Source organism: Bactrocera dorsalis, chromosome 6 (assembly GCF_023373825.1).
Source record: "Bactrocera dorsalis isolate Fly_Bdor chromosome 6, ASM2337382v1, whole genome shotgun sequence".
NCBI classification, from domain to species: Eukaryota; Metazoa; Arthropoda; class Insecta; order Diptera; family Tephritidae; genus Bactrocera; species Bactrocera dorsalis.
In genome coordinates, this window is record NC_064308.1 from 8859371 (window position 1) to 9935983 (window position 1076613).

At 38.9% G+C, this 1076613-nt stretch overlaps 8 protein-coding genes, 3 long non-coding RNA genes and 3 pseudogenes across 42 annotated transcripts; 7 read left to right on the plus strand and 7 right to left on the minus strand.

Annotated features, from left to right (window-relative positions):
- Positions 1-46081: 46081 nt before the first annotated feature.
- Positions 46082-46280, minus strand: LOC125779917 (small nucleolar RNA U3; annotated as a pseudogene).
- A 74802-nt stretch (positions 46281-121082) lies between these two features.
- Positions 121083-123950, plus strand: LOC125779119 (uncharacterized). 2 transcript variants are annotated; one of them, XM_049459692.1, is made up of 3 exons: positions 121083-122935; positions 123002-123186; positions 123248-123950. In XM_049459692.1, the coding sequence occupies exons 1-3, from the start codon at positions 122300-122302 to the stop codon at positions 123711-123713; spliced, it is 1287 nt and encodes a 428-aa protein (XP_049315649.1). In that variant the 5' UTR covers positions 121083-122299; the 3' UTR covers positions 123714-123950. The 2 variants fall into 2 exon arrangements, with proteins under 2 accessions (XP_049315649.1, XP_049315648.1); XM_049459691.1 differs by having other exon boundaries at positions 121083-123186.
- A 57153-nt stretch (positions 123951-181103) lies between these two features.
- On the minus strand, positions 181104-747770 carry LOC105227111 (ADP-ribosylation factor-like protein 4A). 27 transcript variants are annotated; one of them, XM_049459663.1, is made up of 8 exons: positions 747211-747501; positions 623327-623492; positions 623158-623277; positions 511247-511344; positions 354726-354828; positions 354046-354674; positions 340157-340259; positions 181104-181126 (listed from the first exon to the last, which is right to left on the minus strand). In XM_049459663.1, the coding sequence occupies exons 2-7, from the start codon at positions 623387-623389 to the stop codon at positions 340157-340159; spliced, it is 1116 nt and encodes a 371-aa protein (XP_049315620.1). In that variant the 5' UTR covers positions 623390-623492; positions 747211-747501; the 3' UTR covers positions 181104-181126. The 27 variants fall into 27 exon arrangements, 6 of the variants coding, with proteins under 6 accessions (XP_049315620.1, XP_049315619.1, XP_049315621.1 ...); XM_049459662.1 differs by lacking the exon at positions 181104-181126 and adding an exon at positions 227327-227343; XR_007423153.1 differs by lacking the exons at positions 181104-181126; positions 340157-340259; positions 354046-354674 and adding exons at positions 333697-339220; positions 459907-477752; positions 717201-717212 and having other exon boundaries at positions 623333-623492; positions 747280-747756.
- LOC125779654 (uncharacterized) lies at positions 293480-296609 on the minus strand. The gene is made up of 2 exons (XM_049460933.1): positions 296566-296609; positions 293480-294248 (listed from the first exon to the last, which is right to left on the minus strand). The coding sequence occupies exons 1-2, from the start codon at positions 296607-296609 to the stop codon at positions 293480-293482; spliced, it is 813 nt and encodes a 270-aa protein (XP_049316890.1).
- On the plus strand, positions 321966-326198 carry LOC125779201 (probable deoxyhypusine synthase; annotated as a pseudogene).
- Positions 418373-418572, plus strand: LOC125779888 (small nucleolar RNA U3; annotated as a pseudogene).
- LOC125779226 (uncharacterized) lies at positions 569467-591116 on the plus strand. Its single transcript, XR_007423196.1, has 4 exons — positions 569467-569599; positions 569664-569866; positions 580971-581126; positions 591016-591116. It is a non-coding gene; the product is annotated as an uncharacterized LOC125779226 (long non-coding RNA).
- An 18701-nt stretch (positions 747771-766471) lies between the features above and the next one.
- Positions 766472-782742, plus strand: LOC125779225 (uncharacterized). Of its 2 annotated transcripts, XR_007423194.1 has the most exons (3): positions 766472-766718; positions 778050-778194; positions 778258-782742. It is a non-coding gene; the product is annotated as an uncharacterized LOC125779225 (long non-coding RNA). The 2 variants fall into 2 exon arrangements; XR_007423195.1 differs by lacking the exon at positions 766472-766718 and having other exon boundaries at positions 774708-778194.
- A 2485-nt stretch (positions 782743-785227) lies between these two features.
- Positions 785228-792030, plus strand: LOC125779223 (uncharacterized). Its single transcript, XR_007423192.1, has 2 exons — positions 785228-787482; positions 787546-792030. It is a non-coding gene; the product is annotated as an uncharacterized LOC125779223 (long non-coding RNA).
- A 6845-nt stretch (positions 792031-798875) lies between these two features.
- On the minus strand, positions 798876-813004 carry LOC125779144 (uncharacterized). The gene is made up of 2 exons (XM_049459783.1): positions 805663-813004; positions 798876-800860 (listed from the first exon to the last, which is right to left on the minus strand). Exon 2 carries the CDS (start codon positions 799887-799889, stop codon positions 798876-798878), a length of 1014 nt encoding a protein of 337 aa, XP_049315740.1. The 5' UTR covers positions 799890-800860; positions 805663-813004.
- A 19163-nt stretch (positions 813005-832167) lies between these two features.
- On the minus strand, positions 832168-842781 carry LOC125779197 (uncharacterized). Of its 4 annotated transcripts, XR_007423165.1 has the most exons (6): positions 840549-842781; positions 840248-840469; positions 833152-833928; positions 832971-833099; positions 832735-832912; positions 832168-832674 (listed from the first exon to the last, which is right to left on the minus strand). XR_007423165.1 is itself a non-coding variant. In XM_049459842.1 (3 exons), exons 1-3 carry the CDS (start codon positions 832989-832991, stop codon positions 832529-832531), a joined length of 345 nt encoding a protein of 114 aa, XP_049315799.1. In that variant the 5' UTR covers positions 832992-833145; the 3' UTR covers positions 832177-832528. The 4 variants fall into 4 exon arrangements, 1 of the variants encoding a protein (XP_049315799.1); XR_007423166.1 differs by lacking the exon at positions 833152-833928 and having other exon boundaries at positions 832177-832674; XR_007423164.1 differs by lacking the exon at positions 833152-833928 and having other exon boundaries at positions 832177-832674; positions 832971-833110; positions 840549-842780.
- Positions 842782-938255: 95474 nt separating this feature from the next.
- Positions 938256-939257, plus strand: LOC125779655 (uncharacterized). The gene has a single exon (XM_049460934.1). The coding sequence runs from the start codon at positions 938256-938258 to the stop codon at positions 939255-939257; it is 1002 nt and encodes a 333-aa protein (XP_049316891.1).
- A 90365-nt stretch (positions 939258-1029622) lies between these two features.
- Positions 1029623-1031083, minus strand: LOC105227057 (putative nuclease HARBI1). Its single transcript, XM_011206225.3, has 3 exons — positions 1030681-1031083; positions 1030229-1030624; positions 1029623-1030162 (listed from the first exon to the last, which is right to left on the minus strand). The coding sequence occupies exons 1-3, from the start codon at positions 1030924-1030926 to the stop codon at positions 1029638-1029640; spliced, it is 1167 nt and encodes a 388-aa protein (XP_011204527.2). The 5' UTR covers positions 1030927-1031083; the 3' UTR covers positions 1029623-1029637.
- Positions 1031084-1054246: 23163 nt separating this feature from the next.
- On the minus strand, positions 1054247-1055627 carry LOC125779656 (uncharacterized). Its single transcript, XM_049460935.1, has one exon. The coding sequence runs from the start codon at positions 1055625-1055627 to the stop codon at positions 1054269-1054271; it is 1359 nt and encodes a 452-aa protein (XP_049316892.1). The 3' UTR covers positions 1054247-1054268.
- Positions 1055628-1076613: the final 20986 nt, after the last annotated feature.

Below are 1076613 nucleotides of genomic sequence, written 5' to 3' on the forward strand. Positions count from 1 at the left end.
CTTGCTATAATTGGTTTCCGGAATATCCGAAAGCGACTGGCCATAATACCAAATGCGTTTTCAACAACTCTTCGCGCTCTATACAGATGCTTGTTGAAAATAACTTCTTCTTGTGGTAAATTCATGATATTCCGACCTGGATATGGACGCATAATGTTTCTCCGCAAAGGAAAAGCCTCATCCGCTAGAAAAACAAATGTAGCAACTTCATTTGAGTTGGGAAGCAGTTTTCCTTCCCCAATTTTCAAATCTGCTGGATGATGCAAAATTTTGTACCCAAACCTACAACTTTTAAATTAGGACATAGGACATCGTACAAAGCTAGCATTCAACTATCTTACATCCCAAGAAGTTGAAAAAGAATTAAGGTTGTGTTCTTTCCAAAACCAGGCAGAAGAACACACGATAATGCCACGGATTTTAGACCATTAGTATCACCTCCTTTATGCTGAGTATACTAAAAAGGCTAATAACAAAAACACCATATTAAAGTTTTGTTCTTTTGCTTAATATTATATAAAAGGAAATTATTTATTAATGATACATATTTACTAATATATGATTTAAACGTCATAGTGTGCAATATTTCGCCCATAAAAATATCATTTACTGATATTCAGATATTATTTTTGTAGTGAGTTCTTAATAATAAAATGCAGCCCTGTTTTTAGGTTTCTCCGTGGTGAGTTTTCTTCTGAATGTATTTGTTTACATTTCTCATTTCGACCGAAAACATAAAAGGTGCTGATTTCCTAAGCCAATCTTGTTTTTTTTATCTTAAAATTCGCTTATTTTTTTTAATTATGTTATTTGTAAAATTGTATTCATGTATCCAAATGTAAATTCCACCTAATTTTCTTTTGTAACGGCTAATCAATTTGAATATGTCAAACGAAAGTTTAGCACTCAGGATTATATCTTTTTGCATGCAAAATTTAAGAAGTTCTTGAAGCGTGTTTAACACTTGTTAAAAAAAAGAACTTACATAACCAGTAACATCTCAATAAAATTTTAGAAACATTCAAAGTAATTCAAAATAATCACTTAAATAACGCAAACACTTAAGTTACATAATATCTTTTACAGTGCTGCTCATCAAACTTTAAAACTTATATGTAGCTTAAATGCTAACACAATACCCTAATTACCATGAAAGTAGCAAAAAAAAGTGTTACACAACGCCCTAAGATTTTCTAGAGTTGAGTATATGTATGTAAACCAAGCAAAGGTTTATTACTGTATATACTGAGCTCACGTCACCGTTGACAGTCATAGCGTTGAAGTCGTAGATAATTTCGTCTATCTTGTAATTAGTGTAAACACCACCAACAATATCAGCCTGGAAATCCAACGCAGGATAATTCTTGCCAACAGGTGCTACTTCGGAATAAGTAGGCAATTGAGAAGTAAAGCCCTCTCTCGACGAACAAAAACAAAACTCAATAAGTCACTCATAATTCCCAACTTGCTATATGGTGCAGAGGCTTGGACAATGACAACAACTGATGATGAAGTTCACGCAAGTGAGGAAAGTTCTCTGGTCGCCATTCACTTGGGAGTGGCCAGAAACGATTCTTTTACATGTGACTCAAGCAGTTCACGACTTCCGGTCTTTGACCAAGTATCCTCTGGGTAGCCTAAGAACATCCGTTTGAAGGCGAGCTAAAGCGAGAAGGCGAAACATCCCCTACATAGGGTTGTGCGCTGGGTTTGGGACTCGCCACGGATGAGAGACCCCCCTTTTGATGACGACCATGGCAAACGAAATAAGGACTACGAATTAAGGGCATGCACCTGGAATGTCCGGTCCCTTAATTGGGAAGGTGCCACTTCCCAGCTGGTTGATGTCCTCGTGAAAACAAAGGCTGACATCACCGCCATCCAAGAAATGCGATGGACGGGACAAGGACAGAGACGAGTAGGTCCTTGTGACATTTACTACAGTGGCCATATAAAGGAGCGCAAGTTTGGTGTGGGATTCTTGGTGGAAGAGAGACTCCGTCGCCGAGTACTATCATTCACTGCGGTGAATGAACGTCTAGCCACAATCCGCATCAAAGCGAGGTTCTTCAACATATCGTTGATTTGCGCCCACGCCGCGACGGAAGAAAAGGACGATGTGACCTAAGATGCCTTTTATGAGTGCTTGGAGCGCACTTATGTGAGATGCCCCCGCCACGATGTAAAAATCGTGCTTGGCGACTTCAACGCCAGGATGGGCAAAGAAGGTATCTTTGGCACTACGGTCGGTAAATTCAGCCTCCACGAGGAAACATCCCCAAATGGGTTGAGGCTGATCGACTTCGCCGGGGCCCGAAATATGGTTATCTGTAGTACTAGATTCCAGCATAAGAAAATTCATCAAGCTACCTGGCTGTATCCGGATCGAAAAACCACCAACCAGATCGATCATGTTGTGATAGACGGAAGACACGTCTCCAGTGTTTTAGATGTGCGTGCGCTCCGAGGTCCTAACATCGACTCGGACCACTATCTTGTTGCAGCTAAGATTCGCACCTGCCTCTGTGCAGCAAAAACGCACGCCAACAAACACAAGGAAGGTTCGACGTTGAGAAGCTGCAATCACAACAAACAGTTGAACGATTCTCTACTCGGCTTGCACTCCTGCTCTCTGATAGCACTCGTCAACAACTCGGTATAAGGGAACTGTGGGAAGGCATTTCAAACTCCTTACGTACAGCTGCAACCGAAACCATTGGTTTTCGGAAAGTGCAAAAGAACAGCTGGTACGACGAGGAGTGTCGTGTCGCAGCGGAGAGAAAACAGGCTGCCTACCTCGCAACGTTACGATCGACCACAACACGTGCGGGATGGGATAGATACCGAGAGTTGAAGAGGGAAGCGAGACGCATTTGAAGACAGAAGAAGAAAGAGGCCGAAATGCGTGAGTACGAAGAGCTTGATAAGCTGGCCGACAGGGGTAACGCTCGAAAATTCTACGAAAAAATGCGGCGGCTTACAGAAGGTTTCAAGACCGGGGCATACTCCTGTAGAACCCGCAAAGGTATACTTGAATTATGGAGGGAACACTTCTCCAGCCTGCTGAATGGCAGTGAACGCATAACACCAGGAGAAGGCGAGCCCGATTCCCCAATCGATGACGATGGAGCAGACGTTCCATTACGCGACCACAAAGAAGTGCGAATAGCAATTGCCCGCTTGAAGAAAAACAAAGCGGCAGGGGCCGACGGATTGCCGGCCGAGCTATGCAAACACGGCGTCGAAGAACTGATAAGGAGCATGCATCAGCTTCTTTGTAAAATATAGGCGGACGAAAGCATGCCCAACGATTGGAATTTAAGTGTGCTCTGCCCAATCCATAAAAAAGTAGACCCCACAATCTGCGCCAACTACTGTGGGATTAGCCTTCTCAACATCGCATATAAAGTTCTATCAAGCGTATTTTGTGAAAGATTAAAGCTCACCGTCAACAAACTGATTGGACCTTATCAGTGTGGCTTTAGACCTGGCAAATCAACAACCGACCAGATATTCACTATGCGCCAAATCTTGGAAAAGAACCGTGAAAGGAGAATCGTAACACACCACCTCTTCGTCGATTTCAAAGCTGCTTTTGACAGCACGAAAAAGAGCTGCCTTTATGCCGCTATGTTTGAATTTGGTATCCCCGCAAAACTAATACGGCTGTGTAAGCTGACGTTGAGCAACACGAAAAGCTCCGTCAGAATCGGGGAGGACCTCTCCGAGCCGTTCGATACCAAACGAGGTTTCAGACAAGGCGATTCCCTATCGTGCGACTTTTTCAACCTGCTTCTGGAGAAAATAGTTCGAGCTGCAGAACTCAACAGAGCGGGTACCATCTTCTATAAGAGTGTACAACTGCTGGCGAATGCCGATGATATTGATATCATCGGCCTCAACACCCGCGCCGTTAGTTTTGCTTTCTCCAAAGTCCTCTCTCGACAAACAAAAACCAAACTCTATAAGTCACTCATAATTCCCGTCCTGCTATATGGTGAGAGGCTTACACGATGTCAAGAACGGATGAGTCGACGTTGCGAGTTTTCGAGTGAAAAGTTCTTCGAAAGATTTATGGTCCTTTGCGCGTTAGTCACGGCGAATATCGCATTCGATGGAACGATGAGCTGTACGAGATATACGACGACATTGACATAGTTCAACGAATTAAAAGACAGCGGCTGCGCTTGCTTGGTCATGTTGTCCGGATGGACGAAAACATTCCAGCTCTGAAAGTATTCGACGCAGTACCCGCCGGGGGAAGTAGAGGAAGACCTCCACTCCGTTGGAAGGACCAAGTGGAGAAGGACCTGGCTTCGCTTGGAATATCCAATTGGCGCCACGTAGCGAAAAGAAGAAACGACTGGCGCGCGGTTGTTAACTCGGCTATAATCGCGTAAGCGGTGTCTACGCCAATTAAGAGGAAGAAGTGCTATAATTAATTCTCTGGCACATGGTGGCACAGACGACACTGTGTCTAAATGGATACTATCGATGCTTGAAAATAGAAAGATTATAGCATCAAACGGCGCTACAACACAAACAAATTATATGAGTAGAGGGACGTCTCAAGAAGGGGTCCTTTCCCGCTTCTATTGGTTGTAGAGCTAAACGAAAAACTACTCCAAATAAACGGTGGAGGAGTGAAAGAAGTATCATATGCAGACGATGTAGTGTTTTTGGTATCAGGCATGTTTCCTTCAACAGTCAGCAAGGTTATGGGAAGAGCACTTCGAAGGTTAAACCTATGGGCAAAGAACAATGGACTAGGTGTTAACTCTAACAAAACAGAACTGATGCTATCGTCAGCACCAATTGGGGTCTCAAACCTAGTATAATCATGTGGATGTATACGGCCGTCATATTATATATGGAGCTCTGGTATGGTGGTCAGCGCTAAACAAACAACATAACATTAGAAAATTAAGTGGAATACAAAGAGCAGCATGTGCAGGTGTTACTGGTGCAATCAAGTCATGTCCGACTGACGCGCTTAATGTGGTCCTGCATCAACTACCCATAGACATTTTTATTCACAAAACAGCAGCATTTTCGGCTATTAATAAAAAAAAGAATTGGGTGGTTGGAATAAGCAGGACTATGGACATAGTAGAATCCTAAACAACATCAGCAAATCTGACTATATTCTCCCAAAGCTGGATTTCAATAGACATTTCCAGGTGAGGACACCCACTATACGAGCTTGGAGAAGAAGCTCAATAGGGGAGGAAGATACCACCTCAGTCTATTTCGACGGGTCCAAAATGGACTGCGGAGTAGGCACGGAGGTAATCTCCGCTGATTTAAACATTTCTCTCTCTATCTGTTTACTGTAATTGGCTAGCATCTTCCAAGCGGAAGTACTATGCATCGAAAAAGCCTGTGAAGTTCTACTGGAAAACTACGAGACTATACGTAAAGCAGCAATATTTACGGATAGCCAGGCGGCACTCCTGGCCTTGTCTTCGCTCATGACAAATTCCAGTATAGTTTACAATTGCAAGAAAGCACTAAGGCCAATAAAAGACAAGCTCCAACTTGCCTCAGGAATATTTTCGGCAACAAAAAAGCAGACGAGTCGGCAAAGGCAGGAGCTTTCCTTAACGAATCCGAGGCGGAGCTAATACCAAACCTGCTCGATCGATCAAAATAGAGATCAATAGACAATTTCAACTCGTTGCAAATAACAGATGGAAAAACATAAGAAAATGCATCATAACTAAACAATTGTTGCCAACATATGACAAGAAAAGAACTAACGACTTATTAAATAGGTTTAGGAAAAGTATCTACAGAGTAACAGCTACCTTAACAGGGCACTGTCCATTTGGAGAACATGCGCCCAAAATGGGTATGCCCTACAACAACATCTGCTGAGGCTCCGGAATAGCAAGGAACAAGGAAACAATTTTCCACTTTCTCTGTGAATGTCCAGCCCTATCACAGATCCGTCACAGAACACTTGGAATTCATCAAGCAACAAACCTTGAATGGATTTCTACTAAAAGCATATCAGACATAAGTAGCTTCATAGAAACCTCAAAATGGTTTGAAAGAGAAGGTGAAACGTGATAGCAGATATAGAAGGTCTACGAATAGTGTAACAAAATGACACAGCAAGTGCTGAGACTCAAAGGCAACCGGGCTGCACTCCTACCTACTTACCTACCTACCAACTGCGGTTAATAGCAAAAATGCGATACTAAACGATCCAACCATAATACCGAAACACCCATGAAAACCAATTTAAATAAATACATAAAACCCGTAACAAATCGTTGAAAAAACAATAAAAATTACAGAAATGCTCACTGATTACGACGACTCAGTCATGCCACATAACGTGAGACAATCGCCCATTCTGTTTATATGCTACTATGTATATTAAAATACCATTTTTTAGAGATATAAAGGTGGACGTGTACATGCCTACCAACCAACACCAACTGTTCGGTCGGCTACTAACGTGTTACGTGCTGGGCCTACTCCCACGCACCGCCCAACCAATGCTACTATGTATATTAAAATACCATTTTTTAGAGATATAAAAATGGACGTGTACATGTCTACCAACCAACACCAACTGTTCGGTCAGCTACTAACGTGTTACGTGCTGGGCCTACTCCCACGCACCGCCCAACCAATGCTACTGCGTCGACCACCGCTTCTGGTAGTGGCTCACGAGCAGCCCCATCTTCGCCTTCCGCTCAAGCCGAACCACGTCGCAACCGATGCCCCAGTGGGCTCTTAAATGATTGTTTCCGACACAACGCCACCGGGTTGCCCAGGCACATGAGCACTGCCTCAACTGTCTGTCGCACACACATGTGACGCAGGAGTGGGCTTCCGCTGATTTCTGCCACCCGTGGCAGACCACATCGCACGCTGCTGCACAGGAACCCACGACGCGATGTAGGTCGGCCAGCTGAATCAAGCACAGGTAGACCAAGGCAAACAAACCAGGCGGTACGACGTCGAACCACTGCAGCCTATCCTGAGCCCTATAAATGGCGTTCGCACCGTGTGGCACCGACTAGGCATAGCACTACTGGACTTAGCAACGCTGTAACCACTTCAGCGACTGCTAAGCTGAACATTTGCCTACGGGGGCCGGGATGGCTAAATGAGTTAAGGCTCCCCTTAAAGCCACTCCATCAACACAGCCAAACACGAAGTAACACCACTGCCATCACTCCAATACACCACACATACCGAACCCACATACCAACAGGACCCACACATTAACACCACCCACACGCGAAAGTACCTTACATCCACACATGAAAACACACACTACACTGGGTACCACTCCACAAAAATCAGCATCTCAACATTTCAGTTTCGTCGAGTATCTGTATTGTCAAATAAAAACTATCCGAAATACATTGCGAACAATAATTGCAAAGCAAATTTATATTGCAAAATAAATCCGATGTCAAGTTGGCAAAGTGGTAAGTAGACAGAATGGAAGGGGTAAGGATTTAAACACACTAGAATCTGATGACACACACAAATGAGATCGATCGAGGAAATAGTTTTCATACTGTGGATACGATGAATTAAGTCTTCAGCGACAGGTAGTTGGCCAGAGACCATTTGCGTGTTGAGTCGCCTGATGCTTACAGTAATTCGGGAACCTCCCTGCTTTGTGGATACCATGTAGATAGGACAGAACCTGCTGTAGGTTCGCATAATCCCAAGCTCTAGGACCGAGTTCATATCAGCGGACTAGTTCTAGCACCAGACGCCTGTTGTGCTGTGAGAGGTAGAGGTGACCCCTTGATTGGTGGTATCAATGAAATGATGAAAAAGCTCTAAGTACATGTTATAAATGTGGATGTTGAAGGGGGCGCGTGACATTATATCCAGCAGGTCAGGGAACATTTCCGCGTTGAATCGCCTGAAACTTACAGAAATTCGCGTACTTCCGAACTTCTTGCATACCATGTAGATATGGGTCTGGAACTGCTGTTGGGTGTGGTCTCCCTAAGTTCTGGAGCGAGTTGATGTAAGCAAACTAGTTCAAGCATCGTACGGCTGTTGTGCTATGATAGGCAGAGGTGACGCCTTGATTGGTGTTATCAATGAAATGATGAAGAAGTTCTACGTATATCTTTTAAGTACGGATGTTTGAGAATGCTTGCTGATCTAATATCCAACAGGCACTTCTACCAACATGAAAGAGCTGAAGGGTGTTGTGACCTCTGAATTCCAGATGTCTTCTGGAAACATTGGAATTTGGTGATACATGGGAGTGAGATAGATCGGGGAAATAGTTTTCTTACTGTGAAGACAATGAAATAATTTTTCAGCAACAGGTAGTTGAATCGCCAGATGCTTACAGAACATTCAAGTTTTATGGGTACCATGCAGATGGGACTGGACGTGTTGTAGGGTCCGATTAAAGCTCTAGGAGCTAGCTGATGTAAGCGGACTTTTTCTAGCACCAGACGCCTGTTGTGCTGTGAGAGGTAGAGGTGACCCTTGATTGGTGGTATCAATGAAATGATGAATAAGCTCTACATACATGTTATAAGTATGGATGTTAGAGAAGGCCTGCTGATCCGATGTGCAAACGGCATTCCTACAAACTCATGGGAGATGAAGGGTTTGGCGACCGGTGTATTCCCGGTGTCTTCTGGAAACACCGGAATCTGCTCATTCACGCGAGTAAGATCGTACGGGAAACAGTTTTCTTACTGGGGAGACGATGAAATAAATCATAAGCGAACATTTTTACATGGGACTGGACCTGTTGCAGGGTTCGATTACCCAAAGTTCTTGGAGCGAGTTGATGTAAGCGGACTTTTTCTAGCACCACACACCTGTTGTGCTATAAGAGATAGAAGTCACCCCTTGATTGGTGGTATCAATGAAATGATGAAAAAGCTTTACGTATATGTTATAAGTATGAATGTTGAAGAATGACGGCTGACATAATGTACAGCAGGCATTCCTACCAACTCATGGGAGCTGAAAGATTTTGCGACCGCTGCGTTCCCAATGTCTTCTGAAAATACTGGGATCTGGTGATGCACGCGAGCGAGATCGATCGTTGAAGTAGATCTTTGTTTTTGTGGAGACGATTAAATAAATCTTTAGCGACCATCTGCGCTTTGTATCGCTTGAAACGTTATGTAATTCCCGAATTTCCAAGCTTTGTGGGTACCACGTAAATGGGACTGGACCTGCTGTAGGGTCCGATTACCCCAAACTTTAGGAGCGAGTTGATGTCAGTGGAACAGTTCAAGCACCGGTCGCATGCTGTGAAACCGCCTTTTTACCACCTTTGTGGTAGTAGCAATGAAACCTTTAAGAAGCTCTACTCTCATGTTATAAGTATCGATTTTAAAGACGGCCTGTTGATCCAATGTGCAACAGGTATTATTACCAACTTGAGAGAGCTGAAGGGTGTTGTGACTGCTGCATTTCCGATGTCTCCTGGATTCTGATAAAACGCGCTAGTGAGCTTGATCGGGGAAATGGTTTTCCTACTGTGGAGAAAATGAAAAAAATCTTCAGCGACAAGTAGTGGGCAAGGGACCATTTGCGCGTCTAATCCCTTGAGGCGTTCTGTAATTTCTGAAACTACACGCTTTGTGGGTTTCATGTATATTGGACTGGACCAGCTGTAGGGTCGGATTACCCCAAGTTTTAGGTGCGAGCGCAGCGGTCTTGTTCAGGCAACGGACACCTGCTCTGCTATGGAAAGCAGAGTTGACGCCTTGCTTGGTGGTTTCAATGAAACGATGGAGAAGCTCTGCGTACTTGTTGTAAGTGTTGATGTTGAAGAGGGCTTGTTGATCTCATGTCCAACAGGCATTCGTAGCAACTCGAAGTAGCTGAAGGGTGTTGTGACCGCTCTACTCCCGATGTCTCCTGGAAACACTGGAATCTAATGTTGTTCGCGAGTGCGATCAATCGAGGAAATAGTTTTCCTACTATGAATACGATGAAATAAGCTTTCGGCGACAAGTATTGGGTTAGGGACCATTTGCCCGTTGAATCGCCTAAAACTAATAGTGATTCGCAAACTTACAAACTTTGTGGATACCAAGTAGATGGGACTTGACCTGCTGTAGGGTCAGATTTCCCTAAGCTCCAGAAGCGAATTGATGTCAGCGGACTAGTTCAGATACTGGACGCCTGCCGTGAATGAGAAACAAAGTTGACGACTGGCTTGGTGGTATCAATGAAATGATGAAGAAGCTCTACGTACATGTTATAAGTATGGATGTTGGAGAGGGCTTGATGATCCAATGTCCAACAGTTATTGCTACCAACTCGAAGGAGCTGAAGGGTATTGTGACCGCTGCATTCCCGATGTGTCCTGGAAATACTGGAATCTGACACACGCACGACTGAGATCGGTAGGCGTAATAGTTGTCTTACTGTGGAGACGATGAAATAAGTCTTCAGCGAAAGGTAGTGGGTCAGAAACCGTTTGCGCGTTTAATCGCCTGAAGTTTGCAGTAATTCGCGCATCCCCGAACTTTTTAGTTATCACGTAGATAGGACTGAACCTGCTGTATGGTCGGATTACCCCAAGCTCTAGGGGCGCGTTGTTGCCAGCGGACTAGTTCAAGCACCGGATGCCTGCTGTGCTATGAGAGGCAGAGGTGACCCTTGATTTGTGGTATCAATGAAATGATAACGGACATGTTTTGAGTATGGATGTTGGAGAGGGCCTCTTGATCGAATGTCCAACAGGCATTCGTACCAACTCGAAGGAGCTGAAGGGTGTTGCGACCGCTTTTTTCCTGATGTCTTCTGGAAACACTGGAATCTGAAGATACACGAGTTACATCTCAGGTTACATTAGCTGACGGCATACAGTTGTGCATCACATAGCATGAACCCCCAGTACGTAACCGAAACTGCATACTCGTCATATTTTGAATTTGTTGGACTGTGCGGTACACTCACACATCGGAGCAGATTTTAGTTGCTGATCTGATGGGAGAGTCTGATTCTGGATTAAGTACAAACCGTAACTGGCGGTCGAACATACGAGCAAGCAAAAATACTTCATTTTATCACTAAGAACAAAACAACTGTACAGCAGCAGAAATAGGCAGCTATAGCAACAGGTACTGCTCACATTTGTTCACATCTCGGTTAAATACCCATTTGGAGCTTTTATCAATTACATTCAATAATTTAATACTTTTACATAAAAGAAACTTACATTAATTCAATTTATAATGCTCAAACATTTATATAAAAAACGTATTGAAATTTAATTCCATTTTTTTAACTGGTCAAGTATCTACGACTCTACTCTACTGTTCGAATAGAAATAAGTATGTGGTTTTTGTTCAAAAATGCAAATTACACTAAGTCAAATTAAATTAAAGTGCACCAAATTTTTGTTTACGAAAATCATGAGAAAATAATTATGAAATGAGGTGTTGTAAAAAATATTTATTAATACGTGATTTGGAAAAAAGACGATAATATATATGTGATATATTTTAAATAAATAATGATTACAATAAAGAACTCTTTTTACATAATGATTAAAATCTAATATTTGTATAACTTAAAAAGCATAAACATTTTTTTATATAGATAAGATATTATTTCTATAAAAAATTTTTTAATTTTTCAAAACCAATATATAAATATAACAAAAACAAATTAATTATATAAAATATAATTTCGCATAAAAAGAAAAATATATAAAAAATGATGGCTCAAAAGCAAATGTTAAACGTTGAACGTTGTTTATCAACACTAACACAATTGCTTCAACAAAATGCAGGACAGCAGGAGACTAGTATTAGACAGTAAAGTTCGAAAATACTTACAATCATTTGAAGGTAATGCAAAAAAATTACCGGCGTTTATTGAGGGAATTGATGGGGTACCACCACAAACCCGCAAATGAATTCAAAAATGTATTGATTACCTCCGAAACATGAGGAAGAAGCCATAAGGTAAATTAGGGAGCTATAAGAACAAGGTATAATTCGGAAGAGTAGGAGTCAATATAGTTCACCTATTATCATAGTACCGAAGAAATTTGTACGAGGGAAATAAAAATTTTCGGTTAGTAATCCATTACCGTGGACTAAATCAAATAACTGTCGATGATAAATAACCTTTGCCAAACATTGATTGAATCTTAGACAAGTTGGGCAAGGCACAGTATCTTAGCACTCTTGATCTAGCCAAAGGTTACCATTAAATTTTAATGAAAAAAAGGATCTTGAAGGGACAGCTTTTGTATCTCTGGTGGGATTATACGAATGTGCAAGAATGCCGTTCGAACTAAAAATGTCCCGGGTACTTTTTAACGACTAATAAATGACTTATTTAGAGAATACATAAATAGGATATGTGCCGTTTATTTGGACGACGTATTAATCTTTTCAACGCCATTAGAGGATCATTAGAGAAAATATTTTCAAGGTTAAAGGAACATAATTTAAAAATCCAAGCCGACAAATGTAGTTTTTTTTAAAAGGAAGCCAAAATTTTTGGGCATATCTTAACAAAAGAAGGGATTAAGCCAAATCAGGACAAGATAGCAGCAATACAAAATTTGAAAATACCTGGAACTGAAAAGCAATTAAAAAGCTTCTTGGGAGCCACTGGTTATTACAGAAAATTCATTAGAGACTGTTTAATGGCTTACTCGATGTATTGGGAAGGCCCCACCACTGCGTTAAATTAAATGAAGATGTATACACTTTGGTTTCTTTTGTAACAATATTATTTAAAACAATAATTTATATTTTACAAAGTTATTAAATAGTTTACAATTATATTAAACATTAATTTTCTTCGAGGTTCCAATGACGAAAAGGATTTGCCGGTGTTGGCGATCGAGTTGCTGCGAATCAGTATATTAGAGAATGTATAAGAATTATAGAATGTATAGAAATTATATCAGTTGTTAAATTGAAGGTTGATTACAGCGCACGGTGGGTGTCGGTAAGCGAATTTTATGTAAGAGTATATCTAATTTATTTTTGTAAGGTACGATGTCGTCGTGTGGTGACCGCTGGCTGAGTGTGGTGGTGTGCACAGGTGTGGTGTGTTGTCCTACGGTGCGCCAGTTTTTCCTAGTTAGAGTGGTGTATACATTCGGGGGGATGCTTAAGTCATTTAAACATACTGGCCCCCTTGGCAAATTTTTACCTAGTGTTACATACACGATGTTCAATGTATTTCGGCGGGAATTGGTGTTTAAAATAAGTAACTTCATTATGTATGAACGGGTCATATTGAAATATTATATTTTATGACTTGACGACTTGTATCACTTTTAAACTCGTTTATATGTGTGTATTTTTATTTTCTGTTATTGAAAATTTCTTTAATGTCGGCTTATTATGTAAGTGTTGGGATTTGTTTTTTTTTTTTTTTTTTTTTATAGGGACTGTAAGAGGTAGCTTTGCTTTCGTTTTTTATACCTATTTGGAGAGTATTGGAAAATTGTAGCTCTAGTGGTATTCGTATGACGTACCGGCCATTATTTGAGAAGTCGTTACAATTCTTATCTTCTACAGTTTTTTTTGTTATAGGAGGAAGTTTCCTTAACTTTTGAAATTTCCTTAATTGTGAATTAAGGTATCTGTTTGTATTATACTCAACTTGAGTTGGTATGGTGGTGACTAGTTTTTAAACTAGTCCACTTTGTGTTTCGCTGTACAGCGTTAGAGCTTTTTGTGCCTTTGGGCAACATGGTGTCTCTTGGCAATTTTTAGAATTTTCGGTTTCGGGATTTGCTTTTGCAATTATTGCAATTGAGATGGGATATTTGCTGTAATGAAGTATTGAATTGCGTCTTTTGAGACAATACATATATGCAATTGAATTTGGTTTTGCAATTATTATATGAATGCGCATGTGACAGGCAATTTTTGGAAAGTCTTTTTGACCTGACAAAAATATTGCGTTCGTGACTTTTAAGTTTTCAAACTTCTCGCAAGATTTCAGCTTGTGTCCTCTTTTACACAGTTCCCACGACGTATGTTTGTTTTGTTCAGATGTGAATGATTGTGTTTTGTTAATGCTTCTGCTTAAATTATTTTTGCTTCCAGCTTGGGGTCTATTTAAGTGTCTTTTTTGGTCGCGTTTAATGTTTTTATTTCTGACTATTTTCTCTTCTATTCTTTCCGCAATTTCATATTGGGTTTTCAGAAAATCTTTCATTTGTTGCCACGTTGGGCACTTTTTTCGTAGTGGAAGCGATTGCTCCCACAAAAGTAACAATTTTTCTGGTAATGCAACTGTGCATATATTTACCAGAATGGGGTCACAATTGTCTGTGGGAATATTCTGTGTCGATAGAACCGACAAGCAATTGAAACAGTGGATTGAAGTTTTATAAATTCTTCACCTCTTTCTGTCTGAATTTTTGGTAAATTCATTAATATCGTCATTTCTTTGTCGAGGGAGTGCTATAACAATATTGAACACTGTGAGGAAGATCCGATTAAGACGGAAGAAATTCAAGATATAACAATTTCAGTTAAATTGCACAATCACCCATTGTATCTTATTGCTCTGTATAGTCCACCTAGACATAATATAAAAATAAACAAGTAAGGAAGGGCTAAGTTCGGGTGTCACCGAACATTTTATACTCTCGCATGATAAGGTGATAATCGAGATTTCATTATCCGTCATTTACATATTTTTTTTATTTTGGTTCCTAATGTATATACATACTCGTATTATACAGAGAAGGCATCAGATGGATTTCAAAATAACGTTATATTGGAAGAAGGCGTGGTTGTGAACCGATTTTGCCCATATTTCGTACATGTCATCAGGGTGTTAAAAAAATATTATAAACCGAGCTTCACTGAAATCGGTCAAGTAGTTCCTGAGTTATGGTTTTTGGTCCATAAGTGGGCGACGCCACGCCCATTTTCAATTTTTAAAAAAAGCCTGGGCTTTTTCTTCAGGCTTCATTCTGCCATTCCTTCCGTAAAATTTAGTGTTTCTGACGTTTTTTGTTAGTCGGTTAACGCACTTTTAGTGATTTTCAACATAACCTTTGTATGGGAGGTGGGCGTGGTTATTATCCGATTTCTTCCATTTTTGAACTGTATATGCATATGCCGGAAGGAAACGGCTCTGTAGAGTTTGGTTGACATAGCTATAGTAGTTTCCGAGATATGTACAAAAAACTTAATAGGGGGCGGGGCCACGCCCACTTTTCCAAAAAAATTACTTCCAAATATGCTCCTCCCTAATGTGATCCTTTGTGCCAAATTTCACTTTAATATCTTTATTTATGGCTTAGTTATGACACTTTATAGGTTTTCGGTTTCCGCCATTTTGTGGGCGTGGTAGTGGGCCGATTTTGCCCATCTTCGAACTTAACCTTCTTATGGAGCCAAGAAATACGTGTACCAAGTTTCATCATGATATCTCAATTTTTACTCAAGTTACAGCTTGCACGGACGGACGGACAGACGGACGGACGGACAGACAGACATCCGGATTTCAACTCTACTCGTCACCCTGATCACTTTGGTATTTATAACCCTATATCTGACTCTTTTAGTTTTAGGACTTACAAACAACCGTTATGTGAACAAAACTATAATACTCTCTTTAGCAACTTTGTTGCGAGAGTATAAAAAGGTGCGTGTGGAGTCCCTACGCACGAGTTGCGTCGTCAAACGACTCCACCACTTTCAAACTTGTCGATATACCAAAAAGCACAAGTATTTTCTAAGTATTTTTTATTCCTATAAAATGTAAGTTGAATCTTCTTCAGATTCAACTACATACATACATATTAACATGCATAAATGCATAAGCAAGCAATCATATTTTAAATTCCTTAAAAATGAAATCAAATAGCACTGTTATTATTTGATATGTTTATTTAAGATATGCCAGGTCGTTGATGCGGAGGAATGTCAAATCAGCACAACGGCTTCAAGTAAATTTAGCAAATAAGATTTTTATAAAGAATAAACTAATTAATAATAAACTGAACGGCAAGCCGCACAGTACGGAGGTACCGGAGTTTTTATTCAAACCAAAGATATATAATATCGTAATTGGCGCAGTCGGTAATTCGGTGTTCCCCATTTTTCTACTATAAAATACATCGTAACAATTTTAGTGCGTTGAAAGCAAAAGCTATTCTCAAACTTATACTAAATAAATGAAATGTTATGAATTAAATTAAATTATATAAAATACGCTAAATAAATAAATTGTTATTAAATTATTAATAAACTTTGCTAAATAAATGAAAGTTGCAAAAAAAAATAAAAATAAAAGAAAAACTAATTTTTTAAGGAGTCATATTTATGTAAAGCACTAGAGGACCCGTCCACGCTTCACTGTGGCTGATACATAGATAATACTACTACCATCTATATGATTTCTATTAGTTGGATTATAACTATTAGTTAATGAGATATAATATTTTGTGAAGCAACTTGTGTTAGTTTACAAAAAAATGGATTATAAATCATTTCGTGTGTTAATAAAGCATTTGGCTTTTTGGGGAAAATACTGTTGAATTTGGGCTCAGGGAAATCCACCGTTGAAAAGATATTTGCTAACCTGGAAACAGGCGAAATGAGCAAAGTAGGTGCCTCGCAAGTTCATAATCCAACAAAAACGACGAATAACTGATTCTGAGAAGTGTTTAAGTGCTCTCTAAAGAATAAAGCCGAAATTTTTCGTCAGTGATAGAAACATAGCTCCATCATTTCCCACTGGAGTCCAATCGACAGTCATTGTAGTGGACTGCACATGATGAACCGGTTCTCAAGCGAGCAAAAACGAAAAAGACGGCGGGAAAGGTTATGACATCAGCCTTTTGGGAAGCACGTGCTATAATACATACTCAACGACTGATTACTGAACCAGTTGTAATCTATTATACTGCGTATTTGGTTGCAGTTCTTTTCTTCTATTCCAAATATTTAGCAATTGTATTATTTTTGAGAAGACTGTTTAAAATTGTACGATAAATTTAAATGATTCCTACAAACATAAATTTTGAACAAATGCTTATGATTTAAAATATAATTTTTGTATTTATGAGTTGTATTAAATTTTGACATAAAGAGATAAAAGGTATCCTATGTCCTTACCCTGATTCTAAGCTACCTCTCCACCAATTTTGAGCCAAATCGGTTCAGCCGTTCTTGAGTTATAAATGGTGTATCTAACATCAACTTTCTTTTATATATATAGATATACAATTTCGCATAATTTGGTGAAGTAAAAAAAGTGAACTATAAAATAATGTTATAAAAAAGATATATATATAGCACCAACAGCAAGGTAAAATAATATTCAACTAATAATTTAAGTAGTAGTTTTATTTGAAGTCATTACTTTCTTTGTAAAAAAAAAAAGTCAACGCAGAAATTATACTCACTAAATGTTTCAATCAATTCAAAAACAATAAAGTTAGAAATAGAAACGAACGCAATTGTTTTATAATTTTTGTTGCAAAAATAAAATAAAAATAAAAATATGGCAGAGCAAATAGAAATTCTTACTCGATGCTTGGCATCTTTAACACAGATAGCTGCACAAAATGCAGCAATAAATCAACTTACAATTAGGCAAAGAGTCGAAAAAGACTTAAGATATGTATCTCCCTTTGAAGGAATTGTAAAAAAATTGCCATCTTTCATTGAAGCAGTTGACAGGGTACGAAGGGACTATGTAGGACAGGAAGAAATAGTATTCAGGGTTATTTATGATTTGAAAATTGGTGGATCAGCAAAAAATTTTTTGCAAATAAACCCACCTGAAAATTGGGAAAGTTGTAAAACTAAATTAAGGCAACATTATAGACCCACAAAAAATCAAATGATGATCACGAAAGAAATTTCGATTCTGAAAGTAAATAGTATAGCTGAATTAAGTAAAAGATTAAACGAAATCGTGGATGACATAACAGAATATAGTGCACTAAGCGAAAATGTTGACACTATGAGAGACATTTTTTCAGGAATGCTAATTCAGCGAATAAAACAATTAGCATCAGGGACATTTGCATATACAGTGCAATCGGTCACATCATTAACCGTAGATCGAGCTTTAAAAAAACTTCATAATTCCAGCTATGTATCAATTTTGATACATACTACAGTTCATAGGAAAAAAGTAGTTATTACTTTAAAGTTTTAATTCATTTACTTTTATTGATAAATTTCAGGCAAATATAATTAAAATAATTACATGTTTATGTGTTATGAATGCAATCTATGCAAATATTTTGGGCATGTCTGTCGTTGCAGCACGGCTTTTTACATAAGAAGCAGAATGACGATGTCCACTTATTTTTATGTTCTCCAGAATGATAGCATTTTTGTCACCTTGCGCGGTTTTTTTTCGGAGACTTTTCATTCTTGTGTTTTTTTGATGGGCCAGCATCATTATCACTAGTGTCAGAAATATTCTGGGATGACAATTTGGAAAGCAGTGCCAAAGATAATTCGTTCCTTGGGCCTTTTTTTCGTTTTTCCATATAGGGTTTTGCCAATGAAATTGCTAACTCATGCAGGAAACATTTACGTTTTGTGTGCTTTTGAGTTTGCTTCCAATTCGGATCAATATCGTTATACAAAATATACGAATTCAAAGCAGAAATATCGATTATGTTGGAAAATACCGCCATAGTCCAACGATTATTTTAACGTTTGCAAGAGTAACAACTCAACATTTTGCCAACCGTGTCCACGCCTCCCTTCGTTGAGTTATAAAAAGAGATGATTTCGGGCAACTTTTTCGACTCATTCTCAATATTAGGTGCGTGATGCAATGTGCTCATAACAACTGTACATTTGTTCTTATGACTGATATACGAAACAAGAGTGGTATCAGGAGTGAAAGCAAAAGTTGATTCATATCGTGGAACTTTCTTGCAATTCAGTAGCTTTGGAGGAATAGACCTTTTATTTTTGCGCATTGTTCCAACCATTGACATTTGCTTTTGTAATAATTTTTGGCCAAGGCTGTGAGATGAAAAAAAGTTGTCCATGGTGACATTATGTCCTTTCAACCCATCAACTAAATCCAAAACGACTCGTTCTCCTTGATTCCTCTCAGTGTTTCCGGTTACGCCTTTCCCCAAGTATGGTTGTATTTTCCATACATAGCACGTGCGTGAATCAACAAGTAGCCAAAATTTCAAACCGTATCTCTCGGGTTTCGATGGAATATACTGGCGAAATTTACAACGGCCATGAAATCCCAATAATTGTTCATCCACAGTAACGCAATCATTAGGATTGTAGAATATAGGGAGCTGTTCAGACCACTTTTCCCAAAGGTTTCTGATTGGTGCGAATTTGTCATCATTTCTTTGGCCACGTCGGGTGAGCACATCATCAAAACGAATGATTTTGTGGATATATAAAAATGTTCTCTCAGACATTATTGACCGAAATATAGGGCGTCCACAGTATTCCTCGAACAAATCATGCAAAGTTTCATTTTTGGATCTGATAAATATATAGTAAGAAGCATTTAAATTTTTTTTAAAGCTCTTCTATTGCAATACTTACTTATACACACCGGCCAGTAATAATATGCCTAAGTAGGCATGAAATAATTCCTCGTCAATTTCTAGGTGGTTGGATCCATGTAAATACTTTCCGTAGTTGTTCGAATTTTCAATTATAATTTTTGATAGTGAAGATGGAAAAAGTAGCAGAAATGAATCCCGAATGTTATTTACCCGGCTTGATGCAAATCTTGTTACACCTAAAAACCAAGTATCATAATTCTACAACAATTTGGTAAACAATTGTTACCAACCTGGGCGCAAATTGATAACATTTTCTCTCCTCAACCGACCAGTGGCGTAAGGCTCGCTACGCCAAGTAGTACCATCTTTTGCAATATACAATGGATCATCAACTGAACTACTGACAATAATGTCATCCGGTTCAGATAAACAGCTTTCAGACGAACTACTTTCAATTTCAGTATCAGGATCGGAAGCATCTTCATCTTCTTCACTCTCATCCAGTACCTCATTCACCATTTCTTCAAACGTCAAAAACCGTGGACGAGCCATTTTTTCGAACGCGTACAAGTATTTAACAAAATAACTTAATATTCAAAAAAGAAGCACTTCACCTAATAAAACACAACACAAATATCAAAAATAGCGTCGCAAATGACGTGCACCGCAGCAAAAAACGTTTGAAATGCTATATGTATCAAAATTGATACATAGCTCGAATTATGAAGTTTTTGAATTTCTCTTGGCCTACTTGCAAAATTTTTTCAAATTATGGCTTAAAATAACGACAATGCGAAAATAAACAAAGTCACAAAGAAGGCGGTATCTAACTTTTTTCTTTCCACAAGTTACGGTACTACAAACATCGAAATGTATCATTTTTGATACAAAGGTCGATTAACGGTTAACGGAAATGGCGAATGAAATTTATAAATTTATTGGGTTGGATGAAGGCAATCTAAATCCTTATCTAAAAAAAGGGGGAAACAACTTTCAAGCTAATACCAAAAATAATGGTGTTAACAACAAAAATTTTTATTCAGGGCAATATCGTTCACAAAATTAAAATTTTTCTGAACAACAGTATCGTCCACAATGCGGACAACGTCAAATAAACCTTCATCGAAAACAATCCAATCAAACAAGACAGCCTCGATGGCAAAATCGTACAAACTATTCAGAACAAGTTCGAACAAATCAAAATCATTATAATTATTCACAACAGCAAAGAAATTCAGTAAATAGTAGACAACAAGTACAAAATAGGGGACCAGAACCCATGGACGTGGACACAATGAGTAGGAGAGGTGATCCACAAGAATCAAACACGAACGAGGAGTTTTTTACAAATTAGCCTCGGAATCATCAAACAAAATTATAATAATATTAACATTTTTTGAGAAAAAATTTTATGCTTTGGTCGACCCAGGTTCAACCATAAGTATAATGAAAAAATCGAGTTTCGAAAAATTTAAATTACCAGTGCTTGAAAGTGAAAGCACTTTGGTGAATACTTTAAACGGGATAATTAAAACGCCAAATGTTAAGGTAAAAAGCCCTTGTCCCAAAGAATTTAAATACCCGGAAAACGCAAAAATTAGATGGTTATTAATGGATTTTAATAAACCATATGATTTGTTAATAGGAAATGATTTCCTTTTTAAAAACGTTAAAACCATTGATATCGAAAAAATGACAATAATTTTAAAAAATGGTGTGAATCTTCCATTCTATATGAAAACTATGCAAGAGCAAGTTTATTCATTAGATATAAGTGATGTAAAGAACATCAACCTCGATCATTTAAAATCAAATGAGAAAAAGGAAATCGAAAAATTATTAAAGCATTTCAATAAACTTATCTATAAAGAAGGGGACAAGCTCACAAATGCAAAAGCAGTAGTGCATGAAATTAAAACAGTTACGGATCAACAAATAAACTCAAGAATTTATAGATTACCTCCAAAACATGAAGAAGAAGTAAGAAGACAAATTTCTGAATTAGAAGAGCAAGGGATAATAAGAAAAAGGCATAGTAGATATAGCTCACCTATTCTAATAATACCGAAAAAGATAGATAATTCAGGAATACAAAAATTCAGGCTAGTGGTTGATTATAGGAGGTTAAACCAATTGACTGTAGACGATAAGTATCCTCTACCGAATATCGAAGGAATCTTAGATAAATTGGGCAAAGCACAGTACTTTAGCACTATAGATCTAGTAAAAGGTTACCATCAGATTTTAATGGCAGAAAGGGACATCCAGAAAACAGCTTTTGTCACTCCGGCAGGACTATATGAATACGTCCGAATGCCTTTCGGGTTGAAAAATGCCCCAGCTACTTTTCAGAGATTTATGAATGACATATTGAGAGAATATATAAATAAAATATGTGTCGTATATATAGATGACATATTAATTTTTATTAATTTTTTCAACTTCATTAGAAGAGCACATAAACTCATTAAAAAAAATTTTTTTGAAACTACAAGAGAATAAATTAAAAATACAGGCAGATAAATGCAGTTTTCTTCAAAGAGAAACTACATTCCTAGGACACATTTTAACAAAAGAAGGCATCAAGCCTAATCCAGATAAGATTATAGCAATTCAAAAGCTACCAATACCAAAAACTGAAAAACAGTTAAAAGGATTTTTAGGAGCAACGGGCTATTATCGAAAATTCATAGAAGATTATTCTAAATTAGCTTACCCCATGATAAAATATTTGAAAAAGGGCAATAAAATTAACGCTAAAGATTCACAATATATTGAAAGCTTTGAAAATTTAAAAGCACTCATTTCATCTCACCCAACTCTCAAATTCCCAGAGTACGACAAAGAATTCAGTATCACAACTGATGCTAGTGACTATGCTATTGGAGCAGTGCTTTCACAGCAAGGCCAACCAGTATGCTATGTTTCAAGAACTCTAAATAATCATGAGCAAAAATATTCAACTACAGACAAAGAATTTTTAGCGGTAATTTTCTCTATTACATATTTTCGACCATATATATATGGCAATAAATTTAAAATAATAACTGATCACTGTCCGATCAAATATCTTGTTAATAAATATAAAGGAAAAGAATTTTCTCAACGCCATCAGAGATGGTTATTGAAATTGCAAGAATACAACTTTGAAATACAATATTTAAATGGAAAAAATAATGTTGTAGCTGATTTCTTGAGTCGAATTGAAAACTCACCAAAAATAAAAGAAGGTAACGACAATGAATCAAACTTAGAATTGTCGGAAACAATTCATTCAGCAGATGAAGAACTGCTTGAACACTTTCCAATTAAAGAAGAAATTGTAAATAAATATAAAATTCAAATTATATTAACATATAGACAAAAAGAGCAAATGCAAAGACTCCATGGAAGAAAAATAATTGAAATAAACCCAATGGATGAAAAAGAAGAGAACAAGGAAACATTAAAAAACTATATAAAAGGAAACGGAATAGTAGGAATATTTTCAGAAGTATCTGAAGCAGATAACCATAAAATACAAAAACTACTTATTGAAATGTTGGCTCAAGATAGAAGTTTAAAATTTATAAAATGCACAAAAAGAGCCTCAGAAATAGAAGAGGAAGAAGAATTACATAAGCAAATATCACTACACCATACAAAAGAATCTATGCATAGTGGCATAAATGAAACCTATAATACATTAAAAGATAAAATATATTTTCCAAAATTCAAAGAAGAAATACACTTGATAATAAATAATTGCCAAAAATGCCAACAAATCAAATACGATAGGAAACCCATTAAACCTAAATTTCACCTAACTGAAACTCCAACCAATAAAAATGAGATACTTCATGTAGATATATTTCATTTCAATAAGCAATCATTTTTAACAGTAATTGATAAATTAACAAAATTCGCAGCGGCTAACAGAATAACAGACAGAAACTGGAGAGCTAAAAAACAATAATTATGTAACATTTTGCGAAATTCGGTAAACCTAAAAAAATTATTATGGATAATGAGTTTAGAGCAGAACAATTAATAAAATATTTAAATGACAAAAATGTAGAAGTCCACCACACAAAACCAAATAGCCATACAAGAAATGCAGACATTGAGAGACTGCACTCAACCTTGTTGGAAAAACTAACAGGAATTGAGGATTCTAGTCTTTCAACAGAAATGAGGATACAAATTGTTATATGCAACTATAACGATAGGTACCAGTCAACTATCAAATGTTCTCCAAGGGACGCCAAAGAAAACATTTGTCCATCCATATTACAAGATAGAATAAATACAGGAAAACAGAAAACAATAGCCAAATTAAATCAAAACAGAGAAGAATATATATATAGAAAACAGACAAACAGGACCAATTAGAAACTACAAAAGAGTACGGCATAAAGATCAACCATATTTCCGAATATTTCCCTTACAAAATGTCCATCCGGCAAATATAAAAAGACCAATGAAATTGGCAAACATAGAAAATCCAAATGAGAATGATGACGATTCATTCAGTCTAAGGGCATTTAATGGAGATAATAACATTTAATTTTTTTTTTCTCTACATCTATATACATGATTTTTTTTTACCCCAGTGGGTAAGGGGTCTTTCTAGAATATGCCCATGGTAAGAGATGGCTGTCGTAAGAGGCGACTAAAATTCAATTTAATTTTTTTTTAAATCAAAACTTAAAACGGTTATACATTTTTACTTTTACAGATGACGATAATAATTATTTTTTTAACAATAATCATATCATTGATGACAGCACTTTTGCAAATTACACCAATAATAGAAGATGCGGGGTATACAATTATACAAACAGAGGACATAGAAATAGTTAACGAAATAAGTACAGTTATACATACTATAAATCCGAACAAGATAGCAGTCGTAGTTGATCAGGTTAAAGAAAATATTGAAAAACTAAATATTGAAAATAAAGAAATTTTATTTGATGAAATAAAAAATATAAAAGCAAAAATCACATCTATAACACCAAATATCAAAAAGAGAAATAAAAGAGGCTTGATAAATATAGGAGGAATAGCATATAAATGGATGTTTGGAGTCATGGATGATGATGACAGACAAGACATTTTGAACCATTTAAAAATTAAGAAAATGGCCATAATGCCATTGTAAATTTAAATAAACAAATAGTACCTAATTAATGAACATTTAAATAGATCACTAAACTTATTAAAAGGAACTATAGACTCAGATAGGAAACAAATAATAGAAACTTTAAATATAATAAACAAAGAGGAAAATAGAATTGAAAGACAAATTTTGTATAATGATGAAATGAATAAACTAAAATTCATAGAAAGTAAAGTTCAAGAAATACAAAATAATATAGCGGCTGCTAAATACAATATGGTACATCCAAGTATGTTAACTAGGGAAGAAATTGAAAAATATGAGATTGATTTTTACAAACTAAAATTATCAAAAGTAGGAGTAGTAGTATACAGAAACGATACAATAATATTCGCAATTCAGATACCAAGAACATTTTTTCAAACTAAGATTCAATTAATAACCCCAATGCCAAATAGAAATAAATTACAGATTATTGAAAAAGAAAAATGTGTTATAAAAATTGGCGAAAACTATTTTGATTATGTAGAAAATAAAGCATTTAAAAATCTAAAATTGAGTAAAAGCTGCATATTTTCAAATACTTGCGAATTTAAATATAATAACAAAACATTAATACAAGAAATAAGCGATGACACAATATTAATAAGAAATGCAAAAAATGATGTAATAAAACAAAACTGCGATGACAGAAAAATTGCATTAAAAAATAACTATATAATCAAATTTGTAAATTGTAAAATGGAAATTTTAAAACAAGAATTTAAAAATAATAAAACAGAATATATTCATACAAATATATACCCTGCCGAAAAATTAAACCAAAGCTACACACCAAAATTAACATTCAATGATATTGCAATAAAAAATATAGAAAATATAAAAGAAATTGCAGAATTAAAATACCATAAAAATGTATCATATGGTATTAATATAACATTGATAATCATTGTAATGGTAGTAGTAGCAATCCTAGTAATAATATTAAAGAAAAAACAACAAAAATAAAAATTGTAAATACAAGAACTCAGGAGAGTTCAAACAGTAACGCTGGGGGAGTTGCGTCGTCAAAGGACTCCACCACTTTCAAACTTGTCGATATACCAAAAAAGACAAGTATTTTCTAAGTATTTTTTATTCATATAAAATGTAAGTTGAATCTTCAGATTCAACTACATACATACATATTAACATGCATAAATATATAATATGCATAAGCAAGCAATCATATTTTAAATTCCTTAAAAATGAAATCAAATACCACTGTTATTATTTGATATGTTTATTTAAGATATGCCGGGTCGTTGATGCTGAGGAATGTCAAGTCAGCACAACGGCTTCAAGTAAATTTAGCAAGTAAGATTTTTATAAAGAATAAAATAATTAATAATAAACTGAACGGCAAGCCGCACAGTACGGAAGTACCGGAGTTTTTATTCAAACCAAAGATATATAATACCTATCGTAATTCGCGTAAGAAGTTATACTTCTTAGTGATATTCAGAAGCAAAATGCGAAACAATCATACATACATATATTATGTCGTTTGCACATTTGTCTGTATGTTTGCGAAAGCAAAAGTTCTACAAAAGCATATTTCTATACTTAAACAAAATTATTAGAACCATCGTATGTTTCTTACATGCATAACCAAACCATACTTAAGTCAGTGCAACCTAAGTATCAATGGTGGTGTTGGTGGTAAGCGCATGGAAAGTCAAGATGCTACGAGTACCACAGGTTCGAATCTCGACAGAATAAATTTTTAATTTTTTGCTTTTAACATCGTATACTATAAATTAAATATGTTTATTTGTTACACAAATTAAATTTATTTATTACATCAGTAAGACCAATTAATTGAATGTGTGTCGTTAAATGTATGTTAAATTAAAAGTATGTACTATGACGATTTGACTCGTCACCTTCGCCGTTCAGTTCTATGATGATTTTACTTTTGCCTTTTTGTCTTTTTGCCGCTGTCCAATTCTTCTTCTTTGATCATGTCCCGTTACGCAGCTTTGAGTTGGCATTTTTCTGCTGCTAAGTGGTATGCAGTTTTACGCTCTGCGAGAGCTGTTGCGAAGCGCATTGAGTTACGCAACCCAGCATACAAGTAGCGACGCCGCTATTCTTGTCGTAACCCAGCATACAAAATTGGCCAGCGAACGTCCTCGGGTCGAAGTAAAACTTTTCCGTACCAGGAAATTCTTCATTTTAGCATACTGCTATTGATTGTCGATTGGACGAATTGCGACATATTACTTATATGATACAAAACATTAATTCGAAATTATTCTTTTTCTTATAATGATAAGTTTTCAAAAGATAAATAGTAATATTAGGAAAAAAAAGAAAATGTGATTATTCAAAGCATGAAAAAGTGGATTCCTTTTTTTGTGTTTTTTTTCCAGTAATATTAAAAAAAGATATGGTTACTCAAAGCATAAAAAGGTGGATTCTCTTTTTTTTGTGTTTTTTTTTTTTTTTTACAGTACTACTTTATCGAAGATTACTCTTGTGTATCGGTTTGCCGTCAATCAAAACTGTGGTGCCAAGATCTTCCTCGATAATCTTTTCCATAGAAACTTTATGCAGTTTGTTACCAAGTCTTTTGTTTCGTCTTAAGTAAACTTTTTCCCCCGGATAATATGTTCTCAAAGATTTATTTACATTACACCTTTTTAAAGTTTTTTCCTGAGCTGCAACTAATATTTCCCTTAGACTTTTAAAACTTTCTTCTGAGTTACTGTAAAGTGCATCAATTGACTTAGAATTAATTACGGAATGTATACTACAATTGTATTTGTGCGTTGCTAGTAATACCAATTCTATAATATCATCAATTTGCAGCTTTGCCGGTCTCCAATACATCCAATAATTTCGAGCAACGTGGAAAGGAGCCTTTCAACTTGATCATTACTTTCACTGTGGAGAGTTGGTATAAAGAACTGATTTATGGAGAAATTATCTCTAAGCGATGTCATAATAGCATTCGATTTGAATAATTTTTCGTTGTCGGAAACTATAGTTTTAGCGTTTTTAAATATTAGTAAAATTTCCAAAAGAGCGTTTTTTATATCGATCATAGATCTGGACGCTATAGGCTTCACAATAGCAAATTTAGACAGTTTGTCTATACAGGTGAGGAATAACTGTTTAGGAGTCATAAATATATCAATGTGGAGGATTTCTCCCGGCATTCTAGGTGAAAATTCTCAAGCGTTTTTGAGATAAAAAATAATAGTCGGGACACGTGAAATCAGTAGAATTAAAATTTAACCAATAGCCTGCACTTAAATTCACGATATTGTGACGAAAATTAGTGAACGAAAGAAAACGCGTGCGATCTTGATTCCGGTCTAATTACAATTCCTTTCTTTATTTTAGCAACTAGATGACTTAGCTTAAATCTTAAAGCTAACGGGGAAAAACAGTTGGAATGGAAGTATACAGGTATGTACAAAAAGAGGTGAGTAGTTCATTTTGTTAACTTATAGTAATAGATTAAGGTAAGTATATATAACATTATTCGGGTAAGTATACAATACTAATATAATTCAATATTTATAATTTTTTATAATTCATTTTTATTAATTTTAGTTTTAGGTTTAAATATATATTTTGTCGCTTCACGCAACACCGGCCACCTTGACAGGATCAGACTCCTTCAATATCCAGTGGAAGGACAGCCAGTTTGTGGATGGGGTGCTTAATCGTGCCCGTCTTGGTTGCTACTTCTGCGACTCGCACCTTGCCGTCTTGCCCTTCGACGGTGGCGACGACGCGTCCGAGTACCCACTGCTGTGGCGGCACGTTGTCCTCGTGGACGAGGACGAGATCGCCTGGCTGCAGATTGCGTTTGGGGTGCAGCCATTTGTTGCGTTCCTGAAGGCCCGTCATGTAGGTTTTGGACCACTGTCGCCAAAACTGTTGCTTGAGACAGCAAACAAGTTGCCATCTCTCGCAGCAACGAATTGGGTCCGTTGGCACTTGTGCTGGTGGCAGTGCTCGCAGAGGGCAACCGATTAAAAGGTGCGCTGGAGTTAGTGCTTCTCCGTCGTTGGGGTCCTGTCCCCACGGTGCTAGGGGACGAGAGTTCAAAATGGCCTCCACTTCGGCCAGTAGTGCTGATAGCTCCTCCGTCGTGAGTAGAGCGTTGCCGAGTGCGCGAACGAGCAGATGCTTGGCGGACTTCACGGCCGCCTCCCATAATCCGCCAAAGTGCGGCGCCCTGGGTGATATAAAGGCGAAGCTGAATCCTTCTTCGGCTGCGAACCCCATTAGTTCTGGCGCTTGCTCTAGGAACGCCTCCTTCAGCTCGCGCAGCTTGCGGTCGGCGCCGACAAAGTTTGTTGCGTTGTCGCTGAATACTTTCTGTGGCATCCCTCGGCGACCAATGAACCTTTTAAGGGCGAAAATAAAAGAATTAGTAGACAGGTCCGAGACTAGTTCTAAATGTACTGCTTTTGAAGTGAAGCAAACGAAAACTGCTAAGTCTTTACGGGTGGTCGACCACGTATTTTTAACGTTGTATACATGGGACCACAAAAATCTACGCCACATATCAGATAGGGTCGTAACGCTCGAAGTCTTTCAACTTGCAAATTTCCCATAATTTGGGTTTGCAACTTCGGCTTGTAATGAAAGCAGTGTGTACAATTTCTTACGGTTCTACTGCAAGCTTCTCTGGCATTAATTAGCCACATGCGTTCTCGAAGAAGCGCAACCAACGCTTTTGCCCCAGCGTGGTGATTTCGAATGTGCAGGAACCGTAAGTACGTTATAACGAAGTGCGAACTTTTATTTAATAAAAGCGGAAATTTGGCATCGTATGGGAGAGGTGCATTTAATAGGCGACCTCCTACTCGGATTAATTTGAATGACAGCGACATATCCGAGTACTCATGCAAAAACGGGTTGAGTTTTTGCAAGTTTGCGGGTAGCGTCGTGCCTTTCGTCAGTTTTTGGATTTCGCTCGCAAACTCGGAATGTTGAGTCACCTGGACAATTTTCAAGAAACTCAAGTTTAGCTCTTCTGAAGTCAGATCTTGTCCCCTGGGGGATTTTGGTGGTCGTCTGATCCATCGTAATATATATGCGACCACACGAAGCAATTTTTTATGAGAAGAGAATTTCTCAATGAGGTCCAATATTGAATTTTTCTCAGCAGTCGAAATTAATGTAAAAGTATTTTTCTTCTTCTCTAATGCTTCGTCTTCTGGTGAGAGCTGGAAGTGGTTATTAATTGGCTATAATGCAGGGTCTTCTAGGAGGAACTGTGGACCGCCAAACCATATTGAATTATTCAATTCGTCCACGTTACAACTCCGAGACACTTGATCCGCAGGATTTTGTTTCGTTGGCACATGCCGCCATTGTCAGTCAATTCTTGGATTTCGGACAGTCTATTTGCGACAAAGGTTTGTAATGAAGATGGATGCGTTTTTACCCAGTGCAATACAATTTCAGAGTCTGTCCAAAATGTAATTTTCTCGAATCGTCGACTCAACATTGGTGCAACTCGTGACCATAATTGGCAAGAAGATGTGCTGCCGAGAGCTCGAGACGCGGAAGAGACTTGGTCTTCAGCGGAGCCACTCTAGACTTTGCGTATGCATATGCAGCATCCATACGCTCTTATTGAAGCGTCGGAGAAGCCATGGATTTGGCATGTAGCAGTCGACTCTAAGTTTACATACCGAGGAATGCTAATTGACGAGAGCTGCAGTAGGTTGGCTTTGAAATTCTGCCAGCTAGTGGTGAGGCGCAATGGAATCGACTCATCCCAATCTAGTTTTTGAATCCAAAGCTCTTGCAATAAGATTTTTGCTTTAGTAACTAGTGGGGCTAATAATTCAAGAGGATCGAAAAGGCGAGCGGAGACTGACAATATGTTCCGTTTAGTGGCTCGCAGATCATTAAAGTTGGCATCCAAAACAAATTCCCTTTCGGCAACCAATGGATTCCTAGTGTTTTAGTAGAATTTTTGTCATTGAAACTTAATGACTTTTCAGTGCAATCACTGTCGAAAAATTTAGGGTGGTTCGAAAACCACTTTGTTAAAGTGAATCCTGCCGAATTTAATATTTTAATTACTTCACTTCTTATAAGATCTAGAGACTCAAAATTTTCAGATCCTGTTAATAAGTTATCAACATAAAAGTCTCTTTAGATGGCCAATGAACCGAGTGGGTATTTCATTGTATTGGCATCACTGAGCATTTGCAAACACCGTGTTGCGAGAAATAGAGCAGGCGCAGTGCCGTATGTTACGGTGTTAAGACGAAAGATTTGAATTTGCTCAGAAAGATGGTCTCTCCACACAATAAGCTGACAATTTCTGTCTTCTTCGTGCATAATTATTTGGCGGTATATCTTAGTAATGTCCGCTGTTAGTGCATACTTATGTAATCGAAAACGAAGAAGAGTTGAGTATAACTCATCTTGGATGGTTGGACCTACCATCAAAAGTTCATTCAATGAAATTTGAGATGAAGTACGACTCGATGCGTCAAAAACAACACGTAATTTGGTTGTTGTGCTTTCGGGTCTTAAAACGCATTGATGCGGAGTGAAATAGTGTGGCTCACTCGGGATCTTATTGTTTGTTGGGCTCATGTGACCCAGCGCTCTGTATTCATTCATAAAGTCCAGATACATTTTACGAAGTTCTGGATCTTTCAACGTTCTTCTCTCCAGGGCCTGAAACCGCCGAACTGCGGTTTCATAAGAGTGACCGAGTAACTTACGGTCAGCTTTAAATGGCATTCTGACTTGAAGCCGTCCTGAAGGCAATACTTGAGTTGTTTTCACGAAAAATTTTTCACACTCTTTTTGCTCTGGTGTGAATTTGATGCCATTTGATTCTGAAGGTAGTTCTTCTAACGCCCAAAATTTTTGGACTACCGAATTTATTGACGTTAAGTCATCTTCAGATTGGCATAATGTGCTAGTTGCAGAAGGAGGAGGACTTAGATTGCTGGCATATTAGCCAGACACAACCCACCCTAAAAGGGTTTTCTGTAGCGTTGGTTGATTAGGGCCACTTTTATTTTGGCCAACCGCCAACAAATCGAAAAAGGTTTCTGCACACAATAAGATATCAATCTTTTTTGATTTATGGAATTCTGGATCCGCCAATTTAATATTGTGCGGAATTTTCCAGCCATTAACATTTATGTTATGGTCTGGATGGTTAGCCGAAATGCAACGCATTATCCAGAATTCCACCGAAAATTCGTAATTATTTACCCGCGACTTAACAAACGCGCTTAGTTTTGTCCCCACTTTCGTCTTGGAATTTCCAATTCCAATTCCTATTATGTTCATTATTATGTTTTTGTGTTGGCGACGAATTCGCAACTTTTGTGCCAAGTCCTCCGTCATAAAGTTGACTTGGGAGCCTGAGTCCAGTAACGCTCTCGCAGGCAGGTATTCACCGTAACTGGTCCTCACTTGAATAACAACCAACATTACCCGATCCGGAATACTCGCTGTATGCATGGCATGTGTAGTTGATGGTTGCGGATGAGATGCAGCGGGGAAGGAAATCGGGTACTGGCGTAACAATGTGTGATGCGATCGATTGCATACACGACATCGATCCGCTCTACACTTGGACACAGTATGCCCCTTACGCAAACAATTTATGCATAAGGGCACCGATTTCACAAACTCGAACTTCTGTTGTACCGGAAGCGCCTTGAAAGTGGGGCAGGCAGTTAAAGGATGTTCTTTTGACTTGCATTTTTGACAAGTTGGCTGCTTTGCCTCTGCAGCAACTAAAGCTGATTTAGTCCTGTCCATGTGTGGCTGCTTCATGTGGCTCATGCTGGTTGTGGCTCCGGATTTCGTCCTCGAACAACATGCTCCTTCCGCCGCTAACTGCTGAAACCTTCTATTTAAAGTTGCTTCGCAATCCTTCCATAATGGTAAGTGATCGTAGTCAAGTTGGTCTTCCCACTTGGATCGGGTGGCAGAGTCAACCTTTGTCATAACTATATGTATTATAATGGCGTTTGTTATTTGCTTCTCATCGCCCAGAGATAGCAAAGAGTCATAAACGGCAGACACTTCATCAATCATTGATCGCAATGAAGGCGCGGATGGCTTTGGGATGGTTGGCAGCTCAAAAAGTTTAGATATTGTATTGAAAAATATCAAACATTTATTACCATAAACTTTTTTGAGACTTGCCAACGCTTTCGGGTAATTTTCATCCGACATCTGAAACGCTTTAACTGTTCCCAGAGCCTCTCCAGATAGACAATTTACCAAATGGTTAAATTTTTTATATCTGGGATATTTGGATCATTATGAACCAAGCTCTCAAACAAACTCATGAAATTTTTAAATTCTGAATATTCTCCCTTGAATTTCGGCAAATTCATTTTAGGGAGCCTTGAGCTGTGAGAAGCTACGAAAGATGTTTCGGCAATTGACGTTCGATTTTTGGCTAAAATATTTTTAATTATTGATTTCGTTTCAACAATTATGTCCTCTAACTCCCCTCGGGCCATGTCGTCTTCATCAATCTCTTCAATTTTAGATTGGCATTTCATTAATTTTTCGCTATGCGAATTTAGTATGTCGAGCCGACATTCCAATTCAATTGGATCTAACGACATAGTTTTTTCTAAAAGGCCCGTCTTTATTCGCAAAATACTATTTTTTGCCACCGTCCTTTGACGCTTTAATGACTTTAAGTCGATTAGCTCCTTACTTGGAGAAAGGTTGGCGATAGTTGGCTTTGGCTTGGTCATTTTGCGTGTTGAAATTAAATTTCCGAAAAAAAAGACTGCAAGGGTTGGCAACAGATATACTAAGAATCGATAACGAAAACGAAAAAATATATATATCGATTCCCAAATATACGAAAGCCAAACCAATAGCAATAAAGGTTGGCAACAAATATATTTGGAATCGGTTACGAAAACGAGAAAAAAATAATATCGATTTCCAAGTATACGAAAGCCAAACCGATGAGTTATGCAAAATGAGCAGTAGCACAGTCGAAAATTTAACGCGAAAAAATATTGTCCAAGAATCAAATTTGCGAAAACACGAGATAATATGCGAAAAAAACTGACCGAATTAAAATTTTAAAATTATGCGTTTTACAAAAAGGTCGCACCTTAATGTAGGCAAATCCGCAATCCCAAAATCCCTTTACATTCACTTCAATATATGTATATAATACGTATATGTATAATATATAATATATGTAGAAAACGATAAATAAGCGTGTAATGTGAAAAGGGACAGCCAATAACTGAAAGTGTGCGTTTGCATTTTTATTATTATTGTTTTTTGTTTGCACCACTTTCAATAATTCGCATTCGTTACCTGGTGCGTCGGCTGTTTGCCGGCGCTTACGTCCCTCTGGCACAGGATACAGCGGCAGCTCATTCCCACGATGACTTAAGCAGCAGCGGAGCGACGACAGCAGTAACAGATTGACGGCAGCAGCAGACTGAAGGCAGCGACGTGATGGCAGCAGCGGAGTTGTAACAGCAGCGGAGCGACGACAGCAGCAGATTGAAGGCAGCGACGTGACGATAGCGAGAAAACACCAATAGCAAGCACCAAAAAGTTGCGGATAGCGGTGGAAACGGTTTGTCTTTTTACCGGCACTTTACCGGCTTTACCGGTTTTTTAATTATGCGGCACTTTAAACAGTTTATAAAACTGTTTCCTTTTTTTTCAACAGTAACGTAATTATAATATTATTTTTTGGTATTTCACAAACTTTGGAGCTTTTATTTGCGCCCACCACTGTTCCGCATAAATAATTCACCTTGCACCTTAGTACCACCTTTATTTAATTCGTTATTCTTCGCTTTGGTGAATTTTTCACTTTACACTATGCACACACTCCACAATTTTTCTCCTTTTTCCTCCTTTATGATTTTTTAGGCTGAGGTAAGTATACGGGTAAGTATTTCAGCACTCGATTTAACACTGTATGTAACGGGTGATTTTTTTGAGGTTAGGATTTTCATGCATTAGTATTTGACAGATCACGTGGGATTTCAGACATAGTGTCAAAGAGAAAGATGCTCAGTATGCTTTGACATTTCATCATGAATAGACTTACTAACGAGCAACGCTTGCAAATCATTGAATTTTATTACCAAAATCAGTGTTCGGTTCGAAATGTGTTTTATCGACAAATTTTGTTCAGCGATGAGGCTCATTTCTGGTTGAATGGCTACGTAAATAAGCAAAATTGCCGCATTTGGGGTGAAGAGCAACTAGAAGCCGTTCAAGAACTGCCCATGCATCCCGAAAAATGCACTGTTTGGTGTGGTTTGTACGCTGGTGGAATCATTGGACCGTATTTTTTCAAAGATGCTGTTGGACGCAACGTTACGGTGAATGGCGATCGCTATCGTTCGATGCTAACAAACTTTTTGTTGCCAAAAATGGAAGAACTGAACTTGGTTGACATGTGGTTTCAACAAGATGGCGCTACATGCCACACAGCTCGCGATTCTATGGCCATTTTGAGGGAAAACTTCGGACAACAATTCATCTCAAGAAATGGACCCGTAAGTTGGCCACCAAGATCATGCGATTTAACGCCTTTAGACTATTTTTTGTGGGGCTACGTCAAGTCTAAAGTCTACAGAAATAAGCCAGCAACTATTCCAGCTTTGGAAGACAACATTTCCGAAGAAATTCGGGCTATTCCGGCCGAAATGCTCGAAAAAGTTGCCCAAAATTGGACTTTCCGAATGGACCACCTAAGACGCAGCCGCGGTCAACATTTAAATGAAATTATCTTCAAAAAGTAAATGTCATGAACCAATCTAACGTTTCAAATAAAGAACCGATGAGATTTTGCAAATTTTATGCGTTTTTTTTTTTTAAAAAGTTATCAAGCTCTTAAAAAATCACCCTTTATATATATATTTTTTTTTTCAGATTTCCACTGCACTTATATTATATATGTAAATGTATATTTTGTGATTTTTATTGTAGGTTCCACTGCACGCACTATATGTATGTGTATGTCGGAATATATTTTTGTGTTGAGTTTTCACTGCACGCACTTCAAATATATGTATATGTACAATACATGTTTGTATACTTGGATTTTTTTAATCCTTTTTATAATATCTTTTTTTCGCTTGGATTCTTAGCTTGTCACTTCACTTAACCGTAAAACTCGAAAATCCGAACACCGAAAACGATAATTTGGCAATTGGTTACGAAAAAGAAATTTTTGTATTGTAATTTATTTTAATTTTTTGGTTCACGCTCATGTCCCTGCTCGGACGCCATGAAAATTCTCAAGTGTTTTTGAGATAAAAAAATAATAGTCGGGAATTAAAATTTAACCAATTGCCTGCAATTAAATTCACGATATTGTGACGAAAATTAGCGAACGAAAGAAAACGCGTGCGATCTTGATTCCGGTCTAATTACAATTCCTTTCTTTATTTTAGCAACTAGATGACTTAGCTTAAATCTTAAAGCTAACGGGAAAAAACAGTTGGAATGGAAGTATACAGGTATGTACAAAAAGAGGTGAGTAGTTCATTTTGTTAACTTATAGTAATAGATTAAGGTAAGTATATATAACATTATTCGGGTAAGTATACAATACTAATATAATTCAATATTTATAATTTTTTATAATTCATTTTTATTAATTTTAGTTTTAGGTTTAAATATATATTTTGTCGCTTGACGCAACACTAGGAATAGGAGTTTGGCCTATCACTGGGTCAGGTGGTTTACGTTGATACTTATTTACCAAACATATCTTGCAGTTCATAATAACTGTTTTCAGTAATTTTTTTTTATGTTTGGAAAATAGCACTCACTAGAAATTTGTTGGAAGTTTTCGTGTAACCCTCGATGAGCCCGATTGTGTTGTGTTGCTATCGTTTCGAGCTGATCTTCCTTATTGATTAAATCTGTGACAAGCAGTTCAATATGAGCAAACTTGACACCGGGAAAAGCTACACATATCGAGTTCTGTATTTCGCCTAAAGTGGGGAGATCGCAGTGTAATCCATTGGTAACATTAGGATTAATAGCGCACTTTAAACACTGAATGAGACCTTCGACTGAATCATATGTAATGGTATGTCTAATCATTTTTTGGAAGAGAATTTTCGTACTTTTACTGCATGAACTTGATTTAGATAGTAATAGCTGGTGCTTAAGCAGATTTACCGCACACTTGACTGTCTTTATTATATTAGTTGATGATACCTCACTATGCAGTGTTTCGACAGACGCGGTGTCAGTTAGGTTATGAGGAAACTGTCTTGAAAGCGCATCAGCCACGTTATTTTCACTTCCAGGCTTATAATAAAATTTAGGTGAAAATTCCTCAATAAATGCCCGCCATCTCTTCAGTTTGCTGTTCGGATTTTTCTCTGACATCGCAAATATAAGCGGCTGGTGGTCAGTAAAAATTTTGATATGCTGTACTCCGTACAAATAATGTCGAAGTTTTTTCAACGCCCACACAATAGCAAGTAATTCGCGCTCGTTGACAGCATAATTTTCTTCCCTTGCCGAAAGTGTTCGCGAAATCATAGTTAACGGGCGACCGGATTGTGATAAAACCGCGCCCAGTGCTTTAGAAGAGGCATCGGTCATAAGCTCAAACGGTTCCTTATAGTCAGGATATTGGAGTAAAACATCCTCAGATGCTAATATGTGCTTGATCTTTTCAAATGCACGTAGTGATTCGGAGTCAAGATTGATTTCTGTTTGAGTCGAGTTTTTCCTACCTATCTGTCCGTTTGCACCGCGAAGGTGAAGAATTAAGGGCTTAACAATGGAGGCATAATCTTTCACAAAACGTCGATAATAGCCGGACAAACCGAGGAATGAACGTAAGGCACGCAGTGTTCTTGGGGTTTCATAGTTCAGGATGTCGTGCACTTTATCTGGGGAGGTTCTTATGCGTTTTTCAGTAACAAGGAACCCTAGAAACTCTACTTCCGTTTGGAAAATTTAGACTTTTCCGGTGACACGTTTGCAGAATACGGTCGATGTGCTCTAAATGCAATTCTTTATTTGGGGAATATATGATGATGTCGTCGACATAAACGTGGCAGAATTTCCCTATGACTTCGGACGTCGTCGATAGTCCTTTGAAATATGCTGGGCGCATTTCTTAGGCCAAACGGTAACCGACAGAATTCATATTTCCCATTTTTAATATTAAAGGCTGTTTTTTGTCTGTCCCGTTCACACATTATGATTTGGTGGAAGCCTGATTTTAAATCTAAAGTTGTGAAAAACTTCGAATTTCCAAGATTAGCTAATATTACAGACGTATCTGGTATAGGGTATCGGTCAGGAATCGTTTTTTCATTGATTTTTCTAAAATCAATTACCATATGCAAGTTGGGCTTTCCATTCTCTTTTTTAGATACAACGTGCACGGGTGAATTGTAAGGCGAACAAGATTCCCGAATGATACCGTCTCTAAGTAGTAATTTAATCTCATTGTTAATAAATGGAGCTACTGATATGGGGTAGGGATAGCTTTTACTGTAAATTGGATCATTTGTAGTTGTACGGATACGGGCCTGGATTCTTGTATTGTATGGCAATTTCCTGTCTGGATCAGCAAAAGCATTAACATTTTTTCTTATAATCTTACGGAATTGTGATTGAACTTTTACTGGTACTGAATCTTCCTCTATGGTAATTAGATTTACGTGATCACATGAAAGAAAGCGTAATTTTGCCTTACCGTTACGATAAAATAAATAGCCTCCAACAGTGTCAATTTTTGCATTGATTTGTTTTAGAAAATCGTACCCTATTAAACCGTCAAACGTGCTTAGGTTCGACAACAAATGAAACGTTGAGGTATTTTCTAAAATTTTTTTTTGACATTTTTTATTAATGATATTTTCGCCGTTTATCGATTTTAGCCTAAAACTCTTTTCCAAGGGTTTAATTCCCTCAAGAAATGATAATGGCTTAATGTAGTTTTTTGACGTACCAGTGTCAATCAGAATCAATGCGAAGCTCCTGACCGTTTTTGCCTTTTTTTGTTATGAACGGCAGGAGCGATTCTAGTTTAAATAATTGATTTGATCACCATAATCCATCATCCTCATTATAATTATAGTGATCTCTGACATTTTCATTATAGTCGTCCTCATAGTTTTGATATTCGTGATCAATCAGAGATGGCCCTACTTCTGGCATAAAGTTAACCTTCTGTACCTTACGAAACGGTGAACGGTCAGAAGATAATCGGTCATTGGCACGTTTAAACGCCACGAGCGGGGTAGGGTTTGGATTTTGTGTGTTCGTAGTATATTTAGGAGAATAAGAATATTGAAAAGGGGAATTTTGGAAATTATTACGCTGCCTATAGAAGCTTGAACCGTTATCAACTTCCATTGGGTTTGGGTTATTTAAGTTCTGGTTTCTGGTCTATATTGGTTGATAATGGTGCAATAATGGTCTTGGCCGATCAAACTTATTTGCGTTACCCACTGCAAAAGCCTCTGCGAATTCATAACGCCTATGACTGGTTTGCAGCTCCTGTGCAACCGCCAAGGCTGATGGGAGGTCCTTGGGTCTTGCAAAGAATAAGATATCGCATAACGGTCTTCGGAGACCAGATGTGAAAACGCGTAATGCATTCTCCCTAGCGCGTTCATTTAAAGCTGCTATGAGCTCATTGTTACCGCTGTGGGTCATAACTTGTTTATTTATTTTCAAGGATAACTTTTTGTCTACCCTATTATAGTAATCAGTGATAGGTAAATTGTCCTGCCTTAAAATACTCAGCTCATTCTCTAGTACATATAGTGGTCTTTTATCTGAATAAGTCTGGTCAAGTCTTGCAGTTATTGCGTTGAAATTCAAAATAGTGTTAAAGGACGCAAGAGTGGAGTAAGCAGATTCGATAATCTTATTCCTAAAAAAGCCCATGGCAATATAATACTTCTTCGAACCCTCCTTATAATAAGTCATGGCAAAATGCGCGGCACTACGCCAACCCGGGTACGAAGCGAAATCACCCTTGAATTCCGGCAAATACTTAATCAAATCTAAACTTGCATTGTCTTGAATTAATGGGTTTGTCGCAACCGGCAGGTCTGGTTCGACGCTAGGTAACTGCAAGCCATTAACTGCCAAAGTTAACTGACAAATCTGTTCTACCAGTTCCAACTTAGTGCGCTCGTTGGTCTCGTTAACGATTTGCAGCACCTGCTCTCTACTGACACTCATTTTACAAATTTTGTTTTAAAATCTTTGATAAGGGAAATTTGCTCCAAAAGAAAAAAATCAGCACACAAAAAGATAAGAACAATTAATATAACTAGAAATACTTCTGATTATCTAAAAAGGCTTAACTAGAAGGAACACGAAATCACCAACACAAGACAATTTCCACAAAAGAAGTTTAGAAGATTCAATTTAAATATCAAAAAGACAAAGGTACAATAACCTTTTTGTTTAATATTCTCTATTTCAGGGAGATTTCCAATATTCCTTTAAAGCCGAAAAATACTAAGACTTTATGGCAAATTCACTTAATTTTATAATATATCGAAATAACTAAAATTTTATTTCAAACTCTTTAAGCTTAACAAATTCAAGATGTTATTAGTAAATGTAATTTAACACAAAACGTGTACTTTATAACCACGTGCTTCGATTCAAAAATTTTCTTTTACACGTTTTTGGTTTTCTGTTTTCCACAGCCTAACCTTACTTTTGTTATGAAAATTTAATCCACTTTCAACATAATTTGAAAAATCACTTACAAGTTTTATTTATTTTATGTTATTCGGATTTTGATGATCCTTTTCCCAGGACCTATGGTCCTCTGTTCATCGAGTTAGGCAGCTTTTCAGGGTCCTATGATCCTTTTATTTGCTACAAGTTAGGCAGCTCCTCGGGATTTGATGATCCTTTTACCACGAGTTGGGCAGCTTATCAGGATTTTATGGTCCTTTTTCCCCACGTTGGGCGCCAATTAAATATGTTTATTTGTTACACAAATTAAATTTATTTATTACATCAGTAAGACCAATTAATTGAATGTGTGTCGTTAAATGTATGTTAAATTAAAAGTATGTACTATGACGATTTAACTCGTCACCTTCGCGTTCAGTTCTATAATGATTTTACTTTTGCCTTTTTGTCTTTTTGCCGCTATCCAATTCTTCTTCTCTGATCATGTCCCGTTACGCAGATTTGAGTTGGCGTCTTTCTGCTGCTAAGTGGTATGCAGTTTTACGCTCTGCGAGAGCTGTTGCGAAGCGCATTGAGTTACGCAACCCAGCATACAAGTAGCGACGCCGCTATTCTTGGCGTAACCCAGCATACAAAATTGGCCAGCCACAAGTGGTACATTAATTTATACAAAAAAATATTTTTCGTACTAATAGAAATTAAATTTTTCACAGCAATATTATTTATATGTATATAATGTATATTGCTGTGATAAATGTAATTTCTATTAGTAAGAAAAATATTTATTTGTATAGTGTACGATGTTAAAAGGCATACATCTTCTATCCTATCTTGTGTATCTGCACATGCTCATATGAGTGTATTTTTTTTTTTTTTTTTTTTTTTTTTTTTTTTTTTTTTTTAAAGTAGGAGGAAGCATCAAAAGCCGGAGTGCGGAACTTTAATCCGCTAAACCTAACCTACTCCCAACTCCAGACTCTCCCACGGAACCACCTGATAAAGTATTACTTCGTGGGAGTGATAAGACATTTAAGTCTCTTCTATGGCACGGACTGACGGACGCCTACTCTGGTCTATATGTCTCAGTTTTGTCATGATTGAGGCTGCCGCTTCGCTGACAGCTCTCCAGTTCTCAGTGGACTGACACATGAGTGTCGTCAAATTTTCCACCGTAAAACTACCACCGAGTGTAGTTTTAAGTTTTTCCCTTGCACTTATAAAGCGCGGGCAATAAAAGAAAACATGCTCAGAGTCTTCACAGCACTCTGAACATGACGGACAATTCGGACTAAAGTCGTGCTGGAATCTGTATAGATAGCTTCTAAAGCATCCATGCCCACTTAATATTTGGGTTAGGTGGAAATCCAGGTCCCCATGTCGTCTGTCGATCCAGGAATGAATATCCGGTATGAGTCTGTAGGTCCACCGTCCTTTGAGTGAGGTTTGCCACCGCTGCTGCCATATAGTTAAGCTTTTCACTCTCTCTCTTCTTTTGGCTCCTGTAGTTGGCTCTGATAATTTGTACACTCGTTCGTATTCGTCACCCTGGATGTCAATGGGCATCATACTGGCTATTACTTCAGCAGCATCGCTTGAAATTGTTCGGAAAGCACTGATAACTCTTAGTGCCGACAGCCTGTGCACTGTGTTTATTTGTCTGGCATATGCTTTGATGCCTAGCGCCTGGATCCATATGGGAGCCGCATATAATACAACCGATCTCATTACCTTTGCGAGTAAAAAACGCCGGCTGGAACGCACGCAGCCTTTATTTGCCATCATTCTTGATAAGGCATTCAGGATTTTGTTCGCTTTACCAGCAGTGTACTCTAGGTGGTCCTTAAATTTGAGCCTTGAGTCTACTATTACTCCTAAATATTTTAGGTGTGGCTGTGAATGAATCTGGCACTCCCCTATGGTGAGGGATATACTTTCCTCCACTTTTCTTGTGCTTATGAGCAAGACTTCGGTCTTTTGCTCCGCCAGTTCTAAACTCATTGAGGAGAACCATTGGCGCAGACCGTTTATGCACTCGTTGCATTTGCTCCGGAGGTCATCGAGGTGTTTAGCAACTGCTACCACAATAAGGTCGTCTGCGTATGCAACTAATTTAATATCATTCGGTTGGTGTCTCCTTAGCACCCCATCATACATTATGTTCCATAAAAGGGGGCCTAGTACCGAGCCTTGCGGTACTCCACTCGAAATAGAGTAGCTCTTGGTGCCTTCATCTGTATCAAATAAAAGTTGCCTGTTTTCAAAATAACTTATGACAATTTCCATAAGATATTGAGGAGCGCGCATGTCATACAGAGCTTTGATTATGTTTGCCCACTTTGCTGAGTTGAAGGCATTCTTCACATCCAGGGTGACCAGCGCACAATATTTTTTTGTTCCGCCTTTCCATCGCTTGCCACTTACTGCGCATTTCGCGGTGTCAACGACATCGTATAGTGCGTCAATGGTGGACCTCTTTTTCATAAAGCCGTATTGTCTTTCTGATAATCCGCCGGCTTTCTGGATTACTAACTCCAAGCGGTTTCTTACAATGCTTTCATATACTTTGCCAATAGTATCAAGCATGCACAGAGGTCGATATGATGAAGGTTCCTCCGGAGGCTTTTTTGGTTTAGGGAGTAGAACCAAACGCTGGACTTTCCATGGGTCGGGAAATATTCTTTCTTTTAAGCACGCATTATACATGTCTGCGAACAATTTTGGTTTCAAAGTCATAGCTTCCTTTAATGCTCTATTTGGTATGCCATCTAATCCAGGCGCCTTGCTGCTTTTAATTTTTCTGGTTATGGCCAATATTTCTTCTTCACTAACTAGCAGTGGTGGCTCTACGACTTCGGTTCGGGGCTTAGCATAGGAAGTAGTGTGGTGTTTTGGGAACAAAGTTTCTACGATATTTCTCATAAAGGATGCGCTATTGGGTTGTGGTGCCTTATTTTTGAATTTAGACATACAGATTTTGTATGCTGTTCCCCAGGGGTCTTCGTTTGCTTCCTCACAGAGTTTTTCAAAACATTTCTTCTTACTGCGGCCTATGGCTGATTTTAGAAGTTTCTTCTGACTTTTAAATATTTGTCTGAGACTGCTTTCATTTTCTTCCCGTTGATTACGTTGTAGGCGGCGTCTAGCTGCATGGCAGAGCTTTCTAAGTCCAGCTATTTCTTCATTCCACCAATACGCTGGCTTCCGGTTGTTGTGGTGTACTGTCCTACGCATAGATGCGTCGCATGCTGTGAACAATTCTTTTCGCACTGAGGATACTAAGTTCATGGCGCCTTCGCTATGTATATTTGCTGAACTCCAGACCATCTCAAAAAGTTCGGCATCAAAATCGTTTTGTTTCCATGTTCGTTTTTGGCATGTGCTCCTGCTGCGGCGTTCCGTTCCTCCGGCATAAGAAACTTCAGCAATAATAGCCATGTGGTCACTATATGTAAATATGTCCGTTACCGCCCACTTAATGCGCCTGCTAAATGCTTCGTTGGCAAACATGAGGTCGATTATAGAGCCTTTATTTCCCTTTTGAAAAGTATTTTGCGTTCCGCTATTCAAGATCGTAAGATTTGTTTGGCCGAGGAATTCGAGTATCAGACGCCCACGATGGTTTGTGCGCCTACTACCCCAAGCGGTCGACCACGCATTGAAGTCGCCTGCGATTATAATTGGGGATTTTCCTCTGGTTTCATATGAGTGTATGTATACGCATGTGCGCGTTCAGAAATTGAAATCATATTTTCATCACTTATCAATATACTTATTACATGTGCGCGCATTGACTTGCATGTTCATACATTCATATGTATATACTTATATCTACAGTGGCGGACAAAAGTCTACATACACCCCCTGTTTTCTTCGATGTGAGAGTACAAAAAGTTTTTAGAAAAATGTATTTATACAGTTTTATTCTAATATTTATTATAATAGCAATTAACTAAAAAAATCCAATTTATGGAAGAAAAACTCAAAAATTGCTTTGACAAAAGTCTACATACAGTTCAAATCTCATACTTTGTACATTGTTATATTAACAGTAAGGTAACGTTAGCCTTTTTCTTTTATTTCAATATGTTTATTGTTTGATATTTATTGAATTTAGTTGTGGTTTAAACACTTCAATAGCTATAATGGCTCCGTGAAATGAAATATCAATTGATGTAAGAAATTTGGTGATAAAAGAAAGAAAAGAAAAAAAATCATTTGGTGAAATTTCTAAAATTTTAAACTTGAGTCGAGCAACAGTACAGACAATTCTAAAAAACTTTAAAAATAATGGTTCCAACGAAAATAAACCGCGCAGTGGACCCCCAAAAAAACAATCTCGTAGATACGTCAGCCTGATTCTCAACGAAGTAGATCAAAATCCAAAAGTAAATGCTGCAAATATAGCCGAACGCATAGCGAGTACGTCACAAATGAGTATCCAACCAAGAGCAATAAAAAAAAACTCTAAACGATAACGGATTCCACAGTAGAACACCACGGAAGAAACCTTTTATTTCTGAAAAAATCGGAAAATTCGTTTAAAGTTCGCCAAAAAACACAAAGAACAGGAAATGGATTTTTGGAAAAAAGTTTCATTTACAGATGATTCTAAATTCACTCTTTTTGGTAGTGATGAAAGTGCTAAAATTTGATGGAAAACTAACGCCACGCTTGAACCGAAGAACGTAGTATCAATTGTGAAGCTCGGTGGCGGCAGCGTAATGGTTTGGGCAGTTGTTGCGGCCTCTGAAGTTAGAAATTCGGACTTTATTGAAGGTGAAATGGACGGTTATAAGTATAAGTCTCTGTTGGAACATAATTTGAAGCCTTTGGTGGATAATTTAGGGCTCGGTTCCGGTTGGATATTTCAACAAGATAACGACCCGATGCATGCGGCGCAAATTGTCAAGGATTGGTTGCTTTATTATACTCCAAGTCAATTAAATACACCACCTCAAAGTCCAAATATGAATATTATTGAACATGTCTGGGAGGATTTTGGAGCGTAGAATTAGAAAGAACCAAATTTCTAGCTCTGCTCTACTCTAAGAGCGCATATTGGGACCTTGGAACAGTATTACATCTGCAGTGTTGACAAATTTTGCAGAATCAATGCCACGGCGTCTTCAAGCAGTTACAGATGCCAATGGGGACCCAACTAAATACTAAAACGTCTTAATAACTAGCATTTTGTAAAGTTTTTCGCACTGAACTAAGATATTTTTGTACTGTATGTAGACTTTTGTCAACACAATATTTGAGTTTTTATTCCATAAATTTGTAGTTTTATATTAATTAACGGATTTTTTAAGTTTGTTGTTATTAGAAAGAAGATTAGAATAAAACTGTATCAACACATTTTTCTAAAAAGTTTTTGTACTCTCACATCGAAGAAAACAGGGGGTGTATGTAGACTTTTGTCCGCCACTGTACATATATTCGCATACATTGCCGAACAAATAATGCACAAGCATACAAACATACATATGCGTACACTTATGAAAATGTCACCAACAAAAAATTGATCTTCACAAGTCAATATGGCAGCCAAATTGGCGAAGAACAAGTGTAGAACATTTTACAACAAAAACGATTTCATTCATGAACGCAGGCCCCGCGGAGGCCATTACTTTACTTATGTCATAGAAATTCTATTGCTACGAATATGGAAATACGAGTATGACAACGAAATAATTAATTTTTTTGAAGAAATGAAAGGAATGAATATGATCCTGAGAAGTATAGTCTTAACTTTTCAACAGCCAACGCAGTGTATTTCAGCCAAAAGGAATTTATTCATTAAAATCATCACTCAGAAGTCGTTTTATCCATTGTAAGCGAACGATTTTCGAAGAAACATCATTTCTTATATGCCACAAGACAAAATTAGAAATGAACTTCTTAACCCTCACGATGTCAGATAAAACGATATACCTCGTCATTGCGGGTCGATTTCCAAAAATGGAAATGAAGACACACAGAAATGATTCTGTGAAGTATAGTCTTAGTTTTTCAAAGGCAGAGTATTTCAAACAAAAGTCACATAAAATAGTTGAGTATTCGCAGAAAGACAAACGAAAGAAAAAGAACTATAACTTCAATAATACACAAGCATACAAACATACATACATACATATGCGCACACACATGTGAATATGTCACCAACCAAAAATTGAAACATTGTTCTACAAAAAGAGCAACAGCATAGGCATGGCAACATTGTGTTGTTGGTAGAAAAGCCGAGCTGTGCCGAAAGAAACGAACAAACGATCGCCGATTGTCACCGCTTCGCTTGCTGCTCGAACATCTTCGCAGACAAGGTTGCGTTAGATTCATATTGAGCAAGGTTGCGCAACCTGAATCTATCGCAACCTTTTCCGAACTCGTATAAGAAGTATAACTTCAAAAACGTATATGAAGTAAACACACTAATTGGTATAAATTTAAAAATATATGGAATAAAGTCGACACAAAGCTTAAGCACATATCGACTGGTATTGAGTTGGACTGTGAGGTTGAAGATTTCACAAAAATAATTCAAAACGCTGCATGGAAGAGTACACCAAAAACCCGCGTGAATCTAAGTGGTACCAAATACCCAAAACACATCTTAAAAAGTATCCATAAAAAGCGCAAGCTTCGACAGAGATGGCAGCAAACTAGGTCCTCTGCTCTCAAAACCGAGCTTAATAAATGTATAGCGAAACTAAGAGCACAAATTAAAGAGTTTAAAAATTGTTCTTCAAAACTTATCTGGCTAAACTAACAGCTGATAAATCCACCGACTATTCTCTCTGGAAAGGTGCAAGAAATATTAATAACAAAGAAGAATAGAGCAAAAAGAAACGCAAAAAATCTCAGAATCAGCTGAGGGAAAACCGGTACCAGAGGGCAGTCTTTCTACTAGGGAAGATAGCCAAAGACCAGGCAGCCGGTACCCCAGTTGATGAGGCTGAAACAAAGCGCCTCAAACCTATTGTAGAGGAATATGAAAGCTACCTGAAAAGAAAGCAATCACAACCTCAAGAAGAGAGCAGACGAGAGAGCACTTCTCAGAAGAGAAATCGCTCCACCACAGAAGTATCCGGAACTCAGCCCAAAAAACCGAGGAGGAGCGAAGGAGAATACAACAGCACAACAACGGCAAGGCATTTCTGCGATGTAGCCAGGGATAGCCTGGAGATGGCCATTATAGATGGGAAATCCTCCTCTCCGATCACTATTCAGGAGAGATGGGTTGAGATCGACGTCAGATTGTCGAGTATGGTGCTAAGCTATCTACTCGACAATCCTGCGGGTACTCACCCGGAGTTTGACTCCACTGAGACCCTCAGGGGCTACAGGGTCATCAAGTGCGCGGACCAGGCCTCGCTGGATTTCCTGACGGGTAGTGTTGCTAAAATTAGCAACGCCTTTGTAGGCCTCCAATTGAGGTTTATACCCGCCAGGGATATTCCAAAGAAGCCTCGGGCTCGCATTTGGTTACCACCACTAGAGGAACCAGGCGAAAAACTCCTGAGGTGCATTAAGCTGCAGAACAAATCTATACCTGGTATAGATGAGTGGCAGCTTATAAAGGAGGAAAAACCGAACAAAGCAAGCAAGCCAATACTAGTGGCCATTTGCGATGAGTCCATTGAGGCTCTGAAGAAGACTGACAACAAAATCAGCTTCGAAATACGCAAGGCAAGACTAAAAATCTTCCAAGGCGACAAAGCGGCTGACGAAGACGACACGGAAGAGGGCGACGATGCCAGCCAGTTGCTAAGGAATGTGGGCATTGAAAAACCCCGAGATGCCCAATAACAACAACATAAGATGCGTACAGATTAACCTGCAGCACTCGAAGAGTGCTACAGCGAATCTGACAACCCTCGTGAACGGGGGGGGGCATCGACATCAGCCTAATACAGGAGCCCTGGGTCCATGAAGATACCATAAAAGGGCTAAACAGCAGCAACTATAACCTGTTTTACACACCGAACAGAGGTAAACCTAGGGCATGCATTCTTATCAATAAAAGTATAAATGCATTTCTTTGTCCTAATTACAGCACAGCAGATATCACAGTGGTAAAGGTGGAACAGAAGGAAAAGCCCTTCTTCTTGGTCTCGGCCTACTTGGCCCATGACGAAGACATACCACCGGCGCCGCTCACCAGGCTAGTAGAGGAGAACAAGAAGGATGATGTCCTAATAGGGTGTGATGCAAATGCAAGGCACACCGTATGGGGTAGCTCCAGTATAAGCACCAGAGGTGAGTCACTCTTGCAGTATATTTTGAATAGCAATCTAAGTATATGCAACAAGGGCGATAAGCCGACTTTTATCTTCCCAAGCCCGGATAGGTTTCCGGGGTGGGTGGAAGTTCTTGACCTCACGCTATCAACAGACACAGACAGTCTCGTTGTGGATAACTGGAGGGTATCCGATGAGCCTTCCATATCGGATCACTCCTGGATACTCTTCAGCATCCGCGAGAGGTACAGTGCGCCTCTCACATACCGGAACCCTAGAAGAATGGCATGGGGAAAATTTACCAGTATAGCAACAAAATGCCTCAAAAAGGGAGGCAATAAGAGTATCAGAAATCCCGAGGAACTAGAATCAGGAGTAGAGAAGTTGGAAAAAATCTTAATCACAACTTTTAACAAAACTACTCCGCTAACAGTTTTGAAAAAGAGAAAGTCCCTTCCTTGGTGGAATAGTGAACTCAAGAATTTGAGAACACAACTAAGGAAAGCTTTCAATGAGAGTTTTAGAACCAAAATTTGGCAGCCATATAAAGACATTATGAAGGAATACAAAAAAGCAGTCAGGAAAGCTAAAAATGACTCATGGCGCTGCACATCTGCACATCGATAGAAAGCTGCAGAGAAGCCCCTAGGCTGAGTAAAATGCTATCCAAAGACCATATTAATACTGCCTACATTAGGGCGGAGGGAAGTGATTGGACCTCCTCGGCAAAAGAGTCTCTGGAGGTACTAATCACAACACACTTCCCCGGGAGTCAGCAAACACCTTCAACGAGGGTTCAACTGGAACCACCGGTGAACGCAGCTGACTATCGAAGCCAAATAGTAGACGAAATGAAAATCAAATATGCCATAAATAGATTTGCACCATTTAGAGCGTCAGGTCCTGACGGGATTATGCCCATAATGCTGCAAAAACTGGTAGAACCAATGGTTCTAAGGCTTGAAAATATATACAAAGCGAGCATTCAACTATCTTTCATCCCAAGAAGTTGGAAAAGGAGCAAAGTTGTGTTCCCTCCGAAACCAGGCAGAAGAACACACGAGAATGCCAAGGATTTTAGACCTATAAGCCTTTCCTCATTTATGCTGAAGGTACTAGAAAGGCTAATAGATCTACACGTAAGAACAATAATGGCGGGGAAGTTATCGAAGTCCAAACATGCGTACATAAAGGGCCGATCAACCGAAACCGCCCTTCACGAGGTGATAAGTGTGATTGAAAAATTACTACACCACAAACAATACACCATGGCTGCTTTTCTAGACATAGAGGGCGCCTTCAATAACATAGAAGTAAATACGATAATTAATTCTCTGGCGCATGGGGGCATAGATAACACTGTGTGCAGATGGATACTATCGATGCTCGAGAATAGGAAGATTATAGCTTCAAACTGCGCTGCAACACAAACAAGTTATGTGAGTAGAGGGACGCCTCAAGGGGAGGGATCCTCTCTCCGCTTCTATGGGTTGTAGCGCTGAACGAAATACTCCTCCAACTAAACGGTGGAGGAGTGAAAGCGGTAGCGTATGCAGACGACATAGTGTTGTTGGTATCAGGTTTGTTTCCTTCAACAGTCAGCGAGATTATGGAAAGAGTACTTCGTAGGTTAAACCTATGGGCTAAAAGCAATGGTCTAGGAGTTAACCCGAACAAAGCAGAACTAATGCTATTCACAGGCAGAACCAAAATACCTCAGTTTCAACTTCCGGTACTAAACGGCACAACACTCACCCTATCCCCAACAGCTAAATACTTGGGGGTGGTGATTGACACCAAACTGTCCTGGAAAATAAACATAGGAAAAAGAATAAACAAAGCATACATGGCCTACTATACTTGTAAGAAAATCGTCAACAAGAATTGGGGCCTCAAACCAAGTATAATCATGTGGATGTACACGGCGGTCATACTCACATATGGAGCTCTGGTATGGTGGCAAGCGCTAAACAAACAATACAACATTAGAAAATTAAATGGAATACAAAGAGCAGCATGTGCGGGTGTTACGGGCGCAATCAGGTCATGTCCGACTGATGCGCTCAATGTGATCCTGCATCAACTACCAATGGACATTTTTATTCAAAAAACAGCTGCTATTGCGGCGATAAGAATAAAAGAATTGGGAGGTTGGAATCAGCAGAACTACGGACATAGTGTAATTCTAAACAAGCTCACTATTAATAAATCAGACTACATTCTCCCAAAGCTGGATTTCAATAGACACTTCCAGGTGAGGATACCATCTAGACGAGAATGGAGAAGAGGTCCAATAGCAGAGGAGGATACCACCTCAGTCTATACCGACGGGTCCAAAATGGACTGCGGAGTGGGCATGGGTTATTCTCCGCTGATCTGGGCATATCTCTCTCTATACGTCTACCGAACTCGGCTAGTATTTTCCAAGCAGAAGTACTAGGCATAGAAAAAGCCTGCGAAGTTCTATTAGACAACCACGGGAATATACATGAAACAACTATATTTACGGATAGCCAGGCGGCCTCCTGGCACTGTCTTCACCCATGACAAATTCCAGTATAGTTCACAACTGCAAGAGAGCACTAAGCTCAATAAAAGACAAGCTCCAACTAAACTTGATCTGGGTTCCCGGCTACAGGAACATTTTCGGTAACGAAAAAGCAGATGAGTTGGCAAAGGCAGGAGCTTTCCTCACCGAATCCGAGGCGGTGCTAATACCAAGCCCGCTAGGATCGATCAAAGGAGAGATCAATAGACAATTTCAACAAGTTGCAAATAACAAATGGAAAAACATTACAAAATGCGCCATGACTAAACAATTATGGCCAACATATGACAGGAAAAGAACCAACGACTTATTAAATAGGTCTAGAAAAAGTATTTACAGAATAACAGCTACCACAACGGGGCACTGGCCATTTGGGGAACATGCGTCCAAAATGGGTATGCACCACAACGACATCTGCCGTGGCTGCGGAGTAGCAGGAAGCAAGGAAACAATCTTCCACTTTCTCTGCGAATGCCCAGCTCTAGCACAGATCCGACACACTCGGAATCCACCAAGCACCAAATCTTGAATGGATTTCCACCAAAAGCATATCGGACATAAGTAGTTTCATTGAAACCACAAAATGGTTTGAGAGAGTAGGTGAAGCGTAATAGCAGATACAGGAGGTTTCTACGAATAGTGTATCAAAATGGCACATCAGTGCTAATTGAGCCTAATAGGGCTGCACTCCTACCTACCTACCTACCTACCTACTTATTAATAAACAAATAAAACATGTAGCACCATTAAAACTACACGAAACTGCATGGGCCAAAACGAATGAACAGAAAGCTGCCGTATTGGCAAATCATTTGAGAAACACATTTACGCCTAACGATGGGTATGAGATAAACTGTGAAAATAATAGGATGGATCCACACAGCAGCATTTCTCCTGTTACTATTAAAGAAACTAAAAACCTTATCGGGAACACAAGACTCAAAAAAGCACCTGGGTACGATTTAATAATTGGAGAAATATTACGCAATTTACCAAAAATTGAATAAAAAAACTTGTAAACATTATAAACAGTGCTTTATACCTAAGATACGTGCCATCGCTTTGGAAAGTATCTTAAGTCATATTGATAACCAAGTCGGGTATCACGCTGTTACGTCATATAGACGTACTGCCAGCCTTATCTAAAATCTTTGAATGTACTCATAAATAGGCTCAAACCAATAATCGCTCATAAACACCTAATACCAACACATCAATTTGGCTTCCGTGACCACCTTTGAACAATTGACCAGGTACACCGAATCGTTAACTTCATTGAAAATACCATCGATGAAAAGAACGTTTGTACGGCGGCCTTTTTGGACGTGTCTCAAGCTTTCAACAAAGTTTCGCATACGGGTCTACTGCTCAAATTGAAATACATGCTACCCAAACAATTTTGTAAAATAATTGCTTCGTACTTAATAGATAGATACTTCCGCATTAAACAAGAGGATGCATATTTAAACTTCCAACTGATAGAAGCCGGTGTTCCCCATGGAAGCATGTTGGGGCCAATGCTTTATTTGGTTTTTACCAGTGATCTTCCATCTGATTCTAGTTATATGACAGCGACATTTGCGGATGACACAGCTTTGACGACTAGTGCAGGCAGCAGTCAACGCAATTACTAAGTGGGCATTTAAGTGGCGCATCAAATTAAACGACTCCAAATCAATTCATATCGACTTTACCTTGAAAAAGCTGGCATATTGTCCAATTTATATAAATAACATTCCTATACCACACCATAACAGTGCTAAGTACCTAGGTATCACCTTAGACGCTAAGCTACGCTGGAAAAAGCATGTCAAAAAAAAAGGAGCGGGCTTGATATGAAATTTGGCAAACTTTACGACCTAGTTGGCAGGAAATCCAAGCTATCAATACAAAACAAACTGTTATTATATAATCAAGTCCTAAAGATAGTTTGGCCCCACGGAGCCCAACTATGGGGTTGCTCAAGTCAAAGCTGTATTGCCAGCATTCAGCGCTTTCAAACGCTTTAGTTAATGCTCCTTAGTACACTAGATCTGCTGGGGTGTATGAATTAGCCCCCACTGAATTAACCCCCACCGGGCAAAATGACTTAAGCCCCACAAATTTCTTAGTGAATCTTTCCCCACCAAAAATGACGGAATCCCCACGAAAAAAAATGAATTAAACCCCACGAAAATGATTTTATCCCCACCAATCGAAATTAATTAAGCCCCACCAAACGTGGGTGTTCTTACATGACAGAATCCCCACGAAAAAAAAAATGAATTAAACCCCACGAAAATGATTTTATCCCCACCAATCGAAATGAATTAAGCCCCACCAAACGTGGGTGTTCTTACATGACAGAATCCCCACGAAAAAAAGGAATTAATCCCCACGAAAATTACTTTAGCCCCACTTTACTTCATTTTTAATTTATTTTGCTTGCTTTAAACGTCAAGTTTTTAAATCAAAATTTTAACAAAAATTCAATTATACATACGTATGTAATATTTAAAAAAAAGGTAAAGAATTAAATGAAAATATGAAAATGTGAGAAAAAGAAAATAATTAAATAAAAATATGTAAATATTCGTCAACATCTTGACGACAAAAAGGGCATTTAAATTTATTAAAATTGTTTGCCACACTCTCTTATGGTTTCTCCTTTTACGAAATGTACACTGTGATTTTAACCTTTCGTAAAAGGAAAAATTCCCTTCTATTATTTTATAATTTACAAAATTATGGTTTCTCCTTTTACGAAATGTGCACTATTAGTGATTTTAATACTTTTCACAGAAGAATTATGAACACCGGGGTTTTGGACCGACCAGGGATATTTTTTTTCGAGCGCTCGAAGGGTGGGGCTTAATTCATTTTGATTGGTGGGGATAAAAGCATTTTCGTGGGGCTTAATTCATTTTAATTCCGTGATCTTTTATAAAAATAAATCAAACAGTTAGCAGCGTAATACTTTTCACAGAAGAATTATGAACACCGGGGTTTTGGACCGACCAGGGATATTTTTTTTCGAGCGCTCGATTGATGTTGTTTAGTTAATCAATAACAGAAATTGGTTTTTATGTTATTTTTATAAAAATATGAAAAACTTCACAATCACTTCACTTTAACAAAAATGGCAAGGTTATGTTCGAAATTATGGCACAGCTGTTGTAAATTCGAATGGCCACTATTGATTCATGCACTGATCGTTTTCGAATTATCGATATTCTCAATATGCGAGTCTGAACGAGAATTGGTAAAAATGAGAAATACATAATAGGAAAATTTATAATTAATTATTATAGCAGAAAGAAGAAGATCTGCTGACCTGCACGGTGATCTAGGCGTGAATTCAGTGGTAAATGAAATCCCCAAATTAGCAAAGTCTCACGAACTGAGGCTTAGACAGCACGTTAATAAGCATGCCTCCAGACCCATCGAAGCTGCTGCGCGAGAAATCCGAATGAAACGCAAGAAGCCTTCCGACTTAGTAAGACAACAGTAGCAGCAAATGTATTTCTTAACATTTAGCGTTTAAGTACCTCTCCTAATTATTTAGACCAGAATTGTTGTTACTTTTTTATTTTTATATAATTGGTACAATGTAAACTAATAATAAAAAAAAACTTCTTTGTCGACCAATATTCTTTCGGTTTCGTAACGTGCTTTAAGAGCTTCCCAAGCAAAAAAGAAATTTTCGTCATTAAGAGCGAACTGTTTGACTATTACTCCTCCTTGACCTTTGGTTTTGTATCTGAGCTGATACAATTTCTGCGCTTGTGATAATTTGGGATGGCTTATGTACGCGGCTGTAAACATGTCCCGGAAGGGCGGCCTCTGTTCATAACCTCCATAAAATATATTTGTGTCGCATGCGGTCACTTTGAGGTGAATGACTGAACTTGCCTCTTGTGCTTGCCTTTGCGGCAGCTCTACTCTCGATTGTGGAGAGGTGCAATTGATTTGATTAGTTTTAGTTGATCAGAAATCATAGCTGTTGTCTCTTCATATTGGTCTAAGCAATTTTCGTATTTTGCGTAGGCCGAGGGTATAAACTTTTCTGGTAGATCTGAGTCGTCAGATTCTACGATTGCGTCATGTGCCGCTTGGAGACGTGTCTAGAAATTGTCAAGGTTTTCTTTTTTGAGTTGTAATACCGATTCAGAATTGTCCTGAATCGGTGACGATGAAAATCGAGTGCAGTAACGTATCAGACTGTCACTGTCAGAAATAAATATGGTGTATGAAAAATCGTTCACCCTCTCTTGTTTTATAGTACCTTGCTTTGGGCGTGTACCTTCTGCAGCTGTACATGGACTTTTTTCGTCTGAAATCATTTTCGGAACTTTTAATGACTGTATTGCTTTAGATTCTTTTGAAATAATTAAAGATATCTAAATGTAAACTAGACTTTAAGAAATTCAGATAAAATTTCGTATTAATGTATAGTTAAACGAAAACTCTTTTAGTTGAATAAGAGTTCTAAATAAAATTGATAAAACAATAACGCGATCAATTTCAGTGTATAATCGTAAGTGAAGCCGAAAACCGAAAACCCTTATTCACCCCACTTATGTATTGAAATTGCCAATTCCTATTACGCTTAATGTTTTGTGCCAAGTCCTCCGTCTTAAAGTTGACTTGGGACCCTGAGTCCAGCAACGCTCTCGCAGGCAGGTAATTTCCACAACTGGTCCTCCATAAAATTACTGCTGTTGCCAACTTACCCGATCCGGCATACTTGCTGTATACATGGGGGAAGGAAACCAGATACTGGTGCGATCGATGGCACACACGACATCGGTCCACTCTGCACTTAGAAACAGTGTGCCCCTTAAGCAATTTATGCATAAAGGTACCGATTTCACGTACTCGAACCTCTGCTACACAGGAAGCGCCTTGAGTCGTGAGTAGCTACAAAAGATGCTTTGGCAAGTGAAGTTATATTTTTTGCTAAATTCGACTTGATTATGAACTTCGTTTCAACGATTATGTCCTCTAACACCCCTCGGGCCATGTAGTCTTCATAAATTTCATCAATCTTTAATTGGCATTTCATTAATTTTTCAATATGTGAATTTAATATGTCAAGACGACATTCTCGTCGATTGGATCTAAGGACAAAGTCTTTTCCAGAAGGCCCGTTTTTATGCGAAAAATACTACTTTTCGCAACCGTTCTTTGACGTCTTAAATATTTTAAGTACCCCAGCTCCTTACTTGGAGACAGGTTTACGAAAATTGGCTCTGGCTTGCTCATTTTGCTTTAGTGGAATTAAAATTCACGAAAAAAACATATTTGACACAGAATTATTTAATATTGAGAATCAACTGGCGAACACGAAAAATGTTGATTAATGAAATTGTAAATGAAGAATGCAGTGGCAGCTCATTCCCACGACGGCAGCGGTTTGATGGCAGCAGCGGTTTGATGGTAGCAGCGACGTTGTGGCAGCGAAGTCATTACAGCAGCAACGGGTTGGCCAGTAGGGTGGGTCGATTCCGGACTTTTTTCGATTCGGGATTTTTAATAGTGCGGAAAAGTTGCCTTAGTACTTCCTGATTCCAATGCAACTTTTTGCCACTCCGGCCTTGAAATTTCGGGAATTCGCCTAAAATCGTGAAATTGTCTACCTAGCGCCTGAAATACGCATCTCATGGCAAAATACTGCCTACATTAGGGCGGAGGGAAGTAATTGGACCTCCTCGGCAAAAGAGTCTCTGGAGGTACTAATCACAACTCACTTCCCCGGGAGTCAGCAAAGACCTTCAATGAGGGTTCAACTAGAACCACCGGTGAACGCAGCTGACTATCGAAGCCAAATAGTAGACAAAATGAAAATCAAATATGCCATAAATAGTTTTGGTGGGGGGAAAGCTTTCAATGCGAGTTTTAGAACCAAAATTTGGCAGCCATATAAAGACATTATGAAGGAATACAAAATACACAAATGACTCAGGCGATGCACATCTGCATATCGATAGAAAGCTGCAGAGAAGCCGCTAGGCAATGGCATGGCAAAATGTATAAAACAAAAGTTATTTGTCACGTCATTTGCTACCGAAATGATATACGTGATCATGACCGTAGGACGAACCGTTCCCGAGATACGAGTGAAAATGCGACGCGCCACAGCGCAAGGTGAAAATCGGCTTGCGGCCATACTTCTTGACGTTGATTTCGCCGAATGCTATCACTCACATTCATTCACCTACGCCAAAGGATATCTTCGGATAGGTTTCCACATAAATATTTTTTCATCGAGTTCCTTCACTCTTGTCGATGATTTCGCCGAGTTCTATCACTTACATTCATTTCCCTGTGCCTTACGACACGTTCGGACCGGTCTACACATAAATATTTTTTCATCGAGTTCCTTCACTCTTGTCGTTGATTTCGCCGAGTGCTATCACTTATATTCTCTCAACAGAACACAGAACTCAAAATGTCTGTATCTAAATTTAAATTTAGACAGAAATGTCCTGTGTTTGGCATATATCCGTACAATCTCTCTGAGTCCCAGTTACCTACTTACCAGGATGTTCTTTTGTGTTATCAGTTTGAAAGATTTCGTATAGGGCGACTCCGAGGCGACAACTATGAACCTAAGAGTAAAGAGGTTACAGAAATAGTTGCAAAAAAGGTTGAAAACACTTTCAAAAAGTCATGTATTCCGTTAGTTTCAGAGTTGTAAAAATGCTCACCACATACCATAAGAAATTTCTGACTCTTAAACAAATGTTTTTAAGGAACCCAATAGGTTTGAGCTCTAAAAGAGACGACTTTGTCTCTTCTGCCGGAAAATTATTTGACATTGCTGCTTGTAAATGCATTTATTTTTCTTCTTGCACTTGTCCAAAGAAAAAGAAAGTTCCTATCAATGAACAACCATTTCTCTTGGACCAGAGAACCAGAAGAATTGGTGGCATTGGAAGTGTTGATCTACCTGAAACAAAAAAGATTACAAAGAAAAATTAACGTAAAGAAAAGCTTTCAAAACGTCATTCAACATCAACACTTACCAGAAAAGTATCAGCTAGAACATGTGACCATTCAGATCAGCCAGACTCTCATACAGACGACAACAATGTAGGTGCGTCGCACATGGATGAATTTTCACACTAGTATTAGAACACACTGCTTTAGCTGCCCAAAGATTTGGAGTAAGTGATAGAGCAACGGCCTTGATTGTTTCATCTGCTTTTCTGGATGCCAAAAAAGCAGGTTTGATAACAGAGGATCAGGCTAGCTTTGTCACTGAGAAATGCAAGATTAGTCGGGCAAAAAAAAGTGTTGGAGTTAAGCTCCAAAACACCGAAAGTATTTACTCTGTATATGGGCTGGATTTTGACGGCCGCAAAGACAATACACTTACACAAGTCAGCGAAGGTGAAAAGTACTACCGCTACACTGTCAAAGAGAAACATATTTCTCTTATAGCGGAACCTGGTTGTCATTACTTTGGCCACGTCACCTCTCCTTCCGGGTCAGCTGAGGATGAGACGCAAGCTAGATGGCAACATTTACAAGACAACACTTTTACACCTTTACAAGGAACACAGGTTGGAAAGGTGGAATCATTCGGAAACTAGAAGAAAGAATTGGTAGGCCATTACAGTGGGTTGTTTGTCTTCTACATTTCAACGAACTTCCATTTCGTGGTCTATTCGAACACATAGATGGTGTCTCAAAGAGTCCAAATACATTCTCTGGCGACATAGGTAAACTGCTCCCTGATTGTAAGAAGTTGCCTGTTGCCAAATTTGAAAGTTTTCGATCCTGCCATTTACCATCTTTATTAATCCGACCCAACTTGGCACAGACCAAGCTTATCTCTATAAAATATCAAAAGCTGTTATTTCCGGTCAATGTTCCTCAGATTTAGCGTCGATGCATCCAAGTAACATGTGCAAATCTCGCTGGCTCACCTGTGCAAATAGAAATCTGAGATTATACATTTCTACTGACAAAACAACAAAGGAAATAAAGATTTTGGTCACGTACATACTTACAGTTTACTCACCTTTGTGGTTCTCAATAAGATTCAACAGTTCAATCAAAGATGGCCCGCGCCATCTCTAGGCTGCAACGTGTGGCCGCAAGCCGATTTTTATCTTGCGCTGTGGCGCGCCACATTTTCGCTTGTATCTCGGGAACGGTTCGTCCTATGGCCATGATCATGTATACCATTTCGGTAGCAAATGACGTGACAAATAACTTTTGTTTTATGCATTTTGCCATAAGATGCGTATTTCAGGCGCTAGGTAGACAATTTCACGATTTTAAGCGAATTTCCGAAATTTTAAGGCCGGAGTTGGGGTTGAAGATGCAATCCGATCTCAAAACAAAAAGTTGCATTGGAATCACGAAGTACTAAGGTAACTTTTCCGCACTATTAGAAATCCCGAATCGAAAAAAGTCCGTAATCGACCCACCCTATTGGCCAGTGTGATGACAGCAGCAACGTTGTGGCAGCAGCGAAGTGATGGCAGCGAAATAATTATAGCAGCACCGGGTTGGTTATACCGGCACTTTTGCTTTTACCGGTTCTTTTGAATTTTCAACAGTTTTGAACAGTTCTCCAACGGCTTTTTCCAACTGTTTTTTAATTTATTCGTACAGCAGTTTAAACCGGTTTTTAAACGATTTTCCACCGGATTTTTCAAATTGTTTTTTAATTTTTTGAATCATTGCCCAATTGTGTTTTTGAATAACAAGTATAAAGGAAGGAAGTTTTCACAACGTCACCAAGGTGGATATTGAAACTGCAAGAATTCTATTATGAAATTGAATATCGAAAAGGGAAAAATAATGTAGTGACAGATTTTTTAAGGCGAATTGAAAACTCTCCAGAAATCTACGAAAGTAATGATAAAGAATCAAATTTAGAAATGTCAGATACAATACTTTCCGCAGAAGAAGAATTATTAGAACACTTCTTCATAAAAGAAGAAATTGTCAACAAGTATAAGACCCAAATCATAATAATATATAGTCCCCAAACTGAAGACAAATAATAATAATACATGGAAAGAAAGTAATCGAGATCAACCCTATTGGCACGCAGAACATATTGAAAAGTGTTTTCCAAAGACATATTGACAATGGCAATGTGTATATTTTTTCCGAAGTAGAGGGGACCGATTATCACAAAATTCAACAATTACTTATAAGCACGTTTTCTTGCAATAGCAAGTTGCTTTTCATAAAATGTACAAAAAGAGCAACAGAAATTATACAAGAAGAAGACCTGCATAAACAAATTTCACTTTACAATAGTAATGAGTCAATGCATAGCAGAATAAATGCACTTAAAGATACAATATACTATCCAAAATTAAGGGAACATATACAGCTAATTATAGGTAATTGCGAAAAATGCAAGCAAATTAAATATGAAATGAATCCGATAAAGCCGAAGTTTAAACTAACAGAGACCCCTTCAGATAAAAATTAAATAATACATGTGGACATTTTTAATTTTAAAAAGGGGTTATTTGTGACACTAATTGATAAACTAACAAAATTTGCAGCAGCATAAAATATAACTGACAGAAATTGGAGAGCAAAGAAGGCCATCAAAATTTGAATATTTCACTAAATTTGGGAAACCAGAGAAGATCATCATGGACAACGAATTCAGGGCCGAAAAGTTGATTCAGTTCTTAAATACAGACGGAGTCGAAGTACATTTAACACAATCAAACTCTCAAACTACTGAGAGGCTGCACTCAACCTTGTTGGAAAAACTAACAGGAATTAAGGATCCAAGCATCTCAACAGATATGAGGATACAGATCGTTCTAGGTAACTATAATGTTCGCTATCACTCAACCATAAAATGTACACCCAATAACATAAGAAATTGTATAGATCCAACCATTTTAAAAAACAAAATAGACCAGAAGAAACAACTCATAATACGCGATAGAAATAGGTACAGAGAGGATTACGACGAACTGAGTTCGATAGGGCCGATAAAAAATTATAAAAGTGTAAGACACAAGGACGAACCATATTTTGGAATCACCCCTTTGCAAAACATTTATGTAGGAAACATAAAAAGGCCACTTAAATTAGATAGAGTAGGTATGGAGGAGGAAGATGATAGGTAAAGCAAAATAGTACTTAATTGCGATGTATTTGAAAGTGTTAATGCATGAGTAAATATATTTTCAGGCTATGTGGGTAATAATGTTTCTGATGGCCGTCATGAAATTGGCTACAGCATTCCTACAAGTGTTACCGATAGTTGAAGAAGCAGGATACACCACGCTCCAACTCCACGAAGTAGAGATCGTTGGCGAAGTAAATACAATGCATCCAAAAGAGCTAGCAAGTTTGGTGAATGAAATGGAAGAAAACATAAGAAATTAAAGTCATTATAGCAAAAATTTGATCGCTTACCTTCAATGAAGAGGGAAGAAAGAAGAAAGGTTTAATTAACTTAGGAGGGATAATGTACAAATGGTTGTTCGGAGTAACGGACGAGGAGGACCGACAGGCTATACTTAATCATTTAGAAGTAATAGAGGGAAATTCGCACAATGCAATAACAAATATCAATATACAGATTATCATAAATGAGCATTTTAATGATTCAGTTAATTAAATGAAAACAATAGTAAAAAATTACAGGAGTAAAATTTTAGAAGAATTAAATCTGATACAAAAGTAGGATTGTAAGCTAGCGATATTGGTTTTTTACAATGATAAAATGAACAAATTACGAAAAAATGCGGCGGCTTACAGAAGGCTTCAAGAAGCATTATCTTGTAGAACCCCCAAAGGTGATCTAGTCACCGATGCCGAGAGCATACTTAAATTATGGAGGGAAAACACTTCTCCAGCCTGCTGAATGGCAGTGAACGCACAACGCCAGGCAAAGGCGAACCCGATTCCCGATTCGATGACGATGGAGCAGACGTTCCATTACGCGACCACAAAGAAGTGCGAATAGCAATTGCCCGCCTGAAGAAAAACAAAGCGGCAGGGGCCGACGGATTGCCGGCCGAGCTATGCAAACACGGCGTCGAAGAACTGATAAGGAGCATGCATCAGCTTCTTTGTAAAATATGGTCGGACGAAAGTATGCCCAACGATTGGAATTTAAGTGTGCTATGCCCAATCCATAAAAAAGGAGACCCCACAATGTGCCCCAACTACCGCGGGATTAGCCTCCTTAACATTGCATATAAAGTTCTATCGAGCGTATTGTGTGAAAGATTAAAGCCCACCGTCAACAAACTGATTGGACCTTATCAGTGTGGCTATAGACCGAAAGAGGAGAATCGACACACAAATCTTCGTCGATTTCAAAGCTGCTTTCGATAGCACGAAAAGGAGCTGCCTCTATGCCGCGATGTCTGAATTTGGTATCCCCGCAAAACTGATACGGCTGTGTAAACTGACGTTGAGCAACACGAAAAGCTCCATCAGAATCGGGAAGGACCTCTCCGAGCTGTTCGATACAAAACGAGGTTTGAGACAAGGCGATTCCCTATCGTGCGACTTTTTCAATCTGCTTCTGGAAAAAATAGTTCGAGCTGCAGAACTCAACAGAGAAGGTACCATCTTCTATAAGAGTGTACAACTGCGGGCGTATGCCGATGATATTGATATCGTCGGTCTCAACACCCGCGCCGTTAGTTCTGCTTTCTTTAGACTGGACAAGGAAGCAAAATAAATAGGCCTGGCAGTGAACGGGGGCAAGACGAAATATCTCCTGTCATCAAACAAACAGTCGTCGCACTCGAAGAAGAAGCATGGAATAAATTGAAGCAGATTCGTCAACCTAGTGGCCCTGCAAGAAAATGACACTATTTCGACAGTTACTATCATTAAAATTTGCAGTGGTGATATAATTTTTAATAATGGTGTCAACCTTCCAGATGAGGTCATAGCCATAATTTTGTTGACAAGTTTGCCAAAATCATCACTTTGTAGTGGCCATAGAATCACGTGATACATTGCCTACATTGAATGCAATTAAGTTAAAATCGCTCGAAGAGGGTGCAAGACGTAACGGAGAAAAATCCATTAATTCTGAATCGCACCACGCGTTATTTGCGACAGCAAAGTTCCAAAAAAATCCTAACAGGAGCATTAAAGACGGCAGCGACGGCAGCAGTAGCGCAGATCTTCAATCGTCAAAAAACAACGAATAAAAAAAGCCACGAGGAAGATGTTAAAACTGCGGAGATTTTAGCATTTTGCTGCACACTGTAGGGAACCGCGAAAAGAGCCACGAGTAGAACAGCAAGGAAAGAACAAATCATGGGCTATTCTCGCTTCTGGTTCTCCCTTAAAAATTCGCCGTGACGTTTGATGTACTGACAGTAGAGCAACATCATATCTCTGTTTTGATCGATCGCTATTTGTATCATAAAGAGAGAGAACTGAGAAAATAAACCTCGCTAGTACGTAGGCTGCTATATATTTTTCTGGCGTAATAATGAAAATAGGAATATTTATCAACGAAAATGGTTTTATTGTTTTTCAAAATATTCTCCATCAAGATTTATACACCTTTGCATGCGCTCAAACCAATTTTCGAAACACTTTTTCCACTCCGATTGAGACACCTCCAAAACATGGTTTTTGAATGCTTCAACAGCATCTTCTGGCGACGAAAATCGTTGACCACGCATTATTTTCTTGATGTGTGGGAATAAAAAGAAGTCATTGGGTGCCAAGTCAGGGCTGTATGGCGGATGACCCATCAATTCGACCGTCCTACGTTGCTCAAGCGGAACAGTCGCCACATGACCAGTTTTGCCGAAGAAACAGGCGACCATTTGCTTCGAAGTGCTTCTTCCAGGAACAACTTTCGTTGGATTTGGCTCGTCTTGGAAGACACACACGGTCGATTGCTGTTTTGTTTCGGGCTCATATGCATAGATCCATGATTCGTCACCTGTGACAATTTTATAAACGTCTTTTGAAGCACCGCGATCGTATTTTTTCAGCATTTCTTTACACCAATCCACACGAGCCTTTGTGAGCGATTGCCAAATTGTGCAGGATCCAACGAGAACAAACCTTTTTTACGGCCAGGTGTTCATGCAATATCGAATGTATGCTGGTGGGAGAAATGTATAGGCATGCCTCTATCTGAACGAATGCTAGATGACGGCTTTATCAGTTCACGTACGGCATCGATGTTTTCTGGCACAACGGCTGTTTTTGGACGACCTTCACGGAATTCGTCTTTGAGCGAGCGTCGGCCACGATTGAATTCATTGTAACAGTTTTTCACATTGCTATAGGATGGTGCTTCATAGCCATACAAAGATTTTAGTTCATCGATGCACTCTTGTCGTGTTAATCCACGTCGAAAGTTGTGAAAAATGATCGCACGAAAATGTTCACGAGTTAATTCCATTTTGTGGCCGAGATGAATTTTTTAATTCCCTGTAAATAAAACAATTCACGATTAAATGACAAAACGTTCTGAGTGATGTTATGCTAAAAAATGTCAAACTTTCCAATGGAAATGTCAGATTGCACCTGGCAACATTTAGTGTTGCCTAGTCCAGAAATATATATAGCAGCCTACGTATTCAAAGAAAACAAACTTTCGTGAAAGATAGAAAGGAAGAAATAATAATCAAAAAGAAGGAGGTTTGTTCATAGTAAATTTACAAACGAACAAGTGCATGCTTACAAATAGCAGAGACAGTGAAGCAAATGTGACCCAGAATCGTTACGGACATCTAAATTCTTCTTATTTACTGGCGTAGACAGCGCTTACGCAATTATAGCCGAGTCAACAACAGCGCACCAGTCGTTTCTTTTCTTCGCTACGTGGCGCCAATTGGATATTCCAAGCGAAGCCAGGTCCTTCTCCACTAGGTCCTTCCAACGGAGTGGAGGTCTTCCTCTTCCTCTGCTTTCCGCGGCGGGTACTGCGTCGAAGACTTTCAGAGCTGGAGTGTTTTCGTCCATCCGGATGACATGACCTAGCCAGCGTAGCCGCTTTATTTTAATTCGCTGAACTATGTCAATGTCGTCGTATATCTCGTACAGCTCATCGTTCCATCGAATGCGATCTTCGCCGTGGCCAACGGGCAAAGGACCATAAATCTTTCGCAGAACTTTTCTCTCGAAAACTCGCAACATCGACTCATCGGTTGTTGTCATCGTCCAAGCCTCTGCACCATATAGCAGGACGGGAATTATGAGCGACTTATAGAGTTTGGCTTTTGTTCGTCGAGAGAAGACTTTACTTTTCAATTGCCTACTCAGTCCGAAGTAGCACCTGTTGGCAAGAGTAATCCTGCGTTGGATTTCCAGGCTGACATTGTTGGTGGTGTTAATGCTGCTTACTAAATAGACGAAATTATCTACAACTTCAAAGTTATGACTGTCAACAGTGACGTGAGAGCCAAGTCGCGAGTGCGACGACTGTTTGTTTGATGACAGGAGATATTTCGTCTTGCCCTCATTCACTACCAGACCCATTTTCGTTGCTTCCTTGTTCAGTCTGGAGAAAGCAGAACTAACGGCGCGGGTGTTGAGGCCGATGATATCAATATCAGAGAACCTGCTGATCCAATGTCCAACAGGCATTCCAAAAAACACGAAGAAGCTGGAGGGAGTTGTGACCGCTGCATTTCCGGTGTCTTCCGGAAACACTGGATTCTGATGACATACGCGAATGATACTGATCGGGGAAATAAGTTTCTTACTGTGGAGGCAAATAATTAAATCTTGAGCGACACCCGACGCCTGCTGAGCTAACAGAAGCAGAACTGACGCCTTGCTTTTTAGTATCAATGAAGAAGCTCTACGTACTTGTTATAAGTATGGATATTGGAGAGCCTGCTGATTTAATGATCACCGACAGGTAGTTGAGGACCATTCGAGCGAGGAATAAGCTCGCCAACCTACACCATTTTTGGGTACCATATAGATGGGAATTGACCTGCTTTAGGGTTGAATTACCCCAAGCTCTAGGTGCGAGTTGATGTCAGCGGACTAGTTCAAGCACCGGACACCTGATGTGCTATGAGAGGCAGAGGTGACACCTTGCTTGGTGGTATCAATGGAACTATAAAGAAACTCTACGTACATGTTTTAAGTATGGAAGTTGGATAGGGCTGGGTTATACAATGTCATCAGGCATTCCTACCAATCTGGAATCTGATGATACGCGCGAGTGATATCGATTAGAGAAATAACTTGCATACGGTGGAGACTATGAAATAAGTCGTCAGCGACAGGTAGTGTTTTTTTTTTTTTTTTTTTTTTTTTGTTTCGAAGGGGGAATCTTTCATAGATACCATCAGTAGACGGCATGCACGATTTATACTGTACGCTAAGGGTACACCTCTTTCGGGACCACGCACAGTATGGCTGAACTTGCGTAACAGTACACCTACGTACTAAACCCTAACTCCGACTGCAGTTCACTAGTCCTACGGTACTACCGTTAAGCATTTCTTCGCAGGACCAGGGTCAGCCAAAATTTGGCTCTTCAGGGGCTCCTTTCCGGACTACTCTTCCCTATTTCTTCTGCTCTCGCTACTTCGTTGCCTTTCTTTGTTTCTCAGTTCCTGTAGGGCAATTGCGGAAAAATTCTTCACTCTATTCCACTCGGTTTTGCTTTTTATCATGTGGTGCACGATATTCTCTGGAGTGATACGTTCGTTGATAATAGCTTCCAAGTCGTTTCTTTCTGCTTCAAATTTCGGACAGTAAAAGAAAATATGCTGCGCGTTTTCGCTGTCATTTCCGCAGAATGAACATTCCGTCCCGCTATCGTGCCCGTATTTATAGAGGTACTCTCGGAAGCATCCGTGTCCGGTCAGGAATTGCGTCAGGTAGTAATCAGAATCGCCGTTCTTCCTCTCAACCCATGTTTTCACCTTTCTGATTAGCGTATATGTCCACCTTCCATTTTCTGCCATGTCCCAGCGCCTCTGCCACTCACATAAACTTTCCTCCCTTTCTTTATTTCGTTCTGCTGTTGTAAGACGCCTCCCAACGCTTCTTGATTTCTCGTAGATCCTTTTGATCTCTAGTGCCATTATGTCCGGTGGTATGGTGCCCGCTATAACTGCAGCCGCCTCGTGCGACACCGTGCGGAATCCACAAATAACTCTTATTGCATTGAGTCGAGTCAGAGATCTTGCTTTCTTCACGTATGTCTTATTATGCATTGCTTGTCCCCATATGGGCGCCGCGTACATTAGCACCGACTGACTCACCTTAGCCAAGAGTTCTCGTCTGCCCTGGCTTGGTCCTCCAATATTGGCCATCATCCTCGACAGGGCCACCGTTATGCGCGTCGCTTTTGCACATGCTTTGTCAATATGCGTGTAATAGTTAAGTCGCGTGTCTATTACAACGCCTAGGTATTTTAATGACTGCTGAGTCGTTATACTATAGCCATCAATATTAAAAGTAGCGTTTTCCACTTTTTTTCTACTGGTAATTAGCTCTGCTTCCGTTTTTTGGGCTGCTAGTTGGAGCTTTTTCGCCGTGAGCCAGCTCTTCATTTTTAAAGCGGTGTCCTCGCATAAGCTTTCTACCTGGTTAATTTCTTTTCCTACCACCGTTACCGCAATGTCATCGGCGTACCCGATAATCTGGACCCCTCTTTTTAATGGAAGTCGAAGCACTCCGTCGTATAAAATGTTCCACAGTAGTGGACCCAGAACTGAGCCTTGTGGTACCCCTCCCGTCACCCTGTACTTTTTTGGTCCATCATCGGTATCATAGAGTAACAACCTATTCGAAAGGTATTTGGAGATAATTTTCAACAAATACTTTGGTGTTCTTTTGGATTCGAGGGCGCTCATTATATATGGCCAATACGCAGAGTTGAACGCATTTTTTACATCAAACGTTACGACTGCACAGTATTCTTTTGTACCATACATCCACCTCGTTCCTTCGATGGCCTTGCTTGCCACATTTGTCACTTTTGTGATCGCATCGATGGTTGACCTGTGCTTACGGAAACCAAATTGGTTTTCGGCGAGTCCTGGATATTCTTGCTCCAGATGCTTCTCAAGTCGTACGCATATAATTCTCTCTAAGATTTTTCCAAGCGTGTCCAGCATGCAGAGCGGACGGTACGAGCTTGGTTCTCCAGCCGCTTTATTAGGTTTCTGCAAAAGTACTAATCGCTGCTTCTTCCATATTTTTGGGAAGACACCTTCTCGCAAACAGCGCGTAAAGAGCTCTGAAAAGGGGCTCGCTTTGTGAGTTATAGCTGTTTTCAGGGCCTTGTTGGGGATTCCATCCAGACCCGGTGTTTTGGTGTTTCCAAACCTTTTGGCTGCATCTATAACTTCATCGTCGGTGACCAATGGTGCGTCTAGTACCGTAGATATAATTGATGGCATAGCTCCTTCGTTCCTCTGCGTAGGGAAAAGTGTTTCCACGATGCTTTTCAGTAAGGTGGGACAGGTTGGTGTTCTCCCTTTGCTACCTTTGATTTTTGTCATCACTACTTTGTACGCATCGCCCCATGGATTCTCATCGGCATTTTCGCAGAGCTCTTTGAAGCAGGAGAGTTTGCTTCTTTTAATAGCTTTCTTGAGCTCACGGCGTTTCTTTTTAAATACTTCGTGCAGGTTTACGTATTCTGGTGAATTCCGTCTTCTCTGGCAGGAACGCCTGGCTTTGTTGCAGTCAGTTCTCAGGCTGTCGATTGCACTATTCCACCAGTATGCAGGCTGTCTGTAAGCGTTAGCGCCTTGTTTCTTTCTGCACATTGCAGCGTCGCATGCTTTGCTGACATGCCTCACCAGTATCTCCGCCTGCCGTTCCGTATCTTTCACATTTGCAATGTTGTCATCCAGCATAAGTCGAAAAATATCTTCGTCAAACGTTTCGGCTTTCCATCCTTTTGTCTGTACCGTCTTGGCGTGCGTGTATATTCCACTCCTGGATTTTCCGATCTTTATTATGATGGCTAGGTGGTCACTATGCGTATAAAGGTCAGACACTTCCCAGCATGTTGATCGTACCAACGAACTACTAACAAACGTGATGTCAATCACGGATCCGCGACCATTTTTTTCGAAATTGTTCCTATTTCCAGTATTTAATAGCACCACTTCGAGCGATGAAAATGCTTTGAGAAGAGCGTCTCCTCGTTTGTTAGTACTAACACTTCCCCAGTCCACAGCCCATGCGTTAAAATCGCCTGCTACTACGTTATTCGTGGTCGTTAGAATTTCCTGTACCAGATCATCCAATATTCTCTCAAACGCGCCTTGTGGGACACTCGGTGGTATATAGCAACTGTAAAAGTTGATTCCACAGATCCTGGCTCGCGTGAAGTAGGGCTTTCCTAATAGTGGCTTTTCCTGGAAAGCTTTGCCTCCACATGACCATATGGCAGCTTTGCTGGTGGTGTCTGAGGCCCATGTGACGTTGTCTATGTTTTTGTACTGCTCGCACAGTATTGCTACGTCCACCTTCTCTTCAAAGACGGTTTGTTTAAGCAGATCTTGCGCAGCTTCGCAATGATTCAGATTTAACTGGATAACTTTCATTTGTTGAATTTTTTGTACGCTTCCTGATAAAGAGGGCATCTTTTACTACCTATTTGGTGATTTGTGTTTTCCCTTCCCCTGCTCTTGCAAGCACCACAAGAGGGAGCCTTGTCGCACGTCTGCGCGAAGTGCCCTTTTTCGCCACATCTCAGACAACACTTGCTTCTGTCGTCCGAATTTTTACATGCAGCTGCCAGATGCCCATATTCCAGGCACCTGAAACACCTTTTTAAATTAGGTTTTTCTCTTAACCTGCAGACTACCCAGCCTATCCTAATTTTTTGCTCATCTAGCAGTATCCTTGCTTCCAGCGCAGGGAGGCTTACTACCGCTATCTGTGTACCCGCATACGCCGCCCTGAGGTTTTTTATCACACTCACATCAAAATTGTTTAGTTTTTTCACCTGCTTCCGTATAGCTTCCGAAATATCCTCTTTGGTTGTGATTTCGTCCAGGTCCCGAATTTCTACTATGACTTCGTGGGTAAGCGCTTTGATTTGTGCCTGGTCTCCTAATAGTTTGCTTATTTCGCCCTTTAGTTCGCTCGTACTTTCCATTTGTGTTTCCTTGAGTTCCAGCAATATTTCTCCCTTCGCTGTCTTCCGAATACGCGATACATTTTCCCCGAGTTTCTGCAGATTTTCTTCTTTTCTCACCTTCATGACGATGTCTCTGTAGGACATATCTCCAGAGCGCGCTATGACTATAGCATCGGGCCGTGCGGGTGGCTTACGGTTAATCTTCTTGTGGCTTTGTGGCTTGCGCTTAACGCTTACCCAGCCGTCATCTCTTTGTGCTTCCTCTCTGCACTTATAGGGGCTATTTCCCGATGTCTTTTTGTTTCGTTCCGCTTGCTGGTTTGTCGGTGCCTCTTCATGCATCGTTTTATTTTTTTTAGGCGGTGTTTTCCGTTTCGGCGGATTTTCCTCCCGCGGCCTCTTTGGTGTTGTTTCCGTGGGTGCGGTCCTGAGCTGCACATTCCGTCTTGCTTCCATCATTCCTGTGTGCTCCTCCAGGGCTTTTGAGTATAGCTTTGCTATAGAACTAAGGATGTCCCTCATGTTGTTATTTATTGACCGCTGCCGCGGATGCATTGCTTCAGTCAGTCTTTTTATGGCATGTCCTAGTTCATGGATGTAGTCCACGGGATGTCGTGCCACTTTGGCTTGGGGTGTGCTATCTTCTAACACCGGTGGTGATGACCTCGCGCGCACCGTTTTTTTTACTGTGGGCGTCTGATTAGGCGATCGGGCTATCCTCGATACACGCTTGAAGGGATCTACTTCCGTATTTGGGGTCCTCACAGTTAGATCTACCTCTGATCTAGAGTTTTCAGCACGATTGTTCAATAAATGTCCAAAAATGCCGCTTCCATTAATTGTGTTGTTTGTATTGTTATTGTTTCTCGTATTGTTTTCCATTTGCTTCTTTTTTTAACAGCGCATCGTGTGTAGGGGGGTGGGCCGAAATAAACTGGAACGGGTATACCCTCGGGGACAATGCCCCTACCCCAGTTCCCTGAGGCCAGTCCTTCGCTTTGCCGGTCCCGGAAAACACGTACGGACCGGCGCTCACCCGGGGCAACATAGGCTACTACTCCTATGCCCAATGCACACTTCCTGACCAAGGACCGAAGTGGCTGTTTACTGACACACGCCACAGCTAATACCTCGGCAGAGTCAAGCTCACATCACCCTCTCCCTTTCGTCAGCGGAGAAGTCGCTGGCGAAGAGTTCAAGGGACTCCCAGTATGCTGCGTCGTGTACCGGTCAGGTAGATTTAATCAGCCGCACCTAACATGGTGAACAGACGCTGACCAGGAAGCCGCCCATTGAGGATCCGTCGCGCCTGGATTTTTTTTTTTTTCTTACACAACATGCCCTTGCATGTTGCGGGAGACACATATTACAAAGGGGCGGTGTCGATTCGCCCACTGTCGCAGGAGTTTCAACGGTCTTGCTGGCTTTTATACCGCAACCTCCACTCCCGCCGCTTCTCGTCGGGGATTGCTTATTCGTTTAAACTTATTTCGCAACTAACCTGCTACTACAGGCCGTCCGGCTATCCGCGACCTGCCGACCCCCCCGGTCGCTTAAAGCTCAGCGACGGTGACTATTCCCTTGGAAATTTAGAGTCCCACCGGGAGCGACAGGTAGTGTGTCAGTGATCATCTGCGCGTTGAATCGTGTAAAGATGGCAGTAATTCGCGAGCCTTCAAATTTTATGGGTACCATGCAAATGGAACAGTACCTGCTGTAGTTTCGGATTACCCCAAGGTCTAGGAGATAGTTGATGTCAGCGGACCAGTTCAAGCACCGGACGCCTGCTCTGCTTTGAGAGAAAGAGGTGACGCTATTCTTGGTGGTATCAATAAAACGATCAAGAAGCTCATGCTTCTTCCACGCTCTTTTTCCTCCTGCACTTTGAATGTATGTTTTTTTTTTGTTTTCCGCGCCCTCAAAATGAACGGCAACGAACTTCTTTAAATATATCTATAAGCATGTATATTTAATGCGGTTTCGTGTATTATGTATAGTTATTATTATTTAATTTGTAATATAAAAATATGATGTATTTCAAATAATGGATTGAGTATTTAGCAAAAAGAAAAAAAAAAACTCTGCTGCTGTTCCAGGACGATATTCGCACGCGCGTACACGTCGCTGCTGAGATCGAAAGCGAAGTGAAGTGTGATCTCCTTGTCGGTTCCTTTTTTCCCTTTGGTGTGTGGGATCAGATGGTGTGATGTGGTTGGTTAGTGTACGTTAGGGTGGGCCGATTCCGGACTTTTTTCGATTCGGGATTTCTAATAGTGCGGAAAAGTTGCCTTAGTACTTTCTGATTCCAATGCAACTTTTTGTTTTGAGATCGTATTGCATCTTCAACCCCAACTCCGGCCTTGAAATTTCGGAAATTTGCCTAAAATCGTGAAATTGTCTACCTAGCACCTGAAATACGCATCTCATGGCAAAATGTGTAAAACAAAAGTTATTTGTCACGTCATTTGCTACCGAAATGGTATACGTGATCATGGCCATAGGACGAACCGTTCCCGATATACAAGCGAAAATGCGGCGCTCCACAGCGCAAGGTGAAAATCGGCTTGCGGCCATACTTCTTGTCGGAGTTTTCGCCGAATTCTATCACTTATATTCATTTCCCTGCGCCATAGGACACGTTCGGACTGGTCTCCACATAAATATTTTCATCGAGTTCCTTCATTCTTGTCGTTGATTTCGCCGAGTGCTATCACTTATATTCTCTCAACAGAACACAGAACTCAAAATGTCTGTATCTAAATTTAAATTTACACAGAAATGTCCTGTGTTTGGCATATATCCGTACAATCTCTCTGAGTCCCAGTTACCTACTTACCAGGATGTTCTTTTGTGTTATCAGTTTGAAAGATTTCGTATAGGGCGACACCGAGGCGACAACTATGAACCTAGGAGTAAAGAGGTTACAGAAATAGTTGCAAAAAAGGTTGAAAATACTTTCAAAAAGTCATCTATTCCGATAGTTTCACACACCAGAGTTGTACAAATGCTCACCACATACCATAAGAAATTTCTGACTCTTAAACAAATGTTTTTAAGGAACCCAATAGGTTTGAGCTCTAAAAGAGATGACTTTGTCTCTTCTGCCGGAAAATTATTTGACATCGCTAAAGAAAAGCTTTCAAAACGTCATTCAACATCAACACTTACCAGAAAAGTATCAGCTAGAACACGTGACCATTCAGATCAGCCAGACTCTCATACAGACGACAACAATGTAGGTGCGTCGCACATGGATTCTTCCAAAAACGATACTGACGATGAATTTTCACACTAGTATTAGAACACCCAAAGATTTGGAGTAAGTGATAGAGCAGCGGCCTTGATTGTTTCATCTGCTTTTCTGGATGCCAAAAAAGCAGGTTTGATAACAGAGAATCAGGCTAGCTTTGTCACTGAGAAATGCAAGATTAGTCGGGCAAAAAAAAGTGTTGGAGTTAAGCTCCAAAACACCGAAAGTATTTACTCTGTATATGGGCTGCATTTTGACGGCCGCAAAGACAATACACTTACACAAGTCAGCGAAGGTGAAAAGTACTACCGCGACACTGTCAAAGAGAAAAATATTTCTCTTATAGCGGAACCTGGTTGTCATTACTTTGGCCACCTCACCTCTCCTTCCGGGTCAGCTGGATGAGACGCAAGCTATATGGCAACATTTACAAGACAACTCTTTTACACCTTTACAAGGAACACAGGTTGGAAAGGTGGAATCATTCGGAAACTAGAAGAAAGAATTGGTAGGCCATTACAGTGGGTTGTTTGTCTTCTACATTTCAACGAACTTCCATTTCGTGGTCTATTCGAACACATAGATGGTGTCTCAAAGAGTCCAAATACATTCTCTGGCGACATAGGTAAACTGCTCCCTGATTGTGAGAAGTTGCCTGTTGTCAAATTTGAAAGTTTTTGATCCTGCCAATTACCATCTTTTTTAATCCGACCCAACTTGGCACAGACCAAGCTTATCTCTATAAAATATCAAAAGCTGTTATTTCCGGTCAATGTTCCTCAGATTTAGCGTCGATGCATCCAGGTAACATGTGCAAATCTCGCTGGCTCACCTGTGCAAATAGAATTCTGAGATTATACATTTCTACTGACAAACCAACAAAGGAAATAAAGATTTGGGTCAAGTACATACTTACAGTTTACTCACCTTTGTGGTTCTCAATAAGATTCAACAGTTCAATCAAAGATGGCTCGCGCCATCTCTAGGCTGCAATGTGTGGCCGCAAGCCGATTTTCACCTTGCGCTGTGGCGCGCCGCATTTTCGCTTGTATATCGGGAACGGTTCGTCCTATGGCCATGATCATGTATACCATTTCGGTAGCAAATGACGTGACAAATAACTTTTGTTTTACACATTTTGCCATGAGATGCGTATTTCAGACGCTAGGTAGACAATTTCACGATTTTAAGCGAATTTCCGAAATTTCAAGGCCGGAGTTGGGGTTGAAGATGCAATCCGATCTCAAAACAAAAAGTTACATTGGAATCAGGAAGTCCTAAGGCAACTTTTCCGCACTACTAGAAATCCCGAATCGAAAAAGTTCGGAATCGACCCACCCTAGTGTACGTGTATGTAGGTGTCGATGTGTGGTGCTCTCATGAGTTGTGATAGTTGTTAGCGGCGCTGGGCGTTGGTGTCACGTAATGTGGCACGAGTGAGTTGTCATGCAGATCGACCCCTTTTTTTGGTTTTGGTTTTTGGTGGGTATTTATTTCTAGTGGATGAGTTTATCATAAATATTTTTCATTTTTACGTTTCGATTTTATCGGCGGTAATTAAAGCATAATTTAACGAGCGATCTGGTTAGCGTTCCCGATTGTTTACGGAGATCGACTATGCGAATATGACCGCCGGAGCTGTAGAAGAATATGCTGCCAAGCCGCCATTCGGTAGGGGGAGACAATCGTCATTGATTAAGACACAATCTTCAAGCTTAGGTCCATTTTCTGTGGTTTACCATCGCTAGCTTCTGTGGAGGCCCTTTAAATAATCACCTTTCTATCGGCGACTGAAGTCATGATGGAGAATTTCGAGAGTGCAGCAAGAGGCCGTGAGTTAAGAACGGCTTTTGCGATATACGTATAAGATAGCTGCCTAATAGTAGGTGCATTTGAGTAGGGGTGTTGCAGTTGGGATCTGCTAACTTTAGTTTGCTATATATATGATAGCTTGGAAGCATGTTGGTAAGTTGCGGTAAGACTATGGCTCCTGCTTGAACGCGCTTATCCGCTTGAGGGGAAATTTGGGTAATGGGGCAGATTTTATTTGAGTTTTGTACTACTCGTCCGCCCATTCCCGTAATTTCATAGTTGGCTTATTTTGTTGGAAACTGTAGCCTATTTTGTGCCCTAGACGCTATGAATGATCGTTGTGATCCTTGGTCTATTAAGGATCTTAGTTTAAACAGTTCTCCTCGATGTTCGATGGAGACAACTGCTGTGGGTAATAATACTCTACTATGATTTTCGCCGTGTAGCCTTTGAACAGCATGGTCTCTCAGTAAATTGCCGGAATTTTTGTTTCGGGAGTTGCTGTTGCAACTAAACCCGTGGCTTTTTTTGAGAAAGCGCTACTTTGAGATGTATTGGGAAAGTTATTGAGGTATAACATAGAATGATGCCTTTTGTGGCAATATACGCAATTGAATTTGCTTTCGCAAGTATTAAGATTGTGTGAGTGGGACAAGCAGTTTTTACAGAGTATTTTTGATCTGACAAAGTTGTTCCTTTCCTTGACATTCAATTTTTCAAACTTTTCGCAGGTTTTTAGCTTATGCCCTCCTGTACATAGTTTGCATGACGTGTATTTATTTAGTTCATATGAAGGCTTGTGTTTTGAAAAAACTTCTGTTTGAATGATTGTTGCTTCCGGCTTGGGGTCTATTGAAGCTTCGATTTAGGTCGTGTTGAACGTTTTTAATTCTGACTATTTTTTGTCTACCCTTTCCGCAATTTCGAATTGGGTAGTTAAGAAATCCTTCATCTGCTGCCACGTTGGGCATTTTCTTCTTGATGAGATCCATTGCTCCCGCAAAAATAACGATTAATCTGGTAATGCGGCGGTACATATGTTTACTAGAATATGATCCCAATTGTCTGTGGGAATATTTTGTGTCGATAAAACCGACAAACAATATGAAACAGTGGATTCTAGTTTGATGAATTCTTCACTAGTTTCTCTTTGAATTTTAGGCAAGTTTATAAATATCATTACTTGCTTGTCAACTAATATTCTCTCATTTTCATATCTTGATCTTAAAGCTTCCCAAGCTAAATTGAAATTATCGTCATTTAATGCGAACTGCTTGACCTTTAGTTTTGTATCGGAGGTGATACAATTTTTGCGCTTGTGATAATTTTGAATGGTTTGTGTACACGGCTTTAAACATGTCCCGGAAGGACGGCCATTGTTCATAACCTCCATGAAATATTTCCGTATCACACGTTAGCACTTTGAGATGAGTGTCTAAACTTGCATCTTGGGCTTGCAATTTACTTTACAAATTTGAATTGATCTGATATCATTGCTTTTGTGTCTTCATGCTGTTGTAAGCAGTTTTCATATTTGGCGTAAGCCAAGGATTTGAAGTTTTCAGGTAGATTTGACGCATTTGATTTTGTCGCATGCAGCTTGGAGGCATGTTCAAAAAATTGTCAGTAGATTTATTTTTTATTTTTAGTACTGATGCAGAGTTGTCCTGAATCGGTGAAGATGCAAAACGAGTGCAGTATCAGTCTCAGAAATTTATTTAATTTGCGAAATGTCTTTCCCCCTTTTTTGCTTTGTAGCACCTTGCTTCGAGCGTGTAGCTTCTGCAGGTGTACATAGACTTTTGTCATCAGTAGTCATTTTTGGAATTCTTAAGAATTCTGCTTTAGATTTTTTTAAATCAGTGCTCATTCAGAAGATTTTAATTAATAAAATATATGTATATGTATATTCAATTATAATAGCTAAATGTGATACCGAAAACTCTTTCCAATAAATAATAGTTGTTATTTCCGAAAAATTGGATTAGTAAAATATATATGTAACCGAAAGCTCTTTTCAATAAATAAGAGCTGTTATTTCCGAAAAAGAATTTAAGAACGCCTTTATCGCTTGTATTGCTCTCGTTTGTATTCACTTGTTTCTTCTTTTTGAAAAAATATTTTTTACGGGTTTACTCGTATGCCCTTGTATCAGCGCGCACTGAAACTAGGTCAATATCCTTTATACATACGTGTGGATATTATGTGCATATATTATGAGTTAAATAAAAGATGTGCAATTATGTTTGATCTTGTTTAACAAGTAACAAGATAAATGCTAACAAATCGCCAAATTGGACTTTCAATATATGTATGTATGTACAAAAGTAATTAGCATGTAAAATATTTACTTTGTTTAACCAAAGTTGTTTCGATTCACCGCACCGTTTATGTATTTTCTTAATTTGTGTTATTTAATTGTATCCTATGTTTATAGATATACAAGCATTTGAAAATATACGGCAATATATAAAATAATTCGCGTTTAGAAATATGCGCTAATGCAAATATTTATATTTATTTATTTTTTATTATTACTCTCGCCAATCGGCAATATACAAAGAAGTATAACCTCGGTCCACCCCGCACGTAGTTCTTCGAAGAGTTGACTGTTTTTAACAGTCTGTGCGACCTCAACCCAGGCATACGACCTACAAGGCCGAATTGTTCCAAAATTTCCGGAGAGTCGATTAATCCATTTAGTGATTTAAAAGCAAACAAGAGATCTGATACTTGTCTCCGACTCATCAGGTCACAAATCCCAAATTGACCACGAACCTCCTCCGAGCCTCCGACCCATCCTTTACGTCCCAGGAAGTACGCGACATATTTACAGAGTTTCTCCTGCACTGTCTCCAATTTGTCAATGAGACGGTGGGTATGAGGAGACCAAACCAATGAACAATACTCCAACATCGGACGCTGTGACTTCTTCTAGCTGATAATCAGCAATACGGTAAAGAGCTGGACGACGACTCAAGAACCGTGACAAGAACATCACCACGCACTTTTTTAAATTTAAACTCAATTTATTTTCGTCGCACCTTTCCTGAAGTCTGTCAAGGTCTTGCTGTAATGCGCTACTATCATCCACAGTGCTTATCTTCCTAATCATCAGGTCATCAGCATATAGTAAAAATTCCGACAATATTTTGTCCCCAATGTCGTTAACAAATGTGCTAAACAACACTGGCCCCAGATGCGAACTCGGACGATACATAGCCATTGACTCGCAGCTGCACGAATCTCCCAGTCAAGTACGAGTTAAACCAACTCAATACATTTCCCGCCACTCCGTAGCGATCCATCTTTCTCTACTAAGAGCTCATGACCTAACAGGATGGAGTCACGTGTAGAAGTTCACGCAAGTGAGGGAAGTTCTCTGATCGCCATTCACTTGGGAGTGGCCAGAAACGATTCTTTTACATATGACTCAAGCAGCTCACGACTTCCGGTCTTTGACCAAGTATCCTCTGGGTAGCCTAAGAACTTCCGTTTGAAGGCGAGCTAAAGTGAGAAGGCGAAATATCCCCTACTTAGGGTTGTGCGCTGGGTTTGGGACCCGCCACGTAAAAAAAACACCCCCAATGAAAAGGAAAAAACAGCCTCGGATGAGAGACCCCCTTTTTGATGACGACCATGGCAAACGAAATAAGGACTACGAATTGAGGGCATGCACCTGGAATGTCCGGTCCCTTAATTGGGAAGGTGCCGCTGCCCAGCTGGTTGATGTCCTCGTGAAAGGCTGACATCACCGCCGTCCAAGAAATGCGATGGACGGGACAAGGACAGAGACGAGTAGGTCCTTGTGACATCTACTACAGTGGCCATATAAAGGAGCGCAAGTTTGGTGTTGGATTCGTGGTGGGAGAGAGACTCCGTCGCCGAGTACTATCATTCACTCCGGAGAAGGAACGTCTAGCCACAATCCGCATCATAGCGAGGTTCTTCAACATATCGCTGATTTGCGCCCACGCCCCGACGGAAGAGAAGGACGATGTGACCAAAGATGCCTTTTATGAGTGCTTGCAGCGCACTTATGAGAGATGCCCCGCCATGATGTCAAAATCGTGCTTGGCGACTTCAACGCTAGGGTGGGCAAAGAAGGTATCTTTGGCAATACGGTCGGTAAATTCAGCCTCCACGAGGAAACATCCCCAAATGGGTTTAGGCTGATCGACTTCGCCGGGGCCCGAAATATGGTTTTCTGTAGTACTAGATTCCAGCATAAGAAGATACATCAATCTACCTGGCTGTCTCCGGATCGAAAAACCACCAAACAGATCGATCATGTTGTGATAGACGGAAGACACGTCTCCAGTGTTTCAGATGTGCGTGTGCTACGAGGTCCTAACATCGACTCGGATCACTATATTGTTGCAGCCAAAATTCGCACCCGCCTCTTTGCAGCAAAAAACACACGCCAACAAACACAAGGAAAGTTCGACGTCGAGAAGCTGCAATCACAACAGACAGCCGAACGATTTTCTGCTCGGCTTGCACTCCTGCTCTCTGAGAGCACTCGTCAACAACTCGGTATAAGGGAACTGTGGGACGGCATTTCAAACTCCTTACGTACAGCTGCAACCGACACCATTGGTTTTCGGAAAGTGCAAAATAACAGCCGGTACGACGAGGAGTGCCGTGTCGCAGCGGAGAGAAAACAGGCTGCCTACCTCGCAACGTCATGGTCGACCACAAGACTTGCGGGATGGGATAGATACCGAGAGTTGAAGAGGGAAGCGAGACGAATTTGTAGACAAAAAAAGAAAGAGACCGAAATGCGCGAGTACGAAGAGCTTGATAAGCTGGCCGAGAGGGGTAATGCTCGAAAATTCTACGAAAAGATGCGGCGACTTAGAGAAGGTTTCAAGACCAGAGCATACTCTTGTAGAACCTCCCAAAGTGATCTAGCCACCGATGCCCAGAGCATACTTAAATTATGGAGGGAAAACACTTCTCCAGCCTGCTGAATGGCAGTGAACGCACAACACCAGGAGAAGGCGAACCCGATACCCCAATCGATAACGATGGAGCAGACGTTCCATTGCCCGGCCATGAAGAAGTTCGAATAGCAATTGCCCGCCTGAAAAACAACAAAGCGGCAGGGGCCGATGGATTGCCGGCCGAGCTATTCAAACACGGCGGCGAAGAACTGATAAGGTGCATGCATCAGCTTCTTTGCAAAATATGGTCGGATGAAAGCATGCCCAACGATTGGAATTTAAGTGTGCTATGCCCAATCCATAAAAAAGGAGACCCCACAATCTGCGCCAACTACCGTGGGATAAGCCTCCTCAACATCGCGTACAAGGTTCTGTCGAGCGTATTGTGTGAAAGATTAAAGCCCACCGTCAACAAACTGATTGGACCTTATCAGTGTGGCTTCAGACCTGGTAAATCAACAACCGACCAGATATTCACCATGCGCCAAATCTTGGAAAAGACCCGTGAAAGGAGAATCGACACTCACCACCTATTCGTCGATTTCAAAGCTGCTTTTGACAGCACGAAAAGGAGCTGCCTCTATGCCGCGATGTCTGAATTTGGTATCCCGCAAAACTAATACGGCTGTGTAAATTGACGTTGAGCAACACGAAAAGCTCCGTCAGGATCGGGAAGGACCTCTCCGAGCCGTTCGATACCAAACGAGGTTTCAGACAAGGCGACTCCCTATCGGGCGACTTTTTCAATCTGCTGCTGGAGAAAGTTATTCAAGCCGCAGAACTGAATCGAGCAAGTACAATTTTTTATAAGAGTGTACAACTGCTGGCGTATGCCGATGATATTGATATCATCGGTCTCAACACCCGCGCCGTTAGTTCTGCTTTCTCCAGACTGAACAAGGAAGCAACGCAAATGGGGCTGGCAGTGAACGAGGGCAAGACGAAATATCTCCTGTCATCAAATAAACAGTCGTCGCACTCGCGACTTGGCACTCACGTCACTGTTGACAGTCAGAACCTTGAAGTTGTAGATAATTTCGTCTATCTTGGAACCAGCGTAAACACCACCAACAATGTCAGCCTGGAAATCCAACGCAGGATCACTCTTGCCAACAGGTGCTACTTCGGACTGAGTAGGCAATTGAAAAGTAAAGTCCTCTCTCGACGAACAAAAGGCAAACTCTATAAGTCGCTTATAATTTCCATCCTGCTATATGGTGCAGAGGCTTGGACGATGACAACAACCGATGAGTCGACGTTGCGAGTTTTCGAGAGAAAAGTTCTGCCAAAAATTTATGGTCCTTTGCGCGTTGGCCACGGCGAATATCGCATTCGATGGAACGATGAGCTGTACGAAATATACGACGACATTGACATAGTTCAACGAATTAAAAGACAGCGGCTACGCTGGCTAGGTCATGTTGTCCGGATGGATGAAAATACTCCAGCTCTGAAAGTATTCGACGCAGTACCCGCCGCGGGAAGCAGAGGAAGAGGAAGACCTCCACTCCGTTGGAAGGACCAAGTGGAGAAGGACCTGGCTTCGCTGGGAATATCCAATTGGCACCACGTAGCGAAGAGAAGAAACGACAGGCGCGCTGTTGTTGACTCGGCTATAATCGCGTAAGCGGTGTCTACGCCAGTAAAGAAGAAGAAGAAGATCTACCATGTCGAAAGCTTTGCTGAGGTCCGTGTAGATAGTGTGAACTGTTTCACCCTTGCCCAACGCTCTCAGTATGTAATCGATATACAAGTAAAGATTTGTAGCCGTAAACTTGCCGCCAAAGAACCCATGTTGCTTGGTCCAAATCGTATTCTTGAAGGCGAAATTCACCTGCTGCAAAACAAGTTTCTGGCTTGCCGGCTGTATGCATATTGGCCTGTAGTTGGACACCTCAGATTTTGACCCTGCCTTGTAAATTGGACAAATATACGAGCGTTTTCATGCCGACGGAAAAATACCCATCTCCAATGATTTACTAAAGATGTGGGTTATTGGTTCGGCAAGTCCGACTGCACAGTTCTCCTGTATAATGTTCGGTATTTCATCTGGTTCGGGTCCCTTCTTTCCATCTAGTTTGCACATTTGCTCGTACACTTCATCGAAACGGATTGTGAGTTCCGATAATTTCACATCTTAACTATTCGATGTTTCCACAACTTGAGCTGTGGGCCTTGGGTCCCCATTGTCATTAACTTTCTCCGCATAGATGCTACCAAAGAACGACGCAAACAGATTGCTCACTTCCTCTCCCGTCGTAGCTACACTATCTTTCCACTACACGGAGAATGGAATATCCATATTGTTTCGTCTCCTGCTTTTGACGAATTTCCAAAACTGACTCGAATCCACCCGTACAAGCTCCTCCATCCTGGACGTGTATGCGCTGTAATACCCTTTGCCGATTCTTTTGCATTCCAATCGCAACCGACGAAAAACATTGTAGGCGTAACTGGTTTTTAATCTATTGTATGTTGCATGGGCCTCCTTTTTCTGCTGTATTTTCTCTATCAGCTCCCTACAAAACCAGCATGGATAATAGCTTATCCTGTTAGTATGGACAGAAACAAATTGCACAATTCCATCGTTAATTCTCTCGTATATGTAGTCAGTTTAACTTGTCATCCAGTGATAATAACTTATACAGTTCAATCCAGTTACTCCTCAAAAAGAAGTAATTCAATCCCATGTAGCCTTCTTGAATGCATAAGTCGGTGCCACGTTCATTTTTAGGTTGGCCTTAATTTCAGCACGTATACTTATAGCCGGGTGGTGCTTATCTTCATCAATAATAGCCTCGGTACTATCCACACATACTTCAACGCTGCTAAAGCATAAGTCAAACGTACGATCATTTACATTACGAATTTGATTATACTGTTGACAGTTAGCCACACTCATCTCACTGTATACCATATTTGCACATTCATCTTGATGACAGCTACTGGGGAGATTATAGTCGCCAACGATAATCAATGCACAGTTGAGATATTTTTCCTTTAAACATGAAATTGTTAACATATGACTCGCAAACTTATCCAACGACGACAGTGGCGGAAGATACACACATCCAATTAATAGATCGCCCTCAGTACATTTTACTTTAATAAAAACTTGCTCGACACTTCTACAGTTAGTTGGAAGTAGCTCAGCATTAATACTACGCTTCACCGCAATGAAAACACCTCCACCTCTCGTGCAATTGCTTGTTTGGTTGTCTCTAATTTTCCTAAATATTAAATATCGTCTACCACTTCACTATCTGATATTGATTCATGAAGCCATGACTCGATAACACAAATCAAATCACATTGATGCCCTGCTGATGAGATTAAGAACTCTTTTAATTTTTTCTTAACCCTCAAGTATTTTGATAGTATATATGTATCTAACTTACGAATCTTTAGGCTTTTCTTTTGGCGCACGAAAAGTCTGCTTATCGACTATCCTCGGCACCCCATTAATGTATCTAATTGTCTTGCTGTTATCTTCGCCCTTAGTTAGATTATCAAATTCCGTACGTAGATTCCTGAGATGTTCTTGCTGAGCTCGAGTTAGGTTCGCCTTAAATGAGATGCCAGACCCACCAGCTGTCTTGATACGCAATAGACTCCTAGCATCTGCTACAGACTCTGCAGTTGGTAATAGCTGACGAATCTTACCTCCCACAGGACGACCGAGTATATGGAGACCGAGTTTCGGACCAACCTCTGACATCTCCTGTGGTAATAATGCGACAACCTTCTCCAAATCATCCAGACGTCGATCATAGCCTACCGGCTTCTCAGACTCCGGCACGTTCAAAGCAATAACCTCTCTTTCTCGCTTATTGCGATCATTTATCTCTGATATTATAATGTTGGGATCCACATAAAGTGCATCGAAGGATGTTAATTTATTCTCAACCGCGCCGACCCTATTTTCTAATTGCTTATAATGCTGCGAGATTGCTCTGTTGTTCTTTGCCAACTTGTTCAAGTCCAGCCGAATCCCTGCAACGCTGGTCTGAATATTTTCAATTGTTTTCTTGAACGGTGCTAAATATTTCTCAAACATTTTCTCCAACTACGATTTGCTTGTTGATAACGGCAAATTATTGTCGTCCTCATCACTGTCATTGATTGCCTCAATAATACTAACCACTGAGTGACAGTCAGAGCATCCCCAGTCAATATGACTAGTTTTCCGAAACGCAGCAGCAATATTCTTGAAACCATCGCCACTCAAGTCGCTGCACTTCTTGTGGATCCAATTCTTACTACTATTGCAGCTAATAATTCCTGAGTTTCCGCTTATAACCTTGGAGCAAGTTATACATACACATGTGTTTACTCGACGCCATTGTTGGCATTATATTCTTGTATGTAGGTATGTACTTATACGGATATGTATATATATGTATGTATATTAGGGTGTGCCATTCTGAGGCAACCTTTTTTTTCAACTGAAAAACAGGCTCAAAACTTTCGAAAATGTGTAAAAAAAATTCACTCAAAAGATGAGCTCCTAATATTAATATTAAGAGGTGCCTATTTCAAATTTTCTGTTTTCCATATAAATTACATAGAAAAAAAATCATTTTTTTTGTGGTGGTTATTGTGCGAAGGTTTTATATGTGCCCCGATGGCTGCCAGTAGGGATTGTAAACTCGATCCCGATTCTACTCGAGAATCTAGTTTCCTCGTAAAATAATCGATCAAAGGGATCAAAATAAGATACTTTGCCGAAGGAACCATACCTCTAAAACGAATTTTGATGTCCCCCAATTTGATTCGAACTTTTGGGTAGGGGCAAATTTTGAAAAATCCCACTAGAGTGCTCCAATCGAGTCCAAATGTATGACCGACCCCAACTAACATTGGACGGCCGATCCACCCATGCCAGTGGCACACCCCCTAGAACTCCCCTAGGGGGGTTCCCCATACAATCATTTCAAAAAATCACCATTTTTGGTGATTTACATGAAAAAATCAGCTAAATGGCTATGTTTTTTCTTTATTTTTATTTATTTATTTATAATAATATCTATTTTTTCTCTTAAGAAATTTATTTAGTCAGAATAGACCAGAAACAATTATGTTTGCCCTGAAGATCGCAAATGATCTTAAACTAACAATAGACAATTGTGTTTGCCCTTGAGATCGCAAATGATCCTAAACTAACAATAGACAAGAAACAATTATGTTTGCCCTGAAGATCGCAAATGATCCTAAACTAACAATAGACAATTGTGTTTGCCCTTGAAAACACTTATGCTTAAGATATGTGTACATACTGTCGGTATGTACAGTAGATTAGTGTTAAGACGTGTGTATGCACTCAGCATGTGGTGCATACATAAATTAGGATAAGGAATGCTATAAATAAAGGAGCTCTGGGCAACCAGAGCCGAGTTCTATTTAAGAACCGAAACCCTACGCGTCTTACTTTGCAATTACCATTTCATTCTTATTACCTCAAAAAGTTTACAATGAATCCACCATCCTCTACACCGCAAGATGAAGCAACTACATCAACAACTATCGAAAACCCAATTAGTCATATACCCAAGCATGATGTTACTGTTTTTGGTGTGTCTACTGATTTGACTGATCTTAATTTATCAACCCATCTGGATATCTTGAGATATTTTTTTTTACTTAAGCGAACGTGCTAAAACAGAACAAAAAAAGTTTTCACTATTCAAGTACAAGATAAGTTGATTGGAATTTGGGAAAAACTTGGTATGGAAATAATGCTGAAAAAAAGTGTATGTAATGAATTGAATAAAATGCTTGACAAATATCAAGAGCAAATCAAGAGAAGAAACAACACCCAACAATTTACAGAGAATGTAAAATCTCTGGAAACAATTTTTTACATGGAACATGTAAATGCGATTTGAAGGCAGCTCCATGTGCATGCGGCTGGGTTCCCGAACGCCTGAAAGAGTTCATACACGATCAACATAATCAAGATCCCGATGATTCAACATACGCACCGCCACCGGTTCAAGAAGATATGGATAGAAGCACAAAGATACACAGGGAGATACGATTGTTTTAACTTTGCCTTGGTATGTGACAGATTTGGTGTGCCTGACAGAGTAGCATCAGCATTGGGAACCGCTCTTTTGCAAGATTTTAAAATTAAAGATAAGCATGGGAAACCTCTCATCATCGATAAATCGAAAGTTCGCAGAGAAAAAGAGAAATGCAGACAAGAAGTGCTTCGCAAACGGTTAGATGATACCAATTTGTTAGCGTTTTCATTCGATGGCAGAAAAGATGATACTTTAACAATAGATAAAATTGATGAGAAGTATCATACTAGGATGGTAAAAGAACCTCATCTTGTTATTTTGAGAGAACCCAATTCTGAAGTGATTGGTTACGTAAGGCTGGAACATGAAACCGCTGAATACAAAACAACCAAATTAAATGGTTTTTTCAACGATAAAAATATATCACTGGATACATTAATTGGAATATGCACTGACGGTGAGCCAACAAACACTGGCCCTCACGGTGGAATTATACGACGATTCGAATTGCTGTTAAAAAGACCATTGTATTGATTTGTTTGCCTTCTACACTTCAACGAACTTCCGTTTCGTCATTTTTTTGAAGCTTTAAATAAATCAACCAGGAAAACTGAGCCGTCAAATCGAAACTTGTGAAACTCTTCCGGTAAGTTATTGCTATTATTATTATTATTATTATTATTATTATTATTATTATTATTTTATTATTATATATTTTTAGGTGGTGGACGGCTTCCAGAAAATTGAGTTGCAAAATATGCCCCTTGCTCCAGAAAAAAAAGAATTTTCCACCGATTCGAAGTACTTATACGACATGGCCCATACAATTTCTAGCAGCGTGGTTCCGGTGGATCTGGCTAACATCAAACCAGGGAAAATTGTACATTCTCGGTGGCTCACCAAGGCCGCTAGATTATTGCGATTATATGTGACAACGGAAAATTCAGATGCAATTTTAAGAATTCTGGTTGAATTTATAATTAAATGTTATGTGCCAATGTATGTACTTCATGTACGGCAGTGAATTATTTTTCAAGTTCATTGGTTGGTCACGATTTCTAGAACCTCGTTTACGCAAAATTGTCAATCAAGTAATTAAAGATAATTCATATTATGCGCATTCGTAAAATATCTTGTCATCAATGTTGTTTGATGATAGGAAAGAAAAGCGCGGCTGTGCCATCAAGAAAATTCTACGCTATCGAACCGATGTTGACGAGCCAATGGAACTTAGAGTTTATAAAAAACCAGATATAAACTTTAATTGCACAAGTTATACGGAAGTGATCAATTTGAATGATATAAATATCGTATTTGAACCACCATTCACACGAAGCATTCCGTACGATACATTGAAAGAATATTTAAATCAAGATGATCCACCGTTTAATGATCCAAAAATTCCATCACACATACAAGGAACGGAACGACATGTTCAATTGTTAGCTAGCGTTTCCAAACGGGTTATACCGGAAAATGTAGAGGCTGTTATGGCGACGACATTAGAGAGCCGTGCAAAATTGCCCAGACTTGAAAGTAAAAGACTTCAAACAATATTTTTTTAAAATTTCTTTTCTATAACTCACTTAAATTAATTTTTTCATTTACATATGTTCTGACTAAATAAATTTCTTAAGAGAAAAAATAGATATTATTATAAATCTATATCTATATATATAAAAATGAATGCCATTTTTCGTTGTGACTTTATAACTCAAGAACGGGCTCACCTATCCAAACCAAATTTTTAGGCTTTGTTTGGACTATTCAGTAGATGGTTTGTGTTTTGAAATTTTAAGAATCGGATACCAGGGTCTCGAGAAATAGGCCAACAGGTGGACCCGGGTAACCCTAAGATGTGTTTGTACAATATGGGTAGCAAATGGAAGCTGATGATGATTTCTATAGTATAGAGTATTTTTGATGCCGCTCCGTGACTAGGGCCTCGAGATATCGGCCAAAATGTTTCAAAAATTTCACCACACATATGTTACATTTTTTTTTTTATTTAACTCGTACCTAATTGGAAAGCTGAAAAGCGCTCAATGTATGATGAAATTATTTTTAAAAACACACCAAAAGCCCATTTGTTTGGTCAGATTCATCCCACTCAGCCAGCGGATTATACGTTTTCATATTAACATACATACATACATCAATAATAGTTTAATCATTTATTAAACGATTTGTTACCTACTAAGCTACCCTCTTTCGCTCTCAAAATTTATGAACTTTCGTCTTAACTAGCATAGTTATTATTCCCACCTAAAGGGTGTTTTTTTAAGAGCTTGATAACTTTTTTTAAAAAAAAAAAACGCATAAAATTTGCAAAATCTCATCGGTTCTTTATTTGAAACGTTAGATTGGTTCATGACATTTACTTTTTGAAGATAATTTCATTTAAATGTTGACCGCGGCTGCGTCTTAGGTGGTCCATTCGGAAAGTCCAATTTTGGGCAACTTTTTCGAGCATTTCGGCCGGAATAGCCCGAATTTCTTCGGAAATGTTGTCTTCCAAAGCTGGAATAGTTGCTGGCTTATTTCTGTAGACTTTAGACTTGACGTAGCCCCACAAAAAATAGTCTAAAGGCGTTAAATCGCATGATCTTGGTGGCCAACTTACGGGTCCATTTCTTGAGATGAATTGTTGTCCGAAGTTTTCCCTCAAAATGGCCATAGAATCGCGAGCTGTGTGGCATGTAGCGCCATCTTGTTGAAACCACATGTCAACCAAGTTCAGTTCTTCCATTTTTGGCAACAAAAAGTTTGTTAGCATCGAACGATAGCGATCGCCATTCACCGTAACGTTGCGTCCAACAGCATCTTTGAAAAAATACGGTCCAATGATTCCACCAGCGTACAAACCACACCAAACAGTGCATTTTTCGGGATGCATGGGCAGTTCTTGAACGGCTTCTGGTTGCTCTTCACCCCAAATGCGGCAATTTTGCTTATTTACGTAGCCATTCAACCAGAAATGAGCCTCATCGCTGAACAAAACACGCGCGCGAAACACATTTCGAACCGAACACTGATTTTGGTAATAAAATTCAATGATTTGCAAGCGTTGCTCGTTAGTAAGTCTATTCATGATGAAATGTCAAAGCATACTGAGCATCTTTCTCTTTGACACCATGTCTGAAATCCCACGTGATCTGTCAAATACTAATGCATGAAAATCCTAACCTCAAAAAAATCACCCGTTACAAACTTACTTGCATTATATTCATATCACCATGTAGGTATGTATGTAGCAGGCAGATCGACAAACAAAAAGACATCGAGCTATATTACGGTGCATTTATTTTGCATAGAGAAATACTTGAATATTTTGTTTTTTGTAGGTATATAGAGCTTTGAATCTTAGCATTAAGAAAATTCAAATTAGGAGAATATATGACATTGGAGTGTAAACATCGCTGGAGCGTTTTCTTTGGCCCCATACGTTCAGTAGTGTCCGAAATTACCGCGGTGCAATATTATTAGTTATTATATTTTTTTTTTATAATTATTGAAATTTGTGTGAATTTATGAAAAAAATAAATATAGCGCAAAGCGAATTTCCGAGCTATTTACTGTTCAGTTTCACAAATTATTGAATATTTACTAAGCACCGCACTTTACTTTTAGGTACAATACATCAATTCATTTTACGGGCACTTTATACTTATTTGCTCGATTATTTAATTTTTTATTGAATTAGCGAAAAAAGCACAAACTAATATTATTCATGTATGCATAGGTGTATATATAATTTTTTTTTTTTATGTTTCATGTACATTCAAAAATAATTTTTACTTATTTATTTAGCAAAAATACACTTTATATTATTGTATATAGGTAAAGTGGAATATTGAGATACAGAATTTTTTAGAAATACATTTCAATCAACGCACTAGATCGGCTCACTTAGAAATATCTCATAACTTCGGTGTTGTTTAACAATTTTTCAAATCTCTTTTATGAACGTACAACAGTGACTTCACATAAGCACTTATAAATGTAATCAAATTATGATTTTGGTGTAAAACGCAAGTTATAGGTAAAAATGAAATGTTATAAACGCCATTGGATAAAACGGGTATTTCTTCGATTAATAATATATACATCCATGTATTAATTTTTCTCAAACGGATAGAAGCCAAACACCAAACGACTCGATTATTTAATCAATATGTTAATTTTTCTCAAACGGATAGAAGCCAAACACCAAACGACTCGATTATTTATATAAAAAAGACCGGAGGGTGCCAAAAATGCAAAGTTCAAAAAATGGTTTTAAAAAGACGGTGCGGGCGCGTGTGTAGCGGCGAACGTGACTTCTAGAACTGTGTAGAACAAAAAACGGCACAGCGTCACCTTCTCGTTGGTATAAGATGAAAAATGGAACAAAAACAGTTTGGTGTGGAGATGATCAATGATGCCCTGTTTTTCTAATTAACGCGTTGATGTGAAGAGTGTTGTATTCACTGGTCAGTGATGCCCTGTTCTTTTCCAAATAAACATGTCGATGTGGAGAGTGTTGTATTCACTGATCGGTGATGCCCTTTAGTTGAATTAGTTCGGGTGACTGGAGCTCATCTCAACATCCTGCCCCCCCTAGGCGAGTACTAGCCTAGTAGACTGTAGTGCCTGTAACGTAGCTACAACGCCGCTCAGGCCGGTGGGGCGGTGAGGTTGTGGCCTTATTTGGCTGCGCGTGGAGGTCTTATTGAGGGGGCGCCAGGACCATCCCGCTTCTGGTTGCCGTGCCACACGGTTAGGCTGCGATCGTCGGGGGGCCGTACGGCGGCGGAATACAGTTGGTGAGCCAGGATGTCCGGCGTTCCGGTGGAGTAACGTATGATGCGGTCTTGCACACAACCGGCACAAAGTATCGGATTCGCATTCAAGCGTGGCGTGTGACTGGGCCAAGCAGTTTAAACAATGGCCATGTGCCTGTGCCACCTTCTGGCGTTGTACGGGTAACATTCCCTTGAAAATAGGGCAATGCTGCAGCCTATGAGAGCGGCAACAGAGCGGACATCTGGTGCGTTGCGGTTTCGGAGGTGCCGGCGTCGGTGATGCGCGTGTTGAGCTTCGTGCCACGGTTGGCGCCCTTGCTGCCGTGATGGTTCGGGGCGCTGCTACTGGAGCAGTTCCGGAGCGAGGCACAGTAACAGCCGACCGGAGAGTTGGCTTGGGGGTTACCGGTGTATCCATATCGATCTGTGGAAAGAGAAAATCGTAATGATTATAAGTTGATTGCCTGTAAGCGTGCATGAACAGGATGCCACGTGAGGGCGCATGACTAAATGATCGTCCGTCTATGGGGTTGCGATATATATGTAGGTCTACGTTTGTCTTACGGCTTGAAGCTTATTGTAATAAATTTTTTTTTTACTTTTGGTTTTTTTAATGATATTAGTAATTTATTTTCTTTTTCCCGAACTTTCGGATCAGTTTAGGCAGGGTTATTACTTGCGTTTTCGTAAGTGGCGGCAGTTGGTAAGAAACATAATTTTACAAGCGGCCGGGTTAGCGTTCCGTTTTGCGTACGGAGATCAACCACCCGGATGTGACCGTCAGAACCGTAGTGAAGTTTCTCTATGCGGCCAAGCCGCCATTCTGTGGGGGGGAGACAATCGTCGTGAATTAGGACACAATCTCCAAGCATTGGAGCCTGTTCTGGGATTTTCCATTTATACCTCTTGTGAAGGTCTTTTAACCCTTTGCGTAACTTTGTACGATATATCGTACAAATTTTTTCGCTAGTTTATAAATTTTTTTTTGGGGAAGTTGAGTACTTTTTTTGTGAAGAAAAGTCAACTTATGTTTTTTTGAACTATTCGCTACCTAAGGAAATACAAAATTTTATTTCCTTCATATAAAATGTTTAAGGAAAATGTATTCGTCGAAAGCTCCCTTTGGTAAATTTTCATTTTCTTTAAAGTACAATCAAAAATCTATTTTTTTTAATTTTTGCTCAAAAAGTATGATGAAATTTAAGGCAGGTTTGTTAAAGTAATATATATTGTATCATTAAGAAAATATAGTAATTAAAAATTATCCACATAAATAAAATAGATGCTTGCTCAAAAGACGTAGACGATATATCGTACAAAGTGAGGCAACTCAAATGTACAACATATCGCACATAATTTATTTGGTCGATAAATCGCCCAAAAGTCATGAGCGGTTGTGACTTAGCAGCAATTGCATCGTTATGTTCAACTCAATTTTAAACGCGAATTTTTCTGAGGAATATGACAAGCAATCGCTCTTGTTAATGTGAAATTTTACTTATGACACAAATTTTTAATCATTCAGAGATTGGAGGCGCAAGTATATGTATAGCACATTTTGTAAAATGAAGCCTTTTACAGAGGAAGAGATTTTGGAAATTTTGGATGAAATCGATCCAAATATTTCTGATTTGGAGGATGACCATGAAGCATGCGAAGCAAATAATGAAGAGTTGATGGGGGAACTTCATCCAGATGATGAAATAATTATTGATGAGATAATACATAATAGTTCCTCAGTTTTATTAGACAACGTGAGCTTACTGAACGTACAAAATTTTGATGACATTGTTATTGATGAGGATTTAGAGCTGGAAGGAGACATATTATCTGAGCATATTTTGGTATTAACCTCAAAAGCGGAAATTAAATGGAAACGAAGGAAATTTAAAGGGGTCTGGCTTTCATTTTGAACCAGATTTTCAACAAGTATTAAATATTTTGGAGCCCTACCAATACTTTGAACAATTTTTCCCTGACGAACTTTTTGAGAAAACGACATTCTATACAAATTTATACGCTGTCCAAAATAAAGTATCGCATTTCAAACCAGCTCAAAATTGGGAAATGAAAATGTTAATTGGATTACAAATAGCCATGGGTTGCATGCGGCTTGGTAGGATGACAACATTTTGGGATCCTACACTTTCGATAGAGCTTTTTAAGAACACAATGTCGTAGACAGTTACGTCTAAACCTACATTTCATTGACAATCTGTTGATTCCTCCTAATACACAATCTCTGGGGTATTAAAAATTACGTCCTGTGTGGAAAGTCAGGTTTTCCATATGAATTCGAGTTATATCAAGGCAAAAATACTAACCTCGACGAGAATTTAGTCCGCACGGTAGGCTTTTTTTCCGCAATAGTTCTTCATTTATGTAAAAGGTTGACTAAATCTGGGCATAATCTGTATTTCGACAATTTTTTCAATTCCTATAACTTACTGGAAATATTATCGCAAAGGAATATAAATGCGGCAGGAACAGCTCGGGTTAACAGATTTGGTCGGACTACAATTGTATCTGATGAAGATCTTCTGAAGCAAGGAAGAGGATCGTCTGACTGTTTGGTAAGCACGGATGGAAAAATTTGCATTGTAAAATGGCTGGCTAATAAGCCTATTTACTTAGCCTCTAACTTTGTAGAGATTGGGGAACAAGATGTTGCTAAACGATTTTGTAAAAAGACCAAAGAAACAATAGAAGTAAAAAGACCGAAAATTGTGAAGGAATATAACGAATCGATGGATTGGGTCGATTTGCTGGACCAGTTAATAAGTTACTAAAGAATTTTTTTGAAATCTTCTAAATGGACACTTCGCATCACTTCGCACTTCATTGATTTCACATTGGTATCATCTTGGATTTTATACAAAAAGGATTGCAATAGACATAATATTCCCACAAAGAACATAATGAAGCTGCATGATTTTAGGATGAAAGTTGCAAACAGGCTTGTTTTATTTGAGAAAGCGGCAACTATTCGCAAAAGAGGGCGTCCAATGTCTATAATAAACTCCGACGTTAGACCAAGCAGTAAAGTAAGAAGGTATTGATCACTTTTCATATTTATGCTACATTTATGCAATTTAAAAAAATATATTTATTTCTCTCTTTATTTTCAGATATGAAACACGACGGCAAAAAGAAGTGTCTGAAGATCGGCTTGGCCATTTTCCTGCTCATGACGGCAAAGCAAGTCAAACGAGGTGCAAGAACATAGGATGTCGTAGACGTACATATTTTATATGCACTAAGTGTAAGACTCATTTGTGCATTTCAAAAGAAAACAACTGTTTCTTAAATTATCATAAAAGTTTAAACTAATATTCTTACGATACATATATATATATTTTTTTCCACAAACTTACATACATCGCTAATTGTATTGTACCTCCCTTAATTTAGTATTCATTATATAAGTAATTTAATAAATTTTTTAAAAAAGTTTATAATAATTTATAAGCCTTTTTAAGTAAAATATTAAAAATATTTTAAGGTTTGCGTTGTTAAATGTGTTTTTATTTCAAAAATATGAATAAATGACATAAGCAGATATAAAAAGATGTTTACTCCTTTTGTGAACTTTGTACGATATATCGTACAATTTTTGGGGGGCTGTAAAACCTATAATGATTATTTTATTTTTAATTTTCTTACAATTTATGACTATTTAGCACTGAAGGGAAACATAACAAGTCAGTTGATTTTTTTCCACCACTAATATGGAAAATAAAAACAAAGGGTTAAATACTCTTCTTTCCATCGTCGGCTAAAATTATGATGGAGAATTTTAATTCGTTCCCATCGGTTTAGTAAGGACGGCGACTCCATGCCTGGCTCAGGTGTGGCCAGAATGGGCGCTCCTTTAAGAAAATGCCCTGGGGTAAGGGCAGCAAAGTCGGAGGGGTCTTGCGAGAGTACAGCGAGACGCCGTGAGTTGAGAACGGCTTCGATTCTGGTTAACAATGTCGTGAATTCTTCATAATTGAATTTGAGGTTGCCAGCGAGCTTCTTGAAATGAGCTTTAAAGCTCTTTACCGCTGATTCCCATAAACCACCCATATGAGGAGCGCTTGGGGGGATGAATTGCCAGTTTATACCTTGAGGGGCGTATTTTTGAACAATGTCAGGTGAGACTTGTTTCATGAACTCCACAAACTGTTTCTCGGTAGCTCTTTGGGCTCCAATAAATGTTTTGCCATTATCGCTCATGATTTTTGAAGGAAAACCACGTCTTGCGACGAAGCGAGCAAATGCGGCAAGAAAAGCCTCCCTGGTCAGATTAGTACATAGCTCCAGGTGTACTGCTTTTGTTGTGAAACAGACAAAAACAGCCACATAGCCTTTCATGAGGGTAGGAGATCTTAGCATGGAAGCCTTTATCTGAAAAGGACCAGCAAAATCTACACCTGTAGTGGTAAAAGGCGGAGCAAAGTTGCAGCGTTCCGGTGGAAGTGCTGCCATAATCTGTGTTCGCATTTTCTGTTTATGCATAGTGCAGATCTTGCACCTGAAAATGCATTTCTTGATTTGGGGCTTCAAACGTGGAATGTAATATTCCTGTCGTACCACATGCTGCATGAGACGGTTTTCGGCGTGTAGCATTAATATGTGGATGTAATGTAGGAGTAATGTGGCAAATGGAGATTTCTCAGGTATTATTATGGGGTGGCGCTCGTTGTATGTTAGGCTTGAATTGGCAAGCCGACCATTGGCCCGAAGCAGCCCTTTCGTGTCTAGGAACGGGGTTAGCACTAAGAGGGAGCTTTTTTTATCAATCGGCTTCGATTCTCTTAGTGATGCTATGTCGCGGCTGAAGTAGCGCGTTTGAGTTGATGCGATAAGAGCGACCTTTGCCTTTTGTAAGGGTTGGTGCGTCAATGTATCGCATTGGGGGTAAGTTGCTCCTTTCAGTTTATGTTTAAGTCGCTCTATGAACTGGAACATATAGGCGACGACTCTGAGGGCTCGGGGGAACGATGAAAATCGTTCAAGGATGTCATTATCCTCCAATATTGTGTAGTAGGTGTTGATTTTTCGACTCTCGGGCGCAATTATGTTGCGCAGCGGCGATTGTGGCCAAGAATCGGAAGATTCTGCTAGCCATCGAGGGCCATTCCACCAGAGCGTGGTGGTGGCCAGGTGCAGGGGTTTGCACCCTCTTGTACCTAGATCGGCAGGATTGTCAGCACTGGCTACGTGTCGCCAAGTGGCTGCTCCTACTAGGTCAAGTATTTGAGACGTTCTGTTGGAAATATATGTTTTCCACGCATGTGGGGGTTTTGCCAACCAGGCTAGGACTATTTCGGAATCAGACCAGAGATATAGCTTGTATTTTGCCATGTCTAAGTGGGTCTGCACCATGGAAACTAGTTTTGCTAGTAGCAGGGCGCCGCATAGTTCAAGTCGTGGTAGACTTACCGTTTTTAGAGGCGCAACTTTTGCTTTTGCCACTAATAAGTGGCATGTGGTTGCGGTATCGCTTTGTATGCGCACATATATGGTAGCACAATATGCTTTTTCAGAGGCGTCACAGAAGCCGTGTAGTTCCACTTTGCATTCGGGAGAATAGTTTACCCACCGTGGAATTTGTATCTGCGAGATGTCGTTCAGATGACTCGCGAACTGGGACCACTTTTCTAGACGAAGTGGTTTTACTTGCTCGTCCCAGTCGGTACCATCTAGCCATAGTTTTTGTATCAGGATTTTGGCTTGTATCATAATTGGCGAAAGCCATCCTGCGGGGTCAAAAAGTTTTGCCACAGAAGAGAGAATTTGGCGTTTTGTAACGGCGGATAATGCGGATATGGACTCGGTCGTATAGGAAAACTGGTCCGATACCGCATTCCATTGGATGCCTAGAGTTTTTGTGGTACTTTCCTCTTCGAATATGAGGAAATTAGTATCCAACAAATTTTCTTTTGGTATGTCTTTTAATATATTTGGGTGATTTGCCGTAATCTTTTTTAGGGGGAACCCTGCTGTGTTGAGGGCCTTTGTCACTTGTGATAAGGACTCGTATGCTTGTGAGAGGCTGTGGCTCCCAGACAGAATATCGTCTACATACGTTTGTGTTTTTAAGATTTTTGTTGCCAGAGGAAATTCTGACTTTGTGTCTTCTGCCAGTTCGTGGAGTGTACGGATGGCTAGATATGGGGCACAGTTCACGCCAAAGGTAACTGTTTTTAACTTGAAGTCGCGAAGTGGACCATTGGGGGATTTTCGGAAAATAATGCGCTGAAAATCTTGATCGTCTTTTTGTACGACTATTTGTCTATACATTTTTTCGACGTCCCCGTTGAATACGTATTTGAAACTACGCCAGTTTAGAATAAGCAGCATTAAATCAGGTTGGAGCGTGGGTCCCGTAAACAGGATATCGTTTAGGGAGTTCCCCGAGCTAGTGGTTCTTGAGGCATTGAAGACAACTCGAATTTTGGTTGTTTTTTTCTCGGGCTTTACTACTGCATGATGTGGCAAGTAGAAAGAGTAATATTTGCCTCTTATGATTTTTTCACATGGGCTTACTTCCTCCATGTGATTTAAATGAAGATATTCTTCCAAGACACCATCATAATCTTGTTTTAGCTCACCTTTTCTAAGTAGTTTTTTTCCATACTTAGAAACTGCTGCATTGCAGAGGTGCGAGAGTGACCTAAGGCGAGTGTGTCTGGAAATTGTTGGCTTAGTGGTAGTCGGACGACATACCGACCATTAGCTGATCGAGTAGTTGTGGCTTTGTAAAAGTCTTCACAATACTGATCTTCTGGTGTTGTAATTGAAATGGAAGGGAGTTCTTCTAACTCCCAAAACTTTCTCAATTGTGAATTGAGGTACTCGTTTGAGATTTCCTCAACTTGAGTTGTCATTGCTGTGACTGGTTCCGCAACTAGTCCACTTAGGACCCATCCGAAAATGGTATTTTGCGCCAGTAGTGTTTTAGAAATTTTCTCAACACCCTCTAGTATAATTTGCGATATGAGATCGCTGCCTAATAGAAGGTCTATTTGAGCGGGGGTGTTGCAGTTGGGATCTGCTAGCTTTAGGTGTGTAACCTTGTGCCATTGCTTGCTATTTATGTGATAGCTTGGTAACATATTGGTTAGTTGCGGTAAGACTATTGCATCTGCTTGAATGCGCTTATCCGCTTGGGGGGAAATTAGGGTAATGGCACAGATTTTACTTGAGTTTTGTACTACTCGTCCGCCCATTCCCGTAATTTCAAAGTTGGCTTGTTTTGTTGGCAGTTTTAGCCTATTTTGTGCCCTAGACGCTATGAAAGATCGTTGTGATCCTTGGTCTATTAGGGCTCTGAGCTTAAACAGTTCTCCTCGATGTTCGATGGAGACGACTGCTGTGGGTAGTAGTACCCTACTTTGATTTTCGCTGTGTAGCGTTTGAGTTTTTACAGCCTTTGAGCAGCAAGGGGCTTCTTGGCATATTTCGGAATTTTGAGATTCGGGAGTTGCGGTTGCAACTAAACCCGTGGCTCTTTTTGGGAAAGCGCTAGTTTGGGGTGTTTTGGAGAAATTATTGAAGTGCAACATTGAGTGATGCCTTTTGTGGCAATATACGCAATTGAATTTGCTTTCGCAATTATTTAGATTGTGAGAATGGGACAAACAATTTGTGCAGAGTCTTTTTGATCTGACAAAGTTGTTCCTTTCATTAATATTCAATTTTTTAAACTTATCGCAAGATTTGAGTTTATGCCCTCCTGTGCATAGTTCGCATGACGTATGATTGTTTTGTTCGGAAGTGAACGATTGCGTTTTGAAAAAACTACGATTTAAATTGTTGTTGTTATTAGCTTGGGGTCGCATGAAGCTGCGATTTAGGTCATGTTGAACGTTTTTAGTTCTGACCATTATCTACCCGTTCCGCGATTTCATATTGGGTAGTTAGGAAATCTTTCATCTGTAGCCACGTTGGGCACTTTCTTCGCGAAGAGAGCGATTGCTCCCACAAAAGCAACGATTTTTCTGGTAATGCCGCGGAGCATATGTTTACCAGTGAATAAAAGTTGACCCAATTTATTGGGGAATACCAATCACTGTGTCTTGAAGGTTAATTGGCACTCACACTCGCGCGAGTCTTTAAAAAGAAAAGATGTATTTGAAAATTTAAATGTACAATTTATTTTAAAATGATCTTTTGTTTAAAGTACAATAGTTTAATTAGTTTATCGCGTCGAACTGTGTTGGATCGCTGTAAGTCGGCGCGGGTGGAACGGTGTTGATCGAAGCAAGTGCGGCACAGTGTCGAAAAGGAAAGTCCAAAAAAGATGCTGATGTGCGAAAATGTAAAAACCGAATGTGTCCGCTTTCCCTTTTACCCATCCTTTTAGTTGAGTGGGTTGATTGATGTAGAGGAGTGGTGAGTTGTGTTGAGTGGTAATGCATTAATATGGTGTCATCAGATGGTGAATTGAGCTGTCTTTTATTAGAGTGCGCCAGTTGTCCCGGATAGAGTGGGGGCAGGCTGAACTCATTTAAACATCCTGGGCCCCCTAGGCGAATATTTTGCCTAGTATTCTGTATTTTGGCGTACTGCTGTTTGAGTAGCCGAGGCGCAGAATACATTCTGACAGCAGAGGTATTTGATGATGGAATTTTAATATACTCTCGTTTATCCGGGTGTGCAGACAACGGATTTTGATTTAAACATAACACATGTATTTTGGATGCATTTTAATTTGCGTGCAGGTATTTGAGAAAAGCAACTTTATTTTGAGTTTGCGGTTTTGACTCATTATTATAGCAAACAAAAGTATGCGTTGTTTGCTTTTGTTTATTTCATTAGCGGTTATTTGACAATTGTTTATTATTTGTCTGTTCTTTATTATCGGCTTATGAAGGATAGTAACCCCACGCCTGGCTCAGATATGGCCAGAATGGGTACTCCCTAGCCTGGAGTTAGGGCTGTGCCAATAGAGGGATCTTGCGAGAGAGTGGCCGGTAATTGCGAACGGCTTCATTAGAATTAGAATTTTTTAAGTGGGATGTTCATGCTTTACAACAGATTCTTACCAATTACCCTTATGAGGAGCGCTTATGTAGGTGCGATAAGAGCGATATCTGCTTTTGTTAGTTTTTTTTCCTATTTTACAATTTAGGCCTCTGTGGGGCATTATTGTATGAAAAGTGTCAATTTTTTTTTGTTTTTACTTTTTGAGGCACCTTTTTTTTTATATGTTTATATGCACTAATTTGGCGTTTAGTACCGCGCCACATGGTTAGAGATTTTTTAAGCAGGTTTTTTGTATCATTATTGGCAAAAGCCATCCTGCGGGGTCGAAAAGTTACGAACATATCTTTTTGTTTTTATATGAAGTTGTCAGGGGGAATCTGACTTTGTTTTTTCTACCATTATGTGGGGTATTCGAAAATTGTGGCTCTAGTGGTTGTCGTACGACGTACCGACCATTATATGATCGAGTAGTTGTGGCTTTAGAAAAGTCCTCACAATACTGATCTTCTATAGATTGAAATTTCCTTAATTGTGAATTAAGGTGTTTATTTGTATTGTACTCAACTTGAGTTGGTATGGTTGTGACTAGTTCGGTAACTAGTCCACTTTGTGTTTCGCTGTGCAGCGTTTGAACTTTTTGTGCCTTTGAGAAATATGGTGTCTCTTGGCAATTTTTAGTATTTCGTGTTTCGGGAGTTGCGGTTGAAACTAAACCCGTGGCTTTTTTGGAGAAAGCGCTACTTTGGGGAGAGATCGGATATCTGCTATAATGAAGCATTGTATGATGTCTTTTATGACAATATAAGCAGTTAAATTTGCTTTTGCAATTTTTAAGATTATGTGTATTGGACAAGCAGTTTGTACAGAGTCTTTTTGATCTGACAAAGTTGTTCCTTTCGTTAATATTTAAGTTTTTAAACCTCTGGCAAGATATAAGTTTATGCGCTCTTTTACATAGTTCGCATGACGTATGTTTTTTCTGTTCGGATGTGAACGATTGCGTTTTGTAAAAGTTTTTGTTTGAATTGATTTTGTTACTAACTTGGGGTCTATTTAAGCTTCTATTTTGGTCGTGTTTAATGTTCTTAGTTTTGATTATTTTTTCTTCTAACCTTTCCGCAATTTCATATTGGGTGGTGAGAAAATCTTTCATTTGTTGCCACGTTGGGCACTTTTTTCGTGATGAGAGCGATTGCTCCCATAGAAGTAACGACTTTTCTGGTAATGCGTCGGTGCAAATGTTTACCAGAATTGGGTCCCAGCTGTCTGTGGGAATATTTAATGTCGATAGAATCGACAAACAATTTGAAACAGTGGATTGTAGTGTTACAAATTCTTCACTTGTTTCTTTCTTGATTTTAGGCAAGTTTAATAATGTCGTTACTTGCTTATCGACCAGTATTCTTTGGTTTTCATATCTCGCTTTTAGAGCTTCCCAAGCAAAATTGAAATTATCGTCATTAAGAGCGAACTGTTTTACTATAACGCCTGCTTGACCTTTAGTTTTGTATCTGAGGTGATACAATTTTTGTGCTTGTGATAGTTCTGGATGGTTGATGTAAACGGCTGTAAACATGTCCCGGAAGGACGGCCATTCTTCATAACCTCCATAGAATGTTTCTGTGTCACATGGCGGCAACTCGAGGTGGATGCCGGAACTTGCCTTTTGACTTTCTATTTGTGGCAGCTCTACTCCACTGTGGGGAGTAGGTGCAATTGCTTTAATGAGTTTTAATTGATCGAAGATCATCGCTTTTGTTTCTTCGTACTGGTCTAAGCAGTTTTCGTATATTGCGTAAGCCGAGGATTTGAAATTGTGTGTATCTGAATCGTCAGAATCTAGAATGGCGTCATGAGCCACTTGGAGCCGAGTCCAAAAGTTTTCAAGATTTTGAATTTTGATTTCTAATAACGATTCAGAGTTTTCATTAATCGGCAAAGAGGCAAATCTAGTGCAGTATCTTAATAAACTGTCACTTTGTGAAATTAATTTAACAACCTGTTTTGAGCGTGTAGCTCCTACAGGTGTATTTTGATTTGTGTCGTTATGAACCATTTTTGCAAAAAAATATTATTTAGTTATATTTTAGTTCGAAAATATATTTGAATTGTTAATTGGTATTCAAAACCGCGCTTTTTATTAATTAAAATGTTTGATGACCGTATTATTTATTTTTAGGTACACCCTAATAATTGGCTTGTATGTACTTGTTTTTGTGCAATTGAGAGCTCGTCGCAGAGATCAATATGCTTTGTACATAAGTATCCACGAATTGTTTGTGCTTATGATTATGCTTCTGTTCTTAAGCAATTGAGAGCTCGTTAGAGAGATCAATTAGCTTTTTGTCCACAATCCTGCTTGTTTTTGTTTGCCAAAGAACAAGAGGTATTGCTGGATATTTGCAAATGTGGACTTTGAACTTTTGGTTTTTTTTTGGAGATTTTGTTTTGCGTCACAGGCAGATTTTGCCGTATGATTATATGTATGTACAAATATATTTATATATGTATGTTCGAATGTATATTGCTTAAATTTATAATTTTTTTTTTGTATACCCAAGCTTTTGGTATGGTTGTGTTCACAAACTTATATTTATTTTGTGAAACTGTTTTTTGTTGTTTTGTTCGTTTCAATAAACGTATTCGGTGAGCTTTACTTTACCGGATTGTTTAATTATTTAAGAAATATAACGATCACCTTTTTATGAAAATTATTTAAAATTTTACATAAAGGACCCAGTGTAGGGTATAAATTCAAAGGTGGTCTCTTTGAAGAAAATGAGCGCGAAAACGGATTCGGTAAACCAGATGTTTTCCGTATGCACTATTATATGTATATACTTATGTTTATATGTTAATAAGCAATTTAATATGAGTTCAAATATGTATGCTAGTAAAAAAAATATTTGCACCAGGTAGAGATGCTTATACATATGTATGTTTGTATGTAAGTATGTTTTTTTTGTGTTGCTTTTTATGTTATTTTTTTAATTTTTGCCTTCGCTTACAAATTTAAAGCAATCCTGCTTATTACTTGATTAAGTTTAAGAGGTGTTGGCGGATACTAGTGCAACTAAAATCCTAAATATGTATTTATTTTGGTAGAAGGTTTATTGTGTTTGGAATACACGAACGTAAGCATACTTATTTAGGCATTCAATTTAACACTTATTATGTGCAATTATGTGTATACTGTAATATTAGTCATGCATATTTGCATAGTTGTATATTAAATTAGGATGACCATAATACTCTCACTTGGTACTTCATATATGCATGTGCATATGTTGCCTTAATGACTTCTTCTTTGTTGTTCCCCTCCTTGTGTTGTTGTTTTATTGTATATATATTTGTTTTAATGTTCGCGACCGTTTTTTCCGTTTTTGTGTATTTTTGTTGAATTTTATTGTTTTATTGTATTTTTGTTGTGTTTTATTGTTTTAGGCATTTTTAGATTTCGCGCCCGATTTTTGTTTTGTTTTTAAGTTTCGGGCATTTATTTATGTTTTTTTTGTGTTTGTACAGTTTTGTATATTTTGTTTTTGTCACTACAGTTTTGGTTTTTGCACATTTGCACTTTTGCACTTTTGACTTTTTGTTTTTGTTATATTTACGAATTGTTTTGTTTTGTTTTTTTTTCTCAATATTTTTTCTGCTTCTAATAGCACTTAACATAAATTAAATAATAAATCTATATTTTATTTGAATTTAAATCAAATTCACATTTTTGTTTTTAGCATTCTAGCATACTGTTCGTAACAATTTATATATATGCATATATTTTTGGCGTCACCACATTTTTTTTCTTTTGTTCCACTGCACTTTTTTGTTTTCTGTCTATTTGTTGTATATGTTACAATGTATGTAAAGTTATTAGTTATTAATTTTATCACTTCACCGCACTGCACCGGTTTTTGTTTTGTTTTAGTTTGTGGTTTGTTTTACCCTTTTTTTTTAAATTTTGTCAGCACGATTTTAATGTATATTTTGTTTTCTTGGACGAAACCAATAGTGCCATTCGGAATGGCTCGAAGGACCATGAATAAAAGTTGACCCAATTTATTGGGGAATACCAATCACTGTGTCTTGAAGGTTAATTGGCACTCACACTCGCGCGAGTCTTTAAAAAGAAAAGATGTATTTGAAAATTTAAATGTACAATTTATTTTAAAATGATCTTTTGTTTAAAGTACAATAGTTTAATTAGTTTATCGCGTCGAACTGTGTTGGATCGCTGTAAGTCGGCGCGGGTGGAACGGTGTTGATCGAAGCAAGTGCGGCACAGTGTCGAAAAGGAAAGTCCAAAAAAGATGCTGATGTGCGAAAATGTAAAAACCGAATGTGTCCGCTTTCCCTTTTACCCATCCTTTTAGTTGAGTGGGTTGATTGATGTAGAGGAGTGGTGAGTTGTGTTGAGTGGTAATGCATTAATATGGTGTCATCAGATGGTGAATTGAGCTGTCTTTTATTAGAGTGCGCCAGTTGTCCCGGATAGAGTGGGGGCAGGCTGAACTCATTTAAACAACCAGTATGGGGTCCCAATTGTCAGTGGGAATATTTTGTGTCGTTAGAACCGACAAACAATTCGAAACAGTGGATTGAAGTTTTATGAATTCTTCACTTGTTTCTCTCTGAATTTTTGGTAAATTCATTAATATGGTCACTTGTTTGTCGACCAGTATTCTTTCATTCTCGTATCGTTCTTTTAAAGCTTCCCAAGCTAAATTGAAATTGTTGTCATTAAGAGCGAACTGTTTTACTATGACGCCTGCCTGACCTTTTGTTTTGTATCGGAGGTGATACAATTTTTGTGCATTAGATAACTTTGGGTGGTTTATGTAAACGGCGGTGAACATGTCCCGGAAGGACGGCCATTGTTCATAACCCCCATGAAAAATTTCTGTGTCACATGCTGGCACTTTGAGGTGAATACCTGAACTTGCCTCTTGGGCCTGTGTTTGTGGTAACTCTACTCTCAGTTGTGGATTTGGTGCGATTGACCTTGTTAATTTTAATTGATCAGAGATCATGGCTTTTGTCTCTTCATATTGGTCAAGACAATTTTCATATTTGGAGTAAGCCGAGGTTTTGAAATTTTACGGAAGATCCGAATCATCCGTTTCTACAATGGCGTCATAGGCCGCTTGGAAACGTGTCCAAAAATTGTCAAGGTTTTGATTCTTGATTTCTAGTACCGATTCAGAATTATCTAGAATCGGCGAAGATGAGAATCGAGTGCAGTATCGTATTAAGGTGTCACTCTCTGATAAAAATTTAGCGTACGAAACGTCTTTACCCCGTTTTTGTTTTGTAGCACCTTGCTTCGAGCGTGTAGCTTCTGCCGGTGTACATGGACTTTTTTCATCCGAAATCATGTTTGGTATTTTTAGAAATTGATGAGACTTAAATTCCTTTGAATCTGTGTTCATTTAGATGAAAAATGGTAATGTATGTATATATATACAATTTTCTGATTTAAAGCAAACGAATAAATTTAGAGAACCGTAAAGCGCTTTCGCGTCGATAAGAGCTTTAATTTCTGTTGAAAGTAATAAAATACGCGTTTTTCAGATTTAGCGTTTAAGCGTTTGTATGTAGTTTGGTTTTAAACTTTATATATTATATATATGCGGACTTTTCTGACTGTCCCTGTTTGTGTACTCGTTAAAGCGGTCCCTTTGAATAAAAGTACGTATTATGTGAGCATGTACAGATTAGTACGTATGAAAATATTTATTTATTTATCTATGTATATATATATATATATAATTGTATGTACGTATAGATTTCTAAAATTTTTAGTATCGATAATTAGGGTTTTCACATGTCTCCTAAAGTTATAGGTTATAATGATTCGAAAACATATCATCGAGAATTGTAAATGTGTGAACTCATTTTGGTATGAAACCCAACAAATTTTTTTTTTTTTTTTTTTAAACCAGTGTAAAACTGTATAATTTTACGATTTTTCGATGCTTTACGACGGGTTGTGAGTACCCCAAATATATGTTAATATAAATATATATATATATATTTTTTTTTTTTTTAAACCAGTGTAAAACTGTATAAATTCACGATTTTTCGATGCTTTACGTCGGGTTGTGAGTACCCCAAATATATGTTATTATAAATTTTTATTTATATTTTGAGCTGTTAAATATATGTACTTGTAATATATGGTAAGGTATGTATATAGAATAACTATGTATGTTTGATTTTATTTTGTATTTAGTCGGTATGTATACATCTGTGTATCTCCTTTTGTTTTTTTTGTGTTTTACACAACCGCTTTGAAATACTTTGAACTAGTATTGCCAATATGGGCTTCAAACATACATATACATACATACATATATAAAGTGCTAAGATACTAGTAGGAGTCGATACGACTCACTTTGGGGGGTGTAAATGTTTCCATATAGGGGTTGATGTCCTCCTCTTGTCTTCGCAGGTTGGGTCCGGTGTATTTGTTGTTTGATGTATTTAATTACTTTTATTATTTATTTTTATTTTTATTTTATTTTACTGTTTTTTTTTTCTTTTCGCGCCCGTTTAGATTGAGTTTCTTTCCATTATATGTTAGTTGCACGCCCGTTTGTTTTTTGATCGTATAGTATCAATATTTATTTCACATTAATATCGATAATTATTTTCCAACACCAATAATAGGTAAGGGGGCAGAAAACATTGGAGAAACTAGTCACATACAAAATCTTCACTGCTTTTGCTTTGTTGCTTTTTGTTATATTCTTTCACTTCACATTTACACCATTTCCATTTGCTTGGGAATTTATTAAAAAATGTTGTTGTAATCTGTATGCACTGTATATGTGACTCTTTATGTTTCCACTTCGTAAAATAAAAATTTGTTGCAATACGTTTTCGTTTTCTACGTATTTGTAAAAACTAATTGATTTTACAAGTGAACTGCTTTTGTTTGCCTTTGCAGAAAAATAAGTACACAAATTTATGTGGAAATCTGCTACACGCCGCGGTATCAGCCGAATCACTTGTCGGTTTTTTTTTTTTTTTTTTTTTTTTCGATTGCATAATATATGTGTATATGTGTTCACTTTGCCATTGCATCTTTCCGAAAATCTTTATCTTCTGTGTAAAAGTTGTAACTGTTGTTTTTTTTTTTTTGTTTTAAGCGCATGTATATATATACATGGATGCTTCTGTGTTATTGGCCGTAACTGTATATATCTATGTATATGTATGTATTTCCACTATTCACTTTTTAACCGTTTTGGTTTTAATTTGTTTTACCGCACGCCAAGAATTTCCCCTATTCACTTTTTAAACGTTTTTATTTTAATTTGTTTTACCGCACGCCAAGAATTTCCACTATTCACTTTTGAACCGCTTTGATTTTAATTTGTTTTACCGCACGCCAAGAATTTCCACTATTCACTTTTTAAACGTTTTTATTTTAATTTTCCACCATAGTGCCGTTCTTTTTTCCTCGAAAGACCATATTTACTTTTCAGTTTCACAAATTATTGAATATTTACTAAGCACCGCACTTTACTTTTAGGTACAATACATCAATTCATTTTACGGGCACTTTATACTTATTTGCTCGATTATTTAATTTTTTATTGAATTAGCGAAAAAAGCACAAACTAATATTATTCATGTATGCATAGGTGTATATATAATTTTTTTTTTTTATGTTTCATGTACATTCAAAAATAATTTTTACTTATTTATTTAGCAAAAATACACTTTATATTATTGTATATAGGTAAAGTGGAATATTGAGATACAGAATTTTTTAGAAATACATTTCAATCAACGCACTAGATCGGCTCACTTAGAAATATCTCATAACTTCGGTGTTGTTTAACAATTTTTCAAATCTCTTTTATGAACGTACAACAGTGACTTCACATAAGCACTTATAAATGTAATCAAATTATGATTTTGGTGTAAAACGCAAGTTATAGGTAAAAATGAAATGTTATAAACGCCATTGGATAAAACGGGTATTTCTTCGATTAATAATATATACATCCATGTATTAATTTTTCTCAAACGGATAGAAGCCAAACACCAAACGACTCGATTATTTAATCAATATGTTAATTTTTCTCAAACGGATAGAAGCCAAACACCAAACGACTCGATTATTTATATAAAAAAGACCGGAGGGTGCCAAAAATGCAAAGTTCAAAAAATGGTTTTAAAAAGACGGTGCGGGCGCGTGTGTAGCGGCGAACGTGACTTCTAGAACTGTGTAGAACAAAAAACGGCACAGCGTCACCTTCTCGTTGGTATAAGATGAAAAATGGAACAAAAACAGTTTGGTGTGGAGATGATCAATGATGCCCTGTTTTTCTAATTAACGCGTTGATGTGGAGAGTGTTGTATTCACTGGTCAGTGATGCCCTGTTCTTTTCCGAATAAACATGTCGATGTGGAGAGTGTTGTATTCACTGATCGGTGATGCCCTTTAGTTGAATTAGTTCGGGTGACTGGAGCTCATCTCAACACGAGCAAAAAATGGTAAGTTTTGAACTGTTGAAGTGAATTACACGAATGTATGTGTTTCCTTATTTGAAAAAACATATGGTGTACCACTCTTAATGTAGGCATTTTTTTAATTTAATTTATTCTTTTTTAATTGAAAGAAAAATGCCACGACCCACATGAGGAAATATAGGTCGGCGAACGCGTCATGCAAATGCTACGGCATTACAAAGGCGATCACAGACTCCAGATGAACGAGCACAAGCTAATGCATCGCAGCGTGAACGAAATGCACGAAATAGATCTGTTGTACCTGAAATTATGCGTGCTGCTTTTAATTACAACCGTCAGATTAATTACAGTATGTACGGATATATCGGAATAATGGACGCAATATGTCCACATTGTGATGCGGCTAAATTTCCAGGTGAAACGCCCGGCATGTGTTGTGCTAATGGCAAAGTGAGATTGCCCCCATTAGAAACTCCACCCGAAGCATTGTCTTCATTAATTTTTGGGACTTCTGAAATTCGAAGCACTTTTTGAGTCATATTCAACAATACAATTCGGCATTTCAAATGACTTCTTTTTGTGCTCCTAACATTATTAGAGATAATTTTATGCCGACGTTTAAGGTAAATACTTAAACAGGATTGTCCCAATCAATCCATACCTAAAATTGCATACATGTTGCAGATTCAGGGCCAAATTTATCATCAAGCTGGTTCGTTATTGCCATACCCCGACGCTGATTATCAATTTTTGCAAATTTATTTTATTGGTGATGAAAATCGTGAATTGGATCAACGTTGTGCAATTGCTTTGAATACAAGACGAGAAATTATTTGTGAGCTACAAAGGTTTTTCCATCAGCATAACGCATTAGTTCAATTGTTCAAAATTGCTCTCGATCGTATGCCCTCTGATCATCACAAAATCGTAATAAGGGTTGATAGAACACCTTTTGGAGAGCACGAAAGGCGATTCAATGCACCGACAATTGATGAGGTTGCAATTGTAATTCGTGGTGATCAGTTTCAATCGCGTGATATTATACTTCATCGTAGAAATGACCAATTGCAACGTGTTTCGGAACTTCATCATGGTTACGACGCATTACAATACCCAATAATGCATTGGAAAGGTGACGATGGCTATAATATAAATATACCAATGATTGATCCACGAACAGGTAAATAATATTTTCAGTGTGTTGACATTTCATCAATTGTAGAAATTTCTTAAGTTACATTTTCCACTTATTTTAAGGTCTACATGTACCGAAAAAAGTTAGTGCCATGAATTTTTATTCTTATCGATTGATGGTTCGTCCACAAGAACAAAATTATATCTTGAGATGTCGTAAACTATATCATCAGTACATCGTTGATATGTACGTCAAAATAGAAACTGAACGTCTTAATTTTATTCGTTTCAACCAATCAAAATTAAGATCTGAACAATATATTCATTTGCAAGATGCGATAGCGAATGATGCTAATATTAATGACATCGGTCGTTTAACTATATTGCCATCTTCGTATATAGGTAGCCCACGGAATATGAACGAATATGCACAAGACGCAATGGTTATGTAAGAAAATACGGTCGACCGGATCTGTTCATTACATTTACATGTAATCCGCAGTGGGATGACATCAAAAACAATTTATTTGCATGACAGTCGACAACCAATCGTCATGACATTACAGCGCGTGTTTTTCGGCAAAAATGTAAAGCAATTATGGAAATTATATGTATTTGGGGAGGTGCGTTGCCATATGTACTCCATTGAATGGTAGAAAAGGGGATTGCCGCACGCACATATACTAATTTTGCTGGTACATAAAGTAACTCCGGATCAAATCGATAACCTTATATCAGCTGAAATTCCTAATCACACTGTTGATCCTGAGTTATTTCAAGTTGTCGTTAAAAACATGATACATGGGCCGTGCGGTGAACTAAATATGAATTCATCATGTATGATTGATGAAAAGTGTTTGAAACGATACCCAAGGCAATTTACTTCAAACACAATAACGGGCAATGACGGATATCCGTTGTATCGACGTAGATCACCTAATGATAATGGCAAAACGGCAACCATTAGAATGCATAACCAGGAAGTCGAAGTTGATAATCGTTGGGTGGTTCCGTATTGTCCATTATTATCGAAAATATTCAACGCTCATATAAATGTGGAATATTGTAATTCTGTCAAATCCATTAAATATATTTGCAAGTATGTAAATAAAGGGAGCGATATGGCTATTTTCGGTGTTGCTGGTGAGAATAGAAATGATAAAATTACTCAGTATCAAATGGGTCGCTATATCAGTAGCAATGAAGCTGTCTGTAGGATTATGTCGTTTCCAATACACGAAAGACATCCTGCGGTTGTTCACTTGGCTGTACATTTTGAGAATGGCCAACGTGTTTATTTTAATGTAGCAAATTTATTGGAAAGAGCAGCGCAACCACCAGAAACTACGTTAACAGCTTTTTTTCAAATTATACGAAACTCATACATTTGCGATAACTTTGTTATATTCTGAAGTGCCTCAGTATTACACATGGAATGTGTCTTCGAAAAAATTTCAAAGACGTAAACAATGAACAGCAGTTCATGGGCATCCTGGCATTTTCCAAACAGATGCAATTGGCAGAATATATGAAGCGATTACTTAATTGCAACACTTAAATAAATCTTCTTATGTCGAGTGGTTAATTTAAAACTTTTATTTATTTCGTTTCTCAACTTGGTTATATAGGAATTGGTTAAGTTGCGCGAGTCGTTAAAACACGTGTGTGCTTAGCAAGCGCAAAAGATAGAAGAAGGATATCTTCTGTATGCATTACAGACAAAGCGGGCGCTGACACGAAGGACAGTGGAAACGTCAGTAATGAAGGAAATTCGTCAGGGCTGCATTTTGGTAATGTGGTTGCCACCACATGTCTCCCCTTCTTTGTGAAATAAATTAGGTTGCGAAATGAACGTGTTTTTTTGTTTTTCCCTCGTTCTAGCGTTTTGGCCTGCTGCGTCCGAGTGGTCGAGTGTTCCTTGATCGCTACGATGCACGCCGGTTTCAAACGATCGATAGAAACTGGGATGTCTTTTCCATTGATATGAACGGTGAAATACTTGGCGTATCGGGCCGCGACTCGGTATGGGCCGTCGTATGGATGGCAAAATGAAGGACCAAATTTGTCCGCGGCGGAAAAAAACGTGGCTAGTGTGATCCAAGTCCCTGAATTTAAAAAAGCGATACTTAGTGTGGCGTAACATTTCTGCAGGTGTAAGTCCACGGAAGTGGTTTTGCAGAACTTTTATGAGTTCAGGTGCGCTGAGGTCTCGTGAGGGGCGAGAAATTCTCCAGGTAGGCGAATAGTTTCGCCGTAAACTAATTCTTCCGGGGTAGCCCCGATGTCCTCCTTCCAGGCCGATCGAAGCCCCAGCAGGACGGCTGGTAGAGCGTCGTACCACGACTCGTTGTGACAGAGTAATGCTTCTTTAAGCTGACGATGAAGTCTCTCAACGAGGCCGTTTGCTTGTGGGTGGTAAGCCGTGGTTACGATGTTTCTTGCACCTAGGAGGTTATTGAGTTTATTAAAAAGATCTGATTGGAACTGCATACCTTGATCTGAAGTGATTCTGGCTGGCACGCCATAGCGGGCGATCCAGTTCAGCATGAATGCACGTGCCACAGTGTCGGCTCGTGCGTCTTCTAGCGGTATGCCTTCTGGAAATCGGGTAAAGCGATCAACGGCAGTAAGGCAGTATCGATGCCTCTTTGATGGAAGCAAAGTTATTAAATCGACGTGAACATGCTGGAAACGTTGGGTTGGTTGTTCAAAGTTTGATATGGGTGAGATGTTATGTCTCGTTATTTTATTTTGCTGGCACGCAATGCAAGTTTTTGCCCAGTTTCGGCAGTCTTTGTTGATAGATGGCCATACGTAGCGCTCTGCGATAAGTTTTCTGGAGGCTCTTTGTCCTGGGTGTGCCAGAGAATGCAACGACTAAAAACTTGTTTTCTTAATGGTGCTGGCACGTAAGGGCGTAATCTCCCGGTAGAAACGTCGCAATATAGCTCTATATCTGGTTCTTTATATAAAATTCGTTGGAGTTTCAATGATGAGTTGGTATTTTCCATTATGTCTTGAAGCTGATTGTCGTTTTTTTGTTGTGTAGCGAGCTCAGTAAGTGTCACGGCGGTTGAAATTGCGTCTACCCGAGATAGAGTGTCGGCCACGATGTTTTCGTTGCCTGCAACGTGTTTGATTTCAGTGGAAAATTGCGAGATGAGGTCAAGTCTGCGGAACTGCCAAGGGGATGCCTTATCTAAACGCTGTTTAAAAGCGTGAACCAGTGGTTTATGGTCCGTAAAAATTGTTACGTGCCGCCCCTCGAAGATGTGTCTGAAATGTTTTACAGACTCGTATATGGCTTGTAATTCGCGATCGTATGTCGACCCCTCGGACGATTTTTCGTCCAGCTAAAAAACGCCAGTGGTTGTCATGAGTTATCAATTTTCTGCTGCAAAACAGCGCCGACAGCGTGTTGTGACGCATCTGTGGAAATAGCCCACTCTGCGTCGCTGCTAGGGTGAGCGAGCTGTGTGGCCCTGGCCAGAGCGTTTTTGCAGCATCCGAAGGCGGTCTCCAGTTCTTGGGTCCATGCGACAGGTTGAGAGCTTTTGGTGGTGGATCCTTCCAAAAGTTTGTTAAAAGGCGCTAATAATTGTGCAGCATGTTTAATAAATTTTCTGTAGAAATTGATTGTACATAAAAAGGAGCATAAGCTCTTAATTGTTGAAGGTCTGGGGAAGTCCAAAATTGCCGATATTCGTTCAGGCAGTGGTTTGATGCCTGTTTCTGAAATTGTGTGGCCCAAGAATGCGACCTCTCTTTGTGCGAGTTTGGTCTTTGCGGCGTTTATCGTAAGCCCAACGACTTGTAGGCGTTGAAATAAGGTTCGCAAGTGTTCCATGTGTTGATTTTCGTTGTCTGAAGCGATGAGGATGTCGTCAATGTAGGCGTAGATAAATGGCATATCTCGGGTGATCTCGTCCATGAAACGTTGGAACGTCTGTGCCGCATTCCGAAGCCCGAAGGTCATGAATGGAAATTCAAATAATCCGAACGGGGTTATAATCGCTGTTTTGGGAATGTCCTTCGGAGCGACCGGGATTTGGTTGAAGGCGCGGACGAGGTCAATAGTAGAGAATATTTTTTTGTGTATAGAGTGGCGGCGAAATCTTCTAAATAACGGACGGGGTATCTGTCGGGTATAGTCCAATCATTGAGGCGTCTGTAATCCCCACAAGGGCGCCAATCTCCTGATTTCTTTGGCACCGGGTGTAGCGGTGATGCCCATGGGCTGTTGGATCGCCGGGCGAGGCCAATCTTAATCATTTTTTCAAATTCTGCCTTAGCGATGATAAGACGATCAGGTGCAAGTCTTCGTGCTTTGCTTGTGACAGGAGGTGCCTCCGTAGTTTTGATATAATGTCGAGTTTGGTGTTTGGTGAATTTTGGTAGGCCGTCTGGTTTGGTTACGTCAGGGAATTTTGAAAGTAATTTCCAAAATGGTGTTGAATGATCAATTTGTAAAGTTTTGATTGAATACGACTTAACAAAAGGGGTGTTGCCCCGTGAAGATAACTGAGTTTTCTGGTCTATTATGCGTTTATGTTTCAGATCAACGATGAGACCGAAATGGCTGAGAAAATCTGCTCCGATGATAGGTCGTGGAACATCAGCTAAGACAAAACGCCAGGTTAATTCTTTTTGAAGACCAAAATCGGGGGTTTTAAAGGCGCATCCGTATGTGTTGATAATTGTGCCGTTGGCGGCATAGAGTTGGTAATTGAGTGGTTTCTGAAAACGAGTTGATTGATTGTACGGGAAAACTGAGAGGTCGGAGCCTGTGTCGATTAAAAATTAAACGTTTGTGGACAGGTCTTTTACGAAAAGGCGGCATGAGGCTGCAGGGGAGTCGACTGCCGCTACTAACGACTCCTGTTGAAGTTTTCCTCGTATTTGCATCCGGTTGTACATTTTTGCGCGTTGGAGCCAAACTTGGCGTGGTGCCAGCAAAGCCCTCCGGATGAAGTTGCTGGTAGCACGCGAGATCTGCTATGTGATCTAGGCCGTTGCTGAACGGTCCGTTCACGTAAGCGCGCTACGATGGCTGAAATTTCTGCTAGGTGTTCTGCCAAGGCTGCTACATGCGTCTCCAGGTCTGAAACAGCTGCTATGCCGGCCGGTTTAATCACCTCGTGAAGCTTGTCGGCTGCAGCCCCGAGTTTATTGAGATCAGCCTGTTCCTGTATGACGAGGCATGCGCGCATTTGGGGAGGAAGGTGTGATATCCATCGCGCCTTGAGAACTTCCACATCAATGTCCGGGACGAGACTACGGAGATGACGCAGGTGTTGAGATGGAGTTTTGTCACCTAGGCACTCTCCGTCCACTAATTGTATAAGGTTAGCTTCTTTAGATTTTGAGAAGCGTGCAATAAGTGCCTCTTTAAGTTCTCTGTATGGATTGGTAATAGGTGGTGCCAAAATTATATCTTCGACTGTGGAGGCTGATCTAGTGTCAATTAAAGGCACGGCCACGTGGAATTTGTCGACTTCTGTTAGAATGCTCCGCATTCTGAATTGCGACTCGAGTTGCGCAAACCACAACGCAGGTTTTTCGCTGTAAAATGATGGAGCTTTGAAGAAGATTTCCCTAGAAATCTGAATGTTTGATTGCGACGGAGCGCTGATTGAGTCGTCCAGAGACATTTTGCGTTGAAATGTGGCGTTGAAAGTGCGATTGCAGCGTTAATTTAGGTTATGGCTGCTTGAAATGTTCCTAACGTGCGGGGTCACCAATTGAAGCGATTACTTAATTGCAACACTTAAATAGATCTACTTATGTCGAGTGGTTAATTAAAAACTTTTATTTATTTCGTTTCTCAACTTGGTTATATAGGAATTGGTTAAGTTGCGCGAGTCGTTAAAATACGTGTGTGCTTAGCAAGCGCAAAAGATAGAAGACGGATATCTTCTGTATGCATTACAGACAAAGCGGGCGCTGACACGAAGGACAGTGGAAACGTCAGTAATGAAGGAAATTCGTCAGGGCTGCATTTTGGTAATGTGGTTGCCACCACATATATACAGTACATCCAAACAATGTTGAGTGTTTTGTTTGAGATTGTTATTAGTTAACGCGAATGGCCCAAAATCATTTCAAGAATTGAGAACAGTCAACGGTCATTTGTGTGAAACATACCGTGAAGCCTACCAACTTTTGCATTTGTTGGAGGATGATGCTCATTGGGATTCAACACTTCATGATGCATCTATTTCGGCTCATCCTCAACAAATACGAATGCTGTTTGCCGTTATATTATCAACATGTATGCCATCAAATCCACTTGAATTATGGAACAAATATAAACATAGTATTGCAGAAGATATTTTAATTCGTATGCGTCATCATGCAAGAAATCCTGATTTGTTGATAACTTTGGAAATGTACAACGAAGCTTTGATAATAACTGCAGATATGTGTCTACGGATTGCAAATAAAACATTAGTACAATTGGGTATGACCGCACCAAATCGTGACATTCATGATCTGTTTAATCGTGAATTGCAACGTGAGTAGGAATTCAATTCTAATGATTTGCGTTTATTTGTACAATCGAATATAACCAATATGAATATTCAGCAAAAACATGTCTATGACACAATCATGCAAGCCATTTCCAATAATGCAGGTGGGTTATATTTGTTGGATGCACCTGGTGGTACAGGCAAAACGTTCGTTATATCACTGATTTTAGCCACTATTCGATCGGAACAGAAAATTGCATTGGCACTTGCATCTTCGGGAATTGCTGCTACATTATTAGAAGGTGGTCGGACAGCACACTCTGCATTAAAATTGCCATTGAATGTACAGGTGAATGAAACTCCAACTTGCAATATTTCAAGAAATTCTGCTATGGCAAAAGTTCTGCGATTAACGTCAATTCTTTTATGGGATGAGTATACAATGACGAATAAAAAATTACTATAAGCATTAAATCGAACAATGCAAGATTTACGTGGTAACCAACAGCTTGTTGGTGGTGCTTTGATATTACTGTCAGGGGATTTTCGACAAACATTGCCTGTCATTCCTCGGTCAACTCCTGCTGATGAAATAAATGCCTGTTTGAAGTCATCAGTTCTTTGAAGATATGTACAAAAATTGACACTGAACATTAATATGCGTATTCACCTACAAAATGATCCAGCTACCCATGAGTTTTCAAAACAATTGTTACAAATTGGTAATGGCAAAATACAAATCGACAGAACCAACGGATTGATCATTGTACCGAACAATTTTGGTACAATTACGAAATCGATAGATGAATTGATTGAATGTGTTTTTCCAAATATTCTTCAGAATTACAGAAACCATGATTGGTTGAGAGAACGCGCCATTTTAGCACCGAAGAACATTCATATCAATGCCATTAATTTTCAAATTCAAGCAAAACGCCCAGGCGTAGTCACGACACATAAATCAATTGACAGTGCTATGAATCAAGATGAGGCAATGAATCATCCAACTGAATTTTTAAATTCATTAGAACCGGCTGGTATGCCACCACATTGCTTGAATCTGAAAGTAGGTTCTTTGATTACATTATTGCGAAATATTAATCCACCAAAACTGTGTAATGGCAATCTGGCAGTGAAAAATGTATTGCCAAATTTGATTGAAGCTACGATCTTAACTGGTAAATCAAAAGGAGAAGTTTGTTTAATACCGCGTATCCCTATGATTCCAACTGATATGCCATTTGAATTCAAACGATTACAATATCCTGTGCGTTTATCATTTGCGATGTCCATCAACAAAGCTCAAGGGCAAACACTTAACGTTTGTGGTGTGAACTTGGAGGAATCATGTTTTTCACATGGCCAACTTTATGTTGCCTGTTCCAGAGTCGGTACCCTCAGCCGTTTGTTTATTCATGCTCAAAATGGAAAAACAAAACATATTGTTTATCCAAATGTTTTGGATAGCTAGCAAATAATGAAATATATTTTTTTTATAAATGAGTTTGATTTAATATTTCACTTTATACGGAGCGAAGCACGTACCGGGCCGCTATAAATATTTATTATATGTATTCATTGTATTGCTTTCAAAAAATCATAAAGTTCTGCTTATCTGTAACACCACATTCATTGACTGTTAGGCGGTACAAAGTTCGCCGGGTCAGCTAGTATAATTTATAAACATTTGTTTTTTGTAGAACTAATATTGCTAAATAAAGCAAGAGGAATTATAGCGTAAAGAGAAATTTCAGCAAACTTCTCATATTTGCTTATCAAATGTAAAAAAAATTTTTAAATATACTTTTCTAACTTATAAAACTTGCAAAAAGTGTAAATTGGGAGTTTGCTTAAACGTTTACAGTTTAATTAAATGAATTTAAAGTGAAAAATGTGCATAAAGTGTGTTAAATGTAGTGATACAGCTTGTTCAAATGTTCGAATTTTTGAGCTTTAAAGTCGAACAACTCGTTAACTTAGTGTCTGCATTACCTTTTGACATTGCATTGGCTGACGACAGTCTTCCAAATTATTGTGCACTCCTTTGCACTTAGAAAATAATGATTGTTTATTTTTTAATTGCTATAGTTAGTAGTAGCAGTAATTATATAATTAAGTATTTTCGATGAGCTGCCAAAAGTAATATATTAATTTATGACTGCATGTCTATTAGTCCGTGCAAGCTGTAACCTAAGTAAAAATAAAAATCCTATTGAAACTTGGTACACATATTTCTTGGCACCATAGTTCTTTTTTTTCAATATGATTTTATTTATTGGATCTGCATTTTTTTAAGCCTAACAATAAGTTATAAAATCTTGAATCTATTCAAAAACTAGACAGACTCAATCAAGTGATTGAGCTGTTTTGGTGATACGTTGCCCTTTAATACGCAGGCATATCTCTTCTTTTAAGGCGTGTTTGCTCGCAGGAATGTACCAAAGCATTATTCAGAGGGTTTAGATGATTTAGATATATATTTAATTCTGCTGACTTCTATTTCTTTCCAACATTTGGTTTTGTGATTTGATTATCTCTTGAATTATGATTTGCATTAAAGCCATAAATTGTGTCATACATTGGATAAGGTTGAAAATCATAGTTTCAACGCTGCCATTTGGTTGGTTTTTGGTCAATTGCATCTGTGCAGTATTGCTTTCATCACGTTTGCGTAGCTCCCTTGTGGTGTAGCGTTGTCTATGATTTACTGGTTTTGAAATATGGACGGGGATTTCAATATTTTCATTAGGAGGAATATTCAACATTTGGTTACGATGTGCTTGAATGCCCTGTGACAACTTCGATTTCAAATCTTAATAGTTAGCAGTGTGAACAAAAACAAAATTGAATTTTACGAACAAAACAATTGAATTTTACAAAAAAAAATTTCAATTTGCCGTAAAAGTTCGAAAATTCCAGAAATTACCCAGAAGTTTAACCTTGAATAACTTTTAAAGGGGTAAGTATATCGAAAAATTGTCCGGACGTTTTTTGTAGAGCATTCAATTCTGTATAAGAATATGACTTTTTTATTCCTACAAACGAGAAAGTTCCAGAGAAAAAAAAATTGTAAAAAGTGGCAAAACCCCATGTAAATTCAAGGGGAAATGTATCGTGTTTGGGGCAAGGTTTATTATGAAAATTAAGGGCTTTTTATGGTCTGATATTTTTTTTTAGATGGAAAACTAAAAGTTTAAGGGGCGTCTCGTCAAAAATAATCAATTTGGTAAATAACGGACACCCTAATATGTATGTTTGTATTTGCGCGAGCAGAGCAGTGATACTCTGTTGCGAAATTAAGTGGAATTGTAGGTACTAAACATTTTCATATAGTGCCTTTGAAAAAAGACTACATAGATCATTCAAAAATTCAGTGCTACACTGAGAAAACTTTTATGGAAATAGTTAAATTTTTGTCAAATAAAAACAAGAATTATTATTCGTATCAGCTGAAAAGCTCTAAGTGTAATTAAGGGTATAGAGTCCGTCGTAGACTCTAGTGAAGTCAAAGAAGCATTAGAAGAATGCGATTTTGGTATTAAAACTGTTGGAAATATATGTAAATATTTAATAAAAACAAAGTACCACAGGCAATGTTCAAAATATAATTGATGCCAAATTCTTACCAACTAAAGAAACATGAAATACATAACACAATTTAAAATATCTACTCCATCACAGAATCACCGTTGAGGAAGCCCATAAAAGAAATGTACAATGTACAAACTGTCAATAGTATGGACATACGAAAGCATATTACACTCTACGCAGTGTCTGTGTTGTGTGTGGTGATCTACATCCAACTTCAAAATGTACTCTTAAAAAAGAGGATTTAAATAACTGCTAACTATTAAAATTTGAAATCGAAGTTGTCACAGGGCATTCAAGCACATCGTAACCAAATGTTGAATATTCCTCCTAATGAAAATATTGAAATCCCCGTCCATATTTCAAAACCAGTAAATCATAGACAACGCTACACCACAAGGGAGCTACGCAAACGTGATGAAAGCAATACTGCACAGATGCAATTGACCAAAAACCAACCAAATGGCAGCGTTGAAACTATGATTTTCAACCTTATCCAATGTATGACACAATTTATGGCTTTAATGCAAATCATAATTCAAGAGATAATCAAATCACAAAACCAAATGTTGGAAAGAAATAGAAGTCAGCAGAATTAAATATATATCTATATCATCTAAACCCTCTGAATAATGCTTTGGTACATTCCTGCGAGCAAACACGCCTTAAAAGAAGAGATATGCCTGCGTATTAAAGGGCAACGTATCACCAAAACAGCTCAATCACTTGATTGAGTCTGTCTAGTTTTTGAATAGATTCAAGATTTTATAACTTATTGTTAGGCTTAAAAAAATGCAGATCCAATAAATAAAATCATATTGAAAAAAAAGAACTATGGTGCCAAGAAATATGTGTACCAAGTTTCAATAGGATTTTTATTTTTACTTAGGTTACAGCTTGCACGGACTAATAGACATGCAGTCATAAATTAATATATTACTTTTGGCAGCTCATCGAAAATACTTAATTATATAATTACTGCTACTACTAACTATAGCAATTAAAAAATAAACAATCATTATTTTCTAAGTGCAAAGGAGTGCACAATATATTTGGAAGACTGTCGTCAGCCAATGCAATGTCAAAAGGTAATGCAGACACTAAGTTAACGAGTTGTTCGACTTTAAAGCTCAAAAATTCGAACACTTGAACAAGCTGTATCACTACATTTAACACACTTTATGCACATTTTTCACTTTAAATTCATTTAATTAAACTGTAAACGTTTAAGCAAACTCACAATTTACACTTTTTGCAAGTTTTATAAGTTAGAAAAGTATATTTAAAATTTTTTTTTACACTTGTATGATACTCACAATTATGTGCTAACAATTATGAGGAAATGAAACCCTGCCATTTGATAAGCAAATATGAGAAGTTTGCTGAAATTTCTCTTTACGCTATAATTCCTCTTGCTTTATTTAGCAATCTTAGTTCTACTAAAAACAAATGTTTATAAATTATACTAGTTGACCCGGCGAACTTTGTACCGCCTAACAGTCAATGAATGTGGTGTTACAGATAAGCAGAACTTTATGATTTTTTGAAAGCAATACAATGAATACATATAATATTTATAGCGGCCCGGTACGTTCTTCGCTACGTATAAAGTGAAATATTAAATCAAACTCATTTATAAAAAAAATATATTTCATTATTTGCTAGCTATCCAAAACATTTGGATAAACAATATGTTTTGTTTTTCCATTTTGAGCATGAATAAACAAACGGCTGGGGGTACCGACTCTGGAACAGGCAACATAAAGTTGGCCATGTGAAAAACATGATTCCTCCAAGTTCACACCACAAACGTTAAGTGTTTGCCCTTGAGCTTTGTTGATGGACATCGCAAATGATAAACGCACAGGATATTGCAATCGTTTGAATTCAAATGGCATATCAGTTGGAATCATAGGGATACGCGGTATTAAACAAACTTCTCCTTTTGATTTACCAGTTAAGATCGTAGCTTCAATCAAATTTGGCAATACATTTTTCACTGCCAATCTGGTGCCATTACACAGTTTTGGTGGATTAATATTTCGCAATAATGTAATCAAAGAACCCACTTTCAGATTCAAGCAATGCGGTGGCATACCAGCCGGTTCTAGTGAATTTAAAAATTCAGTTGGATGATTCATTGCCTCATCTTGATTCATAGCACTGTCAATTGATTTATGTGTCGTGACTACGCCTGGGCGTTTTGCTTGAATGTGAAAATTAATGGCATTGATATGAATGTTCTTCGGTGCTAAAATGGCGCGTTCTCTCAACCAATCATGGTTTCTGTAATTCTGAAGAATATTTGGAAAAACACATTCAATCAATTCGGGTTGGGTACGAAATGCTGTACTATACAATATTCTGTTTACAAAATCCTGTATGCGAAATTCTGTATTTAAAAATTCTGTATTATAAAATTCTGTATCTAAAATTATGTATTTCAAAATTCGGTAAAAAATATTCTGTACTGACGAAATTCTGTATTGACAACATTCTGTATTTACGTAATTCTGTAAATAAATGATAAGAAATACAAAAAATTTTATAAAAAAGCACAAAAGTGCTTTTATTTACAAAATTACGTAAATACAGAATAACCTACCTGGTTTTGTTTGAATTTCTAATTAACTCTGCTTTGCTTTTACTTCTTTTTAATTGATTTCATTGTCGTAAGAATTGTGAAAGCAACGTGTCGTATTTGCTCAATATTTTTTCATTAAAATATGTATTCGTTATGTCACAAATACAAATTATAACTTCCAATAAAGGAGGAAAGAAATTGTTCTTAAACGGCTATTTTTATTATTTTGAAAGAAAGACTCAAATGGAAACTTGTAATTGGGCGTGTTCTAAAAGATTAAAATATAAGTGCAAGTCCAGAATTGTAACAAAGGTGTTGGCGAACAATCACGTTATTGTTAAACAACCCGCGGACCATTGCCACGAACCAGCTCCCAATGAGTTACCAATTGCAACAATTAATAATAAAGTAAAGCGCATGGCTCGGAGAAGTCACTTAGCGCCAAGTCAGATAATACAAAGAGCTACAGTGGAAGCAGAGCAGAGCTGTCGGGACTATTTACCATCCCGGAATGCCCAAAAAGCTAGAATTCGAAGATCAAGGCAGGAAGCACCTCGTTTTCGAGAACCACAAACTTTGGAGGACATAGATATTCCTTTAAATTTATATACTCTGGAAGGAGAATTATTTGTATTGGTGGAAAAGTTCACAGAGAGGAATGAATGTGTAATTATTTGTGGTACGAAGTCGTGTTTAAAGTTTCTGAGTCAGAGTTCTTGCTGGATTGTGGACGGAACATTTTACGTTGCCCCGAAAATAATGAGACAGCTCTTTACAATTCATGGCATAGTGGAAGGTGAAACATTCCCCCTCGTGTTTTGCCTTATGAGCCACAAGTCCAAAGAACTATACGAGGTTTTATTTGAAGAATTGTTCCGAATCGCATCCGAGTACGGCGAAAATCTTCAACCAGAAAGAATTATCAGCGATTTTGAAGTTGGACTGATATCGGCGCTAAGAAATTCTTTCCCGGGCACAGATTTGCGTGGCTGCTTTTTCCACTTCAGTCAAATAATCTGGAGAAAAGTTCAAAAAGAAAGGTGATTGTCTGCATTTAATAAATGTATCTGCGTAATCTTCATTTACTTTCATTGCTTTTAGACTGGTTAAAAAATATGGAAATTATGAGAACTTTTCGTTGCAAGTTCGAATGCTGAAAAGCCTAGCTTTTGTTCCTCCCGATGAAATCTCGGAATACTACAACAGTCTTTGTAGTATTTTAGATGATTATGACATGCTGAGACTCGCAAATTGGTTTGAAAGGAACTACATTGGTAAATTTGATGCACCACCAAAACATCAGCCGACATTTTGGTCAGTGCATAGGAATGTAGAAACGAGTCAGTTTCCTAGAACTCAAAATAGTGTAGAGGCTTGGCACCGACGACTTAATGTCATTGTAGGGAAAAAAAATTGCGGTATTTATCAACTTATAGCTAACTTGAAAGCAGAGATGATTTATGTGAAATCGCAAATATCAAGAGTAGAAAATGGAGAAGTTTTTCCAAAAAAGTTAAGATCAATTAGATCTAACAAACAAATTAAAAGAATAATAAAAAAAGAGTAATTATTGGAAAAGTATCTTTTTTGAAAAGAATAGCAAAAAATATTTGTTTTTAATCTAATTATATATGTACTACTTTTCCGTACTTGAAATACTCATTTCTAATTTTTTGCATACATATGTACTTAACGTTTGAATTAATATTGAAGTCTTTTGTTTGTTGAATTGTTATTTTGGACTTAAAATTCTAATTTATCTTTCTTTGTATAAATATCACTTGGCACATGAAATTATCAAATAAAAAACAGACTTTAGTCAATACACCATTTTTTCAATACTGAATTTTGTCAATACCGAATTTTTTTAATACAGAATTTTGTCAGTGCGGAATTTCGCTTTTACAGAACTTTGTAAATACTTAATTTTGTAAATGCAGAATTTTGTCACTACAGAATTTCGCGACGTTAGTTTACAGAATTTTGTACGAAAAGAATTTCGATATACAGCTTTTTGTAGGGATCCCAATCAATTCATCTATCGATTTCGTAATTGTACCAAAATTGTTCGGTACAATGATCAATCCGTTGGTTCTGTCGATTTGTATTTTGCCATCACCAATTTGTAACAATTGTTTTGAAAACTCATGGGCAGCTGGATCATTTTGTAGGTGAATACGCATATTAATGTTCAGTGTCAATTTTTGTACATATCTTCAAAGAACTGATGACTTCAAACAGGCGTTTATTTCATCAGCAGGAGTTGACCGAGGAATGACAGGCAATGTTTGTCGAAAATCCCCTGACAGTAATATTAAAGCACCACCAAAAAGCTGTTGGTTACCACGTAAATCTTGCATTGTTCGATTAAATGCTTATAGTAATTTTTTATTCGCCATTGTATACTCATCCCATAAAATAATTGACGTTAATCGCAGAGCTTTTGCCATAGCAGGATTTCTTGAAATATTGCAAGTTGGAGTTTCATTCACCTGTACATTCAATGGCAATTTTAATGCAGAGTGTGCTGTCCGACCACCTTCTAATAATGTAGCAGCAATTCCCGAAGATGCAAGTGCCAATGCAATTTTCTGTTCCGATCGAATAGTGGCTAAAATCAGTGATATAACGAACGTTTTGCCTGTACCACCAGGTGCATCCAAGAAATATAACCCACCTGCATTATTGGAAATGGCTTGCATGATTGTGTCATAGACATGTTTTTGCTGAATATTCATATTGGTTATATTCGATTGTACAAATAAATGCAAATCATTAGAATTGAATTCCTACTCACGTTGCAATTCACGATCAAACAGATCATGAATGTCACGATTTGGTGCGGTCATACCCAATTGTACTAATATTTTATTTGCAATCCGTAGACACATATCTGCAATTATTATCAAAGCTTCGTTGTACATTTCCAAAGTTATCAACAAATCAGGATTTCTTGCATGATGACGCATACGAATTAAAATATCTTCTGCAATACTATGTTTATATTTGTTCCATAATTCAAGTGGATTTGATGGCATACATGTTGATAATATAACGGCAAACAGCATTCGTATTTGTTGAGGATGAGCCGAAATAGATGCATCATGAAGTGTTGAATCCCAATGAGCATCATCCTCCAACAAATGCAAAAGTTGGCATGCTTCACGGTATGTTTCACACAAATGACCGTTGACTGTTCTCAATTCTTGAAGATACAGCCAAGTGAACAACCGCAGGATGTCTTTCGTGCATTGGAAACGACATAATCCTACAGACAGCTTCATTGCTACTAATTTAGCGACCCATTTGATACTGAGTAATTTTATCATTTCTATTCTCACCAGCAACACCGAAAATAGCCATATCGCTCCCTTTATTTACATACTTGCAAATATATTTAATGGATTTGACAGAATTATAATATTCCACATTTATATGAGCGTTGAATATTTTGGATAATAATGGACAATACTTAACCACCCAACGATTATCAACTTCAACCTCCTGGTTATGCATTCTAATGGTTGCCGTTTTGCCATTATCATTAGGTGATCTACGTCGATACAACGGATATCCGTCATTGCCCGTTATTGTGTTTGAAGTAAATTGCCTTGGGTATCGTTTCAAACACTTTTCATCAATCATACATGGTGAATTCATATTTAGTTCACCGCACGGTCCATGTATCATGTTTTTAACGACAACTTGAAATAACTCAGGATCAGCAGTGTGATTAGGAATTTTAGCTGATATAAGGTTGTCGATTTGATCCGGAGTTACTTTATGTACCAGCAAAATTAGTATATGTGCGTGCGGCAATCCCCTTTTCTGCCACTCAATGGAGTGCATATGGCAACGCACCTCCCCAAATACATATAATTTCCATAATTGCTTTACATTTTTGCCGAAAAACACGCGCAGTAATGTCATGACGATTGGTTGTCGACTGTCCTGCAAATAAATTGTTTTTGAGAATATTATTGCCAATGATGGCAGCGTACACCATATCTCGTTCCCGAACAACGTGGAAAATAACATCGACTTTCAACTCGTCAACTTTAACAGGAATACTAAAACTACCCAATGTATGAAGTATACTACCGGTAATACCTTTTAAACACCGCTTATCATCGTTTAATTCTATATTTCCTTTCAAAAGTAATACAGTGTCATACCGTATTAAGCAAACATCACATCCAGTATCGATTAATGCCGAAAAGGTTACATTATTATAAGTCAAGTTTTTAAAAATGCATCTTCCAATTTCCCTCATCTTTTGAACTGGCTGATTGGTTATTGTATTTACGCTACCCGTTTCTGTTTTGACTCTAATTTTGGTACCTTGACAATTAGTTGCAATATGTCCAGGTTGTCCACATTTGAAACATTTAAATTGTGTTTGTTTACAATCTCTTGCTATATGAGAACTATTTCCGCATTTAAAACAATATTTTTTTACGTTTTGTCCGCTTTGATTTTGCGAACCAACATCTTTACCTTTCAACTGATCTAAACTTGAACTAGTTGCTTGTTGGCGACCAGCTCGGACTTTTTCGTAAACCCGTATTTGCTCTTTTAGTTCGAATAAAGTTTTCGCTTGATAAAGATTACTTTTACTTTGTCTCGTATCAGGAATGCCCTCTATAAAATACTCAATTATACTTAAATCATCTATTCTAATTTGTTTCCCGATTTCCATAAGACTATATAGATATTCTTTAAAGTCTTCATTATAACGCTTCCTACGGCTACGTAACATACGAAGTACCTCAATGGCTGATACCATAGTGCCAAATTCTGACCGTAAAGCTTGTACTAAACCTTCCCAATTAGTAATGCCTCGCTGACTACGTCTGAATAATTTTGCCTCACCTTTTAATAGCTGTTTCGCATATATGAACTTTTGCAGCGCGTTCCACTTGACCGCTTCTGCATTTTCATTAAAATCTTCTAACCATTCCATTGAAGGAGAACCCGATCCGCTAAAGGATGTTAATGAATCCTGCATATCACGTAAAGTGAATAGCGTACGACTGTGTACCTCGTGTTGAACATGCTTGGTGGTGATGAACCAACATCGCCGTATTCGGAACCTTCATTATCGTCATCATCAATATCTACACTTTGACCGAAATATTCAAGCAGTCGATCTTGTAATGTCGTCTTTCGTCCTGTAACCTTAAGTCCTAGCTCAGTCAATTTGTCTTTCAGTCCATTAACTGTCAACTTTAAAATTTCGTCTCTGTTCATTTTGTCCTACTGGTTATTGGTTACAATATAAGAGATACTTAGATTTAAAATATTTTGAAATTTACAAAGAAATCACATTAATATTTTAATATTATTATTCAAAGTAACAAAATTGAATTTGGATTAACATATAAATTTTTAAGTAAATTTTACGGCTTGTGAAAAATTAATTACGAAGTGTAAAATAACAGACAAAATTGAGTCACATAAAATTTAAAAATTCATGACCAGATAACTAGACTGCATACAATACGTCATGTACAAAAATTCTTAAAAACACTCTAAAAGTTTTTTCTTTGGTTTACAAAAATACACCATATATAAAAATGTAACATAAAAGCGAAAGTTAAAGCTTACGTTTTCATTTGTTACAGTTAAAATATTTGTTTGTTTTTTATTTAACTTGATCTACTGTACTTATCTGCTTTTCGCTCGAATCACACCACTTTGTCCAACGACGCTTCGGAAAATTACTACTATAGTTCCGTTATTTGACGCTACCCTGCTACAGCCACATCCAACACGGCTCAACTGTACGCAACTCCAACAACAGCAACACTTTGCTAGCGGCTACAACAAATTCAACTTTTTGCTTCGCAACTCCAACAACAGCAACACTTAGCGAGCAGCTACAACAACTTCAACTTTTGGCTTCGCAACTCCGACAACAACAACACTTAGCTAGCAGCTACAACAACTTCGACTTTTGGCTTGGCAACCACAGCAACAGCTACGTGCAACAGCATCAACTCAACGTAGGAACGACTTCTTAGCGTTTCTGTACATTTCTTTTGAAATTGACTACATACATACGCTTATAACGTTCAATGTTCGGCCAACGCTACGCGAACGCACAACAAGAACTAAAATTATTTCGCCGAATTTAATGATTGGCACACAATAATGCACATATGTATGGTTGAATACACTTGTCACTGAAATCGCGATTAATGTTCGCGTCACACTTCTGACACCAATTTTGTAGAAAATAGTCTTTTATTGTTTTTTATTATATTCAACATTACAGTTTTGGTTTGAAATTTCAGTTTAACTTAACTTTTAACATTTAAAACAATCTTATTATTTGAACAATTTCAGTTTTCGTGCTTAACTTTTAAACATTTAAAACAATCTTATTACTTAAACGTCAAGTGTTACTCGCCGCGCTGTTCGACTTCGACTGTGCTGTTGTCATATGTTCTTGTCCGTGTTAGGGTCCGTTTAATTAGTTTCGCCAAGTTCGGTCAAACCGTCAGGGATGTAATTATTGGTATTTCTGTCCGCTTCTATGTTCCCTTTCTACATATATGTTGCATAATAATTTTTAAAACTATAGAATACATTTATGATTCAGATTGATTGGGACAATCCTGTTTAAGTATTTACCTTAAACGTCGGCATAAAATTATCTCTAATAATGTTAGGAGCACAAAAAGAAGTCATTTGAAATGCCGAATTGTATTGTTGAATATGACTCAAAAAGTGCTTCGAATTTTCAGAATTCCCAAAAATTAATGAAGACAATGCTTCAGGTGGAGTTTCTAATGGGGGCAATCTCACTTTGCCATTAGCACAACACATGCCGGGCGTTTCACCTGGAAATTTAGCCGCATCACAATGTGGACATATTGCGTCCATTATTCCGATATATCCGTACATACTGTAATTAATCTGACGGTTGTAATTAAAAGCAGCACGCATAATTTCAGGTACAACAGATCTATTTCGTACATTTCGTTCACGCTGCGATGCATTAGCTTGTGCTCGTTCATCTGGAGTCTGTGATCGCCTTTGTAATGCCGTAGCATTTGCATGACGCGTTCGCCGACCTATATTTCCTCATGTGGGTCGTGGCATTTTTCTTTCAATTAAAAAAGAATAAATTAAATTAAAAAAAATGCCTACATTAAGAGTGGTACACCATATGTTTTTTCAAATAAGGGAACACATACATTCGTGTAATTCACTTCAACAGTACAAAACTTACCGTTTTTTGCTCGGAAATTCGCTTTGCGCTATATTTATTTTTTTCATAAATTCACACAAACTTCAATAATTAATTAAAAAAATATATAATAACTAATAATATTGCACCGCGGTAATTTCGGACACTACTGAACGTATGGGGCCAAAGAAAACGCTCCAGCGATGTTTACACTCCAATGTCATATATTCTCCTAATTTGAATTTTCTTAATGATAAGATTCAAAGCTCTATATACCTACAAAAAACAAAATATTCAAGTATTTCTCTATGCAAAATAAATGCACTGTAATATAGTTCGATGTCTTTTTGTTTGTCGATCTGCCTGCTACATACATACCTACATGGTGATATAAATATAATGCAAGTAAGTTTGTAGGTGGGAATAATAACTATGCTAGTTAAGACGAAAGTTCATAAATTTTGAGAGCGAAAGAGCGTAGCTAAGTAGGTAACAAATCGTTTAGTAAATGATTAAACTATTATTGATGTATGTATGTATGTTAATATGAAAACGTATAATCCGCTGGCTGAGTGGGATGAATCTGACCAAACAAATGGGCTTTTGGTGTGTTTTTAAAAATAATTTCACCATACATTGAGCGCTTTTTAGCTTTCCAATTAGGTACGAGTTAAATAAAAAAAATGTAACATATGTGTGGTGAAATTTTTGAAACATTTTGGCCGATATCTCGAGACCCTAGTTACGGAGCGGCATCAAAAATACTCTATACTATAGAAATCATCAACAGCTTCCATTTGCTACCCATATTGTACAAACACATCTTAGGGTTACCCGGGTCCACGTTTTGGCCTATTTCTCGAGACCCAGGTATCCGATTCTTAAAATTTCGAAACACAAACCATCTACTGAATAGTCCAAACAAAGCCTAAAAATTTGGTTTGGATAGGTGAGCCCGTTCTTGAGTTATAAAGTCACAACGAAAAATGGCATTCATTTTTATATATATAGATATAGATTTATAATAATATCTATTTTTTCTCTTAAGAAATTTATTTAGTCAGAACATATGTAAATGAAAAAATTAATTTAAGTGAGTTATAGAAAAGAAATTTTAAAAAAATATTGTTTGAAGTCTTTTACTTTCAAGTCTGGGCAATTTCGCACGGCTCTCTAATGTCGTCGCCATAACAGCCTCTACATTTTCCGGTATAACCCGTTTGGAAACGCTAGCTAGCAATTGAACATGTCGTTCCGTTCCTTGTATGTGTGATGGAATTTTTAGATCATTAAACGGTGGATCATCTTGATTTAAATATTCTTTCAATGTATCGTACGGAATGCTTCGCGTGAATGGTGGTTCAAATACGATATTTATATCATTCAAATTGATCATTTCCGTATAACTTGTGCAATTAAAGTTTATATCTGGTTTTTTATAAACTCTAAGTTCCATTGGCTCGTCAACATCGGTTCGATAGCGTAGAATTTTCTTGATGGCACAGCCGCGCTTTTCTTTCCTATCATCAAACAACATTGATGACAAGATATTTTACGAATGCGCATAATATGAATTATCTTTAATTACTTGATTGACAATTTTGCGTAAGCGAGGTTCTAGAAATCGTGACCAACCAATGAACTTGAAAAATAATTCACTGCCGTACATGACGGAACTGTAATACTTGATAAGTATTGATAATGTATGTAACATTGGCACATAACATTTAATTATAAATTCAAACAGAATTCTTAAAATTGCATCTGAATTTTCCGTTGTCACATATAATCGCAATAATCTAGCGGCCTTGGTGAGCCACCGAGAATGTACAATTTTCCCTGGTTTGATGTTAGCCAGATCCACCGGAACCACGCTGCTAGAAATTGTATGGGCCATGTCGTATAAGTACTTCGAATCGGTGGAAAATTCTTTTTTTTCTGGAGCAAGGGGCATATTTTGCAACTCAATTTTCTGGAAGCCGTCCACCACCTAAAAATATATAATAATAAAATAATTAAAAATGGTTGACAATTATAATAAATTAGTGATAGCAATAACTTTCCGGAAGAGTTTCACAAGTTTCGATTTGACGGCTCAGTTTTCCTGGTTGATTTATTTAAAGCTTCAAACAAATGACGAAACGGAAGTTCGTTGAAGTGTAGAAGGCAAACAAACCAATGCAATTGTCTTTTTAACAGCAATTCGAATCGTCGTATAATTCCACCGTGTGGGCCAGTGTTTGTTGGCTCACCATCAGTGCATATTCCAATTAATGTATCCAGTGATATATTTTTATCGTTGAAAAAACCATTTAATTTGGTTGTTTTGTATTCAGCGCTTTCATGTTCCAGCCTTACGTAACCAATCACTTCAGAATTGGGTTCTCTCAAAATAACAAGATGAGGTTCTTTTACCATCCTAGTATGATACTTCTCATCAATTTTATCTATTGTTAAAGTATCATCTTTTCTGCCATCGAATGAAAACGCTAACAAATTGGTATCATCTAACCGTTTGCGAAGCACTTCTTGTCTGCATTTCTCTTTTTCTCTGCGAACTTTCGATTTATCGATGATGAGAGGTTTCCCATGCTTATCTTTAATTTTAAAATCTTGCAAAAGAGCGGTTCCCAATGCTGATGCTACTCTGTCAGGCACACCAAATCTGTCACATACCAAGGCAAAGTTAAAACAATCGTATCTCCCTGTGTATCTTTGTGCTTCTATCCATATCTTCTTGAACCGGTGGCGGTGCGTATGTTGAATCATCGGGATCTTGGTATGTTGGCATTGATGACATAGACGTTGCTCCTTGCTCTTCAGTTTCTATCATAAATGCATTCATTGTTAGTCTTCTCTGATTATGTTGATCGTGTATGAACTCTTTGAGGCGTTCGGGAACCCAGCCGCATGCACATGGAGCTGCCTTCAAATCGCATTTACATGTTCCAATGTAAAAAATTGTTTCCAGAGATTTTACATACTCTGTAAATTCTTGGGTGTTGTTTCTTCTCTTGATTTGCTCTTGATATTTGTCAAGCATTTTATTCAATTTATTACATACACTTTTTTTCAGCATTATTCCATACCAAGTTTTTCCCAAATTCCAATCAACTTATCTTGTACTTGAATAGTGAAAACTTTTTTTGTTCTGTTTTAGCACGTTCGCTTAAGTAAAAAAAAATATCTCAAGATATCCAGATGGGTTGATAAATTAAGATCAGTCAAATCAGTAGACACACCAAAAACAGTAACATCATGCTTGGGTATATGACTAATTGGGTTTTCGATAGTTGTTGATGTAGTTGCTTCATCTTGCGGTGTAGAGGATGGTGGATTCATTGTAAACTTTTTGAGGTAATAAGAATGAAATGGTAATTGCAAAGTAAGACGCGTAGGGTTTCGGTTCTTAAATAGAACTCGGCTCTGGTTGCCCAGAGCTCCTTTATTTATAGCATTCCTTATCCTAATTTATGTATGCACCACATGCTGAGTGCATACACACGTCTTAACACTAATCTACTGTACATACCGACAGTATGTACACATATCTTAAGCATAAGTGTTTTCAAGGGCAAACACAATTGTCTATTGTTAGTTTAGGATCATTTGCGATCTTCAGGGCAAACATAATTGTTTCTGGTCTATTCTGACTAAATAAATTTCTTAAGAGAAAAAATAGATATTATTATAAATAAATAAATAAAAATAAAGAAAAAACATAGCCATTTAGCTGATTTTTTTATGTAAATCACCAAAAATGGTGATTTTTTGAAATGGTTGTATGGGGAACCGCCCAGGGGAGTTCTAGGGGGTGTGCCACTGGCATGGGTGGATCGGCCGTCCAAAGTTAGCTGGGGTCGGCCATACATTTGGACTCGATTGGAGCACTCTAAATGGGTCAAAGTGGGATTTTTCAAAATTTGCCCCTACCCAAAAGTTCGATTCAAATTGGGGGACATCAAAATTCGTTTTGGGGGTATGGTTCCTTCGGCAAAGTATCTTATTTTGATCCCTAGAATATGATTTTCATAGAGCAATGGGCGACTTTTTTGCGTCCCCACAAATCGACCCGGCCTAAAATACACACCTTTTTATACGGATATGTATATATATCTTATATATAACAAGTAAGGAAGGGCTAAGTTCGGGTATCACCGAACATTTTATACTCTCGCATGATAAAGTGATAATCGAGATTTCATTATCTGGGAGATTTACCGATATTTTCGGTCAAAAATTAGGTTAGGCACTGAGTTCTTCGAGTTCGATATCAGGGACCTTGAAAAGTTATACTCCGATCACGACAATTTTTCCACAAGGGATACCTCTGCTCAAATGCAGTATTTGTATAAAGTTTCATTCCGCTATCATCATTGGTTCCTAATGTATATATCATACAGAGAAGGCATCATATGGAATTCAAAATAGCGTTATATTGGAAAAAGGCATCGTTGGGAACCGATTTAACCCATATTTCGTACATGGCATCAGGGTGTTAAGAAAATATTATATGCCGAATTTTATTGAAATCGGTCGAGTAGTTCCTGAGATATGGTTTTTGGTCCATAAGTGGGCGACGCCACGCCCATTTTCAATTTTTAAAAAAAGTCTGGGTGCAGCTTCCTTCTGCCATTTCTTCCGTAAAATTTAGTGTTTCTGACGTTTTTTATTAGTCGGTTAACGCACTTTTAGTGATTTTCAACATAACCTTTGTATGGGAGGTGGGCGTGGTTATTATCCGATTTCTTCCATTTTTGATCTGTATATGGAAATGCCTGAAGGAAACGACTCTATAGAGTTTGGTTGACATAGCTATAGTAGTTTCTGAGATATATACAAAAAACTTAGTAGGGGGCGGGACCACGCCCACTTTTCCAAAAAAATTACGTCCGAATATGCCACTCCCTAATGCGATCCTTTGTGCCAAATTTCACTTTAATATCTTTATTTATGGCTTAGTTATGGCACTTTATAGGATTTCGGTTTCCGCCATTTTGTGGGCGTGGCAGTGGGCCGATTTTGCCCATCTTCGAACTTAACCTTCTTATAAAGCCAAGAAATACGTATACCAAGTTTCATCATGATATCTCAATTTTTACTCAAGTTACAGCTTGCACGGACGGACGGACAGACGGACGGACGGACGGACAGACAGACATCCGGATTTCAACTCTACTCGTCACCCTGATCACTTTGGTATATGTAACCCTATATCTGACTCTTTTAGTTTTAGGACTTACAAACAACCGTTATGTGAACAAAACTATAATACTCTCTTTAGCAACTTTGTTGCGAGAGTATAAAAATGAATCGCAAAATGTGTTGGTAAGCGCATAACTCAACAACGCCTGGACCAATTTGGCCAACTCTTTTTTCTAAATGTTCGTTGAGGTTTAAAGATGGTTTTTACGGCAAGAAAAATTCGAATACTTGCCGGAAACCCCCTAAAAACAGCACTTTTCTTTTTTCCATACAAACGAATGAATGTTTGTTTATTCGTAACGCTAAGAGAACGACTGAACCAGTCTTGATGAAATTTTCAGAGAATGTTCTGTGGGGATCGGGGAAGGTTTAGAAATAAAAGAATCTTTATGCTTTTCTTGAGAAAAAGTCGGAAAATTGGAATATTTCAAAAAGTTAATTTTTTCCATACAATTTTTTTTCAATTTTGTTTGTTTTGTTTCTCAATTATTTGTATCGTTCAAATTTGTCGTTTGATACAAAAATTTTTGAAAATTATTCAGTGAAAAACATAACATGTGTTGCACACAAAATGATCAATTCATCGGCGTTCTTTTTGGCATCAACTTACATTAGCAGCCCAAGGCATATGACCGCGTACTCCCAGGATGCGATGCCATAAGTGCGGTATTAGGAATCGCGGTCAATTAGCAAGCGATCGTCACGACGTCACAGCAAGACATTTCAAGCAACAGCTTCGATGGACTTTATCTTGAAGCAACGTATATATGGTGCTGTTAGATGCTAGATGTACTCTGTTGAGTGACAAAAGAGAGGTTTGCCGCACGCACACATTCTTCTTCTTTGGATGGTGGATGGTGGTTACACCAAATCAAATTGATGAAATCATTTAATCATGCGGAAATTCCTGAAGCTAAGAAAGATGCATGTGATAAAAACCAACAAGGTTCATGGACCTTGCGGACACCACAATCCAACTTCGATTTGTATGTCTGACTATAAATGCACGAAACAGTATCCACGTGCTTTACTTTCGGAAACACAAACTAGAAATGATGGATATCCACTCTATCGGCAGCGCTCACCAGACGACAATGGCAGAACATTCAGCATTCAATTTAGAAGAGTGAATATCGAAGTTGACAACATATGGATCGTACTATATTCTCCACTGTTGTCTAATTCACATTCAAAACTCATATCAATGTTGAGTATTGCAGTTTGGTGTAATCGATAAAATACGTTTGTAAGTACGCCACCAAATGAAGCAACATGGCGGTACTGGTCTTGAACGATACGGTCGATACGTGAACTGCAATAAAGCGCTTTATAGGATATTTACTTTTGCAATTCCTGAACGTTTTCCGACTGTTATGCGTCTCGCAGTTAATTTGGAGAATGGCCAAAGAGCGTATTTCATCCCAGGTAATGCAGTGTAGCCAGTGGAAACATCGCCAGCAACACAATTAACACTGACGAGTTTTTTCTCAACTTTCGTCAGTTATGCGTTTGTGAGAACATTGCTCTATTCGAAAATACCTTGATATTATACATGGAATACATTGTCGAATAGTTACGTAGAAAGCAAGGCCAACCAGTAGATGGACATCCAGGTGTGTTCTCAACTAATGCATTAGAACAAATTTACACAATCCACCCGAAAAACGCCGATTGTTTCTACCTTCGATTAATGTTCGCGGTTCAACTTCATTTGAGTTATTGCGAATGGTACGGTGGGTGCAAGTTTTGGAGAAGTAAGCCACCGAACAAAAATGATATTGCCGAAGACATTTTACATCGTCTTCGCAAAAAATTGGAAACGGGTAAATTCCGGTTGATACTTCCGGTGGTTTGATATCAATTCCATTCGCCGTTTATCAATTCACAAAAGATAAACTCATCACGAATGTTTATCCGAACATTGTCCAAATTATCGTAACTACGATTCCTTAAGTGCCCGCGCAATGTTAGCTGTCAAAAATACCGATGGAGACTTGCGCTCATATAAATCGATCGATTGCCAAGGACAAAGAAGACGACGCCTTGAATTATCCAGTGGAATTTCTAAATTCTTTGGAGAGGCTTAGTATGCCACCGCATCATTTGCGTCTCAAAGTTTGATCTGTTGTTATTATGTTTCGCAATCTGCATGCGCCGAACCTGTGTAATGGATTCTGACTGATTGTGACGCACCTATCGAATACAAGGGGCAGAATGCTTGATTCTACGAATTCCTTTGAGTTCCAATGATTTTCCATTTCAATTCAAACGTATTCCGCTTCCAGTGCAAATTGCATTTGAGGTGACAATCAACAGGACACAACTTGGTTTGCCAAGTGTGGAAGTGCTGTATTTTTCACAGATATAACGGGTGATTTTTTTGAGGTTAGGATTTTCATGCATTAGTATTTGACAGATCACGTGGGATTTCAGACATGGTGTCAAAGAGAAAGATGCTCAGTATGCTTTGACATTTCATCATGAATAGACTTACTAACGAGCAACGCTTGCAAATCATTGAATTTTATTACCAAAATCAGTGTTCGGTTCGAAATGTGTTTATCGACAAATTTTGTTCAGCGATGAGGCTCATTTCTGGTTGAATGGCTACGTAAATAAGCAAAATTGCCGCATTTGGGGTGAAGAGCAACCAGAAGCCGTTCAAGAACTGCCCATGCATCCCGAAAAATGCACTGTTTGGTGTGGTTTGTACGCTGGTGGAATCATTGGACCGTATTTTTTCAAAGATGCTGTTGGACGCAACGTTACGGTGAATGGCGATCGCTATCGTTCGATGCTAACAAACTTGTTGTTGCCAAAAATGGAAGAACTGAACTTGGTTGACATGTGGTTTCAACAAGATGGCGCTACATGCCACACAGCTCGCGATTCTATGGCCATTTTGAGGGAAAACTTCGGACAACAATTCATCTCAAGAAATGGACCCGTAAGTTGGCCACCAAGATCATGCGATTTAACGCCTTTAGACTATTTTTTGTGGGGCTACGTCAAGTCTAAAGTCTACAGAAATAAGCCAGCAACTATTCCAGCTTTGGAAGACAACATTTCCGAAGAAATTCGGGCTATTCCGGCCGAAATGCTCGAAAAAGTTGCCCAAAATTGGACTTTCCGAATGGACCACCTAAGACGCAGCCGCGGTCAACATTTAAATGAAATTATCTTCAAAAAGTAAATGTCATGAACCAATCTAACGTTTCAAATAAAGAACCGATGAGATTTTGCAAATTTTATGTGTTTTTTTTTTAAAAAAGTTATCAAGCTCTTAAAAAATCACCCTATACGTGGCGTGCTCACGAGTATTAAAACCATCTTTTCTGTACAGCGGAACAGAAACCAAGAAATGTGGTTTATCAAGCTACGTTACATTGAAAAAAAAAAATGAAATGATAAATTCAACTTTCTTTACATTTCAAAACACATAATTTCACGCAGGACAACGGCTGCTTATATAAAAATAAATTTGCTTTTCGTTCGTTATGTTTAATCCGTTTAAAGATATGGATATACATATGTATGTATGTAGTATGTATTATTATACCCTAAACAGAGTATATTAAGTTTGTCACGATGTTTGCAAACGTCATTTTCTTTTTAGGAAGCTGCTCATTTGTCGGAACGGCCGATATCGCACCACTATAACATATAGCTGCCATATAAACTGAATGATCGGAATCAAGTTCTTGTATGGAAAACTTTCAAATTTGACAATGTATCTTCACCAGATTTGGTATAGTTTAGGGCAACACTGTAATCTCCGAAGAAATTATTCAGATCGGTCAACTATAGCATATAGCTGCCATACAAACTGAACGATCGGAATCAAGTTCTTGTATGGAAAACTTTCACATTTGACGTGCTATCTTCACGAAATTTGGTATGAGTTATTGTTCATAGAAATAATGTAATATCGGAAGAAATTGTTCAAACCAGTTAACTATAGCATATAGCTGCCATACAAACCGAACGATCGGAATCAAGTTCTTGTATGGTAAACTTTCGAATTTGACGTGGTATCTTCATGAAATTCAACCTGAATTATTGCTGTTAGAAATAATGTAATTTTGGAAGAAATTGTTCAGATCGGTTAACTATAGCATATAGCTGCCATACAAACCGAACGATCGGAATCAAGTTCTTGTATGGTAAACTTTCGCATTTGATGTGGTATCTTCATGAAATTCGACCTGAATTATTGTTATTAGAAATAATGTAATATCGGAAGAAATTGTTCAGATCGGTTAACTATAGCATATAGCTATCATATAAACTGAGCGATCGGAGTCAAGGGCTTGTATGGAAAGCTTCCGCATTTGACGTGCTATCTTCACGAAATTTGGCATGGAATAGTGCTTAAGGTAACAATATAAGCTTCGAAGAAATTGTTCAGATCGGTTAACTATAGCATATAGCTGTCATACAAACTGAACGATCGGAATCAAGTTCTTGTATGGAAAACTTTCACATTTGAAGTGCTATCTTCACGAAATTTTGTATGAGTTATTGTTCATAAAAATAATGTAATATCGGAAGAAATTGTTCAGACCAGTTAACTATAGCATATAGCTGCCATACAAACCGAACGATCGGAATCAAGTTCTTGTATGGTAAACTTTCGCATTTGTCGTGGTATCTTCATGAAATTCGACCTGAATTATTGCTGTTAGAAATAATGTAATATCAGAAGAAGTTGTTCAGATCGGTTAACTATAGCATATAGCTGCCATACAAACTGAACGATTGGAATCAAGTTCTTGTATGGAAAACTTTCATATTTGACAATATATCTTCACGATATTTGACATGGATTACTGCTTATGGCAATTATATAATCTCCGAAAAAACAATTATGATACAATACAATAGTTCAAGAAATTTTGAAGGTCGGATAACAAAACCTGCCATACAAACTGAAAAATCAAAGTCAAGTTCATATATGGGCAACTTTGGCTAAATATCATCACAAATTTTACATGAATTACCTTTTTCATTAAATAACAAATCAATTTTATCCGCAATGTAATATAGTTTGTAGGTGTAACGAACCTAATTAATATTCTACATTATTTTTTCTATATTGTAGTCAGAATTATCCATTATACAAATAATATATTCTAAACAAATGGTTATTATTATAAAATATGAATAAGGAAAAAATATTTTTTTTAATTTGCCATAAATAACAATAGAGCACTAGTTTTTTAAACATAATTATCATGTTTTAAAACCCTAATTAACTGTAACATACAAGTAGTTCGATGGGTAGGTAGAAAGTATAACTGAGGTTTAAAAAAAACCGCTGCAAGGCCTCTTTTGTAATTAACGAATTAATATTTTCACTAAAATTGCTTGATACAGTATTCGGTGAAATTTTACAGATCAGACAATTATATCATACATTTTTGTATAGAACATTTTTTTTGACAAGAATATATATGGCATATAAGATAAGTAGCAAAAATATAAATAAATTAGTCATATAATAAATAAATCTCAAATTTTTCCAGATATGAATAATTAACATTTTAAGCTAATTTAGTCATTTAAGTTAAATTAGTTAATTAACTGGTGGGTAGGTAAAACAAAGTCTAGGTAGAAGATAATTTTGTAAACAGTATTGTCCTGTTTTAAAACCCTAATTAACTGTAGGAAGGACTTTACATATTGTATAAGGTTCTAAAAAATTTTATTAATAGGGTGTAAACTCAACGGATCACTTCAGTTTACGCCTACAGCTTAAACTTAGAACAACACAAGCGACTATCAAATTTATCAAAAAATCCTTTATAAAAAACATTATTTTTTTGGAATATATTTTTATTTATTTATTTATTATTAATTTTATCTGTTAATTTTTTTGTATATTTTTTTATTGGTATAAATATTTTATATTAATTTATAAAATGCCTAGAGTATCTAGGCAGTCGCAGGAACAAAGACGTCGCAATGCTTTGAATCGAAGCCGACAACAATATAGCCAAAATTTGGAAATAAATCGACTGAAGAACGCCGACTATATTGCACAATTACGCAGTTAAAATTTGGAGTTCCGTAATGAAGAGAGAATTCGGGACAGTTCTGCACGTTCCAATAGACGACAAACCTGCTTCATAGAGCAGAGGAGCAGGAACGCAACACCGCGGAACATTTAAATAGGCGTTTTAATCCGGAGTATGGAGCAGCGGAGCAGGAGCGCGACGCAATGGAACGTTTTATACGACGCCAGAATCCAATAATCAGAGAAGAAGAAAGGCAACAGGATGCAGCATTGAGGAGAAGTCGTCAAGAAGATCCAATAACAAGACGTCGTGAACAAATTTTAAATTCTTCTTATATATATATAGGTTGGATCCCGCAAATCGTCAGTTGGAGAGCGAAAGGCAAGCCAGGAGGAATATTAGAAGACGCCGTGAACTTTCTCCTGACGCACTGCTAGAAGAACAAGCACGTCAACGTCGAGCTGCCAATATCTTTGCTATGTACGCATTTTTAATAAAAAAAAGGGCCCACTGAAATATGCGTGTGTTGTGTGGGCACTTGGTTCCCTCACCAAGTAAAAAAAGATAGAAAAACATCAGACCTCAGCATAGTTCACGCACTCGGAAGATGCTAGAAAAGTTTTTTATTCGTCATCGAAATTTCCATCTTCAGACCAAAAAGATAATGTTTGTAGCACCTGCTATCGTACACCAATTATCTTCCTCTCAGAAGGATTGGAGTTTCCTGATATTCCGGAATGTCTTCAAGATTTAACGTGCCTGGAGGAAAGGCTAATATCACCGAGAATTCGATTTATGTGCATCATATCCCTAAGATATGAACGATAATGTGCTATTCGTGAAGCAGTAGTAAACATCCCGATTTCTGTTGTAGAGACAGTCACCATATTCACGAAGATTTGACAACAGCAAAATGAGAAAAATTTTATGACGGAGACGGTGCGACCAGCAAAAATATTGCAGGCACTGATTATCTGTTGGGCACAGAGCTCTACGTCAAGCGCAACATTCAACTGTCAAGTCATTGGCTCGCAAATGTAGGAAACTGTGCTATTTATTGCGGATCCTGCAGATGAGGCAGCAGTAAGAGACCTTTTTAATGCCCAACAGGAAATGGAAGAGGAATTAAATTCAGGTGGCCAGGAAACTTTAATGGGCAATGAAACCGTTGAAAACAGATCGACTGAACGAGTTGCAATGGTATCAGGGCAAGGTAGATGCCCAAGGGATGTTACAACCGACGATGATGCTCAGGAGTTGTCATATCCACTGCGGAAAGAAGAGGACATCCACGACAACTTATAGCAAAATTGCGCGATCTGAAATACGACGCTATCGACGTTGCGCGCGTGTGGACGTCCTTCTGTATATTTATAAATTCTACGAGTTGGAGCGCATCAAGAATGCTATTTCTATTTGCCTGCGGAAAAAGAAATAATACTGCTGCAAATATGAGGGATGAAAACTTTGTCAGCAACCTTATCCAGCATGATGACGGCTATCATATCCTTAAAGGACTTCGATCCTCACCTGCACATTCTTCATAACAATGTCAGCTGCAGAGACAAAATGGCCGAAGCTGTTGGTCATATTAAAGATAGTAGTAGATAAAGTGAGGAAAGTTCTCTGATCGCCATTCACTTGTGAGTGGCCAGAAACGATTCTTTTACATATGACTCAAGCACCTCACGACTTCCGGTCTTTGACCAAGTATCCTCTGGGTAGCCTAAGAACATCAGTTTGAAGGCGAGCTAAAGTGAGAAGGCGAAATAATAATAATACTTAGAGTTGTGCGCTGGGTTTGGGACCCGCCACGTAAAAAAACAGCCCGAATGAAAGAAAACAACAAACCTTGCTGTTGTTGACTCGGCTATGATCGCGTAAGCGGTGTCTATGCCAGTAAAGAAGAAGAAGAAGATAAAGTAGACATTTCGGAAAAAGAGGCCACTGCTCTATCAAGTTCTGAAAAGGCGATATTCATAAGAACAGATCCAGTTTCAACAATCGATTCCGCAAAATGTTGAAATTGTTAAAAAATTGACTGTTTGGAGTACATTTAGTAGCATAGGGGATCACCACATTTTTATGGCATGTACTGGTTAAGCGATGCACCGCAATTGGAAAGTGATGGAACCATCAACACAACTGAAGTTGAAACTTTCATTGACCGACACATTACAACTGATGGGGATGATTTGGACTTACAGGAATTTATTCAGTACCTAAAACACTGACATGGTCGAGCTTGTTTAAGATACGTTCATGGAAAACAACTGTGCCGATTCAACATGCCATATCCGCCAATGCCGCGGACAGAAATTCTTTTCCCTTTGGAGAATGAGGAGGCTATTGAGCAACACAAACTTCAATTTATAAAATACAGGAACTATTAAATCTGACGGTTCTCGCAGAAGAAGAAATAATACGGTTGAACTGCTTTGAAAATTTTTTAGCGGATGAGCGGATTAACACTGATTATGAAGGATCCCAGATCGCTCTTCGCTCATCTGTAAAAAAGCCACACATTTCCTTAAAGAGAAAATTTTCGGACAGGATTCTAAATCCTACTATAAAAATATCCTTAACTTGCATAGAGCAAATATGGATATTCAATTCATTTTGGACGCCTACGCTTGCTGCAGCTATATAACTAATTAATTATTATTAGTGGCTAGATGAGTTAGCTTTTCCCTCTGTACGCCCGACACTGAACAACCACACGACAACACACCACACTAACGCGATCCACATGTGAAGACACCACACATCCAGACATCCCACATGAAGACACCACACACTACTACACATGAATATATATCACACATACGAACATCACACCACAACTCTACACTACCCAACAATCAAAACCGACTGTTCGAGAGGACGACCTTCCCTTTTTTACGTCGACCAGAGCCGAGCGAACGTCCAACGCAGCGTCATTTCTTTTACATCCGCATACATTCCGCAAGTATTATTGCATATCTATTCTGAAGTGGCAGTGAAGTAAATAAAAAGAAAACAAAACCCCCAATTGTGTATTTTTTTTCTCTAATCGAATATTGCCGGTGAAATAACCAGTGTCGAGTTTCAAGGTGAGTGGTGGCTAAATCGAAGTAAGTAAACATTGGTCCTTCGAGCCATAGTGAAAGGCACTATGAAAAAAAAAAAAAAAATAATAAAAATAAAAATAACCTTTTAACGACAAGAAAAAGTTGTGCAGTGACACATACTTACATAAGTGCATAGTGAAGTGCGAGTGATCAAGCTTGGAAAAACAAAAACAAAATCTAAGCAAAATTAAAAAACAAAGACAAGAAAGTGCAGTTAAAACAAGAAATAAAGTACAAGAGAGTGCAGTTAAAACAAAAGTATAAGACGCTGAAACGCATATGGTAAAATTATACCCCGGGTACAACTTGAACAAAATACAATTTGTTTTTCATTTAAATCATCAACAATTAATATTGATCGCAACATCAGTACGTTTTTAAGCGGCGGAAAATTTATCATAATAATATAATCCAAAATTTGTACGATCGTGTATCGTCACATATGTAAACACGCATATTATTTCAAAGACCACATTGGCATATATCCCGCAATACCCCTTGGTTTTTGATTAACAAAAACAAGCAGGATTGCGTATACAATATATTCAAAGCCCACATTGGCACATATCACACAATACCCCTTGGTTTTTAATCAACAAAAGCAAGCAGGATTGTGCAAAACATAATAAAGCGTAATACATATGTACATACATGCATATGTACAAAGTGCAGTGATCTCTAAAACGAGCTCTCATTTGCACATAATAAAAAAAAAAATAACCATAAATATATATACGTACATATACAAATATATACAAAAAAAAAAATATTTGTTTTTGCGGTTAACATCAAATAATTAAATAAAATTAAATCGAAATTAAATAAAGTGCATAATTCGAAACAAAAAAAAAACTCTTATTTACCTCAAAAGAGTTTTATACAAAATCACGATTATACGCGGTTATTAAAAGCGTTCCGGTTTACTAATTTAATTAAAAACTCTCATTCACGTAGAAGAGTTCTCGTCTGAACATTACATCTACACACTTATACATATACGCAATCTGTGGTGAAATCCAATTCAATAATTTCAACATATAATTTATTTATCGGTTTATCGATTTTCGTTGAAACTCTTAGTTACAAAAGAGTCTTCATTTCGAAATAGTACATCTACAACTTTGTAATACCAACCAATTTTTTATTGGAAATTGTTATTTTCTATTCGTCACATTTTTTTTTAAATGAGCTCAGACTCAAAAGAATCTAAACCAAGTCAGTTACTGAAAGTCCCAAAGATGATTTCTGACGAAAAAAGTCCATGTACACCTGCAGAAGCTACACGCTCGAAGCAAGGTGCTACGAAACCGAAAAGGGGGAAAGACATATCATTCTCTAAATTCATTTCTGAGAGTGACTGTCTAATAAAATATTGCAATCGATTTGCTTCTTCGCCGATTCAAGAAAATTCTGAATCGGCGCTAGAAATAAAAAGCCAAACAATTGAAAATTTTTGGACACGTCTCCAGGCTGCATATGACGCAATTGTAGATACTGACGATTCAGATCTACCAGAAAACTTTAAATCTTCTGCTTACGCCAAATTTGAAAACTGCTTAGACCAGTATGAAGACATAAAAATTATGATCGCAGATCAGCTAAAATTAATTAAAGCAGTTGCACCTACTCCACCTCCGAGAGTAGAGCTGCCACACATTCAAAATCAAGAGGCAAGTTCGGGTATCCACCTCAAGGTGCCCGCATGTGATACTGAAATTTTCCATGGTGGTTATGAACAATGGCCGTCCTTCCGGGACATGTTCACAGCTGTTTACATAAACCATCCGAAATTATCAAATGCTCAAAAGTTGTATCACCTCAGATACAAAACAAAAGGCCAAGCAGGCGTCATCGTAAAACAGTTCGCATTAAATGACGACAATTTCCATTTGGCTTGGGAAGCTCTGAGATCAAGGTACGAAAATGAACGAATACTGGTAGATAATCAAATAACGATATTAATGAACTTACCCAAAATTCAAAAGGAAACAAGTGAAGAATATATGAAACTTCAATCCACTGTTTCCAACTGTTTGTCGGTTTTAGCGACACAAAATATTCCTACAGACAATTGGGACCCAATTCTGATAAATATATGCACCGCCGCATTATCAGAAAAATCGTTATTGCTATGGGAACAATCTCTCTCATCAAGGAAAAAATGCCCCACGTGGCAGCAAATGCAAGATTTCCTAACTACCCAGTATGAAATCGCAGAAAGAATTGATAAAAAGATAATTAAACCAAAAGGTATTTCCCATGACCTTAATATAAGCTTCCAAAGATCCCAAGCCAGTAGCAACAACAATTCAAATAGAAGCTTCTTCAAAAATCAAACGTTCACATCTGAACAATACAAACAAACGTCATGCGAATTGTGCACAGGGGGACATAAACTTAAATCTTGCGAGAAATTTAAGAAACTAAATATAGTTGATCGAAACAATTTTGTAAAGTCAAAGAGACTTTGCACAAACTGCTTATCACATGCACACATGCTTAAAGATTGTGAAAGCAAATTTAATTGCGTTTATTGCCATAAACGACATCATTCGATGTTACACATTACCAATTTTTCCAGCTCACCCCCAAACAGCGCAAACATAAAAAGAGCAACAGGTTTAGTTGCAACAACGAATTCCGAAAACAGCCAAGAAGCACCATGCTGCTCAAAGGCGTTGAAAACCCAAACGCTACATAGCGAAAACAACAGTAGAGTACTACTACCTACAGCAGTCGTCTCCATCGAACACCGAGGAGAGCTGTTTAAACTCAGGGCCTTAATAGACCAAGGATCACAACGATCATTTATTGCGTCTAGGGCACAAAATAGGCTACAACTGCCCACGAAATTATCCAATTTTGAAATTACGGGAATGGGCGGAAGAGTAGTTCAAAACTCCAATAAAATTTGCCCCATTACCCTAGTTTCCCCCCAAGCGGATAAGCGCATTCAAGCAGAAGCTATTGTCTTACCGCAATTAACAAACATGCTTCCAAGCTATCATATAAATAGCAAGCATTGTCAAAAGGTTTCACACCTTAAGTTAGCAGACCCCAACTGCAACACTCCGCGGTCAATTAGCAAGCGATCGTCACGACGTCACAGCAAGACTTTTCAAGCAACAGCTTCGCTGTTAGATGCTAGATGTACTCTGTTGAGTGACAAAAGAGAGGTTTGCCGCACGCACACATTCTTCTTCTTTGGATGGTGGATGGTGGTTACACCAAATCAAATTGATGAAATCATTTAATCATGCGGAAATTCCTGAAGCTAAGAAAGATGCATGTGATAAAAACCAACAAGGTTCATGGACCTTGCGGACACCACAATCCAACTTCGATTTGTATGTCTGACTATAAATGCACGAAACAGTATCCACGTGCTTTACTTTCGGAAACACAAACTAGAAATGATGGATATCCACTCTATCGGCAGCGCTCACCAGACGACAATGGCAGAACATTCAGCATTCAATTTAGAAGAGTGAATATCGAAGTTGACAACATATGGATCGTACTATATTCTCCACTGTTGTCTAATTCACATTCAAAACTCATATCAATGTTGAGTATTGCAGTTTGGTGTAATCGATAAAATACGTTTGTAAGTACGCCACCAAATGAAGCAACATGGCGGTACTGGTCTTGAACGATACGGTCGATACGTGAACTGCAATAAAGCGCTTTATAGGATATTTACTTTTGCAATTCCTGAACGTTTTCCGACTGTTATGCGTCTCGCAGTTAATTTGGAGAATGGCCAAAGAGCGTATTTCATCCCAGGTAATGCAGTGTAGCCAGTGGAAACATCGCCAGCAACACAATTAACACTGACGAGTTTTTTCTCAACTTTCGTCAGTTATGCGTTTGTGAGAACATTGCTCTATTCGAAAATACCTTGATATTATACATGGAATACATTGTCGAATAGTTACGTAGAAAGCAAGGCCAACCAGTAGATGGACATCCAGGTGTGTTCTCAACTAATGCATTAGAACAAATTTACACAATCCACCCGAAAAACGCCGATTGTTTCTACCTTCGATTAATGTTCGCGGTTCAACTTCATTTGAGTTATTGCGAATGGTACGGTGGGTGCAAGTTTTGGAGAAGTAAGCCACCGAACAAAAATGATATTGCCGAAGACATTTTACATCGTCTTCGCAAAAAATTGGAAACGGGTAAATTCCGGTTGATACTTCCGGTGGTTTGATATCAATTCCATTCGCCGTTTATCAATTCACAAAAGATAAACTCATCACGAATGTTTATCCGAACATTGTCCAAATTATCGTAACTACGATTCCTTAAGTGCCCGCGCAATGTTAGCTGTCAAAAATACCGATGGAGACTTGCGCTCATATAAATCGATCGATTGCCAAGGACAAAGAAGACGACGCCTTGAATTATCCAGTGGAATTTCTAAATTCTTTGGAGAGGCTTAGTATGCCACCGCATCATTTGCGTCTCAAAGTTTGATCTGTTGTTATTATGTTTCGCAATCTGCATGCGCCGAACCTGTGTAATGGATTCTGACTGATTGTGACGCACCTATCGAATACAAGGGGCAGAATGCTTGATTCTACGAATTCCTTTGAGTTCCAATGATTTTCCATTTCAATTCAAACGTATTCCGCTTCCAGTGCAAATTGCATTTGAGGTGACAATCAACAGGACACAACTTGGTTTGCCAAGTGTGGAAGTGCTGTATTTTTCACAGATATACGTGGCGTGCTCACGAGTATTAAAACCATCTTTTCTGTACAGCGGAACAGAAACCAAGAAATGTGGTTTATCAAGCTACGTTACATTGAAAAAAAAAAATGAAATGATAAATTCAACTTTCTTTACATTTCAAAACACATAATTTCACGCAGGACAACGGCTGCTTATATAAAAATAAATTTGCTTTTCGTTCGTTATGTTTAATCCGTTTAAAGATATGGATATACATATGTACGTATGTAGTATGTATTATTATACCCTAAACAGAGTATATTAAGTTTGTCACGATGTTTGCAAACGTCATTTTCTTTTTAGGAAGCTGCTCATTTGTCGGAACGGCCGATATCGCACCACTATAACATATAGCTGCCATATAAACTGAACGATCGGAATCAAGTTCTTGTATGGAAAACTTTCAAATTTGACAATGTATCTTCACCAGATTTGGTATAGTTTAGGGCAACACTGTAATCTCCGAAGAAATTATTCAGATCGGTTAACTATAGCATATAGCTGCCATACAAACTGAACGATCGGAATCAAGTTCTTGTATGGAAAACTTTCACATTTGACGTGCTATCTTCACGAAATTTGGTATGAGTTATTGTTCATAGAAATAATGTAATATCGGAAGAAATTGTTCAAACCAGTTAACTATAGCATATAGCTGCCATACAAACCGAACGATCGGAATCAAGTTCTTGTATGGTAAACTTTCGAATTTGACGTGGTATCTTCATGAAATTCAACCTGAATTATTGCTGTTAGAAATAATGTAATTTTGGAAGAAATTGTTCAGATCGGTTAACTATAGCATATAGCTGCCATACAAACCGAACGATCGGAATCAAGTTCTTGTATGGTAAACTTTCGCATTTGATGTGGTATCTTCATGAAATTCGACCTGAATTATTGTTATTAGAAATAATGTAATATCGGAAGAAATTGTTCAGATCGGTTAACTATAGCATATAGCTATCATATAAACTGAGCGATCGGAGTCAAGGGCTTGTATGGAAAGCTTCCGCATTTGACGTGCTATCTTCACGAAATTTGGCATGGAATAGTGCTTAAGGTAACAATATAAGCTTCGAAGAAATTGTTCAGATCGGTTAACTATAGCATATAGCTGTCATACAAACTGAACGATCGGAATCAAGTTCTTGTATGGAAAACTTTCACATTTGAAGTGCTATCTTCACGAAATTTTGTATGAGTTATTGTTCATAAAAATAATGTAATATCGGAAGAAATTGTTCAGACCAGTTAACTATAGCATATAGCTGCCATACAAACCGACCGATCGGAATCAAGTTCTTGTATGGTAAACTTTCGCATTTGTCGTGGTATCTTCATGAAATTCGACCTGAATTATTGCTGTTAGAAATAATGTAATATCAGAAGAAGTTGTTCAGATCGGTTAACTATAGCATATAGCTGCCATACAAACTGAACGATTGGAATCAAGTTCTTGTATGGAAAACTTTCATATTTGACAATATATCTTCACGATATTTGACATGGATTACTGCTTATGGCAATTATATAATCTCCGAAAAAACAATTATGATACAATACAATAGTTCAAGAAATTTTGAAGGTCGGATAACAAAACCTGCCATACAAACTGAAAAATCAAAGTCAAGTTCATATATGGGCAACTTTGGCTAAATATCATCACAAATTTTACATGAATTACCTTTTTCATTAAATAACAAATCAATTTTATCCGCAATGTAATATAGTTTGTAGGTGTAACGAACCTAATTAATATTCTACATTATTTTTTCTATATTGTAGTCAGAATTATCCATTATACAAATAATATATTCTAAACAAATGGTTATTATTATAAAATATGAATAAGGAAAAAATATTTTTTTTAATTTGCCATAAATAACAATAGAGCACTAGTTTTTTAAACATAATTATCATGTTTTAAAACCCTAATTAACTGTAACATACAAGTAGTTCGATGGGTAGGTAGAAAGTATAACTGAGGTTTAAAAAAAACCGCTGCAAGGCCTCTTTTGTAATTAACGAATTAATATTTTCACTAAAATTGCTTGATACAGTATTCGGTGAAATTTTACAGATCAGACAATTATATCATACATTTTTGTATAGAACATTTTTTTTGACAAGAATATATATGGCATATAAGATAAGTAGCAAAAATATAAATAAATTAGTCATATAATAAATAAATCTCAAATTTTTCCAGATATGAATAATTAACATTTTAAGCTAATTTAGTCATTTAAGTTAAATTAGTTAATTAACTGGTGGGTAGGTAAAACAAAGTCTAGGTAGAAGATAATTTTGTAAACAGTATTGTCCTGTTTTAAAACCCTAATTAACTGTAGGAAGGACTTTACATATTGTATAAGGTTCTAAAAAATTTTATTAATAGGGTGTAAACTCAACGGATCACTTCAGTTTACGCCTACAGCTTAAACTTAGAACAACACAAGCGACTATCAAATTTATCAAAAAATCCTTTATAAAAAACATTATTTTTTTGGAATATATTTTTATTTATTTATTTATTATTAATTTTATCTGTTAATTTTTTTGTATATTTTTTTATTGGTATAAATATTTTATATTAATTTATAAAATGCCTAGAGTATCTAGGCAGTCGCAGGAACAAAGACGTCGCAATGCTTTGAATCGAAGCCGACAACAATATAGCCAAAATTTGGAAATAAATCGACTGAAGAACGCCGACTATATTGCACAATTACGCAGTTAAAATTTGGAGTTCCGTAATGAAGAGAGAATTCGGGACAGTTCTGCACGTTCCAATAGATGACAAACCTGCTTCATAGAGCAGAGGAGCAGGAACGCAACACCGCGGAACATTTAAATAGGCGTTTTAATCCGGAGTATGGAGCAGCGGAGCAGGAGCGCGACGCAATGGAACGTTTTATACGACGCCAGAATCCAATAATCAGAGAAGAAGAAAGGCAACAGGATGCAGCATTGAGGAGAAGTCGTCAAGAAGATCCAATAACAAGACGTCGTGAACAAATTTTAAATTCTTCTTATATATATATAGGTTTGATCCCGCAAATCGTCAGTTGGAGAGCGAAAGGCAAGCCAGGAGGAATATTAGAAGACGCCGTGAACTTTCTCCTGACGCACTGCTAGAAGAACAAGCACGTCAACGTCGAGCTGCCAATATCTTTGCTATGTACGCATTTTTAATAAAAAAAAGGGCCCACTGAAATATGCGTGTGTTGTGTGGGCACTTGGTTCCCTCACCAAGTAAAAAAAGATAGAAAAACATCAGACCTCAGCATAGTTCACGCACTCGGAAGATGCTAGAAAAGTTTGTTATTCGTCATCGAAATTTCCATCTTCAGACCAAAAAGATAATGTTTGTAGCACCTGCTATCGTACACCAATTATCTTCCTCTCAGAAGGATTGGAGTTTCCTGATATTCCGGAATGTCTTCAAGATTTAACGTGCCTGGAGGAAAGGCTAATATCACCGAGAATTCGATTTATGTGCATCATATCCCTAAGATATGAACGATAATGTGCTATTCGTGAAGCAGTAGTAAACATCCCGATTTCTGTTGTAGAGACAGTCACCATATTCACGAAGATTTGACAACAGCAAAATGAGAAAAATTTTATGACGGAGACGGTGCGACCAGCAAAAATATTGCAGGCACTGATTATCTGTTGGGCACAGAGCTCTACGTCAAGCGCAACATTCAACTGTCAAGTCATTGGCTCGCAAATGTAGGAAACTGTGCTATTTATTGCGGATCCTGCAGATGAGGCAGCAGTAAGAGACCTTTTTAATGCCCAACAGGAAATGGAAGAGGAATTAAATTCAGGTGGCCAGGAAACTTTAATGGGCAATGAAACCGTTGAAAACAGATCGACTGAACGAGTTGCAATGGTATCAGGGCAAGGTAGATACCCAAGGGATGTTACAACCGACGATGATGCTCAGGAGTTGTCATATCCACTGCGGAAAGAAGAGGACATCCACGACAACTTATAGCAAAATTGCGCGATCTGAAATACGACGCTATCGACGTTGCGCGCGTGTGGACGTCCTTCTGTATATTTATAAATTCTACGAGTTGGAGCGCATCAAGAATGCTATTTCTATTTGCCTGCGGAAAAAGAAATAATACTGCTGCAAATATGAGGGATGAAAACTTTGTCAGCAACCTTATCCAGCATGATGACGGCTATCATATCCTCAAAGGACTTCGATCCTCACCTGCACATTCTTCATAACAATGTCAGCTGCAGAGACAAAATGGCCGAAGCTGTTGGTCATATTAAAGATAGTAGTAGATAAAGTGAGGAAAGTTCTCTGATCGCCATTCACTTGTGAGTGGCCAGAAACGATTCTTTTACATATGACTCAAGCACCTCACGACTTCCGGTCTTTGACCAAGTATCCTCTGGGTAGCCTAAGAACATCAGTTTGAAGGCGAGCTAAAGTGAGAAGGCGAAATAATAATAATACTTAGAGTTGTGCGCTGGGTTTGGGACCCGCCACGTAAAAAAACAGCCCGAATGAAAGAAAACAACAAACCTTGCTGTTGTTGACTCGGCTATGATCGCGTAAGCGGTGTCTATGCCAGTAAAGAAGAAGAAGAAGATAAAGTAGACATTTCGGAAAAAGAGGCCACTGCTCTATCAAGTTCTGAAAAGGCGATATTCATAAGAACAGATCCAGTTTCAACAATCGATTCCGCAAAATGTTGAAATTGTTAAAAAATTGACTGTTTGGAGTACATTTAGTAGCATAGGGGATCACCACATTTTTATGGCATGTACTGGTTAAGCGATGCACCGCAATTGGAAAGTGATGGAACCATCAACACAACTGAAGTTGAAACTTTCATTGACCGACACATTACAACTGATGGGGATGATTTGGACTTACAGGAATTTATTCAGTACCTAAAACACTGACATGGTCGAGCTTGTTTAAGATACGTTCATGGAAAACAACTGTGCCGATTCAACATGCCATATCCGCCAATGCCGCGGACAGAAATTCTTTTCCCTTTGGAGAATGAGGAGGCTATTGAGCAACACAAACTTCAATTTATAAAATACAGGAACTATTAAATCTGACGGTTCTCGCAGAAGAAGAAATAATACGGTTGAACTGCTTTGAAAATTTTTTAGCGGATGAGCGGATTAACACTGATTATGAAGGATCCCAGATCGCTCTTCGCTCATCTGTAAAAAAGTCACACATTTCCTTAAAGAGAAAATTTTCGGACAGGATTCTAAATCCTACTATAAAAATATCCTTAACTTGCATAGAGCAAATATGGATATTCAATTCATTTTGGACGCCTACGCTTGCTGCAGCTATATAACTAATTAATTATTATTAGTGGCTAGATGAGTTAGCTTTTCCCTCTGTACGCCCGACACTGAACAACCACACGACAACACACCACACTAACGCGATCCACATGTGAAGACACCACACATCCAGACATCCCACATGAAGACACCACACACTACTACACATGAATATATATCACACATACGAACATCACACCACAACTCTACACTACCCAACAATCAAAACCGACTGTTCGAGAGGACGACCTTCCCTTTTTTACGTCGACCAGAGCCGAGCGAACGTCCAACGCAGCGTCATTTCTTTTACATCCGCATACATTCCGCAAGTATTATTGCATATCTATTCTGAAGTGGCAGTGAAGTAAATAAAAAGAAAACAAAACCCCCAATTGTGTATTTTTTTTCTCTAATCGAATATTGCCGGTGAAATAACCAGTGTCGAGTTTCAAGGTGAGTGGTGGCTAAATCGAAGTAAGTAAACATTGGTCCTTCGAGCCATAGTGAAAGGCACTATGAAAAAAAATAACCTTTTAACGACAAGAAAAAGTTGTGCAGTGACACATACTTACATAAGTGCATAGTGAAGTGCGAGTGATCAAGCTTGGAAAAACAAAAACAAAATCTAAGCAAAATTAAAAAACAAAGACAAGAAAGTGCAGTTAAAACAAGAAATAAAGTACAAGAGAGTGCAGTTAAAACAAAAGTATAAGACGCTGAAACGCATATGGTAAAATTATACCCCGGGTACAACTTGAACAAAATACAATTTGTTTTTCATTTAAATCATCAACAATTAATATTGATCGCAACATCAGTACGTTTTTAAGCGGCGGAAAATTTATCATAATAATATAATCCAAAATTTGTACGATCGTGTATCGTCACATATGTAAACACGCATATTATTTCAAAGACCACATTGGCATATATCCCGCAATACCCCTTGGTTTTTGATTAACAAAAACAAGCAGGATTGCGTATACAATATATTCAAAGCCCACATTGGCACATATCACACAATACCCCTTGGTTTTTAATCAACAAAAGCAAGCAGGATTGTGCAAAACATAATAAAGCGTAATACATATGTACATACATGCATATGTACAAAGTGCAGTGATCTCTAAAACGAGCTCTCATTTGCACATAATAAAAAAAAATAACCATAAATATATATACGTACATATACAAATATATACAAAAAAAAAATATTTGTTTTTGCGGTTAACATCAAATAATTAAATAAAATTAAATCGAAATTAAATAAAGTGCATAATTCGAAACAAAAAAAAAACTCTTATTTACCTCAAAAGAGTTTTATACAAAATCACGATTATACGCGGTTATTAAAAGCGTTCCGGTTTACTAATTTAATTAAAAACTCTCATTCACGTAGAAGAGTTCTCGTCTGAACATTACATCTACACACTTATACATATACGCAATCTGTGGTGAAATCCAATTCAATAATTTCAACATATAATTTATTTATCGGTTTATCGATTTTCGTTGAAACTCTTAGTTACAAAAGAGTCTTCATTTCGAAATAGTACATCTACAACTTTGTAATACCAACCAATTTTTTATTGGAAATTGTTATTTTCTATTCGTCACATTTTTTTTTAAATGAGCTCAGACTCAAAAGAATCTAAACCAAGTCAGTTACTGAAAGTCCCAAAGATGATTTCTGACGAAAAAAGTCCATGTACACCTGCAGAAGCTACACGCTCGAAGCAAGGTGCTACGAAACCGAAAAGGGGGAAAGACATATCATTCTCTAAATTCATTTCTGAGAGTGACTGTCTAATAAAATATTGCAATCGATTTGCTTCTTCGCCGATTCAAGAAAATTCTGAATCGGCGCTAGAAATAAAAAGCCAAACAATTGAAAATTTTTGGACACGTCTCCAGGCTGCATATGACGCAATTGTAGATACTGACGATTCAGATCTACCAGAAAACTTTAAATCTTCTGCTTACGCCAAATTTGAAAACTGCTTAGACCAGTATGAAGACATAAAAATTATGATCGCAGATCAGCTAAAATTAATTAAAGCAGTTGCACCTACTCCACCTCCGAGAGTAGAGCTGCCACACATTCAAAATCAAGAGGCAAGTTCGGGTATCCACCTCAAGGTGCCCGCATGTGATACTGAAATTTTCCATGGTGGTTATGAACAATGGCCGTCCTTCCGGGACATGTTCACAGCTGTTTACATAAACCATCCGAAATTATCAAATGCTCAAAAGTTGTATCACCTCAGATACAAAACAAAAGGCCAAGCAGGCGTCATCGTAAAACAGTTCGCATTAAATGACGACAATTTCCATTTGGCTTGGGAAGCTCTGAGATCAAGGTACGAAAATGAACGAATACTGGTAGATAATCAAATAACGATATTAATGAACTTACCCAAAATTCAAAAGGAAACAAGTGAAGAATATATGAAACTTCAATCCACTGTTTCCAACTGTTTGTCGGTTTTAGCGACACAAAATATTCCTACAGACAATTGGGACCCAATTCTGATAAATATATGCACCGCCGCATTATCAGAAAAATCGTTATTGCTATGGGAACAATCTCTCTCATCAAGGAAAAAATGCCCCACGTGGCAGCAAATGCAAGATTTCCTAACTACCCAGTATGAAATCGCAGAAAGAATTGATAAAAAGATAATTAAACCAAAAGGTATTTCCCATGACCTTAATATAAGCTTCCAAAGATCCCAAGCCAGTAGCAACAACAATTCAAATAGAAGCTTCTTCAAAAATCAAACGTTCACATCTGAACAATACAAACAAACGTCATGCGAATTGTGCACAGGGGGACATAAACTTAAATCTTGCGAGAAATTTAAGAAACTAAATATAGTTGACCGAAACAATTTTGTAAAGTCAAAGAGACTTTGCACAAACTGCTTATCACATGCACACATGCTTAAAGATTGTGAAAGCAAATTTAATTGCGTTTATTGCCATAAACGACATCATTCGATGTTACACATTACCAATTTTTCCAGCTCACCCCCAAACAGCGCAAACATAAAAAGAGCAACAGGTTTAGTTGCAACAACGAATTCCGAAAACAGCCAAGAAGCACCATGCTGCTCAAAGGCGTTGAAAACCCAAACGCTACATAGCGAAAACAACAGTAGAGTACTACTACCTACAGCAGTCGTCTCCATCGAACACCGAGGAGAGCTGTTTAAACTCAGGGCCTTAATAGACCAAGGATCACAACGATCATTTATTGCGTCTAGGGCACAAAATAGGCTACAACTGCCCACGAAATTATCCAATTTGAAATTACGGGAATGGGCGGAAGAGTAGTTCAAAACTCCAATAAAATTTGCCCCATTACCCTAGTTTCCCCCCAAGCGGATAAGCGCATTCAAGCAGAAGCTATTGTCTTACCGCAATTAACAAACATGCTTCCAAGCTATCATATAAATAGCAAGCATTGTCAAAAGGTTTCACACCTTAAGTTAGCAGACCCCAACTGCAACACTCCGCGGTCAATTAGCAAGCGATCGTCACGACGTCACAGCAAGACTTTTCAAGCAACAGCTTCGATGGACTTTATCTTGAAGCAACGTATATATGGTGCTGTTAGATGCTAGATGTACTCTGTTGAGTGACAAAAGAGAGGTTTGCCGCACGCACACATTCTTCTTCTTTGGATGGTGGATGGTGGTTACACCAAATCAAATTGATGAAATCATTTAATCATGCGGAAATTCCTGAAGCAAAGAAAGATGCATGTGATAAAAACCAACAAGGTTCATGGACCTTGCGGACACCACAATCCAACTTCGATTTGTATGTCTGACTATAAATGCACGAAACAGTATCCACGTGCTTTACTTTCGGAAACACAAACTAGAAATGATGGATATCCACTCTATCGGCAGCGCTCACCAGACGACAATGGCAGAACATTCAGCATTCAATTTAGAAGAGTGAATATCGAAGTTGACAACATATGGATCGTACTATATTCTCCACTGTTGTCTAATTCACATTCAAAACTCATATCAATGTTGAGTATTGCAGTTTGGTGTAATCGATAAAATACGTTTGTAAGTACGCCACCAAATGAAGCAACATGGCGGTACTGGTCTTGAACGATACGGTCGATACGTGAACTGCAATAAAGCGCTTTATAGGATATTTACTTTTGCAATTCCTGAACGTTTTCCGACTGTTATGCGTCTCGCAGTTAATTTGGAGAATGGCCAAAGAGCGTATTTCATCCCAGGTAATGCAGTGTAGCCAGTGGAAACATCGCCAGCAACACAATTAACACTGACGAGTTTTTTCTCAACTTTCGTCAGTTATGCGTTTGTGAGAACATTGCTCTATTCGAAAATACCTTGATATTATACATGGAATACATTGTCGAATAGTTACGTAGAAAGCAAGGCCAACCAGTAGATGGACATCCAGGTGTGTTCTCAACTAATGCATTAGAACAAATTTACACAATCCACCCGAAAAACGCCGATTGTTTCTACCTTCGATTAATGTTCGCGGTTCAACTTCATTTGAGTTATTGCGAATGGTACGGTGGGTGCAAGTTTTGGAGAAGTAAGCCACCGAACAAAAATGATATTGCCGAAGACATTTTACATCGTCTTCGCAAAAAATTGGAAACGGGTAAATTCCGGTTGATACTTCCGGTGGTTTGATATCAATTCCATTCGCCGTTTATCAATTCACAAAAGATAAACTCATCACGAATGTTTATCCGAACATTGTCCAAATTATCGTAACTACGATTCCTTAAGTGCCCGCGCAATGTTAGCTGTCAAAAATACCGATGGAGACTTGCGCTCATATAAATCGATCGATTGCCAAGGACAAAGAAGACGACGCCTTGAATTATCCAGTGGAATTTCTAAATTCTTTGGAGAGGCTTAGTATGCCACCGCATCATTTGCGTCTCAAAGTTTGATCTGTTGTTATTATGTTTCGCAATCTGCATGCGCCGAACCTGTGTAATGGATTCTGACTGATTGTGACGCACCTATCGAATACAAGGGGCAGAATGCTTGATTCTACGAATTCCTTTGAGTTCCAATGATTTTCCATTTCAATTCAAACGTATTCCGCTTCCAGTGCAAATTGCATTTGAGGTGACAATCAACAGGACACAACTTGGTTTGCCAAGTGTGGAAGTGCTATATTTTTCACAGATATACGTGGCGTGCTCACGAGTATTAAAACCATCTTTTCTGTACAGCGGAACAGAAACCAAGAAATGTGGTTTATCAAGCTACGTTACATTGAAAAAAAAATTGAAATGATAAATTCAACTTTCTTTACATTTCAAAACACATAATTTCACGCAGGACAACGGCTGCTTATATAAAAATAAATTTGCTTTTCGTTCGTTATGTTTAATCCGTTTAAAGATATGGATATACATATGTATGTATGTAGTATGTATTATTATACCCTAAACAGAGTATATTAAGTTTGTCACGATGTTTGCAAACGTCATTTTCTTTTTAGGAAGCTGCTCATTTGTCGGAACGGCCGATATCGCACCACTATAACATATAGCTGCCATATAAACTGAACGATCGGAATCAAGTTCTTGTATGGAAAACTTTCAAATTTGACAATGTATCTTCACCAGATTTGGTATAGTTTAGGGTAACACTGTAATCTCCGAAGAAATTATTCAGATCGGTTAACTATAGCATATAGCTGCCATACAAACTGAACGATCGGAATCAAGTTCTTGTATGGAAAACTTTCACATTTGACGTGCTATCTTCACGAAATTTGGTATGAGTTATTGTTCATAGAAATAATGTAATATCGGAAGAAATTGTTCAAACCAGTTAACTATAGCATATAGCTGCCATACAAACCGAACGATCGGAATCAAGTTCTTGTATGGTAAACTTTCGAATTTGACGTGGTATCTTCATGAAATTCAACCTGAATTATTGCTGTTAGAAATAATGTAATTTTGGAAGAAATTGTTCAGATCGGTTAACTATAGCATATAGCTGCCATACAAACCGAACGATCGGAATCAAGTTCTTGTATGGTAAACTTTCGCATTTGATGTGGTATCTTCATGAAATTCGACCTGAATTATTGTTATTAGAAATAATGTAATATCGGAAGAAATTGTTCAGATCGGTTAACTATAGCATATAGCTATCATATAAACTGAGCGATCGGAGTCAAGGGCTTGTATGGAAAGCTTCCGCATTTGACGTGCTATCTTCACGAAATTTGGCATGGAATAGTGCTTAAGGTAACAATATAAGCTTCGAAGAAATTGTTCAGATCGGTTAACTATAGCATATAGCTGTCATACAAACTGAACGATCGGAATCAAGTTCTTGTATGGAAAACTTTCACATTTGAAGTGCTATCTTCACGAAATTTTGTATGAGTTATTGTTCATAAAAATAATGTAATATCGGAAGAAATTGTTCAGACCAGTTAACTATAGCATATAGCTGCCATACAAACCGAACGATCGGAATCAAGTTCTTGTATGGTAAACTTTCGCATTTGTCGTGGTATCTTCATGAAATTCGACCTGAATTATTGCTGTTAGAAATAATGTAATATCAGAAGAAGTTGTTCAGATCGGTTAACTATAGCATATAGCTGCCATACAAACTGAACGATTGGAATCAAGTTCTTGTATGGAAAACTTTCATATTTGACAATATATCTTCACGATATTTGACATGGATTACTGCTTATGGCAATTATATAATCTCCGAAAAAACAATTATGATACAATACAATAGTTCAAGAAATTTTGAAGGTCGGATAACAAAACCTGCCATACAAACTGAAAAATCAAAGTCAAGTTCATATATGGGCAACTTTGGCTAAATATCATCACAAATTTTACATGAATTACCTTTTTCATTAAATAACAAATCAATTTTATCCGCAATGTAATATAGTTTGTAGGTGTAACGAACCTAATTAATATTCTACATTATTTTTTCTATATTGTAGTCAGAATTATCCATTATACAAATAATATATTCTAAACAAATGGTTATTATTATAAAATATGAATAAGGAAAAAATATTTTTTTTAATTTGCCATAAATAACAATAGAGCACTAGTTTTTTAAACATAATTATCATGTTTTAAAACCCTAATTAACTGTAACATACAAGTAGTTCGATGGGTAGGTAGAAAGTATAACTGAGGTTTAAAAAAACCGCTGCAAGGCCTCTTTTGTAATTAACGAATTAATATTTTCACTAAAATTGCTTGATACAGTATTCGGTGAAATTTTACAGATCAGACAATTATATCATACATTTTTGTATAGAACATTTTTTTTGACAAGAATATATATGGCATATAAGATAAGTAGCAAAAATATAAATAAATTAGTCATATAATAAATAAATCTCAAATTTTTCCAGATATGAATAATTAACATTTTAAGCTAATTTAGTCATTTAAGTTAAATTAGTTAATTAACTGGTGGGTAGGTAAAACAAAGTCTAGGTAGAAGATAATTTTGTAAACAGTATTGTCCTGTTTTAAAACCCTAATTAACTGTAGGAAGGACCTTACATATTGTATAAGGTTCTAAAAAATTTTATTAATAGGGTGTAAACTCAACGGATCACTTCAGTTTACGCCTACAGCTTAAACTTAGAACAACACAAGCGACTATCAAATTTATCAAAAAATCCTTTATAAAAAACATTATTTTTTTGGAATATATTTTTATTTATTTATTTATTATTAATTTTATCTGTTAATTTTTTTGTATATTTTTTTATTGGTATAAATATTTTATATTAATTTATAAAATGCCTAGAGTATCTAGGCAGTCGCAGGAACAAAGACGTCGCAATGCTTTGAATCGAAGCCGACAACAATATAGCCAAAATTTGGAAATAAATCGACTGAAGAACGCCGACTATATTGCACAATTACGCAGTTAAAATTTGGAGTTCCGTAATGAAGAGAGAATTCGGGACAGTTCTGCACGTTCCAATAGACGACAAACCTGCTTCATAGAGCAGAGGAGCAGGAACGCAACACCGCGGAACATTTAAATAGGCGTTTTAATCCGGAGTATGGAGCAGCGGAGCAGGAGCGCGACGCAATGGAACGTTTTATACGACGCCAGAATCCAATAATCAGAGAAGAAGAAAGGCAACAGGATGCAGCATTGAGGAGAAGTCGTCAAGAAGATCCAATAACAAGACGTCGTGAACAAATTTTAAATTCTTCTTATATATATATAGGTTTGATCCCGCAAATCGTCAGTTGGAGAGCGAAAGGCAAGCCAGGAGGAATATTAGAAGACGCCGTGAACTTTCTCCTGACGCACTGCTAGAAGAACAAGCACGTCAACGTCGAGCTGCCAATATCTTTGCTATGTACGCATTTTTAATAAAAAAAAGGGCCCACTGAAATATGCGTGTGTTGTGTGGGCACTTGGTTCCCTCACCAAGTAAAAAAAGATAGAAAAACATCAGACCTCAGCATAGTTCACGCACTCGGAAGATGCTAGAAAAGTTTTTTATTCGTCATCGAAATTTCCATCTTCAGACCAAAAAGATAATGTTTGTAGCACCTGCTATCGTACACCAATTATCTTCCTCTCAGAAGGATTGGAGTTTCCTGATATTCCGGAATGTCTTCAAGATTTAACGTGCCTGGAGGAAAGGCTAATATCACCGAGAATTCGATTTATGTGCATCATATCCCTAAGATATGAACGATAATGTGCTATTCGTGAAGCAGTAGTAAACATCCCGATTTCTGTTGTAGAGACAGTCACCATATTCACGAAGATTTGACAACAGCAAAATGAGAAAAATTTTATGACGGAGACGGTGCGACCAGCAAAAATATTGCAGGCACTGATTATCTGTTGGGCACAGAGCTCTACGTCAAGCGCAACATTCAACTGTCAAGTCATTGGCTCGCAAATGTAGGAAACTGTGCTATTTATTGCGGATCCTGCAGATGAGGCAGCAGTAAGAGACCTTTTTAATGCCCAACAGGAAATGGAAGAGGAATTAAATTCAGGTGGCCAGGAAACTTTAATGGGCAATGAAACCGTTGAAAACAGATCGACTGAACGAGTTGCAATGGTATCAGGGCAAGGTAGATACCCAAGGGATGTTACAACCGACGATGATGCTCAGGAGTTGTCATATCCACTGCGGAAAGAAGAGGACATCCACGACAACTTATAGCAAAATTGCGCGATCTGAAATACGACGCTATCGACGTTGCGCGCGTGTGGACGTCCTTCTGTATATTTATAAATTCTACGAGTTGGAGCGCATCAAGAATGCTATTTCTATTTGCCTGCGGAAAAAGAAATAATACTGCTGCAAATATGAGGGATGAAAACTTTGTCAGCAACCTTATCCAGCATGATGACGGCTATCATATCCTCAAAGGACTTCGATCCTCACCTGCACATTCTTCATAACAATGTCAGCTGCAGAGACAAAATGGCCGAAGCTGTTGGTCATATTAAAGATAGTAGTAGATAAAGTGAGGAAAGTTCTCTGATCGCCATTCACTTGTGAGTGGCCAGAAACGATTCTTTTACATATGACTCAAGCACCTCACGACTTCCGGTCTTTGACCAAGTATCCTCTGGGTAGCCTAAGAACATCAGTTTGAAGGCGAGCTAAAGTGAGAAGGCGAAATAATAATAATACTTAGAGTTGTGCGCTGGGTTTGGGACCCGCCACGTAAAAAAACAGCCCGAATGAAAGAAAACAACAAACCTTGCTGTTGTTGACTCGGCTATGATCGCGTAAGCGGTGTCTATGCCAGTAAAGAAGAAGAAGAAGATAAAGTAGACATTTCGGAAAAAGAGGCCACTGCTCTATCAAGTTCTGAAAAGGCGATATTCATAAGAACAGATCCAGTTTCAACAATCGATTCCGCAAAATGTTGAAATTGTTAAAAAATTGACTGTTTGGAGTACATTTAGTAGCATAGGGGATCACCACATTTTTATGGCATGTACTGGTTAAGCGATGCACCGCAATTGGAAAGTGATGGAACCATCAACACAACTGAAGTTGAAACTTTCATTGACCGACACATTACAACTGATGGGGATGATTTGGACTTACAGGAATTTATTCAGTACCTAAAACACTGACATGGTCGAGCTTGTTTAAGATACGTTCATGGAAAACAACTGTGCCGATTCAACATGCCATATCCGCCAATGCCGCGGACAGAAATTCTTTTCCCTTTGGAGAATGAGGAGGCTATTGAGCAACACAAACTTCAATTTATAAAATACAGGAACTATTAAATCTGACGGTTCTCGCAGAAGAAGAAATAATACGGTTGAACTGCTTTGAAAATTTTTTAGCGGATGAGCGGATTAACACTGATTATGAAGGATCCCAGATCGCTCTTCGCTCATCTGTAAAAAAGTCACACATTTCCTTAAAGAGAAAATTTTCGGACAGGATTCTAAATCCTACTATAAAAATATCCTTAACTTGCATAGAGCAAATATGGATATTCAATTCATTTTGGACGCCTACGCTTGCTGCAGCTATATAACTAATTAATTATTATTAGTGGCTAGATGAGTTAGCTTTTCCCTCTGTACGCCCGACACTGAACAACCACACGACAACACACCACACTAACGCGATCCACATGTGAAGACACCACACATCCAGACATCCCACATGAAGACACCACACACTACTACACATGAATATATATCACACATACGAACATCACACCACAACTCTACACTACCCAACAATCAAAACCGACTGTTCGAGAGGACGACCTTCCCTTTTTTACGTCGACCAGAGCCGAGCGAACGTCCAACGCAGCGTCATTTCTTTTACATCCGCATACATTCCGCAAGTATTATTGCATATCTATTCTGAAGTGGCAGTGAAGTAAATAAAAAGAAAACAAAACCCCCAATTGTGTATTTTTTTTCTCTAATCGAATATTGCCGGTGAAATAACCAGTGTCGAGTTTCAAGGTGAGTGGTGGCTAAATCGAAGTAAGTAAACATTGGTCCTTCGAGCCATAGTGAAAGGCACTATGAAAAAAAAAAAAAAAAATAAAAATAAAAATAACCTTTTAACGACAAGAAAAAGTTGTGCAGTGACACATACTTACATAAGTGCATAGTGAAGTGCGAGTGATCAAGCTTGGAAAAACAAAAACAAAATCTAAGCAAAATTAAAAAACAAAGACAAGAAAGTGCAGTTAAAACAAGAAATAAAGTACAAGAGAGTGCAGTTAAAACAAAAGTATAAGACGCTGAAACGCATATGGTAAAATTATACCCCGGGTACAACTTGAACAAAATACAATTTGTTTTTCATTTAAATCATCAACAATTAATATTGATCGCAACATCAGTACGTTTTTAAGCGGCGGAAAATTTATCATAATAATATAATCCAAAATTTGTACGATCGTGTATCGTCACATATGTAAACACGCATATTATTTCAAAGACCACATTGGCATATATCCCGCAATACCCCTTGGTTTTTGATTAACAAAAACAAGCAGGATTGCGTATACAATATATTCAAAGCCCACATTGGCACATATCACACAATACCCCTTGGTTTTTAATCAACAAAAACAAGCAGGATTGTGCAAAACATAATAAAGCGTAATACATATGTACATACATGCATATGTACAAAGTGCAGTGATCTCTAAAACGAGCTCTCATTTGCACATAATAAAAAAAAATAACCATAAATATATATACGTACATATACAAATATATACAAAAAAAAAATATTTGTTTTTGCGGTTAACATCAAATAATTAAATAAAATTAAATCGAAATTAAATAAAGTGCATAATTCGAAACAAAAAAAAAAAAAACTCTTATTTACCTCAAAAGAGTTTTATACAAAATCACGATTATACGCGGTTATTAAAAGCGTTCCGGTTTACTAATTTAATTAAAAACTCTCATTCACGTAGAAGAGTTCTCGTCTGAACATTACATCTACACACTTATACATATACGCAATCTGTGGTGAAATCCAATTCAATAATTTCAACATATAATTTATTTATCGGTTTATCGATTTTCGTTGAAACTCTTAATTACAAAAGAGTCTTCATTTCGAAATAGTACATCTACAACTTTGTAATACCAACCAATTTTTTATTGGAAATTGTTATTTTCTATTCGTCACATTTTTTTTTAAATGAGCTCAGACTCAAAAGAATCTAAACCAAGTCAGTTACTGAAAGTCCCAAAGATGATTTCTGACGAAAAAAGTCCATGTACACCTGCAGAAGCTAAACGCTCGAAGCAAGGTGCTACGAAACCGAAAAGGGGGAAAGACATATCATTCTCTAAATTCATTTCTGAGAGTGACTGTCTAATAAAATATTGCAATCGATTTGCTTCTTCGCCGATTCAAGAAAATTCTGAATCGGCGCTAGAAATAAAAAGCCAAACAATTGAAAATTTTTGGACACGTCTCCAGGCTGCATATGACGCAATTGTAGATACTGACGATTCAGATCTACCAGAAAACTTTAAATCTTCTGCTTACGCCAAATTTGAAAACTGCTTAGACCAGTATGAAGACATAAAAATTATGATCGCAGATCAGCTAAAATTAATTAAAGCAGTTGCACCTACTCCACCTCCGAGAGTAGAGCTGCCACACATTCAAAATCAAGAGGCAAGTTCGGGTATCCACCTCAAGGTGCCCGCATGTGATACTGAAATTTTCCATGGTGGTTATGAACAATGGCCGTCCTTCCGGGACATGTTCACAGCTGTTTACATAAACCATCCGAAATTATCAAATGCTCAAAAGTTGTATCACCTCAGATACAAAACAAAAGGCCAAGCAGGCGTCATCGTAAAACAGTTCGCATTAAATGACGACAATTTCCATTTGGCTTGGGAAGCTCTGAGATCAAGGTACGAAAATGAACGAATACTGGTAGATAATCAAATAACGATATTAATGAACTTACCCAAAATTCAAAAGGAAACAAGTGAAGAATATATGAAACTTCAATCCACTGTTTCCAACTGTTTGTCGGTTTTAGCGACACAAAATATTCCTACAGACAATTGGGACCCAATTCTGATAAATATATGCACCGCCGCATTATCAGAAAAATCGTTATTGCTATGGGAACAATCTCTCTCATCAAGGAAAAAATGCCCCACGTGGCAGCAAATGCAAGATTTCCTAACTACCCAGTATGAAATCGCAGAAAGAATTGATAAAAAAATAATTAAACCAAAAGGTATTTCCCATGACCTTAATATAAGCTTCCAAAGATCCCAAGCCAGTAGCAACAACAATTCAAATAGAAGCTTCTTCAAAAATCAAACGTTCACATCTGAACAATACAAACAAACGTCATGCGAATTGTGCACAGGGGGACATAAACTTAAATCTTGCGAGAAATTTAAGAAACTAAATATAGTTGACCGAAACAATTTTGTAAAGTCAAAGAGACTTTGCACAAACTGCTTATCACATGCACACATGCTTAAAGATTGTGAAAGCAAATTTAATTGCGTTTATTGCCATAAACGACATCATTCGATGTTACACATTACCAATTTTTCCAGCTCACCCCCAAACAGCGCAAACATAAAAAGAGCAACAGGTTTAGTTGCAACAACGAATTCCGAAAACAGCCAAGAAGCACCATGCTGCTCAAAGGCGTTGAAAACCCAAACGCTACATAGCGAAAACAACAGTAGAGTACTACTACCTACAGCAGTCGTCTCCATCGAACACCGAGGAGAGCTGTTTAAACTCAGGGCCTTAATAGACCAAGGATCACAACGATCATTTATTGCGTCTAGGGCACAAAATAGGCTACAACTGCCCACGAAATTATCCAATTTTGAAATTACGGGAATGGGCGGAAGAGTAGTTCAAAACTCCAATAAAATTTGCCCCATTACCCTAGTTTCCCCCCAAGCGGATAACCGCATTCAAGCAGAAGCTATTGTCTTACCGCAATTAACAAACATGCTTCCAAGCTATGATATAAATAGCAAGCATTGTCAAAAGGTTTCACACCTTAAGTTAGCAGACCCCAACTGCAACACTCCCGCTCAAATAGATCTTCTATTAGGCAGCGATCTCATACCACAGATAATACTCGAAGGTATTGAGAAAATTACAAAAACACTTCTGGCGCAAAATACCATTTTCGGATGGGTCCTAAGTGGACTAGTTGCGGAACCAGTTGCCACGATGACAACTCAAGTTGAGGAAATCTCCAACGAATACCTCAATTCGCAATTAAGAAAATTTTGGGAGTTAGAAGAACTCCCCCCCCCCCGTAACAATCACAACCCCTGAAGATCGCTATTGTGAGGATTTTTACAAATCCACAGCTACTCGATCAGAAGATGGCCGGTACGTCGTACGACTACCACTAAAGCTAGAATTTCCCCGCACGCTCGCCTTAGGTCATTCCCGCACCGCTGCTATTCAACAGTTTTTAAGTATGGAAAAAAACCTACTTAAAAAAGGCGAGCTGAAACCAGAATATGATAGGGTCGTAGAAGAATACCTCCTTTTAGATCATATGGAGGAAGTCAGCGCTGGCGAAAAAATCATACAAAGTAAATACTACTCGTTTTATTTGCCACACCATGCAGTAGTAAAGCCAGACAAAAAAACCACAAAGGTAAGAGTTGTCTTCAATGCGTCAAAATCCACTAGCTCGGGTAATTCCCTAAACGATATCCTGTTTACGGGACCCACGCTTCAGCCAGACCTAATGCTCTTCTTCTTCTTTACTGGCGTAGACACCGCTTACGCGATTATAGCCGAGTCAACAACAGTTCGCCAATCGTTTCTTCTCTTCGCTACGTGGCGCCAATTGGATATTCCAAGCGAGGCCAGGTCCTTCTCCACTTGGTCCTTCCACCGGAGTGGAGGTCTTCCTCTTCCTCTGCTTCCCGCGGCGGGTACTGCGTCGAATACTTTCAGAGCTGGAGTGTTTTCATCCATCCGGACAACATGACCTAGCCAGCGTAGCCGCTGTCTTTTAATTCGCTGAACTATGTCGATGTCGTCGTATATCTCGTACAGCTCATCGTTCCATCGGATGCGGTATTCGCCGTGGCCAACGCGCAAAGGACCATAAATCTTCCGCAGAACTTTTCTCTCGAAAACTCGCAACGTCGACTCATCGGTTGTTGTCATCGTCCAAGCCTCTGCACCATATAGCAGGACGGGAATTATGAGCGACTTATAGAGTTTGGTTTTTGTTCGTCGAGAGAGGACTTTACTTTTCAATTGCCTACTCAGTCCGAAGTAGCACCTGTTGGCAAGAGTAATCCTGCGTTGGATTTCTAGGCTGACATTGTTGGTGGTGTTAATGCTGGTTCCTAAATAGACGAAATTATCTACAACTTCAAAGTTATGACTGTCAACAGTGACGTGAGTGCCAAGTCGCGAGTGCGACGACTGTTTGTTTGATGACAGGAGATATTTCGTCTTGCCCTCGTTCACTGCCAGACCCATTTGCGTTGCTTCCTTGTTCAGTCTGGAGAAAGCAGAACTAACGGCGCGGGTGTTGAGACCGATGATATCAATATCATCGGCATACGCCAGCAGCTGTACACTCTTATAAAAGATTGTACCTGCTCGGTTCAGTTCTGCAGCTCTAATAATTTTCTCCAGCAGCAGATTGAAAAAGTCGCACGATAGGGAGTCGCCTTGTCTGAAACCTCGTTTGGTATCGAACGGCTCGGAGAGGTCCTTCCCGATCCTGACGGAGCTTTTGGTCCCGCTCAACGTCAGTTTACACAGCCGTATTACTTTTGCGGGGATACCAAATTCAGACAATGCGGCATAAAGGCAGCTCCTTTTCGTGCTATCGAAAGCAGCTTTGAAATCGACGAATAGGTGGTGAGTGTCGATTCTCCTTTCACGGGTCTTTTCCAAGATTTGGCGCATGGTGAATATCTGGTCGGTTGTTGATTTTCCAGGTCTGAAGCCACACTGATAAGGTCCAATCAGTTTGTTGACGGTGGGCTTTAATCTTTCACACAATACGCTCGATAGAACCTTGTACGCGATGTTGAGGAGGCTAATCCCACGGTAGTTGGCGCAGATTGTGGGGTCTCCTTTTTTATGGATTGGGCATAGCACACTTAAATTCCAATCGTTGGGCATGCTCTCATCCGACCATATTTTGCAAAGAAGCTGATGCATGCTCCTTATCAGTTCTTCGCCGCCGTGTTTGAATAGCTCGGCCGGCAATCCGTCTGCCCCTGCCGCTTTGTTGTTCTTCAGGCGGGCAACTGCTATTCGAACTTCGTCATGGTCGGGCAATGGAACGTCTGCTCCATCGTCATCGATTGGGGTATCGGGTTCGCCTTCTCCTGGTGCTATGTGTTCACTGCCATTCAGCAGGCTGGAGAAGTGTTCCCTCCATAATCTAAGTATGCTCTGGGCATCGGTGGCTAGATCACCTTTGGGGGTTCTACAGGAGTATGCTCCGGTCTTGAAACCTTCTGTAAGTCGCCGCATTTTTTCGTAGAATTTTCGAGCATTACCCCTGTCGGCCAGCTTATCAAGCTGTTCGTACTCACGCATTTCGGCCTCTTTCTTCTTCTGTCTGCAAATGCGTCTCGCTTCCCTCTTCAACTCTCGGTATCTATCCCATCCCGCACGTGTTGTGGTCGATCGTAACGTTGCGAGGTAGGCAGCCTGTTTTCTCTCCGCTGCGACACGGCACTCCTCATCGTACCAGCTGTTCTTTTGCACTTTCCGAAAACCAATGGTTTCGGTTGCAGCTGTACGTAAGGAGTTTGAAATGCCGTCCCACAGTTCCCTTATACCGAGTTGTTGACGAGTGCTCTCAGAGAGCAGGAGTGCAAGCCGAGTAGAAAATCGTTCGGCTGTCTGTTGTGATTGCAGCTTCTCGACGTCGAACCTTCCTTGTGTTTGTTGGCGCGCGTTTTTTGCTGCACAGAGGCGGGTGCGAATCTTGGCTGCAACAAGATAGTGGTCCGAGTCGATGTTAGGACCTCGGAGCGCACGCACATCTAAAACACTGGAGACGTGTCTTCCGTCTATCACAACATGATCGATCTGGTTGGTGGTTTTTCGATCCGGAGACAGCCAGGTAGCTTGATGTATCTTCTTATGCTGGAATCTAGTACTACAGATAACCATATTTCGGGCCCCGGCGAAGTCGATCAGCCTCAACCCATTTGGGGATGTTTCCTCGTGGAGGCTGAATTTACCGACCGTAGTGCCAAAGATACCTTCTTTGCCCATCCTGGCGTTGAAGTCGCCAAGCACGATTTTGACATCGTGGCGGGGGCATCTCTCATAAGTGCGCTCCAAGCACTCATAAAAAGCATCTTTGGTCACATCGTCCTTCTCTTCCGTCGGGGCGTGGGCGCAAATCAGCGATATGTTGAAGAACCTCGCTTTGATGCGGATTGTGGCTAGACGTTCATTCTCCGGAGTGAATGATAGTACTCGGCGACGGAGTCTCTCTCCCACCACGAATCCAACACCAAACTTGCGCTCCTTTATATGGCCACTGTAGTAAATGTCACAAGGACCTACTCGTCTCTGTCCTTGTCCCGTCCATCGCATTTCTTGGACGGCGGTGATGTCAGCCTTTATCTTTACGAGGACATCTACCAGCTGGGCAGCGGCACCTTCCCAATTAAGGGACCGGACATTCCAGGTGCATGCCCTCAAATCATAGTCCTTATTTCGTTTGCCATGGTCGTCATCAAAAGGGGGGTCTCTCATCCGAGGCTGTGTTTGCTTTTTCATTGGGGGTGTTTTTTTACGTGGCGGGTCCCAAACCCAGCGCACAACCCTATGCAGGGGATGTTTCGCCTTCTCACGTTAGACCTAATGCTGCTTATCTTAAATTGGCGTATCTTCAAATACGTCTTCAACGGGGACGTCGAGAAAATGTATAGACAAATAGTCGTACATAAAGACGATCAAGATTTTCAAAGAATTATTTTCAGAAAATCCCCCGCTAGTCCACTACGCGACTTTAAGTTAAAAACAGTAACCTTTGGCGTTAACTGTGCCCCATACTCAGCCATTCGAACACTGCACGAATTGGCAGAAAACACCAAGTCAGAATTTCCTCTGGCAACCGAGGTGTTAAAAACGCAAACGTATGTTGACGACATTTTGTCTGGAAGTCACAGTCTTCCACAAGCATACGAATCCTTATCACAGGTTATAAGAGCCCTCAAAACCGCAGGGTTTCCACTAAGATTACTGCTAATCATCCCGATATAGTAAAACAAATACCGAAAGAAAACTTGTTGGATACTAATTTCCTTAAATTCGAAAAGGAAAGTACAACAAAGACTCTGGGGATTCAATGAAATGCGATATCTGACCAGTTTTCATACACTACCGAGTCAATATCTGCAGTATCCGCCATTACAAAACGCCAAATTCTATCCTCTGTGGCAAAACTTTTCGACCCCGCAGGATGGCTTTCGCCAATTATGATACAAGCTAAAATCCTGATACAAGAATTATGGCTAGATGGGACCGATTGGGACGAACAAGTAAAACCACTTCGTTTAGAAAAGTGGTCACAGTTCGCGAGCAATCTAAACGATATCTCACAGATACAAATCCCACGGTGGGTAAACTACTCCTCCGAACACAAAGTCGAATTACACGGCTTCTGTGACGCCTCTGAGAAGGCATACTGTGCCACTTTATATGTGCGCACACAAAGCGATAACGCGACCACAAGCCACTTATTAGTAGCTAAAGCTAAGGTGGCTCCTCTAAAAACGCTAAGTCTACCTCGACTTGAGCTCTGTGGCGCCCTACTACTCGCAAAATTGGTTTCCATGGTGCAGACCCACTTAAACATGAAGAAATACAGATTGCATCTCTGGTCCGATTCTGAAATCGTTCTAGCCTGGTTGGAAAAACCACCACACGCATGGAAAACGTACATTTCTAATCGTACGTCACAAATACTTGACCTAGTGGGATCAGCCACTTGGCGACACGTAGCCAGTGCTGACAATCCTGCCGATTTAGGTACAAGAGGGTGCAAGCCGCTGCACCTCGCCACCACCACCCTCTGGTGGAATGGCCCCCGATGCTTAATAGAATCTCCCGATTCTTGGCCAAGATCACCCATGCGCAATATAATTGCCCCAGAAAGTCGAAAAATCGACTGCTTTCACGCAACATTGGATGATAGTGACATCCTGGAGCGATTTTCATCGTTCCCTCGCGCCCTCCGAGTTATCGCCTATATGCTAAAGTTCATAGAGCGACTCAAAAATAAAATTAAGGGAATTCACCCAGACTCTAACCAATGCGATACATTGACGCACCTGGAACTACAAAAGGCAAAGGTCGCACTAATCGCATCCACTCAAATGCGCTACTTCAGCCGCGATATCTCATTATTAAGAGAATCAAAACCCATTGATAAAAGGAGTTCAATCTTGGTTCTTAACCCATTCTTGGACACGAAAGGTCTGCTTCGTGCGAATGGTAGGCTTGCTAACTCAAGCCTGACGTACAACGAACGCCACCCTCTAATTATGGCAGAGAAATCCCCACTTGCCACATTACTCCTCAATTATATCCACTTACTCATGCTTCACGCTGAACATCGCCTAATGCAGCATATAGTCCGTCAAGAGTTCTATATTCCCCGACTTAAGCCCCAAATAAAGAAATGCATTTTCATGTGCAAGATCTGCACGATGCACAAGCAGAAGTTACGAACTCAGATTATGGCAGCACTTCCACCGGAACGCTGCAACTTCGCTCTGCCTTTCACAGTTACAGGTGTCGACTTTGCTGGGCCTTTTCAGATAAAGGCGTCCATGCTAAGGTCCCCCACTCTAATGAAAGGCTATGTGGCTGTCTTTGTCTGTTTTACGACAAAAGCAGTGCACCTAGAGCTGTGTACGAATCTGACAAAGGAGGCTTTTCTCGCGGCATTCGCTCGCTTCGTCGGACGACGCGGCTTCCCATCTAAACTGATGAGCGATAATGGTAAAACCTTCATTGGAGCCCAAAGAGCCACTGAAAAGGAGTTTGTGGATTTTATCAAACAAGTCTCACCAGAGATTGTACAAAGGTATGCTCCCCAAGGTATTAACTGGCAATTTATCCCCCCAAGCGCTCCTCATATGGATGGTTTATGGGAATCAGCAGTAAAAAGCTTTAAATCCCACTTCAAAAAAGTAGCTGGAAACTACAAATTTAATTGTGAACAGTTCACCACACTGTTAGTGCGAATTGAAACCGTTCTCAATTCACGGCCACTCACAACCCTCTCGCAAGATCCCTCTGACTTCACAGCCCTAACACCAGGGCATTTTCTCAAAGGAGCACCCATTCTGGCCACACCTGAGCCAGGCGTGGGGTCGCTATCCTTATTAAATCAATGGGAGAGAATCAAAATTCTCCATCACGATTTCAGCCGCCGATGGAAGGAAGAATATATAAAGGACCTTCATAAAAGGTACAGATGGAAGAGTCCAGAAAAGGCGCCAAAGCTTGGAGATTGTGTCATCATCCATGATGACTGTCTACCCCCTACAGAATGGCGGCTTGGCCGCATTGAAACCCTACACTACGGTTCCGACGGTCATGTACGAGTCGTTGATCTCCGCACTCAAAGCGGTATATTAACAAGACCGCTCGTGAAACTATGTTTTCTACCACACATTGACGAAACCGCAAATAAAGAAAAAACCGCCGATACTATCGTAACGCAAATCAAATAACCAAAAACCCGACCTAATAAACCCGCAAATAAAAAAAACTCGCTTAAACTATTTCGAAACCTAATGCAATGGTCGATCTACGTGACGACCCTTTAATGCCACATAACGTGGCACGATCGCCATACACATTTTAATGACACACATTTTAACCACATTCCTCCTCCCACACAGATTACAATGGATGTGGATATGCCAGCAGTGCCAACGCCAACGGTGAGGTCAGCCATAACCGTGCCACGTCCTGGGGCAACTCCAGCGCCTCGAACTCCAGCGGCAACCGCCACTGCTACCGCTCATCGTAGTAGCACGCGACCACTACCACCATCCTCAGCGCCCGTAGCAGAACCTCAGCGCAGCCGATGTCCCCTATGTCGGCGCCCACACCGGCTACAACATTGTAGCATCTTCCGCAGCATGCAGCCCATGCAACGGCAGAAGGTTGCTCAAGCTCACGGGCACTGCCTGAATTGCTTAGCAACGGTACACACCACCCAGGAGTGTACATCCATCACCCTATGCCAACTGTGCAATAGGCCGCACCATACCATGCTGCATCGCACCCCAAAACGGCCTGTCGCGCGGCAGCTTGCCACGAACCGATCGCAGCAGCCAAGTCGGCATCGAAGGATAGTTGCCCCTCCATCGTCCAGAACAAGGCGAAATGAAGCATCCCCGCGGCGCCAGCAGCATCGTTCATCATACCGCCGCTCCACTGGCCTTAGCAGCGTTGTTGCCACGCTGCAGCAATTACAGCGTCTGCTAGGCTAATATTCGCCTAGGGGGGCCGGGATGGCTAGATGAGTTAGCTTTTCCCTCTGTACGCCCGACACTGAACAACCACACGACAATACACCACACTAACGCGATCCACATGTGAAGACACCACACATCCAGACATCCCACATGAAGACACCACACACTACTACACATGAATATATATCACACATACGAACATCACAACACAACTCTACACTACCCAACAATCAAAACCGACTGTTCGAGAGGACGACCTTCCCTTTTTTACGTCGACCAGAGCCGAGCGAACGTCCAACGCAGCGTCATTTCTTTTACATCCGCATACATTCCGCAAGTATTATTGCATATCTATTCTGAAGTGGCAGTGAAGTAAATAAAAAGAAAACAAAACCCCCAATTGTGTATTTTTTTCTCTAATCGAATATTGCCGGTGAAATAACCAGTGTCGAGTTTCAAGGTGAGTGGTGGCTAAATCGAAGTAAGTAAACAATTAGTAATGGGGAGATACTTATCTCAAGAAGAATTTCCAATAGAGGGCTATAATATTATTGCACGCCTTGATGGAGAAGCAAGGTCATCCCGACGACGCCCGGCCAACGGCCTTATAATATACTCAAAACAAGATCGATGTCCCGATCTATCAGAAGAATCATTATCAAGGAACGTCAAAGGTTCAGCAAACGTTTACCAACTATTAAACGTAAACAATTCGACAGTTTCTTTATCACTTGTGTACAGGAACCCCACGTTTAGACTGCCACAATTTAGAGAGTATGTGGTGAATAATATCCGACAGATAAATGAGTAGTTTAATCGACCATCAGTAGTCCTTCGATTACAACAGTTGGGATTTCAATCTACATTGGACAACGCCGCCACAACAAAACAGCAAACAGCAATAGATTGGGTATGGACAAACATGGATCCATCAATGACCTCATATATCACATATCAAACACCATATAGTGATCATAACGGAATATTTTTAAGTTTTAGAAAATAGATATGTTATATATGTAGATATATGTACATATGTTAGATTCAATATTAATATAACTTAGTATATAATATTAGGTGTAAGTCATAGATATGAGTAATGTAATTTATATTGCATAACTATGTTTTATCTATATGTATAAAAATGAAATGGTGTATAGTTGTAACGCTAAAACTCGAAAACGGCTGAACCAAATGAAATACTTCCTTTGGGGGATTTGTTTGTTATTACCACGCGCAGGTCATGTCTTAAAATCAGAATAAAATATTAAGGGGGCGTGGCACCTCCCATACAAATTGAATTTTTCAAGTCGAATATCTTCAAAAGTGTTTAAGGTAGGAACATGAAAATTGGTACAGAGCTACAGGATAACAACACCACTCTCACCTATAAAATCGGTGGCTATCGAATAAGGGGGCGTGGTATGGTACCTCCCATACAAACTAAATTTTTTAAGCAGAATATCTGTGAAGGGCTAGAAGGGTTCAAGGTAGGGACCTGAAAATTGGTATAGACCTATATGGTATCAAAAGCCTTCTTACACATAAAAGAAGGGATAATCGGAAAAGGGGGCGTGGCACCTCCCATACAAACTGAACTTTTTAAGGTGAATATCTTCAAAAGTGTTTAAGGTAGGAACATGAAAATTGGTATAGAGCTATAGGAAACAACACCATTCTCACCCATAAAGCTTGGCGTTATCGAAAAAGGGGACGTGGTACCTCCCTTACAATCTTTAATTATTTTGGTTGTTAATCCACCATATATTTATCTCATTTTTTTCCACCTAGCACGACATTTTGGTTGTTCTTGCTGCAGCGGTTATATGGTAATTTTGGTTGTGTTACGTGCTATTTTTGGTTTATGGAAATGGCAGTTTTATGAAACAAACACAAATTAAATTAAACGTCAATTTTGCTTTGCAATCGAACACGCAAAATTTAGAGAGCAATAAAAATGCGCCTTGCTTTACTGATATATTGATATATTTTGTTTTAAAAAGTGAGTTATTTAGTGAAAGTGATTTAGCGTGTTGGCGAATACCGATTTATGTACATTGGAATTTATCATTCAATTGATCTGCTTCCTTAGTTTAATTCATTCTTTTTTGGAGTTTTCAAAGGTAAGTTATTGGTCCGTAAAACCTTATATGAACTTTATGCAAATGAATCATCATTTCCAATTAGATATTTGTTACGTTGTCAAGAATCAGTACGTATGGTAACACTTCTCGGATTTCCCAGGCTGCAAGGAGAGCGCGAAATAGCAGAGCACGTCAAAGGGAAAGTGTTATTGAGAGGGTATCACCACGAAATAGACTGCTGGAGAGTAGCACGCACCAGTTAGAAGATGTCAACCAAACAAACAATCAGCAAGAACGATTGAGAAGAAGGGAAGTTCACAATCAGCAACAACGATCGAGAAGAAAGGAAGTTCGTGCTCGCCAAAGTGATGAAGTAAGATCACAACATGCGATTATTCGACGACAACAGCGGCAACATCTTTCCATTGTGAACTTTGAACGGGCAGGTTTTCGATATGATTCAAACATTCAATATAGCGCATCTGTTCAAATCGGTCAGATGTCAGTAGTTTGTCAATATTGCAATGCAGTCAAATTTAAAAATGAACCGTTGCCAGAATTGCTTCCACCACCACAGCCATTGTTCCAGCTGCTTTACGGTGAATCTCCTCACTCGAGCCATTTCTTAAAGCAAATTGTAAATGAACAAAACTACAATCCAACGTTTAAGGTATTTTTGCAAAAAATATTCGACAGAAACTACAGAGCTTTCCTCCAATTATACACGTTCATGGGCAAATGTTTCATCTCGCTGGATCGCTGTTGCCGCATCCAGATCAAGAACACAAATATCTCCAAATTTACTTTCTGGGAGATTCACATGATGAAGTAAGTCGGCGTTGTGCTATCTTCAATACAATGAAAAGAGAAATAATCGAACAATTGCAGCAAATGTTACACGAACGCAATGGCCTCATTAAACTGTTTACGATTTCGTTGGAACGTATGCCAACAGATGATCATAGTATAATCATACAAGCGGACAAAAGACCAACAGGGTCACATGAAAGACAATATAATGCACCTACAGTTAGCGAAATATCAGTTGTTGTTGTTTGAGAAAATTTGCAGTCGCGTGATATTGTTATCAAACGTAGAAATCAAAACGCACTAAAACAGATAAGTGAGACACATCGGTCTTACGACGCAATGCAATATCCGCTCATGTTCTGCCGTAGAGAAGACGGATATCATTTAGGATATAAGATGATAAATCCGGTGAATGGTTAGTAAAAAAAAATTTTTGTTTGCTACTTCATATAGGTAATTTAAGCTTTTAGGTGTCGAGACAAATAAAAAAGTCAGTTCAAAGAAGTTTTGCGCATATCGAATGATGATTCGCCAAAACTATGACAACCATTTACTGAGATATGGACGGTTATTTCAACAGTATGCAGTTGACATGTATGTTAAAGTTGAGACAGAACGACTTAATTACATGCAATACAATCAGTCGAAGTTGCGATCTGAAGAGTATATTCACTTAAGAGATGCAATGAATGGTGATGCGGATATTACAGATATTGGTCGACTCTATATTTTGCCATCGACATACATTGGCAGTCCTAGACACATGCATGAGTAAAATGGCCAGACATTACGAATCTATTGCATCCCGGTCAATCACCAAGCGATCGCCACGATGTTACAGCACGCGTGTTTAAACAAAAACTCAGATGTTTGATGGACTTTATTACGAAACAACGTGTATATGGCACTGTTCGATGCTGAATGTACTCATTGGAGTGGCAGAAGAGAGGTTTGCCCCACGCACACATTCTTCTTTGGATGGTGGAGAAAATTACACCTGACCAAATTGATGACATCATTTCCGCCGAAATTCCTGATGTCGAAATAGATCCAGAGTTGCACGAAGTGGTGATGGCCAATATGGTTCATGGGCCATGCGGAGAACACGATCCATCTTCGGTTTGTATGTCGGACAGTAAATGCAAAAAACTCTGTCCCCGTGCTTTTATTTCGGAAACTCAAACTGGAAACGACGGATACCTTCTCTATCGGCGTCGCTCACCCGCTGACAATGGCAGAACATTCATCACTCAATTGAAAGGAAAGAATTTCGTGGTTGATAACACATGGATCGTTCCATATTCGCCAATTTTGTCTAAGGCATTCAAAACACATATAAATGTTGAGTATTGCAGTTCAATAAAATCAATTAAGTATGTTTGCAAATATGTCACCAAAGGAAGCGATATGGCGGTTATTGGCGTTAAAGGAGATGAAATTAGCAAATTTCAAATGGGCAGATATGTGAACTGCAATGAAGCAATCTGGAGAATATTTTCATTTGCAATTCATGAACGCCATCCTACTGTTGTGCATCTGTCAGCTCATTTGGAGAATGGCCAGCGAGTTTATTTCAACGCAGAGAACATAGTACAGCGAACGGAAACACCACCAGCAACCACTTTAACAAGTTTCTTTGCAACTTGCGCCAGTGATCCCTTCGCGAGAACATTGCTTTACTCGGAGATGCCTCGGTATTATAAAGGGTGATTTTTTAAGAGCTTGATAACTTTTTTTTTTTAAAAAAACGCATAAAAATCTCATCGGTTCTTTATTTGAAACGTTAGATTGGTTCATGACATTTACTTTTTGAAGATAATTTCATTTAAATGTTGACCGCGGCTGCGTCTTAGGTGGTCCATTCGGAAAGTCCAATTTTGGGCAACTTTTTCGAGCATTTCGGCCGGAATAGCCCGAATTTCTTCGGAAATGTTGTCTTCCAAAGCTGGAATAGTTGCTGGCTTATTTCTGTAGACTTTAGACTTGACGTAGCCCCACAAAAAATAGTCTAAAGGCGTTAAATCGCATGATCTTGGTGGCCAACTTACGGGTCCATTTCTTGAGATGAATTGTTGTCCGAAGTTTTCCCTCAAAATGGCCATAGAATCGCGAGCTGTGTGGCATGTAGCGCCATCTTGTTGAAACCACATGTCAACCAAGTTCAGTTCTTCCATTTTTGGCAACAAAAAGTTTGTTAGCATCGAACGATAGCGATCGCCATTCACCGTAACGTTGCGTCCAACAGCATCTTTGAAAAAATACGGTCCAAAGATTCCACCAGCGTACAAACCACACCAAACAGTGCATTTTTCGGGATGCATGGGCAGTTCTTGAACGGCTTCTGGTTGCTCTTCACCCCAAATGCGGCAACTTTGCTTATTTACGTAGCCATTCAACCAGAAATGAGCCTCATCGCTGAACAAAATTTGTCGATAAAAAAGCGGATTTTCTGCCAACTTTTCTAGGGCCCATTCACTGAAAATTCGACGTTGTGGCAGATCGTTCGGCTTCAGTTCTTGCACGAGCTGTATTTTATACGGTTTTACACCAAGATCTTTGCGTAAAATCTTCCATGTGGTCGAATAACACAAACCCAATTGCTGCGAACGGCGACGAATCGACATTTCACGGTCTTCAGCCACACTCTCAGAAACAGACGCAATATTCTCTTCTGTACGCACTGTACGCATTCGTGTGGTTGGTTTAATGTCCAATAAAGTAAACTGAGTGCGAAACTTGGTCACAATCGCATTAATTGTTTGCTCACTTGGTCGATTATGTAGACCATAAATCGGACGTAAAGCGCGAAACACATTTCGAACCGAACACTGATTTTGGTAATAAAATTCAATGATTTGCAAGCGTTGCTCGTTAGTAAGTCTATTCATGATGAAATGTCAAAGCATACTGAGCATCTTTCTCTTTGACACCATGTCTGAAATCCCACGTGATCTGTCAAATACTAATGCATGAAAATCCTAACCTCAAAAAAATCACCCGTTACATGGGATGCATCATCTTTCCCCCGGCGCAACAAAACCCTGGCGGTTCATTTTTAAATTTGACTGCATTGCAATATTGACAAACTACTGACATCTGACCGATTTGAACAGATGCGATATATTGAATGTTTGGATCATATCGAAAACCTGCCCGTTCAATGTTTACAAAAGAAAGGTTTGTAAAAATTTTGTTAAAGTATACACAATGAAATTAGGAAAAATCGTTCATATTCTATTAAAACCAATACCGGTGTAATTTTTGAAATGAAAAAAAAAATCTATTTTGGGCAGAACGAAGTTTGCCGGGTCAGCTAGTAGAAATATAAATATGTATTGCATATGATAAATATGTACTAATATCTAAATATTATAATTTTTTCCCATTAAGTTTATATTAATAATAAATCTTCTTAAAATTTTAAATAACTATAAACGATCTATTTTCTTTATTAAATAACCTTAATGTTTCTAGTACACAACCCGGCTAAAAAGAGTTAGTAAAATGTTTTCCTTTGAATGAAAACCACTGGCCAGCTACGTCTTTAGATTTACTTAAACACATAGTTACTAAAAGAAATGCACCTGTGAAGGGTATATTAGCTTCAGTGCAGCCATTTCTGGTTTTTTACTTTATTTAATGTTTCGTACTCGTTATTAAATACTTGCGTATACAAGCGATAATGCAAAAAGGAGAAAAAGGTTGATGACCTTTGTATATGAGCCTGCACAATATGTGCGTGTTTATGTGCATACGTAAGATGCTAAAAATTTTTTTGTATGCAATCCTGCTTGCTTATACTTTTACAAGAACAAGGGGTATTGCTGGACAGGTGCCGATTTGGTCTTTGAATATATGTGTGTGTGAACACTTGAAAATGCCATTACGTATGTATGTGCTTTTTTTTCTACCAACTCTTAAAATTTTTTGTTTTATTTTGATCGTATTTTTTTTTAATTAGCAAATTTTAAAATTTTTAATTAATTAAAATTTCGCATTATTTTTTCGAAATTTTGTAAAATTTGTGAAATTTTAATTTAATTTTGTACCCTATGTACGTTGTATACCGGCATAGGCAAATTGTATGCCATATGTAAAGGGTGATTTTTTAAGAGCTTGATAACTTTTTTTTAAAAAAAAACGCATAAAATTTGCAAAATCTCATCGGTTCTTTATTTGAAACGTTAGATTGGTTCATGACATTTACTTTTTGAAGATAATTTCATTTAAATGTTGACCGCGGCTGCGTCTTAGGTGGTCCATTCGGAAAGTCCAATTTTGGGCAACTTTTTCGAGCATTTCGGCCGGAATAGCCCGAATTTCTTCGGAAATGTTGTCTTCCAAAGCTGGAATAGTTGCTGGCTTATTTCTGTAGACTTTAGACTTGACGTAGCCCCACAAAAAATAGTCTAAAGGCGTTAAATCGCATGATCTTGGTGGCCAACTTACGGGTCCATTTCTTGAGATGAATTGTTGTCCGAAGTTTTCCCTCAAAATAGCCATAGAATCGCGAGCTGTGTGGCATGTAGCGCCATCTTGTTGAAACCACATGTCAACCAAGTTCAGTTCTTCCATTTTTGGCAACAAAAAGTTTGTTAGCATCGAACGATAGCGATCGCCATTCACCGTAACGTTGCGTCCAACAGCATCTTAGAAAAAATACGGTCCAATGATTCCACCAGCGTACAAACCACACCAAACAGTGCATTTTTCGGGATGCATGGGCAGTTCTTGAACGGCTTCTGGTTGCTCTTCACCCCAAATGCGGCAATTTTGCTTATTTACGTAGCCATTCAACCAGAAATGAGCCTCATCGCTGAACAAAATTTGTCGATAAAAAAAAAAATTGTCGAACACTGATTTTGGTAATAAAATTCAATGATTTGCAAGCGTTGCTCGTTAGTAAGTCTATTCATGATGAAATGTCAAAGCATACTGAGCATCTTTCTCTTTGACACCATGTCTGAAATCCCACGTGATCTGTCAAATACTAATGCATGAAAATCCTAACCTCAAAAAAATCACCCGTTATGAGTGCAAGAATGATAGAAAAGAGATTACGCATTGCGCAGGTCCGTTATACTTGAACAATGTAAAGAAACAATTGTTTACGTCACACGGCGCAGTAAAATTTGACAGCTATAAATTCGTGGTACCAATCAATGTGAATATAGAAATAATTTATTTTACCCGTGTAATTTTGTATTTAAATAACAAAATGAAGTGTGTAGTGAAAAACTGTGTCAATGATAGAAGAAATAAAATTGTGAAGAAAACGAGTTGTACGAAATGGGTAAATGGTGATAAATCACCTTTGTTTTAAAATATTTTAATTTTAAACTTTTCATAGGCCCTGCCGCCAAAAGGACTTTGAAACCAGGAGCTATTCCCTGTCGCTATATCGTTGCAGCTAGTGAAAATGAGCAGCGAGCCACCAGAGGTGAGCCCAGGGAAAATAAGAAAATAGTGACTTCATTGTTGATAAATGTTGACCAACCTCAAGAAGTGCGAGTACAGTGTATACCTGCTGAAGATTTTAACGTGACTGAGGATTGTGCAGACCTTTCAATGGAAAATAGTTTGAATTAATTGTGCACTGAAGACGCTGCTATTAAAGAAAGTTCAGGCCAAGGAGACAAAATAAAAATCCTAGAGAAAAAAGAGTAAGTGAAGATTTTTTTCAAGATGTAGCATTATATATGTATTTATTAGCGTGTGCCATTCTGAGGAAACCTTTTTTTTCAACTGAAAAACAGGCTCAAAACTTTCGAAAATGTGTAAAAAAAAGTCACTCAAAAGCTGAGGTCCTAATATTAATATTAAGAGGTGCCAATTTCAAATTTTCTGTTTTCCATATAAATTACATGGAAAAAATTCTTGTTTTTTTGGTGGTTATTGTACGGAGGTTTTATATGTGCCCCGATGGCTGCCATAGGGATGGTAAACTCGATCCCGATTCTACTCGAGAATCGAGTTTTCTCGTAAAATAATCGATTTTTCAAATGTCAAGAACCGATTCTTAATCGACTTCGACTACTGGATATCGATTCCGAAAAATCGATTATTTTACGAGAAAACTCGATTTCATACGCACATACAGACATACATATAAGTCCAAGTATTAAGGTGTACCTAAATACAAAATATTCGGACACAAATAATGATAAAAAGTACGGTTTTTAATAGCAATTAACAATTCAAAGATATTTTCGAACTAAAATATAAATTTTCTTCTTCTTAATTGGCGTAGGCACGCTTACGCGATTACAGTCGAGTTAACAACCGCACGCCAGTCGTTTCTACTTTTCGCTACGTGGCGCCAATTGGATATTCCAAGCGAAGCCAGGTCCTTCTCCACTTGGTCCTTCCAACGGAGTGGAGGTCTTCCTCTTCCTCTGCTTGCCGCGGCGGGTACTGCGTCGAATACTTTCAGAGCTGGAGTGTTTTCGTCCATCCGCACAGCAGGACCTAGCCAGCGTAGCCGCTGTCTTTTACTTCGCTGAACTATGTCAATGTCGTCGTATATCTCGTACAGCTCATCGTTTCATCGAATGCGATATTCGCCGTGGCCAACGCGCAAAGGACCATAAATCTTTCGCAGAACTTTTCTCTCGAAAACTCGCAACGTCGATTCATCCGTTGTTGACATCGTCCAACCCTCTGCACCATATATCAGGACGGGAATTATGAGTGACTTATAGAGTTTAGTTTTTGTTCGTCGAGAGAGGACTTTGCTTCTCAATTGCCTCCTTAGTCCGAAGATACACCTGTTGGCAAGAGTTATCCTGCGTTGGATTTCTAGGCTGACATTGTTGGTGGTGTTTACGCTGGTTCCAAGATAGACGAAATTATCTACAACTTTAAAGTTGTGACTGTCAACAGTGACGTGAGTGCTAAGTCGCGAGTGCGACAACTGTTTGTTTGATGACAGGAGATATTTCGTCTTGCCCTCGTTCACTGCCAGACCCATTTCTTTGCTTCCTTGTCCAGTCTGGAGAAAGCAGAACTAACGGCGCGGGTGTTGAGGTGTTGTACACTCTTATAGAAGATGGTACCTTCTCTGTTGAGTTCTGCAGCTCGAACTATTTTCTCCAGAGGCAGGTTGAAAAAGTCGCAGGATGGGAAATCGCCTTGCCTGAAAGCTCGTTTGGTATCGAACGGCTCGAAGAGGTCCTTCCCGATTCTGACGGAGCTTTTCGCGTTGATCAACGTCAGCATACACAGCCGTATTAGTTTTGCGGGGATACCAAATTCAGACATAGCGGCATAAAGGCAGCTCGTGCTATCGAAAGCAGTTTGAAACCGACGAATAGGTGGTGTGTGTCGATTCTCCTTTCACGGCTCTTTTCTAAGATTTGGCGCATGTTGAATATCTGGTCGGTTGTTGATTTGCCAGGTCTAAAGCCACAATGATAAGGTACAATCAGTTTGTTGACGGTGGGCTTTAATCTTTGACAAAATACGCTCGATAGAACCTTATATGTGATGTTGAGGAGGCTAATCCCACGGTAGTTGGCGCAGATTGTGGGGTATACTTTTTTATGGATTGGGCAGAGCACACTTAGATTCCAATCGTTGGGCATGCTTTCGTCCGACCTTTTTTTACAATGAAGCTGGTGCATGCTCCTTATCAGTTCTTCGACGCCGTGTTTGAATAGCTCGGCCGGTAATCCATCGGCCCCTGCCGCTTTGTTATTCTTCAGGCGGGCAATTGCTATTCGAACTTCTTCATGGTCGGGTAATGGAACGTCTGCTCCATCGTCATCGATTGGGGAATCGGGTTCGCCTTCTCCTGGCGTTGTACGTTCACTGCCATTCAGCAGGCTGGAGAAGTGTTCCTTCCATAATTTAAGTATATTCTGGACATCGGTGGCTAGATCACCTTTGGAGGTTCTACAAGAGTATGCTCCGGTCTTGAAACCTTCTGTAAGCCGCCACATCTTTTCGTTGAATTTTCGAGCATTACCCCTGTCGGCCAGCTTATCTAGCTGTTTGTAATCACGCATTTCGGCCTCTTTCTTTTTCTGTCTACAACTGCGTCTCGCTGCCCTCTTCAACTCTCGGTATGTATCCCATCCCGAACGTGTTGTGGTCGGTCGTAACGTTGCGAGGTAGGCAGCCTGTTTTCTCTCCGCTGCGACACGGCACTCCTCGTCGTACCAGCTGTCCTTTTGCACTTTCCGAAAACCAATGGTTTCGGTTGCAGCTGTACGTAAGGAGCTTGAAATGCCGTCCCACAGTTCCCGAGTTGTTGACGAGTGCTTTCAGTGAGCAGGAGTGCAAGCCGAGTAGAAAATCGTTCGGCTGTCTGTTGTGATTGCAGCTTCTCGACGTTGAACCTTCCTTGTGTTTGTTGGCGTGCGTTTTTTGCTGCACAGAGGCGGGTGCGAATTTTGGCTGCAACAATATAGTGATCAGAGTCGATGTTAGGACCTCGTAGCACACGCACATCTAAAACACTGGAGACGTGTCTTCCGTCTATCACAACATGATCGATCTGGTTGGTGGTTTTTCGATCCGGAGACAGCCAGGTAATTTGATGTATCTTCTTATGCTGGAATCTAGTACTACGGATAACCATATTTCGGGCCCCGGCGAAGTCGATCAGCCTCAACCCATTTGGGGATGTTTCCTCGTGGAGGCTGAATTTACCGACCGTAGTGCCAAAGATACCTTCTTTGCCCACCCTAGCGTTGAAGTCGCCAAGCACGATTTTGACATCGTGACGGGGCATCTCTCATAAGTGCGCTCCAAGCACTCATAAAAGGCATATTTGGTCACATCGTCCTTCTCTTCCATCGGGGCGTGGGCGCAAATCAGCGATATGTTGAAGAACCTCGCTTTGATGCGGATTGTGGCTAGACGTTCATTCTACGGAGTGAATGATAGTACTCGGCGACGGAGTCTCTCTCCCACCACGAATCCAACACCAAACTTGCGCTCCTTTATATGGCACTGTAGTAAATGTCACAAGGACCTACTCGTCTCTGTCCTTGTCCCGTCTATCGCATTTCTTGGACGGCGGTGATGTCAGCCTTTATTTTCACGAGGACATCAACCAGCTGGGCAGCGGCTCCTTCCCAATTAAGGGACCGGACATTCCAGGTGCATGCCCTCAATTCGTAGTGCTCGTTCGTTTGCCATGGTCGCCATCAAAAGAGGGGTCTCTCATCCGAGGCTGATTGTTGATTTTCATTGGAGGTGTTTTTTTACGTGGTGGGTCCCAAACCCTGCGCACAACCCTAAGTAGGGGATATTTCGCCTTCTCACTTTAGCTCGCCTTCAAACGGATACTCTTCGGCTACCCAGAGGATACTTGGTCAAAGACCGGAAGTCTTGAGCTGCTTGAGTCATATGTAAAAGAATCATTTCTGGCCACTCTCAAGTGAGTGGCGATCAGAGATCTTTCCTCACTTGCGTGAACTTCTACACATGACTCCATCCTGCATTTGTAACTATATATAAATATCCTATTATTAATCATTCTTCTTTTTTTTCTGGCATTGGCACCGCTTACGCGATTATAGCCGAGTTAACAGCAGCGCGCTAGACGTTTCTTCTTTCCGCTACGTGACGCCAATTGGATATTCCAAGCGAAGCCAGGTCCCTCTCCACCTGGCCCCTAGAACGGAGTGGAGGTCTTCCTGCCTTTTAATTCGCTCATCGTTCCATTGGATGCGATATTCCCCGTAGACAACGCGCAAAGGACCATAAATCTTTCACAGAACCTTTCTCTCGAAAACTCTTAAAGTCGACTTATCAGATGTTGTCATTGTCTATGCCTCTGCACCGACGACGGGAATAACGTCTAACTTATAGAGTTTGGTTTTTGTTCGTCGAGAGAGGACTTTACCTTTCAATTGCCTACTAAGTCTAAAGTAGCATCTGTTGGCAAAAGTTATTACATGTTGGCTTTCGAAGCTGACATTGTTGGTGGTGTTGATACTGGTTCCACGATAGACGAAGTGACAGCAGATATTTCATTTTGCCCTCATTCACTACCAGATGTTGAGGTCAATGATATCAATATCATCGGCGTACGCCACTCATATAGGAGAATGTACCTGCTCGATTAAGCTCTGCATTTCGTATTATTTTACCCAACAATAACGACTCGGAATGCTCTTTCCCGATCCTGATGGAGTTTTTGGTAGTGCTCAAAGTCAGTTCACACAGCCGTGTCGATTCTCCTTTCACGGGTATTTTCCTAAATTTGGCGCATGGTGAATATCTGATCAGTTGTTGATTTTCCATGTCTAAATCCACACTTATAAGGTCCAATCAGTTTGTTGACGGTGGGCTTTAATCTTCCGCACAATACGCTCGATTGAACCTTATATGCAATGTTGAGGAGGTTTATCCCACGTGTCAACAATCTGGCAACCTGTCTACAAAGCCGCAATAGTCAAGAGGTGGCATCGACACAGAGTGAGTCGTCGAGTGGCGTCGGTGGGATACACACATTAATTTTAAGACGGAAAAGTGGTCTCCTGACACAAGCAAGAGACATGTAATTTACATTGATATAATTCGAATATTCCTTTTGTACTTAATAAAAAACATATTTGTATTTGAACTTTGAAAAAGAATAAAAACAGAACTAAAACTAAAAAAGAGGTCTCCTGACAGCCTCAGAAGTGAGATTAAAATCTACGCGTACAAACGTAAAGTCGTTTTTGTGAGAAATAAATCGTAAAAAAAAAAACGTCTGAAAGTGTAAATTCGCTGTTTAAAATATATAAAACGTTGTATTTCTTAAATGCGTGGAAAATTCCAAAGTTGAGACACCGCTGGCAGAGTTCTTGGAAATCGGGGCTCCGCTGAACATTCGTTGTGAAATTATTTGACGTTAATTTTAAATTGTCTCGTTGCTTCTCACAAATTCAGAGAGAGTTCGTTATATCTCATTTTCTTTCGTTTCGTCGCTCTTCATTCAGCAGAATAAGCTGAACAACACTCGCTAAAAATTGAAGTGTGGTTATTCTACTCACGCATGCACACATATCGTTGGCGAAAAAGAATACAACGATCGTTCATCACATTGTCGCCACATATTCGTAAATCGTCGCTTATACAACAATACGGAGAACAATGCAAAAGTTTCTCACTTACGTTTCACACAGCCATACGCTCGCATAATATTTTTAACGTTCTACGAGTTCCATTGATTCGCTTATATCATTGGAATGTGTTGTGCCGTAGTCACAACATAAACGAATACAACGAAAATTAATCGTGTGTTTGTTTTGCTACGCTCGTTTATTATTCAGCGCGCAAGCGTACTTTGCTCGCTGATAGCGTAAAACTTCAACTCGTTGAACATCGGTAGCAAAACAAAACGTGATAATGGAAAATTTGCGAAATAAAAACGTCGTTGATCTAAGACAAATGTGTAGAGATGCAGGACTCGCCTGTAGTGGTAACAAAAATACGCTCATAAATCGTCTAGAGAGGTATAAACATAACGAGGAGCATTACGAAAGTGCTAGTTCGGTATTGTTAGAACGAGTTGCTGAGTTAGAAAAGACAATTCGCGAAATAGAACTGCGGCAAAATGTTGCTGCAACATCTTCAGACTTTGTACCACCACGTATTTCGTCACCATTGGATACAAATACATATGTGAGATCCTCGAACGTACACACCGTGCAATCAGTAGTACCACCATTGCAGGTACCAACCACGCAAATGCAATTCTCTCTACCTCTGTTGCAGGTACCGACCTCACAAACGCAAATACCGGTATCCTCGCTGCAGATACCGGCCACGCAAACGTATGAGCAAGTAGCTTATTCAATGCCTGAGTATACCCCTAGGTACACGCATGTTCCGGTTTATCCAACTTGTCCCGTAATATCTGATTCGCCGTATGCGCCAATCCACCACCAGCAAAATTGGCAACCGCGTCCAACGTTTAATGTGCGCGAAATAATTGATCTATTGCCATCGTTTAATCCAATTTCAAAGATGTCATTAAATGCTACACAGTTTATTCAACGCGTCGAAATGCTACGTAATGCTACAGTATCGATGACAATTTTCTACTTTTTACTGTGCAACAGAAAATGCAAGGACCAGCCAAGCAGTGGGTTGATTCCTTGCCTGTTGTATACACGACCTGGTCCGCGTTTTCAAGCCGATTTATTGAAGATTTTCCAACGTTACACAGTGTCGCCGATGCCTATATTAAAATGTCGCAAATGAGAAGAGGGGAAAACGAATCTCCTCAAGAATTTTATTATCGCATGGTAGCTTACGGCAATAAATGTGGTATTTTTGAAAACGATATTGCTGTTCACATCATCAACGGTATTAATGATAGTGATTTGAAAAGAAAAATTTCGAACAGTTATACACGGTGTATTGATTTGTTGCGTGATATAAATGACTATTCAATTTATAATGACGGTAAAATAAACACACATTCTAAACCAACGCCAATACAATCCATAAATCCTACGTTCGGTACGCGTAACACAATTCCTAAATCAAATGAAAATATAAAGTGTTACAACTGTTCAAAAACGGGGCATTATTCCATTAAGTGCCCGGAGCCACAGAAAAAAATTCGTTGTGGAAAATGTCAACGCACTAACCATACAACCGAAATGTGTCCCGAAAAATCAAACCCTGTAAGGGCAATCGAGCCAGTGAAAAACGAAATCTCTGACGGTATTTTAAAGCAAATTAAAGTTAATGGTGTAAGTACAAATGCTTTCGTAGATCCGGGAAGCAGTCGTACTCTCGTCAAAGAAAGTTTTGCGATAAAACTCGGTAGTATCAGTACATGCTCTATCACACTGAACGGATTCGGTGGAGGTAAATACGTATGCGATGCAAAAATAAACGCAATCGTCGAAATCGACAATGAGAAGTTTGAAAGTGACATTTTAATCGTGAAAGACAATTTATTAAACGAAAATATCTTGCTTGGAACTGACTGTTTATGGAGAAACGGTAGTCGACTAGTGATTGAGAACGGTGGTTGTCGTGTCGAAAATGCTTTAAGCAAACGTGCCGACACAACAATCGATACAAATTATTTAATTAAACTCGAGCAAATATTTTCTTCGTACCGTGATGTGTTCTCAGAGAAAGTTTCTGATCTTGGTCGTTGTAAACTAAAGAAAATGGAAATTGAACTGAACTCGCAAACACCCGTAAATATGAAGCCGTATCGTATCCCTTTTTCAAAAAGACCAATCGTCGCCGATATCATCAAAGAATTACTCGAAAACGAAATTATACGACCATCCGAATCTCCGTACGCGTCACCAATCGTCCTGGTTGAAAAACAAAACGGTGAGCATCGTCTTTGCGTAGACTATAGGTGCCTAAATAAAATTACAACCAAAATGTTATACCCAATGCCAGTTATGGAGGAACACTTCGCACAGCTCGCAGGTAATAAATATTTTACAACGCTAGATTTAAGAATGGGGTACTATCAAATTGAGCTCGAGGAGAAATCGAAACAATTCACGGCAATTGTCACCAATGAAGGGCACTACGAGTTTAACTGAATGCCTTTTGGGTTGGTCAATGCTCCGGCCGTGTTTCAAACTGTTATGAACACGAGTTAATATCGTTTACACGATATGAGTTCAAGAATTTAAACAATTTTATTTATACGCCGAAATGCGTGCCTTTATTGATATTCTTAAGAACTAAATTTTAATATAAGATCTTACAGCTATTTATGCTAATGAAATGCGGCTGCTGTTATCTGCATGCGACTTCTTTGTTGTAATTCGATATCTGCTATCTTGCTATTACTTGAGATGCGGAGTTGGTTATCGCAGTGGATTATTCCATTGCCAGATGTTTGTTGTTTACATGTTGAGAATGCCTTTCTAGATAATGCATGTTCATTTCTATTGTTCGACTGATAGTGCATGTCAAAGCGAGTTCTATCGGTTTACATACATAGTTCGCCTTTGTTCGGAATGTATATTAGGAGATAAGATGTATGTGAGTGTGTGTGACCCGGAGCGAGGCTATGTCGTTAACTCCCCTCCTTCTTAAAACGGAGCGTCCTCGCTATGCTGCTACAGATTGTTGTTGTTGAAGACGATTCAATTCGACTTCGTATATTTCGTCAATTTGCCTTTGTCTGTGAAGCATTCTTCTAGTTATTTACGCGATATCGGCAGAGGTGTACCATACCGTAAGTGGTGACTACTAAAGTAAGGAATCCTATTATGATGAAGAACGTAAAATGTACTGGATTTTCTACAATAGGTATCAAAAATGTTGAGAGTGTTTGGATATTGCTGAATTTGTATATTGAGTTTGAAGAAAGGATACGGAGTACTTCAAGTTTTTCGTTGTGTTGATTGTGTATTATTTCTCTGAGTTGTCTTTGATGATTGTAATATGTCATGTTATCGATGTTCGTGGATTCATTGAAGTGTATCAATTTAGGGCCTGATATATGCATGTTGTTCCAAGTATGCTGGTAATCTGTCAAAATGTATCCATTCTCTAGGATGCGAAGTGGAGCATTATTTTCGTGGGTTGTTTCGCATTGTGCTGTTTTGTCTTCTAATATTTTTATAGTACAATTGTCAGCGGGTTCTGATTTACAAATAAAGTTACCCATATAATTTCTACATTTAGATATTCTTTGATAATCGTTACACTTTGCGATCTTAGGGTCTAAATTAATTTTACCATGCTTATATGCTAAAGGATATACATTAAATAAGCTACATTTAGTTTCAAGGATAGGATATTTGTATATTGTTATAATTGTTTGTTGTAGGTAACATATATGAATGTCGGCATATTCTAATATATTAATTATTGGAAGATCTAACTTTTCATGGTTTATTAAATCGTACACGTCTTTCAAATTTAATGTGCCAGAATAGAAATTATTAGTTTTTGCAAAATTTATAGTGTTAGTTATTGATTTGAGTTCATTATAAACTTCTGATATAACAATGTTTTCGGTTATTGCTTTGGGATCAAGGCTTTCGAGTATTCTTTCGAACTGTGAATTAATAAATTTTTGCTTATTATTATTCTCTATTAGCAAATTAAGTGAAGTGAAATGTAAACAGGATCAGTTTCTACTAGTACATATTTCCTATGGCTTAAATCTATAATATTGTCGCAAAGTGCGATAGAGAAAAGTAAGGTAAATACTATTCCGTACATGCTTTTGCTCTGATATTGTCTTTATGGATAATTACTTTTTTATTGGTCGTTATTGTTTCTCCGTTGTCTTTTTTTACTATATGTTTCACGTATTTTTTTCCGTTTTGTTTCGTCTATGCGTTTTTGAATATATTACCTCTCCTTCTTTGTATTTGAGCTGTTTCCGATTACGGTTATGGTATCGCAAAACTCTCTGTTGGTTTTGTTGAAGACGCTCTTCGATGCCAGGATATTCCCTTTGATTGAAAAACACGTCCTCGGGTTTGTGGTTGGTTACCGAATGGATTGTTTTGTTGTACTGTCGGACTGCTTCAAATATCTGATCGTCAGGAGCCGAACTGTGTTGATGCGCTAATACTTTTGCGAGTTCGATAATTGTGCTATGCGTTCTTTCAACTTGACCGTTTGTTGTCGAATGATAGGCTGGAGTTTTGGTATGCGTTATTTGTAATCGCTTGTATATTTGTTGTGCACATATGCCAGTAAATGTTGACTCGTTATCAGTCATTACAAACTTTGCGTTTGGGTATATTTGTGACAGTATCTCGTCAACATATTTGTATGTGTCTTTCTTTGATGGTATTTGTCTCAAATGGCAGAATTTGGAATATTTGTCGGTTGAACTAATGTACATATTGTTGCTCATAAAAAATAAGTCTAAGTGTATGTATTCGCCTACTTTGTTCGGTATCGGTGCTGATTCTATTGGTTGTTTATTTGGTCGGCGTTCATACTTGTTTGTGAGGCAGATTTCGCAGTTTTGTACTTCTTTTTTACAAGCGTCACGTATGTTTGGCCAGTAGTATCTGAGCGAGATTTCCTGTGCGTTGTTTTTGTAGTTTCTGTGAGCACGTCTGTGTGTGTCTTGTATGATCTGTTCTTGTTGTTCGGTTTCGGTAATATCGTCCACCAATTTTTGCGCTAGTACAATCGATACAGTTGGAAATGTGTTGATAATGTCATTTTCGACGTAAAATAACATTTGCTCATCTATTTGTATAGCATTAGTTATCTTTGGTCTAATTACATTTTTTAGTCTATCTAGTAATACAGTTTTCGTATTAAAAAAGATCGTGTGTCGGCTGTTAGAAAATATGTTTTGTGAGAATATTTCGATGGGGTTCTGATCTGACCGTTTTACAATACGAGGGCTGTCCGATAAATAACCGACCTCAACGTGAAGCTAGCGGCACATCTGAAAAAAAAGTTTCTACTTCAAATTGTGCATATTATAATAGCTACTCGCCAAAATTTCAGAAATTTATCTTGCGCAATTATCTGTTAACAGTCGTTTTTGTGAGTCTATTTCGGTGATTTCCCCAAAATGGAAAAAAATTGAATATCGAACTGTAATTAAATTTTTATTTTTGAAAGGTAATACGCCTTCACAAATCAAAGATGAGTTGGACTCTGGGTATGGTGACTCTGCACCATCGTTTACCACTTTAAAATTTTGGGCAGCTGAATTTAAACGTGGTTGCAGGAGCTTGGAAGATGATGAACGTCCTGGGCGTCCAAAAACTGTAACCACTAACGATAACATCGCTAAAGTTCATCAATTGGTACTAGACGAGCGCCGGATTAAAGTTAGGGAAATAGCTGAGATTATGAAGATGTCAAAAGAAACTGTTTGTCACATATTAAACCAAGATTTGGGCATGAGAAAGCTGTCCCCGCGTTGGGTGCCGCGTTTGCTTACGCTAGACCACAAACGTGCGCGCATGAACATTTCCAGCTCTGTTGGCTCAGTTTAGAGGCAATAAAACCCGTTTTTGGCGCCGATTGATAACTGTAGACGAAACTTGGATTCATCATTATACGCCCGAAACAAAAAACCAATCTAAACAGTGGATTGAAAAGGGGGAACCAGCCCCAAAAAAACCTAAAGCTGTGTAGTCGGCTGGGAAAGTGATGGCGAGTGTTTTTTGGGACAGCCATGGAATTATTTTTATCGACTATCTTGAAAAAGGAAAAACTATAACACGAGCATACTACGCATCATTATTGGACAAGATAAAGGAAGAAATTTCGAAAAATCGGCCACATTTGCAAAAAAAGAAAGTCTTGTTCCACCAAGACAACGCACCATCTCACACCGCAACAGTCGCCATGGCGAAAATCCACGAATTGCGGTTCGAACTGCTTGACCATCCACCTTATTCACCGGATCTAGCACCAAGCGACTTTTTTTTGTTTCCTCAACTTAAAACTGCGCTCGGCGGCCAGAGATTTTCGTCAAATGAGGAGGCAATCTCTTTCGTGAACTCGTATTTTGCAGACAAAGACGCCAAGTACTATTTGGAAGGGTTGCAGAGATGGGAGCATCGCTGGGAGAAGTGTGTGGAGTTACAAGGAGACTATGTAGAAAAATAAAAAAAAAAATTTTGAAAAAGTCGCGTGCATCATGGTTAGGTCGGTTATTTATCGGACAGCCCTCGTAATTTGGTTTCTAAAGGAGTTTACTGGTTTTTTTACTCGTTTGAGTCTTTGTGTTGGTAAGCTTTGTGCTGAATGTTGGGAGTCATCAGAATTTAAAGTGTTGTTTATTTGCTGACGAGAAAGGGCATCAGCGACCACGTTCTGATGTCCGGGTTTGTAAACGATTTTTGCACCATATTCTTCAATGAAATTTTTCCATCTTTTTAATTTTGTATTGGGGTTTTTTTCTGATATGGAGAATATTAGAGATTGATGGTCGGTGTATATTGTTAAATCTGCTATACCATACAAGTAGTTGCGTAGTTTCTGTAGTGACCATACAATTGCGAGTAACTCTTTCTCATTTGTGGAGTAATTCTGTTCTGTTTCACTGAGCGTTCGTGAAATAAATGATATGGGTTTTTGGTTTTGGGATAATACGGCTCCTATAGCGTAATTGCTAGCATCTGTGGTTAATTCGAAAGGTTTGTTAAAATTTGGTTGGAAGAGTTCGACCTGGGCTTGTAGTTCTTCTTTTATTATGTTCAGTGCTTTTAGTGCAGGTTCGTCTAAAGTGATTTTTATTTTTGCACTTTGATTCTTTGATATGCCACCGTTCTCTCCTCTGAGGAACGTAGTTAGTGGTTTGACGATGGCTGCAAAATTCTTTATAAATTTTCTATAGTAACTTGCGAGACCTAGGAAGGATCTGAGTTCCTTCAGTGTTGTAGGAATAGGGAAATTTTTAATAGTCTGTATTTTTGTTGGGTCAACTGTAATCTTATTGTATTTAATTATATGCCCTAAGTATTCAACAGAGTCTTTGAAAAAGTGAGATTTTTCGTTAGAGATTTTCATATTGGCCTGGTGAAGGGCATTTATGATTATGCGGATGTGTTCGATATGTTCTTCAGGAGAGGAAGAATAAATGAGAACATCGTCTATATAGACGTACGCGAACTTCCCGATATATGGTCTAAGGATATCATCCACGCATCTTTGAAAAATAGATGGGGCGTTTTTCAGGCCGAATGGCATACGAAGAAATTCGTATTTAGCTCCATTTACACTAAAAGCCGTTTTTTCCCTGTCTGATTTATTAATAAGGATCTGATGGAAACCAGACTCTAAGTCTAGAGTTGAAAATACTTTTGCGTTTCCTAAATTTTGTATGGTCATAGCCACATCAGGTATGGGGTATCTATCTGTAACAGTTTGATTGTTAAGTTTCTGAAAGTCTACGACCATTCTGCGCTTAGGTTTCCCTTGTTCATCGGTACCTTTTTTTGCGACTGTCCAAATGGGAGAGTTATACGGACTTTTGCTGGGTTGAATTATTTCATTTTCTAAAAGTTTGTTAATTTCTTTGTTAATGAAATCGCTATCCGACATAGGGTACGGATATTGCTTGGTCCAAATAGGATCTTCGGATTTCGTTCTAATGGTAGCTTGTACCGTGGTAGTATATGGTAGCACTTCATTTGTGTCTTCATTTCTTTGCATAATTTCTTCGATTTCTGCTCTATATTTTTCACTATTAACCGTATAATTTATTTTTTGCACAGATTCACTTTCTTTCTTGGCCCAATATTTATAACTGAGCGTGTACTCGAAAAGGTTGATTTCTGCTTTAATTTTCCTAAGACCCTGTTCACCCAGAAGCATATCGAATTCTTTTAATGCATCAGTTTCAAAAAATGTGAGATTATGTTCTAACAATGTAATTATTTTTTTTGATTTGGTTATTGAGTAACCATGAAGAGTTTTCACTTTTACAGGTTTAATTTGAATAGACTTACCTAAGTTACATTTTGTACTTATATAGTTGTTTGTTGCTCCAGTATCAATCAGGATGTTAATAAGTTTGCCTGTATCCCTGCAGTGGCGTTGCAGACACGGCAAATCGTTCATGCGCCTAAAAAAGCGCTGCCTGTTTCGTAATCATCGTTCTCGTATTCTGGTGTAAGCGATTGTAGTTCTTCGTCGCGAGTCTGCTTTACACGTTGACATTTCTGTTGTACGTGGGAATTATGAGATGAAGGATTTCGTTCTCTTTTTTGAGGGTTACCGCGAAATTGATTATTTGGAGGTAGCCCTTGTAATTGACGGTTATAGCTGTTTTGTGGTGGTACGTTGGTATATCGTACTCGCGATAGCGTAAGCGGTTTCTAAGTCCTTCGGATTGTGACTGTAGAGGGTGCCGCTGGTATATTTGCTGTTCAGACCGAGAATGAATGTCCTCACAGCTTCCTGGTTTGCATATTCAATCATAGCTGATGGATTTCCTGGTCCATGATTATCCATCTCAACTTTAGTGAGTGCAAGATTAAGTGACTTGCTGACTTCGGAATGGAACTCTGCCAGAGTCCTTTTTCCTTGCTTTATTCTTTTCATTCCTTCGAGCAAAACATACAGAGGTCTCTGGTCCGCATAAGTATAATCGAGACGGTTTATTATGGAATAAAAGTTGAATTTGGTGTTGTGGTTTATTAAAATATCGGCCGCCTCTCCTTGAATTTTGGAATGTACAATCGAGAGTGCCGTGTAGTACATGGGTGTAGTAGCGTAATTCTTGATGTTTTCCATGTGCGTCCAGGCGCGTTTTCTCCATGACCTATAATAGCTCATATCGCCTGTGAAGACTGGTAAGGTTTTGAATATTTCTAAGTTTATTTGTGATTCATCTGTGATGGTTGGTGTACAGTCCTGGTATTGGTTTGTGACTGTGACGTTAGGTGTTGCGTGGGTTTCCAACGAATTCAATCTTTGTTGAGTTTCAGTGAACGTTGTGGTCAGAGCAGCGATTTGTGCTCTCAAGCTTGCGATTTCTTGTGTTGTCATCTTGACGTCGGTGTTCAATAGGGGACGACGCAAATTGAACGGCTTTTGTCTCCTTTTTTGAGATTCTAGCGTGTTGGGATATCCGTTGATATAACGTTGCTTGACTGTTTTATCTATATATCAAGACTTATCCGTTATTCTTTTCCAGATTTTGCAGGAATATTAATTTTATCTTTGTTCAATTTTAAGCACCTTTTTCAAAGATCTAGTGCTGGAAGTCCTACTTCCCGTGGAATTTTTTCTATCGTTTTATTCAATGGATAGAGATGGCTTACAGACTGGTTGAGCCCCCAGTTAATATCGTTTACACGATATGAGTTCAAGAATTTAAACAATTTTATTTATACGCCGAAATGCGTGCCTTTATTGATATTCTTAAGAACTAAATTTTAATATAAGATCTTACAGCTATTTATACTAATGAAATGCGGCTGCTGTTATCTGCATGCGACTTCTTTGTTGTAATTCGATATCTGCTATCTTGCTATTACTTGAGATGCGGAGTTGGTTATCGCAGTGGATTATTCCATTGCCAGATGTTTGTTGTTTACATGTTGAGAATGCCTTTCTAGATAATGCATGTTCATTTCTATTGTTCGACTGATAGTGCATGTCAAAGCGAGTTCTATCGGTTTACATACATAGTTCGCCTTTGTTCGGAATGTATATTAGGAGATAAGATGTATGTGAGTGTGTGTGACCCGGAGCGAGGCTATGTCGTTAACTCACGTTGGTGGCTAAAATGAAAACGGGTGAGGTTTTGGCTTATCTAGATGACGTCATTATACCCAGTCGTACGATTGAAGAAGGTTTACAGCGTATTGAAAAGTTCTTGACTCTCCTTAGAGAGAGCGGTTTGACTTTGCGAATCGACAAATGCAAATTTTTAGAAAGTAAAATCGAATACCTAGGTCACGTGACAACCGAGAATGGTATAATGCCTAATTTCCCAGCGCCGACGAATATCACAGAGTTAAGACGTTTCCTAGGACTCACGGGATACTTTAGGAAATTTGTCCCCGAATTTTCATTAATCACTAAACCGTTAACAACAATGTTACGAAAATCCGAACGCAACTCATTTCACTGGAATGAGCCACAGCAACAAGCATTTCAACGTATTATCGATCTTTTGACATCCGCTCCGGTGTTGGCCCTTTACGACCAAAATGCGCAGCATGAGGTACATACAGACGCTAGCAGTATCGGCCTCGCAGGAGTCTTAATGCAGTCGTATGATGGTAAAGTGTGGCAGCCAACTATGTACTACAGCCGTCATTGCACAGAGCCCGAAAGCCGATATCATTCATATGAGTTAGAAGCTCTCGCCGTTGTCGAAGTGCTAGACCGTTTCCGCATATACCTTCTTGGTAAGAAATTTCGACTTGTGATTGTGCAGCCGTAGCCAAAGTTCGAGATAACAAAGAGCTCAAAGCAAAAATCGCTCGATGGTGGCTGAAATTATCCGAATTCGACTTTGAAGCAGTACATCGTTCCGGTAGCAGGCTACCTCACGTAGATGCCATGAGTAGAGCACCTGACCAGCCTGCTGAAAACGTGGAACCGGTAGGTTCTATCCTCAAGATACAAGCCGACGTCAACGATTGGCTTTACACTATGCAAATTCAAGACGAAAAGTTACGGGAAGTAGTCGCCATTCTACGAGGTCATGTTAAATCTGATCGAGAAACAGAAATCAAGAAATATTTTCGAATCCAAAATCACCGCCTTTATCGTCTAGAAGACGATGGCCTTAAGTTCGTCGTTCCAAAAACTGTACGATGGCGTATTGCTCAACTATGCCACGACAAGATGGGTCATCATGCGTTAGAGAAGACTATCACCCGCATTCGTAGTAGGTTTTGGTTTCCCCAAATGCGTAAATACCTGAAGAATTACATCGCCGCGTGAATTGATTGTTGCTATCGAAAAGCTCAATCCGGTAAAGTTGAAGGTGTAATGCACTACGATCCGATAGAACCGATACCGTTTCGCGTAATTCACGTTGACCACCTAGGTCCATTCATTCGCAGTAAGAAAGGAAATTGTTACATTTTGGCTATATCCGTTGCCTTTTCTAAGTACCTTATCGTTAAAGCAGTGCGCGACACGCGGACGATTCACGTAATAAATACCTTAAACGAGATAACTAGCTATTTTGGGTTACCGGTTAAACTAATTTCTGATCGTGGTACCGCTTACACATCCAAAACATTTACGGCCTATTGCGAAGAGAACGGGATAAAACACGTTAAAACAGCTGTACGTACCCCGCGGTCGAACGGTCAAGTCGAACGCGCGAATCAGACAATCCTTAATTATTTGCGGACGTCTGTAGATAATCAAAAAGAATGGGACTTAATGTTACGAAATTTACAATTTTCTATTAACTCGCAGAAAAATAAAACGTCGGGTTATAGCCCAAACGAACTCATTTTTGACTTTAGCTTACGCGATCTTGCATACAATCAGTTAGTTGCCGCCGTACATGAAGACGTAGACGAATCTACTAATAATATTCCGATAGACGAAAAACGTACCTTTGCATCCAAAAATATCGAGCGTGAAAGAGAAAAAAGGAAAAAACGATTCGATGAAAAGCATTCCCTTCCTCGTATATATCACGAAAACGATTTAGTAGTCATAGAAAACGAAGTTTCCGCAACCGGTGAGTCGAGAAAATTAGAACCGAAATAACGTGGACCCTATTGTATCGCAAAGGTATTGAATAATGATCGGTATTTAATAGAAGACGTGCCAGGTATGCCAATAAAATCGCGAACTTTCTCATCCGTTTACGAGTCAAGCAAACTTAAGCCGTGGTGCCACAACTGTCCCGAACTTGATGATGAACTAGTTCCCGAAGACTACGATGGCGCCGAAATCGAGGTCGATTTCCTGTCAGGAAAGGCCGACTGTCAACAATCTGGCAATCGACACAGAGTGAGTCGTCGAGTGGCGTCGGTGGGATACACACATTAATTTTAAGACGGAAAAGTGGTCTCCTGACACAAGCAAGAGACATGTATTTTACATTGATATAATTCGAATATTCCTTTTGTACTTAATAAAAAACATATTTGTATTTGAACTTTGAAAAAGAATAAAAACAGAACTAAAACTAAAAAAGAGGTCTCCTGACACACGGTAGTTGGCGCATATTGTGGGGTGTCCCTTTTTGTGTATTGGGCAGGGCACATTTTAATCCCACGATCTGTTCTTTTGCTTTTTCCGAACATGTACTTACAATATGATACGGCAACGTCTGCATATTTAGTAAATTTATATATTTTCATGCTTGATTGGATTTTGTTTCTTGAAACTAAAATTATTTTTTTTTAAGTGGATTTTAAGTTGTTATTCACTGATCTGTAGATTTTGAATTCTAATTCTGAATAATGTCACCAAAACGTAATAATATTGTGAGACGTTCGTGGGCAGCTTCACAGGTTGCAGTAAGGAGAGCACAGGAAAATGATATGCAGCATTTGCAAAGAAATTTATTTGATCGGCAACGTACTACACGTAGAAGAATTTTGCCTATTTTGCACGCATCAGTTAATATTGGATTAATGTCTGTAGTTTGTGAACGTTTCAAAGCATTCAAATTGAAAAATGAAACGCCGGGATTATTTTGTGCCAATGTGAAAAGTGAAATTACCGGCATTGAACCCACCTCTAGAGGCTTTGAGCACTTTGGTTTTGGGGGTTACACCTGAGTCGAAGCATTTTTTGGCGAAAATACAAACGAATAATTCATGTTTCAAAATGACTTCGTGATAACTTCATGCCAACTTTTAAGGTAATTTCGACCTGTTAAAGTAACTGACATTCTGATGAAAATAATTTTAAAGTACTTTGTTCTCTTTTGTAAAAATGCTACGCTACAGATTCAAGGCCAGATTTACCATAGGTTAGGCTTATTATTGCCATTCGCTGATGCAAACTATCAATTTTTGCAAATTTATTTTGTTGGGAATCCAAATATTGAAGTCGCTGTTCTATCGCTTCCAGTGTGACAAGAGAAATTGTTGTACGCGTATAAAATTTTTTCTACGATCAAAATGAATTGGTTCGATTGTTTCAAACAGCCCTTGATCATATGCCGTCGGATGATTATAAAATTGTCATTCGAGCTGATAAAACTCCTGTTGCAGAGCACGCAAAAAGATTTAATGCTTGTACGATTGATGAAGTTGCCGTTGTCATTGTCGGAGATGAGTTTCAGTCGCGTGATATTGCTTTGCAAATATTTGGAATTTCTAAAACGCATCGTTCCTATGATGCTTTCCAATATCAGATTATATTTAGGCAAGGAGAGGATGGGTATCATTATATTGTCAAAATGATAAAGCAATCGAATGGGGAGTGAAAACAACATCAAATATATTGAGAAATATTTTATTTTGTATTTGGTTTGATTATTTCTTTGTAGGATCTGAAACAAATAAAAGGAAAAGCGCAATGAATTATTATTCATATCGTTTGATGATCCGCCAAAATGAGATTAATGATATTTTGCACTGTCGACGACTTTTCCATCATGTAGTCAAGATTGAAACTGATTTATTCGTACGTACCGAGGAATACACACATTTGCATGATGCCATTAACAACGATGGAAATGTAAACGATATAGGAAGAATGATTATTTTGCCATCTTCATACACTGGTAGTCCACGTTATATGTATTACTCGTATATGACCGAATATGCAGACGCAAAGACTTATGTACGTTCACGGCCAAACTGATTTGTTTATTACGTTTACGGGCAATCCGCAATGGGCTGAAATTAAAGATACGTATATTTAAACAAAAATTGAAAGCAATCATGGAATTCATTATAAAAATTCATGTTTTTGGTGAGATGCGTTGTTGGATGTACTCTGCGGAGTGGCAGAAAGGCGGTTTGCCTCATGCTCGTATTTTGATTTGATTTGTGAATAAAATAACATCGGATGAAGTTGATGATGTCATTTCGGCAGAAATTCCTGATACAACGACAGATCCAAAATTGTTTGATGCCGTTGTCAAAAACATGATCCATGGACCATGTGGAGAGTTTAATGTTCATTGGCGGTGCAAGGTTGATGGAAAGTGCACGAAACGGGCACTGTTACTGAGAATGACAGTTATCCGTTATATCAGGGATGGGCACATTTTTAGCCCGCAAAGTTACCAAAGTGCGCACGAGGGCTAGATGAAGGGTATATCAGTTTACGGAGGGAAGGGCATAAAAAGTAGCGATAAAAATCATTTACATCCCTCTGCAACTTAATGTTCATCGCAGATTGGTTGCGGCCAGGAATAAAGGGATGTCCAACTTATTCCAGTGTGAGATCGCTTCAAAATTAGCGTTTTTATAACATTTTCCATTATGGCTAGATTGAACAAAATAAGAGCTTTTGGGCATTTAAATTAACATACCCAACATTTATTACGATTGCAAATTATTATATATTGGACTTTTAATACATGGCGAAACTACTTAAACTTTTTTATGATTTTGTGGTATATTAAAACAACTGACTTTTTATCTTTCAATACTTAATAAAGTGAATTAAAGCTGTTAGTTCTCAATAAATAAATGTTTTTAATCATTTGTAATTGAAACTTAATTATACTATGCATCAAATTTGCGAAGGTTTCATGAAATATATTTAAATTTCGCATTTTCTTTGATTTGATTGTTTTACATATTTTAATAGCGATCTTGACCGACGTCAACAAATCCCTCCGTTTACATATTTTTTAGCTATGATTTTAATCTGGCCATCGCTCGTTTCCAATTGCTAAACGTCAAAACCTCCTGAACTCGATTAGCTGTCAAAGTTCAGGAGGTTTTGACGTTTAGCAATTGTTCTCTGACGTCCAGTGAAAATTGCCATTCGAGCTGAGTTGGACATCTCCTTATCTCTGATTCTGCGATGAACATTAAGTTGCGGAGGGATGTAATTGATTTTTCTCGCAACTTCTTATGCCCTTCCCTCCGTAAACTGATATTCCCCTCATCTAGCCCTCGTGGGCACTTTGCTGACTTTGCGGGCTAAAAATGTGCCCATCTCTGAAGTAGACAATCGTTGGATCGTGCCATCCGTTGATCCGTTGTTGTCGAAAGTGTTTAAAGCTCACAAAAATGTTGAGTGTGGCAATTCGGTGAAATAAATAAAGTATATGTATATGTAAATATGTCAACAAAGGTAGCAATATGGCCGTATTTGGAGTTGCAGATCCAAAAATAAACTATGAAATTAACCAATATCAAATGGGGCGGTATGTGAGCAGTAATGAAACAATTAGGCGCATATTTTCATTTCAAATACAGGAAAGGCATCAAAATGTTATTCACTTGGCTGTTCGTCTCGAGAATGGTCAACGATTGTATTTTACAAAAGGAAATGCAGGGAAACGAGCGATATCTCATACTATTTTGACTGCTTTCTTTGAATTGTGTGAAGGTGATTATTTTACAAAAATGATTTTTTGTTTGCACAAGTACCAGGATATTTTACATGGATTGCAGCAAAGAAAGAAAGACATTGACGTTAGCCAGGAAACCGAGCCGAGGGTTTTACAAATTAGTATTCATCAGATCCATTGGGACGAGTTTACACTGTTCATCCGAGCAATGCAGAATGTTTCTTTTTGCGTTTGTTGCTGATCAACGTTTGAATTTGTTGAAGGATGATATGCACTGGAATGCTAACTTTGCAGATGTATCAGTTTCTGCTCATCCACAACAAATACGAACACTATTTTCCATTATATTGGCAACGTTTTTTCTCTCGATTGAAAATTTATGTTTATCTATATCTATATTAGCGCTATTGGGCTTAACATCGCCTAATTGACCTATGCAGGATCTTTTAAATCAGGAATTATAACGTGAACAACGGTGTGGTCACAATGAATTGAATTCTTATGTTCAGTTAAATGTTCCGAAATTAAATGTTCAGCAAAAAGTAGTGTATGAGTCCATTTTGCAAGCTATTTGCAGTGGAAATGGTGGATTTTATTTCTTGAATGCGCCAGGAGGCACCAGAAAAACTGTTTTGACATAATTACTATTAGCAGCGGTGCGTTCTCTAAATAAAATTCCATTGGCACTGGCTTCTTCTGGTATCGCAGCCACTTTGTTGGAAGGATATTGTTAGCAGGTGATTTTAGACAAACATTAATCCACGGTCTACGCCTACTGATGAGTTCATATTTGTGGAGATACGTTAAAAAATTTAAACGTACAACTAATGTTCGAGTTCAACTCCAAAACGATGCATCATCTGATGACTTCTCCAGACAATTGTTGCAAATTGGAAATGGTGCAATGTCAGTTGACGACACCGGATTGATAACGTTACCAATGAGTTTTAGCCGTTTCACTTAATCAAAAAAAGAATTGATTGAAAGTGTTTTTCCGAACATTGCATTGCAATTTAAAAATCATGCTTGGTTGAGTGAAAGAAGTATTTTGGCAGCAAAAAATAAAGATGTTAACGAATTAAATACAGCCATACAACAATATACCAGATGATGTGGTTTCGTATAACTCTTTGGATACTGTGACGAATGAAGAAGATGTGGTGAGTTATCCTAATTTATCCGAATTTCTGAATTCGCTTGATTTGCCGGGATTACCACAGCGTGATCTTCAATTGAAAGTCGGAGTAACGATCGCCCCGGGCGCAACGTCTTGGGGGCGGCAAAACAATCTTCGCTGTTTTTTAATATTCAGAAAAATACTTCAACAAATTTTTTTACAAAATTTATTTTGCAAATTGTTTCAAAAGTGTACAATATATAGGGAGAAAATGGGTTTTTTCTATGGCTTTTAATAAGACATCTTGTAAATTTACAATCAATTTCCTCAAAAACCGTATTGTGAGAATTTTGAAATTTCAGAATTTTCGTGGCTTCTAGTTACTAAATTTTATATATGTACTTAATATCGAAGATATTTCGTAAAAATTCACTTTTGTTCGAACCATCTCATGAAACTTGTAGGTAGATAAAAGGGCGGCAGAACATTCTTGGCCCCGGGCGCCCGAAGTTGTAGCTACGCCACTGCCCAAACTTGTCCTTTAACAGGGGGATTCTGTTACTCTTGCAAAACCCTTGCACGGTGCACGAATTGCAGAATTTTCCTCTTGGTGCGACGGCACAACAACAAACTTATAAAAAAAATTATTTGCAATGGCTGTAAAATATGTCAGACCAAAACCCATGTTTATTTTCGTGCTATGACATGTAAAAATATAATTGCAACCCTACATCAAGACATATTTCGCCGTAAAGTTGTTAAGAAGAAGTTTTAAATAGATTTTATAATTTCTACTTAAATTATAAAGAATTGTTACAGGTTTTTGTTAAGAATGAATGCATAACGTGCGCTAATTCACAATAATCATGCACAATAGCCATTACCGAAGCCTTAAAGAAGTGAAAATTTGTGCACATACATAAATCCTACAGATGTAGATTTAAACGTTTTAAAAACTATAAACACATTTAATGGCGATCCTCGGGAGTACAGAGCCTGTAGGAAAGGGTAACAATACACATTACTCATTGTGGAAGGAAAAATAAACGGCAAAGCTGCTCATATATTAGTGAATAATAACACCAAAACAAACTTCGACGGCTTAAGAGACAGATTAGACATGTTCTACGCCGATCAAAGACCATTGTAAGAAATGATAGGAATCCAACCGAGACAGCTTTTTCTTCTTCTTCATTGGCGTAGGCACCGATTACGCGATTATAGCCGAGTTAACAACAGCGCGCCAGTTATTTTTTCTTTTCGCTACTTGGCGCCAATTGAATATTCCAAGCGAAGCCAGGTCCTTCTCCACTTGGTCCTTCCAACGGAATGGAGGTCTTCCTCTTCCTCTGATTCCCTCGGCGGGTACAGCGTCGAATACTTTCAGAGCAGAAGTGTTTTCGTCCATTTGAACAACATGACCTAGCCAGCGTAGCCGCTGTCTTTTAATTCCCTGGACTATGTCAATGTCGTCATTTATCTCATACAGCTAATCGTTCCATCGAATGCGATATTCGCCGTGGCCAACGCGAAAAGGACCATAAATCTTTCGCAGAACTTTGCTCTCGAAACCTCGTAACGTCGACTCATCGGTTGTTATCATCGTCCAAGCCTCTGCACCATATACCAAGACGGGAATTATGAGTGACTTATAGAGTTCGGCTTTTGTTGGTGGAGAAAAAACTTTACATTTCAATTGCCTACTCAGTCCGAAGTAGCACCAGTTGGCAAGAGTTATCCTGCGTTGGATTTCCAGGCAGACATTGTTCGTGGTGTTTATACTGGTTCCCAAATATACGAAATTATCTACAACTTCAAAGTTATGACTGTCAACAGTGATGTGAGAGCCAAGTCGCGAGTGCGACGACTGTTTGTTTGATGACAGGAGATATTTCGTCTTGCCCTCGTTCACTGCCAGACCCATTTGCGTTGCCTCCTTGTTCTGTCTGGAGAAAGCAGAACTAACGGCGCGGGTGTTGAGACCGATGATATCAATATCATCGGCATATGCCAGCAGCTGTACACTCTTATAAAAGATTGCACCTGCTCGATTAAGTTCTGCAATCCGAATAATTTTCTCCAGCTGCAGATTGAAGAAATCGCACGATAGGAAGTCGCCTTGTCTGAAACCTCGGTTGGTATCGAACGGCTCGGAGCCGTAAGTCCCGATCCTGATGGAGCTTTGGGTGTTGCTCAACATCAGTTTACACAGCCGCATTAGTTTTGCGGGGATACTATATTCAGACATCGCGGCATAGAGGCAGCTCCTTTTCGTGCTGTCAAAAGCAGCTTTGAAATCGATGAAGAGGTGGTGTGTGTCGATTCTCCTTTCACTGGTCTTTTCCAAAAATTGGCGCATGTTGAATATCTGGTCGGTTGTTGATTTCCCAGGTCTAAAGCCACACTGATAAGGTCCAATCAGTTTGTTGACGGTGGGCTTTAATCTTTCACACAATACTCTCGATAGAACCTTAAACGCGATGTTAAGGCGGCTTATCCCACGGTGGTTGGCGCAGTTATTGTCATCAATTGGGGAATCGGGCTCGCTTCTCCTGGCGTTGTGCGTTCACTGCCATTCAGCAGGTTGGGGAAGTGTTCCCTCCATAATTTAAGTATACTCATTAGATCACTGGGGGTTCTACAAGAATATGCTCCGGTCTTGATACCTTCAGTAAGCCGCCAAATCTTTTCGTAGAATTTTCGAGCATTACTCCTGTCAGCCAGCTTATCAAGCTCTTCATACTCACGCTTTTCGGCCTCTTTCTTTTTCTGTCTGAAAATGTGTCTCGCTTCCATCTTCAACTTTCGGTATTTATCCCATACCACACGTGTTGTGGTCTATCGTAACGTTGCGAGGTAGGCAGCCTGTTTTCTATCCGCTGCAACACGGCACTCCTTGTCGTAACAGCTGTTATTTTGCATTTTCCGAAAACCAGTGGTTTCGGTTGCATACGTACGTAAGGAGTTTGAAATTCCATCCCACAATTCCCTTATACCGAGTTGTTGACGAGTGCTCTCAGAGAGCAGAAGTGGAAGTCAAGTAGAAAATCGTTCGGTAATCTGATGTGATTGCACCTTCTCGACGTCGAACCTTCCTTGTGTTTGTTGGCGTGCGTTTTTTTGCTGCACAGAGGCGGGTGCGAATCTTGGCTGCAAAAAAATAGTGGTCCGAGTTGATGTTAGAACCTCGGAGTGTACGCACATCTAAAACACTGGAGACGTGTCTTCCGTCTATCACAACATGATCGATCCGGAAACAGCCAGGTGGCTTGATGAATCTTCTTATGCTGGAATCTAGTACTACAGATAACCATATTTCGGGCCCCGGCGAAGTCGATCAGCCTCAACCCATTTGAGGATGTTTAATCGTGGAGGTTGAATTTACCGACCGTCGTGCTACCTTCTTTGCCCACCCTGTCGTTAAAGTCGCCAAGCACGATTTTCACATCTTGGCGGGGACAGCTCTCATAGGTGTGCTCCAAACGCTCATAGAAGGCATCTTTGGTCACATCGTCGTTTTCTTCCGTTTTCTTCCGGGGTGAATGGTAGTACTCGGCGACGGTGTCTCTCTCCCACCACGAATCCCACACCAAACGTGCGCCCCTTTATATGGCCACTGTAGTAAATGACACAAGGACCTACTCGTCTCAGTCCTTGTCCCGTCCATTGCATTTCTTGGACGGCGGTGATGTCAGCCCTTATCTTTACGAGGACATCTACCAGCTGGGCAGCGGCACCTTCCCAATTAAGGGACCGGACATTCCAGGTGCATGACCTCAAATCATAGTCCTTAGTTCGTTTGCCATGTTCGTCATCAAAAGGGGGGTCACTCATCCGAGTCTTTTTATTTGGGGGTGTTTTTTTAACGTGGCGGGTCCCAAACCCAGCGCACAACCCTATGTAGGGGATGTTTCGCCTTCTCACTTTAGTTCGCCTTCAAACGGATGTTCTTAGGCTTGGTCAAAGACCAGAAGTCGTGAGCTGCTTGAGTCATATGCAAAAGAATCGTTTCTTGCCACTCTCAAGTGAATGGCTTCCCTCACTTGCGTGAACTTCTACACATGAGTCCATCCTCCAACAGAGACACCTACTGTACAGAAAAACTGACTTCAAATTTGTTCTTCGCTGTGAGAGTTCACGTTTAACTCTGCTCTTCTTTATTAAAATTTCTTTCCTCGATACATTTTTTAATTCTAATCTCTTAACTATGTACATATGCATGTATATTAGAGTGTGCCATTCTGAGGCAACCTTTTTTTTCAACTGAAAAACAGGCTCAAAACTTTCGAAAATGTGTAAAAAAAAGTCACTCAAAAGATGAGCTCTTAATATTAATATTAAGAGGTGCCTATTTCAAATTTTCTGTTTTCCATATAAATTACATGGAAAAAAATTCATTTTTTTTTGTGGTGGTTATTGTGCGGAGGTTTTATATGTGCCCGGATGGCTGCCAGTAGGGATGGTAAACTCGATCCCGATTCTACTCGAGAATCGAGTTTTCTCGTAAAATAACCGATTTTTCAAATGTCAAGAACCGATTCTTAATTCACTACGACTACTGAAAATCGATTTTTTAAAATCGATTATTTTACGTATAAGCATTTGTTGATTGTTATCACATTCTAGATATATCATTGCTTTGCTAAATAATTTGTAAAGCCAACGATTTTGAGAAGACAATTTTATCCAAACATTTTCATTTGTAGAAGGTTTGAATTCACATGCTTCATTTTCTAACTGTTTAAAGGCTGCTACTTCACATGATTTATCAGTCGCAGATTTCCAAGCCCAATTTCCAGGACATTGGTAATGATTCTCCGAGTTAGTAGAACATTTATCTAGATCTACCTGATTTATAAGTAAATATTGATTTAAATCAAACTTGCATATTAAATACATAAATAATAATATTACCTTTGTATTTTATTGGAAGTGGAATTAATTTGTATACGTTTGATGGTTCATACGATATTAAGGAGATTTCTATGTTTATGACTAACCTTGAACCAACAATTAAACCTTCAGCATTCATCGATTTACAAATTTCTTTTAATTCATTACCCAATTGCTAATTTTGGATTTATGGGACCATGATTTACATATGTCAATTAAGAGATTGATTATCGACGTTTGGATTTCTTCACATTCGTCCATAACTATTCCAATTGAAATGGTTAATATTTGAAACATCAGGGTCATTCGCTCAGCACTTTGATCTTTTATTAGTTCGCTTTAAAATTTATTGTGTTGTTCATTCATTTTTTAAAAATTAGTATTAACTTCATCTGTTGTCTTTTCTAATATATTTATGGTAGAATCAACTATTATGTCTACTTTTTAAATAATTTTGCTATATCTTTTTGGTTGTCGAAAATATTTCTAATATTTGATTCCATATTTTTTCGTTCATCAGCATCCATAGTTCCAAAGAATATATGGTAAATTGAACCAACGAATTCGAATGGTGCTCGACTTTTTCTATTTTGTTCTTTCAAGAACAATTCTTTATTTACCTTAAGATTATTAAATCTGTCCTTTAAAGTTGCAGTAACCATTATAAAGGCATCTTCGTAGTAGGTTAATATTTTGCATTGATTTTCTAGACTATTAACAAATTCTTGTACTTTATGCATCCGATCATAATAAGTACCTAATTCGCAATATGCTATTAACCTCCATTTTGAATTTATTATGTCCATTTTACTAATCGGTTCCAAATACAAGTATTACTGTGTTATTTTTTAGCGTAGTTACTGAAGCTCCTGGCTTAGCTGTATCATTAATGTATTATATAATGATTTAGCTTGTGTTGCCAGCATGCGCAACGTTAAAAACCACAACACTAATCTGCTTGTTCCACTCGACGGTTCTGAGTTGGCAATTATTCTTGAAGTAAATAAACTTGTAACATGATTTGGCTCCTTTGTTTTACTGCTGTTTGTTGCCTCCAGTGGGCACAATTTGTGAACGAGCCGTTTAAGTACACCATTTTGTAATTTTAGACTCATATATTTCCATCACTTCCCGGATGAGTTTTAATAATTTTACCTAATGGCCACTTGGCTGGATCAGTTTCTTCATCTTTAATAATTACTATTTGTCCTTCTGTTAGATTGGCCTGCTTGGTTTTCCATTTTATTCGTTGTTGCAACATTATAACATATTCACATTCCCATCGTTTCCAAAAATCTCTTTTAATTTTTAATTAATTTCCACTTATCTAATTAACCTATTTGTGCATCATTAATTCCGGACAATCTATTATTGGACATCCTATTAAAAAATGAACAGGTGTTAAAACGTCTATATCGCCTTCACTATCTATTGCACATAGACGTCGTGAATTTAGCACTGCTTCAATGTGTGATAGCAAAGTAATCATTTCTTCAAATGTCAATTTACTTTCGCCTATCACTCTTTTTAAATGATATATAACCGACTTGACTCCTGCCTCCCAAATTCCTCCGAAGTGAGGAGCTGCCGACGGCCCAAAATGCCATTGAATTTTATCTGGTTCTAATATTGGAGCTACGGTTGAATTTTTCGTGATTGCCATTTTAAAATCTAAGTATCCTTTAAATGGTTTTTGTCGTCTTCCTTTTGAACATTTCATACGAATCGGTCCGGCATAGTCTATACCAACGTGTGTAAATGGAATTGACATAGATACTTGAAATTCTGGAAGATTTCCCATAATTTGTTTTGCTTCTTCTTTTTTAAGATGTGCATTACCCAACCTACCTCCTACACGCAGGATTCCAATACTATCCAAAATTTGGTTTAAGCATGCAATGCTACTTTTATTACTAATTTATTTTTTGAATTCTAAACTCATAATTTCCTCTCTAAATTGTAATTTTTGCTGATATCTTATTGACATCTCTTCAGCTTCTTTCATTTCTGACTTAACTAAGTATTCGGGACATTTTTGTCCTTTTATTCTTTTTATAAATCGCAAGATATAAGCTACTACTCTTATTAATTTGCTTAAACTAGAATATTTTAGTATTACCTTTTTCCAATGTAATTCCTTTGATGTTGTCACATAAGCTGCATGGATTTGAATAATTTTTTGGTTTGGCCATTGATATTCCTCTTCTCGTAACCATTTGGGACCCTTCCATAATAGATCGTGATCTATCAGCTTATTTACAAGTACTCCTGTGGATGCTACATCAGCTGGATTGTCTTTTGGTCCAACGTGTTCCCATATCGCAGTGGGAGTAAGTAATTTGATTTCTTCTACTTTTGTTCTGATAAATCTGTCTTTACTTCGGCAATTATTTATCCATGCTAACGTTATAGATGGATCGCTCCAAGCAAATATTTTTACTTCTTTGTTGATAACTGTTTTTATCCTTTGTAGCAATATAGCAAGCAGGTGAGCCGCGCATAGTTCTAGTTTTGGCAATGTTTTCTTATTTTTAATTGGATTTACTTTAGTTTTACCAGCAAACGTATAACTGATCCAACTTTAGCATATACAACTGCTGCATAAACTTTCTCTGAAGCGACTGCGAATCCATGTAGTTCAAATTTAAAGTTGTTTTTTGTTTCAAACCATCTAGGAATTTTTATTATTTTTATCTCTGGTATATGCTGCATAAACTCTTGCCATTCTTTTGTTAAATTCTCGTTAAGTAACTCGTCCCAGTTGAGATTCATCAAGTTGCTATTACTGTTATTGGCGAAAGCCGTCGCATTGCGTTGAAAGATTCGTATTAAATCCAAACATGTCTTTGGTGGGATCCCATTGAATACCCAATGTTTTTATTGTTTCGTCTTCTGCTATTTTCATTACTTCATTTGCGCCATTTATTGGAATGATCTCACTGTTGTTTCACATCCACATCCTTAAGGGGCTATACCAGTGTGACGCATGAAAAGTTAGGCGATTTTCGTGATTTTTTTTAAAGAAAGTACGCAATTGAACATTTCGAACTTCTTTGAACGTAACAAAGCATATTTTCAGCTATATTGTAGGATTTTTTTTTTACAAAAATGTTGAAAAATAACGGAATTATGGGCTGTCTTCGAAGGGCCAAACAAAAAAAAGTGCCTCAACTACTGGCATGATTCCGGTCGAATGAGTAGATGAAACAAAAAATATCAAAAATTAAGATTACGCCATTAATTTCGAAAAAAAAACGTTTTTTTACGAAAAAAATGGTCGTTTTTTTAATGCCAAATTGACAATTTTCGACCAATCAAAAAGATCGTAGTTCATTGTATGACAAATGTATTCAAAAATACTCAGTTTTAATTTGAAGTCGTCAATTTCTCGTTTAGTTATGATGTCAGCAATTTTGATAAATGTCTTTTCGAGAAAAGCGCGTTTATACTCGTATATGTTTGCACCTCCAAGTGGTCGCTCTTTAGAACGCTGCCATCCAAAAACTAATCAAGATACGACCTTCCCGATTTCACAGGATATTTTTGGAGATATAAGCTATCGAAAGAGCAAATAATTTGTTTTTTTGAAAGTATCACACTGGTATAGCCCCTTAAGTGCAATCCATATTTTTGTAGTTGTTTCGATATTTCATACTGAATGGCCTTAAATATCTTTATTGAATCTGCTCCTGTCATTACATCGTACATGTAGAAGTGGTTTTTGATGATGTTTGAAAACAAATAGTTGTGAAGCTAGTGGAAATTGGCAATTTCTTACAAAGTTCTCGTTGCAAGGAAAGGAGCTGATGCTATCCCATACGTAACTTTTTGTAGTTTGTATTCTTCTATCGCCTCTCCTTTTGTTTCTCTCCACAATATACGTTGATAATCTTGATCACTCTCTATTATTTTAATTTCTCGAAACATCTTTTCAATATCACTTGTTAATACATGTTGCCAAAGTCTCCATTTGATTATAATGTCAAATATATCTTTTTGAAGTCTCGGTCCTATGAAGAGGATTTCATTTAAGGGGGTGTTCTAGTCTAGAAATTTAAAAAAAATCTAAACTTTTTTTGTATATTTTCAAAGTTTGACTATTCAAGAATATGTGCACAAGAGCATTTTTCAAAATTCAAATTACTTTAGGAGATATACGCATTTTTCTGAACCGGCATCCAAACTGGTTCGGCCGGAACGCGAAACTTTAAACGCGTTTTTCTCAAAACTGACTTTTTCGGAATGATGCCCACGATTTCTCAGGTTGTACTGGACCGATTTACTTGAAATTTTTATAGAGTCTTCTTTGTAGGCTTGTCTATGGTTGGAACTAGCCCCATCCCCAAATTTTTATGTTTATTATTTAAAAAAAATTCGAAGGAGTCAGAAAAAGTGATCCAAAAACACTTTTTTTTTTTTAGGCAGTCGCCATTTTGTGAAAAATTGGGTTTCCCACTTTTCCGTAGTTCCGACCATTGCGACATTATTCTAGATTAATAATCTTTTTATCTTTTTGGTTTCAGATAACTATGAAGGTTGAAATCATGGGCATGGTCACGTGGAAATTTTTAGAGACCCCCCACTTCGTCAGTACATAATTTTTGAAATTTTTTACTTTTTTAGTTTTTAATTTTTTTCTCTACTCTTCTAAAATTAACAAATAACTAGTAAAAAAAATGGATAGTAAAAATTTTAATTGCCTTTTTTACGACACTGGCTTTTTTCATGTGACCCATTTCTAAATATTCTCTCATAAATTGCACGTATTGTTTTTCTTAACTCGTCATTTGTAGCGAACCGTTTTTCAAGATTCAGAAACCTCGCCATAGCTTGTTTTCAAGAGTCACCTAATTCTTTTTATTTTTTAAAAGGTAGATTGAGGACAAATCGATTATTTTCATCTTTTACTGTAACTTTTTCAAAAATTTTTAGGCATTCATCATCATCTGTTTCATCTGTTGGAATTGTGGTGTCTTCTATTTCCCAAAACTTCTCCAACGTTGTAGTAACCGCTGCTAAAATTTTGTTTTTTTTTCGGTTGTTGTAAAACTCCCGACAATATCCAGCCCAATTTCGTAGCTTGACCTAGTATTCGATCCTTTTTAAATATGCCTTCTTCTAGTATGTCAGCATATACTCGTACTACTGAGCCCAAAAAATAAGGTGACATTGTATTTATTTTGAAAATTCTTTGTTTATTCTTCCAAATCAATTTCATCTTCTTCAAAGTAATCCCCTCCCGATACAATGCACTTATGCCAACGATTTTCCAATCTTCGAAACACTGGTTGTAGTCACTTTCGGGGATGGCCTCCGGTCCCGCTTTGCTGCAGCTTGAATCTCCTTTATCGTATAAACACGGTGTATCCGGAGCGGTCTTTTGAGCTTGGTGAACAGCCAGAAGTCGCATAGCACCAGATCCGGTGAATACGATGGTTGCGGAATGATATGAGTTGAGTTTTTGGCGAAATTATCACGAACTACGAGGGCAGTACGAGATGGCGCATTATCGCGGTGTAAAACCCAAGAATTGTCTTTCCACAATTCCGGCCTTTTTAGGCGGTGAGCGTTACGCAACCGACGCATAACATTCAAATAATATTCCTTGTTGACTGTTTGACCGGTTGGAAGGAATTCATAATGCACAACAATACGATAATCGAAGAAAACAGTCAACATGACCTTGATTTTTGAGCGACTTTGGCGCGATTTTTTTGGTCTCGGCTCTCTTTTCGCACGACATTCGCTCGACTGATCGGTTGTTTTGGGGTCCAAGATCCAAGTCTCATCGCCACTTATAATGCGTTTCATACCCTGGTAGTCGGAAAGCATCGTTTCGCACACTTCAACGCGACGCCTTTTTTCCAAAACATTCAATGTTTTCGGTACCAGTCGAGATTTGACGCGCTAGTTAACGACATAGCCTCGCTCCGGGTAACACACACACACGCACATACATCTTATCTTTTAATATAAGTACATCCCGAAAGAACTATGTAAACCGATGATTGACATACACTATCAGTCGAACAATAGAAATGGACTATTATTACAATACCAACCAAACATGCATTATCTAGAAATGCATTCTCAACATATAAACGACAAACATCTGGCAATAGAATAATCCACTGCGATAACCACCTTCGCATCTCTTCTACTTGTATAACAAACAAGTGATAGCAAAATAACGGATATCGAATTACAACAAAGATGTTTCAAGCAGATAACAGCAGCCGCATTTCACTAGTACATATAAATAGCTGTAAGATCTTAAGAAGTTCTTAAGAATATCAATAAAGACATTTCGACGTAGAAATAAAATTGTTTTCTTAAACTCATATCGTGGAAACGATATTAACTGGGGGCTCAACCGTTCTTTTCCTTTGAACCTGACATAAAGGGATAAAACTAAAATCCACGTTCCTGAAGAATGGAAAAAATAAGTTCCTGAAATCTCAGAAAAAGAGACAAAAACTGTTCAATTTGCGTTGTCCCTTATTGAACACCAACTTCGAGATGTCTGCACAGGAGATTGGAAATCTTAGGGCCCGAATTGCTGCCTTAACTACATCTCTAACCGAGAACCAACAAAGAGGCGCTACCCTGGAGAACAGTCTGCCATCAAATGTGACAATTACGGATCAGCACGAGGACTGCAAACCAAGTATAACCAACGAATGCAGCAAAATTCGGCACAAAAGTAAAGGAATGGAAGCATTCCGATATTGCAAACACAAAAGGAGGACTAAATTTAAGAAAGTTAAGTTTAAGTATGATATACATACATACATACGTACAGATGTACATAAACAACCACATGCATTTAATTGCAATGTACATCTAATAATAATAAAAATGCATGGCACACAAGTCATAAATTTACAGAAGAGATAACATTAAACACACACACATACACATGCAATAAATTGTACACTTGAAATCAACCCCATATCAAGCAATAAACAATATGCTGCAATACATAAAAACATACACACATACACATATATTTAGTTATTTAATATAGTTTTAAAATTTGTATATAAGCAAAAAAATACAAAATAAAATCAGAATGAATAAATTCTCACTCGATGAAGGTCTTTTCATTTCCCCCCACCAGAGGTAAAGAATGATAAATCTTTGTTGAGTTATAAACATTTTTGGTCCTTCGAGCCGGATTTAGTGATCGGCCAAAATTAAAAAGTCCTGTATTTACAAAACAGGAAAAAACAAAAAAGCCGTGTTATTATATTTAAATACAGGCATTATTAAATTGTAAGACGGGTGTATATTCCCGAAGATAGACTAAAAAAATGTAATAATTGTAAGACGGATGTATATTCCCGCATTAAAACCGATCGCATAAGCCGTTTTAGCAAAGACTAAACGCAGTGATCTAACTGCTATCCAAGAGATATTCAGCGAGGCACAGCAAGGTCAACTAGGCGACCAAATCAATATACCTCCAACGATTTCTTTGGAGAACAACATGCAGTTAATTAATAAATAGGAAAAGTGTTGTGGAAAACTCTCAGAACGGGAATAAACAAGAAGAAAATTCCTGAAGCCCAAGCAGATTTTTCCGAAAAGGTGTTGACAGTTTTCTTCGATTGCAGGGGCGTGGTGCATCATGAGTTCTTGCCACAGGGAAGAACGGTCAATAAGGAATATTACCTGCAAGTTATGCGCAATTTGCGCGAAGGAATTCCCCAGAAACGCCCGGATTTGTGGAAGAACAAAAATTGGCTTTTGCACAACGATAACGCCCCTGCTCACACATCGTTACTTGGGCGCGACTTTTTGGCCAAAAACATCACACTAATGATGCCGCAGCCACCGAATTCCCCAGATTTGGCCCCCTGTGACTTTTTCTTGTTCCCTAAACTGGAGAGGCCCATGAAAGGACGACGTTACGCTTCTCTTGACGAGATAAAGACGGCATCGAAGGAAAAGCTGAAGAAGATAAAAAAAAATGATTTTTTGAAGTGCTTCGAAGATTGGAAAAACCGTTGGCACAAGTGTATAATATCTCATGGGGATTACTTTGAAGGGGACAAAATAGATATTCATGAATAAATAAATAATTTTTGAAAAAACAAAAAATTCGCGATACTTTTTGAACACACCTCGTACGCGTCACACACTTTTCCAACAAAGCCATCATGTAAAACAGAAATTGAAGAAGTTGAAGCTAAACACCAAGATTTAGATCGAAAAACTTCCATACTCATTAGGAAAATTGAAAACCTCAGAAGAAAAATGGAAGATCTAAGCATGGAATTAATGATCGACAACGATCAAATAAAAGACTTACCTTTTTATTCACAGACATCCAAAATCTAAAAAGCAAATTAGATTTTAATGTGGAAATTGAAGACATATTCGAAAAAATATATGACGAATATTTCGAAAAGCTTCAGAATTTAAAAAAGAAATTAAAAAAAGGGACTAAAATTTTTTATCGCCCTAACTTTGAAGAAAGAAAAATAATAAAAATTCCAACATTTTATGGCGATATTAAGGAATGGGCCAAATTTTACAACGTGTTCAAAGTACATGACAACGAGCAGATGAAGAACACAGAGAAAATGCTGCGTCTTCGTCAATGCTTAAAAGGCGAAGCTGCAAGAGTAATACAGCATTTTCAAATTTCGTCGAAAAATTATGAAGCCGCATGGAGTCTACTTGAGAAAAAGTATGACAATCAGCGAATTCTATTCATTATACCCAAATCATCTACAACTGCGACGAAACTTACTAATGTAGTGCAAAAGATTGAAGACGAAAAACTTATAAAAGTTCCATTATTCCCTCTATCTTCTGTTGAGAAACCGCAGAAGTAATAGAGGAAAATAGAAAGGAAAATGAAGTTGAAGAAGAATCACTTGAAGAACTTCGATAACCTTCAAAAACTGAAGAAAAACTAACAACAATTCGATTACTCCCTCTATCTTCTGTTGAGGAAAAAACAACAGAAATAATAGAGAAAGATAAAAGGGAAAAATCAACTGAATTGGTACTGTAGCACTTTTCTCTTCCGGCAGGTTCACATTTTAAAGAAATGTGGGAAAGTGCAGTCCAGGATAAATCGATTGATGATGAGGACGAAGCTAAAGAAATAGATCACATTTTGGAAGATGATGCTGAGGCGTATGAGAAGGAAGAGGAAATACAAGTTTTGAAAAAACCTACACAATTGCCGAAAAAGCGCAAAGATGTTTTAGTTGAGCTAAATCCGAATCTTATCAAAAAAGGGAAAAGATTTCCTAAATTATAAAAAGCAGCCAACAATTACAGTTCGCAAAACTGCTAAAATGAACAACCATGCGGAAGATGATTGGAATGATTCTGCAACCACAAATAAAAGGAAAGCACCTCAACGTGGGACTAGAGGCAGACGAAGCAGATGCATACCTAAACTCCAGCATACCATTCGACAACAAACGGTCAAGTTGAAAGGACGCATAGCACAATTATCGAACTTGTAAAAGTTTTAGCGCATCAACACAGTTCGGCTCCTGACGAACAGAAATTTGAAGCAGTCCGACAGTACAACAAAACAATCCATTCGGTAACCAACCACAAACCCGAGGACGTGTTTTTCAATCAAAGGGAATATCCTGGCATCGAAGAGCGTCTTCAACAAAACCAACAGAGAGTTTTGCGATACCATAACCGTAATCGGAAACAGCTCAAATACAAAGAAGGAGAGGTAATATATTCAAAAACGCATAGACGAAACAAAAACGGAAAAATACGCGAAAGATACAGTAAAAAAAGACAACGGAGAAACAATAACGACCAATAAAAAAGTAATTATCCATAAAGACAATATCAGAGCAAAAGCATGTACAGAATAGTATTTACGCTGTTTTTTTCTATCGCACTTTGCGACAATATTATAGATTTAAGCCATAAGAAATATGTTCTAATAGAAACTGATGGTGTTTACATTTATCAGGACACAGCGTATCGTATCACACATCCACATCGTATCACACATCCAATCTCTCAAAAATATTGGCGCCATACGAAAGTATAATGAAATCATCATTCAATCTAAAAGACCAACCCCAAACTCAAATTTGAGTAAACATAATCGAAACTCTGAAAACTCAACTCATTCCCAATATTTATAGACCGAAAAGATCACTTTCTTGGTTCCATGTTAAAATTCATCACTGGCACACCAGACCACGAGGACCTTATGGAGATCCAAACTTCACTTAATTTTCTAATAGGAAACAATAATAAGCAAAAATTAATTAATTCACAGTTCAAAAGAATACTCGTTATATCAGAAGTTTGTAATGAACTCAAATCAATAACTACTACTATAAATTTTGCAAAAACTAATAATTTCTATTCCGTGTACGATTTAATAAACCATGAAAAGTTAGAACTTCCAATAATTAATATATTAGAATATGCCGACATTCATATACATATGTATGTTACCTACAACAAGCAATTATAACAATATACAAATATCCTCTCCTCAAAACTAAATGTAGCTTATTTAATGTATATCCCTTAGCATATAAGCATGGTAAAATTAATTAAGACCCTAAGATCGCAAAGTGTAACGATTAGCAAAGAATATCTAAATGTAGAAATTATATGGGTAACTTTATTTGTAAGTCAGAACCCGCTGACAATTGTACAATAAAAATATTAGAAGACAAAACTGCCCAATGCGAAACAACCCATGAGAATAATTCTCCACTTCGCATCCTAGAGAATGGATACATTTTGACAGATTACCAGCATACTTGGAACAATATGCATATATCAGGCCCTAAATTGATACACTTCAATGAATCCACGAACATCGATAACATGACATATTACAATCATCAAAGACAACTCAGAGAAATAATACACAATCAACACAACGAAAAACTTGAAGTACTCCGTATCCTTTCTTCAAACTCAATCTACAAATTCAGTAATATCCAAACACTCTTAACATTTTTGATACCTATTGAAGAAAATCCAGTACATTTTACGTTCTTCATCATAATGGAATGACTTACTTTAGTAGTTACCACTTACGGTATGGTACACCTCTGCCGATATCACGTAAATAGAAGAATGCTTCACAGACAAAGGCAAATTGACGAATTATACGAAGTCGAAATGAAACGTCTTCAACAACAACAATTTGTAGCAGCATAGCGAGGACGCTCCGTTTTGAAGAAGGAGGGGAGTTAACGACATAGCCTCGCTCCGGGTCACACACACACTCTCACACATCTTATCTTTTAATATACATCCCGAACGAACTATGTAAACCGATTATTGACATGCACTATCAGTCGAACAATAGAAATGGACTATTATTACAATACCAACCAAACATGCATTATCTAGAAATGCATTCTCAACATATAAACGTAAACATCTGGCAATTGAATAATTCACTGCGATAACCACCTCCGCATCTCTTCTACTTGTATAACAAACAAGTGATAGCAAGATAACGGATATCGAATTACAACAAAGAAGTTTCAAGCAGATAACAGCAGCCGCATTTCACTAGTACATATAAATAGCTGTAAGATCTTATATTAAAATTAGTTCTTAAGAATATCAATAAAGGCACGCATTTCGGCGTAGAAATAAAATTGTTTTCTTAAACTTATATCGTGGAAACGATAGTAACTCGCTTGAAGCCCAAAACATCCTTCAAAATGGTATTGGCTGAGCCTCTCGATATGCTAAATTCATCAGCAAGGTCTCTTATTGTTAATCGACGGTTTTTCAACACCAAATCTTTGATTTGTTGAACGTGAGCTTCGTCGGTTGAGGTTAATGGTCGCCCTGGACGCTCTTCGTCTTCGACACGTTCACGCCCGGCTTGGAACTCACTATACCACTTGTAAACATTTTTTTAGACATAGCTTCATCACCAAAGGCTCTCTGCACCATCCTCACCGTATCCGCAGCAGAAAATTGATTCCGTTAATAAAATTTAATGCAAATTCTTTGTTCAACAAATTTCGACATCGCAAAAAACGAAAAACTCACTTTTAGCAGCTCACAAAACGGCACGTATCTCAAACACTAATGAATATTTTGACATGAAATTTGACATAAATATGACTGACAGTACCAACCTAAAAAAAAAAATAATTCTCCAAATCCTTCGATGCGCGCAGTTTAAATTCAAATGTCACCTTATTTTTTGGGCACAGTAGTATATCACTTCCAATGACGACATCGATTCGATCTGATTTATTGAAATTGGGATCAGCTAAATTATAGTTTTTCCATTGTTCTACATCCCATTTTTCTGGTTGAGCACTAGCTAATTTCGGGAAAACTAGTGCTTCGACAATGTATGCTTCGTTGCTTAGGAATCTCGGCTTGATTTCAATGCTGATTTTAAATTTGGACACTCCCACTGTGGTATTTCCTAAACCTTGTTGTTCAGTTACTTCTTTTATTTTAGGTAAATGAAGTATTTTAGCTGTTTCTTCGGAAATAGTAGTCCTCTGAGATCCTTGGTTGATTAGAGCTCGCAGTGTGACATACCCTCCATGCTTTTACTCTTATTTGTGCTGTTGCTAGGAAACAGCGATATTGTTTCCGAGTGTTTCGTCATCATTGTGGAGGATTTTTTTGTTATATTTTCTTCGTTTCCTTCTTTTCCTTTTAGGAATTCATTGTAATTCAATAGGTTATGATAATTTCTTTCACACTTATTGCACTTTTTCTTATTACTACAATTGCCTTCATATACGTGATAGAGGCAAATGTAGCATAGCTTTTTGTTTGTTATGAATTTCCTTCCATTCATCGTAGTCAATACCTGGAACCTTCTGCATTAAAAAATTTGATACCCAGGAACCTTGCAGTATACTCAGTTTTTTTGTGCAGCTGTATAAAATGTAGGTGTTCGTTGTGGCTGCTTTTGATTGTTCCATTTACCTGTTTTTCTCTCTCGTATTACTTCTGGAGCTTGATATTGCTGCTCCAGAGAACAGAAAACATCATCTATGCTTTGAATTTCCCTACTTTTTTTACGTTCTGCTCATATAAACGTAGACTTTATTTGTATTATTTTCGAACCATTATGCGAGCTATGATGGCTTGTTCGTCGTCTAAATTTAAATTGAGTCCTTTTAAAGCGCAAACTTGTACATTCCTTGGTTGTATCCAACAGCTGCTCCATGCTTGCTGCAGTTTCTCTATTTGCTGACGGTTGATCCAGTAGCCTGTCTACTTGTGCTGTAAATTGTAGTCTTCTATTCTCGTATCTATCCTGAAGAATTTGCCAAGCAGCTTCCTACTTTGTATCTGTTACTGGTAGATGTTGAATTAATCTACCAGCTTCTCCACCTAATGATGAACATCTTTTCCACTTCAGTAAAGTGCTTCAAATTATGCACCAAACTTTTAAAAAGATCGAGGAATAACGACCATTCACCATTTCATTTCACCATAAAATATCGGAATTTTTATTTACTGCAGTTTTATATTAGAACACATTTTTTGTGTTGTATTGTTCCTCTTTAATTTTTCTGTAAGTTTTTCAAGGGTAATTGTATATTTTTCTCGAAATTCCTTTATTTGATCCTCAATAGAGTTTTCCGTTATTCCTTCTAGTTAGATGTTTTGAGTCTCCAAATATGCTTCTTCTACATATTCAAATTGTATTTGAAGCTAAGTCTTGAATTCTCTCATTTGCTCGAGAGAATCCAGTTCGTTTTGCACAATTTCGTCAAATGTAAATATTTTTGAGCTTTTTTGCATGCCGTTGATATCTTTTTTCAACGTTAGAAACAGCATCATTTGGTTCGAACTGCTTAGCTTGTTGCAAAGATCCAATCAGCCACTTGCTGCTTACTGCTGAAGGCCCTTCGGTAACATTTTGAACTTTTACATGCTCGTAGTAAAGGGTGATTTTTTAAGAGCTTGATAACTTTTTTAAAAAAAAAAACGCATAAAATTTGCAAAATCTCATCGGTTCTTTATTTGAAACGTTAGATTGGTTCATGACATTTACTTTTTGAAGATAATTTCATTGAAATGTTGACCGCGGCTGCGTCTTAGGTGGTCCATTCGGAAAGTCCAATTTTGGGCAACTTTTTCGAGCATTTCGGCCGGAATAGCCCGAATTTCTTCGGAAATGTTGTCTTCCAAAGCTGGAATAGTTGCTGGCTTATTTCTGTAGACTTTAGACTTGACGTAGCCCCACAAAAAATAGTCTAAAGGCGTTAAATCGCATGATCTTGGTGGCCAACTTACGGGTCCATTTCTTGAGATGAATTGTTGTCCGAAGTTTTCCCTCAAAATGGCCATAGAATCGCGAGCTGTGTGGCATGTAGCGCCATCTTGTTGAAACCACATGTCAACCAAGTTCAGTTCTTCCATTTTTGGCAACAAAAAGTTTGTTAGCATCGAACGATAGCGATCGCCATTCACCGTAACGTTGCGTCCAACAGCATCTTTGAAAAAATACGGTCCAATGATTCCACCAGCGTACAAACCACACCAAACAGTGCATTTTTCGGGATGCATGGGCAGTTCTTGAACGGCTTCTGGTTGCTCTTCACCCCAAATGCGGCAATTTTGCTTATTTACGTAGCCATTCAACCAGAAATGAGCCTCATCGCTGAACAAAATTTGTCGATAAACACATTTCGAACCGAACACTGATTTTGGTAATAAAATTCAATGATTTGCAAGCGTTGCTCGTTAGTAAGTCTATTCATGATGAAATGTCAAAGCATACTGAGCATCTTTCTCTTTGACACCATGTCTGAAATCCCACGTGATCTGTCAAATACTAATGCATGAAAATCCTAACCTCAAAAAAATCACCCGTTAGTTTTTCGCAATGTAATCTTCTGCTTCTTGAGTTTTCTTAGCAATAATCTTGTTATGATTTGCTGTAAACTCTTTCATAATAGTCTGAATATGCTCAATATATTCCAGACATGAAGTTTTTCTAATTTTTCCGCTCAGTATTTTTTGCTCCGCCAACGCAACCAGATCGCCCAAATTCTTTTGTCTTTTTAGCAGATATTCCATGGTTGCTTTTTTTGGTTGCGTTGATTTTTGGTGACGTTGATGATTCAATTTATTTTTATTTATATAATTATTTTTTTTTTTAACACTGTACTTGTTGTTATAGCCACAAGGATGCTTTTAACAATTTTTCTTTTATGTTAGAGGCTTATAATACTTGCACTTAAGCTCTTTTTTAAGGCTTGATTGACCAAACGTATCCAGTTCAATAATAGGGTCTTAGGACCAAATGCACAGAAAAACAGCCTTCAAATTTCTTCTGTACCGTGAGAGTTCACGTTTGACTCTGATCTTCTTTATTAAGATTTCTTTCCTAGATACATTTCTTAATTCTAATCTCTTAAGTATGTACATATGTATGTATACGAGTATGTGTTTATACTTAGTGTACATATAAAGGGTGATTTTTTAAGAGCTTGATAACTTTTTAAAAAAAAAAAACGCATAAAATTTGCAAAATCTCATCGGTTCTTTATTTGAAACGTTAGATTGGTTCATGACATTTACTTTTTGAAGATAATTTCATTTAAATGTTGACCGCGGCTGCGTCTTAGGTGGTCCATTCGGAAAGTCCAATTTTGGGCAACTTTTTCGAGCATTTCGGCCGGAATAGCCCGAATTTCTTCGGAAATGTTGTCTTCCAAAGCTGGAATAGTTGCTGGCTTATTTCTGTAGACTTTAGACTTGACGTAGCCCCACAAAAAATAGTCTAAAGGCGTTAAATCGCATGATCTTGGTGGCCAACTTACGGGTCCATTTCTTGAGATGAATTGTTGTCCGAAGTTTTCCCTCAAAATGGCCATAGAATCGCGAGCTGTGTGGCATGTAGCGCCATCTTGTTGAAACCACATGTCAACCAAGTTCAGTTCTTCCATTTTTGGCAACAAAAAGTTTGTTAGCATCGAACGATAGCGATCGCCATTCACCGTAACGTTGCGTCCAACAGCATCTTTGAAAAAATACGGTCCAATGATTCCACCAGCGTACAAACCACACCAAACAGTGCATTTTTCGGGATGCATGGGCAGTTCTTGAACGGCTTCTGGTTGCTCTTCACCCCAAATGCGGCAATTTTGCTTATTTACGTAGCCATTCAACCAGAAATGAGCCTCATCGCTGAACAAAACACGCGCGCGAAACACATTTCGAACCGAACACTGATTTTGGTAATAAAATTCAATGATTTGCAAGCGTTGCTCGTTAGTAAGTCTATTCATGATGAAATGTCAAAGCATACTGAGCATCTTTCTCTTTGACACCATGTCTGAAATCCCACGTGATCTGTCAAATACTAATGCATGAAAATCCTAACCTCAAAAAAATCACCCGTTATATGTGTAAATAAGTATCTTATTTTATATTTCAGATACCAACGCATTGATATTTTACAACTGTTTAGAATCACTGTGTGACTTAATGCATCTAACGCATTTATACGAGGGCTGCTATATATATTTCTGGCCTAATAATGAAAATAGGAATATTTATCAACGAGAATGGTTTTATTGTTTTTCAAAATATTCTCCATCAAGATTTATACACTTTTGCATGCGCTCAAACCAATTTTCGAAACACTTTTTCCACTCCGATTGAGACATCTCCAAAACATGGTTTTTGAATGCTTCAACAGCATCTTCTGGCGACGAAAATCGTTGACCACGCATTATTTTCTTGATGTGCCAAGTCAGGACTGTACGGCGGATGACCCATCAATTCGACGTTTTGGCCGGTCAAAAAGACGCTGGTTTGAGCCGATGTGTCAGAGCTCGCATTGTCATGGCAGCTCATACACATACGTACACACCATAGATATTCTGTTGTCAGTTGCGGCTTGTGTGCATTAGTATTTGGAGTATGTATGTTTGTATTAGTTTTATGTATATACTAATTGATGAAAATTATTCAGTAGGCAATGATTTCCAGATTTTTATGAGCAAGTTTCATATAACAATTTTTTTTGCTTACCATTGCACTTGACATTTAGTGGACTGTTTTTTATTTTTATTTCATTTATTGTTTACATGAGTATTTTTATGTATTAATGTACTGTGTCACAAATATATTTTTCAATATATAAGTCTATATTAAATAAAGTGTCATGTTCATATATTTATGAACACCTACCACTCGACGAATATTATGATCAGATTAACCAGACCTTAAACGTAATACTGTCAACCTTGAAATTACTCATAAAAATGGATTTGTTATAGAAACACTAAATCATGAAGCTTAATCAAAAGCTATCAGGACATATATCTCTGGACTTAGGAGTGCATCCATCAAGAACGCTCTATACTCAAGATCTTGTACATCATTGTCAGAAGCACATGACATAGCCCGGACTATGCAACACGACGTAAGACACCAGGACTTAGAGTATGTACCCAGAACGCTACCGCCTGTACAAAACACACAAAGAAATATGTACAGTCAGGAACAAAGACAAAATCAACTATCACGAGTCGAGCCCATGGATATTGATTTATCGACACGCTTCCGTTGACCAACGCGACAGAGCTACATGCCCCAAAATTTTAATCAACAACAACGAGAGCAACGAGATACAATCATTATAAAACGAGCTAAGCAGTAATTGTTCAGAAGAGGAACAAAGCTACTACAAAGAACAGCACCAATTGGTAAGCCCGTGTTTATATTAGCCATGTTTTATTTGACCAACACATGCTAATAGCTAAATCGTTGACAAATAAAACGCTCTTAGCTTAATTCATATATTCTCTTAAAAATGAATCGTGTTGGCATAGCGGACTAGAACAATCAGCTGATATTCAATTTAGTTTTAAATTTAAAATTTGTGAATGGAATATTAATATACATTACAATATATACATTGAGGTGTTTTTTTTAACTATTAATTTTTTTCAAATTTCAAATTTTCTTGGAAATTCCCTAAAAATAATTCCCTAAAAATTTTAGCCTTTAATATTAACATTAAGAACTGGTCAAATTTTCCATAGAAAATACACTATACTCGTGAGTTTTTATCTTTAAATTCCTATAGATCAGAGGTATTTTATGGCATCGCTTTGACTTTAGCCGCATATTTCTCAGAATTGTTCACTCTACAAAAGTGCCCAGTGCAACAAAGTCGAAACTCACACCGGCGAGGTAGTTCGGGGCCCTAAACCTGATTTTGCCTCAAAATTCGATAAACTTAAAGATTTCGACATATTACTTGGCGAAGATTCACTTGGGAATATGAAAGCCAAGATAGATATGTTGAAGTACTCCATAATATTTACTAAAGTAGCAAACTACTGTAAAAGTGCAGTAGTAAATTACACAGTAGGAGAAAAACAATTTGAGGATCAAGTAAAGAATTTAATGAAAAATAATTACCAAAATAAGAATTTACCTTACACTACCACAATAAAGGCAGAGGTTAGAACAGAAACCAGCGATTCTGTTTGGGTGAGGCAGTAGCCCTACCCATATGCAGATCTGGGTTTTGTAAAATAAGAAATAAATAAACTTTTATCTACCGGTGTAATTAAAGAAACCAAAAGCTTCTATAATGCTCCCATATGGACAGTTTCAAAGAAGGGAAAAGATAGCTGATAGGCACCCCATACCAGATATAAATATGACTCTACAGAACTTAGGAGAAGCAAGATACTTCACGACGTTAGATTTAGAGGCAGAATTTCACCAAATATTATTTAGGAAAAAAGACAGAGAAAAAACGGCCTTCTCAATAAATGGAGCCAAATATGAATTTCTCAGACTCCCCTTTGGGTTAAAGAACGCACTATCTACATTCCAAAGATGCGTGGACGATATACCCAACCCATATATCGGTAAAAGTGCATATGTCTATATAGATGACGTCCTGATATACTCGACCACACCCGAAGAGCATATGAGAGACATAACTAATATAGTACAATCACTGCACAAAGCCAATATGAAATTATCTGAAGAAAAGTCAAAGTTATTCCAAACCAAAAAAAAAAATTGATCTCGTTATAAAAATGATAGAATGACGGTAGATCCTGCAAAAATAGAAGTCATAGACAAATATAGTATACCGGAAAATTTTAAGGATTTGCGCTCTTTTATAGGTTTAGTTTCATACTATAGTTCCCTCTAACAATATACTCGTACAACTGTGAACACATAAATGACACAAAGTTTCATGTCATATAAAATTGTTTAAGTTAAAGTTTTTTAAAATGTAAAAATGTGCATTCAATTTGGCTGCTGGCCAAATATTCCGTTATGTTTTGTTTTTTGTTTACCGTTAAAAATTATGCGTAGTCAATGCTGATTTTGAGTGGACACATAAATGGCACAGATTACTTCGCAGAAGAGTACTAGCGCAGATTTTAATTTAAGAACATCATTTTTTGTGTTGTTGAAAAATCAATAATTGAAAGTATATCAGTGAAAGAAATAATATAACATGGGATCCGGAAAGCATGCTGCAATAGAAGAAAGGGGAATAATTTGGAAAATGTATAAAAAAGAGCAAAAAGTGGGCGAAATTGTTAAACTAATAGAAATTTCTCCAAAAAAAAGTGTACAACGCAATCAAATAATGTAAAGAGAATTCCCAAGTATTGCTCAAAGGCAGGTCTCGGAAACGAAGACCACGTAAAACGGATGCGCGTACAACCGCTTCTTCTTCTTAATTGGCGTAGACACCGCTTACGCGATTATAGCCGAAGTTTTCATTGGGTGTTTTTTTTACGTGACGGGTCCCAAACCTAGCGCACAACCCTATGTAGGGGATGTTTCGCCTTCTCACTTTAGCTCGCCTTAAAACGGATGTTCTTAGGCTACCCAGAGGATACTTGGCCAAAGACCGAGGAAGACCCCATCCTCGCGTACAACCGCTGCTATAGTAAAATGCTATAGTAAAAATCGCCAAAAATTATCTATTTGAATCATCACGGCAAGTAGCAGCTGATGCTAACCAATAGTTGGGTTTAAAAATGCCCTCTAGACTTTTCAGAAGACGTCTGAATCAGGCAAAATTGTTCGGACACATATCGGGGAAGAAACCACTCCTTTCAAAAAAAGAAAATATTTCAAAACGACTGCTCTTTGCTAAACCTCATCAAGAGAAAAACTTAAATTTTTGGAAAAATATATTGTGGAGTGACGAAGCAAAGGTTAGCAGGATAACAGAATATTTGTACATCGTCCTAAGTGCCATGAATATAATCCTAGGTACACTCACAAGACAATACAGCATGGTGGCGGAAATATTATGGTTTGGGGAGCATTTTCTTGGCATGATATATGTAGGTCCGCTTGTAAGAATCAATGGAAAAATGCACATTTAAAAAAACCATAGGGAACCATATGCTTTTGAGCCTATGCTAATTAAATGGAAATTTATACAAGACAACGATCCCAAACACGCCTCGAAGGTAGTTAAAAATTGGTTTTCTGCAGAGAGGGTAGATATTTTGGACTGGCCAGCGCAAAGCCCTGACTTAAATCCAACTGATAACATATGGAATGAAGTGAAGACTGAAATTGCAAAAGTTAATTATAAAAATATGGATCTGGTCTGCCGTTAAAAAAAACTTGGTACGCTATACCTAAAGCCAAGTATCAGAATCTCGTAGAAAGTATGGGTCGCAGGTGTGAAGCAGTCATTAAAAATAAAGGTTACAGCACAAAATATTAACAACAAAAACGAACAACAACAATATTTATGAAAGTGCAATATGAACTAAATTATCCACGTTTTTTTAGATTGTGTCATTTATGTTGGACACATTATACCAAAGTTTTCGAATCCCAAACGAAATCCCAACGATCCCAAACACGCCTCGAAGCTAGTTAAAATTGGTTTTCTGCAGAGAGGGTAGATATTTTGGACTGTCCAGCGCAAAGCCCTGACTTAAATCCAATTGAAAACATATGGAATGAAGTGTAGACTGAAATTGCAAAAGTTAATTATAACAAGTAAGGAAGGGCTAAGTTCGGGTGTCACCGAACATTTTATACTCTCGCATGATAAAGTGGTAATCGAGATTTCATTATCCGTCATTTACATATTTTTTTATTTTGCTGTAAAATTAATTAGAATTAAATTCTGAGAGATTTACCGATATTTTCGGTGAAAAATTAGGTTAGGTTAGGTTAGGTTAGGCACTGAGTTCTTCATGTTCGATATAAGGGACCTTGAAAAGTTATATATATATATATGTGTAAAGTTTTATTCCGCTATCATCATTTGTTCCTAATGTGTATATTATAAAGAGAAGGCATCAGGTGGAATTCAAAATAGCGTTATATTGGAAGAAGGCGTGGTTGTGAACCGATTTCACCCATATTTCGTACATGTTATCAGGGTGTCAAGGAAATATTATATACCGAATTTCATTGAAATCGGTCGAGTACTTCCTGAGATATGGTTTTTGGTCCATAAGTGGGCGACGCCACGCCCATTTTCAATTCTTAAAAAAAGCCTGGGTGCAGCTTCCTTCTGCCATTTCTTGCGTAAAACTTAGTTTTTCTGACGTTTTATGTTAGTCGGTTAACGCACTTTTAGTGATTTTCAACATAACCTTTGTATGGGAGGTGGGCGTGGTTATTATCCGATTTCTTCCATTTTTGAACTGTATATGGAGATGCCTGAAGGAAACGATTCTGTAAAGTTTGGTTGACATAGCAATAGTAGTTTCCGAGATATGTACAAAAAACTTATTAGGGGGCGGGGCCACGCCCACTTTTCCAAAAAAATTACGTCCAAATATGCCCCTCCCTAATGTGATCGTTTGTGCCAAATTTCATTTTAATATCTTTATTTATGGCTTAGTTATGACACTTTATAAGCTTTCGGTTTCCGCCATTTTGTGGGCGTGGCAGTGGGCCATCTTCGAACTTAACCTTCTTATGGAGCCAAGAAATACGTGTTCCAAGTTTCATCATGATATCTCAATTTTTACTCAAGTTACAGCTTGCACGGACGGACAGACAGACATCCGGATTTCAACTCTACTCGTCACCCTGATCACTTTGGTATGTATAACCCTATATCTGACTCTTTTAGTTTTAGGACTTGCAAACAATCGTTATGTGAACAAAACTATAATACTCTCTTTAGCAACTTTGTTGCGAGAGTATAAAAATATGGATCTGGTCTGCCGTTAAAAAAAACTTGGTACGCTATACCTAAAGCCAAGTATCAGAATCTCGTAGAAAGTATGGGTCGCAGGTGTGAAGCAGTCATTAAAAATAAAGGTTACTGCACAAAATATTAACAACAAAAACGTTTGTATGGAACAATATTTATGAAAATGCAATATGAACTAAATTATCCACCTTTTTTTAGATTGTGTCATTTATGTTGAACACATTGTACCAAAGTTTTCGCATTTTGATTATTATTTTTTTAGCAATGAATTGCAAATTCATTTTGTACTGTTGTTGAAGGCAAAGGATGAACATTAAAAAAAAAACCAAAACACTCGTTATTTATTAAAAACTTTTATGATACTGTAACACAAGAAAGAATATATAAAAAATGTGCCATTTATGTATGTGTCCATAGCTGTACCTTAGAGGAGAAAACGGAAATATTTCTAAAAACAAAAGCTCTAAAAATTAAATTAGGTAAAATGCTGTAGAGGCCATTCAAACTATTAAAGAAAAACAAAAGAAAAAGGCTGATCTATACCCACTCGAACATTAAAAAGTACAGAACAAAATTATTCAACCAACGTTTCAAAGTAGCGAAAATATTCTAGAAACAATCACACCTTTCACTAATAACAAACTAGATCACGATTAAATTTTCCACCCAAAAATATTTAGTGGAGACACTAAAAATGATAATGAAACCAAACAGAATATACCGCATTCCATACAGATATGAAAACTTGGTACAACGGACGTACACTAATAAAAAATACATTTGATACATACAAAAAAGTACACCGAGTATAAACTAAAAGTCATTACAGATAACACAGACAGAGAAAGCATTTTACAATTCACTCATAAAACAGCTCATCGCAAGGCAAAGAATAACTACTCGTACGAAGACATAACGGAAATCTGTTAATGGCCGACAGTAAAAAAATACATAGAAAAACTAGTAAAACTATGTACAAACTGTACAGAAAACAAATATAAAGGAAAACCACTCAAACATGTTATTGGTAAAACACCAACACCAAACTTAGTTGGTACATCTGTACAAATGAATATATTCCAAACACGTAGCGTTAAATTCCTCTCTTGCATCTGTCGCTACTCAAAGTACACAAATAGTCCAGTCAAAATAGACATTCCAGTTTGCATTAATTCCCAACAAGCTGGTTATTTGTGCAGGCCTTGGATCCGTCATTACAATTTTTTATTTTTTTTATTATTGGCTAAATGAGTAGCGACATCACATCACATTTACATCAATTCACCACACCGAATCAAAAGCACGCATTCACCTCATCACGTGAGAGAACATTACACATTAACACACGCACATGCACCCAAACACGACGGCACCATCCAGCATTCCAATTAGAACAAAAGGGAAAGAGAAAGGATCTCTCGCACCTTTTGTCTATACGACGTCGATTGATAAACATCTCCGTTTTCGCAACATCCCGGTTCTTTCCGCTAGTTACCCGCCTGTATATATCTTAATATATAAAAATAACGTGTCACGTTGTTTGTTTGCGATGGACTCCTAAACTACTGAACCGATTTTAATGAAATTTTTAACACCGTGTGCAGTTTGGTCCAACTTGAAAGATAGGATAGTTTATAACTCTCCTTATAGTCGCATTATTTATTTATTGCAAATTATTTGTTTATTATTAGCAAATAGCTATCCACCAGTTGGTGGCGCTAACAGCGGTATTGAGTAAGTGCGGTATGTTACAGTAGATGGCGCTACAAACATTAAAAACATTAAATGAAAATGCGTTGTTTGAAGTTTATATTATTTGTGGTAAAGTTATACGAGTCTATGACTTCCAAAAAAAATAAAAATTGGGCGACGCGAAGTTCGCCGGGTCAGCTAGTATATATATATATACTCGTATGTATATATATATTTAACGTTTTTAAACTATCTCATTTTGTAATAATTCAGTTCAGTTAAACACATTTTGTTACAACAATTTTGAAGTGAATTTCGCATAAAATACAAGTTTTAAAACGATCTTTTGGAATAGTGCATTTTTCTTTTACAAAAAGTGTGAGTGGCCTGCCTGGTGAGTTCTAGTACATTTTACATTGTACCTAGTATATAAAAATAAAAAACTAACAACAATTCTAGCCTAATTAATTAGGAGAGATACTTTAAAGCTAAATGTTAAGAAATATATACTTTTGCTGCTACTGTTGTCTTACTAGGTCGGAAGGCTTATTGCGTTTCAACCGAATTTTTCGCCCACCAGTTCCAATAAGTCTGGAGGCTTCCTCATTACAAATGACATGTCAAAAGTCCCCTATCGATCGCACCTGTGCGTTGTTTTTCATTCGAGGTCAAAGGTCACAAATTTGCGGTTTTTTTGAGTATATCTCTGAAACAATGAGACCTACCGAAAAATGGTTCAAACAAAATTTGTAGATCGTAAAATTGTCTACAAAACACTTTTTCTTCAACGGTGCACTGTTCCCGCATTATTGCTTTTTTAAACATAGAAAATACGAATATGCACTCATACGTGACCAGTATGCATCATCGGGTTAACCATTTGAACAAAAAACATTAGAACATAGTTTTATTTGATCCATGCACCATCATGGTTAATTAATCCTAGAACCATATGTTGCAAAATGTGAAAATAAATACATATATACCAACAACAAAATGTAAAAATAAGAAGAGCAAATATATAAGCCAATAAAAAGAAAACAATAATTATATAATATCAGTATTAGAAAATAGAAAAGCTTCATAAAAAGTAAAAGGAGAAAATAATGAACCTTTATATCAAATAAGCCAGAGTAACGTTTTAACTGAAGGTACAAATATTGCAAACTATGAAATATAATATATGGAGGTACAAACCCCATACAATTCAGAAAGATTGTATATTGCATTTATAAATATTGAATTGTACAAAATAACATACCTACCTAATACATTTATAGTACCTTCATTTATTGTTAATTAATTCATCTATTACAATATTTAACGAGAGATAATTACTTACCCCATGTGGCATTCCCAGTATAAATTTTCGGTTCTCAAAAACGCTTTAGATTTTTCAATCCGGTAAAAACTACATTTAAACCATCATTGTAATATGTATGTATACTAGGAATAAGTTTATATACCTGTACATCCTTTAAAATTTATTATGCTATACTTAAATATAAAACATTACGTGCACAGCAAAGAGCACAAGAAAGGTATGAAAGCATACTTAGAAAACAAGGCATGGAACACTTGATAAAACCTGACGCCATAAATGCAAGAATAAAGCAGGAGCTTTACATATGTATTAAGGAAGGGGGGAATTAACCACTATATCACTCACTACATTTGAAAATACAGTCACCACATAGAACAGCCAAACTATTATGAATTAAGCAGGACATCAGCCAAACCGAGCTACTAAACCAGATAAGTATCAGCTAATGCCTTAAACTTGTAGTTTTAAAAATTGTATAAATAGCTGTTCTACTAGCACATGGCTTGTGTTTTGTATTTTGTATATTACTAAATAAAGATCGCTCCTTTACGAAAATACGAGATAAAATTAATTTTTTATTAAAAAAAAAACCCAAGTGTTATTAATTCTCGTGGGTTGGAAAGTCGGTTTTATTTTTTTATACCGAGAACAAAATGTTGTTTACCAAAGAGCGTTGAACTAGGTAGTAATAAAATCTTTCAATAAACAAATTATATATTATACTAGCTGACCCCGCAGCCGTTGTCCTGGGTGAAATTATGTAGTTTGAAAGGAAAGGAAAGTTAAATTTATCATTTCATTTTTTTTTTCAATGTAACGCAGCTTTATAAACAACATTTTTCGGTTTCTGTTCCGGTGTACAGAAAAGATGATTTCCAACTCGTGAGCACGCTACGGCCATGTGAAAAACAAAGCATTTCCAACATTATGTCTCACACTATGCGACTATCTTTAGGTCCTGTTGACTGTCATCTTAAATTCATATTTTCACTGGAAACGGAATGCGTTTGAACTGAAATGGCAAATCGTTAGAACTCAAAGGAATTCGTAGGATTAAGCATTTTGTCCCCTTGTATTCGATAGGTGCACCACTCTTTCGGCGCATGAAGATTGGGAAACATAATAACGACGGATCCTACTTTGAGAGGCAAATGATGCGGTGACACACCAAGCCTGTCCAAAGAATTTAGGAATACCACTGGATAATTCACGCCATCGTCTTCATAGTCAAGACGATCGATCGATTTGTATGAGCGCAAGTCTCCCGGAATTTGACTTTGAATCTTCCAGTTAAAGTCAACAACATCGGTATTTTTGGCAGCTAACATTGCGCGTACACTTAAGGAGTCGTAGTTACGATAATTTGGCCAATGTCCGAACATTTGTGGTGAGTTCATCTTTCGTGAATTGATAAAGGGAAGATGGAATTGATATCGAACCACCGGAAGTATCAACCGAAATTGTACCATTTCCAGTTTTTAGCGAGGACGATGTAAAATGTCTTTGACAATGTCGATGTTTATATCGAAAAGTTGCATTTCCATTCCAGTGAAAAACGTGTTCCAGAATTTGCAATTGCTGGCTTACTTCTCCAAAACTTGCACACATCAAAGCATTCACAGTAAGCAATGACTCAAATAAAGTTGAACCGGTACATTAATCAATAGCAACCGAGGGTAGAAACAATCGGCGTTTTTCTGGTGGATTGTGTAAATTCGTTCTAATGCATTAGTTGAGAACACACCTGGATGTCAATCTACTGGTTGGCCTTGCTTTCTGCGTAACTATTCGACGATGCATTCCATGTATAATATCAAGGTATTTTCGAATAGAGCCATGTTCTCACAAACGCATCACTGACGAAAGTTGAGAAAAAACTCGTCAATGTTAATTTTGTTGCTGGCGATGTTTCCACTGTACTGTACTGTATTCTCTGGGTTGAAATACACTCTTTGGCCATTCTCCAAATTAACTGCGAGACGCACAACAGTCGAAAAACGTTCATGAATTGCAAAAGTAAATATCCTACAAAGCTCTATACTGCAGTTCACGTATCGACCGTATCGCTCAAGACCAATAATCGCCATGTTGCTTCCTTTGGCGACGTACGTACAAACGTATTTTATCGATTTCACCAAACTGCAATACTTTACATTGACATGACTTTTGAATGTGAATTAGACAACAGTGGCGAATATGATACGATCCCTGAGTTGTCAACTTCGATACTCACGCCTCTAAATTGAAAGCTAAATGTTCTGCCATTGTCGTCTGGTGAGCGACGCCGATAGAGTGGATATCCATCATTTCTGTGTTCGTGTTTCCGAAAGAAAAGTACGTGGATACTATTTCGTGCATTTATTGATAGACATACAACCCGAAGTGGGGTTGTGGTGTCCGCAAGGTTCATGAACCTTCTTGGTTTTCATCACTTCATTTACCATCCAAAGAAGAATGTGTGCGTGCGGCAAACCTCTCTTTTGCCACTCAACAGAGTACATCTAGCATCCAACAGCACCATAAATGCGTTGCTTCAAGATAATGTCCATCGAAGCTGTTGCTTGAAAAGTCTTGCTGTGACATCGTGACGATCGCTTTCTTATTGATCGCGACCCATTATACCGCACGTAGGTCATGGCATCCTGGGAATACTCGGTCATGTGCCTTGAGCTACTAATGTATGTTGATGCCAAAAAGAACGCCGACCGATATTAGCGGGACCTCTTCGTGGCATCGTAGCAAATTTCAATCTGTAATTGATCACTTTGTGTGAAAAACACATAACATTTTCACTGAACAATTTTTAAAAAATTTTGAAGCAAACGCCAAATTTGAAAGATTTAAATAATTCAAAAACAAAACAAAAAAATTTATTATAAAAAAATTTGTATGGAAAAAATTAATTTTTGGGCATTGTTCAATTTTCCGACTTTTCCTTATGAAAGCCATACAGGTTATTTATTTTTAAACCTTTCCCGATCCACAACCAACAACCTCTTACAATTTCATCAACATTAGTTAAGCCGTTCTCTTAGCGTTACTAACGAACAAACATTCATTCGTTTGTATGAGAAAAAGAAAAGGTCTGCTTTAGGGGTTCTCCGGCAATTTTTGACATTTTTTCTCCGCAGAAACGATCTCTGAACCTCAACGAACATTTTAAAAAAGATTTATCAAATTTGGTTCAGTCGTATGAAAGTTATGAGCGTACATACATTTTGGCGATTCATTTTTATTTACATATATAGATGTTGCCGTTGTTTGAAAAGCCGTGCTGTCACATCGTGACCATCTTGCTACTTGATTGCGATTAAATATTCCATAATCTATGGCCCTTTTGCATTTCTAGTGAATGTAACAAACAAATCTTCACGTACAGGAATGTCATCGCATCCCGCGAGTACTCGTGCACATGCTTTGGGCTGCCAATGTATGTTGATGACAAAAAGAACACCGAACGATACTAACTTTTTGAATAGCCGAAATAAAGAAAGCAAAGGACAGAAATTGAACGATTAAAATAATTTTCAAATAAATCAATTGTAAAACAAAACAAAATAAAACAAAACACAATTTTGTATGGAAAAGTCACTTTTTGGAAATTTACGCTCGTAAGTTGGTTTAAAATTACCATTTTCTGATTTTTTTTGACAAACCATCCTTATTGGATTAATTTCAAAGTGGTTAAGACAATTTTTCATTTCATGCAACGGTTTAGTCAGCTATAGCAAACAGACAAAAACCCAACAAATTTTTAAATATTATATAAGATAGATCATGAAATACCTCTTCTCGAGCAAATATCCGGGATGACAGCAGCACAATCCACAAAACGGGAGACCTCACAATCTGCGCCAACTACCGTGGGATAAACCTCCTCAACATCGCGTATAAGGTTCTTTCGAACGTATTGTGTGAAAGATTAAAGCCCACCGTCAACAAACTGATTGGACCTTATCAGTGTGGCTTAGACCTGGAAAGTTAACAACCGACCAGATATCCACCATTCGCCAAATCTTGGAAAAGACCAGTGAAAGGAGAATCGACACACACCACCTCTTCGTCGATTTCAAAGCTGCTTTCCGCAATGTCTGAATTTGGTATCCCCACAAGACTAATACGGCTGTGTAAACTGACGTTGAGCAACACCCAAAACTCCGCCAGGATCGAGAATTACCTCTCCGAGCCGTTCGATTCCAAACGAGGCTTCAGACAAGGCGACTCCCTATAATGCGACTTCTTCAACCTGCTGCTGGAGAAAATAATTCGAGCTGCAGAACTTAATCGTGCAGGTACAATCTTTTATAAGAGTGTACAGCTGCTGGCGTATGCCAATGATATTGATATCATCATTATTATTAGTCAAGAATATGAGAAATTATTCCGAATCCTGGTAGAATTAAAAAATAAACTTCTGGGTGCCCAAAGAATCAAAATAAATGTTGGTAAAGAATAGGGTCTCCCCCTACGGCAGGGTTAAAAAAGGAAGTGTTTAAATTTCGATCTGTTAATAATATAGTAATAGCTCCTGCTAAAACAGGTGCACAAAAATAACCTTACGATGTTTTTTGGAAAATGAAAACCTTTTTTAAAAAATGAAAAACTTTTTTAAGAAATGAAAAACTTTGATTCTGCTTGTGAATTATTTTTATTTGATCTTTCAAATTTTTTAAATCAAGTCGAGAATATGATATCATGTAGATGGCCACCGCCATAGTTGATTGTCATTTGAACCCTTTTCATGGCATTTTCCATCACTTTGGCCAGAACTTCCGCGATAAGTCCTCACATTCTTGACCGATATTTTCTTAAAGAGCTGCAGGAGTCTGAGGCTTGTTGACATAAGCCCAACTCTTCAAAAAGCCACCTTGTTTTGAGCCATTTAATAACAAAGAAATGTGAAACTTATGACGTAACTCCTATAAAATACCATGATGGTAAATTAATCCTAGAACCATATGTTGCAAAATGTGAAAATAAATACATATATACCAATAACAAAATGTAAAAATAAGAAGAGCAAATATATAAGCCAATAAAAAGAAAACAATAATTATATAATATCAGTATTAGAAAATAGAAAAGCTTCATTAAAAGTAAAAGGAGAAAATAATGAACCTTTATGTCAAATAAGCCAGAGTAACGTTTTAAGTGAAGGTAAACATATTGTAAACTATGAAATATAATATATGGAGGTACAAACCTCATACAATTCAGAAAGATTGTATATCTATATAAATAACAAGTAAGGAAGGGCTAAGTTCGGGTGTCACCGAACATTTTATACTCTCGCATGATAAAGTGATAATCGAGATTTCATTATCCGTCATTTACATATTTTTTTATTTTGCTGTAAAATTAATTAGAATTAAATTCTAAGAGATTTACCGATATTTTCGGTGAAAAATTAGGTTAGCTTAGGTTAGGTACTGAGTTCTTCGTGTTCGATATCAGGGACCTTGAAAAGTTATAGTCCGATCACAACAATTTTTCCACAAGGGATACCTCGGCTCAAATACCGTATTCGTGTAAAGTTTTATTCCGCTATCATCATTGATTCCTAATGTATATATTATACAGAAAAGGCATCAGATGGAATTCAAAATAGCGTTATATTGGAAGAAGGCGTGGTTGTGAACCGATTTCACCCATATTTCGTACATGTTATCAGGGTGTTAAGGAAATATTATATACCGAATTTCATTGAAATCGGTCGAGTACTTCCTGAGATATGGTTTTTGGTCCATAAGTGGGCGACGCCACGCCCATTTTCAATTTTTGAAAAAAGCTTGGGTTCAGCTTCCTTCTGCCATTTCTTCCGTAAAATTTAGTGTTTCTGACGTTTTTTGTTAGTCGTAACGCACTTTTAGCGATTTTCAACATAACCTTTGTATGGGAGGTGGGCGTGGTTATTATCCGATTTCTTCCATTTTTGAACTGTATATGGAAATGTCTGAAGGAAACGACACTATAGAGTTTGGTTGACATAGCTATAGTAGTTTCCGAGATATGTACAAAAAACTTAGTAGGGGGCGGGGCCACGCCCACTTTTCCAAAAAAATTAAGTCCAAATATGCCCCTCCCTAATGCGATCCTTTGTGCCAAATTTCACTTTAATATCTTTATTTATGGCTTAGTTATGACACTTTATAGGTTTTCGGTTTCCGCCATTTTGTGGGCGTGGCAGTGGACCGATTTTGCCCATCTTCGAACTTAACCTTCTTATGGAGCCAAGAAATACGTGTACCAAGTTTCATCATGATATCTCAATTTTTACTCATGTTACAGCTTGCACGGACGGACGGACGGACAGACGGACGGACGGACGGACAGACAGACATCCGGATTTCAACTCTACTCGTCACCCTGATCACTTTGGTATATATAACCCCATATCTGACTCTTTTAGTTTTAGGACTTACAAACAACCGTTATGTGAACAAAACTATAATACTCTCTTTAGCAACTTTGTTGCGAGAGTATAAAAATGAATCGCCAAAATGTATGTACGCTCATAGCTTTCATACGACTGAACCAAATTTGATAATTCTTTTTTTATGCGGAGAAAAAAATTCGAATAATTGCCGGAAAACCTCTAAAAACAGCCCTTTTCTTTTTCTCATACAAACGAATGAATGTTTGTTCGTTAGTAATGCTAAGAGAACGGCTGAATCAATATTGATGAAATTTTCAAGAGAATGTTCTGTGTGAATCGGGGAAGGTTTAGAAATAAAAAAACCTGTATGCTTTTCGTGAGGAAAAGTCGGAAAATTGGATTATTCCAAAAAGTTAATTTTTTCCATACAAAATTTTTTTTTTCAATTTTTTTGTCTTGTTTTTCAATTATTTAAATCTTTCAAATTTGGCGTTTGCTTCAAAAATTTTTGAAAATTATTCAGTGAAATTGTTATGTGTGTTGCGTACAAAGTGATCAATTACAGATTGAAATTTGCTACGATGCCACGAAGAGGTCCCGCTAATATCGGTCGGCGTTCTTTTTGGCATCAACATACATTAGTAGCCCAAGGCACATGACCGAGTATTCCCAGGATGCCATGACATACGTGCGGTATTATGGATCGCGGTCAATCAGCAAGCGATCGTCACGATGTCACAGCAAGACTATTCAAGCAACAGCTTCGATGGACATTATCTTGAAGCAACGCATATATGGTGCTGTTAGATGCTAGATGTACTCGTACTCTGTTGAGTTGCAAAAGAGAGGTTTGCCGCACGCACACATTCTTCATTGGATGGCGGAAGGTGGTTACACCAGATCAAATTGATGAAATCATTCAATAATGCGACAATTCCTGATGCTAAGAAAGAATATCCAGTTTATACAAGTGATGAAAACCAATAAGGTTCATGGAACTTGCGGACACTACAACCCCACTTCGGTTTGTATGTCTGCCAATAAATGCATGAAACACTATCCGCGTACTTTTCTTTCGGAAACACAAACTAGAAATGATGGATATCCACTCTATCGGCGTCGCTCACCAGACGACAATGGCTGAACATTTAGATTTCAATTTATAGGCCTGAGTATCGAAGTTGACAACACATGGATCGTACTATATTCTCCACTGTTGTCTAATTCACATTCAAAAGTCATGTCAATGTTGAGTATTGCAGTTTGGTGAAATTGATAAAATACGTTTGTAAGTACGTCGCCAAAGGAAGCAACATGGCGATTATTGGTCTTGAGCGATACGGTCGATACGTGAACTGCAATATAGAGCTTTGTAGGATATTTACTTTTGCAATTCATGAACGTTTTTCGACTGTTGTGCGTCTCGCAGTTAATTTGGAGAATGGCCAAAGAGTGTATTTCAACCCAGAGAATACAGTATAGCCAGTGGAAACATCGCCAGCAACAAAATTAACATTGACGAATTTTTTCTCAACTTTCGTCAGTGGTCTGTTTGTGGGAACATTGCTCTATTCGGAAATACCTTGATATTATGCATGGAATGCATCGTCGAATAGTTACGCAGAAAGCAAGGCCTACCAGTAGATTGACATCCAGGTGTGTTCTCAACTAATGCATTAGAACGAATTTACACAATCCACTCGAAAAACGACGATTGTTTCTACCTTCGATTGCTACTGATAAATGAACGCTGTTCAACTTCATTTGAGTCATTGCGCACTGTGAATGGTACGGTGTCTGCGAGTATTGAAGAAGTAAGCCAGCAATTACAATTGCTGGAAAATGTCAATCACTGGAATGCAAATGAAGTTCGCACACTTTTCGCGATAATCATTTCGACGTATCAGCCTTCAAATCCGCACCTATTATGGAATACGAACAAAAATAACATTGCCGAACACATTTTACATCGTCTTCGCTAAATCTTGGAAATGGGTCAATTCCAGTTGATACCTCCGGTGGTTTGATATCAATTTCATTCGCCGCTTATCAATTCACGAAAGAAGAAGTCATCACGAATATTCGGCGAATGCCAAAATATCGTAACTACAATTCCTTAAGTGCACTGGAAGATTCAAAGTCAAATTCCGGGAGAATTGCGCTCATACAAATCGATCGATCGTCTTGACTATGAAGACGACGCCGTGAATTATCCAGTCGTATTCCTAAATTCTTGGGACGGGCTTGATACCACCAGTGAATGAAAACCAATAAGGTTCATGGACCTTGCAGACACCACAACCCTACTTCGGTTTGAATGTCTCTCAATAAATGCACGAAATAGTATCCACGTACTTTTCTTTCGGAAACACAAACTAGAAATGATGGATATCCACTCTATCGGCGTTGCTCACCTGACGACAATGGCAGAACATTCAGCATCCAATTTAGAAGAGTGAATATCGAAGTTGACAACACATGGATCGTACTATATTCACCATTATTGTCTAATTTACATTCTAAACTCGTATCAATGGTGAGTATTGCAGTTTGGTGAAATCGATAAAATACGTTTGTAAGTACGTCACCAAAGGAAGCATCATGGCGATTATTGGTCTTGAACGATACGGTCGATACGTGAACTGCAATAAATCGCTTTGTAGGAGATTTAGTTTTGCAATTCATGAACGTTTTCCGACTGTTGTGCGTCTCGCAGTTAATTTAGAGAATGGCCAAAGAGTGTATTTCATCCCAGAGAATACAGTATAGCCACTGGAAACATCGCCTGCAACAAAATTAACATTGACGAGTTTTTTTCTCAACTTTCGTCAGTGATGTGTTTGTGAGAACATGGCTCTATTCGAAAATACCTTGATATTATACATGGAATGCATCGTCGAATAGTTACGCAGAAAACAAGACGAACCAGTAGATGGACATCCAGGTGTCTTATTAACTAATGCATTAGGACGAATTTACACAATCCACCCGAAAAACGACGATTGTTTCTACCTTCGGTTGCTGTTGATTAACGTATGCGGTTCAACTTTATTTGAGTCATTGCTTACTGTGAATGGTTCGATGTGTGCAAGTTTTGGAGAAGTAAGCCAGCAATTACATTTGCTGGAACACGTTAATCACTGGAATGAAAATGAAGTTCGCATACTTTTCGATATAAACATCGACATTGCCAAAGACATTTTGCATCGTCTTCGCTAAAAATTGGAAATGGTACAATCTCGGTTGATACTTCCGGTGGCTCGATATCAATTCGCGAAAGATGAACTCATCACAAACGTTCGGACATTGGCTAAATTATCGTAACTACGATTCCTTAAGTGCACGCGCTATGTTAGCTGCCAAAAATACCGAAGTTGTTGACTTAAACTGGAAGATTCAAATTCAAATTCCGGGAGACTTGCGCTCATACAAATCGATCGATCATCCTGACAATGAAGACGACGCCGTGAATTATTCAGTGGTATTTCTAAATTCTTTGGACAGGCTTGGTATGCCACCGCGTCTCAAAGTAGGATCCGTCGTTATTATGTTTTGCAATCTTCATGCGCCGAATACAAGGGGGAGAATGCTTGATTCTACGATTTCCTTTGAGTTCTAACGATTTTCCATTTCAGTTCAAACGTATTCCGGCATAAATAAGGAAATGCTATGTTTTTCACACGTGGCGTGCTCACGAGTTGGAAAACCATCATTGCTGTACACCGGAACAGAAACCAAAAAACATTGTAATGAAATACACATAATTTCGCGCAGGACAACGGCTGCGGGGTCAGCTAGTTGAATTTATAAAAATTGAATTGTACAAAATAACATACTTACCTAATACATTTATAGTACCTTCATTTATTATTACTTACCTTAATTCATCTATTACAATATTTAACCCAGTATAAATTTTCGGTACTCAAAAACGCTTTAGATTTTTCAATCCGGTAAAAACTACATTTAAACCATCATTGTAATATGTATGTATACTAGGAATAAGTTTATATACTTGTACATCCTTTAAAATTTATTATGCTATACTTAAATATAAAACATTACGTGCACAGCAAAGAGCACAAGAAAGGTATGAAAGCATACTTAGAAAACAAGGCATGAAACACTTGATAAAACCTGACGCCATAAATGCAAGAATAAAGCAGGAGCTTTACATATGTATTAAGGAAGGGGGGAATTAACCACTATATCACTCACTACATTTGAAAATACAGTCACCACATAGAACAGCCAAACTATTATGAATTAAGCAGGACATCAGCCAAACCGAGCTACTAAACCAGATAAGTATCAGCTAATGCCTTAAACTTGTAGTTTTAAAAATTGTATAAATAGCTGTTCTACTAGCACATGGCTTGTGTTTTGTATTTTGTATATTACTAAATAAAGATCGCTCCTTTACGAAAATACGAGATAAAATTAATTTTTTATTAAAAAAAAAACCCAAGTGTTATTAATTCTCGTGGGTTGGAAAGTCGGTTTTATTTTTTTAGAGAACAAAATGTTGTTTACCAAAGAGCGTTGAACTAGATAGTAATAAAATCTTTCAATAAACAGATTATATTGCAAAAGTAGTAATTTTATTTCATAACGCTCTACGAAGCGGGCGTTGTCCTGGGTGAAATTATGTGTTTTGAAATGAAAATAAAGTTGAATTTATATTGTTTATTTGCGATTTTTCTACATTTTTTTCAATGTAACGTAGCTTGATAAACAAACTTTTTTTGGTTTCTGTTGCGGTGCGTAAATGTACAGAGAAGATGGTTTTCCAACTCATGAACACGCCACTTATAACTGGCAGTGTGAAAAACATGGCATTTCTATATACATACATATATGATATACACTTCTAGCGACTATCCTTCTATCCTGTTGATTGTCATCTCAAATGCAATTTTCCTTGGAAACTGAATAGATTTCAATTGAAATGGCAAATTGTTGGAACTCAAAGGAATTCGTAGAATCAAGCATAATGCCTGCTTGTATTCGATAGCTGTGTCACAATCAGTCGGGTTCCATTACACAGTTTCGGCGCATGAAGATTGCGAAATACAATAATGACAGAACCAACTTTGAGAGGCAAATGATGCGGCGGCATACCAAGCCTCTCAAAAGATTTTAGAAATTCCACTGGATAATTCACGGCTTCGTATTTTTCGCACCTATAATTGCGCGTGCACTCAAGCAATCATAGTTACGATAATTTGAACAATGTTCGGATACACATTCGTGATGAATTCATCTCTCGTTGAACTGAATTGGCAAAAGGCATGTGGTATTGATATCAAACCATTGGAAGCATCAACCGGAATTTGTATATGATGTAAAATGTTTTCGGCAATGTAATTGTTGTTCGTATCCCATAATTGACGAGAATTTGAAGGTCGAAATGATCATCGCGAAAAGGGTATTTCAGTGGCATGCGAAGTAGCATCGTCCATCGTTGATTTAATGGTTATCATGTCACAGCAAATGCAATTGCTGTTATGCTTCTCAAAAAGTTGCACACACCGAACCATTGGCAATGACTCAAATGAAGTTGAACCGCGTACATCAATACGAGTAGCCACCGAAGATAGAAGCAATCATCGTTTTTGAGGTGGATTGTGTAAATAGATAGAAAAAACTAGTCAATTTTGTTGTTGACGGTATTTCCGCTGGCTGCACTGTATGCTTTGGGCTGACATACACTCTTTGGCCTTCTCCAAATAAGCTGAGAGATGCCCAAATTCGGAAAACGTTCATGAATTGCAAACGTAAATATCTTACAAAACGCTTCATTGCAGTTCCGTATCGAGGCCGATACAGTGTACATATATTCCTGATTTCCAGTTTGCGTTTCCGAAAGAAAAACTGCATTTATTGTCAGACATACAAACCGAAGTAGGACTGTTGTGTGCGCAGGGTTCATGAACCATTTTGGATTTCACCACTTCGTATAATTCTGGATCCATCTCTGGATCAGGAATTTCCGCAGAAATTATTTCATCAATTTGGTGTAACCATCATCCACCATCCACCACGTGTGTGCGGTATACCTCTTTTTTGCCCCCCGTTGTTTGAAAAGCCGTGCTGTCAAATCGTGAGGATCTTGCTCCTTGATTGCGATTAAATATTCCATAATCTATGGCCCTTTTGCATTGCTAGTGAATGTAACAAACAAATCCGCACTTACAGGAATGCGATGACATCTTGCGAGTACTCGTGCACATGCTTTGGGCTGCCATTGTATGTTGATGGCAAAAAGAGCACCGAACGATATTAACCCTCTTCGTGGCATCAAAACAAATTTCAATCTGTAATTGGTCACTTTATAATTTACTTTTTGAATAGCCGAAATAAAGAAAGCAAAGGACAGAAATTGAACGATTAAAAATTACCATTTTCTGATTTTTTTGACAAACCATCCTTATTGGATTAACTTCAAAGTGGTTAAGACAATTTTTCATTTCATGCAACGGTTTATTCAGCTATAGCAAACAGACAAAAATCCAACTAATTTTTATATATTTTATAAGATAGATCATGCCACTCTCAAAAAATAGCTATTCTCGAGCCAATACCCGGTGCTGCTGTCAACTTTCGCGTAGTACTTCTTTTGGCATTGGTGGCCTGCGACCGCGCTCTAATAAAACTCTCCTGGTAGTTAAGGAACGTATTCCTTATAATAGTAACAAACAACAAAACAATCTTCTGTTTCAGTAAATAGAATGCATCAAAACAACCTTGAGTTGGAACAATTGAAATACACTGTCACATAGAGTTTGAATATCACGACAATCTTATCTGAAAACAAAGAAAATGTATCTAAGCAAACAATATACATATATGTAAACAAACCTAAACAAATAATTAATCTGCATGTAGACAAATTATCAACTATTTAGTAATAAGTAAATATACTAGTTAGTATAAATAGAAGTAAGAACGATGTAATAAGTCAGTCTTAAGAGTATAAATAAAAAGTACACATTTCGGTGCAGCTCAAAATATATTCTTTTGACTCATTTTTACTCAATGTAAAAATTAACTTGGTCGAGCAAATACCCGGGGTGACTCAAGAACTTTCGCGTAGTACTCCTTTCTGCGTTGGCGGCCTTCGGCCCCCGCTCTTAAAGAATGGCCCTGTTGGAACCAATACCTTGGGTGACTGAAGTAGTTTTACGTAGTACTTTTGTAAAAATAAAAAAAAATCTTGTATTATAGTTAGAGGATGAAGTCATGTGTAGAAGCTCACGCAAGTGAGGAGAATTCTCTGATCGCCATTCACTTGGGAGTGGTCAGAAACGATTCTTTTACATATGATTCAAGCAGCTAATGACTCCCGGTCCATGACCAAGTCTCCTTTGGGTCGCCAAAGAACATCCGTTTGAAGGCGAGCTGAAGTGAAAGGCGAAATATCCTTTCCACAGGAAAGTGCGCTGTGTTTGGGACCCTCCACGCAAAAGTTTAAACAGCCTTGGATGGGAGACCCTCATTTTGATGACGACCATGGCAAACGAAGTACGTATTACGATTTAAAGGCATGCACTTAGAATGTCCGGGCTCTTATTTGGGAAGGTGCCGCTGCCCAGCTGGTTGATGTCCTCGTTAGAGTGAAGGCTAACATTACCGCCGTTCAAGAAATGTGATGGACGGGACAAAGACTGAGACGAGCGGGTCCTCGTGGCATCTAGTACAGTGGTTATATAATGGAGCGTTCGGTGTGGGATTTGTGCGGTGCGGTTTTTGCTGCACAGAGGCGGGTGCGTATCTTGGCTGCAACAAAATAGTGCCCGAGTCTATGTTAGAACCTTGGACCGTACGTCCATCTAAAACACTGGAAACGTGTCTTTCGTCTATCATAACGGTTAGTGGCTTTTCGATCCGAAGCCAAGCAGGTAGCGTGATGAATTTTCTTATGCTGGAATCTAATACTACAGATAACTATATTTCGAGCTCCGGCGAAGTCGATCAGCCTCAACCCATTTGGGGATGTTTTCTCATGGCTAAGTTTACCCACTGTTGTGCCGAAAGATCCCTTTCTCGCGGCGGAGCAGCTTTTGTAGGTTGGGTCATCTTTGGTCACGTCGTCCTTCTCTTCCGTCGGAGCGTGGGCGCAAATCAGAGACATGATGAAGAACTTCGCTTTAATGCGGACGCTGGAGCGATGAGAAGTGCCGTGTCGCAGTAGAGAGGAAGCAGATTGCCACCTCGTAACGTTACAATCGACCAAAACATGTGCGGGATGGGATAGATACCGAGAGTTTAACCCTCGTCGAGACCAACGGTCTGATACACTTAGTCGAGACCAATGGTGCTTGGCTAGGCCCCTATGTGTTTACATACATTTGTATGGAAATACGTGTTGTATTTATGCTCATATATGTACAATATAGATACATTTTTGAAATTTCTTACCTCTCGATTTGATTGAAATCAAATTGACTGCCTTTTTCACGCTTGGCGTGGCAATAACGTTCACAAAAAATGAAACATTTTGAGAAAAAATGCATTTTTTCTTAACCTTTTAAAACGCTCTAGCGGCTAAAGTATTTGACATAAGTAGGTCAAATAAATTGCACCGGTTAGGTAATTTAAAGAGCTTTCAGGAAATATATAATTCGCTTCCAAGGCCCCACCGGGGGGGTGGCAATAGGCGAAAATGGGTTTTCACCAAGTCCCCCCCCTTTGTTTCACTACAGTTGGGGGGGCGGGGTATGGAGCCTGGCGGGCGGTGTCCAAAATCATTTTGCGAGTTAGTTCACCCCTGGTGCTTTCAAGAAAGCCCTCAACCTCCCCTCTATCCCTACCAGGGGCGTGGCAATAGCGTTCACAAAAAATGTAACATTTTGAGAAAAATTACATTTTTCTTAACCTTTAAAACGCTCTAGCGGCTAAAGTATTTGACCTAGATAAACATAAAAACCAATTTGGACATGTAACGAACATGAAAACAGATAAATCAACCGTTCGAAGTGATAGAAACATACCAAAGTTCATATATTTTCATACAAAATATATGGGGTCTAGCCAAGCACCATTGGTCTCGACTAAGGTGTAATATTATAATATCCTTTTTTCGTCCTTTTCTATACGATATCCTTAAACTTTTTTTCTGAATTCTATAGACAATAAAATTCTAGGAAGCTACCTGGAAGCGCAAGTCGTTTGCTACACTCTAAATATATTTAAATAACATTTAAAAACAAAATATGCCTGGCCAGACCCGTTGGTCTCGACGAGGGTTAAGAATGTTGAATGGCAATAAATGCATAACATCAGGAGAAGGCGAACCCAATTCCCCAATCGATGAGGATGGAGCAGACGTTCCATTTCCCGACCATGAAGAAGTTCGAATAGCAATCACTTGTCTGAAGAACAACAAAGCAGCGGGGACCGATGGATTGCCGGCCGAGCTATTCAAACACGGCGGAGAAGAGCTAATAATGAGCATGTAACGAGTTCTTTGTAAAATATGCTCGGATGAAAGTATGCCCAACGATTGGAATTTAAGTGTGCTCTGCCCAATCCACAAAAGGGAGACCCCACAATCTGCGTCAACTACCGTGGAATAAGCCACCCCAACGTAGCGTATAAGGTTCTATCGAGCGTATTGTGTGAAAGATTAAAGCTCACCGTCAACAAACTGATTGGACCTTATCAGTGTGGCTTTAGACCTGAAAAATCAACAACTGACCAAATATTCACCATGTGCCAAATCTTGGAAAAAACCCGTGAAAAGAGAATCGACACACACCACCTATTCGTTGATTTCAAAGCTGCCTTCGACAGCACAAAAAGGATCTGCCTTTATGCCGCGATGTCTGAATTTGGTATCCCCGCAAAACTAAAACGCCAGTGTAAACTGCCGTTGAGCAACACCAACAGCTCCGTCAGGATCGGGAAGGACCTTTCCGAGCCGTTCGATGCCAAACGAGGTTTCAGAAAAGGCGACTCAAACATACTTACGTATATACATAGTATGTCTACAGATAGGCAGCTATCTCTTTAATGATGAATGTGTGAAATGTTCCGAAGGTGATTGATAAGTTAAAAATGCCATTGGTTCGGTGTTGAACAGCACATTTGTATTATGTAGACACGAGCGTTTGGTATCTTTCAATAGACATAAATATGTGTATGAGGCATGGACCATGAAAACAACTGATGAGTCGACGTTGCTAGTTTTCAAGAGAAAATTACGTTTGGCCACGGCAAATATCGCATTCGATGAAACTATGAGCTGTATGAGATATACGACATGTCGTCTAAATGGACGAAAACACTCCAGCTCGGAAAGTATTCGACGCAGTACCTGTCGAGAGAAGCAGAGGAAGAGGAAGGAAGGACCAGCTGGAGAAGGACCTGGCTTCGCTTAGAGTCTGCAATTGGCGCCACCTTGCGAAAAGAAGAAACGACTGGCGCGCTGTTGTTAACTAACCTATAACCGCGTAAGCGGTTTCTGCGCCAGTATAGAAGAATATTTTGTATATAATTTTACTTAATAGTTTATTAAATTTAAATAATCCATATGCATGGACAGAAACCTTATACTCTATACTTTAATACGTAATATTATTATATACTATTACTTAATTGTTTATTAAATCTAAAAAGAAAATATGCTTGGAAAGATTTTTTATAATCATTTTAATTTGAAATCTTATATATAAAAATGAAACCGTTTTCGTTGTCACGGCGTCACGCGTGAATGGCTGAACCGATTTGGCTGATTTTTTTTTCTTGAATTTGTTATTATTAGGAGAAAGTTCCTATGTAAGAAAAAAAGTTGCCGGAAAACACCTAAAAACAGCCCTTTTCTTTTTCCCATACAAACGTTTTATTTTGTATACACATACATACATACATATGTAAGTAAAAATGATTGTTTGTTTGTTAGTAACGCTAACGCTCGAGAACGGCGAAACCAATCTTCATGAAATCAGAAGTTGTTCGCTGTGGATCTGGAAAGGGTTAAATATAAAAAAAAAAACCATATACTTTTCATAAGGAAAAGTCGAAAAATTGGAAATTTCCAAAAAGCGACTTTTCATACAATTCTTTTTTGTTTTGTTTTTCAATATTTTGATTTGTAAATTATTTGAATCGTTCAATTTCGGTCGCTTGCTTTTTTATTCCGGCTATTTAAAAGAAAAATTATTGAAAATTATTCAGTGAAAACTTTATGTGTGTTTCAAACGAAGTGATCAATTACAAATTGAAATTTGTTACGAAGCAACGAAGATATCGCGCTAATATCGGTCGGCGTTCTTTTTGCCATCAACGTATGGCAGCCCATGACACATGAACTACATGAGACTCCCAGGATGCGATGACATATGTGTGGATTTATGGATCGCTGGCAATCAGCAAGCGATCGTTACGATAATACAGCAAGACTTTTCAAACAACAGCTACGATGTTTGATGTACTTTATTTTGAAGCAAAGTATGTATATACAAGTATGGTGCAGTCAGATGCTGGATGTACTCTGTTGAGTTGCAAAAAAGAGGTTTGCCGCACGCACACATTCTTCCTTGAATGGTGGATGGTGGTTACACCAGATCAAATTGATGAAATCATTTCAGCGGAAATTCCTCATGCAGAGAAAGATCCATTATTCTACGAAGTGATGAAAACCAATATGGTGCATGGACCTTGCGGACACCACAATCCCACTTGCAATAAATGCACGAAACACTATCCACGTGCTTTTCTTTCGGAATCGCAAACTGGAAATGATGGATATCCACTCTATCGTCGTAGCTTATCAGACGACCATACAACTTAGAGTAGTGAATATCGAATTAGACAACATATGGATCGTACTATATTCTCCACTGTTGTCTAATTCACATTCAAAACTCATATCAATGTTTAGTACTACAGTTTGGTGTAATCTAATACGTTTGTAAGTACGTCACCAAAGGAACCAATATGGCGGTTATTGGTCTTGAACGATACGGTCGATACGTGAACTGCAATAAAGCGTTTTGTAGGGTAATTACTTTTGCAATTCATGAACGTTTTTCGACTGTTGTGCGTCTCGCAGTTCATTTGGAGAATGACTAAAGAGTGTTTTTCAACACAGAGAATGCAGTACAGTCAGCGGAAACACTTCCAACAACATTGACATTGACGAGTTTTTTCTCAACTTGCGTCATTCATTCGTTTGCGAGAACATTGCTCTATTCGGAAATGCCTTGATATTATACATGGAATGCATCGTCGAAGAAATAGTTACGCAGAAAGCAAGGCCAACCAGTAGATCGACATCCAGGTGTGTTCTCAACTAATTCCTTAGGACGAATTTACATATTCCACCCGAAAAACGACGATTGCTAATACCTTCGGTTACTATTGATAAATGTACGTGGTTCAATTTTATTTGAGCCATTGCACACTGTGAATGGTAGAGTGTGTGTAACTTTTTGAGAAGCATGCAAGCAATTACAATTGCTGGAACATGATAATAAATGTAATCAAACGATGGACGATTCGATAGCTACTTCGCACGCCACTGAAGTTCGCACACTTTTCGCGATGGTCATTTCGACATATCAGTCTTCAAATCTGCGTCAATTTTGGAATACGAACAAAATTACGTTGCCGAAGACATTTTACATCGTATTCTACAAGAATTGGAAATAGGCAAATTTCGGTTCCAGTGGTTTGATATCAATTCCACCTGCCTTTTGTCAATTCACTTCAACGAAATATGAACTCATCAAGAATGTTTATGCCAAATTGGCCAAATTATCGTAACTACGATTGCATGGGTGCGCGCCAATTATACGTGGCGTTTTCCCAAGTTGGAAAACCATCTTCTCTGTACATTTAAGCACGCGAAAAGAAATAGAAACCAAAAAAAGTTGCTTATCAAACTGCGTTACATTGAAAAAAAATTTAGAAAAATTGAAAATGAATGATTTTTAACACAACGTAAATTCAACTTTTTTTTCATTTCAAAACACATAATTTCACGCAGGACAACGCATGCGTTGTCACGGCATCACGCTTGAATGGCTGAACCGATTTGGCTGTTTTTTTTTTTTGTTTTGTAGTTTTCTAATACTCTGTACAAGGTTCTTATGGAAAAAAATATTAAGAAAATCTCTCAGAAAGATTGAAAAATATACATTTCATTTTGCATATTTTAAAAAACGCGCGTAACGAATGTAAACGTAATTCAATTTGAATGGAAGTGGCTATTGACGTCGTGGGAGAAAATTTAGAAAACCGAGACATTGTTTTACTTCGACGGAACGATCAACTTCAGCGTATGTCTGAAACACATCGATCATTTGATGCCTTACAATATCCTATCCTATTTTGGCAAGGTGAAGACGGCTATCATTTTTCAAGTAAGATGATAAATCCAGTTACAGGTAAATTAATTAACAATATATGTTTACCACATTAAAATATATGTTTACTAACTTAGAATTTATATTATCAAATTAATAACAAAAAAAATTGTTTATAGGTGCTGAAACTTACAAAAAAGTTAGTTCAATGAATTATTATTCATACAGACTGATGGTTCGGGAAAATGAGGACAATCACATCTTAAAGTGTCGGCGTCTATTTAACCAATATGCTGTGGATATGTATGTGAAAATTGAAACTGAACGATTGACATTTATTAGGTTGAACCAGGTAAAACTTCGTTCCGAGGAATATATTCATCTTCGGTATGCCATTAATGCTGATGGAAATGCACAGAATGTTGGCAGAACAACTATTCTCCCAGCAACATACGTCGGAAACCCGCGACATATGCATGAATATGCTCAAGATGCTATGTCCTATGTACGACATTATGGCACACCAGATTTGTTTATCACATTCACATGCAATCCAAAGTGGACAGAAATTCAACAAGAATTATTTACTAGCCAATCACCTATTGATCGCCACGATATCACTGCAAGGGTGTTCAAAATGAAATTAAAATCACTCATGGATTTTATTGTTAAGCATCGCGTGTTCGGCGAGACGCGCTGTTGGATGTACTCAATTGAGTGGCAAAAACGCGGACTGCCACATGCACATATCCTCATTTGGTTGGTTGAGAGGATAAGACCGAATGAAATTGATAATGTGATATCAGCAGAAATTCCCGATAATAATTAAGACCCACTGTTACATGAGGTTATTATTTGGAAAATGGTCAACGGGTGTATTTTACAGAAGCAAACGTATTACAACGAGTTGACAGGCCACCATCGACAACACTAACCAGCTTCTTTGAAATGTGCCAGAATGATGATTGTGCCAGAACGCTACTTTACTCCGAAATGCCAAGATATTATACCTGGAATCAATCATCCAAAAAATTTCAACGACGAAAACGAGGACAGCCAGTTTCAGATTACCCACAAGTATTTTCCACCGATGCACTTTATGCAGTCCATCCCAGTCAAGACGAGTGTTTTTATTTGCGTTTATTGTTAGTCAATGTTCGTGGTCCAACATCATTCCAACATCTGCGAACTGTTAATGGTGTATTGTGTGACACATACAGAGAAGCCTGTCAACATTTGGGATTGTTAGAGAATGACACTCATTGGGACCAGACTCTCGAAGATGCTGTGATTTCGCCAAATGCTAAACAAATACGAACATTATTTTCTATAATTTTGTCTACATGCTTCCCATCAGCACCGACTGATTTATGGCATAAATACAAAGATCATATGGCGGAAGATATATTGCATCAGATGCGTCTTAGAACATCGAATGCAGATTTGCAAATGAACGAAGAAATTCACAATGAAGCATTAATTTTAATTGAGGACATGTGCTTGATACTTACCAACAAAGTATTAATACAAATAGGAATGATAGGACCCAATTTCCCAATGTTCGACTCATTTGATCAAGAATTGAGACGCGAAGCCCAATACGATTCCGAAACATTACGAGAAATGGTTTATAGAACAGTTACCCTTTTAAATCAACAACAAAAATATGCTTACGATACGCTCATGAAAGTAGTGAACGATGGAACTGGCGGATTTTATTTTTTAGATGCTCCCGGTGGAACTGGGAAAACTTTTTTTTTATCATTGATTTTGGCAAAAATTCGGTCGCAAAATGGAATTGCATTAGCCCTAGCTTCATCAGGTATTGCAGCTACGTTGTTGGAAGGCGGAACAGCTCATTCAGCTCTCAAGCTGCCGTTAAACCTTCAAATTAATGAAACTCCAACAATCAACTTTTCGAGGAATTCTGCGATGGCCAAAGTGCTGCAGCAAACAAGATTGATCATTTGGGGTGAATGCCAGCTGATGATCTGAATGCCTGTTTGAAGCCGTCCATTTTATGGAAATACATTAAAACACTTAAATTAAGTATAAACATGAGAGTCGAATTGCAGACAGACCAGTCTGGAGAAGTGTTTTCCAAACAACTGCTCGATATTGGTAATGGTATTATTGCTGTTGATACATCATCTGGATACATTACCAATTTTTGTAACTTTTGTGAATCAAAGACCGAACTCATGGAGATGGTTTTCCCAAACATTGCTCAAAATTACGTAAATCACATTTGGTTAAGCGAACGTGTTATATTGGCCGCAAAAAATGTTGATGTGAATGAAATGAATTTTCATATTCAAGAAAAAATAGCTGGCGAATTGAAGAATTACAAATCAGTTGATTCCATTACTAATGAAGATGAAGTTGTCAATTATCCAACAGAATTTTTAAATTCGCTGGAGTTGCCCGGCTTACCACCTCATGATCAGCAATTAAAATTCGGATCAGTAATTATTATGTTACGGAACATAAACCCGCCACGTCTGTGTAACGGTACCCGGCTTGCGGTGAAGAAATTATTGAACAACGTCATCGAAGCCACAATTTTGAAAGGAAAGTACAAAGGCGAAGATGTTTTAATCCCACGCATCCCTATGATTCCGAACGGCATACCATTCAGCTTTAAACGTTTACAGTTTCCAGTGCGGCTTGCATTTGCAATGTCAATAAAAAAATCGCAAGGGCAGTCGCTAAGTGTATGTGACATCAATCCATGTTTTGCACATGGCCAATTATATGTCGCCTGTTCCCGTGTCGGAAAACCATCAACATTATTTATTTATGCGCCAGAACATAAAACTAAAAATATAGTTTTATATTTATAGAAGCAGTGAAGGGTATAGAGGCTATTAGTTGCTTTCTAGAGCGCGCGTGGTGTTGAGCTCAGTGTTTACTTCAAAATGCCAAGTTGTTCAATAGCGATTTGTAAAAATATAAGTGAAATTATGGAACCCTATGGAATAAACGCTATAATGAAAATATATAGTTTGTTTTTCATTTAATAAAATTAGTAAAGTCCTCCTCAGGTATGGCGAAACCAGGGAAATAGGGATTCATTTATCTATATCTTCTTATATATAAAAATGAAACCGTTTTGGTTGTCACGGCATCACGCGTGAATGGCTGAACCGATTTGGCTGATTTTTTTTTGTTGTATTTGTTATTATTAGGAGAAAGTTCCTATGTAAGAAAAAAAGTTGCCGGAAAACACCTAAAAACAGCCCTTTTCTTTTTCCCATACAAACGTTTTATTTTGTATACACATACATACATACATATATACATATGTAAGTAAAAATGAAAATTTGTTTGTTAGTAACGCTAAGGCTCGAAAACGGCGAAACCAATCTTCATGAAATTTTCAGAAGTTGTTCGCTGTGGATCTGGAAAGGATCGCGCTAATATCGGTAGGCGTTCTTTTTGCCATCAACGTATGGCAGCCCATGACACATGAACTACATGAGACTCCCAGGATGCGATGACATATGTGTGGATTTATGGATCGCTGTCAATCAGCAAGCGATCGTTACGATAATACAGCAAGACTTTTCAAACAACAGCTACGATGTTTGATGTACTTTATTTTGAAGCAAAGTATGTATATACAAGTATGGTGCAGTCAGATGCTGGATGTACTCTGTTGAGTTGCAAAAAAGAGGTTTGCCGCACGCACACATTCTTCCTTGAATGGTGGATGGTGGTTACACCAGATCAAATTGATGAAATCATTTCAGCGGAAATTCCTCATGCAGAGAAAGATCCATTATTCTACGAAGTGATGAAAACCAATATGGTGCATGGACCTTGCGGACACCACAATCCCACTTGCAATAAATGCACGAAACACTATCCACGTGCTTTTCTTTCGGAATCGCAAACTGGAAATGATGGATATCCACTCTATCGTCGTAGCTTATCAGACGACCATACAACTTAGAGTAGTGAATATCGAATTAGACAACATATGGATCGTACTATATTCTCCACTGTTGTCTAATTCACATTCAAAACTCATATCAATGTTTAGTACTACAGTTTGGTGTAATCTAATACGTTTGTAAGTGCGTCACCAAAGGAACCAATATGGCGGTTATTGGTCTTGAACGATACGGTCGATACGTGAACTGCAATAAAGCGTTTTGTAGGGTAATTACTTTTGCAATTCATGAACGTTTTTCGACTGTTGTGCGTCTCGCAGTTCATTTGGAGATTGGCTAAAGAGTGTTTTTCAACACAGAGAATGCAGTACAGTCAGCGAAAACACTTCCAACAACATTGACATTGACGAGTTTTTTCTCAACTTGCGTCATTCATTCGTTTGCGAGAACATTGCTCTATTCGGAAATGCCTTGATATTATACATGGAATGCATCGTCGAAGAAATAGTTACGCAGAAAGCAAGGCCAACCAGTAGATCGACATCCAGGTGTGTTCTCAACTAATTCCTTAGGACGAATTTACATATTCCACCCGAAAAACGACGATTGCTAATACCTTCGGTTGCTATTGATAAATGTACGTGGTTCAATTTTATTTGAGTCATTGCACACTGTGAATGGTAGAGTGTGTGTAACTTTTTGAGAAGCATGCAAGCAATTACAATTGCTGGAACATGATAATAAATGTAATCAAACGATGGACGATTCGATAGCTACTTCGCACGCCACTGAAGTTCGCACACTTTTCGCGATGGTCATTTCGACATATCAGTCTTCAAATCTGCGTCAATTTTGGAATACGAACAAAATTACGTTGCCGAAGACATTTTACATCGTATTCTACAAGAATTGGAAATAGGCAAATTTCGGTTCCATTCACTTCAACGAAATATGAACTCATCACGAATTTGTATGCCAAATTTGCCAATCGTAACTACGATTGGATGAGTGCGTGCCAGTTATACGTGGCGTGTTCCCGAGTTGGAAAATCATCTTCTCTGTACATTTACGACCCGGAATAGGAACAAAAAAATGTTGTTTATTAAACTGCGTTACATTGAAAAGAATTTATAAAAATCGAATATAAAAGATTTTTAACACAACGTAAATTCAACTTTCTTTTCATTTCAAAACACATAATTTCACGCCAGACAACATATGCGGGGTCAGCTAGTCTATATATATAAAAATGAATGCCATTTTTCGTTTTGACTTTATAACTCAAGAACGGGCTCACCTATCCAAACCAAATTTTTAGGCTTTGTTTGGACTATTCAGTAGATGGTTTGTGTTTCGAAATTTTAAGAATCGGATACCTGGGTCTCGAGAAATAGGCCAAAACGTGGACCCGAGTAACCCTAAGATGTGTTTGTACAATATGGGTAGCAAATGGAAGCTGTTGATGATTTCTATAGTATAGAGTATTTTTGATGCCGCTCCGTAACTAGGGTCTCGAGATATCGGCCAAAATGTTTCAAAAATTTCACCACACATATGTTACATTTTTTTTATTTAACTCGTACCTAATTGGAAAGCTAAAAAGCGCTCAATGTATGGTGAAATTATTTTTAAAAACACACCAAAAGCCCATTTGTTTGGTCAGATTCATCCCACTCAGCCAGCGGATTATACGTTTTCATATTAACATACATACATACATCAATAATAGTTTAATCATTTACTAAACGATTTGTTACCTACTTAGCTACGCTCTTTCGCTCTCAAAATTTATGAACTTTCGTCTTAACTAGCATAGTTATTATTCCCACCTACAAACTTACTTGCATTATATTTATATCACCATGTAGGTATGTATGTAGCAGGCAGATCGACAAACAAAAAGACATCGAACTATATTACGGTGCATTTATTTTGCATAGAGAAATACTTGAATATTTTGTTTTTTGTAGGTATATACAGCTTTGAATCTTAGCATTAAGAAAATTCAAATTAGGAGAATATATGACATTGGAGTGTAAACATCGCTGGAGCGTTTTCTTTGGCCCCATACGTTCAGTAGTGTCCGAAATTACCGCGGTGCAATATTATTAGTTATTATATTTTTTTTTTAATAATTATTGAAGTTTGTGTGAATTTGTGAAAAAAATAAATATAGCGCAAAGCGAATTTCCGAGCAAAAAACGGTAAGTTTTGAACTGTTGAAGTGAATTACACGAATGTATGTGTTTCCTTATTTGAAAAAACATATGGTGTACCACTCTTAATGTAGGCATTTTTTAATTTAATTTATTCTTTTTTAATTGAAAGAAAAATGCCAGGACCCACATGAGGAAATATAGGTCGGCGAACGCGTCATGCAAATGCTACGGCATTACAAAGGCGATCACAGACTCCAGATGAACGAGCACAAGCTAATGCATCGCAGCGTGAACGAAATGCACGAAATAGATCTGTTGTACCTGAAATTATGCGTGCTGCTTTTAATTACAACAGTCAGATTAGTTACAGTATGTACGGATATATCGGAATAATGGACGCAATATGTCCACATTGTGATGCGGCTAAATTTCCAGGTGAAACGCCCGGCATGTGTTGTGCTAATGGCAAAGTGAGATTGCCCCCATTAGAAACTCCACCCGAAGCATTGTCTTCATTAATTTTTGGGACTTCTGAAAATTCGAAGCACTTTTTGAGTCATATTCAACAATACAATTCGGCATTTCAAATGACTTCTTTTTGTGCTCCTAACATTATTAGAGATAATTTTATGCCGACGTTTAAGGTAAATACTTAAACAGGATTGTCCCAATCAATCCATACCTAAATTTGCATACATGTTGCAGATTCAGGGCCAAATTTATCATCAAGCTGGTTCGTTATTGCCATACCCCGACGCTGATTATCAATTTTTGCAAATTTATTTTATTGGTGATGAAAATCGTGAATTGGATCAACGTTGTGCAATTGCTTTGAATACAAGACGAGAAATTATTTGTGAGCTACAAAGGTTTTTCCATCAGCATAACGCATTAGTTCAATTGTTCAAAATTGCTCTCGATCGTATGCCCTCTGATCATCACAAAATCGTAATAAGGGTTGATAGAACACCTTTTGGAGAGCACGAAAGGCGATTCAATGCACCGACAATTGATGAGGTTGCAATTGTAATTCGTGGTGATCAGTTTCAATCGCGTGATATTATACTTCATCGTAGAAATGACCAATTGCAACGTGTTTCGGAACTTCATCATGGTTACGACGCATTACAATACCCAATAATGCATTGGAAAGGTGACGATGGCTATAATATAAATATACCAATGATTGATCCACGAACAGGTAAATAATATTTTCAGTGTGTTGACATTTCATCAATTGTACTTAGAAATTTCTTAAGTTACATTTTCCACTTATTTTAAGGTCTACATGTACAGAAAAAAGTTAGTGCCATGAATTTTTATTCTTATCGATTGATGGTTCGTCCACAAGAACAAAATTATATCTTGAGATGTCGTAAACTATATCATCAGTACATCGTTGATATGTACGTCAAAATAGAAACAGAACGTCTTAATTTTATTCGTTTCAACCAAGCAAAATTAAGATCTGAACAATATATTCATTTGCAAGATGCGATAGCGAATGATGCTGACGTTTAACTATATTGCCATCTTCATATATAGGTAGCCCACGGAATATGAACGAATATGCACAAGACGCAATGGTTATGTAAGAAAATACGGTCGACCGGATCTGTTCATTACATTTACATGTAATCCGCAGTGGGATGACATCAAAAACAATTTATTTGCAGGACAGTCGACAACCAATCGTCATGACATTACTGCGCGTGTTTTTCGGCAAAAATGTAAAGCAATTATGGAAATTATATATATTTGGGGAGGTGCGTTGCCATATGTACTCCATTGAGTGGCAGAAAAGGGGATTGCCGCACACACATATACTAATTTTGCTGGTACATAAAGTAACTCCGGATCAAATCGATAACCTTCTATCAGCTGAAATTCCTAATCACACTGCTGATCCTGAGTTATTTCAAGTTGTCGTTAAAAACATGATACATGGACCGTGCGGTGAACTAAATATGAATTCATCATGTATGATTGATGAAAAGTGTTTGAAACGATACCCAAGGCAAATTACTTCAAACACAATAACGGGCAATGACGGATATCCGTTGTATCGACGTAGATCACCTAATGATAATGGCAAAACGGCAACCATTAGAATGCATAACCAGGAAGTTGAAGTTGATAATCGTTGGGTGGTTCCGTATTGTCCATTATTATCCAAAATATTCAACGCTCATATAAATGTGGAATATTGTAATTCTGTCAAATCCATTAAATATATTTGCAAGTATGTAAATAAAGGGAGCGATATGGCTATTTTCGGTGTTGCTGGTGAGAATAGAAATGATAAAATTACTCAGTATCAAATGGGTCGCTATATCAGTAGCAATGAAGCTGTCTGTAGGATTATGTCGTTTCCAATACACGAAAGACATCCTGTGGTTGTTCACTTGAGAATGGCCAACGTGTTTATTTTAATGTAGCAACTTTATTGGAAAGAGCAGCGCAACCACCAGCGACTACGTTAACAGCTTTTTTCAAATTATGCGAAACTCATACATTTGCGATAACTTTGTTATATTCTGAAGTGCCTCAGTATTACACATGGAATGTGTCTTCGAAAAAATTTCAAAGACGCAAACAAGGAACAGCAGTTCATGGGCATCCTGGCATTTTCCAAACAGATGCAATTAGCAGAATATATACAGTACATCCAAACAATGTTGAGTGTTTTTATTTGAGATTGTTATTAGTTAACGCGAATGGCCCAAAATCATTTCAAGAATTGAGAACAGTCAACGGTCATTTGTGTGAAACATACCGTGAAGCATGCCAACTTTTGCATTTGTTGGAGGATGATGCTCATTGGGATTCAACACTTCATGATGCATCTATTTCGGCTCATCCTCAACAAATACGAATGCTGTTTGCCGTTATATTATCAACATGTATGCCATCAAATCCACTTGAATTATGGAACAAATATAAACATAATATTGCAGAAGATATTTTAATTTGTATGCGTCATCATGCAAGAAATCCTGATTTGTTGATAACTTTGGAAATGCACAACGAAGCTTTGATAATAATTGCAGATAGGTGTCTACGGATTGCAAATAAAACATTAGTACAATTGGGTATGACCGCACCAAATCGTGACATGCATGATCTGTTTGATCGTGAATTGCAACGTGAGTAGGAATTCAATTCTAATGATTTGCGTTTATTTGTACAATCGAATATAACCAAAATGAATATTCAGCAAAAACATGTCTATGATACAATCATGCAAGTCATTTCCAATAATGCAGGTGGGTTATATTTGTTGGATGCACCTGGTGGTACAGGCAAAACGTTCGTTATATCACTGATTTTAGCCACTATTCGATCGGAACAGAAAATTGCATTGGCACTTGCATCTTCGGGAATTGCTGCTACATTATTAGAAGGTGGTCGGTCAGCACACTCTGCATTAAAATTGCCATTGAATGTACAGGTGAATGAAACTCCAACTTGCAATATTTCAAGAAATTCTGCTATGTCAAAAGTTCTGCGATTAACGTCAATTATTTTATGGGATGAGTATAAATTATTTTTAGGCACTTGTGTGCTTTATTCAGGCTCGATCAGAACTAACTTTAAAACATTCTTATTCTTAATTCTAAACCTAAGCCGTCCTCACTGCCGCTGCCGTCGTCGCTGTCGTTGCTATGTTTTGTCAAATGCAGTGTCAGCGAATCCCACGATTACGCCGACTTGCGTGTAGTGTGAGTCGTTGTTTGTTTGCGCTATATTTGTGCTGCGCCAGCGGATCCCACGGCTACGGTAGTTTGTGAGTATCGCTTGTTGTTGCTGGTCGTTGGATCATAGCTCGGGCCGTTGGTCATGGATTGGTGTAGTGTTAATGTTCAGCATTGCCTGAAACGGATGTTAGGCAGACAATGCTGACTTGATATTTTGGTGGTTTGCGTTTCGAGTTAACTCCTCCCTTCCTAAGTGAGAATCGTCCACGATTCTCTCGGTGACCTCTCTTACTAAGACATTCATTGCCTTTTTCGCGGTGTGTTTTTTATATTTGCTTAGAGCAAGTCGCAAGATTACCAGGATAAAGATTGATGCTATCGTTACTATAAAAAGCAATGTTGTTGAGTTGACTTCTCCTCGAAGAGCGCCAATATGGTTGATATTTTCCGCATTCATTTCATGAAGATAGTTCAAACTCAGTGTCTCTATATGTCCTAAAAGATTGACTTTTTGAGCCGTTGGGGTGCCAGGAGTACGAGTAGGAGTATGATTTCGATTGTGATACTCGGTCCCATTTACCTTTATCGACTGATCGAAAGTCAAAAGGTAAGTACCGCTGACGGTTCTGCTATCTCCTTTTTCAACCTCTATCGTTGCTGTAGCATTGTTGATAATGACAATGCCGTCATCGATTTCTTTGATGCCCTTATCATGATTGGTAGTAGTTGAACAATTTGCTACAGCACCTGTGAATAGCTGCTGACAACAAGTAGGGGTTGTTTGCTTCTTGCAAAAAGTTGCAAAAGTTGATTTTTCACATTTAACAGCATATGCTTCGTTTCCGCACTCAGCGACGGTATTAGTATCCCCAAAGTGTAGGACTCGTCCTTCGTGAGGCACGGCGAATAAACTATATTTTTTACAAACAATTTGAGGAATTGGATACTTAACTACAAAGTACAAATTATTCTTATTTTGTAAAGCCTTAATGCTAGACATTCCTATTATTTCTATTATGGTTATGTTAGTCGAGTGCTCATTGATAATATTATTGATATCACTATTATCTAATATTATTGGGTTCACTAGGTTCAACTTAGCTAGGGCTATTGAGATTGTGATTGATTGCAGTTCGAGGATTATTACTCTATTTCTTGCAAGTATTGTTTCGTAAAGATGACCTGTGTCTATTGCTTCCTTTCTTGTTGAGTTTATAATTGTGTTTATTGTTTGCGTAATTTCCAAGATTTTTTGCTGAATATGCGTATTAATTTCGTACTGTCTGTTATTAGAGTCAATGAGCATATCCTGTCTGAGTTGTAGTCTTTGGAAATCGTCAAAGTCAGGGGTGCCGGCGACGACTTTTAGTGCAGTACCTAAAAAGTTTAAGCTTCGTGCCTGTCGATGGTGAATGTCAACGGTTCGAAGTAAAGTCTCGATGTATTTTATGTCTGCTTCTACTATTTTCTTCATGTGTGTCAATGGGAAAAGGTCCATAAATCCTGCCGTCTCGTCGTTCAATGTTGCATATAGTGTCAAGTTGGTAAAGTGCGTCAAATAGCCGTAATGTTCCCATACTATTGCGTTTCCGTCCAAAATTGGGATGTAGTTGGAGTTGGTGTAGTCAGTTAGCTTTTGTGTTAAAGTGGTCGTCAATAGGAATGCCGATATTATCCTGTAATTTAAAATACAAGACTTAAAGTAATAAAGTGATTAATTAAGGTGGACGAAGGTTGTCTTTGTGAACCCTCCTCCCCTTTATAAGAACGGTGGTGCCTAGGTCCTGTTCGACTACTTCTTCTGTAAATAGTGTTGAGAGTTTATTGCCTAGCCTTCGATTAACTTTCACTAGGACCTTGTCGCCAACGTTATACGTCACATTCTGACGACCCTTATTATGGTATTCGCGATCACTGGCCTGTGCTTTTTCGATACGATTTCGAACTAGTTCCGTAATGTTAGCTGAGCTGGGATGAAGGATGTCTATTGGTTTTTCGTGGGTTGTTGAATGAATTGTCTTATTATATTCTATGATGGCAAGCAAAATCAAGTCAACAGTGTCATCGAGATTTCTTTCTAGTTTTAGACACCTAGCTATTTCAGTTAAGGTACTGTGGAAACGCTCCACTTGCCCGTTTGAGGTGCTATGCAGTGGAGGGGCGTTGGCGATTTCAACATTGTTGTAATTTAGCAAAGTTGATTTTATAGCGTTTGAGTTAAGTGACTTTTCGTTGTCACAGTATATAGTTTTAACGTTTGGAAAAATGTTTATTAGCTGTAGTATAGGTGGTTTTACGTCTATGATGGTTCTAGACGCGATTTTCTGCACTATAGCAAATTTAGAAAACTTATCGACGCAAGTTAGAAAATATTTCTGGTCCGTGGAGAAAATATCGACGTGTAATATTTCACCAGGATTACATGGAACCGGTGTTGCCGCAATAACATGCTTCTTTGGATGTCTAATGTATTTAGACTTTGAACATATTCGGCAATTTGCTACTACTTCCCTTGCCTTTTTATTCATCTTCGGGAAAAAATAGTCAGCCAAGATCTGCTTAACATTTTCTTGCGCTGCCCTATGAGCTCTGTTGTGTTCAGCAAATATAATTTCTTGTTGATCACTTTCGCTGAAGATGTCCGTAACCATCTTTTCGGTATGACGGAATGTTACGTTGGGGTGAAGTTCTACCAGTCGGTGTTGAATTTTTGCCAACACTGGTAGGCTGCAATGTATTGCGTTAACTACGCCATCATTAATGACTTCCTGCAGCGTTTTTAGTAATGACTCTACGTCGCAAAATGAAATTACATGTCTGCTTTTTGAACCAAATATTATAAAGGTCTGTTTTGACTGGCTTTCGCTTTCTTGAAGAATTATCTGGTTTCTATAGCAATTTACGGGTTTATCCACCGTCTCTATAGTGTAGGTCAGTGACTCCTCACTGTGCATGGTGGCGCAGTCGGAGCTTGCCTCCATTTCAATTCCTACCATATTCATGTGCTGTCTTGACAGCGCGTCAGCGACATGGTTTTCCTTTCCTGGTTTATAGAAAATTTTTGCGTTGAAGCTTTCTATTAGAGACTTCCATCGTTTGATTTTTGCGTTCGGGTTTTTATCAGAAACTGCGAACGTCAAAGGCTGGTGGTCAGTGTAGATATTCAACTGGTTAACACCGTACAGGTAGTTCCTCAAAGTGTTAAGAGCCCATACGATCGCCAAGAGTTCTCTTTCATTTGTTGCCAAATGCTCTTCTCTATCTCTAAGTGTTCTTGAGATCATGGTAATGGGTTTTTTCTCTTGTGAAAGGACGGCCCCCAAGCCCCTTGAGGATGCATCGGTTGTTAAGTCAAAAGGTTTAGTGAAGTCGGGATATGCTAACGTGACATCTTCTGATGCCAGAATTTCTCTAAGTTTATTAAATGCATCTATACCTTCTGGTGCTAGTTGAATTTTAATTTTTTTGGACTGTGTGGCACTTACTTTGCCATTTTCTCCCTTTAGCATATCAGTCAAAGGTTTTGCAAGGCTGGCAAAATCTTTAATGAAACATCGATAGTAGCTAGCCAATCCAAGAAAGGAACGTAGTCCTCGAAGAGTGGTTGGCTGCTCATAACATTTAATTCCATTGACTTTATCGGGGCTTGTTTTCACACCTCCCCTTGAGACAACAAATCCTAGGTATTCTACCTCGGTCTTGAAGAATTTCGATTTTTCGGCGGATATTCTCATATTTGCTTCATAGAGACTCCGCAGCACCCATTCGATATCTTTCAAATGGTCTTCTGCCGTTTTTGAATAGACAATTACGTCGTCAACGTAAACGTGGCAGGTTTTGCCAATTTGCTCCCTGAGGACATCGTCGATTGCTCTCTGGAAGATGCTTGGGGCGTTTCTTAGCCCAAAAGGTAAACGACAGAATTCGTATTTACCGTTGTTAACGGAGAAAGCGGTTTTCTCCCTGTCTCTTTCCGCTAACTCGATCTGGTGAAACCCAGATTTAAGATCGAGGGTGGTAAAATATTGTGCACCTCTTAAGTTTGACAAGATTACCATTGCGTTTGGCATAGGGTATTTATCTTCGACTGTGACCTCATTCAGTTTCCTGAAATCAATCACAAGACGTTTCTTTTTATTTCCCGTTTGATCTACTCCCTTCTTATCAACGACCCAAATTGGGTTATTGTAAGGGGACCTTGAGGGTCGAATGATACCATTGACGAGAAGTTCAGCCACTTCTTTGTTTACAAAGTCGGCTACACCCATAGGATATGGGTAAAGTCTCGAGTAAACCGGTTCATCGGTTTTTGTTCTGATTGTACCAATTATATTAGTGTTGAAGGGTAGTGACTCGTTAGGGTCAGCAAACGCCTTATTTCTACTTTTGATAATTTCACAAAATTGCTCACGAACTGAAGATGGAATTTCTTCACTTTTTATGTCGATAAAGTTTACATTTTTACATTCATGGAACAAGAGCTTCTCAGTTCCAGAATCGTGCTTTATTGTACTCGTACTGAGGTCTATTTGGGCGTTTACCTGATTGAGCAAATCGAGCCCAATTATGCCGTCGAATGTTGTTATATTTGGTAGTATAAAGAAATCTGCAGTTACGCCAAACATCTTAATTCTACACTTTTGTGTTACAGGACTATTGCCGTGCAAAGACTTTACTATAAATGGTGTGGACGCTGGAATTATATTTTTTATCTCAGGTATTGGCTTGATATAATTTTTCGAAGCTCCTGTGTCCACTAATAATTTAATTTTTTTTCCTCGATAACCTACTCCTCGCTCAATCCACGGGAGTAGGGACTTCCCCCTAAAAAATTCAATTGCTCCTCCTCGAGATCTTTAGTTTCATCTTCGGCTTCCTGATTATAAGTTACCTCACTAACCTTTTCTTGATTTAAGGTATTGATGCGTTGCATCTTTGGTCCAGTAACCCTATCTGAATCTGCCTGTCGTTTTCCCTGCTGTTGATTTGAACTATAACCCTGTCTACTGTTACTTTGATTCTGTTGTTGGTATTGGTTGGCTCTCTGTGATGGTTCCCTACGCCAATTTACATTTTGTCTTAGTCTTGAAACCGATGGGTCAACGTCCATGGGGGTCACTTGTTCTTGCTTGTTAGTCCTAGTATCATTTGTTCTGTGCTGTTTATTTGTAAAATGCGGATTTTTTTGTTGCTGTTGCATCTTTTTCTCCGAATTATTGTTTATTCCTAGTTTATATTGGTCTTCAATAGATGTTGCGAAGTTTGAAGCAAATAAGTACCTTTCCCTATTTGACTCCACCTCCTGGGCTAATGCCAGAGCGCTAGGTAGGTCTTTAGGGCGAGAGGCAAATAGTATGTCACATAGAGGTCTTTTAAGGCCTGATATAAAAACTCTTAAAGCGTCCGCTCTATATTTTTCGCAAATTGATTCTGATACTTGACCCTCATGGGTCATTATGGTTTTATTCGTGAGGAGAGTTAATATTTTCTCAACCTCGTCGAAATATCGAAGCACAGATAGGTTACCCTGACGTAAGGTGGATAATTGCTGTTCAATTAAATATATCGGTCGCTTGTCTGCGTACGTAAAGTCTAGTCTCGCGATTATTGCGTCGAAATTCAAAACGGTGTTGAAGGATGCCAAAATGGCATCAGCAGAAGCTTTTATTTTATTCCTAATTATACCAACTGCTTGGTAGTGTCTAGAGCTTCCCTGGTAACTTCTGAAAACTTCATAAGATGTATGGGCAGCTTGTCGCCAAGACACATATGTACTGATTTGTCCGTCAAATTCTGGTAATGATTTTACCAGATCAAGTGGTTCGTCACACCTTACGTTCGGTAATATTTTTACCGGTTGGTATACTTTTGGCGTTTGACCAGTGGTCAATGTAGTCAATTGCTCCGTTAATCGTTGGAGCTTAACCTCGAAAGTCTGTCTTTGTTGTTCAAGAGCGCTCGAGACGGCTGCTTGAACCACTGCGGTTACCTGATTTGAATCCATTTTACTGGTCACCTGTAGTTTTATAATTCTTTCTAAGAGGTTTTCTAATTCTGAGTCACTCATAAACTTCGAAATTAAAATTGAATAAAACTTGTAACCGTTCTTATAGTCGAATCAATCAATCACACTCCTTTGTTGATATGGCTAGATAATTTCAGTTATTTATTACAATTTTCTTCACAAATTCTGTTTCTAAACACAATGTTTTTTTGAGAAAAGATTACACTGTTTCTTCAATCAATCACACTCTTTTGTTGATATGGCTAGATAATTTCAGTTATTTATTACAATTTTCTTCACAAATTCTGTTTCCTTTTTATTAAACTCTGGAAAATTTGTTTCACAACATTTTATGATTAGCTTCTTATATTTCTAAAATAAATTCCTTTCCGTCTATTTTGAAAACTTAGTTTTAATTCAAAGGAAATTATAATGTTTTTATTTTAATGAGCACTCTACTTACAATATTCGAAACATGATTTTATTATAAACTGCTTTCTGATGAATCCTCGGATCCTTGGAGTCCTTGTAGGATTGTAGCGATTCTCTGTGAGTCCTTGTAGGATACGTTTTTAAAGATTGTAGCGATTCTTTGTGAGTCCTTGGGTCCTTTGAAGTCAGTAAAGGCACTCCACCGCAAAATACCTTGGTGATTTTTACTTTCTGGAGAATCCTTCGTATCTTCTTTACCCGGTTGGGCGCCAATTATTTTTAGGCACTTGTGTGCTTTATTCAGGCTCGATCAGAACTAACTTTAAAACATTCTTATTCTTAATTCTAAACCTAAGCCGTCCTCACTGCCGCTGCCGTCGTCGCTGCCGTCGTCGCTGTCGTTGCTATGTTTTGTCAAATGCAGTGTCAGCGAATCCCACGATTACGCCGACTTGCGTGTAGTGTGAGTCGTTGTTTGTTTGCGCTATATTTGTGCTGCGCCAGCGGATCCCACGGCTACGGTAGTTTGTGAGTATCGCTTGTTGTTGCTGGTCGTTGGATCATAGCTCGGGCCGTTGGTCATGGATTGGTGTAGTGTTAATGTTCAGCATTGCCTGAAACGGATGTTAGGCAGACAATGCTGACTTGATATTTTGGTGGTTTGCGTTTCGAGTTAACTTATACAATGGCGAATAAAAAATTACTATAAGCATTTAATCGAACAATGCAAGATTTACGTGGTAACCAACAGCTTTTTGGTGGTGCTTTGATATTACTGTCAGGGGATTTTCGACAAACATTGCCTGTCATTCCTCGGTCAACTCCTGCTGATGAAATAAATGCCTGTTTGAAGTCATCAGTTCTTTGAAGATATGTACAAAAATTGACACTGAACATTAATATGCGTATTCACCTACAAAATGATCCAGCTACCCATGAGTTTTCAAAACAATTGTTACAAATTGGTAATGGCAAAATACAAATCGACAGAACCAACGGATTGATCATTGTACCGAACAATTTTGGTACAATTACGAAATCGATAGATGAATTGATTGAATGTGTTTTTCCAAATATTCTTCAGAATTACAGAAACCATGATTGGTTGAGAGAACGCGCCATTTTAGCACCGAAGAACATTCATATCAATGCCATTAATTTTCAAATTCAAGCAAAACGCCCAGGCGTAGTCACGACACATAAATCAATTGACAGTGCTATGAATCAAGATGAGGCAATGAATCATCCAACTGAATTTTTAAATCCATTAGAACCGGCTGGTATGCCACCGCATTGCTTGAATCTGAAAGTAGGTTCTTTGATTACATTATTGCGAAATATTAATCCACCAAAACTGTGTAATGGCACCAGATTGGCAGTGAAAAATGTATTGCCAAATTTGATTGAAGCTACGATCTTAACTGGTAAATCAAAAGGAGAAGTTTGTTTAATACCGCGTATCCCTATGATTCCAACTGATATGCCATTTGAATTCAAACGATTACAATATCCTGTGCGTTTATCATTTGCGATGTCCATCAACAAAGCTCAAGGGCAAACACTTAACGTTTGTGGTGTGAACTTGGAGGAATCATGTTTTTCACATGGCCAACTTTATGTTGCCTGTTCCAGAGTCGGTACCCTCAGCCGTTTGTTTATTCATGCTCAAAATGGAAAAACAAAACATATTGTTTATCCAAATGTTTTGGATAGCTAGCAAATAATGAAATATATTTTTTTTATAAATGAGTTTGATTTAATATTTCACTTTATACGGAGCGAAGCACGTACCGGGCCGCTATAAATATTGTATGTATTCATTGTATTGCTTTCAAAAAATCATAAAGTTCTGCTTATCTGTAACACCACATTCATTGACTGTTAGGCGGTACAAAGTTCGCCGGGTCAGCTAGTATAATTTATAAACATTTGTTTTTTGTAGAACTAATATTGCTAAATAAAGCAAGAGGAATTATAGCGTAAAGAGAAATTTCAGCAAACTTCTCATATTTGCTTATCAAATGTAAAAAAAATTTTTAAATATACTTTTCTAACTTATAAAACTTGCAAAAAGTGTAAATTGGGAGTTTGCTTAAACGTTTACAGTTTAATTAAATGAATTTAAAGTGAAAAATGTGCATAAAGTGTGTTAAATGTAGTGATACAGCTTGTTCAAATGTTCGAATTTTTGAGCTTTAAAGTCGAACAACTCGTTAACTTAGTGTCTGCATTACCTTTTGACATTGCATTGGCTAACGACAGTCTTCCAAATATATTGTGCACTCCTTTGCACTTAGAGAATAATGATTGTTTATTTTTTAATTGCTATAGTTAGTAGTAGCAGTAGTTATATAATTAAGTATTTTCGATGAGCTGCCAAAAGTAATATATTAATTTATGACTGCATGTCTATTAGTCCGTGCAAGCTGTAACCTAAGTAAAAATAAAGATCCTATTGAAATTTGGTACACATATTTCTTGGCACCATAGTTCTTTTTTTCAATATGATTTTATTTATTGGATCTGCATTTTTTTTAAGCCTAACAATAAGTTATAAAATCTTGAATCTATTCAAAAACTAGACAGACGCAATCAAGTGATTGAGCTGTTTTGGTGATACGTTGCCCTTTAATACGCAGGCATATCTCTTCTTTTTAGGCGCGTTTGTTCGCAGGAATGTACCAAAGCATTATTCAGAGGGTTTAGATGATTTAGATATATATTTAATTCTGCTGACTTCTATTTCTTTCCAACATTTGGTTTTGTGATTTGATTATCTCTTGAATTATGATTTGCATTGAAGCCATAAATTGTGTCATACATTGGATAAGGTTGAAAATCATAGTTTCAACGCTGCCATTTGGTTGGTTTTTGGTCAATTGCATCTGTGCAGTATTGCTTTCATCACGTTTGCGTAGCTCCCTTGTGTAGCGTTGTCTATGATTTACTGGTTTTGAAATATGGACGGGGATTTCAATATTTTCATTAGGAGGAATATTCAACATTTGGTTACGATGTGCTTGAATGCCCTGTGACAACTTCGATTTCAAATTTTAATAGTTAGCAGTGTGATTTTCTCCACAATTGCTGAATTTTTTATTTAAATCCTCTTTTTTAAGAGTACATTTTGAAGTTGGATGTAGATCACCACACACAACACAGACACTGCGTAGAGTGTAATATGCTTTCGTATGTCCATACTATTGACAGTTTGTACATTGTACATTTCTTTTATGGGCTTCCTCAACGGTGATTCTGTGATGGAGTAGATAATTTAAATTGTGTTATGTATTTCATGTTTCTTTAGTTGGTAAGAATTTGGCATCAATTATATTTTGAACATTGCCTGTGGTACTTTGTTTTTATTAAATACTTATATTTCCAACAGTTTTAATATTAACAATTTGTGTGCACTGTTTGCTATGTCTTTATTTTCTATTTAATCAATTTTTTTTTTAATTTTAGCTTATTTACCTTTTCTAAACACAGAATTTACAGAAGATCGCAGCAGCAAAGAGAATCCATGAAATTTTTTTAAGTGGGCGTGACCCCGCCCTCTAAAAAGTTTAATCTACATATCTCCTAAGCCACTTAAGCTACAGTAACCAAACTGAGTACAAAACTTGTAAAAACTTCTACCGACAGTGGAATAATGGATGAAATCGGAGAATATCTTCGCTCACTCCCCATATATCGGTACTATTAAAAACTACTGAAATCGCGATAAATTAATAACTAAATACGCCAGAAGCATTAAATTTTACTACCGATATGATATGAGACAGCTTTATGAGAGCCGGTGTGGAAATTGGTCGCTGATCTATGTCACATTGTGAAAATCGGATAATAAAGACGCCTACTTCCCATATAGCAAAATTTTGAATTCCACTTGATTCTTTTACTTTACAGTACACCATTCAAAAGGCAATTAAAATAACGGGATTAAACTTTCACGAATAATATCTTTAGTGCGTGCAACCTTTTTCTCAAAAATTGTTTAAATCCAATAGACACTGTTCAAGCCCATAGGTTCCGAATATTTAGACATGGTATGTCTGTATGTCAAAAATGGGTTGAATCGGACCAATACTTCCCTTAGCCCCCATATATTTAATATAAAGATTTCCGAAGCTCCGGGTGACTTTGTACCGCTTATATCGACCAATATATGAGTTTTACCAATGAAAATAAGAGAGCGTGTTTTATTCATGTATGTTTGTGCCTTAAATTAGAAATTTTTTTTTTCTCAAATTCTTTATTTACAATCTGTCTGTATTCAAGACAATAAGCAAATGTTCTAAAATATACATAACTTTGTACTGTTGGACCCCAGTGGGCGCAAAAGTAATATTTTATTCTATACTTAGCTTAAGCTAGTGAAAAAAAAAGAAAAAATTAATGATTATTTATTTCCTGTACGGGAGGTCTAGAATATGAAATCGTTTCAGTCGAAACGTTTCATCTGTTTCATCCAATAACGCAATAGCTAAAGGGTTGGAATGATTGCTCAGCCTTTCAAGATATCTAGAACTAAATTTCCTAATTTCGTCTTTGACACTTGGTATATTTAAGTCGTTGTTAATTGTGATATTTGAAACAAACCAAGGAGCATCCAGAATCTTCCTGAGGGTTAAGTTCTGATAACGCTGCAATATTTCAATATTTGAGTTGCTGCAAGAGCCCCAAAGCTGGATTCCATACGTCCAGACCGGCTTTATAAAGTAAAATTTTGTTTTCAAAACTCAATTCCGATTTGGGTCCAATAAGCCAGTACATTTTATTAGTCTTTACTTTAAGCTCTTTTCGTTTTGCCTTAACGTGATTTTTCCATGTTAATCTTCTATCAAGATGGAAGCCTAAGTACTTCACTGTATTGCTGTTAGGAATCTCTTCATTGTTCATAATAATACTTGGACAGGAGTCTTTTTTCATTGTAAATGTGATATGTATAGATTTATCTGTATTAATGGCCATATTCCATTTTTTGAACCATGCCTCAGTAATTCGTACCTGATCCTGAATCATTTTCGACGCTTCGATCCTAGAACTGATTGCCGCAAGCATTGCAGTGTCATCCGCATAGGTGGCGACTAAGACATTTTCAAGGACAGGCATATCTGAGGTGTATATTGTATACAGGATCGGACCAAGAACGCTTCCCTTAGGAATTCCAGCACTAATAGGATATATTTTCGAATATTCGTCTACCACTCTTACGTAAAAGTGTCTATCAGAATGTAGTTTTTCAGAACAAGGAAAAACGGAGCAGGGAGCACTTTTTTAGTTTATAAATCAACTCAATATGCCAGACTCGATCAAAAGCTTGTTGAATATCTAAAAACACTGCGGAACAGTAATCTTTACTTTCCAGCGTATTACTAATAAAACGAACAATGCGATGGCATTGTTCAGGAGTACCCTGTTTGTGACGAAATCCGAATTGATGCTGCGGAATAATGGAATTTTCCTCTAAAACTGGTAACAGTCGTCGCAAAAGGATTTTCTCAAATAATTTGGAGAAAGTTACCAGTAAGCTTATCGGTCTGTACGACTTCAGCATGCTTTCAGGTTTGCCTGGTTTGCTGATCATAATGATTTCCGCGCACTTCCATTGAGACGGAAAGTGGTGAAGCCGTAGTATTGCATTGAATAAAAGTGTTAAAAGGTTATGTGCTTTTTTCGTTAGCAATTTAACCACTCTTGCGTTTATTTGATCATAACCAGGGGATTTGGCATTATTGAGCATTTCTATCTGGTTACCAACCTCACATTGTCTTATAGGTCTTACAGGAAGATCCATTTGACAAGGGCTTTCAATAAAATAGCTGTACATTCATTTTTGAAATCTGAGAGTCGTTGCTTTAGCTCTTTTGTTGCCCTGTTGAAATTTCTTTTGTCAGGGGGGTACCTACTAGTCTGCCTTATCTTCCTTAACTGTCGCTTGGTCTGAACCAGTTTCTTATGTCAGCTGAAAGGAAATCGCTATACGATCTTTGGTCAAGTTGTCGCGAAGGAGTGGAGATGGCGGCTGCTTCATGGATTGAATTGGTCAAACTTTCCACAGCCTCATCCAAATCTCTAGCAGATTTTAAGCAAATATTGAGGTTGATATTTTCGTCCAGGCAGTGTTGAAATTTATGTATATTGGTTGTTTTAGAAAAAGTGTTATAGTGAAGAATGAGTGGACAATGGTACGAGCTTAAATCATTGGAATCTTTTATATGGAGGCAATTTTTAGGAATTCCATTATATACGACATATACGACATATGACTCAAGCAGCTCACGACTTCCGGTCTTTGACCAAGTATCCTCTGGGTAGCCTAAGAACATCCGTTTGAAGGCGAGCTAACGTGAGAAGGCGAAACATCCCCTGCATAGGGTTGTGCGCTGGGTTTGGGACCCGCCACGTTAAAAAAACACCCCCAAATAAAAAGACTCGGATGAGTGACCCCCCTTTTGATGACGAACATGGCAAACGAACTAAGGACTATGATTTGAGGTCATGCACCTGGAATGTCCGGTCCCTTAATTGGGAAGGTGCCGCTGCCCAGCTGGTTGATGTCCTCGTGAAAATAAAGGCTGACATCACCGCCGTCCAAGAAATGCGATGGACGGGACAAGGACAGAGACGAGTAGGTGACATCTACTACAGTGGCCATATAAAGGAGCGCAAGTTTGGTGTTGGATTCGTGGTGGGAGAGAGACTCCGTCGCCGAGTACTATCATTCACTGCGGTGAATGAACGTCTAGCCACAATCCGCATCAAAGCGAGGTTCTTCAACATATCGCTGATTTGCGCCCACGCCCCGACGGAAGAGAAGGACGATGTGACCAAAGATGCCTTTTATGAGTGCTTGGAGCGCACTTATGAGAGATGCCCCCGCCACGATGTCAAAATCGTGCTTGGCGACTTTAAGCCCGGGTGGGCAAAGAAGGCATCTTTGGCACTACGGTCGGTAAATTCAGCCTCCACGAGGAAACATCCCCAAATGGGTTGAAGCTGATCGACTTCGCCGGGGCCCGAAATATGGTTATCTGTAGTACTAGATTCCAGCATAAGAAGATTCATCAAGCCACCTGGCTGTTTCCGGATCGATCATGTTGTGATAGACGGAAGACACGTCTCCAGTGTTTTAGATGTGCGTGCGCTCCGAGGTCCTAACATCGACTCGGACCATTATATTGTTGCAGCCAAAATTCGCACCCGCCTCTGTGCAGCAAAAAACGCACGCCAGCAAACACAAGGAAGGTTCGACGTCGAGAAGCTGCAATCACAACAGACAGCCGAACGTTTTTCTACTCGGCTTGCACTCCTGCTCTCTGAAAGCACTCATCAACAATTCGGTATAAGGGAACTGTGGGACGGCATTGGTTTTCGGAAAGTGCAAAAGAACAGCTGGTACGACGAGGAGTGCCGTGCCGCAGCGGAGAGAAAACAGGCTGCCTACCTCGCAACGTTACGATCGACCACAACACGTGCGTGATGGGATAGATACCGAGAGTTGAAGAGGGAAGCGAGACGCATTTGCAGACAGAAGAAGAAAGAGGCCGAAATGCGTGAGTACGAACAGCTCGATAAGCTGGCCGACAGGGGTAATGCTCGAAAATTCTACGAAAAGATGCGGCGGCTTACAGAAGGTTTCAAGACCGGAGCATACTCTTGTAGAACCCCCAAAGGTGATCTAGCCACCGATGCCCAGAGCATACTTAGATTATGGAGGGAACACTTCTCCAGCCTGCTGAATGGCAGTGAACACATAGCACCAGGAGAAGGCGAACCCGATTCCCCAATCGATGACGATGGAGCAGGCGTTCCATTGCCCGGCCATGACAAAGTTCGAATAGCAGTTGCCCGCCTGAATAACAACAAAGCGGCAGGGGCCGACGGATTGCCGGCCGAGCTATTCAAACACGGCGGCGAAGAACTGATAAGGAGCATGCATCAGCTTCTTTGCAAAATATGGTCGGATGAGAGCATGCCCAACGATTGGAATTTAAGTGTGCTATGCCCAATCCATAAAAAAGGAGACCCCACAATCTGCGCCAACTACCGTGGGATAAGCCTCCTCAACATCGCGTACAAGGTTCTGTCGAGCGTATTGTGTGAAAGATTAAAGCCCACCGTCAACAAACTGATTGGACCTTATCAGTGTGGCTTCAGACCTGGTAAATCAACAACCGACCAGATATTCACCATGCGCCAAATCTTGGAAAAGACCCGTGAAAGGAGAATCGACACTCACCACCTATTCGTCGATTTCAAAGCTGCTTTTGACAGCACGAAAAGGAGCTGCCTCTATGCCGCGATGTCTGAATTTGGTATCCCGCAAAACTAATACGGCTGTGTAAATTGACGTTGAGCAACACGAAAAGCTCCGTCAGGATCGGGAAGGACCTCTCCGAGCCGTTCGATACCAAACGAGGTTTCAGACAAGGCGACTCCCTATCGGGCGACTTTTTCAATCTGCTGCTGGAGAAAGTTATTCAAGCCGCAGAACTGAATCGAGCAAGTACAATTTTTTATAAGAGTGTACAACTGCTGGCGTATGCCGATGATATTGATATCATCGGTCTCAACACCCGCGCCGTTAGTTCTGCTTTCTCCAGACTGAACAAGGAAGCAACGCAAATGGGGCTGGCAGTGAACGAGGGCAAGACGAAATATCTCCTGTCATCAAATAAACAGTCGTCGCACTCGCGACTTGGCACTCACGTCACTGTTGACAGTCAGAACCTTGAAGTTGTAGATAATTTCGTCTATCTTGGAACCAGCGTAAACACCACCAACAATGTCAGCCTGGAAATCCAACGCAGGATCACTCTTGCCAACAGGTGCTACTTCGGACTGAGTAGGCAATTGAAAAGTAAAGTCCTCTCTCGACGAACAAAAGGCAAACTCTATAAGTCGCTTATAATTTCCATCCTGCTATATGGTGCAGAGGCTTGGACGATGACAACAACCGATGAGTCGACGTTGCGAGTTTTCGAGAGAAAAGTTCTGCCAAAAATTTATGGTCCTTTGCGCGTTGGCCACGGCGAATATCGCATTCGATGGAACGATGAGCTGTACGAAATATACGACGACATTGACATAGTTCAACGAATTAAAAGACAGCGGCTACGCTGGCTAGGTCATGTTGTCCGGATGGATGAAAATACTCCAGCTCTGAAAGTATTCGACGCAGTACCCGCCGCGGGAAGCAGAGGAAGAGGAAGACCTCCACTCCGTTGGAAGGACCAAGTGGAGAAGGACCTGGCCTCGCTTGGAATATCCAATTGGCGCCACGTTGCGAAAAGAAGAAACGACTGGCGCGCTGTTGTTAACTCGGCTATAATCGCGTAAGCGGTGTCTACGCCAATTAAGAAGAAGGAGAAGATTATATACGACAAAATCTAGCAAGTCAGGAGTTTTACAAGGATCAGAAGGCCAGTATGTCGGGTTTCCTGTGGACAGTGTTGAAAATTTTTTATTGCTAATACACTTATGTAACTCTTTGCCTTTTGGGTTGGTTAGCCTGGAACCCCACCATGGATGCTTAACGCTAAAGTCACCACCTAATAAAAATCTTGGTCCCAACGACCCAAAGAAAGCATCAAATTCATGAGCCCTGATGCTATGGCGAGGGGGTAGATATATTGAGGATACAAGCACCTCGGAAGAGTCACATTTTATTTTTATACATGCTGCCTGAATATAAGTCTTAAGAAATTGTTCTACTTCTAGTACATGATTTGAAAGGCCGTTGGCATTCCATATAGCTAGTTTTAAATTTAAGGACATAATTTTGTTATAATTAATCTCATCATTTGCGTCATAGAGTTCATTAATTCGCTTTGTTTGTTAATCATTCTATCTTGGTTATTAGAGAATTTTCTTTAGCTAGGTTAATGCTAATATTATCACTAACGCTATTTATATTATTGTCGTTATTAATGAACTGAGACCGGGTAACATCTGTATATGACAAATTTGTGTTGTTGTCTTTAACTTGAGTTTCCCGTTCCCTATTATTTTTAACATTATTTCTTTTAATTAATTTTTGGTATACCAGGCATCCTCTGTAATTCGCTGTGTGTATCTGTTCACAATGGACACATTTCGGTGGGGTCTGTTTCTGTTTTGAGCATTCTGCTGTCGGATGACCTAGGGCGCATTTAACACATCTATAGGCCTTTCTGCAGTAATTTTGGGTATGACCAAACTCTTGGCATCTGTAGCACTGAACTAAGTCATTTGTCTTTCTTACAGGCTCAATCGTAAAAACCGCGTTGCACAAATGTTCAATTCCATATATTTCCTTGTTATTAGTGTCGGGGTCCAAGTCTACCAAAAACATATTCAGTGGTCTCTTGTCAATGCTGCTTGTAGAATTCCTAACACTTTTGACGCTATGACCAAGAATTATAAGCTCAGCTTTTATTGATGAAATGTCAGTGGAGTGATGAAGCCCTTTAATGACAATCCTAAACGAACGTTCTTCCTTCAATTGGTATGTATCAGAGAGCTGCAACGATCACAATTTTTTCAATCATACCCGATCATTGACTCAGATTTTTTGTGACGGAAAACTTTTCTTCAACAAAAATGAATGATCGTAAGCCAGCGTGCTCGAAGCGAACAATCAGTTTCAATCACTGTTGCTTGTTTCGTAATGATTTTTCTCGATCGAACGCCTTGTGTGAGCAGCAAAGAATGTTCGAGAATGCTGCTTGCATTCCGATCGATCACACTCATACCGTTTGGTCATACCGGGTGGTTCCTGCCAGCAGCGCAGTCGCTGAGCGTTCTTTTTCTTTAGCTGGAAATATTATAACTGATAAAAGAAATAGGCTCGGACCATGTTCAGTTGATAATTTATTGTTTCTACATTCATTTTTTAAAAGTTTTTAGCGATTAAGAAACCAAGTTTATTACCTTCTTTTAATTTTAAGTTTTTGTTGATCTCAATGAAGAAGTGATAAAAATTTGAAATTTGTGTTCCCTAATATTTTAAGCCTTTGTTTATTAATTTTAAGCATTAATTGAATTTTAGTTTTAATATATGCAGTAATGTTTTGGTTAATTTTATGCATCCAACTTGTTTCCGTTAAAACACACAAATATGTACATACAAACTATGTATATACATATTCGTAGGGCAATTCTCGATCTGATTGGTTCAATCCCACTCTATTCAAACGCACAGTTGATCGATGTCTGAGTTTTCGTGCATCGTTGGACTTGATCGTCTTTTTTTGTACAATCATTTCCAATCATCATACCGGAACCAACCAATCAGTTTCAATCAGTAAGCAGAGCAATCCAATCAACTGATCGAACTCCTTCGTTTTGAGCACGAAACTCGATCGAAAAATTTTGTTGCGAACCGCTGCGCTGAGTTGTGACCGTTTTGAGCGAGGCTGATCAAACCGGATCGATCATACTCAATGCAGGTCTCTGGCATGTATGATAGTTAACTTTAGTTGCATTCAGTTGTTTAATTAATTTGCGGTAGCTTTCAACGTTCTTTACCATAAGCCGAACTTCATTATTTTTAACAGTTTTGTAATAGAAATCATTCATAGATATTACTTTTTGAATGTTAGCTATCATGTTGCTTACCTCAGTTACATCTGGAAAGAATATTGGCGGCGGTTTTGGTATTTTTTCCTTGGCTGTAGTATTTTCATTAATGCCACAGCTGTTATTGCAGTCCACAACATTATTGTCATTGTTGTTCATGCTAATGGCATTGTCAAGAAGACTAAATCTATTGTGGCTTGGCAAATCTTTACTTAGTTCTCTAACTCTTTTGCTGGATTCCGGAGTTGGTGAGGTTGTTTCTCTAGGTCGCTTGGTGGTCTCAGTTTGCCACGATGAGTCCATGCTGCAGCAGCATGTATTTTTATTTTAATTCGAATTGATAATAGTTATTTATAGTTTTTATTAATATTTTACTTAATTTATTGAATGTTTGATGTTGTTTGTAATATTGTATTAGTTGCACTTTGCACTTATTTATGTAAATCAGCGTTGTCCACGGCCTATGCGCACAATAGCGCACGGACAGTGCCAGACACCTCACACCAACATGTCGCGGCAAGTGTCTGTGAAAGCACGATTGTGCTACTGTATTCAACTTCGTAGGCAATCAAAGCAGAATTTTGCGATTAGTTGACGCTAGAATAACCAACACAAACATAACGTGCACACACTCACGTTGGACAACACTGATGTAAATCAATCATATGATGTACATACATATATGGTTGTTAGTGTCTTAGCATTGCACTCAGCTGCACTAGCACATAGTTATTAGTACGTTTGCACGAATGATACTGTGTTATCAGTATTTTGTCTAACACTCTCGTTTATTTTTTTAACGGTGATTTGCTTTGCATTGATCGCTAAAATATTTACTTGGTTGAATGTTAATCAGCTTCACTTCACACGTCTGTTCTACTCAAAAGTTGGATAGCTAAGTACTTAGAAAAATTTGAGCGAAAACTTGTCCTAGCCCCCATATAACTAACCCTTCGTTGCATGATTTAATTTCCGTGAGAATAAAAAACTTTTTGAATCATATTTTTAATGTGGGCTATTATAAGATGACAAATTTGAAATGTTATGATTGCCGTGTTTCTAGCAACAGAGTTACGTAACATTGCATATATGCAATATCATGCAGCAAATCTAATAAATTTACAAGGAGATTACTGAATGGATATGCTCTTTATTTTATTGAATAAAAGTAGACAGAAGTAAATTCTTTTATAATGAATTTCAGCTCTCTTTATTTTATTGAATAAAAGTAGACAGAAGTAAATTCTTTTATAATGAATTTCAGCTTATTCTATATAAAAATTTTTGAAACAATTTCTGGATTGTCTGAAACATAAATAAATATCACGTTTTTGCACTTAACAATTGTACATATATCCGTCACAACTTGGTAATTTGCAAGTGACTCGAGTGTCCATCCAGGTTGGCCAGTGATCCATGTAGTTCAACCGTACTTCATTTTCAGTGATAGGACCACTTCTCTGGGGCTTTCTATAGAAATAAAGTTTAAGGAGTATACTTTTATGTCGCAAATACCACTTCTTAGAGCGTGTTGGAGCAAGAAGCGTTATTCTTGCTTTATTTTATTATTAAAATGTACGGGGGTGCAAAACATATTAAAGTGCAGTGTGCTCTTGTTCACGGTTTATTAGCGAGTGATTTATTTGCAAAATTATTCATATGTATATACATAATTACTCTTTAGAAGATTTGAGCATTAACATAAGTCAAGAAAATTATGAGTACAATATGTGTATGTATACATGTGTGTATAAATGTAAGCAACGTAAATTGAGTTATTAACAAGCAATGAGATGGAAAGAGAGTTATATTAACTATTCATTACTTTTATCAGGAGCACGGGTCACTCTCATTAGGGTGACCCAACATCCCGGCCCCCGTTGAAAGGACTATCTTTCAACAAATCGGAAGAATGGGTAATTTATGTATTGGCCTACAAAGAGTTCCATTGGCACTTCGGAGATTCACCAACGTTACGGTGGCAGATTGTCATCATGTATGATCGCTAAAGCACCCTTAGTGAGATCAGGTGAAGGTGTTGTCCACTTTACACGGGCTCGTAGTTCATTTATATAGTCCACAGACCAGCGACGCCAAAAACTTTGCTTGATGCCAGTGTTTGTGTTGTAGTGATCAAGGTGTGAAATCGTCTTCAGCTCTAGTGAGCGCTCAGGCAAGCCACGCAAAGAATCACCTACCAAAAAATGACCAGGCGTCAGTGCACCAAAGTCGTAAGGATCTGATGACATTGATGACAGCGGACGTGAGTTAAGAATGGCTTCCACTTCTACAGCAACGGTGTTTAACTCTTCGAATGTCAATTTAGTGTTTACCAATGTGCGATTTAACAACCTCTTAGCGCTTTTTACCGCAGCTTCCCAGAGGCCGCCGAGGTGAGGTGCCCTGGCTGGAATGAAATGGAAATTAATAAAATCAGAGGAACAATATTTATAGATCTCATTTAACGTTTCAGTCTTGAAAAAGAACTGTTTGAGGTCCTTTAACTGGTTAGATGCGCTCACAAAATTGGTAGCATTGTCGCAAAAGATATCACATGGCATTTAACGACGACCACTCATTCGCTTTAATGCATTTAGAAATGCATTTGTTGATAGGTCGGATACCACTTCGATGTGCACAGCTTTAGTTACGAGGCACACGAATACAGCTAAATATGACTTGGTGGGTGGTTTTCTTCGAATTCGAAGATATGTGTTTATTGGTCCACAAAAGTCGATTCCGCAACGTTCAAATGGGCGAGCAGGTGTAAGACGTGTAACTGGTAGTGGTCCCATTACCTGTTGTAACAGCACTGGATTGGAACGAACACAGTGCACACAGGAACGAAGGATGCGACGAGCAACAGCGTTGACAATCCAAAATTCTAATCTGATAAAGGCGACCAATGCCTTGGGGCCTGCATAAAAATTTCGCAAATGTAGGTGTCGAACGAACTTTTGTACAAATTGGGAATCGCTGGGTAGTAGAATCGGATGTTTCTGCGAGTTGGGTAAATCTGCATAATCTAGACGTCCACCAACTTTTATGGGTTCAAAACCGGTTACGTTGTCCAAGAATGGAGTGAGAAACTTCAAGTTACTTTTTAGAGCTTGGTTTTTTCGAAGCAATTGAATATCGTTTGAAAAATGTTGTTGCTGAATATTGAAGATACGCAATATGATGCGCGTCGTAGTTCGTCAGGAGATGGAGAAATGGCGTTTGTCGTAGGCTTTCGTCTGCATTTATCACTGAACTGAAAGAGCCAGGCGATGAGACGCAGACAATGGAGATATGAGCTTATGCCACCAATGACATCGATCAAGTAATTTACCTCCTTAACTACAGCAAATGTCTTCTTGCGTTTCTCTCTGTTCATAATATCAATATCAAGCTCAATATTGCCTGTGTGTCTTGGCCATTTCATTTCGTTTTCTTGTAAAAAGTGAGGACCAGAAAACCATAGAAGTATCAAAAGCCGGAGTGCGGAACTTTAATCCGCTAAACCTAACCTACTCCCAAATCCAGACTCTCCCACGGAACCACCTGATTAAGTATTACTTCGTGGGGAGTGATAAGACATTTAAGTCTCTTCTATGGCACGGACAGACGGACGCCTACTCTGGTCTCAGTTTCGTCATGATTGAGGCTGCCGCTTCGCTGACAGCTCTCCAGTTCTCAGTGGACTGACACATGAGTGTCGTCAAATTTTCCACCGTAAAACTACCACCGAGTATAGTTTTAAGTTTTTCCCTTGCACTTTTAAAGCGCGGGCAATAAAAGAAAACATGCTCAGAGTCTTCACAGCACTCTGAACACGACGGACAATTCGGACTAATGTCGTGCTGGAATCTGTATAGATAGCTTTTAAAGCATCCATGTCCACTTAATATTTGGGTTAGGTGGAAATCCAGGTCCCCATGTCGTCTGTCGATCCAGGAATGGACTCTCTCTCTTCTTTTGGCTCCAGTAGTTGGCTCTGATAGTTTGTACACTCGCTCGTATTCGTCACCCTTGATGTCAATGGGCATCATACTGGCTATTACTTCAGCAGCATCGCTTGAAATTGTTCGGAAAGCACTGATAACTCTTAGTGCCGACAGCCTGTGCACTGTGTTTATTTGTCTGGCATAGGCTTTAATGCCTAGCGCCTGGATCCATATTGGAGCCGCATATAATACAACCGATCTCATTACCTTTGCGAGTAAAAAATACCAGCTGGAACGCACGCAGCCTTTATTTGCCGTCAGTCTTGATAAGGCATTCAGGATTTTGTTCGCTTTACCTGCAGTGTATTCTAGGTGGTCCTTAAATTTGAGCCTCGAGTCTATTATTACTCCCAAATATTTTAGGTGTGGCTGTGAATGAATCTGGCACTCCCCTATGGTGAGAGATATACTTTCCTCCACTTTTCTTGTGCTTATGAGCAAGACTTCAGTCTTTTGCTCCGGCAGTTCTAAACTCATTGAGGAGAACCATTGGCGCAGACCGTTTATGCACTCGTTGCATTTGCTCAGGAGGTCATCGAGGTGTTTAGCAACTGCTACCACAAAAAGGTCGTCTGCATATGCAACTAATTTAATATCTTTCGGTTGGTGTCTCCTTAGCACCCCATCATACATTATGTTTCATAAAAGGGGGCCTAGTACCGAGCCTTGCGGTACTCCACTCGAGATAGAGTAGCTCTTGGTGCCTTCATCTGTATCGAATAACAGTCGCCTGTTTCAAATATTGAGGAGTGCTTATGTCATAAAGAGCTTTGATTATGTTTGCCCACTTTGCTGAGTTAAAGGCATTCTTCACATCCAGGGTGACCAGCGCACAATATTTTTTTGTTCCGCCTTTCCATCGCTTGGTACTTACTGCGCATTTTGGAGTGTCAATGACGTCGTATAGTGCGTCAATGATGGACCTCTTTTTCATAAAGCCGTATTGTCTTTCTGATAATCCGCCGGCTTTCTGGATTGCTATCTCCAAGCGGTTTCTAACTATGCTTTCATATACTTTGCCAATAGTGTCAAGCATGCACAGAGGTCGATATGAAGATGGTTCCTCCGGAGGCTTTTTTGGTTTAGGGAGTAGAACCAATCGCTGGACTTTCCATGGGTCGGGAAATGTTCCTTCTTTTAAGCACGCATTGTACATTTTTACGAATAAGTTAGGTTTCAGAGTCATGGCTTCCTTTAGGGCTCTATTTGGAATGCCATCTAATCCAGGCGCTTTGCTGCTTTTAATTTTTCCGGCTATGGCCAATATTTCTTCTTCACTAACTAGCAGTGGTGGCTCTATGACTTCGATTCGAGGCTTAGCATAAGGAATACTGTCGTGTTTTGGAAACAAAGTTTCGACGACATTTCTCAAGAAGGATGCACTTCTGGATTGTTGTGCCTTGTTTTTGAATTTTGACATACATATTTTATATGCTGTTCCCCAGGGGTCTTCGTTTGCTTCCTTACAGAGTTTTTCAAAACACTTCTTTTTACTGCGACCAATGGCCGACTTCAGAAGCTTCTTTTGACTTTTAAATATATTCCTAAAACTGCTTTCATTTTCTTCACTCTGATTACGTTGTAGGCGGCGTCTAGCTGAGTTGCAGAGTTTTCTGAGCCCAGCTATTTCTTCTTTCCACCAATACACTAGCCTTCGGTTGTTGTGGTGTGCTTTCCTACGCATGGTTGCGTCGCAAGCTGTAGACAATTTTTGTCGCACTGCGGATACCAAGTGCATGGCGTCTTCGCCTTGTATATTTTCTGAACTCCAGACCATCTCAAAAAGTTCGGCATCAAAGTCTTTTTGTTTCCAAGTTCGTTTTTGGCATGTGCTCCGGGTGCGGCGTTCCGTCCCTCCGGCATATGAGACTTCGGCAATAATAGCCATGTGGTCACTATTTGTAAATATGTCCGACACCGCCCACTTAATGTGCCTACTAAGGGCGTCGTTGGCGAACATGAGATCGATTATGAGCCTTTATTTCCTTTTTGAAATGTATTTTGAGTTCCGCTATTCAGGATCGTAAGATTCGTTTGACCGAGGAATTCGAGTAGTAGATGCCCACGGTGGTTTGTGCGCCTACTACCCCAAGCGGTCGACTACGCATTGAAGTCGCCTGCGATTACAATTGGTGCTTTGCCTCTGGTTTCTAGAACAAGTTCCTGGAGGAATTCTTCAAAATCTTTAATTGAGGCGCTGGGAGGAGCATAGCAGCTAACAAAGTATATGCCACGTATGTAAATTTGCCCATGTGAAACAGTTGTGATATCTGGAGCGAGATATAAATGGTTGCCCATTACATGACCATATTGCATATGTCTGTGGTCCAAGTGCTTTCCGAACGCTGGGAGTATTGTTCGCTTAATAAAGCGACATCAATGTTTTTTTCAACTACTGTCTGTTCAAGTAGATCTTGTGCTGCAGCGCAGTGATTTAGGTGTAATTGCAATATCTTCATTTTCCTAAAGATTTCGCCATCTCTAAATACTTGGGGCAAGTAGTACTCAAGGCTGAGTGTGCTCCTTTACACAGCATGCAGCTTGGATCGTTAGTGCATGACTTCGCTACATGTCCCCCGGCTCTACAACGTGTACTCAGGGACGACCTGTCAACAGGGTTGGAGTATTTGTGCGCCATGTGCCCCAGATGGAAACACCAAAAGCAACGGGAAATTGGGGAGTATTCCCGGAGGCGACAGATGGACCATCCGATTTTTATCTTGCCTACCTTAAGCGCAGCCTTGGCATCCTGGGCGCGCAGGCATAGTGTAGCTATTTGGGTATCGCTTCGGGTTTTTCGCATGCTCTTAATATTTACTTTTCCTAGGTTTTCTATCCTGCATTCTTTTATCAGGGCCTCGCAAATCTCTTCCGGAGTTGTAATTTCATCTAAGTCCTTGCATATGATCGTGACATTGTGGGTTTTGGGTTGTATCACAGCCATTTCACCTACCACTTCTTCTAATGCACTTTGGAACGCTTCGGCTCTTTTATCCGCTTGGTTTTTCAGCTCTAATAGCAGGTCTCCTTTTAACGTTTTCCTTATATACGTGACACTTGAGCCTAGTTCTTCTAACCCGGTATCGCCTTTTATTTTCCGGAGAATATCCGCGTATGATGCACCATCCTTTTTCGTGAGTATGATTGCGTTTGGCCTCGATCTAATTTTCTTTTCGGCTGGTCTTCGTTTCTTGACAACGTCCACCCATGTTTCGGATGTAGTGGGTATAACCGTTGTATTGGTTTGAATCAACCTCAATGTCTCGCTGTAGGTGGGCTGCTCCGCTTTATTTACATTTTTCGGCTTTTTAGTGGGAGGTAAAACGCCTATTGTCTCCCGTAGCTTCTTCGGGGTATTTACATCCTTACTCATTGGGGAAACCTGCGACGCTTTCCCTACCATAATCCTTTTGGGTAGGTTTCCGCCTTTATCAGCCTTGGCATGTAGCGCTACTATGCTGCTAACTAAGTCGCGCATTGCCTGGTTTATATGCCTTTGGCCAGCCATCATATTCTCCAGTTCTTGTATTTTACTACCCAACTGGATACAAATTTGGGTAGTTTCGTTAACTGGCGTTTCCTCGGAGAGTTTGCCACCTCTAATTGTATTTATGGCAACTTCGCATTTTTTGGTTGATCCAGCAGCGGTGGATAACTAATTTTTTCTATTAGGACGCGTTCTCACGATTTTAGAGTTCCTTTTAAATGGATTCTCGGGTGTGCATCCGCTACTGTTCTCAGAGGCCATACCTCAATGAGAAAAATAGTTGGGAGCTCCTAACGAAAGGTGTGTTCAGTCACTGTCGCTATAACCTTGCTTATATTTTCGGTAGTTGGCAATGCCAAAACCAAAGGGAATACGAAAAGGTGAAAACAAAAAGGAGAATATGTTCTTTATCTTAGCACACAGGCAAGCGAGAAGGTGGGCACCGCAAAGTTCGAGTTTTGGAAGAGACTGCTTTTTTACTGCTGCGACCCTTGATTTCGACGTGAGTAAATGTACAGCAATCTGTCCGTCGGAGTCTTCTGTGCGTATGTAAATCGCCGATCCGTATGCCCGAATGGATGCGTCGCAAAATCCATGCAACTATAAGTTGCGAGCATTTGGTAGCAGACAATAACGAGCCTGGCTGAGTGATGAAAGCGAGCTAAGAGATGCTAAACAACACTTCCAGGCTTGGTGTATATGTTGGGGAACCGACTCGTCCCAATCTAATTTTAGCAGCCACAATTCCTGCATGATTATTTTGGAGGTTATCATGACTGGTAAGAGCAATCCAAGTGGATCGAAAAGCGATGAAGACGAAGACGATAGACAGTATTCTGCGCTTTGTGACAGACTTGTGAACTTGCTTTGGTGTGAATGAAAACAACAACGTGTCGTTGCGTTGATTCCAAGTCACCCCAAGTGCACTCGATGTAAAATCGTCGGTAATTCTTAGCTCTTTCATAGTTTGGCTTTCCATGAAATCTGGGTGATTGGAATGCCACATGGATAGAGGAAACTGTCCGCGTCGAAGTATCTCAATAACTTCTTTCTTTAATCTGTGTAAGGCATCAGTGTCATCCGCACCACATAGAAAATCATCAACATAGAACGAAGTCTTTACAGCCGCAGCGCCAATGTTTATGTGCTAAGTACCGAAGGCTTCGCACTGCTAAATATGGAGCTGAGGCGGTACCATATGTCACAGTGTTGAGCTGGTATGTGAAAAGATCTGCGTCTGCAGAAGCTCGCCAAAGAATGTAATGAAATTTACGATCATTTTTATTCAAGGATACTTGCCTGTACATTTTAGTGACATCTGCGGTGATAGCATAACGATACAAACGGAAGCGCAGTAGCAACATGTACAGCTCCAACTAAAAGTAAATCATTTAGCGATGTTTGTGTCGTAGTTTGGCAAGAGGCGTCGAACACTACTCGCAACTTTGTTGATGCGCTTGTAGGTTTCAGTTGGCAGTGATGTGGTATGTAATAGTGTGGTTCATCTAATTTCGGCGCTTTTACTGCAGACATGTGACCAAGACGTTCGTATTCTTCCATGAATGAGACGTACTGGGAATAAGTGTCTGGCGACTGCGAAAGACGGCGTTCGATTGCAAGGAATCGGCGACGAGCGATGTTGAATGAGGCTCCAAGTGCAGCAGGATTGTCCTTAAATGGCAGCCTCACAATTATGCGTCTAGTTGAATCTTGTTGTGTTGTGGCTATAAAATAACGTTCACAATTGCGATGATTAGGTGACATAGGGTTGGGTTTCCAGTCGACAGTTTCGAGCTCCCAAAGGCGTTGCATGTTTGCGTCAATAGAGTCTTCGCGAAATAGCAGACATGACTTTGAAGGCGTAAGTGCTTCGACTGGTATCTTCCAGAAACCACCCAGCCAAATAATGTTTTTTGCAATATAGTCCATGCTTTATTTGACTAACAGCGAGAGCTTAAAAAAATGCCTCAGTTCCAAGCAACAGATCGATCCGTCGAGGTTTGAAGAAGGTTTCATCAGCCAAAGTTGTGTTGGCTGGCAAATTCCAGTTTAATGTGCCAATTTTAGCGTCAGGTTGGTATGCAATATGGGGTGTGATACCAAACTGGAGCGAAAGTTGAAATGCTGATGTTCGTGACTTAATTGTTGTGGTGGTTCGAGTTTTAAGATTGGTAACTGAATCACCTATGCTGCGAATGCCAATGTGATACCATTCTCGACGAAGGTGAAGCCTTTGTGCGAACTCATCTGTCATGAAATTCACTTGAGAACATGAGTCGAGAAGAGCTCTTCCAAGCTTGTAGGTACCCATGGAATATTTAACTAAAACTAAAGCTGTGATCCGATGTCTCCATATGCGAATGCGTGGCAGCTAGTTGGTTGTATGTGTGAGGTTTGGTTGAATATGATGATGATGGTTAAAACGATTGCGATACAGGAAGAGATGTTGGACTTGCAAGTGTAGGCATAGTCGCGTTGTCATGATGCAGGAGCGTTCTGTTACAGGAGCGGCAGCGATGTTTCGGCGCACTCTGTGACCATTGCTCAGACTATTGATACAGAGGTCGTATTTCTTGGCGGCATCGTAGCATTGATTCGTGTTCATGTCCTTGAATTGAGAACACCCAATAATTTTGTGTTTATTGCTAGAGCAAAGAACACAGGAAGGCTTAGTGATGGCGAATGATGAATTTTGTCCACGGGTAGTAATCCGAATTGGTTTGGTGGACTCGAACTTATGGTGTGACGAGGAGTCGGATGAATGCAAAAACTGACAGAGGCGTTCTAAAACTTGGGTGCATTGTATCCAAGTTGGAAGCGATTTGTAGTCTAGCGATTCATTCCATTTGTTGCGAGTTTGCTGATCACATTTTCCAATAACAATGTAAATCTGCATTGCTTGTGCGATATTGGAGCTCATGCCCAATGATTCTAACGAACTAAATATGGCTGATGCCTTGTCAATCAAACTACGCAATTGTTGATAGTTTGATTTATCGGCTGTTTGCAGCGTGAATAAGGAGGCAATTCCTTCCAAAAAAATTAGAGTGGGATTATCGAAGCGTTCCCTGAGTCTGTCTAAAGCTTTCGGGTAGTTTTCGCTGGTAACCTGGAAGGCTCTTACAGTTTCCAGGGCTGAACTTTTAAGACACGACAACAAATAATTGAATCGTTCTATATTTGATAGTCTAGGTTCCCGAGCAACAAGTTGAGTAAACGATGCAATAAAGTTTTTGTATTCTGCATAGTTTCCGCTAAAAGTAGGCAGCGACAACCTTGGCAAGAATAATGGCGTGGAAACAGGAGTTGGAGCTGTTGTCTCGGGGTAATTAATTGTAATATTTCCTTCGTCCCCAAGTTGTGCTTGAATGCAAAGTTTGGCTGTGATATAACTATCCTCTAAATCTGCACAATCAATGTCAGCTTGAACTGAGAGTGCTTGCTTAAAGTATGACTCTAGAATTCCCAGTCGGCACTGTAACTCCGCATGTTAAGGGATTTTCATCAAAGACTTTTGATCTCTCAACTATATATTTAATGCGCGATATATTGCGTTTTATATTAGCGCGTTTGCGTTTGGAGTGTTCAAGAGACATTTTTACGATTTTTTTTGGACATGGGATTTGGTCATGGGTTTTTCCATACTCGGCGTTTTTTCAATTGTCAGTTTGGTTTAAGACGCATTGCAATATTGTTAGTTTAAAACTTTATAAGTTAAAAATGGGCAGGTTTTTAAAAATTGACAAAACAAAGTTCGTATCATACGACAGTGAAACAAATCAATCGATGTGCCTTTTATGCAAAAAACAATTTAAAGGTCAAGTTTTGCACAACATAAAAAGACATTACACTTTTTTCTTTAAATAAGAGACAATACTAATGACAAGTGAAAAAAGATGAGTTTTATTTTTCGCATCACTTGAACACTCAGAGCGATAAAAATAAAGATGATGCGTTAGGCAAATAGTTATCTTTTAAAAATGCTCGCTCATGCTAATATATGAGTGAGCCAAATACGTGAGGAGTTTTTTTGTGATGAGAATGTTAGTTAAGCTTGCGCTCCTGAGTATTTGAAATGATGTTCTCTTGCGGAATATTACTCATCAGAGCAAGAGCGTATTTTGATGGTTTTACGAACTCTGGTATGTATACATGTGTGTATAAATGTATGCAACGTAAATTGAGTTATTAACAAGCAATGAGATAAAAAGAGAGATATATTAACAATTTATTACTTTTATCCGGAACACAGGTCACTCTAATTAGGGTGACCCAACAGAGCGTATTTTGATTTTGTATCGGCCTATAAAGGAATCTAGCAAATCAACACCCTTAATGAATTTGATATAGAAAGTTTGGGTAAGCGACACTTATTTTTCGGCCAAATTTCGCATCAAACCATTAAACTGCTAGTTCTGGAGTTTTGCCACAGTAGCGTGAAATTAAAATTAATGATTTTATTATCTCTTCAGGAAACTACAGTTATATGAAAGTTATCCACGTTTACATATTCAAGGGTTTTACGTGTACTTTCTTCATCGTAATTTCTAGTCTAGTAGCTTTAAATTAGAAATGCGGATCCAACGAACCAGTGAGTAAATTCCACGTTTACATAGGTGGCAAAAGATGTGTAGTAATTATCAAAAACAAACTTTTAAGTTCTTTTATGGGGGAATATCCCTTAGTAATCTTATAACTATGTTGGGACTTGATCCCAAATCAATTTCCTTAGCAAGTCTTTTGATGCTGTTGTTTTCTTGGCCAGTATATAATGGGTTGTCAAAAAAGTCTTGCGGTATTTTTATTGATTTTTTTTTTTTAATTGAAATGAATTTTTGATGACTCATGCCCAGCTCTTGACCGATGCTACGGCTGCTACTATGCTTGTCTCTTTCGACCAATTTTAGCGCGTGAAATGAGCTTTCCAGAAAGGTGTAGCATGACCCGATGCGACGAATAAAACTAGAACTACGCGCTTTCAGCGCCAACTAGCGAAAATACCGCAAGACTTTTTTGGCAACCCAAAAACCCAGAAACTGTAATTCTTAATTTTTCTAAATTTGTTTCATCAAAATCGGACAAGTGTTTCGCGAGTTATGCTAAACTACGTTTTTGCCAAAATGTTACAACTAAGCGAAAAAATATCAAGATAAGGAAAAAATTTAAAAGTTCATAAAAAAAACTGACTCATACGAACGCCAAACCCTTTGAGGGTTTTACTATACTGACCTAGTACCATCACCCTGACTTGGAATTTCTCACCCCCCAGATTAGCTGTTGTAATGTGTTATCAGTAAGTACCCTCTATGTAAAAATTTGGCTTAAGTGCATGATATTGCACATAAATAATAATTCGTGTGAAGACCGAATTTGTTATTTGGGCAAGAAATTCTTCAAATTAATTGAAAATAGTTACATTTTATTATACACTCTGTAACGTGGCTTTCTCCACCTTACAATGCTCGCAATGGCTCTGCTATTCTGGGGGAATTCGCAGGCATTGCGTAGAAAAGGCATCATCGCGGAGTGACAGCACAGCTGCGCTGCCTCGAACAGCGTTAGTACCGCTGCTTGCACACCGTAGTGCACCGTTACAAACCTAACGCGATTATCAGGCGACTCGCATGTATGTACCAAGGGGATGCAATGAATAATGCAGAGTCAGTTGCCAACCAGAGGTCAGCGCGTCCAGTCAGTTTTTCTTTTGTGCTTCGAAATTAATAACTTCTCCTTCACTACTGTACAGATCACCGTTGTACAAATCACCGTCGTACAAATCACTACTGTACAAATCACCGCCGCACAAATCATCACCGTGCCCGTCGCAACAAGCGTCAACGCCTGGCTCATCAATTCCGTTCATTTTCATCACCGTGCCAGCCTCAACAAGTGTCAACTCCTGGCTCATCAATTCCGTTCATTTTCATCACCGTGCCAGCTTCAACAAGCGTCAACGCCTGACTCGCCAATATCGTTCGTTTTCATCACCACTGTATACATCACGCTGGTCTGGCTGTCCGCATAAGGGCTGGGGTGTAGATACAACTTTACGAGGATAAAACTCGTCTCTTTTTGCTAAGGGTTCGTGGGTCTCAAGGCTGACCCTGGAGCGGCTGAGCTTACCTCAGCTATGAACGAAACCCCATTGCAAATGGCGCCCGAGCAGGGACCTGACTTTGTGAGTGACAGTGAAAAACATGAAACGGTCACCAATGCTCATGAATCAGGTTCGCCACACCCTCTACACAATCATAAGCATCGCAGTACTCCAGCGAATAAGGCTCTAACGCTTGAGACGGACACGGACACTCGGACATTAGTCACCGAGTGTAGACGACACCACATCGCTGTCGAAGGGCGCACCGTAGCAGATCTCCGTAGCGAGCTGAGCGCCTGCATCCGTGCAAAGCGCCACAACAAATCCACGGAGGATCTGGTAAAAGCATTGGAAAGGGAAATGAAGGAGGAAGATAATGCCACCATACTCGATCCAACCACCACAGTGAGAATCACCAGCAAAGCGATAGCAACACGTGACATCACATCGGCTGCAAAATTGCCAGATTTGGAGGTTATGAACTGCGTGCGGCGATGGAACATACGCTATAGCGGTCGCGAAAATTTACACTACTTTTTAGAGCGATGCGAGGAACTCGCCGAATGCTACTCTATAGCAAACAACCGGCTTCTTGCTACTATGCCGGAAATTTTGCAGGACAAAGCGCTGCAATGTTTTCGTGTAAAACGCAACACCATCAACACGTGGGACGACTTTCGTTACGAGGCTGAGCGGTTCTTTTTACCGAAACGTCACCTCGCACATCTGGAGGAAACCATCCATCAGCGCAAGCAATTTCCCAGAGAGAAGGCAAAGGATTATGAGCTGGCTATCCAAACGCTTATTCGCCAGCACCCGAAACTTCACGATGAAGATCACACCGAGCGTATATATGACGGTCTAAGGGTGGAATATCGCTTATATGTCCGTCGGAGCGATTTCAACAGCGTAGACGAACTACTCGAATTAACGGAAGAATTCGAATTGTTGAAAGGCGAGGAGACCAGGCAAGCGAGAAACACCAATCACTGTTTGACGGCGGTAAGTAATAAGTATTGCAGCGAGAACGTTTGTTGGCGATGTAAGCAGCCGGGACACCGAAGATGTCAATGTCGCAACCAGCAGCGAATATTTTGCTCTCGCTGTGGACGCGACAGAATCATGTCGCGGGACGGCAATTGTCCTACACATGCGACAGTGCGAGCTATTCCGTTCAAACCCAGTACAACAGCACTCAAAGCAACGATTCCGTACCCAGAAGGGGAACACGATGGCCGTTATTATTTGCCCATTACTGTCGCAGGCATGCAGATAGAAGCTCTGGTGGACACCGGAGCCACACTCACATACACCTGCGGCCAAGCGTAACTTACCATTAAGAAAATTCTTAGCGAACACGTGTTCTATCACTCACTGTAACGGTACTTGTTGCGGTAATAGAATTTTTCCGTTAAGTTTTAACGAAGTGATCTTTGACTTACACAAATATAAAATATTAAAAAAAAATAAGTTGTGTCAAACATATTTATATCAATCGTTATGTCGGAAGGCATACAAAATGAGCCCCAAATACAAACGACTTGCTCGCGATGAAAAAGTGGTTATTTTCACTTTGGCAGAAGAAGGAGTTTCATGTAGAGAAATTTCTAGAAGAATCGGCTGTAGTCATCCCTCGGTGCTCAATTTATTAAAAAAAAAGAATCAGGAGGACCACTTGGAGACAAAGAAAAGAACAGGTCTGAGAAGGAAGACAACCAGTCGAACTGACAGCGTTATACATATATATATATATATATATATATATATTCCCCGTATTCTATTAAATCCATAAAAAAAGTTACCCAAAGAACGAAAAAATTTAAAATAGTGAAAAAAATCAAGTGGTAAGTTACGCTTGGCCGCGGGTGTATATCGGCAAAGAACTTCAACGTCATCTAGATAAACACCAAATTAAAGCCAGACGCCAGACCAGTCGCATTCAGCTAGCTAACCAGATGTACATATATACCTAGCACGAAAATATATCCTGTTACTATAGAGCTGCGTAACAAGTCTACGCACCTACTTGTATCAGCTCTACCGACGCTTTCGGAACATGTCATCTTATGCATGGATTTCTTAAGGAAGCGAGACCTGACTATCACCATCGATGGTCAACCCCTAACCGCAACACGCCTAAGCACACAGGCACCTACCGATCACCTTGCTACGCTAACCGAAAGGCAACATCTTACAGAAAAGGAGAATCACCAATTGAATACTCTCCTCACTTAAAACGCAGCAGTATTCTCGACGATCACCAGCCCAAGCACAGCCACCGAACACATAATTCGTCTTAAACACGACCGTCCACTAAAGCAGAGATATTCTCCACGCAACCCAGTGATGCAAGAAGTAATCAATCCAACCGAGCACACAAACAAAATCGTGAAAACTATGATTGCACGACGAGCAAAGGCCGATCATCGAACCTGGGACCACCAACTAGCCGAAATAGCTTCCGCAATAGATACATCACCACACGACTCGACAAAAACATCATCAGCTGGGATAAACTTCGGGTACACACCGGCTACACCGAAACAAATCCGGAAAAATGGGAATGTGCCTGACGAAGAAGCCACCACCGTGCCGACACTCACCGAGCTTTGGCAAGAAATTTCTCGCAACTTATCTACTGCAGCAAAACGCCAGAAGAAATACTACGATTTGCGCAGATGACCATGGAAGCCACTCGTCGGCGAGAAAGTACTCAAAAGAGATCATCCGCTCTCTTCCGCAGTAAACAGCTTTGCACAGAAGCTTGCTCCGAAATATTCTGGCCCATATATCGACCAATACAGTCGAACTCGTGAATCTTAACGCACCAGGCGGGCGTCCCATCCATGTGCATCTGCAAGATCTAAAACAGTTGCCAACCGAATACTAAACTTGAGTAGCTGCTAGCGCACTCTCTACCGATCTTACGGACTCTTGCTCCGAGCCACTTAGCACTAATGTAACGCAACAATAGACGTTGCCAACACTAATCGAAGCGTCCGTTTGCTCATCTCTTTACAGATAATCAAAATGACAAGAAAGATATTAAAATTAATTTTAGTTTAAAAATTTGTAATACTAGTTTATAAGACACCTTGTACCATAGGTTAAGGAATTACTAAATAAAGATTTAAAGACAGCCAGCCAGCCAGACTCCAGCCGAACCATCGTGGGAGATCTCCTTCCACCTACCGCCAGCGAAGTATCATTGTCCGAAGTGAGGGGGGACTGTAACGTGGCTTTCTCCATCTTACAATGCTCGCAATGCCTCTGCTATTCTGGGGGAATTCGCAGGCATTGCGTAGAAAAGGCATCACCGCGGGGTGATGCCAATGCTCGCAATGGCTCTGCTATTTTGGGGGAATTCGCAGGCATTGCGTAGAAAAGGCATCACCGCAAGGTGATGCCAGTGCTCGCAATGGCTCTACTATTTACAGTAGGAGTTAGTAGTTAGCTGGCATTGCGTAGAAAAGGCATCACCGCGGGGTGATGCCAGTGCACGCAATGGCTCAGCTATTTTGGGGGAATTCGCAGGCATTGCGTAGAAAAGGCATCACCGCGGGGTGATGCCAATGCTCGCAATGGCGCTGCCGTAGTCGCGCTATGATGCAGCGACAGCACAGCTGCGCTGCCTCGAACAGCGTTAGTACCGCTGCTTGCACACCGTAGTGCACCGTTACAAACCTAACGCGATTATTAGGCGACTCGCATGTATGTACCAAGGGGATGCAATGAATAATGCAGAGTCAGTTGCCAACCAGAGGTCAGCGCGTCCAGTCAGTTTTTCTTTTGTGCTTCGAAATTAATAACTTCTCCTTCGCAGGGGAGCCGTTGTACAAATCACTACTGTACAGATCACCGTTGTACAAATCACTACTGTACAAATCACCGTCGTACAAATCACTACTGTACAAATCACCGCCGTACAAATCATCACCGTGCCCGTCGCAACAAGCGTCACCGCCTGGCTCATCAATTCCGTTCATTTTCATCACCGTGCCAGCCTCAACAAGTGTCAATGCCTGGCTCATCAATTCCGTTCATTTTCATCACCGTGCCAGCCTCAACAAGCGTCAACGCCTGGCTCATCAATCCCGTTCGTTTTCATCACCGTGCCAGCCTCAACAAGCGTCAACGCCTGGCTCATCAATCCCGTTCATTTTCATCACCGTGCCAGCCTCAACAAGCGTCAACGCCTGGCTCATCAATCCCGTTCGTTTTCATCACCGTGCCAGCTTCAACAAGCGTCAACGCCTGGCTCGCCAATCTCGTTCGTTTTCATCACCACTGTGTACATCACTCTGGTCTGGCTGTCCGCATAAGGGGTGGGGTGTGGATACAACTTTACGAGGATAAAACTCGTATATTTTTGCTAAGGGTTCGTGGGTCCCAAGGCTGACCCTGGAGCTATGGACGAAACTCCATTACAACTCTCAATAACTCACAAAAATAATGAAAATTTATTACTGCATTTTTAATATATCAGAAAGAAGTTTACTCTTTACTACTTATATTCTCACAAACTCAGCAATATTTATGAAACTGTTCCAAAGGAGATAGTAATTAGGTATAATTTTCATTTGGCAAAAAAATAACTGTAAACTAAGAAACGATGTAGGTGCCAGATCAACGAGAAGTTAACATTGCATATATGCAATGCTATGCAACGAAGGGCTAATATCAGGATTTTCCAACATCCGGCTGACTTAACACTGTATGATTGATTTTACATCTTTTCCTGGCTTTGATTCTTGCAAGTTGGAAGAGTATAAAGAGTTCAGTTGCACCCGAAATTAGCCCTTCCTTTCTTATAAAAATAATAAATAATAAAAGCTTATTTCATTTTTTTAAATATTTAGCCGATTTTTTTACAGTGAATAAAAAAAAATTGAAAAATTTTGAATTTTTAACAATTGACGAATGAAGAGCGTTCAGCCTTATTTAGTTTGCATAAAGATGATCACACGCAGAGTTATATTCCTGAAAATTTTAATAAAGGCCAGGTCGCAGTATGGAAAGTTATTGCCGGCTTCAACAAAGAAAATCGAGTCACCAGGAAGAAGAGACAAGGGCGGCCAAAAATTACAACGGAGAGAGTTGATAAGCGAATTTTGAATATTTACAAATCTTATCCCTTCAAATCAGTTCCGAAAATTCACGCACAGCTTATAAAATAAGGCTATAAAGTCTCCCAGTGCACACTGTCCTTAACAGGTTGCGCTAAGCCAATATTTAATGCCGAATTCCTTTGAATTCGAAGGCGAGCATAGGGTTGCGCGTGCATAGGGTTGTGCGCTGGGTTTGGGACCCGCCACGTAAAAAACACCCCCAATGAAAAACCACCAACAGCCTCGGGTGAGAGACCCCCCTTTTGATGACGACCATGGCAAACGAATTAAGGACTATGATTTGAGGGCATGCACCTGGAATGTTCGGCCCCTTAATTGTGAAGGTGCCGCTGCCCACCGGGTTGATGTCCTTGTGAAAATAAAGGCTGACATCACCGCCGTCCAAGAAATGCGATGGACGGGACAAGGACGGTTACGAGTAGGTCCTTGTAGCATTAACTACAGTGGGCATATAAAGGAGCGCAAGTTTGGTGTGGGATTCGTGGTGGAAGAGAGACTCCGTCGCCGAGTACTATCATTCACTCCGGTGAATGAACGTCTAGCCACAATCCGCATCAAAGCGAGGTTCTTCAACATATCGCTGATTTGCGCCCACGCCCCGATGGAAGAGAAGGACGATGTGACCAAAGACGCCTTTTATGAGTGCTTAAAGCGCACTTATGAGAGATGCCCCCGCCACGATGTCAAAATCATACTTGGCGACTTCAACGCCAGGGTGGGCAAAGAAGGTATCTTTGGTACATAGAAACATACCCAAATGGGTTGAGGCTGATCGACTTCGACGGGGCCCGAAATATAGATATCTGTAGTACTAGATTCCAGCATAAGAAGATTAATCAAGCTACCTGGCAGTCTCCGGATCGAAAAACCACCAACGTGAGTACAAAGATCTTGATAAGCTGGCTGAAGGGGGTAATGCTCGAAAATTCTACGAAAAGATACGGCGGCTTACAGAAGGTTTCAAGACCGGAGCGTACACTTGTAGAACCCCCAAAGTTGATCTAGTCACCGATGCCCAGAGCATACTTAAATTATGGAGGGAACACTTCTCCAACCTGCTGAATGGCAGTGAACGCACAACGCCAGGAGAAGGCGAACCCGATTGCCCAATCGATGACGATGGAGCAGACGTTCCATTACCCGACCATGAAGAAATTGGAATAGCAATTGCCCGCCTGAAGAACAACAAAGCGGCAGGGACCGATGGGTTGCCGACCGAGCTATTCAAACACGACGGCGAAGAGCAATGATCACCTTCTTCGTAGAATACGGTAGGACGAAAGCATGCCTAACGATTGGAATTTAAGTGTGCTATGCCCAATCCATAAAAAAAGAGACCCCACAATCTGCGCCAACTACCGTGGGATAAGCCACCCCAATGTCGCGTATAAGGTTCCATCGAGCGTATTGTGTGAAAGATTAAAGCCCACCGTCAACAAACTAATTGGACCTTATCAGTGTGGCTTTAGACCCGACAAATCAACAACTGACCAAATATTCACCATGCGCCAAATCTTGGAAAAGACCCGTGAAATGAGAATCGACACACACCACCTCTTCGTCGATTTCAGAGCTGCTTTCGACAGTACGAAAAGGAGCTGCCTTTATGCCGCGATGTCTGAATTTGGTATCCCCGCAAAACTAATACGGCTGTATAAACTGACAGCACCAAAAGGCTCGTCAGGATCGGAAAGGACCTCTCCGAGCCGTTCGATACCAAACGAGGTTTCAGACAAGGTGACTCCCTATCGTGCGACTTCTTCAATCTGCTGCTGGAGAAAATTATTCGAGCTGCAGAACTTAATCGAGCAGGTGCAATCTTTCATAAGAGTGTACAGCTGCTGGCGTATGCCCATGATATTGATATCATCGGTCTCAACACCCGCGCCGTTAGTTCTGCTTTCCCCAGACTGAACAAGGAAGCAACGCAAATGGGTCTGGCAGTGAACGAGGGCAAGACGAAATATCTCCTATCATCAAACAAACAGTCGTCGCACTCCCGACTTTCGTTTTTCAACATATTTTGCCAAAGAAAAACTTTAATCTTACCCAACACACCTAAAGAGTTGCTTAAGGTTTCACCTTCTGAAATTATTGGAATTGTAATAGAACTTTATCTAAAAAGTCGCCGGGACATGATAATATTTCCCCAAAAACGCTAACTGACAATTTCCGTGCGCATATTAATAACATGTGGTATCTGATTTGCATCATTCATGTTTTCATACCAATTTATCCAGGTATGTAAGTACGTTTAACTATTCCGCGATGCTACTTTATTTTACACTCCTAAAATATTTTTACGCGGCTCGCTTGATAAACAACAATTTTTTGTCTCTGTTGCGATGCGTAAATAAACAAGAAGATGGTTTACCAACTCGTGAACACGCCACGTATATCTTCTTCTTCTTTACTGGCGTAGACACCGCTTACGCGATTATAGCCGAGTCAACAACAGCGCACCAGTCGTTTCCTCTCTTCGCTACGTGGCGCCAATTGGATATTCCAAGCGAAGCCAGGTCCTTCTCCACTTGGTCTTTCCAACGGAGTAGAGATCTTCCTCTTCCTCTACTTCCCGCAACGGGTACTGCGTCGAATACTTTCAGAGCTGGAGTGTTTTCATCCATCTGTACAACATGACCTTGCCAGCGTAGCCGCTGTCTTTTAATTTGCTGAACTATGTCAATGTCGTCGTATACCTCATACAGCTCATCGTTCCATCGAATGCGATATTCGCCGTGGCCAACGCGCAAAGGACCATAAATTTTCGCAGAACTTTTCTCTCAAAAACTCGTAACGTCGACTCATCGGTTGTTGTCATCGTCCAAGCCTCTGCACCATATAGCAGGACGGGAATTATGAGCGTCTTATAGAGTTTGGCTTTTGTTCGTCGAGAGAGGACTTTACTTTTCAATTGCCTACTCAGTCCGAAGTAGCACCTGATGGCAAGAGTAATCCTGCGTTGGATTTCCAGGCTGACATTGTTGGTGGTGTTTTGTGCTTTGATTATCTCTTGAATCATATTTTGCATTGTAGACATAAATTGTGTCAGACATTGGTTGAAAGTCATAGTTTTAACGCATCCATTTCGTTGGTTTTGGGGCAATTGCATTTGTGTAATGTTGCCTTTCACGTTTGCATTGCTTCGTTGTGTAGTAGTGTCTTTAAGATTTACTAGTTTTAAAATATGTACAAGGATTTCAATAATTCGTTAGGAGGAACATTTAACATTTGGTTAAGACGTGCTTGAATTCCGACAGACAATTTCGTTTTAAAGTCTTTACATACGGGGCAACTCCTATAGTTTACAGTGTGATATCCCCTACAATTACTAAAATTTTTATTTAAATGCTGCCTGTTAGGAGTACATTTTGAAGTAGAATGTAGGTCAACACACACCACTGAGACACTGCGTTTGCTTTCGTGTGTCCATACTGTTGACAGTTATTGTACTGGAAAATTTTTTTTATATGGTTCCTTAATGGTAATTGTTCGATGGAGCAGACATTTTAAGTTGTAAATTGGATGTGTTAAATTTTGGGTTAGAAGTTGTCATCAGTTCTATTTGAGCATTGGTTGTGGGACTTTTTATCTGTTAAAAATATTAATACTCAATAATAAAAGTTTGAACAGATGATCCTGTTTTGTTTGGTACATTCTCACCTTGCGTTTTGTCTACCTTCTCTGTTTGGGTGCTTGCTGGTACCTGCATAGTGGTTGCTTTTAGCGCATTTGTTGTTGTTTGAAGGTATGTTACATGACGGTCTTGCATTATCAGTTCACGGCTAGAAATGGGCAGTGGGAAGAAACCCAACGGGAATAAAAATAAAAAATGGGAAAAAACCCAATTGATGGGTATTTTCATTATAGAACGTAATTATCACGATATTAAAAAATTAACATTTTTTTATTATTTTTAGAACAAATGCAGCGAAAAATAGGTACTTTGCGATGCGCACATACAGTGGCTCACATCGTAAGTCGGGCAAGCAATCAACATATCTGTGTTGGTTTTTTTAAATATTTTAAACTCATTTTTTTCCTTAACTTTTTTCCCACTACAATTACTTACTTATAACGCAATAAATGCTTGCAACAATTAAAACCATACACATTAGTATAACGGTACTGCAAACAAAAAAAGAAAAAATTCCCTGTAAATGCGATCACATTGAAAGTCGGGCAGAACACCTGCGCGAAACGGAGTGAAATATTTACCATTAGGAACAGCAAAAATATGACTTTTAAAATGGAGCAAATTTTAGTTGAAATCAAGGTTTGAAGAAAGTAACATTTCACAACATTCGTTCTCCTGGTTTTTGAAATGTCACGTAAAATAAAGCAGTCAACGATCGAAGAGCGAAAATTGGTCATTTATCACCATTCAAAAGGTAAAACTGAACGAGAAATTGGGGTTTCAGTAAATAAGAATAAGTCGACTGTACATGATATCATAAGTAGATATAAAGACAGCGAAAGAGTAGAAAATATGCAAAGAAAAGCAGCTAAAAGAAAGTTAAGTTCGAGAGATGAAAAGTATATTTTAAAAGAAATTCAAAAGGATCCGTTTCTCTCCGCCCCAAAACTTGCTACATCTCTCAAAGAAAATTTTGGGATTAGTGTTTGTGCGGAAACTGTAAGAAGAGTGTTACGGAAAAACAACCTAAATGGACGAGTGGCGCGAAAAAAGCCCTAGATTAGTGCAAAAAATAAAAAAAGATCGGCTTGATTTTGCGCGCGAATACAAAACGAAAGACTTCTCATTTTGGAGTCAGGTAAATTGTAAATGCGATTATGTTTGAACATTTCCTAATAAGTAAATTATATTATTTTAAGGTTCTTTTCACAGATGAGAGCAAATTTAATTTGTTCGGATCTGACGGCAGGCGTTTTGTGTGGCGTAAACCAAACGAAGAATATAAAAATAAAAACACGAAAAAGACCGTTAAGCACGGTGGAGGTTCCGTAATGGTCTGGGGATGCATGGCGGCCTCTGGTGTGGGCAAACTCCATTTTATTGAAGGAATAATGGATAAAAATATTTATTTGAATATATTGAAGGCAAATGTGAAGGAAAGTGCGCGTATGTTGGGTATTGCTGATAATTTCAAGTTTTATCAGGACAATGACCCGAAGCACTCCTCGTTGTTGGTGAAGACTTGGTTGCTGTATAACTGCCCCAAGGTCATAAAAACTCCAGCGCAAAGCCCCGACTATAATGTGGGATGAGCTAGGTCGCAGGGTTCAAAATAGGAGGTGCACCAACAGGGATCAACTTAAAGCTGCGCTCCAAGAGGAATGGACGAAAATAACTCCAGATGTTTGTCGTAAACTGGTTGAAAGTATTCCTTATAGACTCCAAGAAGTGGAAAAGCAAAATGGATACGCAACAAGATACTAAACATCGCACTTATTACAAACACAAGCCAAAAGGAAGTGTGTTGCCCGACTTACAATGTGGCCATATTTTTAATGAATTTTTACATTTTTGTTTTTGAGCGTCGTTATGTTAATAAAATAGAACTAGTACTAGCTGTGAAATATTGCTGAATAAATAAGCTTTTAAAACCATTTCTTGCTTTTTGAAAACAGTTTACATTTCTTTAAAAAAAAATATCACTTCAACCTATTGCATACTTTTGCCCGACTTTGGATGTGAGCCACTGTACTTTGCGCCAGCGTATATAGGGCACTAGCAGTTGCCTGTTGTTCGAAAGTGTAGCCTGATTCAGGAACTAAACTAAAACGAGCAGTTTATTATAACAACAAAAAGACGTCTTCTTGTTTTATTATACGATTTTTTCTGCGCATTGTGGTGGTGAAAGAACCTTTGACCAAAAAAAAAATAAAACAACGAGAGATACTTACTAACAAATATTTATTACACTTTACAAAAGTTACAAAAGTGTTTTTTTACAATTGAAAATTTTTAGTCACTATCGCTACTGTCATGATCATTAAATATATTATTAATGTTGCTAAATTCTATTAGTTTCGAATTTTCACGAGATGTTGAAGGTCGTTCTTCATTTGTTGGGATACCAAACGGACTTGACAATTGCCTGGGTGTAGATAACGGCTCGTCATCATCGTCATTGTTATCAACTTTATGTTTGTGTAACAAGTTTCAATTATACGATATAAAAGATATTTTTGCTGTCCTGTCTGTAGTCAATCTATTTCGTTTGTGACTATGTACAATGCGCACGAGTGCTAAAAGATCGTTCAGTGGCTGCTGAAGTACAGGGAGCAGTTAGAATACGCACTGCAACCCTACTCAGCAATTTGGACCTGCGGAGTCCTCTCCACCAAATTACCGGGTTCATTTCGGCGACATGTTTCCATATAAATGATCAAATCCATAAACCCTGTTTAGCTCTATAATTGGCTAAATCAGCACCAACGTCAATATTGAGCGATTGGCTCACATCGTGTATAAACTCCATGGCATCCACTTCGTGTTCTTCTTCTAATTCAATGCCTTGCGATCTTGGATCTAATAAATATGCAGCATAGTGAATGGGTTTCAAACAATTATTTGTTCGCCTAATTACAGCATTTGCAATATCTTGTCTATGATGCTCATTTAGAATGGATATATGCGGAAATGCAAAATTAAATGTAGACTTAATATCTTTGGCTATATAAACTTCATTTATAAGTATTCCATTGCCTTTAAGTTTGAAAATTTTATCTGTTATAGGTTCCAGTATATACAATTTTCTACCATGGTTCAGAAATTTAAATCCAATAAATTTGATTTTATTTCGCTTGAAATATTGGCATCTTCGTGAACTGCTAATGTCTGTAATGCAACTTTGGATTTTTTTAAACTTTTTAACGCAGTGCAGTTACTGCCCCAGCGGGTTTTCCCTTTTTCTTTTACAATCTGAGCTAATAAAACGCTCATACTTTGGTTTCTTTTTATTGCTTTTATTGTATCTGTGGCGATCGATATAAACGCATTAATAGGTTCTAGTTTTAAACAATCTTCGCATAGCAAATTCAATGTATGTGCTACACATCTCAGCGGTATTATATGTGCATACGAATTTTTAACTATCTGAAATGCTCTTTGAATATTATTTGCGTTATCTCCGATAACAGTTACAAATTTGTGGCCTCCATACACGTTTATAACATTGATTATCTCTTGAGATAAATATTGGCTTGTATGTCGATTTGTAAGAGTATTAAGGCTTTTAACAAAAACAGGCTCAGGTTTTGCAATAATGAAGTTGATGATACCTTCATTGCGCTGATTGCTCCAGCCATCACACTGCAAATGTAAATCATTTATAGACTTCAGTTCGTCTGTAATTTCATTGACCATTTCATTATAAATAGTTTCCAAATGTGTTGTGGAGATAGCTTTTCTGGATGGTAACTTATAAAGTGGTTGCAAATCGTCAAAAAATCGTACCCACAGCGGATGTTCAACGATGGATAAAGGAGAACCGGTAACAAATATTGCCTTCGATAAGAGCTGATCTAGATAAAGTTTTTTTTCTGTTAAAACTTCTGATGAAGTCGTAATATTAGAAATTGTATCCGTCAAACTGTTATCCTGTGACATTTCATTATGTGATTCAGTTTGCAAGGGCAGATTTGTTGCAGTTGTGCTAGTAACAGGTATTTTCTGTAATTTGTTCTTGATAACAGTTGGACATCTATAACATTTTTACAGATGGCTGGTCATCTTGCTGACATTGCCAAATTGATAAACTTTTTCACAGTGTTTGCATTTTACTGTTTTACTGTTTGCCGAATGAAAATAGTTTTCCCATACATCAATATTTTTTCTTTCTGGGCATGATGTGATCCAAGAAAAAAAAAACATAAAAAAACAGTAGAAATGCATAGAGTTGTTCTAAAGTATTGTACATTAACAGAGTAGGTATACCTACGAAACTAATATGAAATAAGTATAAATTCCAAAAGAAGGAATTTATACTTTGCCCAATTTCAATGAATAAAAGTATAAGGTTTGCAAGTAATATAAAACTTCTATAGTCTCATATAACAAATATTAAAGCTCAAACTTACCGGTAAGTTACCGTTCATAAAAAGAAGTAAGTATCGAAGTCCGTAAGAATAGCAGTAGTTGTCAACCCAAAGTAAATCACGTATTTAAGCACTAGGCAATCAAAAGTCCACAAAACAGAATCCAAGTCGTCAATTATACCAACAAATTAACACAAGTGCGCACAGTACGAAGGCAAAACAACGTGTGAGATAGATATGTAGATCACCAACGCGTACGCCACTGCTCATTTTATTTAATTAGAGAGCATGGAGTATATGTATATAACGTATTTATTAAATAATGAAAATAAACAAAGTTAGATTAGCTCTAACTAGTAGTAATAGTACGTACTATTTGATATACACATGTATCTACACATTATCTAGATGTTACATATGCTAAGTATGAAAAAACCCGAATATTATCCCATTCGGTAATTTTCCCCGGTTTTTTCCCTATTTTTTGCCACATTGGGGTTTTTTCCGGGTAAAATCCCATCTCTACGTACGGCATCCATGTTTTCTGGCACAACGGCTGTTTTTGGATGACCTTCACGGAATTCGTCTTTGAGCGAGCGACGGCCACGATTGAATTCGTTGTTACAGTTTTTCACAGTGCTATAGGATGGTGCTTCATAGCCATACAAAGATTTTAGTTCATCGAAGCACTCTTGTCGTGATAATCCACGTCGAAAGTTGTGAAAAATGATCGCAGGAAAATGTTCACGAGTTAATTCCATTTTTTGGCCGAGATGAATTTTTTAATTCCCTGTAAATAAAACAATTCACGATTAAATGACAAAACGTTCTGAGTGATGTTATGCTAAAAAATGTCAAACTTTCCAACGGAAATGTCTGATTTCACCTGGCAACACTTAGTGTTGCCTAGTCCAGAAATATATATAGCAGCCTATGTACTTCGGACAGACTAGGCAATTGAGAAGTAAAGTCCTCTCTGAGGTTTCAGAGAATTAAGAGACAGCGGTTACACTGGCTAAGTAATGTCGTCCGCACAAAACTTTACATAAAAATCAATTGAGTAAGTTAAAATGTCATTGTAAGTAATTGATATTAAATGTAATTCCAATATTATTACTTTGTTTTTGAAGATTTTTTATTTAACAGAGATTACGTAAAATTTGGAATAATATGTTTGACTTCAAATTTATTCGCATAATACTTTTATTTTTTTACCCATTTATTTTCTTTTTATAACTTCCTAATAGCATCGACAATTTTTGCTATCTTGCTCGCTAGTGAGGGCATTAATAAGAAAAATTATTACTTCGCATATTTTATGTTTGGAAATGTTTATTTTCAAATGCGCAGATTTTAAAATTTTCATGCAAGGGCATCAGCCAGTATAAAATCAGCAGTGCAAATTGCGCAGTGTTTCCAGTGTTGCAAAATATGTTTTTATATAAGCATAAATTCGGCATATTGACATATTGTCCATTAGAGAAATAGGATGGAACTTGGTACAAAAGAAATAAATAGTCAGTAATTTTAATTCTTGTTTTATTTTAGAGTAAATACATACGTCATTTAGAGTGGGTTTAATATGGCGGTATTTAGAAACAAAGTTAAACTTAAGGAGAACGTTAAAATAAATGATGTTATGTATATGGACAAGGATAAATTAAATTTTTATTTAGAGATAAAACCTTAGAAACTGAATTTCCAGAAGAGATTTAAAAAGAGAGATTAATTACATAAGAAATGAACAAAAATTATCATAATACATACACATAACAAAACCACTAGGCTTAATTTAAAGTTCCAGCCGTTAAAATGATACTAAAACGTCCTCAACTCAGTCCATCTCATTTGCCCCTATTACAGCATGCCTATGCATTTCTCCCACCAGCATTACATTCGATATTGCATGAACACCCGGCCGTAAAAAAGTTTGTTCTCGTTGGATCCCGCATAATTTGACAATCGCTCAAAAAAGGCTCGTGTGGATTGGTGTAAAGAAATGCTGAAAAAATACGATCGCGGTGCTTCAAAAGATTATAAGATCGTCACAGGTGACGAATCATGGATCTATGCGTATGAGCCCGAAACAAAGCAGCAATCGACCGTGTGGATCTTCCAAGACGAGCCAAATCCAACGAGAAAAAAAAACCATTTTCGTTGATAAATATGCCTATTTTCATTATTGGGCCAGAATATGTATATAGCAGCCCTTGTAGCACCTGTTGGCTAGAGTTATTCTGCATTGGATTTGGTATTAATGCTGGTTCCAAGATAAACTAAACTATCTACTACAGTAGAATCCCGATTATCCGGATCAAATAAAACCAGGGGTATTCCGTATAATCGAAAATCCGGATAATCGATTTCAAAGCAAATCAAACAATATTTAAATTACATATAATAAAGTTTTATTATGTAATAAGTTTTACAAGTGTAGTTTAGATAATATATCCGATAAATAAAAACCGAGCTATAGCGATAAATAATGTATTACATAATGCCTATGTAGTTTAAAATTTTGGTTGGAAATAACTTGTTATTGGTCTTTGACGTAAAGAATCACATCGTTTCATTGCGGCCAAGTCCCTGATGCATTTCAGTTGTATCAACCGTATGGGATCCGATACATCCTGTCTTTCAAACCACTTAAAAGCAATATCAAGAGCTTCAAGAGCTTCTGCGTGAGATGGTACTTGACAACCATCGCCAGTTTCAGTCTCTTCTTCATCTTCTCTCTCGTTATTGTTCAAATCCTCAATGATTTCTTCATCGGTTAAAATTTGGAATCCAGAGTCTTCATTATCGCAGTTCAGTCATTCCTCAATATTTTCTTCATCGCACCCTTCACCAATGCTAAGAGTTTTCACTGCTTCTGTTATTTCTTTAAAATCGTCATGCGGTTTAATCGAGGAATTAAATAGAGTTAATTTTAATAATTTATTCCAAGCCATTTTTAATGTTTGCAATTCCACAGAGTTCCACGCTTCTACCAGCATATAACAACAATCTTTTAAATTTGTTTCCTTAAAAAACTTTAACGTCTTTTCTATTTCACTGTCCTCTGTTGTCAAAAGACGACGCAATAGTTGGTTTCTGTATAAACGTTTTAAAGTTTCAATGATACTTTGGTCCATTGGTTGCAATATCGATGTTACGTTAGGGGGTAAAAACTTAACTCTGAACTTCCCATTTTCTCGATTTAGTGTTTCAGCGGAAGGGTGCGTTGGCGCATTATCTAACAACAACAATACGTCGCCCTCTTTCCCCACGTCCTTTTGAAATTTCTTCACTTTAGGAATAAATGTATTTTCGTACCAAGTAAGAAAAATATCTTTGTTCATCCATGCTTTTTTTTGGTTAGCGTAAGTTAAGGGGAGTTTAACATTTTTGAAACAGCGCGGATTTTTTGATTTACCAATAAGTAGCAGTGCCAATCGATGTGTTCCATTAGCGTTTGCGCAAACCATAACTGGAACTCTGTCCTTACTCACTTTGTGCCCAGGTGCTGCATTTTCACGAGATTTTTTCATAACTTTACGTTGCGAACTTCCATCTTCTTTCTCAAGCGCGCAGGTGAATTTCATTATGAAATCAGAATTCTTTTTAATGTCTGATATCGTAGAAATTCCTACACCATGTATTTGTGCCAACTTACTGCCAGATTCACAATTTTTTATACTCTTAATTATCTTCACTTTGTCATTAAGAGACAACACTACTCTTTTTCGCTTGGACATTGTAAATTTCCAACACAAAAAGGCAGACTAAAATAAGAGACAACCTTTCAGTTGAACGCTATCTAAGAAAATGAAACCATAACAAACACTATCTCGCAAACAAATGAGAGCGGGAGTACACGTAACACGATCGAACGCGAAAATAAACTTGTCGTAACATGTATCATTGGGCTGTCAAAAACATTTTTGAATTGACAATTAGAGCCGAGACGAATGAGTCCGGATAATCGGATATTCGGATAATCGATGTTCGGAGAATCGGGATTCTACTGTACTTCGAAGTTATTGGTTTTTCGGCTGATGTTGTTACATGATGCTTATTCGATACTGTACATTGCCATATTTGCATTTCTGAATAAAAAATTAGCGAAATATTTTTAATCAGTACTATTGTTGATGAATTGGAAATTTCTCAAGAAGACACGAAAAGAGGATGAACCATTCAAAATGAGGAAGTTATTTTTGGCGAGAAACTTTAAAGTTAAACAATTAATTCCAAAAGTAGCGAACTACGAGGTGTGTTCAAAAAGTATCGCGAATCGTAACTGACAGTTTTCTTCGATTGCAGAGGCGTGGTGCATCATGAGTTCTTGCCACAAGGAAGAACGGTCAATAAGGAATATTACCTGCAAGTTATGCGCAATTTGCCCGAAGCAATCCGCCAGAAACGCCCGGATTTGTGGAAGAAAAAAAATTGGCTTTTGCACCACTATAACGTCCCTGCTCTCACATCGTTGCTTGTGCGCGACTTTTTGGCCAAAAGCAACACACTAATGATGCCGCAGCCACCGTATTCCCCAGATCTGGCCTCCTGTGACTTTTTCTTGTTCCCTAAACTGAAGAGACCCTTGAAAGGGTGACGTTACGCTTCTCTTGACGAGATAAAGACGGCATCGAAGGAGGAGCTGAAGAAGATAAAAAAAAATGATTTTTTGAAGTGCTTCGAAGATTGGAAAATCGTTGGCACAAGTGTATAATATCTCATGGGGATTACTTTGAAGGGGACAAAATAGATATTCATGAACAAATAAATAATTTTTGAAAAAACACAAAATTCGCGATACTTTTTGAACACACCTCGTACTTCGATATCATAGAAAGTTATACTAATGACGTTTTTTAGCCATATATAATAGCGCGATATATAAAGTAAATTCTTGGATTTTTAGGATCAGGTACTGCTTATATGTTACCTTGTGGAGGTTGGTAAATACCACTCAAACATTCAGGCAATTAAGCGACCGCTTTCACATATCTAAAGCAACAGCTCATAAAATATTTTTGGCATCGTGGATATTATTTGTTTAGCGTTAAAGAATGAAATAATGTGGCCTTCCGCTGTATGTCAATATAAGATAGTGAAAATAATTCAGAACAGTAGTAATAGTCCGTTTCCATTCTCAATTGGGTGTCTAGATGGTAGTCATTTCAAAATACCAACCCCAAAGGAGGATGTCATTAGTTGTAACAATCGAACAGGCACACATTTCGTAATAATGCAGGTGAGCTTAGTTTTGAAATTAGATATATTCTGACTATTTTTAATGAAATATTAACTTTAAGCCATATGTGACCGTAAATTTCGTTTTTTGGAAGTATTTTTTAGCTACAATGCTATTTGGATGTATGTTTTAGTTGCCATGATGTGAAAGTATGGAAAAGTAGCTCAAAATTCAAAGCTATCACTACTGGCCAAGTAGAGCTGGCTGAGAACGACTCTGCTTACCCTATTTCAAATTTCCTAATGACCCCATATAGAGACAACGGAAACTTCAACCGGGAACAGAGGACTTTAATTGTTATCTTAGCTAAACAAGAGTCCACATAGAACAAGCTTTCGGTATTTTTAAACAAAATTTTAAAATTTCAAACTACATTAGTGTCAATTAAAAAAAGTGTCCTCCGTAATATTATCATGTGTGTTATTACACATTTTTATTATAAATAAAGAAGGTAGGGCTGAGCTCAGGCTACTACCGGGGTCACAGCTGGCGGATAGTGGTAGGTTAGCTGCGAATAGTAATACGCAGCCCCCGACCAAGAGCTGCAGGATAGGAGGGCTTGGCTGAAAACGTCTAATACGCCCAATGAACCTGCGGCGAAGAGGCGAGAAGATGCCGCCTCTAAATAAGCGTCCCCACCGGGGTTGCACCGAGGGAGAACCTACCCACGGGAGGGAGGCAACAAAGCGACGAGGGAACCATACAGTGAGCAGCACCAACAGTGCACAGACGCCGGCGAAAACCCTGGGCAAGCGCCCATCAGAATCGAGGCCAGTAAGGTTCTGATTATGGAATACTGGAAACAAATAATGGAATAGTCTGACAAAGGGCTGGGGAGGGCAGTATTCTATCACCTCAGTAGGCAAGAGTGACATCTTACCGAAATGGCTGGCAGGCTAATACTGCTCTCACCTCCGTCTCGTTAAAATCCTGGCAGGTCTTCAAGTACGTTCAATGCACGTCGCCAAAAATTCTTTTTTGGCCGTACAGGTTCAGTTGAGACGAGCTCCTGATTCGTGCCTGAACTTGGCTCTGAACATAAGCTCCCATAAGGACTTGTGTCAACCCTTGCGTGGCCTCCCTGCTTGCATAGATAACCACGGGGTTCATAAAGGGCAACTGTTACAACATGCGGAGATAGCGGCTTGAAGCGGAGACCCATTAGATCTAAAATGAACACACCACAACAACAACAAAAACTCCAATAAAAGGAACAACATACAGAACAACAAAACAAAGAGGCTCAAGACGAGGAATACGGGACCGTGTTCCGCAGAAGCAGTAGGATACACAGATCCCCCATCTTGACCATCACTCCCAAACAGGTCGAAAAAACTGATGAAAATATAGCCCCAAAGGAAACTCCTTCCACACAAAAACCACCAGCAAAACAAACATAAGAGAAGAGCACCCCAGTGGCCACCATAGAAGGACCTCAAAACTCGCCGAAACAGGAGGACATCACTCAAATGTGACGAGCAGAAGAGGAATCTTTGGAAAAATGCAAGAGTATTGTGCAAATCATGAAGACGGCGATGGCAAAGCAAAAGAACGTCAGCTTGGATGTCAAGAACGGAGCGGCACAACTGAACGAACTCTTCGACGTAATGAAGAGTTACCGCAGAAAACGAGAAAAGACGCGGACTTCTAAGTAGACGGATCACGACCACAGAGCCAACAAACTCGAAGCGGCGAGCGACAAGTCCAGTGGAGCCTCGAGAAACAGTGCGACAAAGAAGAAAAGGACGGCAAGTGGCAGAAAGTCTTGCCCAAAAAAGCAAGGAAGATACACGCATTAGAAGGAACGGAAAACAAAAACCCAAAAGAGGGAGGACAACAAGGGAAGATTATCGCCTCAAACCAGAGAGCAAAAAGCAGGCCAAACGACAATCGGAGGCCGTAATCATTAAGCCAGCAGAAGGAAATAGCTACGCCGAGGTCCTCAAAAATATCCATAGCAAGGTTAACATAAGAGAAGCAGAGGTGAAAATCAGAGGAATCCGCAAAACAAGAGTCGGGGCTTTACTACTGGAGCTGGAGAAGGGACAATCCACAAAAGCCAGTTTCTGCGAGGCACTCAAGATGACCCTCCGAGAATCCGCAACCGTGGCCGACGTCAAATCAAAAGCCACAATAGAGATTAGAGGCCTCGACTCCCTTTCAACAAAATATGAAGTAGCAGAGGCTGTAAAAAAGTGCTACAGGACTCCATCAAAGACTTGCCGATAAACATAACAGCACCTAACACAGGAGAGCAGGTCAGGGCAAATATAACGCTCGACGAGGATAAAGCTGACACACTGATGCGACAGGCACGCATAAAAATCGGCGGGGTAAACTGCAGGCTGCGACTGAAAGAAACCCCAAAAAATGCTTTCGCTGCTTTGGACCAGGGCACTTAACCTGGGACTGCAAAGGGCCCGATAGAAGAGGACAAGGTGCTTGCATAAAATGCGGTAAACCAGGTCACAAAATGAAAGAGTGCACAAAGCCTCCCTCATGCTGCCTCTGCGTGGAGGCTAAACACGAAAAAGTTGACCATATCCCGGGTTCCGCAAAATGTGCGGCATATAGGAAATACCAAAACAAATGAATGTATTACAGGCCAATATGCATAGATACAAGGCTGCTGACGCACTACTGTCGCAAATGGTGATGGAGAACGCCTACGAGTTAATCATCATAAGCGAGCAATATAAAAAGAAAGGGAGAGGTACCTGGCTGGAAGATAGCAGCTCGACCGCCGCTATGTTTGCTGTGGGAAACATGGGCTATGGTGGGCTACCACCAGGGAGTAACGCCATCACTGTAGACAAAGGGAACGGCAATGGTTTTGTCTGGGCCAAATGCGACCTTTTTACAGTAATCAGCTGCTACTTGACGCCAAGCGATAGCATAAAAGAATTCCAAGAAAAGCTCGACAACATTGAGGACACAGCCAGGTCTATAGAAGGTCATCTAATTATCGCCGGAGACCTAAATTCCAAAGCTGTAGAGTAGGGTATGTCAAACACGGACTCGAGAGGAAAGCGGATTCTAGAAATGGCTGCGCGCTTAAGCCTTATAGTGCTCAACACGGGATGCGAGGAAACTACACCAGATATCACTCTATTATCAGAACGCTTGGCAGCCTCAATAAAGAAATGGAAAGTCCTGGAGGACTACACTGGCAGCGATCACCAGTACATTTCCTTCACTTTCGATACAGGAACAAACGCTAACCAGCACAGGAAAAAGACTGCAACACGGAAGTGGAACATTTCGAAGCTAAATATTTCGAAATTGATCTCCGCAATAGACGACCAAAACACATCTAGCAGCTCCCCAAAAAATGCAAGAAAAATTGTCGAGCACACAATGCTTAATATAACAAGAGCCAGTAAAAAATCAATGCCCAAGGCTTCCCACAGCAAACATAAGGCAGCAGTCTACTGGTGGACTGAAAATATCGCCCAACTCAGACGCACATGTCGCCGCCTTCGCAGATCCTACACGGGATCCAGGCACAGAGGAGCCGCACCCGAAAAAGCCGGGCAATATAAATCAGCAAAAAAGGAGCTGAAGCACGCCATCGACGACAGCAAAAAGAAAAAATGGGAGGAACTACGCGAGGATATAAACAGACTGGGGACCTGGATATAAAGTAGTTATGAAGAAACTCGGCGCTCGAGAAAAACCACGTGACTCAACCGCTGCGAAAATGGATAACATTGTGAACGCACTATTCCCCCTACACGAAACAAGGGCTAGTGACCCAGAATACATTCTAGGATCGACCCAAATCCCCCAGTTTACCCTCGAAGAGCTGCAACTAGCCACAGCCAAGCTCAAGGCCAACAAATAACCTGGCCCGGACGGGATCCCTGCAGAAATCCTCAAAATAATCACAGCAGAGCGCCCGGCAGTGCTGCTAAACCTGTATAATGCCTGCCTTAAAACCGAAATATTCCTTGAACCATGGAAAAAGCAACGGCTGGTGCTAATCAGTAAGGGAAAAGGAGACCCCAATTCGCCATCAGCATACCGTCCACTATGCATGCTTGATACATCGGGCCTGAAAGCCTAATAAAATCCAGACTCGAAGAGGCTATTAACGAAACTGGAGGACTGTCCCCTAGACAACATGGCTTCAGACCCGGTAGATCAACTATAGGAGCCATAAAATGCATCATTGAAAGCGTAGAAGTAGCACAACGTAGATGGCATAAATATAAAAGAATAGTGTTACTGGCGACTCTAGATGTCCGAAACGCTTTCAACATTGCTAGATGGGTGGACATGATCGACGCTCTCGAAAAAAGCTTCGATATACCCGACTACCTCAGGGCTGTGGTGCGGAGCTACCTTAGCAACAGAAAACTGCTGTACGAAACCAAAGAAGGGTCACGACAGATAGCAGTTACGTCAGGAGCAACACAAGGATCTATTCTAGGCCCAGACTTATGGAACATTAGCTTCGACGCTATATTAAAACTAGAAATACCACACGAATCATATTTAATTGGCTACGCGGACGACATCGCGACAGTAATCACAGCAAAAGATACAGAAGAAGCGCGAAGAAAGCTGAACCAGGTCATGATACGGACGCAAGTATGGCTCGACACACACAGCCTCCAGCTCGTACGGAGAAAACTGAGCTACTGCTGCTAACAAACAAGCACATACCTCTCGAGATAAACATGCAGAAGACTACGGATATCCTTAGGACAAACAAAGCCGTTAACTACCTAGGCGTAAGACTGGACCTCAGACTAACCTTCTGGGTACAAATCCAGCATGCCGCAGGTAAGGCAGCGAAGATCACGTCTCAACTGAGCCGATTAATGGCTAACATAGGAGGACCCTGCCAATGAAAGAGAAAGCTCCTAATGTCGACGACGATCAGAGTCTTATTATACGGAGCCGAAATCTGGGCAGACGCGCTTAAAAAAGAAAATCGACGTAAGGTAGTGACCAGAGTGTACCACACCGCAGCCCTCAGAGTTGCATCAGCCTACAGAACAGTATCAGGCGACGCAATATTAGTTATAAGCGGCAATGCTCCAATCGACCTACTAGCATATGAAAGGAAAATGCTGTGGGAGTTAAAAAAATCATCCGATCATAACAAGAGCGCAATTCAACAAATAAGGAAAGATATAATAACAGCATGGCAACAAAGATAGGAGAATGAAAGTCGCGGCAGATGGACAGCCAGGCTAATAAAAAATCTAGACTTATGGACAAGTCGTAAAGTCGGAGAAGTCGATTTTTACACAACCCAGCTTTTATCCGGTCACGGATACTTCAAAAAGTACCTCCACAGAATGGGAAAAGCCGAAGAGCCGTCATGCCTATATAACGACGGGACAGAAGACGACGCTGAACACACCTTCTTCGAATGTGTGCGCTGGCGACAAGAACGCACCGCCGTAGAAAACCTGGTTGGCCCAATAAACGCGGACAATTTAATCAGCATAATGTTGGAGAGTGAAGCAAACTGGGAAACTATCAAGAATTTCGCAGCAATCTTGCTTCGCAGCAAAAAGCGGGACCTGGACGCAGGTGCGCAGATGTAAATCTCTCAATGAGAAAAATGGAACGCCACCCTGAAGTAATGCAAAGGCGGTCCCAGGGTAGGCGACGGTTTCTTAGAGGGGGGTTTTTTGTGACCTGCAAGTGGCACATACCGCTGCTGTGACGATAGCACCGATGATGCGGAAGGCATTTTCCACCCCCTCACCCGCAAAAAAAAAAAAAATTATAACTAGAGAATTTTCAGATTGCCTTAAACTAATGGAACAACTAATGTTGATAATTGAATCCAATATCAAAATTCCTAACAATTTAATGCTGATACCTTGGCAACTTTTGTTGCATCTTTGAACAGTGTCGTAGCTAGGGGGACGAAGGGGGCCGTCGTCCCGGGCGCAACGTCTTGGGGGCGGAAAAACAATCTTCGCTGTTTTTTAATATTCAGAAAAATACTTCAAAAAATTTTTTTACAAAATTTATTTTGCAACTTGTGTCAAAAGTGTACAAGATATAAGGCGAAAATGGGTTTTTTCTATGGCTTTTAATAAAATGTCTTGTAAATTTACTATCAATTTCCTCAAAAACCGTATTGTGAGAATTTTGAAACTTCAGAATTTGCGTGGCTTCTAGTTTCTAAATTTTATAGACTTAATATCGAAGATATTTTGGAAACATTCACTTTTGTTAGATAAAGGGGGGCGGCAGAACATCCTTGGCCCCGGGCGCCCGAAGTTGTAGCTACGCCACTGTCTTTGATTTAATATATTTATTTTCACATGTAAATATATACATGTAGATTATTAAACATAAATAAAACACATTAAAATATATTAAAATATAAATATATTTAGTATTAATTTAACAAGTTTGGAGATCAATATATTAAAATTAAATGTAAGATCTAGGTAGTTTTATAAAAAAAAGTTTTCAAGTCGATCAGACCCTTAATTTATTCCACATTAAAATATAATTAGTATTAATGTCACAAGTATAGAGAATATTATTTTAACATTGAATGTAAAATTTAATTATCTTTCCGCTGTTTGATGCGTTTAAAGGTGGTCAATAAGTTCAGAAATTTTCGGGAAATCTCTTCCCTTATTTTATTACAGTCCGGCTGAACTTTCTGCATCTCTCGAAGAACTTGGCCCTTCAGAAATGACTTTTTTATTATCCTACTGAAAATTCTCCTTCCATGTCCAGCTGGACTCTCACTAGCAGCTTCAAAGTGCTTGTTGGAACTTCGTCGTTGTCTAATCTAATAAATTAAAAAAAACACAATTTGTATTAAATACATACAAATCACACAAATTTTTCAAATCAAATCACTACTTACAATGACATATTAGCCGTTATTACAATTTATTAATCAAATCCGAATTGAATTAAATATTATATGTAGTTAAAATGAACACAATATTTATCCTTATTAAAAGTTATAATAAATAAAAAAGAAATTAACTTTAAATAACCAACCAATGAAAATGAATTTTACGCCAAAATTAACTGCAACCAATATTTCTTTGATGTTGCGCGTTTTAGCTGTGACAGATCAGCTTTTTCGAACTTTTGATCACAGTATATACAGTAGTTAACCTTTTCGTGGTAGCTTTCTGGGGCGGGTGAATAGCGGTCATCTTGGATTTTCAGTGGTAGCAATGCAGTGCTGTATAAATTGAGGCTTAGCAAATTTATTTTATTAAATAACAAAACCTATAAATATTGTTGCTTAATATAAAAGAAAATTATTAATTAATGTTACGTATTTACTAATAGGTGATTTAAAATAAAAATATCATTTACTGATATTCAGATATTCTTTTTGTAGTGAGTTCTTAGTAATAAAATGCAGCCCTGTTTTTAGATTTCTCGGTGGTTAGTTTTCTTCAGAATGTATTTGTTTATATTTGACCGACAGAAAACATAAAAGGTGCAGCTTTCCATATTCGAACATTCAAATTAAATCAAAACAAAGTTAAGTTTGTATAAAGTTACTAAATATTTTATTTAAAGTTTAATAATTGGAGTGAACATATGTTTTATACAATAGAAAATGTCCGTTGAACCAGATATCGCCAAGGAAGCGGTACTTAAACAAAGTGAAAAAACACACGGAAAACACACCCATCGTGCGGGGCTATGATTGGAATCAAGGAATTGATTACTCAAAATTATTTGAGTCGTATGTTAATACGGGGTTTCAAGCTACTAATCTTGGGTTGACAATAAGAGAAATCAATCTAATGGTAATGTAACTATTTTTTTATGGAAAAGTTTATGTATTTTAAAATATTCTGGGCTTGATTGTAGGCAGCAGCCGTTGGAACCTGAAGAAGCCGATTTGCATGAAACGGATGAATTCATTAGACGAAAATATAACTGTACAATATTCCTTGGATTCACATCTAACCTAGTGTCGTCGGGATTACGGGAGACATTACGATTCCTCGTTGAACACCAAATGGTGGATTGTGTAGTAACGACAGCGGGTGGCGGGGTGCCTAGCACCCACGTACATGGGATCATTCGAATAATCTGGCCGAGATTTACGGGATCGTGGTATAAATCGTATAGATAATTTGCTTGTACCGAACGATAACTACTGCAAGTTCGATTGGCTCATGCCGCTACTTGATGAAATGGTTGAAGAGCAAAAAACGAAAGGTATGATTTGGTCTCCTTCTCGTATTATACAACGACTTGGGGAAAGGATAAACGACACCAGCTCAATATACAACCGGACTGCGAACCATAAAATACCTGTGTTTTGCTCTGCGCTTACAGATGGTAGCCTAGGTGACATGATGTATTTCCACTCTTTCCGACACCCCGGATTAGTGGTAGATATTTTGTCCGATTTGCGACGTCTAAACTTTATGGCTGTGAAAGCCACCAAATCGGGAATGATTATAATTGGTGGCGGTATTATAAAGCATCACATATGCAATGCGAATTTGATGAGAAATGGAGCCGATTATTCCGTTTTTATTAACACAGCTTCGGAATTCGATGGCAGTGACAGTGGTGCTTGACCAGATGAGGCTATTTCTTGGGGTAAAATAAAGAAAGAAGCTTCACCAGTTAAGGTGTATGCAGAAGCTAGTTTAGTAGTGCCATTGATTGTTGGTGAGACTTTTGTTAAAAGACATTTCAATGCAAAAAAAGAAAACGAACCATAATAATAAATAATTGGAAAAAATGCAAATTTGTGGACTTTAATTTGTAATGGTAAACGAACTAATTAATAAAGCTTAGTCAATAACGACTTACGATCTTCGTCACCAGAAGATCTATATTTATATTTGATCAAGGACTGTTAACTTAATTTATTGGCATATGTATTTCTCATATAACGAAATTAAACAAATTTTATTAACATTATAAACATTTTTAATAATTTATTTTTGAATCTTTAAGTTTTGCATATTCCACACCACCCCTGAGGTTTGCAATTAGGCGCTTTTTTTAGGTGTTCGGTTCCCCGGTAGGCCTATTTTCACCTTTATAACTTAAAATAAACATAATTAATAATTTACATAACAATTTAAATAAAAATATTGCACAAAATAATTTAATAAGCTCCCACAATAGATGCATCCAAAATCCTGTAATTCTATTAAATACATTAAAATACAGAAACTAACTTTTAGAAGGGGGAGGTAGTTACCTATGCAATGAAATGCACAAAAATTTGATGTGCCGAAAATGAGGGCTGGCTGCCAGCCTATTAAAAATTCTTAAAGAAAAATATGTTCTATTTTTTATAAAAAGGTATTTAAATGTCGGGTTGTGAATTTTCGCAGCAATAAAAAGGCTCTACATCTCCCATCATACTATGTAATTTTTTTGAAAATCCTACAAGATGACAACAAGAATCAACATTATCATTCAATATTGCATCAAGTTTTTTCAAAAAATCTATGAAGGGTTCAGGAGCTTTTACCAGATTTGACGAATCGTACACTTTTTCTTTTGTAAAAGTGAATGCGTCTTCAGGGATCTGATCTTTTTCAAAAAGTGGCAAAGGTCGTGAACTTTTATGCAATTTAAAATATTCATAATACATTTTATATAACCACAAAAAAATATGCAAATGAATTTCGCTGTAGGAAATCGCTTTCAATTACATCGATTTCGATACAATTCCTAAAATTATAGGGGCTATCTAAGAACGGTCTTGGCAAACCTTGAAATGTTTGCCAAGAACTTTCCTGAATCAAAGGGTCATTACATACCCTTTCAAAGGTATTGAAAGAAAATAGCTCTAAATCTCTACCCTGCAGATATTCACAATTGCCACGTGTCACAAATTTGACATACATATCTAAGGCCCCAAAATTGGCGGAAAAGGTCAGAAAACATAGAAGGAGTTGTTCTTGTGTTCAATCCTCCCCCTTTCCTAATCTGTCCGAAGTAGTGTTCTAGATCGTCTTGGCAAAGTCTTCTTGTCTTAGTATTATATATTCAAATCCCTCCCAGGCACAATATGCGCCACAATCGTCTTAAACTGCGAATGTTAAGAAGATAAACGAAAATATATTTGTGATATCTCGACCAAACATGTACGTATTTAAGTAACCCGTTGTATAGTGACCCGTTGCACGGTGGTTCCTCCCATACGACAAAAATACAAAAGTCTATGTTTATATATTGGGCTTGTAGCTAAATAAATAGTTGCATATGCCATCAAATTTATGTATTTTGAGTTTGTTTTGATTAATTCTAACGGAACTTCTTGAGTGAAAGCAACTAATGTATGGCCTTGCACAGAAGTAAATAGTTGACAAAAATAAAAGCGAACGCAACGTGTACATTCAACTGCAAAAGTTTAATTTAAAAAAGTGTCTAAATAAAAATACTGATAATGGAAATTAAAGTAGATGGTAATAGTATTATTTTTCAGTAATAACAAGTTTTTAAATTGTGCTGTTGTTTTTAGAATAACAAATTTTAATGAAGTGTCTTTTTGATTCAGTTTTGTTGTTCTTTGTTAAATGTATTTGGAGATTTAGTAACTTTGTCAACCGAATGCAGTGACCGGATTAGTGTGTAAATGTTGATAAAAGTATATAGTTTAAAATAATATTAAGTTCATGTGCAGGGATTTGCAGGTTTCTAAATAAAGTTCATTAAACTAACCTAACTTTTTAGTTTCAAAGTGTATTTTGTACATCAAATTGAAACTGCTAAAGGGCTTGTAGAGAAGTACCCTTGGTTCTATCTTCCACCTTCAGTTCACAAGATCCTAGTGCATGGTTCCGAAGTCATCGAAAGTGCAATAATATCCATTGGAGAACTATCAGAGGAAGCTGCGGAAGCCAAAAACAAGGATATTAAGAGGTATAGGCTAAAACATACGAGGAAAACTTCTCGAATTGCAACAAATACGGATTTACTTAATATGTTATTGTTGAGCTCAGATCCATTTATTACAGGTCAACGAAAATTGCCATGCAAAAAGAAAAGCGCATTATTAAAATCTACAATAGAATTGTTGGAAGACTAATTACGTAAAGGAATTTTTTATTGAGGTTTACAACGTCCTTATTTTTCTTCCAAATTAATAAAAATTTTATTCGAACTGTAAAAAATAAATTGTTTAATTTTATAAAATTAAATGCCACATCTGTTTTCCTTTCTATTTATTAATAATAAATCCAGGAATTGGAACAAAATTCAGAATATCGTACTTGCATGAACAGAAATATGCTGTGTATATTGCAGGTCAGTATCTCTATTCTAACTATTTTTGTCGCTATCCTCCATACAAATGGAACCACTGTGCGTTGTATACATGGCTAACATTGCACTAGCAACTGTATTGCTAAAGATTTGGGCAGCTAAACGTACATTCATTTTTTGAAAAGTACTGGGCTTTAAATATGCGGAAGTCAATTTTGGCGCACATCGAATATCATGTTGTAAATCCTGTTCATGGAAATGAACTATATCTTTCCAATCTACAGAACGCCCACGAAATTGTATATGGTTTTTGAAGTTTTCAATACAATTTCTCGTACACTTTAACAGGTGAGGAGAATCATAAAAGAATACGATTTCTTCACTATTAATTTCAAAATAGGGCCTATCATCTATAATCCCCACTACTCTAGCAAAATTAACAAAATTGGATCCTTGAACACAGACTAATTGAGAGGTTTGAAGACCTATTCCCTGGAGTTTCTCAATCACTTCAAAAACATACTTCCGAACCACATCCTCTTTACAAGAATTATGGACGAAAAAGTATGCAACTGGTTGAGACCAGGAGTTGCCTCCAATGCCTTGAATCATTACTGCAAAAACACTGTTGGCTATCCTGGACGTGCAATTTTCATCCCCATAATCCTCCAATTCTGCTATAAAATCCCTATACCTATCATATTTCAAATGAGTTTTCAATGAAATTTCATCACAACACAATGAAATGTATTTCTCCTCATTACTAAAGTCTCGGCTACGCAACTCCAGGGAATTAATGCTGCAAAATGAGCATCCAGGATTTCTGGCCAACCTTTTATAAATTTTGAAAGAGTGGTTGTAGAAGACCAATGAAAAAAGGGTCGCAAATATCTATAGGCCAAAGGAGATGTGAATTTTACTCTAAGGGCTATAGTCTTCATATTTTTACTATATCTGCGACCTGAAGGGTTGCGAGAGGTATTTTTTTTACACTATTTCTGACACATATTGCGAGATGTGGTGGTAATTTGCCACAAATATCATCAATTTGGGGATGAATATGGTTTTGGTTAATTAAATAATCTCTTTGGATTTTAGCTCTAATATCTCCTGTTCTTTTTCTCTAATTGATTTCATTAATAATGAAATTTGATTCATCGCATTGTCAAGTTGTTCTTGGCAAATTTTGATGACTGAAGGAACCATCGCAGAAATGTGATTCGGCTTGGGTCCCCTGACATCGAACCCCAAAATGAATCACTTCTGCTCTAGCTTTTTCTGTTTCCCTAAAATAATCAAAACCCTGCTCCTGAGCAGTAAAATCCTCAGGCCCTAGTCGAATTACCCCGTCATTTGCGTCCGTCTGTTCGACTAAGCTACCAATTCCAAACACTAAATTATTTTTTGTAATTACATCCACTGTGGGTGCATACAAATTACTATCGGGGACTGCCCCTTTACTTAACCTTAATTTGTTCCTCATCCGGAACGAGAAATGGCGCTGGCAGGCGAATAGCTCCTTGTTTGGGGCGTCTGTTACCCCCAAAAGATCCATCCATTTTCCTGGCCTAAAATTTTCATAAATTTAACGAAAGAATATGCAAGCAAAATGGTTAGTATAAAACAAACAAATCTTGGTTAGTTTTTTTTTTTAAATAAAAATTAAAATGGTGCAAAAAAAAAAATTAAAACGCATGAAAAGCATTAAATGAATGCATGAAGTGAACCAACCTTTAGAGGCATCATTTAAAACGTCGCCGAAATTTTTAATAAACTATTTATAAGTTTATTTTCATACAAAAAAACTTATCTTTTAAAAACTATCATATTGTATTATCTACGACTAATTTTTAAGGTTTAACAAAATGAATTACCTTAAGTAATTAATATATTTATGGCATTGATAATTTAAAAGTAAGACGTAGTCATATTTTGTATAACTACGCTCTTATAAATTATTATAATATTTACTTAATTAATTATATTTATAATTAAACACTTTCGTAACAAAAATATTGTAAGCCATTTGTTCTTTAACCTTATTAAAACTAATATAGTTTTCATTATACTTAAAAAAAGTTCTTAACTACAACTGTATTCCGTAGGCCGTCGCGAAAAAAACATAACCACTTGACTTGGGTAATTTGTATTGGTGGAAAGGCTGCCTGTAGATAATACACATGCGGCAAAAAAATGTTTTTGAATTAATAAAAAAGAGATTTTCAATTTTTATAATGCACACTTTTATGTATGCATAAGAAATAATATGCATTAAGGGGCTATACCAGTGAGACACTTTCAAAAAATCGTTTTTTTTTCATTTTTGTTTTGATAGTTTAAACGACATTTTCAAAATTGCTGACATCATAACTCAACGAGATATTGACCAATCGGCTTCAAATTGAAACTGAGTATTCTATAGTATATTATTTACTATACAATGACCTACGATCTTTTTGATTGGTTGAAAATTGTCAATTTTCCATTGAAAAAACTACAATTGTTTACCTAAAAAAAGACACTTTTTTCGGAACCTCCGAAGACAGCACATAACTTCGCTATTTTTCAATATTTTTGTAAAAAAAACTTAAAATATAGCCGAAAATAAACCTTATTATGTCCAAAGAACTTCGAAATATTCGATTGAGTACTTTCTTTAAAAAATCTCGAAATTCGTATAATTTTCCGTGGATAACACTGGTATAGCCCCTTAAATATTTGATGAATGTACATATATATGAATATATATAAAAATTCACCCAAATGTCACTAAAATACCTAACACATTAGGGCGGGTCGATTTAAAAATCGCCCATTGCTCTATGAAAATCATATTCTAGGGATCAAAATAAGATACTTTGCCGAAGTAACCATACTTCTAAAACGAATTTTGATGTCCGCCAATTTGGGTCGAACTTTTGGGTAGGGGCAAATTTTGAAAAATCCCACTTTGACCCATTTAGAGTGCTCCAATCGAGTCCAAATGTATGACCGACCCCCACTAACTTTGGACGGCCGATCCACCCATGCCAGTGGCACACCCCCTGGAACTCCCCTGGGGGGTTCCCCATACAATCATTTCAAAAAATCACCATTTTTGGTGATTTACATGAAAAAATCAGCTAAATGGCTATGTTTTTTCTTTATTTTTATTTATTTATTTATAATAGTATCTATTTTTTTTCTTAAGAAATTTATTTAGTCAGAACATATGTAAATGAAAAAAGAAATTTAAGTGAGTTATAGAAAAGAAACTAAAAAAAATTATTGTTTGAAGTCTTTTTTACTTTCAAAACTGGGCAATTTCGCATGTTTGGAAACGCTAGCTAGCAATTGAACATGTCGTTCCGTTCCTTGTATGTGTGATGGAATTTTTGGATTATTAAACGGTGGATCATCTTGATTTAAATATTCTTTCAATGTATCGTACGGAATGCCTAGCGTGAATGGTGGTTCAAATACGATATTTATGTCATTCAATTGATCAACTCTAAGTTCCATTGGCTCGTCAACATCGGTTCGATAGCGTTGAATTTTCTTGATGGCACAGTCGCGCTTTTCTTTCCTATCATCAAACAACTTTGATAACAAGATATTTTCCGAATGCGCATAATATGAATGATCATTAATTACTTGATTGACAATTTTGCGTAAGCGAGGTTCTAGAAATCGTGACCAACCAATGAACTTGAAAAATAATGCACTGCCGTACACGACAGAGCTGTAATACTTGATATTGAAGTACATTGGCACATAACATTTAATTATAAATTCAACCAGAATTCTTAAATTTGCATCTGGATTTTTCGTTGTCACATATAATCGCAATAATCTAGCGGCCTTGGTGAGCCACCGAGAATGTACAATTTTCCCTGGTTTGATGTTAGCCAGATCCACCGGAACCACGCTGCTAGAAATTGCATGGGCCATGTCGTATAAGTACTTCGAATCGGTGGAAAATTCTTTTTTTTCTGGAGCAGGGGGCATATTTTGCAACTCAATTCTCTGGAATCCGTCCACCACCTAAAAATATATAATAACTAGAGTACCCGTCCACGCTTCACTGTGGCTGATACATAGATAATTCTACTACTACTACCATCTATATGATTTCTATTAGTTGGATTATAATTATTAGTTAATGAGATATAGCATTAATGTGAAGCAACTTGTTTTAGTTTACAAAAAAATGGATTATAAAGCATTTCGTGTGTTAATAAAGCATTGCTTTTTTGGGAAAATACTGTTGAATTTGGGGTCTGCATCAGGGAAATCCACCGTTGAAAAGATATTTGCTATGTTGAAAGCAGGCGAAATGAGTAAAGTAGGTGCCTCCAACAAAAACAACCAAAACAACGAACATTTGATTCTGAGAAGTGTTTAAGTGCTCTCTAATCGGAATAAAGCCGAATTTTTGCGTCGGTGATAGAAACATAGCTCCATAATTTTCCACTGGAGTCCAATCGACAGTCAGTCTAGTATACTGCACATGATGAAGCGGTTCTCAGGCGTGGAAAGACGAAAAGGGCGGCTGGAAAATGCACGCTGGAGATGCACGTACTCAGCGCCTGATTATTGAGCCAGTTATAATCTATTACACTGCATATTTGGTTGCAGTCCTTTTCTTCTATTCCTAATACATAGCAATTGTATCAGTTTTGAGGACGAATCTGCTTAAAATTGTACGCATATATTCAATTGATTCTTACAAACATAAATTTTGAACAAATGCTAATGATTTAAAATATAATTTTTCTATTTATGAGTTGTATTGGATTCTAACATAAAGAGATAAAAGGTATCCTATGTCCTTACTCTGGCTCTAAGCTACCTCCCCACCAATTTTCAGCCAAATCGGTCCAGCCGTTCTTGAGTTATAAATGGTGTAACTAACACAACTTTCTTTTATATATATAGATAAAATAATAATAATAATAATAATAATAATAATAGCAATAACTTACCGGAAGAGTTTCACAAGTTTCGATTTGACGGCTCAGTTTTCCGGTTGCCGATCTTGGTCCAGTGCTGGTTGATTTATCCAAAGCTTCAAACAAATGCCGAAACGGAAGTTCGTCCAATGCAATGGTCTTTTTAACAGCAATTCGAATCGTCGTATAATTCCACCGTGTGGGCCAGTGTTTGTTGGCTCACCGTCAGTGCATATTCCAATTAATGTATCCAGTGATATATTTTTATCGTTGAAAAAACCATTTAATTTGGTTGTTTTGTATTCAGCGGTTTCATGTTCCAGCCTTACGTAACCAATCACTTCAGAATTGGGTTCTCTCAAAATAACAAGATGAGGTTCTTTTACCATCCTAGAGTGATACTTCTCATCAATTTTATCTATCGTTAAAGTATCATCTTTTCTGCCATCGAATGAAAACGCTAACAAATTGGTATCATCTAACCGTTTGCGAAGCACTTCTTGTCTGCATTTCTCTTTTTCTCTGCGAACTTTCGATTTATCCATGATGAGAGGTTTCCCATTTTAAACTCTTGCAAAAGAGCGGTTCCCAATGCTGATGCTACTCTATCAGGCACACCAAATCTGTCACATACCAAGGCAAAGTTAAAACAATCGTATCTCTCTGTGTATTGTGCACTTGTGCTTCTATCCATATCTTCTTGAATCAGTGGCGGTGCGTATGTTGAATCATCGGGATCTTGGTATGTTGGCATTGATGACATAGACGTTGCTCCTTGCTCTTCAGTTTCCATCATAAATGTATTCATTGTTAGTCTTCTCTGATTATGTTGATGGTGCATGAACTCTTTGAGGCGTTCGGGAACCCAGCCGCATGCACATGGAGCTGCCTTCAAATCGCATTTACATGTTCCAATGTAAAAAATTGTTTCCAGAGATTTTACATACTCATACACAATTGTCTATTGTCTATTGTTAGTTTAAGATCATCACTTAAATTAATTTTTTTCATTTACATATGTTCTGACTAAATAAATTTCTTAAGAGAAAAAATAGATATTATTATAAATAAATAAATAAAAATAAAGAAAAGACATAGCACTTTAGCTGATTTTTTCATGTAAATCACCAAAAATGGTGATTTTTTGAAATGATTGTATGGGGAACCCCCCCAGGGGAGTTCCAGGGGGTGTGCCACTGACATGGGTGGATCGGCCGTCCAAAGCTAATGGGGGTCGGTCATACTTTTGGACTCGATTGGAGCACTCTAAATGGGTTAAAGTGGGATTTTTCAAAATTTGCCCCTACCCAAAAGTTCGACCCAAATTGGGGGACATCAAAATTCGTTTTAGAAGTATGGTTCCTTCGGCAAAGTATCTTATTTTGATCCCTAGAATATGATTTTCATAGAGCAATGGGCGATTTTTTTGCCACCCCACACATCGACCCGGCCTATAACACATATTCCAAAATAAATACCTTGCTAATTCTCGTTCCGATGGGAATTTAGAGAACGATTCAGCTGCCGCACATCCGCAAACACAAGATTTCGGCATTCTTCTGTAAACACAAACTTATTAAAAAATTCGACATATTTCTAATATATTCATACACCTTACCTTAATCTTGCTTTATTTCAGCAACAACACTTATACACAATATAAACAATATAAACTTATTAATAACACTAATATGTATTATTAAAAACTTCAACACATCTTTCTGTTTAAACTCAATTTCCAATTGATGTTTTCCTATAACGGCTAACGAATTGTCAATTTGTATACATATGTCAAACGACAAATTACCACCCAGGATTGTATCCTACTGCATGCAAAAATTTAGAAATACTTGAAGCGTGTTTAAAAATTGTACAAATAAAAAAAAAACTGATTTGACATTAACCAACAAGTAATATTCCAATAAAATTGAACAGATATTCAAAGTAATTCAATATAATCACTTAAATAACGTAAACACTTGCATTATTTAATATTAGGTTGTCAAAAAAGTCTTGCGGTATTTTTATTGAATCAATTTGTGTGGCACCCATACATCGAGCTTCTTAGTGACTCCAAGCTTCTTCAAATGGTTTATAACGGTTTGATGACTACTATGCTGGTCTCTTTCGACCAATTCAGCGATTTTATCGCAATTTTCGACGACAGGCCTTCCGGAGCGTGGCGCATCTTCGACCACCTCTATACCAGAACGAAAACGTTGAAACCATCGTTGTGCGGTGGAAAGGGAAACTGTATCGGGTCCATAAACTGCACAAATTTTATTAGCGGCTTGAGATGTTGTTTATTGGTAGCTAATTTAGACTCTTTTTAAAAAGAAGGAATATCTGGATAATTTACTCGGAGAAGAAGATAAGAGCTCAGAAAATGAAGATGATAGTGAAGATAAAAATTGGCTTCCACTCTCTGGCACAGCGAACATTCCTGCAACGTATGGTGCAACTGCAAGTGAAACGTACAAAAGGGCAGGGGAGGAGTGAGTCAGAAGAGAGTGAAGTGGACGACACAGCCGCAGGTGTATCGACGAGAGGGGAAGAAGCTGGTAAAAAATGGTGATGAACACGTTGCGAAAGACAAAACTGTCTGATGTAAGAAGCTACCTGAAATTCGACAAATAATATTTGCGACAGTGGCCCTGCTAGATCTACAGAAACATTGTCTATAGAAGATGCATTTAAGACTATAATCTCGGTTGGAATGGTTGATTTTATTGTTCGCTATACTAACCATAAAGCTCTAAGGTCTATAAAGATCATAATGCGCAAAGTCCTAATGCAAATAGAGCGTGGCGTTCGGTAACTGTGCCAGAAATGTATGCGTTCATTGGAATTCTGATTTGCTCTGGCGCCAATAATTCGAATACGGATCATACCATCAATACATGGAAGAGTAACTCGTATCTTGTTTATCGTGCTGAGATAGATTTCAACAGATTTCGACCTCTTTTGCGTTATATTAATTTTAAAGATGCCAACACACGTCAACCACGTACAGAAAATTAAAAAGCTGCTCCTATTCGTGATTTATGGACAATGTTCAATGCAAATTTGGGTAAAGTTTATTTCACAATCGATGAGCAGCTTTATCCTTATCGTGGGCACACAAAATTCACACAATACATTCCTTCGAAACCCGCTAAATTCGGCATACAAATTTGGTGGATTTGCGATGCTGAAAACGCATATGTTCGAGAAAAAATCAAGGAGAGAGAAATATAACAATGGACAATTATTTTACGACTTTGCCTCTTGCTAAACACTTGCTTTCATGAAAATTGTAAAAAAAAACCTCATATGATTACTCATCATAATAAATATAAGACTGGCGTTGACACAATGGATCAAATGGTGAGCTGATACACCACTCATAGACGTACTCAGAGATTGCCTCTTGCAATGTTTTTCAATGTCTTCGATATTGGAGACCTTTCTGCTTAGCGTGCTCGGATTTTCGCTCACCCCTGTCACTGTTGCAGAACAATAAATTGAATCTCGCGACAGCTCTGGTAGGAATGAAGTCACTGGTTCTTGTCACGTTTACTACCAACTGACAACCAAAAAGCGAAGAATTCGAGTTTTTCTTCGCTTTTGATAGTCAGCTGTACCAATTGCTAAAAGACGAACACTCTATATAAAAAATAATATGTCCTGATTGTGCTGAATAATTAATGAAGATTCAATAAATTTATGTTGCCAATTCATGTAATTATTTATTTATTATCCCTAGTTTTCTAGTTGAAACATTTATCAGTATTGAATATCATTTACAGATAATTGCACTGTTTTTCATATAGTGGGTCCCCGCGAGTTACCTAATTTCAAACATATTTTGCATTTTCCTATAATTTTTTTTTTCAATTTTGAGTACTGAAATAGCTTTATTTCACCGAATTACTAGCATAAAGGTGTGGTGGTGGACACCCGTATACCCGGGTGCTCACATAAGGGTTAATCATACTGAGCAGTTTGCACTACCGAAAAGCCCTATGACTATCAACAGTGACGTGAGAGCCTAGTCGGAAGAACAGCGACTAATATTTCGTCTTGCCCTCGTTCACTACCAGATCCATTTTCTTTGCTTCCCTATCCATTCTGGAGAAAGCAGAACTAACGGTGCGGTTGTTAAGGCCAATGATATCAATATCATCAGCATACGCCAGCAGCTGTACACTCTTAAAAAAGTTTGTACGCTCTCTATTTAGCCATGCAACTGGAATTATTTTCACCAGGAGTTGATTGAAGAAGTCGCACGATAGGGATTTGCCTTATTTAAAACCTCGTTTAGTATCGAACTGCTCAGAAATGTCCTTCCCGATTCTGACGAAGCTTTTGGTATTGCTCAACATTTTTCTACAAATTAGCTGGTGCATGCTCCCTATCAGTTCTTCGCCGCTGTATTTGGATAGCTTGGCTGATCTATGGGTCAACTGCCGCTTGTTGTTCTTAAGGCGTGTAATTGTTACTCGAACTTTGCCATGGTCGGACAGTGGAACGTCCGCTCCATCGTCATTCATTGGGGAATCGCGTTCACCATCTCCTTCTGTTATGCTTTCACTGCCATTCAGCAAGAGGAAGAAGTCTTCCCTCCATAATTTCAGCATGCTCCAGTCTTGAAACCTTCTCTAAGTCCCCGCATCTTTTCGGAAAAATTTCGAGCTTTTCAATCTCTTCATACTCACGCATTTCGCTCTCTCTCATTTGTGACTGCAAATTTGACTCACTTTCCTCTTCAACTTTCGATATCCATACAAACCCGTAAATGGTCGGCGATGTTTTCTCTCCACTGCGGTACCTCGTCGTACCAGCTGTTCTTTGGTCTTTTGCGTTACGGTTGCAGCTGTACGTTTGAAGCTTGAAACGCTTGTGATTGCAGCTTCTGGATGTCGCACCTGTCTTGTGTTTGTTGACGTGGGTCTTTTGCTGCACAGAAGCGTGTGTGTATCTTCGGTACAACAAGATAGTGGTCCAAGTCAATTCTAGGACCTTGGAGCGTACGCACTTCTAAAACACTGGAGACGTGTCTTTCTCCTATCATAACTTGATTAATTTGGTTGGTGGCTTTTCGATCCGGAGACGGTCAGGTAGCTTGATGAATTTTCCTCTGCTAGAATCTAGTACTACGGATAACCATATTTCGGACCCGCCGAAGTCGATCAGCCTCAACTCATTTGGGGACGTTTCATCATGGAGGCTGAATTTACCGACCGTTGTGCTAAAGGCACCTTCTTTGTCCACCCTGGCGTTGAAGTCGTCAAGTACGATTTTGACATCGTGGGGAACGAAGCTCACATAGATGCACTCCAAGCGTTCAAAGAAGACATCTTTGTACACATCGTCCTTCTCTTCCGTGGGCGCAAATCAGAGATATTTGATGCAGATTGTGGCTAGACGTTCATCCACCAGGACTCGCCCAAGAAGTCTTTCTTCCACCACGAGTTTTACACAGATTTTGCGCTTCTTTATATGGCCACAGTAGTAAATGCCACAAGAACCTACTCGTCTTAGTCCTTATCCCGTCCATGGAATTTCTTCAGCGGCAGTGATGTCAACTTTTACTATTACGAGGACATCAACCAGCTGGGCAGCGTCACCTTTCTATTTAAAGGACCGGACATTTCAGGTGCAAACCTGAAAAAAGAGGGTCTCTCATCCGAGGCTGTTTTAATCCTTTCATTGGAGGTGTTCTACTTGGACTATATGTTAAAGAATCGTTTTTGCCACTCCGAAGTGAATGGCGCTCAGAGAACTTTCCTCATTTGCGTGAACATCTACACATGTCTCCACAATTGATAGTGGTGATTCTGCAATTTTACTGTTTTTTTTGTTCATTCGGTACATTTACTCATTGTATTGACTCACAAAAATGCAATAAATTCTATTACTTTAAAACTTTTAAATCTTTTAACGCCTCTGTCGACAGTTTTAAACTGGGTGAAATCGGATTATAATCACTGCCAATTTCAATAAAACAATATTTTTAAAACTACTAGAACTGTGATAATTCACTAAACAAATACGCCAGAAGTACCTCTCCGTCTATATGAATCAAGTAGCTTCCGCCATAAGTTCTAATTCGAAGTATTAACACTAACTAAAATAAAGGATTTTGGTGAAAGGAAGGTTGGAGTGCGCCCCCTTCGAAATCAATTATGCGCCATTTGATACACTATCGTGAGTCCTTCCTGATATCACGATTCATAGTACTGCTGAAACTATTTCATGCCCTCAATGAAACTACTTATCTCTTTTTGTAGATTAGACATTCAGACATTAGTACCTAATGGATTTCAAGATTTTGATGTGTGGTTTGTCATAGAGCAAGACACCCATAGAGGAAGTGTAGTACCGTTTCGTTACTCCCTTTATGATTTTGATTTGACCTAACTCGTATTTCCCAGTCTTTGTGCCAGATATTTCATATTCAACTTCCATCAACCAAAATTTGTTTGTGTACAGTTTCATTTCGATTCTAAGTAATATTATATGCACAGAAAATATTTCAAAATTGATTTAAAATGTTTTATTTAAGTCTGTATTTACAATTCCAAAACTGTTCATATTCTTATTATTAGTATTTAATTCAACAAATATATCATTTGTTATTTATACAAAAGTTATTTTACGTATAATTATATTTGCTACTTAATCAAAAATATTCTAGTGAACTATAATTACAACACTGTAGACAAGATTGAAGGCGCCATTGAAAGCATTCAATATACAATTTTACATATGTTTAGGTATAGAATATAGCACAAGATTTCTCAGTATGCACATATGTATACCCTGCGGCTTTTCAAAATTCCGAATATGTAATAGAATTTTAGAAAACCTAAGCTGCAACAAATATCGTAAGAAAATTTTTACAAAGTTATTACCGTTTTTTCTTAAACATTTTATTGAGTTTGCTCCGTTTCAAAATCATTTCATAAAGAACTTCAAAACCTTCTTCTAAACCTTCTCCAGTTATGGCACAGGCTAGTTGGATATACCAACTTTTAAATTGGTGTGATGGTTCTGAATAGCTGATTGATTAAGTCATTGTTTTTTGCTGGAATAGTGCATTAACAGCTGTCGCAGTCGGAGTTGTCACTACTGAAGGTTGTGAGGATCCACATGACAACAAATGTTCGTCGCGAGCGGTCGACAAAAATGATGTGTATGTATTACTAGTATTACTAATTCCTTGTTCAGTTCTTATTTCTCCAACTGATGACGATTCACAGAGTTGGTTACTGTTTCCACCACTGTTACTAAACATTTTAATGTTGTGCTGCGATATGGGTGTCATTGTTTTACCAAACGTATTCATACTAACTGTACTGCTGCTACACACAATACTACCAGTAGATGATGAGCTCGGTCTTATATTTTGCGTATAAATAGCTGGATATAATACGAGTAGTTCATGAAGTCCTAATAATTTTTCTAATTCCTTAGGACTACGAGCACCAGGTAAATCTTGTTTGTTAGCTAATATCAGAACAGGAACACCCTAAATATAATAATTAGGAGCTTTTCTATTCAAAGTTATAAAATTTGCAAAATCTCATCGGTTCTTTATTTGAAACGTTAGATTGGTTCATGACATTTACTTTTTGAAGATAATTTCATTTAAATGTTGACCGCGGCTGCGTCTTAGGTGGTCCATTCGGAAAGTCCAATTTTGGGCAACTTTTTCGAGCATTTCGGCCGGAATAGCCCGAATTTCTTCGGAAATGTTGTCTTCCAAAGCTGGAATAGTTGCTGGCTTATTTCTGTAGACTTTAGACTTGACGTAGCCCCACAAAAAATAGTCTAAAGGCGTTAAATCGCATGATCTTGGTGGCCAACTTACGGGTCCATTTCTTGAGATGAATTGTTGTCCGAAGTTTTCCCTCAAAATGGCCATAGAATCGCGAGCTGTGTGGCATGTAGCGCCATCTTGTTGAAACCACATGTCAACCAAGTTCAGTTCTTCCATTTTTGGCAACAAAAAGTTTGTTAGCATCGAACGATAGCGATCGCCATTCACCGTAACGTTGCGTCCAACAGCATCTTTGAAAAAATACGGTCCAATGATTCCACCAGCGTACAAACCACACCAAACAGTGCATTTTTCGGGATGCATGGGCAGTTCTTGAACGGCTTCTGGATGCTCTTCACCCCAAATGCGGCAATTTTGCTTATTTACGTAGCCATTCAACCAGAAATGAGCCTCATCGCTGAACAAAACACGCGCGCGAAACACATTTCGAACCGAACACTGATTTTGGTAATAAAATTCAATGATTTGCAAGCGTTGCTCGTTAGTAAGTCTATTCATGATGAAATGTCAAAGCATACTGAGCATCTTTCTCTTTGACACCATGTCTGAAATCCCACGTGATCTGTCAAATACTAATGCATGAAAATCCTAACTTCAAAAAAATCACCCGTTATTAAACTTTACTTAATTGTCAGGGCACTTTGCGGTTCTCATAAGTTCCATTTTAGCTTCCTCCATACGCTCAACATCAACTGAATCAACTACAAAGAGAATGCCATCAGTACATCTGAAATGAGCAATAATAAATCAGTTAAAAATACATAGCTATATATTAGTAATATTTGAGAAAAGGGATAGCTTTTATAAATTAACAACGAAATAGATACAGGTCTCTCAAAATTAATTTTCTTCATGCTTTTGTCAAAAATGTTTCTGTATTTGGTTATTCAGACTAACGTGTGAGGATTGGCAATTGCTTGCACTAAGGGCTATACTCAAGGTCAGCACTTTAGCACAAATAGCTCTAGTATACCGGATATGCGTGTGACTGTTTTGGATACGCGAAATATTAAAAAATCGCTAATAAAAATTTTAGTAAATCTCTAACCCGATTTCCATAGTGTTTTAGTTTAGATTTCTTTGTTTGTTTGTTATACCCTTGCAACATGGTGCTACGTATTGTTTGTATCTTCTAAAAATAATGGAGATAAATATAGGGTTATATATATAAATGATCAGGATGATAAGACGATTTTAAATCCGAATGACTGTCTATCTGTCCGTTCGTCTGCGCAAGCGATAACATAACTAAAAAGCTAAAGACTAAATCAAGGTTTAAAATTTGGCTCAAGCGTTCGCAGTAGTAAAAGACACCTGCGGGAAAAAAATTTAAATTGCCCTGTCTTGCCATCTAAGAGGTTTAATGTATACATATATAGTTAAGGGAGAATCTTTTAAGTATCACAACCGACATAGTCAAAATGGATGAAATTAGATACTAATCCCGCCCACTCCCCATACAACAATTCCGTTTAGAAATACCTAAAGCCGAAAAATCAATAAATAAATATGTCAAAGACAGTAAATTTTAGGCCTAGGATGACTTTAAAGGTGTCTGGATAGAAATTATTACCATTGTATACCTGCGTGAAAACCAAAAAAATCGGTCTACAACCACGCCTACTTCCCATATAACACAATTTTGAATTCCATCTGATTCTTCTACTTTCCAGGATGCAAATCAAGCACTGATATATCGGGATATAACTTTTCGGGATTAGTGCGCCACCTTATGGCCAAAAATTTTTCAAATCGAACCAAAACTATTACAGCCCTCAGATACCAAACATGTAGACCAAAGTTCCAATTGCGCATTTTTTTATCAAAAATATTAGTCAATCTGTGAGATATATGTATTATAGAAATTCGGAAACTATTACAGAAAATGCTTTTATAATATTATAGTAAGATGCAGAGATGTGAATTATTTGAAATACACATATTGTATTTGAAGTGCAAATACAAAATGCAAAATAACTATTTTTATTTTATATTTGAAATACTGTATATAAATATTTAGTGTTTATAAAGTACAAATTAGTTTTGTTACATTTTTAATTCTTTTTCCTATTTTCCATTCTTAAAACCAAGATTACCTTATTTATGCACGCACTAATCGTGATGGTAGTGTTGTCATTCTCAATTACAGTCCAGTCAAAATAGGCTAACTTATGACTCAAGTTCGCATTAATTCCCAAAAAGCTGGATTTTTGTGCAGGTCTTAGATCAGCCCCGAAGTTGCTTATAAGCAACTTCTATATATGTTTGACATCGTTTAAAAAGTCAAATACACAAAAACTTCTTTAAAATACACATCTTATCGATCAACTTCATGGTCATGATTAACCCTTTTAGCCCCAAAGTTGCTTATAAGCAACTTCTATATATGTTTGACATCGTTTAAAAAGTCCTTTGGGGCTGAAAGAGTTAATTTTAAAATCTTGCAAAAGAGCGGTTCCCAATGCTGATGCTACTCCATCAGGCACACCAAATCTGTCACATACCAAGGCAAAGTTAAAACAATCGTATCTCTCTGTGTATTGTGAACTTGTTTCTATCCATATCTTCTTGAACCGGTGCCGGTGCGTATGTTGAATCATCGGGATCTTGGTATGTTGGCATTGATGACATAGACGTTGCTCCTTGCTCTTCAGTTTCCATCATAAATGTATTCATTGTTAGTCTTCTCTGATTATGTTGATGGTGCATGAACTCTTTGAGGCGTTCGGGAACCCAGCCGCATGCACATGGAGCTGCCTTCAAATCGCATTTACATGTTCCAATGTAAAAAATTGTTTCCAGAGATTTTACATACTCTGTAAATTGTTGGGTGTTGTTTCTTCTCTTGATTTGCTCTTGATACTTGTCAAGCAATTTATTCAATTTATTACAAACACTTGTATATACTTTCGCAACAAAGTTACTAAGGAGAGTAATATAGTTTTGTTCACATAACGGTTGTTTGTAAGTCCTAAAACTAAAAGGGTCAGATATAGGGTTATAAAGGGTGATTTTTTAAGAGCTTGATAACTTTTTTAAAAAAAAAACGCATAAAATTTGCAAAATCTCATCGGTTCTTTATTTGAAACGTTAGATTGGTTCATGACATTTACTTTTTGAAGATAATTTCATTTAAATGTTGACCGCGGCTGCGTCTTAGGTGGTCCATTCGGAAAGTCCAATTTTGGGCAACTTTTTCGAGCATTTCGGCCGGAATAGCCCGAATTTCTTCGGAAATGTTGTCTTCCAAAGCTGGAATAGTTGCTGGCTTATTTCTGTAGACTTTAGACTTGACGTAGCCCCACAAAAAATAGTCTAAAGGCGTTAAATCGCATGATCTTGGTGGCCAACTTACGGGTCCATTTCTTGAGATGAATTGTTGTCCGAAGTTTTCCCTCAAAATGGCCATAGAATCGCGAGCTGTGTGGCATGTAGCGCCATCTTGTTGAAACCACATGTCAACCAAGTTCAGTTCTTCCATTTTTGGCAACAAAAAGTTTGTTAGCATCGAACGATAGCGATCGCCATTCACCGTAACGTTGCGTCCAACAGCATCTTTGAAAAAATACGGTCCAATGATTCCACCAGCGTACAAACCACACCAAACAGTGCATTTTTCGGGATGCATGGGCAGTTCTTGAACGGCTTCTGGTTGCTCTTCACCCCAAATACGGCAATTTTGCTTATTTACGTAGCCATTCAACCAGAAATGAGCCTCATCGCTGAACAAAATTTGTCGATAAACACATTTCGAACCGAACACTGATTTTGGTAATAAAATTCAATGATTTGCAAGCGTTGCTCGTTAGTAAGTCTATTCATGATGAAATGTCAAAGCATACTGAGCATCTTTCTCTTTGACACCATGTCTGAAATCCCACGTGATCTGTCAAATACTAATGCATGAAAATCCTAACCTCAAAAAAATCACCCGTTATATACCAAAGTGATCAGGGTGATGAGTAGAGTTGAAATCCGGATGTCTGTCTGTCCGTCCGTCCGTCCGTGCAAGCTGTAACTTGAGTAAAAATTGAGATATCATGATGAAACTTGGTGCACGTATTTCTTGGCTCCATAAGAAGGTTATGTTCGAAGATGGGCAAAATCGGCCCACTGCCACGCCCACAAAATGGCGGAAACCGAAAACCTATAAAGTGTCATAACTAAGCTATAAATAAAGATATTAAAGTGAAATTTGGCACAAAGGATCGCTTAGGGAGGGGTATATTTGGACGTAATTTTTTTGGAAAAGTGGGCGTGGCCCCGCCCCCTACTAAGTTTTTTGTTCATATCTCGGAAACTACTATAGCTATGTCAACCAAACTCTATAGAGTAGTTTTCTTCATGCATTTCCATATACATTTCAAAAATGGAACAAATCGGATAATAACCACGCCCACCTCCCATACAAATTTTATATTGAAAATCACTAAAGGTCGTTAACCGACTAACAAAAAACGACAGAAACACCAAATTTTACGGAAGGAATGGCAGAAGGAAGCTGCACCCAGGCTTTTCTTTTAAGTTGAAAATGGGCGTGGCGTCGCCAACTTATGGACCAAAAACCATATCTAGGGAACTACTCGACCGATTTGAAATTCGGTATATAATATTTTCTTAACACCTTGATGACATGTATGAAATATGGGTGAAATCGATTCACAACCACGCCTTCTTCCAATATAACGCTATTTTGAATCCCATCTGATGCCTTCTCTGTGTAATATATACATTAGGAACCAATGATGATATCGAAATAAAACTTCACACAAATACGGTATTTGAGCTGAGGTATCCCTTGTGGAAAAATTGTCGTGATCGGACTATAACTTTTCAAGGTCCCTGATATCGAACACGAAGAACTCAGTGCCTAACCTAATTTTTCACCGAAAATATCGGTAAATCTCTCAGAATTTAATTCTAATTAATTTTACAACAAAATAAAAAATATATAAATGACGGATAATGAAATTTCGATTATCACTTTATCATGCGAGAGTATAAAATGTTCGGTGACACCCGAACTTAGCCCTTCCTTACTTGTTTCAGCATTATTTCTATAACAAGTTTTTCCCAAATTCCAATCAACTTATCTTGTACTTGAATAGTGAATGATTTATGGGAAAATTTTTTTTGTGCTGATTTAGCACGTTCGCTTAAGTAAAAATAATATCTCAAGATATCCAGATGGGTTGGTAAATTAAGATCAGTCAACTCAGTAGACACACCAAAAACAGTAACATCATGCTTGGGTATATGACTCATTGTAGTTGCTTCATCTTGCGGTGTAGAGGATGGTGGATTCATTGTAAACTTTTTGAGGTAATAAGAATGAAATGGTAATTGTAAAGTAAGACGCGTAGGGTTTCGGTTGTTAAATAGAACTCAGCTCTGGTTGCCCAGAGCTCCTTTATTTATAGCATTCCTTATCCTAATTTATGTATGCACCACATACTGAGTGCATACACACATCTTAACACTAATCTACTGTACATACCGACAGTATGTACACATATCTTAAGCATAAGTGTTTTCAAGGGCAAACACAATTGTCTATTGTTAGTTTAAGATCATTTGCGATCTTCAGGGCAAACATAATTGTTTCTTGTCTATTGTTAGTTTAGGATCATTTGTCATCTCAAGGGCAAACACAATTGTCTATATTATTAGCCATACCTGGCTAATTCTCGTTCCGATGGGAATTTATAGAACGATTCAGCTGCCGCACATCCGCAAACACAAGATTTCGGCATTCTTCTGTAAACACAAACTTATTAAAAAATTCGACATATTTCTAATATATTTATACACCTTACCTTAATCTTGCTTTATTTCAGCAACAACACTTATACACAACATAAACAATATAAACTTATTAATAACACTAATATGTATTATTAAAAACTTCAACACATCTTTCTGTTTAAACTCAATTTCCAATTGATGTTTTCCTATAACGGCTAACGAATTGTCAATTTGTATACATACGTCAAACGACAAATTACCACCCAGGATTGTATCCTACTGCATGCAAAAATTTAGAAATACTTGAAGCGTGTTTAAAAATTGTACAAATAAAAAAAAAACTGATTTGACATTAACCAACAAGTAATATTCCAATAAAATTGAACAGATATTCAAAGTAATTCAATATAATCACTTAAATAACGTAAACACTTGCATTATTTAATATTGGGTTGTCAAAAAAGTCTTGCGGTATTTTTATTGAATCAATTTGTGTGGCACCCATACATCGAGCTTCTTAGTGACTCCAAGCTTCTTCAAATGGTTTATAACGGTTTGATGTCTACTATGCTGGTCTCTTTCGACCAATTCAGCGATTTTATCGCAATTTTCGACGACAGGCCTTCCGGAGCGTGGCGGATCTTCGACCACCTCTACACCAGAACGAAAACGTTGAAACCATCGTTGTGCGGTGGAAATGGAAACTGTATCGGGTCCATAAACTGCACAAATTTTATTGGCGGTTTGAGATGCATTTTTGCCTTTATCGTAGTAGTACTGTAAAATATGCCGTATTTTCTCTTTATTTTGCTCCATGTTTACGACGCTATAACTCACAAACGACTTAAAAGAAACGACAATCAATCAAACACGTGTTAGCGCGTGAAATGAGCTTTCCAGAAAGGTATAGCATGACCCGATACGACGAATAAAACTAGAACTACGCGCTTTCAGCGCCACCTACCCTAAGATTTTCTAGCGTTGAGTGTATGTATGTAAACAAAGCAAAGGTTTATTACTGTATATACTGAGCTTTTGATTTTGCTGAAGATGACAGATTATCTTTTTTCTACCAGGTTGCATTACCCCTTATGTGAGCACCCAGTTTTAGCCACGTTAATGAGCACCCAGGGTACCCGGGTACCCACCACTATAATAAAATACTTTCGCAGTTTGGAAGTGAACGAAATTCTGCAAAAACAATTTAATATGTGACATCTTCAGTTTTCACTTTTACACGTCGACACGTGTTCGAAATGTTTGTAGTTGTGGTAGTATCGAAGAATGGGCTCATTTCAGTGACTTCGGAGTACACAGTGACGCAGCTTGGCAATTGTGAATCAAAGAGAAGTGAACAGTTGATGAGGAATGTTGTGTAAAGCACGGAAAGTCGACTGCGTCGATGAGTGTAGAGCGGTTTCATGAGATCGTGTTTATTGGTAGCTAATTTAGACTCCTTTTAAAAAGAAGGAATATCTGGATAATTTACTCGGAGAAGAATATAAGAGCTCAGAAAATGAAGATGATAGTGAAGATAAAAATTGGCTTCCACTCTCTGGCAAAGCGAACATTCCTGCAACGTATGGTGCAACTGCAAGTGAGACGTCCAAAAGGGCAGGGGAGGAGTGAGTCAGAAGAGAGTGAAGTGAACGACACAGCCGCAGGTGTATCGACGAGAGGGGAAGAAGCAGATAAAAAATGGTGATGAACACGTTGCGAAAGACAAAACTGTCTGATGTAAGAAGCTACCTGAAATTCGACAAATAATATTTGCGACAGTGGCGCTGCTAGATCTACAGAAACATTGTCTATAGAAGATGCATTTAAGACTATAATCTCGGTTGGAATGGTTGATTTTATTGTTCGCTATACTAACCATAAAGCTCTAAGGTCCATAAAGATCATAATGCGCAAAATCCTAATGCAAATAGAGCGTGGCGTTCGGTAACTGTGCCAGAAATGTATGCGTTCATTGGAATTCTGATTTGCTCTGGCGCCAATAATTCGAATACGGATCACACCATCAATACATGGAAGAGTAACTCGTATCTTGTTTATCGTGCTGAGATAGATTTCAACAGATTTCGACCTCTTTTGCGTTATATTAATTTTAAAGATGCCAACACACGTCAACCACGTACAGAAAATTAAAAAGCTGCTCCTATTCGTGATTTATGGACAATGTTCAATGCAAATTTGGGTAAAGTTTATTTCACAATCGATGAGCAGCTTTATCCTTATTGTGGGCACACAAAATTCACACAATACATTCCTTCGAAACCCGCTAAATTCGGCATACAAATTTGGTGGATTTGCGATGCTGAAAACGCATATGTTCGAGAAAAAATCAAGGAGAGAGAAATATGACAATGGACAATTATTTTACGACTTTGCCTCTTGCTAAACACTTGCTTTCATGAAAATTGTAAAAAAAACCTCATATGATTACTCATTATAATAAATATAAGACTGGCGTTGACACAATGAATCAAATGGTGAGCTGATACACCACTCATAGACGTACTCAGAGATTGCCTCTTGCAATGTTTTTCAATGTCTTCGATATTGGAGACCTTTCTGCTTAGCGTGCTCGGATTTTCGCTCACCCCTGTCACTGTTGCAGAACAATAAATTGAATCTCGCGACAGCTCTGGTAGGAATGAAGTCACTGGTTCTTGTCACGTTTACTACCAACTGACAACCAAAAAGCGAAGAATTCGAGTTTTTCTTCGCTTTTGATTGTCAGCTGTACCAATTGCAAAAAGACGAACACTCTATATAAAAAATTATATGTCCTGATTGTGCTGAATAATTAATGAAGATTCAATAAATTTATGTTGCCAATTCATGTAATTATTTATTTATTATCCCTAGTTTTCTAGTTGAAACATTTATCAGTATTGAATATCATTTACAGATAATTGCACTGTTTTTCATATAGTGGGTACCCGGGTACCCGGGTGCTCCCCGCGAGTTACCTAATTTCAAACATATTTTGCAACTTCCTATAATTTTTTTTTCAATCTTGAGTACTGAAATAGCTTTAATTCACCGAATTACTAGCATAAAGGTGTGGTGGTGGACACCCGTATACCCGGGTGCTCACATAAGGGTTAATCATACTGAGCAGTTTGCACTACCGAAAAGCCCTATGACTATCAACAGTGACGTGAGAGCCTAGTCGGAAGAACAACGACTAATATTTCGTCTTGCCCTCGTTCACTACCAGATCCATTTTCTTTGCTTCCCTATCCATTCTGGAGAAAGCAGAACTAACGGTGCGGTTGTTAAGGCCAATGATATCAATAGATGAACGTCTAGCCACAATCCGCATCAAAGCAAGGTTCTTCAACATATCGCTGATTTGCGCCCACGCCCCGACGGAAGAGAAGGACGATGTGACCAAAGATGCTTTTTATGAGTGCTTGGAGCGCACTTATGAGAGATGCCCCCGCCACGATGTCAAAATCGTGCTTGGCGACTTCAACGCCAGGGTGGGCAAAGAAGGTATCTTTGGCACTACGGTCGGTAAATTCAGCCTCCACGAGGAAACATCCCCAAATGGGTTGAGGCTGATCGACTTCGCCGGGGCCCGAAATATGGTTATCTGTAGTACTAGATTCCAGCATAAGAAGTTACATCAAGCTACCTGGCTGTCTCCGGATCGAAAAACCACCAACCAGATCGATCATGATGTGATAGACGGAAGACACGTCTCCAGTGTTTTAGATGTGCGTGCGCTCCGAGGTCCTAACATCGACTCGGACCACTATCTTGTTGCAGCCAAGATTCGCACCCGCCTCTGTGCAGCAAAAAACGCACGCAAACAAACACAAGGAAGGTCCGACGTCGAGAAGCTGCAATCACAACAGACAGCCGAACGATTTTCTACTCGGCTTGCACTCCTGCTTTCTGAGAGCACTCGTCAACAACTCGGTATAAGGGAACTGTGGGACGGCATTTCAAACTCCTTACGTACAGCTGCAACCGAAACCATTGGTTTTCGGAAAGTGCAAAAGAACAGCTGGTACGACGAGGAGTGCCGTGTCGCAGCGGAGAGAAAACAGGCTGCCTACCTCGCAACGTTACGATCGACCACAACACGTGCGGGATGGGATAGATACCGAGAGTTGAAGAGGGAAGCGAGACGCATTTGCAGACAGAAGAAGAAAGAGGCCGAAATGCGTGAGTACGAACAGCTTGAAAAGCTGGCCGACAGGGGTAATGCTCGAAAATTCTACGAAAAAATGCGGCGACTTACAGAAGGTTTCAAGACCGGAGCATACTCCTGTAGAACCCCCAAAGGTGATCTAGCCACCGATGCCCAGAGCATACTTAGATTATGGAGGGAACACTTCTCCAGCCTGCTGAATGGCAGTGAACACATAGCACCAGGAGAAGGCGAACCCGATTCCCCAATCGATGACGATGGAGCAGGCGTTCCATTGCCCGGCCATGACAAAGTTCGAATAGCAGTTGCCCGCCTGAATAACAACAAAGCGGCAGAGGCCGACGGATTGCCGGCCGAGCTATTCAAACACGGCGGCGAAGAACTGATAAGGAGCATGCATCAGCTTCTTTGCAAAATATGGTCGGATGAGAGCATGCCCAACGATTGGAATTTAAGTGTGCTATGCCCAATCCATAAAAAAGGAGACCCCACAATCTGCGCCAACTACCGTGGGATTAGCCTCCTCAACATCGCGTACAAGGTTCTATCGAGCGTATTGTGTGAAAGATTAAAGCCCACCGTCAACAAACTGATTGGACCTTATCAGTGTGGCTTCAGACCTGGTAAATCAACAACCGACCAGATATTCACCATGCGCCAAATCTTGCAAAAGACCCGTGAAAGGAGAATCGACACTCACCACCTATTCGTCGATTTCAAAGCTGCTTTCGACAGCACGAAAAGGAGCTGCCTTTATGCCGCGATGTCTGAATTTGGTATCCCCGCAAAACTAATACGGCTGTGTAAGCTGACGTTGAGCAACACGAAAAGCTCCGTCAGGATCGGGAAGGACCTCTCCGAGCCGTTCGATACCAAACGAGGTTTCAGACAAGGCGACTCCCTATCGTGCGACTTTTTCAATCTGCTGCTGGAGAAAATTATAAGAGCTGCAGAACTGAATCGAGCAGGTACAATCTTTTATAAGAGTGTACAGCTGCTGGCGTATGCCGATGATATTGATATCATCGGTCTCAACACCCGCGCCGTTAGTTCTGCTTTCTCCAGACTGAACAAGGAAGCAACGCAAATGGGTCCGGCAGTGAACGAGGGCAAGACGAAATATCTCCTGTCATCAAACCAACAGTCGTCGCACTCGCGACTTGGCACTCACGTCACTGTTGACAGTCATAACTTTGAAGTTGTAGATAATTTCGTCTATTTAGGAATCAGCATTAACACCACCAACAATGTCAGCCTAGAAATCCAACGCAGGATTACTCTTGCCAACAGGTGCTACTTCGGACTGAGTAGGCAATTGAAAAGTAAAGTCCTCTCTCGACGAACAAAAACCAAACTCAATAAGTCGCTCATAATTCCCGTCCTGCTATATGGTGCAGAGGCTTGGACGATGACAACAACCGATGAGTCGACGTTGCGAGTTTTCGAGAGAAAAGTTCTGCAGAAGATTTATGGTCCTTTGCGCGTTGGCCACGGCGAATATCGCATCCGATGGAACGATGAGCTGTACGAGATATATGACGACATCGACATAGTTCAGCGAATTAAAAGACAGCGGCTACGCTGGCTAGGTCATGTTGTCCGGATGGATGAAAACACTCCAGCTCTGAAAGTATTCGACGCAGTACCCGCCGCGGGAAGCAGAGGAAGAGGAAGACCTCCACTCCGGTGGAAGGAGAAGGACCTGGCCTCGCTTGGAATATCCAATTGGCGCCACGTAGCGAAGAGAAGAAACGATTGGCGCGCTGTTGTTGATTCGGCTATAATCGCGTAAGCGGTGTCTACGCCAGTAAAGAAGAAGAAGATATCAATATCATCAGCATACGCCAGCAGCTGTACACTCTTATAAAAGTTTGTACGCTCTCTGTTTAGCTATGCAACTGGAATTATTTTCACCAGGAGTTGATTGAAGAAGTCGCACGATAGGGAGTTGCCTTCTTTAAAACCTCGTTTAGTATCGAACTGCTCAGAAATGCCCTTCCCGATTCTGACGAAGTTTTTGGTATTGCTCAACATTTTTCTACAAATTAGCTGGTGCATGCTCCCTATCAGTTCTTCGCCGCTGTATTTGGATAGCTTGGCTGATCTATGGGTCAACTGCCGCTTGTTGTTCTTAAGGCGTGTAATTGTTACTCGAACTTTGCCATGGTCGGACAGTGGAACGTCCGCTCCATCGTCATTCATTGGGGAATCGCGTTCACCATCTCCTTCTGTTATGCTTTCACTGCCATTCAGCAAGAGGAAGAAGTCTTCCCTCCATAATTTCATTATACTCTGGGCATAACTAGACCACCTCTGGGGCTCTATAAGAGCATGCTCCAGTCTTGAAACCTTCTCTAAGTCCCTGCATCTTTTCGGAAAATTTTCGAGCTTTTCAATCTTTTCATACTCACGCATTTCGCTCTCTCTCATTTGTGACTGCAAATTTGACTCACTTTCCTCTTCAACTTTCGATATCCATACAAACCCGTAAATGGTCGGCGGTGTTTTCTCTCCACTGCGGTACCTCGTCGTACCAGCTGTTCTTGGGTCTTTTACGTTTCGGTTGCAGCTGTACGTTTGAGGCTTGAAACGCTTGTGATTGCAACTTCTGGATGTCGCACCTGTCTTGTGTTTGTTGACGTGGGTCTTTTGCTGCACAGAAGCGGGTGTGTAGCTTCGGTACAACAAGATAGTGGTCCAAGTCAATTCTAGGACCTTGGAGCGTACGCACTTCTAAAACACTGGAGACGTGTCTTTCTCCTATCATAACTTGATTAATTTGGTTGGTGGCTTTTCGATCCGGAGACGGTTGATGAATTTTCCTCTGCTAGAATCCAGTACTACGGATAACCATATTTCGGACCCGCCGAAGTCGATCAGCCTCAACTCATTTGGGGACGTTTCATCATGGAGGCTGAATTTACCGACCGTTGTGCTAAAGGCACCTTCTTTGTCCACCCTGGCGTTGAAGTCGTCAAGTACGATTTTGACATCGTGGGGAACGAAGCTCACATAGATGCACTCCAAGCGTTCAAAGAAGACATCTTTGTACACATCGTCCTTCTCTTCCGTGGGCGCAAATCAGAGATATTTGATGCAGATTGTGGCTAGACGTTCATCCACCAGGACTCGCCCAAGAAGTCTTTCTTCCACCACGAGTTTTACACAGATTTTGCGCTTCTTCATATGGCCACAGTAGTAAATGCCACAAGAACCTACTCGTCTTAGTCCTTATCCCGTCCATGGAATTTCTTCAGCGGCAGTGATGTCAACTTTTACTATTACGAGGACATCAACCAGCTGGGCAGCGTCACCTTTCTATTTAAAGGACCAGACATTTCAGGTGCAAACCTGAAAAAAGAGGGTCTCTCATCCGAGGCTGTTTTAATCCTTTCATTGGAGGTGTTCTACTTGGACTATATGTTAAAGAATCGTTTTTGCCACTCCGAAGTGAATGGCGCTCAGAGAACTTCCCTCATTTGCGTGAACATCTACACATGTCTCCACAATTGATAGTGGTGATTCTGCAATTTTACTGTTTTTTTTTTGTTCATTCGGTACATTTACTCATTGTATTGACTCACAAAAATGCAATAAATTCTATTACTTTAAAATTCTTTTTAACGCCTCTGTCGACAGTTTTAAACTGGGTGAAATCGGATTATAATCACTGCCAATTTCAATAAAACAATATTTTTAAAACTACTAGAACTGTGATAACTCACTAAACAAATACGCCAGAAGTACCTCTCCGTCTATATGAATCAAGTAGCTTCCGCCATAAGTTCTAATTCGAACTATTAACACTAACTAAAATAAAGGATTTTGGTGAAAGGAAGGTTGGAGTGCGCCCCCTTCGAAATCAATTATGCGCCATTTGATACACTATCGTGAGTCCTTCCTGATATCACGATTCATAGTACTGCTGAAACTATTTCATGCCCTCAATGAAACTACTTATCTCTTTTTGTAGATTAGACATTCAGACATTAGTACCTAATGGATTTCAAGATTTTGATGTGTGGTTTGTCATAGAGCAAGACACCCATAGAGGAAGTGTAGTACCGTTTCGTTACTCCCTTTATGATTTTGATTTGACCTAACTCGTATTTCCCAGTCTTTGTGCCAGATATTTCATATTCAACTTCCATCAACCAAAATTTGTTTGTGTACAGTTTCATTTCGATTCTAAGTAATATTATATGCACAGAAAATATTTCAAAATTGATTTAAAATGTTTTATTTAAGTCTGTATTTACAATTCCAAAACTGTTCATATTCTTATTATAAGTATTTAATTCAACAAATATATCATTTGTTATTTATACAAAAGTTATTTTACGTATAATTATATTTGCTACTTAATCAAAAATATTCTAGTGAACTATAATTACAACACTGTAGACAAGATTGAAGGCGCCATTGAAAGCATTCAATATACAATTTTACATATGTTTAGGTATAGAATATAGCACAAGATTTCTCAGTATGCACATATGTATACCCTGCGGCTTTTCAAAATTCCGAATATGTAATAGAATTTTAGAAAACCTAAGCTGCAACAAATATCGTAAGAAAATTTTTACAAAGTTATTACCGTTTTTTCTTAAACATTTTATTGAGTTTCCTCCGTTTCAAAATCATTTCATAAAGAACTTCAAAACCTTCTTGTAAACCTTCTCCAGTTATGGCACAGGCTGGTTGGATATACCAACCTTTAAATTGGTGTGATGGTTCTGAATAGCTGATTGATTTAGTCATTGTTTTTTGCTGGAATAGTGCATTAACAGCTGTCGCAGTCGGAGTTGTCACTACTGAAGGTTGTGAGGATCCACATGACAACAAATGTTTGTCGCGAGCTGTCGACAAAAATGATGTGTATATATTACTAGTATTACTAATTCTATCGCTAATTTCGGATTCTTGTTCAGTTCTTATTTCTCCAACTGATGACGATTCACAGAGTTGGTTACTGTTTCCACCACTGTTACTAAACATTTTAATGTTGTGCTGCGATATGGGAGTCATTGTTTTACCAAACGTATTCATACTAATTGTACTGCTGCTACACACAATGCTACCAGTAGATGATGAGCTCGGTCTTATATTTTGCGTATAAATAGCTGGATATAATAGTTCATGAAGTCCTAATAATTTTTCTAATTCCTTAGGATTACGAGCACCAGGTAAATCTTGTTTGTTAGCTAATATCAGAACAGGAACACCCTAAATATAATAATTAGGAGCTTTTCTATTCAAAGTTATATTAAACTTTACTTGATTGTCAGGGCACTTTGCGGTTCTCATAAGTTCCATTTTAGCTTCCTCCATACGCTCAACATCAACTGAATCAACTACAAAGAGAATGCCATCAGTACATCTGAAATGAGCAATAATAAATCAGTTAAAAATACATAGCTATATATTAGTAATATTTGAGAAAAGGGATAGCTTTTATAAATTAACAACGAAATAGATACAGGTCTCTCAAAATTAATTTTCTTCATGCTTTTGTCAAAAATGTTTCTGTATTTGGTTATTCAGACTAACGTGTGAGGATTGGCAATTGCTTGCACTAAGGGCTATACTCCGCCTGGCGAGTAGTCGATAGCAAAGCGGAGGGCTCCGGACGGAGGTTGAACTTGTTCGTAGATGACGAGTCCTATCCGGAAGGAGGGCTTCCGTCTGAGCTACCGTTTCAGCACGGTAGTCTTGAGGTCCTACAAACCGAAGACAACCGAAGATGCAGGTGGACGAGGAGACTTCTCGTCCCAGCATCACGTCAGCCGAGCAGGATGTAACTGCGATAAACACAGCGGAAGTCCCAGCAGTAAAGCCGACCGCGGAGGAGGGAGTGCTACCCTCTACGCAGGAGCTCCTGGAGGGACTTGAGGATATTACTGGTACTGCGGGGGACGGTGCAGATGAGGACCAGCTCCTCACTGAACCGATCTTATAGTGATCGCAGGCATGGGAGTAGCCCAGGTGAACCTGCACCACGCGGCGACAGCATCCGCTGTAATCGCGAGCAGGTTCTCGGCGGATAACCTGGGCATCCTGTTAGTACAGGAGCCATGGGTCCACAGAGGAGAAGTCAGAGGCCTCAATGTGGACAACAACAAGGCAATCTGGGATCTTTCCAGTGAGAGACCCCGAGCCTGTATTGCAATTAGAAGAAATATTGACGTTTTATGTATTTCAGAATTCCTAACCCAGGACCTAGTTGCAGTGCAAGTCAGAGATGAGGAGGGAGCAGACTTCATTTTGGCAACGGCCTATCTGCCAGGAGACACTTCTACTGCGCCCCCTGAAGCGGTGCAGGGCCTGGTGGACTATTTCAGGAGGAACAAGTTACCCCTGGTCTTGGGGTGTGACGCGAATGCGCACCACACAGAATGGGGAAGTACCGACTGTAATGCACGAGGTGAGTCTCTCCTAGAATTTATCATTAGTAATAATTTAAGTATTGAAAATGTTGGGTGCGAACCCACATTTGTCACAAGCAATAGGAGGGAAGTATTGGACATTACCCTGAGTAACGAGCTCATGTCGGGGGTGGTCTCGCAGTGGAGGGTGTCGTCGGAACCCTCACTGTCGGACCACAAGATCTTGAGGTTCGTGCTAGGGGTGGAGGTCATGACAATTCCCCCCAAACGTATCCCCAAAAACACTAACTGGGCTGTCTATCGGGATACATTAGAGCGAAACCTGTTAAGGGACAGGAAGTCGGGCAGAGGAATATCGGCCCTGGGATTAGAGTGCAAGATATCTGCGCTGAACCAGGCTATCACAAACGCGTACCACTGCAGCTGCCCCCTAAAGACGATCACCAAGGGGCGCAACTGCACGTGGTGGTCCAAAAAACTCTCAGATTGCCACTGGGGACTGGGAGGAGTACAAACGCAGCCTAACTGCCTATAATAAGGAGATTAGGTCTGCAAAACAAGAGAATTTCAGAAGTTTCTGTGAGAACGTCTCCTCAGCGCCAGAAGCAGCTAGACTGCACAAAGCGTTGGCCAAGGGTAAGACGAACACTGAACTAGCGATTCAAAGAGGAGATGGCACTTATACAACAAGTGCGGAGGAGAGGGCTACGTTATTCCTACGCGCGCATTTTCCGGAGACTGTTGAGGTGGACCAGTGCCCACCTGTCGTAGAGCACAAGCCGTCTCGCCTGGACTGGGTGCTTGCAAGGAAACTGTTTACTGCGGACTCAGTCAGGTGGGCCACGGCCTCGTTCGCCAAATTCAAGTCTCCGGGCGCAGACGGCATCTTTCCGGCGCTCCTGCAACAAGGTGAGCAGATCCTGCTGCCACACCTTGTTCAACTGATGAGAGATAGCCTAGCGCTGGCGTACATCCCTGAACTCTGGAGGACAGCGAAGGTGATCTTTATACCGAAAGTGGGAAGGAAAGACTATTCGCTGGCTAAATCTTTTAGACCGATCAGTTTAACCTCATTCCTATTGAAAAGTATGGAAAAGATCTTAGACAAGGAAATAAGATCGAAGGCTCTCGTGACTACACCCCTGCATGCTAACCAGCATGCGTACAGGGCAGGCAGATCGACGAACACTGCCCTGTACCAGCTTACCTCGGAGATACAAAGCTCGCTGGATGCGGGGGAAGTGACGTTATGTGCCCTCTTAGACATCGAAGGTGCCTTTGACAACACATCCCACGGGAGCCTGGCAAGGGCACTGGAGAAAAGAAGTGTGGCACCTACAACGCGCAGGTGGATAGAGGCAGTACTCCGGAACACCTGCTTTTGGATTGCACAGCAATCTGCAGGCGCAGGACTAAGGCCCTTGGATCCATGTTTCTAAATAGGGATCACATCGCCTCACTAGCACCTAGCAGTATACTGGAATTCATCAATTTGCTGGGGCTGGCTGAGACGCTGTGAGTAGGTAGAGGGCACAATAGACCCTAGGTCGCGGTGCAATCCTCATTCATTTATTTATCTTATCTTTAAGGGCTATACTCAAGGTCAACACTTTAGCGCAAATAGCTCTAGTACACCGGATATGCGTGTGACTGTTTTGTATACGCGAAATATTAAAAAATCACTAACAAAAATTTTAGTAAATCTTTAACCCGATTTCCATAGTGGTTTAGTTTAGATTTCTTTGTTTGTTTGTTATACCCTTGCAACATGGTGTTACGTATTGTTTGTATTTTCTAAAAATAATGGAGATAAATATAGGGTTATATATATAAATGATCAGGATGATAAGACGATTTTAAATCCGAATGACTGTCTATCTGTCCGTTCGTCTGCGCAAGCGATAACATAACTAGAAAGCTAAAGACTAAATCAAGGTTTAAAATTTGGCTCAAGCGTTCGCAGTAGTAAAAGACACCTGCGGGAAAAAAATTTAAATTGCCCTGTCTTGCCATCTAAGAGGTTTAATGTATACATATATAGTTAAGGGAAAATCGTTTAAGTATCACAACCGACATAGTCAAAATGGATGAAATTAGATACTAATCCCGCCCACTCCCCATACAACAATTCCGTTTAGAAATACCTAAAGCCGAAAAATCAATAAATAAATATGTTAAAGACAGTAAATTTTAGGCCTAGGATGACTTTAAAGGTGTCTGGATAGAAATTATCCCCCTGCATAGGATTGTGCGCTGGGTTTGGGACCCGCCACGTAAAAAAACACCCCCAATGAAAAAGCAAACACAGCCTCGGATGAGAGACCCCCCTTTTGATGACGACCATGGCAAACGAAATAAGGACTATGATTTGAGGGCATGCACCTGGAATGTCCGGTCCCTTAATTGGGAAGGTGCCGCTGCCCAGCTGGTAGATGTCCTCGTAAAGATAAAGGCTGACATCACCGCCGTCCAAGAAATGCGATGGACGGGACAAGGACAGAGACGAGTAGGTCCTTGTGACATTTACTACAGTGGCCATATAAAGGAGCGCAAGTTTGGTGTTGGATTCGTGGTGGGAGAGAGACTCCGTCGCCGAGTACTATCATTCACTCCGGAGAATGAACGTCTAGCCACAATCCGCATCAAAGCGAGGTTCTTCAACATATCGCTGATTTGCGCCCACGCCCCGACGGAAGAGAAGGACGATGTGACCAAAGATGCTTTTTATGAGTGCTTGGAGCGCACTTATGAGAGATGCCCCCGCCACGATGTCAAAATCGTGCTTGGCGACTTCAACGCCAGGATGGGCAAAGAAGGTATCTTTGGCACTACGGTCGGTAAATTCAGCCTCCACGAGGAAACATCCCCAAATGGGTTGAGGCTGATCGACTTCGCCGGGGCCCGAAATATGGTTATCTGTAGTACTAGATTCCAGCATAAGAAGATACATCAAGCTACCTGGCTGTCTCCGGATCGAAAAACCACCAACCAGATCGATCATGTTGTGATAGACGGAAGACACGTCTCCAGTGTTTTAGATGTGCGTGCGCTCCGAGGTCCTAACATCGACTCGGACCACTATCTTGTTGCAGCCAAGATTCGCACCCGCCTCTGTGCAGCAAAAAACGCACGCCAACAAACACAAGGAAGGTTCGACGTCGAGAAGCTGCAATCACAACAGACAGCCGAACGATTTTCTACTCGGCTTGCACTCCTGCTCTCTGAGAGCACTCGTCAACAACTCGGTATAAGGGAACTGTGGGACGGCATTTCAAACTCCTTACGTACAGCTGCAACCGAAACCATTGGTTTTCGGAAAGTGCAAAAGAACAGTTGGTACGATGAGGAGTGCCGTGTCGCAGCGGAGAGAAAACAGGCTGCCTACCTCGCAACGTTACGATCGACCACAACACGTGCGGGATGGGATAGATACCGAGAGTTGAAGAGGGAAGCGAGACGCATTTGCAGACAGAAGAAGAAAGAGGCCGAAATGCGTGAGTACGAGCAGCTTGATAAGCTGGCCGACAGGGGTAATGCTCGAAAATTCTACGAAAAAATGCGGCGACTTACAGAAGGTTTCAAGACCGGAGCATACTCCTGTAGAACCCCCAAAGGTGATCTAGCCACCGATGCCCAGAGCATACTTAGATTATGGAGGGAACACTTCTCCAGCCTGCTGAATGGCAGTGAACACATAGCACCAGGAGAAGGCGAACCCGATTCCCCAATCGATGACGATAGAGCAGACGTTCCATTGCCCGACCATGACGAAGTTCGAATAGCAGTTGCCCGCCTGAAGAACAACAAAGCGGCAGGGGCAGACGGATTGCCGGCCGAGCTATTCAAACACGGCGGCGAAGAACTGATAAGGAGCATGCATCAGCTTCTTTGCAAAATATGGTCGGATGAGAGCATGCCCAACGATTGGAATTTAAGTGTGCTATGCCCAATCCATAAAAAAGGAGACCCCACAATCTGCGCCAACTACCGTGGGATTAGCCTCCTCAACATCGCGTACAAGGTTCTATCGAGCGTATTGTGTGAAAGATTAAAGCCCACCGTCAACAAACTGATTGGACCTTATCAGTGTGGCTTCAGACCTGGAAAATCAACAACCGACCAGATATTCACCATGCGCCAAATCTTGGAAAAGACCCGTGAAAGGAGAATCGACACTCACCACCTATTCGTCGATTTCAAAGCTGCTTTCGATAGCACGAAAAGGAGCTGCCTTTATGCCGCAATGTCTGAATTTGGTATCCCCGCAAAACTAATACGGCTGTGTAAACTGACGTTGAGCGGGACCAAAAGCTCCGTCAGGATCGGGAAGGACCTCTCCGAGCCGTTCGATACCAAACGAGGTTTCAGACAAGGCGACTCCCTATCGTGCGACTTTTTCAATCTGCTGCTGGAGAAAATTATTAGAGCTGCAGAACTGAACCGAGCAGGTACAATCTTTTATAAGAGTGTACAGCTGCTGGCGTATGCCGATGATATTGATATCATCGGTCTCAACACCCGCGCCGTTAGTTCTGCTTTCTCCAGACTGAACAAGGAAGCAACGCAAATGGGTCTGGCAGTGAACGAGGGCAAGACGAAATATCTCCTGTCATCAAACAAACAGTCGTCGCACTCGCGACTTGGCACTCACGTCACTGTTGACAGTCATAACTTTGAAGTTGTAGATAATTTCGTCTATTTAGGAACCAGCATTAACACCACCAACAATGTCAGCCTAGAAATCCAACGCAGGATTACTCTTGCCAACAGGTGCTACTTCGGACTGAGTAGGCAATTGAAAAGTAAAGTCCTCTCTCGACGAACAAAAACCAAACTCTATAAGTCGCTCATAATTCCCGTCCTGCTATATGGTGCAGAGGCTTGGACGATGACAACAACCGATGAGTCGACGTTGCGAGTTTTCGAGAGAAAAGTTCTGCGGAAGATTTATGGTCCTTTGCGCGTTGGCCACGGCGAATACCGCATCCGATGGAACGATGAGCTGTACGAGATATACGACGACATCGACATAGTTCAGCGAATTAAAAGACAGCGGCTACGCTGGCTAGGTCATGTTGTCCGGATGGATGAAAACACTCCAGCTCTGAAAATATTCGACGCAGTACCCGCCGCGGGAAGCAGAGGAAGAGGAAGACCTCCACTCCGGTGGAAGGACCAAGTGGAGAAGGACCTGGCCTCGCTTGGAATATCCAATTGGCGCCACGTAGCGAAGAGAAGAAACGATTGGCGCGCTGTTGTTGACTCGGCTATAATCGCGTAAGCGGTGTCTACGCCAGTAAAGAAGAAGAAGAAGGATAGAAATTATTACCATTGTATACCTGCGTGAAAACCAAAAAAATCGGTCTACAACCACGCCTACTTCCCATATAACACAATTTTGAATTCCATCTGATTCTTCTACTTTCCAGCATGCAAATCAAGCACTGATATATCGGGATATAACTTTTCGGGATTAGTGCGCCGCCTTATGGCCAAAAATTTTTCAAATCGAACCAAAACTATTACAGCCCTCAGATACCAAACATGTAGACCAAAGTTCCAATTGCGCATTTTTTTATCAAAAATATTAGTGAATCTGTGAGATATATGTATTATAGAAATTCGGAAACTATTACAGAAAATGCTTTTATAATATTTTAGTAAGATGCAGAGATGTGAATTATTTGAAATACACATATTGTATTTGAAGTGCAAATACAAAATGCAAAATAACTATTTTTATTTTATATTTGAAATACTGTATATAAATATTTAGTATTTATAAAGTACAAATTAGTTTTGTTACATTTTTAATTCTTTTTCCTATTTTCCATTCTTAAAACCAAGATTACCTTATTTATGCACGCACTGATCGTGATGGTAGTGTTGTCATTCTCAATTACAGTCCAGTCAAAATAGGCTAAATTATGACTCAAGTTCGCATTAATTCCCAAAAGGCTGGATTTTTGTGCAGGTCTTAGATCCGTCAATACAAATAACATGTCAAAAGTCCCCTTCGATCCCGCTTGTGCGTTGTTTTTATGAGTATTTCTCTGAAACGATGAGAGCTACCTAAAATGGTTCAAACAAAATTTGTAGATCGTAAAATTGTCTACAAAACACTTTTTCTTCTACGGTGCATTGTTCCCGAGTTATTGCTATTTTACACATAGAAAATATGAATATGCACTCATACGTGGCCAGTATGCATTATTGGTTAACTATTTGAACAAAAAATATTAGAACATAGTTTTATTTGCTCCATTCGCACAGGTACAATAATATACAATCCTGAGCGAGCCATCGTCCGTCCCTAATTCTATTGGGCGGTTGGCCTTGAGAAACATCTGCCTGTAACTCTCCATTTTTCGGGCCGTATACCTGCTTTTACCGAAGAACATAGCTTTAGTAAATGCAGTTAGTTTTTAATGGTTTTTCGTAGTGAATAGACTAGTTTGTGAATTATATTATCTTTTTTAACCTTGCCGTTACAAAATTTTGTAAAAATGTCAGAAGTTTGCTTTATTTGCAAGGAATCTACCACATCTGGGATTAGTCCTCCTCGTACTAGAGCTCGAGGTAAAGAATTGTCTTTTTGTTTGAATTGCGGCAATGAAGCATATAAAACGGTTGAAATAAAAAATCTCAGCATCTTCGACGAAGAGTGTCTCAAGTTTCAACCCTTGACTTCAAGAAAACCATCTTGAAGGAAGCTCAGACTCGTTCTGATGAGTTAGCAAGAAGTGTCATTGACCGCATGCAGTATGAATATGACTTAGTTGCTGCTGAGGCTAAGTATTACAGTGATTGTTACACAGCAATGGAAGAAATATTTGCATTTATTGAAAATCATGATGATTGTCAATTTTTAATACAAGAATTGAAAGATACATATTTGCAAAGAACCATCGATAGATAATAGAGCAATTAAGTCAAAACTCAAGTTAAAGTATGGTAATAGAATCATTATAAATAACTAAGGAATTAGGAAGTTCAACATTCATTTGCTTCATCGACAAAAAGCATGACGTCCTCAGCAAAGCTTGGTATGAGAATAAAAAGTAAAATGAAAAGGAAGAGCGGTTACGAATACTTGAAGCAGCTGCAGCAATCGTTCAAGATGATATTCAGTCGATAGTGTTTGACACTGATGATTATCCTCCATCTACTCAGATGTTCGAAGATATCAATAGGGATATTCCAGAATCTTTGACTTATTTGTTAGAGCAAATAATTTTGAAAAATAAACTATGTAAATTGGAACACTTGAAATTAATATGTACAAATGTCAGCCACAGTATTGTTGTTCGGCCCAGGTCTTTCAAATCACGGTTACAATTGGGTCTCGGCGGTTCATCGACGGTTAGGATCAAAACGCCTTATTCAAATCTTCTTTTGGTTTTTTGTACATCGTATAAAGAAACTATGATGTATGAGGCAGCAGAAGTTCTTCATCGTCCACCTTATATTCTACCACCAGAAACTGGAACAATTATTCAATATGCGCTAGTCAATGCTGATTTTAATGTACATTCTTTAGACGGTCATAATACGCTCCACATAATGGATGTAATTCAAATTATAACTCCAAAAGAAGCAGTTATAGCCGAAAAACCCATATTTCAAGTAAACAAAATCCTTTCAGCGAAAGATTTTGCAGCAAAAGTCTATCAAAATGATGGTGCAGTTGGGTATAGTAAAAAGGTTGCACAAAATTTCGATTATGAAAGTAGCAAGCAGTATCTTTACTGAAAAAAGTTGATATTTTGTGGTTGTATGGAAAACGAAAAGATTTACTATTACCTGGTTGGAACGGTTACATTGAACATTTAACGAGTAATATCATGGATTTTTCAAAGTCTCTTTTTACCATTCATTCATCAACCAGCAAGTAATACTATCTACACAACTTTATTTTAAGAGGAAGAAGACACTGAAGAGGATGAAACGAGTAACTATGAAGAATTTTATGATAAATGATGATGTAATTTTCTTGCTGTTAAAATTTTCATTAAACTTAAATAAAAAGTAAAATTTCATCAATAAAATAATGTCCGATAACATTCTTTAGATCAAAATATATTGTGGAGTATTCCTACTGGGGAAAACACGTTAAAAAAAGCGCCGTGTGCACTCCTCAGAGGTAGTGCGAAAATGTGTGCATATAGTCGAAAATACGACTTTCCTGCGGTCTTAAGCCATGATAACTCGAAAGCGATCTTTTTTGTAGACAATTTTACGATCGCCAAATTTTGTTTGAACCATTTTTCGGTAGCTCTCATTGTTTCAGGATATACGCAAAACGCAAATTTGTGACCTTTGACCTCGAATAAAAAACAACGCACAAGTGGGATTGTTGGGGATTTTTGACATATCATTTGTAATGAAGGATCCAAGGCCTGCACAAAAATCCAGCTTGTTGGGAATTAATGCAAACTGGAATGTCTATTTTGACTGGACTAAGGAACAATAATGTCAACATTGTGGCCTGTGCGAGCCAAAAAAAAAACATTTCGCGTCAGTCAACTGACAAACCATCGTCAAACAAATTTGAGGCCAAATATATGTTCGTGTGTTGATTATTAGTTTTCTTTCAGATTTTGCTCAGTTTTCTTTGCTTGCTGGATATAAATAAATTAAATGCAAGTAATACATTTATTACTTTTATAAATAATTTTAACTAAGCATGAAGTACCTAGTCATTGCTATTTTTACTAGCCTAACCTAAAATATATTTAGCCGATATCGACCAACGTTAGTTGATCACAATATCGCATTATTCGTGCCCATTCGATGTTATAGTATAATTCATGAATTTTACTTTTTTATTGAAACAATAAATTTATTTACGAACCCCTAATCTGCACGATAAGCTGTTATACACTAGCTGCTTACAACAGACGTTGTCCTGTAGTAAAAAAAGCCAATGTGGCCGTTGAGTTTGTACGCGTAATGACGCCGTGTCCAAGGGATTCATTTTTATATGTATACTAGTGTAAACCCGCGGCTGCGCTCGCTGCTTGTTGTCAAGGAAAAATTGGCAGCCCACATTTTTATTGACTTCGTAAATCACTTTAGGAATAATACATACATAAATACGTATAATGTAACAACATCTTTACAGTCTCTGCATCTGCATCTTATATCGTTACACATATGTATGTATATATGCTTCTTCTTATAGTAAATAACAGTGGCGGAGTAGAGCAGAAGAGGGCACGCCTCTCACCTTATATCTAATCAATTGGTAATGTTTTGTTCAACATTCATCGAATGTAATTGCAAAATCGACGGCTAAAACCCAGATAGTATGTACGAGGTGTGTTCAAAAGGTATCGCGAATTTTGTGTTTTTTCAAAATTTATTTATTTATTAATGAACATCTATTTTGTCCCCTTCAAAGTAATCCCCAAGAGATATTATACACTTGTGCCTTCGAAGCACTTCAAAAAATCATTTTTTTATCTTCTTCAGCTCCTTTTTCGATGCCGTCTTTATCTCGTCAAGAGAAGCGTAATGTCATCCTTTCATGGGCCTCTTCAGTTTAGGGAACAAGAAAAAGTCACAGGGGCCATATCTGGGGAATACGGTGGCTGCGGCATCATTAGTGTGTTGTTTTTGGCCAAAAAGTCGCGCACAAGCAACGATGTGTGAGCAGGGGCGTTATCGTGGAGCAAAAGCCAATTTTTGTTCTTCCACAAATCCGGGCGTTTCTGCAGGATTGCTTCGCGCAAATTGCGCATAACTTGCAGATAATATTCCTTATTGACCGTTCTTCCCTGTGGCAAGAACTCATGATGCACCACGCGCCTGCAATCGAAGAAAACTGTCAGTTACGATTCGCGATACTTTTTAAACAGACCTCTTATATGTACGTAAGAAAGCACAGGTATATTTGTCAGCTATTATGCAATCATCATAAATTATGCCTCAGAATTTTCATGTTCATTTAAAACTATCACTATTATTCATATATACCAGTATGTTTATGTAAACAAAAACCACTGTACCCTGCCTTGAGCTGTGTGATGTATTTTGTAATTTTGAAGTTAAAAATGTTCAAATCATTGTTACATGAATATTGAATATATTCTTATGTTTTGAAAAATAATTTATGAATTGTTGTGACTTTTAAAGATAGGAAGTAGCCTGTCTCGAGGTTCCTAGCTACCTCATCACAGTTTTCAAAACGGTTCAGCCGTTTTTGAGTTATTAATATATACACAAATTGCGAATCCAGGGTAATTTTGCAATAAAAGACCACCGTTAGGGCCTTTTTCCGGAATGAAGGCATATCCAAGCAGTTGCTACAGACTATTACAGTTTTCTTCACCTAATGGTTGTACGTATAACATAAAACTAATCGATATAGATACAGCGTTAAATATATACAAATCGAGCCAATACCTCCAAATTATCGTAAGCGACATTTTTTTCGAAAATGAGTTTTTTATAGAAACTTGTAATTTAAGACGTAACGGACCTATCCCTGTTGATGTTTATCTCCAAAAAGAAACCGTTATAAAGTTAAAGCAAGTGCTAAAATTATCGTAAATACATACATTTTGAAAACCTTAACGTAAGCGACACCTAGCATTTTTATCTTAAGTGCCTTGCGCACAATTTCATGTCGTGCAAGCGACAATACTTGTTATCGCAACCGACATGAGTGCTTGACCTAACGGTGTTTACTACTCGTATATGCAAACCATTCTTGTACCTGTCGTCACATGTTTATTTTCATGAAAGGTTTGATGAAACAAACATCGTTCTCATTGGATTATTGTTTAAAAATAGTTTGACCCCTAATAAAATTTTGTGTTAATTGAGTTATAATCGTACTGTCGATAGTAAATACGACAGTTATCAATCAACAATGTCGACTCCAGCAGCTAAGATATGTATTATATTTTAATTTTGGTTATTGAAATTTTATTGCATATAATATTCTCTCATTTACATTATTTATGTGATATTTTTTTTTGTATGTTATTGTTTTTTATACTCCTGAATAAAGGAAACTATGCAGTTAATATCACCACTCCTCTTAACAGAAGAGAATAATCCTGAAAGTGCTTTTCCCGAGAACATACAGCAAAATACGTTAGTAATAAATCAATTCTTACTAACAGACAGCATCAACGATATTGACATTGATCCAATATTAACTGATACGACATCAGCATCTTTGATCGATTTGTTTTGTAATACCAATTTAAATTTTGAACAAAACACCAACCAACATGTACCATTACCTCTAAACAAACTTGTTGATTACAGTGATTCTGATACTGATAATTCTTATACTTTAATGGATTCAGATAACCAAAACAAAGTGTCATATGTAGACATAACATCTTCCAGTGATTCAGATGAAATTCAGTCAGCTCAAATGGAAGAAGAAACGAGTGTTGGTAAAAGGGGATACAGGAAAATAAAACCTTTACCGAAACGCCTTTTATCAAAACAAAATCATAATGCTGTTGTGGGGAAATCTGTGCAACCTAATCCTTGTATGAATAAAAGATGTGGTAACTCATGTGCAAATAAATTTACTGAAGATGATCGGATTAATATTTTAGAAAATTATTGGGGATTAGGTTGTGATAAAAGGCAAAAAGATTTCCTGCTATCATATGTGAAAGAAAGACCGATTGGTAGAAAAAGAGCTAGTACTAATGTTCGCAAAAGATTATACGAATATTTTATAAGCTACAATAGACAGAATATTAAAGTATGCCAACAATTTTTGCTGAAGACCCTAAATATATCTTAAATGTCTTTAAGATATACCATCGAAAATGCCAATAATACTCTGAATACCACTCGCGCAGGCAGAAAAAATCTTCGTCCTCATAATAAATCTGATGAAGTAAAAGTGGCACAGTTAAAATTGTTCATTGAGATGTTGCCTGCTGTTCCATCCCACTATTGCCGCAATAAAAGCACTAAAGTATATTTACCTGAAGAATTTCAAAACATATCGTTTTTGTATACACTGTATGTATGTTGATCACTTGAAAGAAAAGAATCTTGAATCATCAGTATTATCAAAAAGAGTATTTCGTAATATTTTCAAAACAAATTTTAATATTGGATTCCACTTGCCTAAGAAAGATAAATGTGCTTTTTATGAGAAGTGCAAAAATTTATCACCTGAGGACAGAAATATTTTTGAAGAAACCACTGAATATAAAAATCACATTATGAATAAAGAAAAATGTAAGCAATTGTTTTTAGAAGACCAAAAAATTAGCAAATTAGATGACTCAAACTCCATATGCGTGAGCTTTGATTTAGAAAAAGTCCTCAATACTCCACATGGCAAAAGTGTGACTTTATATTACTCGAGAAAATATGCATTCTATAATGAAAGTATATATGAAAGTGGCACAAGGGATGGATATTGTTACGTTTGGGGCGAATCCCAAGGGAAAAGGGGATGTAATGAAATAGTTACAGTTCTTTTTAAGTATTTGAATATGTTAGAGCAAAACGGTACCCATAGCGTTGTTAATTTATATTCTGATACAATCATCGACTGCCACTCGACGCATACGGTTGTTCTCTCAGTGTTTTCGGTGTTTACTTTGTACAGCGCGCCTACGAGCTAATTCGTTTCACGTGTTTTGCAATTTACTTTTTCTTCTTTCTATAGTGATTTTTCTAACTTTTCTATACAGTCAGCTACAAAGGTAACATTTTTTCAAAATGTCCCCTGGTGGGACCCAACTGGGAAATAATAGGTTCGCCCTGTTAGATTCTAGTCCCGAACCAAAAAGAAAAAAAACCAAAGCGACAAAATTGGACCTCTTCCCACTCTACCAACAAAAGCAAAAGACCATCCCAAATATTTTGTGGTAAGTGCGATAGACACGAATAAACCTCTAAACAAATACTCCTGTTTCGCAATCCATAAAGCTTTATTAAACATAAGCTCTGAAATAATAAAAATCAGCGAGCTACGGGACGGAAACCTACTTCTTCTTGTGAAAAACAACATTTTTGCCAAAAAGTTCACGTCTACAAAACAACTATTAGGAGTTTGCAACGTCAAAATTGATTTACACAAAAATCTGAACACTAGCAAAGGAACCATTTACGCTCCTTGCTTAAATGACGTACCTGACGCAGAAATAGTCGAAAATCTGAAGGAACAGGGTGTGTCGTCTATCTACAAATTCCCCAAGTATGTAAATGGTCAATCTGCTCCGAGCGGAGTAGTTCTTCTTACATTCGACTTGTACTACTTACCGGAACAAATCGACATCTCGTGGTACAAAACAAAAGTAAGACCTTACTATGCTAATCCCATGAGGTGCAAAAACTGCCAAGTTCTTGGTCACACCAAAAAACGTTGTAATAAGCCCCCTGTATGTGACACCCTCCGCCATGCACCCGTTCCTTTTGCGTAAATTGCTCAGGCAATCACTCATCTTCCAGTAAAGAATGCCCGAAATTTGAACAAATAAAAAAAATAATCACTATCCAAACAGACAACAAATGCTCATATCGCGAAGCAGTAAACATACATAAATTGCAAACTCCACCAACTTTTACTTCTTCATCTCCCTCATTCTCTAACATATTAAACAACACAACCAACAAAGACAATGACAATAACAAGAAAACAACTACCCAACCTGAAATTCACACAGTTACTCCCTCTCTCAACTCAAATAACAACATAGAACCAAAGCCAAAAGAAACAAATTCACCAAACTCAACAAACAACATTTACTCATTAAACTCATTACCAACCTCAACGGCAGTCGATGACTCTTCCACGACGACTCTCGACTACACTTCAACGATCCCACTCATTTCCAACTTTATTACTCACCTTAACAACTCAACCTCCCACTCACCCTTCGCACAAATAGATACTCTCAGTTCAGAATAGACTATGCGTATTCTTCAATGGAATTTGAAAGGTCTATTTAACAACTACGCTGACCTTAATCTCCTTATCAATCAATTTTCACCACACATTATCGGACTACAAGAAACACACCTCCCCGCTAATAATCAGCTTACACTCCCAACAACTACGTAGGTTACTTTTATAATCTCCCTTGCAATAAAACAGCTAAACAAGGAATAGCCATTTTTATAAAAAAATCTCTTATACATAAACAAATTCCTATTTCCTCCAACATAGCCACCCTAGCAATGGAAATCGACATAGGCTTTAAATTTTCGGTAATTACGTGCTACATACCACCGCACCAAAACTTTAACTCCAGAGAAATCATAAAGATCGCCGATTCCTTTTCTACACCATCTATAATTTTGGGCGATTTCAACGCCTGGAGCCCTCTTTGGGGCTCTGGTTCTACAAATCGCAGAGGTCAGGAGTTAGAAGACGCCATACTTGCCAAAAGCCTTGTCGTTCTAAATGACGGGCAACCAACACACTTCTCCACACATAATTCGTTCACCCACGTAGACATTGTCCTTTCATCGGCCTCAATTGCTCCTAAACTTTCGTCCCTGACGTTAAAAGATTTACATAGTAGTGACCATTTCCCCATCGTAACCACCCTGTCCACTCCCAGTTTATATACCAATAAACCGAGAGCAAAATTCTTAACTGAGAAAGCTGATTGGGCTAAGTATTGTTCACTTATCTCCTCTTTTATTCTAGAAAAAGCTATATCTAGCAACATAAACGCGGAAGCATCCACAATAAAATCTGTTATACTCTCAGCTACACACTTAGCTATTCCCCAAACTAATACTAAACAGTTTTCCACAAAGCTTCCATATTGGTCTAAAATGTTATCTGTGTTAAGAAATAGAAAACAAACGTTATGGGCTACCTACAAACACAACCGAACAATCAACAACTTAATACAATACAAAAAAGCCAATGCCATTTTTCGGAAGGAATTAAAAAATGCAAAAAGACAATCGTTTGTAAAATTTACAGCTAACATAAAACCTACCTCTAGTCCTAAAAAGGTTTGGTCGGATATAAAAGCTCTGTCGGGCGCATCTAAACCCCATAAAATCGATTTTATCCACTCTACACAAGGCCCTATCTATGACCCCAAAGAGATTGCTGAACACTTTGCAAGTTCATGGTCTAATGCTTCTCATAATTCTAATTTCCACACTGATTTCAACTCTCTCAGTAATATAATTATTCCTAAAACTTACCACAACCCGTCACCTTGCCCTACAGCTTCCCTAATCGAATCAGCAATCTCACTTCACGAATTCGACTCGACTATTTCTACTATGTCGGGTAGCTCTCCAGGCCCGGATAAAATACCCTACTCCTCCTCAAAAACCTTCCTTATACCCTTAAATACCGACTCCTATCCTTGTATAACAGAATTTTTGATAAAGGCACCCTTCCACAACATTGGAAAAAAGCTGCTGTCATACCTATTCCCAAACCTAACAAAAACAGCCCTTCCGTCTCCAACTTTAGACCTATATCCCTAATACCCTGTATATCTAAGGTGCTTGAAAAAATTATATCCGTGAGAATTATGTGGTACGCCAAGAGAAAAGGGTTGATAAGCTCTAACCAGTTCGCATTTCAGAAAGGCCTCGGTGTCATCGACCCACTTTTGTATTTTGAACACTGTGCTTCGACAACGCTCTCCGCAAGAAACCACCTGTCCGTCCTTAGTCTAGATTTTGAAAAGGCTTTCGACAGAATTGGTGCACATATCGTTTTACGAGAATTAGAACGCTGGTGCGTAGGAGACAAAATCACAGTTTTGTTAGAGCCTTCCTCTCGAATCGTAAAATTTTTGTCAGCGTAAATAATCAAAACTCTAACATATACCTCTTGCACAACGGCGTGCCACAAGGCTCACCTCTTTCAGTCACCTTATTTATTATTGCTTTTAATGAACTCAGCTCCATATTATCCCAATACGATACGGTTGAGCATTTAATGTACGCTGATGACGTTCTAATATTTTCCGCTCTCAAAGACCTTACACTAATGAAAGAAACTTTCACGAGAATTCTAGATGACATATCCAACTGGTCAAAAACTTCTGGATGTAAAATCTCAGCTAACAAAAGCTCGACCTTCCACATCTGCAGAAAACATAAATGCACCTTTCCTATCCTATCCCTTTCTAATACTCAAATTCCTCACACTAATACACTCAGAATACTTGGTATAATTTTTGATAAAAAACTAACTTATAAGGAACATTGTAAATATGTTAGAATAAATTTAATATCTAGACTTAACATTATTAAGTATTTATCATCTAAGCACTGTCATATACATATGTCAAATCTTGTAAATATTGTAAAAGCACTGATGTTATCAAAAATTGATTTTGGACTCGCAATATATGGACACTGCGCAAAATCTCACCTCGCATGCATCCAAGCGCCTTACCACACAGCAGTAAGAAGAAGCATACGCGCGTTCCCCACCTCTCCGATCAGAGCCGTTTTAGCCGAAGCGGGCCTACCGAGCATCCAGCAAAGAACTAAATATAATACCATGATGCTTCTACCTAGGATTCTCCATAATAGGAGCAAAATCTTTTTCAACATCCTCGAGACGTCTACAACTAGGAGGAATGAATCGAACAAACAGTCCACCCTCACGCAATGCATAGCCCTGATCAACGACCTCAATTTAATATCCACACCCGAATTGCTCGTCGAGCTTGACCATCCACAATGGTTGACTCCCAAACATTCTTTTATAAATACTCTGTCAAAGCACCAGAAACTAAAAACCAGCTCCAACGAATTTTTTGTGCTCTTCAACGAGGCAATTGAGTCTTATAAACCAGAATGGGAACCCATATATACCGACGGGTCGAAAACGGATACTACTACCACGTTTGCAGTGTCAAACGGTCAGGGTGTCGCTATTACTGTCATATAATATGTAGCGATAGTAAACCAACCATTGATGCACTTCAAAACTCAGCAAATAATTCATGGCTAATACAGAATATACGCGACAAACTCTTCCATCATGAAAACAGCATAAAAATAATGTGGGTACCAGGGCATGCTGGTATAAAAGGCAATGAGACAGCAGATAAACATACAAAAGATGGTAGTAGAGAGCCGTTGGTGTTCTTTCCTCACTTTACTACTAAAGACATCAAAGAACATATAAAAAAATACTGCCATCATATGATTCTCCGAGACTGGACTAGCTACCAACACCACTACAGAGATCAAAACCCAACTGGTGTAAAACCTATCTACCCATCGGACTGCTCATGCCACAACATCAAGACGTTCACTCGTCTTAGAATAGGCCACACTACAAGAACTCACAGCCACATTCTTAACGGTACCGATCAACCAAGCTGTCACCATTGCAACGCTCCCACCCAATCAGTCATCCACCTCATCGATGAATGTCCTGCACTGCATTTATTAAGGAAATCAACCTTTGGGAATAAGAGACCTTCCGACCTTCTTAAAGCAACAAATAGCGATAACATCAGTGCCATTAATAAATTTCTTAAATTATGTAACATCAAAGACATATAACACCACATTCAACTAAATAACCTTATTATGATAGCTTTGCTGGGCAAAATCGAAACCATGCGATGATATCAATGTTAATTCATTTCTTGAAAACCGCAATAAAAATTACACAAGTAAAGATAACTTATCTTTTACCTGGGCACCCCATGATGCCTGTGGACTCTATTCACAGCACTGTTGAAAGTTTTGTTCGTAATAAAACAGTATGGGCTCCTTCTGAGTGGCCAACTATTATTACTAATGCTAGATATAATCCTAAAAGCTACATTGTAAATGTTTTGAAGTATGAAGACTTCATGGATTGGAAGTCCTTTTCACATGCTTTATTACCAGCTAAATTAAAAATTAATTTTAAATTATTAAGGGTTGTTCAATTTAATAAAAACAATCATATTGTTAGATTTAAATACGGGTTTTTTGAAGATAGTGCCAATAACGAAATTAATATGGATTCCATCATCAGATCGAGAGCAAACAGAGCTACTGTCCAAAAAGGACTCACATCTTTATACGTTGAAGAGCTCAAAATTTCAGCTGCTAAATACAAAGATTTACGATACAAGAGCTATGCAACAAAAATATAATACCAAGCAGATACCATCAAGAATATTTAAATATGAGGCATGATGGAACCATACGCGATGCTTTAGCTGAAACGGATGATGATGATTCTGATAAGGAGCATTAAAAACAAATTACTTCATTTTATATAAGTACCTAGTACATCTGATTACGAGTTTTTAATATAAATATGTTTCATTTACACATAATATGTATTTTGTTTAACAACTATGATGGAATAATACGTGGTGTTAAGTTAAAGAAAAACTTTATTTTGTATATACATAGCATAAGTTTAACAAATATTTCAAATATTTTATATAAATGAATATATTTTTCAGTTATAATTATGACTATTTAATAGATATTTTTATCGTAAACGCCAAAATAACCTTAGATTGGAACAGCAAAAAAAATGTAAGCGCCATAAATAGCATAAATACTTATTAATTTTATTTTTTTTTTCAATTATATATGTAAATGTCTGAAAAGCATTAATGTATGAAAAATTCTAAATTACTACCACATTAATGGTTAAAAGTATTTAAAAAAAAACCTTCTCCTGTAAAGTTTGGTTTTTGTCGCTTACGCTAAAATGGCGGTAAAGGCTCGAAATGATCATGATGACGAGAAAAATTTAAATCCGGTTGACTATCTGCCTGCCTGACCGTCCATCCGCCCGTTCAAGCTGTAACTTGAGTAAAAAATGAGATATCTCGATGAAACTTGGTATTTACAAAAAATATTTTGAGTTCGTAAATGGGCGTAATCGGACAACGGCCACGCCCACAAATCGCCATGAACCGAAAACATATTAATTGCCATAACTAAGCACTAAGTTAAGACATAAAGCTGCAATTTGGTATAGAGGATCGTAGTAGCAAGAGGCACCTGTTGGCAAAGATTTTCGAAAAAGTGGGCGTGGCTCCGCCCTCTAACAAGTTTAATGTATACAGTTTTTCTCCGGAAAGTTATTGGACTGATTTTCTTCCGTCGTGACTGTACTTCGGAGCGTTCGCCAGTTAATTTTTACATTAGTAAAAATAAATTTGAGCTGCATCGAAATGTGTTCTCTTTATTAATACTCTTAGGACTAACTTATTACATGGTTCTTACTTCTATTCATACTAGCTAGTATGTTTACTTATTCCTAGTTTGTTTACTTACAGATTTATATTACATTATTTGCTTAGGTTTGTTCACATATAAAGGGTGATTTTTTAAGAGCTTGATAACTTTTTTTTTTTAAAAAAACGCATAAAATTTGCAAAATCTCATCGGTTCTTTATTTGAAACGTTAGATTGGTTCATGACATTTACTTTTTGAAGATAATTTCATTTAAATGTTGACCGCGGCTGCGTCTTAGGTGGCCCATTCGGAAAGTCCAATTTTGGGCAACTTTTTCGAGCATTTCGGCCGGAATAGCCCGAATTTCTTCGGAAATGTTGTCTTCCAAAGCTGGAATAGTTGCTGGCTTATTTCTGTAGACTTTAGACTTGACGTAGCCCCACAAAAAATAGTCTAAAGGCGTTAAATCGCATGATCTTGGTGGCCAACTTACGGGTCCATTTCTTGAGATGAATTGTTGTCCGAAGTTTTCCCTCAAAATGGCCATAGAATCGCGAGCTGTGTGGCATGTAGCGCCATCTTGTTGAAACCACATGTCAACCAAGTTCAGTTCTTCCATTTTTGGCAACAAAAAGTTTGTTAGCATCGAACGATAGCGATCGCCATTCACCGTAACGTTGCGTCCAACAGCATCTTTGAAAAAATACGGTCCAATGATTCCACCAGCGTACAAACCACACCAAACAGTGCATTTTTCGGGATGCATGGGCAGTTCTTGAACGGCTTCTGGTTGCTCCTCACCCCAAATGCGGCAATTTTGCTTATTTACGTAGCCATTCAACCAGAAATGAGCCTCATCGCTGAACAAAATTTGTCGATAAAAAACATTTCGAACCGAACACTGATTTTGGTAATAAAATTCAATGATTTGCAAGCGTTGCTCGTTAGTAAGTCTATTCATGATGAAATGTCAAAGCATACTGAGCATCTTTCTCTTTGACACCATGTCTGAAATCCCACGTGATCTGTCAAATACTAATGCATGAAAATCCTAACCTCAAAAAAATCACCCGTTACCTTCATTGTTTGCTTAGGCATATTTCCTTTGTTCTAAGATTAGATTGTATGGTATTCAAACTCAAGGTTGTTTTGATGTTTGCTTTGTAGTGAGAGTGCATTCTATTGTTCCAACTCAAGGTTATTTTTATGCATTTTCTTCAATATTATTTTGATACATTCTGCTTATATCATAAAGAATACGTTCCTTAACTCGCGCACCGACTGGATTCGGTATAGAGCGTCCTAGCTAACGAACGAGCGAATCAGTTGTCTCGGAGCACCTGGAGAGTCAGGACATTTTCGCGTGACGCGCGTTAACTTAGCGTCTGCTTTTGGCATTGCATTGGCTAAAGACAGTGCAGTTAGAGAATAATGATCCTTTATTTTTTAATTGCTTTAGTTAGTAGTAGTAGTAGTTATGTATATAATTAAGTATTTTCGATGAGCTGTCAAAAGTAATATATTAATTTATGACTGCATGTCTGTCAGTCCGTGCAAGCTGTAAGCTAAGTAAAAATAAAGATCCTATTGAACCTTGGTGCACATATTTTTTGGCACCATAGTTCTTCTTTTTTTCAATATGATTTTATTTATTGGATCTGCATTTTTTTAAGCCTAACAATGAGTTATAAAATCTTAAAATCTATTTAAAAACTAGACAGACTCAAGCAAGTGATTGAGCTGTTTTGGTGATACGTTGCCCTTTAATACGCAGGCATATCTCTTCTTTTAAGGCGTGTTTGCTCGCAGGAATGTACCAAAGCATTAGTCAAAGGGTTTGAATGATTTAGATATATTATATACTAGCTGACCCCGCAGCCGTTGTCCTGCGTGAAATTATGTAGTTTGAAATGAAAAGAAAGTTAAATTTATCATTTCATTTTTTTTTCAATGTAATGCAGCTTTATAAACAACATTTTTCGGTTTCTGTTCCGGTGTACAGAAAAGATGGTTTTCCAACTCGTGAGCACGCTACGGCCATGTGAAAAACATAGCATTTTCAAAATTATGCCTCACACTATGCGACTATCTTTAGGTCCTGTTGACTGTCATCTCAAATTCAATTTTCACTGGAAACGGAATACGTTTGAACTGAAATAGCAAATCGTTAGAACTCAAAGGAATTCGTAGGATCAAGCATTCTGTCCCTTTGTACTCGATAGGTGCGTCACAATCAGTCGGGTTCCATTACACAGTTTCGGCGAATTTCTTTCCAACATTTGGTTTTGTGATTTGATTATCTCTTGAATCATGTTTTGCATTGAAGCCATAAATTGTATCATAATTTGGATAAGGTTGAAAATCATAGTTTCAACGCTGCCATTTCGTTGGTTTTGGGTCAATTTCATTTGTGCTGTATTGCCTTAATCACGTTTGCGTAGCTCCCTTGTGTAGCATTGTCTAGGATTTACTGGTTTTGAAATATGTATGGACGGGGATTTCAATATTTTCATTAGAAGGAATATTCAACATTTGGTTACGATGTGCTTGAATGCCCTGTGACAACTTCGATTTCAAATCTTTATATACAGGGCCAACCCCTGTAGTTAGCAGTGTGATTTTTTCCATAATTACTGCATTTTTTTATTTAAATCCTCTTTTTTAAGAGTACATTTTGAAGTAGGATGTAGATCACCACACACAACACAGACACTGCGTAGAGTGTAATATGCTTTCATGTGTCCATACTCTTGGCAGTTTGTACATTTTACATTTCTCTTATGGGCTTCCTCAACGGCGATTCTGTGTTGGAGTAAATATTTTAAATTGTGTTATGTATTTCATGTTTCTTTAGTTGGTAAGAATTTGGCACCAATTATATTTTGAAAATTAGCTGTGGTACTTTTCCAACAGTTTTAATTCCAAAACCGCATTCTTCTAATGCTTCTTTGACTTCACTAGAGTCTACGGCAGACTCTATACACTTAGAGCTCTTCAGCTGATACGAATAATAATTCTTGTTTTATTTAACTATTTCCATAGAAGTTTTTTCAGTGTAACACTGCATTTTTGAATGATCTATATTGTCTTTTTTCAAAGGCACTATATGAAAATTTTTAGTACCTACAATTCCACTTAATTTCGCAACAGAGTATCACTGCTCTGGTCGCGCAAATACATACAAGTTAACACATAGTGCCCAATTTCCAGTTGGGTACGAGTGTGGTGAGGCCAATACAACATCTTGCCTCATCAGCAGATTGTGTGGGCGACGACCGCCACTAAAGCAACGACTCAGATTACATAAACAATAACAACCACCAAGGCGGCGAGGCGGTCGGACAGCGAACCACAGTGTCAATAGCCGATTGCGTAAACAGTTGACCAGCGATCGTTGCTTGCACTATCAGCAATTGGGTAAACAATTGTATGGAGCAGAGTCAGCACGACGCAGACGTCAAAGCCGGCAGCGTCGATTACTGGATATGGATATGCGTTCTTAGGCTTAATTGTTAAGTTAGGTTTTGGGCTAGTTTAGATTTAAGTTGAACTTTAGCCAGAGTACACGTCTGTGGCCAATAAAAGACTACTGCAAATATATATATATTGTTATTGCCGCGTCCATCGACCGGCTGATACAGGGATTACAGCCTACATACTTTACTGGCGCCCAACGTGGGGCAAAGAGCAAAATTACGGAATTATCATATTCATTAGAAAATCATGTAAGTGAATGGCACAGCCAATCGTGATTGTTTGTTAAAAGCAGCATTATATAAAGAGTGAAGTGATCCGTTTTTATTTTTTATTGTTTTGGTGGCCGTTAACGATTGTGCCGCGTTTGAGTGAAAAAATACTTATGTGTGTTAGTTTGTTCAGGGTCTAATGAGCCACCCCCCTCACGATAAAGAGCTTTACGATAACTCAGTGCAGGAATTAATAAACCATACTAGAAGGTTACGTGTGGCAGACGTAGTGGAAACAGAAACGGATATGGACGCAAGACAGGTACAAGCGGTGTTAGAAGCCGCATTGGCGGCACAGGCCGCTCAATGGAAACAGGTTATTGATGAAAAAATTAGTGAAGTTAGGAACGAGATGAGTGCATTGAGGATCACGGCCCCTGAAGTAGAAAGCTACCAGAAAATTGCGATAGTGCAGGGAAAATCGTGTAGTCAGACGTTAGACCTCGTCAAGTCATTGCCAGAGTTTGATGGTAAACAAGAGGAATATATTTCGTGGAGGCAGGCAGCGATGGCCGCCTACGACATATTCGAACCTTATGAAGGCAGCGTAAAGCATTACGAGGCAGTAGGTATTATTCGGAATAAGATTAGGGGTTCAGCAAATAATATACTGGCCTCATTTAACACAGTTTTAAATTTTAAGGCCATTGTGGCACGGTTAGATTTCACCTACGCTGACAAAACTCCAGTGCGCATTCTCCAACAAGAATTAGATACCTTGCGTCAGGGCGATTTGAGCTTGTCACAGTACTATGATGAGATAGAAAGGAAACTGACCCTCATAATAAATAAAACGCTTATGACATATGATGCAGCTGCTGCAGCTGTCCTAAATGAAAAATTTAGATGTGATGCCCTAAACACGTTCGTATCGGGTTTAAAAAGACCCCTACACCAGGCTGTATTCCCAGCTAGACCAAAGGATCTACCAAGTGCCTTGGCACTAGCCCGCGAGGCCGAGTCGAGTCACGATAGGTACATGTTCGCGGCAACGTACGCTAAAAATGCCGAAGAGAGAGCCCAAAAGTCAGGGGGTCAAAAATCCCAAACTCGGCGGCAAAATAATTATTCACAGAATAGTGGCGGCGATGCCAATCACGCAAAAAATCCACATTACTTCAAGAGTCAGGTCAGAAATAATCCAGGAAAGGCTTCATCATTTAGGCAACGCGAAAATGATAGGGATTTTCATGGTAGAGGCCCCGAACCTAAGGACGTCGATCCTAGTTCGTTTAAATTTAGGCACCCAACGGAATACCAACAGGCACAAGCTGCCGGTATTCACAATGCTCCCGTTCAGAGAAATAAGAGACAGAATAATTCAGAGCGTATGACAGATTTTAGGCGTCAAAGGATCAACAATTTGAATCATTCAGATGTTGATCAGGATTACCAAGCGTATGAGGCTGCTGCCGCAGCTGCAGTAGCAGAGGTGGACAATGAAAATGGGGTTGACTACGAAAGTGACTCTATTAATTTTTTAGAGGCCACTCCCGGCTACCGTTCCTTGAGCGGACGTTGGCTGGGAAAACACTAAGGTTTTTAATTGACACGGGAGCGGCAAAAAATTATGTCAGGCCCGTAAAAGAACTTAAAGGCATAAAGTCGGTAGACTCCCCGTTTAATGTGAACTCTATCCATGGGTCCAATAAAATCAAACAGAAATGCCTGATAAATATTTTCGGGGTAACATCCCCATTCTTTGTGTTGGATAGTCTAACACTGTTCGACGGAATCATAGGCCTTGACCTGCTAACGCAGGTGGGCGCGACTATTGACCTAGACGGAGGCAAAATAAATTATGGTACCATGTCAGAAGATCTGCAATATCATAAGTGCAGCAACGTTAACTTTACAAATGTCAACGACATACAGGTACCAAGTTCAGTGAAGGCAGAATTTAAAAAAATGATCCTGAAAAGGATTAAGGCATTCGCAGACTCTAACGAGCTGTTGCCATTTAACACTTCGGTTGTGGCCACGATCCGAACCAAAGATAACGAGCCTATTTATTCGAAGTTGTACCCTCACCCAATGGGAGTGGCAGATTTCGTCGAAAAGGAAATAAGAGAACTGCTACGCAATAAAATCATTAGACCGTCAAGGTCCCCTTACAACAACCCAACCTGGGTCGTAGATAAAAAGGGTTACGACGAGTTAGGCAACAAAAACAAACGTCTGGTTATTGATTTTAGGAAGCTCAACGAGCGCACTATTGCCGATAAGTACCCAATGCCGAACATTTCAATGATTCTGGCAAATTTAGGGAAAGCCAAGTACTTTACGACTTTAGATTTAAAGTCAGGCTACCATCAGATTGTCCTCGCCGAGCAGGATCGCGAGAAAACGTCTTTTTCCGTTAACGGTGGAAAATATGAGTTTTGTCGATTGCCATTCGGTTTGAAGAATGCTGGAAGCATCTTCCAGAGGGCGATCGACGACGTCTTACGTGAACAAATTGGCAAATCATGCTATGTTTACGTCGATGACGTCATAATTTTTTCTGAAAATGAATCGGAACATGTCAAACATATAAATTGGGTCTTGGAAAAACTGTGTGAGGCCAACATGAAAGTTTCACGAGAAAAAACACATTTTTTTAAAACAAGTGTGGAATATCTCGGTTTCATAGTAACAAGAGGTGGGGCAAAAACTGACCCCGCAAAGGTCAAAGCCGTTCAGGAATATCCTGAACCTAAGGATTTGTTCAGCCTTAGATCCTTTCTAGGGCTAGCAAGTTATTATAGGTGTTTCATAAAAGATTTCGCCTCCATAGCAAGACCTCTAACTGAGATCCTAAAAGGTGAAAATGGCTTAGTAAGTAAACACAAGTCTAGAAGGGTACCCATTGGTTTTAGTGAAGCGCAACGCAATGCCTTCGAAAGATTAAGAAACATCCTAGCATCTGAAGATGTCATCTTAATGTACCCAGATTTTAAAAAACCATTTGACTTAACGACAGACGCCTCCGCTCACGGCATTGGCGCAGTCCTCTCGCAGAATGGTAAACCGATTACAATGATTTCAAGAACGCTGAAAGATAGGGAAATGCATTATGCAACAAATGAAAGAGAATTACTGGCCATAGTATGGGCTTTAGGGAAACTTCAAAATTATCTCTATGGAACTAGGGACATCAACATCTATACAGACCACCAGCCTCTAACGTTTGCGGTTTCTGATAAGAACCCGAATGCAAAGATAAAACGGTGGAAGGCATTCATAGACGAGCATAATGCTAAAATTTATTATAAACCTGGTAAGGAAAACTCTGTCGCAGATGCTCTTTCACGGCAGAACATAAATGCGTTGGAGAGCGAACTCAAATCTGACGCAGCGACAGTTCACAGTGAATTGTCACTGACCTACACGGTCGAATCAACAGAAAAACCCATAAACTGCTTCAGGAATCAAATAGTTTTGGAGAAGTCGCGTTTCCCTCTGAAACGGAATTTTATACTCTTTGGCGGAAAAACCCGCCACGTTATTCACTTCATAGATAAAAACAGCCTCATTGACGAAGTAAAGGAGGTTGTTAACCCCCTCGTGGTGAACGCGATTCACTGCGAGCTACCGGCGCTAGCCAGCATACAACACGAATTGGTAAGATGCTTCCCATCTACCAAATTCTGGTACTGCAAGAATATGGTGTCGGACATTACGAACAAGGATGAACAAAGGGAAATAGTCACTACTGAACACAATCGTGCCCATAGAGCTGCGCAGGAAAATGTGAAACAGATCCTCTGTGACTATTATTTTCCGAAAATGTCCAAATTGGCAAACGAAATTGTCACAAACTGCAAAATATGCACGAAAGCCAAATACGATCGACACCCTAGAAGGCAGGAACTCGGCGTTAGGCCGATTCCATCGTACGCAGGTGAAATGCTGCACATAGATATTTTCTCCACAGACAAGAAGCATTTTTTAACTTGTGTTGATAAATTCTCTAAATTTGCAGTAGTTCAACCGATACCGTCGCGGACAATAACGGATGTAAAAATACCCATTCTCCAATTGATTAATTTCTTCCCAGGAACAAAAACTATCTATTGTGATAATGAGGCGTCCTTCAACTCGGACACCATTGTGACTCTGTTGAAGAACCAATATGGGATTGATATAGTAAACGCTCCCCCTCTCCACAGTACTTCCAACGGACAAGTAGAGAAGTTTCACAGTACCTTGGTAGAAATTGCTAGGTGCCTTAAACTTGAAAGAAGAATAAGCGATACAATGGACCTGATCACTCAAGCTACCATCGAATACAACCGAACAATACACTCGGTCACAAATAAGGAGCCTATTGAGGTAATATACGCCTCAACCGAAGAATTCCGAAAGGAAGTGAAAGGTAAAATCGAACAAGCACAACAGGATCAGCTCGATAGAAATAACCCGTCAAGGCAGAACAGGGTATTTGAAGTAGGGGAAAAGGTAATGGTAAAAACTAATAGAAGGTTAGGGAACAAGTTAACCCCCCTGTGTGAGGAGAGGAGAGTAGATGCAGATCTGGGGACAACAGTCCTAATAAATGGAAGGATAGTCCATAAGGACAACATTAGATAAAGTACTTAGCCTTAGAAAATGACGACATTAATTTCTAATCACCTTATATTGCTTCTTTAGGTTTCCAATCACAATTCTTCTCACTTTCGGGATAGCGGCAGCCAAGTTAACGGATTACTCACACTCACATTACATACCGGTAGTGGACGGCGACGCACTAGTCGGTTCACTAGTGTTCGGAACGAACACAATTACCTGAGGCACTCAACTAATTTGACCGAGTTTATGCGCATGACAGACGAAACTGCCAACATGACGGACTTGTTCCCGCAGTCGCACATGCGAAAGTTGCTAGAGACTGACAATAAACATGTTAGAACATTACTAGCGACTATAAGCGTACATCATAGAATGGCAAGAAGCCTAGACTTTCTGGGTTCAGCCCTTAAATTTATCACAGGTACCCCAGACGCTGACGATTTCCACCAAATTAGAATGACAGAAGCCCAACTAATAGAATCCAACAATAGACAGGTAGTGATTAACACAAAGACATAGGAACAGATTAACGCACTAACTAGTACGGTAAATGAACTCCTCAAAGAAGCGAAGAAAGAAAGAATCGATACGGCGCACCTTTTTGAAATTTTACTCACTCGAAATAGGATTATGATCACGGAAATTCAGAATATAATGCTCGCAATAACCCTTGCGAAAATAAAGGTAGTAAATCCAACAATCATTGATGACGAGGGTTTGAAATCCATATTGGTTGGGCCAATCACAGATATAGCAATCACTGAACTAATGGAAGTGTCAACCGTTAAAGTTATTCAGCACAATGATGTAATTCATTTTATAATCAAATATCCTAGAATTAAGTTTTTGTGTAGGAAAGTTTTGATTTTTCCGGTGGTACACAACGGCGTCGTGCTGCAAATCAACGAAAACACAGTGGTCGAGTGCAAGAGCGGAATTTTGGCGGTCAACAACTGTGAAGCAACAACAACTTCAACGTTCTGCAGCTTAACTACAAATACAACATGCGCTCTGCAACTTCACACCGGTGGCACAGCACATTGTAACACGCAACCGAGTCACCTTAACGCTAGCACCATAGTTGACGACGGAGTCATAATCATTAACGACAGCCCAACCAGAATCGTCATTGATGAAACACCTGAGAAAAATGTAAGTGGCACGTATCTCGTCACTTTCGAGAACCATGTGTTTCTGAACGGCACTAAGTACGTTAACAGAATGAGTAGGCTGGAAAAGGCTCCAGGTATTGCTGCTTTACACCTGCTGAACATCACTGGCCATGAGACCATTTTGAGTTTGCCTTACCTTCACCGCCTCAACAATCAAAATCTACAAACCATTGACGAAATTAAAGAAGAACTAACGACCGTCACGAGCCGAACACTTGCTTTCATCCTGGGTCTGGGAGTAGCTGCGTTGATCAGTTGCCTCGCTTTCCTCTGGCAGTACAAGAAGAAAACACGAGCCTTACACGAGATCAACCTGGTAGTGAAAGATATGGCAACGAACGAGGACGATCGTGTTTCGAAGGGGGGAGTAGTTAACACATAGTGCCCAATTTCCAGTTGGGTACGAGTGTGGTGAGGCCAATACAACATCTTGCCTCATCAGCAGATTGTGTGGGCGACGACCGCCACTAAAGCAACGACTCAGATTACATAAACAATAACAACCACCAAGGCGGCGAGGCGGTCGGACAGCGAACCACAGTGTCAATAGCCGATTGCGTAAACAGTTGACCAGCGATCGTTGCTTGCACTATCAGCAATTGGGTAAACAATTGTATGGAGCAGAGTCAGCACGACGCAGACGTCAAAGCCGGCAGCGTCGATTACTGGATATGGATATGCGTTCTTAGGCTTAATTGTTAAGTTAGGTTTTGGGCTAGTTTAGATTTAAGTTGAACTTTAGCCAGAGTACACGTCTGTGGCCAATAAAAGAGTACTGCAAATATATAACCTGCATTGTTATTGCCGCGTCCATCGACCGGCTGATACAGGGATTACAGCCTACATACTTTACTTACATAACGGGTGATTTTTTTGAGGTTAGGATTTTCATGCATTAGTATTTGACAGATCACGTGGGATTTCAGACATGGTGTCAAAGAGAAAGATGCTCAGTATGCTTTGACATTTCATCATGAATAGACTTACTAACGAGCAACGCTTGCAAATCATTGAATTTTATTACCAAAATCAGTGTTCGGTTCGAAATGTGTTTCGCGCTTTACGTCCGATTTATGGTCTACATAATCGACCAAGTGAGCAAACAATTAATGCGATTGTGACCAAGTTTCGCACTCAGTTTACTTTATTGGACATTAAACCAACCACACGAATGCGTACAGTGCGTACAGAAGAGAATATTGCGTCTGTTTCTGAGAGTGTGGCTGAAGACCGTGAAATGTCGATTCGTCGCCGTTCGCAGCAATTGGGTTTGTGTTATTCGACCACATGGAAGATTTTACGCAAAGATCTTGGTGTAAAACCGTATAAAATACAGCTCGTGCAAGAACTGAAGCCGAACGATCTGCCACAACGTCGAATTTTCAGTGAATGGGCCCTAGAAAAGTTGGCAGAAAATCCGCTTTTTTATCGACAAATTTTGTTCAGCGATGAGGCTCATTTCTGGTTGAATGGCTACGTAAATAAGCAAAATTGCCGCATTTGGGGTGAAGAGCAACCAGAAGCCGTTCAAGAACTGCCCATGCATCCCGAAAAATGCACTGTTTGGTGTGGTTTGTACGCTGGTGGAATCATTGGACCGTATTTTTTCAAAGATGCTGTTGGACGCAACGTTACGGTGAATGGCGATCGCTATCGTTCGATGCTAACAAACTTTTTGTTGCCAAAAATGGAAGAACTGAACTTGGTTGACATGTGGTTTCAACAAGATGGCGCTACATGCCACACAGCTCGCGATTCTATGGCCATTTTGAGGGAAAACTTCGGACAACAATTCATCTCAAGAAATGGACCCGTAAGTTGGCCACCAAGATCATGCGATTTAACGCCTTTAGACTATTTTTTGTGGGGCTACGTCAAGTCTAAAGTCTACAGAAATAAGCCAGCAACTATTCCAGCTTTGGAAGACAACATTTCCGAAGAAATTCGGGCTATTCCGGCCGAAATGCTCGAAAAAGTTGCCCAAAATTGGACTTTCCGAATGGACCACCTAAGACGCAGCCGCGGTCAACATTTAATAGAAATTATCTTCAAAAAGTAAATGTCATGAACCAATCTAACGTTTCAAATAAAGAACCGATGAGATTTTGCAAATTTTATGCGTTTTTTTTTTTTAAAAAGTTATCAAGCTCTTAAAAAATCACCCTTTACATATATTGGAGGTGGTTTGGCATTAACGACTGTGGTGGTAGTATGGCACATCTGTTGCCATTTAGCATTTCTGGCTTTTTACCATTTGACTTGCCTGGTTGAAAATTTTTGGTATTGATCGCTGATTTAACTGGACTTAAGTTCCTTTTTACGTTAACATATTGCGATCGGGAAACGAGATTTTTCGTTTCTAAAAAAATTACGTAGACATCGAGAAACGAGATGTCTCGCTGTCTGGTGATATGAAACAACACACTCTTGAGACACTAAAACCGACAAAAAATAAAACATCCCACAAGAGTATGTATAGTATGTAAAACACATGGAGTAAGGAGCGAAACACGATTGTTTAAATGAGTTAAGCATCCACGTTCTCTACTCGGAAAAAACTAGCGCACTCTAATAAGACAAATTAATTTACCACAGCTGATGACATTACAACACAACACCAATGTAACATACCACACTCGTACGTAACCCAACTTACAAAAAGGATGGGCAAGGGGAAAGCAGACGCATTCGTTCGACACACTGCGCCCATCAAGATCAATATTTCGACAGCCGTCCCGCGCGCTCCAGCTTGAACATCAACAGCACCGATCTATCTACATCTTCAACATTCTTCACACGATTCGATCATCAACATTCGTCTACAAGAGATTCCATGCTATACTGCGCCGCGTCGACACCATCTTTCGTTTTATTTACTTGGTGTGACATCAATCCTACGGGCTACGTTCAACAAAATAAATACGTTCAAATGATCTCATCGAGTACTGTTACGTCGGCTAATCGTACGATTTACATTTTTGATTCATTTTACATTTTTATTTGTAAATTTAAGGTTATTGTTTTAAATTAAATAAAGTCAAATGGTGTCCAAAAACCAAAATCATCCTATTAAAATTTTGGTGACAATTATTTAAAAAAGACGGCACAAACCACAAACTAAAACTAAAACAAAACAAAAATCAGTGCAGTGTAGTGAAGTGCCGTGGCAAACAAAAATAAAAACAAAAAAACCCAAAGAGAAGTGAGGTGACAAAACTGTAAACAAAAACAAAGTGCATTTGAAAAATTAAGACACCAAACATTTTAAGCAAAAAAAGCAACAAATGCGCGTAATCTAAAAAGAAAATATAAATCGGCCGCGAAGTAGAAAATTAAAATAATATCTTGCGGGCGCGAGTCGCAACAAAAACAAACAAAAACGAAACATACGTATACGAGTACAAAAAAATATACAAAACAAGAAATGCGCTGTCGTGGGACACCAGGCAGGAACGAAGTTCCTTCGGATAATGTAGAATCGATACAATTTGCAAAAATACTAATACCTTTCACTTCAATGAAATTTTAATATTTTGTTCAAACTGAAATTTTTTTATGCAAAAAATAAGTAAAAATTGGTAAATTTGTTTTTGTTTTAAGTTATCAATTGTTATTACAAATGATATAATAGAGCTATAATAGAGCTATTTTATGCTTTTATTTGTAAAATAACGTCAAGTTTGTTAGACCTGTGAATAATTTTACATTTTAGATATTAGTGACATCACCACTCTACCTCCTCTTTCTATCTTCCATTCTACTGTCAACTCTACTGTCGTCCTACTGCCGTTGGCAAATATAGGAAATATTCCAGTTAGCGGGAACGACAACTGTCGGTCTGCAGTCGTGTAGTCGTGCTGCTGTCAAAATAACAGTGTCCATAAGAACGTCTGTATTTTAATATTTGGGAGATGTAGTTTGCAGTCTGTTGCGCTCTATGTGTTCCGCACTTCCCTCAAAACTAATTTGCATACACAATAATGTTACAGATTTTCATGCCTAATTATTTTGCAAAACCTAAAGGTAGGCCATAACTAGCGATCTTACAGTATTTTTCTTACGGGTTATTTCCTCAAACCCTGCGCCAAAAAATATGCAAGAACTCAACTCCTCATAAACGTATTTAGTGCAAGCACATGCAGCATGGCCGGCATGTACCAAGACAACACAGCTGTCCATTTTGCATGTACACAATATCGTTGTGGCCATCCATACTAATACCTTTCACTTCAATGAAATTTTAATATTTTGTTCTGTATTTTAATATTTGACAGATGTAGTTTGCAGTCGTTCCAAAAATAAAAAAAATAAAGTACATTTTCAAAATAACATTTTTCAAAAAAAAAATATTAATATTTAGTTAAATATTGTTAATTTACAGAATAATTATGCAAATTGGGTTAGTAATGAGCAAAGTCTTAAATTTAATAAACTTATACAAGCATAAATGAAAATATCATTTCTCATTTTTTTAAATTTATTATTTCAATTGGTATTTAAAATTTATGCCACAATTATTATATAGTAGTCCAAAAATATGAATTCTTATTTTCCCAGAAATACATTTGTAAAAAAGGATCTTTATCCTTTGTTATTATTATTATTATTGTATTTTTCCAAGAAATACATTTGTAACAAAAGGATCATAATCCTTTCTTATTTTCCTCATAAAAGATTTAAACAGTTCAAGAGCTCAAAGCATGCGCTACATCAGCTCGCACCTACCTACCCTGCGCCTTTGCGCAAATGATTATGTTATGATAACAAATGCCAATACAGATTTGGCAATGGCAATAGCAATAGATTTGACAGTTAGTAAGACATAGATTTTATCCTGTCGAGACGGCCCGTAATGCATGAATTCATGACTATGCATTGGCCGGATGGAGTGGTAATAGAGAGAGAAGGAATGAAAGAACGAAATAAAGAGGGAGAGAGAAAAAGGTATTATGCACTACTCGTTTTTTAAGGAAAACGAATTGAAAGAATATGACAACACAATGACACATTCAAAGCTCTGAAGCTCACGAAAGTGAACTAAAAATGGCTTTGTGCATCTTACTACATGAACATTCGTAAGAAGGCAGCAACATAACAATGGCCGGCATGTACACAAGACAATACAGCCGTCCATTTTGCATGTACACAATATCGTTGTTGCCATACTAATACCTTTCAGTTCAATGAAATTTTAATATTTTGTTCAAAGTGAAATTTTTTATGCAAAAAATAAGTAAATAGGTATATATTTTTTTTTGTTTTAATATATCTATTGTTATTACAAAGGATATAATAGAGCTATAATAGAGCTATTTTATGCTTTTATTTGTAAAATAACGTCAAGTTTGTTAGACCTGTGAATAATTTTACATATTAGTGGCATCACCACTCTCCTCATATCTCTTCTTCCATTCTACTGTCGTTCTACTGTCGTTGGCAAATAGGAATTAGCGAGAATGACAACTGTCGGCCTACAGTCGTGTATTCGTGCAGCTGTCAAAATAACAGTGTCCTAAGAACGTCTGTATTTTAATATTTGGCAGATGTAGTTTGCAGTCTGTTGCACTCTATGTGTTCCGCACTTCACTCAAAACTAATTTGCATACACAATAATGATTTTCATGCCTAATTATTTTGCAAGACCTAAAAGTAGGCTATAACTAGCGATCTTACGGGTTATTTCTTACGGGTTATTTCCTCAAAGCCTGCGCCAAAAAATATGCAACAATTCAACTCCCCATAAACGTATTTAGTGCAAGCACATGCAGCATGGCCGGCATGTACCAAGCCAACACAGCTGTCCATTTTGCATGTACACAATATCGTTGTGGCCATCCATACTAATACCTTTCACTTCAATGAAATTTTAATATTTTGTTCAAAGTGAAATTTTTTTTATGCAAAAAATAAGTAAAAATTGGTAAATTTGTTTTTGTTTTAAGTTATCAATTGTTATTACAAATTTGCATACACAATAATGTTACAGATTTTCATGCCTAATTATTTTGCAAAACCTAAAAGTAGGCTATAACTAGCGATCTTACAGGTTATTTCTTACGGGTTATTTCTTACGGATATTTCTTACGGGTTATTTCTTACGGTTTTTATTTATTTTTCAGTTAGCTCCCGCAGCAAAATCTCCCTTCTGCAAGCCTGCCGTAAGGAACTTCGTTCCAAAAAGTGCAGTCTAGCAAACAAAAAAAAAAAAAAAACGGATAAAGTCCAGTGAACCGCCAAAAACTTCAGTGCCAATACATACCTAGGAAACAATTTAAAAGGTTTAAACAAACAAAAACCCACACATCGGAAAAACAACAAAATACTTAAAATATAAATCGGGCGCGAAACGTAAAAACATATAAACAATAAAGCAAACACAAAACAAACATACACAGGCAATCGAACGCGCGAAATCTAAAAGCGCCAAAACAAATATACACAATAACAAAACAATCGGGCGCGAACTAAAAATTCCTGCAAAATATTAAAAACCAAAAATAGAAGGTGTACCTGGAAGCGGCTACAAAACAAGGCATACTAAACATTGGAATATACCCTACAAATCTAAGTGAGCGTATTAATTTCATTTCAAATTTAGTTCTAAGTTACGGTTTTCATATTTAAAACCTAACGAAAAATCAACCTAATCTATTTTAATTCACGGCAATATTATACGGCTTAGTAATCCAAGAAAACATCAATTCAAATACTTACTAACAAAAATTCTCTGGCAATACCGCTTTTGTTTAACAAGAACAATAAGCAGGGTTGCATAAATCAAAAACGAAAAGAGAAACAAAAACCAAACATACATACATATGTATATGCAAAATTCCGTACGTTTCTAAACATAATTGTACTATATAAATATATATATGTATATATATACACAAAAATATATATATAAGTGCAAAACATACCTGCGCATATGTACATACATATATTTGTACATATAGAATAGCATAGAATCTGCCTGTAATTTCATTTAAATTATTAATAATATTAATTATATACACATAAATATATTAATGGTGCATTTACAATTGTCCGTACATTCCTATACATAACCCGATACATCTGTATATTCAAAGCACACATTGGTTCGCAATACCTCTTGTTCTTTATTAAACAAAAACAAGCAGGATTGCACAAAAAAAAAACAGAAATTAAACAGACATATACTACATGTATTAGCACAAACATTTCGTGCATACTTACTCACTCTTTAACGAGTGCTCAATTGCTTAAGAACAAAACCTTAATCATGAAATCATTAGCACAAACAATTCGTGCATGTACGAAGCATATTGGTCTCTTCGACGAGCTCTAAATTGCACAAAAACAAGTACATGTAAGCCAATCATTAGGGTGTGCCTATATACCTATATAGAAAATACGTAAAATTAATATTGCGGTTTCAAAGCAAAGCATATAAAATTAAAAAAAAAAAGAAAATAACCCGTCTTTTACAAAAAAAACGTATATATTCTTAAAAAAGTATTCAGTTCACACTGAGAAACCATTAATTAAAAAACAAAAAAAAAATATTTCTACATACTCGTACAACCAGTGAACAATAACAAACATCAAAGTACACCTGGAGCTACATGCTCAAAACCGGTTGCTAGATTTATTTCAGAAAGTGACAATTTAACAAGATACTGCACTAGATTTGCCTCTTCGCCGATTCATGAAAACTCTGAATCGTTATTAGAAATCAAAGTTCAAAATCTTGAAAACTTTTGGACTCGCCTCCAAGCGGATCATGTCGCCATTCTAGGTTCTAACGATTCAGATACACACAATTTCAAATCATCGGCTTACGATATTTACGAATACTGCTTAGACCTATATGAAGAAACAAAAGCTATGATCTCCGATCAATTAAAGCTAATAAAAGCAATTGCACCTACACTTAAAGTCAAAAAAAACGCCGACGGCAACACTTTTCCTGTTACGGAGCTTTTCTCCTCATTTGAAATGCGTAACGGAACTTTTTCGTTTCTTTTATTAGTGTTGCTTTAATTAGATTTTTTTGTAATATTTTGTATCGGTGAATATATTAAGTGCCTAGCAATCGGTGTGGAAACAATGAAAGCCAACAAAAAATGGTATTATCCGAGAAAGAAAAAGTTGATATAATTGCGTATAAGCGGCAAAACTTATCAAATGTCGAAATGTCGGGTATGGTTCACTGCAATGAATATTCTGTAAGACGATTCTGGAAGAAATATTTGGAAACGGAGAGCTTATCACGCCGTCCTGGAAGTGGGCCTAACCCAACTTACAAAAAGGATGGGCAAGGGGAAAGCAGACGCATTCCTTCGACACACTGCGCACATCAAGATCCATATTTCGACAGCCGTCCCGCGCGTTCCAGCTTGAACATCAACAGCAGCGATCTATCTACATCTTCAACATTCGTCACACGATTCGACCATCAACATTCGTCTACAAGAGATTCCATGCTGTACTGCGCCGCGTCGACACCATCTTTCGTTTTATTTACTTGGTGCGACATCAATCCTACGGGCTACGTTCAACAAAATACATACGATCAAATGATCTCACCGAGTACTGTTTCGTCGGCTAATCGTACGATTTACGTTTTTGGTGTCCAAAAACCAAAAGCATTTCCCCCCCCCCCCCATATAAAAAACGATATACATGCAAATTCTGTGAAGTACCGTTACACAAAGGAAGTTGTTTCACCAAATATCATACCAAAAACAATATTAATAATACTTATGTACAACATCTAAAAATTTCAAAACAATATATTGCTTAGACAAATAATAGCCGCAATTTTAATTTAGTTTGATTTTATTAAAAATACCCCGATTTAAAATTTGCAATATTTTAATTACATATTTTCGATATATAAAATTAATTTTGCACTTATATTTTTCAATTTTATATACACTTACACATCACTTATTCATTTGCACACATTTATTTTATAGACTATAGTGCAAAAATTGCTTTTAATATACATTTCAATTATTGTTGAATTATTATTATTTTGGAATAACAAATAAATTACAAATTGTCAAACAGTCAGTATTACCTTATCGACATCATTTGTAAAAATAAATTTGTCAAATAATCAGTATTACCACACTAACCTAACCTAACTAACATACCCTCTATGACATTGCTACTTCTTCGCGTAGAACTCATTTTTGCGTGGGCGGCCTTCAGCCACGCTTCAAAAAAAATAAATCTGTGCCAATTTTTTTTCGCGTAGAACTCCTTACTGCGTGGGCGGCCTTCCGCCGCGCTTCAAAAAAAATAAATCTGGTCGGTCCAACACCGGGTGTATACATTTTCTTTTTCTCCCATAGAACTCATTTTTACATTGGCGGCCTTCAGGCCGCTTACATTTTTAATATGTTTTTTTATTGTTTATCAACGTTTATGTTTCCTGTATTTAGGGTATAATATTTCCTTATATTTTTTTGTTTTAGTTTGTAAAATATTTTAGTATGGTAACACTGATTATTTGACAGTTTGTTATTCATTTGTTATTCTATAATAATAATAATTCAATAATAATTGAAATGTATATTAAAGCCATTTTTTGCACTATTTATATAAATAAAAATAAATCGCGAAAATGTATGTATGTAGCTCCTAACTTTCATACGACTGAACCAAATTAGATGATTCTTTTTTTATAATGTTCGTTGAGGTTCAGGGATGGTTTCTGCGGAGAAAAAAATTCGAATAATTGCCGGAAAACCCTTGAAAACTGCCCTTTTCTTTTTCTCATACAAACGAATGAATGTTTGTTCGTTAGTAACGCTAAGAGAACGGCTGAACCAATATTAATGAAATTTTAAGAGGTTGTTCGTCGTGGATCGGGAAAGGTTTAGAAATAAAGAACCTGTATGTCTTTTGAGAGGAAAAGTCGGAAAATTAAACAATTCCAAAAAGTTAATTTTTTCCATACAACATTTTTTTTTTCAATTTTTTTGTCTTGTTTTTCAATTATTTAAATCTTTCAAATTTGGCGTTTGCTTCAAAAATTTTTGAAAATTATTCAGTGAAATTGTTATGTGTTTTTAAAACAAAGTGTTCAATTACAGCTTGAAATTTTTCACGATGCCATGAAAAGGTCGCGCTTATATCGGTCGGTGTTTTTTTTGGCATCAACATACATTAGCAGCCCAAGCCACATGAAACAGTACTCCCAGGATGCGATGATATACGTGCGGTATTATGGGTCGCGATCAATCAGAAAGCGATCGTCACGATGTCATAGCAAGACTTTTTAACAGCTACGATGGACATTATCTTGAAGCAACGCATATATGGTGCTGTTAGATGCTAGATGACCTCTGTTGAGTGGCAAAAGAGAGGTTTGCCGCACGCACACATTCTTTTTTGGATGGTGGAAGGTGGTTACACCAGATCAAATTGATGAAATCATTCAATAATGCGGCAATTCCTGATGCAAAGAAAGATCCAGTATTATACGAAGTGATGAAAACCAATAAGGTTCATGGACCTTGCGGACACCACAACCCCACTTCGGTTTGAATGTCTGTCAATAAATGCACGAAACAGTATCCGCGTACTTTTCTTTCGGAAACAGAAACTAGAAATGATGGATATCCACTCTATCGGCGTTGCTCACCAGACGACAATGGCAGAACATTTAGCATTCAATTTAGAGGCGTGAGTATCGAAGTTCACAACACATGGATCGTACCATATTCGCCACTGTTGTCTAATTCACATTCAAAATTCATGTCAATGTTGAGTATTGCAGTTTGGTGTAATCGATAAAATACGTTTGTAAGTACGTCACCAAAGGAAGCAACATGGCGGTTATTGGTCATGAACGATACGGTCGATATGTGAACTGCAATAAAGCGCTTTGTGGAATATTTAATTTTGCAATTCATGAACGTTTTCCGACTGTTGTGCGTATCGCAGTTAATTTGGAGAATGGCCAAAGAGTGTATTTCATCCCAGAGAATACAGTATAGCCAGTGGAAACATCGCCAGCAACAAAATTAACATTGGCGAGTTTTTTCTTAACATTCGTCAGTGATGTGTTTGTGAGAACATTGTTCTATTCGAAAATATCTTGATATTATACATGGAATGCATCGTCGAATAGTTACGCAGAAAGCAAGGCCAACCAGTAGATTGACATCCAGGTGTCTTATCAACTAACGCATTAGGACGAATTTACACAATCCACCCGAAAAACGACGACTGTTTCTACCTTCGGTTGCTATTGATTAATGTACGCGGTTCAACTTTATTTGAGTCATTGTTTACTGTGAATGGTATATGGGAATATGTGCAAGTTTTGGAGAAGTAAGCCAGCAATTACAAATGCTGGAACATTCTAATCACTGCACTGGAATGAAAATGAAGTTCGCATACTTTTCGATATAAACCTCGACATTGTCAAAGACATTTTACATCGTCTTCGCTAAAAATTGGAAATGGCTCAATTTCGGTTGATACTTCCGGTGGTTCGATATCAATTCCATCTTCCCTTTATCAATTCACGAAGGATGAACCCATCACAAATGTTCGGACATTGGCCAAATTATCATAACTACGATTCCTTAAGTGCACGCACAATGTTAGCTGCCAAAAATACCGATGTTGTTGACTTCAACTGGAATATTCAAAGTCAAGTTCCGGGAGACTTGTGCTCATACAAATCGATCGATCGCCATGACTATGAAGATGACGCCGTGAATTATACAGTGGTATTCCTAAATTCTTTGGACAGGCTTGGTATGCCACCGCATTTGCGTCTCAAAGTAGGATCTGTCGTTATTATGTTTCCCAATATTCATGCGCCGAAACTGTGTAATGGAACCCGACTGATTGTGACGCACCTATCGAGTACAAAGAAACAGAATGCTTGATCCTACGAATTACTTTGAGTTCTAACGATTTGCCATTTCAGTTCAAACGTATTCCGTTTCCAGTGAAAATTAAATTTGAGATTATGGGCCCAGGTCAGAACGCATAGGGCACCATTTGTTGTAACGGCAAATATTAACTGAAGTAAATTTTCAATTTCATGTGTGCGCGGTTTTTAAATAAGTTTTTAAAATCAGTTTGTCTCTGCAAATCGAAAAACTTGCAGAATATAATTACGGCGTCTGGTCGGATCTGTGCGCAGTGTGCTAATTACCACAGATTTGTGGTACGTTATAAGTGATAAAAAACCAGAGGAGGCAACGCCTCAAGATGTGCAAAAATGGAACACAGCAGACCAAAAAGCGTTGACATGCTTGTTCCTTAATGTAAAACCGACGCAATTATTGCATATAAAATCATGCAAAACGGCATCAGAAGCATGGCAAAAATTAAAGCAAATTCATATGCCAGTTGGTCCAATAAGAAAAGTGCAGTTATATCAAAAATTGTTGCGTTTGAATATGCAGCAAAATGATGGCGTGATTCAGTATGTACAGTTGTTTGTCGAAACGGTCGACAAACTAGCGGTATTAAACATACAAATAGCGGATGATTTGAAAGTCATAATGTTTTTGTCAAGTCTTCCTAGCTCGTGGGAAACTTTTGTTGCAGCAATTGAGACTCGCGACGAATTGCCAACTTTTGACACAGTCGAAGCTAAAATTCTTGAAGAAGAAACAATGAAAGAGAGGACATGCAAGCAGTGTATGCATGCGCAAACAAAAGCACATCTGTAGCGCAAAAGCAACTAAGCAGCGTTAGAACACACGATTGGCAAAGCGATGCAACGAAAGAAGTGAAGAAGCAAAAGAAATTCAAATTTAAGGGGAAATGCTTCAATTGTCAACGATCGGGTCATCGGGCAAGTGAATGCCGAAGTTCAAACAAAGTAAGCAACAATCAAAATGGATATGAAGAAACATCAAACTGCTTAATGTTTGGAAGCATTGACGAAAAGCAGAAGAAAAACATTTGGTGCATCGACAGTGGCGCTACTTCTCATATGTGCTGTAATAAAAGTTTGTTTATTTCATTTACTAGGAACGAAGCAAAAATTATGTTAGCAGATGATCAATACGTTGAATCATATGGTGTAGGTACTGTATTACTGCAAAGTGAAAAACACAAAATAGAATTACAAAACGTTTTATATGTACCAGCGCTACGCATGAATTTTTTGTCAGTGAGTAAAGCAGCGCAGTTCGGAAATTACACTATTAGGGTATTCACAAGGTGTCATAGTGTGTCATATCGTCATATTGTCATATTTTTTTATGACTGTCATAACAACACTGTTGTTGTTTCACATGCAAAATTAAAATATGACTGATACAACACTGCGTGGTATGTTTCTTGAGTTCGCTATTCTATCAGCTGTATTTGTTTACTTTCTTATTATTGGCGTTTAAGTGTTTGAAATTAATAAATTTAATAAATTTCGTTATTAATATGGAAGGAAACCACGATATTCAGGTAAATTAAGTTGAATGTAAGTGAAATATGGAAATATTTTGATGTTTATGTGGTTGCAAATGATTTTATTGCAGTGTAAACCAAAACGCCGCCGTTTCAACCCGGTGCATAAGTGGAATGCGGCAGAAGAAAAAGCGCTTGTGGAGTTCCTAATGGAAAATAGAAGTTTCGAGGTTTGTCATTTCAATTTAAAAAAACAAAACAAAGTCAAATAATTTTTTTTTAAAGAAACCAACGGCTCAAAGCTTTTATGGTCGTTTCATCGAAGACACGCAGCTGACGGTAGGATGGAAAGTAGTGCGCCCAAAAGTATGCAATATGCAATCAGCTGATTAAGTGTAGAAATATGACAAAATATGACATACAACAGTTAAGGGTGCTCACGAGTGTCGTATTTTTAAGAATATTAAAATATGACATAAGACATACAACAAAGCTTGTGAATTGCCTATATGTTCGAAAAAGAAACGGCTTTAGTGAGAAATAAAGAAAAACAATTAGTGTTAAAAGCAAAACCAATAAATAACTTATATTTATATATTGAAAAAAGAGTTGTTGGTGTTGTAAATATGTTAACTAACTTGCAAGTTACAATTAGGCAATTCACAAGCTTTGTTGTATGTCTTATGTCATATTTTAATATTCTTAAAAAATATGACACTTGTGAGCACCCTTAACTGTTGTATGTCATATTTTGTCATATTTCTACACTTAATCAGGTGATTGCATATTGCATACTTTTGGGCGCACTACTTTCCATCCTACCATCAGCTGCGTGTCTTCGATGAAACGACCATAAAAGCTTTGAGCCGTTGGTTTCTTAAAAAAAAAAAAATATTTGACTTTGTTTTGTTTTTTTTAATTTTTAAATAAAATCATTTGCAACTACATAAACTTCAAAATATTTTCATATTTCACTTATATTCAACTTAATTTACCTGAATATCGTGGTTTCCTTCCATATTAATAACGAAATTTATTAAATTAATTAATTTCAAACATTAAATGCCAATAATAAGAAAGTAAACAAATACAGCTGATAGAATAGCGAACTCAAGAAACATACCACGCAGTGTTGTATCAGTCATATTTTAATTTTGCATGTGAAACAACAACAGTGTTGTTATGACAGTCATAAAAAAATATGACAATATGACGATATGACACAATATGACACCTTGTGAATACCCTAAATGTGGCACAACAGATACGGTCACTTGAAATTTACGTGAACTCAGTGAAAAAGAATAAGTTCATGGTATGAAATTAAAGGGTACACCAAAACAAGTGAATTACAGTGAGTCACAGTCAAAAGTATCCACTTGGGTATTTATATTGAAAATGCGATTGTTGATAGTTAATTATTAAATTCAATTTTATTGTTTTTTATATTTGAACATTAACATCTTAACTTAAAATTAATAAATTAAAATTAACAATATTTGTGTAAATTCTATATAAAAAATAATAATTGTAAAACAAAATCAATTTCTACCTCACAGTGAAAAGTATCCACGATAAAAGTTTTATTGAAAATAGGATTTTCGTAGGTGGTTAAAGTAATTGAACTTGTGCATACAGATGTGTGTGGGCCTATGAATGTTAAATCGCTAGGTGGTAATCGAATTTTTGTTACATTTATATGAAAGCCAAAAGTGAGGTTTTTGAAAAATTTAGAAATTTTAAAAACTTTGTTGAATGCCAAATGGACTGTAAGATAAAAGCCATACGAAGTGATAATGGTAAAGAATACATTAACAGTGAATTTGATAATTTTTTGAAAAGTTGTGGTATAAAGAGGGAGTTGACTGACCCGTATACACCCCAGCAAAATGGTGTTGCGGAGCGAGCCATAGTCGAAATGGCCAAAAGTTTATTAATTCACGCAAATCTTGGTCAATTTTTGTTGGCTGAAGCGGTACAAACCGCAGCGTATTTACGAAATAGATGCCCAACGAAGGCATTGAATTCTCGTAATCCATTGAGGTGTGGAAGCAGCGTAAGCCATCAGTAAAGCATCTACGTATTTTCGGGTCACGTGCATTTGCACTAGACAAAACAAACAAAGGCAAATTCGATGCGAAAGGCATGGAGTACATTTTTGTTGGTTACTCCAATACAGCAAAAGCATATCGTTTATATGATCAACAGTGGCGTATTTTAGTAGAAAGGCGCGACGTTAAATTCATTGAAGGCGAGTTTAATACGAGCATCACTTCAGAAATTAGTTCACCACAATGCAATGGTGACTTCGCGACAAACATCATTCACCTTAAGTCTCCAGAAAATGAGCAGTCAGCAACTGAAAACGTAGGCGAGCGTGAAATGAAAAACGACTTCGATGATGAGGAGGACGAGTTTGCCACAGCAAGTGAATCTGAAACAAAGCAGAGTGCAACAAGTTCAGAACAAGATGAGTTACCAAAACGTGGGCGTGGTAGACCAAAACTTATTCGAACAGGTTAACCAGGCAGGCCAAAGAAGCAGTTTCAACTTTTAAATGTAAACCCTACAGAAGATGAATGGGTTTAAATCAAGATTAGTTGCAAAAGGTTGTGGGCAACAATTAGGTGTCAACTACTGGGAGACGTTTTCTCCAGTTATACGTTACGAGACGATACGCATGCTTTTTGCGATAGCTGCAGAAAAACAGCTGAATATGTATCATATTGACATATCGAACGGTATTTGAACAGCAAACTTGAAGAAAATATTTTCATGAAAAAACCAGAGGGCTTTATCAGCAAGAAGTATCCAGGAAAGGTGTTAAAGCTACAGAAAGCAATTTATGGATTGAAACAATCCGGCCATGTTTGGAATAGCACGTTAGGCGCAGTTTTAACCAGCATCGGGTTCAAAAGGTGTAGACATGAGCCATGTTTGTACGTGAACAACAACAATCAGCAGTATAGTTATATAGCAGTCTACGTTGATGATTTGATCATCATATATCCCAGCGAAAATGAAATAGCAGAAATTAAGAAGAAGATTGCAGCAAAGTTCCAGATGCACGATTACGGTACTGCAAGTTATTTCCTAGGGTTGGAAATACAACGAAAAGGTGAAAAAGGTGCGATTTCTTTGCACCAGAAGAAGTACATCAGAGCAGTTCTCGATTCATTTGGTATGCAAAATTGCAGGGCAGTAAGCAAACTTTCCAGGCACAATACAGATCCGCACATTGAGCACGAGACAGCAGCTAAGCATATACTACGTTATTTATTTATTATATTAGAAAGTCGTACACAGGATACGCTTTTTACTCAGGAGGTAGTTCTTTTTCGTGGTCCTCAACCAAGCAGAACATCACAGCTTTAAGCAGCACTGAAGCTGAATATGTAGCTTTAGCAATGGCAGCAAAAGAGGCAATATACCTTAGCAGACTATTAAGTGAGATTGGCTAGTCAAGCTCAACACCAATAACGCTATATGGTGACAACATAAGCGCACAACATATCGCTCGCAATCCAACTAACCACAAGCGTACAAAACATATAGATATTAAGTATCATTTCTTTCGTGAAAAAGTTGAAAATAATGAAATCAATTTGAAATATGTATCCACAGATAGGAATGTTGCCGATATCTTAACAAAGTCTTTGTCTAGGCAAAAACACTGTAATTTTGTAAAAATGCTTGGAATAAGTTAAAGTTTTTGTTAAAAAGTAGATATACATATAAGCTTAAGAAGAAGTGTTGAAGATGTTATCTTAATATTATTCATATGGCAACCTTCTAAATGATATTATCTGTATCATAGATTCTTAACTGTAACCGTAAATTACTTCTTACATTGTACATTCAATTCAGTTCAGTTCTTATTAAACCTTAGACTTAAACAATCTAGTTTCTTGGTGTGATAGAAATGGCATGCCATTGAACCTTAAAAAATGTAAAACAATGTGCTTTTCACGTAGAACTGTAGACCCAACTTCATACACAATACAAAACATTAGGTTGGAGCAAGTATGCAGTTTTGTTGATTTGGGAGTAACTATAGACCCCAAACTCAATTTTAATCTTCACGTATCTTCCACGGTTTTTAAAGCTAAAGGCGCTCTTAGTTTTGTTAAACGTTGGTCTAAAGAATTTAGAGATCCGCTTACCACAAAAATTCTTTTTACATCTCTGGTGAGGCCTATATTAGAGTATGCTTCTGTGGTATGGAACCCTAGTTACCAAGTCCATTCGGATAAGTTAGAGTCCGTTCAAAAACAATTCTTACTTTTTGCCTTAAATCATTTGAATTGGGATTCCAGTTTAAATCTTCCCCCTTACACTAAGCGTTTAAAACTTATAAATCTCCCGACACTCGCTAGTCGTAGGGAGATGCTTGGTATAATATTTATTTTGGATTAATATTTAAAACTCGTGAATGGGTCAGTCTGTAGCCCATCTCTCTTATCTGATATTAATTTTAACGTCCCCGCTCGCTCTACCAGGCAGTTTAGACCCTTACTTTTTAAATTTTCTAGAACAAATTTTGAGTTAAACGAACCATTCCTCCGTATATGTCATGATTTCAATTTTCATTCCAGCACATTTGATTTAACAGACTCACTTTTTACAATTAAAAAAATTATTTTAGCTACTCTTAACAAGTAAAATTATAAACTTTAATTTAATTCTTAATTTTGGCTGTTGAAATTTTTGTTTCTGTAGCTGAGCAGCTTAAGATCGCAACGCTTAAAACTCTCTTGCCTTTTATGACTCGGCTAATTCCGCTCGTTCGCGGATTGCGCCCCTCGCGTCGGTTGGGCGGGAGGAGGGTAACCGTTGGGTATTAAAAATAAAAAACTATAAATACTGCGTTTATTAAATAGAACACATTTTTCTTAAAAACTAAACAACATATAATTATTTCTTCCTTGTTATTATAATACAATAACATCGTCATCTTAATTCCCTGAATAGTTTTTATTTTTTTTTTTGTTTTTTTTTTTCCTTTTTGATACTCTTGTTACACAGTTAAATTTTTTGTTTTGTTGTTGTTGTTGATAACAGCATTTCGTTTACTAAACTGTGTTATAATGTCGTGTTCAGTCATTTGTTAAACCACGTGTGTTGTTCAATTAATTCTTCAAAATCGTGAAAATGGAAAATGATGATATTGTTACAAAAGTAGTATTAAGTTGTATTTGTATTGCTATATGCATCCCTTATTATGAACAATAGCTGTAGGTATATGGAATAGCATTTGTCTTGTTGTAGACATCTGGCGCCGCGGCTGTCTGCTTGTCGAAACAATAGACATCTGGCGCCGTCTGCTTGTCTAGTTAAACAATTGCTGAGTCTGGCGCCACGGCTGTCTGCATTTGGCGCCGTATAGCATTATGTTCTTGTAATTTCCAGACGCAATATTCTAGAAGGACACGTCGGCATCAGCGAGAAGTGCGTGGCTATATAAGCCGTGGCAGCGCCAACGTAATCAACCAGTGCTAAGAGTAAACTGATATAGTGTAGACGAGTTGTAAAATAAAGAGATTTTGTTGAAGTGAATTAAACGGCTTTTAGTTTTATTTGTCAATCCAGAGATACGAACCTACTAAAGTAAAACTAGCAAGGAGTAAATTCGTAACAATATACTTGTTTATAATATAATTCCGGGTTTGAAGAAAACCAGCAAATTATTACATATTCACACAGAGGGACAAATTTATAAATTTAAATATTCTCAAAATAATACAAAATATTATAATTGTTATCAAAATGGATGTCCTGTCAATATTGCCGTGGATTTGAACAATGCAATACATTGCCGTAAAGCAAATAAAAACTTAGTGCACAACCATGAGGCCCAAAATGAATTTATAAAAAAATTAAGTTTAATTAATTCTATTAAATTCGAATGCGCTAATAGAACGTCATTGAAAAGATCAAGTGTTCCTCAAGTATATGATGAGAATTGCAAAAAGGCTAAAGAGTCTGCTCATTTGGTTGAATTTGGGAAAATGCGAAGGCAATTAATAAACATAAAATCGGAAGCCTTGCCAAAAGCACCTCAAAATTTCCATGACATAATTTCAATTTTTGAAAACCCAGAAATTCGCAAGAATTATACAAATTCAAAATATGACAATGATTTGCCATTCTATCGTGGTACGGTGATTGAAGAGGATTTCGGTTACTCAATTTTTGTGTCCCCTACAATGTGTAACTCAATAATGGATATGCCTCCTGGCGAACCACGTCATTATTTAATAGATGGGACTTTTGGTGTAGTACCGATAAGTAGTTCCAATAGCTTTAAACAGCTGCTAATATTTCATATTGCTCATAATGAACATGTAAGTATCTTTTTTTAAATATTGTTGCGGTTAAATTAATATTTGTACATTTTTTTAGACATTTCCTTTTATCTACATTTTAATGTCAAACAAATCTTTGAATGCATATATCCATGTACTACAATACATCCAAAGTAATATTTTTGACATGAAGCCCTAAACATTCACCACGGATTTTGAGTATGGCTTAAGAAAAGCATTGTCACAGATTTATCCACAAACAAAATTAAAGATATGTTGGTTTCATTTTATACAAGCTGTTCGAAGGAATGCTTTAAAACTTCCTAAGTTCATGTCGAAATTAAATAAAGATAATGATGCGAAACAATTCTTTCGCAAATTTTTAATATTACCGCTGTTAAAACCAAACGATATATTAATTGCATATCTAAATCTGAAAAATCAGGCTTTGAGTTATAATTTAAAAAGCATTTTTGACCAATTCATAGTATATTTCGAGAGACAGTGGATTAAAAAGGTATATTCCATAAAATATTTAACACTCCCGTTTTAAGAAATAACATATGTATGTACATTAGGGCCGGTCGATTTAAAAATCGCAAAAAAATCGCCCATTGCTCTGTGAAAATCGTACTCTAGGGATCAAAATAAGAAACTTTTCCGAAGGAACCATACCTCTAAAACGAATTTTGATGTCCCCCAATTTGGGTCGAACTTTTGGGTAGGGGCAAATTTTGAAAAATCACACTTTGACCCATTTAGAGTGCTCCAATCGAGTCCAAATGTATGACCGACCCCCACTAACTTTGGACAGCCGATCCACCCATGCCAGTGGCACACCCCCTGGAACTCCCCTGGGGGGTTCCCATACAATCATTTCAAAAAATCACCATTTTTGGCCTTTACATTAAAAAGTCAGCTAAATGGCTATGTTTTTTCCTTATTTTTATTTATTTATTTATAATAGTATCTATTTTTTTTCTTAAGAAATTTATTTAGTCAGAACATATGTAAATGAAAAAATTAATTTAAGTGAGTTATAGAAAGGAAACTAAAAAAACTTATTGTTTGAAGTCTTTTTTACTTTCAAAACTGGGCAATTTCGCACGTTTGGAAACGCTAGCTAGCAATTGAACATGTCGTTCCGTTCCTTGTATGTGTGATGGAATTTTTGGATCATTAAACGGTGGATCATCTTGATTTAAATATTCTTTCAATGTATCGTACGGAATGCCTCGAGTGAATGGTGGTTCTAATACTATATTTATATCATTCAATTGATCAACTCTAAGTTCCATTGGCTCGTCAACATCGGTTCGATAGCGTAGAATTTTCTTGATGGCACAGTCGCGCTTTTCTTTCCTATCATCAAACAACATTGATGACAAGATATTTTCGGAATGCGCATAATATTGTTACAAAAGTAGAAATAAGTTGTATTGCATATATGCATCTCTTATTATGAACAATAGCTGTAGATATGTGGAATAGCATTCGTCTTGTTGTAGACATCTGGCGCCGCGGCTGTCTGCTTGTCGAAACAATAGCTGCATTTGGCGCCGTATAGCATTATGTTCTTGTAATTTCCAGACGCAATATTCTAGAAGTACACGTCGGCATCAGCGTGGAGTGCGTGGCTATGTAAGCCGTGGCAGCGCCAACGTAATCAATCAGTGCTAAGAGTAAACTGTTATAGTGTAGACGAGTTGTAAAATAAAGAGTTGTTGAATTGAATTAAACAGTTTTTGGTTTTATTCGTCAATCCAGAGATACGAACCTAGCAAAGTAAACTAGCAAGCAGTAAAATCGTAACAATTGGTGTCAGAAGTGGGATTGTCAAATAATCCAAATTCAAGTTGGTTAAATTCGGAGAATTGAGAATTCAGCAATTAAAAAAGGAACTGGAGGAGCGTAATTTGCCGATAAGCGGGCAAAAGGCGGATCTGCAGGCACGGTTACGTGAAGCAATGGAAGCGGATGGAATTAATGTGGACGAGTTTGAATTTGTTGGGCCAGAAACTTCTACAAAGGTAGAAGAAAAAGTAGAAGAACAACGAACATCATCAAGTGTAGACATGAACTTGCTGTTAGTGGCTATTAAGCAAATAGAAAATCGTCTGGCACAGCAAATAGCTGAAAATACAGAAAATGCAGTGCAAACAGAAAATCGTCTGGCACAGCTAATGACGCAAAGAGCTGAAAATACATCACAGTTAGAGTCTCGCCTTACACAACAAATGACTGGAAATAATACGCAAATAGAAAATCGTTTGGTACAACAGATTACGGAAAATACTACACAACTACAAAAACAAGTGCAAGAGAAATTTTCAAAATTTGAAGACGAATTAAGCACTTTAAAAAACGACGAAGAAAATTTAAAATCAGAAGTTCTTCAATTAAGTAATCGTGTGCGAGAACTGCAACTACATGGCACTGCACCATCAACAAATAATCAAAGATTGAAGGCACCCACATTCGATGGAAGTACTCCATTTCAAATTTTCAAACTTCAGTTTGAAAAGACAGCAATAACTGGAATGCAGCGGACAAAGTGGCGTCCTTGTTTGTATCATTGAAAGGACCTGCGGCAGAAATTCTTCAGACTATTCCAGACTGTGAACGGGACAACTATGAGGCATTGATGAGTGCGATAGAAAGACGATATGGTAGTGAGCACCGGAAACAAATATACCAGATCGAACTGCAAAATAGGGGTCAGAAGATGAACGAGTCATTGCAAGAGTTCGCAACTGAAATAGAACGACTGGCTCATTGGCAAATGCAGATGCACCTGTGGATTACATTGAGAGGGTAAAAATTCAATGTTTCATAAATGGAATTCGTGATGTGGACACCAAAGGCGCCACATATGCATTGCCAAAAAGAACGTTTGCTGAAACGGTTTCGCACGCCCTCACACAGGAAAGAGCTTTTCTACTAAGTAAACCAGCACACAAAGTACAAAGGGTTGAAATGGAACAACCGGCGCTGATGGAAGAAATATTGAAGACTCTGAAGACAATTGCTGCACCGCGAGTAAATACAACGGGAAGATGTTTCAACTGTGGAAAAGCGGGTCACTTTGCCCGAAATTGCAATATAAAAGTAAATCAAAACGGAAACAACCAACATCTCACAAGTCGTTAAACTAAAACGGAACAGTTCAAAGGGGCGTGAGCTGGTTCCCACAACTATTTGCCCCGCCATCTCGATAACACAAATAGGTCGCCATGACAACAATCTTACTATCAACGGCATCGTAAATGGACGACTGTCAACGCTTACTTTGGATACTGGTGCCACACATTCAATTATCCGACCGGATGTGGTAAGAGGAACGGTTGAACCATTAGTCGGTTGCAAGCTTCGAACGGCCACCGGGGAGGAAGCAGCTGTCGGGGGAAAAGTGTTTTGCGAAGTGATGATTGGTACCTTGGAAGTTAATCACACCTTCATCGTAGCAGAAATCACGGATGAAATTATAATGGGAGTAGATTTCATGAATGATCACGGGGTTACTTTGGATTTAAACAAGCAAATGCTGTTTTGCCAGAACATGGAGATGCCTATAAACACCGGATATGTGACCAACGTTGAAAGTAAGAGGGTGATTGTTGATGATAATCAGAGTATTCCACCAAAATCTGAGGCGATTGTATGAGCTAAAGTGAATGGAGGAAGAATTGTGGATTGTGGAACCAACAAAAATAGATACACCCATATTGGTAGAAACGCTTGTGAAAACTAGAGAAGACGCCACCATTCCGGTCAGAGTAGTGAATGAATTCAACACGCCTATAAGGCTGAAGAAAGGAGCAGTAATTGGACAGTGCCAGAATATATGTGCAATAGCACGATGCGAACGGTCACAACAGAAACCTACTATTGAGCCACAGCAGATAAGTCCTACACTCCTAAACAATTTGCTGAATGAGGTGCATGGAAATGAAAAATTAAAAGCAGAAAAACTATTAGAAAAATACGCATCCATATTTGCAAACGAAGGAAACAACACAGGAAGAACCGGCATTGTCAAACATCGCATAAATACCGGAGACGCTAAACCAATCCGACAAGCTCCGCGTAGGGTTCCACTAGCAAAACGTGAGGATGCTAACAAAATTATTGAAGACATGCACAAAAACGGTGTAATCGAACCTTCAATAAGTCCATGGAGCTCACCTATCGTCTTAGTTAAAAAGAAAGATGGTAGCACCCGTTTCTGCGTAGATTATAGGAAGTTGAATGATGTCACAAAGAAAGACAGTTATCCTCTATGGAGAATCGACGATACATTAGACACCTTGTCTGGAGCGAAATGGTTTTCTACATTAGATCTACAAAGTGGATATTGGCAAGTCGAGATTAATGAATGTGACCGTGAAAAGACCGCTTTCAGTATGGGCGACGGGTTATGGAAATTCTCTGTGATGCCATTTGGGTTAATGCGCCTGCAACGTTCGAGCGACTGATGGAACATGTGTTAAAAGGACTCAACTGGAAGACATGTTTGGTGTATCTTGATGACATTATCATCATGGGAAAAAGTTTTGATGATCATCTGAAAAATCTAGAGGAAGTCTTTCAGCGAATAGCATCAGCCGGATTACGCTTGAATCCCAAAGTGTTCATTATGGAAGAAGCAGGTCACATATCTCGGACATAAAGTGTCAACTGAGGGGATTCACACCGAGGAAGGAAAAATAAAAGCAGTTAAAGATTGGCCACCCACCAACATACATGAACTCCGCAGCTTCCTCGGCTTATGCACGTATTATCGCCGTTTTCTACCTGGATTTGCGAACGTGGCTAGAAGTTTACATGATTTAACAAAGAAGAATCGCCCGTTTGTATGGCAGTTGGAACAAGAAAAAGCGCTTGAGCAGCTTAAAGAACTACTTTGTATGGCGCCGATGTTAGCTTATCCAATACCTGGAAAGAAATTCATCCTGGATACAGATGTGAGCGCTTATGGAATTGGAGGTGTCCTGTCTCAGCTCATCGACGGGCAAGAAAGAGTAATTGGGTATTACAGCAGAGTGCTCGGGAAACCAGAGAAAAACTACTGTGTGACGCGAAAAGAACTACTAGCTGTGGTGGAATGTGTAAAACATTTCCACAAGTATTTGTATGGACAACGATTCTTGCTGAGGACCATTCAAATGGTTATTACAGTTTAAGAATCCGGAAGGCCAAATTGCACGATGGATCGAAAGATTACAGAATTACGACTTCGAAACAGAACACCGAAAGGGGATTCACCACAAAAATGCGGATGCATTATCACGTCGCCCTTGTCCACTGGAATGTAAACATTGCTCCAAATCAGAGGGAAAAGAAGGTATAATCGACGTGCGATTATTGAGTATAGAACCTGAAGATGATTGGACTCCTCACCGCATCAGAATCAATCAGCTGGAGGACCCTGATCTTGCAAAGCTGATAATAGCCAAAGAAAATAGGGTACGACCGCCAAAGGAACAAATAAGTAACGAGAGTCCAACTGCAAAAGCATATTGGGCCCAATGGAACAGCATAAACCTCGTTAATGGATACCTTCATCGTACCTGGGAAAGCGAAGATGGCAAACAGTCTCGTCTGCTGATCATAGTACCGAAGTCCATGATCCCGAAAGTATTGAAAGAATATCACAATGGACCTAGTTGAGGGCACCTTGGAATTACAAAAACTATAGAGAAGATTAAACAACGGTTCTACTGGATCGGTTGTCGAGATTCCATAGCAGAATGGATAAGTGATTGCGTAGAGTGCATGGCAGCTAAAGGTCCTAAAGCCAAAAGTCGCGGTAGGCTACAACAGTACAACGTGGGATCACCATTTGAACGAGTCGCAATGGATGTTGCAGGTCCGTTCCCAACCAGTACGGCCAGAAACAAATATCTACTGGTTGTCATGGACTATTTCAGTAAATGGCCAGAAGTATATGCCTTACCAAACCAGGAAGCGAAGACAGTAGCCGAAGCGTTTGTAGAAAATTGGATAACAAGGTTCGGAGTGCCCGTCGAATTACACTCAGATCAAGGCAGGAATTTCGAATCTTCCATTTTCCAAGAAGTCTGTACATTATTGCGCATCCACAAGACACGGACAACAGCGTTACATCCACAATCAGATGGAATGGTGGAGAGATTCAACCGAACGCTCGAAGAACATCTGCGGAAAATCGTTCATAAAGATCAACGGAATTGGGACAAGTGCATCCAGATGTTCCTGCTGGCGTATCGTTCAGCGAAGCACGAGACAACTGGTTGCACGCCAGCAAAGATTATTTTCGGATCTGATCTGCGAGTCCCTGCTGACCTTAAGTTTGGAACGAATCCGACAGCTGTAAGAAATGATGGAGATTATTGTTCTGCTTTAAAAGAAGAAATGAATGAATTGCATCTAATGGTAAGACAGCATACGCATCTGATGAGCAATAAGATGAAGGACCGGTTCGATCAACCGGCAAATTCAAAAGGTGATCTGGTCCTGTTGTACAAGCCACTTCGAAAGAAAGGCTTGTCCCCGAAACTGCAGACAGCCTGGGAAGGACCCTATATGGTGATGAAACGACTTATTGACATGGTATACCGCATACAAAGAAATGGAAAAGCACGATGTAAAATGAAAGTAGTACATTTGGAGAGGCTCGTCCCATTTGGTTCAAGAGGATTTGTGCCTAATCGGGACGATTAGGCTTAAGTGGAGGGCAGTGTTACAAAAGTAGAATTAAGTTGTATTTGTATTGCTATATGCATCTCTTATTATGAACAATAGCTGTAGGTATGTGGAATAGCATTTGTCTTGTTGTAGACATCTGGCGCCGCGGCTGTCTGCTTGTCGAAACAATAGACAGCTGCGGCGCCAGATCTACTTAAGAAATTGCTGAGTCTGGCGCCGCGGATGTCTGGTTGTCTACTTAAACAACTGCTGAGTATAGCGCCGCGGCTGTCTGCTTGTCTAAACAATTGCTGCATTTGGCGCCATATTGCATTATAATTTCCAGACGCAATATTCTAGAAGGACACGTCGGCATCAGCGTGGAGTCCGTGGCTATATAAGCCGTGGCAGCGCCAACGTAATCAATCAGTGCTAAGAGTAAACTGTTATAGTGTAGACGAGTTGTAAAATAAAGAGTTGTTGAATTGAATTAAACAGTTTTGGTTTTATTCGTCAATCCAGAGATACGAACCTAGCAAAGTAAACTAGCAAGCAGTAAAATCGTAACAATATGAATTATCTTTAATTACTTGATTGACAATTTTGCGTAAGCGAGGTTCTAGAAATCGTGACCAACCAATGAACTTGAAAATAATGCACTGCCGTACACGACAGAGCTGTAATACTTGATATTGAAGTACATTGGCACATAACATTTAATTATAAATTCAACTAGAATTCTTAAATTTGCATCTGGATTTTCCATTGTCACATATAATCGCAATAATCTAGCGGCCTTGGTGAGCGACCGAGAATGTACAATTTTCCCTGTTTTGATGTTAGCCAGATCCACCGGAACCACGCTGCTAGAAATTGCATGGGCCATGTCGTATAAGTACTTTGAATCGGTGGAAAATTCTTTTTTTTCTGGAGCAGGGGGCATATTTTGCAACTCAATTTTCTGGAAGCCGTCCACCACCTAAAAATATATAATAATAAAATAATTAAAAATGGTTGACAATTATAACAAATGAGTGATAGCAATAACTTACCGGAAGATTTGCACAAGTTTCGATTTGACGGCTCAGTTTTTCGGTTGCCGATCTTGGTCCAGTGCTGGCTGATTTATCCAAAGCTTCAAACAAATGCCGAAACGGAAGTTCATTGAAGTGTAGAAGGCAAACAAACCAATACAATGGTCTTTTTAACAGCAATTCGAATCGTCGTATAGTTCCGCCGTGTGGGCCAGTGTTTGTTGGCTCACCGTCAGTGCATATTCCAATTAATGTATCCAGTGATATATTTTTATCGTTGAAAAAACCATTTAATTTGGTTGTTTTGTATTCAGCGGTTTCATGTTCCAGTCTTACGTAACCAATCAATTCAGAATTGGGTTCTCTCAAAATAACAAGATGAGGTTCTTTTACTATCCTAGTATGATACTTCTCATCAATTTTATCTATCGTTAAAGTATCATCTTTTCTGCCATCGAATGAAAACGCTAACAAATTGGTATCATCTAACCGTTTGCGAAGCACTTCTTGTCTGCATTTCTCTCTTTCTCTGCGAACTTTCGAAATATCCACGATGAGAGGTTTCCCATGCTCATCTTTAATTTTAAAATCTTGCAAAAGAGCGGTTCCCAATGCTGATGCTACTCTGTCAGGCACACCAAATCTGTCACATACCAAGGCAAAGTTAAAACAATCGTATCTCTCTGTGTATTGTGAACTTGTGCTTCTATCCATATCTTCTTGAACCGGTGGCGGTGCGTATGTTGAATCTTCGGGATCTTGGTATGTTGGCATTGATGACATAGACGTTGCATGAACTCTTTGAGGCGTTCGGGAACCCAGCCGCATGCACATGGAGCTGCCTTCAAATCGCATTTACATGTTCCATGTAAAAAATTGTTTCCAGAGATTTTACATTCTCTGTAAATTGTTGGGTGTTGTTTCTTCTCTTGATTTGCTCTTGATACTTGTCAAGCAATTTATTCAATTTATGACATACACTTTTTTTCAGCATTATTTCCATACCAAGTTTTTCCCAAATTCCAATCAACTTATCTTGTACTTGAATAGTGAATGGTTTATGGGAAAACTTTTTTTGTTCTGTTTTAGCACGTTCGCTTAAGTAAAAATAATATCTCAAGATATCCAGATGGGTTGGGAAATTAAGATCAGTCAAATCAGTAGACACACCAAAAACAGTAACATCATGCTTGGGTATATGACTCATTGGGTTTTCGATAGGTGTTGATTTAGTTGCTTCATCTTGCGGTGTAGAGGATGGTGGATTCATTGTAACCTTTTTGATTTAGAATGGTCAATTCACTTATTATTTTTTTTGAAATACCATAGTGGTTATTGCTTTAGTTCTCCTCACTTTCAGAGGTAATAAGAATGAAATGGTAATTTCAATTCTACTTATTTCAAAATTTGCCCCTACTCAAAAGTTCGACCCAAATTGGGGGACATCAGAATTCGTTTCAGAGGTATGATTCCTTCGGCAAAGTTTCTTATTTTGATCCCTAAAATATGATTTTCATAGAGCAATGGGCGATTTTTTTGCCTCCCCACCAACCGACCCGGCCTAATGTACATATATGACTTCTTTCTTTTTAGAAAGGCGCATCAAAATTCTCCGTTTATAACGAATCCATTAAAACTACAAGCTTAATAGAATCATTCAATGGGCAATTCGGTAAATACCTTTCGAAAAACGGAAGTTTTTATAAATTCGTAGACCATTTACTAGATGTAGATGTGACAATATCAATTGATTTTAAAAAATCATTGGACGGCAGTATTTCAATATGTGTAGCAAAATTAAAAAGGTAAAAAACGCGAGAAAATTTGATTAAAACACTCTTAAGAAATTTGGAAAATGGTATAATCAGTGTGAACGACTGTCTTAGCCAGTTAAGTTATAACTTATATAGTGAGGTGTCTTTGAACGCGATTCTGGAACAAGATAGTATAACGACGACGACAGGTGTTGAGAATGATGAGGTTGATCCAATAATTGATCCCTTACCATCTGTCCTGCCTTGCACCATTGAAAATACTTTGACATGCATTATTTGTTATGAAAAACAAAGAAATATATTGTTATTGCCATGTAGTCATTTTAAGATTTGCAGTGATTGTTATGATAAATTGGACGCGGAAAAAAAGGAATTCTGTGTCAACTTTATGTCCAGTGTGTCGGACCATTGTTCAAGAAGCCAAAAACATTTGTCTAATTTTCTTTCGTTTATTTTAATTTGGGGTTCTTTTTTTGAATTATTAATATTCCATTATTTTTTCTTAATATGAAAATTTTTTGTTGAATTATTAATGTTCTATTAATTTTTGTTAATCAGCCCTATCACGCAATCCATCGTAGCAAAGCTGCGAATACGAATGTCCGCTACGAATACGAACAATTTGCTATCATTGAATTCATGTGAATTCGAAACTTTTGTTGCCAGATTTAATTTTGACATTTCGAAATCAGCTGTGTAGAAGAAAAAATAAAAATTAGGATTAATAAAAGTGGAAACGTTTATATTCAAATTGATTTTACGAACAAAAAATATGTATTCGCTAACGTTTTCATTTATGTTGCTTGAGGAAGAACGTGAGAGAAGTCGGCGTGATATAAAAATTCACCGAAAATCACTGAGGGACAGGAGTAACCCTTTCGATGTGGACGAAACAATGTACAGTTCATAAATCCATAAAAATTCATTGTTAAATTTTATTAAAATTATTTTTCTAAAACAGGTTTATAAAAAACTATCGCTTAAATAAGGCGGCCTTTACGTATGTCCTCGATGTTCTAGAGAGGAATGCAAGTTCTTCAAGATCGTCGTCTATACCTTTACTTCATCGATTGTCTTCAGTTTTACGGTTTTTAGCTGAAGGAGGCTATCAGCATGGAGTGGGTAAAGACTTCGATATTCCAATGGCTCAGTCAACATTTTGTTGCATCTTAAAAGAAGTATTGGGATTGCTTCAGTCTCATTTGTGCCCTCAGTGGATAAACCTCGATTTAAGTTATGTTGAAAAAAGTGAAGCGAAAAAGGATTTTTTTCAGAAATACGGATTTCCAGGCGCGATTTTATGTGTAGACGGGACACATATTAAAATCGTTGCCCCAACTAAAGATAAGTTTCTCTATTATAACCGCAAAGGATACTTTAGTATCAATGCCATGATTGTAAGTTTGGTGACAAATTCGCATTTCAAACATCTTAATCAATGTTTTGCAGATATGTGACAATAAAATGAAAATACGTTATGTCAATATTCAGTTTCCTGGCAGCAATCATGACTCTCACATATGGAAATTTATTTCTCCGTTAGCACAAACCTGTCGTACAAAAATTCCGCTAAACTTAAAAATTTTCCGTTCCGAGTGAATTCAGTGAACGCAACTCTACGAATTTCGAACTTACTTTCGGAACTGTTCGAATTGCATGATAGCAGTTTCGTAACTTTCCCGAAAAAACACTCTACGATGGATTGCGGGATAGGGCTGAATATGAAATTCTTTTTCTGAATTATTTATGTTCTATTAACTTTGGTTAATGTGAAATTTGTGTGTAACTATTCAATAAAATACAAAAAGAATTAGAATATTATTGTTTCATTAAAAAAAATGAGAGAGCAATAAGGCCTTTAAGGCTTTATTTCTCTTTCGAAGTGTAATAAAGCCTTTTTTGAAATAAAGGCCTTATTTCACAAGGCGCTATTGCACCCTGCCAACTAAATACGCCAGAAGCATTAAATTTTACTACCGACATGGTATGAGACAGCTTTATGAGAGCCTGTGAGGAAATTGGACGCTGATCTATGTCACATTGTGAAAATCGGATAATAAGGACGCCTACTTCCCATATAGCAAAATTTTAAATTCCACTTGATTCTTTTACTTTCCAGTACACCAATCAAAAGGCAATTAAAATAACGGGATTAAACTTTCACGAATAATATCTTTAGTACGAGTACGTGCCACTTTTTTCCCAAAAATTGTTTAAATCTAATAAACACTATTCAAGCACATAGGTACCGAATATTTAGACATGGAATGTCTGTATATCAAAAATGGGTTGAATCGGACCAATACTTCCCTTAGCCCCTATATACTTAATATACAGATTTTCGAACTTCCGGGTGACTTTGTACCGCGTATATCGACCAATATATGAGTTATCTCAGTGAAAATAAGAGAACGTGTTTTACTAATAACAGTGTATCTTTGTGCTTAAAATAGATAAATTTGAGCAAAAAAGGGCTCCTATATAACTAATATCAGGATTTTCGAGCATCCGGCTGACTTTGCTCTATATGGTTGTACACCTTAAAGCAGGGATGGGCACATTTTTAGCCCGCAAAGTTAGCAAAGTGCGCACGGGGGCTAGAAGAGGGGAATATCAGTTTACGGAGAGAAGGGCATAACAAGTTGCGAAAAGTTGCGAAAAAAATCAATTACATTCCTCCGTAATTTAATGTTTATCGCAGAGTGATTGCGGCAATACTGACATTGTGCACAAATTAAAGAGCGGAAGTTTACTTCATATCGGGGTTGTACAGTTGTGTGAACAAAAAGAGGTAAACATAATTTGCAGGATTTAGAGTTTCGCATTAAAATTTGTTTTTATTTACCTTTGCATGGTGGGAAATTCTAATCGCTGTTAGGAAAAAATATATAAGTTATACTTGTATCTAAAAACAATTTTATTTAATAAGAAAACAGCACATTTTAAAACTTCACAACACCTATAGTTGTTCCTATTTTGTTTACACCACTGTACATGTGATAGATCAGTTAATGGTGGCAATGCCAGTTGTAAAAATTCATTTTAGTTACAATTCGGCAAACTTTTATCAAGTTGTGGCCATTTATACGTACATATGCATATCTGCATATATAAAAAAGAAAAGATACTTGTGACCATTATATTTACATATTGTGTTTAAACATATTGCAGTTCCATTTAATGAAAATGCTTACATAAATATATGATTTGTGATATTTTCAGTTTGGTTGTTTTATCAAAATCAAAGAATTGAGGGTTTTTTCTATAATTGTTTTGTTAAATTTTAAAAATCTAAGTTGCCTCTGGAAATGTTTTAAAATAATAATATGCGCTATAGAAAGGGAACACATACATATTTTCAAAAATATAAGAAATCATCAAATAAAAATATATTTGCGCGGTATGGCATTATTGATTGAGAGTGGCTCGTAGAGTACAAACGCTAATGGCAGAAACATCTTCTCACTTCGCCACGAGCGGCAAGAGTTTTGTTCTCGATTTCATTCGAACAATGTTGCCATTACTCAATACGCATATGTAGTTTTGTACACATCTGTGTTTTCAATTATAATTTTTCATAATAAAAAATATCAAAACTGAAATCAAACTATTAAAACTAGTTTATATATTTGTAAATAATAGCATTCGATTCTGAATTTGAGTTATTTTAAGAAAATTTCAAATATATTGAAGACAATTTTTATAATTACTACCGCATATCGAGCCTGGCAACCCCGCGGTGTAAGAGAGCAATCAGCTGAGTCGTTGGAAATTCTGGGATTGGCGGATGGTAGAAGGGTTGTTGGGTAATTATGTATTTACATTGCGCTCTCATATGATTCATTTGGTCATATGTGTTTGAAGAAACAGTGGTTCATAAACTGAAGTTATTATTGAAATCACTTTTTATAAGGAAGTTTAAAGAAATAACCTGGTTTGAAACTTTTTGCTTCGAAAATTATATATAAGATAAGAAGTGGGTTATCTGATTTAAATTTTTGTACTTTATACAATAATGCGTGTATAAATTTATAGTAGTTACAAAGAATCTTAAAATTGTTAGGCAATTTTACTGTTATTACCCACAGTGCAACTTCCCATATATGCGTGCGCTCTCATTTGTAAACATGGTGTGGTAAAATACGTTGCTCTCACTTCCCTCTTCATGTTTGCCCGCGATGATCCCCTCACCTAGCCCTCAAAATGTGTACTCGTGCCCGCACGGGCAAAATGCCACTGAGGGCTAATATGCCCATCCCTGCCTTAAAGCATTTCACTGGTTTTGATTATTTCAAGTGGCAAGATTATAAAATGTTCGGTTGCACCTGAGCGCAGCCTTTCCTTACTTGTTATACATTTGACTGTAGGTACAGTACATAAGTGATGTAAGACCTCTTATTGTAGTTATACTTCTTACACGAGTTCAGAAAAGGTTGCGATAGATTCAGGTTGCGCAACCTTGCTCAATATGAATCTAACGCAACTGCGAAGATGTTCGAGTAGCAAGGGAAGCGGTGACAATCGGCGATCGTTTCTTTCGGCACAGCTCGGCTTTTCTACCAAAAACACAATGTTGCCATGCTTATGCTGTTGTTGTTTTTGTAGAACAATGTTTCAATTTTTGGTTGGTGACATATTCACATGTGTGTGCATATGTACATATGTTTGTATGCTTGTGCATTATTGAAGTTATACTTCTTTTTCTTCCGTTTGTCTTTCATTTCTGCGAATTCTCAACTATTTTGTGTGACTTTTGTTTGAAATACTCTGCGTTGGCCTTTGAAAAATTAAGACTATACTTCACAGAATCATTTCTGTAGTTAGTCTTCATTTAGATTTTCGGAAATCGACCCGCGATGACGAGGTATATCATTTTATCTGACAGCGTGAGGTTTAAGAAGTTCATTGTGTTTTGTCTTGGGGCATATTAGAAATGATGTTTCTCCGAAAATCGTTTGCTTACAACGGATAAAACGACTTCTGAGTGGTGATTTTAATGAATAAATTCCTTTTGGTTGAAATACTCTGCGTTGGCCGTTGAAAAGTTAAGAATATACTTCTCAGGATCACTCATCCCTTTCATTTCTTCAAAAAAAATTAATGACCTTTAGAAATATGCATATTTGTATTATTTCGGTGTCATTTCCATATTCGTAGCAATAGAATTTCTATGGCATAAGTAAAGTAATGGCCGCCGATTGTCACCCCTTGCCGGTGTAGCAGCTTCGCCTGCAAACATGCGAAAATATCCGTTTTAATCCGCTAAACCTAACCTACTCCCACCTCAAGACTCTCCCACGGAACCACCAGCAAAGTATTACTTCGTGGGAGGGACAAGACATTTAAGTCTCCTCTATCGTGCGGACTGACGGACGCCTAAATTGTTCAAAAAGTCTCAGTTTTGTCATTATGGATGCTGACGCTTCGCTGACAGCTTTCCATTTATCGGTCTACTGACACATGAGTGTCGTTAAATTATCGACTGTAAAACTACCACCTAGTGTGGTTTTTAGTTTTTCCCTTGTATTTGAAAATCTAGGGCAATAAAATAGTACAAGTTCTGAGTCTTCTGCTCTAGGGCAATAAAATAGTACAAGTTCTGAGTCTTCTGCTCTGTACACGTTGGAGAGTTCGGACTAATGTCATTGTGGAATCTGAAAAGGTAGCTTCTGAAGCACCCATGTCCACTAAGTATTTTGGTCAGATGAAAGTCTAAGTCACCGTGTCGTCTGTCTATCCATGAATGGATGTCCGGTATAAGTCGGTGGGTCCAACGCCCTTTGGATGAGGAATTCCACCGCTCCTGCCACATTTTAATGCTATTGTTCCTCTTCCCTGTCTTTGCCGATACTGTTTTAGGCGCTGGTAGATGATATAAACGCTCGAGGTCATCTCCCTGGATGTCAATGGGCGGCATGCTGGCTGATACTTCAGCAACGTCGGTTGATATAGTCCGGAAAGCACTTATTACTTAAATTGCAGAAAGCCTATGCACTGCAATTATTTGTTTAGCATACGCTTTTATATCCATTGCCTGTATCCAAACTGGTGCCGCATACATTATTACGGAACTCATTGCTTTCGCCATTAAGAATCGCCGGCTGGAACACACACAGCCTCTATTGGTCATCATTCTCGATAGGGCATTTTGTTTGCCTTCGCGGAAGAATACTCCAGGTGTTCTTTAAATTTTAATTTGGAATCTCCCAGATACTTCAGTTGCTCCCAGATATTATTCCCAGATACTTCAGTTGCGGCTGCGAGGTAATCTCGCACTCCCCTATGGAGAGCTCTATTCGTTCTTCTATCTTCCTAGTACTTATGAGTAAAACTACTGTTTTTTCCTCCGCCAGTTTCAGACTCTCAGGTCGGCTAATTGTTTGGCTACTGCTACCACCATTAGATCATCCGCATAAGCTACTAGTTTAATATCTGTTGGTTGCTGTCTTTTTAGCACCCCATCGTACATAAGATTCCATACTAGTGGGCCTACCACTGAGCCTTGGGGTAAACCACTCGAGATAGAGTAGCTCTTGGTGCCTTCGTCCGTCGCAAAAATCAGCCTCCTGTTTTTAAAATAACTCGTTATTATGTTTATGAGATATTCAGGGGCCCGTATTTCGTCCAGGGCTTTGATTATGTGGGCCCATTTTGCTGAGTTGAACGCATTCTTGACATCCAGGGTAATCAGCGCGCAGTACTTTTTTGTGCCACCTTTCCATCTTTTGCCACTTACTGCACATCTCACAGTATCGACGACTTCTCGTAGTGCGTCAATAGTGGATCTCTTCTTTATAAATCCGTATTGTCTCTCTGATAATCCGCCGGCTTTCTGGATTGCTAACTCCAAGCGGTTTCGTATTATACATTCGTACATTTTACCCATTGTGTCAAGCATACACAGAGGTCGGTACGATGAAGGTTCTTCAGATGGTTTCTTTGGTTTTGGGAGCAGAACCAAACGTTGTACTTTCCAAGAATCGGGGAATACCTCTTCCTTTAAACAAGCGTTGTACATTTTACCGAAAACTCGGGGTTTTCAGCTTATGGCTTCCTTCAGAGCTCTGTTTGGTATGCCATCCAATCCAGGCGCTTTGGTGTTTTTGATTTTCCTTGCGATTGCCAATAGTTTGTCTTCCGTGATTAACGGGGGTGACTCTACAGCTTCGTTTCGTCGCTTGGCATATCAAATCCGGTCGTGTTTCGGAAATAGTGTTTCGACGACCTTTCCCATAAAAGAGGCATCTTTAGGTTGCTGCTGCTTGTTTTTAAATCTGGACATACATATTTTGTATGCAGTACCCCAAGGGTCAAAGTTTGCTTCCTCACACAGCTTCTCAAAACACAATTTTTTGCTTCGTGTAATTGCCGACTTCAGGAGCCTCTTGTTGCTTTTAAATTCCTCTTTAAGGCGGTTTTCGTTCGTTTCGCCTCAGTTACGCTGTAGACGACGTCTAGCTGAGTGACAAAGCTTTCTCAGCATGGAAATTTCCTCATCCCATCAATATACAGGCCGCCGCTTGTTGTGATGTGACGTTCTACGCATTGTTGTATAGCATGCTACCACCAGTTCTTTTCGAACTGCTCATACCAAGTGGGCGGCGCAGTCACCAGATGCCTTTGATGCACTCCAGACTAGGTCAAACAGGTATGGGTCGAACTCTTGTTGTTTCCAACTTCGCTTTCGGGAGGGGTTTCTGCTAAGAAGCTCCTGCTCGAAATTTGTGCAATAATTGCCATGTGATCACTGTTTGTGTATATGTCGGACACTGCCCACTTAATGTGACTGCTCAGCGAATCGTTTGCAAACATAATGTCAATTATGGATCCTTTATTGCCTTTTTGGTAAGTGTTTCGTGTTCCGCTGTTCATTATTTTTAAGTGCGTTTGTCTCAAATATTCATGAATTAGCCGCCCGCGGTGGTTTGTACATCTGCTGTACCATGCACTTGACCAAGCATTAAAATCACCCGCTATTATAATAGGTGTTTTGCCTCTGGTTTCTAAAGACAGCCTTTAGAGAAAATCTTCGAATTCTGCAATTGCTGCGCTGGGACGAGCGTAGCAACTTACAAAATAAATCCTCTGAATATTTGTCCATGTGAAACAATTATGTTTTTCTCTGGAGCAGGTCTTAAAAGGTTGCCCTTTACAGGACCATATTGCTGCCTTGCCAGCTTTGTCTGCAATCCATGTGCTTTCCGGACGCTGGGAGTATTGTTCACTTAGTATGGCGAGCGTTTGTACGCGACTTTGCTAAATGTCCTGCGGTTCCACAACGTGTGCATAGGGAAGATCTGTCTGTCAAACTGCGGCATTTACGAGCCATGTGACCGTTTTTCGCAGACTTTTGACACTTGTTATCTCCAGATTTTGGATTCCACACTCCCTTTTCAATGCTGTGCAGATTTCTTCGGGAGTTGTTATTTCGTCCAGATCTTTGCATACAATCGTAACGTTGTGAGTTTTGGGCTGTATCATAGCCATTTCTCCAACCACTCCCTCCAGGGCGCTTTGGAAGGATTCTGCTTTTGTGTCTACTCCATTTTTCAATTCTAAAAGCAGGTCTCCTTTGAGGGTTTTTCGAACAGAGGTTACGTTCGAACCCAACTTCTCGAGGCCGCTGTCACTTTTTATTTTCGGCAGAATATCTGCATACGACGCCCCTTCCTTCTTCGTAATAATGATGGCATCCGGTTTTGTTTTAATTTTCTTTTCCACCTTTTTCCTCTTTTTAACCACGCCATCGCCTGGTTAATATGCCTTTGGCCGGCCATCATGTTTTCCAATTCTTTAATTTTTTCCCTAGTTTGCTAAAAATGCTAGCCGTTTCTCTTTTTCGCGATTCCTCGGGCTTATCGCTTTTGCTTACATGATCGGCAGCATCACATTCCTTATTTGGTCCAGCAGCGGCGGACTCCTCATTTTTTCATTTAGGCGGCGTTCTCACTATTTTTGAAATTCTTCGGAAAGGGTTATCCGTTGTTCGCCCAATACTATTTTCAGAGGCCATACCTATGAAAAAAAGATAGTCTGGGAACACCCGTCGCTGTGTATGTTCAGTCGCTAGCTTTTATGCTTAACTTAAAAACAAAACGGTTGGCAATGCCAGAACTGAAAGAAAACAGCTGATACTTGTGTTTTCGATGGTTGGCAATGCACAAACCAAAAGGAAAACGAAAACACAAGGAGGGAAACAGCTGATGCATCAAAATATCAACGGCAGAAAAAGGAAAACACAAATTAACTCCCCGTTTGTTATAAGAGGAAAAAACCAAACAATTTTGCAAATTGGAAAACACAAAAAGTATGTGCTATTGAATATATTTAAGTATAAGTGTACTTATCTAATCCCGTAGGTTTGGTGTCCACTTAGGTGGTTAATCCTCCTGGAACGTCCCACACAATAACCCACTTCATACAATATAAAAAAAAAACCAGAAATTTACCAAGAAATTTCGGGAACACAGTACAAACACGCCTACTTCACACGTATGCCTATACGCATATGTATATTTGTATGCTTGTGCATTATTTGTTCGGCAATGTATGAAAATACATATATGTACATATAAGTACATACATATGTATGAATGTATGAACATGCAAGTCAATGCGCGCACATGTAATAAGTATATTGATAAGTTATGAAAATATGATTTCAATTTCTGAACGCGCACATGCGTATACATACACTCATATTAGCATGTGCAGATACACAAGATAGGATAGAAGAAGATGTATGCCTTTTAACATCGTATACTATACAAATAAATATTTTTCTTACTAATAGAAATTAAATTTATCACAGCAATATACATAATATAGATATACATAATATTGCTGTGATAAATTTAATTTCTATTAGTACGAAAAATATTTATTTGTATTTGTAAAAGCAAAAAATTTAAAATTTATTCTGTCGAGATTTGATCACTGTGTTAGCATATTGACTTTCCAAGCGCTTGCCACCAACACCACCACCGACGCTTAGGTTGCACTGACTTAAGTATGATTTGGTTATGCATGTAAGAAACATACGATGGTTCTAATAATTTTGTTTAAGTATAGAAATATGCTTTTGTAGAACATTTGCTTTCGCAAACATACAGACAAATGTTCAAACGACATAATATGTATACATATATATGATCGTTTCGCATTTTGCTTCTGAATATCACTAAGAAGTGTAACTTCTTCCGCGCGTAGGGACTCCACGCACCTTTTTTATTTAAGTACAAGAACATTCCATTTATATTAAAACACTTCTTCAAAGACATTACAAATGATCCTGAAAGGGACGTAGGTATAACTTGCAAAAAGTTTTCGAAAACACTAAAATGAAGTTTAAATTCTACATCCAACTTTTTGAACCACTTAAAACTAAGTAAAAATAAAAACTTTAATTGTCTTTTATTTTATTAAACAAATTATTTCAATTTCAAAATCGCAGATATTCTATGCCTTAAACTATTACTAATACTTTTGTAAACAAAAGGTCATGCTGATATATTGTATTAGCATAGTATGATAAACTCAAAATTCAACGTAACAGGAAGATTAAAGATGATGGTGATGCTGATGAGGGATGCATTTCATCTAAAATATTGAAACAATCCACTCTTTCAAAAAAAAGTGTAACTTCGGCTTGCAGAATAGTTAAGGGAACACATAGTAATGATGAAGTAGCTGAGCTGATTGCGGAGATTCATTCTAAATTTGGTTTAAAACTTTAAAAAATAATAAAGACTATTACGGACAATGTATCAAGTTAATTCAAAGCTTTCAGAAAATATGGACAAGATACAGATACAAAAATAAGTGAAGGAACTCTTATCGAAAATGTTGATGTAATGCATGATAATATTGATGATGGAGATGATGATAATGTGTTAGCCCTAAGACAATTTCCGGAGTCATTCCAAGAGTTGGCAGGTGTGCCACACACACATTACTTTAATAGCCACAGAAGATGTGTGAGAGATCCCAAAGTAATTCATGCAAAAAAATGTATGATACACCTATAGGAAAATGTTAAGCAGTTTGGAATCTGTGTTCGAGGTCTCCTGAAGCCTGTGAAAAATATCTAGAATCAACTGGAAAATCCCCTACTTCTCCATGTCAAACATTAGTCCGGATTAATTCAGGAGTTATTGAGCCGTTATCTGTTGCTAACTCCGATTTAATCCTCAAAAGAGAATCAGCTGCATTTTTGTTGGCAAAATTGATAAAAATGGCCAACTTTAATCTATTGTGAATGAGAAACAAGCAACACTGACAGCTGTTTTTTAAATCTTCAATAATAAATTAAAAAGTTTTATGTTATGATGTTTTGTTATGATACAGTTTTGAAAATGTCGCGTTGATATGCTTGTAATACAAACTGGTTTTGTAAAAATTGGTCGGCTAACAATCGCAATTATTATCTTCTATCCATTTTCATTGAAAATATTATAAAAATGACAATCAGCTGTTTATGAGAGTTTCAAAGTCGCATAGGTGCCGTCTGTCACCTACAAATTTGGATCTGATTAATTGCGCAGTTATAGGTGTTGAAAATAAGTCTGTTTCCAATGCGACTCTGTAACAGCAAACATGCATACTAACAAAAAATGTACAAAACGAACAGGTTTATGATTTTTTCACTCTAACTGTTCATTCTTGTTAAATACTTTGAATAAAGCGAAATTTCAACAGGTTATTGGCGCAGGCACGTGGGTCCCGCGTTTTTTACATTTAAAATATTTTAAAGTATATAATTTATACTAATACGAGTATTCATTTAAGAATCCAATCGCAATGAGTTCCATGTACCAAATTGAAAAATTAGTTGAAGGTAACTACGATACCTGGAGCATCCAAATGCGCAGCGTGCTGGTGCATGCAGAGACGTGGAAAGTCACCAGTGGACAGAGACCAGCATTCATGACATTAAGTTCAGTGAAGAGCTGGCAAGAATAATATTACTTTCAAGCTTGCCCAAAAGCTTTAAAAATTTCGTGATCGCCATGGAAACACGCAATAGCCTGCCTCTCTTGAGATATTAAAAATAAAGTTATTAGAGGAAGGATCTCGCAGGGGCAGTTTATCTAAAACAGATCATTACAGTGAACAACAGGCGTTTCAAGCAACCACAAAGCCGATGGAGAAAAAGCGAGAGGAGAAGAGTCATATCAAATGTTAAAAATGTGGTCAACGGGGTCAATACAAAAATCAATGCAGAAATAAAGTAAAAGAAAAATCGACAGAATCGCAACAACAACATAAGTAGGTCGTTTACAGTTTTAGCAGCGACAGATGTGGGTGACTTAAAACACTCGAGATGGTACCTGGACAGCGGTGCGACGGCACATATGTGTGGCTCACACAAGCAGAGGATGTTATGTTGGCCGACAAAAACATTATACGCGCAGTAGGCAGAGGGGACGTTGTAGTTCAAACAGATTTTTGTGAGCTAGGGTTGGAGAACGTATTGCATGTCCCGCAAATGAAGGGGAATTTTGTATCGGTGAGTCGAGATGTCGACCGTAGCTGTACAGTAAGCTTTAACAACGAAAACGCTATCGTAAGCCAGAACGGCGAACAAATTTTAAAAGCAGAAAAGTGAAATAAATTCTTTGTACAGGGTGGCTGATGAAAGCCGCTACCAAAAAAAAATTAAATAGCTTTTTTTCTATTTAATAATTCTGATTAATTTTTTTTTATTTTGCAGATTGACTTTTACATTTAACAAAAATGGATAACTGGGACACTGAAACAAGAATTTGGATTGTCCACCGCTATCACGCACTGGAGTCCGTAGTTTCGGCTCAAAGAGAGTATAGGCGCACGTTTGGCGGCAATCCTCCGAGCAGATGGACCATAATGAGACTTGTAAACAATTTGCGAGTATGGGACAGTCAACAGAAGACCTTACCATCGAAACCTTTCAGTTCGAAGGCTGCTGTAGCTGCTGCCATACAAAACAATCCACGTGTTTCGACAAGAAGCTTATCTGCTCAAATGGGTGTAAGCAGACAGTCATTACAGTCAATTATGCACAAAGATTTGGACTTATTCCCATATAAAATTCAAATGGCCAACAAACTGAACGCTGCAGACTTGCCGATTCGCTTGGAATTTTGCCAGAAGATGCGTCATATGGTAGAAGAGGATGGAAACATATTGAACTGTCTTTTCATGTCTGACGAGGCCCAGTTCGATTTAAACGGCATAAACAAACAAAATTGTCGAATATGGAGCGCTTCCAACCCACAGATACTCCATGAGACGTCACAGTGTGGTGTGCAGTTTCATCACGCTGCATTGTCGGGCCCTACTTCTTCGAAGAAAACGGTCACACCGTTACGGTTCATTTAAATCCCATTATTTTTAAAACTAATTAAGTTATATTTAATAAAATTGAATGAGTTTTAACATGAATAAAAGAAAATTGAATTCCATACACTGAAAAAAAATTATTTGAGTTTCTTAATGTAGCAAAATTAATCAGCTCTGTATTTGAGTGTATTAACAATGTGTGTTTTGGTGAAGCACAGTGCAGTACAGAAGTTTGGCATAATCGATATGGCCTCTTAAATTATGGCAGTTTGATGAAGCTAACAAAAAATAAAATGGTGTTCGGCATAGAAAATGTGAAGTTTGCAGATAGTACGCAGTGTAAAACGTGTATGAAAAGTAAAGTCTACACTCAGTCGTTTCCAGCGGCGCCTGAAAATCGAGCAAAACAATTGTTGGAGCTAGTGTATACCGACGTATGCGGCCAATTTGAAAACTCTTGGGGCTCATCATATTTTTTAACATTCATCGTTGACATGGCTCGGCGTATTTTCACATTTTTTCTCAAGTCTAAAGATGAGGTTTTGAAAATTTCCTAACCATCAAGAAAATGGTCGAATTCCAGACTGGGCGGAAAATCAAGGTTTTACGAAGCGACAACGGCCGAGAATGCATCAACAAGCGTTTCGATGACTTCATAAAACAACAGGGCATAACGCGTCAGCTGACGGTACCCTACTGTCCCCAACAGAACGGCGTCGCAGAACGAGTGAGCCGCACTCTTGTTGAGATGGCAAGAAGTTTACTTGTACACTCAAATATGCCAGAGTTTCTATGTGCTATATCAGCAACAGATCGCCAACTGCAGCGTTGATTGGCATGACACCATATGAAGCTTGGAGTGGTAGAAAAAGAAATGTAAAATATATGCGTAAGTTTGAGTCCGTGGCTATTGGCTTAGACAAAACGCGAAAAAACCAATGCCATGCGAAAGGTAAAGAGTACATACATATTCGTTCGATAGGACCAGGTAGATCAAGAATTATTCGGAGCAGTATACCAGGACGTCCGAAGAAGAGCTACAATGTTATACAGGCCGAGCAACATGTAGAGATACCATTACCGCAGACGTTTAAAGAGGAAACTGACGGCAAGTATGCTTCATACCGGTAGGCGGCTATGAACGCAGAGCATAAGGCCTTGGTGGCAAATGGCACGTGGACTGTGGCAGACTTTCCAAAGGGTGAACAAGTAATTTGGTGTAAATGGGTTTACACATTTAAAAGAGATAAAACTGGCGCAGTTGAGTGATACAAAGCACGTTTGGTAGCCAAGGGGTGCGCGCAGAAGTTCGGCGTGAACTATAACGAAACATTTTCTCCGGTGTGTCGATATGAAACGATACGATTGATACTCGCGATCTCTGTCGAGCTGAAGTTACACTTGCATCAGATGGACGTTTGTACGGCTTATCTCAACAGCGAGTTAAAAAACATAAAGCAGCCAGGGGTATGTAGACAGAACGTGTGGCGAAAAAGTGTTGCGATTGAACAAAGCGATTTACGGGTTAAAGCAAGCAGGAAGGGAGTGGAACTCCAAACTGAACGCGATGCTGTGTGAAATTGGTTTTTCTCAATGGCAGAATTAACCGTGTCTGTATAAAAAGGACATAGAAGGTAGCCTATGTTTATTATTAATCTAAGTAAATGATTTACTTATAGCGTGCCAGAAGAAGTCTGATTTAATACAAATTAAAACAATGATCTCAAGCAAGTTTGAATGCGTTGATAAAGGCCCGCTTCAGATGTTCTTTGGTATGCAGATTCAGCGCGATGGCGATACAGGCGATATTTCAATGAATCAGTCTCCTTACATAGACGATATGCTACAACGCCATGGCATGCATCAATGCAGGGTAACAACGACACCATTGGATACAGGATATCAGGTAGCGTGCAATGAAAAAACGTGTGAGGAAGTGGATGCAACGGCTTATCAGTCAGCAATAGGCGAATTGATGTGGTTAGCTTTGACTTCCAGACCCGATATTTACCATTCGGTTGTGAAATTAGCACAAAGGAACAACAACCCTTACACCGAACATCTCACAGGGGTGAAGCATGTAATGCGCTATTTAGCAGCAACAAAAGACTTGAAACTGAATTTAAAAATTCCAAATTCCGTAGCCTTTAGCAGTACGGAAGCTGAGTATATGGCTTTATCGTCAGCGACCAAAGAAGCGTTGCACTTGAGACGTTTAATAATTGAAATTGGCTGTGGCAAGGCTTGCACACCAACAATATTGTATGACGACAATCTCAGCGCACAGAATCTCGCTAAGAATCCAGTTTACCATAACAGGTCAAAACACATCGACATCAGATACCATTTCGTCAGAGAAGTTGTCCAGAGTGGTGACATAGAATTAAAGTACATTTCAACCGAAAATATGATAGCTGATATACTAACAAAAAATCTATCGAAAACAAAGCACTTACATTTTGTTAAGCTAATGAATTTAAATCAGATTTTATGTAAACAGAATCACATTGAAGAAGGGTGTTGAAAATAAATCCGTTTTCAATGCGACTCTGTAACAGCAAACATGCATACTAACAAAAAATGTACAAAACGAACAGGCCTATGATTTTTTCAGTCTTACTGTTTATTCCTGTTAAATACTTTGAATAAAGCGAATCTCAAAAATAGGGATAAAGTTAATACAACTACAATAGATCTGGGAACACTACAATATTTAAAATATGAATACCTAAGAATCCTTGAACAGGTATCCAAATGAAAAAAAAACTCTCCCTTAAATATAATACCTGCTTACCGAGTTCTGCCCCTCTTGAACGACTGTTTTAGTTTGGTGAAATGATTGTGAGTCCCCATAGGAGGAACTTGAATGATGAACTCTTTGAACAAATACTAGTTTTAAAATCAGTTATTTTATTTTCAAAACCTATTTTGAAAAAACCAAGAAACGTATTTTCCTTTTTGTATTTACATAAATACTTTTATTTAAAACTATTTTTCACATCTCTGATAAAATATCTGTATGTCAAAAATGGTTCAACAATTTCTTTAGATACTATATACTACATACATATCGGCCAATAAGCGAATTTTTTTTTTAAATAAAATTGAGAGAGTGTGTTCTTCTTATAACGGTGCGACTTTGTGCTTATAATGATTAAAATCGGGTGAAAACTTATCCTAGAACCCAAATAACTAACAAGCCTTATATTGTATGTATACATGAAGGTACTGTCCTGGCCTTAATCCTTTCTTGTTTGGTTACTACCCAAATTAGCTCTTCCTTACTTCTTTTAGTTTTCTTTGGTTAAGTTTACTTAGAACAATTATGATTACGGAGATAACAATTAGTACTCGTATATATGTATGTATGTTTCATTTGCTGTATATGTAATTTTGTCTCTTTAGCAAAGCTTTTTTTTTAGTCTGACTTGACTGAAAGTCTTTAACTGATTTCAAGGAAAACATTTTTTCTATTGTGCTATTAGTTGTAATAATGCTGACAAATAGTTATTTCTTTTTGAATATAATATATTTTGTTTCCCATTTCGTAATGCAATGCTTCATTACATACGATCCATTTAAATGTATATTTTCATTTTCAAACTTTACATATCCAATAAATTTAAAAATGTTGGATATTTGTCTTTTGTGCAGTTGCCGACTTTGCCTTTTAACAGATGTGTTATGCATGTGTCATTCGTAGTGTCAACCACTACACTTTGTGGACATATACATAGTATGTATAGAACATATACATAAGTATAGAAATTAATTTTTGCGTCGGTGTGTGACAATAAAAACATGGTTTCATTATTTGACACTGGTGTCCAATTAACAGTCCGCCTAGTGGGCGGCACATTATGAACCTGTCTTCAAGCGTGGAAAGACGAAAAAGTCGGCTGGCAAGGTTATGACTTCCAACGAAAACAACGAATTTATGATTCTGAGGAGTGTTTGAGTGCTCTTTAATCGTAATAAAACTCGTATTACAAATTACAAATGTTTGCTTTGGCATGTGCACTGCGTAGTTATGTGAATTGTACATACAAGTTATCGGGCTTTTTGCTAGAGCTCCGAAAAAAAAGTGGTTTTATTTTAATTGGGTCCGTATGACCTTCTTTATTAAACTTTAAATTGCAACTAAGTTACATATTCTTTCTTAAGCTAAAAGTAACCTTAATCTACCTGTCCCGTAACTTGCAGTTCTGTGGAATTGCACCTTTGCGGCTCGTGGCGGATGTTCGCTTCCTATTGTTGACGAAAATATTACTGTCAGCTATAACTTTATTTCCGATTGCGAAATATTAGCTCAGCTATATTTGTTATTAAAATATTAGCGCCAGCTCTAATTATGAATATGTTTCGTGTTAACTCCTCCGCCGTCAAAAACAAACGTCCCCGTTTGTTCGCTGCATTTGATCTGTCAGAGTTATTGACCCTTCTAGTGTTGGTATTTCAGGTATTTTGACTTCATTATGATCGTTCAGATTAACATTTACAGGTAATTTGATATCTCTGTTATACTTGCTTTGCATTTATTTTTTAGACTCAAAATGGTGATAATTACGATTATGCACATCATGCAGATGATTATGAGCGAAAAATTGGTAATTAAAGCTGCAGTGTGGGCTAGTTTTAATTTTTCCAGATGATGTGTGTTGTTCAGATGAAGCTCCTTCATCATCTCCAAACTTAAAATTTCTTCTTCTTGCAACGATGGTTTATTTGGTTGTAAAATTGCTGCTAACGGTTTGCTGGTAAATTTTTCGTTAAATAAGTATGTTTGGTTTTCTATCCACACCGTGGAATTATGGTATTCTACTGCATATGATCCGGAAAGATGTATACTTTGGCTGTCAATTTTTACTGTACCGTTATATTGGTTTAGTAATATAATGCCAGGTGATATATTTTCTACCGATGGTATGTGCTGATTATTTATTAAAATGCATTCTGCCGGTTTGCTCTTTAGTAGACGAGGGACACAGGTAGTGTTGCTTATTCTTTACATTTGTTCCTTATACCAAATATTTTATTATTCTTTATTACATTTTCCAATGGAGTCTTATTTATATTCATTTTTATTTTTATTGGTTTTATCATAATTGATTCACAGAGATCTTTATTAGATAACGGAATTCCAATAATGTATAGTAACATAGTTTCATTTGATGCAAGTTTAACATTTGCCAATTCGATAGATTCTTCAATATTATTTAGTGTAAAGTTATTTTTCCCTAGTGTATATTTTAATATATCGCTCATTTGCTGCAAGACCGGCATAAGTCAAAAAAATCGATTTTCCAGAAAACGCGTTTAAAGTTTTCAACTGACTACAACCTTACACGGTGACTCCAACCTTACACCTATTCTCAAGCGGAGCATATAAGAGATATTCATATGAATTTTTCACTCAACATGAAGTATGATATAACGAACAATTCTGCAGCATTAACTCAAAAATCACGTTTTTTGATCTATGCCGGTCTTGCAGCAAATGAGCGATATTTAATTCTTCATTTGACAAAATATAAGAATTAACTATGCCGGCTTTTGCCCAATGTATTGCATAGTCTATAATAATTATCTCATCTTTTATTATATTTAATTTATATTTAATTTCAATAGCAATATTATGTTGTACAACTTCATTTGTTTGTACTTCTTTTAAAATTTTATTTGATATTGTAGAAATATTATTTATTCTGTCGAAAATTACTTTATTGATTGTTATTTGTTCGTTATTATTTTCAATTATATTATTAATATGATTTTCTAGTATTATTAAGTCGTCGTGGTCAGGATTTCCCGCAATCCATTTCCAGACTGTTCCTAATTCGTTTACTGATTTCCTAAATCTCTTTGGTTTTAGTCTATTTAAGTATGTCTGTGTCAGTTTTAGTTCATTAATGAGGATAGGAAGGAGCGGGTTTTCTTCTTTAACTTTAGTTCTAATCGAATTATTTAAATTGTTTAGTGCGTTCTGGTATTCGTCATTGTCCACTTTGTGTATCAGTCGGAATGTTCCTGTTTGAATTTTTACTGGTCCTATACTAAATGTGGCTAGTTGTGAGTTTGTATAGTCTATTATCCTAAAGTCAGCATACACCAAATGTACGAAAAATCTGAATAATTAAAATAAAGAATGATATGTAGCTAGGTCTTGATATTGCTTTTGTGTACTGATCGTCCTTTTTCTGTGATTACGACACTGGATTTTTCTTCTTTTACAATTTCTTTTCTATATCTTGCTGTTAGTTTCGAGCCTGTTCGTTTATTTATTTTAACATATATTATTTCTCCTGGGGCGTAGGTTTTTATTGGATTTCTAGTTTTATTGTGAATTTCTAAGTCTTTCATCTGTTGTTTTCTTAGTGTCTCGATATTTTCTCGTCTTGAGTTTTCATATTGCTGTGGGTCTATTGAAACGCGTCTTCCAAAAAAAGTTTCTATTGGTCTTTTTCTGGTTGTAGAATGTATTGAGTAATTATATTCGTAGGTGCAACGATCTAAAAGTTCTTGAAATGAGCGGTAGGTGCGTCCGGTTTGAAGACAACGCATAATTTCAGAAAGTGTGGAGTGAAATCTTTCGACTTGTCCATTGACTTTGCTAGCGTAGGGGGGTGTTTTGAAAATGTTAATACCAAGTTGGTCTTCGACCATAAATTGTATTGAGACTGAGTTTAAAGATTTTTCATTATTTATAACTATGGTTTTCGGTACACCGAAGGAAAAAAGTATTTGTCGCAAGGGTTCTCTGATATCCTCTATTGCTTTTGATTCTATTGATCTAACTTGGGCGTATTTCGAAAATTTGTCTACTGCGGTAAGTACAAGATTTTTCTCTGTACTGTATATATCAATATGAACTATTTCTCCAGGATATTGTGGAATAGGGGTTTCAAGTAAATGTGGTTTATTAGGATGACGATCGTATTTGTTTTCTTTACATATTTTGCATTGTTTAATTATTGCTTCTATTTTTGCTTTCATGTTTGGAAAATAATATTTTTGTATGAGTTGTTTTGAATTTTCGTCTCGGTTTCTATGTGCGCGTATGTTCTTTTAATATTGTTTCGTTTTGAATGTCCTCGTTCGTAATGTCATCAACTTTCATCTGAGTATATCGAATTTTATAATTGGAAAAATGGATTGGGTATATTTGTTGAATTATTCCCATTATTTCTTCGGAAGTAAATATGGCATTTATCACTGAAGGGTTTAAGTAACGTTTAAAAAGTGAAATTAGGTTTTCTGAGGAAAATGTTTGTTTAATTATTACATGTCTATGGTATGTAGGGAATGGTATTTTAAATAGGTAACTATCTTCGTCTCCTAAAGAGATCCAAAGTTGGTTTTTGAAAACATTTATGGGTACTTCTACGGCTGGAATTAGATTGTGAGATGAGCTGTCATCTGAATGTGTGGCTACTGATAAAGAATTTATTTCGAATGGTCTTGAAAGTGTATCTGCTACTATGTTGGCTTTACCAGGTTTATATCTTAATTCATAATTATATTCTTCGAGTCTGGCTTTCCACCGTTTTAATTTAGAATTATTGTTTTTATTGCTTAAGGCGTATGTGAGAAGTTAATGGTCTGTATGGATTACTACTTTTGCCGTTCCATAGAGATAATTTCTAAAAGTATTTAATGCCCAAATAATAGCAAGCATTTCCTTTTCATTAACTGCATAATTTTCTTCGGTATTACTTAATGTCCTAGATATAAAGGTTATGGGTTTTCCATTCTGTTCTAAGACAGCGCCTATGGCATATTTGGAAGCATCTGTTGTTAAATTGAACTCTTTTTTATAATCAGGATATTGTAAAATGACGTCTTTCGATGTCAATGTGGATTTTATTTTATTAAATGCTGCTTTAGCGTCATTGTTTAATTGGATTTGGATTTTTTTGGAAACATTTTTTGACATTCTACCTTCTTCACCACGAAGTAGAGTTGTGAGGGGTTTAGCTAATTTTGCATAATCTTTTATGAAACGTCTATAGTATCCTGAAAGTTCTAGAAAATATCTAAGGTCTTTTAGTGTTTTGGGGTATGGAAAATCTACAATACTTTTTACTTTAGATGGGTTTGTGGAAATACCAGCAGAAGAAATTATGAATCCTAAAAATTCTACTTGTTTTTTTATAGAATTCGCATTTGTCTGCTTGTACTTTCATATTAGCTTCACGGAGTGTATCAAAAATTTTGTCAATATGCTCTGAATGAGATTTTCATCTTTGCTAAATATTATTATGTCGTCTATATAGAAATATTTTTCCTATATATTGTCTCAGAATATCGTCTAATGTACGTTAAAATATGAATGGGGCGTTCTTCAGTCCAAAAGGTAATCTTGTGAACTCATACTTTCCGTTGTTTACTGAAAAGGCTGTTTTCTCCACGTCAGATTCCTTAAGAGGAATTTGATGGAAACCGCTTTTTAAGTCGATTACTGAAAATATTCGTTTTTCTCCTAATTGTGATAGTACTTCATTTATCTCTGGTATTGGATATCTGTCAGCAGTTGTTTAGTGTTTAGTGTTTAGTTTTCTGTAATCAATAACTAATCTGAATTTTTTTTCGCCTGATGCATCGTCTTTTTTGGGTACAACCCATATTGGTGAATTGTATGGTGATCTTGATTTTCTGATAATACCGTCCTCTAATAGTTTATTTATTTGTTTTTCTACTTCTTGTTTTGAGTAGATAGGTGTATCTGAATTTGTTCTAATTTCAGCTCATACTTTTGTTGTAGTTTTTCATTAGGTTCTGAAAATAAGTTTTGGTGTTTTTGTACAAGTTGTTTAATTTCATTTTTTTCTGAAGTATTCATATGTTCGTCACGGATTTGAATGGAATGAACATCTTGGGCTCTATATTGATGGAGTTGAATTTTACGTTTGTTTGCTACGATCATGAAATTTTCTTTAGTATGTATTATTGCTGATAGTTCCTTTAAACTATCATTTCCAAGAATTGCGTGAAAAGTTGTAAGAGTGGGTGACAAAAAAAATTTTAATTTGCATTCTTCAATATTAAAAAGATTTAGAAAAGTGTGATGGATAATGTGTATTTTTCCACCGATTGAATTTGCGTAAAAAGGGTTATTGTTTTCTTTGGGATTTGTTACTAAATTTGATTGAATATAGTTTTTATTGGAACCTGTATCGACTAGGATTTTTAAAATTTCTCCACTCTTCGTTTTGCAGTTGAAATAAGCTACGAAGAGATGTTTAATCTAAAAAATGTACATCTGTCAGGTCTAGTGATTGTTCGTTTTCGTCGGTTTGTGTTGTATCGGAAAAGTCATAGTTGTATTCGTTATTTTGGTAGTCATTGTTGTATTGATAATTTTGTTCGCTGTAAGGTTCAAAGTTTGAGTTTACATGAAAATTCTTTTGAACTTTTGGTTGCAGATCATTTTTGTTTGAAAGATTTGATGGTCGTTTGACAGTGAATTTGGGATTTGGTCTATTGGCGTAATTGATAGCATTTGTTCTTAAGCTAACGTCTACGTCCATTGATTGAGGTGGTTTTGGTGGTCTTGGAGGGGGATTATTTGGTGGTTGATTAAATGGGTTTTGATTATGAACACCATATTGTTGGTTTACTGGATTTTGGGGATTTTGTTGACCATTAGGATTAAATATTTGATTTGGTTTTGGTATAAAAGCTAACTCGGGATGGAATTTGGTTTGAGGAAATTGTCGATTAAGATTTGGAAAAAAATTCTGTTGTTGGAATTATTGTCTAGGAAATTGATTGTTAGCGTGATTTGCTCTAAAGTTTTGATTTTCTAACTTCAGGCAAAGGTGAAGAGCTTCTGGTAGGCTTTTTGGTTCTCTGATGCCGAGAAGCCTAGGAAGATCACCCGAAAGTCCTCTGACAAACGTGTCAAGGGCTTTAGCACGGTAGTTTTCCGTAAGAAGATGTATTGCTTTCTCTCCTACTTCCATACAACCAATTTTGTTGAGGATTAATGATAGGTGCGAATACACTTTTTGGTAAAATTCGTTAATCGTTAGTCTTCCCTGTATAAGACAAATTATTTGATACTCTAAGGTACCAATGTCTCTTTTGTCTGCATAATGGGTAGTTAGACAAAGAGATATTGCTGTCCAATCTAAAGGCGTGTTATACGACTCTAGTGTTATGTCCGCTTTCCCTATAATTTTGTTTCTAATTACATTTAAAATTCCAAAATATCTTGGTGTGCCTTTCGAGGGTTCATATATCCTCAGAGTCCGCTCGACACTCTTTTTCCAGGAGGTAAACTCTGAAGCGTTTCCTGAAAATTCTCGTAGTGATCGCACTACGTCGGGAATTTTGTCCATTTCGTTCATGTTGTCTCTGTATCTTTCGTCTATAGTTTGATCCCTAATGTTCTGGTTCGTACCATTATTCAGAATACTTTTTATCATGCTTTATCCGTCCGTCTGTAACATCTGAGTTACAACGTTTTTAACTAAATGTGCCAATTCTGGCGAAATTTGGGTGCCAGAACCGGAAGGTCCTGTTGGTGCAACGGGAGTTGTATTCCCTAGCACTGGTGATCTGATTAATTTATTTGGGTTAGACATTTTCTTTAAAATATATAAATACTTTTTCTTTATTAATCTCTGGAGGGTCCCTTTTACAGGAAAGTCGCAGAGTTATTTTACTTTTATAAGAACCGGAGGGTCCCCCGTTAGGTGGTGAATCGCGGCCCTTTTTAACTTTATATGTTATTGGCTGTACAAGCCCTTTTTTATTTTTCTTTCTGGTTTATAATTCTCTGGAGGGTCCCTTTGGTGATGAATCGCAGAAAATTTTGTATGTTATAAGCTGGAGGTGGTGAATCGCAACTTTGTATTTTTTATTTATTATTGGCTGTACGAGCCCGTTTATTATTTGTAAAAAAAATAATTTTCTTATTGGAACTCTTAAAACTTTCTTTAAATTATTTACTTTATTTTCCAAAAAAAATTCTTTTTAATATTTTTAAATTATTAATTTTCACTTATAAGTTTCTTTTGTTTTCTTTCCAAAAAATTTGTTTATATATTTCTAAATTATTAATTTTCAAAAACTGTTTTTTTTTTTTGAGTTGCTTTTTTAACACATTGCTCGGGCGACAGTTATCGCTAGTTTTGCTAGAGCTCCGAAAAAAAGTGGTTTTATTTTAATTGGGTCCGTATGACCTTCTTTATTAAACTTTAAATTGCAACTAACTTACATATTCTTTCTTAAGCTAAAAGTAACCTTAATCTACCTGTCCCGTAACTTGCAGTTCTGTGGAATTGCACCTTTGCGGCCCGTGGCGGATGTTCGCTTCCTGTTGTTGACGAAAATATTACTGTCAGCTATAACTTTATTTCTGATTGCGAAATATTAGCTCAGCTATATTTGTTATTAAAATATTAGCGTCAGCTATAATTATGAATATGTTTCGTGTTAACTTACATATGGTACATATGCATGCGCTAAGGCGCTATCTACGATTTGACATGCGCTCTCTTCTATGTTGTACCTCAGGGAAAGAAGTATATGTGCATTATTGTATTGAGCGATTTCTTTTCTTTCAATAACGGTATCAATCTCTTAGGTATGCAAATGGTTTTTGTTGTATTTTTTTTTCATTTCCATGTGCATAATTTTGCTTTAATATAAATCCTTAGTACCGTTAGAATCAATTTGTTGTCAGTCTCATGTTTTCCTTAGGAAATAAGTATAAGTGCAGTAAGACATACTAGTGCACTTTGGACTGTAAACAAGAGAAGTTAAGTGAAGTGGTGATATTTTTAGTTGAAAACTAGTAAGTAAAATTACTGTTCATTTTTGTTAAATATACACCCCTATCACGCATTTCGACTTGGATTGAAATTTTCTCCGTTTGGCGACTTTGGTATCATGCGTTCCGTTCCCGTTCAGTTCAACTTCGAAATTTACAATTCTGCCTATCATGCATTTCGATCGTAGCTCCGTTTTGCAAAGTTGCAATTTTGTTGGCGGAGAACTTTTTGTGGGAGGATGGAGTCATGTGTAGAAGTTCACGCAAGTGAGGAAAGTTCTCTGATCGCCATTCACTTGGGAGTGGCCAGAAACGATTCTTTTACATATGACTCAAGCAGCTCACGACTTCCGGTCTTTGACCAAGTATCCTCTGGGTAGCCTAAGAACATCCGTTTGAAGGCGAGCTAACGTGAGAAGGCGAAACATCCCCTGCATAGGGTTGTGCGCTGGGTTTGGGACCCGCCACGTAAAAAAACACCCCCAATGAAAAAGCAAACACAGCCTCGGATGAGAGACCCCCCTTTTGATGACGACCATGGCAAACGAAATAAGGACTATGATTTGAGGGCATGCACCTGGAATGTCCGGTCCCTTAATTGGGAAGGTGCCGCTGCCCAGCTGGTAGATGTCCTCGTAAAAATTAAGGCTGACATCACCGCCGTCCAAGAAATGCGATGGACGGGACAAGGACAGAGACGAGTAGGTCCTTGTGACATTTACTACAGTGGCCATATAAAGGAGCGCAAGTTTGGTGTTGGATTCGTGGTGGGAGAGAGACTCCGTCGCCGAGTACTATCATTCACTCCGGAGAATGAACGTCTAGCCACAATCCGCATCAAAGCGAGGTTCTTCAACATATCGCTGATTTGCGCCCACGCCCCGACGGAAGAGAAGGACGATGTGACCAAAGATGCTTTTTATGAGTGCTTGGAGCGCACTTATGAGAGATGCCCCCGCCACGATGTCAAAATCGTGCTTGGCGACTTCAACGCCAGGATGGGCAAAGAAGGTATCTTTGGCACTACGGTCGGTAAATTCAGCCTCCACGAGGAAACATCCCCAAATGGGTTGAGGCTGATCGACTTCGCCGGGGCCCGAAATATGGTTATCTGTAGTACTAGATTCCAGCATAAGAAGATACATCAAGCTACCTGGCTGTCTCCGGATCGAAAAACCACCAACCAGATCGATCATGTTGTGATAGACGGAAGACACGTCTCCAGTGTTTTAGATGTGCGTGCGCTCCGAGGTCCTAACATCGACTCGGACCACTATCTTGTTGCAGCCAAGATTCGCACCCGCCTCTGTGCAGCAAAAAACGCGCGCCAACAAACACAAGGAAGGTTCGACGTCGAGAAGCTGCAATCACAACAGACAGCCGAACGATTTTCTACTCGGCTTGCACTCCTGCTCTCGGAGAGCACTCGTCAACAACTCGGTATAAGGGAACTGTGGGACGGCATTTCAAACTCCTTACGTACAGCTGCAACCGAAACCATCGGTTTTCGGAAAGTACAAAAGAACAGCTGGTACGACGAGGAGTGCCGTGTCGAAGTCGAACAGGCTGCCTACCTCGCAACGATACGATCGACCACAACACGTGCGGGATGGGATAGATACCGAGAGTTGAAGAGGGAAGCGAGACGCAATTGTAGACAGAAAAAGAAAGAGGCCGAAATGCGTGAGTACGAAGAGCTTGATAAGCTGGCCGACAGGGGTAATGCTCGAAAATTCTACGAAAAGATGCAGCGACTTACAGAAGGTTTCAAGACCGGAGCATACTCTTGTAGAACCACCCAAGGTGATCTAGCCAACGATTCTCAGAGCATACTTAAATTATGGAGGGAACACTTCTCCAGCCTGCTGAATGGCAGTGAACACATAGCACCAGGAGAAGGCGAACCCGATACCCCAATCGATGACGATGGAGCAGACGTTCCATTGCCCGACCATGACGAAGTTCGAATAGCAGTTGCCCGCCTGAAGAACAACAAAGCGGCAGGGGCAGACGGATTGCCGGCCGAGCTATTCAAACACGGCGGCGAAGAACTGATAAGGAGCATGCATCAGCTTCTTTGCAAAATATGGTCGGATGAGAGCATGCCCAACGATTGGAATTTAAGTGTGCTATGCCCAATCCATAAAAAAGGAGACCCCACAATCTGCGCCAACTACCGTGGGATTAGCCTCCTCAACATCGCGTACAAGGTTCTATCGAGCGTATTGTGTGAAAGATTAAAGCCCACCGTCAACAAACTGATTGGACCTTATCAGTGTGGCTTCAGACCTGGAAAATCAACAACCGACCAGATATTCACCATGCGCCAAATCTTGGAAAAGACCCGTGAAAGGAGAATCGACACTCACCACCTATTCGTCGATTTCAAAGCTGCTTTCGATAGCACGAAAAGGAGCTGTCTTTATGCCGCAATGTCTGAATTTGGTATCCCCGCAAAACTAATACGGCTGTGTAAACTGACGTTGAGCGGGACCAAAAGCTCCGTCAGGATCGGGAAGGACCTCTCCGAGCCGTTCGATACCAAACGAGGTTTCAGACAAGGCGACTCCCTATCGTGCGACTTTTTCAATCTGCTGCTGGAGAAAATTATTAGAGCTGCAGAACTGAACCGAGCAGGTACAATCTTTTATAAGAGTGTACAGCTGCTGGCGTATGCCGATGATATTGATATCATCGGTCTCAACACCCGCGCCGTTAGTTCGGCTTTCTCCAGACTGAACAAGGAAGCAACGCAAATGGGTCTGGCAGTGAACGAGGGCAAGACGAAATATCTCCTGTCATCAAACAAACAGTCGTCGCACTCGCGACTTGGCACTCACGTCACTGTTGACAGTCATAACTTTGAAGTTGTAGATAATTTCGTCTATTTAGGAACCAGCATTAACACCACCAACAATGTCAGCCTAGAAATCCAACGCAGGATTACTCTTGCCAACAGGTGCTACTTCGGACTGAGTAGGCAATTGAAAAGTAAAGTCCTCTCTCGACGAACAAAAACCAAACTCTATAAGTCGCTCATAATTCCCGTCCTGCTATATGGTGCAGAGGCTTGGACGATGACAACAACCGATGAGTCGACGTTGCGAGTTTTCGAGAGAAAAGTTCTGCGGAAGATTTATGGTCCTTTGCGCGTTGGCCACGGCGAATACCGCATCCGATGGAACGATGAGCTGTACGAGATATACGACGACATCGACATAGTTCAGCGAATTAAAAGACAGCGGCTACGCTGGCTAGGTCATGTTGTCCGGATGGATGAAAACACTCCAGCTCTGAAAGTATTCGACGCAGTACCCGCCGCGGGAAGCAGAGGAAGAGGAAGACCTCCACTCCGTTGGAAGGACCAAGTGGAGAAGGACCTGGCCTCGCTTGGAATATCCAATTGGCGCCACGTAGCGAAGAGAAGAAACGATTGGCGCGCTGTTGTTGACTCGGCTATAATCGCGTAAGCGGTGTCTACGCCAGTAAAGAAGAAGAATAAGAACTTTTTGTGTTTTTATTTTGCTGCGAAAATTTTATTATTTGCGTAATTTTTTTTTTTAATTTTCTAAAAATGTAAGTAAAACTTGTATTTCAAAGTTGTAAAACACACGATATTTCCAGTTTTAGTGGTGTTTTCTGATATGCTTTCAGGTCAAAAACAACAACAGCAGAGCAATATGGAAAATTGGCAGATATGATGGAGAGTAAGCTAGATATAGCCAACGGTTTCCACCAGCGTCCTAAGGAAGATGTGCAGGCTTTTTGGAAAGAGCATCAAATTTTCTTGCCGTCGTTTCTTCTGCAAACGTATCTAGGACATACTTGAATGCGTCCTTATTCAGACGAAAGTTTTTTTGAATCTAAATAAGTAAACAAATTGTAAGAAAAATGTCTACTTTCACGTGCAATTACTTACAGCCCGTCATTCATCTGGAAGGGATCGCACATATCTCGTAATCTTCTCCTTTCAATTCTCACCCCAGCATTCTGAGATGCGCTGCTCTCCTCCTCAACCAGTAATATCGCCGCGGATAAAGATTCCATAGTTACGTTTAATAAAAAAAAAATAACAATATAAAAATTTTACTTTTATTTATTTTCTTTGAACAGCAGTAATTTGTGTATTTTTGCTTTGTTATGTTCCAGTTTCACATATTTCAAAGCAAACAGCTGATTTCGAAAGAGTTATAGCTCTTCCTCTTCTTTTTTCAATCCAATCGCAACGCATGATACCTAATTTCGACTCCGGCGGAGCGTAGAGCGGGAACGTAATCGAAATGCATGATAGGGGTGATAATACTTACGCCAAATGTGGTTTAAGGTTAGAATGCCACGTGCTACCCATTTATCGGAAGAGGAGCGCGGATTAATAAGGGGCTTAAGTGAAGCGGATACAAAAATTACTGACATAGCCGCCAGAGTGAATCGTCATAGAAATACCATCAGTAATTTTCTTAAAAACCCCGATAGTTATGGCACAAATAGGCGCTGCGGCAGACCGACTAATATTGATGAACGGTGCAAGCGAGAAATTCGGCGACTAGCAAGTCAAAAAAACATTTCATGCCTGGAAATCAAGACGCATTTAGATCTCAATGTAACTAGGAGAAGAGTCCATCAAGTCTTGACGCAAAATAAATTAATAAGGTATGAGTCCCGAGAACCTGTGCCTAAACTATTGCCACGCCACATAAGCGCACGCTTGGCATTTGCCGATAAAATGAAATTTTGGACCGATGAGTTCCAAAATGTTATTTTTTCTGACGAGAAAAAATTTAATTTGGACGGTCCTGATGGTTGCCATAAGTATTGGCGCGATGTACGTCAACCACGCCAAACTCGACACAAGTGAAATCACGGTGGCGGATCGCCAATGATTTGGGCAGCATTCGGATATGCTGGAAAGTTTCCGCTTTGCTTCATTCCCACCAAAACAAATGCGGAAATATACGTGAAGCTGTTGGATGAAGTGCTGATAGAATTTGGTGAGAAACTCTACGGAGATTCCTGGATCTTCCAACAGGACAACGCTCCAATTCACAATGCCCGCATTACAAAGGAGTTTTTTTCATCAAAAAACATAACTGTTTTGGAGTGGCCAGCGATCAGCCCGGACTTAGACCCAATTGAAGACTTGTGGGGAATACTTTCGAATAAAGTTTATAGGAATGGCTGCCAGTTTGAAACCATTAAACAGCTCAAAGATGCTTTCCTCATTGAGTGGGATGAAATAAGCCATTCAACATTAAAACAATTAGTGGACTCCATGCCAAATAGAATTAATCAAGTATTTTTAAAAAAAGGCAAGCATATTAATTATTAAAAACACAAAAATAAATTACTTATTTAACATTAATTTAAAATAAATCCTTATGCACATATACTTATTTCCTAAGAGCTGTTAATATTTAATTTTTATTTGCTTTATAAAAAGCATATTGAAATTGAGAAGCTTTTTTTTTTGTTAATTTTTTGTACTACTATTAAGATAAATTGTATTGATAAGCTTCAACTCATTTGCAGTAGTTTAATTTGAAATTAAGTTGATGCACATATACTTATTTCCATGAGGTATATTCGTACGTATATGTATGTACGAGCTAAGGAACACTGCGCTTTGACATGCGCACTCTACTTTGTTTTATATTCACACATACATACTTACAAACATATATATATATATGGGCGGAGACGCAAGTGCAAAATCTAACAGAAATATTGTTGTCGGCGTTATTTTGATTAGAAGTGTTATTGCGTTAGGTAAGCTTTGAGTCAGTTCAGTTTTCTTCCAAAAGTCAAAGTGGCTATTACCAGCGAATACATACATATTACATCGAATTTCAGTGCAGATTCAGATTAATTATTAAAAATAAAATGCCAAACCAAAGGCGAATTAGACGAAAAAGGAGTTTAACAGGTCGAAGAGAAGAGGTGAATGTTATAGATAAAAAGGAATTTTTAATTGTTAATGTATGTATGTATATGAATTGACCTGTTTTATTAGAGCCGTAGTCATGCAGGATCTATGGCAAGTTATTTCAAAGCTGCCCTAAACTCCGTAGTTCTTCCGGAGTAAAGTTCGCTTGGGCGTGTGACTAACATATGTTTACACTGTAAAGCAAAACATTTCGGAAGTGAAAAGGTACCTATACTTTTCATTGTTTTATATTCGTAATATATGTAAGTATATACATACTTATTGTCTTAATATTTGGTTGAAATTGCTACTAGGTAAGAAATGGCTTTACGACATGTTGTCATGGCGGAAAAGTTAAACTTCAAGAATTACGTGTACCTGAGTTTTTGAAAGCTGTGTTAGGAAATGATTTGAGCTCTTGGCGGGGACACTATTTGGAGTATATTCGGCAGCTAAATAGTTCGTTTGCTTTTGCATCATTCGAAGCAAAAATTGTGGAGCCTACAGGGCGCGGACCATATTGCTTCTGAATACATGGATAAATACATCATAGGGTAGGTCCATTGCATGCAAATCATCCTTCAGAATCCTCCTACGCCCAGCTCTTTATTCTTGACACGGATCAAGCAACTGATATAAGGGCACAACATAATTCAAACTGCGATAGGTATTTGCTGAGAGAAATCCACGGAATGCTTTCAAATATTAACACCTTGACAAATGAGTATAAGCATATGGCACTGGTTGAACGCGAAGAGGAACAGAGGGCCAGAGAAGAAAATCGCAATGCTCGCCGAATTAGCATGCCACTTTTTAACAGCGCTGATCGACGTTATAATTTGTCAAACTGCTCAGAAATTGCGACCGTTTTCACAACAGAGGATGGTGAACCACCTGGAAATCGAAATTTGCGAATATTTTCACGGAAATCTGATATGCAGAATTTATTATTTGTCTCAACGCTACATAGGTTGTGTGATCCATTAGTATATCCGCTTTTGTTTCCTTATGGCGAGTCAGGATATGATGAAACTCTTCTGCATGAACAGGGTCATCGAACGGAAAGTAGATTTAAATTAACACAACTGCAGTTTGTTGCTTACCGTATGGCGATAAGAAAAGGTTTCAGCTTACTTCATGCGTCAGGTAAACTTTGGCAACAGTAATTAGTTGACCAATATGTCAGCACGTCTGGCATTTTTGCGATCTCGTCAGAAAGAGCTACGTGTTGAAACATATGCTGCTTTGCATGACTACTCAATGCATGGTGCAAATGTGGAAAGTGTTCGTCCTGGTCGTATAGTTGTACTTCCTTCAAGTTTTGTTGGCTCCCCTCGAAATATGAACATGCATTACCAGAATGCTATGGCTATGGTTAGAAAATATGGAAAACCGACGCTTTTCATAACTTTTACATGCAACCCAAAATGGCCAGAAGTCATTCAGAATATTGAGATATACCAGGGACCGGAAATGCGTCCAGAACTAATAGCCCGGGTTTTTAAGCACAAGCTCAATGAGCTTATGAAAGATATTTCCCAGAGGAATGTGTTTGGAAAGGTGAAATACTACCTAAATGTCATTGAGTTTCAAAAACGGGGTCTACAACATGCCCAAATCTTAGTAGAACTTCACGAAGAAGATGTTATTCGCGAGCCTTCTGAAATTGACCTGGTTGTTTGCGCTGAGATTCCTAATAAGGAGGCAGAGCCTGAGTTAGATGAAATAGTCTCAAAATGTATGATTCATGGCCCATGTGGAGTACTTAATCCATCATCGCCCTGCATGACTGATACGGGAATTTGCTCCAAAAACTATCCGAAAACTTTTCATGCTAATACGCTTTCAAACGTTAACGGCTATCCTCAATATAGCCGCCGCAATGATGGAAATAAAATAGTTGTTCGTGCCAATAAAAATTTAATTGAAATAGACAACCGATGGATAGCCCCATACAACAAATATCTGACCAAAAAATACGGTGCCCATATTAATGTCGAAATATGGTCATCATCATAAAAAGCGTTAAATACCTCCACAAATATATTTACAAAGGATATGATTGCGCAACAGTTCAAATTATTGAACACCCAATTGATCGCGTGGATAATCATGATGAAATATCTACATTTATAGACGCTCGATCAAGAATGATAGAATACAAGATTACGACACTAGTTTACCGTTAGTTTTTTTCGGTTTAGCTCTTGACAATTCTTAGAAAAACAAATACATTGTGCAACAATTTCGTGACGTCACACTTTTGCGTTGAGAAGAACAAGCATAGAAATGCATACAAATTGTAAACAGAAAAGTAAACACTTTTGGAAATTCCCAAAATAATATTAATTTATTCGTCTTTGCAGGAAAAATTTCAGTGGAATGTTTAGAATATTGTTGCGAGAAAAGATATATGTAAGTAGTTTTAGGCACATCCACAATAAATAGAGTAGCATGTGTGGAAATTGTTCAAATGAGGAAAACCAGTGAAAGTGTACTGTTGTATTTATTTACATACATACATACATACATATTTGTTTGTATTTATTTTACATATATACATACATACATATTTATTTACATACATACATACATACATCTGATACATCTGAATTTATAATATATGTAGTATATATTTATATACAACACAAGAAACGTCTTCTCCATTTGAATCACAACTTAATAGACAATTATTTCTTTAGAAATGATTCAAATCTTTTCACTCAACAATATTCAATCGCTTCACTAAAACTTTTCATTAAAATCGAAAGAATTAATAATATTTTGCGAATTTACAAAAGTGTTCATTTTTCTGTTTACAATTTGCAAGCCATTTGACAGTTTTTCACTCTTGTTCTTCTCAACACGCAACTATGACGTTTCATAATGGCGGTTGTCGTAATCTTGTATTCTATCATTCTTGCGCTCGATATGTTAGCGCCCCTGAAGCCTGTTGGAGGCTTTTGGAATTTTCAATGCAAGAAAAGTAGCACATGGTAAAAGCTCTAGCCGTTCACCTTCCAGACTCACAAAATATTTAATTTCGTGATGATAACGCTGCCATTTCTGATACCCTTGCTCGATGCCGCGATACCACTTACTTTGTTGTATTATCAAATTCCTAAGTACTACGTATATACTTGGAAAGATGCGTCGCGCTCATGGCAAAGAAGAAAACGTAATGCAATTGGTAGAATGTATACGGTCGATCCAAAAAATCGGAAACTCTTTGCTTTACGTTTATTGCTTACTTCGTTAAAAGGACCCAGGTCGTATTCAGATATATTAACCGTGAACAGGGAATAAATTCCTAAGTACTACGTATATACTTGGCAAGATGCGTCGCGCTCATGGCAAAGAAGATAACGTAATGCAATTGGTAGAATGTATACGGTCGATCCAAACAATCGGAAACTCTTTGCTTTACGTTTATTGCTTACTTCGTTAAAAGGACCCAGGTCGTATTCAGATATATTTACCGTGAACAGGGAACATCTCTCTTCTTATTGGGAATCAGCAGTAAAGAGAAAGTTGCTAGCGGATGACACAGAGTGGACCGCTGCACTTGAAGAAGCATCTGTCTTTAAAATGCCTGTGCAACTGAGACGTATGTTTGCAATGATTTGCATATTTGGAGAACCAACCTCACCAATAGAGCTCTGGAGAAAATTTAAATTGCATCTTAGTGAAGATTTTTTAAGAAATAATTCAGAAAACACCAGCGAGCTTTTAGCATTTAGAAATATTAGTCACATTTTCCAATCACATAACACATCTTTAAAAGACTTCGGGTTACCTGCAGGTGATCTTACCACTGAAGACACAGGAATTGAGAGTTATAATATAGATGATGAAGTTTCATACGCGCAAACACTAAAGGAACAGCTTAATCATGAGAAAAAGATTATATTCGACCAAATAACCCATGCAATTTCCAGTAGCAACGATGTCGTAAAGACATTCTTTGTTGATGGTCCTGGCGGCTCTGGCAAAACTTTTTTTATAAGAGTATTGTTCACCATATTCGTAGCCTCAGACAGAAAGTGATATCCGTGGTTTGGACAGGGATTGCTTCTTTTTTGCATCCTGGCGGAAGAATGGCACATAATATATTCAAATTTCCAATACCTTTGACTGAATCTTCTGTTTCTCTAATTAAGCCAGATAGCACCCTCGGAAAAGCAATCAAATGTTCTACAGCAATAATATGGGACGAAGCTAGCATGGTTCCTGGGACTGCATTACTATGCTTAGATCGATTACTACGAGATATTCACCAAAATGAAATACCTTTTGATGGAAAGGTTATTTTGTTAGGTGGTGATTTCAGGCAAGTTCTTCCTGTGTTGCCCAATAGCTCACGCGCCGCTATAGTTGGTAATTGTTTGAAACGGTGCTCACTTTGGAAAATTTTTAGGTGTCTCAAACTCTCAACGAATAAGCGTTCTAAAGAATCCGTATATAACAGTTTTCTTTTGCGTGTTGGAGAAGGTCGAGAGCTCTCTCCAGAGTCGAAAATCAATATACCAGAAGAGATAATTTTGCTAAATGAAAATTTAGTGGATTCGATATTTCAGCCTCAGTCTGGTGTTATTAGTCAAAACCATTTGAAGGATCGGACAATTTTGTGTCCAAAAAATGATCACTGTACGATAATAAATAGCGAAATAGTAAATATGTTGCCCGGTGAAGAAAGGGTATATTATAGCGTGAATACTGTCGTTTCTGAAGATCCTCAAGAGCACGTCAGATTCCCTACAGAATTTCTAAACTCCCTTAATTTCAGTGGAGTAGCGCCTCATGAGTTAAGGGTTAAGGTTGAAACAGTTGTGATGTTAATCCGCAATCTTAATACATATGAAGGGTTGGTCAATGGGACTCGCTTGATAGTAAAAGCACTACATTGTAATTGTTTGGAGGTCAACATTTTAACCGGTGAATCACAAGGGAAACAAATTTTATTGCCCCGTATAAATTTACAGCCCAGTGAATCAACACTTCCTTTTATTTTAAAGCGTCGCCAATTTCCAGTAATTGTAGCATTCGCAATAACAATAAACAAATCTCAAGGGCAGACTTTAGCAAGAGTTGGTGGAATTTTTGGTGGACATCTGTCGGAGAAATGGCTAGGTGAATGAGATGCGTTTTTTCACTGGTGGACACGATTTCTCATGTTTGGATCATCCGAAACACAAAAACCCAATTTATTCTTAAAAAGTACGTGAATAGTCATCGTCCCTACTAGAACCATAAAGAAATGTTGATAAATAAAAAAGTAATTAACGTTTTTTTGGAATTTTTCCCCATGTTTCTTTATGTACATACATTTTGTCATAACGTTGTCAATAAATTATAAAATTATATAAGAACGATAGCCAGGCGTTTTGTGAACATTTAAAAAAAAAATATTAAGCAAATCAGTTGAGCCGGTCGACCGGAATTTAAAACCTCGCAATGGTAAAGTGGGTTTCTACATTAATTCTAAGGGTATTAAGGAACAGAAAATGCAAACAAAAACAATTTTTTTGAAAAAAGATTACCCAACTTACCCCTTAATTTATTTATTACAACTTGCCTGTTGTCTATCAAAATATTGTAGTCGCTAATCAGGATTCCTTTTTATCCATTTTTAGTGGATCCTATAAAATCTAATGATCCTTTTTAATAGCCTCATTTATTTTAACTCTGGTTAAATAATTTTTTGCTTGACTAAGAAGCGATACAAGTATGGCTTTGAGGGGAGGGTTTTATATTCGTTCCTTAACTGTTGTCTCTATGTGTTCAATCAAGTACATAATTGCAATTTTCATAGATTTTTTAATACATACCATCTATAAAAAAGCCTTACTTAAAAAGCCGAATATATCGAGAAGTACTAATGATAGCGATTTTAACCTCGAACCCTTGTTATAGCAAATAAAATTTCCAACAAATTCGTCATGCTCATTTTTTCTATAGCTCCAGTCATTTACGAGATATATACAAAAATTGCGAAATTCTTGGAAAAATCGGAGTTAGAGCCCCGTACTACTTCGCCGGTGTGAGTTACGACTTTGTTGCACTGGGCACTTTTGCAGAGTGAACAATTCTGAGAAATATGCGTCTAAAATCAAAGCGATGCCATAAAATACCTCTGATCTGTGGGAATTTAAAGATAAAACTCCCGATTATGGAAAATTTTTATAGGCCTTGGTCCAGTTTTTAATGTTAATATTAAGGGCTAAAATTTTCAGGGAATTTTTTTTAGGGTATTTCCAAGGAAATTTCGTGACGGTATTGAAAAAAATTAACAGTTCAAAAAAAAACACCTTAATATACATATATGAATACTTGAAGTGCAGTGGAAATCTGCGAAAAAATATATAATATATATACATAGTACATACATATGTGTAAAGTGGAGTGCTAAAATACTTACCCATATACATATGTACTTACCTCAGCCTAAAAGAGCAAACAGAAAAAAGGAAGTATCGTGGAATGAAAAATAACGTATGATCAAAAAATTTGAATTTGAGTGTTTCATTGACTATGATCCACTACTTCAAATTTCATACATGTAAGAACATACATATCGCTCATTTGCTGCAAGACCGGCATAAATCAAAAAACGTGATTTTTGAGTTAATGCTGCAGAATTGTTCGTTATATCATACTTCATGTTGAGTGAAAAATTCATATGAATACCTCTTATGTGCTCCGCTTGAGAAGAGGTGTAAGGTTGGAGTCACCGTGTAAGGTTGTAGTCAGTTGAAAACTTTAAACGCATTTTCTGGAGAATCGCTTTTTTTGACTTATGCCGGTCTTGCAGCAAATGAGCGATATGTCAATCATCTTAAGGTTCTGATATCATATGTAACCCAGTTTCAACCAATATTTAAATTTTATTTCACTCATGTTCAATTTTATTACGTGTATAATTCTTCTTCCTGTAAATTTTCGAATATGTTGTTATCTTATTTTGCATTTTAGGTGACGATATATACATACGTACATTAATATAAATACGTGCTGTGGAGTGTTAACATTTCGTCATACAATTATACCCAATACCCAAAAAGGAGAAAAAATAAGAATAATAACAACAAATAACGATAAAAAATAAAAGGTGGTACATGATCATACAAGTTCGCAAAGTTCGCAAACGTTAAATATTGTGGGTTTGAGCTAGCGGACATATGATATAAGTATGTATATCGATTTTTCGGAATCGATCTCCAGTAGTCGAAGTCGATTAAGAATCAGCTCTTCACATTCGAAAAATCGATTATTTTACGAGAAAACTCGATTTTCAAGTAGAATCGGAATCGAGTTTACCATCCCTACTGGCAGCTATCGGGGCACATATAAAACCTCCGCACAATAACCACCACAATAAAAAAATGATTTTTTTCCATGTAATTTATATGAAAAATAGAAAATTTGAAATAGGCATCTCTTAATATTAATATTAAGAGCTCATCTTTTGAGTGACTTTTTTTTACACATTTTCGAAAATTTTGAGCCTGTTTTTCAGTTGAAAAAAAAAAGGTTGCCTCAGAATGGCACACCCTAATGTACATATGTTGAGGCCCTATGTTCCACCTAGGAACTAGGGGAAAACATATATATATAAATATATATATATATGTATATATGTCTTAAAAACCGGCAAAATGTAAATACCGGTAACAGCCAAATTGCCGGTAAAAACAAAAACCGTTTCCACCGCTGCTGCCATCCCGTCGCTGCTGGTATGAGGCCGCTGTCATCACTCAGCTGATACCATCGCTGTTGATATGCAGCCGCTGCTAACATCGCCCGTCACTGCTGGCACCAAGCCGCTGCTACTATAACTTTGCTCCCGCCATCACTTCGCTGCTGCTTAAGTCGTCGTGGGAATGAGTTGCTGCTGCATCCTGTGCCAAAGGGACGTAAGCGCCGACAAAGCGCCGACGCACCAGGTAACGAGTGCGAATTATTGAAAGTGGTGCAAACAGAAAATAATAATAATAAAAAATTGCAGACGCACACTTTCTGTTTTTGGTTCTCTATTATCACATTAAATTCTTGTTTATACATAAATATCTATCGTTATACATATGTATATATCATTATACATATATCTTCTTCTTCTTAATTGGCGTAGACACCGCTTATGCGATTATAGCCGAGTCAACAACAGCGCGCCAGTCGTTTCTTCTTTTCGCTACGTGGCGCCAATTGGATATTCCAAGCGAGGCCAGTTCCTTCTCCACTTGGTCCTTCCAACGGAGTGGAGGTCTTCCTCTTCCTCTGCTTCCCGCGGCGGGTACTGCGTCGAATACTTTCAGAGCTGGAGTGTTTTCGTCCATCCGGACAACATGACCTAGCCAGCGTAGCCGTTGTCTTTTAATTTGCTGGACTATGTCAATGTCATTGTATATCTCGTACAGCTCATCGTTCCATCGAATGCGATATTCGCCGTGGCCAACGCGCAAAGGATCATAAATCTTTCGCAGAACTTTTCTCTCGAAAACTCGCAACGTCGACTCATCTGTTGTTGACATCGTCCAGGCCTCTGCACCATATAGCAGGACGGGAATTATGAGTGACTTATAGAGTTTGGTTTTTGTTTGTCGAGAGAGGACTTTGCTTCTCAATTGCCTACTTAGTCCGAAGTACCACCTGTTGGCAATAGTTATCCTGCGTTGGATTTCTAGGCTGACATTGTTGGTGGTGTTTACGCTGGTTCCAAGATAGACGAAATTATCTACAACTTCAAAGTTATGACTGTCAACAGTCACGTGAGTGCCAAGTCGCGAGTGCGACGACTGTTTGTTTGATGACAGGAGATATTTTGTCTTGCCCTCGTTCACTGCCAGACCCATTTCTTTTGCTTCCTTGTCCAGTCTGGAGAAAGCAGAACTAACGGCGCGGGTGTTGAGGCCGATGATATCAATATCATCGGCATTCGCCAGCAGTTGTACACTCTTAAAGAAGATGGTACCTTCTCTGTTGAGTTCTGCAGCCCGAACTATTTTCTCCAGAAGCAGGTTGAAAAAGTCGCACGATAGGGAATCACCTTGTCTGAAACCTCGTTTGTATCGAACGGCTCGGTGAGGTCCTTCCCGATCCTGACGGAGCTTTTCGTGTTGCTCAACGTCAGTTTTTACAGCCGTATTAGTTTTGCGAGGATACCAAATTCAGACATCGCGGCATAAAGTCAGCTCCTTTTCGTGCTGTCGAAAGCAGCTTTGAAATCGACAAATAGGTGGTGAGTGTCGATTCTCCTTTCACGGGTCTTTTCCAAGATTTGGCGCATGGTGAATATCTGGTCGGTTGTTGATTTACCAGGTCTGAAGCCACACTGATAAGGTCCAATCAGTTTGTTGACGGTGGGCTTTAATCTTTCACACAATACGCTCCACAGAACCTTATATGCGATATTGAGGAGGCTTATCCCACGGTAGTTGGCGCAGATTGTGGGGTCTCCTTTTTTATGGATTGGGCATAGCACACTTAAATTCCAATCGTTGGGCATGCTTTCGTATACATATATACACATATTATATAATGAATGGAATGTGAAGGGATTTTGGGATTGCGGATTCGTTTACATTAAGGTGCGATCTTTTTGTAAACCGCATAAGTTAAAAATTTTAAATCGGTCAGTTTTTCGCATATTTTCTCGAGTTTTCGCAAATTTAATTATTGGACAATATTTTTTCGCTTTAATTTGCTAATTGTGATATTAATCATTTTGAGTTATGTCTTTCTTTTGTTGTTTCGTTCAATTGGGAATCGATACTCTTCTTTTCGTTCTCGTCAGTCGACTTCAACATTTCCGGATTTATTTCAAAAAATCAAAATGAGTAACCCAAAGCCTACTATCGCCAACCTTTCTCCAATTAAGTAGTTTACGGACTTAAAGTCATTAAAGCGTCAAAGGTCCGTGGCGAAAAATATTATTTTGCGAATAAAGACGGACCTTTAAGGGAAAGTCATGTCGTTAGATCCAATTAAATTGGAATGTCGCCCGACGTACTATATACATATAATTCACATAGTGAAAAGCTAATGAAATGACATGGCCTAAAGGGAGTTAGAGGACATAATTGTTGAAACGAAAAACATTTTAGCCAAAAATGGGACGTCAACTGCCGCAACATCTTTCGTCAAACCTCACAGCTCAAGGCTCCCTAAAATGAATTTGCCGAAATTCAAGGGAGAATATTCCGAATTTAAAAATTTCAGGGGTCTGTTTGAGAGTTTGGTCCATAATGATCCAAGTATCCCAGCTATTGAAAAATTTAACCATTTCGCTAATTGTCTGTCTGGAGAAGCTTTGGGAACTGTCAAAGCATTCCAAATGTCAGATGAAAATTATCCGAAGGCCAAGTCTCAAAAAGATCTATGATAACAAATACTTGCTATTTTTCAACACAATTTCAAAACCTTTTGAGCTTTGTTTGGGATAATAGCAAAGTCATCTGCACCTTCATTACGAGCGATGATCGATGAAGTGCCTGCTGTTTATGACTCATTGCTATCTCTGGGCGATGAGAAGCAAATAACAAACGCCACAGATAGACAGGACAAAATCAGCTTTAGTTGCTGCAGATACAAAGCAGCCAACTTGTCAAAAGTGCAAGTCGATGAAACACATTTTAACTGCTTGCCCCACTTTTAAGGCACTTCCGATACAACAGAGATTCGAGTTTGTGAAATCGGTGCCCTTAAGGATAAATTGCTTGCGTAAGGGGCATATTGTATCCAAGTGCAGAACGGATCGATGTCGTGTATGCATTCGATCGCATCGCACATTGTTGGACCAGTATCCGGTTTCCATCACCGCTACACTTCATACGTAACCATCACCCACATATGCCATGTATACAGCGAGTATGCCGGATCGGGTAATGTTGGCGACAGCTGTTATATTAATGCCTGCGAGAGCGTTGCTGGACTTAGGCTCCCAAGTCAACTTTATGACGGAAGACTTGGCACAAAAGTTGCGGATTCAACACCAACACAAAACATTAAACATAATAGGAATTGGAAAGTCCAATACGAAAGTGGGAACAAAATTAAGCGCGTTTGTTAAGTCGGGGGTAGTTACGATTTTTTGGCGGAATAAGATAGATAATGCGTTGCATTTCGGCTAATCCTCCAGACCATAACATAAATGTTAATGGCTGAAAAATGTTGCACAATATTGAATTGTCGGATCCAGAATTCCATAAATTAAAAAAGATTGATATATAGGGTGGATCATATAAAATTTTAAATTTCGAAGATAGGAACTAAATGTTGTCCAAGTCTTCCTCTTCAATTTGCTTGAAGAAAAATTCGGTTAGCATTGCGCGTATCGCTCACCATTGATGATTACGGTTCCTTCTTCATTTTCGAAGAAAAATGGGCCGATGATTCCACCAGAACAAAATCCGCACCATACAGTGATTCGTGCCGGGTGCATTGGCTTCTCGACGATTACGTGCGGGTTTTCTGTGCCTCAAATGCGACAATTCTGCTTGTTAACGTAACCATCGAGGTGGAAATGAGCCTCGTCCGAAAAGATGATTTTTCGGTTAAATTGACCATCCTCAGTCAAACGATCTTCTGCCCAATCTGCGAACTGGAAAATAGTGATTAGCGACCCATTTCGTAAATTTTAGACTTTTTACAGAATATCTGTCACTTTCCGATTGGTATTTGACGTTTCCAATTTCGAAATATAGATAATTCAAATTTAAAACGTTAGATGGCCCACCCATAGATATTGGTTTCAGAAACATTTTTCGATCTGGTAGCGGTTGGCCAGATTAAAAGTGGCACTAATCAACCAACGCTACAGAAAACCCTCTTTGGGTGGGTTGTGTCTGGAAAATATGCCAGCAATCTAAGTCCTTCTTCTGTACTAGCACATTTTGCCAATATGAAGATGACTTAACGTCTATAGTTGGTGGTCCAAAATTTTTGGGCTTTTGAAGAATTACCTTCAGAAACAAATGGCATCAAATTCACACCAGAGTAGAAAGAGTGTAAATTTTTTTGTGAAAACAACTCAAGTATTGCCTTCAGGACGGCTTCATGTTAGAATGCCCTTTAAAGCTGACCGTTCGCGTCCCCTATCATCGTTGGGCCAGGACCCTAACGACGGAGAAGCCCTAACTCTAGCGCACCTTTTAAACGGTTGTCCTCTGCGACACCGCCACCAGCACAAGTACCAACAGATCCAATTCGTTGCTGCGAAAGATGGCAACTTGTTTGATGTCTCAAGCAACAGTTTTGGCAACAGTGGTCCAAAATACATATATCTAACGAGCCTTCAGGAGCGCAACAAATGGCTGCACCTCAAACGCAACCTGCAGCCCGGCGATCTCGTCCTTGTTCACGAAGACAACGTACCAACGCAGCAGTGGGTGCTAGGACGAGTCGTCGCAACCTCAGAAGGACAAGACGGCAAGGTACGAGTGACAGACGTGGCAACTAAGGCGGGCACCATTAATAAGCTCGCATTACTGCCCATGGATATTGAAGGAACATGATTCTTTGTCAAGGTGGCCGGTGTTACGTCAAGCGACTTATTCCACCCATAGCAAAAACTAAAAACATTGAATAAAAAAAAATATTTTTTAAAATATTGTATTTAAATTATTAAGTTTTATTTATTTTTTTTGTGTACAAATACTAACTCTGATAATATTTAACATACTCACCTTAATCTATTACTATAAGTTAAAATGAATTATACTCACCTCTTTTTGTATATACATAAATACATCCTTACATTACAACTATTTTATGCCGTTAGCTTAAGTTTTAGTAAAAAATTAACTGTAATAAAGAATTTAATTGTAATTACACCGGATTCGAGATTGAACGCATTTCCTTTCTTTCGCTAATTTTTCGTCGCAATTTTCGGTAAGTTTACGTGTTCGGTACAGGCAATTGGTCGAATTTTAATTTCAGTGAAATCAGGCATCCCGACTATTAATTTCACTTTTCATTAGTATCAAAATTCTGGAGAGAAAAAAGATTTTTCGTTGTAACTAATTAAAGTTTTTGGTATTCCAAAGAGTATTTATCTGAGCGGTACGCGAATATCTTTTGATGCGTTGGATTTAATTTTTTTTTGCCTGAGCAAATTTGGAATATTGTATTTATCTATGGCTTTGAGTATTAATTTCCTTTTCGCTATAAATATGTAGACATGAACGATTTGTCTTGACTATTCCGGTTCTACATTGCCTGACTATTTTGCTAATTTAGACTGCATTTGATGGAAGTAAAATTTTTCGATGGTGTGCTTTTTTGTTTCTATTACATTTTTATTGGCTCTTTTATGATCAACTATAATTTGTTTCTCTTTCCGTTCGTATGGTTCTAAGTCCTCAACTTGTGATTGGGTAAATCCAATTGTAGTATACAATACAGTGTATACAAAGTGTATAGGATACAATTTTTGGATTTGGCCCATTATGTCTTCAGAAGTTTGCCATTGTAGAAGGGTTTTAATAGTTTTGTAATTATGTATATGTATCTATGTGGTATGTCGAAAAAGGTGTTTTTAACTATATTTGATTTTAAAATAAGCACTTCTTTTATTGGTATCAGATTTTGCCCTGAACTTTCCTCGAAGTGCGTTACTCTTGTTAATGAGTTGCATTCGGGTGGCTCGAGATAAACAGTCAGCTGCTATGTTAGTTCTGCCTGGTTCCATTGCCATGTTTTTCTAAGATGGTCTTACATCTTTTTAGTTTTGAATTGCCATTTTTATTATTATTAATGCGTACGTTAGATGTTGGTCATCGGTAAATATTTTTTGTAATAATTTTGTTTATTACTGATTTCATTGTTCCTTTTTCGAAATTGTGTTTATCTCTGATAAGGACGTGATTGGCGTCCTGTGAAAATAAGTGCTTTAGTTTTATTCCATATGAGTTATTTATGGGCATGAAATTTTCTTTAGAAGAATAATTATTTAAGAGTTTCATTGCCAAATATTGCGTGAACAGATGTGAGAGAAAGGAGAAGATACAACTCTAAAATTTATATTTTGTAGATTAAACAGAATGGCGTACGTGTGATGAGTGATACCTACTTTTCCTCCTAGTGAATTTGCGAAAAAGTTTCTGTAATTTGAATCATGTCCCCACTCTCCGTTCCACAATTACAGTAAGACAACGAAGAGTTTTTTAGCCTAAAAAAAGGTGTGAGAAGTTGTTGTTTTCATAGTTGTTATCGCGCACATTAGTATGGTACTCAGGATTGTTGTTATGACGGTCAAACGTTTGTGGATAAGGATTTTCGGATCGGTACACTCTTAGTTACATGAAATTTTCTTGGTAGTTTATTGATGGACTTGTTAGGTTACATTTTTCATGTCTTTTCCCTGTATATTTAAAATTTGCGTAGTTTACTGCACTCGTTTTTATACTAGGATCGATATCCTTTGGCTCCGGTTCGGTTGTGGGTTTGGTGGTGTTAGTCGTAAGGGTTGATTATAATATGGGCTCTGTTGCCGCGTTTATTGAAGATGATTATTAAATATTGAATTATGCGTTTGTGGGTATTTCTATGGCTTTATACAAGGGTTTGATCTTTGGAGGTATTGTTGTGGTATTGAGAGCATTTGATTGGGTCTATAGAATTGTAAAGCCGATAGAAGATACGTCAGCTCCGATAATTCTTTGGTGGGAGAGGTGGTATATTTTTTGGTTAGAATCGACTGCCGACCTTCATATTCTATGGTTCCTAGATTTCTTTTATCAGCATTATGTGTTGTCAAACCCATTGAAATCGCCTTCCGGTAGAAAGGGTGTTGCAGGATTCTAAAGCTATGTTCGCGTTCCCAACTATTTTATTCCTTATGGTGTTTAAGGTTCCAAAATATTTAGGGGTACCTTCAAAGTGCTTATAAATTTGCAGTATTCTTTTTCCACTAACTAAACTCAGATGGTTTGCTTGAGAATTCTCTTAGTGAGTTGACTATGCCCGGAATTTTAACTACTCCTTATAAATTATTTTTGTGTCCTTCAGTCACACAGTCAGTTTTTTTTGCGTCAGTCCTAATAATATTCTCTATTATCTCGTGTCCTTCTGAATTTAGCATTTGAGCATTTCGTATAATATTTGCTAAATTTAGGGTTCAGATTTAAAGCAGTCGTGGGATCTAAACTGGTATTGGGATCCGGTAGGTTAATCTTTCCTAACATGGCTGATCTTATTTATTTATCTTGATTTACCGATTTTCTAAGTTTTATTTTTATATTTTTTAACACTTATTAGTAAGTATGACATTTTTTTATTTGTATAAAATATAGCAAACACTACCGGCACTCACCTTTTTGATTCGTAGAGTTGGATTCGGAGTAGGTTGATTGGCGGCCGCGATCTTGTAGCGTGTATGCGTACGGATAAAGAACAAAAGAGGCTCGACGCCGTCCGCCAGTCCCTTTTGTTAGTTGTGTGCTGGTGTCCTCGTGTGTGGTGTGAAGATGTGGTGTGTATGTTGATGATGTGGTGCGCATCATGCTGATGTGTTGAGAATGCGGTTTGTATTGTGAGATGAAAAAATGATGCGCATGGTGTCAATGTGTTGAATATGGTGTGTATGTGTGGGGTGTAGTTAGATTATATTAAGAGGGGGGCGCAGAAGCTCATTTAACCATCCAGCCCCCCCTAAACGAATGTTTAGCCTAAAAGGCGCTGCAGCTGTTGCAGCGTTGCCACAACGCTGCTCAGCCCCGTAGACCGACGAGGTGGTGGTCCAGCCTGCCGACGCCGCAACGAGGTTCCGCTTCGCTGGGCCGCGCCACGAGCTGCGGATTGGAAGCGGGGTATGCGGCCGCGCTGGATGGGTGGCCGATTCACTTCGCGTGCCGCGCTGCGATGTAGCAGCGTATGATGCGGCCTGTGGCATATTTGGCACAGCCCTCGTGACTCACACGCTGCAGTCCCATGGGTATGTGACAAGCAGTTATGGCAATGCCCGTGGGCCTGGGCAACTTGCTGCCATTGCACGGGTCGCATACCCCTAAATATGCCACAATGGTGCAGGCGATGTGGGCGCCGACAGATGGGGCACCTTAGGGTCTCCGTGGTCCGTGATGGGGGTGGTCGAGTGCCACCACGAGGTGCGGGTTGAAGGACCGCTGGAGACGCGGTTGCCGGTACAGGTGCCGGCGTCGTTGCCACCACAGTTCGGGGCGCTGGAGTAGGCACGGTGCGTGGCGCATTGGTAGCCCGAGCTGTTGGCGTGGTTGCGACTGGTGTATCTACATCCATGGTGATCTGTGTAGGGAGGACTATCGATTATAAATCTATCATACAATTAGATATGGACCATCGTGCCACGATATGTGGCATGAATGGGTCGTCGTAATGATTGACCGATTTGTGTTAGTTTTCTTCGTTATTATTCGACGGTTTGTTATTTTTTTGGCGATTGGTTATATTTTGACGGTTTGTTATTTGCGTACTTTCTCGGATTTTATTGGTTTCATTTGGTTCGTTTATTGTGTAGCGATAATACCGGTTTATTTTCGAGGTTTTCGGATTCGCGATCATCGGAAGTTGGCAGAAAGCATAGCTTCACGAGCGGTCTGGTTAGCGTTCCGTTTTGCGTCCGGAGATCAACGATTCGTATGTGACCGTCGGAGCCGTAATGTAGCTTTTCTATGCGGCCAAGCCGCCACTCGGTAGGGGGCAGACAATCCTCATGAATGAGGACACAGTCTCCAAGTTTAGGCGCCTGTTCAGGAGTCTTCCAGCGGTATCTTTTGTGGAGTTCCTTTATATATTCGTCCTTCCATCGGCGGCTGAAATCATGATGGAGAATTTTAATTCGTTCCCATCGATTTAATAGGGATAGCGACTCCACGCCTGGCTCAGGAATGGCCAGGATGGGTGCTCCTTTTAGAAAATGCCCTGGAGTTAAGGCGGTGAAATCTGAGGGGTCTTGCGATAGTACTGTGAGTGGCCGTGAATTGAGAACGGCTTCAATTCGATTTAATAACGTCGTGAACTCTTCGTAATTGAATTTATAATTTCCAGCTACCCGTTTGAAATGGGATTTGAAGATTTTCACAGCTGATTCCCATAAACCGCCCATATGAGGAGCGCTTGGGGGTATGAATTGCCAATTGATACCTTGAGGTGCGTACTTTTGTACGATGTCGGGTGACACTTGTCTTAAAAAATCCACAAATTGCTTTTCTGTGGCTCGTTGAGCTCCAATAAAGGTTTTTTCATTATCGCTCACGATTTTCGAAGGGTAGCCACGTCGAGCGACGAAGCGAGCAAATGTCGCGAGAAAAGCCTCCGTCGTCAGATTACTACACAGCTCAAGATGTACTGCCTTTGTCGTGAAACATACAAAGACAGCCACATAGCCTTTCATGAGAGTGGGAGACCTTACCATGGACGCCTTTACCTGGAAAGGCCCAGCAAAATCAACACCTGTTGTGCTGAAAGGCAGAGCGAAATTGCAGCGTTCAGGTGGAAGTGCTGCCATAATCTGTATTCGCATCTTCTGCTTGTGCATAGTGCAAATCTTGCACGTGAAGATGCACTTCTTGATTTGCAGCTTAAGACGGGGGATATAATACTCCTGGCGTACCATCTGTTGCATGAGGCGATGTTCGGCGTGTAGCATTAAGATGTGGATGTAATTTAGGAACAACGTGGGAAATGGTGACCTCTTGGGAATTATTATGGGATGGCGTTCGTTGTATGTTAGGCTCGAATTAGCAAGCCGACCATTGGCACGAAGCAGACCTTTCGTGTCCAGAAATGGGTTTAAAACTAAGAGAGAGCTCTTTTTATCAATCGGCTTCGATTCTCTTAGTAGTGATATATCGCGGCTGAAGTAGCGCGCTTCTGTGTATGCTATTAGTGCGACCTTTGCCTTTTGTAACTCTAGGTGCGTCACTGTGTTGCATGGGAAATTATGTGATCCCTTGATTTTGCTTTTGAGTTGCTCTATAAATTTGAACATATAAGCAACTACTCTGAGAGCTCTTGGAAACGATGAAAATCTTTCGATGATGTCGGTATCATCCAATAATGTGTGAAAGGTGGCGATTTTTCGAACTTCTGGGGCGATAATGTTGCGCATGGGGGATTGTGGCCAAGAATCAGGAGATTCTATCAACCATCTGGGGCCATTCCACCAGAGGGTGGTAGTGGCAAGGTGCAGTGGCTTGCACCCTCTTGTAACTAGATCGGCAGGATTGTCAGCACTGGCTACGTGACGCCAAGTGGCTGATCTCACGAGATCAAGTATTTGAGACGTTCGGTTAGAAATGTACGTCTTCCATGCATGTGGTGGTTTTTCCAACCAGGCTAGTACAATTTCGGAATCGGACCACATATATAGTTTGCATTTTGTCATATTTAAATGCATTTGCACCATGGCTACTAATTTTGAAAGTAGTAGTGCGCCACATAACTCAAGTCGTGGGAGACTTGTAGTTTTTAAAGGTGCCACCTTTGCTTTTGCTACTAATAAGTGGCTTGTGGTCGTGGTGTCACTTTGCGTGCGCACATAGATAGTAGCGCAGTATGCCTTTTCTGAGGCGTCACAAAAGCCATGTAATTCGACTTTGTGATCGGGAGAGTAATTTACCCATCGTGGAATTTGAATCTGAGAAATGTCATTCAGATTGTTTGCGAAGAGGTTTCACTTGTTCGTTCCAGTCGGTTCCATCTAGCCATAATTCTTGTATTAAGATTTTCGCTTGGATCATAATTGGCGAAAGCCATCCTGCGGGGTCGAAAAGTTTTGCCACCGAGGATAAAATCTGTCTTTTCTTTATGGCTGATAATGCGGATATGGACTCCGTCGTGTATGAGAACTGGTCCGATATCGCATTCCATTGAATGCCTAGAGTTTTTTTTTTGTACTTTCCTTTTCGAATATAAGGAATTTAGTGTCCAACAAATTTTCGTTTGGAATATTTTTGAGTATATTTGGGTGATTTGCCGTAATCTTTTTTAATGGAAACCCTGCGGATTTGAGGGCTTTAATTACCTTTGATAAGGCCTCGTATGCTTGTGGAAGGGTGTGACTTCCAGACAGAATATCGTCTACATACGTTTGAGTTTTCAACACTTCAGTTGCCAGAGGAAATTCTGAATTTGTGTTGTCTGCCAATTCGTGGAGAGTTCGAATGGCTAAATACGAGGGCTGTCTGATAAATTACCGACCTCAACGTGAAGCTAGCGCCACATCTGAAAAAAAAGTTTCTACTTCAAATTGTGCATATTATAATAGCTACTCGCCAAAATTTCAGAAATTTATCTTGCGCAATTATCTGTTGACAGTCGTTTTTGTGAGTCTATTTCGGTGATTTCCCCAAAATGGAAAAAATTGAATATCGAGCTGTAATTAAATTTTTATTTTTGAAAGGCAATACGCCTTCACAAATCAAAGATGAGTTGGACTCTGTGTATGGTGACTCTGCACCATCGTTTACCACCGTAAAATTTTGGGCAGCTGAATTTAAACGTGGTCGCAGGAGCTTGGAAGATGATGAACGTCCTGGGCATCCAAAAACTGTAACCACTAACGATAACATCGCTAAAGTTCATCAATTGGTACTAGACGACCGCCGGATTAAAGTTAGGGAAATAGCTGAGATTATGAAGATGTCAAAAGAAACTGTTTGTCACATATTAAACCAAGATTTGGGCATGAGAAATCTGTCCGCGCGTTGGGTGCCGCGTTTGCTTACGCTAGACCACAAACGTGCGCGCATGAACATTTCCAGCGCTCTGTTGGCTCAGTTTAGAGGCAATAAGACCGAGTTTTGGCGCCGATTGATAACTGTAAACGAAACTTGGATTCATCATTATACGCCCGAAACAAAAATCCAATCTAAACAGTGGATTGAAAAGGGGGAACCAGCCCCAAAAAAACCTAAAGATGTGTATTCGGCTGGGAAAGTGATGGCGAGTGTTTTTTGGGACAGCCATGGAATTATTTTTATCGACAATCTTGAAAAAGGAAAAACTATAACAGGAGCATACTACGCATCATTATTGGACAAGCTAAAGGAAGAAATTTCGAAAAATCGGCTACATTTGCAAAAAAAGAAAGTCTTGTTCCACCAAGACAACGCACCATCTCACACCTCAACAGTCGCCATGGCGAAAATCCACGAATTGCGGTTCGAACTGCTTGACCATCCACCTTATTCACCGGATCTAGCACCAAGCGACTTTTTTTTATTTCCTCAACTTAAAACTGCGCTCGGCGGTCAGAGATTTTCGTCAAATGAGGAGGCAATCTCTTTCGTGAACTTGTATTTTGCAGACAAAGACGCCAAGTACTATTTGGAAGGGTTGCAGAGATGGGAGCATCGCTGGGAGAAGTGTGTGGAGTTACAAGGAGACTATGTAGAAAAATAAAAAAAAAAATTTGAAAAAGTCGCGTGCATCATGGTTAGGTCGGTTATTTATCGGACAGCCCTCGTATAGTGCACAGTTAACGCCAAATGTAACTGTTTTTAATTTCAAGTCGCGTAAAGGACTGGTGGGGGATCTTCGGAACATAATACGTTGAAAATCTTGGTCGTCTTTATGTACGCCTATTTGCCGATACATTTTTTCAACGTCCCCATTGAATACGTATTTGAATATACGCCAATTTAGTATCAGAAGCATTAAATCTGGTTGGAGTGTGGGTCCCGTAAATAGGATATCATTTAGGGAATTCCCTGAACTCGTGGTTTTCGAAGCATTAAAAATAACTCTTACTTTTGTGGTTTTTTTGTCTGGCTTTACTACTGCGTGATGTGGCAGGTAAAAGGAGTAGTATTTGCCGTTGACGATTTTCTCCCCTGGGTTTACTTCCTCCATATGATCTAAATGGAGGTATTCTTCTAACACACCATCATATTCAGATTTGAGTTCGCCTTTTTTAAGTAGGTTTCTTTTCATACTTAAAAACTGCTGAATTGCAGAGGTGCGAGAGTGACCTAAGGCGAGTGTGTTAGGAAATTGTTGCTTAAGTGGTTGTTGTTGTTGCTCTAGTAGTTGTGGCTTTGTAAAAATTCTCACAATACTGATCTTCAGGAGTTGTGACTGATATGGAAGGGAGTGCTTCTAATTCCCAAAATTTTTTCAATTGTGAATTGAGGTACTCGTTTGAGACTTCCTCAACTTGAGTTGTCATTGTTGTGACTGGTTCCGCAACTAGTCCGCTTAGGACCCATCCAAAAATGGTATTTTGCGCCAAAAGTGTTTTGGTAATTTTCTCAATACCTTCGAGAATAATTTGTGGTATGAGATCGCTGCCTAATAGGAGATCTATTTGAGCGGGGGTGTTGCAGTTTGGGTCTGCTAGCTTTAGGTGTGAAACCTTTTGCCAATGCTTGCTATTTATGTGATAGCTGGGTAACATATTGGTTAATTGCGGTAGGACAATAGCTTCTGCTTGTATGCGCTTATCCGCTTTGGGGGAAAAGAGGGTAATGGGGCAGATTTTATTTGAGTTTTGAACAACTCTTCCGCCCATTCCCGTGATTTCAAAGTTGGCCAGTTTTGTTAGAAACTGTAGCCTGTTTTGTGCCCTAGACGCTATAAATGATCGTTGTGATCCTTGGTCTATTAAGGCTCTGAGTTTAAACAGTTCTCCTCGGTGTTCGATGGAGACAACTGCTGTTGGTAGTAGTACCCTACTTCGATTTTCGCTGTGTAGCGTTTGAGTTTTCAATGCCTTTGAGCAGCATGGTGCTTCTTGGCAATTTTGTGGATTTGGCACTTCGGGCTTTGTTGTTTCCACTAAACCTGTTGCTCTTTTTACGTTTGCGCTGTTAGGGGGTGAGCTGGAATAATTTGTTATATGTAACATTGAATGGTGTCTTTTATGGCAGTAAACGCAATTAAATTTGTTTTCGCAATCTTTAAGCGTATGCGCATGTGACAGACAGTTGGTACATAATTTTTTCGTTCTTACGAAATTGTTTCGATCGCTAATATTCATTTTTTTTAATTTTTCGCCTTATTTTAGTTTGTGACCTCCTCTACAAAGTTCGCACGACGTTTGTTTATATTATTCTGAAGAGAACGATTGATTTTTAAAAAAGCTTCTATTTGAATTATTGTGGCTACTTGCTTGGGGTCTATTGACGCTTCTATTGAGGTCGTTTTGAACGTTTTTGGTTCTGACTAGTTTTTTATCTACCCTTTCTGCAATTTCATATTGGGTAGTAAGAAACTCTTTCATTTGATGCCATGTTGGGCACTTTCTTCGCGATGAGAGCGATTGCTCCCATAATAGTAACGATTTTTCTGGTAATGCAGCTGTGTATATATTTACCAGAATGGGATCCCAATTATCTGTGGGAATATTTTGTGTCGATAAAATCGACAAACATTTTGAAACCGTGGATTGAAGCTTTATGAATTCTTCACTGGTTTCTTTCTGAATTTTTGGTAAATTCATTAGTATCGTCACTTGCTTGTCGACCAATATTCTTTCGTTTTCATAACGTGCTTTTAGAGCTTCCCAAGCAAAATTAAAATTTTCGTCATTCATTCGAACTGTTTCACTATTACGCCTGCCTGACCTTTGCTTTTGTATCTGAGGTGATACAATTTCTGCGCTTGTGATAATTTAGGATGGTTTATGTACACAGCTGTAAACATGTCCCGGAAGGACGGCCACTGTTCATAACCACCATGAAATATATCTGTGTCGCATACTGGCACTTTAAGGTGAATGCCTGAACTTGCCTCTTGGGCTTGTCTTTGTGGCAGATCTACTCTCGGTTGTGGAGTAGGTGCAATTGCTCTTATTAGCTTTAGTTGATCAGAAATCATTGCCTTTGTGTCTTCGAACTGGTCTAGGCAGTGTTCATATTTGGTGTAAGCCGAGGATTTAAAATTTTCTGGTAGATCTGAATCATCAGATTCTACGATTGCGTCATATGCCGCTTGGAGACGTGTCCAGAAGTTGTATTTTTTGATTTCTAAGACCGATTCCGAATTGTCTTGAATCAGTGAAGATGAAAATCAAGTGCAGTATCGTATCAAACTGTCACTCTCAGCAATGAATTTTGTATAAGAAATGTCTTTATCTCTCTTTAGTTTTGTAGCACCTTGCTTTGAGCGTGTAGCTTCAGCCGGTGTACATGGACTTTTTTCGTCTGAAATCATCTTTGGAACTTTTAGCAACTGAGTTGTTTTAGATTCCTTTGAGTCTGAGCTCATTTAAAAGATGTATCGAATAAATTAAAGAGTGTTAGAGAAACCTAGACTTGTAGCTGTTTAGAAAAAGTTTCGTATATAAGATGTTGAATAGAAGACTCTTTTGTATGTAAGAGTTTCAAACAAATAAATAAAACCAATGGCTTTTTGATAAACCGAGATTTTAAAAATTTTTTGTATATATATGTATTTATATGATCAGACGAGAACTCTTTTAAGTAACTAAGAGTTTTGAACGAAATTGATATAAATAACGCTTTACGTATTTGATAATATGTGTAATCGCGAACTCTTTTACTCGTAAGTTAATAAGAGTTTTAAAATAAAATAAATAATTAATCACTTAAATTTGATTTAATTATTTTTTTGATCACCGGAAATATTTTGTGTATTTTATTTTTCTAAGCATATTTCTTTTATATGTATATATTTGATGTTCAAATGTCCTATAGGGTATACCTATAGGTGGTTTTTTTAAATTTTTTTTTTATGTGCTAATGAGCGCTCGTTTTAGAGATCACTGCACTTTGTACATATTTCATTTTTCGAATGTCAAGAACTGATTCTTAATCGACTTCGACTACTGAAAATCGATTTTTGAAAATCGATTATTTTACGAGAAAACTCGATTTTCGAGTAGAATCGGAGTCGAGTTTACCATCCCTACTGGCAGCTATCGGGGCACATATAAAACCTCCGCACAATAACCACCACAAAAAAATATGATTTTTTTCCATGTAATTTATATGGAAAACAGAAAATTTGAAATAGGCACCTCTTAATATTAATATTAAGAGCTCATCTTTTGAGTGACTTTTTTTTACACATTTTCGAAAGTTTTGAGCCTGTTTTTCAGTTGAAAAAAAAGGTTGCCTCAGAATGACACACCCTAATGTACATACATATGTATGTGTTTATAATATAAAGATGTTATTTTAACATACATACATATGCTTTTATTCTTGTTTTTGCTGACGATTGCCGTAGCTTATTTTAAGCAATCCTGCTTATACTTGATTAAGTACAAGGGGTATTGCTGGAAAATTGTGCAAGTCAATACTTGAATTTTTTTTTTGTTTTTGGGATAGTTTTTGTGTTATAACACAACGGTAATGGTTTTCTGTTCTTTTTTGACCGTAATTTTGGTCAGACCGCAATTTAAAAAACTTTTTGTTTTTGAATTTTAAACATACATACATATATGTATAAAAATATATAGATATTGATAGGAAACGATACCACTCACTTTGATTTCCGTCAGGGGCTTTTGGGGATAATATTTGTGTGAGTGAATGTGCCTGAATTTGCGTGTGCCTGTGCCTGTGCTTGTGCCTGTTGTTCCTCTCCCCGGTCCTTTTGGTGCTAGCGTAATTGTTGTGTTTCCTTGTTCCTCTTTTGTCTCGTTTTGTGTTTCTTTTTCACTGCAATGTGAAATTGATTGGTTGTCTCCACTTTTTCCGTCTGCGCACCACAACTTTGTCACCTCACTTTTTGCCTTTGTTTTTTTTTTTTGTTTTACCATACATACATGTGAGTATGTATGTATTATGTCTGTATGTAAAGCTTAGCACCGCACGTTTGTTCACCTTTTTCACACTTTTGTTACCACTGTTTCCTCTCAAATTTGCTTTTTTTTCCACTACAGGCTTTCTTTTTGTTTTCTTTTTTTTTTTCTCTTCAAAGCTTTTTTACTTGTCACCACCGAATTTTATCCGATTATTTTACAGTTTTCACAAATTTTTTTTTTTGTACCGTTAACTTTGCATTTTTTGTTTTTGTTTTTCAGCTTTTGTCACCAACGGCTTTTTTAGTTTTCTCAATTTTCCGTTTTTTTTTTCACTTAGTCACCGCCGGTTTTCCAAAATTTTTCTTTCAGCTTTCACAATTTTCCTTATTTATTTATTTTATTTTTAATATTTTTTTTTTACTATTTTGTCTTATAGCTTTCACAATTTTTCCTTTTTTTTTATTTATTTAATGTTATTACCGCGTCGGCGCGTCACTGCGATTGACTTTTTCTATTATTATTATTTATTTATTTTTTTTTTGATTTGTGTCACCACAAGTGCCGTCCGGTACGGTTCGAAGAACCATGTATAAAATATAGCAAACACTACCGGCACTCACCTTTTTGATTCGTAGAGTTGGATTCGGAGTAGGTTGATTGGCGGCCGCGATCTTGTAGCGTGTATGCGTACGGATAAAGAACAAAAGAGGCTCGACGCCGTCCGCCAGTCCCTTTTGTTAGTTGTGTGCTTGTGTCCTCGTGTGTGGTGTGACGATGTGGTGTGTATATTGATGATGTGGTGGGCATCATGCCGATGTGTTGAGAATGCGGTGTGTAGTGTGAGATGAAAAAATGATGCGCATGATGCCAATGTGTTGAGCATGGGGGCGCAGAAACTCATTTAACCATTATTATTGTATTTTATTTTTTGTTTTAACATCAAATAGATTCATATATTATTTTTCTTTCATATTATTTCTTTTTTATTTAATATATTATATATGTATGTCTTACACTACTTGAATGCGCGGTGTGTATACCTTGGTAAAGATCTCCTTTTCCCGTCGTACTCAGGCTCCTCCTCTGCCGTCTGTCCGGTGTGATCGTACACAGTTATTTAATTTTTTTTTATTTATTGTCTTTATTATTTATTGTTCTGGCACGTAGCCAATTTCTTTCAGCTTAACAAATATTAATTAAAGAAAAGTTATCACTACTTTTTTACTGCTAGACTTTTGATTAATGTTTCGTTCTTGTTTAAATTATCATTTTTTATTTATTAAATATTTTTCACGTAATTTATTTTAATTTTGTTTTTATAATAAGTAAATTTTTTTTGATATCTGGCAAATGTTAAATGGATTTTATATTTCGTTCGGGCCTTAATTAAATAAAAATACATTTTTTATATTTCTCACTGGACACGAACACTACGAAAGGATACTGCTTTTACAAAATTAATGTTTCTTATTTGCTTATTTTGTGTTAGGTCAGCACTTTAGCGCAAATAGTTAGTAGTATTAGACCGGATGCGGCTGTGACTGTTTTGAACGAAGGAAATATTAAAGGTTTAATTTACCGCGCTGTGGCGTACCAAGCCTGTCCAAAGAATTTAGAAATACCACTGGATAATTCACGGCGTCGTCTTCATTGTCAAGACGCTCGATCGATTTGTATGAGCGCAAGTCTCCCGGAATTTGACTTGTCCAATGTTTGTGATGAGTTCATCTTTCGTGAATTGATAAAGGGAATATGGAATTGATATCGAACCACCGGAAGTATCAACTGAAATTGTACCATTTCCAATTTTCAGCGAAGACGATGTAAAATGTCTTTGGCAATGTCGATGTTTATATCGAAAAGTATGCGAACTTCATTTTCATGCCAGTGATTAACGTGTTCCAGCAAATGTAATTGCTGACTTACTTCCCCAAAACTTGCACACCTCGAACCATTCACAGTAAGCAATGACTCAAATATAGTTGAACCGCGTACATTAATCAATAGCAACCGAAGGCAGAAACAATCGTCGTTTTTCGGGTGGATTGTGTAAATTCGTCCTAATGCATTAGACACCTGGATGTCAATCTACTGGTTAGCCTTGCTTTCTGCGTACCTATTTCTTCGACGATGCATTGCATGTATAATATCAAGGTATTTCCGAATAGAGCAATGTTCTCACAAACGGATCACTGACGAAAGTTGAGAAAAAAACTAGACAATGTTAATTTTGTTGCTGGCGATGTTTCCACTGGCTATACTGTATTCTCTGGGTTGAAATACACTCTTTGGCCATTCCTCAAATTAACTGCGAGACGCACAACAGTCGGAAAACGTTCATGAATTGCAAAAGTAAATATCCTACAAAGCGCTTTATTGCAGTTCACGTATGGACCGTATCGCTCAAGACCAATAATCGCCATGTTGCTTCCTTTGGTGACGTACTTACAATCGTATTTTATCGATTTCTCCAAACTGCAATACTAAACACTGATATGAGTTTTGAATATGAATTAGACAATATACTACGATCCCTGTGTTGTCAACTTCGATATTCACTCTTCTAACTTGAATGCTGAATGTTCTGTTATCTGGTGAGCGACGCCGATAGAGTTGATATCCATCATTTCCAGTTTGTGTTTCCGAAAGAAAAGCACGAGGATACTGTTTCGTGCATTTATTGTCAGACATACAAACCGAAAAGGGATTGTAGTGTCCACAAGGTCCATGAACCATATTGGTTTCCACCACTTCATCAGGAATTTCCGGAGAAATGATTTCATCAATTTGATCTGGTGTAACCATCATCCACCATCCAAAGAAGAATGTGTGCGTGCCGAAACCCTCTAACATCCAACAGCACCATATACTCGTATACGTTGCTTCAAGATAAAATCAATCAAACATCGCAACTGTTGTTTGAAAAGTCGTGCTGTGATGATCGCTTGCTGATTGACCGCGATCCATAATTCCGCACGTATGTCACCGCTCCTGGGAGTACTTCTTGCCTTGCCTTGGGCTGCCATACGTTGATGGCAAAACGAACGCCGACCGATATTAGGGCGACCTCTTCGTGGCTTAGTAACAAATTTCAAACTGCAATTGACCTCTTTGTGTGAAACACACGTAAAGTTTCCTCTGAATAATTTTCAATAATTTTTCTTTTGAATAGCCGGAATAAAAAAGCAAGCGACCGAAATTAAACTATTCAAATAATTTTCAAATCAAAATATGGAAAAACAAAACAAACAAAAATTGAAAAAAATTGTATGGAAAAAAGTCACTATTTGGAATTATCCAATTTTATCGAGTTTTCATTGTTTTTAATATGTATTCTGTTATTCGGGGTAGAGACAAATCCAACGAATCAATAACCATGAAAATTGGTTCAGCAGATCTCGAGTTATAAGTCTTCGAACAAACCCGTCTTTGTTTTATATATATAGATATTAAAGAGTTAAATTTACTGAGGAGACTCCTGGAATACGATTAGGCTTTAATTATTTTAACTTTGATAATTTATTATGAGTTAACCTATATAATATACGAAAATTATTAACAACTTGTTCATTCATAAATTGTAGCATCATAAGTTGTTTTTGTATGGTGTACGTTGCTATGCATTCATTACGAGTTTCCATTGAGTCCCATACAAAATATCACGTAAGTATGTACCAACCGGGTTTTTCAGTAAGGATGATATGACTTCTAAGAGTCGTTTCGACCATCTTGTCATGATCTGTAACTTTTCTTCATTGTATTCAGTAAGGTTTACAACTTCATCGTGGAACGTTACTCCAAAGAACAACGTTTACAAACTATTTAATTTAATTATCAATCCAGTTATTTTATGGTTGTAACAACCGTCCGCCTTCGTCGAATTGTTGAAAGTTTCGAGTGTACACTTTTTTACATAATGTTTAAGTGCCAATAAGATAAAGAATCGCTTGAAATTATGAAAATTTTGCAGCCGTACAGGCAAGTGTTGCTGAACACCGCAATTTGACTGTCTCAAAAAAAAAGGATTTGGGATTGCACCCGTATAAAATTATTCTAACTCAAGAACTGAAGCCATTGAACCACCGTAAACGTCGTGGATTTGTTGATTTTGCTTTGGAACTACATTAAAACTATAACAATTCTTTTTTTTTAAGAAATCATCTTCTCCGATGATGGTCACTTTCTTCTGAGTCGTGCGGTAAATAAACAAAACGATCGATACTGGTGCGAAGAAAATCCAGAAATTATTCCTGAACAACCATTGCATTCACCTAAACTGACACCGTGATGCGATTTTGGATCTGGCGGAATCATCGGTCCGTACTTCTTTCGAAATGAAGCTGGTAACACCGTTACTTTCAATAGAGAGCGGTATACAACGATGGTAATAAATTTTAAATGGACGCAATTGGGAGTAGTTGATCTTAACAGCATTTGAAGAAAAAATAAACCAAATTCTTTCATATATTTACTACCTTGTTGGAGCCAAGATTCGCACCCGCTTCTGTGCAGCAAAAAACGCACGAGTTAAGTGTGTAGATTAAATAGAAACACAAAGTTATATTTAATTCCACTCTTTTTATTGGTTCTTCAGAACTAAACTGAAAATATCAATGTCACTGCTATTTATAATAATAAAAATTGTTCAGCTCTTAAGCTGTTATATGTACCATAACATATTGTGTATTTGTTTGTGTACAAATTCTGCATATGCAGAATTTACTGGTCAATGCTCGAAAAGTAATATAAACAATAATAAAGTGAACGACCCTTATGCAAGCAAATTGCTTAAGTGTCGTTCTGTACGTAAATTGTGTAAGTGTCGCTACAAAGTAATAAGCGACAATAATAAAAACTGCTGTTTATGCTTAATCGGCATATTTCGTTTTTGATTGTTTATATGTACGTATTTTCGTGCATTGGTTTTTTAATTGTGAAGGCTAAGCCTTAGCTGTGGTTATGGAGTTGGAGCTGCCGTCGTTGTTACTGACGTAACTCCTCCTTCCCTTGATTGAAAATTCTCCCGAATTTTTATTCTAAGTATTGAGATTTTTTTGAATATGTGGACAATAGCACTCACTGTGATAATTATTATCAATAATATGATTACAAAGTTATAATGATTGATGTTGAGTGAATATTTGTATCGAATTTTAATTCTTGATATTTTTGATGTTGTCTATTTCATTCAAGACTATTTCGTCTAATGATAAAGTTAATTTTGTATTATTGTACATACATGTGGGTAATTTAACCCTCGTCGAGACCAACGGTCTGATACACTTAGTCGAGACCAATGGTGCTTGGCTAGGCCCCTATGTGTTTACATACATTTGTATGGAAATACGTGTTGTATTCACGCTCATATATGTACAATATAGATACATTTTTAAAATTTCTTACCTCTCGATTTGATTGAAATCAAATTGACTGTCTTGTTCACGCTTGGCGTGGCAATAGCATTCACAAAAAATGTAACATTTTGAGAAAAAGTACATTTTTTCTTAACCTTTTAAAACGCTCTAGCGGCTAAAGTATTTGTATTGTAGGTAGGTCAAACAAATTGCACTGGTTAGGTTATTTAAAGAGCTTTCAGGAAATGTATAATTCGCTCCCAAGGCCCCAGCGTGGGCGTGGCAATAGGCGCAAAATGGGTTTTCACCATGTCCTCCCCTTTGTTTCACTACAGCTGGGGGGTATGGGGCAGGGGGAGATCAAAACCATTTTGCGAGTTAGTTCATAGTGTAATATTATAATATCCTTTTTTCGTCCATTTCGATACGATATCCTTGAATTTTTTTTCTGAATTCTATAGACAATAAAATTCTAGGAAGCTACCTGGAAGCGCAAGTCGTTTGCTACACTCTAAATATATTTAAATAACATTTAAAAACAAGTAAGGAAGGGCTAAGTTCGGGTGTCACCGAACATTTTAAACTCTCGCATGATAAAGTGATAATCGAGATTTCATTATCCGCCATTTACATATTTTCTTATTTTGCTGTAAAATTAATTAGAATTAAATTCTGAGAGATTCACCGATATTTTCGGTGAAAAGTTAGGTTAGATTAGGTTAGGTTAGGCACTGAGTTCTTCGTGTTCGATATCAGGGACCTTGAAGTTGTGAAGTTATAGTCCGATCCCGACAATTTTTCCACAAGGGATACCTCAGCTCAAACACCGTATTTGTGTAAAGTTTTATTCCGCTATCATCATTGGTTCCTAATGTACATAAATATTATACAGAGAAGACATCAGATGGAATTCAAAATAGCGTTAATAATATATTGAAAGAAGGCGTAGTGTTGAACCGATTTCACCCATATTTCGTACATGTCATCAGGGTGCTAAGAAAATATTATACACCGAATTTCATTGAAATCGGTGGAGTAGTTCCTGAGATATTGTTTTTGGTCCATAAGTGGGCGACGCCACGCCCATTTTTAATTTAAAAAAAAAGCCTGGGTGCAGCTTCCTTCTGCCATTCTTTCCGTAAAATTTTGTGTTTCTGACGTTTTTTGTTAGTCGGTTAACGCACTTTTAGTGATTTTCAACATAACCTTTGTATGGGAGGTGGGCGTGGTTATTATCCGATTTCTTCCATTTTTGAACTGTATATGGAAATGCCTGAAGGAAACGGCTCTATAGAGTTTGGTTGACATAGCTATAGTAGTTTCCGAGATATGTACAAAAAACTTAGTAGGGGGCGGGGCCACGCCCACTTTTCCAAAAAAATTAGGTCCAAATATGCCCCTCCCTAATGCGATCCTTTGTGCCAAATTTCACTTTAATATCTTCATTTATGGCTTAGTTATGACACTTTATAGGTTTTCGGTTTCCGCCATTTTGTGGGCGTGGCAGTAGACCGATTTTGCCCATCTTCGAACTTGACCTTCTTATGGAGCCAAGAAATACGTGTACCAAGTTTCATCATGATATCTCAATTTTTACTCAAGTTACAGCTTGCACAGACGGACGGACAGACGGACGGACGGACAGACAGACATCCGGATTTCACCTCTACTCGTCACCCTGATCACTTTGGTATATATAACCCTATATCTGACTCTTTTAGTTTTAGGACTTACAAACAACCGTTATGTGAACAAAACTATAATACTCTCGTTAGCAACTTTGTTGCGAGAGTATAACAAAATATGCCTGGCCAGACCCGACGGTTAACGAAGCTATTTTTAAATGCTTTATCATAATTGGAAAAAATTACATTATTTATTTCTATTTTACAATTACTAAAAATTATTAAATTATTATTATTTAAAGTTACATTTCGTTCATCACAATTATTTATTAATTTTATGTTATTTATGTTTTTTGCAAGAATGACTCCAAGTTCGAGTTCTTTTATTTCTTCTTTTATATTTTTGATTTTTGGACATACATTGTTGTTGAATATACAAAGATTTGTTTTTCTTAGCTTATTTACATTAGGGTTATAAGTATTCATATTGTTACGATTTTACTGCTTGCTAGTTTACTTTGCTAGGTTCGTATCTCTGGATTGACGAATAAAACCAAAAACTGTTTAATTCAATTCAACAACTCTTTATTTTACAACTCGTCTACACTATAACAGTTTACTCTTAGCACTGATTGATTACGTTGGCGCTGCCACGGCTTATATAGCCACGCACTCCTCGCTGTTGCCGACGTGTCCTTCTAGAATATTGCGTCTGGAAATTACAAGAACATAATGCTGTACGGCGCCAAATGCAGCTAAGCAGACAGCCGCGGCGCCAGATGTCTACAACAAGACAAATGCTATTCCACATACCTACAGCTATTGTTCATAATAAGAGATGCATATAGCAATACAAATACAACTTAATTCTACTTTTGTAACACTGCCCTCCACTTAATCTCATCATATAAAATAAATGTGAAAGAATATCCTTGTTAGACTGATCTAAGCTACTAAATTTTTCTGTAATTTTTTGCCTATCCAATTCAATTGTATTAGCTAGTTTTCTCATAGTTTCGTTGAAATTATTATTTATAACTATATTGTTATTAAAAGCTTCTATCATGTTGTGGGTATTCTCATCTATTGTACTTATAGGATTTTCTATTTCGGATCTGTCCTCATCATCCATGGTACCAGCTATCCATTTGAGACCTGAACCTACGATGTTGAGTAGACCTCTTTTATTTTTGTTTATCTGGAGGGTATGTAGTCTAGTTCTAGCTTTATTTATTTCTGATAAGAGAAGTTCCTTATTATCTATTATTTTTAGTTGTTCTACGTTTTCTTGGAGGTTTTCTATTGTCTTTTCGTTTTCAGTAAGATCTATGATATGTAGTATAATTGTATAGTCCGCAATTAGTTGTACATCAGTTAATTTTATTTCGACATATCCATTATGGTTTTCATTGATGGGTTGGATTATTAATGTTGACATTACTAGTGGTATTACCATCAGGATTAATATACCTGTTGATGTCCATTTCCCCTGAAAATTTATTTTTTCTTTTAATGTTGCTTGGGTATATGTTTTCTAGTTTTAATTTTTTGTAACGAGGCTCATATTTATGCGTAAGTGCTTTGTAATTTTTTACATAACCTTCGTGATTATTTTGTACGAATTCCTCCCTATTTTCATTTCTTTTTTCTATAATTTTGTTTTTTGCTTCTAATATTCTGTTTTTAATTAGTGTTTTTTCTATCCTGCCCTCTACTATGTCTAAAGGTGTTGTTTTTATTGTGGAATGTATGGATTTATTGTACCACTCGATACACTTGTATACCCTTTCTTGTGTTGACCATTGAGAATTTTGTGTTTCAAGTGTTCTAAATTTTTCGGATAATGTGCTGTGCTGGTTATTTCATGTTTTGAAAACTTATCAATGAATGTGATAAAGCTATGTTTCTTTATAGTGTAAACATCTATATGTATAATTTCATTTACATCAAATGGTGTTTCTGTGATATTAAATTTTGCTTTAATAGGGTTCCTACTGTATTTTGATCTGTTGCAAATATCACAATTATTTATATATTCGCTACTTTCGTGTCTTGCGTTTTATTATTTGTAATTATAATTTAAGTTGCAAATCTGTTAACTACTGTATTGAGTGGTGTAAAATTTTGATAGGTACTGTTATCTTCTTCAACGTTTTCGGTATTTAATATGTTGCCTGATTGACTATTTATTCGGCTCATAAAATCGGCTACTTCATTTTCCTTACCCTTTATGTAGTTAATATGTATGTTATATTCGCCAAGTTTCAAGAGCCACCTTTGGAGTCTTGGGTTAATATCTTTTCCTTTCGTCTTTGCGTACAACTAAACAAGTGGTTGATGGTCTGTTAGGAGTTCAAATGGTTTGCCATATAAATACTCGTATGGTCGGAAATAGTTGACTGACCAGACGATAGCATGCAATTCTTTTTCGATTGCAGCATAATGTTTTTCGTGGTCGTTTAAGGTCCTACTAGCGTAAGCGATGGGATGATTTTCTTGAGAAAAGACTGCTCCTATTGCATTATCACTAGCATCTGTTGTTAGTTTAAAATTTTTAGACCAGTCTGGGTATTTCAAAATCGGAGGGTTAATGAGCATTTTTTTCAATTTTTCGAATGCATCTATATATTGAGTGTCTTTTATATTAATTGTGGTATTTTTCTTTAGGTACTTTGTAAGTCCGTGGGCTACTTTAGCATAATCCTTTACAAATTTCCTGAATTAGCCTTTTATACCTAAGAATGATTTTATTTGTTTTTGAGTGTGGGGAAGCTTTAGCTTCTGAATGGCTTCAACTTTTGTTGAATTAGGTTTAATTCCTTTTGTGGTCAAAGTGTGACCAAGATATTCAGTTTCTTTGCAAAAAAATGCATTTGTCTATTTGGATTTTAAGATTGAACTCCCTTATTTTTCCAAAATTTGTTTTATGCTGTTCATATGCTCTTCTATGGAAGTGCTAAAAATAAGTATATCATCGAGATATACAACGCATATTTTGTTAATATATTCCCTAAGTACCGAGTTAATCAAACGTTGGAAAGTGGAAAGGGAATTCTTCAATCCAAATGGCATACGGATGAATTCGTAATGCCCGAAGGGGGTAGAAAAGGCAGTTTTCTTTTGATAGTTTTCATCCATTAATACTTGGTGAAATCCCTTCGCCAAGTCAATTGTTGAAAAGTAATTTGCTTTTCCTAATTTGTCTAATATATTCTCTATATTGGGAATAGGAAATTTATCATCGACTGTGATTTCGTTGAGTTTTCTATATCTACAACAATACGCCATTTTTGTTTCCCTGAATTATCCGATTTTTTGGGTACTATCCAAATTGGAGAATTGTAAGGGGAAAAGCTTTCTTTAATAATGTTTTGCTCCAACATTTCATTCACCTGCCTTTTAATTTCTTCTTCGTGTATCTTTGGGTATCTGTATATTTTAGAATATACAGGTTTATTCGTATTTGTTATTATCTGGTGTTTTATAACTTAACTTTTCTCCTTCTCTATAAAACATATTAGAATATTTTCGCAAAATCAAATCTATATATGTTTTTTCCCCCCATTCATATCATCTCTATAGAGTTTTGATACGTTTTCCAAATTTAAGGTTGAGGGTTCCAGTGTAGGGATTTTCGTATTTATGAATTTTATTTTATTGTTATTAATTTCAAGAAAATCTTCTTTAAGATTAATGTTTGCATTTAATGCTTTAAGTATATTTTGACCAATTAGTCCGTTGAAGTTTTTATTTCTGAATGATGTTACCTTCCAAGCCATTTTATTTGGGTCATTGAATTCTTGAGGTACTTCTGTTATAATTCCAAAGTCTACTTTTGTCTGTCCTGATAGTGTACTATATATGTTAGGTTTTACTAATTTAGTCCTTTTATATTCTTTTAATGAATGTTCGTCGATCAGGGTTGTCGTAGAACCGGTATCGATTAAACATTTAATTATATTTTTACCTATTGTTAAATTTACTATCGGTAAATGTTGTTCTCGCTGGTTAATTGAAAATTTACCTCCCCAGTTTTTTCTGTGTCGGTATTATTTTCTTGAAGATGAGCGACATTATTTTGGTTTCTACTTGTGTATATTGGATTTCTATATGCTCCTAAATTTCTTGAAAATTTTTGTTGTGCTTGGGGATTATCTTGCCTCGGATTATTGTTTTGGTTTTGAAACCGGTTATTTGTTTGTCTGCCTTGATAATTATTTTGATCTACTGGGTTGCGTTTTGGCCTAAAATTATTGCTACTATATTGTGTGATGTTATTATTTGTACCAGTTCTATTCTGTACCAGTCCACATTCCTCTAGACAATAATATGCTTCTCTAAGATTCCTTATGCTTCTGCCATGTATTATGCTGGCTAGATGCACTGGCATGCTGTCCAAAAATGTTTTTAATATCATTGCCTCGTTTATTGCCGGAGAAAACTCTTTTGGTTTTCCCGGGTCTTGATAGTATTTATTGTTTAACTTATCTAATTTATTTTTAAGATAATAAAATGATTGGCTTACATTATAATTTCTTACGTTCAGCGCCTTGTAGTACAGTTGATGATACGATTCGCGAACTCCAAAATTCCTCAGTAGTTCTTGTTTAACGTCTGTTCAGCTTGGATTGTCGAGGGCTCTAATTGTGTTAGCTGCTTCTCCTTGAATTTTTTTTGGACGTGCCGCTTATAGAAATACTCCTCCATATTGGTACCAGCAAACAAGTCGATGAAAAGTTCGACTTCATTAATGAATGACGTGACGTATGTGTTATCTCCTCGGAACTCCTGGATTCTCGCTGCTTCTTTTAGTGCTTCCGATAGTGGTAATTGAAAAGTTGAATTGTTGGGTGGCAAGTGAGGTGTTGCAGCAGATGGAGTTTGATTTGCTGCAGCTGATATTGATGCTTCTGTTGACACTGCCGATGTGGGTGCTTGCTCTATTTTATGTGTTTCCATTTTAATGTTTTTTTTGTTGTTTTATAGTTTAAAGATGTTTTGTAGGGAATACGTCAGAATTCTTCTATACACTTTTACTGATTGGTTGAATTTTAACAGTATAGTATATATTTTCACTTCTCAATTTTTAGCGTAAGTTTTTTTTTTCTTCACAGTTATATTAATTACATTTCATTTTTTTGTTCTTAATTTTTTTCATTTCACCGTGTCCAGCGAAAGTAATGCTGAATGTTCATCAATAGTGATTCAATAAAATTTTGGTTGAATATCCTTGTGGATATCGATAGTAGGTACTTTTTGTTATTTTTCTTCAGAAAAAATAACTTTTCGACTGCGCCAGTTAAGTGTGTAGATTAAATAAAAACACAAAGTTATATTTAATTCCACTCTTTATTGGTTCTTCAGAACTAAACTGAAAATATCAATGTCACTGCTATTTATAATAATAAAAATTGTTCAGCTCTTAAGCTGTTATATGTACCATAACATATTGTGTATTTGTTTGTGTACAAATTCTGCATATGCAGAATTTACTGGTCAATGCTCGAAAAATAATACAGGGTAGGCCATTTAAAGTTGACCCATCTGGCAACGCTGTAACTTTTAACAGCGCTGACAAATCGGCTAATGTCATACCGCGTTAGAAGCGTCATTCGAAGACAATTTATACCATGGAACAGTACACTCCAAAAGAACGCGCTGAAATTGGCTGAAAACGAACTTGACTTTTGGCGAAAACTCATCATGTCAGACGAGGCACATTTCTCGTTGAATGGAGGCGTAAACAAGCAAAATTGCCGATTTTATGCCACCGAAAATCCTCAATTAATTGAAGAACAGCCTCTTTACGACCAAAAAGTAACAGTTTGGTGCGGTGTTTGCGCGAATATGATCATCGGACCGTATTTTTTCGAAGACGATGATGGAGCCACGACAACAGTCAATGGTGAGCGTTATCGAGCCATGATAACGGATTTTGTGATACCCATTATTCGCGAAAATGACATGGATAACTTCTGGTTTCAACAGGACGGGGCTACATGCCATACAGCTCGACCAACAATCAATTTATTGCGACCATTTTTCCCCGGGCGATTGATATCGAAAAATGGTGATGTTGACTGGCCACCGAGATCACCAGATTTGACGCCACCAGACTTTTATTTGTGGGGTTATTTGAAATCCAAGGTATACGCTAATAAGCCAAAGACCTTAGCTCAACTGAAAGCCAACATTCGACGTGAAACAGCCGCCATATCATCCGAAACATTGGCCAAAGTCATGGAAAATGTCGAAAAAAGAGTGCATTTAGCTGTCAAAGCTAAAGGTGCCCATTTACGCGATCTAATTTTTAAATATTAGCTGAAACAAATCCCCTTGGACCAAAATAAATTATTTTTGAAATGAACAAAAAACATTGTTTTCTTTTGTTCTTTTTTTTTAGAAACAAATGGGTCAACTTTAAATGGCCTACCCTGGATTGTTTATATGTATTTTCGTGCATTGGTTTTTTAATTGTGAAGGCTAAGCCTTAGCTGTGGTTTTGGAGTTGGAGCTGCCGTCGCTGTTACTGACGTAACTCACGTCAACAAACACAAGGAAGGTTCGACATCGAGAAGCTGCAAATAAAGCAAACAGAAGAACGATTTTTTACTCGACTTGCACTCCTGATCTTTAAGAGCACTCGTCAACAACTTGGTATAAAGGAACTGTGGAACGGCATTTCAATGTACGTACAGCTGCAACCGAAACCATTGGTTTACGGAAAACGCAAAAGAACGGCCGGTATGACGAGGAGTGCCGTGTTGCAGCGGTGAGAAAGCAGACTGCCTACCTCGCACCGATACGATCGACCACAACACGTGTGGGATAGGATAGATACCGATAGATGAAGAGGGAATCGAGACGCATTTGCAGACCGAAAAAGAAAGAAGGCGAAATGCGTGAGTATGAAGAGCTTGACAAGCTGGCCGACAGGGGTAATGCCCGAAAATTCTACAAAAAAATGTGGCGGTTTACAGAAGGTTTCAAGACCGGAGCATACTCTTGTAGAACCTCCAAAGGTGACCGATGCCCAGAGCATAGTTAAATTATGGAGGGAAAACTTCTCCAGTCTGCTGAATCCCAGTATAATGCATATAAGGTTCTATCGAGAAAGATTAAAGCCCACAGTCAATAAACTGATTGGACCTTATCAGTGTGGCTTTAGACCTGGAAAATCAACAACCGACCAGATATTCACCATGCGCCAAATCTTGGAAAAGACCCGTGAAAGGAGAATAGACACACACCACCTCTTCGTCGATTTCAAAGCTGCTTTCGACAGCACGAAAAGGAGCTGCCTTTATGCCGCGATGTCTGAATATAGTATCCCCGCAAAACTAATGCGGCTGTGTAAACTGACGTTGAGTAACACCAAAAGCTTTGTCAGGATCGGGAATGACCTCTTCGAACCGTTCGATACCAAACGAGGTTTCAGACAAGGCGACTCCCTGTCGTGCGACTTCTTCATTTTGCTGCTGGAGAAAATTATTCGAGCTGCAGAACTTAATCGAGCAATCTTTTATAAGAGTGTACAGCTGTTGGCGTATGCCGATGGTATTGATTAGAGTTTGTGCTTATTCCGTCCGAAGAATCAACCTGTATATTATGGTCGTGCAAAAACCAAGATTTATCGATTCAAAATTCTGGCTGGTCCTTCTGGTTAGAAGGAATTCGGAGTGCACCACACCTCGATAATCGAAGAAAGCATTGTTTTACAAACAATAACGTGACGCTGTTTTTCGAAAAAAATTTTAATAAATTTGGAACGAGTTGTGCATTCACTCATCTTAGGCCCAATGATCTTTTAAAATGGTTTTCACTGATCCTTATTAATATATATACATATAGTATATCGATATTTCAACGATGTTAGTAAGATCTCTGCCTGTTAATTATCGATTCCAATTCCTTTATTTTATTGACGGCTGTCGTGGACGAGGTTCGACGTCAACGCGTTCTCGGCTCTCTTTGAATAATTTGTACCAATCAAAAATACTTGCTCGCGACAAATAATTATCACCGAAGGCCCTTTCTAACATTCTGATCGTTTCGCCACCAGAAAATCGATTCCGCACGCAAACTTAAATAAGCTTCTTAGTTGAATAATTTCACTCGGAAAAATAGCCGAATGCACTTTAAGTACTTCAGAATGACAAGTGTATACTAAATATTAACGATTATTGTGATCTGTCTTCAGATGAACAACAACATAGAAAAAAAATACTTTGACGAATGGGTTTGTAATATGTTTGCACTACCATATTTCGAAATATCGTAATCTTTTACAATATTTTCTTATTACGTCTTTATTATTGAGTATTATTATAAAAATAAAACAAGCAAAAAGTTTTTACTTCGTTATTTAAGGGAAGCAAACGCTTCTTTGAATTTTGGTTACGGGCAATACCATTTATACGATATGAACAAATTCAGGCTTAGTTGACTGTAATATAGCTTTGCCAATTTTAAAGATATAACGGGTGATTTTTTTGAGGTTAGGATTTTCATGCATTAGTATTTGACAGATCACGTGGGATTTCAGACATGGTGTCAAAGAGAAAGATGCTCAGTATGCTTTGACATTTCATCATGAATAGACTTACTAACGAGCAACGCTTGCAAATCATTGAATTTTATTACCAAAATCAGTGTTCGGTTCGAAATGTGTTTCGCGACAAATTTTGTTCAGCGATGAGGCTCATTTCTGGTTGAATGGCTACGTAAATAAGCAAAATTGCCGCATTTGGGGTGAAGAGCAACCAGAAGCCGTTCAAGAACTGCCCATGCATCCCGAAAAATGCACTGTTTGGTGTGGTTTGTACGCTGGTGGAATCATTGGACCGTATTTTTTCAAAGATGCTGTTGGACGCAACGTTACGGTGAATGGCGATCGCTATCGTTCGATGCTAACAAACTTTTTGTTGCCAAAAATGGAAGAACTGAACTTGGTTGACATGTGGTTTCAACAAGATGGCGCTACATGCCACACAGCTCGCGATTCTATGGCCATTTTGAGGGAAAACTTCGGACAACAATTTATCTCAAGAAATGGACCCGTAAGTTGGCCACCAAGATCATGCGATTTAACGCCTTTAGACTATTTTTTGTGGGGCTACGTCAAGTCTAAAGTCTACAGAAATAAGCCAGCAACTATTCCAGCTTTGGAAGACAACATTTCCGAAGAAATTCGGGCTATTCCGGCCGAAATGCTCGAAAAAGTTGCCCAAAATTGGACTTTCCGAATGGACCACCTAAGACGCAGCCGCGGTCAACATTTAAATGAAATTATCTTCAAAAAGTAAATGTCATGAACCAATCTAACGTTTCAAATAAAGAACCGATGAGATTTTGCAAATTTTATGCGTTTTTTTTTTAAAAAAAGTTATCAAGCTCTTAAAAAATCACCCTTTATTAGCTTGAGTAGTGGTTATCAAAGTAAACTCAAGAGTTTGAAAATTCGTTTAGAAAAATGTTTGCAAATTACTGTGAGAAGACTTAAACAAACATAATTTTTTAATAACGAGTACGCAATTTAGCAAAAATTCACCTTACTCTAGATTTATAGCCAAAGGCATTACTGTTCCATACCTGTATATTTTCATAACTAAAGTTGGGTAAAGAAAAAGACTTAATGTTTTCATTGTTGACATTTTTTGAAAATATTTATTGCCTGTGAATAAAGTTCTGCGTTCGTCATCAACCGTAAAAAACACAGTAACGTAATATTTATATTATTGTATTGTTACTATATGCCTGTCACGGATATTATTTACATTAAATACGTTATAATAAACGGTTCAAAATTGAACATGTTCATTGCCACTAAAGGGCGGAATGCAACAATATATTAAAATACTTTTATATATTTTACAAATATTAAATAAGATAAGAAATATGTAATTCTAATAAATGATGTAGTCCATACATATTAGATAAAGCAGAGACAGTAAAAAACGTACATAAATAAACACATAAACATAAATGTATTTATATGCAATACGTATGCACTCAAAAAAAATACAAACATATTTATTTAGGTTTTGGGCAATTGATTACAAATGCCCATGCGCATATGACAACATATGTATATATTAAATAGTATAGTTAAAAACAACTCCATGTAATGCGCAGTACAACCAACATATACATTTATCTAGTTAAATACGTAAGATTTCCGAAATAACATATAAGGCACAGACAAATTATAAGCATGTTTCACCACGAAAATAGCAGAATTAAGCATTTTCAGTGTTAAATGAGAAAAATAATGCTAATTCCAATGTAAACAAATTTATGCCTACAGATTCGTTTATTTCCTATGCGCAACCGACTCGGCATATAATTTATATATGATCCGTAAATATTTGGTATCAAAGCATATACTAAGTACATATATAGCTATATACATAGTTATGTTAAAATTTACCTATTTTATGATGAATTCCATAAAAACTTTGCAAATACTCGCATGTATATAACACAATAAGATGTATAGAACTCAATAAAATTTGTATTACTACCTAAATATGCATTTTATATACTTAGGTTTGATACGACATATGTATATTTATATATGTACATCAATATGTGTATATTTGCTTTGGTCATTAATCGTTTCGATATCATGTTAAAAGACCAATCGGTCGCACATTTGCCCATATACATATGTATGTATATGTATGTAATTATGTGTGCATGTACACAAATATAAAAGAGCCATACGCATAATGCTTGTAAATTTGCCTACATGCAACATATGTATGTAAATATGTACACTCAATGCTTCATGCGAAATTTCCGTTGACACGGACAACCAATGGTGAAGCTCACATTTTTTGCTTTCATGTCAAAGCGTCAATATGTCGACGGACCGACGCGGCGACAAAGCGTCACAACATTGTGTTGTTGGTAGAAAATCCGAGCTGTGCCGATCGCCAATTGCCACTGCTTCCCTTGCCGCTGAAACAGCTTTGCTTACAAACCAGCGTAGATATGTATGTACTTGTATGAGCGTGCATACATATCGACGCAGACTTTTGCAAGCCGCTTAAAAATATTTTTTACATTTCTTGACAAATACAGTGACAATTCGCGTGTGCGAATACTTGAGCGAGTGGTACTTAAAACAATAATTTGTATGTATTTCATAAAAATAACCGTGAGAAGCAGCAAGATGTAGGGAGTTAAGAGGGATGATTTTCATTTAAGCGGAGTACTACTTAACCGGGACTCACTGTACACATAACTCAGAGGAATAATGAATATTTTCTTTGATACATTTCTTGACTTGAAAATCGACAAATAAACTTTGTTGTCAATTATATTCTTTTGTCGCTTTTTCCTTCTCATGCAAATATTAGAAATTGTTTAATTTATGATTTTTAGCTTTTGCCACCGTCGGGAAAAGACGCTTGTTGGCAAAGGTATGCTCGGGGAGATGTAATGGTGTTTGTTTTTATGAATGAAGCAAGTTTGCCTGTTGAAAGAGCGCTTGCGTTCATAAATGAAAATATTGTTGTTAGGAGTTTTTCTACAAATTTGGGCATCAACTATTTGGCTGCCATATTGACTTGTGACGCTGCTTTTTCCTTCTCATGCAAATATTAGAAATTGTTCAATTTATGATTTTTAGCTTTTGCCACCGTCGGGAAAAGACGCTTGTTGGCAAAGGTATGCTCGGGGAGATGTAATGGTGTTTGTTTTTATGAATGAAGCAAGTTTGCCTGTTGAAAGAGCGCTTGCGTTCATAAATGAAAATATTGTTGTTAGGAGTTTTTCTACAAATTTGGGCATCAACTATTTGGCTGCCATATTGACTTGTGACGCTGCTGATGTTATTTCAAACGATTCTTGTTTTTGTAGAACAATATTTGTAACTTTTGCGGGTGACAATCTACATGTGAACGCATATAAGTATGCATGTTGTGTATGCGTTATTTCTGTGCCAATGTCATACGCACATATTTATGTATGTACATACATATGAGCAGCGCGCACATGTTATTATTGATAAGTGATAATATGATTTGAATTCGCGAAAGCGAACATAAACACATATGGTCATGATACATGTGAATATAAGTTTCGAATAATAAAATGTACGATTAATGTACATTTATCACTATTGTAATATATCAATTTTTTTAATATAATGTGATAGTCTATTATATACATACATATGTATATGACGAAGTATACACACAAGCATAAATATATCAAATACAAGAAATAATTAAAAAAGTAGGCTTTATTTACACATTAACTACGAATATTGCTTTGAAAAAGTAATTTAATTCAAATGTATTCAATTGCACATGTATTCATTAATATGCACAAAAAGAATTTATACGAATACACATGTTTGCATATAAACGTATAAAAATATAAGCAAAAGAGCTAACATACGTACATATGTAACAGCAATATATAGTTCTGAATAAATTAAAGAATTTGTATTCAATGCTCAGCTCTGTTCAAGCGCAACTGTTGAAATTTCTCCTGCCGAGCAGGCAGTGGTGAAACTCTTCCATCTCGACCGAGTTAGCCAAAACTATTTTTACGTTCTCCGCGCCGTGAACCTTCTTTAACAACCGACCAGATATTCACCATGCGCCAAATCTTGGAAAAGACCCGTGAAAGGAGAATAGACACACACCACCTCTTCGTCGATTTCAAAGCTGCTTTCGACAGCACGAAAAGGAGCTGCCTTTATGCCGCGATGTCTGAATATAGTATCCCCGCAAAACTAATGCGGCTGTGTAAACTGACGTTGAGTAACACCAAAAGCTTTGTCAGGATCGGGAATGACCTCTTCGAACCGTTCGATACCAAACGAGGTTTCAGACAAGGCGACTCCCTGTCGTGCGACTTCTTCATTTTGCTGCTGGAGAAAATTATTCGAGCTGCAGAACTTAATCGAGCAATCTTTTATAAGAGTGTACAGCTGTTGGCGTATGCCGATGGTATTGATTAGAGTTTGTGCTTATTCCGTCCGAAGAATCAACCTGTATATTATGGTCGTGCAAAAACCAAGATTTATCGATTCAAAATTCTGGCTGGTCCTTCTGGTTAGAAGGAATTCGGAGTGCACCACACCTCGATAATCGAAGAAAGCATTGTTTTACAAACAATAACGTGACGCTGTTTTTCGAAAAAAATTTTAATAAATTTGGAACGAGTTGTGCAGTCACTCATCTTAGGCCCAATGATCTTTTAAAATGGTTTTCACTGATCCTTATTAATATATATACATATAGTATATCGATATTTCAACGATGTTAGTAAGATCTCTGCCTGTTAATTATCGATTCCAATTCCTTTATTTTATTGACGGCTGTCGTGGACGAGGTTCGACGTCAACGCGTTCTCGGCTCTCTTTGAATAATTTGTACCAATCAAAAATACTTGCTCGCGACAAATAATTATCACCGAAGGCCCTTTCCAACATTCTGATCGTTTCGCCACCAGAAAATCGATTCCGCACGCAAACTTAAATAAGCTTCTTAGTTGAATAATTTCACTCGGAAAAATAGCCGAATGCACTTTAAGTACTTCAGAATGACAAGTGTATACTAAACATTAACGATTATTGTGGTCTGTCTTCAGATGAACAACAACATAGAAAAAAAATACTTTGACGAATGGGTTTGTAATATGTTTGCACTACCATATTTCGAAATATCGTAATCTTTTACAATATTTTCTTATTATGTCTTTATTATTGAGTATTATTATAAAAATAAAACAAGCAAAAAGTTTTTACTTCGTTATTTAAGGGAAGCAAACGCTTCTTTGAATTTTGGTTACGGGCAATACCATTTATACGATATGAACAAATTCAGGCTTAGTTGACTGTAATATAGCTTTGCCAATTTTAAAGATATATTAGCTTGAGTAGTGGTTATCAAAGTAAACTCAAGAGTTTGAAAATTCGTTTAGAAAAATGTTTGCAAATTACTGTGAGAAGACTTAAACAAACATAATTTTTTAATAACGAGTGCGCAATTTAGCAAAAATTCACCTTACTCTAGATTTATAGCCAAAGGCATTACTGTTCCATACCTGTATATTTTCATAACTAAAGTTGGGTAAAGAATACGACTTAATGTTTTCATTGTTGACATTTTTTGGAAATATTTATTGCCTGTGAATAAAGTTCTGCGTTCGTCATCAACCGTAAAAAACACAGTAACGTAATATTTATATTATTGTGTTGTTACTATATGCCTGTCACGGATATTATTTACATTAAATACGTTATAATAAACGGTTCAAAATTGAACATGTTCATTGCCACTAAAGGGCGGAATGCAACAATATATTAAAATACTTTTATATATTTTACAAATATTAAATAAGATAAGAAATATGTAATTCTAATAAATGATGTAGTCCATACATATTAGATAAAGCAGAGACAGTAAAAAACGTACATAAATAAACACATAAACATAAATGTATTTATATGCAATACGTATGCACTCAAAAAAAATACAAACATATTTATTTAGGTTTTGGGCAATTGATTACAAATGCCCATGCGCATATGACAACATATGTATATATTAAATAGTATAGTTAAAAACAACTCCATGTGATGCGCAGTACAACCAACATATACATTTATCTAGTTAAATACGTAAGATTTCCGAAATAACATATAAGGCACAGACAAATTATAAGCATGTTTCACCACGAAAATAGCAGAATTAAGCATTTTCAGTGTTAAATGAGAAAAATAATGCTAATTCCAATGTAAACAAATTTATGCCTACAGATTCGTTTATTTCCTATGCGCAACCGACTCGGCATATAATTTATATATGATCCGTAAATATTTGGTATCAAAGCATATACTAAGTACATATATAGCTATATACATAGTTATGTTAAAATTTACCTATTTTATGATGAATTCCATAAAAACTTTGCAAATACTCGCATGTATATAACACAATAAGATGTATAGAACTCAATAAAATTTGTATTACTACCTAAATATGCATTTTATATACTTAGGTTTGATACGACATATGTATATTTATATATGTACATCAATATGTGTATATTTGCTTTGGTCATTAATCGTTTCGATATCATGTTAAAAGACCAATCGGTCGCACATTTGCCCATATACATATGTATGTATATGTATGTAATTATGTGTGCATGTACACAAATATAAAAGAGCCATACGCATAATGCTTGTAAATTTGCCTACATGCAACATATGTATGTAAATATGTACACTCAATGCTTTATGCGAAATTTCCGTTGACACGGACAACCAATGGTGAAGCTCACATTTTTTGCTTTCATGTCAAAGAGTCAATATGTCGACGGACCGACGCGGCGACAAAGCGTCACAACATTGTGTTGTTGGTAGAAAATCCGAGCTGTGCCGATCGCCAATTGCCACTGCTTCCCTTGCCGCTGAAACAGCTTTGCATACAAACCAGCGTAGATATGTATGTACTTGTATGAGCGTGCATACATATCGACGCAGACTTTTGCAAGCCGCTTAAAAATATTTTTTACATTTCTTGACAAATACAGTGACAATTCGCGTGTGCGAATACTTAAGCGAGTGGTACTTAAAACAATAATTTGTATGTATTTCATAAAAATAACCGTGAGAAGCAGCAAGATGTAGGGAGTTAAGAGGGATGATTTTCATTTAAGCGGAGTACTACTTAACCGGGACTCACTGTACACATAACTCAGAGGAATAATGAATATTTTCTTTGATACATTTCTTGACTTGAAAATCGACAAATAAACTATGTTGTCAATTATATTCTTTTGTCGCTTTTTCCTTCTCATGCAAATATTAGAAATTGTTTAATTTATGATTTTTAGCTTTTGCCACCGTCGGGAAAAGACGCTTGTTGGCAAAGGTATGCTCGGGGAGATGTAATGGTGTTTGTTTTTATGAATGAAGCAAGTTTGCCTGTTGAAAGAGCGCTTGCGTTCATAAATGAAAATATTGTTGTTAGGAGTTTTTCTACAAATTTGGGCATCAACTATTTGGCTGCCATATTGACTTGTGACGCTGCTTTTTCCTTCTCATGCAAATATTAGAAATTGTTCAATTTATGATTTTTAGCTTTTGCCACCGTCGGGAAAAGACGCTTGTTGGCAAAGGTATGCTCGGGGAGATGTAATGGTGTTTGTTTTTATGAATGAAGCAAGTTTGCCTGTTGAAAGAGCGCTTGCGTTCATAAATGAAAATATTGTTGTTAGGAGTTTTTCTACAAATTTGGGCATCAACTATTTGGCTGCCATATTGACTTGTGACGCTGCTGATGTTATTTCAAATGATTCTTGTTTTTGTAGAACAATATTTGTAACTTTTGCGGGTGACAATCTACATGTAAACGCATATAAGTATGCATGTTGTGTATGCGTTATTTCTGTGCCAATGTCATACGCACATATTTATGTATGTACATACATATGAGCAGCGCGCACATGTTATTATTGATAAGTGATAATATGATTTGAATTCGCGAAAGCGAACATAAACACATATGGTCATGATACATGTGAATATAAGTTTCGAATAATAAAATGTACGATTAATGTACATTTATCACTATTGTAATATATCAATTTTTTTAATATAATGTGATAGTCTATTATATACATACATATGTATATGACGAAGTATACACACAAGCATAAATATATCAAATACAAGAAATAATTAAAAAAGTAGGCTTTATTTACACATTAACTACGAATATTGCTTTGAAAAAGTAATTTATTTCAAATGTATTCAATTGCACATGTATTCATTAATATGCACAAAAAGAATTCATACGAATACACATGTTTGCATATAAACGTATAAAAATATAAGCAAAAGAGCTAACATACGTACATATGTAACAGCAATATATAGTTCTTAGCATAATTTGTATTCAATGCTCAGCTCTGTTCAAGCGCAACTGTTGAAATTTCTCCTGCCGAGCAGGCAGTGGTGAAACTCTTCCATCTCGACCGAGTTAGCCAAAACTATTTTTACGTTCTCCGCGCCGTGAACCTTCTTTATGATAAACGTTCTCTGCGGTCACCACACGACGATTTCGTACACCATCAAGCTACTAAAAAGGAATTTGTTCATCACTCACATTCAACATTCGTTTTCCGTAACCCATCGCGTGAGCTAGATGTTTCAATTAAATAAAACTAAAATGTTTTTATTGATGTAAAACACGACTTTATTTCTTACGTTGAACGGGCTGCGCTAATTAGTATATGTGGTGCATTAAGATCTACCCCAACCTTAGCACTTAATGCAATTTTGAATATAACGCCGGTGGATATTGCTGGTAGGTGCTTAGCCGGTAGGTGCATAGCCGCGAAGGTGGTATCAGACTCAGAGAATCTGGTTTCTTAAAGGAACGTGCATCTGGTCATTCGGATATCCTTACAAACTTTGACTGCATACCGGATCATCTGGATCATGGAGTCGCCATAAAGAACTCTGGCGGCTCCTTCTCTGCCCATATACCAACGAAGGAGCCGTTGGAGGAGGGGGGCAGCAAGCTTCTTCACGGATGGGTCAAAGCTTGGGGGGGAGGTTTTTGGGGGGGTCTACTGTCGGGAGCTCTCCATCAACTCCTGTTTCAGACTTCCCGACTACTGTAGTGTATTCCAGGCTGAGGTCGCAGCCATCAAGGTAGCAGCTGATTTGCTGCTTTCGTATTTTTCTTGCTTATATACAAATTTTAAAGCTATCTTAAATAACTAAATATATGTGTATGTGTGTATGTATTGCAGCATATTGTTTATTGCTGCTTGACATGGGGTTATTTTTAAATGTACAATTTAATACATGTGTGTGTGTCGGTGTTTAATGTTATCTCTTCTGTAAATTTATGAATTGTGTCCCTTGCATTTTTGTTATTATTAGATTCACATTGCACAACTTTTACAAAATTGTGAAATTAATGAAATTCCTTATTAATTTTTTTATCAATTACATAAATAAAGACAATTCACGTGTCAAAAAGAAATTTAATTCAAAAAATTTTGAATTTATGTTGAAGTTTTCTCCTAAACGGCTGTATCAAACAACTAAAAATCAATATTTTCATGGTTTTGAACAAAAATTGTGAATCAGCGCGCACATACAAATTACATGCGTAGCAGTCAACAGTCGTTGATCAAGTGATTTTCAAATGCACATTAATTTTCCACAATGTATAGAGAGCGCTTGACTAATACGTGTGAGCGAATCTGTGAGAGAGCAATAAAGTCGGCCGCCCGCGGGCTAGGTAAAGCGCTTCACTGATTTAAATGCATGTGATTGCTTATGTACATACGTATGTATGCATTTATGTTTGAAAATAGATATTTATTTTTAATTATATTTCGGCTTTGCTGATAAGTATGCATGTTCAATGATATTTGAACATATTGTGTTCTTCATGTGCTCGTTGTCATGTACCATAACTTTGAACACGTTGTAAAATTTGGCCCATTCCTTAATATCGCCATAAAATGTAGGAATTTTTATTATTTTTCTTTCTTCAAAGTTAGAGCGATAAGAAATTTTAGAATCTTCTTTTTGTAACTTTTTTTTAAATGTTTAAGCTCTTCGTAGTATTAGTCATAAATTTCTTCGAATAAGATTTCAATTTCTTCATTGAAATCTAATTTGCCTTTTAGTTTTTGAATATCTACGAATAAAAAGTCTAAACACTTTAAATGATCGTTGTTGATCATTAATTCCATACTTAGATCTTCCATTTTTCTTCTGAGGTTTTCAACTTTGCTCATGAATATGGAAGTTTTTCGATCTAAATCTTGGTGTTTAGCTTCAACTTCTTCAATTTTTGTTTTACATGATGGCTTTGTCGGAAAAGTGTTGGACGTGTACACACCTTCTCGGAAAAATCCGCTTGGGCTTCAGGATTTTTCTTCATGTTTATTCCCATTTTGAGGGTTTTCCCGCAACACTTTTCCTAAGTATTTATTGATGAACTGCTAGTTGTTTTCCAAAGAAATCGTTGGAGGTATTTGATTTGGTCGCCTAGTTGACCTTGCTGTGCCTCGACTCACAGCCGCTGAATATCTCTTGGATAGCAGTTAGATCACTGCGTTTAGTCTCTGCTAAAACGGCTTATGCGATCGGTTTTAATGCGGGAATATGCACCCGTCTTACAAATATTTTTATGTTGCTAATATGCGGGAATATACAAACGTCTTACAATTTTTTTTGTTTTAATTTACCTGTATTTTGAACAGGGTTTTTTGTATATTGCCTGTTTCGTAAATATACTCTTTAATTTAGCCGAGCTCTTTATCCGGCTCGAAGGACCAAAATTGTTTGATTTATGTTGTCAAACATTGACCTCAAAAAAGAACTTGTCATTCCTTACCACTCGTGGAGGGAAATGAAACGTCTTACATTGAGGGAGAGTTTATTCATTCTGATTTTATTTCGTATTTTTCTTGCGTATATACTAATTTTAAAACTACATATCTTAAATAACTAAATATATGTGTGTGCGTGTGTTTGTATGTATTGCAGTATATTGTTTATTGCTGCTTGACATGGGGTTATTTTCAAATGTACAATTTAATACATGTGTGTGTCTGTGTTTATTGTTATCTCTTCTGTAAATTTATGAATTGTGTCCCATGCATTTTTATTGTTATTAGATACACATTGCATTTAAATGCATGTTGTTGTTTATGTACATACGTATGTATGTATGTATGTTTGAAAATAGATATTTATTTTTAATTGTATTTCGGCTTTGCTGATAAGTATGCATGTTCAATGATATTTGAACAATTTATTTTATTCAAAATAGTCTCCTTATGCTTCAATACAGCTTTTTGCACGGTCCAAAAGCATGTCGAATGAGTGTTTTAGCTCGTTGGCCGGTACGGCCGCCAGTATGCCGGTGCAAGTTTTTTGAATGGAATCTACGTCTGCAAAACGCTTTCTTTTAATGGGCAAATACATTTTTCCGAAAAGGGAGAGGTCGCTCGGTGCCATATCAGGTGAATACTGGGAGTGGTTAATGGTTAAAATGTGATTTTTGGTCAAATAATAGGTCACAAGCGTCGATCGATGAGAGCAATTTTTGGTCGTCACAGATTTTGATTGGCCCACATGTTGATCGTCATTTATGTACTTACGACCATTTTGAAAACGTTCAAACCACTCGGGCACTCTGCTGCGGGATAGGCAATCATTGCCATAAACTTGATTCATCAATTTAAACGATTCGATAAAAGCTTTACCCATTTTAAAACAAAATTTAATGTTGGCTCTTTGTTCGAAGCTCATTTTCGCACCGATAACGCAAACATACTGACACTTAAAACGCCCCCTGGTAATTCAAAAAGTCCTGTTTACTTTGGAACCCACCTTATACATATATGTACATAATGTGCGAAATCTAGGGTGATTTTGTAAAAAAGGCGCCGTTAGGCGTCCAGGACTAAGAAATACCCGAGCAAATTTTCATGTCTTTCGTGCTGCGGGTTTCGGAGATTCGAGAATGGTTTAGATTTACAATTTTGTCCACTGGAAAATGTTTTTTAAATTATTTTTTCATTTTTAATCAATTATTAATTTTGGAATGTTTGACCAATAGATGGCGCTACCATCGCAGTATCCAGACAGACAGAGTTGTTCGTTCTTAAGTAATAAATTGGGTGATTCAATACATCTATGGCTAGCTATAACATTTTTTTCATACCTGCTAACTATTGGAGGGGGTATCTTGACAGGCAATTTAAAATTGCAAAAGGTCTGGCATAAAAAAATAGCGGCATAACTGAAGTGTTGATAAAAAATTTGAGATATACAGAAATCTTTTCGAAGCATTGCACAGAGCAATGCAATATTTAAACGGGAACGATGAATACATATGTACATATATTCGTACAATTTCAAACTGATCCTTCCTGAAAAATAATAAAATTGCTAAATATTGGGAATGGTAGAATAGAACTGCAATCAAATACACAATGCAATGAATTAAAACTGGCTCATTTATCATTCGATGAATAATATACTACGGGCATCCCAAAAGACTGATGCCATAACCTTGCCAGCCGATTTTTTTGTCTTTCCACGCTTGAGAACCGTTTCTTAATATTCAGTCCACTAGGCTGACAATCGATTGGACTCGATTGATTTCACTGATGCACAGCCCAAATTCAATAGTATTTTTACCCCAAAAAACAATTCTTTCTTAACGCACGAAATGCTTTTTGATTCATTTTTGTTTCATCTTCAAAAATCCGATTATTCGTTAACTAATACTTATAATCTAACTAATAGAAATTATATATGTATATGGTATTAGTAGTATCTATGTATCAGCCACAGTAAAACGTAAGCGGGTCCTCTAGTTTTTTTATATAAAATATTTAACAATTTGGAATGGCAGCTAATAATTAGCTACCGTGCAACCCTTTTGTTATTGTGCGAATAAAGTCAAACCAAATCAAAAATTTCATTAAAGCTGTTTTTACAATAATTAATATAAAACAAATATAAACAAACAATGCCTATGGTATATAGATGCCACAATGTAATAAAAATTATGAACGTAAGAAGATTTCTTATACCCCTGACAGACATGTACAGACAGACAATACCACATATGGTACAAATACCATATGCGTGTTAACAATACTATGATGTTTCATTGTGGTATTTCAATAAACACAGCTAAAAAAAAGAGAATAAACTTTGCTAAAAGCTTTTACACAAAAGCTCATCAAAATGCCCCGCCAAAGTGACTTTAAATATTAATAAAAAAAAGGGAAGTAAGACGAAAAAGACGCGCATTTATTTAGGGACATCTGAGACAAAGTCCCTCATTGAAGTTTGAGGCCAAAACATTGAAAAAACACGAGGAGCCCATAAAAATAGTCATGTACTACAAAATATGTGCGCACAACCTAAAAACGAGCACAAAATATGTTTAACTGCTGTTCGGATGCGTACGCGGTTAACTAATTTAACAAAAAGATATAGGTATGTAAGAACCAATCCATTTATGAAAATATTCTTATTTAATTCTTGTAAATCTAATATTTTTAGGCAAGAAAAACGTAAAATTGATCCCAACGACAAGGTACATAAGGTGTTGGGCAGTTTTAAATCAAAATTTTTTTTTGAAGTGTTGGAGGAAAGTTTAATTTACTGCATGTAATTCATTATTTAAAAATATATATTTATTATTATCATTCGTTTTTTAGAGCCGAATCATGCAATTTGATGCAATGGAGATATCGTTAAGTGAACACTTCATTAGCAAACCACCGGGTAGTGAGTCATCGTTCGCTGAAGTAGAGGTACCAATTCCAGAAATGCACGAAAACGGAAACGCCCAGATGATCGTTTTTTCGAATTAATAAAAAAATGAACAGAAAATGATGTAGAAGTATTTAGATGAATCATTAAAAATGAGAAAAAGTTGTAATAAAACTAGAAGAAAACAATGCATTGATTTCTGCGTTAATAAATAAATAAGCATATTATATTTATTTTTACATTTGTATGGCACTTGAAAACGATTATACTAACGGGTAACAAAATTAGTCATTGATGCGTTTCTTATAGCAATTCCACTGTTGTTTGTATCACTTACGAAAATGCTTCTTTTGGGCTGCTGCCTTGTACTTTGAATGTCTGACTGATGGATTCAATGCTGATTGATGGTATCGTTATCGTTTGTTGTTGCAAATATTGTGCACAATACCGCATGCTTTTTTAATTCTGTTCAAACTTTTTATGTTAACTTTCAAACATTTCCCAATATTGCGAAATCGCGCTTTCAGATGACCGAATGCGTTTTCAACAACACGCTGACAAGAAGATAATTTTTTGGTTAATATTTTTTCAGCTTCTATTTGGTTAACTGAAAACGGAAACGTTTTCATTACGTATGACGAAAGTTTAAACGCTGATTTCGTAATAGGTAAAATCGGCACTTTTACGCCTTCAATGAATTTGATATGTCTTTCAAATAACTCATTATTCATGTGATAAGCCCTTAATGCCGAGCATTCAATAATGGAAGAATCGTTACATCTTCCAAGTATTCCCATGTTTATATAGGTAAACCTATAACGATAGTCTACAGCAGCAAAAATAATTGTTGAATAACATGCTTTAAAATTGAAATAATCTGAATCTTCACATTTGGGAGGTTTCACTTCAATGTAATATTCATCAATCGCTCCTTAGTATTGAGGGAACCCCAATAATTTAAAACCATTAACAATATCTTCAATTTTAACTTATGTTGGTGGATAAGCGTCCAACATTGTTTCTTGGAATACGGTACAAATTTCCCTACACACCTCAAGAACTATTTCTCCTACTGTTGTTCTACCAATTCCAAATAAGCTTGCCACTGTTTTATACTCTGGTGATGAAGCTCATGAATAAAGCACGATACCAATTCGCTTTCCTAACGGCTGTTCGCTCTCTGTAAATTCTTCAATCTATCAACCAAATATTAAACGTGGAACGATCGGGAAGACTTTAGTATACCGTACCGGGATTTCAGTAATAAAATGGGTATGGTCGGTTAAAGGAGATTCTCCAGATCAAAAATACAGGGTAGGCCATTTAAAGTTGACCCATTTGTTTCTAAAAAAAAAGAACAAAAGAAAACAATGTTTTTTGTTCATTTCAAAAATAATTTATTTTGGTCCAAGGGGATTTGTTTCAGCTAATATTTAAAAATTAGATCGCGTAAATGGGCACCTTTAGCTTTGACAGCTAAATGCACTCTTTTTTCGACATTTTCCATGACTTTGGCCAATGTTTCGGATGATATGGCGGCTGTTTCACGTCGAATGTTGGCTTTCAGTTGAGCTAAGGTCTTTGGCTTATTAGCGTATACCTTGGATTTCAAATAACCCCACAAATAAAAGTCTGGTGGCGTCAAATCTGGTGATCTCGGTGGCCAGTCAAAATCACCATTTTTCGATATCAATCGCCCGGGGAAAAATGGTCGCAATAAATTGATTGTTGGTCGAGCTGTATGGCATGTAGCCCCGTCCTGTTGAAACCAGAAGTTATCCATGTCATTTTCGCGAATAATGGGTATCACAAAATCCGTTATCATGGCTCGATAACGCTCACCATTGACTGTTGTCGTGGCTCCATCATCGTCTTCGAAAAAATACGGTCCGATGATCATATTCGCGCAAACACCGCACCAAACTGTTACTTTTTGGTCGTAAAGAGGCTGTTCTTCAATTAATTGAGGATTTTCGGTGGCATAAAATCGGCAATTTTGCTTGTTTACGCCTCCATTCAACGAGAAATGTGCCTCGTCTGACATGATGAGTTTTCGCCAAAAGTCAAGTTCGTTTTCAGTCATTTCGATGGCCCATTTGCCAAAATTAAGGCGTCGCGGATAATCAGCTGGGTTTAGTTTTTGTGCCATTTGAATTTTATATGGAAACATCTTCAAATCTTTATGAATTATGCGTCGGAGAGTGGTGCGAGAGATGTCTAATTCCTGAGAGCGGCGATAACTCGATGTCGATGGAGTCTCCTCAATACTGGCTCGTACAGCTTCGATATTTTCATCAGAACGTCTTGTGCGTTGTCTGGATGCATGACTGGCATTACTGAGATTACCGGTGTTCACAAATTTTGCGTATAAAGACTTAATTGTGTTCTTAACTGGAGCACTTTTCACTTTATTTTTTTTGCGAAACGCACGTTGAGTTAACACAATTGAAAAGTTATTTTGAATATAAAGCTGAACAATTTCAGCGCGTTCTTTTGGAGTGTACTGTTCCATGGTATAAATTGTCTTCGAATGACGCTTCTAACGCGGTATGACATTAGCCGATTTGTCAGCGCTGTTAAAAGTTACAGCGTTGCCAGATGGGTCAACTTTAAATGGCCTACCCTATATATATAGCCGCAGAAGCTTATAGTTTTCGAGATATTCGCGTTTAAAGTTGAAAACTACCACTATTTTAATTACGTATTTTCTCGATATAAAATTAATTTTTCACTTGTATTTTGCACTTTTATATCCACTAGCACTTCACTAATTTGTTTGTACATATTTATTTTACATTATATACAGCAAAAGTTTTAATTCAATATTTAACTTGTTGCTAAAATTTATTTACTTAACAATAACAAAAGAGCTACAAACTGTCAAATAATCAGTGTTACCTTATCGACATCATTTGTAAAATAACTAAAAGAAATAAAGAAAACAGATTTAATAAAACAAACGTGTATTAAGGCTTGTACATAAATTTTATTGCCTCTAATAACTTTACAAACGGATCTTCTGTTGGCCAAATTTTTCCGCCAAGCATATTCCACAATTAAATCCGCGAAGTTTTCGGGATTGTTGTGGTTGTCCATCGCAAAAAGTCTTTTAATGACACGCCACTGGGATTCTATTCGCTGCGTATGTATTCCATCCACCGCCACAAATGGATTGTCCGGATCGCTATGATTTACTCTTCGGTGCTCATACCCGTGATTCGCCAAACAATTGTACGCCTGCCAGCATTCCGTGCTTATTATTGTTCCTGGCGCAACATGCTTGTTAATCAGGGGTATGAGCACCTCCGCAGACTTAACATTTCCTGGGCGTACCTCCAGCCGCAGGTCATCGCTCCCATCCTCAACCATCCCCAATACCCAGTGACCTTCCACCCTCCTGCCTGAAATGAGAAAAACATATAAGTAATTATCTAATATTGTATATTTTTAACCTTACTATTTGTGTAGGATTGCACTAAACACTCAAATTGAACCCGTATAACGTACAAGGTGTGTTCAAAAAGCATCGCGAATTTTGAATTTTCGCGGGTTACGTATATTCGATTTTCGAATTTTTTGTGGCGTTATGTTGGTACTCATGTTTCTCACTTATGCCGACAATCTCGGCCATTTTGAATGTTCATTTAATTGTTGACAGCTGCTTTGCTTGCACGTGTTTTGGATCGTCTTCGATTTTTACCTATCAAAAAAATTGCACCACGATAACGCCCCTGCTCACACATCGTTGTTTGTGCGCGACTTTTTGGCCAAAAACAACACACTAATGATGCCGCAGCCACCGTATTTCCCAGATCTGGCCCCCTGAGACTTTTTCTTGTTCCCTAAACTGAAGAGGCCTATGAATGGACGACGTTACGCTTCTCTTGACGAGATAAAGACGGCATCGAAGGAGGAGCTGAAGAAGATAAAAAAAAATGATTTTTTGGAGTGTTTCGAAGATTGGAAAAAGCTTTGGCACAAGTGTATAATATCTCATAGGGATTACTTTGAAGGGGACAAAATAGAGATTCATGAATAAATAAATAATTTTTGAAAAAAACACAAAATGCGCGATACTGTTTGAACACACCTCCTATATACAATATATTGCACGGTAATAAAACCACAATCTAACTTTAATATAAATTTATTTCACCTATATTTGGTACACTCCAAGTACCATCCAATTCATTTGAAGGACAACTAAGAATTCTATGCTTAACTCATTTTATATAGAAAAATAATATGTAAGCGAACTGGCGAAAATAATAATGTTGTTATTGCATTTGGACAATGGTCTGACCAAAGAACAGTATACTCGTATGATGTGCCAAGCTAAAACGCATCACCTGATTATTGTGCTCCTAGTTGTTTTTGTATACTTCACAATGGTCTGACCCAAACAACGGTAGAAATGCCGGAACGAAAATGAGTCACCTGATCATGGTGATGCCAAATTGTACAGTATAAATCATATAAATTAAATGAACTTATTATTAATCGTTAACATTCCTCCCCGGCTGAACCGTAAGGGTTCAGGAATGCTCGATTTGGATCAATAAGACGGCAAATATTTTGCACTGGACGTTGACAGTGGTGCTTAACAAAAAGTCCTTCAGGTGTACGTTTCTCACTGTTATATTCAACAGTAACTATTCGTAACAATCCGTCGCTGCCAGGGTGATGCGACCTATGCGCCAATGAGTGGGGGGTAAATTCTCGTTCTGAATCAGGACTACATCTCCTGGCTGGAGATTCTCACATCGACCTTCCCTCTTGCGACGCGACTGTAAGCTGGATAAATATTCACGGTTCCACCGTTTCCAAAAATGCTCGAACATTTTCTGTAATTGTTGAGAATATACAAGACGATTTTGTGGAATATCATCAATAGGTGGTTCTGGTCTCGAATTGAGCAGTCGACCAATGAGGAAGTCGCCAGGTGTGAGTGCGTAGCTACCACTGGGGTCATCGTGAAGAGGAACGAGTGGTCTGGAATTCAAACGAGCTTCAATCCTAACAAGTAGTGTACTCAGTTTATTGAAGCGTAAGATTTGGTGACCAATTGTGCGATAGAGATTTTTTTTGCACAAACGCACAGCTGCCTCCCAAAGACCTCCATGACCCGCGGCCAAGCGTAACTGCGTAACTTACCACTTGATTTTTTTCACTATTTTTAATTTTTTCGTTTTTTGGGTAACTTTTTTATGGATTTAATAGAATACAGGGAATATATAGATATATATATATATATATATGTATAACGCTGTCAGTTCGACTGGTTGTCTTTCTTCTCAGACCCCCTTTCTTTGTCTCCAAGCGGTCCTCCTGATTTTTTTTTTAATAAATTGAGCACCGAGGGATGACTACAGCCGATTCTTCTAGAAATTTCTCTACATGGAACTCTTCCTTCTGCCAAGGTGAAAATAACCACTTTTTCATCGCGAGCCAGTCGCTTGTATTTGGAGCTCATTTTGTATGCCTTCCGACTTAGCGATTGATGTATGTTTGACACAACTTATTTTTTTTAAATATTTTATATTTGTGTAAGTCAAAGATCACTTCATTAAAACTTAACGGAAAAATTCCATTACCGCAACAACTCATCGGTTGTTGTCATCGTCCAAGCCTCTGCACCATATAGCAGGACGGGAATTATGAGCGACTTATAGAGTTGTCTCTGCTCGATTAAGTTCTACAGCTCGAATAATTTTCTCCAGCAGCAGATTGAAGAAGTCGCACGATAAGGAGTCGCCTTCTGAAACTTCGTTTGGTATCGAACGGCTCGGAGAGGTCCTTCCCGATCCTGACGGAGCTTTTGGTGCTGCTCAACGTCAGTTTACACAACCGTATTAGTTTTGCGGGGATACCAAATTCAGACATCGCGGCATAAAGGCAGCTCCTTTTCGTGCTGTCGAAAGCAGCTTTGAAATCGACGAAGAGGTAGTGTGTGTCGATTCTCCTTTCACGGGTCTTTTCCAAGACTTGGCGCATGGTGAATATCTGGTCGGTTGTTGATTTGCCAGGTCTAAAGCCACACTGATAAGGTACAATCAGTTTGTTGACTGTGGGCTTTAATCTTTCACACAATACGCTCGACAGAACCTTATATGCGAAGTTGAGGAAGCTAATCCCACGGTAGTTGGCGCAGATTGTGGGGTCCCTTTTTTATGGATTGGGCATAGCACACTTAAATTCTAATCGTTGGGCATACTTTCGTCCGACCATATTTTGTAAAGAAACTGATGCATGCACCTTATCAGCTCTTCGCCGCCGTGTTTTAATAGCCCGGCCGGCAATCCATCGGCCCCTGCCGCTTTGTTGTTTTTCAGGCGGGCAATTGCTATTCGAACTTCTTCATGGTCGGGCAATAGAACGTCTGCTCCATCGTCATCGATTGGGGTGTCGGGTTCGCCTTCTCCTGGTGTTGTGCGTTGACTGCCATTCAGCAGGCTGGAGAAGTGTTCCCTCCATAATTTAAGTATGCTCTGGGCATCGGTGGCTAGATCACCTTGGGGGGTTCTACAAGAGTATGCTCCGGTTTTGAAACCTTCTGTAAGCCGCCGCATCTTTTCGTAAAATTTTCGAGCATTAGCCCTGTCGGCCAGCTTATCAAGAACTCGACTTGCACCCATAAATTGCGTTCCGTTGTCGCTATAAAGGATCGAACATATTCCGCGGCGGCTTGTGAAGCGATCGATATGTACGGCCTTTGTAGCCATACAAATGAAAATCGCTCTGTAAGTTCTGCTCATTGTAGAGGCTAGCTTTCCTTCATGACGAACGTTGAATGGCCCGGTAGGGCAACCATAACTCGGAATTTTGGAAGTGATGACATCTGTTGCTGCTGAGTTGCTCGGGAGTGTCGACGGCATACTGATGAAGATATGACTTTACAATCCGACGTGCATGCATAATCCAAAGGCGTATGCGTAAGTACTGCAGCATTTCCTGTATCCCACCATGGAGACAGAACCTATGACCATCACTTACGAGAAGTTTTGCCAATGGACTGGTAAGCTCATTTCCTTCAATGGAGCGACTCTTGTTTTTGCGACAGTCAGAGATGTATGGCATCCTCCGTTAGTGCTGGTGTTTCGTAGGTAAATAACTGCGGCGTAAGCTTTGGTACTTGCATCGCAGAACCCATGTAGCGTCGATACAGAATGTTCTCTGAGCCCCAGTCGTCGTGGTATTTTGATCTTTTCGAGAGCCTGTAGACTGTTCCGGTATTTCATCCAAGTCTCTCGAAGATTAGGTGGTAGAGGCGTATTCCAATTCAGGCCCAATACCGTTGTGCGGGAATCGCTAAAATTTATCTCCGATGCTCACGCCTTAGAGCCACTGATTCCTTCCAGGGTCTGGACGTGGTTGGAGTTCCATTTATCTAACTCAAATTTACCTTGTTGAAGAATGGCACTAACGTCCGGTGCACGGTTGATGGCCAGTTCTGTCGTGTGGACACTTTCCAAATAATCATCAACATAAAAGCTATAAAGGAGAGCCTGTAGACTGTTCCGGTATTTCATCCAAGTCTCTCGAAGATTAGGTGGTAGAGGCGTATTCCAATTCAGGCCCAATACCGTTGTGCGGGAATCGCTAAAATTTATCTCCGATGCTGACGCCTTAGAGCCACTGATTCCTTCCAGGGTCTGGACGTGGTTGGAGTTCCATTTATCTAACTCAAATTTACCTTGTTGAAGAATGGCACTAACGTCCCGTGCACGGTTGATGGCCAGTTCTGTCGTGTGGACACTTTCCAAATAATCATCAACATAAAAGCTATAAAGGATGCTGCCCCGAGCTGCGGATGCCCGGCTGACGTCAGCGATCACTTTCCAATTGTCGTATGCACACTGTCTCAATGACCTAATAGCATTAAAAGGACTGCTTGCCATACCGTACGTCACTGTATTAAGTTGATAGGTACGCAAGGGTTCATTAGGGCACTCTCTCCAAAGGATCTGTTGCCATTTTCGATGCCTGGAATCCACCATTACCTGTCGGAACATCTTTTTGATATCGGCTGTGAAAGCTACCGAATACCGCCGAAATCGATGAAGTATGTCAACCAGGTTGTCCTGTAGCAGTGGTCCACTTAGTTGCGTATCGTTAAGAGATACACCGTTAGTTGTTTTAAACGATGCGTTAAACATTACCCTGAATTTAGTCAAAACAGCATGGTGAGGGATGTAATAACAGCTTCCCATGTCAACTGTAGGAGCATCGATTGCCTCTATATGTCCCAAATGAATGTATTCCCTCATGAATTCCACGTATTTCTCCCTCAGTACATAATCGTTTGCCAATGTCTGCTCTAGTTTCAAAAATTGCCAAAGTGCCGCCGAATGTGAATTTCCAAGTGGAGGGGCATCAGATCGAAAACCGTAACCGTACTGGCAAAAATCTTTTCACATTCGTCCACCTCCGCCTTGATGTTATCAGGAGGCTCCTCTACTTCCCAAAATTTTCTTAGAAGTTTATCGGTGGTAGAATCATCGGAAACGTCAATAAGTGATGAAAAAAGGTTGACTTCGACTCGTTTGATATTACTAGACCTAGCACTACCCATCCCAGACGGGTATGTAATGCACATGGTTCGTTATGAGAACCGACGACAACGTTGTTTAATACGAGAGCAGGCCAAATATCTGCGCCAATCAGTAGTTCTACGGGACCTGGTATACCGACTGCCGGATCAGCTAAACAAAGATCCCTTAAATGATGACTGGTCCTGATGTCTATATTATTAGACGGAGTCATAGATGTGATTGAATCAATGATGTACGCATCAAAGCTGATCTGGAACTTCTCGTGTGGGCTGCAAGTCACTTCCGTTGTGAACCAGCATCTGAAACATATCCTTAAACGCTAACCAATTGGACGGCTGTCCGTCAAAGCTTGGAATGGAGACGGGATCCAAACGCATGTCTGGTGTATGGCTGCATTCTTGGTTGGGAAGTTCGCTAAACGCTGACATTTTACGTTTTAATTTGATGCAAATGTTGTTGAAAATCTCCTCCGTTGAAGCGAGCAAATCATCATGCCAAGCCATCTCGCCTCCATGTGCGCTGGCCACGAGGGCAAAATGGTTGTCCATAAAACGAGAGAAATGTTGTCTGGCTCTACCCAAGAGCTGTTCACTTTCAACACAGTCTGGATGGTAGTTCTCTGCTCGAACTTGCGTCCAGATGCGCAAAATAGATGTGCGCGCTGATGTACGCAAGTTTAATGCTGACATATTATGAGCAATTTAAACGATATACACACGTCCTCACAGGAGGCACCAAAAATGTTTAGGATTGCACTAAACACTCAAATTAAAGCCGTATAACTTATATATATTGCACGGTAATAAAACAACAATCTAACTTTAATATATATTTATTTCACCTATATTTGGTACACTCCAAGTACCATCCAATTCATTTGAAGGACAACTAAGAACAATTCTATGCTTAGCTCAAGCTTATATAGAAAAATAATATGTATGCGAACTGGTGAAAATAATAATGTTGTTATTGCATACGGGACAATGGTCTGACCAAAAAACAGTATACTCGTATGATGTGCCAAGCTAAAACGCATCACCTGATTATTGTGCTCCTAGTTGTTTTTGTATACTTCACAATGGTCTGACCCAAACAACGGTAGAAATGCCGGAACTAAAAAGAGTCACCTGATCATGGTGATGCCAGATAGGGCGATAGGGATAATGGTGATGCCAAATTGCACAGTATAAATCATATAAATTAAATGAACTTGTTATTAATCGTTAACACTATTATTAAATTTCCTCTTCCCGAATTTACTTTCATCAATTTGCACGTTTTTGCCAGGGCCACCAATTTTACCTACCGCCCCCTGATGTTCCACTTGATATAAAACTACCGCTTGGCGATAGTACAGGGTAGGCCATTTAAAGTTGACCCATCTGGCAACGCTGTAACTTTTAACAGCGCTGACAAATCGGCTAATGTCATACCGCGTTAGAAGCGTCATTCAAAGACAATTTATACCATGGAACAGTACACTCCAAAAGAACGCGCTGAAATTGTTCAGCTTTATATTCAAAATAACTTTTCAATTGTGTTAACTCAACGTGCGTTTCGCAAAAAAAATAAAGTGAAAAGTGCTCCAGTTAAGAACACAATTAAGTCTTTATACGCAAAATTTGTGAACACCGGTAATCTCAGTAATGCCAGTCATGCATTCAGAAAACGCACAAGACGTTCTGATGAAAATATCGAAGCTGTACGAGCCAGTATTGAGGAGACTCCATCGACATCGAGTTATCGCCGCTCTCAGGAATTAGACATCTCTCGCACCACTCTCCGACGCATAATTCATAAAGATTTGAAGATGTTTCCATATAAAATTCAAATGGCACAAAAACTAAACCCAGCTGATTATCCGCGACGCCTTAATTTTAGCAAATGGGCCATCGAAATGGCTGAAAACGAACTTGACTTTTGGCGAAAACTCATCATGTCAGACGAGGCACATTTCTCGTTGAATGGAGGCGTAAACAAGCAAAATTGCCGATTTTATGCCACCGAAAATCCTCAATTAATTGAAGAACAGCCTCTTTACGACCAAAAAGTAACAGTTTGGTGCGGTGTTTGCGCGAATATGATCATCGGACCGTATTTTTTCGAAGACGATGATGGAGCCACGACAACAGTCAATGGTGAGCGTTATCGAGCCATGATAACGGATTTTGTGATACCCATTATTCGCGAAAATGACATGGATAACTTCTGGTTTGAACAGGACGGGGCTACATGCCATACAGCTCGACCAACAATCAATTTATTGCGACCATTTTTCCCCGGGCGATTGATATCGAAAAATGGTGATGTTGACTGGCCACCGAGATCACCAGATTTGACGCCACCAGACTTTTATTTGTGGGGTTATTTGAAATCCAAGGTATACGCTAATAAGCCAAAGACCTTAGCTCAACTGAAAGCCAACATTCGACGTGAAACAGCCGCCATATCATCCGAAACATTGGCCAAAGTCATGGAAAATGTCGAAAAAAGAGTGCATTTAGCTGTCAAAGCTAAAGGTGCCCATTTACGCGATCTAATTTTTAAATATTAGCTGAAACAAATCCCCTTGGACCAAAATAAATTATTTTTGAAATGAACAAAAAACATTGTTTTCTTTTGTTCTTTTTTTTAGAAACAAATGGGTCAACTTTAAATGGCCTACCCTGTAGTTATACCAGTCACACATGGTATAGGTTCCCTGACAATGCTGTTTTTCCTGACTTCATCGTGCGACCAGTACGATGCGTAACAAAATATTAAAAAGAAAATTTAGGGCAAAGGTATTTTCACATTTTCCAATCATGTGCCCTTGGATCGAGATATCGCCGAACGCGTTCGGCAAGATCCTTTGCGGCACCTAAACGTACCGACGGTGCTATTTCCTATGAAGGAGAGCGCCATCGGCATTCTATGCACCCTACAAATATTTTCTTTAACAATGAGATCCTCCTTTTCGGAAAAAGCTACGCAGCTCTCCCTGATAGGAATGTGTGGAATATTTTGGCGATATTCCACATTTCCTTCACCTCCGACACGTTCAATTTGTTCGTTCTACGAATACGACTAGTCGATTGTTCTTGCAGATCTACACATAATTGTAACGAAGTATTAAAAACATAATTTAAATATTATATTCAATATTTAAGTTAACAGACCTGAGGAATTAGAAGCATTTTTTCCAAATAATTGATTTAATTTTAAGAAAAACTATCTTAAGTATACACAGCTTATTAGCCAAATACGAAATGATTAGAAAAATGACAAAAAAAGCAACTTTGCTTTAAAAGTAGCGGTAGTTATATTCGTTAGAGCGCATTGATGTTAGAGAGATTATGTTTCCTGTATCTTTCTTCTATTCTTCTATTATTTTGTTAGTTTGTAAATTATTTTAGTTTGGCAACACTGATTACTTGACAGTTCGTAACTCATTTATTATTCTTAAATAATCAGAATTCAACAATAAGTTAAATGTATAATAAAAGCTATTTTTGCACTATATTATATAAAATAAATGTGTACAAACGAATTAGCGATGTGTTAGTGGATATAGAAGTGCAAAATATAAGTGCAAAATTTATTTTATATCGAGAAAATACGTACTTCAATAGCACTTCTTTATCTGGAGAATCTCCTCTATCCGACCAAACCCATTTGACTCCCGAAATCCTGGGACGGTATACTTAAGCCGACCCGAACGATCGATTTGGAAAGCGTTTTTGAACTTATCGTTCTTAAAAGTAGGGACATAATTCTCCCAGAAGCTTCATTTTTTCACCTGTGCAACATTAGTTATATTAAAAAATTTGAGAACAGAACCGTCTATATTTTCTATGTATTTTTTTTTAGCAATGCCAGGGTCAATTTTTGCATTATTTACAAGAATAAAACTTATTTTCTTCATTGCTCGTATTGTTTAAATTTTTTTTTGAATAATTAATGCCTATGAAACAAAGCTAGTATTTGAGTTGACTACATTGCCATGTGTGTCATCGACGTAGTAAGCAGAATACCATGATACCTTTACCATGGTATTGTTGCTACGTGTCTGTCACGGGTATTAGTATCGTATTGAAATTAAACGATTCAACGTAGTTATAATAGAGAACTAAACTAAGTATTAAACATTAAACTTACCGTGTATAACTTCGCCAAAGAGGTCGAAGCTTCTCCTGTCCACCAACGTCCCACACAAGAAATTGTATTCCTTTTGCTTTACCAAGTATACCTTGCACCTGTAAAAATATATGTGTTCCAGGTTTAGTGACAAGATTAATCTTAGTTATGTAAAGTATTTTTATTATATCTCAAAATTTTTAAGCAGTTATATGTTTAAATATCTCAATAATGTTATGTCAAAATTCAAGTCGATCATATCTTTTGGACGTTCATCATCAGATTTCAAAGATTAAAAAAGCGAGGAAGGACTGGAAAATGTCACGAGCATGCTTAACACGCTGTACATAGCAGGCTGAAGAGCAGGCTACATATGAAAGAGGGTTCACGAATGGTTTAAATCTAATGAATCTAATTAGTCATACAAATACCAGCTAGACATAGAAAGATGTACCCAGGTTTCCAAAGGTAAAGTTTTGTATCAGGATGAATCTAAGTCTGAATCCAACATAGATCTATAAATGGATCTTTGAAAGGTATTCCATTTCGGCGGATGGTTATGTAATTTTGCTGAGTATAGACCAAGATTTTGGCACATTTATTTAATCTGTATGTAGAAAAATTCACTTGTAGTCCTCCGGGGGCGCCTTCAAAGTCAGACATCGTCCTCCAATGACAACGATACTAAAACGTCAGCAGTGTTCAAGTTGACTCGTTTTTTAGAAGGATAAACTCCTAAAAAGCCGAAATAAATTAAAGACTTTAGTGTACCGTCCAAGGATTTCGGGAATAAAATGAATATGGTCGGATAGAGGAGGTTCTCTATATCAAAAATATATTGCAACCGCAGGAAACTTATAGTTTTCGAGATATTTGCGTTTAAAGTTGAAGATTACTACTATTTGAATTACGTACTTTTGAGATTTAAAATTAATTTTACACTTATATTTTTAATTTTTATGTTCCCTAACACTTTATTTAATCGTTTGTGTACATTTTTTTTAACATTATATAGTGCAAAAATAGCTTTATAACAATATTAAGCTTGTTGTTGGGATGGTACTCTAAAGCCGACCCCTTAATTTTTTTCTGTTTGGTTGGCATGACACCTGCCAAATATATTCAATACCATTAGCATACTCCCGTACAACAAAAGTGACTGCATATTCACATTTGCGACGTCTTCTGAGCTAGCAACATTGCTAAATAGGCTGTCAAAGGTTATTTGGACTTTCTCTGTCTGTATTTCCGTCCATGCAATCTGTAACTTTGGTAAAAATTAAGATATCCTGATGAAACTCGTTAAAACTGAGATCGAGATAGGCGTAATCTCACCTATGCCACGCCCATAAAACGCTATTAAACCTAAACCTACAAAGTGCTTAGTTATGGCACTACAATAAGAAATTGAATTGTAATTTACCACCGGGGTTCGCAGTAGCTAGCCGCACCTGTGGACTAACATTTTTGAAAAATGTAATGTAATATTTTCTAGACCACTAAAGCTGTCGGGCCACTGTATTGCATCGTGCATTGTGAAATACAGTTAACGTTGTCAAGCAAACAACAATTTAACCGGAAAAAAATCATCAACAAAATTAATCATCGGGCAAAGAAGAATATTCGGTAACATCGGGATAAAGCAACGCCGGAAAAAGAAAATTGATGTAAAATTTCATGGATAGAGTCGCATAAACCGGGTTATTATATTTTTTCAAGAATGGCGGATAAACGAAAACCATTGCGAGTATACATGGCCAATGACAAGAACAACGTAGCTGAACAGAAAAAATATAAATTTTTTTGTGCGATATTGGGACAAAGGTGCAAGCATTTACAACACTTTGTTTCCAAAAGATGAGTCGCAAAATGCATTGTTGGGTACAGTCACGACAAAAAGACATGTACCAGCAGCAGGCAATGTAGCAGCGCATAATGTAGATGAAACAAAACAACGCACAATGTGTGAAGTGATGAAAGCATTTGATGAACATTGTCTGCCACAAAAGAATTTGACATTGGAATCGTACAAATTTAACAACATGGTGCAAAAAGAACATCAACTGTTCAGTGAATTTTTAACCGAACTGCGAACCCAAATCGATCGTTGTGAATTCAATTATCGTACGAAGATCAAATGTTACGTGATCGTATCTTCACTGGGTTTTTTCAGTTCAAATTACTGGCACGGTTACGATTACTTTGGCGCCGCGATTTGAGGGTATAAACGGAAACCCTCCTCAGACTCATTGTTTTCGAGATATTTCTATTTAAAGTTCCACAATTTTATGTGCAATTCACTCTCATAATATGATTATTTACATGACATGACAAATACCAGTGTTGCCACATATTGTTTTTTGAAAAAATGATTAGAAAATTTTCTGTTTAACATACATATATAGAGACAATGGTATAAATAGTTTCTGTATCTTGTTATTTGATGAATAAAAAGGGGTGGTCGATCCAACAGCGGGGTGTTCATAGTTCTTTTGTGTCGAACTACTTTCTACACTGGCGGCCTTCGGCCGCGCTTCAAGAATAAATAACCCTCAGGGATCGAACACCTACACATGTTAATCAAAAGGAGAGAATAAGTATTGTATAATAATATTTTTCTCTCTTTTGAAACAATAGTTCATTTTGAATTATTTATGTCTCTAAAGATGAAACAGACAAATTTTTGATTATTTTGTCAGGACACAAAGTATGGCAACACTGTTATTTGTCACAAATTTCTTGAAATTTTGAATGTGCAAAAAAGTTTTTAGAGTATATTTATTTTCTTAAAAAATACACAATTAGTGTAAATTTTGGATATATTTGAATGTGTACAGTGTAATTAAATATATATTAATATTAATTGTGAAAAGTGCATTAAACACAGTGAAATAACGAGCATTACTTTTACAAATTTTTGAACTTTAAATAGAAATATCTCGAAAACCATGAGTCTAAGGAGGGTATATGTACATACATTTTTTAATCCTAAGGATCTGCTCTATCCGTCGACCATTAAAAGTGACAATGTTCCGTTCAACTCGTCAGAATTTGAAAATTTTCCACGGGGTTTTAATGTCAAATGTACGCAATTCCAGGATATCCACAAAGCAATGGATTGGCTAAGAAGGGAGTGGCAATTGCTAAGCATATTTTGAAACGTTGCTATGAGGCAAATGAAGTAAAACATTTTCAATACAGAATCATGGAATATAATACTACGCCGGTCGCAAGCATGCATTTCACTCCATCGGAGTTATTCTTTGGTAGGCTGATTAAAACGAAAGTGTCGGAAAAAGTGCTTGTCAGAAACCATGTTTAAGAGGAGGCTATTCAAGAAAAAATCGATAAAAAAAAAAAAAAAAAAAAAACTTAACTATCATTAAATGTGAAGGCACTGCCATTATTGAAGGTGGGAGATTTGGTAATTTTTAAAAAGAATGTTCCCTTCCATTCTTTACGGCATTACGGGAAATGGGGAAATACCCATAAACAATGTAATTGCGGATGAATCAGAACTTCCAGTGGAGGGTGTAATTGCGGATTATCATAATTCATCATCGGAATATAAAACCGCTGAAAGTGATGACTCAGATGCAACTGATAGTAGCACTGTAGAGGCAATTCCGGAGCTGGTGGTTACTGATACTTATAGAACGCGTAGTGGTCGTGCTATTAGACCACCGCAAAGGCATGACTGGTAAAATTGTAACAATCATTAGTGGGTCCGAGTCTACATAACGTTAATTGTTTATTGATATGTTACTTAATAAAAGAAATGAGTGTAATGTGACAATAAACGTCACATTATGGCAACCCTGCACTAGTTGTCGGCTGTCACATGAGATCATTTCAGCGTAAACCGCATAATAAGCCGTACGTACATCGTGACCAGTAAATAAACTTATAATATTTATTCTATAAAAGTATAATGTTTTAATTCAGTTCCCGGCTTGTTACAAACCCCGTAGACTTCCCATATGACAGTACTGTTATAAACTAATAAAAGCGTGTCAATTAATAAGTAAATACGACAGAAACATTAAATTATACCCACGAGATGATATAATAGGGCTTTTAATGAGCCGGGGTCAGAATAAGACGTTGGGACGTATCTGAGAGCCACTTGACCAATTTCATCCAAATTCGATATGTAATATTCTTATGTTCTTCTTCTTCTTCTGAATTGGCGTAGACACCGCTTACGCGATTATAGCCGAAGTTTTCATTGGGTGTTTTTTTTTTACGTGGCGGGTCCCAAACCTAGCGCACAACCCTATGTAAGGGATGTTTCGCCTTCTTACTTTAGCTCGCCTTAAAACGGATGTTCTCACCCTACCCACCCTACCCAGAGGATACTTGGCCAAAGACCGGAAGTCGTGAGCTGCTTGAGCCATATGTAAAAGAGTCGTTTTTGGCCACTCTCAAGTGAATGGCGATCAGAGAACTTTCCTCACTTGCGTGAACTTCTCCACATGACCCCAACCTCCCTTCTTATTTTACAATACGAAAATGAGAAAAAGCGCCGGAAATTGTAATTAAATTCTCCGGGTAAGTGAAATTAAACAAAATGTATTTTGCTAAGTTGGAAGAAATGTTTAACTTCTTCTTTTTAATTGACTTAGACACCGCTTACGCGATTATAGCCGATTTAACAACCGCGCGCCAGTCGTTTCATCTTTTCGCTACGTGGCGCCAATTGGATATTCTAACCGAAGTCAGGTCCTTTCCCACCTGGTCCTTCCAACCGAGTCGAGGTCTTCCTCTTCCTCTGCTTCCCCCGACGGGTACTGCGTCGAATACTTTCAGAGCTGGAGTGTTTTCGTCCATCCGGACAACATGACCTAGCCAACGTAGCCGCTGTCTTTTAATTCGCTGAACTATGTCAAATTCGTCGTACATGTCGTACAGCCAATGATATTCACCGTGGCCAACGCGCAAAGGACCATAAATCTTGAAAACTCGCAACGTCGACTCATCCGTTGTTGACATCGTCCAAGCCTCTGCACCATATAGCAGGACGGGAATTATGAGCGACTTAAAGAGTTTTGTTTTTGTTTGTCGAGAGAGGACTTTGCTTCTCAATTGCCTACTCAGTCCAAAGTAGCACCTGTTGGCAAAAGTTATCCTGCGTTGGATTTCAGTGACATGAGTGCCAAGTCGCGAGTGCGACGACTGTTTGTTTGATGAAAGGAGATATTTCGTCTTGCCCTCGTTCACTGCCAGACCCATTTGTTTTGTTCCTTGTCCAGTCTGGAGAAAGCAGAACTAACGGCGCGGGTGTTGAGACCGATGATATCAATATCATCGGCACACGCCAGCAGTTGTACACTCTTATAGAAGATGGTACCTTCTCTGTTGAGTTCTGCAGCTCGAACTATTTTCTCCAGAAACAGGTTGAAAAAGTCACACGATAGGGAATTGCCTTACCTGAAACTTCGTTTGGTATCGAACGGCTCGGAGAGGTCCTTCCCGATTCTGACGGAACTTCTGGTATTGCTCAACGTCAGCTTACACAGCCGTACTAGTTTTGCGGCGATATGAAATTCAGACATGGCGGCATAAAGGCAACTCCTTTTCGTGCTGTCGAAAGCAGTTTTGAAATCGACGAAGAGGTGTTGTGTGTCGATTCTCCTTTCACGGGTCTTTTCCAAGATTTGGCGCATGGTGAATATCTGGTCGGTTGTTGATTTGCCTGGTCAAAAGCCTCACTAATAAGATCCAATCAGTTTGTTGAGAGTGGGCTTTATTTTTTCCCACAATACGCTCGACAGAATCGATGTTAAGGAGACTAATCCCACGGTAGGTGGCGCAGATTGTGGGGTCTCCCTTTTTGTGGATTGGGCATAGCACACTTAAATTCCAATCGTTGGGCATACTTTCGTCCGACCATATTTTACAAAGAAGCTGATGCATGCTCCTTAACAGTTCTTCGCCGCCGTGTTTGAATAGCTCTGTCGGCAATCCGTCGGCCCTGCCGCTTTGTTGTTCTTCAGGCGGGCAATTGCTCCATCGTCATCGATTGGGGAATCGGGTTCGCCTTCTCCTGGCGTTGTGGGTTCACTGCCATTCAGCAGGTTGGGGAAGTGTTCCCTCCATAATTTAAGTATGCTCTGTGCATCGGTGGCTAGATCACCTTTGGGGGTTCTACAACAGTATGCTCCGGTCTTGAAACCTTCTGTAAGCCGCCGCATCTTTTCGTAGAATTTTCGAGCATTACCCCTGTCGGCCAGCTTATCAAGCTCTTCGTACTCACGCATTTCGGCCTCTTTCTCTTTCTGTCTACAAATGCGTATCGCTTCCCTCTTCAACTCTCGGTATCTCTCCCATCCCGCACGTGTTGTGGTCGATCGTAACGTTGCGAGGTAGGCAGCCTGTTTTCTCTCCGCTGCGACACGGCACTCCTCGTCGTACCAGCCGTTCTTTTGCACTTTCCGAAAACCAATGGTTTCGGTTGCAGCTGTACGTAAGGAGTTTGAAATGCCGTCCCACAGTTCCCTTATACCGAGTTGTTGACGAGTGCTCTCAGAGAGCAGGAGTGCAAGCCGAGTAGAAAATCGTTCGGCCGTCTGTTGTGATTGCAGCTTCTCGACGTCGAACCTGCCTTGTGTTGTTGGAGTCGATGTTAGGACCTCGGAGCGCACGCACATCTAAAACACTGGAGACGTGTCTTCCGTCTATCACAACATGATTGATCTGGTTGGTGGTTTTTCGATCCGGAGACTGCCAGGTAGCTTGATGAATCTTCTTATGCTGGCATCTAGTACTACAGATATTTCGGGCCCCGTCGAAGTCGATCAACCTCAACCCATTTGGGAATGTTTCCTCGTGGAGGCTGATTTTACCGACCGTAGTGCCAAAGATACCTTCTTTGCCCACCCTGGCGTTGAAGTCGCCAAGGAAGATTTTGACATCGTGCCGGGGCACCTCTCATAAGTGCGCTCCAAGCACTCATAAAAGGCATCTTTGATCACATCGTCCTTCTCTTCCGTCGGGGCGTGGGCGCAAATCAGCGATATGTTGAAGAACCTCGCTTTGACGCGGATTGTGGCTAGACGTTCATTCACCGGATTGAATGATAGTACTCGGCGAGTCTCTCTCCCACCACGAATCTCACACCAAACGTGCGCTCCTTTATATGGCCACTGTAGTAAATGTCACAAGGACGCCTCGCCTCAGTCTCGTCCCGTTCATCGCATTTTTTGGACGGCGGTGATGTCAGCCTTTATTTTCACAAGGACATCAACCAGCTGGGCAGCGGCACCTTCCCAATTAAGGGGAATTAAGGTGCATGCCCTTAAATCATAGTCCTTAATTCGTTTGTCATGGTCTTCATCAAAAGGAGCGTCTCACAACCGAGGCTGTTGTTGTTTTTTCATTGGGGGTGTTTTTTTAAGGGGCGGGTCCCAAACGCAGCGCACAACCCTATGCAGGAGATGTTTCGCCTTCTCACTTTAGCTCGCCTTCAAACGGATGTTCTTAGGCTACCCAGAGGATACTTGGTCAATGACGATCAGAGAACTTTCCTCACTTGCGTGAACTTCCACACATGACTCCGTCCTCCGATGTTCATAACTACTATGTCAAATATGAGAACGTTCGGTCAACTAGTTTGTTTACAGCAATTGCTTAAGTCGGTATACCTCAGTAATGCGTTGCGATTTTTACAAGGGATAAAAATATCAAACAATTAATGTGTTTAAAATTTTGTATTTCTAATCAGATTTCGTGTGCGGAAACGTTCCGAATTTCGGAAAAGACTTACGGTGGTTCAGTTTTACCAGACACACAAACCTACGAGTTGTATAAAGCCTTCAAAGACGGTCAAAATATCGTTGAAAGCATGCCTCGTTCTGGACAACCTTTTGGATACGCCAGGCAACTTCATTGTATAAAGCGTTAGAACTCGTATCTGGTAATACTATGCATCTTTGAGAGGTCTTGACATGACCTACAAAACGACGCTACACATGATTAGTTTGGATATTGCGTTCAGCAGTTCCACTTGTAAACACTAATGCCGAAATTCACGCTATTTTAAAGTTTTCCTTCGTTAAAGGCAAGGTGTTTTGGGGGACGGTACTCTATCATATCGAACTGCGGAGGAATGATTTCAACGATTCAGAGCAGATGTAAACGATACCATGGATAAGCCAGCCGGCGGAAGACCTGTGGCGACGAATACCGATCAAATCATGGAAAACATTGAGTTATACCGGCATGTGGCATCTCGTAACATCGCCCAGAAGAAAGGAGTTAGTCACCAAACTATTCTAAAACATCTGCAGAAGGCTGGATACATAAAAAAGCTTGAAGTTTGGGTGCCGTATGATTTGACGCAAAAAAAACCTTCTGAACCGAATCAATGCGATATGCTGCTGAAACGGAACGAACTCGACCCATTTTTGAAGCGGTTGGAGATTGGCGACGAAAAATGGATCACATACGACAATATTAAGAGAAAACGGTCGTGGTCGAAGGCCGGTGAATCGTCCCAAACAGTGGTCAAGCCGGGACTGACGTTACTGGCCGGTATTGGTGTGTGTTTGGTGGGATTGGAAGGGAATCATCTACTATGAGCTGCTCCCATATTTCCAGACACTTAATATTACCATCTACTACGAACAACTGGACCGCTTGAAATAGGCGATCGACCAAAAGCCTCCACAATTGGTCAAAAGGAAGGGTGTAGTGTTCCACCAGGACAACGCCAGACCACACACTTCGTTGATGATTCGTCAGGAACTCCGGGAGCTCGGATGCGAGGTTTTATCACTTCCACCATATAGCCCGGACATAGCGCCAAGTGATCACCACCTTTTCCTGTCCATGGCGAACGCCCTTGTTGGTGTAAAGTTGAACTCAAAAGAGGCTTGTGAAAAGTGGCTGTCCGAGTTCTTCGCAAATAAGGAGGGGATTTCTACGAAAGGGTTATTATGAAGTTTCCGTCTAGATGGAAACAAATTATCGAACGAAACGGCGCATAATTGAACTAAATCCAATCACTGTAACACTTTTAATAAAGCATTAAATAAAGAGCAAAAAAGTGGAATTGAGATATTTGGCAACATTATATATATATTTCATGCTGTTCACTGCAGATGTTAAAGGATTGAATTTTTTACTCAACAGAATTGAATATGTTACCACCCAACGATTATCAAGCAATTAAGTAACTATAAAAATGTCTTCATGATTGTTTTCATTCAAACTTTTTTTATAAGCTATAAGTAGTTGAAGTTACATATGCCTCACATGTACTAAGCCTTCATACTTATAAACTGTTCTAGACAAAAGTTAAAAACAAAATAAAGGATTAATTTTTGAAGAAAAACACCGAAACTCCGGAGGCGTCTGCAAAAAAAAAAAAGCATCAACCATAATGTACATAAAACTTACAAAATGATTCTTCAGAAGTGCAAATATCCTCAGAAAGGAATAGTGAGCCATTCAGCAGAAGTCAGCCGATAGGAAAAGTAGGTAGGGCTGAAGTGCGAGACGGAATTGCACGAGGACAAGGGCTGTTATATTCTTGGACGATTCGGAGACCTCAGGTAACATTTAAAGACACAGCTAAAGCGAATCGCCGCAGTATTCGGTTTTATAATAATTTGAATTAAATTCCACATGAAACAATCAATGTAACTTACCCGTATTAATGCAGCCCTGCGAGACATCAGCTGTTTGCATCATTTTCAAACAGGGCCCTATTCCACAAAACAACTTATCAACTTTTCACTTTGCACTTGTCAATTGTTATTGTACTGCAAAGTGAAAAGCGTTTCTGTTCCACAATATTCTTTGCGAATCTCACTTTGCATTGAGCATATTTTGGCAAAGATTTTACGCTCTTTCCGCTCAGTGCAAAGTCTTTGCGCTTTATTGGCAAAGTCTTTGCACTCTCTTGCAAAGTGAGTGTGCAAAGTGTTCCACAAAGCGTTTTATCAACTTTGCATTTCTGTCTCATCACTTTTCACTTTGCATTTAGGCTGTTCACGGTAAGGTGGTTATCGGGTTATGTGGTTATTAAATTAAAAATAACCTCTATGCTTCGTGAGCACCCTATGTTGTATGGTTATTTGCTTATTTTTACACAAACAGCTGTTCATTGTTTTTCACTTTAGTGAAGGTATGTGCTTATTAAATAATCCGAATTTTAAGGGTTCAAAAATTCTTTGTATAAAATTTACAGATATCTTGCATAATTTGCTGATTGTAAACAAAAAACAGCTGTTAATAGCAGATTTTCCAATAAGAAAATCTAAATGGAAATGCCATTCGCTTAGTTTTATTTATTTTTTGTGCTGCCATTTAGTAAATTTTCAACGACTTTCTAACACTGGAAATAAGCAAACAACCACATAATCTATAAACAAGGGTTTTGTCATACCGCATTTTGTTGTTGTTTACTTAATCACATAACCCGATAACCACCTTATCGTGAACAGCCTAATTATTGCTTTATATGTGTTGTTAAAATGAGCCGCAAAATACAAATTGAAAAAAAACTTGCTGTTTTAAATGTAATAAAAGAAAAAAAAAGCATTTTATTTGCTAGTTTTAAAAACAACAGAGTAAGTATTTTTTAAATAAATAATTGTAAATTTCAAGCATATTTAACTATATATTTCTTTGTGAAGGTTAGCAAATTAGATAAACAGGCAGCATGGGAGGATGTGTTAAAAAAAGCCCAATCCCTACAACTGGCGTCAGCACAAAAAACATGGACCTATGCAAGGGACAGTTTGTTTGGGCTCTGGAAGAGCCGGACAATGGTAAGTACAACAATTTATTGCCTACACATATCAAATAACTATATTTGCATCATTTGTTGTTGTTGGAATTATTATATTGTGCATTGCTAATAACTAACAAGCATGTTGTTGACAACAACAAAACAAAACGTCATCATAGACATTGCTGTTGTGAGTTAACAGTACACTCAATCAACAACTCTTGGTGATAACAACCGGTTTAACCAAAATATTACTAATTGCTATGTGTACTAGAGTGGGTCAATTTTTTTTTTCGACGAAGCGGTTATCAAAATCGCAAGCTACGATGAGTTCTAAGAAAATTTGCCCAAGAAACCATGGCTTTAAAATTAAAATCGAGCTTCCGGTTTTTAACGAGAAACTTTTTGTATTTTTGTAAATTTAATTTTCTTAATTTGCAGAGTAAAAGGGATAACGCCCGAAATACTGGATCTGGAGGTGGGAAGGACAAAGTAATGGATGAAGCTGACTTGGCCATCCTCGATATTCTGGAATCAGACTCAGTTGTGGTAGATGGTTTGAATTTGCCAGAAAGTTATGGCAACTCAGAAAATCTACCGTCAGCTGAGAATGATTCCAGAATATCTATTTCAGAAGAAACTATTGCCAATCCACCTCTAAACCCAAGAAAGAGGAAGCGCTCTACCAAGTTTCCAAGTGAAACTTTTGATAGAGAGAAAAAATGCCGGCTGGAGCTCCTTGAGGTTGAGGTTTACTACCGGAAACTTCAATGCCTAAAACTGGAGAGGGAGCTCCTACTTCCACCCTCTGCTATCACACTGGGAATTGCAACGGCAGAAACAGAAAATATATCGCGTGTGTTATTTGAGGAGGTTTGATTACCAAAGGCCAATTTTTCATTTGTGTATATTTAATTTCTAAACATTTTATTTTGAAATAATTTGTGATAAAAACAAAAAAACTCTGAAATTAATAAAATTATGTATAAATACAAAAATACTTCCTTTATTATTTATTCTCTGAGACCTTAATCTTAAACCCAATAAGATACAACGCTTTTGCAGTGGAAAAAAAGTCATGACCAAAACACCACTTTTATTTTAAAACAATACTATAATAGTTGGCATTAGGTAAAGTATTGTAGCAGGGAAGTAACCCTTTCCATTCCACTCTCTTGATCTATATTATTAAGGGCATCATTTTCTTCTTCAGCATTTTCATCCAATTCCTCGCTTTCATTGTCAGTGTCTTCAGTGGGCTGCATATTTTCACTACTTCTTCCGATGCTACAGATGGCACAAACTATGACTGTCTTTCCTGCAAACTCAGGCCTCAGTCGCAAATAATTTAGACACGGGAATCTTTCTTTAAGAATGCCAAAACTATTTTCAATTATGCGGCGTGTTTTTTTGTGGCAACGATTGAAAACTTCTTCAGCAGGATTATTGGGATTTCGGCGTAATGGTGGGATCAACCAGTTTTTCAATCCATAACCACTATCACCCAAAACAACAGCATCCGGAAATGGTCTCCATCCATTGTCAAATTTTTGACTTACAGCCGAATTCCGTAGGACCCTTGAGTCATGAACGCTGCCCGGCCAACTTGCATTTACACTGTAAAATGTGTAGTCTGGCCCACATATCATCATCACATTCAATGAGTGGTTTCCATGCCGGTCAACATATCCTTCCTCGTGTAATGGAGGCGCATCAATTTTAATGATTGTGCCATCAACGCAACCACACACAGAAGGGAATCCACCCATCAGAAAAAACTTTTCAGCAATACCACTGACATCATCGGGCCATCGCACTGTTTTTTGAAATAAAACGTCTATTATAATGTCGACAACTCTATGGATGGTTCTGCAAACTGTGGATTTTGCAACACCATGCAAGGCTGCAACTCCATGGTACTGGCAACCATTTCCGAGCCAATGCAGGCACAGTAGCAGTTGATTTTCAGCCGACAAAGCATGACTGCGCTGTGTATTGTGCTCTAATTTTTGTCCAACATTATTTAAAAGAAAATCCACCTGGATTCGATTTAAACGGAAGCACTCTTTAAAATTGAAATTTTGTAGTCCCGAAAAATTAATTCGGTCTCTATAATTTCTAGCTTTAACCGCGTCTTCACTATTGTCGAACAAAAACTCACGTCTTAACATTTTGAAAGCTTGACTAGTTATGATAATATGAATTTGCAAAGCGATCATTTACCTAGCAAATTTTTGACAAACTTATCAAATTTTGCTTTGCAAAAATAGAGTTTACAGTTTTTGTGGAACGGAACAGCATAATTATATGCAAAGTCTTTGCGAATTACACTTTTCAATATAAGCTTTGCACTTTGCAAAACAGAACGTACGTGGAACAGAAATTGCAAAGAGAACATAAAAATTGCAAAGACTTTGCAAATTACACTTATCAATTTCAACTTATCACTTATCAAATTTCATAGTTCTGTGGAACAGAAAGCTTTGCAAATTGACGAAAAATTTGCAAAGTACAAAGTGAAAAGTTGATAAGTGGTTTTGTGGAATAGGGCCCAGGTTGACAAACGGCTTTATTCCAATACAATGGAAAGTGAAAATCAAGAGCAGAACATTGACATTAGTTCCGAGTCCCCTGCCGAATCAAAGTATAACTCTAAGGCCAGCGATGTCATCAATAGAGGAAATAACAAAAAATCCCAATTGAATGTATTGACGAATTATGTAAAAGGCCTCGAGTTGGAAGCAACTTTGCCATCGCCAATATGAATAATTCAGTCGTAGAACTCTTTTCGTTACCATTACATGACAAACTACAACGATATCACAAACGAATTCCAGTAAAGCTTCCACAAGAATCTTATGCGTCTTCATTCTTAGGAGCTGCTAAAAGTGTAGTTACACCGCTGATTATATATCCAGAGGATGTCTTTAAAGTCAACAAATAATTAAATCCTAATTGTAAAAAGTTCAGTGATTTCTTTCAACAATTGATACTCAACTTGATGAAATTGGAAATCTTGTCTTTTTCAAGGGTGCCAGATTTAGTCATCACCTGATGAGTCTCATGGAAAGTTAACCTAAAATCGTTGATTATAATAAATTTACAACGCGTGATTTGCAATCAAAATGGAGTTTCGTCAAACAAATCAACTTCGTTTCACACGTTGATTCCACCGGCCCACAAACCACACCAAAATCGATAATTTTGCTTGTTTGCATAACCATTGAGTCAGAAGAGGACCTTATCGGTGTACAAAATTTTGCTAAAAATGTCGGACCTTTTTGGAACTTGAGTTGAGCGAAGCGCGTGAAACACATTCATTCGTGAATTTTCGTAAAAAATTTGAAGGATTTTTAAACGGTTTATGCGATAGTCTGTCTATTATGAAATGACAATCAATACTGAACAAAAATAACATAACAGCTTGGCACCACTCACGCGTGATCTGTTAAAAAAGGGTATTGAAAAAAAAACTTCTACTTGGATCACCCGTTATTAAAAATGTTCACATCTTGAAACCGTTAAACTTACATCAACATACAAAAATACATTGACAAACTGTATGCCAGTCTGATGCAGCCTGAAGAAGCTTCGAGAACAATTCCAACGATGGGGTATCTACCACATTTCGGGGTGGCCAACACCTACAAACCTGGTAAATTACGTATTGCATTTGAAACCGCTGTTGTTACATTAAACGTTTCAGTCAGGACAGATTTATTTAAGAATACCAAACTTGCGTAATCGTTAATCACTACCACCCAGAAAATGCGTTAAGGAGAGGTCGCTGGATCTGCACTTATTCAGGATCTGTTTTCTGAAATCTCTGACAAGCCTACAGACTAGGAATCTCAACGCGTTTTATGGCGAGACGAGGATGCTACCAAAGTAACCAGAACGTATGCTATGTAGTCAATGATTTTTGGATCCATATTCTCGTCCCGTTGCGCCGAGTTTGTTAAAAATATAATCGCCGTAAAGTTTATATCTCATATGCCAAGAGTAGCCGCAGCTGTCATGAACCACATTTACATAGATATGGAATGGAAACCAACCGTCGAGAAAGTACCGGGTATATTGTGGAATACTGTACCTACCAATTGTTTTGAAATTCACATAACACACACGTGATGTCCTAACGTGACGAAAAATGCGATCTTATAAATTATTTACATACGCCGACGAAGTGTAATTGCATATTTATGTTGACGCAAGCTCAGCCGTCCCAACTCTCTAAGTTTTCAGCTAAACGGTATGAAATTCAACGCTTAGAACTCCAAATTGCATTTCTAGCCTGCCGTTTGCAGAATACAATGCTATATTCAGTCTCAATAGAGGAAGTTGTCAACAACGCAGAATATAGTGACTCACGCTACATGGGAAATATATACGGCAAAACCCGATGGCCTAACTGTTGGTTAAAAGAACTACATTTTCTACTTACATTAACAGATTGTGCCGTCGAAGAAAATTAGCACTTACTTTTTGCATTACAAACAGATCAGAATAGACCTCTATAGAATTTTCAAAAAATCGTTTTTTTTTTCGTTTAAACTATGCTTCATAGTCGTAAAAATAAGTGTCAAATTATTTTTAGCAAGGAAATATTTTCAAACGACTTTAATTAGTATTAGACTTTAACTACACTCATAGAATTGCTTGAAAATAAATTCTCAAGTATACCTGAGCAATCCTAAAAATTTATTCAATCAGCCCTTCCATTTCTCTGACCATAATGATTTCATTGATTAAAATTAATGGAGTCACCTTCAACATAATATTTCTTTATGTAGGTTTTTTCTTTCTAAGTTTAGAATTTTTATTTAAACGCCAATTTAAATTTGCAGCTCTAATCTTCATGCAAGTTATTTTACTAGATATATGTTTTCTCCATGTAAGGTGAATACCAAGATATGATACTTCATTCGCTTGGGGTACTAAAATATTGTTCATATTTACTGCCGGGCCCATTTTAGGTCTAGGCGAAAATGTAACATGCTTACACTTTTGGTCATTCACATTTATACGGCAGTTGGCTAGCCACTTTGTGCTCATCAGAGAAGAACATTTTAAGTACATATTTATACAAAAGTCCAATATTTTATTGAAATTTCATTAAAATTATTATTACACTGATAAAGGATACATTAGTTTGCATGGAAATCCAGAAAACAATTTTGCTGTGACAGTATACGAAGAGATATACCACATTTTATCAAATAAATTTGATGAACAATTAGGATGTTTGCTCTTGGTTTTCTATCATTTAGAAACATAGAAAAATGTCAAATATTTTCTAACCTTATATCACGCGGCGGTAGCGAGGCACTATTTAGACGATATCGTTTCGCAGAAATCTGATTTTCAATGTTACTTTCAGCTCGTCTTCTTTATAACAGGGATCCACTTCTCATCAAGACGTCGGCAACTTCGCCGAATTCGTGCAAGTTCATCATATGGTTTGTTTGCGTTGTTACGGAATAATGGCGTTTATATAGGATCCATGAATTAATCATTGCCATATAAAGCATAAGATATATTCATCGGCTGGTCATTTTGCGGGACATGATGCGGATACGGCTTCGTCCTAATGATGAATCCATGAGATCCACACCACCCATGTGCTTGTTATATTCGTGTATAACATTTGGGCATGGGATTTTATCGCCGCACTATGTTCTTTTATTGAACCTCTCAACAGCTGGAGAGTGTTCGGGCGTTGCTCCTATGTTATGGTATGGCTTTATGCCAGCTCTCTTACCAGAAGAATGTGATAATATCAATCCCTTAAAACGAAGCTATACGAGGTGTGTTCAAGAAGTATCGCGAATTTTATGTTTTTTCAAAAATTATTTATTTATTCATGAATATCTATTTTGTCCCCTTCAAAGTAATCCCCAAGAGATATTATACACTTGTGCTAACGGTTTTTCCAATCTTCGAAGCACTCCAAAAAATCATTTTTTTTTATCTTCTTCAGCTCCTCCTTCGATGCCGTCTTTATCTCGTCAAGAGAAGCGTAACGTCGTCCTTTCATGGGCCTCTTCAGTTTAGAGAACAAGAAAAAGTCACAGGGAGCCAGATCTGGGGAATACGGTGGCTGCGCCATCATTAGTGTGTTGTTTTTGGCCAAAAAGTCGCGCACAAGCAACGATGTGTGAGTAGGGGCGTTATCGTGGTGCAAAAGCCAATTTTTGTTCTTCCACAAATCCGGGCGTTTCTGACGGATTGCTTCGGGCAAATTGCGCATAACTTCCAGGTAATATTCCTTATTGACCGTTCTTCCTTGTGGCAAGAACTCATGATGCACCACGCCCCTGCAATCGAAGAAAACTGTCAGTTACGATTCGCGATACTTTTTGAACACACCTCGTATACTCGTCTGCATCACCCCGATTTAGCATTTTCAATAAAAATCTTACTGCCAGGAATTCTGCTTCGTCGAACTATTCCCAATGCGTAAATTCCTTGAGTGCGAAATAATGCCAGTATCAACGACACTTATACACAAGTATATGAGAAACGCTGATAAAGCCAGATCTGTCCTAATCAAATAAACAAGAGTATCAAACACAAAACTTTGAACTCATACCACACCATACCCGAGTGCAAGACATGCATACACATGCATAGGCCGCACGATAAGCACTTGTTTACAACAAATAATACAATTAGACTTTAGACCTAAGCCACAAAACATGAATATGTTATCAACTTAACGAATAATCTTAATATATAAAAATCACGTGTCACGTTGTTTGTTTGCGATGGACTCCTAAACTACTGAACAGATTTTAATGAAATTTTTAACACTGTGTGCAGTTTGGTCCAACTTGAAAGATAGGATAGTTTATAACTCTCCTTATAGTCGCATTATTTATTTATTGCAAATTATTTGTTTATTATTAGCAAAGAGCTATCCACCAGTTGGTAGCGCTAACAGCGGTATTGAGTAAGTGCGGTATGTTACAGCAGATGGCGCTACAAACATTAAAAACATTAAATGAAAATGCGTTGTTTGAAGTTTGTATTAATTGTGGTAAAGTTATACGAGTCTATGACTTCCAAAAAAAATAAAAATTGGGCGGGGCGAAGTTCGCCGGGTCAGCTAGTATTATATATAACCCATAGGATAATACGAAAACATGTTCATTTAAGTATGTGAATTTCTAGAATAAAGATCTTATTCTGCAAAAGTAAATACATATTTTTTTAATCATAAGTATATGAATTAACTTGCGCGAATAAGCCAATAATAGGAGACTGATGTAGTTGTCGAAAATATTGCAATGATTAACGAAACGTGGCACAGTTTGGCTCAAACGAACTACAACATTAGATGACGTCCCTAAGTTCGGTTTATTTTCAAGTGGATAGTCTTCGTTCCGGAGTAAAGTTCAAAATTGTAGCAAAAGCCTAAATCATCGCACATCAAGAACAATTTGTAGCCCCAAGGGTGGGGCTTGTTTGGCATATACTGCTTTAAAAAATGATTTTTTATTTTTGTTGAACAAATTTGTTCATCAACGCAAAGCCATTCTCTTGTGGGAACTTTATTGAAGTTTTTGTTAATCCTTCAATCAATGGCCGTATTTTGAACAGACGATCAACGAGATTTGCTAACAAGGATTCGCGCGATAATTGAGTTGTTGTAGCTGGTTGCTTGTCTTCCTGCTGCTCAGTACTGCGAAAACGAGGCATTTTTTGTTGTTGTTGATATGCAGAAATTGTCGAATTTTCTCATGACGGTGTCGTGTCAAAGCTGCAATGATACGAAGCCTGTCGTAATCACCCCAAAACATACGCAAGTTAGGATATTTGATTACTAACATGAGATTGTTAATAACACTGTGATAGCTTTTTTCAAAAAAAAAAAAAGACAAGACCAAATTCGACGGTTTCCCCCTATTTCGGGTCCTACAAATCGAACTGCATCATTACTTTTTTGAGTTACAATCATGGTTTCATACAAAAATTTTTGTTGAAGTTTTTCATCAAAGTGGCCCATTGTAAGAGAAAGGCACATTTTTCTTCGGTCTCTAACTTTTTTAATGTTGACTTTTTTGGTAAACTTTCTTTGGCAAAGCTTCTCATAATAAGTCCGTCTTTAAGTTCTTAGATGACTGTAAACCCCAAAATCAATGTTTTTTGTGTATTTATAGCCAATATGTCGAAAAAACTGAATTTTTTTTTTTTTTTTGTTTCAATATCTTTTTTATTTATTGAATCTGCTTTTTGTTTTGAAAGCCTAACAATAAGTAATATAATCTTAAACCTATTTAAAAACTAGACACGCTCAAGCAAATGATTGAGGTGTTTTGGTGATACATTGCTCCTCAGTACGCGGGCATATCTCTTCTTTTAAGGCGTGATTGATTGCAGGAATGTACCAAAGCATTATCCAAAGGGTTTGGGTGATCACGGAGTTTACATATATATTTAATTCTGCTGTCTTCTACTTCTTTCCTTACCATAGAAATACCAAGATCTTTATGGATATTCTCGTTACGCATGTACCATGGTGAACACGTGATTGATCTAAGCATTTTTGATTGGAATCTTTGTATTATGTCTATATTAGTTGCACAGGTCGTACCCCACAGTTGAATGCCATACATTCAAATCGGCTTTATGACCGCATTATATAAAAGCACTTTGTTGTCTAGGCTAAGTTTGGAGTTTTTATTTAATAGCCAATTTAAATTTGCAGCTCTTATCTTCATGCAAGTTATTTTACTAGATATATGTTTTTTCCACGTAAGTCTTCTATCTAGGTGAATACCAAGATAGGTTACTTCATTCGCTTGGGGTACTAAAATATTGCCGGACACATTTTTGGTCTAAGCGAAAATGTAACATGCTTACACTTTTGTTCATTTACCTTTATACGCCAGTTAGCTAGCCATTCTTCGACAAACTTTAAGTGCTCGGCTAATATTCTTGATGCTATAATGTGGCATTTGTTACGGCTCACTATAGCTGTGTCGTCCGCAAAAGTAGAAGTTAATACATTGTTAGCTGTTGGAAGATCTGCTGTATATATGATGTATAGTGTTGGGCCTAGAACACTGCCCTGGGGTACACCAGCCCTTATCTGTCTTTCATCAGATATGAAATCTCCCACTTTTACCATAAATTTTCTATTTTTTAAATGCGATTCCAATGTTTTATATAATTTTGAAGGTAGAATATTTTTAATCTTGTATAAAAGGCCCTCATGCCATACCTTATCAAACGCCTGAGCCACGTCTAGAAATATAGCTGAACAGTACTCTCTGTGCTCAAATGCTTTTCTTATTTCGTTAGTAATTCTATTTACTTGCTCAATCGTGCTATGTTTTTCACGAAACCCAAATTGGTGCATTGGTACTATATTATTTTCGTGGAGGAAAGGAGTCATCTTTGATAGCAACAATTTTTCAAATATCTTAGAAAGACAGGGTAGAAGACTGATTGGTCTGTATGAAGACGGCTGTGTTAAGTCTTTCCCAGGTTTGTCTATCAAGATGATCTGCGACTTTTTCCACGAATTTGGATAGTGTCCGAGATTAAGAATTGCATTGAAGAGCAAAGAGAGCACCTTTACGGCAATATTTGGTAACTCAATTAGCATTTTTGGGGTAATATTATCATGTCCAGGTGATTTTTTGGGGTTAAGCTCTTTTATTATTCTAGTAACTTCAGAAGTAGAAGTCCTAATAGACACATGCGACTCTTTTACGGTATTGGGCAAGGTTGGCAACTCAAAGTTGTTCTTTGGGCAATTGGGTTGAAATACCTTTTCTAGGTGATTTGCAAAGCAATTTGCCTTATCCTCATCACTACGTGCCCAATTACCATTCAACTGTCTTAGAGGCATGTTGGAATCTACTGGTGGCTTGAAAGACTTTTGTGCTTTCCAAAGAGAGTTTTGCTTGCGAGAATTTGGACCCAGTTTCTTTATATAATTTTCAGTGTTGTGTTCCTCTTCGCGTTTAAGCGCTTTTTTTAACTTTCGTACAGCAGATTTCAGTTGAAGTAGAGTTGAAGGGGATCGATTTAACTGCCATTCCTGCCTAGCTCGCCTTTTCTCATTTACAAGTTTCTCTATTTCATTATTGGTGATCTTTCTAAAACCAACTGGTTTGTTGTTTCTTTTTGGTGTTGCCAATACAGCTGCATTAGTTATTACGTCATTAATTTCTTTTATATTTTCATCAATGTCTCTTCCTGTATTTATTTTGCAGTCAATATTGATGTGGGTGCTGATATACTTTCTATATTTCAACCAGTTAGTTTTATGTGATGTTAGAGAAACTTTCGGCTCAAATAACATGGGCTGTTCGTATAACTTTATTAGTACAGGAGAATGATCAGATGATAAGTCAGTACATGTGTCAGCTGTCATAAGCGATCTATCTATATTTTTGGCTACAGCAAAATCTATTAAGTCTGGTATTTTTCTTCTATCACTGGGCCAGTATGTCGGCTTACCAGGAGATATTATATCCAGTTTATTATGCTTATTCATAAAAGTGTAGTACAACTGTCGTCCTTTCGGATTAATAAGACGTGAGCCCCAGTACGTGTGTTTTGCGTTATAATCTCCACCTGCTAGAAATTTTTGACCTAGTGTTCCAAAATAGTCTTTAAATTCGATTTCTGTAATTTTAAAACGAGGTGGACAGTATATAGCAGTAAGGTTTAAGTCACAACCCCGATTTTTGAGTGAAATTGTTGTAGCTTGTAACTGTGGAGTAGCATGCGATTCTAGGGCATAGTGGTTTAAACGATTTCTAATCAACACTGCCGTGCCACCATGCGCTTTTCCATCTGGATGATTTGTGACATAGACTCTAAATCCCGGAATATTGAAATTATTTTTATTTGTTAAATGAGTTTCGGATATAAGCATTACATCAATATTCTTTTCAGACAGAAATCTGATAATCTCTAATTTATGTTGGTTAACACCGTTGGCATTCCATATACAGATATTTAGTAAGCTCATTTTTTACTTAATAAATTTAGCAGCATTTGATTTTGTGATTTTATTAAATCTTGGATCATGTTTTGCATGGTAGACATAAATTGTGTCATACACTGTGTAAGATTTATAATCATAGTTTCAATACGGGGTGTTTGTAACATTTGGTTACGACGTGCTTGAATGCCCTGTGACAACTTCGATTTCAAATCTTTATATACAGGACAACCCCTGTAGTTAGCAGTGTGATTTCCTCCACAATTGCTGCATTTTTTATTTAGTTCTTCTTTCTTAAGGGTGCATTTCGAAGTGGGATGTAAATCACCACATACCACACAAACACTGCGTAGAGTGCAATATGATTTAGTATGCCCGTATTCTTGGCAGTTAGTACATTGTACCGGACCATTTCTTTTATGTGATTCTTCCACAGTTACTCTGCGATGCAGCAAATATTTCAGATTGTATATAGGATGGGTCTCATTTTTTTTAGTTGATACGAATTCGGCAACAATTCAATTTTAAACATTGGCTGTGGTACTTTGTTTCTATTAAATATATTTACAACTGTTTTAATTCCAAAACCACATTCCTCCAATGCTTCTTTCACTTCACTAGAGTCTACGGCGGACTCTATGCCCTTGATTACAACAACTAGGCCCTTAGAGCTCTTCAGTTGATACGAATAATAATTTTTGTTTTTATTCGACAAAAATTTAACGATTTCCATGAAACTTTTTTCAGTGTAGGACTGAATTTTTGTTTCGTCTATATTGCCTTTTTTCAAAGGCACTATATGAAAATTGTTAGTGCCAACAATTTCACTTAAATTCGCAACAAGAGTATTACTGCTACGCTCGCGCAAATATATCGGAGGTGGTTTGGCATTAACGACTGTGGTGGTACCCTTCGCATCGTCGTCTGAACCATTGCTTAGTATGGCAAATCTGTTGCCATTTAAAACTTCCGTTTTATTTTTATATGGTGTGCTGCCTTGAAATTTTTTAGGATTGACCGCTGATTTAGAAGGACTTAATTTCCTCTTTATATTGACGTAGCGGTCAATGCCTGTTTGTACAGACGGGCTTTTTTTTGTTGGTACACTCTCACCTTGCCTTGTGATTTTCTTCGTTGCCTGCTCGTTTGTTGGTACCTGCAGGCTGGTTGGTGTCAGGGCATTTGTTATTGCCCGATTGTTGTTTTCGGCTGCTACTGCTGACTGCGTTCTTTGCTTCGATCCCTTTTCAGCTGATCGCCGCGATGACTCATCATCGCCGTTACACTTTTTATTTCCAGTAGTTGTGGTTTTTGTTGGGTCTACAAAGCTGAAGTAGGCATTTAAGGAATGCCTACGGCCTTGCTGATGAGGCTGCGAAGCACTCATTATTGTTTGTTTGATTTTTTTTGTTTTTTGTTTTCACTTGTTGATTCGTGCACTAATTGTTTATGTTTATTATTATTAAATTGTGTGCACTGTTTTAAATGTTTGTTTACAATTTATAAATTGTTTTTTTTTTTTTTTTTTTTTTACTTTTTGATTGGTTTTATGATTAATTTTTTTTTTGTAAAGATTGAATTCACGGAGCGAGTTAAATAACACGTCCGTACCCTTTGAACACTCTCTTCTAAAACTGAAATTTAGTTTCTTTTTTTTAATGTTTTTTCCCTCACGTTTCGTCAATATTTTAATTTACCCTTTGATACTTATATAATAAGTGACATCTTGTAATAGTAAGAAACTTAAGCAAAGACAACGTTCTGAGCAAACTAACCATTAGAAAAAAAACTTAACAAAATTTGTATTTTTTAAAAAAGCTACACTAACTATGTTTGTGTGCTGTTTTATTCTTTTTGTATCTTATAAGTGTTATCAATAAGTATCATAAATTTGTACACAATATTTAAATTTAATTTAATAAGAAATAAGACTCATCTATCAATGTCCAACACAAATCAACAAGCAACGAGTCAAGCTTTTTGCCGCTGTACCAATGCTCAAGGGGGCGGCGACTTGGTGAAATCTTTCTCCATGCTCATCGGATTCAGTCGGAACTTGCTGCTCAAAATGGTCCCTGTGATGGTGAAGGAAATGAATTATAGTAATTATATAGAATAGTGATTTTCAGCATAACCTTTGTATGGGAGGTGGGCGTGGATTTTATCCGATTTCTTCCATTTTTAAACTGTATATGGAAATGCCTGAAGGAAACGACTCTATAGAGTTTGGTTGACATAGCTATAGTAGTTTCCGAGATATGTACAAAAAACTTAGTAGGGGTGGGGCCACGCCCACTTTTCCAAAAAAATTACTTCCAAATATGCCCCTCCCTAATGCGATCCTTTCTGAAAAATTTCACTTTAATATCTGTATTTATGGCTTAGTTATGGCATTTTATAGGTTTTCGGTTTCCGCCATTTTGTGGGCGTGGCAGTAGGCCGATTTTGCCCATCTTCGAACTTAACCTTCTCATGGAGCCAAGAAATACGTGTACCAAGTTTCATCATGATATCTTAACTCAAGTTACAGCTTGCACGGACGGACGGACAGACGGACGGACGGACAGACAGATATCCGGATTTCAACTCTACTTGTCACCCTGATCACTTTGGTATATATAACCCTATATCTGACTCTTTTAGTTTTAGGACTTACAAACAACCGTTATGTGAACAAAACTATAATACTCTCCTTAGCAACTTTGTTGCGAGAGTATAAAAATGGATTAAATTTCAGTTTTTTCGACATATTGGCTATAAGGACACAAAAAACATTGATTTTGGGGTTTACAGTCATCTAAGAACTTAAAGACAGACTTATTCTGAGAAGCTTTGCCAAAGAAAGTTTACCAAAAAAGTCAACATTAAAAAAGTTAGAGACCGAAGAAAAATGTGCCTTTCTTTTACAATGGGCCACTTTGATGAAAAACTTTAACAAAAATTTTTGCATGAAACCATGATTGTAACTCAAAAAAGTAATGATGCAGTTCGATTCGTAGGACCCGAAATAGGGGGAAACCGTGGAATTTGGTCTTGTCTTTTTTTTTGACTATCACAGTGTAATCATATAAAGTTTAATTTCATCGGGAGTGGGTGCAATATATCTGGCTGTATAGAATATAAATTGCTCTGTTCCATGATATTTCAAACAATATCGTCTGATACAAAAAATGAAAAGAACTAATAGGGAGTGTGGAACAACATTACTTTGAGTGTAATTTGGTCGCTACCTCGAAACTGAATCCAACTTTCTTTGAAGTTGCAGCGCTTTCAAACTGTTTTCTAAATTTTATAGAATTTTTATAAATCGTTAAGCGGGAGAAAAAGATGGCATATTTTGGCCTAAAACCACTGGTGCTCGATTTTCTAAAATTTCGAATATTTCACATTCCGGGTCTTCTTCAATAGAATCTTAACTACCTGATCCCAACTTACGTCGGATCGCCGAAATGTTGACATTTGGGTCAGCGATGCTGTCGTCGTCAGAAAAATCAGTTTCACAGTCACCATTCGACCAATCAAAATCATTAAAGAACCCTTGAGAATCTTCCTGATTATTAAAACTATAACTCCTCTGTAACATTGTATATTGATAAAGACAAATTATGCGTTTTTACACTTTTACTAACCACTTTATTATAATTTTGTATATGGAAGTAACAAAATCTACTTCTCCTGTTTCTGAAAGAACCATTTAAGTTTTATTTCGTAAAATTTAAATTTATACTTTAAAATAAAGTATAAATTTAAATTTTTAAAATTTTTATAACCACTTACATCAAATTAAATTGTAATAACGATAAAGATTTCAAATTTTCAGCAGTAAGTTAGCAGTGTTAGGTAAGCAGGACAGCTCAAATTTGTTCTTTGGGCAATTAGGTCGAAATACCTTTTCTAGGTGATTTGCAAAAATAATTAGCCTTTTCTTCGTCACTTTGAGCCTAATTTCTACCCAAGTGGCATAGGCATGTTGGAGTCAATTTGTGGCTTCATTGACTTTTGAACTTTCCAAAGGAAAGGTCGCTTACTTGCTTGAATTTGCACACAACTTCTTTATATCCGTTTCAGTGTTAAATTCTTCCTTTTTTAATTTACGTACAACAGATTTCAATTGAAGCTGAATGGAAGGGGATCGATTTATCCGCCATTCTCGTCATGCACGCCTTGTTTCATTTACAAGCTTTTCTATTTACCTATCACTGATTTTTCTGAAACCAAGCGGTTTGTACAGCACGAAAAGGAGCTGCCTTTATGCCGCGATGTCTGAGTTTGGTATCCCGCAAAACTAATACGGCTGTGTAAAGTGACGTTGAGCAACACGAAAAGCTCCGTCAGGATCGGGAAGGACCTCTCCGAGCCGTTCGATACCAAACGAGTGTTCAGACAAGGCGACTCCCTATCGTGCGACTTTTTCAATCTGCTGCTGGAGAAAATTATTCGAGCTGCAGAACTGAATCGAACAGGTACAATCTTTTATAAGAGTGTACGGCTTCTGGCGTATGCCGATGATATTGATATCATCGGTCTCAACACCCGCGCCGTTAGTTCTGCTTTCTCCAGACTGAACAAGGAAGCAACGCAAATGGGTCTGGCAGTGAACGAGGGCAAGACGAAATATCTCCTGTCGTCAAACAAACAGTCGTCGCACTCGCGACTTGGCTCCCACGTCACCGTTGACAGTCATAACTTTGAAGTTGTAGATAATTTCGTCTATTTAGGAACCAGCATTAACACCACCAACAATGTCAGCCTGGAAATCCATCGCAGGATTACTCTTGCCAACAGGTGCTACTTCGGACTGAGTAGGCCAGGGATGGGCACATTTGTAGCCCGCAAAGTGCGCACGGGGGCTAGATGAGGGGAATATCAGTTTACGGAGAGAATGGCATAACAAGTTTCGAAAAGTTGCGAAAAAAATCAATTACATTCCTCCGTAACTTAATGTTCATCGCAGAGTGGTTGCGGCAATACTGACATTGTACACAAATTAAAGAGCGGAAGTTTACTTCATATCGGAATTGTACAGTTGTGTGAACAAAAAGAGGTAAACATAATTTGCAGGGTTTAGAGTTTCGCATTAAAATTTGTTTTTATTTACCTTTGCATGGTGGGAAATTCAAATCACTGTTAGGAAAAAATATATAAGTTATACTTGTATCTAAAAACAATTTTATAAGAAAACAGCACATTTTAAAACTTCACAACACCTATAGTTGTTCCTATTTTGTTTACACCACTGTACATGTGATAGATCAGTTAATGGTGGCAATGCCAGTTGTAAAAATTCATTTTAGTTACAATTCGGCAAACTTTTATCAAGTTGTGGGCATTTATACGTACATATGCACATCTGCATATATAAAAAAGAAAAGATACTTGTGACCGTTATATTTACATATTGTGTTTAAACATATTGCAGTTCCATTTAATGAAAATGCTTATATAAATATATGATTTGTGATATTTTCAGTTTGGTTGTTTTATCAAAATCAAAGAATTGAGGATTTCCATAATTGTTTTGTTAAATTTTAAAAATCTAAGTTGCCTCTGGAAATGTATTAAAATAATAATATGCGCTATAGAAAGGGAACACATACATATTTTCAAAAATATAAGAAATCATCAAATAAAAATATATTTGCGCGGTATGGCATTATTGATTGAGAGTGGCTAAGCACACAAATAGAATACAAACGCTAATGGCAGAAACATCTTCTCACTTCGCCACGAGCGGCAAGCGTTTTGTTTTCGTTTTCATTCGAACAATGTTGCCATTACTCAATACGCATATGTAGTTTTGTACACATCTAAGTTTTCAATTATAATTTTTCATAATAAAAAAATTTCAAAACTGAAATCAAACTATTAAAACTAGTTTATATATTTGTAAATAAAAGCATTCGATTCTGAATTTGTGTTATTTTAAGAAAATTTCGAATATATTGAAGACAATTTTTGTAATTACTACAGTATATCGAGCCTGGCAACCCTGCGGTGTGAGAGAGCAATCAGCTGAGTCGTTTGAAATTCTACGATTGGCGGGCGAGTGGTAGAAGGGTTGTTGGGTAATTATTTACATTGCGCTCTCATAAGATTAATTTGGTCATATGTGTTTGAAGAAACAGTGGTTCATAAACTGAAGTTATTATTGAAATTACTTTTTATAAGGAAGTTTAAAGAAATAACCTGGTATGAAACTTTTTGCTTCGAAAATTATATATAAAATAAGAAGTAGATTATCTGATTTAAATTTTGTTACTTGGTACAATAATGCGTGGAGCTATAGCAAATGACATTAAACCAAACATATAATTTATTATTTCAAATAAACAAAATTAAATGCTGATATACAGACATATTAAAAAAATGATTACTAAAATCAAATATTTATTATACCTTTTGTTATTTGTCTTACATTTTATAAATTTATAGTAGTTACAAAGAAACTTAAAATTATTAGGCAATTTTACTGTTATTACCCACAGTGCAACTTCCCATATATGCGTGCGCTCTCATTTGTAAACATGGGTGGTAAAATAGGTTGCTCTTACTTCCCTCTTCATGTTTGCCCGCGATGATCCCCTCACCTAGCCCTCAAAATGTGCACTCGTGCCCGCACGGGCAAAATGCCACTGAGGGCTAATATGCCCTTCCCTGGAGTAGGCAATTGAAAAGTAAAGTCCTCTCTCGACGAACAAAAGCCAAACTCTATAAGTCGCTCATAATTCCCGTCCTGCTATATGGTGCAGAGGCTTGGACGATGATAACAACTGATGAGTCGACGTTACGAGTTTTCGAGAGAAAAGTTCTGCGAAAGATTTATGGTCCTTTGCGCGTTGGCCACGGCGAATATCGCATTCGATGGAACGATGAGCTGTACGAGATATACGACGACATTGACATAGTTCAGCGAATTAAAAGACAGCGGCTACGCTGGCAAGGTCTTGTTGTCCGGATGGATGAAAACACTCCAGCTCTGAAAGTATTCGACGCAGTACCCGCCGCGGTAAGCAGAGGAAAAGGAAGACCTCCACTCCGTTGGAAGGACCAAGTGGGGAAGGATCTGGCCTCGCTTGGAATATCCAATTGGCGCCACGTAGCAAAGAGAAGAAACGACTGGCGCGCTGCGGTTGACTCGGCTATAATCGCAAGAGCGGTGTCTACGCCAGTAAAGAAGAAGAAGAAACGGTTTTTAACTTTTGCATGGTGTTGCTAAGACAGCTGCGTTAGTTATTATATGTACCATTGAGTTTTCTTATGCTTTCGTCAATATCTCTTGTTGTTCTTATTTTGTACTCAATGGGTCTAATTATTGAATCCTCATCGAAATCGAATTCGCTTCGGAAAGAATTTTCGATCGAAAATGTTCATGCGATCATTGGTACCGTCGATAACCTACTTTACCACACCATCAGTAAACTGTGTTATCAATAAATTTGACAAGTTATTATAGAAAAATTAAATAAATTGTCTTAGCTTTTTGGTAAGTTTTTACAAATATTTAAAATAGATACAGTCGCATTATATTTAAGTGATAGTGATGATGAAAATGGTGTAAACATTAGTCGTGAGCGTAGAAATTTGAGTAATATTTCGAAAGCCGTGTTGGAAATGAAAGCTAAAAAAACAAAATTTTATTTACATATGTATGTATGTAAGTTAATACCACCAGTTCATATTAGATGAACATACCTTTTATTTGTCAAAAATATGTAACATGACACTTACGACCCATTGGATATGTAATTTAGAACGAAATATGAAACATTGTACTTTGGCAAGACGTAATTCATAGAATGTAAGATGAACCTTTCCACGTGTAACATATGGTCTATCTTAAGTGGATTGTAGATATACTTCCTAAAATGTAAGAATTAATATTTGTATCTAGGTTTAAGCAAAATATTGTATTTAAGAAAACGTAATAAAGAAATCGAGGCAATTGACCACAGGCAGTTGACCACAAAACTCAAACTGAAAAATTAATTCGCGATCCTGCCAGGAGAATCGTAAGACTTCTATTGGACCAAAAAATAATAATAAAATTCGGAGGTAACCATTTAAGGGGACAAAATCCCCGTGTTATCGTTTGAAAATCAATCAAGTATCCTCAACTGAGAAGAAAAAAAAACAAAACGCAAACAAGTATCGCAAACTCGCGAAAAAAGAAATAACTATTGTGAAACTCAAGGCGTACGGTAGCAATTAGAAACGCACTAAGCAATTAACGGCAAAGTAAAAAAAAGTTGAAAAAATGCTAAGTCCAAAAAGAGACACATAAGCAAAAAATCTCAGCTCCACTTAGAAACTTATTGAAAAAATTTCGAGTGTGTGTTTGTGCCAACTGCCAATCAAACACGCCACGTCTAAACGAATTAGGGGCGAACAACGAGCAAACGTACGCGTTACAACAATTAAAAAAATTCAAAAACAAAAAACTACAACAGCGAATATAAAGTGATCTCAAAATTTGAATTGAAGAAAATAACTGAAAGTGAACATTTGTGAAAATTTCAAAAAAATAAAAGAAAGTGTGTGGATCCATAAGACAACCACATAAAAAACGCTGAAAGCCTCTTCTAAAAACAAAAGAAACAAAAAATTTCTGTGAACCTGAAATTTCGCCAAAAACATCTTATTTCATCTAAACCTCGTACACGGCCGCCAACGACGAGCGTCGCACAACCAACCGCCAAATTCTACTCAAAAAACAACAGCAACAGTAAAAACAGCAGCAGTAGCAGCAACAACATAAAATTAGTTGTAAGTAAGGCCAATAATTATTAGTTAAATGGGAAATGATCCCACTAATATTAAATATGAAAAATCGTTTCACTGTGAGTATTGCAAAACCAATAATCATGACACTCACAAGTGCCCTTATTTAAAAAAAATAAATAAATACATTCTTATACATCTATTTAATATATATATATATTAGGGTGAGTCATTCTGAGGCAACCTTTTTTTTCAACTGAAAAACAGGCTCAAAACTTTCAAAAATGTGTAAAAAAAAGTCACTCAAAAGATGCCCTCTTAATATTAATATTAAGAGGTGACTATTTCAAATTTTCTGTTTTCCATATAAATTACATGGAAAAAAAATCATTTTTTGTTTTGTGGTGGTTATTGTGCGGAGGTTTTATATGTGCCCGATAGCTGCCAGTAGGGATGGTAAACTCGATTCCGATTCTACTCGAAAATCGAGTTTTCTCGTAAAATAATCGATTTTTCGAATGTCAAGAAATAAATAAAGATGCTTATCCATTGTCCCGTCTATAAAAACGGTTTTCCGGACTCCCTGAGCTGACATGCAGCCCCACACCATGACGGAACCACCGCCGTGCTTAACAGTTGCTTGACGTTTTTGAAATTTAATTCATTTTGTTTCCACTAGACTATACGACGACCATCCGATACAAAAATGTTATATTTGCTTTCGTCACTACGTATTACAGTTTTCCATAAATCAAAATCTTTAATTTATAAGTATTAGCAAACGATAATCTCTTTGTTTATTTTTAGCCGATATATGTGGTTTTTTTTCTTGCAGCAGGAGTTTCCTATAATATTTTACAATTTTTCCTTGCTGACAATAACTTTGGCCGTCTACTGCGGCCTGTGTGTTCTAGGTTACCGCGTTCTTTGCACTTGTTTACCAAATTTTCTATTGTTTGGAGATATCGACTAAACATATCACTAATATATTTTGTGGATTTACCTTCATTGTAAAGGTGCAAAATATTTTTTTTCTCAACAGGAGCTAATTCTTTACCTTTAGGCATTTTTAATGTGTACAAAACTTTGTGATCGTAGTAAATGCAACTAAGACTAAATTCAATTCTAATTTGCACTAACAACCATATTATTATGGAAAAATAGAAAATCAAAAACAAAATCTTCACCAACTAGCAGAATTGAAAACGAAAGCAAAGTATTTTTGTGAACACAGAAGTATAAATAAACATACCCACTTAAATAAATGAAATCGCCTACTTTAACCACTGAAAATTTATCAAATCTTATTAACACTTCATCACACCCTATTTTACTTCTTGGTGACTTTAACGGGTGGAGTCCTCTATGGGGTTCCAATACTACTTAACGACAAATCCCCTACCCATTTTTCAACACGATCAACACTAACACACATTGATGTTAGCATCTGTTATCCGCCTCTCAATATTGCTGCCACTTGGAAGACCTCAGAAGAACCACATGGCAGCGATCATCTACCCATCTTCACATCCCTATTTGGGCTAAATCGTTATCAGAATATGAACCTTAATAGAGGGTACAACATAAAAATTTCTGATTAGATATTATATCAAAAAACTATGGAGAGACTTTTAGCCGACTTAACCTTCAACATTAACAATAGTACCAGGCAACATCAGCTGTTACGAAAAATAAAACAAGCTGCTCACTTGTCCATATCAGTTAACAAGCCTGGGTTTTGCAAACGCTCAACTTACTGGTGCAACTTACTTCACTCAGGCTTCAGAAAGTTTATTTATGGAAAATTACTAAGCGTAAACCCACAAATGAAAATGTTTTAAATTATAAAAAAGCCAATGCAAAATTTAAAAGAGAAGTTAAAATCTCAAAACGGACCGCATTTATGTATAGAATTTACGAGGGATATTAATTACCAAACCAGCTCCCAAATTCCCTGGAGCAAAATAAATATCATCCATGGAAATTTCCCTTCAAAAAATATCCACGTAATTAAAAACTTTGAAAATTTAAGCACTTCCACTCCAATAGAAATAGCACAGGTTTTTGCCAAAACCTGGTCGAACTATTCAAAGAATAGCAATTTTGGCGATAAATACGTAATTAGAAAAAGTCATTATATTAATTCTGTCCATATTAATTACCACTTAAGACAAAAAGCAAAGCAAATATATCTTCCTTTCAATACACTTGAACTTAATTCTTGCCTCTCTACACTGAAAGGTAAAACTCCGGGCCTAGACAAAATCCCTTATCCGCTTATAAAAAACCTTCCCCCCATTGGTACAACTAAACTATGCCAACTATACAACATAATATTTACAAATAGCGTAGTTCCTCAATTTTGGAAAACAAGTCTCACTATCCCCATACCAAAACCCAATAAACCAAAAAACACCACTGAAGGTTATCGCCCAATTTCACTTATTTCATGTCTATCAAAAGTAATGGAAAATTATAATCTACTTTCTAATCGACAAACAGCATTTAAGCCTGGTCGTGGTACAATGCTCTTCTTACCTTAGATGAGGAAATATCAAACTCTCTCCAGGCACGTAGCCAGGGGGGGGGGGGGGGGGGCTAGTGGGCTTAAGCCCCCCCCCCCCCCCCGAAATAAGGAAATTTTTTAAATAAATCGCAAATAAAAAAGATTTATCACTGACTGAATCTTTTGAAACTCTTATACACAACTCAGCTCAAACCTATAACAGTCGTACGCAACTACACTAGACGGTGACTGAAAACTTATCAAAAGTCATACTTAAGCGTTGTACAGATCTCCATCTTGATATGGCGAAGTTGGTTGGCCAGGGATATGACGGAGCAGCAAACATATCAGGGCATTTAAGTGGAGTGCAAACCAGGATAAGACAACTGTATCCAAAAGCACGATATGTTCATTGCGCTAGTCACCGATTGAACCTTGCGCTTTCTAATACTATGTCATTACCTTCAATACGGAATTGTCAGTGAAATAGCAAATTTATTTAGAAACCATTCAAATGCAAACACAACTTTCCAGGACGTTATACAGAAGCACGCACCAGAAAGCAAAAAAAGACGACTTGTTCGCCTTTGTGAAACAAGGTTTATAGAAAGGCATGAAAGCATTATAAGCTTTGTGGAGCTTTTCAAATTCATTGTACTAAGTTTGGAAATAATTTCGAGTAAGACATGGTCCATTTCGTCTAAAGCATCAGCCTTCTTAGCAGCGGTAGAGAAAAGCGATTTTTTGCTTAGTCTATTCGTCTGTGAGCAATTGTTCAGCTTAACGCTGCCACTGTCTGTGTAACTCCAAGAAAAATCTATGGATTTTGTATCAGCAATGAACCGAGCCAAAGAATTAATAAGAACTCTGCACCAGATAAGATGGTTTTTTCAACGATATTTTCCAAACAGCATCACAAATGTCTAAAGATCTTTATGACATAGATCTTGTAGTGCCTAGAGTGACTTCGCGTCAAACTACTAGTGCTAATCCACCTTGCACAACCCCTGAAAGCCACTTCAGAGTTACAATATTTATTCCATGCGTTGATGCTCTGATTCAAAACATGACAGAACGTTTATTAGTGAATGAGGATATACTCTCGTCATTTCAAATTCTACTCCCAGGTTTTGCTGCAATTGATAATGCCGAAGAATTAAAAAACTTAACTATTTACTTCGAGGAGCAAATATCAATGACAGCATTAAAATCAGAGTATCGATTGTGGTGTGCCAGCTTATCAACAATAGATCCAACCATAGAAGTGTTGAAATTACTGCAACATTGCGATGCAACGTATTTTAAAAATATTCACTACCTGCTTACAATTTTACCAACTCTTCCAGTGAGGACCGCTTCCTTCGAAAGAACTTCTTCAACCTTAAAAAGAATAAAAACTTTACCACGCAGTGTGATGGGCAATGAGCGGCTGAGTGCACTTGCTGTTATTGCAGTGCACTGGGATATTAAAATAGATCCAGATGAAGTAATTAATGATATGGCAAACAAGAAGAAAAGAAAAATATTACTCATTTAAGTTACAACTACCAAATAATTTAAGTAATACGTATATGAATTTATATTGTTTTTTTTTAATAAACAGAAAATTCAAAGTTTATATATGTTTTTACTTCAGCCCCCTCCGAAATGAAAAGCTGGCTACGGGCCTGACTCTCTCTCTAGTAAAAACCATATTTCAATTATTTCGATTGACATGGAAAAAGCTTTCGACCGAGTTGGTCTCTTACTATCATAGCACAACTAACCACCTGGAAACTCGGTCCAAAAATAATGAACTTTATACGGCACTATCTTCTCAATCGAAAAATTCGCGTAAAAGTTAATGGTGTTATAAGTGAGCAATGTCCAATTGAAAACGGTATTCCACAAGGCTCTCCTTTGTCCGTAACCCTTTTCCTTATAGCCTTCGATGTATGTATGTTCAAGTGCATCAGCAATATAAAATTAGAAAGTAATTCCAACACTCACTCACATAGTTAAATCAATAATTCTGTCAAAAACATCAGCAAAACATCAAAAAGAAACTGGTCAAAGATGGCGTCAATATACCACACTGCAGCCCGACTTGCCATTGGAGCTTTCCGTACTACCCCTACGAGTATAACAAACATTTTAGCCGAAGCCGGATTACCTACCTTAGAAAACAAATTGCTTTACATCACCAGAAGCATGATTACGAAATTGATCAATGCCGAAGGCTCTCCTGTTAAAGCCGCACTAACAAGCGGGCTACGTCGGAAAAGAAAAACCTCAGCCTTGCAAACGCTGATCCATGCTACAAAGGAAATGAATGTCCTTTTAAATAATCCAGTGATCCCAGGCCATCGCGCTCCCCCTTAGAGTCTTATAAAAACGTGCGTTATTCTGGATTTGGCTAAATTTAAAAAAGAAATTACACCACCAGACGTTTACTTAAAATACTTCTCAGAAATAATAAATTCTCACAAAAATTGGGATACACTCTACACAGATGGATCAAAGGATTATAATAATGTGGCCTTCAGTGTCGTTAAGGATAACTCTGTAATCATGTCAACTATACTACCTCCTTTTGCCTCAATTTTCACGGCAGAAGCAACAGCCATCCTGCACGCTTGCCTAATAGCAAAAAAGAGTAGACGTAAGCATCTCATCTTCAGTGATTCTTTATCGTTACTTCAAGCCATACTACACGTCAATTATGCTGATCCAACTGTTTCTCAAATTAGAGATATTCTCATCAACAATATTAGTAAAATTAAGTTATCGTGGATACCCAGCCACATTGGTATAAGTTAACACATTAGTTTGCTAGTCTGCCCACTGTAGCGAGTTAACACATTAGTTTGCTTGTCTGCCCACTGTAGCGTTCTTAAGAGCTACTCCACACCAGCCAGTAAGCGTGCGAATAGTCCGTGTCAGCATTTTCACATCAACCGGCAAATTCTCCGCTACTCCAATATCAACAACAGCACAGCAGAATTGCCGAAATTATGCCAAAGCACAGACAGGGCTCATATTTTTAAGTTCTAGTCTTAAGCCAGACTTTAAGAAGAGCACATAGAGCTTAATAAAATTATTAAATTGTAAAAGTTAAAGTTTAAAGTTTATTTCCTGGACAACAGCCCGTAGGACTTGATGAAATAATTTGCTCAATAAAAATTACTAAATTGTAAAAGTGGAAGTTTAAAGTTTATTTCCTGGACAACAGCCGTAAGACTGGAGGAATAATTTATACAAGGCAATACTCTAGCCGACTGCCAAGCCAAACATGCGACAAGAACTTCCTTAAAACTTATAAATACCAACAATAAAAAAAACAAAAATTTTGCTAAAAAGTCCTATCGTGAGGCCGGAAATGAACATTGGAGCCAATACTCCTACTATTACGAAATAATAAATCCTCAACGGAGATCGCCTCTTTTCCCTACCACTATATCCAGACGACATTGCATTGTATATACTCGCATTCGGTTGAGTCACACCAAACTAACACACAAACATTTATTGGAAAACTCCCAAACACCAGTTTGCCCATATTGTAATCCGAGAATCTCACAACTCAACATTTAACACAAAACGGCACATCATTGGAACACAACCGTCTCAACTTAAACTTAACAGAATTACTAACATAAAACAGCTTATTAAATTTAAATGTACACTAGATATCTATTTTGAAGTGTGATATTCTAAAATAACTAAACCATTGTATAATAGTTTATCAATATTTAATATTAAGAAGCTGATGGCCTTAGTCGTTAATGCTGTAAAATTTTTAGAATGTTAAGGTGTAATTGTATTATTCTTTTCAATAAAATAATAACAATAATAATATTTAAATAAACATAAACATTCTTTAAACGAATTATTAGAAATTAAAAATAAAAATTTATGGCTTATTTATATGTTGTAGTTCAAGTTTTAATTATTTTTTGGTTTCTAATTTATCAATCGGCTTTTTTACATCACAGCATTATGTCGCCTAATTTCCTTAAATTTATATTTTTTAATTTATAGTTTTATAATCCATCTGTTTGTTTCAGACTGTTCTTGTGCATGTTCGCTCTGTTGCTTCATAAGCGTGTTTAGAACTTTTGAAACATTGTCCTCCATATTTTTTTGGATGTACTCGTATATATATTTCCTCCCCAAGTAAACCAAATTTGTTTATTTTCTGTTTCTTGTGCGGTGTACAGTGGGCCAGGTGGTCAGTAACTCCATTTTCTTTCATTTGCTAGTCCGACGATAAAATGATTTTTCATTTTGCATTTGAAGCTAGGAAGAAATGTCATCAATTGGTTTCTTCTTACTTGTATTAGGGATGTCATCTGAAATGTTTGCTGATATTCCAAAACTTTGTATATGTACCTTTCAATCCTTCTACTGGTGTTTTAATGAAAAGTATAGCGCTGACATCCTCATCGAGGGAGCTTAAATTTACTTGGTTGAAGAGCCCAGCACCTATTCCAGAAATTTGTTTGTATTTTTAACCATTTACTTTTTAACTCGAAATTTAAAATAAGTCCGAATCTATAAATGAACCAATATTAACCGGTAATATAAACGCGTGATGTTTTTTTATACCTTTTTCCATCCAGTCTTGTTCTTAACTGGACGGCCCATAGCGTTTAACCTTTCTGAAGTGTCCTCCTAAAAAGCATTTATTTTCGCGGGAGCTCTTTAAGAAAATCCTTTAGCTATGCCTGGGTGCAACTTTTTTTCTTCTCTCTAAATCACACATTTAAAACATAATATAATGCGCCCTCAGCTATTTTTTTACATACGAGTAAATACTTACAAATGCTCCATTTTTGTCAATTTACGCAGTTCACTCATCAACGAATAGATTTCGATGAATATTTTCGATTTTGCGGTGTTTATACTTCAATATAGTTTCTTACTATCCTTACCTCTGCTGGGGGGCAATGCAAGACTTTTATTGAGGGAGTTAACGACATAGCCTCGCTCCGGGTCACACACACTCACATACATCTTATCTCCTAATATACATTCCGAACAAAGGCGAACTATGTATGTAAACCGATAGAACTCGCTTTGACATGCACTATCAGTCGAACAATAGAAATGAACATGCATTATCTAGAAAGGCATTCTCAACATGTAAACAACAAACATCTGGCAATGGAATAATCCACTGCGATAACCAACTCCGCAATCAAGTAATAGCAAGATAGCAGATATCGAATTACAACAAAGAAGTCGCATGCAGATAACAGCAGCCGCATTTCATTAGTATAAATAGCTGTAAGATCTTATATTAAAATTTAGTTCTTAAGAATATCAATAAAGGCACGCATTTCGGCGTATAAATAAAATTGTTTAAATTCTTGAACTCATATCGTGTAAACGATATTAACTGGGGGCTCAACCAGTCTGTAAGCCATCTCTATCCATTGAATAAAACGATAGAAAAAATTCCACGGGAAGTAGGACTTCCAGCACTAGATCTTTGAAAAAGGTGCTTAAAATTGAACAAAGATAAAATTAATATTCCTGCAAAATCTGGAAAAGAATAACGGATAAGTCTTGATATATAGATAAAACAGTCAAGCAACGTTATATCAACGGATATCCCAACACGCTAGAATCTCAAAAAAGGAGACAAAAGCCGTTCAATTTGCGTCGTCCCCTATTGAACACCGACGTCAAGATGACAACACAAGAAATCGCAAGCTTGAGAGCACAAATCGCTGCTCTGACCACAACGTTCACTGAAACTCAACAAAGATTGAATTCGTTGGAAACCCACGCAACACCTAACGTCACAGTCACAAACCAATACCAGGACTGTACACCAAACATCACAGATGAATCACAAATAAACTTAGAAATATTCAAAACCTTACCAGTCTTCACAGGCGATATGAACCATTATAGATCATGGAGAAAACGCGCCTGGACGCACATGGAAAACATCAAGAATTACGCTACTACACCCATGTACTACACGGCACTCTCGATTGTACATTCCAAAATTCAAGGAGAGGCGGCCGATATTTTAATAAACCACAACACCAAATTCAACTTTTATTCCATAATAAACCGTCTCGATTATACTTATGCGGACCAGAGACCTCTGTATGTTTTGCTCGAAGGAATGAAAAGAATAAAGCAAGGAAAAAGGACTCTGGCAGAGTTCCATTCCGAAGTCAGCCAGTCACTTAATCTTGCACTCACTAAAGTTGAGATGGATAATCATGGACCAGGAAATCCATCAGCTATGATTGAATATGCAAACCAGGAAGCTGTGAGGACATTCATTCTCGGTCTGAACAGTAAATATACCAGCGGCACCCTCTACAGTCACAATCCGAAGGACTTAGAAACCGCTTACGCTATCGCGAGTACGATATACCACGATAATATAAACTCACAATTCGACGTTCCGCAATACAATCAGCAGAGACAATATAATACATCACAGTACCAAAACTCAAGCAGAAGACATTACGAGGAGCCACAAAGGTACAAACCTAACGTACAGGTGCAATACAATCAGACAGCACCCCGGCAACAGCATCAACCAATGGACGTAGATTCATCACAACAATACACGAGATCCGCAAATCCCAATAGGGATCATTCCAAACCACAACAAAACAGCTATAACCGTCAATTACAAGGGCTACCTCCAAATAATCAATTTCGCGGTAACCCTCAAAAAAGAGAACGAAATCCTTCATCTCATAATTCCCACGTACAACAGAAATGTCAACGTGTAAAGCAGACTCGCGACGAAGAACTACAATCGCTTACACCAGAATACGAGAACGATGATTACGAAACAGGCAGCGCTTTTTTAGGCGCATGAACGATTTGCCGTGTCTGCAACGCCACTGCAGGGATACAGGCAAATTTATTAACATCCTGATTGATACTGGAGCAACAAACAACTATATAAGTACAAAATGTAACTTAGGTAAGTCTATTCAAATTAAACCTGTAAAAGTGAAAACTCTTCATGGTTACTCAATAACCAAATCAAAAAAAATAATTACATTGTTAGAACATAATCTCACATTTTTTGAAACTGATGCATTAAAAGAATTCGATATGCTTCTGGGTGAACAGGGTCTTAGGAAAATTAAAGCAGAAATCAACCTTTTCGAGTACACGCTCAGTTATAAATATTGGGCCAAGAAAGAAAGTGAATCTGTGCAAAAAATAAATTATACGGTTAATAGTGAAAAATATAGAGCAGAAATGGAAGAAATTATGCAAAGAAATGAAGACACAAATGAAGTGCTACCATATACTACCACGGTACAAGCTACCATTAGAACGAAATCTGAAGATCCTATTTGGACCAAGCAATATCCGTACCCTATGTCGGATAGTGATTTCATTAACAAAGAAATTAACAAACTTTTAGAAAATGAAATAATTCAACCCAGCAAAAGTCCGTATAACTCTCCCATTTGGACAGTCGCAAAAAAAGGTACCGATGAACAAGGGAAACCTAAGCGCAGAATGGTCGTAGACTTTCAGAAACTTAACAATCAAACTGTTACAGATAGATACCCCATACCTGATGTGGCTATGACCATACAAAATTTAGGAAACGCAAAAGTATTTTCAACTCTAGACTTAGAGTCTGGTTTCCATCAGATCCTTATTAATAAATCAGACAGGGAAAAAACGGCTTTTAGTGTAAATGGAGCTAAATACGAATTTCTTCGTATGCCATTCGGCCTGAAAAACGCCCCATCTATTTTTCAAAGATGCGTGGATGATATCCTTAGACCATATATCGGGAAGTTCGCGTACGTCTATATAGACGATGTTCTCATTTATTCTTCCTCTCCTGAAGAACATATCGAACACATCCGCATAATCATAAATGCCCTTCACCAGGCCAATATGAAAATATCTAACGAAAAATCTCACTTTTTCAAAGACTCTGTTGAATACTTAGGGCATATAATTAAATACAACAAGATTACAGTTGACCCAACAAAAATACAGACTATTAAAAATTTCCCTATTCCTACAACACTGAAGGAACTCAGATCCTTCCTAGGTCTCGCAAGTTACTATTGAAAATTTATAAAGAATTTTGCAGCCATCGTCAAACCACTAACTACGTTCCTCAGAGGAGAGAACGGTGGCATATCAAAGAATCAAAGTGCAAAAATAAAAATCACTTTAGACGAACCTGCACTAAAAGCACTGAACATAATAAAAGAAGAACTACAAGCCCAGGTCGAACTCTTCCAACCAAATTTTAACAAACCTTTCGAATTAACCACAGATGCTAGCAATTACGCTATAGGAGCCGTATTATCCCAAAACCAAAAACCCATATCATTTATTTCACGAACGCTCAGTGAAACAGAACAGAATTACTCCACAAATGAGAAAGAGTTACTCGCAATTGTATGGTCACTACAGAAACTACGCAACTACTTGTATGGTATAGCAGATTTAACAATATACACCGACCATCAATCTCTAATATTCTCCATATCAGAAAAAAACCCCAATACAAAATTAAAAAGATGGAAAAATTTCATTGAAGAATATGGTGCAAAAATCGTTTACAAACCCGGACATCAGAACGTGGTCGCTGATGCCCTTTCTCGTCAGCAAATAAACAACACTTTAAATTCTGATGACTCCCAACATTCAGCACAAAGCTCACCAACACAAAGACTCAAACGAGTAAAAAAACCAGTAAACTCCATTAGAAACCAAATTATTGTAAAACGGTCAGATCAGAACCCCATCGAAATATTCTCACAAAACATATTTTCTAACAGCCGACACACGATCTTTTTTAATACGAAAACTGTATTACTAGATAGACTAAAAAATGTAATTAGACCAAAGATAACTAATGCTATACAAATAGACGAGCAAATGTTATTTTACGTCGAAAATGACATTATCAACACATTTCCAACTGTATCGATTGTACTAGCGCAAAAATTGGTGGACGATATTACCGAAACCGAACAACAAGAACAGATCATACAAGACACACACAGACGTGCTCACAGAAACTACAAAAACATCGCACAGGAAATCTCGCTCAGATACTACTAGCCAAACATACGTGACGCTTGTAAAAAAGAAGTACAAAACTGCGAAATCTGCCTCACAAACAAGTAGGCGAAGTAGGCGAATACATACACTTAGACTTATTTTTTATGAGCAACAATATGTACATTAGTTCAACCGACAAATATTCCAAATTCTGCCATTTGAGACAAATACCATCAAAGAAAGACACATACAAATATGTTGACGAGATACTGTCACAAATATACCCAAACGCAAAGTTTGTAATGACTGATAACGAGTCAACATTTACTGGCATATGTGCACAACAAATATACAAGCGATTACAAATAACGCATACCAAAACTCCAGCCTATCATTCGACAACAAACGGTCAAGTTGAAAGAACGCATAGCACAATTATCGAACTCGCAAAAGTATTAGCGCATCAACACAGTTCGGCTCCTGACGATCAGATATTTGAAGCAGTCCGACAGTACAACAAAACAATCCATTCGGTAACCAACCACAAACCCGAGGACGTGTTTTTCAATCAAAGGGAATATCCTGGCATCGAAGAGCGTCTTCAACAAAACCAACAGAGAGTTTTGCGATACCATAACCGTAATCGGAAACAGCTCAAATACAAAGAAGGAGAGGTAATATATTCAAAAACGCATAGACGAAACAAAAACGGAAAAAAATACGTGAAACATATAGTAAAAAAAGACAACGGAGAAACAATAACGACCAATAAAAAAGTAATTATCCATAAAGACAATATCAGAGCAAAAGCATGTACGGAATAGTATTTACCTTACTTTTCTCTATCGCACTTTGCGACAATATTATAGATTTAAGCCATAGGAAATATGTACTAGTAGAAACTGATCCTGTTTACATTTATCAGGATACAGCTTTCTTGTATCACATATCCAATCTCTCAAAAATATTGGCGCCATACGAAAGTATAATGAAATCATCATTCAATCTAGAAGACCAACCCCAAACTCAAATTTTAGTAAACAAAATCGAAACTCTGAAAACTCAACTCATTCCCAATATTCATAGATCCAAAAGATCACTTAACTTTCTTGGTTCCATGTTAAAATTCATCACGGGCACACCAGACCACGATGACCTTGTGGAAATAAAAACTTCACTTAATTTGCTAATAGAGAATAATAATAAGCAAAAATTAATTAATTCACAGTTCGAAAGAATACTCGAAAGCCTTGATCCCAAAGCAATAACCGAAAACATTGTTATATCAGAAGTTTATAATGAACTCAAATCAATAACTAACACTATAAATTTTGCAAAAACTAATAATTTCTATTCTGGCACATTAAATTTGAAAGACGTGTACGATTTAATAAACCATGAAAAGTTAGATCTTCCAATAATTAATATATTAGAATATGCCGACATTCATATATGTTACCTACAACAAACAATTATAACAATATACAAATATCCTATCCTTGAAACTAAATGTAGCTTATTTAATGTATATCCTTTAGCATATAAGCATGGTAAAATTAATTTAGACCCTAAGATCGCAAAGTGTAACGATTATCAAAGAATATCTAAATGTAGAAATTATATGGGTAACTTTATTTGTAAATCAGAACCCGCTGACACTTGTACTATAAAAATATTAGAAGACAAAACAGCACAATGCGAAACAACCCACGAAAATAATGCTCCACTTCGCATCCTAGAGAATGGATACATTTTGACAGATTACCAGCATACTTGGAACAACATGCATATATCAGGCCCTAAATTGATACACTTCAATGAATCCACGAACATCGATAACATGACATATTACAATCATCAAAGACAACTCAGAGAAATAATACACAATCAACACAACGAAAAACTTGAAGTACTCCGTATCCTTTCTTCAAACTCAATATACAAATTCAGCAATATCCAAACACTCTCAACATTTTTGATACCTATTGTAGAAAATCCAGTACATTTTACGTTCTTCATCATAATAGGATTCCTTACTTTAGTAGTCACCACTTACGGTATGGTACACCTCTGCCGATATCGCGTAAATAGAAGAATGCTTCACAGACAAAGGCAAATTGACGAAATATACGAAGTCGAATTGAATCGTCTTCAACAACAACAATCTGTAGCAGCATAGCGAGGACGCTCCGTTTTAAGAAGGAGGGGAGTTAACGACATAGCCTCGCTCCGGGTCACACACACTCACATACATCTTATCTCCTAATATACATTCCGAACAAAGGCGAACTATGTATGTAAACCGATAGAACTCGCTTTGACATGCACTATCAGTCGAACAATAGAAATGAACATGCATTATATAGAAAGGCATTCTCAACATGTAAACAACAAACATCTGGCAATGGAATAATCCACTGCGATAACCAACTCCGCATCTCAAGTAATAGCAAGATAGCAGATATCGAATTACAACAAAGAAGTCGCATGCAGATAACAGCAGCCGCATTTCATTAGTATAAATAGCTGTAAGATCTTATATTAAAATTTAGTTCTTAAGAATATCAATAAAGGCACGCATTTCGGCGTATAAATAAAATTGTTTAAATTCTTGAACTCATATCGTGTAAACGATATTAACTAGGGAGAACTTATTCATTCTGATTCTTATTTAGTATTTTCCTTACTTATATACAATTTTTAAAACTATCTTAAATAATCTTCATGACATGGGGTTGATTTCAAGTGTACAATTTATTGCATGTGTGTGTGAGTGTTTAATGTTATCTCTTCTGTATATTTATGATTTGTGTCCCATGCATTTTTATTATTATTACTCGTAGATGTGCATTGCATGTAAATGCATTATGTACATACATATGTATGTATGCATGTAAGTATATTAATATATAAATAGATATTTTTATTTAGCAGAATTTCGGCTTTGCTGATAAGTAAGCATGTTCAATGATATTTGAACAGCGGTTTCAATGATTTTGAAATTAGTGCCATCTATTAGCCACGGAATGTATTTTGTCGAGTCGGCCAATAAGCTCATTTGTATCGAAAACTTCAATGATTTCAACACAATAATTTTCGATCGAATTGTCAAGTTTTTTGATCGAAACGGATTCAATAATTAAACCCAATTTTAACGTGGCTACTCACGGATTTTTTATATTTTAACCAATTCATTTTATAAGTTGTTAGACCCACTTTTGGATCAACAAATATGGGTTGTTCATATAGATTTATTGCTACAGGAGAGTGATTAGAAGATAGGTCAGTACATGTATCAACTGCTATGTGCGATTTATCTATATTTTGTTACGATCACTGACAATATGTCGGATTACCAGGAGATATGTTAATTTATATCTACGTCAATGTACCTATTTATAATAGTGTGATACAGCTGTCGTCCTTTCGGATCAATTAATCGTGAGTCCCAATAAATATGATTTGCATTGTAATCTGCACCTGCTAGCAATCTATGACATAACGTTCAAAAAACTCTTTAAATTGGTTGTCTGTAATTTTAAACCGAGGTGGGCAGAATATAGCCTTCAGGTTTAAATACCCCCAGCGATTTTTTTATAGATATTGCGCTGTAACATATGATTCTAATGCGTGGTGATTTAATCGTTTTTTAACCAACCCTGCTGTTCCACCATGTATTTTTCTATCTGGGTGGTTTGTAACACAGAAACTAAATCCCGGTATAAAGAAATTGTTTTTATTCGTAAGATGAGTTTCCGTTAATAGCATTACATCTATATTATTTTCATCCAGAAATCTAATAAGTTCCAGTTTAAGTTGGTTAACACCGTTAACTTTCTATATACAAATATTCAATACGCTGATTTTTGCACGGAAAAGTTTGCAACATTTGGTTTTGTGCTTTGATTATCTCTTGAATCATGTTTTACATTGTGAATAGAAATTGTGTCATACATTGGTTGAAAATCATAGTTTCAACGCTTTCATTAGGTTGGTTTTGGGGCAATTGCATTTGTGTAGTGTTGCCTTTCACCACGTTTGCATTGTTTCCTTGTGTAGTATTGTCTTTAAGATTTACTAGTTTTAAAATATAAACAAAGATTTCAATAATAATATGTTAGAAGGAATATATAACATTTGGTTAAAACACGCTTGAATTCCGACAGACAATTTCGTTTTTAAGTCTTTATATACGGGGCAACTTCTATAGTTTGCAGTGTGATTTCTTCCACACTAAATTTTTTATTTGAATCCCCTCTTTTAGGAGTACAATTTGAAGTAGGATGTCGGTCACCACACCACACACCAAACAGATACGGCATAGGGTGCAATATGCTTTCGTGCGTCCATACATACTTTATATCTGTTAAAAATTGGAGGATGGAGTCATGTGTAGAAGTTCACGCAAGTGAAGAAAGTTCTCTGATCGCCATTCACTTGGGAGTAACCAGAAACGATTCGTTTACATATAACTCAAGCAGCTCACGACTTCTTCTATCCTCTGTACCCAGAGTATGGGGATGTTCGAGCAAGCAAATAACTGCAGCAATATTGCGACAGTATAGTTTTTCTGCAGATACTCAGTTGATATTTATATTGCAACGTTTTTGCGTCGAATATGATGCCTTGCTATACTGCCGCAGTGATTGAGACTCGAACAACCCCAATCCTCTGGGTAGCCTAAGAACATCCATTTGAAGGCGAAACCCCCTCTTCACAGAGTTGTGCGCTGGGGTTGGCACCCGCCACTTAAACAGCGCCCCCAATGAAAGATTGCCAACTGCCTCGGATGAGAGACCCCCCTTTTACTGACGACCACGGCAAACGAAATAAGGACTACGCTATAAGGGCATGCACCTGAAACGACCGGGCTCTTAATTGGGAAGGTGCGGCTGCCCCGCTGGTTGATGTCCTCGTGAAAATAAAGGCTGACATCACCACCGTCCACAAAATGCGATGAACGGGACGAGGACTGAGGCGAGTAGGTTCTTGTGGCAGTTACTACAGTGGCCATATAAAGGAGCGCAAGTTTGGTGTGGGATTCGTGGTGGGAGAGAGACTCCGTCGCCGAGTTCTATCATTCGCTGCGGTGGATGAACGTCTAGCCTCAATCTGAATCAAAGCGAAGTTCTTCAACATATCGCTGATTTGCGCCTACGCCCCGATGGAAGAGAAGGATGAGCGCTTGGAGCGCACCTATGAGAACTGCCCCCGGCACGATGTTAAAATCGTGATTGGCGACTTTAACGTCACAGTAGGCAAGGAAAGTATCATTGGCGCAACAGTCGGTAAATTCAGCCTCCACGAGGAAACATCCCCAAATGGGCTGAGACTGATCGACTTCGACAGGGCCCAAAATATGACTATCTGTAATACTAGAATCCAGCAAATAAAAATTCATCATGCTACCTGGCTGTCTTCGGATCGAAATACCACCAATCAGATCGATCATGTTGTGATAGACGGAAGACCCGTCTCCAGTGTTCTAGACGTGCGTACGCTCCGAGGTTCTATCATCAACTCGCACCACAATCTTGCATTCGCACGTCCGTCAACAAACACATGGAAGGTTCGACGTCGAGAAGCTGCAATCACAACAGATAGCAGAACGATTTTCTACTCGGCTTGTGCTCCTGCTCTCTGAGAGCACTCGTCAACAACTCGGTATAAGGGAACTGTGGGGCGGATTTTCAAACTCCTCACGTACAGATGCAATCGAAACTAATGGTTTTCGGAAAATGCAAATAAACAGCTGGTACGACTGATTAGACCGTATTATTGTGGCCTTAGACCTGGCAAATCAACAACCGACCAGATATTCACCATGCGCCAACTCTTGGAAAAGACCCGTGAAAGGAGTATCGACACAGACCACCTCTTCGTCGATTTCAAAGCTGCTTTCGACAGCACGAAAAGGAGCTGCCTTTATGCCGCGATGTCTGAATTTGGTATCCCCGCAAAACTAATACGGTTGTGTAAACTGACGTTGAGCAGCACCAAAAGCTCCGTCAGGATCGGGAAGGACCTCTCCGAGCCGTTCGATACCAAACGAAGTTTCAGACAAGGCGACTCCTTATCGTGCGACTTCTTCAATCTGCTGCTGGAGAAAATTATTCGAGCTGCAGAACTTAATCGAGCAGAGACAACTCTATAAGTCGCTCATAATTCCCGTCCTGCTATATGGTGCAGAGGCTTGGACGATGACAACAACAGATGAGTCGACGTTGCAAGTTTTCGAGAGAAAAGTTCTGCGAAAAATGTATGGTCCTTTGCGCGTTGGCCACGGCGTATATCGCATTCGATGGAACGATGAGCTGTACGAGATATACGACGACATTGACATAGTTCAGCGAATTAAAAGACAGCGGCTACGCTGGCTAAGTCATGTTGTCCGGATGAATGAAAACACTCCAGCTCTGAAAGTATTCGACGCAGTACCCGCCGCGGGAAACAGAGGAAGAGGAAGACCTCCACTCCGTTGGAAGGACCAAGTGGAGAAGGACCTGGCTTCGCTTGGAATATCCAATTGGCGCCACGTAGCGAAAAGATGAAACGACCGGCGCGCTGTTGTTAACTCGGCTATAATTGCGTAAGCGGTGTCTACGCCAAAAAAGAAGAAGAAACCAATGAAACTTCGGGATTATATTTTTGAATAGTTTTTCAATTGACTAGAATAAATATGGCTCTATATTAAATAGAGATCAGTTGGAATGTGAAATTTTACAGTTTAGAACAAGTATTCAACACACAGTTCGGGAAATTACACCGGAATTAAGGAAAATATCTGTTAACTCTCAATGATATGAGAGAAAAAATTAAATTAAAGACAAAGCTACGATGTAAATTGCATCAAACTCTTTGCCCAGCTGATTAATATTTTTTATATTTAAATTTCTAAAGATCTCAAGGAAAATTAAGAGGTTTAAAAATTAAAGTTTCTTAAAACATCTTCAGTCCCTAACCAATGAAACTCAAGTAGGTCCCATTAAAATAAGTGCTGGTAGTTGGGTCAGAAACAAAAAAGCTGAATTATTTTCGGATTATTTAGCCAAAATAGTGTCCCGATATGAAACACACGTAGATTATTCTACTGCTACCAGTCAGGAAGGCGAAGACATCTCATGTTCCACAAGCAGTGAACTAAGTGAGGACATCAAAAATCTTAAAAACAAAAAATCCCCCATTTACGACTTCATTACTGCCGAGGTTCTAGAACAGATTCCTCTAATAAATATAGTAAAAATTTCGAACATTATTAATGCAGCTTTTTACGTCCAACTTATACGAAAATTGCTGAAATTATCATGATTCCAAAGCCAGTAGAACCAGGGTATGATGTATCTTCTTACAGGCTCATACCATTTCTACCGATAATATCGAAGCTTTTTGAGAAAATTCTCATAAAACGTCTCAATAAAATCATAGAACGAAAATCCATCCGTTGTTTTTCTCTCTCATCATGAAGGCATTGGGAACGTTCAAAGCTCGACTCCCTAGTGCGAGCTTGTATATTTCTAATATTTTGTTCTTCAAGCCTCTGCAGACGCTTCGTACTCGCCTCTCAAGCGCATACTTGGAAGGTTCTGAAATTTTGTTCAGCAAGCCGCTCGATTCTCGCGCGGGTACTTGAGAAGTCCTTAAATTGTGTTGAGCAAGCCTCTGTGAGTGCTCGATACTCGACTCTTCGGTACCCGCTTGCGATGCGTATTTTCTTCGACTTGCAAGACGATTTTCAATATCTGATCAAGATTCTCCATCACAGTGGGTTTGTGATACCCTCGCCTGCGAACTATTTCTAGAAAGTTGAAATCTAGATCTTTTGGGCATTTCGAAATGAAAAAAGTTAAACGGTACTAAATGATTTGCTTAAATGCTTACTTGAGTCGCAAAGCTGTTTGCATAGTTAAAAGTAACAATATATTATTTACTTATTTTTCCTTATTATTTTATTTATTGAATCTGCTTTTTTTAAAGCCTTACATTGAGTTTTAAAATCTTAAATATATTTAAAAACTAGACAAGGTCAAGCAAGTGTTTGAGCTTTTTTGGTGATACGTTGCTCTTTAATACGCAGGCATATCTCTTCTTTTAGGGCGTGTTTGATCACAGGAATGTACCAAAACATTAGCCAAAGGGTTTGATCTCGGAGTTTAAATGCATATACACATAGCCAATAAAGTCTGCGTTCACCTGACACATTTTTTTAAGAGAAGTAAAAACACTATGTTAATAGGCAATTCAGTTTAAATTGTTTACATGTATTTCATCCTTATATTCTTAAGTTCCAAATGCAAAAACAAAAATATATATTCCTATTTTCATATTTGTGATAACGGGATTTTAGTGTAACAACAAGTAAACATAGGCACCACAAAGTCTGCGTTCAGTTTGCTTAAATTGCAAATACCGTTACTTTTCATGAATTTGTTTCTTCTTTTTGCATAGGTTCTATTGTATTTTAGTCAAATTAATCGCTTTAAGAGCTCGTGACGCGTTTTAATTATATTTAAAAAAAATGGAAACCAAAGGAAAAGAAATTAGTCTGTCGGAAAGAAAAATTATCATTAAGTTGTGGAAAGATGGTGAAAGTTTCAGTAAATAATTTCAAAAAAACCTGAATTTTAGCGTCAAAACCGCGATCTGGCCGTCCAAAAATATTATCAGTCCGGGAAGAACGCAAAATAATAAATATGGTGAAAGTTAACCCTCGAATTACGTCCACAAATACTATTGAAAACGTAAATATAACCTTTAAGAAAACAATTTGTGCCGAAACTGCTAGAAAAGTTTTACGAAAAGCTGGATATCATGGCAGAGTCGCTCGAAAGAAACCATATATCTCACTTGTAAACAGACGAAATCGCATTGAATTTGCTCATAATCATATAAATAAGTCTCCGGAATTCTGGAATCAAGTGATATTTTCGGATGAAAGTAAATTTTGTATTTTTGGCATAAAAGGTCCGCAAATCGTGTGGCGTAAATCAGGAACTGCCCTTGAAAAACAAAATCTTGTTGGTACAGTGAAACACGGTGGTGGTGGAATTATGGTGTGGGGTTGCATGGCGGCTGGTGGTGTGGGTCAGCTTGAATTTATTGAATCCACAATGGATAAATGGGGTTATTTGACCATTCTAAAAAATAATTTGAAAAAAAGCGCAGAAAATCTTGGATTATCTTCCACGTTTTGGTTCCAACAAGATAATGATCCGAAACATACTGCTGAAATTGTTAGACTTTGGCTCTTATACAATGCCCCTAGACAGCTTAAAACGCCCCCTCAATCACCTGACCTCAATCCTATTGAGCATCTATGGGATCTGTTGGAAAAAAGAATTCGTCAGCATACGATATACAAATAAAGAGGCTTTACGAAGTGTTATGCAGGCAGAATGGTCCCGGATTACAGCTGAGGAAACAGATAAGTTGGTAAGATCAATGCCAAATCGATTGCGTGAGGTTTTAAAACAACGTGGCTATCCAACAAAATATTGAACTTAATTTTTTTTTATCATTCTTAATGCTTTTATAACTAGTTTTAAAGCTGAACGCAGACTTTATGCTGCCTATATTTACTTGTTGTTACACTAAAATCCCGTTATCTCAAAAATTAAAATAGGAATATACATTTTTGTTTTTGTATTTTGAACTGAAGAATATAAAGAAGAAATACATGAAAAAATTTAAACAGAATTATTTATAAATATTGTGTTTTTACTTGTCTTAAAAAAATGTGGCCGGTGAACGCAGACTTTATGGGCTATGTGTATGTATATTAAATTCAGCTATCTTCTACTTCTTTCTTTACCATAGGAATACCAAGGTCTTTATGGATATTTTCATTGCGCTTGTACCATGGTGAACAAGTGATGGTTCTAAGCATTTTCGTATTCTTTGTATTCTATCACTATTAGTTGGCCGTACCCCAAAGTTGAATGCCTCACATATGACCGCATTGTATAAAAGCATCTTGTTGTCTATGCTAAGTTTAGAGTGTTTATTTAAAAGCCAATTTAAATTTGCTGCTCTTATCTCCATGAAAGCTATTTTACTAGATATATGTTTTCTCCACGTATGTCTTCTATCTAGGTGAATACTAGATAGAATTCATTCGCTCGGGGTATTAAAATATTGTTAATTTTTACTGCCGGGCAAAGTTTTCCTATTTACGTGCTTTATTGTACCATGTTTCGTATGAAATCCGAATTAATGCGTTGGTATTGTATTATTTTCGTGGAGAAAAGGAGACATATTTGATAGTAATACTTTTTCAAATATTTTAGACAGACAGGGTAGAAGACTAATTGGTCTGTTTGAAGACGGCTGTGTTAAGACTTTCCCATGTTTATCTATCAAGATAATCTGCGACTTCTTCCATCCGAAACTAAGAATTGCATTGAAGAGCAAAGAGATCACCTCTACAGCAATAGGTGGCAACTCAATTAGCATTTTTGGGGTAATGTTATCATGTCTCGGCGACTTTTTTGGATTAAGTTCTATTATGATTCCAATAATTTCAGAAGGTGAAACCTTAAGCGACTCTTTAGGTGTGTTGGGTAAGACTGGCAGCTTCAAGTTGTTCTTTGGCAAATTAAGTTGAAATACCTTTTCTAGGTGATTTGCAAAAATAATTAGCCTTCTCCTCGTCACTTCGAGCCCTATTTCCACCCAAGTCTCGTATAAGCATGTTGGAGTCAGTTGGTGGCTTCATGGACTTTTGGCCTTTCCAAAGGGAATTTTGCTTGTTTGAATTTGGACATAGCTTCTTTATATACATACATTTCGGTGTTCAATTCTTTCTCACGTTTAAGCGCTTTTTTTTATTTACGTACAGCAGATTTTAATTGAAGCTGAGTGGAAGGGGAGCGATTTATCTTCCATTCTCGTCGCGCATTTTTTCATTTACAATCTTTTCTATTTCTCTATTGGTGATTATTCTGAGACCAAGCGGTTAATAGTTTTTGTTTAGTGTTGCTAAATCAGCTGCGTTAGTTATTATATCATTCAGTTCTCTTATGCTTTCGTCAATATCTCTTCCTGTATTTATTTTGTACTCAACATTAATGTGGCTACTCATGTGTTTTTTATATTCTAGCCAATTCATTTTATAAGATGTCAGACAGACTTTTGGATTAACGAATATGGGTTGTTCACATAACTTTATTAGTACAGGAGAGTGATCAGGAGATAGATCAGTACATGTATCAGCTGTTGTGTGCGATTTATCTATATTTTTGATTACAGCAAAATCAATTAACTCTGGTATTTTGTTACGATCACTAGGTCAATATGTCGGATTACCAGGAGATATTAATTCAAGGTTATTGTGCCTATTTATAACAGTTTAATACAGCTGTCGTCCTTTCGGATTAATTAAATGTGAAGACATAAATGACGATCAAAATCCGTGATCATCGGAAATTCCATCGAAACTGTACGTGAATTCGTCAAAAATCAGCCGAAATCAACATTGAAATTCATGGAAATGGAGTATCTCCAAAACATCGATTTATCGCATTTTGACCGTACATTTGGGCTTACGAAAGGTATGTGCATGGTTTGTTCTCCACAAATTGACTGACGACCAAAAATTGCTCACAATCCAGCATTCGAAGGACAGCTTGTGTCTGATTATTTGACCAAAAATCACATTTTAACCATTAACTACTTCCCGTATTTACCTGATACGGTACGGAAAAATGCATTTGCCCAAGAAAGGAAAGCGTTATGCAGACGTAGAGGCCATTCAAAAGGCTTGCACCGGCATACTGGCTGCTATACTTGCCAATGAGCTAAAACACTCGTTCGACATGCTTTTGGACTGTGCAAAAAGCTGTATTGAAGCAGAAGGAGACTATTTTGAATAAAACAAAATGATTTTGCCGAAAAAACCATTTGTTCTGTTTTTTTTTTAAGTCCTGTTTACTTTGGAACACACCTTGTATATATGCTTTTTGTTATAGTGAATAACAGTGCAGGAGTAGATCGGAAGAGGGCACACGCTCTATATCTAATCATATGGTAATGTTTTGTTAAACATTCTTCTGATGTAATTGCAAAAACGACGGGTAAAACCCAGATACTACACTTGAGAAAACACAGACTTGATCGTTCCTTTCAAATATTGCATTGTTCGGTGTAATTCTTCAAAAAGTATATATTTGTCAGCCATCATGCACTCATCTCAAATTATGATTATACTCTTTCTCGTTAAGTTACAACTATCACTATATATATATATCAAACAGTGGTCTCATGTAAAGTGTGTATATCGTGCATAATCTTGACCTAATATTTTTATTGTTTTTTATTACGAAAAACATAAAAGTAAGGCATTGTTTAAGTAGATTTAAAAACAAAAATTTTGAGATATTTCCCAATAAAATTGGACCTCGTTTTCAGAAAAGTCGCTCTGCTGAACATTTACCAAAAAAGAAGTAGGCGTTTCAGATATTATCGGTTCAAAGTTCGGAACAGAAATTGCATCGGTTTTGGGTGTCACGGAAACCAACTTTATCAATTGTGCTGTTAGAAACAAAGTAAGTAGATAGTCACTGATAGATTTGAAAAATAAGAAATCAATTTATTTTATTGTTATGAATTAATTTATTTTTATTTCTGTAGGGGAAAACATTAGATTAAACAACAAAATGTCATAATTATTGAGTTTAAGTCAGTGTCGACCAAACTACCACACGCACAAAATTATACAAATGTTAGTTAAGAAGAACAAGAAGCGAAGCAAGCAGCGAAACAAAAAGTAAACAAAGCAGCTACACCGAAAATAAAGAGCTACTATAAACGACGCCTTTTTCTTTTGTTTACCCTTTTCTTCAGTATCAACTGCTTTGTAAATGTTCATTTTTTTTTAATTCGCTAATTTGTTTTCTCTTTCGGAAATTGCAAGATTAGAAATATCATTATGAGAATTTAAAAAATGCTTTTCTAAATTGAAAAGACGCTTACTCTTAAAAGTACTCTTGCACAACATACATTGCGCAAGATTATTTTCATTTTCATACATAAAAATTGATCCATTTTTTTGCTCAGGGCAAGAACAAATTTTGCCGTAGCGAGTGTCTAATTTGCTGCGAAGCTTCGGGCATGTTGGTGTGAAACAACGATCGCTCAACTGTAGGTGTGAAAAAACGAAGACTAAAAATAGTAGGAGCTGGTCGAGGCTGGTTTAAGTGGAAAAATGCAGACAATTAAAGAGCATTTACAAAACGTAATTTAACGCTCAAATGCGTCTGTATTCAGTCGATAATATTAAATAAAAAAATAAATTAATTAATCATGCACACGAACATACAAGTAAATGCACACTAAATTTCAAACGCGGACCCATTGGTCCACCAAGTGCATAACTGCGATCTATTAAAATCTTACTTTTAATTTGTTTGTTCCTTTTTTCTTCCAATCCCGATCAAAACACTTCCTTACTTGTTAAAAATTAAGTTTTGTCAACACCTGAAGGTATTTTCTCGGCTTTGAGCTTAGCAAATTTCAAGAGTATGAAATGTTAGACCCGAACTTAACCCTTCCTTTCTTGTTTGTTTATCAATTATGTATATGCTCAGCTGAAAAAACAAATACATATACGAGTACTTGCACATCTCATAAATAAAAATTTATCGCAAAATGTGTTGCTAAGCGCATAACTCAACAACGCCTGGACCAATTTGGCCAATTCTTTTTTTAAATGTTCGCTGAAGTTCAAAGAAGGTTTTTACGGCGAGAAAAATTCGAATAATGGCAATTACAGATTGAAAGGGTCGTGCTCATATCAGTCGACGTTCTTTTTGGCATTGACATCCATCGACAGCCTAAGTCACATAACCGAGTACTTCCAGGATCGCAGTCAATCAGCAAGCGATCGTCACGATGTCACAGCACGACTTTTCAAACAACAGTTACGATGTTTGATGGACTTTGTTTTGAAGCAAAGTATGTACATATATATAAGTATGGTGCAGTCAGATGCTGGATGTACTCTGTTGAGTTGCAAAAAAGAGGTTTGCCGCACGCACACATTCTTCCTTGAATGGTGGATGGTGGTTACACCAGATCAAATTGATGAAATCATTTCAGCGGGAATTCCTCATGCAGAGAAAGATCCATTATTCTACGAAGTGATGAAAACCAATATGGTGCATGGACCTTGCGGACACCAAAATCCCACTTGCAATAAATGCACGAAACACTATCCACGTGCTTTTCTTTCGGAAACGCAAACTGGAAATGATGGATATCCACTCTATCGTCGTAGCTCACCAGACACAATGGCAGGACATTTACCATTCAACTTAGAGTAGTGAATATCGAAGTCGACAACATATGGATCGTACCATATTCGCCAGTATTGTCTAATTCACATTCAAAACTCATGCCAATGTTGAGTATTGCAGTTTGGTGAAATCGATAAAATACGTTTGCAAGTACGTTAACAAAGGAAGCATCATGGCGGTTATTGGTCTTGAACGATACGGTCGATACGTGAACTGCAATAAAGCGCTTTGTAGGATATTTACTTTTACAATTCACGCACGTTTTCCGACGGTTGCGTGTCTCGCAGTTAATTTGGAGAATTTCTAAAGAGTGTATTTCAACCCAGAGAATACAGTACAGTTCCCTCTTTGAAGTTGGTCGCCTTGCCGTGGCGAAGGGGCTTAAGTAAGAGTAAAGTGTGCATCCCAAAGGAAACGCACTCTAATCTTACGAACTAAGAGGGACACTTCATAATTTCCCACAATAGTGATATGGATGAATATACCCTAGGTTTTACGCCCATCTCCTATTGTGGAATTGTGAGGATACCCGAACCAACACCACCCTAAGCCAAGGTGTCGGAGTACCCGTGCCAAGGGCTGAATGGTCAGCGGGGGGTAATAAATAGCTGATCGCGAATGGTCCCCTCCGATGCCCGGGCGAGGTCGGAGGTATAAATCGCCTTCTCTCCGTATACCGGCTCTGCGGACGAGTGACCAACCCTTTCCGGCTTACTCGTGGGACCAAACATGAACGAAAATAACAACAAAACAACAACAACTACAACAACAACCATGACGACAACAGCGACGACTAAGGACATGAGCTACCGGAACCCTATTACGGAATCCGAGGAGGACGAACTGCTTGCCTCCAGCCAGGAGACGAGCAAGAGTACTACCGGTCGTACCAAAGTACACCGGTAGATACAGCAGAGAAAACATCAGCGATAAGGGAAGAGGCGTCCACCTCCAAGGCTGCCATGAGCATCAACCAAAGTGCACTGGCGGCTAAAGGAGTGAGTAAAAAGAAGCGCAAGAAATCCCAGAATCAGCTGAGGAAAAACCGGTACCAGAGGGCGGTCTTCCTACTAGGGAAGATAGCCAAAGACCACGCAGCCGGTACCCCAGTTGATGAGGCTAAAACAAAGCGCCACAAATCTATCGTAGAGGAATATGAAAGCTACCTGAAAAGGAAGCAATCACAACCTCAAGAAAAGAACAAAAAAGAGAGCACTTCTCAGAAGAGAAATCGCTCAACAACAGAAGTACCCGGAACTCAGCCCAAAAAACCGAGGAGGAGCGAAGGAGAACACAACAGCACAACAACGGCAAGACATTTCAGCGATGTAGCCAGAGATAGCCTGCAGGTGGCCATTATAGATGGGAAATCCTCCTCTCCGAGCACTAAACAGGAGAGATGGGTGGAGATCGACGTCATATTGTCGAGTATGGTGCTAAGCTATGTACTCGGCAATCCGGCGGGTCCTCACCCGGAGTTTGACTCCTCTGAGACCCTCAGGGGCTATAGGGTCATCAAGTGCGCGGACCAGGCCTCGCTAGATTTCCTGACGGGTAGTGTTGCTAAAATTAGCAACGCCTTTGTAGGCCTCCAATTGAGGCTTATACCTGCCAGCGATATTCCGAAGAGGCCTCGGGCTCGCATTTGGCTACCTCCACTAGAGGAGCCAGGCGAAAAACTCCTGAGGTGCATTAAGCTGCAGAATAAATCTATACCTGGTATAGATGAGTGGCAGCTTATCAAGGAGGAAAAACCAAATAAAGCAAGCAAGCCAATACTAGTGGCCATTTTCGATGAGTCTATTGAGGCTCTGAAGAAGACTGACAACAAAATCAGCTTCGGAATACGCAAGGCCAGACTAAAAATCTTCCAAGGCGACAAAGCGGCTGACGAAGACGACACGGAAGAGATCGACGACGCCAGCCAGTTGCTAAGGAATGTGGGCATTGAAGAACCCCGAGATGCCCAATAACAACAGCATAAGATGCGTACAGATTAACCTGCAGCACTCGAAGAGTGCTACAGCGACTCTGACAATCCTCGTGAACGAGGGGGGCATCGACATCAGCCTAATACAGGAGCCCTGGGTCAATGAAGATTCCATAAAAGGGCTAAACAGCAGCAATTATAACCTGTTTTACACACGGAACAGAGGTAAACCTAGGGCATGCATTCTTATCAATAAAAGTATAAATGCATTTCTTTGTCCTAATTACAGCACAGCAGATATCACAGTGGTGAAGGTGGAACAGATGGAAAAGCCCTTCTTCTTGGTCTCGGCCTACTTGGCCCATGACGAAGACATACCACCGGCCCCGCTCACCAGGCTAGTAGAGGAGAACAAGAAGGATGATGTCCTAATAGAGTGTGATGCAAATGCAAGGCACACCGTATGGGGTAGCTCCAGTATAAACACCAGGGGTGAGTCAGTCTTGCAGTATATTTTGAATAGTAATCTAAGTATTTGCAACAAGGACGATAAGCCAATTTTTTTTCCCAAGCTCGAATAGGTTCCCGGGGTGGGAGGAAGTTCTTGACCTCACGCTATCAACAGACACAGACAGTCTCGTTGTGGATAACTGGAGGGTATCCGATGAGCCTTCCATGTCAGATCACTCCTGGATACTCTTCAGCATCCGCGAGAGGTACAGTGCGCCTCTCACATACCGGAACCCTAGATGAACGGCATGGGGAAAATTTACCAGTATAGCAACAAAATGCCTCGAAAAGAGAGGCAATAAGAGTATCAGAAATCCAGAGGAACTAGATTCAGAAGTAGAGAAGTTGGAAAAAATCCTAATCACAACTTTTAATAAATCTACTCCGCTAACAGTTTTGAAAAAGAGAAAGTCTCTTCCTTGGTGGAACAGTGAACTCAAGAATTTGAGAACACATCTAAGGAAAGCTTTCAATGAGAGTTTTAGAACCAAAATCTGGCAGCCATATAAAGACCTTATGAAGGAATACAAAAAAGCAGTCAGGAAAGCTAAAAATGACTCATGGCGATCTTTCTGCACATCGATTGAAAGTTGCAGAGAAGCCGCTAGGCTGAGTAAAATGCTATCCAAAGACCATATTAATACTGTCTACATTAGGGCGGAGGGAAGTGATTGGACCTCCACGGCAAAAGAGTCTCTGGAGGTACTAATCACAACACACTTCCCCGAGAGTCAGCAAACACCTTCAACGAGGGTTCAACTGGAACCACCGGTGAACGCAGCTGACTATCGAAGCCAAATAGTAGACAAAATGAAAATCAAATATGCCATAAATAGATTTGCACCATTTAGAGCGTCAGGTCCTGACGGGATTATGCCCATAATGCTGCAGAAACTGGTAGAACCAATGGTTCTAAGGCTTGAAAATATATACAAAGCAAGCATTCAACTATCTTACATCCCAAGAAGTTGGAAAAGGAGTAAAGTTGTGTTCCTTCCGAAACCAGGCAGAAGAACACACGAGAATGCCAAGGATTTTAGACCTATAAGCCTTACCTCATTTATGCTGAAGGTACTAGAATGGCTAATAGATATATACGTAAGAACAATAATGGCGGAGAAGTTATCGAAGTCCAAACATGCGTACATAAAGGGCCGATCAACCGAAACCGCCCTTCACGAGGTGATAAGTGTGATTGAAAAATCACTACACCACAAACAATACACCATGGCTGCTTTTCTAGACATAGAGGGCGCCTTCAATAACATAGAAGTAAATACGATAATTAATTCTCTGGCGCATGGGGGCATAGATGACACTGTGTGCAGATGGATACTATCGTTGCTTAAGAATAGGAAGATTATAGCTTCAAACGGCGCTGCAACACAAACAAGTTATGTGAGTAGAGGGACGCCTCAAGGGGGGGTCCTCTCTCCGCTTCTATGGGTTGTAGCGCTGAACGAAATACTCCTCCAATTAAACGGTGGAGGAGTGAAAGCAGTAGCGTATGCAGACGATATAGTGTTGTTGGTATCAGGTATGTTTCCTTCAACAATCAGCGAGATTATGGAAAGAGTACTTCGTAGGTTAAACCTATGGGCCAAAAGCAATGGTCTAGGAGTTAACCCGAACAAAACAGAACTGATGCTGTTCACTAGCAGAACCAAAATACCTCAGTTTCAACTTCCGGTACTAAACGGCACACCACTCACTCTAGCCCCAACAGCTAAGTATTTGGGGGTGGAGATTGACGCCAAACTGTCCTGGAAAATAAATATAGAAAAAAGAATAAACAAAGCATACATGGCCTACTATACTTGTAAGAAAATCGTCAACAAGAATTGGGGCCTCAAACCAAGTATAATCAGTGGATGTACACGGCGGTCATAAGACCCATACTTACATATGGAGCTCTGGTATGGTGGCCTGCGCTAAACAAACAATACAACATTAGAAAATTAAATAGAATATAAAGAGCAGGCGCAATCAGGTCATGTCCGACTGATGCGCTCAATGTGATCCTGCATCAACTACCAATGGACATTTTTATTCAAAAAACAGCAGCTATTGCGGCGATAAGAATAAAAGAATTGGGTGGTTGGAATCAGCAGAACTAAGGACATAGTGTAATCCTAAACAAGCTCACTATTAATAAAGCTGGATTTCAATAGACACTTCCAGGTGAGGATACCATCTAGACGAGAATGGAGAAGAGGTTCAATAGCAGAGGAGGGTACCACCTCAGTCTATACCGACGGGTCCAAAATGGACTGCGGAGTGGGCACGGGGGTATTCTCCGCTGATCTGGGCATATCTCTCTCTATACGTCTACCGAACTCGGCTAGCATCTTCCAAGCAGAAGTACTAGGCATAGAAAAAGCCTGCGAAGTTCTATTAGAAAACCACGGGAATATACATAAAGCAACTATATTTGAGGATAGCCAAGCGGCCCTGCTGGCATTGTCTTCACCCATGACAAATTCCAGTATAGTTCACAACTGCAAGAGAGCACTAAGCTCAATAAAAGACAAGCTCCAGCTAAACTTGATCTGGGTTCCCGGCCACAGGAACATTTTCGGTAACGAAAAAGCAGATGAGTTGGCAAAGGCAGGAGCTTTCCTCAATGAATCCGAGGCGGAGCTCATACCGAACTCGCTAGGATCGATCAAAGGAGAGATCAATAGACAATTTCAACAAATTGCTAACAACAGGTGGAAAAACATTACAAAATAATAATAACTAAACAATTATGGCCAACATACGACAAGAAAAGAACCAACGACCTATTAAATAGGTCAAGAAAAAGTATTTACAGAATAACAGCTACCACAACAGGGCACTGGCCATTTGGGGAACATGCGTCCAAAATGGGTATGCCCTACAACGAGATCTGCCGCGGCTGCGGAGTAGCAGGGAACAAGGAAACAATCTTCCTCTTTCTCTGCGAATGCCCAGCGCTGGCACAGATCCGACACAAAACACTCGGAATCCACCAAGCACCAAACCTTGAATGGATTTCCACCAAAAGCATATCGGACATAAGTAGTTTCATCGAAACCTCAAAATGGTTTGAGAGAGAAGGTGGAACGTAACAGCAGATACAGGAGGTTCTACGAATAGTGTACCAAAATGACACATCAGTGCTAATTGAGCCCGATAGGGCTGCACTCCTACCTACCTACCTACAGCCAGTGGAAACACTGCAAGCAAAAAAATTAACATTTACGAGTTTTTGCTCAACTATCGTTAGTGATCTGTTTGCGAGAACATTGCTCTATTCAGAAATACTTTGATATTATACATGGGATGCATCGTCGAAGAAATAGTTACGCAGAATGCAAGGCCAACCAGTAGATGGACATCAAGGTGTGTTATCAACTAATGCATTAGAACGAATTTATCAATATCAATTCCATCTGCCGTTGTTGGCTTAAACTGGAAGATTCAAAGTCAAATTCCGGGAGACTTGCGCACATACAAATCGACCGATCGTCTTGACAATGAAAACTACGCCGTGAATTATCCAGTGGAATTTCTAAATTCTTTGGAAAGGCTTGGTATGCCACCGCATCTTTTGCGTCTCAAAGTAGGATCTGTCGTTATTGTGTTTCGCAATCTTCATGCACCGAAACTGTGTAATGGAACCTAACTGATTGTGACGCAGCTATCGAATTCAAGGAGGCATAATGCTTGATTCTACGAATTCCTTTGAGTTCTAACAATTTGCCATTTCAGTCCAAACGTATTCCGTTTCCAGTGAAAATTACATTTGAGATGACAATCAACAAGGATAGTTGCATAGTGTGTAGCATAAATTTGGGAAAGCTATGTTTTTTACACGGCCAGATATACATGGCGTGCTCACGAGCTGGAAAACCATCTTTTCTATAGACCGGAACCGAAACTAAAGAAAATTTGTTGTTTATCAAGCTATGTTATATTGAAAAACAAAAATGAAATAATAAATTCAACTTTCTTTTCATTTCAAAACACATAACTTCACGCAGGACACCGCCTGCGGGGCCAGCTTGAATTCTGTGTAGATATGGGAAAACTCTAGAATCCGCCTCACCATGTTAACCCAACTCTTAAGTTTAGTGGTGAATTTATAATCGTGTTCGGCTGCATGATGACCCAAAGTGTTGGATCTCTTGACAAAATAGTTGGAACAATGAATCGAATTGATGTTTTAATTTTAAACCTCGCTTTAATCTCCAATAAGTGTGGGCTACAAAAGACAACTTTGTATTCGAACAAGACAACGACCTAAAACATACGGCCAAAGATACATAATAATAAATCGCTGCAGAACAACGAATACAAAATTCTCCCATGTCCTCTACAATCTCCTGACCTTAATCCTATATAACTTCGCGGGGGGTTTCTGAAAAGAGAGATTGCTGAGGATAATTGAGACATTGGTGATCCAGTGTCATAAAAGTCATAATGCTACTCTAGTAGAAACCCTGATGATTATTGGTAAAAGGTTTGCCACGAAGTTTGTCGGTGACCCTATAAAGACCCCAAAAAAGCTGCTCATTTGTCCGAACCGCCGATAGCTCAACTGCTAACATACCGGCTAAAGCAAAGTCATTTTCAACACTTTTTCCTAGAAAGGGTCGCTATTTTCATAAAATAGTTGTCGAAAGACTATCTGTGTTAAACTGACTGACTTTTGATAGATTAACAGTTTAATACGAAAGCAGTTTTGAGTACACAAGTGAAATATTGAATAAAAGTTATTTTTGCACTTTTTAATATAAAAAAATGGTTATAAACGAATTAGTGAAGTGTTTGTGGATATAAAAGTAAAAAATATACATAAGTGTAAAATTCATTATAAATCGGAGAAACACGCGTTTTAAATGGTTGAATTTTTGAACTTTAAATGCAAATATCTCAAAAACCATAAGTCAGCGGCAATTCTTCTTCTTAATTGGCGTAGACACCGCTTATACGATTATAGCCGAGTCAACAACAGCGCGCCAGTCGTTTCTTCTTTTCGCTACGTGGCGCCAATTGGATATTTCAAGCGAGGCCAGGTCCTTCTCCACTTGGTCCTTCCAACGGAGTGGAGGTCTTCCTCTTCCTCTGCTTCCCGCGGCGGGTACTGCGTCGAATACTTTCAGAGCTGGAGTGTTTTCGTCCATCCGGACAACATGACCTAGCCAGCGTAGCCGCTGTCTTTTAATTCGCTGGACTATGTCAATGTCGTCGTATATCTCGTACAGCTCATCGTTCCATCGAATGCGATATTCGATGTGGCCAACGCGCAAAGGACCATAAATCTTTCGCGGAACTTTTCTCTCAAAAACTCGCAACGTCGACTCATCTGTTGTTGACATCGTCCAGGCCTCTGCACCATATAGCAGGACGGGAATTATGAGTGACTTATAGAGTTTGTTTTTTGTTTGTCGAGATAGACGAAATTATCTACAACTTCAAAGTTATGACTGTCAACAGTGACGTGAGTGCCAAGTCGCGAGTGCGACGACTGTTGGTTTGATGACAGGAGATATTTCGTCTTGCCCTCGTTCACTGCCAGACCCATTTCTTTTGCTTCCTTGTCCAGTCTGGAGAAAGCAGAACTAACGGCGCGGGTGTTGAGACCGATGATATCAATATCATCGGCATACGCCAGCAGTTGTACACTCTTATAGAAGATGGTACCTTCTCTGTTGAGTTCTGCAGCCCGAACTATTTTCTCCAGAAGCAGGTTGAAAAAGTCGCACGATAGGGAATCACCTTGTCTGAAACCTCGTTTGGTATCGAACGGCTCGGAGAGGTCCTTCCCGATCCTGACGGAGCTTTTCGTGTTGCTCAACGTCAGTTTACACAGCCGTATTAGTTTTGCGGGGATACCAAATTCAGACATCGCGGCATAAAGGCAGCTCCTTTTCGTGCTCTCGAAAGCAGCTTTGAAATCGACAAATAGGTGATGAGTGTCGATTCTCCTTTCACAGGTCTTTTCCAAGATTTGGCGCATGGTGAATATCTGGTCGGTTGTTGATTTACCAGGTCTGAAGCCACACTGATAAGGTCCAATCAGTTTGTTGACGGTGGACTTTAATCTTTCACACAATACGTTCGACAGAACCTTATATGCGATATTGAGGAGGCTTATCCCACGGTAGTTGGCGCAGATTGTGGGGCCTCCTTTTTTATGGATTGGGCATAGCACACTTAAATTCCAATCGTTGGGCATGCTTTCGTCCGACCATATTTTACAAAGAAGTTGATGCATGCTCCTTATCAGTTCTTCGCCGCCGTGTTTGAATAGCTCGGTCGGCAATCCATCGGCCCCTGCCGCATTGTTGTTTTTCAGGCGGGCAATTGCTATTTGAACTTCTTCTTGGCCGGGTAATGGAACGTCTGCTCCATCGTCATCGATTGAGGAATCGGGTTCGCCTTCTCCATGTGTTGTGCTATCACTGCCATTCAGCAGGTTGGAGAAGTGTTCCCTCCATAATTTAAGTATGCTCTGGGCATCGGTAACTAGATCACCTTGGGGGGTTCTAGAGGAGTATGCTCCGGTCTTGAAACCTTCTGTAAGCCGCCGCATCTTTTCGTAGAATTTTCGAGCATTACCCCTGCCGGCCAGCTTATCCAGCTGTTCGTACTCACGCATTTCGGCCTCTTTCTTCTTCTGTCTGCAAATGCGTCTCGCTTCCCTCTTCAACTCTCGGTATCTATCCCATCCCGCACGTGTTGTGGTCGATCGTAACGTTGCGAGGTAGGCAGCCTGTTTTCTCTCCGCTGCGACACGGCACTCCTCGTCGTACCAGCTGTTCTTTTGCACTTTCCGAAAACCAATGGTTTCGGTTGCAGCTGTACGTAAGGAGTTTGAAATGCCGTCCCACAGTTCCCTTCTACCGAGTTGTTGACGAGTGCTCTCAGAGAGCAGGAGTGCAAGCCGAGTAGAGAATCGTTCGGCTGTCTGTTGTGATTGCAGCTTCTCGACGTCGAACCTTCCTTGTGTTTGTTGGCGTGCGTTTTTTGCTGCACAGAGGTGGGTGCGAATTTTGGCTGCAACAATATAGTGGTCCGAGTCGATGTTAGGACCTCGGAGCGCACGCATATCTAAAACACTGGAGACGTGTCTTCCGTCTATCACAACATGATCGATCTGGTTGGTAGTTTTTCGATCCGGAGACAGCCAGGTAGCTTGATGGATCTTCTTTTGCTGGAATCTAGTACTACAGATAACCATATTTCGGGCCCCGGCGAAGTCGATCAGCCTCAACCCATTTGGGGATGTTTCGTCGTGGAGGCTGAATTTACCGACCGTAGTACCAAAGATACCTTCTTTGCCCACCCTGGCGTTGAAGTCGCTAAGCACGATTTTTACATCGTGACGGGGGCATCTCTCATAAGTGCGCTCCAAGCACTCATAAAAGGCATCTTTGGTCACATCGTCCTTCTCTTCCGTCGGGGCGTCGGCGCAAATCAGCGATATGTTGAAGAACCTCGCTTTGATGCGGATTGTGGCTAGACGTTCATTCACCGCAGTGAATCATAGTACTCGGCGACGGAGTCTCTCTCCCACCACGAATCCCACACCAAACCTGCGCTCCTTTATATGGCCACTGTAGTAAATGTCACAAGGACCTACTCGTCTCTGTCCTTGTCCCGTCCATCGCATTTCTTGGACGGCGGTGATGTCAGCCTTTGTTTTCACGAGGACATCAACCAGCTAGGCAGTGGCACCTTCCCAGTTAAGGGACCGGACATTCCAGGTGCATGCCCTCAATTCGTAGTCCTTATTTCGTTTGCCATGGTCGTGATCAAAAGGGGGGTCTCTCATCCGAGGCTGGTTCTGACTATTCACGGGGGGTGTTTTTTTACGTGACGGGTCCCAAACCCAGCGCCCAACCCTATGCAGGGGATGCTTCGCCTTCTCACGTTAGCTCGCCTTCAAACGGATGTTCTTAGGCTACCCAGAGGATACTTGGTTAAAGATCGGAAGTCGTGAGCTGCTTGAGTCACATGTAAAAGAATCGTTTCTGGCCACTCCAAAGTGAATGGCAATCAGAGAACTTTCCCCACTTGCGTGAACTTCTACACATGACTCCATCCTCCAGTCAGCGGCAATTATATTTATATATTTCTTTGATCAAGAGGACCACCTCGATCCATACATACTCATTTTAACACCCAAATCGGGGGATGCTATTCTAAAATTTACCCAAATTTATTGTTTCCAATATGTTGCTCGCACACTCATATAAATTCGTAGTTGTGGATCTGTCGCTGATGAATCCGTGTTGCCGTGTTTATGCTCCATTTGAAAGCAAGCGTTTAGCAATTGATGATTGTATAGAGACGAGCCTATAATGATCAGAAATTGATCCCATTTTTTGAGTAGGGCATATGTATGACAACATCCACGCTGAGAGAAAGAGGCTGAGGTGCAGTGATTTGTTAAAGATGCCTGTAATTAATTCTCAGAGACTTGCTGTACAACACCTGAAGAGTATACCAGTGTCGTTCGAACTTTTTCACAACATTGCGTCATCCGCCAGCATGGGGTAGACGTGCAGAGTTGACGTCTGAGTAAATACTTTTGAAGTAGGATGGAGTTGCTGTATGTGTCTAGGCTATTTATTTATTTTCTATTTTTAACGCAATTCCAAAATTGAGAAGCATCAGTATCGGTTAGGTTTTCTAATCTAACATTGCATTCGTTACTGAGTTTTTTACTTTCGTGCACATTCGGAAGTGCTAATATATTGCCCTGGTATATTTGTTTTTAGTTTAATTTTCTTTTTCAGGTCATTGGTGAATCAGCAAAGAAAATCATGACATTTGGTTGTAACGGGTGATTTTTTTGAGGTTAGGATTTTCATGCATTAGTATTTGACAGATCACGTGGGATTTCAGACATGGTGTCAAAGAGAAAGATGCTCAGTATGCTTTGACATTTCATCATGAATAGACTTACTAACGAGCAACGCTTGCAAATCATTGAATTTTATTACCAAAATCAGTGTTCGGTTCGAAATGTGTTTATCGACAAATTTTGTTCAGCGATGAGGCTCATTTCTGGTTGAATGGCTACGTAAATAAGCAAAATTGCCGCATTTGGGGTGAAGAGCAACCAGAAGCCGTTCAAGAACTGCCCATGCATCCCGAAAAATGCACTGTTTGGTGTGGTTTGTACGCTGGTGGAATCATTGGACCGTATTTTTTCAAAGATGCTGTTGGACGCAACGTTACGGTGAATGGCGATCGCTATCGTTCGATGCTAACAAACTTTTTGTTGCCAAAAATGGAAGAACTGAACTTGGTTGACATGTGGTTTCAACAAGATGGCGCTACATGCCACACAGCTCGCGATTCTATGGCCATTTTGAGGGAAAACTTCGGACAACAATTCATCTCAAGAAATGGACCCGTAAGTTGGCCACCAAGATCATGCGATTTAACGCCTTTAGACTATTTTTTGTGGGGCTACGTCAAGTCTAAAGTCTACAGAAATAAGCCAGCAACTATTCCAGCTTTGGAAGACAACATTTCCGAAGAAATTCGGGCTATTCCGGCCGAAATGCTCGAAAAAGTTGCCCAAAATTGGACTTTCCGAATGGACCACCTAAGACGCAGCCGCGGTCAACATTTAAATGAAATTATCTTCAAAAAGTAAATGTCATGAACCAATCTAACGTTTCAAATAAAGAACCGATGAGATTTTGCAAACTTTATGCGTTTTTTTTTTTTTAAAAAGTTATCAAGCTCTTAAAAAATCACCCTTTATAAACGGATACAAATTGTGAAAGAAGTTGACTTTTTCATCGATTCAACTGATCCCAAAAAATATCTTTTATGAAACCGTGGCAATTTGCATATTAAACGAGTAGTATGGTGTATTACACAGAAACAAAGATCTAGTGTGCGACCTTTGATATTCTGAATGGCAATCTGTTGAATACAACCCAGCAGCAACATTTTGTTGTAGAGTAATTCCAGGAATAAAGGGATGTCCAACTTATTCCAGTGTGAGAGCGCTTCAAAATAAGCGTTTTTTGTAACTTTTTCCATTACCGCCAGATCGAACAAAATAAGAATTTTTGGGCATTTTAAATTAAAACACCCAACATTTATTACGACTGCAATTTATTATATATTGAACTTTTAATATATGGCGAAACTAATTTAATCCGTTTTAATGATATTATGGTATATTAAAACAACTGACTTTTGACCTTTCAATTCTCAGTAAGGTGATTTAACCCTGTTAGTTCTCAATTAGTAAATGATTTTAATCATTTGTAATTGAAACTGAATTATACTATGTATCAAATTTGCAAACGTTTCATGAAATATATTTAAATTTCGCATTTTCTTTGATTTTCATTGTTTTACATTTTTTATTAGCGATCTTGACCGGCGGCAACAAATCCCTCCTTTTACATATTTTTTTGATAAGATTTCAATCTGGGCATCGCTCGTTTTCAATTGCTAAACCTAGTGATCCGATTAGCTGTCAAAGTTTAGTAGGTTTTGGCATTTAGCAATTGCTCTCTCACTTCCAGTGAGAGAGGAGTTGGACATCTCTTTATCTCTGGTAATTCCTCACTGATGTCTTTATTGTAGCTACTGACTACATTATAGTCGCCTACAATTAAAAGACTAGAGGTAGCTTGTTTCTAATAAATTGTAATGTATTAACATGGTTTGAATTAATTTCCACCGAGGAGTAAGGTGGCCGCATTTGATTTTATATATATTTGTTTAATATTATAAATATATATTAATTTATTAAATAATCTAAATGAATTTATTTCACCATCAGAAACTAAACCATGAACATTGTTTCCATAACACCGAATATCACTGATTGCAGTAGAGATTGGGATCTTGTTCAGTTTAGTTATCAAACTTCCTGCACTTTGATAATACAATTGTAAGTTATTTGACTTGTCTTTTGATGCCTGAAATTAAGGTTTATTCACAATTCATCATCATTGATAAATCGAATAGTTTGGGTTAGTTCACCACTTTACTAAGTTATTTAAATGTTTTTATTGCGATTTTGTTAAATAGTGCTGGATGATCGTAAATTATTGACAGACATCGGTTTATTCCTTAGGATCTTGAGGCGTTGATGTATCAAGTAGAAAAGGACAGGTTCAACAGTCTTACCAAGTTTTCAATCTAATGGTAGACAACTCTCGCGGTAAAATGCCTTCAACCTTTATACCATCATCTGCTAGACGTTCCGTCCCAAACGGCTACTTGGATTCAGGTATGTTAATGCAATGATTTTAGCTGCATTATTTTGTCTTTCGATCTCCACTGAACTGGCTATTTTCTCTCTTTTAACCAGTGATTACATTTTTTGAAGCAAATACTATAATTGTTGACCATAATTATTTTGTCATACTCAAAACATGCGTGTTTAATTGTTGCTTTTATCAGTCAACTCCGATCATCCCATAACTTACGCTTTCACAGTCAAGTACTTTTTAAATCCGATAATGTATACGTTTTTGAAACGATCCAGCAATCCCTTGCCTTCTTTAAAATCCTAATTTTGGCAAAAAAAAACAAAGCCTCTTCTCTTAATATCTCTCTCCCATTGGGATTTTTACACTACAAGAGTAAAGGCTTTTTCATGTATTCAGCTTGTTTTTGTAAATTCAGTTTATTACAAGAGGATACTTTCATATTTTTTTGTAGATTTGATATTATTTTTGATGAAGCGATATTTTTTGCCATTTCAATTATTTTTGTTCTATTATCAATGACTTTTTGATCTTGCGCGATTGATAACGTCATGCTTTTTTTGACAGTTTTACAGATCGATAAAGTCTGCCCAAATATGTAGTAATTTAGCCCAAAAATGCTTCGTATTACATTACGAATTAAGAAATAAAAAGAGTTAAATGAAATTAATTTTATAAATAGTTTCCCCTTCGAAAATTACTACGAATTAAAGAGATGAAATGTGTGGAACGAATTAACGAAACTTTTTTTAGACAGACTTTACAACATCATTTTTTTTTTCAAATTATGGAGATTGAATTTCAGTTCGTCTTGTAATCCTGATCATTTATATGTACATGTAGGAGACTCATTTGAATTCATCTCCTTTATTTTAATTCACATCACTTCACTTTACTTCACTTTACTACTAGTAGTTTATTTTTATTTTAAAGAAGCACAGTGAGTTCCGATCGTCTCAATGCCGCTTTCTCAACTGAACTCTACTTGAGCGAGCACAGCGCTCAATGACCACGCATTCCTTTCATACTTAAAACACATAACGGTTCCATAACAGTTGTTTTCTTTCTTAGTTCGCGGAATACGATCGGACCTCACTCAGTAACAGTATCTCTATCCTGTTACTATGCTTATTTGCGCATTTGCAAGACAAAGTACTGCAATATATGCAGCCTATGCGTCGCCTGCGCCGAGCCTGACGCTCTGGCACATACACTTACTTACAAAATATTGCCACTCCGGCATACTCATATACACTGACCTACAAAATAATTGTACTAGCGCTCCGACACGGCCTTCCTGACAAATCACACGTCCTCGTGTGTTTACTTTAAGACATAATATTCTAACACGTCAGTTGCTACTGCCTTTGCCACTTACAAACATTTCATTAAGCTGTCTTCATATAAACATAAAACTTTAGGCTTCTAAACAAAGCCAAGCAATAGACAAAGAAGTAAATTCGTTTCTTGATAACATTTCATAAATAAATGGCTAAATGAGATAAGCCCCCCCTCCTAATGCCACTACACGAATACACCACCACCATCAATACACCACACACACAGAACCTACATTCCACAGGACCCACACATCAACACTACCCACACGCGAGAGGACATCCACACACGCAAACACATACCACACTGGTGAAAAGGGGGTCAACAAAAAAGTTCAAGTTCAGTCTCGTTTTGATCTGCAAACGTAGCTTACGCATCGCCGCTGTGACCTCGCACCTTTTCGGTCGTCTTACGCCAGAATAGTTCCGCACATTTATAAAGTAAACCGAATCAAAATATTGTAATTACTGTACTATAATTGTACTCATTAAAAGGTCTAATTGAATTTACACATTAACCGGGTGTTTTAGTTAAAGAAGTGGAAGTGGTAAGTGTCACAAAGATAAAAGTGATTTGGACATTACTGCTTTAAACATTGGTCCTTCGAGCCGCAAAGGACGGCACTATTTGGAAAAAAAAGAGAACCAAAAAGATTCAAGCGGTAAAGCAATTAAAAGGTGAAATATACAAATACACAAAAAACCAAAAAAGCAAATGGTGCGGTGACATATACATACATATACGTTTAAAAATACAAAAAAAAGTGTTTTCCTTTTCAAAAAATATATATAAAAGGAAAAAATGTGCAGTGACAGATACATATATACTATACAAAAAATTTTTTTTTCAAAGGAAAAAAAATATTTCATAAAAAAAAACAAGAAAAAGTGGTGCATGCACATATACATACACATACATATGTATATATAAACCAAAAAAATTTCAACAAAAAAAAAATATATACAATAAAATAAAGTTGCGGTATACATATACATAGTACATATAAAAAAAAAAAAAACAGTTTGGAAAACGGACACGAAGCGGTTCCGTATAGTGGTTGCAAAATCAAAATCAAAAAAAAAATTAAATAATAATACAATAATAACAAAAAAGTAACTCCGTTGTGCAGTGACAAAGAAAAAAAAAACACAGAAACATATTAATACATGTACATACATAAAATACAGTGTTTACAACAAAAAGCAAAAAATTAATAATAATAATATCGAAAAGCGGGCGCGAAATATTATTTAACAAAAAGGAAAAAAAAACATCCACACGGGCGCGAAGTTCAATGATCAAAATATATTATTGGTGAAAATTAAAGATTTATAAACGTGAAACAAAAAATTAAAATAATAACATAATAACAACCTAAGAGGCCAACCAACGTAGGAAAGTCAACCAACAAAAGGAAATTACCAAAAACGGAACAAGGAACACCAAACAGGAAAGGAAACGGATAGGAAGCAGTTTGGACGAAGTGGCATAAACTAGCCATCCCCCCCATATTCAAAACTGTATAAAGCCCTCAAAGTCCCTTGAAGCGGCACAAAGTGAGTGTATCAACTCCATTTATCATTTTAAATTATTTGACCTTACTTGCATATATGTATGTTGAAAGTTACAGTTGATCTTGAACTGTATACGATCCTGTAACTTTTAATAGAACGGTTGCTACCAAACTGTTCGAACTTACGGTTTATTTCCGGGAAACCGAAAACAGTTTGGTACATTACATATGTACATCCAAATATATGTATGAGCAGTATATAGTATAATATATACATATTTATATATAAATATATATATGTGTGATTGTATATATACTGGCATATACATATCTGATTAAAAGCCTACTTATGCTTACATTTGTGTATCTAAACACACAACATTAAAAATCAAAAAAAAAAAAATTTTCAAGTATTCACTTGACAACATTTTCCGGTAATACCCCTTATACTCAACAGTATAAGCAGGATTGCGCAAAAAGTAAGCTAAGGCAATTGCGAAATTTAAAAAGAAAAAAGAAAAATAACAAAACCAAACATACATATATGCTAAAAGTCACCTCTTTTATATGTATTTACATACCTTGCATATCAAAACAAAGTGAGGAGAAACAAATTAATGCGACATGCGCCCACATGTATGTATAAACAGCATAACAAAAATTTTACGTATTAACAAAAGTGCATACCTGCACTTCACCGATTTTCTATTCCCGCGTTATCCGTACGGCAAATAATATATGCACATACATACGGCATACAATTTGCCTATGCCGGAATATACAACGCACATAGGGTACAGAATTAAATTAAAATTTCACAAAATTTTACAAAATTTGGAAAAAATAAAAAGATAAATACGAAATTTTAATTTATTAAACATTTTAAAATTTTACTAATTGAAAAAAAAATACGGCCAAAATAACACAAAAGATTTTAAGAGTTGGTAGAAAGGAAAGGCAAATACATAAGTATTGCCATTTTCAAGTGTTCACACACACACATACTTATATTCAAAGACCAAATCGGCACCTGTCCAGCAATACCCCTTGTTCTTGTTAAAGCACAAGCAAGCAGGATTGCAAACAAAACAAAACAAAAAAAATAAATTTTTTGCATCTTACGTATGCACATAAACACGCACATATTGTGCAAACTTATATAAAAAGGTCATCAACCTTTTTCTCCTTTTTACATAATCGCTCGTATACTCAAGTATTTTCTAACGAGTACGAAACATTAAATAAAATAAAAGACAAAAACAATAACAAACTAGTAGCTTAATACATAAGCACCGAGAATAAGTAAAACGAAATACGCGTTCGTTATTTGATACATTGCGTATACAACAAAAAAAAAAAAAATTTATCTTAAAGATTTCACGCGTACTTATTATTATCATAAGTACACTGAGAGAATTTTTCTTTTCTCATATACATATATATTTCAATTTTTCATATTATCTAAATGGACGGAGATTCTAAGGAATCTAAGTCAACACAGTATTTAAAAGTACAAAAAATGACTTCAGAAGAAAAGAGCCCATGTACACCTGCTGATGCTACACGCTCGAAGCAAGGTGCTACAAAGCAAAAAAAGATGAAAGATATTTCCTATACTAAGTTTATTGCTGAGAGTGACAGTCTAATTCGATACTGCACTCGATTTTCATCTTCACCGATTCAAGATAACTCTGAATCGGTATTAGAAATCAAAAAAGAAAATCTAAGCAATTTCTGGACACGTCTCCAAGCTGCGTATGACGCAATTGTAGAATCTGACGAATCAGATCTACCTGAAAATTTCAAATCTTCAGCATACTCCAAATATGAACACTTCTTAGACCAGTACGAGGAAACGAGAGCTATGATCTCCGATCAATTGAGATTAATTAAAGCAATTGCACCTACTCCACAACCGAGAGTAGAGCTGCCACAAGTGCAAATCCAAGAGGCGAGTTCAGACATCCACCTCAAGGTGCCCGCCTGTGACACTAAAATTTTTCATGGTGGCTATGAACAATGTCCGTCCTTCCGGGACATGTTCACAGCCGTTTACATAAACCACCCAAAATTATCTAATGCACAAAAATTGTATCACCTCCGATACAAAACAAAAGGTCAAGCAGGGGTATTAGTCAAACAGTTCGCTCTTAATGACGAAAATTTCAATTATGCTTGGGAAGCCCTAAAAGCTCGTTACGAGAACGAAAGGATATTAGTAGACAAACAAGTCACAATATTGATGAATTTACCAAAAATTCAAAAAGAAACAAGTGAAGAATTTATAAAACTTCAATCCACTGTTTCTAATTGCTTGTCGGTTCTAGCGACACAGAATATTCCCACAGACAATTGGGACCCCATTCTGGTAAATATATGCACATCCGCATTACCAGAAAAATCGTTACTTTTGTGGGAGCAATCGCTCTCATCACGAAGAAAGTGCCCAACGTGGCAACAAATGAACGATTTCTTAACTACCCAATACGAAATTGCAGAAAGGGTAGATAAAAAAATTGTCAGAACTAAAAACGTTCAACATGACGAAGCTTCAGTAGGCCCCAAGCGAGTAACAACAACAACTTAAATCGTAGTTTTTTCAAAACACAAGCGTTCACCTCCGAACAACATAAACATACGTCATGCGAACTGTGTAAAGGAGGGCACAGGCTGAAATCTTGCGAGAAATTTAAAAAACTAAACATTAACGAAAGAAACAATTTCGTAAGAACAAAAAAACTTTGTACCAACTGTTTGTCTCATGCGCATGCCCTCAAAGATTGCGAAAGCAAATTTAATTGCGTTTATTGCCATAAACGACATAACTCAATGCTTCACATTACAAATTTTTCTAGCTTAGCTCAAAATAACGCTAATGTTAAAAGAGCTGCGGGATTAGTTGCAACAGCAACTCCCGACTTACAAAATTCAGAAAATTGCCACGAAGCACCATGCTGCTCAAAGGCTTTAATAACTCAGACGCTACACAGCGAAAACCAAAGCAGTGTATTATTACCCACAGCAGTGGTCTCCATCGAGCACCGAGGAGAACTGTTTAAACTTAGGGCCTTAATAGACCAAGGATCTCAACGATCTTTTATAGCGTCAAGGGCACAAAGTAGGCTACAACTACCAACAAAACTAGCTAATTTTGAAATTACGGGAATGGGCGGAAGAGTAGTACAAAACTCAAACAAAATCTGCCCCATTACCCTTATTTCCCCCCAAGCGGATAAGCGCATTCAAGCAGAAGCTATTGTCTTACCGCAACTAACAAACATGCTTCCAAGCTATCATATAAATAGCAAGCATTGGCAAAAGGTTTCACACCTTAAGTTAGCAGACCCCAACTGCAACACTCCCGCTCAAATAGATATTCTATTAGGCAGCGATCTCATACCTCAAATTATTCTCGAAGGTGTTGAGAAAATTACAAAAACACTTCTGGCGCAAAATACCATTTTCGGATGGGTCCTAAGCGGACTAGTTGCGGAACCAGTCACAACAATGACAACTCAAGTTGAGGAAATCTCAAACGAATACCTCAATACACAACTCAGGAAGTTTTGGGAGTTAGAAGAACTCCCCCCCATGTCAATCACAACCCCAGAAGATCGATATTGTGAGGATTTTTACCAATCCACAACTACTCGATTAGATAATGGCCGGTACGTCGTACGACTACCACTAAAGCCAGAATTTCCCCACACACTCGCCTTAGGTCATTCCCGTACCTCTGCTATCCAACAGTTTTTAAATATGGAAAAAAACCTACTTAAAAAAGGCGAGCTAAAACCAGAATACGATAGGGTTTTAGAAGAATACCTCCATTTAAACCACATGGAGGAAGTCAGCCCTGGCGAAAAAATTATAAAAAGTAAATACAATTCTTTTTACCTGCCACATCATGCAGTAATAAAGCCAGACAAAAAAACCACAAAGGTAAGAGTTGTCTTTAATGCATCAAAATCATCAAGTTCGGGGAATTCCCTAAATGACATTTTATTTACGGGACCCACGCTTCAGCCAGATTTAATGCTCCTCATACTAAATTGGCGTATATACAAATACGTTTTCAATGGGGATGTTGAGAAAATGTATCGACAAATAGTCGTACATGATGATGATCAAGATTTTCAGCGAATTATTTTCCGGAAATCTCCCAATAGTCCACTACGCGACTTTAAAACAGTTACCTTTGGCGTAAACTGTGCCCCATACCTCGCCATTCGTACACTCCACGAGCTGGCAGAAGACACAAAGTCAGAATTTCCTCTGGCAACACAAGTGTTGAAAACACAAACGTATGTAGACGACATTCTGTCCGGAAGCCACAATCTTCCACAGGCATACGAGTCACTAGCACAAGTGACACAAGCGCTCAATACAGCAGGGTTTCCGTTGAAAAAGATAACGGCGAACCACCCTAATATTTTAAAAGACATACCCAAAGAAAATCTTTTAGACACTAATTTCCTTAAATTCGAAAAGGAAAGCACAACAAAAACTTTGGGGATACAATGGAATGCGATATCTGACCAGTTTTCATACACTAATGAGTCAATATCCGCACTATCAGCTATAACAAAGAGGCAAATTTTATCCTCGGTGGCAAAACTTTTTGACCCCGCAGGATGGCTTTCGCCAATTATGATACAAGCAAAAATTCTAATACAAGAATTGTGGCTAGACGGAACTGACTGGGATGAACAAGTGAAACCGCTTCGTTTAGAAAAGTGGTCCCAGTTCGCGAGTAATCTGAATGATATCTCACAGATACAAATCCAACGATGGATAAATTATGCCCCAGAGCACAAAGTCGAACTACATGGCTTCTGTGATGCCTCTGAAAAGGCATATTGTGCCACCATCTATGTGCGCACACAATCTGACACAGCGACCACCAGTCACCTACTGGTAGCCAAAGCAAAGGTGGCTCCGCTAAAAACAATAAGTCTGCCACGACTGGAACTATGTGGTGCGCTACTACTAGCCAAACTAGTATCCATGGTGCAAACGCATCTAAATATGACCAAATATAAATTGTATCTCTGGTCTGATTCCGAAATTGTATTAGCCTGGTTAGAAAAACCCCCACATGCATGGAAGACGTATATTTCCAATCGAACGTCTCAAATCCTTGACCTAGTGGGATCAGCCACTTGGCGACACGTGGCCAGTGCTGACAATCCTGCTGACCTAGGTACAAGGGGGTGCAAGCCTCTGCACCTTGCAACCACCACTCTTTGGTGGAATGGCCCTAGATGGTTAATAGAATCCCCCGATTCTTGGCCACGATCGCCCATACGCAATATAATTGCCCCCGAAAGTCGAAAAATCGACTCCTTTCACACGGCATTGGATGATACTGACATCCTTGAGCGATTTTCATCATACCCTCGCGCCCTCAGGGTAATCGCTTATATGCTCAACTTCATAGAGCGACTCAAACTTAGAATTAAGGGAATACGCACAGTATATCCCCAAGGCGATACATTGACGCACCTAGACCTAGAAAAGGCAAAGGTCGCTCTTATCACTTATACTCAGTCGCGCCACTTCAGCTGCGAGATGTCACTACTAAGAGAATCGAAGCCGATTGACAAAAAGAGCTCACTCTTAGTACTAAATCCATTTCTGGATACGAAAGGTCTGCTTCGTGCTAATGGTCGGCTTGCTAACTCAAGCCTGACATATAACGAACGCCATCCTCTAATAATACCAGAAAAGTCTCGACTTGCAACATTGCTACTCAAGTATATACATATACTAATGTTGCACGCGGAACATCGCCTAATGCAATATATAATCCGCCAAGAGTTTTATATTCCCCGACTTAAGCCTCAAATAAAAAAGTGCATTTTCATGTGCAAGATCTGCACTATGCATAAACAGAAGATGAGGACGCAGATTATGGCAGCACTTCCACCGGAACGCTGCAACTTCGCTCTGCCTTTCACTATCACAGGTGTTGATTTTGCTGGGCCTTTTCAGATAAAGGCATCCATGCTAAGGTCTCCTACCCTAATGAAAGGCTACGTGGCTGTCTTTGTCTGTTTCACGACAAAAGCAGTGCACCTCGAGCTATGTACTAATCTGACAAAAGAGGCTTTTCTCGCGGCATTTGCTCGCTTCGTCGGACGACGCGGTTTTCCGTCCAAACTTATGAGCGACAATGGAAAAACCTTTATCGGAGCTCAAAGAGCCACAGAAAAACAGTTTGTGGACTTTATTAAACAAGTCTCCCCTGAGCTTGTACAAAAGTACGCCCCCCAAGGCTCCTCATATGGGTGGTTTATGGGAATCAGCTGTAAAAAGCTTCAAATCCCACTTAAAAAAGGTAGCTGGAAACTACAAATTTAATTACGAAGAATTTACAACTCTATTAATTCGCATTGAAGCCGTTCTCAATTCACGGCCACTAACAACACTCTCGCAAGATCCCTCAGATCTCACAGCCCTAACACCAGGGCACTTTCTCAAAGGAGCACCCATTCTGGCCACACCTGAGCCAGGCGTGGAGTCGCTATCCTTATTAAATCGATGGGAAAGAATTAAAATTCTCCATCATAATTTCAGTCGCAGATGGAAAGAAGACTATTTAAAGGACCTCCACAAGAGGTATCGATGGAAAACATCAGAAAATGCCCCAAAGCTTGGAGATTGTGTACTTATTAACGACGATTGTCTCCCACCTACCGAGTGGCGACTTGGCCGTATAGAAAAGCTCCATTATGGCTCAGACGGTCACATCTGCGTCGTTGATCTCCGTACTCAAAGCGGAATACTCACCAGACCGCTGGTCAAATTATGTTTTCTACCAACCGCGGATAATAACGAAAATCCGATACTAAACAATCCGAACATAATGCCGTAACGCAAATGAAAATAAATCAATAAAATCGCAACCCGCAACCAACCGTTAACAATAACAATAAAAATAAAAATAACAAAAGAATGGTCGGTCAATACGACGACCCAGTCATGCCACATAACGTGGCACAATCACACATTCTATTTATATACTACCATGTATATTCAAATATAATTTCTTACAGAGTTCAAGATGGACGTGGACATGCCTACAATTCCAACTCCAACTGTTCGGTCGGCCAGCAACGGGGCACGTATTGGGCCTACTCCTCCGCCCCGCTCAACCAATGCTGCGGTATCGACTGCCGCTTCTGGTAGTGGCTCACGAGCAGCCCCATCAACGCCATCCGCTCAAGTCGAGCCGCGTCGCATACGATGCCCGCTATGTCGCCGGAAACATCGCCTACAACACTGTGGGCTCTTTAAGGAACTAACACCAACCCAACGACAGCGTGTGGCCCAGGCACATGAGCACTGCCTCAACTGCCTGTCGCACACGCATGGGACGCAGGAGTGTGTCTCAGCCAATTTATGCCACACGTGTGGCAGACCACATCATACGCTGCTGCACAGGACCCCACGACGCGATGTAGGTCGGCCAGCTGCCCCAAACACGGGTAGATCAACGCAAGGACGGTGCGACGCCGAACTACTGCAGCCCGGCCTGCGCCCCATCAATGGCGTTCGCACCACGTTGCACCAACCAGGCGTCGTCTAAAAGCGCCACAGCATCGCCCAGCTACTGGACTCAGCAACGTAGTGGCCACACTCCAACAACTCCAAAGATTGCTAGGCTGAATATTCGCCTAGGGGGGCCGGGATGGCTAAATGAGATAAGCCGCCCCCTCCTAATGCCACTACACGAATACACCACCACCATCAATACACCACACACACAGAACCTACATTCCACAGGACCCACACATCAACACTACCCACACGCGAGAGGACATCCACACACGCAAACACATACCACACTGGTGAAAAGGGGGTCAACAAAAAAGTTCAAGTTCAGTCTCGTTTTGATCTGCAAACGTAGCTTACGCATCGCCGCTGTGACCTCGCACCTTTTCGGTCGTCTTACGCCAGAATAGTTCCGCACATTTATAAAGTAAACCGAATCAAAATATTGTAATTACTGTACTATAATTGTACTCATTAAAAGGTCTAATTGAATTTACACATTAACCGGGTGTTTTAGTTAAAGAAGTGGAAGTGGTAAGTGTCACAAAGATAAAAGTGATTTGGACATTACTGCTTTAAACACTTTTCATTACATTTTCTTCACCATACTTTACAATTCATGCAAAATTAATTATCTTTACCAACAGGTGTATTTCCTTTTACACCCACTTATTGACCCCCGCCATAACAAGTCCTTCTGTTATGGTGCGATCAGCTTATCCCTTTGTGGCAAATGAAACACCACAATTATATATATATTTAAAACTATTTATTGTATGAATACTTGTAACCTCGTTGGCGTCTGGATAAAGAGTGACGCTTCTTAAGACTAAAAATTAAGAATTCAGTTTAAGCTGAAATTCCAAGAATGTACGGAGAATTAATAACTGACAAAAACAGTGTTGCCATATGTGAGTGCCCACAGCACTCCCCCCAAATAAAGACTTGCTGGACTTTTTGAGGTTGAGTTTCAATATCCGATCCTAGCGCGGGTGTAAATGTTTCAGGTACTTTGGTGCATGGGTAGGCTGGTTGATGTACGTGGCGAATTCGTTGGCTCGGTGAGAATACGTCTATGTGGCATGCTGTGGAATACTTCATCATTGGCCAAATGAGCTGGTTTTAGGCGCTCGATGCTTACATTTATAACCTTGCCGTTAACCTCGATGGCAAAAACACGTTCATCAAGTCTTTTGATCACTTTGTGTGGGCCTGAATATGGCTGGTCAAGTGGTCGTTTAGTTGCGTCGATCCTCAGGAATACGTGTGTGCACGTTGACAGTTCTTTTAAACAGAACGTTTTCTGACGGCAATGGTGGGTTGAGGGAACTGGCCTGATTTTCCTCATATATGAGCGAAAACCTTCAAGGAAAAATTGGGAATCTCCCGGTGGATCTCCATCTGAGAAAAATTCGCCAGGAACCCGGAGTGTTGTGCCATATAGATATTCTGCTGGTGATGCCTTTAAGTCTTCCTTGTAACAAGTTCTCAATCCCAATAATACTGTTGGTAGAACCTGAGTCCACTGAGAGATTTGATGACACATGATGGCGGCTTTGAGCGTGCGGTGCCACCTTTCTACCAGACTGTTGGCTGCTGGGTGGTATGCCGTGGTGCGAATACGTTTGCCGCCGACTAACCGTGCTAGGGCTGTAAAAAGCGCACTTTCGAATTGGGTACCTTGATCAGTAGTGAGTAGCTTGGGGCATCCGTAGCGGGCGATCCAATGGGAGTAGAACGTGTTGGCAACCGTGCTTGCCGTAATGTCTTTAATGGGTACCGCTTCTGGCCATTTCGTAAATCGGTCGACCATAGTCATGCAGTACTTGAATCCGTGAGAGTCCGGTAAAGGTCCGACTAGATCCAAATGAACATGATCGAATCTCTCGTCTGGAATAGGGAATGTGGCGGGTGCTGCGTGTACATGGCGACCTATTTTGGAACGTTGACATGGGACACATTCTCGGGCCCATTGCGTAACATCTTTGTTCATTGATGGCCATACGTATCTTTGAGCGATGAGTTTCACTGTCACTCTGCCGCTGGGATGTGCAAGGTTGTGTAAAGTTTGGAAAATTCTCTGACGTAGCGGTGCTGGCACGAATGGTCTGATGTTATTTGTTGAAACGTCACAATAAATAGTCTGCCCGTTGGGATCAAAGGTAAGCGTTTGAAACCTTAATGAGGTTTCGTTATTTGTAAGAAGTTGCTGTAGCTCTTCGTCCGAGGCCTGCGCTCGGGACAGCTCACTGTAGTCAATAACTGCGGGTAGATGCATTGTTTCAACGCGTGAAAAGGTGTCAGCGACGTTGTTGTCTGAACCGGATATGTATTCAATGTTAGTCGTGAATTGGCTGATGAATCCCAGCTGTCTGATCTGGCGAGGTGAGGATTTATCCGATTGTTGATGGAACGCAAAAGTCAATGGCTTGTGATCTGTCCTGACCACAAATTCACGACCTTCAACCCATTGTCTAAAGTACTTGATAGCTTCGAATACAGCTGTCAATTCTCTATCATATGTGCTGTAGTTAATCTGTGCGGGTGACAATTTTTTCGAGAAAAATCCAAGTGGCCTCCAAACGCTTTTATGTTTCTGCTCTAGCACCGCTCCCAGCGCAGTACAAGATGCGTCACACGTAATCCGAAGTTCGGCGGCTGGTGATGGATGAGCTAGAAGAGTTGCGGTTGCTAGTTGTTCCTTGATGTAGGTGAAAGCTTGTTCTGATTCTGCTGTCCAAGGTACTGGTCGGCGATCGTTTTTCTTCTTAGAGTCTTTTAAGAACTCGTTGAGAGGTGCCTGGACAGCGGCAGCGTTTCTGATGTGTCGTCGGTAGAAGTTTATTGCGCCGAGGAATCTTCTTAGCTCTAAAATTGTTTTAGGTTTTGGGAAACTCCGTAGCGCCTGGACTCGGCTTGGAAGTGGTGCGGAACCGAGTTTCGAAATTCCATATCCCAAGAAGTTGACTTCAGAAGAACCCAAAACACATTTTTCCGCATTAATGCACAGGCCGTATTGGCTAAGTCGCTGAAATACTAACTGGAGGTGTTGTATGTGTTGTTGTTCACTGGATGATGCTATCAACAGGTCGTCGATGTAAGCATAAACGCAATCGAGGCCCGTGAGTGCTTCGTTGATAAAGCGCTGAAAGGACTGTGCCGCGTTTCGGAGCCCGAATGGCATGCTGATGAACTCGAATAGCCCGAACGGGGTTATTAGGGCTGTTTTCGGTATGTCTTCCTCGGCCACCGGAAAGTGATGAAACGCACGCCTGAGGTCGATTGTAGAAAATATGTTCTTTCCTGCTAATATTGTGGCATAATCATGAAGAAGCGAGATTGGGTACCGGTCAGGAATAGTTCTTTCGTTGAGTCTACGGTAGTCTCCGCATGGTCGCCAGTCTCCATTTTTCTTCTTGACCATGTGTAAGGGACTAGCCCAGGGGCTATTTGATGGTCTGGCATGACCCAAATCGATTAGGAGCTCAAACTCCTTTTTGGCCACTTTGAGGCGTTCAGGACATAGCGGTCGAACACGTTGCATGCACGGTGGTCCGGTGGTAGGGATGAAATGTTTGACCGAGTGTTTGGTTGCTGTGCGATTCGAAGGGTTTCCCAATAGTTCTGGAAAATCTTTGAGGATAGCCGTAAATTTGTTGCTCTCGGTTAGGGCCGTGACCGCTGTAATGGGGGCGGTTGCATAATGGCCTGCACTGTGCGAGTTTGAATTAGGGTCAACCAAGCGACCACGTTTGAGGTCCACCACTAATCCAAATTTATGGATGAGATCTGCACCGATGATTGGATATGGTACGTTAGCTATACAGAATATCCAATGGATCGGATGCTGTAGCCCTATGTTGAAGGTGAGTGCCTTATCCCCGTAGGTTTCGATTTCGCTGCCATTTGCAGCTTGCAGTCGAAAAGGTGTTGGCTTTTTCTTGTTTTTATGAGAAAGTGGAGTTACCGAAATATCCACGCCGGTGTCGACGAGGAATTTTGTACCCGATATGCGGTCGTAAACGAATAGTCGGCGATGTGTTATGTTGCCACCAGCATACGCCGTGTCTACTGGGGGCCGTTTGTGTTTCCCTGAAACGTACAGGGCCGTGTGCACTTTTTGGCACGTTGACCAAATTTTCGATGATAATAACATGGTGAGCTTGTAGCATTGTCCTGTGATTCACTTTGTGTATTTTTATTGCGACTGCTTTCGTTGAATGATGCTTTGTCGAGCCTCTGAGCCAGCTTTTCGACTTGCCGTGCCAACTCGTCAAGTTGTTCTTTTACGTCACTACCAACAGCGATTTTGTGGGTCGCAGCCATTATACCGGGATCTTCATGTCCTCGCTGAACTTCCATGAGGCGATCTGCTGTTCGCGCGAGAATAGTGTTGTTTTCTTCACCAGTGGCAGCAAGTGTTAGTTGTATTTGTAAAGGAAGGCGGTCAAACCAAATGGTGCGCACAAATGCTGCGTCTAAGTGATTTCCTCCCAGGCGGTGGATTTCTGCCAGCAGTTCAGACGGCCGTCGATCACGTAGTTCGACGCCGGATAGCAACGGGTTAGTTCGTAAACGCAGTAACTTGGTTGCACTGCATATTTGCAGTGGCAACGCGTTCGGTCAAAAAAACCTGCGGCAATACTGTTCTTCGTCAAAAGTTTTTTAATGCATGCAGTTTGCAGCACTTCGGCAAATTGTCGCAGCCATTGCAGTAATTTTTTTGAAACTGCGTAGAACCAAAGGCGAAATGGAAGAGTGAGTAAATTGATTTCTAATTCTACATATGTCTTTAATTATTAATATGATTATATGTATAATAATAAGAGGCCTTATTTACATTTAGATCCCACGAATTTCCAGCAAATTATATAAAAATTTTAATACGAACAAGGCTGGACATGGAGTCGGAGTTCCAGGAAGGAAGGAAAAAAAAATCATTCCTGTGGAGGAGAATTCTTGAAATAATTAAAGAAAAAGTTCCAGAATTTAATTTATCACGGGATCAGATTTCCCGTAAATTTTTGAATCTCTTCTGCACATATAAAAGAATTAAAAAGCGAAATAGCTTAACAGGGCGTGCTGCAAGTGCTTGGGAGTTTTTTGAAGAATTTGACGATGTGTATGGAACTAGACATTCCATTAGTACGCCTCCTGAGAATTTGTATTCGTCTTTGTCACTGCCAAGTACAAGGGATGCTTCCAATGTGGTGGAAGATATTGGGGTTTCGAATGACTCTCCAGGAACCTCGAACAAAACAACATCGACCAATCTCGGCAGAAGACGTAGGACAACCAGTGCCAATGAGTCTCTGGAATTCCTTAAGGAAGAAGCTAAAAATGAAAAGGAAAGGCACGATCAGATTATAGAGCTTGAACGGGAAAAGATGCAAATAGAGCGCGAGAGAATACAAACCATGGCTAGCCTTAGAGATATGCTTCAAAAGTTTTTAGGCAGATAAGATGATAGTATTTAGTCTTAAATATGAATATGGCTGTAAAACAGAGTAATTAGAGTTTTTTTTTATTTTTACTAACGAATAATTTAAGTTGTTAATTAGTACACAAATAAAACACAATGGATTCCACTCATAAGTATTTTACTTATATTTATTTAAGAACAAAACAACGTTGTCAAATTGCGCCTTATAGCAATTCCATCTAAATCGTTATTTTCTTGAGGTGCCAGTGAAGTACTAAGGTGATTTTCATTTTCTTCATTTATGACGTTATTATTTTCTGGTAATCCAACAAGATATTCCGAAGGGGTCCTCTATTTATAATAAAGTTGTGCAATATTGTACAGGCATATATTACCATTGATGCTTTTTTGACTGACCTCAAGTTTATATAATTTAGTATTTTAAACTTTTGTTTCAAAATCCCATACGACTGCTCGATAAAAACACGAGTTGAGCTTAAGCAGTAATAGTATAATCCATTATCTCTGTAAGGTGTGAGCAGAAATTTTTATAAAGGATAGGCAGAATCTCCTAAAATGACTGCATTTTCAGCCAGTTCCATTTCACCGGAAATAATTCCTTTATAAATAGGGCTAGTTTTCCATACATGAGCATCATGGCAACTGCCTGGACATCCAATAAATACATCCAGAAAGCGAAATTTACTGTCACATATGGCCTAAACATAAGAGTTAGCAGAAATTTTGTGTTGATAAAACTGAAGCTTAAATATACCTGCAAAATAATTGTATGATTTCCTTTTCGGTTGTAGTAACTAATCGCATCATTTTTTGGAAGCGAGATGTTGAAATGCGTCCCATCTACACATCCCACAACAAATGGAAAAGGATTGCATCGACTCCTTTCGAAATGTTCCATTACTTGCCTTTGTTTAACAGCAGAAGGCCATATTATTTCATTTTTTAATGAAGAAATCATTTTAATAACATTAAAAAATATTTTATGCGTGGTTCCCTTCGCAACACCAAACCGGTCACTAAGCTCGCGAAACGTGACGTTGCTGTTACCCAATTTCCACAGCGTTACATAAAGGCACATTTCAAGGGAATGCCCCAACCGGCCGCGCAATGATCTGGTCCAATATGGTTGGATAGAGTTTCGCAATATCTAAAACACAAAGTAGCACATTACATACATATCAAATTCAACAACTAAAAGTTAAGCTTACCATAAAAGTTGATCGCGCCATCCGAAGATGCGATTGAAATACATCCTCTGGATAGTTTTTTATTATATCCAGGTAATAGTTCACTTTTGGTACGGACCTTTTCTTTTTTAAATCACTTTTTAGTAAAAGATTTCTTCTCTTTACTTGTTTAATCCTTTTTTTATTGTAATTCAATAAAATATTCTCACTCTGAGTTTCCTGGTTATCAATAATTGCGTTAATTAAAAATTCCATTTCTCTGGCGTTCGTAAATGCGAAAAAATTCTTCGCAGCACAACCGCAATGGCAAGGCAGTAGAATCAGCTGATTGTGCAGTAGCAACCACAGCCGGCAAGAATGCAGCAGGGTTGCACAAAATTACTGCGTTTACGAACTAACCCAACATTTTGAATCGGCATTCCTGAGGAATGGCATAGTGGTTGAGCAATGCTTCCTTAAGTGTGATATACTTATCTGTTCCAGGTGGATTAGAAATTATGTTTTCAACCACGATGAGTGTTTCTTGATCCAGGCGAGCTATTACTGCGTAATATTTAGTTGCGTCCGTTGTTATTTTTCTGAGCTGGAACTGTGCTTCGACGGCAGCAAACCACAATTGAACCTGCTGGATCCAAAACGGCGGTAGTTCGATTCGTTCAAATCGGTCGATGTGCATAGCTTGTAGTGGTGGGAGCTGGGAAGGTGTGTCAGTTTCGAAAAATTCCTCGGTCAGGCCCTCGTCATGCGAATCTGGGCACCCATCGCCCGATTTTGTTTCACAATTTTGTTGTTGGTTCATCACGTCGGGGTCACCAATTATGTGGCAAATGAAACACCACAATTATATATATATTTAAAACTATTTATTGTATGAATACTTGTAACCTCGTTGGCGTCTGGATAAAGAGTGACGCTTCTTAAGACTAAAAATTAAGAATTCAATTTAAGCTGAAATTCCAAGAATGTACGGAGAATTAATAACTGACAAAAACAGTGTTGCCATATGTGAGTGCCCACACCTTCTTGAGATTCCAAAGCACCTAACGTGCCATCCATATCTTCCGACCCCCGCTATAAAAAGTCCATCTGTAATAGTGGGGTCATTATATCCCCTCTTGGTATTTCAAGACACCAACTGTGCCATTTTTTTTAATCTTTATTTCTCACTTGGAAATCAGACGCATCTCCTCTTGAGTCGTCCAACTGCTTTACTTATTTGTCCATTGCTTTCAAAAATTCATGCGCATACTTATATTGTTTTCTTGCTTGTTAATGATTTAAAACATATCTCTCTCTGAACTTACAAGTTTTGTTTGGTGACCTTTTTTTTTTCCTTCTTTAGCAATTTTAGCAACAGATAGTCTCTTATATTACATTTTACTATTTTTGCCTAAATAAAGCGCCACGTTTGTCATAACGAGCATTAACTTCAATATTTTCCTTTGCTTGTTCTCTTAAAGATTTCCTATCAAATAAATTATCCACTTCTTCACCTACGAGTATTGGTAGTAAACCTAAAGGTCTAACTTCTCTACCGATTAGCATTTCTAAAAATCTTGGTGAGTCAATTGACCGTATAATTCATTGCCAATTGTACTTCGGTTAAGGCATTTTGCCACAATTTCTGACTGTCATCTCCGGTCAGCATACTCTTTATTGCATGCTCATTATACATCCTACCATGCACTTCTCACACCTGTAGCTCTCACTCTCTCTATTTTTTTTGTTTAAGAACAAAATTTACTGAATCCTGAACTAGCGAAGTAACGGCCCTGATCCGCTATAACTCGAGTAGGCATACCAAACAAACACATAGCGGCTTTAACGACTATAATAGAGCCTTCAGTATCAATGTTTAATGTGTGATGAAAATTAACAAATTTTGTAATTGCGTCTACCAAAACAATTACGTACTCCTTTAAGTCATTTTTTTCCACTCATCTTTGCTATGTCTATATGCACTGTGTGCCACGGAATGTCTATCTTTGGATGTAATTCTGCCTGCATTTTTCCAACTGGTGGTTTAGCTTATTTACAAGTTATACAATTTTCGAAAAATCTACGAACATACTTTGACATATTTTCAAACCAATAAAACCCATAGACTTTGTCCAACGTTTTCTCCCAACCTAAATACGTAATAGCTTCATAGACGTGATTAATCACTGTCCATCTAAATGCCCTAGGGATTACAGGCAAGCATTTGGTTTTACCATTTCTTTGAATTTTTCTATATAAAACTCCTTTTCTCAATTCATAGGTTTTATCCAAATATTCTGGCAACTCATTATTTTTTAGCTTAGCTAACAACTTGGCTAGCTCGGAATCACGTTGTTGTTCAGAAACTACCCAATTATCAGTTACCTCAGTCAATTTGACTCGCTTTTCAACTACTTTTTCCACACTACCATTTTTCTTCTTAACAAGCGTCATCGACTAGTGAAAAATGAACAGCTGGGACGAACAATATTAAATTTCAGGAGCTCATCAATTTTATAACGTACTTGCTCTTTCTCCTCTTCACTTAGTCTATATGGGCGGCGCTGCACTGTCTTTTGTGGATCTATTAACTTTATTTCCAAATGCCCTGTTGTTACACGAGTCTGTGGTATTCCGCCAATAAACCAATCAGAATAGCGTTTTAGAATGTATTTTAAGGCCCTCTTATCAGAGTTACTCAGGTCGCCATCAGAATCTACAAGCTTTTCATAATCTGTACAAGTTGCCACATCAACTCTTTTACTTTTGTAAATACTGAATTTTTCTGCGTCTATTGTTATACTAAAGCCCTGACTTAATATTTCACGACGAATCAAAACATCATATGCTAGATATTTATCCATTACAACGTGCAATAAAATCTCAAGACAATACTGTTCAATGATTATATTGGAAAGGATTTGTGAAGAACTACATATGGAGTCGTTACCTATACCATTTAATTTTACAATACTGTTAAATCGCTTTCCTTTATATTTATCTGCAACACTTTTCTTGACCAATGAACATTCAGCGCCGGAGTCGAAGCAAAATGGAACGGACTCACCTGATAAATTTATTATACCCAATGTCCACTCGTTTCTCATAGCCCTTCGCGTTCCCACTGGTCCGGATTTTAAGACATGAAGTAGCGTAATGTCTTATTTCGTTACACTTGAATCATCGTATATTGGACCGATCTTTTACTCCAGCATAGCTGCTCCCGTTCTGATTATTTCCTTTTGCATTCTGTCCTCTTTCAAGTCGACTACGGCATTCGGCAATTTTATGGCCAATTTTTCCACAATGATGACATTTCACTTGAAACTTAAACTTCTTCCGCTCTGGGCCGGTTGAGTATAAATCCTCTTCAGTATTACGCTTCTTAAAAGCGTGGGGCTGCAGTTGTTGTTGTAGCTCATTGCGGCTTCTTACGTTGGTCGTATATACCCATCGCAACAAACTATTGTCGATTTGCGCCATGTGTCCCAACACAGCGATTTCTTCCAAGTCTTTAGCTTTACACTTGGACATGAGTGATGTAACAATTCGACTGCCGTATTCTGCGAATCCCTCTCCAGATTTTGGACGACCATTCAAAATATTAAGTAGAATCGCTGTAGTTGTCTCCACTCCCACAAAGCGTTGAATAAATAGCTCTTTAAATTGTGTCCAGGTTATCCCTGCGAAACATATTGGGGCAACTATTGTGATGCGCTGCCGTCTAGCGCCTTGCTTAATGCTATCACAAGTGCGCCACCTTCCAGAGTATTTTCAGCAAATATCAGGTCGACCGTTGTACACCATGCAGAGGCGTCCGCTCCAGCATAATCGGGATTAAACTTCCGCAAATCAACAGGCCTTGCGTCTGCTACCGGCATTGGAGTCTGCATGGACTTAATCATGTCCATTAGATTTCGATTCTGTGCTTCAAGAGCTGCGAGGATCTGGCCTGGATCTTGAACTGTAGGCTCAGCCGATCCCACTTCTGATGTAGGAGACTCATTTGAATTCATCTCCTTTATTTTAATTCACATCACTTCACTTTACTACTAGTAGTTTATTTTTATTTTAAAGAAGCACAGTGAGTTCCGATCGTCTCAATGCCGCTTTCTCAACTGAACTCTACTTGAGCGAGCACAGCGCTCAATGACCACGCATTCCTTTCATACTTAAAACACATAACGGTTCCATAACAGTTGTTTTCTTTCTTAGTTCGCGGAATACGATCGGACCTCACTCAGTAACAGTATCTCTATCCTGTTACTATGCTTATTTGCGCATTTGCAAGACAAAGTACCCCAATATATGCAGCCTATGCGTCGCCTGCGCCGAGCCTGACGCTCTGGCACATACACTTACTTACAAAATATTGCCACTCCGGCATACGCATATACACTGACCTACAAAATAATTGTACTAGCGCTCCGACATACATATGTGTATGTGTACATACATAAGTCGATAAGTTTTAGGTAATACACACAATCCTTAGGTGAATAAAATTATTATAATATTCTCTGTAGCAACATGAAGCAATTATATAAAAAGTAAAAAAGATGTCATAAACGAGGAGAAGTATGCACAGATGACAAAACGAGATGCAAAAGTATAGCGATGGGTCATTTCATTTAAAATGGAAATTGAAGAAGGAGTGCATTAAACAGATCAGTGCCATTTTAACGAACATCTAAAATTTTTGGAGAATAGTTTGGAAATCAAAGAAGATCCCAAGATAGTTCACATTGCGACATTGCTATTACCCAGAAGAAGTAGAAGAAAAGGACAATTTAAGGCACAAAAAGGTGAAGACGAAGCTGAAGTAATGGAGCAAAGTTTAGATGAGAAAGATGGGGTTATGAGGAATGGCCGCGCGATGTTGTCCAATCCAAATCTTACTGAGAAAGAAGTAGAAAATTATGTAGACTATGACCCGTAGCCAACAAGTACGGCACGCGAAGATACTGCACATCACAAACAAAGCTGACCCAAACGGGCAGCCGCTGTTGTTGGACGCATGCTATTTATATATTTTTGTATTCTATTTATATATTATGTATGTGTAATAGGTATATATATTAGGTTTCCTTTTTGTCTTTTGAATTTCGCGGCTATGTATGAAGCGCTACAGAGCTCGTATCTGGCAATACCATACATCTTTAAAAGTTCTTGACATAACCTACAAAATGACGCTATGCATAATTAGTTTGGATATTGCGTTGGACAGTTATAGACGTGTAAACATGGAGTTCACTAACGCCGAAATTTGCACTATTTTAAAGTTTTCTTTCGTTAAAGGCAAATCCGCTAGAGAAACGTTCCGTGAGATTAATGTTGTTTTGAGATTACTTCGAACTGCGGGGGGATGGTTACGACGATTCAGAGCGGGTGAGAACGACACCATGGATAAGCCAGCCGGCGGAAGACCTGTGACGATGAATACCGATCAAATCATGGAAAACACCGTGTTAGACCGGCATGTGGCATCTCGTGACATCGACCAGAAGATGGAAGTTAGTCACCAAACCATTTTAAACCATCTGCAGAATACAGACAACAACAAAACAAAAAGCTTGATGTTTGGGTGCCGCATGATGTGACGCAAAAAAAACTTCTGGACCAAATCAACGCCCGCGATATGCTGCTGGTCGAAAGCCGGTGAATCGTCCCAAACAGTGTCCCAGCCGGGATTGACGGCCAGGAAGGTTTTGCTGTGTGTTTGGTGGGATTGGAAGGGAATCATCCATTATGAGTTGCTCCCATATAGCCTGACACTTAATTCTACCATCTACTGCGAACAACTGGACTGCTTGAAGCTGATGATAGACCAGAAACGTCCAGAATTGGCCAACAGGAAGGGTGTAGTGTTCCACCAAGACAACGCCAGACCACACACTTCGTTGATGACTCGTTAGAAACTACGGGAGCTCGGATGCGAGGTTTTATCGTATCCACCATATAACATAGCGCCAAGTGATTACCACCTTTTCCTGTCTATGACGAACGCCATTGTTGGTGTAAAGTTGAACTCAAAAGAGACTTGTGAAAAGTGGCTGTCCGAGTTCTTCGCAAATAAGGAGGGAGGTTTCTGCGACGGGGGTATAATGAAGTTGCCGTCAAGATGGAAATAGATTACAGAACGGAACGGCGCATAATTGAACTAAATCCGATCACAGTAACACTTTCTATAAAGCATTAAATAAAGAGCAAAAAAGCGGAAGGGAGATATTTGACAACCTAATATATAGCACGTATAAATATAAATATATTATGGCAGATACAAGGCTTTTTTCATCGGGAGGTAGGTGAGTAAAGGTTCAGGAATTTCGGGTATGCCAATTTGTAAATAGTAACGAAGCGGCATGGATATTACTCGGTTTACCTTGACTTGAACGGTACCCAACAGTGACCGATCTAGCTGTACACCCTCCAAACGGATAGTAGGGGAGCCCAAGAGGGGATTCTTGCAGTTACTTAAGCGTGTCAGAAAACTATATGGGGAGAAACATTGCACCTTTTTATGTACCCCTACCAAATATGAACCCTTAATATGGTGGCGTGCGTTCGTCAGATTAGAGAAAAAAAATCTATCCTTCGGGAAACTCGAGCGCGTAAGATTAAGGGATGGTAAGTTAAATGCATGAAGACGAGTGTATATTTCAATATTCTGACAATTTGAGAGTGGCTTAGAGAAATAGCAGGGTGACAAATCTGTAAAAAAAAACGTCACCTTGAAATACTCGAGCGCGATAGATTTTTTTTTTCATTTTAAAGGTAATTCTTTCAGAATCACGAAAAATCATATAATCTGACAATTTCCGTAGGGCGATACAGGTAAAATCGTCGACAAGAGGTCAAGCGTACTGATTAGCATAGCGTGGTTGTTGTTAGTAGAGATATCTACTCCTAGCACTTTCATAATAGGGGCTGTTGATACAATAGACGAGTAAGTGTTAATGTAATAGATTATTTATTATATTGTATTAAATTGTGATGTTGAAAAAAAATTATTCCTTTCAATTCTTATAATAAAAAAAATGTTCTGATTATATTAACGTTTCAATAATTCTATTTAAAAAATATATGAAAATATATAAATATTATATTATAAATAAATAAATAAATATATATACGTATATATATATATATATATATATATATATATATAAATTATACGCACGTATATATATATATATATATATATATATAAATTATACTATATTTATATATTTATTTATTACATCCTGTAACAAAAACAGGAACCAAACAGAATTCTTCCACTTTTAAATCGTCAGATTAACGACATGCCCTTATATAATTGTCAGATTATCTTTTGGGAAGACTCTGACATCAAGTTCATCCCCCTGCATAAAAATCTGACGCGCTCGAGTATCTCAAGGTCACCTTTTTTTTTACAAGTTTTAAAATCAATAAATGACTTTTGTTCACGTCGAAATTGTCAGAAATTGAAATGGTACACTTTTTAGAGGTTCATTAACATTCGGTTAGAAAATCTGACACGCTCGAATAACTTTTTTTTTTAACCTATCATTACGGCCTTCAACCCTGACTTGATTGTCAGATTAATATATATCGACTATCAGAAATACAATGCGCGTATATACCATAAATGACTGACGCGCTTGAGTATTTTCATGTGACCTTTTTTTTTACATTTTTGAAACCAATTACCCGCTCTTCTCCCCACTAAAATGGAAAACTTCACCTAGACTTTCTTTTTTTTTTAAACGTTATCTTGACAATCTAGTAAGTCTCCATGACGCTCCAGTAACTGCAAATTTAGCACTCCGGGCTCCACCACTAGGAGAACGCGTGTATTTTACAAAGGCAAACTAGCGAGATCGAGTTGCAAAAACGCATAGCTCAAAGCTTTGTCGTTGTGGGTTTCATTAGAGCGGCTACAGCTGAGTCTAGACACTTCGCAGAAGCTCTTATTGATGTCGGCGAAGGTTGTATGCCGTCGGAAGAGAAAGTCGAAATAACATTTGATAGCCTATTTAGCTCGGATTAATTAGTATTTCCGTGGTTACAAGAAAAACTGGCTAAAGAGAAGTGGTTGAGCGAAAAAGATATCGTGGCGCCCGAAAACGCCCACAGTTTCCTTTGAAAGTGGCTTTCTATATCACAATAAAAAATAAAAAGTCAAGGACACACTTTAAAAGTAGCCGGTGTTCTCCTGGGCACCCATTGCTTCTCCGACAGACTACTGTACGTGGGTTGCTCATGTGTGTCGATAGCAAGAATTTTTTTTTATTTTCGTAGAAAACAATAAGTTTTGCATTGTTGTTTACAGGGACCGGAAATAAGAGTTATTTTACAATTTTTAATAAAAAAAATCATACGTAAAGGAACATCGTAGAAAAGTTTTGTTTACACCATCATGATTTTTAGGTGAACTATATGCGAAATATTGTATGATTTTTAAATTTAGATTTTTATATATTTAGATCAAAAATAAAAGTTATTTTTGATTTCTATTTTTTTAGATCAAAAATAAAAGTTATTTTCGATTTTTATTTTTTTAGATCAAAAATAAAAGTTATTTTTGATTTTTATTTTTTTAGATCAAAAAATAAGAATTATTTTTGATTTTTATATTTTTAAATCAATAATAAAAATAAATTCAAAATTTGTGGCATAATATGTTTCTTAATTTCTGTTAAGCTTTAAAGTAAAACTAAGGTGTACGGTTATAATAACAGCAAAAAATAAATAAATAAAAATTTTGAATTGATTTTTATTATTGATTTAAAAATATAAAAATCAAAAATAATTCTTATTTTTTGATCTAAAAAAATAAAAATCAAAAATAACTTTTATTTTTGATCTAAAAAAATAAAAATCAAAAATAACTTTTATTTTTGATCTAAATATATAAAAATCAAAAATAATTTTTATTTTTGATCTAAATATATAAAAATCAAAAATAACTCTTATTTTTTGATTTTTTCGATAAAAGTCATAAGAGTTACGGTCCCTGGTTGTTTACCGTGATGTGCTGCAATAAAATGATTTCTAGCCCTGTGCGACGCGAGGCAAAAAACAAATTTTGTAAATTGATCTTTCCGATGCTCAAATTTAATTTATTTTGCTTCTGAAATTGTGAATAGCTATTATTGTACTATTAATACACAATTTATTTTCCGCGGGTAACACCGTGCGGCAAAGCTGGTCATTAATAATAGCCCTGACAGACGACAGCGCTAATATGCATTAGCGGGCTTAATTTACATTTATTTGCGCATTTGACCCATGTTAATGCAAGTTTGTAATGCACAAGAATTTCGTTCATTTGGTTGAATTTACCAAATTCGAGTAGGCTCAAAAATTGCCGAATTTTGCTATTTTTTGACAGATGTCGCACTGTTGCTATCCGTTTTTCCAATATTCTTAACTTTTTTGCAAACTTTCCCCGCATTACAATCAATTATTGCAATTAATTTCACTCTATTATCTTTTAATTTAGATAATAACAAAATAATTTTTTCGTTAAATTTATATTGATTTTCCAAAATTACCAAAATTTCTATTAATAATTTTTCTTATTCATTTTTATTTCACTTTTTTTTTTTTTAATAAATAAATAAATTTCACTATCAGCTGTCCAAATGCACAAGCCTGCCGTCTGTCACCATAAAATTTCAATGCGCATTAGCGTTGCTTAAGGCGCATAAATTTTGCTCGTCTATCAGGGCTATAAAACACGGGAAGGTGCATAGTCATCATGAACCGTTATGTGATATATCAACATGTCAACGTCGCAAATGTAAATATGCAGTCACTTTTGTCGTGCGGGAGAATGCTAAGGTTATTGAATATGTTTGACAGGTGTCATGCCAACCAAATAGAAAAAATTAAGGCTCGTTCACAACAAATGTTCCCCACCAACATATACCATAATACCAAACATCAAAAAAAGTATATAAGTAATGAAAAAAAATAAATAAAATCAGAATGAAATAGTTCTCAAAAGATTTCGTGTCTGTTAATTATTGTCTCGCACCAGAGGTAAGATATTATTGTACAGCTCGTTCACCAATACTAATAATAATTTACCGAAATTCGTATTCAAATTGTTGCTATTTAAACATTATGAATTTTTCAAGTAATATTATTTCTCACTTTTTTCTTGTAATTTATTTTCTAAGAATTTACGGTGTCTGTTGATGTGTTAATATGATTAAACTAGAATTTATAAATTTACGAATTGTCATTAACCGCTCAGTTTTTAAAAGTTGAGAATTTGAAAGTTGTTTTAAATTTAATCAACTCATTTAACGAATAGGAATCTAATAAAATCATGATCTCAATACGTTAATTCAAATGAAACTCGGTGAACTACCGTGAATGGATTTCTATCATATTTTAGCGATTATATATAGGCAATGACCTTTCGTTACTCTTTTAGATAATATATAAAATAAAATTAAAATAATATAAAAAATAAAAAAATTAAATATACGTATTAGGAATTTTTTTATATTCATTTTCTTCAATCCCACCAATTTCCTTGCAAATACCCTAAACAAAAATCCCTGAAAATTTGAGCCCTTAATATCAACATTAACAACTAAACCAAGGCATTTCCATTGAAAATACACGACAATCGTAATTTTTTATTTTTAAATTTCTATAGCTCAGAGGCATTTTATGACATCGCTTTGACTTTAGATACATATTCCTCAGCATTGAAGACTCTACTAAAGTGCCCATTTCGATAAAGTCGAAACTCACTGTAGTACGGGGACCTAAACCTGATTTTCCCTCGAAATTCGCATTTTTTTGTATATATCTCGTAAATGACAAGAGCTGTAGCAAATATTTACATAACAAACTTGTAGAAAATTTTATTTACTACAAAATAGGTCCGAGGTCAAAATCGCTATCATTAAGACTAGACTGCATTGGATTAAAGGGGTATTTCAGTTTGGAGGCGTGAATTTCAGGAAGTTTTTAAAATGTTAATCTGAAACCAAAAAAGAAAACAAATTATTAATCTAAAATAATAAAGTTTCACTTCCGGCCAAGACATTTTGGATGCCGGGTCGGCATAAGTCCAATATCGCCGAAAGTAATTTAATTTTTGAAAAACCCTCTAGTACATGTATTATTGAATAGTTAAACATTGAAAATATAAAAAAAAACTTTAATCGAATTTTTTTATTTCTAGACAAGAATACTCATCAATTTTAGGCATTACTCAACTATACTTGAAAACATGTTTCCGCGAATATTTATTAAAATAATTCAAATAATGCCCAAAATACTCGACACAAAACTTTAAATGGAATAATGAAACCCGATACATGCATATGCGAGGTGGTACTTCTTGAATACGTTTTTCATCAACTCTCGGTATCTATCCCATCTCGCACGTATTGTGGTCGTTCGTAACGTTGCGAGGTAGGCAATCTGTTTTCTCTCCGCTGCGACACGGCACCCTTCGTCGTACCATCTGTTCTTTTGCATTTTCCGAAAACCGATGATTTCGGTTGCAACTGTACGTAAGGAGTGTGAAATGCCGTCCCACAGTTCCCTTATACCGAGTTGTTGACGAGTGCACACAGAGAGCAGGAGTGCAAGCCGAGAAGAAAATCGTTCGGCTGTCTGTTGTGATTGCAGCTTCTCGACATCGAACCGTGCGTGGCGTGCGTTTTTTGCTGCACAGAGGCGGGTGCGAGTCTTGGCTGCAACAAGATAGTGGTCCGACTCGATGTTAGGACCTCGGAGCGTACGCACGTCTTGAACACTGGAGACGTGTCTTCCGTCTATCACAACTTGATCGATCTGGTTGGTGTCTTTTCAATCCGGAGACAGTCAGGTAGCTTAATATATTTTCTTGTGCTGGAATCTAGTACTACAAATAACCATATTTTGAGCCCCCGCAAAGTCGATCAGCCTCAACCCATTTGGGGATGTTTCATCGTGCAGGCTGAATTTACCAACCGTAGTGCCAAATATACCTTTTTTGCCCACCTTGGCGTTAAAGTCGCAGCACGATTGTGATATCGTGGCGGGGGCAGCTTTCATAGGTTCACCCCAAGCGCTCTTAGAAGGCATATTTGGTTACATCATGCTTCATTTTCGTCGAGGTATAGAGGCAAGTTAGCGATATGTTGAAGAACTTCGCTTTGGTGCGGATTGTGGCTGTGACGTTCATCCACCGGGGTAAATGGCAATACTCGGTGACGGAGTCTATTTTCCACCACGAATCCCACACCAAATTTTCGCGCTTTTATATGGTCATTGTAGTAAATGCCACAAGTAACTTCTCGCCCCAGTCCTTGTCCCGTCCATCGCATTTCTTGGACGGTGGTGATGGCAGCTTTCACTCTAACGAGGACTTCAACCAGCTGGGCAGCGACGCCCTCAAAATAAGGGACTGGACATTCCAGGTGATTGCCCTCAAATCGTAAACCTTGCTCGATTCATATGTAAAAGAATCGTTTCTGGCCACTCCCAAGTGAATGGAAATCAGAGAACTTTCCTCACTTGCGTGAACTTCTACACATGACTCTATAATTTTTCATTTACATCATTTAATTTTCAGAAGATATATTACGTATTAACTTATGTATGTACATACAGTGGAGAGCACAAATGAGTACAAGTTTTATAGTTATATGTGCATAACAATAGGCAATTAATTCTAAAAAATAGTAAATAAAAATTGAGAGAGCTCACATGTACTCAATTATACACCTGTTACGATTTCGGCAAAAAATATTAAAGTTTGCCGTAAGTTAACATTTCTCACGGCATAAATAAAATATTTAACTGATACAGAATATCTCGATTTACTTTTTGGTCGGTTCCGAAAGATTGCCACGTAAATTGAAACGACGTTAATCAAATTTGTAGTTTTCCATATGATTATGAAAAAGGAAAGGTTATTGGTTGTTTCAAATAAAGTACATAAATGCACATTTAATTCAATTACATACTAAGAAATGTATTGTATGTATATAAAGTCCATAAGCACATAAAAAGAGTTAAAAACTATAGCAATTAAGAGATACATTATATTCACTTTACATAAGTGTATTTCAAGTGTAAAAAATGTCGACACATGAAATTCAGATCCTTTTTGGAATATCTATGATAAATGTACATATTACATACTCGTTTGTATGTAAAAAATAATAAGTTAAAATATGAATTCATTCCAAACTTGAGCAATAAATAAAATAAAAGTACTTAAATTTTAGAATATCTCACTCCTCGAAGATTTCATTTGGTATCAATACTTCAGACAAAAGCTTTTGCAGATCATCGTTGGAAAGACTTCTTTGGCTTGATGAAGTAGTGTCCGCTGATGAAATTTCAGACACGAGCATTTTGATATCATCGTCTGGAAGACTTCGCTGGCTAAATGTCTGTCCTTGGGTTGATGAAGTAAAGTCCTCTGATGAAATTTCAGACATGATAATTTGGATATCCTCGTCTGGAATATTGCGCTGCGAAGTTTGGTATTGGCTTGACGAAGGAGTATCGGATGATAAAATGGGCTTGAAAAATGAATCAATCCGCTTCTGTGACAAAAATAGTTTCTTTTGTGTAAACAAATCTTTGTAATGTTGCAAGCTATTGTTAATTGAGTTTCGTGTTGAGATAACTCGCTCTTCATCTTTGTCGAATTTTTCAAAAATATTGATCGCTTTCTGTATGTGGTTAAAAGCCTCTGATAGCTTTGCGATTGGGAATTGTGAACGTTCCCTCTCATTTTCGACCATCGAATTTTTTAATAGATTATCATCTTTATTAGGAGTATCTGTCAATGCCAATGCTTCTGCGTTAGTTAATGGTTCATCACCTGTTTCCAAGATATCAATAAGGTCGGATTCATCAACATCTGTGAAGCCAACAGTGTGCGCTAAGTTAATTAGTTCTATATTTAAATCGTTGGAATTTTCTTCTGATCCACATCGAGATGTAGTATATTCCGGCCATATGTTTTTCCATGCATGGCTCATCGTTGTTGCGGATACTTCTTCCCAGCTTTGTTTAATATTTTCCACTGCTTGCATGACATAATATTTGACCCAAAAATTGCGAACTACATCAGCAGATGCGCAGTGAGATTCTTTATCAGTTGCATCAATCAAGTTGTTAAATGTCCTTCGTAAGTAGTATTTTTTAAATGCCGCGATAACGCCTTGATCCATCGGTTTAGCAGTCATCCAAGCTTTTTTATTGGATTTCCAAACAACAGGGAGATTTTCTTTTTTAATATTTTTCATAGCTCTTGGCGTCTCAGACTTATATATCAACAAAGGCTTAAGCTTCATATCAGCTGCAGCATTTCCTCCAAGAATAAGTGTAAGTCTGTCTTTGGAAACTTTTGGCCCGGCGGCCGCTCTTTCCTCTTTTGATGTAAATGTCCTTTTTGGCATTTGTTTCCAAAAAAGTCCCGTCTCGTCCACATTAAAAATTTGCTGAGGTGAGTATCCTCCTTCATCAATGATTTGCTTTAGATTTTTCACAAAATTTTTAGCTGCTTCGTTGTCTGCGCTTGCAGATTCTCCATGGAATTTTATATTATAAAGTTGGGATCTTTTTTTAAAGTTTTGCAGCCACCCATCGCTCGCGTTGAAACAAAAATCTTCACAATCTGTAGTTGTTAACTTTACATCATTGAATAAACTAATTGCCTTCCTTTTAATAACTAAAGTAGTTACCGGAATATTTTTTTCCCCCAAATCACTTATCCAAAGAGTCAGTGCCCTCTTCATCTTTTCAAAACGGGTCTTATTTTAGTAGTGGATTCCAAACAACGATCTGCAGCAGTGAATGCACTTGTGATAATCTTTTGTTTACTTTTTATGATTGTTCTTACGGTTGTTGAAGGCAAACCCATAACGCTAGCTATATTAAAAGCCTTTTCGCCCTTATCATGGCGGTGAATGACTTCCATTTTCTTTTTAATAGAAATAACATTTCGTTTCTCTTTTAATTGAACTGCACGAACACTTTTAAATTCACGTTTTGAACTAATTTTCACTCTTTTATGCGTGTTATCAGCAACACTTATAAAAATCAACTGAACGAGTTCATGAAATATATTGACAAAATTCAAAATATATGTAAGCAAGGGATTCCGCAAATTCATATTTCATACAGGCGACGTAAATCAAATTGACAACGTAAATCGCGTGCAGAGGTCACTAATATTTTCACAACGTAAATTAAGACAACGTTAACGAAGCGTTACTGCATTGTGCTTCAGTGCGCCTAGTAATAACTATTACATTAACTTCATAGCTTCTCAAGATAATGAAGAAGCTGTCACCACTCATTGATGGGAGTATTATAGTCTTCAAAAGAGCAGGTCTTCCGCACGAATAATATCTAAAGGCCTTAAAAAAACCAAGAGTTCAGAAAAGGCGAACTATTTCACTTGAAAACCACTTGACACCAAAATACGCATTCATTGTAAATAAATAAGCTTGTTAGTAAATAGAATGACAAATAAGCTCTCCGCGTCATTGGTTATATCGCAGCGGTAAAAAGCAAACAAACTGCATTGTTCGTAAATACTCGTAATGTTAAGGCACGGTTAATATTCGCCACAGAGCATCGAATGTGGGTGGCAGATGACTGAAAGCTTGTACTCTGGTCAGTCGAATCAAAATTTAATCGTTTTCAGTCGGCTGTCAAACAATACGGCCATTTTGAATATAATTGAACATGAACTAAATTGATAAAAATTATTTTTAAATTTTCTTTACTAAATATATTGTTACGGAGACATACGGTGATACAAGGTGCGTTCCAAAGTAAACAGGACTTAAAAAACAAAACAAAACAAATAGCTTTTTTCGGCAAAATCAATTTTTTTTTATTCAAAATAGTCTCCTTCTGCTTCAATACAGCTTTTTACACGGTCCAATAGCATGTCGAACGAGTGTTTTAGCTCATTGGCAAGTATAGCAGCCAGTATGCCGGTGCAAGCCTTTTGAATGGCCTCTACGTCTGCATAACGCTTCCTTTCTTGGCAAAATGCATTTTTCCGAAAAGGAAGAAGTCGCACGGTGCGATATCAGGTGAATACGGGCAGTGGTTAATGGTTAAAATGTGATTGGTTAAATAATCGGTCACAAGCGTCGATCGTAGAGACGGCGCATTTTCGTGCAACAAAACAAACCGTGCACACACCTTTTCGTTCGATCAAAATGCTATAAATCGATATTTTGGAGATGTTCAATTCCATTTCCATGAATTTCAATGATAATTTCGACTGACTTTCGATGAATTCAGGCACAGTTTCGATGGAATTTCTGGTGATCATGGATTTTGATTGGCCCACATGTTGATCGTCATTTATGTCATCAAGACCTCTTTGAAAACGTTGAAACCATTCGTGCACTCTACTACGGGATAGGCAATCATCGACATACACTTCTTTCATCAATTTAAACGTTTCGTTTAATATTGGTTCTTTGTTCAAAGCTCATTTTCGCACTAATAACACAAACGTACTGACACTTAAAGCGCAATAACCTCACTTCCAATCAATGTACGTAATGTCATGAAACTCTCACTAGACAATTGATAAAGATAGCAGATTCTAACACACTAGTCGGCATATAGATGGCGCCACCAGGGACGCTAAAGTCCTGTTCACTTCGGAACGCACCTTGTAAATACACGAAGCGCAAACGTGTGCTCATTTGTGCTCCCCACTGCATGCATCATTACATAATATAAAAAAAAAATCGCTTTCTCTGTCCCTATATCATTACGTATGCTTAAATCTTTAAAACTACGCAACGGATTTTGATGTGCTTCTTTTTAATAAATAGAGTGTTTGAAGAGAAAGGTTTATATGCATAATAACCATCCATTAAAGAGTGGAGAAATACTGTTATATTTGAGGTTTCTAATGTGATGTCGTAAAGAATTACATTTTTTCCGCTTTTGCAAACGCAGGCTGAACATTACGAGATTTATTAAAATAATGTACATACTAAGTGTTGAACACATTGAAGAGGTTTACAGAAAAGTCCGCGATGGTATATGTCTATCTCTTATGAATATCCCACAATAAAAGTTTTTGTCTTTTACTGTTTACGACAAATAATGACCATTTTAACCAATACAGCATTTATACTTATCCAATTAAATACCATAAATACATTGTTGATCTAATATAGTAGATCTACATGGTCCTTTACAACATATAATTTAAATTAATATTTTCGAAGATATTAGAGATTTAAACATTGCGGGACGTAACGTTTGCGGCGGTACCGGCCGACCGGGACGTCGAGAGCGTTCCTATAAATAGCGTGTCGGAGACTGCGGTTCTCCCTATACCACTTTGAATTTAGCAGCAATCGGACGTGTTTCTTATCGGAGAAAAAATAAAAGGATGTCGTATTAGTTACACTATTTATACAGGGCCTGTCCGGAAAGTAATAGGACTCATTTTCTTCCGCCGCGACAGTACTTCGGAGCGTGCACGCACCGACTGGATTCGGTAGAGGACATTCCTAGCTGACGAAAGAGTGGCTGGTCAGTGGTCTCCGAGCACCTGGAGAGTCCGGACAAACATTTTCCAGGGACATTTGATATGATCAAGCAGACTTACCCAGATGTTGCTTTAGCAAGAAATGGTGTTTCAGTGGCACCAGGCCTTTTTGGAGGGCCGGGAAGAGGTCGCTGATGAGTAAGCAAATCCAAAGTGAAAACGATCTCATTGTCCATGAATTTGTTCCCCCTGAATAAACCGTCAACGCCAAGTTTTACGTGGAAGTCTTCAAGAGTTTCAAACGAAGGGTCAATTGGAACCGGCAAGGCATCGCAGCTGGTAGAAAGTTACACCACGTTGCTACCTAACCAAGGCCGGTGTTCCAACGCTTCCACAGCCGCCCTACAGCCCAAATGTGGCCCCCGGCCTTTTTTGTTTCCTTGCCTGAAAAGGCATTTTGAGACGACAGAGGAGATCCAATGCCTTCAATGCTTGTAAATCACGCTGGCAGCGCTGCATCGACGCAGAAGGAGCCCATTTTGAAAGTTTTTAAATAATTGTAAAGATTGGTTCTATAAATATTTTTCAAATCGACTCTCAGTCCTGCATCGAAGCAGAAGGAGCCTATTTTTGAAAGTTTTTAAAGAATTGTAACGATTGGTGCAATAAATTTTTTTCAAACCGTCTCTCAGCTCTGTTACTTTCCGGACAAACCATGTAACTCAAGAACGGCTGACCCGTTTTGGCTAAAAAATTGGTGGGGAGGTTGCCTGGAGCCAGGTTACGGCAAGGGATACTTTTTATCTCTTTATGTTAAAAGTCAATACAATTCATAAATACGAAAATTATATTTTAAATCAGAAGCATGTGTTTAAAATTCATGTAAGAATCATTTGAAACTTGCATTACTTGAAATAAACGGAATAAACACAAAATAACAACACATAGCTAATGAAGGAGCACACTAATTTTTGAATGCATGCATATGTATGGATTATACTGATTTTTATTCCTGAACCAGGCAGCTGTTTTTAGGACGAATCAGTTCGATATTTTTAATATCACCACAAAAAATAGCATTGATATTTTCGTCGTCAAAGCATTGCGGCTAATTAGCTAGATTATGTGCGAAGGACGCAAATACATTCATAACAAGCCAAACGCCACATTTAACATTTAAACGGAAACGATAAAGTATATGCGTACAATTTCAAACTGATCCTTCCTTAAAATTTATACAATTGCTAAATATTGGGAATGGAAAAATAGAACTGCAACTAAATACGCAGTGCAATGGCTCAGTAATAAGTCGATTAATATTATTCCACGTGCACCACAAAAGACTCATGCCATAACCTCACCGGCCGCCTTTTGGTCTTTCCACGCTTGAGGACTGGTTCATCCTGTGCAGTCCACTATGCTGACTATCGATTGGGCTTCAGTGTGAAATGATGGAGCCATATTTCTTTTGTTATACACCGACGCGAAAATTCGGTTTTATTACGATTAAAGAGCACTCAAATACTCCTCAGAACCAACAATTCGTTGTTTTTGTTGAATTATGAACATGCACGGCACCTGCTTTGCACAGAGCTAGAATGTCAAGCCATATGTAGCTATCCGGTCAGACGATGTCTATTGATTATATGGTATATCCCACTGTTACTTATTGCCAAACATGATTTAATCCAAAAACAGACGCGCCGCTTTTTGTTGAGAACTAGCGATTTTAGAGCACATAACGATCTTCGGCACTTCAGCTTAGTTAACTGTCATAGGAGTTGGGAGTCTAATCTTCTCCCGTCTATATAAGTTGATTCAGCTACCTCACAAACACAAATATTCAACGTAACTTTTAATATTTCAAGCCTAATATATACAATCATAACAATTAAGTCTACTAAAACTGCCCTGATTTTAAGAATATAATAATGGTTCTTACTCTTGTAAATTTTAAAAAATAACATATCCTCAACTTAAATATGAAAAGAACGTAAATAGTTAATAATAACATTACGCAAAAATATAATAGAGGATTATGGAAAATGTTTGGTTGCACTCATTGCCTTGACTTGATTTCCATTGCCTTTATTGCCATAGTCTTTATTGCCTTCCCCTGCAGTATTGTTTTGAAACAATAATGCTTAGAAAAAAATGCTCGTTGAGCCCAAATTCAGCGTTTGAAAAGCTACGCTACTCCCGTAGCATTCCATTTTGCTATTGCTACCGCTATCACTTTGACGGAAGCCGAAGCACAGCCCTAGCAAAACAATCAGGGGTGTTAGATAGATTTACTTGAGGTATGCACTGCGACCTTGGGTCTATTGTGCCCTCTCCTAGCTCACAAGGACTCACCAAGCCCCAACAAATCGATAAATTCCAGTATTCTGCTGGGAGCTAGTGAGTCGATGTGATCCCTATCCGGAAATGGGTTTCCAAGGGCCTTAGACCTGCGTCTACAGACAGGGGTGTTGTGGAATCCAAGGCTGTGGAATCTTAACTGTCGGAATTGCAAACCGATTCAGATTTTTAATGGTGTCACAGAATCTGAATTAGAAACAGCAAAATCAATATTAGAAACATCTGTTTACTAATGTGATAAAACTTGCAAATGAATACATTTGGAATCAATTTCATTCAAGTTTTTAATGAGTTTCGATTTAAAGGAAGATTTTAAGAGATAAAATTTATCGAATGAATAAAGACGCATTTAGGTGCTAAATTACGTTTTGTACATCTTTTTTAAATATCCGGATTTTTTTCCAAAAACTTAACAATTTAGGCATTTCGTATATTATTCTAATGTTTTTACCTATAGCAATTAAAATAAATTAATTAGTAAGAATAAAATAACTTTATAGTCTGTCAGCGACTATCTCCTTGCTTTGTTTCTGATAGCAAAACCGATACAAAATCTGTTTCGAACATCAAACCTATAATATCTGAATCCATGACACCTAATACTTTTTTATGGGTTTAAATTCTGATTCTCACGTCATCGTCACGTCAGAGAGAAGGGAGTAGCGTTTTTCACTGTTCAGTTACATTGCGCGCCCATAAGATAGGTCGTGCCAGCTGACACGACCCACGATTCTGCGTTGTTCACTGTCTAGCCTATAAGATTCCACGACACCCTTGAATATTTTATTTAGAAACAAAAAATCTAAATCAAAAACTTATTTTATTCAGGCAGAGTTTAAATTAAATAAAAATACAAACCTATGTTATTCAGTCATAGTATTAAAATTAAGGTATTTAGTAAGTAATAATATGTAAATAATAAGAAGTAAGAACATACATATGCGTATAGAAACATACAACATAAATTAATCCTCCTTTTCAAATAAATTTAAATTGTTTATAGCACTGTCTAAATAAACTGAGTTCAGCTGAACAAGAAGTATAATGGTTGTCAAAAAAGTCTTGCGGTATTTTTATTGAATTTTCAATTGTTCATAAAATTGGTTACAATAATGCGATTCAAGTCAAATATGCGCCGTTTTGTTCGATGATTCGTTCCCAACGAGATGCCAACTTCATAATGCCCCTCTGATAGAAGCTCGCTTCCTTATTGGCAAAAAACTCGGAGAGCCAATTTTCACAGGACTCTCTTGTGGCCAACTTCAGACTACCAAGCGCGTTCGCCATGGACAGAAACAGGTGCTAATCACTTGGTGCGAGATCCGGACTATACGGTGGATGCAAAAGAAACTCCAATCCGAGCTCCCGGAGCTTCTGGCGCGTCACTAAAGATGTGGGTGGCCTGGCGTTGTCCTGATGGAAGACAATTCGGCCTCCGTTGATCAAAGATGGCCTCTTCTGCATGAGTGCTGCGTTCAAGCGGTCCAGTTGTTGGCAGTACAGGTCAGAATTGAGCGTTTGATCATAGGGGAGCAGCTCATAGTGGATTATTCCCTGCCAATCCCACCAAACACACAGAAGAACCTTCCTGGCCGTCAATCCAGGCTTGGCCACCATTTGGGCCGCTTCACCGCTTTTCGACCACGACCGTTTCGCCTTACGTTATCGTAAGTGACCCACTTTTCATCGCCAGTCACCATACGCCTCAAAAACGGGTCGATTTTGTTGCGATTTAGAAGCGATTCGCATGCGTCGATACGGTCAAAGCTGTTTTTTTGCGTCAATTCGTGTGGCACCCATGCATCGGTTTGATGACTCATGCCCAGCTCTTGACCGATGCTACGGCTGCTACTATGCCGGTCGCTTTCGACCAATTCAGCGATTTTATCGCAATTTTCGACGACAGGCCTTCCGGAGCGTTGCGCATCTTCGACCACCTCTACACCAGAACGAAAAGGTTGAAACCATCGTTTTGCGGTGGAAATGGAAACTGTATCGGGTCCATAAACTGCACAAATTTTATTGGCGGCTTGAGATGCATTTTTGCCTTTATCGTAGTAGTACAGTAAAATATGCCGTATTTTCTCTTTATTTTGCTCCATGTTTGCGACGCTATAACTCACGAACGACTTAAAAGAAACGACAATCAATCAAACACGTGTTAGCGCGTGAAATGAGCTTTCCAAAAAGGTATAGCATGACCCGATGCGACGAATAAAACTAGATCTACGCACTTTCAGCGCCAACTAGCGAAAATACTGCAAGACTTTTTTGACAACCTATTATTTCAGAACACATTAAAATTTTAATTAGCACCAGAGGACCGGGTACCTCACATTTTAAATTACGAATTTTGAATTTTATTGAAATATTTTATGAGAATTTAAAACTTTAGTACACTAGGGGTATTCTCTTGCTCTTGAAAAACCCTTGCACGGTGCACGAATTGCGGATTTTTCCACCTAATGCAACGACACAACACAAAATATTTGCAAGGGCTGTAAAATATGTCAGACCAAACGCCACGTTTACTTTTGTGCAATGACACGTAAAATAATAATTGCAACCCTATGCTAGCTGTCATTTTACTTAAATACATTTTTTGACGTTAAATTGTTGAGGAAGGTAAATTTTAAATAGATTTTATAATTTTTATTTAAATTATATAGATTTGTTACAGTTTTTTATGTTAAGAATGAACGCAGAAAGTGCGCCAATTCACAATGGCCATGCACAATAGTCATTTACAATAAATTGATCGAATCAGCCGTTCATATACCACTAGATTCTGCAATGGGTGCTCTCGTGCCCTTGTATATTTGGGTATAGGATTTTAGCAATCTGCAATCTTGCAAGAGCAAAAGAATCCCCCTACTATTAACTATTAACAACAACCGACACCGCTTACGCGATTATAGCCGAGTTAACAACAGCGCGCCAGTCGTTTCTTCTTTTCGCAAGGTGGCGCCAATTGGATATTCCAAGCGAAGCCAGGTCCTTCCAACGGAGTGCTTCCCCCGGCGGGTACTGCGTCGAATACTTTCAGAGCTGGAGTGTTTTCGTCCATTCAGACATGACCTAGCCAACGTAGCCGCTGTCTTTTAATTCGCTGAACCATGTCAATGTCGTCATATATCTCATACAGTTCACCGTTCCATCGAATGCGATATTCGTCGTGGCCAACGCGCAAAGGACCATAAATCTTTCGCAGAACTTTTCTCTCGAAAACTCGCAACGTCGACTCATCAGTTGTTATCATCGTCCAGGCCTCTGCACCATATAGCAAGACGGGAATTATGAGTGTCTTATAGAGTTTGGTTTTTGTTCGCTGAGAGAGGACTTTGCTTCTCAATTGCCTACTTAGTCCAAAGTAGCACCTGTTGGCAAGAGTTATCCTGCGTTGGATTTCCAAGCTGACATTGTTGGTGGTGTTTACGCTGGTTCCAAGATAGACGAAATTATCTACGACTTCAAAGTTATGACTGTCAACAGTGACGTGAGAGCCAAGTCGCGAGTGCGATGACTGTTTGTTTGATGACTGGAGACATTTCGTCTTGCCCTCGTTCACTGCCAGACCCATTTGCCTTGCTTCCTTGTCCAGTCTGGAGAAAGCAGAACTAACGGCGCGGGTGTTGAGGCCGATGATATCAATATCAATCGGTCAGGCAATGGAACGTCTGCTCCATCGTCATCGATTGGGGAATCGGGTTCGCCTTCTCCTGGCGTTGTACGTTCACTGCCATTCAGCAGGCTGGAGAAGTGCTCCCTCCATAATTTAAGTATGCTCTGGGCATCAGTGACTATATCACCTTTGGAGGTTCTACAGGAGTATGCTCCGGTCTTGAAACCTTCTGTAAGCCGCCGCATTTTTTGTAGAATTTTCGAGCATTACCCTTGTCGGCCCGCTAATCAAGCTCTTCATACTCACGCATTTCGGGCTCTTTCTTTTTCTTTCTGCAAATGCGTCTCGCTTCCCTTTTCAACTCACGGTATCTATCCCATCCCGCACGTGTTGTGGTCGTACGTAACGTTGCGAGGTAGGCAGCCTGTTTTCTCTCCGCTGCGTCACGGCATCCTTCGTCGTACCATCTGTTCTTTTGCATTTTCCGAAAACCAATAATTTCGGTTGCAACTGTACGTAAGGAGTGTGAAATGCCGTCCCACAGTTCCCTTATACCGAGTTCTTGACAAGTTCTCTCAGAGAGCAGGAGTGCAAGTCAAGTAGAAAATCGTTCTACCGTCTGTTGTGATTGCAACTTGTTGACGTCGAACCTTCCTTGTGCTTGTTTATGTGCGTTTTTTGCTGCGAATCTTGGCTGCAACAAGACAGTGTCCGAGTCCGAGTCAATGTTATGACCTCAGAGCGTACGCACGTCTAGAACACTGGAGACGTGTCTTCCGTCTATCACAACATGATCGATTTGGTTGGTGGCTTTTCGATCCGGAGACAGCCAGATAGCTTGATGTATTTTCTTCTGCTAGAATCTAGTACTACAGATAACCAAATTTCGGGGCCCCGCGAATTCGATCAGCCTCAACCCCTTTGGGGATATTTCATCGTGCAGGCTGAATTTACCGACCGTAGTGCCAAAGATATCTTCTTTACCCACCCTGGCGTTAAAGTCGCCAAGCACGATTTTGACATCCTGGCGGGGGCAGCTCTCTTAGGCGGAGTCTCTCTCCCCACGAATCCCACACCAAACTTGCGCTCCTTTTTCTGGGACGGCGGTGAAGTCAGCCTTCACTCTAACGAGGACTTCAACCAGTTGGGCAACGGCACCTTCCCAATTTAGGGACCGGACATTCCAAGTGCATGTCCACGATTCGTAGTCCTTATTTCTTTTGCCATGGTCGTCATCAAAAGGGGTCTCTCATCCGAAGCTGGTTGCTATTTTTCACTGGGGGTGTTTTTCTACGTGGCGGGTCCCAAACCTACTTTTACTTAACAATATACAACGCAAAATCTACTAAAGAATCAAAGCAAAGCTATATATCACAAATTATGCTGGTGATGTGTGGGAATTAGATAACAATTTCGCTAGTAGCACGGATGGTTTCAATTAACCCCTACAAAAAAAACTGTAGAAATGCCAAAATCGAATTTATTATTTTAGAAAATTACTGAAACGTTTATAACAGCAAAGTAATGACCCATTTTGTAAAATAAAATATCATAATTTACCTTTTCGCAATTAAATCCAATTGTAGGTACTGTATTTAAATATTGATCGAATTTCAATCTATACAGAGCCGTCGTTTTCCCAGCTGAATCAAGACCAAGCATAACAATGTGTAATGTACCCTGAAATGTCAGAGTTCAGCACGAAACAGATTTCAATTTAAAAGCTTACCGTTACCTGTGAAGGTAGAGCATCCAAAAAGTTGACCCCGTTTTTCCCCATAGCTCCCCCCATTTCAAATATACACGGTATGTAAATGTGGCTTCCGTGTATATTATTGTTTCATTCAATTTGAGCAGGAAACAAATTTATTATATTCCAAGGTTCCATTTTATACCTAAAAACAAACATATAGCCATACAAATTTTCATTCAATAATATATTGATTTCTAGGATATAAAAAAAGGAAAATTACTCTGAAAGAAAGCATATACGCAAACCTTAATTTATGTTGTACAAAAACTTTGCAGTATTGCAATAATATTCTGGTATAACAAATGTATTAATTGATTTTAAAGGATTTAAATTTTATAGCTGAAAACTTCTATAATAGAAAGATCGCATATATTTTAGACATAGTTTGACCATAGAACATAAATACATAGAGAAGATGCAAATTGAATTTTGTATGATATATACAATATATAACAGAGCCGAAAAACTTTGACCAGGGAATTCACCATTTTCTAATACATTCGCTGCTATTTTGCAGAAATTAAAAAAAAACGACTGTTTACATACAGAGGATCGGCGACGAAACAAGAAAAATGGAAGAAGTTAAACAGAAAATAAAAATGTCATGTCACATATGCGTGATAGTTTTTTGTGAAGAACATTTGGAGGAATTTTATTTTTTGCTCAAATGTGGAGTTGATAATATGCGAAATTTTTGCTTATTTTGGCCTTACAAAGTTTGCAAAAAGTGCAAAAAGTATATATGTACATATAAACCTATTGCATAATTCCTTTCATTTTTGGCCTTTTGGCTTAGAAGGTTTGTGTGAAGGAGGTAAATATGTAAATTGTATTCTTAACATAGACTTGAATTGAAAGCAGTGTCTTCATTCATAAAAATATGCGCCGTATGGCGACAACTTTGCATTTTTTTTGCTGTTCATGGGATCAGAGTCCCATATTTTTGAACACTGATTCTTATGTAACGGGTGATTTTTTTGAGGTTAGGATTTTCATGCATTAGTATTTGACAGATCACGTGGGATTTCAGACATGGTGTCAAAGAGAAAGATGCTCAGTATGCTTTGACATTTCATCATGAATAGACTTACTAACGAGCAACGCTTGCAAATCATTGAATTTTATTACCAAAATCAGTGTTCGGTTCGAAATGTGTTTCGCGCGACAAATTTTGTTCAGCGATGAGGCTCATTTCTGGTTGAATGGCTACGTAAATAAGCAAAATTGCCGCATTTGGGGTGAAGAGCAACCAGAAGCCGTTCAAGAACTGCCCATGCATCCCGAAAAATGCACTGTTTGGTGTGGTTTGTACGCTGGTGGAATCATTGGACCGTATTTTTTCAAAGATGCTGTTGGACGCAACGTTACGGTGAATGGCGATCGCTATCGTTCGATGCTAACAAACTTTTTGTTGCCAAAAATGGAAGAACTGAACTTGGTTGACATGTGGTTTCAACAAGATGGCGCTACATGCCACACAGCTCGCGATTCTATGGCCATTTTGAGGGAAAACTTCGGACAACAATTCATCTCAAGAAATGGACCCGTAAGTTGGCCACCAAGATCATGCGATTTAACGCCTTTAGACTATTTTTTGTGGGGCTACGTCAAGTCTAAAGTCTACAGAAATAAGCCAGCAACTATTCCAGCTTTGGAAGACAACATTTCCGAAGAAATTCGGGCTATTCCGGCCGAAATGCTCGAAAAAGTTGCCCAAAATTGGACTTTCCGAATGGACCACCTAAGACGCAGCCGCGGTCAACATTTAAATGAAATTATCTTCAAAAAGTAAATGTCATGAACCAATCTAACGTTTCAAATAAAGAACCGATGAGATTTTGCAAATTTTATGCGTTTTTTTTTTAAAAAAAGTTATCAAGCTCTTAAAAAATCACCCTTTAGAATTCAACGAGAAATCGAATGGAAAAGTCAATTTTGAAAAAAGTTGGTGGAAAAGCACAAAAAAACGGGAAAAACAATTTTTTTTTGGATTTTTAAAATATTTTTATCAGAAAGCTGCGATTTTTTTACATAAAATTTTTTAACTTCAAAATTTTTTTCACTCAATTTTGAGGTCGTTAAAAAATTAAAGAAATAGTAATTTTTTTGTTTGAATTGCGCGCCAAAAAACAAGAGAGCAACTTTGACCACTAAAAAGTTAACAGATATACTTCTTTTGGTCTATATTATGATATTCAAAAGTTTGGTCAAAAAAGGAGAACCACGGGTACAAAACCATGTCGCCAATTGATGGAATGGCCCATTTTGCTTATTAATAGAAAATTAATTTATAATATTGTATTACAACAGTATATACGATTTCTATCAATACACGATATTAGTTGAAAATGTGGCGAAATTATCACGAGTAACCAATGCAGTGTGAGATGGTGCATTACGCACTTCTTAGTTCAATAAATTCAGACATAGTAAAAATCGAAGAATTCCCTTTTAGAGCCTCACAAAACGACGCGTATCTCAAATACAAATGAATATTTCGACCTGAAATTTAGCACAGATCTCACTAACAGTAGTACCAACTTTCCGAAAAAACGCTTACCGATTCGAAGAACACGCTAAGTATAAATTAAAAAACTTCCAATTTGATCACAATAGTATGTACAAGGTGGCGCAAAAATAACCTTCCATGGTTTTTTGGCTGTAATTTTTTTTTTAATGAAAAACTTTGAACCTACTTGTGGACTATTTTTATTTGGTCTTTTAACGTTTTTTACATCAAGTCGAGAATATGATATCATGTAAACGGCCGCCGTCACAATTGATTGTCATTTGAGCCCTTTTTATGGCATTTTCCTTCACTTTGGCCAGAACTTCCGGCAATAGATCCTCACATTCTTGACGGATATTGTCTGCAAGAGCTGCAAGAGTCTGAGGCTTGTTGACATAAACCCGCGACTTCAAAAAGCCCCACAAAAAGAAGTCTGGAGCGGTCAAATTAGGCGATCTTGCTGGCTAGTGCAAATCGCCAAAACGGGAGATTAGGCGCCCGGGAAATACATCCTTCAGCATATCGGTTGTGGCACGTGCAGTGTGTGCCGTTGCACCGTCCTGTTGGAGCCACATGGCTTCCAATCCCAATTCATCAAGTTGCGGCAAAAATAACTCGTTGATCATTGCTCTGTAGCGCTCACCACTCACAGTAACCATTTGGCCCGCCACGTCTTCGAAGAAAAAAGGTCCGATGACTCCTCCAGCGAAAACAGCACACCATACAGTGACTTTGAGCGGGTGTAATGGCTGTTCGTGTGTTACACGCGGATTTTCAGTGCCCCAGAAGCATAAAATTTGCTTATTTACGTACCCGCTAAAATGGAAATGGGCCTCATTACTCATAAGCGTCAGTAGGCGTCGGACAGCCAAGAAATCTGCGACGAAATTCACGTTGTGACAAAGTCACCGACCGATTTTTGGTCAAATAGTCACTAATAACCCACGTTCTGGAGCAGTGTAGCTTACCATTGTTTATTTACGTATGTGCTTACTACACATATGTCAAAACATAACTGACATTAGAGGTCAATTGCAAAATTTATAGCATCTTCTGATAGCAGGATTACTTTTGCGCCACCCTGTATATGTAATGCATATATTTGTCTACGTTTTCGAACAAATAAACATGCGTCCACATGAGGAGGATAGTAATGTGTGGAAGTTCACGCTAGTGAGCAAAGTTCTCTGATCGCCATTCACTTGGGAGTGGCCAAAAACGATTCTTTTACATATGGCAACAACTTCCGGTCTTTGACCAAGTATCCTCTGGGTAGCCTAAGAACGTCCGTTTGAAGGCGAGCTAAAGTGAGAAGGCGAAATATACCCTACTTAGGGTTGTGCGCTGGGTTTGGGACCCGCCACGTAAAAAAACACCTCCAATGACAGGAAACAACAAGCCTCTGATGAGTGACCCCCTTTTGATGACGACCATGCAAACGAATTAAGGACTATGATTTGAAGGCATGCACCTGGAATGTCCGGTCCCTTAATTGGGAAGGTGCCGCTGCCCCGCTGGTTGACGTCCTCGTTAGAGTGAAGGATGACATCACCGCCGTCCAAGAAATACGATGGACGGGATAAGGACTGAGGCGAGTAGGTCCTTGACGCATTTACTACAGTGGCCATATAAAGGAGCGCACGTTTGGTGTGGAATTCGTGGTGGGAGAGAGACTCCGTCCCCGAGTACTATCATTCACTCCGGTGGATGAACGTCTAGCTACAATAATCAGCAAAGAGAAGTTCTTCAAAATATCGCTGATTTGCACCCACGCCCCGATTGTAGAGAAGGACGATGTAACCAAAGATGCCTTCTATAAGCGCTTAGAGCGGCCCCCGCTAGGATGAGAGCAGCCAAGGGCAAGACGAAATATCTCCTGTTATCACACAAACAGTCATCGCACTCGCGACTATACACCGACGTCTTCGAAGTCGTAGATAATTTCGTTCATCATGGAACCAGTATAAACACCACCAAATATGTCAGCCCGGAAATCCAACGCAGGTGCTATTGAACTGATGCCAACAGGTGCTACTTTGGACTGAGTAGCCTATTGAGAAGTAAAGTCCTCTCTCGACGAACAAAAACCAAACTCTATAAGTGACTCGTTATTCCCGTCCTGCTATATGGTGCAGAGGCCTGGATGATGACTACAACTGATGAGTCCACTTTGCGAGTGTTCGAGAAAAAGGTTCTGCAATAGATTTATGGTCCTTTGCGCGTTGGCCACGGCGAATATCGCATTCGATAGAACGATGAGCTGTATGAGATATACGATGACATTGATATAGTTCAGCGAATTAAAATACATTGACTACACTGGTTAGGTCATGTTGTCCGAATGGACGAAAACACTCCAGCTCTGAAAGTATGCGATGCTGTGGGAGACCAGACCATGTGGAGAAGGACCTGGCTTCGCTTGGAGTCTCCAATTGGCGCCACCTTGCGGAAAGAATAAACAACTGGCGCACTGTTGTTAATCGGCTATAATCGCGTAAGCGGTGTCTACGCCAGTAAAGAAGAAGAATTCATTTATTAAATTATAAGTAAAAAAAAAAAAAGAAATATGGAAATTACTTATATAATATTAAAAACTTGTTTGACATTCTCGTAATTATCGAAATTTGTTAATTGGGCCAAATGTGCCAAACAAGTCAAAGAAATCAAGATATGCTGACCTCTAAACATATTTTCTACATTACATATACACACAATGTATAAAAAATTTAGAAAAATTGTTCATTGCGCATAAATATGAAAATGCCCACGGCAAAACACAATTCTATGTTTGTTTAATTCATAAGAAATTTAGAAATCGCATGTCATAAATAGAATTCATTCCTCAGTTGGTCAAGAATATTCCCTGGTTGATCATGTTAACAAAGCTGTAATTCTGCAGAATATTTCACGGGTTGAATTCCATGCTCTCTGGTTTGACAGGGTAGTGGAGTTATTTTGTTATGAAAGGAAGCTGGTTATGGAATTCCAGAAGAAATCGATAGCAAGGGTACATCTACCGAGTTTTCCAATATGGATGATATATTTCTAAGTGCTACTTCGGCTACTTTTAATATGCCATGAACTTTATTCCTTTTTTGTCATTGAATTCAATAATGTTTGCAATTATTTCATGGAAGTATATTCATATTTGTATATACATTGTACACATTACAAACAATGATGCAATTTGGTCAATAATATGTCTAGCCCCAAAGATGTACCTTTATTCCATGTTTTACGGTCCGCTCAACAAGCCTATTGGCGGAAGTTGACCAGGCTCGCGTGAGAACAGAACATGCCCATATAGAACATTCATCAGTAAAAATTTTCAAAATCTCTATCAATATTCTCATGCGTACACGCGAGTCGTTTTGTCACAAGTTTTTCAGTCAACAAAGCCTTCTTTATTGTGTTGCGCCATTTCAGGTCACGAGTACGAAGGGTTCGGATAGTTTCGTAAGATACATTTAAACCTTTTGCCATCAGGATTCCGCGAAAACAGATTCACTATTCTTTTTTCATCTTTTTTGTTCACTTTTCCTATCGAACCACGTTCTGGTAAATCATCGACATTTTTAGCCACTATATATCGTTGTATCCACTTCTGTACAAATGCCTTCGACTTTCTCATATCAACGACAACTAAACCTTTGTTGACAATGCATCAAGGATAAAGCTTCCCTCTATCTGCTCGCGAAGGAATTAGAGCGAAATCTTTCATTAGCTGTCGGTAAAGTCAACCACGCTCTTACTTGAGAGATTGTATTATTCAATTGTATTATGAAAATAAAAATCGTCTTCCAATTGCAACTTTTCGTACGCTTTTGCCATTTCATGGTCGTAATAATGGTGTGGTAAAAAAGCAAAACTGTTGATTCTGGTGCGAGGAAAGTCCCTAAGTTATTCTTGCACAACCATTACATTCACCTAAAAGAACAGCGTGCTGTGGTTTTTGGTCTGGTGGAATCATCGGTCCGTACTGGTGACACCGTTACTGTCAATGGGGAGCAGTGAAGATCGACGATAACCAACTTTTTATGTCCTCACTTGGAGGAATCTATTCTTGACAAAATCTGGTTCCAACCGAATGATTATAAGAAAATTTTAGAAATTCGTTTATTTCAAGAAATTTTGACATTGAATGGAATCCATGGAGATATTTAAAGTCATTGGTCTTTAAAAATAAACCAGACTCTCTTCAAACTTTAGAAGTCAATATTGAACGTACAATTATGACATACGATTTGATTTAGTGGAAAAAGTAGTCGAGATGTCGTGGAGGCCAATTGAATGATGTTTTAATCAGAACTTAATTGTATCGATTTTATTTCACATTAGATAAAACAAAAAAACATATTAATTTCCCTTGCACGGTGCAAGAATTGCAGATTTTTCCACCTGATACAACGGCACAACAACAAACACACGCAGAAAAATATTTTGTAAGGGCTGTCAGACCAAAACCCATGTTAGTTGCGTCCAATGTCACACAAAAATATAACTGCAACCCTGTTTTAGCTATCATTTTACATAAAGACATATGTATTTTGGCGTTAAATTAGTCCAGGAAGGTAAATTTCAAATAGATTTTATAATTCCTATTTAAATTATAAAGATTTGTTACAGTTTTTTTGTTAAAAATGTATGTAGAAGGTGCGCCAATTCACAATAGCCACGCACAGTACTCATTTACACTAAATTAGGGATGTCGGAAATGGAATAAAGTATCGATATATATTGTATCGGTAATTTTTGAATATATCAATATCGACATTGATATTTTTATTTAAAAATATCGATATATCGATGTATCGGTATGATATGAAAAAAAATATTTGGCCTAATTTACTTTAATCATCTTACCTTACTAGATAAATACTAACCAATAGACATAATTTTTAATAAATCAAGAACAACAATTAAACATTAATTATTTATTAATCAAACCAATATTTATCTGATACAGACATAGGAAAAACTCTTTGATTTACGTGCTCGGCTGTAAGCCGACTTCTGTTATTGGGTACTGCGAGATTCACAGCAGATGCCACTCTCTCCGAGGAAACCGAGGACGCAGGCGATATCAAATACTTTAGAGCAATGTCGAAAAGGACTGGAGTAAAATGACGAAAATCAAACCAGAATTTTGTTGGATTCTCTTTTCTGGGTATTACAGGCTGATCTAGATATTGCTTTAGTTCGTTAGGCATACCATCACTGGTTGAAGTTGAAAGTAAAGAGTTTGCTGAAGCTGCAGCAATATCTATCATAATTTTTTCATGTCCGGAGCACAACGACGGCGAAGATTGAAAGTAAAGAGTTTGCTGAAGCTGCAGCAATATCTATCATAATTTTTTCATGTCCGGACCACAACGACGGCGAAGATTTTTCGGAATTTGGAATTATGGTAGTGCGAGTGGGTCTAAGTTCAGGCGAAAGTTGTCCTCTACGCCTACGTTCTAAACGTATTTCTTTTGACTCGGTTATTGCAGTAAAAATGAAGATTACTTTTATTAAAGCCAACACTTGTACTTATTATTTATTGAAGCTAATTTTTGAACACTTGCACTCTTTTTGGTGTCTGAACAATAAGTGACGCTTCTAGAAACTACTAATTAAGTATTCAGTTGAAACTGTGAATTTCTAAGAAGAATAATTGACGAACAGTGTGCCCACAATTCTTTTATAAAAAACGCGGGAAAAGATGTTTTCTTTTTCTCCTCTTTCGCCTGTTGAGTGAAGTTGGGGCGGTTGATATTCCTCTGCATTACGCTTCTATTACTTTATGTAATTTGTGGGAGTTTGGATTAAACATTTAGTATAAAAAAGGTTTTAGAATTATATCGATATATCAATGTATCGATATTTTTTCGACAACCCTACAATAAATTGACCGAATCAGTCGTTCATACATCACTAGATTCTGCAATGGGTGCTCTCGTGCTCTTGTATATTTCGGTATAGGATTTTTGCAATCTGCAATCTTGCAAGAGCAAGAGAATCCCCCTAGTGTTTTTTTTTTTTCAAGAGATCATATTACTCTTAATGGAAATAAATAAAATTTATACTCTACCTGATAATCTGACCAACATACGCACAATACTCACAGTAATAACAAGTAATGGAACATCCATTGCAGCGTATTTTCTTTTTGACGTGGTCTCTATAAAAAAAATATAGTTTGATTGCTGACCGTTTCACCTTTTTTAAATCGTCGTCAACATGCTTACTTGGCTTCAACACCAACATGCAATAACAGGAAGTATGGAACCGTAGTTTTATACTATAGCAAATTCCAAAAACAAAAGCGGTGAAAGTTTTTCATGTATGGACAACAAGTTTTATTAAAGAATGGTGTAAATAAATTCAATACACGACGAACCCGTTTATAAGTTACAGTCAAATTTATCACTTCATTAACTTTTACTATAAGTCGGAAGATTACTTAATTTCATTATTGCGTTTTATTTATTGACGAGATATTTATATTGAAATTATCTTGAATGTCTCAAATTGGATATGTGTTATGTACACTTAAAAAATGGAATTACATTTAACTTATTGGGTATATGGAGAAAAAGTCAATCATCGATATGTGGTCCGATGTTCGTGGTTCCAACAAATGAGCAGCTTCTTAGGGGGAGAAAAGAATTTGTGCAAAATTTCAGAGCGATATCTCAAAAAGCGACAAGTTTGCGTACATTCAGACAGATAAACAGGCGCACAGATATAAAGATATAACTAAATCGACTCAGCTCGTGCTTTATATATGTTGCAACGCCGTATTCACCGCTTATAAGCAACCCTTTGCTACTTTTACAATATCCATTAGCAACGCTGTACTATGTATTTTCATTTTAGTTGTAACAACACGTTTCCCAGAATCCTGCCATTCTTCCCTTTTTTTCTACAAACCGTAATACCGAAAGGACGTGCTCACGGACAACAATTCACTTTGTAAAATAATATTTATAAGTATTTCTAAATAATTTGTAAATAAAACGATAAACTTCCAAATATATATATTTTATAGGATTTCCGACGTTTCCTTTTGGGTGTTACAAGCATTGTGGCAAACTTAATATTATCTGTTCAAGGGAAAAAATATACACTTAATTTCAGCAAAATATCACCATAAACGGTAAAGAAGCGGGTTTATAGCAAGTTTATTAAGACAATTCACACATGCCAAATATAAGATCAATATATGGAGTACAAAGCCAAACAGAAGTTTGAAAATCTCAGATCTGGTAAACCCTATTCTCTTTCCCTGATTTTCATTGATATATCTCCAAAACCTAATCTATATATTATAAGATGAAAGTTCCAAAATCATTAAATTAGGTATACATATACCCAGTTTTATACATTTTTGTACTATGGCAATATCAATATTTTTGTTTCTTAATTTGAATTTAAGTAAAAGCAATACTTAAGAATGGGTTTTTTACTAGGGACGCTACAAAAGTAAACCGATAGGGACAGCAAATGACGCCATATCTTTCCCCGCTTTTTTGACATTTCTCTTCAGTAAGGTTTGCCATTTCATTATGGAAAGATATGCGATCCAACGAGTCTAAATTATTAAAATTTACTACCGAAATTGGAAGTGAGTGCCTTCAACTTTAAGAGCGCTTAAAAGATCAAATAGACACAAGAACTGAAGCCGCTTGAACACAAGGATAGTCGTATGCTCGTGAATCGGGCTGAGCAACAACTTGAAAATTATCCGGGTTTTCATCGAAAAATCGTCTTCAGCGATGAGGATCATTTCTGGCTGAATGGCAATCTACACATACTCCATAAGTCACCATTGCATGATGTCGCCGTTTTCAACGAAACATAGGCAGCTTAGATTGTGACAGCCTGCGAGAAGCATTCAAAAAGAAACGCAACGACCTAAAAAAGGCGATTAAAAAGAGCAAAATGACATGTTTCAAAGAATTATGCGAAAAAGTGGACGAAAATCCGTGGGGAGCAGCGTATAAGATTGTAATGTCAAGGATTAAAGGTGGCAAATGTCAAGCGCCTACATGCCCTTCATTACTCAAAAATGTGGTAGAAACCCTGTTCCCACTACAAAGTCAAGAAGAAGGAAATTATTATCGCGAAGAAGCCGCAGATGTGCCAGAAATCACCGAGCAGGAAGTTGTTCAAGCTGCTGAGCGCTTTAAAAATAGCAAAGCACCAGGATTGGATTCCGAATAGGGCTCTTAAAATTGCCATCAGCTATCATCCACAGCCATTTTCGGATTTATACACGCGTAGCCTTCGTGAAGGAGTGTTTCCAAAAATCTGGAAAGTACAACGGCTGGTGCTACTACAGAAGCCAAACAAACCGGCAGGAGAACCAAGTTCCTATCAACCGCTCTGTATGATCGATACGATGGGCAAAATCCTAGAGCGGATAATCTGTACCCGTCTAGAAAATCATTTAGAAGGAGATGGAGGTCTCTCTGATAACCAATACGGTTTTCGTAAAAGGCGCTCAACTCTTGATGCTATCAAGAAAGTTGCTGGTATAGCAGAAAAGGCTATTGAAGGAGACAGGTGGATGTACGGGAACAAAGAATACTGTGCGGTCGTCACATTTGATGTGAGAAACGCCTTTAACTCGGTCCATTGGCCCCATATAATGCGTGCATTAGTGCTTAAAAAAACTCCGAGCTATTTGTTGTACGTCATACAAAGTTATCTGGCCGATAGGATCCTGCTCTATGACACTGACGAAGGACCAAAAAAGTATAGGGTAACGGGTGGTGTGCCGCAAGGATCTGTGCTTGGCCCACTCCTGTGGAATGCACTATATGATGAAATATTGCGCCTCCCTCTACCGAAAGAAGTGCAAATAATTGGATACGCAGATGATATTGCTGTGACAATAGTAGCTAAGGAGCTCCATCAAATACAAAGTATTTGTAGTGATACTGTCCTGAGGATAAAGCAGTGGCTAACGAGTGCAAAACTCGAACTTGCCGACCACAAAACGGAAGCAGTTCTTATAACTAGCAGAAAAAAACTGGAAACTATTTCGCTTAACATAGACGGGCACAACATTACAACACAATCCGCTGTGAAATACCTTGGTGTAACGATTGATGCGAGGCTCAACTACAAAATGCATGTTGAAAAAGCGTGTGAAAAAGCGGCGCGTGTAAACATGGCCTTATCAAGGATAATGGCAAACATTGGAGGACCGAAACAGAGCAGGAGAGCTCTTCTGGCCAAGGTGAGCCAATCAATTATAATGTATGCGGCGCCTGTATGGGGGCCGGCATTAACACATAAGACGTATGCTGGGGTGGCACAATCGGTGTTCCGATTGAGCGCTATCAGAATAGTCAGTGCGTTTCGCACGGTTTCCAAGGAAGCTGTCGGGGTTCTAGCAGGAATTATGCCTCCAGACATAATGGCTCTCGAACTTAAGCGAATCTATGATAAAAGTAAAAGCGCAGGCCGGAAACTAACGGGAGCAGAGCGTAGAGTAGAAAGGCAAGCCAGCTTAGACGAATGGCAAACACGCTGGGATACATCAAACAAGGGGAGATGGACATACCGCTTAATCGGTAACATACAAGTATGGAAGGAACGAAAACACGAGGAGGTAGATCATTACATGACGCAGTTCTTAACAGGGCATGGATGCTTCAGGGAGTACTTACATAAGTACGGCCACGAGGAAGGAGTAGCTTGCTCGTTCTGTGGTAGCAATAGCGAGAACGCAGAACACATATTTTTCCACTGTCGAAAATATACAAAGGAGCGACTATCTTTGGAAAAGGAAGTATCCAACCGAATAACACCAGATAATATAGTGAACTATATGTTGCACTCGAGGAATGTGTGGGATTTAGTGAAGAAGATGGCAGCCAGGATTCTCCATGACCTGAGAAGAGCAGAACATCAAAGAAGGAGCGAATCTAGAGCAGCGAATATCGCTGTAACGACGTGAGCCCATAGGCTAAGCTTGCCCTGCGATGAAATGCCTAACGGCGGTCCCACAGGGCCTCAGTAAAGCTAAAGGAGACGGAGTTAGGGTTTAGTACGTAGGCGTACCGTTTCGCAAGTCCAGAACAGTAGGTAATACTGACTGGGCGTGGTCCCGAATGAGGTGCACCTTTAGCGAGCAGTACGAATCGTGCATACTGCTAGTAAGATTCCCCCTCCGGCACAAAAAAAAAAAAAAAAAAAACCATTGCATGATGTGTGGGCCGGCAGTATTATTGGTCCTTACTTCTACTGTAATGATCAAGACTGGCACGTTACTGTGCATGGGAATCGCTACAGCTCAATGATAACCGAATGTTTTTGGCCTGAATTAGAAGATATGGACTTGTAGAATATGTGGTTCCAACAGGACGGCGCCATTTGCCGCACAGCGAAAGTCACAATCGATTAATTGAAAACCAAGTTTGGTGAACATGTTATCTCACGAATGGCCCAGGCAATTGGACGCCTTGGTCGTACGATTTGATGACGCTAGATTATTTCTTGTGGGGATACGTCAAGTTTATAGTCCATGCCAACAAGCCAGCGACGATTGATGAACTTCGTACGAATATCAAACCTGAAATTGCAGCAGTATCGGTCGATTTATGCTTAAAAACCGTCGAAAATTGAGTTAAGTGCCTGGACTTCTGCAAGCGTGTCTGTGGTGGCCACGCAAATGAAATCAAGTTCCATACATAATAGCATCGAATGTGCTTTCAGAGGAACAAATAATTTTATTGATATGACAAACTGTTTTTGTTGTATTTAAGAAAAAAAAACTTTTGTTAAAACCCGCTGCAAAAAAATTATTCACTGAAAATATAATTAATTGGGAAATATTTTCATGCCTGCGAAGGACTTTTACTATTGACGGCAGATAGGTACAGACTTATATTTCAAAGATCGTCAATGATTTGAATAAAGAATTCCATCCTGAAACTGTACTGCTCTCCTTACTTTATTCTGTCCTTAAAGTGAGTTTAAAGTTACTCATTCTCCGCAATTACATGCAAAACCAATATGTTTTATTTGTTTAAGTCAAGTTTACATTTTTTGTTATCAAGCAGAGAGTTTTTTGACACAGATCGGCGAAAAATTAAGTGGACCATTGTAAGCTTATATGTGGATGTCTTACGTCATATAAAAATTAAATTTAATCGAGATATCTTGAATCAAAAATAACGATTAACACTGACATACCATTTTTGCGATTACTTCACCAATCTCCTATTTTGGTACATGATTCAGATGAAATCGAATCTCAATTTCACATGTTCAGGTAAAGGAAACAATATAGAACTTTTTTGGAGAATTGTGCGATTTTAGTTATAATATGTTTAGTCATCCGCACAATTCAGCCGCTATCGAGCGATAATTTTTTTAATTAAGTCGAATAAAAACCAAATTCAGAAAACGTTTAGATTTGAATACATCAAATAATATAATGCTTAAAACATTTATCGTACGTACTCGTGTTTTCCCATTTTGTTATGTATATTTACATTATATTCATATTGTATGTTACAGAGAGCTGCAACGAGTATAATAAAATCAGAACAAACAGTCGTGCCAAAAACACAATCAAATCAATTCAGTGCAGCATAGACAACATTGTTAATCAATTCGTGTATCTGCCAGCGTCAACTGATCTGATGCAATACGAACAATCCGTTCTTCGGCAATCACGATCGTGTAAACGTATGGCTGGTTTCGGTTGCAATCGTATCATGTCAGTTCATAGCGTTGCGACGATTGTTTGAATTGAAATGAAACTTTGGGTAATTAAAATAGATCCATTCAAAAATAAACTTTTTATAAAATGCGAATAAATTTCAAAAATTAGTCTAAAACAGCCAAATAACTTTAGTATTGAATTGACATGCGTACAAACATCTTTAAGCAGTACTTATTAGCTTTTATTAATCCGAGGACTTAAATTTCTTTAACATAACATGTTAAAGTTATCATACAGTTGATTAAGGTAAAAAATGGGTAAGGTTTTAACCATTTTTCAGGAATTCTTTGCTCTATTTTACTCAACTTAACTACACCAGAAGCGAAATAATTTAATGAAAAAAATAAACCAAATAGATATAAATAAAAACAATGTAAACGAATTTACGTAGAAAGATCAATGAAGGCAGTCAGATCATTCAGTCAGGAAAGCATCGAATGTAGTTCCCCTTTGTTTTCTGTTAGAAGTTTTTGATAAGGGGATAAATCTAAAACACCCCGTCTCGGTTTTCATAGTTCTAAACAAATTGGTCCATAATGCCTCTTGTGGTGGCCTAACAATAAGTATTCAAATCTTAAATTTATTTAAAACTAAAGAAGCTAAAGAATGTGATTGGTAGAACGTTGCTCTTTAGTAGACTGGTAGATCACTTCTTTTTAGACGCGTTTGAATGCAGGAGCTTACCAAGGCATTAGCCGATGGGTTTGGATGTTCACGAAGTTTTCTTTACTATAGGAATATCCAGATCTTTATAAGTATTTTCATTATGCATGTATCATGGTGCATTGTTGGTGTGACTGTTCTAAGCATTTTAAATTGGAACATTTGTATTATATCAATGTTGGTTGCACAGGTCGTACCCTAACGTTGAATGCCATACATACATCCAAATCGGTTTTATGATTGCATTGTATAACAGGACTTTAGAATTTTTGTTTAAAAGCCAATTTAAGGTTGCTGCTCTTAACTTCATGCAAGTTATTTTACTCGCTATATGTTTTCGCCACGGGTGAATCCCACGATAAGATACTTCATTCGCTTGGGGAACATTGTTTATTTTAACTGTCCGACACGTTTCTGGTCTTAGCGAGAATGTAACATGCTTGCATTTTTGCTCATTAATATTTATACGCTAGTTGGCTAGCCATTCTTCGACAAAAGTTAAGTGCTGCTCTGATACTTTTGATGCTTTGATGGGTCATTTGTTACTGCTTACTAAAGAAGTGTCATCCGCAAAATTGGATGTCAATACGTCAATAGCTGTTGAAATGTCTGCTGTATGTATTATTTACAGAGTTGGGCCTAGCACTTTACTCTGAAGTACACCAGCCCTTATTACCCGTTCTTCTGATATACAGGAGTGTTGTGGAATTCAAGACAGAATTGCTCAGCTGTCAGAATTGCAAACCAATTCTGAATTTCAATGGTGTCACAGAATCTGTTTGGAATTTCGTATTTCCAAACCTACGCAAAACCAATGTTCGAATCGGCTGTTTACTAATGTGACAAGACTTGCAAATGAATACATTTGGAAGTAATCCTATTAAAGTCTTTAATGAGTTTCGGATTAAAGAAAGATTTTAAGAGATAACATTTATCGAATGAATAAAGACACATTTTGGTGTTAAATTACGTTTATTATGTTTTGTAAATCCAATATCTTTAAATATCCGCATTACTCTAATGTTTCTTTGCCTTCACTAGAGTGTAACTTAACACACCATAGTAGCCAACAACAAAAGAACAAGAGCAACAACACGCTTCCAGACAACATTTCAATTCAGACAGGTATTTAGGCGTAGTCGCCGCTGCAATAGTTTTAAAAAGTTCAGTTGTATTTACTTGCTCAACCTTTACGGCTGCCCTTGCTCCGAAGCAAGGGAAATAAAGAACATTATAAACTTATAAACAACCGGTCTTGTCATTGGCGCCCAACGTGGGGCCACAACAAAATCCTTGTAAAGGATAATTTCGTGGCCGCGGTGCTCGGACGCACGCCAAGCCGAGGCGTAGCCATCGAGGGGCTAAACTAACAACCATCGAGGGACTAAACAATATGAAAGAATCTATGTAAGTAGAGTGCTCGAGATATTGACATATTCGTTGAATTAAAGCATCAGCTTAAAAAATATTAATATAAATATTAATTTAAGTAAAAATTGTTTTAATTTGAAAATAAAAAATTTTAAAGTGAATAAAGAATAAAAGGAATATCAAGGAACATAGACGAAAATATTCTTCGCGCCGTGCTGGGTGCAGACGAGACGAGACTTCCAAACGGCTATTGACGAACTTACCGCTAGGTTAACATTAATCGAAAGACCGGTTCAGGTAGAGGAGTATAGGGAGATTGCAATTGACCCCACTGTTAGGTGCGATGAGTCGCTGGATGTTGTAAAGTCGTTGCCAGAGTTCAATGGTGACCATTCACGATACGTGTCGTGGCGCCAGGCGGCTCATACCGCGTATAAAATTTTTGAAAACGCGCAGGGCAGCTCGAAACATTACCAGGCAGTGGCTATTATTAGGAACAAAGTAGTTGGATCTGCGGATGCGACACTATCGTCGTTTAATACAATTCTCAATTTCAAAGCCATAATAGCAAGGCTCGATTTTACCTACTCGGACAAAAAACCCGTCCACATATTGGAACAAGAAATGTCCACCCTCCGGCAGGGAAGACTATCTATTACAGCATTTTACGATGAGGTGGGAAAGAAACTAACGGCTATTATCAACAAAAATTTGATGACCTACGAAAACAAGAAGGACGTCTTGGAATCGCTTAATACCAAGTATCATCAGGACGCATTAAAGGTGTTCATATCGGATCTTAACCACCCGCTGTGCGATATTCTATTTCCGTCAAGGCCAGCTGACATGGCATCGGCTTTGGCACTCGCACAAGAACTAGAATCCAACCAGACGCGCTTATTATTTGCTCAGAGGTTTTCAGACACTAAATTCCCAGCCAATGGCATGCAATCACGCAATTTCACCGGAATGCCGTTAATAAGCCCTCACTTCTTTAGGCAGTCAGGCGGGCAACCGCAACAGAGACCTATTTCCAGGCCCACCCCAATGGATGTGGATCCAAGCCTCTCTAAACTCAGATATCCAACGCAGAACATAGGTTCCAATTTTAAAGCAGCACCACAAGTGGTACAACCATCAACTTCCTCTCCTATCGCAAGGAATTTCCCTTCAGGAAGAACAGCCTTCAGGAACCAATACCCGAGAAATATTATAACTTCTGATACTCCACAACCACAGAAAAGACAACGCGATAGTGACCGTGCTAACCTAAATAAGATACAACGCTTGAACCATTTAGGACAAAGTACCGTGACGGACGATATTAATGGGGATCCCAACTGTTATTACCAACCCGAATATTTTGATGACTATGCATACAACGAGAACTCTTATACTGACTGTCCACCCCAAGAAGAAACTACAGACGAGATAAATTTTTTACGGGTAGATCCTTGCTACCATACGTTAACAGGACATTCGGAGGAAAGCAGTTAAAATTATTGATAGATACAGGTACGTCCAAAAACTACATTAAAGAATTCAACTAGAAGGGTATCAAACATGTAGCATCACCCTTCTTTGTTACGTCAATTCATGGCAAGAACGAAGTCACCAAGAAATGCACCATAAATATTTTCAATACAAATACCTCATTTTTCATTTTACCGACCCTGCATACTTTCGACGGTATAATCGGCTATGACCTTCTACGAGAAATAGACGCCAGACTGGGCATAAAAAAGGGCATTATTAATTATAGGGGCTGTTCAGAAAAACTAATGTACTTCTATTGTAAGGATGTTAACAGCATCATTGCCAATGAAGACATCGAGCAATTGAAATTAAAACACGCTGCTGTTTTTTCCGACCCAAATGAGTCCTTGCCATACAACACAAATATCATAGCCACCGTACGCACGGAAGATAACGAACCAGTTTACGCCAAGTCGTACTCATACCCAATGGCAGCTTCCGCGTTCGTGAACGAAGAAGTGAGTAATCTGTTGCGCGATGGCAATATAAGGCCATCACGATCGCCTTATAACAGCCCAGTGGAAAGGAAGATACGTATGGTAATAGATTTCAAAAAACTAAATGCGAAAACCATCAGCGATAGATACCACATTCCCGATACTTCGGTCATTCTGGCCAACCTGGGAAAATCATCACTTTTCACCACTATAGATTTAAAATCCGGCTTCCACCAAATCACGCTGGCGGAGAAGGATAGAGAAAAAACCGCATTCTCCGTAAACAATGGAAAATACGAGTTTTGCAGGTTACCATTTGATCTGGAAAACGGCCCCAGCATTTTCCAGCGCGCCATCGATGACGTCCTCAGAGACGAAATCGGTAGGAGCTGTCACGTCCATATAGACGACATAATTATATTCTCCGGTGACTACGAAACACACCTGCAAGATGTGAGCCGGATTCTTGAAAAATTGTACTCGGCCAATATGAGGGTATCCTTGGAAAAAACTCAGTTCTTTAAAACTGAGGTTGAATTTCTTGGATTTGTTGTTTCCAAAGATGGCATTCGAACATCAAAAGAGAAAGTGCAGGACATTGTGAACTACGAAGTTCCGAAAACGCTGCGCGCTTTGCGCTCATTCCTAGGGTTGTCCGGTTATTATCGGCGCTTCATTAAAGACTACGCGCAAATTGCCAAACCCCTAACAAAATATTTAGGGGGTGAAAATGGAACAATTGGCGCAAATGTTTCTAAAAAAATAGAAATTGTATTTGATGATGAAGCCCATAAAGCTTTCCAGAGAATTAAAAACATTTTGTCCTCAGAGGATATCCTTCTTCTCTACCCAGACTACGATAAACCCTTTTATTTAACCACAGATGCGTCCTCTCATGCCTTAGGCGCGGTGCTTTCACAGGGAGGCAGACCTATTACTATGATATCGTGAACCTTATCTCAGGCAGAGAAACATTATGCAACCAATGAGCGAGAGCTCCTCGCAATTGTTTGGGCTCTTCAGAAACTTAGAAATTACCTATATGGTGCGAATAACAGAAACATTTATACGGATCATCAACCCCTCACCTTCTCGATTTCGGACAAGAATCCGAATGCTAAGCTAAAGCGATGGAGGGCTTTCGTGGAGGAATTTTCACCTAAATTCCACTATAAGCCAGGTAAGGAAAACCACGAAAATTTTGTTCAAGTCACAAATCAGGCACCATATAACCTTTCAAAACATAGGTGCAATCTTTGAACAGATAAAGGACTGCATTAACCCTAATACTACTAACGGATTACTTTGCGAGCTTTCTGTCCTTGGGAAAATCCAAAACAAGATCAAAAATGATTATCCAGCCGTGAAGTTCGTCCACACAAAGTTTTTGGTCACGGACATCTTTAATGAAGATGACCAAAAGGAAATTCTTCATACAGAGCACAGCAGAGCGCATCGCTCCCTTAAGGAAAACGTGCTGCAAGTCTTGAGAGATTACTATTTTCCGCATATGCGCAAAATGCTGAAGGAAATAATCGTAAACTGTAAAGTTTGCCAGGAAGCAAAGTTCCAACGCCATCCATCAAACCCCGAAATAGGACGCACACCGATTCCTAGCAAACCTGGTGAGGTACTCCATATAGACATTTTTTCGACGGACGGCAAACACTACTTGACCTGCATAGACAAATTTTCAAAATTTGCCTTAGTCCAATCAATTGCTTCTAGATCAATAGCAGATATAAAGGAACCTATAATTCGTATCATAAATTTTTTCAAAAATACCAAAAGTTTTGTTTGCGACAATGAGAAATCTCTAAACTCAAATACTGTAAAATCCCTACTGAAAGATCATTTCAATATTTCGATTTTTACAACACCGCCTCACCATAGTACAACGAATGGACAGATAGAGCGGTTTCACGGCACACTTTCAGAAATTAGCAGATGCATTAAATTGGGCCAGGGTTTAAACGACACGAACGACCTTATACTGCTCGCCGCATATAAATACAATAGAACAATTCATTCAGTGACAAGACAACGGCCCATTGACATTATTCATTCTGACACACAGAAATTTCTAGATGAAGTCAAAGACAGCTTGATCAAAGCACAAAATTCTGACCTTAACTACCACAACCGAAAAAGGGTAACAAAAATTTTTAAGCCAGGTGAGAAGGTCTTTATAAAGGTCAACAGGAGACTTGGTAACAAACTTAGCAAATTATACACAGAAAAAGTAGTTCAAAAAGATCTGGGAACAACCGTTCTTATCGACGGAAAACCAATTCACAAAGGTAATCTGAGATAATTTTGTTTTATCACTAGGCTCCTGATTTTGATGGCGGCTGCGTTATCGCGGTCAGAAATTCTAAATTTCACTGAGTCCGTCTACATTCCTATTTCGGACGGGGAGGTTGCAATTTACCGCCAGTACAAACACATCATTCACCACCTGAATTTGACCATTTACGAGAACATAGCCGAAGAAACGCATAATCTTCTTGAGAATTTCCCGCAGTCTCACATTAGGAAAACCGTTCAACTGGACATAGACCGCATATTACGATTAATAGATTCATTAAGAATTCATCACCGACAATCCCGTAGCTGGAACTCCCGATTTCGTTGACTCCCTGATTGAAGCAAACGAGCAACAGATTTACATTAATAGCCAGCTCCAAGTTAAAATTAACCAGTTAACCGAACGTAAACAAATTGATTAGCTCGACCAAACAGCATGAGATTGACACTGGACATCTTTTTGACTTGATATCAGCAAGAAACAGAGCGTTAATAGACGAAATAGAATCAGCTCTTTATTCCGTCACTTTGGGTAAGATACAATTAATTAACCCAATATTGTTAAATAGTGATGAGGTTAAAAATTTACTAACTAACGAGCACTCTACAGATATTACAATAAGCGATTTACTAACAGTCTCAAAATTAAAAATTTTGCAAAATTATAATAACATATATTTCGTAATTAAATACCCAATGGTAGAACAAAATTGTAAGAAAATTAGGATTAAACCAGTTGTAAAAAATTTTAAGTCAATTATGATAGAGACCAGTGTAGTATCTAAATGCAACAATACATATCAACAACTAGCGAATTGTAAAAATTCTTTATCAACAATATTTTGTCAAATGTCAAACATGAATAGCTCTTGCGTGTTGAATTTGTTAAGCCAGCGCCTAGCGTCCTGCCAGACTATTACAGCTGATCATATCGAAGCGGTAGAAGAAATTGACGACGGTTTAATTATTATAAATGATAAATTGGTTGAAGTTCGCGAGGGAAACTCCCCGCCAATAATTTTGAATGGGACATTCATGATAAAGTTCACAGAGAATGCTACCATCAATGGCACTATGTACACCAACTGGAGGAAGATTGTGCGCTCGCATCCCGAGGCCGCACCCGCACAATTTGTGAGCCTGACAAATCATACCACACTCTTGTCACTTCCTTACCTGACAACATTAACCAAAAAAAATCTGCGACACATTGCATCGTTGAGGGGGCTTGTCGAAGCACAGTCGTCTCAGTGGCTTATAGCCTACACCTTAACAATAGTATTTTTTATTGTGCTAATATTGCAATATTGAGCAGCGTTCTTAAGGGATCTGTGGACGTCCCCTCTTCTAGCGGGGGAGTAGTTAACACACCATAGTAGCCAACAACAAAAGAACAAGAGCAACAACACGCTTCCGGACAACATTTCAATTCCACCGAAATCGCTGACGATGCGTCTGGAGCTGAGCGTGCGGAAATTATTTTTCAAACTACAGAAGCCAGGTACTCCACTGCCAACGATATTGCTGACGACGCGCTCAACGAGTTGCGCGTGACAACAACAAACACCTATCGCTGCTACTGCGCTGGCAAGTCACGCGGCAGAGCGTGTGCAGTTTATTCAGACAGGTATTTAGGCGTAGTCGCCGCTGCAATAGTTTAAAAAGTTCAGTTGTATTTAATCGCTCAACCTTTACGGCTGCCCTTGTTCCGAAGCAAGGGAAATAAAGAACATTATAAACTTATAAACAACCGGTCTTGTCATTTGTACGGCGGACTCTATACCCTTAATTACAACTTGGCCCTTGATAAGAATAATAGTTCTTATGTTTATTCGACAAAAATTTAACAATTTCCATATAACATTTTTCAGTATAGGACTGAATTTTTGTTTCATCTGTATTGCCTTTTTTCAAAGGCACTATAGAAAATTATTAGTACCTGCAATTTCACTTAATTAAGTAACAAGAGCATTACAGCTACGTTCGCGCAAATATATTGGAGATGGTTCGGCATTAACGACCGTGGTGGTACCGTTCGCATCGCCGTCTGAGCCATTGCTTAGTAAGGCAAATCTGTTGCCATTTAAAACTTCCGGTTTATTCTTATTTGGTGTGCCGCCTTGAAATTTTTTAGGATTGACAGCTGATTTTGAAGGACTTAATTTCCGTTTTATATTGACGTAGCCAGTTTGCACAGACGGGCCTTTTTTATTGGTACATACTTACCTAGGTGGTACTTGCAGGCTGATTGCTATCAGCGCATTTGCTGTTTTCTGCTGCTTCTGCTGACTGCGTCCTTTGCTTCGTTTCCTTTTCAGCTGATCGCCGCGATGAGCCATCAACGCCGTTATACTTTTTATTGCAGTAGTCGTTATTGTTGGCTCGACAAAGCTGATTTAGGCATTTAAGGAATTCTTACGGCTTTGCCTGTGAGGCTGCGAAGCACTCATTATTGATTGTTTGATTTTTTTTGTTTTTACTTTTTGATTCGTGCATTATTTGTTTATGTTTATTACTAGCTGACCCCGAAGGCGTTGTTCTGCGTGAAATTATGTGTTTTGAAATGAAAAGAAATTTGAATTTATATTGTGTTGAAAATCATTTATTTGCGATTTTTCTACATTTTTTTAATGCAACGCAGCTTAATAAACAACATTTTTTGGTTTCTGTTCCGGTACGTAAATGTACAGAGAAGATGGTTTTCCAACTCGCGAACACGCCACGTATAGCTGGCTGCGTGAAAAACATAGCATTTCCACTTCTAGCGACTATTCTTTTGCCCTCTTGATTGTCATCTCAAATGCAATTTTCTCTGAAAACTTAGAAATCCCACTGAATAATTCACGGCTTCGTCTTCAATAACAAGAAGATCGATCGATTTGTATGAGCGCCAACCCCCAGAATTTGGGGCAATTGGCGTTTTTTAGGTGGATTGTATAAATTAGTTCTACTGCATTAGTTGAGAACACACCAGGATGTCCATCTACTGCTTGGCCTTGATTTCTGCGTAACCATTTCTTCGACAATGCATTTCATGTATAATATCACGGCATATAGACCGAATAGAGCACTGTTCTCGCAAGCGGGTCACTGACGCAAGCAGAGAAAAAACTCGTCATAGTAAATTTTGCTGTTGGCGGTGCTTCCTCTGGCTGTACTGTATTCTTTGGGCTGAAATACACTCTTTGGCCTTCTTCAAATGAACTGCAAATTGCCCAGCAGTTGGACAACGTTAATGAATTGCAAAAGTAAATATCTTACAAAACGGTTCATTGCAGTTCACGTATCGACGCCGATACAGTGTATATCTATCATTTCCAGTTTGCGTTTCCGAAAGAAAAGCACGTGGATAGTGTTTCCTGCATTTATTGTCAGACAATTCAACCGAAGTGGGATTGTGGTGTCCGCAAGGTCCATGAACCATATTGGTTTTCACTACTTCTTATAATTCTGGATCAAGCTCTAGATCAGGAATTTCCGCATAAATGATTTCATCAATTTGATCTGTTGTTTGAAAAGTCGTGCTGCGACATCGTGACGATTTTGCTGATTGATCGCGGTTCAATAATTCCGTAATCTATGGCCATTTTGCATTCCAAGTGAATGTAACAAACAAATCCGCTTGTCTATAGTTCCCCACGTATGTATGCATGTGCTTTGCAAAGGTATGTTGATGGCAAAAAGAACGTGACCTCTTTGTGGCATCGTAACAAATTTCAATCAGTGATTGATAACTTTGTATGAAACACACATTAAGTTTTCACTGAATAATTTTTAAAAATTTGCCTTTTGAATAGCCGAAATAAAGAAAGCAATCGACCGAAATTGAACGACTCAAAAAATTTACAAATAAATCAATTGGAAAAGAAAAGTAAAAAAAATTGTATAGAAAAGTCAGTTTATGGAAATTTACGCTCGTAAGTGGGTCAAAAAACAACATTTTCTGATTTTTTTTACAAACCATCCTCATTGGATTCCCTTTAATTTGGTTTAAGCCGTTTTTCATTTCATTCAACGGTTTAGTCAGCTATAGTGAACAGACAAAGACCCAACTTATTTTTATATATAAGATTAGTATGCAATAATTGGGATTTCAGTAGAGTAGATAACCGAAAATCCAAGAAAAACAACATTGGCAGTTTGTAGTTATTTCAACTTTTTTTTTAATTTATATGACTTGGAGTCAAATCCCTTACTAACTTCTAATACTACTGTTTTATGTTTGTAAAATAGGGATATGAAATCATTAAAATAGTAAAACACTTTTGGTAACGCAGTTTGTGTTTGACTGATGTAATGACGTGAAGACTGATGCATTTTAAAGTAAAAAAGAAATAACATCGCGAAGCTATCAGCCGATATCACTTTTGTTGAGTTTCGGAACGCGACGTTAAATCCTCCAACGATGAATTCTGTGCTCCAACGCACACTGTTTTGATATATATGATTGAATTTGAACTTTATATAGCGATAATAAAGTTCAAGCAGACTCTTTGACGTTAGGAACATACTGACATTGTTTAATCAACAGTGAGTGCTTGTAATTTAATATGAACTTTATACAATAGCAATAAAGCTCAAATTGACTCTAAGTTTTAGTTAGAAATCCTTTGAATGGAAAAAACGAAAAGAGCCGTTTTTAGGGGTTTTCCGGCAATAAAAGCTCGCAGTAAAATCCAACTTTGAACTTCAACGAACATTTAAAAAAAAGAATTGGCAAAATTGGTCCAGCCGTTATTGAGTTATGCGCTTACCAACACATTTTGCGATTCATTTTTATGATATAAACTAGCTGACCCCGCAACCGTTGTCCTGCGTGAAATTATACATTTTGAAATGAAAAGAAAGTTGAACTTATATTTTGTTGAAAATCATTAATTTATGATTTTTCTGCATTTTTTTCAATGTAACGCAGCTTGATAAACAACGTTTTTTGGTTTTTGTTCCGGTGCGTAAATGTACAGAAAAGATGGGTTTCCAATTCGTGAGCACTCCACATAAAGCTGGCCTTGTGAAAAACATGGCGTTTCCAGATTTATGTCACAGACTTCTAGCGAATATCCTTGTGATTGTTGATTGTCATCTCAAATGCAATTTTCCCTGGAAACTGAATAGGTTTGAACTGAAATGGCAAATCGTTGGAACTCAAAAGAATTCGTAGAATCAAGCAATCTGCCGCCTTGTATTCGATAGGGTTCCATTACACAGTTTCGTCGCATGAAGATTGGGAAACACAATAATGACAGATCCAACTTTGAGACGCAAAGATGCGGCGGTATACCAAGCCTCTCCAAAGAATTTAGAAATTTCATTGGATAATTCACGGCTTATTCACTGTCAAGACGATCGATTTGAATGAGCGCAAACCTCCCAGAATTTGACATAGAATCTTCCAGTTTAAGTCACATCGGTATTTTTGGAAGCTAAAATTACACGTGCACTGAAGCAATCGTAGTTAGTTATAATTTGGCCAAAATTCGTGATAAGTTTATCCTTCGTGAATTGATAAACGTCAGATGGAATTGATATCAAACTTCTGGAAGTATCAGCCGGAATCGACCTATTCCCAATTCTTAGCGAATACGATGTAAAATGTCTTCAGCAATGTCATTTTTGTTCATATCCCATAATTGACGAGGATTGGAAGTGGGAACTTCATTTGCATGCGAAATAGCTATCGCATAGTCCAACGTTTGATTCCAGTGATTATCATGATCCAGCAATTACAATTGTAATGGCTGGCTTGCTTCTCAAAAAGTTGCAGACACCATACCATTCACAGTACGCAATGACTCAAATGAAGTTGAACCGCGTACATTTATCTTTAGCAACCGAAGGTAGAACCATTAAGTAAGAACACACCTACTACTTGGCCTTGGTTTCTTCGTAATCATTTCTTCGACGATGCATTCAATGTATAATATCAAGGCATTTCCGAATAAAGCAATGTTCTTGCAAACGGATCAATGATGAAAGTTGAAAAAAATTCGTCAATGTTAATTTTGTTGCTGGCGGCGTTTCCACTGGCTGTACTGTATTTTCTGGGTTGAAATACACTCTTTGGCCATTCTCCAAATTAACTGCGAGAAGCACAACAATCGGAAAACGTTCATGAATTGCAAAAGTAAATAAGTAAGTTTGTGTTTCCGAAAGAAAAGTACGTGGATAGTGTTCGTGCATTTATTGTCAAAAATACAAACCGAAATGAGATTGTGTTGTCCGCAAGGTCCATGAACCATTTTGCTTTTAATTACTTCGTACGTACAATACTGGATCTTTCTCTAATTCAGGAATTTCCGCAGAAATGATTTCATCAACCACCTTGTGAATGTGTGCGTGCGACTAAACTCTCTTTTGCCACTCAACAAAGTACATCTAGCATCTGAATGCACCACATATAACTGTTGTATGAAAAGTCGTGCTGCGACATCGTGACGATCGTTTGCTAATTGACCGCGATCCATAATTCTGCACGTACATATGTCATCGCATCTTGGGAGTACTCGGTCATGTGCCTTAGGCTGCCAATATATGTTGATGCCAAAAAGAACGCCAACCGATATTAGTGCGACATCTTCGTGGCATCGTAACAAATTTCAATCTGTAATTGATCACTTTGTGTGAAACACACATAACGTTATCACTGAATTGAATAATTTTCAATTGTTTTTCTTTCGAATAGCCGGAATAAAGAAAGCAAAAGACAAGTTTGAATGAATAGAAAAACAAAACAAAAAAATTTAAAAAGTTATATTTTGGAATCGTCCAGTTTTCCTCACAAAAAGCATACGGGTTTTTTTATTTCCAAACCTTCCCCGATCCACAGCGAACAACCTCTAAAAATTTCGCCAAGTTTGGTTCAGCCGTTTTCGAGCCATAACGTTACTTAAGATGGGAAAAAGAAAAGGGCTGTTTTTAGGGGCGAATTAAATAAACACCTCCTTTAAACTTTGAGAAAAAGGTAGATTTTACGTTAGAATTCTAATATAATTTTCTAATGTTTCTCGAATCGAATTCAAGCTTAGAGCACAACATTAGAATTTGATTATAAAATGATTAGAGAAACACTCGAAATGCACTATCGATATAAATGATAGTTATCGAATACAATAAGTGTCTGTTGAGTCGCTCATTCCTAGTGTCAAATAAAAATAATACGTGGAAAAGAAAGTGCTTTAAATTTTTTTAGAAATATCGTTATTATTATTACAAAATTACGGGTAAAAATAATTTTTAAATGTATTAAAAAAGTTAAAGAGGGAAAGCGAGCAGATTGTGGACATACTGTTTGATTATCGTGAGTTAAGGAATGAAACCCACGATGCACTTGAGTCAGATGCAGATTCGCCGCCAGCTCTTAAAGAATTGCGAAGTGACAATATCGAATGTGATTCAAGCGGCAGTGAATCCGAAAAGGAGTTTAGTGAATCAAATGATGGGCAATATAACTATTCTTTCGGCGCCGCGATTTGATGGTACGGATGGATAGAGGAGGTCCTCAGGTTTAAAAAATGTACGCACATATACCGTCCTCACACTCATAGTTTTCGAGATATTTCACTTTAAAGTTCAAAAATTTGTAAAAACAATGCTAGTCATTTCACTAGTTTAACCTACTTTTCACACATTTTTTAATTAATATATATTTAATTACATTGTACACATTCGTATATATCAAAAATTTAAACTAATTGTATATTTTCTAAGAAAATAAATATACTTTAAAAACAATTTTGCACATTCAAAGTTTAAAGAGATTTGTGTGTTTACATTTATGACAAATAGCAGTATTGCCATACTTTGTGTCCTGATATGTCTATATGCAAAATCATTAGAATAAATAGAAAAAAATATTATAGAATGCAAAGTTTTTCAGTATTTCTCTCCTTTTGATTAATATAGGTGTTCGATCGATGAGGGTTATTTTTTTTTGAAGCGCTTCCGAAGGCCGCCAGTGCAGAAAGTAGTTCGACACAAAGGAACTATGATCACCCCGGTGTTGGACCGACCAGGGTTATTTTTTTTGAAGAGCGGCCGAAGGCCGCCAGTGCAGAAAGTAGTTCGACACAAAAGAACTATGAATACCCCGGTGTTGGACCGACCAGGGTTATTTTTTTTGAAGCGCGGCCAAAGACCGCCAGTGCAGAAAGTAGTTCGACACAAAGGAATATTATTTTTTATCTTTATTTATCAATTAAGATAAGATACAAAAAACATTTGTACCATTTTCTTTATATATGTTAAACAGAAAAATTTTTAATAGTTTTTTTAAAACACAATGTGTGGCAACACTGGTATTTGTCATGACATGTAAAGAAAAACAAAACAAAACAAAATAAGAGTGAATTGCATGTAAAATTGTGGAACTTTAAAGTGAAATATCTCGAAAACTATGAGTCTGAGGACGGTATATGTGTATATATTTTTTAATCCTGGGAATCTCCTCTATCTATCCATACCATTAAATCGCGGCGCCGAAAGAATCGTAATCGTGCCAAATGATGACATAGTACAGGGTAGGCCATTTAAAGTTGACCCATCTGGCAACGCTGTAACTTTTAACAGCGCTGACAAATCGGCTAATGTCATACCGCGTTAGAAGCGTCATTCGAAGACAATTTATACCATGGAACAGTACACTCCAAAAGAACGCGCTGAAATTGTTCAGCTTTATATTCAAAATAACTTTTCAATTGTGTTAACTCAACGTGCGTTTCGCAAAAAAAACAAAGTGAAAAGTGCTCCAGTTAAGAACACAATTAAGTCTTTATACGCAAAATTTGTGAACACCGGTAATCTCAGTAATGCCAGTCATGCCAGTCATGCATCCAGACAACGCACAAGACGTTCTGATGAAAATATCGAAGCTGTACGAGCCAGTATTGAGGAGACTCCATCGACATCGAGTTATCGCCGCTCTCAGGAATTAGACATCTCTCGCACCACTCTCCGACGCATAATTCATAAAGATTTGAAGATGTTTCCATATAAAATTCAAATGGCACAAAAACTAAACCCAGCTGATTATCCGCGACGCCTTAATTTTGGCAAATGGGCCATCGAAATGGCTGAAAACGAACTTGACTTTTGGCGAAAACTCATCATGTCAGACGAGGCACATTTCTCGTTGAATGGAGGCGTAAACAAGCAAAATTGCCGATTTTATGCCACCGAAAATCCTCAATTAATTGAAGAACAGCCTCTTTACGACCAAAAAGTAACAGTTTGGTGCGGTGTTTGCGCGAATATGATCATCGGACCGTATTTTTTCGAAGACGATGATGGAGCCACGACAACAGTCAATGGTGAGCGTTATCGAGCCATGATAACGGATTTTGTGATACCCATTATTCGCGAAAATGACATGGATAACTTCTGGTTTCAACAGGACGGGGCTACATGCCATACAGCTCGACCAACAATCAATTTATTGCGACCATTTTTCCCCGGGCGATTGATATCGAAAAATGGTGATGTTGACTGGCCACCGAGATCACCAGATTTGACGCCACCAGACTTTTATTTCTGGGGTTATTTGAAATCCAAGGTATACGCTAATAAGCCAAAGACCTTAGCTCAACTGAAAGCCAACATTCGACGTGAAACAGCCGCCATATCATCCGAAACATTGGCCAAAGTCATGGAAAATGTCGAAAAAAGAGTGCATTTAGCTGTCAAAGCTAAAGGTGCCCATTTACGCGATCTAATTTTTAAATATTAGCTGAAACAAATCCCCTTGAACCAAAATAAATTATTTTTGAAATGAACAAAAAACATTGTTTTCTTTTGTTCTTTTTTCTTCTTTTTTCCTGTATATAGTGCTTCTGATGGTGAAAATTCAAGTTTGCCACAGGACTTAACCGAATGGACAATAAAACATAATATTACGACTTCTGCGACGGACGACTTATTGAAAATTTTAGGAAAGAATGTTTCAGGACTTCCGTTATGCTCTAGAACTTTAAGAAATACACCAAAAGAAATACCTAATGTAACAATGGGTTCGGGAGAATATCTTCATTACGGCGTTGAAAGTGCTTTGACCGATTTTTTAAATCAGAATGACTTCAATGATACTCGGTTGGACTTAAACTTTAATATTGATGGGCTTCCACTGGCAAAAAGTTCTAACCTTCAGGTGTGGCCAATTCTAATTAATTTAAACGGGTGGGACGATGTGAAGGTTATTGGGGTGTATTGTGGGAATAGCAAGTCAGCAAGCGCAAACGAATTTCTTACAAAATTTGTAGATGAACTACTTATTTTAATGGGAAATGGAATATTTTTTAACGAAAAACATTACTCTCTAAATTGTCGAGCTTTTATATGTGACGCACCTGCGCGTGCGTTTATCCTTGGTATAAAAGGTCATTGTGGATATTCGTGTTGTTCTAAATGCATACAGAAAGGCCAGTCTAAAAATCACAAAATAATTTTTGTTAAACAAAATAGTCTTCCTCGAACTGATACCGATTTTCGTGCTCGTGTTGATAGAGCTCATCATGTAATTTTAGAACCGATGGTAATTGAAAAGCTTCCAATAGATATTGTTAAATCGTTTGCTTTGGATTACATTCATGTAGTCTGTGTAGGAGTTACAAAGACTTTATTGTTGGCCTGGATAAAAAAACGTAAAAAACCTTATTCACTTAAACAGAAACAAATTCAAGCATTACATTCAAGAATAATGTTTATTTGCAATCAGTTGCTGCGAGAGTTTGCTAGGCACCCACGTTTTTTGAAAGATGTTGAGCGGTTTAAATTTACAGAGTTTAGGTGCTTTCTTCTCTATACTGGAATATTTTTACTAAAAGAAATTTTAGATCCAGTAAAATATAACCATTTTTTGCTTCTTTCACTAAGCATTAGGATTCTTTTAAGTCAAAGTAATTATATTAAATACAATAGATATGCTAGTCAAATGCTGGAAAAATTCGTAGAACTTGTGCCTCAGTGTTACGATGATGATTTCCTTACATTCAATTTTCATTGCTTAACACATCTCGCAAGTGATACCGTTAATTTCGGATGTCTTGAATCTTTTAATGCATTTAAATTTGAAAATTGAAAAGAAAAATAAAAAAGCAGAACTATGTCGTCTCACAAGTATACAATCGTTTAGTTGAGGACAGTTTTAGGTCAAACAATATTATGAATCCATCGACTGAAATTAAAAAAGGAAAATTTAGAAATGATTCATTAATATTTGTACAATCTTCAAAGTTTTCCTTTTCGCCGAAAGAACTTGATAACTTTTACAGCGTTAAGGGCAAAATATTTAAATTAGTGGCTATAAATAAGGCCACAAAGTTACTTGGAAAGGAAGTTCTGAATTTACAGGATTATTTTGAAACACCTATCTCATCAGGAATTCTCAATATCAAGTCATGTGAAGTCCTAAAAATTTCGTCTTCCGTCTATCATCACAACTTATATGAAATATCAGAAAAAATTATAAAATTTAGTAACTACGAGTCTAACATCAACTTGTTCATTCCTTTCCTTCATTAATTTTTTTTTGGATATTTAAATATTTGTAAGCATTATTTATTAATTCGAACATATAAACGTACATAAATTATTCGGAAAGAAAATGGATTTTAACCACATCATAGAAGAAGCATCAGAAAATACTCCAGTAACTAAAAAACAGTCGGAAAATAAAATACTGAAAGGTAAGAAAATGGCTATGCGATTTTTGTAGCTGCGTATATTGGCGTTTTACCATTAAGTCTTATGTGACAACTTATGAAACGTCAAAAATATGTTTTTTAATGTTATTCGATACGTTTTTGTATTACAGAAATAGATCACAATCAAAAATCCTTAAAGAGGGCCCTGACACGAATTTTGCAAGAAACAACGCAGACTACAAAGACAAGCCACAAATCACGAAGTGAGCTGCTCCTGAAAGTTCCATTTGATAACTTGGAACAATTTCAAAACTTTGAAAAGGATATACAGGAGCAAATTTATGAACTGGTAATATTTTTATTAACCAACAGACTATCTAAATTATTAAATTTGAACTCAATGCATATCTTTCCAGAAGGAGGAATTTTTCACAGTATCTGGCCACACAGCTGAAAAGTTCGCAAAAAATGCTTGGCGCCAAATTTTTACCGATGGTGTTGCGCAGAATTTGTGTTGGAAGGGTATGAAGGATAAAATGGCTGTGAGACCCTTAAGTGTAACAGCTGCCTTAAAAAGTACAGTTCTTCACATTTCCGAAATTTTACAAAACTAATTATTTTTTTTTTGGTACATTTTCGTCGAAGTTCCCTCATGCGACAGATATAGATTTTGAGCGCACGTCTATAGTCTTCTTCCAGCATGCTAAAGACGCTACATGAAGAAAAAGGCAAAAAAAAAACAAAAACGTAAAAATTTAACTTAAAAGAATATAATGTGATCTCATTTTAATTTTTTTCCAAAACAATCAAAAATCAACATTAGAATCCAATTAGAATTCAACCTTAGAATACTATTAGATAACTAATATTTTTCTCGATATCGAGAACTAAGTCCCCTTTTTGTAGAGAATGCTATAGTTCTCGACAGTTTTTCTTATAGTTTTCTAACGTTCTACGTTAGAGAAATATATTAGAGTTCGACTCGTTCTCTAATCATTCTCTAACTTAAATGTTACCTAGGTAATGTCAACAAATATTTCAAATGGTTAACCATGATATATCTAAATTAAACACTGCCTATATATTCAAAAGTTGGTACTGTCATGTTGTTGTTGTTTTGACGGTTTCTCAATCCCCGTTAGGATGGTAAGGGTTACGTATGTTTTCGTCGACGTCATCTAGCGCTGTTTAGACGGGGATCAGAACCTATCGGAAGTCAGTTGCGTCCGAAATCCGGTCGGCGTATTGTACGATGTCGTCGACGTAGACAAGGAAAGACCTCTTGATGCTCCTTGGAGGCGGTTCCGCTCCAAGCAGGTGGCTGCAAGGGTGATTTTTACGAAGACATCCTAGCAGGAACTGCTTGGAGAGGAGTTCAATATGTTCCTTAACTGGGAGCATAAACGTGTCCCTTTGTAGGTGGGGATGGGAGACATCAAGAGGCATCCTGTCGTGGTCCGGAGTGCAGTGTTCTGACAAGTCTGGAGTTTCCTCATCTGCGTACCACTGCATCCAGACGACCATATTGGTGTGGCGTAATTGAGGACCGGTATGTTGCCAACAACGTTTCTTTGTCTTTTCCCCATGTGCTGCGGGCTAGCGGCTTGAGAATTTTGTTGCGGCTCTGTACCTTGGCGATAATCGCGGTCGTATGGGTAGTGAAGGAGCGAAGACTGACAAAACTTACACCTAAAATCGTAGGGTTATTGGCAGTCGGAATTTTGACGCCATCGACAGCAATGTTAAGTTCAAGTCTATACTCCTTCGTACAGTTCGTAAATATGGTCGCTGTGGATGTGGTGGGAGAAAGTGTGAGGTTTCGTGCAGTGAGGAAACGGGAAAGGTCGGAGAGGTATTTGTTTACTTTGAACACATGCCATCGATTCCATTGCCCGACGTCAATAACGTGCAATCATCTGCGTAGGTTATACAAACTCACTCTGGTGGATGTGGGAGTTTCGAGACGTAGAGGTTAAACAGTAGCGGGGAGAGGACACCACTCTGCGAAACCCCCTGTTTAATTCTTCTCAGTTTAGATGTTTCACCTCAAAATAGTACGGATGATTGACGACTCAGGTAGTTCAAGGTCCACCTCTTCAGTCCTGGGGGAAGCGTAGTTTTTTCGATGTCCTGCAGTAGCGTTGTGTGATTGACTGTGTCAAAAGATTTTGACAAGTCCACGGCTACGAGAATCGTTCTCTCGCAGGGTGGTTTATGGTAAAGGCCAAGAACTATATGGGGGTTTATGACGTTAGGTGCTGTGATGGTGCTGTGCACTTTTCGGAATCCATGCTGGTGGCTGGCTAGGCTCAGGTGGTTAGTGAAGGTTGGTAGTAGCAAGACCTCAAGTGTCTTCACTACTGGGGAAAGAAGAGTTATCGGACGATAGGACTCCCCTTTGTTGGCGGGTTTCCCAGGTTTCAGTAATGGGACCACTCTTCCGACTTTCCTCACATTGGGTTTTTGAAGAGTAGTCAGCGACCGGTTGAGGACCTTGGTAAAACAGCTTTCTCCCGTCGAGCCTAGATTCCTTAGCATAAAAATAATAAGGTTTGTTGATGACATTCTGAACCTCCTCATCGGTGAAAGAAAGTGGCGCGCAGTCGTTTGGCATTTTGCGCAGCCGTCGGTTAACACATCGTTTGGTTTTGTCTACCGAAGGGTGCAGTGTAAATTGCCGTAAAAAATAGCTCGCGCACTTCGGGTCTGAAGAGGTATGACCATTGAATTGAACTTCAACTTGGTCGTCATGTCTCTACGGGTTAGACAAAGCCTTGACAATAGCCCACTGCTAATTCACACCAGTGAAGAGGTTGCAGGAGTTCAGATGCTCTATCCATTTCATCCGCTTATGATGGTTTACCATTCGCCGAATCTCCAAATTGATCCCTTATTCGGGAATCCCCGGAATCGGCATGGCGTAAGGTGTCGCGCTCATTCGCTGAAACGGCTGCTTGTTGGGAAATTGGGGCGGATTTCCGCTATTTTTCCAGCCGGGATGAAACTAGCGGCAGCTGTTGCTATCACTTTGCGGAATTGAATGGGTAGAGCGTTGAAGGCGCTTTCAGTAAATTCTGTGAAGCCGACACAATTAGCTTAGCTAAAGTTAACAAAGGTGCGGTTGTCAAAACAAAATCAGGAGGTTTCTCGATCGAGATAATTATGGGCAGATGGTCTGATGCGAGAGTTAGCATAGGTCGTCAAGTTATGCCATTTATCCGACCACCACTAGCAATGGTGGGGGCTTCGTCATTCATTGTGCAGAATGTCGAATCGTCAATCTCTTCGATCGTTTGACAGACAGGAATGCCAAAGATTGTGGTGCTCGTTAAAACCGCCTAGTTCCAAACGGTTTTCACCAAGAAGTAGCGCACCTATATTCGGGTGATATCCTGTAGGGCAACGTGTAACTGGGGGGATGTATATATTAAATATTTCGAGCTCGGCATCGACTTACCGGATAGCTATACCCCGACATTCTAGGACAAGGCAGAGTGGGAGCTATGTTGCCTGGTTGAGTTCCTGACCGGCCTCTCCTCTTTTGGCCACTCGGGGTGAGTGGCGGCATGGCGCGCGAACTATGTGCAGATTGCAGAGGCTAGTGTCGCAGTATTGCTTAGGCAACATGGAGCAACGTCGTGGTCCACTCTCACTAAAGGCCTGAGCAGGTCAAAGATGGCTCCATCCATTGCATCTGTTACACCTGACCGAGTTGGAGTTTGGATGGAGCCTTATTGCGCAAACGCAGCAGAAAGATTCCTCCGGGCCCGGGTTGAACTCAATGCCAACACGAGTCAAGAAGATACGGAGCAAACCTGCTGCAAGGCATTTTTTCAATGACGACAAACAAAGATGAACACTTACCGATCCAAACGGGGTTAGATCGCCGAAAAAACAGCCCTTGGTCGGATAAAAATCAATTCCGGTGCGTAGAACCTGTTGACGTAGAATTGGTACTGCTATCTACAGTTTCGCAGGGACTTAATTAAAACTTAAATACCTAGGTTCACAGGAAGGAGATTCATGTGTGATTAATGTTTGCTTTTTTTTGTGGGGGAACTTAGTTCTCTAGAAGAATAATAAATGCAATAATGTTAAAAAGAACACTAACTTACATTTCTAGAACCAGTTGTTAAATCATAACACTATATTCTTTATAAAAAAACTCAGTTCTAGCCAACTCGTTTCGATAGTTCTCACCAATGGTCTACCTATGCACCATAGATTTCTTAATTTTTGTAGTCAATATTTCTACAAAAATTTCTCATAGCCGAGAAAGGCCTATTACTTACATTCGTGGTTTGTAATCAAGGTATCTGCGTACTCAACAATTTAATACTATTTTTAGAGTCCTGTTACTCTTTTTTTAAACTCCTTATCGTTTAGATGAGGTAAAGACACAATATTTCTATGTTTTACCTTCATGAGTACTCAGACAAAGACTTTTGCTTTTACAAGCGTTTTGGTCATTAATCAATTGCAACAAGCGAACTCTCTATTAGTATTGACATCGCTCATCAAAGATTTTTGACACTATTCAAATTTGTGTGGGATTTGACAGACCATGTTCTGCTATTCTGGCCACAAACTGTATCCGAATGGATTCAAATATGGGCTTCCGGGCGATCAATTATCTGCAACTATCAAACCAGAAATATTGCTATTAAAACAACCTGCTGGTACCGTCCCCAGCGTTAGGCCCTTTTAAACAGAAGTGAAGTCTTCAAAGATAAGCCTAATACTTATAAGCCAGAGACGGTAGATAGATAAGTTTATTAATCAAAAAAATTGATGTACCTATGCGATCACTGCTAAACAAAAATGGTTCGCTTAATGATATTATAAATATTCAAAAATTAAGACTTTATATGACTCTAGAGCTACAGTCTGGTTCACTTGATTAGAGGCAACAATTTTTGTGAAAGAAAATGTTGATTAAAGTTTCTATATTTGATCTTTCAACAAATAGTTTTCTGCTAACACAAGCTAAGACTGTACTAGTTTAAAAATACAAACACATCGAAATATTATTTCAGCTAACGGTATTTCGTAACGGTAAAAGTTCGGCAGCTGCAAAATTCTGCGCTTAGTTTGCTTACATCATTTGCGCAATAAAGGTGCGAAACTAAATATTTTTTTTAAGCATTCATTGTGTTAAGTCGTCAACTTGTAAATTCGAATAAAATGGGAAAGCGGAAAAGTTTATCAGACCTAGAAAAAGGACAAATTGATATATTGACCTCTGAAGGACTTTCGAATCGCCAAATTGCCAAAAAGATTGGTCGAAGTCCAAATGTTGTTGATCATTATGTGAAAAAGAGTGCCTCCTACGGTAAGAACTATAAAGGTAGGACTGCGATGGCTTTAACACCAAAGGAAACCCGGAAAGTCCATAGGATTGCATCCAATTCCGCACTTTCAACATCTAAAATTATAAAATTAGCTGATGTTGCAGCTAGCAAATCCAGTTAGAAGGGCTATTCTGAAAGCACCACATCTGAAATATAAAAAATTACAAAAAAAACCGCCTTTGAATAAACTTCGCAAGCAACATCGCCTCGACAACAATTTGAATACAAAAATGATTTAATTCGAAGCATTAAAGCGGCCTGGTCTGAAATTTCGCTAGTCTATCTCGAGAGTTTGTACAAATCCAAAAAACTATTTGTTGAAAGATCAAATATAGAAACTTTAATCAACATTTTCTTTCACAAAAATTGTTGCCTCTAATCAAGTGAACCAGACTGTATCTGTGTATAGTACACAGAAAAAAACTTAAACAATAGCTCAGTTACACGAATTAAGGGGTCAGTAGGGTAATCTGGCCTGTTTTCTTGACACTTTTTTTTCAAAGAAATTTTTATTCTACAGTAGAACTTTTTTCATATACCATGAGGTATATTGGAATTTTTTGCTGACATCTGTCGGAGAAAAGGCTAGGTGAATGAGATGCGTTTTTTCACTGGCGGACACGATTTCTCATATTTGGATCATCTGAACCACAAAAACCCAATTTTTTCTTAAAAAGTACGTGAATGGTTATCATCCCTACTAGAATCGGCGAATCGGTTAAGTAGTTCGACCGGAATCATGTCCGCCAGTTTAAAAAAGTGTGTTTTGAGAAAAACGCGATTAAAGTTTGAAGTGTGCACTCCGAGCGCTCCGAACGTCGAGCGGTATAATTATTTCTGGGCGTTTTTCGAAACCTTCCAATGGTAAAGTGGGTTCCTACATTAATTCTAAAAGTATAAGGGAATAGAAAATGCAAAAAAAACCCAACCAAAGAAATCTACTGACCCCTAAAACAAAACACCAAAACACGCCAATATCAAAAATATTCAGAAAGATTTACACAAAATTATGGCAGATGAAATAATAACAACCAGACTAAATTTTCGTGTAGAAGCATTATCAATGATAATGCCACATTAACACCTGAACCCATGAAAGACTTCAAGAAAATTACACAATTTTTTTATAACGCTTAACGAACAAAATACATATACATACAATATACAGTATCCCGCCAACTCATTAGAAACATGGTAAATAAATATAAAAATTTACGAATAACGTACCGGGGAAGCTAGGCGAATAATTTGAATTTTTTCCACTGCCTAAGTACTAAATAGGCTGTGTACTACATATTATTCAGTGTCAAATATAAAATAAATATACTGTTACAATAAGCGGAACTTAAATACGAAATCATATTGAAATTCTTACTTCACTTGGAATTAGTGATTTGTGATTTCTGGCTCATCAGAAGTAAATTGTATGGCGTAATGGAAGAAATCGATTTTTTTCATAAGTGTTTGTTTTGTTTGTTAGGTTAGTATTTTTTGAAGTTTTCTGAACTTTTATAATAGAAACAATGAAAAATATACTTTTTGGGAAATAGGTAAAAAAACGGGCATTTCAAAGAAACCCCAAAGTGCTATTGCTGCACTTTTAAAAGATAAAAGTACATCGTATAGAAAAATAATAATAAAAAAATTGGAGTGAGTGAAGCTACTGTTACTCGAGTAGCGAAAATTGTGCACACATTCAAATATTGCACCGTTGGTCGCACAAGTATGCGGCAAAATGCTGCCCAAAATGGGAAAATGTCTGAGCGCATTCGACGTAAAGTAATGAGGTTCACTTTGTAATTGCGCAGCAAACCAGCTGGAGAAATTTAAAAGAAGCTAAATGATGTCCATGTAAAAACATCGCAAAGAACAGTTGAACGCATCTTTTTAGAAAAAAGCCTAAAAACCGCCGTACAGCAAAGAAATGAAAATTGACCAAGCGAATGAAAAATCAACGAGTAGTAAGGATCAAACTCCATCAGAACTACACAAAGGTGGATTAAAACAAGGTAAACATAAAAAGTTATGAAAGTCCTCCCATTCAAAGTTACGCTGCTATTTAACATAATTTTCTTGTTAACAAAGATTAACTTTAACGACGAAAGCCGACTAGAATCTGTCACAGAAACCATTCAATTTGTGCGATGAAGACCGTGTGAACGTTATGTGGAGAACTGCATTCAAAAAACGGCAAAATATCCCCCCAATGTAAAGATTTAGAGCTGCATATCGGTGGAAGGTCCTGGACTAATTTATTTTGTTGAGGGAACGATGAATAGTGAGCAGTACACCAATGTACTTCAAGATGGTTTTGTACCATATTTGGCAACACTGAACCCTTCAGCAGCCCAGTGCACTTATACGCACGCAAAGTTGTGCCTTCCCACAACTCCCGACGAACGACTTATGTTCTTCACAACTTGGATGTCAATATGCTACCTTAGGCGGGCAATTCACCCGACCTAAGCCCCACCGAAAACTGTTAAACGTTCATTAAATCGAAGGTATATTCCCGAAAAAATCCCACAATAGCCCCACTCAAAGATAATATAAAGGTTGTGTGCCTAAAAGATCCAGATTTAAAATTAATGATGATATTTATTTAAATAGTATGCCTCAAATAGTGAAAGCTGTTAAAAAAACCAAAGATTTGTCAACCAAATACTAAAAAAATTCAAGTTTTTTCTCAATTTTATGAAAAGATGATATTTCAAATAAATATTATACAAAACATTGCATTTGCATATCGTTAATATTTTTGGTTTATTTGAGTCTGAACGCAAAACTATATAAATAATTGTCCCTGTTTCTAATGGGTTGGCGGGGTACTGTAATATAATACAAATACGATACGACAGAAAAAGCTAAAATTAGATGTCTTATAGAAACTGGGTCAACTACATGCACATTAAAAGAAGGGATATTATTGAAAGATTGCCACAAAATAATAATGAAAAATCTTTTAAATTGTGAAACCTTAAATGGAATAAACCGAATGAGAAGCGTAGTAACCACAACATTTCGAAAGAATTTGGATGTTTAGACAATGAAAACTCTTGAACTTTTTTAACGCCAATTTTTCAGGCATAATAGGGTACAATTTTCTGAAACCTTTAAAAGCAAAAATTAATTGTGGGGGAAAACTGTATCGATACTTGAAAAACTAATAGAATTTATTTTAAAGAATATAATTATCTTCAGCACAAAGAATGTTAAAATGTTTGCAATTTAGAGCAGTGTTTGGCACTTCTTTTGAAGAGCACTTAAAGCAAATATTCTACAAAAATTAAAAATACAAGTGAACAAATATAATTTTCCTAAGGGGCACACCTAGTGTGACAGTGTCAATCGTTTTAAAAATTTGGGGGTATATTTATACATGTTTCAAGAGTAAACTAAAAAATTTTTGAAAGAAAATATTAAATATTTTTGAAATGACAAGCGTTCTTCGGCGGCGCCAAAAAAAAGCTCCTCCACTGCTGCCATGTTAAACTAAAATATATTGTCTGTACGATGACCCTCGGGCTAATAAAAAAAATCAAAAATTGACAAAATGGCGGCATGTTGAAAAAAATTAAATTTCACCCAAAATTATGGTCGTTTTTGGCCTGCCAAAATTCGATTTTTGATTAGATCAAAAAACTGGAGAAATATGGAGAACTATATAGAGGAGATCCAAAACAAATTTGATAGCGATCGGATCATTTGTCTCCGAGTAATCACTTCAGCAAATTCGAAAAATGCTGTTTCGAGAAAAACGCGTTTAAAGATAAAGTGATTGTTATTATGTAACTGCCGAGCGGCTACTCTTTTAAATGGCTGTAACTCAAAAACTGTTTCAGATATCGATTTGAAATTTTAGTATATTCTTTTTAAAGGTATAACCTATCGAAATATGAAAAAAATCAATTTTTTGAAAATTTCACACTAGGTGTGCCTTACTCAGTTTTTGGTTTCATTTTTAAGAATGACAGAATGACAGCACATCCTACAGTTCTGTCTTAAAATAAACTCCCCATTGCATAGACACCAAGAACACTATATAATCATGAAATAAATTACGCTACCATTACTACCACCATCAAATACATAAAAAGAAAATTTAATTATATAGCTAATTTACTGATCAGAATAAGGAGCGATGAAATAATTCCCCAAATAGAAGTCCTTTAAGGTGATGAAAGTAGCAGCATGTCAGTAGAAGTGGAAACGAAAATTCAAGATTTAAAATTCCGCTTAAATTGAAAGCGGAACACAGCTTGTACAAGAACTGGCTGTAGAAAAGTTCCAAGAAGATCCGAAGTTTTCGAGCCATTTTTTGTTCAGTGATGATCCGGCAATTAATTATTGATCATCTATGTTAAAATAAATATTCAACTTTAAATTGCAGACATTAATATTATTCTTATCATCTTTGGTAAAAGCTGATTTCATTACTCACCAAATAAATCAAAATAATGACACTGCTTTCACAGGAATAGAGAATTTCAATGACATTCATACCGTTATTGTTTTATTTGAAAAAAAACTTTTTGTAGCGTTCTTATTGAAAAACACGCTCTTAAAGTTGTGGTCACATTTACAACATTGAATCTTAAGTCAGGATTTCACCAAATAATTATCATCATATATCAAAAAGACATGCAAAAACAGCGTTTAGTATAAACAACGGAAAATATGAATTATGCAGATTACCCTTTGGGTTAAGAAATGCACCCAAACCACCATTGACGATGTTTTACGCGAAGCCATTGGGAAATATTCTCTTGCTTACGTCGACGATATAATTATCTATTTGTAAAGATATGTAAAATTTCCCGCACTCACCCTTTAACTCGGCGACGAATTCGTTAAAAAATATAAATGAAAAACACGAAAAGTTGAAGCTGGGAAGGCGGCTGTATATACGTGTCGTCCATGTACGTGTACGTATCGAAATCGAAAGAGGCCTGTGCCCCGTCCGTCGGTCCCTTTTGTTACTATGGTATGGTGTTTTCATGTGGGTTGTATTAGTGCTGTGGTAGTTTTTGTGTGCGCGTGATGTGGAAGGTATGAAGTGGGGTGTAATGACGATGTGGTGTGTGATGAAGATATGGTGTATCAAGTGTGTGGTGTGGCAATATTATACTGTTAGGGGGGCGACTAGGCGACTGTCGCCTAGGAGTCACTGCAGCTGTTGAAGCGTTGCCACTACAATGCTAAGGCCCGTGGATCGACGTGGCTGTGGTCCAGGCTGTCGACGCCGCAACGAGGCTTCAATCCGTTGGTGTAAGGCACGTGTTGCGCGGCTGCGATGGATGGGTGGCCTCTTGACTTCCCGTATCGAGCTGCGTTGTAGCAGCATATAATGCGGCCCGTTCCCAATTTGGCACTGACCCCTTGACTCACACTCTGCAGTCGTATGAATGTGCGAAAGGCAGTTTTTAAAATGCCCGTGCGCCTGGGCCACGTTGGGCTGTTGCAAGGGTCGCATACTTGTTGTTGTTTTTAACGGTTTGCTAATCCCCGTTAGGATGGTAAGGGTTGTTTGTGTTGTCGTCGAGGTCATATAACGGTAGGCCCAAGAAACGTGCTGTTTCGACGGGGTCGGACCAAAGGGAGGAAGATGTTAGATGGGTATGGTTTGTTGGGCATGCAAAGAGGTGGCCAGTGTCATGCGGAGACTCGTTGCATGCAGGACATATATTAGGTATGTCGGGGTCGATTCTGGATAAGTAGGAATTTAACCTGCTACAGTATCCAGAACGAAGTTGCGCTAGGGTCACTCGCGTTTCTCGCGGCAACTGGAGCTCTTCGTCTGCAATAGGTGGTGGTTTGACTCCAAGAACGCCATTCACGGGAAGGGAGTCGGTGAAGGTGTTGATGGCTCCACTGTGAATGGCGGTCAGTGCCTGTCGAAAGTTTGTTGCGTCCGAAGTCAGGTCGGCGTACAGTTCGATGTCGTCGACGTAGTCGATGAATGACCTCTTGATGCTCTTGGGAGGCGGTTCCGCTCCAAGCAAGTGGCTGCAAGGGTGATTCCTACGGATGCATCCCAGCAGGAACTGCCTGAAGAGTTGATTATGCTCCTTTACAGGTAGCATGCGCGTCTCACTGTGGAGGTGTTCAATGGGAGACATCAAGAGGCATCCCGTCGTGGTCCGGAGTGCTGTATTCTGGCAGATCTGAAGTTTCCTCATCTGCGTACAACTGCATCCAGGCGACCATATTGGTGCTGCGTAGTTGAGGACCGGCCGGCCGATTGCCTTGTAAGTTGCCAGCAAGTATTTGAGACGTTCGGTTAGAAACATACGTCTTCATGAACAATTTCGTATACGGACCACAGATATAGTTTTCGTTTTGTCATGTTTAAATGCATTTCCAGCATGGCTACTAATTTGGAAAGTAGTAGTGCGCCACATGCTCAAGTCGTGGTAGACTTAGCTTTTTTAAAGGAGCCATTTTTGCTTTTGCTACTAATAAGTGGCAAGTGGTCGTGATGTCACTTTGTGTGCACACATAGATAGTAGCGCAGTATGCCTTTTCAGAGGCGTCACAGAAGCCATGTAATTCGATTTTGTGTTCGGGGGATTAGTTTACCTATCATGGAATTTGTATCTGAGAAATATCATTCAGATTGTGTGCGAACTGGGACCGTTTTTGTAAGCGAAGAGGTTTCACTTGTTCGTCCCTGTCGTTTTCATCTAGCCATAATTCTTGTATTAAGATTTTCGCTTGTATCATAATTGGCGAAACCCATCCTGCGGGGTCGAAAAGTTTTGCCACCGAGGATAAAATCTTTCTTTTTGATATGGCTGGTAATGCGGATATGGACTCAGTCGTGTATGAGAACTGGTCCGATATCGCGTTCCATTGGATGCCTAGAGCTTTTGTTGTACTTTCCTTTTCGATGATAAGATTTTTCTTTTGGTATATTTTTGAGTATATTTGGGTGATTTGCCGTAATCTTTTTTAATGGAAACCCTGCGGATTTGAGGGCTTTTATTACTTGTGATAAAGATTCGTATGCGAGTGAAAGAGAGTGACTTCCAGACAGAATATCGTCTACATACGGATGAGTTTTTCGAGGCATTAAAGACAACTCTTACTTTTGATGTTTTTCTTTTGTCTGGCTTTACTACTGGATGATGTGGCAAGTAAAATGAGTAGTATTTGCCGTTGACGATCTTTTCTCCTGGGTTTACTTCAACCATCAAAATAAAATATAGAAACACTAGAAATTAGATAGCCCGATACTCCTCCTACTACTAATTTGAGTTCACTTTTTTTAAGTAGGTTTCTTTCCATACTTAGAAACTGCTGTATTGCAGAGATGGGAGGGTGACCTAAAGCGAGTGTGTTAGGAATTTGTTGTCGTCGTATGACGTACCGATTTCCTCAACTTGAGTTGTCGTTGTTGTCAGTGGTTTCGTAACTAGCCCACTTAGGATCCAACCGAAAATAGTGCCAGAAGTGTGTTTGAGATTTTCTCAATACCTTCGAGTATTATCTGTGGCATGAAATCGCTGCCTAATAGAAGATCTATTTCATCGGGGGCGTTGCAGTTTGGATCTGCTAGCTTTAGGTGTGAAACCTTTTGCCTTGCTATTTATATGATAGCTAGGAATCATATTTGTTAATTGCGGTAAGACAATATCTTCTGCGTGTATGCGTTTATCCTCTTGGGGGGAAATGGGGCAGGTTTCATTTGAGTTTTGAACTACTCTTCCGCCCAGTTTTGTTGGAAGCTGTGGCTTGTTTTGTGCCCTGGACGCTATAAAAGATCGTTGTGATCCTTGGTCTGCTGTCGGTAGTAGTACCCTACTTTGTTTCTCGATGTGTAGAGTTTGAGTTTTTAATGCCTTTGAGCAGCATGGTGCATCTTGGCGAATTTCAGGGTTTATTGTTTCAGGATTTGCTGTTGCAATTAATTAATCCCGTAGCTCTTTTAAAATTATTTTGAAGTAAGCTGGAATAATATGTGATATGTAACATTGAATGGTGTCCTTTATGGCAATATATGCAATTACATTTGCTTTCGCAATCTTTAAGCGTATGCACATGGGACAAAAAGTTGGTACAAGCCTTTTTGTTCTTGCAAAATTATTTCGATCGCTAATATTAATTCTTTTGCATTTCTCGCAAGATTTGAGCTTGTGCCCTCCTCTACACAGTTCGCATGACGTTTGTTTATACTATTTGGATGTGAAGGATTGATGCTTAAAAAAGCTTATATTTAAATTATTGTTGCTACTAGCTTGGGGTCTATTGAAGCTTCTATTGAGGTCGTTTTGAACGTTTTTCGTTCTGACTAATTTTTTATCTACCCTTTCTGCAATTTTATATTGGGTAGTAAGAAATTCTTTCATTTGCTGCAACGTTGGGCACTTTTTTCGCGAGGAGAGCGATTGCTCCTACAAAAGTAACGATTTTTCTGGTAATGCAGCTGTGCATATATTTACCAGATTGTGATCCCAATTGTCTGTGGGAACATTCTGTGTCGATATAACCGACAAACAATTTGAAACGGTGGATTGAAGTTTTAAGAATTCTTCACTTGTTCCTTTCTAAATTTTTGGTAAATTTATTAATATCGTCACTTGTTTGTCGACCAATATTCTTTCGTTTTCGTAACGTGCTTTTAGAGCTTTCCAAGCAAAATTGAAATTTTCGTCATTAAGAGCGAACTGTTTGACTATTACACCTGCTTGACCTTTGGTTTTGTATCGGAGGTGATACAATTCCTGCGCTTGTGATAATTTATGTACACGGCTGCAAACATGTCCCGTAAGGACGGCCACTGTTCATAACCTCCATGAAATATAACTGTGTCGAAGCTGGCCATTTTTGCTATTAAAGGTTGGTACGCAGCTCTCAAGTAATTGCTCAAGAAAAAGAATACATTATTTCTCAAGTAATTTTGACAGCTGGTTACGCATTGTGAATGATCCACATTAGAAGAGCAAGAGAGAATAAACAAAGTAAACAAACTTTGTGCGTATGTATGTATGTATGTATGTGTATGGTAACACAAATATTTTCATTGAGATTTAAGGAATGTTGTTGATGATTGGTTGGTTTTATACAACATTCCAAAATGGAGTATACTTTATAATAATGATTTCAACTAATTTAGGATGAATTTGACGATTACTTCTTATTTCCTTCAAGAAACAATTGTTGATTTGATGTTTCTTCGCAAAACCAGGTTTGCCATATTCACATTTTATTGAAAAAAGTATTAAAAATTAGTACTAGATTTCTTGAGAGCTGCGTACTAGCACAAGTAACTTTATCGCAGGAACGTTTCTGGACCGTTTCTTAAGCGTTTTTTATATGACGTTTCTACGTTTCTTGAGAGCTGCGTACTAAGCTTATTATAGAAGTCGCGAAAATTTCAAAAAAAAAAAAAAAAATCCAAAGTTATAGGTGTTTGTGTTGACCCAGTTTATAAATAGATAAACCAGGCCTGATCGAAGGATTTTTTTGTTTTCAAAAATTAACAAAATGGCGGCCTCAGGAAATTTTTGTCCAATTTTTTGGGGAAAAATCAACAGTTAATTGGTCTTAAAATATTGAAATTTTTGAAAAAAAAGGCCCGAGTTTATTTAGTATTCTAAAAGCTGCATAAATTTCATTAAAATCTACTGAGCGGTTTTCGTGTTACAGTTGTCACCAGTTTAAGAAACAAAGTTCTGAGAAAAACGCTTTTAAAGTTTTACACTAGCGCTTTGAAGTGCCCGAGCTCTCTTTGTTTTTTGTCGAATAACTCAAAAACTAATTATCGGATCAACGTGAAATTTTAAGAGAATATTTTTAGGATATTACACTTAACGAAAATGCAAAAAAAAAATTTTGAAAATTCTGACTACCCCCTAACCCCTTAAGATGAATGCCTCAACTTCCCTCTTGGGCTTATCTTTGTGGCAGCTCTACTCTCGATTGTAGATCAGGTGCAATTGATTTTATTAGTTTTAATTGATTATAGATCATGACTTTTGTCTCTTCATATTGGTCTAAGCAATTTTCGTATTTTGCGTAAGCTGAGGATTTAAAATTTTCAGGTAGTTTTGAGTCGTCAGATTCTACGATTGCGTCATATGCCGCTTTGAGACGTGTCCAGAAATTGTCAAGATATTTTTTTTGAATTTTAATAATGATTCAGAATTGTACTGAAAATAAATTTGGTGTATGAAATATCTTTCACCCTTTTTTGTTTTGTAGAACCTTGCGTTGAGCGTGTAGCTTCTGCAGGTGTACATGGACTTTTTTCATCAGAAAACGTCTTTGGAACTTTAAACAACTGATTTGTTTTAGATTCCCTTAAGTCTGAGCTCATTTAAAATATGTGTGGAATAAATCAAAAATGAAATCTAGATTGGTAGATGTTCAGAAAAAGTTTCGAATATAATATGTTGAAAAGAAGTATCTTTTGTATGTAAGAGTTTCAAAGAAAATCAATAAAACCAGTGGCTTTTTGATAAACCGAAATTTCAAAAATATATTAGAATACATGTACTTATGTGTTTGGACAAGAACTCTTTTAAGTTAATAAGAGCTTTTCAAATAAAATAAATAATTTTGCGTATATAGTATTTTTTATTAAATTTGATTTAATTTTTTATTAATAACCTGAAATTTTTATATATTATATTTTATCTTTATGTAGATATTTCTTTTATATATATTTTATGTCCTATAGGGTATACCTATAAGTGGATCTTTTTTTATTATGTGGGCTCGTTGTACAGATCACTACACTTTGTACATATACGTGTATGTTTATATGTATCACACATTAGTATGTTTTACACAATCCTGCTTGTTTTTGTTGATCAAAAACCAAGGGTTTTTTTTTTTTTTTTGTATTTTTGTTTTTACGAGGAGAAAGCATCGAAAGCCGGAACCCAAGTCAGTGTGGAACTTTAATCCGAACTAAACCTCCTACTGTCCTGTACCGAACCGAGGGGTATTATGAGACATATGCCAATGTGGACTTCGAAGCAATGTGCGTATCTACATATGAGACGATAGACGTTTGTACAAATATTTAAGTATATTTTAATGAAACTTTTTATGTTATAATTTTATTTTATTCAAGTTGTACCCGAAGTCGATGGCAGATTTATGTGTATGTATGCGCCCATATGTACATTTATATATTTATAGTATATACATACATATATACATATGTTCCCAGTACGAAGAAACCGCGAAAAGAAAATTAACCGGCCGCAGGCAATTTTCGCAAATTCACTTACTTGTATATATGTACAAGGTGCTTTCCAAAGTAAACAGGACTTAAAAAAAAACAGAAACAATGGTTTTTTTTCGGCAAAATCAATTTATTTTATTCAAAATAGTCTCCTTCTGCTTCAATACAGCTTTTTGCACTGTCCAAAAGCATGTCGAACAAATGTTTTAGCTCACTGGCCGGTATGGCCGCCAGTATGTCGGTGCAAGCCTTTTGAATGGCCTCTACGTCTGCATAAAGCTTTCCGTTCATGGGCAAATGCTTTTTTCCGAAAAGGAAGAAGTCGCACGGTGCCATATCGAGTGAATACGGGGAGTGGTTAACGGTTAAAATGTGATTTTTGGTCAAATAATAGGTCACAAGCGTCGATCGATGAGAGCAATTTTTGGTCGTCACAGATTTTGATTGGCCCACATGTTGATCGTCATTTATATCCTCACGACCACTTTTTAGGCAATCATCGCCATAAACTTGTTTCATAAATTTCGTTTCAGTAAATTTACCAATTTTAAAAATTTAATGTTGGCTCTTTGTTCGAAGCTCATTTTCGCACCCATAACACAAACATACTGACACTTAAAACTCAATAACTTCACTTTCAATCAATGAAATGCCATTAAATTCTCAGTGGACAATCGATAAAGATATAGATATACATACCTCTGCGAATGGTAGGCACCTTGTCGTGGGCTTAAACCGCAGCACAGTACAGCATCTCCAAACCACCAGGAGTGATGCCGCATAGCATCTCTCCTGAGGGCTGGCAGAAGCTGCATGTGCCCGGCGACCAAGAGCTACCTCCAGGGTGTTATGCGACCCGTGCCCATTGGATGATTTGCAGCCAGGAGGTAAATTCGGTTGAATTCGTACGGAGCCTTCTCAACACCGGGCCGCCTTGGGAAGTAACGGTGGCCTTATTGCATCAAGGGGCTCTGGCGCAGCGGACCTTTAGCTTCCCCTTTCCAAGACTAGACCGGGAGGCTCACAACACGGGCCAAACGGTCGTACGAAAATTATGAACCAACAAAAACAACAACAACAACAACAACAACAACGCCAACAACCAAAGCAACAACAGCTAGCAGCAGCAGCAGCACTAGTGCGGCAAGCAAGAGTGGCCCAGGAGCTAGACGGAAGTTTAGCTTCCTGCATGCCCTGCCGCCGGAATAACGTGCACTTCTTGAGGAGCACGCACGTGACGACGACGACGTGCCCTCCTGCAGCGGCACTCAGCGTAGTGTGTCAACCGTCACCACTGTAAATCGCACAAGCGCTGCCCCCGCAACCCCCTCGAGCAGAATCGACTGCGGACAGGAGGGTGGGAGGAGGTTTCACGAAAGTGGAATCAAGGGGCGAACGGAAAAGGAGACGGCAACGAGGGAACATTCCATGTACCCCAGATCCAGGACGGCCAGGAGGTCACGATGACCCACGCAGAGCGGGAATGAGTGGAGCCACTCTCAAGTGGTACCTAAGATTCCTCGAAGTCGGCATGACACCGGAGTCAGCTAAAAGCGGGCTCTGAATAGGAGCAGTGGGACCAACCCCTCTCCTAACAATGCACGACGCGTAGGTGCCAATAATGGTTCGTCTGCAACAAAACGCAGGAATCGGAGGCGCCGCCGAGCGCACGCAGCCTTGTCAGAGGGACGAAGCGAAGCAAGACCAGCACCCCAAGAGGCACCCAGTCGGATGGAAAAACGTAAGAGCGGCCAAATAACACCCCAGGAGCCACCAACACCCAAAAGAATACGAGAAGACAAACCACAGGGAGCCAGTGGAAAGCGCTCCAACCCCAACCAGCAGCCGACGAGAACCGCGAGCCGCATGTATTCGGAGGCTGCTAATAGCATCCGGATGGCAGTGTTGCCCCGTAACTACCCGGCGGAGGCCCTAGGGTCCGAACAGCTGACGGCTCTCCAGGACTGCCTAGTAAATGCCTTATCTATTGGCGTCGGCTATACCGGCGCCTTTAATGACATTTTCTTCAAGGGCGGCATGCTGCTGGTCGACTGCCAGGATGAGAAGTCGGCCACCTGGCTGAAGGATATCACGCCAAGGCTAGAGGGTTGGGAGGGTCCGGATCTGTGTGTAAGGAGAGGAGAGGAAATACCGCATCGGCACAGTACGGTGGCGTTCTTTCCCAGGTGTGCACACAAGCACTACGACTTCGCGCTCAGTCTGGTGAGAAACCAGAACGAAGGTTTAAGTACCTCGGCGTGGAAGGTCGTAGCAAGCAGTGTTGAAGGTTCTGGGTGGAACCTCAACTTTACGATGGATGATGAATCCTACAAGTATATTAGGCAGAAGGGATTCAGGCTGAATTTCCGCTTCGGCAAGATAGTAGTGAGGCCATGGAGGCCCAAGGCTACGTCTACGACCCAAGAACCTTCGACGGGGATGACCGCAGCACCAGCTCCACCCGTAACCCGCCCAGCAGCGTATTAAGCGACTGCCGCTGTGGTTTCGGGAGAGCGAGACGACTCCCCCAGCGACCTAATCTCGGCTGAGCAGGTTCTGACCACGGCCGCAGATGTGAACAGCAGCAACGAGCTCTCCAAAGTGCAGGAATGTTGCCATCCAAAGAGCACGGTAATCTGGGTTCTCTCCAGCGAGAGACCCCGTTCCTGTGTAATCGTTAGAGCCGATATAGACTTTTTCTGTGTTTCAGAGTTTCTAACGCAAGATCTGGTGGCCATACAGATAAAGGAGAAGGAAGGATCGGACTTCGTCCTCGCATCCGCATACTTTCCGGGAGAGACAGCCACAGCGTACTCCTAAAAATACAAACTGGGGTATCTTCAGAGAGAATCTAAGCAGAAACATAAGTGGAGTGGGGCAGGCGGATGGTAGGTCGACCACAGTTGGGCTGGAGAGCAGAGAGAGAGCATTGTGCCTGTCCACTGAAAGTGACCACCAGCAAACAAATCTGCCCCTGGTGGTCCAGTAAACTCTCAGCTCTTAGACTTGGGTGCGTAAGCTGTTTAACAAAGCCAAGCGCACGGGCAGCTGGGAGGATTACAGACAGCAGCTAACAATGTACAACAAGGAGATAGGCTTGCCAAGTCAAACAGTTTCAGGAAATTCTGTGAGAGCGTCTCCTCGACCCCGGAGGCAGCCCGACTGCACAAGGCGATGTCGAAGGGTAAAACGGACACAGTATTATCACTAAAAAGACAGGACGGGACTTATACGACAAGCGCGGAGGAGAGGGCGGAAACACTCCTACAAACGCACTTCCCGGAGACGGTTCAAGCTGACCTAACCCCAGCTTCGGTCATGCGTAGGCCGGATCGCTCAGACTGGCTGACTGCAAGGAACCTGTTCACTGCAGACTCAGTCAGGTGGGCACTGGCCTCCTTTTCGAGCTACAAGTCACCGGGAGTGGACGGCGTCTTCCCGGCCCTCTTGCAGCAAGGTATGGACATTCTCCTACCACACCTGCTAGGGCTGATGAGAGACAGTCTGGCGATGTCGTATATCCCTGAGCCATGGAGAATTGCTAAAATAATTTTCATCCCCAAGATCGGGAGGAGAGACTATTCGTTAGCCAAATCATTCCGGCCCATAAGTCTGACTTCCTTCTTGCTAAAGGGGATGGAAAAAGTAATAGACAACCACATAAGATCGGAAGCGCTGAAGATCGCACCCCTTCATGCCAGACAACACGCGTACAGAGCGGGAAGATCCACAAATACTGCTCCGTACCAACTCACGTCCGAACTGCAGGATTCACTGGATAATGGCGAGGTAGCGATCTGCGCCTTCCTAGACATTGAGGGTGTCTTTGATAATGCGTCTCACACTAGCGTGATCAAGGCACTCGAGAGAAGGAATGTAAACCTCCCGATACGCAGATGGATTGAAGCCCTTCTGCGCACTAGGGTGGCAGAAACCACAGTTGGAGAAAGTAAGATTCGTCTTGGCAGCACAAGGGGCTCCCCACAGGGTGGAGTACTGTCCCCTCTACTTTGGAGCCTGATAATAGACGAACTACTCGAGTTGCTCACCAGCAATGGAAACCGCTGTCAAGGGTACGCGGACGACATTGTCAAAATGGCGAGAGGTAAATTTGAGAACACTCTTTGTGACATTCTTCAAAGGGGCTTATACCTGGCGAAAGGATGGTGCAACACGGTAGGGCTAAATATCAGCCCAGCAAAGACCACCGTGATCTCATTCACTAAGCGGAGATCTCTTCCGGGCCTGAGATCCCTAACAATCGGAGGCACAGAGGTGGAAATGGCTAAGAAGGTCAAATTCCTTGGCCTCACCTTAGACTTACTGTTAAGATGGAGTAGGCATTCGGACCTAAGGCTATCCAAGGCAACTAGAGCGCTTATGATTTGTAGACGCCTGGCCGGCAGATCATAGGGATGCAAGCCAAGCATCATTAGATGGCTGTATACCATGATAGTAAGGCCTATCGTCACCTATGAAGCGGTTGCCTAGGCCACCAAAGCGGCGCAGTCTTCGGAGATTGGAAGATTGTCAAAGCTGCAAAGACTTGCATGTGTCTGTGCTTCGGGGGCAATGCGCACATGCCCCACGGTGGCACTGAAAGTCATACTAGAGTTCATACCGCTGCATCAGGTGATCAAGCTAGCAGCAAAGCACACCATGCTGCTAAAGTCAGCAGAAGGCTGTGGAAGAGGGATCATGTCCTCTAAACAAATGGACGCTCCAGCGGAAAGCACACCGCTGGCCCTCCCCCTCCGAGATGGCACAACAAAGAAAATAAATCTCAAGAAGAATTTCAAAGTAACTCTAGGCAGCAAGACGGAGTGGAATGATTCCACGCTGGAAAAGCTGCTGGAAGACAGTACCATTCAGTGGTACACTGATGGCTCAAAAACACCGGAAGGTATTGGGGCAGGTATTGCGGGACCGCGTACTAAGCTGTCCATACCTATGGGCTGCTTCCCAAGCATCTTCCAGGCTGAAGTTTTTGCCATTAATCAGTGCGCGGAAGTCAACCTCAGCCGCAACTATCGCAACCAGCGTATAGCTATTCTCAATGATAGTCAAGCGGCACTAAAAGCGATCCTTTCGTACGAGACCAAATCGCTATTAGTCGAGGAATGCATAGAAAGGCTAAACCGCCTGTCCTTGTGCAATCGGGTACACCTAATTTGGGTACCAGGGCGCAAGGGAGTAGAAGGAAATGAGAAGGCCGACGAACTGGCCCGCACGGCGGCAGCGTCCAAGATGTTGGGACCAGAGCCGTACATAGCGGTAGGACCCCACAATCTTAAGGAGCTCCTCCGCACGGAGGAGAGAGAGGAAAGAGAGCGGCACTGGCGGCAGGCAGCAAGTATGCGCCACGCTAAGCTGCTTCTGAGAGGGCATAATCTATCCAGGTTTAAAGAATTAATTAACCTACGCCTTGAGAAATTCCGTCTCCTCGTCGCAATATGCACAGGGCACTGTAAGCTCAGGAAGTACCTGTCCAACATGGGCATGGTCTCCTGTGCTAACTGCCGGTTCTGCGACCTGGAACAGGAAACACCAGCACACCTAATCCTAGGTTGCACAACAATCTGTGGAAAAAGGCTTAAGGCCCTGGATTCTATTTATATCAGCAGGGATCACATCACCTCACTAGAGCCCGGCAAACTGCTGCAACTGTTCAGGCTGCTGGGGCTCTGCGAGGTCATGTGATATAGGAGAGGGCACAATAGACCCTAGGTCGCGGTGCATTTCCTCAATTAAAACTATTCTATTCTATTCTAGATATACATAGATATTCCTGTTTACTTTGGAACGCAACTTGTATATGTGGCAACGGCGTATTCACCGCTTATAAGCAACCCTTTGCTACGTTTTCAACACTATCTTTTAGCAACGCTGTACTACCTTTTTCATTCTAGCTGTAAGCAACCCATTTCCCAGAATCCTATCATTCTTCCCTTTTTCTATCAACAGTCTTGCCGATCGGACGTATCCACGGACAACATATCTTCTTGCTAAGTATTATTTAAGTATTTGTAATAAACATCTAAAAAAAGCTACAACTTCTAAATATATATACAATTGTATAAATGCGTCCGTATGTTCATATGTTCGAAGGGCGAAGAAACCGCGAAAGGAAAATTAATAGATCGCAGGTACTTTTCATAAATTTACTTTATTTGTAGATATACATATATATTTTTTTGCTTATGATTCTCTTAGCTTATTGTAAGCAATCCTGCTTATACTTGATTATGTAAATAAATACTTGAACTTTTTGTTGTTCTGGAGATAATTTTTGTGTTTTAATACAACAGTAAGCATTTAACGGCAATCAATAATTCGCTATATAGAGTACAAAACTGTTTTGTCTCTAAGCGGTTTTTTACCGGAAAATAAACCGAATACCGAAAACGGTTTGGTAACGGTTTTCTCTTCTTTTTTTACCCGAATTTTGGTCAGAACCGCAAATTTAATTTTGTGATTTTAAACCAGACATATATGTATATACTCGTACCATTGAAAGGAAATGATACAACTCACTTTGATTTCCGCCAAGAGCTTTTAGGGATAATATGAGTTTATGTGGTGTGTACGTATGTATCTGAATGTGCGTGTGCCTGTGCTTCTTTCTCTCAGTACTTTTGCTTCTGTTATTTTTGTTGAGATTTCATGGCTGCATTTGGTATGAATTTTGTTTCACTGCCTATATTGAATAGGTTACGTGTTTCAATTTGCGCACCGTTACCGCATCACCGTGATTAATTTATTGATTGTGTCACCAATAGTGCCGTCCGGTACGGCTTGACGACCCAGGAATGGTATAAGGATATGTAAAATTTCCCGGCACTCACCCGTTAACTCGGCGACGAATTCGGTAAATAATATAAATGAAAAACGCGAAAGGTTGAAGCTGGCAAGGCGTATCAAACTCGAAAGAGGCCTGTGCTCCGTCCGTCGGCTCATTTAGCCCCTTTTCTTCAGATGAGCAATCACATTTAAAGCACAAGCCCTTGAAAACGCAAGAATGAGAGTCTCGTCTGAAAAATCGAAGTTTTTAAAACTCAAGTGCAGTTTCTGGGGTTTCTTGTTTCTAACACGGTTATTAGAACTTGCCCAGATAAAGTTCGTGATGTTGTTAATTACGAACTTTCCCAAACTCTTCGAGCATTTCGTTAATTTCTGGGACTAGGATATTATAGCCGTTTCATAAAAAACTATGCTGCCATAGTCATGCCTTTGACCGCTTACCTTCGCGGAGAAAACGGACAAGTAAGTTCAAGTTATTCAAGAAATGTGAGAGTTGACTTTAGCCCTCAAGCCCTTCAAGCTTTTGAACGAATAAAACAAGTATAAGTTTCAGAGGATGTTTTTCTTCTGTTTAATTATAGACCCAATTTATTGGGGAGCACGCACCAACTGCGGAAAGTTCACTCAGATATGGCCAGAGTGGGCACTCTATTGCCCTGGGGTTAGGACTGTGAAATCAGTGCGATCTTGCGAGAAGGTGGCCGTGAATGGGGAACCGCTTCGATTTGTAGAGAATCCTTTACGTTTTATCTGAAGCTTTGCGTAGCTGATTCTCATAACGCTTATGAGAAGTGCTTGGATAGATGCGTTCTGGGGGGGAAGTTTCCTTAATTGTGAATTAAGGTATTTGTTTGCATCATCCTCAACTTGAGTTAGTATGGTGATAACTGGTTCTGCAACTAGTCCACTTAGAATCCAACCGAATATAGTGTTTTGCGCTAGACGGGTGGTTGATATTTTTTCAACAACTTTAAGTAATATTTGCAGTATAAGGTCGCTGCCTAATAAAATATCTATTTGAGATGGTTTGCTGTAGTTGGGCTCTGCTAGCTTTAAGTGTGGGACCTTTTGCCAATCTCTGCTACCTATGTGATAGCTTGGAAGCATATTTATTAATTGCAGTAGGACTATAGATTCTGCTTTAATTTGCTTATCCGCTTGGGGGGAAATTAGGGTACTGGGGCAGATTTTATTTGAGTTTTGTATTACTCGTCCGCCCCTTTTTTATTTTAAATTTGATTGTTTTTCTGGCAATTTTTGCTTATTTTTTGCCTTGGACGCTATGAGTGGTGTTCGATGGAGACGACTGCTGTGGGAATGGAATCGATGGCATGTGTTCGAAAGTAAACAACTACCTCTCTGACCTTTCTCGTTTCCTCACTGCACGGAACTTCACACTTTCCCCCACCAAATCCACAGCGACCGTTTTTACGAACTGGACGAAGGAGTATAGACTTGAACTTAACATTGCAGTCGATGGCGTCCAAATTCCGACTGTCAATAACCCTAAGATTTTGGGTGTAACCTTTGATAGTTTATGCTCCTTCACTCTCCATATGCCCGCAATTATCACCAAATTACAGAGCCGCAACAAAACCGCTCTTGGTCCTTCCTTAACTACGTCGACGACGTCATTCAGTACGACGACCGAACTTCGGACGCCACTGTCTTCCGACAGGTACTGACCGCCATTCACAATGGAGCCATCAACACCTTCACGGACTGCCTTTTCCCGTGAATGGCGTTCTTGGAATCAAACCACCACCCATCGCAGCCTAAGAGCTCGAGTTGCCGCGAGAACTTCGTTCTAGATATTGTAGCAGGTTAAACTCCTACTTAATAGACCCTCACATTCCCAATGTATGTCTTGCATGCAACGAGTCTCCGCATGACAGACCACCTCTTTGCATGCCCTACCAACCCTACTCATCAACACCCTTTTCCCTTTGCTCCGACCCCGTCGAAACAGCATGTTTCCTGGATCTCCCGTTAGATGACGTCGACGACAACCTGGATAGCCCTTAGCATCCTAACGGGGATTGAGAAACCGTTGAAACAATAACAAGAACAACTGCTGTGGGTAGTACTTCCCTACTTGAATCTCGCTATGTAGCGTTTGAGTTTTTAGTGCATTTGAGCGACCATGCTTTGGCAATTTTCGGGATTTTCTTTTGAAACTAAACTTGTGGTTCGTTTTGTACTATTATATGCATTCTTTTGGGGTGAGCTGGGAAATGTGCTGTAGTGAAGCATTGAGTGATGCCTTTTATGACGATATGTGCAATTGAATTTGCTTTGACAAGCAATTTGTAGATAATTTTTGTGATCTCTCGAAATTGTTTCTTTCATTCATTTTTAGTTTTTAGAACTTCTCGCAAGATATCAGTTTATGCCCTCTGCATTTATTAACCAGAATAGGGTCCCAGTTGACTGTGGGGATATTTTGTGTCGATAGAACCGACAAATAATTTGCAATAGTGGATTCTAGTTTGATGTATTCTTTGTTTGTTTCTTTCTTAATTTTTAGCAATTTTATTAGTGTCGTTTCTGGTTTATCAACTTTCGAATTTATTATCTTACAAAAGTATAAAATAAAAGTATATATTTAAATTAACCCAAGAGGTTCGCAAGAAAATGTAATTTTTCGGATTTATTGGTTCACAACATAGGTATATAATATATAAAAGGCTTTAATTTTGAAACGAGATGTTTGCTAAAAATGCAGTCGTCGCACTCGCGACTTGGCCCCCACGTCACTGTTGACAGTCATAACTTTGAAGTTGTAGATAATTTCGTCTATTTAGGAACCAGCGTTAACACCACCAACAATGTCAGCCTGGAAATCCAACGCAGGATTACTCTTGCCAACAGGTGCTACTTCGGACTGAGTAGGCAATTGAAAAGTAAAGTCCTCTCTCGACGAACAAAAGCCAAACTCTATAAGACGCTCATAATTCCCGTCCTGCTATATGGCGCAGAGGCTTGGACGATGACAACAACCGATGAGTCGACGTTGCGAGTTTTCGAGAGAAAAGTTCTGCGATAGATTTATGGTCCTTTGTGAGTTGGCCACATCGAATATCGCATTCGATGGAACGATGAGCTGTACGAGATATACGACGACATAGTTCAGCGAATTAAAAGACAGCGGCTACGCTGGCTAGGTCTTGTTGTACGGATGGATGAAAACACTCCAGCTCTGAAAGTATTCGACGCAGTACCCACCACGGGAAGCAAAAATTGATAAAACGTTCGCCAAAGGAATCGTGTGTATCGAACCGATGTCGTAGCGTCAGTCTTTTTTGATCATGTTGTCTGTCCTTTTGTTACTTTGGTTCGGGGAAAGTTATAGTTGATGGTCTGTGCTGTTCTCTTGAGTGATGAGTGTGTGATGTCATTGTGTGCGTGTTAGAGCGTGGTGTATAAAGTGAATAACAAATGATTATCTGGTGAATGATGGGAATGTGGCGTACCATTGTTGCATACAAAGATGTGTGGGATGATGTTGACGGGAAGAAGTGGGAAGGCTGATACCCATTTAGTAGTAGCCCCGGTCTCGGGGCTGGTGATGCGGTGTATCATAGTATGGTGAAGAAGCATATACATTTGGCACACATAGCCGGACGTACACTCCTGTGTTATGTGGGTAGGCGAGAGGCAATGGCCTCCACGCCTGGCTCAGGTGTGGCCAGAATGGGCGCTTCTTTGGCTGGAAGTGAGGGCAGTGAAGTCTGAGGGATCTTGCGAGAGAGCTGTGAGAGGCCGTGAGTAGAGAACGGCTTCAATTCTAGTTAATAATGTCGTGAATTCTTTATAATAATTGAATTTATGGTTGCCAGCCAGCTTCCTGAAATGAGGTTTGAAGCTTTTTACAGCTGATTCCCATAAACCGCCCATATGAGGAGCGCTTGTAGACATGAACTGCCAATTGATATCTTGCGGTGCATATTTTTGGACAATATCAGGTGAGACTTGTTTCATGCAATCTACAGTTTTTCTGTAGTTCGTTGTGCTGCGATAAATGTTTTGCCATTATCCCTCATTATTTTTGCTGGAAAGCCACGTCGTCCGACGAAGCGAGCAATTGCCGCGAGAAAAGCCTTCGTCGTCAGATTATTACATAGCTTAAGGTGCACTGCTTTTGTCGTGAAACAGACAAAGACAACCACATAGCCCTTCATTAAGTTGGGAGATCTTAGCATGGACGCCTTTATCTGAAAAGGCCCAGCAAAATCGACCCCTGTGGTGGTGAAGGGCAGAGCGAAATTGCTGCGTTCAGGTGGAAGTGCTGCCATAATCTGGGTTCGCATTTTCTGCTTATGCATAGTGCAGATCTTACACTTGAAAATGCACTTCTTTATTTGGGGCTTTATTCGGGGTATATACAACTCTTGTTGAACCATATGTTGCATGAGACGATGTTCGGCGTAGAGCAGTAGTATGTGGATATATGCGATAAATAAGGTGGCAAATGGACACCTCTCTGATATAATTAGAGGGTGGCATTCATTATATATTAGGCTTGAATTAGCAAGCCGATCATTCGCACGAAGCAGACCTTTCGTGTCTAGAAATGGATTTAATATTAAGAGTGAGCTCTATTTATCAATCGGTTTCAGTTCTCTAAATAATGATATGTCGCGTCTGAAGTAGCGCGTTCGGGTTGATGCGATAAGGGCGACTATAACTTTATGCTTGAGTCGCTCTATGAATATGAGCATATAGGCGACTACTCTGAGCGCTCGGGAGAACGATGAGAATCGTTCATTGATGTCAGTATCATATCATCCAAGGTTGTATGTAGATGTCGATTTTTCGACTTTCTGGAACAATTATCTTACGTATGGGCGATTGTGGACAAGAATCGGGAGATTCTGTTAACCATTGGGGCCCATTCCACCAGAGGATGGAGGTGGCGAGATGCAGAGGTTTGCATCTTCTTGTACCAAGATCAGCAGAATTGTCAGCACTGGCTACGTGTCGCCAAGTGGCTGATCCTACTAGGTCAAGTATTTGAGACATTCTATTAGAAATATATATTTTCCACACATCTGGTGGTTTTTCCAACTAAGCTAGAACTATTTCGGAAAAGGACCATAGATATAACTTGTATTTTGCCATGTTCAAGTGGGTCTGCACCATGGAAACTAGCTTTGCTAGTAGCAGAGCGCCACAGAGTTCAAGTCGTGGTAGACTTATCGTTTTTAGAGATGCGACTTTTGCTTTTGTCGCCAGTAGGTGGCTTGTGGTTGTGGGGGTATAGTTTACCCACCGTGGAATTTGTATCTGTGAAATGTCTTTTAGGTTATTATTAGCAAACTGGGACCACTTTTCTAAGCGAAGAGGCTACACTTGTTCGTCCCAGTCGGTTCCGTCTAGCCATAATTCTTGGATCAGGATCTTAGCTTGTATCATAATTGGCGAAAGCCATCCTGCGGGGTCGAAAAGTTTCGCCACAGAGGATAAAATTTGTCTCTTTTTTATGTCGGATAATGCGGATATATGAAAACTGGTCAGATGTCGCATTCCATTGGATGCCTAGTGTTTTTGTTTCTTAAAATATTTGGGCGATTGGCTGTAAACTTTTTTAAAGGAAACCCTGTGGTATTGAGTACATTTATTGCCTGTGATAAGATATCGTCTACATACATACGTCCGTGTTTTAACACTTGTGTTGCCAAAGGAAATTCCGACTTTGTGCCTTCTGCCAGTTCGTGGAGTGTACGAATAGCTAATTATGGAGCACAGTTTACGCCAAAGGTTAGTATTTTTAATTTAAAGTCGCGTAGTGGACTATTGGCAGATTTTCGGAAAATAATTCGCTGAAAATCTTGATCGTCTTTATGTACAACTGTTTGTTGATACATTTTTTCGACATCCCCATTGAATACGTATTTGTATATACGCCAATTTAATATGAGGAGCATTAAATCTGGTTGAAGTGTGGGTCCCGTAAATAGAATATCATTTAAGGAATTCCCCGAGCTAGTGGTTCTTGAAGCATTGAAGACAAATTAGGGTAATGGGGCATATTTTGTTAGAGTTTTGTACTACTCTTCCGCCCATTCCCGTGATTTCAAATTTTGCTTGCTTTGTTGGCAGTTTTAGTTTATTTTGTGCTTTAGACGCTATAAATGATCGTTGTGCTCCTTGGTCTATTAAGGCTCTAAGTTTAAACAGTTCTGTGTTCGATCTAGACAACTGTTGTTGCCTGAACGGTTTGAATAAAGATGGAAACACGGAAATCATTTTATTGTGCATATTGAGGGCAGAGAAAGAACCTGACTGCATTAACTTTGATATTGCTCAGGTATAATTGAGACCATATTTTGAAGCAATTTTATATACAGTGGAGGACAAAAGTCTACATACACCCCCTATTTCCATTGATATGAGAGTACAAAAAGTTTTTAGAAAAATGTATTTATACAGTTTTATTATAATATTTATTATAATAATATTTAACTAAAAAAATCATTATTTAACATAAAACAACAAATTTATGGAAGAAAAACTCAAAAATTGCTTTGACAAAAGTCTACATACAGTTCAAATCTCATACTTTGTACATCGTTGTATTAACAGTTATGTAACGTTAGCCTTTTTCTTTTGTTTCGATATGTTTATTGTTTGATACTTATTGAATTTAGTTGTGGTTTAAACACTTCAATAGCTATAATGGCTCCGCGAAATGAAATATCAATTGATGTAAGAAATTTGGTGATAAAAGAAAGAAAAGAAAAAAAATCATATGGTGAAATTTCTAAAATTTTAAACTTGAGTCGAGCAACAGTACAGACAATTCTAAAAAACTTTAAAAATAATGGTTCCAACGAAAATAAACCGCGCAGTGGACGCCCAAAAAACAAGTAGAGACGTCAGCCTGATTCTCAACGAAGTAGACCAAAATCCAAAAGTAAATGCTCCAAATTTTGCCGAACGCATTGCAAGTACGTCACAAATGAGTATCCAACCAAGAAGAACAAAAAAAAAACTCTAAACGATAACGGATTCCACAGTAGAACACCACGAAAGAAACCTTTTATTTCTGAAAAAACCGGAAACTTCGTTTAAAGTTCGCCAAAAAACACAAAGAAAAGGAAATGGATTTTTGGAAAAAAGTTTCATTTACAGATGATTCTAAAAAATTTGAAGTAAAACTAACTCCACGCTTGAACCGAAGAACGTAGTATCAATTGTGACGCTCGGTGGCGGCAGCGTAATGGTTTGGGGAGCTGTTGCGGCCTCTGGAGTTAGAAAGTTGGACTTTATTGAAGATGAATTGGACGGTTATAAATATAAGTCTCTGTTGGAACATAATTTGAAGCCTTTGGTGGATAATTAAGGGTTCGGTACCGGTTGGATATTTCAACAAGATAACGATTCGATACATGCGGCGCAAATTGTTAAGGACTGGTAGCTTTATTATACTCCAAGGCAATTAAATACACCACCTCAAAGTCCAAATATGAATATTATTGAACATGTCTGGGAGATTTTGGAGCGTAAAACTAGAAAGAACCAAATTTTTAGCTCTGCTATACTCTAAGAGCGCATATTGGAACCTTGGAACAGCATTACATCTGCAGCGTTGACAAATTTAGCAGAATCAATGCCACGACGTCTTCAAGCAGTTATAGATACCAATGCGGACCCAACTAAATACTAAAACGTCTTAATAACTAGCATTTTGTAAAGTTTTTCGCACTGAACTAAGATATTTTTGTACTGTATGTAGACTTTTGCTAACACAATATTTGAGTTTTTATTCCATAAATATGTAGTTTTATATTAATTAATGGATTTTTTTAGTTTGTTGTTATTAGAAAGAAGATTAGAATAAAACTGTATCAACACATTTTTCTAAAAAGTTTTTGTACTCTCACATCGAAGAAAACAGGGGGTGTATGTAGAATTTTGTCCGCCAATGTATATAAAAAATTATACTCACTGACCAAACTTGTTACAATAACGAAAATTATTATTAGAAGTATATGAGAGTTAGGAGTAATATTGACTCGATTTCATTTATTTTAACCAATACTACATACTAATAAAATGCTCCCAGAGTTTCATCAAAGTTCATCAGATACAATCTCTAATCATATGAGGTAAAGCCAGAGGAATGTTCGCAAGCATTGAATGATATTCTTATCAGTGAGCTAAGTAGGTCAAGTTTTCACCGAATTGTATCCATTTTAGGCACAAAGATACACTGTTATGAGTTTTATTAAGATACCTGATATAATGGCCGATATATGTAGTACAAAGTCACCCGAAAGATAGAAAATCTTTACAATAAGTATATAAGTATATAGTACTAAAGGAAGTATTGACTCAATTCACCCCTCTACCCTTCCTTACAAGCGGAAGAAATGAAAAGAGCACTTGAAGTCCTGAAACATCTCCACCGGTCTGAGTAAGCTTTGGTCTACGGTCAATGTGGCTGCGGAAGATGCCAAAAGACTGCGCACCACTTACTTTCACCCTTAAGGAGGTTCAGAATGTCATCAATAAGGTAAAACCATCTAAATCTATTAGCCCTGATGAAATCAACATGCTTATGCTAAAGCATCTGGGCTCGACGGAAGTAAGCTACCTCACCAAGATCCTAAACTTGTCGTTGACCACTCCTCAAATACCCGATGTGCGAAAAGGAGGAAAAGTGGTCCCACTACTGAAACCTGGGGAACCCGACAACAAAGGGGATTCCTATCGTCCGATAACTCCCCTCTCCCCGGTAGTAAAGACACTTGAGTCCTTGCTACTCCCGCCCTTCACTCACTACCTGAGCCTAGCTAGCCACCAGCAAAGATTCCGAAAAGTGCACAGCACTTACAAACACAGGAGCATAATGAACTCTGCTTTCGCAGAAATCACTCCTACAGTCACCTGCTTGGAGCGGAACCGCCTTCTAAAAACATCAAAAGGTCATTCCTCAATTACGTCGACGACATTAGACAATACGCCGACCAGACTCCGGACGCAACAAACTTCCGACAAGCACTTACCGCCATTCACAGTGGAGCTATCAACACCTTCACCGACTCCCTTCCAGTGAACGACGTAATCGGAGTCAAACCACAACCCATTGCAGATGAAGAGCTCGAGATGCCGCGAGAAACGAGAGGGATCCGACATATCCAACATATGTTCTGAGTCCCCACATGACACGACCTACCTCTTTGCATGCTCCACCAACTCCACTCATCTAACAAACATGTCCCTTTGGTCCAACCCCGACGAAACAGCACATTTCTTGGGCCTTCCGTTAGGTGACGTGGACGACAACTTAGCTAACCTTTACCATCCTAACGAGGACAAGGTACCCGTTAGAACAACAACAACAACAACAAGCCTGTAGCAACTGTTTGCAAGAGTATAATAAATGTCAGTAAACTACGCAAATACGCGCTTTTAAAGCTCTTCAAATTAAAAAGTTATATACAACTCTTAATAAACTGACAACAAAATTGACTGAAGAATACTTTTATTATATGCTCGATATACATAAATTAAATCAATATTACTGTTAGTTCATTAAGAATTATTTTTAACGTTATATTTGTCCTAAATGCACACACACACACAAATCTGCTGAACTTGTGAGTGTGCCAGGTAATTTTTAAATCCCAATTTTTTCTTAAAAAAATACAAAATAACATAATAATTCGCGCAAAAAATATACTGAAATAGTATTCATTAATTTTACAATTTTTGATTTTGTTAATACAGATTTATCAAAATTATAATTTTAAGATGAGTTACGCGGTTATAGCCGAGTTAACAACAGCGCGCCAGTCGTTTTTTACAGCGCTGCCAGCGCGACTTCCAAGCATTCAAAGCGTCGAGCCGAGAGCCAAGGTGCATGCTGCTTGGATCCCCTTTCATCGTCCTTTCCAGGCAAGGAACCAAAAACAAGTTTGAGGGCCATATCTCGGCTGAAAGCCGGCTGCGGAAGCGATGAAATGCCGAACCAAGCTGAGCTAGGGTCACTCGCGTTTCTCGCGGCAACTCGAGCTCTTCGTCTGCGATGGGTGGTGATTTGACTCCATTCACTATAAAGGAGTTGGTGAAGGTTGGCGGTCAGTGCCTGTCGGAAGTTAGTTGCGTCCAAAGTCCGGTCGGCGTACTGTTCGATGTCGTCGACGCAGTTAAGGAAAGACCTGTTGATGTTCCTAGGAGGCGGTTCCGCTCCAAGCAGATAGCTAGAAATGTGATTTCTACGAAAACATCCTAGCAGGAACTGCTTGGAGAGGAGTTCATTATGCTCCTAAGTGGGAGCGTAAGCATCTCACTATATCGGTGTTCGATGGGAGACATCAAGAGGCATCTCGTCGTGGTCCGGAGTGCACTGTTCTAACAGGTCTGAAGTTTTTTCATCTGCGTACCACTGCATCCAGGCGACCATATTGGTGCGGTGTAATTGAGGACCGGCTGGCCGATTGTATGTTGCCAACAACATTTCTTTGTCTTTTCCCCATGTGTTGCCAGCTAGCGCCTTGAGAATTTTGTTGCGGCTCTGTACCTTGGGGATAATCGCGACCGCACGGGAAGTGAAGGAGCATAGACTAACAAAAGTTACCAATTCCCACGACAGATGGTTCTACGCACCGGAATTGACTCGGAATTTTTTCCGACCAAGGGCTGTTTTTTCGGCGATCTAACCCCGTTTGGATGGGTAAGTACTAATTTGTGTTTGTCGTCATTGGAGCAACGCCTTGCTGCGTATCCTCCTGACTCGTGCTGGCATTGGGTCAAATCCGGGCCCGGAGGAATCTTTCTGCTGCGAATGCGCAAAAAGGCTCCATCCAAACTCCACCTCGGTCAGGTGTAACACATGCAATGGATGGAGCCATCCTAAGACCTGTTCAAGCCTTAAGACTCACAGGGAGTGGACCACGCGTTACGTGGCCCCATGTTGCCTGCGCAATACTGCGACACAAGCCTCTACGGCTATGCACTCTGCACATAGTTCGCGAGTGGCCAACAGAGGACCTCCACGGTCAGGAGCTCAAACAAGCAGCATAACTCCCACTCCGACGTGCTGCGGTCCACGAAACCAAGCTAAACAGCCGCTCATATCTTCTGAGTTGTGCCGGTTTCAACGTGTTACGTAAGGATCGCGCAAAAGATAATGGTAGTGGTCTAGCCTTCATATTGCACAACGCTGTGCAGTATCGTCTAATCGATTAAGACATTGACTGTAGGGATATGGCGATGTCGAGCTCAAAATATTTAATATATACATCCCCCCAGTTACATGTTGCCCTATAGGATATCACCCGAATATAGGTGCGCTACTTCGTGGTGAAAACCGTATGGTACTAGGGGACTTTAACGCGCACCACGATCTTTGGCATTCCTGCCTGTCAAATGATAGTAGGGGGATGGAGCTGGCGGAACAGATTGACGATTCGACATTCTGCACAAAATTTACCGAGAGCACTTTCAACGCTCTACCCATTCCTACGGACGTATGCGTTGGCGAACGTCAATTCTGCAAGGTGATCGCAACAGCTACCACTCGCTTCATCCCGGCTGGAAGAATAGCGGAAATCCGTCCCAATTTCCCAGCCGAAGCAACCGTTTTAGCTAATGAGCGCGACACCTTACGCCTTGTCGATCCCGGGGATCCCCGAATAAGGGATCAATTAGGAGATTCGGCGAATGGTAAATGGGAATCGAGGAACAAATTCATAGTTGACGACGCCTTTGATGTCAAAAAATACATCATCATCTTCATCAGCGACCTCTTTCCGGCCCTCCAGAAAGGCCTAGTGCCACCGAAACACACCACTTTTTGCTAAAGCAACATCTGGGTAAACCTACTTGATCAAATCTTATACTCCATATTAGGATAGCTCCCGCGACAATAAGGTCTAGGTAACAGGAACGGACCCGGATAATTTTCCGGCGAATGATTATAAAATGGGCACCGTTCCCCGAAATCACTGCAGATATGTTTAATTTCCATTACCTCGTACGTTGATGACTGCAAAATATTGACGTTGGGAAATGCAATTGAGGCCATGTATATGAAAGTCAATAAGTTCCAACGACAATTGGGTCTAGGAGACCGGATCGGACGCAGATTTTTATCCGACCAAGAACTTTCAAGAATTCTGGAACTTTCTCGCTTCTTTACCGCAAGTTTAACACCCTCCCCTGCTAAAGCCAGAGCAAACATATACATATACTAGCTGGACGAAGGAATAAAAAAACGTGTAATACAAGTATTTGGAGACATCTTTAGACCTATTCAGGTCTTATAACACGATATGAGTGGTCAACACGGTATGTGGCCCCATGCTGCCAACTCACTACTGCACAAATGGCCTTTACGGCCGATCACAATGCACCAAGCTCACGCGATGCGTCGCACCTTTCCGGCCTGCGCATAATACGTGCCATTACTTTTAGAGTAACATCTCGGAGCAAAGTTGCTCCTTATCCTCCTGACCCATGCAAACATTGAGTCCACCCCATTCCCGGAGGAATTTTTCTGCTGCTTTTGCTCCATAACACCACCTCGATCAGGTGCAATGGGTGGAGCCACCTTAAAATCTGTTCTGGCCTTAAGACACATAAGAAGTATTTCCCACGTTATGTGGCCCCATGCTGCGAACGGAATACTGCGACAATAGTCTCTACGGCCGTGCAAACTGCACTTAAATCTTGTGATACGCGGCCAATACGGAACCTCTACGACCCCACAAAGCTCCACTAGACAGCATTACTCCTAATCGCAAGTGTTGATCTGACAAACAGCATAACTTGGCGACCTGGCTAACTCTCGTATCAGACCATCTGCCCAAAATAATCTCGATCGAAAAACCTTTTAACTTTAGTTCTGTGGGTTAACTTTAACATAGCTAACTGGGTCGGCTTCACAGAATTTACCGAGAGCACCTTCACCACACTACCCATTCCTACGAACGTAGTTGTTGGCGAACGTCATTTCCACAAGTTTCGCAGCTGCTACCGCTCGCTTGATCCGAAGAATCCGCTTGGCTGGAAGAATCGTGGAAATCCGCCTCAATTTTCCAGTTAAAGCAGTCGTCTTAGCAAATGAGCGCGACATCTTACGCCAGGTCGATCCCTGTGATCTCCGCATAAGGAATCTCAATTTGGTGATTTGACAATTAGTAGAGCAGCATCAGTGGACGAAATGGGTAGAGCAAATGAAGTAATGCTATCTCTCCTGCAGAGTGGGCAAGCTTTTTAACACTATCAGTGCATTTCTGAAGTTAGTTGCGTCCGAAGTCTGATCGGCGGATTGTCTTATGTTGTCGACGTAGTTATTAAAAATCTCTTGATGTTCCTAGGAGCCGGTTCAAAACTGCTTAGAGAGTTTTTTTTGTTCCTTAACTGAGAGCATACAGGTTTCACTGCGAAAACATCAAGTGCAGCGTTCTGGCATGTCTGAAGCTTCATTGCCTGCGTTTCAATGCATCCATGCGACCATATTGGTGCGGCGTGGTTAAAGACCGGCTCCGTACTTAGGGACCAATTACCTTGTATGTTGCCAACAACATTTTTTGGCTTTTCCACATGTGCTGTCGGTTAGCGACTTGAGGATTTTGTTTCGGCTCTGTACGTTGGCAATAATCGCGGTCGTATGAGAAATGAAGGAGCACGGCTGTCTAGTATCACGTCTAAAATCTTAAGAGTAATATACCCTTTTTAATTTCAAAAAATCGAAATTTTTTATTGCTTTATCTTAAAGAACAACTCCTTGAGAACATTTCTCAAATTTTCATAGAGACTCGAGCAGTAGAAAAAAGTTACAGCACTTCTAACCGCCCAAATTGAACTTGAAACTTTAAACGCAAATATCTCGAAATGGTGTTTTTTGAAAAATGACTTTGCGGTGACATGGATTGGCGGAAAACTACTGACCGATTTTCTTCAAATTTTTTTAAAATGTTCGTAATGAAATTTTTCTGTGCTTGAACTTTTTTTTCGCCGAAATGAAATTTTTAGTAAAATTTAGTAAAATTTCCAAAAAGTTCATTATTTGCATAAAACGTTCCCGTGTGCACAAAAAAAAATCATAAAAACGATCGTTCAAGCACAAGGAATTACACTAAAGTAATGAAATTTGTTTACTTTTATGGTTTCAGTTGACTTGTTCCACCTGGGGAATTGTCACCGCAAGGCTCTGCCAAAAAAGGCCTCTAAGGGAAACAGCCACCCCTTAAAAACTATTTGATATTTTTCCACGAAATTTCGGACAAACATTGTTAATAAAGTGTACTATCAAAAAATAAGAACATTCGTGTAATGAAATAATTGCTACATACCTAAAAAAAATCCAAATAAGGTATATAACCCATTAATGTTATTGACTGTGATCGTGCATTCAGCGTACGAGGTGATAGAAATTTCCTGGTGATTGAGGGAGTTTCGAAATGTTAAAATTAAACAGCGACGGGGAAAGGAAACCAGCCTGCGGCCCTCTGTTTAATTCTTCTCAATTTGGAATTTTTTCCTCGAAACAGTACCGACGATTGCCGACCGCTCATGAAGTCCACCTCTTCAACCCTGGATAGAATGTAGAATTTTCGATGTTTTCAAATAGCGTTGTGTGACTGACTGTGTCAAAGGCTTTTGACAAGTCCAACGCTTCGAGGATCGTTCTCTCACAGTGTGGTTTCTGGTTAAGTGCTGTGCATTTTAATGAAACTATGCTGCTGGTGAATGAACGTCGGCAGTAGAAAGGCCCCCAAAATACCGTCCCACGAGTCAGGTCTACGTAACCGGAACAGACCCCAATATTTTATCCAGCGATACAACAAATAAGATTAATATTAAACTAAAAAAATTGTGTACAAACGAATAAATAAGTCCACATAAAAATAAAAATAGAAAATATACATAAGTGTAAAATTAATTTTAAATCGAAAAAATACGTATTTGAAATAGTGGTAATTTTCAACTTTAAACGCAAAAATCTCGAAAAATATAGGTTTCCCAGAACTATGTATATATACATATTCTTGATCTGGAGAATCTCATCTATCCGACTATACCCATTTTAATTCTGAAATCCTGGGATGGTGTTCTTAAGTTTTTACCAAATATCTCAAAAACCATAAGATAGGTCAAAATAATAAGCACATACGCCCGTGTAACATTCAATGACTATTAAAATCTCTTTTATCCATGTTTAAGGAGACATACGAGGGCTGCTATATATATTTCTGGCTTAATAGTGAAAATAGGAATATTTATCAACGAAAATGTTTTTTTTTTTTTCGTTGGATTTGGCTCGTCTTGGAAGACCCACACGGTCGATTGCTGTTTTGTTTCGGGCTCATACGCATAGATCCATGATTCGTCACCTGTGACGATCTTATAAACGTCTTTTGAAGCACCGCGATCGTATTTTTTCAGCATTTCTTTACACCAATCCACACGAGCTTTTTTTTGAGCGATTGTCAAATTGTGCGGGGTCCAACGAGAACAAACCTTTTTTACGGCCAGGTGTTCATGCAATATCGAATGTATGCTGGTGGGAGAAATGCATAGGCATGCCTCTATCTGAAGGTATGCTACATGACGGTCTTGCATTATCAGTTCACGTACGGCATCGATGTTTTCTGGCACAACGGCTGTTTTCGGACGACCTTCATGGAATTCGTCTTTGAGCGAGCGTCGGCTACGATTGAATTCGTTGTAACAGTTTTTCACAGTGCTATAGGATGGTGCTTCATAGCCATACAAAGGTTTTAGTTCATCGATGCACTCTTGTCGTGATAATCCACGTCGAAATTTTTGAAAAATGATCGAACGAAAATGTTCACGAGTTAATTCCATTTTTTGGCCGAGATGAATTTTTTAATTCCCTCTAAATAAAACAATTCACATTTAATTACAAAATGTTCTGAGTGATGTTATGCTAATAAATGTCAAACTTTCCAATGGAAATGTCAGATTGCACCTGGCAACACTTAGTGTTGCCTAGTCCAGAAATATATATAGCAGCCTATGTAATATCACATTTAATTTCATATATGTCTTAAATATCAAAAATAGCATATTGATAAAGTCCAAAATCCTGCTAAGTTCTAGTGAGGCGATGTGATCCCTATCCATAAACATGGATCCAAGGGCCTTCAACCTGCGTCAACAGACTACTATGCAGTCGATAAGCAGGTGTTCCGGGGTTTCAGGCTCCCTATCGAAAAACCGGCAGTTAGCGCGAGAGAATAGGCCCATATTAAATAAATGTCTATTCAACTTGCAGTGGCCGGTGTAAAATGAGACAAGAAGTCTAAGTTTATCCCTTGGGAGGTTAATTATCTATTTAAACCTGTTCTGGTTGTACCCCCCAATTAGCAACTTGGCATGTCGAATACTATGCACTCGTTGCCAATGCATTTCCCTGCCCACTCCCTCTTCCTTGCGGAGCAGCTCTTTTAAGGTACGGGGACCCACCCCGGTGAATGGTTCGGGCCCTACCATATTGGTGAAGACTGCGGAGCGGGCGAGCTCATCAGCCAGTTCGTTGCCGGCTATACCTCTATGCACCTGGTTCCGTTCAGTTAGGCTGTTCAACCGTTCTCTACACTACTGCACTAGTAGCGATTTGATCTCGTAATAGGCGATCGCTTTTAGTGCCGCTTGACTATCTCTAAGTATTGTTATTCGCTCACTGCGATAGTTGCGATGGAGGTTTATCTCTATACACCGACTTATGCCAAAGACTTCTGCCTGAAACCATACCCATCGGTATGGAGAGTTTGGTGCGTGGACCCGCGATCCCTGCACCAATTCCCTCCGACGTTTTCGAGCCGTCGGTGTACCACTTCAACGTGCTATCCCGCAGCATTAGCTCAAGAGTGGAATCGTTCAACTCATTCTTGCTGCCAAGGGAACCTTAAACTTCTTCGTGAAGTTAGTTGTTTTGGTAATGCTGTCCTTCGGGAGGAGGGCAATTGGAATATTGCCACTTATCATCTCCATCCTCTGGGACGAGATTACCTTGCCTTTGCCACACCCCTCTGCTGTTATTTGTAGAAGTGAGTGCTTGGCTACTTGAACGATCACCAAATAAAGTGGTGTGAGTTTCAGCAGGACCTCCAGAGCTGCCGTTGGTCAGGTTCGCATTGCGCCCGTTATGCAGACACAGGCTAGCCACTGCAGCTTCGATTATTGGGTTCCTACCGAAGCCAGCGACGCTATTGAGGCCTAGGACACCGCACCGTATGTGACTATTGGTCGCACAATTATGGTGTACAGCCACCTAACGACCCTAGACTTGCAGCCCCAGGATTTTCCCGCCAGCCGATTGCACGCCATTAATGCTTTTGTTACTTTCACCAAGGTCTGGTTCACATGCTGCTTTTACCGCAAAGTGGAATCCAGCGTAAGACCAAGATATTTGACCTTGTTAGTCATCTCTATTTCTCTCGTTTACAAGGGGTTGATGTTCAACTCAACCCCATTACACCACCCCTTTACCAGGTTTAGAGGTCGCGGAGTGTCCTCTAATTTACCTCTGGCTATAATTACAATGTCGTCCGCATACCCTTGGCAGCGGATCCCATTATCAGTTAGTCATAGTTATCACAGAGGTTAACTGGTACAGAGCCGTATTGGTGAATCCTCCCGCTCTGTATGCATGCTGAGCAGCATGCAGGGGTGCAATCTTCAGCGCCTTTGACCTTATTTCATGGTCTATGATCTTGGAAAGAAGTTATGCTCATTGGCCTGAATGATTTGGCCAGAGAATAGTCCTTCCTTGCTACTTTGGGTAAGATCACCTCAGCCGTCCTCCATAAATCAGGGATGTACGCCATTGCTAGGCTCTCCCTCAGCAGCCGAACAAGGTGTGGCAGCAGAATCTACTCACTTGTTGTAAACGTTTTGGCATACTGAAGATAATTTTGGATTCTCAATTGGAATCTCATACCAGGCTTTTTAAACAAAATTCCCTAAATGATCCTTATTTTGGGATGATTGCTACCCAATCCGTTACTTTAGCTCCCCCCAAAGGTTTTCAATTGGATTCAAGTCGGGAGATTGATATGGCCATTTAAGAGAACTCACACTATTGTCCTGGAACCAATCTTTTATCAACCTCGGAGTATGCTTAGGATCTTTATCCTGCTGAAATGTCCGTATTAGTGGCTTACTTTTCTCAGCACTTGGCAGCATCGTATTTTCCAAGATATCTTTATATTGGAACCTATTCATGATGCCTGAAATATCATGTATTGGTCCTACACCATACCACGAAAAGCAGTCCCAGACCATTATGTTGATGTCACCATGTTTAACGGTCTTTTTTGTAGACTGGGAATGCAATTTTTTGCCTATCGGACGACGGATATTTATTTATTTATTTAGTAAAGTCTATGAACATTAAATTCTAATGAAATGACTAATGAAAAACTAGGATGCAAATTAGAATTCTAAAATAATTAAATTACAATAACATGAGTAGATAACTTACACTAAAAAAATAGAATTGAGGGTATTAATGAAGGATACCCTAGTATGAGGGAAATCAAGAAGAACTTTCTCGGATATCGAGTTAAACTCACGCATAGCCCTCTTGAGGGGAGCATATTCAGCAAAATTAGTACTTTCCTTTTTGTAATAAAATGGGGAAATGGATCTGAGACAACGCTGGGGAGTATTGAAGTTAAGTTTCCCTAATAAATAGGGACAGTCAATACCACCGTTAATTACAGGAGGGAACGGACCTTCGATTTTCCAGTAATTTAAGATGTAAAAGCAATAAACGCGATGTATACGATGGTATTGGGTCAACAAACTTTAAGGAACGGAGAGCATATTTCAGAAAAGACTGCATACTCCAAAATGGACCGCACAAAACATGTGTTCAGTAATTTTAACGTGTAGGGGTCGGAAAAATTTGTAGAATTTCGACGGACACAGCCGAGTACAGAAAATGATTTTGAAGTGATATAAAGGGTGATTTTTTAAGAGCTTGATAACTTTTTTAAAAAAAAAAAACGCATAAAATTTGCAAAATCTCATCGGTTCTTTATTTGAAACGTTAGATTGGTTCATGACATTTACTTTTTGAAGATAATTTCATTTAAATGTTGACCGCGGCTGCGTCTTAGGTGGTCCATTCGGAAAGTCCAATTTTGGGCAACTTTTTCGAGCATTTCGGCCGGAATAGCCCGAATTTCTTCGGAAATGTTGTCTTCCAAAGCTGGAATAGTTGCTGGCTTATTTCTGTAGACTTTAGACTTGACGTAGCCCCACAAAAAATAGTCTAAAGGCGTTAAATCGCATGATCTTGGTGGCCAACTTACGGGTCCATTTCTTGAGATGAATTGTTGTCCGAAGTTTTCCCTCAAAATGGCCATAGAATCGCGAGCTGTGTGGCATGTAGCGCCATCTTGTTGAAACCACATGTCAACCAAGTTCAGTTCTTCCATTTTTGGCAACAAAAAGTTTGTTAGCATCGAACGATAGCGATCGCCATTCACCGTAACGTTGCGTCCAACAGCATCTTTGAAAAAATACGGTCCAATGATTCCACCAGCGTACAAACCACACCAAACAGTGCATTTTTCGGGATGCATGGGCAGTTCTTGAACGGCTTCTGGTTGCTCTTCACCCCAAATGCGGCAATTTTGCTTATTTACGTAGCCATTCAACCAGAAATGAGCCTCATCGCTGAACAAAATTTGTCGATAAACACATTTCGAACCGAACACTGATTTTGGTAATAAAATTCAATGATTTGCAAGCGTTGCTCGTTAGTAAGTCTATTCATGATGAAATGTCAAAGCATACTGAGCATCTTTCTCTTTGACACCATGTCTGAAATCCCACGTGATCTGTCAAATACTAATGCATGAAAATCCTAACCTCAAAAAAATCACCCGTTAGTATGTGATTACTGAAAGAAAATTTGTTGTCAAAGATTACCACAAGATCTTTGATTTCAGTAACGCGTTTTAGGACGCAATTAGAAATATTGTAGCTAGAATATAAGATGTTGCATCCCCTACCATAAGAGATCTGTGAGCATTTATCTAGATTCAGAAAAAGCTTCGATTTACCAATTATGAAAAGTATCAATATCACATTGAAGTTTGTGTACATCTTGTGTGTTTTTGATTAATGCAAACATTTTTAAGTCATCTGCATATAACAGAAAGTTGGCGAAAGAGAAGCAGCAGAAAATGTCATTGATAAACAGCACAAAGAGAAGTGGACCCAAGACGCTTCCTTGTGGAACTCCCGAAGACGCAATGAATGAATCAGATGACACTCCACTTTAAAAAGACCGAGTGAAACCCTAGAGATGATAATTTTTTAATTAGAATATTGTTTGATACTTTATCAAAGGCTTTAGGGAAATCTGTGTAGACACAATCTACCTGAAATCCAGCAGAGAATGCAGACATACAATAATCGCTAAAAACGGCTAAGTTTGACACAGTGGAGCGCCCAGAGACAAACCCATGCTGATTGACATTTATTATTGATTTTACTGCAAAAAAAATAATTTATTTTTAACAGAACACTCAAAAATTTTCGCAATAGTAGAAAGTTTAGAAATAGGCCTGTAATTGGAGACAACATCCTTTCTACCACCTTTATGAATAGGGGTAATGCATGTCAATTTCCTGTCAGAAATAAAATTCCTGATGGCGAGAGACTTATTGAAGATAAGCACGAGAGGATATACTAAGGCAGTACAATTTTTTATAAGTACGGGCGGAAGCCCATCCAAATCCAATTTGGAAGGAGACTTAATATCACAAATAGCCTTGGCAATATCGTTCTGTGAAAGACAAAGTGAGCCAAAAATTTAATTTAAATTAAGTTATTAGCTGAAAAAGTGGAACTAGTACCATCATCTTGAACATAGTTCGATTTGAAAAATTCAGCGAACAAATTGGAGATTTCGACCGGAGTGCATGCCGACTTATCACCCCAGCGTAAAGCCGAAGGAATGGCCGAACACGCTTTACAAAGTTCCAAAAGAACTTAGGGTTCGACTTAATTGTAGACTCCGTATTATTAATAAACCATTTATAGAGAAACTTATCCAATTCATTAAACAGTTTTGTGTAGTGTTGATATTGAACAAAGGAAACATGGGATTTAGTTAAAGAGAGTTTTCTATAGTATTTATTTCTAAGATTTTTTAGACGTTTAGGGTCCTTAGTGTACCAAGTCCTGAGAAGACGAAAAATTTGAAGGAATAAGAGCAGGACTATACAACTCTAGAGGACTATTAGGAGGGACGTATGAGACTACAATGAACAGAGCATCATTGACACAGATACATATTTTGTCTAGAATAGAATCTTCATTATCAAGCATAATTAAGCGAGGACGAAATTTGCGATGAACTACTAAGAGAACTCCACCCCCTCTTAGACAGCCAGTTTTTTCGTGATCTCTGTCCTTGCGGAAGACATAATAGAGATTTGAGTCAAAATATTCCCTATCAAAATAACTAGAATTCAGCCAAGTCTCAACAATAACGATAATATCGAAATCCAAATGTGAAGAAAAATTGCGAATAATTGATTTACACTTAATACCCGATAAATTTTGGTAGTACACTTTAAAACAGGTGCCAGTTGAGGAAGGTGCAGAAAACGCATGCATAGAATCGTGAGTAACAGGCGCATCAACTAATCTGCAGCGCTGTTTTCCCCTCCCTTTGGAAAAAACTTAAAGGGGCGCCACTTGATGCCAGAAGGCCACACTGAAGAGGAGAAAACGGCATTAAAAAAAGATGGGGACGCACTTAACTTAAAGTATATCCTCTTAAGATTATTAATATCGGTATCTTTCTTAATTAATTTATAACATAGAAGATACTCTCTATCAACATTAGCATGTTTAGCAACAAAAGATATAATATCGTCCTCAGTGACTGAGTTCTTAAAGGAAGATAAGTGAATCCATTTCTTGGGTATGACGACATCAAGATCACGATCGGTATTAACACCAACAACAGTTGAAGTGGATGGGGATTTTTTGTTGCTAGTACTCATTTTTAACTTCAAATTTCTATTAGCAGTAATTGAAGTAGAAGATTTCAGGTTAACAGAATCATCAACGGCGACAGATTGAGCAGCATTGACAGCGACAGGGGGGCGAGCTGGTTTAGCAGCAACTGTTGGATTGTTATTGGCTTTCGAGTGAGTGTTGATATTCCTACCAACAGCGTCAGCATATGTATTGGCATTATTATTATCAGCAGCAATAGAGAGAGCTTGCTCCACAAGCATCAGACGGAGCAGCAGAGAGTGCATTCGAAGTAGCGGGAGCGAGATAATCCATACTCACACTGTCGGTAGGAGCATAAACAACAAGGCTAGGTGACGGAGCATTTGTACCCACAATAGTCGTAGAGGTGAAGATGAAGTTAGCAGTAGTTGAAGTTGCAGAGAGTGCCTTCGGTGTAGCGGGAGCGAGATAATTCCCACACACATTATTAGCAGAAACAGCAGCGTTAGACGGAGCAGCGATTGTAGTCACTTGTACCAACTGCAGTCGCAGCAGTGAGAGAGGGGTTGGCAGCAGAGATAACATTCGAAGCTGGTTGAGGGAACTTGCCATTATCGGGTAATTTCTTATGCACAGTGCAGATCTCTGATTTCAGTTCGTTAAGCTTAGCGATTAACGAATTACGATCATCACATAATTGCTGTATTAACGCGAGCGCCTTCGCTTGTTCACTTCTCAGTGAACTTACTTCCAATACAAGAGAATTAAGCACTATATTTTCTTTATTATGATTGTTATGCTCCAACAAAGGTTCAGTTACTTCCTTGTTCGATTGTTCAGCATTTTGTTGTTGCGAACTTAAATTATGAGTGCACTGAGCATTGCGCACTGATGGCGAAGCAGGCGGCGAACGAATGGAATTTCTCCGAACTACCGCGCACACTTTACAGTAATAAGCATTTTTAGATTTCTGCAAAAAATCCACATCAGCCTGTGATAAATTCACACACGACAAGTGGAAGAACTGATTGCATTTATGGCAACTGATCTTGGGCTGAGCACGGTCAACTCTATGCCCGCAAACACACGGCATTAATAAAGATAAAATAATAAAACGCGGAGCAGAAAAAAATACGTCACTACACGGTGACAACTGATCACGAGCTTGGGTATAATTTCCTAATAAATGAATTTTTATTTCATAGCTACACAAGATATTTCGACCACTTTTTCTCACTCTTGGGCCGGACCAATTTGCATGATTTTTCGGGAATTGTAATCTTATTTCAATTTTTTTTTTTTGCAATTATGGTATTTTTCTGGCTATCCTGCCAGGTAAATTCGCTCGATGTAGCCTTCGTCGGGCCATTCGGGATGATATTATGCTACCAATATCGGCTGATATTATCCTCGAAGATATAAATGGGTCCTTTTTACCAAGAGACGATACGGTTGTTCGTTGTTGTTTTGGTCGACTGCGAGTTCCAACATTCTTTTTAACCCTTAGGGCATTCTGCACGAAATACAATGAACGGCTACAGTACGGCATCTTCCAACCGTCATGGGTGGTGCTGCATAGCATCTCTCCTGGGGGTTGGCAGAAGCTGCATGTATGCGGCGACCAAGAGCTACCACCTCCCACTCTAGGGTGTTATGCGATTCCCGTGCCCATTGGATGATTTGCAGCCAGGAGGTCAATTCGGCTGTAATCGAACGGAGCCTTCCCAACACCGGGCCGCCTTAAGAAGAAACGGTGGCCTTACTAATAGCTGCAGCAGCACGAGTAACGCAGATAAGAGCGGCCCAGGGCAAGTTCAGCTTCCTGGACACTCTTTCGCCGGAAGAACGTGTACTCTTCGAGGAGAATGCGCGCAATGAAGACGAAGTTCACTCTTGCAGCGGCACTCAGCGCAGTGCGTCCGCCGCGACCATTGCAAGTCGTGCGAACCCCGCCCCTACAACCCCCTCGAGCAGGATCGACTGCACAGAGGGTCGTTTCAAAAAAGTGGAATCGAGGGGCGGACGGAAAAAGAGGAGACAGCGAGGAAACATTCCACGCACCCCAGAAGCAGGACGTTCAGGAGGTCGCGACGACTGTTGATGAAATGGAATTTAATTTAGAAGGTTATTTTTTTTAATATAATACTTGGTTTGCATTTATCTAATACGTTGTACGGGGTTTTGAAAACTCATATAAATATGTTTGTGTTGTTTTTATTTTCAAGTTTTTAACGTATGCAACTTTTTTTATCCACATATATACAAGCTAATGTTCGAATATTGTATAACGGGAACCTTAAGCTATACAATGAACTTTGATCGAGTACCACATCTTTCCCCCATAATTTTTAATTATTTTTTTTCAGATCGAGTTTGCTCTATTTCAAAAATGGAGTTGTTTGAAGATCTAATTTATAATTATGCGAAAGTTGTTCCACCCTGTGCCAGAATAAATACCTGCAATTTTCGTTTTTGCTTTCTACAACTCAAAAGCTAACGAATATTTTATCCGAAAATTGGCTTGAAAATCCGAAAATCGAGTTACAGAATATACAAACTCCGAATTCGAGTAAATTTTTTTTAGAATCGAGTTACAGAATACGCCCCCAGTCGTCTTTTAAAACGAAAAAACGAAGGGTTGAAGACTTACTAAAATCGCGAAGTGCCATCGAGTTGACCGTAGCCGCTGAAGTAGCAAATCGCTTGGAGGGTAAGAAATACAGTGGAAGTTATATTAAACAGATGCTTTGCGGACATCTCCATTAATATATTGACCGTTTCCACAATTTGTTGACATTTACAATCTATTAACCGGACAACTCTATCTGGACAGAAAGGTTGGTTCTTCAGTTTCTGTTTATGGGAGATTTCACTGTAAATATTTCTAAACCTAGGAATGTATTCACAATCCCAAAAAAAAATTTAATACAGTTGAACTTCCATAACTCAAATTTCTATAACTCGAAGTACTCACATTACTGTCTTTACCATAAGGTCACACGGGGCCCGTCTAACATAAATGTCGACATTGTCTATGGTTGGGGGAATCCCAGGATGATAATACAATTTTAAGAACTATCTTAATATATGTGTAAGTGTGCATGTTCATGTGTTGGTTATTGTTTGAACCTATGTTGTGTGACCTTGGGTTTGTTTTAGTGTGAGTACATTTACAAACAGTTGCTAAAATGTATTCTAAGAACCCATGGGTTATCATATGCAAACATCTTATCCTTAGTTATGTTTGTGTTATTGTCTGTTGAATGCTATTGTTTTGCATGACAATGCATTTTAAGTATTTAATTATTTATTTAAGTGTTTGTTTATGAATTTACTTTATACTGTCTCAGCATTGGCGAAGATAACATATTGCGAGAGAAAAAGTAATTATTCAATATTAGTGGACTATATGTGTTTTTAAAATAGTGAGAATTACACAGTTTAATATCTTATCTAATATGTTGAATATTCTTAAGTATAATAAAACTAAATATATTGATGCGTACTGAATGTCCCTTGGTATCAACGTACATGTTCATTTTTGAACAATTTCATTATGTCAAAAAGAACATATTTAAGTGGTTCACAAAAAAGAAAAAAAGTTACAGCTCAAAAAGAAACAACGGAAAAACTTCCAAAGCTCACTTCGTTTTTTACGGCTGAAGAAACAAATAAGGCGAGGGATTATTCATTATCATCACCGCAAGACAAAAGTACCTCTGAATGTCTCCAGCAAAAAAAGGTTACATGTGACGAAAATGACAAACATACATTAGATGTTGAACCATCGACTTCAAGCCACTGTAAATTAATAACTGCAAGCTTAGAGAATGTATCTGCGTCTCCTGACCCTGGTACTTACTGTGACGACATTTTACCGGAAGAAGTTCGTGATATTTGGATTCGACAAGGACCAGAGTTTTTCCAAAATATAAATCGTGACTTCTCTGAAACTTCTACAAGTTTTCCAGATTCAAAGGGTAAAAAGAAAACTAGATACTTAACTAAAAACATTTTTATTCGTAAATTGACGAATGGTGAGTCTTTACAAAGAAAATGGCTCCTTTATTCACCAGCAAAGAAATCTGTATACTGTTATTGCTGCCGTCTAAGTTCTCCTAATGGATATAAAGATTGGAAGCATATAAGTAACTTATTGATAGAGCATGAGAACAGTTTACAGCACAGGGAATTTATGATGAATTATGTTGTAAGAATGAAAACTACTGGACGAATTGATACTTAGTTGCTGTCCCAATATAATACAGAAATTATCTATTGAAATACGTTAATGTGCTTAGGAGGATTGTTGCAGTAGTGAAATTTTTGGCTTCAAGAGGTCTTGTTTTTCGTGGCGATAATGAGACATTAGGATCGCAAAATAATGGGAATTATTGGGGATGCTTAGAACTGATTAGTGAATTTGATCCTTTTCTTGCTGATCACATACAAAACTGCGGAAATCGTGGAAAAGGAAGTACATCATATTTATCGGCAAATATTTGTAATGAATTTATTAGTTTAATGGGACAGCAAGTTTTGAAAACCATTGTCAAAGAACTTAAATCAGCAAAGTACTATTCTATTAGCGTAGATTCTACGCCAGATCTGTCCCACGTTGACCAACTAACTTTCATAGTTAGATACGTAAAAGACGGACAGCCTATTGAGAGATTTATGCAATTTTTGCCTATGGATAAACATAATGTGCAATATATAGCAGATACCATTTTAAACTTTTTTGAAAGCCTTGATATTCCTATAAAAGATTGACACTAGAAAGGAAGCCCAAAGCCTAGAAAAAAAAGGGAAAATTTGAGACTGCTCTTCTAACGGAAATATGGAATGATCTTTTGGGAATTATAAATAAAACAAGTCCAAGTTTACAGAATAGCACCCTGACCATGGACCTTGTAACGAAACTTTACGAATCTCTGATCAGATACGTCAATACCGCACGCAATCATTTTGATCAGTACGAAACGGCTGCTCAAGAAAAAATCCATTTGCTGACTACAAAGATACATTTGAAAGAAAAAAATTCGCAGCACAAGCATCACTTTTTTTGAAGGATCATCAGAAACTGCACAGTTGAGTGGCAAGGATAAGTTTCGTGTAGATACTTTCATTCCCATAATTGACACATTAAATACACATTTAAACAAGTAAGGAAGGGCTAAGTTCGGGTGTCACCGAACATTTTATACTCTCGCATGATAAGGTGATAATCGAGATTTCATTATCCGTCATTTACATATTTTTTTATTTTGGTTCCTAATGTATATACATACTCGTATTATACAGAGAAGGCATCAGATGGATTTCAAAATAGCGTTATATTGGAAGAAGGCGTGGTTATGCACCGATTTCGCCCATATTTCGTACATGTCATCAGGGTGTTAAAAGAATATTATAAACCGAATTTCACTGAAATCGGTCGAGTAGTTCCTGAGATATGGTTTCTGGTCCATAAGTGGGCGACGCCACGCTCATTTTCAATTTTTAAAAAAGCCTGGGTACAGCTTCCTTCTGCCATTCCTTCCGTAAAATTTAGTGTTTCTGACGTTTTTTGTTAGTCGGTTAACGCACTTTTAGTGATTTTCAACATAACCTTTGTAAGGGAGGTGGGCGTGGTTATTATCCGATTTCTTCCATTTTTGAACTGTATATGGAAATGCCGGAAGGAAACGACTCTATAGAGTTTGGTTGACATAGCTATAGTAGTTTCCGAGATATGTACAAAAAACTTAATAGGGGGCGGGGCCACGCCCACTTTTCCAAAAAAATTACTTCCAAATATGCTCCTCCCTAATGTGATCCTTTGTGCCAAATTTCACTTTAATATCTTTATTTATGGCTTAGTTATGACACTTTATAGGTTTTCGGTTTCCGCCATTTTGTGGTCGTGGCAGTGGGCCGATTTTGCCCATCTTCGAACTTAACCTTCTTATGGCGCCAAGAAATACGTGTACCAAGTTTCATCATGATATCTCAATTTTTACTCAAGTTACAGCTTGCACGGACGGACGGACAGACAGACATCCGGATTTCAACTCTACTCGTCACCCTGATCACTTTGGTATATATAACCCTATATCTGACTCTTTTAGTTTTAGGACTTACAAACAACCGTTATGTGAACAAAACTATAATACTCTCTTTAGCAACTTTGTTGCAAGAGTATAAAAAATATAGTTTAAAAAAACTAAAAAACACATGTAGTATTGGTTAAGTAAATCGATAATTAGGCAGCATTTAACCTTTCATTGACTTATTGTTACATTAATTGCGACCAAGTTCTATTGACGACTTTACGAATTATTACTTCTTAATCGAATCATTTCTTCTAAAGCTTTACTGTTACATGAGGTTTTACCTGTCAACTTTGAACAGTCTAGTTCTTCAATTCGAATACCGTCCAAAGATCTACAACGACTAAGTGCTACATAAGCTTGTCCAGCAGTAAACAATCGAGAGCCCAGATAAATTACTGCATGTTCTACTGTACAACCTTAAATCTTTTGAACGGTCGACGCCCAACTCAGTATGCTATTTAAATGTCACCAAAACTAGTTTTATATAGATGTGGCATACTTTTAAGCGCATCTTTTTGGTGAGCTGCTTAAACTTACTATCGCCTTCCTACAGTGTCGCTCAAATATTCTAGGTTCCAGTACCACTTAAAAAAGTTACAAACAAACAAACATACATACATACATACAAGTGAAGGTAATAAAAGCCTATTAAAAAAGGAGTTTTCTACTGCAGTTGCTTCTCGGAGACATTTTGAAAACTAGTATCTGAATTTTTTTTACTACAAAAATTTTATTATAAGTATTAATATTTTTATTACCTAAAAGTCACATGTTTTGCATTATTTGATATTATTTCTTCTGGTGCGCGGTTATACTTATATACATAAGTATATCTATACAAAGTATACTTTCTTTAAGGATATACATACATACATATGTACATACATACATACTCAAATGTCGCCAAAACTAGTTTTATATAGATGTTGCATATTTTTGGTGAGCTGCTTAAACTTACTGTCGCCTTCCTACAATGTCGCTCAAATATTCTACGTTTCAGTACCACTTAAAAAAGTTACAAACATTCATACATACATACGCCTTCCTACAGTGTCGATCAAATATTCTACGTTTCAGTACGACTTAAAAAAGTTTCATACATACATACATACATACAAGTGAAGCTAATAAAAGCGTATTAAAAACGTTCGGCAGCATACCAAAGAAATTTATAGTCGATTTAGTTTTCTTTGTCAGTTAACAACAATTGAATCTGGCGAGTTGATCAAAAAATGCAAGGAAATTTCAGAATTTTATCATGAAGACATTATCGCAGATGAGCTCAAAACAGATTGTTTTCATGTGAGCCAATATTTAAAAAACACAGCAAAGCAATCAGCGGATTTAAATATCTCAAACTTACATAATCTAATAAAATCAGATAAATTGGAAGAAACTTTTCCAAACGTATAAATTGCTACTAGAATATTACTTTGCCTTATGGTTACCAATTGTAGTGGAGAGCGGTCATTTTCGCAGCTTAAGAGAATAAAAAATGAATTGCGAACAACAATGTTACAAGAACGACTGAGTTGTTTGTCAATTATGTGCATAGAAAGTGATATCCTTCAAAAAATTGTCTTTAAAGATATAATAGAGGATTTTGCTCAACAGAAATCCCGAAAGAAATCCGAAGAGTCTTAAGGGGTTACATACGTCCAGAATTTTCAAAAAAAAAAACAATTTTTTTCATAAGTTATTATTCTTTATAGTTTTAGGCGTATTTCTGTAAATTTTTTCTGTCGACTGTAAAAATTCCCCATAGATACAAAGTTATGGTAGAAAATCAGACCGTCCGACGAGAGCTTAATGCACACAGGTAGCTGTCCTTCGTTTGAGGCACATGAAAGTTTAAACGCGTTTTTCTGGAAACTACTTTTCCCGGCACGGTCTGCATGATAACTCATACAGTTTTTAACATTTTTTGATGCGATTTTTTTTTTAATATTCGAAAATGTTTTCTCTATAGTCTGTCGAGCCGGATTTTCGAATTTTTTATTAAAAAATTTTATAAACATAATTAAAGTGTGACATTTATGACGTAAAACGTGGACTTTTTTTCTAAATTCCGTAAATTTTTCGAAATTAAAAAATTCGGCTCGGCAGACTATAACTACAACTTCATTTTACAAGATTTTTTTTTTTTATTTTTACAAATCCATCAACATTTCAAGGATAAATGATGCAGATCGTGGAAAACTTTTTTCCATTGTACTTTGGATCACGTGATACAATATTTTATGTACTAATTTTTGTAAAGAAAAATTAAAATACATTTTTTTATAAACTTTAAGTACCAATAAACATTGCATAAAATTTTTTTATATTTATTTCTATTGTTATCCCTTCTGAAAACAGTTTTCCTTTCAGCGCATTTTTGGTGCTGCTGGAGGTATGTAACCTTTAATCACACACACACACACCTACAAGCATCATCATTAATGGAATTTATATCATACTGTATTTGATAACCTTTATTAAATATAAAATAAAAATTTGGTATAAGTCGTTTTTTTTTACTTTCAAAAAGGGCTCCAAATTCTTGTGTGCCCAAGGGCCCAGCTTGGTTTAAGACGGTCCTGAGTACTCCATAACTTGAATTCTTGAATTAGCAATAGAAGTCAAATTGCATAAAAATTTCCTGCCATTTTATGTGGATTAAAGTGCTTTGAGTTAGGAAAGTTCAATTGTAATTATAATTTTCATTAAAAAATCAAATTTTAATGGTAATTTTCTCAATGTCTGGTTAGCCCATTTGTCAGTTAAGTAAAGGTAAACTTATCTGTTTGTTGAGTGGTATAATTATTATTTTATTTTTGAGGCTTCAAATTATTAGAACAATCTGACAATAGCTACTTCGATTAAAGAAAGTTTGAAATCTACAGAAAAAAAAGAAGTTTGGTAATACTACATGCGAAGGCAGGCAATTGACAAGTGATGGGGCATTAGCTCATTATGTGGATTCTAAGTGCACAAGTTACTCCTATAAACATACGCGAAAATGGTATTGAAGGCAGGACATAAAGTTTTTCCATCCTATTTTAGTTTACGCAAGTCTAAAAATTCTACATATGACTCAAGCAGCTCACGACTTCCAGTCTTTGACCAAGTATCCTCTGGGTAGCCTAAGAACACCCGTTTGAAGGCGAGCTAAAGTGAGAAGGCGAAATATCCCCTGCATGGGGTTGTGCGGTGGGTTTGGGACCCGCCACGTAAAAAACACCCCCAATGAAAAAGCAAACACAGCCTCGGATGAGAGACCCCCCTTTTGATGACGACCATGGCAAACGAATTAAGGACTATGATTTGAGGGCATGCACCTGGAATGTCCGGTCCCTTAATTGGGAAGGTGCCGCTGCCCAGCTGGTTGATGTCCTCGTGAAAATAAAGGCTGACATCACCGCCGTCCAAGAAATTCGATGGACGGGACAAGGACAGAGACGAGTAGGTCCTTGAGGCATTTACTACACTGGCCATATAATGGAGCGTAAGTTTGGTGTGGGATTCGTGGTGGGAGAGAGACTCGGTCACCGAGTACTATCATTCACTGCGGTGAATGAACATCTAGCCCCAATCCGCATCAAAGCGAGGTTCTTCAACATATCGCCGATTTGCGCCCTCGCCCCGACGAAAAAGAAGGACGATGTGACCAAAGATGCCTTTTATGAGTGCCTGGAGCGCACTTATGAGAGATGCCCCCGCCACGATGTCAAACTCGTGCTTGGCGACTAGATTCCAGCATAAGAAGATTCATCAAGCTACCTGGCTGTCTCCGGATCGAAAAACTGCCAACCAGATCGATCATGTTGTGATAGACGGAAGACACGTTCCCAGTGTTTTAGATGTGCGTGCGCTCCGAGGTCCTAATATCAACTCGGACCACTATATCGTTGCAGCCAAAATTCGCAACCGCCTCTGTGCAGCAAAAAACCAACGCCAACAAACACAAGAAAGGTTCGACGTCGAGAAGCTGCAATCACAACAGACAGCCGAACGATTTTCTACTCGGCTTGCACTCCTACTCTCTGAGAGCACTCGTCAACAACTCGGTATAAGAGAACTGTGGGACGGCATTTCAAACTCCTTACGTACAGCTGCAACCGAAACCATTGGTTTTCGGAAAGTGCAAAAGAACAGCTAGTACGACGAGGAGTCGCGTGTCGCAGCGGAGAGAAAACAGGCTACCTATCTCGCAACGTTACGATCGACCACAACACGTGCGGGATGGGATAGATACCGAGAGTCGAAGAGGGAAGCGTGACGCATTTGCAGACAGAAAAAGAAAGAGGCCGAAACGCGTGAGTACGTAGAGCTTGATAAGCTGGACGACAGGGGTAATGCTCGAAAATTCTACGAAAAAATGCGACGGCTTACAGAAGGTTTCAAGACCGGAGCATACTATTGTAGAACCCCCAAGGGTGATCTAGTCACCGATGACCAGAGCATACTTAAATTATGGAGGGAACACTTCTCCAGCCTGCTGAATGGCAGTGAACGCACAACACCAGGAGAAGGCGAACCCGATTCCCCAATCGATGACGATGGAGCAGACATTCCATTACCCGACCATGAAGAAGTTCGAATAGCAATTGCCCGCCTGAAGAACAACAAAGCGGCAGGGGCGACGGATTGCCGGCCGAGCTATTCAAACACGGCGGCGAAGAACTGATAAGGAGAATGCACCAGCTTCTTTGTAAAATGTGGTCGGACGAAAGTATACCCAACGATTGGAATTTAAGTGTGCTATGCCCAATCCATAAAAAAGGAGACCCCACAATCTGCGCCAACTACCGTGGGATCAGCCTCCTCAACATCGCATATAAGGTTCTATCGAGCGTATTGTGTGAAATATTAAAGCCCACCGTCAACAATTTGATTGGACTTTATCAGTGTGGCTTTAGACCTGGTAAATCAACAACCGACCAGATATTCACCATGCGCCAAATCTTAGAAAAGACCCGTGAAAGGAGAATCGACACACACCACCTCTTCGTCGATTTCAAAGCTGCTTTCGACAACACGAAAAGGAGCTGCCTTTATGCCGCGATGTCTGAATTCGGTATCCCCGCAAAACTAATACGGCTGTGTAAACTGACGTTGAGCAGCACAAAAAGCTCCGTCAGGATCGGGAAGGACCTCTCCGAGCCGTTCGATACCAACGAGAATTCAGACAAGGCGATTCCCTATCGTCCGACTTCTTGAACCTGCTTCTGGAGAAAATATTTCGAGCTGCAGAACTAAATAGAGAAGGTACCATCTTCTATAAGAGTGTACAACTGCTGGCGTATGCCGATGATATTGACATGATCAGCCTCAACACCCGCGCCGTTAGTTTTGTTTTCTCCAGACTGGACAAGGAAGCAAAACAAATGGGTCTGGCAGTGAACAAACAGTCGTCGCACTCGCGACTTGGCACTGACGTCACTGTTGACAGTCATAACTTTGAAGATGTAGATAATTTCGTCTATCTTGGAACCAGCGTAAACACCACCAACAATGTCAGCCTAGAAATCCAACGCAGGATAACTGTTGCCAACAGGTGCTTACGATGAGCTGTACGAGATATACGACGACATTTACATAGTTCAGCGAATTAAAAGACAGCGGCTACGTTGGCTAGGTCATGTTGTCCGGATGGACGAAAACACTCCAGCTCTGAAAGTATTCGACGCAGTACCCGCCGGGGGAAGCAGAGGGAGAGAAAGACCTCCACTTCGTTGGAAGGACCAAGTGGGGAAGGACCTGGCTTGGAATATCCAATTGGCACCACGTAGCGAAAAGAAGAAATGACTGGCGCGCGGTTGTTAACTTGGCTATAATCGCGTAAACGGTGTCTACGCCAATTAAGAAGTCTAAAAATTTGTGTTACCCTGCAGATGAGCATATCTTGGTAACAGGAACGCGCGCCGAAATTAAACTTCAAGCCATTTTGGATAAAACCGCTAAACATTTAATTGAAGCGCAAAGTGAAGAAAGAAAATATATCTTCTAAGCCGTCATTCAGACTAATCGGCAAATAGGGATGTGACGGAAGCTTATAAACAGAAATTTGAGAACTGCGATGCTACTGATGAGCATCTGTTTGTTTTTGCTATTGTTCCATTGAGATTGAGTGACGATTCCAGCGAAAATATTTTATGGCAAAATCCGCGGCCTTCGTCCACTCTATCGTCGCCCAATTAAGCTTATTTTTTGAAAGGAAACAACTGATTTTACTACATGAGAAACTAACAAGGTTTTGAAAGTATCTCAACTTCTTCCATCACTTTGTGATAATCGCGGTTCTCAAATTTCGGTAAAACATAATCTTTTACTTACAATGGCAGACGGAAAAATATGTAATGCTTTGACTGATACACTTTCTTCACAAAAATGTTTATATCTGTGGTCCTACTCCCAAACTGATGAATGGCGAATTAAAAGACGTAGTGGTTAAAAAAGAGCAGTTTCGGTTTGTCTACTTTGCACGCCTGGATTCGTTCCTTTGAATGTATGTTACACATTTGTTATCGTTTGGACATAAAAAAAGTTGCAAGCAAAAAGCGATATAGGAAAGGCTAGTGTAAAACAGCGTTCGGAAGAAGTAAGACAGAAATTTAAAAACCAGATTGGACTTACAGTAGACACACCGAAACCTGGATATGGGAGCTCTAGTGATGAAAATACGGTCCGCAGGTTCTTTATGAATCCGGAACTGAGTGGACAGATTACCGCATTTGATAAGCTAATTAAAAATTTTAGCAATTTTAGCTATCCTCCGGCTACGATATTGGTTTCAATAAATTTGAAAATCTTTGTTCCAAAACCAGAAACCTTTCTTCTTCTTTACTGGCGTAGACACCGCTTACGCGATTATAGCCGAGTCAACAACAGCGCGCCAGTCGTTTCTTCTCTTTGCTACGTGGCGCCAATTGGATATTCCAAGCGAGGCCAGATCCTTCCCCACTTGGTCCTTCCAACGGAGTGGAGGTCTTCCTCTTCCTCTGCTTTCCGCGGCGGGTACTGCGTGGAATACTTTCAGAGCTGGAGTGTTTTCATCCATCCGTACAACATGACCTAGCCAGCGTAGCCGCTGTCTTTTAATTCGCTGAACTATGTCAATGTCGTCGTATATCTCGTACAGCTCATCGTTCCATCGAATGCGATATTCGCCGTGGCCAACGCGCAAAGGACCATAAATCTTTCGCGGAACTTTTCTCTGGAAAACTCGTAACGCCGACTCATCGGTTGTTGTCATCGTCCAAGCCTCTGCACCATATAGCAGGACGGGAATTATGAGCGACTTATAGAGTTTGGCTTTTGTTCGTCGAGAGAGGACTTTACTTTTCAATTGCCTACTCAGTCCGAAGTGTCACCTGTTGGCTAGAGTAATCCTGCGTTGGATTTCCAGGCTGACATTGTTGGTGGTGTTAATGCTGGTTCCAAGATAGACGAAATTATCTACAACTTCAAAGTTATGACTGTCAACAGTGACGTGAGAGCCAAGTCGCGAGTGCGACGACTGTTTGGTTGATGACAGGAGATATTTCGTTTTGCCCTCGTTCGCTGCCAGACCCATTTGCGTTGCTTCCTTGTTCAGTCTCGAGAAAGCAGAACTAACGGCGCGGGTTTTGAAGCCGATGATATCAATATCATCGGCATACGCCAGCAGCTATACACTCTTATAAAAGATTGTACCTGCAGCTCTAATAATTTTCTCCAGCAGCAGATTGAAGTCGCACGATAGGGAGTCGCCTTGTCTGAAACCTCGTTCGGTATCGAACGGCTCGGAGAGGTCCTTCCCGATCCTGACGGAGCTTTTTGTGCTGCTCAACGTCAGTTTACACAGCCGTATTAATTTTGCGGGGATACCAAATTCAGACATCGCGGCATAAAGGCAGCTCCTTTTCGTGTTGTCGAAAGCAGCTTTGAAATCGACGAAGAGGTGGTGTGTGTCGATTCTCCTTTCACGGGTCTTTTCTAAGATTTGGCGCATGGTGAATATCTGGTCGTGGTCGGTTGTTGATTTACCAGGTCTAAAGCCACACTGATAACGTCCAATCAGTTTGTTGACGGTGGGCTTTAATCTTTCACACAATACGCTCGACAGAACCTTATATGCGATGTTGAGGAGGCTAATCCCACGGTAGTTGGCGCAGATTGTGGGGTCTCCTTTTTTATGGATTGGGCATAGCACACTTAAATTCCAATCGTTGGGTATACTTTCGTCCGACCATATTTTGCAAAGAAGCTGATGCATGCACCTTATCAGCTCTTCGCCACCGTGTTTGAATAGCTCGGCCGGCAATCCGTCGCCCCTGCCGCTTTGTTGTTCTTCAGGCGGGCAATTGCTATTCGAACTTCTTCATGGTCGGGCAATGGAACGTCTGCTCCATCGTCATCGATTGGGGTATCGGGTTCGCCTTCTCCTGGTGTTGTGCTTTCACTGCCATTCAGCAGGCTGGGGAAGTGTTCCTCCATAATTTAAGTATGCTCTGGGCATCGGTGGCTAGATCACCTTGGGGGGTTCTACAAGAGTATGCTCCGGTCTTGAAACCTTCTGTAAGCCGCCGCATTTTTTCGTAGAATTTTCGAGCATTACCCCTGTCGGCCAGCTCTTCGTACTCACGCATTTCGGCCTCTTTCTTTTTCTGTCTACAAATGCGTCTCGCTTCCCTCTTCAACTCTCAGTATCTATCCCATCCCGCACGTGTTGTGGTCGATCGTAACGTTGCGAGATAGGTAGCCTGTTTTCTCTCCGCTGCGAGACGGCACTCCTCGTCGTACTAGCTGTTCTTTTGCACTTTCCGAAAACCAATGGTTTTGGTTGCAGCTGTACGTAAGGAGTTTGAAATGCCGTCCCACAGTTCTCTTATACCGAGTTGTTGACGAGTGCTCACAGAGAGTAGGAGTGCAAGCCTAGTGGAAAATCTTTCGGCTGTCTGTTGTGATTGCAGCTTCTCGACGTCGAACCTTTCTTGTGTTTGTTGGCGTCCGTTTTTTGCTGCACAGAACTGGGTGCGAATTTTGGCTGCAACGATATAGTGGTCCGAGTCGATGTTAGGACCTCGGAGCGCACGCACATCTAAAACATTGGAAACGTGTCTTCCGTCTATCACAACATGATCGATCTGGTTGGTGGTTTTTCGATCCGGAGACAGCCAGGTAGCTTGATGTATCTTCTTATGCCGGAATCTAGTACTACAGATAACCATATTTCGGGCCCCGGCGAAGTCGATCAGCCTCAACCCATTTGGGGATGTTTCCTCGTGGAGGCTGAATCTTTGCCCACCCTATCGTTGAAGTCGCCAAGCACGATTTTGACATCGTGGCGGGGCATCTCTCATAAGTGCGCTCCAAGTACTCATAAAAGGCATCTTTGGTCACATCGTCCTTCTCTTCCGTCGGGGCGTGGGGGCAAATCAGCGATATGTGAAGAACCTCGCTTTGATGCGAATTGTGGCTAGACGTTCATTCTCCGGAGTGAATGATAATACTCGGCGACCGAGTCTCTCTCCCACCACGAAGCCAGCACCAAACTTGCGCTCCTTTATATGGCCACTGTAGTAAATGTCACAAGGACCTACTCGTCTCTGTTCTTGTCCCGTCCATCGAATTTCTTGGACGGCGGTGATGTCAGCCTTTATTTTCACGAGGACATCAACCAGCTGGGCAGCGGCACCTTCCCAATTAAGGGACCGGACATTCCAGGTGCATGCCCTCAAATCATAGTCCTTAATTCGTTTGCCATGGTCGTCATCAAAAGGGGGGTCTCTCATCCGAGGCTGTGTTTGCTTTTTCATTGGGGGTGTTTTTTACGTGGCGGGTCCCAAACCCACCGCACAACCCTATGCAGGGGATATTTCGCCTTCTCACTTAAGCTCGCCTTCAAACGGATGTTCTTAGGCTACCCAAAGGATACTTGGTCAAAGACCGGAAGTCGTGAGCTGCTTGAATCATATGTAAAGGAATCGTTTCTGGCCACTCCCAAGTGAATGGCGATCAGAGAACTTTCCTCACTTGCGTGAACTTCTACACATGACTCCATCCTCCAAGAAACCTTTATCTTAAGTTTTAATATTTGCCAGACACCGTGCACAAAATCCTGGTACATAGTGCGGAGGTAATTAGAACTTGTATTTTTCCAATCGGGCAACTTTCGGAGGAATCTCAAGAGGACTGCCGTAGATTTCGCGAACACCACACCAGAAAGCAGTCACGTATACCCACTATAGATTTACTACATATGCTTTTAATAACATCCGATCCGGTAATCAACTCACTCAGAGAAGTTCCTAGAAAGAGAACAAATAAATTATCGATGGAAGTTTTAAATTTAATTGTCCCGCCTTCAATACCATCAAAAGTACCACGTCAGGTAACATGTGATCATGACGATAAAGATTATCTAGTATCTGATCCAGATGAATCTAACAGTGATGATGAGTCATTCAATGAGTACTGATATAGTAGTATTAAACATTTTGTTGTTGTGTGTTATTGTTATTTTTATGTTATTGTTATTATTAGAATAGCAATGAATGGTAGGCCCCTTGTCGTGATGCGGGGGCTTAAACCGCAGCATAGCACGGCATCTCTCAACCGCCAGGGATGATGCTGCATAGCATCTCTCCTGGGGGTTGGCAGAGGCTGCATGTGCGCTTCGACCAAGAGCTACTCAGCCCTATCACGCAATCCATCGTAGCGAAGCTACGAATACGAATGTCCGCTACGAATACGCATAATTTGCTATCATTGAATTTATGTGAATTCGAAACTTTGGTTGCCAGACTTAATTTTGAATTTTGACATTTCGAAATCAGCTGTGTAGAAGAAAAAATAAAAATTTTGATTAATAAAAGTGAAATCGTTTATATTCAAATTGATTTTACGAACAAAATATGTATTCGCTAACGTTTTTATTTATGTTGCTTGAGGAAGAACGTGAGAGAAGTCGGCGTGATCTAAAAATTCACCGAAAATCACTGAGGGACAAGAGCAACCCTTTCGATGTGGACGACACAATGTACAGTTGAAAAATCCACAAAAATTCATTGCTAAATTTTATTAAAATTATTTTTATAAAACAGGTTTATTAAAAACTAGCTGACCCCGCAGCCGTTGTCCTGCGTGAAAGTTAAATTTATCATTTCTTTTTTTTCAAGCAGCTTGATAAACAACATTTTTTGGTTTCTGTTCCGGTGCGTAAATGTACAGAGGAGATAGTTTTCCAACTCGTGAAAACGCCACGTATTTTTGGCCGTGTGAAAAACATAGCCGTTCCAAATTTATACCACATATTTCTAGCGACTATCCTTGTGTCTTGATGATTGTCATCTCAAATGCGATTTTTACTGGAAACGGAATCCGTTTCAACTGAAATTGCAAATCGATAGAACTCACAGGAATTCGTAGAATCAAGCATTCTGCCCCCTTGTATTCGATAGGTACGTAACAATCAGTCAGGTTCCATTACACCAGAGATGGGCACATTTTTAGCCCGCAAAGTTAGCAAAGTGCGCACGGGGGCTTGATGAGGGGAATATCAGTTTACGGAGAGAAGGGCATAACAAGTTGAGAAAAATTGCGAAAAAATGAATTACATTCCTCCGTAACTTGAAGTTCATCGCAGAGTGGTTGCGGCAATACTGACATTGTACACAAATTTAAGGGTGGAAGTTTACTTCATATCGGAATTGTACAGTTGTGTGAACAAAAAGGGGTAAACATAATTTGCAGAGTTTAGAGTTTCGCATTAAAATTTGTTTTTATTTACCTTTGCATGGTGGGAAATTTTAATCACTGTTAGGAAAAAATATACATATGTTATGTTATGTATCTAAAAACAATTTTATTTAATAAGAAAACAGCATATGTTAAAACTTCACAACACCTTATGGTTGTTTCTATTTTGTTCACACCACTGTACATGGTATAGATCAGTCGCTCATTTGTAAACATGCTGTAGGAAAATACGTTGCTCTCACTTCCCTCTTCATGTTTGCCCGCGATGATCCCCTCACCTAGCCCTCAAAATGTGCACTCGTGCCCGCACGGGCAAAATGCCACTGAGGGCTAATGTGCCCATCCCTGCATTACACAGTTTCGATGCATTGGGAAACATAATAACGACAGATCCAACTTTGAGACGCAAATAATGCGGTGGCATACCAATCCTCTCCAAAGAATTTAGAAATTCCACTGGATAATTCACGGCGTCGTCTTTTGAATTTTCCAGTTTAAGTTGTTGTTGTTTTAGCGGTTAGCTAATCCCCGTTAGGATGGTAAGGGTTGTTTGTGTTGTCGTCGAGGTCATCTAACGGCAGGCCCAAGAAACGTGCTGTTTCGACGGGGTCGGACCAAATGGAAGAGGGTGTTAGATGGGTAGGGTTTGTGGGGCATGCAAAGAGGTGGCCAGTGTCATGCGGAGACTCGTTGCATGCAGGACATACATTGGGTATGTCGGGGTCGATTCTGGATAAGTAGGAGTTTAACCTGCTACAGTATCCAGAACGAAGTTGCGCTAGGGTCACTCGCGTTTCTCGCGGCAACTGGGGCTCTTCGTCTGCAATAGGTGGTGGTTTGACTCCAAGAACGCCATTCACGGGAAGGGAGTCGGTGAAGGTGTTGATGGCTCCACTGTGAATGGCGGTCAGTGCCTGTCGACAATTCCCAAGACAGCCGGTTCTACGCACCGGAATTGACTCGGATTTTATCAGACCAAGGGCTGTTGTTTCGGCGATCTAACCCCGTTTGGATCGGTGAGTATTAATTTGTTCCAGTTTAAGTCAACAACATCGGTATTTTTGGCAGCTAACATTGCGCGTACACTTAAGGAATCGCAGTTACGATAATTTGGCCAATATTCGGATACACATTCGTGATGAGTTCATCTTTCGTGAACCGATAAACGGCAGATGGAATTGATATCAAACCATCGGAAGTATCAACCGAAATTGATCCCTTTCCAATTTTTAGTGAAGATGATGTAAAATGTCTTTGGCAATGTCATTTTTGTTCGTATCCCATTATAGACGCGGATTCGAAGGCTGATATGCCGAAATGATTATCGCGAAAAGTGTGCGAACATCATTTACATTCCAGTGATTATCATTTTATATCAAACCACCAGAAGTATCAACCGAACCCGATTACTATTGTAATTGCTGCCTTGCTTCTCAAAAAGTTGCACACACCGTACCATTCACACTATGCAATGACTGAAATGAAGTTGAACCTCGTACATTAATCAATAGCAACCGAAGGTAAAAAACAATCGTCATTTTTCGGGTGAATTGTGTAATCTCGTCCTAATGCATTAGTTGATAATACACCTGGATGTCCATCTACTGGTTGGCCTTGCTTTCTGCGTAATTATTTCTTCGACGATGCTTTCCATGTACAATATCAAGAAATTTCCGAATAGAGCAATGTTCTCGCAAACGGATGGCGGTGTTTCCACCAGCTGTATTGTATTCTCTGGGTTGAAATACACTATTTGCCCATTCTCCAAATTAACTGCTAGATGCACAACAATCGGAAAACGTTCATGAATTGCAAAAGTAAATACAAAGCGCTTTAGTGCAGTTCATGTATCGACCGTATCGTTCAAGACCAATAACCGCCATGTTGCTTCCCTTGGTGTTCTATCGATTATACCAAACTGCAATACTCAACATTGATATGGGTTTTGAATGTGAATTAGACAATGATGGTGAATATAGTACGATCCATGTGTTGTCAACTTCGACATTCACGCCTCTAACTCACGTTATTGTCGTCTGGTGAGCGACGCCGATACAGTGGATATCCATCATTTCCAAAAGAAAAGCACGTGGATACTGTTTCTTTCATTTACACGCAAATCGAAGTAGGATTGTGGTGTCCGTGTTCCATGAACCTTATTGGTTTTCATCACTTGTATAATACTGGATCTTCTTTCTTTGCATCAGGAATTTCCGCATAATTAAATACTCGTAATTTCATCAATTTATCTGGTGTAACCACCATCCAAAGAATAATGTGTGCGTGCGGCAAACCTCTCTTTTGCCACTTGACAGAATACATCTAGAAACTGACTCCACCATATATATGTTGCTTCAAGATAAAGTCCATCGAAGCTGTTGCTTGGAAAGTCTTGCTCTGACATCGTGACGATCGCTTGCTGATTGACCGCGATGCATAATACCGCATGTATGGCATCGCATTCTGGGAGTACTCGTACATGTGCCTTGGGCTGCTAATGTATGTTGATGCCAAAAAGAACGCCGACCGATATTAGCGCGACCTCTTCATGGCATCGTAACAAATTTCAATCTGTAATTGATCACTTTGTTTGCAACACACATAACATTTTCAATGAATTTTCAAAAATTTTTGAAGCAAACGCCAAATTTGAACGATTTAAATAATTGAAAAACAAAACAAAAAAATTGAATGAAAAAATTTGTATGGAAAAAATTAACTTTTTGGAATTTTTCAATTTTCCGACTTTTCCTCATGAAAGACATACAGGTTTTTTATTTCTAAACCTTCCCCGATTCACAAAGAACATTATCTTGAAAATTTCATCAATATTGGTTCAGCCGTTCTCTTAGCATTACTAAAAAACAAACATTCATTCGTTTGAGAAAAATAAAAGGGCTGTTTTTAGGGGTTTTCCGGCAATTATTCGAATTTTTTTCTCCGCAGAAACCATCTCTGAAGCTCAACGAACATTTTAAAAAAAGAATTATCAAATTTGGTTCAGTCGTATTAAAGTTATGAGCGTACATACATTTTGGCGATTCATTTTTATTTATATAGACTATCGCTTAAATAAGGCGGCCTTTACGTATGTCCTCGATGTTCTAGAGAGGAATGCAAGTTCTTCAAGATCGTCATCTATATCTTTACTTCATCGATTGTCTTCGGTTTTACGGTTTTTAGCTGAAGGAGGCTATCAGCATGGAGTGGGTAAAGACTTCGATATTCCAATGGCTCAGTCAACATTTTGTTGCATCTTAAAAGAAGTATTGGGATTGCTTCAGTCCCATTTGTGCCCTCAGTGGATAAACCTCGAGTTAAGTAACGTTGAAAGAAGTGAAGCGAAAAAGTTTTTTTTCAGAAATACGGATTTCCAGACGCGATTTTGTGTGTAGACGGGACACATATTAAAACGGTTGCTCCAACTAAAAATAAGTTTCTCTATTATAACCGCAAAGGATACTTTAGTATCAATGCCATGATTGTAAGTTTGGTGAAAATTTTGCATTTCAGTTTCCTGGCAGCAATCATGACTCGCACATATGGAAATTTATTTCTCCGTTAGCACAAGCCTGTCGTACAAAAATTCCGCTAAACGTCAAAATTTTCCGTTCCGAGTGAGTTCAGTGAATGTAACTTTACGAATTTCGAACTTACTTTCGGAACTGTTCGAATTGCATGATAACAGTTTCGTAACTTTCCCGAAAAAACACTCTACGATGGATTGCGTGATAGGGCTGACTACCTCCTAATCCAGGGTGTTATGCGACCCGTGCCCATTGGATGATTTGCAGCCAGGAGGTAAATTCGGCTGTATTCGCACGGAGCCTTCCCAACACCGGGCCGCCATGGGAAGTAACGGTGGCCTTACTGCGTCAAGGGGCTCTGGCGCAACGGACTTTTTAGATTCCCCTTCCCTAAGACTAGACCGGGAGGCCCACAACACGGGCCAAACGGTCGTACGAACAAGATGAATCAACAACAACAACAACAAACAACGACAACAACCAAAGCAACAACAACTAAAACAGCGGACAATAGCAGCAGCAGCAGCAGTACCGCTAGCAAGAGTGGCCCAGGGGCTAGACGAAAGTTTAGCTTCCTGGACGCCCTGTCGCCGGAAGAACGAGCACTCTTTGAAGAGCACGCACGCGACGACGACGATGTGCCCTCCTGCAGCGGCATTCAGCGTAGTGTGTCACCCGTGACCACTGTAAATCGCGCAAGCGCTGCCCCCGCAACCCCCTCGAGCAGGATCGACTGCGGACAGGAGGGTGGGAGGAGGTTTCACGAAAGTGGAATCAAGGGGCGAACGGAAAAGGAGACGGCAACGAGGGAACATTCCATGTACCCCGGAACCAGGACGGCCAGGAGGTCATGACGACCCAAGTAGAGCGGGAATGAGTGGTGCCACTCTTAAGTAGTACCTGAGATTCCTCGAAGACGGCATGACACCGGAGTCAGCTGAAAAGCGGGCTCTGAATGGGAGCAGTGGGAACAACCCCTCTCCTAATAACGCACGACGCACAGGTGCCAATGGTGGATCGGCTGCAACAAGACGCAGAAATCGGAGGCGTCGCCGAGCTCAAGCAGCCTTGTCGGAGGGGCGGACCGAAGTAAGGCCGGCGCCCCAAGAAGAGGTGCGTATGGAGAAATGGAAGAGTGGCGAAATAACACCGCAGGAGCCATCAATGACCAAGATAATAAGGGAAGATAAACCACAGGAGGCCAGTGGAAAGCGCTCCAACCCCAACCAGCAGCCGATGGGAACCGCAAGCCGCAAATACTCGGAGGCTGTGAGTAGCATCCGGATGGCAGTTGCCCCGCAACTACCCGGCGGAGGCTCTAGGGTCCGAACAGCTGACGGCTCTATAAGATTGTCTTGTAAATGCCCTATCTATCGGCGACGGCTTCACCGGCGCCTTTGGCGGCGGCATGCTGCTGGTCGACATCACGATGGACGACGAATCCTATAAGTATATCAGGCAGAAGGGATTCAGGCTGAATTTCCGCTCGGCAAGATTATTGTGAGGCCATGGAGGCCCAAGGCTACATCTACGAGCCAAGGAACAACGACGGGGATGACCGTAGCACCGGCTCCACCCGTAACCCGCCCAGCAGCGCACGAGGCGACCGCAACTGTGGTTTCGGGAGAGCAAAATGAGTCCCCCAACGAACCCATCTCGGCTGGGCAGGTTGCGACCACCGCCGCGGATGTAGACAGAAGCGGCGAGCCCCCCAATGAGCAAAAAGACATGCTGCCATCCACCCAAGAGCTTCTGAAAGGGCAGGAAATGCAGGTCGATGGAGAGATCGAAGACGAGGACCCGTCTCTCACCGAACCCATATTATAAGCTCCAGAACCGGCATAGAAGTGGCCCAGGTGAACCTACATCACGCATCGGCAGCCTCGGCGGTCATCGTGAAGAGGTTCGTTTCGGATAACCTGGGCATCCTTCTAATCCAGGAACCTTGGGTGTTCAGAGGAGAGGTAAGAAGCCTCAACACGAGAAGGAGCAAGGTAATCTGGGATCTCTCTAGCGAGAGACCCCGTTCTTGTGTAGTCGTTAGAGCCAATCTAGACTTTTTCTGTATTTCAGAGTTTCTAACGCAAGACCTGGCGGCGGCACAGTACGGTGGCGTTCTTTCCTAGGAGTGCACACAAGCACTACGACTTCGCACCCAGTCTGGTGAGAAACCAGAACGAAGGTTTAAGTACCTCGGCGTGGAAGGTCGTAGCAAGCAGTGTTGAAGGTTCTGGGTGGAACCTCAACATTACGATGGATGATGAATCCTACAAGTATATTAGGCAGAAGGGATTCAGGCTGAATTTCCGCTTCGGCAAGATAGTAGTGAGGCCATGGAGGCCCAAGGCTACGTCTACGACCCAAGAACCTTCGACGGGGATGACCGCAGCACCAGCTCCACCCGTAACCCGCCCAGCAGCGTATTAAGCGACTACCGCTGTGGTTTCGGGAGAGCGAGACGACTCCCCCAGCGACCTAATCTCGGCTGAGCAGGTTTCGACCACGGCCGCAGATGTGAACAGCAGCAACGAGCTCCCCAAAGTGCAGGAATGTTGCCATCCAAAGAGCAAGGTAATCTGGGTTCTCTCCAGCGAGAGACCCCGTTCCTGTGTAATCGTTAGAGCCGATATAGACTTTTTCTGTGTTTCAGAGTTTCTAACGCAAGATCTGGTGGCCATACAGATAAAGGAGAAGGAAGGATCGGACTTCGTCCTCGTATCCGCATACTTTCCGGGAGAGACAGCCACAGCTTACTCCTAGAAATACAAACTGGGGTATCTTCAGAGAGCATCTAAGCAGAAACATAAGTGGAGTGGGGCAGGCGGATGGTAGGTCGACCACAGTTGGGCTGGAGAGCAGACTAAATGCCATAAACTAGTCCATTATGGACGCCTATCATTGTGCCTGTCCACTGAAAGTGACCACCAGCAAACAAATCTGCCCCTGGTGGTCCAGTAAACTCTCAGCTCTTAGACTTAGGGTGCGTAAGCTGTTTAACAAACCCAAGCGCACGGGCAGCTGGGAGGATTACAGACGGCAGCTAACAATCTACAACAAGGAGATAGGCTTGCCAAGTCAAACAGTTTCAGGAAATTCTGTGAGAGCGTCTCCTCGACCCCGGAGGCAGCCCGACTGCACAAGGCGATGTCGAAGGGTAAGACGGACACAGTATTATCACTAAAAAGACAGGACGGGACTTATACGACAAGCGCGGAGGAGAGGGCGGAAACACTCCTACAAACGCACTTCCCGGAGACGGTTCAAGCTGACCTAACCCCAGCTTCGGTCATGCGTAGGCCGGATCGCTCAGACTGGCTGACTGCAAGGAACCTGTTCACTGCAGACTCAGTCAGGTGGGCACTGGCCTCCTTTTCGAGCTACAAGTCACCGGGAGTGGACGGCGTCTTCCCGGCCCTCTTGCAGCAAGGTATGGACATTCTCCTACCACACCTGCTAGGGCTGATGAGAGACAGTCTGGCGATGTCGTATATCCCTGAGCCATGGAGAATTGCTAAAGTAATTTTCATTCCCAAGATCGGGAGGAGAGACTATTCGTTAGCCAAATCATTCCGGCCCATAAGTCTGACTTCCTTCTTGCTAAAGGGGATGGAAAAAGTAATAGACAACCACATAAGATCGGAAGCGCTGAAGATCCACAAATACTGCTCCGTACCAACTCACGTCCGAACTGCAGGATTCGCTGGATAATGGCGAGGTAGCGATCTGCGCCTTCCTAGACATTGAGGGTGCCTTTGATAATGCGTCTCACACTAGCGTGATCAAGGCACTCGAGAGAAGGAATGTAAACCTCCCGATACGCAGATGGATTGAAGCCCTTCTGCGCACTAGGGTGGCAGAAACCACAGTTGAAGAAATTAAGATTCGTCTTGGCAGCACAAGGGGCTGCCCACAGGGTCGGCCGTCGGTTAACTCGGTTAACAGGGTCGGCCGTCGGTTAACTCTTGGCTTTGTTTACCGAAAGGTGCAGTGTAAACTGCCGGCTAAAATAGCTCGCGCACTTCTACGGGTCCGAAGAGGCATGACCATTGAATTGAACTTCAACTCGGTCGTCATGTCTCTTCGGATTAGACAAAGGTACGGTTGTCCACATAAACGAAATCAGGAGGCTTCTCGATCGAGATAATTATGGGGAGATGGTCTGATGCGAGAGTTAGCACATGCGCCAGGTTATGCTATTTATCAGACCACCACTAGTAATGGTAATATCGGGCGAGCTATTACAGGTGCCCATAACTCTGGTGGGGGCTTCGTCATTCATTGTGCAGAATGTCGAATCGTCAATCTGTTCCGCCAGCTCCATCCCCCTACTATCATTTGACAGGCAGGAATGCCAAAGATTGTGGTGCGCGTTAAAGTCGCCTAGTACCAAACGGGTTTCACTACGAAGTAGCGCACCGATATCCTGTAGGGCAACCAACTGGGGGGATGCATATATTAAATATTTCGAAGTCGACATCACCTGACCGGATAGCTACACCCTGACATTCTAGAGTAGTATCCCTACAGTCAATGTTTTCATTGATTAGATGATACTGCATGGTGTTGTGCAATATGAAGGCTAGACCACAACCATTATCTTGCGCGCGATCCTTACGTAACACGTTGAAATCGGCACAACTCAGAAGATCTGAGCGGCTGTTTAGCTTGGTTTTTTGGACCGCAGCTATCGATACACGTTCCTGATTCATAAGTGCAACTATCTCCTCGATCTTGCTCTGGAGTCCGTTGCAGTTAAATTGAAGAATTCGAGTGTGTCGCGGGTGTCCATGGGTGATCCTGGGGGTGAGGGAGTGACGTGTAGATGGTATTTGTTGCAGCTGCAGAACCCGCAAGGGCGGTTGTCGCGCTAGGGTGTTGGTTGGTTCACGTCAGAGTGGGAGTTATGCTGCTTGTTTGAACTCCTGACCATGGAGGTCCTCTGTAGACCACTCGCGAACTATGTGCAGATTGCACAGCCGTAGAGGCTTGTGTCGCAGTATTGCGCAGGCAACATGGGGCCACGTAACGCGTGGTCCACTCCCTGTGAGTCTTAAGGCTTGAACAGGTCTTAGGATGGCTCCATCCATTGCATGTATTACACCTGACCGAGGTGGAGTTTGGATGGAGCCTTTTTGCGCATACGCAGCTGAAAGATTCCTCCGGGCCCGGATTGGACTCAATGCCAGCACGAGTCAGGAGGATACGCAGCAACCCTGCTGCAAGGCGTTGCTCCAATGACGACAAACACAAATTAGTACTTACCGATCCAAACGGGGATAGATCGCCGAAAAAACAGCCCTTGGTCATATAAAATCCGGGTCAATTCCGGTGCGTAGAACCGTCTGTCGTGGGAATTGTGTGTTGCATTGGCGGTCTTCAGCTGCGCTTCAAAAAAATCACCCTGGTTGGACCAATACCTGGGTGTCTGCCCTTCTTGCGCGTTGAACTTCTTTTTGCGTTGGCGGCTTGTGGCTGCCTTTCAAAAAATAACCCTGCGTTATCCAATACCAGAATTTATCAAGATAATAAAAATTCTGAAAGATTTTACATTACTCATCGCACGATTATAAATTTCGAGGGAAAATATTAGGTTGTCAAAAAAGTTTTGCGGTATTTTCACTAGTTAGCGCTGAAAGCGCGAAGTTCTAGTTTTATTCGTCGCATCGGGTCATGCTATACCTTTTTGGAAAGCTCATTTCATGCGCTAGCACGTGTTCGATTTATTGTCGTTTCCTTTAAGTCGTTCGTGAGTTATAGCGTCGCAAACATGGAGCAAAACAAAGAGAAAATACGCCATATTTTACAGTACTACTACGATAAAGGCAAAAATGCATCTCAAGCTGCCAATAAGATTTGTTCAGTTTATGGCCCCGATACAGTTTCCATTTCCACCGCACAACGTTTTCGTTCTGGTGTAGAGGTGGTCGAAGATGCGCCACGCTCCGGAAGGCCTGTCGTCGAAAATTGCGATAAGATTGCTGAATTGGTCGAAAGAGACCGGCATAGTAGTCATCAAACCGTTATAAACCATTTGAAGAAGCTTGGAGTCACAAGAAGCTCGATGTATGGGTGCCACACGAATTGATTCAATAAAAATACCACAAGACTTTTTTGACAACCTAATATTAGAATAGCATTCCCCGATTTCGGGATTAAAATGGGGTTAATACATGTCCTCCAGATGAAGAAAATATATACATATAGCTGTTCTTGAGATATTGGCATTTGAAGTTAGAAATTCAACTATTTAAAAGGCGTTTTTTAACTTTTATATCTACTAGCACTTTAATAATTCGTTTCTACCAATTTATTTTATATTAAATGGTTCAAAATGGTTGTTTGCACCAACACCACGGCGTTTTCAGTTCTTTCGCGTTGAAGCTGCGGTTGTGCTTTAAAAAAACAACCCTGGTTGGACCAATACCTAGGCGTCTTCAGTACCCCGTGCTTCAAAAAAAGAAGTAACCCTGGCCGATCATATACCGAGATTTATTAAGGTAATGAAAATTCTTAAAGATTTTACATAGCTCGTCACACGATAATGAATTTTGTATCAACGGTACTTTTTTACTTATTTTTATTCGATTACAAAATATTGTATAAGAAATTGTATTGAAATTTTTTGCTTTGCTTCTTATTGTATCAATAAATGGATATTAACGAAAGTAAAAATTGGAATTTAAGTTATTTGTGCACCATTTAATACAAAAAAAATTTATAGAGCCGAATTAGTATATTTTTACAGCATTTAATATAAAATAAATGAGTAGAAACGATTTAGTGTAGTGTTAGTGGATATAAAAATTAAAAATATAAGTGTAAAATTTATTATAAAGAAACACGCATTTTAAATAGCTTAATTTTTGAACTTTAAATGCAAATATCTCACAAACCAAAGTCAGTGGCAACTATTTATACTTGTTTTCTTGTTCTGGAAGACCTCCTCTCTTTGTACATGCCTATTTTAACCACGAAACCAGAAATGCTATTCTACATCCCAACCAATTTGTCGAGTCAATTGGAATCAGAAATTATCATTTAAATAACCGGACTACTCTGAAAGACACTTGAAGAGGAATGGAACAAGTTCAATCAATGCCAAAACGATTAAAAGCAGTTAGGATTTCTAAGAGATTCCCGACAAAATACTAATGTAACATATACTTTAGCGTTTTCTTTATTTTTTATCTAATGTTGTAAATGTATGAGTTTCATTTTGATGTCTAATTTTATTTATTTTTTATGAATGCAATTTTTGTTTATAGAAGTTTATAAATTACAAGAAGATATTTCAACAACGATATACAGTATGTAACACAATTGAACAAATAAAATAAAATATTCCTGATTTCAAAATTTTTTTGCACTACGCAACTTATTACGAAAAGAATATTTATGTGTTCGAATAGGTACACTAGTTGAGTTTTTTTCGCGGATATATAACGGCATAATTTCTCAATATTTTTCTGGCGGCGTCTGGTTTGCGTCACGTGCACATTTGCTCAATTGTGCTACAACATCGGTTGCGTTCAGGCGTGTGAGCATAGCTAAGACCAAATAAACAACTTTCGAGTATTTTAAATACCAGTAGCTCTATTTATCAATTAACTAACGTTTTCAGAAGTATTTTTCATTTTATAGACGGTAAGTAGAGTTAGGAAGATTGTTTTTTGTGAAGCTGTTTAACTTCGTGTTTTTTTTTTTTTTAGAAAAATAAATAAAATTGCTGACTCTATTAAAAAATCTGTGCTTCAACGGTTGAATGAAGGGCTTTCATATCGGCAAGTTGCAAATTTAGCTGAAATTTCATTTGGGACAGTGAAAAATATTGCTAATTGTCATGAAACATCAGTACCAAAACATCGATCTGATCGGCGATCCGTTTTTGGACACACGAAAGCAAGACGGAATACATTACGTTTGGAAGCCGCGATGTCATCCCAACACTCAAGTTTGACGGCGGAAAAGTCCTTTTTTGGGGTAGCTTTTGTAAAAGTGGTGTTGGGGACCTAATTTTAATCGAGGGAAATATAGACACGAATATGTACACTCGGCGAAAAAAAAACCCACGCAGTCGAAAATTTTCGAGGAAACTTTAGTATACCATCCCACGATTTCAGGGTTAAAGGTGATATGGTTGAACAGGGCTGATGCTCCAGATTAAGAAAATATATAATTGTTGCTGCCGCAAACTTATAGTTTTCGAGATATTTGCATTTAAAGTTGAAAATTTTGCAATTTTTATCTTGCAATTTCTCGATTTCTAGTAATTAGTTATTTCATATTATGCACTTTTTATGCACTTATACTTCATTACATTGTTTCTACATATTTATCTTTTAGTAATTATTTCGGGTTAGTTCGTAAACGCAGTAACTTGGTTGCACTGCATATTTGCAGGGGCAACGCGTTCGTCAAAAAAACCTGCGGCAATACTGCTCTTTGTCAAAAGTTTTTTAATGCATGCAGTTTGCAGCACTTCGGCAAATTGTCGCAGCCATTGCAGTAATTTTTTTGAAACTGCGTAGAACCAAAGGCGAAATGGAAGAGCGAGTAAAATGATTTCTTATTCTACATATGTATGACTTTAATTATTAATATGATTATATAGTAATAATAGGCCTTATTTACATTTAGATCCCACGAATTTTTTAAATCACTTTTTAGTAAAAGATTTCTTCTCTTTACTTGTTTAATCCTTTTTTTTATTGTAATTCAATAAAATACTCACTCTGAGTTTCCTGGTTATCAATAATTACGTTAATTAAAAATTCCATTTCTCTGGCGTTCGTAAATGCGAAAAAATTCTTCGCAGCACAATCGCAGTGGCAAGGCAGTAGAATCGCAATGATTGTGCAGTAGCAACCACAGCTGGCAAGAATGCAGCAGGGTTGCACAAAATTACTGCGTTTACGAACTAACCCTTAGTTATTTGCTTAAAATAAGCATTTTATATTTTACACAATTTTCATTGCATGCACAATAAAAAAAAGTATTCCGTGTTTACAGATATTAAGTGTTGCCATAATTAGACATGGCAAGTTAAACAAAAAATCGGGCGCGAAATCTAAAAGCGGCTTAACAATAAAATATACACGAAAACAAACAATCGGGCGCGAACAAACAATAGCTAAAATATATTAAAACAACAAAAATAGAAGGTGTACCTGGAAACGGTTACAAAACTTAAAGAGAAAAAGAGTGGAGAAAGGAAGAGAACCAAAACGCAGAAGGCATTAGGGCAAGATATGTGCATAAATACACCCTGCGAAACACAACATGCAAAGGAATACCAAGTGAGCGTATTATGTCCTGTATTAAACATATGCACATAAGTATGTATGTATATGCCTAAAATTACAGTCGTACTTATGATACCTGTAATTATAATCCGCTTCAAAGGCAAAAAAAAATATCAAAATATTTATATATAAATCTATTGAGGCTCAAAAAGCAAAGAAAAATTGAAGCAATTACTTTCGAAAAATTTCCGGCAAACCCAATATATATATTTATATATTCACATACATCTATAAAGTATATCAGACAGCCGTTCTAATAGAAACATATGTATATACAAGAGAAAATATCTTCCTTCTATTTCGTTTTCGCGTTCTCTCTCTATCGCGAAATAATATAAGCATACGGCAATACAATTCTGCCTATTCTATACCCTACATACATTGGGTCAATTAATTATTACAAAATAATTAAAAAAGTAATTTTTGATTGTGAAATTAAATAAACGACATACATACATAATATATTAAAATCTACCAAAAAAAAACGCAGCTTAGCATAAATAAATAATTGAACATATACATATTCGTATACACATATTTTCATATACAAAGTCCACATTGGCAATTATCCGGCGATACCTCTTGTTCTTTGGCAAACAAAAACAAGCAGGATTGCGTTCAAAAAGCGAATTGATCTCTTTAACGAGCTCTCAATTGCTTAGGAACAAAGCATATTCATAAACGCACAAACAGTTTGTGCATACTAATCAAAAAAGCGAATTGATCTCTCCAACGAGCTCTCAATTGCTTAAGAATATAAGAAAAAGCATAATCATAAGCACACAAACAATTCGTGCATACTTATGTAAATAGCGCATTGATCTCTTCAGCGAGCTCTCAATTGCACAAAACATAAGTACTTTCATAAGCACATACATATAAGTCCAAGTATTAGGGTGTACCTAAATACTAACTTAAGGACGTAAAAGGTGTTTGTAAATTAAAAGTGCAGATATTTGCAAACTTAAAACTAAAATAAAATAATTAAATATTATTATTTTGCAAATAAATAGAAACGGTAATAATAACACGAATAACATTTACCTAAAAAAAGGTTCAAATCAATTTCCGTATTCAAATCAGTTTACTCTCAGGAAAATTTAATTCGCTTGAGAAATATTTTAATACACAATATATTAAAAATGAACAATAACAAAAATCAAAGTACACCTGGAGCTACACGCTCAACACAGGTTGCTAAATTTATTTCAGAAAATGACAGTTTAATAAGATACAGCACTAGATTTGCCTCCTCACCGATTCAAGAAAACTCTGAATCGTTATTAGAAATAAAAAGCCAAAATCTTAACAATTTTTGGACTCGCCTCCAAGCGGCTCATGACGCCATTGTAGACTCTGACGATTCAGATCTACCACAAAATTTTAAATTATCTGCCTACGCCATATACGAAAACTGCTTATACCAGTATGAAGAAACGAAAGCTATGATCTCCGATCAGTTACAGCTAATAAAAGCAATTGCACCTACTCCCCACAGTAGAGTAGAGCTGCCACAAATAGACAGTCAAAAGACAAGTTCAGGCATCTACCTCTAGCTGCCCGCATGTGACACAGAAACCTTTTACGGAGGTTATGAAGAATGACCGTCCTTCCGGGACATGTTTACGGCCGTGTACATAAACCATCGTCAATTGTCACAAGCGCAAAAATTGTATCACCTCAGATACAAAACTAAAGGTCAAGCAGGAATAATAGTAAAACAGTTCGCTGTTAATGACGATAATTTTAATTTGGCTTGGGAAGCTCTAAAAGCTGGATATGAAAACGAAAGAATATTGGTCGATAAGCAAGTAACGACACTATTAAGCTTGCCTAAGATCACGAAAGAAACAAGTGCAGAATTTGTAACACTACAATCTACTGTTTCTAATTGTTTGTCGATTCTGTCGACACAAAATATTCCTACAGATAGCTGGGACCCAATTCTGGTAAACATTTGCACCGCCGCATTACCAGAAAAGTCGTTACTTTTATGGGAGCAATCGCTCTCATCACGAAAAAAGTGCCCAACGTGGCAACAAATGGAAGAGTTCTTTTTCAATGGCATCACAAAGAACTACGTACAGTCCACGTGCGATCTTTGATCAGCCATCTAACCTAACCTAACCTAATCTGGGGTAGCAGCTCTATCTAACCATACCACTTTTAAACCTGAAATCGTGGGATGGTATACTAAGGCCGACCCAAATTTTCTAATATTCCTATTTTGAACTGTCACTATTTGCTCAAAATTCACTAATGGTCTTATTTAGCTGTTTTGTCATGTGACTACATTTTTTTACCTTTATTTTTAAAACCGTTAGCGTACGCACGTGTTTATTACAGAATTTGCGGTTTTTCTTTTGGATCAGTTGTGAAAACAAATAAAGTTGAACATGGTGGTGTCAACAAAAAAGAAAGCAGAAATCGTAGCTTTATATAAAATAAATTATCCAAAGGTCAAAAAGCTCGTGAAATAGGCATAAGAGATTGGAACGTGCGTATTATAATTAAAAATTATACGTATTGTTACAAAAGTAGTATTAAGTTGTATTTGTATTACTATATGCAACCCTGATTATGAACAATAGCTGTAGGTATATGGAATAGCATTTGTCTTGTTGTAGACATCTGGCGCCACGGCTGTCTGCTTGTCGAAACAATAGACATCTGGCGCCGCACTGTCTGCTTGTCTAGTTAAACAATTGCTGAGTCTGGCGCCGCGACTGTCTGCTTGCGTCTGGCACCGTATAGCATTATGTTCTGGTAATTTCCAGACGCAATATTCTTGAAGGACACGTCGGCATCAGCGAGAAGTGCGTGGCTATATAAGCCGTAAACTGCTATAGTGTAGACGAGTTGCGAAATAAAGAGTTGTTCAATTAAATTAAACAGTGTTTGTTTTATTTGTCAATCCAGAGATACGAACCTAACAAAGTAAACTAGCAAGTAGTAAATTCGTAACAATTGGTGTCAGAAGTGGGATTGTCAAATAATCCAAATTCAAGATGGTTAAATTCGGAGAATTGAGAATTCAGCAATTGAAAAAGGAACTGGAGGAGCGTAAATTGCCGATAAGCGGGCAAAAGGCGGATCTGCAGGCACGATTACGTGAAGCAATGGAAGCGGATGGAATTAATGTGGACGAGTTCGAATTTGATGGGCCAGAAACTTCTACAAAGGTAGAAGAAAAAGTAGAAGAACAACGAACATCATCAAGTGCAGACATGAACATGCTGTTAGTGGCTTTTAAGCAAATAATAGCTGAAAATATATCACAAATAACAGAAAATGCAGTGCAAACAGAAAATCGTCTGGCACGGCAAATAGCCGAGAATGTAGTGCAAACAGAAAATCGTCTGGCACGGCAAATAACGCAAATAGCTGAAAATACATCACAGTTAGAGTCTCGCCTTACACAACAAATGACTGAAAATAATACGCAGTTAGAAAAGCGTTTGGCACAACAGATTACAGAAAATAATACACAAGTGCAACAGAAATTTTCAAAATTTGAAGACGAATTAAGCACAATAAAAAATGACGAAGAAAATTTAAGATCAGAATTTCTTCAACTGAGTAATCGTATGCGAGAACTGCAACTGCATGGCCCTGCACCATCAACAAATAATCCAAGACTGAAGGCACCCACATTCGATGGAAGTATTCCATTTCAAATTTTCAAACTTCAGTTTGAAAAGAAAGCAATGGCCAATAACTGGAATGCAGTGGACAAAGTGGCGTCCTTGTTTGTATCATTGAAAGGACCTGCGGCAGAAATCCTTCAGACTATTCCAGACTGTGAACGGGACAACTATGAGGCATTGATGAGTGCGATAGAAAGACGATATGGTAGTGAGCACCGGAAACAAATATACCAGATCGAACTGCAAAATAGGGGTTAGAAGATGAACGAGTCATTGCAAGAGTTCGCAACTGAAATAGAACGACTGGCTCATTTGGCAAATGCAGATGCACCTGTGGATTACATTGAGAGGGTAAAAATTCAATGTTTCATAAATGGAATTCGTGATGTGGACACCAAACGCGCCACATATGCCTTGCCAAAAAGAACGTTTGCTGAAACGGTTTCGCACGCCCTCACACAGGAAACAGCTTCCCTACTAAGTAAACCAGCACACAAAGTACAAAGGGTTGAAATGGAACAACCGGCGCTGATGGAAGAAATGTTGAAGACTCTGAAGGCAATTGCTGCACCGCGAGTAAATACAACAGGCAGATGTTTCAACTGTGGGAAAGCGGGTCACTTTGCCCGGAATTGCAATATAAAAGTAAACCCATCAAAACGGAAACAACCAACAGATAACGAGGACGGAGCATCCACATCTCACAAGTCGTTAAACTAAAACGGAACAGTTCAAAGGGGCGTGAGCTGGTTCCCACAACTATTTGCCCCGCCATCTCGATATCACAAATAGGCCGCCATGACAACAATCTTACTATCAACGGTATCGTAAATGGACGACTGTCAACGCTTACTTTGTATACTGGTGCCACACATTCAATTATCCGACCGGATGTGGTAAGAGGAACGGTGGAACCATTAGTCGGTTGCAAGCTTCGAACGGCTACCGGAGAGGAAGCAGCTGTTGCGGGAAAAGTGTTTTGCGAAGTCATGATTGGTACCCTGGAAGTTAATCACACCTTCATCGTAGCAGAAATCACGGATGAAATTATAATGGGAGTAGATTTCATGATTGATCACGGGGTTACTTTGGATTTAAACAAGCAAATGCTGTTTTGCCAGAACATGGGGATGCCTATAAACACCGAATATGTGACCAACGTTGAAAGTAAGAGGGCGATTGTTGATGATAATCAAAATATTCCACCAAAATCTGAGGCGATTGTATGGGCTAAAGTGAATGGAGGAGGTGGGACTGAAGAGTTGTGGATTGTGGAACCAACAAAAATAGATACACCAATATTGGCAGGAAGAACGCTTGTGAAAACTAGAGAAGACGCTACCATTCCGGTCAGAGTAGTGAATGAATTCAACACGCCTATAAGTCTGAAGAAAGGAGCAGAAATTGGACAGTGCCAGAATATAAGTGCAATAGCACGATGCGAACGGTCACAACAGAAGCCTACTATTGAGCCACAGCAGATAAGTCCTACACTCCTAAACAATTTGCTGAACGAACTGCATGGAAATGAAAAATTGAAAGCAGAAAAACTATTAGAAAAATACGCATCCATATTTGCCAACGAAGGAAACAACACAGGAAGAACCAGCTTTGTCAAACATCGCATAAATACCGGAGACGCTAAACCAATCCGACAAGCTCCGCGTAGGGTTCCACTAGCAAAACGTGAGGATGCTAACAAAATTATTCAAGACATGCACAAAAACGGTGTGATCGAACCTTCAATAAGTCCATGGAGCTCACCTATCGTCTTAGTTAAAAAGAAAGATGGTAGCACCCGTTTCTGCGTAGATTATAGGAAGTTGAATGATGTCACAAAGAAAGACAGTTATCCTCTACCGAGAATCGACGATACATTAGACACCTTGTCTGGAGCGAAATGGTTTTCTACATTAGATCTACAAAGTGGATATTGGCAAGTCGAGATTGATGAATGTGACCGTGAAAAGACCGCTTTCAGTATGGGCGACGGGCTATGGGAATTCTCTGTGATGCCATTTGGGTTATGTAATGCGCCTGCAACGTTCGAGCGACTGATGGAACATGTGTTAAAAGGACTCAACTGGAATACATGTTTGGTGTATCTTGATGACATTATCATCATGGGAAAAAGTTTCGATGATCATCTGAAAAATCTAGAGGAAGCCTTTCAGCGAATAGCATCAGCCGGATTACGCTTGAATCCCAAAAAGTGTTCATTATGGAAGAAGCAGGTCACATATCTCGGACATAGAGTGTCAACTGAGGGGATTCACACCGAGGAAGGAAAAATAAAAGCAGTCAAAGATTGGCCTCGACCCACCAACATACATGAACTCTGCAGCTTCCTTGGCTTATGCACGTATTACCGCCGTTTTGTACCTGGATTTGCGAACGTGGCTAGAAGTTTACATGATTTAACAAAGAAGAATCGCCCGTTTGTATGGCAGTTGGAACAAGAAAAAGCGTTTGAGCAGCTTAAAGAACTACTTTGTACGGCGCCGATGTTAGCTTATCCAATACCTGGAAAGAAATTCATCCTGGATACAGATGCGAGCGCTTATGGAATTGGAGGTGTCCTGTCTCAGCTCATCGACGGGCAAGAAAGAGTAATTGGGTATTACAGCAGAGTGCTCGGGAAACCAGAGAAAAACTACTGTGTGACGCGAAAAGAACTGCTAGCTGCGGTGGAATGTGTAAAACATTTCCACAAGTATTTGTATGGACAACGATTCTTGCTGAGGACTGATCATGCAGCATTAAAATGGTTATTACAGTTTAAGAATCCGGAAGGCCAAATTGCACGATGGATCGAAAGATTACAGAATTACGACTTCGAAACGGAACATCGAAAGAGGATTCACCACAAAAATGCGGATGCATTATCACGTCGCCCTTGTCCACTGGAATGTAAACATTGCTCCAAATCAGAAGGAAAAGAAGGTATAATCGACGTGCGATTACTGAATATAGAACCTGAAGACGATTGGACTCCTCACCGCATCAGAATCAATCAGCTGGAGGACCCTGATCTTGCAAAGCTGATAATAGCCAAAGAAAATGGGGTAACGAGAGTCCAACGGCAAAAGCATATTGGGCCCAATGGAACAGCATAAACCTCGTTAATGGATACCTTCATCGTACCTGGGAAAGCGAAGATGGCAAACAGTCTCGTCTGCTGATCATAGTACCGAAGTCCATGATCCCGAAAGTATTGAAAGAATATCACAATGGACCTAGTGGAGGGCACCTTGGAATTACAAAAACTATAGAGAAGATTAAACAACGGTTCTACTGGATCGGTTGTCGAGATTTCATAGCAGAATGGATAAGTAATTGCGTAGAGTGCATGGCAGCTAAAGGTCCTAAAACCAAAAGTCGCGGTAGGCTACAACAGTACAACGTGGGATCACCATTTGAACGAGTCGCAATGGATGTTGCAGGTCCGTTCCCAACCAGTACGGCCGGAAACAAATATCTACTGGTTGTGATGGACTATTTCAGTAAATGGCCAGAAGTATATGCCTTACCAAACCAAGAAGCGAAGACCGTAGCCGAAGCGTTTGTAGAAAATTGGATAACAAGGTTCGGAGTGCCCGTCGAATTACACTCAGATCAAGGCAGGAATTTCGAATCCTCTATTTTCCAAGAAGTCTGTACATTATTGGGCATCCACAAGACACGGACAACAGCGTTACATCCACAATCGGATGGAATGGTGGAGAGATTCAACCGAACGCTCGAAGAACATCTGCGGAAAATCGTTGATAAAGATCAACGGAATTGGGACAAGTGCATCCATATGTTCCTGCTGGCGTATCGTTCAGCGAAGCACGAGACAACTGGTTACACGCCAGCAAAGATTATTTTCGGATCTGATCTGCGACTCCCTGCTGATCTTAAGTTTGGAACGAATCCTATAGCTGTAAGAAATGATGGAGATTATTGTTCTGCCTTAAAGGAAGAAATGAATGAATTGCATCTAATGGTAAGACAGCATACGCATCTGATGAGCAATAAGATGAAGGACCGGTTCGATCAAGCGGCAAATTCAAAAGGTTTTGAAGAAGGTGATCTGGTCCTGTTGTACAATCCACCTCGAAAGAAAGGCTTGTCCCAGAAACTGCAGACAGCCTGGGAAGGACCCTATATGGTGATGAAACGACTTAATGACGTGGTATACCGCATACAAAGAAATGGAAAAGCCGGTTACGTTCCCACGACAGTCGGGTCTACGTAACCGGAACGGACCCGGATTTTTATCCGGCCAAGGACTGTCAACTCGGCAGAACTCTGCCGCTACAACAACAACAACAAATGGAAAAGCACGATGTAAAATGAAAGTAGTACATTTGGAGAGGCTCGCCCCATTGGGTTCAAGAGGATTTGTGCCTAATCGGGACGATTAGGCTTTAGTGGAGGGCAGTGTTACAAAAGTAGTATTAAGTTCTATTTGTATTACTATATGCATCCTTGATTATGAACAATAGCTGTAGGTATATGGAATAGCATTTGTCTTGTTGTAGACATCTGGCGCCACGGCTGTCTGCTTGTCGAAACAATAGACATCTGGCGCCGCACTGTCTGCTTGTCTAGTTAAACAATTGCCGAGTCTGGCGCCGCGACTGTCTGCTTGCGTCTGGCGCCGTATAGCATTATGTTCTGGTAATTTCCAGACGCAATATTCTAGAAGGACACGTCGGCATCAGCGAGAAGTGCGTGGCTATATAAGCCGTGCCAGCGCCAACGTATTCATTCAGTGAGCCGCGGCCATAAATATTTCCCGTTGAGATATCGTTATTAACTTTTCTCCAAAAATCTAAAAAAATATTTTGAACATATAGTAAAAAAAATTGGCAGCATCGGACGACTATATCTTATAGCTCCCATAGCACCGTAGCAAGGCGTATAAGGCGATGGTGCGCAAAAATACTTCCAGTAGAGTTGCAGTGCTAAAATTTCATTACTGGCATGTCTTTAAATGAATTTTATTTTTTTTTTAATGTAAAAAAGGTTAACAAATATCTTCTAATAAATCAAAAGTATATGACAAAAATTTAGATTTGTCCCTCTTTGGTAGTTTTTATGAATAATTTTTTATTGGGAATTTGAAATTCGGTTGGCATTAAGTTCGCTATTTTATTTTTAAAGTGCAGTTCTTCCTCAAGGGATACTGTGGCGGTCTCCTTTTCGAATTGAAGTCTGACCTGCCTACAATAGCGTGTAGATGATGGTCCAGGATTTTCCCATATTATTTTGAAGTCACTTTCAGTAATAAGCTGAAGTGGGACGTACGATGTTAAGAATAGACATCTATCATCGTCATTACAGTTAGAAAACTTTTATTTGTATTCACTGTGCCCTGTACTGCCATCAAACCCCCCTTTTCAAATTAATGTTAATGTGTTCTCCGTTCCTTCAAGACAATTTTCAATTACAGTTCTTTGGAGCTGTAAAATACTAGAAGCGGTGTTGTCTAGTAAACTTTGCAGCTCGACTTCTACATATGTTTCAGCTACTGTTATGTCATTTGGATATCTTGATGTTTTAAAGTTGAGAACTTTTTCGTAGCTTGGCAATATATTGCAAGACACTTCACTATTCACAAATTCACGAATGAGCAAGTATTGGTGTTTCGTTATTCCAGTGTCCATTAAAAGCGATAAAACACAATTCCCACGACAGCCGGTTCTACGCACCGGAATTGACCCGGATTTTATCCGACCAAGGGCTGTTTTTTCGGCGATCTAACCCCGTTTGGATCGGTGAGTACTAATTTGTGTTTGTCGTCATTGGAGCAACGCCTTGCAGCAGGGTTGCTCCGTATCCTCCTGACTCGTGCTGGCATTGAGTCCAATCCGGGCCCGGAGGAATTTTTCTGCTGCGTCTGCGCAAAAAGGCTCCATCCAAACTCCACCTCGGTCAGGTGTAACACATGCAATGGATGGAGCCATCTTAAGACGTGTTCAGGCCTTAAGACCCACAGGGAGTGGACCACGCGTTACGTGGCCCCATGTTGCCTGCGCAATACTGCGATACAAGCCTCTACGGCTGTGCAATCTGCACATAGTTCGCGCGCCGCGCCGCCACTCAATCAGAGTGGCCAACTGAGGACCTCTACGGTCAGGAGCTCAATCAGGCAACATAGCTCCCACTCTGACTTGTCACTTATGCCAGAAGTATACTAAGATCCAAACCTGATCCTGACACACGAGTCTCCTTCAAGTCAGATCTCACTTCGGCTCAGCAGTCACATTTGCAATCACTGAGGGAAAAACTTAAATTGCTGAATGAAAGTGGCGTAAAAAACAAAACCATTAAATACGTGAATGGCACGCCTAAAATTGTTAACACAAACTTTCGCCAAGTCGTCGAGGAAAGGAAATCTAAAGCAGCTACAAGCATTCTACCAGAATACGCGCGGTCTAAGGACAAAACTGAGCGAGTTCCTAACCTCATCAGCAAGTAGTTCGCACGACGTAATATATATCACAGTCCTGGCATTACTCATCTATTCAAAATAACGAATTCATCGATAGCTCCCATATCACACTAAGAAAGGACAGAGATACTTCGACAGGACGCGAGAGAGGAGGTGGTGTCCAGATTGCTTTTAAACGAATAATTAAAGCTGAGCTTATATCCATTGGGAACAATAACCTAGAACAAATCTTCATAAGGATCAAAGGTGATAATGCTTGTAGCATCATTGGGTGCGTATATATACCACCACAATCTAATTATGAGATATACTATGCCCATTAATACATTTGAGAGAAAAATTTCCGGATTCAAGGATCATGATAGTGGGAGACTACAATTTGCCCAGCAGTACACCGCGCTTTGATTGCTCGAAGCTGCTGTACGATACCACTGCCCTTATTGAGTGTCAACAATTCAATAACATCTTAAATAAAAATAATAAACTGTTGGATTTATGTTTCAGTAATTTGGATCTCTCAATCAACGAAACTCTTGCTTTCACGACTATGGATAAATATCACCCGCCTCTGGAGATCTCCTTGGATTTTCAGCCTAACCTAATACCAAACTATCCTCCTTCTTATTCGTTTAAGGACGCCGACTATGTGAGTCTTAATGCTTTCTTTTTAAGATCTAACTGGATTGAGCTATACAAAATAAAAGAAGTGGATGATAAGGTTAGTTGGTTTTATAATAAAGTACAAGAAGGTATTTTCAGTTCGTCCCTGTATATTCGAGGAAACCAAGTAAATTTCCCTGCTGACATTGTAGTAAATGTGGAGCTAAATGAATTTGAGCTAACTTCAATGAAGTTTTTAAGCAGCTGTTGGCCCTGGATCCAAAAAAAGGAGCAGGACCTGATGGTCTGCCTAATATATTTCTACGCAACTGTGCTGTCGGACTCTGTGAACCTATCACGCATATATTCAGTAAGTCCTTTTATCACGGAACCTTTCCATCGGCGGGGAAATCGTCGTTCATCAGTCCCATCCACAAAAACGGCCCAAGATCTGACGTTACCAATTATAGACCTGTATGTATCCAATCTGCATTAGCAAAACTGTTTGAGAAAATTGTCCTGCCTCAGTTGATATCATCATTTAGAAATATCATTTCTCCTAAGCAGCACGGATTTATTGTTGGCAGATCCACTACAACAAACTTATATACCTATGTCAACTACATCTTGAAGGCCATGGACAGTGGTATTCCAGTTCATTCAATATATACGGACTTTAGCAAGGCATTCGACAAAGTGGACCATGAGACTCTTACGGTGAAGCTAAAAAATTATGGAGGGAATTGCAATGCACTACGCTGGATCAAATCGTACCTAACAGGAAGAAAGTTGCAAGTAAGAATCGATGGACACATTTCAGATGAGTATGATGTCACATCTGGTGTTCCCCAGGGATCCCACCTTGGACCCATACTCTTCAACATATTTGTGAATGACATTGGGAGGAAACTGCAGTCTGAATACTTATTATACGCTGACGATTTAAAAATGTTTCGTAGAATTTCCACCGTTTCTGATATTCACATCTTACAAAACGATATAGATGAGCTGTATAACTGGTGTAAGATAAATAAACTTGTTTTGAATGTGAAAAAATGCGCATAGAATTACTTCGCAGGCATACAAAGTATTAGGGTTGATTAATCGGATGTGTAGTACAACTGCTCGTAAACCTGCCTATTCTCAGCATTAGTGCTACCTATTCTAGAATATGGAACAGTGATTTGGTCCCCATTCACAGACTCAATGATCAACAGAATAGAAAGTATCCAGCACAAGTTCTGCAAAGCGCTGCTATTTCATAACAGACGTCCGAAAAATCCTGAAAATAAATGACCTGAAATCTCGAATGCAGGTAGCAGACCTCATCTTATTCAAAATCCTCAATGGATTAATTGATGCCCCAGAAATCCTCGCAGACTTTGAAATCGTACCAAATGAGCTTAACCTTAGACAGATGAGAATCCTGAAAACTTGCAGATCGAATAAAAACTATGTAATCAATGGCCCAAAGGAAAGAATCTGTAGATTGGTAAACTCTCTGCACGGTGACATCGACTTCTTCAGCGGATCTCTACAGAACCTTAAAAAGATCGTTTAAAAAGCTTTATTAAAATACTAGCATACGAACTAGGTTACGTGTTTAATTTCTAATTTTATATGTTTAAGCCTGTTGTCTTATTTATAATTATAATTGTTATTAGATGTATAGTGCCGATTGGCGTTAAATAAATGAAATGAAATGAAAAACGACAAATTCAACAGAAGTGCATTAATGATCGCTTTCAACATGCTGGAACAATCAATGGAACATTTTACGAAACCACTGGGGTAAAAATAACTACTAGTTCTATACAAAATGTGCTGAATAATCTTGGACTCCGAGCGCGACGTTCAGCCAGAAAGACACTTCTCATTATACGAATGAAGAAATACCGACTCGAGTGAGCAAAATTACACAAAACTTGGACTACATCAGATTGGGGAAATGTTACTTTTTCCGATGAATTGAAATTTAATTTGTTGGAACCCGACGGAAATGCCACAGTGCGTCGTAGGAAAGGGGAGCGTTTTTTGGAAAACTGTGTTTGGCCCACCGTAAATCGTTCGCCTTATTTAATGGTGTGGGGAACTGTAACCAAGTTTGGTGTTGGGCCGCTAATTATTCTAAAAAGATCTGTGAATGCCGAAATATAAATTGGAATTTTGAGAGAAGGTGTTTTGCCAACTATTGAACAGCTGTCCGAACACGTCCAAAAAATTTATTTTCAGGATATCTCAGCCCTTGTCATAGACCCAAAGCGGTAACCAAAGCACAAAAATATTGAAATAGATTTTTCAATAATTTATTACAAACACTTACAGGTTTCAAACCAATAATGAATTTAGTTATGACGTCATAATCTTTCTTTTTTCTTATTTTTATTCCATTACAATATATGGTAACACTAATTTTTTGTTTACAACCACTTTCTTATCTTATGAATAAATAGATTTTAACTAAAGTTTGATATAGAATTAAAGTTATTTCTGCACTATTTAATATAAAATGGCTGGGATTTAGAATAGCATCCCCGGATTTCGGGAATAAAATGGGTATCACTGGAAAGGTGACGTTCTCCAGATCACGAATATATATATATATAGTTGCCGCGGCTGGGATTTAGAATAGCATCCCCGGATTTCGGGAGTAAAATGGGTATCACTGGAAAGGTGACGTTCTCCAGATCACGAAAATATATATATATAGTTGCCGCTGACATATAATTTTAAAGATATTTGCATTTAAAGTTGAAAAATTGACAACTTTCACATTGATAATTTGTGTATTGTGAATAACTTTTTCAATTATATTAAGGGGGGGTTAAGGTATTTTCGTTTTTTTTTTTTGCATTTTTTATTGTATATTAATGTACAATATCTTAAGATTATTCTGTGATAGGCACGATTCCGATTACTTTGGCGGCGGGGTAAAAAAACCGAATTTCCGTATAAATGGGGTATGTACGGATAGGGGGGCTTCTATAGAGGTGGAATATCCAAAAATCATGTGAAAATAGCTAATATTTTTAAAAATATTCACGTTTTAAAATTCGGCACAATTCCGATTACTTTGGCGCCGCGATCTGAAGGTACCGTTGGAAAGAGGAAGTCCTCCTGATTAAAAAATATAGGGTCCGCAAACGCTTAGTTTACGAGATATTCGACCTTAAAGCCCGAAAAATCGCAAAATTGGACCATTTCAAGACGCTATTTCACCACATTAAACGCACTTTTTTCACATTTTTCACTTTAAATTAATTAATTTACACTATTAACTTTTAAATAAAACCACATTTTACACATTTAACAGGTTTTTTACCTAAAAAATCTTTATTTTAAAAATTACATTTTACACTTGTGTGAACCTCATTTGTTTACCAAAAATTACGACGAAATGGAGCGCTGCCATGTGATGATAAGGCAATTCGCTGAAATTCCTCTTTTTTCGCAAAAATTCCTCTATTCATGCATATGGATATTTTCTTGTATAAATTTATTAAGCAAATAAGCAATATTATATACGGTAAATGTTCAGCAGAGCGGCTTTTCCGAAAACGTGCACCAATTTTCACGGGAATTGTCTTAAAAAATTCGTTTTTAATTCCGATTCACGAATATGTATGGCGCGTTATCTAATTTTATGTTATTAATTGGAAAAATAAAAAGAAATTAAAATATCGATATTCTCAATATTCGAGTCAGAAAGAAAATTTGTAAAAATGAGAAATACATATTATAAAAATAATAATAATTGGAAAAATAAAAAGAAATAAAAATATCGATATTCGCAATATGCGAGTCTGATCGTGAATTGGCAAAAATGAGAAATACATACTAGGAAAATTTATAATTCGAGCGCTCGAAAAATAATATCCCTGGTCGGTCCAAAACCCCGGTGTTCAAAATTCTTCTGTGTCCAAATTCTTCTTTCTGCAATAATAATGACTTATAAATTTTCCTAGTATGTATTTCTCATTTTTGCCAATTCACGATCAGACTCGTATATTGCGAATAGCGCTCCATTTCGTCGTAATTTTTGGTAAACAAATGAGGTTCACACAAGTGTAAAATGTAATTTTTAAAATAAAGATTTTTTAGGTAAAAAACCTATTAAATGTGTAAAATGTGGTTTTATTTAAAAGTTAATAGTGTAAATTAATTAATTTAAAGTGAAAAATGTGAAAAAAGTGCGTTTAATGTGGTGAAATAGCGTCTTGAAATGGTCCAATTTTGCGATTTTTCGGGCTTTAAGGTCGAATATCTCGTAAACTAAGCGTTTGCGGACCCTATAACCCTATATATTTTTTAATCAGGAGGACTTCCTCTTTCCAACGGTACCTTCAGATCGCGGCGCCAAAGTAATCGGAATTGTGCCCATTCCTCAAATATCATACTTTAATGTACTTTTCGTTAAATAAATATATTTTAACTGTGCCGTTAGAAAAAAAATCACAAAAACATGCCTTTTTTCGTGCTGTTTGACCTTACCCCATGGTTTTTTTTTGTTTGAAGCGCGGCGTGGATATAAAAGTATAAAATTTAAGTGTAAAATGTATTATAAATCGGAGAAACACGCATTTTAAATAGATCATTTTTTGAACTTTAAATGCAAATATCTCAAAAACCATAAGTCAGCGGCATCTATATTCTTGATCTGGAGGACATCCTCTATCCGTATATACCTATTTTAACCCAAAAATCCGGGGACGCTATTCTAAATCGCATCCCAATTCGTTTTGTATGAGTTTCACTTTGACTAGTTCAGTAGGTACATATATCTTCTTGATATGCAGAAGCTTATCTACATACCTATCGGGGGCGCTTTTCCAAATCCCAGTAATCGATAAGGTAGAGTGAATAAATTTAATTTGTAATTTCTTTTATATAAAGTTTACATTGGTCGGAACACCGGTGAATTGTTAAACAATTTTTCTCAAACTATTGACATTTGACCAGTAATTGTTATCAATATTATCGTATTAATGGCTATTCTTATAAACGCCGCGATACAGTTTGTTATTACTTACATTTTAAACTAAATAAGATGTATGAATATTTAAACATTACTATTAAAATCAATTATTCGTTTATCGTACCAGCATCTTGAAGTTTTATTTTTTAAACTCAACATGCTGAACTATTAATATCCCATATAGAGCTCATTAGCTAATTTAATTTGGAAATAATTTCCTTCCATAGCTTTACAAACCAGTACACATTAAACTTATTATCGTAAAATATCGATCGCTTTTTTGTTCTATGTTCCATAGCACGCTATTTCGACAGGCAATCGAAGCTGTCTCGTCAATAGAGACAATAACAAGAACTATCTCGATATGAAGTTTCCATCGCATGCTGTAACGCTTGATGCTATTTCGGCTATTACACGAAGCAACTTTTGTTACGGCAACTCTTGGTTAATAGGCGAGGGGGCGACGAGGAGAGGAGAATCGCGCCGAGTTTCCAGTGTTCAGCAACTCGCTTTGTGTTCTTATTCGTAACAGTTCGCTGCGACGTTTTTCGGCATTCGTGTTCTTTCTTTCGTATATATATATATAATATATATATTTAAAAAATTTAATTTCATCTTTTGGTAAGTAATTTACAAATATGTATACAAATATACATAATATAATATAAATATTTTAGAAAATGGAGTATGACGTAAAAATCGAATTAATTTCATCTTTTGGTAAGTAATTTACAAATATGTATACAAATATACTGTTACAAAAGTAGTATTAAGTTGTATTTGTATTACTATATGCATCCCTGATTATGAACAATAGCTGTAGGTATATGGAATAGCATTTGTCTTGTTGTAGACATCTGGCGCCACGGCTGTCTGCTTGTCGAAACAATAGACATCTGGCGCCGCACTGTCTGCTTGTCTAGTTAAACAATTGCCGAGTCTGGCGCCGCGACTGTCTGCTTGCGTCTGGCGCCGTATAGCATTATGTTCTGGTAATTTCCAGACGCAATATTCTAGAAGGACACGTCGGCATCAGCGAGAAGTGCGTGGCTATATAAGCCGTGGCAGCGCCAACGTAATCAATCAGTGCTAAGAGTAAACTGCTATAGTGTAGAAGAGTTGTGAAATAAAGTGTTCTTGAATTAAATTAAACAGTGTTGATTTTATTTGTCAATCCAGAGGTACGAACCTAACAAAGTAAACTAGCAAGAGTAAATTCGTAACAATTGGTGTCAGAAGTGGGATTGTCAAATAATCCAAATTCAAGATGGTTAAATTCGGAGAATTGAGAATTCAGCAATTGAAAAAGGAACTGGAGGAGCGTAAATTGCCGATAAGCGGGCAAAAGGCGGATCTGCAGGCACGATTACGTGAGTAGAAGAACAACGAACATCATCAAGTGCAGACATGAACATGCTGTTAGTGGCTTTTAAGCAAATAATAGCTGAAAATATATCACAAATAACAGAAAATGCAGTGCAAACAGAAAATCGTCTGGCACGGCAAATAGCCGAGAATGTAGTGCAAACAGAAAATCGTCTGGCACGGCAAATAACGCAAATAGCTGAAAATACATCACAGTTAGAGTCTCGCCTTACACAACAAATGACTGAAAATAATACGCAGTTAGAAAAGCGTTTGGCACAACAGATTACAGAAAATAATACACAAGTGCAACAGAAATTTTCAAAATTTGAAGACGAATTAAGCACAATAAAAAATGACGAAGAAAATTTAAGATCAGAATTTCTTCAACTGAGTAATCGTATGCGAGAACTGCAACTGCATGGCCCTGCACCATCAACAAATAATCCAAGACTGAAGGCACCCACATTCGATGGAAGTATTCCATTTCAAATTTTCAAACTTCAGTTTGAAAAGACAGCAATGGCCAATAACTGGAATGCAGTGGACAAAGTGGCGTCCTTGTTTGTATCATTGAAAGGACCTGCGGCAGAAATCCTTCAGACTATTCCAGACTGTGAACGGGACAACTATGAGGCATTGATGAGTGCGATAGAAAGACGATATGGTAGTGAGCACCGGAAACAAATATACCAGATCGAACTGCAAAATAGGGGTTAGAAGATGAACGAGTCATTGCAAGAGTTCGCAACTGAAATAGAACGACTGGCTCATTTGGCAAATGCAGATGCACCTGTGGATTACATTGAGAGGGTAAAAATTCAATGTTTCATAAATGGAATTCGTGATGTGGACACCAAACGCGCCACATATGCCTTGCCAAAAAGAACGTTTGCTGAAACGGTTTCGCACGCCCTCACACAGGAAACAGCTTCCCTACTAAGTAAACCAGCACACAAAGTACAAAGGGTTGAAATGGAACAACCGGCGCTGATGGAAGAAATGTTGAAGACTCTGAAGGCAATTGCTGCACCGCGAGTAAATACAACAGGCAGATGTTTCAACTGTGGGAAAGCGGGTCACTTTGCCCGGAATTGCAATATAAAAGTAAACCCATCAAAACGGAAACAACCAACAGATAACGAGGACGGAGCATCCACATCTCACAAGTCGTTAAACTAAAACGGAACAGTTCAAAGGGGCGTGAGCTGGTTCCCACAACTATTTGCCCCGCCATCTCGATATCACAAATAGGCCGCCATGACAACAATCTTACTATCAACGGTATCGTAAATGGACGACTGTCAACGCTTACTTTGTATACTGGTGCCACACATTCAATTATCCGACCGGATGTGGTAAGAGGAACGGTGGAACCATTAGTCGGTTGCAAGCTTCGAACGGCCACCGGAGAGGAAGCAGCTGTTGCGGGAAAAGTGTTTTGCGAAGTCATGATTGGTACCCTGGAAGTTAATCACACCTTCATCGTAGCAGAAATCACGGATGAAATTATAATGGGAGTAGATTTCATGATTGATCACGGGGTTACTTTGGATTTAAACAAGCAAATGCTGTTTTGCCAGAACATGGGGATGCCTATAAACACCGAATATGTGACCAACGTTGAAAGTAAGAGGGCGATTGTTGATGATAATCAAAATATTCCACCAAAATCTGAGGCGATTGTATGGGCTAAAGTGAATGGAGGAGGTGGGACTGAAGAGTTGTGGATTGTGGAACCAACAAAAATAGATACACCAATATTGGCAGGAAGAACGCTTGTGAAAACTAGAGAAGACGCTACCATTCCGGTCAGAGTAGTGAATGAATTCAACACGCCTATAAGTCTGAAGAAAGGAGCAGAAATTGGACAGTGCCAGAATATAAGTGCAATAGCACGATGCGAACGGTCACAACAGAAGCCTACTATTGAGCCACAGCAGATAAGTCCTACACTCCTAAACAATTTGCTGAACGAACTGCATGGAAATGAAAAATTGAAAGCAGAAAAACTATTAGAAAAATACGCATCCATATTTGCCAACGAAGGAAACAACACAGGAAGAACCAGCATTGTCAAACATCGCATAAATACCGGAGACGCTAAACCAATCCGACAAGCTCCGCGTAGGGTTCCACTAGCAAAACGTGAGGATGCTAACAAAATTATTCAAGACATGCACAAAAACGGTGTGATCGAACCTTCAATAAGTCCATGGAGCTCACCTATCGTCTTAGTTAAAAAGAAAGATGGTAGCACCCGTTTCTGCGTAGATTATAGGAAGTTGAATGATGTCACAAAGAAAGACAGTTATCCTCTACCGAGAATCGACGATACATTAGACACCTTGTCTGGAGCGAAATGGTTTTCTACATTAGATCTACAAAGTGGATATTGGCAAGTCGAGATTGATGAATGTGACCGTGAAAAGACCGCTTTCAGTATGGGCGACGGGCTATGGGAATTCTCTGTGATGCCATTTGGGTTATGTAATGCGCCTGCAACGTTCGAGCGACTGATGGAACATGTGTTAAAAGGACTCAACTGGAATACATGTTTGGTGTATCTTGATGACATTATCATCATGGGAAAAAGTTTCGATGATCATCTGAAAAATCTAGAGGAAGTCTTTCAGCGAATAGCATCAGCCGGATTACGCTTGAATCCCAAAAAGTGTTCATTATGGAAGAAGCAGGTCACATATCTCGGACATAGAGTGTCAACTGAGGGGATTCACACCGAGGAAGGAAAAATAAAAGCAGTCAAAGATTGGCCTCGACCCACCAACATACATGAACTCTGCAGCTTCCTTGGCTTATGCACGTATTACCGCCGTTTTGTACCTGGATTTGCGAACGTGGCTAGAAGTTTACATGATTTAACAAAGAAGAATCGCCCGTTTGTATGGCAGTTGGAACAAGAAAAAGCGTTTGAGCAGCTTAAAGAACTACTTTGTACGGCGCCGATGTTAGCTTATCCAATACCTGGAAAGAAATTCATCCTGGATACAGATGCGAGCGCTTATGGAATTGGAGGTGTCCTGTCTCAGCTTATCGACGGACAAGAAAGAGTAATTGGGTATTACAGCAGAGTGCTCTACTACTGTGTGACGCGAAAAGAACTACTAGCTGTGGTGGAATGTGTAAAACATTTCCACAAGTATTTGTATGGACAACGATTCTTGCTGAGGACTGATCATGCAGCATTAAAATGGTTATTACAGTTTAAGAATCCGGAAGGCCAAATTGCACGATGGATCGAAAGATTACAGAATTACGACTTCGAAACGGAACATCGAAAGGGGATTCACCACAAAAATGCGGATGCATTATCACGTCGCCCTTGTCCACTGGAATGTAAACATTGCTCCAAATCAGAAGGAAAAGAAGGTATAATCGACGTGCGATTACTGAATATAGAACCTGAAGATGATTGGACTTCTCACCGCATCAGAATCAATCAGCTGGAGGACCCTGATCTTGCAAAGCTGGTAATGGCCAAAGAAAATGGGGTACTACCACCAAAGGAACAAATAAGTAGCGAGAGTCCAACTGCAAAAGCATATTGGGCCCAATGGAACAGCATAAACCTCGTTAATGGATACCTTCATCGTACCTGGGAAAGCGAAGATGGCAAACAGTCTCGTCTGCTGATCATAGTACCGAAGTCCATGATCCCGAAAGTATTGAAAGAATATCACAATGGACCTAGTGGAGGGCACCTTGGAATTACAAAAACTATAGAGAAGATTAAACAACGGTTCTACTGGATCGGTTGTCGAGATTCCATAGCAGAATGGATAAGTAATTGCGTAGAGTGCATGGCAGCTAAAGGTCCTAAAGCCAAAAGTCGCGGTAGGCTACAACAGTACAACGTGGGATCACCATTTGAACGAGTCGCAATGGATGTTGCAGGTCCGTTCCCAACCAGTACGGCCGGAAACAAATATCTACTGGTTGTCATGGACTATTTCAGTAAATGGCCAGAAGTATATGCCTTACCAAACCAAGAAGCGAAGACCGTAGCCGAAGCGTTTGTAGAAAATTGGATAACAAGGTTCGGAGTGCCCGTCGAATTACACTCAGATCAAGGCAGGAATTTCGAATCCTCTATTTTCCAAGAAGTCTGTACATTATTGGGCATTTACAAGACACGGACAACAGCGTTACATCCACAATCGGATGGAATGATAGAAAGATTCAACCGAACGCTCGAAGAACATCTGCGGAAAATCGTTGATAAAGATCAACGGAATTGGGACAAGTGCATCCATATGTTCCTGCTGGCGTATCGTTCAGCGAAGCACGAGACAACTGGTTACACGCCAGCAAAGATTATTTTCGGATCTGATCTGCGACTCCCTGCTGATCTTAAGTTTGGAACGAATCCTATAGCTGTAAGAAATGATGGAGATTATTGTTCTGCCTTAAAGGAAGAAATGAATGAATTGCATCTAATGGTAAGACAGCATACGCATCTGATGAGCAATAAGATGAAGGACCGGTTCGATCAAGCGGCAAATTCAAAAGGTTTTGAAGAAGGTGATCTGGTCCTGTTGTACAATCCACCTCGAAAGAAAGGCTTGTCCCAGAAACTGCAGACAGCCTGGGAAGGACCCTATATGGTGATGAAACGACTTAATGACGTGGTATACCGCATACAAAGAAATGGAAAAGCCGGTTACGTTCCCACGACAGTCGGGTCTACGTAACCGGAACGGACCCGGATTTTTATCCGGCCAAGGACTGTCAACTCGGCAGAACTCTGCCGCTACAACAACAACAACAAATGGAAAAGCACGATGTAAAATGAAAGTAGTACATTTGGAGAGGCTCGCCCCATTGGGTTCAAGAGGATTTGTGCCTAATCGGGACGATTAGGCTTTAGTGGAGGGCAGTGTTACAAAAGTAGTATTAAGTTCTATTTGTATTACTATATGCATCCTTGATTATGAACAATAGCTGTAGGTATATGGAATAGCATTTGTCTTGTTGTAGACATCTGGCGCCACGGCTGTCTGCTTGTCGAAACAATAGACATCTGGCGCCGCACTGTCTGCTTGTCTAGTTAAACAATTGCCGAGTCTGGCGCCGCGACTGTCTGCTTGCGTCTGGCGCCGTATAGCATTATGTTCTGGTAATTTCCAGACGCAATATTCTAGAAGGACACGTCGGCATCAGCGAGAAGTGCGTGGCTATATAAGCCGTGGCAGCGCCAACGTAATCAATCAGTGCTAAGAGTAAACTGCTATAGTGTAGAAGAGTTGTGAAATAAAGTGTTGTTGAATTAAATTAAACAGTGTTGATTTTATTTGTCAATCCCGAGATACGAACCTAACAAAGTAAACTAGCAAGAGTAAATTCGTAACAATACATAATATAATATAAATATTTTGGAAAATGGAGTATGACGTAAAAATCGAATTAATTAAAGATATTGTGAAATGTATGAAGAAAGCCATACAAATTGATTCAGAGGATAGTGAAAAGGGTGATATATGTGAAAGTCTGTCATATAATCTTTGTTTTAATTTTGAATTATAAATAAAATGTATTTCTTAATTGACAGCACTGATTAATATATGTGATAGAGTAGCCCAAATACCTATAAGGAAAAAGAAACGACAATGGGTTCAAGTAAAGTGATAGAGAATGAGAAAAAAAACTCGAACAGAGTTGCGCAACACAAGTTGCTCGTGTGAAGGGCGACAGCAAAAGAGAATCGCCCGAGAATTAGCAATAAAAGTTGCTTCATGTAATAGCGCTCTATTTTTTCTGTTGTCTAATAGGGCTCATAAACGACACACATGTGCGTTCGATCAGTGTGAATTCGTTTCGCCCATACACGGCACACAAATCCATTTTGCGTTCATTCTTCACACAGTGAATATGTGCAACAGGCAAGTGGAACATTTCTTCGAATTTATTTCTAATGTAGCACTTTTATCGAGTTCTTTGTATTTCGTTAATAAGTTATTCAAACTTTTATTTTTCGCAATTTTATTTTTATATTTACCACTTTTCGTTTGCTAAATTTCGAATTCATTTTTTATAAGATCAATAAATTCTGATACGAAATCTTTATTAACACGTTGGCTGCCAAAGCCTTTTTAGAATCTTGATCGTTCAGTGCCAATGTCATTTAACAATAATGTTCACCTGAGGCCAACAACTTATTTTTGTTCTTTTTTGTTTCTTATTATTATTATTATTATTTCTTGTTAAAAATACACAGCGGCAATGGGAAATACACCAAAATGTTCACTGCAGGCCAGAGAATCCAAATTCCATGTAAAATTCCATATTAAAGTGTACGAAAATTTGTGACGTGGCCTAACATTTAAGTGTCGCACGAAATGTGCGACGTGGCCTCAGGGTAACATTTAGGCGTCGCACGTGGCAGCCAACGTGTTAAGGGGGGAGCCTGCTTTAGAAGCTTCAAACAATCGATTTTATTTTTTTTTGCTTAAATCTCTTTAAAAATTATCTAACAGTATTTCCCCAAAGTTATAGATTGGAATTCGAAATATTGTCGAAGCTAGAAGGGAAATAGTGACCGATCGTCTGACAGATATGTGAGCGCTTGGGCAAAAAGCGAATACTTTGAAGCGCGATTTCTAGGTTTTTAATTTTACGATTATTCTTAATTGGCGGGCAGGATAGAAAAAACTAAACGTCGTATGCAATTAGGGCAAAGCTTATTATCATTTGCATAAAATTATCTTCTATTTAAACTAAAAAAAAATTAAGAAACGTCAAGTTTGAACCTTTTTTTAAACAAAACAAAGTACAATTTTTTTGGCCAAAAACCACTTTTTTCACTTTTTAAAAACATTGAAACATTTTACACTTTTTTTGAATTTTCTGAGTTTAGCTAGAAGATAAATTATTAAAAAATATAAATCTCTTTGAATTTTTTGTTTCCGATAGAAATTGTGACCTACATCCTGCCCGTCGTCCGACCGAAAAATGCACTTGTGAGACGTATCGGGCAATTGCTTCCCAAATACAGAATATCAAAGATTTCGTATACAAAAAATTTGTGAAAGATGTATAACTATAAAGCCTAGAAATTTCACTAGAATCAATTATTTCTTTCCCTCCCAAAAAAATCCTCAAAAAATCGATTTTTCTTCTTAAGGGGGCAGCCTGCTTCAGAAGCTTCAAACAATCGATTTTATTTATTTTTTTTGTTTAAATCTCTTTAAAAATTATCTAACAATATTTCCCCAAAGTTATAGATTGGAATTCGAAATATTGTCGAAGCTGGAAGGGAAATAGTGACCGAGCGTCTGACAGATATATGAGCGCTTGGGCAAAAAGCGAATACTTTGAAGCGCGATTTCTAGGTTTTTAATTTTTACGATTATTCTTAATTGGCGGGCAGGATAGAAAAAAAACTAAACGTCGTATGCAATTAGGGCAAAGTTTATTATCATTTGCATACAATTATCTTCTATTTAAACTAAAAAAAAATTAAGAAACCTCAAGTTTGAACATTTTTTTAACCCTTTCGCGGACACACGAAATTTAGAAAATGTTATCAAAATGACACATACGTTTTTTTGGCTTATAAAGCCGATAATTGAATTCCGATTTCAGTTTTGGGTTTGTGGTTTATTGAATATTTAATTTTTACTCAAAACAAAAAAATTATAGTATGTCGACATATGTACACCGACGTGTCCTAGTTAGAGATTTTGATTTGTTATAGGGACACGTCGCCTATGTCCGACGTGTTTATATACGATTTTTTTTCTATGTCGGCATATACCGACGTGTCCAATTTAAGCCATTCGTTGTGTCGGATTATGCCGACGTGTCCGCGAAAGGGTTAAACAACATAAAGTAAAATTTTTTTTGGCCAAAAACCACTTTTTTCACTTTTTAAAAATATTTAAACCTTTTACACTTTTTTGAATTTTCTGAGTTTAGCTAGAAGATAAATTATTAAAAAATATGAATCTCTTTGAATTTTTTGTTTCTGATAGAAATTGTGACCTACATCCTGCCCGTTGTCCGACCGAAAAATGCACTTGTGAGACGTATCAGGCAACTGCTTCCCAAATGCAGAATATCAAAGATTTCGTATACAAAAAATTTCTGAAAGATGTTTAAAAATATAACTATAAAGCCTAGAAATTTCACTTGAATCAATTATTTCTTTCCATCCCAAAAAAAATCCTCAAAATATCGATTTTTTGAAACCTCTAAAGCAGGCTCCCCCTTTAACATTTGCCATTGTTCGTCCGCGATCTTCACTGTTCGGTGACACGAGAGATATGAGATATTGTGCGCACACAACGCCATACACGACACACATGTTCAAATTGAAAGGTGTGCGACTTCTACACGCATAGCGATCACCTGGCCATCTTGCTGGAAATCCGAAAACAAACAAAAACTCGATCCAGCGTAAAAAAATTGCGGGAAAAAGGATGGAAGGTGGAAACGTTCGATGAGGAAACTTTCAAAATTATGTTGGATGGGAACATAGATGGTGCGATCAATGTTGACCGACAGGCTGAAAAACTGGTGAAGCACATAAACAAAGCCTGTGATGCTGCTATGTGTAGGAAAAGGCACAACATAACCCAAAGGCCCGCATACTGGTGGAACGAGGAGATCAGCACATTGAGAAGCGAATGCCATAAAGCGAGACGCCTCTGCCAAAGGAGCCAAGGTACGCCACACCATACAAGCTTGCGAGAAAGTTTTAAAAGAAACGTAAAGAACTCAAGAAGGCGATCAAAAGAAGTAAGTCTTTGAGTTTTAAAGAGCTATGTGAAAAGGTGGACGAGAATCCGTGGGGTGATGCTTATAAAATAGTTATGGCGAAAATTAGAGGGGGGAAAAGTCAAGCACCAAACTGTCCGGTCCTCCTAGAAAAGGTGGTGAAAACGCTTTTCCCAACGTAAGAACCACAATCGAGTAGAACGATACCAACCATGGTGGAATCTGCAATTGTAGGCGAGAAGGAGGTAATGGAAGTGGCAGAGAGATTTGGCAACGCAAAGGCTCCACAACTTGATGGCATCCCGAACAATGCACTAAAATTGCCATCAGCCATAAAAAGAGGGCATTCGCTGAACTCTACACACGATGTCTGAATGAAGGAATTTTCCTGAAAGTATGGAAGAAACAGCGGCTGGTTCTTCTACAAAAGCCGAACAAACCGGCTGGAAAGCCGAGTGCGTATCGCCCACTCTGCATGATTGACACGATGGCAAAAATACGACAAAGATTGATTTGCACACGGTTAGAACGCCACCTAGAAGAAGAGTCTCCTGGGTTATCTGAAAACCAGTTTGGGTTCAGAAGGCATCGGTACACTTTAGACGCAGTTGGAAAAGTGACGGACATTGCGGCCAAAGCCATAGAGGGCACCAGATGGATGTTTGGTGATAAAAAATACTGCGCAGTTGTTACGCTGGACGTGAAAAACGCTTTTAATTCGGCATACTGGCCACATATACTGAGAGCATAAGAGGCAGGAAACACCTCGGGGTATCTTCTGAGGACAATTAGAGCTATCTGTCTGACAGACTACTGTTGTACGATACCGATGCAGGTCCAAAAACCTACACGGTGACAGGTGGAGTACCACAAGGCTCCGTACTAGGTCCACTACTTTGGAATGTGCTGTACGACGAGGTGTTACGTTTACCGCTGCCAAAAGAAGCACAGATAATTGGCTATGCGGACGATATTGCCGTAACGATCGTAGCTAAAGAACTCTTGCAGATACAGAACATATGCAATGACACCGTGTCGAAAATCAAAGATTGGCTTACGAATAACAAGCTGCAGCTTGCAGGTGAAAAAACAGAGGCAGTGCTCATCACGAGCAGAAAAAGGCTAGAAACGGTCACATTGAACATTGATGGGTATAACGTTGTAACGCAAAATTCTTTGAGGTACCTTGGCGTTATGATCGATACGAGGCTCAATTTCAGGGCGCAAAGTGACTGCGGCTCTGTCGAGGATCATGGCAAACATTGGTGGCCCAAGTCAAAGAAGGAGAGCTCTGTTGGCCAAAGTTAGCCAGTCAATGCTTATGTACGCAGCTCCCATATGGGGGACAGCCCTGCGTCAAAAAACTTGTGTAAATATGGCAAAAGCTGCGTCCAGGTTATGTGCCCTGAGAGTTGCCTGTGCGTTTAGAATGGTGTCGCACGAGGCGAGTGCTATCATATCTGGTCTTATGCCACCGGATATAATGGCCTCTGAGTTAAGTAGAGTCTACCGCAAAACGAAAGCAATGAATAGGCGCCTAACGGTCGACGAGCGTAAAAAGGAGAGGAAGTCAAGTCTCGATGAGTGGCAAAAGCAATGGATGCGGCAGATAAAGGAAGATCGACCCATAGATTAATTAAGAATGTATCATCCTGGATTGACAGACAACACGGGTAGACAGATTTCTACTTAACGCAGTTCTTATCGGGCCATGGCTGTTTCAGGGAATACCTACACAAATTTGGTCACGATGACGAAACACAATGTTCCTTCTGCGGAAATGCCGCAGAAAACGCAGAGCACGTCTTTTTCACCTGCTCCAGGTATGTAGCAGACAGAGAGACCATAGAAAAGCTGACAAATGAAAGCATAACGCCCGATAACATAATGAGTCACATCCTGCGATCACAGCTGTTGTGGGCTAAAATGAAAGAGTGGGCCGCAATAGCGCTTCTAGAACTTAGAACAAAAGAGAGGCAGGGAAGAAGCATAAGACCACATGAATAACCCGAGCAGTAGGTCGTGAAAAGGCAGTTATCGCTCAGCTTGGTCCTGCGAAGTAGTTCCTAACGGCGGTCCCGCAGGTCCGAATACAAGCTACAGCAACCGGAGTTAAGGGTTTAGTACGTAGGCATACTGTCTCGCAAGTCCAGAATAGTTAATTATTACTGTTTGGGCTGGTCCCCGAAAGAAGTGTACCCCAGCGGACAATATGAATCGTGCATGCTACCAGTCCCACCCTGGTAGTATCTTTTGAAGATTCCCCCTTCGGAAACAAAAAAAAAAAACGACACACATGTGCACCGATCGTAAAAAATCAAAAAATTTCGCGAACATGGATTGGTACGCATACACGAGTAAACCGCATGCGCACACATACCGATCGAACGCCCTTTTTTTTTAAGTAGGAGGAAGCATCGAAAGCCGAAGTGCAGGTATTACTTCATTGGAGTGACAAGACATTTTACCTCTCCTCTATAGCACGGACGGACTGACGCCTACTCTGCTCTAACTGTCTTAATATAGTTATGATGGAAGTTGCCGCTTCGTGAACAGCTATTCACTTGTCAGAGGACTGATACATAAATGCAGTCAAATTTTCCACCGCTAGGCTATCACCTAGTGCAGTTTCTAACTTTTCCTTTATGTTTCGAAACCGAGGACAATGGAAAAACAGGTGTTCAGAGTTTTCTATAGACTCCGCACACATCGAACAGTACGGACTGACATCATTTTGAAATTTGTAAAGGTAGCCTCTGAAGCACCCATGCCCGCTTAATATTTGGATCAGGTGGAAATCCAGGTCCCCATGTCGTCTAATTATATGGATGTCAGGTATAAGTCTGTGGGTCCACCGTCCTTTAGTTGAGGTTGGCACCGTTCTTTCTTTTCTCTTTTGGATTTCTGTAATTGGTGCTGATAGCTCATATACTCTCGTGAACTCGTCACCCTGGATGTCTATGGACGGCATACTAGCTAGTACATCAGATGCTTCGCTGGAAATAGTTCGAAAAGCACTTGTTACTCTTATTGCTGTGAGTCTATGCACCGCATTTATTGGTTTGGCATACGCTTTTATGTTTAGTGCCTGTATCCATACTGGAGCTGCATATAGTATAACTGGGCTCATAGCTTTTGCGATTAGAAGTCGGCGGCTGGAGCGCACACAGCCTCTATTTGCCATCATTCTTGATATGGCGTTATAAATCTTATCTACTTTATTTGCCATGTTTGCCAAGTGCTGCTTATATTTCAGTTTGGAGTCCAATATTACCCCCAAATACTACATCTGTGGTTGTGAAGTAATTACGCACTCTCCTATAGTGAGAGTTATTTTTTCCTCAATTTTCGTGGTACTTATGAGCAATACCTCTGTTTTGTGCTCAGCCAGTTCAGTTCCTAACTATTGGAAGAAAACCATTGGCGTAGACCATTTATGCATTCATTACATTTATATTGTAGGTCATCAAGTTGTTTAACTACTGCTACCACTATAAGGTCGTCCGCGTATGCGATTAGCTTAACGTTGTTAGGCTGTGGAATTCTTAACACCCCATCATAAATTAGATTCCATAAGAGAGGGCCTAAAACAGATCCTTGTAGTACTCCGCTTGTGATAGGGTAGCTCTTGTTGCCTTCGGTGGTGTCGTAGATCAACTTTCTATTTTTAAAATAGCTCATAACGATATTTATGAGGTACTGAGGGTCGCGTATTCCAAATAGGGCATTCTTCACATCGAGGGTGATCAGCGCACAATTTTTTTGTACCACCTTTCCATTTTTTCCACTTACTGCTCTTTTCGCAGTGTCGACAACTTCTTTCAGTGCATCGATAGCAGACTTCTGCTTTCTGAAGCCGCATTGTCCTTCTGATAGTCCGCCGGCTTCCTGGATTACAATCTCCAAGCGATTTCTTATGATACTTTGCCCATTATGTCGAGCATACACAGAGGTCGATACGAAGAAGGTTCATCCGGTGGTTTTTTTTTGGTTTTGGGACTAAAACCAGACGCTGGACTTTCCAAGGATCAGGGAACATCCCTTCTTTTATGCGTGCGTTGTACATTTTTGTAAAAAGAGTGGGCTTCGAAATTATGGCTACCTTTAGATCTCTTTTTGGTATTCCGTCGATACCAGGCGCTTTGTTGTTTTCGATTTTTTTGGCTATGGCCAATAGTTATTCTTCTGTAACCAGTGGGGGTTATCCAGCATCTTCGTTTCGTTGCTCAACGTTAGTAATCGGTTCGTGCGTCGGAAATAATGCCTCGACGACTTTCTTCATGAACGGAGCGCATTTGGGTTGCTGCCGCTTATTTTTGAATTTGGACGTACAGATTTTATAAGCAGTCCCCTAGGGGTCTACATTCGCTTCTCCACAAATTTTTTCAAAACACTTTCTTTTGCTTCGGGTTATAGCTGACTTTAAGAGCTTTTTGTGGCTTTTAAAAGCTTCTTTGAGACGGTTTTCGTTTTCGTCGCTTTGATTGCGTTGTAGGCGACGTCGAGCTGAGTGACAGAGCTTTCTCAGTGTGGCAATTTCTTCATTCCATCAGTATACAGGGGTTCGACTATTGTGACATTTCGTCCTTCACATTGTAGCGTCGCATGCTGCAACTAGTTCCTTTTGCACAGCGGATACTAAGTGGGTGGCGTCTTCGCCTGGTGCTATTGCTGCACTCCAGACTGTCTCAAAAACGTCAGTGTCAAAATCTGTTTGCTTCCAGCTTCGTTTATGTGTAGTGTTACTGCGTGGGAGTTCCTGGTCTCGCGAGAATATTATTTGTGAACATGTCTGACACCTTCCACTTAATGTGTCTGCTTAGAGCGTCATTTGCAAACATCAGGTCTATCACAGAGCCCTTATTTCCTTTTTGGTAAGTATTTTTTGTACCACTGTTCATTATTGTGAGGTTGGTTTGGCTCAGGAATTCTAAAACTAGGCGCCCACGGTGGTTTGAACTTCTGCTTCCCCAGGCAGTAGACCATGCGTTAAAATCGCCTGCCATTATTATCGACAATTTTCCTCTGCTTTCTAATGATAATTCCAGGAGGAAGTCTTCAAATTCTCTAACGAACGCACTGGGACGAGCATAATAGCTTACGTAATAAATTCCCCCAATTCGCGCCCATATAAAGCCATTTTTTGCTTCTCTGCAGCAAGATGTGAATGTTTGTCCATTGCAGGACCATATGCTGCTTTGCCACTTCTGTCTGTAATGCAAGTGCTTACCGAACGTTGGGAATATTGCTCACTCAGTAAGGCGACATCAATGTTGCTTTCTATTACGGTTTGTTGCAGCAGCGCTTGTGCTGCAGCGCAGTGGCTTAGGTTCAGCTGCAGTATTCTCATTTTTCCATTGTCTTTAGCAACTCGACGTATTTGGGACAAGTCGTACTTAGAACCGAATGTTCTCCTTTGCAGAGCATGCACCTCAGTGTATTAGTGCATGCTTTTGCAACATGTCCCGCGCTTCCACAACGTGTGCAAAGAGAGGATCTGTGTTGTTGTTGTTTTAACGGTTAGCTAATCCCCGTTAGGATGGTAAGTGTTGTTTGTGTTGTCGTCGAGGTCATCTAACGGTAGGCCCAAGAAACGTGCTGGTTCGACGGGTCGGCCCAAAGGGAAGAGGGTGTTAGATGGGTGGGGTTTGTGGGGCATGCAAAGAGGTGGCCAGTGTCATGCGGAGACTCGTTGCATGCAGGGCATACATTAGGTATGTCGGGGTCGATTCTGGATAAGTAGGAGTTTAACCTGCTACAGTATCCAGAACCAAGTTGCGCTAGGGTCACTCCCGTTTCACGCGGCAACTGGAGCTCTTCGTCTGCAATAGGTGGTGGTTTGACTCCAAGAACGCCATTCACGGGAAGGGAGTCGGTGAAGGTGTTGATGGCTCCACTGTGAATGGCGGTCAGTGTCTGTCGAAAGTTTGTTGCGTCCGAAGTCTGGTCGGTGTACTGTGCAATGTCGTCGACATAATCGAGGAATGACCTCTTGATGCTCCTGGGAGGCGGTTCCGCTCCAAGCAGATGGCTGCAGGGGTGATTCCTACGGAAACAACCAAGCAGGAACTGCCTGGAGAGGAGTTGATTATGCTCCTTTACAGGAAGCATGCGCGTCAAGAGGCATCCCGTCGTGGTCAGGAGTGCTGTATTTTGACAGGTCTGAAGTTTCCTCATCTGCGTACCACTGCATCCAGGCGACCATATCGGTGCTGCGTAGTTGAGGACCGGCCGGCCGATTGCCTTGTAAGTTGCCAACAACGTTTCTTTGTCTTTTCCCCATGTGCCGGCTAGCGACTTGAGGATTTTGTTGCGGCTCTGTACCTTTGCGATAATCGCGGTCGTATGGGGAGAGAAGGAGCATAGACTATCGAGGGTTACGCCTAAAATCTTAGGATTATTGACAGTCGGAATTTTGACGCCATCGACTGCAATATTAAGTTCAAGTCTATACTCCTTCGTCCAGTTTGTGAATATAGTCGCTGTGGATTTGGTGGGTGAAAGTTGGAGGTTTCGTGCAGTGAGGAAACGAGAAAGGTCGGAGAGGTAGCTGTTTACTTTCGAACACATGCCATCGATTCCATTGCCCGACGTCAATATCGTGCAGGCATGACCATTGAATTGAACTTCAACTCGGTCGTCATGTCTCTTCGGATTAGACAAAGCTTTGACAGTAGCCCAAAGCTTACTCACACCGGTGGAGAGGTTGCAGGACTTCAGGTGCTCTATCCATTTCGTCCGCTTATATTGATTTACCATACGCCGAATCTCCAAATTGAGATCCCTTATTCGGGGATCCCCGGCATCGGGATGGCGTAAGGTGTCGCGCTCGTTAGCTAGAACAGCTGCTTCGGCTGGGAAATTGTGGCGGATTTCCGCTATTCTTCCAGGCGGCATGAAGCGAGCGGTAACTGCTGCGATCACCTTGCGGAATTGACGCTCGCCAACGCATACGTCCGTAGGAATGGGTAGAGCGTTGAAGGTGCTCTCGGTAAATTCTGTGAAGCCGACCCAATTAGCTTTTTTAAAGTTAATGAAGGTACGGTTGTCCACAGAAACGAAATCAGGGGGCTTCTCGATCGAGATAATTATGGGCAGATGGTCTGATGCGAGAGTTAGCATAGGTCGCCAGGTTATGCTATTTATCAGACCACCACTAGCAATGGTAATATCGGGCGAGCTATTACAGGTGCCCATAACTCTGGTGAGGGCTTCGTCATTCATTGTGCAGAATGTCGAATCGTCAATCTGTTCCGCCAGCTCCATCCCCCTACTATCATTTGACAGGCAGGAATGCCAAAGATCGTGGTGCGCGTTAAAGTCGCATAGTACCATACGGTTTTCACCACGAAGTAGCACACCTATATTCGGGTGATATCCTGTAGGGCAACATATAACTGGGGGGATGTATATATTAAATATTTCGAGCTCGACATCGCCTGACCGGATAGCTATGCCCTGACATTCTAGGGTAGTATCCCTGGGGTCGATGTCTTCTTCGATTAAACGTAACTGCACGGTGTTGTGCAATATGAAGGCTAGGCCACCACCACTATCTCGCTCGCGATCTTTACGTATAACTTTGAAACCTGCACAAATCAGAAGTTCTGAGCGGCTGGAAAGGATCTGTCTATAACACTGCTACATTTACGCGCCATGTGGCCTGGATGGAAACATCTGTAACAACGGGAAATGGGTGAGTACTCTCGGAGGCGACAGATCTACCACCCGATCTTTACTTTGCCTATTTTAAGGGCAGTCTTGGCGTCTTGAATCCGCAGGCATATAAGGGCTGTTTGAGTGCCGCTTCTTGTCTTCCGCATATTATAGTGACGTTATGCGTTTTTTGCTGTATTACAGCCATTTCTCCAATCACTCCCTCTAGAGCGATCTCAAGCGAGTCTGCTCTCTTGTCTGTTTGGGGTTTTAATTCTAGTAGCAGGTCTCCTTTGAGCGTTTTTATAATGTGCCTTACGTTTGTGCCCAGTTCTTCAAGGCCGCTTTCGCACTTAATTTTCTTGAGAATATCCGCATATGATCCTCCGTCCTTTTTGGTTATAATAATGGCGTCTGGTTTCGTGCGAATTTTTTTTTCAACCGGCTTTCTCTTTTTTACCACGTCCACCCATTTCTCGGATGCGGGCTAATCTGCGGAACTGTCATTCGGTACAATCTTAATGACCTCACTATATGACACCTGGGCTTTATCGTTCGCGTTTTTAGGTTTTTTGGTTGATGGTAAGTAACCTAATAGTTCTCGTACCCTGTTTGGCGTATGCTTTTCTATGGGGATAGGGGATACTTGCGACGCTTTTCCCTACCATGGCTTCATCATTCTGCATTTGCTTCATCGTTCTGCATTAGCTCAGATTTATCGCACTTGTTATGTTGGCCGGCGTTTTCACAACTTTTTATCGGTCCAGCAGCGGTGGGCTCCTCATTTTATCTTTTGGAGGTGTTCTCAATATCTTTGAATTCCTCCGAAAAGGATTCTCTGGTGCACTTCCCAAACTATTTTCAGAGGCCATATCTCTGCCAGAAAATTGTTGGGAACACCTGTCAATGGGTATATTCAGTCCTTTGTCCTAAAACCTTATTTGCTTTTTTAATGGTTGGCAATGTCATAACCAAAGGCAAAGCGAAGAAGGAAAAACGAAAAAGGAGAAACAGCTGATCGAGCAAAACAAAACGGCAGATTAAATTAAGTGCACGTTTTGTTTCGCTGTTATATCTAATTTAAGTTTTATTTGTGTAAATTTACCACGAAAAGGGGCAAGTAAGTAAAAATGAAAATTCAGAAGTGACATTGTGTGACAAGGGGCAGGAGGAGTCAAAAGCTTTTTGACATCACATTTCAAAATTTGTGATGTACAAACGTGAAATTTATAGGTAAACAAAAAAAATTAAACATTTATACACACAATCTTTGTTTTTAATACTTAAGTTGTAACGAAGCTTCTTACTGTCCCTGCTTCTTACAAGTATAACTTGCTGAGGTATACTCACCGTGACCAGGGTTCGTTACAATAAAGTTGTAAATATTGGGGCTCTTCTGCGAATCGTACTTTATTTTATTTTATATTATAATTTTAATCAAAGTTACAAAATTATCTCCCGCGTTATAGTTTCAGTTTTACAACATTTTAAAGATTTTCATTTAGATGCAATTTATATTCAATATAATATTATTATATTATTATTATATTGAAGGAGGAACTCACTGGTGTACTATTAAATCATGATGATTTTGGGTCACATTTTAATTCAAGTAATCGAACAACTGGCTTAGATCTAGAAAAACGAAACTTCGAAAGTGCGGGCAATGTGTTGGCTGACATTTGGAGCAAATTAGTCATTGATAATTTTCCAGTCGTTGCTGAATGTGTTGCACCAATTGTTACTGGATTGGATATTGAACAGGCTTTGATGTTGAAAAATAATGCTACTTGGTATGCTAATCATGTACGTGAGTCACAATATTTTTTACAAATACTCGTAGTTAAATGTGAAACTATTGCATGTTGAGGTGTAAGACGTTCTAGTCTTTGGAAATTATTAAAAGAAGGATTTTTAGCACCACCTGTGTTAATTAAACAGACATCAGAAGGTTATGGACTCACAGCGAGTGATGACAACGACGCTAAGTTTGCGCCATTATTACTACAGATATTATTAAATCTCCAAGCATCATCCCATCTGAAACAAGTTCCATATGCTAAATAGTTATTGCCCTAATGTCGAGTCATACTTATTTAAAACTTATACTTATTTAAAAGATCATGTAGCATATGTGACAGCTTGTGACAAGGACGGGGGGAGGGGTTAAAGTCCTTAAATTCGTGTGACGTAATTTATGGATGGCCCCCTACATATGTCACTTTCACTAATTATAGTTATGAGATTTCGCGAAATATTCAGGGACTGCAAAGAAACCCGTCTACTCACTTCAAACACATACGAGGTGTGTTCAAAAAGTATCGCGAATTTTGTGTTTTTTCAAAAATTATTTATTTATTCATGAATATTTATTTTGTTCCCTTCAAAGTAAAAAAAAATTTGTTGTTCAAAGTCAAAGAAGCGTAACGTCGCCCTTTCATGGGCCTCTTCAGTTTAGGGAACAAGAAAAAGTCACAGGGGGCTAGATCTGGGGAATACGGTGGCTGCGGCATCATTAGTGTGTTGTGGCCAAAAAGTCGCGCACAAGCAACGATGTGTGAGCAGGGGCGTTATCGTGGTGCAAAAGCCAATTTTTGTTCTTCCACAAATCCGGGCGTTTCTGGCGGATTGCTTCGCGCAAATTGCGCATAACTTGCAGATAATATTCCTTATTGACCGTTCTTCCCTGTGGCAAGAACTCATGATGCACCACGCCCCTGCAATCGAAGAAAACTGTCAGTTACGATTCGCGATACTTTTTGAACACACCTCGTATGCATATATACGATCGAACGCCCTTGTGTGTCGTGTATGGGCACTATAAATGTGGGATTCTGGGGCCGGCTTTAGCATACCATCCCACGACTTCAGAGTTAAAAGTGGTATGGTTGGATAGAGCTGATGCTCCAGATGAAGAATATGTATGTATGTATAATGATAGCCGCCGCAAAGTTTAGTTTTCGAGATATTTGTATTTAAAGCTGAAAATTTCGCAAATTTTATTCTGCAATTTCTCGATTTATCGTAACTCTTTCCTTCACAATACGCACTTTTTATACACTTACACTTCACTACAGTTTTTCTACATATTTATTTCAAAATTTTCATTATTAAGCCAGACATATATATAGCAGCCCTCGTATCTTTATATCATGATTTTTGATCGACCAGGGTTTTTTTTGCAGAAAGAAGTCGGACGCGAATGGACTAATGTTTACCCTGGTGTGGGATCGGCCAGGGTTTTTTTGAAGTAAAACTTCTTTACGCGCGCTTGGCTTGGGGAGTAATTGAAGTAAAACTTCTTTAGGCGCGCTTGGCTTGGGGAGTAAGCTGACGAACGCGTGACGAAAAGTGTGATCAGGCGAACGTGTAACGAAAAGTGTGAGCAGGCGAGGCGAACGGTAATTGGCGGGGGCGGCGTCAACACTCTCCTCGCCTTGCAGTATTACTGCAAATGCAGTTTACAATCAATTACTTAAAACTAACTTAACTAACTGGCTCCTGCACTTCCTATTCCACGTCTTCTTTGCAGATGGGGTGGCCGACGAGACGAATCGAGTCAGGTTCGGTCCAGGAAATGCCGCTGAGATGAATCGAACCTTAGTCGGTCATTGCCATGCCGCCAATTTGCATAGAAGTCACCACCTTCCGAGGTCGGCGAGACGACTCGAGTCTAACTCGATCCTGGGTAGGTGGTGAATGTGAGAGGCGTTGGCAGCCAGTGCACTTTATTTTTACTGTTGTTGTTGTGGTCGGCACATGTTGGTATTGTGTAGACGGCTGTTGTGACGTCACTGACGTTGCTGATTGGTTTTCCTGCTGCGATGGCGACGGCGGCGCCTGCTGTTGCTGGTGATAATGGGCTGTTTGCACTTGATAACGCTGCCCGTACTGTTGTTGTAGCTGTAGCTGCATCTGCTGGTGGTGAAAGGTATCCGACAGTGGCGCCACTGTGTTGCTCGTGGCATAGTGTTGCTGATGTGATGGTGGATAGTGCGCTGTTGCTGATGAGGCCGCCACAGCTGATGATGGCGGCAACGATTGTGATTGGGGTGGTAGTGGTGGCGTTGCTGCGTCAGCATGTCGGTGCGTTGCAGCTGTGACAGCCGTTGCTGCCACCGTTTCAGCGGCGCCCGTGTAATAAGCGAAATTGTTGGTATTTGTCGCTTCAGCGCTGCTCGGCGGTGTGCTGCCTACGGATGTTGCTGACAGAGATAGCGCTGCTGCAGGCAGTGTCGGCACACCGACGCTACCATGCGTATCGGTGTGATTCGATGAGCCGGGCGCATCATTTGTTTCGCCATCATCGTTACTTTGATCCCGTTGTAGCTGGTGCTTCTGCTGATGTTGTTTCTGTTGTGTAAATATAAAATTAGTATTATTTACTCTACAAAAATGATTTTGTGTTATTGTTGAATTTTGTCTGTCGCCTTTGCCATTTATTTTTGTTTCTTCGGAGGGAACGGAACCTGTTAAAACCCAACCGAACACCGTACGTTGTGCAACGAGGGATCCGAAGATTTTCGATTTTACCCCATTTAGTATGATTTTCGGGTAAAGATCCGCTCCGATCAACAAGTCAACCTTTTGACTCGTATAGAAATTATTATCCGCTAAGGGGATATTAGGTAGCCTTTTTAAAATTGAAGAGTTAATTGATCTGGATGGAAGCAGTCCAGTCAATTTTGGCAGTACCAAAGCTTCAGCTTCTAGTTTCAAACCTTTGTTACGGGGCGAGCCAATTGTGATCGAGCATACCGATTGAACTTGTCCTGATACGGTATTATTCAATCCTGAAACTCGCGCGCTGACCTTTTTGATTGCCAAATGTAAGCGTTTTTGTAGACTATTGCTTACAAAGGTTGCTTCAGATCCCGAATCAATCAGGGCTCTGACAGTGAAAGTGCTTTCGTTGTGACATATGGTCACCATGGCTGTACCTAAGAGCATGCTTCGTCTGGTAGGCACATTTGAAATATTGGCCTTAATGGAGGCCACATGAGATTTAGTAGAAATCTCAGTAGTGTCTGTGCTGTCAGATATCTAGCTATATCCTCACTCTGATCCCGGTGAATCATAGAGTGATGTCTCTGTTTACATTTATTACAATTAAACAGACTTTTACAATTTTTGACTTCACGTGAGTCCGATAAACAGTTAAGGCAGACGTGGAGTTTTCTGACAGCATTTAACCGTGCGTTAGGCTGCATCTCAATGAATCTTTGACAAGTTTTCAAAATGTGCGATTGAGATGAGCACAGTTTACATCTGGTATTGTTTGTCTTGGCGTGATGGGAGTTGATGGGCCTGGATCCAATCCTTGATTGCAAGGTTGGTATCCGACCTTCACAATCAGCCGACTTAATATTGGGTTGAGTAATCAACTCGCCTTTGAGGTTTGATACTCTCTCAAGAGTTTTAACCCGTTTGGTTAGAAACTTGTCTAACTCAACCCATTTTGGGATCTCTGAATCCGAATCCAGAGATTGTTCCCAAAGCGACAGTGTATAGTCCGGCAGTCGGATAGAACACAAGTGCGTAAATATGGCATCCCAGCTATCTGTATTGATGCCATGTATTTGTAAAGCTGAAATGCAGCTATTAATCTCTCGCTGTAAATTTCTGAGTTCGGTCTCAGATTCTGTAGAAATGTGCGGAAGCTTGAATAATAAATTCAATTGTGTGTTGACAAGCACTCGCTTGTTTTCATACCTACACAACAAATTGTTCCAAGCCAATGCGAATCCGTCATTCGTCAGTGGCGCTTTGGAAACGATAGCTTTTGCCTCACCTCGCGTTTTTTGATTTAAATGGAATAATTTTTCTACCGGAGATAGCCTTGGGTTATTCCCATATATAGCGGCAAATAAATCCCTAAATGAGGGCCATTGTAAAACATCGCCATGAAATATTTCGGTATCACATGGCGGTAGATTGATGGTATACCTCACGGGTTCTACAGTTTGTTGTAACCGTTCAGGTTGAATAACTGTCGAATTGGAAGTAGGGCTTTGGTTGAACGCCGTGAGGTTGTGCATGTGTTCGCCCATCAAGGCCGCGCAACACACATAAGCGTGGTAACAGCTTGTATATTTAAGTTTAATGTCGTCAATTGATCTTGTGTCAGAAGGATCCACTTTTGTCAAACACAACTTGTATTCTGACTTTACCTCTGCCCACAGAGATTTTAGTTCAGCTTGTTGTACTTCAAGAGAATAGGCACTTTGGTTGTTTGCTGTTGGAGTAAAAGACTCCTCAAACTCCAGTAGAGCGTCTGCAGCTGTGGTAAAGGCTCTGATGGATTCCATTATGTTCGAAAGTTGAACCGGAACTGCAAAAATGTTGCACAAAATCGGATCTAAAACTTGAAATTGAAATTTAAAAATATTTGCAAATATGTTGCAAAAGTTCAAAAGTTATAACCAATTCGGACAAGTTATAAATTAGTAGTGCGTTGTTTCTTAGTGAAGAGTGAATTTTCGAACGAACAAAAAAAGTAATAAATTTAGTGAAGTATTTTTTTTCAAAATATTTTTTTCAAATTTAATTCGAATGTGCTTGCTGGGTAATCGGCCCAATGCACTTGTACTTGCACTTGCAAATTTAGTGAAGTATTTCCGCAAAGTAATTTTCCCAAATTTATTTTCAATGTGCTTGCTGGGTAATCGGCCCAATGCACTTGCACGCCTAGTCTTCAACTATGTACACAAACAAAATTGATTTGTGCTTAATTGCTTTGTTAAAATGTACAAATACAATACAAATAATTGAATAAATTCACAAGCAATTATTTTAAATGTACAAATACAATACAAATATTGAATAAATTCACAATCACTTATTTGATTTTATTCACATTCACTTTTGTTCACTGGGTTATTCTAATTTATCACTGCACTATTCCGCTTGTTGCTGTCCTTCTGGAATGGCTGCTGCGCTGCCTTGCCTCTGCTGCTTTGCCTATGCTGGTATGCCGCTCTCACTTTTGCTGCTTGGCCTGTGCTGTTTTGCCTTTGCTGCTTGGCCTCGGCTGCTCTCCTTTGCTGCTCTCACTTTGCTGCTTGTCTTAGCTGTTTGGCTTTGTTGCCTTCGCTCACTTCACTTTTAATTTTGTATATTTTTTTTTGTTTGCACTCGCGAAACTGCAGCTGCGTTATTGCTGCTTGCCTTTATTGCTATTCGAGCAATATATGGGAAGGCAGAGTTGAGCGACTAAACTCAAATTGACTATAAGAAAAGCCAAAAAACCGAGAGAGATTTTTGACGCTCCAGACGATTTTGTGCGTCCAAGAAATTTATAATATTTTCTCGAATAACAGAGTAATGCGTTTTTTTTGCAAAGTGAAATAAGTGCATTTGCCAAGTGTATTTGTTGTTGTACTTAAATGAAGTACAATACTACCTGCAATCTTGTGCGTTAATTTTGTGGGTAGAGTGCCAAAAATAAGTTTTGGTCTCCACTTCACACAGCACAATGGTTTTTGTACAATCTATTGCCTTATAGCTTGCAGAGCACAAATCCAAAATATGTTTGGCTGTAACTTGCGAGTTGCTAAAGCGGGCAAATTATGCACTTTCACTTTAAATAAAATTCACTTGTTACCTGTTATCCGGCTCGAAGGACCAATAATAATTCGGGTGGTGGAGCACGGTGCTTGCTCGTTCCAAAGATGTGGTTGGCCGTGGGGAAACGGTTGGCGCAATATATTCCACAAAATGTTAAATAAAACAAAAGGTTTCATATAACAAAAATATTTAATTATAAACAAATTGGATCAACACTTACCTACGTCTGTATCGCCAAGTGGTCGCAAAAGGAGAGAGCGCGCAACTATTTAGTTAGTGTTTAGTTGCGCGCGAATTAAAACTTCGAAAAAGAGAAAAGACTGATCTGCCGATACAGACGTGGCAAAAGAAATTGGGCGGGGGCGGCGTCAACACATATGTACATATTAAAAGACCAAGCGGTCGCGCATATTCACGTACATACATATGTAATTATGTGTGCATGTAAACAAATTTGCAAGAACCAGAGAACTTAAAAGTATAGACAGAGAACATAAAATTTGTTAACATTGTATGTAAGGTCGGAATTCGCCTCGCAGTTTTAACATTGTTTACAATTCTCTCACATATTCTAACCGAGAATATGAAGAGACAGAAATATATGTATTTACGGCATATGATGACAAGGCGTACATATATGCCGAAGAAGAGAATATGAAGATACTCCCAACGAAGAATTTCGTTTTGCTTGTTGAAGTAAAACTTCTTTAGGCGCGCTTGGCTTGGGGAGTAAGCTGACGAACGCGTAACGAAAAGTGTGATCAGGCGAACGTGTAACGAAAAGTGTGATGATGACAAGGCATATATGCCGAAGAAGAGAATATAAAGAGACTCCCAACGAAGAATTTCGTTCTGCTTGTTTATATTTTGTTTCATTTTGACACCGAAAATGTGTACAAAATACATTATGTTCTCTGTCTCACATACGCAAGAATATGAAGAGACATAAATATATGTATGCATGAATATGAATATGAAGACATAAACACATGCATGCATGCTCCTTATGCAAGTTCATACATATGCATACATATTTACGCACGTTGGAAGGCGAAGCTGTTACAGCGGTAACAATCGCCGAAGCGGTAACAATCGCCGATCGTTTGTTAGTTTCTTTCGCGTCTCGTCGCGTCAATGCTTCGACAGATTGATGTGCTGAACACATAGAACGCGACAGACTGCAAGCGCCATCTGAATCTAATATTGAAATACACACATTCTTAACGACACAGTTATTTAGACAGCTGCACAACTACATAACTGTGTCCATAAGAACGTATGTATTTTAATATTTGACAGATGTCGTGTCCGGGCGTGACTCTTTGAGTTTCGGCCATTGATTGTCCGTGACAACGGAGATGCGAAAGATGCGTGCGACACTTGTTATTATGAATGTATGTACATATGTATGTGGCTCGCATTTGTTTTCGTAACATACAGACAAATGTGCCAAAGAAATAATATACATATGTATGTATGTATGTATATGCCATAGAAATTCTATTGGTACAAATATGGAAATGATAACGAAATAATGCGAATATGCACATTTCATGAAGGTCATCAATTTTCTTTGAAGAAATGAAGTTCATTTTGCACATCTTCACTTTGTAATAGTGGAAATAAATATAATTTATTTGAAATATTACTTTATTTAAATAAAAATAAAGAGAAATAAAATTAAAATAATTTTTCCTAATTTTTCCCGTGTTTTGGGCGATGGAACAAACATCATAATGGTAGTTGTTTACATGCCGCCCAATAACACAGTTAATAATATCATAAAGTTTATATACAGAAGACTTATGATTTATGGTCGAGTAGGTTCTGAAGAACTAGGAGAAAACTATCATACGTTGCCACTAATCTTAGCAAGAGATTTCAATATCAATTTCGCATCCGAAGATGGACAACTCTTGAGAAACTTTCTACGAGATAAATTAGAATTACAAATGAATAATGACCGTAATGAGCCAACTACAAGACATGGAACAACAATCGATGCATTTTTTTCTAGATTTCTGTATAATTTTAATTCTAAAATATATGTATCGTATTTCTCGTATCATAAGCCTATTGTCTCGGTTTTACAATCAACCACAGTAATTACTGATGTACCCAATAATGAAAATAACGAATAAAACAATGCAAAAAAATAAAAGATCTATGCAAAAATATTAATTTACTAATGAAAACATAAAATAAATTTAAATATTTGTAGGAAATAAATATATGTATATGTGCATACATGTATATATTGCACACACACATTCATATATATACACATAGATAGAGAGAAAGAAGTTTTACTTCAGTCGTGCGGTCATAAGCACACTCTCGTTTTTTTTTTTGTGAAGTGCGGTCGAAGGCTGCCAATGCGTAAAAGAAATCTAAAAGTTATGTTAAATAGGGTATATCACCCTCTTTAAACCACATTTTCTAAAACGGGCATTGTTACAATTAAACAATGTACCGTTTCTTTTTGTTTGTCCGTTTTGTCATTATCTTCACATTTATCAATTCCGCGTTTCCCCCTTTTAAACTGCATTTTTTATAACGGGTACTGTCACAACTAAACAATGTACCGTTTATTTTTCCCCCGTTTGGAATTTGGTTTCACATTCATTTCATTTGAATTCCGCATTGACGTCTGTATCCAGTATTAAAAATTAAGGTATATTTAAAATATGAGTGCAATTTCATCAGGTAAATTAACATAAGTTTTAAATTGATACAAAATATTGCTTAAGGCATTTAAATAGATTGTATCGAGCCGTCAACCAGCCGAGGTGTGGTAAGGCGAACAAATGTCCTCAAAGCGTCGGAAGTAAAATCAATTTGCAATATTGCAAAATAATCCAATCATTCGGTCGCAGAGAAAAATGTATTTCCTTCGTGGAAGAGGAAGGAGTAATCACAAAAACAAAAATGTGTCGCAAACATAAAATGCCTAACATTAAATAACAGTGGCACTGTTGGGGTCTTCTGATGCCGGAAAGGTGCTTGTCGCAACCGAACTGTGTTGGACAAGCGAAGCCTGTATTATTTAATGTATGCGTATCAGAGAGCTGCAACGAGTGTGATAAAATCAGAACAGTCGTGCCAAAAACACAATCAAATCAATTCAGTTCAGCATAGACAACATTGTTAATTAATTCGAGTAGCCGCCAGCGTCAACTGATCTGATGCAACACGAACAATCTGTTCTTCGGCAATCACGATCGTTTTTATAGCAATGGAAAATTTTATTTCAGAAGATGGTATTTGTTTCCTGTGTTTGAGTTTTTTTTTATTTATTTTTATTGTTTTCAATCGTTTGGATATGGTAACACTTATTATTTGACAACACGGAACACTTATGTTATTGTGCCTACTTGTTTAGTGAAAAATAAAATACTCATTTTAAGCAAATATCTAAATAATTAATATAAAATAAATATTTAGAAACAATGTTATGAAGTGTAAGTGTATAAGAAGTGCATAATATGAAAGAAAGAGCTACTATAAATCGAAAAATTGCAAAATAAAATTTTAAACTTTAAACGCAAATATCTCGAAAACTATAAGTTTACAGCGGCAAATTATATATATTCTTAATCTGGAGCATAACCCTGAAATAGTATGATGGTATATTAAAGTTTCCCCCGATTCTGTGCTGTGATACACTCACAAGTCTCTAAATTTGAGATATTAAGGTAGTGACTATTTTTGTGACTTGAGACGATTTTGCAAAGTGACAGTCACATAATCTATTACATTTCATTATTCAGAGATGTTTTTACACTTGAATGAAAATAAATATGTCAATAACAAATATAAAATTTTCTATAACACAGTCAAAAAACATAATTACCAATGAAAATATAAATTTATGTAATATTGATTTATTTTAACCCTTTTCGTGTTTGAGTTGCTTACAAAATATAAAAAAATGGCAATCGATTAATATCAATGATGATATCTATTCAGTAGATTCAAAATGGAAACCAGAGCTCTTTTTAGTTTTGTGACCTTTGTCAGGTCTCAAATTTGAGATAATATTTTAAGACAACAGCCCGTTCTCACTGCCGTTGGAAAGATGAAAGAACAGCTGTTTTTGCAATTCAAGAATTCACATCGCGCAATATTTATCAAAAGAAAACATTGTCATATAGTACTTTTTAATAAAAGCCGTATTCTTTTAAATATTTTCCATATAATCGAAATAATGGACGCATTTTCTCATGTGGCAAGTCGATTTTCAGGTGAAATTAGATTTATTGCTTTAAAAAAAATTTGTTTGTTTACATTTTTTCCCTTTGTAGTGTCTAAATCAGCTGTGAGAATGTAACATATTTTCAATGCGGGCAAGTAAATGGAGCAAAATCAGAGTCGCACAGAGAGATTTAGTGTGGATCAGTTTCAAACCACTTCAATGAAGTGATTTTGATTTGTCATTTTTGTATGGCGAAATCTTGATAAATTTATAAGATTAATGGGATAAGCCATTCAACAGCCGAAAACATGTGATTAAGAGTCGGTCGGAACATGGTATAACGTTAGAGACTGTTTGGTGAACAGTAACTAGTCACAAATTGAGACTTTACCTCAAAATGTCTCAAATAGTGACTAGAGACCAAGAATGATAGAGAAAGAGATTACGCAATGCGCATGTTTGCTTTCAGTCAGCTGTTTTTGCTGACGTCACGGTTGACTTATATTCGCCTGCGCTTTGAAAATGAATTCGAATTGTGTTTTCAAGTGTTGTATTAATTGTGAAATTTTAAATTTTTTAATATGCGTTGCGCAGTGTTCGGATGCAATAATAATAATGGTAAAAGTTGTGCTACGAAATGGAGATTTTTCTATTTCCCTAAAGATAAAACAGTACTAAAACAATGTCGTCGTAAAGACAAAAACAATGTTAAAAATGCATGCATTTGTGAAATGCACTTCGCGCCAAAAGCGTTCGAAAGAAACTTGCAGTTTGAAATGGATAATTATATCATCTTGATTACAATAATTTTACTTTTAGTTAGTTAGTTCTGCTTTCTCCAGACTGAATAAGGAAGCAAAGCAAATGGGTCAGGCAGTGAACGAGGGAAAGTGGGCGTGGCCCCGCCCCCTACTAAGTTTTTTGTACATATCTCGGAAACTACTATAGCTATGTCAACCAAACTCTATAGAGTCGTTTCCTTCAGGCATTTCCATATACAGTTCAAATATGAATCGCCCACCTCCCATGCAAAGGTTATGTTGAAAATCACTAAAAGTGCGTTAACCGACTAACAAAAAACGTCAGAAACACTAAATTTTACGGAAGAAATGGCAGAAGGAAGCTGCACCCAGGCTTTTTTTAAAAATTGAAAATGGGCGTGGTGTCGCCCACTTATGGACCAAAAACCATATCTCAGGAACTACTAATCTAATTAATTTTACAGCAAAATAAAAAAATATGTAAATGACGGATAATGAAATGTCGATTATTACTTTATCATGCGAGAGTATAAAATGTTCGGTGACACCCGAACTTAGCCCTTCCTTACTTGATATTACATAAGTATGTGTATTTCTTATTATTTTTTGACAAAGGCTGCATAGTGTTGTTAGTACTTTGAAAAAGTTCAAAAACGAGCAGTTAGCAAAAATTAAACACCTCAGGATTTCCATTAAAACCGCGGAATTCCACTGAAATAATTTGGAGCAAAAACTTAGCTGCATTTTCACCAACGGCCAGGTAAGTGCCCAAATTCTAAATAGTATACTGCAAAATATATTAAAGTTCATTACACATACATAGATTGAAAAATTAAGGGATGGAAACAAACGGCGGAATTGGAAAGAAGAAGACATAAAAATAAGTCGATCACGTTATATTCAACGAGCCCGAAAGCGTACAAACTTCTAAGGAGAAACAACTTTCTTCTACCAGGGGTGCGCACTCTGCAATGGTGGTTAAAGAAAATTGACGTAGCTCCAGGTGTCATAGAGCCGATTGTAGCTCAAAAGTAAAAGAATTGTTTTTCAGAGCTAGAAAGTATTTTAGAATTCGTTCCTTAAATAAAAACTTAATTGAACATATGTATAGCAAAAAAAGAAAATAAGAAAATAAATTGATACTTGGTTACAAACATTCAATCTATTTATTTACATAAATGTATATGGTTGAAACAAACACAGCAAAGAGACAAAATTAAATAATACAATGAAAATTCATTTAAATAAATATGTAGGTAAATGTTCACTATAAAATAATCACATATATTGATATCTTTTATTAATATTCACTAATATTGATGTTAACTTTTGATGATATTCATGTTTTTGTATGCCTGCAATATAAAATTGCTTCTTATTGCAAAGAAAAACAAACAACTGAAAATCAGCTGATTGTACGTTCGTCAACCGTGACGTAGATGCGAAGAATGAACAAAATTTGAACTCGTCATTGCGCAATCTTTGTTTCTATCATTCTTGACTAGAGACTGTTTACAGAATCGCGCCACAAATATTAAGGATTCTGGTTTAGAAGCCCGAATTTTAGGTAATTTTTGACGCAATAAAAAAAATAAAAAATTATTTTGACGTTCCATTTTTTTTACATGCTTTTTATTGATATTCTAAGAATACAAAACATAAATAAAATAAGAAAAAGAATTAAATTTAAAAAAATTCACCGAAGTAGAGACTGATGAAACAATGGCTTGTCCTGGTGTACAGGATATAAATCCTTTCCATGACCTAAAATGAAAATTTATGCGAAATGGGTGAAGAGTAAAAGTGTAGTTATCGCACTACGAAACGTTTTTGAAAAAAAAATTACAAAATGGTGAAGGTATGAAAAAAAAGTTTCGTATTTTCCGTTTTTTGTGGTTCGGTATTAAAAAAAAATTCTTTCGAAAGCTCTTCGTGGTGCGATACTATAACGTATAAGAAAGCTCTGTGTTAAATTTCATGTGAATCGGTTGAGTAGAACTTGATGCACACCGTTTTTAGAAAAGTAGTTATGAGATAAACGAGTTTAAAGTTGTCACGGGCTGCGAAACGGTTTTGTCGGCGCGTCACAAAATGAGCAGTACCTCGAAAAATAATTTGAATTTCGAAAAATCCTCTTAGGGACATTTTCTTGAAGGGGAAAAAATAGTGTCAATATTTAAGGCACTTTTAAAAAAGAAATTCACTTACATAATAAAGCCAACAATAAAAAACATTAAAAATTCATGGGAAAAACTGTAGATACAACCACAAAAACTTAGTATTCTTTAAAAGAAATTAAAAAAAAATGATAATTTTATATCTTTTAGTATTTGGTCGAGACATTGATGCCACCATATTCTCCGTTATATTGGGTGTTATTTCGGCCCAAGCACGAATGAGGCCGGTTTTTAATGTTTCACGGCTACTTCTTGCCAATTTTCGTATTGATTTTTCCAAAACGTCCCAAATTTGTTCCATTGGGCTTAAATCTGGTGACTGGGGTGGGGAATTCAGCTGTCTTGGAGCATAGTATTGAAGCCAGTGTCGAACAACGTGCGCAGTATGCTTCGGATCGTTAACTTGTTGGAAAGTTCATTGATTTCCCAAACCCAAGTTATCGGATCGTTATAATTTATAACTTTATGAGTCTATGTGAAACTTTAGTAAATAAAATGGGTTTATTTGGTTTTCCTTTCATTTTCATTTCGATGTGTTTCGCTAATTTTGGGGCATTTATTTTTAGATCCTGGTTGATCTTTAAAGTTTCTTATGTTCATCAGACCGAGGCTTAGTCTCGCTACTATTGGTATTATTATAATTTCTAATGATCGTTTGTACAGTAGCATGACTTAATTTCACGGCCTTAGCAATTTCTTCACACGATTTGTTTTGTTTTCGAAGATTTACCTTAATATTTCTAACTGTAACTTATATTTCTTTTCGATTATCCATTTTCATTGACCAAGGTAAAAGGAACTCCACTATAATTATCGCTTTGTCCACTTAAATAATTGCATTGTTTGTAATTTAAAATAGGGAGATCAATGATAACTGTTATTAGGCTTTCTTTCCTCTTAATTTTCTCTTTGATGTTAAGGGGTTATATACCTTCTTTGTCGAAGAAAAAATGGAAAGTTTGGATTTTTTAGGTATAATTATTTCATAACACGAATGTTTTTATTTTTTGATAGTATACTTTATTAACCATGTTTGTGCGAAATTTCGTGGTAAAATATCAAATCGTTTTTAAGGGGTGGCTGTTTCCCTTAGAGGCCTTTTTTTGAATGAGCCTTGCGATGAAAATTCCCCAGGTCGAACAAGTCAACTGAAACCATAAAAGTAAACAAATTTCATTAGTTTAGTGTAATTCCTTGTGCTTGAACAATCGTTTTTATGATTTTTTTTTGTGCACACGGGAACGTTTTATGCAAAAAATTAACTTTTTGGTCACTAGAAATTTCGCTAAAAAATTCATTACGGCCAAAAAAGTTTGAATAAAATCGCTTCAGTAGTTTTCCGCCAATCCATGGCACCGCAAAGTCATTTTTCAAAAAGCACCATTTGGAGATATTCGCGTTTAAAGCGAAACCGCTCGGGTTTGGGGCCGTGACGAGGCGCGCGGTTAGAAGTGCTGTAACTTTTTTTTACTGCTCGAATCTCTATGAAAATTTGAAAAAATGTTCTCAAGGACTTGTTCTTTAAGATAAAGCAATAAGAGCTGCCATGCTGCTGCATTTCTCGCTTATTATTATGTTTTAACATATTTTTTTTTCCTACAAATAATATTTGTTATTAGTGCCTTAAATGTTGATATAATTCTTTTTTCAAATATCGCTCCTAATTTTGTGGTACATCAAAATTGAGGAGTGCATTTAGACTTTTTTTCTTGACTGTATATAATAGGGGTATTCGCTTGCTCTTGCAAGATTGCAGATTGCAAAAATACTATACCGAAATATACATTGGCACGAGAGCACCCATTGCAGAATTTAATGATATATGAACGGCTGATTCGGCCAATGTACAAAACAAATTGCGAAAGATTAACGAATCTATTTTTTAAAAGTGCCACAAATTTCTGAGAAACAAAAAACTCGTTAATTTTACAATTGAAGAAGCTGCTTCTAATATATTACTACATTTGAATGGTAATTGCTTATTTCACTTTTTCAAACTTAAAAAATCAAAAATTTGAACTTTTTAGACGACGTTAGCTATTGGAAAGCTATGGATGAATTGTATGATACAATTATCTTATCGAACCATTGCGGAAATTATCAAAATGTGCCTAAGTGTTTGAAATGGAGGACTAACGTTAAGTCTCAAGAGATTAATTTACTATTGTCCTTGATCAAAGACAGTGCACCATTTAACAACGCTCAATCCATTAGGCAATTTTCAGTAGAACTACAGTTAGCTATAACCTTATATCGTTTGGGTTCATCGGGTGAAAGTGCGGCGATTCGGAAAGTAGCTACACTGTTTGGTGTAGGAGATGGTGAAACGCTTTACAAGATTACAAAGAGAGTATTTTCATCAATTTTGGAGTTAAAATCTAGATATATCACTTAGCCTGATACCAATGAAAGACAAGGGGGCTTACTCTTGGCTTGGGGAGTAATTGAAGTAAAACTTCTTTAGGCGCGCTTGGCTTGGGGAGTAAGCTGACGAACGCGTGACGAAAAGTGTGATCAGGCGAACGTGTAACGAAAAGTGTGATCAGGCGAGGCGAACGGTAATTGGCTTGGGGAGTAAGCTGACGATCGCGCAACGAAAAGTGTGATCAGGCGAAGCGAACGCAGAGAACGTATAATATAGAGAAGGCTCACCGCGTTGCCAAATTTACAACATTGCATTTAACATATGTACATATTAAAAGACCAAGCGGTCGCGCATATTCACGTACATACATATGTAATTATGTGTGCATGTAAACAAATTTGCAAGAACCAGAGAACTTAAAAGTATAGACAGAGAACATAAAATTTGTTAACATTGTATGTAAGGTCGGAATTCGCCTCGCAATTTTAACATTGTTTACAATTCTCTCACATATTCTAACCGAGAATATGAAGTGACAGAAATATATGTATTTACGGCATATGATGACAAGGCATTTATGCCGAAGAAGAGAATATGAAGAGACTCCCAACGAAGAATTTCGTTTTGCTTGTTTATATTTTGTTTCATTTTGACACCGAAAATGTGTACAAAATACATTATGTTCTCTGTCTCACATACGCAAGAATATGAAGAGACATAAATATATGTATGCATGAATATGAATATGAAGACATAAACACATGCATGCATGCTCCTTATGCAAGTTCATACATATGCATACATATTTACGCACGTTGGAAGGCGAAGCTGTTACAGCAGCAAGGGAAGCGGTAACAATCGGCGATCGTTTGTTAGTTTCTTTCGCGTCTAGTCGCGTCAATGCTTCGACAGATTGATGTGCTGAACACATAGAACGCGACAGACTGCAAGCGCCATCTGAATCTGATATTGAAATACACACATTCTTAACGACACAGTTATTTAGACAGCTGCACAACTACATAACTGTGTCCATAAGAACGTGTGTATTTTAATATTTGACAGATGTCGCTTACAGCGTGCCCCGCTCTATGTGTTCCGGGCCTGACTCTTTGAGTTTCGGCCATTGATTGTCCGTGACAACGGAGATGCGAAAGATGCGTGCGACACTTGTTATTATGAATGTATGTACATATGTATGTGGCTCGCATTTGTTTTCGTAACATACAGACAAATGTGCCAAAGAAATAATATACATATGTATGTATGTATGTATATGCCATAGAAATTCTATTGGTACAAATATGGAAATGATAACGAAATAATGCGAATATGCACATTTCATGAAGGTCATCAATTTTCTTTGAAGAAATGAAGTTCATTTTGCACATCTTCACTTCGTAATAGTGGAAATAAATATAATTTATTTGAAATATTACTTTATTTAAATAAAAATAAAGAGAAATAAAATTAAAATAATTTTTCCTAATTTTTCCCGTGTTTTGGGCGATGGAACAAACATCATAATGGTAGTTGTTTACATGCCGCCCAATAACACAGTTAATAATATCATAAAGTTTATATACAGAAGACTTATGATTTATGGTCGAGTAGGTTCTGAAGAACTAGGAGAAAACTATCATACGTTGCCACTAATCTTAGCAAGAGATTTCAATATCAATTTCGCATCCGAAGATGGACAACTCTTGAGAAACTTTCTACGAGATAAATTAGAATTACAAATGAATAATGACCGTAATGAGCCAACTACAAGACATGGAACAACAATCGATGCATTTTTTTCTAGATTTCTGTATAATTTTAATTCTAAAATATATGTATCGTATTTCTCGTATCATAAGCCTATTGTCTCGGTTTTACAATCAACCACAGTAATTACTGATGTACCCAATAATGAAAATAACGAATAAAACAATGCAAAAAAATAAAAGATCTATGCAAAAATATTAATTTACTAATGAAAACATAAAATAAATTTAAATATTTGTAGGAAATAAATATATGTATATGTGCATACATGTATATATTGCACACACACATTCATATATATACACATAGATAGAGAGAAAGAAGTTTTACTTCAGTCGTGCGGTCATAAGCACACTCTCGTTTTTTTTTTTGTGAAGTGCGGTCGAAGGCTGCCAATGCGTAAAAGAAATCTAAAAGTTATGTTAAATAGGGTATATCACCCTCTTTAAACCACATTTTCTAAAACGGGCATTGTTACAATTAAACAATGTACCGTTTCTTTTTGTTTGTCCGTTTTGTCATTATCTTCACATTTATCAATTCCGCGTTTCCCCCTTTTAAACTGCATTTTTTATAACGGGTACTGTCACAACTAAACAATGTACCGTTTATTTTTCCCCCGTTTGGAATTTGGTTTCACATTCATTTCATTTGAATTCCGCATTGACGTCTGTATCCAGTATTAAAAATTAAGGTATATTTAAAATATGAGTGCAATTTCATCAGGTAAATTAACATAAGTTTTAAATTGATACAAAATATTGCTTAAGGCATTTAAATAGATTGTATCGAGCCGTCAACCAGCCGAGGTGTGGTAAGGCGAACAAATGTCCTCAAAGCGTCGGAAGTAAAATCAATTTGCAATATTGCAAAATAATCCAATCATTCGGTCGCAGAGAAAAATGTATTTCCTTCGTGGAAGAGGAAGGAGTAATCACAAAAACAAAAATGTGTCGCAAACATAAAATGCCTAACATTAAATAACAGTGGCACTGTTGGGGTCTTCTGATGCCGGAAAGGTGCTTGTCGCAACCGAACTGTGTTGGACAAGCGAAGCCTGTATTATTTAATGTATGCGTATCAGAGAGCTGCAACGAGTGTGATAAAATCAGAACAGTCGTGCCAAAAACACAATCAAATCAATTCAGTTCAGCATAGACAACATTGTTAATTAATTCGAGTAGCCGCCAGCGTCAACTGATCTGATGCAACACGAACAATCTGTTCTTCGGCAATCACGATCGTTTTTATAGCAATGGAAAATTTTATTTCAGAAGATGGTATTTGTTTCCTGTGTTTGAGTTTTTTTTTATTTATTTTTATTGTTTTCAATCGTTTGGATATGGTAACACTTATTATTTGACAACACGGAACACTTATGTTATTGTGCCTACTTGTTTAGTGAAAAATAAAATACTCATTTTAAGCAAATATCTAAATAATTAATATAAAATAAATATTTAGAAACAATGTTATGAAGTGTAAGTGTATAAGAAGTGCATAATATGAAAGAAAGAGCTACTATAAATCGAAAAATTGCAAAATAAAATTTTAAACTTTAAACGCAAATATCTCGAAAACTATAAGTTTACAGCGGCAAATTATATATATTCTTAATCTGGAGCATAACCCTGAAATAGTATGATGGTATATTAAAGTTTCCCCCGATTCTGTGCTGTGATACACTCACAAGTCTCTAAATTTGAGATATTAAGGTAGTGACTATTTTTGTGACTTGAGACGATTTTGCAAAGTGACAGTCACATAATCTATTACATTTCATTATTCAGAGATGTTTTTACACTTGAATGAAAATAAATATGTCAATAACAAATATAAAATTTTCTATAACACAGTCAAAAAACATAATTACCAATGAAAATATAAATTTATGTAATATTGATTTATTTTAACCCTTTTCGTGTTTGAGTTGCTTACAAAATATAAAAAAATGGCAATCGATTAATATCAATGATGATATCTATTCAGTAGATTCAAAATGGAAACCAGAGCTCTTTTTAGTTTTGTGACCTTTGTCAGGTCTCAAATTTGAGATAATATTTTAAGACAACAGCCCGTTCTCACTGCCGTTGGAAAGATGAAAGAACAGCTGTTTTTGCAATTCAAGAATTCACATCGCGCAATATTTATCAAAAGAAAACATTGTCATATAGTACTTTTTAATAAAAGCCGTATTCTTTTAAATATTTTCCATATAATCGAAATAATGGACGCATTTTCTCATGTGGCAAGTCGATTTTCAGGTGAAATTAGATTTATTGCTTTAAAAAAAATTTGTTTGTTTACATTTTTTCCCTTTGTAGTGTCTAAATCAGCTGTGAGAATGTAACATATTTTCAATGCGGGCAAGTAAATGGAGCAAAATCAGAGTCGCACAGAGAGATTTAGTGTGGATCAGTTTCAAACCACTTCAATGAAGTGATTTTGATTTGTCATTTTTGTATGGCGAAATCTTGATAAATTTATAAGATTAATGGGATAAGCCATTCAACAGCCGAAAACATGTGATTAAGAGTCGGTCGGAACATGGTATAACGTTAGAGACTGTTTGGTGAACAGTAACTAGTCACAAATTGAGACTTTACCTCAAAATGTCTCAAATAGTGACTAGAGACCAAGAATGATAGAGAAAGAGATTACGCAATGCGCATGTTTGCTTTCAGTCAGCTGTTTTTGCTGACGTCACGGTTGACTTATATTCGCCTGCGCTTTGAAAATGAATTCGAATTGTGTTTTCAAGTGTTGTATTAATTGTGAAATTTTAAATTTTTTAATATGCGTTGCGCAGTGTTCGGATGCAATAATAATAATGGTAAAAGTTGTGCTACGAAATGGAGATTTTTCTATTTCCCTAAAGATAAAACAGTACTAAAACAATGTCGTCGTAAAGACAAAAACAATGTTAAAAATGCATGCATTTGTGAAATGCACTTCGCGCCAAAAGCGTTCGAAAGAAACTTGCAGTTTGAAATGGATAATTATATCATCTTGATTACAATAATTTTACTTTTAGTTAGTTAGTTCTGCTTTCTCCAGACTGAATAAGGAAGCAAAGCAAATGGGTCAGGCAGTGAACGAGGGAAAGTGGGCGTGGCCCCGCCCCCTACTAAGTTTTTTGTACATATCTCGGAAACTACTATAGCTATGTCAACCAAACTCTATAGAGTCGTTTCCTTCAGGCATTTCCATATACAGTTCAAATATGAATCGCCCACCTCCCATGCAAAGGTTATGTTGAAAATCACTAAAAGTGCGTTAACCGACTAACAAAAAACGTCAGAAACACTAAATTTTACGGAAGAAATGGCAGAAGGAAGCTGCACCCAGGCTTTTTTTAAAAATTGAAAATGGGCGTGGCGTCGCCCACTTATGGACCAAAAACCATATCTCAGGAACTACTAATCTAATTAATTTTACAGCAAAATAAAAAAATATGTAAATGACGGATAATGAAATGTCGATTATTACTTTATCATGCGAGAGTATAAAATGTTCGGTGACACCCGAACTTAGCCCTTCCTTACTTGATATTACATAAGTATGTGTATTTCTTATTATTTTTTGACAAAGGCTGCATAGTGTTGTTAGTACTTTGAAAAAGTTCAAAAACGAGCAGTTAGCAAAAATTAAACACCTCAGGATTTCCATTAAAACCGCGGAATTCCACTGAAATAATTTGGAGCAAAAACTTAGCTGCATTTTCACCAACGGCCAGGTAAGTGCCCAAATTCTAAATAGTATACTGCAAAATATATTAAAGTTCATTACACATACATAGATTGAAAAATTAAGGGATGGAAACAAACGGCGGAATTGGAAAGAAGAAGACATAAAAATAAGTCGATCACGTTATATTCAACGAGCCCGAAAGCGTACAAACTTCTAAGGAGAAACAACTTTCTTCTACCAGGGGTGCGCACTCTGCAATGGTGGTCAAAGAAAATTGACGTAGCTCCAGGTGTCATAGAGCCGATTGTAGCTCAAAAGTAAAAGAATTGTTTTTCAGAGCTAGAAAGTATTTTAGAATTCGTTCCTTAAATAAAAACTTAATTGAACATATGTATAGCAAAAAAAGAAAATAAGAAAATAAATTGATACTTGGTTACAAACATTCAATCTATTTATTTACATAAATGTATATGGTTGAAACAAACACAGCAAAGAGACAAAATTAAATAATACAATGAAAATTCATTTAAATAAATATGTAGGTAAATGTTCACTATAAAATAATCACATATATTGATATCTTTTATTAATATTCACTAATATTGATGTTAACTTTTGATGATATTCATGTTTTTGTATGCCTGCAATATAAAATTGCTTCTTATTGCAAAGAAAAACAAACAACTGAAAATCAGCTGATTGTACGTTCGTCAACCGTGACGTAGATGCGAAGAATGAACAAAATTTGAACTCGTCATTGCGCAATCTTTGTTTCTATCATTCTTGACTAGAGACTGTTTACAGAATCGCGCCACAAATATTAAGGATTCTGGTTTAGAAGCCCGAATTTTAGGTAATTTTTGACGCAATAAAAAAAATAAAAAATTATTTTGACGTTCCATTTTTTTTACATGCTTTTTATTGATATTCTAAGAATACAAAACATAAATAAAATAAGAAAAAGAATTAAATTTAAAAAAATTCACCGAAGTAGAGACTGATGAAACAATGGCTTGTCCTGGTGTACAGGATATAAATCCTTTCCATGACCTAAAATGAAAATTTATGCGAAATGGGTGAAGAGTAAAAGTGTAGTTATCGCACTACGAAACGTTTTTGAAAAAAAAATTACAAAATGGTGAAGGTATGAAAAAAAAGTTTCGTATTTTCCGTTTTTTGTGGTTCGGTATTAAAAAAAAATTCTTTCGAAAGCTCTTCGTGGTGCGATACTATAACGTATAAGAAAGCTCTGTGTTAAATTTCATGTGAATCGGTTGAGTAGAACTTGATGCACACCGTTTTTAGAAAAGTAGTTATGAGATAAACGAGTTTAAAGTTGTCACGGGCTGCGAAACGGTTTTGTCGGCGCGTCACAAAATGAGCAGTACCTCGAAAAATAATTTGAATTTCGAAAAATCCTCTTAGGGACATTTTCTTGAAGGGGAAAAAATAGTGTCAATATTTAAGGCACTTTTAAAAAAGAAATTCACTTACATAATAAAGCCAACAATAAAAAACATTAAAAATTCATGGGAAAAACTGTAGATACAACCACAAAAACTTAGTATTCTTTAAAAGAAATTAAAAAAAAATGATAATTTTATATCTTTTAGTATTTGGTCGAGACATTGATGCCACCATATTCTCCGTTATATTGGGTGTTATTTCGGCCCAAGCACGAATGAGGCCGGTTTTTAATGTTTCACGGCTACTTCTTGCCAATTTTCGTATTGATTTTTCCAAAACGTCCCAAATTTGTTCCATTGGGCTTAAATCTGGTGACTGGGGTGGGGAATTCAGCTGTCTTGGAGCATAGTATTGAAGCCAGTGTCGAACAACGTGCGCAGTATGCTTCGGATCGTTAACTTGTTGGAAAGTTCATTGATTTCCCAAACCCAAGTTATCGGATCGTTATAATTTATAACTTTATGAGTCTATGTGAAACTTTAGTAAATAAAATGGGTTTATTTGGTTTTCCTTTCATTTTCATTTCGATGTGTTTCGCTAATTTTGGGGCATTTATTTTTAGATCCTGGTTGATCTTTAAAGTTTCTTATGTTCATCAGACCGAGGCTTAGTCTCGGTACTATTGGTATTATTATAATTTCTAATGATCGTTTGTACAGTAGCATGACTTAATTTCACGGCCTTAGCAATTTCTTCACACGATTTGTTTTGTTTTCGAAGATTTACCTTAATATTTCTAACTGTAACTTATATTTCTTTTCGATTATCCATTTTCATTGACCAAGGTAAAAGGAACTCCACTATAATTATCGCTTTGTCCACTTAAATAATTGCATTGTTTGTAATTTAAAATAGGGAGATCAATGATAACTGTTATTAGGCTTTCTTTCCTCTTAATTTTCTCTTTGATGTTAAGGGGTTATATACCTTCTTTGTCGAAGAAAAAATGGAAAGTTTGGATTTTTTAGGTATAATTATTTCATAACACGAATGTTTTTATTTTTTGATAGTATACTTTATTAACCATGTTTGTGCGAAATTTCGTGGTAAAATATCAAATCGTTTTTAAGGGGTGGCTGTTTCCCTTAGAGGCCTTTTTTTGAATGAGCCTTGCGATGAAAATTCCCCAGGTCGAACAAGTCAACTGAAACCATAAAAGTAAACAAATTTCATTAGTTTAGTGTAATTCCTTGTGCTTGAACAATCGTTTTTATGATTTTTTTTTGTGCACACGGGAACGTTTTATGCAAAAAATTAACTTTTTGGTCACTAGAAATTTCGCTAAAAAATTCATTACGGCCAAAAAAGTTTGAATAAAATCGCTTCAGTAGTTTTCCGCCAATCCATGGCACCGCAAAGTCATTTTTCAAAAAGCACCATTTGGAGATATTCGCGTTTAAAGCGAAACCGCTCGGGTTTGGGGCCGTGACGAGGCGCGCGGTTAGAAGTGCTGTAACTTTTTTTTACTGCTCGAATCTCTATGAAAATTTGAAAAAATGTTCTCAAGGACTTGTTCTTTAAGATAAAGCAATAAGAGCTGCCATGCTGCTGCATTTCTCGCTTATTATTATGTTTTAACATATTTTTTTTTCCTACAAATAATATTTGTTATTAGTGCCTTAAATGTTGATATAATTCTTTTTTCAAATATCGCTCCTAATTTTGTGGTACATCAAAATTGAGGAGTGCATTTAGACTTTTTTTCTTGACTGTATATAATAGGGGTATTCGCTTGCTCTTGCAAGATTGCAGATTGCAAAAATACTATACCGAAATATACATTGGCACGAGAGCACCCATTGCAGAATTTAATGATATATGAACGGCTGATTCGGCCAATGTACAAAACAAATTGCGAAAGATTAACGAATCTATTTTTTAAAAGTGCCACAAATTTCTGAGAAACAAAAAACTCGTTAATTTTACAATTGAAGAAGCTGCTTCTAATATATTACTACATTTGAATGGTAATTGCTTATTTCACTTTTTCAAACTTAAAAAATCAAAAATTTGAACTTTTTAGACGACGTTAGCTATTGGAAAGCTATGGATGAATTGTATGATACAATTATCTTATCGAACCATTGCGGAAATTATCAAAATGTGCCTAAGTGTTTGAAATGGAGGACTAACGTTAAGTCTCAAGAGATTAATTTACTATTGTCCTTGATCAAAGACAGTGCACCGTTTAACAACGCTCAATCCATTAGGCAATTTTCAGTAGAACTACAGTTAGCTATAACCTTATATCGTTTGGGTTCATCGGGTGAAAGTGCGGCGATTCGGAAAGTAGCTACACTGTTTGGTGTAGGAGATGGTGAAACGCTTTACAAGATTACAAAGAGAGTATTTTCATCAATTTTGGAGTTAAAATCTAGATATATCACTTAGCCTGATACCAATGAAAGACAAGGGGGCTTACTCTTGGCTTGGGGAGTAATTGAAGTAAAACTTCTTTAGGCGCGCTTGGCTTGGGGAGTAAGCTGACGAACGCGTGACGAAAAGTGTGATCAGGCGAACGTGTAACGAAAAGTGTGATCAGGCGAGGCGAACGGTAATTGGCTTGGGGAGTAAGCTGACGATCGCGCAACGAAAAGTGTGATCAGGCGAAGCGAACGCAGAGAACGTATAATATAGAGAAGGCTCACCGCGTTGCCAAATTTACAACATTGCATTTAACATATGTACATATTAAAAGACCAAGCGGTCGCGCATATTCACGTACATACATATGTAATTATGTGTGCATGTAAACAAATTTGCAAGAACCAGAGAACTTAAAAGTATAGACAGAGAACATAAAATTTGTTAACATTGTATGTAAGGTCGGAATTCGCCTCGCAATTTTAACATTGTTTACAATTCTCTCACATATTCTAACCGAGAATATGAAGTGACAGAAATATATGTATTTACGGCATATGATGACAAGGCATTTATGCCGAAGAAGAGAATATGAAGAGACTCCCAACGAAGAATTTCGTTTTGCTTGTTTATATTTTGTTTCATTTTGACACCGAAAATGTGTACAAAATACATTATGTTCTCTGTCTCACATACGCAAGAATATGAAGAGACATAAATATATGTATGCATGAATATGAATATGAAGACATAAACACATGCATGCATGCTCCTTATGCAAGTTCATACATATGCATACATATTTACGCACGTTGGAAGGCGAAGCTGTTACAGCAGCAAGGGAAGCGGTAACAATCGGCGATCGTTTGTTAGTTTCTTTCGCGTCTAGTCGCGTCAATGCTTCGACAGATTGATGTGCTGAACACATAGAACGCGACAGACTGCAAGCGCCATCTGAATCTGATATTGAAATACACACATTCTTAACGACACAGTTATTTAGACAGCTGCACAACTACATAACTGTGTCCATAAGAACGTGTGTATTTTAATATTTGACAGATGTCGCTTACAGCGTGCCCCGCTCTATGTGTTCCGGGCCTGACTCTTTGAGTTTCGGCCATTGATTGTCCGTGACAACGGAGATGCGAAAGATGCGTGCGACACTTGTTATTATGAATGTATGTACATATGTATGTGGCTCGCATTTGTTTTCGTAACATACAGACAAATGTGCCAAAGAAATAATATACATATGTATGTATGTATGTATATGCCATAGAAATTCTATTGGTACAAATATGGAAATAATGCGAATATGCACATTTCATGAAGGTCATCAATTTTCTTTGAAGAAATGAAGTTCATTTTGCACATCTTCACTTTGTAATAGTGGAAATAAATATAATTTATTTGAAATATTACTTTATTTAAATAAAAATAAAAAGAAATAAAATTAAAACAATTTTTCCTAATTTTTCCCGTGTTTTGGGCGATGGAACAAACATCATAATGGTAGTTGTTTACATGTCGCCTAATAACACAGTTAATAATATCATAAAGTTTATATACAGAAGACTTATGATTTATGGTCGAGTAGGTTCTGAAGAACTAGGAGAAAACTATCATACGTTGCCACTAATCTTAGCAAGAGATTTCAATATCAATTTCGCATCCGAAGATGGACAACTCTTGAGAAACTTTCTACGAGATAAATTAGAATTACAAATGAATAATGACCGTAATGAGCCAACTACAAGACATGGAACAACAATCGATGCATTTTTTTCTAGATTTCTGTATAATTTTAATTCTAAAATATATGTATCGTATTTCTCGTATCATAAGCCTATTGTCTCGGTTTTACAATCAACCACAGTAATTACTGATGTACCCAATAATGAAAATAACGAATAAAACAATGCAAAAAAATAAAAGATCTATGCAAAAATATTAATTTACTAATGAAAACATAAAATAAATTTAAATATTTGTAGGAAATAAATATATGTATATGTGCATACATGTATATATTGCACACACACATTCATATATATACACATAGATAGAGAGAAAGAAGTTTTACTTCAGTCGTGCGGTCATAAGCACACTCTCGTTTTTTTTTTTGTGAAGTGCGGTCGAAGGCTGCCAATGCGTAAAAGAAATCTAAAAGTTATGTTAAATAGGGTATATCACCCTCTTTAAACCACATTTTCTAAAACGGGCATTGTTACAATTAAACAATGTACCGTTTCTTTTTGTTTGTCCGTTTTGTCATTATCTTCACATTTATCAATTCCGCGTTTCCCCCTTTTAAACTGCATTTTCTATAACGGGTACTGTCACAACTAAACAATGTACCGTTTATTTTTCCCCCGTTTTGAATTTGGTTTCACATTCATTTCATTTGAATTCCGCATTGACGTCTGTATCCAGTATTAAAAATTAAGGTATATTTAAAATATGAGTGCAATTTCATCAGGTAAATTAACATAAGTTTTAAATTGATACAAAATATTGCTTAAGGCATTTAAATAGATTGTATCGAGCCGTCAACCAGCCGAGGTGTGGTAAGGCGAACAAATGTCCTCAAAGCGTCGGAAGTAAAATCAATTTGGAATATTGCAAAATAATCCAATCATTCGGTCGCAGAGAAAAATGTATTTCCTTCGTGGAAGAGGAAGGAGTAATCATAAAAACAAAAATGTGTCGCAAACATAAAATGCCTAACATTAAATAACAGTGGCACTGTTGGGGTCTTCTGATGCCGGAAAGGTGCTTGTCGCAACCGAACTGTGTTGGACAAGCGAAGCCTGTATTATTTAATGTATGCGTATCAGAGAGCAGCAACGAGTGTGATAAAATCAGAACAGTCGTGCCAAAAACACAATCAAATCAATTCAGTTCAGCATAGACAACATTGTTAATCAATTCGAGTAGCCGCCAGCGTCAACTGATCTAATGCAACACGAACAATCTGTTCTTCGGCAATCACGATCGTTTTTATAGCAATGGAAAATTTTATTTCAGAAGATGGTATTTGTTTCCTGTGTTTGAGTTTTTTTTTATTTATTTTTATTGTTTTCAATCGTTTGGATATGGTAACACTTATTATTTGACAACACGGAACACTTATGTTATTGTGCCTACTTGTTTAGTGAAAAATAAAATACTCATTTTAAGCAAATATCTAAATAATTAATATAAAATAAACATTTAGAAACAATGTTATGAAGTGTAAGTGTATAAGAAGTGCATAATATGAAAGAAAGAGCTGCTATAAATCGAAAAATTGCAAAATAAAATTTTAAACTTTAAACGCAAATATCTCGAAAACTATAAGTTTACAGCGGCAAATTATATATATTCTTAATCTGGAGCATAACCCTGAAATAGTATGATGGTATATTAAAGTTTCCCCCGATTCTGTGCTGTGATACACTCACAAGTCTCTAAATTTGAGATATTAAGGTAGTGACTATTTTTGTGACTTGAGACGATTTTGCAAAGTGACAGTCACATAATCTATTACATTTCATTATTCAGAGATGTTTTTACACTTGAATGAAAATAAATATGTCAATAACAAATATAAAATTTTCTATAACACAGTCAAAAAACATAATTACCAATGAAAATATAAATTTATGTAATATTGATTTATTTTAACCCTTTTCGTGTTTGAGTTGCTTACAAAATATAAAAAAATGGCAATCGATTAATATCAATGATGATATCTATTCAGTAGATTCAAAATGGAAACCAGAGCTCTTTTTAGTTTTGTGACTTTTGTCAGGTCTCAAATTTGAGATAATATTTTAAGACAACAGCCCGTTCTCACTGCCGTTGGAAAGATGAAAAAACAGCTGTTTTTGCAATTCAAGAATTCACATCGCTCAATATTTATCAAAAGAAAACATTGTCATATAGTACTTTTTAATAAAAGAAGTATTCTTTTAAATATTTTCCATATAATCGAAATAATGGACGCATTTTTTCATGTGGCAAGTCGATTTTCAGGTGAAATTAGATTTATTGCTTTAAAAAAAATTTGTTTGTTTACATTTTTTTCCCTTTGTAGTGTCTAAATCAGCTGTGAGAATGTAACATATTTTCAATGCGGGCAAGTAAATGGAGCAAAATCAGAGTCGCACAGAGAGATTTAGTGTGGATCAGTTTCAAACCACTTCAATGAAGTGATTTTGATTTGTCATTTTTGTATGGCGAAATCTTGATAAATTTATAAGATTAATGGGATAAGCAATTCAACAGCCGAAAACATGTGATTAAGAGTCGGTCGGAACATGGTATAACGTTAGAGACTGTTTAGTGAACAGTAACTAGTCACAAATTGAGACTTTACCTCAAAATGTCTCAAATAGTGACTAGAGACCAAGAATGATAGAGAAAGAGATTACGCAATGCGCATGTTTGCTTTCAGTCAGATGTTTTTGCTGACGTCACGGTTGACTTATATTCACCTGCGCTTTGAAAGTGAATTCGAATTGTGTTTTCAAGTGTTGTATTAATTGTGAAATTTTAAATTTTTTAATATGCGTTGCGCAGTGTTCGGATGCAATAATAATAATAGTAAAAATTGTGCTACGAAATGGAGATTTTTCTATTTCCCTAAAGATAAAACAGTACTAAAACAATGTCGTCGTAAAGACAAAAACAATGTTAAAAATGCATGCATTTGTGAAATGCACTTCGCGCCAAAAGCGTTCGAAAGAAACTTGCAGTTTGAAATGGATAATTATATCATCTTGATTACAATAATTTTACTTTTAGTTAGTTAGTTCTGCTTTCTCCAGACTGAATAAGGAAGCAAAGCAAATGGGTCAGGCAGTGAACGAGGGCAAAACGGAATATCTCCTGTCATCAAACAAACAGTCGTCGCACTTGCGGCTTGGCTCACACGTCACTGTTGACAGTCATAACTTTGAAGTTGTAGAGAATTTCGTCTATTTAGGGACCAGTATTAACACCACCAACAATGTCAGCCTGGAAATCTAACGCAGGATTACTCTTGCCAACAGGTGCTACTTCGGACTGAGTAGGCAATTGAGAAGTAAAGTCCTCTCTCGACGAACAAAAGCCAAACTCTATAAGTCGCTCATAATTCCCGTCCTGCTATATGGTGCAGAGGCTTGGACGATGTCAACAACGGATGAGTCGACGTTGCGAGTTTTCGAGAGAAAAGTTCTGCGAAAGATTTATGGTCCTTTGCGCGTTGGCCACGGCGAATATCGCAATCGATGGAACGATGAGCTGTACGAGATATACGACGACATTGACATAGTTCAGCGAATTAAAAGACAGCGGCTACTCTGGCTAGCTCATGTTGTCCGGATGGACGAAATCACTCCAGCTCTGAAAGTATTCGACGCAGTACCCGCCGGGGGAAGCAGAGGAAGAGGAAGACCTCCACTCTGCTGGAAGGACCAAGTGGAGAAGGACCTGGCTTCGCTTGGAATATCCAATTGGCGCCACGTAGCGAAAAGAAGAAACGCCTGGCGCGCGGTTGTTAACTCGGCTATAATCGCGTAAGCGGTTTCTACGCCAATTAAGAGGAAGAAGAATTTTACTTTTATAACCAAACACTCTTGCAGGTTTAAGTTCGCGGAATCCAACTAAGTCGCTACCTAGCGCTTTTCTCACGTTAACCACTGCTCCTGCAGAAGCTAATGAACAGCAGAAAAGGATGGAGTCTCGTTCCAAAAAAGAGATGTTGACAACAATGTTGAAGAATACCGCCCCTGTTGAAGTAATTCAAGAAGACGAGGTTGGAGAGGACCTCAAACTGCAGGAGAGGAGATCATCGATGAGAAAGACGAGAAAATACTGCATTTGGAAACAGAAATGTAACTTTTTATACTCTCGCAACAAAGTTGCTAAGGTGAGTTTTGTTCACATAACGGTTGTTTGTAAGTCCTAAAACTAAAAGACTCAGATATAGGGTTATATAAACCAAAGTGATCAGGGTGACGAGTAGAGTTGAAATCCGGATGTCTGTCTGTCCGTCCGTCCGTCCGTGAAAGCTGTAACTTGAGTAAAAATTGAGATATCATGATGAAACTTGGTACACGTATTTCTTGGCTTCATAAGAAGGTTAAGTTCGAAGATGGGCAAAATCGGCCCACTCCCACGCCCACAAAATGGCGAAAACCGAAAACCTATAAAGTGTCATAACTAAGCCATAAATAAAGATATTAAAGTGAAATTTGGCACAAAAATGGCATTAGGGAGGGGCATATTTCGACGTAAATTTTTTGGAAAAGTGGGCGTGGCCCCGCCCCCTACTAAGTTTTTTGTACATATCTCGGAAACTACTATAGCTATGTCAACCAAACTCTATAGAGTCGTTTCCTTCAGGCATTTCCATATACAGTTCAAAAATGAAAGAAATCGGATAATAACCACGCCCACCTCCCATGCAAAGGTTATGTTGAAAATCACTAAAAGTGCGTTAACCGACTAACAAAAAACGTCAGAAACACTAAATTTTACGGAAGAAATGGCAGAAGGAAGCTGCACCCAGGCTTTTTTTAAAAATTGAAAATGGGCGTGGCGTCGCCCACTTATGGACCAGAAACCATATCTCAGGAACTACTAATCTAATTAATTTTACAGCAAAATAAAAAAATATGTAAATGACGGATAATGAAATGTCGATTATCACTTTATCATGCGAGAGTATAAAATGTTCGGTGACACCCGAATTTAGCCCTTCCTTACTTGATATTACATAAGTATGTGTATTTCTTATTATTTTTTGACAAAGGCTGCATAGTGTTGTTAGAACTTTGAAAAAGTTCAAAAACGAGCAGTTAGCAAAAATTAAACACCTCAGGATTTCCATTAAAACCGCGGAATTCCACTGAAATAATTTGGAGCAAAAACTTAGCTGCATTTTCACCAACGGCCAGGTAAGTGCCCAAATTCTAAATAGTATACTGCAAAATATATTAAAGTTCATTACACATAAATAGATTGAAAAATTAAGGGATGGAAACAAACGGCGGAATTGGAAAGAAGAAGACATAAAAATAAGTCGATCACGTTATATTCAACGAGCCCGAAAGCGTACAAACTTCTAAGGAGAAACAACTTTCTTCTACCAGGGGTGCGCACTCTGCAATGGTGGTCAAAGAAAATTGACGTAGCTCCAGGTGTCATAGAGCCGATTGTAGCTCAAAAGTAAAAGAATTGTTTTTCAGAGCTAGAATGTATTTTAGAATTCGTTCCTTAAATAAAAACTTAATTGAACATATGTAAGTTAAAAAACGTTTTATTATGTTTAATAAAAAAATATATTTTTGGAGCTATGCTCCTTTATTGAATTCCACTTAAGAACTAACATTTACAATTAATTATACTTAACTCTAAACCTATGTTTGCCGCTGCAACCGGTACGGAGTTTGCTGACGCTGCGCTTCCCACAAGTTGGCACTTCGCTGACGTTGCGCTTCCCATAGGTTGCCACTACACGTGTCGCAGTCTCAGCGATTTAGTGGTATCATATTATTTTACTTTGCATCATATGATATTACTGCTTCATATGATACTTTTGAATGTATGGGGTGCTAACTAGTCCCCCCTTGAAATTCAAACGTCCTCGTTTGAATCTTTAGGTGTATTAAAAATTTGGTTGAGACCTTCTATTGCCGGCTGTGAGAGTTTGTTGCGTTCATCTTCTTTTTGTTTGATCAGAAGTTTCTTCCCGAAAATTAGGGCGATGAATATTAAAAAGATGATTAGCGTGGTGCTGGTTCTGTGCTTTACTCTGTTTGCTGCTTCTAACAGACTTACTTCTTTTGTATTGTTGAAGTTAAGCTGTTTCAGCATCTCTAGCGAGAGGAATTCTTCTATATTGTGTAGTGCGGATGACGGTTGAAGGATGGCTGGTAGTGGCTTACTTGCTGTTCTTTCTTCGTTATAGAACTTTTTTCCATTGATAACGATTGTTACGTTGGTATACAAAATTATGAAGGTCCCGTTTAAAAATGTAGGTTTGTTGTTTATTGAAATTTCTCCGTTGTATTTATTTAGAAATATTATTCCTGGTCCCATTTCCTCTATGGTTGGAATATGTTGGTTGTTGACCTCCGTGCAGTTTGGCAAACGACTTTTTAAAAGATTATTTATACAAGTATCATTACTTAAATCTATTACATTATTGCTTAAGCATATTTGTAAGGAATTGTATTTTTTACAATAATTTTCTATTCCATAAATTCCCTTTTCACAGTTTAGAATTGTATTGAAATTGATTTTATTAATTCTCCCGTTATTTTTTACTGCTCTAATATCTAAAGTTTTACAATTTTGGTAATCTACGGTTGGGAGGCTAACAATATAAATTATAATTTTGCCATTGGTTGCAATTTTTATTTCGGAAAATTCGAGTGCTTCGTCTAAATTAACATATGGAATATTGTCATTGTCTATTACTTTTTTCACAATAGTTATTTCTTCATTTGATAAGATAAAAGAATTTATTATATTGGCTTTTGCCCAATGTATTGCGTATGCAATATTTAAAATTTCTTCCTTAATTATTTCTAATTTATATTTTAGCTGTAAAAATGCTTCAATTTCTAAACTCTTTTCATTTTGCATGGTTTTAATTATATTGTTACAAAAGTAGTATTAAGTTGTATTTGTATTACTATATGCATCCCTGATTATGAACAATAGCTGTAGGTATATGGAATAGCATTTGTCTTGTTGTAGACATCTGGCGCCACGGCTGTCTTCTTGAGAAACAATAGACATCTGGCGCCGCACTGTCCGCTTGTCGAAACAATAGACATCTGGCGCCACAGCCGTCTGCTTGAACAATTGCAGAGTCTGGCGCCGCGACTGTCTGCTTGCGTCTGGCGCCGTATAGCCGTATGTTCTGGTAATTTCCAGACGCGATATTCTAGAAGGACACGTCGGCATCAGCGAGAAGTGCGTGGCTATATAAGCCGTGGCAGCGCCAACGTAATCAATCAGTGCTAAGAGTAAACTGCTATAGTGTAGACGAGTTGTGAAATAAAGAGTTGTTGAATTAAATTAAACAGTGTTGATTTTATTTGTCAATCCAGAGATACGAACCTAACAAAGTAAACTAGCAAGAGTAAATTCGTAACAATATTATTCGTAATATTTGTTATCTCGCTAATTTTGCCTATTGTAAGTTTGTTAATTAATACCTGATTATTGTTATTTTGTAAAACATTATTTATCTTACTTGAAATTATTTCGTAGTCTTCATGGTCTGGACTTCCTGCAATCCATTTCCATGCGCTACCCAGGAAATTTATTGACCTTTTAATTTTTTGCTCTACTTTTAGATTGTTAAGTTGGGCTCTTATCTGTGTTATTAAATGGGATATGAAGGGGTAATTAGGGTTTTTGCGGATAGTTTCAATTTTAATAGTCGCTTCTATGTGGTCTAGTGTGTCCGTATATTTTTCTATGTCAATTTCATGTATTATCCTAATGTTCCTGTTTGTAGTCTAGCCGTTCCCTTTTCTATTGTTATTAATTGGGAGTTTGAGTAGTCGAGGATCTGTACTTCCGCCAGGCATAGCGGTAGTAATATTCTGGAAAAAATGTCAGTACATATTTAGTTACGTATTCTACCTTTGTGAATTATTTGTCCTTTTTCAGTTAACACGGTACTACTTCTATCTTCCTTAACTATTTCCTTACTGTAGGGTTTACTTAACTTAGTTCCTAATCTCCTATTTTTCTTAACAAATATTATTTGTCCTGGTAGATATGATTTTATTTCCTTCTTATTTTTGTTATGGTATTCGATATCCTTTCTTTGTTTCTCAGCTAATTTTTCTAAGTTGCTTTGTCTAGTTCTTTCTATGTCTTCGGGGGTAAATGTAACATTCCTATGAAAAAATAGGTCTACTGGTCTTTTAAGTGTAGTGGAGTGAACTGAATGATTATACTCGGATACTGCTCTTTCTAAAAGTTATTCAAAATTTCTGTGTCCACCGTTTTCTTTTATGCAGCGCATTATTTCAATTAATATACTTAGAGTGGAATCTTTCCACTTGTCCGTTAGCTTGGCTTTTGTGTGGAGGAGTAGTGTAAACTTCTATTCCTAACTCGTCTTTCATCATAAATTTTAGAGAGGCTGAATTTAAAGATGGCTCATTGTCGATAACTATTAATTTTGGTACTCTGAAGAAAAATATAATATCTCTTAAAGGTTTCCTGACGTCTTCTATTGCTCTGCTATTTAGGCTTTTTGTTACTGCGTATTTTGTAAATTTGTCTAAAGCTGTCATTACTATTTTTCCTTCCGTTAAAAATATATCGATATGAACTGTGTGTCCTGGATATGTTGGTAATGAAGTTCCTGCAATTTTCGGTTGATTGGGATGCCTCTCGTACTTATTTTCTTTACAAACGGTGCAGTTGGCTATTATTCGTTTTATTTTATTTAACATACCGGGAAAATATTTTGTTTCGAGAATTTGTGTTTTATTTTCTGTGGCATTCCTATGTGCTCTTAAATGTTCTTTTAATATGACGTTCTCCTGCTCTTGTTCATTACTAATATCTTCAACTAGTTTTTGGGTATATCGGCTTTTAATGCTACTAAAATGAATAGGATAGATATTTTGCATCATACCCATTATCCTTTCTTCGGTATGAATTCCATTTATAACGGATGGGTTAAGGTATCGTTTCATGTATGAAATCAATGACTGTTCGTTATACTCTGGCTCTGTAATTATATGTCTATGCACTGTTGGAAAAATTATTTTAAATTGATATGAGGATATTTCGTCAATCTTGAAAAAAATTTGATTTTTGAAAACATTGATTGGAACTTCTGTACAAGGGATTAAATTATGGCTTGAGCTTTCATCGCTATGAATCGTAGGTGTGAGTGAATTTATTTGTATTGGTATCCTTGAAACTGCGTCTGCAACTACATTTGTTTTACCAGGTTTGTAAATTAGTTCGTAGTTATACTCTTCTAAAATGGCTTTCCATCGCTTCATTTTACTATTAGTATTCTTATGGCTTAAGGCATAGGTAAGAGGTTGATGATCGGTGATAATTTTAACTTTTTTTGAACCGTAGAGGTAATTTCTAAGTGAATTAAGTGACCATATTATACCAAGCATTTCTTTCTCATTGGTGGCATAATGTTCTTCTGCTTTACTTAAAGTTCTCGATATGAAAGTAATTGGTCTACCGTCTTGCGATAGGACGGCACCTAATGCGAAATCTGAGGCATCGGTCGTTAATTCAAAATCTTTATCGAAATTTGGATGCGTTAAAACTATATCCTTGGATACTAAAGTATTTTTTATTTTATTAAATGCTTCTAAAGCCTCGTTGTCTAATTCTATTTCTATCTTTTTCGACTTCCGTTTGGAGACATGGCCGGCTTCTCCTCTTAACAGTGCTGTTAAGGATTTAGCTATTTTTGCGTAATCCTGGATAAATCGTCGGTAATAACCTGACATACCTAGGAAGGATCTTAATTCTTTGAGAGTTTGTGGAACTGGAAATTTGGCTACCGCTTCTACTTTTTCGGGGTTGGTTTTTATCCCATTTGAACTGATTACATATCCTAAAAATTCTACCTCTTCTTTAGCAAATGTACATTTATCTAATTGGATTTTCATATTAGCATTTTCTAGGGTTTGAAATACTAATTCCATGTTTTTAAAATGTTCTTCTTCGTTTTTGCCAAATATTATTACATCATCGATGTAAACGTAGCATCTTACTCCTATATGTTGACGAAGGATATCGTCTAGTGCTCTTTGGAATGTGGCCGGAGCATTTTTTAAACCGAAAGGTAAGCGGAGGAATTCATATTTTCCGTTGTTTACGGAAAATGCTGTTTTTTCAATGTCTGACTCGCGAAGTGGAATCTGATGGAACCCACTTTTTAAATCAATAACAGTAAATAGTTTATTGTTTCCCAGATTTGCAAGGACTTCGTTAATTTCTGGTATGGGATATTTATCGGGAATCGTAACTGAATTGAGTTTACGATAATCTACGACCATTCGGAATTTTTTTTCGCCAGAGGCATCTGCCTTTTTGTTAACTATCCAAATTGGGGAGCTATATGGAGATTTCGATCTCCTTATTATTCCGTTGTCTAAGAGTTCTTCAATTTGGCGTTCGATTTCGTATTTTAATGCCATGGGATACGGGTATGGCTTGGAATAGACGGGGGTTTCGGTTGTTGTCCGGATTTCACCTTTTACGAGGGTGGTGTAGGTAAGTTTTTCATCGGGATCGGAAAAAAGGTTTGGACATTTATCAATAATGTTATTAACTTAGTTTTGTTGTTGTAATGAGAGATGTGGAGTATTGATTGCCACATTATTCACCTCGTGAAATATTCGTTGCTTTAACGTTATATTTATACTTCGACAAATTGTCATCAAATTTTTGTCGGTATGAATAATTGCTTTTAATTCTTTAAGTGTGTCGTTGCCTATTATGCCGTGGAACGACCCTAAAGTTGGTAATATAAAAAATTTTATTTTCCCTACTGTTGGTCCGAAAATGTCGACGAAGGTATGGTGAGTAATTTCAATTGTTCCGGCAACAGATTTCACCGTAAAGGGCTTTTCGTTCAGAATTGGATTCCTAATTCTAGTGGATTGGATGTAATTCTTATTGGATCCGGTATCGATAAGAAAATCTATTGTGTCTCCGCGCCTTGTTCTAAATTCGTAATAAGGCAGCGAAGACGGCGCTAATCTAAAAAATTAATAGTATCAGGCTCATTTTTTCCTGCATTGTCGTAATTGCCATCGTAGGAATTGTCGTCGTATATCCCGTTGGGGTCTGATTCTACTGCGTTAGTAAAAAAATTTCGTTGTATTTTGCTTGGAGGGTGAGTTAGTTGTGCGGAAATCGGACGTTTCGGTGGTCGATTGTCCTGGAATGTATTGGGCCTATTCTGATAATTGATTTGTCTTGAACGTATTGATTGGTCTACTTTCATTGGGGTCGGTGGTTTAGGTGGTAAATTCGGTCTGTTATTGAAGGAGGTATTTTCTCTGGTAATATGGGGGTTGTTCGAGTAATTGTTAAACCTCGGCATGAATCCTTGGTTATTTTGCATATAGTTGGGAGAGTGTTGGTGATATCGATTTGATTGACGACCAAATGCTTGTTGGTCGAAATTTCGTCTGGGGGAATGGGAATACGTTAATTCGGGGTAAAAAGGTCTGTTGTTATTGAAATTATTAAAATTGTTATTTCGGGGAGGTCGTGGTGGTGGTTGAATATTGAGTTTGTGTGTATTGTTCGCGTGGTTTATTCTATATGTCATGTTGTCAAGTTTTTGACATAAATGCAATGCTTGTGGCAAGGTGTCATAAGGCATTTTCTCATGCTGAGAAGACGAGGTAAATCGCCATTTAGTCCTCTAATAAATGTATCAAGAGCTTTGTCCCTATATGAGTTTGTCATAGTCCGTATGGACTCGTCACTTAACTCGAGACATGAAATTTTATCTAATATAAGTGAAAGGTGTTGATAAACTATTTGATAGAAGGTCGGAATGTCGTCATAGCGTTGGACGAGAGTGGTCATCTGATATTCGAGGGTACCTATGTCCCTTTTATCGGAATAATGCATCATAAGGCATTTTCTAATTTGGCTCCAATCAAGTGGAGTATTATATGATTCTAGTGCGGTGTCGGCATCACCAGTTACTTTATGCCTGATAGTATGAAGTATTGCAAAATATTTAGGAGTATTCTTGACTCCCTCGTAGGCTTTAAAAATCCTGTCTACGCTCTTCCTCCAGGAGTTAAATTCTCCTGGTCGTCCTGAGAATTCCCTAAGGCATTTCACCATGTCCGGAATTTTGTCTAGTTCATTTATGTTATTCGCGTTTAGTGTCACGCTATGGTCGGGTTCTGTAAAGTCTGTTACGGTCTGTGTACTCATTCGTTCGAGTACTTCACGGACTATTGTCGTTATTAAAGTTGGGTTAGGGGTGGGAGGGTTTAGAGGATGGGTGGAAGGATTTGGAGGATGGGTGGTTTGCCCATAATCTAGCCTCATTTGATTTAGCTGCTCAATTAGCTCTTCGGCTGTATCCGGCATTATAATAATCTTTTCTTTTAAGTTAATTAGTTTAAAAAAAAAAAAAAATTTCCTTTGCAATAGTACTTTCTTTGACAATATTTGAATCTTTTCGTAAAGTTTACGTTAATTTAAGGCTTTTTTTTTGTGTCGGATAATTAATTTCTTTCAATTCAAGTTCCGTATTCTTAATAATAAAATTCTTTATAATTTCTTTGTTTTCTTTTCTGTGTCGAATAATTATTTTCTTTCAATTCAAATTCCGTATTCTTTATAATAGTCTTAAAATATAATATTTTATAAATCTTACATTAGGTGTTTCCAGCTTTCCATAGGATGTTGTGCTGCGCTCCGGGGTTGTCCCTTTTCTTTAACAGTACTGAGGTCCCTCGGCGTTTAGAAATCCCACGTTGTGCGTTGTAGCCGCTCGTTAGCAAAGTATTTATTGTATTTTTTGTTTTTCACACACTTTTTTTTTGTTTTTAACTCACGGAGCCTTACTTTTTTATTTTCAGGCTTTTTCCTTTTTTTTTCACAATCACTACCGTTCGCCACTCGCGGAGCCTTACTTTTTGGTTTTCAGGCAATTACTACTTACGCGCTCTGGTCCCTGCTCGGGCGCCAGTTAAAAAACGTTTTATTATGTTTAATAAAAAAATATATTTTTGGAGCTATGCTCCTTTATTGAATTCCACTTAAGAACTAACATTTACAATTAATTATACTTAACTCTAAACCTATGTTTGCCGCTGCAACGGGTACGGAGTTTGCTGACGCTGCGCTTCCCACAGGTTGGCACTTCGCTGACGTTGCGCTTCCCATAGGTTGCCACTACACGTGTCGCAGTCTCAGCGATTTAGTGGTATCATATTATTTTACTTTGTATCATATGATATTACTGCATCATATGATACTTTTGAATGTATGGGGTGCTAACTTGTATAGCAAAAAAAGAAAATAAGAAAATAAATTGATACTTGGTTACAAAATATTCAATGTATTTATTTACATAAATGTATATGGTTGAAACAAACACAGCAAAGAGACAAAATTAAATAATACAATGAAAATTCATTTAAATAAATATGTAGGTAAATGTTCACTATAAAATAATCACATATATTGATATCTTTTATTAATATTCACTAATATTGATGTTAACTTTTGATGATATTCATGTTTTTGTATGCCTGCAATATAAAATTGCTTCTTATTGCAAAGAAAAACAAACAACTGAAAATCAGCTGATTGTACGTTCGTCAACCGTGACGTAGATGCGAAGAATGAACAAAATTTGAACTCGTCATTGCGCAATCTTTGTTTCTATCATTCTTGACTAGAGACTGTTTACAGAATCGCGCCACAAATATTAAGGATTCTGGTTTAGAAGCCCGAATTTTAGGTAATTTTTGACGCAATAAAAAAAAATAAAAAATTATTTTGACGTTCCATTTTTTTTACATGCTTTTTATTGATATTCTAAGAATACAAAACATAAATAAAATAAGAAAAAGAATTAAATTTAAAAAAATTCACCGAAGTAGAGACTGATGAAACAATGGCTTGTCCTGGTGTACAGGATATAAATCCTTTCCATGACCTAAAATGAAAATTTATGCGAAATGGGTGAAGAGTAAAAGTGTAGTTATCGCACTACGAAACGTTTTTGAAAAAAAAATTACAAAATGGTGAAGGTATGAAAAAAAAGTTTCGTATTTTCCGTTTTTTGTGGTTCGGTATTAAAAAAAAATTCTTTCGAAAGCTCTTCGTGGTGCGATACTATAACGTATAAGAAAGCTCTGTGTTAAATTTCATGTGAATCGGTTGAGTAGAACTTGATGCACACCGTTTTTAGAAAAGTAGTTATGAGATAAACGAGTTTAAAGTTGTCACGGGCTGCGAAACGGTTTTGTCGGCGCGTCACAAAATGAGCAGTACCTCGAAAAATAATTTGAATTTCGAAAAATCCTCTTAGGGACATTTTCTTGAAGGGGAAAAAATGGTGTCAATATTTAAGGCACTTTTAAAAAAGAAATTCACTTACATAATAAAGCCAACAATAAAAAACATTAAAAATTCATGGGAAAAAGTGTAGATACAACCACAAAAACTTAGTATTCTTTAAAAGAAATTAAAAAAAAATGATAATTTTATATCTTTTAGTATTTGGTCGAGACATTGATGCCACCATATTCTCCGTTATATTGGGTGTTATTTCGGCCCAAGCACGAATGAGGCCGGTTTTTAATGTTTCACGGCTACTTCTTGCCAATTTTCGTATTGATTTTTCCAAAACGTCCCAAATTTGTTCCATTGGGCTTAAATCTGGTGACTGGGGTGGGGAATTCAGCTGTCTTGGAGCATAGTATTGAAGCCAGTGTCGAACAACGTGCGCAGTATGCTTCGGATCGTTAACTTGTTGGAAAGTTCATTGATTTCCCAAACCCAAGTTATCGGATCGTTATAATTTATAACTTTATGAGTCTATGTGAAACTTTAGTAAATAAAATGGGTTTATTTGGTTTTCCTTTCATTTTCATTTCGATGTGTTTCGCTAATTTTGGGGCATTTATTTTTAGATCCTGGTTGATCTTTAAAGTTTCTTATGTTCATCAGACCGAGGCTTAGTCTCGGTACTATTGGTATTATTATAATTTCTAATGATCGTTTGTACAGTAGCATGACTTAATTTCACGGCCTTAGCAATTTCTTCACACGATTTGTTTTGTTTTCGAAGATTTACCTTAATATTTCTAACTGTAACTTATATTTCTTTTCGATTATCCATTTTCATTGACCAAGGTAAAAGGAACTCCACTATAATTATCGCTTTGTCCACTTAAATAATTGCATTGTTTGTAATTTAAAATAGGGAGATCAATGATAACTGTTATTAGGCTTTCTTTCCTCTTAATTTTCTCTTTGATGTTAAGGGGTTATATACCTTCTTTGTCGAAGAAAAAATGGAAAGTTTGGATTTTTTAGGTATAATTATTTCATAACACGAATGTTTTTATTTTTTGATAGTATACTTTATTAACCATGTTTGTGCGAAATTTCGTGGTAAAATATCAAATCGTTTTTAAGGGGTGGCTGTTTCCCTTAGAGGCCTTTTTTTGAATGAGCCTTGCGATGAAAATTCCCCAGGTCGAACAAGTCAACTGAAACCATAAAAGTAAACAAATTTCATTAGTTTAGTGTAATTCCTTGTGCTTGAACAATCGTTTTTATGATTTTTTTTTGTGCACACGGGAACGTTTTATGCAAAAAATTAACTTTTTGGTCACTAGAAATTTCGCTAAAAAATTCATTACGGTCAAAAAAGTTTGAATAAAATCGCTTCAGTAGTTTTCCGCCAATCCATGGCACCGCAAAGTCATTTTTCAAAAAGCACCATTTGGAGATATTCGCGTTTAAAGCGAAACCGCTCGGGTTTGGGGCCGTGACGAGGCGCGCGGTTAGAAGTGCTGTAACTGTTTTTTTACTGCTCGAATCTCTATGAAAATTTGAAAAAATGTTCTCAAGGACTTGTTCTTTGAGATAAAGCAAAAGGGCAGCCATGCTGCTGCATTTCCCGCTTATTATTATGTTTTAACATATTTTTTTTTCTACAAATAATATTTGTTATTAGTGCCTTAAATGTTGATATAATTCTTTTTTCAAATATCGCTCCTAATTTTGTGGTACATCAAAATTGAGGAGTGCATTTAGACTTTTTTTCTTGACTGTATCTAATAGGGGTATTCGCTTGCTCTTGCAAGATTGCAGATTGCAAAAATACTATACCGAAATATACATTGGCACGAGAGCACCCATTGCAGAATTTAATGATATATGAACGGCTGATTCGGCCAATGTACAAAACAAATTGCGAAAGATTAACGAATCTATTTTTTAAAAATGCCACAAATTTCTGAGAAACAAAAAACTCGTTAATTTTACAATTGAAGAAGCTGCTTCTAATATATTACTACATTTGAATGGTAATTGCTTATTTCACTTTTTCAAACTTAAAAAAATCAAAAATTTGAACTTTTTAGACGACGTTAGCTATTGGAAAGCTATGGATGAATTGTATGAAAGTCTTACAATTATCTTATCGAACCATTGCGGAAATTATCAAAATGTGCCTAAGTGTTTGGAATGGAGGACTAATGTTCTTGACTATTTAGACGAAGGACGTTACCAACAAATGCTCCGAGTCTCAAGAGATTAATTTACTATTGTCCTTGATCAAAGACAGTGCACCGTTTAACAACGCTCAATCCATTAGGCAATTTTCAGTAGAACTACAGTTAGCTATAACCTTATATCGTTTGGGTTCATCGGGTGAAAGTGCGGCGATTCGCAAAGTAGCTACACTGTTTGGTGTAGGAGATGGTGAAACGCTTTACAAGATTACAAAGAGAGTATTTTCGTCAATTTTGGAGTTAAAATGTAGATATATCACTTAGCCTGATACCAATGAAAGACAAGGGGGCTTACTCTGTAAAGCGATGCGAAAGACAATGCGATTCGAAAGCCCAATGCGATGCGATAGGCAATTGATACTTTGTATTGCTTACGCATCGCTAACAATGTTGTTCACCTTTGCTTTTTTTTCTTTTTATGTAATAGTTGGCATTACTTCCAAAAATGTCAAAGTATAAACGAGCAAAATAAAGACAATAATAATAATTTCTTCGTTAAAACTGTGTTGAATAATTTAAAAATGAATTCTGTGGCATTGTGGGAGCATTATTATTCTCAGGAAAGTACTGATAGAAGAATCATTCGAGATAATTCGGACATTATGTCTCTAAGCGATAAAAGGTTAGTAAAAAATTGCGGCTTTAAAATGTACTTAACATCTACACATTTTATGTTTTTAGCTTCATGCAAAATTTCTGCCTCAATAAGCACGCATTTTTATATGTTTTGGACAACATAAGACCCCAATTAAAAGTCGCTCAAAGGACCACATCAATTCCAGAAATTGTAAAACTGTCAACAACCTTGAAGTTCCTCGCACAGGGCGGGTATCAACACTCGGTCAGCCAAGATAGGCATTCAGGGCTAGCCCAACCCGATGCATCTTGGAAGTGTGCGATGCCATCGAGAAAACTCTGTGCCCAAAGCATATCGTGTTTCCCTTGACCATTGAGGAAAAAATTGAAGCAAATAGAACCTTCTACTTGACGTCCGGAATTCCAGGCGAAATTGGAGTGATTGATGGGAGGCACATCCAGTTGATACAACCATCACGGAATGAACACTTATTTTTTTATCGTAAACTAAAACTCAGCATAAATGCAATGGTGGTAAGAACATTCATAAATACAATAATATACACGTACATATACTCGTATTTTTATAATTTATTTCTCTTTTACAATCTTTTAAAAATGTTTTTTATATTAAAATTTATATCGTTTAACACTTTAATCGAGTTATTCTGGAATATAATTTGGTTTTCGGCTTGTTGTTCAAGCAGAGTCTGCTGCTTTTTGCGCGGTGTGTACGTCACATTTGAACATTGTGGTAATTCATTTTCTTGTGTATTAAGAGGAGTCTGCTGTTTTTTGTGAGGTGTGCATGCCACTTTGGAACTTTGTGGTAACTCACTGTTTTGTGTATTTGGTTCGGTAGGGTCTGCATTTACCTCCGACAGGCTGCTTGTAGCTGCACCAAATGACAAGGTACCACTCATTCCATTTATTGATTCCTCTATTGACAATAACTCACTCACTTGATGCTCTAACTGTGATAAGAGTATGAAAAGTGAGGGACCACCTCCAGTTCCCGAAATATTATTTTTGTTTCGTCGCATTTTTGCCTTTAAGTGAATCTTATAGTCTGCCCAAACCTTTAATTGATTACATTTAATCACATTTATAATTTATCTGTGCAATTATTGGAATTACCTTTTCCCACCCCGCAATGTCGCGCAATGGTGGCCCAGCTGCGTTTAAAAGGGAAACTAAATTTTTCCATAAATTACACTGTCCAACAAATGAAGACTTTTTGAATGGAACAGAATAGCGACCCTATAATTCTGAAAGGGTATGTTGAGTAGATCATTTTTGTAGAACAAACTTATGGTCCAGCACGTCTGAGTTTTTTTTACAGTGGGTCAAAGTTTTCATTTTTTGGTCGAAGGGAGCATTATACTATATGAAAAAAATGTTGTAAGTTAATGTCTGAGAGAATTCTTATGATCAGAGTTGTATTGTGGAATTGTATGAGGATTATTTTTGTGGAAGATCTTAACCCTCTAACTGGTTTCTTTATGGGTCAATTTGACCCATTTTTCGAGAAAATCAAAAAATATCCTTTAAAAAAGGACATTTAAGGATTAAAATATTCTACGAAAATGTTTGGCGGAAAATTTCAGTGGGGGTCACCAAAGACACCATTATTGTAAATAAAGCTCTTTACGATTGATAAAAAAGTTACACGCCAACATATACAAAGTAGGTGAAAACGTCGTCAAGTTCGGCCGGGCCAAATACTGAGTTCTCGCGTCTAGTCAGCTGTGACTTACAAATCGGGTATGATAAAATTAAGCATAATTGACTTACTAAGCAGTACATATCGGGTGTGATTTTTACTAAAATTAATATAAAAAAAAACAGTTAAAGCTTAAATAAGCCTGGCGGAATCTGTTTGCAAATTAAGAGATTGGTTTTGTTTTATTTGTGGACATTTTACGCACCTTCAAAGCAGAAAAAAGATATTCCCTACAATTGAAGAACCATATTATCTTTTCTTTGGAATACCTTTTATATGTGAAGCTTGGATACCAAAAACTGTATGTACTACTTGCGAAAGTGGTCTTTTGACCTGGTACAAAGGCCGTACTAAGGCACTGCCATTTTCTGCGCCTATTACATGGATGAACCTGAAAATCACAAATCAGATACTTGCTATTTCTGCGTAAATTACAAATTTGGTAGAAGCCAAAGGCACTGAATAAGTTTGTAATCAGTATATCTCTAATTCCATGCATCCAGACAACGCACAAGACGTTCTGATGAAAATATCGAAGCTGTACGAGCCAGTATTGAGGAGACTCCATCGACATCGAGTTATCGCCGCTCTCAGGAATTAGACATCTCTCGCACCACTCTCCGACGCATAATTCATAAAGATTTGAAGATGTTTCCATATAAAATTTAAATGGCACAAAAACTAAACCCAGCTGATTATCCGCGACGCCTTAATTTTGGCAAATGGGCCGTCGAAATGGCTGAAAACGAAAAATGGTGATGTTGACTGGCCACCGAGATCACCAGATTTGACGCCACCAGACTTTTATTTGTGGGGTTATTTAAAATCCAAGGTATACGCTAATAAGCCAAAGACCTTAGCTCAACTGAAAGCCAACATTCGACGTGAAACAGCCGCCATATCATCCGAAACATTGGCCAAAGTCATGGAAAATGTCGAAAAAAGAGTGCATTTAGCTGTCAAAGCTAAAGGTGCCCATTTACGCGATCTAATTTTTAAATATTAGCTGAAACAAATCCCCTTGGACCAAAATAAATTATTTTTGAAATGAACAAAAAACATTGTTTTCTTTTGTTCTTTTTTTTTAGAAACAAATGGGTCAACTTTAAATGGCCTACCCTGTACTTATGTTCATATGCACTTTTCCATGGTATCTATTAGGACCGCCGTCTAATATGTATGTATTATAGATATATGTATATAAATATACAAATATATATTTTGCGCTTGGCAATTATATAATATGTAACGAATAAATGTTATAAGTAGTTATATATGTATGCATACGTGATAAGAATTTGATAATTATTTTATTTAAGTTTTTAAATATTTAGATATACATATGTATGTATGTATTATACCAAACTTTTATCCGTATTTTCTTTTTAATACATACATATGTATGTGCATATTACTAAGTATATATGAAAAATGGACTAAATACGCTAACTTTGACGCGGGGTTAACGTATGTATGTATGCCCCTTTTGTCACCAATTCCTCCTTCCTTATTTCCACCCAGTTCCTTCCAGTCTGCTGCGACATTGGCTTTGTAGTTTTTGTTGCTTTATATTTGTTTCATATTTTTTGTTCGCGCCCGTTTCTTGTTTAATTTTGTTTTTATTTATGTTTTGTTTTATGGTTTGCGGCCCGTATGTCTGTTTGTTTTTTTGTTGTACCTGTTGACTGTTTTGTATATTTTGATTTTTCATGTAATTATTTTTTATTTTTGTCACTTCACATTCTCTGTTACCACCGTGAATCTTCATATAATTTCATACGTACGTACGAATGTATGTAAATATATTTTTTAGTTAGCAGTTTCTTTTTTATTGTATATATGTATATGTATATGTTGGTTTTTCCTTTACTGTTTTTTTTTTGTTCTGGTTGGGTCACTGCACCAATTTTTTCCTTTGTTTTTTGTTTTGCACTGCACACTTTTGTTGTTTGTTTGTGTATACTTATGTATATGCAAAGTACTTTTATAGTCACCGCACAATTATTACACTTTTTGTATTTTCTTATATGCATACATATGTGCTTAGTTGAAAAAATGTTTTTTTTTTGTTTTGTTTTAATCCATAGTGCCTGGCACTATGGCTCGAAGGACCATGAATAAGTTTGTAAACAGTATATCTCTAATTCCGTTTCTATTAATTGGTTATCCCGCATAAATAGAATAAAAACCTCCGTTCCACTAGTTTATCTTTATATATATAAATCTTCTGACCGTGTGTTTGCCTTGGAATTGCTCCTAAACGGATGGACCGATTTTGATGAAATTTTGTGTGCACGTTCAAGGAGATTCGGGAATGGTTTATATTTACAATTTGGTCCACTGGAAAATGTTTTTTAAATTATTTTTTCATTTTTAATCATTTTTTAAATTTGGAATGTTTGACTGATAGATGGCGCTACCATCGCAGTATCCAATATTCAAACCTTAAATTGGCGTAAACGTGTATTAAACAAAACGATGCCAAAGTAAAAGGCGACATCTGTGGATCAAGTTTTTATCACATCGCTTAATCTATATATGTATGTATATAAAAGAAAGTGATGTTAGTTACTACGCTTATAACTAGAGAACGCCTGGATCGATTTCGGTGATTACCACCAATTCGGATAGGTCTCCGCCCAAACAAGGAGAATACTTAAGAAAATTATGGAAATTTTTTTTTTAGGATAATTCCAAAAAGTATCTTTTTTCCATAAACATTTTTTTCAATTTTTGTTTGTTTTGTTTTTCAATATTTTGATTTGTAAATTATTTGAATAGTTCAATTTCGGTCGCTTGCTTTTTTATTCCGGCTATTCAAAAGAAAAATTATTCAGTGAAAACCTTACGTGCGTTTCACACAAAGAGGTCAATTGCAGATTGAAATTTGTTACGAAGCCACGAAGAGGTCGCCCTAATATCGGTCCATCAAAGTATGGCAGCCAAAGGCAAGGCAAGGCAAGGCAAGAAGTACTCCCAGGATGCGGTGACATACGTGCGGAATTATGGATTGTGGTCAATAAGCAAGCGATCTTCACGATGTCACAGCACGACTTTTCAAACAACAGTTACGATGTTTCATGGAGTTTATCTTGGAGTAGGGTAGGTACATATATGTGGTACTGTTAGATGCTAAATGTACTCTGTTGAGTGGCAAAAGAGAGGTTTGTCGCACGTACATATTCTTCTTTGGATGGTGGATGGTTGTCACACCAGATCCAATTGATGAACTCATTTCTGCGGAAATTAATGATGCAGAGAAAGATCCAGTATTATATGAAGTGATGAAAACCAATATGGTTCATGGACCTTGCGGACACCACAATCACACTTCGGTTTGTATGCCTGACAATAAATGCGCGAAACATTAGCCATGTGCTTTTCTGAAACACAAACTGGAAATGATGGATATCCACTCTATCGGCGTAAATATCGAAGTTAATAACACATCAAAGTTGACAACACATGGGTCGTACCATATTCGCCACTATTGTCTAATTCACATTCAAAAGTCATGTGAATGTTGCGTATTGTAGTTTGGTGTAATCGATAAAATGCGTTTGTAAATACGTCACCATAGGAAGCAACATGGCGGTTATTGGTTTTAAACGACACGGTCGATACGTGAACTGAAATAAAGTGCTTTGTAGGATATTTCTTTTGAAATTCATGAACGTTTTCCGACTGTTGTGCGTCTCGAAGTTAATTTGGGGAATGACCAAAGAGTCTATTTCAACCCAGAGAATACAGTACAGTCAACAGAAACACCACCAGCAACAAAATTAACATTAGCGAGTTTTTTCTCAACTTCCGTCAATGATCCGTTTGCGAGAACATTGCTCTATTCGAAATACGTTGATATTATACATGGGATGCATCATCGAAGAAATTGTTACGCAGAAAGCAGGGTCATCCAGTAGATGGACATCCAGGTGTGTTCTCAACTAATGCATTAGAATGAACTTACACAATCCACCCGAAAAACGAATGCCACTGAAGTTCACACACATTTCGCGATGATCAGCCTTCAAATCCGCGTTATGGGATACGACCAAAAATTACATTGCCGAAGACATTTTACATTGCATACGCTAAGAATTGGAAATGGGTCAATACTGATTGATACTTCCCATGGTCTGATATCAATCCCATATGCCGTTTATCAATTCACGAAAGATGGACTCATCACGAATGTTTATACGAACATTGGCCAAACTGTCGTAAGTACGATTCCTTGAGTGTACGAGCAATCTTAGCTGCCACAAATACCTATGTTGTTGACATAAACTGGAAAATTCAAAGTCAAATTCCAGGAGACTTGCAATCATACAAATCGATCGATCGTCTGACAATGAAGACGACACCGTGAATTACCAGTGGAATTTGTAAATTCTTTGGAGAGGCCTGGTATGCCACCGCATCATCGCAATCTGATTGTGATGCACCTATCAAATATAAGGGACAGAATGCTTGATTCTACGGATTTCTTTTGAGTTCTAACGATTTGCCAATTCGGTTCAAAAGTATTCCGTTTCCAGTGAAAATTGAATTTAAAATGACGATCAACAGAATAGTCGCATAGTGGGTGGCATACATTTGGAAATGCTATGTTTTTCACACGGCCAGATATACGTGGCGTGCTCAAGAGTTGTAAAACCATCTTCTCTGTACATTTACGCACCGGAACAGAAACCAAAAAATTTTGTTTATCAAGCTGCGTTACATTGAAGAAAAATGTAGACAAATAGCAAATAAATGATTATCATTAAAATATGAATTTTTGTCTTTTCATTTCAAAACACATAATTTCGCGCAGGACAACGGCTGCGGGGTCAGCTAGTAATTTATAAGTTTATTTAGCACAAAATTATGACTTTTTACAAATATTTTGTACTTAGAATTATTTAAGACTAAACGCTTAAATAAGATAGCGCGCCAGATCGCTGTTGCTGAAAAGCTAACTATAGCTGGCGGGACGGGTGTTGTTGACGGAAAACTTGAGTTGAGCGCGAACGTAAGCACGGATGCGTGTAACAATGTATATTATGTCTTTAGTTTCGAAAATGATGATTTGCGCAGTGTGTCGAACGAAATGTTGTGCAGACGGATTGTTTAGAACGAATTGTCTGCTTTCTCGTGGTCCCTTCCTTTTGTTGGTTGAGTTGGTATAGGTGTGGTGAGTTATTGGTGTTGCGTTGCAGTAGCATCCTGTGGTGAATTGCGCGGTCGTATTAGACCACCAGGTTGAGTGAAGGGGGAGGTTTAACTCATTTAAACAGGCACTACGCGATAATTACATACGAAGCAACAAATAATGTCATTTTACCAGAAGTGCGCTGTGAAGGTGTTCCGGTGCCTCAACCGCCTACACATACATTTTCGGCCAATATGACATACGCCAATACAGAAATAACAGCGGCGGTTGAAAACATATCAGATATAAGTTACTTGCCTCCTGGTGGTTTAAACATATGTCCTAATTTGATAGACCAAGCTTATTTTGAAGATCTTGTAAGAGATTTAGGACTAACAAAAGAGAAATATTATGTTCCAGATTGAAAAAACAGGAATTTGATAAAAGCCGATGTAAAAGTTACATCGCCAAGAAAAAGACACGCCGATTTGCAAAGTTATTTTAAAAAATCAGAAGAACTTGTATACTGTTGCAGTATTGAAGAGGTTCTAAAATATCTAAAGCTTCCACTGGACTCTTCAAAACACAGCTTAAAAGCAGTTTTACTGCACAATGGAAATCAGCATCCATCAATACCGGTTGCGTATTCCACAAAAACGGAGGAAACATACGCAAATATTTCAAATCTCTTAAATAAAATTGAATACGATAAATATAAATGGGAAGTATGCGCAGACTTCAAAATGATTGCAATATTGACTGGAATGCAAACAGGATACACAAAATATATGTGCTTTCTTTGTAAATGGGAACGAAGAACGTAAAGAAAATATTATTGGTGACTTAACTGTAATCCATGAATCTCTTGTCCCAAAAGATAAGGTCATACTTCCACCGCTGCATATTAAGTTGGGCGTGGTGAAAAATTTTATTAAAAGCTTAAATACACAAGGATATGCTTTCAAACGCATTCAAACAATTTTCCCCAGATTATCTGCAGCAAAATTAAAAGAAGGTAAAATACGGTTTTAAGAAATAATTTATTTCATTTAATGTAAACTACCTTTTCTAGGAATGTCGTTGGACCCGATATAAGAAAATTATTACAAGATAAAGAATTTTATGGTCATCTGTCGGATATGCAAAAGACAGCATTTGACTTTATGCAGCCGGTTATATCAGAATTCCTTGGAAACTCAAAAGCACAAAACTATGTAGAAAATATTGAAAGCATGCTAATCAGTTTTGACAACATTGGCGTTAAGATGTCACTAAAGCTGCATTTTCTGCACTCTCATCTCAATTTTTTTGAAGAAAACCTTGGAGCGGTTTCAGATGAACACGGTGAAAGGTTTCATCAGGATGTAAAGATATTGGAAGAAAGATTCAAAGGGAAATCCCAAAGTGTATTGCTTGCTTGCTCAAGCTAAATACAGGAAAACATATTAAGTTTAATCTTTAATCCATTGTCCTACTACTGCTGAAGCAAAAAAATAAATATGTACATATTTACTATAATAAACCACTATTAAAACAAAATTATAATTTTTTTATCAATCGTAAAGAGCTTTATTTACAACAATGGTGTCTTTGGTGACCCCCACTGAAATTTTTTTCAGACATTTTCGTAGAATATTTTAATCCTTAAATGTCCTTTTTTAAAGGATATTTTTTGATTTTCTCGAAAAAAGGGTCAAATTGACCCATAAAGAAACCAGTTAGAGTGTTAAGATCTTCCACAAAAATAATCCTCATACAATTCCACAATACAACTCTGACTATAAGAATTCTCTCAGACATTAACTTACAACATTTTTTCATATAGTATAATGCTCCCTTCGACCAAAAAATGAAAACTTTGACCCATTGTAAAAAAAACTCAGACGTGCTGGACCATAAGTTTGCTCTACAAAAATGATCTACTCAACATACCCTTTCAGAACTATAGGGTCGCTATTCTGTTCCAAAAATGCTGTTGTACAGTGTTATTGGAGGTACTTTTGGCGTGTGGTGTTTTTAGTGATCCTTTCGATAAATCGGGATGCGCCTTCATGAAATCCACGAGAATTACAAATTGCTTTGGTTGAGTTTGTTGTTTTATTTTCGGTCCTTCCCTGCAAATTTGTGCAAAATAATTATATATTTTAGTAGCAATTAAAACAACTAATTTATATTTGAAATTTACATTTTCAAGCAATGCGACTTCTTTATACTTGTAGCACAAAAATTACGAATAAACGCATGTTTGATAATTGCTTTAGCAAAGCAGAGTACTGCCAATGCGAAAGGGAAAAACTAAATTCGAAAATTTCAAAATTTACTGCGATTGTCGAATTACAGAGTACCAAAATTGAAGATGCGAACATTTTCATATTCGTATCGCATTACTGAGTAACCCCCAAGATATCGTTAAAACAACATACAATAAGCTGCCACATTGCATAGGGTACTGAATTCAAACTTGCAGAAGCACCAGTTGTTACCCATTCGGCTGATTTTTCAAAAAGCCGAATCTATTCCATAAAGGACAAGTTGTATGCGATTAACAGTTAAGGATTCGGCATGTACCCTGCAAGACTGGTAGCTGTTAGCAAACGTGTAAGCGACTTGTTATTGTTCACTTTTGCATTCGTTGAAATATTTGTTACTTTTGTTCAGAGGGTGGGAAAAAAGTAACACATAGCTATTTGGTGTTCAATAGTTATCTCGCTCTAACCAATGGCATGCTGCCTTGTTCTAACAGAATACACACATTTGTTAGCAAATCTCTTCACAGTATGTTACGGGTAACAAATTATTTTGTTAGCGCATAGCTTACCTATGTGTTATGGATAACAAAAAGTATTTGTTACCCGAATATCTGTTAGTGTTATTATTTTGGTTATCAGTTTGTTACCTTTAGCATATAAGCATGTTAGCAAGAACAAGCAGTAACAACCCTATCTGTTACTTATTCGTTACTTCTAGCAAATTTATTTCTTTTAAATAAAATTCAGTTTTTTTTTTAAGCTATGCTATTGCACAGATTTTATCGCAACTTCTGAGCGAGGGGACTGAATCCAGAAATTTCGTAACGGAAGTATACCTGACGCTTAAAACGTCGCACACAGGTGGCGATGTGTGGCGTAAAAAACACATTGTGGTGACGAAAAATGTTGCATACCACAAAGGCGCTACCGTAAAGGTAGTGTGTGCATACAGGATGACTCATCAGGAAAAATATTTTCCGTAATATGTCGCACTCAGGTGACGCTGTTTATCACTAAATAATAAATTGTTGCCCCGCAAAATGTGGCATACCACAAAGGCGGTAGTGTCTGGATGCAGGATGACTCATGAGCAAAATACTTTCTGTAAAATGAACCGATTTAGAAGAATGAGGTGTCGATGGAAAGCTTATCGCTTGAAGATTTTTATTAAGCTATTGCATAGATTTTATCGCAGCTTCTGAGCGCGGGGACCGAATCCAGAAATTCCGTAACGGAAATATACCTAACGCATAAAATGTTGCACACAGGTGGCGCTGTTTATCACTAAATAATAAATTGTTGCCCCGCAAAATGTGACATACCACAAAGGCGGTAGTGTCTGGATGCAGGATGACTCATGAGCAAAATATTTTCTGTAAAATGAACCGATTTAGAAGAATGAGATGTCGATGGAAAGCTTATCGCTTGAAGATTTTTATTAAGCTATTGCATAGATTTTATCGCAGCTTCTGAGCGCGGGGACCGAATCCAGAAATTCTGTAACGAAAAAACCTCACGCTCTATGGCACATGCATATGTACATATATTATTTCTTTGGCATACTGTTTCAAAAGGTGGGGTAGCTATTTACCAAAATGAAAATGATATTTTTAATTTTATGACTCCGAATATTGAAATAAATATTGCACACGTTAACGATGTTAATGTAAGGCGCTCAGTTGTTGTAGATATTTGTGCGCGCTTATGCAAACTTAGAAATGGCTTACAAATAGTTATGGTAGCAATTTACATTTCTCCGAATCCAAAATTGGACGAGGTAGAGAATTTTATTCATCGCACTTTACTGGAGTACACTGAAGAAGGGTCGAAAATACTTGGTACAAATGGTAATAAATTTCCACTTATCTTGGCTGGCGATTTCAACATTAACTTCGCTGATAAAAAATCAGAGCGGTTGACAACTTTTCTATCAAAAACATTGAATTTGAAAATGGATAATGATCCACAATAGTCCAAAACAATATATGGGACCACCATTGACGCGGTATTTTCTAGGTATTTAGAGGATATTAAGTCGCAAACTTATGTTTCTTATTTCAGTTATCATAAACCTATAGTTTCAATGATAAATATTCCTGAATAACCAACAGCTACTGTAAGATAAAAAAACCCACATGTATTGTAAAATAATAAAAATATTTTAAACAATATTAACGTTTTATTTATTTAATAATAATAGAAAAATTTGTTTTCTTATCGGTCACCACGCTCAAAAAGTGTAACTTGAATTAATATCAAAGAAAAAGAAATACTGCATGAATAAAATAAATAAATAAAATTATAATTGCTTTACCGCGGCAGTCCCCGAGTGCCACACGTCTTTTTATTAGTTCTTTTTATTTAATAATAAACATTTACTTAAACATAAGATTAAGGTTATTTCAGTATAAAAATTTAAATTATAATAATTCATATTTTTAAAAGTGATATTAGAAACTTCAACTTAAAACTAATATGTACAGGGCTGCTATATATATTTCTGGCCTAATAATGAAAATAGGAATATTTATCAACGAAAATGTTTTTTTTTCGTTGGATTTGGCTCGTCTTGGAAGACCCACACGGTCGATTGCTGGTTTGTTTCGGGCTCATACGCATAGATCAATGAATCGTCACCTGTGACGATCTTATAAACGTCTTTTGAAGCACCGCGATCGTATTTTTTCTGCATTTCTTTACAAGAACAAACCTTTTTTACGGCCAGGTGTTCAAGCAATATCGAATGTATGCTGGTGGAAGAAAAGCATAGGCATGCCTCTATCTGAAGGTATGTTACATGACGGTCTTGCATTATCAGTTCACGTACGGCATCGATGTTTTCAGGCACAACGGCTGTTTTTGGACGACCTTCACTGAATTCGTCTTTGAGCGAGCGTCGGCCACGATTGAATTCGTTGTAACAGTTTTTCACAGAGCTATAGGATGGTGCTTCATAGCCATACAAAATTTTAGTTCACCGATGCACTCTTGTCGTGATAATCCACGTCGAAAGTTGTGAAAAAAGATCGCACGAAAATGTTCACGAGTTAATTCCATTTTTTGTCCGAGATGAATTTTTTAATTCCCTGTAAATAAAACAATTCACGATTAAATGACAAAACGTTCTGAGAGATGTTATGCTAAAAAGTGTCAAACTTTCCAATGGAAATGTCAGATTGCACCTCGCAGCACTTAGTGTTGCCTAGTCCAGAAATATGTATAGCAGCCTATGTACAACTTAGAACTAATGTTCAACTTAAAACTAATATTTACAGCTTAAAGCTAATATATATGTATATGTAATTAATAATAAGAAAACTTATATTAATTTAGCCTTAAGTTTATGTGTTTTTGTTAAAAACGATTGTGGCTTAAGGTCACAAATCTCCAGAGCTCCCCACAGATAGTGTCTTTGTCCTTGTCAGGAAATATTTTTAAAATGAAAAGTTATAAGTTAAGGAACTCAAATATATATCAGTAAAAAGACCTGCCAAAAACTAACCCTACGCACTTTAGCTTTAGTAGGGATTCCTTCTCCTTGCGCCCCTCTAAATTGTAGTAGTATATTAGATCGTCAGAAAACATACTGTCGATACTGCCTTTTGTCCTTTGATTTCAATATTAGCCGCAACTGTAAAAAGAAAGAAAGATTGTCTTCCACGAAGCGCACGTGCGTTCCGGCAATGGTGATGGTACCACAATTTGTGATGATTCAATTCAATGCTTATCTTTTTCTCCAAGCTTTTTCGTTTTCTCTATATAAAAGAAATTAATAATATATGTATATACTAGCTGGCCCCGCAGCCGTTGTCCTGCGTGAAATTATGTGTTTTGAAATGAAAAGAAAGTTGAATTTATCATTTCATTTTTTTTTTTCAATGTAACGCAGCTTGATAAACAAAATTTTTTGGTTTCTGTTCCGGTGTACAGAAAAGATTGCTTTCCAACTCGTGTGCACGCCACGTATATCTGGCCGTGTGAAAAACATAGAATTTCCAAACTTATTGCACACACTATGCGACTATCCTTGTGTCCTGTTGAGTGTCATCTCAAATGCAATTTTCGCTGGAAACTGAAATGGCAAATCGTTGGAACTCAAAGAAATTCGTTGAATCAAGCATTCAGCCCTTTGTATTCGATAGCTGCGTCACCATCAGTCGGGTTCCATTACATAGTTTCGGCGCTTGCAGATTGCAAAACATAATAACGACAGATTAAACTTTGAGACGCAAATGATGCGGTGGCATACCAAGCCTCTCCAAAGAATTTGGAAACTCCACTGGATAATTCACGGCGACGTCTTCAATGGAAAGACGATCGGTCGATTTGTATGAGCGCAAGTCTTCCGGAATTTGACTTTGAATCTTCCAGTTTAAGTCAAGAACATCTGTATTTTTTGGCAGTTAATATTGCGCGTGCATTTAAGGAATCATAGTTAAGATAATTTGGCCAATGTCCGAAGATTGGTGATGAGTTCATCTTTCGTGAATTGATAAACCGCAGATGGAATTGATATCAAACCACCGGAAGCATCAACCGGAATTGACCCATTTCCAATTTTTAGCGAATACGATGTAAAATGTTTTCGACAATGTCATTTTTGTTCGTATCTCATAATTGACGCGGATTTAAAGGCTGATATGGTGAAATGATTATCGCGAAAAGTGTGGGAACTTCAGTGGCATTCGAAGTAGCTATCGCATCGTCCAACATTTGTTTCCACTGATTAACGTGTTCTAGCAATTGTAATTGCACACACCATACCATTCACAGTACGCAATACGCCGCGTACATTAATCAGTAGCACAGTCATCGACTAAACGCCGCCGTGTGCATACGGTTGCTCTCTTTCGCGGATCTCGTCTGACTTTCTCACCCGCTTCAGTGCAGTTATCTTTAATTTGTTCTTCTTTCGCGCTCTATTCCACGTGTTTCTTTCGTTTGTGCGAAAAAAGGTATAATCTACCAAGTGACTAATTATCTAAAAGTGCAACATGCCCCCCGGGGCCACTAACCTAGGGGAAAACAGGTTTGCCCTGCTTTCCTCTAGTCCACAATCAAAAAGGAAAAAAGCCAACAAATCTGTTGAAGAGTTTCCTGATCTCCCTCGTGTAAACATTACAAAGAACGACGATCCTAAGTTCATTGTATTAAAATCGTGCGACAACAACAAGCCCCTATCACGTTTTTCATGTTTTTTGGTACATAAAGCCCTTAACGCCATAAGCAAAGATGTGAAAATCACAGAGATGAGAGATGGAAATCTCTTGCTACTTGCAAAAAATAAAAAAATTGCCGAAAAGTTCATCAACATCAAAAACCTCTCAGGCATCTGCCAAATCGAAGCAAAATACCATGAGCAACTAAATAGTGTCAAAGGCACAATTTTCGCTCCGTTCCTCAATCACGTCCCAGACAACGAAATTGTAGAAGGCTTAGAAGCATATGGTGTAACATCCATTTACAGATTTCAGAGAAAAACTGAAGGAGTTCTAACTCCAACAGGTGCGTTACTTTTAACCTTTGAAAGCTACAAACTTCCCGAAAAATTAGATGTTGCATGGAGGAAAATTTCAGTTCGCCCATATTTCCCCAACCCAATGCGCTGCAAATCTTGCCAAAAGCTTGGCCATACACTAAAGCATTGCAAAAATCTTCCATCATGCGTCAATTGCAATTTCCCTCCGCACGAAGAAGAAAAATGCTCAAGATTATTGTGCGCAAATTGTTCTGGTGAACATCCCGCGTCATCAATTAGTTGCCCAAAATTCCAACAAGCGAAAGAAATATTAAAAATAAAAACGGAAGATAAGTGCAGTATGCGCGAAGCAGCAAAGAAATACAGAGCGCAAGCTCCCTCCCCCACTCCTTTTCAATCATTCTCTGAAATTACCAAGCGACCTGCTCCCACAGCAATTAACAATATCAACATACCCACTGAAAAAACTACAAAAACAAACAATAATGCTAACATCATTCCCATATCTCCACCAACCGATACATCATCCACCTCTTCATTAAAATCAAATGCAATAAGCCTTACCGCTTTATCCCCATCCCCCCAAAGTACTAATACCAATCTTCCCACATTTCTAAACTCTCAGCTCAGCGAAGCAATGCATTCCACCTTAGCAAGCGCTAAGTCAAATGTCATTGCGCAATTCGCTAATAGCTCAAGTCTCAAACATTCTTCTTCACGCGACTAGACGCGCTATGCCAAGCATAGCTTACTCATAGTTGCCAAGACTCAATGTTCTCTCCCCACTCACTAGCTATTTATATTTCTCCCTTTTCTGTTTCTTGTCTTTACCTTTTTCGGTATGCTGTCGATCATACAATGGAATATGAACGGTTATGCCAACAACTATCACGAACTAGAAACTCTTATCAATTCTTACACTCCATCCATGATCTTCCTTAATGAAACTCATATTCCATATAATCAACCTGCTCACACGCCAAAATCCTACGTAGGCTATTTTAACAATCTCCCGCACGTAACAACAAAAAAACAAGGCGCTGCTATTTTAATAAGAAGAAGCATACCCCACAAAGTACTACCTGTTCGGTCTAATCTCTCAGTAGTTGCCATTGAAATTAATGCACCAACAAAACTAGCAGCAGCTTGCATCTACATTCCACCCACACAAGATTTTGCTTCTTCTGATATTCTGCAATTGATAAACCAATTAGATAAACCACTTATTTTAGGAGGAGATATAAACGCCTGGAGTACAATATTGGGATCTACGCACACAAACGCAAGAGGCGAAAAAGTTGAAGATGCGCTACTTGCATCCAATATTATCTGTCTTAACGATGGATCCGCCACACATTTCTCCACCCACAACACCTTCTCCAATATTGATGTCACGTTTTGCTCTACTAATATAGCGCCCCAATGCACATGGCAAGTTCTAAATTCTTTGTTTGGCAGCGACCACTTCCCTATATTCATACAAACAAATCCGCGCAACAATCAAAATACAAGTACTTTTAAATTTTCATCTAAATTCAAAACTGATGAGGCTGATTGGAAAAAGTTCAGACAAATATGCAACAATCTTTGTGAGACCACGCAAGTTTCCTCCAACTCGAACCAGGAGTCTGCCAAAATTTCGAGAATCATACGTACTGCTTCTCACTTTTCCATCCCTCGAACGCTTCCCAATAAAAGTAGGAAAAATATTCCTTGGTGGAACGCTGACTTGTCCAGACTACGACTCACCAAGCAGAATTTATGGTATGAATACAAGCGAACACGCTCAGCTGAAAACCTGCTCCTTTACAAAAAGGCAAATGCGTTATTCCGACGTTCTGCCAAACATTATAAAAAGAAAAAGTTTGAAGAACTCACTGAGACCATAAACCCCCGCACTAGCCCAAAGAAAATATGGGATGATATCAAAATGCTAACCGGATCTCCTAAACGGCCCCTATTTTCCTACATTCAAACACAAAGCGGTCCACTAACGGCTCCCGTAGATATTGCCAACCATTTTGCTTCTTTCCTGTCACTCTCCTCTTCCGATGCAAGCTTCTCAGACACGTTCCGCAACCTAAAATCTCAACGAATAAGTATTGAACCACCTATTTTGTACCGTTTATCGCCTCCCGCTAAGCAACTAGAGTCGGAAATTCTACTAACCGAACTCGAATTCGCCCTTTCGTCCGTTAAAGGCAAAACCCCTGGTCTTGACAAAATTACCTATCCAATCATTCAAAACTTGCCTATCCAGGCTAAGCATCGTTTACTCAACCTCTATAATAATATATTTGAAAGCGGATGCTATCCTCATGCCTGGAAAACTTCGTGTATAGTTCCTATCCTGAAGCCCAATAAGTCAGCGCTTGATGTCAACAACTATAGGCCGATATCGCTCTTACCCTGTTTGGGAAAACTTCTTGAAAAAGTTATAGTTAACCGGCTGATGTGGTATGGCAACAAAAGAAAACTCATAAGCCCCAACCAAACCGCATACAGAAAGAATTATGGCACCATCGATGCTCTTCTGCACCTAGATCACTTTATATCAAGCGCTCTTTCCTCTAAGAACCATGTCTCAATTTTAACAATTGATTTTCAGAAAGCATTCGACCGTGTTGGTGCCCATATCGTTCTGAGACAATTAGATAAGTGGAAACTAGGCCCTAAAATCAAGAAATTTATCAAGAACTTCCTCAGTCACAGGCAATGCAAAGTAAAAATAAATGGTTTCTTATCCTCCATAACTTCACTTGACAACGGAACCCCGCAAGGGTCTCCATTATCCGCCTTCCTTTTTATAATAGCTTTCGAAGAGATTACTCAACTCACTTACAACAACCATCGCGGCATCGAGTGCCAGCTTTATGCTGACGATGTAATTTTCTACACAAAGAATGCAAACCTCACCAATACAGCCCAACTGTTTGAGAATATCTTATCCGAAATTTCGACATGGTCCCTATCATCAGGAACTACCATCTCTTACGAAAAATCAAAAACATTACATATTTGTAAAAAACGAACATGCTCAGGTTTACTAACCTATTCTAACAATATTAACATTAGTATGGTAAATGAACTTAAAATCTTAGGGTTAGTACTAGACTCTAAATATAGCTTTAAGGCTCATTGTAAGCATATTAAGGACTGCCTCTTAACGCGACTAAATATAATCAAATATCTAACGTCGAAAAAAAGTTTGATTCATCCATTAACACTTATCAACGTCACCAAGGCTCTAGTTATCTCCAAGATCGACTACGCTCTTCCTATCTACGGCAACTGCCCGGCTTCTACAATGAAAATACTCTCCCCCCCTTACCATGTGGCCATGCGCAGAAGCATTAGAGCATTTCCAACAACACCACTAAAGAACCTCTTTGCTGAAACTGGCCTGCCAACTATAATAGACAGGACTATCGACTGCACCAGACGTTTACTACCAAAGCTTCTGTTCACGACCAACACTATTCTCGCCAAAGACGTCCAAAATGCTCTCTCGAGGAAACGGAAACCTAAGTGCTTGTCAGCAATCGCGCGATGCGTTAACTTCGCCAGGCAACTTGAGTTACCTTCCTATAAATGTTCTCTTGGACCTGAAACTCGTCCACAATGGATGATAAAAAATTCTTCATTTGCTATTAAGACCCTGCAACTGCCGAAGGATAAGACCTCAAGCGAAAAATACAGGCAACTCTTCGCTTCGGAGAAGTCAAAATACTCTAGTTACGGTTGGAACTTTATATACACCGACGGCTCAAAAACAGCAAACAGCTCAACGTTCGCAGTCACAAAAGAAAATGGCGACTTGATTCGACACGGCACTCTCCACACAATATGTTCATCATTTACGGCCGAAGTCGTCGCTTTATTAGAAGCAGTTACTTACGTAAATCACACCAGGGGAAAGTATATCGTATGCACCGACAGCAAATCTTGCATCGAAGCCATAGAATCGCCGGAAAACACACAAAATGAAATAGTCGCCATACGCAACAATCTTTTAAAATATCCAAACAAACTGAAACTGATGTGGATCCCGGGGCACACAGGGATATCTGGTAATGAAAAAGCAGACGCAGCTGCGAAAAATGCAGCAAATACACCAACCATAACTTTTGGTTATTTCACAAAACAAGACATTATAACTGAGATTACACGCCTAAGGAAAAAATCAGCAAAAGAGAATTGGAGTGGATATATTCATCACTATTCGAAAATCAACCCGTTCAGAATTAAGCCGACCTACACTGCCGATATCACCTTACGCGCCATCAAGCCCTTTACCCGCTTACGTCTGGGACACACCATAATTACACACGCTTATTTATTGCAACGTGCCCCGCATGGAAACTGCCCATTCTGCGACGAAAACGCAACGATAGAACACATATTAACCGCTTGCCCTATAACTGCAACAATCAGACAGGAGATTTTTAATTCGGCCGATCCATTCCAGCTTCTGAATGAGCCCACCGCCAAAAATGTGAATATGGTTTATAATTTTCTTAAGGAAACAGATCTACTTCGACGAATATAAAGATAATTAATTAACTCACTAACCCTACTTCCTAAGTACTAATCTATCCTTTCATTTCTGTTCTAATATTTAATTAAACATACACATGTATATAGCATAACAGACAGCCGAAGGCCTCCGCTGCTAGTGCTGCTAGATATTTATTTGTAGAATATTAAGTATTGTACAAATAATTTATAAAAATAAAAAAAAAAAAAAATAATCAGTAGCAACCGAAGGTAGAAGCAATCATCGTTTTTTGGGTGGGTTGTGTAAATTCATCCTAATTCATTAGTTGAGAACACACCTGAATGTCCATCTACTGTTCGGTCTTGCTTTCAGCGTAACTATTTCTTCGACGATGCATTCCATGAATGCAAGGTATTTTCAAATAGAGCAATGTTCTCGTAAGCGGATCACTGACGAAAGTTGAGAAAAAAACTCGTCAATGTTAGTTTTGTTGTTGGCGGTGTTACCACCGGCTGTAATGTATTCACTGGGCTGAAATAAACTCTTTGGCCAATCTCCATATTAACTGCGAGACGCACAACAATCGGAAACCGTTCATGAATTGCAAAAGTAAATATCCTAAAAAGCGCTTTATTGCAGTTCACGTATGAACCGTATCGTTTAAGACCATTAAGCGCCATGTTGCTTCCCTTGGTGACGTACTTACAAACATCTTAATATATAAAAATCACGTGTCACATTGTTTGTTTGCGATGGACTCCTAAACTACTGAACCGATTTTAATGAAATTTTTAACACTGTGTGCAGTTTGGTCCAACTTGAAAGATAGGATAGTTTATAATTCTCCTTATAGTCGCATTATTTATTTATTGCAAATTATTTGTTTATTATTAGCAAAGAGCTATCCACCAGTTGGTGGTGCTAACAGCGGTATTGAGTGCGGTATGTTACAGTAGATGGCGCTACAAACATTAAAAACATTAAATGAAAATGCGTTGTTTGAAGTTTATATTATTTGTGGTAAAGTTATACGAGTCTATGACTTCCAAAAAAAATAAAAATTGGGCGGGGCGAAGTTCGTCGGGTCAGCTAGTATTTTATAGATTACACCAAACTGCAATACTAAACATTGATATGAGTTTAGATCCATATGTTGTCAACTTCGATATTTACTACTCTAAGTTGTATGGTCTTCTGATGAGCTACGACGATGGAGTGGATATCCATCATTTCCAGTTTGCGATTCCGAAAGAAAAGCAAGCGGATAGTGTTTCGTGCATTTATTGTTAGACATATAAACCGAAAAGGGATTGTAGTGTCCGCAAGGTCCATGAACCATATTGCTTTCCACCACTTCATATAATACTGGATCTTTCACACGTAAAGTTTTCACTGAATAATTTTCAATTGTTCAATTCACAACCTGTCGTAAAGCATCGTAAATCGTAATAGTAATAATTTTTCTCTTGAATAGCCGGAATAAAAAAGCAAGCGATCGAGACTGAACTATTCAAATAATTTCCAAATCAAAATATTGAAAAACAAAACAGAAATTGAAAAAAAAATGTTTTTGGAAAAAAGTTACTTTTTGGAATTATCCAATTTGCCGACTTTTCATGAAAAGTATAAGATGTTTTTATTTCTAAACCTTCCTTAATCCACAACGAACAACCTTTTAAAATTTCATCAATATTGGTTCAGCCGTTCTCTTAGCGTTACTAACGAACAAACATTCATTCGTTTGTATGAGGAAAAGAAAAGGACTGTTTTAGGGGTTTTCCGGCAATTATTCGAATAATCCCTGAACCTAAACGAATATTTTAAAAAAATAATTATCAAATTTCGTTCAGTCGTATTAAAGTTATGAGCGTACATACATTTTGGCGATTCATTTTTACATACATACATATTTATATAGACGAAGATGTAAGGTTGTTTTTATTGTTTTTTTTTTTTGAAGAAATGAAATATTGAAATGATTCCTACAAACATGAATTTTGAACAAATGCTTATGATTTGAAATATAATTTTTGTATTTATGAGTTGTATTAAATTTTGACATAAAGAGATAAAAAGTATCCTATGTCCGTCTCCTGGCTCTAAGCTACCTCCCTACCAATTTTCAGCTAAATCTGTTCTGCCGTTCTTGAGTTATAAGTGATGTAACTAACACGACTTTCTTTTATATATATAGATGTATATAATAGAAATTAATTATAAAATATCAAATTCTCAATCAACGAACTTACCTCTTTAAAATCCAAAATAAACTTTCGTTTTCTTCTTCTTGAAAAATTGGGTATTCGTCTTTCCCATTCCAACAAGTTAACATTACAATATGTTTAGAATGTCGATAGTTGTTCTCTATCTTACTTACGTATTCTCCCATGCAATTGAAAATTGCAGAAAATGTAACAGTGTTAGTGAACTGAAAATGTTTCAATGTGTTTGTGCAATGTGTTACCTCCGTTTTGCAGGGTAGTAGTGGGACACTTTGGTAGTGTACACGATGCTCGCGTGTTTCATACTTGTTCTCTCTCTACTCAGAAAGGCTCACTTTTTTCTTCTTCTCAATGGCTAGCAGGAGATTCTGCTTATCCATTGCTGACCACTCTTATCACGCTATTTCAAACAAATTCACAACAAATTGACTATTCAAAGCGTAAAGCTTTCAACTTGCGTCATAGCAAATACCGCGTGAGGATTGAACATTGCATTGGGATTCTAAAATAACGCTTTGGCAGTCTCAAAGAATTGAGAATACGTATTCAGGACGAACAAAGTCATATTCCAACTGGTTTATTGTTTGCTGTATATTGCATAACATCTTCAGAGCTACTAGGTATACCAACTCTATTTTTGATATAACTATTTATATAAGTTCATACTTACGAAACCTAAAAAAATAATCTAATTGCCATAAATAATCATAAATAAATACAAATGTAATTTAGTATATTTAGTTGTTTTTATTTTCATTTTTTTTTTTTCAATTTCGTACATAGCTACTCTTTCTTTCATTTCTAATTCTTAACATCTTACATTTTTCATTAGTTTCAATTTTTTTCAATTCTATGTCTAATTTTTTTGACTCAATATCTAACCTCCTTTCTTGAATTTTCTTTTCCTCCTCGAATTTATATTTATCAAATTCCAGTTTCTTCGCTTCCATAGCAGTTTTTTCTGCTTGGACAGTCGCCAATTGTCCAACGAATGATTTCGAAGGCCGAACTGACCGTTGGTATGTTGATACTGGTTTGGAGATTGGTGCGATCGCAGGTGCGGCATTTGATGCCGCAGCAGGTATACATTCTTCTTCCAAGAATTCTACTTCGAATTCTGGTGCAGGAGTAACTGGACATAACTGTGGCGAGTAATGTTACTTTCAACCAGTAACGGTTGCATATCCGGCAACCGCTTTCCAAATATTTCCTTCAGCTGGTCGTAATATGGACACATTTTAGCAATTTTTGCTGAAATCAGTAAAAAATGTTTTATTTACAATAAATTTAAAATATCTGTATAATACCAACCTTCGAAGGTTCTGCTGTCAGCTTCGTCTTGTAGTCCTGCACCCGTTGACGCGAGCCAGTCATTGACTTTACGGTACTGCGCCTTCAAATGTCGGACCTTCCACCGAACCAGATCCCATGAGACATCCAACTGCGATTTATGTAAAAATCCTTTATAAAAAAATTGCGCAGTTGGAGCCTGAAATAATAGAAAACCACATTAAATCAAAAATTAAAAAAAAAACGTATAAACTTACCTCAAATTCCGTCTCTTCCATTAAAAACTCTATAATAGAGTGCACCTCACTCTCCTTCCACTTTTTGTTTGGCTACTGCCTTTTCCTCTACGCTGGGGGCGCAACTTCGATATTCACATTTTTGGAAAACTGTACAAATTCTTTAGAATTTAAATAGAAATTATATCTATTTAAAACTTACTTTCCTCAACAATATAACGAGGTAATATGTTTTTATGTAAAATGACAGCTAAAACAGGGTTGCAATTATATTTTTGCGAGACATTGCACGCAAATATACATGGGTTTTGGTCTGACATATTTTACAACCATTGCAAATAATTTTCTGCGTGTGTTTGTTGTTGTGCCGGTGCACCAAGAGGAAATATATGGAATTCTTGCACCGTGAAAGGGTTTTGCAAGATCAAGAGAATACCCCTAATATGTTGTAATGATAGTTGTTACGAGGCATCTCGACGGGCAAACATTTATTGCGTATTACTTGTGGAGTCTTCATATTGCTTATGGAATACTAATTCTTCTTCTTCTTCTTAATTGATTAACAACTGCGCGCCAGTCGTTCCTTCTTTTCGCTAGAGCTGGAGTGTTTTCGTCCATCCGGACGACATGACCTAGCCAACGTAGCCGCTGTCTTTTAATTCGCTGAACTATGTCAATGTCGTCGTATATCTCGTCCAGCTGATCGCAAAGGACCATAAATCTTTCGCAGAACTTTTCACTCGCAACGTCGACTCATCCGTTGTTGACATCGTCCAAGCCTCTGCACCATATAGCAGGACGGGAATTATGAGTGACTTATAGAGTTTGGTTTTTGTTTGTCGAGAGAGGACTTTGCTTCTCAATTGCCTACTCAGTCCAAAGTAGCACCTGTTGGCAAAAGTTATCCTGCGTTGGATTTCTAGGCTGACATTGTTTGTGGTGTTTACGCTGGTTCCAAAATAGACGAAATTATCTACAACTACAAAGTTATGACGGTCAACAGTGACGTGAGTGCCAAGTCGCGAGTGCGACGACTGTTTGTTTGATGACAGGAGATATTTCGTCTTGCCCTCGTTCAGTGCCAGACCCATTTGTTTTGCTTCCTTTTCCAGTCTAGAGAAAGCAGAACTAACGGTGTTGAGGCCGATAATACTAATTAGTATACCATATATTGAAAGCAATGAATTGTCACTTCAGCAATTTGGCAGATCAGATTTCATTTCTATGAAAATTTAGGCATATACCGACGGCAGTTTCATTTCGATAATTTTAAATTAGTATAGCGAGTATTAAGACGATTTTGTTAAATTACAAAAATAAAGTACTTTTTAAAATAATTTAATAAATTTTTCCAAAAAAATAATATTAAGTTTAATATTGTTAGTTTGCGGAAAAAGTATACAAAATATATTGGCGAATGAGCAAAGTCTTAAATTTAATAAACTTATACAAGCATAAATCAAAATCTCATTGCTTTTATTAAATTTATTATTTTAGTTGGTATATTAAATGTATGCTATAATTATTGTAGTCCGAAAATATGAAATATTTTTTTTTTTCAAGAAATACATTGTAGAAAACAGTACATTTCTCCTTTTTTTTAATTTCTACATAAATTTTTTTTCACACATATACAAATTTAAACAATTCAAGAGCTTAAAAAATGCGCTACATCAGCTCGAACCTACCTACTCTACGCCCAGAGATAAAGAGATGTCCAACTCCTCTCTTACTGGAAGTGAGAGAACAATTGCTAAACGCCAAAACCTCCTGAACCTTGATAGTTGATCGAGTTCAGGAGGTTTTGACGTTTACCAATTGGAAACGAGCGATGACCAGATTGAAATCTTACGAAAAAAATATGTAAACGTACGGATTTGTTGCATCGTTCAAGACCAATTATGTTATTTGACTATGTTACAGAAAATTTAATATTTTTTATCGACAAATTTATTATCATACAAGTGTAAAAACATCTCTGAATAATGAAATGTAATAGGTTTTATGACTGTAACCAGAGAACGTATATTTATAGCAGAGAACATTTATAATAGAGAAGGTTCACGGCGCGAAGAACGTAAAAATATTTTTCGCTAACTCGGTCGAGATGGAAGAGTTTCACCACTGCCAGCTCAGCAGTAGAAATTTTAACATTTACGCTTGAACAGAGCGTGAAATAAAAATTATGCTCAATACTATATATTGCTCTAACAGACGTATGTTCGCTCTTTTGCTTATATTCTTATATGTATATATGCAAACTAGTGTATTCGTATGAATTCTTTTTGTGCATATTAATGAATACAGGTGCAATTGAATACATTTGAATTAAATTACTTTTTCAAAGCAATATTCGTAGTTAATGTGAAATTAAAGCCCATTTTATAATTATTTTTTGAATAAATCAAATCATACTTATATGTATACTATATGTGTATACTATGTATGTATTAACGGGTGATTTTTTGAGGTTAGGATTTTCATGCATTAGTATTTGACAGATCACGTGGGATTTCAGACATGGTGTCAAAGAGAAAGATGCTCAGTATGCTTTGACATTTCATCATGAATAGACTTACTAACGAGCAACGCTTGCAAATCATTGAATTTTATTACCAAAATCAGTGTTCGGTTCGAAATGTGTTTGTTCGACAAATTTTGTTCAGCGATGAGGCTCATTTCTGGTTGAATGGCTACGTAAATAAGCAAAATTGCCGCATTTGGGGTGAAGAGCAACCAGAAGCCGTTCAAGAACTGCCCATGCATCCCGAAAAATGCACTGTTTGGTGTGGTTTGTACGCTGGTGGAATCATTGGACCGTATTTTTTCAAAGATGCTGTTGGACGCAACGTTACGGTGAATGGCGATCGCTATCGTTCGATGCTAACAAACTTTTTGTTGCCAAAAATGGAAGAACTGAACTTGGTTGACATGTGGTTTCAACAAGATGGCGCTACATGCCACACAGCTCGCGATTCTATGGCCATTTTGAGGGAAAACTTCGGACAACAATTCATCTCAAGAAATGGACCCGTAAGTTGGCCACCAAGATCATGCGATTTAACGCCTTTAGACTATTTTTTGTGGGGCTACGTCAAGTCTAAAGTCTACAGAAATAAGCCAGCAACTATTCCAGCTTTGGAAGACAACATTTCCGAAGAAATTCGGGCTATTCCGGCCGAAATGCTCGAAAAAGTTGCCCAAAATTGGACTTTCCGAATGGACCACCTAAGACGCAGCCGCGGTCAACATTTAAATGAAATTATCTTCAAAAAGTAAATGTCATGAACCAATCTAACGTTTCAAATAAAGAACCGATGAGATTTTGCAAATTTTATGCGTTTTTTTTTTAAAAAAAGTTATCAAGCTCTTAAAAAATCACCCTTTATAACATATGTTATAACAAACTATCATAATATTATTAAAAAAATGAAATATATTACAATAGTGATGAATGTACATTAATCGTACATTTTATCATTTAAAACTTAAGTATATGCACATGTATAATTATCATATGTGTTTATATTCGCTTTCGCGAAACCAAGCGGTCGCACATTTGCCCATATATGTATATGTATGTAATTATGTGTGCATGTAAACAAATATAAAAGAACCATACGCATAATGTTTGTAAATTTGTCTACATGCAACATATGTGTGTAAATATGTACACTCAATGGTTCATGCGAAATTTCCGTTGACACGGACAACCAATGGCGAAGCTCACATTTTTTGCTTTCATGTCAAAGAGTCAATATGTCGACGGACCGACGCGGCGACAAAGCGTCACATCATTGTGTTGTTGGTAAAAAATCCGGGCTGTGCCAAAAACACAAACGAACGATCGCCAATTGCCACTGCTTCCCTTACCGCTGAAACAGCTTCGCATACAAACCAGCGTAGATATGTATGTATTTGTATTAGCGTGCATACATATCGACGCAGACTTTTGCAAGCCGCTTAAAAATATTTTCTACATTCCTTGACAAATACAGTCAATCCCGGTTATGTGCCATAATCAAAGATACAGATGCTTGTGGTTTGCAAAACTAAAAATATAATATGGCACATAAGCGTGAGCGAATGCTTAAGCGAGTGGTAGAATAGAATAGAATTAAACGAGGTATGCACTGCGACCTTGGGTCTATTGTGCCCTTTCCTAATTCAAAGGGACTCACCAAGCCCCAACAAATCGATAAATTCTAGTATTTTGCTGGGAGCTAGTGAGTCGATGTGGTCCCTATCCGGAAACATAATTCCAAGGGCCTTAGACCTGCGTCTGCAGACTGCGATGCAGTTGATAAGCAGGTGCTCCGGGGTTTCAGGTTCCCTGTCGCAGAACCGGCAGTTAGAGCAAGAGGCAAGTCCTAGATTGAATAGGTGCCTTTTCAACTTGCACTGGCCGGTGTAGAATGCGACCAAGAGCCTGAGTTTGATCCTTGGGAGGTTGATTATCAATTTGAACCTTTTGAGGTTGTACCCCCCTATAAGCAACTTGGCATGCCGCATACCATGCGCTCGTTGCCAATGACCTTCCCTGCCTACTCTTTCTTCCTTACGGAGCAGCTCCTTTATAGTGTGGGGGCCCACCCCTGTGAACGGTTCGGGCCCTACCATGTTTGTGGAGGCTGCAGAGCGGGCGAGCTCGTCAGCCAGTTCATTGCCGGCTATGCCTCTATGACCAGGTACCCAAATTAGGTGTACCTGCTTCAATTCCGCTAGGCTGTTTAGCCGTTCTCTACACTCCTGCACTAGCAGCGATTTGATCTCGTAGGCGGAGATCGCTTTTAGTGCCGCTTGGCTATCTCTGAGTATGGTTATTCGCTCGTTACGATAGCCGCGATGGAGGTTTATCTCTATGCACCGACTTATGGCTAGGACTTCGGCCTGGAAGATACTGGGGAATCTGCCCATCGGTATGGATAACCTTGTGCGTGGGCCCGCGATCCTTGCACCAATACCTTCCGACGTCTTCGAGCCGTCAGTGTACCATTTCAGTGTACTATTCCTCAGCATCAGCTCAAGGGTGGAGTCATTCCACTCGCTCTTGCTGCCAAGGGTAACCTTGAACTTCCTCGTGAAATTTATTCCTTTTTTAATCCCGTCCTTCGGGAGGAGGGCAATTGGATTGTTGCCACTTATCATCTCCATCCTCTGGGACGAGATTATTTTCCCCTTACCGCATCCCTCTGCCGTTATTTGCAGAAGTGAATGCTTGGCTACTTGACCCATCACTATGTGGAGCGGCGAGAGTTCCAGCAGGACCTCCAGCGCCACTGTTGGGCAGGTTCGCATAGCGCCTGTCATGCAGACGCATGCTAGCCGCTGAAGCCTCGATAATTTCATCACCACCGAGGCCTGTGCCGCCACAGAGGCCCAGGACACCGCTCCATATGTGACTATCGGTCGCACAATCATGGTATACAACCACCTGACAATACTTGGCTTGCAACCCCATGATTTACCTGCTAGCCGGTTGCACACCATTAGAGCCTTTGTCGCCTTGACCAGGGTTTGGTCCACATGCTGTTTCCACCGCAAAGTGGAATCCAGAGTGAGACCGAGGTATTTTACTTTGCTGGTCATCTCAATCACTCTACCACCAAGTGTGAGGTTCCTAAGCCCGGGTAGGGATCGTCGCCTCGTGAAGGGGACGATGGTAGTCTTCGAGGGGTTGATGCTCAGCTCAACTCCCCTGCACCACTCCTTTGCCAGGAGTTGCACTAGGTCACAGAGAGTGTCCTCGAATTTGCTTTTCGCTATGATCACTATGTCGTCCGCATATCCTAGGCAGCGGATGCCGTTGTCGGTTAGCAGTGCTAAAAGGTCATCCACGACAAGGCTCCATAGGAGGGGCGATAGTACACCACCCTGCGGACAGCCTCTTGTTGTGCCTAGGCGAATCTTTGTGCCCCCTGCTGTGGTCTCAGCAATCCTAGTGCGGAGTACCGCCTCTATCCATCTACGCACCGGAGCTGCCACATTCCTACCTTCCAGTGCCATTGTTACACTTCTATGAGAAGTGTTGTCAAAAGCTCCCTCAATATCCAAAAAGGCGCATAGCATGACTTCCCCTTTCTCCAGTGAGCTCTCTATCTCAGAGGTCAACTGGTACAGAGCTGTGTTGGTTGATCTCCCAGCTCTGTATGCATGCTGAGCCGCATGTAGGGGTGCGGTCTTCAACGCCTTAGACCTTAAATGATGATCAATTATCTTCTCCATAGTTTTCAGTAGGAAGGAGGTTAGGCTAATTGGCCTGAAAGATTTGGCCAACGACCAACCTACTTTCGGTATGAAGATTACCTCAGCTGTCCTCCATGCTTCAGGGATGTAGGCCAACGCCAGGCTCTCCCTCAGCAGCCTAATCAGGTGTGGCATCAGGATCTGCTCACTCTGCTGCAGAAGCTCTGGGAAGATGCCGTCCACTCCCGGAGACTTGAACCTCTCGAACGAGGCCATTGCCCACCTGATCGAGTCCGCAGTAAACAGTTGTTTGGCGATAGCTCAATCAGTGCGGGATGGCCTGTGTTCCGTTATTGGCAGACATCGATAAACTGGAACAGTCTCCGGGAAGTGAGCACGCAAGAGCTCTGTAGCTCTGTCCTCCGCGCTGGTCGTGAATGTCCCGTCGTTCCTTTTGATGGCTAGCACTGTGTCCGTCTTCCCTTTAGCCAGAGCTTTGTGCAACCTGGCAGCTTCTGGTGTGGAGGAGACGTTTTCACAGAATCTCCTAAAGCTAGCCTGTTTAGCAGACCTGATCTCTTTATTGTATAGCGTCAGGTTGCTCCTGTACTCCTCCCAGACCCCTGTAAGTTTAGCCTTATTGAATAAGCTGCGTACCTTCTTCCTTAGATCTGCGAGTTTCCTTGTCCACCAGGAGCAATTGCGCCTGTCTGTTTGTGGTACTCCTAAGGGGCAGCTGTCATTGTACGCATTAATAATGGACCCGGTAAGCGCGGTCAATCTGACCTCCATTCCCTGGCCCGTGGCGCTACTGTCAGTCTGCCCCTTCCTCTTCAACTCCTCATCTAGCCTCACCCTGAAGGCACTCCAGTTGGTCCTTCGAGGGTTACGTCTAGGAGGGAACATCTTGACCTCTGCCCTCAGCGCAAACCTCACAATTCTGTGGTCCGAAAGCGAGGGCTCCGTTGAGACTCTCCACTGCGAGACCAACCCTGCTGCAGGTTCATTGCTGAGGGTGATGTCCCTCCTGCTTATAGTTATGAATGTGGGTTCACACCCCACATTCTCTACCGCTAAGTTTCTACCTACTACATATTCTAAAAGGGACTCACCTCTCGCGTTGCAGTCGGTGCTGCCCCATTCCGTATGGTGGGCGTTCGCGTCACATCCGATGATAAGGGGGAGCTTGTGCAAACTGCAGTGCTCCACCAGCCTTTCCACCGCCTCCGGGGGTTCCGTTGCTGCCTCTCCCGGAAAGTATGCTGAGGCTAGGACGAAGTCATTGCCCTCGGTGTCCCTAGCCTGCACCGCCACCAAATCCTGCGTCAGAAACTCTGAAATGCAAAAGAAATCAATATTGCTTCTAACAACTATACACGTCCTCGGCCTCTCGCTAGAGAGGTCCCAGATTACCTTATTTGCCTCTGTCTTGAGGCCCTTTACCTCTCCTTTATGGACCCAAGGCTCTTGGATCAGCAGCGTGCCCAGTTTCTCCGCAGTGAACCTGTTTGTTATGACAGCTGAGGCTGCCGCCGCATGGTGCAGGTTCACTTGGGCAATTTCCATATTGACGGCCATCATAGATTGGGCTCGAGGAGAGAAAGATCCTCTATCCCACCGTCAACCGCGCTGCTGTCAATTGGGCCTCCAAGTCCGTCTAGGAGCTCCTGCGTTGAGGGTAGCTCCATATTCCGGCCATCTTCGGGGACGTCCGTGGTCGTTCTTGGCACTGCCTGTTCAGACCTGCTCCCGCAGGGCTGCTCCGACGACTCGTCCACCTCCATCCTTGTATCCACCGGGGCGGAATCCGGCACTGCCTGGATATCGACGCCTTTGTCCTGTGGAGGCGCGGGCGTCTTGGCTTCCTTGCTCCCGGTGTCAGCTGGCTTGTAGGGCCGCATAACGACCGTGCTGTACCTGTAGAACAGGCGGAAGCTCGCGGCCCGAACATACTTATACGACTCGTCGTCTATGTATAAGTTCAGCCTCCATCCTTCCATATCCCCTAGCTTCTCCTTCTTGCTGCTGGTACCACACCAGGCCGAGATACTGAGTCCCCGGTTCTGGTTCCTCACCAGGCCCAAGGCGTTCTCGTAGGACCTGTCTCCACACCGAGGGAGGAAAACTGTCATGCTGTGCATGATTGGCACATCTTCCACCCTCTTCGCGCAGAGGACAGGGCCCGTCCAGCCTCCCAGCTTTGGAGCATGCTCCTTCAGCCAGTCGGCGGACGCCTCGTCATGGCAGTCTACCTGCATCATGCCTCCCCTGAAATCGATGCCCAGGAAGGACGCCGTATATTCCACGCCTTTGCACACCTCGTCCATGAGGATGTCCTGCAGCACCGTGAGTTCCTCCGGTTTTAGCGACTCCGCCGGGTATTTGAAAGGCAGAACAGCCATGCGGATGCCCCTAACAGCGTCCGCATACCCGGGCCGCCCCTCCTCCACCCGGTGAGGAGCCGGTCCAGATGGTTGGCCCCCGGCTGCCTTTGCGTCTATGCCCCGTACCCTCTTGGATTGTGGGGGCTTCTGTGGCGTGATTTGGCCGCTTTTACGTTTTTCGGCCTGGGCGCATGTGTTTGCGGGCGATGCCCCGCTGTCGCCCCGCCGTATGGACTGCGTTGTGCTGACCGAGCCACGGCCACTGCTACCGCTGCCCTGCCCTGCGCGCGAGCTGGCACATTGTTGCCGCGTCTATTTGCCGGGGTAACGTTGCTCCATTGGCTCTTGCCCCTGGCTAGAGCCTCCGCCGCTTCCGGAGTTTTCCCATCGTGGAGGTGGCATAGGTACCACCTCATGGTGGAGCCACTCATCCCCTTCCTGCGTGAATCCTCACACCCGCTGGGTGGGCCAGCTTCTGGGAGGGGGCGTTGCCCACCTCTTCTGCGCCTTCTCCTCCTTCTCTTTTTTGTGCCGTCAGGCTCTGCCCGACACGACTCACCAGAGGCCGACCCGCTGCACCCTCCGGGGGGGGTCTCGCCGACGTTCGTTGCCGCAGCGGCACCAGGCGTACCCACCAGGTGAGCTCCGCTGCCAGAGGGCACGTCGTCATCATCCTCGCAGGCGTGCTCCTCGAATAGCGAACGCTCCTCTGGCGTGAGAGCGTCAAGGTAGCTAGGCTTACGTCTAGCGCCTCGACCCCCCTTTCCTTCCGCTGTCCCGATCTCCTTTTCCTTATCCGATACCGTTGTCCCTTGTCGTTGCCCTAGTCCGTCATCAGATCCAGTTTTTGTGTTGGTTTTTTGTGTGTTGTCGTTTTTCATCTTGTTCGTACGACCCTTCGCTCAACAGGGTGAGCTGCCGGGTCTATGTTCTGTATGGGGAACAGGAAGGTCCGCCACGCCAGAGCCCCTTGACGCCGTAAGGCCACCGTTACTTCCCAATTCGGCCCGGTGTTGGGAAGGCTCCATTAAAATACAGCCGAAAGTTCCTCCTGGCTGCAAATCATCCAATGGGCACGGGTCGCATGACACCCTGGATTAGGAGGTGGTAGTCCTTGGTCGCCGCACGCATGCGGCTCCCGACAACCTGCCTGAATAGTGCTAGTCAACACCATCCACGCCGGTTGGGGGGCGCCGAGTATGCCTTGCGACTAAGCCTCTGCACCACGACAAGGTGCCTACCATTAGCAGAGGTCAAGCGAGTGGTACTTAAAACAAAAATTTCTCTGTATTTCATAAAAATAAACCGTGAGAAGCAGCAAGATGTAGGGAGCTAAGAGGGATGATTTTGATTTAAGCGGAGTACTACTTAACCGGGACTTACTGTACACATAACTCAGAGGAATAATGAATATTTTCTTTGATACATTTCTTGACTTGAAAATCGACAAATAAACTATGTTGTCAATTTTATTCTATACTTATATTTGCGGGGTTGTCGCTTTTTCCTTCTCATACAAATATCAGAAATTGTTCAACTTTTTAATTTTTGCCACCGTCGCGAAAAGACGCTTGTTGGCAAAGGCATGATCGGGGAGATGTAATGGTGTTTGTTTTTATGAATGAAGCAAGTTTGCCTGTTGAAAGGGCGCTTGCGTTCATGAATGAAAATATTGTTGTTAGAAGTTCTTCTACAAATTTGGGCATCGACTATTTGGCTGCCATATTGACTTGTGACGCTGCTGATGCTATTTCATACGATTCTTGTTTTTGTAGGACAATATTTGTAATTTTTGCGGGTGACATATCTACATGTGAACGCATATAAGTATGTATGTTTTGTATGGATTATTTGTGTGGGAATGTCATACGCACATATTTGCATGTGTACGCATATAAGTATGTATGACGCTATTTCAAACGATTGTTGTTTTTGCAAAGCATATAAGTATGTATGTTGTGTATTAGAGTGTGCCATTCTGAGGAAACTTTTTTTTCAACTGAAAAACAGGCTCAAAATTTTCGAAAATGTGTAAAAAAAGGTCACTCTAAAGATGAGCTCCTAATATTAATATTAAGAGGTGCCTATTTCAAATTTTCTGTTTTCCATATAAATTACATGGAAAAAAATTTTTTTTTTTTGTGGTGGTTATTGTGCGGAGGTTTTATATGTGCCCCGATGGCTGCCAGTAGGGATGGTAAACTCGATCCCGATTCTACTCGAGAATCGAGTTTTCTCGTAAAGTAATCGATTTTTCGAATGTCAAGAACCGATTCTTAATCGACTTCGACTACTGGAGATCGATTCTGAAAAATCGATTATTTTACGAGAAAACTCGATTTTCGAGTAGAATCGGAATCGAGTTTACCATCCCTACTGGCAGCTATCGGGGCACATATAAAACCTCCGCACAATAACCATCACAAAAAAAAAAGATTTTTTTCCATGTAATTTATTTTGTTTTGATTAGTCAGCTGTTCTCCTTTTCATATTCCCTTTGGTTTTGGCATTGCCAACTACCGATAATATAAGCAAGGTTGTAGCGAGAGTAACTGAACACACCTTTCGTCAGAAGCTCCCAACTATTTTTCTCATTGAGGTATGGCCTCTGAGAACAGTAGTGGATGCACTCCAGAGAATTCATTTAGAAGGAACTCTAAAATCATGAGAACGCCTCCTAATGGAAAGAGTGAGTTATCCACCGCTGCTGGATCAACCAAAAAATGCGAAGATGCCAATAATACAATTAGAGGTGGCAAACTCTCCGAGGAAACGCTAATTAATGAAACTACCCAAAATTTTAACCAGTTGGGTAGTAAAATAAAAGAACTGGAGAACATGATGGCTGGCCAAAGGCACATAAACCAGGCCATGCGCGACCTAGTAAGTAACATAGTGGCGCTACATGTTAAGACTGAGAAAGGCGAAAAAAACCTACCCAAAAGAATTATGGTAGGGAAAGCATCCCAGGTTTCTCCAATGGGTAAGGAGGTAAATACCCCGAAAAGGCTGCGTGAGACAATAGGTTTTTTACCTCCCACTAAAAAGCCAAAAAATGGAAACAAAATGGAACAGCCCACCTATAGCGAGGCAGCGAAATTAATGCAAGCCAATATAACGGTTAGACCCAACGAAAGCGTAGCTTGGGTGGACGTCGTTAAGAAGCGAAGACCACTCGAGCAGAAAATTAGATCGAGGCCAGACGCCATCATACTTAAAAAAAAGGATGGTGCATCATACGCGGATATTCTAAGAAAAATAAAAGGCGACAGTGGCTTAAAGGAATTGGGCTCAAGTGTAGCGTACATAAGAAAAACGCTGAAAGGAGACATGCTATTACAGCTGAAAAACCAAGCGGATAAAAGAGCCGAATCGTTCCAAAGTGCCTTAGAAGGAGTGGTCGGGGAAATGGCTGTGATAGAGCCAAAAACCCACAACGTCATGATTATGTGTAAGGATTTGGACGAAATAACTTCTCCAGAATAGATTTGCGAAGCTTTGCAAAAGGAGTGCGGAATAGAAAATCTGGGAAAAATAAACATTAAAAGCATACGAAAGACCCGAAGCGGCCCAGGACGCCAATACTGCGCTCAAGATAGGCAAAATAAAAATCGGGTGGTCTGTATGTCGCCTCCGGGAATACTCCCCTATCCCCCGTTGCTTCAGGTGTTTCCATCTGGGGCACATGGCGCATAAATGTTGCAACCCTGTGGACAGGTGTCTCTATGTACACGTTGTGGAGCCGGTGGACATGTAGCGAAGTCATGTACTAACGATTTAAGCTGCATGCTTTGCAAAGGAGCACACTCAGCCCTGAGTACTACGTGCCCCAAATATCTAGAGATGGCGAAATCGTTAGGGAAATGAGGATAATGCAATTAAATTTGAACCATTGCGCAGCAGCACAAGAGCTACTAAAACAGACAATAGTTGAAAAAACATTGATGTCGCCTTACTAGGCGAGCAATACTCCCAGTGTTCGGAAAGCACCTGGACTACAGGCATATCTAGAAAGGCTGCAATATGGTCATGTAAAGGACAGCCATTTATGTCTCGTTCCGGAAGGCATAATTTTTTCACATGGGCAAATATAAGAGGCATATACTTTGTTAGCTGCTATGCTCCTCCCAGTGCCTCAATTAAGGATTTTGAAGACTTCCTCCTGGAACTTGCTCTAGAAACCAGAGGAAAATCCCCAATTATAATCGCAGGCGACTTCAATGCGTGGTCGACCGCTTGGGGTAGTAGGCGCACAAACCACCGGGGGCGTCTATTACTTGAATTCCATCGGCCAAACGAATCTTACGATCCTGAACAGCGGAACGCAAAATACATTTCAAAAAGGAAACAAAGGCTCCATAATCGATCTCATGTTCGCCATTGACGCCCTTAGTAGGCACATTAAGTGGGCGGTGTCGGACATATTTACATATAGTGACCACATGGCTATTATTGCCGAAATCTCATATGCCGGAGTGACGGAACGCCGCACCCGGAGCACATGCCAAAAACAAACTTGGAAACAAAAAGACTTTGATGCCGAACTTTTTGAGATGTCCTGGAGTTCAGAAAATATACAAGGCGAAGACGCCATACACTTGGTATCCGCAGTGCGAAAAAACTTGTCCACAGCTTGCGACGCAATCATGCGTAGGACAGCACACCACAAAGACCAGTGTATTGGTGGAATGAAGAAATAGCTGGGCTCGGAAAACTCTGCAACTCAGCTAGACGCCGCCTACAACGTAATCAGAGTGAAGAAAATGAAAGCAGTCTTAGGAATATATTAAAAAGTCAAAAGAAGCTTCGGAAGTCAGCCATTGGTTGCAGTAAAAAGAAATGTTTTGAAAAACTCTGTGAGGAAGCAAACGAAGACCCCTGGGGATAAGTATACAAAATCTGTATGTCAAAATTCAAAAATAAGGCCCAACAACCCAAACTTTGTTTCCAAAACACGTCAGTATTTCTTATGCTAAGCCTCTAACCGAAGTCGAAGAGCCACCACTGCTAGTTAGTGAAGAAGAAATATTGGCCATAGCCGGAAAAATTAAAAGCAGCAAAGCGCCTGGATTAGATGGCATTCCAAACAGAGCGCTAAAAGAAGCCATGACTCTGAAACCTAAATTATTCGTGAAAATGTACAATGTGTGCTTAAAAGAAGGAATATTTCACGACCCATGGAAAGTCCAGCGATTGGTTCTACTTCCTAAACCAAAAAAGCCTCCGGAGGAAACATCTTCATATCGACCTCTGTGCATGCTTGATACTATTGGCAAAGTATATGAAAGCATAGTTAGAAACCACTTGGAGATAGCAATCCAGAAAGCCGGCGGCTTATCAGAAAGACAATACGGCTTTATGAAAAAGTGGTCCACCATTGACGCACTATGCTATGCGATGGAAAGGCGGAACAATAAAATATTGTGCGCTGATCACCCTGGATGTGAAGAATGTCTTTAACTCAGCAAAGTGGGCAAACATAATCAAAGCTCTGTATGAAATACGTGCTCTTCAATATCTTATGGAAATTGTCATAAGTTATTTTGAAAACAGGCAGCTATTATGCGATACAGATGAAGGCACAAAGAGCTACTCAATTTCGAGTGGAGAACCGCAAGGCTCGGTACTAGGCCCCCTTCTATGGAACATAATGTATGATGGGGTGCTAAGGAGACACCAACCGAAAGCTATAAAATTAGTGGCTTACTCGACGACCTCCGGGGCAAATGCAATGAGTGCATAAACGGTCTGTGCCAATGGTTCTCCTTAATGAGTTTAGAACTGGCTGAGCAAAAGACAGAAGTCTTGTTCATAAGTACAAGAAAAGTAGAGATAATATATCTCTCACCATTGGGGAGTGCGAGATTCATTCACAGCCACACCTAAAATATCTGGGAGTAATAGTAGATTCAAGGCTAAAATTTAAGGATCACTTAGAGTAGACTGCAGGTAAAGCGAATAAAATCCTGAATGCCTTATTAAGAATGATGGCAAATAAAGGCTGCGTGCGTTCCAACCGGCGCTTTTTACTCGCAAAGGTAATGAGATCGGTTATGATATATGCGGCTCCAATATGGATCCAGGCGCTAGGCATCAAAGCGTATGCCAGACAAATAAACACAGTGCACAGGCTGCCGGTACTAAGAGTTATCAGTGCTTTCCGAACAATTTCAAGTGATGTTGCTGAAGTAATAGCCAATATGATGCCCATTGACATCCAGGGTGACGAATACGAACGAGTTTACAAATTACCAGAGCCATCTATAGGAGCCAAAAGAGAAGAGAGAGTGAAAAGCTTAACGATATGGCAGCAGCGGTGGCAAACCTCACTTAAAGGACAGTGGACCTACAGACTAATACCGGACATCCATTCCTGGATCGACAGACGACATGGGGACCTGGATTTCCACCTAACTCAAATACTAAGTGGGCATGGGTGCTTTAGAAGCTACCTATACAGATTCCAGCACGACATTAGTCCGAATCGTCCGATATATTCAGAGTGTTTAGAAGACTCCGAGCATGTATTCTTTTATTGCCCTCGCTTTTTAAGTACTAGGGAAAAACTTAAAACTACGCTGGGGGGTAGTTTTACGGTAGAAAATTTGACGACACTTATGTGCCAGTCCACTGAGAACTGGAATGCTGTCAGCGAAGCGGCAGCATCAATCATGACAAAACTTAGACATATAGAGCATAATAGGCGTCCGTCAGTCCGTGCTATAGAGGAGACTTAATTGTCTTATCACTCCCACGAAGTAATACCTAATCAGGTGGTTTCGTGGGAGAGTCTGGAGTTGGGAGTAGGTTAGGTTTAGCGGATTAAAGTTCCGCATTTCGGCTTTTGATGCTTCCTCCTACTTAAAAAAAAAAAAACCTACATATGTGGGGACAGGGAAACCCTATAATAGCTTAATGCGAACAAGAAATCTGGCAACTACGAGCAGCATCAGCAAAGTGTCCATAATAAAATTACAAAGTCGAGTCGCGTTTGAGAAGCCGAAGACGAGTTACGAAATTTTGGTGTCTGCAGTATTTTTTAATTATAAACTTTTATAAATTCATTTTAAAACCATCACTTTTTTCAAATCATCCATTTCATTATATTGTATTCGTTTAACAAATTTCTAATTAAACTCAATGAACATTAAATACATTTTTGAACTCATTTTTGTGACTTGTGGGTGGAATCCTACAAAATATGGGGGCTCAACCATAAGACTAGAGTGTTAGAAGTGCATGTGAATCATGAATCAATTATGCTAACAATGCAAAAGTATTGAAAGAAAGTAGCAGATATTACAATAAATAAAGCAAGCTGATACAAAAATTGGCATAGTACCACGAAACGACGTTATATTTTGAAATCAGATGCGACAAAACAAAAAACAAAAATGTCTAAGCTAAGTGACTTCGTGAATGTTCTCGAAAATCTACGCAAAAGCCGAAAAGAATGTATATTAGCTTTACATAAATATGTATTTGAATGTGAAGGTGATAGAAAGAATCGTCAGCACTTGCGTGAGTTTGAAGGGTTCATTTTTGATGAGTGCGACGGCGCGTACACACAAAAACTTGCGTACATTAAACAAAATTTAGCAGAAGTCGATCTCGCTTCCATTTGCGGTGTGCTTTGCTTAAATTATAAATCCGACAATACAGTCGATCACATTTTTCAAAATCTTCGAAAGGGAAATTTACTTGCCGCAGACAAGGACGATGATGATAACGAAAACGACGATAATGAAGAAGACGGCGAAAGCGAAGATGGCGATGAAAACAACGACGACGAAGATGAAAATAAGAGCAATAAAAACAAAGACGAAGGCTTTGAAAGTTGTTGCGAGGTCAACGTGGCCAGCGGTAGCAATAACGCACAAGAAGGAGTAAGACAAGTGTATGTGCAACAGCCAAGGTTTACAGTAAGCTTTCGGGACATTGAAGACACAATAAGGCCGTATGATGGTAGCGAAAAATTTCCAATACAAAATTGGATAAACGAATTCGAAGAAGTAGCAGCACTCATGCAGTGGGATGATTTTCAAAAGCTCATTTATGCAAAGAAGTCAATGAAAGGTTTAGCAAAAACTTTTATAAATAGTGAGAGGGGTTTAAATACGTGGGGTAGGCTAAAAAAAGCACTGAGTGAAGAATTTGAATCAACAGTCAACAGTGCAGAAGTTCATAAACAATTGACTGATAGGAAAATGAAAGTAAAAGAAAGTGTGAACGAATATTTTCTACAAATGAAGGAACTAGCTTCCCGTGCAAGTATCTAATATCTTATGTTATCGACGGAATTTGAGATTTTAGTGTAAATGAAGCAATATTGTACGGTACAGAAAATATAAAACAATTCAAAGAAAAGCTCAAGTGTTATGAAAAAATGCGAAGTAATGTCAAGCAAGAAGTTGAGCAAAGAGAGGTATACAAACAGAAAAAGATTGTCGATAGTGTTGATGCTGAAAAGAAAGAAGTCAGATGTTTTAATTGCGGGGTAAAAGGGCATAAAAGTGTAGAATGTAAAAACAAAGAAAAAGGTACTAAATGCTTTAAATGTAATGAATTTGGTCACATTGGGAAAAATTGTCCTAAATCTAAAACTGATAATTTTAAACAAATAAACAAGGATTTTGCGTGAAAGTGTGATGCATAAAAAAGTGGAAGTAGGCAAATACAATTTTGAAGCACTTTTTGACACAGGAAGTAAATTTAATATAATTACAAACAAAGTTTATATGAGCATAGGTAAGCCCACACTTCAAAGTGCTAATGTGTGTCTAGTTGGTTTTGGTGGTAGCAATGGCGAAAACAAAATAAAGCCAATGAGTTCAGTGAAGCATGAAATATCAATTGATAACTAAAAATATAGTCTAAATTTTATGGTGGTTCCTGATAAATATTTGGACGTTGACTTATTGCTAGGCGAAGACTTCTGTGCGAAAGCAACAATTACAATAAGTGCTCATGGACTTTCATTTAAAAAAATTGAAAAAGACGTATGTGAAGATGAAGTGAAACTGTTGAAAATTGCTATTTCAAATGATGAATCGTTAAATATTGACGAAAATGCTAGTATTGGCGCGCAAAATACACTTCGCGATTTGATTGGCAACTACAAACCTATTAAGAGCAAGTCTCCAAACATTATAATGAATATAATTTTAAAAGATGAAACTCCAATTTATTCAATGCCGCGTAGACTTCCGTTAGCAGAAAGATATAAAGTAGACGAAATAATCGAACAATGGTTAAAAGACGGAGTAATTGAACATTCAAATTCTGAGTTTTACAGTCCAATTTTGCTAGTAAAAAAACGCGACGGTTCGCCAAGATTATGTGTTGATTTTAGAAAAATAAACAAAGTTATGGTAAAAGATCGGTTTCCATTACCACTGATCGAAGATCAGCTTGATCGGTTACAAAATGCGAAAATTTTCAGTACGATCGCCCTTAAAAATGGTTTCTTTCACGTGCCAATTGCAGAGGCTAGTAAAAAGTATACCTCTTTCATTACTCATAATGGACAGTATCAATTTTGCTAAGTTCTGTTTGGATTATCCAATTCGCCGAGTGTTTTTCAAAAATACATTAATGCCATATTTCGAGAAGTAACGCGTAGAGGCATTGCATTGCCTTATATAGACGATATAATAGTACCTGGTGGTGATGAGAAAGAAGCTCTAAATAATTTAATTGAGGTAATTAATATATGCAAAGACTATGGACTTGAAATTAATTTGAAAAAGTGTAATTTCCTTAAACAAAAAGTAGAGTTTCTTGGTTATATAATTGAAAATCAAATGATTTCACTATCGCCAAACAAAGTTGACGCTTTAAAAAAATACAAAGTGCCAAAGACTATCAAGCAAGTGCAGAGTTTTTTGGGCCTTGCTGATTATTTCAGGAAATTTATTCCTAACTTTTCATTAGTTGCAAAGCCTTTAAGTGGCCTTGTAAAGCAAAATAAAAAAATTGAAATAGGCAAACAACAGGTTGTTGCATTTGAAACTTTAAAAAAATTACTTGGCCAAAATCCAGTTTTAAGTATTTTCAATCCGAACTTCGAAACGGAAGTACACACCGATGCTTTCATTGACGGTTACAGGGCAGTGTTGCTGCAAAAGTCACCCGATGATGGTCACCTACATCCTGTATACCACATGAGCAGGAAAACTACCGATGCCGAATGAAAGTATAGCAGCTACGAACTCGAGATATTAGCGGTGGAGGAAGCTTTAAAAAAATTTCGAGTATATCTGTTAGGACTACACTTTAAGTTAGTTACTGATTCTAACGCCTTTACTAAAACGTTAGACAAAAAGACCTTTGTACAAGGGTGGCGCGATGGATTCTATTTTTACAAGACTACGACTATGCAATAGAACATCGCCCTGGCTCAATGATGAAATATGTTGACGCTCTCAGCCGGAATGCAGTATTAACTATAGTCGACGATGGGTTTTGAATGCTTTACGACGTGCACAAGAGCAAGACTGCGAAGTTAAAGCAACTATAGATATTGTAAACGAGAAGATTACCCACGATAATTATTTCATGAAAGGCAAAATTCTCTTTAAGCTGGTTAAGGATGATGAATTAATAGTAGTACCAAAAAGCATGTATAAAAAGGTTATCCGACATGCGCACGAAAAAGGTCATTTTGCCCTGCGAAAAACCAAAGAACTTATTAATGCAGAATACTTTATTCCAAAAGTCGACGAAAAAATAAAAACGTATATTGAGAGTTGCATACCTTGCATCATATCAAATCGAAAACCAGGAAAGCAGGAAGAAAATCGAAAAACGTATAACTTGCGACGAAAACAAGCAAAAAAGTACCACATAGGCGATGCGGTTGCGATAAAGCGAACGCAGTTGGGCGGAGGCCTAAAGCTGAAGCCAAAATATCTGGGTCTTTATCAAACCATTAAGGTCAAAGCCAACAATACCTATGACGTTAAGAAAACAGGTCTCTGTGAAGGGCAAAGCAAAAAGCAACATGTGCGGAGTTTATGAAACCTTGGTCAAACTTTGAAGATAGCAGCGCATTCGAGGGCGAAAGCGAAGCAGGAAGGCCGTCATTTAACAAATTTCTAATTAAACTCAATGAACATTAAATACATTTTTGAACTCATTTTTGTGACTTGTGGGTGGAATTCTACACATATGGGCAGCGCGGACATGTTATTATTGATAAGTGATAATATGATTTCAATTCGCGAAAGCGAACATAAACACATATGATCATGATACATGTGCATATAAGTTTTGAATGATAAAATGTATGTATTGTTATATACATATGTTATGAAGTAAGTTATATGTCGGAATACCATTGTCTTCGTTAGAACTGGTTATAGCGTAGCGAGTTTCGGTTTCACACTTACACTTCACAATATTATCTTACTTCACAATATCTTCCCACTATTAATTCTAGAAACCGACTTAACAAGATCAAGTCCTCAACTCGACTGCCTCTATGAACGTCGTTTTCTTCCTTTTAAACTTAACACCGAACCACGCTTGATGATAGCGACGCCACGCTGTCGTCCCGCTAAAACGGCACTCCTTGAAGAGGCGACATGCAGACAACCACACTTGATGGTAGCGACGCCACGCTGTCGCCCCGCTAAAGCGGTATTTCTTGAAGTGACAACTAATCACAGCACAATTAGCGGTTGATGGAATAATGAAGAACTTAGTCTTCTAATGAAATTCCCTAAACTGTATACACATACACTCACACACGCATACCAATATCCACACACTATTAGGGTGCGCCGACGCGGCCATCCTGACAATTATACGACCTCGTGCAATTTTACCAAAAATGCTATGTTACCTTTCAATCAACTTATAAAAGTTTATTCAAATCTAACTTCCAATTTTTCATCTAAACTTATAATTTCCATTGACAAATTACATCTTCATATTTCTATTTCCTTCTTACTAATACAAAATCTTTTTCTTTAACACAGCTCATTTTCACATTATCATTAACCACACAATATAATACCCAATGCGCCACACACGATGATCAAAACCATTGTTTTGCACTTGTGCCCACATTATTATTACAAACATCATTATAAGCCCTTAAGGCAACTGTAATGTCTCTTTGAACTTTCAACTTTCTTTATTACTGTCTCTTTCAACAGTGTCACTTTCAACAGTTTCTTTCAACTTTTACATTGCTGTCACATAATCAATTCATTACTCAATCAAATACTCCACACGCCATGATCAAAACAACCATTAGTCTGTTTTGCACTTGTGCTTGCATTATGATCTGAGTACTCTGCCATTTTCTTTGGCCAACCATTCATATATTTTGTCATTCTTATTCGTTTACTTCACTCTCTTTAGTGTTTCCAACATTCTCAACATTTTTATTCTTACTTTCTTCAGTGACTTCAACACTCTTAATACTTTCAATATTTTCATTTTCACTCTCTTTACCGTTCCTGTCACCTTCTACAACCCTTACTATTTCAAGTCCCTTGAATTTCAGACTTAACTTTGTCTGATGTCTTTCTTCACTTTTAAGAAACACAAAATCTCCAACTTTGTGTCTAACTACTTTTCTACTTTTGCCTTACCTTTACCAAACCGCCCTTCATCACAAACCGCAGTGGCTAACGCATTCTCTGCAGCTTCCACTCCCACGTTTGGCAGATCAAAAATATTTGTTTATGTCACCAGGTGGAAGTAATCCTAATAGACGTGCCACCTTTCCCAGTAACATTTCTAAAGGACGGTTGATTGTACAATTGATTGCCAACCGCACCTTTTCCAACACATCCCGCCAAGACCGTGCTCCAGTTTCAACCATATAGCATTAGCATATTTTTGTTCTTCCTTTTTATTTAACGTGCTCGAGACTATAATTAATATTGAACTGAGAGAACTTGGAACCGCAATTTTATTCAAAACTTGGCACTGGTCGCAATCACCTTTTCAATAACATCATGTCAAGATAAATGAATTTGAGTACTTTGCTAACAATGAATGTAGTTCTACCCCATCTCGTCCCCCAAGCTCAGCACCAATATCGGTCGGCTCGCTGCCAGTATATAATTTAACCATTTTGGTTCATGAAATTTTAAATTGGATTTCATCAATCCACAACAATAACAATATTAAAACCCTGATTGAGTATTTCATGGCCAATGACAATGTCATTTTGCATATTATCATCGCCTATTACATAAAACAAAATTTCAATACAATCATCGTCAATTTTTACGTTACCTAATATTTGTACAGTACTACATATTCCATTACTGCCCATATATTCTAGCATAACAATGTTATTCAATATTTTACCAGAAAATTTTATACTTAGCTTTTCTTTCACACATATAAGTATGATTTCATATATTCAAAAGATAATTATAAAATGGGCTTTAATTTCACATTAACTACGAATATTGCTTTGAAAAAGTAATTTAATTCAAATGTATTCAATTGCACCTATATTCATTAATATGCACAAAAAGAATTCATACGAATACACATGTTTGCATATATACATATAAGAATATAAGCAAAAGAGCGAACATACATACATACGTCTGTTAGAGCAATATATAGTTTTGAGCGTAATTTTTATTTCACGCTCAGCTCTGTTCAAGCGAAAATGTTAAAATTTTTACTGCTAAGCTGGCAGTGGTGAAACTCTTCCATCTCGACCGAGTTAGCGAAAAATATTTTTACAAATATAGTTTGTGAACCTTCTCTATTATAAACGTTCTCTGTTTATAGAGAAGGTCCAACAACGGACAAGCGTGTGAACTGTCAAAAGCTAACAAAATGGGATGGGCGCGTTTCACCACAGCTAGCTCAAAAATATACATTCTTATTACAGACGTATGTTAGTCTTTTGGATACAATTTTATACGTTTACATGCAATCATATTAGTTGATATGATTATTATTTTGCGTATTTTTCTGAATACATGGAAAACTGATAAAATTCTAATTAAATTATGTTATTTTCAAAGCTGTATTTGTAGTTAATGTGCGAATAAGAGTTATTTATTAAATATTTATAATGTTTGATAATATTATATAATTTCATATATATATGCATGAATATGGTTGCATATATGTACATATGTATATGAGATACCATAAAACACTTAATATTATATATTACAACAATATTATACATATGTAAATCACATTTCATCATTTAAATTTTCATACGCATCTAGATATTAGCACATAGTTACAAACATATGTATGTATGTTGGAAGAATTTAAATTCAAATCGTAATATTATCCGAAAAAAATGTGCGCGCACTGCTCTATATGTACATACATATGCATATGTGTACGACATTGCCGAACAAATAATGTATACAAAAACCAACATACAAATATGCGTACACATGTAGATATGTCACCCGCAAAAACTACAAACATTGCTTTGCAAAAACAACAATCGTTTGAAATAGCGTAATACATACTTATATGTGTACACATGTAAATATGTGCGTATGACATTCCCACACAAATAATGCATACACAACATACATACTTATATGCGTTCACAAGTAGATATGTCACCCGCAAAAATTACAAATATTGTTCTACAAAAACAACAGTGGTTTCAAATAGCGTCACAAGTCAGTATGGCAGCCAAATAGTCGATGCGCAAATTTGTAGAAAACACCTAACAACAATATTTTCATTCCAGAACGCAAGCGCACAAATGTATCAAAGAAAATATTCATTATTCCTCTGAGTTATGTGTACAGTGAGTCCCGGTTAAGTAGTACTCCGCTTAAATCAAAATCATGCCTCTTAACTCCCTACATCTTGCTGCTTCTCACGGTTTATTTTTATGAAATACATAGAAATTATTGTTTTAAGTACCACTCGCTTAAGTATTCGCTCACGATTATGTGCCATATTATATTTTTAGTTTTACAAACCACAAGCATCTGTATCTTTGATTATGGCACATAACCGGGATTGACTGTATTTGTCAAGAAATGTAGAAAATATTTTTAAGCAGCTTGCAAAAGTCTGCGTCGATATGTATGCACGCTCATACAAATACATACATATCTACGCTGGTTTGTATGCGAAGCTGTTTCAGCGGTAAGGGAAGCAGTGGCAATTAGCGATCGTTCGTTTGTGTTTTCGGCACAGCTCGGATTTTCTACCAACAACACAATGATGTGACACTTTGCCGCAGCGTCGGTCCGTCGACACATTGACTCTTTGACATGAAAGCAAAAAATGTGAGCTTCGCCATTGGTTGTCCGTGTCTAAAGAAATTCCGCATGAAGCATTGGGTGTACATATTTGCATACATACATATGTTGCAAGTAGACAAATTTACAAACATTATGCGTATGGTTCTTTTTGTTTACATGCTCACATAATTACATACATACGTGAATATGTGCGACCGCTTGGCCTTTTAACATCTTATCAAAACTTTTAAAGGTCTGCAAATAAATATGTATCTATATAAATATACTAGCTGACCCGGCGAACTTCGCCCCGCCCAATTTTTATTTTTTTTTGGAAGTCATAGACTCGTATAACTTTACCACAAATAATATAAACTTCAAACAACGCATTTACATTTAATGTTTTTAATGTTTGTAGCGCCATCTACTCTAACATACCGCACTCAATACCGCTCTTAGCGCCACCAACTGGTGGATAGCTCTTTGCTAATAATAAACAAATAATTTGCAATAAATAAATAATGCGACTATAAGGAGAGTTATAAACTATCCTATCTTTCAAGTTGGACCAAACTGCACACAGTGTTAAAAATTTCATTAAAATCGGTTCAGTAGTTTAAGAGTCCATCGCAAACAAACAATGTGACACGTGATTTTTATATATTAAGATACATATCTTATCAACCCTACAATAAATAATAGCGGGATTCTGTAACCAGTCTCTAGTCTCTATTTGAGTCATTTTGAGGCAAAATCGCAATTTGTGACTAGCTACTATTCACTAAACAGTCTCTAGATTTAGTCCCAAATATTGAGACCTGGTAGTTAGCAGGTCACAAAACTAAAAAGAACTCTTGTCTGCCAGTTTGAATATACTGAATAGAGATCATCACAGATATTAATCGATTGTCGTTTCTTTATATTTTGTAAGCAACTCAAACACGAAAAGGTTAAAAATAAATCAATTTTACATAAATTTCGTAAATATTATGAAACAAAGTCAACATATATTTTTATTTTTATTGATAACTAGCTGACCCCGCAGCAGTTGTCCTGCGTGAAATAATAATTGTTTGAAATGAAAAGACAAAAATTCATATTGTGTTGATAATCATTTATTTGCGATTTTTCTAAATATTTTTTCAATATAACGCAGCTTGATAAACAACATTTTTGGTTTCTGTTCCGGTGCGTAAATGTACAGAGAAGATGGTTTTCCAACTCGTCAGCACGCCACGTATATCTGGCTGTGTGAAAAACATAGCATTTCCAAATTTATGCCACCCACTATACGACTATCCTGTTGATCGTCATCTCAAATTCAATTTTCACTGAAAACGGAATACGTTTGAACTGAAATGGCAAATCGTTAGTATTCAAAAAAATCCGTAGCATTCTGCTCCTTATATTTGATAGGTGCGACACAATCAGATTGCGAAACAACATAACGACAGATCCAACTTTGAGACGCAAATGGTGCGGTGGCATACCAAGTCTCTCCAAAGAATTTAGAAATTGGATAGTTCATGGTGTCATCTTCATTGTCAAGACGATCGATCGATTTGTATGACCGCAAGTTTCCCGGAATTTGACTTTGAATCTCCCAGTTTAAGTCAAGAACATCGGTATTTTTGGCAACTAACATTGCTCGTGAACTCAAGGAATCGTACATACGATAATTTGGCCAATCTTCGTATAAATATTCGTGATGAGTCCATCTTTCGTGAATTGATAAACGGTATACGGAATTGATATCAAACCACCGGAAGTATCAACCGGCATTGGCCCATTTCCAATTCTTAGCGTATACGATGTAAAATGTTTTCGGCAATGTAATTTTTGGCCATATCCTATAATTGACGCGGATTTGAAGGCTGATCATCGCGTAAAGTGTGCGAACTTCAGTGGCATTCGAAGTAGCTATCGCATCGTCCATCGTTTGATTCCAGTGATTATCATGTTCTAGCAATTGTAATTGCTGGCATGATTCTCAAATAGTTGCACACACCGTACCATTAACAGTACGCAATGACTGAAATGAATTTTAACCGCGTACATTAATCAATAGCAACTGAAGATAGAAGCAATTTTCGTTTTTTGGGTGAATTGTGTAAATTCGTCCTAATGCATTAGTTGAGAACACACCTGGATGTCAACCTACTGGTTGGTTATAATATCAAGACATCTCACAAACGGTTCACTGACGAAAGTTGAGAATAAACTCGTAAATGTTAATTTTGTTGTACAAAGTGTTTTATTGCAGTTCGTGTATCGACCGTATCGTTCAAGACCAATAACCGACATGCTGCGTCCTATGGTGACGTAATTACAAACGAATTTTATCGATTACACCAAACTGCAATACGCAACATTGACATGACTTTTGAATGTGAATTAAACAACAGTGGCGAATATGGTACGATCCACGTGTTGTCAACTTCGATACTCACGCCTCTAAATTGAATGCTAAATGTTCTGCCATTGTCGTCTGGTGAGCGACGCCGATAGAGTGGATATCCATCATTTCTTGTTTGTGTTTCCGAAAGAAAAGCACGTGGATAAGGTTTCGTGCATTTATTGACAGACATACAAACCGAAGTGGGTTTGTGGTGTCCGCAAGGTCCATGAACCTTATTGGTTTTCATCACTTCGTATAATACTGGATCTTTCTTTGCATCAGGAATTGCCGAATAATTGAATGATTTCATCAAATTGATCTGGTGTAACTATCTTCCACCATCCAAAGAAGAATGTGTGCGAAAAACCTCTCTTTTGCCACTCAACAGAGTACATCTAGCATCTAACAGCACCATATATGCCTGCTGTGACATCATGACGATCGCTTTCTGATTGATCGCGTACGTACATATGTCATCGCATCCTGGGAGTACTCGTTCATGTGCATTGGGCTGTTGATGTATGTATGTTGATGCCAAAAAAAGCACCGACCGATAAAAGCACGACCTCTTCATAGCATCGTAACAAATTTCAATCTGTTATTCATCACTTTGTATGAAACACACATAGCATTTTCACTGCATAGTTTTCAAAAATTTTTGAAGCAAACGCAAATTTGAACGATTTAAATAATTGAAAAACAAAACAAAAAAATTGAATAAAAAAATTTGTATGGAAAAAAATAACTTTTTGGAATTGTTAAATTTTTCGACTTTTCCTCATGAAAGATATACAGGTTTTTTATTTCTAAACCTTTCCCGATCCACACAGAACATTCTCTGAAAATTTCATCAAGATTAGTTCGGTCGTTCCCTTACTACTTACTTGTAACTAATAAACAAACATTCATTCGTTTGTATGGAAAAAAGAAAAGGGCTGTTTTTAGGGGGTTTCCGGCAATTATCCGAATTTTTCTTGCCGTAAAAACCATCCTGAACATCAACGAACATTTAGAAAAAAGAATTGGCAAAATTGGTCCAGGCGTTTTGGAGTTATGCGCTTACCAACACATTTTGCGATTCATTTTTATATATAAGACTAGCTGACCCCGCAGCCGTTTTCCTGCGTGAAATTATGTGTTTTGAAATGAAAAAAGACAAAAATTCATATTGCGTTGATAATCATTTATTTGCGATTTTTCTACTTTTTTTTCAATGTAACGCAGCTTGATTAACAACATTTTTTGGTTTCTGTTCCAGTGCGTAAATGTAGAGAGAAGCACGCCACGTATTTTTGGCCGTGTGAAAAGCATAGCAGTTCCAAATTTATGCCACACATTTCTAGCAACTATCCCTTTGTCCTGATGATTGTCATCTCAAATTTTTTTTTTTTTTTTTTTCAAAAATTATTTTATTTATTGTATCTGCTTTTTCTTAAAGCCTAACAATAAGTAATGAAATCTTAAATCTATTTAAAAACTAAACAGACTCAAGCAAGTGATTGAGCTGTTTTGGTGTTACGTCGCTCTTTAATACGCAGGCATATCTCTTCTTTTAAGTCGTGTTTGATCGCAGGAATGTACCAAAGCATTAGCCAAAGGGTTTGGGTGATCTCGGAGTTTAGATATATATTTAATTCTGCTGTCTTCTACTTCTTTTTTTACCATAGGAATACCAAGGTCTTTATGGATATTTTCGTTACGCATGTACCATGGTGAACACGTGATTGTTCTAAGCATTTTTGATTGGAACCTTTGTATTAGATCAATATTAGTTGCACAGGTCTTACCCCACAGTTGAATGCCATACATCCAAATCGGCTTTATGACCGCATTATATAAGAGCACTTTGTTGTCTAGGCTAAGTTTGGAGTTTTTATTTAAAAGCCAATTTAAATTTGCAGCTCTAATCTTCATACATGTTATTCTACTAGATACGTGTTTTCTCCACGTGAGCCTTCTATCTAGGTGAATACCAAGATATGTTACTTCGTTCGCTTGGGGTACTAAGATATTGTTTATTTTTACTGCCGGGCACATCTTTGGTCTTAGCGAGAATGTAATGTGCTTACACTTCTGTTCATTCACATTTATACGCCAGTTCGCTAGCCATTCTTCGACAGAACTTAAATGCTCCGTTAATATTCTTGATGCTAAAATGTGGCATTTGTTACGGCTCACTATTGCTGTATCGTCCGCAAAAGTTGAAGTTAATACATTGTTAGCTGTTGGAAGATTTGCTGTATATATGATGTGTAGTGTTGGGCCTAAAACACTGCCCTGGGGTACACCAGCCCTTATCTGACGTTCATCAGATATGAAATCTCCCACTTTTACCGTAAATTTTCTATTTTTTAAATAAGACTCCAAGGTTCTATACAATTCTAAAGGTAGAATTTTTTTAATCTTATATAAAAGACCTTCGTGCCACACCTTATCAAACGCCTGAGCTACATCTAGAAATATTGCTGAACAGTACTCCCTGTGCTCAAATGCTTTCCTTATCTCGTTAGTAATTCTATTTACTTGCTCTATTGTGCCATGTTTCGCACGAAATCCGAATTGATGCATTGGTATTGTGTTATTTTCGTGGAGAAAAGGAGACATCTTTGATAGTAATACTTTTTCAAATACTTTTGAAAGACAGGGTAGAAGACTGATTGGTCTGTATGAAGACGGCTGTGTTAAGTCTTTCCCAGGTTTATCTATCAAGACAATCTGCGACTTTTTCCATGAAATTGGATAGTATCCGAAACTAAGAATTGCATTGAAGAGCAAAGAGAGCACCTCTACAGCAATAATTGGTAACTCAATTAGCATTTTTCGTGGAAATTTTATCATGTCCCGGCGACTTTTTTGGATTAAGTTCTTTGATGATACCAATGATTTCAGAAGTTGAAGTCATAAGAGGCTCGAGCGACTCTTTAGCTGTGTTGGGTAAGGGTCACTTCGAGCCCAATTTCCTCCCAAGTCTCGTATAGGCATGTTGGAGTCAGTTGGTGGCTTCACGGACTTTTGGGCTTTCCAAAGGGAATTTTGCTTGTTTGAATTCGGACACAGCTTCTTTATATACATTTCGGTGTTCAATTCTTCCTCACGTTTAAGCGCGTTTTTTAATTTACGTACAGCAGATTTTAATTGAAGCTGAGTGGAAGGGGAACGATTTATCTGACATTCACGTCTTGCACGCCTTTTTACATTTACAAGCATTTCTATTTCTCTATTAGAGATTTTTCTGAAATCAAGCGGCTTATAGCTTTTGTTTGGTGTTGCTAAGACAGCTGCGCTGGTTATTATACCATTAACTTCTCTTATACTTTCGTCAATATCTCTTTCTGTATTTATTTTGTACTCAATATTAATGTGGCTACTGACCTATTTTCTATATTTTAGCCAATTTGTTTTATAAGAAGTTAGACCCACTTTTGGATTAACGAATATGGGTTGTTCACATAATTTTATTAGTACCGGAGAGTGATCAGAAGATAGATCAGTACATGTATCTGCTGTTATGTGCGATTTATCTATATTTTTGATAACAGCAAAATCAATTAAATCTGGTATTTTCTTCCGATCACTAGGCCAATATGTCGGCTTACCAGGAGATATTATTTCAAGGTTATTGTGCCTATTTATAACAGTTTGATACAGCTGTCGTCCTTTCGGATTAATAAGACGTGAGCCCCAGTACGTGTGTTTTGCGTTGTAATCTCCACCTGCTAGAAATCTTTGGCCTAGAGTTCCAAAAAAGTCTTTAAATTCGATTTCTGTAATTTTGAAACGAGGTGGACAGTATATAGCCGTAAGGTTTAAGTCACAACCCCGATTTTTTAGTGATATTGTTGTAGCTTGTAACTGTGGTGTAGCATAAGATTCTAGAGCATAGTGGTTTAAACGATTTCTAATCAACACTGCCGTGCCACCATGCGCTTTTCCATCCGGATGATTTGTAACATATAGTCTAAATCCCGGTATGTTGAAATTATTTTTATTTGTTAGATGAGTTTCTGAAATAAGCATTACATCTATATTCTTTTCAGACAGAAATCTGATAATCTCTAATTTATGTTGGTTAACACCGTTAGCATTCCATATACAGATATTTAGTAAGCTCATTTTTTACTTAATAAATTTTGCAGCATTTGATTTTGTGATTTTATTAAATCTTGGATCATGTTTTGCATGGTAGACATAAATTGTGCCATACACTGTGTAAGATTTATAATCATAGTCTCAATACCTCCATTTGGAGGATTTTGCGGGAGTTGCATTTGCACAGTGTTGCCTTTTACTACATTTGCATAGCTTCCTTGCATATTATTATTGTTAGAAGTAATAGGATTTGTACTTTTTTCTGAGGCTGCTATAACTTCATTACGGGGCGTTTGTAACATTTGGTTACGACGTGCTTGAATTCCCTGTGACAACTTAGATTTCAGGTCTTTATATACAGGGCAACCTCTGTAGTTAGCAGTGTGATTCCCTCCGCAATTGCTGCATTTTTTATTTAACTCTTCTTTCTTAAGGGTGCATTTAGAAGTGGGATGTAAATCACCACATACCACACAAACACTGCGTAGAGTGCAGTATGATTTAGTATGCCCATATTCTTGGCAGTTAGTACATTGTACCGGACCGTTTCTTTTATGTGGTTCTTCCACAGTTACTCTACGATGCAGCAAATATTTCAAATTATAAATGGGATGGGTCTCATTTTTTTTAAGTTGATTCGAATTCGGCAACAATTCAATTTTAAACATTGGCTGTGGTATTTTGTTTCTATTAAATATATTTAAAACTGTTTTAATTCCAAAACCACATTCTTCCAATGCTTCTTTGACTTCACTAGATTCTACGGCGGACTCTATACCCTTGATTACAACAACTAGGCCCTTAGAGCTCTTCAGTTGATACGAATAATAATTTTTGTTTTTATTTGACAAAAATTTAACTATGTCCATAAAACTTTTTTCAGTGTAGGACTGAATTTTTGTTTCATCTATATTGCCTTTTTTCAAAGGCACTATATGGAAATTGTTAGTACCTACAATTTTAGTTATTTCAGCAACGAGAGCATTACTGCTACGTTCGCGCAAATATATTGGAGGTGGTTTGGCATTAACGACTGTGGTGGTACCCTTGGCATCGTCGTCTGTTCCATTGCTTAGTAAGGCAAACCTATTGCCATTTAAAACTTCCGTTTTATTCTTAATTGGTGTACCGCCTTGGAATTTCTTGGGATTGACCGCTGACTTTGAAGGACTTAATTTCCTTTTTATGTTAATGTAGCGGTCAATGCCAGTTTGTACAGACTGGCCTTTTTTTATTGGTACATTCTCACCTTGCTTTATGTTGTTCTTCGCTGCCTGCGTACTTGCTGGTACCTGTTTAGTTGGTGTGATCATGCTTGCTGCTGGCCGTTGTTGACTGCCGTTCTCTCCTGCTTTAGTTTTTTGTAAGCTCTGCTTATTTTGCTGCTCAGTTGGTCGCTGCGATGACTCATCCTTCTCACCGTTGCCTTGTTTGTTGGTAGGAGCTGAACTCGCAGGCTCGACAAAGCTGAAGTAGACATTCAGAGAATGCCTACGGCCTTGTTGGTGGGGCTGCGCTGCGCTCATGCCTTTGTATTTTTTTTTTTTGTTTTATTTCCACTTATTATTTGTTATTTTGTTATGTTTTTTTGTTTACAAACAGTTTGTAGTTTTTTATGTTTTGATTTGCACTTTCGGCGTTATTGCCTAACGTTTGCACTGAATACACTTTTTTAATATTTGTTTATTTTGTTTTATTTTAGTTTTTTTCGAAAGTTTCTACGGAGCGCATGAAAAACACGTCCGTAATTTTTTTTGGAAACGGAATCTATTTGAACTGAAATGGCAAATCGATAGAACTCAAAGCAATTCGTATGCAATGACTTCAATGAAGTTGAATCGCGTACATTTATCAATAGCAACCGAAGGTAGAAACAATCGTCGTTTTTCGGTTGGATTGTGTAAATTCGTCCTAATGCATTAGTTGATAACACACCTGGGTGTCGATCTACTGCTTGCCCTTATTTTCTGCGTAATTATTTCTTCGACGATGCATTCTATATATAATGTCAAGGTATTTCAGAGTGTCCTCGCACTGCGATACGCACAAAACTCGGAAAACTTTCATGAATTGCAGAAGAAAATATCCTACAAAGCGCTTTATTGCAGTTCACGTATCGACCGTATCGATCAAGACCAATAACCGCCATGTTGCTTCCTTTGGTGACGTATTTACAAACGCATTTTATCGATTGCACCATACTGCAATACTCAATATTGATATGAGTTTAGAATGTGAATTAGACAATAATGGTGAATATAGTACGATTCGTGTGTTGTCAACTTCGATATTCACTTTTCTAAATTGGATGCTGAATGCCGATAGAGTGGATATCCATCATTTCTAGTTTATGTTTCCGAAAGAAAAGCACGTGGATAGTGTTTCGTGCATTTATTGTGAGACATACAAACCGAAGTGGGATTGTGGTGTCCGCAAGGTCCATGAACTTTATTGGTTTTTATCACTATATATATGTACATTGCTTCAAGATAAAGTCCATCGAAGCTGTTGCTTGAAAAGTCTTTCTGTGACATCGTGACGATCGCTTGCTGATTGACCATCCATAATACCGCACGTATGTCATCGCATCCTGGGAGTACTCGGTCATGTGCCTTGGGCTGCTAATGTATGTATGTTGATGCCAAAAAGAGCACCGACCGATATTAGCGCGACCTCTTCTTGGCATCGGAACAGATTTCAATTTGTAATTGATCACTTTATGTGCCTCACACATAACATTTTCACTGAATAATTTTCAAAAAATTTTTAAGCAAACGACAAATTTGAATGATTCAAATAATTGAAAAACAAAACAAAAAGATATAAAAAAAATTTGTATGGAAAAAGTTTACTTTTTGGAATAATCCAATTTTCCAACTTTTCCTCATGAAAGATATACAGGTTTTGTTATTTCTAAACTTTCCCCGATTCACACAGAACATTCTCTTGAAAATTTCATCAATATTGGTTCAGCCGTTCTCTTAGCGTTACTAACGAACAAACATTCATTCGTTTGTATGAGAAAGAGAAAAGGGCTGTTTTTAGGGGTTTTCCGGCAATTATTCGAATAATACCATCCCTGAACCTCAACGAACATTTAAAAAAAATAATTATCAAATTTGGTTCAGTCGTATGAAAGTTATGAGCGTACAAGTAAAGTATGTAGGCTGTAATCCCTGTATCAGCCGGTCGATGGACGCGGCAATAACAATGCAGGTTATATATTTGCAGTACTCTTTTATTGGCCACAGACGTGTACTCTGGCTAAAGTTCAACTTAAATCTAAACTAGCCCAATACCTAACTTAACAATTAAGCCTAAGAACGCATATCCATATCCAGTAATCGACGCTGCCGGCTTTGACGTCTGCGTCGTGCTGACTCTGCTCCATACAATTGTTTACCCAATTGCTGATAGTGCAAGCAACGATCGCTGGTCAACTGTTTATGCAATCGGCTATTGACACTGTGGTTCGCTGTCCGTCCGCCTCGCCGCCTTGGTGGTTGTTATTGTTTATGTAATCTGAGTCGTTGCTTTAGTGGCGGTCGTCGCCCACACAATCTGCTGATGAGGCAAGATGTTGTATTGGCCTCACCACACTCGTACCCAACTGGAAATTGGGCATTATGTGTTAACTACTCCCCCCTTCGAAACACGATCGTCCTCGTTCGTTGCCATATCTTTCACTACCAGGTTGATCTCGTGTAATGCTCGTGTTTTCTTCTTGTACTGCCAGAGGACAGCGAGGCAACTGATCAACGCAGCTACTCCCAGACCCAGGATGAAAGCAAGTGTCCGGCTCGTGACGGTCGTTAGTTCTTCTTTAATTTCGTCAATGGTTTGTAGATTTTGATTGTTGAGGCGGTGAAGGTAAGGCAAACTCAAAATGGTCTCATGGCCAGTGATGTTCAGCAGGGGTGAAGCAGCAATACCTGGAGCCTTTTCCAGCCTACTCATTCTGTTAACGTACTTAGTGCCGTTCAGAAACACATGGTTCTCGAAAGTGACGAGATACGTGCCACTTACATTTTTCTCAGGTGTTTCATCAATGGCGATTCTGGTTGGGCTGTCGTTAATGATTATGACTCCGTCGTCAACTATGGTGCTAGCGTTAAGGTGACTCGGTTGCGTGTTACAATGTGCTGTGCCACCGGTGTGAAGTTGCAGAGCGCATGTTGTATTTGTAGTTAAGCTGCAGAACGTTGAAGTTGTTGTTGCTTCACAGTTGTTGACCGCCAAAATTCCGCTCTTGCACTCGACCACTGTGTTTTCGTTGATTTGCAGCACGACGCCGTTGTGTACCACCGGAAAAATCAAAACTTTCCTACACAAAAACTTAATTCTAGGATATTTGATTATAAAATGAATTACATCATTGTGCTGAATAACTTTAACGGTTGACACTTCCATTAGTTCAGTGATTGCTATATCTGTGATTGGCCCAACCAATATGGATTTCGAACCCTCGTCATCAATGATTGCTGGATTTACTACCTTTATTTTCGCAAGGGTTATTGCGAGCATTATATTCTGAATTTCCGTGATCATAATCCTATTTCGAGTGAGTAAAATTTCAAAAAGGTGTGCCGTATCGATTCTTTCTTTCTTCGCTTCTTTGAGGAGTTCATTTACCGTACTAGTTAGTGCGTTAATCTGTTCCTGTGTCTTTGTGTTAATCACTACCTGTCTATTGTTGGATTCTATTAGTTGGGCTTCTGTCATTCTAATTTGGTGGAAATCGTCAGCGTCTGGGGTACCTGTGATAAATTTAAGGGCTGAACCCAGAAAGTCTAGGCTTCTTGCCATTCTATGATGTACGCTTATAGTCGCTAGTAATGTTCTAACATGTCCATTGTCAGTCTCTAGCAACTTTCGCATGTGCGACTGCGGGAACAAGTCCGTCATGTTGGCAGTTTCGTCTGTCATGCGCATAAACTCGGTCAAATTAGTTGAGTGCCTCAGGTAATTGTATTCGTTCCATACTAGTGCGTCGCCGTCCACTACCGGTATGTAATGTGAGTGTGAGTAATCCGTTAACTTGGCTGCCGCTATCCCGAAAGTGAGAAGAATTGTGATTGAAAACCTAAAGAAGCAATATAAGGTGATTAGAAATTAATGTCGTCATTTTCTAAGGCTAAGTACTTTATCTAAGGTTGTCCTTATGAACTATCCTTCCATTCATTAGGACTGTTGTCCCCAGATCTGCATCTACTCTCCTCTCCTCACACAGGGGGGTTAACTTGTTCCCTAACCTTCTATTAGTTTTTACCATTACCTTTTCCCCTACTTCAAATACCCTGTTCTGCCTTGACGGGTTATTTCTATCGAGCTGAGCCTGTTGTGCTTGTTCGATTTTACCTTTCACTTCCTTTCGGAATTCTTCGGTTGAGGCGTATATTACCTCAATAGGCTCCTTATTTGTGACCGAGTGTATTGTTCGGTTGTATTCAATGGTAGCTTGAGTGATCAGGTCCATTGTATCGCTTATTCTTCTTTCAAGTTTAAGGCACCTAGCAATTTCTACCAAGGTACTGTGAAACTTCTCTACTTGTCCGTTGGAAGTACTGTGGAGAGGGGGAGCGTTTACTATATCAATCCCATATTGGTTCTTCAACAGAGTCACAATGGTGTCCGAGTTGAAGGACGCCTCATTATCACAATAGATAGTTTTTGTTCCTGGGAAGAAATTAATCAATTGGAGGATGGGTATTTTTACATCCGTTATTGTCCGCGACGGTATCGGTTGAACTACTGCAAATTTAGAGAATTTATCAACACAAGTTAAAAAATGCTTCTTGTCTGTGGAGAAAATATCTATGTGCAGCATTTCACCTGCGTACGATGGAATCGGCGTACGGCCGAGTTCCTGCCTTCTAGGGTGTCGATCGTATTTGGCTTTCGTGCATATTTTGCAGTTTGTGACAATTTCGTTTGCCAATTTGGACATTTTCGGAAAATAATAGTCACAGAGGATCTGTTTCACATTTTCCTGCGCAGCTCTATGAGCACGATTGTGTTCAGTAGTGACTATTTCCCTTTGTTCATCCTTGTTCGTAATATCCGACACCATATTTTTGCAGTACCAGAATTTGGTAGATGGGAAGCATCTTACCAATTCGTGTTGTATGCTGGCTAGCGCCGGTAGCTCGCAGTGAATCGCGTTCACCACGAGGGGGTTAACAACCTCCTTTACTTCGTCAATGAGGCTGTTTTTATCTATGAAGTGAATAACGTGGCGGGCTTTTCCGCCAAAGAGTATAAAATTCCGTTTCAGAGGGAAACGCGACTTCTCCAAAACTATTTGATTCCTGAAGCAGTTTATGGGTTTTTCTGTTGATTCGACCGTGTAGGTCAGTGACAATTCACTGTGAACTGTCGCTGCGTCAGATTTGAGTTCGCTCTCCAACGCATTTATGTTCTGCCGTGAAAGAGCATCTGCGACAGAGTTTTCCTTACCAGGTTTATAATAAATTTTAGCATTATGCTCGTCTATGAATGCCTTCCACCGTTTTATCTTTGCATTCGGGTTCTTATCAGAAACCGCAAACGTTAGAGGCTGGTGGTCTGTATAGATGTTGATGTCCCTAGTTCCATAGAGATAATTTTGAAGTTTCCCTAAAGCCCATACTATGGCCAGTAATTCTCTTTCATTTGTTGCATAATGCATTTCCCTATCTTTCAGCGTTCTTGAAATCATTGTAATCGGTTTACCATTCTGCGAGAGGACTGCGCCAATGCCGTGAGCGGAGGCGTCTGTCGTTAAGTCAAATGGTTTTTTAAAATCTGGATACATTAAGATGACATCTTCAGATGCTAGGATGTTTCTTAATCTTTCGAAGGCATTGCGTTGCGCTTCACTAAAATCAATGGGTACCCTTCTAGACTTGTGCTTACTTACTAAGCCATTTTCACCTTTTAGGATCTCAGTTAGAGGTCTTGCTATGGAGGCGAAATCTTTTATGAAACACCTGTAATAACTTGCTAGCCCTAGAAAGGATCTAAGGCTGAACAAATCCTTAGGTTCAGGATATTCCTGAACGGCTTTGACCTTTGCGGGGTCAGTTTTTGCCCCACCTCTTGTTACTATGAAACCGAGATATTCCACACTTGTTTTAAAAAAATGTGTTTTTTCTCGTGAAACTTTCATGTTGGCCTCACACAGTTTTTCCAAGACCCAATTTATATGTTTGACATGTTCCGATTCATTTTCAGAAAAAATTATGACGTCATCGACGTAAACATAGCATGATTTGCCAATTTGTTCACGTAAGACGTCGTCGATCGCCCTCTGGAAGATGCTTCCAGCATTCTTCAAACCGAATGGCAATCGACAAAACTCATATTTTCCACCGTTAACGGAAAAAGACGTTTTCTCGCGATCCTGCTCGGCGAGGACAATCTGATGGTAGCCTGACTTTAAATCTAAAGTCGTAAAGTACTTGGCTTTCCCTAAATTTGCCAGAATCATTGAAATGTTCGGCATTGGGTACTTATCGGCAATAGTGCGCTCGTTGAGCTTCCTAAAATCAATAACCAGACGTTTGTTTTTGTTGCCTAACTCGTCGTAACCCTTTTTATCTACGACCCAGGTTGGGTTGTTGTAAGGGGACCTTGACGGTCTAATGATTTTATTGCGTAGCAGTTCTCTTATTTCCTTTTCGACGAAATCTGCCACTCCCATTGGGTGAGGGTACAACTTCGAATAAATAGGCTCGTTATCTTTGGTTCGGATCGTGGCCACAACCGAAGTGTTAAATGGCAACAGCTCGTTAGAGTCTGCGAATGCCTTAACCCTTTTCAGGATCATTTTTTTAAATTCTGCCTTCACTGAACTTGGTACCTGTATGTCGTTGACATTTGTAAAGTTAACGTTGCTGCACTTATGATATTGCAGATCTTCTGACATGGTACCATAATTTATTTTGCCTCCGTCTAGGTCAATAGTCGCGCCCACCTGCGTTAGCAGGTCAAGGCCTATGATTCCGTCGAACAGTGTTAGACTATCCAACACAAAGAATGGGGATGTTACCCCGAAAATATTTATCAGGCATTTCTGTTTGATTTTATTGGACCCATGGATAGAGTTCACATTAAACGGGGAGTCTACCGACTTTACGCCTTTAAGCTCCTTTACGGGCCTGACATAATTTTTTGCCGCTCCCGTGTCAATTAAAAACCTTAGTGTTTTCCCAGCCAACGTCCGCTCAAGGAACGGTAGCCGGGAGTGGCCTCTAAAAAATTAATAGAGTCACTTTCGTAGTCAACCCCATTTTCATTGTCTACCTCTGCTACTGCAGCTGCGGCAGCAGCCTCATACGCTTGGTAATCCTGATCAACATCTGAATGATTCAAATTGTTGATCCTTTGACGCCTAAAATCTGTCATACGCTCTGAATTATTCTGTCTCTTATTTCTCTGAACGGGAGCATTGTGAATACCGGCAGCTTGTGCCTGTTGGTATTCCGTTGGGTGCCTAAATTTAAACGAACTAGGATCGACGTCCATAGGTTCGGGGCCTCTACCATGAAAATCCCTATCATTTTCGCGTTGCCTAAATGATGAAGCCTTTCCTGGATTATTTCTGACCTGACTCTTGAAGTAATGTGGATTTTTTGCGTGATTGGCATCGCCGCCACTATTCTGTGAATAATTATTTTGCCGTCGAGTTTGGGATTTTTGACCCCCTGACTTTTGGGCTCTCTCTTCGGCATTTTTAGCGTACGTTGCCGCGAACATGTACCTATCGTGACTCGACTCGAACTCGCGGGCTAGTGCCAAGGCACTTGGTAGATCCTTTGGTCTAGCTGGGAATACAGCCTGGTGTAGGGGTCTTTTTAAACCCGATACGAACGTGTTTAGGGCATCACATCTAAATTTTTCATTTAGGACAGCTGCAGCAGCTGCATCATATGTCATAAGCGTTTTATTTATTATGAGGGTCAGTTTCCTTTCTATCTCATCATAGTACTGTGACAAGCTCAAATCGCCCTGACGCAAGGTATCTAATTCTTGTTGGAGAATGCGCACTGGAGTTTTGTCAGCGTAGGTGAAATCTAACCGTGCCACAATGGCCTTAAAATTTAAAACTGTGTTAAATGAGGCCAGTATATTATTCGCTGAACCCCTAATCTTATTCCGAATAATACCTACTGCCTCGTAATGCTTTACGCTGCCTTCATAAGGTTCGAATAATTCGTAGGCGGCCATCGCTGCCTGCCTCCACGAAATATATTCCTCTTGTTTACCATCAGACTCTGGCAATGACTTGACGAGGTCTAACGTCTGACTACACGATTTTCCCTGCACTATCGCAATTTTCTGGTAGCTTTCTACTTCAGGGGCCGTGATCCTCAATGCACTCATCTCGTTCCTAACTTCACTAATTTTTTCATCAATAACCTGTTTCCATTGAGCGGCCTGTGCCGCCAATGCGGCTTCTAACACCGCTTGTACCTGTCTTGCGTCCATATCCGTTTCTGTTTCCACTACGTCTGCCACACGTAACCTTCTAGTATGGTTTATTAATTCCTGCACTGAGTTATCGTAAAGCTCTTTATCGTGAGGGGGGTGGCTCATTAGACCCTGAACAAACTAACACACATAAGTATTTTTTCACTCAAACGCGGCACAATCGTTAACGGCCACCAAAACAATAAAAAATAAAAACGGATCACTTCACTCTTTATATAATGCTGCTTTTAACAAACAATCACGATTGGCTGTGCCATTCACTTACATGATTTTCTAATGAATATGATAATTCCGTAATTTTGCTCTTTGCCCCACGTTGGGCGCCAGTAAAGTATGTAGGCTGTAATCCCTGTATCAGCCGGTCGATGGACGCGGCAATAACAATGCAGGTTATATATTTGCAGTACTCTTTTATTGGCCACAGACGTGTAAGTTAACACACCATAGTAGCCAACAACAAAAGAACAGAAACAACACGCTTCCGGACAACATTTCAATTCCACCGAAATCGCTGACGATGCGTCTGGAGCTGAGCGTGCGAAACAACGATATTGCTGACGACGCGCTCAACGAGTTGCGCGTGACAACAACAAACACCTATCGCTGCTACTGCGCTGGCAAGTCACGCGGCAGAGCATTTATTCAGACAGGTATTTAGGCGTAGTTGCCGCTGCAATAGTTTTAAGAAGTTCAGTTGTAATTACTCGCTCGACCTTAACGGCTGCCCTTGCTCCAAAGCAAGGGAAATAAAGAATATCATTAATTCATAAACAACCGGTCTTGTAATTGGCGCCCAACGTGGGGCCACAACAAAATCCTTGTAAAGGATAATTTCGTGGCCGCGGTGCTCGGACGCACGCCAAGCCGAGGCGTAGCCATCGAGGGACTAAACTAACAACCATCGAGAGACTAAACTAACAGCCATCGAGGGACTAAACTAACAACCATCGAGGGACTAAACTATTACTATTACTACAATATGAAAGAATCTATGTAAGTAGAGTGCTCGAGATATTGACATATTCGTTGAATTAAAGCATCAGCTTAAAAAATATTAATATAAATATTAATTTAAGTAAAAATTGTTTTGATTAAAAAATTGTTTTGATTTAAAATAAAAAATTTTAAAGTGAATAAAGAATAAAGGGAATATCAAGGAACATGGACGAAAATATTCTTCGCGCCGTGCTGGGTGCCGCTGTGCGGACAGCAACGGAGCAGACGAGACGCGACTTCCAAACGACTATTGACGAACTTACCGCTAGGTTAACACTAATCGAAAGACCGGTTCAGGTAGAGGAGTATAGGGAGATTGCAATTGACCCCACTGTTAGGTGCGATGAGTCGCTGGATGTTGTAAAGTCGTTGCCGGAGTTCAATGGTGACCATTCACGATACGTGTCGTGGCGCCAGGCGGCTCATACCGCGTATAAGATTTTTGAAAACGCGCAGGGCAGCTCGAAACATTACCAGGCAGTGGCTATTATTAGGAACAAAGTAGTTGGATCTGCGGATGCGACACTATCGTCGTTTAATACAATTCTCAATTTCAAAGCCATAATAGCAAGGCTCGATTTTACCTACTCGGACAAAAAACCCGTCTATATATTGGAACAAGAAATGTCCACCCTCCGGCAGGGAAGACTATCTATTACAGCATTTTACGATGAGGTGGGAAAGAAACTAACGGCTATTATCAACAAAAATTTGATGACCTACGAAAACAAGAAAGACGTCTTGGAATCGCTTAATACCAAGTATCGTCAGGACGCATTAAGGGTGTTCATATCGGGTCTTAACCACCCGCTGTGCGATATTCTATTTTCGTCAAGGCCAGCTGACATGGCATCGGCGTTGGCACTCGCACAAGAACTGGAATCCAACCAGACGCGCTCACTATTTGCTCAGAGGTTTTCAGACACTAAATCCCCAGCCAATGGCATGCAATCACGCAATTTCACCGGAATGCCGTTAATAAGCCCTCACTTCTTTAGGCAGTCAGGCGGGCAACCGCAACAGAGACCTATTTCCAGGCCCACCCCAATGGATGTGGATCCAAGCCTCTCTAAACTCAGATATCCAACGCAGAATATAGGTTCCAATTTTAAAGCAGCACCACAAGTGGTACAACCATCAACTTCCTCTCCTATCGCAAGGAATTTCCCTTCAGGAAGAACAGCCTTCGGGAACCAATACCCGAGAAATATTATAACTTCTGATGCTCAACAGGCACAGAAAAGACAACGCGATAGTGACCGTGCTAACCTAAATAAGATACAACGCTTGAACCATTTAGGACAAAGTACCGTGACGGACGATATTAATGGGGATCCCAACTGTTATTACCAACCCGAATATTTTGATGACTATGCATACAACGAGAACTCTTATACTGACTGTCCACCCCAAGAAGAAACTACAGACGAGATAAATTTTTTAGGGGTAGATCCCTGCTACCATACGTTAGCAGGACATTCGGAGGAAAGCAATTAAAATCATTGATAGATACAGGTACGTCGAAAAACTACATTAAAGAATTCAACTGGAAGGGTATCAAACATGTAGCATCACCCTTCTTTGTTACGTCAATTCATGGCAAGAACGAAGTCACCAAGAAATGCACCATAAATATTTTCAATACAAATACCTCATTTTTCATTTTACCAACCCTGCATACTTTCGACGGTATAATCGGCTATGACCTTCTACGAGAAATAGACGCCAGACTGGACATAAAAAAGGGCATTATTAATTATGGAGGCTGTTCAGAAAAACTAATGTACTTCTATTGTAAGGATGTTAACAGCATCATTGCCAATGAAGACATCGAGCAATTGAAATTAAAACACGCTGCTGTTTTTTCCGACCCAAATGAGTCCTTGCCATACAACACAAATATCATAGCCACCGTACGCACGGAAGATAACGAACCAGTTTACGCCAAGTCGTACCCATACCCAATGGCAGCTTCCGCGTTCGTGAACGAAGAAGTGAGTAATCTGTTGCGCGATGGCATTATAAGGCCATCACGATCGCCTTATAATAGCCCAGTGTGGGTGGTGTACAAAAAAGGAACAAACGAGGCAGGGGAAAGGAAGATGCGTATGGTAATAGATTTCAAAAAACTAAATGCGAAAACCATCAGCGATAGATACCCCATTCCCGATACTTCGGTCATTCTGGCCAACCTGGGAAAATCATCACTTTTCACCACTATAGATTTAAAATCCGGTTTCCACCAAATCACGCTGGCGGAGAAGGATAGAGAAAAAACCGCATTCTCCGTAAACAACGGAAAATACGAGTTTTGCAGGTTACCATTTGGTCTGAAAAACGGCCCCAGCATTTTCCAGCGCGCCATCGATGACGTCCTCAGAGACGAAATCGGTAGAAGCTGTCACGTCTATATAGACGACATAATTATATTCTCCGGTGACTACGAAACACACCTGCAAGATGTGAGCCGGATTCTTGAAAAATTATACTCGGCAAATATGAGGGTATCCCTGGAAAAAACTCAGTTCTTTAAAGCTGAGGTTGAATTTCTTGGATTTGTTGTTTCCAAAGATGGCATTCGAACATCAAAAGAGAAAGTGCAGGACATTGTGAACTACGAAGTTCCGAAAACGCTTCGCGCTTTGCGCTCATTCCTAGGGTTGTCCGGTTATTATCGGCGCTTCATTAAAGACTACGCGCAAATTGCCAAACCCCTAACAAAATATTTAGGGGGTGAAAATGGAACAATTGGTGCAAATGTTTCTAAAAAAATAGAAATTGTATTTGATGATGAAGCCCATAAAGCTTTCCAGAGAATTAAAAATATTTTGTCCTCAGAGGATATCCTTCTTCTCTACCCAGACTACGATAAACCCTTTGATTTAACCACAGATGCGTCCTCTCATGCGTTAGGGGCGGTGCTTTCACAGGGAGGCAGACCTATTACTATGATATCGCGAACCTTATCTCAGGCAGAGAAACATTATGCAACCAATGAGCGAGAGCTCCTCGCAATTGTTTGGGCTCTTCAAAAACTTAGAAATTACCTATATGGTGCAAATAACATTAACATTTATACGGATCATCAACCCCTCACCTTCTCGATTTCGGACAAGAATCCGAATGCTAAGCTAAAGCGATGGAGGGCTTTCGTGGAGGAATTCTCACCTAGATTCCACTATAAGCCAGGTAAGGAAAACGTTGTGGCGGACGCATTATCGAGACAACATATAAATACCTTAGACCCTAAGGCAGATTCCCCATCAGATGACGAGACGGCTCATAGCGAAGAATCGTCAACGGACGTTATCACCACGTCTCCGAACCCCATCAATTCCTTTAAAAACCAGATAATCCTTGAAGAAGGGCCCACAAGCTCAAAAACCACGAAAATTTTGTTCAAGTCACAAATCAGGCACCATATAACCTTTCAAAACATAGATGCAATCTTTGAACAGATAAAGGACTGCATTAACCCCAATACTACTAACGGACTACTTTGCGAGCTTTCCGTCCTTGGGAAAATCCAAAACAAGATCAAAAGTGATTATCCAGCCGTGAAGTTCGTCCACACAAAGTTTTTGGTCACGGACATCTTTAATGAAGACGACCAAAAGGAAATTCTTCATACAGAGCACAGCAGAGCGCATCGCTCCCTTAAGGAAAACGTGCTGCAAGTCTTGAGAGATTACTATTTTCCGCATATGCGCAAAATGCTGAAGGAAATAATCGTAAACTGTAAAATTTGCCAGGAAGCAAAGTTCCAACGCCATCCATCAAACCCCGAAATAGGACGCACACCGATTCCTAGCAAACCTGGTGAGATACTCCATATAGACATTTTTTCGACGGACGGCAAACACTACTTGACCTGCATAGACAAATTTTCGAAATTTGCCTTAGTCCAATCAATTGCTTCTAGATCAATAGCAGATATAAAGGAACCTATAATTCGTATCATAATTTTTTTCAAAAATACCAAAAGTTTTGTTTGCGACAATGAGAAATCTCTAAACTCAAATACTGTAAAATCCCTACTGAAAGATCATTTCAATATTTCGATTTTTACAACACCGCCTCACCATAGTACAACGAATAGAGCGGTTTCACGGCACACTTTCAGAAATTAGCAGATGCATTAAGTTGGGCCAGGGTTTAAACGACACGAACGACCTTATACTGCTCGCCGCATATAAATACAATAGAACAATTCATTCAGTGACAAGACAACGGCCTATTGACATTATTCATTCTGACACACAGAAATTTCTAGATGAAGTCAAAGACAGCTTGATCAAAGCACAAAATTCTGACCTTAACTACCACAACCGAAAAAGGGTAAGAAAAATTTTTAAGCCAGGGGAGAAGGTCTTTATAAAGGCCAACAGGAGACTTGGTAACAAACTTAGCAAATTATACACAGAAAAAGTAGTTCAAAAAGATTTGGGAACAACCGTTCTTATCGACGGAAAACAAATTCACAAAGGTAATCTGAGATAATTTTGTTTCATCATTAGGCTCCTGATTTTGATGGCGGCTGCGTTATCGCGGTCAGAAATTCTGAATTTCACTGAGTCCGTCTACATTCCTATTTCGGACGGGGAGGTTGCAATTTACCGCCAGTACAAACACATCATTCACCACCTGAATTTGACCATTTACGAGAACATAGCCGAAGAAACGCATAATCTTCTTGAGAATTTCCCGCAGTCTCACATTAGGAAAACCGTTCAACTGGACATAGACCGCATATTACGATTAATAGATTCATTAAGAATTCATCACCGACAATCCCGTAGCATAAACTTTCTTGGCACCGCTCTCAAATACGTAGCTGGAACTCCCGATTTCGATGACTTTAACCAACTTCAGACACGGGCAGAATCCCTAATTGAAGCAAACGAGCAACAGATTTACATTAATAGCCAGCTCCAAGTTAAAATTAACCAGTTAACCGACACCGTAAACAAATTAATTAGCTCGACCAAACAGCATGAGATTGACACTGGACATCTTTTTGACTTGATATCAGCAAGAAACAGAGCGTTAATAGACGAAATAGAATCAGCTCTTTATTCCGTCACTTTGGGTAAGATACAATTAATTAACCCAATATTGTTAAATAGTGATGAGGTTAAAAATTTACTAACTAACGAGCACTCTACAGATATTACAATAAGCGATTTACTAACAGTCTCAAAATTAAAAATTTTGCAAAATTATAATAACATATATTTCGTAATTAAATACCCAATGGTAGAACAAAATTGTAAGAAAATTAGGATTAAACCAGTTGTAAAAAATTTTAAGTCAATTATGATAGAGACCAGTGTAGTATCTAAATGCAACAATACATATCAACAACTAGCGAATTGTAAAAATTCTTTATCAACAATATTTTGTCAAATGTCAAACATGAATAGCTCTTGCGTGTTGAATTTGTTAAGCCAGCGCCTAGCGTCCTGCCAGACTATTACAGCTGATCATATCGAAGCGGTAGAAGAAATTGACGACGGTTTAATTATTATAAATGATAAATTGGTTGAAGTTCGCGAGGGAAACTCCCCGCCTGTAATTTTGAATGGGACATTCATGATAAAGTTCACAGAGAATGCTACCATCAATGGCACTACGTACACCAACTGGAGGAAGATTGTGCGCGCGCACCCTGAGGCCGCACCCGCACAATTTGTGAACCTGACAAATCATACCACACTCTTGTCACTTCCTTACCTGCACAACATTAACCAAAAAAATCTGCGACACATTGCATCGTTGAGGGGGCTTGTCGAAGCACAGTCGTCTCAGTGGCTTATAGCCTACACCTTAACAATAGTATTTTTTATTGTTTGCATATCAGCCTACATAATCTACAAAGTACGGAAGCGCAGTGCTAATATTGCAATATTGAGCAGCGTTCTTAAGGGATCCGTGGACGTCCCCTCTTCTAGCGGGGGAGTAGTTAACACACCATAGTAGCCAACAACAAAAGAACAGCAACAACACGCTTCCGGATAACATTTCAATTCCACCGAAATCGCTGACGATGCGTCTGGAGCTGAGCGTGCGAAACAACGATATTGCTGACGACGCGCTCAACGAGTTGCGCGTGACAACAACAAACACCTATCGCTGCTACTGCGCTGGCAAGTCACGCGGCAGAGCATTTATTCAGACAGGTATTTAGGCGTAGTTGCCGCTGCAATAGTTTTAAGAAGTTCAGTTGTAATTACTCGCTCGACCTTAACGGCTGCCCTTGCTCCAAAGCAAGGGAAATAAAGAATATCATTAATTCATAAACAACCGGTCTTGTAATTTGTACTCTGGCTAAAGTTCAACTTAAATCTAAACTAGCCCAATACCTAACTTAACAATTAAGCCTAAGAACGCATATCCATATCCAGTAATCGACGCTGCCGGCTTTGACGTCTGCGTCGTGCTGACTCTGCTCCATACAATTGTTTACCCAATTGCTGATAGTGCAAGCAACGATCGCTGGTCAACTGTTTATGCAATCGGCTATTGACACTGTGGTTCGCTGTCCGTCCGCCTCGCCGCCTTGGTGGTTGTTATTGTTTATGTAATCTGAGTCGTTGCTTTAGTGGCGGTCGTCGCCCACACAATCTGCTGATGAGGCAAGATGTTGTATTGGCCTCACCACACTCGTACCCAACTGGAAATTGGGCATTATGTGTTTGGGCGATTCATTTTTATTTATATAGATTATGTTTTTTGACTATGTTAAAAAAAAATTAATATTTGTTTTCGATATATTTATTATCATTCAAGTGTAAAAATAATGAAATGTAATAGATTTTGTGATTTTCACTTACAGAATAGCAAAATCGTCTCAAGTCTAAAAAATTGTCTCTAACTTAAAATCTCAAATTTAGAGACTTGAGGTACAGAATCGCACGGTAAATTAGTGCTTCATTAAACAGCTATATAAAATAGTTGATCGAATAAATTTTATGGCAACACTGTTACCTATTAAAACTTCTGTGCCATAACGGCATATCTATAACCGTAACTATACGTATCTATTAAATTTTGTGTTATGGCTACGGCATCATGCTATTTTATTTTGCAATGGTAGTTTAATCATAAATGTTTTTGGAAGGTAAAAGCAGTTTTTTTTCATAGACAGTTTAATACACATTTTTGTGCCTTAAGGAAGTATTTTAAAACTTTTATTATTACTTCACAGGTCTTAACTACAAAAACACTAACAGCGATGCAATCGTTGGAAATTTCATGTTTTCAAAACAATTGCCAATCGCTGAAATACGTTATTGCTAAACGGTTTTCTGTATTTATAGCTTCTTTCATTGATGTGTTTTGTTATATGAATATTTTCGATATTGTTATTGTCTTGAAACAAAAACAATGCATCGTTAGAGGCCAAGCATTTAATTCTTTATTCAACTTGCTGGTAAAACCAGCGCGTAAAATAATTGTTACATATTTTATATTATTGTACATAAAATTTTTTTGAGCAACTACGGCTGATTTTTGTCGATTTTTGTTATCGGGGGTTATCTAATCCCATGCATGCGGAGAGGTGGTTAGTATTATGCGGGAGTTCATTGCATGCTAAACATACATATATGGCGGGGTAGATTCTGATTAGGAAGGAGTTTAACTTGTTATAGTCTACAGAATGAAGTTGCGCAAATACCAAGATAGTGGCTTGAGTCGCCATTCAATGGAGTCAATGGAGCTGTTAATTGCGTCCGTAGTTTGACGGCGTATTGTCCGATGTGGTCGACATAGTCAACGAAAGACTCCTTGATGTTCTTAGGAGACGGCTGCATTTCAAGCAGTCGACTGCTGGGATGGTTTCTGTGAAAATGTCCCATTAGAAATTGCTTAAACAGAAGTTAATTGTGTTACTTAACAGGAAGCATACTGTGTTAGTGTTCGACTGAAGACATCAAGATATCATCGGCCTCAACACCCGCGCCGTTAGTTCTGCTTTCTCCAGACTGAACTAGGAAGCAACGCAAATGGGTCTGGCAGTGAACGAGGGCAAGACGAAATATCTCCTGTCATCAAACAAACAGTCGTCGCACTCGCGACTTGGCTCTCACGTCACTGTTGACAGTCATAACTTTGAAGTTGTACATAATTTCGTCTATTTAGGAACCAGCATTAACACCACCAACAATGTCAGCCTGGAAATCCAACGCAGGATTACTCTTGCCAACAGGTGCTACTTTGGACTGAGTAGGCAATTGAAAAGTAAAGTCCTCTCTCGACGAACAAAAGCCAAACTCTATAAGTCGCTCATAATTCCCGTCCTGCTATATGGTGCAGAGGCTTGGCCGATGACAACAACCGATAAGTCGACATTCCAGTTTTCGAGAGAAAGGTTCTGCGAAAGATTTATGGTCCTTTGCGCATTGGCCACGTCGAATATCGCATTCGGTGGAACGATGAGCTGTACGAGATATACGACGACATTGACATAGTTCAGCGAATTAAAAGCCAGCGGCTACGCTGGCTAGGTCATGTTGTCCGGGTGGATGAAAACACTCCAGCTCTGAAAGTATTCGACGCAGTACTCGCCGCGGGAAGCAGAAGAAGAGGAAGACCTCCATTCCGTTGGAAGAACCTGGCTTCGCTTGGAATATCCAATTGGCGCCACGTAGCGAAGAGAAGAAACGACTGGCGCACTGTTGTTGACTCGGCTATAATCGCGTAAGCGGTGTTTACGTCAGTTAAGAAGAAGAAGAAGACTGCAGGAGGCATTTTGTGATTTTTCGAAGTGGAGTGTTCTGCACGTCTGAAGCTTCTCAGTCTTCGTTTTGCTACATCCAAGCGATCATATCGTTACGTCATAATTTGTGACCGGCCGGTCAATTGCTTGGTATGTTGCCAACAAAGTTTCTTTATCTTTTTCCAACGAGTTGTCGCCTAGCGACTTTGTGCCACGACAGTTATCGCTGACGTAATGAAAGAGTGCAAGCTGTCGAATATTACACATAAAACGGCCATAAACTGTAATGGCTTGATCCAGTGTGTACTTCTTCATTCAGTTCGTAAATATGATCGTTGTAGATTTAGTGATAGAGAGTGTTAAACTCCTTGCAGATAAGAAGCGAGAATTGTCGGAGAAATAGCCGTTTACTTTTGAGCACATGGCATCCATTCCAGTATCCGACCTCAATATCGTGCAATCACCAGTGTACGAAGTGTTGAAATTTCTCTGGTAGTTGAAGTGGTTTCGAAATGTAGAAATTAAACTAACTGTTGTGTGGTAGACTGTGTCAAAAGCTTTTGACACGTCAAACCCTACCCCACAGGGTGGGTATTCATCTAGACCGCGAAATTTTGTGAGCTTTTATAATGTTAAGTGCCGTAGTGGTACTGTACGTTTTGCGGAAGCCATACTTGGGGTCTACTAAACAAAAGGTGATGAGTCATTGTTGGGAGTAGGAAGGCTTCAAGTGTCTTCATTACTGAGGAAAGGAAAGTTATCGGTCGACATCTCTCCTTTGTTGACTAGTTTACATCGGATATTGATTCACATTCGCCAATGATTAGGTTCGTAGGAAGGGGAAGCGAAAGTGCTCTCTGTAAATTCTGTGAAGCTTAGCTTTATTACAGTTACGGTGCGGTTGATCAGAGAAATAAAGTCGAGAGTTTTCTTGCTCGAGATAATTATAAGCAGTTAGTCTGATGCAGGGGTTAGAATAGGTCGAATTTATCCACCACTACCATTGATAATATTGAGCTTCGTAATTCCTAGTGTAGGATTCGCATATTTTTTTAGCATTGAAATTTCGCCTATTTGTTCCGCCAACTCCATCCCATACGATACTTTGAAAGGCAGGAACGCCAACTATAGAGATGCGCGTTAAATTCGCTTAATACCAAACGGGTTTCGCCATGAAATAGCGGAGCTATGTTCAGAAGATACTCGAGAGGTGACTGTTTCTCACCATGGGGTGTGCTGCCGCACCTCAAGAGGTGACTATCGCTCACCACCATGTTTGCTGCGGCACTCGATACGCTGGACTTGTTTCTTACGAAAATCACTTAAATGGTGGCGTTAAGTGTTTAATTTGGGGTTTGTAGAGTTGTTCAGTAAATTCATATATTTTATATAAGACCACGAAAGAACAGAGAAATGAACGGCCGCAGAATCATTTACGATATTTAAAGACATTAGTCAAGCAATTGACTGCAGATTTCCACTAACCGCGCGACTGAGCCTCGACTTCAACCGCCGAATCCGATAACATCGGCCTAAATGGAAAGCTGCATAGGATTCTAACAGGAGTTGGAAAAGATTGCAAAGTCTGTACTCGAAGAAATAAGCCCGGCAGAAGACGCCAAACAATTTATTATTGTGACACTTGTCCTGACAAGCCGGGCATGCATCTATTTCTATCTTTATTTAACTATAAAGAGTAATGTTTGAAAAATTATCATCTTAAATATGTAGAGACACGTCTAATATTAAAATATAAAAGTTTTATGTGCTACTTTATGTGTGCAATAGTTTTAAGTTAGATATTAAGTTAAAGGTAAGAAATTCACCAAATACGCTACGAAACGCTTGCTGGTGCGCCGCGTGAAAAAGGTCCCGAGAGCAAAGGGTTAAATATTTCGAGCTATGGTTGGATATCTGTACCTTGAGTATCCTTTCGGCGATCAGATTGCGGATTTTCTTGTTTGAGCTCCTGCTGACTCCTAGTTAGCCACTCGTCTGGAGTTGTGGCGTGGTGCGCGAATTATGTGCCGATTGCTCAGTCATTGAGGCTATTGCCACAGCGTTTTCTTAGGACGGTTCCATCTTTTGCATCTGCTACACTTAACCTAGCCGAGGTGGATGGAGCTTAAACGCAAAAACAGCCGAAAAATTCTTCCGAACATAGGTTTTACTCAATGTCAGCACTGATCAAAAAGATGTGAGGCAGTCCTGCTAAGAGTTGCTCCAATAATGACAATCTTAACCTAAAACTCCCGGATCCAAATAGAGTTAGATGCTGAAATAACAGCCCTGGGCCGGATAAAATTCGGGACTATTCCGATAAATTCAGATTTTAAGTTATGACATCTCAAGTTATCATTTTTTTACTACCTCATCGTGTTATGCCATGTAATTTTTTTTTTTTTAATTCAAAAAGTTATACCCCTAGTGTGCACGTAAACAAATTTGAAAGAATCATTCGCATAATGTTTGTAAATTTGTCTACACACAACAAAAACTCCGTTGTCACGGACAACCAATGGCCGAACTTCACGTTTCGTCAAAAAGTCAATGTGTCGAAGGACTGACGTGACGACAAAGCTTTGCCGAAAAAATAAACGAACGGTCGCCGATTGTCACCGCTTCCCTTGCCGCCGTACAGCTTCGCCTACAAACAAGCGTAAATATGTTTGTTTGTGTGTGCGCTTGCATACATATCGACGCAGATTTTTGCAAGCGTGCCAGAAGCTGCTTCTTTCTTTAATACTGTACAAACTTTATATAACTTCTTTACTGCATCGACGCACCGCTGGGAAGTTTTACAATTTCATACTAGAAAAAGAATTGCGTTACAATCTTTATCTGCAACCAGATGGTCAGCTCGTTATGAAGCTGCTAATGTACTTAATAAACATTTCGATGAAATAATCGAGACTTTAGTGAAGAAAATGCAATTACAAGACAAGAAGCTAAAGGTTTACGAATTCAATTGGAGCGACTTGAAACAGCATTTATGCAGATACTTTGGCATTTTTTGCTCTCACAATTCAATACTGTTAGCCAAAGATTGCAGAAAGTTGATTGTAGCATTGCTAACGTGATCGACGATTATCGTGGTTTGATCAAAGTTGTTGCTGATACGAGAAATGAATTTGAAATCTATGAAAAAACTGCTTTAAATATTTCAGAGATAAGGGGGTTTTCTGCTCTAGAATTTTGGAAAATTCGATTTTTTCATATATTTAAAGTGTAGACCCTTAAGAACATATCCTCCAAAGGATTTTTAAAAATTAAAATTATGTTAAGAGCTACAGTTACTTCAGTGACGCAGTACCTAGCCCGGTAGGTAGGTAGACTCACTTTTTTAAACGCGTTTTTCTCGAAACTACTTTTTTCTACACGGTACCGGCATTATCTCAAGTTCTATACAACCGATTTACTTGAAATTTTGTGTGTACTTTCTTTATATAATCCTTTATCTTTATATAATCCTTAATCCTTTGTTTTTAATATTTAAAAAAATCAGGAATTTCAAAAAAATAAATTTTTTGTAAATTTTTTTTCTGTATTCTTAAGATATCAATAAAAACACCATAAAAAATGGATACTAAAAATATTTATTTTTTTTTTTTTTAATAAAATTCTAAAAACTGCCCAAAATTTGATTTCTAGAGTAGAATACCCCCATAAAAGAATATGAAACGACAGTTTCTAGAAAAAAAAAGAGAAAATTACATGCTGAGGAATCACGGGATGGAGATGTACAACCGTCAGGTCGAGACCACGTCAACACTTTTAATGCCATTCTTGACAATCTAGATTCTGAATTGCGAAAAACATGTGTTGCATATGAAAAGATTCATGAAAAGTTCTCAGTTATTATTGAATTTGGCAATTTGGATAATAGAGAGATTCGTAACCGAGCTAAACGTTTACAAAAAGGTTTATTCTTCAGATCTTGAGTCCTCATTGTAGGACGAATTTGTGCACTTCCATGCTTACTACACTGAAAAAAAGATGGAACAAAACTTAACTTCTGATATTCTGAAATTTTTGTGTGAAAACGACCTTTATACAGAGTTTCTGAACGTAGAAATTGCATATTGAATATTACTTTATACTACGTTCGGACCGACATTGAAAACATGTTTTGGTGGTAAAAACTGGTTTTCGCACGAAAACTTGTGTTTTCGTCCATGTAAAATCTGTCAAACGAAAACACAGTTTTCGCTGAAAACTACTTGAAAACTTACATTCCACTCATTATAATCGGAGCTCTAGTTTAATCGATTTTTGTGGAAGACATATTTTGCCGGCCCTAAATTGTCACTTGATATTTGTTTACATTCCATATACAAATACAGCTGCTCACTGTTAAGGGGATTCTCTTGTTCTTGCACGGTGCACCAATTGCAGAACAAACAAACACACGCAAAATTTTATTTGCAATGGCTGTAAAATATGTCAGACCAAAACCCATGTTTATTTTTGTGCCGTCATATATCACTAGATTCTGCAATGGGTGCTCTCTTGGCCTTGCATATTTCGGTATAAGATTTTTGCATTTTGTGTCATCTTGCAAGAGAAAGAGAATCCCCGTATTGATAGTTGTCAGTGAAAACTCATCGAAAACACACATTATCGGTCCGAACGACTTACATTTCAACACATACAAATGTGTTTTCAAAATGTTTTCATAATACTATGTTCTGACCGACAACGAAAACATGTTTTCGTGGGAAAAACTGGTTTTCGCACGAAAACTTGTGTTTTCGTCCATGTAAAATCTGTCAAACGAACAGTTTTCGCTGAAAACTTACATTCCACTCATTATAATCGGTGCCTGCTCTAGTTTAATCGATGTTTCTGGAAGACATGTTTTCAGCCCTAAATTGTCACTTGATATTTGTGTACGTTCCATATACAAATACAGCTGTCGCTTGATATTCTCATATTAGGGGGATTTTCTTGCTCTTGCAAAACCTTAGACCGTGCAGAAATTGCAGAATTTTCCCTTTAGTGCAACGGCACCACAACAAGCACACACAGAAAATTATTTGCAATGGCTGTAGAATATATCAGACAAAAACCCATGTTTATTTTCGTGCCATCATATATCACTAGATTATACAATGGGTGCTCTCTTGGCCTTGTATATTTTGGGATAGGATTTTTACATTTTGTGTCATCGTGCAATCTTGCAAGAGCAAGAGAATACCGCTTTTGATAGTTGTCAGTGAAAACTCATCGAAAACTCACATTGTCGGTCCGAACGACTTAGATTCCATAACATACAAATGTGTTTTCAAAATGTTTTCACTGTCGGTCCGAACATAGTATTAGCGCAGAGCGATCATTTTCTTGTTTGAAAAGAGTTAAAAACTACTTACATTCTACAATGAGTGCAAATAGACTCAAGAGCTTAGCTATTCCATGCGTCGAATCAGATGTACTTCAACGGTTAGATTGTGAAGATTTAATGGACCAATTTGCTATTCAAAAACCCAGGCGTGTTTGTCTGTGAAAGAAAATTATTGTAATACAATTATTAGTTAAGCTCAGTGCAAAATTAGTAGTTTTAAGAACAAGAACCTATATTTTTTATATTATACTGAAGTATTATATATAATAAATTATTTGCAATACGTTAAATATTTTAATTTTTTAAAAACATAATATCAAATCTAAATCATTTTGAGTGAGATTTCCGTGACGGGGTGGCATTTTTTGCAGTGCCCAAGGGCGGTAAAAATTTAAATCCGGCTCTGGATATGATAGCATGTAAACGTATAAAAATATAAGCCAAAAGGCCAACAGGCGTCTGTAAAAGTAATGCATATTTCTGAGCATAATTTTCATTGAATTCTCAGCTCTGTTCACTCATTTCTATTAAAGTTTTTCCTGCCGAGCCAAAAGAAAATTCTTGGCTCTTGACAATTCACACGCTTGTACGTATTTAGTTGGACCTTCTCTACAAATACACGTTCTCTGCTTTCAATATAAGGCAAACAAATTAGTAAGAGAAAAGGCGATACACAATTCTTCAAGAAGAAAAACATAAGCTGGGAAATGCGCAATAGTTTGGTTAATTTTGGCGTTTCAAGAAGTAAGCTATTTGATAAATATTTTAATTACGAATAATTTTCATAAATATTATATCTACTAGCTGGCCCCGCAGCCGTTGTCCTGCGTGAAATTATGTGTTTTGAAATGAAAAGAAAGTTGAATTTATCATTTCATTTTTTTTTTTTCAATGTAACGCAGCTTGATAAACAAAATTTTTTGGTTTCTGTTCCGGTGTACAGAAAAGATGGCTTTCCAACTCGTGTGCACGCCACGTATATCTAGCCGTGTGAAAAACATAGAATTTCCAAACTTATTGCACACACTATGCGACTATCCTTGTGTCCTGTTGAGTGTCATCTCAAATGCAATTTTCGCTGGAAACTGAAATGGCAAATCGTTGGAACTCAAAGAAATTCGTTGAATCAAGCATTCAGCCCTTTGTATTCGATAGCTGCGTCACAATCAGTCGGGTTCCATTACATAGTTTCGGCGCTTGCAGATTGCAAAATATAATAACGACAGATCAAACTTTGAGACGCAAATAATGCGGTGGCATACCAAGCCTCTCCAAAGAATTTATAAACTCCACTGGATAATTCACGGCGACGTCTTCAATGGAAAGACGATCGGTCGATTTGTATGAGCGCAAGTCTTCCGGAATTTGACTTTGAATCTTCCAGTTTAAGTCAAGAACATCTGTATTTTTTGGCAGTTAATATTGCGCGTGCATTTAAGGAATCATAGTTAAGATAATTTGGCCAATGTCCGAAGATTGGTGATGAGTTCATCTTTCGTGAATTGATAAACCGCAGATGGAATTGATATCAAACCACCGGAAGCATCAACCGGAATTGACCCATTTCCAATTTTTAGCGAATACGATGTAAAATGTCTTCGACAATGTCATTTTTGTTCGTATCTCATAATTGACGCGGATTTAAAGGCTGATATGGTGAAATGATTATCGCGAAAAGTGTGGGAACTTCAGTGGCATTCGAAGTAGCTATCGCATCGTCCAACATTTGTTTCCACTGATTAACGTGTTCCAGCAATTGTAATTGCACACACCATACCATTCACAGTACGCAATACGCCGCGTACATTAATCAGTAGCAACCGAAGGTAGAAGCAATCATCGTTTTTTGGGTGGGTTGTGTAAATTCATCCTAATGCATTAGTTGAGAACACACCTGAATGTCCATCTACTGTTCGGTCTTGCTTTCAGCGTAACTATTTCTTCGACGATGCATTCCATGAATGCAAGGTATTTTCAAATAGAGCAATGTTCTCGTAAGCGGATCACTGACGAAAGTTGAGAAAAAAACTCGTCAATGTTAGTTTTGTTGTTGGCGGTGTTACCACCGGCTGTAATGTATTCTCTGGGCTGAAATAAACTCTTTGGCCAATCTCCATATTAACTGCGAGACACACAACAATCGGAAACCGTTCATGAATTGCAAAAGTAAATATCCTACAAAGCGCTTTATTGCAGTTCACGTATGGACCGTATCTTTTATGACCATTAAGCGCCATGTTACTTCCCTTAGTGACGTACTTACAAACGTATTTTATAGATTACACCAAACTGCAATACTAAACATTGATATGAGTTTAGAATGTGAATTAGACAACAGTGGAGAATATAGTACGATCTATATGTTGTCAACTTCGATATTCACTACTCTAAGTTGTATGGTCGTCTGATGAGCTACGACGATGGAGTGGATATCCATCATTTCCAGTTTGCGATTCCGAAAGAAAAGCAAGCGGATAGTGTTTCGTGCATTTATTGTTATACATATAAACCGAAAAGGGATTGTAGTGTCCGCAAGGTCCATGAACCATATTGCTTTCCACCACTTCATATAATACTGGATCTTTCACACGTAAAGTTTTCTTCTTCTTCTTAATTGGCGTAGACACCGCTTACGCGATTATAGCCGAGTTAACAACCGCGCGCCAGTCGTTTCTTCTTTTCGCTACGTGGCGCCAATTGGATATTCCAAGCGAAGCCAGGTCCTTCTCCACTTGGTCCTTCCAACGGAGTGGAGGTCTTCCTCTTCCTCTGCTTCCCCCGGCGGGTACTGCGTCGAATACTTTCAGAGCTGGAGTGTTTTCATCCATCCGGACAACATGACCTAGCCAGCGTAGCCGCTGTCTTTTAATTCGCTGAACTATGTCAATGTCGTCGTATATCTCGTACAGCTCATCGTTCCATCGAATGCGATATTCGCCGTGGCCAACGCGCAAAGGACCATAAATCTTTCGCAGAATTTTTCTCTCGAAAACTCGCAACGTCGACTCATCCGCTGTTGACATCGTCCAAGCCTCTGCACCATATAGCAGGACGGGGATTATGAGAGACTTATAGAGTTTAGTTTTTGTCTGTCGAGAGAGGACTTTGCTTCTCAATTGCCTACTCAGTCCGAAGTAGCACCTGTTGGCAAGAGTTATCCTGCGTTGGATTTCTAGGCTGACATTGTTGGTGGTGTTTACGCTGGTTCCAAGATAGACGAAATTATCTACAACTTCAAAGTTATGACTGTCAACAGTGACGTGAGTGCCAAGTCGCGAGTGCGACGACTGTTTGTTTGATGACAGGAGATATTTCGTCTTGCCCTCGTTCACTGCCAGACCCATTCGTTTTGCTTCCTTGTCCAGTCTGGAGAAAGCAGAACTAACGGCGCGGGTGTTGAGGCCGATGATATCAATATCATCGGCATACGCCAGCAGCTGTACACTCTTATAGAAGATTGTACCCGCTCGATTAAGTTCTGCAGCTCGAACTATTTTCTCCAGCAGCAGATTGAAAAAGTCGCACGATAGGGAGTCGCCTTGTCTGAAACCTCGTTTGGTATCGAACGGCTCGGAGAGGTTCATCCCGATCCTGACGGAGCTTCTGGTGCCGCTCAACGTCAGTTTACACAGCCGTATCAGTTTTGCGGGGATACCAAATTCAGACATCGCGGCATAAAGGCAGCCCCTTTTCGTGCTGTCGAAAGCAGCTTTGAAATCGACGAAGAGGTGGTGTGTGTCGATTCTCCTTTCACGGGTCTTTTCCAAGATTTGGCGCATGGTGAATATCTGGTCAGTTGTTGATTTGCCAGGTCTAAAGCCACACTGATAAGGTCCAATCAGTTCGTTGACGGTGGGCTTTAATCTTTCACACAATACGCTCGATAGAACCTTATATGCGATGTTGAGGAGGCTAATCCCACGATAGTTGGCGCAGATTGTGGGGTCTCCTTTTTTATGGATTGGGCATAGCACACTTAAATTCCAGTCGTTGGGCATGCTTTCGTCCGACCATATTTTACAAAGAAGCTGATGCATGCTCCTTATCAGTTCTTCGCCGCCGTGTTTGAATAGCTCGGCCGGCAATCCATCGGCCCCTGCCGCTTTGTTGTTCTTCAGGCGGGTGATTGCTATTCGAACTTCTTCATGGTCGGGTAATGGAACGTCTGCTCCATCGTCATCGATTGGGGAATCGGGTTCGCCTTCTCCCGGTGTTGTGCTTTCACTGCCATTCAGCAGGCTAGAGAAGTGTTCCCTCCATAATTTAAGTATGCTCTGGGCATCGGTAACTAGATCACCTTTGGGGGTTCTACAAGAGTATGCTCCGGTCTTGAAACCTTCTGTAAGCCGCCGCATCTTTTCGTAGAATTTTCGAGCATTACCCCTGTCGGCCAGCTTATCGAGCTGTTCATACTCACGCATTTCGGCCTCTTTCTTCTTCTGTCTGCAAATGCGTCTCGCTTCCCTCTTCAACTCTCGGTATCTATCCCATCCCGCACGTGTTGTGGTCGATCGTAACGTTGCGAGGTAGGCAGCCTGTTTTCTCTCTGCTGCGACACGGCACTCCTCGTCGTACCAGCTGTTCTTTTGCACTTTCCGAAAACCAATGGTTTCGGTTGCAGCTGTACGTAAGGAGTTTGAAATGCCGTCCCACAGTTCCCTTATACCGAATTGTTGATGAGTGCTCTCAGAGAGCAGGAGTGCAAGCCGAGTAGAAAAACGTTCGGCTGTCTGTTGTGATTGCAGCTTCTCGACGTCGAACCTTCCTTGTGTTTGTTGGCGTGCGTTTTTTGCTGCACAGAGGCGGGTGCGAATTTTGGCTGCAACAATATAGTGGTCCGAGTCGATGTTAGGACCTCGGAGCGCACGCACATCTAAAACACTGGAGACGTGTCTTCCGTCTATCACAACATGATCGATCTGGTTGGTGGTTTTTCGATCCGGAGACAGCCAGGTAGCTTGATGTATCTTCTTATGCTGGAATCTAGTACTACAGATAACCATATTTCGGGCCCCGGCGAAGTCGATCAGCCTCAACCCATTTGGGGATGTTTCGTCGTGGAGGCTGAATTTACCGACCGTAGTGCCAAAGATACCTTCTTTGCCCACCCTGGCGTTAAAGTCGCCAAGTACGATTTTGACATCGTGGCGGGGGCATCTCTCATAAGTGCGCTCCAAGCACTCATAAAAGGCATCTTTGGTCACATCGTCCTTCTCTTCCGTCGGGGCGTGGGCGCAAATCAGCGATATGTTGAAGAACCTCGCTTTGATGCGGATTGTGGCTAGACGTTCATTCACCGCAGTGAATGATAGTACTCGGCGACGGAGTCTCTCTCCCACCACGAATCCAACACCAAACTTGCGCTCCTTTATATGGCCACTGTAGTAAATGTCACAAGGACCTACTCGTCTCTGTCCTTGTCCCGTCCATCGCATTTCTTGGACGGCGGTGATGTCAGCCTTTATTTTCACGAGGACATCAACCAGCTGGGCAGCGGCACCTTCCCAATTAAGGGACCGGACATTCCAGGTGCATGCCCTCAATTCGTAGTCCTTATTTCGTTTGCCATGGTCGTCATCAAAAGGGGGGTCACTCATCCGAGGCTTGTTGTTAATATTCGCTGGGGGTGTTTTTTTACGTGGCGGGTCCCAAACCCAGCGCACAACCCTATGCAGGGGATGTTTCGCCTTCTCACGTTAGCTCGCCTTCAAACGGATGTTCTTAGGCTACCCAGAGGATACTTGGTCAAAGACCGGAAGTCGTGAGCTGCTTGAGTCATATGCAAAAGAATCGTTTCTGGCCACTCCCAAGTGAATGGCGATCAGAGAACTTTCCTCACTTGCGTGAACTTCTACACATGACTCCATCCTCCACGTAAAGTTTTCACTGAATAATTTTCAATTGTTCAATTCACAACCTGTCGTAAAGCATCGTAAATCGTAATAGTAATAATTTTTCTCTTGAATAGCCGGAATAAAAAAGCAAGCGATCGAGACTGAACTATTCAAATAATTTCCAAATCAAAATATTGAAAAACAAAACAGAAATTAAAAAAAAATGTTTTTGGAAAAAAGTTACTTTTTGGAATTATCCAATTTGCCGACTTTTCAGGAAAAGTATAAGATGTTTTTATTTCTAAACCTTCCTTAATCCACAACGAACAACCTCTTAAAATTTCATCAATATTGGTTCAGCCGTTCTCTTAGCGTTACTAACGAACAAACATTCATTCGTTTGTATGAGAAAAAGAAAAGGACTGTTTTTAGGGGATTTCCGGCAATTATTCGAATAATCCCTGAACCTAAACGAATATTTTAAAAAAAGAATTATCAAATTTCGTTCAGTCGTATTAAAGTTATGAGCGTACATACATTTTGGCGATTCATTTTTACATACATACATATTTATATAGACGAAGATGTAAGGTTGTTTTTATTGTTTTTTTTTTTTTTGAAGAAATTAAATATTGAAATGATTCCTACAAACATGAATTTTGAACAAATGCTTATGATTTGAAATATAATTTTTGTATTTATGAGTTGTATTAAATTTTGACATAAAGAGATAACAAGAAATGCGCTGTCGTGGGACACCAGGCAGGAACGAAGTTCCTTCGGATAATGTAGAATCGATACAATTTGCAAAAAAAATACCACATGATAATACATGAACATTCGTAAGAAGGCAGCAACATAACACAGCTCTCCATTTTGCATGTACACAATATCGTTGTGGCCATCCATACTAATACCTTTCACTTCAATGAAATTTTAATATTTCGTTCAAAGTGAAATTTTTTTTATGCAAAAAATAAGTAAAAATTGGTAAATTTTTTTTTTTTAATTATCAATTGTTATTACAAATGATATAATGGAGCTATAATAGAGCTATTTTATGCTTTTATTTGTAAAATAACGTCAAGTTTGTTAGACCTGTGAATAATTTTACATTTTACATTTTACATATTAGTGACATCACCACTCTACCTCCTCTTTCTATCTTCCATTCTACTGTCAACTCTACTGTCGTCCTACTGCCGTTGGCAAATATAGGAAATATTCCAGTTAGCGGGAACGACAACTGTCGGCCTGCAGTCGTGTAGTCGTGCAGCTGTCAAAATAACAGTGTCCATAAGAACGTCTGTATTTTAATATTTGGCAGATGTAGTTTGCAGTCTGTTGCGCTCTATGTGTTCCGCACTTCACTCAAAACTAATTTGCATACACAATAATGTTACAGATTTTCATGCCTAATTATTTTGCAAAACCTAAAGGTAGGCTATAACTAGCGATCTTACAGTATTTTTCTTACGGGTTATTTCCTCAAACCCTGCGCCAAAAAATATGCAACACTTCAACTCCTCATAAACGTATTTAGTGCAAGCACATGCAGCATGGCCGGCATGTACCAAGACAACACAGCTGTCCATTTTGCATGTACACAATATCGTTGTGGCCATCCATACTAATACCTTTCACTTCACTGAAATTTTAATTAGGGTATTCCACCAAACTCGTAAATGTAGAAACGGGTTGGGTACGAAATGCTGTACTATACAATATTCTGTTTACAAAATCCTGTATGCGAAATTCTGTATTTAAAAATTCTGTATTATAAAATTCTGTATCTAAAATTATGTATTTCAAAATTCTGTAAAAAATATTCTGTACTGACGAAATTCTGTATTGACAAAAATCTGTATTTACGTAATTCTGTAAATAAAAGTATCTTTTTTGAAAAGAATAGCAAAAAATATTTGTTTTTAATGGGTGTATAACGTAATGCCGACAATCAAAATCTCGAAATTTAGAATCCCGACAGTCAAAATATCGACAAATCAAAACACCGACAAATCAACACAGACAAATGAAAATACCGACAAATCGAAACATCGACAAATCACAATACCGACAAATCAAGAAAAGGTGGCGTTGTTCGTTCGAGGCCCTGCGGCCTTCGGCCTCCGGCCACGAACACGCTCAGGATCATAACCCTTAGTCAGCAGAATTCTCTTTCTGTGCTTCGATAGAAATAAGGGCAGGCAAGATAAAATATTTTTCACATGTCGGCATTTTGGTTTGTCGGTATTTTGATTTTTCGGTGTTCTGATTGGTCGGTGTTTTGATTTGTCGATATTTTGATTTAGCTGCATATTTAAATTTTGTCGGTATTTTAATATGTCGGCATTTTGAATTTCGATATTTTAAGTGTATCCCGTTTTTAATCTAATTATATATGTACTACTTTTCCGTACTTGAAATACTCATTTCTAATTTTTTGCATACATATGTACTTAACGTTTGAATTAATATTGAAGTCTTTTGTTTGTTGAATTATTATTTTGGACTTAAAATTCTCATTTATCTTTCTTTGTATAAATATCACTTGGCACATGAAATTATCAAATAAAAAACAGACTTTAGTCAATACACCATTTTTTCAATACAGAATTTTGTCAATACAGAATTTTTTTAATACAGAATTTTGTCAGTGCGGAATTTCGCTTTTACAGAATTTTGTCAATACAGAATTTTTTGAATACAGAATTTTGTCACTACAGAATTTCGCGACGTTAGTTTGCAGAATTTTGTACGAAAAGAATTTCGATATACAGCTTTTTGTAGGGATCCCTGTAGAAACTTATAAGTTTAAAAATTTACGCTTTAGTTTTTTGGAACGCTCTTTTTTTTCATACGTATAAAAGCCGCGTAATAGGTAAAATATCAGTTTATGAAGCAAATACGCGTCGATTTTGCCTCATAGTTTTATACGAAACGCGCAAACTCTTTTTCATACAAATTTTGACAGCTCATTTATAAGGCACAGAATTATACGAGTTTATGAATTTTATGAGGCATTTATGAGTTTGATGGAATACCCTAAATATTTTGTTCAAAGTGAAATTTTTTTTATGCAAGAAATAAGTAAAAATTGGTAAATTTTTTTTTTAATTATCAATTGTTATTACAAATGATATAATGGAGCTATAATAGAGCTATTTTATGCTTTTATTTGTAAAATAACGTCAAGTTTGTTAGACCTGTGAATAAATTTACATTTTGCATTTTACATATTAGTGACATCACCACTCTACCTCCTCTTTCTATCTTCCATTCTACTGTCAACTCTACTGTCGTCCTACTGCCGTGGGCAAATATAGGAAATATTCTAGTTAGCGGGAACGACAACTGTCGGCCTGCAGTCGTGTAGTCGTGCAGCTGTCAAAATAACAGTGTCCATAAGAACGTCTGTATTTTAATATTTGGCAGATGTAGTTTGCAGTCTGTTCCGCTCTATGTGTTCCGCACTTCACTCAAAACTAATTTGCATACACAATAATGTTACAGATTTTCATGCCTAATTATTTTGCAAAACCTAAAGGTAGGCCATAACTAGCGATCTTACAATATTTTTCTTACGGGTTATTTCAAACCCTGCGCCAAAAAATATGCAACAACTCAACTCCTCATAAACGTATTTAGTGCAAGCACATGCAGCATGGCCGGCATGTACCAAGACAACACAGCTGTCCATTTTGCATGTACACAATATCGTTGTGGCCATCCATACTAATACCTTTCACTTCAATGAAATTTTAATATTTTGTTCAAAGTGAAATTTTTTTTATGCAAAAAATAAGTAAAAATTGGTAAATTTGTTTTTGTTTTAAGTTATCAATTGTTATTACAAATTTGCATACACAATAATGTTACAGATTTTCATGCCTGTTTTCTCTCCGCTGCGACACGGCACTCCTCGTCGTACCAGCTGTTCTTTTGCACTTTCCGAAAACCAATGGTTTCGGTTGCAGCTGTACGTAAGGAGTTTGAAATGCCGTCCCACAGTTCCCTTATACCGAATTGTTGATGAGTGCTCTCAGAGAGCAGGAGTGCAAGCCGAGTAGAAAAACGTTCGGCTGTCTGTTGTGATTGCAGCTTCTCGACGTCGAACCTTCCTTGTGTTTGTTGGCGTGCGTTTTTTGCTGCACAGAGGCGGGTGCGAATTTTGGCTGCAACAATATAGTGGTCCGAGTCGATGTTAGGACCTCGGAGCGCACGCACATCTAAAACACTGGAGACGTGTCTTCCGTCTATCACAACATGATCGATCTGGTTGGTGGTTTTTCGATCCGGAGACAGCCAGGTAGCTTGATGTATCTTCTTATGCTGGAATCTAGTACTACAGATAACCATATTTCGGGCCCCGGTGAAGTCGATCAGCCTCAACCCATTTGGGGATGTTTCGTCGTGGAGGCTGAATTTACCGACCGTAGTGCCAAAGATACCTTCTTTGCCCACCCTGGCGTTAAAGTCGCCAAGTACGATTTTGACATCGTGGCGGGGGCATCTCTCATAAGTGCGCTCCAAGCACTCATAAAAGGCATCTTTGGTCACATCGTCCTTCTCTTCCGTCGGGGCGTGGGCGCAAATCAGCGATATGTTGAAGAACCTCGCTTTGATGCGGATTGTGGCTAGACGTTCATTCACCGCAGTGAATGATAGTACTCGGCGACGGAGTCTCTCTCCCACCACGAATCCAACACCAAACTTGCGCTCCTTTATATGGCCACTGTAGTAAATGTCACAAGGACCTACTCGTCTCTGTCCTTGTCCCGTCCATCGCATTTCTTGGACGGCGGTGATGTCAGCCTTTATTTTCACGAGGACATCAACCAGCTGGGCAGCGGCACCTTCCCAATTAAGGGACCGGACATTCCAGGTGCATGCCCTCAATTCGTAGTCCTTATTTCGTTTGCCATGGTCGTCATCAAAAGGGGGGTCACTCATCCGAGGCTTGTTGTTAATATTCGCTGGGGGTGTTTTTTTACGTGGCGGGTCCCAAACCCAGCGCACAACCCTATGCAGGGGATGTTTCGCCTTCTCACGTTAGCTCGCCTTCAAACGGATGTTCTTAGGCTACCCAGAGGATACTTGGTCAAAGACCGGAAGTCGTGAGCTGCTTGAGTCATATGCAAAAGAATCGTTTCTGGCCACTCCCAAGTGAATGGCGATCAGAGAACTTTCCTCACTTGCGTGAACTTCTACACATGACTCCATTCTACTGTCAACTCTACTGTCGTCCTACTGCCGTTGGCAAATATAGGAAATATTCCAGTTAGCGGGAACGACAACTGTCGGCCTGCAGTCGTGTAGTCGTGCAGCTGTCAAAATAACAGTGTCCATAAGAACGTCTGTATTTTAATATTTGGCAGATGTAGTTTGCAGTCTGTTGCGCTCTATGTGTTCCGCACTTCACTCAAAACTAATTTGCATACACAATAATGTTACAGATTTTCATGCCTAATTATTTTGCAAAACCTAAAGGTAGGCTATAACTAGCGATCTTACAGTATTTTTCTTACGGGTTATTTCCTCAAACCCTGCGCCAAAAAATATGCAACACTTCAACTCCTCATAAACGTATTTAGTGCAAGCACATGCAGCATGGCCGGCATGTACCAAGACAACACAGCTGTCCATTTTGCATGTACACAATATCGTTGTGGCCATCCATACTAATACCTTTCACTTCACTGAAATTTTAATTAGGGTATTCCACCAAACTCGTAAATGTAGAAACGGGTTGGGTACGAAATGCTGTACTATACAATATTCTGTTTACAAAATCCTGTATGCGAAATTCTGTATTTAAAAATTCTGTATTATAAAATTCTGTATCTAAAATTATGTATTTCAAAATTCTGTAAAAAATATTCTGTACTGACGAAATTCTGTATTGACAAAAATCTGTATTTACGTAATTCTGTAAATAAAAGTATCTTTTTTGAAAAGAATAGCAAAAAATATTTGTTTTTAATGGGTGTATAACGTAATGCCGACAATCAAAATCTCGAAATTTAGAATCCCGACAGTCAAAATATCGACAAATCAAAACACCGACAAATCAACACAGACAAATGAAAATACCGACAAATCGAAACATCGACAAATCACAATACCGACAAATCAAGAAAAGGTGGCGTTGTTCGTTCGAGGCCCTGCGGCCTTCGGCCTCCGGCCACGAACACGCTCAGGATCATAACCCTTAGTCAGCAGAATTCTCTTTCTGTGCTTCGATAGAAATAAGGGCAGGCAAGATAAAATATTTTTCACATGTCGGCATTTTGGTTTGTCGGTATTTTGATTTTTCGGTGTTCTGATTGGTCGGTGTTTTGATTTGTCGATATTTTGATTTAGCTGCATATTTAAATTTTGTCGGTATTTTAATATGTCGGCATTTTGAATTTCGATATTTTAAGTGTATCCCGTTTTTAATCTAATTATATATGTACTACTTTTCCGTACTTGAAATACTCATTTCTAATTTTTTGCATACATATGTACTTAACGTTTGAATTAATATTGAAGTCTTTTGTTTGTTGAATTATTATTTTGGACTTAAAATTCTCATTTATCTTTCTTTGTATAAATATCACTTGGCACATGAAATTATCAAATAAAAAACAGACTTTAGTCAATACACCATTTTTTCAATACAGAATTTTGTCAATACAGAATTTTTTTAATACAGAATTTTGTCAGTGCGGAATTTCGCTTTTACAGAATTTTGTCAATACAGAATTTTTTGAATACAGAATTTTGTCACTACAGAATTTCGCGACGTTAGTTTGCAGAATTTTGTACGAAAAGAATTTCGATATACAGCTTTTTGTAGGGATCCCTGTAGAAACTTATAAGTTTAAAAATTTACGCTTTAGTTTTTTGGAACGCTCTTTTTTTTCATACGTATAAAAGCCGCGTAATAGGTAAAATATCAGTTTATGAAGCAAATACGCGTCGATTTTGCCTCATAGTTTTATACGAAACGCGCAAACTCTTTTTCATACAAATTTTGACAGCTCATTTATAAGGCACAGAATTATACGAGTTTATGAATTTTATGAGGCATTTATGAGTTTGATGGAATACCCTAAATATTTTGTTCAAAGTGAAATTTTTTTTATGCAAGAAATAAGTAAAAATTGGTAAATTTTTTTTTTTAATTATCAATTGTTATTACAAATGATATAATGGAGCTATAATAGAGCTATTTTATGCTTTTATTTGTAAAATAACGTCAAGTTTGTTAGACCTGTGAATAAATTTACATTTTGCATTTTACATATTAGTGACATCACCACTCTACCTCCTCTTTCTATCTTCCATTCTACTGTCAACTCTACTGTCGTCCTACTGCCGTGGGCAAATATAGGAAATATTCTAGTTAGCGGGAACGACAACTGTCGGCCTGCAGTCGTGTAGTCGTGCAGCTGTCAAAATAACAGTGTCCATAAGAACGTCTGTATTTTAATATTTGGCAGATGTAGTTTGCAGTCTGTTCCGCTCTATGTGTTCCGCACTTCACTCAAAACTAATTTGCATACACAATAATGTTACAGATTTTCATGCCTAATTATTTTGCAAAACCTAAAGGTAGGCCATAACTAGCGATCTTACAATATTTTTCTTACGGGTTATTTCAAACCCTGCGCCAAAAAATATGCAACAACTCAACTCCTCATAAACGTATTTAGTGCAAGCACATGCAGCATGGCCGGCATGTACCAAGACAACACAGCTGTCCATTTTGCATGTACACAATATCGTTGTGGCCATCCATACTAATACCTTTCACTTCAATGAAATTTTAATATTTTGTTCAAAGTGAAATTTTTTTTATGCAAAAAATAAGTAAAAATTGGTAAATTTGTTTTTGTTTTAAGTTATCAATTGTTATTACAAATTTGCATACACAATAATGTTACAGATTTTCATGCCTGTTTTCTCTCCGCTGCGACACGGCACTCCTCGTCGTACCAGCTGTTCTTTTGCACTTTCCGAAAACCAATGGTTTCGGTTGCAGCTGTACGTAAGGAGTTTGAAATGCCGTCCCACAGTTCCCTTATACCGAATTGTTGATGAGTGCTCTCAGAGAGCAGGAGTGCAAGCCGAGTAGAAAAACGTTCGGCTGTCTGTTGTGATTGCAGCTTCTCGACGTCGAACCTTCCTTGTGTTTGTTGGCGTGCGTTTTTTGCTGCACAGAGGCGGGTGCGAATTTTGGCTGCAACAATATAGTGGTCCGAGTCGATGTTAGGACCTCGGAGCGCACGCACATCTAAAACACTGGAGACGTGTCTTCCGTCTATCACAACATGATCGATCTGGTTGGTGGTTTTTCGATCCGGAGACAGCCAGGTAGCTTGATGTATCTTCTTATGCTGGAATCTAGTACTACAGATAACCATATTTCGGGCCCCGGTGAAGTCGATCAGCCTCAACCCATTTGGGGATGTTTCGTCGTGGAGGCTGAATTTACCGACCGTAGTGCCAAAGATACCTTCTTTGCCCACCCTGGCGTTAAAGTCGCCAAGTACGATTTTGACATCGTGGCGGGGGCATCTCTCATAAGTGCGCTCCAAGCACTCATAAAAGGCATCTTTGGTCACATCGTCCTTCTCTTCCGTCGGGGCGTGGGCGCAAATCAGCGATATGTTGAAGAACCTCGCTTTGATGCGGATTGTGGCTAGACGTTCATTCACCGCAGTGAATGATAGTACTCGGCGACGGAGTCTCTCTCCCACCACGAATCCAACACCAAACTTGCGCTCCTTTATATGGCCACTGTAGTAAATGTCACAAGGACCTACTCGTCTCTGTCCTTGTCCCGTCCATCGCATTTCTTGGACGGCGGTGATGTCAGCCTTTATTTTCACGAGGACATCAACCAGCTGGGCAGCGGCACCTTCCCAATTAAGGGACCGGACATTCCAGGTGCATGCCCTCAATTCGTAGTCCTTATTTCGTTTGCCATGGTCGTCATCAAAAGGGGGGTCACTCATCCGAGGCTTGTTGTTAATATTCGCTGGGGGTGTTTTTTTACGTGGCGGGTCCCAAACCCAGCGCACAACCCTATGCAGGGGATGTTTCGCCTTCTCACGTTAGCTCGCCTTCAAACGGATGTTCTTAGGCTACCCAGAGGATACTTGGTCAAAGACCGGAAGTCGTGAGCTGCTTGAGTCATATGCAAAAGAATCGTTTCTGGCCACTCCCAAGTGAATGGCGATCAGAGAACTTTCCTCACTTGCGTGAACTTCTACACATGACTCCATTCTACTGTCAACTCTACTGTCGTCCTACTGCCGTTGGCAAATATAGGAAATATTCCAGTTAGCGGGAACGACAACTGTCGGCCTGCAGTCGTGTAGTCGTGCAGCTGTCAAAATAACAGTGTCCATAAGAACGTCTGTATTTTAATATTTGGCAGATGTAGTTTGCAGTCTGTTGCGCTCTATGTGTTCCGCACTTCACTCAAAACTAATTTGCATACACAATAATGTTACAGATTTTCATGCCTAATTATTTTGCAAAACCTAAAGGTAGGCTATAACTAGCGATCTTACAGTATTTTTCTTACGGGTTATTTCCTCAAACCCTGCGCCAAAAAATATGCAACACTTCAACTCCTCATAAACGTATTTAGTGCAAGCACATGCAGCATGGCCGGCATGTACCAAGACAACACAGCTGTCCATTTTGCATGTACACAATATCGTTGTGGCCATCCATACTAATACCTTTCACTTCACTGAAATTTTAATTAGGGTATTCCACCAAACTCGTAAATGTAGAAACGGGTTGGGTACGAAATGCTGTACTATACAATATTCTGTTTACAAAATCCTGTATGCGAAATTCTGTATTTAAAAATTCTGTATTATAAAATTCTGTATCTAAAATTATGTATTTCAAAATTCTGTAAAAAATATTCTGTACTGACGAAATTCTGTATTGACAAAAATCTGTATTTACGTAATTCTGTAAATAAAAGTATCTTTTTTGAAAAGAATAGCAAAAAATATTTGTTTTTAATGGGTGTATAACGTAATGCCGACAATCAAAATCTCGAAATTTAGAATCCCGACAGTCAAAATATCGACAAATCAAAACACCGACAAATCAACACAGACAAATGAAAATACCGACAAATCGAAACATCGACAAATCACAATACCGACAAATCAAGAAAAGGTGGCGTTGTTCGTTCGAGGCCCTGCGGCCTTCGGCCTCCGGCCACGAACACGCTCAGGATCATAACCCTTAGTCAGCAGAATTCTCTTTCTGTGCTTCGATAGAAATAAGGGCAGGCAAGATAAAATATTTTTCACATGTCGGCATTTTGGTTTGTCGGTATTTTGATTTTTCGGTGTTCTGATTGGTCGGTGTTTTGATTTGTCGATATTTTGATTTAGCTGCATATTTAAATTTTGTCGGTATTTTAATATGTCGGCATTTTGAATTTCGATATTTTAAGTGTATCCCGTTTTTAATCTAATTATATATGTACTACTTTTCCGTACTTGAAATACTCATTTCTAATTTTTTGCATACATATGTACTTAACGTTTGAATTAATATTGAAGTCTTTTGTTTGTTGAATTATTATTTTGGACTTAAAATTCTCATTTATCTTTCTTTGTATAAATATCACTTGGCACATGAAATTATCAAATAAAAAACAGACTTTAGTCAATACACCATTTTTTCAATACCGAATTTTGTCAATACAGAATTTTTTTAATACAGAATTTTGTCAGTGCGGAATTTCGCTTTTACAGAATTTTGTCAATACAGAATTTTTTGAATACAGAATTTTGTCACTACAGAATTTCGCGACGTTAGTTTGCAGAATTTTGTACGAAAAGAATTTCGATATACAGCTTTTTGTAGGGATCCCTGTAGAAACTTATAAGTTTAAAAATTTACGCTTTAGTTTTTTGGAACGCTCTTTTTTTTCATACGTATAAAAGCCGCGTAATAGGTAAAATATCAGTTTATGAAGCAAATACGCGTCGATTTTGCCTCATAGTTTTATACGAAACGCGCAAACTCTTTTTCATACAAATTTTGACAGCTCATTTATAAGGCACAGAATTTTACGAGTTTATGAATTTTATGAGGCATTTATGAGTTTGATGGAATACCCTAAATATTTTGTTCAAAGTGAAATTTTTTTTATGCAAGAAATAAGTAAAAATTGGTAAATTTTTTTTTGTTTTAAGTTATCAATTGTTATTACAAATGATATAATAGAGCTATAATAGACTTATTTTATGCTTTTATTTGTAAAATAACGTCAAGTTTGTTAGACCTGTGAATAATTTTACATTTTGCATTTTACATATTAGTGACATCACCACTCTACCTCCTCTTTCTATCTTCCATTCTACTGTCAACTCTACTGTCGTCCTACTGCCGTGGGCAAATATAGGAAATATTCTAGTTAGCGGGAACGACAACTGTCGGCCTGCAGTCGTGTAGTCGTGCAGCTGTCAAAATAACAGTGTCCATAAGAACGTCTGTATTTTAATATTTGGCAGATGTAGTTTGCAGTCTGTTCCGCTCTATGTGTTCCGCACTTCACTCAAAACTAATTTGCATACACAATAATGTTACAGATTTTCATGCCTAATTATTTTGCAAAACCTAAAGGTAGGCCATAACTAGCGATCTTACAATATTTTTCTTACGGGTTATTTCAAACCCTGCGCCAAAAAATATGCAACAACTCAACTCCTCATAAACGTATTTAGTGCAAGCACATGCAGCATGGCCGGCATGTACCAAGACAACACAGCTGTCCATTTTGCATGTACACAATATCGTTGTGGCCATCCATACTAATACCTTTCACTTCAATGAAATTTTAATATTTTGTTCAAAGTGAAATTTTTTTTATGCAAAAAATAAGTAAAAATTGGTAAATTTGTTTTTGTTTTAAGTTATCAATTGTTATTACAAATTTGCATACACAATAATGTTACAGATTTTCATGCCTAATTATTTTGCAAGACCTAAAAGTAGGCTATAACTAGCGATCTTACAGGTTATTTCTTACGGGTTATTTCTTACGGATATTTCTTACGGGTTATTTCTTACGGGTTATTTCTTACGGTTTTTATTTATTTTTCAGTTAGCTCCCGCAGCAAAATCCTATCTTCTGCAAGCCTGCCGTAAGGAACTTCGTTCCAAAAAGTATCCTATGTCCGTCTCCTGGCTCTAAGCTACCTCCCTACCAATTTTCAGCCAAATCTGTTCTGCCGTTCTTGAGTTATAAGTGATGTAACTAACACGACTTTCTTTTATATAACTACAAATAAAGCACGGGTATTTCGTGTATCCACTCTGTTAAACGAGTAAGCCACTGATGTTCCGAGTATTTAATTTTTTGTAAAACTAATTTTACATTTTAATACTCCTCTTTGAGTTTTGTTGAATGGGCGATTGGAATAGATGCAAATTTATGACCATTGTGCAGTAAAACGCATTTCAAACTTCTTTTAGAACTGTCAATGAAAAGTCGCCACTCAGAATTATTTTTGGAACGCAAACAGGCCGAGGAAGATTTTCACTGTGCAGTATAGGACATTTTGTGGATTGTAAATCTGGACATCTCCAGGTTTGATTGCGATTAAAACCTTTAGCATCAACAACGCAAAAGTAACAATCATCGAAATGATTTGAGGGCTGCATCCAGATCATCGGCATACCAAAGTCTCATCCAGAACGTTCTCCTTTTTTCCATAACCGTAAAGACTCAACGCATAACTTACAAACTTTATGAGGAACCCATGTATTAAGTGTAAGCCTCCTTACCAAAGTCTGTGATGTTTCGTTGTTGTTTTTTTTGTTAAATAAACACCGCAAATATAACAAAACAAATCAGTACTATATTTACACTTTCTTCTTGACGAACTCATATTTTAAAAGACAAAACAAATATATATTTAAATATGTGCAGTGATTGAAACGAAATATTAACTTATCAGAACTTATTATTGTACAGAACTTCGTATTGTTGACTAACTGCGATCTCAGCTGTTCTGCGGAGCAAAGGGTGGGGATCGCTAAGAGTAGGGATCACGTGATGTTTGCATGCGCGAAAAAGTTGTGCAGAAGCCTAATCATGACTGATAAAATCGATTTTTATGAATAAAAAGCTGATAATTATTCAAATTATAAGATTTGTGAAAATCATAAAAATAAGAGCACATTCAGTACTTTCATATATATATTCGTGATCTGGACACTTGAAAACATAAACATTTTCACAGATATCCAGGGCAACAAAAAAATTTTTTTTTGTAGAGCTGTGTTATTAATTGTTTATTTTAATAAAACTGCATTGACATCTGTGAAATTTATACTTTCATTTGATTCCTAGTGTATATACAATATAACTACTACATGTTTAGAGTATATGAATGTAACTCGCGTTCCCGAACGGTGCAAAATGCCACTGAGGGCTAAAATGCCCACCTCTGTTCTACGGTACTTATAAAACCAGTAGATTTAAAACTTTATTATCACAAAAGTGACAAACCGGTAGAAGGCTACGCGGACGCAGACTGGGCAAGCAACAATACAGACATATTCATTCTTTTTAGCTGTCGAGACATATTCTTGGCAACCCAAGAAGCAAGTTGTTGTCGCTTTAAGTAGCACTGAGGCAGAAGACATTGACTTGTGTACAGCAGCAAAAGAAGCAGTATACCTTCGTCGCTTATTGAAAGAAGTAGGTTGCAGTACCGAAGAGTCAATTTTGGTAAAAGACGACAATATAAGCGCAATACAAATTTTGAAGAACCCTATATTTTATAAGAGAACCATATAGAGATAACATATCATTACATTCGAGATGTGGTTGGTCGTTGAGAAATAGATATTTTCACGACAAATTTGCAAAAAGAAAAACATGTTGAATTTGTAGAATCGCTTGTTCTTAAATAAAGGGTGATTTTTTAAGAGCTTGATAACTTTTTAAAAAAAAAAACGCATAAAATTTGCAAAATCTCATCGGTTCTTTATTTGAAACGTTAGATTGGTTCATGACATTTACTTTTTGAAGATAATTTCATTTAAATGTTGACCGCGGCTGCGTCTTAGGTGGTCCATTCGGAAAGTCCAATTTTGGGCAACTTTTTCGAGCATTTCGGCCAGAATAGCCCGAATTTCTTCGGAAATGTTGTCTTCCAAAGCTGGAATAGTTGCTGGCTTATTTCTGTAGACTTTAGACTTGACGTAGCCCCACAAAAAATAGTCTAAAGGCGTTAAATCGCATGATCTTGGTGGCCAACTTACGGGTCCATTTCTTGAGATGAATTGTTGTCCGAAGTTTTCCCTCAAAATGGCCATAGAATCGCGAGCTGTGTGGCATGTAGCGCCATCTTGTTGAAACCACATGTCAACCAAGTTCAGTTCTTCCATTTTTGGCAACAAAAAGTTTGTTAGCATCGAACGATAGCGATCGCCATTCACCGTAACGTTGCGTCCAACAGCATCTTTGAAAAAATACGGTCCAATGATTCCACCAGCGTACAAACCACACCAAACAGTGCATTTTTCGGGATGCATGGGCAGTTCTTGAACGGCTTCTGGTTGCTCTTCACCCCAAATGCGGCAATTTTGCTTATTTACGTAGCCATTCAACCAGAAATGAGCCTCATCGCTGAACAAAATAAAGCGCGAAACACATTTCGAACCGAACACTGATTTTGGTAATAAAATTCAATGATTTGCAAGCGTTGCTCGTTAGTAAGTCTATTCATGATGAAATGTCAAAGCATACTGAGCATCTTTCTCTTTGACACCATGTCTGAAATCCCACGTGATCTGTCAAATACTAATGCATGAAAATCCTAACCTCAAAAAAATCACCCGTTATGTAGGACAAAAGAGCAAAGCAAAATCATTGGAATCAAGATGTTTGGCCTGTGAGAGATTCTTGAAATGTCGGTAAAGCCAATGTAATCAGAGAGCCATTTGTAAGCAAAGACAAAATCATACTCCCACCATTACATATTAAGTTAGGAATGATCAAGCAATTTGTAAAAGCATTAGACGAAGACTGTTTTAATTACATTTGTAGAAAATTTCCTAAGCTTAGTATAGAAAAGTTAAAAGGTGGAATATTTGATGGTCCTCAAATACGGCTAATGATGAAAGACTCAGATTTTATCAAAGTCATGACAGTTCCGGAAAGTAAAGCTTGGGAAAGTTTTGTATTGGTAGTCGAAAATTTCCTAGGTAATCATAAAGCACCAAACTATGAAACAATTGTGCAAAATATGCTGACAAATTTTTAGACTCTAGGAGCAAATATGAGTATAAAGTTACACTATCTTCGCAATCATCTAGATAAATTCCCGGATAATTTTGGGAATTATAGTGAAGGACAGGGAGAGCGGTTCCACCAGGATCTAAAAGTTATGGAAGAACGGTATCAGGGTCGCTGGGATTGTCACATGATGGCAGATTACTGCTGGTGTTTAAAAAGAGATTGTCCAAAGAAGAACTATAAAAGAAAAGCTAATAAAAGGCATTTTAAGGGAATATAGTATAAGTTTTTAACTTTTTTTCTCTATTTACTTCAATGTTTGTTAATCTTTCAAAATAAAACTAATATTTTCAACATTTATGTCATTTTATTTCTTGTTTTCCGATTTTTTTGAATTAAAATGAAAATAAAGATTTAAAAAAAATTGAGAGAAATTCTAACAAAATCATTGATAGTTGCGTGAATTGTGAGCATAAATATATCTAAAATTAGTCTCATATCCAGAGCAACAAAACCACTGTATACCAGTGTAATTCATACAATAACACAGTACAATAGCTAATCTGGGGGGTGAGAAATTCCAAGTTAGGGTGATGGTACTAGGTCTGTATAGTAAAACCCTCAAAGGGTTTGGCGTTCGTATGTGTCCGTGTTTTTTATGACCTTTTAAATTTTTTCCTTATTATTATGTTTTTTTTGCTTAGTTGTAACATTTTGGCAAAAACGTAGTTTAACATAACTCGCGCACCACTTGTCCGAATTTGATGAAACAAATTTAGAAAAATTAAGAATTACAGTTTCTGGGTTTTTGGGCTGTCAAAAAAGATCTTGCGGTATTTTCGCTAGTTGGCGCTGAAAGCGGGTAGTTCTAGTTTTATCCGTCGCATCGGGTCGTGCGTATTACGTTAGTCAAAAGTCACCAAATAGTACTGAGCGCCGCTACGCTCAGCGTTACAATAAAGGAAAAGGAATATAATTAAAATCACCAAATTCGCAGTGCAACCGCTTTACTAGATGTTACAATTAACAAGGAAAATCATTTAACTCTACGGAGTGAGAGTGTTATATCGGCACGGAACGTTTTACTACGCCCGGCGTTCACAATAGCCACTTAAACTGGAAAACTGAATAATATGTCGCTTTAGCGTTACACACAAGAATATCTCTAGATCAATGTAAGGAGTACCGCACTGCTCCGCGTTACAATCAGGAATGGTAATCATACTTATCTCGCCATGATGGTCGCTAAGCCTTACCACCCACAACTTCTACGTAATCCACAATTGGCATCCACTATTTGACATTCGGATAAGTCTTCTTCTTCTTTACTGGCGTAGACACCGCTTACGCGATTATAGCCGAGTCAACAACAGCGCGCCAGTCGTTTCTTCTCTTCGCTACGTGGCGCCAATTGGATATTCCAAGCGAAGCCAGGTCCTTCTCCACTTGGTCCTTCCAACGGAGTGGAGGTCTTCCTCTTCCTCTGCTTCCCCCGGCGGGTACAGCGTCGAATACTTTCAGAGCTGGAGTGTTTTCGTCCATTCGGACAACATGACCTAGCCAGCGTAGCCGCTGTCTTTTAATTCGCTGAACTATGTCAATGTCGCCGTATATCTCGTACAGCTCATCGTTCCATCGAATGCGATATTCGCCGTGGCCAACGCGCAAAGGACCATAAATCTTTCGCAGAACTTTTCTCTCGAAAACTCGCAACGTCGACTCATCAGATGTTGTCATCGTCCAAGCCTCTGCACCATTCGGATAAGTGGTTGCCATTTATCTGTTAACTGTGATGAACTATGAAATTCGGACATCCATTCTAGTCCCACATTTATTTTAAAATTTACCCTACGAACGTCAACTATGAAGCAACTGTCATTCGTCCATCAATTTTGAATACACTACCTACACAAAATTTTGAGAAACAGCCCAAAACCAAGAGAGAACATCCTCTATGCTTAACTGATGATTGTGTGCACTGTGGTTTTAATCGAATAACTAATTCCATTTCTTCATATTTTCTTCAACTGTAATGGTCTTATTAGGTCCTTCATGGACTCCTACTTTTCCTATTTCGTATCTTCCGTGTGGTTGTGTGGTCCGATATATTTCTGTCTCAATCTCTTGCCAACCCCGAACTGCGTTCTTTTAATTGCGACTAATTCATTAATTTCGTATCTAAAATTCCGCGTTCTATTCTTGTTGAATGTTCTAATGTTTTCTTCCTGAATTACCTTTATGTTTTATTTTGCTTCCTGTCTCACTAAATCGCGTTGCGTATTTAACTCTTCAACCTGTACTTCGTCTAACATAGTTAGTAGTAGTTGTAGTTCTGGACTATCTGAAGTGCGCATATTCAGACCTGTAATATCCCCGTACTACGTGGAGAGGTTCTATTGATAATTTGTTGAACTTTCGGCACTTGTCGGTACCACTGGGTTAGAGTGCTCTGACACATTTTTGAGAGCATTGAATTAATTATACGATGCACTCGTTTTACCTGGCCATTGCCACGAGGAACTGCCGTTGCAATCAGCAAGTGTTGTATGCTTTCCTTGTTGCAATACTCTTTGAAAGCATTTGCCGTAAAGGCAGCCCCCCTATCTGTAACAATCCGCTTCGGATTTCCAAAAATCGATGCCTGTTTCTCCAACCTATCCACTACCTTTTCCACCCCAGTTGATTTTGTCGGGTACAACCACACGAACTTTGAAAACCCGTTATTATTACCAAAATGTTGTATTGTTTTCTGGTTTAGGTCAACGGACCCACGTGATCTATGTGGTACATTCCTAATGATTCTTGAGGCTTATCGATTAGGGTCAATAAACGCTCCTTTTTCCTCCTCTTGGCATCCGCGATAATACATTCGATACATGCTTTGGCTACTTTCTGCACTTTTTCATTGGCGTTTGGTATATATTATTTCTTACTTAAAATCTCTTCCATTTTCTTAACCGTAAATGTCCTTGCCTGTGTGCTAACTTTATAATCTCCTCTTCCATGCCCGCGGGTACAACTAACAATTCCTTGATGGGATCGTAACATACTAACTCATTTCTTATAAAAAACTTTTCATAGGGTCTATTCTCTAACGCTTTCCTTACCGCTCTAATCCAGTCGTCTTACGATTGAGCTTCCTTCAATCTAAACTTTAATGAGTCTTCTATCAGTAAACAATATACGCGACTTAATGCGTCTACATGTCTCATCCGCGTTCCGGACCTATGCTCGACTACGCCATTGTACTCCGACGTGCTACTTAGAATAATCCTATCTTTAAGCATTTTCCCAACTTGTTCATCTACGTATCTTTGATCTTCACTCGACGAGGTCGTTGATAGCCCGGTTTCTCGTCTGTAAAAATTAATTGCATCTTAACTGGCACACTCAATGGTTTTTGAGGCTGATGTAATAAAATTTAGGTTCACTCTCATCATTGAAGCCTTTGCCATGACATACCCTGTCATTTTCCTTTACATCTACTTCTGCCTCGGCACTTCCGGACTAACCTTATCTTCGCACACTTGCTCGGTAGAAACCCTCTCACTCACTGAGACTTCAGTTTCATCGCCCCTTAACCGCGTTTACTTCTAAACGCCAACTCATTGGCACCTATGTCAACCAACATTTCTCTACCTCTATTGGGTTTTCTAAATTCCACTCTGCCTTTCCTAAACACCAACTCCACTTTTTTAAGTACATATTGGATATCGCTTCCCAAGATTGCCGCGTAGGGTATATCTTGCACTTTTACTACGTCAAACTTGAGTTTCACTGTCACGTCTTGTACTGTCACCTCTGCTATAAAGTTACCCATTGTTGTAACCTCGCTTTTTCCTATTCCATACAGCCGTTGCACAGTGGTCCGGCTTGTATGAGGTCGCGGCCATAAATGGTTCTAATGGTAGTAGAGAGCTGAAATTTTAAAATGTGCCTAAAAGTGTGCTATTAAAAGTGATTGGCCGATTTCACCATACAAAAACACAAGTTTTTACTATTTTGTTTTTTATTATATTTTATAATAGTTAAATCTTATACTTTTAAAACTCTTCCCCCATTTAATCCTCAAGCTATACACCTACTAAAATAATATCATATCAAAAAATCAACAGCCATCAACGAATTAATATAATTATAACAAAAATTTATAATGTTTCTTCTAATAAGTTGAACCCAGATTCAAGTAACGTTGATTTATCCTTCTTTCCATGTTTTCTTTGCCCAATATGTCTGTGTTTGTTGCAATGCGTGACATTTTGCGGCTGTGATATAGTCTACATTTTTTTAATTCTTTATTATTCGACTCGGCAGCTTCCTCCAATTGATCCATGAACTAAAAAATTTATTTTGTACCCCGAGGCGATAGCTTGGAGTGTAGTGGCACAACGATGGATAAGATTCTCATTAAGCCCTGTAATTTCAGAAGCTAATTTGGGATTTGAGAAAAATTTTCTAGCCACATTTCCATCGTTAGAAGATCCTCTATCTCCGTCTCTGGGCTTGTCTACTATTATTCCCATTTTTTCCCGAAACGCCGCTTGAATTTTATGCTTTTGGTCTAAAACTTTTAATTTTTGCTCCGGACCTTTAGCTTGCCACATTTTGATAACAGACTTATAGGAAAGATGTAGAAAGTATTCAAAGAAACGTATTTTCGCATGAAGTGGGGATAAACCGAATTCGAAATATTCTCTGTTCACGTCTTTCTTCAAACATTTATCCAAGTTATTCATCTCTTTTGGAATTGCTCCACATATAAAACATTTTGCAGAGGATGACTCACTTAAAGCGTCTACCATAGTCAGTTGTAAACTATGCTCAACAATTATGTTTTTATTATGAATCAAAAATTCTGTCGGTTTAAGTTGATGTATTTTTTCCCTGAAGTATTTTTCCTCTTCGATTGACAGTTCAGTTGTTTCCTTTTTGAACTGAAAACGAACTGGCCTGCATTAACGTGTCGATGAAGGCCGCGGATTCTTCCAAATTATTGAATGGGTACTTTTTAAATTAGTTGGAGAGGTACGTATGAGGTGACAAATAGGCTCTTGCCCTCTGAATCGTAACTTGAAAAACTTTATTTGTACTCACTATGACCCATACTTCCATCAAAACCCCACTTTCCAATTAACGTTAGGTTTTCAATCGATTCATCCGTGATTGATTTAACTACATCTTCTTGAAGCTCCAATATGCTCGATGCTGTATTATCCAGTAAACTTTGCAACTCAATTTCAGCATGAGATTCATCAGCTGATATATTTTTAGGATATCTCTTTTTTTTTGCATTTACTATGGTGTGGTAGCTTGGAAATAAGTCGAAGGATATTTTGCTATTAACAAAATTCCTTATAAGCAGATATTGACTTTTGGACAAGCGGTCTCCATTATTAGGGAAATTACTTCAGTGGGATCTGCTGGCATTGTCGGCTGTTGCTGATTTTCATTGCGCAAAGCAGAAACAGCGGACTCATCCATTTCAATTAGCCGAGCTATACGACGTCGCTTTGTTCTAGATGAAGACTCCGCAAAATCAACCTTTCGACGACCACGATGAGGACTTTCCGCTATATGCTGAGATGAATTTTTGGTCGACTTAAGGACAATTGACTCCATTACATTTAGCGAATCATATTGATATTGTACAATTGACGATATTTTCCGATCATACCGAGTCCAAAAAACAACAATTTTTTTACATATGTAGCCAATCGATTTACAAAATTCGTTGAGTTCGAAATTGTAGCCGTTATTCTCAATATTAAATTTGACATCGTCGATAACTTCCCGTAATTTCGCAGCGTTGCTACCGTCTTTGGTGCACCATAAATTTAAAATATACTGTCGTGAAAATACACAACGATACGAATCTCCTTTGGGAATGCAAACAAAACTTATAAAAAAAAAATGGAAAAATAATTAGAATAATTTTAAGTAATAGTAATTAACTGGCAAATAAAAGCTGTAAATAATCACAAAAGACAAACACAAAGACAGAGACACAAAAGACGACACAGGGGCTCCGCTGCAGCGCGCTGGCAAAATTTGACCTTGAAAAAATAAGAAGTCGTGTTAGCATATTAACGATTACAACTACATCCGCAACTTTCCTCACCTAACTTTAACGATTTTAACATCTTAAAACTCTAATTAAGATAAAAAATAATAATCCTAATAGGGAATCGTGGGGGAACACAACTAAAACTTTAGGTAAAGACACACAAAACAAGTAAAAACAAACAAGTAAAAACAAATAGGTTTCACATATCAAGTTAGTTTTTAAATATTTCATATTAAGTTAGTATAAATTAATTTCATAAAGGAAAATAAATACCTTGAGCTTCAAAATCCATTTCAAATAATATAAATCTATAAACTTGAACAGTTACCAGCCCGATTTGAAGTGCGCTTTTGCTTCGAAATATTTCACCACAGCTCCGATGCGCTGTTGAAATGAACACGTGTTCATGCTTTTGATTCTATTTTTAGAATGTACCGTTAGGATTCCAGCGAAAACCGGTTTGCAAATTGGAAGATTGGACAAAACTGTGAGAGACAAACTGTGTAAATTTAATTTAAATATTTTCTGATCCGTTTTTTTGATTTTTGCCCTCTGACGGAACCACTGTGCGTTGTTTCTCTCCTCGTTGTTTCTCTCCTCCTAGTTTCTTAAACGTATATTATTTCAATATGCTCGTGAAGCATCCCGTGTCTACCAATGCGCTGAACGTGATCTCGTTAATCACCGCGTTCACGAAAATATGCTCACCTTTCCCTACACCGTTCTCACCGCCCACGGTGTTAACACGTTCATTTTTTACCACATTAACTGGTTGTGCGATTTTGCAATCGTGGGCATAATGGTCCTTTCCCTTACACTTAAAACAAATAACATTGTTAATTCCCCCGCGTGAGCAGTCTCTAGCTAAATGACCTTCCCTATAGCAACGGTAACATATCTTCTTAACCTGATCTTCAGTACCTCTACTTGCATTTGACGACTGGACGGAAGCTTTATGATTTGCAACGGACGTACTCTTAATTATCTCATATGCTCGGATTTGCTCTTTCAGTTCCTTTACACTACGTGTTTGATACAAAACACTTTTATTCTCTCGACTACCGGTGTACCCTCCACGAAATATTCTATTATACTATTTTCATCGAGTGATATTAGCTTACCAATTTCGATGATGGAGCATAAGTATTCCTGTAAACTTTCTTTCTGTTGCTTACGCCTATTCCTCAACGTACTATATAGCTCTACGGCACTCAACTTTTCCCCGAACTCTTCAACTAACGCTATTTTCAAATTGTTCCAATTCCTGATCCCGTATTGCTCCTCTAACAAATAGTTTGGCCGCTCCCTTCAGCAACTGCTTTCCGTATATTAATTTCTGTAAATCGTTCTACCCTACTGTTTCCGCGACTTCGTTGAACTCATCAACCCAGTGGTACACGTTATAGGTACTGTCTCCATAAAAACTGGATATACTATCCTCGACATCACGCAACGTAAATAGCACCCTACCCACACTTCTATCTTCTATAGTGTTTAACGAATTTGCTGATTCGTTATCACTTCCTAAATCATCCGCTTCATCCCCGAAAACCATGTGTTGCCTCATTTGCAAGTCTTTTTTCGTCCCGACTATACTCAGGTTAAGTTCCCTTAACTTCTCCCTCAACATTTCAACAGTCATACTTTGCACGGTCTCGGCCTCCTTCTTACACAATTCTTTTTATATTCTCTTATGTATGTACGTATTCAATCTATGTAATTATTTTACAAAATTATGAAATATTCAAATCTACGGTATTCAAAACAATGCTACTACTTACGCCTATACGTAGTTATATTATTACAATGCACACATAAGTTAAATGCAAAATACTGTAAGTATAATAAAATAAAGTTCAAATGATACAGTTGATACTGTACTAATTCTAAGTACTTCGCTGAATATATACAGTGTATGTATACGTATATTTATAACTACAACAATTTGCCAAAAAAAACTGATCTTGCTTGTTCTACTCCCGCCGCTCACCCTCTGCTATTGCCTGCTTCTCTGACTCGCTGTATGTGTCTGCCCTCGTTGACTGCTAATACACTTGCTGTTCTAACTCGCTGCTACGTATGTGTGTCGTTGTTAACCACTAATACGCCTGTTGTACACTGCTCTCTTCCTATTGGTGCACACTGTACACTGACGCCGCTATACTGCTTACTTGCTGCCTTGCTGACCGTTGTAATTGCCGTTATGTTCTGACGTTTCAATGGTATCAATTCACGCTACCTCGGACTGCAGGAACAGTTCCTCGAAACTTTAGGAAACCGTAACCCACACGTGCACCTTGTGCCTTGCTGCACGTATGCCCGTCGATTCCTTATTCGAATCGTACACTTCCAACTTTTCGCTTTTGGGCCATTTACGGACGAGCCAATCCCGGACGAGCCCCCAATTGTAGAGTTTCAGTTTTTACGGAATTAAAGTTCACTTTTATATTACGTATGGTTTGCTTTATTTACAATAAAATTCATATCCAAATAGTACTGAGCGTCGCTACCCTCAGGGTTATAATAAAGGAAAAGGAATATAATTAAAGTCACCAAATTCGCAGCGCATCCGCTTTACTAGATGTTACAATTAACAAGGAAAATCACTTAACTCTACGAAGTGAGAGTGTTATATCGGCACGGAACGTTTTACTACGCCCGGCGTTACAATTCGGAATGGAAATCACAATAGTCACTTAAACTGCAAAACTGAATAATATGTCGCTTTAGCGTTACACACAAGAATATCTCTAGATCAATATAAGGAGTACCGCACTGCTCCGTGTTACAATCAGGAATGGTAATCATACTTATCTCGCCATGATGGACGCTAAGCCTTACCGCCCACAACTTCTACGTAATCCACAATTGGCATCCACTATTTGACATTCGGATAAGTGGTTGCCATTTATCTGTTAACTGTGATGAACTATGAAATTCGGACATCCATTCTAATCCCACATTTATTTTAAAATATGCCCTACGAATGTCAACATATGAAGCAACTGTCATTCGTCCATCAATTTTAAATACACTACCTACACCAAATTTTGAGAAACAGCCCAAAATCAAGAGAGAACATCCTCCATGCTTAACTGATGATTGTGTACACTGTGGTTTTAAGTAATTAGGAGGCTTACAACACTCTCCCTTACGTGTTTTAAACTCCTTAGCTCGAATTTGAAGTCATCGGACCAAATTACTTTATCTAAAAATATAATTGGTACATTTGGATATTGTTTTGCAACCTGTTGTGCATTTTTCCTACTGGAAATGGAAAACATAGGTCATTTTTTGCGAGCTAGTTTTTAAAACCAGATGTTTGTAGTTTTCTTTTCATTGTACTAATGGAAACATCCAAAACAAAACTTTCAATCAACTCTCTCGATAAAATTTCAATGTTTTCAGGAGCTTTTCTTCGTACAAGTCGCTCAGCCTGTCCTCCACCGTATTGAGTCTTGCATGTCTTCCTTCTCTTGGAGTATTCAAAAATCTTTCTTCTTGCCTGTGTGATCGAAATGAAATATTTTTCATATAAAAAAAAGAGATGAACCAAAACTAAAATTATACTTTAATTTGGCGCGCACTTATAGGCACAGTATACTATATACAGTGGAAAACCTGAGGGGTGAATAGCGACCATCTTGGATTTTTAGTGGTAGCAATGAAGTGCTGTATATATTGAGGTAGTAAATAAGAGACAAAAATTACAAATATTGTTATTTAATATAAATCAAAAATAATTTATCTATGGTATATTTTTATTAATAGATCATTTAAATGCCATAGTGTGTCAAATTTCGTTCTTAAAACATTGATTACACTGTGATAGCTTTTTTCAAAACAAAAAAAGACAAGACCAAATTCGACGGTTTCCCCCTATTTCGGGTCCTACGAATCGAACTGCATCATTACTTTTTTGAGTTACAATCATGGTTCCATACAAAAATTTTTGTTGAAGTTTTTCATCAAAGTGGCCCATTGTAAGAGAAGGGCACATTTTTCTTCGGTCTCTAACTTTTTAATGTTGACTTTTTTGGTAAACTTTCTTTGGCAAAGCTTCTCAGAATAAGTCCGTCTTTAAGTTCTTAGATGACTGTAAACCCCAATATCAATGTTTTTTGTGTCCTTATAGCCAATATGTCGAAAAAACTGAAATTTTATCCATTTTTTTTAATGTTTTTTCCTCCCGTTTTGTCAATATTTTAATTTACCCTTTGATACGTATACATTAAGTGACATCTTGTAATAGTAAGAAACTTAAGCAAAGAAAATTTGCTGTTTTATTTTTTTTGTATCTTATAAGTGTTATCAATAAGTTTCATAAATTTGTACACAATATTTAAATTAAATTTAACAAGACTCATCTATCAATGTCCAACACAAATCAGCAAGCAACGAGTCAAGCTTTTTGCCGCTATACCAATGCTAAAGGGGGGCGGCGACTTGGTGAAATCTTTCTCCATGCTCATTGGATTCAGTCAGAACTTGCTGCTCAAAATGGTCCTTACACCATTGGACATATTCACACCTATTTCTTCAAAAGCGTCTACCATGTCATCCACATATTTTTTCCAATCTTCAGACCGGTGCACTCCTAAGCAATGGTTTATAACGGTCATAACGGAGTTCCAGGCAATTTTTTCATTTGGCCTTAGAAGTTCTCCGAATTTTGCGTTTTTCATAAGTTTTCTTATATCGGGGCCATGTTGGAGCTTATGGCAATTGGATTGTGTTATCCACATACAGCAAACCTGCTTTTAAACTATTTTTCGACGAGTCAATAAACAAGCGCCATTGCTCTGGTTTGTACTCACAGTTCATGTATTGCATAAAACCAGGAATATTTTTACAATACGAAAAAGTATTGTCGCCATTAACCTCAAAGAAATGTAAAAGCTCCTCCTGTCTTTTGCGGTATCCATACACCTTCACATCTTTAGACAATATATTTACCGATCGAAGATGATGTGCTAGGCAAATCGCTTGTCTTTGCGTTAATTTCAGCTGTCGTACCATCGTATTCAAACGGGCTTGGGAAATCTCCAAGTGACGACATGGGCTTTCAACTTCGGTTGGGTTATACATTGAGAGTAGATCTGTAGGCTCGGTGGAAAATGTTGGCGAAATATATCTGTCAGTTGGACTTAGACGTCTTGGTATTGGAACATTTTCTGAGTGAGATACTGGTAGCTGTGCAGATTGAACACTTTTGTAAACTGTGTTTTTTTGTTGAGTCTTGCAAATTTGTTCTTGCACGCGTAGCAGTTACCAGTATGATGCCCTTGTGGATCTATCCAAATCATTGGGATGCCGAACCCTATTTTTAGGCACAGTCTTTTTGACCAGTTATGCAGGTTGTTGTTGCATTGCGTGCAAATGGTATTTGGCACCCAATCTACGTCTCTTAAAACGGGCCAATCGAAATATTCCTCGTAGATGCCGGCAGTTCCCGAAGATATTTTGCGTCTACTCCGAGGGCTTGTAAATTTTCCACATACGTAGCAGAACAACGATAGGCCAATTGGACACTTATTCATTTTAATTTATTTTCTTAATATACAAGGCACTAAAACAATGTTCTTTCCGCGAAGTCAAAGTCAAATTAACTACTGCAATCTATGCTTAAATTTTGACTCTTAGGTAAGCATTTAACGTTTCTTCCAAACGTTACTTGTTGTTATTTATTATCAGTGCAGTGGTTAAAAGCTTGACTCGTTGCTTGCTGATTTGTGTTGGACATTGATAGATGAGTCTTGTTAAATTTAATTTAAATATTGTGTACAAATTTATGAAACTTATTGATAACACTTATAAGATACAAAAAAAATAAAACAGCACACAAACATAGTTGTGTAGCTTTTTTAAAAAATACAAATTTTGTTAAGTTTTTTTCTAGTGGTTAGTTTGCTCAGAACGTTGTCTTTGCTTAAGTTTCTTACTATTACAAGATGTCACTTAATGTATAAGTATCAAAGGGTAAATTAAAATATTGACAAAACGTGAGGGAAAAAACATTAAAAAATGGATTAAATTTCAGTTTTTTCGACATATTGGCTATAAGGACACAAAAAAAATTGATTTTGGGGTTTACAGCCATCTAAGAACTTAAAGACGGACTTATTCTGAGAAGCTTTGCCAAAGAAAGTTTACCAAAAAAGTCAACATTAAAAAAGTTAAAGACCGAAGAAAAATGTGCCTTTCTCTTACAATGGGCCACTTTGATGAAAAACTTCAACAAAAATTTTTGTATGAAACCATGATTGTAACTCAAAAAAGTAATGATGCAGTTCGATTCGTAGGACCCGAAATAGGGGGAAACCGTCGAACTTGGTCTTGTCTTCTTTTTTTGACTATTGAGTTGTTTTGTATAAAATGTGTCCCTGATGTTAGATTTCTCTGTGGTGAGTTTTCTACGGCTGTGTTTGTTAACATTAGATCGACAGAAAACATAAAAGCTGCTGCTTTCCTAAGCCAATCTGGTTTTTTACTTTAAATTCGCTCATTTTATTTAAATAAGTTATTTATAAAATTATATTTTTATATTGGGACGAAGGCCTAGGCAGCCAGTTTCCTTTTTTTTCTAGTATGTTTGTAAATTTATTTGCAAATCATATTAAAATAAATAAATAAATATTCTTATATCAAATTCCAACTAATGTTTTGTTGTAACGGCTAACCAATTTGTATATGTAAAAAGAAAGCTTACCACCCAGGAATGTATCTTTTTGCATGCAAGAAATTCTTAAAGCGTGTTTAACACTTGTTAAAAAAAAACAACTTACATAGCAAGTAATATCCCAGTAAGAAACATGCAAAGTAATTCAAAATAATCATTTAAATAATGTAAATACTTGCATTTAATAATATCTATTAAAGTGTAGCTTATCAAACTTTAAAATTTATATGTAGCTTAAATGCTAACACAACACACTGATTACCATGAAAGTAGCAAAAAAAAGTGTTACACAACACCCTAAGATTTTCAAGAGCTGAGTATATGTATGTAAACAATGCAAAGGTTTTGTGGGCACACAGACTAGATGTATCACATCTGGCAGCACTGTTTGTTAGTTATTCTATTATTTCATTCTCTGTATATTCTTGCAAATTTACAGTTTCAACCGAATTCTTAATTCTTAGTTTTTAGTTTTAAGAAGCGTCACTTCTTGTACAGACGCCAACAAGAGAACAAGTGTTTTACGATCTTTTCAATAAATAATATTAATTTTATATAAAATGTGGTGTTTCAATACGCCACAGTTTATTACTGTATATACTGAGCTCATAAGCTTACCAGCGAAGACTACTCACTTTCGATGGGGTAAATATTTTTTGCGTTTAAATTATAATTGCAAATGTTACGCCAATTGTTTATTTACATAACGGTGCATCTACCTAAAATGCTTTTTGAATTTATTCTTAAGCGAAAATGTAGGATGTAAATTAATGATCTGATATCAGATCTGAGTATATATTTTATTACGTTTATACTTTCATTTGATGCCTCGTGTATGCACATATGTATGTATATAGAAATGCTTCATATCGTACTATCTAGAGATGAGCGATATTGCGATTTTTCGATATCTTTGATTTCAGTGATTGCTTTTTTTAAATCACTGTGATTTTATATTGCTATTGGGATCGCAACTAAGTCGACGCTCAAATGGAGACCATTTTTGGTTTTTGTTGTTGTTGTTGTAGCGGAAGATTCTGCCGATTTGGCAGTGTTTGGCCGAATAAAAGTCCGGGTCCGTTTCAGTTACGTAGCCAACTGTCGTGGGAACGACGGAAACCTTTTGTCGTTATTGGCGGCAAATTCTATTTTGGGTCCTGTAACGAGAGTCAAGTTTTTCCGCCTTTCTTTTCACTACATTTTCGCAAATGTTAAAGCGGTTCGGCTGTCTTGAAGTTCTTGGCTCATTATCAATATCTATTTGAGCTTCCGAGTTAGAGAGGGTTTCAATTACGGTAGTTGTAGTATGATTTGCTTGATTCTATCAGTAAAACAAAAGTTATTAACTTTATATTAAAAAATGTTAAGTTATTACATACATATATACTTTTTGAGCTGGTAGTTCCACTGTAGGATGTTTATTCTGTTTTCATGTTTTTTTAAATTTGTTAAAGATGTTTTAAATGCAATTTTTGATTTGCAAATATTGCATTTTGCATATATTTCAACTACCACTTCAAACATCTGCCGTACTTCACCTCTTTTCCTTGATACATTTCCTGCCATTAAATTATAGGAACGTTACACTCAAAATAGCATATACGCATATATATATACAATACCCTGCAGAAAGCTGCTACTTTTCTGCTATTTGCTATTGTGATCGCAAGTACTGTACTATTATAAAATCACAGTTTCACAAGTTTATTGTGAGCTGCTATCGCAATCGCAATTCATAAAATCGAACTGTTATCGCAATTCACAGGTTCGAACTGCTATCAAAAATCACAGGTTCTAACTGCTATCGCAATCGCAGTTCATAAAAGCGAACTGCTCCTTATAACCTGTGATCGTAGTTGCTATATGCGATTTTTCAATCACAGTGAAAAAATCACCGGTAGTGAAATATCGCTTATCAGTAGTACTAACATACAATATGAACATAGAATTTGGGTTCCAAATTCAGCATATTGAGTTGAGAGAGAGCGCATTCCTGTTATGCCAACAAAGAATGTTATACCATGTTCAGACCGACACTTAATCACACGTTTTCGGCTGTTGAATGGATTATCCCTATAATCTTAAAAATTTATCAAGATTTCGCCATACAAAAATGACAGTTCCAAATCACTTCACTGAAATGGTTTGAAACTGATCCACGCTAAATCTTTCTGAGCGACTCTGATTTTGCGCCATCTACTTGTCAGCATTGGAAATCTGTTACATTATCACAGCGGATTTAAACACTACAAAGGGAAAAAAATCTAAACAAACAATTTTTTTTAAGCTATGAATCTAATTTCACCTGAAAATCGACTTAACAAATGAAAAAATGCATCCATTAGTTCTATTATATGGAAAATATTTAAAAAAGACGGCTTTTATTTCAAAATACTATATGACAATATTTTCTTTTGATAAATATTAAGGAGGACAACTCATCGTGGGAAACCAGAAATTCCACAAGGACCTCGTCCAAGGAAAACATACGCAGAGGTATTCAACTATTGTAGGACGGTCAAAGAGAGTAATCTCAATGAATTATTTGTAATTTTTGAAAAATGTAAAGCAGACATAAATGAAATATACATATTTGATTCTTACAAACCCGAAAATGTAGATAGAAACCTAGTCGATATACTATTAGAGAAAATCGATGGGCCTATAAGGAAACACTAAATGATATTGAATTAACGAAATAAAATATAAAATTGTAACACCTTTTTCGAAAAAATTTAACATCTTAGGTACTTTATCGTGAAAAGTAATAGATTTTAATAGCAGCAAATACGAAGCTATTATAGGAAAACAATTTTTTATTCCCTTTAAGGGGATACTCTCATGTGAACGCATACATTTTACCACTTTTTAGGAAAATTTTTTTATGCGACAACAAAGTTCAATCATTTTAATTTTTTAATATATTTTTATTTGAATTTTGAAATGTACAAAAAAATTTATTTTCGTTTTTTACATTTTTTACACATATTTTTTTTTTTAAATCAAAGTAGTCCCCAACAAAAAAAATTACCTCACTGGTCATGGTGATAGCGGCTGTTCATATTGTCTGGAATAAAAAAATCGAATGGATTTTTTCACAACATGTTTTCAATAGGTTTTACTGTGAGAATATAAAAAAATCGATTTTTCGAAGTGATTACATGAGAATATCCCCTTAAAGCTAAAATTGTTGTAGAAAACACATTCATTGATATATTAGGAAACATAATCTAGCACAATATTTTTCTTCCATCGATCTCGCGAAAGGATTTCATCAAATATAGGTAGATGAAAACGATACGATATACTTAGACGACATTTTGATTTTTAATACTTCTTTGTCAGAACATATAAATAATATGCGGAGCGTTTAGAAAAATGCAGTTTTTTTAAAGAAAGAACATACTTTCTAGGCCATATACTAACTCCTAAAAGAATAAAACCAAATCCAAATAAAGTTGAAGTTATCCAAAAACTAAAGTTACCAATTTCTCAAAAGCAAATAAAATCTTTCTTAGGCATTGCCGACTTCTATAGGAAATTTATAAAATACTATTCTAAAAGAGCTTATCTTATGGTCGCATATCTGAAAAAAGATGTAAAAATTAACGTTAATAACCCAAGTTATATAACCGCTTTCGAAAATTTAAAAAATATTAGTACAAAACCCCCATTTAAAGGTAAAAGATTTAAATTAACTAAAGACGCTAGCAACTTTGCTATTGGCGCAGTTCTCACACAAGACGACCATCCAATATATGCTTCACGCATAAAATATGGGTGTACCACATAATACCCAAAATCAAAATCCCCAAATCAAAATCCCCTTTTTCTGTGTGAAATACATTGAAATTAGGTTTAAAATCGCGGCGATTTCGCGGAATTCTGTACTCAATATTATGTCTAAATTGAAGTTCACGAGATATTTTATGTTTATGGGCCTTTGGATCATGATTATGGGCAGTAGGAGCGCGTTGTATTACATGATCGCCACTATTTTCTTTTGTCACAACAACACTTTCACACATTAGGGATTTTCTTTGCGCACACAAGCGGAACTCTTTCTTCTTTTCATTTTTGGAATGAAAATGGTAATCAAAACCATCCAAAAATATTTTATTACTTCCCTTGTTTGACACAGTAAGGACGACTTCCATTTTCTTTAAATTTAAATATTATTTAACACGATATTTAATCAATATTAATCACAATTAATTACACGTAATGTTATAAATAATATGAAAAAATGCATATGGTAAAATAATTGTAGAAAAGGTAACGGTACTATTTGTATTTTAAGTCATACATATGTAAGTACGAGTACATATGTTGGTTAATGGATGACAATGTTATATTATGCTCTGATTTTCTATATTCTTTTGTTTTCTACTCGATAACAATGCTGTTGAAAACCAAAGTTTTCTTGTCCTCTGCAGCTGTCATTGGGTTCAAATCCGGGTCTGGGCCGCTTTTTTAAATACTATTTTTTTTAGCTTTTTAGTCGCTAAATTGATGAAATAATTATTTTTTTCCTCTAAATCCGTCATGCGTTCTCGTCTATATCTATATATTGTCATATATGGGTACATATATTTGTAACCACGAATTAAAACTCAACTAAAGAGCGGTTTTACTATTTTTTATATGATCTCTAATAATATTTAATAAAAATAAAAAAATGGGGATTTTGTGACACTGCCTCAAAAAAAAGGTGGGGATTTCGTGTTAGGGGATTTTAATTTTTGGGATTTTGATTTTGGGGATTATATGTTGGGGGATTTTTTTTCAGCAGGGGATTTTGTGTTTGGAGATTTTTTTTTTGGGGGATTTTGTGGCATTCCCATAAAATACTCACGAGAAAAACTACTGAATCATCGAAAAGAAACTATTAGCAATAGTGTGGTCAGTAAAATACACAGACCCTACTTATATGGAAGAGAATTCGATCTAAAAACAGATCACCAACTACTTAAATGGCTACAGAAGAAAAATTCTGGTAAGGATATAAATCCATGACTACTATATTGGCTAGTACAATTAGGAGACTAAGATGCCAAAATCGATTATATAACCGGTAAAGAAAATAAAATAGCAGATTTTCTAAATCGAATTAACAGTAATGAAATAAACATGGTGAATTCCGAAAATTTGTGAATGACCCTTAACAAAATGTTGCAAATAAAAGATTTAAATGCTGGTGAACATTAAGAACAATGCTTTCAACAGAAGACCAAACTAGCAATTCTCATAAAGAAAATCTTTATAATCATTCTCAATACAGTCGTAAATCGTTTCAAACAGCAATTAATTTTAGTCGAAGAAAAAGAAAAAGAAGTAGAAAATATTATTAAAAACAAACGCATTTTTTCGATATAAGAGATATCATAATGAAGTAGAGCAAATACTTTAAATACTTACGCAAATAATCAAAATATTTCTTTTGTAAATTGTATAAACCTTGCCAAAGACCTCGAAGATGAATACGAACTAAAGAGACAAATATCGTTTTTCCACAAAATGGAACTAGGACTTCTTCTTCTTTACTGGCGTAGACACCGCTTACGCGATTATAGCCGAGTCAACAACAGCGCGCCAGTCGTTTCTTCTCTTCGCTACGTGGCACCAATTGGATATTCCAAGCGAGGCCAGGTCCTTCTCCACTTGGTCCTTCCTCCGGAGTGGAGGTCTTCCTCTTCCTCTGTTTCCCGCGGCGGGTACTGCGTCGAATACTTTCAGAGCTGGAGTGTTTTCATTCATCCGGACAACATGACCTAGCCAGCGTAGCCGCTGTCTTTTAATTCGCTGAACTATGTCAATGTCGTCGTATATCTCGTACAGCTCATCGTTCCATCGGATGCGGTATTCGCCGTAGCCAACGCGCAAAGGACCATAAGTCTTCCGCAGAACTTTTCTCTCGAAAACTCGCAACGTCGACTCATCGGTTGTTGTCATCGTCCAAGCCTCTGCACCATATAGCAGGACGGGAATTATGAGCGACTTATAGAGTTTGGTTTTTGTTCGTCAAGAGAGGACTTTACTTTTCAATTGCCTACTCAGTCCGAAGTAGCACCTGTTGGCAAGAGTAATCCTGCGTTGGATTTCTAGGCTGACATTGTTGGTGGTGTTAATGCTGGTTCCTAAATAGACGAAATTATCTACAACTTCAAAGTTATGACTGTCAACAGTGACGTGTGAGCCAAGCCGCGAGTGCGACGACTGTTTGTTTGATGACAGGAGATATTTCGTCTTGCCCTCGTTCACTGCCAGACCCATTTGCGTTGCTTCCTTATTCAGTCTGGAGAAAGCAGAACTAACGGCGCGGGTGTTGAGACCGATGATATCAATATCATCGGCATACGCCAGCAGCTGTACACTCTTATAAAAGATTGTACCTGCTCGATTCAGTTCTGCAGCTCTAATAATTTTCTCCAGCAGCAGATTGAAAAAGTCGCACGATAGGGAGTCGCCTTATCTGAAACCTCGTTTGGTATCGAACGGCTCGGAGAGGTCCTTCCCGATCCTGACGGAGCTTTTCGTTTTGCTCAACGTCAGTTTACACAGCCGTATTAGTTTTGCGGGGATACCAAATTCAGACATCGCGGCATAAAGGCTGTTCCTTTTTGTGCTGTCGAAAGCAGCTTTAAAATCGACGAATAGGTGGTGAGTGTCGATTCTACTTTCACGGGTCTTTTCCATGATTTGACGCATGGTGAATATCTGGTCGGTTGTTGATTTACCAGGTCGGAAGCCACACTGATAAGGTCCAATCAGTTCGTTGACGGTGGGCTTTAATCTTTCACACAATACGCTCGATAGAACCTTGTACGCGATGTTGAGGAGGCTTATCCCACGGTAGTTGGCGCAGATTGTGGGGTCTCCTTTCTTATGGATTGGGCATAGCACACTTAAATTCCAATCGTTGGGCATGCTTTCATCCGACCATATTTTGCAAAGAAGCTGATGCATGCTTCTTATAAGCTCTTCGCCGCCGTGTTTGAATAGCTCGGCCGGCAATCCGTCGGCCCCTGCCGCTTTGTTGTTCTTCAGGCGAGCAACTGCTATTCGAACTTCTTCATGGCCGGGTAATGGAACGTCTGCTCCATCGTCATTGATTGGGGAATCGGGTTCGCCTTCTCCTGGTGTTATGTGTTCACTGCCATTCAGCAGGCTGGAGAAGTTTTCCCTCCATAATCTAAGTATGCTCTGGGCATCGGTGGCTAGATCACCTTTGGGGGTTCTACAGAAGTATGCGCCGGTCTTGAAACCTTCTGTAAGCCGCCGCATTTTTTCGGAGAATTTTCGAGCATTACCCCTGACGGCCAGTTTATCAAGCTGTTCGTACTCACGCATTTCGGCCTCTTTCTTCTTCTGTCTGCAAATGCGTCTCGCTTCCCTCTTCAACTCTCGGTATCTATCCCATCCCGCACGTGTTGTGGTCGATCGTAACGTTGCGAGGTAGGCAGCCTGTTTTCTCTCCGCTGCGACAAGGCACTCCTCGTCGCACCAGCTGTTCTTTTGCACTTTCCGAAAACCAATGGTTTCGGTTGCAGCTGTACGTAAGGAGTTTGAAATGCCGTCCCACAGTTGCCTTATACCGAGTTGTTGACGAGTGCTCTCAGAGAACGGAGTGCAAGCCGAGTAGAAAATCGTTCGGCTGTCTGTTGTGATTGCAGCTTCTCGACGTCGAACCTTCCTTGTGTTTGTTGGCGTGCGTTTTTTGCTGCACAGAGGCGTGTGCGAATTTTGGCTGCAAGAATATAGTGGTCCGAGTCGATGTTTGGACCTCGGAGCGCACGCACATCTAAAACACTGGAGACGTATCTTCCGTCTATCACAACATGATCGATCTGGTTGGGGGTTTTTCGATCCGGAGACAGCCAGGTAGTTTGATGTATCTTCTTATGCTGGAATCTAGTACTACAGATAACCATATTTCGGGCCCCGACGAAGTCGATCAGCCTCAACCCATTTGGGGATGTTTCCTCGTGGAGGCTGAATTTACCGACCGTAGTGCCAAAGATACCTTCTTTGCCCACCCTGGCGTTAAAGTCGCCAAGCACGATTTTGACATCGTGGTGGGGGCATCTCTCATAAGTGCGCTCCAAGCACTCATAAAAGGCATCTTTGGTCACATCGTCCTTCTCTTCCGTCAGGGCGTGGGCGCAAATCAGCGATATGTTGAAGGACCGATGCGGATTGTGGCTAGACGTTCATTCTCCGGAGTGAATGATAGTACTCGGCGACGGAGTCTCTCTCCCACCTCGAATCCAACACCAAACTTGCGCTCCTTTATATGGCCACTGTAGTAAATGTCACAAGGACCTACTCGTTTCTGTCCTTGTCCCGTCCATCGCATTTCTTGGACGGCGGTGATGTCAGCCTTTATCTTTACGAGGACATCTACCAGCTGGGCAGCGGCACCTTCCCAATTAAGGGACCGGACATTCCAGGTGCATGCCTTCAAATCATAGTCCTTATTTCGTTTGCCATAGTCGTCATCAAAAGAGGGGTCTCTCATCCGAGGCTGTTTGTTGTTTTTCATTGGGGGTGTTTTTTACGTGGCGGGTCCCAAACCCAGCGCACAACCCTGTGCAGGAGATGTTTCGCCTTCTCACTTTAGCTCGCCTTCAAACGGATGTTCATAGGATACCCAGAGGATACTTGCTCAAAGACCGGAAGTCGTGAGCTGCTTGAGTCCTATGTAAAAGAACTTTCCTCACTTACGTGAACTTCTACACATGACTCCATCCTCCCAGGACATTCAGGCATTATTCCAACTTAAGAGGCAATGAAGTATAAAGTGCTATATACATATACCACCCACAACTAAAAATTAAAATTCATGAAATAATAAATAATTACGACATATGCAGTGGAGGGAAATATGATAGAAATCCAATGAAAGCTAAAATTCAAATTATCGAAACATAAAATACAGTTAATGAAATTGTTCATATAGATACTTATGTTAATAGTAAACAGTCTTTTATAATATTTAGCGATAAATTTTCAAAACATGTCATTTCTTTCAATTTACCCAATAGAAATAGTCAAACGATCATAGATAAAATTAATGAATTTTTGGCAATTAAAGGCCATATAAAAAAGTTTGTTTTCAATAATGAATTTAGTTCAAAACAAAATCCGTGAATTTTTAAATAAAGAAAATATAGAATTCCGTGCCACTAAACCACATAGCCATACGGGAAATTCAGATGAAGAAAAAATAAATAATACTCTTACCGAACGTATCAGAACACTAAATTTAGAAAAAAAGTTCAAATTACTATTCAAATGTGTAAAGCTGTAAAACTTTATAACAATTCATTTCATACCATAATAAAAGCTACACCTTTAGTGTTCAAAACAACAAAATTAATCAGAAGAAGCAAAATTAGAAGAAGCAAAATTGTAGATCAATTTTAAACATAACATAAGAAAGGAAAATTACCTAGAAACAAGGAGAGAAGGTTTTATTTGAAATTACAAAAGCGTTAGATACAAAGAAGAACCAAAATTTATTAAAAGAACTCCAGAAAACGTACATCAAATACACTGTGGAACATTTTTGGGATTATTGTCTGGGGGGTGAGAAATTCCAAGTCAGGGTGATGGTACTAGGTCAGTATAGTAAAACCCTCAAACGGTTTGGCGTTCGTATGTGTCAGTTTTTTTTATGTCCTTTTAAATTTTTTCCTTATCTTGATGTTTTTTCGCTTAGTTGTAACATTTTGGCAAAAACGTAGTTTAACATAACTTGCGAACCACTTGTCCGATTTTGATAAAACAAATTTAGAAAAATTAAGAATTACAGTTTCTGGGTTTTTGTGTTGTCAAAAAAGTCTTACGGTATTTTCGCTAGTTGGCGCGTAGTTCTAGTTTTATTCGTTGCATCGGGTCATGCTATACCTCTACACCAGAACGAAAACGTTGAAACCATCGTTGTGCGGTGGAAATGGAAACTATATCGCGTCCATAAACTGCACAAATTTTATTGGCAGCTTGAGATGCATTTTTGCCTTTATCGTAGTAGTACTGTAAAATATGCCGTATTTTCTCTTTATTTTGCTCCATAACTCACGAACGACAGTAAATCAAACACGTGTAAGCGCGTGAAATGAGCTTTCCAAAAAGGTATACCATGACCCGATGCGACGAATAAAACTAGATCTACGCGCTTTCGATCGCCAACTAGCGAAAATACCGCAAGACTTTTTTGACAACACAAAAACCCAGAAACTGTAATTCTTAATTTTTCTAAATTTGTTTCATCAAAATCGGACAAGTGGTTCGCGAGTTATGTTAAACTACGTTTTTGCCCAAAAGTTACAACTAAGTGAAAAAACATCAAGATAAGGAAAAAATTTAAAAGGTCTTAAAAAAAAACTGACACATACGAACGCCAAACCGTTTGAGGGTTTTACTATACTGACCTAGTACCATCACCCTGACTTTGAAATTTCTCACCCCCCAGATTAGCTGTTGTACTGTGATATTAAACGTCCTTTTAAATTTGCAAACGACAACCATGACTACAGAAACTCTAACGACATGTAACACATTTCAAAACTGGAATCTAAAACAAAATATGCTTGCATTCGCCACGTGGAAGTAAAAGAGAATGTAACAGCTGACATGCTCTCCAGAATTGCGCAAATCCAAACAACCAGTATTGATTACAACAAACTCGTTGAAGACCAAAAAGTCGATCAAGAACTCAAGCTTCTACTGCAAAACAACCAGGGACCGGAAATAAGAGTTATTTTACAATTTTTAATAAAAAAAATCATACGTAAAGGAACATCGTAGAAAAGTTTTGTTTACACCATCATGATTTTTAGGTGAACTATATGCGAAATATTGTATGATTTTTAAATTTTGATTTTTATATATTTAGATCAAAAATAAAAGTTATTTTTGATTTCTATTTTTTTAGATCAAAAATAAAAGTTATTTTTGATTTTTATTTTTTTAGATCAAAAATAAAAGTTATTTTTGATTTTTATTTTTTTAGATCAAAAAATAAGAATTATTTTTGATTTTTATATTTTTAAATCAATAATAAAAATCAATTCAAAATTTGTGGCATAATATGTTTCTTAATTTCTGTTAAGCTTTAAAGTAAAACTAAGGTGTACGGTTATAATAACAGCAAAAAATAAATAAATAAAAATTTTGAATTGATTTTTATTATTGATTTAAAAATATAAAAATCAAAAATAAATCTTATTTTTTGATCTAAAAAAATAAAAATCAAAAATAACTTTTATTTTTGATCTAAAAAAATAAAAATCAAAAATAACTTTTATTTTTGATCTAAATATATAAAAATCAAAAATAATTTTTATTTTTGATCTAAATATATAAAAATCAAAAATAACTCTTAATTTTTGATTTTTTCGATAAAAGTCATAAGAGTTACGGTCCCTGAAAACAACGTTAACTCATCGCTTCAGTTAAAATTATTCACAATACCCGGATGCGATAAACAAACAGTCTGCGATGCATCAACCGGAAACATAAGACCATTTATCACAAAGAAGTTCCGCTCTGAAGTGTTACGAGCTACCCATGGATTATGCCACCCAGGTACTCGCGCTTCAGCCAGATTACTGACAAGCAGATTTGTTTGGCCTGGTATTCAAAAAGAAAGTATTGCATTCGCAAGAGCATGCGAACAATGCCAAAAGGCAAAAATCACTCGACATACATTTACGCCTCTCAAACGCTACGAGTCCGGAGACTCTCTATTCGATCACATTAATATAGATCGAGGTAACCGTTATTGTTTAACAATCATCGAACGCTTTTCGAGATGGCCTGAAGCTATTCCTATACCCGATATGACAGCACCAACTATCGCAAAAGCTCTCATCGCCAATTGGATCGTAAGATTTGGAGTTCCAGCCGTCATTACATCAGATCGTGGACGTCAATTTACATCTACCTTATTTGCAGAGCTAACAACATCGCTTGGCATAACACATCTGAAGACAACACCATATCACCCACAAGCAAACGGTATAGTAGAAAGATGGCACCGAATGTTGAAGGCTGCAATTTTATGCATTAACTCCGAACGTTGGACCGGCTTTCTACCAACAATACTCTTGGGCCTACGAACCGTCTACAAACAAGATTTAGGAGCTTCACCGGCAGAATTAGTCTACGGTACAACGCTGCGAATTTCTTCAGAATTTTTCGTACACGACAGCCGAATTAAAACACAGTCAGAATTCGTTACTCAACTCCGAGACTTAATGAACACCATCAGACCATCCATCACATCATGGCATGGTCCAAAAAAAGTATTTGTACATCCCGATCTTGCGACGTGCGAAAACGTTTTCGCCAGAAATGGTTCAGTGCGCCCATCACTCTCAAAACCATACGAAGCACCTTACAAATTTTTATCACGAGAGGAAAAGTATTACAGAATCGAAATAAATGGAAAACCAGAAAATATTTCTATAAACCGATTAAAGCCAGCATATCTCCCGAATGAAGATTTATCGCCACAAACTCACGGAACCTTATCAACTGGAGCAGAACGCCGACGAGTATCTTTCGTTACACTTTAGCTACGATCTTAACCGTTCACCCAGTCTGGAGGGGGATACTGTGGCAACGCCGTATTTACCGCTCATAAGCAACCCTTTGCTACGTTTTCAACACTATCCTTTAGCAACTCTGTACTACCTTTTTCATTCTAGCTGTAAGCAACCCGTTTCCAAGAATCCTATCATTCTTTCCTTTTATCTATCAACCGTCTTGCCGATCGGACGTATCCATGGACAACATTTCTTCTTGCTAAGTATTATTTAAGTATTTGTAATAAACATCTAAATAAAGAATAAACTTCTAAATATATATAACCCATATTTCCATCGATCGTCTCCATTTTAACGAATATATTCTTACCATATATAAAACAACGTTTTTTTTGTTTAAGCACTAGGGATACTCTAAGCTATTAAAATCATAATGGGTTGTCAAAAAAGTCTTGCGGTATTATTATTGAATTTTTTTTTTATTGAAATTGAAATGAATTTTTGATGGCTCATGCCCAGCTCTTGACCGATGCTACGGCTGCTACTATGCCGGTCTCTTTCGACCAATTCAGCGTTTTTATCGCAATCACCAGAACGAAAACGTTGAATCCTTCGTTGTGCGGTGGAAATGGAAACTGTATCGGGTCCATAAACTGCACAAATTTTATTGGCGGCTTGAGATGCATTGTTGCCTTTATCGTAGTAGTACTGTAAAATATGCCGTACTTTCTCTTTAACGACTTAAAAGAAACGACAATCAATCAAACACGTGTTAGCGCGTGAAATGAGCCAACTAGCGAAAATACCGCAAGACTTTTTTGACAACCAATATTTAGAACTCCAAATTAAAAATGTTAACAAATTACACATTCATAAAAAAAAACAAAAAAAAAACTTATTTTATACTACTGAATTAATCAAAAGTTAATAAAATTATTATATATTTTTCTAACGAAATTCAGGAGAATCTCGAGTCCAAGGGTGGTGGAGTTACATTTCTATACTCTAAACATGTAGTAATTATATATATGTAAGTATATAGTAAATGTTTAATATCGTACTAACATATGAACATAGAATTCAAGATTGAGCGTATTCCTGTTATGCCACCGTCAACTCCACTATAAACATACATACAAATAATGTCCATACAGTTAATCTTAATATTAGAATTAAGCGAACTAGCAAAGAATGTTAATAAAGCTAGCTTTATGATTAGTAGTAAGAAAACTAATAAGTAATGTCAATTAGGTCAGTCTTAAGATTCAGCTCAATAAAGGCGGTTGCGAAAAAGGCCAAAGCTTTTTTTATTCCAAAACCATAACTCGCGTGCACATTTTGTAGGCTATATGAGGGGATCAGCACGGGCAAACATTAAGAGAGAAATGAGAGCAACGTATTTTACGACTCCATGTTTGCAAATGAGAGCATGCGCATATGTATATGGGAAGTTTGATTGTGGGTAACAATTTAAAATTGCCTAACAATTTTAATTTTCTTTATAACTACCATAAATTTATAAAATGTAAGTCAAATAATAAAAAGCATAATAAATATTTCGGAAGATGTTCTTTGGTTAAAGTTGCAGCTGTTTCTAAAATGTATTCTTTAATGAAATCTCCATCTAAAAATGAGTGGTTCCCAAAACCATTTTATGTGCAATCGCATAGCTAACATGGCTTGCATCGTTACCATCAACAGAACACAATATTCCAGATAATACCATATTTGGAACAACTTAACAACTTACGAACCTCTGCTTCAATGTTGTCTAACGACTTTAAGTGGTAAGGCTGACCTCTGGCTACTACCGGGGTCACAGCTGGCGGATAGTGGACGGCCTACGCTAAGTAGATTAGCTGCGAATAGTACGCAGCCCCCGACCAAGAGCTGCAGGAGAGGAGGGCTTGGCTCAAAACGCCTAATACGCCCAATGAACCTCCCGCGAAGAGGCGAGAAGATGCCGCCTGCGAGCTCCTGATTCGTGCCCGAACCTGGCTCTAAACACATGCTCCCATAAGGACTTGTGTCAACCCTCGCGTGGCCTCCCTGCTTGCATAGATAACCATGGGGTTCATTAAGGGCGACTGTTACAACGTGCGGAGATAGCGGCTTGAAGCGGAGACCCTATAGAATAAAATGAACACACCCCAGCTGCCACTAAAGAAGGAGCTCAAAACTCGCCGAAACAAGAGTACATCACCCAAATGAGACGGGCAGAAGAGGAGTCCCTAGAAAAGTGCAAAGGTATAGTGCAAAAAATGAAGTTGGCGATGGCAAAACAAAAGAATGTCAGCATGGACGTCAAGAATGGAACGGCACAGCTAGACGAACTCTTCGACGTCATAAAGAGCTACCGCAGAAACCGGCTCACTGCAGAAAATGAAAAAAGGCGAGCACATCTAAGCAGACGCATCACGACCCCCGAGTCAGCAACCTCGAAGCGCCGTGCGACAAGCCCTGTGGAGCCGCGAAAAACAGTGCGACCACGACACAAAAACAACGGCCAGTGGCAAAAAGTTTTGTCTAAAAAATACAGAAAGACACACGCAAACGAAGGAACGAGCGAAGAAGCGCCCAAAAACGCAAACAAGAGGCAACAAACCAACAACATGGCTGCAAGCCAGAAAGGAAACAATAGACCTAAACGACAAACAGAGGCCGTTATAATAAAAACCCGCAGAAGGGAACAGCTACGCCGAAGTCCCCAAAAATATCCGTAGCAAGGTAGATACTAAAGAAGCACAGGTCAAGATCAAGGGGATCCGCAAAACAAGAGCCGGGACCCTATTACTAGAGCTAGAGAAGGGACAGTCCACAAAGGCCAGCTTCTGTAAGGCACTTAAGTCCACGCTTAAAGAGACTGCAACTGTCGCCGACCTTAATACTAAGGCTACCATAGAAATCAGAGACCTCGACTCGCTCACAACAAAAGAGGCAGTTGCAGTGGCTGTCAAAGAAGCGCTACAGGACACCACTGAAGACTTATCAATTAAGGGGTTACATGGGTTTCAAAGGCTCAAAAAATGGGTATTTTTTTCAATTTTTTAATAATATTTGTAATGAAATTATTTATTTAACAGTTTGGCATATTAATGATACATATTTAATAAATACTTTGTGAAATTTTTACACAAAAATATTGAATATTCAGCCCTTCAGAGCTCATATCCCTCGCCCTCTCAAAAAAAAGTGCTCTCGCCGTGGACAGGATAACTCACGACTGGTTCATCTAAAATTAAAAAACCAAATATTTTTAGTTAGTACATGAATAAAACTCGTACTTCAACAAAGGAAAAAGAAAAAAATTGAAATTTGAGTTTTTGGCGGAGTTGTTAACACAGAACTACACTTTTTGGTCAAATTTTAGGCAAATGTTGCCTCGTATAATAACTTGTAATAAATAAAAAAAAAAATCCTTCGTTCAATTACGAGATAATATTATTTTGAAGAAGTGTGCAAAATTTTAAAAAGATCGGTTCTTAACTTTTCGAGAAATCGTGTCCACCGACTTCAAAAATCGAGTTTCGAGAAAAACGCGTTTAAAGACGGCGCAATTAGCCTAGCTCGCCTCGAGCGCACAAGTTCTCAGGGTTGTATCTCCGAAACTATTGCTCAGATCAACTTGAAAATTTAGGACGATATTCTAGAAATGTTATAGAATTCAATAAGACAAAAAAAAATTTCGATTTTTTGAAACTGTGAAACCCATGTAACCCCTTAACATAACAGCTCCCAACACAAGGGAGCAGGTAAGGGCATATATAACGCTGGACCAAGATAGGGCAGACACACTGATGCGTCAGGCACGCATCAAAATTAGATAGGTTAATTGCAAACTGTGGCTAAAAGAAACCCCCAAAAGGCGCTTCTGGTGCTTTGGGCCAGGGCACTTAACCTGGGACTGCAAAGGGTCCGATAGAAGAGGACAAGGTGTTTGCATAAAATGCGGCCAACCAGGGCACAAATTGAAAGAGTGCACAAAGCCTCCTTCATGCTGCCTTTGCGAAGAGACTAAACACGAAAAAGCCGATCACATCCCGGGCTCCGCAAAATGTTCGGTATATAGGAACTACCGAAACAGATGAAGATCCTACAAGCCAACATGCATAGATGCAAGGCCGCTGACGCACTACTCTCGCAAATGGTGATGGAGAACGACTACGAGATAATCATCATAAGCGGCCAATACAGAAAGAAAGAGAGATGTACATGGCTAGAAGATAGCAGCTCAACCGCCGCTATATGGTTACCACCAAAGAGTAACGCCAATAGGAACGGCAACGGTTTCGCCTGGGCCAAGTGCGACATCTTTACAGTAATTAGCTGCTACTTGACGCCAAGCGATAGTATACAGGAATTCCAAGAAAAGCTCGACAATATAGAGGACACAGCAAGGAATATAGAAGGTCAATTGATTATCGCCGGAGATCTAAACTCCAGAGCCGCAGAGTGGGGTATGCCAAACACGGACTCGAGAGGAAAGCGAATTTTAGCGCAGCTAGGTCTAATAGTGCTCAACACGGGAAATGCAACCACGTTCAGAAGACCGGGTTGCGAGGAAACCACACCAGACATCACCTTATCAACAGAACGCATGGCAGGCTCAATAAGTAATTGGAAAGTCCCGGAGGACTACACTGGCAGCGATCATCACTACATCTCTTTCATGATCGACACTGGAAGAAACGTTCACCAGTTCAGGAAAAATAGAGGAACACGAAAGTGGAGTATCTCGAAATTAATCGCCGCAATAGACGAGCAGAGCCCATCTAGCGACCCCTCCCTTATAGCAAGAAAAACAGTCGAGAACACAATGCTTAATATAACCAAAGCCTGCCAAAAATCAATACCCAAGGCTACCCACAGCAAACGTAAAGCAGCAGTTTACTGGTGGACTGAAAACATCGCCGAACTCAGATGCACATGTCTCCGCCGTCGCAGATCCTACACGAGATCCAGGCGCAGAGGAGCCGCACCCCAAGAGGCCGAGCAATACAAAGCAGCAAAAAAGGAGCTGAAGCACGCCATCGACGACAGTGAAAAGAAAAAAATGGGAGGAACTACGGGAGGATATAAACAGAAACTCCTGGGGGCTAGGGTATAAACTAGTGATGAAAAAACTCGGCGCTCGAGCAAAGCCACCTGACGTAACCGCCGCCAAAATGGATCAAATCGTGAATGCACAATTCCCTACCCACGAAATAAGGGCCAGTGATCCAGAACAAACTCCAAAGGCTGCGCAAATCCCCTAGTTCACACTTGAAGAGCTGCAAGTAGCCACTGGCAAGCTCAAGGCCAACAAATTGCCCGGCCCGGACGGGATCCCAGCAGAAATCCTCAAAATAATCGCTGCAGAATGCCCAGGAGTAGTACTGAATATGTACAACGGCTGCCTTAAAGCCGGAATATTCCCTGAACCCTGGAAAAAGCAACGGCTGGTGCTAATCAGCAATTCGCCATCAACATACCGTCCATTGTGCATGCTTGACACAGCGTGAAAGCTGTACGAAAGCCTACTTAAGCCTAGACCAGAAGCGGCTATCAACGATGCTGGAGGACTGTCAACTAGACAGCACGGCTTCAGACCCGGCAGATCAACCATATGAGCTATAAAATGCGTCATAGAAAGAGTAGAAGCCGCAAGCGCAGATGGCAGAAATATAAAAGAATAGTGTTGCTGGTGACTCTAGATGTCCGAAACGCCTTCAACAGCGACTACCTCATGGTGGTGGTGCGGAGCTACCTCAGTAACAGGAAACTGCTGTACGATACTAAAGAGGGATCACGACAGATAGCAGTCACGTCAGGGGCAGCACAAGGATCCATTTTAGGCCCAGGCCTGTGGAACATTAGTTATGACGAAATATTAGAACTAGAAATGCCAGATGAATCGTATCTAATTGGCTATGCGGACGACATTGCAGCAGTAATCACAGCTAGGGATACAGAGGAAGCACGAAGAAAGCTGAACCAGGTCATGATACGGACGCAAGTATGGCTCGAGACACACAGCCTCCAGCTCGCCACGGAGAAAACTGAGCTACTGCTGCTAACAAACAAGCACATACCTCTCGAGATAAACATGCAGACGACTACGGATATCCTTAGGACAAACAAAGCCGTTAACTACCTAGGCGTAAGACTGGACCCCAGACTAATCTTCTGGGTACAAATCCAGCATGCCGCAGGTATGCCGATTAATGGCTAACATAGGAGGACCCTGCAAATGAAAGAGAAAGCTCCTAATGTCGACGACGATCAGAGTCTTATTATACGGAGCCGAAATCTGGGCAGACGCGCTTAAAAAAGAAAATCGGCGTAAGGTAGTGGCCAGAGTGTACCGCACCCAGCCCTCAGAGTTGCATCAGCCTACAGAACAGTATCAGGCGACGTAATATTAGTTATAAGCGGCAATGCTCCAATTGACCTACTAGCATATGAAACGAAAAATCTGTGGGAGCTAAAGAAATCACCCGGCAATAACAAGAGCGCAATACAACAAATAAGGAAAAATACGATAACATCATGGCAACAAAGATGGGAGAATGAAAGTCGCGGCAGATGGACGGCCAGGCTGATAAAAGATCTAGATTTATGGACAAGTCGTAAATTCGGAGAAGTAGACTTCTCACAACCCAGCTGTTATCCGGTCACAGATACTTCAAAAAGTACCTCTACAAAATGGGAAAAGTCGAAGAGCCGTCATGCCTATCCAACGACGCGACAGAAGACGACGCTGAACACACATTCTTTGCATGTCAGCGCTGGCAAGGAGAACGCACCGCAGTAGAAGATCTGGTCGGGCCAATAAATGCTGACAATTTAATCAGCGTCATGTTGGAGAGCGAAACAAACTGGAGGATTATCCAGAAATATGCAGCAATCTTGCTACGCATCAAAAAGCGGGACCTGGACGCAGGTGCGCAGATGTAAATCTCTCAATGAGAAAAATGGAACGCCAACCTGAAGTAATGCAAACGCCCAGGGTGGGCGACGGTTCCTTAGAGGGGGGGTTTTAGTGACCTGCAAGTGGCATATACCGCTGCTGTGACGATAGCACCGATGATGCGGAAGGCATTTTCCACTCCCTCACCCGAAAAAAAAAAACAAAAAAACGACTTTAAGTTCATAAAAAACCGGTACGGGATTCACCTGTATACTGATCATATTCTTGTTTTGCGCTTCATAATGCCTTTGAATATTGTTCATCTGAACATGTTTTTTACATAGCAGACATTGTACGCTGCCAGAGCTTTCCAGACATGAATACTTTTCTTTCCATTCCACATTAAATAAACTAACTATAAACTATTTTTAATAGTTTAACTTCAATTTCATTTATGAAAAATTTAATTAAAAAGTGAGATGAGTACAAAACTACATATGTATGCGTGTTGAGCAATGGCAACATTGTTCAAATGATATGAGAACATCGGATTTCTACGTTCTTAACTTCGCTTACTTGTTCGCTACAGGCGGCAGCTAAGGAAGGGAATTCGCTGCTTCTGCCATTAGCGTTTGTATTATATTTGTTTGCTCAGCCACTCTCAATTAATAATGCCATACCGCGCAAATATATAGTTTTACTTAATGTTTTTTTTATTAGAGTTAGCTCTCCCTTTTTCAACACACGGCACTGAACGACCACACGACAACACACTACACTAACGCTATCCACACATGAAGACATCACACATGCAGACATTCCACATGAAGACACCACACACTATTACACGAATATATATCACACTTGCGAACATCACACCACAACTCTACACTATCCAACCATCAAAAGCGACCGCTCCAGAGGACGATCTTCCCTTTTTCACGTCGATCTTGAACCGAGCGAACGTATCACGCAGCGTCATTTTTTTTACCCACATTCCGCACGTATTATTGCATATATATTTTGGCAGTGCAGTCAATAAAACAAAAATCCAAATAGTGTCTTTTTTAATTAAATTAAACAAAAAAAGAAATTGTGTCTTTTTGCTAATTACATATTGCCGGTGAAATAACCAGTACCGAGTTCCAAGGCGAGTGGTGGCTAAAACGAAGTAAGTAATCATTGGTCCTTCGAGCCATAGTGAGAGGCACTATGAAAAATAAAAAAAAAATTAAAAAAAGTGCAAAAAATAAATAAATAAATAAAATTTTGCGGAAACAAAAAATTGTGCAGTGACACATAAGTGCATAGTGAACAAGCTTAGAAAAATAAAAAAAAAAACACAAAAATTTAAGCAAAATTAATTCAGTTAAAACAGGAAAAAAAAGTAAGGAATCAACAGTGCAGTGACCATATAAAGTGCAGTGCAGTGGCGACTTTCATACATACATACATACATAAGTGCGAATACTAGGCAACATTCGCCCTCCAAAAAACGAAAAGAAAAAACTGAAAGGTGAAAACTACAAAAATATATATACATATAATAAAAAAAGCGGGCGCGAAATACAGAAATAAATGACATAGCGGGCACGAAGCCGGTTCAAACAACAAAAAATATACATACATAAATAACAACAAAAAAAAAAACGAGCGCGAGTAATACAAAACTAACAAAAAATTTTAAATATCACCATTTCACCAAAATCACCTCAACAAAAGGACTGGGAGAAGAGACCACAAACGCTCAAACTGGAAGAAGAGGCCGCAAACGCACACACTCAAGACCACGTACACACATACATACACTCAAATTGTCCCCAAAACCTCTGGCGGAAATACAAGTGAGTTGGTTGTATCGTTCCTATCATTATTTATATTATATACGAGCTGACACGGCAAACTTCGTTCTGCCCAAAATAGATTTTTTTTCATTTCAAAAATTACACCGGTATTGGTTTTAATAGAATATGAACGATTTTTCCTAATTCCATTGCGTATACTTTAACAAAATTTTTACAAATCTTTCTTTTGTAAACATTGAACGGGCAGGTTTTCGATATGATCCAAACATTCAATATATCGCATCTGTTCAAATCGGTCAGATGTCAGTAGTTTGTCAATATTGCAATGCAGTCAAATTTAAAAATGAACCGCCAGGGTTATGTTGCGCCGGGGGAAAGACGATGCATTCCACGTATAATACCGAGGCATCTCCGAGTAAAGCAATGTTCTCGCGAACGGATCACTGGCGCAAGTTGCAAAGAAACTTGTTAAAGTGGTTGCTGGTGGTATTTCCGTTCGCTGTACTATGTTCTCTGCGTTGAAATAAACTCGCTGGCCATTCTCCAAATGAGCTGAGAGATGCACAACAGTAGGATGGCGTTCATGAATTGCAAATGAAAATATTCTCCAGATTGCTTCATTGCAGTTCACATATCTGCCCATTTGAAATTTGCAAATTTCATCTCGTTCAACGCCAATAACCGCCATATCGCTTCCTTTGGTGACATATTTGCAAACATACTTAATTGATTTTATTGAACTGCAATACTCAACATTTATATGTGTTTTGAATGCCTTAGACAAAATAGGCGAATATGGAACGATCCATGTGTTATCAACCACGAAATTCTTTCCTTTCAATTGAGTGATGAATGTTCTGCCATTGTCAGCGGGTGAGCGAAGCCGATAGAGAGGGTATCCGTCGTTTCCAGTTTGAGTTTCCGAAATAAAAGCACGGGGACAGCGTTTTTTGCATTTACTGTCCGACATACAAACCGAAGATGGATAGTGTTCTCCGCATGGCCCATGAACCATATTGGCCATCACCACTTCGTTCAACTCTGGATCTATTTCGACATCAGGAATCTCGGCGGAAATGATGTCATCAATTTGGTCAAGTGTAATTTTCTCCACCATCCAAAGAAGAATGTGTGCGTGGGGCAAACCTCTCTTCTGCCACTCCAATGAGTACATTCAGCATCGAACAGTGCCATATACACGTTGTTTCGTAATAAAGTCCATCAAACATCTGAGTTTTTGTTTAAACACGCGTGCTGTAACATCGTGGCGATCGCTTGGTGATTGACCGGGATGCAATAGATTCGTAATGTCTGGCCATTTTGAATTGCAAGTTAATGTAACAAACAAATCCGGCCGTCCATAATTGCGCACGTAAGTCATCGCATCCTGGGAGTACTCATGCATGTGTCTAGGACTGCCAATGTATGTCGATGGCAAAATATAGAGTCGACCAATATCTGTAATATCCGCATCACCATTCATTTCATCTCTTAAGTGAATATACTCTTCAGATCGCAACTTCGGCTGATTGTATTGCATGTAATTAAGTCGTTCTGTCTCAACTTTAACATACATGTCAACTGCATACTGTTGAAATAACCGTCCATATCTCAGTAAATGGTTGTCATAGTTTTGGCGAATCATCATTCGATATGCGTAAAACTTCATTGAACTGACTTTTTTATTTGTCTCGACACCTAAAAGCTTGAATTACCTATATGAAGTAGCAAACAAAAATTTTTTTTACTAACCATTCACCGGATTTATCATCTTATATCCTAACTGATATCCGTCTTCTCTACGGCAGAACATGAGCGGATATTGCATTGCGTCGTAAGACCGATGTGTCTCACTTATCCGTTTTAGTGCGTTTTGATTTCTACGTTTGATAACAATATCACGCTACTGCAAATTTTCTCCAACAACAAGACAACCCTGTTGGTCTTTCGTCCGCTTGTATGATTATACTATGATTATCTTTCGGCATACGTTCCAACGAAATCGTAAACAGTTTAATGAGGCCATTGTGTTCGTGTAACATTTGCTGCAATTGTTCGATTATTTCTCTTTTCGTTGTATTGAAGATAGCACAACGCCGATTTACTTCATCATGTGAATCTCCCAGAAAGTAAATTTGGAGATATTTGTGTTATTGATCTGGATGCGGCAACAGCGATCCAGCGAGATGAAACATTTGCCCATGAACGTGTATAATTGGAGGAAAGCTCTGTAGTTTCTGTCGAATATTGTTTGGCAAAAATACCTTAAACGTTGGATTGTAGTTTTGTTCATTTACAATTTGCTTTAAGAAATGGCTCGAGTGAGGAGATTCACCGTAAAGCAGCTGGAACAATGGCTGTGGTGGTGGAAGCAATTCTGGCAACGGTTCATTTTTAAATTTGACTGCATTGCAATATTGACAAACTACTGACATCTGACCGATTTGAACAGATGCGCTATATTGAATGTTTGGATCATATCGAAAACCTGCCCGTTTAAAGTTCACAAAAGAAAGATGTTGCCGCTGTTGTCGTCGAATAATCGCATGTTGTAATCTTACTTCATCACTTTGGCGAGCACGAACTTCCTTTCTTCTCGATCGTTGTTGCTGATTGTGAACTTCCCTTCTTCTCAATCGTTCTTGCTGATTGTATGTTTGGTTGACATCTTCTAACTGGTGCGTGCTACTCTCCAGCAGTCTATTTCGTGGTGATACCCTCTCAATAACACTTTCCCTTTGACGTGCTCTGCTATTTCGTATTCTCCTTGCGGCCTGGGAACTCCGAGAAGTGTTACCATACGTACTGATTCTTGACATCGTAACAAATATCTACTTGGAAATGATCATTCACTTGCATAAAGTTCATATAAGGTTTTACGGACCAATAACTTACCTTTGAAAACTCCAAAAATGAATGAATTAAACTAAGGAAGCTGATCAATTGAATGATAAATTCCAATGTACATAAATCGGTATTCGCCAACACGCTAAATCACTTTCACTAAATAACTCACTTTTTAAAACAAAATATATCAATATATCAGTAAAGCAAGGCGCATTTTTATTGCCCTCTAAATTTTGCGTGTTCGATTGCAAAGCAAAATTGACGTTTAATTTAATTTGTGTTTGTTTCATAAAACTGCCATTTCCATAAACCAAAAATAGCACGTAACACAACCAAAATTACCATATAACCGCTGCAGCAAGAACAACCAAAATGTCGTGCTAGGTGGAAAATGAGATAAATATATGGTGGATTAACAGCCAAAATAATTAAAGATTGTATGGGAGGTACCACGTCCCCTTTTTCGATAACGCCAAGCTTTATGGGTGAGAATGGTGTTGTTTCCTATAGCTCTATACCAATTTTCATGTTCCTACCTTAAAGACTTTTGAAGATATTCACCTTGAAAAGTTCAGTTTGAATGGGAGGTGCCACGCCCCCTTTTCCGATTATCCCTTCTTTTATGTGTAAGAAGGCTTTTGATACCATATAGGTCTATACCAATTTTCAGGTCCCTACCTTGAACCCTTCTTCCCTTCACAGATATTCTGCTTAAAAAATTTAGTTTGTATGGGAGGTACCATACCACGCCCCCTTACTCGATAGCTCCCGGTTTTATAGGTGAGAGTGGTGTTGTTATCCTGTAGCTCTGTACCAATTTTCATGTTCCTACCTTAAACACTTTTGAAGATATTCGACTTGAAAAATTCAATTTGTATGGGAGGTGCCACGCCCCCTTAATATTTTATTCTGATTTTAAGACATGACCTGCGCGTGGTAATAACAAACAAATCCCCCAAAGGAAGTATTTCATTTGGTTCAGCCGTTTTCGAGTTTTAGCGTTACAACTATACACCATTTCATTTTTATATATATAGATAAGTACATATGTATGGTTTTTTAATAAAAAAGGCCAAAAATTTTAAACAGATAAATTTGCGTTTCTAACTGTCCGTTAGAATAAAAAAAACTGTTCCCAAACTGTTTTAGTATTCGGTTATTTCCCGGTAAAAACCGAAAAACCGCTAAGAAACAAACCAGTTTGGTAATACGTATAATAAATAATTATTTGCCGCTAAACGCTTACAGTTGTGTGAAAACACAACATTATTTCGGCAACAAAAAATCTTTCAAGTATTTACTTGCACCAATTTCCAGCGGTACCCCTTATACTTAATCAAGTATAAGCGGGACTGCTTAAAATCAGCTAAGGCGAATCATAAGCAGATAAAATAAATAAAATAAATTTAAAACCATACATACATACATATGTTTACATAAAACTTTACATACATATATCCGATATATATTTATATAACGTACAAAGAGTAAAATTTCCTCCTCTATACATATAACTGGCGAAAAACATATAAGAGGAAACTATACATATGTACTAGAGCTCCCACTCCCGGAGTGTTTTCGAATTCCCGGGATTTCGGGATATCGAAATTTCATTTCCCGGGATTCCCGGGAAAACGGGAGAAAATAAAAATTGTTAATTATTGCTTATAAATTTAAAAAAATTAAATTAATTTTTTATTTCCAATCAGTTACATAAATTCAATTAAGTATGCCCATGTTCTTGGGTTCTTTATAATAAAAAAATTATTATTTAATAATAATTATTATTTCTTATAAATTGAAAAAAATATATAATTCACTTTTTATTTCGAATCAGTTACATGAATTAAATTAAAAATATACCTATGTATTTGGTATTATATATATATTATTTTGTCAAAAAACAAATAATAAAAATCACAGATCGATTTCTGTAGGAACTAATTTTAAATAGTATTTTAAAAATACAATCGCATCCATTGTTTCATCGTTTAAACTAGATCTGATTTTAGTGCAAATGCGGCCAGAGACTGAAAAACAACGCTTGCATTCGACACTAGTTGGTGGTATTGTCTGTAAAAAATTACAAGCAACCTCCAGATTGCTGCCAAGCCCGCCACCCCCAAAAAGTAAATTTATTTCCTTTGGTATCGCTTCCTCTACTGACAATGAGACATCTCTTTTTAAAACGCGAGATTCTTTGACAGTTTCTTGCAACCTTTCCTTCAACGTTTTTTCCTTTTCATTTTCGATTATTTTTAAATCGATATCGCGATTCTCAACATCATTAGTATTGTACTTTTTGACAATTTCTACAATAAGCACAAGTGTAAGTTTGTAAAATGCAGTGCGGTTGATCGTATGCTTGGCACATGCTACAGCTTGCCAATTAACAGCTGATCAAACCAGTGCTGTAACTTTGATCAAACAGTGTTGTAAAGTACTAAATTCTTACTAATTGTTTTTTGGCAATGTTCATCTATTGTAAATACAACTTTGTTTATGAAAAAATAATAATTAACAGTGTTTAAAAAAAAGGACAATAATCCCGAATATCCCGGGAAATTAATTTTAAATCCCGGGAGGAGTTTTAAGTCCGGGATCCCGGGATTTCGGGAGCCCGGGAGTGGGAGCTCTAATATATAACGGGTGATTTTTTTGAGGTTAGGATTTTCATGCATTAGTATTTGACAGATCACGTGGGATTTCAGACATGGTGTCAAAGAGAAAGATGCTCAGTATGCTTTGACATTTCATCATGAATAGACTTACTAACGAGCAACGCTTGCAAATCATTGAATTTTATTACCAAAATCAGTGTTCGGTTCGAAATGTGTTTTATCGACAAATTTTGTTCAGCGATGAGGCTCATTTCTGGTTGAATGGCTACGTAAATAAGCAAAATTGCCGCATTTGGGGTGAAGAGCAACCAGAAGCCGTTCAAGAACTGCCCATGCATCCCGAAAAATGCACTGTTTGGTGTGGTTTGTACGCTGGTGGAATCATTGGACCGTATTTTTTCAAAGATGCTGTTGGACGCAACGTTACGGTGAATGGCGATCGCTATCGTTCGATGCTAACAAACTTTTTGTTGCCAAAAATGGAAGAACTGAACTTGGTTGACATGTGGTTTCAACAAGATGGCGCTACATGCCACACAGCTCGCGATTCTATGGCCATTTTGAGGGAAAACTTCGGACAACAATTCATTTCAAGAAATGGACCCGTAAGTTGGCCACCAAGATCATGCGATTTAACGCCTTTAGACTATTTTTTGTGGGGCTACGTCAAGTCTAAAGTCTACAGAAATAAGCCAGCAACTATTCCAGCTTTGGAAGACAACATTTCCGAAGAAATTCGGGCTATTCCGGCCGAAATGCTCGAAAAAGTTGCCCAAAATTGGACTTTCCGAATGGACCACCTAAGACGCAGCCGCGGTCAACATTTAAATGAAATTATCTTCAAAAAGTAAATGTCATGAACCAATCTAACGTTTCAAATAAAGAACCGATGAGATTTTGCAAATTTTATGCGTTTTTTTTTTTAAAAAAGTTATCATGCTCTTAAAAAATCACCCTATACCTATATACATACATATGTACACGCGTACTTATGTACGAATACATACGCGCGCTTTATAAGTACATATCTAAATACCTACATACGCGGAAACACACTTGGTAAAAAATATACCCGGGGTACAATTTAAGCAAAATAACAATTTTTCAATTAAAAAAAAAAAGTAATACTGATCGCATTATCAGTACGTTTTTAAGCGGCGTAAATGTATTATAATAATATAATTAAAATTTTGTACAATCTTGTATCGTCACTTACATATGTAAATACGCATATTACTTCAAAGACCACATTGGCGTATATCCCACAATACCCCTTGGTTTTTGATCAACAAAAACAAGCAGGATTGTGTAAAACATAATAAAGCGTAATACATATGTACATACATGCATATGTGCAAAGTGCAGTGATCTCTAAAACGAGCTCTCATTTGCACATAATAAAATAAACTAACCATAAATATATATACGTACATATACAAATATAAACAAACGCGGCAATTAAAAGCGTTTTGGTTTACTAATTTAATTAAAAACTCTTATTCACGTAAAAGAGTTCTCGTCTGAACATACATATGTATATACGAAATTTGTGGTGAAATTAAATTCAATAATTTCAGTATAAAAAAATATCTGTTTTATCGATTTTCGTTGAAACTCTAACTTACAAAAGAGTCTTCTTTTCGAAATATTACATCTACATACTTGTACAGACATAAGTATACGCAATCTGTGGTGAAATTCAATTCAATAATTTCAGCATATAATTTATTTATCTGTTTTATCGATTTTCTTTGAAACTCTTACTTACAAAAGAGTCTTCTTTTCGAAATATTACATCTACAACTTTATAATACCAATCAAGTTTTTATTGAAAACTTCTGTTTTCTATTCGTCACATTTTTTAAATGAGCTTGGACTCAAAAGAATCTGCAGAAGTCCATGTACACAAAAAAGGGGGAAAGACATATCATACTCTAAATTCATTCCTGAGAGTGACTGTCTAATAAAATATTGCAATCGATTTGCTTCTTGCCGATTCAAGAAAATTCTGAATCGGCGCTGGAAATAAAAAGCCAAACAATTGAAAATTTTTGGACACGTCTCCAGGCTGCATATGACGCAATTGTAGATACTGACGATTCAGATCTACCAGAAAACTTTAAATCTTCTGCTTACGCCAAATTTGAAAACTGCTTAGACCAGTATGAAGAAACAATAATTATGATCGCAGATCAGCTAAAATTAATTAAAGCAATTGCACCTACTCCACCTCCGAGAGTAGAGCTGCCACAAATTCAAAATCAAGAGGCAAGTTCGGATATCCACCTCAAGGTGCCCGCATGTGACACTGAAATCTTCCATGGTGGTTATGAACAATGGCCGTCCTTCCGGGACATGTTCACAACTGTTTACAAAAACCATCCGAAATTATCAAATGCTCATTGAAAACAACTTAATCGAAGCTTCCAAAGATCCCAAGCCAGTAGCAACAACAATTCAAATAGAAGCTTCTTCAAAAATCAAACGTTCACATCTGAACAATACAAACCAACGTCATGCGAACTGTGCACAGGGGACATAAACTTAAATCTTGTGAGAAATTTAAGAAATTAAATATAGTTGACCGAAACAATTTTGTAAAGTCAAAAAGACTTTGCACAAACTGCTTATCACATGCATACATGCTTAAAGACTGTGAAAGCAAATTTAATTACGTTTATTGCCATAAACGACATCATTCGATGTTACACATTACTAATTTTTCCAGGTCACCCCAAACAGCGCAAACATAAAAAGAGCAACAGGTTTAGTTGCAACTACAAATTCAGAAAACTGTCAAGAATCACCATGCTGCTCAAAGGCGTTAAAAACTCAAACGCTACACAGCGAAAATCAAAGTTGGGTACTACTACCCACAGCAGTCGTCTCCATCGAACATCGAAGAGAACTGTTTAAGCTCAGAGCCCTAATAGACCAAGGATCACAACGATCTTTCATAGCGTCTAGGGCACAAAACAGGCTACAGTTGCCAACAAAACTGGCCAATTTTGAAATTACGGGAATGGACGGAGTAGTTCAAAACTCTAATAAAATCTGCCCCATTACCCTCTTTTCCTCCCAAGCGGATAAGCGCATACAAGCAGAAGCTATAGTCTTACCGCAACTAACAAATATGCTACCAAGCTACCATATAAATAACAAGCATTGGCAAAAGGTTTCGCACCTAAAGCTAGCAGACCCAAACCGCAACACCCCCGCTCAAATTGATCTTCCATTAGGCAGCGATCTGTGGTATGAGATAATACTCGAAGGTATTGAGAAAATTACAAAAACACTTCTGGCGCAAAATACCATTTTCCGATGGGTCCTAAGTGGACTAGTTGCGGAACCAGTTGCCACGATGACAACTCAAGTTGAGGAAATCTCCAACGAACACCTCAATTCGCAATTAAGAAAATTTTGGGAGTTAGAAGAACTCCCCCCGTATCAATCACAACCCCTGAAGATCGGTACTGTGAGAATTTTTACAAAACCACGACTACTCTATCAGATGATGGCCGGTACGTCGTACGACTATCACTAAAGCCAGAATTTCCCCGCACACTCGCCTTAGGTCATTCCCGCACCGCTGCTATCCAACTGTTTTTAAGTATGGAGAAAAACCTACTTAAAAAAGGCGAGCTGAAACCAGGATATGATAGGGTCGTAGAAGAATACCTCCTTTTAGACCATATGGAGGAAGTCAGCGCTTGCGAAAAAATCATACAAAGTAAATACCCCTCGTTTTATTTGCCACATCATGCAGTAGTAAAGCCAGACAAAAAAACCACAAAGGTAGGAGTTGTTTTCAATGCGTCAAAATCCACGAGTTCGGAAAATTCCCTAAATGACATCTTATTTACGAGACCCACGCTTCAGCCAGACCTAATGCTGCTTATCCTAAATTGGCGTATCTTCAAAGACGTATTCAACAGGGACGTCGAGAAAATGTATAGACAAATAGTCGTACATAAAGAAGATTTTCAACGAATTATTTCCAGAAAATCACCCACTAGTCCACTATGCGACTTTAAGTAAAAAACAGTTACCTTTGGCGTCAACTGTGCTCCATACTTAGCCATTCGAACACTGCACGAATTGGCAGAAAACACCAAGTCAGAATTTCCTCTGGCAACCCAGGTGTTAAAAACGCAAAAAGTATGTTGACGACATTTTGTTTGGAAGTCAGTCTTCCACAAGCATACGAATTATTATCACAGGTTATAAGAGCCCTTAAAACCGCAAGGTTTCCACTGAAAAAGATTACTGCTAATCATCCCGATATAGTAAAACATATACCGAAAGAAAACTTGTTGGATACTAATTTCTTTAAATTCGAAAAGGAAAGTACAAAAAAGACTCTGGGGATTCAATGGAATGCGATATCTGACCAGTTTTCATACACTACCGAGTCAATATCTGCAGTATCCGCCATTACAAAACGCCAAATTCTATCCTCTGTGGCAAAAATGTTCGACCCCGCAGGATGGCTTTCGCCAATTATGATACAAGCTAAACTCCTGATACAAGAATTATGGCTAGATGGGACCGATTGGGACGAACAAGTAAAACCACTTCGTTTAGAGAAAAGGTCACAGTTCGCGAGCAATCTAAACGATATCTCACAGATACAAATCCCACGGTGGGTAAACTATTCCCCCGAACACAAAGTCGAATTACACGGTTTCTGTGACGCCTCTGAGAAGGCATACTGTGCCACTATGTATGTGCGCACACAAAGCGATAACGCGACCACAAGCCACTTATTAGTAGCTAAGGCTAAGGCGGCTCCTCTACCTCGACTTGAGCTTTGTGGTGCCCTCTTCTTCTTGTTCTTTACTGGCGTAGGCACCGCTTACGCGATTATAGCCGAGTCAACAACAGCGCGCCAATCGTTTCTTCTCTTCGCTACGTGGCGCCAATTGGATATTCCAAGCGAGGCCAGGTCCTTCTCCACTTGGTCCTTCCACCGGAGTGGAGGTCTTCCTCTTCCTCTGCTTCCCGCGGCGGGTACTGCGTCGAATACTTTCAGAGCTGGAGTGTTTTCATCCATCCGGACAACATGACCTAGCCAGCGTAGCCGCTGTCTTTTAATTCGCTGAACTATGTCGATGTCGTCGTATATCTCGTACAGCTCATCGTTCCATCGGATGCGGTATTCGCCGTGGCCAACGCGCAAAGGACCATAAATCTTCCGCAGAACTTTTCTCTCGAAAACTCGCAACGTCGACTCATCGGTTGTTGTCATCGTCCAAGCCTCTGCACCATATAGCAGGACGGGAATTATGAGCGACTTATAGAGTTTGGTTTTTGTTCGTCGAGAGAGGACTTTACTTTTCAATTGCCTACTCAGTACGAAGTAGCACCTGTGGGTAAGAGTAATCCTGCGTTGGATTTCTAGGCTGACATTGTTGGTGGTGTTAATGCTGGTTCCTAAATAGACCAAATTATCTACAACTTCAAAGTTATGACTGTCAACAGTGACGTGAGTGCCAAGTCGCGAGTGCTACGACTGTTTGTTTGATGACAGGAGATATTTCGTCTTGCCCTCGTTCACTGCCAGACCCATTTGCGTTGCTTCCTTGTTCAGTCTGGAGAAAGCAGAACTAACGGCGCGGGTGTTGAGACCGATGATATCAATATCATCGGCATACGCCAGCAGCTGTACACTCTTATAAAAGATTGTACCTGCTCGATTCAGTTCTGCAGCTCTAATAATTTTCTCCAGCAGCAGATTGAAAAAGTCGCCCGATAGGTAGTCGCCTTGTCTGAAACCTCGTTTGGTATCGAACGGCTCGGAGAGGTCCTTCCCGATCCTGACGGAGCTTCTCGTGTTGCTCAATGTCAGTTTACACAGCCGTATTAGTTTTGCGGGGATACCAAATTCAGACATCGCGGCATAAAGGCAGCTCCTTTTCGTGCTGTCGAAAGCAGCTTTGAAATCGACGAATAGGTGGTGAGTGTCGATTCTCCTTTCACGGGTCTTTTCCAAGATTTGGCGCATGGTGAATATCTGGTCGGTTGTTGATTTACCAGGTCTGAAGCCACACTGATAAGGTCCAATCAGTTTGTTGACGGTGGGCTTTAATCTTTCACACAATACGCTCGATAGAACCTTGTACGCGATGTTGAGGAGGCTTATCCCACGGTAGTTGGCGCAGATTGTGGGGTCTCCTTTCTTATGGATTGGGCATAGCACACTTAAATTCCAATCGTTGGGCATGCTCTCATCCGACCATATTTTGCAAAGAAGCTGATGCATGCTCCTTATCAGTTCTTCGCCGCCGTGTTTGAATAGCTCGGCCGGCAATCCGTCGGCCCCTGCCGCTTTGTTGTTCTTCAGGCGGGCAACTGCTATTCGAACTTCGTCATGGCCGGGCAATGGAACGTCTGCTCCATCGTCATCGATTGGGGAATCGGGTTCGCCTTCTCCTGGTGCTATGTGTTCACTGCCATTCAGCAGGCTGGAGAAGTGTTCCCTCCATAATCTAAGTATGCTCTGGGCATCGGTGGCTAGATCACCTTTGGGGGTTCTACAGGAGTACGCTCCGGTCTTGAAACCTTCTGTAAGTCGCCGCATTTTTTCGTAGAATTTTCGAGCATTACCCCTGTCGGCCAGCTTATCAAGCTGTTCGTACTCACGCATTTCGGCCTCTTTCTTCTTCTGTCTGCAAATGCGTCTCGCTTCCCTCTTCAACTCTCGGTATCTATCCCATCCCGCACGTGTTGTGGTCGATCGTAACGTTGCGAGGTAGGCAGCCTGTTTTCTCTCCGCTGCGACACGGCACTCCTCGTCGTACCAGCTGTTCTTTTGCACTTTCCGAAAGCCAATGGTTTCTGTTGCAGCTGTACGTAAGGAGTTTGAAATGCCGTCCCACAGTTCCCTTATACCGAGTTGTTGACGAGTGCTCTCAGAGAGCAAGAGTGCAAGCCGAGTAGAAAATCGTTCGGCTGTCTGTTGTGATTGCAGCTTCTCGACGTCGAACCTTCCTTGTGTTTGTTGGCGTGCGTTTTTTGCTGCACAGAGGCGGGTGCGAATCTTGGCTGCAACAAGATAGTGGTCCGAGTCGATGTTAGGACCTCGGAGCGCAGGCACATCTAAAACACTGGAGACGTGTCTTCCGTCTATCACAACATGATCAATCTGGTTGGTGGTTTTTCGATCCGGTTTGTGGTGCCCTACTACTCGCAAAATTGGTTTCCACGGTGCAGACCCACTTAAACATGAAGAAATACAGATTGCATCTCTGGTCCGATTCTGAAATAGTTCTAGCCTGCTTGGAAAAATGTGGTGGACATGCATGGAAAACGTACATATTCAATCGTACGTCACAAATACTTGATCTAGTGGGGTCAGCCACTTGGCGACACGTGTGGTGGAATGGCTCACGATGGTTAACAGAATTTCCCGATTCTTGGCCAAAATCGCCCATGCGCAATATCATTGCCCCAGAAAGTCGAAAAATCGACTGCTTTCACGCAACATTGGATGATAGTCCTTGACCGATTTTCATCATTTCCTTGTGCCCTTCGAGTTATCGCCTAGATGCTAAAGTTCATAGAGCGACTCAAAAATAAAATTAAGGGAATTCACCCAGAATCTAACCAGTGCGATACATTGACGCACCTAGAACTCCAAAGGCAAAGGTCGCATTAATCGCATCCACTCAAATGCGCTACTTCAGCCGCGATATCTCATTATTAAAATAATCGTAAACCATTGATAAAAAGAGTTCACCATTGGTTCTTAACCCATTCTTGGACACGAAAGTTCTTCTTCGTGCAAATGGTAGGCTTGCTAACTCAAGCCTGACGTACAACGAACGCCACCCTCTAATTATAGCAGAGAAATCTCAACTTGCCACCTTACTCCTCAATTACACCACTTACTCATGCTTCACGCCGAACATCGCCTAATCTATATATATAAAAATTGGAAAGGTGACGATGGCTATAATATAAATAGACCAATGATTGATCCACGAACAGGTAAATAATATTTTCAGTGTGTTGACATTTCATCATTTGTAGAAATTTCTTAAGTTACATTTTCCACTTATTTTAAGGTCTACATGTACAGAAAAAAGTTAGTGCCATGAATTTTTATTCTTATCGATTGATGGTTCGTCCACAAGAACAAAATTATATCTGGAGATGTCGTAAACTATATCATCAGTACATCGTTGATATGTACGTCAAAATAGAAACAGAACGTCTTAATTTTATTCGTTTCAACCAAGCAAAATTAAGATCTGAACAATATATTCATTTGCAAGATGCGATACCGAATGATGCTAATATTAATGACATCGGACGTTTAACTATATTGCCATCTTCGTATATACTTAGGTAGCCCACGGAATATGAACGAATATGCACAAGACGCAATGGTTATGTAAGAAAATACGGTCGACCGGATCTGTTCATTACATTTACATGTAATCCGCATTGGGATGACATCAAAACAATTTATTTGCAGGACAGTCGACAACCAATCGTCATGACATTACTGCGCGTGTTTTTCGGCAAAAATGTAAAGCAATTATGGAAATTATATGTATTTGGGGAGCTGCGTTGCCATATGTACTCCATTGAATGGCAGAAAAGGGGATTGCCGCACGCACATATACTAATTTTGCTGAAATTCCTAATCACACTGCTGATCCTGAGTTATTTCAAGTTGTCGTTAAAAACATGATACATGGACCGTGCGGTGAACTAAATATGAATTCACCATGTATGATTGATGAAAAGTGTTTGAAACGATACCCAAGGCAATTTACTTCAAACACAATAACGGGCAATGACGGATATCCGTTGTATCGACGTAGATCACCTAATGATAATGTCAAAACGGCAACCATTAGAATGCATAACCAGCCAACGCTCATATAAATGTGGAATATTATAATTCTCTCAAATCCATTAAATGTATTTGCAAGTATGTAAATAAAGGGAGCGATATGGCTATTTTCGGTGTTGCTGGTGAGAATAGAAATGATAAAATTACTCAGTATCAAATGGGTCGCTATGTTAGTAACAATGAAGCTGTCTGTAGGATTATGTCTTTTTCAATGCACGAAAGACATCCTGCGGTTGTTCACTTGGCTGTACATCTTGAGAATGGCCAACGTGTTTATTTTAATGTAGCAAATTTTTGGAAAGAGCAGCGCAACCACCAGAAACTACGTTAGCAGCTTTTTTCAAATTATGCGAAAGTCATACATTTGCGATAACTTTGTTATATTCTGAAGTGCCTCAGTATTACACATGGAATGTGTCTTCGAAAAAATTTCAGAGACGTAAACAAGGAACAGCAGTTCATGGGCATCCTGGCATTTTCCAAACAGATGCAATTGGCAGAATATATACAGTACATCCAAACAATGTTGAGTGTTTTTATTTGAGATTGTTATTAGTTAACGCGAATGGCCCAAAATCATTTCAAGAATTGAGAACAGTCAACGGTCATTTGTGTGAAACATACCGTGAAGCATGCCAACTTTTGCATTTGTTGGAGGATGATGCTCATTGGGATTCAACACTTCATGATGCATCTATTTCGGCTCATCCTCAACAAATACGAATGCTGTTTGCCGTTATATTATCAACATGTATGCCATCAAATCCACTTGAATTATAGAACAAATATAAACATAATATTGCAGAAGATATTTTAATTCGTATGCGTAACTTTGGAAATGTACAACGAAGCTTTGATAATAATTGCAGATATGTGTCTACGGATTGCAAATAAAACATTAGTACAATTGGGTATGACCGCACCAAATCGTGACATGCATGATCTGTTTGATCGTGAATTGCAACGTGAGTAGGAATTCAGTTCTAATGATTTGCGTTTGTTTGTACATTCGAATATAACCAAAATGAATATTCAGCAAAAACATGTCATTGACACAATCATGCAAGCCATTTCCAATAATGCAGGTGGGTTATATTTCTTGGATGCACCTGGTGGTACAGGCAAAACGTTCGTTATATCACTGATTTTAGCCACTATTCGATCGGAACAGAAAATTGCATTGGCACTTGCATCTTCGGGAATTGCTGCTACATTATTAGAAGGTGGTCGGACAGCACACTCTGCATTAAAATTGCCATTGAATGTACAGGTGAATGAAACTCCAACTTGCAATATTTCAAGAAATTCTGCTATGGCAAAAGTTCTGCGATTAACGTCAATTATTTTATGGAATGAGTATACAATGGCGAATAAAAAATTACTATAAGCATTTAATCGAACAATGCAAGATTTACGTGGTAACCAACAGCTTTTTGGTGGTGCTTTGATATTACTGTCAGGGGATTTTCGACAAACATTGCCTGTCATTGCTCAGTCAACTCCTGCTGATGACATAAATGCCTGTTTGAAGTCATCAGTTCTTTGGAGATATGTACAAAAATTGACAGTGAATATTAATATGTGTATTCACCTACAAAATGATCCAGCTGCCCATGAGTTTTCAAAACAATTGTTACAAATTGGTGATGGCAAAATACAAATCGACAGAACCAACGGATTGATCACTGTACCGAACAATTTTGGTACAATTACGAAATCGATAGATGAATTGATTGAATGTGTTTTTCCAAATATTCTTCAGAATTACAGAAACCATGATTGGTTGAGAGAACGCGCCATTTTAGCACCGAAGAACATTCATATCAATGCGATTAATTTTCAAATTCAAGCAAAACGCCCAGGCGTAGTCACGACACATAAATCAATTGACAGTGCTATGAATCAAGATGAGGCAATGAATTATCCAACTGAATTTTTAAATTCATTAGAACCGGCTGTTATGCCACCGCATTGCTTGAATCTGAAAGTGGGTTCTTTGATTATATTATTGCGAAATAATAATCCACCAAAACTGTGTAATGGCACCAGATTGGCAGTGAAAAATGTATTGCCAAATTCGATTGAAGCTACGATCTTAACTGGTAAATCAAAAGGAGAAGTTTGTTTAATACCGCGTATCCCTATGATTCCAACTGATATGCCATTTGAATTCAAACGATTACAATATCCTGTGCGTTTATCATTTGCGATGTCCATCAACAAAGCTCAAGGGCAAACACTTAACGTTTGTGGTGTGAATTTGGAGGAATCATGTTTTTCACATGGCCAACTTTATGTTGCCTGTTCCAGAGTCGGTACCCCCAACCGTTTGTTTATTCATGCTCAAAATGGAAAAACAAAAAATATTGTTTATCCAAATGTTTTGGATAGCTAGAAAATAATTAAATATATATTTTTTTTATAAATGAGTTTGATTTAATATTTCACTTTATACGTAGCGAAGCACGTACCGGGCCGCTATAAATATTATATGTATTCATTGTATTGCTTTCAAAAAATCATAAAGTTCTGCTTATCTGTAACACCACATTCATTGACTGTTAGGCGGGTCAGCAAGTTCATTTATATTTACTTTTAAATAATAAATATACGATTTGAAAGTATATATACTTCACTTAATTTAATACAATTCCATTAGCACATATATTTTATGTGTAATAAGAATAGTTTAAAGAAAGTTAAAAATATTTCTTTTATATGCCACTGGTTAAGTATAGAATATTAAATTTCGTCATATTGTATTAACATAACAAAATTTGTCCATTTAAACCAACTGCAGCACGTACCAGGAATAAAAAAAATCCACAAATTTACGTGTACAAATTACTTACTGAAATACTTATAAAAAAAATTTTTTTCATATAAAATACTTAATTTATAAAGTCATACAAGTATAAAAATTCTCATACAAGTACTAAATGAAAAATTTCATGCCAGTAAAAAGGCGCAGTCAGCTAAAATATATGGAAATATATAGAAATATAACGTATATTAACTAGTACTTATATGAAAATTATTTACTTATATGACTTCTTGACTTTTTCACTTAATACTTATATGAAAATTATTTACCTGTTTGACTTTTACACGTAATAACGGGTGATTTTTTTGAGGTTAGGATTTTCATGCATTAGTATTTGACAGATCACGTGGGATTTCAGACATGGTGTCAAAGAGAAAGATGCTCAGTATGCTTTGACATTTCATCATGAATAGACTTACTAACGAGCAACGCTTGCAAATCATTGAATTTTATTACCAAAATCAGTGTTCGGTTCTTTTCTTTTTTATCGACAAATTTTGTTCAGCGATGAGGCTCATTTCTGGTTGAATGGCCACGTAAATAAGCAAAATTGCCGCATTTGGGGTGAAGAGCAACCAGAAGCCGTTCAAGAACTGCCCATGCATCCCGAAAAATGCACTGTTTGGTGTGGTTTGTACGATGGTGGAATCATTGGACCGTATTTTTTCAAAGATGCTGTTGGACGCAACGTTACGGTGAATGGCGATCGCTATCGTTCGATGCTAACAAACTTTTTGTTGCCAAAAATGGAAGAACTGAACTTGGTTGACATGTGGTTTCAACAAGATGGCGCTACATGCCACACAGCTCGCGATTCTATGGCCATTTTGAGGGAAAACTTCGGACAACAATTCATCTCAAGAAATGGACCCGTAAGTTGGCCACCAAGATCATGCGATTTAACGCCTTTAGACTATTTTTTGTGGGGCTACGTCAAGTCTAAAGTCTACAGAAATAAGCCAGCAACTATTCCAGCTTTGGAAGACAACATTTCCGAAGAAATTCGGGCTATTCCGGCCGAAATGCTCGAAAAAGTTGCCCAAAATTGGACTTTCCGAATGGACCACCTAAGACGCAGCCGCGGTCAACATTTAAATGAAATTATCTTCAAAAAATAAATGTCATGAACCAATCTAACGTTTCAAATAAAGAACCGATGAGATTTTGCAAATTTTATGCGTTTTTTTTTAAAAAAAAGTTATCAAGCTCTTAAAAAATCACCCTTTACTTATATGAAAATTAATTACTTGTACGACTTTTTGACTTACATGACTTTATGAACTTAATACTTATATGACTTTATTATAATATGACTCAATTATCTCTTTTCATAGATTGAGTGTTCTAAAACGTATTTTATGATTACCAAGCGAAAAAGAAATTTAAATTTTTTAAATTTAAATTTTTTTAGGCCCACTGTAATGTATTTATTCCATAACCCTTAAGCTACTCTGATGGTGACTGCGTTCGTGTTTTTTCATTATAACTTATTATTTAGGACCTATGTAAAGACATACAGCTGCCTAGCATTATTAGGGGGTTTATTTCGACTGACCCTTTTCCTCCAAATGTAATGAAATTTAACTTCTTGTGAAATAGTAACCATGTCTATTGTGGAATTCTATCTATCCCAAAACCGAACATAAGTATATTATTTCACCACTTAATTACTTGTCATATTTTGCTACCTTTAATTAAATCTTCTTATATCTTCTGCGAAATATTTCAACGGTCATTATGGCTGTTCGTTCCTTGTCTTGACATGCAATAAAATTATACCGCGTACGTCGTGTTAATTACGCTCGCATATGTGCCGACACTTACCAACCACTTCCAGTTCACCGGCCGAGATCTCCGTGTGAAAGGATGGCGCATCTGCTGACACTTCACAACTATATTTGCCAGTGGTGGAGACAGTAACCGAGTCCAGTACCAATTGGCTCTCATTAGACGCCGAACGCTGCAATAAAAGAATGCGAAAGAAGCGAAATATCAATAAGTGAAATGAGTACTGAAACAAGAGCGCAATGATTGGGCCATCCAATAATATTTAAGAACTGAAGAAAAACCTGAGAATGTGAATTAATCTTATGAACGGAAGTGAAGTCAGTGAAAATTGCGTACACCAATTATAAAATTCCACGTAAAGAAAACGCAACACAAAAACAAAAACAAGAATTAAAAATTAAGTAAAGAAAATGAAAAATTAATGGACGTCAATATTGCACAATAAAAACAAAGTAAAGCAAGTGTGTGCAAACAAACAGCAAAATTATGATTCCAGTGCGCTGTTCCAGGGGAATTAAATGTGAGTGAGAGACAAACGTATTTATGCGAAAATTTTAATTGAGTAATTGCGACGTTTGTACATAGGTTTAAACAAGAAAAATATGTATTTATGAACACAAGCAAAAATTCTTTACTAAAAACTTGTTTTCGTCAACTATGCCCTATTTTTTGTGAGGAAATTTTTTCTAATATCATGGCTAGTTTTCAAAATATTTGGATTAAAAACTGTTAAATACGTTAACTTTCGTCGGTACATTTCTTATAGCATAGAATGGTATAAGAAGAGCCAGCTCCGCTGCTTTCGCAATAGCAAAAACCTCAGCTTTAAATATACAGCAATTGTTCGGCAACTTAAAAGGTTGCATTATGCCTAATTCTGGACAGTATATTCCTGTACTAACTCCATTCTCCATTTCCGACCCAATATTATATATGTTTAGAGTTTTGTGGGTAGTTAACCTTTACGGCAGTAATCTTTTTCTACGTTTACTTTTGTATTGAAGCTCAAAACTTATTTCAAACGCTAATTAATAATTACGGATATGATAGTGAAGGATGTAGAAATAAGTTTAAATTCAAGATTTTACAAAAAGTATCTCACTCGTACGCTACTTAAACTACATATGTTGAAGAAAAGTTCTGAAGTTTTATTTGGAACATACAGTCTTTAGTTATTTTTTGTAGAAACCGTTCATGTTTCTTCCATAAAACAAAGTCCACATTCTGCTAAAAGTGAAAAGGCCCTTAAATCCGACCAAAGAGAGAATAGAAAGTCCGCTATAAAGTCGTAGCTGTTAGAGAATGTCAATATAAATGGCGCATGCGTCAGCGCCTAAAAGCATGCAAGTTTCTTTAGTGTTGTTAAGCGGAAATAGCAAGCCATAAAACTTGCGAATGAAGGCGGCAAGCAGAGAAAGATAAATGCATGCAAAAGCGTACGAGAGTATAGCATTGCATGTGCCCTAAACCATTAACAAACAGTTAAGGGGGAACTACTGGTGGCTGAAATGCAAGGTTGTCTGCAGGGAGTGGTGTGCCTTTAAACGCTAGTTGCTTTGATATATGCGCTCAACTCTACTTTATATATGCCAATGCAAGCACGTTTGCTGACCCGCTTACATAACTTACATATCCTGGCTGGCATGCACTAACATATGTACATGCAGGGGCAAGTTTCAGTGTGTAAGTCCTGGTGCTTTGGCAAATTTGCGAAGATTGCAAAAATGAGTTATGTATGCGCATTTGGCCGCCCTTCATGTGCACCGTGTAATGTGTGTGTTTGTGTGTATGAGCCGACTACATGTGTGCTAACAATGCTATTAACATGTACGCTAGTATATGTGCATACAGGAAAGAAGATTGATGTCGCCTTACTGAGTGAGCAATATTCCCAATGTTCGGAAAGCACTTGGGTTACAGACAGAAGTGGCAAAGCAGCAATATGGTCCTGCAATGGACAAACATTCACATCTTGCTGCAGAGAAGCAAAAAATGGCTTTACATGGGCGCAAATTGGGGGAATTTATTACGTAAGCTGCCATGCTCGTCCCAGTGCGTACGTTAGAGAATTTGAAGACTTCCTCCTGGTATTATCATTAGAAAGCAGAGGAAAATCACCGATAATAATGGCAGGCGATTTTAACGCATGGTCTACTGCCTGGGGAAGCAGAAGTTCAAACCACCGTGGGCGCCTAGTTTTGGAATTCCTGAGCCAAACCAACCTCACAATAATGAACAGTGGCACAAAAACTACTTACCAAAAAGGAAATAAGGGCTCTGTAATAGACCTGATGTTTGCAAATGACGCACTAAGCAGACACATTAAGTGGAAGGTGTCAGACATGTTCACAAATAGTGACCATATGGCAATCTTCGCAGAAGTTTTATTCTCGCGAGACCAGGAACCCCCACGCAGTAACACTACACATAAACGAAGCTGGAAAAAAATAGATTTTGACACCGACGTTTTTGAGACAGCCTGGAGAGCAGCAATAGCACCAGGCGAAGACGCCACCGACTTAGTATCCGCTGTGCAAAAGGAACTAGTTGCAGCATGCGACGCATGATACTGGTGGAATGAAGAAATTGCCACGCTGAGAAAGCTCTGTCACTCAGCCCGACGTCGCCTACAAGGCAATCAAAGTGGCGAAAACGAAAACCGTCTTAAAGAAGTTTTTTAAAACCATAAGAAGCTTCTAAAGTCAGCTATAATCCGTAGCAAGAAAAACTGTTTTGAAAAGATCTGTAAAGAAGCGAATATAGACCCCTGGGGGACTGCTTATAAAATCTGCATGTCCAAATTCAAAAATAAGCGGCAGCAACCCCAATGCTCTCCGTTCATGAAGAAAGTCGTCGAGGCATTATTTCCGACGCACGAACCGATTACTAACTCTGAACAACGAAACGAAGCTGCTGTATCACCCCCACTCGTTACAGAAAAAGAGCTATTGGCCATAGCCAAAAAAATCAAAAATAACAAAGCGCCTGGTATCGACGGAATACCAAACAGAGCTCTAAAGGTGGCCATAATTTCGAAGCCCACTCTTTTTACAAAAATGTATAACGCATGCATAAAAGAAGGGATGTTCCCCGATCCCTGGAAAGTCCAGCGTCTGGTCTTAATCCCAAAACCCAAAAAAACACCAGATGAACCTTCTTCGTATCGACCTCTGTGTATGCTCGACACAATGGGCAATGTGTACGAAAGCATAATAAGAAACCGCTTGGAGATTGCAATCCAGGAAGCCGGCGGACTATCAGAAAGACAATACGGCTTCAGAAAACAGAGGTCTACTGTCGATGCACTGAAAGAAGTTGTCGACACTGCGAAAAGAGCAGTAAGTGGCAAAAGATGGAGAGGTGGTACAAAAAAATATTGTGCGCTGATCACCCTGGATTCAACTCTGCCAAATGGGAAAATATATTCGAAGCCCTATATAGAATACGCGCCTCTCAGTACCTCATAAAAATCATTAGGAGTTATTTTAAAAATAGAAAGTTGATCTATGACACCACCGAAGGCATAAAGAGCTACCCCATTACAAGCGGAGTACCACAAGGATCTTTTTTAGGCCCTCTCTTATGGAATCTAGTTTATGATGGGGTGCGAAGAATTCCACAGCCTACAAACGTTAAGCTAATCGCTTACGCGGACGACCTTATAGTGGTAGCAGTAGGTAAACAACTTGATGACCTACAACATAAATGTAACGAATGTATAAATAGTCTACGCCAATGGTTTTCTTCCAAGAGTTTGGAACTGGCTGAGCACAAAACAGAGGTATTGCTCATGAGCACCAGAAAAATTGAGGAAAAAATAACTCTCACTATAGGAGAGTGCGTAATCACTTCACAACCACAGTTGAAGTATTTAGGGGTAATATTGGACTCCAAACTGAAATTCAAGCAGCACTTGGAAAACATAGCAAATAAAGCAAATAAGATTTATAACGCCTTATCAAGAATGATGGCGAATAGAGGCTGTGTGCGCTCCAGCCGCCGACTTCTAATCGCAAAAGCTATGAGCTCAGTTATACTATATGCAGCTCCAGTATGGATACAGGCACTAAACATAAAAGCATATGCCAAACCAATAAATGAGGTGCATAGACTCACAGCAATAAGAGTAACAAGTGCTTTCCGAACTATCTCCAGCGAAGCATCTGAAGTACTAGCTAGTATGCTGCCCATAGACATCCAGGGTGACGAGCTCACGAGATTATTTGAGCTATCAGCGCCACTTACAGAAATTCAACAGAGAGAAGAGAGAAAGAAGAGCATAACTATATGGCAGCAACAGTGGCAAACCTCAACTAAAGGACGGTGGACCCACAGACTTATACCTGACATCCATACGTGGATAAGTAGACGACATGGGGACCTGGATTTCCACCTGACCCAAATATTAAGCGGGCATGGGTGCTTCAGAGGCTATCTATATAAATTTCAAAACGACATCAGTCCGTATTGTTCGATGTGTACGGAGTCAATAGAAGACTCTGAGCACGTGTTCTTCCATTGTCCTCGGTTTCTAACCATAAGGGGAAAGCTAGAAACAGCACTAGGTGGTAGCTTGACTGCACATATGTGTCAGTCCTCTGAGAAGTGGAAAGCTGTTCACGAAGCGGATACTTCCATCATGACAATATTAAGACAGTTACAGCAGAATAGGCGTCAGTCCGTCTGTGCTATAGAGGAGACGTAAAATGTCTTGTCACTCCCATGAAGTAATACCTTATCTGGTGGTGCCATGGGAGAGTCTTTCGATGCTTCCTCCTACTATAAAAAAAAAGACAAAAAAAAAATGTGCATACAAGGTGTGACGTTATGTGCTCTACAACTTTGCAACTACTTATGTACGAGTAGTTTTGTGCGCTGTTGGCTGCTGAGCAAATTTGTTTGCTTGCGGTTTTATGCACACAAACACATACACATACACAAGTGTTCATTCTCAGCTCATGAGCGTAGCCGACAAAGACGCTTAAAGAGCAGATATCAGATAACATACGACTGCACTATAAATGCCAGCTGCAGACACTTTTTCTACATAAACAGGTGTGCATGTGGATTTACTGCTCGCTTGCAAATGGCTTTCAGCAATTACGGAGCCTCCTTATGTCGCCTACTTTGTTCTATTCGCCATGGATTTGCATTTGCATTTGTTGAAGTGCTGCGTCGTTGGTTTGATAAAACACGGTCACAAAAGGCATTAAGTTTGGCTTTTAGCCACAAGGGATTTGCCAACAAATAAGTGTTTACTTGCACATATGAATGACACTGCTTACTCTGTGCTTATGAAGTTAGTGAGAGGGAGAGCGGAGTGTATGGGGTAGTTAATTTGCTCACCATAGTCAGTAAAAGGTCAAGGCCAGAAGTTGTGTTGCTTAATCGTGCGCTGTTTTTGTTTTGCTAGGTAAAATCCTTTTCTTATTTTTGCAAAGATTGTTTTTCTTTTATAAAACTATTTAGTGATATTTAAAGCAGAAACAATTGCACACAGCTTTTGTCAATAAGAGATAATTATATATTTTTTAGGCTGGACAAAAAAAAAATATTTTGTCTCCTTACATATGTCAAAATATCGTCAGAAATGAGGAAAAAAATCTAAAGCTTTTGTTCGTACTTTTAATGTTAATAATTAAATTTAAATATCACAGAGATGTTTTCTTGGACGAAAATTATTTTTTGCTAAGTCGACTCATGCGAACGTTATTCAGGATTAAAATCTAAGCTTATATAAGGAAGTATGCAAGAGTAGAACCCCTTACACTATTCGCAAGACCTTTTAATATTACTATCTCCCTTCATTGTTGTGTTCAAGCCATCTGGTGCTCTCAATGAGGCTACTTATCTCCGTTATGTGTTTTGTAGTTAAACATTCTAGATTTGGTACAAGCTGGACTCCATAAGTTCCAAATCGGAGTTTTAACAGCTGAGCACTCGACGAGGAAGTGTAGATCCATTTCCACACTCCCCTCGAGCTTGCAGCTGTGGCAAATATTCTTATAAGGCATTCTTATTTTTAACACGTGTTCTCCAAATGGTGCTGCGTTATGGTGGCTGTATTTCTGTATGTACTTTTCCTGGACTTATTTAATAAGTATTCAGTTTTTGTTTTGCCATATTTTGTTCATATATTTTTGGCTATTTTGAATTTGGTTGTAAAATTTTCATCTGTTCGAAGCTATTTATTCAAACCGTGTATTTAGCGCCCTCCTAATCGTTCCTAGCAGGCTAGAGAAGCTCCTGGATTGGCTGAGTAGTCTCTTTTTTCGTTACTGAAAATTTTTCTATGACCGGCGCCCATATCACGGAAAAGTGTAGTCAAGAAGACCTGTCACGGCGCTCAAAGCCTTACAACATTTTTGGATCATGCTGGAGTTTATCCTTGGTGATGACAGAGCTAGCAATGCCGCCTTCCATTTCTCTGTATATGATAGCTCTCTTTATCCTCTCGTAACAATTATCAACATAACTTCACGAGGCTGCTTTTTGCCTTGTACTTCAGAGTTTCGTAGACGGAAAGAAAAATAGATATCAAGATCCGACGTTTAAGGTAAATACTTAAACAGGATTGACCCAATCAATCTGAATCATAAAAGTATTCTATAGTTTTAAAAATTATTATGCAACATATACCTAAAATTGCATACATGTTGCAGATTCAGGGCAAAATTTATCATCAAGCTGGTTCGTTATTGCCATACCCCGACGCTGATTATCAATTTTTGCAAATTTATTTTATTGGTGATGAAAATCGTGAATTGGATCAACGTTGTGCAATTGCTTTGAATACAAGCTGAGAAATTATTTGTGAGCTACAAAGGTTTTTCCATCAGCATAACGCATTAGTTCAATTGTTCAAAATTGCTCTCGATCGTATGCCCTCTGATCATCACAAAATCGTAATAAGGGTTGATAGAACACCTTTTGGAGACCATGAAAGGCGATTCAATGCACCGACAATTGATGAGGTTGCAATTGTAATATGTGGTGATCAGTTTCAATCGCAAGATATTATACTTTCTGAACAATATATTCATTTGCAAGATGCGATACCGAATGATGCTAATATTAATGACATCGGACTTTTAACTATATTGCCATCTTCGTATATACTTAGGTAGCCCACGGAATATGAACGAATATGCACAAGACGCAATGGTTATGTAAGAAAATACGGTCGACCGGATCTGTTCATTACATTTACATGTAATCCGCAGTGGGATGACATCAAAAACAATTTATTTGCAGGACAGTCGACAACCAATCGTCATGACATTACTGCGCGTGTTTTTCGGCAAAACTGTAAAGCAATTATGGAAATTATATGTATTTGGGGAGGTGCGTTGCCATATGTACTCCATTGAATGGCAGAAAAGGAGATTGCCGCACGCACATATACTAATTTTGCTGGTACATAAAGTAACTCCGGATCAAATCGATAACCTTATATCAGCTGAAATTCCTAATCACACTGCTGATCCTGAGTTATTTCAAGTTGTCGTTAAAAACATGATACATGGACCGTGCGATGAACTAAATATGAATTCACCATGTATGATTGATGAAAAGTGTTTGAAACGATACCCAAGGCAATTTACTTCAAACACAATAACGGGCAATGACGGATATCCGTTGTATCGACGTAGATCACCTAATGATAATGGCAAAACGGCAACCATTAGAATGCATAACCAGCCAACGCTCATATAAATGTGGAATATTATAATTCTCTCAAATCCATTAAATGTATTTGCAAGTATGTAAATAAAGGGAGCGATATGGCTATTTTCGGTGTTGCTGGTGAGAATAGAAATGATAAAATTACTCAGTATCAAATGGGTCGCTATATTAGTAACAATGAAGCTGTCTGTAGGATTATGTCGTTTCCAATGCACGAAAGACATTCTGCGGTTGTTCACTTGGCTGTACATCTTGAGAATGGCCAACGTGTTTATTTTAATGTAGCAAATTTTTGGAAAGAGCAGCGCAACCACCAGAAACTACGTTAGCAGCTTTTTTGAAATTGTGCGAAACTCATACATTTGCGATAACTTTGTTATATTCTGAAGTGCCTTAGTATTACACATGGAATGTGTCTTCGAAAAAATTTCAGAGACGTAAACAAGGAACAGCAGTTCATGGGCATCCTGGCATTTTCCAAACAGATGCAATTGGCAGAATATATACAGTACATCCAAACAATGTTGAGTGTTTTTATTTGAGATTGTTATTAGTTAACGCGAATGGCCCAAAATCATTTCAAGAATTGAGAACAGTCAACGGTCATTTGTGTGAAACATACCGTGAAGCATGCCAACTTTTGCATTTGTTGGAGGATGATGCTCATTGGAATTCAACACTTCATGATGCATCTATTTCGGCTCATCCTCAACAAATACGAATGCTGTTTGCCGTTATATTATCAACATGTATGCCATCAAATCCACTTGAATTATGGAACAAATATAAACATAATATTGCAGAAGATATTTTAATTCGTATGCGTCATCATGCAAGAAATCCAGATTTGTTGATAACTTTGGAAATGTACAACGAAGCTTTGATAATAATTGCAGATATGTGTCTACGGATTGCAAATAAAACATTAGTACAATTGGGTATGACCGCACCAAATCGTGACATGCATGATCTGTTTGATCGTGAATTGCAACGTGAGTAGGAATTCAATTCTAATGATTTGCGTTTATTTGTACAATCGAATATAACCAAAATGAATATTCAGAAAAAACATGTCATTGACACAATCATGCAAGCCATTTCCAATAATGCAGGTGGGTTATATTTCTTGGATGCACCTGGTGGTACAGGCAAAACGTTCGTTATATCACTGATTTTAGCCACTATTCGATCGGAACAGAAAATTGCATTGGCACTTGCATCTTCGGGAATTGCTGCTACATTATTAGAAGGTGGTCGGACAGCACACTCTGCATTAAAATTGCCATTGAATGTACAGGTGAATGAAACTCCAACTTGCAATATTTCAAGAAATTCTGCTATGGCAAAAGTTCTGCGATTAACGTCAATTATTTTATGGGATGAGTATACAATGGCGAATAAAAAATTACTATAAGCATTTAATCGAACAATGCAAGATTTACGTGGTGACCAACAGCTTTTTGGTGGTGCTTTGATATTACTGTCAGGGGATTTTCGACAAACATTGCCTGTCATTCCTCGGTCAACTCCTGCTGATGAAATAAATGCCTGTTTGAAGTCATCAGTTTTTTGGAGATAAGTACAAAAATTGACACTGAACATTAATATGCGTATTCACCTACAAAATGATCCAGCTGCCCATGAGTTTTCAAAACAATTGTTACAAATTGGTGATGGCAAAATACAAATCGACAGAACCAACGGATTGATCACTGTACCGAACAATTTTGGTACAATTACGAAATCGATAGATGAATTGATTGAATGTGTTTTCCCAAATATTCTTCAGAATTACAGAAACCATGATTGGTTGAGAGAACGCGCCATTTTAGCACCGAAGAACATTCATATCAATGCGATTAATTTTCAAATTCAAGCAAAACGCCCAGGCGTAGTCACGACACATAAATCAATTGACAGTGCTATGAATCAAGATGAGGCAATGAATTATCCAACTGAATTTTTAAATTCATTAGAACCGGCTGGTATGCCACCGCATTGCTTGAATCTGAAAGTGGGTTCTTTGATTATATTATTGCGAAATAATAATCCACCAAAACTGTGTAATGGCACCAGATTGGCAGTGAAAAATGTATTGCCAAATTCGATTGAAGCTACGATCTTAACTGGTAAATCAAAAGGAGAAGTTTGTTTAATACCGCGTATCCCTATGATTCCAACTGATATGCCATTTGAATTCAAACGATTACAATATCCTGTGCGTTTATCATTTGCGATGTCCATCAACAAAGCTCAAGGGCAAACACTTAACGTTTGTGTTGTGAATTTGGAGGAATCATGTTTTTCACATGGCCAACTTTATGTTGCCTGTTCCAGAGTCGGTACCCCCAACCGTTTGTTTATTCATGCTCAAAATGGAAAAACAAAAAATATTGTTTATCCAAATGTTTTGGATAGCTAGAAAATAATTAAATAACGGGTGATTTTTTTGAGGTTAGGATTTTCATGCATTAGTATTTGACAGATCACGTGGGATTTCAGACATGGTGTCAAAGAGAAAGATGCTCAGTATGCTTTGACATTTCATCATGAATAGACTTACTAACGAGCAACGCTTGCAAATCATTGAATTTTATTACCAAAATCAGTGTTCGGTTCGAAATGTGAAAATCCGCTTTTTTATCGACAAATTTTGTTCAGCGATGAGGCTCATTTCTGGTTGAATGGCTACGTAAATAAGCAAAATTGCCGCATTTGGGGTGAAGAGCAACCAGAAGCCGTTCAAGAACTGCCCATGCATCCCGAAAAATGCACTGTTTGGTGTGGTTTGTACGCTGGTGGAATCATTGGACCGTATTTTTTCAAAGATGCTGTTGGACGCAACGTTACGGTGAATGGCGATCGCTATCGTTCGATGCTAACAAACTTTTTGTTGCCAAAAATGGAAGAACTGAACTTGGTTGACATGTGGTTTCAACAAGATGGCGCTACATGACACACAGCTCGCGATTCTATGGCCATTTTGAGGGAAAACTTCGGACAACAATTCATCTCAAGAAATGGACCCGTAAGTTGGCCACCAAGATCATGCGATTTAACGCCTTTAGACTATTTTTTTTGTGGGGCTACGTCAAGTCTAAAGTCTACAGAAATAAGCCAGCAACTATTCCAGCTTTGGAAGACAACATTTCCGAAGAAATTCGGGCTATTCCGGCCGAAATGCTCGAAAAAGTTGCCCCAAAATTGGACTTTCCGAATGGACCACCTAAGACGCAGCCGCGGTCAACATTTAAATGAAATTATCTTCAAAAAGTAAATGTCATGAACCAATCTAACGTTTCAAATAAAGAACCGATGAGATTTTGCAAATTTTATGCGTTTTTTTTTAAAAAAAAGTTATCAAGCTCTTAAAAAATCACCCTTTATATATTTTTTTTATAAATGAGTTTGATTTAATATTTCACTTTATACGTAGCGAAGCACGTACCGGGCCGCTATAAATATTATATGTATTCATTGTATTGCTTTCAAAAAATCATAAAGTTCTGCTTATCTGTAACACCACATTCATTGACTGTTAGGCGGTACAAAGTTCGCCGGGTCAGCAAGTTCATTTATATTTACTTTTAAATAATAAATATATGATTTGAATGTATATATACTTCACTTAATTTAATACAATTCCATTAGCACATATATTTTATGTGTAATAAGAATAGTTTAAAGAAAGTTAAAAATATTTCTTTTATATGCCACTGGTTAAGTATAGAATATTAAATTTCGTCATATTGTATTAACATAACAAAATTTGTCCATTTAAACCAACTGCAGCACGTACCAGGAATAAAAAAATCCACAAATTTACGTGTACAAATTACTTACTGAAATACTTATAAAAAAAAAAATTTTCATATAAAATACTTAATTTATAAAGTCATACAAGTATAAAAATTCTCATACAAGTACTAAATGAAAAATTTCATGCCAGTAAAAAAGCGCAGTCAGCTAAAATATATAGAAATATAACGTATATTAACTAGTTTTCACTAATAATAAATTTTCATATAAGTACTAACTTATAAAGTCATGTAACTAATAATTTTCATATAAGTACTATTTCAGTCATGTCAATTTGAACAAATTTGTGCAGATTTGTTATAAATGTTTGCTGCCACGTTGACCTCACCAACCCGAAATTGTATGGAAAATTTACTTTGACCTACTTAAAATTTACAAACTCAAATGTCCATAGGTAATTTATACGATTTTCAGAGCTCTCTATGGTTATAAGCAAGCTTATAACATCAAAAGTATTTTTGCACTCTGTTTTTTCTTTGAAAATTTATTACTTATATGAAAATTTACATGACTTTATAAACTTAATGCTTATGTGAAAATTATTGACTTATATGACTTCTTGACTTTTACACTTAATACTTATATGAAAATTTATTACTTATATGACTTTTTGACTTATATAAATATACTTAATACTTATATGAAAATTTATTACTTATATGACTTTATAAGCTTAATACTTATATGAAAATTTATTACTTATATGACTTTTAAACTTAATACTTATATGAAAATTTATTACTTATATGACTGTATAAACTTAATACTTATATGAAAACTTATTACTTACATGACTTTTACACTTAATTTAGAGTTAATACTTATATGGAAATTTATTACTTACATGATTTTATAAATTTAATACTTATATGAAAACTTATTACTTACATGACTTTAGAAACTTAATACCTCTATGACTTTTACACTTAATTCTTATATGAAAATTATTTACCTATATGACTTTTAAACTTAATACGTATATGACTTTAACACTTAATACTTATATGAAAATTATTTACCTGTATGACATTTACACCTAATACTTAAATGAAAATTATTTACCTGTAGGACTTTTAAACTTAATACTTATATGACTTTTACACTTACTTTTACTTACATGAAAATTAATTGCTTGTATGACTTTTTGACTTATATGACTTTATAAAGTTAATATTTATATGAAAACTTATTACTTACATGACTTTATAAACTTAATACTTATATGGCTTTTACACTTAATACTTATATGAAAATTATTTACCTGTATGACTTTTAAACTTATTACTTATATGACTTTTACACTTAATACTTATATGAAAAAAATTTACCTGTATAACTTTGTAAACTATATTCTTTTATTTGTATTTCTCCTTCTCTATATTACTTTTGGTATATTATAACATTTGCCACATTTAGACCATTTTGTATTTTGCGTAAAAATACTTAGTTTTGTGTTATGATTATTTCAAATATTTATTATAATATACCAACCAAAATCCCTTCGTTTTGTATGACTATATATATGATTTTATTTGTATATTATAATGAAATCACAACACTTATAATTCTCTTAAACATTTATCATAATATATAATTTAATAATATATAATTTTATAATTTTTTTATAAAGCTTTATTGATCGTTTTTATACATATATTCTGGTACCCCAAATACCAATTTATTCATTTATTTATATATTTCTCTTCGATAATATATATATATTCTTATATTGTGCCTTCTTTCATTCAGTCCAATTAAATTGACACTGCCGTTTGTTTGTTTGTTATGCGTGTTATGTTGCAATACGGTTGCTTTTTATTTTTCATTTTCAAATTCATTTATATTTATTTTTAAATAATAAATATATGATACTAGCTGCCTCCGCAGCCGTTGTCCTGCGTGAAATTACATTTGTGTTTTGAAATGAAGAGAAAGTTAAATTTATCATTTCTTTTTTTTTTCAATGTAACGCAGCTTGATAAACAACATTTTTTGGTTTCTGTTCCGGTGCGTAAATGTACAGAGAAGATAGTTTTCCAACTCGTGAGCACGCCACGTATTTTTGGCCGTGCAAAAAACATAGCAGTTCCAAATTTATGCTATTTATTTCTAGCGACTATCCTTGTGTAATGATGATTGTCATCTCAAATGCAATTTTTACTGGAAACTGAATCCGTTTGAGCTAAAAAGGCAAATCAATAGAACTCGTAGAATCAAGCATTCTGCCCCTTGTATTCGATAGGTGCATCACAATCAGTCGGGTTCCATTACACAGTTTCGCAATAAGATTGCGAAACATAATAACGACAGATCCAACTTTGAGACGCAAATAATGCGGTGGCATACTAATCCTCTCCAAAGAATTTAGAAATTCCACTGGATAATTCGTCGTTGCGTCGTCTTTTGAATTTTCTAGTTTAAGTCAACAACATCGGTATTTTTGGCAGCTATCATTGCGCGTACACTTAAGGAATCGCAGTGACGATAATTTGGCCAATATTCGGATACACATTCGGGATGAGTTCATCTTTCGTCAATCGATAAACGGCAGATGGAATTGATATTAAACCATCGGAAGTATCAACCGAAATTGATCCCTTTCCAATTTTTAGTGAAGACGATGTAAAATGTCTTCGGCAATGTCATTTTTGTTCGTATCCCATAATAGACGCGGATTTGAAGCTGATATGTCGAAATGATTTTCACGAAAAGTGTGCGAACTTCCTTTGCATTCCAGTGATTATCATTTTCCAGCAATTGTAAGTGCTGGCTTGCTTTTCAAAAAGTAGCACACACCGTATCATTCTCAGTACGCAATGACTCAAATGAAGTTGAACCGCGTACATTAATCAATAGCAACCGAAGGTAGAAACAATCGTCATTTTTCGGGTGGATTGTGTAAATTCGTCCTAATGTATTAGTTGATAACACACCTGGATGATCATCTACTGGTTGGCCTTGCTTTCTGTGTAACTATTTCTCCGATGATGCATTCCATGTATAATACCAAGGTATTTCCGAATAGAGCAATGTTCTCGCAAACGGATCACTGACGAAAATTGAGCAAAAACTCGTCAATGTTAATTTTGTTGCTGGCGGTGTTTCCACCAGCTGTATTGTATTCTCTGGGTTGAAATACACTATTTGGCCATTCTCCAAATTAACTGCTAGATGCACAACAGTCGGAAAACGTTCATGAATTGCAAAAGTAAATACAAAGCGCTTTAGTGCAGTTCACGTATCGACCGTATCGTTCAAGACTAATAACCGCCACGTTGCTTCCTTTGGTGATGTACATACAAACGTATTTTACCGATTACACCAAACTGCAATACTCACCATTGATATGAGTTTTCAATGTGAATTAGACAACAGTGGCGAATATAGTACGATCCATGTGTTGTCAACTTCGATATTGACGCCTCTAAATTGAATGCTAAATGTTCCGCCATTGTCGTCTGGTGAGCGACGCCGATACAGTGGATATCCATCATTTCCAAAAGAAAAGCACGTGGATACTGTTTCGTGCATTTACACACAAATCGAAGTGGGATTGTGGTGTCCGCAAGTTCCATGAACCTTATTGGTTTTCATCACTTGTAAAATACTGGATCTTCTTTCTTTGCATCAGGAATTTCCGCATAACTCGTAATTTCATCAATTTGATCTGGTGTAACCACCATCCAAAGAATAATGTGTGCGTGCGGCAAAACCTCTCTTTTGCTACTCAACAAAATACATCTAGCAACTGACTTCACCATATATATGTGCTTCAAGATAAAGTCCATCGAAGCTGTTGCTTTAAAAGTCTTGCTCCGACATCGTGACGATCGCTTGCTGATTGACAGCGATCCATAATACCGCACGTATGTCTTCGCATTCTGGGAGTACTCGTACATGTGCCTTGGGCTGCTAATGTATGTTGATGCCAGAAAGAACGTCGACCGATATTAGCGCGACCTCTTCATGGCATCGTAACAAATTTCAATCTGTAATTGATCAATTTGGTTGCAACACACATAACATTTTCACTGAATAATTTTAAAAAAATTTTGAAGCAAACGCCAAATTTGAAAGATCTAAATAATTGAAAAACAAAACAAAAAATTGAATGAAAAAATTTATATGGAAAAAAATTAACTTTTTGGAATTTTTCAATTTTCCGACTTTTCCCCATGAAAGACATACCGGTTTTTTATTTCTAAACCTTCCCCGATTCACACAGAACATTCCCTTGAAAATTTCATTCGTTTGTACGAGAAAAAGAAAAGGGCTGTTTTTAGGGGTTTTCCGGCAATTATTCGAATTTTTTTCTCCGCAGAAACCATCTCTGAACCTCAGCGAACATTTTAAATAAAAAATTATCAAATTTGGTTCAGTCGTATGAAAGTTATGAGCGTACATACATTTTGGCGATTCATTTTTATTTATATAGATGAAAGTATTTTTTTGAGCATAATAACCATAAATATTTCACTTAATTTAATACAATTCCATTAGCACATATATTTTATATGTAATAAGAATAGTTTAAAGAAAGTTAAAAATATTTCTTTCATATGCGATTGGTTAAATATAGAATATTAAATTTCGTCATATTGTATTAACATAACAAAATTTGCCCATTTAAACCAACTGCAACAGGTACCAGGAATAAAAAAAATCCACAAATTTACGTGTACAAATTACTTACTGAAATACTTATAAAAAAAAAATTTTTCATATAAAATACTTAATTTATAAAGTCATACAAGTATAAAAATTCTCATACAAGTACTAAATGAAAAATTTCATGCCAGTAAAAATGCGTAGTCTACTACAATATATGGAAATATATAGAAATATAACATATATTAACTAGTTTTCGCTAATAAAAAATTTTCATATAAGTACTAACTTATAAAGTCATATAACTAATCATTTTCATATAAGTACTATTTCAGTCATGTCAATTTGAACAAATTTGTGCAGATTTGTTATAAATGTTTGCTGCCACGTTGACCTCACCAACCCGAAATTGTATGGAAAATTTACTTTGGCCCATTTAAAATTTACAAACTCAAATGTCCATAGGTAATTTATATGATTTTCAGAGCTCTCTATGGTTATAAGCAAACTTATAACATCAAAAGTATTTTTGCACTCTGTTTTTTCTTCGAAAATTTATTACTTATATGAAAATTTATTACGTACATGACTTTATAAACTTAATACTTATATGAAAATTATTTACTTATATGACTTCTTGACTTTTAAAGTTAATACTTGTATGACTTTTACACTTAATACTTATATGAAAATTATTTACTTATATGACTTCTTGACTTTTAGCCTTAATACTTATATGAAAATTTATTACTTATATGACTTTATAACTTAATACTTATATGAAAACTTATTACTTACATGACTTTATAAACTTAATATTTATATGACTTTTACACTTAATACTTATATGAAAATTATTTACCTGCATGACTTTTAAACTTATTACTTATATGTCTTTTACACTTAATACTTATATGAAAATTATTTACTTATATGACTTCTTGACTTTTACACTTAATACTTATATGAAAATTTATTACTTATATGACTTCTTGACTTATATAAACCAAATACTTCTATGACTATTACACTTAATACTTATATGAAAACTTATTACCTACATGACTTTATAAACTTAATACTTATATGAAAACTTATTACCTACATGACTTTATAAACTTAATACTTATATGACTTCTTGACTTATATAAACTAAATACTTCTATGACTATTACACTTAATATTTATCTGAAAATTATTTACCTGTATGACTTTTAAACTTAATACTTATATGACTTTATTATTATATGACTCAATTATCTCTTTTCATAGATTGAGTGTTCTAAAACGTATTTTATGATTACCAAGCGAAAAAGAAATTTAAATTTTTTAAATTTAAATTTTTTTAGGCCCACCGTAATGTATTTATTCCATTACCCTTAACTCCTGCTACTCCCTACTCTTTTTCATTATAACTTATTATTTAGGACCTATGTAAAGACATACAGCTGCCTAGCATTATTAGGGGGTTTATTTCGACTGACCCTTTTCCTCCAAATGTAATGAAATTTAACTTCTTGTGAAATAGTAACCATGTCTATTGTGGAATTCTATCTATCCCAAAACCGAACATAAGTATATTATTTCACCACTTGATTACTTGTCATATTTTGCTACCTTTAATTAAATCTTTTTACATCTTCTGCGAAATATTACAACGGTCATTATGGCCGTTCGTTCCTTGTCTTGACATGCAATAAAATTATACCGCGTACGTCGTGTTAATTACGCTCGCATATGTGCGACTTACACTACCAACCACTTCCAGTTCACCGGCCGAGATCTCCGTGTGAAAGGATGGCGCATCTGCTGACACTTCACAACTATATTTGCCAGTGGTGGAGACAGTAACCGAGTCCAGTACCAATTGGCTCTCATTGGACGCCGAACGCTGCAATAAAAGAATGCGAAAGAAGCGAAATATCAATAAGTGAAATGAATACTGAAACAAGAGCGCAATATTGGGCCATCCAATAATATTTAAGAACTGAAGAAAAACGTGAGAATGTGAATTAATCTTATGAACGGAAGTGAAGTCAGTGAAAATTGCGTACACCAATTATAAAATTCCACGTAAAGAAAACGCAACACAAAAACAAAAACAAGAATTAAAAATTAAGTAAAGAAAGTGAAAAATTAATGGACGTCAATATTGCACAATAAAAACAAAGTAAAGCAAGTGTGTGCAAACAAACAGCGTAATTATGATTGCAGTGCGCTGTTCCAGGGGAATTAAATGTGAGTGAGAGACATACGTATTTATGCGAAAATTTTAATTGAGTAATTGCGACGTTTGTACATAGGTTTAAACAAGAAAAATATGTATTTATGAACACAAGCAAAAATTCTTTGCTAAAAACTTGTTTTCGTCAACTATGCCCTATTTTTTGTGAGGAAATTTTTTCTAATATCATGGCTAGTTTTCAAAATATTTGGATTAAAAACTGTTAAATACGTTAACTTTCGTCGGTACATATCTTATAGCATAGAATGGTATAAGAAGAGCCAGCTCCGCTGCTTTCGCAATAGCAAAAACCTCAGCTTTAAATATACAGCAATTGTTCGGCAACTTAAAAGGTTGCATTATGCCTAATTCTGGACAGTATATTCCTGCACTAACTCCATTCTCCATTTCCGACCCAATATTATATATGTTTAGAGTGTTGTGGGTAGTTAACCTTTACGACAGTAATCTTTTCCTACGTTTACTTGTGTATGGAAGCTCAAAACTTATTTCAAACGCTAATTAATAATTACGGATATGATAGTGAAGGATGTAGAAATAAGTTTAAATTCAAGATTTTACAAAAATTATCTCACTCGTACGTTACTTAAACTACATATGTTGAAGAAAAGTTCTGAAGTTTTATTTGGAACATACAGTCTTTAGTTATTTTCTTGTAAATAGAAACCGTTCATGTTTCTTCCATAAAACAAAGTCCACGTTCTGCTAAAAGTGAAAAGGCCCTTAAATCCGACCAAAGAGAGAATAGAAAGTCCGCTATAAAGTCGTAGCTGTTAGAGAATGTCAATATAAATGGCGCATGCGTCAGCGCCTAAAAGCATGCAAGTTTCTTTAGTGTTGTTAAGCGGAAATAGCAAGCCATAAAACTTGCGAATGAAGGCGGCAAGCAGAGAAAGATAAATGCATGCAAAAGCGTACGAGAGTATAGCATTGCATGTGCGCTAAACCATTAACAACTAGTTAAGGGGGAACTACTGGTGGCTGAAATGCAAGGTTGGATGCAGGGAGTGGGGTGCCTTTAAACGCTAGTTGCTTTGAAATATGCGCTCAACTCTACTTTATATATGCCAATGCAAGCACGTTTGCTGACCCGCTTACATAACTTACATATCCTGGCTGGCATGCACTAACATATGTACATGCAGGGGCAAGTTTCAGTGTGTAAGTCCTGGTGCTTTGGCAAATTTGCGAAGATTGCAAAAATGAGTTATGTATGCGCATTTGGCCGCCCTTCATGTGCACCGTGTAATGTGTGTGTTTGTGTGTATGAGCCGACTACATGTGTGCTAACAATGCTATTAACATGTACGCTAGTATATGTGCATACAGGAAAGAAGATTGATGTCGCCTTACTGAGTGAGCAATATTCCCAATGTTCGGAAAGCACTTGGGTTACAGACAGAAGTGGCAAAGCAGCAATATGGTCCTGCAATGGACAAACATTCACATCTTGCTGCAGAGAAGCAAAAAATGGCTTTACATGGGCGCAAATTGGGAGAATTTATTACGTAAGCTGCTATGCTCGTCCCAGTGCGTCCGTTAGAGAATTTGAAGACTTCCTCCTGGAATTATCATTAGAAAGCAGAGGAAAATCACCGATAAAAATGGCAGGCAATTTTAACGCATGGTCTACTGCCTGGGGAAGCAGAAGTTCAAACCACCGTGGGCGCCTAGTTTTGGAATTCCTGAGCCAAACCAACCTCACAATAATGAACAGTGGCACAAAAAATACTTACCAAAAAGGAAATAAGGGCTCTGTAATAGACCTGATATTTGCAAATGACGCACTAAGCAGACACATTAAGTGGAAGGTGTCAGACATGTTCACAAATAGTGACCATATGGCAATCTTCGCAGAAGTTTTATTCTCGCGAGACCAGGAACCCCCACGCAGTAACACTACACATAAACGAAGCTGGAAGAAAACAGATTTTGACACCGACGTTTTTGAGACAGCCTGGAGAGCAGCAATAGCACCAGGCGAAGACGCCACCGACTTAGTATCCGCTGTGCAAAAGGAACTAGTTGCAGCATGCGACGCAACTATGCGCAGGACGAGATACAATAACAATCGAAAACCGGTATACTGGTGGAATGAAGAAATTGCCACGCTGAGAAAGCTCTGTCACTCAGCCCGACGTCGCCTACAAGGCAATCAAAGTGGCGAAAACGAAAACCGTCTTAAAGAAGTTTTCAAAAACCATAAGAAGCTTCTAAAGTCAGCTATAATCCGTAGCAAGAAAAACTGTTTTGAAAAGATCTGTAAAGAAGCGAATATAGAACCCTGGGGGACTGCTTATAAAATCTGCATATCCAAATTCAAAAATAAGCGGCAGCAACCCCAATGCTCTCCGTTCATGAAGAAAGTCGTCGAGGTATTATTTCCGACGCACGAACCGATTACTAACGCTGAACAACGAAACGAAGCTGCTGTATCACCCCCACTCGTTACAGAAAAAGAGCTATTGGCCATAGCCAAAAAAATCAAAAATAACAAAGCGCCTGGTATCGACGGAATACCAAACAGAGCTCTAAAGGTGGCCATAATTTCGAAGCCCACTCTTTTTACAAAAATGTATAACGCATGCATAAAAGAAGGGATGTTCCCCGATCCCTGGAAAGTCCAGCGTCTGGTCTTAATCCCAAAACCCAAAAAAACACCAGATGAACCTTCTTCGTATCGACCTCTGTGTATGCTCGACACAATGGGCAATGTGTACGAAAGCATAATAAGAAACCGCTTGGAGATTGCAATCCAGGAAGCCGGCGGACTATCAGAAAGACAATACGGCTTCAGAAAACAGAGGTCTACTGTCGATGCACTGAAAGAAGTTGTCGACACTGCGAAAAGAGCAGTAAGTGGCAAAAGATGGAGAGGTGGTACAAAAAAATATTGTGCGCTGATCACCCTGGATTCAACTCTGCCAAATGGGAAAATATATTCGAAGCCCTATATAGAATACGCGCCTCTCAGTACCTCATAAAAATCATTAGGAGTTATTTTAAAAATAGAAAGTTGATCTATGACACCACCGAAGGCATAAAGAGCTACCCCATTACAAGCGGAGTACCACAAGGATCTTTTTTAGGCCCTCTCTTATGGAATCTAGTTTATGATGGGGTGCGAAGAATTCCACAGCCTACAAACGTTAAGCTAATCGCTTACGCGGACGACCTTATAGTGGTAGCAGTAGGTAAACAACTTGATGACCTACAACATAAATGTAACGAATGTATAAATAGTCTACGCCAATGGTTTTCTTCCAAGAGTTTGGAACTGGCTGAGCACAAAACAGAGGTATTGCTCATGAGCACCAGAAAAATTGAGGAAAAAATAACTCTCACTATAGGAGAGTGCGTAATCACTTCACAACCACAGTTGAAGTATTTAGGGGTAATATTGGACTCCAAACTGAAATTCAAGCAGCACTTGGAAAACATAGCAAATAAAGCAAATAAGATTTATAACGCCTTATCAAGAATGATGGCGAATAGAGGCTGTGTGCGCTCCAGCCGCCGACTTCTAATCGCAAAAGCTATGAGCTCAGTTATACTATATGCAGCTCCAGTATGGATACAGGCACTAAACATAAAAGCATATGCCAAACCAATAAATGAGGTGCATAGACTCACAGCAATAAGAGTAACAAGTGCTTTCCGAACTATCTCCAGCGAAGCATCTGAAGTACTAGCTAGTATGCTGCCCATAGACATCCAGGGTGACGAGCTCACGAGATTATTTGAGCTATCAGCGCCACTTACAGAAATTCAACAGAGAGAAGAGAGAAAGAAGAGCATAACTATATGGCAGCAACGGTGGCAAACCTCAACTAAAGGACGGTGGACCCACAGACTTATACCTGACATCCATACGTGGATAAGTAGACGACATGGGGACCTGGATTTCCACCTGACCCAAATATTAAGCGGGCATGGGTGCTTCAGAGGCTATCTATATAAATTTCAAAACGACATCAGTCCGTATTGTTCGATGTGTACGGAGTCAATAGAAGACTCTGAGCACGTGTTCTTCCATTGTCCTCGGTTTCTAACCATAAGGGGAAAGCTAGAAACAGCACTAGGTGGTAGTTTAACGGTGGAAAGCTTGACTGCACATATGTGTCAGTCCTCTGAGAAGTGGAAAGCTGTTCACGAAGCGGCTACTTCCATCATGACAATATTAAGACAGTTACAGCAGAATAGGCGTCAGTCCGTCTGTGCTATAGAGGAGACGTAAAATGTCTTGTCACTCCCATGAAGTAATACCTTATCTGGTGGTGCCATGGGAGAGTCTTTCGATGCTTCCTCCTACTATAAAAAAAAAGACAAAAAAAAAAATGTGCATACAAGGTGTGACGTTATGTGCTCTACAACTTTGCAACTACTTATGTACGAGTAGTTTTGTGCGCTGTTGGCTGCTGAGCAAATTTGTTTGCTTGCGGTTTTATGCACACAAACACATACACATACACAAGTGTTCATTCTCAGCTCATGAGCGTAGCCGACAAAGACGCTTAAAGAGCAGATATCAGATAACATACGACTGCACTATAAATGCCAGCTGCAGACACTTTTTCTACATAAACAGGTGTGCATGTGGATTTACTGCTCGCTTGCAAATGGCTTTCAGCAATTACGGAGCCTCCTTATGTCGCCTACTTTGTTCTATTCGCCATGGATTTGCATTTGCATTTGTTGAAGTGCTGCGTCGTTGGTTTGATAAAACACGGTCACAAAAGGCATTAAGTTTGGCTTTTAGCCACAAGGGATTTGCCAACAAATAAGTGTTTACTTGCACATATGAATGACACTGCTTACTCTGTGCTTATGAAGTTAGTGAGAGGGAGAGCGGAGTGTATGGGGTAGTTAATTTGCTCACCATAGTCAGTAAAAGGTCAAGGCCAGAAGTTGTGTTGCTTAATCGTGCGCTGTTTTTGTTTTGCTAGGTAAAATCCTTTTCTTATTTTTGCAAAGATTGTTTTTCTTTTATAAAACTATTTAGTGATATTTAAAGCAGAAACAATTGCACACAGCTTTTGTCAATAAGAGATAATTATATATTTTTTAGGCTGGACAAAAAAAAAATATTTTGTCTCCTTACATATGTCAAAATATCGTCAGAAATGAGGAAAAAAATCTAAAGCTTTTGTTCGTACTTTTAATGTTAATAATTAAATTTAAATATCACAGAGATGTTTTCTTGGACGAAAATTATTTTTTGCTAAGTCGACTCATGCGAACGTTATTCAGGATTAAAATCTAAGCTTATATAAGGAAGTATGCAAGAGTAGAACCCCTTACACTATTCGCAAGACCTTTTAATATTACTATCTCCCTTCATTGTTGTGTTCAAGCCATCTGGTGCTCTCAATGAGGCTACTTATCTCCGTTATGTGTTTTGTAGTTAAACATTCTAGATTTGGTACAAGCTGGACTCCATAAGTTCCAAATCGGAGTTTTAACAGCTGAGCACTCGACGAGGAAGTGTAGATCCATTTCCACACTCCCCTCGAGCTTGCAGCTGTGGCAAATATTCTTATAAGGCATTCTTATTTTTAACACGTGTTCTCCAAATGGTGCTGCGTTATGGTGGCTGTATTTCTGTATGTACTTTTCCTGGACTTATTTAATAAGTATTCAGTTTTTGTTTTGCCATATTTTGTTCATATACTTTTGGCTATTTTGAATTTGGTTGTAGAATTTTCATCTGTTCGGAGCTATTTATTCAAACCGTGTATTTAGCGCCCTCCTAATCGTTCCTAGCAGGCTAGAGAAGCTCCTGGATTGGCTGAGTAGTCTCTTTTTTCGTTACTGAAAATTTTTCTATGACCGGGAGCCCATATCACGGAAAAGTGTAGTCAAGAAGACCTGTCACGGCGCTCAAAGCCTTACAACATTTTTGGATCATGCTGGAGTTTATCCTTGGTGATGACAGAGCTAGCAATGCCGCCTTCCATTTCTCTGTATATGATAGCTCTCTTTATCCTCTCGTAACAATTATCAATATAACTTCACGAGGCTGCTTTTTGCCTTGTACTTCAGAGTTTCGTAGACGGAAAGAAAAATAGATATCAAGATCCTCGGATTATAGTATTTCCCTCCCCAACTAAACCTCTTTTCTTGTTGTACCATATAGTGAGGGAAAATGAAATTGAGGTATTTTGGTTTCATCAGTGAATAGCCTCAGTTCCTTCTAACTAGGGTTAACCCCTATTTCGTTGTTTGCATCTGTGAAAGTTCGTTAGGCTATCTTCATAACCTCAGTGATTGTGGATGAAAAGTTTCTTTCCTGCGAGCATTCTTTTGATATCTCTGAACAGGAGATAGTCACTGGGTCTAAGTGTATAAAATACGGTGGACTAGAAGTCGAATTCATGAAATTTTGTCATCGCTTTTACTGACTTACAACACGGTGTATTATCTTGGTGAAACAGCACTTTCGTTTTGTTCATATGTGGCCGTTTTTCGCCGATTTCGTTTTTCAAACAATCCACTAACGCTTTGTAATAGTGCCTGTTAATAGTTTTTTTCTTTTTCAAGATAGTCAATAAAAATTATTCCTTACCCACTTCAAAATACAGACACCATAACGTTTTTTCCCGCTTAAAAGCGAGTTCATTGGTTGCATTCTACTCGTATTGGACTTTGTCATGAAATGAAGAAGAAGTATCCATCTCATGTCGACGCAAAAACTCGGGTTTCTTACGAAGAAAAAATTCTCTCATTTGTGGTACTGTGACCTAAGGAACATAAGAACGCAACCACGGAAAGCTTCATTACTGAAAGCTCATTAAATTACCTAAATGGTGCAGTTTATTTGGTTCACCCACCTCAGCCATTTTTGGTGCTAGAGCGTTAAAAAAAAAATGTGATTTTTTTTTTTTAACTACTTTTCATTGTGAACACTATTGCCACGCCCCTGGTGGTGATAGAGAAAAAGTTGAGGGGTTTTCTGAAAGCTCGTTAAATTATCTAACTGGTGCAATCTATTATGTTCACCTACGTCAGCCATTTTAGGTGCTAGAGCGTTTAAAAGGTTGAAACCAAAATGTGATTTTTATTTTAAACTACTTTTCATTGTGAACACCATTGCCACGCCCCTGGTGGCGATAGAGAAGAGGTTGAGGACATTACTGAAAGCTCATTAAATTATCTAACTGGTGGAATGTATTTGGTTCACCTACGTCAGCCAATTTAGGTGCTAGAGCGTTTACAAAGTTGAAACCAAAATGTGATTTTTTTCAAAAACTACTTTTCCTTGTGAACACTTCTGCCACGCCCCTCGTGGTGATAGAGAAAAGGTTGAGGGCTTTTCTGAAAGCTCGTTAAATTATCTAACTAGTGCAATATATTTTGTTCACCTACGTCAGCCATTTTAGGTGCTAGAGCGTTTACAAGGTTGAAAAAAAATGTGATTTTATTTTAAACTACTTTTCATTGTGAACACTATTGCCACGCCCCTGGTGGTGATAGAGAAGAGGTTGAGGGCTTTTCTGAAAGCTCGTTAAATTATCTAACTGGTGCAATGTATTTGGTTCACCTACGTCAATTTAGGTGCTAGAGCGTTTACAAGCGGTTTGAAACCAAAATGTGATTTTTTTTTAAACTACTTTTCATTGTGAACACTATTGCCAAGCCCCTGGTGGTCGTTTTTTCGTCGTTTTTTCAGAAAAATCACATTTATTTTCAACCTTGTACACGCTCTAGCGCCTAAATTGTCTGACGTAAGTGGGCCGAATTAATTTCGCCGGTTAGATAGTTTAAAGGGCGTTAAGAAAAGCCCTCAAGCTCTTCTCTATCACCACCAGGGGCGTGGGAATACTGTTCACAAAGAAAAGTAGTTTTTGAGAAAAAACACATTTTTGTTTCAACTTTGTAAACGCTCTAGCGCCTAAATTGTCTGACGTAAGTGGGCCAAATTAATTTCGCCGGTTAGATAGCTTAAAGAGCGTTAAGAAAAGCCCTCAAGCTCTTCTCTGTCACTACCAAGGGCGTGGTAATAGTGTACACAAAAAAAAGTAGTTTTCGAGAAAAAAGACGTTTTTGTTTCAACTTTGTAAACGATCTAGCGCCTAAATTGTCTGACGTAGGTAGGCCAAATTAATTGCTATGGTTAGATAGTTTAAAGAGAGTTAAGAAAAGCCATCAAGCTCTTCTCTATCACCACCATGGGCGTGGAAATAGTGTTCACAAAGAAAAGCCATTTTTTGAGAAAAATCACATTTATTTTCAACCTTGTAGACCCTCTAGCGCCTAAATTGTCTGACAAAGGTAGGCCAAGTTAATTGCGCCGGTTAGATAGTTTAAAGAGCGTTAAGAATAGCGCTCAAGCTCTTCTCTATAACCACCAGGGACGTGGGAATACTGTTCACAAAGAAAAGTCGTTTTTTCAGAAAAATCACATTTATTTTGAACCTTTTAAACGCTCTAGCGCCTAAATTGTCTGACGTAAGTGGGCCGAATTAATTTCGCCGGTTAGATAGCTTAAAGAGCGTTAAGAAAAGCCCTCAAGCTCTTCTCTGTCACTACCAAGGGCGTGGTAATAGTGTACACAAAAAAAAGTAGTTTTAGAGAAAAAAGACGTTTTTGTTTCAACTTTGTAAACGATCTAGCGGCTAAATTGTCTGACGTAGGTAGGCCAAATTAATTGCTATGGTTAGATAGTTTAAAGAGCGTTAAGAAAAGCCATCAAGCTCTTCTCTATCACCACCATGGGCGCGGAAATAGTGTTCACAAAGAAAAGCCATTTTTTGAGAAAAATCACATTTATTTTCAACCTTGTAAACGCTCTAGCGCCTAAATTGTCTGACGTAGGTAGGCCAAATTAATTGCTACGCCATTTTTTTAAAAAATCACATTTATTTTCAACCTTGTAGACCCTCTAGCGCCTAAATTGTCTGACGTGGGTAGGCCAAGTTAATTGCGCCGGTTAGATAGTTTAAAGAGCGTTAAGAAAAGCCCTCAAGCCCTTCTCTATCACCACCAAGGGCGTGGCAATAGTGTACACAAAGAAAAGTAGTTTTCGAGAAAAAACACATTTTTGTTTCAACTTTGTAAACGCTCTAGCGCCTAAACTGTCTGACGTAGGTAGGCCAAATTAATTGCTACGCCATTTTTTGAGAAAAATCACATTTATTTTCAACCTTGTAGACCCTCTAGCGCCTAAATTGTCTGACGTAGGTAGGCCAAGTTAATTGCGCCGGTTAGATAGTTTAAAGAGCGTTAAGAATAGCGCTCAAGCTCTTCTCTATAACCACCAGGGGCGTGGGAATACTGTTCACGAAGAAAAGTCGTTTTTTCCGAAAAATCACATTTATTTTGAATCTTGTAAACGCTCTAGCGCCTAAATTGTCTGACGTAAGTGGACCAAATTAATTTCGCCGGTTATATAGCTTAAAGAGCGTTAAAAAAAGCCCTCAAGCTCGTCTCTGTCACTACCAAGGGCGTGGTAATAGTGTACGCAAAAAAAAGTAGTTTTCGAGAAAAAAGACGTTTTTGTTTCAACTTTGTAAACGATCTAGCGGCTAAATTGTCTGACGTAGGTAAGCCAAGTTAATTGCGCCGGTTAAATAGTTCAAAGAGCGTTAAGAAAAGCCCTCAAGATCTTCTCTATCACCACCAGGGGCGTCGGAATAGTGTTCACAAAGAAAAGCCATTTTTTGAGAAAAATCACATTTATTTTCAACCTTGTAAACGCTCTAGCGCCTAAATTGTCTGACGTAGGTAGGCCAAATTAATTGCTACGCCATTTTTTGAGAAAAATCACATTTATTTTCAACCTTGTAGACCCTTTAGCGCCTAAATTGTCTGACGTAGGTAGGCCAAGTTAATTGCGCCGGTTAGATAGTTTAAAGGGCGTTAAGAAAAGCCCTCAAGCTCTTCTCTCTTACCACCAGGGGCGTGGGAATTGTGTTCACAAAGAAAAGTCGTTTTTTGAGAAAAATTACAATTATTTTCAACTTTTTAAACGCTCTAGCGCCTAAACTGTTTGACGTAAGTGGGCCAAATTAATTTCGCCGGTTGGATAGTTTAAAGTGCTTTCAGAAAAGCCCTCAAGCTCTTCTCTATCACCACCAGGGGCGTGGCAATAGTGTACAAAGGGAAAAGTAGTTTTTGAGAAAAAACACATTTATTTTCAACCTTGTAAACGCTCTAGCCCCTAAGCTCTTCTCTATCACCACAAATAAATTGCTCCAGTTAGATAGTTAAGGGGCGTTAAGAAAAGCCCTTAAGCTCTTCTCTATCACAACCAAGGGCGTGGCAATAGTGTACACAAAGAAAAGTAGTTTTCGAGAAAAAACGCATTTTGGTTTCAATTTTGTAGACGCTCTAGCGCCTAAACTGTCTGACGTAGATAGGCCAAGTTAATTGCGCCGGTTAAATAGTTAAGAAAACGTTAAGAAAAGCCCTCAAGATCTTCTCTATAACCACCAGGGGCGTCGCAATAGTGTTCACAAAAAAAAGCCATTTTTTGAGAAAAATCACATTTATTTTCAACCTTGTAAACGTTCTAGCGCCTAAATTGTCTGACGTAGGTAGGCCAAATTAATTGCTACGCCATCTTTTGGGAAAAATCACATTTATTTTCAACCTTGTACACCCTCTATCGCCTAAATTGTCTGACGTAAGTGGGCCAAGTTAATTGTTAAGAAAAGCCCTCAAGCTCTTCTCTATCACCACCAGGGGCGTGGGAATACTGTTCACAAAGAAAAGTCGTTTTTTCAGAAAAATCACATTTATTTTCAACCTTGTAAACGCTCTAGCGCCTAAATTGTCTGACGTAAGTGGGCCAAATTAATTTCGGCGGTTAGATAGTTTAAAGAGCGTTAAGAAAAGCCCTCAAGCTGTTATCTATAGCCACCAGGGGCGTGGCAATGGTATACACAAATAAAAGTAGTTTTTGAGAAAAAACATATTTTTGTTTCAACTTTGTAAACGCTCTAGCGCCTAAATTGTCTGACGTAAGTGGGCCAAATCAATTTCGCCGGTTAGATAGTTTAAAGAGCTTTCAGAATAGCCCTCAAGCTCTTCCATCTCACCACCAGGGGCGTGGGAATAGTGTTCACAAAGAAAAGTCGTTTTTTGAGAAAAATCACATTTATTTTCAACCTTGTAAACGCTCTAGCGCCTAAATTGTCTGACGTAGGTAGGCCAAATTAATTGCGCCGGTTGAATAGTTTAAAACACGTTAAGAAAAGCCCTCAAGCTTTTCTCTATCACCACCAGGGGCGTGGGAATACTGTTCACAAAGAAAAGTCGTTTTTTCAGAAAAATCACATTTATTTTCAACATTGTAAACGCTCTATCGCCTAAATTGTCTGACGTAAGTGAGCCAAATTAATTTCGGCGGTTGGATAGTTTAAAGAGCGTTAAGAAAAGCCCTCAAGCTCTTATCTATAACCACCAGGGGCGTGGCAATGGTACACACAAATAAAAGTAGTTTTTGAGAAAAAACACATTTTTGTTTCAACTTTTTAAACGCTCTAGCGCCTAAATTGTCTGACGTAAGTGAGCCAAATTAGTTTCGCCGGTTAGATGGTTTAAAGAGCTTTCAGAAAAGCCCTCAAGCTCTTCTCACCACCAGGGGTGTGGGAATAGTGTTCACAAAGAAAAGTCGTTTTTCAGAAAAATCACATTTATTTTCAACCTTGTAAACGCTCTAGCGCCTAAAATGTCTGACGTAGGTAGGCCAAATTAATTGCTACGCCATTTTTTGAGAAAAATCACATTCATTTTCAACCTTGTACACCCTCTATCGCCTAAATTGTCTGACGTAGGTAGGCCAAGTTAATTGCGCCGGTTAGATAGTTTAAAAAACGTTAAGAAAAGCCCTCAAGCTCTTATCTCTCACCAACAGGGGCGTGGGAATAGTGTTCACAAAGAAAAGTAGTTTTCGAGAAAAAACGCATTTTGGTTTCAACTTTGTAGACGCTCTAGCGCCTAAATTGTCTGACGTAGGTAGGCCAAGTTAATTGCGCCGGTTAGATAGTTTAAAAAACGTTAAGAAAAGCCCTCAAGCTCTTCTCTCTCACCACCAGGGGCGTGGGAATAGTGTTCACAAAAAAAGTCGTTTTTTGAGAAAAATCACATTTATTTTCAACCTTGTAAACGCTCTAGCGCCTAAATTGTCTGACGTAAGTGGGCCAAATTAATTTCGGCGGTTAGATAGTTTAAAGAGCGTTAAGAAAAGCCCTCAAGCTCTTCCCTATACCCACCAGGGGCGTGGCAATGGTATACACAAATAAAAGTAATTTTTGAGAAAAAACACATTTTTGTTTCAACATTGTAAACGCTCTAGCGCCTAAATTGTCTGACGTAAGTGGGCCAAATCAATTTCGCCGGTTAGATAGTTTAAAGAGCTTTCAGCAAAGCCCTCAAGCTCTCCCATCTCACCACCAGGGGCGTGGGAATAGTGTTCACAAAGAAAAGTCGTTTTTTGAGAAAAATCACATTTATTTTCAACCTTGTAAACGCTCTAGCGCCTAAATTGTCTGACGTAGGTAGGCCAAATTAATTGCTCTGGTTAGATGGTTTAAAGGGCGTTAAGAAAAGCCCTCAAGCTCTTCTCTATCACCACCAGGGTCGTGGCAATGGTATACAAAAATAAAAGTAGTTTTTGAGAAAAAACACATTTTTGTTTCAACTTTGTAAACGCTCTAGCGCCTAAATTGTCTGACGTAAATGGGCCAGTTAGATAGTTTAAAGAGCTTTCTGAAAAGCCATCAAGCTTTTCTCTATCACGACCAGGGTTGTGGCAATAGTGTACAACGCCCGGTGTGTTTTACGTGGGTACCTGCTGACGACAACCTTACTCCACGGCGCTCAAAAGCACAGCGGATCAAATCAATGCGTTGATCAGCGCCCTGAGAATGCTAAGCATTTTCAGTACCAATTGGCAGTGTGGAATGAACACACTAACCACCTTGGTAGGGTTCGAGGCCCATCTAAAACCTCTGCCCTGTATTTCTCGTTTATAATTTCTGCCACGCTACTCTCGTAAGACATTATAGTCTTATTAGCTAGTAACGTTAGCTTCTTTTCTACCTCATCGTAGAATTCCAGACAGGACCTAGAACCTTGTCTTAAGGTAGATAATTCCTGCTCTATAAGATATACGGGACGTTTGTCCGCGTACGTAAAATCTAAACGTGCTATAATGGCATTAAAATTCAACACAGCACTAAATGATGAGAGGACCGCATCGGCAGCCCCTCTTATTTTGTTCCTCAAAATGGTAACTGCTTGGTAGTGTCGTTCACTGCCATCGTACCTTTTGAACAGTTCATAAGCGTTATGCGCCGCCTCGCGCCATGACACATATGTGCCTATGTGACCATGAAATTCGGGAAGTGATTTGATCGCATCAAGCGTTATGTTACATGTCACTAGTGGATTTATAGATACCTTTACATATTTTTCTACCTTTGGCCTATTGCCCGTCACTTGGTTTTGGATTGCTCCTAACTTCCTATCGAACTCCAACCTTTGTGCTGCCAAAGCACTTCTAACTTCCGCCTTAATTAACTCGCTTATTTGTTCTGTGTTCATATTTGCTTTCTGACTTCCTAACTTTAAATTTCTAAAAAGGTCTTCCAGACCTTCACTCATTAATTTTTGTTCTGTCACTTTCTTTTATTTTATTTACAATTATTGCAATATTTATTCCAGGAAACGAGCATCTCACTTACCCTTCCATTGGATTTGAATAGATTAAGATTCGGTTCAGGTTCTTCCGGTTAGTTGATCGGGCCAAAGGTTGTCTCTTCTTTAAGTCCACGTTGAGTCCAAGTAGTTGATTGTTGTTGATTTTAAGTGAGCCAGCTGTCGTAGTTACACGAGTCGAGTTAAGAACTTTATATTTTTCTATTGAACTTTTCACTCGCGGGCCCCACGTTGGGCACCAATTATTCAAATGTAATGTTTAATTCAAAATTACTTTATTTGCCGTCATCTCGGCTTAGTTGTCAAGTATGAAGTGAAACTTATAATTATCCCTAACATAGCTCAAGCCACCAACCCGCATCGCGTTGTGGCTCCTCTGCTGACGTTTTGCAGACCTTGCGCCTCGTGCATGGTGTTAGTTTACTTTGATGTCTGGCCAATGTTCAAACGCAAAATGTGCTAACTTAGCGACATGTGCAGAGTGGTAGGCTCATATTACGACGGGAATTAGGGTGTGTCGTTTCCTCGCGATAACTTTAGGGAGTGTCGTTTTCTCGCGATAACTTATATAATGCCAAAATTCTTTTGAATTTTACAATGATATTATTAGCATTGATTTTAATATTAATTGTATGCATTTATATGATTAACAATGCGAAAGATTCAGGATACCTTCGGGACCCGTCTTGAAACACGGACCAAGGAGTCTAACATATGTGCAAGTCATTGGGTTATATTAAACCTAATGGCGTAATAACTTAACTGTATGGGATTAATTTTTAGTGTATTACGCTATTAATTCAATCCCGGGGCGTTCCATATAGTTATGTATAATGGTAATTTATTATTATTTATACCTCTAACTGGAGCGTATCTTGAGCATATATGCTGTGACCCGAAAGATGGTGAACTTGATCAGGTTGAAGTCAGGGGAAACCCTGATGGAAGACCGAAACAGTTCTGACGTGCAAATCGATTGTCAGAATTGAGTATAGGGGCGAAAGACCAATCGAACCATCTAGTAGCTGGTTCCCTCCGAAGTTTCCCTCAGGATAGCTGGGGCATTTAAATATTATGTAAAATAATCGTATCTGGTAAAGCGAATGATTAGAGGCCTTAGGGTCGAAACGACCTTAACCTACTCTCAAACTTTAACCTTTCTTGATATGAAGGTTGAGGTTATGATATAATGTGCTCAGTGGGCCACTTTTGGTAAGCAGAACTGGCGCTGTGGGATGAACCAAACGTAATGTTACGGTGCCTAAATTAACAACTCATGCAGATACCACGAAAGGCGTAAGGGTTAAAACAGCAGGACGGTGGACATGGAAATCGTGATAGATGATTTATGGCATCTGGTCTTCAAGGTGAAGAGTCTCTAGTCAATAGAATAATGTAGGTAAGGGAAGTCGGAAAATTAGATCCGTATCTCCAAGATAAGGATTGGCTCTGAAGATTGAGATAGACCACCTTGGTAGGGTTCGAGGCCCATCTAAAACCTCTGTCGTACTATGGGTCCGGCACCCGGTTGCAATGCAACTCCACATTGAGTGATCGAAACACTCTTCCCGCATTTGGGAATAAACCACAACCACCACGATACTCCCCAAGGGGCCTACCGCATGAGCAGGTTGGAGCGAACTCCAAGGGCTCCTGTTCCCCGTGGTACCAGAATTAAGTCTCCGGTCAGACCTCGTAGCCGAAACTACTACCAGTTGAGCTTCCATACTGCTCTGGACTGGTGACCAGGGGTTAGACCCCATACCCCCCATCCCATGCACCAAGCAATCCCCTTACCTAACCTAACCTAATGTTTCAATCAATTGTCTTCGCAGCCTAAATATCTCATGCGCAAACCTATCAAACGTCCCTACAAGTTCGGCATTCCAGCTAGTGGAGATCACACCGCTCACATCTAGCCGTCCATTTATGTAACTAATCCCCATTCTCCAAAAGCTCCTGATGTCTGAGTACATTGCGATATATGGTGCGAACAGCACGACGTCCGAGACCCCAATCACTCCTCAAAATGCATCGTATCCCGCCCACTGTTTTCTGCAGTCGCTCCTTCACAATTGCCAAATGTGGAGTGAAACTCATTCTTTCACTCATGGTCAGCCTGACGCTGACCCCATTTATCTGGACGATTGGAGGACGGACCGGCGACATTTTGCCTTTCAGCATCATTGTCACCGTTTTATCCATGGATATGTCCACCCCCACACCAACGCCCCAATTGTGGACAATTTCGAGAAATTGACTACCCGCCCGTTCTATTTCACTACGCGAACGACCTCCCACTAAAATAAGAAGGTAATCCGCCTATGCAGAACATTCACAGAGTGGCTCCAGCTGTGCCAGCAGGGAGTCCATCATGAGGTTCCATATATATGGACCACAGATAGATCCCTGTGGACAGCCACGAGTCACACTGGTCTCAACGCTCCCACTCATTCCAACGATAGAGGCCTTTCTGTCCGAATAATAACTCCTCCAAAGAGAAATTTCTGGACAGTTAAGTTCCTCTAATCGTTCAATCACCCGATCCCAGATTAGGTGGTCGAATCCTCCCTTGTAGTCAACAAATATGGCGAGCACATATATGTATTGTCTATCAGACCACACCCCGCTCGTTAGCTCCTGAAGCCGTTCCACCATTACTCTTTCCAGCACTTTTCCAAGTACTGGAAGGAGACTGATGCCCCGATAGGAGCGAGGATTGCTCCTGATTTTATCAGGGGACTTCAGGAGAGGGACAACCTTAGCTTTTTTCCACTCACGTGGAAAATAACCCTCCCTTCCAGGTATTCTGGAATGAACTTCCACAAGCTCTTACAGATCTCTCCGCTCAAACCATCAAGACCTGAGGATCGTTTAGATCTAATTAGGTCGAAAGCGTACCCCAACTCTCCATCATTTAGTGGAGGGACTGGTACCTCTTGTGCTAGAGGTGCCTGTGCTTCCGACCTGGGAAGAAACGCACCAAGAAGAGCCCTTGCACACTCACTCCATGTTGATAACATGGTGTCACCAACACGAAGAGAGGTTATATCATAGCTTCTACGACCCCTGCAGATCTTATAGTTTGGCCCCCAAGGGTCGTCTTTGTTTTGCCCCACGAAGCTTCTCCAGTCTTCTTCTTTGATTCTGAAGAGCATGTCTTTGTACTCATCTCAGTACTAAGATCATGCCGAATCTACGCCAACCTATCGGAATTGGCCCCGTCTAGCACGTTGAAACTTCCGTCTCAAACGCCTGACAGTCCTCCTCTTTAGGGTTAGCTCGTGCGTTCACCATTTGAGTTTTTTGTCGCGGTAGCTTTCGCTTTTCCGCAGCAATCTGTCGTTAACACCAAAGACTAAGTCGTTTAGCTGAGCGATTTGATCGTCAACACCTAGATCCTTGAATTCTCTAAGCGGTATTTCTAATACCGCTTCCCTGACAGATAGTCCATATCGGCTCCAGTCGATACCAGAGGTACGCCATCGCCGCAATGGACTAACATGATCCGAGGGAGCAGATCTGGCAGTAACATTGGATCAAATTATGATCACATAGGCTCCATCCTCCTTTTATTTCCCACGTGACGTCAAACGCTATGCTAGCTGCCTGATTGATGAGGGTAACATCAATATCGCTAGTACCTCCTAGCCCATCGAATGTGTAAAATTCGCTGGGCTCATTTACTATGTGGAGGCTTTTAGCTACCACCCATTCGCTGAGTGCCTCGCCTCGACTGTGGCTTTGGTATCCGGCCGAATGCCGGGATACCTCACTAAACCACATTGAAGATGAGGCATTCGCATCTAGCCCAAGGATAATTGGGCTACCACTCGCAAGTACTAGTAGTCTATCCATGTACCCCAGGCAAGGCTCTAGGGGTTCGCTAACTTTGCAGTACAAACTATCGAAGACCAGTTTACCGAACTCTCCTTCTATAGAGACGCAAACTCCCAGCTGTGAAGAGTCCAGAACTACACAATCATAGTTCGGATTGTTCACAACTATTGCGGCGTTAGCCCCAAGACCACTAAATATCCTAAAACTGCCAGGGAGACCCCTAACCACACCACTAGTGGCGTAAGGCTCCTGGAGTAAGGCAACACCGCACCCACCCTCAGTCATAGAACTCCCCAATTCGCACATAACGGCGAATGACCCCTGGCAATTGAGCTGAAACAGCGGGCACACTAGTGCCTTGCAAGTGCGCGCTCCACTATGCTGCAGTATACTGGGCAAACAGCGCACATCATAAGATGTCCAGCCGGCTTACCCTTGAAGTGGCAGTTGCGACAATGCGGGGCATTGGTGCAACGTGCAGCTTTGTGACCCTCTTGGCCACACCTCCGGCAGACATCGGACTTGGCCCGAAAATCCGCGACCCGATGGTCAAAGCCCATACACCGGAAACAACCGGCAACTGGGCTATCCGCACGAACACGGAAGGAGAACCACATCATGTAGATTCTTCCAGCCTTCAGGAGAGTTGACATAACCTCGTCACTTCCTTCCAGGACGACGTTCGTCATATCCTCCTTAACCTCCCAGCGTTTGCTAACAACCCTGATGTCAGCTTTAGTAGCCCCAGGACAATACCCTTTAATGTTGTACTCGAAGAGTCCCTCCATGAACTCTTCAAGCTTAAGCTGAGTGTCCACGCCCTGTACAACGGCCCTCTGTCTCCTCTTCTTATTAATGGACACACTAAGCCCGACTTCCTCGAACTTTTTGTTGTTCACCATCTTCTCTCTCTCCTTGATCCTCTCTCTTGGTATCTCCTTGGTATCGCGTACAGGGTCGCCATGTAACGAGGGGGAAATTGAGGGAGGGAGCGAAAGTCATGGTGGAACGGCCAGCGTGGCCACCACTGGGAAAACGGTTGCCAAACCGTCAAAGACGGTTGGCAAAGAAACGGGTGCCGGGCGTGCCAAAGAGGCCGGGAATAAGCGGGTGGAGCTTGCCTCAAAATATGAGGCGCTCTTGATGACGGTCATAACCGAGAATGCCCATCTTCGCGGTCAGGTAGAAGCCCTTAGGGGAAGTTGCGGAGGACGCTCCTCGAAGCTGAGCGGGTCAATGCCGGCTCCGTCGGCACCGATGCCTGCGCCTCCAGCACCTGTGCTGGAAGCTACTGCATCGGTGGCGCCGAAGCCTGTGGAGACTTGGTCGGTCGTTGTCAGGAGTAAGGGGCCTGCAACCTCCTCCAAAGGGGTTATTATTAAAGTGGTGAAGGAGGTGGGTCCCTCACTTATTGTGAGGATCCACGAGGTTAGGCCGATCAAGGGTGGTAGGGCGGTTATTCGCACTCCCTCCGTCTTAGAGAGGGAGAGAGTGGCGAATAACAAAAAATTCGGGGAGGTGGGGTTGGTAGAAGCAAGAGGCTTCTAGATGATAGGGTTAGGTGTAGGTGGCAACAATGTTGGGACAATAGTCCTAACGGCCGAGTGACTTACGAGTACATTCGGGACGTTGGGTTCGTTGAGGATAACCCAGACTTCAGATTTTGTCTGAGTCTGGGTTTTCTGCTTACGGGGCATGGGCCTCTGAATGCATTTTTGCATCAGAGGCACCTATCATATACGTCAGGGTGTTTTTGTGGGGCAGTTTTAGAAAACTGGTCACATTTAATTGCGGAGTGCCCGATGTACTCGGACATTAGGGATCTAGGTGGTATGGGGATTAGCTGGACTGATGGACGATTAGATATTAGTGGAGCAATCTCCACTAGTGGGAATACCGAACAGTTAGAGTCGTTTGCGCGTGAATAATTTAAGCGGCGAAGGCGGTTAGCTGGAAGTTAGGGTTTTTAGTTTTTTGTGTGATTGGTGTGTGTAAGTGATGCATGTATGGGGTCCAACCCTTGGCCACCAGTCCAGAGCAGTATGGAAGCTCAACTGGTAGTAGTTTCGGCTAGGAGGTCTGACCGGAGACTAAATTCTGGTACCACGAGGAGCAGGAGCCCTTGGAGGTAACTCCAACCTGCTCATGCGGACTGGCCCCTCGGGGAGTATCGTGGTGGTTGTGGTTGAAACCCTAATCGCGGAAGAACTGATTTTGTCAGTTTAATGTGGAGTTGCATTGCAACCGGGTGCCGGACCCAAAGCACGGCAGAGGTTTTAGATGGGCCTCGAACCCTACCAAGGTGGTTAGTGTGTCCATTCCACACTGCCAATTGGTACTGAAAATGCTTAGCATTCTCAGGGCGCTGATCAACGCATTGATTTGATCCGCTGTGCTTTTGAGCGCCGTGGAGTAAGGTTGCCGTCAGCATGTACCCACGTAAAACACACCGGACGTTGTCCCTATCTACTCTGGTCCGTTACGGGGACATTGCCCGTCCGGCGGCCAATTGAGTGGCCTTTATCCGACCACTGGTTGGGGTTGTGGGCTGTTGGGTGGTCGCTGTTACTGAGCGGGCCTGCGCGCGAGTTACGTTTTCTGCGACGGCACAGAAAATGTTTTATTTTGAATAAAAGACCTTTCACCGTACTGTGCGGTTTACCGCCAGGTTCTTTATTAAATTATTGTTTCATTCTTAAACTATGCTTAGCGTAATTTACTTAGGGCCGTTGTGCTGATTCGTCATTTCATTATTACTATCAACGACCCGGCATAACTTAAGTAATCAATTTAGTATTTAGGTAATACGATACCAAGAACGTTTATTCGTTCATATATATAAATGTGTGTTTGTATATACACGATCATGGTACCGTATTTGGTTATGCTATTTTGCAACGCTGTTGTTGACTCGGCTATAATCGCGTAAGCGGTGTCTACGCCAGTAAAGAAGAAGAAGATGTCATTAAATGTTAATTTTGGTGTGTAGCTCTGGTTTAATCTTTCGACTGGATATATAATTGAATGAATATATTCTGTTTTATTATTTTTAAATTCTTGTTTTAAAATTTCCATTTTACAATATACAAATTTGATTATATAGTTATTTTTAATAAAATTTTTCTGTCATGGCAGTTTTGTTTTATTACATCATTTTTTGCATTTCTTATTAATATTGTGTCATCGCTTATTTCTTGTATTGATGTTTTGTTATTATATTTAAATTCGCAAGTATTTGAAAATATGCAGCTTTTACTCAATTTTAGATTTTTAAATGCTTTATTTTCTACATAATCAAAATAGTTTTCGCCAATTTTTATAACGAATTTTTCTTTTATAACCGTTTTAGGTTTTGATTTAAAAAATATTAAATTGGATTTTAGTCGCCTCTTACGACAGGCATCTCTTACCATGGATATATTCTAGAAAGACCCCTTACCCACTGGGGTAAAAAAAAAAATAATGTATATATATGTAGAAAAAAAATTATATGTTATTATCTCCATTAAATGCCCTTGGACTGAATGAATCGCCATCATTCTCACTTGGATTTTCTATGTTTGCCAATTTCATTGGTCTTTTTATATTTGCCGGATGGACGTTTTGTAAGGGAAATATTCTGAAATATGGTTGATCTTTATGCCTTACTCTTTTGTAGTTTTTAATTGGTCCTGTTTGTCTGTTTTCTATATATTCTTCTCTGTTTTGATTTAATTTGGCTATTGTTTTCTGTTTTACTGTATTTATTCTATCTTGTAATATGGATGGACAAATGTTTTCTTTGGCGTCTCTTGGAGAATATTTGATAGTTGAGTGGTACCTATCGTTATAGTTGCATATAACAATTTGTATTCTCATTTCTGTTGAAAGACTAGAGTCCTCAATTCCTGTTAGTTTTTCCAACAAGGTTGAGTGCAGTCTCTCAATGTCTGCATTTCCTGTATGGCTATTTGGTTTTGCGTGATGGACTTCTACATTTTCGGCATTTAAATATTCTATTAATTGTTCTGCTCTTAAATCTCTGAAAAGTAGCTGGGTCATTTTTCAACCCGAAAGGCATTCGGACGTATTCATATAGTCCTGCCGGAGTGACAAAAGCTGTTTTCTGGATGTCCCTTTCTGCATTAAAATCTGATGGTAACCTTTTGCTAGATCTATAGTGCTAAAGTACTCAATCTAAGATTCCTTCGATATTAGGTAGAGGATACTTATCGTCTACAGTCAATTGGTTTAACCTCCTATAAGCAACCACTAACCTGAATTTATGTATTTGTGAGTTTGTCCTCTTCTTTATAGATAAGTTTATTGAAAAGCTTTAATAATTTTTCGATTTCCTTTTTCTCATTTGATTTTAAATGATCAAGGTTGATGTTCTTTACTTCACTTATATCTAATGAATAAACTTGCTCTTGCATAGTTTTCATATAGAATGGAAGATTCACACTATTTTTCAAAGTTGTAGTGCTAACTGCATTAGTTCTTAAACAAACATGCAGTAATGATTTTTTATGTTAATTTAAGGACATTTTATTGTTATTTATTACTTTTTAATTAAATATTTTAAGTAGTTGGTTACTTTTTTTTGTATTATAATATTAATTGTTTTAATATGCTAATCGTTAGCAATGTAATTTATTGAATATATTTATTTGTTTGTTTAAAGTAGCTTTGAATATTTAACTTTTGAATTTTATAATTTTTATTTTTTAACAATTTTATGCTTTAATTTTTTTATAATAATAATATTTAGTATTTAATATTTTTTTTTTATTTTTTTGTTTACTGTCATTCTATATATTTTTATACTCTCGCAACAAAGTTGCTAAAGAGAGTATTATAGTTTTGTTCACATAACGGTTGTTTGTAAGTCCTAAAACTAAAAGAGTCAGATATAGGGTTATATATACCAAAGTGATCAGGGTGACGAGTAGAGTTGAAATCCGGATGTCTGTCTGTCCGTCCGTCCGTGCAAGCTGTAACTTGAGTAAAAATTGAGATATCATGATGAAACTTGGTACACATATTTCTTGGCTCCATAAGAAGGTTAAGTTCGAAGATGGGCAAAATCGGCCCACTGCCACGCTCACAAAATGGCGGAAACCGAAATCCTATAAAGTGTCATAACTAAGCCATAAATAAAGATATTAAAGTGAAATTTGGCACAAAGGATCGCATTAGGGAGGGGCATATTTGGACATAATTTTTTTGGAAAAGTGGGCGTGGCCCCGCCCCCTACTAAGTTTTTTGTACATATCTCTGAAACTGCTATAGCTATGTCAACCAAACTCTATAGAGTTGTTTCCTTCAGGCATTTCCATACACAGTTCAAAAATGGAAGAAATCGGATAATAACCACGCCCACCTCCCATACAAAGGTTATGTTGAAAATCACTAAAAGTGCGTTAACCGACTAACAAAAAATGTCAGAAACACAAAATTTTACAGAAGAATTGGCAGAAAGAAGCTGCACCCAGGCTTTTTTTTAAAAATTGAAAATGGGCGTGGCGTCGACCACTTATGGACCAAAAACCATATCTCAGGAAATGTTCCACCGATTTCAATGAAATTCGGTATATAATATTTTCTTAACACCCTGATGATATGTACGAAATATGGGTGCAATCGGTGCACAACCACGCCTTCTTCCAATATAACGCTATTTTTAACTCTATCTGATGTCTTCCCTGTATAATATATACATTAGGAACCAATGATGATAGCGGAATAAAACTTTACACAAATACGGTATTTGAGCTGAGGTATCCCTTGTGGAAAATTGATCGGACTATAACTTTTCCAGGTCCCTGATATCGAACACGAAGAACTCCGTGCCTAACCTAACCTAACCTAATTTTTCACCGAAAATAACGGTAAATCTCTCAGAATTTAATTCTAATTAATTTTACAGCAAAATAAAAATATGTAAATGACGGGTAATGAAATCTCAATTATCACTTTATCATGCGAGAGTATAAAATGTTCGGTGACACCCGAACTTAGCCCTTCCTTACTTGTTTTTATTTCTATTTTATTTTTGCAACAAAAATTATAAAACAATTGCAACTCTGTCGCTTGTTTCGTTTGTTCGTTTCTTTTTCTAACTTTATTGTTTTTGAATTGATTGAAACATTTTTTCTTCTTCTTAATTGGCGTAGACACCGCTTACGCGATTATAGCCGGGTTAACAACCGCGCGCCAGTCGTTTCTTCTTTTCGCTACGTGGCGCCAATTGGATTTTCCAAGCGAAGCCAGGTCCTTCTCCACTTGGTCCTTCCAACGGAGTGGAGGTCTTCCTCTTCCTCTGCTTCCCCCGGCGGGTACTGCGTCGAATACTTTCAGAGCTGGAGTGTTTTCATCCATCCGGACAACATGACCTAGCCAGCGTAGCCGCTGTCTTTTAATTCGCTGAACTATGTCAATGTCGTCGTATATCTCGTACAGCTCATCGTTCCATCGAATGCGATATTCGCCGTGGCCAACGCGCAAAGGACCATAAATCTTTCGCAGAATTTTTCTCTCGAAAACTCGCAACGTCGACTCATCCGCTGTTGACATCGTCCAAGCCTCTGCACCATATAGCAGGACGGGAATTATGAGAGACTTATAGAGTTTGGTTTTTGTCTGTCGAGAGAGGACTTTGCTTCTCAATTGCCTACTCAGTCCGAAGTAGCACCTGTTGGCAAGAGTTATCCTGCGTTGGATTTCTAGGCTGACATTGTTGGTGGTGTTTACGCTGGTTCCAAGATAGACGAAATTATCTACAACTTCAAAGTTATGACTGTCAACAGTGACGTGAGTGCCAAGTCGCGAGTGCGACGACTGTTTGTTTGATGACAGGAGATATTTCGTCTTGCCCTCGTTCACTGCCAGACCCATTCGTTTTGCTTCCTTGTCCAGCCTGGAGAAAGCAGAACTAACGGCGCGGGTGTTGAGGCCGATGATATCAATATCATCGGCATACGCCAGCAGCTGTACACTCTTATAGAAGATTGTACCTGCTCGATTAAGTTCTGCAGCTCGAACTATTTTCTCCAGCAGCAGATTGAAGAAGTCGCACGATAGGGAGTCGCCTTGTCTGAAACCTCGTTTGGTATCGAACGGCTCGGAGAGGTTCTTCCCGATCCTGATGGAGCTTTTGGTGCCGCTCAACGTCAGTTTACACAGCCGTATAAGTTTTGCGGGGATACCAAATTCAGACATCGCGGCATAAAGGCAGCTCCTTTTCGTGCTGTCGAAAGCAGCTTTGAAATCGACGAAGAGATGGTGTGTGTCGATTCTCCTTTCACGGGTCTTTTCCAAGATTTGGCGCATGGTGAATATCTGGTCGGTTGTTGATTTGCCAGGTCTAAAGCCACACTGATAAGGTCCAATCAGTTCGTTGACGGTGGGCTTTAATCTTTCACACAGTACGCTCGATAGAACCTTATATGCGATGTTGAGGAGGCTAATCCCACGGTAGTTGGCGCAGATTGTGGGGTCTCCTTTTTTATGGATTGGGCATAGCACACTTAAATTCCAGTCGTTGGGCATGCTTTCGTCCGACCATATTTTACAAAGAAGCTGATGCATGCTCCTTATCAGTTCTTCGCCGCCGTGTTTGAATAGCTCGGCCGGCAATCCATCGGCCCCTGCCGCTTTGTTGTTCTTCAGGCGGGTGATTGCTATTCGAACTTCTTCATGGTCGGGTAATGGAACGTCTGCTCCATCGTCATCGATTGGGGAATCGGGTTCGCCTTCTCCCGGTGTTGTGCTTTCACTGCCATTCAGCAGGCTGGAGAAGTGTTCCCTCCATAATTTAAGTATGCTCTGGGCATCGGTAACTAGATCACCTTTGGGGGTTCTACAAGAGTATGCTCCGGTCTTGAAACCTTCTGTAAGCCGCCGCATATTTTCGTAGAATTTTCGAGCATTACCCCTGTCGCCCAGCTTATCAAGCTGTTTGTACTCACGCATTTCGGCCTCTTTCTTCTTCTGTCTGCAAATGCGTCTCGCTTCCCTCTTCAACTCTCGGTATCTATCCCATCCCGCACGTGTTGTGGTCTATCGTAACGTTGCGAGGTAGGCAGCCTGTTTTCTCTCCGCTGCGACACGGCACTCCTCGTCGTACCAGCTGTTCCTTTGCACTTTCCGAAAACCAATGGTTTCGGTTGCAGCTGTACGCAAGGAGTTTGAAATGCCGTCCCGCAGTTCCCTTATACCGAATTGTTGATGAGTGCTCTCAGAGAGCAGGAGTGCAAGCCGAGTAGAAAAACTTTCGGCTGTCTGTTGTGATTGCAGCTTCTCGACGTCGAACCTTCCTTGTGTTTGTTGGCGTGCGTTTTTTGCTGCACAGAGGCGGGTGCGAATTTTGGCTGCAACAATATAGTGGTCCGAGTCGATGTTAGGACCTCGGAGCGCACGCACATCTAAAACACTGGAGACGTGTCTTCCGTCTATCACAACATGATCGATCTGGTTGGTGGTTTTTCGATCCGGAGACAGCCAGGTAGCTTGCTATATCTTCTTATGCTGGAATCTAGTACTACAGATAACCATATTTCGGGCCCCGGCGAGGTCGATCAGCCTCAACCCATTTGGGGATGTTTCGTCGTGGAGGCTGAATTTACCGACCGTAGTGCCAAAGATACCTTCTTTGCCCACCCAGGCGTTAATGTCGCCAAGCACGATTTTGACATCGTGGCGGGGGCATCTCTCATAAGTGCGCTCCAAGCACTCATAAAAGACATCTTTGGTCACATCGTCCTTCTCTTCCGTCGGGGCGTGGGCGCAAATCAGCGATATGTTGAAGAACCTCGCTTTGATGCGGATTGTGGCTAGACGTTCATTCACCGCAGTGAATGATAGTACTCGGCGACGGAGTCTCTCTCCCACCACGAATCCAACACCAAACTTGCGCTCCTTTATATGGCCACTACAGTAAATGTCACAAGGACCTACTTGTCTCTGTCCTTGTCCCGTCCATCGCATTTCTTGGACGGCGGTGATGTCAGCCTTTATTTTCACGAGGGCATCAACCAGCTGGGCAGCGGCACCTTCCCAATTAAGGGACCGGACATTCCAGGTGCATGCCCTCAAACCATAGTCCTTATTTCGTTTGCCATGGTCGTCATCAAAAGGGGGGTCACTCATCCGAGGCTTGTTGTTCCTTTTCATTGGGGGTGTTTTTTTACGTGGCGGGTCACAAACCCAGCGCACAACCCTATGCAGGGGATGTTTCGCCTTCTCACGTTAGCTCGCCTTCAAACGGATGTTCTTAGGCTACCCAGAGGATACTTGGTCAAAGACCGGAAGTCGTGAGCTGCTTGAGTCATATGCAAAAGAATCGTTTCTGGCCACTCCCAAGTGAATGGCGATCAGAGAACTTTCCTCACTTGCGTGAACTTCTACACATGACTCCATCCTCCAACAACATTTAGTGAGTATAATTTCTGCGTTGACTCTTTTTTTTTACGAAGAAAGTAATGACTTCAAATAAAACTAGTACTTAAATTATTAGTTGAATATTATTTTACCTTGCTGTTGGTGCTGCTGTTTTTGTTGTTATTGTTTTTGGTAATGTTGTTATTATTATTGTTGATTTAAACTTTAAATTAGCTGGAAAAATTTAATCCCCTTGTAGATTTATGGAATTTGCTTGCAAAAATTTTTGATTTTCTTCTAGTGACGGGAAAGTGAATATATTTGTTGGATATTGATTTTCCAATTTTAATTTTTTTTCGCGGCTCGCCTCGACTGCGCCAGTTACGTTTTCTGCGACGGCACAGAAAATGTTTTATTTTGAATAAAAGACCTTTCACCGTACTGTGCGGTTTACCGTCAGGTTCTTTATTAAATTATTATTTCATTCTTAAACTATGCTTAGCGTAATTTACTTAGGGCCGTTGTGCTGATTCGACATTTCGTTATTACTGTCAACGACCCGGCATAACTTAAGTAATCAATTTAATATTTAGGTAATACGATACCAAGAACGTTTATTCGTTTATATATATAAATGTGTGCTTGTATATACACGATCATGGTACCGTATTTGGTTATGCTATTTTGCAACTTTTGTATATATGATTTATAGTTATATGACAAATAGTTGCAAGGATGGAGTCATGTGTAGAAGTTCACGCAAGTGAGGAAAGTTCTCTGATTGCCATTCACTTGGGAGTGGCCAGAAACGATTCTTTTACATATGACTCAAGCAGCTCACGACTTCCGGTCTTTGACCAAGTAGTAAAGTGAGAAGGCGAAACATCCCTTGCATAGGGTTGTGCGCAGGGTTTGGGACCCGCCACGTAAAAAAACACCCCCAATGAAAAACAACAAACAGCCTCGGATGAGAGACCCCCCTTTTGATGACGACCATGGCAAACGAAATAAGGACTATGGTTTGAGGGCATGCACCTGGAATGTCCGGTCCCTTAATTGGGAAGGTGCCGCTGCCCAGCTGGTAGATGTCCTCGTAAAGATAAAGGCTGACATCACCGCCGTCCAAGAAATGCGATGGACGGGACAAGGACAGAAACGAGTAGGTCCTTGTGACATTTACTACAGTGGCCATATAAAGGAGCGCAAGTTTGGTGTTGGATTCATGGTGGGAGAGAGACTCCGTCGCTGAGTACTATCAATCACTCCGGAGAATGAACGTCTAGCCACAATCCGCATCAAAGCGAGGTTCTTCAACATATCGCTGATTTGCGCCCACGCCCCGACGGAAGAGAAGGACGATGTGACCAAAGATGCTTTTTATGAGTGCTTGGAGCGCACTTATGAGAGATGCCCCCGCCACGATGTCAAAATCGTGCTTGGCAACTTCAACGCCAGGGTGGGCAAAGAAGGTATCTTTGGCACTACGGGCTGTAAATTCAGCCTCCACGAGGAAACATCCCCAAATGGGTTGAGGCTGATCGACTTCGCCGGGGCCCGAAATATGGTTATCTGTAGTACTAGATTCCAGCATAAGAAGATACATCAAGCTACCTGGCTGTCTCCGGATCGAAAAACCACCAACCAGATCGATCATGTTGTGATAGACGGAAGACTCGTCTCCAGTGTTTTAGATGTGCGTGCGCTCCGAGGTCCTAACATCGACTCGGACCACTATATTGTTGCAGCCAAAATTCGCACCCGCCTCTGTGCAGCAAAAAACGCACGCCAACAAACACAAGGAAGGTTCGACGTCGAGAAGCTGCAATCACAACAGACAGCCGAAAGATTTTCTGCTCGGCTTGCACTCCTGCTCTCTTAGAGCACTCGTCAACAACTCGGTATAAGGTAAATGGGGGACGGTATTTCAAACTCCTTACGTACAGCTGCAACCGAAACCATTGGTTTTCGGAAAGTGCAAAAGAACAGCTGGTACGACGAGGAGTGCCGTGTCGCAGCGGAGAGAAAACAGGCTGCCTACCTCGCAACGTTACGATCGACCACAACACGTGCGGGATGGGATAGATACCGAAAGTTGAAGAGGGAAGCGAGACGCATTTGCAGACAGAAGAAGAAAGAGGCCGAAATGCGTGAGTACGAACAGCTTGATAAACTGGCCGACAGGGGTAATGCTCGAAAATTCTACGAAAAAATGCGGCGGCTTACAGAAGGTTTCAAGACCGGAGCATACTCCTGTAGAACCCCCAAAGGTGATCTAGCCACCGATGCCCAGAGCATACTTAGATTATGGAGGGAACACTTCTTCAGCCTGCTGAATGGCAGTGAACACATAACACCAGGAGAAGGCGAACCCGATTCCCCAATCGATGACGATAGAGCAGACGTTCCATTACCCGGCCATGAAGAAGTTCGAATAGCAGTTGCTCGCCTGAAGAACAACAAAGCGGCAGGGGCCGACGGATTGCCGGCCGAACTATTCAAACACGGCAGCGAAGAACTGATAAGGAGCATGCATTAGCTTCTTTGAAAAATACGGTCGGAAGAAAGTATGCCCAACGATTGGAATTTAAGTGTGCTATGCCCAATCCATAAAAAAGGAGACCCCACAATCTGCGCCAAGTACCGTGGGATAAGCCTCCTCAACATCGCGTACAAGGTTCTATCGAGCGTATTGTGTGAAAGATTAAAGCCCACCGTCAACAAACTGATTGGACCTTATCAGTGTGGCTTCAGACCTGGTAAATCAACAACCGACCAGATATTCACCGTGCGCCAAATCTTGGAAAAGACCTGTGAAAGGAGAATCGACACTCACCACCTATTCGTCGATTTCAAAGCTGCTTTCGACAGCACGAAAAGGAGCTGCCTTTATGCCGCGATGTCTGAATTTGGTATCCCCGCAAAACTAATACGGCTGTGTAAACTGACGTTGAGCAACACGAAAAGCTCCGTCAGGATCGGGAAGGACCTCTCCGAGCCGTTCGATACCAAACGAGGTTTCAGACAAGGCGACTCCCTATCGTGCGACTTCTTCAATCTGCTGCTGGAGAAAACAGTTCGAGCTGCAGAACTCAACAGAGAAGGTACCATCTTCTATAAGAGTGTACAACTGCTGGCGTATGCCGATGATATTGATATCATCGGTCTCAACACCCGCGCCGTTAGTTCTGCTTTCTCCAGACTGGACAAGGAAGCAAAAGAAATGGGTCTGGCAGTGAACGAGGGCAAGACGAAATATCTCCTGTCATCAAAACAGTCGTCGCACTCCCGACTTGGCACACACGTCACTGTTGACAGTCATAACTTTGAAGTTGTAGATAATTTCGTCTATCTTGGAACCAGCGTAAACACCACCAACAATGTCAGCCTGGAAATCCAACGCAGGATTACTCTTGCCAACAGGTGCTACTTCGGACTGAGTAGGCAATTGAGAAGTAAAGTCCTCTCTCGACGAACAAAAACCAAACTCTATAAGTCGCTCATAATTCCCGTCCTGCTATATGGTGCAGAGGCTTGGGCGATGACAGCAACCGATGAGTCGACGTTGCGAGTTTTCGAGAGAAAAGTTCCGCGAAAGATTTATGGTCCTTTGCGCGTTGGCCACGGCGAATATCGCATTCGATGGAACGATGAGCTGTACGAGATATACGACGACATTGACATAGTTCAGCGAATTGAAAGGCAGCGGCTACGCTGGCTAGGTCAGGTTGTCCGGATGGATGAAAACACTCCAGCTCTGAAAGTATTCGACGCAGTACCCGCCACGGGAAGCAGAGGAAGAGGAAGACCTCCACTCCGGTGGAAGGACCAAGTGGAGAAGGACCTGGCCTCGCTTGGAATATCCAATTGGCGCCACGTAGCGAAAAGAAGAAACGACTGGCGCGCTGTTGTTGACTCGGCTATAATCGCGTAAGCGGTGTCTATGCCAGTAAAGAAGAAGAAGAAGTTGCAAAATAGACATATTTACAATTATTATTATTCTTCTTTATTTTTTTAAAATATGCTTCTTCTTATATTAGGCAATATTTTGGGAGTGGTGGAGTCATCTGATGACGTAATTCGCGTGTCGCATTTTTCAGCGCGTTCAGACGCAAACACCTGGAGAGCAGCTGCTCCAGTATCTTTCTGTCCGTGAGCCTTCTGCGCTAGTGGTACGCCAGCGGATTAGTCCGACTGAGAGGTTAGTCGGGAAGTGAGATGCCTCCGGGGCGGAAGAGGAGGACGAAAGCCCTCCCAGAGGATGGTCAGTCGTCCCTGTAAGGTGGCCGCTGACAGTAGCACCAATGTCGTCCTTGAGGGTACGGACAAATTGATGTCCGCCCTCTTGGAGGCAGGTCGGTGCTACATAAAGTGGCTCTCCTTCAGGGTGCGACCGGATAGCCCCGTCGCTGGATGCTTCCGCTGTATGGGATTTTAGCATAGGGTGGCTGAATGTAGGGCTAGATCAGATGTCTGTCGGAGGTGCGGTCAAGAAGGCCACAAAACTGCCAGTTGCGTCACCTAATTGTCGCAACTGTGAGTTTAAGGGTAGGCCAGCTGGGCATCCTATGATGTCAGATGTCTGCCCTATCTATTGTGGCATCGTTGAGCGCGCCCTCGCCAGACACTGATGGGGGTGATTATCCAGGTCAACTGTCAAGGCTCTTATCCCGTAATGTGCGAGTTGGGGGGTTGTATGGTAGAGGGTGGGTGCGGTATTGCTCTACTCCAGGAGCCTTACGCCACCAATGGTGTGGTTCGGGGTCTTCCTGGGGGTTTTAGGGTCTTCATTGACCTTAGAGCTAACGCCGCAATAGTTGTGAATAATCCAGGCTACGATTGTGTAGTTGTAGATTCTTCACAACTGGGTATATGTGTAGCGGTAGAAGGGGAGTTCGGGTTGATGATTGTCGCTAGTTTGTATTGCAAATATAGGGAGCCCCTAGATCCCTAACTGGGCTACATGGCATTTATCCTAGGGTTGGATGCGAATGCCTCGTCCTCGATGTTGTTTAGTAAGGTATCCCGGCATTCGTCTGGATACGAAAGCCACAGTCGAGGCGAGGCATTAAGCGAATGAGTGGTGGCTAATAGCCTGCACGTTTTGAATGAGCCGAGCGAATGGTATACGTTCGATGGGCCTGGGGGCGTGAGCGACAATGACGTGACGCTTATGAACGAGGCAGCAAGTGGGGCTTTTAGTGTTAGTTGGGAGGTTAGGGGAGGGTGGGGATTGAGTGACCATAATTTGCTTCAAATTGTGGTTACCCCTCGGTCCCCTCCCTCACCTTATGAGAGTCCATTGCGGCAATGGTGTACCATTGGTACTGACTGGAACCAATATGGGCTCTTGGTTAGGGAAGCGGTATCCGATATACCGCTTAGTGAGTTTGAGGAGTTGGGGGTGACGAGCAAATTGCTCGTCTATACGGGGTAGTTTGGGGGGTAATTGATAGGGTATTTAGGAGGTGTGAAAGTCGTATGATTAGTAAAATTAAATGGTGGACGCGTGAGTTAACCTTGAAGAGGAGGACTGTCAGGCGTTTGAGGCGAAAGCTTCAGCGCGCCCGACGGTCCAATTCTGATAGGCTGTCCCAGCTTAAGTACGAATTTAGTTGTGCGGATAGGGAATATAAGGAGATGTTGGTGAAAGTTAAGCAAGATGAGTGGAGGAGCATCGTTAGGGAAAATAGGAACGACCCCTGGGGTCAGGTCTATAGGATCTGCAGGGGTCGTAGGAGGGAGGATGTCACCTCTCTTCGCGTCGGTGACACTCTGTTATCGTCGTGGAGAGAGTATGCGGGGGTTTTGTTAGGTGCGTTCTTTCCTAGGTCGGAGGTGCAGGTACCTCAAGCACAAGAGGTGCCTGTCCCTCCGTTAGATGATGGGGAGTTGGGGTACGCCTTTGGCCTGGTTAGGTCTAAACGGTCCCCAGGTTTTGATGGTTTGAACGGAGAGATGTGCAAACGCTTATGGAAGTTCATTCCGGAATACCTGGAGGCTATTTATAATAAGTGCGTCTGGGAGGGATACTTTCCACGCGAGTGGAAAAGTGCTAGGGTTGTTCCTCTCCTGAAGTCCCCTGATAAGGTCAGGAGTGATCCTTGATCTTATCGGGGCATTAGTCTCCTTCCAGTACTTGGAAAAGTGCAGAAAAGAGTCATGGTGGAACGGCTTCAGAAGCTAACGCCGGGTATGTGGTCGGATAGGCAGTTTGGGTTCAGGGAAGGACGCAGTATAGAGGATGCGTGTTTTTTTGTACGGAATGTCGTTAGAGAGAATGTCAACAAGTATGTCCTTGGCATATTTGTTGACTTCAAGGGGGCATTTGACTACCTAAGCTGAGATCGAGTGTTGCAACGGCTGGAGGATCTTGGCTGTCCGGAAATTACTATTTGGCGGAGTTATTTTTCGGACAGAAAGGCCTCTCTTGTCGGCACGAATGGGAGTGTGGAGATTGGAGTTGTTCGAGGCTGCCCGCAGGGTTCCATCTGTGGTCCATATATTTGGAACCTCATGATGGACACTCTGCTTGGGCAGCTCGAGCCACTCTGTAAATGTTGCGCGTATGCGGACGACCTTCTTCTTATGGTTGAAGGTCGCTCGAGGTTGCAATTAGAACGGGCGGGAGGAGATCTCTTAGAGATCGTTAATTCTTGGGGTTTAGGTGTGGGGGTTGACATATCGATGGACAAAACGGTGGCAATGCTGCTGAAAGGTAGATTGTCACCGTTTCGTCCACCGATTGTCCATGTGAACGGGGTCAGCATCAGATATGTGACGCAAGTCAAGTATCTGGGGCTGACCATAAGTGAAAAGAATGTAAAGGAGCGTCTGTAGGCAACCGTAGGCAAAATACGACGTATTGTGAGGAGCGATTGGGGTCTCGGACGTCGTGCTGGCCGCACCATATATCGTGGCTTGTTTGTGGCCTGTGCACATATGGAGCCCCTGTATGGTGGGAAACAGCCACGACTGTCTTGGGGTCTCAAAAACTCCTCTCAATACAGCGTTGTATGATGCTTGCTTGCTTGCCTGTATGTCGCACCGTCTCAACGGATGCGATGCAGGTTTTGTTAGGTGCATCCCCTCTTGACCTGATTGTCATACAGTGTGCTGTTGCATTCAGGTTAAGAAGGGGTTTGAGTGTGTCATTGCTGCGGAATGACTGGATTTCTGACGATGTTGTGGAGAAGGAGGGATATCTAGGGAGCAAGAGGCTTCTAGATGATAGGATTAGGTGTAGGTGGCAAGAACGTTGGGACAATAGTCCTAACGGCCGAGTGACGTACGAGTACATTCGCGACGTTGGGTTCGTTGAGGATAACCCAGACTTCAGATTTTGTGTGAGTCTGGGTTTTCTGCTTACGGGGTATGGGCCTCTGAATGCATTTTTGCATCAGAGGCACCTATCAGATACGTCAGGGTGTTTTTGTGGGGCAGTTTTAGAAAACTGGTAACATTTAATAGCGGAGTGCACGATGTACTCGGACATTAGGGATCTGAGTGGTATGGGCATTAGCTGGACTGATGGACGATTAGATATTAGTGGTGTGATCTCCACTAGTCGAAATACCGAACAGTTAGGGTTGTTTGTGCGTGAATTATTAAAGCGGCGAACGCGGTTAGCTGGATATTAGGGTTTTAGTTTTTTTGTATGATTGGTGTGTGTAAGTGATGTATGTATGGGGTCCAACCCCTGGCTACCAGTCCAGAGCAGTATGGAAGCTCAACTGGTAGTAGTTTCGGCTACGAAGTCTGACCGGAGACTTAATTCTGGTACCACGGAGAGCAGGAGCCCTTGGAGGTAACTCCAACCTGCTCATGCGGACTTGCCCCTCTAGGAGTATCGTGGTGTTTGTAGTTGAAACCCAAATCGCGGGTAGAACTGACTTTGTCAGTTGAATGTGGAGTTGCATTGCAACCGGGTGCCGGACCCAAAGCACGGCAGAGGTTTTAGATGGGCCTCGATCCCGACCAAGGTGGTTAGTGTGTCCATTCCACACTGCCAATTGGTACTGAAAATGCTTAGCATTCTCAGGGCGCTGATTAACGCATTGATTTGATCCGCTGTGCTTTTGAGCGCCGTCGAGTAAGGCTGTCGTCAGCAGGTACCCACGTAAAACACACCGGACGTGTGCACGGACGATTCAGTTTTTACGGAGCGTTAATGTTGATGACGGTGTTGTGGTGCTTTTGTTGCCAAAAACAATTGAAGGTCATCATTGTGCGAACAATAGACGCAAGTGTAGTGCGGGGCAACTTAGTTTCCCAAGAAAAGTGGATTAGTGTGGGTTTTTCCCAAATAGTGTGCGAAAAATAGACGCAAAAACAGTCTGGGTTTTTTTCTCAAATAGTGTACACATAATAGATGTGCAGTGTGGGTGTTACTTAAATATTGTGTGAACAATAGACGCAATTTTTGTGCGGAAAACATACATTTCCCAAAAAGGGATTAAGTACAGTGACAAAAGTGTTTGTGTGTGCTACCTAATGCAGGTAGAACTTTTGTGAGAGAGCACAAGAAAGTTCTAGTGCGTGAAAACAATAGAAGTGCAGTGTGGGTGTCACCCAATTATTGTGCAAACAATAAACAATAGACGCCAGTGAAGTTTGGGATTTTCCCAAGAGTGTGCGAAGGACGTGATCCTTGAGCTTAAAACACAGCTGCTCGAGGTAGATACCGTGAAGAGGTTCATGGAAATTGGTAAGGGATATGAATCACTGTTACTTACAGTGATTCTGGAGAATGCCGAACTTCGCGGGCAGATAAATGCACTGAATAAGTTTAATAGTGCAGCTGGTCATTCGACCAGAATCATGGAGGCTCCTGTGTCTTCGGCGATTGCCCCACCGGCACCTGTGCTGAAGACAATAGCGCCAAAGGAGCCTAAACTTGTGGAGACCTGGTCTGTTGTGGTCAGAAGTAAGGCTCCTGCCACCTCCTCCAAGGAGGTGGCCAAAAAGGTTGTGAAGGAAGTGGGTCCTTCGCTGTTCGTGCGTGTGCACGCAATGAAGCAGATGAAGGATGGCGGTGTGGTCATTCGGACCCCCTCCATCAAGGAGAGAGATATGGTGCTCAAAAACAGCAAGTTCGAAGAGGTCGGTCTTAGTGTGTCCGTGAACAAAATGAAAGAGCAGAGGGTCGTTGTGCAGGGTGTGCAAGTAAAGGATTTATGCTGTAATCCCTGTATCAGCCGGTCGATGGACGCGGCAATAACTATACAGGTTATATATTTGCAAGTACTCTTTTATTGGCCACGGACGTGTACTCCGGCTAAAGTTCAACTTAAATCTAAACTAGCCCAATACTTAACTCAACAATTAAGCCTAAGAACGCATATCCATATCCAGTAATCGACGCTGCCGGCTTTGACGTCTGCGTCGTGCTGACTCTGCTCCATACAATTGTTTACCCAATTGCTGATAGTGCAAGCAACGATCGCTGGTCAACTGTTTACGCAATCGGCTATTGACACTCTGGTTCGCTGTCCGTCCGCCTCGCCGCCTTGGTGGTTGTTATTGTTTATGTAATCTGAGTCGTTGCTTTAGTGGCGGTCGTCGCCCACACAATCTGCTGATGAGGCAAGATGTTGTATTGGCCTCACCACACTCGTACCCAACTGGAAATTGGGCATTATGTGTTAACTACTCCCCCCTTCGAAACACGATCGTCCTCGTTCGTTGCCATATCTTTCACTACCAGGTTGATCTCGTGTAATGCTCGTGTTTTCTTCTTGTACTGCCAGAGGAAAGCGAGGCAACTGATCAACGCAGCTACTCCCAGACCCAGGATGAAAGCAAGTGTCCGGCTCGTGACGGTCGTTAGTTCTTCTTTAATTTCGTCAATGGTTTGTAGATTTTGATTGTTGAGGCGGTGAAGGTAAGGCAAACTCAAAATGGTCTCATGGCCAGTGATGTTCAGCAGGGGCATTGCGAGCATTATATTCTGAATTTCCGTGATCATAATCCTATTTCGAGTGAGTAAAATTTCAAAAAGGTGCGCCGTATCGATTCTTTCTTTCATCGCTTCTTTGAGGAGTTCATTTACCGTACTAGTTAGTGCGTTAATCTGTTCCTGTGTCTTTGTGTTAATCACTACCTGTCTATTGTTGGATTCTATTAGTTGGGCTTCTGTCATTCTAATTTGGTGGAAATCGTCAGCGTCTGGGGTACCTGTGATAAATTTAAGGGCTGAACCCAGAAAGTCTAGGCTTCTTGCCATTCTATGATGTACGCTTATAGTCGCTAGTAATGTTTTAACATGTCCATTGTCAGTCTCTAGCAACTTTCGCATGTGCGACTGCGGGAACAAGTCCGTCATGTTGGCAGTTTCGTCTGTCATGCGCATAAACTCGGTCAAATTAGTTGAGTGCCTCAGGTAATTGTATTCGTTCCATACTAGTGCGTCGCCGTCCACTACCGGTATGTAATGTGAGTGTGAGTAATCCGTTAACTTGGCTGCCGCTATCCCGAAAGTGAGAAGAATTGTGATTGAAAACCTAAAGAAGCAATATAAGGTGATTAGAAATTAATGTCGTCATTTTCTAAGGCTAAGTACTTTATCTAAGGTTGTCCTTATGGACTATCCTTCCATTTATTAGGACTGTTGTCCCCAGATCTGCATCTACTCTCCTCTCCTCACACAGGGGGGTTAACTTGTTCCCTAACCTTCTATTAGTTTTTACCATTACCTTTTCCCCTACTTCAAATACCCTGTTCTGCCTTGACGGGTTATTTCTATCGAGCTGAGCCTGTTGTGCTTGTTCGATTTTACCTTTCACTTCCTTTCGGAATTCTTCGGTTGAGGCGTATATTACCTCAATAGGCTCCTTATTTGTGACCGAGTGTATTGTTCGGTTGTATTCAATGGTAGCTTGAGTGATCAGGTCCATTGTATCGCTTATTCTTCCTTCAAGTTTAAGGCACCTAGCAATTTCTACCAAGGTACTGTGAAACTTCTCTACTTGTCCGTTGGAAGTACTGTGGAGAGGGGGAGCGTTTACTATATCAATCCCATATTGGTTCTTCAACAGAGTCACAATGGTGTCCGAGTTGAAGGACGCCTCATTATCACAATAGATAGTTTTTGTTCCTGGGAAGAAATTAATCAATTGGAGGATGGGTATTTTTACATCCGTTATTGTCCGCGACGGTATCGGTTGAACTACTGCAAATTTAGAGAATTTATCAACACAAGTTAAAAAATGCTTCTTGTCTGTGGAGAAAATATCTATGTGCATCATTTCACCTGCGTACGATAGAATCGGCGTAACGCCGAGTTCCTGCCTTCTAGGGTGTCGATCGTATTTGGCTTTCGTGCATATTTTGCAGTTTGTGACAATTTCGTTTGCCAATTTGGACATTTTCGGAAAATAATAGTCACAGAGGATCTGTTTCACATTTTCCTGCGCAGCTCTATGAGCACGATTTTGTTCAGTAGTGACTATTTCCCTTTGTTCATCCTTGTTCGTAATATCCGACACCATATTTTTGCAGTACCAGAATTTGGTAGATGGGAAGCATCTTACCAATTCGTGTTGTATGCTGGCTAGCGCCGGTAGCTCGCAGTGAATCGCGTTCACCACGAGGGGGTTAACAACCTCCTTTACTTCGTCAATGAGGCTGTTTTTATCTATGAAGTGAATAACGTGGCGGGTTTTCCGCCAAAGAGTATAAAATTCCGTTTCAGAGGGAAACGCGGCTTCTCCAAAACTATTTGATTACTGAAGCAGTTTATGGGTTTTTCTGTTGATTCGACCGTGTAGGTCAGTGACAATTCACTGTGAACTGTCGCTGCGTCAGATTTGAGTTCGCTCTCCAACGCATTTATGTTCTGCCGTGAAAGAGCATCTGCGACAGAGTTTTCCTTACCAGGTTTATAATAAATTTTAGCATTATGCTCGTCTATGAATGCCTTCCACCGTTTTATCTTTGCATTCGGGTTCTTATCAGAAACCGCAAACGTTAGAGGCTGGTGGTCTGTATAGATGTTGATGTCCCTAGTTCCATAGAGATAATTTTGAAGTTTCCCTAAAGCCCATACTATGGCCAGTAATTCTCTTTCATTTGTTGCATAATGCATTTCCCTATCTTTCAGCGTTCTTGAAATCATTGTAATCGGTTTACCATTCTGCGAGAGGACTGCGCCAATGCCGTGAGCGGAGGCGTCTGTCGTTAAGTCAAATGGTTTTTTAAAATCTGGATACATTAAGATGACATCTTCAGATGCTAGGATGTTTCTTAATCTTTCGAAGGCATTGCGTTGCGCTTCACTAAAATCAATGGGTACCCTTCTAGACTTGTGTTTACTTACTAAGCCATTTTCACCTTTTAGGATCACAGTTAGAGGTCTTGCTATGGAGGCGAAATCTTTTATGAAACACCTGTAATAACTTGCTAGCCCTAGAAAGGATCTAAGGCTGAACAAATCCTTAGGTTCAGGATATTCCTGAACAGCTTTGACCTTTGCGGGGTCAGTTTTTGCCCCACCTCTTGTTACTATGAAACCGAGATATTCCACACTTGTTTTAAAAAAATGTGTTTTTTCTCGTGAAACTTTCATGTTGGCCTCACACAGTTTTTCCAAGACCCAATTTATATGTTTGACATGTTCCGATTCATTTTCAGAAAAAATTATGACGTCATCGACGTAAACATAGCATGATTTGCCAATTTGTTCACGTAAGACGTCGTCGATCGCCCTCTGGAAGATGCTTCCAGCATTCTTCAAACCGAATGGCAATCGACAAAACTCATATTTTCCACCGTTAACGGAAAAAGACGTTTTCTCGCGATCCTGCTCGGCGAGGACAATCTGATGGTAGCCTGACTTTAAATCTAAAGTCGTAAAGTACTTGGCTTTCCCTAAATTTGCCAGAATCATTGAAATATTCGGCATTGGGTACTTATCGGCAATAGTGCGCTCGTTGAGCTTCCTAAAATCAATAACCAGACGTTTGTTTTTGTTGCCTAACTCGTCGTAACCCTTTTTATCTACGACCCAGGTTGGGTTGTTGTAAGGGGACCTTGACGGTCTAATGATTTTATTGCGTAGCAGTTCTCTTATTTCCTTTTCGACGAAATCTGCCACTCCCATTGGGTGAGGGTACAACTTCGAATAAATAGGCTCGTTATCTTTGGTTCGGATCGTGGCCACAACCGAAGTGTTAAATGGCAACAGCTCGTTAGAGTCTGCGAATGCCTTAATCCTTTTCAGGATAATTTTTTTAAATTCTGCCTTCACTGAACTTGGTACCTGTATGTCGTTGACATTTGTAAAGTTAACGTTGCTGCACTTATGATATTGCAGATCTTCTGACATGGTACCATAATTTATTTTGCCTCCGTCTAGGTCAATAGTCGCGCCCACCTGCGTTAGCAGGTCAAGGCCTATGATTCCGTCGAACAGTGATAGACTATCCAACACAAAGAATGGGGATGTTACCCCGAAAATATTTATCAGGCATTTCTGTTTGATTTTATTGGACACATGGATAGAGTTCACATTAAACGGGGAGTCTACCGACTTTACGCCTTTAAGCTCCTTTACGGGCCTGACATAATTTTTTGCCGCTCCCGTGTCAATTAAAAACCTTAGTGTTTTCCCAGCCAACGTCCGCTCAAGGAACGGTAGCCGGGAGTGGCCTCTAAAAAATTAATAGAGTCACTTTCGTAGTCAACCCCATTTTCATTGTCTACCTCTGCTACTGCAGCTGCGGCAGCAGCCTCATACGCTTGGTAATTTTGATCAACATCTGAATGATTCAAATTGTTGATCCTTTGACGCCTAAAATCTGTCATACGCTCTGAATTATTCTGTCTCTTATTTCTCTGAAGGGGAGCATTGTGAATACCGGCAGCTTGTGCCTGTTGGTATTCCGTTGGGTGCCTAAATTTAAACGAACTAGGATCGACGTCCATAGGTTCGGGGCCTCTACCATGAAAATCCTTATCATTTTCGCGTTGCCTAAATGATGAAGCCTTTCCTGGATTATTTCTGCCCTGACTCTTGAAGTAATGTGGATTTTTTGCGTGATTGGCATCGCCGCCACTATTCTGTGAATAATTATTTTGCCGCCGAGTTTGGGATTTTTGACCCCCTGACTTTTGGGCTCTCTCTTCGGCATTTTTAGCGTACGTTGCCGCGAACATGTACCTATCGTGACTCGACTCGGCCTCGCGGGCTAGTGCCAAGGCACTTGGTAGATCCTTTGGTCTAGCTGGGAATACAGCCTGGTGTAGGGGTCTTTTTAAACCCGATACGAACGTGTTTAGGGCATCACATCTAAATTTTTCATTTAGGACAGCTGCAGCAGCTGCATCATATGTCATAAGCGTTTTATTTATTATGAGGGTCAGTTTCCTTTCTATCTCATCATAGTACTGTGACAAGCTCAAATCGCCCTGACGCAAGGTATCTAACTCTTGTTGGAGAATGCGCACTGGAGTTTTGTCAGCGTAGGTGAAATCTAACCGTGCCACAATGGCCTTAAAATTTAAAACTGTGTTAAATGAGGCCAGTATATTATTCGCTGAACCCCTAATCTTATTCCGAATAATACCTACTGCCTCGTAATGCTTTACGCTGCCTTCATAAGGTTCGAATAATTCGTAGGCGGCCATCGCTGCCTGCCTCCACGAAATATATTCCTCTTGTTTACCATCAAACTCTGGCAATGACTTGACGAGGTCTAACGTCTGACTACACGATTTTCCCTGCACTATCGCAATTTTCTGGTAGCTTTCTACTTCAGGGCCGTGATCCTCAATGCACTCGTCTCGTTCCTAACTTCACTAATTTTTTCATCAATAACCTGTTTCCATTGAGCGGCCTGTGCCGCCAATGCGGCTTCTAACACCGCGTGTACCTGTCTTGCGTCCATATCCGTTTCTGTTTCCACTACGTCTGCCACACGTAACCTTCTAGTATGGTTTATTAATTCCTGCACTGAGTTATCGTAAAGCTCTTAATGTTGGGTGGGGGGGGGGGGGGGGGGGGGCGGCGGGGGGGGGGGGGGGAGGGTGGGGGGGAGGGTGGCTCATTAGACCCTGAACAAACTAACACACATAAGTATTTTTTCACTCAAACGCGGCACAATCGTTAACGGCCACCAAAACAATAAAAAATAAAAAGGATCACTTCACTCTATATATAATGCTGCTTTATTATTTTCACAAATGATGACGATTGGCTGTGCCATTCACTTACATGATTTTTCAATGAATATGATAATTCCGTTGCTCTGTGGCTGGGTTCTTGATTGTTGATCGCTAATTTTGCTCTTCGTGCCCCACGTTGGGCGCCAGTAAAGGATGTATGCTGTAATCCCTGTATCAGCCGGTCGATGGACGCGGCAATAACTATACAGGTTATATATTTGCAAGTACTCTTTTATTGGCCACGGACGTGTACTCCGGCTAAAGTTCAACTTAAATCTAAACTAGCCCAATACCTAACTTAACAATTAAGCCTAAGAACGCATATCCATATCCAGTAATCGACGCTGCCGGCTTTGACGTCTGCGTCGTGCTGACTCTGCTCCATACAATTGTTTACCCAATTGCTGATAGTGCAAGCAACGATCGCTGGTCAACTGTTTATGCAATCGGCTATTGACACTGTGGTTCGCTGTCCGTCCGCCTCGCCGCCTTGGTGGTTGTTATTGTTTATGTAATCTGAGTCGTTGCTTTAGTGGCGGTCGTCGCCCACACAATCTGCTGATGAGGCAAGATGTTGTATTGGCCTCACCACACTCGTACCCAACTGGAAATTGGGCATTATGTGTTAACTTGCACACCGAAATGAAGTTTGAAAAGTTCATGGAGGAACTCTTCGAACACAATATAAAGAAGCATTGCCCTAAGGCAAACAGGACTGACATCTGGGTGGTAAGTTGCCCCTGGAAGGTTAAGTCTGATGGTAGGACGAACGTCGTCCTGGAAGGAGATGACGAAGTCTTGTCATCTCTTTTGGAGACAGGAAGGGTCTACATTAAGTGGACCTCCTTCCGTGTGCGAGCTGATAGCCCAGTTGCCGGTTGTTTCCGGTGTATGGGCTTCGATCACCGGGTTGCGGATTGTCGGGCCAAGTCCGACGTCTGTCAAGAGGGCCAAGAGGGTCACAAGGCTGCATCTTGCACCAATGCCCCGCATTGTCGCAACTGCCACTTCAAGGGAAAGCCGGCTTTACATCTTATGATGTCCGCTGCCTGCTCCGTATATTGCGGCATAGTCGAGAGCGCTTGCCAAACATTGATGGGCGCGCTAAAGCGTTCGATTGGGTAGGTTAAGTAAGGGGGTTTGCTGGGTGTTTGGGATGGGAGTGTGGGGTCTAGCCCCTGGTCACCAGTCCAGAGCAGTATAGAAGCTCAACTGGTAGTAGTTTCGGCTACGAGGTCTGACCGGAGACTTAATTCTGGTAGCCGCGGGGAGCAGGAGCCCTTGGAGGTAACTCCAACCTGCTCATGCGGACTGGCCCCTCTAGGAGTATCGTGGTGGTTGTGGTTTATACCCAAATGCGGGAAGAGTGTTTCGATCACTCAATGTGGAGTTGCATTGCAACCGGGTGCCGGACCCATAGTACGGCAGAGGTTTTAGATGGGCCTCGAACCCTACCAAGGTGGTTAGTGTGTCCATTCCACACTGCGAATTGGTACTGAAAATGCTTAGCATTCTCAGGGCTCTGATCAACGCATTGATTTGATCCGTTGTACTTTGAGTACCGTAGATTAAGGTTGTCGTCAGCAGGTACCCACTTAAAACACACCGGACGTTGTCCCTATCTACTCATTCGTTAGTTGACTGTCGACGCGGATAGACGTGCGTGTGCATCGTTGCAATTTTTTCAAAGTGTTCTTTCGGTGATTTTTTCGAGTTTCTTTTGTGCGGTCGCTTGTTTACGCAGTTTAGCTGGCACCGTTATTGCCTGGCGCGTGTGCGTAACGGTTTGGTGAAATTGTTGGTACGATCGTTGGGTGCGAGGTTTATTGACCGCAAGTGTTTTTGTGCGGGTACACATTTTTGTACTTTTTTGGCTATTTTGTGTACAAAATTGTCGTGAGGTTACGGTAGTAATTTAATTATTACTATATTATATACGGACAACGTGGTCATCCACGTTGTTGTTATTGGCGGAATCTTCGCACGGTTTCAGTGTAGCTCCGTGCTGTTGGCATTCTTGCTGACTGCACTGCCTGCCAGTAGTTCTGTGCTGAGCATCTGGCGTTTAGTCGGCTCAGTGGCAGGAGATTCTGGACAGGATTGCCCAAAGGGTGCAAACGTCTGTCCTGAGTTGGAATTGCGACTCCTGTGTGGACTGACGGTCGTAACAGCGCTACCGCTTAGCCCACGGTGCGATTTGGTTCAGTGCCACATCGGTCGACTCCTGACCGTTACTGGGACATTGTCCGTCCGGCGGCCAATTGAGTGGCCTTAATCCGACCACTGGTTGGGGTTGTGGGCTGTTGGGTGGTCGCTGTTACTGAGCGGGCCTGCGCGCGTGTCGCATTTTTCAGCGCGTTCAGACGCAAACACCTGGAGAGCAGCTGCTCCAGTATCTTTCTGTCCGTGAGCCTTCTGCGCTAGTGGTACGCCAGCGGATTAGTCCGACTGAGAGGTTAGTCCGGAAGTATGATGCCTCCGGGACGGAAGAGGAGGACGAAGGCCCTCGCTGGAAGCGGAAAATTCGCCGCTTCGACAGTCGTGGATGATTCCACGTCGGGCGGCGAGGGTGAAAGGACGGGAGCGGCAAGCCCTTGGGGGAAGTTGCGGAGGACGCTCTTCGAAGCCGAGCGCGTCAATGCCGGCTCCGTCGGCACCGATGCCTGCGCCTCCAGCACCTGTGCTGGAAGCTATTGAACCGGTGGCGCCGAAGCCTGTGGAGACTTGGTCCGTCGTTGTCAGGAGTAAGGGGCCTGCAACCTCCTCCAAAGAGGTTATTAATAAAGTGGTGAAAGAGGTGGGTCCCTCACTTGGTGTGAGGATCCCCGAGGTTAGGCCGATCAAGAGTGGTGGGGCGGTTATTCGCACTCCCTCCGTCCTAGAGAGTGAGAGAGTGGCGAATAACAAAAAATTCGGGGAAGTTGGGTCGTCGGGTGGACCTTGAGGGTACGGACAAATTGATGTCCGCCCTGTTGGAGGCAGGTCGGTGCTACATAAAGTGGTTCTCCTTCCGGGTGCGACCGGATAACCCCGTCGCTGGATGCTTCCGCTGTATGGGATTTGAGCATAGAATGGCTGAATGTAGGGCTAGATCAGATGTCTGTCGGAGGTGCGGTCAAGAAGGCCACAGAGCTACCAGTTGCGACAAGTTTAAGGGTAGGCCAGCTGGGCATCTGATGATGTCAGCTGTCTGCCCTATCTATTGGGGCATCGTTGAGCGCGCCCTCGCCAGACACTGATGGGGGTGATTATCCAGCTCAACTGTCAGGGCCCTTATGCCGTAATGTGTTGGTTTGGAGGGTTGTATGGTAGAGGGTGGGTGCGGTATTGCTCTACTCCAGGAGCCTTACGCCACCAGTGGTGTGGTTCGGGGTCTTCCTGGGGGTTTTAGGGTCTTCACTGACCTTAGAGCTAACGCCGCAATAGTTGTGAATAATCCAGGCTACGATTGTGTAGTTGTGGATTCTTCACAACTGGGTATATGTACGGTAGAAGGGGAGTTCGGTAGGATGATTGTCGCTAGTTTGTATAGCAAATATAGGGAGCCCCTAGATCCCTAACTGGGCTACATGGATAAGCTACTACTACTTGCGAGTAGTAGCCCATCTATCCTAGGGTTGGATGCGAATGCCTCGTCCTCGATGTGGTTTAGTAAGGTATCCCGGCATTCGTCTGGATACCAAAGTCACAGTCGAGGTGAGGCATTAAGCGAATGGGTGGTGGCAAATAGCCTCCACGTTCTGAATGAGCCGAGCGAATGGTATACGTTCGATGGGCCTGGGGGCGTGAGCGACATTGACGTGACGAGGCAGTAAGCAGGGCTTTCAGTGTTAGTTGGGAGGTTAGGGGAGGGTGGGGATTGAGTGACCATAATTTGCTTCAAATTGTGGTTACCCCTCGATCCCCTCCCTCACCTTATGAGAGTCCATTGCGGCGATGGCGTACCACTGGTACTGACTGGAACCAATACGGACTCTTGGTTAGGGAAGCGGTATCCGATATACCGCTTAGAGAGTTTGAGGAGTTGGGGATTGACGAGCAAATTGCTCGTCTATACGGGGTAGTTTGGGAGGAGGTGTGAAAGTCGTAAGATTAGTAAAATTAAATGGTGGACGCGTGAGTTAACCTTGAAGAGGAGGACTGTCAGGCGTTTGAGGCGAAAGATTCAGCGCGCCCGACGGTCCAATTCTGATAGGCTGTCCCAGCTTAAGTACGAATTTAGTTGTGCGGATAGGGAATATAAGGAGATGTTGGTGAAAGTTAAGCAAGATGAGTGGAGGAGCATCGTTAGGGAAAATAGGAACGACCCCTGGGGTCAGGTCTATAGGATCTGCAGGTGTCGTAGGAGGGAGGATGTCACCTCTCTTCGCGTCGGTGACACTCTGTTATCGTCGTGGAGAGAGTGTGCGGGGGTTCTGTTAGGTGCGTTCTTTCCTAGGTCGGAGGTGCAGGTACCTCAAGCACAAGAGGTGCCTGTCCCTCCATTAGATGATGGGGAGTTGGGGTACGCCTTTGGCCTGGTTAGGTCTAAACGGTCCCCAGGTTTTGATGGTTTGAACGGAGAGATGTGCAAACGCTTATGGAAGCTCATTCCGGAATACCTGGAGGCCATTTACAATAAGTGCGTCTGGGAGCGATACTTTCCACGCGAGTGGAAAAGTGCTAGGGTTGTTCCTCTCCTGAAGTCCCCTGATAAGGTCAGGAGCGATCCTTGATCTTATCGGGGCATCAGTCTCCTTCCAGTACTTGGAAAAGTGCTGAAAAGAGTCATGGTGGAACGGCTTCAGAAGCTAACGCGGGGTATGTGGTCGGATAGGCAGTTTGGGTTCAGGAAAGGACGCAGTATAGAGGATGCGTGTTTTTTTGTGCAGAATGTCGTTAGAGAGAATGTCAACAAGTATGTCCTTGGCATATTTGTTGACTTCAAGGGGGCATTTGACTACCTAAGCTGAGATCGAGTGTTGCAACGGCCGGAGGATCTTGGCTGTCCGGAAATTACTATTTGGCGGAGTTATTTTTCGGACAGAAAGGCCTCTCTTGTCGGCACGAAAGGGAGTGTGGAGATTGGAGTTGTTCGAGGCTGCCCGCAGGGTTCCATCTGTGGTCCATATATTTGGAACCTCATGACGGACACTCTGCTTGGGCATCTCGAGCCACTCTGTAAATGTTGCGCGTATGCGGACGACCTTCTTCTTATGGTTGAAGGTCGCTCGAGGTTGCAATTAGAACGGGCGGGAGGAGATCTCTTAGAGATCGTTAATTCTTGGGGTTTAGGTGTGGGGGTTGACATATCGATGGACAAAACGGTGGCAATGCTGCGGAAAGGTAGATTGTCACCGTTTCGTCCACCGATTGTCCGTGTGAACGGGGCCAGCATCAGATATGTGACGCAAGTCAAGTATCTGGGGCTGACCATGAGTGAGAGAATGAGTTTCACTCCACATTTGGCAATTGTGAAGGAGCGACTGCAGGCAACAGTGGGCGGGATACGACGCATTTTGAGAAGTGATTGGGGTCTCGGACGTCGTGCTGTTCGCACCATATATCGGGGTTTTTTTGTGGCCTGTGCCACTTTCGGCGCCGCTGTATGGTGGGAAACAGCCACGACAGTCTCGGGGCGTCAAAAGCTTCTCTCAATACAGAGTCTTATAATGCTTGCTTGCCTGTTTGTCGCACCGTCTCAACGGAAGGAATGCAGGTGCTATTGGGAGCTCCCCCGTTTGACCTGATTGTCATACCAGAGAACATAAAGCATAGAGAAGGTGCAAATCGAAATCTGTATGATGGTTCGATTGCGCGGCTAACAGAGCTGATAGAATCACAAAGGGGAATTCGCCGTTCCCGCTGCTATTTAGCAGAATTGAGCACGTGCAGTGGCAGAAATAACTAAATACATGCGAGAATATATGAAGAGAACTGTTTTGAGAAAAAATATACAAAGTCACACAGAGAATGTAAAAAAGCATTCTCTGAGTGACATATGCATGCTAATTTTGTATTATAGAATTTCTATGGCATATATGTACATATATTATTTCTTTCTCACATTTGTCTTGTTTGTTTACGAACACATTTTTTGGCATCTACGTTGTCATGGGCAACCAAGGGCAAAGAAAAATAAAGCAATGGCCACAGATTGTCACCGCTTTCCTTGCCGCTGTGACAGCTTCGCCTACAAACGTGCGTAAATATGCATGTACGTATGATCGTGAATACTTATCGACGCAGATTTTTGCAAGAAGCATCAGCAAGAAATTTATGATTTTTAGCTTTTGCCATCGTCGCGAAAAGACACTTGTTGGCAAAGGCATGCTCGGGGAGACGTTACGGCCTCTGTTTTTATGAATGAAGCGCCTGCGCTTGTGGAATTTGCGCCTGCGTTTGATGAATGAAAATCGTTTTTGTTGTAAAATGTAGGCTGACTTCATAAACGCAGTTTGCAATGCAACATTGAAATGCCTAGTGTTCATAAACGTCATTAGCATATTTTTGGCATTGCCGTGTGTTCACTATCGCCTGGCAACCCTTTCTGATGCGCAACAGTTGTCAAATTTGTGCATCTGTTTTATTTTGGATGCTTTTTGGATTTTTGCGGTAATTGAAATGGCTGAGACATCGTAAGTAAAAACTTTTTCGCATTTTCTTTCTGTTATATGATTTCTTCGTTCTTATAGTGAAAAGAAGTGGAGCCATGAAAGGAAAAAGCTCCTTTTGGAAGTGCGTCTACGCCATGAACCGGATTTTTGTGCCAAAAAAAGAAAAGGAGTGCTATTTGGGAGCAAATAATGCGGGAGATTAAGGAGGTCGAGGGCTTTCAAGAGATGAAGCAACCAGATGTTTTATAAATCTAATGGGCACATACAAAAGAATTAAGAAACGCAATAACACATCTGGCGAGAGTTCCACGAACTGGGAATTTTTCGATGTCATGGATGAGGTGTTTGGCAGCCGTAGTAGCGTTCAGGTGCCCAGTGAAATGCTTGAATGTTCTCTAGAATCCTTGGTGGAAGATTTGACAAGCGATAGCCCGTTGACACCCACCGATTCCCACGCGCCAATGAACTTAGATGCTACACCTTCAGGAAACACTACTCAAAGGTTTGCTATAAAACGAAAACGATGCGAAGTTCTGGAGTTTTTAAGTAAAGAGTCTGAGGCAGATGCCAAAGTGAGGAAAAAACTCTTGGACATCGAAGCAGAAAAAATTGCGGTGGAGAAGGAGAAAGTAGCTGAGCTGAAGGAAATCCGTGCCTTATTTCAGAGAATTGTAGACAGGTCTCAATAAGTTTTCCATTTCTTGTTCACCTTAACAGATTAAAATCTTTTTAGATAAATACAAACAAAATAGAATACAAACAAAATACATATGTATTTATTGTTGTAATTGATCTCATGAAAAAGCGATATAATAAAAAAGTATTATTTATAAAAAGTATTTTTAATTGAAAAAGCAAAAGCAAAGAGAGATGCATTAGGCTGATAACAAAGTTGCCAATGCATCTCTCTTTGCTTTTGCCTCTCTTTGTCCTGGTAAAGTGACTTCCTCGAGTGTTTCAGAAGTGATGGCATTTGTTTCTGCGATTAAATCATCGGCGTTGTTCCCTTCATTTATAATAATAATATTGTGAATAATCATACAAGCCATTGTTATTAATTTTGGCAAACTTGGATTTTGAACTTCGATATACTTTAGAATTCTAAATTTCTTCTTCAAAACGCCAAATGCCTGTTCTACAACAACCCGAGTTGAACTTAAAATTGCATTGTACTTCGATTGCATTGGTGTCAGGAATCCATTATCGCGATAAGGAACCATAACACACATCTCCAAAGGATAACCTCCATCGCCCAAAAAATGGTAGTTGGGATAAATATTTATTTCTTTGTTAATTATGGCCTTCTTGATAGGGCTCATTTGCCAAATTGAAGCATCATGGCATGCTCCCGGACACCCTATGAACACATCTATGAATTTCATACGGCTGTCGACAATAGCCTGGCAAAAAATGTTAACCAAAATTTAAAAATAATAATTTTTTCATAAAACAAAAGAAATATTTACTTGAGCAATGATTGAGTACGTCCCCTTTCGATTCCGGTAACTGATTTCATCTCTGATTGGCTGCGAAATGGGAATATGTGTACCATCGACGCACCCGAGTACAAAAGGAAAAGGATTGAAACGTAGAGTTGAAAATGCTTCGCTGGTTTGCTTTTGTTCAGCTTCACTTCTTGGAAATTTGATGACGTCTTTCTTTAAACGGCAGATCATCTTTATTATTTTTACAAAGACTTTATATGCGAGACCAACAGCTACTCCAAAACGATCGCTGACATCTCTAAAAGAACAATTATTGCTCAGCTTCCAAATTGCAATTTGCAAAGCCTTTTCCAAAGAAATTCCAATTCGTCCAGTTGTGCGCGAAGGCCACCACGGCATTAACATGGTCTGCAAATTCTTTAAACCATATATGTTAATTATTTTATATTAAACATAAATTAAAAAATAAATACCTTGAATGTGCTCTTTTTCATACGAAAATGAGCATAAAAAACGTCATCCTGCATACATTTTATCGTTTTGCAGAAGTTGGACGTTTTTGGAATTTTCCTTTTTGGGCCACCACCGGTTAAAAAAACACGCCGGCGCTTTCGCTTATTTAATATTTTTTTAATGAACACCACGTTACTTGAATTTCTTTTTTCGCCCAATTCTAGGGCGTTTTCAAAAACAAAAGTGCACAATTGCTCAAGATTCATTTTTACCACACAAAGAAACACGACAAAGCAATATTGCGTTCACAAACGTTAATAAATGTCATTGCATTATTTGACAAATCAGTGTTACCATGCAGTGTTGCTTTGCATCGGTATCGCATCTGTTTGCAGTGTTGCATTGCAAACTGCGTTTATGAAGTCAGCCGTACTTGTTCTTCGCCAATTTGGCTGCCATACTTGTGAAGATCAATTTTTTGTGGTGACATATTTATATGTGTACGCATATGTATGTTTGTATGTTTGTAGAGCATTTGCTTTCGCAAACATACAGACAAATGTGCAAACGACATAATATATGTATGGTTGTTTCGCATTTTGCTTCTACGCCGGTCAAATTTTTATACAAAAATCGGCTGAAATGTAAGAGAAAATAAAATTGACAACTGGGCAAATAATTTTTAAAAAATTTATTGATAGTTAAATATAAATGAAAATACATGTAAATTTGCTTAAATTTATTTAAATTTATAAAAAATCTTATTTAAATATATTAATAAACTTATTTAAATTTATTGAAAAACTGAAAAGAAAAATAAAAAGAAAATTCATTTTATTAGAAAAATACATATATAAGGTTATTAAGAAAATATTATTTTAGTAAAACACGATTTTCAGAATTTGGCTACCTGCAACCACAAATTCTCACACAACCTAATCAATAAAGATTAGGTATTTTTCACCAGCTTTTTTCAAAGCTTGGCTCGTGTACTACGTAACTACTACTAAAACTAACTACAAACTAGCGATAACTAATACTAAAACTACTACTACAAACTATTTACAACTTAATTCTACCCTGAAAGAAAAAAAAGAACATTACTATTTTTTGAAGAAGCTGAAATGAGAGAAAAAAGAAGAAAAAAATGTGTTTTAGTTATTTGAATAATATACTTTGCATTTTATGTATTTCTTTTACCTTTTATCCAACGGAAGTTACTCGAAAAATCAAATATGGCCTGCAATCTATCGTACCAGTTTCTTTAATTTTTGTTGCTTATTATAGTACCTCGCCCTTACTTCATTTTTATAAAGCTCTTCCTGCTGGTGTGCCAGCCATTTTGCATTTTTGAACAGTAAAACTGTAATCAAAAAATCCAAAAATTGGTGCCTATGTTCGAGGCACTCTCCTGCCTCGCTATACCACTCTGGGTATTTCTGTTTCGTAATTGCAGTAATCTGGGCAAAAATCATAGATTTTATACCCACTCTGCAAGAATTTGCTGTAAAGAGGTCTTTATAACAGCTCATTTGGAGGCGGCTTATTTCAAAGACTCTATCGTCGGGATTAACCAGCCTTAGGACATTGTCTCCTTTGTAATTTTTCGACCTTATAAGGGCTTCCGATGAGTCTTGTAAAAATATATCCGATTTTCGCATTAAAAGCGCACATTTTTCGCACTTTAATCGACACAAAACCTTTTGGTATACTGCATATCCAGTATAGTATCGACAAACCTGTTTTTCTGCTACTTTTTCGGTCTGAGCAAATTGCTCATCTGGAACATTTATTTGTTCCACGGCAAGTTGCTCAGACGGTTTTAAATTTTCTTTCAGGTCGTCTTCCTGGCCAATATTCCAATCAAGGTTGATGTCATCGTCTTCTTCGCAATTGCTGCCTGTTTGCGAGAAGTTGCGTCGCAATATGTGCATAGACAATAGCCTTGCAACAATATATTGCATTTCGTGTGCGGATGGATGGTTATTGGCTCCTAAGCTTGCGCGAACTTTATAAAAAAAGTTTTCCAGGGCATCCTGGTTCATTCTCCCTAAGACTATAAATGATATATTCGAATGTTCATCGAATATATCGCCGCTCAATGCAATCATTGCATTTATTGTTAAAACAATAGAATCGAGGCATAATATTTGGCTGGTGGGCTTTTTTATATTTTTTAAATATTGGATGTGATCTCTTAGCCTGTTTATTTTATCAATACAATCTCTTTGTATTGGCCGTCTTTGCGGATTTGGATTGTAAAGCGTCTTACAATCCAATTCATCGAACAGGTCATTCATCCTTTTGACCAGCAGCTGGGTTGCTTTGGCACATTTTTTGCTCATCGGAGCCCAATAAATTTTCCTTAATTGCCATGTCTATTGCCGCGGCGACCGAATTGCTGAATATTTGAGTATCCCTGGACACCGACATCTTTTCCATGTTTGTGGGGTACACATGCGAATACGTTAATTTAGGGCACATTTTAAAATTAACGTTCGCTTGGTCGATTGCAAATATTTTTCGGACTACTTTGAACGACGCTAGTCCATCTTGCGTCTCGGTGTCGTACTTCAAGAACATATTGCGCATGCATTTTATTAAGTGGCAATAGTCGTACATAAAATAAATTTTGTTTTCATTGTAGTAAAAATAAGGCTTTTCTGGCGATGTGCCCAATAATAGTCTCAATTTGACATTGTGGGGACAATCAATCACATCTCGTACTTTGTTGTACGTCAGATCTTTTCTGATTGAGACTTCGTCGAAAATTAGTTGGCAAATGCGTTCTTCTGGTTTAAAGTCTTGAACAATTTTCTTTAAATTATTCAAGACTTTTTCGTCGATACCGGGGCAGACATACCGGATTGGACGCCAAAGCAAAACTGTTTTTTTGTGGGGCAATGCGAACCCCAAGTCGTCGCGCATAAAATTATAGGCCCTAGTCGACATATAATTTATGTTTAACGCCATTGCCTTCTCCTTTTCATTGTAGGAGTTTTTCGTCTTCACAATCATTTTTGCGAAGGTAACCACATGTTCATTTGCATCTCCTGTTAAAATTATGTTCTTTTCTAGAGCTTGACATTTTCTTGTCAATAAGACAATTCTTCTTTTTAGCTCTTTTATTTTTTTGGCTTGTTTCAAAGCATTATTGTGAAACCGCCTAGCTACTCGAGCGTAATGCTCGTGGTCGCAAACAGAAATATTCTCTTCGTCTTCATTTCTATCTCATGAAGGCGTGAATATTTCTCAAACTCTTCGAATGATATGTCATTTGAATTTTCAACTGACATATCGTCAGGTTGTAAAATATCGGTTTTTTTTAACATCATATGTTGTTAAAACCGGCGGCAGAACCCACTCCGATGACTGCTGGCTATTTTCGTTGAGTCCTAAATTTCGCGTAGGAAGAGCTTCATGAAGTATTCTGTGCGAAGATACATCTTTTTGGTGAAAATGTTTTTCACATATATATAAATTTGTTTTTACTGGTAGCTCAAGATTGCAGGCCTTTACCCAATTATTCCTAGCAACTTCCGTTTTCGGAAATTTGAATAATTTTTCTCCACCGGCACAATTGCTAACGCAGCAACTTTTTAGCGGAGGTGCCGGTTCGAATAATTGGGTAGGAGCCTCATCTATAAATTGCAAATATATAGAAATAAATATATAGAAATAAATATAAAATATGTAAAATAAAATTTAAATATATTGAAAAATATATGCATGTATGTATATGCAGCATACAAACATACATATGAATATAAGGCACGTTTGCATTTACATATATGTATGTACATATGCAATATGCATGCACTGTTCAAATATCATTGAACATGCTTGCTCATCAGCAAAGCCGAAATTCTACTAAATAGAAATATCTATTTAAATATTAATATACATACGCACATATGTATTAAATTGTACACTTCAAAACAACCCCGTGTCAAGCAGCAATAAACAATATGCTGCAATACATATAAACATACACACATACACATATATTTAGTTATTTAGTTATTTAAGATAGTTTTAAAATTTGTATATAAATAAGGAAAATACTAAATAAAAATCAGAATAAATATATTCTTCCTCGAGATAAGACGTTTCATTTCTCCCCACCAGTGGTAAGGAATGACAAGTTCTTTTTTGAGGTCAATGTTTGACAACATAAATCAAACATGCACTTTTGTATTGTAAGTTGAAAACAACCCCATGTGGTGTGCCGTAAATATATGTACATATGTTCACTTTTTAAAATTAATTGATACAAAATTCACGACTTAACCGCACAACAACAGGTCTTACCCGCACAAAATCAGAAAACTTTATGAAAATTGGCGCAATTATTGACACTTCAATTTTATGTAAAGTTTAAAACATATTTACATATGATTATATAATAACTATATTTGATTTTGGCGCAATTATCGACACTTGTCAATTGGGCCAATATACATAAAAGTAGGGGAAAGAAGGATGGCTACTTTCATTGGTGTGTAAAGCTCAATACTTATTTACATATGATATACATATACAAAGAACATGTAAGAAGAAGATTTTTACTTAATATGTAAATACTTATTTATTTGATTTCGGCGCAATTATTGACACTTGTCTTGATATACAAAATTGGGCCAAAACGTAACAATGAAATACATATGAATGTAATTACTTCTGCATGTCAATATGGAAATGCCTTTCCTCAGTCACATATGAGGAAGTTACTAGACGCGGACATAAACCAGATAAGTCGACTGATACAAATGATAAACGCTCACCACAGACAGGCGAGAAGCCTGAATGCCCTAGGGACAGTCCTGAAATACATTGCTGGAACTCCTGACCATGACGACTTCAATAGATTAATGAGCACAGAAGAACAGCTAATTAACTCGCAGGACAGACAGTTTACCATAAACACTCAAGTACAGAAAGAAATCAATAACCTTACCATTACAGTAAATAAAATCCTGAAATTAACAAAAGAAAGAGAAATAAACACCGGTCACCTTTATGACATACTACTGGCTAGAAACAGAGCAATTATTACAGAATTAAATAACATTATAACAGCTGTCACTTTCGCCAAAATTGGGGTCTTAAGTCCCATTCTCTTAGACAGTAACGAAATAAATTTCATAACAGGAGACGAGCACTTCACTGACCTTACCGTGGCCGATGTTATGGCAGTAGCGAAATTTCAAAAAAATAAAAATTAAGATTTTACTTAAAAAAAACGATTATTTTATATAATTGATCGTGTTAAATTTTTTTCGAGTATTTTTTCGAAAAGTTCATTCAAAAACAAAAATTAAAAAAAAAAAATTTTCCCCAAAAGTCAATTTCTACAAAAGTTATGGCTATTTGAATATAAAAAAGCCATTTTTTTAGCAAAAAATAGAAAAATTCATAACTTTTTTGAAGTAGGACAAAAAATTTTGAAAAAATTCTCAAAAATGTTTTTCAAAGAGTAGAAAAGGATGGATAAGTTTCAGCAAAATCTAAAGGGGTCGGGTTCAAAAGTGGTCGATTTGGTATGGAATACCCCATATATTTCTGTCTCTTCATATTCTCGGTTAGAATGTATGAGAGAATTGTAAACAATGTTAAAATTGTGAAGCGAATTTAGACCAACAATGTTAACAAATGCGGCGAGTTCCCCTTCACGAATCTATCAAATGTTTGAGATCGAACCTGCACCTTCTCTATGTTTTATGTTCTCTGGTCATACAGCGAGCTGTTGCATTCAGGTTAAGGAGGGGTCTGAGTGTGTCATTGTTCCAGAATGATTGGATTTCTGACAATGATGCAGAAAGGGAGGGATATCTAGGAGGCAAGAGGCTTCTAGATGAAATGGTTAGGAATAAGTGGCAAAACCGTTTGAACAATAGCAACAACGGTCGAGTGACTTACCAATACATCCAGGATGTTAGGTTTGTGGGAGGAAACCCCGACTTCAGATTCTGTCTGAGCTCGGGCTTCCTACTTACGGGACATGGGCCTCTGAATGCATTCTTGCATAGGCTCTGCATTGCACGCAATGAGGATTGGGTACATGTCATTGCAGAATGCGCAATGTACTCAGACATCAGGAGCTTTAGGAGAGTGGGGATTAGTTATATAAATGGACGGCTAGATGTGAGCGGTGTGATCTCCACTAGCTGGAATGCCGAACTTGTAGGGACGTTTGATAGGTTTTCGCGTGAGATTTTTACGCCGCGAAGACAATTGACTGAAACGTTAGGTTAGGTTAGGTAAGGGGATTGCTTGGTGCATGGGATGGGGGGTATGGGGTCTAACCCCTGGTCACCAGTCCAGAGCAGTATGGAAGCTCAACTGGTAGTAGTTTCGGCTACGAGGTCTGACCGGATACTTAATTCTGGTACCACGGGGAGCAGGAGCCCTTGGAGTTCGCTCCAACCTGTTCATGCGGTAGGCCCCTTGGGGAGTATCGTGGTGGTTTTGGTTTATACCCAAATGCGGGAAGAGTGCGGGAACCCTACCAAGGTGGTTAGTGTGTCCATTCCACACTGCCAATTGGTACTGAAAATGCTTAGCATTCTCAGGGCGCTGATCAACGCATTGATTTGATCCGTTGTACTTTTGAGTACCGCAGAGTAAGTTTGTCGTCAGCAGGTACCTACGTAAAACACACCGGACGTTGTCCCTATCTACTACCTAGCGAAACCACAGCCAAGGGAACGGACTTGCAATAATTAGCGGGGAAAGAAGACCCTGTTGAGCTTGACGCTAGTCTGGCAGTGTAAGGAGACATAAGAGGTGTAGCATAAGTGGGAGATATATAAATTCGGTTATATATCACCAATGAAATACCACTACTCTTATTGTTTCCTTACTAACTTGATTAAGTGGAACGTGTATCATTGCTTAGCCATTATATGGGTATATTTATATATCTTATGGTATTGGGTTTTGATGCAAGCTTCTTGATCAAAGTACCACGAGTTTGTTATATAATTGTAAACTTATTTTAATGAAATGATAGCATTTCGGTGTTATTATTATAATTAAAATTTGGTATAACTCCAACACTCAGGAATGATCCAATTCCAGGACATTGCCAGGTGGGGAGATTGACTGGGGCGGTACATCTCTCAAATAATAACGGAGGTGTCCCAAGGCCAGCTCAGTGCGGACAGAAACCACACATAGAGCAAAAGGGCAAATGCTGACTTGATCTCGGTGTTCAGGGCACACAGAGACAGCAAAAGCTCGGCCTATCGATCCTTTTGGTTTAAAGAGTTTTTAACAAGAGGTGTCAGAAAAGTTACCGCAGGGATAACTGGCTTGTGGCGGCCAAGCGTTCATAGCGACGTCGCTTTTTGATCCTTCGATGTCGGCTCTTTCTATCATTGTGAAGCAAAATTCACCAAGCGTTGGATTGTTCACCCATTCAAGGGAACGTGAGCAGGGTTTAGACCGTCGTGAGACAGGTTAATTTTACCCTACTAATTACAATTGTTATTGCGACGGTATTCCTGCGTAGTACGAGAGGAACCGCAGGTACGGACCAATGGTACAATACTTGTTCGAGCGAACAGTGGTATGATGCTACGTCCGTTGGATTATGCCTGAACGCCTCTAAGGGCGTATCCGTGCTGGAATGCAATGATAAATATGGGGCAATTGCATTGTATGGCTTCTCTAAACCATTTAAAGTTTATAAATTTTATTTATAAACTACAATGGATTGTGATGCCAATGTTATTTGTAACATAGCAAATGCGGGAGGATTAAATATCACCTGTATGACGCGCTAGTTACTTATTAAAACAATACTTAATACAATGTCAATGCCTAGAATCAATTGTAAACGACTTCGGTAACGGGCAAGGTGTTTTAAGTGGTAGAGCAGCTGCCATACTGCGATCCACTGAAGCTTATCCTTTGCGTGATGATTCGATCATACTGTTTATAAATATATATATATAATATGTATATATATATGAAATTATTGTATATTATTTATACAATATATTAAAAAATAGTATATATATAATATAAAAGCAAAATCTAATTTTAAATAATTATTTACTAAATTAGATTAAGTATTTTATATATTTATATATATAAGAATATATAATAAATTATATAAAGCATATATAAAAAAAACATATATTTTTATATATTATATATTTATAACAGTGTAAAAAGAAAGAATCTTCAAATATTTTTAACTTTCTTTAAACTATTCTTATTACACATAAAATATATGTGCTAATGGAATTGTATTAAATTAAGTGAAATATTAATGTTTATTACGCTCAAAAAAATACTTTCATATCACATATTTATTATTTAAAAATAAGTATAAATGAATTTGAAATTATTAATTTCAAATCAAAGAAAAAATGTATATATTCTTAAAAAAAGATATATACACATTATGCTTTGAAATAAAGTAAAATGTATAAAAAATGATATTATTTGAAAGTTTAGCTAATATAAGAAGAAATATCTGTGAATAAGAAATAACTGCGGTAATTCTAGAGCTAATACATGCAAAATAAACACGGACCTTTTGGAACGTCTGCTTTTATTAGGCTAAAACCAAGCGATCGTAAGATCGTTATATTGGTTGAACTCTAGATAACTTGCAGATCGTATGGTCTCGTACCGACGACGGATCTTTCAAATGTCTGCCCTATCAACTTTTGATGGTAGTATCTAGGACTACCATGGTTGCAACGGGTAATCAGGGTTCGATCCCGGAGAGGGAGCCTGAGAAACGGCTACCACATCTAAGGAAGGCAGCAGGCGCGTAAATTACCCACTCCCAGTTCGGAGAGGTAGTGACGAAAAATAACAATACAGGACTCATATCCGAGGCCCTGTAATTGGAATGAGTACACTTTAAATCCTTTAACAAGGACGTATTGGAGGGCAAGTCTGGTGCCAGCAGCCGCGGTAATTCCAGCTCCAATAGCGTATATTAAAGTTGTTGCGGTTAAAACGTTTGTAGTTGAATTTGTGCTTCATACGGGTAGTACAACTATAATTGTGGTATGTACATTACCTTATGTACATATGTAAGCGTCTTAATGTCCTTACCGTTCTTATATATAATTAATACAATATATTTTTTATATATTCCTCCTATTTAACCCTAGAAGGGTACTGTGAGTAAAATTTACTCACATACGGAATAGATTTGTTCGTAAATCAGCAGGTTGGCCACACTGAAAGTCAAGCCACTAGCAGTGCTTGTTCCACTCTGTCATAAGTCGGCTGCCGCAAGCATTGAATGGTGTTGTTTGATTTATTGCGCTTGTGGACAATTTAAAAAAAAAGTTAGTGAGTCAAATTTACTTATCGGTACCTTTTACGTACTAAATTGTGTGAGTCAAATTTACTCATCAGTACCCTTTACGTGAGTCATATTTACTTATCAGTAACTTACTAAGTGTCTAAAAAATATATTTTGTGCTGCATTGTGACAATTACGTTTTTCTCTTGTATTATGTTACCGTAAAGAAAACTCTAGAGCATATAAATGGCAGGTCACGGGCTATCAGAACAAAATAGTTTGGATACAATACTTGAACTAGAATCTGAGGAAGAAGACAATTTGGAGTTGGAGCTTTGTAACTTTGATGATTTTATGTTATCTCTACACAAGGAGTTAACGGAAGGATTTCAGAGGAAAAGATTAGCTACTAATACAAACATGAGTCTGGCGCTAAAAAAATCCATTCAAAATATTGTAGGCATAAGTCAAGAGGCCCATAGTGCTGGAGAAGACCAAAAGGGGCCAAGAAAGTACTGTAATTTTTGTAGTTATACCAAACGTAGATACACCACAACTTATTGCAATTGTGGATTAGCTATTTGCGGTGAACATGCCCGAAAAAAGTGCCCTGACTGTGCTTGAAAAATTTGTATGCATTCATAATCGTCAAAAATTAATAATAAAGTATTATTTTTGCTTACTTTATATATTTTAATAAAAAAACTACACTTATATTATATGCTGGCTTTCAATTTTTTCATTTAAAACTACTACTTTACAAAATAAAACACATAATAACGTAAAAATTCTGAAGTGAGTAAAATTTACTCATCGGTACCTATAAGCGCCTACAATTTAACCGTACCCTTCTAGGGTTAAACCTGCTTCAGTGCTCTTCATCGAGTGTTGTTGTGGGCCGGCACAATTACTTTGAACAAATTAGAGTGCTTAAAGTAGGCTCCAAATGCTTGAATATTTTGTGCATGGAATAATGAAATACTCGTAAGACCTCTGTTCTACTTTCACTGCTTTTTAGATCAAGAGGTAATGATTAATAGAATCAGTTTGGGGGCATTAGTATTACGACGCGAGAGGTGAAATTCTTGGACCGTCGTAAGACTAACTTAAGCAAAAGCATTTGCCAAAGAGGTTTTCATTAATCAAGAACGGAAGTTAGAGGTTCGAAGGCGATCAGATACCGCCCTAGTTCTAACCATAAACGATGTCAGCTAGCAATTGGGTGTAGCTACTACTATGGCTCTCTCAGTCGCTTCCCGGGAAACCAAAGCTTTTGGGTCCGAACATAAGCGTGTAAGACAGATTGATAGCTCTTTCTCGAATCTATGGGTGGTGGTGCATGGCCGTTCTTAGTTCGTGGAGTGATTTGTCTGGTTAATTCCGATAATGAACGAGACACAAATATATTAAATAGATGCTTTCAGGATTATGGTGTTGAAGCATATATAGCCTTCATTCATGCGTTCACCTTGAATGGGCAAGTATTTGAATGTGTTTATATAAGTTGAGTCGTACCTGTTGGTTTGTCCCATTATAAGGACACTAGATTCTTAAATGGACAAATTGCGTCTAGCAGTAACGAGATTGAGCAATAACAGGTCTGTGATGCCCTTAAATGTCCTGGGCTGCACGCGCGCTACAATGAAAGTATCAACGTGTATTTCCTAGACCGAGAGGTCCGGGTAAACAGCTGAACCACTTTCATGCTTGGGATTGTGAACTGAAACTGTTCACATGAACTTGGAATTCCCAGTAAGTGTGAGTCGTTAACTCGAATTGATTACGTCCCTGCCCTTTGTACACACCGCCCGTCGCTATTACCGATTGAATTAATTAGTGAGGTCTCCGGACGTGATCACTGTGACGCCTTGTGTTTCACGGTTGTTTCGGAAAAGATGACCGAACTTGATTATTTAGAGGGAGTAAAAGTCGTAACAAGGTTTCCGTAGGTGAACCTGCGGAAGGATCATTATTGTGTTTCTATCCGAAAAAATATATATATATAAAAAAAACATACAAAACAAAAAAAAAGAATAAAAAAGAAAAAAATAAATAAATTTTTTTCGTTTTGTTCTTTTCATTCGATATGTTTTGAATTATTGATAATTATTATATAAATCCATGGGTATATCAATAATTCGTATAAAACATATTTGAGTGTTTTTCTTTTTTCTTTACTCCTTGTATTGCATTATGAACAGTATATTATACACATATTGGGAATTTCGCGTACATTGTATTTCAACGCTAAAAAACCTCTAAACATATATAGCTGTACTTATTATTTATGAAAAATTTATAAGAAGTTAAATGATCTTTTTATAAAAAATATATACATGATAATTTAATTTGTTCACATTAACGTGTAATTCCTTTTTTATGGTATTTTCTATTTGTGTTTAAGTATATGTATATTATATACATTTCATATACGTTAGTATAAGTATATCATATACGTAGTATCTTAATATATAAAAATCACGTGTCACGTTGTTTGATTTCGATGGACTCCTAAACTACTGAACCGATTTTAATGAAATTTTTTACACTGTGTGCAGTTTGGTCCAACTTGTAAGATAGGATAGTTTATAACTCTTCTTATAGTCGCATTATTTAGTTACTGAAAATTATTTGTTTATTATTAGCAAAGAGCTATCCACCAGTTGGTGGCGCTAACAGCGGTATGGTACAGTAGATGGCGCTACATTTCTAGCAGCTGGCGGTGTTTTATCAATTTCAATAGTAAATTTTCATGGATTTAGGCTGTCATAACAAAAGCTGCCACTTGCTAAAAACATTAATGTCCGGTTTCACAGTCCATACTTAAATTGTGCCTAAATAAAATCTTAGCTAAGCATTGTTGCAAACTGAGCAGTCGTTTGCGTTTCACAGTCAATGCTTAATTTCAATAAAATTTTATTATGATGTATGGCAACGTTGTGGGCAACATATGTTTTACAAATGTCATTCATAAAAATATGTTTGAAATATTTAAATTATAACAGACAATACATAAATTTGCGAGGAAAATTATATCAAAAATAGATGAAAACAACAAAAGAACCCCAAATTTCATCACTAGCGAGTCGGAGCACCCATTGGAACTGAAGGAAAAGTATAAGCTGTTATTGAGTGCAAGCGAACGGACACTTGCCCTACGCTACGAAAGATGTCGCTGAAAATTCAAAGCAAATTCAAAACAAAAATCAGCTGTTATTTAAGCATTGCTTAAGACTCCAATTTTCAGTGCTTAAGCATAGCCTAAGTATGAACTGTAAAACACTATTTTCTTGTTTTATCTTAAGCACAACATAAGTATGGACTGTGAAACCGGGCATAAATGAAAATGCGTTGTTTGAAGTTTATGTTATTTGTGGTAAAGTTATACGAGTCTATGACTTCCAAAAAAAATATAAATTGGGCGGGGCGAAGTTCGCCGGGTCAGCTAGTAGTATATAAATATACTCTGGTCTGTTTTTATTCAAGAATTTATGGTAAATGCACAAATAAAAGAGAATAACTAAAAACTGGTATTGCTGTTTTTGTTGACCTAAGACATGCGCATCTTGCAAATGTTTGGGTTTAAAATTACAATTTATTGAAAGATGTGTTGGAATTTTATTTTAAAAATTTGTTATAAATATTATTATTATTCTTTCAATAAATTAAAAACTCTTGACTTTGAATCAAAAAACACAAAAAATTTTTACTCTAAGCGGTGGATCACTCGGCTCATGGGTCGATGAAGAACGCAGCAAACTGTGCGTCACCGTGTGAACTGCAGGACACATGAACATCGACATATTGCGGTCCATGCTGTTATGTAAGTTAATTAATTTTAAAGTGCTGCTTGGACTACATATGGTTGAGGGTTGTAAGACAATGCTAAATTAGTTGCTTATTCTTTTAGTTAAAAAAAAAGAATTTAAGCATATGGTATATTATTGGATTATATTTTCCAATCCATATTATTAATAACATAAAAAGAAATATATACAACTAGCTGACGCGGCGAACTTCGCCCCGCCCAATTTTTATTTTTTTTTGGAAGTCATAGACTCGTATAACTTTACCACAAATAATATAAACTTCAAACAACGCATTTTTATTTAATGTTTTTAGCGCCATCTACTGTAACATACCACACTTACTCAATACCGCTGTTAGCGCCACCAACTGGTGGATAGCTCTTTGCTAATAATAAACAAATAATTTGCAATAAATAAATAATGCGACTATAAGGAGAGTTATAAATTATCCTATCTTTCAAGTTGGACCAAACTGCACACAGTGTTAAAAATTTCATTAAAATCGGTTCAGTAGTTTAGGAGTCCATCGAAAACAAACAACGTGACACGTGATTTTTATATATTAAGATATATTCTTGAATACCTCATATTTGAACGAAATTTTGTAGTAAATGACAATCTTAGTATTCCCCAAATTAAAAAAAAAATCAATATTATTTAAAATATATTTAAATAAATACATTACGAAGACAGTCTAGCATAAAATATATTATTTGTGGCCTAGACCTTAAGTCCCTAATGGTATTTATTTAAAACGTGGAGTTGAGTGATTTTAAAATATATATTTTTAATAATATGAAATAAATATATTAATAATTTGAATTGGCATGAAAAGATTTTATGTTTATTATTAGAAATTTATAAAATGGTATCGAGATATAAAATATGTTTCTTTAAAATAGCGAAAAAAAAAATAATAATAATAAGTTTTTTATACAACCTCAACTCATATGGGACTACCCCCTGATTTAAGCATATTAATGAGGGGAGGAAAAGAAACTAACAAGAATTTTCTTAGTAGCGGCGAGCGATAAGAAAATAGTTCAGCACTAAGTCACTTTGTCTATACGGAAAATGTGAGAAGCAGTGTATGGAATATCTTAATATCTAGTAAGAGAAATTAACGATTTAAGTCCTTCTTAAATGAGGCCATTTACCCATAGAGGGTGCCAGGCCCGTATAACGTTAATGATTACTAGAAAGATATTTCCAAAGAGTCGTGTTGCTTGATAGTGCAGCACTAAGTTGAAAAGAACTCTGAATAGAGAGTTAAATAGTACGTGAAGAGGTTAAGCCCGATAAACCTGAATATCCATTATGAAAAATTCATCATTATAGCTGTGGTATTTAATTTTAAATATTATAGTAATAGTGTGCATTATTTTCATGTTAGGACATTGTAATCTATTAACATAATAAAGTATTTATCAAAAGATCATTGGTTTTAAGTTTATTCAAATTAATTTGCGTTTAGCTTATTAACATAGAATAAATATTGATGATTTGATAAAGTGTTGATAGATTTTATTATATATAATGCTAAAATTCTTTTGAATTTTACAATAATATTATTATCATTGATTTTAATATTAATTGTATGCATTTATATGATTAACAATGCGAAAGATTTAGGATACCTTCGGGACCCGTCTTGAAACACGGACCAAGGAGTCTAACATATGTGCAAGTCATTGGGTTATACTAAACCTAATGGCGTAATTAACTTAAAAGTATGGGATTAATTTTTAGTGTATTACACTATTAATTCAATCCCGGGGCGTTCCATATAGTTAAGTATAATGGTAATTTATTATTATTTATACCTCTAACTGGAGCGTACCTTGACCATATATGCTGTGACCCGAAAGATGATGAGCTATACTTGATCAGGTTGAAGTCAGGGGAAACCCTGATGGAAGACCGAAACAGTTCTGACGTGCAAATCGATTGTCAGAATTGAGTATAGGGGCGAAAGACCAATCGAACCATCTAGTAGCTGGTTCCCTCCGAAGTTTCCCTCAGGATAGCTGGTACATTTAAATATTATGTAAAATAATCATATCTGGTAAAGCGAATGATTAGAGGCCTTAGGGTCGAAACGACCTTAACCTATTCTCAAACTTTAAATGGGTAAGAACCTCACCTTTCTTGATATGAAGGTTGAGGTTATGATATAATGTGCCCAGTGGGCCACTTTGGTAAGCAGAACTGGCGCCGTGGGAAGAACCAAACGTAATGTTACGGCGCCTAAATTAACAACTCATGCAGATACCAAGAAAGGTGTTAGTTGCTTAAAACAGCAGGACGGTGGACATGGAAGTCGTAGTCGCAGGCCTGTGGTTATTGAACCCGTGTTTTAATACTAGATTTACTTATTGACCGATGAATACTGAACTTTAGTTCAAATATTCTTATTAACACTAAACTTCAGTTTAGTGAATCGCTAAGAGAAAACCACGACTTGTCGGATTAACCGTCAGAATTCTTCTGTTCATTTATTTCCAATATTTTCTTAAGCTAAGTTCTATTTTCTGATACAAAATACATTATTTCTTTTCTTATTATTATTTTGGCGCAACCACTTGTAGTTGCGACAATATTTGTCAAGTGGCCTACTTCCCACATTACATCAATTGCAATCCCTCAAATATTTATGTTGCACTATTTATTGTCACGTTAATTGCTATCGCAATATTCGTTTGAACATATTAAATGTGCAGCGGAAATGCAATGTGATCCAATGTAAGTGCCCTGGTTTGTTTCGAAATATGATATGCATATTTCGTGTGGTCGCAATATTGTTGCGGTAACAAAAAAGGGAAAATATTTAAGTAGACCAGTTAATTCTAAGTGTTTTGGGGTAGGTTGTTAACGTTGACGTCGGCATTATTTCTTTGTTGCAGTTCTTATGAATTGCAGTTGCATTCATATCGGTCATGCCGATAGTGGTTGGCATCGACGTCGACGTAACTCCTCCCCCCCTTGATTGAGCTCTCTCCTGGGAGATCACATTAGTAATTTTGAAATTCTTTCTCTTGTTTTTACAATAAATGATTTTCGAAAGACTGACTATAATTACAATTGATATTGTATATAAGTATGCTTATATGTATGTATTGTTGTCGTTTGTGGTCCTAATACTCTAATTTTTTCTCCTAGTGTATTGTGTAGGCGTTCTACATCAGAATTGCCGGTGTGGTTATTTGGTTTAACGAGATGTAGTTCAATATTTTCGTTTCTGAGGAAATCTTTAACATTAATACTTTTAAATTCGTTATCTTTTTTAAATTGTCCTCTTTGCGACTTATATTGGTTTATTTTTTCGATTATAGTTTGGCTGGTCCTATCTTCAAGAAAAAATGCTGTGGCGAATTTAGAAAACCTGTCTATAAAAGTTAGAAAATTCGCTTTTGAATTAGTGTAGCAATCCATGTGAATTATTTCTTTGCAATCTTTCGGTGTTTCCGTTAAATTAAATTTTGCTTTTATAGGTCGCCTATCATATTTGACTCTGTTGCATGTATCGCAGTTGTTTACGAATTTGTGTACCAGTTTTTTCAAATTTGGGAAGTAGATATGTCTTTTAACTTCTTCGTAGTTCTCCGATATTCCTGTGTGTCCTGTTTCAAACTTGCGATAATTTTGGATATGTCTGTAGGCTTCTTCTTCGCTATTTATATCTTTAGCGTGATATGAACATTTAACAAATTTAATGTTGTCGAATCCATCAAATAACTCGATGATTTTTTGTTGTAATTTATTATATTCATGGTCGTTAACTTCGCTGTATATGCCAATTTTGCCTGAAGTGATATGTCTTCTGAGGATATCAGAAATATTGTTGTCGAGATTTACTGGTGTTACGTATATTTTTTTATTGTTGTGTTTTATTTCGAACTCTAATTGTTTGTTATCTGTTAGGTTAGGTTAGGTTAGGTTAGATGCCTGATCAAGAGATCGCACATGGACCAATAGAAGTAGTCCTTTGTGAAGCCATAGAAAAACGAACTCCCTTGTTCGGACTTAGAAGTCGGCAAACCGTTTAGTCTCCAATACAAATTTGCAGAGGCGCTTAATTTCTATACCCGCCAGGTCGGCGGGTAGTCTGAAGCTATGTGCCCCCAAGTATCTAAGTCTTGACCTCCCAAAAGCAGGGCAGTCAAGAAAGAAGTGCTGGCTAGTTTCTACTGCATCTTCTTCCAAGCAGCTTCTGCATGCGGCGTCCGGTAAGATTCCCAGTCTTACAGCGTGAATGCCAATAGGGCAGTGGCCCGTCAGGAGCCCTATTATTAGTGAGAGTCTAGCCTTACTAAGGGCAAAGAGATCACCAGATCTTCTGCGATCTATCTTAGGCCAAAAGGCCTTTGCGACCGCACAGGTACCAATGCTGGACCATCGCTGACCGAACAGCCGCGAGGCCCAGCCATCCAGTAGTAGAGAACAGGAGGATGCAGGAGCACCTACCCGTTCCCATTCTACCGATAGTGATTCTAGGGTGCCTTTCCTAGCCAGCTCATCAGCCTTGCAGTTACCCACGATACCGCTGTGGCCCGGCACCCACACAAGTCTAATGATAAAAGCTCTCGCCGCCAGAGACAGTGACGCCAGACACTCTTCGACCAACCTAGAACGCACTATGAATGCATTCAAGGCTAGTATTGCCGCTCTGCTATCAGAGTGAATGGTCACTTCCCTGAAGGTAGACACTCTTTTGAGCAGCATATCTACTGCTACCTTGATGGCTGCAACCTCAGCCTGGAAAACGCTACAATAGTCGGGAAGTCTGAAGCTGGATTTTATGGAGAGCTCCCGACAGTAGACCCCTCCACCAACCTTCCCCCCAAGCTTCGACCCATCCGTAAAGAAGCTTACTGCCCCTCTCCTCCAGCGACTTCTTCCCTGCCAAACCTCCCTCGTCGGTATATGTGCAGAGAAGGAGCCACCGGAGTTCGATATGGCGACTCCTTGATCCAAATGATCCGGTATGCAGTCAAAGCTTGTGAGGATGTCCGAGTGCTCAGATGCACGCCCCTTTAGGAACCCGGACCCCCGGAGCCTGATAGCCACTTTTGCGGCCATACACCTTCCGGCAATATCTACCGGCGTTATGTTCAGAATAGCATTAAGTGCGATGGTTGGGGTGGACCTTAATGCACCGCACATGCTGATGAGCGCAGCTCGTTGAACACTCTCAAGTTTCTTAGCAAGTGTGGTCTTCTGCAAAGCCCTCCACCACATGAAGACTCGATAGAATAATATGGGCTTAACTATGGTGTCATAGAGCCAGAGTACCACCTTCGGTGAGAGACCCCACCTCTTGCCAATAGCTCCTCTACAGCAATATAAGGCAATCGATGCCTTTTTGGCTCTCTCCTCGATATTCGGCTTCCATGAAAGCTTCTTATCTAGGATGAGCCCTAAGTACTTCACTGTATCCGCCGGTTGTAAGCGGATACCTCCCAATAGCGGTAACGGCGCCTCTGGGATCTTGTACCTTCTACTAAATAAAACCATTTCTGTTTTATTAGGATTGATGGCAAGTCAACTTTCGACCGCCCATTTTGTTACAACGCTGAGATATCCCTGCGTCAATTCATACACGGTGCTTAGAAACTTTCCTTTCACCATAAGTGCTACATCGTCTGCATAGGCAATCACCTTACAGCCAAGATCCTCCAGCTTTTTGAGAAGGTCGTTAACGACTAGGATCCATAGAAGAGGAGAAAGAACCCCTCCTTGAGGGGTTCCCCTGCTAACACTCCGCCGCGCGCTTGCGCTGCCCCATTCTGATTCGGCCACTCTGTCGCACAGGAGACTGAAAATGAGGTGCTTGAGGTTCGATTCAACCCCAAGACCGTCTAGTGCAGCAACGACTGCCTCTGGCAGGACATTGTTGAAAGCTCCCTCAATATCAAGGAAGGTCCCAACCGCGAAGTCCTTACCCTTAATTGCTTCCTCAAACCACGACACGATAGTGTGTAAAGCAGTGTCTACTGACCTTCCTTTACGATACGCATGTTGCGCTCCTGATAGATAGTCCCTCGGAATACCAGTCCATCAGCCTCTCCAAAGTTTTTAGTAAAAACGAGGAGAGACTGATGGGCCTGAAATCCTTTGCCGTGACGTGGGAGCCCCTGCCAGCCTTCGGGATGAACGTAACCCTGACTCGTCTCCAGGCCCCCGGGATGTAACCTAATCTGATGCAGTTCGCATAGATCGGTGCCAACCAGCCGCATGATACCTTAGCAGCCTGCTGCAGCTGCGCTGGTATGATGCCGTCCGGTCCCGGGGACTTGAATGGTTTGAACGAATTTATCGCCCAAGTCAAGTGACGCTCATCCAGAAGGTCGACAAAGGCCGTGCGATCAGCATTCAACGCTCCGAGAGGCACCTCCGTAGAGGACGTGTTACTAGGGAAGTGAGCATTAAGGAGCATCTGTAGTGTCTCTTCACTGCTCAGCGCCCATTTCCCATCTACATCCTTAAGGTACCCCAGGGACACAGGGTTTTTCGCGAGAATTCGCCTGAATCTAGAGGACTCGTGAAAGCCCTCCACTTTTTCGCAGAAGCTCTTCCACGAGATCCTCTTAGCCCTTCTTAGCTCGGACTTGTATATCGAAAGTCCTGTTTTATACAGGACCCAATCATCGGGTAGGCCACTCCTACGGGCCTTGTTGAATAAGCGTCTACAGGACGCCCTAATTTCCGAGAGCTCCAAAGTCCACCATTGAGGTTTACCTCTTCCCTTCGGTGTTTTCAATGGACAGGAGCTCTCCAGTGCAGTGATGCACGCCGAGCTGAAAGCCTCGACCCACCCATCCACCACATCGGCGGTGGCCAGCGTGTCCACCCCCGGTGCGCGTGGAAGAGTTTGCCGAAGCCTTCTGCGGTAACCTTCCCAGTCCGTGTTTCGAGGATTTCTGAACGATTTCCTAGGAGGACCTTCTCCGTCAATACTAAACCCGATATATCTATGATCCGAAAAGGAGTGGTCATCGAGAACCCTCCAGTTCGAGATCAGCGGGGCAATCCTGTGTGAGGCTAGGGTGAGATCGAGAACCTCCTCCCTGCCTGCGGTCACAAAAGTAGGAGAAATTCCCCTATTGCAGATGCAAAGATTTTCGCTAATAATAAAATCAAAAAGCGACTCAGGAGGATGGAGTCATGTGTAGAAGTTCACGCAAGTGAGGAAAGTTCTCTGATCGCCATTCACTTGGGAGTGGCCAGAAACGATTCTTTTGCATATGACTAAAGCAGCTCACGACTTCCGGTCTTTGACCAAGTATCCTCTGGGTAGCCTAAGGACATCCGTTTGAAGGCGAGCTAACGTGAGAAGGCGAAACATCCCCTGCATAGGGTTGTGCGCTGGGTTTGGGACCCGTCACGTAAAAAAACACCCCCAATGAAAAGGAACAACAAGCCTCGGATGAGTGACCCCCCTTTTGATGACGACCATGGCAAACGAAATAAGGACTACGAATTGAGGGCATGCACCTGGAATGTCCGGTCCCTTAATTGGGAAGGTGCCGCTGCCCAGCTGGTTGATGTCCTCGTGAAAATAAAGGCTGACATCACCGCCGTCCAAGAAATGCGATGGACGGGACAAGGACAGAGACAAGTAGGTCCTTGTGACATTTACTACAATGGCCATATAAAGGAGCGCAAGTTTGGTGTTGGATTCGTGGTGGGAGAGAGACTTCGTCGCCGAGTACTATCATTCACTGTGGTGAATGAACGTCTAGCCACAATCCGCATCAAAGCGAGGTTCTTCAACATATCGCTGATTTGCGCCCACGCCCCGACGGAAGAGAAGGACGATATGACCAAAGATGCTTTTTATGAGTGCTTGGAGCGCACTTATGAGAGATGCCCCCGCCACGATGTCAAAATCGTGCTTGGCGACTTTAACGCCAGGGTGGGCAAAGAAGGTATCTTTGGAACTACGGTCGGTAAATTCAGCCTCCACGACGAAACATCCCCAAATGGGTTGAGGCTGATCGACTTCGCCGGGGCCCGAAATATGGTTATCTGTAGTACTAGATTCCAGCATAAGAAGATACATCAAGCTACCTGGCTGTCTCCGGATCGAAAAACCACCAACCAGATCGATCATGTTGTGATAGACGGAAGACACGTCTCCAGTGTTTTAGATGTGCGTGCGCTCCGAGGTCCTAACATCGACTCGGACCACTATATTGTTGCAGCCAAAATTCGCACCCGCCTCTGTGCAGCAAAAAAACGCACGCCAACAAACACAAGGAAGGTTCGACGTCGAGAAGCTGCAATCACAACAGACAGCCGAACGTTTTTCTACTCGGCTTGCACTCCTGCTCTCTGAGAGCACTCATCAACAATTCGGTATAAGGGAACTGTGGGACGGCATTTCAAACTCCTTACGTACAGCTGCAACCGAAACCATTGGTTGTCGGAAAGGGCAAAAGAACAGCTGGTACGACGAGGAGTGCCGTGTCGCAGCGGAGAGAAAACAGGCTGCCTACCTCGCAACGTTACGATCGACCACAACACGTGCGGGATGGGATAGATACCGAGAGTTGAAGAGGGAAGCGAGACGCATTTGCAGACAGAAGAAGAAAGAGGCCGAAATGCGTGAGTACGAACAGCTCGATAAGCTGGCCGACAGGGGTAATGCTCGAAAATTCTACGAAAAGATGCGGCGGCTTACAGAAGGTTTCAAGACCGGAGCATACTCTTGTAGAACCCCCAAAGGTGATCTAGTTACCGATGCCCAGAGCATACTTAAATTATGGAGGGAACACTTCTCCAGCCTGCTGAATGGCAGTGAAAGCACAACACCGGGAGAAGGCGAACCCGATTCCCCAATCGATGACGATGGAGCAGACGTTCCATTACCCGACCATGAAGAAGTTCGAATAGCAATTACCCGCCTGAAGAACAACAAAGCGGCAGGGGCCGATGGATTGCCGGCCGAGCTATTCAAACACGGCGGCGAAGAACTGATAAGGAGCATGCATCAGCTTCTTTGTAAAATATGGTCGGACGAAAGCATGCCCAACGACTGGAATTTAAGTGTGCTATGCCCAATCCATAAAAAAGGAGACCCCACAATCTGCGCCAACTACCGTGGGATTAGCATCCTCAACATCGCATATAAGGTTCTATCGAGCGTATTGTGTGAAAGATTAAAGCCCACCGTCAACGAACTGATTGGACCTTATCAGTGTGGCTTTAGACCTGGAAAATCAACAACCGACCAGATATTCACCATGCGCCAAATCTTGGAAAAGACCCGTGAAAGAAGAATCGACACTCACCACCTATTCGTCGATTTCAAAGCTGCTTTCGACAGCACGAAAAGGAGCTGCCTTTATGCCGCGATGTCTGAATTTGGTATCCCCGCAAAACTGATACGGCTGTGTAAACTGACGTTGAGCGGCACCAAAAGCTCCGTCAGGATCGGGAAGAACCTCTCCGAGCCGTTCGATACCAAACGAGGTTTCAGACAAGGCGACTCCCTATCGTGCGACTTTTTCAATCTGCTGCTGGAGAAAATAGTTCGAGCTGCAGAACTTAATCGAGCAGGTACAATCTTCTATAAGAGTGTACAGCTGCTGGCGTATGCCGATGATATTGATATCATCGGCCTCAACACAACAACCTCTATAAGTCTCTCATAATTCCCGTCCTGCTGTATGGTGCAGAGGCTTGGACGATGTCAACAGCGGATGAGTCGACGTTGCGAGTTTTCGAGAGAAAAATTCTGCGAAAGATTTATGGTCCTTTGCGCGTTGGCCACGGCGAATATCGCATTCGATGGAACGATGAGCTGTACGAGATATACGACGACATTGACATAGTTCAGCGAATTAAAAGACAGCGGCTACGCTGGCTAGGTCATGTTGTCCGGATGGATGAAAACACTCCAGCTCTGAAAGTATTCGACGCAGTACCCGCCGGGGGAAGCAGAGGAAGAGGAAGACCTCCACTCCGTTGGAAGGACCAAGTGGAGAAGGACCTGGCTTCGCTTGGAATATCCAATTGGCGCCACGTAGCGAAAAGAAGAAACGACTGGCGCGCGGTTGTTAACTCGGCTATAATCGCCAATTAAGAAGAAGAAGACTCACCTCTAGTGTTGGTATCCGATCGAATGTCGCGAGTTGGCGTCCGAGCCGATGATGACATCAGCACCATTCCTGGACGCTTCCCCAAGGTCCTCCTTAGTAATGCGGGAGGTGGCCCCACCTCATCGTCGTGAGGCATATACGCAGCGACAAGCCAGATATTCCCGGTGTCGCACTCTAGCTTTGCTGTAACTACGTCAGCGTTGCTGAAATTAGGTAAAAGAAATACCGTTAGTTCGTTTCTGACCAGCATACAGGCTCTATTTCTACCTGCATCCTTGGCCGCCAGCAGCTTGTGACTCTTCGTCCTTAGTCCAGATATTCCGTTGCTAGTTAGCCACGGTTCCTGGATCAGGACCACATCGGCTTCGTCTTGATCCAGACGAAGCAGTAGATTGGCGGAAGCCGCCTTTGCATGATGGAGGTTAATCTGGAGGAATCTCATCCTTCAGACTATCCTCTAGAAGCGCCAGTTCAGCGCTTAGGTCATGATCGACCCTCACCTCCTCAAACAATTGTTCGAGGCTGAAAACGGAGTCGCCGATCGACGATCCGCCTCCAGTACTCGCCACGTCCGAGAGGCTTGGGTCGCTTTCCGTGGTCGCTTGACCATCGCTAACGCCTTCTCCTTTCTCCCCCGCATCTGCAGCTTGAGCGCCATCAGCCCTGGCATCCGTTGGGAGTACCTTCAGTACCACCATTTCGAACCCATAGCTGATGGCTCCCTTGGTTCTGCTGAGAGGACCGATGGACTCTGCGTTAAGCATTATCAGCGCTTGCCGATATGGTTCATTGGTTCTCTCCAGCCTTAAAACCCTCCAGTCGTGCGCGGGGAGTGTGGGGTTGCAGTACCTGAGGATTTCCTCTATCTCCTTCGCAGTGGACGGTTCGGCCGGCAACCAGACGCGAGCCCTAGGGCGAAGAGGAAGATCCTCTTTGTCCACGGCCTCCAGTCTAGCCCCCTTCCAAACCTCCCCCACCAGAGAGACTGCCTTCTTGTATAAGATGGCCGATCTTTCATCGGCGCACCTAGTCAGCTTGTGCAGCCCATGATGCCAGCCGGCACTAACGCATTTTGGGGGTGGCCCAGGGTTTTCCTTGACCACCCTAAGGAAGACCGAAGAGATAGCTACTCTCTTCCACTCTTCATGGGAGATAGCCCCGTCCTCCCTGCTGCGGTTGAGAACGCCAAGTGTCCTAGCATTAGCACCTTTAGCAATCTCGCTGAAGGTTGGCGCCGCCCCCGTTCTCGGTTTTTTGCCAAGAGAGGTTTCTCCCTCGTGCGATCTTTGCCGCTTAACCGCTGTTTCGTGTCTATTCGCTTCGAGTCGTGACCCATCGGTCTCGCTCTCGCTTAACACCTTCTTGGCCCACTCCAGCGTGTTAGCATGCTGGTCAGGTATCTGCTCACCACCGTAGCGTTCCACTATTTTTGCCGCTAATCGACGGTCCGACTTCAGCTTCCTAGCTAAAGCCCCTTTGCTAAAGCCCCCTGTGGACCCCTTCATAACTCTAGCAGAAGTTCCTCTGCTAGTGCTGGCGATTCCGCCGTGTATGAGGGCTCCACCCTTCCCTACCTGTTTTGGCGGGTTTGCGCCGGCTTCCCTCATCCTACCGCCTGATGCGGAGACTCCTATCAGGGTCTTAGTCCTGCTACTACGTGGCGACGATTTCGTCGTCCCGGGAGCAGCAGCCCCCCCTGGGACAGATACGGGTGTCGATTTCGACGCCCCTTCACCTCCCTTCGTCACCTTCTCGTCCGTGTTTTTTGGTGTTGTGTCCATGCTATAAGGGTCCCCACTCAGAGCCGCTATCCGACCCCCGGAGAGGTAGTCGCCTTTTATGGTCCCAAGGTTGTCTCAGTGATGAGGCCAAGGCGAGGGTTGACGTACGCCCTTATGAGGCAATACGTTCAGAGCCGACCAGCGTAAAGAAGGAGTCGTCTCAACTTGCACCTACCACACCAACTTAATGACGACGGGGGGGGAACGTACTCTGAGGCCTGCCAAGGTTTTAACGGGACGGAGACAGTTCCGACATTAGCCCGACAGCCATTTCTGATGGGTGTCACCCCATCATACTCAGGTGCCAGAATGCCGTCACCACCAGCCCAGGGTTCTAACAGATCCAGATAAGTTTCCTATTCTAAAAACCAGTTCGATGCCAGAAAAGTCGTCAAGGGAGTTGTAAGGCCGTGAAGGCCGCAGGCCATTTGGCGTTACCCAGGATGCGTGGAGGCGACCTGCACTACATCTGAATTTTAAACCGATTGACTATGGTGTCCAAAATGGGTATATGGTTGTTCAATTGCTCCTTTTCTGTTGTAGAATATCTACGTTCGTGGTCGTTGAGTGTTCTACTCGCATAACATACAGGATGTTCATTTTGTTGTAATACGGCACCGATTGCGAAATTGCTTGCATCAGTAGTTAATGTAAATTTCTTTTTGAAATCTGGATAACTTAGTACTGGAGCTTCTGTCATTATTTGTTTTAATTTTTGAAATGAGTTTATATATGTAGAGTCGTTAATATTAATTTTAACATTTTTCTTTAGAAAATGTGTCATAGGTTGTGCTACTTTCGCGTAGTCTTTTATAAATTTCCGATAGTATCCCGTAGCTCCTAGAAAAGACTTTATTTGTCTTGTTGTTTTTGGTAATTTTAGATCTTGTATTTTATTTATTTTCTCGAAATTCGGTTTAACTCCTTCAGGTGTTAAAACGTGGCCTAGAAATTGTGTTTCTTTGGCACAAAAATTGCACTTGTCAAATTGTACCTTAAGGTTATGCTTCTTTAGTGCATTGAAAATTTTTGTTAGGCTTTGTATATGCTCTTCTAATGTTGTACTGAAAACGAGAATCTCATCCATGTATACTACGCATATTTTATTTATGTATTCTCTAAGAACACAATTCATCAGCCTTTGGAAGGTTGATGGGGCGTTTTTGAGACCGAATGGCATTCTAACGTATTCGTAATGACCAAAAGGGGTGGAAAACGCGGTTTTCTTTCTATCTTCCTCTTTTACTAAGATTTGGTGGAATCCTTTTGCGAGATCGAGTGTCGTAAAGTATACAGTTCTTCCTAATTTATCTAATATATTATCAATATTTGGGATTGGGAATTTGTCATCGATTGTGATATCATTTAGTTTTCTGTAGTCTATCACGATCCGCCATTTCTTTGTTTGGGAGTTATCTGATTTTTTTGGTACTATCCATAAAAGACTATTGTAAAGGGAATTACTATTTCTTATGATTCCTTGTTTTAACATTTCTTTAATTTGTTTAGTTATCTCTTCTTCGTGTATCTGTGGGTATCTGTAAATTTTCGAATATACTGGAGTGTCTATCGTGGTCACTATCTCGTGTTCAATAGCTGATGTACTAGTAGGGTCATCTCCTTCTTTATAAAATAGGTTCTTGTAATTTTTTATTAACTTACTAACTAAAAATGTCTCTTCTTTATTTAGATTTGTTGTAAATTGCTCAATTTGTAAGTCCCTATTTTCCGTACTTTCTAATTGATAAATTTCATTAAAATTATATGGGCAAGAATTCATAAATTTTATCACTTCGTTATTAATTGTTAAGGTATCGTTTCTCATATCAATAACTGCTTGTAATGGTTTTAGTATGTTTCGCCCGAGGATTGCATCGAATCCATTATTATGTAAATCAGTTAATTTCCATGACATATTTGCGTCAAAATTAAATTCGAGGGGTAAACTTGTTATTATTTCCCATTTGATTAGTGCTTCACTAAAATGACCGGATTTTTATTGAGTTATTTAATAGTATTCTGTTATACTTCATTAATTTTCTATTGTCGATAAGGGACGTAGTAGAGCCTGAGTCGATTAGGCATGTAATCTTTTCATTTTTTATTGTTAATTCTACTAACGGAAGGTAGTTTTGGTATGGTCCAAGGGAAAATTTACTTCTTGGTTTATATGGTCTACTTCCATTGGAATTTCATTCCTATAGTTGGTACTTCTTTCACCGTTATAATTGTTATGGTTTTGGTAAGTCCGTCTGAATGAGCTTGCTGTGTTATTACTTTGGTTTTGATTATTGAAACGATTACTGTTTAATCGTGTTTGTTCTGTATTTCCTTGTCTAGGATTCGTCCTTGTTCTTTCGTTGTTGAATTTATCATTAGAATTGTTAAAATTATAAAACCTATTATTTGTTTGGTTATGATCCCCAGGTCTTTGATTGTTTATTTTATTTCCTACTTGACCATAATAGCTTCTATTAGTAAGTCCTGTTTCTTCTAATACGTAAAATGCTTCCCTTAATGAGTTAATGTTCCTACCGTGAATTATTGCCGATAAATGAGGCGGAATATTATTTAAAAATGTTTTTAATATTAATGACTCGTTAGTCTTAGGAGAAAATTCTGTCGGCTTATTTTCGTCTAAATTATATTTTGAGTTAAGCTTATCTAATATGTTTTTTAAGTTGTAATAATAATGACTTACATTATACTGCCTGGTTGTGATGGCCTGGTGGAAGAGTTGGTGGTAGCTTTCCCTTATTCCGAAGTTCCGTATCAGTTCTGTCTTCACTTCGTCCCACGATGAGTCTCTGTTTAGTGTCCGTATTGTCTGGAGCGCCTCTCCTTGGATCTTGGTCTTTATGTGTCTCTCCCACACATAATTTTTGACCGCTTGGTTCTCGTCGAACAAGGGCAGGATCAGTTCCACCTCTCTAATGAATGAAGATATGTCGTAGCTCCCGTCGCCTCTGAACTCTTTGATTTTCGCAGCTTCCTTAAGGAGGTCCGACGCTGATATCCGGTTTAGATCGTTGTTGGTGATTGCCATTGTGGTAGTTAAATGTGTAGAATTTTGTTTTTTTTTTCGAGAAGTTAGTTCTTTTATATTTATAAAATGATGTAACACTGTTTGAACCCGCAAGCAATAGTAAGTTTCTTATAAATGATCCTATGACTTTTGGCAGTTAGATTTCGTAATATGTCAGAAGTTCACTCTAAAATATTTCTTTATGTAACTTTTATTATAAAAATTTCAATTGTAAAATTATATTTATATTAAGTCTTGTCTTTTCAGTGGCCTTTAAATCATTTGACGTTTTTACTTTTCACTTTAATAAGTACGTTTAAGCGGTTTACATGTTGTGTCAGGCTCTTTTTCTTTGTCTAAGGGCAAAGTTCCGTCGACTGCGCCAGTTGTGGTTATTGAACCCGTGTTTTAATACTAGATTAACTTATTGACCGATGAATACTGAACTTTAGTTCAAATATTCTTATTAACACTAAACTTCAGTTTAGTGAATCGCTAAGAGAAAACCACGACTTGTCGGATTAACCGTCAGAATTCTTCTGTTCATTTATTTCCAATATTTTCTTAAGCTAAGTTCTATTTTCTGATACAAAATACATTATTTCTTTTCTTATTATTATTTTGGCGCAACCACTTGTAGTTGCGACAATATTTGTCAAGTGGCCTACTTCTCACATTACATCAATTGCATTCCCTCAAATATTTATGTTGCACTATTTATTGTGACGTTAATTGCTATCGCAATATTCGTTTGAACATATTAAATGTGCAGCGGAAATGCAATGTGATCCAATGTAAGTTTGTTTCGAAAAATGATATGCATATTTCGTGTGGTCGCAATATTGTTGCGGTAACAAAAAAGGGAAAATATTTAAGTAGACCAGTTAATTCTAAGTGTTTTGGGGTAGGTTGTTAACGTTGACGTCGGCATTATTTCTTTGTTGCAGTTCTTATGAATTGCAGTTGCATTCATATCGGTCATGCCGATAGTGGTTGGCATCGACGTCGACGTAACTCGCGTGTCGCATTTTTCGTCGCGTTCAGACGCAAACACCTGGAGAGCAGCTGCTCCAGTATCTTTCTGTCCGTGAGCCTTCTGCGCTAGTGGTACGCCAGCGAATCAGTTCAACTGAGGGGTTGTTTGGGAAGTGAGATGCCTCCGGGACGGAAGAGGAGGACGAAGGTTCTCGCTGGAAGCGGAGAATCCGCCGCTTCGACAGTGGTAGATGATTCACGTTGGGTGGCGAGGGTGAAACGACGGGAGCGGTAAGGTCTCCACCGCGGAGTAAGGCGCGTTTGGGGTCGCCGCGAAAAGAGGGCGGAAGCGAGGGAGGGAGCGAGGAGTGTAGTGGGAGCGCCAACGTGGCCCCCACTGAGAAGGCGGTTACGCGTGCTGGGTCGCCGCGTAACGTAGGGGAATCGAGGGAGGGAGCGGGAGTACCAATGTGGCAACCGGTGTCAAAGCGGTTGCGTGTTCGGGGTCGCCGCGTCTTGTTGGGGAAATTGAGGGAGGGAACGGTGGGAGGGCCAGTGCGCCCACTACAGAGAAAACGGTTATCAAGCCGTCTAGGACGGTTGGCAAGGAAACGGGTGCCGGGCGTGCCAAAGAGGCCGCAAAAAAGCGGGAGATTTCACGGGGACCTGTCGTTGTTGGGGGTGGGGCAGTCAGCCATGTTGCGGCTACCAAAAGGATTACCGGGGAGCTGAATGAGCTCGTGTTCGAGTCGAAGAGTTTTGAGGTAGGGACTGCGAAGGGGCTGTTGGAGCTTGCCTCAAAGTATGAGGCGCTCCTAATGACGGTGATAACCGAGAATGCCCATCATCGCGGTCAAGTCGATGCCCTTAAGGGAAGTTGCGGGGGACACTCCTCGACGCCGAGCAGGTCAACGCCGGCTCAGTCGGCACCGATGCCTGCGCCTCCAGCACCAGTGCTGGAAGCTATTGCCCCGGTGGCGTCGAAGACTGTGGAGACTTGGTCGGTCGTTGTCAGGGGCCTGCAACTTCCTCCAAAGAGGTGATTAAAAAATTGGTGAAGGAGGTGGATCCCTCACTTGGTGTGAGGATCCACGAGGTTAGGCCTATCAAGGGTGGTGGGGCGGTTATTCGCACTCCCTCTGTCCTAGAGAGGGAGAGAGTGGCGAATAACAAAAAATTCGAGGAGGTGGGTTTGGACGTCTCTGTCAACCGGAAGATGGGTCGTCGGGTGGTAGTCCAGGGGGACCATACGGAGATCCCCCATGAAGAATTCATGGAGGAACTACTCCGGCTGAACCTCCAGGACATCAGCCCGGCATCCCAGAGGACTGACGTGAGGGTGGTCAGTCGTCTCTGGAAGGTGGCCGCTGATGGTAGCACCAATGTCGTCCTTGAGGGTACGGACAAATTGATGTCCGCCCTCTTGGAGGCAGGTCCTTGCTACATAAAGTGGTTCTCCTTCAGGGTGCGACCGGATAGCCCCGTCGATGGATACTTCCGTTGTATGGGACTTGACCATAGGGTGGCTGAATGTAGGGCTAGATCAGATGTCTGTCAGAGGTGCGGTCAAGAAGGCCACAGAGCTGCCAGGGTAGGCCAGCTGGGCATCTGATGATGTCAGCTGTCTGCCCTATCTATTGGGGCATCGTTGAGCGTGCCCTCGCCAGACACTGATGGGGGTGATTATCCAATTCAACTGTCAGGGCCCTTATGCCGTAATGTGTTGATTTGGAGGGTTGTATGGTAGAGGGTGGGTGCGGTATTGCTCTACTCCAGGAGCCCTACGCCACCAATGGTGTGGTTCGGGGTCTTCCTGGGGGTTTTAGGGTCTTCACTGACCTTGGGGCTAACGCCGCAATAGTTGTGAATAATCCACGCTACGATTGTGTAGTTGTGGATTCTTCACAACTGGGTATATGTGTAGCGGTAGAAGGGGAGTTCGGTAGGATGATTGTCGATAGTTTGTATTGCAAATATAGGGAGCCCCTAGAGCCCTACCTGGGCTACATGGATAAGCTACTACTACTTGCAAGTAGTAGCCCATTTATCCTAGGGTTGGATGCGAATGCCTCGTCCTCGATGTGGTTTAGTAAGGTATCCCGGCATTCGTCTGGATACCGAAGCCACAGTCGAGGCGAGGCATTAATCGAATGGGTGGTGGCTAATAGCCTCCACGTTGTGAATGAGCCGAGCGAATGGTATACGTTCGATGGGCCTGGGGGCGTGAGCGACATTGACGTGACGCTTATGAGCGAGGCAGCAAGTAGGGCTTTTAGTGTTAGTTGCGAGGTTACGGGAGGGTGGGGATTGAGTGACCATAATTTGCTTCAAATTGTGGTTACCCCTGGATCTCCTCCCTCCCCTTATGAGGAGAGACACGAGTACTGACTGGAACCAATATGGACTCTTGGTTAGGGAAGCGGTATTCGATATACCGCTTAGTGAGTTTGAGGAGTTGGAGAAATTGCTCGTCTATACGGGGTAGTTTGGGGGTTAAATGATAGGATATTTAGGAGGTGTGAAAGTCGTAAGTTTAGTAAAACTGAATGGTGGACGCGTGAGTTAACCTTGAAGAGGAGGACTGTCAGGCGATTGAGGCGAAAGTTTCAACGCGCCCGACGGTCCAATTCGGATTTCCCCAGGTTTTGATGGTTTGAACGGAGAGATGTGTAAAAGCTTATGGAAGTTCATTCCGGAATACCTGGAGGCCATTTATAATAAGTGCGTCTGGGAGGGATACTTTCCACGCGAGTGGAAAAGTGCTAGGGTTGTTCCTCTCCTGAAGTCCCCTGACAAGGTCAGGAGCGAACCTGGATCTTATCGTGGCATCAGTCTCCTTCCAGTACTTGGAAAAGTGCTGGAAAGTGTCATGGTGGAACGGCTTCAGGAGCTAACGCGGGGTATGTGGTCGGATAGGCAGTTTGGGTTCAGGAAAGGACGCAGTATAGAGGACGCGTGGTTTTTTGTGCAGAATGTCGTTAGGGAGAACGTCAACAACTATGTCCTTGGCATATTTGTTGACTTCAAGGGGGCATTTGACTACCTAAGCTGGGATCGAGTGTTGCAACGGCTGGAGGAGCGTGGCTGTCCGAAAATTACTATTTGGCGGAGTTATTTTTCGGAGAGAAAGGCCTCTCTTGTTGGCATGAATGGGAGTGTGGAGATTGGAGTTGTTCGAGGCTGCCCGCAGGGTTCCTCTCTGGTCCATATATTTGGATTCTTATGATGGACACTCTGCTTGGGCAGCCCGAGCCACTCTGTAAATGTTGCGCGTATGCGGACGACCTTCTTCTTATGGTTGAAGGTCGCTCGAGGTTAGAATTAGAACGGGCGGGAGGAGATCTCATAGAGATCGTTAATTCTTGGGGTTTAGGTGTGGGGGTTGACATATCGATGGACAAAACGGTGGCAATGCTGCTGAAAGGTAGATTGTCGCCGTCTCGTCCACCGATTGTCCGTGTGAACGGGGTTAGCATCAAATATGTGACGCAAATTAAGTATCTGGGGTTGACCATAAGTGAAAGGTTGTGTTTTACTCCACACTTTGCGAATGTGAAGGACCGACTGCAGGCAGCTGTAGGCAAAATACGACGTATTTTAAGGAGAGATTGGGGTCTCGGACGTCGTGCTGTCCGCACCATATATCGTGGCTTGTTTGTGGCCTGTGCCACATAACGAGCCCCTGTATGGTGGGAGACAGCCATGACTGTCTTGGGGTCTCAAAAGCTTCTCTCAATACAGAGTCTTATAATGCTTGCTTGCTTGCCTGTATGTCGCACCGTCTCAACGATGCAGGGGTTATTAGGTGCCCCCCCTCTTGACCTGATTGTCATACAGCGTGCTGTCGCCTTCAGGTTAAGAAGGGGTTTGAGTGTGTCATTGCTGCGGAAAGATTGGATTTCTGACGATGATGTGGAGAGGGAGGGATATCTAGGGAGCAAGAGGCAATAGTCCTAACGGCCGAGTGACGTACGGGTTCATTCGAGACGTTGGATTTTGTCTGAGTCTGGGTTTTCTACTTACGGGGCATGGGCCTCTGAATGCATTTTTGCATCAGAGGCACCTATCAGATACGTCAGGGTGTTTTTGTGGGGCAGTTTTAGAAAACTGGTCACATTTAATAGCGGAGTGCCCGATGTACTCGGACATTAGGGATCTGAGTGGTATGGGGATTAGCTGGACTGAGGGACGATTAGATGTTAGTGGTGTGATCTCCACTAGTCGGAATGCCGAACAGTTAGGGTCGTTTGCGCGTGAATAATTTAAGCGGCGAAGGCGGTTAGCTGGAAGTTATCGTTTTTAGTTTTTTGTGTGATTGGTGTGTGTAAGTGATGTATGTATGGGGTCCAACCCCTGGCCACCAGTCCAGAGCAGTATGGAAGCTCAACTGGTAGTAGTTTCGGCTACGAGGTCTGACGGGAGACTTAATTCTGGTACCACGGGGAGCAGGAGCCCTTGGAGGTAACTCCAACCTGCTCATGCGGACTGGCCCCTCGAGGAGTATCGTGGTGGTTGTGGTTGAAACCCGAATCGCGGGAAGAACTGACTTTGTCAGTTGAATATGGAGTTGCATTGCAACCGAGTGCCGGACCCATAGCACGGCAGAGGTTTTAGATGGGCTTCGATCCCGACCAAGGTGGTTAGTGTGTCCATTCCACACTGCCAATTGGTACTGAAAATGCTTAGCATTCTCAGGGCGCTGATCAACGTATTGATTTGATCCGCTGTGCTTTTGAGCGCCGTGGAGTAAGGTTGTCGTCAGCAGGTACCCACGCAAAACACACCGGACGTTGTCCCTATCTACTCAGTTGCGTTTGAACAGCCGAGGCGAGCGGACGCGTGCGCGGAAAAACGCGAGCTAGTAAAGCATTGTGGCGATTAACGATCGATATAGTGAAAATAGTTGTGACAGTGCGAAAATTGTGTGTGTTTTTACCGCACAAAGTGAAGAACGCTAGCAATAGTGTCAAAGAAGTGTAGATTCTGTGCATAACAATAGTGACAAAAAGGACAGTGACCTTGAGAATAGTGTGTATATGCTACACAAAGCACTAATCCCTGCGTGTATCTGCTAGGTAGCCAGGGTAGGTAACCCAGGTAGAAGGTTTGTGGAAAGACACAATAGTGACAAAAAGTATGTGTATGTGTGTTACACAGAGGATTTTTATTTTTATGGCGAGATGTAAAAAAATCATCAAAAGACACTGTTGCCCTTACAAGAGTAGTGTGAGACTTTAACCCACTAAAAAAAAACATCTCAATAACTACACATAGCTTTGATGAATTGCCCTGCGGAACTACCGATTAAGTATTACATCGCAGAGCAAGCTAAGCCTATTGACTATAACGTCTCAGGGATTTTCGAACTGGTTTTGGCTGTTTGCCTCGCTATATCGCAGTCGCTCTAGTCTTCGCTGCTCTTGAATAACCTTGGCGGCCCAGTGCTTAACATGGTTCCACACATGCTTTGACCGCAGCATGTGTGGCACTATGTTATCTGGCGTTATTCTTTCAGAGATTTCCGTTTCTAAAAATGTCCTATATCCTCATATTTTGGGCAATGGAAAAAGATATGTTCGGCATTTTCTTTTCCATAACCACAGGATGAGCATATTTCTACCTCATCATGGCCATATTTGTGGAGGTATTCCCTAAAACAGCCATGACCACTTAATAGCTGCGTCAAGTAAAAATCAACGTCGCCATGTTTTCTGCTAACCCAGGTTTCCACATTTTCAATCAACCTGTACGTCCATCGTCTTTTGCACGTTGAGTCCCACATACATTGCCATTCTTTCAGACTCTGCTGTCTTTCTTCCTCGCGCTCTCTAGCTGTTAGAGGCTTGACGTTACTTTTGCTTTTATTGTACACCCTCTTTAGCTCACTAGCTATTATTTCAGGTGGCATTATGTCTGCAATCACTCCTGCGGCTTCGTGAGACACCGTACGGAAAGCGCTGGCAACTCGCGCCGTTTTTTCGCAAGCCTTCTCTATGTTTGTTTTGTAATTCATCCTCGTGTCAATTATTACGCCTAAGTATTTTAGGAAAGACTGTGACGTTATTTTATGCCCGTCAATGTCCAAGGTGACGACTTCCACTTTCTTCCTGCTAGATATGAGCACTGCTTCAGTTTTCTGTCCTGCCAGTTGAAGATTCGCTGTTGTTAGCCATCTCTTTATTTTTTGTGCAATATTGCTGCATAAGTCCTCGATTTGGTGTAGTTCCTTTGCCACGATTGTCACCGCTATATCATCCGCATATCCTAATATTTCCACTTCCTTCGGTGTTGGAAGTCGAAGGATTCCATCGTAGAAGATGTTCCATAGGAGTGGTCCTAGCACGATCCTTGCGGTACTCCACCAGTAACTGCATACCGCTTTACCCCCTCATCCGTATCATACAGCAGTACCCGATTCGAAAGGTAGCTACCTATGATACGCAGAAGGAACGTTGGCGTTTTAAGGGCCTCTAGTGCTTTCATTATGTGGGCCCAACTAGCGGACATCCAGCTGGTTCCCTCGATGGCCTTGTCTGCAATTTCGGTAACCTTTTTGATTGCGTCAATTGTCGAGCGTCTTCTGCGAAAGCCGTACTGCTTGTCAGATAAGCCCTTTACTTCCTCCAGGTGTTTTTCTAGCCGATCACTTATTATCCGTTCGCGGATTTTACCCATACTATCGATCATACAGAGGGGCCTATATGAGCTTGGGTCTCCCGACGGCTTATTTGGTTTGGGTAGCAGAACCAAACGCTGTATTTTCCATTTACTAGGGAAAACTCCATACCTCAGGCACTTATTAAATAACTCCGTAAAATTTTTGGGTTTGACTTTGATGGCAGTTTTTAATGCCCTTTTTGGAATGCCATCCAAACCAGGTGCTTTTGTGTTACCAAAACGTTCCGAAGCTTTCCTGACTTCATTGTCATCCACTGGAAGAAAAACTGGAAGCTCTACGCTATCTAGGTCTACTGTTTGCGTTTGTTGTTTTGGAAGCAGAGTCTCTATTATCTCCTTAAGTAGTATAGGGCGGGTCGGCATTTGTCCTTTGTCACCTCTAATTTTAGTCATTACCGCCTTATACGCTCCATCCCATGGATTTTCTTCCGCTTTATCGCAGAGTTCTTTAAAGCACGCAGCTTTGCTTTTCTTGATTGCTGCTCTAAGTTCTTTCCGTCTTGCTTTAAACGTTTCGCGCAGTCGCTCAAATTCCAGAGTTCCTCTACTTCTTTGATATCTTCGACGGATTTTGTTGCAGTCACTTCTTAAAACAGCAATTTCACCATTCCACCAATATATACATTTCATTTCCTATTGCTGCTTGCTGCTAGGTAAACTGGGCACCTTTTGCTGCCAATTTGATGGTTTGTATTCGGCCTTCCATTTATTTTGCAGGATACACAAAATGGTTCCTTCACACATGCCTTAGCAAAGTGTCCCTTTTCTCCACACTTCATGTAGCATTTGCTCCTGTCTTCTGGGTTTGTGCACTTGATTGCTATGTGGCCATATTCGAGGCATCTATAGCATTTTTTAAGGATCGCAGTTTCCCGTATTCTACACACAACCCAGCCAATCCTTATTTTTCCCGCGTCTAGTAGACGCCTTGCTTCTTTTTCTGGAAGGCTTAAAACTGCTATTTGTGTTCCGGCATATTTCTTATGTTTCTAATTGAACTCTTTTCTACATTGAGTTCTTTCAGTTGCGATCGAATTGCTTGAACTACATCGTCCTTTGTAGTCACATCGTCTAGGTCTCGAATTTCTATTGCTTCTCCTGCGTTAAAACTCTTATTTCCACCTTGTTGCCTAGAACTTTACAAATATCTTCCTTGTATCCAATGCTGCTTCCTTTTTGATCTCTTGCTAGCTCCAACAGAATCTCTCCTCTTGCTGTTTTTTTGATACGCGACACGTTTTCGCCCAAATTTTGGAGAGTTTCCTCTTTTTTAACAGCTTGTAGTATCTCACTATAGGACATGTCCCCAGTTTTCGTAATCACCAGCGCATCCGGTTTCGGAGGGGGCCTGCGAATAACTTTCCTTTGCTCTTTGATGACTTTCCTCCCTTTGTTTTTGACTGTCATCCAGCCTCCATCCTTTGGCGTTTCTTTTATTCTTTCATTTATTTTGCCTTCCATTCCGTTTTTCACCATCTCCACCTGATCGGATGTCTTGCTCTTTTTTGGTGGCGTTTTCCGATTGGCATTCTTTTCTTCGCGCATTCTTTTGGGTGTTGCTTCTGTCACGTTTTTAGCAAGGTTAGTCGCTCGATCTGTTTTTCTAGAGCTTGCATTTTGCTCTTGTGCACGTGTATGCAGCCTCGAAAGCTCTCGCATGCCATTATTTATGGAACGGTGCGGTGGATGCATCAAACTTATGAGTTTCTTGATGTTGTCCCCTAGCTCTGGCATGTAATCCCTGCCCGTTTGCACAGTTTTGACTGAAGGCGTGCAACCGATTTGTTGCGAGGGCGGCGACGATCTTGCCCGTACAGGCCTTTCCTTGAAAATAACCTTTTCAGGTGTTCGAGCTAACTTTGACCCTCGCTTAAAGGGGTCTACTATTGCGCTATTAACCAAACTTGTGGCATTATCTGATACGCTGGCCAAGTGGGCCACCACCGTATCATTGCAGTCATTGGATATCGACGGCCGGGAGCCTGCTTGCTCACCTCCTACAACCGCCGGCACTGGACTTTTTACACCCTGCACCGTAACTTGATTCTTTTTCGTACTCGCAGATATGTTTTTATTTATTCCGGGATCCTACCCGTATCATTTTATACCTACTGGAAGGTGATTTTTTTCCAGCCGCTCCTAACATAGAGACAACGCTGCCCAGTAAGCCGCTCACTCTGAGCCAGACGCTTCCGGGAATTTTGTTAGTTTGACACTTAGTTATGGGCGGTGTCGATTCGCCCCATCACAGAGACTTCGTCGGGCAGATGTAGCTTTTTAGGCTACACCCTCCACCTTTGCTGCTTTGGTCGGGGACTGCTTATTGAATATTCGCAGCTAACCTTCATATCTGGAGGCCGTTCAACTATCCGCCACCTGCTGATCCCCACAGTAGCCCAAGCTAGCCCAGAGGATTAAGTGCAGTGTGTGTGTGTTCTGCCTAACGCAGGTAGACACAAATACGGTGTGGGATTTTCCCAAAAGCGTGCGAACAACAAAAGACGCGAAATACGCGAGTGAAGTGTGGGATTTTCCCAAAAGTGCAGAACGGGATTATATAAATTAATCACCAAGTCTTCTTCTTCTTCTTAATTGGCGTAGACACCGCTTACGCGATTATAGCCGAGTTAACAACCGCGCGCCAGTCGTTTCTTCTTTTCGCTACGTGGCGCCAATGGGATATTCCAAGCGAAGCCAGGTCCTTCTCCACTTGGTCCTTCCAACGGAGTGGACGTCTTCCTCTTCCTCTGCTTCCCCCGGCGGGTACTGCGTCGAATACTTTCAGAGCTGGAGTGTTTTCATCCATCCGGACAACATGACCTAGCCAGCGTAGCCGCTGTCTTTTAATTCGCTGAACTATGTCAATGTCGTCGTATATCTCGTACAGCTCATCGTTCGATCGAATGCGATATTTGCAGTGGCCAACGCGCAAAGGACCATAAATCTTTCGCAGAATTTTTCTCTCGAAAACTCGCAACGTCGACTCATCCGCTGTTGACATCGTCCAAGCCTCTGCACCATATAGCAGGACGGGAATTATGAGAGACTTATAGAGTTTGGTTTTTGTCTGTCGAGAGAGGACTTTGCTTCTCAATTGCCTACTCAGTCCGAAGTAGCACCTGTTGGCAAGAGTTATCCTGCGTTGGATTTCTAGGCTGACATTGTTGGTGGTGTTTACGCTGGTTCCAAGATAGACGAAATTATCTACAACTTCAAAGTTATGACTGTCAACAGTGACGTGAGTGCCAAGTCGCGAGTGCGACGACTGTTTGTTTGATGACAGGAGATATTTCGTCTTGCCCTCGTTCACTGCCAGACCCATTCGTTTTGCTTCCTTGTCCAGCCTGGAGAAAGCAGAACTAACGGCGCAGGTGTTGAGACCGATGATATCAATATCATCGGCATACGCCAGCAGTTGTACACTCTTATAGAAGATTGTACCTGCTCGATTAAGTTCTGCAGCTCGAACTATTTTCTCCAGCAGCAGATTGAAAAAGTCGCACGATAGGGAGTCGTCTTGTCTGAAACCTCGTTTGGTATCGAACGGCTCGGAGAGGTTCTTCCCGATCCTGACGGAGCTTTTGATGCCGCTCAACGTCAGTTTACACAGCCGTATCAGTTTTGCGGGGATACCAAATTCAGACATCGCGGCATAAAGGCAGCTCCTTTTCGTGCTGTCGAAAGCAGCTTTGAAATCGACGAAGAGGTGGTGTGTGTCGATTCTCCTTTCACGGGTCTTTTCCAAGATTTGGCGCATGGTGAATATCTGGTCGGTTGTTGATTTGCCAGGTCTAAAGCCACACTGATAAGGTCCAATCAGTTCGTTGACGGTGGGCTTTAATCTTTCACACAGTACGCTCGATAGAACCTTATATGCGATGTTGAGGAGGCTAATCCCACGGTAGTTGGCGCAGATTATGGGGTCTCCTTTTTTATTGATTGGGCATAGCACACTTAAATTCCAGTCGTTGGGCATGCTTTCGTCCGACCATATTTTACAAAGAAGCTGATGCATGCTCCTTATCAGTTCTTCGCCGCCGTGTTTGAATAGCTCGGCCGGCAATCCATCGGCCCCTGCCGCTTTGTTGTTCTTCAGGCGGGTGATTGCTATTCGAACTTCTTCATGGTCGGGTAATAGAACGTCTGCTCCATCGTCATCGATTGGGGAATCGGGTTCGCCTTCTCCCGGTGTTGTGCGTACACTGCCATTCAGCAGGCTGGAGAAGTGTTCCCTCCATAATTTAAGTATGCTCTGCGCATCGGTGGCTATATCACTTTGGGGGGTTCTACAAGAGTATGCTCCGGTCTTGAAACCTTCTGTAAGTCGCCGCATCTTTTCGTAGAATTTTCGAGCATTACCCCTGTCGGCCAGCTTATCGAGCTATTCGTACTCACGCATTTCGGCCTCTTTCTTCTTCTGTCTGCAAATGCGTCTCGCTTCCCTCTTAAACTCTCGGTATCTATCCCATCCCGCACGTGTTGTGGTCGGTCGTAACGTTGCGAGGTAGGCAGCCTGTTTTCTCTCCGCTCCGACACGGCACTCCTCGTCGTACCAGCTGTTCTTTTGCACTTTCCGAAAACCAATGGTTTCGGTTGCAGCTGTACGTAAGGAGTTTGAAATGCCGTGCGGTTCCCTTATACCGAGTTGTTGACGAGTGCTCTCAGAGAGCAGGAGTGCAAGCCGAGCAGAAAATCGTTCGGCGGTCTGTTGTGATTGCAGCTTCTCGACGTCGAACCTTCCTTGTGTTTGTTGGCGTGCGTTTTTTGCTGGTCCGAGTCGCGGTTAGGACCTCGGAGCGTACGCACATCTAAAACTCTGATAGGCTCTCCCAGCTTAGCTACGAATTTAGTTGTGCGGATAGGGAGTATAAAGAGATGTTAGTAAAAGTTAAAGAGGAAGAGTGGAGGAGCTTTGTTAGAGAGGATAGGAACGACCCATAGGGTCAGGTCTATAGGATCTGCAGGGGTCGTAGGAGGGAGGATATCACCTCTCTTCGCGTCAGTGACACTCTGTTATCGTCGTGGAGAGAGTGTGCGGGGGTTCTGTTAGGTGCGTTCTTTCCTAGGTTGGAGGTGCAGGTACCTCAAGTACAAGAGACAGCATCAGAGATGTGACGCAAGTCAAGTACCTGGGGTTGACCATAAGTGAAAGGATGTGTTTTACTCCACACTTTGCGAATGTAAAGGAGCGACTGCAGGCAACCGTAGGCAAAATACGACGTATTTTGAGGAGCGATTGGGGTCTCGGACGTCGTGCTGTCCGCACCATATATCGTGGCTTGTATGTGGCCTGTGCCACATATGGAGCCCCTGTATGGTGGGAGGCAGCCACGACTGTCTTGGGGTCTCAAAAACTCCTCTCAATACAGCGTTGTATGATGCTTGCTTGCTTGCCTGTATGTCGCACCGTCTCAACGGATGCGATGCAGGTGTTATTAGGTGCCCCCCCTCTTGACCTGATTGTCATACAGCGTGCTGTTGCATTCAGGTTAAGAAGGGGATTGAGTGTGTCATTGCTGCGGAATGACTGGATTTCTGACGATGATGTGGAGAGGGAGGGATATCTTGGGAGCAAGAGGCTTCTAGATGATAGGGTTAGGTGTAGGTGGCAACAACATTCGGACAATAGTCCTAACGGCCGAGTGACGTACGAGTACATTCGGGACGTTGGATTCGTTGAGAATAACCAAGACTTCAGATTTTGTCTGAGTCTGGGTTTTCTGCTTATGGGGCATGGGCCTCTGAATGCATTTTTGCATCAGAGGCACCTATCAGATACATCGGGGTATTTTTGTGGGGCAGTTTCAGAAAACTGGTCGCATTTAATTGCGGGGTGCCCGATGTACTTGGACAATAGGGACCTGGGTGGTATGGGGATTAGCTGGACTGATGGACGATTAGATGTTAGTGGTGTGATCTCCACTAGTCGGAATACCGAACAGTTAGGGTCGTTTGCGCGTGAATAATTTAAGCGGCGAAGGCGGTTAGCTGGAAGTTATCGTTTTTAGTTTTTTGTATGATTGGTGTGTGTAAGTGATGTATGTATGGGGTCCAACCCCTGGCCACCAGTCCAGAGCAGTATGGAAGCTCAACTGGTAGTAGTTTCGGCTACGAGGTCTGACCGGAGACTTAATTCTGGTACCGCGGGTAGCAGGAGCCCTTGGAGGAAACTCCAACCTGCTCATGCGGACTTGCCCCTCGGGGAGTATCGTGGGGGTTGTGGTTGAAACCCAAATCGCGGGTAGAATTGACTTTGTCAGTTGAATGTGGAGCTGGCCCCTCGGGGAGTATCGTGGTGGTTGTGGTTGAAACTCAAATCGCGGGAAGAACTGACTTTGTCAGTTGAATGTGGAGTTGCATTGCAACCGAGTGCCGGACCCAAAGCACGGCAGGGGTTTTAGATGGGCCTCGAACCCTACCAAGGTGGTTAGTGTGTCCATTCCACACTGCCAATTGGTACTGAAAATGCTTAGCATTCTCAGGGCGCTGATCAACGCATTGATTTGATCCGCTGTGCTTTTGAGCGCCGTGGAGTAAGGTTGTCGTCAGCAGGTGACCAAGTAAAACACACCGGACGTTGTCCCTATCTACTCAGTTGCGTTTGAACAGCCGAGGCGAGCGGACGCGTACGCGGAGAAATGCGACGCAAGTTCAGTGCGGGATAATATACCTTGTGTAGTTTCCCAAAATAAGTGGATTAGTGTGGGATTTTCCCAGATTTTGTGCGACGAACAGTAGTCGCAAATTTAGTGTGGGGTTTTTTCCCAAATATTGTGCGAGAAATAGACGCAAGAACAAAAATTGTGTGGGTTTTTCCCAATAACCACAGTGAACAAAAGTGTAGTGACTGTGGCAGTAGTGTTTGTGTGTGGGCTACAAGGGATTAAGCGCAGTGTGTGTGTGTGCTACGTAACGCAGGTAGACACAAATACAGAGTGGGATTTTCCCAAAAGTGCAGTACGGATTAGGAATTACCCACCAAGTGCACGTTGGGTATTTCCCATAGACAGAAAAATCGAGTTCCGCTGCAATGTCTGCAGCACGGAAAAGAGGAGCTGAGTTCCTCGAGGGCGAGAGCGATGACTCAGGGCCTGTGGTGGTCCCTGTGGAGTCGTCCGACGATGAAGACAGGAGGCAGACCCGAACACATCTATCGCGTAGGAAGGTGCGCTTGGGCTCACCATCGGGGAGATCCGGTGAAAGTGACGCTGGTGATGCCAAAAAAGGAGAAAAAGGAGCTAAGCGGAAGAGTGCCGCAACAAAAAATGGCGGTGGCACGACGGACAGCGGCAGGAAGGAGGCCGGAGGAAAAGAAAAAGAGGTAATAAAAACAGATTCCGCTTGCGGAAATAATGTTTGTATTGTTGGGGGTGAAGAGAAGAGATCTGTTGTAGAGAGCGGGCATAAGGATCCTGCTGTGGGGGGTGGCGCTAACAGCCACGTTGACGCATTCAAAGCGGTAACCGCTGAATTCAACGAAATGATGTTTGGGGTGGAGCAGCTAGAGGCAGCTACCATGAAGAAGTTCATGGCTTTTGCCTCGAAATACGAAACACTGTCAATGAAAGTTATTATGGAGAATGCCCACCTTCGCGGGCAGATTGATGCACTGCAGAAAATGAAGACAGCAGCTGGACAATCGACGAGGAACATGGAGGCTCCTATAACTTCGGCGCCTGCCCCACCGGCACCCGTGCTGGAGGTAATAGCGCATTGAAGATTGGTGTGGTCATCCGGACCCCCTCCATCAAGAAGAGAGAAGATGGTGAACAACAAAAAGTTCGAAGAGGTCGGGCTTAGTGTGTCGATTAATAAGAAGTTGGGACAGAGGGCCGCTGTTCAGGGTGTGGACACTCATCTTAAGCTTGAAGAGTTCATGGAGGAGCTCTTCGAGTACAACATTAAGGGGTATTGTCCTGGGGCTACTAAAGCTGACATTAGGATTGTCAGAAAACGCTGGGAGGTTAAGGAGGATATGACGAACGTCGTCCTGGAAGGAAGTGACGAAGTTATGTCAACTCTCCTGGAGACTGGAAGAATCTACATCAAGTGGTTCTCCTTCCGTGTTCGTCCGGATAGCCCAGTTGCCTGTTGTTTCCGATGTATAGGCTGTGGCCATCGGGTCGCGGATTGCCGGGCCAAGTCCGATGTCTGCCGGAGGTGTGGCCAAGAGGGTCACAAAGCTGCACGTTGCACCAATACCCCGCATTGTCGCAACTGCCACTTCAAGGGTAAGCCGGCTGAACATCTTATGATGTCCGCTGTTTGCCCAGTATACTGCAGCATAGCGGGGCGTGCACTTGCTAGGCACTAATGGGCGCGCTGTTTCAGCTCAATTGCCAGGGGTCATTTGCCGTTATGTGCGAACTGGGGAGTTCTATGACTGAGGGTGGGTGCGGTGTTGCCTTACTCCAGGAGCCCTACGCCACTAATGGTGTGGTTAGGGGTTTCCCTGGCAGTTTTAGGATATTTAGTGATTTTGGGGCTAACGCCGTAATAGTTGTGAACAATCCGAACTATGATTGTGTAGTTCTGGACTCTTCATAGCTGGGAGTTTGCGTCTCTATAGAAGGAGAGTTCGGTAAATTGGTCTTCGCTAGTTTGTACTGCAAATTTCGCGAACCCCTAGAGCCTTACCTGGGGTACATGGATAGGCTACTACTACTTGCGAGTGGTAGCCCAATTATCCTTGGGCTAGATGCGAATGCCAAATCATGGTTACTGCCAGATCTCCTCCCTCGGATCATGTTAGTCCATTGCGGCGATGGCGTACCTCTGGTATCGACTGGAGCCGATATGGACTGGCTGTCAGGGAAGCGGTATTAGAAATACCGCTTAGTGAATTCAGGGATCTGGGTGTTGACGATCAAATCGCTCAGCTAAACGACTTAGTCTGGGGTGTTAACGATAGTTTGCTGTGGAAAAGCGAAAGCTACCGCGGCAAAAAACTCAAATGGTGGACGTACGAGCTAACCCTAAAGAGGAGGACTGTCAGCTGCTTGAGACGGAAGTTTCAACGTGCTAGACGGTCCAATTCCGATAGGTTGGCCCAGATTCGGCATGATCTTAGTACTGAGATGAGAGAGTACAAAGACATGCTCCTCAGAATCAAAGAAGAAGACTGGAGAAGCTTCGTGGGGCAAAAAAGACGACCCTTGGGGACAGATCTGCAGGGATCGGAGAAGCAATATAACCTCTCTTCGTGTTGGTGACACCATGTTAACAACATGGAGTGAGTGGGCAAAGGCTCTTCTTGGTGCGTTCTTTCCCAAGTCGGAAGCACAGGCACCCTTAGCACAAGAGGTACCTGTCCCTCCACTAGATGACGGAGAGTTACGCTTTCGGCCTGATTAGATCTAAACGATCTCCAGGTCTTGATGGTTTGAACGGAGAGATCTGTAAGAGCTTGTGGAAGTTCATTCCAGTATACCTGGAAGCTATCTACGATAAGTGCGTCTGGGTTGTCCCTCTCCTGAAGTCCCCTGATAAAATCAGAAGCACTCCTCGCTCCTATCGGAGCATCAGTTTCCTTCCAGTACTTGGAAAAGTGCTGGAAAGGGTAATGGTGGAAAGGCTTCAGGAGCTAACGAGCGGTATGTGGTGTGATAGACAATACGGTTTCAGAAGAGGGCGCCTGGATGTATGTTCAGAATGCGGTTAGGGTGAATGTCAACAAATATGTGCTCGGCATATTTGTTGACTTCAAGGGAGCATTCGACCACCTGATCAGGGATCGGGTGATTGAACGATTAGAGGAACTTAACTGTCCAGAAATCTCTCTTTTGAGGAGTTATTTTTCGGACAGAAAGGCCTCTATCGTTGGAATAAGTGGGAGCGTTAAGACCAGTGTGACTCGTGGCTGTCCACAAGGATATATCTGTGGTCCATATATATGGAACCTCATGATGGACTCCCTGCTGGCACAGCTGGAGCCACTCTGTGAATGTTCTGCATACGCGGATGACCTTCTTATTTTAGTGGGAGGTCTTTCGCGTAGTGAAATAGAACGGGCGGGTAGTCAATTTCTCGAAATTGTCCACAATTGGGGGGTTGATGTGGGGGTGGACATATCCATGGATAAAACGGTGACAATGATGCTGAAAGGCAAACTGTCGCCGGTCCGTTCACCAATCGTCCGGTTAAATGGGGACAACATCAGGTATGTGACGCAAGTCAAATATCTGGGGCTGACCATGAGTGAGAGAATGAGTTTCACTCTACATTTAGCAATTGTGAAGGAGCGACTGCAGGGAACGGTGGGCAGGATACGACGCATTGTGAGGAGTGATTGGGGTCTTGGACGTCGTG

Excerpts from the sequence above, each read along its gene's own strand:
- LOC125779119 (XM_049459691.1), top strand. The coding sequence starts at position 122,300 with ATGTCACAAATACAAATTATAACTTCCAATAAAGGAGGAAAGAAATTG. Across the intron at positions 123,187-123,247 it reads AGAAAAGTTCAAAAAGAAAG|ACTGGTTAAAAAATATGGAA; the intron begins GTGATTGTCTGC and ends CATTGCTTTTAG.
- LOC125779656 (XM_049460935.1), bottom strand. The coding sequence starts at position 1,055,627 with ATGGACACAACACCAAAAAACACGGACGAGAAGGTGACGAAGGGAGGT.
- LOC125779144 (XM_049459783.1), bottom strand. The coding sequence starts at position 799,889 with ATGCAAAATGAAAAGAGTTTAGAAATTGAAGCATTTTTACAGCTAAAA.
- LOC105227111 (XM_049459659.1), bottom strand. The coding sequence starts at position 412,663 with ATGCGATTTGAAGGCAGCTCCATGTGCATGCGGCTGGGTTCCCGAACG. Across the intron at positions 411,754-411,826 it reads AAACTTGTGCAAATCTTCCG|GTGGTGGACGGCTTCCAGAA; the intron begins GTAAGTTATTGC and ends ATATATTTTTAG.
- LOC105227057 (XM_011206225.3), bottom strand. The coding sequence starts at position 1,030,926 with ATGAATCTTGAGCAATTGTGCACTTTTGTTTTTGAAAACGCCCTAGAA. Across the intron at positions 1,030,625-1,030,680 it reads TGAAAAAGAGCACATTCAAG|AATTTGCAGACCATGTTAAT; the intron begins GTATTTATTTTT and ends TATGGTTTAAAG. Across the intron at positions 1,030,163-1,030,228 it reads CGTACTCAATCATTGCTCAA|GCTATTGTCGACAGCCGTAT; the intron begins GTAAATATTTCT and ends ATTTTTTGCCAG.
- LOC125779197 (XM_049459842.1), bottom strand. The coding sequence starts at position 832,991 with ATGGAAGAGACGGAATTTGAG. Across the intron at positions 832,913-832,970 it reads TGGAAGAGACGGAATTTGAG|GCTCCAACTGCGCAATTTTT; the intron begins GTAAGTTTATAC and ends CTATTATTTCAG. Across the intron at positions 832,675-832,734 it reads TGACAGCAGAACCTTCGAAG|CAAAAATTGCTAAAATGTGT; the intron begins GTTGGTATTATA and ends TACTGATTTCAG.
- LOC125779655 (XM_049460934.1), top strand. The coding sequence starts at position 938,256 with ATGCATAGATGCAAGGCCGCTGACGCACTACTCTCGCAAATGGTGATG.
- LOC125779654 (XM_049460933.1), bottom strand. The coding sequence starts at position 296,609 with ATGCCTGCGAATTCCCCCAGAATAGCAGAGCCATTGCGAGCATT. Across the intron at positions 294,249-296,565 it reads GCAGAGCCATTGCGAGCATT|TTCAGCCCTGGAAACTGTAA; the intron begins GTAAGGTGGAGA and ends GTGTCTTAAAAG.